The following is a 1,093,514-nucleotide window of genomic DNA, read 5'->3' on the forward strand; positions in this document are numbered from 1 at the left end:
TATATTTGAAGTTCTGCACAAAAGATTTACATATTATTTATCTATTCAGTTACCTACTTATGTCAGTATAAATTCATGGTTATTTTGTCTTTTGAATTATAATCCAATATTATATATATATTTTATTGTTGTTCAAATTCAGCTTATTTCCTGTCCCAGCCCTAGAAAGTCTTGGTTTTTTATTTTTTTGATTTTACAAGTTTTACCCCCACACACACCATACATGTACATTATGTACATACTGGATATGAGTTCTTATGGGATAAAAGTATCATAAATTTCCTCTTTTTTTTTTTTGGCCATACTGGGTCTTTGCTGCTGCATTGCGGGCTTTCTCTAGTTTCGGTAAGCAAGGGCAACTCGAGTTGTAGTGCTTGGGCTTCTCATTGTGATGGCTTCTCTTGTTGCACAGCACGGGTTGTAGCACAGACAAGCTTCAGTAGTTGTGGTTCTTGGGCTTAGTTGCCCCACTATGTGGGATATTCCTGGACCAGGGATCAGTCTGTGTCCCCTGCATTGGCAAGTAGATTCTGAACCACTGGGCCACCAGGGAAGTCCTCTTCTGTTCTTCAGCTTGTCTGTCTTAAAAGGTGGCTTTTGTTGAAAAAAAAAAAAAAAAGCCCTATGGACAGTAGGTTGTCTTATGTAACAGTGAATATCAAAGTTTTTCCATTTTAAATTACTTCAGTCAGGAACACATCTGAGTTCCTTACCTCTCAAGAAAATTCTAAACTTAAAAGGTGTCAAGAAGGGGGAATTTTCCCCTCGCACTCCGTTTGACTGGCCTACTGATAAAATTGACACCAGACAGATTAATGAGAGAAGTAACAAATTTTAATTCATGCACATGGAGGTCTCAGAAATGGGATATAAGATGTGGCTAAAGCATGTAAGTTTTATGCTTTTTAGACAATAAATTTGAGAGGATTTATCAGGACAAACTTAGGCTATGGATGCTTAATAAATGAGTCTAAACAGAGTTTGGATTTGGGGTTTTAAATAAAAGAAGCATACGAAGTTTTGTTTATACAGACTTCTTGGCCCTGAATTTCCTATCTCTGGGGATAAGGATGTCTTTCAACCTCCTGGTACACAGGACCTTTCAAATGGGAGATTTATTTCCTGATTTCAGGGAGACAGGTGTTACAGTGTCCTTGGATTTGCAATTTCTTAAGTAACATTCAAAATCATGCCGCTGAGGATATTTTGGGGGTGGTCTGCCTTGTGCCCCAACAGTGCAAAGGGCAGACCACCCTCACCCGTGCTTTGTTGCAGACAGCTAGCCCCTGGGTACTGAAGCCTCCTGGAAGTTTTCCCTTTGTATACTATTCATGTCCTGTTCTGACCCCCTGCTCCACTCATGAATCTACTCAGCTTCTAATCTTAGTGATGAAATCCAACCTCTCTGCTTTTGATATTGACTTACTGCTGCCCTCTGTCCCCTGCTTGGCCAGGTCCTGCTTCTCAGATCCTGGCTTTAGCTCCTTGGCCAGGTTTGCCCCTGTCTCCTGGAAGGGAGGGATCAGGCTATGGGAACTGAAGTAAAAATTGGTAGTGACTGCTGTTTTTTTTTTTTTTTTTTTTAATTTTTGGCTGCACTGGGTCCTTGTTGCTTTGCACAGGCTTTCTCTAGTCGTGGCAAGCGGGGGCTACTCTTCACTGCCAAGAGCGGGCTTCTCACTACAGGTAGTTTCTCTTGTGGAGCAGGGGCTCTAGGCTCACAGGCTTCAGTATCTGTGGGGCACGGGCTTAGTTGCTCTATAGCATGTGGAATCTTCCTTGACTAGGGATCGTGTTCCCTGCATTGGCAGGTGGATTCCTATCCTCCATGTCACCAAGGAAGTCCAGTACTGCTGTTAATGATCAGGGAGAGCTTGTTGAATTCCCTGTCGGGTACTATCATTGTCTAATCCATGAGAGTGCATGAGAAAATAGCATCCTTATCTTGAGGGGCTTTGCAGTCTTCTTGGGGAGGTAAGCTATCCACAAGGAACAGAAACTAGAGAAAAAAACATGGATATAAGTCATATTTTATCAAGGGCTAGTTAGTGTAATAAGGATGACACGTTCTAGAAATTCAAGAAATGAGAAGACACTAAGGGCTGGAGAAGGTGGGGAAGTGGTGCTGAGATAGAATTTGAGAAGAGAGATGAGCAGCACCCAGGCAGCCTGCAAAGGAGCAGCATAGCTGGGGTGGCAGAAAAGCCTGACTGGCCTAGGGTGGGGACGGGAGGAAGCCGGGGAGTGAAGTGGGAAACGTCAGGGTAGGGAAGGTCTTGACGGCCACACACGGGCATTTGGGACTTAATCTGATGGGGAAACGTGGCTTTGTGAGGAGAGCAGAGAAAAGACGCAGCAGTGCTTCAAGAAAGAAAACTAAGGAGTTGGCAGAGGAGGAAGAGGAATGCAGACTGATTTTTTAAAGTGTGAAAGGAAAAGTGATTTTAGTGGGCATTTGTTATTTTTGCCACTCACCATCCATTTATCCTATTTCAAGGGAAAGGTCCCTAATTCCTTCTGGGGAAGCCTCCCTTTCCTTTACAATCCTTGTGGAACAATTTGACAGCATTATTTCAAAAACCTTAAAAATGTTTATATTATTTAACCTGTGATTATGAGGAACTTTTTTGAGGTATAGTTGATTTTCAATGTTGTGTTAATTTCTGCAGTACAGCAAAGTGAATCAGTTATATGTGTGTACACACACACACACACACACATTCTTTTTTAAAATCTTCTTTTCCATTATGGTTTATCACAGCATATTGAATATAGTTCTCTGTGGTATTCAGTAAGACTTTGTTGTTTATCCATTCCAGTATAATAGCTTAAATCTGCTAACCCTATCCTCCCACTCGATCCCTCCCCAAACCTCTCCCCCTTGACAACTACTAGTCTGTTCTCTATGTCCGCAAGTCTGTTTCTGTTTTGTAGATAGGCTCGTTTGTGTCACATTTTAGATTTCACATATAAGTGGTATCATACTTGTCTTTCTCTTTCTGACTTCAGTTGGTATGATAATCTCTTAGTGGCATCCATATTGCTGAAAATGGCATTATTTCATTCTTATTTATGGCTGAGTAGTATTCCATTGTATATATGTACCACATCTTTATCCATTCATCTCTCATTGGACATTTAGGTTTCCATGTCTTGGCTAATGTGAATAGTGCTTCTGTGAACATTACATTACGAGGAATTTTAATAAAAATTTATGTAAAAGATATTTATCACAGTAATATTTCTAAAAGCATTAAGAGAATGCTAAAAAAGTATTGGTATATCCACGTGATGGGAAATTATGCAAAAGTTAGAAAGTGATACTGAAGATTTTTCTTTTTAATTTTTGGGAGGTTTGAAATAAACTCATATTGTATAAACTCAGAGGTCCAGAGGGCATGAAGTGAAAAGTAGGTTTTCTTCCCTCCTGTGTCCCTCTGCTCCATTCACCCCTGCATAAGAGGAATATTTAAAACACGTGAGTCTATTCTTTTTCCTCCTTACCCAAATGGAAGTTTGTTTCACATCTTGTTTTTTCCCCACTTTATAGCTGGTGATTGTTCCATATCAAAACACTGAGCTTCCTCATTTTTTTAATGCTTGAATATGATTTAATTGTATAGATATATTACAATCTATTGAGCTAGTCCTCCACTGATGGCATTTAGTTCTTTCAAATCTTTTGCCAGAATAACCATGCTGCTATAAATAATTATATACATATTTCACTTTGCACATATGAGGATATCTGGAGGATAAACTCTTAACATGGAATTGTTGGATCAAACATAGGAGCACTTAGGAAATTCCTTCGTGCTCCAGTGGTTAAGACTCAATGCTTTCACTGCAAGACTTGTGGCCAAAAAAAAAAAAGGGAGCATTAAAAATTTTGGCAATATGGCAGAGTTTCTTTTCACAGAGATTTTCAATTTTTTCATGAAAGACTGTTTGTTCTGTCCATTCAGCCAGCACCTTGTGCTATCAAACTTTATGTTAGGAAAGGTGTATTAAAGGATTTTAGAAAATACTAATGAAATATTGTTAAGTTACAAAAGCAAGACTAAAATATGTACAGTATGAGCTTAAAAATGCAAATGTAGGACTTCCCTGGTGATCCAGAGGTTAATAATCTGCCTGCCAACCATGCAAATGCATATTATTGAAAGAGATAATGCCACTATTAATGGCATTAATTTAATGCATTAAATTCAGATAATGCCACTGAATTTAATAATGCCATTAAATTATCCACTGTTAACACAGTAAATGTGTTAATTGTGGTTTATATTAAATGTATTGATTCATTATTCCATAAGTGCTGTAGTCCAACTCTTTGCAACCCCATTGACTGTGGCCTGCCAGGCTCCTCTGTCCATGAGATTCTCCAGGCAGGAATATGGGGGTAGCTTGCTATTTCCTACTCCAGGGATCTTCCTGGAGTAGTGTTATTGCTGTAGTAGTGTTATTTAACTTCATTAGTAAAATATCCCAAATTTGTTATAGACCCTTGGGGGCTTCCTTGGTGGTGCAGATAGTAAAGAATTTGCCTGTGATGCAGGTGACCCAGGTTCAATCCCTGGGTTGGGAGGACCCCCTGGAGAAGGAAATGGCAACCCACTCTAGTATTCTTGCCTGGAGAATCTCCATGGACAGAGGAGCCTGGTGGGCTACAGTCCATGGGGTTGTAACGAGTCAGACATGACTGAGTGACTAACGCACTTCTGCTGTAAAGACAATTCAAAGAAAGACCCATGGATACAGTACAAATGTTACTTGTCTTTTCATTCCCAACACCTGTTGAGGTGATGAGGTTTATAAATTAGGAATGAATGAAGAATATTTTCTGTGTGGACAACCACTTGAAATTTCCAATCTTGCCACCAGATGGTGGAAGAGAGTTAAAATTCAGGGGACCTCGTGGGATCTGAGCCAAGAAAATCGAGTACAATGTACCCTGAGAGGTTAATTAAACAAAATGTTAAAAATGAAAATTTAAACAATTAGAATTGATTTAAAATATTTCTTCCAAAATATTCAAAACTCCCAGGAAAAACCTTGATGCTATCTGTGGCACTTCAGCATATTTCCTCAGTTGGCACTGTTTCTTACCCCTCCTGTTGAGCCTGTTCTCCTGGTGCCCCTGGTGATGCTGTCAGGCTTCCCTTTCTTCCTTCTAACCTCGCTGCTTTCCAAAGAGTTGAACAACCTGATGAATGGATGTATGTCCTGGGAGTGACCCAGAGCTGAAGGCCACCTCTCCATCTCTGTTGTTGCAGATGACTCCTGGTGTGGGATTTCATCATGGGGGTGGGTGAGGGTGAACCTTCCAGCGGCCCTTCAAATCACCCCAGCTGCTATCTTCACTGTGTCTGTACCAAGCTAGAACCTGCTCAGAGGCACAGTTTGCCTCTCCAGGTCTGAGGGTGGGGGCTGGCTCTCTTGATCTTCATCCTCCCCTCCTTGAGTGGATCTGTCTCAGGAATGACCTCTATCTTTGGCTCTGATTTTGTTTAGAGGGGCAGAGCTGTAACCGAGCTCCTCATACTTTAAATACCTGTGCTCTTGGCCACGTCAATCAGCCTCTGTGGGCCTCAGTTTTGGTTCAGGGCAGGTAGCCCAGGGCTGTACTTTGTCCTAGAGTGCCTTATCACTGCAAAGCGGGGATGGGTCTGACTTGCCCTCAGTTATGTTTACGAGGGTGTTCTACTAGGAGAATGCAGGAAGAGGAAGGACGCTGGGACATCGTACTTCTGGAGGGATTTGGTGGAGAAGGGTCTTGGGTCTGGATCCTAAGAATGCGGAAGGGTTGGGGAGGAGCTGAGTTCCTGTACACCTTGTAAGGACCCCACTGAGGGGACATGGAGTCAAGGGCCAATGACCTTTCCATGATTTTTTGACTAAAACATGCTTACCTGTGGCGGGTGCCTCTGGGGTCCCGCACTTGACGAGCTGAAGCGTCCACACCTGACGCGGCCGACAGTGTTGTCAGTGCTCAGGCTTCACGGAGGCCACGCGCGGTCCCCGCGACCACCTCGGATCCGACGGGGGCTCCGTCCACCAGCGCGCAGAGCCTGGGTGTCTCCGCCAGGAACTGGGTCAAGGGAGGAGGGAGCTGAGGGCAGGAACCGAGCCGAATTCGGGGAGGCGACAGAATCGGTTCCTTCCAATCTTTAAAGGTCTCCCGAAGGAGGGGGACGTAGGGCTAACTGACTGACGCCTGACGCCGCAGGGTCTAACCTCGGGACGAGTGCAGGGTGCGGGCAGACCCGGGACGCGGCTCGGGCCGGAGTTGGGGGTGCTGGGTGCTGCGGACCGTTGAGGGGTGTGGGGAGCGGGCCGGGGAGCGGGGCGTGGTGGGGGCGCGGGGCGGGGTCGGAGAGAGGGGCGGCGCGGGGCTCCGGGGCCGGAGCGGGGATGGGGGGTTGGGGGCGGGGCCGGGAGATGCGGCTCCGGGAAGGAGGGGCGGGGATCGGGGGCGGAGCTGGGCTCGGGGGCGGGGCCGGGCGGTGAGCCTCGGGGCAGGCGGGGCGGGGCAGATGGGGGTGTCGGGGGCGGGGCGGGCGGTGGCGTGGGCGGGGCTTAGCTCCGGGTGCGCGGCCGGGCTGGCAGGTCCTGACAGTCCTCGTCCCCGCGCGCCTGCTCTGGTTCTCCTCGCTGCTCGCTAGCCAGCCATGACAGGCTCACTGTTCAAGGGGAACTTTTGGGTAAGTCAGCGAGGCGAGAAGCCCATCGCCCGGCTTGGGAGATGGGGGCCCCGAAGGGAGCTGTGGGGCCCTGTCCGGAGCAGAATCCGATCGGACCGGCCGCCGCCGGCCCCTCTCTGCGCTGCCCCCAGCCCGCCGCGCGTCCGCGGGTCCCCGGGATCCGGTTCGCAGGGTCTCCCTCGGCCGTCCGCGCCCCGGGTCACCGCAGACAGGTGTAGCCTTATAGCTGGGACATTCCCCCCTCATCTCACACTTGGGGAAACCGAGACCCAAAGGGAGGAGCCACTCGTCCTGGGACAGTCGCAGGGTGGTCCCGGAGGCTGCGCTGTGAGCAGATTTGGGGAGTAACGTGGGTCAGAGAAAGTGCGGTAAACTTCGCCGGGTTGTTTGGCTTTTCCAGGTCCGCGGAAATGTACAGCCTGTCCGAGCCTGCAGACATTAGCGGGTTTCTCTAGCAGAAGCTTTGCCGGTCTCGTAGCCCCGTTTCCTGAGCCCCTCCCAGCCTTTGGCCCCTGTCCCCCTATTCAGGGGGAGGCTGGTGCGTGTGTGAGATCCTGCGAGCTGGTGGGGGCATCTGAGCCTGAGGATGGGCCCAGCCCGGAGGCGTCAGCTCAGTCCTCTTCTCCTCTGTCCAGTCCTCTTCCCCCCGTTCTCTCGCTCCCCAGGTGCCCCCCAACAGTCTGTACCCCTCATTTGGAGGAGCCACCCTCATCCTTTTAAGGCAGGAGCAGAAAGTCAGCTTGTCTCCAGACTGAGCTACTGCTGCCAAGCTGCCCCATCTCCTTACCTGCAATCCCGATGTGAAGTGAAAGTTGCTCCCTCTCTTTGACTCTTTGAGACCTCATGGACTATACAGTCCATGGAATTCTCCAGGCCAGAATACTGGAATGGGTAGCCTTTCCCTTCTCCAGGGAATCTTTCCAACCCAGAGATTGAACCCAGATCTTCCACATTGCAGGCGAATTCCTTACCAGCTGAGCCACAAGGGAAGCCCAATACTGAAGTGGGTAGCCTATCTCTTCTCCAGAGTATCTTCCTGACCCAGGAATTGAACTGGGATCTCCTGCATTGCAGGAGGATTCTTTACCAACTGAGCTATCAGGGAAGCCGAAAGGAAAGCAACCCGGATGGCTCCCTGTTTAGCCTCATAGCGCCTAGCAGGTTCCCTTCCCCCATGGAGAGTGCTACAAAGAGAAAACTTGGCCCTGTGACCTGGGGGACACAGTTTAGACCCTGCCTTGAGAAGTCCCTTTTCCTGGAGTTTTTGGGGTTCTTGAGCACTGCTCACCTGTGGGGTATGGTCCTCTCACCCCAAGCAGCTTCACAGAGAGGGTGCATGGCCTTGGAGCTGACCCCTGGAGGAGGCCTGTGAATTCTTTGGGTGGAATAAAGGATCTCTGGGTCCCATGCCAGGCACTGTGGGAAAAAAAACAGCACAGAGAGCCCTGTTTTTCTTCCCCTCGATATGTAGCATTCAGTTTTCAGGTCTCTGCCCAGTGTCTTCTCTTCAGGGAAGCCCTTCCTGATTGCACCCGATAGTGCATGTTGTATTCCTTCATAGTTTTTGTCCTTTATCGTTTTGAGGTTGGGGGCCTGCAAGCATGTAAGCACCTTGTGGACAGCTGTTGTCTGGCTTTCAGTGCCACTGCCCCTTGCACGGGCTGATGCCAGTGAGATCTCAGCAGATAGCTGCCGAATGAGCACAGTGGATCTATAAAACGGACAGAGAGCTGCGGCCTCCACCCTCAGACGGCTCCCAGGCCACAGGAAGGCAGCCCCCCAGCTGCTCCCAGAGGCAGTCTTGCAGGAATGGTTAGGGGAGGGGGCAGATATGAGGTCTGTGTTGGGAGTTAGAGATTGGGTAAAGGTCCAGGGTAGAGAACTTTCTGAGTTTTTACTTCACCCCCTGCCCCCGAGTTTTTACTTTCAAAACATATAAGATCCTGAGAGATAGTTTGCAAAGATATCGTCCATTTCTAATTTCATATGATTTTTATGTCAAGTAATAAAAACGGTAATAGCTAACATTACTGTGTAGAGTCTGTGGCAAGCACTGTGCTAAACACTTTACATATACCACTCATTTAAGTCTCAGCTACCCTACGGGGTACCTTATTGACTATCCCATTTTGTAGATAAGGAAACTGAGTGGCAAACAGGTTGAGCAACATTCCCAAGATTGTAGAGCTATTAAACAGTGCAGCAGGACTCTGCATAGACCAAGTGTTCATCGAGTGCTTTCAGCGAGGCTGGTGCTCCGTGAGAGTGTCCTTTGGCACCGTCAGATGTAGATGCTGAGACATCATTTGACTCTTCATGTGCATCTTTCTCCTTTAGCTCCAACCATGAGCTCCTGGGGTGTCTGCACTGAGTGCCACTTGGGTGGTGGCACTGAGCCTCCAGCACTGCGATGGTGCTTCTTATAGGGATGCTCAGGAACCAGGCAGACGGGACAGTCAGCCCAGATTTAAAAGAAAAGGGGCAGAAGGGAAACTATTGGAGACCTTAGGGGCTGCCTGAGATGCTCTCATATTCTCAGGGATGGGTAGAGAGTGGGGAGCAAGGCTGTTGTTATCACTGAGGGGATGGCAGCAACTCACGCTTCAAGGGCAAGAAGGTTGTGATGGTATAAGGTAGAAAGCTTTGGAAACCTGAGTGGGTATCAGCTGATTGAATCGAACAAATAATTGAGAAAATACGTTCTCTGTATAGAGGTGGCATTTGCAGGGATAAGAACACTGTCTTGGGTCGAAGGTACATTCATCTTTAGGAAGCCAGCAGGGAGGGTGGACTGTAGTCTTGAATGCCTGTCCTCAGGGATATAGAGGACAAAAGGGTTGGGGAATGGGAGAGTTCTAGCAGGGGCCAAGGGGCAGAAAGGGTCTGTTCCAGGATGGAAATCACAGGGAAGGGACAGGAGGAGACCAATGAAAGGAATGGCAGAGGGTAAGAGAAGTCAAAGCCACGGGACAAGGTCACCAGTTGAAACCGGGCAGTGGGGGAGAGGAAAGAAAGGCTCTGAGCAGGCTCTGTGTAAGGTGGGTGGGAGAGTGGGGTACTGGCCCCAGAAAGCAGGAAGTCACATGAGGAACTGGTTTGTGGGGAGAGAAGGAGGAGGAGGCAGAAGCGATATTGACAATATTAACCACAGGGGTAGCACTGGTAAAGACGGAGACTCGCAGCATCCTGAAACCCCTGCAGCAGCCCTCAGCTTTCAGGACAGTGCCAGGGTTGCTGGATATGGGGAGGTCCTGGGGAAGGAACAGGGGCCAAACAGCAGGGTTTGGGGATATTTTAATATTTGAACAACCAGTACAAACAATGAGTGTGCCCTGATCCTAGGTTTGAAGACTTGGTAAAGGGGGCCCCAGTACCTGGGAAAGGTGTCCAGGAAAGACAGTGCCTGGACCAGCAGAGGCTCTCAGGTGGTCCCAGTTCAGTCGCTCAGTCGTGTCCGACTCTTTGCGACCCCGTGATTGCAGCACGCCAGGCCTCCCTGTCCATCACCAATTCCCGGAGTTCACTCAAACTCATGGCCAGGTTTAAATCCCCATCTGCTCCTTATAGCTGAGTGACCTTGGGCAGATAACTTCAACTCTCATTCTGTTTTTCCATGTCGAAAAATGAGGATAATACCAATGTTGGTGCTCTAGGACTGTTGTGAGGATTAAATCAGAGTTCTGTGCATGCCTGGCACATAGTGAGCACTTATGATTGTCAACTATTATCAGCACGGAGGTGAGAATTAAAGGAAGTGGTTGACAGTTACTCCTTGAGAATCAAGAGATAAGAGGACCTCAGAGAAGCACTCTTGGTGACTGGTGACTACCTTGTTTTGACAGGAATAGAGAGAGGTCAGAGAAAGAGAGGTAGAGATGTAGGGATTCAACCCTCACAGGAGCCATCACAGGCCCAGGAGAGGAATGTTGCATGGAAGTTGAGAGGCCCATGGTCAAATTAGGTAGATGTTCCTGAAAAGGTATGAGTCAGCGCATACTGTATAAATAATCTTCAGATGCCCCGTGGGAAGTTCATTTAAAGGAACCTTTTGGTGGATCTATTTGAAAAGGGATTATCTTTAAAACTGGGATAGTCCCCAAATGTGTGTGCTTTTTCCCTCCCAGCAGTTGTGTGGTTAAGCCGTGCTGTTATTTATCCTGGTTAACGTTGATGGTATCTTGTTGAAATAAGACAGGGACTGTGGGTGTGGTTTCCAGGGCTCCAGGGAAGGTGGGCACATAGGGACAGTCCCAGCCTTTGGCCTGTGGTCAGAGGGGCCTTGCACAGGTGGCCTGTTCCAGGAGAAGGAGATGCTCCCTGCCTCGGGACAGTCTCACATTCCTCACGAGGCTGTGACCCCAGCCTGACCCTGGGTATCTTCTAGATCCTTATGTTGACCTGGTCTTCCTGATTCTCACTGCTCTAAGCCCAGACCAGCCTCCTATTGCCTGTCCTAACCTCTCCCACCCCTGTGCCTATGGTGGGCGAGGCCTCTCTCCTCTGCTTGGGGAGTGACCAGGGGAAGGCTTGGGGCCCCTTGAACTTGCTCGTTGCGCCTGACCACCCAGGGCTGTCCCTCTGCTTCAAACCTCTGACCGCTTTGGAATCTGTTCTTTCTGGGTCTTACCAGATCTTGAGTTGGTACTGTCCTGCCTGGTGGCAAAATGCAAGATAAAGGCGTTGACTTTTGTCCCTTCCAGTTCATTCTTTCTAGAGCAGCCACTGGGGTCTAGCTTTAAAATAATTATCACAAATCTTTTTTCTTGTTTTAGCATTGTAAGAATTTAATAAGAAAGTCATGGGATCTACCTTCTAAGGAAAACAAGAAATTCTTCTCTTTTTTTGGCCATGGGGCATGTGGGATCCTAGTTTCCTCACCAGGGTGCAAACCCAAGCTCCCTGCATTGGGAGAGCAGAGTCTCAGTCACTGTGACTGCCGGAGAAGCCTCCAGAAAAATAGGAAATTCTTTTTGAAATATATGAAACAAAATCTGAACAAGTGGAAAGAAAACAAAAGTTTGTTAACAAACTTTAAAAAAGTCTAGATGGTGCAAGCATATTCTTTAAAAATCCAAATATTCCCAAATGACTTATAATGAAAAACAATATAATTATTATTTATGTTGTCACAATGTGTAAAGACTGTTTTTTTATTTTATTTTTCTTTGCCATGTGACTTGTGGGATCTTAGTTCCCTGACCAGGGATGGAACCCATACCCTCAGCAGTGAAAGTGCAGGATCCTAACCACTTGAACTGCCAGGGAATTCCCACAGCATGTAAAGGTTTTTTATTTTTAAAGCTAAGTGTGTGTGTGTGTGCTTAGTCATGTCTGACTCTTTGCAACCCTTTGGACTGTAGCCTGCCAGGGTCCTCTGTCTGTGGGGTTCTCCAGGCAAGAAATACTAGAGTGGGTTGCCATTTCCTTCTCTAGGGGATCTTCCCAACCCAGAGATGGAACCCGTGTCTCCTGCATTGCAGGCGGATTCTTTACCTGATGAGCCATCAGGGAAGCCTGAAGTAGTATATTATAGTTAGATCTCCATTCTTATTTTTCCTGGACTTTCTAAGTCTTCTTTTTTTGAGGGAAGGCATTATTCACCTTTATCAGAAAACTTTTTTTTTTAAAGCATTTATTTATTATTTGATTTTGGCTATGCTGGGTCTTTGTTGCTGTGCGGGCTTTCCTCTAGTTGCAGAGAAGCGTCAGTTTCTCTTTGCACTGGCTTCTCTTGTTGTGGAGCTCTAGAGCACAGGCTTAGTTGCTCCAGAGCATGTGGGATCTTCCTTGATCTGGGATCGAGCCCATGTCTCCTGCATTGCGAGGTAAATTATTTACCACTGAGCAACCAGGGAAGCCCCAGAGACCCTTTTTTTCCCTCAGTGCTCCACTCTATCAGTTTTTTCCCCTGCACAAACAACAGTTTGTTCGCAGATTAGATGTACACAGTGAATGTAGGATTCTGAGTCTGGTGTCTCAAATACCCATCACAGGAACAGGTACATAGATAATACATAGTTAAGTTCATTCTAAAGTCAAAAAGACTTGGTGTGTGCAAACTTGGTATAAGTGTGTATGGATGCATATTAATTTATGGATTTTTCTGGTAAAAGCAACTATAGATGTCATTAGCCAGTCAAAGCAAAATATTAGTTACATCCAAGCATATACAATATCCAGAGTACCTCTGTTTGTACAACCAGTAGATGTTTTTGCAATTAACGTCTGTAATTTTCATTTACCGTCTCTTAAGTATAATCAGAATGTCCGTTTTTAGACATATTTTATTACAGCATAAATATCATCTAAGTTTCAGTGTTAGTGAAAAGCTCCTCTGAGTAGGAAGGGGCTGACATTTTTCTTTCCTCCGCTATACTAGAAATCTCCAGCTTTGACAAAAGAAAGTGAAGTTGCTCAGTCGAGTCCGACTCTTTGCGACCCCATGGACTGTAGCCTATCAGGCTCCTCCATCCATGGGATTTTCCAGGCAAGGGTGTGGGAGTGGATTGCCATTTCCTTCTCCAGGGGATCTTCCCGACCCAGGAATCGAACCCGGGTTTCCCGCACTGCAGGCAGACACTTTACCGTCTGAGCCACCAGAGAAGCGAGAAAGGGGGGAGGGGCGGTGTTAAATAATAGGAATTGTTGGTTAGCTTTATAGAATGACATGTCACTGTAATTTAAAAAAATATATTTATTTGCTTATTTATTTATTTGGCTGCATTGCTCTTTGTTGCCACATGTGGGATCTTCGTTGCTGTGTGCCAGAGCTTCGTTGCAGTTTGTGAGATCTAGTTCCCTGACTAGGGATCGAACCCAGGTCCCCGGTCTTGGGAACCTGGATTCTTAGGCACTGGACCATTGGGGATGTCCCTAGCTGTTGTAAGTTTTTAAAATATAAAACTATTAGACTTTTCCAACTATATCAATGGGACTATTTAAGATATGGTTGCCAGGAATTTAAGAACTCTTGCATGTTATGAAAATCCATGAAGACTGAGAGTACGATCTCACTTTGGAAAAGCCAGGCAACAGGAAACCAGATACTTTGGACACTGTGTTCAGATAGCTGCTGTTGAGTCTCACAACATTCAACAGGCTTCGGAGCCTCCTTCAGAATCAGGGGCTTCTAGCTTCCCAAACAGCCTGTGTGTGAAGAAAGTAGGAAGAGCAGGCTTCTGAAAGACACAGTAGGCTCTTGACATGTTGGTTTAAAACCTTGTCTTCTAGCTGGAATTAGCAGTATCTTTGTGTGAAGGTTAGACAAAGGTCAAGTTGCAGATTTCAACACAGGAGATAACAGTTTGTTCTTGAGAAGAGGAAAACTTTTCCCTAGCTGAATCTAACGCTCTAAACACTTTACACATTTGTATGCGTAAGGAGGCTCAAGGTAGTTCAGGGCAACTTAAATCCCGGTGCATAGCCCCATAGCATTCATCAGTATCTATCTGTGGAAGCACTTACATGGCCTCCCAGCTTACCAGTCAGATATGGTTCCATTGCATTAGCGTTGATCAGGTCAAGGTGAGGACTTTATTTTTTTAAAGTTTGTTTATTTGGCTTTGTGGGTCTTAGATACCGAGTACTCTCTAATTGTGACCCGAGGGCTCAGTTGCTCCAGGGATATGTGGGATCTTAGTTTCCCGACCAGGCGTCGAGCCTGAGTCCCCGGCATTGCAAGGTGGATTGATTCTCAGCCACTGGACCACCACGGAAATCCCAAGACTTTCTTTTTTGACAGAAATGATCACAGCTGAAGTATTTGGGAAAGTAAATTAAAAGAATATTCTTTTAATTATTCTGTTTTTTTTTGTTTTAACCCTCAAGGCCGTGGCGCTTTATACCCTCTCACCAGCCCAGCACTGCGCCTCCAACACAGAGTATGACATGGTTTTTTTTTAAGGCTGCATGATCTTAAATATTTTTTTTCATAGATCACTGTTCATCTTTTAAACATATTACTATTTGTGCCTTTCAGATCCTGAGGAATAGTACTGTAAGTGTCATACCTCAGGGACATCACTGCTTTTACAACTGTATTTTAGGAGAGGGAGACACACACAGAGAATGAAAAATCAGGAAAGTTGGAGTGACAGAGGATGGCTGACCCTGCCTCATACCCTCAGCGTTCACACTGTGAGCGGCAGCCACACAAGACCCCCAAAGGGTTGGAGGTCGGGGAAGGAGGTGGGAGGTTTTAGCTGACTTTGCACTGACCTCTACTCCTGCCTCCCCGTCTTGGGGAGGAGACTTTTTCTACAAGTCTGTTGCATATTTCTAACAATACACGTATCACTCCATGTTTGTTTTTCTTCCTTGGTAGACTATGGCCAACTTCAGTATTGTTTACCTCTGTGTCCCTAAAGCTTGACTCAGTTCTGAGGACAGAATATGTGCTCAATAAACATTTAACAAGTGAATAAATGAACACTGAAGTCTCAACTACTTGACATTAAGAGGCATCCCCCCACTCTCTACCCCCTGTACAATACATAATATTCAGGGGCCATGCAACTAAATTCCACATATTTAACTAATTTTTGTTGTCTTTTAAAGTGTGATGCCACATTAAAAAAAATTGTGATAAAATGCACATAACAACATTTACACCCCCTAACCTTTTTTGAAGGCAATGGCACCCCACTTCAGTACTCTTGCCTGGAAAATCCCATGGACAGAGGAGCCCGGTAGGCTGCAGTCCATGGGGTCGCTGAGGGTCGGACACAACTGAGCGACTTCACTTTCACTTTCATGCACTGGAGAAGGAAATGGCAACCCACTCCAGTGTTCTTGCCTGGAGAATCCCAGGGACGGGGGAGCCTGGTGGGCTGCCATCTCTGGGGTCGCACAGAGTCGGACACGACTGAAGCGACTTAGCAGCAGCAGCAGCAACCTATTTTGAATGTAAGGCTAAAACTCCAATAGTTTGGCCACCTGATGTGAAGAACTGACTCATTGGAAAATACCCTGATGCTAGGAAAGATTGAAGGTGGAAGGAGAGGGGGTCGACAGAGGATGAGATAGTTGAATGGCATCACTGATGCAATGGACGTGAGTTTGAGTAAACTCTGGGAGTTGGTGATGGACCGGGAAGCCTGGTGTGCTGCAGTCCATGGAGTCGTAAAGAGTTGGACGTGATTCAGTGACTGAACTGAACTGAAGGTTCATTGGTATTAAATACATTCACGTTATTGTGCAACCATCACCACCATCTGTTCTCTAAATTCCTTTCATCTTGTAAAACTGAAGGTCTACGTCCATTAAACAATTACTCCCCGTTCTCCCTTCCCCCAGTCTCTGGCAACCACTTTTATACTTCTGTCTCTATGATTTTGACTGCTTTGAGTACCTTACATAAGTGGAATCATAGAGTATTGTTTATAACTGGCTTATTTCGCTTAGTGTAATGTCCTCAAGGCTCATCTGTGTTGTAGCACATGTCAGAATTTCCTTAGTTTTTAAGTAGAATATTCTTCCATTGTATGTATATACAACATTTTGCTGATCTGTTCATCCATCAATAGATATTGAATTGCTTCCTTGTTTCAGTTATTGTGAATAATACTATGAACATGGGTATACAAATATTTCTTCAAGACCCTGCTGCCAATCCTTTTGGCGTATGCCCAGAAATGTAATTGCTGGATCATGTGATAATGGTGTTTTTATTTTTCTGAGGAACTGCCATATGTTTCCCATAGCAGCTGTACTGTTCTACCTTCTTACCAACAGTGCAGAGGGTTCCTGTTTTCTCATATCCTCACCAGTACCTTTTATTTTCTCTTTTGTTTGTTTGCTTTTGTTTTCCACACTACTCAGACCTCCACTTCACTTCCTCATTCTTTCTCTGTTTTGATGATCTTTGCCTCCTGCTCCATTAAGAAATCAGACACCAGCTGGTGAAAGCTCACTTGTCTTCTGTATAAATAAGATGAGGTGCAGCCATGAGTAATAGAAAAACCCAAAACAACAGTAGCCTCAACAAGGACAAAGTTTTTCTTTCACCCACACAAAGTCCTCAGCTATTCATTCCAGGGATGGCACGGCCACCCACAGTGTCAGGGCTCACACTTCTGTCTCATTCCTCTGGTGGTACCTAGATTAATGCCTGGTACATAATGGATTCACAGTAATAGCTGTTGAATGACTGAAAATAGGGTTTATTAATAATAGGACATTTAAAAACGTTTGATCTGTAACACCAAACTGATTTCCTAAAGAGCAGACATAGTATAAGTGTCCCTGATAATATGTGGAAATAATCAGTTTCACTACATCAGCCATGACCAGTTTAATAAACAAAAACAGATACCTTATTAAACTTTTGTTTGTTTTTATCACCAGAGAGAGTGAACATTATTTACTTGTTGTATTTCCCCATTTACAAATGGTTTTAATTCTTTCCTCATTCTTTACTTATAAATCTACATAAGTTTTTTGAAACGATAAATATATTCTTTTTCATTTAATACAAATATTTGAATGTGTATTCTTGTATATATGTGTGTGTGTATGCTGCTGTGTATGTAATTCACACGTTCTAGCCTCCAGCAACTAGCGTGCAGCAGGGAAGGACTTTCCTCATGCCCTCAAACTTTTGCCTTGGACATTTCTGGGTTACAATCCCAGCTCTGCTCCTTTCAAGCTGAGGGATGTGCCCTTGTTCAAATTACTCAACCTTCCTAAGCTTAGTATCCTTGTCTATAAAAGAATTATTGTACTTAAACATGTATAATGTATTTTGAAAACGCTTTATACAGTCAAGTTTGCTATAATTTTGTAATTTCATCTCAGCTGAGTTCAGTTGCTCAGTTGTGTCCGACCCTTTGTGATCCCATGGACTGTAGCATGTCAGACTTCCCTGTCTGTCACCAACTCCTGGAGCTTACTCAAACTCATGTCCATCAAGTTGGTGATGCCATCCAACCATCTCACCCTCTGTCCTCCCCTTCTCCTCCCACCTTCAGCCTTTCCCAGCATCAGGGTCTTTCCAGTGAGTCAGGTCTTCATATCAGGTGGCCAAAGGCTTAGAGCTTCAGCATCAGTCTCCAATGAATGTTCAGGACTGATTTCCTTTAGGGTGGACTGGTTTGATCTCCTTGCAGTCCAAGGGACTCTCAAGAGTCTTCTCCAACTCCACAGTTCAAAAGCATCAATTCTTCAGCTCTCAGCTTTCTTTATAAGAGAAGGCAGTGGCACCCCACTCCAGTTCTCTTGCCTGGAAAATCCCATGGACGGGGGAGCCTGGCGGGCTTCACTTTCACTTTTCACTTTCATGCATTGGAGAAGGCAATGGCAACCCACTCCAGTGTTCTTGCCTGGAGAATCCCAGGGACGGGGGAGCCTGGTGGGCTGCCATCTCTGGGGTTGCACAGAGTCGGACACGACTGAAGCGATTTAGCAGCAGCAGCAGCAGCAGCAGCAGCAGCTTTCTTTATGGTCCAACTCTCACATCCATACATGACTACTGGAAAAACCATAGCTTTGATTAGATGGACCTTTGACGGCAAAGTAATGTCTCTGCTTTTTAATATGCTGTTTTGGTTTTTCATAGCTTTTCTTCCAAGGAGTAAGCATTTGTTAATTTCACGGCTGCAGTCACCATTTGCAGTCACCCAAGAAAATAAAGTCTGTCCCTGTTTCCATTGTTTCCCCATCTATTTGCCATGAAGTGATGGGACCAGATGCCATGATCTTCGTTTTTTGAATGATGAGTTTTAAGCCAGCTTTTTCAGTTTCCTCTCTCACTTTATTCAAGAGGCTCTTTAGTTCTTCGCTTTCTGCCATAAGGGTGGTGTCATCTGAATATCTGAGGTTATTGATATTTCTCCTGGCAATCTTTTTTTTTTTTCCTCCTGGCAGACTTGATTCCAGCTTGTGTTTCATCCAGTCTGGCGTTTCGTATGATGTACTCCGCATATAAGTTAAATAAGCAGGGTGACAATATACAGCCTTGATGTACTCTTTTCCCAATTTGGAACCAGTCTGTTGTTCCATGTCTGGTTTTAACTGCTGCTTCTTGCCCTGCATACAGATTTTCTCAGGAGGAAGAAAGGTGATCTGGTATTCCCATCTCTTTAAGAATTCTTGACAGTTTGTTGTGATCCACAAAGGCTTTGGCATGGTCAGTAAAGCAGATGTTTTTCTGGAACTCTCTTGCTTTTTCTATGGTCCAGCAGATATTGGCAATTTGATCTCTGGTTCCTCTGCCTTTTCTAAATCCAGCTTGAACATCTGGAAGGTCTCTCTTCATGTACTGTTGAAGGCTTGCTTGGAGAATTTTGAGCATTACTTTGTTAGAGTGTAAGATGAGTGCAATGTTGCGGTAGTTTGAATATTCTTTGGCATTGCCTTTCTCTATTGCACATCAAGGTTTCAAAACTCCTCTGCATGCTGAAACTCGATAAACATTCAGGTTCTTTTTTTCTGAACTCTTTTTTTATGGTTAGAGTTTTACTCAGTATTTAATTGTCTTTTTCTATGAGCCTTTGGGGCTTCCCAGGTAGAGCTAGTGGCAAAGAACACACCTGCCAACGCAGGAGACATAAGGAACCTGGGTTTGATCCCTGGGTCAGGAAGATTTCCTAGAAGAGGGCTTGGCAACCCGCTCCAGTATTCTTGCCTGGAGAATCCTCATGGCCAGAGGAGCCTGATGGTCTATAGTCTGTAGAGTTGCAAAGAGTTGGACACGACTGAAGGAACTCAGCATGCACTCATGCATAAGCCCTTAGGTGTTCCAGCATTTGCAGAACCTAGAGATCTGTGTGGACCTGTAAAGTCAGGAGAAGACTGATCCCTGCTCTCGGGGGGCTTTGTTGCTGTTGCCATTTTGTCACTCAGTCATGTCCGACTCTTTGTGACCCCATGGACTGCAGCATGCCAGGTTTCCGTGTCTTTCGCTATCTCCCAGAGTTTGCTCACACTCATATCCATTGAATCAGTGATACCATCCAATCAACTCATCCTCTGTCATCTCCTTCTCCTCCTGCGTTCAATCTTTCCCAGCATCGGGGTCTTTTCCAATGAATTGGCTGTTTGCATCAGGTGGCCAAAGTACTGGAGCTTCAGCTTCAGGATTAGTCCTTCCAATGAATATTCAGGGATGATTTCCTTTAGAATGGACTGATTTGATCTCCTTGCTGTCTTGTTAAGGAACAAACACATGTGTATGATACTGATGGGAAACAGGCTCACCTATTCTGTTCATGTTGCAAGGAGTAGGTTAGCCGTACAGGATTATGGGGCAGGCTTAGCTGGAGCACCGTTTCCTAAAAAGTACTGAGATGGTATCGAGCATGTGATAAGATGGAGAAATCTGTGTTTCCAGAACACTTCAGAGAAGGCAGTGGCATGGCACAGGGGTAGAAGGAATACTTGAGTGAGCTGCTCGGGGTAGGGGGACTGGGACTCCACCTGCAGGTCTTGCTTGAGTGAAAATAGCTGATAGTCTGGCCATCCTCTGAGGGGCTGGGGTCTGGCTCATTTTCAGGCTTAGTTTTGCTGTGTGACAGATGCCAGCCAAAATGCTGAGAAAAGTCACCTCTGTCTTTCCTCTCCGCTCTGGCCCTGCACTGCTGAGTCCCCACTCCTGTATGAACACGACTTTTTCTATTTTAAGAAGCAGGACCCGCTTGAAGCGACAGGTTCAAAAATGGCTACAAACACAATTCCTTCACTGCACCAGGCCTTCGTTGCCCCACATCTTGGAATTTACTCTGCAACTGCGCTCTGTTGTCAGAAACAAACATGGCTTTCTTGATCCCGTGTCACTGTCTTCATAGACTGGGACCTGGGGACTGGAGTCAATGAGAAGAGAGACACAGGGGACCCAAGTCTCGAGTGAAACAGCGTGCTTTATTTGCAGAAATGCATGTTTATATATCTTCATACAAGGCAGCTTTAGGCAGTAAAAAAATTGAGCAAAAACAAAGCCAAGCAAATAACAATCTTCAAAGGGCCAGAAAGCATTCCATATACTGAGTAAGAGGGGCATAACTGAATAGACTACGTTTAAGTAAAAGGTCACTGAAGGGAGTCACTGAAAGGAATCCAAGCAGGTGCCCTTCTCATGATCTCAGTCCTGAGAACTGCTTGCAGCTCTGCTCACTCGTTTTCCAGGAACTGATAAGGAATAGAGAGTCCTTGAGAAATGGCACACAAAAGAAGAAAATAACATATTGGATCCCTTAAAGTTGAATGTCCTCTGACAATCCTGCGAGTCAGGTCCTGAACTAAGGGTACAGAAAGACCTAAGCTCTGAGGCGTTCATCAGTACCTCTGCTGCTGGCCAGATCTGGACAGTTGACGAGTCCTATGGGCTGTCTGCCCCAGATCAAGCTTCCCCCTCTACCTGTCCGGTGTTTGCCTGTACCTGTGCAAATCAGGATTCCCACGTTAATTCCTACTCAGAAGGTTGGCCAGCTTTGATTCTGACCAGCCATGGCTCAGGGCTGGTGTCCTGGCTGGCAGGCCTCTCCCTGGCCAACCCTGGCTGATGCTGCCCTTTCCTGGGGAGTCTGTACATGAGGGACCCTCCTGTTCCTCCCAGCCATCCTCATCTCTGAGTCACAGGGGGCATACTTGCTGAAGATCGAGGCACCTGCATGTGAGCTGTGCGGCCCCTTCTGCAGAAACTAAACTGAAAGGTCCTGGAGTCCAAGGGCTCAGGAAGCCACGAGCCTGTCTGCTGTCCGAGAGCAAAGGAATGAGTCCAGTCAGGGGTGTTGCAGAGGGGGCAGCTGGAAGCCTGAAAAGATGGGGGCCCTGAGAGAGGCTGAGTGAACAAGACTGCAGCTATTCAGAATTGTGATTGATTCCGAGAGCAGAGGATGTGGGGAGGGAGAGACCGGTAGCCGCAGTCCTCCTGGCCAGGGCTACATATCATTTGGGGTCTGCACCCCACTCTACCTCAGACTAAGTGGGTGACTCCCCGGAAGCCACCCTGCTAACCACTCTGGTTAGCCTGGGCTTCCTGTTTAGCAATGTGGATAATACTATCTGGCCGGCTCACTGCTAGCTAGGGCCACCGAGTCTCGGATGGAGGAGGTGGAATCGTCTGGGATGTGTTAATGTCAAGAGTATAGTGTTTTCACGTTTTGTTTGTTTCTTTGGCCGTGCTGTGCAGCACGCGGGATCTTAGTTTCCTGAATGGGGGTGGAACCTCTGCTCCCCTGCAGTGGAAGCCCAGAGTGTTAACCACTGTGCCAGGAAGTCCCAATATTGTAGTGGTTTCTGCAGGTAAATTAATTTTTAAAATTGAGACCATGAATGAAAATGATGAGTGGAAATCACTTGAAAAAAATCTCAAGAATTGTTAGAACAGCCGAAATATAGTCCCTAATCCCTAAAAATTATGATTTTTAAACAAGCAGGGGTCCCTGTACTTCTGTTATGAGGATAATTCCATAGTATTATCCTCAGGGCTCAGTGGCACAGGTTTTAGCACTGAGTGAACATGGCTTTGAATCCCTGCTCAGCTATGTATGCTTTTGCTGTATGACATTGGGCCAGTGGTGTTACGTCTCTGGGTCTCTGTGTCTGCGTCTGTAACATCTGGGTGATAATACCTCTTGGATATCATCATCTGGATGATCTCTCCATCTCAGGGTCCTTAATTTAATCACAGCTGCAGAGTTCATTTTGCCATGAAAGATAACACGGGCACAAGTTCCAGGTATTATAGCTTGGCCCCACATAAGGTGGCTGGGTCGTCACTGGACATGTGTGTTGTCATCGGGGACTTCTTTGAGAAGATGCCATTTGAACTGAGACGTGAAGGGTAAGGTCCACCTAGCCTTGCGGATGGTCGGAGGAAAGGGAGGGAAAACAGCAAGCCTGGAAAGGGCCTAGTGTGTTTGAGGGATAGAAGGATCAGCGCTTCAGCAGGAAGCAGACTGAACTGCCGAAACTCAGCTTGACCAAAACCTGTTTGCTGAAATGATCGTGTCACTAAAAACAAGTTTTTAGTGATTAACCAGAAATCTAAAGCATATTGTATTATTAAAGAGTAGTAGTAGTTTGTCGCTCAGTCGTGTCCGACTCTTTGTGACCCCATGGACTGTAGCCTACTAGGCTCCTCCTTCCATGGGATTCTCCAGGCAAGAGTACTGGAGTGGGTTGCCATGTCCTTCTCCAGGGGATCTTCCCGACCCAGGGATCGAACCCGGGTCTCCCACATTGCAGGCAGACGCTTTAACCTCTGAGCCACCAGGGAAGCCTTATTAAAGGGTAGTTTCAACAAATTTTTAATTTAATAGACTTTATTATTATTATCTTATTAATAGGCTTTATTATTTTGAACAGTTTTAAGTTTATAGAAAAAAACTGAACAAGGTACAGGATTCCCATATCACCTCTCTCTCAGTTTCCTCCATTATTAATATGGGGTGAGAAATCTTGCCTTTCATGAATGTTTACTGAGCAGCTACTCTGCGAGACACGGCAGGAGATTTTGGGACTTCATACTCTAGTCTGTGAGATCCAAGGTGGCCAAATATTACATATGTTATACACTTAGGGATTTTGGTGACTTCAGTGAACGAAATAGAGTGTATGAGTTTCCTATTGCTGTTTTAACTAATTTCCACAAGCTCAGTGACTTAACACAAATTTACTGTCTCACAGTACTGGATGGCAAAAGTCTCACTGGGCTAATGTTGAAGTATCTGTAGGGCTGCATGCCTTCTGGGGCTCAAGAAAAATCTGTTCCTTGCCTTTTCCTGATTCCAGAGGCTCCCCTCATTCCTTGGCTAGTGGTCTACTTTTATCTTTAAACCCAGCAAGCACATCACTCTGCTTCTCTCTTTTAGGGATTCTTGGGCCCACCTGGATATCTTGCATTACTATGTGACTATTGCTGCACCAATATTACTAGCTAAAGTCCACGCTTTACATTAAGTTTCACTCTTCGTTTTCTGTGGGTTTTGACCAATGTGTGATGCCATGTGTCCGCCATTACAGTATCACGCAGAATAGTTTCACTGACTTGAAAAATCTTTACATCCTTCCTTGATTCCCCCGAACCCTGGGCAACCAACAACGTTAATTTATTGTTTCCATATTTTTGCTTTTTCCAGAATGTCATGTGGTTGGAATCACATATGGTATGTAGCTTTCTCAGACTGACTTCTTTCATTTAGCAATATGCTTTTAAGATTCTCGCATGTCTTTTGGGGGCTGGATAGCCCATTTCTTCTTATTGATGAATAATATTCGTGGTATGGATGTACTACACTGTTTATTTGTTCACCTATTGAAGCACATCTTGGTTGCTTCCAATTTGGGGCAATTATGAGTAAAGCTGCTATCCACATTTGTGTGTAGTTTGCATGGGCATACATTTTAAACTTGATTTAGTTGAGATTTAGTTTCATTGATTCAGATTTATTGATCAAGCTCAGTTGGATGTCATTTTAACACGTTTCACATCTAATATGCCTGAATATCCTCTGTGCTTCACATTCATGCAAGATATTCATTGGATCAAACTGGATGAGAAGTCAGTGAGTTAGAGAAGGAGAAAAGGCAGTGGGCTCGGATGAACATGTAGGGAGAACTACTTCTTATTTGCTTCTAAAATTTGCTTCCCAAATCCTAACATTTATTATATGCATATATCTGAAATTTGAATGTGAAAACATTCTCATGACCAAATTTCATGAACAGAAAGTATAGAAAACTTGAAAGATGCTGAACTTGGGCTGGTGTCAGTGAAATGGCAGTCATGAAACTTAAAAATAAACTAAATCTAAAATTTAACTACATTTAAATAAAAACTTTGAAAAAGCTGTGAGGTCAACACAAATTGTCTATTTTATAGCCAGCAGGAACAAGTAGAAACAAGAGTCACAGGTTTCAGGGGTGAGAGAGGGCTGAATCACTGAGACACAGAGGATGAGTAATTTCGGAATGAAAAAAATGGTATTGATATTATTCCTCAGAATCAAAGTTAATCAGCCTGGTTTGCAGATATGGAGATTATTGCATTTATTTACATGGTGCTGGTTGAGTAACACATTTTGCATTTATGTATCCCTATTCATGTTAAGAGTATAGTGATCGGGGCTCAGTTTCTTCATTAGTTGCAGGATGGAGACTGCTTTCATGGTTGAGCCCTAAGTTGTCTTCTGATATCTCAGCACGCCAAGGCTGGAATGCCATGGGAGAGTAAACAGACTCTGACTACCTAGACTATTTAGGAAATGGGATAGATATTCTGATTAGCAGTACTTTCTCTTTTTTAAAAGCTTTTTATTTTGTATTGATCTTGTTCATTTGCTAAGTCATGTCTGATTCTTTGTGACCCCGTGAACCACAGTACACCAGGCTTCCCTGTCCTTCACTACCTTCCTGAGTTTGCTCAGATTTTGTATTGGAGTATAGTCAATTAACAATGTGATAGTTTCAGGTGAACAGCAAAGGGACTCCAGTTCAGTTCAGTCGCTCAGTTGTGTCCGACTCTTTGCGACCCCATGAATCGCAGCACGCCAGGCCTCCCTGACACCAACTCCCAGAGTTCACTCAGATTCACGTCCATCGAGTTGGTGATGCCTTCCAGCCATCTCATCCTCTGTCGTCCCCTTCTCCTCCTGCCCCCAATCCCTCCCAGCATCAGAGTCTTTTCCAATGAGTCAACACTTCGCATGAGGTGGCCAAAGTCCTGGAATTTCAGCTTTAGCATCATTCCTTCAAAGAACACCCAGGCTGATCTCCTTTAGAATGGACTGGTTGGATCTCCTTGCAGTCCAAGGGACTCTCAAGAGTCTTCTCCAACACCACAGTTCAAAAGCATCAATTCTTCGGTGCTCAGCCTTCTTCACAGTCCAACTCTCACATCCATACATGACCACAGGAAAAACCATAGCCTTGACTAGACGGAACTTAGTCGGCAAAGTAATGTCTCTGCTTTTGAATATGCTATCTAGGTTGGTCATAACTTTTCTTCCAAGGAGCAAGCGTCTTTTAATTTCATGGCTGCAGTCACCATCTGCAGTGATTTTGGAGCCCCAAAAAATAAAGTCTGACACTGTTTCCACTGTTTCCCCATCTATTTCCCATGAAGTGATGGGACCGGACACCATGATCTTCGTTTTCTGAATGTTGAGCTTCAAGCCAACTTTTTCACTCTTCTCTTTCACTTTCATCAAGAGGCGTTTTAGTTCCTCTTCACTTCCGCCATAAGGGTGGTGTCATCTGCATATGTGAGGTTATTGATATTTCTCCCAGCAATCTTGATTCCAGCTTGTGCTTCTTCCAGCCCAGTGTTTCTCATGATGTACTCTGCATATAAGTTAAATAAGCAGGGTGACAATATACAGCCTTGACGTACTCCTTTTCCTATTTGGAACCAGCCTGCTATTCCATGTCTAGTTCTAACTGTTGCTTCCTGACCTGCACAACCATACATATACATGTATCCATTCTCCCCCAAGCTCCCCTCCCATCCAGAGCAGTACTTTCTGGTCAATTGATAATTGCTACTGCTACTGCTAAGTCACTTCAGTTGTGTCTGACTCTGTGCGACCCCATAGACGGCAGCCCACCAGGCTCCCCCGTCCCTGGGATTCTCCAGGCAAGAACACTGGAGTGGGTTGCCATTTACTTCTCCAATGCATGAAAGTGAAAAGTGAAAGTGATTGACCCTGATTTAATTTATTGTTTTGGCTGCACTGGGTCTTATTTGCTGCTCGAGGACTTTCCCTAGTTGTGGTGAGTAGGGACTACTCTCTAGTTGCAGTGTGTGGGGTGGGCTGCTCATTGCAGTGGCTTCTCTTGTGGAGCACAGGCTCTAGGGTGCAAGGGCTTCGGTAGCTGTGGTGCAGGGGCTTAGCTGCCCCACCACATGTGGGATCTTTCCAGACTAGGGGTCACACCCATGTCCCCTCCACTGGCAGGAGGTTCCTTAACCACTGGGCCACCAGGGTAGTCTGACCCCAATTAATTTTTAATTCAAAATTTGTTAGAATTTATAAGTCTACATTTGCTTTGGATAATCAAAATCCAGAGAATATACGGGAATTTTTTTGAGGACTTTTCTGATTATGCATTGGGGTTTCAGAAACAGAGATAGATATGACGGAGGAAACTGATTAGGAATGGATGTACTGAGGCCAGGTTTGTCCTTAAAAAGTTATTAACAGTAAATCTTTTCTATTGACCTGCAGTTTCTTTACTTCAGATAAATTGTCATGGAAAAAGACCCAGGCAGTTGAGTATCTGGATGACTTAAGACAAGGTTTCCCAGTTAGCTGGAGCCATTATTTCTGCAGGGATGAGACTGCCTGAGTCTCCACAGTGGTGTATTGTTTTGAGACCAAAATTTATTCCCCTTTGAGTATCTGGTTTGCCTAGTGGGTCAACCAGAAGGATAGTAGAAATTCAATCAGTTTAGCCTCTCAGTTGTGTTCAACTCTTTGCGACCCCATGGTCTGAGCACGCCAGGCTTCCCTGTACATCGCCAGCTCCTGGAGCTTGCTCAAACTTATGTCCATCAAGTCGGTGATGCCATTGAACCACCTCATCCTCTGTCGTCCCCTTCTTCTCCCGTCTTCAATCTTTCCCAGCATCAGGGTCTTTTCCAATGAGTCAGTTCTTCGCATCAGGTATCCAAAGTATTGGAGCTTCAGCTTCAGCATCAGTCCTTCTAATTAATAGTAGAGCTTAAAGTCCTTCAGCATTGTACTGCAGTGTGATTGTGTCAGAGGCTGTTGGGAATTTTTGTGGATTGGACCCAAACTTTCCACCTGCAGTGAGAAGGAATACAGGTCAGCTGGTGCAGTGACTGTGGATGTTCCCCTGGGTTGGACCTACTTTGGATTCCTGGCTCTATTTGCCTTTTTTTTTTTTTAAACAGTAGTGGCAGTACATTTGGTTTTTGAAATGGCCTGTTTTCTTGGCTTTTCTGGCGGAACTGCTAGAGTTTGTTGTTCCTTTGAAGTCTGTTTGTCCCATAGTTGAGGACTTACTTTCAGTTTTAGGAACAACCTGTTCATCCTGGCACTTGCTTGCCTCCCAGGCCTGAGCAAGTATCTTGGGCATGTCTGGGAATTCTCAGGAATGCTGTGGGTGAGGAAGACGACTTTGGGGTCTGTATTTCTGGTCATTGACATATCACTGGTTTTACCCTGTGATGTGTAAAGTCGTGCATCTCGTAGGGGTAAGCTTCAGTCCTTCAACTTATTTTTATTAACCAGAAAAGTCATAGCACTGACATTAGCAGTGCTCTTGAGGGTTATCTAGTGTTCCTTGTGAACTGAGATTCTCAAATTTTCTCTGCCAGGAGATCTGTATTTTCTCTTAGGGTTGTGTGTGTATCTGTGTGTTCCGTGTATGTGCATGCGTATGTGAGAGATTTGGATCATGTTAAAGGTTAAATGAGTAATGCTGGACTTGAGCCAACTTTCTGAATATTATCTTTTAAATCTTTTGCCTTCTATGTTCGATTTACAGGGATAAGTATCTTTCAAAAAGTCATGATCTCACCATTCCTAATATGAATTAATCTGTATTTATTAAAATAGAACTTATTTCTAGTTTTACACCAGTTTTGTTAGAGCAGTCCAATCAGTTCAGAAATAGAGGTTGCCACTAGTAAATGTGAGGTATGGCTCCTTCTAGACTTTTATCCTTGCTGTTATATATAATGTAGCTATACATTTTCTTAACATATATAAGCTCACCTATTATGGGCTCATATATGCAACTTTCATTTTTCTTGTAATGATATATTGTGGATATCTTTTTATGTTTCTGTGTATAATTGTGCTTTATTCTAGTGTCTATTCAGTTTTCCACTGTATGATGATCAAATTTACTTAAAAAATTTTTGTTGGATATTTAGGTTGTTTCCAGTTCTTTGTCATTACAACACCTTTGTATATGTATCTTTTCAGATCTGTGTAGTTATAGAGAATGAATTTCTACTGGAAGAAGCTATACACATTCAAAATTTTCATTAATTCACCTATTTGCCTTCCAAAAAGGTAGTACTAATGTACAATCCTGCCAGTAGGATATGCCAGTGACTGTTTTGCTGTACTTTTTTTTGCCAGTGCTGGGTATTTTCAACCTTTACCAATCTGATGGGTGAACATTTATGTCTTGTTTTTTTTTACATTTTTTTGATTGGTGATAATATTGATTCTCTTTTTACAAAGTGCTTATTGGCCATTTTAAGAGCACTGTCTCTATATCTTTTACCTATTTGAAAAAAAATAGGTTTTGCGTATTGTTTGGTTGCCCTGGGTCTTCACTGCTGCACATGGGCTTTCTGTAGTTGCAGTAAGTGGGGGCTACTCTCTAGTTGCCGTGCATGGGTTTCTCATTCCTGTTGCTTCTCCTGTTGCGGCGCCTGGGCTCGAGGGCACTTGGGTTTGGTGTTTGCAGTGTGCCGGCTGTATAGCAAGGGCTCAGTAGTTGTAGCGCATGGATTTAACTGCCCCGTGGGATCTTTCTGGACAAGGGATCAAACCTATGTCCCCTGGATTGGCAGGTAGATTCCTAACCACTGGACCACCAGGAAAGTCTGAAAGACTGTTTAAGATTTACAGAAAAGTTGTAAAATAGTACAGGGAATTTCTAGAGACTTTTCATTTGAATTCCTCAAATGTTAATACTTTGTTCTTTCTCTCTGTTTGTACCTAAAATACATATGCACACATTTATTTTTCATTTAAAAGTAAACTTGCAGGCATGATTTCCCTTTGTCCAGAAATTCTGCATTGTGTATTTCATAAATATAAGGATATTTTCTTGCATAATCACAGTATGATGATAATAAAATACTGTTAGTTAATGTAGAGACCCTACTCAAATTGTCCCAATTGCCCTGGATAATGTCTTCATAGCAAAAGAAGAAACACTCCTTTTAATCCAGGGTTCTGTGTTGCATTTAGTCGTCTTTTCAGTCTTCTTTAATCTGGAACAATTCCTCAGTCTTTTGTTATTTACGACTGAGATTTTTGAAGCATATAAGACAGTTATTTTGTAGAATGCCCCTCAACTTGAGTTTGCCTGTTTCCTTATAATTAGATTCAAGCTATTTTTGGCATGAGCTACACAGAAATGGTGCTGTTTTATTCTCAGTATCAGGGGCATGTGATATTTATTTGTACTGTTACTGGTGGTGTTAACTTTGACCCTTTACAAAGGGTTCCAGTGGTTATGTTGGTTTCCAGTTGCTGCTGTAACAGATTGCTACAAATTTAGTGGCTTAAAACAGCACAAATTTATTATCTTATAGTTTTGGAGGTGAGAAGTCTGAAATAAGTTTCACTTGGCTAAAAATCAAGGTGTTAGGAAGGCTGGCTGGTTCCCTCTGGAGGCCCTGGAGCCTCTGCTTGCATTGTCCAGCTTCTAGAGGCTGCCTGCATTCACTGGCTTGTGGTCTCTTCCTCCCCGCAAGTCAGCAGCACAGCCACTTCCAATCTGTCTCTCTGACCTTTGCCCCTGTCATCACATTTCTGACTGAGTTTTCTGCCTCCTTTTTATGAGGAGCCTGGTAATTACACCGGGGCCACCTGGATAATCTAGGATACTCTCTGCATCTCAAGATCCTTAATTTAATCACACCTGTAAAGTTCTTTTGTCATGTAGGGAAACATACTCACAGATTTGGGGATTAGGTTGTGGACATGTTTCAGTTCAGTTCAGTTCAGTTCTGTCGCTCAGTCGTGTCCGACTCTTTGCGACCCCATGAATTGCAGCATGCCAGGCCTTCCTGTCCATCACCAACTCCCGGAGTTGACCCAAACTCATGTCCATCAAGTCGGTGATGCCACCCAGCCATCTCATCCTCTGTTGTCTCCTTCTCCTCCTGCCTCCAATCCCTCAGAGCATCAGAGTCTTTTCCAGTGAATCAACACTTCGCATGAGGTGGCCAAAGTATTGGAGTCTCATCTTTAGCATCATTCCTTCCAAAGAACACCCAGGACTAATCTCCTTTAGGATGGACTTGTTGGATTTCCTTGTAACTCCAAGGGACTCTCATGAGTCTTCTCCAACACCACAGTTCAAAAGCATCAATTCTTCGGCACTCAACTTTCTTCACAGTCCAACTTTCACATCCATACATGTGGACATGTTTAGGGGGCCATTATTCAGCCTACTGTAGTGGTGTTTTCTCAGTTTCTCCACTGTAGAAGTGCTGTTTTCCTCTTTGTAATTATAAGAAGATACTTTGAAAATATGTAAACATACCACTTGGCTCAAACTTTCATCCATTAGTTTTAATATCCATTGATTATTCTTGCCTGAATCAAATATTACTAGGATGGTTGCTAAATAGTGATTTTTAAATGTTAGCAATTTTATTGAAGAATAATTTGCATATAATAAACTGCCCATGTTTAAAGTATACAGTTTAATAATAGGTTTTAACATGTTTGTACCACCTATGAAATTCAACAGTTGAGAGAGTGGATAGCAAGCAAATCCATCATTCCCAAACTTTACTCTTGCCCTTTTGAAATCTCTCCTACCTCATCAGTCCTTTTCCAGGCAACCACTGATCTGCTTTCTGTCACTATAGATTAGTTGTATTTTCTATTATTTATATAATTGGAACATAGTAAGTACTCTTTTTTGCCTGGCTTCCTTCATTTATAATTATTTTGAGATTCGTCCCAGGTGCTGGTTGTGTTAATAGTCTGTTCTTTTTTATTTTTTTTTAAATCACTGAGTAGTATTCCATTTTATGGACAGATCAGTTTGTATAATCATTTACCTTTGACAGACTTTTGGGTTATTTCCAGTTTTTGAAAATTACAAATAAACCTTTGTGAACATTCAAGTCCAAAGTCTTTGTGTGGTGATTTTCTAACTCTATCTACATAATAAAGTTGGCATTCTATGTAAGGAAGAGCCTTTCTCTCTTTCTCTTTGCCTCTCTGTTTCTGTCTTTGTTAGTGTGGATTTATGGATTCTTATTTTGTTCAATGGATTATAATATGTTACGGTTATAATTTATCTTCATGCTTGAATCATCCTACATTTGGACTGTGGGGATCCCCTTTACACTGGATCCTGTGTCCTTTTGATATATCCCCATCATTCTTTGAGCACTTCCATGCTTTCTGGCACAGGATGCTATAGGACATTTCTCCACCCCAGTCCTGGAGAGTCTTGTTTCTCCTAAGAGCCTGGGTTCCTTTTAGTAGAGAGCAGGACTTAGAAACCAGGATTCCAGTGCTCTAGCTATGCCTATTGCCCTTTATTGTCATTCTTTCTAGGCTCTCTCCACACACAGAGTAAAGAAATACGTATATACACGTGATACCTCCATTTCCATTCCAGCAACACAAGGTTTTTCTTAAAGATAGTTTTATTTCTTGGTTACTATATTTCTCAGTCCCTTCCAGTGGTGTGCTGGTAAATGGTTAACAATTGTTTCGCTAGTGGATAAAACTCTAATTGGCAGCCTTTGCCCATTTCTATGGTGTAAAAGCTTGCCCTTTACTTTTTTTCACTTTTAAATAGGAGATCATATTAATTCTAGAGATATTCCATGCTAATTCATAGAGATATTCCTCACTAATTCATAGAGATATTCCTCATTCTTTTCATAGGTGCATGTAATTCCATTGTGTGGATGTACCATAGTTTATCAAACACCCTCCTGTGTATGAGTACTTAGCTCATTTCCAAAATTTCCCAGTTACAAACAGTACAGCAGTGAATAACCCGTGCAGATGTATTTTAGTTTTGCTGGAGGTGTACCTTCAGGGTACATTCGTGTAAGCAGGATAGCTAGATCAAAAGATAAACATGTATGTGATTTGGTTAGATATTGTTGAGTTCCTACTCTTTGAACCAATGTTTCTTCTCACCAGCAAGGTATGGGTGGCTGTTCACACAGTCTTGTGAACAGAATGTGTTGTTGCACTTGTTAATGTTGCCGTTCTCATGGGTGAGAAGTGGTATTTCAGTTAAGTTTTCATTTGCATTTCTCTTTTCTATGGGTGAGCTTATTTCTTTTTCCATATGTTTAAGGAACACATACACACAAAGTAAATCATCTGTTCATACTTCCTGCCCATTTTGGGGGTTCTTCTCCATTAGTTTTAAAGAATTATTTATATATTAGTTATATTAGTCCTTTAGCTATTACGTAAAAGTTAGCTAATTCTCTAATGTTTTTCAATTATCTTTATGTTGCTAATTATCACTTTTGCTATGAAAAAAATTTTTTTTTTTAGATGATAATTTTTTTTTTTTTTCTGCTCAGTTCCCTGACCAGGAAACAAACCCATGCTTCCTGCGTTGGAAGCATGACGTTCTAACCACTGGACTGCTGTGATCAAACTTACGAAACTTATTGAAGTTAGATTTTAAGTTATGATTAGAAAACCTTTATGAATGTTTATTTCTAGTACTTGTATGCTTTCATGTTTTTCCGTTTAGATCTCTGACCTGTTTTGAAATTCTTGTGTATGGGGTTTAGATCTATTTTTATAATTTTCTAAGTAGCTAACATTTGCCCCAGAACCCACTTATGAAAAATTCCATTTTTGCCCCAGTGATGTGAGAAGCTACCTTTAGCATATATTAAATTTCCCTGTGTACTTGGGTCTATTTCTGGACTTTATATTCCAGTCTGCCGGCTTGTTGACTGTTTATGCACCAGTACTGCACTGCTTCGATTACGAAGGATTTATGATATGTTTAAATGTCTGGTAGGGCTGGCTTCCCCCATAACGTTTGTCAGTTTTCGCTTTGCTATTTTTTCGTTTTTGTGTTTTCCATATAAACTATGTTTACTACATAAAAAATAACTTGTTGGTATTTTTATTAAGATAGCATAATTTTTTGTTTATTTTTTCTTTTTGTTTTTTGGCTGCATGGCATTGATTTCGGGATCTTAGTTCTTGGACCAAGAATCAAACCTGGCCCTGGCTCTGAAAGTGCCAAGTCCTAACCACTGGTCCACCAGGAAATCCCCCAGCATTATGTTTTAAAATTAACTAAGAACTGATATGTTAATGACAAGGAAAATCTCTGTATTATATTATCTGCAAGTAAAGATGGTTTTATTTTTTTTCTGTCTCTTATGTTTCTAACTGATTTATCTTCTCAAATTGCATTGGTTAATACCTCCGGTATACAGTAGTGGAAGTATGAGCATGAATATACATGCGCATGTTAATATATATATAGATATGTAAATTCCCATTTTCTCTGCTTTCTTTTAACATCAGAGATGGGTGTTGAATACTGTCAAGAGCTTTTTTTTTTTGGCCTTGAATTACTTTTCTGTGGCTGCTGTAACAAATCATCACAAACTTGGTGGCTTAGAACAACAGCAGTGTATTCTCTTAGGGTTCTGGAGGTCAAAACTCCAAACTCAGTATCACTGAGATGAAAAGATACTCAACATGGCTACTCATCATGCAGGCTGTCTGCATTTCCTCTTTTGAAAAACGTCTATTCAGTTCTTCTACCTGTTTTTTATTCTTTTTCTTTTATGTTGAGTTGTATGAGCTGTTTACATAGATTGGATATTAACCCTTCATTGTTCATATCATTTACAAATATTTTCTCCCATTCAGTAGGTTGCCTTTTTGTTTTGTTGATGCTTTCCTTTGCTGTGCAAAAGCTTTTTAAGTTTAAATAGGTCCCATTTGTTTATTTTTGTTTTTATTTCCTTTTCTTTAGAAAACAGATCCAAAAAGATATTGCTAAGATGATGTCAAACAGTGTTATGCTTCTGTTTTCCTCTAGGAGTTTTATAATTTCCAGTCTTATATTTAGGTTTTCAATCCATCTTGAGTTTATTTTTGTATCTGGTGTTAGAGAACGTACTAATTTTCTTCTTTTGCATGTAGCTATCCAGATGATTTTTCTTTTTATTTATTAAAATGATTTTTTATGTTAGTGGTCTTCCTTGTATTCAATAACTTTCCCTTCTTGGAATAAATCCCACTTAGTCATGGTACAATCTCTTCTTAATATGGTATGGATTATTTCTGCTAATATTTCATTTAGTACTTGATTAATATTCATAAGTGATATTAGTAACTATATTTTTATACTCTATTGGGTTTATGTATTATTTTATAAAGTGAATTAATAAATTTCCTTTCATTTCTGATCAATTTATGGACCTAAGGAATACCATTTTTTCCTTCAGAGAAAAAAAGGGTTTCATTCTCCTGTGAAAACGTCAATTGCTTTTTTCTGCTCCTTAATCACTTTCTCTGTTTCTTCTAAGGAAACTGGCCTGTCTAAGCTTTTTATCTCAAGTAGGGTCAATTTTGGTAAACTGTATTTTCAGAAGAGGCTAGCCTGTTAACCTTTTCTTCTATGTTTGGAGTCATACTTAGGAAAGAAACTCTTACCTCAAATATGTTTAAAACTCTTATCTTAATATGTTTAAAATATATACATTCTGTATTTTCTTCTTAAGTGTTTATGATTTCCATGTTTACATCTTTAATCAGATATTTATTTTAGAGTGCTATGTTAGAAAGGACTCCATATATAGTTTTTGGCAGAATGAACAGTCATTGTTACAATAATATTTATTGAACAAGGCATTGTTTTCTTTCTGGTTGTAAATGCTTCCTTTATCATATTAAATCCTCAGAGGTACATAAAGCCATTCTTGGACTATTGTTTGTATTTTATGTATCTGATCATTAATTCTCAATATAAATAACATAGACTTTAAAAATTTTTTGGATACTTTGTAGTGTTTTTTATATGGTAGGGTAAGTCTTCACTTATCTTTTCAACATCTTACGGTCTGTTTTCATTCACTTACTCTTTTTATTTTGGTTTTAGAATAAACTTAAATTTAAAAAGAAATTCCACTAAAATTTTGATTGAAATCATTTTAACTTTATAGGTTTACATGGGGAGACTTGAATCTTTCCAGTATTGGACTTACTCATTTTGGACTAGGATATATTTCTTGATGTTCTGAAATCTTTGTATTTTTTTAAGTAATGTTTTATAATTTTCCTTCAAAAAGCCTTATTCCTAATATTTTATAGGTTTTATTGATATTGTGAATAAGATTTTGTATTTTAAACTACATTTTTAAGTGATTATTGTTGATATATAAGAAAACTGTTGATTTAAAAAAAATATTTAATTCAGTTCCTAGCTTTTCATTTGATAATCTGTTTTCAAAGTAAGTAATTATATAATCTAAAAATAATGACAATTTCTGATTTTTTGCCTCTGTCTGGAGTGACAAAGTGGAAAGGTGTCATCCTGACAGTAAAGGGCATTTACAGAACTTGAGATCTGCGCTGAGCCTCTTTTTCTGTCAGTGTTTACTGTGTGAGCTTTGACAGTGCCTAGGGACAGTGGCCTGTTGCTGTTCTGGTCATCGTGTCCTTGCGAGGAGCCTGCTGCAGGGTGGAGTTCTCGCCAGCTGTGGTTTTGGCACAAAAGTCAGAATTAACTGCTCTGGGGCAGGGCACTGGCTGAGTTCCTGGTGTCCAACAGTCACCGTCCCCGTATCTCTGTGGCTGCTCCAGTTTCAACGCCTGCTGATTTGAGCTTAGGGTTTTCAACGACTCTGCTGGGAAAATTTGTGGACTGTCTTCTGTTTTGTGGAGGTTGGAATACTGACTTCTGACTTCGATCCTCTGCCCATCTAGTCCTATCTGCTTTTTGTATTATAGAAATTCCTTCAACGTGCACCTTCTTCCTCAGTGGGCCCTTTCCTATTTTTTTGTTGTTACTGTTGATGGTTTGATATTTTAGTGGGGCCTGTGAATAGATGAGACAGAAAGAAGACTTCAACAAGACTTCATGTTTAAGGGATGGATGTAGGGAGAAAGGGGACTTCTTAGGTGGCGCAGTGGTAAAGAATCTGCCTGCCAATGCAGAGAAGCGAGTTCAGTCCCTGAGTTGGGAAGATCCCCTGGAGTGGGAAATGGCACCCCACTCTGGTATTCTTGCCTGGGAAATCCTATGGACAGAGGAGCCTGGAGAGCTACAGTCCATTGGGTCACAAAGGGTAGGACGCAACTGAGTTGTACACATGTATACCCGTAGGAAGAAAGACTTCAGATTATAAAATTTGTGCAGTATATTCTAGAACATGTAGAAAATATAGAAGCATGCTAAGAAAAGAATTACTTTTAACCTTTGGGTGCTCATCCTTCTAGTCATTTTTTCCCCCTTATTCAGAGTTTTTGCATTGTACACTTTCTCAGGTTTTGCTTTCACTGAAAATATTTTCAGTTGAGTGAAGTTGCCTTTGTAATTGACCTGATGACTTGACAGGAGGAATGCTTAGACATGTAAAAACATCATGTGGACCCAGGCTAGACAGAGGTGGGGCCGTCTAATGGAGGATTACAGGGGGCAAGGGAAGCATGCTGTCGGCTTGTAGAACAAGGCAGGTGTGGCAACTGGAGTGGGGTTTCATTCTTGGCTTCACAATCCATTATTACTGCTTAAGAGAAGGTTTAAGGGCATAACCAGTGTAGTGGCTTTGATTTTAGGTGTAGGAAAATGTGGCTGAAAATGGCAGTTTCCATATCCTTTGCTGAGGTATCCCTGACACTTTTCCAGTTGCTTTCTCAGATGACGACACACTTATTTTTGAATAGCTAACAGCTACATTTATTTCACTGTTATCTGCTTTCAATGAAAAAAAATCATGTTGTTCAAACACATATGCTTTTTTATGTGTCCATTAAAAATCTGATGTGCCTCCCTCAATTCCTTTAGTTTATGAAGCACTTGACCAACTCGAAGTTCATGATCTCATCTGGTCCTTCCAACATCCCCATTTTATAGTCTAGTAAGGAGGGGTTGAGCTATTAGCTCCAAGTCACATATCTTGTTTGTGGTAAACCTGGGGCTCACACCCAAGTGTGGCATTAAAGCCTGCGAATGTCTCATTTAAAACTGTAGAGAAGTAAGCCAACTGGCAAAAAGTTAGATTTGGTTCTTATCCTCAAACAAAAGAAGCTGTGTGGTATGAGTGGTTTCAGAATACAGAGCCATTGCTTTTTATCCTGTAAAATGAAGATAATTAATTATACTTACGTCGGTAGGATTGTTATAAGAATTAAGCAAGATGTCCCATGCTAAATACTTGGTGTGCTGTTTGGAACACAGCAAGCATTTGATGTATATTAGCCCAAGTTATTAATATTAATTAACAATCTTAATCTATGTTTGTAGATAAGGTGAATTTGAGCCATTTAGCTTTACCTCTTCTGATAAAAGATATAGAAAAGAAGGACCGAGGTTGAGAGCAAAGAGAGGTAAAATGAAGTCTTTGGTCTTTTCCTGTCTTCTGTTATCATATAGCTTTTAATAAATAGTGAAGATTTGGTAATATTGTTAGTTGAGAGTTAAAATCTTTCACTGTGGTTGGAGGAAGTGATAAGGAGAACTTCTCTTCCTTGTTTCTTATTTTCTTCAGCTGTAAACATGGAAATAGCTCCTGATTCACTGTGGTTATATATAGCATGTTTCGGTCCATTAATGCAAAGTACAGCACATTAACACATCCCAAGGCCAGTCTTCAAACAAATGCAGCCTTTGTGTGTAATGCAAAGTTAGTGCCTTCTCCCCATTCCAGGGGGCTTTCTGGGCTTCCAATGGGCATTATGCCAATTTGCACTTTTTACACAAAATTGGAGGTTATAAAAAGAAATGCAAACCACGAGAGTCTTCTCTGGCCTCTTCTCCTTTGCATTTATTGATAAAAACAATCACTCTTTCCCCGCCCCATTCTGCTGTATTCTCTAGTTTTACATGCAAGTATCTTGCTATCCTTGAGGTAGGAGCCATGATTCTTCTTCCATCTTTTGTAATTTCTATGGCGGCAGTTCTCAAGCAGCATTATAGTCCTTGGAGTGTTACTGAGGCCAAGCTCTCTCTGCTTGATGCACCACAGGCCAGTGAATCTGAGAGACAAGGAGTTGAGGCAAGGAACACAACTTTATTTGGAAAGCCATCACACAGAGAAGATGGCAGACTAATGTCTCAAAACAACCATCTTTTGGGGTCTGGAAGCCAGGCTCTTTTATAGAACCAGAGAGAAAAGCAATGAGGAACCAAAGTCAAAAGGTAGAATAGGGAGGTTGAGGCAATGAGAAAGTAAAAAGGGCCATCAGTCTTGTAAAACATCTCTGTGAACGGCCAGCATCAGGGAAGGGTTGTGTTAATCTCTTCTTTCTTGCAGCCATTCACAGGTGGGCAGGGTCAGATTATCTCTCTGTGAGCTGAAAAAAGGCGCTTTAATAGTTAGGCAGAGGGGCAGCGTCTTCTGATGCATGCTATTATGTATGAGGATAGTAACAACAGCAACGAAAAGCAAGTCAAATAAACAGTTCCAACATGGAGTCATAATTGGTTCTTCTCTGCAACAGGAGGAGTATAAAAAGTGAGATTTCCCCACCCCAGATCAGAATCAGCAGGTCTGGAGTAAGACCCAGGGGTCTGCCTGTTTACCATGCTGCCTCGGTGATTCTGGCACAGGTGGTCCTTGGAGCCCACATCTAGAGAAACTGAACCTGTGTAGCAGATGTCATGATAAGAGGGATGTGAGAAGCACCACAGAACTGAATGTGCGGATGCTCTGTGTAGTAGCACGTGTCATTCCGATGGTGGTTTGGACGCTGCAGGTATCCTTTGCTTCCCCTCTGCCTTGTCTTTCTGCCTAGCATCCACATGGTGGAAAAAGATCACTGGAAACAAATTCTCAGAGGTCCCTGCAGAATGAGCCTTAGGATTGGGCACAGAGGAGGAGTACCTATACCTGGATTCATTGAGGCCAGACCTGAGTGTTAGGGGTGGATTTGAGGAGCTGGCGCCAGTGGAGTTACCCTCCATCAGGCAGCCCATGGAGATTTCCTTCTCCTCTGAACCCACTCCCCACCTGGACTGGACTGCCCACTGGTGTCACAGCAAGACTGTTTTTTAAATTATTCTTCAGCTCACACATCTCCTGAATATGGCACACTTGTGCTGGCAAATTTTTTATCTTACAGAAATTGAAGTGGTTTTATGATTAAAGTACTAATCCATTGATTAAAACTTGAATAAATTTCTGTTATGGCTGGCAATTGTAATTATCTTTTATTTTTTGTCTGGCTGTTAATTGCAAAAACTGATAAGCATCTTTTACTGTTGTGATTATGTAACTAGTGTTCATTTTAATATTGTAGGAAGGGGAACCCCTTCCAAGGCCTGAGAGTGGGCTCTTGTCTGAGAAATGAATTGTCTGAGGAGACACACCTGCTCAGGAAGCAAGAGACTTTATTGGGAAGGGGCACCCAGGTGGAGAGCAGTAGCGTAAGGGAACCTAGGAGAATTGCTCTGCCATGTGGCTCACAGCCTTGGGTTTTGTGGGGATGGGATTAGTTTCCAGGTTGTCTTTGACCAATCATTCTAACTCAAGGTTCTTCCTAGTGGCACACACATTGCTCAGTCAAGATGGATGCCAGCAAAAAGGATTCTGGGAGGTGGCAGGACATGTGGTGTCTCCTTTTGACCTTTCCTGAACTCTTCCTGTTAGTGGTGGCTTATTACTTCCATGTTCCTTACCAGGACTTTCTGCTGTAAATAACTCACGCAAATGATTACTGTGGTGCCTGGCCAGGGTGGGTGGTTTCAGTCAGTGTGCCTCCCCTAACATTAATACCATTCTATCATGATTGGTCAACAGAAAATCATAGAATTCTGTATCACTAAGTTGGTGATGGACAGGGAGGCCTGGCATGCTGCCATTCATGGGGTCACAAAGAGTTGGACACTGAACTAAACTGAAAGCTACCATTTAACAGAAAAACCTGTAACCACTTTTTAAAATCCAGATGCACATTAAAATTATCTTGGAATATTTTGAAAAATATATATGCCCAGGTATTGTTTTTTTCTCCAAACTCCAGATGTGATTCTAATGAGCAGCCACATTTAAAAGCAACTGGAAAAATATTGGACTATATGATGATCTTTTACCTTTATCTAGTTTGTTTCATTTTTTCTATTTCATGTTCAGTGCTCCCATTTCATCTGGGTTTCCCTCGTAGCTCAGTCGGTAAAGAATCTGCCTGCAGTGCAGGGACCCAGGTATGATTCCTGGACTGGGACTATCCCCTGGAGAAGGAAATGGCAACCCACTCCAGCATTCTTGCCTGGAGAATCCCATAGACAGAGGAGCCCGGTGGACTACAGTCCACTCCAGGACTATTGCCTGGAAAATCCCATGGACAGAGGAGCCTGGTAGTCTACAGCCCATGGGGTCGCAAAGAGTTGGACATGACTGAGCGACTTCACTTCACTTCCCTTCCCTCGTAGCTCAGTCGGTAAAGAATCTGCCTGCAGTGCAGGAGACCCAGGTTTGATTCCTGGATTGGGAAGATCCCCTGGAGAAGGGAATGGCAACCCACTCCAGCATTCTTGCCTGGAGAATCCCATAGACAGAGGAGCCCGGTGGACTACAGTCCATGGAGTTGCAAGAGTTGGACATGACTTAGCTACTAAATCAGCATCATCACCATTTCATTTAGCTTATGTTTTCTGATTTTTCTGTCGGTTTTTGTTGTTCTTTCTCAAACTTTTATCAAGTGTAGTAGAAAAGCTTTTGTATACATATATGTGCTCGAGCTCAGCCATGTCTGACTCTTTGTGACTCCACGAACTCTAGTCCACCAGGCTTCTCTGTCCATGGGATTTTCCAGGCAAGAATGCTACAGTGGGTTGCCATTCCCTTCTCCAGGGGATCTTCTCAACCCAGGGATTGAACCTGCATCTCTTGCACCTCCAGTATTAGCAGGTGGGTTCTTTACAACTGAACTGCCTGGGAACCCTACACACACACACACACATATGCGCGCGCGCGCGCGCGCGCTATGAAAGTCATTCAGTCATGTCCAGCTCTTTATGACCCCATGGACTATAGCCCACCAGGCTCCTCTGTCCATGGAATTCTCCAGGCAAGAGTACTGGAGTAGGGTGCATTTTCTTCTCCAGGGGATCTTCTGGACCCAGGAATCAAATCCCAGTCTCCTGCACTGTAGGCAGATTCTTTGCCATCTGAGCTACCAAGGAAACCCATATATATTATATAATATATATATACATACATGTATAGTAAGTATAATATGTATATATATTTAGAAAACATGAATTTTTGCTTAGCTAAAAAATTTATGACATTTTGGTTCCACTTATTTGACTAAGTATGAATAGAATGCTAGATTTCCAATTTATGTTCACTCAAAACTTTGATATAGTTCCATTTATTCTGGCATCTCATATTACTGCTAAAATTCTAGAAAACTTATTATTTTAGTGATTTTTAAAAATTTTTGAATGAAGCTTGAAACTTCTAACCCAATTCTGAAAATGTAAAGAAATATTATGTTATAAAAAAACCAGGAAATTAAAATGTGTTACTGTATTATTAACTAAAGTACAAATTTTGTTCACATTTCACCAAATTTTATGCTAGTGTCTATTGCTTGGTTTCATACCTCATTCAGGATTCCACATTATATTTAGTTGCATTGATCAACTTTAGCTGCATGCAACAAATTCTGATAAATTCTCTTCTCATTTTTATTCTGTTACAAATATTTTCTAATTTTCCTTGTTATGGCTTCTTAGATATACTCAACATTTAAAAGTGTACATTTAATTTCCAAATGCATTTAAAGTATCCTTGATATTAATTTCTCATCTAAATGCTTTCTTCTCTGCAATCACTGTCTGTGATTTTTTTCAGTCTTTTAACCTTCTTGAGGCTTTCACTGGCTAAGTCAAAGATCTTTCTGGATAAAGTCACATTGCACTGGAAAATATGGGGATTATTTTCAAATATCTTTTGATATTGATTGCTAACATCATTATACAGTGGTAAGAGAATAGACTCTATAATCTCAGTACCTTTAGACTATGATATTTTTGTACCTTGTTTTATGTCCCTGGATATGTTCCAGTGTCTCCTGGTTTATAGCCTATGGGAACTTGGATAGAATTTGTACCCTGATGTTGTGTGAAACTTGTATAAATCTTAATTATGTGGAATTGGTTCATAGTGCTTTTCAGGTCTATTATATCCTTCTACATTTCTGTCTATTCATTCTATTAATTTTTGAGAGTTTAATATTGAAATTCCAACTAAAAATCTTAATGTATCTACTTAAAAATAATTGAAAAAAAAAATTGTAATATATAGTGGAACTGGTGCTTCCCTGGTGGCTCAGATGGTAAAGCATCTGCCTGCAGTGCAGGAGACCTGGGTTTGATCCCTGGGTCAGGAAGATCCCCTGGAGAAGGAAATGGCAACCCATTCCAGTATTTTTGCCTGGAGAATTCCATGGACAGAGGAGCTTGGCGGGCTTCAGTCCACAGGGTCGCAGAGTCAGACATGACTGAGCAAGTCACCCACATAGTGGAACTATATGTAACTTTGCTCTATACTTTCCAAATCTCCTGTAAATGCAATATCGTGCTTTCATAATTTAAAAAATAAAAAAAATTTAAAAACTTGAATGCTACTTACCTCTATAATTTGAGCATTTTCAACCTTATATTCTGGGTCTTTGGAGGTTGCTGGGTTCTTGAATCTGCCCCTCCTTCTTTTTCATCTCCCTGCCTCACCTGAGACTCCAAGACCATATTCATTTTTAAGGCTTACCCTCCTCTGTTCCTTCTAGTGACTGCCTCCTCCCTCCCATTATTTTCTGACTCCTAATCAATTTTTCTTTTCTTTTTATTTTTGTTTTTAAGTTTTTGAGGTGTCATTTGCCTAAGATGAAGGGCACAGACCAACAGGTTTGAAAACTGCACATACCAGTACAACTCACACCTCCATGGAAAGATTGTTTAAACAATTAAAAAATTTTTAACTTTATTGATTTTAGTTATCTATTTTTGGCTGCTCTGCATCTTCCTTGCTGCACGTGGGCTCTCTCCAGCTGCTGCCAGCGGGGCCTGTTCTCCAGCTGGGGTGCATGGGCCTCTCGCTGTGGTGGCCTCTCTTGCTGCAGAGCACAGGCTCTGGGGTGTGTGGTCTCCAGCAGTTGCAGTGCACAGGCCCAGCAGTTGTGGTGGACGGGCTTGATTGTCCCGAGGCATATGGGATCTTCCTGGGCCAGAATCAAACTGGTGTCCCCTGCACTGGCAGGCAGATTCCCAACCACTGGACCACCAGGGAAATCTGGGAATATCTTGACTGGAGCCATCGCTATCATTCCAGGAAGTTCCCTCATGTCTCTTCCAGTCCACCTTCAATTTCTCCCCTGAATTAGGCAATCCCTGTTCTTACTTCCTTTTACCATAGAAGTAAATCCTAGAATGCTTGCCTGTCCTAGAACTTCATATAAGTGGGATTACACAGTAAATACTGTTTGTATCCAGCAGTTTTCATTAACATAATGTTTTTGAGATTCATCCACATTGTTTCACTGTCAGTAGTTCTCTCCTTTTTATTGCTGAGTAGTATTCCATTGTATGAGTATACCACACATTGTTTATCATCCATCCAATGTTAGACACTGGGTTATTTCCAGTTTGGGGCTATTGTGAGTAAAAGTCCTGTGAACATTCTTGTATAGGTCTTTTTGTGACATATACTTTCCTTTCACTTGAGTAAATGCTGCAGAGTAGAACTTTGGGTCATAGAGTAGCGCATGTTTAGCTTTTTGAGAAACTGCCATTTTTCAAAAGGACTGTACCATTTTCACACTCCCAGCAGGAACAAATGAGAGTTCTGATAGTTCAACATCCCTGCCTACATTCAACGTTGACTTTTTAATCTCAGCTGTTCCAGTGGGCATGAAGTAGATATCCTTGTGACTTTAATTTGAATTTCCCCGTCATGTTAAGCAACTTTCCATGAACTTTTTGGTCAAAGGAATATCTTTTATGAAAAGTTTATAAAGTTTAAGTATTATGCCCAGTTTTTACTGGATTGCTTATATCTTTATTATTAATTTGTTGAAGTTATTTGTATACACTGGTTACAAGTCCTTTGACAGACATACATACTATGATTATCTTCTTCCAGCATGTGGCTTGCCATTTACTTTTCTTAATAATCTCCTTTATGTAGGCTTTTAATGTTGATTAAGTCCAACTTTTCCATTTTTTTCTTTACCAGTATGTACTTTTGTCCTCTCTAGGAAAACTTTTCCTGCCCCAAGGCTTGAAAGGTATTTGCCTGTATCTATAAACCAAAGCTTTTTATTTTGGTTTTGCATCTGAATCTGTGACCCATCTCATACTAATGGTGTGTGCATTAGTAAGACGTAATGTTACTAAACATTTTAAGCATTAATTTCTGAATATTTTTTATCTTTAATGATTAAATTTTTTGCTGCTGGTATATGGAAATGTAATTGACTTCTGTGTATTGATCTTGTGCCCTGCAATATTGTTTAATGTATTAGCTCTGGTAATTTTGAGGGGTATATTTCTTAAGATTGTCTGAGTACACAATCATGTTGTCTGAAAATATAGGCAGTTTTACTATTTCCTTTCCAACAAGTACATTCTTTGTTTTTTTTCTTGCCTTATTTCCTTTTTATTAGAAGGAAAGTATTCAGTCTTTCGCCTTTAAGTTGTTAGCTAGGTTTCTGTAGATGCCCTTTGACAGTAAGGACATTGATAATTTGTGTTCTTTTCTTTCTGTTTCTCTTATTTTTTGATCAACCCAGATATAGGTTTTCTGATTTTATTAAACTTTTCAAGGGACTAACTTTTGGTTTTACTAATTTGCTTTACTGTTTGCCCATTTCTGTTTCATTGTGTTCTATTATTTTAATTTTCTTCCTTCTACTTACTGCAAATTTAAATTTATTCTTCTTTTTGTGGTTCCATAAAGTAAAAGTTTCTGAGAAGGCAATGGCATCCCACTCCAGTGTTCTCGCCTGGAGAATCCCAGGGACGGCGGAGCCTGGTGGGCTGTCGTCTATGGGGTGGCACAGAGTCGGACACGACTGAAGCGACTTAGCAGCAGCAGCAAAGTAAAAGTTTAGATAATTAATTTTAAAACCATTTTTTTCCTTTTCTAATATTAACCTTTGAAGCTACAAATTTCCCTATAAGCACTGTTTTTCTGCCTCTCATAAACTTTGATGTGTGGTTTTCTTTACCATCAGTTGGTTTGAAATATCTTTTGATTTCTTGTCTGACTCCCAATCACTTTAAATGACTCTGTTTAAATCTTATACCTTCTCCTTTCTGATGACCCTAGTATGTTTTCTCTTTTCCACCTCATTTATTATATACTTTCTCTGGGGGGCTGGTTTAGTTGCTTAGTTGTGTCTGCTTCTTGTGACATTATGCACTGTAGCCCATCAGGCTCCTGTGTCCATGGAATTTTCCAGGCAGGAATACTGGCTTGCCAGTTCCTTCTCCAAGATATTTTATCTGTGTAGTCTTACATTCTGTCTCAGTCTCTAATTTTTTTATGCACACACATTTTTTTGTGTGTGTCTTTTACTGACTCCCAAAGAGGGCAATGGCACCCCACTCCAGTACTCTTGCCTGGAAAATCCCATGGACGGAGGAGCCTGGTGGGCTGTAGTCCATGGGGTCGATAGGAGTCGGACACGACTGAGCGACTTCACTTTCACTTTACGCTTCCATGCATTGGAGAAGGAACTGGCAATCCACTCCAGTGTTCTTGCCTGGAGAATCCCAGGGACGGGGGAGCCTGGTGGGCTGCCGTCCATGGGGTGGCACAGAGTCGGACACGACTGAAGTGTCTTAGCAGCAGCAGCAGCAGCAGCAGCAGCAGCAGCAGCAAATGAACACTAAGGGACTCCATCTTTGTAACCTTTTTAAGTACCTTGTCTGTAGTTGGTATACAGTTAACAGACATTTCTTAAGCCATTGATGTAGGATCTATTGTGGGTGATGAAGTTTGGGTATAATCTAGATATACTTAAAGTTGACTAATTTAAAAAAAAATCAACTAATGATGTAAAATAGTATGTAATAAGGGCTAAAGAAGAGGAATTATCATTAAACACACCAGGTATTCAGAAGAGAGAAGGGAGACTGTAGGATAAATTGTCTGAGGAGGGCCTCAGAGAGGACTTGGGATTTGAATTGGCCCTGAAGTGAGATGGGATTTAAGTGAAGAGGAGGAGATGCCATTCCTATGGTAGGAAGGTCATGTGCAGTGGTCCTGGGGTATAAATGTGCACTGCCCATTTGGAGGGTGCGAAGAGAGAGGCATGAGGGGAGAGAAGTCAGGGTGCTGGAAGGCAGGATATGGGGTTACGGGTTCAGCACGTTCGTTTCTGACAGCAAACCTCCTATGTTATCTTGGTGCTCATTGCTGCTTATGCAACTACATCGCTTTTCTCCTTGGCCTTCTTATTCTGCACCTGCCAGTCAGGGCTTCTCAGCAGTGCTTTCTGAGGAGCATGGGAAGGAGTTTCCAGGGCATGCCTCCTGCCACTTTGCACTTGGGCTTGGACACTCTTTGTTTTCTCTTGGAGATTTTCTTTCTTGGGAGCCTCTGGAGTCCAGTCACTCCTCTGAAGCAGCAGTTCTGTTTTTTTTAAGGCTGGTGGCCAGGAGGCCTGGTGATTTGGTTTGTTTCCAGGAAATCCTAGTCTAGCTCCACCCTCCCTATCCAGCTCAAAGAGTGTTCGCACCCTTAATTGAGAAAAAGGAAACCACCTTTTCCAAATGAATATCATAAAACAGAGAACCCAAGAGTACTTCCCTGGGAAGACCATAGCACTTCTGACTACAAATCAACATTGACATTGACCCTTTGTACCCACTCATTCATTCCCTCAGGAGTCTTTGTTTTCATTGTTCTAGTGCATCTGGCTGGGAACACAATAGGCATTTTCATCCCACAGAATGTTACTGTAGACCTTTGGTGTGCATAATATTAAGCTAGATTTTTGGTGTGTGTGTGTGTGTGTGTGTGTGTGTGTGTGTGTAGGACCTGTCTGAGACTCAGAAGAAGCTACAGGCACTTGGAGTGGAGTTGGGCCAACAAGGCTACTCACAAGGAGGGGTGGCAAACATCAGATTCAGGAGCTGGACAATCTGAGAGCCCAGAGGAAGAAGCATTAGGGCTACTCAGGGAAGCCTTCCAGAAACCCTGGGGCTGGAGGGGCTGGATTTGGACCAAGACCAAGCATCATCTTGGAGTTGCCATTGAGCACTGCACTCCAGGGGCAGTTAGAAGTCTACCCTGCTGAGACAGAAGAGTGTGTGGAACAAAGAGGGTAGAGAAATGAAGCTTTGGTGGAAGCTATTTCTTTAGGCTTCCCAAGGCCTAAATCTATGCTCAAACAACAGCCAGAACCCATAGAACTAAATGTATTTCTAACTAAGATTTATTTGTATGTCCATGTGTAAAATTTACTATACTTTCAATAATCCATTTTTAAAAAATGCAATGTGAGTTATGGCCAGTTAAGTTTCTGAATCCATGTTGAAATCAGCTTCAGGCCTTGCTCTTGCTGGGTCTCTCTGGGACCCCTGTTTGTTCAGCCAGGCCATGAGGAGTTGCAGCAAATGGAAGAGAGAAATTCTGCTTCTTCAGTGTCCTGGGCTGAGCAGACAGGAGAGAGGAATCTTCAGGAGCCCCCTCACCCCCACCTCACCCCCCATTGGCAGAGAAGTAGTTTCCTCAGCAGACAGAGGGTTGTGGGGCTGGGCTAGGGGTAGCTCATTTCAAAGCTCCCCAGGACACACCAAGAGTCCACCTAACCAAGCTCCCTAAGGGCCTGGAGTCTGGATCAGACCACCTATTACATGCACTTGTGGAGTAGGAACCAGGGAGCCAGCTGCAATAGGAGACACTTTAGCGGGTATTCTTCGGAGCTCCTGGTTTGTTGGTTTGGGGAGCTGAGGAGACTTTGATTTTTAAAAGACACTGCATCCAGGGCTACTGCTTTGGGAGACTCAGGCAGCTTCCTCCAACCTCAGAGCACATAGTAGAATAAAACGGGAATAAATGGCTCACTCGATGGACAGGAGTTGGAGCAAGCTCCGGGAGTTGGTAATGGACAGGGAAGCCTGGCATGCTGCAGTCCATGGGGTCGCAAGGAGTCAGACATGACTGAGCGATGGAACTGAACTGAGTTGAAATGGCTTGCTTAAATGTTAAAAAAAAAAAAAAAGAAAAGAAAGAAAAATTCCTTTCTCCCAAATTGGGACCAGGCCATCCGGGGCCTGCTGGCTGCTGGTCTTCCCTTCCCGCTACAGTGGGAAGCCAGCTCCTCCTCCCTCTCCTGGGGCCTGGCTCAGTGATGCCCTTGACCCTCAGACCAGGCTTCTTGGCCATGGGAAGAGCTGTCGGGGTGAAGCTCTGAGACAAGGGGGAGGCCAGAGTGAACGCTGGGTAGCCCTTGTTACAAGGACCTGTGGTGTGAGTGAGTTTCCCACTTCAGGATGGAGCTCACTCAGCAGAAGGCTGGAGGGGGGCTCAGTTCCTGTTGCCTGCCTGGCCTGATCAGGGCATGGAGGGGACCCAGGGAGGGGCCCCGAGCCAGCCAGCTCCGTCGACCATGTGCCTCTCAATGCTCTGTCACTTCCTTCCTGTTTTGTGACCCTATAGTTTCATAATTCTAAAAAGTCTTCCACAGCTACATGAACTCTGAAGTTCTGTTTTGTTCTTTTTGGTCACATGTGCGTTGGAGGTAAGCATCTCAAAAAGTCCCTACGGCTGGCTTCCCCGGGTCCCCCTGCCCCGTCCTCGCTTTAGGCCTTGGGGCTGACATCACCCGGTTCCCCATCTCACTCAGTGTTGTTTTTCCCACCAGACTTCAGACATCCTCAGCACCATTGGCTACGACAGCATCATCCAGCATCTGAACAATGGCCGCAAGAACTGCAAAGAGTTTGAAGACTTTTTAAAAGAAAGGTACATGCCGTTATTTTTTCCTCTGAAGACGCAGTGGGCAGAACGCTCCCACACAGACAAGGACAATTTATGGGTTGTGTTTGTTTTCAGTGGTTCACAAGGCCCGCTGCTGTACGTTATAGAATGATACCCAAGAAGTAAAGGATAGCTTGGTCCTAAAGCTCTTAGGAACTGGTGGGAGAGATAAAGTTTATGAACGAAACGACAAACAAAATGTAACAAAGTGCTGTGCTCTGTGATACCTGTGATACTGAAGGACCTCATGGGAGAGGGGGAGATTGTGGAGGACTGGCTAAAAAGGGGGGCAGCTTCACGGAGGAGGAGATCTCAAAGTGTCCCTCAACTCGAGGTGGCTTGGATGAGTGGAGGATCATGGGGGGACTGCAGGCTGGGCCTGTGCAGTGGAGGGAAACAGAGCCTGGTTCAGAGACCACTGAGCTGGGGGATCAGTGAGAAGGAGGCAGGGGCAGGTCCCTCTGGATGGTGATGGGCTTGGAGGTCTGGGGGGGTCTGGCATGGTTTAGAGGATTCCCTCCCCTCCTCTTCCCTTCTTTTCCTTTCCTTTAAGATTAAAAACATTCTATACTTAATGGCTAAGTTAGTTTGTGGAATATCTCATTCATCTGGAATCCTCCATTTCCCAGCGATTCTGGATGGAGAAGTGGTTTAGGGGGATTTTTGGTCAAAGATCCGGGTTGTTGCCAGGACCCAAACTGATGAACCAGTTCTGTTTGTAAGGCAGTGAGTGAGAGATCTGTAACTTGGAGGTACAGACAGCAAAATGTTTTCAATCAAGTCTTTTATTTTCTACTCAAAAAGACATTGCTGTTGTTTAGTCGTTTGCGACCCCATGGACTGTAGCCCACCAGGCTCCTCTGTCCACTGGATTTCCCAGGCAACAATACTACAGTGGGTTGTTATTTCCTTCGCCAGGGGATCTTCCCGACTCAGGGATCGAACCTGCGTCTCCCGCATTGGCGGATTCTTTGCCGCTGAGCCACTAGGGAAGCCCAAGAAAACGTTGTTTAGTAGCTAACTTGTGTCCAGCACTTTCGTGACCCCATGGACTATAGCCCACCAGGCTCCTCTGTCCATGGGATTTCCCAGGCAAGAGTACTGGAGTGGGTTGCCATGCCCTCCTCCAGCGGAGAACATTAGGGTAACAAAGGTCACACTGGTTGCCCATGCTCTGATGGCGAGGCGTCTCCCTCTTAAACTGTTTCAAAGGTCCTGGAGAACTGAGTTCTGACATACTGTGAGTCTCAGGAGAGGTGGACAGAGAGAGGTCTGTCCACTGTCAGGCTCCATGGAGCTGGTCACTGTGCCTCCTTTGAGGGACCAGCCTCCATCTTCTACCCAAGCTGGTAGAAAGTGGTGATGCCGAGTTACAACTTTCCTTTCTCTGGGCAGGCACTGGGGGTGGGCTTCCTCCTTTCTGCAGCAGAGCTCTGACAAAGTAGCAAACACACAAGAGATTCCCCACTGCACAGGGTATAGAGATTGCAGAACATCCCTTGCTTTTGTATTTCTCCTCCAGTAGGGCATTTATAAATTTTCTCCTGGAAGTGAAATAACTTTGCCTCACATACACGAAGGAGGTGTTGGCTACTAGTCTAAGCTTCTGCTGCCCAGGCAGGTCGAGTCAAGGATCCCCTGATACAACCAGGATAGTGATGTGTATCAGTGGTGTCTACATTTTTTTTTTTTTTTGGACTATACCCCTCAGTAAGAAAAAATCATTTCCAGGTAGCTTAAACGGTAAAGAATCTACCTGTAATGCCGAAGACTTGGGTTCCATCCCTAGGTCAGGAGATCCCCTGGAGAAGGGCATGGCAATCCACTCCAGTATTCTTACCTGCAGAATCCTACGGACAGAGGAGCCTGGTGGGCTACAGTCCATGGGGTCACAAAGAGTCAGACACGATTGAGTGACTAACACACACTCAGTAAGAAATACATTTTACAGTGCCACCCAGTACACATATGCATAAAATAAAAGTTTGATTAAACATTAGCATCCTATAATTTTGTTCAGTTCTATTTAATTAAAAACTGCTGGTCATAATCCATTGAATTGATTTATGGTTTACAAATGGGTCATGATGACCCACGGTTTGAAAATCACAAGTCCAAACAGAACTCAAAAACGAAGATCTCACTTTTAAAGTGTTTCACAGAAATATGTGGGTAAGAGGAGAATGCATGTGCAAATTAAAAATTACTAAATATTTATGTGGTATTTCTAGTATATGGTCATCTTTCTTCAGAAGTTTCATAGCCAAAGAAGCCAGCCCCGTATCCTCCGGTCTGGGGACAGAATATGCTGGCATCAGGTCAAGGTGTCAGATACATCTGCCCTGGGTGGGGAGCTTGAGGCTTCCGAGCAAGGGGGCTGCTGGCTTTGGGCCTCCTTTCCTGCTGGTATGCTTGCCAGAAGGAGACTGCTCCATCAAGGGCACGTGTTCTATTCATGGTTAACTCAGGAGGGGAGGTGCCATCCTCTTCAGCTTTGGGGGTCTAGCCTTTCTTTTTTGATGTCATAGGTGTGGGGTGTGTGTGGGGCCTGGGCCTCAGTCTGGGCCGTGGTCTGATATTGCTGAAACTCCCTCCTCGGGTCTTGAGCATTACTTTACTGAGCTGCCATAAATTTCAGGTGAAACCCTGGGATGTTTGGTATTCATATGGACTAAAGTAAAAAACACACACAGGGAAAAGATAACAGCAGTTTGTCATGTATTATTTATTATTTTACCCCTGCATTGGGAAGATCCCCTGGAGGAGGGCACGGCAACCCACTCCAGTATTCTTACTTGGAGAACCCCATGGACAGAGGAGCCTGATGGGTCCCTAGGGTCACAAAGAGTCAGACACGACTGAAGCGACTTAGCATGCAGGCACATTTGTTATTTTTGCTCATGAAGTGTGAAAATGAAACTGTTATTTGCTCAGTATCATGAGGACTAATCACATATATTTATAACATCTCTACGATATGGTACTAAATATGCCCTATATCTAGGGTGGTGGCCTTCTATGCCCCCAAAATGTTGAAGCCCCACCATGAACCTCTCTGGAATTTCTGGTAGGTAGCTCTACCTGCCCAGGGGCAGCAAGGGGTAGGGAGAGATACTGCATTTCCTGGGGGACCTCCCTCTCCCTCTCTCTCAGATGCAACTAGGACTGGGTCCCTCCATGCTGTGTTTCAACCTCCATCTTGGAAGCTAGGAAGTCTCCTTGTCCTTGGTTGTACCAGATGGATTGCAGTAAATCCGTCTACATTCGTTGGCGCACGGACAGAACAGAGGCATGTCACACACTCCTCTGGAGTGGGCAGGAATGCTACCTTTCTTGCATCTATATGGCCAATCCGGAGGCAGTGTCTCAGTGTGTGCCCTATAGCTAATGAGTCCCCAGTAAGTCCTGGATGACTTACTGTAACACAGCAAATAAGTAACAAAGCAGAGAAACAAATAATGTATCGGGTAAATTGTAAATTGCCTTATTTTCTATCAGTGATGATATAGTTGATGACAACCAACCTCTGAACAGCTACAAAATAACAAATCACACATTGAGCACTTACTGTGTATTGCTCTCAGAGTTTTGTCTCAGGATCTTTGTTACAGTTGGGGTTTACAAATCCCTTTGAAATGGCCTCCTTTGACACAGTCAACTGCATAAAGTATTATTGTTTCCATTTTCTTTGCATGAAAATGCAGCTTTTTGAGATGAGATTGGATAAATAACTTACCATGAGGACCTAGAAAGTTACAGAATCCAGAACAGCTCCGGAGGCAAGAGGCATCTCACGCAGACCCTGTGTTGATGACTTATCCACTGCAGGCAGAAGGGCAGGTGATTTCCAGGAGGCTGGGCTTGTTCTCAACACAGAGATTTCTCTCTCTCCCTTTTCCTTCTGTTTCGGATTCTTACTCACCACACCCACTCCATCTATCCCAGCCAGAGAGATAATTAGTAAGTGTGTTTTGGATGTCTCTGCCTCTCCATCTTTACTCCATATTTCCCCACCTAGAATGTTCTCTTTTTTCTGCGACTCCTAAGTAGATTCTCTCCATTCTTCAAAGTCCAGGTCAAATTTCCTTCTCTTCTTTTTTTTTTTCCTTTAAAGGCAGCATTCTACATAACACTCCAGCCTGAGGTCTTCCACTGGCTGGCAATTAAAATGAGCTTGTCTTATCTCTGGTAGCCCAAGCTTATGGACTCTCCTGCCCCTGAAACCCTTGATGGGGCCAGACATTACGTACTGAGCTCCTGATACGAGCAGGAAATGAGAAATACAAAAATGAGGATAGGGACTTCCCCGGCAGTCCAGTGGTTAATAATCTGTCTTCCAACGCAGGGGATGTGGGTTCTTCCATCCCTGTTCAAGGAATTAAGGTCACATATGCTGTGGGCAACTAAACCCATGTGCCACAACTCCTGAGCCTGCATGGTCTAGATAGAGTCTGTGCTCAGCAACGAAAAAAGCCTGCGTACCTCAGTGAGAAACCCTTGAGCCACAACAAGAGAAGCTTGTGTGCTGCAACTAGAGAAACCCCACGGGCTGCAACAAAGAGCCCAGGGGCCTCAGTGGAGACCCAGTGCAGCAAAAATTTTTAAAAATGAGGATAATCCTGCTGCAGAGGGTGGCTAAGGTGACTCAATGAGATTATATCCATAGTTGCCATTTATTGAAGGCGTATTAGTTCTAATGGACAGAGGAGCCTTGTGGGCTACAGTCCATGGGGTCACAAAGAGTCAGCCATGACTGAGCGACTGCACGACAACAACTATTAGTTATAAACTCCAATATTATTTAAATATATTATCTCATTTAATTCTCAAAATACCCCTGTATTATGTTTTATGTTTTATCATCATTATTTTACACGTGAAGAAACAGAGATTCAGAGAGGTTATGTAACTTGCCTAAAATCAGACAGGTAATAAACGGTTAGATTTGATTTCAAACCTAGGAAAGTTGGACCCTGGAATCTGAGCTGTCAACTCCTTCAGCCAAGTATAGGACCTGGTACAGAGTAAGTGGTAGGTGAACAGTACCCATTACTAATATTGTTAGATTAAGCCTAGAAGGTAGATAGAGAATATATCAACTCCGTTTTACAGCTGAGAAAGCTGAGGTTCAGTGGGGGTTTAAATGACTTGTCCAAGATTATGAAAGCAGTAAATAGTAGAGCCAGGACTTCTTGACCCCACATCCAATTTCTTTTTCCACTTTATTTAGTGGTCTCCTAAGAATGTTGTGCATATATTCTTTGAAAAGAGGTTTCTCTGGGAACTGGGTGGTCAGATCAGCCCTCTTAACTGTGTGTTGCAACATGATGCTGAGTGGGGAGGAGGGAACCGTGCTTGTGAAACCGCTTTGTGAAATTAGCAGCTGTAACTGTGGATCCTAGCCCCAGTGCTTTGGGCTCTGGGCTCTTTCCACAAGCTCCTGTACTCCCTCTGTTCTTTTTCAGGGAGAAGTCAACCTATCTTGATTACAGCTCTCCTTCTGGGGTCCTCACTACGGGCCAGCCATCTCTTAGGATGGGCTTGAGAATGATAGATTGCCAAGGTGGGCGTGACCAGTTCCCTTAGATGTTAGCTTCTCATGGTCAAGTTATAGCCACACCATTATTACTATATGAGTTTCCTAGGGCTGCTGTAGCAAATTACCATGAATTGGGTGGCTTTAGACAACGGAAATTTATTCTCTCCTAATTCTCAAGGCCAGAAGTCCAAAATCAGGATCTTCAGGCTCATGTGCTCATATCTAGTAGAGAGACTGTGTCTTTTTCTTAGCTTCTTGTGTTAAATTCCACTCTCTCCTATCATCACATGTCATTCTTCTCCTGTGTCTTCCTGTCATCTTCATATTGAATTAAGTGAAAGTGAAAGTTGCTCAGACGCGTCCAACTCTTAGTTGGACTATACAGTCCTGGGAATTCTCCAGACCAGAATACTGGGGTGAGTAACCTTTCTCTTTCTCCAGGGCATCTTCCCAACCCAGGAATCAAATCCGGGTCTCCCACATTGCAGGCGGATTCTTTACCAGCTGAGCCACAAAGGAAGCCCTCTTCTGTTACGTATATATTATTTTGTACGTTTTTATTATGGCCCCTGTTACGTGGACCTCATATTCAGATGAAAGTACTGGTTTCCATCCTCTGCTGTCCCTCACCCATGCGCTCTTCTAGGCAGGCCTCATATTTTGGTCACCTCTACTTTCTCCCAGTGTGATGCCTGGCACATAGCAGATGTTCAGTAAATGACAAATTAATGAGCAGATGAGAGGAAAATTTTGGAGAGTTGGTAGGAGGGTGATCTAGATAAAAGCCTACTTATTTGGGTGTGATTTTTGCAAAGTCCTAGTGATTCCTTCATTGGCTGCAGGTCGCTGGACTCCACCGCTTCCCATTTGCAGTGTTTCTCAATCTTGTGGTTGTTCACCTGATTTCATGAAGAAGTTGTAGTTTCATTTTTATCAAAGCTCCTTGTTTTCTTCAAAGAGCACACTGTTGTGCCTGCTGGAACTCACTGCCGTCATCATTCAGTATCTGTGGGGGATTTTTCCAGGACCCCCCCAAGATCCACAGCTGCTCAAGTCTTGTATAAAATGGTGTACTATTTGCATATAACCTACGTACACCCCGCTGGATACTTGAAATCATCTCTAGGTTACTTATAATACCTAATCCAATGTAAATGCTATGCAAATAGTTGCCAGTATGAGCAAATTCAAGTGTTTTTTGAAACTTTCTGGAATTTTCCCCCCAAATAGTTTTCATCCTCAGTTGGCTGAATCTGTGAATGTGGAATCTGCAGTTGCAGAATCCAAGGTTGTAGAGGGCTGACTATACTTGTCAGATTCTAGGACTCTCCATGGGGATCAGATGCTGTCTGAGATGAGTTCAGATTCCTGGTGCCTTAGTGCTAGAAGAAAGGAATTGAGTAAATTCTGCTCCTGGAAACCACAAAGGATTATCAAGAAATCTTCAGGGTATAATTCTGAAAAGATAAAATATATGTACTGTAATAAATATTTATAATGAAAATAGCCTTAATTCCTTTTTACATGTAAAAATACTAAATGTTCATTGCAGAGGATCATAAAGAGCCTCATCCAGGTTAAGTTATTTAATTAATGAAAGAATACTTCAAGTATCTAGGAAGGGAAACAAGCCAAATTCCCAAAACAGGAATGGACAGCAGGGAAATTGGATAGCCTTGGTCTTCTCTTCAGTGACAGAAGCCAATGGAAAAAGTTTAACAGAGTTCTGAGTGAAAAGTTTTAGAACATTCATTACACCAGCAAGGGTATCATTTAAATATAAACGCCACACCATCATCAAAAAGTCTGCAAATAATAAATGTTGGAGTGTGCAGAGAAAGGAATTCTCACACACTGTTGGTGGGGATGTAAATTGGTGCAGGTACTCTGAAGAACAGTATTCAGTTGAGTTCAGTTCAGTCGCTCAGTCATGTCCGACTCTTTGTGACCCCATGAATTGCAGCACGCCAGGCCTCCCTGTCCATCACCAACTCCTGGAGTTCACTCAAAGTCATGTCCATCGAGTCAGTGATGCCATCCAGCCATCTTATCCTCTGTTGTCCCCTTCTCCTCCTGCCCCCAATCCCTCCCAGCATCAGAGTCTTTTCCAATGAGTCAACTCTTTGCATGAGGTGGCCGAAGTACTGGAGTTTCAGCTTTAGCATCATTCCTTCCAAAGAACACCCAGGGCTCATCTTCTTTAGAATGATCTGGTTGGGTCTCCTTGCAGTCCAAGGGACTCTCAAGAATCTTCTCCAATACCACAGTTCAATTCTTCGGCACTCAGCTTTCTTCACAGTCCAACTTTCGCATCCATACATGACCACTGGAAAAACCATAGCCTTGACTAAACGAACCTTTGTTGGCAAAGTAATGTCTCTGCTTTTCAATATGCTATCTAGGTTGGTCGTAACTTTTCTTCCAAGGAGTAAGCGTCTTTTAATTTTGTGGCTGCAGTCACCATCTGCAGTGATTTTGGAGCCCAAAAAGATAAAGTCTGACACTGTTTCCCCATCTATTTGCCATGAAGTGATGGGACTGGATGCCATGATCTTCATTTTCTGAATGTTGAGCTTTAAGCCAACTTTTTCACTCTTCTCTTTCACTTTCATCAAGAGGCTCTTTAGTTCCTCTTCACTTTCTGCCATAAGGGTGGTGTCATCTGCATATCTGAGGTTACTGATATTTCTCCCAGCAATCTTGATTCCAGCTTGTGCTTCTTCCAGCCCAGCGTTTCTCATGATGTACATATAAGTTAAATAAGCAGGGTGACAATATACAGCCTTGACGTATGGAGGTTCCTTAAAAATCTAAAAATACTATATGATCCAGCAATCCCATTCCTGAGCATATATCTGGAAAAGACGAAAACTCTAATTTGAAAAGGTACATGCACCCCAGGGTTCACTGCAGCACAATTTACAATAGCCAAGACATGGAAGCAACCTGAATGTTCTTTGACAGATGAATGAATGAAGAACATATGGTACATACACACAACAGAATACCACTCAGCCATAAAAAAGAATGAAATCATGCCTTTTGCAGCCACATGGATGGACCTAGAGATTATCACAGTAAGTGAAGTAAGACAGAGAAAGACGAATATTCTATGGTATCACTTACATGTGGAATCTAAAAAATGTGATACTAATGAACCTATTTACAAAATAGAAACAGACTCACAGGCGTAGAAAACAAACTTAAGGTTACTGAAAGAGAAAGGTGGGGAAAAGGCAGGGAAGAAGATAAATTGGAAGTATGAGCTTAATAGTTATGTATTACTACTTATAGAATAGATAAACAATAGTCACCTCCTATATAGCACAGGGAACTATATTCAGTATCTTGTAATAATCTGTAATGGCAAAGAATCTGTGAAATAATATATAGGTAGACATATAACTAAATCACTTTGCTATATGCCTGAAACTGACATAACATGGTAGATCAACTGTGCTTCAATAAAAAATAATAATTTCAAATATGAAGGCCATAGGTAGATGGCCTCAAATATGAAAGAACTCAGAAAATACTGATGCCTTCCCTTCTGAGCCATTTTGGTAAAAGATCATGAATTGATGAAATCCAGGGAACCAAGAAATGAACCAGAATACAAATCTTAGGGACGGAAAAGCTATGGTAACAGGACTGGTCGTCAGCATCACATTTATTTTAATAGAGTTAAGACTAAACAACTAGGGGGATTATGATTGGAGAACAGTGTGTGTTATAGATGCAAATTAAGTAAAAATAATGTAAAATTATTGAGGAGGAGATGGAGGTACAATAGTGCTAATCCTTTCACCACAGGCTGTCAGGTGTCTGAAACTGACGCTGAAATAGATCATTAAAACATTTTAATGTCTCCATCCCCTTAATTATTTTCATAAACTCCTTTTTAACTTTGGAAGGGTCTTTTAGGAATTAATTTTTCCTGTGCTAGAGAAACAATCGTTTGAAATCCAGCAATTCCTTCAGCTTCCTTGCAGTTTCCTTTTCTTCTGTGAAATTTAGCTAAAATTAGGCTTAATACTTTATTTTTATATTATGTTATCTATTTTTAAAATTTTTGCTGTGCTGCGTCTTTGTGGTGGTGCATGGGCTTTCTACTAGCTGCAGTGTGCGAGGGCGTCTCCTGTGGTGGAACACGGGCTCTAGTGTGCGCAGGCTCAGTAGTTACGGCCTGCAGCCTCTCTAGTTGAGGTGCGTGGGGCTCCGTAGAAGCGGCATATGCGCTCAGTTGGCCCGCACCATGCGGGATCTTAGTTCCCTGAGCAGGGATTGTACCCATATCCCCTGCATTGGAAGACAAATTCTTAACCACTGGACCACCACGGAAGTCCCAGTACTTTTGTTTTTAAATAATGTATAGGATATAGCTTTTAGAATTGATGCTTTTGAACTGTGGTGTGGGAGAAGACCCTTGAGAGTCCCTTGGACTGCAAGGAGGTCAAACCAGTCAATCCTAAAGGAAATCAGTCCTGAATATTCATTGGAAGGACTGATGTTGAAGCTGAAACTCCAATACTTTGGGTACCTGGTAAGAAGTGACTCCTTGGAAAAGACCCTGATGGTGGGAAAGATTGAAGGCGGGAGAAGGGCATGACAGAGGATGAGATGGTTGGATGGCATCACCGACTCGATGGACATGAGTTTGAGTAAGCTCTGGGAGTTGGTGATGGACAGGGAAGCCTGGAGTGCTGCAGTCCATGGGGTTGCAAAGAGTTGGACACGACTGAACAACTGAACTGAACTGATAGAATATAGTCTCATTCTTTTAAAATTACTCATGCCTGTCTGTCCATCCATCCTGCCTGCATATCCGTGTAAAGGAATGCCCATTACCATCATCACCAAATGTTAATACTAATTATTTTTAGTTGGTGGATTTTGGACAGTTTGTTGCTTTCTTCTTTGTATTTTTCTTTTTGCTCATTTTTGAACAATGAGCATGTATCATTTTAATAAAGTGGATAAGATTATTTAGAAAAGACAGATGAGAGTGGGAGAAACTATATAACATGTAAGAATAAAAATTGAGATGCATAATATATGAAGAACTTCTACAAAATAATAGGAAAAAGGTAAAATGTTCAGTTAAAAAATTGGGGTGATATGCTTATGTAACTCATAAAATAACATATAGAAATAAATATATAAAATGCATCATCACTGAAATCAAGGAAAAGTAAATTTAAATGAGAACTTTTTTTTAAACCTCTCTTACTAAAGACTAGTGATGACTGATAATATACTGTGTTGGGGAGGGTTTCTGGAAATGGGAGTGCTTGCACACTTTTGGTGAAGATATAAATTGAGAAGGCTCTTTTGGAGAGCAATTCAACACTGTTTTCCAACATATAAAAGATATATTCTTAACATCTTGTGACAAGACCATAGTGGAAAAGAATAAGAATTTATATATGTATAATTGAGTCACTGCTGTACAGCACAAATTAACAACTTTGTAAATCAATTGTACTTCAGTAAAATTTTTACAAAGAAAAAAATAAAGAAAAGAAAATATAATGTAAAAAAAAAGATAGATATATGCTTCTGATCTAGTAAATCCACTTTCTCAGAAGTCCTAGCTTAGCTAGAGAAACATTCTCAGAGATGCCCATGAATATCTGCCTGAGGATGTTCATTTAACTCTTCTTGGCAGTAGTGAAAAGCAAAGCAATTAGGGTGACCTTGAACTGTGGAAACTCCTAATTATGAACACGGTAGTTGGCATGTACTGATAAAGAAAGATCTATGTGACAGATCAATCACTAGGTGAAAACAGAACAGCGAGTAATAGAGTGACCTCAGTTATGTAACTATGGAAAGCTGTGTGTTTGTGAGCGATGACTATGGAAATGCAGAGAAAGGACTGGGAGGATACATGGCAGTCTTAGCGGTGGCTCCTCCCGGGCAGGGGTGTGGGGTTGGGGGAGAGCGTGAAGGGAGGCGTTTGTGTTTTATTTCATATGACTTTGTGTTGTTTGAATCTTTTGCCATGAGAATGTATTCATATTATACTTTAAAAAAAATTTTTTAACTGAGGTATATGAAGCTAAAGGTCCATAACTTGATAGTAGGATTTAGATAAAACTGGGGCTGGGACACAAAGTGGAAATGGTGACAGAGGCCGTGGGGAGAAGGAAAGGGGGAAAGGGGATATTTTGTGCTTTAGACGGACCCATAATACCACAGCAAGCAACAATGTGAGACATGCTGACTGCAGGGTTTCTATTGTGAAAGTCTCATCTCCTTGGTACAGTTTAGCTACATATTTGAATTGACCATGAACAGAGAACTCTAAGGGCTTCCCTTGTGGCTCAGCTGGTAAAGAATCTGCCCACAATGTGGGAGACCTGGGTTCGATTCCTGGGTTGGGAAGATCCCCTGGAGAAGTGAAAGGCTACCTACTCTAGTATTCTAGCCTAGAGAATTCCATGGACTGTATAGCTCGTGTGGCCACAAAGAGGTGGACATGACTGAGCAACTTTTACAACATAGTAAAAGTGAAAGTGAAGTCGCTCAGTCGTGTCTGACTCTTTGCAACCCGTGGACTGTAGCCCACCAAGCTCCTCCATCCATGGGATTCTCCAGGCAAGAATACCAGAGTGGGTTGCCATTTGCTTCTCCAGGGGATCTTCCTGACCAAGGGATCGAACCCAGGTTTCCCACATTGCAGGCAGACGCTTTAACCTCTGCACCACCAGGGAAGCCCTTAAATACAAGAATACAGTCTCTCAGAAAACCTCCTATAGAGACACAGAACTTCAGATCCAAGGACTAACATCGAAGATTTCAAGAGAGGACAGGAAGCCAGGTTGAAAGAAGAAAGGGGAGGAGGCGGGAGAGAGGGGGATGAAAGGGGTGGCCTTACAGATGTCTCCTGCCACTTACAGATATCCAGGCATTATGGGACTTGACCCTGGGCCTCCAGAGAAGGGAGGACTGGAACTCGACCCTACCAGAAATCAGACCAGACCAGAACCAGAATTCGAGTTCTCTGCCAAGAGGAGGTGATCAGTCTCCAATCCTCAGCTCAGGCTGAGGGCCCTTCGATCAGATTCCTGCGTCCAGGACCGGAGGACTAGAAAAACAGGGAAGGATAGGAAGGGTTAAGGAGAGGAAAGAGAGAGGGAAGGGGAGAGAGGTCAATAAAGTCTCTTGTTCCTTACTGGTCGGGGCAATCTGACGCAGTTGTCCGTGTCAGGAGGAGACCAGGGACAAAAGGGTCCCAGTTGCAGCTGCTGGGTCTGGTCCATTGGCAGGCAAGCTGGCCCCTGAGTACCCCAAGTGGTCAGGATGTCAGTCTCAGCGAAGAAGAGTCCCCACCAGAGTCGCCATTTGTTGCAGGAAGGTGGACCCCTTCCAGGGCCCGTGTGGCCACAAAGAGGTGCACACGATTGAGCAACTTTCACAACATAAGATGTCCTTCAATAGATGAACAAATAAACTGTAGTACAGCCTTACAATGCAATATCATTCATCAATAAGAAGAAATGGGCTATCCAGCCACAGAAGGGCGTGGGAAAATCTTAAAGGCATATTGCTAAGTAAAACAAGTCAGTCTGAAAAAGCTACATACCATGTGATTCCAACTACATGACCTTCTGGAAAAAGCAGAACTATGGAGATAATAAAAAGGAGAACCCTATGGGGCTTCCCTGGTGAATCAGGCAGTAAAGAATCTGCCTGCGATGCAGGAGACCTCTTAGGCTGGTAAAAGGACACTCACAGAGAAGATGGGAGGGGTAGGCCTAAGGAGTGCAGCATTTGACGGAAATCTCTTTTACTCCACTTAAAATGTATGTATTTCATATCTGTATAGATTTGTGTAGACTATAAACATTATATACACACATACATCTTTTTGGATCAGAGTTTTGAAAATTAGTCTGTAATGTAATAACCTGTGCTGATCAAGGGACTGTACTTGGTTTGGCCTTAATTATTCATGCTATAGACTTTTTGCTGCAGAAGAACACCATAGAGATGGAGGTCACTGGTCTTTTATAATTCTTCCTGGTTCTGTAGTAGGAGTTTCACATTTTAGAGAATTGTGAGCTTCTGTGTAAAAGACGCAGTTCTGCCTTCAAGGGAAGTGCCATGTGTCATAAATAAGAATCAGCCCTGAGAAGGACTCAGAACTCTCTCTCCTGTTCTCCTTAGGGCATCAATTGAAGAGAGATATGGCAAAGATCTGCTCAGCCTCGCTAGGAAGAAGCCATGTGGACAGTCTGAGACCAAGTAGGTGCCACGTTTCTTTCTGGTTTCCAGGTTGTCTGATACCACTCAGGAGCTCCGTCACTTCATCAGACAGACCTGGCCAGTAGGGTGAAATGTGTTGGGTGAAAAAAATGTTTACTTTTTTTCTTATTTCTAGTTGTGAAAAATAGAAATACAGAAAGAAATCTGAAATGAACTATGAAGCCATAACTCATTATTAATATTGTCTAAATTTTCCTTAAGGTCCTTTTCTGTGTATACTTTTTATAATAAACTGTGGAAAATTCTGAAAGAGATGGGAATACCAGACCACCTGACCTGCGTCTTGAGAAATCTGTATGCAGGTCAGGAAGCAACAGTTAGAACTGGACATGGAACAACAAACTGGTTCCAAATAGGAAGAGTACGTCGAGGCTGTATATCGTCACCCTGCTTATTTAACTTCTATGCAGAGTACATCATACGAAACGTTGGACTGGAAGAAACACAAGCTGGTATCAAGATTGCCGGGAGAAATATCAATCACCTCAGATATGCAGATGACACCACCCTTATGGCAGAAAATGAAGAGGAACTAAAAAGCCTCTTGATGAAAGTGAAAGAGAAGACTGAAAAAGTTGGCTTAAAGCTCAACATTCAGAAAACAAAGATCATGGCATCCGGTCCCATCACTTTATGGGAAATAGATGGGGAAACAGTGGAAACAGTGTCAGACTTTATTTTGGGGGGTTCCAAAATCACTGCAGATGGTGATTGCAGCCATGGAATTAAAAGACGCTTACTCCTTGGAAGAAAAGTTATGACCAACCTAGATAGCATATTCAAAAGCAGAGACATTACTTTGCCGACTAAGGTCCATCTAGTCAAGGCTATCGTTTTTCCTGTGGCACGTATGGATGTGAGAGTTGGACTATGAAGAAGGCTGAGCACCGATGAATTGATGCTTTTGAACTGTGGTGTTGGAGAAGACTCTTGAGAGTCCCTTGGACTGCAAGGAGATCCAACCAATCCATTCTGAAGGAGATCAGCCCTGGGATTTCTTTGGAAGGAATGATGCTAAAGCTGAAACTCCAGTACTTTGGCCACCTCATGGGAAGAGTTGACTCATTGGAAAAGACTGTGATGCTGGGAGGGATTGGGGGCAGGAGGAGAAGGGGACAACAGAGGAGGAGATGGCTGGATGGCATCACTGACTCGATGGACGTGAGTCTAAGTGAACTCCGGGAGATGGTGATGGACAGGGAGGCCTGGCGTGCTGCAATTCATAGAGTTGGACACGACTGAGCGACTGAACTGAATTGAACTGAATGCATAATTTTATGCTAGAAATTCAATAGAGTGTATTATTGTTTTATATATATATTTGTATATGTGTATATGTTATATGAAACACATAGTTTGTAATAGTTATGAGAGACTGTCTTTGCATCATTTCATAGTTCTCACCATTGATATGGGGATTCTGTACTTCGATTATTCATTCTTCCATCATTCATTGAACACTCTTGAGGATACAGAGATGTCCAGACATGGTGCCTACTTTGGGAACACAGTCCTTCACGTGCAGGGCTGACTTGGGCAGTCATATTGGATCATATGGGATCATATGGGATCGCAAATGCAGATAGGCTTCAGCACTGGTTTAATACTCTCTGTGTGCTGATATGTGCTCCGTCACCAGTCATGTCTGACTCTGTGCGACCCCATGGACTATAGCCTGCCAGGCTCCTCTGTCCGTGGGATTCTCCAGGCAAGAATACTGGAGTAGGTAGCCCTTTTCTTCTCCAAGGGATCCTCTCGACTCAGGGATTGAACCCACGTATCTTGCATTTCCTTCATTATCAGGAGGATTCTTACTCTTTGCTGTCACTATTTGAAGTTCTTAGTGATTTATAAGCAACGAATGGCACATTTTTGTTTTGCAGTGGGCCTCACAAATTATGTAGCCAGTCCTATGCACATGGAAATTTCTAGATTCCTTCTGTAAGGTAGCATATGGAGGGAGACTTGGGGGAAATAGTTTAGACAGACCTTTGCAGATCTCTGCAGATGATCGTACTTCACGCTGTCGTGCACACTGTTTTGTGCTGTAGACAGCGGCAAATCTGCCCTGAGGTCTGTGTCCTCTCAGAAGCAATAGTGGAGGCAGACAAGACATTACCTTTCCCTTTCTCTCCTCTTGATCGTAAGACACATACACCGACACCCGCACACCCACTCATCCCAGATTGCAAAGTACTGGATTCCTGAGGAGGAGGAAAACACTGGGAGATAATTAAAGTAGTAATAGTTACATAAGGCTTAAAAAGGGGCCCCTGCGTCTGTGGCTCAGTGGTAAAGAATCTGCCTGCCCATGCAGGAGGCTCTGGTTGGATCCCTGGGTCAGGAAGATCCCCTGGGGAAGGAAAGGGCAACCCACTCCAGTATTTGTGCCTGGCGAATCCCATGGACAGAGAAGCCTGGCGAGCTACAGTCCATCGGGTCACAAAGAGTCCGACCTAACTGAGTGACTGAGCACACTGCAGGCCTTAAAATACATATTACCCTCAGACACAGGACACTAGTACATGGAGAATTTATTTGTTGATTATATTATTTATATTTCTGATGTTTTAAATGTAAAAACACACTGAAAAGGCAAACATAATGAATGGCTGTGAATCCATCACTTAAATTTAACAATTATTCATACTCATCATATTTTCTTAATGTAATTTTTTATGAATTTAAATCTGGAGTCAACTAGATTTTACTAAGGATTTCTCCAAGTTTTCCTAGTAATTAGCCATATTTATCGGTAAAACTCTGAGTTCTAGCGTCAGTCATTGTCACAGAGATGTCACCGTTTCTAGGCTCTTGCAGGGGACAGATTTTATTTTGTTTATTATTTATTTATTTTGCCATCTTGGGTTTTAGTTGCAGCCAGCAGACTCCCTAGTTGTGCTGCACGACTTAGTTGCTCCCTGGTATGTGGGGTCTTTGTTCCCCAACCAGGGATTGAACCCATGGCCCCTGCATTGCAAGACATATTCTTAACCGCTGGATTACTGGGGAAGTCCCAAGGGACAGATTTGAAAAGCTTGAGTTCATATTGATATGTCTAATTCCAATTTAATTTATAATTCACTTATATTTATTTCCTCTTACATAGAAAATCTTAGTTCCTGACAATATTAGCATAATTATTGGCTTTCTATGACAATATATATTAAAATGTTTCAAAATGATATTAATACAGCTACTAACAATGAAACTTCTGAATGAAACATTTCTTTACAGTGCTTTTTGCAGTTCCTCTTGCAGTTCCTCTTGACCTTGTATACCACTAAGAATATTGTTTTCTAAGGTCACTTAAAATACTATTTTCTCTGTGTGATTATGTAAGCAGTTTCATATACAGTTAAGCTTATTTGTTTTAAATGTTAAGGATTATTTGTTTCTTGCATGATTTAGCTTCATGTTTTTGAACATGTAAAACATTTCTATATTCACATGTCAGACCTACATAGTATTAGGGTTAGGTAAGTTTCATTGTCATTGAAGGACAGTTTCTGTAGTTTCAAGGAAGATTAGTGGGTCAGTGGATCTAAAGCCTTGTTTATCATAAAGAAAGCAGAAGTCATTTGGAAAGATATCCAAAAAGTTTTTAGATGATGTGAGGGAAAATAGCCATGTTCTCTCACATAGTATTGCTTGGAAAACATATTTAGCAGAATGAGTCTGATGCAAAGTGGTATTTCTTATATTCTTGCATGTTTGATTTATAACTTGGTAAATTTTTCAAGAGACTCTAGCACCAATCTCTTCTGTGAAAAAAGCTCGTCAGTTTTCCTTCTAAGAATTTCTCAGAGAGGAAGGTGAATAGGATATGAGACCTGCGGACTATGATTCCAAGGTTGAAGTGAAAGGCTGCTCAGGTACTTCTGGTTTTGTGACCTCCAGGATGCTCTTTAGGAAGATGCCCTCAATGAACGTGCATGACTTGGCTTGTTCTGGCCTAGGTAGGATTTTTTCACCTCATCGACCACTTTGAGAGACTTCGTCGCTTCTGGTGGGCCCTTTTAGGGTTTAGGCCAAAGTGTTTGTAAGAGTGGCGGGATATTTTCTCTTCCCACAGTTAAGGAGAACACTCGGGAGGAGGGGGCAGGGACATTGTGAGAACACCATCCCCGAGGTTCACATTCGATCCTCGGTTTGTCGTCACCATCTAAACGGAGCAGCAATGAAGTGATGTTGTGGGACGACAAAGCTGATGAGAAACTAAAGAGAGTTTGGGCTCTTTTAGTGGCCTTTTAACCAGTCACTTAGGGTGGGGGAAAATTTTTAGACTCTGAACAGACTTCATCTCTGTCACTTTCCAGCTCCACAGCTCATTGTGGGGAAAGACTTCCAATTCTATCTGAGGCCAAGACCAGCTTTCTCTCTAATTCTAGTCATAAGTCTGCTCTTGAGTGAGGCTCATGCATCTTACTGGACCAGTTTTGCATTTGTTTAGATATGGACACTTTCTAGTGCATTTTCCTTGAGAAATTGTATCATAAGGCAGGGAAAATGTACAGAGACTGTGTATTTAACGTTTTTCTGCTTGATGTGTTGGTAATAATTGGGAATGTTTATATGAGAAAAGGCAGGGAGACATAAGGACTCTTTGTTTGAGGATAAATAGAATGAGAAAAATGAGGTATAGTTAAAAAGAAGGGGCAAAAAAGAAGAAGAAGAAGAAGAAGAGGCCAGCTGAAAGATACAAGGCTTTTAGTTTGTAAAATAGCAGAACTTGCCACCTACATGTATATGTATAGAATACAATCCATGATCCTATGCTGTTGTGGCTTAGAGGCTGGGACCGTGACTTCACTTCGTCCCATTTCTTCTTGAGTGGCTGGAGTGATCCCAGTGAGGTCTGCATTCGTGAGGGTGGCGATGAGCAAGAGAAACCCGAGAGCCACTTCACCTCAAAAGGAAGCTTGTTAAGGAAGTGTAGGACGGGAAGAACTAAAACCACGGGCAAGGGGAGCTATAAGGGAGTAGGAGCCGTGGGTTATGAGGGAGAGAAGGGAGGAGATTGAGAGAAGGTATGAACAATGAGTCATGGTCTTCCCCACAGAAACTGGGAAGTAAGAAATGTGTCTTGTTTTAAGCTGCTAAATCTGTGGTAGTTCGTTCTTCTGTGATAGAACACTGTGCTCACGACTGTCTCTTCCGTTGAGACTCTTAAGGCTGTGGCCATGTCTGTCTTGTACTACTGAATCACCAACATCTGACACCATGCCCGGCCCGCAGTTTATGTGCAATAAGCATATGAGGACTGAAGAATGGATGAAAAAGGAAGTGGTTGGGAATCATAGTTTGAATCCCTCTTTTATTGGCTTTTATCCATATTTGGGGCTGGATGAATCACAAGCTGGAATCAAGATTGCTGGGAGAAATATCAGCAACCTCAGACATGCAGATGATACCATGGCAGAAAGTGAAGAGGAATTAAAGAGCCTCTTGATAAGAGTGAAAGAGGAGAGTGAAAAAACTGGCTTAAAACTCAACATTCGAAAAACTAAGATCATGGCATCTGATCCCATTATTTCATGGCAAATAGAAGGGGAAAAAGTGGAAGCAGTGACAGATTTTATTTCACCGTGGATGAAATAAAGGCCATGAACTTAAAAGATGCTTGCTCCTTGGAAGGAAAGCTATTACAAACTGAGACACTGTATTTAAAAGCAGAGACATCACTTTGCCAACAAAGGTCTTTCTAGTCAAAGCTATGGTTTTTCCAGTGGTCATGTACGGATGTGAGACTTGCAGCATAAAGAATGCTAAAGAATTGATGCTTTCAAACTGTGATGCTGGAGAAGACTCTTGAGAGTCCCTTGGACTGCAAGGAGATCAAACCAGTCAATCCTAAAGGAAATCAACCCTGAATATTCATTGGAAGGACTGATGCTGAAACTCCAATACTTTGGCCACTTGACGCAAAGAGCCAACTTATTAGCAAAGACCCTAGTGCTGGGAAAGACTGAAGCAAATGGAGAAGAGGGCAACAGAGGATGAGATGGTTAGATAGCTTCACCAACTCAATGGATGTGAATCTGAGCAAGCTCTGGAAGATAGTGAAAGACAGGGAAGCCTGGCGTGCTGCAGCGCATGGGGTTGCAAAGAGTTGGACCTGACTTAGCAACTGAACAACAAAAACAACATCCATATTTCTAATTATCATACTTTAAAGAATAATTTGTATCCTTATGAGAAATGGATCATAACTCTTATATTATCCTTGGGGACAATGAAGCATAAAGAATTTTGGCATCTGGCTCCCCCCAGATGAACAGTAAAGCATTTATGATGCTTGGGCCTGGGACTGAGGGGCAATAGAGAGGAAACTGGGCTGAAGAAGCATTGATCTTTTGTTGTCTTCTCAAGCTCATGGGCAAAGATCAGATCATGGGCTATCAGTTAAGATGTGGGCTGGGAGAAACATGCAGTGGCATTATAGTAAGGTTATACAGCCAATTTCCAGAACTGAAGCTACAATGTGCTTTCATTTTTTTTAGCACCCTGAAGCGAGCCCTTGAAGTCTTCAAGCAGCGTAAGTGATTCCTTAAAAATGCATTTGCTGTCCTTGGCGTGTTTGTCATCACAGCTGCGTTTTAACTTGAACAGCTCATACTGGTTTAAAAAGAGCAACTTGGTGATAAATAGCCCTTCAGAGTTGAAATGAGTTGGGGAACTGTCCAGACCTGCACTTCATGATGTGCATTTGACTCATTTCAGGTAGTGGTTCTCACACTGGGAATCCAGGGTGAGGCCCTGGCACTGGTCTTCAGGGGGTCCTGTCCATTTCTAGCATTCCCTGGGCCTGTGACTCAGAGTTTAAGGGCTTTAAATTTTCTGCTCTTAGTGCCTCCAAGCTAAGGACTTTAACATGGCACAGTATGTGCTTAACATGTTTCTGTAGCTAGTTTGGTGGTGCTAGATATCTTTCCATTTCATGTCATATCGATCTGCCTCACTCTTATATTAACATTTCTTCTACAGAATGCCACATTTCTTCTTGAAAACTGGTAAATTTCCCCCCACCCACAGTACTGTTTTTTTCCCATGCTTGCCAATACCAAGAATGTTCGAACTTTTAACACTTTTTTTCCAAACTGAAGGATAAAAAGTGATATATTTCTGAATTTTAAAAATTTTGTTGTTTTTTTTTCAGTAGTTTTAAGGCTGAATATGTTTTCAAATGTTAACTGGCCATTTTTGCCAATCTTTTTAAAAATTTCATGCTCTTTAACCATTGTAAAACCCTGGAATATATATATTTATTTTGATTTGAAGTTCTTTTAATATAGCTATTTACTCTGTTGCATAAATTGCAATTTTTTTTCTAGTTTTTTTTTTGTGTCTCTTCTAACCTTATTCCAAGTTATTTTGACACACACAAGTTTAAAATTTTTTCTTAGGTCTTATCTGTCAATCTTTCTATCTTTAATGCCATCTATAATTTGTATCCTTGGAACAAGAAAAATAAAAATTTCAGTTCTTCTATTAGAAAGGTAAGTCATTCTCTTTACAAAGGTCTCAGAAAATAAAGGGAAAAATACGAATAATCATTCTATCCGGAGAGAAATTTCTTACAGGCTCATGAGATGTTAGAGATGGGAAGAACCTTAGAGTCATGTACTGAGAAATAGGATTGAATTTGAACTTGCAGTGGGTTTAGTAATGTGTGCTAGCATGCAAGCTCCATGAGCTTCTCCCCTGCCTTGGGCATACACTAGGTTAGTGCAGCTAGTGGTGGAAAGCTACACTAAAGTTTTGCTGGCTTGGTTGTAGTGGTCAGGGCAATGCTGGGTATGTGGAGGGGCTTAATAAATGTTGGTGACCAAGTGAAGCAGGTTAACTTTACCACGTGCCCAAGAATTCTGTCTATATTTTAACTTTTTATATGGTTTCTTTGATTTGAATTCAGACATGTAGGGTTTTTTGCTTGTTTTAATTCTTTTTGCAGAAGTAGACAATGTGGCACAAAGTCACATTCACCTTGCACAGACTCTCAGAGAAGAAGCCAGGAAGATGGAAGAATTCCGGGAAAAGCAAAAGTTACTACAAAAAAAGGTTAGATTTATATGTTACATGGTTTATGTGGTTGGGTTGGGTTTATGTGTTATATCTTACACGTATTAAGATGTTGCCTTTCTTCCAGCAGAAAACTCCAGGCTTGTTTCCTCACTGAACTCCTTAGCTCAGCTCCCAATCTCAAGTGCACACACTCGTCTTTTAACCTATGAGATTATTTATCGGGAACCATGTGGGCACTTAGTCTAGACAGGGATGCCTCTGTGCCCATTTACATGCTAGGGCAGTTCTTTTTTAACTTGTTGCAAGAATCAGAGGTCCAGCTTGCTTTCCTGTTCTTTTTCTATCTGCTGCCACTGTTTAAACTATGACTGGAAAGGGGAAGCCCTGTTTTCATAAGGGTCTAGCACATCCAAGGTGGTGGGTTTTCAGTTCACATTCCTCCTTCTGGTCAAGGTGATACGGATGGGTAAGAAGTGGAGGGGACTCAGTTTTCCTTGGAAACCAGAATGTAGTCCAACCGCCCTATTTTACAAATAGGGATACAGTGGTCCTGGGAAATTCAAGTCCTTTTGGCTTCAAAATGGATGTGTTACAAGCTGTTTTTCCTTGATGGATATATTCTGGGCAATTATGTGGCAGGAGGTGGGAGTGAACAGAGTTAATAAAATTGGCAAACATTTAGGAAGTTACAGGATCAAGACAAGAAGTGCAGATTTATATTAAAGTGTTGCTTAGACGAGACCAGCCTCTGTTCTGTCTCCCTTCTGTTTTGGTCCTAAAAGCTTTGTTTTTTTTTTTTTTTTTTTTGGCTGTGCTGAGTCTTTGTCGCCGCAGGGGCTTTTCTCTAGTGTTGCATGGGCTTCGCATGGCAGCGGCATCTCTTGTTGTGGAGCAGAGGCTCTAGGGCCTGCAGGCTCAGTAGTTACAGCTTGAGGGCTCTAGGGCGCAGGCTCAGTAGCTGTGTGTGGGCTTAGCTGTTCCAAGGCACATGGAATCTTCCCAGGCCAGGTATCGAACCTGTGTCCCTGCATAGGCGGGCGGATTCTTATCCACTGTGCCACCAAGGAAATCCCCACAGAACTTTCCTTTAATATCTGGTCTCCAAGGTTGGCATGAACTTCATGGGAGACATAAACTCTTCCCTATGTAGCACTTGAACACACCCACCCAGGTCTCTCCAGACAGGCCTGCATGGACTTCTTGGCGACCTTTCTTCATCCTGGCCCTTTACTCTCTGGAAGTCATTGTCCGCAGTGTGTATATCCAGTTAACAGCTGATTTTACCCATGCCTCAATCCCAGCAACTTTGCCTGTGGTTCTAAATCAGAGTCTAATTCCAACCTCCCTTGTGGCCACTTGACATCTGGAGTGGGTGGAGGCATCTTAAGAGCCTGACTACCTTCCATATACCGTCATTTCATAAGCTGCCCTGACAGCTGTGCCTCTTCTCGGAAGGAAGGGTAGAAACTAACAATTAAGGAACACTATGTCGGGTGTTTTCAGACAAATCCAAGGTTCATGTATTGGGTTTGAGGGGCACATCTGGCCCAAAGTATATGTGTATTACACCCATCTCTCTATTGGATTTTCAGACTCTTTTTGTCTGCCGTTGCAAACCCTGCCTGTTCTCCAAAGGGTTTACAATTTTTCAGCCTTTGACAGTCAGGGTCTGTGCACACATGATTTCCACTAAGAGAAGAGACTTGTTTCCTCACAGTCTTAAGTGCCCTTGGTTTCAGGGAGAGTTTTGTTAATTTTGCAAGGCTTCTGAAACTTCCCTTCCTAGCAAGTTACAAAGACCGAGTTCTCACAGCTGCAACTATTTTGAATTCTCTTAAGCAACAGTGGAGCCTGGGCTCATTCCACTGCTGTCATCAAAGTTCCCCACGTTGTGTGCTCTTGACAGCAGGAAAACAGCTTCTGAGCTTTCTTTGCCAAGTCCAAAGTTTATTCATAAATTTACAGTTACTTGTATCACAGTGAACTATGGGTTGTTCCACTTCTGTATTTAGATACTTTGAAAAAAATTCTTGGAGAATATGTGTCAATGTTAACTTCTCATTTCTACTGGTCAAACCCTGCACGCGTTGGTCTCTCACTTCTTGGAAATTAAGCCATTTCTGTTGGAAATCAATCAGTTGGTTTCTTTTAGTGAACTGGGGCAGGGGAGGTATGGCTGGTAGAACTTTTCAGTGAACTAGCTTATAGAACTAGGAGAAGGCAATGGAAACCCACTCCAGCACTCTTGCCTGGAATATCTCATGGATGGAGGAGCCTGGAAGGCTGCAGTCCATGGGGTCACGAAGAGTTGGACACAACTGAACGACTTCCTTTTCACTTTTCACTTTCATGCATTGGAGAAGGCAATGGCAACCCACTCCAGTGTTCTTGCCTGGAGAATCCCAGGGACAGGGGAACCTGGTGGGCTGCCGTCTATGGGGTTGCACAGAGTCGGACACGACTGAAGTGACTTAGCAGCAGCAGCAGCTTATAGAACTAGTTTTCTGAGGGTGGTGACAAATGCGGCCGTGGCCGTCCCTCCCCAGAGCATAGAGCTGGGCCAGAGAGACTGATGTGACAGTAATCATGTCAGTGGAATGAGCCTTAAAAGATAAGGAAGTGAAGCTGCCAGCCGAACCTGCAGTGGGACACCTAACCTAACTGGTAGGTCTGGGGAGCCTCCTGGAGGCCGTGACCTTGAAGCTAAAGCCAACAGAGTGAAAGATGGTATGAGTGAGGGCAGAGAGAAAGAAGGTTCTCAACCCAGGAGGCGGCAGGCGGGGAGGGATCTTTGGAGCCACACTCAGGAGGTTTTAGGTGCTGAGGTGCTTTCCCAGCCCAGAGCATCCTAAGCCAAACAAAGGAAGCACGTGGTCAATCACTCTGTCCTCTGGTGCCTACATTATGCTTTACTGTCTCAACTAAGACAAGGATGATCTTGGCAGAAGGCCCTGTGTCGAGAGCAAGCTCCAAAGAAGGGAACCTCCTTGGTCACATAGGTTGCCACTTCCAGTTTTCAGGGTATAGTCTGAGTGCAGGTAAACAGACAAACAGACCATTCAGCAGCTCAGTCAGCAATTTACTGCAGGCCATTATTACACATCTCTCCTTCCTTTTCCCCTTCCTCTTGCCTCTCCCCACTTGATAGCTTGCAGGGCTGTGGCTTTGCACTATTTTGTGTTACTGATAAAACATAATCAAATTTCCACTAGAGTCAGTCTAAACAGAATGAATGAGTCTAGAAGAAAAACATCCCTAAGGAGCCCTGGAAGAGGCTCCCTGGTGGTCCAGAGGTTAAGGCTCTGTGCTTCCACTGCATGGGGCGCAGGTTTGATCCCTAGTTGGGGAACTAAGATCCTGCATGCTATATAAGTCCTGAAAGAGGACTCGTGACTTACTGGGGTTACCATGAAAAGGCTACCTTAGAAGTGAGTATGGACATGAGGAGACTTAAATCAAGGTGGTAACAGACAGAACTGGACTGGGTGTCACTGAGTGGTCTTGAGCTATAGCACTCTGTGGGCTCCAGGGATCACACCAGTTAGGTTAGAGCTAGACTGCTGTTAAGATCCTGCTGATACACAAATACAGGAATCCTTGAAGCCAGAGAGAAGAATGGCATGAAGTATAATAGAACTTCGTAGCCACATGAGAGGTGCGTGATGCTGGTGTTATGTAGAACTTGAAGATAAGGAGGCCTGGCTTGGGCCATAAACTATAAAATAATAACAGCTCCTGAACTGGAAGAATGGCGCTGTGTACAAAGGACCACGGACAGACCAGCATTGCTAACTGATCTGCTCTGTGGAGCCTGGGAAATCAAGAAACATTATGAATGTTTCTTGCCCTCTGCCCTCGTCGCAGAGCCACATAGGTGCTCACATGAGCCACACAGCTCTCTGTCTGCAATGGCGGGGATCTGCCTGTGAGTCTTTCCCCGTGGGGTCATGTTTCTGTACTCCGTTTCTTTGGAGCCTTAACCTAGTTACCTCCTGGTCCTTCCATTTCAGCTGGGCTGGGAGATGGGTGCTTTGGTCTCAGAGGGCCCCTTGGGGGCTCTCCCAAGGGAGTTTCATATATTCTACAAAGTTCATATCTGAAGTGAGACCATCCCAAACCTTATATGCAGATATCTCGAAAATCCATCCATATTTGTGCATTATGGTAACAGACAAAAACTTAGTTTTCCAGAAGAAAGAGACATATTTTAATATTCTTAGTACTACTTTGCATTATATAATTTTGTACAAGGGCAATGCCATAACTCATCTTGTTGTATTTCTTGGCTTTTATATACCCATCTGATTTTAGAGGGCTATCATGTGGATAATGGTAGTTTTGGGTAAAGATTAGGAACAAGGACACGGGAGTCTGACTGTGCCCAAATCCCAACTCTGCTACTTGCTGAGAATATTGCCTTGGGTGAGGTTACCCAGGGGATGGGGATGAGTACTCACAATCGTGATGCATGAAAGTCACTTAGGCCATAATAGTGTGGGAGTTGCCATTATATCTGGGCTGTGCTTAGTTGCTCAGTCATGTCCGACTCTTTGCAACCCCATGGACTGTAGCTCAGGTTCCTCTGTCCATGGGGATTCTCTAGGCAAGAATGCTGGAGTGGGTTGCCATGCCCTCCTCCAGGGAATCTTCCCAGCACAGGGATTGAACCCATGTCTCCTGCATTGCAGGTAGATTCTTTACCATTTGAGCCACCAGGGAAGCCCATTGTTATGTCTGAGAGTTGCATTATTATCAGTCCCATTACTTTGACTAATAAAAGTATTGTCACAGCCACAGCAAAGAAATTGCTCCCAAGTGATCTCAACCAAGTAGCTTACCTTTCTGGATTGGATGGTGTACAATGTAGGACTGATCAGCTGTTCCACAAACATCTCTTCCCTTCATACTGCCTGGGCTCCTTGCCTGTGATGGGAATGCCTTTGACAGATGCCACAGAAGTGAATGTTTCTGAGTTCCTAACTGCGCTGATGCAGGCTTACAGAATAAAGAACCCTTTTAAAATGAGCATCATTTTTGAAACTTGAGGCTTCCCTGGTGGCTCAGATAATAAAAAATCTGCCTGTGGTGTGGGAGACCCGGGTTTAATCCCTGAGCCAGGAAGATTTCCTGGAGAATGGAATGGCTACTCCCTCCAGTCTTCTTGCTTGGAGAATTCCATGGACAGAGGAGCCTGGCAGGGTCACAAAGAGTCAGACATGACTGAGTGACTAACACTTGAAGCCTAAGTTTCTTGATTCCAGGTTTACTGATGAGAATACTCTAAGGTGATCCATGATTCTCAGCAGTGGCTGGTGGCCACCCAGGTTCAAAGGTAGGCAAATTGTTCAGCCTTTCTGTGTTGCACTCTCCTTATTTGTGAAATGGGAGTGATAATAAATAGCACGTCTACTCCTCTGGGTTGTGTGAGGACTAAACAAGGTAAGCCATGTCAAACACTTAGCTCTCAAAATAAACTGGTGTTAACAATTATCTTTATTAATAGTGCTTGTGGTCTCTTTGCAGACGGAGCTTATAATGGATGCTGCCCATAAACAAAAGAGCTTACAATTCAAGAAAACCATGGATGTAAGTCTTACTATATTGCTTTAAAAAAAATGGTGACATTTTATGAAATCCTGCACTGTGTATCAACATTTTCCTGAAAATAACATTTGTAAAGTCTTTTAAAGAAAACAGCCTTTAGTGGTTTGACTTTCTTTCCTTTTAAGGCCTTGGAAAGATTGAGGATGAAATTAGAAGAAATACAATGATGTTATCTTTCCAGCAACCTGGGAAAATATAGCAAGTCAACTTAAATATTTCAGAGCAGAGCATGTATAGTATATGATACCTTTTATCTTGTTGGATTGAACTTCTTCCCTGTAAGACTGTTTTGAATCTTGATTTCTTACCTATTTTTATTGTTTTAAGATATCTGCAAACTGTAAAAACCATCTTTGCTTTAAGTAATTTATTTAAAAAGTGCTTATCAAGATAGAACTGAGACAAGTTGCTGGGATCTCACACTAGCTTTTCGTGAGTCCTCTATTGTTGAATTGTGTTACTGGAACATCTGTGACTCCATCTTTGTACAGAAGTATCATCATATATTCTGTGACTGTGACATCATACCTGGTTACCTGGTCAAAAAAGAAAATGCCACCAATGTTGATGGTATAAGCAGTCTATTTTGCATGTTTTCTTTTGTTGGGGAAGTGTGAAATTTCCTCAGTTCTGTCTTGCCACAGCAAAGATTTGAAATGGCAGACCAGTGTTACAGCTCAGAGTTTTATTTGGCAAGCAAAGGAAAGTACACCCTTGAGGCATGAAGGTGGGCTGATCCCAAAGGAGAGGCCTCAATCCATCTTGGCTTCCTTCTTTTATATGCTTGTCTCCTCCCTACCTTGAGCCTGCCCTATGCAAATTGGGCTAGCCAAGAAGAGGGTGTATTTGTTTATGAGAACTGAAGTTCTCACTCCAGTCTGCAGATATTCTTCTGTTTCATTTTTGCAGGCTTTTTCTTTTCTTCGTCTTTTAGCCACTGCCATTTTGGACTCCATTTTCCTATTCTAACTACCTAACATCCCCCCGACCCCAAGAGATGGGAGGCCCAATTCTCTGGGAGTAGGGGCGTCAAGGTCTCTCTGGCTACTTCCTGCTGAGCTGGGATGGTGAGGGGCATTGGGCCTCCCCCTCTCTTGCTAGTCTCAAGCCTCAGAGTCCTTATAGCAGTGTCCATCTAAGGGTGAGTAATATTTTCCATGGTCGGGTGTAGTTTTATATATCCTTGTTGAACTGGCACTGCATATTGTAGTTTGTTGACCTGGGCAGAGACAAAACAGGTTAGACAATTGATAATACATGGAGCAATCACAAGCAGTATTAATATGGTGATAACAGGGATTAGTAGGGATATTAGCCAACTCCAAATTCACCCTTGCCAGGAGAAGGATCCCCCAAAGAGAGATTGTAGCCAACCCAAGAACTCTCCAGCTCATTCTTTGAGCTCCCATAGGATCTGAATGTTTTTCTTGAGGACTGTGAGACTTTCTTTAACTTGGTTGGAGGTATTTACCATCTCATTTAAGATGGCTCAAGTTCCTCCTTGTTCAGGGATCAGGGGCTCTATCTCCTGTCTATTTTGGAGTACAACCCCTGCCAAGCTCTGTTGGCTCTTTAGAGCTATCCTGAGAAATCTTGTCCCCAGAAAATTAATTTTGGGGGTATTCATTCGAATGGCACTTATTTGTAGTCCTAAATAGGTATCTGAGATCTACTAGGGTATACTGAGTATCCTCTTCTGTTTTCTTCCACAGTTTGACTAGTGATTAGTGAATCCAGCAGTTGTGCCCTGGTATCTTAACAGCTGCAGGGGTAGAAAATATTACAGGGTAGGGCCCTTCCGTGTGGGCTGGAGTTGAGCCTTTGGGGACCCATCTTTCCAGACTTTAATTAGCACTTGAGTCCCTGGAGCATATAGTGGTGGCTCTTTAGAATCTTTTGGGTCCTGGTTGACACCCCACACATGTATATCCTGTTGGAATTGCCCAATGGCCATGGTATAAGACCAGAGATTCTGAGCCTCTGGATCTAGGAAGAGGTCATTGATATAAACAAAAGGTCTTCCATATAGCATCTCATAAGAACTAAGACCAACCTGTTCCTTAGGGGTAATAGGGGTGCAGAGGAGAGCTATTGGTAAAGCCTCCTTCCATCCCAGGGAGGTCTCTTGGGTTATCTTTTTGATCACTGATTTTAAGAATTGGTTGGCTCTTTCTACTTTTCCTGAAGACTGAGGCCTCCAGGCACAATGGAGTTACTAAGTAATGCTCAGTGCTTTAGAAACCCCTTGGGTGACCTTAGAAATAAATGATGTCCCATTGTCACTTTGTAATGACCTGGGCAGACCAAATCTTAGAATGATTTCATGGATTTCATGGAGCATTGTTTTTTACCACCTCCTCAGCCTTCTTAGTCCAGGTGGGAAAGACTTCAATCCATCCTGTGAATGTATCTATCATGACTAGTAGGTATTTAAACCCTTGAGAAACTGGAGTCTGGGTGAAGTCCATCTGCCAGTCCTCTCCTGGGTAGGTCCCATGCCATTGGATGGGCTGGGCCAGCTGAGGTCTTTGAGCTCTTTGGGGGTTGTTTAATTGGCAAGTGGGACAAAAGGAGACCACTTGCCTTATAGTTATTTGGAGGCCTTTTCCTCTGAAGGACCTTTCTAGTAATCTTTGGAGGACCTTCTCCCCTAAATAAGTGGTGGCATGTAGGAGTTAACCAACTTCAATTGGAGCTTCCCAGGCAGAAAAAGGAGTCCCTCCTCTTGGAACCATCCCATATGATCTTCTTGAAAGCTCTCACTCTTAGCTTTAAGAGTCTTACCTTCAGTGTATGAAGGAGTTTCTGGCAAATTAAGTCTGTGGAACTAAGGTGGCAACCCCTATTAGGTCACTGTTCTGCAATGCTGCTCTTAGCTGCTTGATAGGCTGCTTGGTTCCCTCGTGCCACCTTCGTGCTCCCTTTTTGGTGTCCTTTACAGTGGGAGACTGAAACCTCAGTAGGCAGATGGACTGCCTCCAAGAGCCTAAGGATTTGGTCACCCTACTTGATTGGGGACCCTCGGGTGGTCAAGTGGCCCCTTTCTTTCCAATAGCAGCATGTGCATGCAGCACCAGAAAGGCATACTTGGAGTCAGTGTAAATGGCTACTCTTTTTCCTTTTCCCAGCTCTAAAGCTCAGGGCTATGAGCTCAGCCAATTGGGCTGAAGTACCTGGTGACAAAGGATTAGCCTCTATGGTCTCAAAATTGGAGACTACTGTATATCCAGCTCTTCTTTTCCCATCTAAGACCAAGCTACTTCCATCAGTGTACCAGATTTCTTCAGGATTGGTCAGAGGAGCTTCTGATAATCCCTCTCAGGGTTTTGCCCAGTGGTCCAAAGTTTCTAGGCAAGAGTGAAAGAGGAGAGAGCCCTCAGGGGTAGGCTGGAGGGTAGCTGGGTTAAGAACCTCAGAAGGATATGTAGTTTGGCCTGGATTTTTCATCAGCACTACTTGATACCTGAGGATCCTTTGATCAGACATCCATAAATGGCCTTTCCCATTAAAAAGTTGTTTCACTTGGTGGCTGGTAAAAATAGTTTGCCCCCAAGAGAGAGTTTTAAAGCATCTTCCATCAGGACTGCAATAGCTGCAAGATTTCAAAAGCAGGGAAAGATCTCTTCCCAATAAGGGAGTAGGACACTTAGGGACCCCCTGAAATTGGTGGGAAAGTATTTGCCCATCCCAGCAACAAAGATGTGCTCAGGTGAATCTTTTTGTATTGTTTTTCCTGTAGCACCCAAAACCATACAGGTTTGGGAGGAGAAGGCTCTGGAACAGAAGGTCAGGAAGAGTAGGTAGCCCCTGTGTCAACCAAGAAATTCTTGGACCTATCTGCCACATCCAGTTGCACCCTTGGTTCCATCCCTGTTGATGGCTATCTGTGGCAGGTGGGCTGGCTGGAGCAGGCCGCTTCAGTCCTGTTGAACCATCATGAGGGAAGGCTTGGCACTTGACCTTGAGGCTCTCAGGTCCCTAGGGCAGAGTGCTGCCCAATGTCCCAATTGATGGCATTTGTAGCAAGCCATTTTAGGAGACTTGCCATGGTTTGAACACTCTTTGGCCCAATGTCCTGCCTGTCTACAGATTAGGCATTTGTTTCATGCCTTGTCCTTCAAGGACTTGGGTTTTGCCATAGGGCTTCCCTGGAGGGTGGCCAGCATCTGGGCATGGCTTCTCTCTTTCATTCTCTCCCTTTCCTGAGCCTTGGCTTCCCTCTCCTGTTCTCTGTTATAAAAGGTATTGGTGGCTGTCTGGACCATCTCATCTAAAGAGGCAGCAGAGTCCAGCTGCTGTAGCTGTTGTAACTTTATCCTGATGTCTGATGCACATTGGGACAGGAATTTGTCCTTTAAAATCACCTGTCCCTTGTAAGAGTCTAAGTCCAGATTGGTAAACTTTTGGAGGGCCTCTTTTAGCCTTTCCAGAAAGGCAATGTGGTTCTCGTTGGGCTCCTGAGTTACTGCTGAGACTCAGCACAGTCCCACAGTAACAGGCTTCCTTCTGTTCCATGGATGGACTTCCTTAGGGGTGAGTCTTTCTGAAGCTTATCCTACCCAGGACTGTTGCAACCTGAGAGCCACGCATCCCCGGGTCAGGGTGCAGATCCCCAGGCAGATGGAGGCATGACAGCCTCCTGGAGCTCAAAACCCTGGGCAGGTCAAGGCATATTGACTTCCCTGGACTGGTGGATTCCCAAGCAGGTTGAGGTGTGACAACCTCCGGAGGACCAGATCAGGTTGAGGTAGGTCAACCTCCTGGGATCCTAGGCTGGGTAAATCCCCTAGCAGGGTGAGGCATGACAACCTCCCAGGGAACAGATCCCTAGGCATGTTGCAGGAAGAGGGACCCCTTCCAGGGCCCAATAGTGGGCTCTTCTCTAACACTCAGAAATGAATTGTCCAAGGAGACACATGTGCTGACAAAGCAAGAGATTTTCTTGGGAAAGGGCACCTGGGCAGAGAGCACTAGGGTAAGGGAACCCAGGAGAACTGCTCTGCCATGTGGCTTGCAGTCTTATGTTGATAAGTTCTTATGTTGCAGTTTTATGTTGATAGGATTAATTTCCGGGTTGTCTTTAGCCAATCATTCTGACTCAGAGTCCTTCCTGGTGGTGCATGCCTTGTTCAGCCAAGATGGATGCCAGCGAAGGATTCTGGGAGGTGGTCGGACATGTGGTGTCTCCTTTTGACCTTTCCCGAACTCTTCCAGTTGGTGGTGACTTATTAGTTCCATGTTCCTTACCAGGACCTCCTATCATAAAACAACTCACGTAAATGGTTACTATGGTGCCGGGCCAGGGTGGGCAGTTTCAGTCAGTGTGCTTCCCCTAATAGGCAGGTCAAGGCAGGTTGACCTCCTGGGACCCCCAGGCTGGAGTTGGGCATCCCCAAGGTCTCCAGTATGACTAATGCTGGGTAGGATTAAGGGGTGTAATCTTAACTCATTGCCGGTTTGTCCATCATGGATGGGAATAGATACCATGATGTAAAGCAATCTAAGCCTGTGCCCTGAGACTGGGAACCTGGCGAAACCTTATCCTCTTATTGCTCTGAGGGAATGTAAGTCAGATTTCTTTCTTTAGTCCTCCATAAGAGTAGTTTAGGGTGTTTCCAATGGTAAACATTTTATTGTCATAGACCCATTTTAGGTGAGCTTCCCTGGTGGCTCAGAGGGTAAAGCGTCTGCCTGGAATGCGGGTGACCAGGGTTCGATCCCTGGGTTGGGAAGATCCCCTGGAGAAGGAAAATGGCAACCCACTCCAGTACTCTACAGTCCATGGGGTCGCAAAGAGTCGGACACGACTGAGCGACTTCACTTTCACTTTAGGTAATAACAGAAGTAATGACATAGGAGAGGGTTATCTGGTCCTGTAGGAGCATTAAGAGTATTTTAATAATAAGCAAGGTGAAGCAATGTTGCCTACAAGGGGGCAGGGTCCTGGTTGTAGGAGTTAGTAAGTGGCTTAAGAACAAATTGATAAGAGGCAACAGACCAGATGTTCCATAAAAGTGAAGTGGAGACTTGATCTGGGGGTATGTTTGTAACTTTAGGAGAAGGGTGGTAAGGGTTTGGGTCCAAATGGCCTGAAGGGCTAACTCCCAAAGAGGCAAACGTTATCCTTGGAAGCCCAATTCCCCTTGAAGGGATGCCACCAACAGATGGACTTTTAGCAGGCATTGTGTGCCTGTCACCTGCCCTAGCGGGTTCACTGAGAGATGCTGTTGTTGCACATATAGTAAGAAACATGGAAGATGAAGGCCTGAGTCTCTAGAGGGATTGGATATTATATAGTATTTCCCCCCCAAGGGTCAGTTATTTTCTGGTTGTCCCTCCAGAAGATTGTAGAGGCAACATTGTGGGCCCACACTGGGCTCAGGAAAAGAGCATGAAACAGGAGGGAGGGGGCAGGGCACAACTGTTGAAAGAATGACATAGCCCAAGGGTATAACATAAACCAATTAAAATCAAATGGGTCCAAGATGGCAGACAAGTCAAATTCTACTAAACTTTGATTTTCAGTCTGCAAGCTAAACAACACACCCAGAGGCTCCATGACACGTCCAAGGCACTATCAAAAAGACCAAGGAGTGGGTGGTTCCCCAATTGTTGGAATGGTCCTCCCATTCACTAGCATATGAAATTACCCAGCCCATAAAAAACTAACCACACCACATTTCATGGCTGCCTCACCCACCCTCTGTGATGGCCCACTCTTGGAGTGTGCATCTCTCTGAATCTGAACAAATCCACCTCTTACCTATCGCTGTGTCTGTCACTGAATTTTTTTGGCACTGAGACATCAAGAGCCTGAGCTTCAGTAGGTCCTAAAACCAGGTTTTGGCTGGGCTCAAGTCCCAGTTGAATATGACTGAGTGACTACGCATAGCACAGAGTCCCTGCCACGTGGGTTTGAATCCCAATCTTAGGTATAAACAGTTTCAAACACAATTTTCAGAAATGGAAAGATGATGACCTGCCCAATACTTTGTAAGCAGTGGGATAGTTGGAGACAGGAACTGAAGGACAGGAGGAAAAAGCAGTGGGAAATATATGCTGAGGAATCCCCTTCATAACCTGCTGGAAAGTCTGCTAAATACCTAATTCGTGCTCACAGTTTTCATTGGCCTGATCCTTGGCACGAAGATGATTAAGGACAGAAGAACCCTCACCCCCTTGGGCAACAGCTACCAGGGCATAGCAGATAGTAGAGCCTTTGCGACATACTGGGGCGGAGTCCCTGCCAGAGTCCCCCAGTTGCACCCACTGCCACTTGCCTGTTTGCAGGGGCTTCAAGGAAACAAGAAACGAGAGATTATAAAGGAATTAAGATTTTGTTAGCCATATGTCCTTCCAGCCATAGGGGTGAGTACCTCCTACCTTAACTGGAGGTCTGGAATCTGAGGCTGAGCTGTGTGAGCTTTCTGCTGAGTTTGTTTTTTGCTGTCCTGGTTTCCAGCATGCTGGGCTTCTTGTCACTTCTGTTTCTTCATGTTCAGCTTCCACAGAGAGAGCTTTTGCTGAGTTGGGCTTCTGCTGTGCTTGGCCTCCGCCTTGCGAGTGCTGAGCTGAGATTGTTTCAGCCAGGTTAAATCCAAGAAATGGCACCAGATATGTCAGGGGAGTGTGAAATTTCCTTGGTTCTGTCTTGCCGCAGCAAAGATTTGAAACGGTAGACCAGTGTTACAGCTTAGTTACAGCTCAGAATTTTATTTGGCAAGGAAAGGAAATTACACCCTCAAGATATGAAGGTGGGCCGACCCCAAAGGAGAGGCCTCAATCTATCTTGGATTCTTCCTTTTATATGTTTGTCTCCTCTCCACCTTGAGCCTGCGCTATGCAAATTGGGCTAGCCAAGAAGGGGGTCTATTTTTTTGACCTGAAGTTCTCTCTCCAGTTGGCAGATATTCTTTTGTTCCGTTTTTGCAGGCTTTTCCCTTTCTTTGTCTTTTAGCCACTGCCATTTTGGACTCCTTTTTCCTATACTAATTACCTAACACTTTGATGCTGAGCATCTGAAAAGTGATTGATAGAGAATGATGTCAGTATAATGCAGAAATGGTGTTGGTTGATATATGATTACTCCCAGAATTTTTATGTTTTGAGCAATCTAGGGAAAGCTCTCTCACAAAGAGAAAGTCTTATTGAAATATAAATTTCCTACTTCTTCTGCCTATATTTAGAACTGTAACATTGTTAAAACTTTTGCTTCAACTGTCAAAAATTTAGAAAACACAAGAAGAAAAAGGAAGAGTATTATATTTGCCCACTTTTTGCTGAGTGTTTTTTTTTTTCTTCTAATGTTTCAAGGTTTCTTTTTATAATTTTGTTTTGCTTAGAGAACTTCTTCAGGCATTTTTTTAAAGGTAGGTCTGCCAGTAATAACTACTCTTGTTACCGAAAACACCAAGCCCATGTGTCTGACACACACTGAGGGCAAACAATACTAAAACATTGGAGTTTGGAACAAAGGTTTATTGCAGGGCCATGCCAGGAGATGGGTGGCTCATGTCTTAAAACCCCCAAACTCCCTGAAAGCTTTTAGCAAAGCCCTTTTATAGAAAAGGTGAGGGAGGGGTGTGGCTAGTTGTGGCAAACTTGTGGGTGTCAGATCCTTTATTCTTGAAGTCAGGTCACGGTCTGGTAACAATGTACCTGTAAATTTCTGCCAAACAAATGTTATTCTCTGTCCTGACAAGAAAGGGCAGGGTCCCAAGGCACAACTTTCAGCCACCAAGGTCCCGGTCCTGGCTAAAAGGAGGCAGATCTCAGTTGGAAGTTCCCTTGGGGCCAGGTTCCCACACCTTGCCCAGCTATCATCACTGAGGGAGCCAGATGTCTAAACTAACTGGCTCTCAGGCTCCTCCAGCTGCCCAAGGGGGAGGGGCAGGTCCCACAGACTGTGACCCACACAAATTGCTGCTGATATTAGGTCACAGAGACAAGGATGGGGGAGAGGTTCAACACTGCTGAAGGCCTGGGCCAAGGCTATTGGGTGGCCTTGGTGAGGGCTTTTGAGCCCTGCATGACACAGTACCCACTCTGTTTCCTTGGTCCCCCATCACCCACTGGCCCAAGACCAGGGAACAGGCTGGAGGCCCAGGGGAGAAGGCAAGCATCTACCTCTTACCTCACTCTCCACCTGATGACCACCACCCTACTGACCGCTGGCTAAATCAAGTCCCTAATGGTCTCTCATTGATGGTTGCTTGTGGGAAGGGCCCACTGTGGTGCTGGCCAATGGCTGAGCAGGACCCGTTGCCTGGTAACAGTATGGAGTAATGATCTACATTAACGTCTGTGTGCTAAGGGCTGCCCGGGGCTGCCCTGCTACGCTCTGTTAAACTCTTAGCTTTCGTTTAGTGAATTCCCTTTCATTCTTGAAGGATATTTTCACTGGATATAGGATTGTGTGTTGACAGTTTTCTTTTAGTACTTGAAAAATGTTGTGTCGCTTCCTTGGGACCTCCATAGTTTCTAATAAGAAAACTGCTATAATTCAAACTAATTTTCTCTTATGGATAAGGTATCATTTCTGCTTTAAGACATTTTCTTCTTTTTAGTTCTCAGACGTTCCCCTCTGTGTCTTATCATGGATTTCTTTGGCTTTATCTTGTTTTCAGTTTGGTCAGTTTCTGGAATCTGTAGGTTTATTTCTTTTGCCAAATTTGGAACGTTTTCAGAATTTATTTCGTCAGGTACCTTTTCCGCCCACTCTCCTCTCCTAGAATTCCAAGGACATGAATGTTAGATCTTTTGATATGGTGTCAAAGGTTCCTGAGGAGTTGTTCATTTTTTAAAGCCTATTTGCTCTCTGTTTTTCAGATTAGATAATTTCTATTGTATTGTCTTCCTGTTCACCAGTTCTTTTTTCTGTCTCTTCCATTCATAAGTCTATCCTTTCAAGTAGTAAAATTTTCAGTTCTAAAGTTTCCATTTGGTTCTTATTTATACCTTCTATTCGGAGAAGGCAGTGGCAACCCACTCCAGTACTCTTGCCTGGAAAATCCCATGGACGAAGGAGCCTGGCAGGCTATAGTCCATGGGGTCGCAAAGAGTCGGACATGACTGAGCGACTTCCCTTTCACTTTTCACTTTCATGCATTGGAGAAGGAAATGGCAACCCACTCCAGTGTTCTTGCCTGGAGAATCCCAGGGACGGCGGGGCCTGGTGGGCTGCCGTCTATGGGGTCGAACAGAGTCGGACACGACTGAAGCGACTTAGCAATAGCTTAGCATACCTTCTATTTCTTTGCTGAGATTTTCTTTTTCTTTGCCAAGACTTTTTTTCATTTTCCCACTGTGTTTGCGAATGTTTATTGAACATTTTTATGATGGCTGTCTTAAAATCTTTGTCAGATAATTGTAACATCTCTGTCATCTTGATGTTGAAATCTCTTGATGGTCTTTTTTCATGCAGTTTGAGATCCTCCTGGTTTTTGGCATGATGAGTGATATTCAACTGATATTGGACATTTTAGATGTCCAATATTATTTAAATGTTCTGTTTTAAATGTTATTCATATCTTATTTAAATGTTCTGTTTTAGCTGTCTTACTCTGATAGCACTCTAGCAGTGAGGTATGAGGGGGTAAAATCCAGGTTCCTTTCCACCACCCCCCAGCCTCTACTGACACCATAGGGGAGTGGTTAAAGCTCTTAGTCTCCACTAGAACACCTCTGATGCCACTGCAGCAGGGAGGTGGTGCACCTCATTACTGCCAGGTGGGGATGGAGAAAGTCCAGGCTCCTCACAGAGTCTCTGCTGGCTCTGTGTGTGCTGCTTCATTATCTCCAGGTAGGAATGAAAGTCCAAGTCTGATATTTGTCCTTCTCTGATACCACCTTAGCAGGGGAGTTGGGAACCTCAGTAGAGCCTGGTGAGTGTGGAAGTCCCCACTTGGCCTTTGCTGGATGTGTGGTGGGTGGGAGAGTTTTTTCATGTGGTGTTTGGCTGCTGTAGAACTTAGAGGATTCTTCCTGTCCTACCATGCTGTCCCGTTTCTGGCCTTTTGGCCGGAGAGAGCGTTTCCACTGGGACTATTTTTTGTTTATGCCCATCAGCATTTCTTGGTTGTCTGCTGCTTTGGCACCCATTCTGTGATATATGAGGCCAAAAGAAAACTCAGGGCACTTGCTTCTAGGTTACCATCTGAGACCAAGGACATTAGTCAATCTGTCTTCTCTCTACCTTTTAGCATCTTGTGTTTGTTTTATGTAGAATGCTCAGAGGTTTTAGTTATACTTGTGTGGAGCAATAGGGAAGAGTAAATCTGCTCTATCTTCCCTGGAGCCCATATACATTTTTAAAAAGACATTTGATGATATGCTTTTAGAGCATAAATGTGATCATACCCCATCAATGTGATCATACCCCATCAATTTTACGCAAATAATCTAAGACTATAAAATCATCCAAAATGAGAAAAACAAAATGCACTACTGTGTTCAGTACTTATATGAAAACTGTAAATGATTTAATTACCAAAAAATGAAGAAAGGTTAAATTGTACAACCTTTAAAGATATGATTATGAGGACTATGTAGCAACAGAGAAAAAGTCCCTAATATGTCATATTAAAAAATAATACAGAAAAGAGAAAGATTGATCACTGACAGCCTTAAAATTTAAGACTTCTTTAGATCAAAAGAAAAAATATCATATGATGAGAGATGACATGGGAGAAAGATATTAGTACCACACGGGGCTTCCCAGGTGGCACTGGTGGTAAAGAACCCTCCTGCCAATGCAGGAGACATAAGAGATGTGGCTTTGATCCCTGGGTTGGGAAGATCCCCTGGAGGAGGGCATGGTAGTCCACTCCAGTATTCTTGCTTAGAGAATCCCATGGACAGAGAAGCCTGGCAGGCTACAGTCCATAGTGTCACAAAGAGTTGGACATGACTGAAGTGACTTGGCATGCATTAGTAACATATAATTTACAGCCAGTTAGTGTTACTAGTATAGACTGAGCTTTTAAAAATCAATTAACATTATAATGCTCCAAAAAAAAAAAAAAAAGGTAAAAGACATGGAGTAGAAAGGATATACCATGTTAGCAATGAGATAAAATGCAAATTAAAAAAGGGATATGCTTCTAGTATTAGAAAAGGTTAAAAACATTGTCTTATTTTAGTGTTAGTGAGAATATGAGGCCACCATACCCTCACATATGTGTTTATAGGAGTATAGATGAGGGCAACCATTTTGGAGGGAAGTATGTATATATTCTTTTATCAAACAATTATGCTTCTAGGAATTTGGTCTGTAAATTCACACTACCCACAGTAAAAATTGGAGTGTTTTTATGTAATAAAAATAGGAAATAGGATAAATGTCCACCAGTAGAGAGTAGGTTAAGAAAATTATGGCATATATGTATGATATGTATGTGTGTGTGTTAAACCCAGTTGAATTGCAGGGGAAGCTGAAAAGTGTAGGAAAGCATGTGAGATATTTGACAAGCACAAACCAGCTCTGCAAAGGTGTCTTCATTCTTAGTCAAGCATTTTTGGGGGGTTTATCATTTTTTATTTATTAGCCAACTGATTCACAGCTTTGCTTTGTTTGAACAAGTTAAGTCTTGGCTTCAAGAGTTGAAACACAATTATTTGATTTAGTAAGTGTACTTTGTGAACTGATTACACACTGCTAATAGTAATGGTAGCACAGGAGAGACCACACCTACTTTTAAGCTACCAGAAACAGAATTCTTTAAATCAAGAAGGAGCATGACCACCTTGAGCTACAGAAATGATGAGATTAGTGCCCTCCCCACTGCCCACATGCTGTAACGAAGCACATGAGAATACTGAAGCATTGTTAGTTATAGTTATCAGGACCAAACCATTGCATCTCAGTTCTGAGTGTAATGAATAAATGTTGGATTACACATCCTCTAGTTACATCAGTATTTGATTTTGCCTAATTCATATTCAGTCTTTTGTTTCAGTAAATTTTTAAAATTCATGGACTTCGTTTTTGCCAAATAGGAGTTGTTAGTTCCTTGATCAGGTTGCCACTACATACATGATTTGGAAAGGGGATGGAGAAACCTTCCAAAGATAGACTAAAAAGAGCAGCTGCTCTGAGCACACACAGTCTAGAGGTGATCACAGCCCTGATCAGCGTGCCCTCTTATTTGCTGGCTGGGGTGGGGGCGGTTAGGGCGGCTACTCCTCAGAGTCACTGTCTGCTTATCTGTTTTGGTCCTCTTTTGTCTCATAACTACAAAGGCAAAGAAGAACTATGAGCAGAAATGCCGAGACAAAGATGAAGCAGAGCAGGCTGTCCACCGCAGTGCCAACGTGGCAAACCCGAAGCAACAAGAAAAGGTACCTGGGAGAGCCAATAGCCTGAAAAATCCAAGATTCGAATATGTCAAGCTAGAGCCAATGAATAATCTTAACAAACAAACAAAGAATGGACCTGCACTCTAAGCTCCTGGCAATACCTTCCTTCAGGCTATTAGAGTCCTCTGAGCCAGAAAAACCCATGTCCTATTTTGAGGGTTAGGGAAGAGCTAGAGAAACCTGGTTATGGGGGAGGGGTTCTGATGTTTTCATCTTTCTTCAAAACTCCATCTCATCTGTTCCTTATAGCGAGGCTGCCTCCTGCTTGGGTCTTTTATAAATTGAATTTTATGAAACCTGGATAAAGATTGTTAGCAGTCAGAAGGTAGGGATATGTTTTAGGAAGATTAGAGGGCAAGTTGAATGATTAACTTACAAGAGAAACACAGGTATGACTTAGAACTTGTCTCTTCACAGACTTTGCTTTTAAACCTGTTTTGCCATTAGAAGCCTGGCCCAGCATTCCTGACTTCTTGTTGTTTTTTCCTGGTCCTCACAGCTTTTTGTGAAACTGGCAACTTCAAAGACTGCAGTAGAAGACTCGGGTGAGGGGTGTGCTCCAATGGATGGGGGAGGATGGTGGTGGGCTAAATCTGCCTGAGAAGGGTAGTTTTATAGACCTTACAATAGTGAATATATGCTTGTACCATAGGGTTAGCAAGGTATGTGAAGGAAAGAAGAGAGGGACAGAGGGAAGGAAGGGAGGTGGGGAAGGGGGTATATCAGAACCCTGGAAAGTGGGAGAAGCAAGAGAGGCAGCGGTTTCTGGCCCCTGCCTACTTAGCTCATGCTGCCTGACAGGTGACTGAATGGTGTGGGGGCATGGAGGGGTCGGGTCATGTGATAGCTGCTTTGAAATCATGTACTCATTCTTACTTGTTGGGTACAATCATCTTAAAACCCCATTTCATCCCTGATACGTCTTCTCTGCTGTGAAAGAAGCAGCCAAGTTGTGAGGTCTCGTCATCACTGAAATCTAAGGATCCAAACCAAGAGTTTGCAAAGGCTTCTAATTTCCAGAGTTTCCTGCGAGAGATAAACCTCTCACGACCGTGGTCCCTTAAGTCTCTAAATCCAAAACTGAAGTGACTTGCTAGTTCAGTTTTCTGCTGGCCTCATTTAATTTTCCTCAAAATAGAAAGAGGTAGAGGGAAACCCTGGTGAGGTGTTTTGTTTTGTTTTGTTTTGTCAGCCTTTAGTTCTCTTTCTTTGGAACATTTCTGGGTTTTCTTTAGAAAGAAAGTGATGCCTGCCTTTGTTTATTTTTCACAAAGCTATGATGAGGGTGAGATGTAATTATGGCCTTCCAGCCTTCAGAGTCCCCAGGAGCCCTGTGAGCTCTCGGGAGGGGCCTGGGTGCTAGGTCTGTGAGCCCCGCTCCTCCCAGCTTCCAGACCCAGGCCCCTCCCCTCCATTGCAGACAAGGTGTACATGCTGCACATCAACACGCTGGACAAGGTCCGGAACGAGTGGCAGAGCGAGCACATCAAGGCCTGCGAGGTACCTGGAAGCACACGGGCGGGTCTTTCTCCCTCTACTTTTGTAGAATTGCTTGAAGGCAAATTAGAAATGTGGACTTTAAGTAGAGGATGAAAGGACTGGGATGTTTTCTTGCAAACCTTGTCTTTCTGCTTCTTGCCCATCCTGATCGTGCTGTCCCATTCTGTCAATGGCCTTGCTCTGTTTGGTTCGCAGGTATGAAGCAGCTGAATCAATTAATGCTTGCTTTAGTCATGTCCAGGGCTTCCCTTGTAGCTCAGCTGGTAAAGAATCTGCCTGCAAGGCGGGAGATCTCGGTTCGATCCATGGGTTGGGAAGATCCCCTGGAGAAGGGAAAGGCTACCGACTCCAGTATTCTGGCCTGGACCATTCCATGGACTGTATAGTCTATGGGGTCGCAAAGAGTCAGACATGACTGAGCTACTTTCACTTTCACTTTCTTGGTGACTTCCCACTGAAAGCTTCACCTTTCTCTGTGACAAGGGGGTGCAGGGAGCAGCAGAACTGGCTTTAGAGATTTTTATTCTCACACCTTTTGTTTCGCCGTGGCCCTCCTCATTTTCAACACGTGCCTCACAATGTCCTAGAGAAAATAAAGACTCCACCTGGAAACTTCCTCAAGTTTCTGTCACCCTGTCTACACATTTTTCTTACCAGTGGTTCTCAAAGGGAGGTCCTGGGACCTGTACCAACATCTTTGTTAGATGCAGATCTTATTATCAGACCAATTCCAGGCCTCTGGAATCAGACTTTCTCAAGTCGAGGCGAATGGGGGCCATTCCCTAGTGTGTGGTGCACGGGCTTCTCTTGTTGCAGAACACAAGCTCTGGAGGGTGTGGGCTTCAGTAGTGGTGGCTTGTGGGCTCCAGAGCACAAAAAGCTCAGTAGCTGTGGCTCACGGGCTTAGCTGCCCTGCGGCTGGTGGGATCTTTCCAGACCAGGGACTGAATTAGCATTGCAAATTCTGCATTGTAATGTGTCCTGCGATGCAAAGCGGACCCCCAACCACTGGACCTTCAGGGAAACCTGAGGGCAAAATTTTGCATTGGAGGCTCTGGCAAGCTACCCACATGCAGATGTCCATCAGGCAGTGGGAAATGTGAGCCACCATTCAGGTTAGAACACTGACGGCTGGGTTCACCATCACCTCTTATGTGCAAAACTGTATCCAGTCCTATTTGTGTTAGTATGTTATTAAAATCCATTTGCCGGAGTTAAGAGTGTATGAGCTTCCTCAGCGGTGGGTGGGAGTACACTAAATGAGACTGTAAGCTTACAGATAATTCAAGGTTGAAATTGTTTCTTACATCATAGCCAGTCTAGACCCTTTCTCTGTGTGTTTCTACACACATGTTTCTACAGGTGTTTGAGACTCAAGAATGTGAACGAATAAACTTCTTTCGAAATGCACTGTGGTCACATATGAATCAGCTCTCACAACAATGCGTCACAAGTGATGAGGTGAGTCAAGAGTTATCCACGGAGGACGCTCTGCATATTAGATTCGTAGAGTGGGAGGAGTCAGAGACATTTGTTAGTTCATCCCCTGACATTAGAGGCCCAGGTAGGTACAGTGACTGCATACGCAGTGAGTATGGACCCAGATAAACACCTAACTTGCCTGACTGCTGGCTTACTTTACCATCATGAGTCTCTCACTGAGAAATTCACAATTAGGGCAGGAGAGCAAAGAAAGGACCCAAATGTAGTTTAATTTACGGAAAATAGAGATGTAACAACATGAACGTGAGTCCCAGGGACTGCTCCAGTCTGAAACGGAGTTACTCCAGGACAGTAAGTACCAGGAACTAGCAGGCTGAGCCACGCCTCGGCTAATGGTTCCTCCAGGGCTCAGGGTTTAACGTCAGCGGTGTTAAGGGCCATAGTGACCCAGGGTTAACTCATGCACAGCAACTGTCCTGGGTTCCCAGGTCTCAGAGGGATCAGAATCAAATTATCACAAACTTCTTTCCTAAGAAACAGCCACTCTCCCTTAGATGGGACATTCAGTTTTGAAGAATAACACCCAGAAAACAGGTAGGGTTGACTGACTTTTCTCCAGTTGTCTTTGCATTTGTGTGTAGGATTCGTCATGGGACTTGGTATCTATTCTCTTCATCCCATCCATTTTTTTTTTTAAAGTCTTTCTGCCAAGATTGCTGTGCTGCTACAAAGATATTCTATTTTGTCATCTTAAAAAAAAATGTAATAGCAGATATACATCAAAGAAATCCCTCTATGTGAGTCCAGGACATTGTGGTATCTTTTTTTTTTTTTCTTTTCAAGACAAAAATTGGAAAATAGCCATTCATCAAACCTCCCATTTTAATACTCCATGCCACCACTTTTATGGACGTATCTCTACCTTGATTTATCTTCTTTTTTGTTAGATGTATGAAAACGTCCGTAAGAGTTTAGAGATGTGCAGTATCGAGAAGGACATTGAGTACTTTGTGAATCACCGCAGAACTGGACAGACTCCACCAGGTGAATGGAGTGGTAGGCTGGGGGATGCTATTCAAGCCATTGTATCAGTCTTTCGTGTCACATGTCATTGAGAATGGAAGTCATCAGCTTCTTAATGTTTTATGTCTTGATGATTCCCTAGCACCCATCATGTATGAGAATTTTTACTGCCCCCAGAAGAATGCAGCCCCACCAGGAAAGGCTACAGGGCCTAACTCGGCAAGGTAATATCCAACTTTCTTTCACATGAAGAAAAGTGCTTTTAGGGACTTCCCTGGTGGTCCAGTGGCTGAGACGCCACACTGCCACTGCAGGGAGTTCAGGTTTGATCTTTGGTTGGGGAACTAAGATGCCACATGCTGCAGCGAGGCCAAAAAAAGAAAAGTTCTTTTAATGAGCATTTTTATTTTTAGTGTTCCAATTCTAATACGAACATGTTAGAATCAGAATGTGTCTACCATTGCATTTGCTTAGAGAGGTTTCTGGATTTTTGGAAATAGCGTTTTTAGGACAAATGTTAAATGGATTGTACTAGTCATAGTTCAAGGAGGATTGTGTCATGCTTGAGTGTGATTGTTATTACTTATGCACGAATCCTATACTTTTCTATTAATAATATTTATTGATTTTTACTTATTTATTTATTGTTTATTTGGTTGTACCGGGTCTTACTTGCGGCCCACAGGATCTTTAGTTGCAGCGTCTAGTTCCCTGACCAGGGATTGAACCCACACTCCCTGCACTGGGAACTCGGAATCTTAGCCATTGGACCACTTGGGGAGTCCCAATCCTAGATCTTTCCTGTATAAAGCAAGAGTTGGCAAACTTTGGCTCCCTGTGAGTCAAATCCAGCCTACCTGTTTTGGTAGGGCCTACAAGTTAAGAACAGTTTTCATGTTTTTAAATGGTTGAGAAAAATGGAAAGGAAACTCTTTTTTGCCATGTGAACATCACAAGAAACGTGAACATCCGTGTTCGTATGTAGAGTGTTGCTGCTCATCTGTTTCCCTTCTGTCTGTGGCTGCTTTCATGTTGGAGATGAGTAGCATTGAGACAGAAATGCCATGTGGCCAGCAAAACCTAAATCATTTACTCTCTGGCCCTTTACAGAAAAAATTTGCTGCCCCTGATATAAAGGATTCTGAGGGAAGAGAAGCTTCTCTTTTACATACAGTCACCCTGAAATCTAAGCTGTTGAATTTTCAGTCCAAATTTTAAAAAGATAGGGGAGTGTTTGAGTGGGGAGAAAGCCAAGCGCAGGACTTCCCTGGTGGTCCAATGGTTAAGAATCCACCTTCCAATCCAAGGGACAGGGGTTTCAGCCGTGATTGGGAAACTAAGATCCCACATGCCACGGGGCAGCTAAGTCTGCATGCCACAACTAGAGAAGCCTGTGTGCCACAGCACAGACCCAGTGCAGCCAAACACATAAATAAATAATATTTATGGAGAAGAATGCTAAGTGCTGCTCAAAGCAGTTACTAGGAATCGTTTCCTTTAACTCTCAAGGCGAGGTAGGAGCTGTTTGACTTCCTGTTTGGCATGTGAAGACTGTCCATGGTGATCAGGAACTCTGGCCCACACAATAGATTTCTGGGTTGTGGAGCAGAGCTCTGGGCATCCTGCTCCCTAGCATAGGGTAGTATTTGCAGCCTAGATCCAGGAGGTCAGTGCTGCAGGGCTTTTGTTTCATCTGAAGTCTTCTTAACCCTCCAGAGCAGAAACCCAATCTGACTAGCATGCAGTATGTTTGTAGAGTGAAGTAGAAAATTAGAAAAAACAGCAAGAATTATCTGAAAGATTTTGGTTTCCATTTCTTACAGGAGAGGACCTCTCCCAAATCCTAAAAGCTTACCAGGTATGCCACCAAGAAAGATCATTTGAAATCTTAGGTCAGGTTTTATTTAAGGTTGAGTAGCTAGAATTTTGAAATAAAAGGAGGGAAGGGAATAAATAGAATAAAATTTCCAAGAGAATGAACTTATTATTAGAAACTATAATACTCTTTGTCAGAGTGGAATTTGGTAATTTGTGTTCTGTTTTATAGCTTATCCAAGAGAATTCAGTTACTCAAGTACCAAAAGAAACTTATAAGGGATTTTTACTAAGAGACTAGTTTAACTTAGGCCATGAAAACGGCAAAACTGAGATATAGTTTCCTTTGGATGACACTGAAATATAATTTATAGAAGATGTCTAGAAACATGTAACCTAATATATTCTGTGCACTGCCCACAGTTGGATCTTTCAGGAATCACTCTGGTGTCTTTTTCTCTCTGAACTCCTATAATACCTCTGAGAGAATGAAATATTTAGTGCTTTTTGTTAGTCTGTATTCCCTGGGTAATTACAAGATCCTTAAAGGCAAACATTTTGTTTTCTCCTGAATCAATCACAAAATGTAACACGGTACTGGGCACAGAGCCAGTTCTGAGCAAATACCTATTATTTGAATAAAAGATTTGCCTACCTATGTTCAAGGGAAGAGGGAAGAGACATCTTAGGCTGCATTTAGCATCTTAGCAAGAATTTAGTGGCTGAAATTACATCTTGGAACTCTGTAAGGATGTAAGTTAATTTATTTCTCATAGGATTTTAATTACCACTTGATAATATGGGACTTATTTTTGTCCATTTCTGAAGATGATTTTACTGTGGGGAATGATAGCTGGGCAAGGATGAAAAAGGGCAAAGAAATTATAATAGAAATTTCCACTATGTTTTCTGGCTTGTAGTTATGACTATTATTTGTAGGTTTTGTTGCCAAATATGTTTTTTTCTTACAAAATAGCAGTCACCAGACTCAGAGTGGAATGGTTTGATTTGAAAAGGGCTATGATCTTATCATGAAGAAATGTTAACTTAGTGTTGCTCTCTGTTCTGCCCTTTGCAGATGACCCGGATTACTCTTTGCTTGATAATAACTACAGTTTGATCTATCAGTAACATCAGTGGTAAGAACCTTTCATCTTCACAGAATCAAGTTGCATTAGGCTAGTGACTGTAGTTTTGAAGTCTTTGAAGCTTCCTTACAATATGACTGCAAACAAACAATGCCTGGCATCAGGTCTTACACTGGTGGGCATGGTGCACTTGCAAAATGGCCTTTCTGGTTCCCATAGCTGAGAGGGTACCAAGACCATTCCATACCTACTTGAATGAGGACATTTCCCCTTTATTCTTGAACACTTGATTTGCTCTTGTTAATCTCTTTTTGTGGCTATTGCACACTTATACTTAAGGCACTGCTACAAACAAATATGAGCTTCCCAGGTGGCTCAGTGATAAAGAATCCACCTGCTGATACAGGAGACACAGGTTCAATGCCTGGGTGGGGAAGAGTCTCTGGAGGAGGAAATGGCAAGCCACTCCAGTCTGCTTGCCTGGGAAATCCCATGGGCAAGAGCATCATCACACACCAGGTGATTAGCACTCTGACCTCATGAGTAAAGCACAAAGGCTCCTGGAGCAGAACTGCTAAGCCCCCGGTGGCTGCAAAGGTGATTCTTCCTGTTTAGCACTCAGGTGCTGGTACTGGCACTATGTATGCCCCAAGGCAGTATCAACTGGAGGGAATGTCTCTGAAGACAAAACATTACCAAATGAAACTCCTCGTGAACCGTAATTCTTTTAACCCAAACGGGCATATGCATGTATATATGAGCAAAGAAAACCTCTGAAAGGATATCTTCCTGAACAGATAATAGGTTTTCTTTTCATCTATCCATGTGTGTAATTTGTCTACAGTGCTAATTTATTGCTTCTTTCATTAAAAACTCGTTTAAAGAGTTGATCTTCTTGCATGTTACTGATCTTAGTGTCTTCCTGGGAGTGACAGGAGGGGTGGGTAGGATTCAGAGAGTCACAGTGGAACTGGAAAATTCTCTCTCCCACGCTTCTTGGTTTGGTGTTGGTGAAATTCACTGTCTCTCATGAAACAAAATCGATTAGACAGAAATACTCAGCTAGCATATTATTTGTGTGTACACGTAAGTCTTTAAATTGCTTAAGAAGTATACGTAGTATTTAAAGACCTTTGCTGTGAAAGATAGTGAATATTGAAGACATAAAAATCCTCATCCTCTAACTGTATATAATTTTCTAACCTACAGATTGTAGTTAGCCAGTTATCACTTTTTCATTTCATAAACCTCTCTTCCTCATGGAAAGAAGCCCAGTGCATTTTAAAGGTAGAGTAGGAACATGGGAAGTCAATGACTTGGCGTTCAAAGGTGGACCCTGCTCTCTAGAATACGAGGCAGTAATGACTATATGGCAGGGTATTGGCAATGCCACGTATTTCTTTTTTATTTTTTACCTTCCTTTCTTCCCTCCCTCTCTTCCTTTCTCTCTCATTCCTCCCTGGCCCTCCCTCCTCTCTCTTTTCTTATCCTTCCTCCCCTGTCTTTATTTTCCTTCCTTCCTTCTTTGCTTTCTCTTTTTCTGCTTTCTTTCTTTCCTTCACCTCTTTGGATAAAGCATACATTCTAGCTGCTTAATAATAGCATTTGACCCAACAACTCTAGTTCCTCAGAGCCCAAGAATTTGCCGTTTGAACGCAAGATGTCCATATCAACACGTTTACTCAAGTTAGGTCATTTTACTGGGCCTCATTAGTGTCTGTGTCAGCTCAAGGAACAGGAATCCAAATGTGTAATTGACTGAATTTAAGAGAATTTTAAAGAGAGAGTCTACCTTTATTAATAACTTAGTTAAATGACTTACCACAACATTTAAAATAGTTTGAATGAAACTTTGGAAATGACATTTAAATAGGAAGGTTTAAGGATGTGCATTTGTTCTGCAGTTGTTGATTTTAGCTGCTTGCTATTCTTGTTTTTAATCCTAACATGTTTAGGTAAAAACAGATTATAACTTTTGAATTAAAAAATGTATATATCAAAAATATAAAATTTTATGGGGACTTCCCTGGTGATCTGGTGGTTAAGACTCACTGCAGAGGAGCATGGGCTTGATCCCCGTTCAGTGAACTAAGATCCCACATGCTGCTTGGCCAAAAAAATTCCATTTTTCATCACTTGAAATACTCATCTCTCACTATTTATTCTCCTTGACCAAGCACATTGTTCTCGTTGAATAAAATCACAATGTAGGAGCAGGGTGCTGATGTGAATAGTTGATTCAAATGAAATGTCTTTGTTATTTCTTTCAGAATACAAAGCTTTTTCTGGCTGGCGCTTCTAAGGCATGGAAGGAAGCACTTAAAGCAGCAGAATCTGTAGAAATTATGTCAATCAGGAAGACTTTGAAGTGAACCCTTGCTATGATTTTTTAATATTTTTAAGTTTATGGCAGTCCTTTAGTTCAACTTAATCTAGTAGAGTTCTGCAGTTTTTAAAAGTCTGTAAATTGCCCAAGACTGAGGAATTATCCTTTCCTAATCAAGTTACTAAAATTGTATGTTTTCTACTTGATTCAGGAAAGTCTTTGGATTTAAAACTTTGACTTGGGGTTTGGGGCAGGGAAGGGTGAAGAGGAGTCTGAGCCAGCAACTCGCTCAAGAAGCTCCTTTGCCTTTGAGGGTAGCGTGGCTATGGAATTTCCATGGTGACACATAACTCTCAGTGGTGCAAGATTCAAAATCACCTTCCTTTTTGGCTGGAAGATTTAAAGGCCATCTGATAGCACTTTCTCATTTTGCAGATGAGGTAATGGGGCCCAGAAGTGTGAAATCAATCTCCCTACAGTTAGGGACAGACACAGAAGTAAGAGGGCAAGCTCATCCCACATTATCATCCTTGTAACATTTCCTGAGGCTGTGATGCTCATGTTGAAATTTGAGACACCAAAGTTTTTGCTGGCATCTTTTCAGCTGAAGCGATTACCAGGGTTTAAATGTCAGGTTTATTTTTATATGGCTCACTATGTGTACTGAACTACAGAGCACCATATTTAATCTAAGAAGCGATTCATTGTAAAACATCCCATTATTTATATGCTGCTAAGAAAGTCAGTAGAGGAGCTGATGCTTGTGACAATGACCAAGCCCACTGGAATTTGAGTTTCTAAAGTGTAGGGGACAATACATCCTAGAATCAATGAAATATGGTGTTTTGACTCTATCCCTGAAGAGAATTTCAGACTTACAAAGCCGGTACTCAATCTTGAGTCTTCACAGAGAAGCTTCTCCTTGTTAGATCCTGGAATTTTAAAAGTGTCAATCTTACCCCTTCACAAGTATCTGAGTCTTGTTTGGTCACCCATAAACAGCCCAGAGATTGTGTACCTTGGTCTAAAATTCACACTGAGTAAACAGTGCATTTTAGTTAATGACAAGTTAAAATCACACTGGCATGGTTGTAACATTCTGGTACCACAAAGAGCAAACACTTTCCTTTTCTGCTCTGTGCATAGCTTTCCCAGAAATACGGACAAAGTGATTGAAGGAAGGCTCATTATTTCCCCTTTTTGCAAAAGGTGCTGCTGGAAGAGGCAGCTTCTTGTCATGGCCGGACGCTTGCATCAGCTGGATATCCTTTTGAGAAACTGAAGTTTGCAAAGGGCCATTGACTTCCCCAAACTGAACAGGCTCAGGAAATTTTCCTTTGAACTCGGAACATTCTATTTTTAAGTATTTTATTTATTATTAGCAGGTCCTCAGGGATTTCAGTTTTCTCTCTATTGGTCAGTGTAACTGATGTAAAATGTGTTAAGAATTGAAAATATTTTTATTTTATTGCTCTGCCAGTTCGATATGAAGTGAAATAAAGATTCTTGGTGATTTGGTGTTTATTTTGCATTTCCATGTTCATTGTACCTCTCTTCCAAACTCTGGTTCACTCCTTGTCACATTTGCTTCCATTAGATCATGGAAAGACAAACTTCTAGTCAGGGAAGCCAGACAGAGACTGGCACCATGCCACTTCCTACTAACCCTTCAGGAGCCAAATGTAGGGTCCCTTTCTTGGGGAGGTAGCTTCCCTGCCTCTGGGCTTGGCGGACTTCCACTGATGTCTCCTTCCCCTCTTTCACATTTTCCTTGTTATTACAGAATTCCCTCTTAAAATGAATTGTTCAAAGTCTGGCTTCCCTCCTAGACTGTAGTATCCATGACAGCAAGGTCCCTCATTGTTTTTCTTGCTTATATCCCAGCGCCTGACACACGGTGGTAAATATGTAAGAATTAGTGGCCTAGAAGAAGCTAACGTAGCTAGAGAAATGATCAGGTGACAGAGGAGTGTCAAGGAAGCCAGTTAAATAAGTTCACGTGATAAATTAGTAGGTATGGGCTATTCTGCAGGCTGTCAGCACCTTAATTTGGGTTCTACCAGAAGCAGACCCTGGGATAAGGATTTGAGTGCAGGTACTTTTCAGGGGGTGATCCCAGAAAGAAGTGGGGATAGAAGTGGGGAAGTAAGACAGGAAAGAAAAGGAAACCCTGTGAGCCATGAGCTTCAGCTGTCAGGACTCTCGAGTGACTGTGGGGTCTGCACCTCAGAGAGAGCTCACCCGAGGGGAGAGAGCTGGGGTAGTCATTCACCAACTCCCACCCGTCACAGGTAGAGCGCTGCTCCTGGGAGGCATCGTTCCCTGGCATTTCTGGCCTGCCGTGAACACCGGCAGAGTGGCTTCCAGCTGCTGGAGAGTCCTCGTGTGCCTCCTGGCAGTTGGAAGTTGGGCTGGTGTGTGAGAGAGTGATAGACGCTGAGGGGATGATGCCAGAGCGCTGGGAGTGCTGACCCCTGCGTGGCTGAGGTCCTCCTGCATCCCACATGTACCTCACTGCCTCCTGTCACCACTTCTTCAAGTCTCAGCTTCCAAAAGACACACACACACCAGGAAGTTTAGTACAACGAGCTCTAGTACCTGCTGCTACAGATGGTCCTGAGTCCATAATTGACATTAATCATCATCTTCCTCTACCACACTGTTAGGAATTCCGTTCCCCCAAATTCATATGTTCAAGTCCAAACTCTCGATACGTGCGTGAACATTTTGGAGACAGGGCCTTTAAAGAGGTGATTAAGTTGAAGTAAGGACTTCAGAGTGGAGCCCCGATCCAGTCCTTACAGGAAGAAGAGACACTAGGGGTGAGTTTGCACAAAGGGATGACTGTGTGAAGAGGTAGCAAGAGGGCAGTTGTCCGTGAGCTGAAGAGAGAGCCTCAGAGGAAACCAATTCTGCTGGCAACTTCATTCTGGACTTCCAGCCTATAGAACTGTGGGAAAATTACTTTCCATTGTTTAAGCCAGTCAGTCTCCAGTATTTCGCTATGGCAGCACCATCAAATGAATGCACACACATTCTAGAGTTCCCTTCACAGTTGTCTGGTCTTCTGCCTGTCCACATTGCTTGACTGGTGCGGTAACATAGACCCTCAACCCTAAGGGGTCTTAGGTTAAGACTCTCATCAGACTCTGTTGGATGAAATTGGAAATTTATGTTTATCACCAGGCTTGGCAACATCGAGAGGCAACTCGGTGAAACACCCGAATTTCAGATACATTCCTCCTTGCCCACCTTTCCTCATGGCAATCACCTTTTCCTGCTGAGTTACTCCTTTTTTGGCTTCCTAGTCTACTGGCATGAGGCCCCCAAATGACCAGGTATCAGTGGTAGTTTAGTGGAACTCTTTTATGTCTCTTGACAGACGTATTCCCTGCCAACCACCTAGAGCCAGGTACTGTAATCCACAGAGCCTAAAGTTGAGGGATGGGAACACATTCCCCAAGTGGACCAGTGTTAGCTGTGGTGACAGAGCTCAACCTAGCTCTCGGTTCCCAGGCCTGTGTTTTCTACCTGTTGGAGTCAGAACATGCAGTACCATATTGTGACCATTTATGCACCATATAAGACCGTATCTCACAAGGGAAGTAAGAGCAAAAATAAGCAAAAGGGATTTAATCGCATTTCGGAGCTTCTCACAGCCCAGGAAACCATAAACAAGATGAAAAGACAACCTATAGACTGAGAGAAAATATTTGCAAATGATGCAACCGACAAGGGCTCAACTTTCAAAATATACAAACAGATCCTACAATTCAATAGCAACAATAAAAAAAAGAAAACAACCCAATCAAAAAAATGGGTGGAAGGCCTAAATATTTCTCCAAAGAAGACATATAGATGGCCTGGAGGCACATGAAATAATTATTAGAGAAATGCAAATCAAAACCACAATGAAGTACCACATGACGCCACTTAGAATGGCCACCATTAAAAGGTCTATAAGTAGTCATGCTGTCAAGGGTGTGGAGAAAAGGGAGCCCTCCTGTGTTGTTGGTGGGAATATGCGCTGGTGCAGTCATTATGGAAAATAGTATGCTGGTGGTTTAGTTGTTAAGTCTGACTCTTGTGACCCCGTGCACTGTAGCTGGTCAGGCTCCTCTGTCCATGAGATTCTCTGGGCAGGAATACTGGAGTGGGTTGCCATTTCCTTCTCTACTAAATGGGGTTTAATGGCATCAACCTCACTGGGCCGTGAAGGGGCTCAAGAAACACAAAGACACTTAAAGTTCTCGACACAAGGCTTGGTACCCAGGAAGTTTTCCATACACAGTAGGTTCACTGTGAACAATGATCAGGAACACTCGTAGGGGCCTGCAGGCTTCCCCGAGGGAAAGGAGGAGAGTGCCCACCTCCCCAGTCTGACAGAGGGCTGGAAAACACTGATGCACAGGCTCTTCTTGAGGAAAACAGTATGAAGCTTCCTCAGAAGACTAAGAATATAGTTGCCATAGGATCAAGGAATCCCACTCCTGGGCATATACTGAGACAAAACTATAATTTGAAAAAATACATGTACTTCTCTGTTCATAGCAGCACTATTTACAATAGCCAGGACATGGAAATAGCCTGAATCTCCATTGATGATGAATGGACAAAGATGATGTGATATATATATACATATAAATCAGAATATTGCTCAGCCATTAAAGAGAATGTGATAATGCCATTTGCAGCAACATGGATGGATTTAGAGATTACCGTATTAAGCAAAGTAAGCCAGAAAGAGAAGAATGGAACTGGAGGAATCAACCTGCCTGACTTCATACTATACTACAAATCATGAACTCCTTATTGCCAAATTCAGACTTAAATTGAAGAAAGTAGGGAAAACCACTAGACCATTCAGGTATGACCTAAATCAGATTCCTTATGATTATACAGTGGAAGTGAGAAATAGATTTAAGGAACTAGATCTGATAGAGTGCCTGATGAACTATGGATGGAAGTTCGTGACATTGTACAAGAGACAGGAATCAAGATCATCTCCATGGAAAAGAAATACAAAAAAGCAAAATACATGTCTGGGGAGGCCTTACAAATAGCTGTGAAAAGAGGAGAAGCGAAAAGCAAAGGAGAAAAGGAAAGATATAAGCATCTGAATGCAGAGTTCCAAAAGAATAGCAAGGAGAGATAAGAAAGCCTTCCTCAGTTTTCAATGCAAAGGAATAGAGGAAAAGAACAGAATGGGAAAGACTAGAGATCTCTTCAAGAAAATTAGAGATACCAAGGGAACATTTCATGCAAATATGGGCTTGATAAAGGACAGAAATGGTATGGACCTAACAAAAGCAGAAGATATTAAGAAGAGGTGGCAAGAATACACAGAAGAACTGTACAAAAAAGATCTTCACAACCAAAATAATCATGATGGTGTGATCACACACCTAGAGCCAGACATCCTGGAATGTGAAGTCAAGTGGGCCTTAGAAAGCATCATTACAAACAAAGCTAGTGGAGGTGATGGAATTCCAGTTGAGCTGTTTCAAATCCTGGAAGATGATGCTGTGAAAGTGCTGCACTCAATATGCCAGCAAATTTGGAAAACTCAGCAGTGGCCACAGGACTGGAAAAGGTCAGTTTTCATTCTGATCCCAAAGAAAGGCAATGCCAAAGAATGCTCAAACTACTGCACAATTGCACTCATCTCACCTGCTAGTAAAGTAATGCTCAAAATTCTTCAAGCCTGGCTTCAGCAATACGTGAACTGTGAACTTTCAGATGTTCAAGCTGGTTTTAGAAAAGGCAGACGAACAAGAGATCAAATTGCCAATATCCGCTGGATCATGGAAAAAGCAAGAGAGTTCCAGAAAAACATCTATTTCTGCTTTGTTGACTATGTGGATCACAATAAACTGTGGAAAATTCTGAAAGAGATGGGAATACTAGACCACCTGACCTGCCTCTTGAGAAATCTATGGCCAGGTCAGGAAGCAACAGTTAGAACTGGACATGGAACAACAGACTGGTTCCAAATTGGGAAAAGAGTACATCAAGGCTGTATATTGTCACTCTGCTTATTTAACTTCTATGCAGAGTACATCATGAGAAACCCTGGGCTGGAAAAAGCACAAGTTGGAATCAAGATTGCTGGGAGAAATATCAATAAGCTCAGATATGCAGATGACACCACCCTTATGGCAGCAAGTGAACAGGAACTCAAAAGCCTCTTGATGAAAGTGAAAGAGGAGGGCGAAAAAGTTGGCTTAAAGCTCAACATTCAGAAAACGAAGATCGTGGCATCTGGTCCCATCACTTCATGGGAAATAGACGGGGAAACAGTGGAAACAGTGTCAGACTTTCTTTTTGGGGGGCTCCAAAATCACTGCAGATGGTGACTGCAGCCATGAAATTAAAAGACGCTTACTCCTTGGAAGAAAAGTTATGACCAACCTAGATAGTATATTCAAAAGCAGAGACATTACTTTGTCAACAAATGTCCATCTAGTCAAGGCTATGGTTTTTCCAGTGGTCATGTATGGATGTAAGAGTTGGACTGTGAAGAAGGCTGAGCACTGAAGAATTGATGCTTTTGAACAGTGGTGTTGGAGAAGACTCTTGAGAGGCCCTTGGACTGCAAGGAGATCCAACCAGTCCATTCTAAAGGAGATCAGTCCTGGGTGTTCTTAGGAAGGAATGATGCTAAAGCTGAAACTCCAATATCCAAACACCTCATGGGAAGAGTTGACTCATTGGAAAAGACTCTGATGCTGGGAGAGATTGGGGGCAGGAGGAGAAGGGGACGACCGAGGATGAGATGGCTGGATGGCATCACCGACTCGATGGACATGAGTTTGAGTGAACGCTGGGAGTTGGTGATGAACAGGGAGGCCTGGCATGCTGCAGTTCATAGGGTTGCAAAGAGTTGTACACAACTGAGCGACTGAACTGAACTGAACTGACAATCATCAAGACAGTATGGTACTGGCACAAAGACAGAAATATAGACCAATGGAACAAAATAGAAAGCCCAGAGATAAATCCATGCACCTTTGGACACTTTGTCTTTGACAAAGGAGGCAAGACTATACAATGGAGAAAAGACAATCTCTTTAACAAGAGGTGCTGGGAAAACTGGTCAACCACTTGTAAAAGAATGAAACTGGAACAGTTTCTAACACCATACACAAGGATAAACTCAAAATGGATTAAAGATCTAAACCTAAGATCAGAAACTATAAAGCTCCTAGAGGAAAACATAGGCAAAACACTCTCCGACATTAATCACAGTAGGATCCTTTATGACGTACCTCCCAGAGTAATGGAAATAAAAGCAAAAATAAACAAATGGACTTAAACTTAAAATCTTTTTCGCAGCAAAGGAAACTATAAGCAAGATGAAAAGACAGCCTTCAGAATTGGGAGAAAATAATAGTAAATGAAGCAATTTTCAAAGAATTAATCTCAAATATATACTAGCAGCTCCTGCAGCTCAATTCCAGAAAAATAAACGCCCCAATCAAAAAATGGGCCAAAGAACTAAACAGACATTTCTCCAAAGAAGACATACAGATGGCTAACAAACACATGAAAAGATGCTCAACATCACTCATTAACAGAGAAATGCAAATCAAAACCATAATGAGGTACCATCTCATGCCAGTCAGAATGGCTGCTGTCCAAAAGTCTACAAATAATAAATGGTGGAGATAGTGTGGAGAAAAGGGAATCCTCTTACACTGTTAGTCGGAATGCAAACTAGTACAGCCACTATGGAGAACAGTGTCGAGATTCCTTAAAAAACTGGAAAAAGAATGGCCATACAACCCAGCAATCCCACTGCTGGGCAAACACACTGAGGAAACCAGAATTGAGAGAGACATGTGTACCCCAATGTTCATCGCAGCACTGTTTACAATAGCCAGGACAGGGAAGCAACCTAGATGTCCATCAGCAGACGAATGGATAAGAAAGCTGTAGTACATATACACAATGGAATATTACTCAGCCATTAAAAAGAATGCGTTTGAATCAGTTCTAATGAGGTGGATGAAACTGGAGCCGATTATACAGAGTGAAGTAAGCCAGAAAGAAAAACTCCAATACAGCATACTAACGCATATATCTGGAATTTAGAAAGATGGTAACGATGACCCTATATGTGAAACAGCAAATGAGACACAGATGTAAAGAACAGTCTTTTGGACTCTGTGGGAGAAGGCAAGGATGGGATGATTTGATAGGGTAGCATTGAAACATGTATATTATTATATGTGAAGTGGATCGTCGGTCCAGGTTCAATGCATGAAACAGGGTGCTCAGGCCTGTGCCCTGGGATGACCCTGGGGGATGGGATAGGGAGGGAGGTGGGAAGGGGGTTCAGGATGGGGAACACATGTGCGCCTGTGGGTGATTCATGTCAATGTATGGCAAAAGCCACTACAATATTGTAAAGTAATTAGCCTCCAATTAAAATAAATTAATAAAAAAAGAAAAACAAACACCATGTGATATCACTTTTATAAGTGGAATCTAAAATACGACACAAATGAATGTATCTACAAAATAAAAAGAGATTCACAGATATAGAGAGCAGAACTGTGGTTGCCAAAGGAGAGGGAAGGAATAGGACTTGGGATTAGCAGATATAAACTATTATATATAGAATGAATAAATAGCAAAGCCTTACTGTATAGCACAGGGAACTATGTTCAATATCTTGTCATAAACCATAATGGAAAAGAATATATATATATCTCACTGAGTCACTGTGCTGTACAATGGAGATCAAGCACAACACTGTAAGTCAACTGTAGTTTGATAAAAACAAACAAATCCATACCTCATCTTTTAGGCCAGCACCCCAAACTCTGCAAGTTATTTTCAACTTGCCACACCTTTAAAATGCCATTCTATGGCACTGAAACATGTATAATATCATATGTGACATGAATCGCCAGTCCAGGTTTGATGCATGCTACTGGATGCTTGGGGCTGGTGCACTGGGATGACCCAGAGGGATGGTACGGGGAGGGAGAAAGGAGGGGGGTTCAGGATGGGGAACAAGTGTATACCTGTGGCAGATTCATGTTGATGTATGGCAAAACCAATACAATATTGTAAAGTAATTAACCTCCAATTAAAATAAATTTATATTAAAAAAAGGAAAAAAAATGCCATTCTACCTTTATGTCAGGACTGCAGCTTCTTTTGCAAAACAGAGCCCATGGACATTTGTCCACTGTTGTACCATTTTCAATGTAAAGTGAAACTGAGTGTAAGGCATGCATTCTCAACAGGGGCAATATTGCTCTCATGGGAGTAAAAATTAGTTCTTGATGGGCAAAACAATGTTCTTCTTATACATAAAGCATAGCTATACATTAAGCACATAATCAGGATATCTTCAGTATTAAAATTTTATGGGTGTAGCAATTAGGTGAAAAAATGTTTCAAGTGACTCCCTAGGGGAGTGGTAATGAAAAAGGAGATCAGTCCTGGGTGTTCTTTGGAAGGAATGATGCTAAAGCTGAAACTTCAATACTTTGGCCACTTCATGTGAAGAGTTGTCTCATTGGAAAAGACTCTGATGCTGGGAGGGATTGGGGGCAGGAGGAGAAGGGGATGACAGAAGATGAGATGGCTGGATGGCATCACTGACTCGATGGATGTGAGTTTGAGTGAACTCCGGGAGATGGTGATGAACAGGGAGGCCTGGCGTATTGCGATTCATGGGGTCTCAAAGAGTAGGACATGACTGAGCGACTGAACTGAACTGAATGAAAAATGATTTGATAAACATGGTCCAAGGTGATGTTATGTGGAATTTCATAATGATACTCAGATATTGTTAGCCCTTGGATGGTGTTACTGACCAAGACACTGCTGACAGAAAAAAAAAAATGATAATCTCTTCTTGGAATCAATCCCACTAGAGATGAATCTCTAGACTGTTTATCAAGGTCTGGATTTTAAAACCAGAAACTAGATCCAATAATTTACACAAGAGGTGAGCCCAGAGAACACCCCAGTAAAATAGGAAGTGAAAAAGGGAAGAAATGAAGAGAATAAAGAGTGTGTTATCAAGCCAAAGGTGATAATGGGAAATGAGCTGAACCCCAATGGGGATTCTAGGAAACAGCACAGAACACATATCTCGGAGTTACTCCACCCAAGGGGTGAGGGAACTGGGTATTTCTATTAGTTTGCTAAAACTGCTGTCATGAAATGCCATAAACTGAGTGGCTCAAATAACAAAAATGTATTGTGGAGGCCCGAGGCAGGAATCAAGGTGTCGGCCCAGCTGGTTCCTTCTGAGGGCTGTAAGGAAGGAGGTGTTCTAGGTCTCTCTCCTTGTCTTGTAGATGTGAGTCTCTGTGTCCAAATGCCCCAATTTTATAAAGACTCCAGTTGTATTGGGTGAGGGCCCATCCTTATGGCCTCATTTTAACTTAAGGCAATGGCACCCACTCTAGTACTCTTTTTTTTTTTTTTAACTCTAGTACTCTTGCCTGGAAAATCCCATGGATGGAGGAGCCGGGTGGGCCGCAGTCCATGGGGTCACTAAGAGTCGGACATGACTGATTGACTTCAATTTCACTTTTCACTTTCATGCATTGGAGAAGGAAATGGCAACCCACTCCAGTGTTCTTGCCTGGAGAATCCCAGGGACAGGGGAGCCTGGTGGGCTGCCATCTATGAGGTCACACAGAATCGGACAGCGACTTAGCAGCAGCAACCTCTGTAAAGATTCTATCTTCAAATAAGGTCACATTCTGAATTACCAGGGGTTATTCTGAAAGAGATGGGAATACCAGACCACCTGACCTGCCTCTTGAGAAATCTGTATGCAGGTCAGGAAGCAACGGTTAGAACTGGACATGGAACAACCGACTGGTTCCAAATAGGAAAAGGAATACGTCAAGGCTGTATATTGTCACTCTGCTTATTTAACTTCTATGCAGAGTACATCATGAGAAACACTGGAGTGGAAGAAAGACAAGCTGGAATCAAGATGGCTGGGAGAAATGTCAATAACCTCACATATGCAGATGGCACCACCCTTATGGCAGAAAGTGAAGAGGAGCTAGAAAGCCTCTTGATCAAAGTGAAAGAGGAGGGCGAAAAAGTTGGCTTAAAGCTCAACATTCAGAAAACGAAGATCATGGCATCTGGTCCCATCACTTCATGGCAAATAGATGGGGAAACAGTAGAAACAGTGTCAGACTTTCTTTTTTTGGGCTCCAAAATCACTGCAGATGGTGACTGCAGCCATGAAATTAAAAGACGTTTACTCCTTGGAAGAAAAGTTATGACCAACCTAGATAGCATATTCAAAAGCAGAGACATTACTTTGCCGACTAAGGTCAGTCTAGTCAAGGCTATGGTTTTTCCAGTGGTCATGTATGGCTGTGAGAGTTGGACTGTGAAGAAGGCTGAGCACTGAAGAATTGATGCTTTTGAACTGTGGTGTTGGAGAAGACTCTTGAGAGTCCCTTGGACTGCAAGGAGATCCAACCAGTCCATTCTGAAGGAGATCAACCCTGGGATTTCTTTGGAAGGAATGATGCTAAAGCTGAAACTCCAGTACTTTGGCCACCTCATGGGAAGAGTTGACTCATTGGAAAAGACTGATGGTGGGAGGGATTGGGGGCAGGAGGAGAAGGGGACGACAGAGGATGAGATGGCTGGATGGCATCACTGACTCGATGGATATGAGTCTGAGTGAACTCCGGGAGACGGTGATGGACAGGGAGGCCTGGCGTGCTGAGATTCATGGGGTCGAAAGAGTTGGACACGACTGAGCGACTGAACTGAATTGAGGATTTCAATCCTCCCCTGGTAATCCTAGGCAACTGATGCAAAAGCTAGGTAATTGATAAACTGTGGTGTTGCAGAAAACTTTTGAGAGTCCGTTGGACTACAAGGAGATTCAACTAGTCCATCCTAAAGGAGATCTGTCCTGAATATTCATTGGAAGAAGGACTGATGCTTGAGCTGAAGCGCCAATACTTTGGCCACCTGATGTGAAGAACTGACTCATTGGAAAAGAGTCTGATGCTGGAAAAGATTGAAGGCGGGAGGAGAAGGAGACAACAGAGGATTAGATGGTTGGATGGCATCACTGACTCAATGGACCTGAGTTTGAGTAAGCTCTACGAGTTGGTTATAGACAAGGAAGCCTGGCTTGCTGCATTCCATGGGGTTGCAAAGAATCGGACACGAATGAACTGAACTGAACTGAGGATTTCAACATATGAATTTTTGAGGATATAATTCAATCCTTAACTGTTTATTTATATGAGAATTTATATATATGTCCCTGGTTGAGGGTTGCCTTTGGTTTAGGAAAATGTGTTATTTCTCTAGCACTTAAAGCCTGTCATACATGTGGCTGAAGGGATGTTTGAGGCAAAGAGGTGATAACAGTTGGAATTTGGCTCTCCATGCTGAGAAATGTTAAGTGCCAAGGGAATTTGAGTGGGACAACTGGAGTGTCTGATACTTTATAAGTGCAAGTAATTGTTTCTATGACTTATTTAACCTGCTTTTAGTGGGGAAGATTATGAGAGGTTGTGTGCTAAGTTGCTTCAGTCGTGTCCAAGTCTTTGCAATCCCATGGACTGTAGCCCGTCAGGCTCCCCTGTCCATGAGATTCTCCAGGCAAGAATACTAGAGTGGGTTGCCATGCCCTTCTCCAGGATGTGTTCTTGACCTAGGGATCGAACCTGTGTCTCTTATTTCACTGGTAGGCGGGTTGTTTACTACTAGCACCACCTGGGAAGCCCTATGAGAGGGTAAATGAAAGAATAAAAGTAAGTTTTGTTATTTTCCTTCCTGTGGAAACAAAAATCTGTTCACAGAAAAGACCTCATCTATACAAGAGTCTTTTTAAAATATGTGGCTGGATATTTTTGGTACTTATTTGTACTGCCAGCTTATTGTCTCAAAAAACTGAAACAATTTAGAAGTGACATAATTTCTTTATAACTAAAAATGCATTTAGTAATCATGAATGGTGAAATAATTAATGCCATGTACAGAGTGACATACAGAAAGTAATTGTTTTTATTTTATTTTATTTTATTTTTGGTTTATTATTTTTTTAAATTTTATTTTTACTTTATTTTACTTTACAATACTGTATTGGTTTTGCCATACATTGACATGAATCCACCACGGGTGTACAAGAGCTCCCAATCCTGAATCCCCCTCCCACCTCCCACCCCATATCATCTCTCTGGATCATCCCCACGCACCAGCCCCAAGCATCCTGTATCCCGCATCGAACATAGACTGGCACTTTGTTTCTTACATGATAGTATACATGTTTCAATGCCATTCTCCCAAATCATCCCACCCTCTCCCTCTCCCTCAGAGTCCAAAAGTCCGTTCTATACATCTGTGTCTCTTTTGCTGTCTCACATACAGGGTTATCATTACCATCTTTCTAAATTCCATATGTATGTGTCAGTATACTGTATTGGTGTTTTTCTTTCTGGCTTACTTCACTCTGTATAATCGGCTCCAGTTTCATCCACCTCATTAGAACTGATTCAAATGTATTCTTTTTAATGGCTGAGTAATACTCCATTTTGTATATGTACCACCGCTTTCTTATCCATTCATCTGCTGATGGACATCTAGGTTGCTTCCATGTCCTGGCTATTGTAAACAGTGCTGCGATGAACATTGGGGTACACGTGTCTCTTTCAATTCTGGTTTCCTTGGTGTGTATGCCCAGCAGTGGGATTGCTGGGTCATAAGGCAGTTCTATTTCCAGTTTTTTTTTTTTTTTTATTTCCAGTTTTTAAAGGAATCTCCACACTGTTCTCCATAGTGGCTGTACTAGTTTGCATTCCCACCAACAGTGTAAGAGGGTTCCCTTTTCTCCACACCCTCTCCAGCATTTATTGCTTGTAGACTTTTGGATAGCAGCCATTCTGACTGGCATGAAATGGTACCTCATTGTGGTTTTGATTTGCATTTCTCTGATAATGAGTGATATTGAGCATCTTTTCGTGTGTTTGTTAGCCATCTGTATGTCTTCTTTGGAGAAATGCCTATTTAGTTCTTTGGCCCATTTTTTTGTTTGGGTCGTTTATTTTTCTGGAGTTGAGCTGCATAAGTTGCTTGTATATTTTTGAGATTAGTTGTTTGTCAGTTGCTTCATTTGCTATTGTTTTCTCCCATTCAGAAGGCTGTCTTTTCACCTACTTATAGTTTCCTTTGTTGTGCAGAAGCTTTTAATTTTAATTAGATCCCATTTGTTTATTTTTGCTTTTATTTCCAGTATTCTGGGAGGTGGATCATAGAGGATCCTGCTGTGATTTATGTCAGAGAGTGTTTTGCCTATGTTCTCCTCTAGGAGTTTTATAGTTTCTGGTCTTACATTTAGATCTTTAATCCATTTTGAGTTTATTTTTGTGTGTGGTGTTAGAAAGTGATCTAGTTTCATTCTTTTACAAGTGGTTGACCAGTTTTCCCAGCACCACTTGTTAAAGAGATTTTTACTCCATTGTATATTCTTGCCTCCTTTGTTGAAGATAAGGTGTCCATAGGTGTGTGGATTTATCTCTGGGCTTTCTATTTTGTTCCATTGATCTATATTTCTGTCTCTGTGCCAGTACCATACTGTCTTAATGACTGTGGCTTTGTAGTAGAGCCTGAAGTCAGGCAAGTTGATTCCTCCAGTTCCATTCTTCTTTCTCAAGATTGCTTTGACTATTCAAGGTTTTTTGTATTTCCATACAAATCTTGAAATTATTTGTTCTAGTTCTGTGAAGAATACCGCTGGTAGCTTGATAGGGATTGCATTGAATCTGTAGATTGCTTTGGGTAGTATACTCATTTTCACCATATTGATTCTACCAATCCGTGAACATGGTATATTTCTCCATTTATTGGTGTCCTCTTTGATTTCTTTCATCAGTGTTTTATAGTTTTTGATATATAGGTCTTTAGTTTCTTTAGGTAGGTATATTCCTAAGTATTTTATTCTTTTCATTGCAATGGTGAATGGAATTGTTTCCTTAATTTCTTTTTCTGCTTTCTCATTATTAGTGTATAGGAATGCAAGGGATTTCTGTGTGTTGATTTTATATCCTGCAACTTTACTATATTCATTGATTAGCTCTAGTAATTTTCTGGTGGAGTCTTTAGGATTTTCTACGTACAGGATCATGTCGTCTGCAAACAGTGAGAGTTTTACTTCTTCTTTTCCAATTTGGATTCCTTTTATTTCTTTTTCTGCTCTGACTGCTGCGGCCAAAACTTCCAGAACTATGTTATATAGTAGCAGTGAGAGTGGGCACCCTTGTCTTGTTCCTGACTTTAGGGGAAATGCTTTCAATTTTTCACCATTGAGGATAATGTTTGCTGTGGGTTTGTCATATATAGCTTTTATTATGTTGAGGTATGTTCCTTCTATTCCTGCTTTCTGGAGAGTTTTTATCATAAATGGATGTTGAATTTTGTCAAAGGCCTTCTCTGCATCTATTGAGATAATCATATGGCTTTTATTTTTCAATTTGTTAATGTGGTGAATTACATTGATTGATTTGTGGATATTGAATAATTCTTGCATCCCTGGGATAAAGCCCACTTGGTCATGGTGTATGATCTTTTTAATGTGTTGTTGGATTCTGATTGGTAGTATTTTGTTGAGGATTTTTGCATCTATGTTCATCAGTGATATTGGCCTGTAGTTTTCTTTTTTTGTGGCATCTTTGTCAGGTTTTTGTATTAGGGTGATGGTGGCCTCACAGAATGAGTTTGGAAGTTTATCTTCCTCTGCAATTTAGTAATTGTTTTTAAAAGAATGACTTCTCTGAAGTTTTGTTGGATGAAATTTCACCAATGGAGGATTACCACCAGATGGTAAAGAGACTCTGGAATCTAATCTTGTGAGGGATTCCCCCACCCCCACCCCCGAGGCATTTTATTTGTATGCATTACATTCCTAGGAAAAAGAATCCAAAGATTTTTTTCTCCTTTGTGTTTTCTTCTTGCTTCTTCATGGTCCATCGTGCCAGAAGAGGTTGTCAGTACAATGAAACCAAACTGACAAGATGTGAGCTAACATTTTTCTACATCTTTGAGTTGCACATTAAATCTGGGGCTGATCACTTCACACTTATTTATCCTGCATGTCAGGTTAACAACAATTTTTCCAACCCTGTGATCATCAATGATTTCAAATTCGCCAATATAAATATATTTCATCACTATATTTGGAAACCTCATGATGACTCTGGAGCATGGCCTAATAAGCACTTGGCATTTGCCTCTCTTTTCAGCATTGTTGATACTCTTGACAGCATCAACCAGGATGTTCATCCGCATCATTATGGCAGCACGGAAAGAATGGAGGAAAGAGCTAATTTTGTAAGGAATTTTTAAGAAAGATTTACCCAAGGGTTTTCCATGAATTCAGAAGATTACACTTAACCCCGTTACTGCAAAAAACTGTTCTAGATGCTGGCTGATTTAGGAATTGTGGTCATGTTAAGTTTTGAAATACCTTAATATACATAAATTATGCAAAGAGTTAGGACTGAAGCAATTTAGCATGCATGCATGTCTTCTTTGGAAAAAATTCTGTTTAGAACTTTGGCCCATTTTTTAAATTTTTTTTTTAAACTTTTTATTCTGTATTGGGGTATAGATGATTAGCAATGTTGTGGTAGTTTTAGTTTCAGGTGAACAGTGAAGGGACTCAGGCATACATATACATATATCCATTCTTGCATGTGTCAACTACAAATTGGCCAATGACTGAACAACAAGGCATTTGCCCTCTGCCTCTGCAGAGACTGAACCCTGTGCTGCTGCCACTGTTGACCTTCAACACCCTTTGAGGGAGTTCAGGGTGGAGGGAGGCACTCTGTGCTCCAGGAAATTTGGTGGGACAGGTCTTTAGATAGTTGAAGGTTTTTAGGAACAGATTTTAAGGTTTCAGTCCTTGCATCTCCTTCCTCATATCTAGAAAAGCACTAAATCCTTTCATGGACATCAGATCCTCAAGACTAACAGAAAACTTTTTGTAAAATGAGTTCTTAATGGTATTGAATTCTGCCTTCACCAAAACCTAATATATTGACATTCCTCCCACTGCTCTTTGGAGCAGGCTCTCAGAGCTATCTGAGATGCTGCCTTCTGGGCTGCAGTCCTCATTTTGCCCATATATCACCACAGTAATCCAAGTCTATGCCCCAACCACTAATGCTGAAGAAGCTGAAGTTGAATGGTTCTGTGAAGTCCCACAAGACCTTCCAGAACTAACACCAAAATAAGATGTCCTTTTCATCATAAGGGACTGGAATGCAGAGGTAGGAAGTCAAGAGACAGTGTCAACTACAAATTGGCACTTACCAAGAGCATTGCCAATGACTGACCAACAAAGGCATTTGCCATCTGCCTCTAGGGAGACTGAACTCCATGCTGCTATAGCTTTGGCCTTCAACAAACCCTGAAGGAGTTCAGGGTGGAGTGAGGCACTCTGTGCTCCAGGGAATCTGGTGGGACAGGTCTTTGCCCAGGGATAGTTGGATGTTTTTAGGAACAGTTTTATGATCTCAATCCTTGAAACTTCTCATATCTAGAGAAGCCCTAAATCTCTTCATGGTGATATCAGAGCCTCATTAAAGTGAAAGTCTGACTCTTTGCAGTCCATGGAATTCTCCAGGCCAGAATACTGGAGTGAGTAGCTGTTCCCTTCTCCAGGGGATCTTCCCAACCCAGGGATTGAACCCAGATCTCCCTCATTGCAGATGGATTCTTTACCAGCTGAGCCACAGGGAAGCCTTCATACCCTCATGACTAACAAAAAAAGTATTGCAAAATGAGTGCTTAATGGTATTGAACTCCCCCTTCACCAAAACCTTATATGTTGACCTTTCCCCACTGCCGCTCTGGAGCAATCTCGTGGAGCTATCGGGGATGCTGCCTCCTGGACTGCAGTCCTCATTTTGCCCCTAAATAAAACTTAACTCACAACTCTTAAGTTGTGTATCTTTTTTAGTTGACACCTGAAATCACACAAGTTTGGCCTTGGAGTAGAAAATGAAGCAGGGCAAAAGCTAAAAGTTTTGCCAAGAGAACACACTAGTCATAGTAAACATCTTCTTCCAACAACACAAGTGATAACTCCACTCATGGACATCACCAGATGATCAATACTAAAATCAGATAGATTATGTTATTTGCAGCCAAAGATGGAGAAGCTCTGTACAGTCAGAAAAAAAAAAAGAAAAGAAAAGACCTGGAGCTGACTGTGCCTCAGATCATGAGCTTCTTATTGCAAAGTTCAGACTTATATTGAATAAAGTAGGGAAAGCCACTAGGCCTTTCAAGTATGACATAAATCAAATCCCTAATGATTACACAGTGGAGGTGACAAATAGATCCAAGGGATTATATCTAGTAGACAGAGTGTCTGAAGAACTATGGACAGAGGTTTATAACATTGTACAGGAGGTGGTGAACAAAACTATACTAAGGGGAAAGAAATGCAAGAAGGCAAAGTGGTTGTCTGAGGAGGCCTTACAAATAGCTGAGAAAAGAAGAGAAGTGAAAGTCAAAGGAGAGGGAAAGATATACCCATCTGAATGCAGAGTTACAGAGAATAGCAAGGAGAGATAAAAAAGCCTTCTTAAGTAAACAATGCAGACATATAGAAGAAAATAATAGAATAGGAAAGACTAGTGATCTCTCCAAGAAAATTGGAGATACCAAGGGAATATTTCATGCAAAGATGGGCACAACAAAGGACAGAAATGGCAAGGACCTAACAGAAGCAGAAAAGATTAAGAAGAGGTGGCAAGAATACACAAAAGAACTATGTAAAAATGGTCTTCATGACCCAAATAACCACGATGGTGTGATCACTCACCTAGAGCCAGACATCCTCAAGTATGAAGTCAGGTGGGCCTAGGAAGCATTACTATGAACAAAGCTAGTGGAGGTGAAGGAATTCCAGTGGAGCTATTTCTAATCCTAAAAGATGCTGCTGCTAAAGTGCTGCACTGACTATGCCAGCAAATTTGAAAAACAGCAGTGGCCACAAAACTAGAAAATGTCAGTTGTCATCCCAATCCCAAAGAAAGGCAATGCCAAAGAATGTTCAAAGTGCTGTACAATTGTTCAAAGTGCTGTACAATTGTCCTCACTTCACATGCTAGTAAGGTAAATGCTTCAAGCTAGATTTCAACAGTACTTGAACTGAGAACTTCCAGATGTTCAAGCTGGGTTTAGAAAAGGCACAGGAAACAGAGATCAAATCGCCAACATCCACTGGATCATAGAGAGAACAAGGGAATTGACTACGCTAAAGCCTTTGGAGAAGGGAATGGCAATCCACTTCAGTTTTCTTGCCTGGAGAATTCCACGGACAGAGAAACCTGGCAGGCTACAGTCCATGGGGTCGCAAAAGAGTTGGACATGATTGAGCAACTAACACACAAAGCCTTTAACTGTGTGGATCACTGCAAACTGTGGAAAATTCTTAAAGCAATGGGAACACTAGGCCATCTAACCTGTCTCCTGAGAAACTTGTATGCAGGTTAGAACCATACATGGAACAATAGACTGGTTCAAAATTGGGAAATGAGTACATCACGGCTGTATATTGTCACCCTGCTTGTTTAACTTGGGCTTCCCTGGTGGCTCAGAGGTTAAAGCGTCTGCTTGGAATGCGGGAGACCCAGGTTCAATTCCTGAGTGGGGAAGATCCCCTGGAGAAGGAAATGGCAACCCACTCCAGTTCTCTTGCTTGGAGAATCCCATGGAGGGAGGAGCCTGGTAGGCTACAGTCCATGGGGTCACAAAGAGTCGGACACAACTGAGCGACTTCACTCACTCTTATTTATCTTATATGCAGAGTACATCATAAGAAATGCTGGGCTGGAGGAATAACAAGCTGGAATCAAGATTGTCAGGAGAAATATCAACAACCTCAAATATGCATATGATATCACTCTAATGGCAGAAAGTGAAGAGGAACTAAAGAGCCTCTTGATAAGCATGAAAGACGAGCGTGGAAAAGCTGGCTTAAAACTCAACATTCAAAAAATAAGATCATGGCATCTGGTCCCATCACTTCATGGCAAATAGATGGGGAAACAATGGAAACAGTGACAGACTTTATTTTCTTGGGCTCCCAAATCACTGCAGATGATGACTGCAGTCATGAAATTAAAAGATGCTTACTCCTTGGAAGAAAAACTATCACAAACTAGACAGCATATTAAAAAGCAGAGACATCACTTTGCCAACTAAGGTATGTCTAGTCAAAGCTATGGTTTTTCCAGTAGTTGTGTATGGATGTGAGAGTTGGACTATAAAGAAAGCTGAGCATCGAAGAACTGATACTTTGAACTGTGGTGTTGGAGAAGACTCTCGAGAGTCCCTTGGACTGCAAGAAGATCCAACCAGTCCATCCAAAAGGAGATCAGTCCTGGGTGTTCTTTGGAAGGACTGATGTTGAAGCTGAAACTCCAATACTTTGGTCACCTGATGTGAAGAGCTGACTCATTGGAAAATACCCTGATGCTGGAAAAGATTGAGGGCAGGAGGAGAAAGGGACAACAGAGGATGAGATGGTTGGATGGCATCATCGACTCTATGGACATGGGTTTGGGTGGACTCCGGGAGTTGGTGATGGACAGGGAGGTCTGGCGTGCTGCAGTTCATGGGGTCGTAAAGAGTCAGACACGACTGAGCAACTGAACTGAACTGATGGGACCAGATGCCATGATCTTAGTTTTCTGAATGTTGAGTTTTAAGCCAAGTTTTTCACTCTCCAATTTCACTTTCATCAAGAGGCTCTTTAGTTCTTCGCTTTCTGCCATAAGGGTGGTACCATGTGCATATATGAGGTTATTGATATTTCTCCCAGAAATCTTGATTCCAGCTTGTGTTTCATCCAGTCCAGCAGTCCTCATGATGTACTCTGCATATAAGTTAAATAAGCAGGGTGACAATATACAGCCTGGATGTACTTCTTTCCCAATTTGGAACCAGTCTGTTGTTCCATGTCCAATTCTAACTGTTTCTTCTTGACCTGCATATAGAAATGGGTAAGGGGGTCAATTTTATGGTTATAGATGGAAACAAATTTTTAGTGGTGAACTCACTGTAGGATATCCAGAAGTTGAAATATAATGTTGTACACATGAAACTTGTATAACATCATAAACCAATGTCACTTCAATAAAAAATAAATCTAAAAATTAAAAAAAAAAAGTATCTTTGGGACTTCCCTGGTGAACCAGTGGCTACGACTGTGATCCCAATACATGGGGCCAGGGTTGGATCTCTGCTCAGGGAACTAGATCCCACAAGCTGCAACTAAGAGTTCCCATGCCACAACTAAAGATCTCTGAGACTTGACATAGCCAAATAGATAAATATATTTTTTTTAATTTACTTTTTCTTAAATCTTCAAGTCATCTATATAAATCTCAACTTTCTATTTATAAATCTAATAAATTTGAATAGCCACTTTCAAGGGGGAACTTTAACATTTGGTCAACTTGGATTCAATAGACCAAACTTTCTTAAACAACTGATCTCATTTATGACTTAAATTCCTTCAAACGTTTTAAACTACAGTATCAAATGTAATATATTTAAATTTCTTCTATTGTCCAAACTGAACAACAAACCTAACAACTTATACTATTTACTAATATATTATTATAATTACTGTAAATATTAAGGTCTAACAATTTCAGTTTATAAAGTATGCCTCCTTTTCTCCATAGGCTGTGATCTTCATTTATTTATTTCCCATAGGCTATGATTATTTATTTATAACTTATCTGTCCATTGTGTCTACCCCCCAACTACACTGTAGATCATGGAAAGTAGAGGTGGAACCAGTTCTGTTTTGCTAAGTAGTGACTGACACATGAAGAACTTTGAAGTTCAAAAAGAATTTGAATTGGTAGAGGCCAGAGAGAGTATTCCAGATTGTAAAAAATACCAGCAAGAGTTAAAGACAGTAATGGTGGTATAACGATTTTGTTCATATTTGCCAAGTCTTGCTCATGATAGTCTTATATGCACTTACAGGCACATACACACTGAGGCAGGAGATAAATGGGCCCCAAGCTAGGCATTTACAACTGATCTCCTGTTTACATTTCTTGGTGGAAGGAAAAGATGGGTATCAGGTCAGACTCTTACAACTAGCCTCCTGTTTGCATTCGCTGAAACGGGATGTGGGTTCCAGGTTACATATTTACAAAGATCTTCCTAGGAGTTTTCTCTCCAAAATGGGAGTAACAACTGAAACAGAGTAAAGAGCCAGGCTTCGTCTCCTGTGGACACCATAAGACAACAGTCATGGCGGGAACAGAGAAGGGCTAAACCTTGTCTGAGTAAAGGTTTAGGAGGTCATATACTTCCATTCCTTGAGGCAAGGGAGACATTACACATGTGCAGAAAGTCTCCTTGGGGATCAAAAAGAAAAGGGCACCACCTCATAATATATGATACTTATATGTGACCCCATAGGCCTCTGGGCTGGAATCCATCTTAGGAAAAAGTTATGCATGCCTGTTGGGGAGGTCCCAGGTTAGATCAGGTGTGGAAAAAGAAAACAAGTAACTGGTTAAAGATAAACAAAGACCCAGAAACACTGTCCTATATAAATGACTTAAATGCATCTTTAAGGCATTTCTCATCAGGGGAGGATGGGTGTGCATCTCTGCCTTGCTTCTGTCTTAACTAAACAAACGGCTTCTCTGTGTGCGCTCCCACTTGTGCTGTGTCTCTAACAATGAGTTTGGTACTTGCATTCACAATTTCTGCTTCTGTGAGAAATGCACTTTTCAGTGGGGGCAAAGATCCAGGGAAAATGGCTCCTAGTCTCTAGCCCTTGCTGGGCTGGTGGCTAAGATTCCTGGTTTTCATCCAAGTTACCCAGGTTCAATTCCTGGCAAGGAATTAAGATCTTGTTTCATGATGCTAAATCACTGCTGCCTCTCCAAGATCAGTATCAGTAAATATTTTCACCTCACACTGGGACTTGAACCCATGTGCTGGGACTCAAACCCAGCCAAAACCCTGCATGGGACTTGAACCCACAGACTTTTAATTAGAATCACACACCTGGTGTCTGGGCTTTTCTGGTGGCTCAGATGGTAAAGAATCCACCTGCAAGGTGGGAGACCTGGTTTTGATCCCTGGGTTGGGAAGATACCCTGGAGGAGGGCATGGCAACCCACTCCAGTGTTCTGGCCCAGAGAATCCCCATGGACAGAGGAGCCTGATGGGCTACAGTCCATGGGGTTGCGAAGAGTTGGACACAACTGAGTGACTGAGCAACTAAATAACACCTGGTGTCTGGACTTACTGAGGCTCAGGTTCTTTGTGTCTCAGTGCAGGAGGGATTTAGAGAGAGGCAAAGTGATAGACAAGAAGTAGATTTATTAATATAGGACAATTGTAAGAGATGCAAGCAGATAGGTGAGGGAGCTTTGCCTCAAGGATTAAGTGGGCTACAATTTTATAGTCAAAGGAAAGTTGGGGAGGGGAAAAGACAGCCATCTTTGAGTAGTGTGAAGTTTACATCACTAGTCCCTCCTTCAGGCAGGAGAGTGATCCTATGAGGTCAAACTAGGATTATCATAGTGCTTATTCAAATCAGTAGAAGGGTGGTGACATTTTTCTTCCACCTAATGGCCTGGGGCATATCTTGTGGTTTTATTTATGGTTTTGTAGTTATTCAAGCCTGCTTCATTCCTTGGGATTCCAATAGCTTTCTTGAGTAATCATTAACTTACAGTGGTCTCCCTAAGATTCCTAGGTTTCTCTAGCTATAGCCCCTTATGGGACTTCTACAACTACTTGTGAAAGTATCCTCTTCCATCTCAATCAGTTCAGTTCAGTTCAGTTCAGTCGCTCAGTCGTGTCTGACTCTTTGCGATCCCATGAATCGCAGCACACCAGGCCCCCTGTCCATCACCAACTCCTGGAGTTCACTCAAATTCACGTCAATTCACGTCGGTGATGCCATCCAGCCATCTCATCCTCTGTCGTCCCCTTCTCCTCTTGCCCCCAATCCCTCCCAGCATCAGAGTCTTTTCCAATGAGTCAACTCTTCCCATGAGGTGGCCAAAGTACTGGAGTTTCAGCTTTAGCATCATTCCTTCCAAAGAAATCCCAGGGTTGATCTCCTTCAGAATGGACTGGTTGGATCTCCTTGCAGTCCAAGGGACTCTCAAGAGTCTTCTCCAACACCACAGTTCAAAAGCATCAATTCTTTGGCGCTCAGCCTTCTTCACAGTCCAACTCTCACATCCATACATGACCACAGGAAAAACCATAGCCTTGACTAGACGGACCTTTGTTGGCAAAGTAATGTCTCTGCTTTTGAATATGCTATCTAGGTTGGTCATAACTTTCCTTCCAAGGAGTAAGTGTCTTTTAATTTCATGGCTGCAGTCACCATCTGCAGTGATTTTGGAGCCCCAAAAAATAAAGTCTGACACTGTTTCCACTGTTTCCCCATCTATTTCCCATGAAGTAATGGGACCAGATGCCATGATCTTCATTTTCTGAATGTTGAGCTTTAAGACAACTTTTTCGCTCTCCTCTTTTACTTTCATCAAGAGGCCTTTTAGTTCTTCTTCACTTTCTGCCATAAGGTTGGTGTCATCTGCATATCTGAGGTTATTGATATTTCTCCTGGCAATCTTGATTCCAGCTTGTGCTTCTTCCAGCCCAGTGTTTCTCATGATGTACTCTGCATATAAGTTAAATAAGCAGGGTGACAATATACAGCCTTGACGGACACCTTTTCCTTTTGGAACCAGTCTGTTGGTCCATGTCCAGTTCTAACTGTTGCTTCCTGACCTGCATAAAGGTTTCTCAAGAGGCAGGTCAGGTGGTATGGTATTCTCATCTCTTTCAGAATTTTCCACAGTTTATTGTGACCCACACAGTCAAAGGCTTTGGCATAGTCAAGAAAGCAGAAATAGATGTTTTTCTGGAACTCTCTTGCCTTTTTGATGATCCAGCGGATGTTGGCAATTTGATCTCTGGTTCCTCTGCCTTTTCTAAAACCAGCTTGAACATTTGGTAGTTCACGGTTCACGACCAGGGTATATAAAATGCATTCTGACTGAAACTGAGGAGGAACATGTGGGGCCTTTCTGGGAACAGAACACTTACCCCTTCCCCAGTGTCTCTTGCCTCTTCTTTGTAGAAAAACTTTAGCCTCTTAGGCCTTTCCTGAGTTTCAAAGAGCAAATTTAATCAAAGAAGTGAAAAGCTATAAAAACAAAGGAAAGCAGTCTAGCAAGACAACATAATAATAGTTTAGCCATAAAACAAAGTCAAGTTCCTTCGGTTCCTCCTTACAGGCTATAGATAGTATCCTGAGTCATATCTTTGTTTTACAGACCCTAAAAACCCCAACAGAATGAAGACGTTGACTCCATGCTGACCACCAGCATGCAGACCCAGACCAGTTGGAACCAGAAAACTGCAATTAAGATTCCTGAAACATCACCTGTTACCTCACCATCAAGCAAATAGAGAATTGAGCATGAACTGATCACATGCCTTCACATTATCTTAAAAAAGCCTCCGCTAAAAGTCATGGGGGATTTGGGGTCTTTTTGCTTGTTTCCCTTATTTGACCCTACAACAAACCCTGTGCTTTTCTTCACCATAACCAGGGGTCAGTAGGTTGGTTTTGCTATGAGCAGACTCTGGGTGAGCAGACTCAAGTTTGGTTCAGTAACATGAGCAGCTGGGTAACTGCTTTGTTGTTTTTGAAGATTTGGGATCAAAATACATGAAACTGTGTTACTGGAAAACTGGGTTCACCTCTTGCTGGGTGTAGAGCCAAAAGTCACTAAGCCAGAGGTCCAGAGACAGAAGAATTTATCACTTGCAGCAAATAAGGAGAACACTAGGGAATTTTCGCAAAGCAGTGTCTCCCCTATCAGCAAAATTGGGGAAATTTTAAGCTAAGGGTATATGTATATTCATTCAGCTTGAACTGGGGCAAATGTCACCATATTCCCAAGTTTTGGGTGGCTGAAGTGACAAGGATCAGAAAAGATCAACGTATCATTACTTAGGTTCCAGCTGATCTAGTGGTTGAGTGCTGGGGCTTGAGTAGGGGGAGTGGGAGGGTGTCTAAATTCTGCACAACAGCTGAAGAAAGTGCCTACCCTTTGAAACAGAACTGGAAGTCTTTACAACTGATTTGTTATCTTTGCTATTGTTACTTTTCTAGTCTGGTAATACTCCTTTGTTCTTTTGTTCCCTTAAGATCATCATTACTGAGACTCATTCAAAGGGAAGCATTGTGGCCAGGCTTTACAAAATGGATTAGGTCTAAACGGACTTCCTTAAAAAACATGAATAAAGTATAAGGCTGATTAAGTTGCCCCTAACAGATTATGTTCAGGGAAGCCTAAAATGAAGCTGATAGAAAAGTTAAAAAAGTAAAATGGTTCCTCTTATGTCAAATAAGCCATGCCTGGTTTTCTTTATCTGGGGATTCCCTCCCAACCCCAACCTATCTGCTTACAACTGTATTTTATATGTTGTTAGCTCATAAACAAGGCACTGTGAAGACTCCATCTCTGGAGTCCTTTCCATTTCTCATGCCATATTCTTGGATAGTTTCTCTTGCCACCCACGTTTCAACTATTTTATACCACCACCAGAAAGAACAGCTCACATTAATTTCATTCATCAAATAATCAATGTTCATTGAGCCTACCATGTACAGGCTACTGTTCTAGAAGCCCTTGGGATGCCTTAGGGAACAAAACAAAGACCCCTGACTTTAAGGATCTTACATTTTAGGTAGGTTGACAGACACAAACAAAAGCAAATTATAATAGCATTTTAACAGGAACTAAGCACTTTGGAAGAAAATAAATTGTAGAACTGGGAAAGGGAGGAGGAGCCAACTGTTCCCATCCGGAATTTTTAAATGAAGTTGTGTAAAACCCATACGAAAAACACTTCTATGGGTCTTGTCTTTTTGCCTTCTCTTCTGCCCTCTTTGGTGCAGCTGTCTCTTTGCTGCCTATGATCTGGAGAGTAATGATAATAACTACCATTTACAGTTGGTCCATAAAGAAGGCTGAGCGCCGAAGAATTGAGGCTTTCAAGTTATGGTGCTGGAGAAGATTCTTGAGAGTCTCTTGGACTGCAAGGAGATCAAACCAGTCAATCCTAAAGGAAATCAACCCTGAATATTCACTGGAAGGACTGCTGCTGAAGCTCCAAATACTTTGGCCACCTGATGCGAAGAGCCGACTCATTGGAAAAGACCATGATACTGGTAAAGACTGAAGGCAAAAGGAGAAAGGGATGATAGACGATGAGATGGTTAAATAGCATCACCGACTCAATGGACATGAATTTGAGCAAACACGGGGAGACAGTGGAGGACAGATCAGCCTGGCGTGCTACAGTCCATGGGGTCACAAAGAGTTAGAAATGACTGAGCAACGGAACAACCACCATTTACAGATATGCAGGCGTATACCAGGCACGTTAACTATCAGTCCATTTAATCTTCTTTACACTGGTAAAGACAAGTATCACCTTTCTCCTTCACAGAAGAGGAAACTGAAACGCCCACCTGGAAAGGCATCAAGGTTCTTGAGCACAAAGCATAGATTTAGGCTGACTGGTCCTAGTTATCTAAAGGTCAAAAGAAGGCTAACAAGCACTCTCCCTAGGCTCCTTTAAGCCAGCTTGGGTGAGGTGTGCAAGCACTCTGGGGATCCAGACCCAGTGCAGCTTAGTGGAGGTGCCGGCGATAAGAACGCGACTTTACTCGGGAGAGTAAGCCGGTCATCCAAGACAATCCCAACGCTGAGGCAAGTGGGGCGGAGCCTGCCCGCGGGTTAGGGGGTGGGGCCTGAATGAAAAGGGGCGTGGCTACAGTCCTCCTGAGAAAAGGCCTCCCGAAGTGGTTTGTCCTAAGTTGCGGCCTGTAGAAGCTCCGAGTTGCCGCCCCTCTCCGGGAGTGGTGGAGATTCGATCATGTGACAGTCGAAGGCCGGAAGTCGGCAGGTTGTGGAACGCGCAGGGTTTTGACAAAAACAAGCGGCGACTGAGCCATTGCAGGGTCTATGGCAGAGGCAGTGAGGCCCCCACGCCGGGCCAAGGCCAAGGGCAGCCGGACTAAAACCAAGGTGAGGGGAACTCGCCCATCCCACTCTGCCCAGCCCCTGGGAGTTGCGTGCTGTTTCCTTTTTCCTTTCTTCGGCCTCTCCAGCCCGCTCTGCCCGTCCCCTGAACCCCTCTCAGCCCCTGCTCCCACCTTCCCATATTTGATCCCTCTGCCCATCGACACCAGACCTGTTCCTCTGTTCCTTCTTCACGTCCTCCTGGCCGACTTTGTCAGGAGCCTGTTTTCTCTTTTTCCTCCTGTGATCGCTCTAGGCGCTTGGTTTTCTGCTGCGTTCTTGACTTCCCGCACCTAGGTCTGGATTTCGGTTGGGAAGCAAATTTTGTCTTCCCAGGCTCAGCTTTGACTGACTTTCACCTTTTTAACTTGTGAACATTTTGAGCCTCTCTCCGCATTAAGGGAAAAGGGACCGCTCTTCCACGAATGTATCCTCCGGTAGATCTTTACGGTGGGAGACAGAAAGTAGACTTCAGTGATGTGGCTTTTCAGTTTAAAAATGCAAGATGACAGTGGCGCTGCTGTTGTTTATTTCGTATTATCCTGGCTGTTTGTGATGGGGCGTAAATGACCAGAAGTGAAATCAGAGAGGGATTCCCACAGCAGGGACGGGTTTGAATTTTCGGGGTTTCCTGGATTATACTAACGGGTGGTATTAATGTGGTTTTAAAGTTGATCTTTCTTGTTTTTAGGTGCAGTCTGGGTTTTCATTTAGTTCCCATATGTTTTCTGAAATGACGTTTGTTTTACAGTGAACAGAATAAATGCTGTGCGAGAATAGCTGGACATAGATAATTTTGGCTTACCTGAAACTGAATTTATATTAAGGAAATAATGAGAATAGTATTAAAACGACAGGATATTGCCTTTTCTACAAGTAGGTGATGTCTACAAGTGCAGGTGTGACTTAAAAATAATACCAAAATAGGAATTTCTTATGAGAACAAGATTGTAACAGGAGACTGGTGTTCGGAGATACCATATTTAATAAGGTATAAATGATTTTATGCACACCAGTGTTCTCAGCTCTGTGAGAAGTTATTCTTTGGGGAGAAAGCCATTTTGCTACCTAATTCCAGAAAAATTTTTAAGAGAAATAATTTTGCATTGTATTGAGCTATCTAAATGGACGAGGAAGTAAAAGGCCATTCGTCAGGCGTTCAGCATAGTCTCTGAACCCAGAATACAGTAAACATCAATCTACAAGGAGCTGAATCTTAATTCTCAATCTATCGTTAGTTTTTTTCAGAATGAATGGTGAAACTAAAGCCTAGATAACTTAAGTGATAAGCCATAAGTCATACAGTTAGTAAGATAACTCAAGTTAAAACCAGAAATCTTAATTCTCAATCCAGGAGCTTAGTAATTGTTCTACATATCTATATGTACCTGTGAAAGTTGCTCAGTTGTGTCTGACTCTTTGTGACCCCATGGACTTGTAGTCTGCCAGGCTCCTCTGTCCATGGATCTCTCCATGGAATTCTCCAGGCAGGATACTGGAGTGGGTAGCCATTCCCTTCTCCTGGGGATCTTCCCAACCCAGGGATCGAACCCAGGTCTCCCACATTGCAGGTGGGTTCTTTACTGTCTGAATCATCAGGGAAGCCCATATGTATCTTTAGATACGATGTTATAAATACTTAAAAAATAATTATTAAGAGAATTCCCTGTCAAGTTCTTTTATTTAGAACAGGGTTTCTAAAATAAAAATTAAAAACCAAACTTTTAAATCCATTATGAAAAGTCGTTTGCTCGTTTTATATTGGCATATTGTGGGCAACTTCCCTATAGAAGTTGGGCTTCCCTTGTGGCTCAGCTGGTAAAGAATCCGCCTGCAATGTGGGAGACCTGGGTTTGATCCCTGGGTTGGGAAGATCCCCTAGGCCACTCACTCCAGTGTCCTGGCCTAGAGGACCCCATGGACCGTATAGTCCATGGGGGTCTCAAAGAGTAGGACCCGACTGAGTGACTTTCATTTTTCCTGCTTTAGGGCCTTTGCTCATACTATTTCCCATGCCCTGATACTTCTTCCAGTCCCTCTTCACCTGCTCATTCATGAGGTCTCTGCTTAAATAGTACTTCCCTCTTTATCCACATAATCCCCCCACCCCAGTAGTGCTTTGCCCCTCTCTTTGTCACTTGTCTCACTTGTAGTTACTTTGTTAACATCTCTCTTCTTCCTTAGATTGTGAACTCAATGAGGGAGGGACCTGTCTTTTCCCCAGTACCTTTCACAGCCCTTGTAGGCATTTGATAATGGTTGTTGAATGAAGGAAAAAATACTAGTATTGAAGAATATTGTTTCCAAGCTTTGTGGCTCGGAAGAGCTTACTCTGGGAAATTTCCTCTAGGTAGTGTGAGAAAACAAATGGGAAAAAGTCCACGATACCAGCAAGGCCCTCATACTTGTCAGTCTAGAGAATGAATTCTTCTTTTAGAGTACACAGATTTATTTCTTAGTGCTGGTTATGGTTTGGCTATGATCCTGAAGCCCAACATTAATGAAGTCCTTTGCCACTGTGGTATACTTTGGTGACTGTTTATGGAACCATATAAAGTAGTTCTAAGAGGGTGGTTCAGGAAGTGAGTAGTGTCATCTGCTTTTGCCTTTAGATAGTTTGAGTGCCTTCTGACCCAGCAGCTGACCTGTATTTTTTAATGTTAATCATCTGGAAGGTGACCTCACTTTGTTTGTTTGCGGTTATCTGGTGCTTGTCACTTGGTACACAAGAGATAGTGCTGACAGGTTTCCCCTCGACTTCATTGATCTTGGTAGGTTGAGAACAGTCGATTTCCTTTATTTATTATTTATGGTTGCACTGGGCCTTTGTTTCTGTGCTCCAGCTTTCTCTAGTTGCAGCAAGCGGGGGCTGTTTGTTGACTGCAGTGACTTCTCTTGTGGAGCATGGGCTCTGGGTACACGGGCTTCAGTAGTGGGGTGCTGAGGCTTAGTTGCTCTGCAGCATGTGGGATCTTCCTGGAGAACCAGGCATCCAGCCCATGTCCCCTGCATTGGCGGGTGGTTTCTTAATCCCTGGACCACCAGGGAAGTCGAGAACAATAGATTTTTAGATTGAACTTCCTCTGCAGAAACTGTATTTTATAGTCATGGAAAGTATTTTTAAAGTTAGTATTAAATTCTGAATGCTAGCGACTCATTAATAGTAACAGCATATTGTAATTGCTAAGGACCGACTGAGATGTGTCCCAGAAAACTGATACTAGAAACAGAGGCCTTTGCAGTTCCCATCCTCACTTACTCCTTGGCCGAGATGATTTCTCCCTCTTAGTCCCTCCTTCCCATGAGTGATTGTAGAAGTGAAATTGGGGGGTGCTCTATATTGTTGAGCTCTTTTTGTGCCTCCTAAGATGCATATTTTGTTTTTGCTGAATAAACTACTTACTGATCACCCACTATGTCCCAGAAATTCTTCTAAGCACTTGGAGTGTAAGTGAAAGTGATAGTCGCTCAGTTGTGTCTGACTCTTGGCGACCCCATGGACTGTAGCCCGCCAGGCTCCTCCTCTTTCCATGGAATTCTCCAGGCAAGAATACTGGAGTGGGTAGCCATTCCCTTCTCAAGGGGATCTGCCTGACTCATGGATTGAACCTGGGGCTCCTGCACTGCAGACAGATTCTTAACCATGTGAGCCAACAGAGAAGCCTGAGATGTAAACGGGGGAGAAAGAAGAACCTGGCCTTAACATAGTTTGTGTTCTAGAAGCAGAAGACAAAACAGAAAACTCTGTAAATAAATAAGTAAATCATATATTAGAAGATAACGAGGGCTACAGAAAAAGATAAATGAACTGGGTAAGGAGTTGAGTACTGATGAGAGATTAGGATGGGTTGTGATTTTTAATAGGCTGTCAAGGTAGTCCTTGTTGAAGATGAAATTTAAGTAAGGACAGGAAAGAGATGAGGAAGTTAGCCATGTGGATCTTGGGAACAGTTGGGGCAAATGCCTTAAGGCAGTGGCATGTCCGTGCTGACTTGGGGACTGCAAGGAGGCAGTTTGGTTAGGGTAAGTGAGAGGCAGAGTGAGTGAGGGGAGAGTAGTTGGGATGAAGTCAGAAAGGTGACACAGAGCTAGGTCAAGTAGGGGCTTGTAGGCCATTGTAAAAATGGCCTACACTTGTATGGCCTTTCACTTGTGCTTTGAGTGAAATATGCAGTCACCCCAGGGATTCAGGGAATGGCAAGCCACTCCAGTGTTCTTGCCTGGAGAATCCCATGGACAGAGAAGCCCGGCGGGCTGCAGTTGGTGGGGTCGCAAAGAGTCAGACACGACTGAGTGACTAATACACCCACACCTGCTCTCCTCCCCCGCCCCCCCCACAGGATTTCAAGCGGAGTGATATAACTGAAGTCATTTTAAAGGGTCACTGTGCTTGCTTCAATGAGAACAGTCTGTAAGGGAGCAAGAGGAGGAGTAGAGAGACCATCTAAGGGATTTTTGGTGTGATCCAGGCAGGAGGTGATGGTCCGGAGTTTTAAAGTGTAAGTGATGAGAAAGGTTTGAAATCTGGGGATTTCTGAATATCTAGCTAAGAAGATTTGTTGGTGGTGTGGATGTGGAATGTGGAAACAGTCAAGGATGACTCTGAAATGGAGGAGGCAGTGAGTAGAACAGCTGTTGGGTGCAGATGAGGAATTCAGTTTTGGACATGCTAATTTTGAAGTAAGTGTCTATTAGACCTCCAGTTGGGTTGGGTATGTGAATCTAGAGTATGGGAGAGCGCTCCAGGCTGGAGCTCTCTTTTACAAGCTATTGAAAACTAGAGTCTGCGTTAAGTTACCTTAGGAGTGAGTGTAGTGTAAAAAGATGACAAGAAGAGATTCAAGGGCACTCCAATTTTAAGAGCTTGGGGAGAGGTGGAGAAACCAACAAAGGAGTGTGATGGGAGGTAGTGTGTGTTCCCAGTGCCCTTAACTGAGTGTGGGATTCTAGGAGCTGAGAGAATCATGTGTATGAGAGGAGGAGGAAGAGATCAAGCATGGAAAGTGCTGTGGATACGTGAAGTAAGATCGTTAAGAGCAACATGAAAGAAACGGCAGCTGAGAGGAGATGTTGTATTCATAGCAAAATGTGTAACCCCCATCTTTCTCCTTTTTATTTGTGAAGCATTCTTGTACATCCCAAGGAGAGCGGGTAAAATTACCCTGAGGGCTCTTGATCTTATAGTTGGACCCTTGTGTCCAAGCCCTTTTATCTCTTTTGTGCCAGGCATTGTGCTAAGTGCTGTGAATATAGACATTCATGATAAACTGTGCCTGCACTTAAAGTGATTCCACAGAAGTTTTCTGTGTAATGTGTAAAATTGAACCTTTATCATTTATGAAGTAGCTCATCAATAGTTTGAAGGATAGAAAGAGGTTTTTTTTTTTTTTTTCCCCTTTTTTTCAACTTAGTACAGTTTAAAGCGGAAGAACTGCAAGAGATGTATGGAAATTTCCCATTTATTTTCCAGAACTTAAAAATCACTTTTTTTCCTGATTACAGAAGTGCTCATTGCTTAAAAAAAAGTATGTATCTGTGAGTGTATACACACACAGAGAGAAATGTACAACACAGAAATGAAATGCCCCAAATTCTGTCTCTTGGAGATAACTGTTTGTAGCAGTTTGTTATGTTCTTTAGGATTTTCCCCCTACACGTATGCCAACACTCCAAGACATATTTACTACAATGTATGGTTAACTATTGGAATAGGAGATGGTACCCCACTCCAGTATTCTTGCCTGGAAAATTCTGTGGACAGAGGAGCCTGGTGGGCTGCAGTCCATGGTATCACAAAGAGTTGGACATAACTATGCATGCACCCATCCACACACATGGTTAAGTATATATATTTTTTCTGTGTTTAGTAACAACTCTTCCATTTCTATATAACTTCTTGATTTCTCCTGTGGAGTTATTTTAAAATTGATTCTCTACCTGTATCTAACTTAGAGATCAAAATAAAGAAATATAGATTCTTTCTAATCTCTAGGCCATTTTCAGTTGTAAGAAACATGTCTTTTGGTTAAAATAAAATTAAGCTAGAATTTTTTACGGATAAGTTGATAACATGTGGAGTTCTGTTTGAATTTTATTTTATGATCTGTATGATTGTTATATATGCAACATGTTCTGGTTAACTCAAGTAGGCAAAGTAATTGTTGGCTTTCTTTTTTATTTTTAGATGAAATGTTGTGTTTTAAGTGTAAGAATATGTTCAGGTTTTGGCATAAAATTTCAGTTTCCTCTGGATTCACTGGCTAATTCCTTTGCTTTCTGAGAGGCATATAAATATAAACTTCTGAATGTGCTAGAGCACATGGTAACTGTAAATATTTGTTGGATAATTTTTTCATTTTAGGAGTCTGGTACTTAGGAGCTCAGCATGCGGTTGGTACTCAATAAATTCTTGTGAATTATGAGTTATCGTTTTTGTTTCAATATATATTGAACAAAGTGTCAAAAATCAGAGGCAGATCAGATCCAAAAAGGTTAAGATATAGTCCCTGCTCTGAAGATACTTGTGGTCTGCTTGGGGTACACACTGTAAAGATAAATAACCATATGTGGTGGCTTGTGACCAGGACTGGATGGTAGGTACCTACTGCAGAGTTCAGAGTAAAACGTGTGGCGGAAGTCTTGATGTGGTCATTGACAGTTTTGTCTTGAGAAAGGATCATCAAAGGCCCTGAGCACCAGAGTTAAGAGGCAGTCTTTAATTAACTGGAGAGCCATGATTGTTTTGTGGTTGGTTGTTTTAAGGTGTTGTTTTTAATCTTATAATGGTGTTTGGGTGAATTGATGGTGGGGCAGTGGCTGAAGGCTTGGGACCTTTCAGGACCTGCTCCCCTGTTCTGTGCTTTGGAGAAGTGAACTGAGCCATCGGGAGCTCACCACTGCTTAGAGGCCCTGGCGTTGGTGATGATCACAGTGTACGCACCCAGAGGTCCGGTCTTATCCAGGGGTCTGTGAGGGGCAGGGGCGGACCTTTTCCACCCTCTCAAACAGTTCTGCCTCTCACAGTTGTTCATCCTTCCCTCCCTCCTGCCTTCTCTGATATGTCCAATTTGATTCTTTGAATCAAATGACCAGCTTTTTCTCTTTCCTTTCCCCTACCTCCTTCCCTGGAGCAACTCCAGGGTAATTCCTTCTTGGACCTAACTTCTGTAAGAACACAGGTGGAGAATTAAACAGAGAAGCACTGAGTTATCCTCCCAAGAGAAATAAAGCCCAAAGGCATGTGTTCCTCCCTGGGAGGGTTCAGAGGTTTAAAAAAAAATTCTTTGAGGATCTAACCACAGTATCTGTTGTACTTCTGGTTTTGATTATTCCTGTGACGGTAGATCTGGTGGAAATGAACTTTCAGGTTTGTTAGTAGCAACTGGAGACTTCATTTTGTTTAGCTGAGGGGAGGAATTTGAAATTGCAAGGGCAGTGGTAGAATAGAAAAAGAGGAAGTGGTTTGGTGGGGTCCGAGGTGGGCAGCAAGGGACAAAGGGAAGTTAAAAACTACCTGAAGGACAGGCTGGAGAGGAAGCCTGAGGTGGCCCGTGGGTTGAGGGAAGTTTGTCTTTGCTGTGCCCCTGACCACATGGCCCATCTGGGCCTACTTCCAGCTTCCTATTCTCTTTCCAGTTAGCATGTAACACCCACAAAGGTCTCTAACAGTTTAAGCAAAGAGAACTAAAATTTTCTCCCTCTATTCCACATTTCAGCCTCGAATTCCTTACTTTTCACTTACTTCTCAATTCTTTTAAGTTTTTAAAATCTTTCTTCTTTTCATCTGGCAGCTTGGTTGAGATATAATTCACACACTGTACTTACTTAAAGTGTATCATTCAATGGTTTGGGGGATAGTCACCATCACCACGGTCAGGAATGCCACTCTCTTTTCTGTAGAGGAAGCATTGTGTTACCATCCTGCCAGCAGTATGTGACGGTACTAATTTTTCTACATCCTTCTCAACATTTATTATTATCTGACTTTAGTCATCTTAGTGGGTGTGATGTATTACCTCATCGTGATTTTGATTGCATGTCTCTAATGATGACTAGTGTTGCGCATGTTTTTATGTGCTATTTGTATTATCTTTGGAGAAATGTCTGTTTAGCTCCTTTGCTTCTTTTTAAATTGGGTTGTTCATCTTTTTATTATTGAGTAACACATGTTTACTTTTCAAAAATTCTGGATATAAGCCCCTGATAAGATAATGGATTTGAAGACATTTTCTTACATTCTGCGGAGTTGTCTTTTCATTGTCTTCATATTTTCAAACTTAAAAAATTTTTCTGAGGTCCAATTTATCTGCTTTTTTCTTTTGTTGTGTGCTTTTGGTGTCGTGTCTAACAAGGCTTTGTATAATCCAGGGTCATTAAGGTTTACTCCTATTTTTTTTTTTTTTTGAAAAGTTGAAAAGTTTTAGCTCTTATATTAGGTCTGTGATCCTTGTTGACAATTTTTGTATATGATATAAAGTAAAGGTCTAATTTTATTCTTTGGATATCTGGTTGTTAGCACCATTTGTTGAAGGCTGTCTTTTCTTGGCATCCTCATTGAAAATCAGTTGACTTTAAATGTATCAATAAGAGTTTATTTCTGGATTTTCAGTTCTAATTCATTGATCTATTTGTCTATCCATGTGTTAGAACCACACTGTCTTTATTACTGTAGATTTTGAAATTGTGAAGTATGAGATTTCCAACTTCATTCTTTTTCAAGATTGTTTTGTCCATTCTGGGTTCTTTGTATTTCCTTAAAAGGTTAAGGATCATCTTGTCATTCTCTGCAAAAATGGCAGCTGGGATTTTGATAGAGGTTGTGTTGAATTTGTATATCAATTTTAGGAGTATTGCCATATTAACAGTATTGTGATCTGATCCATGAATATGGAATGTTTCCCCTTATTAAGTCTTTAATTCCTTTCAAATTTCTGTAATTTTCAGAAGATAAATTTTACACTTCTTTTGTAAACTTACCTCTAAGTATTTTGTTCTTTGTTATAAATTAAATTGTTTTCTTCATTCCATTTCATTATTGTTCAACTCTCTAAAGCATGGCCTCTATCCTGATGAGTACACCAGTACTTCTCTACTGTGGTAACCACTGGCCCCCCTCCTAGTCTTCTCTTTCTGCCTTCTCAATCTGACAGACCTATTTTTTATAGCTAGTGTGCTAAACATCATTGCAGTGTAATTGGATCCACTTTTTCATTTTCTTATAATCACATGATGCTTTCCTGCCATTCATGATTTTAGGCATTTTGACAAAGTGCTTTGATTGCATTGTGTGGCTGTTTTCTGAACCTGATACCTGCGGTTCACAGTGTGGATTAGAGCCACTGTGGAGGGACACGTTGCTTCTTGGATCACCACTATTTGTAAATGTTTAGTAGTTCGTTACCACCGAGCTGAGCTCATATTGCATTTCACAAACACTCGTCTTTTCTTCTTCATATTAGGTGCGTGTGACTGTTTTACTTTTTTGGTTATTGTCAGCTTTTTTTTTTTTTTTTTTTGCTGGACATTTGCAGGATAGCATAATCCATAATCAGTTATTGCTGTGTAAGTATCATTTTGCCTTTCTTAAAATTTCATAGTGAAAGGGAAATATTTGAGTGATTCATTTCTTTTTTAGTTTCTTTGAATGTAACACTTTTATTTAAATAAATAATAAATTTCTCCATATTTCTTCTTTTTTTATCCAGCCTTGTTTCCTATGTATCTAGTTTGTATGTTAATACCAGAGATACTTCAGTTTGAAAAAAACTCATAATTTATTTTATCTTATTTTTTAAATGGTTAAGATTTTTTGATTTGGGTTTTTTTTTTCAAGTTAATTTGGATTTAATGAAAAGTTACAAATATAATACAGAGAGTTCCATACTGAACTTTCATCCAGAATCATCTTTTATCTTATGTAACTGTAAATTCTGTGCTCCAGGACATTTATTGCAGCCAAGAAATTAATGTTGGTACAATGCTGTTAACTAAAATATAGAGCTTTTTTGGATTTCAACAGTTTTCTTGCTAACGTCCTTTTTCTGTTCCAGTATCCAGTCCAGGATCCTCCTTTGCATTCAGTTATTATGTCTCCACAGTTTTCTCCAGTCTTTTGATAGTTCTTTAGTCTTGTCTTGTCTTTGATGATCGTAACACTTAAGTTATTTTGTAGACGTTCCCTTAACTGGGGTTTTTGTCTGACGGTTTTTCATGCTTAGATTGAGGTTATACGTTATTAGAAAGGGTACAGAAGAGGCGATCAGCCTTCTCGGACCATAATACGGGAAGGTATTACTCATTATAATAACCCTGATCACTTGGTTAAAGTGTGGTCTGCCTGGATTCTCCACTGAAACTTACTATTTTTCCCCTTGTAGTGACTAAATATTTAGGGGCTATTTGAGACTGTATTCTGTTTCTGCTTAAATGTTTACTCTCATTCATTAGCAGATCTTGCCTCTTGCCTGTGGGAGTTATTATCATGGTGTTTTAATTGTGATTTTCTGTTTTTCTCATTCTGTCTACATTTATTAATTGGAATTCTTCTGTGAGGAAGAATGCTACCACTTTTCCATTAAGAAAAACATAATATAAGTATGTATAAGCTCATGAATATATATTTTATTCCGAGGGTTATAATCCAGTATTATAGCTATTTATTTCATTGCTCAAGTTGCCCTGACATTTTCTGCCTAAATTTTGAATAAATATGTTTGTTAAGATGACAACCTACTGAAACCTAAGATACTTGGAGACTGTTGTCTTTTATTTAACCACTAGCCGAATGGAGAACAGCCTAATTTCCTCCAATCTTAATTCATAGTTTGTTGCTTATTTCATGTCTTCCTCTGTTGGGATTAGACTAGTGAATCTCCCAAATTTAACATTCTCAAAATTGAATAATACAAAATATGAAGCACATTGCTTAGGAAGTGAGTTTAGATTTTTTAATACAATTAAAAAATTCCTCATGTTGAAAGCATGTTATTGCTGTATTACAAATTATTTCACGTTGTTCATGTTATTTTTAGGAAAAGAAGAAATATGAAACCCTTCAGAGGGAAGAGTCTGATGAAGTCTCCCTTCCACAAACCTCCAGAGAACTGGAAATCCTTACTCCAGCTTGTGAATTCAAAGGAGATACCCTGAAGGAGTTAACTGATTCCCAGCTCCAGAATGAAGCTAGTGGAAAAAATGAGAGTGAAATGTTTGATGTACCACTCACCTCCTTAACTCTAAGCAACGAAGAGTCTCTGACATGTAATACAGAGAGTCTAAAGGAGGGCCAGGAGATCAGAGTCTGTGTTGGGGATGATGCAGTTGAGCTGAAGGTTGGTCCTGAAGGCAGTGTTCGAACCACAGTAGAAACCCCCGAGAACTTTACTGAAATGGAGAAAGATACGTTGGTACAATGTAGAACTTCAGAAAGCATACAGCAATCTAACGTTTCTTATATTCAGCAGGAAGTGGAAAATTTGCAGGTCAGAGAAACTCAGAATAGGAAAGAAGACAAAGAAGCCTTGGGTCTTTCTTCAGAGGTGCTACAGAATGTTGGCTTGCAGAGTTCTTGTGAAGCCAAAGACATTTTTCAGCCACCTAGAGTGAAAAAACTGTATCCCCAGTTGCCAACTGAAATTGCTGGGGATGTACCAGCTTTGGTGGCAGTGAAATCCTTGCTTCGTAATGAGCGACTCTACCCGGAGCTCCCATCTCAACCTGAAGTAGTGCCATTTACTAAAGAACAGCTAAAGATCTTTGAGCCTGGTTCATGGCTGGAAAATGTCGAGTCATATTTAGAAGAATTTGACAGCATGGCTCATCAGGACAGGCATGAATTTTATGAGTTACTTTTGAACTACTCACGCTGTAGGAAACAGCTGCTGCTGGCTGAAGCTGAGCTCCTTGCTCTGACGTCTGATTGCCAAAATGCTAAAAGTCGACTGTGGCACTTCAAGGAGGAGCAGTTGTCTGTCCAGGTGTGTTGACTGGTGTTCTGTAAAGTTGGCAGGAACCCGGGGTATTTGCAGTGGGACTCCTTTTCCTGTGATGTGATCAAGGTCTGGAATCTGCTCCTTTTACTCACACTGACCTTGTACTCACTCTTGACAAATTTGGTGGTGAAGGGAAGCTGGAGGAGATAACAGGGAGAAACGTGCGATTTCCCCCATCCCTAATCTTCATTCCTTAGGGGACCTGTGTATCTCTTTGTAGGTTGGAAGGAGCCCATGGAGAGGAGACTTGAAAATACTGAGAAAGGGGTTTAAAACAAAGAACACAGCTGTAGGGTTAACATTGGAAAGGAGAGAGGTTTCTTTCTTTTGCGCAGAATCACAAAGAATGATGAGGGAACGTTCAGAGATGTTTTGAGGTCTCTTGAAGTTGAGGGGACATCACCTCGACCTCACTGTTTATAAAGTAGAAGGTAAGATTGTCGATTGTGAAGGTCCTAGAGACAAGCCCTTCTCGTTTCTTGCATCTTTCCCCTACCTACTTCATCTTAGCGTTTCTCTTCTCTGAACTTGTGATGCCTTTGTGATTGGTGTCATACTCCTTGCCACCTGGTTATGTATTAGTTTTATAGTTTTCTATGTGGTAGTATTGTTCCCTCACTGTGATTTTTAAGCTCTTTGAAGATGTACTGAAGCCTGTGTATCATATACCGATTGCCTGGTTACATCAAGAAAGAAGGTAACTGGCTTCATATCTTACATCTTACCCTTTTGTCCACTGCTAGGGTATCTGTGCAGATCAAGTGAAAGTTTCAGGCCATCATCGCTACCAGAGAGTGGAGATGAATGAAAATGCACTGGCTGAGCTAAAAAAACTGTTTGATGCCAAATCCGAGCACCTCCACCAGACCCTGGCTCTGCATTCTTACACTTCTGTGCTCTCACGGTTGCAAGTGGAGTCTTACATCTACTCATTGCTCAGTAGTTCGGCTGTTCTGAGATCTTTAGCAATTCATCAGGAAGGCCAAGGTGTGTAAGTAATGAAAGCCTCACTCTTTCTTGTGGTCTAAAATGAAAAAAGAATTGAGGGATACAGTCTGGTCGAATTGAGTGTGTGCTGATTGATGTTTATAAGGGACCACCATTTGTGCTTGTGTCTTACTTGGCGTCTCCCAGCACAAGTTAGGACACCTACCTTAATACCATTTCTTGAAAGCAGTGCCAGGTCTCCCTTCCCTGGGGACTGTCTCTCTCCGCTTCTCTAGGAAGCCATAAGTTTGCTTTTTATCATTAATGTCTCTTACTGTCCTAATGTATGTGCTTGTTACCAATTCAAGTCCAAATACAGTTTCTGATTCTAAAACCTAGAACCCTTTTTCATTCTCTGTCTATTGCACTTTAGTTTTGCTTGTCCATTTTGTTGGATTGTTTAATTTTCATCAGAACGTTTATAATGTTTTGTATTTTTAATCTTATTTTGGATTTTAAGAGATTAGCCTTTACTATGTAATGTGTAAAGTGTTAATTATGCAATTTTTATTTCTTGGAGAGATATTTGACTCATTTAGATAAGAAATCCTTCCCTTTGTGGTTTTCATAACTAATCAAAGAGCTGGGATGGCAGAGATCTGCTGATGTTTAAATAAAAAATAATTTTGATGAAGTTAATTTTTTCTTGCTCTGAACTACTTCACAAAGTTAAATACTTTTTTTTTCTGTTTCTATAGTGGAAATTCATATTTTGATGTAGCTTTCCTCCTTGGATGTTCATGTGAATTAAATATTTTGAATAGTTTATTGTCATTGTTGTTTTTTTTTAAGAAGAGACACTAAAAGTTCTCCCTGATACCATTTATAAGGGACTCATTTAATCCTCTTTTTAACTCACAGCTTCTAAAAAGGTGGAGAGCGTCCCCTCTGACCTGTGTCAGCTGAAGGAGTGCATTAGTGTCTTGTTCACGTTCACCAGGAGAGTTAATGAAGATACTCAGTTCCATGAGGATGTCCTTCTCTGGCTGCAGAAATTGGTGAGGAAATAGGCATGGTAGTCTTTCTATTATTTCCCTGATAATTTAAGAATTATCTCTTATATCCTCAGAGTTTTTTCTTCAACAGCTTATTCAGCTAATTCGTTTAATGTGTTAGTGACATTTTTTTTGCTCGTGACACACAGAAATAAATTATCCTTATCTAGTGCCTTATTAAGTACATAGTGCTTTTCTCTCTGATAAACTTGATGTTCCGTGATCTCTGGTCTTCAGTTTTGGAGAAAATGGAAATGTGGGAAGTATGATAAATTTAAGTGTATTCAGAATATAGGTTTGTTGTTCATATCACTTTTGTTTAATCATATGCTAATGTTATACTTAACTTTTTTTTTTAAGGGAAAAGAATCAGGTTTTGGGAAATTTAGGAAAGATACTAGGTGCCTTATGGGATGAGGAGTTGTTTCTTGATTATGTTTCTCAGTGTGGCTCCCTTGGGTGTTTCTTTTAGGTTCATGTTAGAGTTCTTAGATGTGGACTTAGGTTCTAAGCATACTTGGATTTGAGAAACTTACAGACTGGAACTAGATTAAACTACTTGACTTACATCTATTCATATATGGCCAGGAACATTAGTGTTTTGTAATTTGCTAGATACTAAAAATTAGGTTTGCAGAGAAACTGCTTATGATATTTTTATCATAGTGCTCATAGATTCTTAGTCCTCTGTGTACCTCTGTGTAGAAACTCAACCAGTCAATGGTATATCTTATGTCTGGTTACTCTTTTGAAAGATCACATGTATTTAAATACTAGATAAATGATTGCACTAGGCCCCTAGATATAGTTGTCTTAATAAACAGTAAAACTGTACGTCCTTTGTTGTTTAGGTATCAGTGTTACAAAGAGTGGGCTGTCCTGGAGATCACCTCTTCCTTCTAAACCATATTCTTCGATGCCCAGCTGGTGTTAGTAAATGGGCTGTTCCTTTCATCCAGGTATGATGAATGACTTTCTAATTTTGAGGAGAATGGGGGAGATTTTGTTAAACATTGTTCCTGAGGAAGTTGCTTTCAGAAATCAGCCTACTTAAAATATATTGATATTTAAAATAAAATTATTAGGATATATCCAGCCTGTATAGGAGTTATTATGCTGAGACTTCTTGGGCCACTGAAAATTGATGAAGTTAAGGTAAAGATGGGGAAGTTTAGTTGTAGTGTGGCATGGTAGTTTCAGTAGTGTTTAATCCCGTAAAATTTCTGTGCAGGAAGGCTTACTAGGACTTTTTCCTATAATATTCAACATTGAATATTCAGTAAATTCAATATTCCTAAATTAATCCATCCTACACTATAGTTGGTGCAGATAAAAAGGGAACCATCAGCATCTCAGAGTTCTTTAGTACTAGCGGAGACCTCACGCCTACAGGATCTCTTTAGGCATCGATTGCACGGTTCATGGTTTCTCCTCTCTGCTGCTTGCCTTAGGGTTGTGTTGTTACTCATCGCAGCCCCTTCTGACAGGTGGGTAGGAGCCGAACGTGTGCCAGGTTCCCTCCCCATTTTATCTTTTCTCTAGTATTTCTGGTGGCAAGAAATTTAAATTATTTTAGGTGGAAGGAAGTTTTAAAAATCTCATCTTTGGAGTAAAATAGCAGTATAATTCTCCATCTCATATTATTTCAGGTAATTGATGTAAATGACTGAACTGCCCCTGTTCTCTGAGTGCATAGAGCCTAGTCATTACTGCCAGGTAACCCCTGAGGTGTTCTCATTCTTTGGGATGAAGAGCCAGTTTCACCTCTGTTTTCTTAACAGCTCCCTTGTCAGAATGCTGGTGAATTAAGACTATGGCTACTTGGGTTGTTGGTTTTCTGCAGTATGCCTTTTTGTTTTCTGATTTCAGATCAAAGTGTTGAATAACCCATCAGGAATCTTTCATTTTATGCAGTCCCTTGCCCTGCTGATGTCTCCTGTTAAGTAAGTGTGGAAGAGCTTCATAAAGTAGAAATTAAAATGTTCTGTCAAACAATTGGCTTCCTAAACTGCCCAGATCCATGCAATTGCTAAGGGAAGAGTCAGCATTCCAGAATTTAATAATTCATCTTTTCTTAGGGTTTAATATCCTTCGTCCCAAAGTGACCCTCTTAACTGCTTTTTTTTTTTTTTTAATTGATTAACTGTTTTGGGTGCCTCCTTTTAATGCATCTGCCATTCCGGCCATATATGTCGTTGTGGTGCTGTGGGGAGAAAAAGTTTCTTTCCTTTGAAGGAGAGATTTAGTGGCAGAGGTAAAAAAGCACAGTCAAAGAGATTCAAGTGCCAAATTGTATGGAACTATGATCGATGCTTCCCAGGTGGTGCCAGTGGTAAAGAACTCACCTGCCAGTGCAGGGGATGCAAGAGACACAAGTTTGATCCCTGGCTTGGGAAGATCCCCTGGAGAAGGAGATGGCAACCCACTCTGGTATTCTTGCCTGGAGGATCCTATAGACAGAGGAGCCTGGTGGGCTACAGTCCACGGGGTCACAAAGAGTCGGATGCGACTCAGCTGCACACACACAATTGATGCAGTAGAAATGAGTAAAGAGTAGAGTGGAGTAGTCAGAGGGTTCCAGGTGAATGAGCTGGATTTGAAGACTGGAACTGATTTCAGCGGGAAGAGGAGTAGGGAGGGCACTCACTGTGGGGGGAGAAGGGAGCAGTGGCCCAGCGTGCAGGGAAGTGTAGCTGTGCAGGGGGCACGTCGGAGGCCAGCTGGACTGCAGTGAAGGGGTGTGGGAGATGATAATAAAGATGAACAGCTAGGGGGGAGTTGGATTATAGAAGACCTAGAAATTGAGAGAGTTTTGAGATGGTCTGGCTTTTGTAGCAATTGAGGGTTTTTGAACATGGGTAAAAGTTGTGTTTAGGGAAGATTAGGGTGGACTGGAGGTAGAAGATGCACTTCTGCTTCACTGAGTCATGGTTGCAGAGGTCTGGCGCTCCTGGCTCTGGAGCCCAGTCCAGCATCTAGAGGGCACATCCTTACGTGGGGAGAAGGCAGGCTATGTCCCGGTGACCTGGAACTGTGTTACTCCCACGGGCTCTTGATCCAGGAAAGCCTGTCTTCCCTGAACCTGAATTGAGGTGATAGCAGTGGGAAGGAGAAGGTGGGAAACTGGAAGGTCATCTTCCCAGGAAAGAAATAAGAAGCTGATTAAATAAGGAGAATGTAGGGAAGGGGTGGCTCAGACCTGCCTCTGTAGACTGTGATTCTGACTGACTGAGAGGCTGTTGGCAGCCCTCAGAGACTGAGAAGAAAAGGCGGAGCTGCCAGGGAAGGAGGAAGATCTGAGGTCGTCGGGGTTTACCGGAGGACAAATCTGAGTGACAGGTACCAGTGGATGCGTGGAGCTCTACGGCTGGAGCCCTTCAGGTTGGAAGCTGGAAGTCACGGAGGAGAGCTCCTGGTGGAAGCACAGAATGGGTGAATTTTCAGGATCAGGCCAGAGAGGAGGGAACAAGAGAGCTGAGAACCGCGTGGTGGTTTCAGAGAAGGAACTTGTGTGGTTACACCGACTTGTTAGGTCCAGCCAGCGCCATGTGAAAGCCTGGCCGGCAGGAATTCCCCTAGATGCCTCTCTCTCACCGCCTGGATGCAGGGACTGTTCGTACACGTGTGTTTAGATGTGCTTCCCCCCCAGCCGGCTTCTGCATTACCTGTAGATTATCCTTTGCTCAGTTACGCATGTTTCCTGAACACTTTGTGCCCCAGTTAGAACTCAGGTACCACGCAGTCCTGGTTGTGCAGAGGCCCCACCAGAGGCGGGCGCTGTGCTGGCATAGCTGCTTCTCTTTACTGACCCAGGAGGGCCATAGTCTCTACATCACCCACAGTGAAGCTTTGGTCTCCTTGAGTTTTAGCCAGTTATTATTTCTTGTTTTCTGATTCAAACCACTTGGAGATTGTGTTAATGTCAACTCTTCTTCAAGGTGAGGAGACAATCCAGAATGCACGTGGTGGGCTCTCTGTGTTTATGTTTATGTGATTGGAGCAGTTTCCTTTGTCCTTTAGAAACCGAGCCGAGTTCCTGTGCCACATGAAGCCCAGTGAATGGAATCCATCCTCCTCGGGGCCTGCGTCCGGGTCGTGGACTCTAGTAGACGAGGGGGGAGAAGAGGTAACTCGTCATATCTGCAGCGTTTTGATGAATCATTTCTGAGCTCTCTCATGTGCCAAGTATCATTTTAAGCACCTCTCTTGTATTAGCCAATTTAATTCTCCCAACAGCCCCATGAGGCAAGTACTGTTTTCATCCCATATTAGAGATGCAGGTGCAGGATGGGGGTGAGGGAATTTGTCCCAAATCACAGGTCTCGAGCCTTTGTGCTGAGCCGGTGTCTGCTGCCTCCCTTCTCCAGACCATTGCTGCATAGCTGGCAGAGTTTGGACCTGGAAGTGTTCACATACTACATAGACATTCTTTTAGGGTTTTCTTTTATGTAGCATCCATTTTCTGGACTTAGGATCTTACCCTCAGATATTCTGAGCCTTTCTAATAAAGAGCTGGATCTTACCAAAGTGGGCTTCCCTTATGGCTCAGCTGGTAAAGAATCCGCCTGCGGTGTGGGAGACCTGGGCTCACTCCCTGGGTTGGGAAGATCCCCTGGAGACGGGAAAGGCTACCCACTCCAGTATTCTGGTCTGGAGAATTCCATGGACTGTGTAGTCATGGGGTCCCAAAGAGTTGGACACAACTGAGCAACTTTCACTTTCACTTCTTACCAAGGTTCTGCCTTAACACTTATAAACTTTCTTACCTAGATCTTCTCATTTGAAAGAAGATAATTTCCTATTTTTAGTGGGAATTTAATGATCAAAATCCAGTTTCTCAGATCAGATTTTTCTTTCTACTATTATACATGGCTAGTGTATTGGTAAGCATTTTGTTTTTCCCTTCCAGCTAGTTATCTGCCTGCCCTAGTGTGTCTTTATGGTCCAAATCCAGATTTGACGTGCTTGTCTAGGATTGGCCAGGAACTAAATTTACTAAAACACCTTCTCTTTAAAAGGAGTTGAGAATTTTCAGTGGACACTCCTTAGAATGACATGTGGCAGCTGTGGGATCATGTCTGTGTATTTACCCAGTTGTTCATTCAGAAGCAGGAGCCTCCTTCACACTCAATGTGCTCTTCCTGGGACTTGTGGGAGGTGGGAGATGGTGGTAAATGAGATGGACATGCAGAGACCGAATAGTCCTTCTGGAAAGAGCTTCTCGGGTGCAAATTGGTCTTCTAAAGATGGATCAGGGTTCCTTCTCCCTGCCTCAACCCCCCAACCCCCCGCCGCCGCCTAAGACTGGCCTCTCCTGAGAGAGGAGTCTTTTTTTCTTGTTGATTTCCTCCATTTAATCCCAAAGATGGATAGTGGTTAAAGACTCAGGAATGGTGCCTTAGCTCTCACTGGATGTTGAGTGGATTCAGGAACCTAGGGTAGGAAGCTGGCAGTGCTGTCAGTGCTGGCAGTGCTCAGAAAAGGCCGAGAGTGGAAGGCATCTTGCATCGCCCACACCAGTGATTTCTTAACAATGGCTGTATATCAGGACCGTCTGGGCAACCTTGCCCCAGTCTACACCCAGCTATCCAGATGTTTAAAGCCTCCATGGTGATTCCGATGTACAGCCAGAGCAGAGAACGACTGCTCTGGGTGGAATTTCTGAGGCTCTTATTTGCTAACTGTTTAGGATGTGTAAGAGGGTAGAAATGAGTGGCTTCAGGAAATTATGAATAAATTGCATTAGTCCCTTGTTGAAATTGAGGTGATATTCTTCAGGATCTCTGGGTCTTTTTACAGTATTCCTTTTTTTTTTTTTTTAATTAAAAATTATTTACTTATTTTTGGCTGTCCTGGGTCTTCGTTGCGACACACAGGCTTTCTCGGTTACCGCACATGGGGGCGGCCCTTCCTTGCAGTGGCTTCTCTGGTTGCGGAGCACAGGCTCTGGGGCAGTTGGGCTTCAGTAGTTGTAGCGCATAGGCTCAATAGTTGCAGCAAGCAGGCTTTAGAGCTTGGGCTCGCTACTGTGGAGCAGAGGCTTAGTTGCCCTGTGGCACATGGAATCTTCCTGGACCAGAGATTGGACCCGTGTCCCCTGCATTGGCAGGCAGATTCTTAACCACTGGACCATCAGGGAAGCCCCAGTATTCCCTTTTGAATGTAGCTTATCTTACGTCACAAATCAGTTTGGTTTCTAAGGAGACTTCAGTGCTGTGTATCAAACAAAAATGGCTTCCCTGGTGGCTCAGTAAAGAATCCACCTACAATGCAGGAGACATGGGTTTGATCCCTGTGTTGGGAAGATTCCCTGGAAAAGGAAAGGGCGACCCACTCCAGTACCCTTGCCTGGGAAATCCCATGGACAGAGGAGACTGGCAGGCTACAGTCCTAGGGGTCTCTAAAGAGTCATACGTGACTTAGCAATTAAACAACAACAGTTGAATAAAACCCCCAACTATTTCCTGTATGTGAGCTCTGTGTATGACTGCTGTTACTTTTATCCTGTTTTCAATGGTGCTGATTGATGACAGAAGCAAATGCTAATTGCTTCTTGATAAGTCAGTTGACTGTTGCAGTAAACTTTAATTTGGGGGAAAGAAGAAGCTTATAGATAAAATAACTTGGACTCGAGTGCATGGTTCTTTAATTGATACTGTCAAAGCACTGGGATGTACAGTAAGATCCCTATTCTAGAGGAATTCATCTTCTTTGGGATAGAAATCTAATGAGAGCAGTTTCAGCCACTGAAGAATGGATATGACTTGGTACACATAAAATTGTACTTGCAGTGTTAGGGGATTTACAGGTCATTTAGTAGAACTGATAGCGTAAATCTCTGTCCTGGAGGAGAAGTCCATGAGGACTCATGAGAATACAGCTTGTGTGCCACTGAGACCTGTGATAATGCAGCTCCTTAACTCTGTACCATGGTGTCATCTCGTCAAATCAGCTGATAAGACTGTGTCTTTTTCCTTAGGATGAAGACCCCGAGACCAGTTGGATTCTCCTTAATGAAGATGACTTGGTTATTCTGCTGTCACAGTTCCCATTTCATGAACTGTTTCAACATCTTCTTGGGTTTAAAGCAAAAGGTAGACTGATTTCTTTTGTCATACAGAAAATGTGGTAGTGGCAAGCTCAAACACAGGAACTTAGCATCAGGTCTTACATCTTGGGTGGGCTCCTGATTTTGGGTTCCCCTATGCCTGGCTGTACTATGCAGAGATGATTGTGTCTCTGTGGTGAGGCTTCTTTCCCCTCTCTTGTGATTGTAGTTTCCTCTGTGGTGCTTAAATACAAAAGGTCGACTAGCTCGCACATCTCCCAGCTTTAATAAATGGTTTTGGTTTTGTACTTAATCTCAAGTGTCCCATTTCACATTGGTATAGGAGCCAGAGCATAGGATCCTCCATCTTGACTTTGTTTCTTCCTTAATATGTTGACATCCATATCTTCCAGTGTTTTTCCATTGTAATTACAATTATTTTTCCTTTTCTTTGATGAACTTTTAGGTGATTATTTACCCGAAACAACAAGACCTCAAGAGATGATGAAAATTTTTGCCTTTGCTAACTCCTTAGTGGAACTTCTGGCAGTGGGGCTAGAGACCTTCAATAGAGCACGCTATAGGCAGTTTGTCAAGCGAATTGGTTATATGATCAGGTAATACTGCTCTTGGTATATCTATTAGCCCTAGTTAGTCACAGACAATGTATAATTGTGATGGTGGGCATTTTATTGGTACAGTTCATGTCTTATTTCTCATAAAAGTAAGAATTTTTTTCTTCACCATCTACTAGATGGGAATTTTAAATAAATACTTCCAGTCAGAATATTTGGTTAATTATCTCAAATTTAACTGGTTTGCTAGACAGTTGTTCTTGCAGTCAGGACCTTCAAAGCAATTGGGTTGACCTTGGCCAGAGAGGAGTAGTTGAAGAAAATACAGGATCTTTTCCCTCCTTTCCTCTCTTCTCTTCTGCTTCCTAACTTTTGCCTAGAAATTGTTATATAGCTGTGGAAAATTTGGCAGTAGCTCTTTTGCACTATTATTTCCCTGTTTTCTGTCTTATTTATTCTTATTGTGATTTCTATAAAATACTACAAAATTGCAAAGACTTCATCAGTGCCTCCTGTATTTGAATTGGGAAAGCATTATCATTCATTTGTGTGAAAGAAAGGGTTTTTTTTAATTATCAAATAAGAGTAAATTCTGAGAAATGTACTGCTTTTCACTGAATTAACTTACATCCAAGAGGATTCTGTATCATCAATCTTTTGATTTTTATGGTGTATATAAAACATAGTTATTTCATCCAACCTCCCTTACCTTGAAAGAAAACTTAACAAAAAACTACAAAATTTCCCTTCCTTCCATACTTTTGTTTGTAAAGCATAGTTTTAATTATTTCAAGTATATATCCATCATATTCATAAAGCCAGGTAATGATACAGGATGCCTGGAGTTCTTGAACTCTGCGCAGTCAGGCTTTTCCTCCCAACACTACCCAAACAACTCTGAAGAATGCAAGTTGCTAATGAACTTTGTGCTGTTGACTAATCCAGTAGCCACCTTTGAGTCTTCATCTTGCTTTATCTCACACAGTTCATACAGCAGCCTTCATCATGGATGGTCAGTTTTCTTTAAAGCATTTTCTTTGCTTAACTTCCAAGATACCATATTCTGCTGTTCCTTTCACTGGCTGTTCACTTTTGGCCTCCTTGGTTGTTTCATTCTCACCTCCTAGACTTCTTAACCCTGGACCCCTTTATCCAAACTTACTTCTTGGGATTCCATCCATTCCCATGTCTTTGAGTATCCTCTAAACATGGTTAAAGTTCTGTGTTCTGTTTCTATTTCGTACCTTTCTTCTAAGCTTGTATTGAATATATCCAGCTGCCAGCTCAGCAGCACTTGGATGACTGATGATCATTATAATTGAATATTCCCCAAATGGGCTCACTGTCCCCGCCCCTCAAACTGCTGCCTTCTCCGTCTTCTCAGTGTCAGTAAGTGCCCGTGTTTCTGGCCAAAGCGCTAGTGTCATCGGTGACTTCTCTTTTTATACAGCACATCCAGTCTAATGGTTGATTCTGTCATCTTTTCTTTCAATACACCATCTTTCAGCAAACCTGAGATACATTTTGTGTACCATTAAGAAAGAAGAAAATGCCACCAGATTATGATGTCAGCAGTCTTGGTGCACATTCTTGTTGCAGAGATTAAAACGTGAAGGGCGCGCATCCTTTGCATTAGCGAAACATGCTGCTTTCAGAGCCCAGCCTCTGCTCGCCACGCTCACTGCTGCCACCGCAGTTCATTTTGAGTCATGTCTCGCCGATTATCACAGTAGCCACCTGACTTGTCATCCTGCTTTTGCCCTCCCTCCCCCGCACCCCCAGCTTATTCTTACAACAGCTACCAGTGTTTCTTGTAAATCATCAGTCAGCTCATATCACTCCTCTGCTCAGACTCAGCTGCTCCCAGTCTCATTCAGAATAAAAGCCAGTATGCACAGTGGCCTACAGGACTCTGGATGGCTGGTTTCTTGTCTCTTTGATTTCTTTGCCAGCCATTCTCTCTGTTTACTTTACTTTAGCACATTGGCTGCCTTGCTGTTCCTCCAACACTGTGAACACACCTCAGAGCCTTCACACTGGTTGCTTCTTCAGCCTGGGTGCTCTTCCCTTAGATAGCCCGAGACTACATCCAGTCTTTACTCATGGGTCCCTCTTCAGTGAGGCCCCTCCTCACCAACATGCCCGAAAACCTTTATTTTTTGCTCCTACTGATTTTTCTCAGTGTCATTTATAACCATGTGACAGACTGTGCATTTTATTTCGTTTATTGTCTGTGTGCCCTCCACTCAATGTCAGCTCCTTGAGGGGGAGGTTTTTTCCCTCCATTGCATCCCCTTTAGCACCTAGAAGATAGTACTCAACAAAGACATGTTGACTAAAGTAATGTTTCAAATGTAAAGATGCCGGTGTTGAGTGCGTTCACACAAAATGCCGCATTGTCTTTCTTCCTGCTCAGGATGACCCTTGGTTATGTGAGTGACCACTGGGCCCAGTACCTGAGCCACAACCAAGGCTCGGGATTGGCCCTGCAGCCCTACTCCATAGAGAAACTACAGGTTGAATTTGATGAGCTCTTTTTGAGAGCTGTTCTACATGTCCTGAAAGCCAAAAGGTAAGATGCATGATGATAACTGTCGAGAAATAGCTCCTTGGCTAGTGAGGAAGACTGGAGTGAAAGTCATTGACTGAAGTAGGGCTCTTTTAATAACACCAGTGTATTTCATCTGTTTTTTGTCTTGGGTTGATGTTTGGGATTTAGTTTCCTTGTCTGTAGTATTGCCTGAAATGATCTTGACTTTCAGGTTTCCTTCAGTCTTAAAAATAACCTGATTCTGCTACCTCAGTTTTGCCACTCTGAACTTCTGGGGAAACTTTGAGCAGGGGATGAATTGTATTTCATACCCAACTCTAGTGTCCCCAGTGGGGCAGAGTAGGCACTCAGTACGTTGTTCAAGTTGTCTGACTGTGTGGGATTTAAAGTCTAGGACTGTCTTGGATCAGGGGTCCTCCTCCACCACCTTGACTGCGTTCTCATCTCGCCATTGTTGCTGCTGCTTACAGCTTAGGATACATTTTTCGGCAGAGGTGGGGACATGACTACTCATCTGCACTGTCTTCCCTGAGTTTTTGCCAAAGTGTGGGAGTGGGTTCTGCTTCAGCACACTGCCCCGCTCCCCCACCCCCCAGCTCCACTCATGAACTGCTAGATCCCTTTCTGAGCTGTTCTGAGCTGTTGACACTCTTGCCATGGCCTCATAGTCTCTGCCCCTTATTTATGGGTGTTGTGTGGTGGGTTTGAGTCCTGATCTGCCAAGACTGTTACCTTGGGCAAATCACTTAATATTTGTGGTCTCACTTTGTGCATTTATTAAGTGGAGATGACGATGATGATACAACTTGTTCCATTGACCTCATGGATATATTATGAGGATGAAATGCAATAATATGTAGAAAGTAATATTTTTAAACCATAGAAGACTTTTCAGATGTAAGTGGTGGCTGTTTTTGTGTGGTTTCAAATGAAGAACAGGATAACCACTCACTTAGAGAAAGATTAGTATTCTTTGACTAAGTCTTAAAACTACCGTTAGGCACTTAGAAGGAGTGGGTCTAAGATAAAGAGAACTTGGGCTTAGAAATTTAGTTAGATTATTCTTGTCCATACTTGGTGGTCTCCTGAGGTGTGCCAGGTCCCTGCTAGGGGTTTAGTGCAATAGCACCTGCTCACTGAAGTCGGCCTCCTGGTGCTTGGGAAAAGTCTTCCATGTCTGATCTCCTGTCACCTGATCTTGTGTTTGTTTACCTGAGAGGCAAAGCTTTTCTAGAAGAAAAACTAGTTCCTTATGAGGTCTTAAGCACTGAGCTGTGAACCGTCCTGTAATATTGCTTATGTAATTCACACAGGTAATTGCTTTAAATTTGAAAATGCTGAGAGCTGTTGTTCTTGAGTATAATTTATTTCAGAACACATCATATGAGAATCAGGTATTTAAAGCTGTGAAATTTAAATTTATTTGACACTCCTGTGGAAATTTCTGACCGTAGCGTCCCTCAACCTAAAAAAAAAAAGACAAACCCAAACTGAAAGATAGACTACAAAAACCTAAACCAGACTTACTTCATGTCTGCTCTATAGGAATTTTGTAGCTGGAAATATTTATTGTCTATGACATTACTTTTAAGGCCTCATTGTTGGGTGATCCTTTATATAAGAACATCCAGTCCAATGTGAGGTGTTGGGATAATTATTTAATAAGACAGAAGCCTGATCCACTTGAACTCAGAGAAGTCTAGCTGTTGCTTTTCAGAGTCGAGGTCAGTTACGGTTTGGACTGCTAGTGGCCTGGTGGGCCACAGACGTGGGTTAAACGTGCACTATTTAATTTCTGTTTTTCTTAATAAACATTATTTATAATTGATTAAATTATAGTTTTGCCCCAAAGCAACAGTTTTGAGTGCCTCCCCATTTTTCTTTTTTAGATTTTTTGAGATAAAATTCATGTAACAAAATATTTATAAGCATTTATTGTTTTTGAGATACTACTTTAAGTAGACTTGGTTTATGCTGTCAAATTGCTGTATGCTGGTATGTGTACCTAAATTGCACATTTATATTTCTCACTGTGTAATTTAAGGACCAGCTGAGTCTTGAATCATCTGGGGTGACTGTAAAATAAAGGTTCAAATTCTTGGGCCCCAGCTGTGACCTGGAGACACAGAATCTCTTAGGTGGACCTTGGGAGTTTGCCTTTTCCACAAAGTCTCAGGTGATTTTTCTGCCCACAGTGGTGTGAGAAACACTGATTGTGGTTATGATCATGCCATAGTCAGGTATGGTTAGAATTTCACAGTGGTGCTGAGAGGGCATTAGGGAAGGCCTCACAAATGGAGGGATGGCCCTTTGTAGTTGGGAGTTCTCTTTGGGCTTGTCCAGGAATTTGTTGATGTTTAGTTGCTAAGTTGTGGCTGACTCTCTTGTGACCCCATGGACTGTAGCTCGCCAGGCCCCTCTGTCCATGGGATTTTCCAGATAAGAATACTGGAGTGGGTTGCTGTTTCCTTCTCCAGGGGGATCTTCCCGATCCAGGGATCGAACCTGGGTCTCCTGTGTGTCTTCTGCATTGCAGGTAGATTCTTTACTGCTGAGCCACCAGGAAAGCCCCTTGTCCAAAAATGGTCTGATGATAATACAGAGAGGGCTCTGGTTGGGAAGATGGGTCTGAGCTATTTTTGGAAGGCTTTGAATTTGGGACTGAGGAGTTTGAACTTCATTCTGTTTTGAGTAGGGAGTTGGAGAGAGCTTTTGGCCCTCCCCCCGCCTCTGCCAACCGCACAGGTCTCAGTGTGCACACATGTACCTTGGTGGATGCTCAGACATATACGTCCAATCTCAGCAGTCTTTCTGTTGCCCGGGTCTTAAAAGGATCTTTGGTTTAAAACCCAGCTCTGCCTCTAATTAGCCTTTGTGTTCTAGTAGCCTGATGTGTAAATTGGGGCTCTATTGGTAATAGTGCTTGCCTTGGTTTTCGTGAGGAGGAATGTGCTGATAAACAGATGATGTGGTGATGAGAACTGTCCTGGGCACAGAGTAGGTGCTTTGTATTTGCCGTTAAACATGCGCAAGGTGTTTATGACTGAAGCATGCTAGAAAAATTGCTGTAGTGTGCTTTAAAAATTTAAGAATTTTTTTTGCCTCCTTTCTCAATATGGTAAAGTTGACTGATACATGAAATTATTCCTGCTTTTCTTAACACATGCAGACTTGGCATTTGGCTGTTTATGTCAGAAATGCCCTTTGGGACACTGTCTGTCCAGATGCTCTGGAAGCTCTTCTACCTCATGCATCAGGTGGAAAGCGGGAATCTGGACAAGCTCAGTGCTGCCCTCCTGCCTGCTGAGGGCAAGAAACGCCTCCAAGGTACAGCCGCGCCAGCATCCGCCTCTCTGTCTCATGTGCCTCTTCTCTTCATGGCTTGTTTCTTTCTGCTTTTAGAAGGAGTAGCAGATGTTTAACTCTGTGTACTCATGTGTAATCATTTTGAAATTTAATTTTGCTTTGTTTTGACTTATTAGAATGATGATTCCAATTTTCATTATTCTTCAAATGCTCTGAAGAGTAAATTCTATAATGAACCCAGTTTGGAGATAGGAAATGAAAATTGAGTTGTTAATACCCTATGGATATTTTGATAATACTGGAAATTTGATGAACTATGTTTGATTTCTCAAATGTGTAAACATATGAAAGGAATTATTGGCTTGTTGCTTTCTTACTGTGAAAAGTTCCACAGGGAGTATATTTTTTAAAGAGTATTTTCTTCCCTCTACAGAGTTTTGCCTTTGAAGCCTTTAGTTTTCTGTCATATGTGGCAATACTGTTTATCAAGACTGCCCTCTAGTGACAAAATGTAATATTGCTTACAGAGCATTCTCTGAGAAATAGACAAAAATATAGATATTGTTAATCCTGTTCATCAGTATTTCAGTCATGATTATAGCTAATTTCTTGCCCCAAATTTTCATTTATAAGCAGATGTCTTTTGTGTGAAATGCATGTTGGTACTGAGTAGTTTGCTAGTCTTATCAGTTTTTGTTAATAGAGTTGTCCTTCATTTGGCTGACAATTACCAGGTGTCTTGCTGAGGATGTCTTGCTCAGTGACAGTAGCAGGGCTTTGCAGTTGATAAAGCTCTTGACCAGTCACATAGCATCTGATCTTAAATAACCTTTAGAGACAGATTAGGAAACTGAGACTTTTTAAATGTTGCCTAAGCCAACATTATATTTAGAGTTGGAATTTCAACTGGTCCAGCCTTCTTCCTAATGCCTGTAGAAATCCATTCTGGAATGAAGATGTTTTCTATCTTTAAATATTTCTTAATATCTTTTAGTTTTATATCTTATTTATCTCTGAAAGAGTAACTAAAGTGACATATGTTTATTCTCTCCCCACTTTAATATTCTTGGACTTGCAGACCCTGAACATTTTGTGAACTTTGAGAAGTGCCTTTCTTCCATGAATAGCTCGGAAGAGATTTGCCTTCTAACTACTTTTGCTCAGATGGCTCAGGCCAGAAGAACCAATGTGGATGAAGACTTCATAAAAATTATTGTTCTGGAGATATATGAGGTTAGAATATTAAGTTTCAGAAATGAGCTAAAAACATTTGCTTTTGGTTTGCCCATCCATTGATTCCTTTGGGGTCACTTTAAAAAAATGTGACAGCCTCATTTTGTCTGCACTTGTGGAAGAAGATGGTCTGTAAGTAGTACTGAAAACATGAATCATACCCATCCCATTTCTCCATGCTATCTCTTTTCATTTGATGTGTGAGTTTTGGTAAGGAATAGACAGTCTGGCACAGCCTGACATTTGTAGTTTTTATACTCTCTGTCCGTCTGCCCCGCCTTCCTCATTTCCACTCCTCTGAGCCTGCCAGGAACATGGAAACCTGGCTTCCCCCCACTACTTAGCTGAGATGATGGAAATAATACTGAACCCAGAGTTAGATCATCTGGCTTTGTTTTAACTCTGCTCCTCGTTGCCCATCTCACATCAGAGAAGATACCGTATCGCTCTGGGCTTCAGTTTCTTTATCTGTGAAATGACAGGATGAGATGAGATCCTTGCTTTCTTTACTTTTTCACCCAGCCACCCTTAAGGGTGGAAGAGAATGAACTTTAGACCCCTTGTGTTGAGGGACATAACTCAAGTGGTTACCAAAATATAATTTGGAGTTTTGTATGTGTGTGTGTGTGTATATAATGTACATTTTCACCATAGGCTGTCGTTTATCTGTTTCCTTCATAAAAAATTTCTTCCAATATAAGTAAAAATTATGTCTGAAGATTTATTATCATCCCCCTCAATACTACAGTTTGAGAATGACAGACTGGGTAATCTAAAGTTCTTTTCCAGAATCAAATATGCTAATAAGCTGTTCCCATTATTGTTCTTTGTAAGTAGCCCTGCATGCGATTAAGGCCTAGATGGATCTGAAATTCCACACTATCTTTATAATCTGCAAAAACTGAGGGGAGAATGTATATTTTCATATATATTAAGTGGCTTTCTCAAGATAACATTACTAAAGTATTATTTATGCTCTTGAATGACGGTTCAAGTGTTCTGACCAGTTCTCACAGTAAAAACTGCATTCTGATCCTGTGTGTGTTGTGTGTGTGTATACACATGTATCAAATTGAATTAGTAGTTATGCATTCTCACATTTTCCTGTTCTATTTTATTCTACTTTCTTACTTTTCTGTTCTGTCCCATTGTGTTAAAAAACAGCAACAACAACACCACCCAAACTGCTGGCCATTGGCATGAATGGGTTGTGTCTTGTAGTTTTGAACCCATTGTTTAAGAAGAGTTGGTAAATATTGACTATTATTATTATTTTTTGGCTGTGCTGCATGGCATGTGGGATCTTAGTTCCCAGGGATCAACCTGCGCCCCCTGCAATAGAAGCAGAGAGTCGTAACCACTGGCCTGCCAGGGAAGTCTAAACATTGATGCGTTAGGAGCTTTTCTGATAGAGGATCTCTGTCTCTCTCTTTTTTTTTGAGAGAGAATAGATATTTCCAGGAAATGCATTCTGATTTTCATAATTTTATTGGTTTCCTCAAATTTAGAAAAGTTTTACTATGAAGGGACTATTTTAATTGCTCTGAAGACACTGGTGTGTGTTTCTGAATCCAGCACTAGAAGTCACTGTTAGCATTGTAGGTTGTCTTTCTTCTCCAGTCCCTCCTGCCACCTTCCAGACTCAGGATAGACACAATGCTCTCTGAACTTTTGGCATCCTTTTGATCATGGTGTGAACCAAGCCTCAATCTGAGATTTTTTCTGATACTTTACTTGAAAACATTCTAAATAAAGTATGAAAAACATTTTTTTTTTTTTTTAATTGATGCTTGGTTTTAAAAATGCCATCTCTCCACGTTCCCACTAGGTGTCTTACGTCACCCTGTCCACCCGAGAAACTTTTTCAAAGGTTGGTCGAGAGCTTTTAGGGGCCATCACAGCTGTTCATCCTGAGATAATTTCTGTCCTTCTGGATAGAGTTCAAGACACCATTGACCAGGTTGGAATGGTAAGAGCACTGATTTTGTTGGTCCCCCCCTTTGTTGTTGTTGTTTAATTTGAACCCTGGAGTAGTATTGGAGCAGTGGGAAAAATAGTTACTGGGATGGAAAAATAGTTACTGGGATACAAAAATAGTTGTTGGGATGGCTGAGGCGTGGGTACAAGAGAGTAAAGAGAGCATTTACTGAGTCACAGGCTCTGTGCCTGCTTGGGCATAGCTGCTGCTTATAAAAAACTGGATTGTTTCTCTTAATCTCTGCAAAGTGACTTCCCACCTCCTTCAAAGAAGTTTTTATTATTTTCTTTTTAACTTATTTTTGGCTGCACTGGGTCTTCGTTGCTGCACTCGGGCTTCCTCTAGTTGTGGTGAGCGGGGGCTGCTCTCTCGCTGTGGTCCGTGGGCTCCTCATTGTGATGGCTTCTCTTGTTGCAGCGCATAGGCTGTAGCTGTGCCAGCTTCAGTATTTGCAGCTCGTCAGCCCAGTGGGTGCGGCTTACAGGCTCTAGAGTGCTGGCTCGTGGTGGTGGCACACGGGCTTGGTTGCCCTGTGGCATGTGAAATCTTCCTGGACCAGGGGTCAAACCCATGTCCGCTGCATTGGCAGACGGATTCTTAACCACTGGACCCCTAGGGAAATCCACAGGCTTTTAATTAGAGCCTAACAGTAATCCATAGTTTTTATTTCATACTTTTGCTTTACTTTCATAATTCTTATTATTTTTCTTGGTGGAAACAACTCTTAAGAAAGAAGACCTGCTTTAAATCAATCAAAAACAAAATTAAAAGTAAAAGTTTAAGTTGAGCAAGATGTATATCATCTAGTTCTGTCATTTGTCACAATCCCTTTTGTAATCTTTATGTAGTTTTTAAAAAGTTTTATTGCAATATAATTCACATATAATATAATTCATCTATTTAAAGTGTACAAGTCAGTGGTTCTTAGTATATTCACAGATAGGTATACATATCACCAGTCAATTTTAGAACATTTTCATTGCCTCAGAACAAAATCACATACCAGTTAGCTGTCAGACTTCCATCCCCTTCAGCCCTGAGTGACCACAACCTATTTTCTATTTTTGTTGTTTAGTCACTAAGTCATGTCTGACCTTTTGTGACCCCTATGGACTACAGCCCACTAGGCTTCTCTGTCCCCGGGATTTCCCAGATGAGAATACTAGAGTAGGTTGCCATTTCCTTCTCCAGGGATCTTCCCGAGCCAGGGATCAAACCCGTATCTCCTGCATTGGCAGGTGGATTCTTTACCACTGAGCTGAGAAACCTGTCTCTATACATTTACCTATTCTGGACATTTTATATAAATGGAATTACGGAATATCTGATCATTTGTGACGGGCTTCTCTCACTTAGCATAATGTTTTCCAGGCCCATCCATGTTGTAGCATATGTCAGTAGTCCATCCGTTTTAATGACTAAGTAGTATTCTATTGTTTGAGTGTATCATTTTCAAAAATATATACTTACTGAAGATTTTCTTCATCAAGTATAATAAGGCTGTAATGAGTGAATTTCTCTAATGGCAGGTAGTCATGTGTGGTAACCTTAGGAGGAATGTTTAAAGTTATAGTGTTTTTCTCTGGGCTTATATTTGCACAGGGCCTTTACCTTATAGTTGTTGCATCATTCCTGCAGGATAGATGATGGATAACTATTGTACTTCATCACACTCATGAGTGAGCAAATTTAATGACAGATTGTTTATAAGACTTTTTTTTCCCTAACTGAAGAATAAAGGCTATATCATTGTTTACTTGGAAAAGTATATGTTACTTTTTTTTTACATTAAGAGAGATTTAATTATGGTAAATTATACACAGCTTCCCTGGTGGCTCAGCGGTAAAGAATCCACCTACAATGCAGGAGATGTGGGTTTGATCCCTGGGACAGGAAGGTCCCCTGGAGAAGGAAGTGGCAATCCCCTCCAGTACTCTTGCTTTGGAAATTGGACAGAGGAAGCTGGGGGGCTACAGTCCATGGGGTCACACAGAGTCAGACACTACTTGGTGACTAAACCACCACCACCACCAAATTATACACAACATAAACCATGATATTAACCATTTTTAAGTTTAGTGGTATTAAATACATTCACATTGTTTTGCTACCTACCATCAACACCATCCATCCACAGAACTCTTTCATCTTGTAAAACAGATTGTGTACCCATTAAACACTATTTCCTCGTCCCTTCTCAGCTCCTGGCAGCCAGCATTCTACTTTCTGTTTCTTTGAGTTTGCAAAGAGCAAGTTTTTGGTTGCTCCTTTTTGAGTGGTCATCTAATGGAATGTCTTCCAAGAAAATCTACAGTGGGTCATGTGAGTGTTTCAGTTTGATTGAGTTCATAATCTTTATGTGACACGTTTTTTTTTTTTCCCCTGGGTTTGGCCACACCTAACATTTTTAATCAGAGAAGGCAATGGCACCCCACTCTAGTACTCTTGCCTAGAAAATCCCATGGACAGAGGAGCCTGGTAGGCTGCAATCCATGGGGTTGCTAGGAGTCAGACATGACTGAGAAACTTCACTTTCACTTTTCACTTTGATGCATTGGAGAAGGAAATGGCAACCCACTCCAGTGTTCTTGCCTGGAGAATCCCAGGGACGGCAGATCCTGGTGGGCTGCTGTCTATGGGGTCGCACAGAGTCGGACACGACTGAAGCGACTTAGCAGCAGCAGCAGCAGCGACATTTTTAATTGGGTCCATAATACTTTCAGTAATAATTGTGCTCAGAAATATGCTTAGCTGTAAGTGTGCAAATTAGAACCATAATGTTCTTTAGAGAACATCTTATAAAAGATGCCCCCCACTCTCTTTATACATGTGGTTCTTTTATGTTCATTAAACTCACTGACATTTTTGGAGGAACTTGTTTAATCCCCCTTGCCTTCAGATGAATATGATGGCTTTGAATATTTTTGCTGTGACCTTGGACTAGGCTGAAATCAGCTTTCAAGCTTCAGAGTCTGGGAATGAACTGTGGACCTAAACTTTCACTGACACAGTTGGGGTGTGTCTGAACGTAACTTTGTTCTAGAGGCCCAGCAGGAGAGGAAAAGTCATTTGTGCTATAGATGTGTGGAAATCACCCTGGGTTACGAATAGTTGTTGATAAGGGCCAAGCCCTTGGGGACATCTCAAAGTACAGAATTCAGATAAGTTTTGATGACAGCCTGAAAATTGATAAATATTTTTCTCTTGGTATTTTTTAATAATTTGAAACATTCTGCTTTTGTTAGTGAAATCATCTTCCTAATATCCTCTTCAGGTAAAATTAGTGATCTTTTGACTTTCAGTGAAAGCATAAATATATTTTAAAATGCATTCTTTAAATTCTGTTTTGTTGGGAATTCTTACTAGGATTCTTCCTGTTTAATCATTTCTTTTTTTTTGCTTTATTGAATGAGCTAGATCTTTCATTCATTCCAGTATGAAATAGAGGTAGTAAAAGTACCATGTTCCTTATCATAACAGAAAAGGTTCCAAAGTTCCCCATGAAGTATCATGCTAGCTGTAGGCTTTTCATTTATACTCTCTGGTAGACTGAGAAATTTATATTTGTAGTTTGCTGAAATTTCTTTTTTCATGCATGGGTATTTAGTTGTTTTTTCTTCATTCACTGAGATGCTTCTGTGATTTTTATCCTTTTTTCTGTTAAAATGATGAATTACATTGACTGATTTTCAAATGTTGAACCATCGTTTCCTAAAATAAAACCCACTCAATCCTAGTATATTAATCTTTTTATGTGTTACTAGGTTCAATTTGCTATTGTTTATTGTGGATTCATGGCAAATATTGATCTATAATTTTATTTTGTTAGATTTTTGTTTTAGGGTCATGTTGGCCTTGTAATACGAGTTGGAAAGCATTTCCTCCTCTTCTATTATTTGAAAGAGTTTTCGTAAGATTGCTAGAATTCTTCCTGGAATGTTTGATAGCATTTACCAGCAAAGTTATCTGGGTCTTGGGTTTTCTTTGTGGGATATGTTTTGATAACAAATTGAAAATTTTAAGCAGGTAGTTTTTTTTTTTCTGAGTCAGTTTTGGTAATTTATATTTTTAAAGGGATTTTCCCATTTCTAACCAGTTGAATTTACTGGCCATAGAGTTTTTGTAACAGTCCCTTTTTAACTTTTTAATGTCCATGAGGTCTTTCTTGGTTAATTCACTTTCACTCTTGATGGGTGGATATATGTTACACTATTATTTTGTGTGACTGGACATAGGTGCTTTTCTGGACAGATCTTTTTGCTATACTCATTCTTCTGGTACCATTATTTTGTTCTTTTTGTCAGAGGCTTACAAGCTAAAGAAGAAATTTTTGTATGTGTTAGATTGCTTAGGTTACTGTTTTATTCATTTATTCAAGACCTTTATTACAAATCCTTATGAAAATTTAGCTAAGTACACACACACATACTGCACATGCAAAGGAAAGAAAAAGTCTTTCAAATTCATTCCTTCTAGTCTTTCAAATTTTGTTTTGCCTCCAATATGGAACAGTGTAGGAACCTGAAAAATGCTAGGATCTATGTTCTGAGCTGAGTTGTTCAATAGAGTAACCACTAAGCCTATGTGACTATAGAGCCCTTGAAATATGTCTCATCCAAATTATGATGTGCTGTGAGTGTAAGATACTCCCGGGGTTTCTTAAGACTTAATATGAACGGAAGAATAACATATCTCAGTAATCTTTTGTAATGATGTGGGAATACTGTTTTGGACATATTGGATTAAATGAAATATGTTGTTAGAATTAATTTTGCTTGCTTCTTTTGACTTTTAAAAATGACTGTTAGAAAAATTAAAATACATTTATGGCTTGCTTTAGATTTCCTTTGGACAGCACTGTTCTAGACATTATAAAATTAACTGCTCTTCTGATCATTCTTACTTAAAGCAGACCGTATTAAGTGAACCCAATTCTATCTTACTTTGCACATGGATTTGTTATTGACAAGTGGTGCTGTGGATTTTTGTACAGAATTTTTCAAGTATATAAAGAGTAGAGAAGAGTATAATAAATTTCTGTGTCATCCAGTTTTTACAAATAGCAGCTCTTGGTTGATCTTGTCTTATCTTTACCCCTATCCATTTCTTGTTTCTACTTCCTGGAATGCTTTAAAGCTAATAGAAATAATTTTTTAAATGCCACAGGAGAAATAATTATTTGAAGTGCTAAGTTTTTTTGTAAAATGAATGCCTTTCTGCTGATTTATCATGACTTTAAATTTGAATCTTACTGTAGTGATTTTTTTAAAATGGAAATATACCAATGGTACCCCACTCCAGTACTCTTGCCTGGAAAATCCCATGGACGGAGGAGCCTGGTGGGCTGTAGTCCATGGGGTTGCTAGGAGTCGGACACGACTGAGCGACTTCACTTTCACTTTTCACTTCCATGCATTGGAGAAGGAAATGGCAACCCATTCCAATATTCTTGCCTGGAGAATCCCAGGGACAGGGGAGCCTGGTGGGCTGCCGTCTCTGGGGTCGCGCAGTTGGACACGACTGAAGCGACTTAACAGCAGCAGCATACCATTTTACAGGGACTTCCCTAGTGTCTCAGCTGATAAAGAATCCACCTGCAATGTGGGAGACCTGGGTCTGATCCTTGGGTTGGGAAGATCCCCTGGAGAAGGGAATGGCTGGCTACTGACTCCAGTATTCTGGTCTGGCAAAGAGTTGAACATGACTGAGTGACTTTTACCTTCTCTTTTCACCAGTTACATAGGAAAAACAGCTTGACCTTTACAGAGGATTGCAAAATGTGCTTTTGGTGTATCATTAGTATTTATATTCATTTGATCTAGTTGTTCATTTCATTGTCTAAAAAACAAAACCCCACTTCCTTTTGGAGAAAACTTTTTGTAAGCACTGTAATAATGTAGTATTGTAGTAATATAGGATTGTCCTTAATTTTTGATTTTAATTATTATAATTTTTCTTTTAAATAAGGTTTCTTTATACTTGTTTAAAGAACTACCTTTGTATCTTTGGCGACCTTCTGCCTCTGAGATAGCTGTGATTCGGGATTGGTTATTGAATTATAACCTGGCATCGGTGAAGAATAAATTGGCCTGTGTTATTCTAGAAGGTCTGAATTGGGGATTTGGTGAACAGGTATGTGTTAAAAACCTTCCCTAAAGACTGTCCACACACATCAGTTTTAAGGAAAGATTTTCTCAGACATTAACGTTTTTAAACGTCATTTGCAAGACCTGCAGATTTTCTTAGCTGTTTCAGAATTTAGGATCTCTTCTAATTGAGTTCTGTTTTGCAGAGTGAGCATCCTATAAGTGAAGATAAATTGCTCCACACTGAAAATACTTCCCTTATTCCTTGGATCATTTGTTTCTGTTGTATTTCTGGGTGTTTACTGCAGTTCCTCCTAATTGCCTCTCCTGCCTCTGGTCTTCCTTCCTCTTAATTTTGTATTGTGTGTCACTGCCCGACTTATCTTCCAGAACACTCTGCGCTGGTTAAGAGCCTGAGCTCTGAGCCAGCCTGCCTGATTTCTGATCCCAGCTCTGCTACCTCCTGTTTGTGTGACCGTGAGCAAGCTTCCTGAACTCCCTGGGCCTCAGTTGTTCTTCTGTAAACATCACACTAACAGGCTTACCTCAGAAGGTTGCTGTAAGGTTTCAGCAAGCTGGGACACATGAAACATGTTCTTGGCACATGCCAGGGTCTTAGTGGTGGCAGTTATTATTATCAAGAGTTTGCTACCTATCATGTCTCCAAAGATGCCATGTCAAGGAATTCTGTCAAAATCTTCCTCCCTTTTTACCCAGGCCTTGTTAGTTAGCTCCTTGATCAAAATATTTAAATATTTTAAAGGGAAAGGGAAGAGAACTCAGCCCCGTCTGCCAGCTTTTGTTCTGAGCAAGTCACCTAGTCCTTGCAGTCATGGTGGTGTGGTGGTGTGAAAATGACCCCTTTTGTACAGATGGGGAACCTGAAGCCAGGGAGCTTTCTCCCCAGCGCGTCCCTAACCATCTGGTCTGCTCATGGGCTCAGCTGGGTCTTCCCTCAAGTGCTGGTCAGTGAGGGCTGCAGGAGACTCTTTTCCACCTTCACCTTCTCTGACTTGTAAACAGAAGCCCCCACCCTCCTCTCCCAGAGAGCTGCATACAGAGTCCAGTCCTCATGAGTGTCTCCTTGCTCTTTTCTTAGTGTTTGGAAAGTCCTCTTCTCTGAGAGGATTAAGGAATGTATTATGTCAGATGCAAAGGAAGATTGGGTGGGAGAATTGGTAGGCAACTTCAAGCTCCTAAAGGAGTATTTTACCTGTGTCGTTGAGTATGTTTAATATTTTCACTGATGACAGAAGAAAAGGGAATACAGACTTAAATTATTACCTTCTTATTTAACATCTTCCTGATTCTTAACAATGCCTTTAAACTTGTAACCTAAAGTATTTATAGAGATTTTAGAATGGGGATTGGGAGTTGCATTCAAAGATACCTTTTATAACTGGAGTTGGTAATGATTCAGATTCACACATAACTGGTGCAGTGTAGTGGTTCTTTAAAGATTAAAATTTTTTTTGCTATTGCCGTTTTATAATTTCATTATTTAGGAATGTGAGCTTTGGAAGATTTAGCTTCTGCATCCAGGATTTCTTTTTTTAGCCTAAGTAATCTTTCAGTTCAAAGGTATGACAACAAAAAAAATCAAGATGACATGTTTGTGGTTATTTTTCTCTTTAAAAGGTGTCCCTTCATCTGGATCAAGCAGTCCATGCTGAAATCGCTTTAATGATTCTTGAAGCGTACCAGAAGTACCTTGCACAGAAACCATATGCTGGGCTTCTTTCTGAAAGTATGAAGCAGGTATTTCCTTCTTTTCTGTATTAAGGACATAAGTCTTTATTACAAATGACTTGGGTGGTTAAAATTACAGTATTTACTCTTAGGTTTCCTAAGAACATTTCTGGCAATTTCAGATATTGAAATTGAGTTCTATGGGTGAAGAAAGATTTTTCTTTAAGAAGTAGTCTATATATGACCATATTAATATTGTGGAATTTGAGTTGATCTACAGTGGTGGGCTGGTGCTGGCTTGTACTGGCTCGGGAGAACTGATTATTACATTTTTAAGAACTCTGAAGCCTTACTGTTAATCTGTGGTGCTTGAAGTTGACCATGGTGGGTGTTGTTTTTTTCTTTTTAACTACCAGAATTGGCAAACCCTATAAATGAGCCCCTAAACTCCAACTTCTTGTTAAATTTATTTACCAGCACACCATTCGTTGCATACCAACTTTCATATTATTACTCTTGCTTGAGCTGACCCTGATCAGGTTCACAAAGTGACTAGCAAATAAGCAGAAGTGTTCAGCTGTGAGTGAGAAATGCTTTAATTTAGTGCTATAAACACTGAGTATCAGTAAGCATTGTGTCTTTTCTTTTGAGGGCATTATTGATCACAAAGAGAGATGGATGGGTGAGCTTACTAATTTAATGGTTATGTGAACAATGTGGTTTAAAATAAATAATTGTTTTAGGTTTCATATTTGGCCAGTATCGTTCGATATGGAGAGACACCTGAGACCTCATTTAACCAGTGGGCCTGGAACTTGATTTTGAGGTTAAAACTGCACAAAAATGATTATGGAATACACCAGAATTGTGCAGCTGTTCCCTTCTCCAGCACTGTGCCAGAAATGACAGAGTCACCCACGTTTCATCCTCTCTTGAAGGCTGTGAAGGCGGGCATGCCCATTGGCTGTTATCTGGCCTTAGCTATGACGGCTGTGGGCCACAGGTACAGTGTTTGGGTTGAACTTCTAGGATTGCTGAACCTTGTATTCAGTGCTTCCCCCAACTTCATTTTTCATATCCCAAGGTCTGAGGCCTCATTCAAATCTGTCTAGGGGTAATCAGGGTCAAATGATAAGCCTCAATTAATAGCTTATCAAGGGTAAATGCTGCCCAAATTCATGTAGGATGGATTTGTGACAGAAAATCAGCTGGGTGCATTATGAAGAGAGTTATACCTGTCACCCAGACTGGGATGTTTATGTGAGCAGTAGACAGAGTCTCTTCCTCAGAATAATGACCAAATAAAAACAGGTGGTCACCTGTACTGAGTTTTATTTCAAGTGATGGCAGCCCAACTCAGGCTTCCTAGCTGGAGGGCTAAGCCCACCAAAGGGATGGACTGCCTGATCAAGTCAAGTGCTTCTTTTGTATGAGCCCGTAGCTGTGTCGGTTTCTTCCATTATAGTATTTATCACAGTGTAATGTAGGGGTCTGTTTAATTTTACTGAAGATATTCTATGGGGTTAGGACTCAGGAATCATATTTGTCTTTTAATAATCCGTAGTGATGAAGACTGAATCTGATACAGTAAGTGACTGAAGGCATGAATATTGAGTTGGTTAAAAATCCTTTTCTTTAAAGATCATTTTCCTACAGTGTATTAATTTTTTCTAGCCTGTCAATTTTTCTGAAACCTCTTTTACCTATACTTGGTGATTCTTGTGTTTTAAATTAACTGTAGCACCTTTTTAGCATCTGAGTTCAATATGTTACTGCCCAGTCAGTATATTTTCAGTGGGATGCCAGTTGTCCTATGAGCTGTTAGTGTTCAGCCTACACTATGAAGTAGGAGAGATACAGAACAATTGGCAGTACTGAACAATATAATCATGGGCTGTGAAAATCACTCAATTGTGTCTGTTCTTTATGACATATTGGACTGTAGCCCGCCTGGCTCCTCTGTCCATGGAATTCTCTAGGCAGAATACCGGAGTGGGTAGCCCTTCCCTTCTCCAGGGGATCTTCCCAACCCAGGGATGGAACCGAGGTCTCCCGCATTGCAGGCAGATTCTTTACCGTCTGAGCCACCGGGGAAGACCTGATCATGGGCTGGATGATACAAGTAGAGCACTGGTTCTTAACCTTGACCACCCTTTAGAATCACCTTTCTGGTGATTCTGATTACCAATATGGGGAAGAGAGTGAGAATCCTGATCTCATTGTTCTGGGGGCCAGTTCTCCAGGTGATTCTTAATGTGCAGCTTAGACTGAGAACTTCTTGAGTATGGGCAGAGAAAAGGTAAAAGAAAGAGAGCTCACCAGAGCAGGGTACCATCATGGAGGAGCTAAGCTGTGGGGAGGAGTCTTAATTAGAGAAGACGCCCTGGGCTAAGGAGCAGAGTGGTGATGCTCATCTTCCGCCGGTGATCAGTGCACCCGGTGTTGAAGATCTTGCCCTGCAGCACCTGTGCCCTTGAGGAGTATGCTCACCATATTAATGCGCGATCACTTCCCCCTCCTCCTCAAGGGGCTCTGTTTCCTGATGGTAGGGGCGTGCTCGGGGCATGTCTTGTATCTTTGTGTCTCCAGAACTTCTGCTTCATAGATAGTTCTTTATTTTTTTTTTCGTTCTAGTTTTATTGAGATAATTTATACAGCAGTCTGTAAGTTTAAGGTGTACAGCATAACGATTTAAAAAAATTTTTTTAACTAGAGGAACATTGCTTTACAATGTTGTGTTGGTTTCTGTCGTACAACGGCACAAATCAGTCATAATTATATATATATAAGATATCTCCCTTCCCTACTGAGCCTCCCTCCCCTTCCACCATCCCACCGCTCTGGGTCATCACAGAGCCCAGGCTGGGCTCCCTGTGTCTTAGAGCAGCTTCCCACTAGCTCTCTGTTTCACACATGATAGTGTGTGTACATCAGTACTGCTTTCTCAGTTTGTCCCTCCCTCTCCTTCCCCTGCTCTGTCCACAAGTCCATTCTGTACATCTGTATCTCTGTTCCTTGCCTGCAAATAGTTTTTTATCACTACTGTTTTTCTAGATTCTGTATATATGCATTAATACATGATATTTCTTTTCTTCTTTCTGACTTCACTCTGTATGACAGGCTTTAGGTTTATCCACCTCAGTTCAACTGGCTCAAATTCATTTTTTATGGTTGTGTAATATTTCATTGTATATATTTACCACATCTTCTTTATCTGTTCATCTATAGATGGACATCTAATTTGCTTCCACGTCCTGGCTATCAGCATAATGATTTGACTTACATCATGAAGTAATTATCACGTTTAGTGGGCATCCATCATCTCATATAGATATAAAATTAAAGAATAGAAATTTTTTTTTCTTGTGATGAAGATTCTTGGGGTTTACTCCCTTAAAAACTTTTATGTATAATGCACAACAATGTTACTTATATTTATCATGTTGTACATTACATTATTTATTTGATAACTGGAAGATTGTACCTTTTGACCATCTTCACCTAATTCCCCTTCTCTCTACCTTCCCTGACTAACCCTCACTTCGTCACCCTTGGGCTCTGGTAACCACAAATATCATCTCTTTTTCTATGAGCTTGCTTGTTTGTTTTTGAAGTATAATTTATCTGCAACACTGTGTTAGCTCCTATTATACAACATAGTGATTCAGTTTTCCTATACATTTATAACTGATCACCTGATAAGTCTGGTTATGATATATTACCATTAAAAAATATTACATAGTTATTGACTATATTTCCCACACTGTACATTTCATACCCATAACTCATTTATTTTGCAGTTTGAAGTTCGTACCTCTTAATCTCTCTCATATGTTTCTCTACCCCAAGCTGCTTCCTCTTAGGGTTATGATTCTAGCATTTGTATGTGAAATTTGGCTATGTATAAATGTGTTGGAGTCCTGAGATAATCTAGGTAGCTTGTAGGCTGATGATGCATTAAAAGAATATCATTTTATGAACTGACTACCTTATATGCTCATTGCTTTTTTCTTTTTCCATAGCATTGAGAAGTTCTGTGCAGAAGGCATCCCACTCTTGGGAATTCTGGTCCAATCGAGGCATTTGAGAACAGTGGTCCATGTCCTGGATAAGATTCTGCCTTTGTTCTACCCTTGCCAGTATTATCTTCTAAAGAATGAGCAGTAAGTGGAGAATAGCACAGCAAATATGAAATGACTGTGTCCTCTGGTTTTTCAAGTATAATATAGGCAATGATATTTCAATAGTGTATTTCTTATAAAGCAGAAAGCTTCCTGCCTAGTTGAGAATGCAGAGTGATGAATGAAGATTCTAATAATGATCCTAGTTTTACTGTTATGAAAGATACTTCCTTTTGTCATTTAATTATGGATTGCTTGATAGCTTATAGTATTGAAAAAGGTGGCTATTTCCCTGAGACTGGGAATAGTGCTTCTGACCTTGAGCAGCAAATGACTTTGCTATTGTAACAGTAGCAAAACAAATTGCCTTTAATTGCAGTGTGCATGGGGCAGTATTACAGACAGAGAAGACACACAGAAAGGTGCTCATCACATGAAACATTCATAATCTTGTGAGAAAATAAGACTTTTGAGGTAATCACAAAGTTATGAAACAAAGTACTGGCAAGGCCATGGTAGGGCATACAGATTGCATTTGTATTACAGCTGACCCTTGAATCACACAAGATTGAACTGTGTAGGATATTTTTCAATAAATGTACTAGAAAACTTTTTGGAGATTTGTGACAATTTGAAAAAATTCACAGACGAACTGTGTAGCCTACAAATGTTGAAAAAAGTATGCATGAATGTGTAAAATATATCTGGATACTAGTTTATCATCTACTACCATAACATCCTGAAAGATGATGCTATGAAAGTGCTGCACTCAATATGCCAGCAAATTTGGAAAACTCAGCAGTGGCCACAGGACTGGAAAAGGTCACTTTTCATTCCAATCCCAAAGAAAGGCAATGCCAAAGAATACTCAAACTACTGCACACTTGCACTCATCTCACATGCTAGTAAAATAATGCTCAAAATTCTCCAAGCCACGCTTCAGCAATACTTGAACCGTAAACTTCCAGATGTTCAAGCTGGTTTTAAAAAAGGCAGAGGAATAAGAGATCAAATTGTCAACATTCACTGGATCATGGAAAAAGCAAGAGAGTTCCAGAAAAACATCTATTTGTGCTTTATTGCCTATGCCAAAGCCTTTGACTGTGTGGATCACAATAAACTGTGGAAAATTCTGAAAGAGATGGGAATACCAGACCACCTGACCTGCCCCTTGAGAAACCTATATGCAGGTCAGGAAGCAACAGTTAGAATTGCACATGGAACAACATGAGGAGGAAATGGCAACCCACTCCAGTATTCTTGCCTGGAAAAATCCCATGGACAGAAGAGCCTGGAGGGCTGTAGTCCTTGGGGTCGCAAAGAGTTAGCATGACTGAGCATACACGCATGCACCTGTTGCTATCAGGGTGCACTCAAGTGAGCATCCACCTGACACACTGTGTGACACTCATCATCTCCAAGTGAGCAGTTTGTTTCTCCAGTAAATGGTGCATCACAGTAATAAGTGACCGCTTGCAGTTCTCGAATCATTTTCATTGTGTTTAGTGCAATACTTGTAAGCCTTAAGTAACACCAGGGGACCGCTAATGATTCTGAAAGTGCTCCCAAGAAGCAGAGAAAAGTCATGACATTACAAGAAAAAGTTGAATTGCTTGATATGTACTGTACGTAGATTGAGGTCTGCAGCTGCATTGCCTGTCATTTCAAGATAAATGAATCCGGTGTAGGGACCATTGTAAAAAGAAAGAAAAGGAAATTCATGAAGCTGTCACTGCAGCTATACCAGCAGGTGCTGAAACATTGCACTTTTTGTGAAACGCCTTTTTATCTCATATTGAAAGTACAGCTTTTATTTGAGCACAGGATGGCTCTAAGAAAGACATACATATAGGTCCTAACGTGAGTAGGGAAAAGTCAAAGTTGTTATATGACAACTCAAAGCAAAAGGAAGATGAAGGCTCTAAAGCTGGAGAATTCAGTTCCAGCAGAATATGGTTTGATAATTTTAGAAAGTAGTTTGGCTTTAAAACGTCAAGATAACAGGAGAAGCAGCTTCTGTCGACCGAGGTAGCAGACGAGTTCCCAGATGCCATTACAAATATCATTGAGGAGAAAGGCTCTCTGCCTGAACAGGTTTTTAATGCAGATGAAATGCCCTATTCTGGAAAAAAAATGCTACAAAGGACATTTGTTAGCAAGGAAGGAAGGGAAGCAGGCATCAAGATTGAAGGCAGGAAGGGATACAGTAATTCTACGGTTTTGTGTAAATGCAATTGGGATTACCATCAGGACTGCCCTTATCTGTAAACCTATTGACCCCCCGAGCCTTGAAGGGAAAAGATAAACACTAGCTCCCAGTCTTTTGGTTGTACAAGACGACCTGGGTAGAGAGAACCTTTTTTCTTGATTAGTTCCTTCAAGCTTTGTCTCCCTTGCCAGTAAAGGACTCCTTTTTGAAGTTCTTTTGATACTGGACATACAGAACCTCATGAGTTCAGCACTGAAGGCATCGTAGTGATCTCTTTGCCCTCAAACACACCATCTCTAATTCAGTTTGTACATTAGGAGGTCATAAGGACCTTTAAGGCTCATTATACATGATACTTTATGGAAATAGTGGTCAACGCTATGGAAGGGAACCGTAGTAGAGAGAAAATCATGAAAATCTGGAAGGATTATGCCATTTAAGATGCCATTGTTGTTATAGAAACAAGCATGAGAAGAAACTTCCTTGATATTTCAGTGGCTAAGACTTCATGCTCCCAATGCAGGGGGCCTGGGTTTGATTCCTATTCAGGGAACCAGATCCCACATGCTGCAACTAAGAGCTCGCATGTTACAACTAAAGATCCCACATGCCTCAACTGATAACCTAGCACAGCCAAATAAATAAATATTAAAAAAGAAAGGAAAAAACCGCCTGAAGGCCATCAGCCCAAAACAATAAATTCCTGTTGGAGAAAAGTATGCTCAGAGGTTGTGCATGACTTCATGATTTATGACAGAGACAGTCAAGGAAATAATGAAAGGGATTGTGGATATGGCAAAGAAGGTGGGGCTGGGGGTGGGGGAAGGGTTTCAAGAAATGGATATTGCAGAAACTCAGGAGCTAATAGACAGCATACCAGAGGAGTTAACAGAAGATGATTTGATTGGCACGGGTGCTTCTGAACCAGTACCAGCTGATGAGGAAGAAGCAGTGCCAGAAAACAGTTAACATTGACAGTCTAGCAGAAGGTTCCGATCACTGAAGACTGATCTCGACCTCTTTTACAACACGAACCCTTTCTATGATATAGGCTCTGAAATTAGAGCAAATGGGGAAGGAGGACTGATACTGTATAGAAGAAATATTTTGGGAGAAATGAAAAAGCAAAGAAGTCAGAAATTTAAGTGTATTTCTCTAAAGTTACACTGAGTGTGCCTGCCTCTCCTCTTCCCCTTCCACCTCCTCTACTTCCTCCGCCTCTGCCACTCCTGAGACAGCAAGACCAACCCCTCCTTTTGCTCCTCCTCAGCCTGCTCAGTGTAACGATAATGAAGATAAAGACTTTTATGATGATCCACTTCCACTATTTACTATTTCCGACAGTAAATAGTCATAATGCTCTACACTGATAAACTTACCTGTTGGGTATGTGTGTGTCTGTGTGGAAATCTGACAACTGTATGGCAAGAACGGTATGAGACGTTTTTGAGTCATCATCCTCATCACCTAAGTATTCATCATGTAGTACGTGCTGTGCAAGACTAGTGTTAAAATGAATAGCCTCTCCTTACATAGGCATGAGGTGAGTGACGTGTAATATAAAATGAGTAATGCGTTAGTTTTCTTACTGTTGTATACGTTTGCTTTCAAAGAATTACACAGTATGCTTCTCTCTCATAATTGGAGAAATGGTATTCCACCTGTCATCACAGATAAGTGGTTTTTAAAACAATGTAACGTTTATAGTACTGTATTATGAATATGACTGTCATACTCTCTGTGATTAAATTTTTAGAACAAATCATTCATTAGTATACAGGCTAGATAATTTTGAAACCGTCATATTGATTATACTAGGCTACTATAGAACAGTGTAATTGCTGCTTCTTCATTACTAATGCATGAATGGTTATTATACCTGTAAGTAAATGTGAATTTCTTTTTCACACTGTCTTTTCATTTTTGTTGTCTGGTGTTAATAGGTGTAGCATCTACAGGGTTTTATAGCATATAAGGCAGTATTGATGTATGTGCTGATAGATGGTTCGCCTTGTAAACAGATGATGTAAGCTTACAGTATCAGTGGATACAGTACAATACTGTAAATGTTTTTTTCTTCCTTATGATTTTCATAACATTTTCTTTAACTTTATGATAAGAATATAGTATATAATACATACAGCGTAAAATAAGTGTTAATTGACTGTTTATGTTGTTGGTAAGGCTTCTGGTCAGCAGTAAGCTATTAATAGTTAAGTTTTGGGGGCAGTCAAAAGTTATACGTGAATTTTTAAGTGCATGGGACATCAATCCATGTTGCCCTGTGGATTTAAGGCTCATCTATCTGTGGCAAAAGTATATGGAATCATGGTTAAAAAAAACAAAAGCTGCTTAAGGAGGAAAAAGAATTAAGGATGAATATGAATTAAGATTCTTAATTGCACATGGTGAGAATCCAGTACAAACCTGTTGCCAGGAAGGGACTGTGTTGGCTCATGTGATTAAAAACAAGGCTCCTGATAACATCAGGTCATTCTAAAGTGGTGGTTCTCAACTTGTGGAGTTTTGACCCTCAGGGGACACTTGATATTGTCTAGAGATCAGCGTGGCTCAGCGGTAAAGAATCTGCCTGCAGTGCAGGAGCTGTGCTTTCGATCCCTGGGTTGGGAAGATCCCCCGGAGGAGGAAACCCATTCCAATATTCTTGCCTGGGAAATCCCATGGTTGGGGGAGCCTGGCGGGCTACAGTCCATGGGGTCGCAAGGGGCGGACACAGCTTAGTGACCAAATACCAAGAGATCATTTTGGTTGTCACAGCCTGGTTGGGAGTGGAGCAGGTAGGGCAGGTGGTTGGGAGAAGGGGGTTTAGGGGACGACTGAGGGAAGCTGCTACTGATGCCTGGTGGATAGAGGCCGGAGGTGGTACTGAACATTCCATGGTGCACAGGAAAGCCCTTCCCGGTAATCAGCTGAGAGGCAGTGGGTTAGGGCTTCTCTGTGTGTACGTCTGCCCTCCCAGGTCCCTTGGCCCTGCTTCTGTCTCTCAGGCCTTCTCTTGCAGGTGTACTTTCTGTAGGGGAGTGAAACTGCATGGCTACAGAGAGAACTAGGCAAAGGAAACGTTTTTCTTTGTCATTATTCCTTATGATAATGATTCCCGATTGGTCTGACTCATCTGCTTTCCCTGTGCCTGTGGCTGTGTCCGTAGGTTTGCCCAGTCCTGGGAGGACAGTGTACAGGGATTCTGTATTGAAAGTCCCTCCCTCCCACAAATCTAGTGTGGAGGCAGGACAGTTCCCCTGATGAGAGGCAGTGTTACTAGAAGTGAGACAGGCTACTCAGCGAGCAGAAACAACAGGTGGCCCACAGATACAACCTTGTGGAAGAGGTGGGTTTCTAATTGAGCTTTGGAGTGCCTGTAGGCATTGGGCCAGTGGAGAGAACCTGGCCTTTTCAGTATCCGTGGGGGGTGATAGGAGGGTCTGGAGAAGGCCAGGCTGGGGAGGAGCGTGGCAGGAGGGAGCTGGGAGGAGGCCATCTAGCTGGGGCCTTTGGAAGAGTGAGGAAGGCGGAGGTGAGGCCCAATGAGGAGGCCCGATGGCAGGGGCAGGCAGTGTGTCCAGAGGCATGAGGGGGACACTACAGTTTTCCCATTGGGTGTCATTTCAAACAGCGTGTCACAGACTTGCCCCGGATGAGACTTAACCGAGAGCTTACTAAGTATGGATTCCCAGCTCCTCACCCAGATATTCTGCCTTAGAAAGAACGCATCAGGAACTTGTGACCTGTTTTTGTGAAAACAGCGTTCTAGGCACCGGGCAGGTCTGAGGCCACTCGCGTCCTGGTTAGCACGTGGCTTTCAGGGTGCTCGTGTGCGGGGTGTGCCCTCACCCCAGCACTCTAGTGTGCCTTCGCTGTCAGAGCCTCCATTCTTTATTTGTTTGATGAGATAATATTCTTTCTCAGACAGGCTGAGTGTAAGGATTAAGTGATATGCCAGAAGTTTGATGCCTGCTTGGAACAATTTTAATAAATTGCCTTTAGGGATTTGTGATTTGGGGAGTTAGATTGAAAATTAGATTGAATGGTATATTTTGCCGCCCTCCCTCCCAATGCTAAGTTTTGAGTGAAGGTGAATCCTTCTAGGCTCCGTTTCCAGTGCTCGCTGCTCTGTATCTCTGCCCTTGAATGCTCACATGAGCTCTGCTCTCCGAACTCTTACAGGGCTGCATTGTGCTGGTCTTGTCATAGCTTTTCTTTTCCACTCGAGTGGAGTTTGGCCTGCATCGTGCCAGCTGTGAAGTGGGACAGTCCCTCACTCAGCAGTAGCCTCTGCACTGCTACCATCTGCACGCAGGCCGGGCATTGCTCTCAGACACATAGGAAGTTATCACGTCCTTGGGATGCGGTTCCCAATTTTAAGTGTCAGGAAGGAAAACGGTGGTGCTGTGGGAGAGGTTAATGGGTTAGACATGTTTTAGGTGCAGGGAGGGGATCAGGAAGTCTCCTCTGAGGAGGGGACATTTCAGATGAGAGATGAGGGCCAAGTAGGAGTTTGTCAGGTTAGGTGTGGGGGAAGTGTTTCAGGCAGAAAACCCCACAGAGGCAAAGGCCCTAGGCTAGGATGGAGCCTGGTGCACCCAGGGAATGAGTCTGTAACTGAATTATGATATCTGCACACACACACCCCACCCCTGCTGCCCAGTGTCCCATATACCACCAGATTGCAGGGTGATTCTGCAGACATTTCTGCTTTTGTCAGTGGGAGTGGGAAGGGGATGGAGTGGTGCTTTGGGTGTTTTCCCTCTAATGCTCTTTAACTTGCACAGGTTTATGTGTCCTAGACCTGTTTCACTGCATGTTTACAGGTGGGTAGATTTAACCCATGTCAAACTGGAAAACTTTATTCTTCTGAAGTTCCTGAAGATTTTTATCAGAATCCCTGAATAGAGCTTTAGTCTAAAAATGGGGCCGTATCAGTGTTTTCCGTTTCTCATCGGTAATTAGCCACTGGAGATCCTGCTGACTTCCGGTCGGGAGGTAGAGTTGTCATATGTGCTCCGCAGGTTTCTGTCACACCTCCTCCTGTTCCTGCACTTGGACAGCGGGGTCCCCCAGGGTGTCACGCAGCAGGTCACCCACAAGGTGGCACAGCACCTGACAGGAGCCAGCCACGGGGACAACGTGAAGCTTCTCAACAGCATGATTCAGGTCAGGGTCCCGCCAGCCCCCAAGGGTACCCTCGCCTGCCTTCCTGATTAGATGCCCCTGGTGCCAGCACGTCTCTGTGTTTTGGTCGTTTCAGAGCCCTTGGCACAGTGCTTTTGGCCAAGGAAGGCAGCAGATCTGGGTTTTGTAATGGAGCTAGATGTTATTTTGTGTTTTAAGGGTGGGAGGCTGGTTATTACCTTTCTCATCACCTGAGCCCTTTCTCCATAGGCCCACATTTCTGTAAGCACTCAGCCCAATGAAGTGGGCCCAGTAGCTGTATTGGAGTTCTGGGTCCAGGCTCTCATAAGCCAGCATCTTTGGTACCGGGAACAACCCATCCTCTTCCTCATGGACCATTTGTGTAAAACAGCTTTTCAGTTGAGGCAAGAAGACTGTGTGCAGAAATTGCTCTACCAGCAACATAAGGTAAACCTGCTGCGGAATTTATCTTTGTCATCAGCTAGAAAGCAACCTTCCAAGGAGGTTCCCCCCATGCATCCTTCTCAGTGCTGCTCTGTGCCCACTGCCTTTTTAAAGCCCTGCCTTAACGGTGTCTTATCCAGAAACCGTAGTCTGCTAGCATGAATCCTTATAAAGGCAAAGAAGGACACCCTAGGAGAAGCCCTGCTCACTCATTACGTTTGCCTATGATGTGGGATTATCACTGCTGGTAGTCTGATTACTGAACTCTGTATCTTACCTGAATTGTCCGCTGGCATAAGATAATTGCTGTACTCTTGAAAAGCTCATCGGTTCTGTTTTTTAAAAGCCGCCTCTCTCTGCTCCACATGCTCTCCCTGGTGTAGAATGCTTTGGGCTACCACTGTGACCGGAGTCTGCTCTCCTCTTTGGTGAGCTGGATCCTGGCAGGCAACATCACTCCTTCCTTTGTGGAGGGCTTGGCCACGCCCACTCAGGTAGGAGACCTGCTGTGGATCACTTGTTATCTCTGTAGACTTTAGTATTGTTATTATCCATACCTACGTTGCTGATAGCCTAAAATATCTAACATCTGTGCAGCACTTACTACACGTAAGAATGCTTTTTCCTTTAATCCTCACAGTAGCCCTCTGTTGAGGTTGTGTTGTTGCTATTCCTGTTTCACAGGGGCATTAACTGAGGTTTAGCAGAGTCAAGTGGCTGGCTCAGGATCTAATAGTTTGTTATCAAAACTCCAGCTGCCTGACTGCAGAGCCTGCCCAGCAGCAGGATAGAATGGTTAAGATGCTGGAGCCAGACTGCCTGGGACTCAGCCTTGGTTGTGCCATTTGCTAGCCCTATGCCTTGGAAACTGGCTTACTCTTTGTCCTCAGAGTCCTCAACAGTCAAATGAGTGTAATGTTATTACTAGGTGTTGGTTGTTTTTATTGTTATCATCATTTTCATTAATTCACCACATTGTTTTCATCATTATTACCACCTCTTGGACTTTGTGTGTCCAATTCTGTCTTTGTTTTATCACTTAAATAAGTAGTAGCATTCTTTAACTTCCTGTCAGAGTCTTACCTGCTGCTTTTCCTCATACCTCTTGGGATCTAGCTGAGACAAACTCCATGTTGTTATCTGCATATATCTCTGGCATTTCCATCTTTTGATGAGCTGATTCTCTTATCAGATATGCCTTCCTCTGTGGTCTCTGTGTAGAGCCTTGTCTGATACATTTATCTTCTCTGATCCCACCTCCTTTCTCTAGTTTCCCATAGCGCTTGACCTCTGATTCAACACTCACACTTGTCACTTTACATTTTGGTTACTTAAACATTAGTCTTGTCCCCCCTGGTTAAGGGCAGTTGCTAAAGTAGCCTTTCCAAAGGAATTTATGTTTTTCAATAGCCTATTTTATATAAATTTATATCTGTGATACAAGTAGAAATAGGTTTAGAAAAGCTATGTGTCAATTTTAGAAACTATAAATGTGTTGATTGAAATCTGTGATAGCAAAGGTGTTAATCTGTGGAATATGAAGGTGTGTTTTCCTGTCTGAGTTGGAGCTCGTTCCCCTCATGTTTACCTGGTGTCCTTGCAGGTCTGGTTTGCGTGGACAGTCCTGAACATGGAATCCATCTTTGAAGAAGACTCCCAACTCCGAAGAGTTGTTGAAGGGGAATTGGTTATAAACTCTGCATTTACGCCTGACCAAGCTCTGAAGGTGCAAATAGCAGTTCTGCATTTGAGTGGTAGAAGGTGGTTCACACTTTGATGCCAATGGGTTCACCTATAGCTTTTGAACTTCTGTGTTTTCTTTTGTTGGGAATGTTTGGGAAACACAATAACTGTTCTAATGCTTAACATGGTGAATTGAAGTGTATATTTCCTTCCCGAGGTTTATATAACATCGGGAGTCGCAACTTTTATAATTTGAGGCTGTGTCCACTGCATGTATGAATGGGATTGCCTTTGTTTTAGAGCATCAGAATCCCCTAGAGAGCTTGTTAAGAATCTGATTCCTGGACCCCAACTTCTGAGATTCTGAATCTGGAATGGGATAAGGAATTTATTTTTAGAAACTCCCTAGCTGATCCTTAGGCTCACTAAAGTGTGAGAAAAACTGGAATAAGTCTTTAGAATTAAAGACCTTCTATTTTAGGGTCCTATAGTGTAGACTGTGCTTTTGGATTTCAGAGCCTGTCAAGGTATTTATCATTCTTGAACATCCATTTAAAATCTAAATTTTCAAGACGTTGATAAAGTTTGTAAAATTTACTTTAGCTTTCATATTACTCTTGCACTATAGTGTTTTACATAGAAAGGAATGGAAAGGTATGGAAATGAGATTAGACTCAGTGATGCTTAAGACTCAGTCCAGTTCTGGGGTTTGTGGAATTTTTAACAGAAAAAAGGCTGCCCCATGTGTCTTGTTACTGGGAATGTTAAAGTGTTAGCTAGAGGGTTAGGAAAGTAAGGTTTATATGACTTTTTTTTCCCCCATATTAAATCGAAAACACAATGGTTAGCATTTCATTTGAGTCAGTTACGAAGAGCAGACTGTTTGCAGATGTGATCATTACATGGTTGCTCAAAGCCCATCTCTTTTGTAGAAAGCCCAGGCTCAGCTGAAGCTCCCCATCGTCCCGTCCCTGCAGAGGCTGCTGATCTATCGCTGGGCCCAGCAGGCCCTCCTCACGCCTTCTGACCATCCTCTTCTGCCACTCATATGGCAGAAGTTCTTCCTCCTGTATCTCCACCGCCCAGGACCGCAGTATGGGTATGGTACCCAGTGTGGTAGGGAATCGGTTCCCGCCTTTGCCCTGCTCTGCTGCTCTGTGTTCTCACACTGTGACACGGGAATGAGAGTCATTCTCTGGCTCAGAGCCTCTCTCCTTTCCTGTTTCACATCTGTTAGACTGGACATTTTCTGAGTTCAGGGTATCTTGGGGCAGCTCACGCTTCATCACCCCCCATACCCAGTTTGGTGAAGACAACACCCTGGAACTGTGCGGAGTTTATCAGAGAGCCTCTGGAGTCCCACACTGAGGCTGCTTGTGTGGCCATGGTGGGGCTTGTTCGAAGGGACCTGTGATGCTAGTGTGTGTGTGCTAAGTCGCTTCAGTCATGTCCAGCTCTTTGCGACCCCATGGACTGTGCCCTCCCAGGCTCCTCTGTCCATAGGATTCTCCAGACAAGAACACTGGAGTAAATTGCTGTGCCCTTCTCCAGGGGATCTTTCCGACCTGGGGATCAAATCCATGGCTCTTGCATCTCCTGCTTTGGGAGGCAGGTTCTTTACCACTCGTGCCCCCACAGTAATGCAGGTATGGACAAAGGCCAGGACTCGCCTCATGTGACCATTGTTGTCTGGCTCCAGCTCAGTGTTTCTGCTTCACTCGCACTCCCTTAACTCACCCTCTTTGAAACATACAGATGGTGATTCTTCATCACTTCTGTTTTCAACGGATTGCAAGTTCAAGAAGAGGTTCTGTCTTTAATCACTTCTGTATCTCTGAGTGGTGACAGTATCTTGAATTTGCATAGCACTTCATTCTTTTAAAAACTGCTTTTATATGCATCATATTGTTGGTGCCTCATTATAACCATTGAGGTAAAAATGATACGTATTAATAAAATGAGTTGTTAATGGACTGTAATGTTATGTCACATAGAGAGTCTTGTGTTGATCCTAGTGTGCTCTTTGCTTGCATTTTTTAAGGTTACCTATAGATGGTTGTATTGGAAGGAGGTTTTTTCAAAGCCCTGCTCATATCAGTTTGTTGAAAGAAATGAAGAGGCGCCTGACAGAGGTGGCTGACTTCCACCACGCTGCGAGCAAGGCCCTCCGTGTTCCAGCAGAGGGCAGTGAAGGGCCGCCAGCGAGCCAGGCTGGCACCCTTGCTTACCTGACTTCACCAGAACTGCACACAGAGCTTGTGAGGTGAGGCATGACTATTTAACCATTTATGTTGTTGTTTGTAGCACAGGTACTTGGATACTTGTGCTGGATTGTTGATTTGTGTTACAACTGCTCTTAACCTGTGAGATTGACTATGGAAGGTGGTTTTGACTATACATTTGTATCTTGTAATGTTTCTCTTTTGTATTTCTTATGAGAAGTGAATCAGCATTTTGGATGTACATTGTGAAGTGTCTGGAGTCTGACTGAATGCTTTTAAACTGGAGGGCTGGTGACCTCTTTTGTTTCTTTACTTAGTAACAGAAGCAAACCGAAACAAGTGATCATAACAAATTTACTAGTATAATCTGCTAGGATAGTTCTCTAAAAGAAATAAATGACCCAGGCAGCGTTCTTTAAATGGTGTTCATAGGCCCTCTAGGGAATTCTGGGATTGACCTGGGGTGCAGTAGATTCATAATCTTCCAAAACTGCTTCTGAAAAATAGACTCAGTATTTGCACACACTGTAAAGGGTTAAGAACTCAGAGGTAATTGTGTCCCCTTCACACTGTTCTTCTACCTTTCATTTGTAAGCTTGATGTAAACCAGATATTAATCTCATAAATATGTCTTAATAAAAATAACTCTTAATAATGAACTCAATACAAAATGAATACAAAAATCTCAGTGAGGAAACCCAGTGTTTCAGCCCAGCTCTCAGACTTTAGGCTTGATTGACCTCAAAGCCTTAGAGCTTCTCTCTGCCTCCAGAATAATTTCTCCCTGTCTCTTTCTTGCTTGAAAGAAAATTTCTTTTTGCTGGGCTTAACTAGTGGGAAGGCTTTATCTTTGAACATTTAGATCAGCTAAGAAAGTCTTTGATGTCCCCTTTTGCCTTCTGGCATGTTGTGAAGTATATAGCCCAGGCAGAAGCTGCATGAGAGCTCTGTCCCAGCCTTTCCCCTTTAAGAACCTCAAAGCCGTGTCCCTGGGTCTCTTCCTAGAGGCTGCTGTCAGGGTGAAGGTGGTATTTTTCCACTTCATTGCGTAAAGCGCAGCCACACTACCTTCTGGTCTCCACCTGGCACTTTGTGTGTAATATGTGTGGTGTAGACAACTTTGTTACCTGTTGCTGCAAACAGCTGCTTAAAATACCAGTGATCTGAGCTAAATAGACTGTGTTCCTTGTAAAACCAAAAAATAAAAACAAAGGAAGCATCATTAAATTAAAAAAAAAATTTTTACTGGAAAATTGAGAATTTTTTTTTTCTTTTTCCTGTTTCTAGCTGTTTTCTTCTATTCTTTCTTCATGGGAACAGGGTGCAAACATGCTGTTGGCTCTATTTGTGATTCCTTGAGGCAGGAAATTGTTATTTAGCCTAAAGCTGGCAGAGTCTTCCGATGCATAAGTTTAAAATGGCTTTTAATGTTTTCTCTGAAAGATGGCAAATGTGTTTGTTGGAATGTGATTTATACTTTTCCAAGCACCAAGACTCACTGTGACTGGATTGCCCAGGAGAGAAAAACTCTGAATTCACATCCTTGATCTGTGTTAAAGTCACCTTCTCCAGTTATTTTTTCTGTGCACTATATTTAACCCTCTTTTGTAATAGAGTTCACAGAGCCCTTTCTTCATACTTTTTGTATTAGCAATTATTATTGCATCATATTTAAATGATTTGTGACCTGTCTTTCTCCCTTGCTGGCCCTTCTTGGGAGTGGAAACATTTTCTATGTTATGTGCTTCTAAACTTTTACCTTTTAGTGCTGGTGTTCCTAGAGATGTAAGAGACTTAATTTGCTTTCACATCTTTTTGTATTTTATATGATTATTATTATTTTTTTTCTTTTAGGCTCTTCAATGTGTATATACTATGGCTAGAAGATGAAAATTTTCAAAAAGGAGATACCTATATCCCTTCTCTGCCAAAGCATTATGACAGTCACCGGCTAGCAAAAGTGATGCAGAATCAGCAGGTGACAGTATATAGCCTTGTCTTTTTTAGCATATCTAATTGTAATTTGAATTGGTCACTTTTATAACTTAACGGTAAAACCCACTTATTGATATGGAAATGGGCTCATTGGGATGGTCTTTTTTTTTGGTGGTGGTTTTCTCAGTATGTAAATGAGTCTTTTAAAAAATTTGTTCACTTATTTGTTAGTTTTTGGTTGCACTGGGTCTGTTTCTCCTTGCAGTCTTTTTCCAGTTGTGGCGAGCAGGGGCTGCTCTCTCGCTGTGGCGTACAGGCTTCTCATTGCAGTGGCTGCTCTTGTGGAGCATGGGATCTAGGTTCATGGGCTTCAGTGGTTGCAGCTCTGCAGCTCTTGAGCTCAGTTGCTCCACAGTATGTGGAATCTTCTTGGGCTAGGGATCTAACCCATGTCTCCTGCACTGGCAGGCAGACTCCTATCTGCTGTACCTCAGTGAAAGTCTGTAAATGATTTTTTTGAAGGCAATTTGTTGCCAGAATCTCGGCTCTCTGTGCACCAATGCCAAACAGAAATACAGAGACAGAGTTATGGAGGAGAAAGAAAGAGTGGCTTTATTACTTTGCCAGGCAAAGGGGGAACACAGTAGGTTATCGCCTCAAGAATTATGCCCTCCTCTCTGGTGAGTAAGGAGAGGTTATATAGTCAGGAAGGGGTATATGATAAGGATTAAGGCAGTAACAGTCTTGGATTCTTCTTCTGCAGTTTCAAAAGGGCAGGATTGCCGACAAGATAGAGTGTGTGCAAGGTCTTAGATCATGCTGTTAATGTGCTGCACTCAGTGCATCAGCAAACTTGGAAAACCCAGCAATGGCACAGGACTGGAAAAAATTAGTTTTCATTCCAATCCCAAAGAAGGGCAATGCCAAAGAATGTTCAAACTACCATACAATTGCACTCATTTCACATGCTAGCAAAGTAATGTTCAAAATCCTTCAAGCTAGACTTAAACAGTACGTGAACTCAGAAATTCCAGATGTACAAGCTGGATTCAGAAAAGGCAGAGATCAAATTGCCGACATTTCATTGGTGAAAGCAAACGAGTCCAGAAAAACATCTATTTCTTCATTGACTATGCTAAAGCCTTTGACTGTGTGGATTACAGCAAACTGTGGAAAATTCTTAAAGAGATGGAAATACCAGACCACCTTACCTGTCTCCTGAGAAACTTGTATGCAGGTCAAGAAGCAACACTTAGAAGCAGACATGGAACAATGGACTGGTTCAAAATTGGTAAAGGAGTATGTCAAGGTTGTATATTGTCACCCTGCTAATTTAACTTATATACAGAGTACATCATGTGAAATGCTGGGCTGGATGAATCACAAGCTGGAGTCAAGATTCCTGGGAGAAATATCAACAACTTCAGATATTAAACCTTTGATACTAAGGAGCCCCCTGATGAGGGTGAAAGAGGAGAGTAAAAAAGCTGTCTTAAAACTCAAGATTCAAAAAACTAAGATCACGGCATCCAGTCCCATTGCTTCATGGCAAATAGATGGGGAAAAAGTGGAAACAGTGACAGATTTTATTTTCCTGGACTCCAAAATCACTGTGGATGGTGACTGCAGACATGAAATTAAAGATACTTGCTCCTTCGAAGAAAAGCTGTGACAAACAGCTTTAGACAGTGTATTAAAAAGCAGAGATACCACTTTGCTGACAGAAGTCCGTATAGTCAAAGCTCTGGTTTTTCTAGTAGTCATGTACGCCAAAGAAGTGATGTTTTTGAAATGTGGTCTGGACAAGACTTGAGAATCCCTTGGACAACAAGGATATGAAACCAGTCAGTCCTAAAGGAAATCAACACTGAATATTCATTGGAAGGACTGATGCTGAAGCTGAAGCTCCAATACTGTGGCCACCTGATGTGAAGAGCGGCTCATTGGGAAAGATTGAGGGCAGGAGGAGGAGGGGGAGACAGAGAATGAGATGGTTGGATGGCATCACTGACTCAATAAACATGGATTTGAGCAAACTTTGGAAGATAGTGAAGGACAAGGAAGACTGGAGTGCTTCAGTCCATGGGGTTGCAAAAAGTCAGACATGACTTAGTGACTGAACAACAGCAACAAAGGTTTCCTAATCTTGATCAGCTTCCCTGGTCCCTTTAGTCTTGTTTCAGGTGGCTTCCTGGCTGCTCCTCCTCTGATTAATAACTCTTCTGTCCTTTGGAACTCAAGAAGGTCATGGTGACTGGATTCTTACTTAAAAGAAATGGGACAAAAAGGCATCCATGCCCAGGAGACCCACAGGGCCCTGCTTGGCATCAATTCCCCGTTTTCTCTGATACTCCTTGATCCGGAGGAGCATAGAATCCCTACCATTTTTCTTTAAGTTGCTACACAGGGCATTGCTCTTTTTCACACTTTCAGCAGCACCAGGTCTCCTGCTTTGAAGGGATGTAAGGGAGTTTGCAGGCAAGGGGGAGACCCGTGGGACACAAATGTATGCATAGTTGTTAACAGTTGTCCAGTCTGTTGAACATACTGTTTAATTTTACCTGCTGGGTTAGAAACATTTCTCTTTTTATTCTTAGGAGCTAAGAGTGGTCTCCTGTACAACAACTTTAATAATGGCTCCATCCTATCCTGGTTCTAGGGATCACCAGTATACAGAGAGCAATTTGCAAGATCTTGTCTTGTTTTAGATGAGTTTTCCAGCATGGCTTGGCAAAAGATTTCTTAATAATGTCTGTAAGAAGGTTTTTGTCATCTCTGATGTTGCTTTTTCAAACACTGTGGTCTGAAAGGCCTCTGTTCAACCTTGATCCAGATGTGACCCTCTCAAATCTTAGCCAGAATCTCGTGGAAGAGGGTGGGGGGAATTACTAGATCCTGGTAGAATCTGACATAGCTCAGAAATTTCAAGTTTGCAACAATACAGGGATAAATGCCTCTGAAATCACATCCATAGTGGTCATGTAGTTTTGCCAAATTTACTCCATTTTAACTTTCAAATGCATTTCCCTCCTCAGTGTTAAAGTAGCTGTCACTGTTAATGAATTTATTTCTGGATATGGGAAAATGCAAGAATCTGGGTTCATAAACTCTTCTGAAGACATCTAAGTATCTAAAGGCCTGTTCTGCCAGTTCTTCTCAGAGCACAGAGTACCTCATTTCTGATCTCCACTCTGAATTCCTTTCAGGGGGTGTTAAAGGTCAGTGGCTGCCGTGACATTGACTTAATCCTTGAAGAGGCAGATGGCAGTTTTCAATTGGCAGAGCCCCTTCAAGTCATAAATTTGACCGAGTTGTGAGGGCATTTCATGACCATTTTGTCCCATGGTGCTGGGAATGATATTCCCAAGTCTGGTGGAGATTTGGCCATTCAGTGTGCTGTTACTCGACTAGGCCATAAAACAGTATCCAAAAAGTCTCTGGACCACTAACCTCCATGATCCAGGAAAATATCCCCCTTTATTGCTTTTTCCCATATCTAGAGTTCAGCTATTACAATCATTGATCTCATATATGTGTGTGCTAAATCGCCTCAGTCATATCTGATTCTTTGCAACCCTGTGGACTGTAACCCACCAGGTTCCTCTGTCCATGGGATTCTCCAGGCAAGACTATTGAAGTGGGTTGTCATGCCCTCTTCCAGGGGATCTTCTCAACCCAGGGATCAAACCTGCTTCTCTATGTCTCCTGAATTAGCAGATGGGTTCTTTACCATGAGAACCACCTGGGAAGCCCATATGGAATTATGCATCATTCTATCAGAGGCTCAGTCATGTTTGGTAATATAAGAAACAATTTTGTAAAACAGTCTATGTATATATATGAAAGCAATATAGCTAGGTTAGTAAGGTCATAAGCAAGAATTTTAAGTTAAGAACTTCAATTAGATGTAGCCCCATATATCCCAGGGCGTTTGACTTAGTCTATTCTGTGCCAATCCTTTTCTTTAAGGGAAATTTTATGTTGGCATTGTCTGTAAGACACCCAGCCCAGTTTCCTCTGTTGCTAGGCTGATTATCGTTAACATGACTTGATTGCTTCCAGCATAGAGGAGCCTTTAAATGTAAACTACCATAGTTTGGTATTAACTAAATCCATCCCATAACTGTAAGAGGCTGAAATTCTGCCTGTTCTGTTTGAGCTTGAGTAATGAAAATTCTATGACCCTGGGTTTATGGCCAGGTCAGAGGAAGTATTACTGATAGGCCAGGTGAGAGGATCCAGTCTGGTGATAGCAGTTGTGGCCTGTACATTACTATAATCTTTTTTTTTTTTTTTTTTTTTTTAATATATTTCGTAAGAGTCAACCAGTTAGGGCCTTGGAGTAGAGAAATCCATCTAGGTAACCTGAGAGTACTAGGCACAGGTCATTGGCCACAAACCCAACAATTGGGTTGATTTTAGAAACTAGCATGGTATCATGCCTATCATGGCTATGATAGAAAAACATTTGATTCTCATGCAGAAGTCCAAGAAGTCGGGAAAACATTACAAATGATTGTACGAGTCAGATTGAAGATCTTAGGAAAGCTGTCTACTTCTGATGTTGTCTTCTTCTCACCCTGCTGTGAATGTAGTTTCTCCTCTGAGCATTATTTTAAGGGTGATTTTGAGGTCAGCTGTCCTCTCTTTAGGCCAGTGCATTGCAGGGGCCTTTTGTGAGTGGAAATTAATCCAGGAGTCAGTTCCCTTCAGATTCAGTGTGCATGAGCTAGTTAAGAGTAGTTAGTAGGGGTCCTTCCATACAAGTTGGAGATTGTCCTTTAAATTATGTCTTTTTCAGTATGCATGATCCCCTGATTGTAGGTTATGGGGCATCTGATGTTCATCCAAAGATAGATTACTGAGGTAAGCTTCAGATACAAACTTAGAGTATTCTTTAATAATTCAATTAAACTTTACATTAGTGTAACGTAACAGCAAGAAACTGGGAGGTGAGTCTTCTCACCTCAACTTCTGGGAGACCTCTGTTAACAAACTGCAATTTACCATTCATTGAAGCATCTTTTTCTTTCCAGAATTACCCTCATTTCTACCAAATATAATTAAATTAAGACTAATTAATTTGCAAAATATTTCTGGTCTCAAAACTTGATCTTGTGATTTATATAATTGATCATGTAGACTTTTTGTTTTGTTAAAATTTTTATAAGGAGTCTCAGACTGGACTCTTAAAAGATATCTCAGGGCTAGGAAAGTCATGCCAAGGATTTACCACAGATTTTGCCTGCCAGATCTAGGTGAATTCCTCCCAATTTCAAGGTCCCCAGAATACCTTGAAATTTCTGTACCTGTTAGTGCAGTAGCCTTCCTAATTTATCTGATAAAGCTACTGGGAACCAAAGAGTCTCCAGTCTCTGGAGAGAGCAGATACAGAGAAAAGATAAATGTTTCAGTTCTGCTTACAAAGGTATAATTTACCAAATTGCTGTAAGTCATATTTAGTTTGAAGGGAAATTTTTCCTTCAGCTGGAAAACTGATTCAAATTAGTAATTTTTCAGATAGAAATCATAAAAAGTATAACTGTTACTGAGTCCAAGCTCATTCTGCTTGCCACACGACAGGCCAATGAATCTGAGAGAGATGTTGAGGCAAGGAATACAACTTTATTCAGAAAGCCAGCAGATGAAGAAGATGGCAGACTAATGTCTCAAAATAACTATCTTGTCAGGGTCTGGATGCCTGGTTCTTTTATAGGACAGAGAGGGAGAGGAGTTGAGGACAGAATGGCCAGTCTTGTGTGTGTGTGTTAATCTCCTCAAGTAGAGGGGCAGGGTTCTCTGAGGCAGGTCATTATATGTGATTATAAAAACAAAGGTTAAAGTCAAAGAAACAGATCCATCATGGAGTCAGAATTGGCTCTTCCCTACAACATAACCTAACAAAGGCTAACAAAGTTTTGCTAAGAGAATGCACTGGTGATAGCAAACACCCTCTTCCAACAACACAAGAGATGACTCTACACATGGATATCACCAGATGGTCAATACTGAAATCAGATTGATTATATTCTTTGAAGCCAAAGATGGAGAAGCTCTACGCAGTCAGCAAAAACAAGACCTGGAGTTGACTGTGGCTCAGATCATGACCTTATTGCCAAATTCAGACTTAAATTGAAGAAAGTAGAGAAAACCTCTAGACCATTCGGGTATGACCTAAATCAAGTTCTTTATGATTATACAGTAAAAAGTGAAAGTGAAGTCGCTCAGTTGTGTCTGACTATTTGTGACCCCATGGACTGTAGCCTATCGGGCTCTGAGGAGCCTCTCAGTCCATGGCATTTTCTAGGCAAGAGTACTGGAGTGGGTTGCCATTTCCTTCTCCAGGGGATCTTCCCAACCCAGGGATCGAACCCAGGTCTCCCGCACTATGGGCAGATGTTTTACCGTGACAAATAGATTCAAGGATTAGCTCTGATAGCGACTTAGCAGCAGAGTGCCTGAAGAACCATGGACAGAGTTTTGTAACATTGTACAGGAGGCAGTGATCAAGACCATCCCCAAGAAAAAGACATGCAAAGAGGCAAAATGGTTGTCTGAGGAGGCCTTACAAATAGCTGAGAAGAGAAAGTAAAGGCAAAGGAGAAAAGAAAAGATACACCCATCTGAATCCAGAGATCCAAAGAATAGCAAGGAGAGATAAGAAAGCCTTCCTTAGTGATCAATGCAAAGAAATAGAGGAAAACAATAGAATGGGAAAGACTATAGAGATCTTTCAAGAAAATTAGAGATACCAAGGAAACATTTCTTGCAAAGATGGCCACAATAAAGGACAGAAACGGTATGGACCTAACAGAAGCAGAAGATATTAAGAGGTGGCAATGATACACAGAAGAACTATACAAAAAAGGTCTTAATGACCCGATAACCATGAGGGGGTGATCACTCACCTAGAGCCAGACGTTCTGGAGTGTGAAGTCGGTGGGCCTAGGAAGCATCACTACAGCAAAGCTAGTGGCTATAGCTCTAAATGTCTGCATTAATCATGTTAATGAAGCCAGCAAGGTTGAGCTGCCTCCAGTAGCAGATACTAATTCAGTACTGAGTATTTCTTGGATCATGGGTCCTAAAATTTATATTGGTCAGTTTTCTCTATATTAGATTTAATTTGTAAGCACTTACTTTCAAGTCAGTTAAATATAGTTCATTTACAGGTTAGCTTTTACTCAAATCTCAGTTTTTCTGCCCCCCCCCCCCCCCCCCGGCCTGAGCACAGGGGAGAGAAATACCAGTCCCTTTTCCTGGGGCCACAGTTAGAGCTCTCCCAGTTTTGTAAAAACACCCTGGGGTTGGGGAGGCTGCAAGATGGAGCAGAGCTCTGATCATCCATAACAAGGCTAGTCCAAAAGGGAAAATCCCAACCAACATTCTGCTACAGGCAGGGCCTAAGGCAATAGGGAAGGGCTTCCTGGTATTATCCTCTGTGAGCCCTGTTATTTACCAAGGAGGTCTCAGTTGGTCAGTGTAAATAGTGACACATATATATCAACAAACAATACCAAGTACTAATTTAATACTGATTTAATTAATACTAATTTAATTTAATATTAATTTAATATTTCCCAGTTCACATGAATCTGAAATCCATTTAATTTGTCTTGTGCTTAGAATTGTTTGATTTTTAAGTATCTGCTTTTCTTTAAGCCAATTAAATATCCAGTTAATTTACAAATTAACCTCAGCAACAATATCCAAAGACAAAAACACATCTGAGACATACATATATTCAAACAGACACAATGAGATCTCATAGCTTTGTTTTCTAAACTTAGTCATGAACCAGGTATCACAATGGAAAACTAACTATTTTATAAATGACAGTTGGAGTAAGAAGATATTTAAAAGGATTCTTTTTTTTTTTTTTAAATTCAGTTTCAGGAATTAGAGGTGGTCTAGGTAAGTGTTCCTGAGAGCCATGGTCTCAAAGCACAGGGAAGAGAAACTCATGTTCTCCTAGTAGGACTTATTCCTTCAGGGTCAGAATTCTGGAAAAACAAAAAAGTACTTCAGTAAACTAGCTTTCTCTAATTGCACGTGCAGAAATAGCAAATTTTGCAATTTGAAAACAAATTTTAACCAGTTGTCTCCAAAGTCTAAAGGATATTATGGCCACATGGTCAAAAAATCACTTTTCTTTGTCTGTGGTCATACCTAAAATTTAGACCAGGTAGTGCTCAAATTTGCCCTGATAGCAAGGGCACATTGGCTGATAAAATGTCTCAGCAGGGATTGTCCCTCTGAAGAGATGGAGTCTTATTTTGATCAATCTCAGGCTTTTGGACTATAGGAGAAAGTCCTAGACATGTGGGAACCCACATTTTCTCATCCTGTGGCAATGAAGATCAAACTGTGAGAGACCTATTTTTAGGCCATATTTCTTTGTCATTGCATCATAGATATAGGTCGACCAGTCATTTAAAATCTCCCAAGGAGCTCCCACCCAGGGTGAAACCTTAGAGGAAATACTTCCCATTTTAGCTCCAGCAGTTAGTACCAGGTGTCTGCACACTCAAACTAAAGTAACCAAACCAAACCAAAACCTCACCAGCCTGGCAGTCCCACTTTGAATAAAGCAAACTGCAAAGAGATGCCCAAAAATCAAAAACCAAATGGCACAGGTCCCCCAAAAAGATGACAGAGAGATGCCCAGAAGTCAGAAGCTTGACATCAATCTTTCTTTCCTTTATATTTTATTTATTTTATTTATTTTATTTTTGGCTGTGTTGGGTCTTGGTTACGGCACACAGAATCTTCCTTGCATCATGCTGGCCATTGACCCCCAACCTTGGATGGGATTTAGGATCCTCTAAGACTTGAGAGACTTTGGGTCTTTAAACCTAGCTGTTTCCACATTGTATGTACTATTTCATCTCCACTAGGTATCTTTGACTTTCTTCTCTTTTCTTTGTCTTTCCTTCCTCTCTCCTTTCTTCTTTCCTTCTCTTCCTTCCATGAGTATCCATTGACTACCTTTGAGGTGTCAGTCACTTATACCAAAAATATAAAAAGAAAAGTGATGCAGTCTCTGCCTTCAAGATTCTTACTGTCAAATGGGGGACTGTCTTTGGAGAGCTGTTGAAATAGCTGGAGTGGTTAAACAAGTGGATGAATTAAAAATACATAGAAGAATTAATTAGTAGAATCAGTAGGATTCTTTGGTTAGGATTGATATACTTGTAGGGTAGATAAGATATACACGGACTTCCAAATTTGTAGCTTGGGCAGCTAAAGATGCTATTTACAAAACTGGAAGAGAAAGTGCCTGAGGGGCTTCAAGGAGAACTCATATTCAGGAATTGGTGGGGAAGGGATATAAAGTTGTCTGTAGTTCAGGAATGGGGCAGTAGGAGATGTGGGTATAATGGTAATAGAGTATTTGGATTAAGAAGAGAACTCAGGATGGAATTCTGAAAAGGAAAATTTAAGACATGGAAAAACAAGGCTGAGATTGTAGGGCCGGAGAAATAGGAAAAATACATAAGTGATCATGGTGTCCTGAAATCTTTTGAGTGCAGAATTAACCCATTGTTAATTATCAGTATTCTTCTCTAATTGTCAGCCTTGCAGTAAATGTTTAGTGGGGTTGTTGAAATTACTTTTTCTCAGTGTGTTATATAATCAAAGAGTTTTGAGATTTCTTAGACTGTTAGGGTGTCTAATTTTATTTATTTATTTGACTGCACTACGTGGCTTCTGGCATCTTAGTTCCTCGACCGGGGAGTGAACCCACGCCCTTGGCAGTGAGAGCAAGAAGTCCTAACCACTGGACTGCCATGCCAGGGAATTCCCTAGAATGCCCATTTTAAATGTGATTCATCCTGATGCTTAGAGAACCTGGAATGGACCACCTCATGTTGAAACTTTGGATTCACTTTAGAGTTAAATATATAGTTTTATATGTGAATATATGATTCATCCTTGAAAGTTAAAGTCTTATGGTTCCATTTTAGGACCTGTGGATGGAGTATTTGAACATGGAGCGCATACATTATGAGTTTCAGGAAACCGTTGGTCTGTGGACACAGGCCAAGCTTGAGTCCCATTCTGCACCCTGCAGTTCATCAGTTCAGCTGGACTTCACTGATCCTTTGTTGGGTGAGTTGTATGAGTGAGCATCAGACCCTTTGAATGAGTGAATGACTGGGTGAATGAATGAGTGAGTGTGAATCAGAGCCATTAAATGTTAAGGTTCATATAGTATATCCCTCAGTGAGAATTGCCTTTTTTTTTTTTTTTTAGGAATTCATTGTTAACTTGTCTGCTACTTAGGGTTAGGTTATGCTATGAATGAGAGAAACTCCAAAAACAGTGAGGATGCAAATAAAATAGGGATTTTTTTTGTTTATGTCAAAGAAGTCTGGAAGCAAACAGTTCAGAGCAGTAGCTTTATGACCTGAAAGCCTTTAGGGACCCCTGCTCCTTCTGTCTTTCTGTCTCACTGTTCTAACATCAGGCATCCACATATGGTTCAAGACGGCTGCTTAAACTGTCATATTTGCATTCCATTCAGCAGGTAGGGAAGTGTCTCCCTCTTTTAAGGACCCTTTCAAGAAGCTCCTCATACACTTTCCAGTTACATCTCATTGGCCCAAACTGAGACCCATGGCATGCTACAAGGGAGTTTCCCCACAGTCTAGATTTTGCTGATTATCCCTTTGTGGTATAGTTTAACTTTTTTTTTTTGGGGGGGGGGGGTCTCCTGTATTTCCTGTAAATTGATATTGGGAAAGTGATTAAGTAGTTTGTGATATGTGTTCTCCATGATGCTTTAAACAGACTTTTCAGTTAGCTTAGAACATTTGAAGTACAACCTAGAATTTAATTATTTTGGGTTTGCAGTTTTAAAATTGAGCAGTCTGTCTTTTCTTTCATAAACTCTTTTTCTGTGTATCTGAAACTCTTAACCATACAGATGGATCATATTCCCAGAGTTTCTAAGTTAACTGTTTCTCGCAATGCATTTTTCTAGAGAAACAGTTTTATAAATTGTTAGTTTTCTGTTCTAGGCCACGAAAACTCATTTAACCTGCAAAGTTGATGACGTACTTTATAACAAAAAAGTAGAAAATAATATTTGGAGTCACTTAATCATTTAAATTACTGAATATATTTTTTAAATGTAGGATATATATATAATTGTTGAACAAAATATTGTAATATGTAGTATAATAGAACACTGAAGTGATTCAGAGAAAGGTAAAAATACCTTCTTGATCCAACTCTGCCACTAACAAGCTGTGTGATCAGGAAAAAATAAGAACCTCTCTTGGCTTTTAGTTGACTCATCTGTAAATGAAGGTGCAGAACAATCTTACCTAAAATTTTTCTCTTTTTCTCCCTCCTTTTTCCCTGAAATAAGAGGCTTTTTTTTTGTTTGTTTGTTTGGGTGATAAAAATTATATGAGCTCATTGAGAAAAATTAAACAGTTTAGGAAGGTATAGGGGAAAGTGTAAAAGTTGTCCTCAACCCAGCCATATCAGTTCTCATTTTCTAGTCCTGAAAGTTTGTTAAATGAGAGGAAGAGTTATGTTTATAGATCTGGAGGCTGTTGAATGTCTGTTCATGACCTCCCATCCGTTGTGTTTTCACATTGCCTTAACCCTGCCCTAAAAGGCCGATCGTTTTTCTGAAGGTAAGCTAGTAATGTATCAAGCCCTTAATTTGTTCTAAGCACTGTCTTTGTATGCATTAACTCAGTCTTCCCAACAGCCCTGTGAGGGTTATCTCCACAAAGCTGGTAAGGAGCCTGAGGTGTAGAGTAGTTATGTAATTTGCCCAAGTCACAAAGCTGGGACTTTGAAGAGCAGGCTTCAGAGACCCTGCTCTTCACCATTTACCTTATTTTATTTCTGGCAATCAGTACAGGTTGCAGTTCTAAATAAAAGTAAGACCTAGATTTGTAAACAGTAAGTTTCAGGTTTTTCTCAGGTGAGAGCAGGTTAGGTAATGATTATATTAAACGATTGAACTTGTGATTGGATTGTGATTACAGGAAAAATTTCAGTAGCATGTCATACATAGTTTATTGTATACTTGTGACACCGACTTCTTTTTCTCAAATATGTGGCTTCATAACTTTTTGTCAGTTGTGGTCCAGAGTTGTGATTATAGTTAAATATGGTCTGAATTTTTATTTCTTTTATTTTGTATTTAAAGTATCACTCCTGATTTTTCTTTCATAGTAAGTTATGTTGGGATGGGAAAAGATCCTCTCCACCTCCCCACTCCCATTTTCCTTTAGAATTATGAGCTAATGTTGCTTGAAAGAAATTTGAACATAGGAATCTTACCCAGTGGTGAATATCCTGCCTTATTACATTCTGTGCATAAATTGGTAGTTCTAGTGGAAAAACCCCAGCTATAAGGGACAGTCCTGTACTTGACCTGTTTGGAATGTTAAGTTTCATTTGTTTGGATTACAAACAATACAAGTTTTCTTATGCCAAGTAAAGTCATGGCTATTAAATTTTCTTTAATTTTTCTTAACAAGAATAGAAAGTTGAATGCTATATCTGGAATGAAATCGGAAGTTCAGAGTAGTCCCTTAAGTACTTTGTTGACTTATTGACTTGAAATTCCCTTGACCTTTCCTGGCTTCTATTATATTACATGGCAGCATTTTTCTTCACATTCTTCATGAGCTGTGTGGTATGTGGATAGGGTAGTGAAGAAAAAGGTAGGGAAGATAGGAATTTATTAGACACCTACTGTGTTTCAACTCTCTACTGAGTACAGAAATGTGAACATTTAACTTGGATTGATCAGTATGAGACCATGTGCAATCTAGTGCAAAGTTGCATGGTACAGATTTACCTTGATTTACCTTGATTTATCTTGTGTGGTGCCTGACTTCTTATTTGGACTCATAAATCAGTTTTTGAGTGAATGAATCAATGAATGAATGAATGACTAGTGAAAGTCGTTCAGTCGTGCCTGACTGTGACGCCATGGACAGTCCATGGAATTCCCCAGGCCAGAATGCTAGAGTGGGCAGCTGTTCCCTTCTCCAGGGAATGTTCCCAACCCAGGGATTGAACCCCGGTCTCCTGGATTGCAGGTGGATTCTTTACCAGCTGAGCCACAAGGGAAGCCCATGAATGACTGTATAAGTTCTATAGGAGGTTATGCCCATGTCTTCATTCAATTTAACTCTGCTGTTCTCAGCCCCCCTAATCAAATCTTGGTCTAATATGGTACTTTTCACTCAGCTTCATTCCATAATGCTCATCCCTCTTTCTCGTTTATTTCATGTGGTTGCATTAAACTCTTAACTGGGCTGCTGCTGCTGCTGCTGCTGCTGCTAAGTTGCGTCAGTCGTGTCCAACTCTGTGCGACCCCATAGATGGCAGCCCGCCAGGCTCCCTCGTCCCTGGGATTCTCCAGGCAAGAACACTGGAGTGGGTTGCCATTGCTACCTGCCCCATTTCCCCATTCTACTCTCCAGATGATAGCCACCATCTTTCCAAGCCTTGCTTAGAGTCATTTACGAGATCCCTTTTGCACTGGTGCCAGGTCCAAACACCTTAGCGTGTCATGCAGAGCTGTCTAGGGTAATAATTTAGGATTGTGACTGGTAGCTCTGTAACTATCATCAAGACTTTTTGAGGATAGTAATTCTATTTAATCATACAACATGCTCCCAAGCTTCTAGTTCCTGGTAGAATATTAGTAGGTCAGTGGGTGATCCCTCAGAACTTGCAAATAACAGAAGATAATTTTATTCATTTAGGTCTCTGGTGATTTAAAGAGCTATTCTTCAGATCTTTAGTATTCTTTATGAAGGTAACAGGCTACGTAATTATGTAGTACATTATGACCTAGTAGTAGCCATTATCAGCAAAATGACAATTTTTTTTTCAGCTAAAGAAAGAGTTTTAAGTAACCTGCGGAAGCATGAGGACCCCCAGCCTCCTCTTGTTCTGCACCTGATGAGGCCTCCTGTGCCAGTTATTTCCTCAGCCATGCTCCTGAGTCAGAAGGATGCCACCGAGCTGGTGCGCACAGACCTGAATCTGCTGCAGCAGCAGGCTAGGTAAGACCACACACTCTGCAGGAACATGGTTGTGTGCTTGCTGCTGCGACATCCTGATGAGTAGTGCCTCGAAGGGCTTCCTCGTTAGCCTTCTCACCACGAGGGTAATTTGACCAGACTGACTCAGATGGTTATCTTAGTTAACCAAGTAGTGACAAATCTTTTAACTTCACATGGAAATTATGTGGGTTTTCATGTACTCTATAAATTGTATGTGTTTCTTGTGGCATTTCTGTGTCAGTAGTGCCTGCTAAATTTTTTCTTAGACTTCTCCTGAGGAAACCATATAATATTGGAAAGACTGTGTTCAAAGGGAACAGAATGAGATTTATTATCTTTTGTCACTGCTTTGCTCTCTAAATGTCCAAAGTCTTTTAAAAATTACATAAATACTTGATGGAAGGGTAGGAAATACTCATTTAATATTCTGAGTCCATGGTGGCTACAGAATGATCAGCTGTTTGTTTTAATTCTAGCTTGTGATCATGTGAGGAGGATTGTATGTGTGGAGTAAGTCTGTTTTACTTATGAAGTGAAAGAGTTTATCTTTGCAAAACTCATAGGAATCCATCTATTATTGGTCCTTTTTCCATCGGTTGTTTTTGGTTTATTCGTGTCACGTGTGGTGTTTGCACCACACTGCACAGGCTCCTTGCAGATTACTGAAATAATAGTTAGGACAGTGTTGAAAACTAGCTTATCTGGTCTTCCACATGTCAGTTTGAGTTGCTAATACCTAAGAAGTCACTATGTGAGTGCTCAGTCACTAAATTGTGTCTGACTCTTTTGCAACCCCATGGACTGAAGCTTGCCAGGCTTCTCTGCCCATGTGATTTCCCAGGCGAGAATACTGGAGTGGGTTGCCATTTCCTTCTCTAGGGGATCTTCCTGACCCAGGGCTTGAACCTGTGTCTCTTGCATTGGCAGGTGGATTCTTTACCACTGAGCTACTAGGGGAACCCTTAAGAAGTCATTGGTACTTAAAAAAAAGTTCCCCCTTAGGATGATTAAATTAGCATGAAATTCTCCTTTGTTCTTGTATACTTAAGGGTTCATAAAAAAAAAAAACATTGTTGATATAACACAAATTTTAAATGGAGCTTTGTTTCTAGCTAAAAAGTTGTTATACTTTAACTTCCTTTCTTAACTTTCTTGTTAACCAGTGACTGCCAGGGAGAGGGTTTGGATAAGTCTTAGCACACACTGTTGGTCTCTTGTTACTGTGAGACTCTTGTGTGTTACTGTTCACCGATGCAGGCTGGGAGTGACTGGAAGCCTTTATCACTTATCATAAAGTTTTTCCTAAGACTTTTAAAATAACTTCTCCTGATGATGTTTTTCAGAACTGCAGCTCTTCGGGAATCTCAGCAGGTTGCGCTGGATAGTGAACTGTTGGACACAATGCCCAAGCAGTATGTTAATCGAGAAGAACAAACCACACTACATTTGGAGTGCAGAGGCAGTAGTGGTAAAAAGTGCCAAGGAGCAGCAGTTGTAACAGTTCAAGTAAGACTGAGTTTCCTCATAGTTCAGAGAATTTCATTTGAGTTCCTAATATTGGCATATCATTGAGAAAGACTGAAAGAAATATTTAGTACATCATCCATGTCCCACATTTAATAGTTTTGGGGAGAGTGAAGCTGCCCATACCGGAATGTCCCCTGGAGAAGAGCATGGCAACCCACTCTAGTATTCTTGCCTAGAGAATCTCTTGGACAGAGGAGCCTGGCGGGCCACAGTCCATGGGATCACAGAGTCAGACATGACTTAAGCGATTTAGTACAGCACAAAGCTACACACAAAGCTGATCACTTACTTCCATAAGTGCTGATGAGTCTTTCAGGACAGACAGACAAAAATAAAAGGAAAAGTGGAATCATTGAGATGATTCTAAGAGAGAGGGGCTCCAGCTGGTTTTTAAAAGATTTTGGTGATGATAGTTTGGATTCAGTGAGAAGAATGTGGGAATGGAGTCACTATCTAGGGGTCAGTGGCTCGATCAGTCTGTTTCAGTTGTCTTGGGGAGTAGTGATAGGAATTCACCTTGGAAAGGTTGGAGCTCACATTGGAAAGGATCGTCACCTGGGATCTTCCTGAGTAAAAATGTGTGCTGCAGATAGTGGGGAGTCACTGAAGACAGAGGTAGGAGGGTCGTGTGCAAAGCAGATCACTTGGGTGGAGCTTGTCAACAGACCAAAGTTGGGTCTGTGACATTGTGAAGACTTCAAATGGAAGGTTAGCTTTAGCCACCATGTCATAGCACTTAATTTGTGCAAGGTACTGTCTAAACACTTTATATAACTTATTTTATCCTCACCACAGCACCAAAAGGTGGATATTCTTTTTGTCTGTATTTTTCAGATGAAGAAATACAGGCAAAGAGCAATTAAGTTACATGCCCAAAGTGATGGTGCCAGTGCAGGGCAAAACCAGGAAGGCCCAGGCAGAGTGCATGTTCCTTAGGCAGTGCAGCTTGCTGTTGCTGCAAGTGAATTCAGAATTTCCTGAGCTGGGAAAGAAATGCTTGGAGAGGGGCGCTGGCTGCTGCTTGACTACACTCACACAAAAATAGCCCCTCTTTTTTGTTAGCTTTTACAAATTGGGGGACGTAGTTTTCTTCTGACTTTTGGTTGTCTTTCAAAAGTGTTCCTTCTTTTTGTGCCAGTCCTAACAATTCTAATGTAGCTTTCATCAGTCTCTTCTAGGAGACTATTTTCTCTGAAATGTCTTATTTGAAATAAATTTTATAGTCATATTTTTCATTACTTTCAAAATTCATTTTTGTTTTTTTCCAACATAGTTGTATGCATCTATTAAGAAACGACCTGGAATGTGAGATTCCTAAATATTAAGACAATATCTTTGGCCAGGTGCTTTATGAAGTTACTTTTCTTTCTGTGTGTGTGTGTGTTTCAGTGTGGTTTATTCCTTTGGTTGCTAATGCTTTAGAAAGACTGAGGTAGAGAAGTGTTTAAGAAGGATCACTTGCTAAAATAATAGGAAGAAAAGTTTGCCAGCTGAGGGTGGAGTTTGAATTGGTGGGAAAAAGGTTGAAAATGCATCTGGTTGTAATGAAAAAGGAACCTTTTATTACCACTCTGTGTTTTTACAGATACAGTGTTTTTCCATATTTTGAAATTACACATCTATGTCAGGCTGTTAATTCTGTATAGAGAAGGGAATTCTCCTAAAATGCATTTTTGTAAGTAACTGTTGAGATAAGTACAAAGATATGTTTTTCCAGTTCTGGCTAATAGCTTACTCTTTTAAGATTTGTAAATATTTGCTGTCCCAGCCAAAGAACAAGTCTGACTGTGTGACTTCTTACTAATTTGCAGGGTCTTGTGATGGAAAATACCATCCAGCAGACATGGGAGCTTTAGCTCTAAGCCTACCTGTGACCTTTTTTCTTTTTTAGAAAAAAGGATCATAATCTTGATTGATCTGAATCCTTGAATTGAAATTTATTTTATGACCTTTAGTTTGTTAATTCTGAAATAAAAAGTTACATCTTTTCTAAAATACCTTCAAAGTAATTTTGATTGAAGGGAGATCAGAAAGAAGATGATATATGACAAGAATTAAATGAATATGGTTTAGATTTTGCTTTCACAGACAACACAAAAATATTTATGCTTATTTTCAAAAGTAAAATTGGTAGATGCTAAGATCACTTGAAGAAAGAAGTAAAAAAAATGAGAAAGGATAGAGGAAAAAAGGGGGGATTTTATAGATTCTTAAAGAGTTTGAAAAAATAGCTGTGTTTTGTGGCCATAACCTCATTAGAAATATCCAGGTTTTCTTAAAGCACATTTTAATTTTCTGCTGACCTTTCTTGTTGCCCTGTGAGTTTTCAGTTTGGGAAATCTCATCATTTGGAAAAATCCAGAAGCTTGGGAACTTCCACTGATGGCTCCTAGAAATATCAGTATCAACAGTACTGGTTACTCCAGCCATTATTTTGCCTGATGATGCTGATGTGCCAGGGGCATTAAAAATGTAAAGGCAGAAATCAGCTTTTGCAGTTTGAGGCTTAAGTAGGCTTTCTTTGGAAGGTTATATAGTAATTGCTAATTACAGCTGTCCTGGGCAGTACTTACTGGTCATAATATCTCGGGATTGAAGATAAAATTATTTTTTGCTCCTTGTCTATGGCTGAAAGCAAAGTAGAGGAAAATTGAAGCTCTAGCTGCCATGAAGTTTGGGGATTATGTATGCAAGTCTGTTAGGTTTGCTCTGATTTTTTGTTAAAGATTGTACTTGAATCTAAAGTCACCCATTACACAAATGGATAACTTTAGTTTGTAGGAAGAGAGGTGTTTGTCAGGAAAAGGGAAAGTGAGTTCTGAGGGTTTATGGATTCATCAAGAAACTGTCACTGGGAGAGAGTCTTCCTACAGGAGGTAGATTATATAATTGCATGAAACTGTAGCCCTTATGTATGCGTTTGTCCAGGGAACACTTCATGGGTGTGACTAGTAGTGTTGATCCTGTTTGACATCATTGTCTCATCTGCTGATGCTGTCGTGAGGCCTCTTCTAGTCTCCCTCAATCTGTAGCCCCTTGTTAGTTTCTTCCAGGGCTCCTCTTCATCTGCTCAATGCTTGGATTACTGGTTGTGCTTGGTTCTACTCCTGATCCCCTGCTTCACTGCATTATATGCTGCTTTTTGTCTTCTGTCTGTGCTAGAGTTCTTAGTCTAGGATTTGTGAATGGTCTTTGGTGGGTCAGTGAAGCTCCTGAAAGTGTATACAAAATTTTTTTTCTGGAGACTTCATAGATTCAGCTGATCCTCAATAGTCCATGACCCCTAAAAGGTTAGTCCATTTGTTAATGACCCCTGTTCTGTTTGTCAAGTCCGGAATTCTCTCTTTTGAGTTCCAGGTCTAGACTTCCTGCTTACTTAGCATCCTATCAATGTCCCAATGATACCTCAAACTCTGTAGGTCCCAAACTAATCTCATCTTTATCCTTCAAACCTATTTTTTTTTGTAATTCCACTTACCCTAACCCTCCTCCAGGGGGTCTTCCCAGCCCAGGGATCGAACCCAGCTCTCCTGCACTCCTGTGCTGGCAGGTGGTGTCTTTACCACTGAGTCACTGGCTTCCCTGGGTGATGGTTCTCTAGTACCTAAAAAGAGATGTCTTTTAGGACTCTTCATAATCTGTTCCTGATCTTTTTCTGGCACATCATTTACCCTCTCTCACGCCCTCAACCTTCTGTTTTTGAGCAGCTTGCTCCTTTTCTGTTCTGCAAAGGTGGCATGCACATTTCTTCTGTTCTCGGCCCTGTGCTGTTGTTTGTTCTCCCCGGCTCCTGTCTGCGCTCCTGCTTACCCTTTCCTTCCGTGGTTCAGTCAGCACCTTTGCTTAAGGTCTTTCTGGACTCCTCGAGTCAGACTGAGATACTCCTTCCTCTCATCACAGCTTGGGGAGAAATGCTGTCATAGTCATCTGCTCTTTTTTCCTACCAGACTGCGACCTCTTTGGGAAGTAGAGTTCCTGTCATTATTCGTCTCTGTACCTGTACCACCTAGCACTGCTTTTGGCACATGATAGGTGCTTTTAGCACCCCTGAATCAGTCAGTGAAAGCCACAAGCACAACACTTTCTAGGTTGTATTATAACTTGTTTTGTATTACTACTTCTGTGGCTGTTAAAAGAGTTTGAGTTAGCTGCGGGTCAGGATCTTGTCTTTTTCATGTTTATATTGTCAGTGTCTCAACACAGTCAGTGCCACAGAAAGAATGTGTTTGAAGAAATGAGGATACAAACTCTTCATAATAGTTTCCCTGTAGATATTATTTGACTGTGGAAGACATGGAAATTGGAACTTTTTACTACCAGAAATTGGCAGTCACTTTTGATTCTGCTTAGCTTTGGCCAATTTAATGCTTAATTGGCTAGCTTGATGCTTTCTACAAAATCCCAACTTAAACAACGCACACTTCTACACTTACCTTTTTAAGTGTACAGGCTTCTCCTGGGCTTTCAGTCTTGGAAAGTGGTAAGGATGGTCATACCTCAGTGCATTGCTTTATTTCTCAGCCTGGTATTTCTTATGCCTTGCTTGGGTACTCTCATATCCCAGGTAATCTGCTAGGGACTTTGCATACATTATCTCACTTGAGCTTCACAGAATGAGGAAGATGAAATGGGTTCAGAGAGGCTTGGAAACTTGCCAGAGTCACACAGCTAGTAAGTGGTTCAGTTGGAATCAAGAGTTTTGCTTTTTCCATTCAGTCTTGGGAAATGACTAGGCCATTTGCTTTAGCTGTTTCAGCTTTGATTTCGAAGACAAGTTGATCATGATAGTCAAATCTAATCTGAATTAACATAGTATCCTTTTCTTTTTGTGTTAGTGTGATAGAATTGCTTCTTTTTCAGTGGTTTCATGGGAAATGATTTTTTATTTCAAGTATAAATTTTAAAATTAAAACATATATTTTAAGTGTAATTTTGAATGGCTCTTTTGTAAGGATTTCAAATTATGTCATGAAAATATATTACTGCTTAATGGAATTTTCTGTGAGGGAAAGCCCTGGAAATTTCCAGTTGTCTGCAAATGTTTGAACTATGTATAGCTTGTTTGGGGTATACAGAAGCCAAAGATATTTTATGGCAAGTGGGACGTGCCTCTTCTGTGGTTGCCTCTCTTAACAGAAGCCTCTAATAATTCAGTGATATTCCCTGAGGAAATGGGGTGATTTATAATAGGGTTCCTTTTGTTGTACTTTGGTATTGTGGGGCATGTTTGCTGGACCCAGGATTGATTTATGATCATGTGAAAAATTTGCTCATTTCTAGAAATGAAAGACCTACTGAGGGCCCCACAGTATTGTAACAGCTTGCTGAAGCACATGTTCATGCAACTTTTGGATTTCTTTTTCTACTTAAAATGACTCAAATGGAAGGGCTTCCAACATGCTGCTTTTTGTCTACAGCTTGTAATTGTGAGCTGGTGATCATTCAGTCTCTCTCACCTCCAGTCTAGTAAGAAAAGAAAACTTTTTAACAGAGGTGGGAGCTATGAACAAAAACAGGTAAACTAGGAAATTATGATAATTTGGGGATGTTTTTGTGAGGAAGTCTGAACTTCCTGAACTAATTAATTTCTTTACTCTTTAGCATTAAGTCATTTCTACAATATGGAGTGGTGGTTTTCAAGTTGTAGTCAGAGGGTGCTTTTAGTCTCATCTCTGCATTTCCCTGTTAAGTGAGCCTCTCTTCTTTCCTACTCATTGTCTTTCCATGCCTCTTCATTCTTGCTGTCTTCCTTCCTCCTCTCAGATTCTTTCTTTCCCTCTCTTTGGCTGCTTGCTCTCCAGGTCAGCCAAGGGCCGTGACTCTCAAAGACCCAGTCTAATTGTAGTTGGTGACAAATTTGCCAAAAAGCCAATGCACATATTCTTAACACATTTTGGGCTATTAAACATTGGCTGTTACTTGAAAGATTTGAAATAAAGTATTTGTATTGGTTCATTATGTGGTTTACTGGAAACAGTTTATTGTCTTTAATCTTTTGTTTCTCCAATAATAAAAATAAATCGTGATTATCATTACATTTTCTTGGAGAGGCACTTTTCTGCCTTTTGATTCATGATAACGGCTTATCCTTGAAAAGTTTTGTGAAGATTCTTAACACAACATTGGTGAGCTTTATGGAAGAGTTATTATCATGATCATAAAAGTAGGTGGTCAGCGTATCATCTGTTAAGAGTTGAGCTGCACTGGGCTGCTATGCAAAGCAAAACAAGCAGGACTATTGTACTTTGGGAGCATTTGATCTGGAATTTATGAAAATAAGCCTGGTGGGGATATCACTGTGGTGGTGGCTGAGGCCTGGGTTTGGGAAGGTGCATATAAAGGACAATGTAGCCTTTACTGCTCACCCATATGATTGGGGAAGACCATGTAAAGAGGCTGGAGGGTTTAAAATTCCTGCCTTCTAAATGTTCTGGTCTTGTCAGCATTTCCTGCCAGGCCTGCAAGATAAGTCCCAATTCCCTTGCCAGCTCTGAAGGTCTCGCTAAGACAGGCCCCCTTGCTCCCCAGTCTGATTACATTGCAGTCTTCAGCCCTGACTCCCTACTTGGCTGAGCTCCTCTTTGCTGTCCCTCTCTCCTCCTGTCCCCACAACTGCTACACTGATTCTGTCTTTGGGTTGCAACCTGGGGCTAGGATATTCTCTGCATCTATGCACAGGCCAAAAAGGACATTAAAAATGCACAAACCAAGTAGTTATCACTTAGGTCACCATTCAGTTAATTAGAGAAAGGGATATTAACAACCCCCTCAACTAAGAAAGATATAATCTGAAATAAAGGATTGTTGTTGCTCAATCACTAAGTCATGTCCAACTATTTGCGACCCGATGAACTGTAGCACACCAGGCTTCCCTGTCCTTCACTATTTCCCTGAGTTTGCTCAAGCTCGTGTTCATTGAGTTGGTGATGCCATCCAACCATTTCATTCTCTGTTGCCCTCTTCTCCTGCCCTCAGTCTTTCCCAGTATCAGGGTCTTTTCCAGTGAGTTGGCTCTTTGCATCAGGTGGCCAAAGTATTGGAACTTCAGCATCAGTCCTTCCAATAAATATTCAGGGTTGATTTCCATTAGGATTGACTGGTTTGATCTCCTTGCTATCGAAGGGACTCTCAAGAGTCTTGTCTCGAGAGCACCATAGTTTGAAAACATCAGTTCTTCAGCACTCAGCCTTTTTTATGGTCCAGCTCTCACATCTGTACACAACTATTGGAAAAACCAGTTAGCTTTGACTATACCAACCTTTGTCAGCAAAGTGATGTCTCTCTGCTTTGTAATACACTGTCTAGGTTTGTCACAGCTTTACTTCCAAGGAGCAAGTGTCTTTTAATTTCATGGCTGCAGTCACCATCTGCAGTGATTTTGGAGCCCAAGAAAATAAAATCTGCTGTTGTTTCCATTTTTTCCCCATCTATCTGCTATGAAGTGAAGGGACCAGATGCCATAATCTTAGTTTTTTGAATGTTGAATTTTCGGCCAGTTTTTTCACTCTCTTCTTTCACACCCATCAAGAGGCTCTTTAGTTCTTCTTCATTTTCTGCCGTTAGAGTGGTATCATCTGCATATCTCAAGTTGTTGATATTTCACCTGGCAGTCTGAATTCCAGCTTGTGATTCATCCAGCCTGGCACTTCCCCTGATGTACTCTGCATATAAGTTAAACAAGCAGAGTGACAACATACAGCCTTGATGTACTCATTTCACAATTTTGAACCAGTCCATTGTTCCATGTCTGGTTCTAGCTCTTGCTTCTTGAGCTGCATACAGGTTTCTTAGGAGGCATGGTAAGGTGGTCTTAGGAGGCATGGTAGGGTGGTCTGGTATTCCCATGTCTTTAAGGTTTTTCCAGTTTGTTGTGATTCATGTAGTCAGAGGCTTTAGTGTAGTCAGTGAAGCAGAAGTAGATGTTTCTCTGAAATTCCCTTGCTTTTGCCGTGATGCAATGGATGTTGGCTGTTTTATCTCTGGTTCCTCTGCCTTTTCTAAATCCAGCTTGTACATCTGGAAGTTCTCAGTTCATGTACTGCTGAAACCTGACTTGATGGATTTTGAGCATTACCTTGCTAGCATGTGAAATGAGTGCAGTTGTGTGGTAGTTAGAGCATTCTTTGGCATTTCCCTTCTTTGGATTGGGATGAAAACTGACTTTTTCAGTCCTGTGGCCTCTAAGTTTTCCAATTTTGCTGGCATATTGAGTGCAACACTTTAACAGCATCATCTTTTAGGATTTGAACTAGATCAGCTGGAATTCTGTCAACTCCACTAGCTTTATACTTCCTAAGACCCACTTGACTTCAGCTGCAGGATATCTGGCTCTAGGTGAGTGATCACGCTATCATGGTTATCCAGGTCATTAAAACCTTTTTTGTACAGTTCTTTTTGTTTTTCATTATTTATTTCTTTTTAAGTTTTTTTAAATATAAATTTATTTATTTTAATTGGAGGTTAATTACTTTACAGTATTGTATTGGTTTTGCCATACTTCAGCATGTATCTGTCACAGGTATACATGTGTTCCCCATCCTGAACCCCCCTTCCTCCTCCCTCCCCGTACCATCCCTCTGGGTCGTCCCAGTGCACCAGCCCCAAGCATCCAGTATCATGCATCGAACCTGGACTGGCAATTCGTTTCATATATGATATTATACATGTTTCAATGCTATTCTCCCAAATCATCCCACCCTCTCCCTCTCCCACAGAGTCCAAAAGACTGGTCTATACATCTGTGTCTCTTTTGTTGTCTCGCATACAGGGTTATCGTTACCATCTTTCTAAATTCCATATATATATGCGTTAGTATGCTGTACTGGTGTTTTTCTTTCTGGCTTACTTCACTCTGTGTAATAGGCTCCAGTTTCATCCACCTCATTAGAACTGATTCAACTGTATTCTTTTTAATGGCTGAGTAATACTCCATTGTGTATATGTACCACAGCTTTCTTATCCATTCATCTGCTGTTGGACATCTAGGTTGCTTCCATGTCCTGGCTATTATAAACAGTGCTGCGATGAACACTGGGGTACATGTGTCTCTTTCAATTCTGGTTTCCTCGGTGTGTATGCCCAGCAGTGGGATTGCTGAGTCATAAGGCAGTTCTATCTGCAATTTTTTAAGGAATCTCGACACTGTTCTCCATAGTGGCTGTACTAGTTTGCATTCCCACCAACAGTGTAAGAGGGTTCCCTTTTCTCCACACCCTCTCCAGCATTTATTACTTGTAGACTTTTGAATCGCAGCCATTCTGACTGGCATGAAATGGTACCTCATTGTGGTTTTGATTTGCATTTCTCTGATAATGAGTGATATTGAGCATCTTTTCATGTGTTTGTTAGCCATCTGTATGTCTTCTTTAGAGAAATGTCTATTTAGTTCTTTGGCCCATTTTTTGATTGGGTCATTTATTTTTTTGGAATTGAGCTGCAGGAGTTGCTTATATATTTTTGAGATTATTTGTTTGTCAGTTGCTTCATTTGCTATTATTTTTTCCTATTCTGAAGGCTGTCTTTTCACCTTGCTTATAGTTTCCTTTGTTGTGCAGAAGCTTTTAAGTTTAATTAGGTCCCATTTGTTTATTTTTCCTTTGATTTCCAATATTCTGGGAGGTGGGTCATAGAGGATCTTGCTGTGATTTATGTCGGAGAGTGTTCTGCCTATGTTCTCCTCTAGGAGTTTTATAGTTTCTGGTCTTACATTTAGATCTTTAATCCGTTTTGAGTTTATTTTCGTGTATGGTGTTAGAAAGTGTTCTAGTTTAATTCTTTTACAAGTGGTTGACCAGTTTTCCCAGCACCACTTGTTAAAGAGATTGTCTTTTCTCCATTGTATATTCTTGCCTCCTTTGTCAAACACAAGGTGTCCATAGGTGCGTGGATTTATCTCTGTACAGTTCTTCTGTGTATTCTTGCCACCTCTTCTTAGTCTTTTCTGCTTCTGTTAGGTCCTTGCAATTTCTGTCCTTTATTGGGCCCATCTTTGCATGAAGTGTTCCTTTGATATCTCCAGTGTTCTTGAGATTTCTACTGTTTCCCATTCTGTTGTTTTCCTCTATGTCTTTGCATTGATCACTGAGGAATGCTTTCTTATCTCTCCTTGCTATTCTCTGAAATTCTGCACTCAGTTGGGTATATCTTTTCCTTTCTCCTTTGCCTTTCACTTCTCTTCTCTTCTCAGCTATTTGTAAGGCCTCCTCAAGACAACCATTTTGCTCTCTTTCAGTTCTTTTTCTTTGGGATGGTTTTGGTCACCACCATCTGTACAGTGTTATGAACCTCTGTCCGTAGTTCTTCAGGCACCCTGTCTATCAGATCTAATCCCTTGAATCTGTTTGTCACTTCCATTGTATAATCATGAGGGATTTGATTTAGGCATGGCCTAGTAGTTTTCCCTATTTTCTTCAATTTAAGTCTGAATTTTACAATAGGAATCATGATCTGAGCCACAGTCAGCCCCAGGTCTTGTTTTTACTGATTGTATAAAGCTTCTCCATCTTCAGCTACAAAGATTATAATTAATCCAATTTCAGTATTGACCATCTGGTATTGTCTATGTATGCCAGTATGTTCTTTTGGCAAAGAGAACTCTGTTAGCCTTTGCCCGCTTCATTTTGTACTCCAAGGTCAAACTTGCCCCAGATATCTCTTGACTTCTTACTTTTGCACTCCAATCTCTATGATGAAAAGGATATCGTTTTTTCTGTTAGTTCTAGAACGTCTTGAAGGTCTTCATAGAACTGTTCGATTTCAGCTTCTTCAGCTTTAGGGGTTGGGGCATGAAAAGTGAAAGTGGAAAGTGAAAGTCACTCAGTCGTTTCTGATTCTTTGAGACCCTATGGACTGTAGCCCTCCATGCTCTTCTGTCCATGGAATTCTCCAGGCCAGAATACTGGAGTGGGTAGCCGTTCCCTTCTCCAGGGGATCATCCCAACCCAGGGATTGAACCCAGGTCTCCTGCATAGCGGGCAGATTCTTTACCAGCTGATCCACCAGGGAAGCCCAAGAATACTACAGTGGGTAGCATATCCCTTTTCCAGTGGATCTTCCTGACTGAGGAATTGAACAGGGGTCTCCTGCATTGCAAGCAGATTCTTTACCAGCTGAGTTACCAGGGTTGGGGCATAGACATTGATTACTGTGATGCTGAATTGTTTGTCTTGGAAAGGAACCAAGATCATTTTGTCATTTCTGAGATTGCCCCCAAGTATTGCATTCTGGACTCTTGTTGACTTGTAAGGGCTACTCTTTTTTTTCCAAGGGATTCTTGCCCACAGTAGTAGATATCATGGTCATCTAAATTAAATTTGTCCATTTGCATCCATTTTAGTTCACTGATTCCTAAAATGTCAGTGTTCACTCTTGCCTTTGCCTTCTTGACCACATCCAGTTTACCTTGATTCATGGACCTAACATGCCAGGTTTCTATGCGATATTGTTTTTTACAGCATTGGACTTTACTTTCACCACCAGACACATCATCCACAACTGGACATCAGTTCTACTTTGGCTCACCCTTTCATTCTTTCTAGTTATTTCTCTGTTCTTTCCCAGTAGCATTGTTGTTGTGCAGTTGCTAAGTCATATGTGATTCTTAGCAACCCCATGACTGCAGCTTTCCAGGCCTCCCTGTCCCTTGCCATCTCCTAGAGTTCGCCCAGATTCATGTGCCTTGAATCAATGATACCATCCCACCATGTCATCCTCTGTCACCCCCTTCTCCTCCTGCCCTTAATCTTTCCCAGCATCAGTGTCTTTTCTAATGAGTCGGCTCTTTGCATCAGGTGGCTAAAGAATAGGACCTTCAGCTTTAACACCGGTCATTTCAATAAATATTCAGGGTTGATTTCCCTTAGGATTGACTGGTTGATCTCCTTGCTGTCCGAGGGACTCTCAAAAGCCTTCTCCACCACCAGAATTTGAAAGCATCAGTTCGTCAGTGATCAGCCTTCTTTGTGGTCCAACTCTCACATCTGGACATGACTACCATGGACAAACCATAGCTCCGACTATACAGACCTTTGTTGGCAAGTGATGTCTTTGCTTTTTAATATACTGCCTAGGTTTGTCATAGCCTTTATTCCGAGAAGTAAGCATCTTCTAATTCCATGGCTACAGTCACCATCTGTGGTGATTTTGGAGCCCAAGAAGAGGAAATCTGTCACTGCTTCCACTATTCCCCCTTCTGTTTGTCATGAAGTGATGGGACCAGATTTCCAATGTACCCTAGTAGCATATTGGACACCTGCTGACCTGGGGGTCTTATCTTATCTTTTTGCCCTTTCATACTGTTTCTGGGATTCTCAAGATAAGAATACTGAAGTGGTTTGCCAATCCCTTCTCCAGTAGACCATCTTTTTCTGAACTCTCCATCATGTCCAGTCTATCTTGGGTGGCCCTGCCCCGCATGGCTCATTGCTTCATTGAGTTACACAAGGCTGGATCCATGTGACCATTTTGGTTAGTTTTCTATGATTGTGGTTTTCATTCTGGGAGCCATGGGATTGTAGTTCTTGCTTTTTCTGTCTGCCCTCTGATGGATGAGGATAAGAGGCTTGTGCAAACCTCCTGATGGGAGGGACTGGCTGTGGGTAAAACTGAATCTTGGTGTGGTGAGCAGGGTCATGTTCTGTAAATCTTTAATCCAGTTTTCTACTTACGGGTGGAGCTATGCTCCCTCCCTGTTAGTTGTTTGGCCTGAGGTGGCCCAGGCTCTATGGTAGGGCTGGAGTTGTCTTCCAAAAGGACTTAATGTGACACAAGCTTTCCAGAACTGCTGCTGCCAGTGCCCCTGTCCCTGTGGCAGTCCATTGTTGACCAGCACTTCCACACAAGATCCTCAAACACTCACAGGCAGGTCTGGCTAAGTCTGTGGGGTTCACTGCCCCTTTACCCTGCGTCCTGGTGTGCACAAGTATTTGTGCCCTCCAAGAGTCTCTGGAGGGTGTGGGGTTTGATTTAAATGTGATTGCATCCCTCCTACATTGCCACTTTTCCTTTGTTCTTTGACATGGAGTATCTTTTTTTTGGTAAATTCTAAAATACTCCTGTCCGTGATGGGTCAGTAGCTAGTTGCAATTTGGTGTTCTTGCAGAAGATGAGCACATGTCCTTCTACTCTACCATCTTGATAGGATAGTTCTAAAAAGTTGAAATAACTTTAGTTATTTTTTAAAACCTCGATAAATTCTTATTTTTCACATCTTTGCTGAGAATCAGTAAAACTCTATCAAAAGACCAGATTTCAAGAACCACTGAATTAGTCAATTGCTCCTTCCTCAGCATGCAACTGATTTGGTCATTTCTCATATTTTATCTTATTTTTGGTGTTTCTTTTATAAATATATATCTTTTCTTCTTCCAGTTGTTTTATTAACAGATTTGTGTCCTCCTGTTTTTATGGTTTTGCGCAGATGAGACCTGCAGCCCCAGTGTCAAATTATGTGTGCTTCTGGATCGGGAGCTCTGGGGAGGGATGGTCCACAGAAGGGGGTTTGATGTGCCTCCAGAAAAGCCCGAGTGGTGGAAGCCATTGCATTTATTTTTGATGAGAATTGGAGCATTGAAGTGGCATAGAATGTAGCCGACCAAAAAAAGCTCTGAACCGGCAACAAACTAATTCAAGTTTGATTCTTCATGAAAAGCTTGAGATTCTTAAATAGTTTTCTTGACATTTTTTCCCCCATCCTCCTCAGGTTCAACTGAGAATTTTGAATTACAGTATTAGTTGTAATAATATTCTCTCTGACAAATACCCAGGATATTTGTAATAAAGTGTCTGCTCTGGAAACCTGTAGGGGCAAATAAATCTGTTGACCACTCTAATTTTTCTTAGTTTGAAGGTATGCATAAGAATGAAGCAATAAGCCAACAGCTTCATGTTTTGCGAAAAGAAGTGAAGCAGTTGCAAGCAGAAGCTGCTAAACCACCATCACTTAATATTGTGGAGGCTGCTGTGCATGCTGAAAACTTGATTACGTAAGTTTTGAGGGCGCTATAATTTAAAATACTAGTTAGTTATTACTGCTAGCAATCATACTTGCTACTATCCCCCCAGTCACCTACTAGTTAACTAGTACAGGAATTAGCAGCCTTTGGACCAAATCCGACCTGCCGTCTATTTTTATAAGTAAAGTTTTATTGTGATGTAACCATGCCCATGTACTTATTTAATGTGTATGGCTTTTATGTTCCAATGGCGGAATTGAATGTTATGACAATTTATAGCCCATAAAGCATAAAATATTTACTGGCTGTCTCTTTATAGAATAATTTTGCTGACCCTTGAATTAGGAGGTTATACATTACATTAGAATTTAACCTAGAGAGATTGAGTGCTTAAGCTTTATATTAAAGGCACATTTACTCAGGAAATCATCCTCATCATTTCAGATTACTGAGCAAAGTTTGCAGTGGAATTGCTCAGGGCTCACAAGGGTAGTTGCTGGCTTGCATCTGACCATCCATGCTGGTTTCTTCTGGAGCTCAAAGCCACCAGGATATTACCTGGGAAAGGAGAAGTTGACTCACCAGCAGCAAATCCCCCTGTAGATTAGGATGGTGGTGTGGACGGGGACGTTGAGACCTTGTGGGTTAGATTGGAAGGGTCTGGGAAGGAGGAGGAGATAAGGTGAACAAGAGGTTGCTGTTTCTTTTTCTAGAAAAGAAACTCAAAACAGTAAGAATTAGAAGAGATATCTTTTATATTAGTATCTTATTCTATACAAAAATCTTTTTCTTCAACCTAAGTCATTGTTTTAGATTTTAAAATTTAGAGAAATCAAGGTTCTTATTTTTAAAAACATGTATTTATATAATATACAACATTGAGTAATATTTGGATTAATTGGATAATTTGGAAAAATTGGATGTAAAATTGTGGATTACATACAACTATGAAAATATTTAATGTTAATAAAGGCTGATTTTCCTTCCTCCAGGAGGACATAAAATCATTTCTGTGTATTGGAAATAAGTTGTTGGGCTTCTCTGGTGGCTCAGGCAATAAAGAATCTGCCTGCAATGCAGGAGACCCAGGTTCGATCCCTGAGTTGAGTAGATTCTCTGGAGAAGGGAATGGCTGTCCACTCCAATATTCTTGCCTGGAGAATTCCATGGATAGAGGAGCCTGGTGGGCTGCAGTCCATGGGGTCAAAAAGAGCTGGACATGACTGAGTGACTAGCACACTTTGACTTTGATGTATGAAAATACTTAATGTTAATAAAGGCTAATCCCCCCACCCTCACCCCAGGAGGACATAAAATCATTTCTGTGTGTTGAAAATAAGTTGTTGGGACAAGTTGTAAGCTATCCTGTGAAATATTTCTAAAGTGACATTTGTGTGGGGATATTGATGAGAAATGAGAGTATCAGAGAAACACCATGGGTCTGAATTCTCTTACTCTAGACCGGTAGCCTTACCAGTGTTTTCCCACAGGGCCTTAGTGAATGCCTACCAGTCGCAGCCCACCCCTGGGGTTCAGAAGATTGGTATCAGTCTCTTCTTTACTGTTGTGGATTATGTCAGTGATGAGACCCAGCGTCATCCTCCCACAAGGCAGTTCTTTACTTCATGCATTGAGATCTTGGGACAGGTAAGGTTATCCTGTGTTTTTAGCCTTATTTACATATGATGAGTCCCTGCAGTGGCCTCTTAGATATAATCAGAGTTGACTCCACACTTACAGGTTCAGAGTCTTAACCTAAGTCAGAAGCCCCTTTGAATTGTTGACTTCTGAAGATGTGGTTAGAATTGCCAGTATGGAATTCTGCTTTTCAGAAAGAGATGTTAAAAAAAAAAAAAAAGAAAGAGATGTTAAATTATTAGTATATGAAAGTCTCCAGGGAGATATCAAATTGTATTGTATGCTGTTGGTGTTAATAATAGTATTACTGAGAGTATTGTTTATAAAATGCCTTTTGATTCATTATTTTATTTCATCCTTACAATGACTCTGTGTGATTGATAGCATTTCAGTGTTAAAGGTTTAGTCTCTTAAAGATTGAGTGACTTGCCTAAGAAATACAGCTGGTGAGCCCCGGAGGCAAGAGGGACCCCAGGTCTTCTGACTCAACATTCAGTGCTTGCTCCACCTCTCCACTGCTGCCTCTCAGTTGCTACTCACAATTTATCTACTTGACTTAACTCTTAAATATATGGATATATAAAAAGGACAAGGGCAGTGAATCCATGCAGATTTATGAAATGTGTCATTAAAGCAAGGAATGCCACTTGCTGGAAAATATAGAAATACTACCATGTACCTTCCTTCAGATTCAATTAAATGAGTGGTTATTTATTGGATACTTTCAGGGGAGGTGATGCTGAGCAGATATTAAAATAGATTTTTTGGAAATGTTTTTCCTAATTATGAAATTGATGAGTGCTTATTATAAGCAATACAGACAGTGTAAAAAAGTATAAAGTAGAGAAATTTTCTTATAATCCTAATCTCCTGGAGATACTGGTTACATAGCTAACATTTCGTTATAGTTGATCTTGTGTGTCTCTGAGGTCTATTGGTATCTGTGTGTATGTGTAAAAATGATATATCATTCTTATATATAGATATAGAGATAAGGATACACACTTAAAAGCTAGCATATGCTATTTTTTTATTCAAACACATTTTAGACCTTATTCCTTGATAATAAATAAAAACCTGTATCATGGTATTTAATATATAGTGTTCCATGGTACAGATATATTGTAATGTATTGAGCCAGTGCTCTCTGGATGAATATTTAGGTAAGTTGGTTGTTTTGCTGCTGTAAGCCTGAACTAAATATTCTTACATGCCTTTGTGAAATTATTAGACTGATTTTCCTAGGATAATTTCTTAGAAGTGTGATCACTATGTCAAAAGGACTGGGAAGTTTATGCCTATTTACATTGTAATAACAGCGTTCAATTTATTATTCTCCATGTTAGAACTAACATTAGGACTGATCATTCTTTTTAGGTCTTGCTAATCTAATAACAGAAGTGGTGCTTTGTGATTATTTTAAGTTGTATTTCTTTAAGTACTAGTTCAATTGTGTGATTTTTCAAATGATTTAATAATTTTTTGTGAGTTTTCTGGTTTTTGTTTTTTGCGCATTTTCTGCTGGGAAGTTTCTTGCTTTTTGATTGCTTTGAAGAGCTCCTCAGACTGTTAACCTGGTGTCTGGAACGTGTTATAATTTTTCTACTTTGTCGTTTTTCTATAATTTTATGATTCTTTTTGCCATATAGAAGTCAAAATTTTTATGTATTCACATCTATCAGTCTTATCCTTTATTATTTCTGTCTCTGATCAAATTTATCAAAGCTTTACTAACTCTGAAATTAAATATCAGCTTATATTCTAATACTCTTAAACATTAGAACAATTTAAAACAAGGTGTATATTAATTATGAAAGTTAGCTTTTTAAAAGTATTTAAAGCATATTTCAATAAAATCTGTAACCTAGAATCTTTTGTTTTTCTTTTTCTTGACATAGTGCAGAATCACTTTAGATATTTAGTAATCATGGTAGGCACACTGCAAATTTCTGGATTCAGATTATCCCAGTATTTTAATCTTTTAAACATTTTCTTTGACTTGTCCAACCAAATGAATGGATTATTCAGAATTTTTAATATAGGTTACATTGAAAGTGATAGATTTATCTGTGTCGATTTTAGATTTCTTTTGATTGTTTCATATTTTCATTTAGAAAAAATTCTGTTAGCTGTATATACTATTCCTTAAAACTTGGTTGCTCAAAGAAAAGTTGGGGAGGGGAGAATTTGATGACATTTTCCCTTTTCAATTCTTTTAAGGTGTTTATCAGTGGCACTAAATCAGAATGCAGAAAAGTCCTTCAGACCATTCTGAAGGACAGAAGGCTTTGCTCTCTCCTGTCTCCTTTCTTCACTCCCAGTGCTGCGCCCGCGGAGTTCATCCAGCTCTATGAGAAGGTGGTGAAGTTTCTGCGCGAGGACAACAGTGATATGATTTTCATGCTGCTGACCAAGGTGACGTGTGACTCAGTCCTGATGTTGTCACTGAGCTGTAGGTACTGCTGCTGTTTCTCTGTGCCTCAGAAATACAAGGTCCTTGGAGCTCTGTCTCCAGGGGGACTGGAGGTGCACAGACCCTTTTCATGTTTGATATCATCTTCAAGTAGTCCGATCCCGTAGCTGCTGCTTCTGGATGCATTGATTATGTCATATAGGACAGTCTCACTACATGTAGTATAAAAAAGATCAGCCCCCAAACTCTTTAAAACTTCTTAGAGTTTTGAAATATTCATAGTAATAATTTGGTACATCCTTCTTTTGAATGTGTCCTGAATTTATGCCTTAACTGTTTGATAATTGAGTTGTATGTCACAGTCTCTTATATTTAGCATAAGCCAGATTTAAGCAAATTGTCTTTGTCTTGTTCCAAATAGAATATTATTAACCCAGACCAAGGCAATGACTTTATGTTACCAGTTGAGAAATTCAGAGCCTTAGCTATTTTGCTTTCAATTGTACTTCTCTGATACCTATAAATCATAAAACCTGGACATTTGTTAGGACCTGGAGACTGATCTCAGTTTTCTATAGGGGAAAGCATAGTTTGGGATTCTGGAAGGTGATATCAACACCCTGAATTTTCATAAACTGATGCAGATTTAGAAACATGGCCACCAGAAGCAGGTAGTTCCATAAAGCAGCCACTTTTTTGTGGCAGCGTGACCAGTGAAGAAGAACTACACAGTTCTGATCATTGTTTTATAGGGAAAACTTACCAACAAGATTCTTAATTGTAAAAAAGCATGCAGAGCTAAAAAAATTGCCTCTGAACCCCGAGAGTAAAGTAGAGATGGAGACATAATGGCACCATTAGTTATTGAACTGCCTAGATTCTTTTAACTCTATAAATTTTAGTTTCAATCTTTATGAAAAGCTAAATGCTAGGTAAACTTTTGACTTTCAAACTAATTTGCACATAATTTTCTCTATTTCAGTCAATTTTCTAGTATAAATAAAACTGCTTCTTATTTCTTTTTCTTTTTAGTTCGATCTTAAGCAATGGTTAAACTCCACTAAACCTCCTCTGTCTGATCGTACCAGGCTTCTGGAGTCCATTCATTTGGCACTTACTGCCTGGGGCCTTGAACCAGACGAAGATATTTTGATGCCATTTAATCTTTTCTGTAAGCACTGGACTTACCTTCTTCTCTACCAGTTTCCTGACCAGTACAGTGACATTCTCAGGCTGCTGATGCAAAGTAAGTGTCTTAATTGTGACTGATTAGATCGCAGTGAATGTTTAGTATGACATTAACCATTCCACAGATGTCATTTAAAAATGTAAAAATAATACAAGCATGCAGGAATTTAGAATTACTAATCTTTACCCAAAATGCTCAGTGAATAATGCCCTAGAGGCTGCTGTCTGTAAAATTGTCCGTTGTCAGATTGGGCCCTAGCTGGGCAGGGCCACTCTTTGGAGTCCACAGTCCTGCGTGCACCTCTTTACTTTGATTTTGCAGCTGTCTTGACTGGGGTGGGACTGCTTACTCTGGTGACTGTAGACTTGGGAATAGAAAGAAGTTGCTCCTTTACAATGTGCTTAACCACCAGTTGGTGGTTACCAGTTGGTTTCTTTCTAGTTTCAAAATGGTGAATACATTTAGGGTCCCCCCCCAACAATTTTTTGACTCTTATATTTTGCAAATGAATTTTATCCCAGTATAATGATACACTGTTTTTATATTATCCAAGAGAAAGAGCAATATTAAATTTTCCAAATTCCCACTGTTTCTATCCCCCTCCTGCAGTTTTCCATTAGTGTGTTGGAGAAATAAAGGAGAAGTAAAGAGTGCAGGCTTTCTAATTTTTGGAATTTCACTCGGCAAGAATTTTATTGCAATTTGAAAAATGAGATAGTATTTACTTTATTCATGTAAGCTTCATACAGTTTATTGATATAATGGAAAACTAAATTTTGCATTATGTCAAATCTTTGTGTTACTTTACAGAAATAGTTTTATGAATTAGCTAATGATCTGATGTATTGGACTACTTGAAGAATGTATAGTCTAATTTTCAAAGCCCTTCAAAGTGTTCATTATTTCCTATAGCGGCAGGTGGCAAGGTGGGTGGGGAGTGGTGGTGCAGAAATGCACTTGTATAATTTTTAATGCTTATTTACATAGCTAAGTTTTACTCCTAAGTTTGCAAAATTTGATTAAACATATATTATGGATTTTTCCCCTGAAACCTTTTGTTTTAAAAAATATTTATTTATTTGGCTGTGTCAGGCCTCAGCTATGGCATGCAGGATCTTTGTTCCTTGTGTCTTGTGGGCTTTCTAGTTATGGTTCACTAACCCACCAACCTAGATAGTATATTCAAAAGCAGAGACATTACTTTGCCGACTAAGGTCCATCTAGTCAAGGCTATGGTTTTTCCTGTGGTCATGTATGGATGTGAGAGTTGGACTGTGAAGAAGGCTGAGTGCCGAAGAATTGATGCTTTTGAACTGTGTTGTTGGAGAAGACTCTTGAGAGTCCCTTGGACTGCAAGGAGATCCAACCAGTCCATTCTGAAGGAGATCAGCCCTGGGATTTCTTTGGAAGGAATGATGCTAAAGCTGAAGTTCCAGTACTTTGGCCACCTCATGGGAAGAGTTGACTCATTGGAAAAGACTGTGATGCTGGGAGGGATTGGGGGCAGGAGGAGAAGGGGACGACAGAGGATGAGATGGCTGGATGGTATCACTGACTCGATGGACGTGAGTCTGAGTGAACTCCGGGAGTTGGTGATAGACAGGGGGGCCTGGCGTACTGCGATTCATGAGGTTGCAAAGAGTCGGACACGACTGAGCGATTGAACTGAACTGAACTGAACCCAGTTGCCCTGCGGTATGTAGGGTCTCATAGCCTCAACAGGGATCGAACCCGCATCCCCTGCACTGCACGGTAGACTCTTAACAAAGCACTGGATACCAGGGAAGCTTCCTTCCCTGAAAGCCCTTTAAAGAGATTCTAAATTGTTTATACAGGCAACCACTGACTTGGATTTAGCAGAAAAGTTTTAATTTGCAGGGAAAGTAGTTCAGTTACAGGCTTAAGACTAACAGTACCACCTCTGTCGGATTCCGTGACCTCCAGCCTCCTGGTGTTCCATCCCTCTCTGGCCACCATGGCAGTGTTCCCAGGGCTTCACCCATTGCTAATCTGTCTTCATTTGCCCTGGGTGAGCCCACTGCAATTTCCCCTGGCTTCACTGCCATCTTCTTGATGTGCATGACTCCATCCAGACCTGCCCTTCTGAGCCACTGTAGTCTACTTGATCCAGGCCACTTCCTGGTAAGGGCCTGAGGGCGTAAGTTCCTGTCCTCTGGGAGGCAAGTTTTGCAGGTAGCTGAGTGCTGGTTGGTGGTCTCTGCTTTTGCATACTGTCTCTGTGTTGCTTTAGGTTTTGCCTGTTACAGGAGTGGGGTGTTAGATGAGTATGAGACTTCTGAAGAGAGCATAGACTCTGCCGTTGTATTCTATTCCATGGCTCCTTTGTTTCTCTCACATTGTCCAGCCAGAAAGATGGCACCTTTACCATTTCCCAGTCAGGGGCTCACAGATTCCAACTCAGATGGCTCTGCTGTGTTCACTCCCAGCAGGGTTACCGAGAATAAGGAAAGTCAGGTGTCCACGTGCTCAGATCGTTCAGTAGGTTCTCTCTCTTTTTTTTTCCCACCAACTTTTGCAGGTTTTTAATTTTAAGGTAGGAAGGCAATGTTGAGTCTATCTCTTGACAGCTTTAGGCTGTGTGTGATGGCTGCACACGTTTCCTTAAAAGTCAGGAGGCCACAAATTAGGTTATCAATCTGTTTAATTCCAAACAAAAAAAGTCAGCACTATATAAACAAAAAGGAAAATTTACCTCAAATATCCAAGTCAATAGTGAAATCTGAAGTCGTTCACTTTACTAAATTATAAGAAATTTGAATAACAGCAAACAATGGCACATAAAATGAGTTTGCCACCTGAGGCAAAGCTTAAAACAAGTAAAAAGTTAGACAAAATGTTACAAAATAACCTTTTCAATAGCCAGTTGCTTGTTCCAAGGACCCTTCTGATGGACTTCTTTGCGCCTGTGCTGTTTGGGCCAGAGGAGAGGAGCAGCAAGTAAGTGGTCCTTTCCCCCAAGTCCTCCTTTATGTTGCTTGTGGACACATCATTTGCTTAAGAGGACACCGCTCCTTCCTCTTCTGGAGACTTGGGATCAGTAGGTTCTCTTAACTTCAGTGTCTTTACCACAAACCTTTATGAATGTGTTTTGGATTTTTACTTGATGCTCATTCATTCGTGAAGTACATGTGTTCTTCGATTCACGTTGAAAATTTAGTTTGTGAAAGATGCTGACTTGCTGTCCTCTGTCCACACCCTGTAAGGCTCTGCTGAACAGCTGCTGAGCCCCGAGTGCTGGAAAGCCACCCTGAGAGCCCTGGGCTGCTGCACCCCAGGCTGCCAGCAGGGGGCAGCTTCTGTGGAGAGCACGGTGCTTCAAAGTTCTCCTGATGTTCTCTTGTCCGACAAGCAGGTGTGTAGCTCTTGCCTGTATAAAGTTTCTGTATGTGTTTCTTTTTCATTTCCTTTGATTTTTTTTAAAAACAACTGGAACACATTTAAAATTTATATCTAAAAATGTATCTTTTAATCTCTAAGAGCCCTGTGCTTTCCTTTGTCCGTCATCTCCTGTTTTCCCCTGTCCCCTGCCCGTCTCCACCCCGCTGTGCCTGGATCGCCTTTCTCTCGTGCCTCAGTCTGATTCTTGCTCCACGGTTCCCGGATAGCCCAGGCCCAGCCCGTTTGTATCTCCCCCTCCCACCTTCAGCCTCCTGCTTCACTGGCTGCTTTGAGTAGGTTTCACGCAATTGTCCCCCAGAGCTGTCGGCTTCATCAGTTTTACATGATGTGAGTTCATATGAATTTATATGAAAAAATGTTTCCTTTGCTTTTGAAAAGGAGTTTGAAATCTGTTGATTTACTTTTCATATGCTATATACCTTTGTAATTTGATTACAGAGTCAAAGCTCTTTGTCTCAGCCTACCGTAGTATTCTATTGAAAGCAGAGTTTTAAAAATTGGTCATTTTTTTCCAGGTAATGGAGACTATACAGTGGCTGTCAAACTTTTTTTATAAGCTTCGGTTATCCACATTGGACTTTAAAAGTTTTGGTTTATTCTCAAAATGGAGTCCTTACATGGCAGACATGAAGACATTTTTGGGCTATCTTGTAAAAAGGCTGCTTGAGTCAGAAATGGCCTGCTTGGCCCAAGACCCATCTGCCAGCAGCAAAACAGGTAATATGCCTTTAGAGCAACATAGAGCTTAGGTGTTTTGATCTTCCATCCGGAGAGACTTGAATAGACACTAAAATATTTAAATCTTCATGATAAATCTATGTATCTGAGTGTTACGAAGAAAAAATAGGAAATTCACAGTACAAGTGTGAACCCATATGTGTGTCATACCTGTGTTCACTTACATAGTGGGTGCTTGCTTCACCCTCACTTTGTAAGGTGAAATACAAAGATATAGGTTTCAGTCTCCAATTCTCTCTTCCTATTATTTACCTCATTAAGAGTATTTAAGTTTTTATTTTTAAAAAATGTGTGTTATAAAATTATCTGTGACATTGTATTATAATAAAACTTCTCCAATTAAAAAAATTTTATTGCAGCAAATGAAAACTGAAACGTGCTTAGTTATATTAAACATGTTTTTTCTGTATCACCATAGGTTTTTAAGTATACAGATAATAAGTAGATTTTCTAGTTACCAGTTATACTGATAAAAGGTCAACTTTGTTTCTTTTTTTTCTTAATTGATGTATAGTTGATGTACAATATTATATAAGTAGCAGGTATAGAATATTCATACTTTTTAAAGATTATTCTCCATTTAATAGTTATTATAAAATGTTGGCTCTGTTTCCTGTTATACAGTATAACCTTGTAGCTTATTTTATACCTGCTGGTTTGTACCACTTAATCCCCTACTCTTACATTGCCCCTTCCACCTTCCTTCTCCCGCTGGGAACCACTAGTTTGTTCTTATATCTGTGAGTCAGCTTCTTTTTTGTTACAGTCACTAGTTGTAGTTTTTAGACTCCACATATGTGATACAGGATCTGTCTTTCAGTATAATGCCCTCCAAGTCCATCCATGCTGCTGCAAAGGGAATTTCATGCCTTTTATAGCCTAGTAGTATTCCGTCGTGTGTACATGTGTACATGTACCAGATGTAGATACCACGTCTCCTTTATCCACTCTTCTGTTGATGGACACCCGGATTCCTTCCATATCTTGGCATTTTTAAGTGATTGCTGCTGGGAACTTTGTGATGCATGGTATCTTTTTTTTTTTTGATAAATACCCCGGAGTGTCATTGCTTGGTCATATGGTAGCTGTATTTTTAGTTTTTTGAGAAACCTCCATACAGCAGCTGCACCAATTTACGTTCCCACCAACAGTGTATAAAGGGTTCCCTTTTCTCCACATCTTCGCCAACATTAAGTGTTTGTGTTGTCTGATGATAGTCATTCTGACAGGCGTGAGGTGATACCTCTTTGCAATTTTGATTTGCATTTCCCTGATGATTAGCAGTGGTGAACATTTTTTCATGTGCCTGTTGCCCATCTTCATTTGATGGACCTGTTTCTTGTCTCTAAAAATTTTGCTTTGTTTTAGTGCTAAGATCCCTACATTCAGTAATCATCCAGCTCTTTAAGCCATGGATACTGGTTTTAGAAGACAATGAAAGGTAAATAGTTTTTCTGATATTCAAATTCCTTTGAAATCTATAAAGTTCTGATAATGTTTTGGTACAGCTGACGGTTCACAGATTTGATTTTTATATAGGGCAACATTTAAATTTAGAAAATGCTATTTACAAAGTGAAGGTAATACATTTTCTGTTTGTGGAATTGCTAGTCTGATTGATCAGAGCTATTGATTTTGAAGCAAAACTGGGCTCTTGTTTCCAGCTTTCCACAATAAAAAAGTTAAATGAGTTTAGTATTTAATTTCAGAAAAATAAATGTGTTCTCCTGAATTATGTTTTGAAAATGTAACACTGTGAAATATGAGACTTACTTGATTTTACCCAGTATCAGTTATTTTGGGGGGACTACATTGATTATTGGGTGGGAATTGCTCTCTCCCAGAGGGCTATCCTTAAACAGTCTGCAAGCTTCAGGATTTTGTGGTGACTGTGAGACTGCTTATCATAATGCAGGCTGCTTGTTTATTTCCAGGAAGAGCTAATGGAATTTATTTTTTTATATTGAACTTTCTAAACCAGATTTAGAACTGAATTTTCATATAAATAATTTTTTTTCCTTTGGTTACTTCATCTCTGTTCACTTTTGGTTATCTTTTTATATGACTTTTTTCCCTTTCAGGCTTTAGGTAGAGAAAACTGTTCTCTGAGGCATTTGAAATGTAACCCAGATCCACAAGGGATGGGTTCACGGGTGTAATTGGATGTAAAAAAAGTGCTAATTTGATACTTAGTTAGATGACACACTTCTGAAACAATTACACTGGAATAAAGGTTAGGAAGGAAAGTAAATAAAATTATGCTATTGATATTAAAAGCTACAGTTCACCTCCAGAAATTTACAGCCTTTAAAGCTATCTAAATGTGTTTTAGGGCTACATAATGCATTCTGGGACGGGCAGTAATTTAATCATAGTGTTTCCTTTCTAAGTGTATGTTTCTCTTATTTAAAGCAGCCAGCGACATTACCCCTGGTTGGAGAGTGATGCTGTGGTGGCCTCAAGCATTGTGCAGTTGTTCACTGACTGCATTGGCTCATTGCACGAGAGTTTTAAAGGTAGGAAGATGTTGGATTATGCCTCTGGTTAGTTTTCACCTTTTCCTTAAGTCGTTCAGTTAATCTTTTGCCTCTGCTTTCCTACTTCATTTATTTTATTTGGTAGGCGATCATCTTTGAACAAGGAGAGGTCACCCCTACAATTATTTAGTTTTGGTAAGGTAATGCTGAGTGTCATCAGTTATGTAAAACAGACCTTTCTGTTTTGAAATTGTGTTCCCCCATGTTGTGAAAAAAATGAAAGTGTGAGTCACTCAGTCGTGTCTGACTCTGTGACCCCATGGACTGTAGCCTGCCAGGCTCCTCTGTCCATGGAATTCTCTAGTCAATAAGACCAGAGTGGGTTGCTGTTTCCTTCTCTAGGGAATCTTCCCGACCCAGGGATTAAACATGGGTCTCCTGCATTGCAGGCGGGTTCTTTACCATCTGAGCCACCAGGGAAGCATACTATTAATAAGAGGAATTTCTAAGTATAAAGACAGGTCAACTTATAAAGTATCAGCAGATACATTCTTGACTTAATCTTATAATTTATAGGCAATACATTAGAATATGTAATGAATACATACACCTTTTCCAAAGGAATACCCAAGACAGAAGTAATGGTAAAGTTATAAATGACAGTCATCAATCAGATGAGATAATTTAGATGAAGCTTGTCTTTCCTAAAGAGATGGGGATTGGGCAAGTGGTCAGGAGGAAAATACAGTGTGCTTTTAACTTTTAACTCTGTATGAAAAGTAATGTTCAGTTTCATGTTGCTGAGCATAGTTCTGTTTTTACCATATAAATCCTCTACTTCAAATTACTATTCAAATGCTTTATTAAAACTCTGCTTTGCTTCTGGCCTTTTTTTGAAATCTGTTACCTTTGTTACTACCTCCTGACTGCTGTCCTCTGAAGCTTCTACTTCTTTCCCACTGTCCCCTGACACTTTGGTTGCCATCCCACTATCCCTGGAAATTGCCATCTCCTTCCCCTGGTTCTTCTAGCCCTGGTTGCTCTGTGGCCACAGAAAGCTGCCAGTGCTGAGAATCATGCCATTTTTCCTGTGCTTCTGTTATTGATGCAGTGGGGATATCAAAGCAAACACCCTGCCTTCCTTTGAGAAAGACCATTTCTCTTCACTTTGGAATCAGTATCCTTACCCAGTTGCTCTTTAAGTTCTTTCCAAGCATAACTAATGTTTGGCATTTCAGTGGAGCACTGCAGGATCACGGTCACAAAGTCCACATCTGAGTTGATCATGGAGCGCTTGGTCTGCCAACGGGGCACCAGAAATGTGGGCCAGGGCTGCTGCCAGGGCTTCCGTTTTTCCCTTCTCCTCACTCAGCTTCTTGGCTGACTGCTTGAAGTGATCAAGCGCAGTGGGAGACACAGAGTCCATGAGCCTGATGGCATCTTTGCTGGAAGCCTTTATTATCTGTTGCAAAAGGAACACCTATTTGCTTAAGTTCAATTCTTGCTTTTTGCTCCACTTGGGCTAACTGGTATTCTTCCTTGTGCTGATAAAAGCAGATGCGAACCCCCATCCTCCAGCTCTACCTGTTCACCTGGAACAATGAATGCAGGACTGTATATCCTTTGGTGGAGAACTTTGAACCACCAGATCAGCCTCGGGGATCTCTGACCCACATGCAGCAACACTGGTTGCAACCAAAACTCTAAAATCACCGTTTCTGAAACCTTTTCAGGTGATTTCCCTTTGCTTCTGTGGAAGTCTCCATGTAAAGACTGGACATCCTGCCTTACGGCCACATTCTGTTTCAACTCCTGGGTTTCTTTCTTTGTTTCACAGTATATGTTAGTTTCCCTTGATAACCACTGTACACTTGGATCACATCCCAGTAACTGCTGCCCTGTGAGTCCAGTGGCACTTGATAGCCAGATACTATACAGTTACTGCTGTTTTCTGTGTCTTTTTACCCATCAGGTCCACTTGTTCCTATGTAGATTTCATGTATTTCTTAGCAACTTATACACCCACCAAGGGCAGGTTGCCGAAAAAAGCAATGTTGGGGCTTGTCTTCTGAATCTTTCTTATTGCTACATGTAGAATCTCTTACACTTGATCAGCAAAGCCCATGTCCAACATCTGGTCAACTTCATCCAGGACAACATGCTTAAGTTTGGTGGGGTCTAGCTTGCCATTCTGCAGGTGGTCTTTGATATGACCTAGTGTCCCAACCAGGATATTGATCCCATTCCATATTCATTCAATTTGTCCTCCATAGGGAGTTCCACCATAAAAGCAAGCCACTGCCAGATTTTTTGTGATGTCACTGAAGTCTCTGCTTACTTGACTTGCCAACTTCCTTGTGGGTGCAAGAACCAGTACTTGAGGGGCACAGCCTCCCTTCTCATCTTGCAGTTCTCCCTGAAGTTTCTCAACCAAAGGCATAGCAAAGGAGAATGTCTTCCCAGTTCCTGTCCACGCCTGTGCGATCAACTCTTTCCCACTATAGACCGGGTGAAACATCTTTGCTTGTATAGGAAACAGGAAGGTCACCCTACGGGCTTTGAGAAGTTTAATCGTTTCTTTGGATATGGGAAAATTAGAGAAAGCTCCTTCTTTGCTCCACAGTCATTTCCTGCTCTTAACTCACTATTATTTTCTTCACTGGCAGCTTTCTTGGAGTCAGAGTCAGGTCCAGAATCAGGGAATCCATTCTTCAGGTTGGGGCTTTTCTCTCCAGTTTTTCCATTTATTTCTTTTTCTTTCCTCATCTTTTTGGGCTTAGGTGCACCCAATTCTTCCTTAGAAGGCTCCTCATTTTTTATAACTTTTTTGGTTTTAGGAGAAACAACTGTCTTTTCATAGGGCTCCTTTAGTTTTTTTGTAACTTTTGGTTTTAGGAGAAATAATGTCATCTTGAGATGGCTCCTCTTTCTTTTTTGCCTTTTTGGATTTAGGATCACTTTTGGGATTAGAAAATTCACATCAAGCTCAGAAGGCCCTGTTTCTTAGCCTTTTTCGCTTTGTTGCCAGCTGGCTCTGTGTAATTCCTTGCTTTGGGGTTTCTCACACTGTGTTGTTGTTCTTCAGTTGTTAAGTCATGTCCTACCCCTGACAGCCCCTTGGCCTGCAACACACTAGGCTTCTCTGTCCTCCACTGTCTCCTAGAGTTTGCTCAAGTTCAGGTCCATTGAGTCAGTGATGCTGTTTAACTTCTGCTGCCCCCTTCTCCTTTTGCCCTCAATCTTTCCCATCATCATGGTCTTTTTCAGCGAGTCAGCTCTTTGTATCAAGTGGCCAAAGTATTGGAAATTCATCTTCAGCATCAGTCCTTCCAATGAATATTCAGGGTTGATTTCCTATAGGATTGAGTGGTTTGTTCTCCTTGCTTTTCATGCTGTACAGATACATGAAATCAACCCCCAAACTCAGTTATCACAATCAGCTTTCTTGGCTCCCTGACTCCCATTCTGAGCTAAGGTGGAGAAGATCCATTCCCCTCCACCCTTATCTGCCCTTTCAGTGAGGGTGTAGTCCGTAGATCTTGTTTTCTGTTTCCTTGTGAGGTTGAAAACCCCACATAAACAGCCCCAGGGCAACTGAGGCTTTTGTTGTTTAGTCACTAAGTCATGTCCGACTCTTTAGGACCCCATGGACTGTGCAGCCCGTCAGACTTCTCTATCCTTCACTCTCTCCTGGAGTTTGCTCAAATTCATGTCCATTGAGTCGGTGATGCTGTCTCACCATCTCATCCTGTGCTGCCTTTAGCATCGATCTGATGCTCGGTTTTCCTTGTCTTTCTGCTTCTGACCTCTTTTCTTCCACTGAATGTATGTAGCTATGCTTTATCAGAATGTTGTGTTTACTCAGTATATCTAAACGTTTTGTATCAGGAGTCTTCTGAGGCTGTTAGTCCACCCAATCCAGATTCTTGCGGTAGCTCTCTGTTGCCTCTCATTTCTGTTCCTGCTCATTTGTCAGGGTCTATCCTGCTAAACTGATTCTCCTAAAATTCTGTTTCTATGCTACTATATTCTTATTCAAAAACTTTGAAGTGTAATAATGTTTTAGCTCAGCATTCAAATGTGTCTGACCCAGAGCACTTCAGTATTACGGGATGGGCTTTTTGGAGGCATCCATTCAACCATATGGCTCTACTCATTGTTCCCCTAAACGTCCTTGGACCTTCCCACTGCCACTTTTTTGCTTATGCTGATTCTACTACCTGGGTGAAGCCTCAGGCCCTTTGTATTTTCCTGCATATCTGTTTAAGTGGGTACATTTCTCTCCTGTTTCTAAGTCTTTGTAGTACATTGTTACAGTTGAAATCTGTGGGAAGCAGACACCATGATGGAGCCAGAATGCTAAGAGGTGTTGGAGGTAATGCCTGTGAAAATAAGAGGGAGAGGAATAGAGGTAGACAAGCAAAGCCTTCACCTCTGGTGCAGGTATAACACCCATGAAAGGAGAGTAGGAAGGCAGAGTCTCAGTCTGCAGGGCAGATCTGAGAAAGTTTTGGCCAGCCAGATGGGGCGTTGGAGTGCTGTGATTCTTTATTGAGGAGCCCACCCTTGGCGGAAGCACCCAGGTCAGTGCTCAGCTGTTGGCTGAGGGCTTCAAGGGAGGAGGATGGCCTTGACCCAGGTGCTGAAGTGCTGTAGCCTGATCTGTGGCAAGTTCTGTTTGAAGGGAGATCTGAGTGGTGCACCTCCATGGCCACTGTGTGTTTATGTGGCACTGGGTCCTGGAGTTAGCAATATGCCATCCAGTATTTTGGAGAAGGAAATGGCAACCCACTCCAGTGTTCTTGCAAGGAAAATCCCATGAACAGAGGAGCCTGGTGGGCTACAGTCCATGGGTTGGCAAAGAGTTGGGCCCAACTGAACATTCATGCACACACACGTGCATCCAGTATTTTATATATAATAACATCAGATAGATTATGTATTATAGTAGTATGTATATAATATGGCAATAATACATATGTTAATATATATAGCAGTAATATGTGTTATATATAAAATTTGTTATCTAATAATACATATCTATATATAAATAGCCTGTTGTTTAGTGTAGCTTTAGGTTCCCAGCATAACTGAGTGGAAAGCACAGTTTGCATCTGCCCTTTGCGCCCCGCTCTGAGTGCATAGTCTCCCCTCCAGCTCCCCGACTATCTCCGTCCCCCATCCAAATGGTACATTTGTTATTGTTGATGAACCTGCACTGACACGTTATCACCCAAAGTCCAACGTCCACAGGACTCATGCTGGGTGGTGTTCATTCTGTGGGTTTGGATAAACGTATAATGATGTGTATCCAGCATTACAGTATCCTACAGAGTATTTTCACTGCCCTAAATATCCTGTCCTCTCCTAGTCACCCTTCCTTCCCTACTAGCCTCGGAGGCCACTGATTTCTTTTACTTTCTCCATAGTTTTAGCTTTTCCAGAATGTCATGAAGTTAGGATCATTCATAGCGTTGCTTTCCAGATGGACTTCTTTTGCTTAGTAATGTGCACTTAGGTTTTCATGACTTGAGAGCTTTCTTCTTTTTAGTGCTGAGTAATACTCCATTCTCTAGATGTACCTCATCCAGTATTTTTGATTGACCTTTATATATCTTATCTCTCTTTCCTTCATGCCTCCCTAGTTATGATATAAACTCTAGGCATAGAAACATTCTTCTTTTCATTCCCCTAAGATTAGGATATTGCTGTATTCTCACTGTCCACTTGATAAATATTGGTTCAGTGAGTAACATGAAATCCTAATAGTACTCTTTTTTGTTTTTTGGAAAGACAGACTTCTAGCTGCTTATTACCATCCAGGATATATTTGTAGTGCGACAAATATTTGAGCATAAAACTATTGTCACAGAAGCTATTTATTTAGTTTCTTAGTATAAAGGGGCAAACACTGTCACAGGTTTGTGTATAGAAAATCAAAAAGTGGCCTAGAAATAAGAAAGTACTTGGCTAACATTAAGAACTGGTAGCTCAGTTCAGACAAGATTGGGCGCGTTCAGGGTGGTATGGCTGTAGGGCAGCTCACTTCAGAGAGAGGAATCAGAAGAACTGTGCATAACAAGATGAAGAATTATTAAAGTATAGCCTTTTAGTGAGATTGTCTGATTCAGCTCTCTGCTTTTATTGATTAGAAAAATGAGGACCTGAAAATCAAAAAGAATTCATCTGAGGTCACAGAACTTACTTGCATCTGGGCTGGGACTAGAGAAGCTCATCTGGTCCTAAGAGATTACCTCCTAGACATCTTCTCCTACATATCCATCCTTATTTAAACAAAACTATCTTTTTTTTTCTGTCCATATTTAAACAAATGCTGCCCTTCACCTCTGTTGTAAAGGATTGTTAAAAACATATGTTACTGTTTCATAAGGACTAGGGCTGAGGGCAGGGGAATGTTAGTGATAAGTCAACTGGTGACGTGTGTTGATGCTCATTGGTCATTTTTCACAAGTCAGTGTTGAGAAACTTCCATCAGTCAGTGTTGAGAAACTGCTCTCATTGTGTGTAACTCTCTCTTCTTTGACTAAATTCCATTCCTGTGCAAAGAACCAGAAAGTCTGAAAAAATTTGTTCTAGGCGAAATGCCCCTTACCTTGCCGCTAGCTGTTGAAGGCACTAAAGTAATTGATACTTGTGAGGTTAATACTGAGTGATCGGGTCACAGAAGAGTGTGAGATTCATTTTCAAGTGACTTGCTAGAATGATGGTTAACAGTCTAGTTTTATTGCCCCGAGGGTTGAGATTTAGTTATTGGAATATTTCCTTTTGAGGAACATTAGATTTCTCCAAGGTACATTAGATTTCTCCAAGGTGCCCAATGAATGGATCAGTTGCATGAGACTGAATCCATGGCTAAGAGCAACAGACTAAAGGGATGCCTAAAGTTGGTTGGGCTTGTGGAGGTATATTTGAGTTAAAAAGTCGTATATTTAGAGGTTTTAGGGAAAAACTGCTCACCTCTGCTATCTCCCACATACCAGCTTCTCCTTCCAGTTACCCAAGTAAGTAAATTACCATTCTTCATTATTACTCTGCCATCAGTTTTTCCCTGGCAGGTGAAAATCTTTGAAACTGGGTAATTATTGAGAACATTAGGTTTTAGACTTTTAGTTCAAATTCGTGGTTTGTGTTAGTTTTTTGTTTGTTTTAAAGATAAACTCAAAGGTATTCAGCTGTATTTTCTTTTTCAATTTTAGATAAGCTCTTGCCTGGTGATGAAGGAGCCCTTCGGTTGCACCTGATGCATTACTGTGAAGCATGTACAGCGCCCAAAATGCCAGAGTTCATTCTGTATGCTTTTCACAGTGCCTACCAGAAACTTCCGTGGCGGGACTTGCATCCTGACCAGATGCTCATGGAGGCCTTCTTCAAGGTAAGCCCTTTACTTTCCATGCCACAGCCTGGAGTCTTGGGAGCAGCCTGTTCACTCTGGGTCTTCGGCCCAGTTGCTGTGTGTGCCGGTGTGGACCCTGCTCGCATTCTTAATCGCCTGGATGGTGTTTATGTAAAGCAGCATCCTATGGATGTCATTTTACTGTGTTAGTAAGACAGCATTTACAGGACCATTTTTAAAGCTCCCAGAAAGATTTTGTCTGTAATACAGCAGTCATCCCCTTGATATTCGTGATATTGTCAGGGCAGTACATAGTGTGATGACTTCGTCACGCTCAGTCTTGCTGTTTCTATGTATGCATGTATGGATGTTTTTCTATGAGAGTATCATTAAAACTTTTCATTGTTAAATTTCTATTGAAGCAAAATGTAAATCGATACTTAAGCATTAGTTTCTTTAAGTAGTTGTGTAAGGGATAATTAGCTTATAGGTGACAAAAGTGTTACTATAGCAGCCAATAATGCATCATAGGCATATAAAGACCTGGAATGGCTTGGAAAAAGTCCCCATAAATGTGTGGGAGTTTTTGGAGTAGAAGCAATAGGTACAGAAAATAGGCACAGTAGTGTCACATACCAGTCGGGCATTTTTGTTGCTGTTGTTAAGTTTCTGTTTTTAAAAAGTCTTTAATCTCGTCTTAGCTTTTTATGATCATTTCAGTTTATTTGTTCATAGTCATCAGTTCATTTGTGTTCATTGTTAACCTAATATCACATTTATTATTGAGACACTTTAAGTGCTTTAATTATTGCAGACCCATAGTTATTTATGACACTGAGTAAAATCTAATGCGGTCTTTTAGTGTTCCAGTTGTCAGCCATACCTCTGTAGCTGAGCTCTAAGGAAAGCTGAGGACAGCTGTCTTAGTAAAATACAAGGTTAAAAATGATTTTATAGCTAGGTTTAGGATACGAGACAGGTATTACATAAATATTCATCATTACTATGAATATGGAATTGAACCTTTGTTCAAAGAGCTGTAAGAGAGCGTTTAAGAGGGCAGCATTAGCTATATGACAGATTAAATAGAATGGTCCATAAAGGATTGCTATAGACTTTGTATCTCTAGTAGCTTTAGTCTAAGGATAGAAGACTGCCCTGCCCAGAAGCTGGGAACCTTTTAGTTCCATGAGTCTGGTGGCATAGTAGAATACAGTTTTGAGGGGGTTGAGGGTCAAGATAGAGAATAGATTATAAAGGAGGATGAAAAATCATTTTCCAAAAGGGAGAAAGAGTAAATAGCATGATATAATTATGGTAGTAACTGGAAGACGTGAATCATCATCAGATTCCATTGACTGTGATTACAAATGGAGTTGAGCTTTTAAATCTTATTTTAAAAAAAGGAAAAATTTATAACTAGACATATTTTATTTTAAACAGGCTTGAAATGGACTCATAAGAGATAACTTTGATATTGATTATATAGTAATACTTTATAATACATTTGCCCCTCTATCCCTAATATAGTTTAAATAGGACTTAATTAAACATTATGGAGTCATCAAAAATTATGAAGACTGATGATACAGAGATGTACTTATAATGTAACATTGTACTAAAAAGGCCATATGAAAATTACATATGCTAATATAATAGTCTTGAGGTATGGTCCCAGGACCAGCAACATCAGTACCACCTGGGAACTTGTTAACTCCAGATATAGGACATTAAGAATTCTGTGGATACACCCACCCCCTCCCCATCCCCAGACAAGTCCTCCAGGTGGTTCTGGTGCATGTTTAGCTTTGGGCAGCAGTGGCTAGTAGATACATCACCTTGGTCTTGCCAGCACATCTGAGGACTGTGGTAGGCTCTCTTGAGCACTGGTGACTAACTGAGGCAGAGGTTTGTCACCCTACCTGGAGCTAGCAAAGATCATTCCTCTCCTGTTAAGACTTAGTGGAATAAATGAACTCCAAACAAGCTGAAAGATGTTCCACACATTGAACCTGGGAGGAAAAATAAATATTAGTCTAAATCTCTGGAATAGGGGATAGAGTTATAAATAATTTTTATAATCTGGGGAGAAAGTTTAGTTTAAAGATATAATTTAGTAAACATTGATGTATATACATTTTCGAGATACATAGATAGCTAAAAGCATTGTTTCCTTTTAGGTGGAGCGAGGAAGCCCCAAGAGCTGCTTCTTGTTTTTGGGGTCTGTTCTCTGTGAAGTCAACTGGGTCGGCGTGCTGTCTGATGCCTGGAGTCCCAGTCCCCGCCCAGAGACCCGGGGCATGGTTGTCTGCCTCCTTTTCATGGTGATTTTGTTGGCAAAGGAAGATCAATTGGTGAACCAAACAGTAAGTTTTTACAGAGCCTGTGATCAAGACTTGGCGAGTTCCTTAGATCCTCGCTCTGTATGAAGAAGCTGCTTTTCCGTGTCCCCAGTGCCTCTTTCGGTTTGAATAGATGCATGGCCTATGGGATGTGCCTTCAACTAGCTGCCTGGTTTTCTCAGACAGTTCATAGTCTAAGGGAACCACACCAAGTTATAGTATTAAAATCAGTTTCATTTTACATATCATTAATTGCTGTTCTGCCACAAGATCATAGAGTTTCTTTGAAAACTGGATTCTGAATACTTAGAAGTCTTAACATTAATGTATTTTGCCAAGACTTCAGTTATTACTTTCATGAGTACTTCTGCCTTGAGCAGAACCTTATTTGATGTCTTAACTCTTCTATGCTCATAATACACAATGTTAGTGGTCACTCCATAGACTCAGAGAAGACATATTTCTGGAAAGATGGGAGCGCTGGAACTAAAGGAATGTGTCTGTTCATTTTCAGGATTCTCCTCTACTTACTCTGCTTGGACAGACAAGCTCACTGTCGTGGCATCTTGTGGACGTTGTGTCATATCAGAGTGTGCTGGGTTATTTCAGCAGCCATTACCAGCCATCTATCATCCTGGCAAAGGAATCTTCTGCTGAATTAATCGTGAAGCTCTTGAAAGTGTCTGCAGGCCTTTCTGTTCCTACTGACAGCCAGAAACATCTTGTAAGTTAAGTGCGTGCTGTGGAAGGCAGAGTGTTCTTCAGGGCTGGTCGCGTTAGTGCTGCTGAGGACTGTCTTGAACCCTACGATGGCTCAGTAGAAAAAGCTGAGGGATGTATATATCATTTTGGCTTCTTGGGTCTTTTAGTTTCACTTATTTCGTCTAGGAAGCCTTTACCTGGTAGCAGTGCCACATGCTAACGAGAGGTGAAAAGGATTAAGGGACAGCAGTGGCTATTGGTTTGCTGATCTGAGTGTCATTGGCAACAGAATGGCAGCAAATAATGAACATGAGTTTAAGGTCTGACAGGCTCATATCCCCAACTCACTGTCATTCTTGGCTTTCTCACCTGAACTGAAAATAATACCTTGCGTTTAATGTGTTCTGAAGATTTTTTGGAAAAGTTCCTGGCAAGTACTTAGTGTGTGGTTAATGTTATCAATGCAGTAAAAACTGCTACCGGGATTTGGGAGAATGTGGGTTCTAGTCTGGGTGTTACGAAAGACTTCTGTTCCCCCGCACAGGGCCCTTAGACATGCCTGTCCTCACGTGGCTCCCTGCTCTGTCCTCTCCACTCCCTGTTGAGGCAGTCAGTGCAGTGCTGTGCTCCCAGGGAATAGTCAGCTAACAGAACGATTGTTTCTTATTGTCAGGATGCAGTTCCAAAATGCCGAGCCTTCACTCATCAGATGGTGCAGTTCCTCAGCTCCCTGGAACAAAATGGAAAAGTCACCTTAGCAGTCCTTGAACAGGAAATGTCTAAGCTCTTGGATGAGATCATTGTTTTTAACCCACCTGGTAAGTGACTGTGGAGAAGTCATGTATTCACTCAGTAAATGATTTCCTGCTGTGTTTAAGACATTTTGAGATCAGGATGATGGTCAGGACACTGTTCTTCTGTTTGCAGAGAAGCTGATGCCTGGACACTTGTCATCTCAGCGTGGGCGGGGGGGAGGCCTGAATTGTAAGGACTTGAGGGAGGGGTAGACACTGTCCGGTGCTGCCGTGAGGTTAAGTGGACCGAGGGCTGAGTTAGGCAAGTCACCATGATGATGAGATACCAGAGACTGCCCAGTGAGCAGCCTTCCTGGATGTTTAGCTCTGAACTTGGAGGGCACTTCAGAATCACCTGTAGGCTTGTAAGGAAACTTTATATGAGAACTTATACTCCCAGCAGTTTGGTAAACTGGACATTCTGACTGCCTCTCCTGCTAAAAATAGCTTAGAATGCTGGATAAATAAAATATTTTTAAGAAACCAAAAATTAAACATATTGACAAGTTGGCAGAAAATCTGAAAAGTCAGAAAGTAAGTGAAAGGAGGAGCCCATGAAAATAGATGATGTGCTGAGGCTGCCTTTTAGCTTGCAGGCTTTTACTGACCTTCTTTGGATTAGGGGAGGCTATAAAGCCCAGGCCCTGCCTAGGCTGGGAGCCTTGAAAGGAGCTCCCACGTAGAACTACACAGGACAGCATCCTCAGGGTAAGGATGAGTTAGTAATGAACCTGCTCTGAGAAAGGAAGGCGGCAGTCCTCAGGTTCGTTAAACCCAGCAAATCCCAAGCAAGGTAAATAGAACACCTGTACATACTGTAGTGAGACTGCAGAAGCACCAGTGAAAAAAGAAAAACATTTACACGGACAGCTGGCTTCTCGGTGGCATCAGTGGAACCGGTAAGACGGTGAGGAGATGTGCTGTGAGGAGACGACTGGCAACCTGGGTGGTAAAACAAGAGCAGCCAGCTTTCAAGGAGAAGGATGAAATAAAGGTGTTTTCCGTGAAACCTGAGAGTGTTTGTCCCAGTGGACATCACTAAAGGAAGTATTAAATAGAGCATGTTCTTAGGTGAAAGTGGAGTGGTCACAAGCGAAAGGCTTGAATTTCAAGAAGGAAAATAAGCAGAGAAAGTAATGAAATATGGGTAGATATAAACTAAACTGCTGATATAAACCTGCAGTTAATCATTTAGGGATTTAAAAAGCAAAAGCTAGAATTAAATTATATGACCACAAATAGATATAAGTTAGGAAGGGAGCTGAGTTAAAAGCATTCTAAGGTTTTAATACTGTTTGAGGGAGTCAAGAAATTGGTTAAATGTGTGTCTTGATAGAATATGAATGATAAAAATTCTAAGCAGTTCACCAAAAGAAACAAATAAAATATGTAATTTCTGAGTCAGTAGAAAGAGATAAAAAGGATTGACCAAAATATGTTCAATCCAATGAAGGCAAGAAGCATGTAGAGAACAGTGTTTTGGACACAGTGGGGAAAGGAGAGGGTGGGACAAATTGAGAGAGTACTACTGACGTATAAAAACTACCATGTATAAAATAGATAGCTGGTGGGAAGCTACTGTGTAACACAAGGAGCCTGCCCAGTGCTCTGTGACAACCTAGAGGAGTGGGATGGGGTGGGTGTGGGAGGGAGGCCCAAGAGGAAAGGGATATATGTATACTTACGGCTGATTCATGTTGTTTTATGGCAGAAACCAATGCAACACTGTAGAGCAGTTTTACTCCAATTAAAAATAAATAAAATTTTTAAAAAAAGAAAGATGGAAAAGGTGAGAAAAATAACTGAAATAAAAGATAAAATTTAATATATATTAGTAAATATAGATGGACAGATGCTCAAGTTAAAAGACAGAGATTGTCAGATTGTATTAATAATCAACAATATCTAGTTTTAAGCTATTCATAAGTATATCTAAATCATAGGATATAAAAAGATTTCTACAAGGCAATCATATTAGGCAGATTAAAATAGGAAGCTGATATTGCTGTATCAATATGAGATAGGTAGGACTGTAAGGCAGAAAGTGTTACAAAGCCAAATGATCTCCAGTGTGTTTTCCCACCCTGAATTTGCATGAAAAATACATACATACATAAATAAGAAAAAAGCATTATTGGAAATAAAGAGGGCTTTCCTGGTGGCTCGGTGATAAAGAATCCACCTGCCAATGCAGGTTACATGGGTTCGATCTCTGATCTGGGAAGATCCCACATGCCACAGAACTACTATTCCCTTGTGCCAGAACTGCTGAGCCTGTGCTCTAAAGCCCAGCAGCCCTGGAGCCCACCTCTCACAGCTGCTGAAGCCTGCATCCCTAGAGCCCGTGCTCTGCAACAGGAAAAGCTGCCACAACGAGAAGTTGGTGCTTTGAAACTCGAAAGCAGCCCCTGCTCGCTACAATTAAAGGAAAGCCCACACAGCAGTAAAGCCCCAGCACACCCCAAATAAATAAATATAAGTAAGATTACTAAAAAGGAATGGAGAGAGTCACTAGAAATTGATGTAAGGTTCGGTTCACTGGGAAGAAAATGCATAAGGTGAAAATTGACAGAGCTAGGAAGAAAAATGTCAAATTCGCTCATGGAGATTTTGACACGTGTGACAGTAACTGATAGATCACGTAGACAGAAAATCAGTAAGACTGTAGGATGTCTGTATAGCACAGATGGATGTAGTGAGAATGTGGAGAATGATATACCCTGTAAGTGCAGAGTGCACTCTCTATCAGTCTCACTTAACAGTTAAGGAACTTGACCCATTACTAGGATTAAAGCATGTCTCCGTGCATGCTCAGTCGCTCAGTTGTGTCCAACTCTTTGCGACTGCATGGAGTGTAGCCCACCAGGCTCTTCTGTTCATGAAGTTTTCTAGGAAAGAACAACTGGAGTGGGTTGCCATTTCCTCCTCCAAGGAATCATCCTGGCTCAGGTATCAAACCCGCATCTCCTACATTGGCAGGCAGATTCTTTACCGCTGTGCCACCTTGGAAGCCCCAAAACATGTCTTAATCAGTTCTAAAGGACTGGCATCAAATAGATTACATATTCTAACCACAGTGCAATGAACTTAAAAGTCAGTAACAAAATATAACCAAGAGGGGGAAAAAAACATACATTGGAAATGAAGAAGCAAACTTTTAAGTAACTGATGGCCAAAGGAACAATATTTAAACTTAAAATATTTAGAACTGATTTTAAGAAAGAACATCAAAAATTAATTAAACATTGAGCTTAAGATATTATAAAAAGAGACATAAAATATAATCAATCTGTTTAGAAAGGAGCTAATAAAGAGAAGATAAATAGGAGACTGAGGATGAACAATGAAACTGGTAAATATAAAGGGTAAATCTAAATGAAGTCTGACTGCATTTAGATTAGTTAGTAATTTGTTGTTGTGTCGTGGCAACAGTTGAGAAGATGATAGGAATTAATATTGTCTGGGAGCCAGTTAACCTCAGACTTTCAAGAATACATGATATAATTTGTATGATAACCACTACGAAAATGTTATTTAATTTAAAAGGAATATTTTAAAATAGTCTTTAAAAAGAATATTTAACTTCCAAACTAAAGAAAAATTAGAATAACAAGAAATAATCCCTTGAAAAAAGAAATAAAAGAGAGCAAAAGGAATGTAGAATAGGAGGAGCAAATTGGAAGCATATAGCAATTAAGATGGGCTTCCCAGGTAGCACACTAGTCGTAAAGAAAGTGAAAGTGAAGTTGCTCAGTCGGTTGCCATTTCCGCCTGCTAATGTGAGAGGCATAAGAGATGTGGGTTTGATCCCTGGGTCGGGAAGATCCCCTGGAAGAGGATATGGCCATCCACTTCAGTGCTCTTGCCTAGAGAATCCCAGGGACAGAGAAGCCTGGTGGTTGGCTGTGGTCACACAGACTCAGACACTGCTGAAGTGACTTAGCATGCACGCACAGTAATAAGACGGGCTTCCCAGGTGGCTCCAGTGGGAAAGAACCCACCTGCCAGTGCAGGAGACATCAGAGATGGGGTTCGATTCCTGGGTTAGGACGATCCCCTGGAGGAGGGCATGGCAACCTACTCCAGTATTCTTGCCTGGAGAATCCCCTGGACAGAGAAGCCTGATGGGCTACAGTCCACAGGGTGACAAAGAGTCGGACACGACTTAGCACAGCATGCACATCGGTAATTACGTTAAATGTGACTACGATCGTCACAGTGCATACAGTAAGGAAGAAAAAGACAACCCAGTAGGAGAAAAATGAACCAGACCCTCAAATTGACATGCTACAAAAGAGAATATTCAAATAACCAGTAAACATGTGAAAACATGCTAAACCTTGTTGATATTCAAGGAGATGTAAATTAAGAACTTGATGGTATACTCTGTCACACCCACGAGAATAGATAAAATTAAAAAGGTTTCAGTACTAAGTGTTGGTGAGGATGTGTATTAGTATAACTCTCGCATACCGCTGAGTACAGAGGACGTGGGTACAACCATTTTTATATTTTTAAATATTTTATTTTTAATTGGAGGATAGTTACTTTACAGTATTGTGATGGTTTCTGCCCTACATCAATATGACTCAGCCAAGGGTATGCGTATGTCCCCTCCCTCTTGAACCTCCCTCCCACCCCCGTCTCCATGCCACCTCACCTGTTTAGGTTGTCACAGAGCACTGGCTTTGGGTTCCCTGCATCATGCAGCAAATTCCCATTGGCTCTCTGTTCTGCATACGGTAATGGATATGTTTTAGTGCTACTCTCAAATCATCCCCCCGTCACCTTCCCTCACTGTATCCAAAAGTCTGCTCTTTATGTCTGTGTCTCCTTTGCCGCGCTGCAAATAGGGTCATGAGTGCCATCTTTCTAAATTCCATATATATATACTTTTATGTATGATATTGTCTTTCTCTTTCTGACTTACTTCACTCCGTATAATAGGCTCTAGGTTCATCTGCTTCATTAGAACAGACTCAAATGTGTTTCTTTTTATAGCTGAGAAATATTCTATTGTGTATATGTACCAAAGCTTCTTTATCCATTCACCTGTCAGTGGACATCTAGGTATCTTCCCTGGCCTAATGATTGTAAATAGTGCTGCAGTGAACATAGGGGTACATGCGTCTTTTTCAGTTGTGGTTTCCTCAGGGTATATGCCCAGTAGAGGGACTGCTGGCTCATACGGTGATTTTGTTCCTGGTTTTTTAAGGAATCTCCATACTGTGCTCCATAGTGTGCTCCATAGTGGCTGTATCCATTTGCATTCCCTTTTCTCCACACCTTCTCCAGCATTTATTCTTTTTGATGACGGCCATTCTGACTGGTGTGAGATGATACGTCACTGTAGTTTTTTTCTAATGGATTTATTTTTAATTGCAGGGTAATTGCTTTACAGTATTGCGTTGGTTTCTACCAACATCCACATGAGTCAGCCATAGGTTTACCTGTGCCCCCTCCCATTTCAACATCCCTCCCACCTCCCTCCCCCTCCCTCTACTCACTGTAGTTTTGATTTGCATTTCTCTAATAATGACTGATGTTGAGCATCTTTTCATGTGCTTATTAGCCATCTGTATGTCTTTTTTGGAGAAATGTCTATTTAAGTCTTCTGCCCACTTTTTGATGGGGTTGTTCGTTTTTCTGTATTGAGCTGTTTGTATATTTTGGAAATTAATCCTTTGTCAGTTGTTTCATTTGCTATTATTTTTTCCCATTTTGAGGATTATCTTTTCACCTTGCTTATAGTTTCCTTTGTTGTACAAAAGCTTTTAAGTTTAATGAGGTCCCATTTGTTTATTTTTGTTTGTATTTCCATTATTCTAGGAGATGAGTCATAGACAACTTGCTGTGGTTTATGTCAAAGAGTGTTCTGCCTATGTTTTCCTCTAAGAGTTTTATAGTTTCTGGTCTTACACTTAGGTCTTTAATCCATTTTGAGTTTGTTTTTGTGTATGGTGTTAGGAAGTGTTCTAATTTCATTCTTTTACACATTGCTCACCAGTTTTCCCAGCACCACTTATTGAAAAGACTGTCTTTTCTCTATTGTATAGTTTTGCCTCCTTTGTCAAAGATAAGGTGCCCATAGGCATGTGGATTTGTCTCTGGGCTTTCTGTCTTGTTCCATTGGTGTATATTTCTCTTTTTGAACTAGTACCATACTGTCTTGATGACTGTAGCTTAGTCAGGAAAGTTGATTCCTCTAGCTCCATTCTTCTTCTCAAAATTGCTTTGGCTATTCGGAGATTTTTGTGTTTTCATACAAATTGTGGAATTAATTTGTTCCAGTTCTGTGAGAAAGATCATCGGTAGTTCGATAGGGGTTGCACTGGATCTGTAGATTGCTTTGGGTATGGTCATTTTCACAATATTGATTCTTCCAATCCAAAAACATGGTATATCTCTCCATCTGTTTGTGTTGTCTTTGTTTTCTTTCATCAGTGTTTTAAATGTTTCATCATTTTTAAACATTTACATGTTTGAATATTTAATCATTTCATCATTTTTTAAACATTTGGCACCATCTACTAGTTTGCATATCCCATGGCTCAGAATTTCACTCCTTGGTATGCACTAAAAGAAATGTTTTCTTATGCCACGGGAAACATGAACAATGTCCCTGTGCATACGAGGGCAGCCAAACTGGGAACAAGTCCTGTGTTCAGTAGGCAAGATGAAGTATTATATATTCACATAATGAAATGCCCTATAGCAGTGAGAATTGCACCAGCACAGATGAATCTCAAACATTTTTTTTTGTTTGTTTATTTAGATACTATTTGAAAGTAGGCAACTGTAGTTTTTAGGCAAGCATACTAGTAGAACACTGGTGTGACGATTTGAGATGGTTGGACAGGGGAACAGAAAAACATATCTTCAATATAGATTTATCACAGAGCGTATCTAAAATGGTAGTTAGATTCTGAAATGACTGGCTTTGTGACCTTGAACATACATATGACCTCATCTGCATAGAGAGGATAATAATTGTTCTTGTGTTGTTGTTGTTCAGCTGCCAGTTGTGTCCAACTCTTTGTGACCCCATGGACTGTAGCACACCAGGCCTGCCTGTCCCTCACTGTCTCCCAGAGTTTGCCCAAGTTCATGTCCATTGCATCAGTGACGCTGTCCAGCCATCTCATCCACTGATGCCCTCTTCTCCTACTGTCCTCAGTCTTTCCAAGCATCAGGGTCTTTTCCAGTGAGTCAGTTGTTCATTCACATCAGGTGACCAAAATATTGGAGCTTTAGCTTCAGCTTCAGTCCTTCCAATGAGTATTCGGGGTTAACTTCCTTTAAGATGATTGGTTTAGATCTCCTTGCTGTCCAAGGGACTCTGAAAGACTCTTCTCCAGCACCACAGTTCGAAGGCATCAATTCTTCAGCGCTCTGCCTTCTTTACGGTCCAGCTCTCACAACCGTACACGCCCACTGGAAAGACCATAGCCTTAGCTGTACAGACCTTTGTCAGCAAAGAGAGATCTTTGCTTTTGTCATAGCTTTCCTGCCAACAAGCAGTCGTTCTTCTGATTTCATGGCTGCAGTCACCATCTGCAGTGATTTTAGAGTCCAAGAAGAGGAAATCTGTCACTGCTTCCACCTTTTCCCCCTCTTTGCTGAGAAGTGATGGAGCCGATGCCATGACCTTAGTTTTTTTAATATTTAGTTTTAAGCCAGCTTTTTCACTCTCCTCCTTCACCCTCATCAAGTTCTTTAGTTCCTCTTTGCTTTCTGCCGTGAGGGTGGTATCATCCGCATATCTGGGGTTTTGGGTATTTGTCTTGCCAGTCTTGATTCTAGCTTATAACTCATCCAGCCCAGCATGTCTCATGATGTGCTCCGCATATAAGTTAAATAAACGTGGTGGCAGCAAACAACCTTGTTGAACTCCTCTCTCAGTCAGGAAGCAGCCATCAGAATCCTGTATGGAGCAACTGACTGGTTCATGATTGAGAAAGAATTGTCCCTGTATTGTATAGATATTGTAAGTATGGAAAGAGATAATATAGCTAAAGCAATAACGTGGAAAGTCAGCAACACTTAGTGACTGCTAAAAGTAAAAAAAAGAAAAATTAGCAGACAGTACTGGAGAAATAGATTTATAGTGGGACTTCCCTGGTGGCTCAGACAGTAAAGCATCTGTCTATGATGCGAGAGACCCAGGTTCGATTCCTGGGTTGGGAAGATCCCCTGGAGAAGGAAATGGCAATCCACTCCAGGACTATTGCCTGGAAAATCCCATGGACAGAGGAGCCTGGTAGTGGTTTTGGATCCCAAAAAAATAAAGTCCGTCACTGTTTTCACTGTTTCTCCATCTATTTCCCATGAAGTTATGGGACCAGATGCCATGATCTTAGTTTTCTGAATATTGAGTTTTAAGCCAACTTTTTTACTCTCCTCTTTGACTTTCATCAAGAGGTTCTCTAGTTCTTCTTTGCTTTCTGCCAGAAGTGTAGTGTCATCTCCATATCTGAGGTTGTTGGTATTTCTCCCAGCACTCTTGATTCTAGCTTGTACTTCATCCAGTCCAGCATTTCTCATGGTATACTCTGCATAGAAGTTAAATAAGCAGGGTGACAATATACAGCCTTGATGTACTCCTTTTCCTATTTGGAACCAGTCTGTTGTTCCATGTCCAGTTCTAACTGTTCCTGACCTGCATACAGATTTCTCAGGAGGCAGGTCAGGTGGTCTGGTATTCCCATCTCTTGCAGAATTTTCCACAGTTTATTGTGATCCACACAGTCAAAGGCTTTGGCATAGTCAATAAAGCAGAAATAGATGTTTTTCTGGAACTCTCTTCCTTTTTTGATGATCCAGCGGATGTTGGCAATTTTATCTCTTTTTCCTCTGACTTTTCTAAGTCCAGCTGGAGCATCTGGAAGTTCATGGTTGATGTACTACCTTGGAGAATTTTGAGCATTACTTTGCTTGCATGTGAGATGAGTGCAAAGGGCATTCTAGAAACATCTTAATCAGAAGAGTGGCATACTAGAAACTTCTTAATCAGGATCAGTTATGGTTTTTAAGGAAATATTTGTTGGCTCAGTTGATGCTGAATAGGAAGGGGAGAGGCTGCGATCTATTAGGAGGCTTATTGGAATCATTTTTGTTCCCATAAGTCATAATTAAGAGATTAAAATGACTATTCACAGATGTAAACTCATATATATAGAATGCATAAACAACAAGGTCCTACTGTATATAGCACAGGGAACTAAATTCAGTATCATGTGGTAACCATAATGGAAAAGAAGATGAAAAAATCTGTGTGTGTATTTATGTGTGTATTTATCTGAGTCACTTTGCTGTATGGCAGTAATTAATACAACATTGTAGGTCAACTATACTTCAATTAAAAATAATTTAAAGAAAATCAGGAAAAACTGGGGGGTAAAAAAGGTTTTAAGGTCTCGCAGGAGTTCCTGCTCTGCTCTTAAAAGTGTTTATGTACCATATCCTATCCGTAAAGTCTAAGCACTATCCAGGATTTTCTTTCTGGCCCCTGGAGAGCAGCTGCTTTGAAACACTGTTGTCCCCTTCATCACGTTCATGTCATCATACCAGCAGCCTTTGGCACGTATGTGTTTGTGTTCCCTTTTAGATCTGGACAGCCAGACCCGCCACATGGCCCTCAGCAGCCTCTTCATGGAAGTCCTAATGATGATGAACAATGCGACTGTCCCAACGGCAGAGTTCCTCCGAGGCAGTATCCGGACCTGGATCGGGCAAAAAGTGCATGGGCTGGTGGTGCTGCCACTGTTAACAGCCGCCTGCCAGAGCCTGGCTTCTGTCCGCCACATGGCCGAGACAACGGAAGCCTGCATCACTGCTTACTTCAAAGAGGGTAAGAGCGTCCTCTTACCCTCGGTAGGCTCTCCGTTGATCCATCTTTTCCAGGGAAGATTAGGTGGCTCAGTAGTAAAGAACTGCCTACCAGTGCAGGAGATGCGAGAGACTCAGGTTCTATCCCTGGGTTGAGAGGATCCCCTGGAGAAGGAAAGGCAACTCACTCCCAGTGTTCTTGCCTGGAAAATCCCATGGACAGAGGAGCCTGCTGGGCTATAGTCCATGGGGTTACACAGAGTCAGACGCGACTGAGTGACTGAGCGCGCACACCGAAGGAGATGCCTTTCCAGACCCTTCCCGCTGAAGGATTGTACCACTCTCATACCTCTGTAAATGTTGTTGATGTTTCAGGATATAGTTTGTTTTCTTCATGAAGATCTGTAGTCAGCATGAGAACCTTTGGCCCATGTTGCTCCCATCTTGTTTCAAGGAAGGGAACCTCTGCCTCACTAAAATGAGGGGTTTTGCAGTGTCAGACCAAGCCTCGTATGATAGGTAAATTGTATGTCATAGGCCTAGTCATGGTCCCAAAAGCAAATGCTATAAACCAGAATCTTTGTAATTATCCACTATAGTAATTTCCTCTATTTTGTCACTTGTTAAAATTCTTCTTAGGTCCTTTTATTGCTTTTTGTCATATATTTTAAACTATTATGAAGAAGTTCTCTCCCTTACCCCCATGCCCATTTCTGATTTGTCTTTCTTATTGCCTACCTGTACACTCGCAGATTCTGGCAACAGCTTGGCCTGGTTAAGAAGAACTGCTCAGAGCAGTACCTCTTAACTCTGATGCCCAGATATACATCCTCATGCTCACAGTAGGGAAGATGGAAGAGTACTGGAGTGAGAATGCCAAGAGGCGCCTGTAACCTGCCCCTGCCCTTCCTTTGCAGCACACAAGCACTCCATGTTCCCATGTCCCCCTGTGGAAAGTTCTGTGTCAACATGTCACCATACTCTCATTCCCACCCCCAGCATTGAGAAGCATCAGGATAACCCTCTTGCTCCAAATTTGTTTACTATTTGATTTCAGGAACAAAGAGTTCCTTTTTTCCCCTTTATGAAACATTTTCAAGAATTTGTGTATTTAAGATAGGAGTCAAATGAAACTTTGATGCTTAAAAAAATACGATGGATAAAGTAATAATAATATCCCCCAGAAAAGCTGAAGTGTGTGTAACATACTTAAAGATGGTATTTGGTAAAATTAAAATTCTTAGATGACCGAGACAGGCAGTGTCTGTGATTTTAATGGTCATAGTATGGTGAAAGAGGGATTTATGAAAATGCAGCCACAATGCCTGACTTCTTAACCCTTGGAACTGGCAGCCAGGACACAGGCATTTAGCTTGAGGGCTTGTAGTCCAAACCGTGAAGTGTTGTCGGGCCCTCTGAGGCCAAGGTGAGTGGTGTTTTCTCGACATGAAGCTTTTAAATTTTAAAGTGGAAGGTTCATTAGAGTAGTTAGGTAGTTTGATTCTTGCTCTTACCCTGTTCTCTCTTCTCGGTGTTCTTTTCTTAGGCTCCCTCAAGCAGAATCTAGGATGGGGCCCCATTCTGGTGTCCCTTCAGGTTCCCGAGCTCACCATTGAAGAGTTTCTGCAGGAGTGCCTGTCCCTTGGCAGCTACTTGACTCTCTACGTCTACTTGCTTCAGTGTCTAAATAGCGAGCAGACGCTAAAGAACGAAATGAAAGTACTGCTTCTTTTAAGCAAGTGGTTGGAACAGGTATATCCGAGGTATGCTGACCTTCCAGTTGCTACAGCCAACCCACAGGTTAGGATAGCTGGGAATTTGGGCTTAGATTAGTGTCCATTTCAGTGCAGAGACCCAAGTGAAACAAACAAGGCTGTTTTGGGAAGATTTTCCTTGCATGGCCCGATCTTCTGAGCGGGCTTTTGCTTTCCTAAAACAGGCATTTTTGAAGCACCACCTTTAGCTTTGATTCAGTTAAGTAGGTAGGGCTAGCAACGTTTATCTTGCTTGATTACAAGGACATCGAGCTCACATACAGCGACCAGCATGTAGAAGGCGCAGTAAATATCAGCTGCTCCTTTACTGTCCCAGTACTTTATTAACATCGTAACTTGTCAGCCTAAGCTTTTAAAGGCCACAATGTCCCTAATACTGAAAGCTCCCATGTGGTTGGAAAGAGTCTCTTCCTAATTTAGTTCTCCCCACCCTCACCCCCCAACCCCTCAGCTCTGTGCAGGAAGAAGCCAAGCTGTTTCTGTGGTGGCACCAAGTCCTGCAGCTGTCTCTGGTTCAGACAGAGCAGAACGACTCCATCTTGACAGAGTCTGTCATTCGGATCCTGCTTACGCTTCAAGGCCGGCAGAACCTGCTGGCTGAGGAGAGGCTCAGCTCGGGGATTCTCGGGGCAATTGGGCTGGGCCGGAAGTCACCCTTGTCCAACAGGTGAGCCGGCATCTGCTGCTGCTCTTGTAAGTGGGCCTCAGACACCTGCACCTGCCCGGGGGGCGTGATGCTAGGTAGATTTTCTGTTTGGGGGCTAGGTTCCTTCCGGAGATTAATAAGAAAACTATCAGAGCCTGATTACATCTTTATATTTTAAAAAGGATGTTTATTTTTTCCATTTTAAAACAACTTTTATGTTCAAAGTGGTTTTTTTTTAGCAGTATCTCATTGTCTTTTGACTTTGTAACCTGACCACACTATTCATTGCTTTTTGCCTTTGAGCCAGTGATGGTGTGCAGGGTTAGGTTAAAATACCTGGTCAGCTGCTACACTGCCAGCACTTTGTCAGGGAAACCCAGGTTCTGTGAGGGACTTGGTCTAGCAGAATTGTTAAGTCAAGATGAGTAGAAGTTAACTGATTAGAAGGATGAGTAACGAGAAATAAAGTCAGATTTTTGTTGCTAAAAATTCCGAGGTGTGAAAGAATTTGCCATTAGTCCCACTTTATCCTCTAAGACTTATTCATATCATGGTTTTTCTGCTAAAGGTCTTACCTAGTTTGAAAAACATTCCCATACTATTCTGATGTCAGTGTTCTTATAGAATAATCACCTAGTCCAAACCAGTTTACATCATGCTTCTTTGTTTATGGTAGAATTTAGCCGGACAAAATTTGCTTTGATTTTCACTAAATTAAGTGTGATTTAATTCACTTAAATTGTAAAACACATGGCACATAAAGTCTATCATGGCCGCCCTTTTAAAATGTGTAATACAGGGACTTCTGTTGGGGCCCAGTGGTTACGACTCTATGCTTCCACTGTAGGGGGCACAGGTTTGATCCCTGTTTGGGGGGCTGAGATCCCACATGCCATGCAGTACAGCCAAAAATAAAAAGGAGAAATGTGCAGTTCACTGGTATGTAGTACATTCACAGTGTTGTTGCAGCTGTTACCACTATTTTGTTCCGGATCATTTTCATCATCCCAGAAGGAAATCTATACCTGCTAAGCAATCACTCTCTTTTTGCCTCTCCCCCACGTCTCTGGCAACCACTCATGGATTTTCTGACTTTTATGTATATCCTGTCCTGGACATCTCACATAAATGGAATCATACAATACATGGCCTCTTGTGTCTGGCTTCTTTCACTTAATGAAGTTTCAAGGCTTATCCGTATTTTAGCATGCACCAGTACTTATTTCCTCTTAATGATTGAATAGTATTCCATTGTGTGACACAGCTTCATTCATCAGTTGGTAAACATTTGGGTTGTATCCACTCTTTGGCTGTTGTGAATAGTGTTGCTGTGAAAGTCACTTACAAGGTTTTGTTAGAACACCTGTTTTCGGTTCTTTTGGAATTGTTGAGTCACGGTGTTGCTTTATACTTCTTGAGGAACTGCCCAACTGTTCTCCATAGCACCTGCACCATTTTTAACACTCCCACCAGCAGTGGCTGAGAGTTTCAGTTATGCCGTATCTTTGCCAATACTTTCATTCCTGAGACTGAATTGTACTTTCATTGTTTGGGTGGTGATAATGGAAAAACCATAAAGAATTCCTTGATCATATTTATAATTTTCCCAAGGAGGCTAATAGCAGCAGCAGGTCTGGAGATGTGTTTAACTTATTTTTTTTTAATAGAAAATGTGATGTTTGATATAAAATGCTTACTTTATTAGTCATTTACTTCCTCTGATTCCTCCCTAACACCTAAGGTTCCGAGTGGCTGCCCGAAGCATGGCTGCCTTCCTTTCAGTTCAAGTTCCTGCCGAGGATCAGATCCGCTTGAAGCCCAGCTCTGAGTTATATCTGACCATTAAAGCTCAGCAGGTCAGTAAAAAGCTTCGTGGTTAAGGGTTAGAAGTTTTCCACAGGAGGAAGGAAGGTGGCAACTGTGCTCTTCACCGGTGAGGACCTGGTGACCGTTATCAGCAGTAGGACAGCATGCCCTCTGTGGACTCTGCTTCCTGGAAGATGGTCACCGCATGTGCCTGCCTTGGATTTCAAACCAGTTTTTGTAGGCACTTCCCAGAGTGTTACCACCCTTGTAGAAGAAGCAAGATCACAGGCAAGCCAGCCTAGGGTCATGTTTGATTCTGACAACATGACTGTATGCTGAGGCATCACACGCTGGGCCTGGGGACAGGCACAGAGGACGAGACTAGAATTGAGACCGATAGATGTTAGCTGAACTCCAGCTTGGAACCAAGGGAGTGGTTCCTGTTTTGTGAGTCTGGGGGTTGACCACTGTCCATGTTATCTGACATGGACAAAATGGTAGCTGTGAAAAATGACAGTTTGTTCTAAAAATGAGGAAGGCCACCTGGCAGCAGTCCTATCCCATAACTACTTTCACCCGTAAACAGCACACAGGTGCATAACACATAATGATAGTCATCATTCTTGAGTGCTTATTGCTCGCCAGCACTGTTGTTGTGAGCTTTAACTTACTTGATGTTAACGAGTTAAAGTTTTAACTCTTCTAATTCTCATAACAACCCTAAACAAGAGGAACTTTCATTATCTTGGTTTTGTTGATGAGGAAGTGCAGACAGAAAGAGGCTAAGGAATTTGTCTCAGATCACACAGCCACTGAGGGCTGGGGCTGGGACTCCCTGGGCCCGTCTGGATCCAGCTGTGTGCTCTTGCCACTCTGCAGTATGGTCTCTGTACACAGGAAACACTTAGACCTCTTGCTGTTGCCGCTAAGTCACTTCAGTCGTGTCCGACTCTGTGCAGCCCCATAGACGGCAGCCCACCAGGCTCCACCGTCCCTGGGATTCTCTAGGCAAGAACACTGAAGTGGGTTGCTATTTCCTTCTCAATGTATGAAAGTGAAAAGTGAAAGTGAAGTCGCTCAGTCGTGTCTGGCCCTCAGCGACCCCATGGACTGCAGCCTACCAGGCTCCTCCATCCATCGGATTTTCCAGGCAAGAGTACTGGAGTGGGGTGCCATTGCCTTCTCCATTAGACCTCTTAGCTCTTGTCTTTTGCAGCATTGCCATGTCTGAGTCAGCCATGTATAATAGATATCTCAGTAGTAAGAGCAAAGATCAAGTGAAAAAATCAGCAGGTTCTTCACAGGTATCCTGATTTATACAGTACGTGCTGTTTTGTCATAGATTGGTTAGACAGCCACCATGTGAATCCCTGACATCATGTAAGAGCTGTCACAGGTGGGCCGATGTGTGTCCCAGGGTGCGGTCATGAAGTCAGTGACATGCATTTCAGGCTACGTTTGCGAAGTCTGCTCGCCTGTCCCACCAGCACCTGGGGCGTGGCTTTGCTTTAGCTGTGGCCGGCAGGTCCTCCAGGCCTTGGCAGGCTTTGCTGACCTTCCTTTAGATTTACAGTGATGACATGGTTGACATCTGGGTTTTCAGACTTGAAATACTTCCCATCTTTTAATAAAATGATTTTTCTTAGGCAAGCTGTCAAAGTAGCCTGTTCTTTAAAAAAGAAAGAAAGGGAGGTATGTGGGGTGGGGGAGAGACAGATAGAAGCTGTGGTTAGTGGGAGTGCCTGTCCCTACTGACTCTTGTTCTTAGATTAACTCTGTTCACACAGCTGTTAGCTTGGTACCAAAATCCCTTCCATTGTTTATTTTCAACCCAAAACTTCTGCCTTAAACCACTTGGTAACTTATTTCTAAGCTGCTTGTTCGTTTACCACCTCCCCCCCGCCCCAGAACCCCAAATCTTCTCCCTCCTTATTTACTGAGCCAAGCAAATTCCATCTTTTGGTGGTTTTTGTTATTATTGATTTATTTTAAAATTTTTAATTGGAGGATAATTGCCTTACAGTGTTGTGTTGGTTTCTGCCATTTATAAACATGAATCAGCCATAGGTATACACATGTCCCCTCCATCTTCTTTAAAATTAATTTTTATTCATTTATTTTTTCACTTATTTATTTCTAATCGAAAGGATAATTGCTTTACGGTATTGTATTGGTTTCTGCCAAACATCAAAATGCATCAGCCATAGGTGTACCTGTGGCCCCTCCTTCTGGAACCTCCCCTCACCCCATCCCACCCCTCTAGGTTGTCACAGCACCTCATTGGAGCTCCCCGTGTGCTCTAGTGCAGTGGTCCCCATATGTGAGAGGGGCACTTCATGGTTCATGTTCAGAATCCTGGGGGCAGCTAAGCTCCCCATCTCCCCAGGGACCACTGCTGTGATTTTTTTTCTTTTTTTTGCTGTTTTTTCTAAGTACAGTCTTTCTCTTCTCCCAGTATGAAGGGACGAAAAATTAAAATTATGGAAGTAAAGAACATTTTTCTTCATTCCTGAAGAGAAGCATGGGAATATCATTGCTGTTTCTTTTAGGTGGAAACCAGAGGAGCTTGGTCTGTCTGCTGTGTTTCCTGACTGATAGAGCAACCTTATCAGTCACCCTCAGCAGCACTTAGCCGCTGGTTTCTTCTGAATTTTATCTAGTTACGGTTTAGTACGACATTACTTTGTAACCCAAGAACAAACCCAACAGCAAATTAAAACAGGTCTCACAGGTAATCGAAGCCTGCGGTTTCTGGTTGAGGCTCCAGGAGAGACGTAGAGGATGCGCTGGTGGGGGGCGGGCTGCGGGGGCAGCCGGCACGGGGGCAAGGAGGACAAGGAAGGAGACAGCGGGGAAGGACTGGGAAACGGCACAGGCCAGGAAGAGGAAGCCAAAGCCAGAGAAGCTTGGGCTGCTGGCCTCCTCCTGCTTCCGGTTAGTCAATGCCTGCCTTTAAGAAGCCTGGCTCCACTGCTGTAGCCCTCCCGGGAGGCTCCCAGTTGCGCCACATGGCAGCAGCAGGCACGCTACACCTGTGGGAACCGTGTTACATGAATCCGTGTGGTTAACCCTCTTGTCTCCCATGTCTTTTAGGCTCTGAATGCTCTTGAATCCTTGACATCGAGTAAGCAGTACGTTGAATACCAGGATCAGATATCGCAGGCTGCACAATTTATAAAGCATCCTGGCCATTGCCTCCAGGATGGGAAAAGCTTCCTGGCTCTTCTTGTGAACTGTCTGTATCCAGAAGTGCATTATTTGGACAACATCCGATAGTAACTCAGAGACTCTTGATAAACCTGTTGCTATTTATGTTTACATTTAACTTTGCTGTTGCACAAGTAACTTTGCTCAGTTTCACCTGCAGTTTGGCCACTGAGTGAGTTGACCAGAGATGCAAGTTGGTGAGTGAGCACCAGATAATTCTGCTGTGCGTGTGCACATGCGTATGTGTGTGTTTCCTCAGCTCTTAGAACGTTCCAGGGACTCTGTAGTTTTTGTATTCATCGAACAAGAGAAACTTACTAAGTTCTACTGGGTAGAGAACCACTCAATTCCTGAATATCCAGTCATCTCATGAGACCCCAGGGTGGGGTGCTTTTGTGTGTTGCCACTTCCCTCTTCTCTTTGATTTAAATGTCAAGACTCCTGTGCCAGATCTCACTGCTTTGGGAATCATGTTGAATCCTCACTTTTGCACCCGAGTTGTGTTCCTTCAGAGTAAAAAAGCTCTGAATATTTACTCATTTCTGAAAAAAGGGGGAGGTATTCCCCACAGCTTAAAATATTCCTCTCAGAAGGGAGATAAGAATGCTGAATCAAAGTCCCTGTCTCAAACATGACCACTTGATCCTGGTTAAAGCGGACAGCAGAGGTGGTGACATGTCCATTTCCGTCCAGCCATGTCTCCTCATGGAGAAGCCATCTGCTCTAAACTGGGGGTATGTGCTGGCAGTCGGTGGGGAGCAGGTCATGCACAGGGTGTCCTGTTGGATCCCCGTGGCTGAGCGTGTGGGCAGAGCTCCCTGTCTCCAGTTCTGTGTAGATGTACGATCCCTTTGGTCCTACCCTGACCCACTCCTTCATTCACATCACTCACTTGGCCCCTGTAGACATGTCATTTGCAGCTCTTTCCAGACCCCAGGTTTGATGTCTGAAGGTCCTGCTGTTGAGAGAGACAGAAACAGGGGCCTTGATTCTCTGATCCCTGCCTGTTTATCCACTCCAGATTTAAACTCAAATGAAGCTGGCAAGCCTGCTGAGACACTGCTGGTCACTGGAAACCGGGGCAGGTCAGGAGACTTAATCGAAATTTGGCCTTTTTTAAATCAGCGTGTGCCTGCTGTTAACAGTTCCTTCGTCACTGAAGCTTGTCTGCAGACAGCGTTGCCTCACGTTGCTGCCATCTTCTTGCTCTTGTCATACTGCCCCCTCACCACCACCACCGCCCCCCTGCTCCGTGGAATTAGCATTTAGACTTCTGTCATCGTAGTCATAATTTTGTTGGCTCAAAATTGATTTTGTTTGTCCAGCCGGCATACCATGCCTTGCTTCAGGGTAACCTATAGCCTGAGAGTATTTACCTAAAAAATGTGTTAATCACTGAGAACTTTTACCAGTGGGATGGGTTAAGCTAGTGATAATATCTTTCCAAATATCAATTTGGGGTGCCTCCCCCAACAGTCGGAAGTGCTATTCTTTATTTTGAATCTCTTTAGTTGAACAGAACAGTTCTGCCCCTCAGACATGCTCTGGTAAAGACCATCCCTGTTACCCTTCAAATCCTGTGGGCCACCAAATACCCATCTCCGAGGGACGCATCTCGGAGCTTTCCTTGTTACACATTTTAGAAGCTGTGGGGCGCTCCATGGCTGATTTGGCAACAAAGATTTTTGTGACAGGAAATGTTCTGTGTGCTGTTTTCTTTAAGGAAGATGTAATTACTGATATCCTAGAATGTGAAAATTTTGAGTGACAGTACATACGTTCAAAGAAAATTAAGTTTAATCTCAATTTTTGAAGATTTATAATATTTATAATGTATTTGCTCTGTAAAAATTATAAAAAAATAAATCAGTCTTGGTTGTAGCTGGTAAGAATCTGATTTTTAGGGACATCACACTATCTTGTAAAGTATTTCAGTTGTTAAAGTTGATGGAGATTTTTTATGCCTGATTTCATCTATTTTCTTGGATACCAACTGGATTATCAGGGATGGTTGGTAAAAGTACTTCCTCTTTATGCTTAACAGTGAAAGGTTTACTCACACATAGGTTCCTTGGAGAGGCTTTGGGCTAAGAAATGGCTGTAATGACACTGAGACAGATCAAAAGGTGGCTACGTTGCTGTAGACCCCTGGGAAAGAAGAGACCAGTCTGCCCACCGGCTTTCAGGAATAATGAGCCTTTGTCGGCAAAATAGTCACCTCCAGAGAGCGCAGGGCCAGTTTCAGAGACAGCAGTGCTGCGTGTTGACACCGGGTCAATAAGACCAAGGAACTGCCTGGCCAAGCGGTGTTGAAGGAGAACAGCACAGACGTTCCCCGCACGTGGCCAGTGGTGGCATCTGGTTCAGGCCGGGATGCCTGGCAGCTTCTGGGCTTGCTGAAAAGCACCTCTTCTGCTTCTCTACTTACCTCTCTGCAGTTCCCACGGGATGGGCCCGAGAGGCACACTGCACCCCAAGATCTCCTGGCTCCCCCACCTCACTGTGCAGAAAGTGGGACGCACAGACGCCAAGGGAGGGAGGTCCTATATATGCATCTGTCCCCCGGAGCCTGGACCACCCTCCATGTTCCCCAATCTCCTGGTTCAGAGTTTGACCACCAGTATGTTGGCCTGGTCACGTCTGCCTCCCTGGGTTGCCCGAGTCTCTCAGTTCTTTGAGGTGGGGGAAGCTGAGTCCAGAAAGTGGGAACCCCACAGCAGCCCAGCCTCTCTAACCGAGTGCCAACCTGCTTCCTTCCTTGCAGCCAGTGTGTCCACATCGTACCAGCAGAGTGTCTACATCCTTTTTTCCTTTTGAGTGAAGGTGAGACACAGTTTTCTATTGGATTTTTAAACCTAAAATTAATAATTTCTGGAGCAGGAAGCAGATGTTACAGAATCAGGACCTTTGAAGCTCATCTGGCCCCACCTCTCAGCCGGGATCCCAGGCCTGGTCTTCCAGCCTCCCCCTTACCCCTTCCTGTAGTCACTAGTCCTGCCCCCCATGGACAAGCCCAGGTGACTGTTGGCAGCCTCTATTTGTAGTTCTGCTTTATACTGGGCTGAAACTGGCCTCCTGGTGACACTGGTTACAGTTCTGCTGGAGCTACTCTCCTGCCCCTTTACAACAGATAGTCCTTCAGACCTTTGGACAGTTTCATAGCTCATCAGCCCTCTGACCCTGCCCGTCTGCCCACACCTCAGCCTTCTTCAGGCTAAATGCCTAGTGCCCTTAGTCAGTCCTCTTCCCTTTAATGTCTGCCAGGGCTGCCCTTCAGAAAGCGACCCAAATTAGCCCATGTTATTAGCAAGGGGCCATGCCCAGCGATACAGGAGCTCAGGTGGCACTAATGGTAAAGAACCTGCCTGCCAGTGCAGGAGATGTAAGAGACACTGGTTGATTCCTTGGGTTCGGAAGGTCCTCTGCAGAAGGAAATGGCAATCCACTCCAGTCTTCTTGCCTGGAGAATTCCATGGACAGAGGAGCCTGGAGGGCTACAGTCCATGGGGTCACAAGGGGTCAGACATGACTGAGTGACTGAGCATGCATGCCCAGGAATAGCAGGGGCGGGACTAAGGTGAGACAAACGAGGTGCCCAGAGCGCATGAATAAGCTGGCACCACCTGCAGGAGCGTGTGCGGCCTCAGGTTTTGTGCCCTGAGACTGGCATCTGCCTTGGGGGTTGGCCTGACACTAGTGTGCGTCCAGTAGCACCACTCGCTCTCCTGGACGTGGGCAGCATCGGCTCAGCAGCTGTGCCCTCTGGTTGGCATATTCAATCATCGGTGAGTCAAGCTCCAGAGCTTGGTTTATCATCAGTTGCTGCCAAAGACTGGTCTCATCACCAGCCTGCATGATACATCTGACAATAAGGCGCTTTGTACTTATCCTTCAAAACTTATCTCCTGCATTTTGGACTGTTAAGCTTATTTTGAGATACTATTAATGTAATTTAACTGTGAACTGAAAACTGTTCTGCTCAGTTCAGTTCAGTCGCTCAGTCGTGTCCGACTCTTTGCGACCCCATGAATCGCAGCACGCTAGGCCTCCCTGTCCATCACCATCTCCCGGAGTTTCACTCAAACTCAGATCCATTTAGTCGGTGACGCCATCCAGCCATCTCATTCTCTGTCGTCCCCTTCTCTTCCTGCCCCCAATCCCTCCCAGCATCACAGTCTTTTCCAATGGAGTCAACTCTTTGCATGAGGTGGCCAACGTACTGGAGTTTCAGCTTTAGCATCATTCCTTCCAAAGAAATCCCAGGGCTGATCTCCTTCAGAATGGACTGGTTGGATCTCCTTGCAGTCCAAGGGACTCTCAAGAGTCTTCTCCAACACCACAGTTCAAAAGCATCAATTCTTCAGCGCTCAGCTTTCTTCATAGTCCAACTCTCACATCCATACATGACCACTGGAAAAACCATAGCCTTGACTAGATGGTCCTTTGTTGGCAAAGTAATGTCTCTGCTTTTGAACATGCTATCTAGGTTGGTCATAACTTTTCTTCCAAGGAGTAAGCGTCTTTTAATATCATGACTGCAGTCACCATCTGCAGTGATTTTGGAGCCCCCCAAAATAAAGTCTGACACTGTTTCCACTGTTTCCCAATCTATTTCCCATGAAGCGATGGGACCAGATGCCAGTTAACTTTGTCTTATTAAGCAAAATGGAGAGTATAATGGGCAAAGTAAGTGTGTTGCTTAAAAAAGAAAACGTCTCTTCCTGTGATCTTCCATTTGTATCTGGCATGTGCTGGATAAAGTTCTTGGCTTCTAGCCAGGTGCTAATACTGACCTTGTTCTGGTCTGTGATGATCCTGGTCCATGATGACTGACCCTCTGGCATGAGAGGGGCATTAGGTGTCCTGTAGAGGCTGTGCTTGACGTTTCCTTCAGTCTAGATAGGGTTTCTCCGGTGACTCAGTGGTAAATAATCTGTTTGATTTCTGATGACAATAACTTGAAAATAAAACTACTGACTCCATTTTGGGATAATGAAACCACTAAGGAATGTTTTTCATTAAAACTTTTATTTTTAAATATATATATATGTAATATCTCCTGAGCACTGAGGTTTTATTTTTTTTTTTAGGATTTATTTTTCTTCCAGTGGCTTAATTCCCTCAAGTGGCAGCAAATACTTAAGTGTGCTCAACTTTTTTTCCTTCCCACATGCCTAGTGTGCCCTTGAAAAACCACAGCTTATTTTGGCCATTAAATGTGTAATATTTACTTATTGTTGACATTTTACATGCTTGTACAAAGGATGAGTTTTGTTTTTTTTTTATATAATGATGAGACATGAAGAAATGAGAACTGGTTAAGTATAATTCTGCAAATAAATGATTCAGATTTAATTTACATGTGGTACATGTCTCATTTTTGGCAAGTTGGTTGGCAGGTCTTTTCAGCTGGAAATCACAAAAAGAAAAATGTGTAATTAGAAAGCTTATAATGGGTGGACATTTCACCACAATAGGTGAGGGCTCTAGTTTCAAAGAGAACTTAAGACTTGGGGGTTTAAGAATTGGAGTAGACAGATGATCCCAAGAAAGCTGGCTAGAGCTCCGAGGTCTGTACTGTGTTTGTCACTTGGGTCAGAGAAAGTACATGAAACTGTGCAAAGGCTCCCACCACCTGAGCTCCTGGGTGGGGGTGGGAGAGCCTCAGAGAGGGAACCAAGCTGCAGGGAGGGCAGAGTGACCTGACCATGTTCACAATCCGCTCCAGAAATCACTTTATATCAGAATGCTGGGAGTTCTTCCTTAGCTTTCATTTCCATTGCTTTTAGACTCTTCTTGAATGGGCCAAAGTAAGGTGGGAAGGCCTAAACTTTTGACTTTGGATTTCCCAACAGGAGATGGCAGGAGTGAACGTTGACATTTTAGGAATCAGAACTAAAATGGACAGGAATGGGTGAATTTAACTCAGTTCAGCTCAATTCAGTCACTCAGTCATGTCTGACTCTTTGCGCCCCCATGAATCACAGCACGACAGGCCTCCCTGTCCATCACCAAGTCCCAGAGTTCACTCATGTCCATTGAGTCAGTGATGCCATCCAGCCATCTCATCCTCTGTTGTCCCCTTCTCCTCCCAGCATCAGAGTCTTTTCCAATGAGTCAACTCTTTGCATGAGGTGGCCAAAGTACTGGAGTTTCAGCTTTAGCATCATTTCCTCCAAAGAAATCCCAGGGCTGATATCCTTCAGAATGGATTGGTTGGATCTCCTTGCAGTCCAAGGGACTCTCAAGAGTCTTCTCCAACACCACAGTTCAAAAGCATCAATTCTCCAGCGCTCAGCTTTCTTCACAGTCCAACTCTCACAGCCATACATGACCACTGGAAAAACCATAGCCTTGACTAGAGGGACCTTAGTCGGCAAAGTAATGTCTCTGCTTTTGAATATGCTATCTAGGTTGGTCATAACTTTTCTTCCAAGGAGTAAGCGTCTTTTAATTTCATGACTGCAGTCACCATCTGCAGTGATTTTGGAGCCCCCACAAATAAAGTCTGACACTGTTTCCACTGTTTCCCCATCTATTTCCCATGGAATGATGGGACCAGATGCCATGATCGTTTTCTGAATGTTGAGCTTTAAGCCAACTTTTTCACTCTCCTCTTTCACTTTCATCAAGAGGCTTTTGAGTTCCTCTTCACTTTCTGCCATAAGGTTGGTGTCATCTGCATATCTGAGGTTATTGATATTTCTCCCAGCAATCTTGATTCCAGCTTGTGCTTCTTCCAGCCCAGGGTTTCTCATGATGTACTCTGCATAGAAGTTAAATAAGCAGGGTGACAATATACAGCCTTGATGTACTCCTTTTCCTATTTGGAATCAGTCTGTTGTTCCATGTCCAGTTCTAACTGTTGCTTCCTGACCTGCATACAGATTTCTCAAGAGGCAGGTCAGGTGGTCTGGTATTCCCATCTCTTGCAGAATTTTCCACAGTTTATTGTGATCCACACAGTCAAAGGATTTGGCATAGTCAATAAAGCAGAAATAGATGTTTTTCTGGAACTCTCTTGCTTTTTCGATGATCCAGCAGATGTTGGCAATTTGATCTCTGGTTCCTCTGCCTTTTCTAAAACCAGCTTGAACATCTGGAAGTTCACGGTTCACCTATTGCTGAAGCCTTGCTTGGAGAATTTTGAGCATTACTTTACTAGCATGTGAGTGAGTGAAGTCGCTCAGTCGTGTCTGACTCTTTGCAACCCCATGGACTGTAGCCTACCAAGCTCTTCTGTCCATGAGATTTTCCAGGCAATAGTACTGGAGTGGATTGCCATGTGAGATGAGTGCAATTGTGTGGTAGTTTAAGCATTCTTTGGCATTGCCTTTCTTTGGGGTTGGAATGAAAACTGACCTTTTCCAGTCCTATGGCCACTGCTGAGTTTTCCAAATTTGCTGGCATATTGAGTGCAGCACTTTCACAGCATCATCTTTCAGGATTTGAAATAGTTCAACTGGAATTCCATCACCTCCACTAGCTTTGTTCGTAGTGATGCTTTCTAAGGCCCACTTGACTTCACATTCCTGGATGTCTGCCTCTAGGTGAGTGATCACACCATCGTGATTATCTTGGTCATGAAGATCTTTTTTATATAGTTCTGTGTATTCTTGCCACCTCTTCTTAATATCTTCTGCTTCTGTTTGGTCCATACCATTTCTGTCCTTTATAGAGCCCATCTTTGCATGAAATGTTCCCTTGGTGTCTCTAATTTTCTTGAAGAGATCTCTAGACTTTCCCATTCTGTTGTTTTCCTCTATTTCTTTGCATTGATCGCTGAGGAAGGCTTTCTTATCTCTTCTTGCTCTTCTTTGGAACTCTGCATTCAGATGCTTATATCTTTCCTTTTCTCCTTTGCTTTTCGCTTCTCTTCTTTTCACAGCTATTTGTAAGGCCTCCTCAGACAGCTATTTTGCTTTTTTGCATTTCTTTTCCATGGGGATGGTCTTGATCCCTGTCTGCTGTACAATGTCACGAACCTCATTCCATAGTTCATCAGGCACTCTATCTATCAGATCTAGGCCCTTAAATCTAAGGGCCTTTTGGCTAAGATCAAGTGAATTTAACTCAGATGATCATTATATCTATTGCTGTGGGCAAGAATCTCTTAGACGAAATGGAGTAGCCCGCACAATCAACAAGAGTCCAAAATGCAGTATGTGGATGCAATCTCAAAAATGACAGAATGATCTCGGTTCATTTCCAAGGCAAACCATTCAGCATCATAGTAATCCAAGTCTGCCCCAACCACTAATGCCAAAGAAGCTGAAGTTAAATGGTTCTGTGAAGACCTACAAGAACTTCAGGAATTAACAAAACACCAAAAAAATATGTCCTTTTTACCACAGGGGACTGGAATGCAAAAGTAGGAAGTTAAGAGACACCTGGAGTAAGAGGCAAGTTTAGCCTTGGAGTGCAAAATGAAGCAGGGCAAAGGCTAACAGTTTCTTTGCCAAGAAAACACAGTGGTCATAACAAACACCTTCTTCTAACAACACAAGAGACAATTCTACACATGGATATCACCAGATGGCCAATACTGAAATCAGATTGATGATATTCTTTGCAGCCGAAGATGCAGAAGCTCTATACAGTCAGCAAAAACAAGACCAGGATTTGACTGTGGCTCAGATCATGAACGATGATTGCCAATTTCAGACTTAAATGAAGAAAGTAGAGAAAACCATTCGGCCATTCAGGTATGACCTAAATCAAATCCCTTATGATTTTACTGTGGAAGTGACAAATAGATTCAAAGGATGAGATCTGAACAGAGTACCTGAAGAACTATGGATGGAGGTTTGTGACATTGTAAAGGAGGTAGTGATCAAAATCATGCCCAAGAAAAGAAATGTTAAAAGGCAAAATGGCTGTGTGAGGAGGCCTTACAAACAGCTGAGAAAAGAAGAGAAGCGAAAGGCAAAGGGGAAAAGGAGAGACATACCCATTTGAATGCAGAGTTCCAAAGAATAGCAAGGAGAGATAAGAAAGCCTTAAGTGAACAATGTAAAGAAATAAAGGAAAACAATAGAATGGGAAACACTAGAGATCTCTTGAAGAAAATTAGAGATACCAAAGGAATATTTGATGCAAAGATGGGCATAATAAAGGACAAAAAATGATATGGACCTAACAGAAGCAGAAGATATTAAGAGGTGGCGAGAATACACAGAAGTATACAAAAATGTCTTAATGACCTGGATAACCATGAGGGTGTGATCACTCACCTAGAGCCAGACATCCTGGAGTGTGATGGAGTCAAGTGGGCCTTAGGAAGCATTACTATGAACAAAGCTAGTGGAGGTGATGGAATTCCAGTTGAGCTATTTCAAATCCTAAAAGATAGATGGTGCTGTTAAAGTGCTGCACTCAATATGCCAGCAAATTTGGAAAACTCAGCAGTGGCCACAGGAAACTGAAAAAGGTCAGTTTTCATTCCAATCCCAAAGAAAGGCAATGCCAAAGAACGCACACAATTGCACTCATTTCACATGCTAGCAAAGTAAGGCTCAAAATCCTTCAAGCTAAGCTTCAATAATACATGAATGGAGAACTTTCAGATGTACAAGCTGGATTTAGCAAACGCAGAGGAACCAGAGATCAAATGTCCAACATCTGTTGGAGCATAGAAAAAGCAAGGGAGTTCCAGAAAAACAGCTACTTCTTCATTGACTAGGTTAAATCCTTTGACTGTGTAGATCACAAAAAACTGTAGAAAAGTTGGGAATACCACACCACCTTATCTGCCTCCTGAGAAACTTGTATATGGGTCAAGAAGCAAGTTAGAACCAGACATGGAACAATGAACTAGTTCCAAATTGGGAAAGGAGTACGTCAAGGCTGTATATTGTCACTCTACCTATTTAACTTCTATGCAGAATACATCATGACAAATGCTAGGCTGGATGAAGCACAAACTGAAAGCTTGCTGAGAGAAATACCAGTAACCTCAGATACGCAGATGATACCACTCTAATGGGAGAAAGCAAAGAGAAACTGAAGTTCCTCTTAATGAAGATGAAAGAGGGGTGAAAAAGCTGGCTTAAAACTCAAGATTCAAAAAACTAAGATCATGGCATTTGGTCCCATCACTCCATGGCAAACAGATGGGGAAAAATTGGAAATAGTGACAGTTTATTTTCTTGGGCTCCAAAATCACTGTGGATGGTGACTGCAGCCATGAAATTAAAAGATGTTTGCTCCTTGGAAGAAAAGCTACGACAAACCTAGACAGCATATTAAAAAGCAGAGATGTCAGTTTGCCAACAAAGGTCTGTCTAGTCAGAGCTATGGTTTTTCCAGCAGTCATATATGGATGTGAAAGTTGGACCATAAAGAAGGATGAGAGTCGAAGAACCGATGCTTTCCAACTATGGTGCTGGAGAAGACTCTTGGGAGTCTCTTGTCAATCAAGGGACTGATTGACAATCAATCAAACCAGTCAATCCTAAAGGAAATCAACTCTGAATATTCACTGGGAGGACTGATGCTGAAGCTGAAGCTCCAATACTTGGGCCATCTGATAGGAAGAGCTGACCCAATGGAAAAGACCCTGATTCTGGGAAGGATTGAAGGCAGGAGGAGAAGGGGATGACAGAGGATAAGATGGTTAGATGGCATCGCTGACTCAGTGGACATGAGTTTGAGCAAACTCCAGGAGGTAGTGATGGACAGGGAAGCCCGGCGTGCTGCAGTCCATGGGGTCACAGAGTAGGACACGCCTTAGTGACTGAACAACAGCAACAGCCAAGATGATGCCCTATGTGTAAAGGTGGCTTAGAGGCAAGTTGTTACGCTTCCTGCTATAGGAATCAGGTTACCTATCTCTACACTATCATCGCTGGGGAAGGCCCAGAGAAATGAAGGTGGAGGTGGTCCATGTCACCAATGGGCAAGTGAAAATTAGAGCCTGAGGGAGCCAAGATCTTCCTCCGAAACCTGCCTCTCTTCTGAAGACGGACCTCTTCCCTCCTGGTCTTCCTCTGCTAGCCTAAACTCTTGTAGAAAACAGAGCCACATTCCTGGTGTGTTGGTCCAAGGGACCAACCCAGCCTCTCTCCCAAACACCACATTTTTCGTAGCCTAAATTTGTGGCTTAGACCAGATTTCTTTCGGGATCTGCTCTGGTTGACCAGCTCCCTGACACGTCCTCCTTAACCTTTCTTAAGGCCCCTCCCTCTACCTTCTCACCCTCCTTCCTTCCCCTTCCCCGCCCCACCTTTCCCCTCCATCTGAGGTCAGAGCCAGAAGCCTCTGGTGGAGGTGTCTCCGATGAGTTCTTCTGGGGAAGTCTTCACCCCTGGGGCCCTTCTGAGTTCACTCACATGTGGGACTTGGGGACAGAGGCTGGAAGATGAAGGTCTGGGGGCCCAAACCTGGGAAAACCAGAGAGCTCCAACCCCAAGTAATTCTGTATCCTTGCACTGGGAGACTGTGTTTTCTCCATTTAGCTCATAAAATATGACAAAGAGGAAGGGGCATGTTATGCCCAGAGTCCAAGTCCCCAAAACTGAGAGAATAAGACGTCCACAGCAATGCAAAAGCATGAAGGGGTTTTATTTCTAGCTCGAGCTAGGGCTCCCACCACATCCAACACAGTGGAGTGGAGCAAGAGCCCCGAGCCCAGATTTACAGCAGTATTTATAGGTTTTAGAACAGAGAGTTGGCAAGGGCTGATTGGCTGTAGGGGTTTCCTAGTATTTACTAATTGGCTAATCTTTATTGGCTGCAGGGGTTTCCTGGTATTTACTAATTGGCTATTGGCTGCAGGGGGATGTCTTTTACGTCCTGATAAACTCAAACCAGGTTACGGGGAGTATGCTGATTAGACAAGTCCTGGCATCTGCGGGGATGACCTCACTGGGCAATGACTCAGCTTTTCCCATGAGTCCTACTTTAGTCCCTGAAGCCTATCATGGCGTTTGTTAGGTCCCAACGGGGCACAGGAGAGGAGGAAAGACACACGAGAACCTGGGAAGGAGAAGGTGACAGAGGATCCCACAGCCTTGCCTGTCTCCTAGGTTTTTAGTGAGAACTACAAGGGATCATGGAAGGGAAGGGAGGTTGAGGACCGCAGGCTGTCCCAGAGAATGAGGAGCTGTTGTTATGGAGGGTGTGGGACTGGACCTAAGTGCCAGGCTGGAGGTGGGACAAAGCCCAGGACCCCAGCTCATGGGTTACAAGTTCTCCCTGGCCTGAGGGCCCTGTGACAGGCTGAGGCTACCCTCACCTGGCTTTGTTGTCCAGCCTGGCGAGGGGCATATGTACATATGTGAAAACTCAGCCCCACTCAGTGGCACTTCCGTCCCAAGGCAGGCCTACCTTCATTGTACATTATCTCGTGGGTATTATTTCTCATGTAACTACATCTCAATTTAAAATTTAGGATATTATTAATAGCTCCTTGAAGGTGGAGAAGATGTGCGGTGCTCTTGGCAGACCTGGGAGGGCACCTGGGCAGTAGTCACCCTTCTTCCTGCTGCCCACCTTCAGGAGCAGCCTGGCAGGTGGCCAGGAGCAGAGAGCGCTGTGCCCTGCACCACACTGCCATGTGCTGTCTTCAAAACATCACATCTCTGGGTCAGTTCTCAGGCCCTAGGACACTGCTGACTCAGCCCACTGCCCATCGCTTGCTCCTTGCTCGCCATTGACGGCATCTTGGTGCTCTGAGAGAGGTGAGTTGCAGGACCACCAGGCTTCTGGGCAGGCAAGGGGCTCTGGGGATGGTCAAGTCCCCTCACCACCCTCCCCTCTGCTCTTAGCAGACTCTTTAATTGGAGACCGGGCAGGAGGCCGCCTGGGCTCTCCCTCCTCACTGGGCCTTCCCCGGTCCATCTCTGTCTGAAGCCCTGCAGCAGAGAGGAAGACTGCTGCCCCAGCCCGCGGGAAGTCCTCCTCCAAGCGCAAACACTGCAGGGAGGCTCAGCGGGGGCAGCCAGCGCCCTGACCAGTGGGCTGGCTCAGAGGGAGTCTCCCGTCATCTTGCCTAAAAACCACCTGGAGTCAACTCGTTGGAGGCAAGCTTAAAAAGGACAGTTGGAGAAATATGAATGTGGGTGATACAACAATATTATTAAATAATTTTAATTTTTTCAAATGTGATAATGGCCTTGAGGTTATGGAGGAGAGAGCACTTGTTCTCAGGAGACACAGCTGAGATATTTAAGGGTCAAGTACTGTGATTTCTGCAATTTACTCTTGAATGGTTCAGCCAAATACACACGCATGCACACACACACACACACAGACACACACGTACATTAAACTAATACGGCAAAATGTTAGGAAGTGTTGAATGTAGGTAGTGGGTATCTGGGTGATCTAGTTTTTCAGTTGTGTGTGTGTGTGTGTGTTTGAAAATAATCATATTACAAAGTTAGGGCCCAAATCCCCTGGGTATTTTGTCTCTAGAGCCTGCCCTCATCGACCCTGTGATTTGGGTGGTCCAGGGGTACTGAGAACGAGGAGCTGAACAAGCTCCCCAGGTGTCCCTAATACAGGTGATCCTTGGAACCCATCGGGAAAACACTGCTCTGATAGCCTAAAGGTCCGAAGGTAGAAACCCAGGCTCAGCTGCTCATTCTTGCTGGGGCAGCACCCTCCGCGCCTGGGAGCCTCCATGCTGCAGCCTCAGCTCCAGACACACTGCCTCTGCCCAGTGCTCCAGCAACTTTCCACTGCTTAGACAGCACGCTTACCTCCTGGCCTTCGCCCAGAATGTCCCTTTTGGTTTTTTTCCCCTTACCTCCCAATCTCCATTCTCCCCCATTTACATGGCCAACGTGTTCCATCTCCATGTCCCCTCCTCCAAGAAGACTGGGTCAGTCAGCCCTTTTTAGGTGCTCCTATAGAACCCCCAGAAGACTGATGCCCAGCAGATGTGATTCCCACTTACTGGTCTGTGTTGCTCACTAGCATGAGAACACCTAGACAGTGCCCCTGTGAAATTTTCAGGGCTGTTCCCAAAGGCTCCAGCTTCCTTCCTTCTAGGTATGGTGAAGGGTCCCATTGCCCAGCCCTTGGAAGTCTCCTGGACCTTCCCACTGGCTAGTTCTGGCCAATGAACTATGATCCCAAGTGGAAGACCTTCTGGAGCTTTCTTTTGATCCAACCCAGCAATGCACATTAGAGAGGGTGGGCCCCTGGGAGCCTGGGTCCCTGAGTAAGTAAAATGCACACAGCCTCTTGATGATCTGTGCCAAGCAGGCAGCTTTGAAGAGAAGAAACCTAACTGTTCTAGTCACTGTGACTGGGGTTTGTTAATGCAGCATGACCTAGCCCGGCCTTACTCACGTCTATATCCCCAAACACTGGCCCAACTGCTAGCACAAAACAAGGCATATGATACAATTCCTATCACGTTTTTCTTGGCTGTGAAACTAGCCTCAAAGACCACGCAGATGCTCTAAGACAGACACACCACCCCGTGTCCTTCCCTGATGACACGGGACTCTCCGTGGAGGTGTCCCAAAATATACCTGCCCAGCGAGGTATGGATGCCACCTCCTCTGACCTCTGAGCAAGTCAGACAGGCTCCCAATAGATCCTGAGTTAACCGTGAGCCACCATTACCCTTTCACTCTGGCGATGGCTCCAGGAGGAGGGGAGGAAACTCCTAACCCCCCGCCCTGCTTGTTAACTTGTGAAGACCCTTCAGCCTTTGTGCCGTCTCTGCAGAAAGCATCAGAAAGGACCCCAGCTACCACTGCAGCTTCTGGAAAAGTTCTGGAGGAAATAAAGTGTGTTCCCATTGCCTCTTGCATCCCCAATCTCTGTGGCCCTTTTCTCTTGCTAGCTTGTCCAGTCCCAAGCACGCCTCCCCCCCGCCCCTAACCTGTCCCCAAGGACTGCAGGAGCTAAAACGATCCAGTGTGAGGATGGAAGGCCGTGGCCCAGAGGCAGCCTGGCAGCACTCAGGCAGGTGGGAAACTCCTGGGACTTCTGGCCGGTGCACATCCAGGGAAGAAGCAGGCGGAGGCAGGTCAGAGCTGCGGCTGCTTTACCCACGGACCCCCTGTGGCCCAGACTGGTCCTCACATTTCCCAGCTTATGGTCCTTAAGGACAGTGACTTTTCAGATGCTTTGAGGTGATGGGTGATTTGTTTCCTCTTCCCAGAGGTTCCAGCTGAAGGCAGGGCAGAGCAGCTGATGGGGTGAGAGGTGGGCAGAGTGGGACAGTCGCAGAGGACACCTCAGGGTGCAGGAACACTGGACTCCTCATTGCTGATTCGACGTTCCTGGGACTGCAGGGTGGCATGGCCCAGCCCTGGGCTTGCTCTCTGGGCTCCTCACTCTCAGCAGGGCCGGGGCGGCAGCTACGCTTGTCCAAGGCGGCTCTGCAAGGAGGGGCCTGTAACCCTGCTCACACCTGTGGACTGCCCTGTACTGCCCAAAGCCCTTCCACACCACTTTGTGCTCAGACCCTGATAGCCCCTAAGCTGGGAGGGAAGAATGATACTGTCCGTGTTTGATAGTGGACAAGTTCAACAGAGAAGCAAAAAAGTGCCTTGGCCCCCATAGCAAGTCAGCAACAGAACCCAGATGGAGCCAGGGCCTGGAGACCCATCTGACCAGTGTCCTGCCTGCTTTGCTCTGTTCTAAGTAGGAAAAGGTGAAAAGAGCTTTCCAGAAGGGTCACACTTGGGTTCCTGTGCACACACGTGCACACACACATACACACACTTTCAAACTGCTGCCCCCTAGAGAGAAATATTGCTGGGGCTCGAAGACAGAAGTCCACACAGGAGACCTCTGAGCCTCTGTGAGCACGGTCCTGACCTCTTCGGGGTGTTGCCAGGCTGGGGCTGTCAAAGCGCCCAGGAGCCAGGAAGGGCTGTCCCAGCCAAGCCTCCTGTTGGCCTTTGTTCGTCGTGGTGACCAGTGGATGCGGGTGGCCAATAGGCTCCTCATGGTGAACACACAGCTGCTGGTGGGCCCCGGGGGCTCATCTGGTTCAAATTCTCATAATTGGACTCCTGAGCCTGGGGCCTGTGGACAGGAGAAAGTTGGCTAACCTCCCAAACAGGAGAGGTCTCTGACTGCCCAAACCTCAGCCCAGGAAAGGGTGGAAGTGGGGATGAGATGGGCATCAAGGGCCTATGTCCAACAGGGCCTGGAGACCAAGCAAAGGTTGGAGGCTGGGCAGCAGCAGAACTTGCAGACCAGGGAAGGGACACCCAAGCGACAGTGTCCCAGATCAGTCTCTGTCTTCTCAAAGGGTTATCATCTGTGGCTTCAAAACACACCTCCAGGCCAGGCCTCCTGAGCGCCAGATGCTTTCCTGACTTCCAGGACATCCTCCTGGGCCTCTCAGGCCTACATCCCCCATGCCCTACATGCCTACATGCCCACTTGGGGCTCTCCACCACCCCTCTTCTCTCCCCGTCTTCAGCTCTGTAAGCGGCACCAGGGTTGCAGCACCAGGGTTTCACCTCCAGAACTGCTGGCTCCCTCCTTTGCTCATGCTGCCCAGCAGGCCTCTGTCTGCTCTGCCTCTGTGTGCCCCATCTTTGCTCGTGCTGCCCAGCAGGCTTCTGTCTGCCCTGCCTCTGTGCGCCCCATCTTTGCTCATGCTGCCCAGCAGGCCTCTGTCTACCCTGCCTCTGTGTGCCCCATCTTTGCTTGTGCTGCCCAGCAGGCCTCCGGCCAGCCCTGCCTCCGTCTGCCCATCTCCCCACCCTCTCTGCTGCCACCTTCAGCCAAGCAACCCGGCCAGCCGCAGTCCCAATCGACAGCCCTCCCAGGTCTCCTGCCTCCACTCCTGTTCAGATGGGGCCATTCGCCTACTTAAACCACTCACCGACTTCCCATCACACTCAGGGTAAATCCCGTAGCCTGCCTGCCTTCCCTGCCCCCTCCCTGGGTCATGCCTGAGCCTTTGCCTCCCAGTTGCCCCTAGCACCCTTACCTGCCCATATGGGTGCCTGCCTCCCATCTCTCGGTGTCCTCAGACAGGATGACGGGTCTGAAGCAGCCACAACCCAGTGGCACCTCCCTCTCCTGGGGCTTTGCTCTATCGCCTTGTCCATTCCCCCCCCCCCCACAGATCTTATTGTATAATTTAAGATCTCTTGTTTAGGTATTTATTAAAATTCTCCACATTCAAGTGTGAGTTCTCTGAGATGGAGGATTTTTGCTTTACTTTTAGCATCCAAAACAGTGCCCAGTACATGATAGGGATCAACAGATATTTTGAGCAATGGTCAGCTTTCTGATTTAGGTGCCCTGGTGCAATAGTAAGTTAGTTAAGAAAAGGGACTTTGCGCAGGTATTCTAAAATGTGGGGGACTGCTAAGTGGACATCTGCAGAGAGGGTTCTGGACTGGCAATGCGGCTCTCCCAGCCCCCAGGCCCAAGTGGAGCGGAGCTATAGGAGTGCCTAGGCTTGTCTAAGGGGTCCTAGGAGGCTGTCACCAGCTTCCTGCCTCCCCCAAGCATCCCAGACAGCATTTGTTCTACAATATGGGCCTTTACTTGGACACACCAAGAAGAGGTAAGGTCCATACTTCCTAACTTTTAGGTCTGTGGGCTCTCAACCAAGCCCTCAGTACCTCTACTGACATTTTGCTTGCAAAGCCTTCATTCAGCAGGGTGTCTGAGACAATGATTGCCTTATGGTAGCTTTTGTGGGGATCTGTTCTAGAACCCTGCACACTACGAGAGGAAAAACACCACCTTCAGGGATGCCTCTAGGTGCAGAGATAAGGAAGGCACAGAAAAATGACCTTCAACAGCATGGACACCAAGCAGCTGGCCTGGGAGACAGGCCAGTGCGAGGCCCAAAGTCAGTGCTGGGAACGTGGTGGGACAGGAGTGCGGAAGCAGGTCAGCATGGCCTGGTCTTGCTGGTCAGCCTTGGCGGACTGAAGGAGCGGGAGCTTCAGGGGGCAGCAGGGAGAGCCTTGACACTGAGAAGGGCTAGAACCCCCGCCCCGACCTGTTGTCCATTGTTTCTTCTTGCGCTGCTCTGCCTGAGAAGCTTGCTCCCCTTTGCCAGTGGGAACCAGAGAGGGGCGAGGTGGGGGTGGGCTAGCTCGCTTACCTTGGCGGAGCGTCCGGGGTGACTGGGTGCTCTGTGTGAGGGACAGAGAGAGAGGAGGCATGAATCTGTGTGGTGGCCTCTGGCCTACAAGCCCTGCTGCCCATCCCACCCCGCTGCGAGAGAGTGGTCTGGCGGGAGACGAGCTAGCCAGCAGAATGTGAAGGAGTGACCTGAAAGATGACAGTTACCTAGGAAGACGGGGAGTGAGGAGCACACCTAGCAGGGAGACCTGCTTTTCTGAGGCCCCTGAAGCACAGAATTCTTGGTGGGTTTGAAGACCCTGCGAGAAAGCCAGCATGGCTACAGCAAAGATGGCAGCCAAGGCAACTGGTAAATTTTGGATTTCATCCCTTGAGAGTGTGAGGTTGGTGCTACTCACCTGGGTGAGCTGAGAGGCTCTGGGAAGCCCCTTCTCTGGGGCACAGAGCAAATCTCTCATCCAGCTCAGTGAGAGTAGGGAGGGGTGGCCACGACTCTCTGAAGACAGCTTGCTAGTTCAAGCTTCCACGCTTGCATAGGTGCTGTTCCCTCTGCTAGGAACATTGCTAGCTCCTTGTTCTCCCAGCTCCCAGCTGCTTACAGCTTTTGGTTTAGGATCCCTTTACTGTGCACAGCCTTGCCACCTGGCTCCTGTCCCAACGCCCCATCAGAGAGAGGCCTCTGGGCCTCTGCAGTACCTGGGTTGACCGCACTTCTCTCTGCAGACTGCAATTATCTGCTTACTTCTCAGCATCCCATTCAAGGGCAGGGCACCATGTCATATTCATTTCTGTGTATTTCTAGCCCCTATGCAGCATGTAGTTGGTGCTCGGAATGCTGTTGCAACCTAATGAATGAAATGGTGCTATTTGGGAAAGCCTGTGTGTGGTCAGGGCCCTTTGGGATGAGTCATTTATGGGGCACTTGGCAAAAGGGTGAGTGTATCTCTGTGACTGTAGGCTGGAGGCAAGTTCCCTAACCTCTCTGGCCTCAGCTTCCTGATGGTAAAATTGGCTCACGCTGGCCGGTACCTCCTGGGCTTGACCAGGGAGAAGGAGACGAACAGGTACATAAATGAAGTTCCAGTTGGGTCAGGCCAGGTGGTCAGCCTGGAGGAGACCCCACTTGCCCTCAGCACCCATCCTGGCCCAGGGTCACACCCACCTAGGCGATGACGGGCAGCGGCCCTAACGCCCAGAACGCTGAGCAGCAGCAGCGCCTTGAGGCCAAGCGCGCCGAGCAGGAGGGCAGTCGCTGAGGGCCCGGAGGCGCCGTGGAAACGAAACAAGTAGACGCTGGCTTCGGCGCGGCCCAGGCTGTTGGAGGCCGTACAAGTGTAGCGGCCGTCGTGGGCCAGCGCGGGTAGCTCGGCGGTCACCTGGTGGCCTTGATCATGACCCGGGCTCCGCGTGGCGGCAGAGCCGTTGCCCAGGGCCGGGCCGGACCAGGCGAGGGCGGGCGGTGGCTCCCCTTCAGCGGTGCAGAGCGCGTGGAAGGCGTGCCCCGGGCCTGGCAGCACAGAGATGTTGACGATCCGCGGGGCGGCTGCGGGCGGCGGCCGAAGGAGGACCCGGGAGAAAGCAGAGCGCGGTCAGAGCAGCGGCGGGCAAAGGAAATGGCAAGGGGCAGCCCTCCCTGTCCCCTTCGCGGAGAGAGTTGGAGGAGGGAGCGGGGATAGGATATGAGAGGAAGGGAGAGGCGCTCGGAGCGCCAGGGCGTCTGGGTTCCCAGAACAGGTGTGGCCTTTGGCAAGTTATTTCATCGCTCTGTGGGATGTTTCTTCACGTGTAAAGAGGGGATCACTTATTTTATGAGGTTCTGGGGAAGATCTGACAAGTTAATTCATGTGCGGTGCCTGGGCAAGTGCTTTCTAAACGTCATTACTACGTGATAGCGCACGCCTGGGGCTCCCCAGGTGGCGCTAGTGGCAAAGAACCCACGTGTGCAAGCAGGAGACCTAAGAGACGCGGGTTCGATCCCTGGGTCCGGTAGATCCCCTGGAGAATGGAATGGTAACCCACTCAGTATTCTTCCCTGGAGAATCCCATGGACAGAGGTGGGTCGGGGTCGCAAAGAGTGGGAGGCGACTGAAGCGACAGCACGCACGCAGGCAGCCGCACGATAAGGGCGTGGGGGTGGGGGCGGTCGGCTGGAGGGATTTCAAGGGCACTCCCCAGACAGCCTCACTGACATCTCCAGTGGAGACGGATTCACCAAATCCGTGAGACTGAGGCGGACAAGTCCGAGGAAACTGAAATGCGGTCAGAGAGGCTGCCCAGCCAGCCCAAGGGCACATGAGTGGCTCTCGGCAGAGCCAGACTAAACCCAGAACGCCTGGGTCCCCCACAGCGGGGGGTCTTGAATATATATATATATGTAATTTTTTTTTTTTTTAAAGCTCCTTAAGTCATTCCAGAGCTAGCCAGGCTTGAGAATCACCTTTCTAGGATCCGGGTCCCCCATCCTTAAACCTCAGGGTCTAGCGAACTGCTGGGCACGTGGTGAGCTCCCTGTGCCCCTTCAGTGCCCACGGCCCACCGCAGCCCTGGTTCCTCGTTTTTCTCCCCGCTAGTCTCAGGACTGTTGGGGCACACTCACTCACTACGAGCTTCATTGCAGCACCCTTCCCAGGCTCCACCCAGCCCGTCTCGGGGCTAGGATTCCGCGGCCTTTGAACCAGTTACCTGGGGGCTTGTGGCCCTTCCAGGTGTGAGAGCACCCTGCTCTAGAGGAAGGGATGTGCCCGTTGTAAGCCCTCGGATCCCAGCCCAGACCCCGCACCAAGAGCCCCGCGGGACGCGGCGAGCGAAGTCGGGCGGCGCGCTCACCGGTCACACGGAGCCGGACGCCCTGGCGGCTCTCGTAGCGGTCGTGGACGTCGCCCGCGAACTCGACGCGGCAGAAGTAGCGGCCGTCGTCGGCCAGCGCCAGGCGCTCGATGCGCAGCGACAGGTCGTTGCGGCGCGGGTTGCCGAGCAGCCGGAAGCGGCCGTGCAGGCTGAGTGCCGTCTGGCACAGCTCGCTGCCGCGCGCCGCGGCGCAGCGGAACACCTGCGGGCCGGCGAACGGCTCGCCCGCGCGCCAGATGGCCGTGAGCGGCCCGTCGTAGTGGCGGTGCGGGTGCGTGAAGGTGCAGGGCAGCACCGCGGCCTCGCCCGCCGTCGCGCTCACCTCGGCCGGCACCTGCATGGACCAGCGCTGCGCGGGCGCACCTGCGGGCAGGCGGGCGGGCGGGCAGCGCGGGTGCGTGCGTCCACCCTACCCGCATCCCGAGGGGCCTGGAAAATCCCGGGGCGCAGGAAGCGCCCTCCTCCCCTCGCGAGTTGCTGGGGTGGGGTGGGGGGCGGTCTGGAAACCCACCCCAGGACTCCAGAGGCATCTCCCAAGACCTTGACTCCCGTGACTTTCTAGGTGCCTGGATCTTCCCCTGCCCCTCCCGCTCCGCTCTTCCCATCCCCGCTTCCCTGGGACTGTTTGCTTCACCCAGGACGGTCCCACCTCACCGAGGGGCCCACTGTTCCCAACCTCTTCCCCATCAAACCTGCCCTGCTTCAGAAAACCCCGGGGATCCTGTGGTTACAGTGTGTCCATAAGATTTCTCCACCCCAACCCCCCACCTGATGATGATAATAGTAAAAGCACTTACTGTTCATCTCTGTGTTGAGCAAGTTCCCAGTGGTGTCTCCTTTAGTCCTCACAAGTGATCCTAGAGGTAAGAAGAGTTAGCCCCAGGTTACATGTTAATAAACCAGGGCACAGAGAGGTTGAGTAATTGCCCGAGGTCACACAGCTGGGATGAGGCAAAGCTCACGTTCAGACTCCGGACTGCCTGACTCCTCTGCTGCACTCTAATGCACTAAGGGCATAGAAACTCGGGCCCTATCCAAGGAGAGCTACGTTCCTATTTACAAAGGGGCAACAGAGGCCTTGGGAGGGGGTGGTATGTTTTGAAGCTGATGCATTGAGTTGGTGACTGAGGTTCCTCTGTACTCCAGTTTCACCCAAGTAGGCTTTCCAATAGGCCAGTGTCCAGACAAGGAGCTGAGAGACCAAGAGGGGCAGACCTTCACGCTGCCTCCTCGCTTTGCACTAGTGCTTTTGGGCTCAGGTTTCCTCACCTCCCATGTCGTGGGCCTCCGAAGTGTGGTTGAGCTAAGGTCTGCAAGCTGCACTCTGCTGCAGCTTAGGGAGGGCTGGAGATCACTCACTGCCTCTGTTGCAGGTGTGTGCTTCTTTGGGAGAGGGGTGAACAGGTGGGCTGATGGGTGTCAGTGCTGGGAGGATCAGACCAAGGGGTACCTCCTCAAGGAACGGGGGCAGGCTGAGCTGCTGGTGCCTGGGTGCAGGGATCTCTGCAGGGAATAATATAGCAGGCCCTGTATTTCCAAAGGGCTTTGCAGTTTGCCAAGTTCTTTCACATACATCGCATCACGTGACTCCAAGTCCAGTGCTCTTTGCTCTTGGCAGTAGCCCAACTTGTATCTTGGGCGGGAATCCCCTCAGCTCACAGCTGGTAGACCATCCTCCAGGGAACCCATCCCATCTATGAATAATCTACAGGACAGGGCACTCCTCCTGGGCATTCAGACTCAGGACTGCCTGATTCCTCTGCTGCACTTAAGTGCATTAAGGGCATAGAAACTCAGGCCTTATCCAAGGAGAGCAACATTCCCAGAACCAATGTCTCCTGCCCCTCACATGACCACTGTTGCTGTCTGGAGCCTTCTCCTCCACCTCCCCGTGATGGCCCTCTCCAGATCCCATCATGGCTCTCCTGGACCCATAAGCCTTGTCTTCTCTGGCAGATGTCCCAGCCCTTCACCTGCCCCTCTCCATCCTCACTGGCCGCTTGGTACTCTCCCTGAAGTGCAGTGTCCTGACCCCTGGGCCTCCACATGTGCTGGGCCAGGCAGAGTGGGGTACAAATTGGGTTGTATGAACTATGTCTCACATAAAACCTCACTTTGGGATTGCACCGAGCTTGCAGTGAAATAAAACCACAACTTTTTTTTCCCCCCAAATAGTCTGTTTCTAAGCCAAATCTCCTTTCTTCTGGACAAGTGGAAATACACTTTTGAACCCCAGCCAGGTTCCTCATCCATTCCTAGTAAGAGCTTGTATGCCCAGTTGATAATCAGAGGGCCTAGTTCCAAATCTGAGAAAACTTTTTGAAGGTTTGCTTGTTCATTCAGTACTTCCAGCTGCAGAAAGCATCTCCCAATCTCGAGGCTCAGCCCCTGCCTCAGTTTCGCTGTGCTCCCACCCTCTGTGACCTCAGCCTCCTCTGACCTCCCGCCTCTCACAAGCATCATGGAGCCAGGCATCGATTTCCCATTGATTGTTTGATGTTGCTCTGGACACATCCCCTCTCAAAGCCAGGCACTGGGACCAGAGCTGGGGCTACAAAGAACAAGAGAATAATTTATCAGCCTATTGGCGCTCACAGCTCGGAAAGGGTGGCAGGTGTGTGAACTCATAGTTACACTAAAGCTTGCCAGGAGGGACACGAACAGTGATGTCTCTGAACGTAGGATGGGGCCCTTTCACTCACCAGCTCCCTCCTACTTGTCCCCAGATCTCTCTGAGTCATCTTATAGTGGGAGACTTTCCTTGAGCCCCAAGCCTGGGTCTGGTGCCCCTTTCTCCATGCCCCAGAACTCAACTGCAACTTTTGTCCAGGCACCCAGGGTCTCCTGGAGGGCAGGGACCATGGGTGGGGGTCGTATTTGTGTGGCTGTAGCCCAACATACACCTGCCACATAGTAGCTGATGTTGACTTGAATCGCTGTGAGAGAGCAGAAGGGAGGGAGCTCAGGTTGGCAGGAAAGGTGGGTGGAGGGGGTTGATTGGAGGCCCCACGAGAAAGGAGCTGCCACCTTGGAAGAGCCTTGGGAAAGGAGTGGGGTTTGAAGTAGGCTGCAGGCATTCTAGGCAGAGGGCGAAATGGAGTACAGACATCAGTATAGAGGGCGCAGATGTGAGAGGATAAGGGGGCCAGAGTACATGTGCTCTGGGGGTTTGGGGGGAGACATTTCGAACCTTATTTCATAAGCGCAGCAATTCATGCATGGGCTGTTATTGGCCCCCCTTTGGAGAGGGAGATCTGAGGCTCAGAGAGTCTAGAGACTCAGCCAGGTCACTTGACCAACCAGGCAGAGCCAAGTCTTCGCCTCAAAGTGTTACTGAGCAGGAACCTATGAGGTCTCCGCAGGATAGAGTCCCACCCATGTCTTCCACCTGCCTTTTGTCTGCAGAAAAACCTTAGACAAAGAATAAACTTCATCAGAGAAGGGAAAATGCAAAAAGAAAGGGAAACAAGCAAGCAAGACAAAACAATAGTACTTTAGCCAATAAAGAGTCAAGGACCTTTAGTTCTTCCTCAAGGACCATGGGGCTTCCTAGGTGGTGCTAGCGGTAAAGATCTTGCCGGCCAATGCAGGAGACGGAAGAAACGCGGGTTCGATCTCTGGGTCTGGAAGATCTCCTAGAGGAGGGCATGGCAACCCACTCCAGTATTCTTGCCTGGAGAATCCCATGGACCGAGGAGCCTGACAGGCTACATTCCATGCAGTTGCAAAGAGTTGGACATGACTGAGCGATTTAACACACTTGCACAAGGGCTATAGATGATATTCTGTGCATGTCCTTTAGCTGTTTTGCAGATACTGAAACTCCCACCAGGTAGAAGAAGTTAACTGTATGCAGCCCACAAGCACATAGACCCCAGACTAACTGAAACCAGATGATGATGTTGACTCCCAATTATGTCACCAGCAACTAATCAGAAGAATGTCCGTGAGCCCATCACACCCTTCTCCTTGAATATTATATAACCCCTCACTACCCTTCCTGGGCAGGACACACAGTTTATGTCACCAGGAGGCCCACGTTCTTCCCAGTGTCCAAAAGGCAGTGTTGAGGGCATTAGCCCTTTGCCTGGCAAAGTAATAAAGCTCTTTCTTTCCACTTCACCCCAAACTCTGTCCCCAAGACTTAAATCCGACACCGGTGTACAGAGGCTGAATTTTGACTACAGGTGGGTCATGTCCCTGGACTCTGTCTGCCTGAGGATGGCAGTCTGGGTTGAGAGCATACTGGCGTGTGATTGGCCAGGGCCCTTCCCTCTTGGGTGAGTTCTGCCCTAGGAGGAGAGAGGGCACACAGAGGCCCTTTCACGAGGTGTGACAGTTTAGCTACTGTGTGGGCTTCCAAGAGGCGGCACAGAGACTCACTGGATGAGTCCACCCAGGGGACTTGAGGTGAGGGAAGTCCTGGCAGGAACTACCCAGGGAGCAAGTGCATGTGCTTTGGCAGGAATCCAAGCTCCCCAATTCCCATGACATTTACCATTCCTTCTCGAAGCTTCTGTATCTCTTAGGACAGGGCAGGGATGGCCTCTGAGCTGGAACCACAGCTTCTTTTATAGGGAGGGTCTCTACTCTCTCTGCCTCATCTCTGTCAACTTCCGAGTGTCAACAGGAGGCCTGAATTCTTCGTACTGCCCAAAATGCCTCCCCTCAATGGTGGGCCATGGGGTGTGGTGAAGAGCACTCCTGCTTTGGTATAGATGAAGGCAGATGACATTCTCACTTGTCTGGAGGACCCAGTCTGTCTCTGGCACCTAGGCCAATCCACTTACAGGGAGATCTTTGGGTGGTGTCTGTTGCTTAATGTCCCAAGTCTCCAGGTTCCTCTGATGCAAAATGGGGAACATGGTACTTTCCTTATAAGATTGAGGATGGAATGAAGTCACCCATGAAGGCCACCTGGACAGAGCTGTCACTCAGCGAACGCTCAGCGATGTTAGTTCCCTCCTTCACTAGCTCTGCAGACAGACTGGGACCAGGAGGGAGCAGGGGGCAGTGCTTTCCAGTGGTGCGGAAGGAGGACTCTGGGCAGAAAACGCGAGCGATGCCGTGGGGGGATTGTTTCGGCCCCAGACACTGCACTAGCTGAGGCTCAACTTGACACCTTAGGCATGCAATAGCACGGGCCTTGCCCTTAGCTCACCTGAGATTCCTGTATTTTTTCACACAATAGAAGCTTATTGAAGGTCTGTCAGGTGCTTAAGCCTGTGCTGGGTGTTGGGGATGCAGTTACCATACCAATCAGTTGCCTCCTCAGTGTGTTTGCAGACTGGCTCAGCCACTGTTTGTTTTTCGTTTACTTACAATTCTAACAAGTTTGTTTAATTAGCTTCCCAGCCTAGGGAAATAACAGATTGCAAAGCTAGAAAGTGACTTCTGTTTGTAGGTCCACTGAAAGCAGCTAGGGATGATAATCAGCTTTCTGTCAGGGAGGAGGGTTCGGGAAAAATAATGCGATGACTCAGGATGGAAATGATCAAAGTGCAGCACAAATGGGACCTTCAGAGGTTGAGTGAGTGCAGAGCGCATTGAGGCATCACTCCCCGCAGCAGGCTGGTGGAACAGATGCTCACAGCCGTGACCTGAGTCACCTTGGAAGGGTTCATTTCCATGAGAGATGTGTCCCTCAGATGGGGTCTCAGGCTCTGTCTGGGGCTATGGCCCTGGCTAGACTGGCCGTGACTTTGTGACTTTAGGTGAATCCTCGTAGCTCTGGCTTCAGCAGGCTCATCTGTGAAATGACGTCTGTAGATGTTTGCTAAGGAGACTTATAAATCTAAAAGTCTATGTCGGAAAATGATATCTTGATAAAAATGACGAAGATGTCTAGTAAGCATTTTAGAAATAAGGCAGTTGAAAATTAATTGAGAGACTTTAGGTGTTATAAAACAAGCTATCCAGCAAATTCAGCTACTTAGAAAGAGGCGCCCATGTTTCATGGTCCCGCACAGCCACTTACTAAGCTTTCTGAGTTGCTCCCGTCTCCCCATGGTGATGAGGCTCACTGAGAGAGGTTGGGGGCTGCAGCACTGAGTATCAGCTTCCAAAGCCCTGTGCCAGGGGTGCCAGGGTGCGACAGGGACTCGGCGATAGAGACGTCTGCAGAACCTGAACACCCCATTCTCACTTTTCCGATTCCTTCCTGCCCTGCAGTTTGTTCTCAATAACTCTGCCTTCTGGGCCTGCACGTAGCAGTCCAGACAGGTCATCAGCGGAGAAAAAGTGAGAAAAGCGGGGAGACCAGAGGGGAGAGGAGGGAGCAGAAACAGGAGTCCATCTTCCACTGAGAAGCAGACCCCACAGGTTCCAGGGACAGGGGAGGCAAAGGGACAAGTGAGCTATTGAGCGGCCTGACTGTTCCCCTCTGCCCTTGGTTGTCCTGTTTCCCCTTTAACCCTTGCCTCTCTGGCTGCGTGGTTGTGGATCTGGACCTTCTCGCTGGGCTGATGGAGATGCAGGGCGCTGAGTGGAGCCTGCCCTGAGGCCAGTGTCCATCACACGGCGTTGCTCTTGGGAGTTCTGATCCAGCCGTCCCTGCCGTGCTCCCACTCCTCCTCCGGGGGCAGGACTTCTCGGTCCCAGCTGCTGGCCACAGTACCCACCAGGGACAGAGGAAGTGTCCTGGCTCATCCAATCTTCATTTCTTCCTGGGCCTATGACAGTAGTCCCTGACCTTTCCCCACATCCCAAATAAACCCCCCATGACCTTGGGTGACTGTGCGAATCGTCTTGCCTTTCCAGTTGTTTTTCTGCAGGAGTTTAGAGCTATAGCAAAGTAAGTTCCTCTGAGTCCCAAGCTTTGCCTCAGGCTCACCACCCACTGCACACAGGTGTAGGCAGTGTCGAGGGCAAGCCTGGCCTCGGGAGACTCCAGGTCTCATCCATTCTGTGACACCCAAAGTCCCCTGACCTCCTTGAGCGTCCCTGAAAACAAGGACAAGGGTCTTCACTTTGCGGGGTTGTGGTGAAGAGGAAATGAGCTGCCATCAAAGGCCCAGCACGATGGTCCTTCAGGTTGGCAACCACTGTGGTCACTGCACCAGTCATCAGAGATTTGGGGACCAACAGAGGTCTGAGGTCACCAGGTGGCCGGAGCTCCCAGACCACCGCTCTTCCCACCACCTCTCATGTCCCCTGACATCGCCCGCTTTCTAAAAGCAGATCTGTGGGGAGACAGAAAGGAAAGACAAAAGAGAGTGTGTGGTGTGGGCCCTCAGGGGATGAGGGGTTGCCCCAGGGCATCGGGTGCAGGTAGGGGGCGCCAGAATGAGGGAGAAGGTCCAGAAAATGGGAGAGGGGGATGTTTCCTGCATGGATTCCTCTCATGCCAAAGGCCAGCCCAGGGTCCTATGCTCGCTCAGAGGTGTGACAGGACAGGACTGTGGCCTGGGGTCTCCCTGCCCTCGGGCCGCTTGAGCTCTGGCCTCTTCCAGGCCCACCAGCCCGCAGAGAGGCTCCCAGGTGAACAGCCCCAGAGGGGTTTCAGGCAGCGAGATGCTGCCCCCCGAGAATTCACGACCTGCCGGTTTCAAGCAGGAAGCAGCTACCGGCCACAAGAAGAGGGAGTCCCCTCCCTGGGCCAGTTGCCACGGTTCTCACGGATGCCCAGCCTCCCTGAAGATCCGTGACACACAGCTGGAGCATTTTCGTGGTTTGGGTTTTGTACTTCAGCATGTGACTGCTTATGCTTCCTCTAAGTTTTCTTTTTTTTTTGTCTTTTTTGTCTGATTCATTGTTGCTGACTCTTGGAGGAGGAAAAAAAAAAAAAAATCCCAAACAAAACAGCCCTGGAAGCTATCTGACTTGAGCAACATTTCACTGCTGTTTAACTGCCCAGTTGATGAGCGCCAGATCTGTGCTGGGGGCCTTCCACTCATGACCGGATTCTCCTTCACAGCGCCCATGAAGTGGTGGGGACCCCCGTTCAACGAGGCTCAGATAAGTTAAGCAACCTGCAGGTAGTGCTAGTGGTAAAGAACCGCCTGTCCCTGCAGGAGACGCCAGAGACGTGGGTTCCATCCCTTGGTCTGGAAAACCTCCTTGTGGAGGGCATGGCAACCCACTCCAGTGTTCTTGCCTGGAGAATCCCAATGGACCAAGGAGCCTGGCAGACTGCAGGGTCACAAACAGTCAGACATAACTGAAGTTACTAAGCATGCCCAGAGCCATCCAGCTGGCAAATAGCAGAGCCAAGCTTCAGTGCTTCTCTGACCCACTCTCCCGTCTGCCCCCAGGCCTGGGGAGGGTCACTTCCTCCAGCCCCATCCTCTGTGTGGGATCCAACCCTAAATCATCCAGAAAGATGTCTGAATTGGGTCAACCTGGCCAAAGAAAGCCCCTCCCCTATCAGCCACCACCACAGGGCTTTATGGGTGGGAGTGCTGGGCAGTGCTGCATGGGAGCTGGTGGCGTGGCCCCAGCTTGAGGCACACATCCCCAAGAGCAAATCCCGGCGTCACCCTGCACCACTCACTGAACCCCTCTGTGCCTCAGTTTTCATTTGTGAAAAGAGAATGTAATATTTTCTTTCTCATGGGATTATGATGCTTACTTGAATGACTATTAATACTTAAAGTGAGTGAATGACTGAAAGTCACTCAGTCGTGTCTGACTCTGTGACCCCACGGATTATATAGTCGATGGAATTCTCCAGGCCAGAATACTGGTGTGGGTAGCCTTTCCCTTCTCCAAAGGATCTTCCCAACACAGGTCTCCAGTATTGCAGGTGGATTCTTTACCAGCTGAGCCACAGGGAAGCCCAGTACTTAAAGTGCCCAGCCCATAATAAGAGGTACTTGCTGTTACTATTCAAATCAGCCCCCAGTAGGACTCTGCTCAGTGCTGAAAGCTAGAGAGAAAGGCCCGAGGGGCCCGGGAGTGGGAGTTTATGATCCAGTCATGGAAACAGGACTCCACCTAAGGAAGATTGACTAACAGCTTGGAGCACCGTGATATCAGTGGCCAGTGGCTGTACACAGAGAGGCCTGGATGCTGAGTCCAGGGACATGTCACGAGAGGGATGTCTCAGCCCGAGTAGGGTAGAGGAGAAGACTGGGGCCTGGACAGTGGAGACATGGGGATTGCCTTTGTCACTTATCCCAGTGGCCCTCGACTGAATCCTGCATCAGAATCACCCAAGAAGATAGTTGAAAATGCAGGCTCCTGGGCCCTGCTCCTGACATTTTCTGATTCTGCAGAGCAGAGCTGAAGAATATGCATTTTAACAGAGGTTTGCCTCCCCTGGGATTCTGATGCAGATGATCTGTGACCACTTTTTGAGACATGCTGATTCCAGGGACACCAACTCCTTGAGCTAAGTCACCTTGAGTGAAGAGACGCTGTTGCTCAAGCCTGCCAGTAAAAGTTCCCACTCCCTTCTTGGGGTTCCTGCTGGGCAGAAGGGTGCCCTCGATCATTTGCCTACTGCCCACAGGAAGTTGCCACCCCTACCCCCAATCAGCTATGTGCTTTCCCCGCTTTCCCCGGGGGAGCCCATTAAGATGCATAGCGCTTGGATGATCACACCGCCCAGAGCCTGTCCTCCCCAGAGCTGGCCCATTATGCCCCCTGGCTCCTCACAGCAGAGGGTGGGGTAGGTGACCTTTCCGCAGCTGGGGACCCCGAAGCCCAGAGGAGCCCGGCACTGCCTCAAGTCCCCAGAACCCAAGGCAAAGCCTGGACTTAGAGTTACGGCTTCTGTCACCACAGCCTCCCGAAGTGCAGCTCTCTCTTCCCACAGGCCCGGAGGCCCTGGCAACCCAGCTGCCCTAAGTGCAGGGAGAGGACTATCCCTCCAAGTTTACGAGCACCTATTCTCTTCTGAAAACGCGCTGGAGGGAAGAGTAGGAGACTCACCCATCGGGACGGTGCACACCAAGCAGGCCAGGAGTCGGAAGGGCCCTTCCATGCTGTGAGGTCTGGAGACCCCGGGCTGGCCCCACACTCAGCCAGGTCCCTGGTGGGACCCCTCCTTGGCGTGGGTGTGAGGGGGGAGGAAGGTGGGAGGGGTGGGCAGTGTGCCCGGGTCTGCACCCTGCAGGGCTCTGCAGGCGCCGGAGGAACTGAGAGGCAGCCAGGCGGGCCCAAGCATGATTAACTGAGACCCGTGGGGTTTAGTCATGTGGAAAACCAAGAGGGGAACCACTCGGATGATTTTCCAGGATGGGAAACAGAGAAGTGGATACGGAAGACACAGGACACTTTTCTGTGGCCGCTGTCCCTTTGGCAAATCTACTGTTCTTATACTTGCTTCTTTCTCTCCCTCTTGCCCTCTCTCTGCCTCCTTCTTTCTTTCTCTACCCCTTCCCACATTTTTAGTGTGCCAGGAAGAGGTTTCATCTTGATGAAGCTTCCTGGATAGCTCAGTTGGTAAATAACCTGCCTGCAATGCAGGAGACCCTGGTTTGATTCCTGGGTCTGGAAGATCCACTGGAGAAGGGATAGGTTACTCACTCCAGTATTCTTGGGCTTCCCTTCTGGCTCAGCTGGTAAAGGATCCACCTGCAATCTGGGAGACCTGAGTTCAATCCCTGGGTTGGGAAGATCCCCTGGAGAAGGGAAAGGCTACCCATGCCAGTATTCTGGCCTGAAGAATTCCATGGACTATACCCATGGGCTAGCAAAGAGTCAGATGAGATCGAGTGACTTTCACTTTACTTTTATACAGGTGTTGAAGCGATTATTATTGATGGAAGGAAAAAAATCGTCTCCAAAATGTAAACCTCACTGACAATGGTTACATGCAGCAAGCAGCTGCTGACAAGCAGCATAAATGGGAAATAGTAAAATCATTAAGCAAATCAGCCCTTGTCAGAACAATCAGAACATCAACATGCCAGGTTAAAATATCCTATGGCAGGGGCAGAGTCTCGGTATCTGTTGCAAGGAGAGTAAGGAAACTGGACAAAAATGTGGCCAGACAAGGGGCAGGCAAGGATGAGCCAGTCGCTGAGTAGGAGGAGGTATTTTTGTTCAGAGAAAGGTTGACCTGTTGGGAAAAAAGCGATTCCCAAATATAATGGATTAAGAAAGAGAGAAGGCGACATCTCTCCCATGTATCAGTCCCAAGATGAGCTGCTTTGTGCGCAGGTGCCCTGGTTTCTCATGGTCATTCAGAGATCTAGGTTCTTTCATACTGTGACTCTGCTACCCACCCCACCCCACCCCTCAGGGCACTGCTGACACCTTCAATGCTGAAGCTGAATATCAGGCTTGTTCAAGGTCTAGCTTGTGTGGAGGGAGAAGGCAGAAACCCTAAGTCTTGTCTAAGGCTTGTCTTTTTGTTATCCAGGATCCAGAAGTTGTACACATCACATCCGCTCACATCCCATTGGCCCCAAGTTCATCAAACAACTGAACCCACTGCCAAGGAGGCCTGGAAATGTGGTCACTAGCTAGGTGACCATAAGGTCAAGTTAAAATTTTATTACCAGGGAAGAAGGAAACAGATACTGATGGATAGTTCCCTATCTCTGCCAAAGATATTTGCTATAACTCCAGACAACCAGAAAGCCAGAAAACTAAACTTGGCAGAAATAATTTATTCAATAAACTCTAAAATGTCATTGAAAGACGCACCCTTATTTTATATACCACTAAGGCAGAAAAAAAGTTTCTACCTTTTCATAGTTGTAAGATGCCACTGACTGTAGTATATATCCTGATCTCAGAAATGTTAAAGTGCAACAAAGTGTGTATCTTAAAACTGATGAGATAGAGTTCCTTTTTAGCTGTTTGTATTTTGGGTAATATAGTCTCAGTAAGAAAAGGCCAGCCTATGTTCCCTATGCTGAGAGGAACCAGGGGAAAGAGGCATGTCTGTGCATAGGCCAGAGTTTTAGAGGGAGGCCAAGCATGTTGATTTTTGTAACAGGGATAGAAACAAGAGGCTCCTATGGGGAATGGGTCCTTTCCTAGAGTCTTTCCTCTGCCTTCCTCTTTTTCTACCTTCCCTAACCTCTGGGCACCCACTGTGTTCCCCTTTGCACTGCCACTTGTCACTTCCTGCATACCTCTCGTTTCCTCAATGCAAGGAGGCAGACAGAAAAAAGAACCCCCTACAAAGTGTTTCATGTGGAGGGGGATTGGGTATAGGTAGCTGCTAATATAAAAACTGAAGGATGAAAGAGAAGATAGGAGATTCTGAGATAGCCCAGATATTAGTAACCACAGGAAGTAGCTACCACTCCTAAGGCTGGGGTGGGGTGTGTGGCAGAAATGAAGAAGTGAGGTTCCTGAGGCCTAGGGGCTTAAGGGCAGGGCCCCTGAGCAGCTGGTGGTCAGATGGGTGAAGGGGCCCCGTTTGCCTAATGCTCAGACTACAGGATGAGGAGGAGAGAGATACAGCTGGCGGATGCTGTACCTCTGATGGGGTTCCACAGGCTGGATTGCCAAAAGAAGCTGAAGGCTGAACCTAGAGCTTTTGGAAGGTGCTGGAGCTAACAGGAACTGGAAGCCCTTCTCCCATCTTCCGATCTCTCTCTAGTGTCTTCCATCAGATGATAGCAAGTATATCTGAGAAACTTGGTTTTCAGAGTCCCAGCCTCAGCACCTAGAGCAGAGTGTAGAATGGAGGTGTAAATATCAACACTCAATCAACCCTGCTGGAGACTGTTCTTCCATATGTCTGGGGCAGTGTCTAGTCCAGCATAGCACCTGGAACATGGTACGGGCTAAAAATTATTTGAATTTGAGCTGTTGAAAGTGCTGTTTGGTTAATTCAGGAATGAAAAAGGGATCTTACTAGAGAATTCACAGACATTAAAAAAAACAACAACAAAGGAATCTTATGAACAATTCTATGCTGGTAAATTGAACAAATTGAAATCAACCAATTCCTTGAAATACATAAATTATCAAAACATACTTTAGAAGAAATAGATCATCTGAATAATACTCTTTCAAACTAATTAGATTCAAAACTTAAAACCTTCCAACAAAGAAAACTCTAGGCACAGATGGTTTAATGAATGCCACCAAATATTTAACAAAGATCTGATACCAATTCATAATCTCATTCAGAAAATAGAAGAGGTAGACAGATTCCATAAGTCCTTTTATGAGGTCAGCATTACTCTAGTGCCCAAACCAGAAAAAGACACTACAAGAAACAAAAAATACAGATAAATATCCTTCATGGACAAACAATTCTCAATAATGTATCAATATTGTTGACTGAATAATGAACTCAGTGATATATAAAAGGGATATTACATCACCATCAAGTGTGGTTTATTTTAGGAATGCAAAGCTGGTTCAGCTTTGAAAAATCAATCAATATAATTCACTAAAGTAACAGACTGAAGCCACCTTTAGACCTTAATGAAGGCTGAACAAGGAATACCAAAGAATTGATGCTTTTGAACTGTGGTTCTGGAGAAGACTCTTGAGAGTCCCTTGGACAGCACGAAGATCAATCCAGTCAACTCTAAAGGAGATAAACCCTGAATAGTCATTGGAAGGACTGTTGCTGAAGCTGAAACTCTACTCTGGCCACCTGATGAGAAGAGCTGGCTCATTGGAAAAGACCCTGATGCTGCAAAAGATTGAGGGCAAGAGGAGAAAGGGGCGACAGAGGATGAGATGATTGAACAGCATTATCAGCTCAATGGACATGAATCTGAGCAAACTCTGGGAGATAGTGAAGGACAGGGAAGCCTGCTATGTTGCAGTCCATGAGATTGCAAAGAGCCGGATGTGACTTATCGACTGAGCAACAACAACAGACTGAAGAAGGAAAAATCATATGAGTATTTCAATAAATGCCAAAAAGCTTATGACAGAATTCAACACTAATTCATGATAACTTTCAGCAAACCAAGAATAGAAGAAAAATTCCTTAACCTGGTAAAGAACATCTACAAAAAATCTGTAATAAGCATCATACTTAATAGTGGAAGACTGAGACTAGGAGACCCAAGCGTGTCTTCTCTAATGACTCCTGCTCAGCACTGTGTAAAGATACACAGGCTGGAAACCAGGAAATAAAAACTGTATCTATTAGCAAATAACATGGTTACTTATATTGAAAAAAAATTTTAGTGGACAAAGAAACCGCTCCTGTAACTAATAAGTGAGTTTAGAAAGGTCTAAGTATAAAAAGCCAATACACTGGAATCAATTGTATTTATATATAGCAACAATGAATAATTGGAATTTTAAATTAAAAAATCCCAGATCGTTTTTGTTGTTGCTGTCCAGTTGCTCAGTCATGTCTGACTCTTTGTAACTCCATGGACTGCAGCATGCCAGGCTTCTGGTCCTTTACCATCTCCATCACCATAATCATTTACAATAACATAAAAAGCCTCAACCAATACTTACATATAAACTGAAAAAAAAAAGTTCCAGATCTGTATGAGAGTGTTTCAAATAAGACTTAGAATAGTTGAGCGATATACTGTGTTCGTAGTCTTAAAGTTTCATTATTGTTAAGAGGTAAATTCTCTCTGAATTAATCTTTGCATTCAACACAATCTTAATCTAAATACCAGTGGGCTTTTTTGGTAGCTCCCTACAAGCAGATTCTAAAATTTATACAGAAAGACAAAGGAACTAGAATAGCCATTTTTCTTTGTTTTTGACAAAGAAGGACCAGTTGTGAGGACTACTGGACTCAGACATTGTCTGATTTTAAGACCTAATATAAAACTGTAGAACCAAGATAATGTGGTGTTGGTGAAATAATATCCACAAAGATCAATGAAACAGAATGGAGAGTTCAGAAACATAAATACAGTCAACTGATTTTTGGTAAAAGTGCAAAGGCAGCTTAATGTAGGGAGGCCAGTCTTTTGAACAAATGCTGTTAAAACAATTGTATGTCCACACACATACCACCTTGAGTTATAGCTCACAATTCATACAAAAATTAACTAAAAACAAATCATCGACCTAAACGTAAAACATAAAATTTCTATGAGGAAACAGAAAAAAATCTCTGTAACCTTCAGTTAGGCAAAGAGTATCTAAGCATAACACCAAAAGTTGAGTTTTGTTAAAATTAAAAACATTTGCTCTCCAAAGACACTGTCAAGATGATGAAAAGATAAGCTACAGACTGGGAGAAGATATTTGAAAGTCACATCTCAACAGAAGATCTGTAATCAGAATGCACAGAGAGCTCTCAAAGGCTAACAATAAAAAATTATTGCTACTTCTATTACTACTAAAATAAATCAACCCCAAATGAGAAGATTTGAAGAGACATTTCACCAGTGAAGATATGTGAAAGTGAAAGTACCTCAGTTCAGTTCAGTTCAGTCGCTCAGTTGTGTCCGACTCTTTGTGACCCCATGAATCGCAGCACGCCAGTCCTCCTTGTCCATCACCAACTCCCGGAGTTCACTCAGACTCACGTCCATCGAGTCAGTGATGCCATCCAGCCATCTCATCCTCAGTCGTCCCCTTCTCCTCCTGCCCCCAATCCCTCCCACCATCAGAGTCTTTTCCAATGAGTCAAATCTTCTCATGAGGTGGCAAAGTGCTGGAGTTTCAGCTTCAGCATCATTCCTTCCAAAGAAATCCCGGGGCTGATCTCCTTCAGAATGGACTGGGTGGATCTCCTTGCAGTCCAAGGGACTCTCAAGAGTCTTCAACACCACAGTTCAAAAGCACCACTTCTTCGGCGCTCAGCTTTCTTCACAGTCCAACTCTCACATCCAACATGACCACAGGAAAAACCATAGCCTTGACTAGACGGACCTTAGTCAGCAAAGTAATGTCTCTGCTTTTGAATATGCTATCTAGGTTGGTCATAACTTTCCTTCCAAGGAGTTAGTGTCTTTTAATTTCATGGCTGCAGTCACTATCTGCAGTGATTTTGGAGCCCCCCAAAAAAAGTCAGCCGCTGTTTCCACTGTTTCCCCATCTATTTCCCATCAAGTGATGGGACCGGATGCCATGATCTTCGTTTTCTGAATGTTGAGTTTTAAGCCAACTTTTTCACTCTCCTCTTTCACTTTCATCAATAGGCTTTCTAGTTTCTCTTCACTTTCTGCCGTAAGGGTGGTGTCATCTGCATATCTAAGGTGATTGATATTTCTCCCGGCAATCTTGATTCCAGCTTGTGTTTCTTCCAGTCCAGCGTTTCTCATGATGTACTCTGCATAGAAGTTAAATAAGCAGGGTGACAATATACAGCCTTGACGCACTCCTTTTCCTATTTGGAACCAGTCTGTTGTTCCACGTCCAGTTCTAACTGTTGCTTCCTGACCTGCATACAGATTTCTCAAGAGGCAGGTCAGGTGGTCTTGTATTCCCATCTCTCTCAGAATTTTCCAGTTTATTGTGATCCACACAGTCAAAGGCTTTGGCATAGTCAGTAAAGCAGAAATAGATGTTTTTCTGGAACTCTCTTGCTTTTTCCATGATCTAGCAGATGTTGGAAATTTGATCTCTGGTTCCTCTGCCTTTTGTAAAACCAGCTTGAACATCAGGAAGTTCATGGTTCACATATTGTTGAAGCCTGGCTTTGGGAATTTTGAGCATTACTTTACTAGCGTGTGAGATGAGTGCAATTGGGCAGTAGTTTGAGCAATCTTTGGCATTGCCTTTCTTTGGGATTGGAATGAATAGTGACCTTTTCCCATCCTGTGGCCACTGCTGAGTTTTCCAAATTTGCTTGCATATTGAGTGCAGCACTTTCACAGCATCATCTTTCAGGATTTGAAATAGCTCAACTGGAATTCCATCACCCCCACTAGCTTTGTTCATAGTGATGCTTTCTAAGGCTCACTTGACTTCACATTCCAGGATGTCTGGCTCTAGATGAGTGATCACACCATTGTGATTATCCGGGTCATGAAGATCTTTTTTGTACAGTTCTTCTGTGTATTATTGCCACCTGTTCGTAATATCTTCTGCTTCTGTTAGGTCCATACCATTTCTGTCCTTTATAGAGCCCATCTTTGCATGAAATGTTCCCTTGGTGTCTCTAATTTTCTTGACGAGATCTCTAGTCTTTCCCATTCTGTTCTTTTCCTCAATTTCTTTGCATTGATCGCTGAAGAAGGCTTTCTTATCTCTTCTTGCTATTCTTTGGAACTCTGCATTCAGATGCTTATATCTTTCCTTTTCTCCTTTGCTTTTTGCCTCTCTTCTTTTCACAGCTATTTGTAAGGCCTCCCCAGACAGCCATTTTGCTTTTTTGCATTTCTTTTCCATGGGGATGGTCTTGATCCCTGTCTCCTGTAAAATGTCACGAACCTCATTCCATAGTTCATCAGGCACTCTATCTATCAGATCTAGTCCCTTAAGTCTATTTCTCACTTCCACTGTATAATCATGAGGGATTTGATTTAGGTCATACTTGAATGGTCTAGCGGTTTTCCCTACTTTGTTCAATTTGAGTCTGAATTTGGCAATAAGGAGTTCATGATCTGAGCCACAGTCAGCTCCTGGTCTTGTTTTTGTTGACTGTATAGAGCTTCTCCATCTTTGGCTGCAAAGAATATAATCAATCTGATTTTGGTGTTGACCATCTGGTGATGTCCATGTGTAGAGTCTTCTGTTGTGTTGTTGGAAGAGGGTGTTTGCTATGACCAGTGCATTTTCTTGGCAAAACTCTATTAGTCTTTGCCCTGCTTCATTCCGCATTCCAAGGCCAAATTTGCTGTTACTCCAGGTGTTTCTTGACTTCCTACTTTTGCATTCCAGTCCCCTATAATGAAAAGGATATCTTTTTTCGCTGTTAGTTCTAAAAGGTCTTGTAGGTCTTCATAGAACCGTTCAACTTCAGCTTCTTCAGCATTACTGGTTGGGGCATAGACTTGGATTACTGTGATATTGAATGGTTTGCCTTGGAGACAAACAGAGATCATTCTGTCGTTTTCGAGATTGCTACTCCATTTTTTCTGAGGGATTCCTGCCTGCAGTAGTAGATATAATGGTCATCTGAGTTAAATTCACCCATTCCAGTCCATTTTAGTTCGCTGATTCCTAGAATGCTGACATTCACTCTTGCCATCTCTTGTTTGACCACTTCCAATTTGCCTTGATTCATGGACTTGACATCAGGTTCCTATGCAATATTGCTCTTTACAGCATCAGACTTTGTTTCTATCACCAGTCACATCCACAGCTGGGTATTGTTTTTGCTTTGGCTCCATCCCTTCATTCTTTCTGGAGTTATTTCTCCACTGATCTCCAGTAGCATATTGGGCACCTACTGACCTGGGGATCTCCTCATTCAGTATCCTATTATTTTGCCTTTTCATACTGTTCATGGGGTTCTCAAGGCAAGAATACTGAAATGGTTTGCCATTCCCTTCTCCAATGGACCACATTCTGTCAGACTTCTTCCCAATGATCCACCCATCTTGCGTTGCCCTGTGAGTATGGCTTGGTTTCATTGAGTTAAACAAGGCTGTGGTCCTAGTGTGATTAGATTGACTAGTTTTCTGTGAGTATGGTTTCAGTGTGTCTGCCCTCTGATGCCCTCTTGCAACACCTACCATCTTACTTGGGTTTCTCTTACCTTGGGCGTGGGATATCTCTTCACGGCTGCTCCAGCAAAGTGCAGCCGCTGCCCCTTACTTTGGATGAAGGGTATCTCCTCACCACCGCCCTTCCTGACCTTCAACGTGGGCTAGCTCCTCTAGGTCCTCCTGCGCCCGGGCAGCCACCACTCTTTGGACGTTGAGTTGATCTTCCCGGCCGCTGCCCCTGGCCTTGGGTGTGGGGTGGTTCCTCTCGGCTGTTCCTGTGCCGTCGCAGCCTGGCACTCTCGGCCGCTGCCCCTGACCTCTGATGTGGGGTAGCTACCCTAGGCTGCTTGCGCTGAGGGTGCTGGCCATCATGGCCTCTTGTGCTGAGTAGCTCAGTCGTATCCAACTCTTTGCAACCCATGGACTATACAGTCCCTGGAATTCTCCAGGCCAGAAATACTGGAGTGGGTAGCCATTCCCTTCTCCAGGGGATCTTCCCAACCCAGGGATTGAACCCAGGTCTCCCACATTACAGGCGGATTCTTTACCAGCTGAGCCAGAAGGGAAGCCCAAGAATACTGGAGTGGGTAGCCCATCCCTTCTCCAGGGGATCTTCCCGACCCAGGAATCGAACCAAGGTCTTCTGCTTTGCAAGTGGATTCTTTACCAACTGAGCTATGAGGGAAGCCCCAGTGAAGATATACAGATGGCCATAAACACATGAAATCATGCTCAACATCACAAGTCATTATGGAAATGCAGGAGCTTCTCACTGAGGAGGCTTCTTTTGTTGCTGAGCATAGGCGCTGGGTGAGTGGGATTTGGTGGTTGTGGGATGTGGGCACAGCAGTTTCAGTTTATGGGCTCAGTAGTTGTGGCACATGGGCTTAGTTGCCCTACAGAATGTGGGATCTTCCCGGACCAAGGTTTGAACCCATGTCCCCTATATTGGCAGGCAGATTTTTAACCACTGGACCACCTGGGAAGCCCTCCAGGTTTGGGTTCCAATCTATCGTTCACATTGACTAACTTTCTGAAGAGCTGTATGCCTAAGCTAAAGTGTCTGAACAAGTGAAAATATAGCCTATCTTTGGACTTTGGTTTCTTCCCTCATCGGAGTTACCAGCTTTCCTGTTCATGGCTGGGCTCAAAGGTCAGGTAAAAGCCAGGATTCTTCAGCTCTATACAGTCAACAAAAACAAGACCAGGAGCTGACTGTGGCTCAGATCAAAATCAGATGCTTGCAAGTCCCACTGAGTCTCTCCCCATAACCATGGACCAAGATGCTGGCATGAGTCCTCTGCCAAGGAGTATTGTGACATGATGTGACTTACTGTTCATGGGAGGCAGGCCAGTGAGCCTCCTAACCCAGACTCAAAGGCCAAAGGGGAAGGTAGAACTTGTCTCAAGGGTTAAGTAGAGGGTTTCCTGATGGGGGTGGGGTGGGGGTAGGGTGGGGTGGGGCAAGGCCCAGAGTGGTTGGACAGCGGGGGAGAGCTGGAAAAGAGGTGTCCAAGGAGGCAGATGGGACAGCAGCAACCAGCAGCCTGAAAGGAGCCTCTCCTATTGCCTTTGTGTCAGGCCTCAGTACCCCAGGACCAGAAAGACATAAATCAGGACCAAGCGTGGGCAGGCAGCACAGGATGGGCTGAGGTCCATTCTCATCCAGGCCAGGAGTAGGGGATGGTTTTTACAAAAGCACTTGAGGAGAAGTGGGAGGATTGTATACACACAGAGAGACACATTATATATACTATGTAACACGTATACCTGTATGTCTGACATAGATGTACATATACATGGTAGCTGCTCAGTTAAACGGTGCTTCATGTTTTTGTTTGTGTTATTGGATAGTAGGCTGATGCTGCCTTCTCCCCGTCTCTCTGGGTTGGCCATTTGTGGCTTATAACTAGAGTGACTGTATCATTTATTATCCAAACTGGGATACTTTTGTCTGGAACAGTTGCTAAACTGTTGGGACCATCCATATTAAAGTCATAAACTGGGCTGTCCTAGGCAAACCAGGTGTGTTGCCATTTGTTTAGACACATCCTGTACTATGAATTTCTTGGCAGAGTATCTCGAGGGCTTTTAGGGGGTGTGGGAGTGGAGGATGGGGGAAGGCCTTGGTGTTCCCAGTTATCAAAGGCAGAATTTTGCCCCTTTTGTTCTGAGTTCCTTTGCCCTGGTTTCCCCGGAGGGATTTGGGGTGTATGTGCATAGGTCTCTGAAGCTGAGCTGCAAGTCAGTACCAGTATCCTCATAACTGAGCAAAGAGTGAAAGTGTGTGACTCAGGGGCCATTGTGCTTTATATGCCCCTGATATTTATGAGGTTTGTGAGGTTAAGCTTGTGCAATATATAACTTACACAACTCTTATGTGGCCACCGTGTGTGAATGCCTGGGAGAAGGTAAGGAACGGTTGGTGTATGAAACCAGGATTGTTTCTGGGGAGCTTTAGGACCTTCTGCAATCTGAGACTCTTAATCAAGTTTAATCTGGTCAAAGTGAATCCCTAGCTGGTTTCTAGCTCAGTGGAACCAGGGTGTAAACCTCAGGAGTGGGGGTGAGTGAAAATATACCAGCCAGGAGGAAAGGTAAGAGGAACGAGCAGGAATTTCCAATGGAAAGACCCAGGGTTACAGACTGTTAGGAATTTCTCATTCCTTAGCACCTACTTATTCCCTGCTTACCCTAGCTGAATAAGATGCCAATTCAGGGAACACAGGACAGAGTCAGTTGCAAGTCCTGGATGGCCAGGAAGCTAGGGAAGCCAAATCAGGTCTCTGCCTCCAGGCTTCCAGAGAGGAAAGCATGATGTAAGGAGCTGGAGCATAGGTGCTGGTCTGTGGGCCCAGCACTCACCACTCTGGGGCAGGGAGGAGGGACAGAAAGCTTGGTTTCTTCTGTGATTCTATCAGGGTAAGTAAGCCCATGTCTTACTACTGGTTCTGAATGAAGAGGAGGAACTTATCCTTCCTTTCCATGTGCTCCTTCCATTTCCTCTTCTCTGGAAAGTACAGTTATCTTCCTCTTTCTGTATCATTACCCACCTCTGCCCTCTAGCCATGGGGGGAAGGCAGTGTGGTATCCAGCGGTAACACAGCTTCTGCAGCAGATGGTGCTGCGGCTGAGCCCCAGCTTTGTTACCAGTCACAGTGGGACTCTGGACAATCCCTGATTTTCTATGTGGTAATAGTGGCTCCTCACACTGCTGCTGCAAGGACCACAGGGTGAAGTTTATGAGGGACAATGTCCAGGGCCCGGCTCGTAGGAGGAACCCAACCGATCTTCAGAAAGGCCCAGTGTAATTTTTTTGTTTTGGAGCTCACATATGTAGAATACACATTCTTTCAGGTTCTGATGAGAAAACAGCAAATGTCCAAGAAACAGCAGATAGTAGTGGAGAAGGAAATAGCAACCCACTCCAGTACTCTTGCTTGGAAAATCCCACGGATGGAGGGGCCTGGTAGGCTACAGTCCATGGGATCCCGAAGAGTCAAACATGACTGAGCGACTTCACTTTCACTTTTCACTTTCATGCATTGGAGAAGGAAATGGCAACCCACTCCAGTGTTCTTGCCTGGAGAATCCCAGGGACGGTGGAGCCTGGCGGGCTGCTGTCTATGGGGTCGCACAGAGTCGGACGTGACTGAAGCGACTTAGCAGCAGCAGCAGCAGCAGCAGCAGTGGAACATAGATACCTATGAGAGGTCAAAATGATTTCAAGCACTTTAGAAATATTTAGCAGAGTAATGAACAAACACATTGTCTCATTAAAAACAAGTCCTCTGAGAAACTGGACAAGTGTTCATTGTTAGTTTTGGTTGTTTTGGGACGCAACACAATTTTTTAAAATATCAGTATATAACCAGTCCATCCTAAAGGAAATCAGTCCTGAATATTTACTGGAAGGACTGATGCTGAAGATGAAACTCCAATCCTTTGGCCACCTGATGCAAAGAACTGACTCACTGGAAAAGACCCTGATGCTGAGAAAGATTGAAGGCAGGGGGAGAAGGGGACGATAGAGGATGAGATGGTTGGATGGCATCCCCAACTCAATGGACTTGAGTTTGAGTAAGCTCCGGGAGTTGATGATGGACAGGGAAGCCTGGCATGCTGCAGTCCATTGGGCTGCAAAGAGTCAGACACGACTGAGTGACTAAACTGAACTGAACTATGTTAACAGGACCTATCCCTGTCCTGTTCTGCCTGCCCAGCACTCCCCCAAGTTTCTCTCTCCTCCTGCTCTCCTTTCCCAGCAGCTCCACCAGCATCCCTGATCTCAAAGTTGTGCTTCCTCCCTGGTCTGCACTCCCAAGTCTATGCTTCTTTTCTCCTCTGTGCTTTTGAAACTATCCTTCCTCAGAGAGGCATTGCCAACAGACGTATAAAGCAGGGTTCAGAAACCGTCTGCAAAAGGCTTCATATATTTCAAATTATTGGGCAGAAATGCGTTCTTTAATAATCAATACTGGGAAAACCAGCTAAGTCAATACCATGAAAACCATTTGGATAAAAAAAAAAAGCTGGATATTGTCTTTAATTCTTTTTCTTTTTAAATTGAGTTGATTTTTGTATGTTTCAGGGGTATAACATAGTGATTCACATGTTACAGTTTTAATATTACATGAAACTGAAACATTGACTTTGCATCTTACAATTTCAATATTAGATTCCATTCATAATTATTAGAAAATATTGGCTATATTCTGTGTGTTGTAGCTCATTTATTTTACAATGGTAGTTTTTACTTGTTATTTCCCTGTCTCTGTCTTGCTTCTTCTTCCTTCCCTCTTCCCACTGGTTACCACTGGTTTGTTCTTTCTATCTGTGAGTCTGTCTTTTGAAAAATTATGTTCACTATTTTGCTTTATTTTTAAGATTCCACGTATAATTGGCATCATATAGTATTTGTCTTTCTTTGTCTAATTTCACTAGGCATAATACACTCCGAGTCCATCCATATTGTTGCAAATGAGAACTTTCATTCTTTTTTTGTGGCTGAGTAGTATTCCATTGTGTGTGTATATATATGTATATATATATGTTTTATATATATATATATTACCACCACATCTTTTTATCCATTCATCTGTTGATGAACCCTTAGTTTACTTCCATATCTTGGTTATGGTAAATAATGCTGCTGTGGACACTGGTGTGTGAATATTTTTTGATATTAATGTTCTCCTTTTCTTTAGCTGTATACCCAGGAGTGGAATTGCTAGATCAACTCCAGTAATTGGTAGTTCTATTTTTAGTTTATTGAGGAACCTACATACCAGTTTCCATAGTGGCCACAACAATTTACATCCCCCCCCCAACAGTGAATTATCTCCTGGAGTTTGCTTAAACTCTGGGAGATAGTAAAGGACAGGGAAGCCTGGCATGTGTAGTCCTTGAGGTCTCAAACAGTTGGACACAACTAAGCAACTGAACAACAACAGTGAACATTGACATTTTAAGAATTAATGAGCTAAAATGGACAGGAATGGGTGAATTTAACTCAGATAACCATTATATCTACTACTAAGGGCAAGAATCCCTTAGAAGAAATGAGGTAGTCCTCATAGTTAATGAAAGAGTCCAAAAAGCACTTGCATGCAATCTCAAAAATGACAGAATGATCTTGGTTCGTTTCCAAGGCAAACCATTCAACATCATAGTAATCCAAGTCTATGTCCCACCACTAATGGTGAAGAAGCTGTAGTTGAACAGTTCTATGAAGACCTACAAGACCTTCTAGAATTAACACCAAAAAAGTCCTTTTCATCATAGTGGATTGGAATGAAAAAGTAGAAAGTCAAGAGATGCCTGGAGTAACAGGCAAGTTTGGCCTTGGAGTACAGAATGAAGCAGGCCAAAGGCTAATAGGGTTCTCTTTGCCAAGAGAACATACTTGTCATAGAAAGCACCCTCTTCCGACAACACAAGAGACAGTTCTACACATGACATCACCAGATGGTCAATACTGAAATCAGATTAATGATATTCTTTACAGCCAAAGATGGAGAAGCTCTCAAGACCGGGAGCTGACAACGGCTTAGATTATGAACTATTATTGAAAAATTCAGACTTACATTGAAGGAAGTATGGAAAACTACTAGGCCATTCAGGTATGACCTAAATCAAATCCCTTATGATTATACTGTGGAAGTGACGAACAGATTCTAGGGATCAGATATGATAGAGTGCCTGAAGCTATCTGAAGAGGTCTTAAAAATAGCTGAGTAAAGAAGAGAAGAGAAGTGAAAGGCAAAGGAGAAAGGGAAATATATATCCAACTGAATCCAGAGTCCCAAGGAATAGCAAGGAGAGATAAGAAAGCCTTCTTAAGTGCACAATGAAAAGAAATAGAGGAAAACAACAGAATAAGAAAGACTAGAGATCTCTTCAAGAAAATTAGAGATTTCAAGGGAATATTTCATGCAAAGATGGGCTCAATAAAGGACAGAAACAGTAAGGACCTAACAGAAACAGAAAGGATTAAGAAGTGATTGCAAGAATACATAGAAAACCTACCAATAAAAAGTCTTGATGACCTAGATAACCATGATAGTGTGGTCATTCATCTAAAGCCAGACATCCTGGAGTGTGAAGTCAAGTGGGCCTTAGGAAGCATATTACTAACAAAGCTAGTAGAGGTGATAGAATTCCAGCTGAGTTATTTCAAATCCTAAAAGATAGATAGATGCTGGTGTTAAAGTGCTGCACTCAATATGTCAGCAAATTTGGAAAACTCAGCAGTAGCCACAGGACTGGAAAAGGTCAGTTTTCATTTCAATCCCAAAGAAGGACAATGTCAAAGAATGCTCAAACTACCATTCAATTGCACTCATTTCACATGCTAGCAAGGTAATGCTCAAAATCCTTCATGGTAGGCTTCAACAGTACATTAGCCAAGAACTTCCAGATATACAAGCTGGATTTAGAAAAGACAGAAATCAAATTGCTAACATCTGTTGGATCATAGAAAAAGCAAGAAAATTCCAGAAAAACATCTACTTCTGCTTTATTGATTATGCCAAAGCCTTTGACTGTGTGGATCATAACAAACTGTGGAAAATTCTTTAAGAGATAGGAATACCAGACCACTGTACCTGCCTCCTGAGAAATCTGTATCCTGGTCAAGAAACAACAGTTAGAACTGGACATGGAACAACAGATTTGTTCTAAATAGGGAAAGGAGTATGTCAAGGTTGTATATCGTCACCCTGCTAATTTAACTTATATACAGATTATATCATGCAAAATACTAGGCTGGATGAATCACAACCTGGAATCAAGATTGCTGAGAAATATCAATAACCTCAGATGTGCAGATGATACCACCCTGACAGAAAGCAAAGAGGAACTAAAGAGCCTCTTGATGAAGGTGAAAGAGAATGAAAAAGCTGGCTTAAAGCTCAACAGTCAAAAAATGAAGATTATGGCATCTGGTCCCATCACTTCATGGCAAATAGATGGGGAAACAATGGAAACAGTGACAGACTTTATTTTCTTGGGCTCCAAAATCACTGTGGATAGTAACTGCAGCCAAGAAACTAAAAGACTCTTGCTCCTTGGAAGAAAAGCTATGACAAACATAGACAGGGTATTTAAAAGCAGAGACAAAACTTTGCTTACAAAGGTCTGTTTATCCAAAGCTATGTTTTTTCCAGTTTTTCATATATGGATGTGAGAGTTGAACCACAAAAAAGGCTGAGCACTGAAGAATAGATGCCTTTATACCGTGGTGTTGGAGAAGACTCTTGAGAGTTCCTTACACAGCAAGGAGACCAAAGCAGTCAATCTTAAAGGAAATCAACCTTGAATATTCATTGGAAAGACTGATGCTGAAGCTCCAATACTCTGACCACCTGATATGAAGAGCCAACTTGCTGGAAAAGGCCCTGATGTTGAGAAAGATTGAGGGCAGGAGAAGTGGGCGACAGAGCATGAGCTGGTTGGATGGCATCACCAACTCAATAGACATGAGTTTGAGCAAGCTCCAGCAGAGAGTGAAGGACAAGGAAGACTGGCATGCTGTAGTCCATGGGGGTCACAAAGAGTTGGACATGACTTAGAGACTGAACAATAACACTGTACAAGGGTCCCCTCTTCTCCATATTCTTGACAACATTTGCTATTTGTGGTCTTTTTGATGATAACCATTCTGGCATATATAAGGTGTTATCTCATTTTGATTTTGATTTGCATTTTTCTGCTGATTAGTGATGTTGAGCATCTTTTTATGTGCCTGTTAACCATCTATATGTCTTATTTGGAAAAAAAAATGTCTATTTAGGTCTTCTACCCATTTTTAAATCCTTGTTTCTGTACCATACTATTGTTTTTATTTATTTATTTTTATTTTTTGCCATACCATTCCGCCTGCAGGATTATTTTTAGTTTTTTGATGTTGTGTTGCATGAGCTGTTTATATATTTTGGATTAACCCCCTACTAGTTAAATCATTTGCAAATATTTCCTCCTATTCAGTAGGTTGTCTTTTCATGTTGTCAGTGGTTTTCCTTGCTGTGAAAAACTTTTAGGTTTAAGGAGGTCCCATATCTTTGTTTTTGCTTTTGCTTTTTTTGCCTTAGGCAACAGGTCCAAAAGAATATTGCTATGATATACATCAAAGGGTGTTCTGACTATGTTTTCTCCTAGGAGTTTTATGGTTTCCAATCTTACATTTAGGTCTTTAATCTATTATAAGCTTATTTTTGTGTATGGTGTTAGAAAATGTTCTAATTTCATTCTTTTAGATATAGCTGTCTAGTTTTCCCAGCAACATTTATTGAAAAGACTATCTTTTCTCTGTTGGATAGTATTGCTTCCTTTTGTCATGGATTGACCATGAGTGGGTGGGTTTATTTCTGGGTTCTTTATTCTGTTCCCTTGATCTATGTGTCTGGTTTTGTTCCTGTACCATACTATTGTTTTTATTTATTTATTTATTTATTTTTTTGCCACGCCATACTGCATGCAGGATCTTATTTCCCCAACCAGGAATCAAACCTATGCCCCTTGCAGCTGAAGCATGGAGTCTTAACCACTGGAGTGCCAGGGAAGTCTCTGTACCATACTGCTTTGATTACTGTAGCTTCTTAGTATAGTCTGAAGACAGAGCATATAATATCTCCAGCTCTCTTCTTCTCTCTTAAGAGCGTTTTGGCTATTCTAGATCTCTTGTGTTTTCATACACATTTAAAAAATCATTTGTTCTAGTTCTGTGAAAAATGACATTGGTATTTTGATAAAGATTGTAGATCGCATTGAGTAGTCATTTTAACAGTACTAATTCTTCCACTTCAAGAACATGGTATATCTTTCCATCTGAGTGTCATCTTCAGTTTCTTTTATCAGCATCTTATAGTTTTCAGATTACAGGTCCTTTATGTCCTTAGGTATTTATTCTTAGGCATTTTATTCCTTTTGATGTGATATAAATGGGATTGGTTCCTTAATTTCTCTTTCTGATAGTTCATTGTTAGTCTATAGAAATGCAACAGATTTTTGTATATTAATTTTGTATCCTGTAACTTTACCAAATTCATTGGTGAGCTGGAGTAGTTTTCTGATGGCATCTTTAGTATTTTCTATGTATAGTGCCATTTCACCTGCAAGCAGTGACAGTTTTATCTCTTCCTTTCCGATTTGGATTTCTTTTTTTTCTTCTTCTTCTTGTCTGATTGCAGTGGCTAGGACTTCCAAAACTATTATGAATAAAAGTGACCAGACTGAGAATCTTTGTTTTGTTCCTGATCTTAGAAGAAATGCTTTCAGCTCTTCACCATTGAGTATGATGTTAGCTGTGGGTTTGTGGTTGTCATAGATGGCTTTCATGAACTCCAGGAGTTGGTGATGGACAGGGAGGCCTGGTGTGCTGCAGTTCATGGGGTTGCAAAGAGTCAGACATGACTGAGCGACTGAACTGAACTGAACTGATGCTGAGGTATGTTTTCTCTATGCCCACTTTCTGGAGAATTTTTTGTCATAAATGGATGTTGAATTTTGTCAAAAGCTTTTTACTTTGCATCTACTGAGATCATCATATGATTTTTATTCTTCAGGTTTTTTATGTGGTATATCACACACACAATGATTGATTTGCAGATATTGAAAAATCCTTATGTCCCTGGGATAAAACCCCATTTGATCATGGTGTATGATCCTTTCACTGTATTGTTGGATTTGCTTTGCCAATATTTTTTGAGGAGTTTTTCATCTATGTCCATCAGTGATATTGGCCTGCAATTTTCTTTTTTGTGATATCTTTGTCTGGTTTTGATATCAGGGTGATTCTGACTTTATAAATTCAGAAGTGTTCCTTCTTCTGCATTTTTTGAAATAGTTTCAGAAGGATAGGTGTTAACTCCTCTCTAAATGTTTTGTAGAATTCATCTGTAAAGTCACCTGGTCCTGTACTTTTGTTTCAAAGTTCAAAGTGAAAGTTGTTCAGTTGTGTCTGACTTTTTGTGACCCCATGGACTATACAGTCCATGGAATTTTCCAGGCCAGAATACTGGGGTGGGTAGCCCATTTTCCTTCTCTAGGAGATCTTCCCAACCCAGGGATTGAACCCAGGTCTCCTGCGTTGCAGGTAGATTCTTCACCAGCTGAGCCACCAGGGAAGCTCAGGGACTTTTGTTTATTAGGAATTTAGAAAAAAATTACTGATTCAATTTCATTACTGGTAATTGGTCTGTTCATATTTTCTGTTTCTGCCTCATTCAGTCTTGGGAGACCATACGTTTCTAGGAGTTTGCCCTAGAATTTGTTTCTTATAGGTTGCCCATTTTACTGGCATATAGTTGTCTATAGCAGTTGCTTATGATCCTTTGTGTTTCTATGGTTTCAGTTGTAATTTCTCTATTTTAATTTCTGATTTTATTGATTTGAGCCCTCTTGTTATCTTGATGAATCTGGCTAAAAGTTTATCAGTTTTGTTTATCTTTTCAAATAGTCAGCTCTTAGTTTCATTATTTCTTTTTTTTTTTTTTCTTCTATTTCACTTGTCCTTAATTCTTAAAAAGAAAAGGTTATTTATTTGGCTGCTCTGGGTCTTAGTGGTGCCTATGAGATCTTCAGTCTTCATTGCAGCATTCAGGATCTTTAGCTGAAGCATGTGAACTCTAAGTTGCAACATGTGGAATCTAATTCCCTGACAAGAAACTGAACCTCCCTGCATTGGGAGCATGAAGACTTTAGCCACTGGATCACCAGGGAAGTCCCTCTTAATTCTTTAATCTATATTCCTCTTAGTACAATTACTTAAAGGCTAAAAACGAAATAGTGAAAATATTAGAAGGAAATATGGGTGACTTTTAAATATATATATATATATATATTTAATTGGAAGTTAATTGCTTAACAATGCTGTGCTTGTTCTGCTGTTCAACATCATGAATCAGCCATAAGTCTAATATATCTCCTCCCTCTTGAGCCTCCCTTCCACCAACCCCCCATCCTACCCCTAGCACTAGGTGAGCTGCCTGTGGTCATATAGCAACTTCCTTCTTGCTATCTATTTTACATATGTTTCCGTGCTACTCTTTGAATTTGTCCCACCTTCTCCTTCCCTTGCTGTGACCACAAACCTGTTCTCTATGTCTCTATGTCTATTCCTGACCTGCAAATGGGTTCGTCACTATCGTTTCTCTAGATTCCACATATATCTATTAATATGTGATATTTGTTTTTCTCTTTCTGACTTGCTTCACTCTGCAAAACAGGCTCTAGATTCATCCAACTCACTCACATTCATTCCTTTTTATGGCTGAGTAATTTTCCATCGTGTGAATGTGCCACCTCTTCTTCATCCACACATCCGTTGATGAATATTTAGGTTACCTCCATGTCTTGACTTTTGTAAATAGTGCCACTATGAACATAGGGGTGTATGTATCTGTTCAAATTATGATTTTCTCTGGATGTATTTCCAGGAATGGGATCGCTGGATCATATGATAGCTATATTTTTTTTCTTCTAAAGGAACCTCCATAGTGTTCTTCATGGTGACTGTACCAATTTACATTTCCAGCAACAGTGTAGGAGGGTTGCCTTTTACCCATACCCTCTCCAGCACTTATTATCTGTAGAGTTTTTGATGATGGCTATTCTGGCAGGTGTGAGATGATACCTCACTGTAGTTTTTATTTGTATTTCTCTAATCATTAGAGACGTTGAGCATCTTTTTATGTGCTTTTGGCCATCCGTATGTCTTCTCTGGAGAAACGTTTGTTTAGAGCTTTTTCCCAAGAGTGTATGTATATTTGGGAAATTAATTGCTCATTGGTGATATAATTTGCAAATAGTTTTCCCCCATTTTGTGTGTTATCTTTTCATTTTGTTTATGATTTCCTTTGCTGTGCAAAAGCTTGTAAGTTTAAATAGATCCCCTTTGTTTATTTTTGTTTTTATTTCCATTATTCTGGGCGGTATATCCAAAAAGATATTGCTGCAATTTATGTCAAAAAGTGTTCTACCTATGTTTTCCTCTAAGAATTTAATAGCATCTGCTCTTACATTTAGGTCTTTAATTCATTTTGAGTTTATTTTTGTGTATGGTGTTAAAGAATGCTCTAATTTCATTCTTTTAGATGTAAACTGTCCAATTTTCCCAGCAATACTTATTGAAATGACTCTCTTTTCTCCATTGTATTTTCTTGCTTCCTTTGTCATAGATTAATTGACTGTAGGTGTGTGGGTTTATTTCGTGATTTCATTTCTATTCCATTGATCTATAAGTCTGTCTTTGTGCCAGTACCCTACTGTTTTGATTACTATCATGTTATAGTATGGTCTGAAGTCAGGAAACCCGATTCCTCCAGCTCTGTTTTTGTTTCTTAAGATTGCTTTGACTATTCAGGGTCATTTGTATTACCATAAAAATTTTAAGATTCTTTCCTAGATCTGCAAAAGCACCTTTGGTAATTTCACAGGGATTACACTGAGTCTCTAAACTGCCTTGAGTAGTATAGTTATTTTGGCAATATTGCTTTTTCCAATCCAAGATCATGGTATATTTTTCCATCTGTGTCATCTTCAATTTCTTTTGTCAGCATCTTATGGTTTTCAGAGTGTAGGTCTTTTGTCTTCTTAGGTAGTTTTATTTCTCAGTATTTGATTTATTTGATAGGATGGTAACCATTGATTCCTGTTTAAAATAGTTATTTATTTGCTAAGACTTACCATATTTTCATCATGTAGCAGAGTAAAATTGCTTCTTTAAAATAATTTAATAATTTCAATGTTTGTTTTGCGATTGTTTTTGTTGATTGTCTTTTCTCTCTTCATAATGGGTTATGTTTTCCTGTTTGTTTATTCATTGTCAAGAGATTTTGGGTTGTGCCCCAGATATGGTGTTTGTTATGTTGTGGAGACTGGATTTGTTGTATTACCAAAGAGTCTTAAATTTTTGCTATAGCAAATAACTAACTTTGTTGGACTCAAGCTGTAAACTCTGTATTTGGGGGGAACTTCTTAGTTCAGCTGTATTGTCCCTAGTTGGGATATTTAAAATCTGTCCTATGTGTGGGTAATTAGTGATCAAGCAGAAAATTTGACAGAGTTTACACATGAAAGTTGAAACTTCTCTCTGCTTCTGTCCTTTGCAGGATTACCCCTCACTCTTCAGTGGCTATGGTTGCCACAAAGTCTGTCCCCTGATCCTTCAGATCAGAAAGACTGTGGGTTTTCTATAAGTTTAAGCCATCTGTCAGGATACTGATGGCAGCTTGCTTTCAGGCTAAGCCATAAAATCAGGAGACTCATCTCATATGATTTCCTTCTTTCAAGTATCACTTTCAATCTAGAATCTGCCTGCTTTTGTATATTTTCCAAGACCTTCAGGTATATATATATATTTTTAATATATTATGTATACTTTTGCTTCAGAGTTTATAGTTGTTATTGTTAGTAAAGTTGGTACAGTAAGACCTTACTTATCCTACCAGAAGTGAGACTCAGTTCAGAAACTGAATTCTTAACCATTGAGATGTATTGACTGTCAAGTAGTAAAATGCTATTCTGGCCTCATCCAGTGTTCTATAAAGAGTCATTGCTCTGAGAAATATCTTGAATTGTGGGTTTTCAGATAATATATAAGACTGGTTATGTCTTTTGAAGAGGAGGAATTTTTGTCAGTGCTTTTCAAATTGCAATTATAGTCCACTTATAATCTAATCCACTTACAGACAAGGGCCTTTTTTTTTTTTAATGAAAAGAATGTAATGCCAATGTATACAAACAGAAGGTACTGATTCATCTTGGCTAAGCCATCACTGAGAGTGATTCACTGTGTCTTAAGAGACTGGGGGAAATGGCCAAGTGGATGCACCATCTGCTAATGCTTCATCCTGAGTTGACTAGATTTAGACCAAATTGATTTTAATTTGGGAAAGGTATGAACTTGACGTTCCAGGTCGTTAGGAGTTTTCTTCTGTTCACTTTTATTTACCATCAAGATGAATAGGATGTGACTAGAAATGAGCAAACAAATGCAATTGTGCTGAGTCATTCAGCCACGTAAGTTAGGTACGGGGTGGAAGGGGAAGCGAGGCGCTAGGACGATGTGGGGAGAGGCTGGAGGCATCTGGAGCTACTGGGCTCTGCTTAGTCATCTTCTGTCCATTCCTTGGAAAAATGAGGTGGGGTGGTATGCTTACTGCGAAGGATCTGAGTCTCAAAGAACAGTGTCATCATTTGTTACAGCTTTGATTCTCTGTGACTCCCTTTTCCCCTCTGTAAAACCATGATCATGGATTAGATGTCCTTGAAGGACCTTTTTGTTTCCATGAATCAATAAGGAAGGGCCTCCTCTCCTTATGGGCACTCACCAGAGAAGGAATTATGGGAACAAAAGTTAAGAGAGGATAACTTAGGAACAGAAGGCGTGGACACTGGAGGGGAGGTGCCAGGGCCATAGTCATCCCCATTTCCATCACAGAGGTGAGGATGGAAGTGGGCGCGACCTGGAGCCCCACAGTGAGGGTGAGAGAGCCACAGGCTCACTGCAGTCAGAGAAAGCCTGTGCACAGCAATGAAGACACAGCACAGCCAAAACCAAATAAACTTGATGGTTACCCAAATGTGGAGGGGTGGGTGGTACCAGGGAAAAGAGGGCCACTGAGTTAAGTGAAATCTGCAACTTAGAACCGGTGACTCTTTTCTATACACCCTCTATCTTCTCTGTCTGTCTGCTGTGGACACTGTCCTCATCTCCCAGGAGAGCTTTGAAGGGCACGAATGCCAAAGTCTTCCCCTGGTGACCAAACCTGAAAAAACTTCCACTTCCTTTCACTGGGCTAAGCTTGGTTTCAGTTACCAATAGCAACCTTGGGAGGAGAATGAGTGGTCCTTTTCACTTATCTCCTGGGGATGGGACTCTGGGTGGATTAAAACAATCAGAAAAGGAGAGGAGGAAAGGAGTTAAAGTAGGGGAGTAAAACCGAAAGAGAAGACAGAGGATGTGTAGAAAAGTGTCACTAGTTGTAAGTTGCAGATTTCACTTAACTCAGTAGCCCCCTTTTCCCTGGTACCACTCACTCCTCCACATTTGGGTAACCATCAGGTTTATTTATTTATTTTTGGCTGTGCTGTGTCTTCATTGCTGTGCACAGGCTTTCTCTGTTTGCAGTGAGCAGGAGCTACTCTAACTGCAGTGCATGTTTTTTTTTTTTTATCATGGTGGCTTCTCATTGTGGAGCATGCGCTCTAAGCTGTGTGGGTTTCAGTAGTTATGGCTCATGGGCTTAGTTTCCCCGCAGCACGTGGCATCTTCCTGGAACAGGGATTGAACTGGTGTCCCCTGCTTTGTAAGGCAGATTCTTAACCACTGGACCACCAGGGAAGTCCAGCCGTCAAGTTCTTATTCACCAGCACCCTCCATCCATTTTTAAAAAGCAAGAGGAGAATGCTTTGGAGTTAATTCACTCCTTCCTGTTAAAATTTTCACCTCTCTGATTTCCCCCACAATTTCCCCTCCTTCCAAGCAGCTCTCAACACTCTCTCTTCTGAGAGGCTCTCCTTGAGCAGAGCAGTGAACTCAGAGTTCTCTGAAAGTGTTTTTGGTCTCAGCTTGCTGATGCTCCTGTGCACAGCCTGAGACCTCCCTGCCCTGGGACATGAGACGTCCCTATCTGATTCCTGGATGGCATGAGGGGCATAGCTCTCCCCCAGGTGAAAAAGGAAGTGCAGGAGGGTGGAGTGTCAAGATCCCAGGGTAAGGGTCTTGCATTTGTTCAGAGGACTTCCAGTGACAAAGTGCAGCTGCTGTTTAATGAAATAAATGTCTTATCAGCTTTCATTTTCATCTTTAAATTTACTTTTCCCTCCCCAGTCATCAGGGTGCAGCATGCCCACTGCAGAAATTATAAAAAGTAGAGGAAATGATAAAGAGATTGAAGAAGATCATCCGTGAATGTACTATCTACTGGGAATGCTTTGAGATGTCCTCTTTTAGTTCTTTCTTTTTACCTCCATTTTTTTCTTTATATTGTGTTGTGTTGTTCAGTTGCTAAGTCGCATTCTGACTCCGTGACCCCATGGACTGCAGGATGCCAGGCTTCCCTGTCCTTCACTATTTTCTGGAGTTTACTCAAACTCATGTCCGTTGAACTGGTGATGCCATCCAATCATCTCATCCTTAATTGTCCCCTTCGTCTCCTGCCCTCAATCCTTCCCAGCATCAGAGTCAGTTCTTCACATCAGGTGGCCAAAGTATTGGAGTTTTAGCTTCAGCATCTGTCCTTCCGATGAATATTCAGGGTTGATTTCCTTTAGGATTTACTGGTTTGATCTCCTTGCTGTCCAAGGGACTCTCAAGAATCTTCTCCACCACCACAGTTTGAAAGTATCAATTCTTTGGCACTCAGCCTTCTTTCTGGTCCAACTTTCACATTTTGTACATGACTACTGGAAAAGCCATTAGCTTTGACTAGACAGACATTTGTTAGCAAAGTGAGGTCTCTGTTTTTTAATACGCCATCAAGGTTCATCATAGCTTTTCTTCCAGGGAGCAAGCATCTTTTAATTTGGTGGCTGCAGTGGTGTACAATCCCTTAGGACAGATTCTCAGGAGTAGGACGACCAGAAGGGTCAGTTTCCCTTAATCCTAGGCAGGCTGAGCCTTTCCCAAACTTCGTTCCTTCTGTGCCATTAGAAGCTCAGGCTCATTCTTAAGTCACATACTGTATTGCATCTCATTACTTTCCCAAAGTTCACACCAGGTCACAGTTCCACTAGCACTTGGAAATCCAGGTTATTTTGACAGGTCATTTGCAACCTGGAAAAACCCTTATGTTTCTTTGATCACCAGGCAAGTCACACATTCTAGTCTACTCATCATAGCCAGTCTCCTGAGAGTGTCCCCAAATAATGACAATGTTAACTGTCACAAGGGAATCAACAACTCTTTAGCAAGTGCCAACTTTGTTCTGAGTGTTTTGTACTTATTATTAAATCCGCACAACAACCCTGAGAGGTAACAAGAGTCCCATTTTACAGATGAAGAAGCAGAGGCTCAGAGAAGTTAAGGAATGCCTGCAGGCACACAGGTGAGAGACAGAGGGAAGCATGCTCTCTGGGCCATAACACCCATGCTAATGACTCGCACTATAGGACATCAAAGAAATGCAGGGTAGAAAGCTGAAAGTGAAAAGTGAAGCTGCTCAGGCGTGTCCAACTCTTTTTGACCCCATGGACTGCAGCCTGCCAGGCTCCTCCATCCCTGGCATTTTCCAGGCAAGAATACTGGAGTGGGTTGCCATTTCCTTCTCCAGTTGAATGCTGAGGCTGGGCTTTCTAAGGGTTTGGAAGTCAGGGGTGAGCCTGGAGTGGATTTGGTTTGATTTGGGCTTCCCATGGGATTTTGACCTCACCACCTGGGTTACTAGGCTTGGGATCAAGGCCCGCAGGTTGCTGAGGAGTGTCTGCTCAAGGCTATGTCCTTGAAAGCACTGATCTTAATAAAAGTTCTTCCTCCCCACTCCACAGCTTTACTGAGATATGGTTGACATATAACTTGGTGTAAGTTTAAGGTGTGCAATGTAGTAATTTTATATGTGTATATTGAAAAATGATTACCACAGTCAGGTTGATTAACATATCCATCATCTCATAGCTGCAACTTTTTTTTGCAGGAGTAATTTTAAAAGCTACTCTTAGCAGCCTTCAAATATACAATACAATATTATTAACTGTGGTCACCAGGCTACACACTATAGCCCCATGACTTATTTATCTTATTACCAGAAGTTTGTACCCTTTGACCACCTTCACCCATTTCCCCCAGTCATTCCTGGCAGCCACCAATCTACTTTCTGTTCTTATCAGTTTTTTTTGTTAAGATTTCACACGTGAGTGAGAACATACAGTATTTGTCTTTCTTTGTCTGACTTATTTCACTTAGCATAATGCCCTCAAGATTCACACATGTTGTCAAAAATGGCAGGATTTCCTTCTTTGTTATGGTCAAATAATAATTCATTGTGTACATACCCCACATTCTCTTTATTGACTCATCTGTTGATAGACACTTAGGTCGGTTTTATATCTTGGTTATTGTGACTAATGCTGCAATGGACATAGGGGTGATAATGTCTTTTTGAGATAGTGATTTAATTTCATTCAGATATATACCCAGCTGGATCATATAGTGGTTCTATTTTTAACTTTCTGAGGACCCTCCTTACTATTTTCCATAGTGGCTGCATCAGTTTACATTTGCCCCAATAGTGCATGAAGGTTCCTTTTCTCCACATCCTGGCCAACATTGGATATCTTTTGTCTTTTTGATAATGGCTATTCTAACAGGCTTGAGATAGTATCTCGCGGTGGTTTTCTTATTTGCCAGTTCTTGTTGTAACGGCAATGTAGGGAAAGACTTTGCCAAACTGCTGCTGCTGCTAAGTCACTTCAGTCATGTCTGACTCTGTGGGACCCCATAGACGGCAGCCCACCAGGCTCCCCCATCCCTGGGATTCTCCAGGCAAGAACACTGGAGTGGGTTGCCATTTCCTTCTCTAATGCATGAAAGTGAAAAGTGAAAGGGAAGTCGCTCAGTCGTGTCTCTCAGTGACCCCATGGACTGCAGCCTACCAGGCTCCTCTGTCCATGGGATTTTCCAGGCAAGAGTACTGGAGTGGGGTGCCATTGCCTTTTCCATGCAAAACTGCTACTTCTGTCCTAAAGTCCAGGCTCCAGGGTATTGATGACTGCTTTACTGCCTTGGAAAACAAACAACTTTGAACATCTAAACTCTTGCAAACACAAATTTAATAGCTGAAAAAAAAGTATATATATATATATATATATATATATATATATATATATATACACACACACATATATGTACTATTTGTGGCAGGTTTTCACCCATTTTCCTTGGTCAGTTTGCTCTTCATTCTGTCTTCCCTCCCTTCCCACTTTCACATCAGCGTCCTGCCCCCGGTCAGGTAACCCATGTTTACAGCTACTATTCATCACCCTGCCATATTTCTTCACCTTATGGAATGGCATATAAATGTGTGAATATATAATATACATGTAAAAATACATGCATATTATGTATATATACATATATTCAAACACAAATGATTACATATCTCAGCATTTTGGTGCTTAATTTATTAAAGGTAATCTAGTTATAGCCAATTGACTGTGCTTGATTTTCTTATCCAACCATGCTTTCTTTCCTTTCCTTTTTTTTTGAACTGAGGTATGCTGCTGCTACTGCTGCTAAGTCGCTTCAGTCGTGTCCGACTCTTTGGGACCCCATAGACGGCAGCCCACCAGGCTCCCCCGTCCCTGGGATTCTCCAGGCAAGAACACTGGAGTGGGTTGCCATCTTCTCCAATGCATGAAAGTGAAAAGTGAAAGTGAAGCCGCTCAGTCATGTCGGACTCTTAGTGACCCCATGGACTGCAGCCCACCAGGCTCCTCCATCCATGGGATTTTCCAGGCAAGAGTACTGGAGTGGGGTGCCATTGCCTTCTCCAAAACTGAGGTATGCTGCTGCTGCTAAGTCGCTTCAGTCGTGTCTGACTCTGTGCGACCCCATAGACGGCAGCCAACCAGGGTCCCCCATCCCTGGGATTCTCCAGGCAAGAACACTGGAGTGGGTTGCCATTTCCTTCTCCAAGGCATGAAAGTGAAAAGTGAAAGTGAAGCCGCTCAGTCTTGTCCGACTCTTAGTGACGCCATGGACTGCAGCCCACCAGGCTCCTCCGTCCATGGGATTTTCCAGGCAAGAGTTACTGGAGTGGGGTGCCATTATAGTTGGTTTATAATGTTAGGTAAGTTTCAGGTGTATAACGTGTGATTCACAACTTTTAAAGTTATACTCCCTTTACGGTTATTATTGGCTTCCCTTGTGGCTCATAGTTTCAGTCCTCTAGGCCCTCCTGCGCACACGCAGCCACCGCTCCTTGGAAGTGGGCTTGCTCCTCCAGGCTGCCGCCCCTGGCCTCGGGCGCCGCTCCTCTCGGCCATTCCTGCGCTGTCGCAGCCTGGCACTCTCGGCTGCTGCCCCTAACTTCGGACGTGGGGTAACTCCTCTTGGCCGTCGCCCTTCGGGCATGGGGTCCTCCTGGCTTCTGCCCCTGACCTCGGACGTGGGGTAGCTCCTCTTGGCCGCGCTTCGCTTAGTGCGCTGGTCTCAGCCACCTGCGCTTAGTGCGCCGGTCGCAGTTCAAAATTCTCCAAGCCAGGCTTCAGCAATACGTGAACCATGAACTTCCTGTGTTACGCACCGAGCCCGTATCTCCGGACCGACCGAGAGAACAAGTCCACCACAGTAATGCAAGGGCAGGAAGGGAGTTTTATTTCTAGCGCGCTAGGGCCCAAGTCTCATCCCACGGCAGTGGAATCCGACAAGAGCCCCGAACAAAGGAGTATGGCTGCTTATATACAGGCAGTTCTTTGTCTCAATTACAGGGGTAGCTGGCGTTACATGATTGGCTAGGCAGGATGAGCGCATATCCTGTCTCTTTTGGTTGGTATGTATGGGGAGCTTTCCTAATTTGGTCAAGGGATGTTCTGTTAGGAAGACATGACTTAGGTCCTGTGCCGAATATACCTTGCTGAGCCTGTCACGGCTGGAGTTTGACCCCTAACACCTGATGTTCAAGCTGGTTTTAGAAAAGGCAGAGGAACCAGAGATCAAATTGCCAACATCCGCTGGATCATGGAAAAAGAAAGAGAGTTCCAGAAAAACATCTATTTCTGCGCTATTGACTATGCCAAAGCCTTTGACTGTGTGGATCCCAATAAACTGTGGAAAATTCTGAGAGAGAGAGGAATATCAGACCACCTGACCTGCCTCTTGAGAAATCTGTATGCAGGTCAGGAAGCAACAGTTAGAACTGCACATGGAACAACAGACTGGTTCCAAATAGGAAAAGGAGTGCGTCAAGGCTGTATATTGTCACCCTGCTTATTTAACTTCTATGCAGAGTACATCATGAGAAACGCTGGACTGGAAGAAATACAAGCTGGAATCAAGATTGCCGGGAGAAATATCAATCACCTCAGATATGCAGATGACACCACCCTTATGGCAGAAAGTGAAGAGGAGCTAAAAAGCCTCTTGATGAAAGTGAAAGAGGAGAGTGAAAAAGTTGGCTTAAAGCTCAACATTCAGAAAATGAAGATCATGGCATCTGGTCCCATCACTTCATGGCAAATAGATGGGGAAACAGTGGAAACAGTGTCAGACTTTATTTTTCTGGGCTCCAGAATCACTGCAGATGGTGATTGTAGCCATGAAATTAAAAGACGCTTACTCCTTGGAAGAAAAGTTATGACAAATCTAGATAGTATATTCAAAAGCAGAGACATTACTTTGCCGACTAAGGTCCGTCTAGTCAAGGCTATGGTTTTTCCTGCGGTCGTGTATGGATGTGAGAGTTGGACTGTGAAGAAGGCTGAGTGCCGAAGAACTGATGGTTTTGAACTGTGGTGTTGGAGAAGACTCTTGAGAGTCCCTTGGACTACAAGGAGATCCAACCAGTCCATTCTGAAGGAGATCAGCCCTGGGATTTCTTTGGAGGGAATGATGCTAAAGCTGAAACTCCAGTACTTTGGCCACCTCATGTGAAGAGTTGACTCACTCATTGGAAAAGACTCTGATGGTGGGAGGGATTGGGGACAGGAGGAGAAGGGGACGACAGAGGATGAGATGGCTGGATGGCATCACTGACTTGATGGACGTGAGTCTGAGTGAACTCCAGGTGTTGGTGATGGACACGGAGGCCTGGCATGCTGCAATTCATGGGGTCCCAAAGAGTAGGACACGACTGAGCGACTGAACTGAACTGAACTGAACTTGTGGCTCAGCTGGTAAAGAATCTACCTGCAATGTGGGAGACTTGGGTTTGGTCCCTGGTGGGATCGCCTGGAGGTCCCCTGGGGAACAGAACGGTTACCCACCCCAGTATTCTGGGCTGGAGAATTCATGGTCTGTATAGTCCATGGGGTTGCAAAGAGTCAGACATGATTGAGCAACTTTCACTTCTCTTCATGGGTATTATAAAATATTGCTATATTTCCTATATTGTACAATATGTTCTTGTAACTTGTTTTGTACGCAGTAGTTTGTACCTCTTAATCCCATTTCCCTATCTTGCCCCTCCTCCCTTTCCTCTCTCATTGGTAACCACTGATTTGTTCTCTGTATCTGTGAATCTATTTTTTTTTGTTGTTATATTCACTCATTTTTATCTCATTTTTAAATAAAGTTTTTTAATTGAATGAAATGTAATTTAAATTCTATAGTGCTTTACAATTTGTAAAATTTTACACACATGATTTCATGAATCCCCTAAACATACTTTTTTAGTCCTCTCCCCTATATCACCCCACCTTCCCTCTTCATTCTGATAACCACTACTTTATTTTCTGTATATGTAAATCTGTTTCTTTTTTGTTTTATTGACTAACCTCTTTTATTTTTTTAGATTCCACGTATAAGTAATTTTTTTGTAGATTAACTGACCATAGATGTGTGGATTTGTTTCTGATATTTCTATTCTATTCCATTAGACTATAAGTCTGTCTATGTGCCAGTACCATACTGTTTTGATTATTGTAGCTTTATAGTATAGTCTGAAGCCAGGGAGTCTGATTCCTCCAGCTCCATTTTTCTTAAGATTGCATTGGCTATTGAAGATCTTTTGTGCTTCCATACAAATTTTAAAATTGTTTGTTTTAGTTTTGTGAAATTTGATAGAGATTTCATTTTATCTATAAATTGCATTGGGTAGTATGATCATTTTAATAATATTAATTCTTCCAGTCTATGAACACAGTGTATCTTTCAATCTGTTCTTGTCATCTTCAGTTTCTTTCATCAGTGTCTTGTAGTTTTCTCTGTATAATCCTTAGATTTATTCCTAGATATTTTATTCTTTCTGATGGGATTATAAGTGGAATTGTTTCCTTTTCTGATAGTTCATAATTAGTGTGTAGAAATGCAACAGATTTCTGTATATCAATTTTGTTCCTGCAACTTTACCAAATTCACTGATGAGCTCTAGTAGCTTTCTGGTGGTGTCTTTAGAATTTTCTATATAAAGTAAGACTGACAGTTTTACTTCTTTCTTTTCATTTGCATTTCTTTTATTTCTTTCCCCCCCCCCTTTTTTTTTAATTTGCTATGCCATGCAGCTTGCAGTATCTTAGTTCCATGACCAGGGATTGAACCCTGGCCCACAGCCATGAAAGCATGGAGTCCTAACCACTGGACCACCAGGGAATTACTTTTATTTCTTTTTCATGTCTGATTTATGTGGCTGGAATTTCCAATAGTATGTTGAATAGAAGTGGCAAGAGTGTTCATCCTTGCCTTGTTCCTGATCTTAGAGGAAATAATTTCAGCTTTTCAGCATTGACTATGATGTTAGCTGTGGGTTTGTCATATATGGTCTTTGTTATGTTTGAGGTATGTTCCCTTTAGACGCAGTTACTAGAGGGCTTTTAATGATAAGTGGATGCTGAATTCTATCAAAAGTATTTTAGCTATTTCTGTATCTATTGAGATAATTATATGTTTTGTTAATAAGATATACCATGTTGATTAATTTGTGGCTATTGAAAATCTGTGCATCCCTGTGATATATCCAACTTGATCACATGTACAATCCTTTTAATGTATTGTTGGATTCAATTTGCCAATATATTTTGCTTAGGATTTTTGCATCTATGTTTATTAGTGATATTGTTCTGTAATTTTATTTTTGTGATATCTTTTCCTGATTTTGGCATCAGGGCAATGCTGGTCTCATAGAATGAGTTTAGAAGCATTCTTTCCACTGCATTGTTTTTTTCTTTTTTTTTACTAGTTTCAGAAGAACAGGTGTTAACTCTTACCTAAATATTCATCTGTGAGGCCACCTTATCCTGGACTTCTGTTTGTTGTTGGGAGTTTCTATTTAGTGATTCAATTTCATTACTGGTAAATGTCCTGCTCATATTTCCTATTTCTTTCTGGTTCAGTCTTGAAAGTGAAAGTGAAAGTTGCTCAGTCATGTCTGACTCTTCGTGACCCCATGGACTATAGAGTTCATGAAATTCTCCAGGCCAGAATACTGGAGTGGGTAGCCTACTCCAGTGGATCTTCCTGACCCAGGAATTGAACCGGGGTCTCCTGCATTGCAGGTGGATTCTTTACCAACTGAGCTATCAGGGAAGCTTTCAGGTTCAGTCTTGGGAGATTGTATATTCTAGGAATTAGTCCATTTCTTCCAGGTTGTCCATTTCATTGGTATATAGTTATTTGTCACAGTATCATGAATCTTTGTATTTCTGTGATGTCAGTTGTAGCTTCTCTTTCTTCATTCCTGACTTGAGACCTCTCCTTTTTTGGGGGGGAAGACTCCTCCATAATTTTTTATTTTTCTTTATTTTTTGTTACTTTTAAACTTTTTATTTTGTACTTGAGTATATCCAATTAACAATGTTGTAATATTTCAGGTGAACAGCAAAATGATTCAGTCATATATACACATGTACCTATTCTCACCCAAACTCCCATCCCATCAAGGTTACCACATAACATTGAGCAGTGTTCTCTGTGCTATACAATAGGTCCTTGTTGATTATCTGTTTTAAATATATCAGTGTGTACATGTCCATTCCAAACTATCTCTTTCCCCTATCCTTCCCTCTGACAACCACAAGTTCATTCTCTAAGTCTGTGAGTCTGTTTCTGCCTTGCAAATAATTTCATTTGTATCATTTTTTAAATATATGGGATGTTATGTTACATATAAGGGATGTTATATGATATTTCTCCTCTGTTTGACTTACTTCACTCAGTATGACAATTTTCAGTTCCATCCATGTTACTGCTAATGGCATTATTTCAGTCTTTTTAATGGCTGAGTAATATTCCATTGTATGTATATATAACATCTTCTTTATCTACCCCTCTCTTGATGGACATTTAGGTTGCTTCCATGTTTTGGCTATTGTAAGCAGTGCCACAGTGAACATTGGAGTACATGCCTGCTTTTGGATCATATTTTTCTCTGATGTATGCCCAGGAGTGGAATTGGAGGGTCATGGGGGAGCTCCATTTTTAGTTTTTTAAGGAACCTCCATACTGTTCTCCATAGTGGCTCTACCGATCTACATTCCAACCAACAGTGTAGGAGAGTTTTCTTCTTTCTACACCCCCTCTAGCATCTATTGTTTGTGGATTTTTTAATGATGGTCATTTTGACAAATGTGAGGTGCTATCTTGATGCATTCTCTAATAATTGGGATTGTTGAACACATTTTCATGTGCCTCCTGGCCATCTGTATGTCTTCTTTGGAGAAATGTCTGTTTAAGTCTTCTGCTCATTTTTTGATTGGGTTGTGTGTTTTGATTATGATAAGTTTCATGAGCTATTTGTAGATTTTGGAGACTAGTCCCTTCTCAGTCACATTATTTGCAAATATTTTCTCCTAATCTGTACTTTGTCTTTTCATTTTGCTTGTTTTTGCCTTGCTGTGCAAAAGTTTTTGAATTTAAGCAAGTCTTATTTGTTCATTTTTGTATTTATTTCCATTATTTTAGAAGATGGATAGAAAAAGATATTGCTGCAATTTATGTCAGAGAGAGTTCTATGTTTTTCCTCTAAGAGTTTTATAGTGTTCAATCTCATATTTATGGGACCTTGCTTTTTTTTGATAAATCTGGCTAAAGATTTACAAATTCTGTTATCTTTTCAAAAATCAGCTCTTAGTTTTAATGATTTTTTTTAATCTCTAGGGTATTTCTGCTCTGAGCTTTATGATTTCTTTCCTTATATTAATTTTGAATTTTGTTTGTTCTTTTTCTAGTTTCTTTAGGTTAAGTTTACATTGTTTACTTGATATTTTTCTTGTTTCCTGAAATAGGCTTGTATTAATATCACTATAAACTTCTCTGTTAGAAATGCTTTTGTTAAATCCTATAGAGTTTTGGATCATTTTGTTTTCCTTTCCATTTGTCTCTAGTGAAGTCGCTCAGTTGTGTCCGACTCTGCCACCCCATGGACTGTAGCCTGCCAGGCTCCTCCATCCATGGGATTTTCCAGGCAAGAATACTGGAGTGGGTTGCCGTTTCCTTCTCCAGGGGATCTTCCCAACCCAGGGATCGAACCTGGGTCTCCCGCATTGCAGGCAGACTCTTTATCCTCTGAGCCACCAGGGAAGCATTTGTCTCCAGGTATTTTTAAAATGTGGATTTCTTCAGTGGTTGATTGGTTGTTTAGGAACATGTTGTTTAACTTTCATGTTTTTTTTTGCAGTTTTTTTCCTCGAAGTTAATTTCTAGTCGTGTGGTTGAAAAAGATGCTTGATATCATTTCAGTTTTCTTATGTTTACTGAGACTTGTTTTGTGCCTTAACATGTAATCTGTCCTATAGAGTGTTCCATGTGCACTTGAAAAGAATGTGTATTTTGCTGCTTTTTCATGGACATATATATATTATATATAGACTCTCTCTATATATATATCTGGTCTAATGTTTCATTTAAGGCTGGTGTTATTATTGATTTTCTTTCTTGATGATCTATCCATTGATGTAAGTGTGGTGCTAAAGGCCCCTACTATTGTTGTGTTACCATCAGTTTCTCCTCTTATGTCTGTTATTTGTTTTATATATTTAGGTGTTCCTATGTTGGATGCATATATATTTATAATTGTTCCATCTTCTTGTATTGGTCCCCTGATCATTTTGTAATGTCTTTCTTCATCTGCTGTAACAGACTTTGTTTGAAAGTCTAGTTTGTCACATATACCAGCTTTCCTGGTGGCACAGACGGTAAAAATCTGCCTGCATTGTGAGTGAGATACTCAGGTTTGATCTCTGGGTCGGGAAGATCCCCTTGAGAAGGATATGGCGACCCACTTCATTATTCTTGTCTGGGAAATCTCATGGACAGAGGAACCTGGTAGTCTTCAGTCCATGGAGTCACGGAATCGGATGTGTCTCTCTTATAGGCAACATATATACAAATCTTGTTTTTGTATCCATTTAATCACTCTGTGGTTTTTGATTGGAGCATTTAGTCTATTTATGTTTAGAGCATAAATAATTATTGATGTGTATGTTCTTATTGCCAATTTGTTGATTGGATTTTGAATGTTTTTACAGTTCTTTTTTCTTCCTTTGCTATCCTCCCCTGGGATATGGTGGCTATCTTTAGTGTTATGTTTGGCTTCCTTTTTTTTTTTTCCTGTGAATATCTATTATAAATTTTTGTTTTGTGATTTCCATGACATTTATATATAGCAGTCTCTAATATGTGTGATCATTTTAAGTTGCTGACCTCTTAATTCAATTGCATTTTAACAGCCCTGCATTTGTACTCTCTTCTCACAATTACCGGTTTAGACGTATTTTACATCTGATTGTTTTGTTTTAACTGCTTGATTTGGATCCAGATGATTTTACTACTTTTGTCTTTTAACCTATTAGCTTCGTGCATGGATGATTTACTACCTTTACTGTATATTTGCCGTTACTGATGAGCTTTTTCCTTTTGCATTTTTCAAGTTTCTAGTTTTTTTTTCTTGCATAGAAAAGCCCATTGACCATGTTTTGTTAAGGTGGTTTGGTGATGCTAAATTCTTTTATATTTTGCTTGTTTATAAAACTTTTGAGCTCCCCATCAACTCTGAAAGAGAGCCTCACTTTGTAGAGCATTCTTGACTGTTGGTTTTTCCTTTCATCACTTTAAATATACTGTGCCACTCCCTTCTCATCTGCAGAATTTCTGCTGAAAAGTCCGCTCTTAGCTTTATGAGAGTTCCGTTGTTTATACCTTATTTCTTTCCTCCTTACTGCTTTGAATATTCTATCTTTATTTTTAGTTCTTGTTATTTTAATTTTTAGTGTGTCTTTGTACTCTTTGGGTTGGTTCTCTCTGGGATGCCCTTTGGTTTCTGGATTTGGATGTCTGTTCCTTTCTTGCATTAGGGAAGTTTTCAGCTGTTATATTTCAAAATATGATCTCAGCATCTTTCTCTCTTCTTCTGGGATTCTTATGATACAAATATTAGTGTGCTAGAAGAAGTCCCAGATCTCTTAAACTTTTATTTCTTTCAGTTCTTTTTTTTTTTTTCTGTTTAGTAACAGTGATTTCCACTACTCTCCCAGTTCACTTGTCTTTTTTTTTGTATCATTTAGTTTACTGCTGATTTCTTCTAGTGTATTTTTCATTTTAGTTATTGTATTCTTCATTTCTGTTTGATTGTTCTTTCTCTTTCCTGTTGCTGCTGTTAGTTGCTAAACTATGTCCAACTCTTTTGCAATCCCATGAACTGTAGCCCACCGGGTTCCTCTGCCAATGGGGTTTCCTAGGCAAGAATACTGCAGTGGGTTGCATTTTCTTCTCCAGGGGAATCTTCTTGACCCAGGGATCAAACCTGCCACTCCTACACTGATAAGCAGATTCTTTACCACTGAGCCGCCAGGGAAGCCCCTTCTATTTTCTAACTCTTTGTTTAAAACTTCTAGCTTCTTTCTCTGAGTATCCATTCTTCTCCTGAGTTCTTCGATCATCTTTACAATTATAAATCTGTACTCTTTTGGGTAGATTGCCTATCTCCACTTCACTTAGTTCTTCTCCTGGGGCTTTATCTTGTTCTTTCATCTGGAACATGTTCCCCTGTCATCTCCTTATGCCTAACTTGCTGTTTTTATTTTTATGTATCTAGTGGTTTGATTATGTTTCCCAGCTTTATAGAAGTGGGGTCTTAAAGGACATCCTTTTACATCCCAGGAATGCACTCCCCTCTCATCACCAGATCTATATGCTCCCTGTGTGGGCTGTGTGAGTGTTTTTGTTGTAATGCACTGACTGCTGTAAGTAGTTGGCAGGCTTAGTTAACCCTCAGTCCATTTGTTTCCATTTTTCCCCCATTGTGAACAATTCTGCAACGAATGCCCTTCAATATATGTCCTTCTGTATAGTGATTTCATTTCTATAGGATAGGTTTCTTAAAGTGGTATTGTTAGGCCAAAGAACATATACATTTTCAGCTTTAGTGACAGCACTGCATGGCTATCTAAAATAGTTGTGATGCTTGACATTTCCATCAGCTATGTTTGAAAATACTGTTCCTCTATGTTCATATCGGAAGTAAGAGTTTTAGCTTTTGTTTTTTTTTTACTTGTTAGGAAGTGATATTTAGTTATTTTGTAACATTTATTTCCTGTGAATTTGAGCATCTTATTATGATTGTTGGCCATTTGGATTTGCTCCTATGTGGATATTTTAAAATTAATTTGATTTTGTCTGATTTTTCTATGATAATTATCTTTTTCTTATGATATTTGCAAGATCTGTTTACATATTTTTGGTATTAACTTTATATTACCCACATTATAAATATTTTTCCTTGGGCTATTATTTACTATTGTTTGTTTGTGGCCTATTTTTCTGTTCAAAGGGCTTATGTTTTCTTTGTAATTTTCATTACCAAATATACCTATCTTCTTTTATAGCTTCTAGATTCTCAATCTTAGATAAGAAGATGTTCTTTGCCCTTACTATATATATATACATAACACTGTAATCTCCTCAGGCAGCCATAACAAAATATCATAGATTGAATGGCTTAAACAGCAGAAGTTTATTTCTCATGGTTCTGAGGCTAGGAAGTCCCAAGATCAAGGTGACAGCAAAGTTAATTTCTGGTTAGGTCTTTCTTCCTGGCTTGTAAACTTTATTATCCAATTAAAATTTTATTCATCTAATTAAAATTCATTTTCCAATGAAAAAATAACCATTGGTATTCAAAATGGGATTACATAAGTTTTATATTTTGATTTTTAGAGACCAGCTACTTTAAATCAACCCTTCATTTATAGTTCCCTTCATATTTCTTGTGCCTTTCTTATTAGATACACCTTTAAAAAACTTGTTAATCCTTAGATCCTCTAATATACTACTGTGATCTTTTGTCTGCAAACGTGACTAAAAACAATCCCTCTTATCACTGCATCATAATGACACTCTTCCTTTAAGAGGTGGAATTGGTTTCTTTTCCTCTTGAGTCTGGGTTGCTCTTGTGGCTTGAATTTATCCATGGAATATGGTGGAAGTGACACATTGAGACTGCCAACCTTGAACTTTAAGAGACTTGCCAGCTTCTGCTTTTACTCCCTCGGTAGCCAGCTGCCAGTTAAAGGAGCTTGGGGTGGACCACAGAAGGGACAGAGACTATGTAGACAGAGGGAGGCTTAGTCAGCCCCCAGCCTTGCCAGTCATTCCAGCTGAGGTTCCAGACCTGTGAGTTAAGCTGTTTTAGATGTTCCTAGCCCCAGCCAACCTCCTGGCTAAACACAGACTCAAGAGTGACCCCAGTCAACACCTCAGAGAGCAGAAGAATCTCCCAGCTGAGCCTGGTCAACAAGTACAATCATAAGAAAATCTTAAATCTTTGTTTTTAGACACTAAATTTTCGGTAACTTGTTAAGAAGCAATACATAACTGGAACACAAAAGACTGTGTGAAAGTATTTCACAGTTAAACACACACACACACACACACACACACACACACAAAATGAAACAAATGCTTGGTAACACAGCCTTGCTTAGCAATAAACGTTATTAAGTAGTCACTTGGTTGTTCCTTGATCACATCTTCTTCTCTCCTTGCAAGAGATAACCATTGTCCTGAATTTTCTGTTAATCATTCCCTTGGTTTTGATTTTACCACCTATGTATTCACCATAAATTAAGACTTTAGTTCTGATGTTTATACAAATGGAATTATACAGTATATCTACTTTGTTACTTTTTGTGCTTAATATTTTGTTTTTCAGATTTATCCATGTGGCTATACTAGCTGTAGTTCATTCATTTTCAGTGATGTGTGGCATTCTGTTGGTAACATTTGGATTGTTCTAGTATTTCACTCCTATGTTATGAATATTTCTTTTCTTTTTTAATTTAAATTTATTTATTTTAATTGGAGGCTAATTACTTTACAATATTGTATTGGTTTTGCCATACATCAACATGAATCTGCCACGGGTGTACACGTGTTCCCAATCCTGGACCCCCCTCCCACCTCCCTCCCCGTACCATCCCTCTGGGTCATCCCAGTGCACCAGCCCCAGTTATATTTCAAAATTTATAATTGAGCAGTAATTTTTATCAAGGTAAAAATATTGACAAATTTTATCTATTTTAAACATGGAGATAGTTTACAAGATAAATAAGGAAGCAAGCCTTTTTATTAAAAAAAAAAAAGCAGTTCTTTATGCTCAAGTTCCACCTTTGCTGTTGTTTAGTTGCTAAGTTGTGTCCAACTCTTTGCGATCCCAGGGACTGCAGCATGACAGGCATTCCCCTTCCTCGGGGTTCACTGGCTCACGTTTTGAAGGGCTGCAATTGCTGATTCCATTCCTCAGGTCTTCCCCTCTTGAACCTGAATTTGACCAATATTTAGTAGACATTCTATGATCAACTTTTGTCCCATGGTTCTGGGAGGCTCATCACAGTTCAGGTAAAAACAAAAAATCTTGCTATGTCACTCCAAGTATTAAGTTTTGGACCAGGGCTCATCAATAATTAAAAATTCTCTGGATTCTAACTCTATCCAGGAGATATTTTCCCTTGTTGCTTCTTCCCATACCTAGAATCACACTATGGCAATTATTTTATGTTACAAATGTGATTTTCTTAAATGTTTAGCCATAGAAGTTTTGTTGGAGGCCTGATAACACATTGGTTATTGAAAGAGACAACAATCTTATAAATTAAGCAAGATATAACTAATGAAGACAGTGACATAGTGCAGCAGGGAGACGCAAGCCCAATTTGAAAACAAAGGACAAATTTAAACAATGATTATGATAACTAGCTGTTATCCAGTTGCAATAATCAAGCCACCAAAGGAGCCATAACTGATTTAATGAGCTATCACCAGTTTCACTGTACTGGTCATGCACACTTATGAAGAGATTAATCTTTGAGATAAACATATGTTTCTGGAAGGATCAACCAGGTAGAGAGAAAAAGATAAATGTTTCAAAAAGCATAATCTACCAAACTATTGCAAGTCATAATTAGTTGAAGCTGAAGGTTTTTCTTACACCTGGAAAACGAAATGGCAACCCACTCCAGTATTCTTGCCTGGAGAATCATGGACAGACGAGCCTGGCAGGCTACAGTCCATGGGGTAGCAAAGAGTCGGACATGACTTAGCAACTATACAGACACACAGACCAGTAATCCTTTTAGATAGAAACCATAAAAATTATAATCATATTTACCAGTTTGTTTAGTTCTATGTAAATAATCCTTTTTGTTAACAGCTTAATGAAGTCATCAGGTTTCTCATTAGAATTCTTCAATTTTTCTCAGTTCAGTATTATGTTCTGAAAGTCAGAAACTTGTATTTCTCCAAAAGTCCTTGAAGAGGAGGCATTTTTCATGGCATCAGAGTGAAACCAAAACTGTCTATATTAACAAAAGACTTAAAGAAGGCAAGTTCAAATCTGATTACAATGCAATTGACAAAACAAACTGATTATTGCTGTGATGTAAAACACCTTCAGATAACTAAAATTATGGCTGATAATATTCTATAAGAACATATCAGATTCTTAGGAACTCAACATAACCTCTATAATATCGTACCATTTACCATATAACTTAAAATTTATTACTCATTTGACAACACCTCCTTTATAGTTTAATTTACCAAATGAATCTGATTAGTTTAATATCTCCCTTTGGGGTACCTCAGGGGTCCTCTCAAGCACCCCAAAGTTAGCTAGAGGTCAGAGGAACCTTATTATAATTTGATTTGGGAAGCCCTGTCAAAGGAACACCAAAATAAAATATTTTTTAAAGTGACAATGAAAAATTTCAAAAGCAAATACAGATTGTTTGAAAAGTGAAAGTGAGAGTCACCCAGCCATGTCCAACTCCTTGTGACCCCACAGACCATACAGGCCATGGAATTCTCCAGGTCAGAATACCTTTCCTTCTCCAGGGGATTATGCCAACCCAGGGACTGAACCCAGGTCTCCCGCATTGCAGGATCCTTCACCAGCTGAGCCACAAGGGAAGCCCAAGAATACTGGAGCGGGTCGCCTATCCCTTCTCCCACAGATCTTCCTGCCTCAGGAATTGACCAGGGGTCTCCTGTACTGCAGGCAGATTCTTTACTAACTGAGGTAAATAAACCTGAAATCTGTTACAAAGGCAGTTTAGCATCTTCAGAAAACTTGTCTGTTTTAACAGAAAAAAGTCAACTTTAAATTTTATACCTGTTATTCTTAAAAATTTGCTCAATTAATCTTAAACATAGTAACTCCCAACCACACACAAAACTCATGGTATTTTTTTTTTTTTTTATGCCTCACATCTACTGAAAACACATATCTTAGTTTCTTTAAAATCTTTCCACATTGAGGTACTTTTCTTGTTGACAAATTTATAACAGGTATAACACCTTATTTATGTTAAATCTAGAGGCAATGAAGGTATTATACTTAATATTATATTTAATATGTTGATGACTCAAGACATATCTATATCATTATAATTAGACCAACAAGCAAAGATTAATACCAGGTACTAATTTAATATTAAATATTTCCCAGTTCATATGAACTTGAAACTCATTTAACCTGATTTTTTTTGTATTTAGAATTGTTTGGTTTGTAAGCACTTATTGCTATGATTTAAGCCAATTAAATAGAGTTCTTTTACTAATCAACCATGGCAACGTTATCCAAATACATATACATAAAAACACACCAACAGTGAGGCCTCAGTTCTTATTTCAAGATTTCAGTTCTGAGTCAGGTACCGCAATGTAAAACCCATCAGTTCACAAAAAAAAGTTGGGTTAAAATTGGGGTTCTTACAGATGAAACAAGTCAGGCTCACTTGGCTAAATGGCTAAATAATCAATATTTGCAGGAAAAGCAATTTCTAATTACCTTGGGCAAGCCAACTTCTAAATTTCTTCACCCTCTCTAAAACTTGCATTTCAAAAAGACAGCAGAGATAAATTTTCTGAGAAGACCATAGAGAATATTTGCCTCTCAAAGATGCAGGCAAATTTTTCCTAGGATGTCTTTGTTTCTCTTTGTTTAATATTTCATTGTTGCTTTTCACTCCCTTCTGCTAAGTTGCTGCTAAGTCACTTCAGTCGTGTCCGACTCCGTGTGACCCCATAGACGGCAGCCCACCAGGCTCCACTGTCCCTGGGATTCTCCAAGCAAGAACACTGGAGTGGGTTGCCATTTCCTTCTCCAATGCATGAAAGTGAAAAGTGAAAGTGAAGTCACTGAGTCGCGTCCAACTCTCAGTGACCCCATGGACCATGTCCAACTTTTGGGGACCCCATTGACTACAACATGCCAGGCTTCCCTGTCCTTCACCACTCCCAGAGTTTGCTCAAACTCTCATCTGTTGAGTCGATGGTGCCATCCAACCATCTCTTCCTCTGTCACCTCCTTCTACTCCTGTCTTCAATCTTTCCCAGCATCAGGATCTTTTCTAACAATTCAGCTCTTTACATTAGGTGGCCAAAGGAGCTTCATCTTCGGCATCAGTCCTTCCAATGAATATTCAGGGTTGATTTCCTTTAGGATTGAGTGGTTTGATCTCCTTGTAGTTCAAGGGACTCTTAAGAGTCTTCTCCTGCACCACAATTAGAAAGCATCAATTCTTTGGCACTTAGCCTTCTTTATGGTTCATCTCTGCTTTTAATATGCTATCTAGGTTTGTCATAGCTTTTCTTCCAAGGAGCAAGTGTCGTTTAATTTCACGACTGCCGTCACCATCTATAGTGATTTTGGAGCCCAAGAAAATAAAGTCTATCACTGTTTCCATTTTCCCCCATCTATTTGCCATGAAGTGATGGTACTGTATGCCATGATCTTTGTTTTTTAAGTGCTGAGTTTTAAGCCAGCTTTTTCACTCTCCTCTTTCACTTTCATCAAGAGGCTCTTTAGTTCCTCTTTGCTTTCTGTCATTAGTGTGGTGTCATCTGCATATGTGATATTATTGATATATCTCCTGGCAATCTTGATTCCAGCTTGAGCTTCAACCAGCCCAGCATTTCACATAGTGTACTCTGCGTATAAGTTAAATAAGCAAAGTGACAATATACAGCCTTGATGTACTCCTTTCCCGATTTTGAATTGGTCCATTGTTCCATGTCCACTTTCTAACTGTTGCTTTAATATTTACAAGCTTCATAAAATGAACAGGGAAGGTTTTAGAAATGGTGAAAGGATTTTTGAAACCACCTTTCTGGTCCTGTAAAGACTACCTTTGTAAACCAAGGACAGTTTTGTTTTTTCTTCCTTTTCCAAAAGAATTGGGTGGCCTCCCCAACAAGGACTGAGACACCCATCCACCCATGCTGGAAAGCCTCACTGCTTCCTCCTCTATTGTAAGGAGAAGGCCTCTCAGGATGGCCCAGAGGCAACACCCAGGCTCCTGCAAATCAACCTGGACCAAGGAGGAAAGAGGCAAAGGCAATAGGAAAGATAGGGAAGACAGACTGCAGAATCTGCCTTGTAATCCCACTGGCGTGGATCTCAACTTAAGGGAGGAAGAGGAAAGGAGAGCTCTCACCCATTTTTGTAGCAGCTACTGAGGAACAGTAGACTGTGGGCCTTTGGAACACACCAGAGAGTAACTGGCCAGAGTCCCTCAATCCCTTTCACAGCCACTCACCTGTTTGCAGAGGGTTCAAGGAGAAAGAAATGAGAAAAACATAGAGAAAATCTTAGAGGAAGCAATCAGTACCAGCTGTCTGTGTATTACCGAAGTTACCAGAATAAACCAAAACCTAGCCAGCCAGAAAGTCACATTAACATGAATTCCCAGTCCCATTAGACCAGTGGCCTCTCTTCAAAACACCTTATAATGGAGTTTTCCTTCACCGTGGAGCAGCAACCCATTCCAGTATACTTGCCTGGGAAATCCCATGGGCAGAGGAGCCTGGAGGGCTCCTCCTTGGAGCCGCAAAGGGTCAGACATGACTAAGCCACTAGGCCCACATTCCCTTCACAGGGAGAACACCCCAAATTGCAGCTGAAACCTCCCAGATGGGAGCCAAAGCTCCCCAGATTGGACAAGGTCAGAAAGGCCCCAGTGGGACCCTGATGTCAAGTTATTCTGGGAAAAAGATCATTTAAACACTTAGTTTACAAAGAAGAGTGGCATCTATTAGAGAGTCCATCAGCTTGTTACCCACTGTCACTGGGGCTCCTGTAGGGGACTTTAGAATTGGATGTCTCAAGTCCAAGGGAGCCCCCTTCTTTGTAAAGTGCTTCTGACTGCCAGATAGTAATTGTGAGCCATTAAGGGACTATTGCTTTTCTGATTTTAACATATCTAATATATGCCCTAAAGAACTTTCCTTCAGAATAAATGAAATATTTCCCATTTTTTATAAGTTTTCTAACACCAAAGCACAAAAGATGCAGACAGGTCCTCTGAGGCAAGCTACTAAGTATGATTATAATAACAAAAGCAAAGAAAACAAGTCAAAGAAACAGTTTTCCACATGGAGTCAGAATTGGCTTCTTCTCTGCAACAAATAGGTGCGAAATATATCTCCTGCAGAGTTGCTGCTGCTGCTAAGTCACTTCAGTCGTGTCTGACTCTGTGCGACCCCATAGATGGCAGCCCACCAGGCTCTGCCGTCCCTGGGATTCTCCAGGCAAGAACAGTGGAGTGGGGTGCCATTTCCTTCTCCTTCATGAAAGTGAAAAGTGAAAGTGAAGTCGCTCAGTCATGTCCGACCCTTAGCGACCCCACAGACTGCAGCCCACCAGGCTCCTCTGTCCATGGGACTTTCCAGGCAAGAGCACCTGCAGAGTTAGGGGTAAGAAAAGCAAACTTAGTTACAGACATGCAGAGTTATGAGCAGTTAAAGTAAAAAAAAACTAGGAATATTCAGGCCTGCTCACTATTTTTTTTATCTTCTTTGTTCTCAGGGAAGGGAGAGAAAAAAACTCGTTCCTCTTTTTTTCCTTTTCACTGCAACAGTCACCTTACAGTTCTTCTTTTTAAGTATCAGAAGGAAAGATGCAGAGCCACTGAACTGCCAGACTCTACCACTGGGTTACTGATGCCAGCCTAGCACGGCCTTTGAAACAATGTACAAAAGTCCGTCTAATCAAGGCTGTGGTTTTTCCAGTGGTCATGTATAGATGCGAGAGTTGGACTGTGAAGAAAACTGAGCCCCGAAGAATTGATGTTTTTGAACTGTGGTGTTGGAGAAGACTCTTGAGAGTCCCTTGGACTACAAGGAGATCCAATGAGTCCATCCTAAAGAAGATCAGCCCTGATGTTCTTCGGAAGGAATGATGCTAAAGCTGAAACTCCAGTACTTTGGCCTCCTCATGCGAAGAGTTGACTCATTGGAAAAGACTCTGATGCTGGGAGGGATTGGGGACAGGAGGAGAAGGGGACGACAGAGGATGAGATGGCTGGATGACATCACTGACTCAATGGACGTGAGTCTGAGTGAACTCCGGGAGTTGGTGATGGACGGGGAGGCCTGGCGTGCTGCGATTCATGGGGTCGCAAAGAGTGAGACACAACTGAGCGACTGAACTGAACTGAACTGAACTGAAGAGGAAGAAATCAATATCCTAACATCTTTGTTCCTCATCACCAACTCCTGACTGTGAGCCTTCATCTTATATAAGCCCCTAGACTCCTCATGAAGGACGCGGGAACAGTTCTTGAGCCATGAACCTACTGTGTTCCCCTCTCCACCAACTGACAATAAAACCACCTTTCTATTTCCTCCAAATTCTGGCTCCATATTTTTTATTAATCTTCGGTGGGCAGAGAAAGCCAAGTTTCTGGCAAACAACAAGGGGACAGTCACATCCCAGGTCTCAGATGAGACCGTGGGACGGCTGCCAAGTGTGAGTTTTTGACTTCACACGGGAAGGAATCCAAGAGTGAGCCATAGTAAAGTGAAAAGTTTTATTCAGGGAGATACTCCCTCCATAGAGTGAGTGTGGGCCATCTCAAAAGGCAAGAGGCCCCAGGGTGTGGGGTTGTCAGTTTTTATGGGGGTGGGTAACCTCATAGGCTAATGAGTGGGAGGATTATTCCAACTGTTTTGGAGACGGGGCAGGGATTTCCAGGAATTGGGCCCCCCAATCCACTTTCTGACCTTTTGTGGTCAGCCTTGGAACTGTCATGGTGCCTATGGGTGTCATTTAGCGTGCTGATGTATTACAATGAACATATACTGAGGCCAAAGGTCTAGTGAAATCAGCTCATGTGCCATCTTGGACCTAGTTGGTTCTAACCTTTTTTGTTTTCTCTTATGATGGCTCTTGGATGTAGGTCTCATTGCTATCTCTTTAAAAAATATATTTATTTGCTTATTTTTGGCTGTGCTATCTTCATTGTTGTGCACAGGCTTTCTCTAGTTGTGGAGAGTGGACTTACTACTCTCTAGTTGCAGTATGTGGGTTCTCATTGTGGTGGCTTCGCTTGTGGAGTATAGGCTCTAGGGTGCACATTTCAGATGCCATGATGGAAAAGAAAGGAATTTTTCCTAACTCCTAACTTCCCACTAAGTCCCACAAACTGAGGAATTCTCTCAAATAGAGAAAAGAATGGGAGGCAGCCCAAAGCAAACCACCACCAGCTGACTACAAATGTTTTCAAAATGTGCTAGTCTGGATTTATTCAACATGGCCCTGAGGGCAGAGCTCAGATTAGGAGAAGCAGACTTCAGCTCAAATAAAGGAAAACCTCCCTCAAGCTGCAAATTGCCCAGACACGGCAAACCCACCTCCTGAGAGGCAGCCATCCTCACCTCAGCTTTCTGAGCAATTTAGAGCCTTTTCTTCCACTCAGCACATCCTTCTACCCATTTCTTCTCGAATGCCAGTTTTCTCACTTGCTAGAATACAAGGTTCCTTGAAAGAGGATTAGAAAATGCAAATAAGAGAGTTAAGAAAGCACTGGAGCTGGGGTTTACCACATATTTGCCAATCCCTGGGGCCTAAGGCACATGGGTGGGAGAGCAGAGCAGGATGAAAGCCTGGGGAAAAAGCAGAGTGGGGGTCATGTTAGACATGCCTGCCTACAAGAAAAACATACTCCTGGATGAGCGAGGACAGTTACGTGACTGCCTGGGCATTGGTTCTAGATGGAGTCAGGGGGAAAAACACATTTCTTTAAGAAGAGGAAGAAATAATTCTTAGTATGCTTACATGCACATGAGATGGCCACAGGGCATCTGGATACCTACAGCCCCCAGAGCAGTCACTCTGGGCACAGCAGCTTCATTGATTTTTCACTAGTTTATGGTAGAAAAAAATTGCATATTGTGACTTTTTAAAAGTTGAGAGAAGCATTGAATTAGTAAAACTGGGAGCCAGGCCTATGACCCAAGAACGAAACGACAAGATATTTTTCTGAAGAGTATCCCCAATTCAATAGGAACTATATGAAGACAGTGGCAGTGCAACAGTCCACCCATATTATCCTATAGTGAAGAACACAATCAACAAGTCCTACCCACACAGTGGAGCTTTAAATTGATTGAGGTAGAAATTGCTAGGCAATCAGCATAAGACTCTGAGATCTGGTCTTGTTTTCAGTCAACATCTTCATTATCCTAAAGCTATACCCTTTGTCCTGAATTCCTGGAATGTGTCCTTGGTCTGATAAATTATCAGCACTCAGATCAGGGATGGGCAGTAATTAACTTCTCTTCCATATGCCTGAGGGAAAAATAACTGATGATCATTAATCTTTAGCCCATACATCTGGTCCTTTGTAAAATGGCCAGGGGACATAAAAAAGGGTGGTGACTTAATCCGAAGATCAAGAAAAGCCATAAAGATGTTAAGTTAAGTATCTTGACCTTTAAACTGATTGGTTAAAAATGATGTATTTTAAGGACAGGAGCCAACCAAAAGTGTACAGATTAATACTGGTAAAGATATAAACTCTCAGAGGGGTAACTCCTCTTGGCTGCCGCCCTTCAGGCATGGGGTCCTCCCGGCTTATGCCCCTGACCTCAGACGTGGGGTAGCTCCTCTGGGCCACGCTTGGTGCACCGGTCGCAACCTCCCGCACTGCCAAAGCAAAAACAATACCCAGCTGTGGATGTGACTGGTGACAGAAGCAAGGTCCGATGCTGTAAAGAGCAGTATTGCACAGGAACCTGGAATGTCAGGTCCATGAATTTGGAAAGTGTTCAAATTGGAAGTGGTCAAACAAGAGATGGCAAGAGTGAACGTCAGCATTCTAGGAATCAGCGAACTAAAATGGACTGGAATAGGTGAATTTAACTCAGATGACCATTATATCTACTACTGAGGGCAGGAATCCCTCAGAAGAAATGGAGTAGCCATCATGGTCAACAAAAGAGTCTGAAATGCAGTACTTGGATGCAATCTCAAAAACGACAGAATGATCTCTGTTCGTCTCCAAGGCAAACCGTTCAATATCACCGTAATCCAAGTCTATGCCCCAACCAGTAATGCTGAAGAAGCTGAAGTTGAACGGTTCTATGAAGACCTACAAGACCTTTTAGAACTAACACGCAAAAGAGATGTCCTTTTAATTATAGGGGACTGGAATGCAAAAGTAGGAAGTCAAGAAACACCTGGAGTAACAGGCAAATTTGGCCTTGGAATGCGGAATGAAGCAGGGCAAAGACTAATAGAGTTTTGCCAAGAAAATGCACTGGTCATAGCAAACACCCTCTTCCAACAACACAACAGAAGACTCTACACATGGACATCACCAGATGGTCAACACCGAAATCAGACTGATTATATTCTTTGCAGCCAAAGATGGAGAAGCTCTATACAGTCAACAAAAATGAGACCAGGAGCTGACTGTGGCTCAGGTCATGAACTCCATATTGCCAAATTCAGACTCAAATTGAACAAAGTAGGGAAAACTGCTAGACCATTCAGGTATGACCTAAATCAAATCCCTTATGATTATACAGTGGAAGTGAGAAATAGATTTAAGGGCCTAGATCTGATAGATAGAGTGCCTGATGAACTATGGAATGAGGTTCGTAACATTGTACAGGAGACAGGGATCAAGACCATCCCCATGGAAAAGAAATGCAAGAAAGCAAAATGGCTGTCTGGGGAGGCCTTACAAATAGCTGTGAAAAGAAGAGAGGTGAAAAGCAAAGGAGAAAAGGAAAGATATAAGCACCTGAATGCAGAGTTCCAAAGAATAGCAAGAAGAGATAAGAAAGCCCTCTCCAGTGATCAATGCAAAGAAAGAGAGGAAAAGAACAGAATGGGAAAGACTAGAGACCTCTTTAAGAAAATTAGAAATATCAAGGGAACATTTCATGCAAAGATGGGCTCGATAAAGGACAGAAATGGTATGGACCTAACAGAAGCAGAAGATATTAAGAAGAGGTGGCGAAAATACATAGAAGAACTGTACAAAAAAGATCTTCATGACCCAGATAATCACGATGGTGTGATCACTATTCTAGAGCCAGACATCGTGGAATGTGAAGTCAAGTGGGCCTTAGAAAGCATCACTACGAACAAAGCTAGTGGAGGTGATGGAATTCCAGTTGAGCTATTTCAAATCCTGAAAGATGATGCTGTGAAAGTGCTGCACTCAATATGCAAGCAAATTTGGAAAACTCAGCAGTGGCCACAGGACTGGAAAAGGTCACTTTTCATTTCAATCCCAAAGAAAGGCAATGCCAAAGAATGCTCAAACTACTGCACAATTGCACTCATCTCACATGCTAGTAAAGTAATGCTCAAAATTCTCCAAGCGAGGCTTCAGCAATACGTGAACCGTGAACTTCCTGATGTTCAAGCTGGTTTTAGAAAAGGCAGAGGAACCAGAGATCAAATTGCCAACATCCGCTGGATCATCGAAAAAGCAAGAGAGTTTCAGAAAAGCATCTATTTCTCCTTTCTTGACTATGCCAAAGCCTTTGACTGTGTGGATCACAATAAACTGTGGAAAATTCTGAGAGAGATGGAAATACCAGACCACCTGACCTGCCTCTTGAGAAATCTGTATGCAGGTCAGGAAGCAACAGTTAGAACTGGACATGGAACAACAGACTGGTTCCAAATAGGAAAAGGAGTCTGTCAAGGCTGTATATTGTCACCCTGCTTATTTAACTTCTATGCAGAGTACATCATGAGAAATGCTGGACTGGAAGAAACACAAGCTGGAATCAAGATTGCTGGGAGAAATATCAATCACCTCAGATACGCAGATGACACCACCCTAATGGCAGAAAGTGAAGAGGAACTCAAAAGCCTCTTGATGAAAGTGAAAGAGGAGAGTGAAAAAGCTAGCCTAAAGCTCAACATTCAGAAAATGAAGATCATGGCATCTGGTCCCATCACTTCATGGGAAATAGATGGGGAAACAGTGGAAACAGTGTCAGACTTTATTTTGGGGGGCTCCAAAATCACTGCAGATGGTGATTGCAGTCATGAAATTAAAAGACGCTTACTCCTTGGAAGAAAAGTTATGACCAACCTAGATAGCATATTCAAAAGCAGAGACATTACTTTGCCAACTAAGGTCCATCTAGTCAAGGCTATGGTTTTTCCTGTGGTCATGTATGGATGTGAGAGTTGGACTGTGAAGAAGGCTGAGTGCCGAAGAATTGATGCTTTTGAACTGTGGTGTTGGAGAAGACTCTTGAGAGTCCCTTGGACTGCAAGGAGATCCAACCAGTCCATTCTGAAGGAGATCAGCCGTGGGATTTCTTTGGAAGGAATGATGCTAAAGCTGAAACTCCAGTACTTTTGCCACCTCATGCAAAGAGTTGACTCATTGCAAAAGACTGATGCTGGGAGGTATTGGGGGCAGGAGGAGAAGGGGACAACAGAGGATGAGATGGCTGGATGGCATCACTGGCTCGATGGAAGTGAGTCTGAGTGAACTCCGGGAGTTGGTGATGGACAGGGAGGCCTGGTGTGCTGCGATTCATGGGGTTGCAAAGAGTCGGACACTACTGAGCGACTGAACTGGACTGAAAGATATAAAACTGCTGTAATTCCTGCCTTTTGGTGGGACTCTTTACCCCTTCTCAGGGTCTGTGTTGAGAGTTTGTACTTTCTTTGTCGTTAATAAATCTTATTCGCTTGCTGCTATGAGTGTTTTCCTGTTTTTGAAGTTCATTCTTTGGCTCTGCAAACAAGAACTTGGGTTCCTATTTCACATGCATCACTAGATTTTTGAGGAAATCATCTATTATGAAAGACAAGCTAAAACAGATTTTCTTACGGAATTTAGAAAGATGGTAATGATGACCCTATATATATATATGTATGTGTGTGTTAGGGGAAGCACACTGTTTGAAACCGCCCACCCTGGCCAGGCACCATAGTAACCATTTGCATGAGTTGTTTCATGACAGGAGATCCTGATAATGAATACAGAACTAATAAGCCACCACCAACCAGACGAGTTCGGGAAAGGTTGAAAGGAGACACCACGTGTCCGTTCACTTCCCAGAATCCCTCTCGCTAGCATCCATCTTAGCTGAGAGATGCATGTGCCACCAGGAAAGACTCTGAATTAGAATGATTGGCCAAAGACCACCCGGAAACTAATCCCATCACCATAAAACCCAAGACTGTGAGCCACGTAGCAGAGCAGTTCTCCTGGGTTCCCTTACCCTACTGCTGTCCACCCGGGTGCCCTTTCCCCCATAAAATCTCTTGCTTTGTCAGCACATGCGTCTCCTCGGACAATTCATTTCTGAGTGCTAGACAAGAGCCCAGTTTTGGGCCCTGGAAGGGGTCCCCCTTCCTGAAACATGAGGATCATGTCCTTAATAACTTTTGTATCTCCCATTGTTTATTGCAATTCTCTATGCGGAGGAGACACTAAATAAATAATATTTGCAGAAATAGGTAACCAAAGAAAGACATTTAATATCCGAGTCATTTTCTCAGATGTAAAATGATTAAAAGAGTAACTGGGTTGCCTAATTCATGAAATTGTTAAGAGCCTCAAATGGGCTAACAGATGTGAAAGTACTTGGATTATAAATTTGGTATAAAGCATTGATTCAGCATTTACTGGGTATTTATATCATGAGCATTAAACACTCAATGACGAGAGATTAATAAGAATCAAAAGTCACTCTCTGAGCCCTCAGGTAGCTGGCATCAGGATTTAAGTCATCCATTCACTTATGCACGCAATGTTTACTGAGAAGTACTATGTGCCTGGCATTGGGTCAGGCACTGAGTGTGCAGAAGTAACCAGTTTCTGCCCACGCCCAGCTTAGTCTCTGGAGGATGAGAAATGAAATATTGCCTGCTACATCAGTAAATAAAGGATGTCACAATCACTAGCAGTTGTGGCCACAGTCTATGGTGAGCTTGCGAGCCCTGAGGGAACCCAGGAAGGAAAAGAATACCTGCCATCTAGCAGCCATCAGACTGCAGCCATTCCCTCTGGTGAACCCCAGGGAAACTCAAGATATGAAAACAAAATACTGGCCCCAGATAGTGAAGGTGCATATAAAAGGAATGACTTCAGTGAGCCCAGGCTCTTACTCCTTCCCATATATAGAAAAATGCTAAATTCCTTGACCTGAGACATCTGGTTTTAATTAAAAATAATCTTTTGATGTTCAGACGACCTGCCTTTTGTGGAAAAACTCCTATACATCCTGGCTTCCCTCTTCGACTCCTTGCAGCAGTTCTCAGGGTTACTTGAGATGCTGCCTCCTGGGTTTGAGGTTCTAAAAATTCCCACTGAATGTAACATAACTCTCAACTTTCAGGTTGTGAATAATTAGTTGACAGGGACCAGAAAAAAGGTGGCAAGTGATGTAGCAGAGATAGCTCTAAAGTGCTGAAAGAGCACAGAGGGGAGACACCTGACCTGGAAATGGAGGTATTAGGAGGGCATCTTAGGAGAGGTGATCACTGAAACAGTCCTGAAGGACGGACAGGAGATAGACAATAGCAGAAGAAGGAAGAACAAGGTATAAAGCACAGTTTCAAAGAATAAGTCTCCTTAAGGAAAGTTTTGGCAGTTTTATGTATCTGAGTAGGTCTGTCGACTTAAGGGACTGGACAGGTTCATGAGCACCAGATTATTAAGGGCCTGAAGGGGCCTTAAGATCCTAAGACTTACGAGCTGTCTTCTCTCCAAGGGACTCTGCAGGTCAACTAGTCCATCAGTTTGCAAACTTGAGCATCAGTCAGATCTCTTGGAGGACCTGTTAAAAGACAGTTTGCTTGATTCCCCACTGAGTTTCTGATTTCTTAAGTCCAGGGGGCCAGTTTGATTTAGTCTGATCTCTCGCTCTCTTTTTTTTCTTCCAGATGAACACGTCAGACCTAGACGGGGAAATGCAAGAACCAAGTCCACACAGCTAAGGAAGGCCAACTAGCCAAGCGACCAAAGCACCCCTGCCTCCCCACACCACCCCCCTGCCCTCCCCACCGCGCCCTCCTCGCTGCCCCAAGAATGCTTTCTTCTCAGAGTTCCTCTTTCAGCCATTTAGGAAGGAAAGAAATTGGTGGTCCCAATTTATACTAAAATTCAGTTTTAAAGAAGGTCCCCAAGTAAGGCAACGTTTGAGCCTAAGAAAATGCATCTAAACGGGCAGGTTTTCAGCCACCATTGCGGCGGGTGACTCCCGACAAATCGCCGGGAAAACCGGCCTTGCAGACGGTGACCACCGGGCTGGGAGGACCGGGCCCTAGGGCCCGGCTCCCGCTCCGTCGCTCCCAGCGCAGACCTGTGCGCCGGGGGTTGGCACGCCCCAGTGCCTGCCGCAGGCTCCGCGGGGCCTGAGTCCCTTGGCCGTAAGAGCGACTTTTCAGAAGGGGCAGGGCATGGCGGGGACTGGCCTCGCCAGCTCGAGGCCCCTCCTTCCCGACCGCTGCCCGCCCTGAGGTTACACCCTCTCCGGGTCCCCAACCTCCCGGCCTTGGGGCGCCCGGCGAGGGCATCATCCTTCCCCAGGGAGGTTTCTCAAGCCAACGGAGTTCTCAGGACTGTTACAGCTTGGAGGGCCTCTCCCAGGTCTGTCCTGATCGCGGCAGTCCACCACAGGCTTAATAACAGCCACTAATATTACTGGTTATATTGTTAACAAATGACTGGACGGTACCATCCCCTTTCTCTTTAGTCGGAAGCATTTATCACCTGTCTGCCATTTACATTGCCCTTTGCTGGGCCCGTGGCAGCACCACTCTTGTCTTCCAGGAACTTAATGTTGCGAAACAGTTGCTGGGCAGAGTTCAGCCTCCATTCTGTTTCACGGTCTCCGGAGGTGCCTCCAGGAACCACGCAAGCCAGACACATGTTGCCATCTACAGTGTAAGTGTTGGAAGGAAGGGTCACTGAAGTGGGCAGCAGAGGTTTCAGAGAGGAGGTGGGGCTTGAAATGGACTTCGAAGGAATAAGTAGCCATTGGCAGGGTGGACAGGAGGGGTGCCTTTCCAGGTGGCGAGTGGGTGAGCTGAGGAATGATGAGGTCCCACCAGGGTGGGGGTAGAGCGGGCCCCAGGTCGGTGGGAGGTGTGTGCTGGCCTGTGAAACCTCCTCCTTTCTAGCAGATGCCTTTGTATTTCAAGTGACCCTGGTACGGCCACTGGATGTGACATCTGACACCTAGGACAAAGAGGAATTAGTGCAGTTTTGTGGGCTCTGGCTTTTCTGCCTCCGTCAGAGCCACTGGGGGAAATGGCACCTGCCCTGGGGTGGATGCAGGAGATCCAAACTGGAAAGCAGGAAGCTGTCTGGGGTTTTACGGGCAGCCTCACAATAGGAGTGTGACATTTATCTTCCAGGGTGATCGTTTTTTTTACTAAGGCCTGTTTGCTGCTGCTGCTGCTAAGTCACTTCAGTCGTGTCCGACTCTGTGCGACCCCACAGATGGCCGCCCACCAGGCTCCCCCGTCCCTGGGATTCTCCAGGCAAGAACACTGGAGTGGGTTGCCATTGCCTTCTCCAGTGCAGGAAAGTGAAAAGTGAAAGGGAAGTCGCTCAGTTGTGTCCGACTCTTCGTGACCCCAAGGACTGCAGCCTGCCAGGCTCCTCCATCCATGGGATTTTCCAGGCAAGAGTACTGGAGTGGGTTGCCATTTCCTTCTCCAATGCATGAAAGTGAAAAGTGAAAGTGAAGTCGCTCAGTCGTGTCCTACTCTTCTCGACCCCAAGGACTGGAGCCCACCAGGCATCCATGGGATTTTCTAGGCAAGAGTACTGGAGTGGGGTGCCATGAAGGCCTGTTTAGACACTGCTAATGGCTTATTCATATGCCAGTTAGGCAGGATTGAAGGTAATCTCAGTTTCAATGGGTTCTTAGTAATCAGAGCAGGGCTGGAAGAGAGAGTTTTCCCAGGGAAAGACTGATGTTTCCTAGAGGCTCTGAAAAATATTAATATTTTATTTATCCTAATGGACTCTCTCTCTGACTTCAAAGGAAAGGAAGTGTCAAGTCCTTTTTAGATTTCAGCTGGTAAAGAATCCACCTGCAATGTGGAAGACCTAGGTTGGACTCCTGGGTTGGGAAGATCCCCTGGAGAAAGGAAAGGCTACCCATGCCAGTATTTCGGTCTGGAGAGTTCCATGGACTGTATAGTGCAGGGGGTCGCAAAGAGTCAGACATGACTGAATGACTTTCACTTTTACTTTTTTTCAAGTGTTAATGAGAACCTACTGCTAACGGAGGGGGCTGGGAGTAGGCATCTTCTCACTTGTGGTGTAAAATTGATGGTTTTCTTCTGGTTGGTATAGGAGGCTATGGGCAGAAGATGGAGAAGACACACTAGGGAGATTGCTGAATGCTCAAGCTCTCTCCTCCTAAACCTCTCCAAGAGATGCTCTTTGAATTTATCTCTTTTTAGTCTCCACCTTGGAGTGTCTTTGGGGTTGCCAAAGTCTTCCTTTAAAGTACAAATACCTGGAAGACTCCTTAATGGAGATAGGGGAAGGATAACAGGAGAGTGGGAAAGGGAGGTAAGAAGGATGGCGATAAGAAGGATTCTGAGGTGTGGGGTATCTTGGGGAGGGAGATCTGGGAGGGTGTCTGCAGGGAGATACTGGGGTGTGGCAGTGGAAGAGCACTGAGTGTTGGGCAAAGGCATTGACAAGGAGCTGGGAGGGCACTAGACACAAACTTTGCCTGATTATAAAACAAAAAAGCGTTATGTGCCAACTATGAGGAGGGGAGCTTCCCAGTGGTAAAGAATCTGTCTGCCAATGCAGGAGACACAAGAGATGCAGGTTCGATCCTAAGTTGGAAAGATTCCCTGGAATAGGAAATGGCATCCCACTCCAGTATTCTTGCCTGGAAAATCTGATGGACAGAGGAGCCTAGCAGGCTATAGTCCATGAGGTCACAAAGAGCTGGATATGGCTAAGCAACTGAGCACACATGAGGAGGCAGCTTTTTCAGACCTCGTGAGGGTTTCCTGACTTTCTGTTGCTGTTGAACAAGCTACAACAAAACTCAGTGGCTTAAATCAATAACCACTTCTACCTGATGATTTTGTGGGTCAGAAATGGGGTTGGGGCTCTGCTGGGTGATTCTTCTGTTCCTTGTGGAGTCCATGAAGGTCACTTGGTGGTACTTGCTACCTTTTAAAGGGAAAGAAATAAAAAAGGAAAAGTCAGCCAATAAACATTTATTGAGCATCTCCTTAGCACAGAGGCTGAGAGCACAGACTGAAATGAAAATGGCGCCATCTCTTCCCAACCACATCGTCTTGCTAAAGTAACAGCCTAAGTGTCATTTGTCACATCTGTAGGTGGGGTTGTTATGAGGTTCAAATGAGATCACAGATGAGTGCTCAATAAAATCTAAGTCATTTAAATTATCCCAAGTGTCTCCCATCTTTAGAGTAATTGCACTCTCCTCTCTCATCCAGCTTTAATTGCTTCACTCTGTCTCTCTTTTAAGAAACTATTTACAGATTTGCAAACATTTTCCAACTCACTGTCTCTACTTGCTATCTCCTATTCCCCATAAATCCAGGGCTGGCCAGGTTTTGCTCCCACCATGCCAAGCTCTTCCTCCTAAGGTCACCTCCTTGTTGCAGAATCTCATGGACAATCTCTTCTGGAAACAGAAGCCACAATTAGTACTCTCTTCTTTAAATCTGTTCTGCTTTGGCTTCTGTGGTGCCCACACTCCTGGGTCTTCTCTCACCTCCCTGGTTACTCCCCAGCCTCTCTAATGATGTTTTCCTTCTGTTGTAGCTTAAAGGCTAGTTTTCTCTGGGGTCCCCTGTTCATTTTCTCATTCCCCAGGCTCCCCTGAGGTCATTTTATTGACTCGTGGTTTGAATTACCTGCAGTCCAAATTGCTTTCCTAAGGCCCAGAGCACTGTGGCCACCGCCTCTGGAAAGCCTCTACATGCTTGGATTTTGCTGCCCCAACTCTAGCAACTTGATTCTTCTCTGTGTCTCACTTTTCAGTGAAAGTCACCACCACCTTAGTTGTCCAGGACAGTCATCCTTGACTATCCCTTTTGTTTTATTTCCCATGTGAAATTGATCACTAAATCCTAATTCTATATCCCAAATTGCTTTATTAAAAAAAAAAGCGTTTATTTTAAAGTTACAATTTACTCAAATTTATTTACATCCTGTCTTTGCTGATTCTTCTACCTCCCTATGTTCCCCAAATAGAAGCAGCCTCGGGGATTCCATGGCTCCCTTTTTCCTCTCCTTTCTACTATCTGTCTGAGTCACTTTCATTTTTTCCGCTTTTCTTCCTTTTCCATCATGGTTGTTATAGGGTTTTGAATATAGTTCCCTGTGCTATACAGTAGGACCTTGTTGTTTATCCATTCTCTGTATAACAGTTTGCAAGTGCTAATCCCAACTTCCCAGTCCATCCCTCCTCATTCCCCTACTTTGGCAACCAAAAGTCTGTTCTCTTTATCTCTATTTCATAAATAACTTCATTAGTGTCATATTTTAGATTCCACATGTAAGTAGACATCACTTATGATATCTATGGTATTTCTCTTTCTTCACTTAGTGTGATATTCTCTAGGTCCATTCATATTGCTAAAAAAGATAACTTTATTTCATTCTTTTTTATGCTGAGTAGTATTCCATTATATATATGCCACATTTTCTTTTATTCATCTGTTGATGGACATTTAGTTTGCTTCTATGTCTTGGTTATTGCAAATAGTCAGCTGTGAACATCGGGGTGTATGTTATTTTTTTGAATTATGGTTTTGTTTGGGTATATGACCAGAAGTGGGATTGCTGGATCATATAGAAACTCCACTTTTAGTTTTTTTGAGGGACCTTCATACTGTTTTCCATAGAGGCTGCACCAATTTACATCACCACCAACAGTATAGGAGGGTTTCCTTCTACACACTCTCAGCATTTGTTATTTGTAGCCTTAAAAAAAAATATTTCTGTCCTTTTTATGTATAAAGTATGTTAACAACATGCAAGGCCACCAGTAACTTTGTGTTTCTTCCATTTGAGGTTTTCTTGAAACTGTATCATCTGTGGAGAAAGAGGATTTCTATATGTCACAAAATTTTCCAGCCACATAAACTTGGAGCTTATCACCCAGCCCAAGAAGCAGAAGCAGTTGTAGTACTACCGAGTCACAAGCTCCCAGGGTGTACTGTCAAGAGGATCCTCCTATCTGTTGGAAAGGGAGCGTCAGCTTACGGTACGGAAAGGGAAGGGAATGTGGATGGTACGATAATGACAAGTAACCCATGACCCGTACGGGATTCAGAATCCAGGTCTGGAATAGATAAATATACCAAGTTTAGAAGACTATGCCAAAATGTAAAGCTCTCTGGCAGGTTATTTGACTTGTTCTTTTTTGTTTAAAGTCTATTTTGTCTGATATGAGTATTTCTATTCCAGCTTTCTTATGAGCTCCATTTATGTGGAATATCTTCTCCCATCCACTTACCTGTGATGTAAGTGACCCTAGGTCTCAGGTGGGCTCTTGTAGATAACATATATATATAGGTCTTGTTTTTGTACCCACCCAGCCAGTGGCTGGGCTTCCCAGGTGGCTCAGATGGTAAAGAATCTTTGCACAATGTGGGAGACCTGGGTTTGATCCCTGGGTTGGAAAGATCCCCTGGAGAAGGGAATGGCTATCCACTCCAGTATTCTTGACTGGAGAATTCCATGGATGGAGGAACCTGGCAGGCTACAGTCTACGGGGTCTCAAAGAGTTACACATGACTGAGCAACTATCACTTTCACCTTTTCAGCCAGTCTGTGTCTTTTGGTTGGTGCATTTAATCCATTTACATTTAGCATAATTATCAATATGTATGATCCTATCACCACTTTCTTAATTGTTTTGGATTTACGGCTTATTTTTTGTAGGTCTTTTCCTTCTCTTGTGTTTTCTTTCTGGAGAAATTCCTTTGTTTCGTTGTTTCGTCGCTTAGTCATGTCCATCTCTTCACGACCCCATGGACTGCACCAGGCCAGGCTTCCCTGTCCTTCACTGTTTCCTGGAGTTTGCTCCAACTCGGGGTGTACTGAATTTGTGATGCCATCTAACAGTCTTATCCTCTGTCATCCCCTTCTCCTCTTGCCCTCAATTTTTCCCAGCATCAGGGTCTTTTCTAATGAGTCAGCTCTTTACATCAGGAGGCCAAAGTATTGGTGCTTCAGCTTCAGCATCAGTCCTTCCAATGAATATTCAGGGTTGATCTCCTTTAGGATGGACTGGTTTGATCTCCTTGCAGTCCAAGGGACTCTCAAGAGTCTTCTCCAACACCACAATTAAAAAGCATCAGTTCTTCAGTGCCCAGCCTTCTTTATGGTCCAGCTCTCACATCTGTATACAAATACTGAAAAAAACATAGCTTTGACTATATGGACCTTTGTCAGCAAAATGATGTCTCTGCTTTTTTAATACGTTGCCTAGGTTTATCATAGCTTTTCTTCCAAGGAGCAAACATCTTTTAAATTCATGGCTGTAGTCACTGTCTGCAGTGCTTTTGGAGCCCAAGAAAATAAAGTCTGTCACTGTTTTCATTTCTTCCTCATCTGTTTGCCATGAAGTGATGGGACCAGAGGCCATGATCTTAGTTTTTTGAATGTTGAGTTTTAAGCCAGGTTTTTCACTCTTCTCTTTCATCTTCATCAGGAGTCTCTTTAGTTCCTCTTCACTTTCTGCCATTAGAATGGTGTCATCTCCATATCTGAGGTTGTTGATATTCCTCCCGGCAATCTTGATTTTAGCTTAAGCTTCATCCAGTCTGGCATTTCACATGATGGACTCTGCATATAAGTTGAATAAGCAGGGTGACAATGTACATTCTTGGCGTACTACTTTCCCAATTTGGAACCAGTCTATTGCTTCATTTTGGGTTCTAACTGTTGCCTTTTGACCTGCACAAAGGTTTTCAGGAGGCAGGAAAGTGGTCTGGTATTCCCATCTCTTGAAGAATTTTCCAGTCTGTTGTGATCCACACAAAAGTTTTAGCATAGTTAATGAAACAGAAGTAGGTGTTTTTCTGAAATTCCCTTGCTTTTTCTATGATCCAACAGATGTTGGCAATTTGATCTCTGGTTCCTCTGCCTTTTCTAAATCCAGCTTGTACATCTGGAAATTCTTGGTTCACATACTGTTGAAGCCTAGCTTGAAGGATTTGGGGCATTACCTTGCTAGCATGTGAAATGAGTGCAATTGTTCAATAGCTTGAGCGTTCTTTGGCATTGCCCTTCTTTGGGGTTGGAATGAAAACTGACCCTTTCCAATCCTGTACCAGTGCTTAGTTTTCCAAATTTGCTGCCGTATTGAGTACAGTATCATCTTTTAGCATTTTAAATTCCTCAACTGGAACTGCATCACCTCCACTAGCTTTGTTCTTAGTGATGCTTCCTAAGGTTCACTTGACTTCACACTCCAGGATGTCTGGCTCTAGATAAGTGATCATACCATCATGGTTATCCGGGTTATTAATACCTTTTTTTGTACAGTTCTTCTATGTATGCTTGCCACCTCTTCTTAATATCTTCTGCTTCTGTTAGGTCCATACCATTTCTGTCCTTTATTGTGCCCATCTTTTCATGAAATGTTCCCTTGGTATCTCTAATTTTCTTGAAGAGCTTTCTAGTCTTTCCCATTCTATTACTTTCCTCTATTTCTTTGCACTGATTGCTGAGGAAAGCTTTCTTATCTCTCCTTGCTGTTCTTTGGAACTCTGCATTCAGATGGGTATATTTTTCCTTTTCTCCTTACCTTTCACTTCTCTTCTTTTCTTAGCTATTGTAAGGCCTCTTCAGACAACCATTTTGCCCCTTGGCATTTCTTTTTCTTGGGGATGGTTTTGATCACTGCCTCCTGTACAGCATTACAAACCTCCGTCCATAATTCTTCAGGCACTCTGTCTATCAGATATAATCCCTTGAATCCCTTGAGTTACTTCCACTGTATAATCATAAGGGATTTGATTTATTTCATACCTGAGTGGCCTAGTGGTTTTCCCTACTTTCTTCAGTGTAAGTCTGAATTTTGCAATAGGAAGTTTATGATCTGAGCACAGTCAGCTGAGACATAGTACTGTTAGCATTTGTTGTAAAACTGGTTTAGTGGTGCTGAGTTGTCTTAACTCTTGCTTGTCTGTAAGGCTTTTGATCTCTGCATCAGACCTCCATCAGATCATCAAATCTCCATTGTATAAAGAGTGTAGACTTTTTAATGATAGCCATTCTGACTGGTGTGAGGTGGTATCTCACTATAGTTTTGATTTGCATTTCTTTAATAATTAGCAGTGTTGAGCATCTTTTCTTGTGCCTATTAATCATCTATATGTCTTCTTTGGAGAAATATCTATGTAGGTCTTCTGCACATTTTTTGATTGGGTTGTTTGTTTTTATTTGTTATTGAGTTATTTGAGCTTTATGTATATTTTGGAAGTCAAACTCCTGTTGGTCACATTGTTTGCAAATACTTTCTCCCATCCCATAGGTTGTCTTTTCACTTTGTTTATGGTTTCATTTGCTGTGCAAAAACATATAAATTTGATTTCGTCCCATTTGTTTAGTTTTGCTTTTGTTCCTGTTGCCTTGGGAGACTGACTTAAGAAAACTTTGGTACAATTTATGTCAGAGTGTTCTCTTCTAGGGGTTTTATGGTATTATGTCTTATATTTAAACCTCTAAGTCATTTTGAGCTTATTTTTGTGTATGGTGTGTGGGTTTGTTCTGATTTCATTGATTTGTGTATAACTGTTCAGCTTTCTCAGCACCACTTGCCAAAGAGACTATTTTCTCTGATGTATATTCTTGCCCCCTTTGCGGAAGGTTAATCAATTGTAGGTGCGTGGGTCCAGTGTTTGATCTATTCCAATGCCATACCCTGGGATCGGACCTCCATCATCTCTTACTAGCTCACTGCACTGACTTTCTGACTGCTCTCCCTAGTTGGAGCATTGCTTTGCCCCAGGCCATTCTCTGCACATGTTTGGAGTTACTCCTCACAGTTCCCTACCTGATCAGATGAACTGAACTGCCTACAGGTCACACACTGGATACTTTACTTCCAGACCTTAGTGTGTGTTGGTTCTCCTGACCAATGGCCTCCAACTCATCCAACTCTTTTGTGATTAAGACATTTTCTGGAAGGCGAATGTGATTTGAAAAATATCATAACCAATGTAATTACTGCATCACAGGCTGATCGTTGGCCCCTATTTTTCATTCTCAGCAGCTTGTGTATGTTTTCAGCACACACTGCTGAAAATAAGGGCTGCATTTTCTTGCAGCTCTCTTGCAGCTATATGTGGCTATGACTAAGTTCTGGTGAATGGGATCTAAATTGGATTGCGTGGCAGCTCCTAGAAACATCCCATAAAAGAAAACTGGCATATGCCTTTTGTCCTGTTCTTCTGTTTGCTTCCCTGCTTCTTGGATCACTGGTGCTATATAGCTAGATCTGGAACATGATTTCTCAACCCTGACACCATTCACATTCTGGGTGTGGGTGATTCTCTGGGATGTGCTGCTCTACTTCTAGATGCCAGGGGCACCTCCCCCCCCACCCCCGCACTGTTACAGTCAAAAATGTCTCTACACATTGCCTGTTGTCCTCTGGAGTTGGGTGAATGCCCTTGATTGAGAACTGCTGATCTAGAACAGTCAACCTGAGACCAGGAATGGCAAAACCATTGTTTCCCTTGGGAATAACGGAAGGGGCCTGGATTCTTGAGCAGCTGGGGGCGACAGTCATGGACAGCCTACCTCTACACTTCTCCACTGAGGAAAGAGAAACATCCCTCCAGTTTAAGTCACTGTTATTTTCAGTTTCCATCACTTGCAGTCTTACTTAATTTTAATTAATACAATTATCTCTTTTCTTTTGAAATACAAACTAGTGAAATTAAAGCTCAGTAAAATTTATTTGGTTGTCAAAGATATACATACAGAATGAATAACTTTGTAAAAGGCCATGGATTAAGAAAGTTCAACTCAAATGTTCATCATTGATTGATTAGTTGGGAGTCTTAGGTGAAAGAGACAAGTTATTCTTTCTACATGAGCTTAAGCAGAGAAGGTGAGGAAGCTCAAAAAATCAAAAGGTGAGGAAGATGCGTAGGAATCAGGGGAATTATAGAGGCCGTGGGGGGCTGGAATCAGAGAGTTGAGCCTTCTAGAACACACTTTCTGTCTCTCTCTACCTGTTCTTCCTTCTCTCTTATTCCTGGGGGGACTTTCTGACACTGGGGAACATGGTGGCTGGCAGCAGTTGCATCAGCAAGAAAGGCGCTCTTTCCCCACCAGCTCCAGCAGCTGCTGTCCTATGACCTTCTGAATCTATGACTGTGATTAAGTGCAGTGATTGTTCTAACCTGGCTCCCAGGCCTCCCTCTGTGGTCAGGGGTTCAAGGCTGTGACCAGAGGGTCAGGAGTGAGAAATGGGCACACACTGGACAAAGACCACGGTCACTTTGCTGCTCAGCTTACACACTCTCTTCTTCCCATATACACAACTTCAGATGTGTCCTTGCTTGAGAGAAAACCACACTGCTCAGACCTCTTTCCCACAGGAAAAATCAGAAGTCTATTAATTACCCTTCTCCTTACGTCTGGGTAAACACATTCCTCATGATCTCGAGAAAGGATAAATGTGCCTCCCACAGCATAGCCAATATGTAGCCATGATGGGGGAGGAGCAGGAGAACAATGAAAGCTTCCTCTTAAAACAGGGGAAAGGGAAGAGGAGATGACAGCCCCTGGCTGGTCAGGAACGGTGAGTTAAGCACGCAAACGTGATTGTCGACTCACTGCCCCGGCCACGGGTGAGTCCTCCGTCAGCCAGTGTGGCCTTCCTGTGCTCTACGGGCTGACTCTCCTCCCAGGGCTCACCCAGCCACACCTGAGGGGCAACTGGGCAGGTTTTGCTATTGGGACCAGCCTGCCTTGAGGCCTTCTCCCTCCTGGCATTGGCTCTGGGACCCGAGTTTGCCTTAAGGTTGAAAATCATAAGCTCCTGTGTGTCCAGCTGCAGTGTCTGGCAGTAAAGCTTAATAAAACTCTCACTGGTTACGTCTGAGGGAGCTTCATTGACTGGTGAGTCATGGTGTTTGAGTCTGAATCCAAGCCTTGCATTTCTGTCTCCTAGTTCGTTCCCCTCATCTTCAGTTTAATTTTAATGGCTTTGTCTGCTTTTGCCTTGGATCCAGGGACTGTCGGCTTCCTGTCAGGCCCTCCCCTAACATTTGTGGGGCTGCAGCAAGAGCTCAAAAAGAAGTCCATGGTCTCCTACTTTTTCTTTCCACTCAACTCTGCTAAACAGGGCCTCATGCCTGCATGTAGTCAGCTCAGTGGGTACATCCAAGCTCTGTTTGCCCCACCCTCTGTCAACCATCTTTCAGCAGCAACAGGTCAAGGGGTATGTAACCTGGAAGCACATGGTCCATTCAGAGGAATGCCGTAGGGCAGTGGCCTTCACAGGTCCAGGAAGCAGCCGCAGGACACTTGGGAAGGACATTCTGTGACCTGAGGTGCTTGAAGCATATCTCAAAGGAGGTACCAGGTTCCAGGTGGACATGTCCCCTGGGCCTGGGCTATTATTCCCATGGGGAAGGGCATGGCCAGAGAAAGGTCAGAGTACGACGCTTTAAAGCATGATGATGTGATCAGGACAGGGCCATTCTTACTCAGGTCTAAAGCCAGTACTGTTTCTGTCCTCAGGCTGCTCCCTAGCAGTTGACACAATCATGGCTAGAAACTGGGGTGAATTTATAATAGAAGGTGTTTAGTCTGGGGATTGGACTTCCCTATTTCTCTTCACAGCTATTTGTAAGGGATTTGATTTAGAATGGTCTAGCGGTTTTCCCTACTTTCTTCAATTTAAGTCTGAATTTGGTAATAAGGAGTTCATGATCTGAGCCACAGTCAGCTCCTGGTCTTGTTTTTGTTGACTGTATAGAGCTTCTCCATCTTTGGCTGCAAAGAATATAATCAATCTGATTTCGGTGTTGACCATCTGGTGATGTCCATGTGTAGAGTCTTCTGTTGTGTTGTTGGAAGAGGGTGTTTGCTATGACCAGTGCATTTTCTTAGCAAAACTCTATTAGTCTTTGCCCTGCTTCATTCTGCATTCCAAGGTCAAATTTGTCTGTTACTCCAGGTGTTTCCTGACTTCCTACTTTTGCATTCCAGTCCCCTATAATGAAAAGGACATCTTTTTTCAGTGTTAGTTCTAAAAGGTCTTGCATCACTATGAACAAAGCTAGTGAAGGTGATGGAATTCCAGTTGAGCTATTTCAAATCCTGAAAGATGATGCTGTGAAAGTGCTGCACGCAATATGCCAGCAAATTTGGAAAACTCAGCAGTGGCCACAGGACTGGAAAAGGTCAGTTTTCATTCCAATCCCAAAGAAAGGCAATGCCAAAGAATACTCAAACTACTGCACAATTGCACGCAACTCACATGCTAGTAAAGTAATGCTCAAAATTCTCCAAGCCAGGCTTCAATAGTACATGAACCGTGAACTTCCAGATGTTCAAGCTGGTTTCAGAAAAGGCAGAGAAAACAGAGATCAAATTGCCAACATCTGCTGGATTATCAAAAAAGCAAGAGAGTTCCAGAAAAACATCTATTTCTGCTTTACTGACTATGCCAAAGCCTTTGACTGTGTAGATCACAATAAACTCTGGAAAATTCTGAAAGAGATGGAAATACCAGACCACCTGACCTGCCTCTTGAGAAACCCATATGCAGGTCAGGAAGCAACAGTTAGAACTGGACATGGAACAACGGACTGGTTCCAGATAGGAAAAGGAGTACATCAAGGCTGTGTATTGTCACCCTGTTTATTTAACTTATATGCAGAGCACATCGTGAGAAACTCTGGGCAGGATGAAGCACAAGCTGGAATCAAGATTGCTGGGAGAAATATCAATAACCTCAGATATGCAGATGACAGAGAAGGCAATGGCACCCCACTCCAGTATGCTTGCCTGGAAAATCCCATGGACGGAGGAGCCTGGTAGGCTGCAGTCCATGAGGTCGCTAAGAGTCAGATACAACTGAGCGACTTCACTTTCACTTTTCACTTTCATGCATTGGAGAAGGAAATGGCAACCCACTTCAGTGTTCTTGCCTGGAGAATCCCAGGGATGGGGGAGCCTGGTGGGCTGCCGTCTATGGGGTCGCACAGAGTCGGACACGTCTGAAGTGACTTAGCAGCAGCAGCATGCAGATGACACCACCCTTATGGCAGAAGGTGAAGAGGAACTAAAAAGGCTCTTTATGAAAGTGAAGGAGGAGAGTGAAAAAGTTGGCTTAAAGCTCAACATTCAAAAAACAAAGATCATGGTATCTGGTTCCATCACTTCATGGGAAATAGATGGGGAAACAGTGTCAGACGTTATTTTTTGGGGCTCCAAAATCACTGCAGATGGTGATTGCAGCCATGAAATTAAAAGATGCTTACTCCTTGGAAGGAAAGTTATGACTAACTTAGACAGCATATTAAAAAGCAGAGACATTACTTTGCCAACAAAGGTCCATCTAGTTAAGGCTATGGATGTGAGAGTTGGACTATAAAGAATGCTGAGTGCTGAAGAATTGATGCTTTGGAACTGTGGTGTTGGAGGAGACTCTTGAGAGTCCCTTGGACTGCAAGGAGATCCAACCAGTCCATCCTAAAGGAAATCAGTCATGAATATTCATTGGAAGGACTGATGTTGAAGCTGAAGCTCCAGTACTTTGGCCACCTGATGCGAAGAGCTGACTCACTCATGCTGGGAAAGATTGAGGGCAGGAGGAGAAGGGGATGACAGAGGATGAGATGGTTGGATGGCATCACTAACTCAATGGACATGAGTTTGCATAAACTCTGGGAGTTGGTGATGGTCAGAGAAGCCTGGGGTGCTGCAGTCTATGGGGTCACAAAGAGTCAGACATGACTGAGCAACTGAACTGAACTGAACTGATGAGATAGTTCACTACATGAAAGTAACAGTAATCTGGCCTCAAGGGATGGACTGAGGGAAGAAGCCATGCTGGCTTGAGTATTTCAGAGGCGTCCTCCAGATCACTGTTGTCAGACCTTGCTCCAGTTTCTTTCTATCCTGGGATGTCTGCTTGGATTACAAATTCCTGCAGGGCAGAATCTGAATCAAGAATTCCTGCTTGGGTCAGGTGGCTCTCCCCTGGGCCAATCCCTGTGGCCAGGGGATTAGAGTATTTGATAAACCAAGTCTGATGTCTTTGACTCCTCTGCTCCTAAGAGTAGGGTGTTGAGGCTGGTAGAGAGAACCCCATGGATGGGCAAGAAACATTTCCTGAGGAAAGGGAGGTGCTGTTACTAGAAGAAGGTGGGAAGTTAGGTCTGGGAGATAAAAACAACAAATGGCCTTTATGTCAGGCAAGCTTGAATTTCAAGATTACGAGAAGAAGTAATCATGTTCTAAATGGCGTGAGGAGGAAAACTGCTTCTTAACCCACGTGGACTCCATACACTGCCCTGCAGGCACAGGCACACGCCTGGCTGCACTCCCTGGTCTTTGCCTACTGCTTTTTCTCTTCATGGTGCTGTGCTCAGTGGGGAATGTGTTTTAATCATGTATTGTTCTTGCTTTCTTTTTATTTCTCTCCCCTCCTCTTTCCTGTGTACGATCACTTTCTCAGTTTTAGATACCATCTTCCTTGAATCTGCCATCAAAACTAATCCTTCTAGAGTCTCTTGCTTATAGGATTTGCTCTTACCAGCTATTAGGTGAGAAGAGACCAGATAAACTAATTACACTAGGGCTTTAATATCTCAGATCCTAATAAATGGCTGTCGTCACAATGTAATGTTCTTTCACTGAGACTTCAGTGGAGAAATTTCAGGCTCTAAGGGCAGGTGAAAGCCTGCTGGTAGAAGCATCTTGGTGTCTTGGCTCCTCTTACTTAGATCATGGTAGTGTTGGCCTGATCAGATCCAGGTGTGACCGCATGTCCCTCTAGCACCCAGTGCTGAATCCTGGGTCCTTAGACCCCAGCTCACAGCCTGGAAAGAAATAATGCTTTGCATTAAATTATAACCAGCATTAGATACACAAAGTCTGTCTGCATTGGCTCACTTGACCAAATGTATTCCAGGTCGATATTTGAAAACATTATCAACTGGTCTGGTCAGGGTACCAGCCAATCGTATCCAGGATGCTGAGAAAGGGGATCCTCACACTGTAATAAGCCTGTGTCTTGAAGCCTTTGAAGGTCCTGTGATGATCAGTGATGCACAGGGCTGCAAGTGATTGGTTGGGGAATGAAAGGTGGGATAGGTGTGGATATTGAGGGAGGTCCCAAGTAGAAGGAAAGAGAAGCTCAAGTCTTTCTTACACGATGAATAGAGAGGTAAAGTGGAAGGGGCAGGGCCTGGGAAATCACAGTATCAATCTTCTCTTTGACTTTCTTGCATCTATGAAAAATCTGCTTGGCTTTCTAGGTCATTCTTACAGATGAAAAGGAGTAGCCCATGAGGGTGGGCAAGATGAACTCTGTGCCATTGCCTTGGTTAAGGGTGAGAGTGTGATAGGAATGATGGTCAATACCAGTTGACACATGTATGTAAGCTTTGTGGACTTAAAGGAAACAGATTCTCCTCCACAGGGACTTCCTTTTTTCCCTGACCACTTTCTGTATACATGTCTACACTGTCAATACCAGGGCCCATCAAAACATGGCCCCTTGGTAAGAGCATCATCTCTTTGGACCCTAGCAGTTTTTCTGGAAAGGGTGGTAGTCAGGGAATCCAGGAGGAATCCAAATGAGTTTCCAAGGTCAAGTCCAGGTGAGCCAGGGAGGGAACGTGTCAGAACAAGGGCAGAGTCACATCTCCAGGAAGCCATTCTTAGGTACTCCAGTTTCCAAGGATCTCTGAGTGCCGGGAGCCAGCGTGAGGAATCCCACCCGTGGCAAAGGTCATGAGGAAGGAGGCCTGACAATACATAAAGGTGGGATCAGGACTCAGGGGTCCTCCTGGAGATTCTTGAGCATCTATCCCCAAAACCAGAGTCTGCCTACCTTACTGTATTATGCTTTCACCTACACTTCTGACATTACGGGGGGCTATCCCCCACCACCTCTCTCTGAAAAGGAGTTAACTTAGGACTCCAGTTAATAAATCTCCTGGACATGACAAGAGTGTTTCAGTCCAAAAACTACTCTGATGGCTCTGTAGCCTACCTTACAGGTTTGTCTGGCCACATGTGATTGTTTACAGCCTCCCAACCGTGAGAGGCACGAGATGCTTTAAACTTTCTAAAAACAGATTCTTTTGAGAAGTTAGAAAATTATTAGTATAGTATTAGCGAGTTAGTTAGAAATTATACCAGTGGAGGTTTTCATTGCTGAGCCAATATTTGTTGCTAAGCCTCCATATCCCTTGCCCCTTATACACACTAATTGATATAACTAGCATATAGGAGAAATAAGTATTAACCTTGATATTAATCATGTTAGACCTTAGGCTAAATTCTTTGATTATAGCCCACTGCACCTTTGCCCTGTAGGAATGCAACTTTGTCTGGTGCCTTCGGAGGGTGGTGCCTGACTTAAGAAAAATCACCTTTGGAGAAAATAAGTTTTTGGTTGACTAATCATCATCAGAAAGGGTCATAAAATGTTAGCAGGCCTCTTGGCCAGAAGATGATGTAAATCACCTGAGAACTTTGTATATCGGAAGGAATGCAGAAAGAAAGTGTGGTTTCAATAAGGGTCAGGACTGCTGACCCTGCGTGACTTTGTATTTTCCATTTATCTCTATGTATAACAAAAAGTATAAAAGCGGACCTGGAAAATAAAGAAACGGGACCAGTTCCTGGAAAGACTGGTTTCCCCTGTGTGGTCTTTTCTCATTCTCTCCTTCTCTGGCTGAATTCCCATCTGGAGCGCGGAAGCTCGCCAAGCCTACTAGTTTTGCCTGGGCTTCTAAGATCTGAACAGGGGGGCACTTAGTGTCTCCACCCCTTCGGGAGACCGAGAAGACGCCTGTGGCCTACGTAGGTGGTGCAAACTGCTTGTCTTGGGGTTTTATTGGTTCTCCGCGTAAACCAAGTTATTCAGCATCTTTTCTCCACTAATTTTCCGACTACACTATTCTTTTCTAATCTCTCTCCATATCTTTAATTGAACAATTTTCCTCTAGACGCCAACTCCATCCTCGCTTCGAATTACCCTGGATCCCCCGGGGCTGGACCCCGGCATCTGAGTTTCCTGAACTTGCAGTCACTTTTATGTAGGAGGGCACATCAGAATCATCTGGAGTCACCAAAGATTCAGGGAGTCCAGGATGGGATGGGAGCAATCACATTTTTTCAAAGGCTCTTAACGCATAATTCTGATAAATGCCCTTGGTCAAGAAGTTTTATAGAGTGTTTATAAGAGGTGCTGGGGAATAGAATTTGCAAAAGGGAGCCCATGGAGGAAATTTAGCATTTAAGTGGTATGCAGCCTTCAGTTTGCCACAGTCCGCCACCGTTCCCTGATGCCTTGTACCCTGGTGATCCATTCTTCCTTGTCTGTGACTGATGGGCCCTGGCACATCCGGGTGATGGCATCCCTCACATGGACACACTGGGAGGCACCCCTTATTCCAGTGGTGCTGCCCTAGCTCTGAGTGCTTCTGAGGATGCTTTTCAGGTTCTAACTTCAGAACAGCTTCATATCACAAACAAGAAAATCAGTCCCCTCATTCTGTAGCTGTATAATAATTATTATTTTTTTAAATGACACCTTGTGAAATGACACCTTGTGTACAGAGTAATCTGGAAAGGTATAAAATTTTGCCTGAAATGAACATTTACAGTCTTTGAACTCATAGGTTTGAGATAAAGAATTAGCTAGCAGCATAATAGAGAAAAGGCTTTTTACCCATTCATTCATTCAAAGGGAAGGACAGATTCCCTGAAAGTTGAGTTCTAACCAACAACTCAGTGCTGTCTGAGCTGCCACAGAGGCTTTGGGTATTGTCTAGCCCAGCACTGCTCAACAGAAATACAATGTGAGTCACAAATGCAAGTCTTATATATAATTTAAATTTTTCTAGTGGCTACACTAAACTTTTTTTAAAGGTAAAGTTAACTTAATGATATACTAATATTTCATTTAACTCAGTGTATTCAAAGTGTTCTCATCTCAACTTTCAGTCAAAAAGTTATCAAGAAATTTTACTTGTTTTTTTTTTGTCCTTCATGCTTGAATCCAGTGTGTATCCTTAAAGCCCACATCTATTTAGGCTGGCTTTCCTGAGGGCTCAGGCAAAGAATCTGCATGCAATGTGGGAGACCTGGGTTCAATCCCTGGGTTGGGAAGATCCCCTGGAGAAGGGAATGGCTACCCACTCCAGTATTCTTGCCTGGAGAATTCCATGGACAGAGGCTATACAGTCCATGGGGTTGCAAAGAGCAGGACATGGCTGAGCGACTAACAATTTCACTATTTCAAGTGCTGTGAGCGGCTAGTTGCTTTCACAGATCTAGCCTCTTGATGAGAAGCCCACCTGGGGTCTCATAGTGTAGCAAGGCCTTGTTAGATTGGCTTTTCCTGGGCTGGCCCACGTGTGCTCTCGTTGCCCTAAGATGCATTTGCTCTTGGGCCAGTAACTCGTGTCTTGGCTTTTATTGTTTCCTTGGCCTGATGGACTTAACTTCAGCCAGATTTCCTGGTATTGTGCCAGTGCTTTCCTCTAAGCTTCATTTCTTCCCCTTCAAGTCCTTGCATGCCACTGTACTATAATTCAAAGCTACTATGGGCTAGGACCCCATGGACCCAACCCAAACAGGAAACTGGATTTTTCATTGTTTGTTTGGAACCATGAAGTAGAAAATGTCAAGACACTTGTTTTCAATGCTTCAGAACTGAATTTAAACTCTACAGTTTCCAAAGGGGACTTCCAACATGGAATGATTTAGAGGATTCAACTGTTAGATTAAGAGGGCTGATTAGAACATGAATGGACCCTAAACTTTCCTTGCTTTGATCATTATCGCTGGCTGTCTCACCCTTTGTTTAGAATCCTATTAGTCAGAGGCTATAAAACCTTGTATGAGGCTGGAGTAGCTAACATACTCTGGAATATTTCAGTAAGTACTCAGCAAAGAATCACCGTGTTAAAAGGTTTTAGTTGAGGTCTTTGTCCCAAATCTTTGTGAATCCCACAGTAGACAGTCTCGTCTGTCATCATAGATTCTCTCCAGTGTGCCCTGGGCACATAGGCACTGTGTGCTGTATGGTGGTTCCATATACCAACCATATACCAACCAAGGCAGGAATGTTGGCACCTGTCCAACAGTCATTCCTCTTGCTTTTGCTGCACTATGGCAGAGTGCACCACCTCCATAGTAATAGAGGCTGACAAGTGTCCTGCATATAAAAGAAGCATGCCAGATGGTTACTTTCCCAGACTCCTTTGTAACCAGGACTGGCCATATGACCCAGTTCTGCCAGAAGGACTCAAGTGAAAGTATTTTTGGAGAGCTCCTGGGAAAGACTTTTCTCCCTGATAAGAGAGAAACATGAAGGAATGACTCTCTTGCAGCTTTGGTTGCCTTCTTTTTCCTGATAAGGTTGTGATGTTTGCAAATAAGGCAGCTATTTTGGAACCATGAGGTGAAAAACCTGGGGATGCAAGTGAAGCTGTCTGCGGATGCCGAGACTGATGATGGAAAGAGATCACATCTTTGATGACATCGTTGAGCAACTGCGTGGAACTTGGAACAGAACTTCCTGCTTTTAGAATTGTTTTATCATATGGAGCTCTGTGAAGCTACAAGCCTTTTAATGGTCTGGGGGGTTGTCAGTGCAGGTTTAAGAAGGATATTTAACTCTAAAGATTAAAGCCTTTTGGAAGAAAGGTGTGAGATAAAGGGGAGGCTGACAACATTCACATATATAAAACCTCATTCTGTATTAATACTTGTGCTTTGTTGCTCAGTCGTGTCTTACTCTTTGTGACCCCAGGGACTATAACCCACCAGGCTCCTCTGTCCATGGGGATTCTCCAGGCAAGAATACAGCAGTGGGCTGCCATTTCCTTTTCCAGGGGATATTAATACTTAGCAACCTCAAAAATATTCTTGCAAGCTTCTTTGTAAGAGGCCCCCCTTGGAAATTCCTGATCTCCTGGAACTTAACCTTCCATCTCAGTGTATTCCACAGTTATCAGGGGTCTGGGTAACAAAAAGATTGGGACCTGTAGCTGCTAAAGGAATATAGTGTCTGGAGTCTTTAGCAAAAGAGCACTCAGTTGCTCAGTGGTGTCTGACTCTTTGCAACCCCATGGTCTGTAGCCCACCAGGCTCCTCTGTCCGTGGGATTTTCTAGGTAATAGTACTGGAGTGGGGTGCCATTTCCTCCTTCAGGGGATCTTCCCAACCCGGGGATTGAACCCTCGTCTCCCACATCTCCTGCACTGGCAGGCAAATTCTTCACCACTGAGCCACCTGGGAAGTGACCTCTTTGTTTTCTACCTCATGCCAAAGGGGGCAGATCACTCTTGTAGATTTACTATCTTGAAACCAAATGTGGGAGTGGTTTTGTTTTGACAGAGGGCACTTCAAGGGACCAGCCCACTGTAGCCTCTTTTTGTTTCCTCTTTGGGCAACGTTTGAAACTGGTTGGACTGAATTTCCACTTTTACCCTGTTTTCTTTCACACATGCTAAGCTTGGGTGAAAGGAGGCAGAGACAAGCACTGGCGTTTATCCTCAGAGGATAACACATTCTGAACAGTAGTTTATCCTGGAACACTGACCCCTGAGGCAGGTCATGGCCCATGGTCTGTCCTGATGGGTGCCCAGGGCCTGTCGGCTCCCAGGATCTTCTTCTCAAAGTGTTAAGAGCATGCCCTGAACATCTGTGACTGTTCTCAAGAATGTATTCTAATTCTTGAGTAAGGAGACCAATGGGTAGTTGAGGGGATATTGAGGGAGAAGAGCTCATAAATCAGAAATTGAACATGATTTTCTCAACTCTGCATCTGGTGCTATTATGAAGTATAAAGAATGGAAGAAGGATTCTAGTATTAATACATACATACCTATGCACATGATTGTTAATATATACAAAAGCTATGAAAGACATATGACTGAAACAAAATTTACACAAAACTGAGCTGTGAGTATAATTTATTCATATTCTTATGTAGAAATTTATTATACAGGCAATAGAAAAGAATACAAATGCCCCCTAAGAAAATCAATAAAATATTTGCTAAAATTATTAGGAAAATACTTAGTAACAAAAATAGCTTGAGAAAATGAATACTATTTAGACAACTTACAAGGTTTGAAACTGTTCCTGTTTGCAAGTCTGTGTGAGGGCATGGGAAGAAAGTCAGCCCGCAAGGGCTTCCGTGTGAACATGGACTTGGAAACACGAAGAGGCTCTGGTTCACTTAGCCACACCCAGGGTCTCCAGGGCTGGTGATCTTTGGTCTAGGCTTGCTTTTTTGTCCGTCCCCTCTGAACTCTTATTTCTCAAATTCCCTAACAAAAGAGATTTTTCAAACACTGAAAATTTGTTTTTTTTTTCACAGAAATATACATGACTCTATGACAGTTGCAAAGTCATGGTTTCAAAAGGTCACAGGGTTTTTAAAATTGAAACAGTGTTTTCCTGAGAAAATGAAGAGGTGAACTTTTCCCTAAAATAATTGTGGGTTTACTTCCCTTCTCTTCCTATAATTTGCACTGACTACTTCAAACTCAAAGAAGAAAAAACCTTTAGGATTCCAATTTCACTTTCCAATCCTCTAAAATTCTGAAGCTTCCCACTGCTGTATTCAGCATGTTCGGTTATAGAATCGTTACAGGACTGATAGCTTACACAAACGAAGCAAAACTGGAGACTTCTTTATCCATATTTCTTTTTGGTGGTTCAAATACCATTGGTTTTTGAGTGAGAATATTGTAAGTGTTTAGAAAATAGTGATTTTTTTTAAAAGTAAGAATTAAGCAACTTCTAAGCACTCAGAAGCTATCTGACAGTAACTTTTGGTCTTTGTAATACATGACAACCTTAGATGAACTGAAAATGTGGCTTTAAAGGGCCCTTGGATGTTGATGATTTGATATTTGATCCCCTGTTTTTGTGGCCTTTACAGAATCAATTTAGGGACTAAAGTGAAAATAGCTATGCTGAATATTTTAGAAAAATTTAACTTCTTTAATATCTAGGAACTGATAAAGCCAGGAACTTCTGTTATTTTACCTCACTGAAAACAAATCCATTCTCACAATAAAAAGATAATAAGCTACCTAAAAAAATCCTTTGCAATAACCAAGAAAAGTGACAATACAGAATAATTTTGACGGACGGGATCCCATTCTCCCTCCTGTAGCTCTGCTAGCCTGAAACAAACCCACCGCCTCCTGTAAGAGAATGTCACACACAGGGGACAGCATGAAGGCCGTTCTGTTGAGGAACTAGGGAAGGAGCTCAGTGATGGGCTCTGTGATGGGCTCTGTGATGTTGACCACAGCTATAATGAGTAACTTGCATTGATTTTAAATATGCCCAATGGCTTATCTGCGAATTCTAGGCTGACTTTGATTTTGTGACTGTGAATTCCATTCACTTAAGGCTTATAGAGATTGTAAGAGATTTGTTTTATAGAGATAAATTTTTAATTAATACTGTTAACATCATGTACAATCAAACACCAAGAATATCAATAAATATCAATAATTAGCTTTGGTCTTCCTCTTTCTGTTGGAACATTCTGACTCTATAAATATAGTACAGTCTTAGCGCCAATGTCCCACTAGGGTTTAAAATACCACAGCCAGAGGACATCACCTTGGTGTGTCTTGTCACTTGTTTAGGGATGTTCCGGAGTCTGAAGGAGATACAAAGTGAGCATAAGAACAGGTCACTGATGGTTAGGTATGAAATTTGTTACTAGTAAAAACAACAGTTTTGAAGCTCTGGAAGTCAACTGGGGCAGCTCGTCAGAAATGGCTGTGGACGGGGGTTGCGTTCACAAAGGGCCTTGAACCGTCCTTTTCCTGGATTGTAGGTAGAAGATGCGGTTTTCTTCAGGATAAGTGACTTTACTGATGGGCATCTTGTAGATGTTGGGGTTTTTTGTGGTCAGCAGGAGGAACAGTAGGGTGGCTAAGCAGAAGGGCCAGGTACAAGATGGCAATCCGACCTGGAGAAAGAGACAAGCCACACGTTTCTTTAAGATCCTGTTGGAAAGCTAACTTGCCCAAAGCACAGGCTTTGCACCACTGTCGTGCAGCTCAGGAGATAACTCTCCGGAGGCACGACTCTGGGCTCTGCTTGTCCCCGTGGAGACTGAGTTTAAGATCTCAGGACATTCGGCTCCTGAAATGTCAGCATGCACTCCTTAGGGATGACGCATGCCCTGCCCTCCCTCTTACACAGTCAGACTTCCTACAGCAGATGTGCAAAGATGACCCTCAGCCTCTAGAGATGATACTTAGCAACCACCAATAGCTCCCAACCACTCATCACGTCCATGAGGCTGTCTTTGATGAGTTCAGCTCTCTCTCCCCTTGGCCTCTGCCCAGACTAGGTCTTGAACTCTATTTGCTTTACTTTTTTTTTGTTTCATCTCTCAAACAGACTCTAGACTCCTTGAGGATAGCTCCTCTTTCTGTGCGTCCATGACAACTCAAGCAATTCTGAGCATACACCATGTACTTGATTAAGTTTGGCCCTGTAGACTCCACACCCCCAACCCGGGTGTGATGGTACCCAAACTCGACTACACGTCAGAATCATCTGGAAGAGTTTAAAAGAGACACAGATAACCAAGCATCATATAAGATCTACTCTACCAGAAATGCCAAGGTACAGGGCCCGAGGATCGGGATTTTTCACAATCTCCCTAGCTGATTCTGTTCTGTAGCCTGCCCAATTCTGGCTCACAGGCCAAGGTCTGTGAACCTTTATTGGGGTGTGAAGGGCCCCCCAAGCTCTAAGGCATCCCATCATGCCTGTAACAGGGCTTTGACATTCCACCATAAAGATAACTGTGTCTCCAGAAGGACCCACCCAGGTCAGCTGCCCTCTGTGTTGCTGTGAAGAGGACTAGATGTGGTCCTGCCCCACTGGCAGCCATGACCGTGTCTGTATGGACGGAGTTAGCAGGAACTGGCCTGGTATCACCTGCAGTGGTGGGTGAGGAAGAGAACTGAGGTGGGTGGGCCCAGAGCAGCCGGGGGTACTGGGCTCCTCAGGGGAGGGGAAGGAGAAAGTCAAAGGGCTGGACACTACTGAAAAGGAAGGAGAAATGGCCAGAGGCACTTAATAGGCGATGATTTTGCTTATGAAATACTCTAGGACAGGGGTCTGAAAAAGTCTTACTGATGACCGACTGGGCATTTTTTTTTTTTTTTTAAAGACTAAGGGTATGAAAAAGTCTTGGCTTAATTAAAAAGAAATCTGGATCTTTAGCCAACTATCCTTTTCCTTCCTTTTCTGATTTCTCAACCTCTACATAGTCCCAGGTTTCTGTTTAAGTAAAAGATATTCTAAAGTCAACTTCTTGACACTCAGAGTTAAAGTATGGACTTGATAATATACACACCAAGTTTCACTTCTTTGAGACAAACAATCTGATATTTTTAGCAAGCCTGGTGATTATAGTTTGGGCTAAGGTTTACTGTGATGCTGGAGGGTAAATGAAGACAGGTGGGTCCAGAAGGTGGACTACAGTGATTCTGTCTAGCATCCTGCCCTGGGACGCCATTGAGGTGGACTTCAGGAGGGTTTCTGTATCATTGAAAACTGGCCAATCATGCTGATGAGAAAGTGAGATTAGAGCAAACTTACCACAGCCATCACGTGTGACATGCTGGCTCCCAGGTAGGCAGTGAACAAGGCTAGGAGGAAAAAAAGGGAAAGAAAGAGCACTTGGATTCCTTTCAATATAAACCCCTGGAATGTAAACTTGTGCATTTCACAGTGAGCCTAGCACCCTGGTTACAAGTCTGAGCTTAGAGTCAGCAGCTCTGGGTTTGCATCCAGGTTCTACTCCTTAGGAACTTGGAGCCTCCACTCAAAGCCCCCATTTCCTCACCTGTACAAGGGGGTAATGGAAATCTCGCTCTCAAGAGTTGACATGAGTGTGAAAGAGGGTAATGCTTGGGCTTAGCACACAGTAAGTACTCAAGAAAGGTAGCTTTTCTGTGGTACTATTTTTTTGCTGTTATTGCTAATATAATACTTAAGGAAAAGGCCTTCCACAGTAAATACATTTCCCCATTATTTTACCCAAGCATAATTAAAATGAAACTTATGAATGTTCCTTGAGGTAACATACAATCTCACAGCATCTGAGATTCTCAGATCAATGGTTAGAAATCACAGTTTAAAAAAAAAAAAGGGATATGTATATAGAAGGAGATAGTAACTCAGAAATCAGCAGAAACGGAACACAGACCTAGGATTCCTCTTTGTATTAACATTTTCCCTAAAACCATTAAGGTCGGCATACATGTCAATGAGTTAACATCCTGTGTTTTTATTTACTTTGAGCATGAATTTTTGAGAGTAGGTAGTTTGAAGATATGTATGACCTTCAATGTAAAATAACAGAACAAAGAGCTCAGCTAGCTAACTCTCAATTCTTGGGCCCAAGGAGACTCAGGGAAGCCCGTAGGGTTCACAGAGACCACCTGAAGAATGACCTTCTTCTAATGTCCATATGGCCAACTGGGCCACCAACACTAACCATATGGTCCTCATGTCCATCAAGAAACACATCTGCTACTTTGGGGAGTTGGGTGGGGTAGTGGGAGAGACTCTATGGTCTTTTACTTTACTATAGATTTCCATCCTTTCATTGATATTTTATTTTTTTATCCTGATATTTTTTGTTCAATATTATACCTAGTTCTTTCACACATGAATTGTCTCATGCTAACAGGAAAGGCTCATCTTTGGAAAAGTTCTGGGCTTCAAATCCCAGCTCTGCCATTTTGTTTGTTGGACAACAAGTCACTGAACTAGGAATCTAGTTTCATTGTCTGTAAAAAGGCAGCTGGAAGAGGTTCTTTACAGGGAGTTCAGTTCAGTTCAGTTCAATTCAGTCACTCAGTCGTGTCCGACTCTTTGCGACCCCATGAATCGCAGCACGCCAGGCCTCCCTGTCCATCACCAACTCCCGGAGTTCACTCAGACTCATGTCCATCAAGTCAGTGATGCCATCCAGCCATCTCATCCTCGGTCGTCCCCTTCTCCTCCTGCCCCCAATCCCTCCCAGCATCAGAGTCTTTTCCAATGAGTCAACTCCTTGCATGAGGTGGCCAAAGATGACTCTTAAATGAAATTGTGTATTTTCACAAGCAGCAGCTTTAAACTCATCTCTGTCATCATAGGAAGGAAGTACTGCTCTGAGCAGAAAGGGTTGGAAGATTTTCTCTGCTTGGCTTAGATAATTTCATCCCCACCTTCCCCATTTAGTTCATTCATTCATTCAAGAAATATTCACTAGCCATTGGCTAAGTATGGAGACACCCTGTCCCTGCTCTGCTGAGCACCGGCTCTTTTATGACACTCCCCTGAGCACATGAGTCCTTACTGCGTTTCTCTCTTAGGAGCACAGTAGCTTAATATCTATTAGCACCCTTTTGGTGCTCAAGTCTCATACTGATATGCTCTTTCAATTCCATGTTGCTTTTCTTTCTATAGTAAGAGTATCAGACTAGGTAATTGTTGTTGCCCATCATTAAGATGAGCTGAGTTGGGCTGGGAAAGCCTTACAGTAGCGGTGAAGCTCTGGACATCATGGTTTAGAGGTGATGCCCCTAACAGTGTGCTGAGTAGCTGAGGGAGAGAAAAGGCCCTCTGCTTCCCTCAGTGGAAGGGAAGACTGAATCCCAGTTCTTCATTGACAACATCCCTCCCCACAGACCTCCATATGAAAGTCCTACTATGATAACACAACCTGTAAGAAGAGATCCAAAGTGTGTTTACAGTTTGCAGGGATAAAATAACAAAATTGAGGAGTTCTCTGGCTGTGCAATTTCTGGCTTAGGGGCACAGGAAAGGCAGATATACCAGGCTTCTATTAGAGACTCCCATGTCTGCTTCCTGATAAAGCCACAGAAGTTAATAAAAGAGGAGCTCTATAATAAATGTCTTTATTTATTTACCTTGGCTGAAAGCTTGATCTTTTGTTTGGTGATATGGGCAGGCAGAAACTTGCTGTGTATTTTTCTGTGAGATCTGCTTTACAAGAGGGACTGGAGGTCTGTCTCAAAAGTTTATGTCCAAAGATAAAAAAAGACTGATGATTGTGCCCCCTGGGGATGGAACAGCACTCCCACACACTGTCAGCGGCATGGCAAGTTCATATGGCCTCTGTGGGGTGCATTTGGCATCTACTGAAAATAAGAGGAGCTAGGATTTTGGTACCAGTGTCTGGGCTCTTAACTAATTCTATACTGACTTAACCACTGTACTAATAAAGAAAATCTGGATCTATCCAAAGGAAGGTAGGTATAATAGATAAAATAAAGGCCCTCAAAGATGTCTACGCCCCGATCCCCAGAACTTGTGATATGTTACCTTACATGGCAAAAGGGACTTTGCGGCTATGATTAAGTTAAAGATTTTGAGATAGGGGATTATCCTTAGCCAAGTAGATCCAACGTAATCATGAGGTCCTTATAAGAAAGAGGCAGGAAATTTCTATCTAGGGAGTAGGATGAAGTATTTTCACCTGCTTTATACTCTTCTGTATTGATTGAATTTTTGTTTGTTTTGTACAACAGTCCTGTACTACTATAAAATTACAGAGAGAAAATAACGACAATATCTCAGCTTTGGGAAACACATTTGTAAACATCTTTGTCTTCTTCTTTTCCATGATCTGTGAAAAGACCTTCATAGACCTTATCAGCGGAGAAGGCAATGGCACCCCACTCCAGTACTCTTGCCTGGAAAATCCCATGGATGGAGGAGTCTGGAAGGCTGCGGTCCATGGGGTCGCTGAGGGTTGGCGACTGAGCGACTTCACTTCCACTTTTCACTTTCATGCATTGGAGAAGAAAATGGCAACCCACTCCAGTGGGATTCTCCCACTCCTGGAGAATCCCAGGGACGGGGGAGCCTGGTGGGCTGCCATCTATGGGGTCGCACAGAGTCGGACATGACTGAAGTGACTTAGCAGCAGCAGCAGCAGACCTTACCAGCAACTTCTGTGACCAAGACAGTTTTTGCTTGATCTTTAAGGATGTGCTCAGGCTGTCCGTACACTGGCCCAGACCATGCTTTGCAACAACTGGAATTCCTCCTCTTACTTTTTAGGACTTACAGAAAAGCCATGCTTTCTAGGAGGTGCTTTTGGATGATTCTGAATTGTAGTTTTCCCCAGGGACTCCTGGCCTGTGAGTCTCTTGGTTCTGCATCATGTGGTCCCCACGGGCTTCTCTCTCTTACTTGCCTGGCTTCTGCTTTCTGTACACAGGAGCCAGCTAGGATCTAAAGCTTCTGAACCCCTAGCTCCTCCTAGTACTGTCTGGATTGTACTATGAATGCTTAGTACATATTTTCTACTACTACCAATAGAGAAAAAATAATGGTTTGCACCTGAAAGAATGGTTTGAAACCTCAGACCCATCTCAGAATAAAAGAGTTTACCCCAGGTGAGCTCAGGAGGCCACATAATCTGTCTCTACTTTTCTCCTTTGCCCTAAGCTTGTAAGCAAGTGAGCAAAAGGTTTTGACATGGCTAGTAGGTGAAACAGTTATGTAACTATAAAGAAATTGACAAAATAACATGTGAATGGCAACTCCAGAGCATCTGAGTTCTGTTAATCTTGCTACAGCATCAGATAATCAAAATTGAATAAAGCCTTAGAAATCCTTGGTCCTATCCCACATCCTGCCCAATGCAAGAACTCACTCCAAATCTTGCCTGACATGTGGCCCACCATGTTAATAATGGCTGGATTGATTAATGGTGATGAATCCAGCCATTATTGGATTAATGGTGATAAATCATCATTCATGGTGATAAATCGTCCAACTAATGATTGATTAGTTTGGTGATAAACTGAATCTTGGCAAATATTTCCATGAGATTACAGAAATTCTTGCCTGTTCCAATATCCTACCATCTCTTTGTCCCCCAGGAAGGATCATTCCTTTCATTCTAGCATATTATCTTACATACTTTTAACTTGTGTTGAATTAGGGATGCTGGAAGCTATGGGTGAATAAGCCAACCCTTGCAATGGCCTGGGAAATGTGTTAGCTTTTCAGATCTGAAGCATTTGAGGTCTGTTTTTACCTAAGGGCTTGAATGGTACTGACGGAAGGGAGAGTAGTATAGTGGGAGTAACTCTGGAAGTTGTTAGCAAGTATGGACTCCGGGTTTACATCTACCCCTAATGGATGCCTTTTAGTGCATCACTTTCTCTGCTCTTAGAACTCCAACAGTAAAACAAGAAGGATGCTGTGGAGCCCGCCAGAACCCTTCTAGCTCTGACAGGCTGAGTCTGGCCTGGAGCTCAGAAAGGATTAATATTACAGGTCTCAAAATGTGGTCCCCAGAGGAACAGCATCAGCACCACCTGGTACCCTGTTGAAAATGCAAGCTCTTCCCCTGCCTCCCCAGCCAGCTCTAACAGACAATGAGTCCAGGACTGGGTCTGGGCCCCAGAAATCTGGGTTTTAACAAGGCTTCCAAGAGATTCTGATGTTTGCTCCAGTTTGAGAACATCCATATTAATGTGATACCTAAGGGCCCATTAATACCACCAGACTTACCAGGAGAACTGACTATATTTAGCTTGTTTCCTTTCAGTTTCTTGGGTCAAATAATTAGTATGAAGAACACAGGACAAGTTGTTTGTATCCCCCACCAAATACATATTGTAAAATGGTTAATATGACCCAGCAGGCTCTCCAGTCTTCAACATGAGCAATGAGGTAGGCAGAGCAGACCCGGGTCCTCCCTGAGAGGGGAGGCCCGTTGCTCACACACTTAGCAGGTGTCAGGGGCTCAAACTAGAACTCCAGCTCTAGTTCCTCACACAGTCCTTTCTTATTGTTTGTCCTGGATTTTGATACCATAGTCACGAGCAACTTTCCCCAAGTTCAGGGAATACTCACCACAGGCAAGAGCCAGGAGGTGGGTTTGCCAGGTGAGTGCCATGAACGTTCCTCCAATTGCAATGCAAGCTAGAGAGCTGTTGAAACCCCAGAGTCCAGCGTAGATGTTCTCAAATGGAGCTGAAAGACTGAGTCCTGTTAGGGAAGAAAGGAGGGGTCAGAGCTTTGCACTAAAGACAGGGTGTTCTGGAAGGAGCCTGGGGGTGGGGAAGGCATCTGAGAACTCCCATTGGTCCCTTGGAAGCAGACCTTCAAGAAAGGTCTGGAATGTAGAAGATACCTGAGACAGTAGCGGGGCGGAGGCAGTGCTCAGTATCTGGAAGCAAGTCTGACACTCACCTGCTATTATCCCCAGCAAGGACCCAATCGCAGCGTGCAGGCACATGAGTGGGGAGGAGAGGAGGATGGCGCCTAGGAAGATGCCTCCTGTCCACGGATTATCGCAGCCATATATCTGACCCACACCCACAGGCAGGGACTTCAGCAACTGCAGAAACGATTTAGAAAACACGGCCATTAAAACGACTGGACAGAAACCTATAGGACACCCACAAACACAGTGCAATGTCATTTTGGATTTAGCATATCTTATCTTTCAAGATCTGAGTTACTAACATTTATAATTCTCTCTTGCTCTACAGAAAAGTCTCAGTTGCTTTTTCCCCAGAGATCCACCAGCCCTCCCTGCTGCACGCTGGGCCCTCCTTCTCCAGATCCCTTTGCTCACTGGCTCTGTGGCCCACAGTGACACCTGGTTTTGGTTGCTGATAAGCTCCCCGTGTGGCGTCCTGCTCCCCACTATGTGGATCAGCCACACCTCCCAGCGAGGATAGTAGGGACCACCTCTTACACTTCTATTCTCAACTCTCCATCAGTTCTGAGGCCAATACATCAATGCATCTCTATGGTCAATAGAAGTATTATTACTCCCTTGCAACTCAGCTGTTAGTGCTACAGTCAGAGACCCAAAGTCAGATTATCTTATCAACAGCTCAGAAGCAATTACTGGCAGGTTCATGAATCAGGACCATATTTACATTTCTGTTGCTAGTGAGAACATTCATTAATTAAATTGAATGTTTTATTTTTTAAATTTATTTATAATTTTATCTTAAAATTAATGAAAATTCTTTTAATTTATGTATCTTTTTTTTTTTAGAGAGCATGTATTAATTTAAACCAAGATAGCTTGTTCCAGTTATCAACAACTGTTAGTCGTTAGAGCAAGAAAATATATTTAAATGTCCTAATTATAGCTTTCTGGCTGAGTTCTGAACTCAGATAATGTGTTCACAGAATGGGAGTTCTTAGGAAGAAGGCACAAGATTTGATTCAAGCTAACAAATAGTTTAAATTAAAATAGCTATGTAGGGTTAATAGCTTCTGTATTGGGCAGTTTTAGATAACTCAACTAATGCTATTTTTTTCATGGGAAATCCTGATAAATTTTTTATTTTCATTCTGAATTATTGCCAAATATTGCCATTCATTTTCTGTACAAAAGCTAAAGAAAAGGCTATTTGAACTCCTCATGCTTTGACTGCCCAGCAAAGAGGACAGCAAAGGGTTTAATAACCTGATAGCAGGAAAGACAGTCTCTTGACACTAAAAAATGTTAAGGTTGGTCTTCTTCTGATTTCAAGTGTTTTATTTATTTTTTAATACTTGAGAAAACTTAGACAAATTTATTAAATAAACACAAATACAAAGAGCTGGAATTTGATTTGGTCCAACCAGGCTTTTAAAAAATAGTGCTATCCCTGTACGTATTTATAGTGAGATACACAGCCAAAGCCTTTGACTGTGTGGATCACAATAAACTGTGGAAAATTATGAAAGAAATGGGAATACCAGACCACATGTCCTGCCTCTTGAGAAATTTGTATGCAGGTCAGGAAGCAACAGTTAGAACTGGACGTGGAACAACAGACTGGTTCCAAATAGGAAAAGGAGTCCATCAAGGCTGTATATTGTCACCCTGCTTATTTAACTTCTATGCAGAGTACATCATGAGAAACACTGGGCTGGAAGAAGCACAAGCTGGAATCAAGATTGCTGGGAGAAATGTCAATCACCTCAGATATACAGATGATACCACCCTTATGGCAGAAAGTGAAGAGGAACTAAAAAGCCTGTTGAAAGTGAAAGAGGAGAGTGAAAAAGTTGGCTTAAAGCTCAACATTCAGAAAATGGAGATCATGGCATCTGGTCCCATCATTTCATGGCAAATAGATGGGGAAACAGTGGAAACAGTGTCAGACTTTATTTTTTTGGGCTCCAAAATCACTGCAGATGGTGACTGCAGCCATGAAATTAAAAGATGCTTACTCCTTGGAAGAAAAGTTATGACCAACCTAGATAGCATATTCAAAAGCAGAGACATTACTTTGCCAACAAAGGTCCGACTAGTCAAGGCTATGGTTTTTCCAGTAGTCATGTATGGATGTGAGAGTTGGACTGTGAACAAAGTTGAGCGCTGAAGAATTGATGCTTTTGAACTGTGGTGTTGGAGAAGACTCTTGAGAGTCCCTTGGACTGCAAGGAGATCCAACCAGTCCATTCTGAAGGAGATCAGCCCCGGGATTTCTTTGGAAGGAATGATGCTAAAGCTGAAGCTCCAGTACTTTTGCCACCTCATGCGAAGAGTTGACTCATTGGAAAAGACTCTGATGCTGGGAGGGATTGGGGGCAGGAGAAGGGAACGACAGAGGATAAGATGGCTGGATGGCATCACTGACTCAATGGACGTGAGTCTGAGTGAACTCCGGGAGTTGGTGATGGACAGGGAGGCCTGGCGTGCTGCGATTCATGGGGTCGCAAAGAGTCGGACACGACTGAGCGACTGAACTGAACTGAACTGAACTGAACACAGCATATATCCTAGGAGAGTGGTTCTCAAACTCTGGCCCACATCACTATTTGAGGAACTTGTTAAAACAGATCCCTAGACTCCACCCCAATGATTATGATTTAGGGAGTCTGAGATGGAACTTGTATTAATATTTAAAAAACAATGATTCTGATGCCCCTAAAACTCAAGAAATCTGAATTACTTTACATATTTTAGGAGATCCACCATAAGAAGAAGCAAAATAGAGAGGTTCTGTGATGGGATCTGACAGTGAGCAACCAGTTCTTTTGATTGGGGAAGGTAGGTCAGGGAGGACAGAACCCCAGGCTGCCAGCCCCTGCTTCAAGGGCTGGCCCCCATCAGACACCCACCCCTCCAAAATAAGGGCAAAATTTGGAACAAAGTGTCAGGATTCCAGTGGAGCTATACTCTGGAGTTAGCGCTGCAGGTGTTAGGAAAAAAGGAGGAAAAGTTAGTTTTGATCACATAGTCTTAAAAAAAAATCCCTTAGAACCCAAAGATTTGGAGTAGAACAAATAAGCTCTTAGATGGCAAGAGAAAGTGCAAGGCTACTCCAGAGCTGAGTCTCTGTATAGGCCTGATGTCCACCAACAGTTAACCAGGAAGTGTCTTCCACAGCCCAGGGGAGGTGGGGAGGGGACATAAGAAGACAGTGTATCTTACCTGCAGGGCACTGAGGTCAGGCCAGGTGACGTTGGGAACTGAGGTGACGGGTGTGACCAAAGTGCTTGGGAAAAATGGATTGTAGTGTCCCGTGGCAGAAAGGTACATTGACAAGGCCATATTGAAGGGCAGAGTGAAGACAGGGAGGTCCCATTTGCTCAACACGGAGTTCAATGCACTTGAGAAAATTGGGCTAAAGACAACAACAGAATAGAATGGAAGAATATGCATGTGACAAGCCACATTGATAAACTGAATATCTATACTATAGAAGGGCTTTTTTTTCATTAGCAGATATGTCCCTAAAGTGTGTTGGCAAACTTTTGACAAGGAAAAAAAAAAACAAAAAAACTCAAACCCAAACACACCTGGAATAAATCCTGTCATTGAATAATTCTTATGTCAAGTAAAAAGTCAACTCTCAGCTTATTTCGCTTGTGGAAAATTATGCTCTGAGGTTGCTCACAATGAGTTATAAATCTAGGTTTAAAAATAGTTTTGAAGTATTTAAGACAGATGAAAAAAATATTGTCTAAGCAGTTAAAGCCCCTGTATAAACTACTTGACCACACACCCTTCCCTCCCTACCAGAGGCAGCCTCAGTCTTCAACTTAGTACTCGAGGAAAAAGACTGTAAACTCAGGAGGGCAGAGGTTTAAATCCTTGAGCAGTTGAACTGTGTGACCTTGGGCAAGGAGGTACCTCAGCTTCCTTGCCTGCAAATTGGGATATTGGATTAGATGGTCTCTGGACCCTTTTTGTTCCCTCACTTGTGGACCCAATCAAGGAGCCATCGCTTTGAAGGTTCTAACTTCAAAGTGTTCAGGTTTCCTGAACTCGGGGGAGGGGGAATGGGTGACCCTGTGCAGTGACACCTCCGGTCCTTGAGCCTGGTCTTCAGAACAGGTGGGAAGTTTCTCCCGAGGAGGCTGGCTGTGCCAGCTGGTTCTCCTGCACACATCTGTGGCTGCAGCCAGGGTGGGCACACTGTCCACGGTTGGCCATGTCTATATAGCCACACATCTCGTGTGTGTGGATGCTAGCATTTTATATTTTGAATATATCATAGTAAGAAGGAAATGCTTGCTTTAAAAAATGATTTAAGACAGTGTCAATATAGAAACTAGTTTGAAAGACTTGGGGTTAAAAAAGGAATTTAATTTAGTAAAGAATTGTTTTGAGGGAGACAGGGGCAGGTGGGTAAGGGGGGTTATGTAGGGACGGTGGTTCTGAGTGTGGTCCCCGGATCAGCCACATCAGCACCAGATGGGAACTTGTTGAGATGCAGATTCTCAGGCCCCACGCAGATGGACTGAATCAGGACGCCTCAGGGAGGGAGCAGTAGTCCATGTTTTAACTGGCCCTGTAGGTGGTCCTGATAGTGTGCCTGTTTGAGGACTCCTGATGGTGGGGAGTGGTCCTCAACTTTGGTTGTACTTTAGAATCCCCCAGGAGCCTTCAAAACTCCCAGTGTCCTGGAAACTCCCCAAACCGATTACATCAGAATGTTGCTGTAGGAGAGGGGGCGATGAGGTGTGAGGGGAAGCCACAGGCATCAGTATGTTTGAATGCTTCCTGTTTCCAATAGATATATCCTGAATCTAAATAAAAAAGATAGTTTTCTAGAAATTGCCTTATATATAACATAAAGTTTACCGCTTAAACCATTTTAAGGCGTTCAGTTTAGTGGTATGAAGTATGTTCACACTGTTATACAGCCATCACCACCATCCGTTCATTGACTATTTCTCATCTTACCAAACAGAAACCCTGTGCTCACTAAGTAATAACTCCCCCCACCCCCTCCTGCCCCTTATACATTTTTTTTTTCAAAAAGCCATTTTGAAAACCAGGTACAACTTACCAAGTCATGGACATAGCAGATACAGGGAATAACAGCCACCAGAAATAATTTCCCTTGTCTGAATAGATCGCCATAAGGATCCCCACCAGGGTAGCGTTGTAGCCCTGGAGCCCTGCTGTAATGGTGGACCTGTGGGCAAGAGGCACAGCTTGGACAACTCCCGGGTGGATGTTGGCTGAACGTGCCCATGAATATCACTTGTAACTTCCAGGTAATATTTACATTTGAAAAAGAGATTATATTTAGGGTTTTATTGCAAAGTCTCTAGAAACCAAATACTAATAAAAGCATGCAACAGTAAAATATACGTGGGTAAAATACGAATGTGCATATAGAATGCCTACAGAGGCAACATAGCTAAGGAGCGGAGAAAAGGAAACCAGGAAGCCAACATAGCCTGTTTCCTTTTAGCCTTTCCTTCCAAAATTTATTATTTATTTTGAATCATTAGGGTCTCTGACTTGAATAGAGCTTTTATTTGAAACTCTTCCCTAAGTCTGATTTCCTTTCTGAGAAGTGTAAGATTCTTGAAATGTAAATTCAGTTCCACAGAGTCTTTGATTTTGTCAACACAAGTCTTCCAACTTAGAATATATTTTCATCTTCTTCCACTTTATTGTTTCCAGATATACATTTCCAAATTATTACAAAGAAAAACAACCCCTTTTACTTGGCAAATTATTCCATTCAACCATATGCATCTTTAGCACCTTATTTTTTTCTTGGGTCCCTTTCTTCCCAGCATTTAAGTTCACTTCCAAATGTTGTCCTGTGGATTAACTTTCTACTCCTGGCCAAAATGGTACCTTTTCATAACTGGGGACTAAAATTTATCTCTCTGGAAGATGAACTAACCTTTTCACTGTCCAGGAGGAATGAATTTGCTAAACTAAGCATGGAACTAAGATATAATGGGATTAGTGGAATTAAGCCACTAAAACTTTTCTTGAATTCATATGCATTTTTTTTGCCCAAATAAAATTGCTGATGATAAATAATTGATCAATCATTAAAGTAGACTCCCTTTGGACTGTAGGGTCTTATAGCTTAGTTACTATTTATAAGAATTACTTATAGCTTAGTTCTGGTCCCATGTATTGCCAAAAGGATCTGGCTGCTTATTCGGGTACTATGAATAAGAGGCTATAAATGATTTCCTGACTGATGACTAAAGGCAAATATACAGCATTCTGTGGAATAAAGGTTGATTCTCCAGGGAGGGTGGGGCTTTATCACTATTGCCCAGAGTCACTGGTTGGCTCCTGTGTTCTCAAGCAAGAAGCAGAGGCTTGGAGGGACATGCCTACCTGTCCTGATTGAGTAACAGGGCCGTCAGGGTGGAGACCACTGTTCCCACACAGCCATTGAGAGCATACCAGGGATTCTGGACCAGGAGTCCCACCAGAATCAGGATGCCACTGATGGGGTTGCTGACAAACACCACTTGGGATATCCCCCGAAGAACCCAGTCAACAAACTGGAGAGCCTGGGGTTTGTCTGGAAGAGATGAGATGGGCAGAGCTAAGGAAACGGTGGGGCAAATGGGGCTATCCTTCCCGAGTCTCCTTCCCAAGCCTACCCTGAGCAAAATCCCCTCTGAACAAGGTAAGGCTAACTTTGGATATTCCTTGAAACTTTTTCTCTGAACTCTTTCCCCTTTAGTGACCCCCAGATCCCTGAAAGCATCCAGATCCGCTTTAGTGACACCCAGATCCTCTTTCTGCTCAGTCCACAATGTCCATACTAGAACTCCAGTTCCAGAAAGCATTGAAAGGACTTGTTTAGTGTGCTTATAGGTTTATACCCTTAAGCCAAAGGAATGAATTACCAAGAGCAAAATTTCAGTTTTTAAGTACCAAAATTATAAGGTGGAACTAGATGTCTTCCTCTGACATCAACGGGACCACTGCCTCCATTAAAAAGAAAAAAAAATGGAAGAAGTTCTCAGGTTAGAAGATAAAAAGTTTTAAAAAATGGAAAGAAAAATGATAGAGGATAGGGGAGTATAACTAAAGATTTGAGTAGAAGAACCAGCAAACCATTTCCCCCAATGCCACTTCTCCAAGGTGGCGTAGATACCTTTAAGCCAGTTGGCAAATTCTTTCATGTCACCAGTGATATAGCCAAGTGCCTTGGGGAGGTGTCTTCTGCCTCGACCTTGTGGAGCCTGATTTCCACCCTGGTCCAGTTTAACTGCAGTGGGGTTGTCATCCATGGATGTCTCTTCTGGCTCCTTGAGGAAAGAATGGAGCTCATGAACATCTTAATGTAGAACCCTTTGGACTGGCCAGTATGGGGCCTGACCACAGCAGCCACACAGGATGAGTATGAAGGCACTTCATTTGGACCATGACAATCCCACGGAACTAAGAAAGCACCATTTTCCTCTTGAAATATTGTCAGGAAGATTATTATCAAAACCCAAGCCCCAGACTACTTTTGTCATCACTGTTTTTAATGTCACCATGAGAAGGTTCTGGTCTTTAATTTCATAAGGTTCAGTTTCTAGCTCAATGAATATTTATTGAGCACCTATATCCTAACACTCAAAGAGCTCAGTCTAGTGGGAAAAAATGAAAAATAGTTAATTTCAACATAATGAGTCAGAAAATGATACAGAAATAGCTACAATCAAGTACTCAAGCTTTTTGCTCCAATGAAAGGAGCCAGATGTCAGGTCACAAAATGATGCTTGCTAATGCAGACCAACCAGCTACTTTCTAAGACAAGCAGCCATTTTAGTTTCAATTTTTATTTTACAAAAACAGGATTTGTTTTAAAAGTTTGAAAGAGAAGAAGTGTTTACAAGACTGTGTGTGTTGATATAGCCTAAGAACTGCGCCCTTCCCCGCCACAGAAATATTCACTCTCCAAATCAGAGATTATGTCCTGACTATGTCCTCACATCAGGCAGCTGCTTCATATATTCTTTATTTTTTAAATTTGTTATTTAAGTGTTTAAATAACACTTAAGTGTTTAAGTGTTTAAATGAGCAAAATCATTAAATAAATGAAATGTGCAAATCAACATAAATACGGCACTATACATTTATATACATTATATATTTAGTATATTCACTAAACTATCGAGAATTTGGGCTATATCATTAAAAAATATAATTTACTAAATCTAAACTAGAAAAAAAAAAAGACTGGCAAAATAATCTTCCACAAAGACGTAGAAAATGGAAAAAGTGGAAGTGGGTTAGTTGTTGAAAACCAAAGAATTACAACTTAAGAATTGTACACTGTAAGAGTGTACAGTGCATACTTATAGTAAGCATGCCTCAGGGAAATACTAGCAGTATGACCACGGCTTGTGCTCACTACAAGACTCTTCACTTCTCATGTTGAGTGTGCAATAACAAAGCATCAGCATCATCAGAATATTGTACCCTGTAGACAAAACTGAAGGTTTCATGGTGCTGATGGTAGATATAGAAGAGTACCAATGATGTCATCCCAGAGGTAGGCAAAGGGAGAAAGACCATGGCAAAACCACTTTGAGTTTGCAAGGAAAGAAAAGAGCATAGCCAGGCCAGTGTGCAGTAGGGGAACACCAAAACCATCAGACCCCAGGAGGCACAAGTGTGGAATGCTGAAGCCACAGGCACGTAAAACATGACCAAGGAAATACCCAAAACCCTTGCAGTTAAACCAACTCGTCTTCTCCCTGCAACCAGGCTGTGAATAAGGGTTTCTCATGCCTATTTTTGGTCTCACTGTTCTTCCATTTACCATACCCAACAAAAAGCTATTAAAGCCCAATTAACAGGTAATAAAAGTTATGACTTTTAAAGTTTTTATTTTTTGCAATTCTGATTTCAGTTTTGGCTTCTATTAATCCCAGTATAAAAATCCATGTAACTCATTTTTTATTGAGTCACAATTGTACCTCAATTGTATTATTTCGCTGCCAAATAACCATTCTGCTTTTAAAAAATGGCTAGCAATTCCACAAAGTAGAAGCTGTTTATGCAATGCATTCTAGACTAAAGTCATTTTGGTTTGGCAAAATAGTGATAGAAACCAGCATTTGTGAGACTTCCAATGAACCTTTGCATTGAGAGATTCTTAAACTTAAAACTGCAGGAGAACAGGAACCAAAACTAAGTCTATGTGGAGCTCAGCTGGCCCGAAGTTAAACAATGAAAACCTTTTGAATTATTAAGAAATTATGAAAAATGTGGGTTTTATTTCATAATCTAACTGATAGCTATCATTTATTTTCATTTATCTCTCTTTAAACATCGTAACTGAAGATATTGCTTGGTAAGCCCTTTCCTTGGCTATCGTGACCCCATTCTCAAAGTCACACATCCTATGAGAGGCATTAGGCTCCAGTCCAGGCAATGACAAGAAACTGCCTTGAGTTTCTGTAACTGGGTAGATCCAGCTCTACAGAGGTAGCACTGGATGAAAACATTAAAGTGGGCATTCTCCATTAAGTACGGAAGCAACTAGGTCCATGGGTTATCCCAGGGTGGACAAATTCGTGTTCTCAAAATTCCCAGCATTTATTTATTTATTTTAGAGGGTTTTTAATACATCATCACCCCAGAGATTTTGGAGATACAGATATGAAACCTGATATTCTAACTGGCCAGACACGATTGAGAACCTGACTGGCCAGAGTTCCCTGCCCAGCCACCCAAAGTTGGATAAAGATTGAACCATTGATCTGAATCTTCGGCCCAGCATACAGAAGACTTGCTGTGCTTTGTCTTTCTAGTATCCATATACTGGGGTGGGTGGTAGGGCTAATAGAGGGATAGATCTTCTCATGAGTTGATTCCCCTGAGAATCATTTATTCTGGACTGAACACTATAGAACTCTGGGAACCCTGATTACTCGTTCCAGAACTCAGGCATGAGAACTGGTCGTGAGAAACCAGTAGCTTAACAGTTGTGGTTCACCCCAGGATTTAATCATGCTACACTCTTTGTAGTTCTTTAGGGAACTTTAAAAGTCTACATATCCTAACTGGGTAGGCAATACAAGGTGATGAAGCAGGAACTAAGTTCAAACTTCTCGAATCTAAGTAGGTCATTAAATTTCACCTGAAAAGACAGGACAAGAAAATATAAGGAATGAACTCTATAAAATAGCAGCAAGATAAATAAAAATCCCCAGAATACTTTTTTCCTAGCTTTTCCATGGTTGTCAAAACTCTGCAGCACAAAGGTCCAACATCTAAACCAAGACGAGTGTCGTGTGAGTTTCTGGACCAAGACCCCTGTGCATCAGGCTCAGCCCAAGCTGCACCGCTCAGCAGACCATGAGGACCCCACTTCCCAGGCTCGGTTCAGAAAAGACAGCAGAATCACACATTCAGAAGCTGTACAAAGGTAGCATACCTGTTCTGCCGGCCCCTGGATCAGGGCCAAGTTTAGCCAGGGGAAGCCTCTGTGTGCTGCCTCACCAGCTTTTTTTCCAAAAGGGCCTCTCCAAAGAGGACCAGGATAGGCATCACCAGCAGCGCCAATCAAAGACCGTCCACTCATCCTTCCTTTCTTTCCATACACGACAAAGGGCAAAAATACGTGAATCAGCAGAAATCGTGCCCTGCCTGTGATGTGAAATGCAGGGTAAAGCTCTTTTAGGGGATTCCTGGGGAGAGGAGACCTCAACAAAGAAGGCAGACTTCTCCATCAGCTAGAGCTCCATCAGCAGAGACGATGAGCTGACTGCAGACACCGAATGTTCCTTTTACTTCGCTTAAAACAGAAGAAAAAACTGGCAAGCCATCCCGCACAGCGACCCACGTAGGGATCTTGAGCTGCTGTGTTTCTCCACTGGCTGGAAGCTGACAGGTCTGAAGCCTGTTCCAGAGGGAGTGGTGTGCTTCAGGCTCTGAAACATTTCAGGTGAACTCTTAGGGCTTCGTCTCTGAGGATGGAGCCACGATTTCCTTCAGCCTTGATCTTTACAAACGTGAGAAGAAGCCCTGGTATGGGCTCTATTTTCTGTAATAAGATGCTGGCCACACTTGCACAGCAAAAGCCCAGTCTAAGGGACTTCTAAATGGCATTATTTTTCTTCTATCTGAATAAGAATTGGTAAAAATCGGAATCACCTTGTTAATAATAAACAATTCATAGTTACATTCAACAGGTGTGGCAACTTTTTGTTTCCCTTAAAAAAAAAAAAAAAACTTCCATTATATCCAAGGATAGCATTCTTCCTTTAGAAGTTCCAGAAAAGTCATATGTTTGGTATTTATTTTTTTCTTCCTCTTTAATCACTTTCTTCCATTGGCTTGGTTTGAAATCTGAAAACTTAACACTCTGCTAGAGTGTTTCAGAAAAATCCATAATTGTGGAAAACTTTACTGACATGCCTTTGGAAAAAGCTGTGTGTGTGTGTGTATGTTTATCCATGGTTAAACAATCTGGCTAACACCAAACAGGTGGGTTGCATTATGCATATTTTTGTTTGACAAAGAGCAACATTAAGAGACCCAACAATAGGGTTCCCATATTTAGTTTAAAAAACAAAAAGAAAGAATGAAAGGAAAAGAGACAGGCAGGACTGTCACATTTCCCCACCACCAAAGTCACTCGTGTCTCGGAGAATGACATCCTTGAGCTCAACATCAATATTTTCTAAGAGCCAAGAGAGAGAAGACGTTGGGAGAGCATTTAGTTCAAGCCTTCATTTTATAGAGGAAAAAACTGGAGTCTAAAATTTGGGCCATCCATGTTCACTCAGCAGATCAGCCTTATGGAACAGGTAAGCCCTGGTGGCTCTTTGTCTTCCAGGCTGGAACCATACACACTGATGTCCCCAAGGTGGTGTTAGGGCTCAGTAACATAGTGGACACAGCCTGTCTTCATGGCCTCCCTGATATAACCCTGGGGAGGGGGGGTGTTGAACCACAGCAAAGGTTGTTTCACCCCGTGTCCTTGCCAGAAGCAGTGACTCTTCTGATAAACCAACATCTCACCATGCCCCAAGGTAAGCCTCACTCGCTTGTATCACAGACATCCACAACAAGGCCTGTGTGTGTTGAAGTTAACATCCCGAGAATATTCTAGAAGCTACACCTAGTAAGCTTACAATAGAAGTCAGAAAGCACTTTTCATAGCCCAGATCACTTGGTGCCACAAAGCAGGACTCATCATTCTGAAATACCAAGATTTCAGTTAAACAACATTTCTTATAGGAAATACAACTCATTCTATCGTCAGCATATATTAGAAACTTGTATAATTAGAGAGCTCGGAGAGTCTTTAACTTCTATGACTCAAGTATCACTTTTAAAAATAATGCAAAGTTTTGGACATAGATATGGAAGAAAGCATATAGACATTCATGCTCTATCATCATTAGGAGACTTCAGCACTGACATTTATGTGATACTTACAGAACTTGTTATGTTAGGCAGTTTTTGAATCTAAGCTGTGGGAAGTGCTCAGCCTTCTCTAAAACTGTAATGAGAAACAGAGAAAATGCTGTCAGGTATCTTGTCTCCTGCTTAAGACACTCTCTCCTTGGAACACACTCCCTTTGAAGCCTTGAGGTCTGAATTCCACAACAGAAAGTGGAGCTGAAAAGAAGTTGCCAAATTTGTGCTTGCAGTGTGACTCGTTCTCCCAAAGGGTATTTCAGGGTCCTCCCTCCAGCATCAAGGTACATGCAGGGTGATCTGGAAAACTGTACTTGGAAAGGGCCATTCCCAATCCCCACTTTTTTTTTTTTTTTTGAGTCGTATTGATAGATCTCCAATTTTACTTCTTTCAAGAACACAGCCTCAAACTTCTATGCACCGTCGGTGAGCTCAGAGTCCTTTAGCACCTCCAGTGGACTCCTCGCTGAAACCCTCTTGCACGCGGAGCTCTGGTGCTGGTCTGCCCTGCTGCAGAAACTATGAACCAAGACAGCTCTCAAGCATCCAGGAAGAAGCCTGTGATTTGGGTAAATGGTTTGCTAGTCTACCAGAATTCTAATTTTGTGCTTTTACTCAGTTCCAATCATCTGAAACATATATCTCCATTAAAAAGAGAAAAATTAGAGAGGTCTAAGGAGACAGCCCTCCCACCATGAACAGTTGCAAATGAACAGACACAGGGAAGTACTCACACAGCAGCTGGCTTCCCGGGCAGAAGGCACTGGCTGATAAAGCCCTGCTGGGCTCTATTAAAAGGGAGGTGCTTAGGAGGAGGGTGCTGGGGGAGGGACCCAAAGCTTTTATACTCAGGACCCACTCTGCATATCTGTGCATCTGGCTGTCTCCTCCCACTCCAGGCACAGGTCCAAAGCACTGCCGAGGAGCGGGCCCCCTGTCCTGTACCTTCTGTCTGTCTGTCTCTGTTCTTGACTTGGTGCCAGCAACTTTGCCATCGTTTCTGGGGCTTCCCAGGTCTTTGTCCAGCAACAATCCTGCTCGAGCTCATGGTTATCTTCCCCTTGCAGTTTCCCCTGGAGCCTACCCTCACCCTGGGATGTTCTGGGGAAGACATGTAACTGAAAAGAATCAACAGAGTGTCACTTCAACTGAAAACATAGAGACAGGTTGTTGTGCTGCAGACTTTGGAGTTAAGTAGCTCCCAGGTGGAATGAATGTTCTCTTAGACTTGACATGGTTTCTGCTCAGGTGTAGGAATCCAGGAAAGTTCTGTGGGGTGTGGGGTGAGTGTGGGGAGAACCCGGGTCCACAAAGTGTTTTCTGGAAACCAACCTGCCCTTTTCCCCAGTGAAGAGGGAAACAAAAATATAAATGTTGGCCTGGAATGTTCCTCTTTCCAGGTGAGTCCCAGGACAAACTCTGCTGCCTTTAAAAGTCAGGAGGCAAATATTCTATAGCAGAGATATCTAAAATTCAAGTGAAAAATTGCTTTCTTCATTTTTTCCTTAAATTTCAATTTTGTGGCCTGTTTTGAGATCACAAACAGAAGTGACGTAAACTGTGGTATGCTTCTAGGAGCACACAATTTTGAAAAATGAAAACCCCGCAGAAAGCTGTGCAGGTGTCACTGGGGCCTCCTGCCTGCCTGGATGAGCTGATAGCCCTTGTCAGGGAGGCTGCCAGTAACTCTCTGGCTCCACCCGCTGGACACCAGCCAAACCACAGCTCTCCTTGCTTTCCCGGGGATTCCCTCCCTCTTAGTGTCCCCAGCGGCTCAATGTGTGTATCTGGGGCCTGGGAGAAACACTACAAGCCCAAGTTCATGGCCAGAATTTTGAGGTTCAGGCAAATCTCCTGCCAACATTTTCTTCCTGGTAAAAATTCCTCGGGTTACGCTGAAGGGGAAAAATGAGTCATAAGGGGATAGACTGAGAGCCTGGTACAGGAGCGAAAGGAATCACGCTAGTGTATCTGTGAGCTCTTTATGCAAATGGGCTACAACCCCTGACGGTGATAATAGTAGTAATAGTGATAGTTACAATAATTATTGGAATTGGACGAATGGCTGGGCATTCACTCTGTGTGCTGAGCACTGGATCCGTGTTAGCCATTTAACCATCACAAAAGTCCTATGAGGTTAATGCCATCATTCCCATTTTGCAGAGAAGCAAACAGAATCTGCCTGCAATGCAAGAGACCTGGGTTTCAACCCTGGGTTGGGAAGGCCCCCTGGAGAACAGAATGGCTTACCCACTCCAGTATTCTTGCCTGGAGAATCCCACGGACAGGGGAGCCTGGTGGGCCACAGTCTATGGCATCACAAAGGGTCGGACGTGACCGAGTTGCTAACACAAACAGGCTCACAGAATTTAAGCACTTGTCCGAGGTTTAACATCAAGGTTCGTACTTTGTACCCTAGCATCATCCAGTATTTCCAGCTTCTGCCCATTGGTTCCTTTTCTTCAATTCACTAATTAACTCAATGAACTCAATGAACTCAAGCATCATGTATCGCTAGACCTCAGCCTGAAGCCACCTCTGCTTGGCACCTAGGCCGCCTGCTGCCTCAGTGGCCTGAGTGGGCTGGTCAGGGGTGGAGGGTGTTTACTGAGTCTGAAGTCTTGTGGAACCAACTCCTCCCCACCCTTCCTCCCTGCCCTCTCCCCTGGTCCTTGCAAAGGCACACCTTAAAAGCTGGTTACAAGACACAGCCGTGTTGTATGGTCTGACTAGGTAGAACAAAGCACGTGGGATTCCCAGTCAGGCAGACCTGAGTTTGAATCCTGGCTTCGTCTCCGTGTGCCCTGAGGTATGTCACCAATCCTGGCCCTCAGATTTCTCACTGTAAAATTGAATAAGTTGACTCTTTTGTAACGTTGTGATGAAGTTTTCCAACTGCATTTGTAAATCTCTGTACCTGATGCATGGAAGTGGCACCATTCCAATATCTGCCCTTCTCAGTCTGGGTTGGTTTATCCTTGAGGATTCCTGAAAGGGTCCCTGTTCCCAGCCTGAATCAGGAGAAAACGCTTCTTGGCTCTGACACCCGAAAGGGTGTAGTTATGAGCGCGGAGACAACTGTTCAGCAAGAACCATGAGGTGGGCAGGTGGCAGCCACGTTTTCTCACTGCAAGCCCTCCAAGATGCCAGGGTCTTGCCGGGTGGCTATGGCTTTGGAGAGAATCCTCCACTGGATGTTACAGGGATAACCGGGCACCCAATAACAAGTGCATACGAAGGTTTCTCGGTGCTTCTGCATGTGTGGTCAGTTGCTCAGTCCTGTCTGACTCTTTACAACCCCAATGGACTGTTGCCCATCAGGCTCCTTTGTCCATGGAATTTTCTAGACAGGAATACTGGAGTGGGTTGCCATTTCCTTCTCCAGAAGTGCTTCACGACCCAGGGGTCGAACCCACGTCTCCTGCATTGGCAGGTGGGTTCTTTACCACCGAGCCACCTGGGAGGCCCCAGGTACTTTCAAACAGCCCTAATTTCACAATTTCATGACTTCTTCTCAGCCCCTCCTGGTATCATTTATTGAGTGTTGGGGCACTGATGTTGTTTCCCTTCCCGAGTCCCACCTGGGCCTCTCCTCACCGAGCCCCTTCTCTCCTGGTCCTGTAACCCTCTGTCTGCCTCAGTCCTCTTTGGCTTTCTCCATCGAGTCTCTGCCCCTGGAGGCTCCCTCTCTCCCCGCCCACTTTGTCCATGCCCACTTCTCTTCCCTCTGCCCATCCGCACCGCGCTCCTGGGAGCTGAAAACAGGTATGTCCATGTTCCTCTCACAGTGGTCACCACCCTCCTCCCCAGCCCAGCCCTGTGACAGCTCTGCTATTGTCTTTTATTTTAAAAATATATTCTATGGTGTGCAGTCCCACCTGGGCTGGAGAATACTAGTAATTCTCTTTTTTTATTGATATCAGATCTCTTTCTTTCCAGAAAGGTTTTGAGGAAGTTTATAAAAATAGACGTAAGAGGAAATAAGAGCTAGATGAGGAAATGGGGAAGAAGGAAGAACAAAAACTATGGACAATAACACAATTTAAATATTTTCCTAGCATGTCTTGCATTTTTAGGTATTTTAAAATATGTATTTTTCTGACTCAGAAATTATCCCAGGTTGCTGCTGGATGTTGATTTATCTGCAACCAATTTGATATTACAAATAATTTGCACCACAGGTATCACGGGGCAGGGGCTACACAGGAATTCTGCAGGAGAGGAACCGGGAGAGGGCTCTTCTGAATCCTGAGCAGGGCCTTTCTAGATGGGAGAGAAAGTGCTAAAGAAAAAGCAGACAGACTTCTCTTCCTATCCTGCCGACCAACACCGGCCCCCACCCCACCGCCCCCCTCACAGAGAAGCAAAGACCACAAGCTGAGTACAGAAAGTCCCTCTGCACTGTGTTCTGAGACCACAGTGTTTGGTTTGGTAAACAGTCAGACAAACAGGCTCCAGACAAGAGCCAGACCCCCCACTGACCCAGAACGCCTTTCAAGGGGACGCTTTGTGGCAAGAATTCCTGAGACGTGGAGCCAAGTGGGCGTAAAGTGCACAATTGCTACCCGCTGCACTGCCTGTTCTGGCCAGGGGAGCTTGGGGATGGGTGATGGCAGGAGGCACCGAGGCGCCTACATGTTTGCTCTTAAATAATGCTGTTGTGCAATTATTCAGCTCCACTGAGTATCTGGTTGTTTGTCCTGCACGCAGCAGAAGCATGGGAAAACCTCATGGGGATCTACCTGTGACTTTTATCAGATCCCTTCTGTCCATGCATCACTTGCCTTCCAGCTCTTAAACTCAGGCTAGTGTCAGGAGCATCATGTAGACCCTCTGGTATCCTCAGCCAGCACCTAAGGTTGTGCACTGCACAAATGCACCGAGTCAAAAGGGGCACCATTAACATTCAAGACCTTTATGTGTTTTCTGCAACAAAACTCCTACAGATGGCAGTAAAATGTTCTGATGAAAGGAATGCTGGGGTGCCTTTGCATGTAGCGGTCTTACTGGTAAGCAGTGACCCTGCTGGTGCTTTTATTTCTTCAGAATTAAAAAAATAATACTTTCCCAAAGAGGGACAATAGGGAAAAGGGTAGGAGGACAGTATTTTCAACCTCTTTAAACCAAATAGAAAGAAGGGACTGCAATGTTGAGGAAAATGAGGGTTGGGCACTGGCATGGCCCTGTCTCCCTGACCATCTCTTGAGAGTGATTTATAATCATCAGATTGCCTCCTGACTATTAAGGATATTGGCCAAGAAGAAAAGGGGGATGGCCTGGCTGTGAGCATTGCCAATAAGGCTCTCTGAGCCAGTGGGCTCTTGGCAAAGACATCAGCCACTGGGGGTGGGTAGGATGGGCTGAGGTCCATTCCGAGCCAGGCACCGGGATGGGGGCTACTCCCTAGGGAGCCTTGAGGAGAGAGCTGGCATTCATATAGTCAAGTAGTTGCAATGACTGGGTAGATATGCTAAAGTAAGGCTGCTCTCTGGAGCCGAGGAGGTGGCAGCTGGCTCAGGCTCCTCACAGTTGCCCTAACTGGAGGCTTAGTGTCTGCTGGCTATATGGTGTTGCAGCTCAGCCTGATTTAAATATCAGAAATGTTTCCTATTATTATCCACTGCCTCTCACCCACGGGCTGTCAAGATTTAGAGAAGGATTCCAAGTCTCTTAGCCCTCATCCCTCCTCCCATTCCTCTTGTCTCCTCTATTCCTGCTGTTGGCACCTGCCAAGGCTGGGGTGGGGGCCAAAGGCAGAGGGACCTTGAGGGCACACTATTCAACTACCTGTCCGATCAGTTGGCTTAAAGTTGGACCACACTGCATCCTCAATCTCTTGAATTGGTAAATTGAGCTGTCATAGCATAAGTCATATGCACTGGCCACAGATTTGTATCAGAGCCTTAGTAATCCTATAATAACATTGGCATAGGAAATGCAGTTGTGCTGGGATCGTACGACAGACATGGGGAGGATTTTCATGCACCTCTGAGATTGTCCTGTGGTTAAAGAAAAAACTTGAGTTCATGTTTTATTCAAAACCAAAATTAAACCCAGTGGAAAAATACTTATGTATTTTTTGACCCACATCTCTTATTCAGTTCAGTTCAGTTTAGTCACTCAGTCGTGTCCGACTCTTTGCCACCCCATGAATTGCAGTACACCAGGCCTCCCCGTCCATCACCATCTCCTGGAGTTCACTCAGACTCATGTCCATCGAGTCCATGATGCCATCCAGCCATCTCATCCTCTGTCGTCCCCTTCTCCTCCTGCCCCCAATACCTCCCACCATCAGAGACTTTTCCAATGAGTCAACTCTTCGCATGAGGTGGCCAAAGTACTGGAGTTTCAGCTTTAGCATCAGTCCTTCCAAAGAAATCCCAGGGCTGATCTCCTTCAGAATGGACTGGTTGGATCTCCTTGCAGTCCAAGGGACTCTCAAGAGTCTTCTCCAACACCACAGTTCAAAACCATCAATTTTTCGGCACTCAGCCTTCTTCACAGTCCAACTCTCACATCCATACATGACTACTGGAAAAACGATAGCCTTGACTAGACGGACCTTAGTCGGCAAAGTAATGTCTCTGCTTTTGAATATGCTATCTAGGTTGGTCACAACTTTTTCTTCCAAAGAGTAAGCGTCTTTTAATTTCATGGCTGCACTCACCATCTGCAGTGATTTTGGAGCCCCCCAAAATAAAGTCTGACACTGTTTCCACTGTTTCCCTATCTATTTCCCATGAAGTGATGGGACTGGATGCCATGATCTTCGTTTTCTGAATGTTGAGCTTTAAGCCAGCTTTTTCACTCTCCACTTTCACTTTCACCAAGAGGCTTTTGAGTTCCTCTTCCCTTTCTGCCATAAAGGTGGTGTCATCTGCATATCTGAGGTTATTGATATTTCTCCCGGTAATCTTGATTCCAGCTTGTGTTTCTTTCAGTCCAGCGTTTCTCATGATGACCTCTGCATATAAGTTAAATAAGCAGGGTGACAATATACAGCCTTGATGTACTCCTTTTCCTATTTGGAACCAGTCTGTTGTTCCATGTCCAGTTCTAACTGTTGCTTCCTGACCTGCATACAGATTTCTCAAGAGGCAGGTCAAGTGGTCTGGTATTCCCATCTCTTTCAGAATTTTCCACAGTATGAAAAGACATCTCTTATTAGAACTTAAAAAAATCAACTAAGCCTTCAGTCAGTTCAGTTCAGTCACTCAGTCATGTCCGACTCTTTGCACTAGGCTTCCCTGTCCATCACCAAATCCCAGAATTTGCTAAAACTCATGTCCATCAAGTCTGTGATGCCATCCAACCATTTCACCCTCTGTAGTCCCCTTCTCCTGCCTTCAATCTTTTCCAGCATCAAGGTCTTTTTAAATGAGTCAATTCTTTGCATCAAGTGGCCAAAGTATTGGAGTTTCAGCTTCAGCATCAGTCCTTCCAATGAATATTCGGGACTGATTTCCTTTAGGATGGACTGGTTGGATCTCCTTGGAGTCCAAAGGACTCTCAAGAGTCTTTTCCAACACCACAGTTCAAAAGCGTCAATTCTTCAGTGCTCAGCTTTCTTTATAGTCCAACTCTCACATCCATGCATGACAACTGGAAAAACCATAGCTCTGACTATACGAATCTTTGTCAGCAAAGTAATGTCTCTGCTTTTTAATATGCTGTCTAGGTTTTGTAGCACCATTATCCTCTGCAGAAAGCTATTTGAATTAAAAAAAATATTTGAGTATTTAACATTGAGATGCAAAAGTAGTGACAGAACTAGAAGGATTCACAGTTAATCACAAACCCCTGTTTTTAAAATAAAATATGGCAATTCTCAGCACTGTTGTTTTCCTTTTCTTGGTTCCCTGACCAGGATTGAATCTGTGCCCTCAGCAGTGAAAGCATGGAGTCCTAATCACTGGCATACCTGAGTGCTAAGTCACTTCAGTCGTGGCTGACTCTTTGCGACCCTATGGACCACAGTCTGCCAGGCTCCTCTGTCCATGGGATTCTCCAGGCAAGAACAGTGGAGTGGGCTGCTGTGCCCTCCTCCCGGCAATCTTCCCAACCCAAGGATCAAACCCACATCTGTTCTCCTTGCATTGGCGAGCGGTTTCTTTACCACTAGCACCACCTGGGAAGCCCTCCTAACCACTGGACTGCCAGGGAATTCCTTGTTGTTATGCTTAGTTGGAGAAATTATTATTATTATTTTTTTGTTTCACTTTGATTCTAAATGGAAGAAACCAGGGTAGAGCTTAGCTTCTAGGAGCTGGTGGTACCTTCTCCCAAGTAAGGGGGCAACTCTAAGTTTGGGAGAAATATTGATGAGGGAAGAAGTATGGTAGAGACAGAGAAGGACAGATTTTCAACTGTTTTATCCACTTCCCTTGTCAACAGTCCTTTTCCCTCTCAGCCTAACACCTGGATCAAGGGACATATGTGAATAGAGTGCTATTAATATTTAATTATGTCATATGGCCTAGGTGGTTGGGATGTGCTGATGTGAGTGAAGTCACAGAATTTATAAGTAGGCTTAAGAGAGGCCTGAGTAGGTGAATTAAGCTCCCTGGTCCCCAAATGCACGGGCCAGCTATACCCAGCTGTCAGCTGAGATCACGTGGTGGGCCAGTGGAGAGTGTGTAGATTAGAAATAGTCCTTCCTTACAGAAGAGTGCCTAGGACACAGCTCAAGGGATGCCATTTTTGAAGACTAGGGTCCATGGGCTCATGATTGAATTCACATATAAGGTTGATGATGAGGGGGAAAAATCCTGTAAGAAATTTAATCAAACATACTGGTAAGTGATGAGCAAAACAATATATCCCCCAACTCTTAATACCCAACATCATTCTGAGTTTTGGCTCCTCATGGCTTATGGTTTTGCAGAATCTGGGGTTTACAGAATCTGAGTCCACTGCTGAGTCTACTAAATCTGACAACCAATTTCTCAATAGTTTCTCATGCCCCATAACTTACAAGGAGAAACTAGTCTTAAGTTGATATCCATTAGATGGGACATCCTTGGTGATCAAGTAGCTAAGACTCCACTCTCCCAATGCAGAGGGCCCCGGGTTTAATCCCTGGTCAGGGAACTAGATCCCACATGCCAAGATTAAGACCTGGCATAGCCAAACAAATACATTAAAAATCAATATTCATTACCATCTTGAAGGGAGAAAAAGTTACCCAAAGGCAGCCCTGGGGTCTGGTGGAGGACCCAGAGCTTTGCTCAGTGTAGAATCTAAGATTTCTTATCTGTGGAGCTCGTGGGCAGCCTCAGCCTTTTGTCTTTATTACAGCAAGAGATGAAGCACTGAAGTTCTTAAGAAATCCTCAAACCCCTTTTGCTTCAAACACATTACTTCATTTATTTTTCCACTTGATGTATTTCATCCTATCATTAAAAAATAATCCCAGTTATAAAAATAAAATCCCCAAACAAGGTTTCCCGATGGTGAGAATTCACCCTGATGTTGGTAGTTCATCCCAGCTGAAGTCCTTTCTCATTCTCATCATTATGTGCTTAGCTGCTCAGTCGTGTCTGACTCTTTGCGACCCTATGGACTGTAGCCGCCAGGCTCCTCTGTCCATGGGATTCTCCAGGCAAGAATACTGGAGTGGGTTTCCATGCCCTCCTCCAAGGGATCTTCCCAACCCAGGGATCGAACCCAGGTCTCCCACACTGCAGGCAGTTTCTTTACTACTGAGCCACCAGGGAAGCCCTCCCTTTCCTCAGTTCCAGTGAGACTCCCATTTCTCTGCTCCACTGGACTTCTAGACTTTCTTGTCCATTGGACACACCTTGTCCTTCTTGTTGCATCCATTCACTCATCCATCCAATTGCCCAATGTATGCTAAGTACGGGAGGACTCATAGATGAATTAGAAGTTCTAATTTCAAGGGTTTTGTGTGTGTGTGTGTGTGTGTGTGTGTGAGCTTTTCTAGCTTTCTGAATCTTTTCCTCAGCTCTTAAATGTGAACTGTCCCCGTTCACTGAAACCCTCACTCTTCTCGATGTCTTTTCTCTTGGCAAGAACCTCCATCCTGCTTCTGCTCCTGTCCTACTACAGAATTTTTGTTTAGCTGGCTTATTAGAAAGAGTCCTAGAGTAGGAACTGAGAGGTGCTACTTCTGACAAGATTGGCACTTCATCCATCCCTTTTCAGCTGCCTCACTTACTCAAAGAGGAATTGGACTAGCTCAGTGATTCTCAGTCTTGTCTGCACATTGGAATTACCCGAGGGGCTTCTAAAAAGTGCTGATAGTGGCTAGAGAGTCTGATCTCATTGGTGTGGGGTGGGGGAGTTTTAAAAGTCCTCTTGATGATTCTAATATGAAGGCAAGGTTGGGAACCATCGAACTGAATCCAATCCTAATTCCTTACCCACCAAAACAAGGAAGCGTGTCATTGTAGCATTAGATGGGTTTTGGAGTTTGACAGACCAGGTCCAAATTCCAGCCAGCTATAACACCCGGGGGAAAATTACTTCACCTTTCCAAGCCTTAATTCCATTATGAAATTAATGGAGATTACTAATACCTACATTGCCAAACAAATAGATTAAACAAGATTATGGTACACAATAGGCATTCAACCAAAGGTAACCTTTACTATTTCCCTCTAAAATAGGTCCTACCTCTGATTTTCTTATTTCTGCCAGTGGTGCCATCTATATTCCAGTTCTCAGAGTGGTTGATCTGACTATACTCTCTCATGAAGGAGAGGGGAAGGCTCACTTTTATTCACTCTGGTTAAGGTTCTCAAGTCTTCAGAGTGTGATTCCTTGGGAACTTGCTAAGAATCAAGGAATCTCGGCCTCACTCAGAACTTCAGAATCGGAGTCTATTTTAACCAGATCCCCGAATATCTGCATGCACTGTAAAGTTTGGGAAGCTCCACTCTGAAGCCTCCCTGTCCTTGGAACTGAGTGAAAAGGGATGGACTCAAGCTTCTGGAGTGGAGATAGTGTACAGAGTCCAAGGTCTTGTTGGAGATGCCATGGTGAGCCCAAATGAGTCATGGTTGCATTCCAGCTGGTGGCCGTCACACGCTGGGCCACGCCAGAAGAAGGCAGGGCTCTAGGCAAAGCCTATTCATCCCATTAGACTCCATCAAGCCACTCCATCAGGTCCCACCCTCTGTCTTGTGTTGGTTGCTTCACATGGGCTCAGTGAGTGCCTCACCCCCCAGTCACCATGACAGATTATCACAGGTCATGCAAGGGTGACGCCTACATGCATAGGGACCGGCCTCCACTGGCCCCTATGTCCAGCCAGGGAACTCTGCCCCCTGCCCACTGGTAGGACTGATACGCCTGTGGGTATCAGCTACGACACCCTGGGGAAAGGACTATAACGCCTCCGGGTCTCGGGCATCTTCCCTAGCATTTTCCTTGGTGGCTACCTTTTCTCCACCCTCCATCTTGAATTTCATGGCCTTTTACACCAGGGCCCCTGCAGTGATTTCCCCTCATCCCACTTGGGTTTACAGCTCCTTTGGCCCAAAGGCAAAAGCCCTGTGTGGAATCATATTTTTTTACGTTCTAACAGTAGGCATGTTAAATACCCCTTTCACACCACACTTGTCGCCCCATGAAGACTCACGGTCTGAGGGAAGGTGCTTTTCAGGCCAAGGCTGGAACCGCTGGATGCGTCTCCCAGAGGGTTTCTCTTTTCTCTTATAGTGTTGGCTGTTTGGAATTACATGGTTTTGTGAATATTTGCTTCATTGAGTTTGCCCACTGGACTGCAATCTTCCTGGGCAGAGTTGAGCTGGTCTTGTTCACGCTGTGGTTCCAGTTTTGGGCTTGGAGTCTGGCTCACAGAGATCCTCACAAGCTATTCGTTGAGTGTGTAGACAAAAGAGTGGGTGAATGATCTGGGACTCTGGGGCCTTCAAGGGCCAAGGCGAGCTCTTGCACAGTGCCGTACTGAGATGGGTGTGGGTGTCTTTGGTGTGGCAAAGGAGTCGGGGTAGACCTGCCCTACGTCCTCAGAGCTGGGTGCAGCCCTGTAGCCGGGACATGTAGCTCACGTGGCAGAGCCCCTGCCATCTGGACACACGCAGGCGGCCCTTGCTCATGGGCTTCTGCCACAAACCCATCAGTCTAAGGGCCCCGCACCCAGCACTCCAGCTTGTAGGTCAACCTCTGTGACTAGAGGCTTTGCTTTTGCTCCAAGACTTTCCTGAAATGGGAGAGGACGAGCTCCCATTCAGGCTGGCAAGCTCTTGGAGCATATGAGTCATCCTGACTGTGGGTAAACAGGCAGGAAGCTGTATCTTCAGGGCCTCCTTGGTGGAGATCAGTATGGATGGGATAGGACAGTCCCAACCCCAGCTGCCAAAACCTGGTTCAACCCACACCCAGGAAGCCTGGGCTCTCCAAGGGCTGGATGTGGGGTATGGCTGGCTCCTCTTTGCTTTGCACCCCAAGTCATAGGCTGTAGATTCACAATGTTTTGGCCAATTCACTTTCTTCCAGCTGCCCTGGACTCAGCATCTTCTCTCAGGCTATAGGCCATGCTCTGAGCCTCCCCGCTCCAATCAAGCTGGAGTGCTGGGTGCGGGGGCCTTAAGTTGATGGGTTTGTGGCAGGAGCCCATGAGCAAGGGCCGCCTGCATGTGCACAGATGGCAGGGGCTCTGCCATGCGAGCTACATTCCTGGTTTCCCATCATACTACGGATCAAAGTCAGTCCCTGGGACTCTCGGGCATGGCGTGAAGAGTGGTTCTCACATCCTGGTGCAGCAATAAGACACAGGGGAACATTACTGTCAGGGTCAAGGCTGTGTCTGATCACTGGTCATGCAATGGGTAGAATAGCATTTTCCTTAACAAGAAAGGATTTGTAATATCATTGCCCTACGGGGGAGCCTATCTTGTGATCTTCCAGGGAGGGTCAGAATACCTGTCAAGTTTAACCAAGAACTGGCAGGTTTTAAGGCCCTCTAACATGATGTGTGTTTTCTGGGTAGCTCAAACGGTAAAGAATTTGCCTGCAATGCAGGAGACCTGGGTTCGAACCCTGGGTTGGGAAGATCCCCTGGAGAAGGGCATGGCAGCCCACTCCAGTATTCTTGCCTGGAGAATTCCATGCACAGAGATGCCTGGAGGGCCTAACAGTCTATGGAGTTGCAAAGAGTTGGACACGACTGAGTGAGTAACACTAACATGATGTGAGATGCTGTGCAATTAAGTGCTAAACAGAGTGGACAAAATTTAGGGCTAAAAGAATTTGGGTCATATCAGCGGTGTCTGGAGTAGGCAGAGGGAGTTTTACTGAAGATATGGGCCTCATGAGGCCCTTCACAAGTTTGAGTGGCATTAGTGAAGGCTGGAAAAGGGAATGGCCTTTCAGGAAGAAACCTGAGTGTCAGTCAGCAGAGGCTCAGTGTGCTTGTGGGCAGTGAATAGCCTCACGATTGCACTGGCCATGAGTCCACCCCACTCGGGTCCACAGGGAAAGCAGCACTCCATGTTGGCATCAGGCATCTATATTGACAGGCACTCCGACATTTGCTTCTTTGTGATACAATATGCTAACTTGGCAATGGGTCCCTACCGAAGGACCCAGCATCAAAGAAAGCAGAGGTAAGAAAATACTACATTATGAAAGAAAAGACAGGATTATGAACCTTTTAACCATATAAAACAGCAAAATTATGCTCAAAACTTTAAATATGGGCAGTATTAGAGTGTACTGGGGTCCCTTGTGTAAAGTATACACTCAAGCAATAAATGTGGCAAACTGTAAACAAACATTAAACACTCAGTTTTATTTGCTTTCTTAAAATTTGGGAGGAGTTAGCCAAATTTGCCTGCTTTCTATTTCCCATGCATGTATTTCTATGCTTCTCTGTAATGAAACTTTCTACTGGTCAAAACCTCTTTAAACATGGCAGATGTTTGAGAGCAGTAGCTGATGAGAACGTTTCTCTCACTGAGAAGCAATTTTAAAATCAGAGCCAACTTGCAATTTCTATTTGTTATTCCCTCTCCTCCCCACCCAGTTAATTTCCAAAGCTCTGCCGGCTTTCAGATCAAATAAAAGTTACCAGCAAATAAGAAGTGATACTTGTCACTGTAAGAAAGTTGTGACAAGTCACTAGGACTTTTGCCTTAACTTCTTTTTCTTAAGTTTCTTGGGGATTCTTTGGAAACAAGGGTGTTGGGACAGTCTCTCTAAGTCTCTGCCGGCAGTAACTCTCCAGCTCGGGGGTTTGTTGTAGAACTGCTAACAGAGAAGATAGATTTCCTGCCAAACAAGCTAAGGACAGAGGCATTGGAGAATGACATGAGGGAGGCAACACTGTGGCCTAAGAGGAAGATGGGATCTGCTTGGTCATTGGCGAGGTCTGCAGGGTGTCAATAACCAGACAAATAAACAGGTAAGATCCAAAGTAATTGGAGACCAGGAGTGACTGTACTTCTGTGGACCACAAGGTGCGATGTTGAGAGACTTGTAGGGAGACTGCGCAGGTATGGATCCTGGGAAGGCCCTGCCCAAGTTCACAGTGCCTGCCGCAGAACAGCATCAAAGAAGAAAGGCCACAAATGTGAGATAATTGGGGAAGAAAAAAGAGGTAGGCTCAGGGTGAAGGACGGATGACTCAAAAGTGGCATTAAGCGTTAAAGAGTGGAGAAGCCAGAACTCACGTTGCAGGTGGGCGACACACATGGATACTTCCTGGCAGCATCTACAGGAGTGGAGAACTGCCCACTGAAAGTGTATGTCCCAAAATCCCTTCTTAGGTACGTGCACAAAAGAAATGTGTACACACGGCCACACGGAAGGACAAGTGCCACAAAGTTCAACGCAACTCTATTCCTAACAGCCAAAAAATGGGAAACAAGTCAATTGCCCATCCCCGGTAGACTGGATAATGATTCCTTTGCAGAGAAAGTGAGGGAATGACCTACAACGTCATGCAGTGCTATGAATACATCTTGTAATGTTGAGCAAAAAGAAGCCAGGCACAAAACACTACAGACGGTGTGATTCCATTTATGTGAAGTTCACAAAAGGCTAAACTGAGAGAAGTCAGGGTATCAGTCACCACTGGAAGGGGGGTCCGGGGGACTTCTGAAATGCTGACAATCTGCTGGCTACCTGGGTGTGTTAGTTTGTGAAAAGTACATACCATATATTTACAATATGTACCCTTTAATGTCTATCATCGCACTTTAATAAAAGTTTAATGACAGTGTAAAGTAAAAGCAATTGAAAGCCTATGACATTGAGTTTGAGATCTGGACAGGCAGCTGGAAATCCTCAGGATGCGTTTGGAGATGGGGGACTCTGGTCTGTGCAAGAATCCAGATCTGGAGACATTTAATTTGGGGGGAGGCTGTTTAATCTGAAGAGACAGGAAGACGGGAGGGTGGGCGTGTGTTTGGGATGCTAGGGGAGCAGTTAGAGCAGCAATAGGTCCTGTTAGATGGCTGAAGGCAGATGAGAAATGAGCAGAGCCATTTATCAGAAGCCTATTCAGCACTTCCCTCCACTGCGACCCCCTGCTTTACTTTGTGTTGGGCCTTATATTTTGGTGGGGTGGAGGAAAGGTGTTCCTTTATCCCTTTTGGTGGCATCATCTTCCCCAAAAAGCTGAAGAAACAGGGGGCTGGCGAGGTGAACAGTCCAAGCCGGCGAGAGTGGCCTGAGGCACCAGCCCAGCCGTCCACTTGAAGGCATGTGATGCCGTTGACCATGCAGCTGCCGACAGGGCAGGCGGGCCCCTGGGCAGGAAGGCAGGCCCCACGGAAGGGCTTGAAGGTCAACCAGAGGGGGAGGGGTGATGCACCACCTGGCTCTCCTGCTTGGGATACAGGGGCCTCTCGAGATGCAGGAGGAATGTGCTGGAATCCGTGCACACACACAGCGGCGACACAGGCTTGTTGTCACACCGCCTGTGTGGGCTGCTAGGCTGCTGCTTTCTCTGTAAGCACGGCAGGTCAGGAGGTCAGGGTGCTGTCGCAAACACCTGTGTGATGCTGGCGGCCAAGGTGATATGTACATAACAGAGCCAGTACATTTCCTCTGATGGAAAATACCAGGGCAGCTGCTGCTACTGCTAAGTCACTTCAGTCGTGTCCGACTCTGCGCGACCCCATAGACGGCAGCCCACCAGGCTCCCCCGTCCCTGGGATCCTCCAGGCAAGAACACTGGAGTGCGTTGCCGTTTCCTTCTTCAATGCATGAAAGTGAAAAGTGAAAGTGAAGTCGCTCAATCGTGTCCGACTCTTAGCGACCCTATGGACTGCAGCCCACCAGGCTCCTCCGTCCATGGGATTTTCCAGGCAAGAGTGCTGGAGTGGGGTGCCATTGCCTTCTCCAACCAGGGCAGCAAGGACTACCAAACATAGCTACACAAAACATGGAGGCGTCCGCAGCAATGCAGAAGGAAGATACTTATCAAGATGCCTCTCTCTCTCACATGTGCCCCAGCATCCCCACCATGAACTCTTAACCATTACACGTGGAATGGGCAGGAGTGGCAAAGTAGCTGCTTGGGCTGAGCAGGAGAAGTCCTGCATGGAAGCCCCTCGACTCGTTTTCAGGACCCTCCCTCTGCAGTGGGCTGCTACTCCTCCTCCATCACCGACTAACATTCCTCCTCAATGGGATGTTGGATGGGTGTGTCAGCCCCCAGGATAGAAGTGTCGCAGGACCAGTGGTTCTCATTTCCACTCCAGAGCCTTTGTTATGTTTTCCCCCCTAGAAAGATGTCCTTGAGGGTCCGAGGGATGGGGTTTCTGATTCTGGGCTTCTGAGCATGATAATATGAAGATATGGGGTGAGTTCTGGGCGCTCACCTCAGTCTTCTCATCTGTAAGATGGGAATGGCGCTCCCAGTGGCGTTGCCCTGCTAGCACGGAGACCCTGACAGAGAGACAACACACACTAGTTGTTCTCCATCTCACTTCCATTAACCTCTGCCTGGAATGTCCCGACAGTCAGGACCTTGTTTTTCAAGTGGTTTCACTAATCAGATAGTGTACCTGCCTCGCCTGATTCTGGCTCAGCTCCCAGGCTTGGGAGCACCCACTGTGTGGCTCAGGTTAGCTGAGGGCTGAGGTGTTGCTCTGGAAAGGAACATGGTGTCTCCACATCCTCTGAGTGAAGTCACTTCTGTAATTTCTAAAATGTCTTTGAAAAGCTAGTGACTATTTGCACATTTGAATTTGACAGCGCACTTAAAAAATCGCACGTTTCAATAGTTAATTGCATTTTGAAAATACAACTGTCGGAGGGCTTCTGGATGCTAGAGTGATATTGTTTCTTGACCAGGTATCAGTTACATGAAGTGTGTTCATTTACTAGAAACGTATTTATGAAGTGTTCACTCTTCTGGATATGTGTTTTAAAAAATGGATTTGCTACAGGTCTTCTGAGCTCTGTCACTTGAATCCATACTAGGCATTGAGGACTGTTATGGAGTGACTGCTGGCTCAGCCTGAGGGTCAGAGGTCTTGGACCAGAGTCTAAAGGGGATCTTGAAGAGGTCACTTTAAGGCTACCTCTGGTAGGCAAGGAGACCCCATCAGCTTGTTACCAGCCAGATCAAAAATGTTAGAGCTGAGGTGTGCACAAACTACCATGAGATGTGAAGAATGGAAACTAACTTTGCCTTGAGGGTCAGGAAACCCCTCATAAAAAACATGCCAGTGACATTTGACCTGGATACTGAAGACTGAAAAGGAGTCTATCTGGTGGGGAGAAAGAGATGAAGAATAGTGTGAACAAAGACAGTAAAATTAAGGCGCAAACTTGGGTCTGAGGCTCAGAAAATATTCTAATGTGAAGAGCTTAGTGTGTTAGTGTATGCGTGATTAGTGGGAAGCGAGGCTAAAGAAGTAAGCAGCAGTTGGATCATGAAGCACTTTGTCGAGCTCAGGAGTTGGGATTTATCCTTCAGGTGATAGGATCTCTGAAGGATGCTGAGTAGGAGAGCCCACTGCAGCTTCGCCACCATTACCTTCTCTATCACCAACCTCAGCAGCTCAACAACCACCAACCTCGCCATCACCTCCCCCTCCTCCACAACCACCACCTTAACCATAACCTCCATCTCTACTACTTCCTTCCCCACCAAGCATCTGCCTGCAGTGCGGGAGACCTGGGTTCGATCCTTGGGTCGGGAAGATCCCCTGGAGAAGGCAATGGCACCCCACTCCAGTACTCTTGCCTGGAAAATCCCATGGACGGAGGAGCCTGGTAGGCTACAGTTCATGGGGTCGCAAAGAGTTGGACATGACTGAGCAGCTTTACTTTCTTCTTTCCTTCCACCACCACCTCCTTCACTAAAGTATCTACTGCAATAACTGCCTTTGCAGAGTGAATTATCACAATGATAATTATAGCACAGATTAATTAGGGAACAACACTTAGATGTCACTTATATTTGACTACCTAACAAGGCCTGGGGAAGGATATAGAGTGTGGAGCCTGGAGCCAAGCCCCTTGGTGGGAATGGAGGCTCCCCTTTGCTAACCTGCATTCTTCTGCTCACCGTTGGTGTCATGAACTGTGCTTTATGCAAAATGATAAGGTCCAGACCCAAAATTGTCGAGGAGACAGAGAGGCTTCTGAATATAGGCATGCAAGACAGCCAAGAAGAAACTTAGATTTGCTTGTAACTTGTTGATAATACAATTTTTAGAACTGTTTTTTTTTTTTCTTTTTTTGCAATTCAAGGTTTCAGGATTTCAAGCAATGCAAATCACTGCCTATGGTAGAAAAGCAATAGCCAGGAGCACTACCTTTACTATCTCATTTAACTGTTAAAAGAACTACACTAACAGGTTCATATTTTTCCTTGTTAAGATGAGAAACTTGTGCTCAGAGGATTAAAGTTCCCCAGGGCTTCACAACTCATAAGAGGTTTTTAAAAAACAGCTGTGCGCTCTCATGTGATCTGACGTCCTTTGGGGGATCAGTGAGTTGGGGCACAGGCCTGGGATTGGGAGAGTATACCCTGGGTGGAGAGTCTGTAGTGGGAAAGAAGAGTGAGGAGAGAGGGCTCGCGTGGCTTTCGGAGGTGCTCTGGCGCCCTCTGGTGGCAACACAAAGGTATCACGAACCAAGGAGTGCTTAGTGTGCCTGAGTTCAGTGATCACATATGTACACAGGAAGCGCGCACACACACACGAAAAAGGGCACAGAGGGGGCAGTGGAAATGGGGACGGGAAAGAAAGGAGTACAGGAAGGGAGGAGTCGTTCTGGTCCCACTTACCTATCAGGGTCTGTCCCCCCTTCCCCCTCCCCACCCATCTTGCTGCAGACTACTTTGCTCTCTCCCTTAATCCAAGGAGGAGCCGCAGTTCTTAAGCTTTGGTGTGGACAGGAATCAACAGAGAGCCTGTCAGCGCAGCATCTGGGCTCCAGCTTGAGGGTTTCTGATTATTAGGTCTGAAAGGACCTCAGCAATCTGCCCTTAAAAACCAGGTTATTCTGATGCAGATGGTTCTTGGATCACACTCTCAAAAAAAAAAAAAGTGTTATTTAATATTTACCTTAAAAAATGATGCTTCATTATAAACCAAAACTGTGCATCCCAAACCAGTTAGCAAAGTGATCCGGAGGAACTCACAGATTACTGACTTATTTCTGCTCTCATCTGGTTAAAGAGGAGAACATGAAGTGAAAGTCGCTCAGTCATGTCTGACTCTTTGCAACCCCATGGACTATACAGTCCATGGAATTCTCCAGACCAGAATACTGGAGTGGGTAGCCGTTCCCTTCTCCAGGGGATCTTCCTGACCTAGGAATTGAACCGGGGTCTCCTGCATTGCAGGTGGATTCTTTACCAGCTGAGCTACAAGGGAATCCCTAAAGATGAAAAACAAACAATAAAACAAACAACCTCCAGCCATACTGGTGGCTTAATTCTCAAAGAGGAAAGTTAAAACATTTTAAGAGCATTCAAATGAGTAAGTCTGTTAAGAGTGGATCCCAAACTTGAGTTTCTTGGAAACATGCTTCTAGAGAAGTTAATATGTGCCCACATAAAAAGCTTTCACTGATAAAGTAAGAGATCCATCAAACATGCTGGTACGAAAGTCTTTGAGACTACAGTATGGAAAGATGCTTAATTTTATTCAGCTTAATATACCTAGAACTTGTTGGGTCATGTGACTTTTTTTCCTGTTTTTTTTTTTTTGTAACATGTTTATTAAAGTTCTCAGTAGACCAGCTTTGGAAATACTACCCTAGAATAATAAGAATGTAAATTAAAGATTTTCTGGGTTCTGGAAAAAACTCCAGTAAGTGGGAAAGAGTAGTCTTACATAAATGATGCTAACTAAATATTCATACATAAAAGACTGAGAATTCTACCTCACACCACATATAGATAAGAGACCTAAATATAAGAGCTAAAACTGTTAAATTCTTAAAAGAAGTGTTTTCATGACCTTGGCTTAGGCAATGATTTTTTAGATATGACACCAAAAGCACAAGCAATAAAAGAAAAAATAAATTGGACTTCATGACAAATTAAAAGCTTTTGGATTTGAAAGGACACCATCAAGAGTGTGAAAGGACAACTCATACAATGGTAAAAAATATTTGCAAGTTATATATCTCAGAAGGGACTTGTATTCAAAATCTATAAGGAACTCTTACAACTCAGTAATAAAAAGACAACCTAATTTTAAAAATGGGCAAAAGATATAAATAGATATATCTCCAAAGAAGATAACACAAATGTCCATTAAGGACATGAAAAAATGCTCAACATCATTAATCATCAAGAAAATGCAAATCAAAACCACAATGGGATATCACTTCACACCCACTAGGAGAGCTATAATTAAAGACAGATAATATAACTGTAGGGAAGTGGAGGAAATTGGAACTCTAATACATTCCTGCTGGTAAAAATGTAAAATGGTGCAGCCATTTCAGAAAACAGTCTGACAGCCCCTCAAAAGGTTAAACAAATAGTTACCATATACCTAAGTAATTCTTCTCCCATGTATGTACTGAAATGAAATTAAATCACACAAAAATTCGTACATGAACATTTATAGTGGCATAATTCATAACAGCTAAAAGCAGAAACAACACAAATATTCATTAACTGATGAATGGATAAACAAAAAATGGTATAAGAACACAATGGAATCTATTCAGCCATAAAAGAGAGGAAATACTAATTCCTGCTATAGTGTGATGATCTTGAAAGCCTTATTTCTGCCAAGTAAAAGTCACATTTCCATATATGTGAAATGTCCAGAATATGCAAATCTATAGCGACAGAGAGCTGATTAATGTTGACCTAGGGCTTTGGAGAGGCTGGGGGGAAATGAGGAGTGACTGCCAATGAGTACAGAGTTTCTTTCGCAGGTGATGAAAATGTTCCAAAATTGATGATGGTGATGCTTTTTATACAATTCTGTGAATATTATATGCTTCAGTGGTGAATTGGATGATATGTAAATTGTATCTTAATAAAAGTGTTATAATAAATTTACAAGTTTTTTCTTCCATAGAGGCAGTGGAAAGTTCTTGAGAATTATGTATGAAAACAAATATTTATTTAACAATTAAGTGTTTACTCCAGTCAGAATGGCTGCGATCCAAAAGTCTACAAGCAATAAATGCTGGAGAGGGTGTGGAGAAAAGGGAACCCTCTTACACTGTTGGTGGGAATGCAAACTAGTACAGCCACTATGGAGAACAGTGTGGAGATTCCTTTAAAAACTGGAAATAGAACTGCCTTATGACCCAGCAATCCCACTGCTGGGCATACACACTGAGGAAACCAGAACTGAAAGAGACACGTGTACCCCAATGTTCATCGCAGCACTGTTTATAATAGCCAGGACATGGAAGCAACCGAGATGTCCATCAGCAGATGAATGGATAAGAAAGCTGTTGGTACATATACACAATGGATGATTACTCAGCCATTAAAAAGAATACATTTGAATCAGTTCTAATGAGGTGGATGAAACTGGAGCCGATTATACAGAGTGAAGTAAGCCAGAAAGAAAAACACCAATACAGTATACTAACACATATATATGGAATTTAAAAGATGGTAATGATAACCCTGTATGCAAGACAGCAAAAGCGACACAGATGTATAGAACAGTCTTTTGGACTCTGTGGGAGAGGGAGAGGGTGGGATGATTTGGGAGAATGGCATTGAAGCATGTATAATATCATATATGAAACGAATCGCCAGTCCAGGTTCGATGCAGGATACAGGATGCTTGGGGCTGGTGCACTGGGACGACCCAGAAGCATGGTATGGGGAGGGAGCGGGGAGAGGGGTTCAGGATGGGGAACACACGTATACCTGTGGTGGATTCATGCTGATGTATGGCAAAGCCAATACAATATTGTAAAGTAATCAACCTCCAATTAAAATAAATAAATTTATATTTAAAAAATAAAAAAAGAAAAAGATTTTGCATACGCTATTAATCCATGTTCTTACTGATACATGTTTACTGTTACGTAGTATCTCACTGTATAAACAAAGTACAACTTATTTATTCATTAAAAAAAAAAAACAAGTGTTTAGTCTATCTTGACCACCTTTAACAAGACCTATTGCCTGCTTGAGCTAAAATGATAACAAGGACATAAAGTTTAAAAAATAAACATTCCTAAGGGTAGTGGGGACAAGATGGTAGAGTAAAAGGATGTGAGCTCACCTCTCATGAAAACACCAAAATCACAACTAACTGCTGAAGAAACACTGACAAAGAAAACCAAAAAACCCACTGGAATCTACCAAAAAGCATATGCTATGTCCAAAGACAAAGAGGAGGCCACAATGAGATGATAGGTGGGGTGCATTTGTAGTAAAATCACCTCCTGGGTGGGTGACACACAGACAGGAAAATAATTATATCACAGAGGTTCTCCCATAGGAGTGAAAGTTCTGAGCCCCACGTCAGGTTCCCCAGCTTGAGGGTCTGGCATTGAGGAGAGAAGGCCCTGGAGCATCTGGCTTTGAAGGCCAGTGGGGTTTGATCCTAGGAATTTCATAGGATTTGGGGAACAGACATCTCACTCTTAGAAAGTGCGCACAAGGTCCTGTGCATACCAGGAATCAGGGGGAAAATCAGTGACCTCGTAGAAGCCTGGGCCAGACCTCCTGCTGGTACTGGAGGGTCTTCTGTGGAGGCGGGGGTGGCTGTGGCTCACTCTGGGGACAGAGACACTGTTGGCAGTAGTTCTAGGAAGTGCTCATTGGCATGGGTCCTCCTGGAGGCTGCCATTTTCTCGCCAAGACCTGGCCCCACCCAACAGCCTATATGCTCCAGTGTGGGATGCCTTTGGCCAAACAGCCAACAAGGCAGGAACACAGTCCCATCAGTCAGTATCCCTGACCCCACAGCTGTCCACTAAACACACCTCTTGACATGACCCTGCCCACCAGAGGGATAGGACCCAGCTCCATCCACCAGTGTGAAGGACCAGTCCCTCCCACAAGGAAGCCTGGAAAACTCTCATAGACCAGACTCATCCACCAAGGATCAGACAGCAGAAGAAAAAGAATTACAATTGCAGTCCACAGAACAGAAACTGCAATTTCAGAAAGCTAGATAAAGGGAGATGGCAGAGGAATCTGTTCTAGAAGGAACAAGATAAAACCCCAGAAAAACAATTAATTGAAGTGGAGATATGCGCTTGACCTGAAAAAGAATTCAGAGAAATGATAGTGAGGATGAGCCAAGATTTCAGAAGAAGAATGGAGGCACAGATCAAAATGTTTAACTAGAGCTAGAAGCTAGAGCTAGAGCTAGAAGATCCATAGCACAAACAAACAGAGATAAGCAATGCAATAAGTGAAATGCAAAAATGCACTGCTGCTGCTAAGTCACCTCAGTTGTGTCTGACTCTGTGCGACCCAGAGACGGCAGCCCACCGGGCTCCTCTGTCCCTGGGATTCTCCAGGCAAGAACACTGGGGTGGGTTACCATTTCCTTTTCAATGCATAAAAATGCACTAGAAGGAATCAATGGCAGAATAAATGAGGCAGAAGAATGAATAAGTGAGCTGAAAGACAGAATGGTGGAAATCACTGCAGTGGAACAGAATAAAGAATGAAAAGAAATGATAGCCGAAGAGACCTCTGTTGGTTATTAAATGGTCCACATTTGCATTACAGAAGTCTCAGAAGGAGAGGAGAGAGAGAAAGGACCTCGGGGGATATTTGAAAAGGCAATAGCTGAAAACTTCCCTAACATGGGAAAGAAAACAGTTACCCAAGTCCAGGAAGCAAAGAGAATCCCAGGCAGGATAAACTCAAGGAAGAACGTTCTGGGACACATAATAATCAAACTGACAAAAATTAAAGACACAGAGAAAATATTTTAACAAGGGAGTATCAATAAATAACATACAAGGGAACTCCCATAAGGTTATCAGGTGATTTTTTAGCAGAAATTTGGCAGGCAGAAGTGAGGGGCACAATACATTTAGAGTGTTGAAAGAGAAGAACCTACAACCAAGAACACGCTACCTAGCAAGTCTCTCATTCAGATTTGATGTAGAAATCAAAAGCTTTATAGACAAGCAAAAGCTAAGAAAACTCAACACCAGCAGACCAGCTTTGCAACAAATGCTAAAGTAACTTCTCTAGGCAGAAAGGAAAAGGCCACAAACAGAAACATGAAAATTATGAATGAAAAAGTCCACCAATAAAGGCAAACATACAATAAAGGTAGGGCTTCATCTACACAAATATGACATGAAATCAGCAATCATGAGAAGAGGAGAGTACAAATGCAGGATATTGCAAATGTATTTGAAATGAAAAGAACAGCAACTTCCAACAATCTTGTTGACATACAGACTGCTGTATCAAAACCTCATGGTAACCAAAAATGAAAAATATTCAACAGATACCCATATACACACAAAGAAAAAGGGGTCCAAACACAACAGTAAAGTTAGTCATCAAATCACAAGAGAAGAAAACAAAAGAAGACTAGGAGCAAAAAGACCAGCAAAAACAAATCCAAAACAATGAACAAAATGGCAATAAGAACGTACATATCAATAATTACTTTAACATAAACAAATTAAATGATTCAACCAAAAGACATAGACTGATTGAATGGATACAAAAATAAGACATGTATGTATGTTGTCTGTAAGAGATCTGCTTCAGATCTAGTGACACATACAGACTGAAAGTGAGGGGATCGGAAAAACTTGTTCCATGCAAATAGAAGTCGAAAGAAAACTGGAGTGAAAATACTCATAGCATACAAAATAAACTTTAAAATAAAGATTGTTACAAGAGACAAAGAAGGACACTACGTAATGATCAAGGGGTCAATCTAAGAATCAGTTCAGTTCAGTCGCTCAGTTGTGTCCGACTCTTTGCCACCCCATGAATCCCAGCACGCCAGGCCTCCCTGTCCATCACCAACTCTTGGAGTTCACTCAGACTCACGTCCATCGAGTCCATGATGCCACCCAGCCATCTCATCCTCGGTCGTCCCCTTCTCCTCCTGCATCCAATCCCTCCCACCATCAGAGTCTTTTCCAATGAGTCAACTCTTCGCATGAGGTGGCCAAAGTACTGGAGTTTCAGCTTTAGCATCATTCCTTCCAAAGAAATCCCGGGGCTGATCTCCTTCAGAATGGACTGGTTGGATCTCCTTGCAGTCCAAGGGACTCTCAAGAGTCTTCTCCAACACCACAGTTCAAAACCATCAATTCTTCAGCACTCAGCCTTCTTCACAGTCCAACTCTCACATCCATACATGACTACTGGAAAAACGATAGCCTTGACTAGACGGACCTTAGTCGGCAAAGTAATGTCTCTGCTTTTGAATATGCTATCTAGGTTGGTCATAACTTTTCTTCCAAGGAGTAAGCGTCTTTTAATTTCATGGCTGCAGTCACCATCTGCAGTGATTTTGGAGCCCCCCAAAATAAAGTCTGACACTGCCTCCACTGTTTCCCCGTCTATTTCCCATGAAGTGATGGGACCGGATGCCATGATCTTCATTTTCTGAATGTTGAGCTTTAAGCCAACTTTTTCACTCTCCTCTTTCACTTTCATCAAGAGGCTTTTGAGTTCCTCTTCATTTTCTGCCATAAGGGTGGTGTCATCTGCATATCTGAGGTGATTGATATTTCTCCCAGCAATCTTGATTCCAGCTTGTGTTTCTTCCAGTCCAGCGTTTCTCATGATGTACTCTGCATAGAAGTTAAATAAGCAGGGTGACAATATACAGCCTTGACGTACTCCATTTCCTATTTGGAACCAGTTTGTTGTTCCATGTCCAGTTCTAACTGTTACTTCCTGAACTGCATACAGATTTCTCAAGAGGCAGGTCACGTGGTCTGGTATTCCCATCTCTTTCAGAATTTTCCACAGTTTATTGTGATCCCCACAGTCAAAGGGTTTGGCATAGTCAACAAAGCAGAAATAGACGTTTTTCTGGAACTCTCTTGTTTTTTCGATGATTCAGCGGATGTTGGCAATTTGATCTGTGGTTCCTCTGCCTTTTCTAAAACCAGCTTGAACATCAGGAAGTTCACGGTTCACATATTTTTGAAGCCTGGCTTGGAGAATTTTGAGCATTACTTTACTAGCATGTGAGATGAGTGCTATTGTGCGGTAGTTTGAGCATTCTTTGCCATTGCCTTTCTTTGGGATTGGAATGAAAACTGACCTTTTCCAGTCCTGTGGCCACTGCTGAGTTTTCCAAATTTGCTGGCATATTGAGTGCAGCACTTTCACAGCATCATCTTTCAGGATTTGAAACAGCTCAACTGGAATTCCATCACCTCCACTAGCTTTGTTCATAGTGATGCTTTCTAAGGCCCACTTGACTTCACATTCCAGGATGTCTGGCTCCAGATGAGTGATCACACCGTTGTCATTATCCGGGTCATGAAGATTTTTTTGTACAGTTCTTCTGTGTATTCTTGCCACCTCTTCTTAATATCTTCTGTTTCTGTTAGGTCCATACCATTTATGTCCTTTATCGAGCCCATCTTTGCATGAAATGTTCCCTTGGTATCTCTAATTTTCTTGAGCATGGGTGGCTGCGACCAGCACACTAAGTGCAGCCGAGAGGAGCTACCCAACGTCCGAGGTCAGGGGCAGAAGCTGGGAGGACCCCATGCCCGAAGAGTGGTGGCCAAGAGGAGTTATACCACATCCGTGGTGGGGGCGGCAGCCAGGAGGAGCCACCCCGCGTCCAAGGCCAGGCGCAGTGGCCAGGAGGAGCAAGCCCATGCCTGAGGCAGGGCGGCCGGGTGGAGCAACCCCACGTCCAGGGAGCGGTGGCTGCGCGGGTGCTGGAGGGCCTAGAGGAACTATCCCACGTTGAAGGTCAGGAAGGGCGGCGGTGAGGAGATACCCTTCATCCAAGGTAAGGAGCAGGGGCTGTGCTCTGCTGGAGCAGCCGTGAAGAGATATCCCACACCCAAGGTAAGAGAAACCCAAGTAAGATGGTAGGTGTTGCAAGAGGGCATTAGAGGGCAGGCACACTGAAACCATACTCACAGAAAACTAGTCAATCTAATCACACTAGGATCATAGCCTTGTCTAACTCAGTGAAACTAAGCCATGCCCATGGGGCAACCCAAGATGGGCGGGTCATGGTGGAGAGGTCTGACAGAATGTGGTCCACTGGAGAAGGGAATGGCAAACCACTTCAGTATTTTTGCCTTGAGAACCCCATGAACAGTATGAAAAGGCAAAATGATAGGATACCGAAAGAGGAACTCCCCAGGTCAGTAGGTGCCCAATATGCTACTGGAGATCAGTGGGGAAATAACTCCAGAAAGAATGAAAGGATGGAGCCAAAGCAAAAAAAATACCCAGTTGTGGCTGTGACTGGTGATAGAAGCAAGGTCTGATGCTGTAAAGAGCAATGTTGCATAGGAACCTGGAATGTCAGGTCCATGAATCAAGGCAAATTGGAAGTGGTCAAACAAGAGATGGCAAGAGTGAACGTCAGCATTCTAGGAATCAGCGAACTAAAATGGACTGGAATGGGTGAATTTAACTCAGATGACAATTATATCTACTACTGCGGGCAGGAATCCCTTAGAAGAAATGGAGTAGCCATCATTGTCAGCAAAAGAGTCTGAAATGCAGTACTTGGATGCAATCTCAAAAAACGACAGAATGATCTCTGTTCGTTTCCAAGGCAAACCATTCAATATCACCGTAATCCAAGTCTATGCCCCAACCAGTAATGCTGAAGAAGCTGAAGTTGAACGGTTCTATGAAGACCTACAAGACCTTTTAGAACTAACACCCCCAAAAGATGTCCTTTTCATTATAGGGGACTGGAATGCAAAAGTAGGAAGTCAAGAAACACCTGGAGTAACAGGCAAATTTGGCCTTAGAATGCGGAATGAAGCAGGGCAAAGACTAATAGAGTTTTGCCAAGAAAATGCACTGGTCATAACAAACACCCTCTTCCAACAACACAACAGAAGACTCTACATATGGACATCACCAGATGGTCAACACTGAAATCAGATTGATTATATTCTTTGCAGCCAATGATGGAGAAGCTCTATACAGTCAACAAAAACAAGACCAGGAGCTGACTGTGGCTCAGATCATGAACTCCTTATTGCCAAATTCAGACTCAAATTGAAGAAAGTAGGGAAAACTGCTAGACCATTCATGTATGACCTAAATCAAATCCCTTATGATTATACAGTGGAAGTGAGAAATAGATTTAAGGGCCTAGATCTGATAGATAGAGTGCCTGATGAACTATGGAATGAAGTTTGTGACATTGTACAGGAGACAGACCATCCCCATGGAAAAGAAATACAAAAAAGCAAAATGGCTGTCTGAAGAGGCCTTACAAATAGCTGTGAAAAGAAGAGAGGCGTAAAGCAAAGGAGAAAAGGAAAGATATAAGCATCTGAATGCAGAGTTCCAAAGAATAGCAAGAAGAGATAAGAAAGCCTTCTTCAGCGATCAATGCAAAGAAATAGAGGAAAACAACAGAATGGGAAAGACTAGAGATCTCTTCAATCTAAGAATAAGATATAGAAATTGTAAATATATATGCACCCAACATAGGCAAATAGTAACAGTCATAAAAGGAGAAACTGACAGTAATATAATAATAGTGGGGGAATTTAACACCCCACTTTCCTCAGTGGACAGGTCAAACAGACAGAAAATCAGTTAGGAAACACAAGCCTTACATGACACATTGAGATCAATGGACTTAACTGATATTTATACAGAATCCCATCCCAAAGCAGCAGAATAAACATTTTGTTTTCAAATGCAGATGAAATCTTCTCCAGGATTGATCACATACTGGGCCACAAAATGAGCCTTGGCCACTTTAAGAACATTGAAATCATATCAAGCATCCTTTCCAACTACAATGCTATGAGACTAGAAATCAACTATAAGAAAAAACTGTAAAAAACACAAACACATAGAAGCTAAACAATATGCTACTAAAAGATCAATGGGTCACTGAAGAAATAAAAAATAAAAAACCAAACAAAACTAGAGAGAAAAGAAAACAAAAGCATGACGATACGAAACGTATGAGATGCAGCAAAGGCAGTTCTAAGAAGGAAGTTTATAGCAATGCAAACTTACATCAAGAAATAAGAAAAATCTCAAATAAACAATCTAAACTTACAGCTAAAGCGGCTGGAGAAAGGTCAAAACCCAAAGTTAGTAGAAGGAAAGTAATAAAGGTTAGACAGAAATAAATGAAATAGAGATGAAAAAGTTGAAAAGATAAATAAAAATAAAAGCTGGTTGTTTGAAAAGATGGGGCTTCCCAGGTGGCTCTGGACTAAAGAATCCGCCTGCTAATGCAAGAGATGAAAGAGACACAGGTTTGATCCCTGGGTCAAGAAGATTCGCCAGAGGAGGAAATGGCAGCCCACTTTGGTATTCTTGCCTGGAGAATCCCATGGACAGAGGAGCCTGGTGGGCTACAGTCCACAGGGTCACAAAGAGTCAGACATGACTGAGTGAGCACACACACACACTCTTTGTAAAGATAAGCAGACTAGGTAAAACTTTAGCTAAACTCATCAAGAAAAATAGAATTAATAGAATTAAAAATGAAAAAGGAGAAGTTATAATGGAGACCGCAGAAATACAAAGGATTACTACAAGCAATTATATGCCAATAAAATGGACAACCTAGAAGACATGGACAAATTCTTAGAAGGTACAAGACTGAACCAGAAAGATATAGAAAATATAAACAGGCCTATCACAAATACTGAAACTTAAATGATGATAAAGAAACTTCTGACAAACAAAAGTCCAGGACCAGATGGCTTCACAGGTGAATCCTATCAAACATTTACAGGAGAGTTAATACTTATTCTTCTGAAATGCTTTCAAAAAATCGCAGAGAAAGGAACACTCCCAAACTCATGCTATGAGGCCACCATCACCCAGATATCAAAACTAGAAAAAAGATATCACAAAAAAAGAAATTTACAGGCCAATATTACTGATGAACATAGATGCAAAAATTATCAACAAGATACTAGCAAACTGAGTCCAACAATATATTAAGAGAGTTGCACACCATTATCAAGTGGGATTTATCCCAAGGTTGCAAGGATACTTCAGTATCTGCAAATCAATCAATGTGATATACCACATTAACAAACTGAAGAATAAAAACCATATAATGATTTCAATAGATGGAGAAAAAACTTTTAACAAAATCCAATATCCATTTATGACACAAATTCTCCAGAAAGAGGGTGTAGAGGGAGACTATTTCAACATAATAAAGGCCATATATACAAAGCTACAGCTAACATCATACTCAGCTGTGAAACACTAAATACATTTCCTTTAGATCAGGAATAAGAGAATTAAAAATGAAAAAGATGTCCACTCTTACCACTTTTATTCAACATGGTTTTGGAAGGCCTAGCCATGGCAATCAGAGAAATAAAAGGAATCCAAGTTGAAAAAGTAGTAAAACTGTCACTGTTTGCAGATGACACAATACTACACACAGAAAATCCTAAAGATGCTACTAGAAAACTACTAGAACTTGTTAATGAATTTGGTGAGGTTGCAGGATACAAACTTAGTACACAGAAATCTCTTGCATTTCTACACATTAACAATGAAAGATCAGAAAGAGAAACTGAAGTAACTAATTCTATTTACCCCTGCATCAAAATGAATAAAACACCTAGGAATAAACCTACCTGAGGAAGCAGAAGACCTATACTCTGAAAACTATAAGATGCTGATGAAAAAAACTGAAGACGACACAGATGGATGGAAAGATATACCATGTCGTTGGACTGGAAGAATCAGTACTGTTAAAATGACTATATCACCCAAAGCACTCTACAGATTCATTGCAATCCCTATCAAATTACTACAGGCATTTTTTTTTTTTTTTTACAGAATTAGAACAAAAAATTTTACAATTTGTATGGAAACAGAAAAAACCCCAAATAGCCAAAGTAATCTTGAGAAACAAAAACAGAGCTGGAGGAATCAGGCTCCCTGGCTTCAGAGTGTACTACAAAGCTACAGTCATCAGAACGTATGGTACTGGCACAAAAAGAGAAATATAGGTCAACGGAACAGGAAAGAAAACCCAGAAATAAACCTACACACCTATGATCAATTAATCTATGATAAGACAAGAATACATGATAGAGAAAAGACAGTCTTTTCAATCAATGGTGCTGGGAAAACTGGACAGCTACCTGTAAAAGAATGAACTCATATCATTCTTTAATACCACAGACAAAAGTAAACTCAAAGTGGATTAAAAACCTATACGTAAGACTGAATACTATAAAACTCTTAAAAAAACATAGGTGGAACACTCTGATATAAATTTCATCAATATCTTTTTCAATGCATCTCCTAGAGTAATGGCAATAAAAATAAACAAATGGGATCTAGTTAAACCCCAAAACTTTTGCACAGCAAAGGAAATCATAAATGAGATGGAAAGACAACCCACAGAATGGGAGAAAATATTTGCAAACTATGTGACTGACAGGGGATTAATCTCCAAAATTTGGTTAACAACTGATGGCTCAATATAGAAACAAACAAACAACCCAATCAAAAAATGGGCAGAAGGCCTAACTAGACATTTATTCAGTGAAGATGTACATATGGCCAAGAGTCACATGAAAAAGTGCTCAACATTGCTAATTATTGAAAAGTAAAAAGTGTTAGTTTCTCAGTCATGTCTGATTCTTTGCTGCCCCACGCATTGTAGCCCACCAGGCTCATCTGTCCATGGAATTCTCCAGGCAAGAATACTAGAGTGGGGTAGTCATTCCCTTCTCCAGGGGATCATTAGAGAAATGCAAATCAAAACTACAATGAAGTATTACCTCACACCAGTCAGAATGGCCTTCATCAAACAATCTACAAACAATATATGCTGGAGAGGATGTGAAGAAAAAGGAACCCTCCCACACTGTTGGTGGGAATGTAAATTGGTATGGCCACTATGGAGAACAGTACAGAGGTTCCTTAAACAACTAAAAATAGAACTACCATATGATTCGGCAATCCCACTCCGGGGTGTATATCTGCGGAAAACCATGGTTCAAAGGGATACATTCACCCCAATGTTCACTGTAGCTCTATTTGCAATAGGCAAGATATGATGAAATCAACCTAAATGTCCATCAACAGATCAATGGATAAAGAAAATGTGATAGATACATGCACAGGAATATTACTCAGCTATAAAAAGAATGAAATAAGTCATTTGCAGCAACACTGATGGGCCTGGAGATTATCATATTAAGTGAAGTAAGTCAGTGAAGGACAAATACCACTTATATGCAGAATCTAAATGATACAAATCAACTTATTCACAAAACTAGAATAGACTCACAGACTTAGAAAAGAAATTTATGATTACCAAAGGGGAAGCATGGGGGAGACAGATAAATCAGGAGTCTGGGATTGACGTGTATACACTACTATATTGGAGCGGGTTGCCATTCCCTTCTCTAGGGGATCCTCCCAACCTAGGGATCAAACCTGGATCTCCTGCATTGGCAGGCAGATTCTTTACCCCTCAGTTACCTGGGAAGCCCTATATACATACAACGGGCTTCCCATATAGACAGCAGATAATGAATGAGGACCTGCTATACAGCACAGGGAAGTCTACTCAATATCGTATAATAACATAAATGGGAAAAGAATTTGCAAATGAATAGATGTATGCATATGTATAATGGAATCATCGTGCTGTACACCTGAAACTAACCCAACATTGTAAGCCAACTATATTCCAATATAAAATAAAAACTTAAAAAAAAATGTTCCTGGAGAAAAGACTGGGAAAACATTCTGTTTGAACTAAGTCTGATAATGTGCCCAATGACATTCACAGTAGCTTAGCTGAGAGTATTCAGTTCAGCTCAGTTCAGTTCAGTCGCTCAGTCGTGTCCGACTCTTTGCAACCCCATGAATCGAAGCACGCCAGGCCTCCCTGTCCATCACCAACACTCGGAGTTCACTCAGACTCACGTCCATCAAGTCAGTGATGCCATCCAGCCATCTCATCCTCAGTCGTCCCCTTCTCCTCCTGCCCCCAATCCCTCCCACCATCAGAGTCTTTTCCAATGAGTCAACTCTTCGCATGAGGTGGCCAAAGTACTGGAGTTTCAGCTTTAGCATCATTCCTTCCAAAGAAATCCCAGGGCTGATCTCCTTCAGAATGGACTGGTTGGATCTCCTTGCAGTCCAAGGGACTCTCAAGAGTCTTCTCCAACACCACAGTTCAAAAGCATCAATTCTTTGGTGCTCAGCCTTCTTCACAGTCCAACTCTCACATCCATCCATGACCACAGGAAAAACCATAGCCTTGACTAGACGGACCTTAGTTGGCAAAGTAATGTCTCCGCTTTTGAATATAGCAGTATCTTACTTTACTCTTTCTGGAACTTTTAATATGTGTGATCGCCCAAGGAAGGCAGGTTGGGGATTATCATCTCCATTTTATCAGTGAGAAAACAGGTTCAAGGACAGGAAATGCCTTGTTCCAGGTCACAGAAAGAAATGGAACATGGGCCGAGGTCTTTGGACTCCATGTCCAATGCTTTGGTTACACCAGTGTGGTTTCCTTCAGTTGTCATGACTGTGCCCCCGCAGATCTCCATGTCACTTGCTGGTGTTCAATAGCTCAAAGCCTCCTTTGTTTAATTTCCTTGGCCAGAGTCCCTAGTCCAGGCTGGTTACTTTTATCGGTCTCCAGTCAGTCATGCCTGACTTAACAAACATTTTCATTCTGTCCTCAAGTTCCATCCTTGCTCAAGAGACTCCAAGGGTAACCGTGAAAGTTTGGGTGTGAATTCTGGCTAAAAGATTTATGAGCTGGGTATTTGTGAATACAACTTTTAATTTATTAGATTTTGGGTATTTGATCTGTAAAATGGGAATAAGATGATCAACCCTGTAAGAACTATGAGATTTAACTGAGATTTTACTTAAAGTGCTTTATGGCCATGTCTGTCTCACCTGATCCTACTCCTTGACCTTGCATCGGAACTGAAGTATTTTGCTTAGCTTGCAAGGCCTTTGGAAACCTCTTCCCTTTCCAAAAGCCACACAGAGCACACAAGGGCCAGCATCACACTATTTGGTGCTGGCCTACTTTCCAGTGAATTTTCTAGTCTTAGTCGTCTCTCACCTTGAAAATCCCTGTCAAAGTGTGGTACTGAATCATGGAATAAGGGTCAGAAAAAGCTGTGGCTCTATCCTAATAATTCAGATCTTCTGAATCACACCGCTTGGGTGGTACTGGTAGAAAAGCACAAAATGGCATTTTTTGGTATGCTCTGCCGTTATCACACCCGCTCCTGCACCCCCAGTACACAGTAGCTATAAATTCTAAGCTTCTTGAAGCCAGGAGAGCTTACAGGGTCTTTGTTCCTATCACATTATTTAGCACAGATTTAGGCACCTAATAGAACTTAACATCAGTACTTCTGTGATTGAAGAGACAATTCCATGCTCAGCTTAGTAGTTCTCAAACCCCACCTGCACCAGAGTCACCTGGATCGCTGGTTCCCACCCCCGGAGTCTCTGACTCAATACATCGGGGCAGTGCCTGGGAATTTGTATTCCTAACATGTTCTTAGCTGATTCTGATGTGGCTGGTCTGGGGACTACAACCTGTCTCCGTTCAAGTCTGGCCTGAAGACCAGCAGCATTAGCACCAGCTGGGCCCCCATAAACTGCAGTGGCTCAGGCCACTACGAGTACCCTCTGCTGTAGCTTTGTCCTGGGCCTCTGTGTGAACCCTGCTCTCACCCGACCCAGAGCCCCCTCTCCTATGCCCCTCCTTCGGTCCTTCATATACTCTGGAGGATCGGCCTTCTCAAGTCACTGGGTGATGCTTGTAGAAATGCAGTTTCCTGGACCTCTTCACCTGTTGAGTCCCAGTCTCTGACGGTGGGGCCCCAGGATCTACTTTTGAACCAACACTGCCTTGTTTAAGGACGCACCTTCTGGAATTATTTGCTAAAGTAGGGGTTGGTTTGTCGGTAAATTACTTACCAAACACTTAGCGTTGCCAGGACCTGGAGTTGGGGGGCCCTGAGAGAGGCATGATCTGGCCCTTGGAGAGCTTTTAGCATATGGAGAAGATGGTTTAGTGAACAAGTCACGGTGTGATAGGTGCATAGGAAGCCAAGTCGTGGAGGTGCTCTCTGCTCATACGTACCCGTGTTCGGGTGAAGTCCTGCTAAACGTCTCTATACCAGGCAGATGAGACTGGTAGGGGGAAGGTTGGCTGCTCTTTTCTCCTTTCTACTGTGAAGGGTTTTGCTTCTTGAGCATGAGTAGGGTCTCCTGAGTTTTGCCTTGACTCTAGTTGGGAGAGCCATGGACATTTCCTGGGTTTCCTGGCCTTCAGAGTGGCAGGTGTCACCTCTCTCTGCATATCCCTCTTCCCTGGGCACTTGCCTTTCTCTCTCTGCGGTCCCTTGGTGGATGTTGGAGAATCACGTTGCTGTCTCAGGCTGCCACCAATGAGGAAGGAGTTTGGAAAGCAGAGGGGAGTTTTGAAGGTGTTGCCGTGGGAGAGAGCTCAGCCTCTGGCAAGAGCCCAGTGCAAAGCCGGTCCAGGGCAAAATGTAAATGCGGGTCTACTTAGCCAAAAATTAAGACTTTTGAGATGGTGATAGAATAGCATTAAACCAAGTTGGTAGCCCACGTGACTGCATAGGGCCCGTGCCCAGGAGGCCAGTCTCAGACCAGAAACGAGAAAGACTGTACATCACTTTAACTTGCAAATGACCTGCCTGTCAGGGGATACGGTGATCTGTGTAAGAGAACTGGGGGAAGAAGAAAATAGAGGAGGCAATGCCCTATTTTTCTCAACATAGCTTAGAAGATTTACTTGAGTAGAACTGTGTCTGAGTTTACTTGAGTATAACCCTCTCTCACTGCTCCTGGAGAAGAGGGTGGGTGCTCTGGGGCATATGAATCCCGGTCCCTATCCACGGGGGCCTTGGAGCTGTTTCTGTTGAGAACCTGGGACCAAGGCCAACGAGCCAAGCTGTGGTCCCAGGGGAACGGGATGCTTAGGCTCAGGAATGGTGGTGGACACTCTGACCCCCACCCCAGGCTCTCTGTCCTGCCCTCCTGATCCTCACATCAATCTTTTCCCCTGCTTTCTCTGCTTTCTGCCTTCCCTGTGCCAGGGTAGCCACAGACTGGTTGAGTACCCATGTCTCTTGGGGAGTTTAAAAACAAAAGAACCATTAGATGAGCTGAACAAGTCTTTGGTGGGGCCAGGAGCACAGCTAAAATATGTCTAGGTTCAGAGGTTAAGAATTGGACCCCAGAGCCAGGACAACTGTCCCCTGACAAAATAATGCTGCCTTGGTTCCTCCCACATGATGCTAAGTCACTTCAGTCGTGTCCAACTCTTCGAAACACTATGAAAACTGCTCCTTCCTTGGCCCAACTTAGAGGTTCTGATGGAGCTGCTCTGGACTGTGGCCTGTGGCCACTGGGGTTTTTAAATGCTCTGCTGCCCTGGAACTAGACTTGCAACCGTTTCGAAATGTATGGAAACATCAAATCACTGTGCTGTGTACTAGGAACTAATGGTGTTATAGGGCACTTATACTTCAAAACCAAACAAACACTCATAGAAAAAGAGACCAGATTTGTGGTTGCCAGAGATGGGGAGCAGGTGGGTGGCTGGATGAAGGTGGTTAATAGGTACAAACTCCCAATTATAAGATAAGTACTAGGGATGTGATGTACAACACAATAAATATAATTAACACTGCTCTATATATGAAAGTTAAGGGAGCAAATTCTCCAAGTTCTCATCATGAGGAAAACATTTTATTTTTTCTATTTCTTTAATGTTGTATTTATATGAGATGATGGATGTTCCCTAAAATTATGATCATCATTTCACGAAGTGTGCATGCCAGGTCATTACGCTGCACCCCTTAAACTTACACAGAGCGGCAGGTCACTGGTATCTCGTTAAACTTGAAGAGAAAACTGCTCTGCTATCTGATTTGCTCTCTTCCTGCCCCCATGACTCTCCTTATCATGTCTGCTGAGGCCACACCATGGGGACAGTCTCTCTCTAGCATTCTGGTGGGCCAGTAAGTAGTGGGGACAGGAGTGAGAACCACCCCGTCCCCATCCCATTCCTGGCTCTGCCATGAAGGGTGGAACCTCACCTAAGCGCCAAAACCCACCTGCTGTTTGCTCTCACCAACTCAATGGACATGAGTTTGAGTAAACTCCAGGAGTTGGTGATGGACAGGGAGGCCTGGCGTGCTGCAGTCCATGGGGTCGCAGAGTCGGACACGACTGAGCGACTGAACTGAACTGAGTTAGAGGACCCCTGGCTCCTCTGTACGTGCTCCCTGCATTTCTCTGTGTTGGGCTTTTCTCTGTCTTCTTTATTTCTTATCGCAGGCGTCTACCCGGTCAGGACTTCCTGCACGCGGGTCTTGATAAAGCTTCCCTTCCTGCCCACTTTTCTCTCTGCCTGCGGCAGCAGCTGCAACCATCAGTGCCCTCCCAGCCCTCCACACCCTGGCCACACTGCACCCCACAGCCTTCGAGCTCATCCTGTACCTGCCGGTGCGGCACCTCTGCAGCTCCTCGCCTCTCGTCACTCTTCCCGCTGGACCAGCGCTGCCTGTGCCCACGGAGCCAGGGAGACGGGCTCTGGGCCCAGGGCAGCAGGGGCGGAGGTGCTGGCCACCATCCGCTTCCTCACACCTCCTCCCCAGGGCCAAGGCCGCCCACTGGGCAGGCTTCCGGGGCCAGTGCAAAACCTTGCTTGTCTGCCAGCTATTTCCTGTTAAGTGGTTTCATTTTTCTTTATCTAGTCTCCTTGGGGGCACAGGGCTGGGACCCAAGAACCCTGAGAATGAGGCAAACCTTTTCAAGGATCCTCTGTGCCTGCTGTACATGCCCCTCCTGCCTCCAGGCACCACAGGCTTTTCATTGTAGCCGAATCAGGCCCACTGCCCCTCATCAGAATCCACTGGGGGACTGAGGGCGGCAGGGCCTCGTAGTGTGTTGGAGTGACTCTACTGGGAGTCAGAAAAATAGAGCCCAGGAAATGGACACCCAGCTGTCTTCAACTTGGGCTGCCCATTGGAACCACACCAGAAGCTTTGAGAAATACCTGTTCCCAGACCCACTGCTGACTTACTTGGTCTGGGGGAGGGCCTGGGCATCCCGGATTAAACACTGCTAACAGTGATTTCCGGAGAAGGCAATGGCACCCCACTCCAGTACTGTTGCCTGGAAAATCCCATGGATGGAGAAACCTGGTGAGCTGCAGTCCATCAGGTTGCGAAGAGTCAGACACGACTGAGCGACTTCACTTTCACTTTTCACTTTCATGCTTTGGAGAAGGAAATGGCAACCTACTCCAGTGTTCTCGCCTGGAGAATCCCAGGGACGGGGAAGCCTGGTGGGCTGCCATCTCTGGGGTTGCACAGAGTCGGACATGACTGAAGCGACTTAGCAGCAGCAGCAGTAATTTCAAAGTCTGTGTCTTGATCCAATAGCATCCATATAATCCAAGAGTTTGTTAGAAGCTCAGATTCTAGGCTCTACCCCAGTCAACTAAATCAAAATCCTGGAGCTGAGGCCCAGGGGTCTGGGTTTTGATAAGCACTGTAGATGATTCTTTAAGGCACAAGGGTTTGCAAATGGGGATGTATTGGAGTATGCAAACAAAGAGGAAGGGATAATTGCAGAGAGCATCCTGTTTCTAAGTCTACACCAGTGGTTCTCAAAGTGTGGTCCTTGGACCAACAGCATCAACATCATCTGGGCACTTGTTAGATATGCAAACTCACAGGCCCTTCGCCAGACCTACTGAATCAGAAACTCTGGGCATGTTGGACACGCTTTCTCAGTGGTTCTAATGCGTGCTTGAGTTTGAGTCACTTGTCTCCCATCTACCAGCCTCACTTGAGACCATTACATGATTTGTGCCTGCACTGTGGCGGCTCTGTAGGGAAAGCATGGCAGCCAAGGACAATTGTAGAGGCTTGAAGTTATTACCCATAAAATGATGACATGCTTAGGGTGAGGTGGTGCGTCTGTTCGAACGAGTTTTTTCCTTAATCACTCTTCAGGGAATGTCTGTTGGGGGAGGCTACAGGCAGGAAGTTTTGGAGGTAAGATTCCGTGAGCTGCCCACCCCTCCCTGAGCACCCGTGTGTGTGTTATACGTATATGCCTGTGGATGTGTAATAGGTTTCAAGCTCCCCCAGAATGAGTGCACGGGCTCTGGAGAGAGAGAGAGTGGACGCAGAGGGGTCAGTTATTTCCCAGGGCTGCTGTGTGCCCACCTGCGGGGTATTTCTGTGAATAATAGAGCCAGAAGCAATAACAACCATGTGTGTACATGCAGATTACTCTCATGTGTATGTAGGAATGTCCAAACGCATGTGTGTGCATGTATTGCGTATCTGTATGTACATGTGAATATGTACATACTTGTGTGTTTAGCATATGTGTATACATCTGTGTGTGTTTATATGTGTGTGTGTGAGTGTTGTGTGTGTGTGTGACAACCATAATCCTCACAGGACTTATAATCTAATTGGAGAGGAAAAATACCTTTACTTGGAGCCGAGTACGGTGGTGCCCCGAGCTCCATGGTATTGGCTTTAAAAAGCCATTGTTTAAACCTCTGAAGAAATTGTCCTAAAAGAGATGGTGCTCTTCTCTGGTGAGGCAGGAAGAGGAAGGATGGGGTAGTTCAAATGGGGAAATGAGGGGGCACCTTTGGTGCACACCCCTGGGCACCCAGCCCGTCCTTTCCTCAGCATCTTAAAGCCACGCAAGAGTTCTGAGCTGGCCCCGCTGGCCCCAGACACCGCTGGGGTCTTTTAAAGAAGACCCCTGAGACGATGCCCAGGCTCTGCTGGATGTTCCCAGTCACTGACACTCTGCCCGGGACTGTGGCTCTTCCATCTCTCCAGTGCCCACGGCCCCTGCATGGACTGATCTGTTTCCAGGGCTTCTTAAGTAGCCTTCACATGAACACTGCTCTTAGGTGGGTATAGTCCTCATTTTGTAGACGATGAACTGCACGCTCCAAGACAACCCCCCAGCCAGTAAGTAATAGAGAGGGACTGGATTCAAAACCAAGCTCATCTGAATTCAAAGCTGAGACCTTTTCATACCGACCTCCTGGCTTGCCAACAAGGTTTGATGACTGTAGGAGGCTACGTGGATTTATTCTATTTCTTGTAGGCTTGTGGTCTTTCTGAACTCAGTTCATATCCTCAATTCCTACATCTTTTATTTTTGGAAATGTTCTTTCCCAACTTTCTGCAATCTCAACAGTAACAAAAATTTCCTTGCATTTCTGCATTTCACCAGAGATTCTAAAAACATCTTAAAAGCAGAAATAAAACCTATGTTCATTATTGTTGTTCTTCTGGGAATTAAAATATGTTCAACTAACTTGCAAGCAAGGTTCAAAATCTTCAACTCTGTCTCTATCTATCTTCTGTCTTCTATCTCCTGTGTATTATCTGTCTATCTCACTTTATAGTGTGACCAGAATGCTTCCAAATGCTAGTGGAGGCAGATGGAATGCTCCCAGGCTTTATGGGTTGATCCTGCCCCAATTCTGGGGTCATCCTGAGCTCTAACAGGGCTGAGCAGAGCACACACTATGCCCTGCCCATTTTGTAATTTTTCTGACTGAGAATTGAGCTAATCATGTGGCTTAGTCCCTGAGTATCATCTTCTTGGTCTGTGCAGGGCCCTTCTCTTGAATGTATGAGGGTCTGTATTTATGTCTTTTCATTATTATACTCCACTCTCTTTTCCCTCTAGTATTCCAAGTGCCATTTTCTATCTGTTTGCATTCTTGAAAAATAAGTGTTGCTGGTTTGTGTGCATGCATTTTTAATTTATGAAACGGGTATTGATTTTACACGTCATTTTCCTATTGTGCCACCACGAGGATTTTAGGATCTAGCCACAGCTATACGTGCGGTCCTGGCCTTCAGCCTGCGTGCTGGCTCCCAGCTGTGTGGCAGCCCTCTTGGCCTCTGCTTTCTTTCCAGCTCTCTCCAGTGCAGCCAAGGCTGTGGTGAACAGCCCTTTTGGGAACCGTTTATACTCTGGAGTCGAACTTCGTGGTCACAAGAGGTCTTAATACTCAACGCGAGTGAATTCTGAGGACCTTTGCGCCCCACATGGCAGCAGTGAGCAATTTCCCACCAGCAATGAGGACCCAAAGTTTGCTCCATGAGTGCTTGAGAAGAACCCGGTCTCTATTTGAGAACACACTTTGGGGGAGGTGTTGAGTGGGAGGGTTTGGAATCCTACATGTATTTAAGAGCTCATACTTCTTAATTCAATTGTTCGTAGCCTTGATATCTCTGCTCATTTTTTCTTTATTGTTCTCTTGATATATCAGTTTCTGAGGTTTTGGTAAAATCTTAGCTACAATTATTAATTTGTTTGTTTCCCCCTTCAGTTCAGTCAGTTGTTGCTTGATGTATTTTGAGGCCGATTGTTTAGCACACAAGAGTTGATGATGACTGTGTACTTTTGCCCTATTGTTCTTTTTACATCATTCTTTATATTTTTTTTTGCCTTAAATTTCACTTTTCAAGGTGTTATGGTTGATATCCTAGTTTTTTTTTTTTAAATCTGGATTTGTTTATCTTATTTTATCCTCTCACATTCAAATACTTATGCCTTTCTGTTTTAAATGTGTTTACTGTAAATAGCAAATTGTTAAGTCTCAAGAAAAGTGCAACCTAAGGGTCTCTGTAGTCCAGTGGTGAATTTAATAGTTAACTTTTTTTTTGGTCAGTTAGGTACTGTCACATTATATCTAATTTCTTCCTTCTGTTTATTTTTTTGTGCTATTTTTTTTTGGAAAGGAAGACTTTCTATAATATTTTCCTCCTTTTCTGCTTTCCATTGTAAAGATAATTTTCTTCTGGTTCAAAATTTGTAATTCTGATTTTGTTCTCATGGTGGTTGCCCTCATCACCCATGTTTATTCCTCCTTGTGGACTTTGTAAACTCACCAACTTCTGCACAAGCTAAGTACTGTAATAGGTGCTCAGGCCTCTCTCTCTATCCCACCTGCTGCCATCGTTTACTATTCCAGTTCTAGGTCTATTTCTTCCACTTTTTCCCTTTGGTCCTAATGATAGATAAACACATTTGGTCACCTCACATTTCTTGTGTCTTTTGCAGCATTTCCTGGTTTCATTTTTCTCCCCTGTTTGGATGCTTCCACTCAAATTGTTTTCAGTACAGGCGTCTGTGGGTGAACCTTATGCCTGAGGACACTTGTTATTCTCTTTAATGCCTCCTGTGTGTGGAGTAGTATCCAGGCAGGTTCGCTGGATTGAATATTTTGGCCGTAGTCTTGGAGTCTCTGGTTAGGAAGTCTACAGTATTTCCCTTTTGTCACCAAACTGACTTGTCAGTGGAGTACTGGTGAGCTGGCCACCTGGGAAAACTCAGATTTGTGGTCTGTTGATTTCTGGAGTGTAACTACTCCCATCCTGGCCGATTTCCAGCCATCTAGGCAATGCCACTAAGTGAGACCCTGGAAGGATATGTTCACAGAGGGATCTGAATAACCAGAGCTCAGAAGTTGCTTGGAGCTGGCTCCTGTCTCCACTGTTGACACAGAAGTGAAGGGCTGTGTTGCATGGGCTTCCCTGGTGGCTCAGCAGTAAAGAATCCCCCTGCCAATGCAAGAGATGTGGATTTGATCCTTGGGACAGGAAGATCCCCTGGAGAAGGAAATGGTGACCCACTCCAGTATTCTTGCCTGGGAAATCCCATGGACAGAGGACCCTGGCAGGTTGCAGTCCACAGGGGCTCAAAGAATTGGATATGCCTTAGTGACTAAACAACAAGTAGAAGAACTACTTGGGTAGCCTCTAGATGTCATACGTTTCGTAACTCTTTTTTAAAATCCCATCTATTTCTACCTTGCTTGGTATCCTGGGCCAACTCAACTTGCTTTACAGTGGAGGATATTGAAATATTTAGAACAGCTGAACGGATTTGTTAGTGGTCAGTAATCAGAATGGCATGCATGTAGAGGGTTTTCTGCTCTTAATAAAACCAGATTATAACACTTAAGTGGAAAATGCACGAAAAGTGCTATTTTAATAGTGCTATGTCATCACTTGGAGGTTCTGGGGCAGCTGAGAGAGCTGTGAACATAAACAGCCTTCTGGTGAAATTCCCGGATGCTGGATCCTCAGAGAGTCATAACTCCCTGGTCATGAAAATAGAGCCTGAGACCTTCTTGGCCTCCAGGTGTGATCACAAACTCAGAGGTAGCCTCTGGAGTGTGACTTGCTCCCACTTCCTATGTGGGCATTTGTTTCCAGAGGTGCACCATTTTCCTGGAGAAGCTATAATTGGTTAGACATAATCGGGAAGAGAGGTAGGCAGCCCAGGATTCTTGGGCTGGTGGAAGAGGACTGGGATCCTAGGGCTGACACAGGAAAGATAAAGAGAGAAAAATAAACGCAGACACCAGCTTTTGCTAAATATTAGATTTATAAAGAGTTTGTCCCCTACACCTCGCTTCCTTCCTTCATCTTCTGCCTTAGGTCACCCCCTCATGCTATCCTGGAAGGATGGAGGACACAGGCACTGTAAGATCATCCCTGTTCTTGGAGAGGACGGGTGGGAAGGCTGAGCCACATGCCTTTCCACAGAGGGGTCCTGTGTTTTAGGAGCTCAGTGTTACAACCAGAGCAATTGAATAACAAAGAGTTGTTCAAGCGGCGCTGGATTAGTCATTTTAGGGTGCAAGACTATACCCTAAAAAATGGGATGAGTTGTAATAACCAGCATTTCAACTCAAAGAGAAAACAATGACTATGGTCATTTCTGTATACTTCCCTTTATAAGTAAATCAAATCTTCTGATAACTTTCAACCTATCCTCATCTCTTTTTCTAGAGGAGGACTTTTATTGCTTTGCACTTTATATAATACAGTCATTACAATGACTACATAGCTGTTTCTTTCTCATTGTTAAGACAGAATGTGTGGCAAGTGATCCTGTGGAAAAAGGTAAGAGTGTATCTTATTTGTTCATTCTCAGGATATATACTTTTCAAATATACATTTGATCATAGAAAACCCCTCAAATGAGCACTGTGTGGACAAGGTAGGTGAGCCTCATTTTTAAGAAAACCCACACCAAATTGCAAGCTTAATCATTTAATGAGTGTGCTTATGAATATTCTAAAAGGAAACACATTTGTTTAAAATATGATTTAAATGTTGAGAAAGATCACTTTTCATTTGATGACATTCCTAGTAACATTTGTGATGCAAAGGATGGCATGTTGTCATTTCCAGTGAACTTAGGTTAGAACCCCAAGTCAGAGAACATCACATGTGTTCCTGTGTGCTCAGACGCTCAGTTGTGTCCGACTCTTTGCAACCCTGTGGACTGTAGCCCTCCAGGCTTCTCTGTCCATGAAATTTTCCAGGCAAGAATACTGGGGTGGGTTGCCATTTCCTCCTCCAGAACATCGCATGACTCGAGAATAAATCTCCACACAACATTAAAATTGTCCTGCCTCTTCTGGTAGCCCTTTCATCTTTCACTTAACTTAAAGCCATTATTTATTGGTTATGTTGATTTGTCAGTTTAAAGGAAAGAGAAGAATCAATACTTCTGAGGTGGAAGGGACTGCAGGGCCCCTCTCTGTCATGAAACCAGTAAGAGATTGGAGATGAGAAGGGGGATGGACCCACCTGAGTGGTTGGAGTTCACTTGTGGCAGAGCTGGAGGCAGATCCGCCCTTGGCCTTGTTGGCTAATTTCCTGATACTGTACATCACTGCACTAAATGACTGACGACAATGTCACCCATCTCTGTCCCCTTCCTGGTGAGTTGTCCTTAGGGATGTGGTTTATTTTGCAGAAGAGGGAAGCTTCTCCTCAAAGGGAGCTCTTATGGAGTGAGCTATAGGTATAAAGTTGAAAGTAACCATATTATTGACAAATATTGTGCATCTTGGAACAGAGAGCTTCCTGAATAGTGACTGCACACATATTTCCCTGTTCTTGGGAATAACTAGGGAGTAGGCTTGCTTAGGGGCAGAGTCACAGAACAGACAGAAGGAAAGCTTAAGTGGCTTTCAGCTTGGGAAGCTGGACACCCTGCCAAAGGCTGAATTTACAGGGACATGTATTGGAAAGGGCAACTTAGGAGACATCGTAGGCCTGGTACTTTGTGATGGTCGATGCTCTTCTGTTTTTCTCCTGGGACAGGTAGTAGATGCGGTTGGCCTCTGGGTAGGTGACTCTGCTGAGTGGGAGCTTGTAGATGGCGGGGTTGTTGGTTGTCAGGAGCAGGAAGGTGAGGGCGGAAAGGCAAAAGGGCCAGGTGCAGGGTGGTAATCCAAACTGGGGGGAGGGGAACACAAGAGGAGTCTTGGTTACATCAGATGCCCGTGCTCATTTCATCAGCCTTTCTCAACCAGCTACCGTCCTGGATGCAGAAGGGGAGGTTTTGTGGGTACTGATTGCAATAGTACTTAATTCATGATCAATATAAATCAAATTGTGCTGGTGTGTGTGTGTGTGTGTGTGTGTGTGAGTCTGCACTGACAAGCACATATTCTTCAAAATGCAGAACCTACCAGAACCCTCTTATAACATGCCTCTGTGTAGAAGACACATCTTTTCTTGGGTGTCTGGCCAGGCTCTGCCTCCTCACTATAGGACCTGTGGCCATTCCTCACCTTCTCCTCACCTCTCCAAGCCCCTGTTGAAGGAACAGCATTGGCAGCCATTTTTATTTTGTTGTTGTTCAAAACCTTTTTCTCTTTGTTCATATCTGCTTGGACTAGAGATAAACACATACCCCAAATACAGCTTTCCTTAGGCAGACAACCTGGGACTAGAATCTCCCTCTTGAGAGTCTGAACTAAGAGACACAGAGACTGTGTTCAGAGGCTCTCGATCGGGAAAAACTTGAGAGCCAGCCAGTGCTGGGTGGATATTTGGGGGCCTGTGTACAGCAGAAGAAACCCATTCCAGAGAGACAGAGGGACAGAGCAGACTGTGGAGAGAGGCAGAGATGTCACCTCTGAGTCCCAGGGAGCTAAGACCAAGAGGGGCTGAGCCTCCCTCAAGAGTGCGCCCATCCCCAACAGCCTCTCTCCTGACGTTCCTCTGGTTTTTATTCCTTAAAATGCCCTGCGGCTTTTAAATACCCCTCTTCATTCTTCATTTGGGATAACCTCAATAGCTTTTTAGCAAAGAGCCTGAAAATCCAACTATGAAGCAAATCAAACCAATGCCCCTTCTCCTCCACACATCCTTTTATCATAAGCAGTAAAAACCTCAGGGAATGCCATTGGAGGAATGAGGCCAGGGGTGTGTGCATGTTCAAAGATGGCCTTGTTGGGTGGGAGTTAAGGATCAATGACAGCCTCACACCAGCCTTAAGGAACACCCACGACTGATGATTTCCACTCTGTTAGTCTTTCCAAAGCCCTGCTAAGGCTGTGTGGGGTGTTTCAGGTCCTACAGTGGGAAGGATGTGGGCTGGGAATTCCACAGACCCAGATCCAAATCTCAGCTCCAGTCACCTTTGTGGGAGCCATTTCCTCTTTCTGAAAACTATTTCCTCAATAAGAAAATAGGCATGAAGCTATCTACTCAAAGAGTTGGTGCCTCGTGCATACTAAGTGCTCAATAAATGGTCTTCATTTGAGGTCACTGTCGTCCAGCAGAGGGCAGCCCTGTGAAGTTAGGGGGCTGCACCTGCCGATGCTGATTAGAAAGCAAAATTGTGGAGCTCCTCAGTGCTCTCCTCTGTGGAGGCGTGAACAGTCTCATAAATGTCATCCAACACTTTTATACCCTGTTCCTCAAGGAGACTGGGAATTCCTTCAGCGTGAATTAATAGCCTGCACTTTTTGTATCCCTGTGAGTGGGCAGCCACAGTGTCTTAAACATAGTACGCACACAGAAAATAAACATGATTTTGTTTCGAAAAATGTCTAGATTGAGTGGTGTAACCTGTAACTTCTCTGGACATAGAAGAAAGGGCCATTGACCACAAGCAGTCAGGAGCCAAAGCCTCCTGTTTGCATCATTTCCAGTATCTGGTCTGAGGAAGGACACATAGCTATTGGATGGACAACTAGGTGAAAGGATGGGGGTAAGAAGAGATGGAAAAGCCTGGAGCAGACAGGAGCCTCAGACACCAGACTTCATCCTGTTTCTAGTGATTGGCTAGTCAGCCCAGCTCTAATATACCCCATGGCAGGGGCTCACTACCTTAGAGTCTCATTCATTCTGCATTTCTTGAGCACCTACTATGAGCTGAGCACTGTAACAGGCACTAGAGATAAAGATAGGAATACAATCAGGCCCCTGTTCTGAAGGGGCACAAGGCCTGAAGGTGGAAGAGGACTGGTGTGTACTAGACTTGTCACGGTGTCATTTGTCATATGTCAAATGCTATATGTCACATGTCAAGTGTCATAGCAGATATGCACACAAAATGTGAGGGGGGCTAGAGAAGGGACTTAATCCAGTAGGGTACACAGGATGATATCAGGGAAGCTCAGTTCTATTGCTTAAAAATTCCCTTCCTATGCTATGTCCAAACCACCCAATGTCACTGAGGGTGGAGGAGAGATTTAAACAGGTGTTAGTGAAATTCCCATCTCCACCCTCACCTGTAGGACCATCAGGACTTTTCCTGGTTGCCTGTGATGAGCCTTCAATGCTTATGGAGGGGGAGGCATCAACTGTAGGCTGAGCCCCATGTGCTCTGCAATGGGGCCTGGGCCCCTCCTGTGTATATGGGGCTGGGGCAGGCCATATGGCTCCCCTGGACTTCACAGGCCACCTACATCTGTGCTGAGACAAACAAAGGTTCTCAGACTGCTGCGCGACTGCCGTGCAAGTGCTCAACCACCAGCTCTGGCTTCTCTTGGACTTGGCTCCCTGTCATCCCAGAAACCTTGCCTCATGACACCAGACCCAGTAGTTGCTGTGGGATGAACAAAGGTGTACACTGGCCCACAAGTTAACTGGGTGTTGATCCAGAAACATAGGGGAAAAATTAAATAATTTTAAAATTAGTTGTGGAGGAGCTTGACTTACAAGAAACTTACAAAATATGAGTCTGATTTATAAGATCATGCTCTTCACACTGTCCTTCTCTAAGGAGGCCTGCCTGCCCCCTGACCACAGGATCTGATGGACTAATGTGGACATTTCCACTTTTGAGGCCCGGCTCCTTCTGTCTAGTAGATGCTGAGTAAAGTGTGATTTGAGACAGTTCAGTTCAGTTCAATCGCTCAGTCGTGTCTGACTGTTTGTGACCCCATGGACTGCAGCACATCAGGCTTCCCTGTCATTCCAACTCCTGGAGCTTACTCAAACACATGTCCACAGAGTCAAGGTGCCATCCAACCATCTCATCATCTGTCATCCCCTTCTCCTCCCGCCTTCAGTCTTTCCCAGCATCAGGGTCTTTTCCAATGAGTCAGTTCTTCGCATCAGGTGGCCAAAATATTGGAGTTTCAGCTTCAGCATCAATCCTTCCAGTGAACACCCAGGACTGATCTCCTTTAGGATGGACTGATTGGATCTCCTTGCAGTCCAAGGGACTCTCAAGAGTCTTCTCCAACACCACAGTTGAAAAGCATCAATTCTCTGGTGCTCAACTTTCTTTATAGTCCAACTCTCACACCTGTACAAGACTACTGGAAAAACCATAGCTTTGACTAGATAGACCTTTGTCAGCAAAGTAATGTCTCTACTTGTTAATAAGCTGTCTAGGTTGGTCATAACTTTCCTTCCAAGGAGCAAGCATCTTTTAATTTCTTGGCTGCAGTCACCATCTGTAGTGATTTTGTTTTTAGCCCCAAACAATAAAGTTTGTGACTGTTTCCACTGTTTTCCAATCTATTTGCCGTGAAGTGATGGGACCAGATGCCATGATCTTAGTTTTCTGAATGTTGATTTTTAAGCCAACTTTTTCACTCTCCTTATTCACTTTCATCAAGAGGCTCTTTAGTTCTTCTTCACTTTCTGCCATAAGGGTGGTGTCATCTGCATATCTGAGGTTATTGATATTTTTCTGGCAGTCTTGATTCCAGCTTGTGCTTCATCCAGCCCAGCATTTCTCATGATATACTCTGTATGTAAGTTAAATAAGCAGGGTGATAATATACAGCCTTGACGTACTCCTTTCCTGATTTGGAATCAGTCTGTTGTTCCATGTCCAATTCTAACTGTTACTTCCTGACCTGCATACAGATTTCTCAAGAGGCAGGTCAGGTGGCCTGGTATTCCCATTTCTTTCAGAATTTTGCACAGTTTATTGTGATCCACACAGTCAAAGGCTTTGGCATAGTCAATTAAACAGAAATAGATGTTTTTCTGGAACTCTCTTGCTTTATTGATGATCCAACGGATGTTGGCAAGTTGATCTCTGGTTCCTTTGCCTTTTCTAAATTCAGCTTGAACATCTGGAAGTTCATGGTTCACGTATTGTTGAAGCCTGGCTTGGAGAATTTTGAGCATTGCTTTGCTACTGTGTGAAATGAGTGCAATTGTGTGGTAGTTTGAACATTCTTTGCCATTGCCTTTCTTTGGGATTGGAATGAAAACTGACTTTTTCCAGTCCTGTGGCCACTGCTGAGTTTTCCAAATTTGCTAGAATACTGAGTGCAGCACTTTCACAGCATTGTCTTTCAGGATTTGAAATAGCTCAACTGGAATTCCATCACCTCCACTAGCTTTGTTCGTAGTGATGCTTCCTAAGGCCCACTTGACTTCGCATTCCAGGATGTCTGGCTCTAGGTGAGTGGTCACACCATCATGGTTATCTGGGTCCTGAAGATCTTTTTTGTATAGTTCTTCTGTGTATTCTTGCCACCTTTTCTTAGTATCTTCTGCTTCTGTAAGGTACATACCATTTCTGTCCTTTATCAAGCCCATCTTTGCATGGAATGTTCCCTTGGTATCTCTAATTTTCTTGAAGAGTTCTCTAGTCTTTTCCATTTTATTGTTTTCTTCTATTTCTTTGCATTGATCACCGAGGAGGCTTTCTTATCTCTTCTTGCTATTCTTTGGAACTCTACATTCAAATGGGTATATCTTTTTTTTCTCCTTTGCCTTTTGCATCTTTCTTTTCTCAGCTATTTGTAAGGGCTCATCAGACAACTATTTAGCCTTTTTGCATGTCTTTTTCTTGGTGATGGTCTTGATCACTGCCTCCTGTACAATGTCATGAACTTCCATCCATAGTTCTTCAGACACTCTATCAGATCTAATCCCTTGAATCTATTTGTCACTTCCACTGTATAACTGTAAGGGATTTGATTTAGGCCATACCTGAATGGTCTAGTGGTTTTCCCTATTTTCTTCAATTTGAGTCTGAATTTGGCAATAAAGAGTTCACAATCTGGGCCACAGTCAACTCCTGGTCTTGTTTTTGTTGACTGTATAGAGTTTCTTCATCTTTGACTGCAAAGAATATAATCAATCTGATTTCGGTGTTGACCATCTGGTGATGTCCCTGTGTAGAGTCTTCTCTTGTGTTGTTGGAAGAGGGTGCTTGCTATGATCAGTGTGTTCTCTTGGCAAAACTCTGTTAGCCTTTGACCTGCTTCATTTTGTACCCCAAGGTCAAATTTGCCTGTTACTCCAGGTATCTCTTGACTTCCTACTTTTACATTCCAGCCCGCTATAATGAAAGGGACACTTTTTTGGGGTGTTAGTTCTAGAAGATCTTGTAGGTGTTTATAGAACCATTCAACTTCAGCTTCTTCAATGTTACTGGTTACGGTATAGGCTTGGATTACTGTGAAATTGAATGGTTTGCCTTCAAACCATCAGTTGAATGGAAATGAACAGAGATCATTTTGTTGTTTTTGAGATTTCATCCAAGAACTGCATTTCAGACTCTTTTGTTGACTATGATGGCTACTCCATTTTTTCTAAGGGATTTTTGCCACAGTAGTAGATATAATGGTTATCTGAGTTAAATTCACCCATTGCAGTCCATTTTTAGTTCACTGATTCCTAAAACATTGATGTTCACTCTTGCCGTCTCCTCTTTGACCACTTCCAATTTGCCTTGATTCATGGACTTAACGTTCCAGGTTCTTATACAATATTGTTCTTTACAGCATTGGACTTTACTTCCATCACCAGTCACATCCACAACTGGGTGTTGTTTTTGCTTTGGCTCCATCTCTTCATTCTTTCTAGAGTTATTTCTCTACTCTTCTCCAGTAGTATATTGGGCACCTACCAACCTGGGGAGTTAATCTTTCAGTATCCAATCTTTTTGCCTTTTCATACTGTTCATGGGGTTCTCAAGGCAAGAATACTGAAGTGGTTTGTGTTTCCCTTTTCCAGTGGACCACATTTTGTCAGAACTTTCCATCATGACCTGTCCTTCTTGGGTGGCTTTACGTGGCTCATAGTTTCATTGAGTTAGACAAGGCTGTGGTCCTCTGTGATCAGATTGGTTAGTTTTCTGTGATTTTGTTTTCCATTGTCTGCCCTCTGATGGAGAAGGATAAGAGACTTATGGAAGCCTCTTATGGGAGAGACTGACTGAGGGGGAAACTGGGTCTTGTTCTAATGGGAGGGGCCATGTTCAGTAAATCTTTAATCCAATTTTCTGTTGATGGGTGGGGCTGTGTTCCCTCCCAGTTGCTTGACCTGAGGCCAAACTATGGTGGAGGTCATGAAGATATTGGCGACCTCCTTCAAAAGGTCCCATGCATGCTCTGCTGCACTCAGTGTCCCCAACCTTACAGCAGGCCACTGCTGACCCACCCCTCTGCTGAGGCTCCTGGACACTCACGGGCAAGTCTGGGTCAGTCTCTTGTTGCGTCACTGCTCCTTAAGATTGCGTATTTAAAGAAATGAAGAGCTTCCCTGATGGCTCAGTGGATAAAGAATCTACCTTTTCAGTATTTCAGATATAGTCTTGTAAGGATTGCAGAGTCTGGGTGAGGTGGCTTAATTTTTTCCCTGTATCTGATAGATCTACATAATCATCCTAGCTACCCATGGGTGGAGGATCTACACAATGCAAATGATTTGAGACAAGAGGAAGGGATTGGGGAGGGGCTCTTGGAAGAGGGGCTTGGGGAGCCAAGAGAACATGGGGGATGGTGTGAGGCATGTCCTTAGCCCTGCTGACTCACCACAGACAACATGTTAGCCAGGGCGGTACCCAGGTAGGCTGTAAACAGTGCTGCAAGAGAACAAAGAAATTGTCAGGAAACCAGCAGTGCCTCAAGTTTATACATTCTCTCCCCATGCATTTTATGCCACAAATGCTATCTCTTGGGTTAAAAAAAAAAAAAATTGAGTTACATTTCCATTGCTTGGCAGCTTTGAAAAGTGTTAAATTCCATGCAAATGCCGGCATAACTAAGACAGCAGATGAACTTTGTTAAAAAGGACCAGAATTTAGCTGTTACAGTTCTCCTGGGTCCTACCACCTTGCATTCTAGCAAAGGAACATTTAGCAGCATAAACCATAAATGAACGTTTTACTATACAGCCAAGGTGTGTGAATCCCAGAACTCCCTGCTGGGATATTTCATCACAAGTTATTAACATAATATGGGTTTCCAGGGAGGAACAGCATTCTGTAAGCTTGAGGAAGACCAAATATGCTTGCTGCCTTGTCATCTGGGCTTTGCTTTTTGAGGGCATCGCCAGGCTTGCCACTGGGGAGACCCAAGAGCTGGTGGGAGGTCAGGGTCTGTGAAAATGGGCCACAGTAATTGGAATTTGCTTCTGAACCCTCAATTTCTCCACTAAAAACATTCCAATGGTTCCTAGGATATTAACAACAGCAAACCTTTATTAGAGAGTCACTGAATACCCCGACCACACACCTACAAGCACTATTTGAAGGTCCTATGGTCAGTGTTTGGGTGTTTAAGGTTAACTGCTGTATCTGATGTAAATCACCCAATTCTCCATATAAGGATTAATTTACACAAGTGTTGCTTCAATCACCAGCCTGGAAAGCAGCAATCACAGACAACAAATGAACAACCTCCATCAAAAACTCTGTCTTCGTGTGGCTGAACACTTTGCATTCAGTGAAAATAGTTTTTAATGTACTAATCACTAAAGGACTATTCAAAATAGTTTAAAATAAAAATCCCTTTATCAAGCAAACAAATCCTCCCATTTATCTTTGGGGGCTCAGCAAAAGTTTTGCAGGGTGGCTTCCCTGTGGGCATAGACGCTGGTGTCATTTGAAGCGGATAGGAAACTCTGCTGGCGGTACCCACCGCAGGCGATGGCGAGGAGGTGCGTCTGCCAGGTGATGACGTAGAACATGCCTCCAATGGCGATGCAGGCCAGCGAGCTGTTGAAGCCACACAGTCCGAAGTAGATGGACTCAGAGGGCGTCGCGAGAGTGAGAGCTGGGGGAGAAGACGGGCTGAGTGCTGTGTGGGGTCGAGGGGGCTCACTAGCCCGGAAGTCCCCCACCGTCTTCAACTCAGACAGTTATCAGTGCCCCCGAAGTATTTATGAAAAGGACTCCTGACTATTCAGTGGGAAAACATCGAAAGGAGACAAATGGCTTTAGGGTCACATGCATATCAGTGGTTCAGCTGGTACGGGTATGAGACTCTTTTGAGTAATGATCTGAAGTTTGATTGAGCAGTGCTAGAAGAAGGAGGATTAAGGTATCAACCTGAATGTTCTCCTGGAGAACAAGCTTCTTATCATGATTAGAGATAAGGCTTACAATATAAACACGCCTGGAACAAGCTCCTCCCAAGCTTTTAGTTTATCCAGAGGTGTAAGTGACCAGAGCTTTTCTCGAGGATGGGGTTTGCTCAGCGGAGCAGGAAGGTGCAGCACCCAAAATGCTAAGACCAGGTGACTTGGAAGGAAGAGAGTTTACAGGAATAAGCAGGTGGAGCAAGAAGACACACGTCAGCATTTTCTTTGGAGCTGGCCCCAGGCACAGCATTCTTGCAGCCCATTAATAAGGGGCCCATTCATAAGGCCCATTAATTAAGTTAATTAATAACGACACTAACCTGCTAACATCCCAATGGTGGATCCAATTGCGGCGTGCAAGCAAATAAGAGGCGATGATATGAACAAAGCTATGAGGAAAATACCTCCAGTCCAGGGGTTATCACAGCCGTACACTTGGCCGATTCCAACAGGGATGGCTCTCAAAAGCTGCAGGTCCAACAGGATCACATGCAGTTACGGAGGCAAAAGAGACAACTTGAACAGGAAAATATTTGGTGCCAAACCCTCCATACTAACATTTTGCAACAGTTTTCCAAGGTATTTTCAAATAATTTCACTCTACAAGGAATACAAGATTTATTGTTTTAATCTTGAGTTCTAAGAACAGTAAAGGGTTAAAGTGTTGTTTCCTTTATTTAGAAGCATGAGTGTAAGGCACTAAACTCCCAGGCTCCTCTGTCCATGGAATTTTCCAGGCAAGAATACTGGAGTGAGCTGCCATTTCTTACATCAGGGGATCTTCCCAAACCTAAGGATCAAACCCATGTCTCTTGGGTCTCCTTCACTGGCAGGTAGATTCTTTACTGCTGCATTACCTGGCAAGCCCTGCAACCCTGAAACTCTCCTTTAAAAGGCCTCCAAAATAAAGCAAAATTTCCTTTCCTACCAATGCTTGTCTCTTGAGAATTGGCTTTTGAGTGATGAGCGACTGGACTTGGGTTTAGAAAAGAAATCAGGGCGTTGTTCATTAGAAAATTACTAGATGGCTAATCAGAGTTGGAATTGAAAAACTCTTGTAACATCTATGTTTTTTTGAGCTAAAAACATGCCTAGAAGGCCAAATATTGGATGGGAAGATGGTTCCCTGTGTTTTCAAGAACAGCATGTCTGGGCCGTGGTCGTATTGGTGCGGTCGTTTGGAGGAGCAGCTAGACTTGTATCCATAGAGGAGCCCCTGGGCAGGTGGTGCCCTGGCATGTGCAGGTTGTGGTGGTAAAGCCATCACGTGGTGGCTGATGGGGGAGGTCCCTGGTATGTCAAGCCTCCGTGTGTCTCAGATAGTGAGTGTCTATGAACGAGAAAGGAAGTTCAGAGTCCAGTGTCTTGCACACGTGCCCTGAAGTTTGGGAAAAGATCCTGGGCACATGGGTCTGTGTTTCGAAGCTTGGCCAGAGGGACTTGAGCTAGGAAAATGCGGGAGGGGCTCTGGGCCTGCTGGGGGGCACTGGGTTCATCCTCCCCTTGTTTATAGTTCTTGGTGAAGCAGGTCTTCCCACGTCCTCCGAGGCCTCCTCCTGGGGTGCTGAGGAGGGAGGTCTTGTGGTGGTAGGGCCCTCACCCCACATCCAGACAGGATTGCAGTGGTCTAGTGGGCAACCCTCTGGGCTCAGTCCCCCCTTAACCTAGGACAGAGAACAGGACAGGACTCGGACATTGCTATGCGGGGGACAGCGGGACAGGCAGAGTTCTGGACAGAGGCAGTGGCTGGGCTGTCTGGTCCCCAGCCAGCTGCAGCCTCCAGCAGGCTCTCCCATCACCAAAGAGCAGGGGAGCTTGCAGAGCCTCAAAATCCTTGGGAGGCCTAGACCTTCTCTCTAATATCGACCACTGTTTCCCCAAACTCGAGGCTCTAATTATGACTGTCAAAATGACAAGACATTCTCACCATCATCATAATACATTCAAAATTAGCCAGAAGAGTATTTCTCAAAGAATAATCACCAAGCATTGAATTTGTCTTTCCTGGAACTTTGGGGGTTCCAAAGTATTTGTACAGTATTTTCCATTTATTATTTTTTTTTCCACAAAATTCCTAGTTATCTTTTCTATGGAAACTGTGGTTTGGAGTTTGCAAAGTATCTCAAACTTGCCCTTTGTACCATCATCCCCCCTTAGCCATGCTAGTTAGAGCCGTTTTGACTTGAAAAGATACTGATTGGGTGATACTGTGAAAGGGAAGCGTGAGGGTCTGAACTGCCAGCATGGCCCATTTCTCACCTTTGGCTCACAAAGGTACACACACGTACACAGACACACACAGACACACACACACACACACACACGGACATCAACAAGCATGGGGCTAATGTGAACATGTCTCTTCCTAGGTAATACGTCTTGGGCAAATGCAGGGCTCTCTCTTCCATGTCATCCTGCTGTCTCCATGAACTGTCAGAGAAACTTGGCACCATTATTTTCTGACACAAAGTCCCTTCAAAAAGCCCAGGTGGCTTTGTGGTTAGATGATAGACTGCTAATAACAAATTTCAGAGTGAGTGCTAGTCCACAGAGTCATTTAGTGTAACAGGGTAGAGGACCTCAGAGAAAATGTGCCCAGTTTAAGAAAGAAGGCTGATGGGCACGTTTCTCCAGGCTGCCTTAAAGCTTTTAGTGTAGTTTTTTTTTTTTTTTAATCTATCTTGGCAGACTTCCAGAGGCCAGCATTATATACAGAATGCTTACCAAAAGCTTAAAAAGCTCTGTTAGATGTTTCTTAGTGGAGGAACACCTGTGCTTTAAAGTGGGTGATGCCCCAGAGAGCGAGGGGAACCCACTCCCCAGGCTGGAGTGGAGACTTCTCCAGCCAACAGGGGGCAGTGTGGTGTGCATGTCATTAATGATTCAAAGACACAGAATGAGAAGAAAAACACCACGTAGCTTGGATTGAACTGGAGCAAAGGATCGAAAAGGCTCAAAAACAAAACAACAAAAAAAGATAAAAGAACCCAAATCTATAAGTCAGGAGGCTTCTTTTGACTTTACCCCTCACTCATTAGCTGCCTGACCTCAGGCAGTCTCTTAACCTGGTCTTGGTCTCTCTCTCAGGCTATGACAGGACAGAGTAGGGCCAGAAATGGCCCTTTTAGCTCTTAAAAAGAGAAAAGCAAAAGCTGGTGGCTAATGTGATGTTGTAGGTAGAGTGCCTTGCACTGAATAATTGGTAATAGGTATTAATATAACTGGATGTTTCTGACATGCAAATTAACTAAATGCCACTTTAACACTGAGTGCGGGTAGGTGCTGCCCTTCCACCTTCCACAATACCTACCAAGGGCACTTGGATCTCTGACCAGGTGATGTTGGGCACGGAGGAGACTGGCTGCAGCAGCGTCGTGGGGAAGAAGAGGTTGTAGTGGCCCGTGGCCGCCAGGTACAGGGTCACGGCGATGTTGAAGGGCAGTGTGAAGACCGGGAGGTCCCACTTGCTGAAGATGGTGCCCAGGGCACTGGAGAGGATGGGGCTGATGGCAGAAGTACAGGAGATGCTGTTCATGATGCCCTCTGGCCCTGGCGCTAGACTGAGTGGGACAAGGGGGCTCCTTCAGCCTTCTTGGGGGAAAAACAGCTGGTTGGCTCCCTCTCCCAGCCTGACTGGCTCTGGGCAGCCCCCTTCCTGGGCCTCCTTCCCCCGCCCCACACAGCAACAGGGCGGGTGCCCAGACTCAGCTTCAGAAGCAGGTCTTTTGGGGAAAGTCCTAAGGCAAGGGAGTCACAGAACTTCCTTGAAGGGCCTTAGGGCTCCCTCTGCAAGGGTGAGCAGAGAGGACAGACCAGCGCAGGGGAAACCCATTCATGAATTCAACAAATGTTTGCGGAGGAGCTGAGGGTGATCCTGGCAGGAGTAAACTTTGGTTTCTGCAGGGGAGGGAGGAGCTGGGGTCTGGCCACCTGAGGGCTCTGGGAAGTGCCTGGGCCTGCAGTCTACCCTGGAAGGTTGTCCTGGTTGGGGCATGGGGTCCAAGGACAGGGCAGCGCTGGGGAGGAGGGCTGAGAAGTTTTCTGGAGAGTGACAGGACCCCATGGCTCTAAACCCTCTGTGGACCTCAGCTCCCTTCCCTGTGCTCTGGTGGGGTAGGGCCAGGGGCTCTTTTAGATCTCAAAAAAGAAGAGAAAAAGAACTTAGGTAATGAAACCCTTTACTGTCCCCTGGACCACATGCAGCACAGAGGTGCTATCACTGTACAATGTCAGTAATTACTTTTAGACGGTATTTCTGATGTGATGATATTTCTAAGGAAATGCTGCTTTCAACTCCTGTTTAGATGGTCACAGAGTTAGGTAGAAAGGTAGGAAGCCCTTTATCTGCACCCACAGCCTCAGAAGCAAACTTACCAAGACATGGACATCACGATGACCGGGAGCAGAAGCCACCAGAAGTAGTCGCCTTTGTCTGAGAACACGGCCATCAACAGCCCCACCAGCACCCCGTTATAGCCGTGAAGTCCAGCTGCAATGGCGGACCTGGGAGGGGGAGGGCTACTGAGGGAGGGGTCCCCCACGGCCTAAAGCTGGGCATGGCCCCCCTGATTGTCCTCCTGAGCCAGGCTTTTCTCAGCTGGAGCCTCACCACGCACACTTTCCGATCATCAACCCTTCACCGTCCTCTGGACAACATGCAGTTTTGTAACCAGGGGATGGTTGTTTTAGTTATGAGTGACCTTGTCTGAGGAGTTTCTGAGCTGCGAGCCAAGCAGTGAGGATGGGAAGCTGGTGGAGAGTGCCCTCAGGGAACTACCTCTGGTCTCATGCCGGGACCCTGGGTTTCCTGGGACTCACCTGTCCTGACTCAGGATGAGGGCTGTCAGGGTGGACACTACGGTGCCCAGGCAGCCCGAGATGGCCCACCAGGGGTTCTGGATGAAGAGGCCGAGGACGATGAGGGTGCCGCTGAGGGGGTTGTTCACAAACATCACCTGAGACGTGCCCCGGAGCACCCAGTCGAGGAACTGGAACACCGGGGATTTGTCTGAAAATGGAATGGGTCAGGGAGTCAGCTAAGGCTCAGTTGTGCCAGGTGAGGCCCCAGCGGGTGAGAGGGTGAGAGAAGCTGGCATCCAAGGTGGGTTCAGCCCCCTGCTGTCACCTGTCACAGAGCGAGGTAAGGAAAGAACCCAAGAGAGCATTTGACTGCCCAGAAAACCCTTTACCCCATCGCCAGTGGGCTCGGGTCTGTAGGTTGTTGTTCAAGCAGTGGGTACCCTGCACAACCTGTGCCCCCAGGAGAATGGCCTGAATTTTCAGGAGGACGGATCCAGGTGCCAAGCCCCTGGCCTGAGCTCTGGGAGACTGCTGATGGGAAGCTGTCAGAAGAGTAGACACAGCTCTCCCACAAGCCATTTCTAGGTGGGCATTCTCCTAGAAAGCTGGCTCTAGAATCCCAGTACTAAAAAGTGACATTCTGAGGGGGTATTGGCAAGAGCATGACTGTTATGTTCAGAGGTGAGAGCTTGCACATCTATGGGTATTGGCATTGACATTCTGAGAGTCCATATGCCTGTTGTAACAGGGAAACTCCTGTCCATGGAAACAGGACTCCATCTCATCTACAGAGATCCGAGCAGCCTGTTTCCTAGAGGATGGCCAGAGGGGACATTTTCAGGGGTGGGAGCAGGGGCTGCTCTCGTGGAGCATTTACCTTTAAGACCCTCTCCACACTCCTTCATCTCTCCGGTGATGTAGCCCAGGGCTTTGCGGACCCTCTTCCCGATGGCAGCCAGGGAGCTCCGAATCCAGGAAGTCTTGGAGATGCCCGTTTCCACCTTTATCTCGGAGCTGTCCTCCATGGTCTCCAGAGGCTGTCCAGGGACAAGAGACGGGCAAGAAGCCCCACATTCTGAGCTTTTCACACTGAGGAGTGACGTGCTTGCCAGGGGACAAGCTGAGATTCGCATTTGATATTTAGTGAAATTGCTATTTAAGCATCTTTGTTTCTGTAGACTAGAATATCTTTTGTTTTGTTTGACACGTTACTGCATTTAATATAGGCAACAACCTTGTACCATCGACATCTGTATCATTCAATTAACTGTGGATTAAAAATATTTGAAAAAAATTTCCAGAAAGTTCCAAAAAGGAAAACTTGAATTTGCTGCACACTGGCAACTTTTTATTAATATGTATAATTTACATTGTATTTACAGCTATTTACACAGCATTTTCATTGTATTAATATTAAGTATTATAAGTAATCTAGAGATGAATTAAAATGTATCAGAGGATGTGCATAGGTTATATGCAAATATTAATACTATGCCATTTTATGTAAAAGACTTGAACACTCACAGATTTTGGTACCCTTCAGGGATCTTGGAACCAATCCCCCATGACTGTAGTGTAATAAGACACTAGCTTTAGCCTCATTCTGTGGATGAGGTCTCAGGTGTGGATGGAGAGGTTAGGTTTTCACTTATAAAGGTCAAGGTCAAATGATATAATTTGGATTTACCCACAAATTTTTAGATTATTTTTTTAAAAAAATATTACTTCTAGTATACCACACTCTTTGCAGAAGACAGCACCTCCCCAAACTCCAATATGTCTAGTCTTTAAAATTTAACTATCCATAAAATTAAACAAGTAGAGATTCTGTTTTGAAAATTAGCACCAACTTATTTCCTAAATCCTTGAATGCTGGATCCAAAAGGACAAACACAACATAATCAATAAAAGAAGCAGCAAATTTTATAAAATAAACTGAAAAATAGACATCTTTATCCACATAATTATGTTTCTAGAAATATGAATTCAAGAAAAGACATCCAGAAGATGTCTTTTCCGAGCCTGGTTTTTCTACTCTGCGGCAGGCACTGGGATGCGGGTGCCACCCCTGATTCAGGCCACTCTATACTCACCAGCAACTCGACTGTGGGCTTCCGGTATAGGCGGGGAGAAGGGACTTTGGGGTGCCTCTCCTGCTGCTCACCTTTACCAAACACTGGAGTCGGAAGGAGAGAGCAGCATCAGTTAGGACCTCTACCCTGGCACCTTTGCAGCAAGTTTCCTGCCAGGCTTGAGTTGGAATGCTCAGCACTTCCTGGCCCACTGAGGATGCCCTGGGCTTGTCTCCTTGTACAGGAAGGCCCCCTCCTCTGCTACTGCAAACACCCATGGGCAAGCTCTTTGGAAGAAAAAAATGCACATCTTGATGTAAATAGGACATTTTACAGGAATTTAGGGGATTCAGAGGCTCGGCTGACTTTTAGTAAAGAGGCTCTGATTTTACTCAACTCCTGTGTTTTGTAGGTGAGCAAACAGAGCTGCTCGTGAGCTCTGAACCCAGGGTTCTTTCCCTATATGACAGAAAGACTGATATTTATAAGGTGTTGTTGCTCATAAAGCATTAAGCTGCCCGAACCATCCAAGGTCTGTGTTAAAATTTTACTACAACTCTTCCCAGCTGGACGACCTAAGCTGTTTTGGTCTTTTTAGGATCATGTCTCAGAATTTTAGATATTTAAGCAGCAGTGGCTGGTTGGATTAAGACAAGGGATACCCATGTTAACTAAAAACAGATTTTGGCATGTCCTTGTTATTCTAGAAAACTCACTGTAAGTGTTTTCATTATTATGAGATAATCTATTTGTAAAGATGAGGAATTTCAGATGTGTTTAGGTATCATGAAAGGCCTTTGGAAGTTTTGCTGTTGATGCTCTGGTGTCCTCTTGTGGTCAAGTGTGAGAATGGCAGTCTGAGCTCTAGGTGCCGAGACTCTTTACACAATTGGCCATTCAGTCCGCATTTATGAGATTTCAGGACACTTAGACACTAGAAGAGATGCACCAATGGCCCTGTGACCCCTCTTTGGAAGGAGCAGGAACTGCAAATACCAGTGTGGTGGTTGGGAAGTTACACTACGTGGGAGAAACAAATTAAGGAAGTTTGAAGGGAAGAGCAGGAAGCAAAGAGGATACTCTAGCCTCTGAGGCCAGTGTGTGTGATATCCTGAGAGGTTCTCTGCTTCTGTCTGAAACGCCAGCTCTCCAGCAGCTCCTACTAACCCTTCTCCCAGTCTCCGCAGTGCAGGGCTCTCTGCCAGGCCTTTCCTTACCCCAGCCCTCCAACACCATCCTAAGATGTTTGTAGGGAGAGTGTTAACTTTTGGAAGCAAACTATGCTGTCTTCCTTGGAATGCCCTGGGGGCTCTGTCAAACTTCTGGCCCAAAGTGGTCCTCTCTGGGGGGCACAATTAGGCCTTCATGAGACTGCTCCCACCTTGCATCTGATTGGAGACCCTCCTATCCCTCTCTTGCCTCTTCCCTGTTTGCCCCAACCTGCCCCCCGCCCCCAGCATCCAGGTTTCTGGCTTCCCTGACTGTTTGGCTGCCCTCTGGACCTCCTCTTGGCCTTTGGGAGCCCCTCCCCTCACAGCTGTAGGAGATAACTTTTTATCTCTAGCAGCGTGACCATTGTGACCACATTGTGGTTGTGATTTGCAGGGTTTTTTTTGGTCCCTTTAAATGTGATGTTTTATTTAATTTTAATTTATTTTTTTGTATTTTGGCTATACCTGCTGGTGGCCTGCAGACCAGTTCTCCAACCTCGGACTGAGCCCAGGCCACTGCAGTGGGAGCACCAAATCCTAACCATCAGGCTGCCAGGCAACTGCCTTACGGAGAGCTGTTCAAGCTTCTTCTGCTGCCTAGGCTGCCTCCCAGATAACTCGAGTAGCGTTTCTGGGCATGGGATGTGGGTGGTTCCAATGTGCCATCAAGTTTGCAACCCTCCTGGCCAAGACTGACAAAGCCTGTCTCAGTTCCGGTCTCCCCATTCCTGGCTGAGACTCTGAGACCCATGGCTAAAGTCAGAGGTTGGGGGATGATGAGGATGAAGCTCACCCTCACAGATTTCCCCACTGCCTGTGAGAGAGGTGCTGCCAGGGTCCCCATTTTAGAGGTGGAAAGGTCAAGGCCCCCTGGGAGCCATGGGGGAAGCACACACCTTTGCTCCTTCTGTGGATGGACGACCACTCGATATGGAACACGTTCCTGGGCTTGGGGAGCACGGCCTCCGAGCCCTCATCCGCCTTGGGGCTCGTCGAGGGTGGCTCTGCCTCAGTGTTGCCTGGCCAGGGGCAAGACGAGACAGGTCAGTGTCCCACCCTGGTCCACCCCCAGAGGCAAGCAGAGAGCGCTGGGAAATTCATGCAGAGCTGGGGGAGCAGCGCAGTCCGAGCTACAGTAGTGATTGCATTAGTGTCTACAGAGAAAGCCCTCTTTCCCATTCTTCCTGCTAAAACTTCCACTTCCTTTCCTCACAGAAGCCACATCGGAGATACCTGTCAGTGTCAGGATACGGATGGGCCAGCCTGCCTCGTTCCCCCAGCAAGGCACTGCTCTAAGCCTCCTTCACTGGGCTTCGGACTGGTGTGAATGATGGACCTTAGGCCACTGCCCATTCCCGTCCTTCAGCCAGTGCCCTGGTCTCCATCTGCTGCAGAGAATGTTTGTGTGGGAGAGGGTCCTCAGTGCTCCCTGCACATAAGAGGCACCTGAGTGCTTAAAAAATGTCTGACTCCCATCCCAGACCAATTTTAAAAGTCAGAATTTTAAAGTCAATGGTGTTTAAGAGATGACCCTAATGTGCAGTTGGAGCTGAGAAACTCTCATCTAGAGTCTTGCTACTCAAAGTGTGGTCCCCGGACCAGTGCCATCAGCCTTCTCTGGGAGCTTGTAAGAAATGCAGAACCTGAGCTTCCACCCAGACTGATGAAATCAGAATCTACAGTCCAACAAGATTCCCTGGGTGCTTTCTGGGCACCTTGGTTTGCTCTGTGGGAGGTAAGAGTCCTGAGGCTGTGATCAGTTACCAGAAACCCGCGGTGAAAATAGAATAGCTTATCACCTGGGCAGCGTTTCTCAAAGAGGGGTCTGAGAATTGACAGCATCAGATCACCTGATGGCTTGCTATGAAGCGTGCCCCTCGCTGATTAATTTGGGTACTTGGTGGTCCCCAAGGTATGCAGTTTTGGGACTTTCTGCTTGTGGTTCCAGTGAACTCTGGAGTTAGATGATCAAATGGCTACCTGGAATAGTGGAGAGCTCTTGCACTGTCTTTACATTTGGATACTTTTGGGGCATTGTTATCTCCGAAAGATGGAAAACTTAGGCTCTGGTAATTTCTGAAGCACTCTACAGTGAGTCACATGGCCCTCAGCCCTCAGTTCTTTTCTCTGCATCTTTGCTGCACAGCGTCAGCTTTGTGGACTGGCTTCATGGATATCCAAGGGTGCTTGTTAGAAATGCACTCTCAGGTCCCATCTCAGACCCGCTGAACTGGAATAAGCTTGAACAAGATCTCCAACTGACGTGTGTGCAAATTAAAGTTTGAGAAAACTGGTCTAGATCACATTGCTCATGTAGAAAGAGCTTTAGCAAAGCTGAGAATATAGCATCAGCAACCAGAGCATGGGGCACATGTATGAGCAAGGAAAGGGGTTTGTCTATAGTTTCAGACTGAAAGTTCAAACATGAAACTTCAAACAAGCCCCTCCCCTCTAGGCTGGGGATGGGAAAAATCTATTTCATTCAGCATCCTGCCTGTGGGTCACCATGGAGCCTTACCTCCAGAGGCTGGAGAAGCTCTGGTATGTCAGACACAAGTGAATAAGGCACCTCTGCAGGTAGGGGCTGTGCAGGAGGGTGGGGACCCAGAGGGTATCATTGCATCATCTGGCAAAGCAGGGCATTCTTACACAGCCAGTGTACAGGGCACATCCACCAGGCTGGAAGGGCACCTCTGCCCGCCCAGTGCTTTTCATCCCTCATATGCCAAGTGTCAGCCACCCTAGTCACCCTCTGCACAGAGAAATATATTGACCTTATTTAGCATCAGAGACTCAGAATTGCATGGATCTTCAAAATCACAGTCTACTTCCCAAGTCCAGAGAAATTGCCCTACTGACCCCCCCACCCCTGCCAGATCACATAGTTATTAATTATGGCATAGCCGGGAGTTGCACCCAGGTTTCCTGGCTCCCAGTTTGCTGATCTACAGAAAAACTGTCTCCCCTTTCCTGCCCTGGCCCTTTGCTTTCAGTTCTTATCAATAGACTGTGCTGCCTGCTCAGAATCCAGGAAAGTAGGTCAGGGTCCATATTACCATGCATTCCTAGAACTGATCTCCCAGCCACAAAAACAAAAACAGAGTATCTTTCTTTTCCTTGAACCAATGTTTTGTTCTTATTTGGGTGATTGGGGAGGTGGCCCCAAATGTGGTCTGATACAGTGTTGCTTTCTGGTCTCCTGTGGGCAGGAGGGGAGTGCAGGCACAGACTGACCCCCCAGGGAGGGTGACCGCTCTTCCAGATGTGCTGGCCAAGAGATGAGGATGGCAGGTGGGAGCAAATGCCACAAGGAAGACTGGAGATAAAATAACAAATTTCCTGAGGCTGTGAAAATACTTAAAGCTGAGGTGATAGCAATTTACCACTACCTTTGGGACAGATTCTCAGGACTTTTATAACAGATAAAGGCAATTTCAAGGATATCATGAACACATCTATAAACTGCTCTAGAAAGAAATGTTCCATTGGTGTGGTGGGGAAAAAAGCAAACAATGAGGGTGCTGGCCAGGAGCCCGCATCACTCATTTCTGTAGTGCATCTTGCAAGGCATCAAATTTCATTGACAGTTTCCCCCATTGCAAGCATGGCGGGACTCAGAAGGAGATCTACAGACCCTACAGGACTGGCCTTGCAAACCCAGCTTAAGCAGAATGATGACAGGTATTTTGGAGGGTACCTGCTATTTCATTCTCATGTTGTTACAAAGATGAGACTACTGCTCGCAAAATGCTGGGGAGAATAACTTTGCAATGCTGACCTCAGGGAGCTGGCTCCTCGGGGAGGCCGTGTCCCTGGAATAGCTTGTGCTCTGGGCAGAGTGGGTCCTCATGTCAGGCCAGGGCTGGCAGCTTACACACACCAGCACCCCCTCCTACCTCGTGTTCCTGTCTGTCACCCTCACAGGATCCTTGACAGCCCATCTTTTTCCCTTACAGTGGTTTTTCTTGGCACCTCTAGCACCCAGCGTGATCCTGGCATATTGTAGGCACTTAGAAGTATTTGTTGACTATGTTAATGAGGGATAATTACCCTAGACATTTTAATTTCTGACTGGTATAAAGAACCACCATTGGCTGGGTATGAACCACCATTGGCTGGGTATGAACTATTAAAGAAATAATATATCTCACTGTAGATGTTAAATGCTTGGTAAATATTGAAAGTGAGAGTCTTACACAGGTTCACGATGGTGATGGCTGAGCTGTGTAGGGATTCGGAAACTGATGGGCAAGAGCTGACTGTTTCCAGCACTGCCTGGAGAGAAGAAAGGGAGTTTATAGATGTGATTAAGTGATGGGCTGCCTGTGACCAACCAATCAGAGGCCCAGAAATTGTTCATGAGTGGATGGAAGAACACAGTTAATGAGAGAGAATGAAACAGGCCACTGAAGACAGAGATCTTGCTCCATGTGATTTGTTTTGGTTAGCAAGAGGTTATACCCCGTGGCTGAAAACCGCCAAGCTGCTTGGAAGGTGGGGGCCTGGGTGTTCTAAAGCCCAAGGACAAAATTTTTTAACAATGACTCACTTTGGGGGTTTATTTTGGCTTTCCCTCTAACATCATGGCACACAAAAAATAGTACTGTGTGGCATAGTGCAGCAAACAAATGGTGATGCTTACGGCCTGATCCTGGGGACTTGGGCCATGCCAGGCCCCCTCTGTTTTCTTCAAGGACCAAGGGCTTTGCTTCCTTGGTACTACACATGTTCTGGGAAGCTCTGTCCTCAAGAATCTGCAGGCAAACCTTAGCAGCTGAGTAACTCCTCTGCATGCCTATCTGGCATAAGGACTGCTGTTACCTCCTTTTCTAACCAGACTTTTAAGTGTCCCAGGGCAGGTAGCACCATACTGGGGTTGTCCAATTCAGGGGCACAGTCCCTGCCCTCAAGGATTGCCAGCATCTTGTATCTTAAGAGGCAAGAGTCCAGCGATGCTACCTTCTCATTGATTCAGAGAAGGAAAGAACAGTCATGAGCCACAATGATTTGCTTAAAAGCACTTTTTTTTCTTCTTTTTTTTCCTGGAGAGTAGTATCCATAGTATCTACGTGTCTACTGATTGCTAACACACAGAAAATGCCATCTGTTCAAATATCAGGGGTAAAAGTCATTTTACAGAAGACCCCACCTGTCAGATACAATTGTGAAGCTTACTAAAGTTCCTTTGAGGGGAAAAAAACCAAACCCAAATCTTATATGACATCTTTCAGAAGAGGAAAAATGATCTAGTCTATTTTACTAATAATCAACCTTTACTCAGACAAGTCTCTACCTGTACACTGTCTATAAGCTGTCTTTTTCAGGTTTTGAACAGGTTTTCCTGCCTCTTGGAGGTGGGCCAACGCTGTCCATCTATCACTAGCAATGCCCAACATATAGAGGATCTGGAACCTACTGTCAAGACCCTTTTGTCATCACTCCACAGATCCCTACGTTTCTTATTTCTCCAGCTTACTGTGGCAGAGACTGCCACATCATGAGGCAGTTTTCCTAGCTACTACACCAGAAGGATATTTTTTGAAGTGACAATTGTATATAATTTGATTTTTTCCTACATCCAGTCCTACAGGATAACACTGGCCACGATTTGGGCACACGTTTCCCCATGCAGAAGTTGAGCTTTGTGCTGTGATGTGCAATTTTGAAGGCTACCGTGTGTGTATGTGTGATGCAGACATCTGTGGGTGGTAAACGAGGTGTTATCTTTTTCTGTGAAGTTGTGTTTAGTTGACATTTTCAAAGATCATTCTATTAACTACCAGAGGCATTGAACGTTAACTGGAAAAGGCTTTTCAGCGTATCCAGTCCAGCCCTCTGATCCAGTCCTTCCTCTAGTAGCCACCTCCTCATAGAGGCAGGAGGAAGGCTTAGAGGAATGGGGAAACTTTGGAGTCTCTGTCTCACTCCATGAAGACATAAACTAGCATAAATGAGTTGGTGCCTCTTTCAACCTCGTTTAACCGTATAACAACCTCATGAATGAGGTTGAAGAGAGTGCGAAGGTCAGAGCGCCCCATCTGTAACTGGGGTAACATCTGACTGACCTTCCTCTGAGGGAGATTTCACTCTCCTTCCCCTATTCACACCCAGGCCACACCTCAGAATGGTGTGTCTGTGCTGTTAATTTCCCTCCTTTCAATCCATTCTGTGCTTCAGTTATTAGGCATATCATTACGTGACTCTCTCACTCAACAATCTCCATGGCTCCCTACTGCCAAGGGTATATTAATGCCTAAACTGCTCGGCCAGGCTTTCCAGCTGTTCCACAATAGGGCTGATTTCATCGTCCCACTCATCCTTTGCTGCCCAACACACACCCTGCCTTGGGATTCTGGCCTTGCCTCTGGCCCCCTCTGCCTCTTCTTGCCTAGTTTCTATTCAGCCTTCATCAGCTGGTTTATGTTCCGCTTCCTCCACGAAGCCATCCTTGATTTATATGGCCACATGGATCATTCCGTTTCTTTTCAGAAGGTACTCTAGATCCAACTTTTGAAGTTAGGGCCACAGGGGAGTTTTATACTGATAGTTACAATGTACATGAAAATTTTCCAATCCAATGAAACTACTTGGAACTATCAGTCTTTAATAACCAAGTGAATTTGGGTCTGTGTGTGTGTTAGTCACTTAGTCGTGTCTGACTCTGCAACTCCATGGACTGTGGCCCACCAGGCTTTTCTGTCCACGGGATTCTCCAGGCAAGAACACTGGAGTGGGTTGCCATTTCCTTCTCCAGAATCTGGATCTAGGTATTAGCAAACAAAACAAAACAAAACTGAGGAACAGAGAAAAGCAGCTTTCCTGAGGCCAAATAGCTGATTAGTTACAGAGCTATGTTTTAACCTCCTGGTTTTGATTCTTTACTCCTGCAATATAGATGTTTTACAGACTGTTGGAGCCTTCGCAAATTATATCAATGGACTTGTGATCTTTTCATTTTAAAAAATTACAAAGTATTTCATATCCTAAAAGGAGTAACAAAAGTTACCAGAAACAAACAGAAAGAATCCACCTGTGTGCCATTACATTTGTGTCAGCCGGTGACAGGCCAAGGAAATTCTGGGCTGCTGTGTACCTGCTTTTACTCTTGTGGCGTTTCCCTTCTCTGCCGCTTCTTCCCTGCGTTGTCTGTGGCAAACACAGCTAACTGACCATAGACCTCTTTCCCAGTAAGTTTCAACACAGCCTCAGAATCCTTCTTAACACAAACAATACCAGTTAGATACAGTTGGCACTTGAGAGTAAACTTATTTTTCCCCTCCCCTTTTAAAGGAAAGTGTGGATGCTGTACAAGTCTGAGAAGGTACATAAAAGCAGGCAGAGGACTGGCTGTGGGCTCTCCAAGTCTCAGGATTGCCTAACCTCAGCAAGTTCACTGAGGCTCCTGTCCTTCAGCGCTAGTTTTGAGGAGATCACATATCATACCAGATTGTTCATTCTCTGATCAGATAACATCAGTGTCCTGAGACATTGTTCCTTATGGCATGGCTACCTATCTTCCAGAAACATCACTCTGTAGCTACACAGAACATGTCTAAAGTAATCTCAGATGCCCATGAAAGAGAGGGCCACTGAGGCGCTGGGCTGTAGGAAGATGTTTGTGGATACTGAGATGCTCTGGTTCTACTGGCATGTCTGTGGAAGGAGTATAGGACCTGAGGTGAGAGGCTAAGGTGCCTCTGGACCAGGCACCTCCACCCTGGAAGCAGCAGGTAAGCACTCCTGGGAACAAGGTTTTCAAATTTACCTCATTAGCATCTCACAGTCAGCTCAGCATGGGGCTGCCCTGGGAATCACACTGATGATAATGTTGCAGAGTTGTGGAAAGGATGATAAATATGAAGGCTCATCCAGTAGACAGGTAGGTGGTAAAGGGATTTGAGGCTGATGGGTTAACTTAGATCCATCACCAGATGTGCAAGAAGAGCTCAGTGTTGTGAGTTAGGACACCTGGGCTTTTGTCCAGGCTCATTCATCACCTGGACAGTTTCCTGTGTAAGCCATGGGGTTCCTCATGGGGTTTGAACTATTAATAGAATTATTTAAGAGCTCGTCCAGCTTGAAGCTTCCAGGATCTGAACTCTCTCTGGAGTTCTTAATAAGGTCCTCCATTCCCAGGACTGTCTTTCTGAAGCTCAGCAGAAGAAGGAACAGAGAGACTGACCTTTTTTTTTTTTTTCTGTTTCTTTGAAAAGTCTGATAGAGGCCCGTGTCGGGTAGGGGGTCTGTTGTTCGGTCGGTCAGTCGTGCCTGACTCTTTGCAACGCCATGGACTGTAGCCCACCAGAATCCTCTGTCCATGGGATTTCCCAGGCAAGAATACTAGAGTGGGTTGCCATTTCCCTCTCTAGGGAATCTTCCTAACCTGGGGATCGAACCAGAGTCTCCTGCATTGGCAGGTGGATTCTTTACCACTGAGCCACATGGAAGGCCCAGCTAGAGGGTCTCCCTGATTCATTTCTCTCCCCCAGACCTCTTACCTGAGTTCCTTTGGATTTCTTGCACAGGTCTGGAGGAGTCCAGACCACTGGGATTTGGGAAGAAACTTCTTTCCAGTTGGGTGGCGTCTCTGGTCCTCAACTCAGGCGCTGGGCTTCTCCCTAAAACTGAACCTCTTCAGCTCCCACAGCCCACCAGCTCATCCTCCGGCTGCCTTTCTGTAAAATCCCCTCGCGTTTCCTCACCTTATGCCTGGTGCTTGGCTTCCACTTGAGGAAGGGCACCATATGGCAGAAGAGGGAGAGAAAAGCAGCGCCCTTCCTGCAGAGTGCTCACTCTTCGACTTTCCTAAACTCCCTGGGGAAGACTGGCCTTGGCCACCATGGTGCCCCCATCAGGCAGGTTTCCTTTAAAGGGGCAGAGCTTGGATTGCCTGGAGGTAGTTTCTCTGTCCTTCCTCAGGCATCGCCTTCAATCACCCCTTAGAATTCTTGCTCCAGTATATGCCTTTAAGGCAATTACCTAAGTGTCGTCTCCTCAGGGGCCAATTTGAGTTCCCACCTCAATGAACTCCCTTAATCCCCCACACAGGCAGGGCACAGGCTGAGGAATGTTATTGCCATCTGTGTCTTGATGGATATTTCTGCACAGCCTAATTAATACTAGATGCCTTCTTTCTGGTTTTGTGGAAATTTCTGGACCTTTCCTCCTGACTCTGCTGACCGGGTCCTGGTGGGCCCTCTCAGAGTAAGGAGGGCATAACCTAACCCCAGTCTCCAGAAAGGACTCTGAGCTCTATATATGGAGGGAAGCGGCCCTCCCGGGTCCCAGATAGCCGTGGTGGTGGTTGGGGGGGTCTGGTGGGCTGGAGTCTGGGGAGGAGGCCCAATCCAAACATGTTCTGTTTGGCTTTGTGAGTCTGAAGGGTCAAGCATCAACTGCGTATCACCCCCACCCCCTCAAGTGACAGGGTGTGAGGTAGCTGCCCAAGTTCAGAAACAGAACTCACACTGAGGATATTAGCTACACCTGAGTAGACAAACTCCCCGCTGACGTCAAACGCCCTTTCCACCAGGCCAGGTGTTTTGGAACTGCCGGAGAGGGGTCCTGATCACAGGGTGAGGGGGCCCTTCTGAGGAAGGAAAGCAAACAGACGAGTGGGGGGAGCCCCGCATTCCAGGGAGGGGTGGGGAACTGACTGGAGTTCAGCTCCCGCACAGGGGCCTTCCTCTGGTGTTGAAGTTCAGGGCCTGCGGCCATCTGCTGATGACACGCTCCTTGCCCCCCAGCCTGCTGGTCTCTCAGCTCAGGAGGCCCACCTCGTGCCCTCTCTTGCTCTGGCCTCTCCTGAAGACCCCTGAACTTCCGGTGGTGCATTCTTCACTCCAGCCCCCTACGCATCTGAAAGTAACAGGGAGATGCTACCCAGGAACAACATGTGACCAATTAGAAAAGACAGGAAATGAGTAGCCAGGAGGGAGGAGCCATCCAGGAAATCCACCCACATCTCAGGAGCCAAATGGAGCTGCGTCCTCAGATGAGTGGTGTCTGTCACACACACACTAGGTTGGGGAGGGGCAAGTGAGTGCTCCTGGAAAGCAGAAGACTGAGGTGGATGCTTGTCACCAAAGGGTCCCACCAAAGGCCACAGCTTGACACTGGGGGATCCCCAAGATAATTTATGGGTACCGGTTATTATCTCCTGGTGGGCTTGGTCAATCAGAATTTTCTTCGGAAGTATCTTCTTCATAATGCTCATGGCTTCAACTCTGCATTGCCAACTGTGTAGGGGCAGGAGTCTGCACTGACCTCCAGGAGCCAGACTTGGGGAGGTCAGCTTCCTCCAGGGAAAAGGCTAGAGTTCCTGTGGAATGAATGAAAGTGGAGCTCGAAGCTCCCTGGAGAGTTACTTCCTTTATTCATTCCGTTTCACCAGCCTGTGGCGAAGAGGCGGGCGGCTCCTAGTTACCAGTTCACAGAGAACAAGAGGACTTTTCTAGCAATGTCACCCGTCTCCCTCCTTGGGGCCTTGGAATTAATTCCTCACTAGGAATAGAAGTGTTTCTTATGGAGTCTTCTATTTTCTTTGAATCACAAGAGGCAAGAAAAGCCAAGTAAGTTGAAAAATCTCATATTAAAAAGTGAATGCCTTTTAAAGTTGCCAGATGAGACCATGGTTTATTGAGTGGAAATCAATAAACCACACTGAAACTGCCAACTCTTAGCTGGTTTTAGATTATATTAATAGTTGTCCCCAGGCCCTTACAACATTTATGACCCACGGAGACAAAGCTCAAGACTAGTACAGAAAGTACAAACAAACTGGAACACAGATTTGATGTAGCCACAGATATAAGAAGATTGAGTTTCTTGATGGGCAGATCTTATAGGGTTGACTGGAAGAGGAATCCCTGGAGAGAGGAAAGTGATGAAGATGAGAAAGTCAAGGAAAAGTCACAGTTAAATGATGCTGGTCCCTCAGGTTGCATCCACACAAGTAGCCATGTTGAGCATTTTGATAGACTGAGCAAATGGCTAACCAGTCAAGCTCTAGGAAAACCTATAAATGCAGCAATGGTATATTTTTGATATATTTGTCTCCATGTTTATACTTTTTACCACCTTAATGATACCTCCCCCTTATTTCTCTGTAGGAACTCAGGGCCATAGTATCACTGAAACTTGAAGGTGGAAGAGAGGCTGCCACGGTCATCTGGTCTACCCCTACTAAAAGCAAGCATCTCTAATAGGTCTCCTGCCCTTTTCCTGAACTGAGTTTCATAGGACAACCATTTCTCAGGCAACTTCCATTGTGAAAAAGCATCCCTTTCCATTGGTTCAATGTTTGCTTATCCCTCCCATCTAGTGGTCCTTATTCTACGCTCTGAGGTACTGTTGAGTAACATGACAACTTCTTCCACAGTCATGGCCCTAGGCATTTCTTCTCTTCTCTAAGCTGAATACAACAGTTCCTCATCACTGATGATTGATAGAACAAAGGGCCTCCATATCTCATTCCTCTAGCCTGGCCCCATCTCAGCCAAAGACACTCTCAAAATGTGCTACCCGTTTTTCTCTTTGTACTCTCCTCTCTTTTTCATCCAACCAATTCTCAGAAATGACTCCTTCAACCTAAGATGCAAGTGATTGATCATGCTTACTATGTTACCCTCCCAAGATTGTTTACTTTGTAACAGGTTCAAAGACTTGAACTGAAGGGACAGCTGGGAGTGTTTGGGCAGGCAGGTAATGACAAGATAAAGAACAAGAGGAGAAGAGGCATAGAAATTTTCATGAAACCCTTAATATCATGCTTAATCTTCCTAAACAGAAGATTAACCCAACAAGATATTTCATTCACCACTCAAAATCATGAAACTGGTGCTGTGACCTTATGTGGCTCAGGCAGTCTGTGGTGAGATCCTCTCAGGTAAGGTTACTCACATGGCCAGGCAAATCCCCATAACGTGAATTCCTTGAAGGCAGGAAATGCTCCGATTCTTTACTGGTTTGTTGTCAAGGGGGACTGAGTGACATATTAAAATAGTTCCTCATGCAATGTCTTCTGGATGAATGAGTGAATGAGGTCAGAAACACAGTTAAAAGAAAGTGGTACAGTTAAAAGGAAATGATAAAGTTTAAAATAAAAGGATAAGGAAATACCAGAAAGTGGATTCAGCAGTGTCAATGACAGCTGAATTGGAATTTGGTTAAAGGCATTAATGAGCATAAAAATGGGCAGTCTGTAGTAGTAAAAGATAAAATTTAAGAAGAATCAATGTCAATCATAGTCCATAGGTACCAAACAATGTAGCTGCTAAATATATGAGACAAATATTTCAGAAATACAAAAAAAGTTTAATAAAACTATACAATTATAGTTGAATTTTAATAAACCCTTTTCAGAATTAAGATTTATAGACTAAAAATAAATAAGTGCATAGAAGAGTCGAATGATGCAGTTAATAAATCAATTTAATATACATTTCCTTCAGATTGAAAAATCTGCATTTTGTATGTTCAAAATCAATCATATACTTGGCTACAAAGAAAAATGCATAACATTTAAAAATAAAGATTGTACCAGCCATATTCTTTGTTCATAATCCTATAAAAATAGATATGGAAAGCTGAAAAACATCAAAAAGTTTGAAGTGCTGGAAATCAAGAAACACCTTCTTCAAAAATTCTTGCCTCAAAGAGAAATAAAATGTAAAAATAACAAATTTTTAAAGTTGATGAAAACAGAACACTTTATTCCAAAACCTACAGTACACAGCTAAAGCTGTAACTGAGGGAAATTAATAGACTTAAATGTCTTTGTTGTTAAATGGCAAAGATCTAAATAAGAGAATTTTATATGAATTTTAAAAACATTAGGAGAAGAGAACATTTAAATAAACCACAAGAAAACAGGAAAAAGAAATAAATAAAAACAAATTGAAATGAGTAGAAAAAGACAAATAAATTCTAAACTGCTTCTTTGAAAAAAATCAGTAAAATGAATGAAACCCTCACAAACCTAAGGGAAAGAGAAAATTACATAAGATTAGAAATGAAAAACAAGACAAAGCTGCAGATAACTGGAGAGATACAAATTACCACGAGAACATTATGAATAATATTCTGGCAATAAAATTTTAAAACTAAAGAAAATGGATTATTTCCTAGCAAGCTCCCAGTTTGAAGTAGAGATTTTGATTATGTCAGTTATCATAGAGGAGACTGCAGAGATAATTAAAATCGACCATTTAAAAATGCAGCAGAACAACACTGTTTCACAATGATGGTAGAGCTTGTCAGTGTTGCAGGACAGAAGATGAAAATGGGTGGGAGAGATGGCCGGGTCAGAAGGAGGAGGCAGCGGAGAGGGTGAGAAAGGGGTTTGTTAGGGAAAAAAGAGTTTAAAGACAGCACTTCTGCTAAAGCCTGCCCTCCCCAACCCCACACATACATTCTTACTTTCTTGAATTTCAGAGAGTAGTAGTTTGTTTCTGTTCAACCATAAATATTTATATTCAACTATCATTTGTACTTCCCTGGTGGCTCAGATGGTAAAGCGTCTGTCTACAATGTGGGAGATCTGGGTTCGATCCCTGGGTTGGGAAGATCCCCTGGAGAAGGAAATGGCAATCCACTCCAGGACTATTGCCTGGAAAATCCCATGGACAGGGGAGCCTGGTAGGCTACAGTCCATGGGGTCAAAAAGAGTCGGACACAACTGAGCGACTTCACTATTCACTATATCATTTGTACATACAAGAGCTGCTGGTAGTTTGAGATGATAGTAGGAAAACAGCTATGACATGTTCCCAGAAACCTTTCTTCCCTCCTGGAGGCCTCCTGGATTGCCCCATGCTGGTGGGGAGAATCTGCAGGGTTAGGGCTCTCGACATGTTCATTCAGGGGCAGGAGAGGGGGAAACTCTGGTTAAAGTGGGATAAGATAACACCAGGGAGTTAGCTCTCAGGTGCTGGGGGCTATTTGGACTACTTAAGAGGACCTCTGGACATCTGTCCAAGGCCTGTGGACAGTGGCCTGCGCTGGGCAGAGTTTTCTTAGAGGGTTTTCACTTCTGCCCACCCTCAGCTGTGCCTGAGAGAGATGCCGCTTCTGTCCACCAGCCTGGCTTTATGACTATACTTGTTCTGATTTCAAGAGGAGATTGTTTGACCACATTTGGAAAATATCGTCAACTTTCAGCATCTTAGCCTCAAAGGATTAAAAAAAAATTATTTTATCATTCCTGTACAACTTCTCTTGGCAAGGTAATTCACTGATTAATAATACACTTTGTCTGTTTTTTTCTTACATCATACTAGCAGATAATGTGTAAAAACACGTGTAAAAACATTTACTCGTGCATAAATACCTGGCCATCTTGATCACACTGCATTATAGTTTCTGGGGCCATGTGGCTTTTCCAGATTTGCTGGACATACTTTTTCCTTTTTCAGAATAACTTAGCTTTTATCCATTTTTCTCCGAACAAGTTTGGCAGCTTGCAACACAGTTAACTTTTAATTATTGTGGGGGAATTAAAGCAGGAACTTGGGAGGGAAAAACAACCCTGATAACTGTGACCCATGTGTTACCTTGTAAATGACAAACCAAGAAGCGGTGTAGGAAGAGAAGGAAGGGCAGAGAGAATCTTGTCCAACTGAGCTGAAAGCATTTTTCATATCCAGATTGTCTTCCTCTCCTGAGAATCCAATAAAAAGCGTGGCTAAAGGACTGTTCCCATCAGATCCAGTGCTTTGGGTGGAGATTCTCAGGGCTTAATGGAGAGAACAGGGGATTTCCTAGGACAATTTGCCCACAAAGAACAAATAGGGTTTCTGGTTCTATCTCCTGCTAGAACATGTGGGGTGAGAGGTCTCCTTCCAAAGGGTGACGGGAGTCCCCTCTGGAAGCCTGTCCGGAAACAAAAAGTCCTCTTCCTCCAAATGGAGGTCATGGGTCACAGTATGGTGGCACAACCTGGCCTGCGTGCTCCCTCCAGCCCTGAGATTCCAGCGCCTCCCTGCTCCTCTTACCTAGAAACCTTGCACTGAAGGGCTCCAGTTTTCTTCTTCCTCCCGTGGTGGTGAACCTACTGGCAGAGGCAAAACAGCCAGGAGCCAAGAGAGGGTGAGCCTGAGGGGTGGTTCCTAGACACGTGTGTGGACGGAGGGGCCGGTGTAAAACTGCGCCCCCTAGTGCTCATCACTGGGCTTGTCAGTCTCTGAAAGACCCTTAGGGCAGATCTTCCTGCTTCCTGCCACCCTGATCTCCCTTTCTCGGGTTCTCTCGATTTCCGAAGACACTCCACACTATCGCCCAGCATGTAAATGCCTTGTGGCTTTGTCTGATGTAAAGAACCTGGTGGTGTCCTTTGAGCCTGCCCACTTCCCACCAGCTCCTAAGTCACATATGGGTCTCTAGACCCTGAGTGTTGTTGTCTGGATGGTCTATAGCAGGGCCCAGCCAAGTACAGCTAGTGGACCAGATTAAGCTAGCTGCTTGCTTAATAAAGTCTTATTGGAACACAGCCACCCTCTTTCATTCACATGTTGTCTAAGGCTACTTTGCTCTATGATGACAGGGTTGAGTGTTTGTAAGAGATTGTGTAGCCTCCAGAGCTGAAATTTGACACTTTCCAGGACAAGGTTGACAACCCCTGGTCTGTATCTAAATAAAGATAGAAAGTTAATGCCTATAATTGGGAAGACAAATTATAAAATTCATTGATAATTGTTTGTTCTTCTACTCAAGGTTAACCATTTGTTTTAAGTATCATAAATCTCATAAAATTCCAACACCCACAGGCAAACTGGGAAATGAAATGGATCTCCGCAGCCTCTCACATACTGAGCTCAGGGGATTTCCTCAACTGAATTTCCTGCTCAGAGTCACTGGCTTGATCTGCAGTGAGACATGCCAATCTTTCATCATGAGTCATGTAGGAGCCTAACTTACTGATTACTTCCTGCTACAGAATATCCTCTTGCCCTTTACTCTGACCCCTGAATGTCTGAGTCCCTATTTAGATACTTTCAGTGCCCTAACTATCCCCATTTTGACTTTCAAACTGTGTTCCTCTGTCTGAAATTTCTCTCTTTTATGTAAAGCTTTATGTGCCCACAGGTCATTAGCTCTGTGCACTCTGGCATCCGCATTCCCTGAATTTTCACCCATTCAGGAACCACTCAGCATGTTTAATTTCATAGCTTCTATTATTTAGTTAAACCTGCTAAGAAGATCATCTCTGAATCACCTTTACTAAAGACTAAATACAAAGAATGGTTTTGTTTTAAGTCACTGACATTGAAAACACATGCCTTCCTACTAATACCAGGAACTCATCACCAACTTCTAACAGTGCACAGTGGAGAGTTAAGGCAATTTGGGCAGAGAGAGAAAATCAATGTCAGGGAGAGGGAGGTATAGGTGTGTTTTGTTCCACACAGGTGTGAGGAGAGGCAAAGAAAGTGAGTGCTGCAGCTGATTGACCCAGAGCTGAGATCACAGGGAGCAGACCCCGGTCGAGGCAAAGAGCATTTCTGCCTATAACTTGGCTAGTCACCACTGGAGGGTTTCTCCTCTTCCCGGCTTTTCACTGTCAGGTAGTAGATGCGGTTGGCCTCTGGGTAGGTGACTCTGCTGAGTGGGAGCTTGTAGATGGTGGGGCTGTTGGTCGTCAGGAGCAGAAAGGTGAGTGTGGAGAGGCAGAAGGGCCAGGTGCCTGGCGGCACACCAACCTGAAAGCAAAAACACTGGGATCTGAAAATGTTCCTGGGTTCCTGGGACCCTGAAGGAGAAGGATGTGGTAGGGGCTGAGAATGGCGACCCTCTCCTAGTGACAGCCTTGGCTTCTGGGTTGATCGTGTCAGAATGGTTGGTTTGGATTTGAGGTGTTGGTCCCTTTGGGGACAATCAGACTCTTCTAAAGATGGAGCTGAAAATCCCCTAGAGACAATCTCTCATTTCCGGCTAAACATGAGTACCTCCATCTGTCCACCCATCTTCCTCACTGCTGGTTACAACACTTTCTCTTTCACACACACATCCACACGAACACACCCCCCAGAGGCACATAAAATATGCCATGGCCAGTCCTCTGGGAAAACCCCGAATAAACCTTGACCAGGCTGTTGTATGGAGTGCTAATGACCAGAACCCACTCACAAGACTCCAAATGTCCTGAAGCCCTGGTTGGGTTGGGGCACTTTAGGGTAGTGTCAGGAGACCCCAAACTTACCACTGACATTATGTTGGTGAGGGCTGCTCCCAGGTATGCACAGAACAGGGCTGTGGAGACACAAGGATCATCAGGAGTCAGCTCCCCAGGGCCCATCCCCAGCCTTCCCTAAGAGCGGGCTCCACCCCGGCCCCAGTGCCACCGTGTTGGCCCCACACCCTGACATCTGGCGTGTTTCCTTGTGACCCATCTCTCACTGAGCTGTGTGCTCTCTGAGGGTAGAGATAAAAGCTTGCATACTCCTCTATCCCCTCCCCACTTCCACGGGAGCCCTGCATAGAGTCAGGCGTCTACAAGCATCTTTTACTCCTCCACACTGCCCTTGGTGACGCTCTAGCACAGACTGGATGGCTGGGTGATTGTCTGTCTGGAGGGATGAGTTGTCAGACTATATGAACTCTGAATGAAGTCCCTCTTGTCCAACATTCTGAGCTGCTGTGATGCTGTTGGACCCTCACCAAGTCCCCTCACAGCTGGACCATGTTGGGTCCCTGAGCCAGGCACCTGGCTTCACCCACAGATGAGGACCCCCAGGACGGTGAGGGGAACTCATCCACAGCCCTGGTGCCTCTGGACAAGCTCCTTCTGCCTCTGTTTGCTCTGTTTTCCTGTCCAGAACACCTTTCCCCTGTCTTTGCTTATCCAAATCCCACCCTGAAAGGGTTGAGATAAGCCCCAGCCTCCTCCCAGAGCCTTCCCAGGCGGTTCCAGTCACAGGAATCGGTCATTTCTCTGAGGATCATAGACAGTTACAGTCTCAACCTCAAAATACCTTGGTAGTTTTGACTTGGTGAATATTTGCTGAGCCCACTGGCTCCAAGTCCAACCTCCAGCTGGATGCTGAGGAGGGTACAAGAGACACAAGGCATTTACAGTTCCCACACTTAACTGGGGGGAAACAAACAAAAAAGCCCTTCTGGATGATATTATGCCCTTCACTTGTCTCTAGTTTTGCGTATGAGTGATTAGTGTCCTGTTGGTTCCAGAGGATATAGGCAACTCCAGGACAGGGAGGCTGATGGGACTAGAGTTTGAATCTCACTTCTGCCATCATAGTTGTGTTTGGACAAGTTTGTCAACCCTCTGAGTCTCATTTCCTCACCTGTAAAATTGGGCTAAAATCCATGCCTGGCAGTGGCCTTGGCAGGATGAAATGAGTGCTGTTTGCCCAGCACGGAGCGCCGCGCTGGGGTGCAGTATCATGCCTGTGGTCATTTCTCTCACACAGCACGTTCTTTGTTTACTCGATGCAAATCAGGCTCGTTTAGTTATGTGACTATTTTCTGGGACCTCAGTCCTCCCAGGCACGTCATCTCACTGGCTCTTTCCAGTGGTCTTTTTAGATATCACAGACAATTGCCCTGAATATTGGGCAATTACATCTCTGCTAGACCATGGCTTCATGAGGATGTGGCCTGTGTCTTCCAGGTCTAGCCGAGGGCCTAGCACTTAGTGGTGCCCTGTCGATAGTGGTGGAGTGAGAACAGTTGTTGAGGCCAGGAATGCTGCCACTAGCACCAGAGGAAATGCATGTGTGATTTCCTCATGAACGTTAGTGGTTCACGAGGAATAGTGGTGGTGATGCCATCTGACAGGGGAGAACCTCAGACCCCCCAGCTCTTAGGGTACGCCCCTTAAATCCCTTAGTGATAAGATCCCAGCTGCTGTCCTTCCATCACCACTGCTCGGTACTGATGAGGGTCCACCATGGGTATCACACAGCCAGGGGAGTGGGGAAGGGCAAGGAACAGCAGACTGGCTTGGCTGCCAGCTTCCCCGGTGCCTACCGCAGACGAGGGCCAGCAGGTGGGTCTGCCAGGTGAGGGCGTAGAACATGCCCCCGATGGCGATGCAGGAGAGGACAGAGTTGTAGCTCCAGAGGCCCAGGTAGATGGTCTTGAAGGGCGTGGCCACCGTCAGGGCTGTTGGACAAGGTACTGCATTTCTGGCTGATTCGAGGGCACAGCACAAAGGCCACCATGGCTGGTGCCAGTCCCCAGGTGCCCTTCCTCCCGTCGCTGAACCCCCCTCTCCCCGCCAATACCTGCTCATCAGAGGAGCCTCTACAAAGGGCGTCTGGTCTTAGGAAAGCAACAGTGTGGGGAGAGCAGTGGCTTCCACTGTTTTTCAAAGATTTCACTCAGAGGTATGACTGCGTCTAGGGTGAGGGTGGGCCAAGGAGGTGGGGCTGCAGGCCCTCCCCACTCCTTTGGCCAGAGCAGCTCCATTTTTAGCAAGAAAGATTTCAACTGCTTGAGAAAAATTATGTCCAGACACTTATTGATACATGCAGACAGAGAAATGAGACCGCAGAAGGAGTTGGATGTGAACAGCAGGTGAATCTGGATGAAGAATTTGTGGGTGTCTCTCAGACACAATTTCTAATTCTGTAAGTTTTCATAAGTTTGAAATTATTTCCAAATAACATTTTTTTTAAGTCATGCTTCCAAGAAATTTTTGAAAAATGTTGGGATAAGTCAACAGGCTTCTATTCCCAAAACACTCAAGGTCCATTTCTGACTCTACTCTCTTCATTTACATATATGAATGTGTGTATAGACACATATATAGAAATTAAATCACATTCGTTAAACGACAATCCAATTCTTGGGAAAATTTTTCCTGTTAGCTTAGTCAAAATTTCAAAGTGCTAGGTTGTTTATGGAGAAGGCAATGGCACCCCACTCCAGTACTCTTGCTTGGAAAATCCCATGGACGGAGGAGCCTGGTAGGCTGCAGTCCATGGGGTCACTAAGAGTCGGGCACGACTGAGTGACTTCCCTTTCACTTTTCACTTTCATGCATTGGAGAAGGCAATGGCAACCCACTCCAGTGTTCTTGCCTGGAGAATCCCAGGGACGGGGGAGCCTGGTGGGCTGCCGTCTATGGGGCTGCACAGAGTCGGACACGACTGAAGCGACTCAGCAGCAGGTCGTTTATACCCCTACAGGGTCTGCTAGTGCTCTGCACTCACACCAGATTCTCCTCTGCCTCCTACCCCTCAGCTCCCAGGGGCTACAGGCCAATAGGTCTCAGCCCTTTTGCGTCTCCCCATACGCCCTGCAGACTCAAGAAAGGAAAAAAATAAGTCTCAAGCCCTGACAGTGTTTAAAAACTTCAGTGAATACAGTAAGCTTAGACTCTTTACTGTGTACTGGGAGAAATGACCTCAGGAAAATGACCCCTGCCGAGAGGGGGCGCCGTGGCCTACCTGCCAGCAGCCCCACGATTGAGCCAATGGCTGCGTGCAAGCAAATGAGTGGCGAGCAGATGAACAGGGCCACCAGGAACACGCCACCTGTCCAGGGGTTGTCACAGCCATACACCTGCCCGACCCCGACAGGGATGGCTTGTAGCAGCTGCAAAGTCAACAAAATCCAGGTCAGTGGAGTGTGGGCTGATAATGCAAGGACCAAGCCTCGGGGTGAGGACTGAGCCTTTCCCCAGGGGGTAATGGCATGGAACGGGAGGATTGCTGTGCCCGCCAGCGTGTGGGAGAATGTGGAAGGGAAGGCACGAGCTGGAACAAATCACTCCTCACTCCACCACCTGGCAGGCATCTAAGCATCCCTCATGCAAAACCGAGCAGGTCCCCAGCACAGAGGCTGGAGCCAGGTGGTTCTGAGGGACATGTGGCTTTTGCTTTGGGGGTCTAGAGGGTGCCTCCCTGGACTGCCTTTGGGAGGTTTCAGGGCACCAGGGGGCTTCCTCTAGACCTTCTGAAATCCTAGAAATATTCCAGGAATTCTGGAAATATTCTAGGCCATTAAAAATTTTTTTTTATAAATTTTTTAAATAGAAGGATAACTGCTTTATAGAAAATTGTGTTGGTTTCTGTCTAGGCCATTTTGATGAATGATTTGACCAAAGATCACCCAGCTCATGGTAGTCGATCCCAGGCTAAAGCCTCTGAGCCTGACCCCTAGTCTCTTGGTTGCTCACATTTGGTGCTACCCCGGGGATGGGGGAGCCTGGGAAAGAAGAGGAGCACTTCCCCTGATCTCCAGGAGCACTTGGCAGACAGGGAGCATGAGGAATATCTGGAGAACAGCACGAAGCACCAGATCCCTGGGCTTGAGAGTCCCTGGGAGATGTTGGAACTGGAGATGATTGATTTGGCAGTGATGTCAAGATAGCTTTTAAAAAAAAATACCCAAATCACCCACATTTTGGCAAAAAGTTCTTTGAGGGCACAAAGGAAAAGAGGGAGATTGACAGGGCAGGGAGAGCACTGGCCCAGAGTTGTGAGCCCCAGCTTTTAGGGGTTTCTGCAGAAGTTTGTGTGTGACCATCTCTGTAACACGAGGAGGCTGCCCAACAGACAATCTTTCAGCTTCAAAATTCTGCCAACTTCTTCCTCCATTACTAGCTCATGTGACCTCTTTGAGGACAGGACTCCTTTAGCTGGGGCCATAATAGGTGTTTAATAAATATGTGTGGATTAGTTCAGTGGTTTCCAAATTTTGTGAACATTGAAATCACCTAAAGATCTTTTTAAAAAAATATTAATGCCTAGCACCTCACCAGACATCCTAAGTGGTGAGAGGGGGCATGGCCAGAGCACCAGATATTGCTAATGTACAATAGAAATTGGGAACCAATGGATTAGTCATCATCTACTGTAGATGTAGGGAGTTCATTGCACCTCTCCCTTTGGTGAAATTTTGTTCTTTTTAACAACTTGATTTAATTCTAGAGTCAGTCTGATTTCTTTAGAGAATTTGAAGTGTCCCAGACAGTTTTTAAACTATGTCCATTCTTGCCTCTGAATGTGTGGCCTTTTAAACACCAGCCATTGTTTAGTCTAGAGCCTATAGACTTGTGCAAGGAAGCACAGGGTGCGGGCCCTGTCTTATTTAAAGGAACCCTGAAAATCCTTTGTTCCAATCCAGGGACCTCTGCTTCATCTGGGAAGCCAGGTTTAAAGTCCAAGCAGGCAAGAATGAGAAAAATGAGGGGGCAAGCTGCCTTGGAGTGAAGTCTGAGTTTAGAATGAAGCTCTGCTGGGATCCAAACTTCAGCCTGGTGAACCGGGGCCCTGACCCCTCCATGTTGCTCTCTAAGCCAACACCCTGGTGCAAAGGGCAGTCAGGTGTACGGTGGAAATTTCCTAAGGATTGGCCTTCTCTGTACTCTGGATAATCCTTGTGTAACAACAACAAGCCGGCTAAACAAAACAGAAATCACTCCCCTCATTGTTTTAAAGAGAAAAAGAGAAATGGCGCTGATTGGTCAAAACTCAGATCTGGATGATGTAGAAGGAAAGGAGTCAGTGGTCAGAGAGGCGGTGCGGGGGAGCTCAGAGGGTGAGCTTGGGCCTCAGGGAACCTGGATTTGGCTCCTAATGCTTTTTACTGTTTGAAGATGAATAAGAAGCATCTCTTCCAAGTGGCCGTCTCTGCTCTGCTCTCTCAGCACGGGGTGGCACAGCCTCACCATGCAGGGCGGGTCGGGGGCCCAGTGGGCCTTTTTCTCCTGCAGTGCCGCATGCCGCGTGGCTGTCACTCAGACCAGCTTCACCCGCAGGGCTCAGGGACAGCAGATTGTGCCCTGAGGCAGTGTGTCCAGCCAGCAGATGGCTGATCATTCAGTTCGTTTCATTCCCGCTCTGACCCCAGTAGTTTTCCGTTTGAGAAAGCGGGCTTTCACTTAAACACAGGGCTCTGTCTTTTCCGTTGGCTTGGATTTAGACCCTAACCCTGCCTCTGATCCCATTCTAGCCCCAGCCCCAGCCCCAGATAAAACTTCTAACAAGACAAAAACTTTAAAAAGAGTTTGGCAGTGTTGGCAGCAGCGTCTGCCATGAGGGACGGGGGAGGCCTCCCTTTCCTGACAGTTTCAGGCTCAGGGTGTGGCTGAGCCTCCAGGGCCTGCGCTGTGCATGCCGCCTGATGTCTGCTCGGCACCAGGGCCACACCGAGCCCCACACTAAGCTCATCGAGATGCAGGGCTGGGCTGGGTGGGGAGGGCTCAGAAATCAGATTTTGTGAACAATATTTGAAGCACCAGCTACAGCTTGATCTTGGGCAACTAACCCTCCCTGTGCCTTAGGTTTTCCATCTGTAAAAGAGGATGATGGTAGTTAGCATTGGGTTATGGTGAGGTTTAAATGAGTTAGTAAGCTAAGGGCTTCGAACAGTGTCTGGTACATGATAAATTTGCTTCAAGGTAAGCTGTTAGCTATCCCTGTATTCATTAACAGGGGTTCCCTGGTGGCTCAGATGGTAAAGAATCTGCCTGCCATGCAGGAGACCTGGGTTTGATCCCTGGGTTGGGAAGATCCCCCAGGAGGAGGCCATAGCAACCCACTCCAGTATTCTTACCTGGAGAATCCCCATGGACAACAGAGCCTGGTGGGCTACAGTCCATGGGGCTGTCCATTAATATGCACTAACAAGGTCAAAATTTTACAATTCTATATATTTAATCTTGTGTGAGATCTTTATTATATCCCTTTATGTCTGATTGCTAGAGATCAGTAGAATAAATACATTTGTATATGTGTGGATATCAGGACATAAGGCAAGGTTTCTCAGCTTTGACATTATTGACATTTTGGGCTGGTTAATTTTGCTGTGGGGAGAAGGCCGTGCATTGTAGGAGGTCCAATAGCATCCCTGGCCTCTAATCACTGGAGGCCAGTGGTACATTCCACCTAGTTTTGACTTTTAAAACATTTCTGTAGACATTCACCGTCCCTAAGAGGGAAAAAAAAATCATCCCTGCTTGAGAGCCACTGAAATGGAAAATACACAAAAATTTACCCCCATCTTCTATTGATAATATCTTTTTTTTTTTGGCAGGGGCAGGGGGCATGCCTCGTGGCTTGTGGGATCTTAGCTCCCTAACCAGGGATCAAACCTGGGCTCTTGGCAATGAAACCTTGGAGTCTTAATCACTGAACATCCAGGAAATTCTCCTATTGCTAATATCTTTAAATTCCTAATTTTAAATATTATTTCAGTGCCGTGACCCTCCACCTACCTATTCATCTTGTTTAATATTTTCCCCTCAAAGCCACCGTTCTGTATTGCCAGCCTAACCCTTATCTGTACCCTTGTTTATCATCTGTTGCCCTGGGCAGATTGTAGGTGTCCTGAAGGCAGGGATGTTGTCCTATTTTCTGTGTATGCTCAGTGTCTGATGACAAGCCTGGTACATGTAAGATCTCCAGTAGGGGGTCATGGAAAGAAGATGTGGAGGTGGCAGTGACCCTTTCCCGTGCTCCTCTCTGCTAAGATGCATCATTTCCTGGAGGTGCAGAGAAGCTGAGAGCCTGAGTAATCCACAGAGTGGTGACTGAGATGGCTGCAGTGGAAACAGGCCCCCCCACACCTGCCGTTGGCGACTTACCAAGGGCATCTCAATCTCCGACCAGGTGATGTTGGGCACTGAAGACACAGGCTCCACCAGCGTCGTGGGGAAGAAGAGGTTGTAGTGGCCGGTGGCTGCCAGGTACAGAGTCAGGGCGAAGTTGAAGGGCAACGTGAAGACAGGGAGGTCCCACTTGCTGAAGATGGAACTCAAAGCACTAGAAAAGACGGGGCTGGAGATGAAAGAGAAAAGATTAATTGCTGTCATCAATCTTTGGTCTACACTGTCTAGTCCGCTCACTGGGCCACTCACTGTTCCCTTTTCCCTGACACAGTCATTCCCGTCTCCCTTGAGAATCTAGTGGTCCACTGACCTGGAACTGGATATAAGCCAGCGTTCAATATAAGTCTACATCTTTGGGAAACAAAATTTAAAAGTCTTATAACTTGTTTTCAGTAGGAAACTTTATAAAATAATTTACATATTTCTTTGTTTCTTAAACCAAGAAAACAAAATCTAATCCTTACAAAATGGCATGTATTGCCTTTGGATCATTATAAGGTACATCATGATGTATCTTGGGCTGTGATGACATTTAGAATATATGCTTTAAATAACCTTCTAGGGGGAGGCTGCTATGGACATAGGAAACTCACAGGCTTGAATTCAGCTGAAGTGCTTGGAACTATTCTGGGAACCAGCATGTGAAAATGAAACCTTCAGTTGATTGTGTCCTGTGTTCTTTTCATCTTCCTTGTAGAGAGCACGGATTTTGGAGAAAGAGGGAGTGAGGTGCAAATCCTAACTCCTACACTTAAAGGCTGAGTGAATAGCACTAGGAAATTTACCTTGCCTCATCTCAGTTTCTTCTGAAAGGACCATCGCCTGGCATCCAGTGCCCTATGCCTCCCACAGGTGCACAGGTGCACAGCTGCAGGGCCAAACTTGAACTCATGTGATGCGGTTGATTGGGTAACTTTTAATTAAGGATGATCAGTCTCAAACAGGCATTTAAGCCTGCCCTAATCCCTACTATAGATCCCTAGCAAATTAACTTTCCAATTTGCTGAGACAACTATTTCACATTTTCTCCTTTCTCCTTAAATCTTTGCTTTCTGTCTCCCTTTAGTTTCACTAACCACCTTGCTTTACTTCATTAAGAAAACAGAAATGACATGATGAGAAATGCCTTATCTTCCTGACCATAAGAATCGTATTCCAACTGCTTTGTCCCCACACACTCTGCCTCTCTGCCTTTTCATATAATGGAGTGTTCCTGCTCTCTTCTCAGGCTAATTCTTTTTCCTGTACTTGGGATTCAGCCTGTCTCGAAGTCTTGGTTCCTGCAGTTCTGTCCTTTCTCTTTTGCACCTTCAACCTCTCCTTTTTCTCCAGGTCACCCTCATAAATCCATAACATGCTCTAGTGTGTGTCTGCTCACTCGCTAAGTCGTGTCCAGCTCTTTGCGACCCCATGGACTGTAGCCCACCCCAGGGTCCTCTGTCCGTGGGATTTTCCAGGCAAGAATACTGGTGTGGGTTGCCATTTCCTCCTCCAGGGGATCTTCCTTCCCCAGGGACCCAACCCGGGTTTCCTGTGCTCTTGCGTTGCAGCTGAAGTTTTTACCACTGAGCCACCTGGGAAGGCCAAAGTGCTCTAGCACCTTCTAACATAAAGATCTTCCCCCTTTAACCTGATTTCTGCACCAGCTATTGCCCCATTTCTCTGCCTCCTGCACAGCAACACTCAAGACTAGTCTGCCTTTGCTGTCCCCAATCTTTCTCTTTCCCCTCTTTACTGAACCCACTCCCATCAGGTATATGTTCTGCCCACACCATGGAAATGGCTCTTGTCCAGCTCACAGATGTCGTCTCTCTTGTTGAATCCATGGCCAGTCTCTGCCCCTTTCATTTGACAGTTGGATCCTCAACCCTTCCATCAGGGATTGAGACCCTTCTGTCAGGGGTACCACGACACTGCACTTCGTTGCTTCTGCAGGCGCTCCTCAAGTCCCCTTTGGCGGTTCTTCCCCTCTTCTGCCAGACATCTAAATGCTGGAGGATCCTACAGCTCTGTCTTGGGTCTTCTCTGTTCGAACACTCTCTTTCTGCGTGACTGTCTTTAGTCTCCAGGATGAAGTATCTTCTATATGCTACTATTTTCTAATCTTGACCAGATCACTAAGTTTCAGATTTGCACATCCAATGTCTTTCTCAGCATCTCTACTCAGAAGACTGACGTTTAATGTGTCCAAACAGAACTCTTGATTTGTGTCCTGTCTCCCACCATCAGCTTGCTTTTTATCCCTGCCTTTTCTATCAGCCCAAGTTCTCAGGCAGATTATAGGAGCACACTGAGTCTTCTTTCCTCCCTGCCTCATCATGCTCCACAGCCTCCCAGAATGTCCTGTTGCCTTCACCGTCCTTAAAATATACCCTAAGCGTAGCCACTTCTCATTGCCTTCATGGACATGGCTCTAGTCAAAACATTTCTGTCCTCTGTGGGTTATTGCAGCAGACTCCTAACTACACTTCCAGCATCCATGCCTGTCCCAGCTAGAATCCACTCTACACTGCGAGGAGAGAGATTTGTTTTAATTTATCCACATCCTTCCACTCGTCTGCTTAAAGCCCTTTAACTGCTTCTCACCACAGCTGTAGTAAAAATCGAAAGGCTTACTGGAGAGGTAGAAACTATTAGGTACAAAGTAAGCTACAAGGATATATTTGCAACACAGGGAATATAACCAATATCTTATAATATTTATAAATGGAATATAATCTTTAAAAATTGTGAATCACTATATTGCACACCTGTAACTTATATAACATTGTACAGCAACAATATTTCAATTAATAAAAAGGCTCCCTGGAGTCATGTGGTGCATAGAACATGGCCCTCATTATTTCTGCCCTCGCCTCCTGCCACCCCTGCTTCATTCACTGGGCTTCAGCCCCACTGGTCTTGTTTCTTGAACACATCATGCTGTTTTAGTTGGAATTTTTTCACATGCTGCTGGTTCTGCCTGCGACTTCAAATGGCAGGTACATTCTTGTCGTTTAGGTGACTGTTTAAATATCCCCTCTGCAAAGTGGCCTTCCCTGACCATGCGAGTCTGGACCACTCCTTCCCATTTGCCCCGTTTTGCTTTCCTTAAAGCACTTACCACATCTTGAAAGGATCTTTTTAATGAACAATTTATGAATTTATTTCTTTCTTTGCCAAGAAGAATGTAAGCTCCCAGAGGATGCAGACCTTCTCTTGGTCACAGCTGTCCCCACCATCTAGAACAATCCCCGGACAATGAAGGCCCTCAGCAAATTGTAGTTTGCTGGGGAACTCTGGCACTACTAGTCTCTGCCCTGTGGACTGGCTTCTAGGACTGCATGGATGGCTTAGTGAAGTGCCAGGGTAGAGGTGCTCAAATTTTTTTTTTTTTTTTTCATTTTAAATTGGGAAGTGAAGGTAGGGCGAGGGCACTACAGACACACTGGCATCCAGTGCTCTGTGGCTTAGGGGCTTAATCTCTGCAGTTATAAACCAAATGGATGCAAATAAAGACAGGCCCTCCTCCTTCTGCAGCGTGGCATGTGGGGGGCATTAAGGAAATCACCACAGAAATGACTGCCTTAGCATTTTGTCGCGATACATTAAGGAGGAAATCCTAAGAAGAAATGTAAATTGCCCAGAATGCTTAATGTCTTAATTTATTTGCAAACACTACTAGAAAGTGCTGGAACAGCACTTAAACTAAATTAAACTGACGGGTTTTAGTAACTCCCAACTTTGAAACCAGAGAAAGATGTTAAAAATCAGACAGCATGTCGGAGAGTTGTAGACCAGCAGCAGTGGGCGTGACGCTACAGACTCACTGCAGGTTCAAGTGAACTGGGCGTCATGTGTGTAAAAGGCCTATTTGTTCGTAACACCCTTCATCTTGACTTTTTTATTTTGAAAAATGAGGCGATTGCACAGCAAGACCTTAACTGATGCTTCTTGTTCAAAGATTCTATGCTTTAAACAGAGACATTTTGTCCCAAGCAAACTCTCTGATTTTGTTAGAAGTGAAATTTCAGCTTTTGGGTCTTGGTTAGGCCGCTGGATAGATGATTCCCATGTAGCCTGGAGTTGAATAGTGCAGACTCTGGATTTATCATCTGGGGTAGGTTACGCAGCCTCTGCATGCCTCCCCTTCCCTTCTGTAAACTGGGGACAGTAATAGTCCTCCCTTGTGTAGTAAGGTGCCAGGCACTTAGAAAATACTTGGTAAGTGTTAGCCCTCATTAGCAAGCCTATCATAAAGAGGAGTTTATCAGCACAGTAAAACCTATGTGGTGGGCTTCCCTGGTGGTCCAGTGGTTAAGAATTCACCTGCTAAGGTGGGGGACGTGAGTTCAATCCCGGGTCTGGGAAGATTCCACGTGCTGTGGGACAACTGAGCCTGTGCTACAACCGCTGAGGCCCACGCACTCAGGAACCTACTTTACGACAGGAAGAGCCACTGCAGTGGGAACCCACCTATGTCAAGGAAGAGTGGCCCCCGCTCAGCATGCCTGTAGAAACCCGTGTGCAGCAAAGACCCAGCCCAGCCATAAACAGTAAAGAATGAGCCAACATTAAAACATGTGGCATTTGGCCTTTGAAAGGTCCCTATTATTCCCAACTCAAAATGACCCCCTCATGTTACAACAAACTCCTGGACTCTTGGGAGACAAGCCAGCCTTTGAAGAAGACACTGGGCCCCATGCCAGCGTCAGACACAACGCCTTGGGTCCCTGTAGGTGTGGAAGCAGAAGGAAGGAGGCGCCTCACCAGGACATGGCTGTGAGGATCACAGGAAGCAGAAGCCACCAGTAGTAGTCTAACTTCTCAGAGAACACGGCTATCAGCATTCCCACCAGCATCCCGTTGTACCCGTGCAGACCCGAGGCGATGGCAGCCCTGGGGGTGAAAACACAGTTACCGTGTAAATTTGGGGGCACTCACGTGGCCCTTTCCTGGTGCTAACAGAAAAACATCAGCTCACTTGATGAATATTGGGTAGTCACCCTGCTGCTAGTATCTTTCTAGATCACACATATACACACACACACACACACACGTGATTACTCTCATTGATCTGGAATTAAATGATGCACTTTGTGTATAAGATCTCCTTTGCAAGTCAGGGCAATCTAGGCTCCTTGATATGGAGGGAAGTCTAATAGAAACCTGACACCAGGAAGGTATATGTGTGTGTGCATGCACACGCGTGTGTGAAAGAGACAGGGCAGGAGGAAGAGAAGGGAGGCAGGGAGGAGAGTGTGTGTTCTGACTGTGCTGTGTGACACTATGACTTTCTGACGTTGAGTGCTTTCTCCTGTCTGAGGTTGTCCCCAGAGTTGACAAGGGGTGTCCTCTGTGAGGCCCACGTGCCTCCCCACACCCGGTATGGCAGGAGGACCAGAGGTGCCCTAGAATCCAAGCTTTGCCTCCTTCTGCTTCATCAGAGATGCCTGGGTGCACCCAAACTCTCCCTGATCCGAGTGAACTCTGCCCTTGACCCTTCCCATTGCTCTGCTGGGCAAGAGATGAGACTGGGAAAATAGCATTGCAAAGCCCCCACAGAGAATGAGATTTGTGTGCTGTGGTCTCCACTGCCCTCCACTGAAAGCTTCATGGGGCCAATGCTCATCTGACGTGCGTGTCAACAGCAGTCAACAGTGTCTGTACAAGGAATTGTTGAATGGATGTGAGTGCATGTTAAATCCTACCAGGTACTGACTGTTTCACAGGCAGAGGCATCTGGAAGCATCATGTCCTGTGATGGAGGAAGGGTGCTCTGACCAGAGGAGGCTCCTGCCTGGCAGAGGCCACGGCTTAGGTCTAGAACAGGGGGACCTCCCGTTGTGGAGTGAGCAGGAGATCAGCTCAGCCAGATTAGGGGAGTGGCGGGCAGGGGAGAGGGTGGGCAAGCGTATCAAGTTTCCAACAAGAGAAGCTGAACATGGGGCACTTGTGTGGGTACACTTGTATAGGATTTAGGACATCTGGGTCTTTAGGGGCTCCTGGGAGCAGGCAGGGGGCTGAGAAATAACAGGGCAAGAGGAAAGACCATTGGAGTTCAGAATCCCCTCAGGACTAGAAACCTATGTTTTTTGGGAAAAAAAAAATCATTATCTTTAAGGGTGTTTGCATTTTCTCTGTGTTTTCTCATTTCTGTTCCATGTTAGAATTTAGTCCTCTTTTAGTTTTAATAACAGCTGATTTGGGAAAATCGAGCAGAAACCATTGACCCACATTGGCAGGAGGGTGTATAGGAACAGGAGGAATCAAATAAAGGAACTCAGGGGAGATAAAATTAGGGGGGCATCTAAGGGCTGCCTCCACAGTTGCCCTTCCCCATGGCAAGTCCTCTCCCTGGACCCTTCTGTAACAAAACTTTGGTGGCTTCTGGTTTGATTGTCAAAAGGAAACCCATCACCTTACATCCCTACCTTGACCATCAAAAATATAAAATTAGGTGCAAACTCAATGCCCCCAAAGACCTTCACTAGAACCACATTCCTCCAGGACTCCGTGGCATCAGTGCTGCTGAACTTGAGGCTGCAGTGGTAAAGTGCCTTCTTGGACTAGTGGGGGTGGGGTAGGAGAAGTAAGGATTGGGGAGTGAGCGTGCAAGGAAGAAGGAGTGGTGGACAGGGAGAAGCGGTGTGGGGGGAGTGGGGATAGGCCGGTAGGCATTGTGGAGGGGACTGGTATAGGTCATGACTAGGATTTGCAGCTACATCAGTGGTTTTCTGGGGACCGTGGTGAAGCTGGGGCTTCTCGGAATGATGTGTGTATGGATGTCATGTAGGGTGCTTAGAGCCTTAATGTAAAACATGTCACTGACCTTCCAGAAATGAAGTTGGAGTCTTTGCTAGACACTGTAGTGGAATATGGAACATCTGAGATGGAATTCTTGTTCTCAACGTAGCCAGTGAGAGCAGACTCAGAAAGCAGAGAACCATCCCATATGGTATGGGGGTATATTCTGTGATTGTTCAAAGAGAAAGGAGGGTTCAGAGAGCACCGGGAGACTCAGGGGTGGCTCCCTGGAGGAGGAGGGATTTGCAGGAAGTAGAATTAGATTTTACAGTGGAGATGATGAAATAGATTCTAGGGATTAGATTTGGTAGACAGAGTGCCTGAAGAACTATGAACAGAGGTTTGTAACACCATTCAGGAGGCAGTGACCAAAACCATCCCTAAGAAAAAGAAATGCAAGAAGGCAAAGTGGTTGTCTGAGGAGGCTTTACAAATAGCTGAAAAAAGAAGAGAAGCAAAAGACAAGGGAGATAGGGAAAGATATACCAAACTGAATGCAGAGTTCCAGAGAACAGCAAGGAGAGATAAGAAGGGCTTCTTAAATGAACAATGCAAAGAAATAGAGGAAAACAATAGAATGGGAAAGACTAGAGATTTCTTCAAGAGAACCAGAAATATAAAGGAAATATTTCATATAAGGAAGGGCACCACAAAGGAGGACCTAACAGAAGTAGAAGAGATTCGCAACAGGTAGCAAGAATACGCAGCAGAACTACAGAAGGAAGGTCTTAATGATCTGGGTAACCGTGATGGTGTGGTCACTTACCTAGAGCCAAACATTCTGGAGTGTGAAGCCAAGTGGGCCTTAGGAAGAACTAAGAACAGTTCAGTTCAGTAGCTCAGTCGTGTCTGACTCTTTGCAACCCCATGAATCACAGCATGCCAGGCCTCCCTGTCCATCACCAACTCCCGGAGTTGACTCAGACTCACGTCCATCAAGTCAGTGATGCCATCCAGCCATTTCATCCTCTGTTCTCCCCTTCTCCTCCTGCCCCCAATCCCTCCCAGCATCAGAGTCTTTTCCAATGAGTCAACTCTTTGCATGAGGTGGCCAAAGTACTGGAGTTTCAGCTTTAGCATCAGTCTTTCCAAAGAAATCCCAGGGCTGATCTCATTCAGAATGGACTGGTTGGATCTCCTTGCAGTCCAAGGGACTCTCAAGAGTCTTCTCCAACACCACAGTTCAAAAGCATCAATTCTTCAGCGCTCAGCCTTCTTCACAGTCCAACTTTCACATCTATACATGACCACAGGAAAAACGATAGCCTTGACTAGACGGACCTTAGTCGGCAAAGTAATGTCTCTGCTTTTGAATATGCTATCTAGGTTGGTCATAACTTTTCTTCCAAGGAGTAAGCGTCTTTTAATTTCATGGCTGCAGTCACCATCTGCAGTGATTTTGGAGCCCCCCAAAATAAAGTCTGACACTGTTTTCCCATCTATTTCCCATGAAGTGAGGGTACCGGATGCCATGATCTTCGTTTTCTGAATGTTGAGCTTTAAGCCAACTTTTTCACTCTCCTCTTTCACTTTCATCAAGAGGCTAAGCTACTGGAAGTGGTAGAATTCTAGCTGAGCTGTTTAAAATACTAAAAGATGATGCTATTAAAGTGCTGCGCTAAATATGCCAGCAAATTTGGAAAACTCAGCCGAGGCCACGGGACTGGAAGAGGTCAGTTTTCATTCCAAGCCCAAAGGGCAATACCAAAGAATGTTCCCTCTGCTGTGCTATGGTGCTCGCTTCACAGGTTAGGATGGCTATGCTCAAAATCCTCTAAGTTAGGCTTCAGCAGCATGTTGACTGAGAACTTCCAGGTGTACAGGTTGGATTTAAAAAAGGCAGAGGAATCAGAGATCAAATTGCCAACATTCGGTGGATCATGATAAAAGCAAGGGAGTGCCAGAAAAACATCTACTTCTGCTTCATTGATTATGCTAAAGACTTTGACTATGGATCACAACAAAATATGAAGAATTCTTAAAGAGATGGGAGTACTAGACCACCTTACTTGTCTCCTGAGAAACCTGTATGAGGGTCAAGAAGAAACAGTTAGAACTGGATATGGAAAACTGACTAGTTCAAAATTGGGAGAGGAGAATGACAAGTATGTATATTGTCACCTTGCTTATTTAACTTATATGGAGAGTACATCATGTGAAATGCTGGGCTGGATGTATCACAAGCTGAAATTAAGATTGCCAGTAGAAATATCAACAACCTCAGATATGCAGATGATACCACTCGAATGGCAGAAAGTGAAGAGGAACTAAAGAGCCTCTTGATGAGGGTGAAAGAGGAGAGTGAAAAGGCTAGCTTAAAGCTCAGCATTCAAAAAACTAAGATCATGGCATCTGGTTCCATAACTTTGTGGCAAATAGAAGGGGGAAAAGTAGAAGCAGTGTACGATTTTATTTTCTTGGTCCAAAATCACTGTGGGCTGCCCTTTCCAATCACTTTCATGACTGCAGCCACGAAAGGAAAAGAAGCTTGCTTGCTAGAAGGAAAGATATGATAAACCTATTAAAGAGCAGAGAAATCAGCTTGCAACAAAGGTCCATATAGTCAAAACTTTGGTGCTTCCAGTAGGCATGTACAGATGTGAGATGTACATGTACATCATGTATAGATGTAAAGAAGACAAAGCACCAAAGACCCTTGGACTGTGCAGAGGTCAAACCAGTCAATCCTAAAGGAAATCAACCCTGAATATTCATTGGAAGGACTGGTGTTGAATCTGAAGATCCAATGCTTTGGCCATCTGATTCGAAGAGCTGACTCATTGGAAAAGACCCTGATGCTGGGAAAGACTGAGGGTAAAAGGAGAAGGGGGCAACAGAGGATGAGATGGTTAGACAGCATCCCCAACTCAGTGGACATGAATTTGAGCAAACTCTGGGGGACAGTGAAGGGCAGAGGCCCCTGGTGTGCTGCAGTCCGTGGGGTCACAGAGAGTCAGAAATGACTTTAGTGACTGAACGGCAACAACTAGATTAGATAGGCAGAAGCAAAAGTTCTCAGCTGGGAAGAGCGTGATGCTGTGTGTTAGGTTGGGTGAGGCCTGTCAGAGAAGGCTTTGGAATCCGGCTGAGGGATTGGGTTTTTACCTAATGCACTCTTGTCTTAGATTCTTAATCAGGACATTTGGGAAGATTAGGCAGGCAAGGTGTGTGTTTCCCTTGTAAAACTGGGAGCAAAAAAAAAATAAATAAAAAAATCCATGGAGCAACTCTTTGAATGACTTGGCAACTTTTCCAGTGGATTATGGTCAGCAGGGAATGGGGAGAAACAACTGTCAGATCAGGAAGGAACCTGGGCTTCTTGAAGATGACCTGTAGGTTGGCTAGACGGAATTCACCTCAGGGGATTTTTGGCAAACAACGATGGAGCAGAAAGGACAAGAGCTGATCCTGTCAGAGGCGAGTTATGTGTCAGCTGCTGGGAGGCTTTAGGTAAGTGGCAGCAAGGAACAGGGAGCCCAGTGCTAGAAGCCAAGACACAGATCCTGGCTGGAGTGCATTTCTCCTGTCACTCGCCAGAACTTCACGCTGAAGAATTCAGCCTCTCATCCATCTGACCTGGAATGGCCCTCGAGCTTAGAGCTGGCGTGTGTCTTGGTGGAGCTGGAATGTCGGGTGGCTGGAGGACTGGGGCACTGGTTACAACACAAGCAGCTTGGATCGTTCCCCAGGCTCTGGGGTCACCAGGGGCCTCTGGCTCTGCTGTCCACCCTGTCCATGTGCCAGCGGGAGAAGCCACGTGTCTAAATCTGAGCCCTGCCGCCCATTGGTCATGGCACCGTCCGTGAGCAACTCCCAGCCTCCTTTCTCTCACTTGCAAAATGTGAACGCTTTTACCTTCACTGTCTGCTTTGTGAAGTCACAGGAAGAACCACAGGTAACAAGGCAGAAAGGTATTTTTCAATCTTTTTGACAGTGCTCCATAGTAAGGAAGGAATGTATTTCATAGTATGACCCAATTTCTATCTCTCTCTCTCTCACACACACACAACATGATCGAAACAAAAATTTCACAAAATAATACTTTACTATGTAATCTGTTTTATTTTATGCTGTTATTTTAATTAAAAAAAAATTTTAAATGCTGCTGACCATTCATGATTTGTGAATGGATTTGTGACCCCAAATTAAAAAAAAAAAGAGGACATGGGCATTCCTAAACCTCTCTGGTCATCAGAAGCACCCAGGAGAATCTTATTTAAAACACCACCCCCATATCCAGATCCGCTGAAAGGGAACATCTCTGGGAAGGAGGGAGAATGGGGGCGAGGTGAGAAACTACATTCCTTAGCAATCACTCCAGGTGATTCTGGCCATCAGGAAAGTTTGGGAACCATAACTTATGGCAAAGGTCAGTTCAATAAAATGCTACCTATTGTTACTGGAATTTGTGGCCCCTGGTGCAGAGCTGGCCGCTCCCCCCTGCCTGCCACTGAGCTTCCCGCTCCTGTTTGTTCCCTTCTCTAAACCATCCCGGCACTACCCTCTTGCCTGCTGGCCTTCCACTCTCCCACATCAGCGCTACTAGTTCAAGGCTGCCCTCTCTAACCTTCCCAACACGTAGAGATGTCTGCCTGCTCTGAACTCTCCCGTATGTATACTGCCTAGTATTATTCAGAGACATTTCTTGTCTGTCAGTTCTATCTCCCTCAACTGCATGGTAGGCTCCATGAGGAAGAACAGTGCACCTGCCTTTGAGGGAACGTTTCCAGAAGGCCCTACAGCCAAATGGAGCCTGGCGCTGTCACTTGCTGTGAGCACACTGTGTGAAGAACTCCAGTGACATGTTCAAAGGTGATTCTCAGGAAACTGGTTGGCTGATACTAGGGTACAGTTGGCTGGTCACTCAAGTAATTGCTTCTCCACCTTTCTACTCCGAGAAACCAAGACCCTCACAGAGAGGAACTCACCTGTCCTGGCTCAAGATGAGGGCAGTTAAAGTTGACACCACGGTCCCCAGACCTCCCGTAATTGTCCACCAGGGATTCTGGATCAGGAGCCCTATGAAGATGACGAACCCGCTGAGAGGGTTGTTGGCAAACATCACCTGAGCGGCCCCCCTCAGAACCCAGTCTGTGAACTGGAAGGCCAGGGGTTTATCTGAAAGAGATAGGCAGAGTCATCAGCAGGGTTGAGCCTGTGCTTCCCTGCCGGGCCGCTGGCTGGCGTGGCAACCAAAGCAGACAGGGCCGCGCGAGTGGGGACATCGCCTCTCATTCCTCCGGGTGCCGAGCCTGAGCCTCTGAGGGGCCTGGCAGTCAGTCCACAGTGGCTGTCAGTTCTGTCGTACAGACTGAGTGCCATGCTGAGACCAATTTAGTGCTGTTCCAGCCATCAGCTTGGTTGGCAAGGAAGCTCAAGGATCATTCCAAGGGAAATTTATTGGTCCAAAGGAAGAGGTGGGGAGGGAAGTAAACTCCTTTTGTGTAGAACTCTATGGCTCAGTTGAGGGCTGGTATCTGAGTAGGAAAGAAACTGGTCTGGAGGGAAAAAAAAAGCTGGGAAAGAAACGATTTTAGCCCAGCTGTGAAATTAGCATTGAGTTATGCATTGACACTGAAGACTGACATATGTTCTATCTCATTCCCTGGCTTGGTTTCCAGGACAACCTATGCAAGTGGGCGGCAGGTGAGGGAGAGGAGGGTGGGGGTGGTATTTGTGGCAACATTAGTTAAGGGAAACTGGCAGATGAATGATGTTATAAGGAAAGAACCTGGGAACACTGGGGAGTGTGAGGCCAACATTTTATTGGCACATAAAAAATGACTGTGGAATAAGTGAAGGAATGACCATTTAGTTTGTTAGAAAATGGCTTACATGTTGCTACTGTGGTTGCCCTATATCTTTTCCAGGTAGGAGTGAAGCACTGGCCAAGAGCTAAAGTCAGTGAAATGCACTGAATTCTGAAATCATGGCAATTCAGATGGTAGGATACATTATGCTCACCAGAGCCAGCTTGGGGCCGGGACTTGCCATGGGTAAGTAAGGGAGCAGCTTCCCCAGTCCAAGCCAGGGGGAGCACCGGCTCCCTGGCCTGGCCTGGCTGCTTCGTCCCTGGACATCTGCCTACCTTCCAGCCAGCTCCTGTACTCCTTCATCTCGCCTGTGAGGTAGCCCACTGCTTGGAAGAGACCGATGCCCCCTTGGCCTGCAGAGCCCTGAGGGGCTGACCCACTTTCTCTTCTTGTATCCTTTTCATTGGGTTTTTCAATCTTCACAACATGGCTTTCTTCGTTGGATGAGCGGAGATCCTTTCAGGAAGAACCATGATAAAACATTAAATAACAGAGTTTTTGAGAGCAGGAGTGTTTGGGGCTAGGGAAGATTGTCAGATTTTTTTTTTTTTGATAAAGATAGGGGATTATGAGATAAATGTCCATTGTGCAATGCTGTCTAGAGTGCTTCACGCAGGCCTGCTCCTCCCAGGACCACTACACATTCCTCACAGCAGGGTTCTTAACTTTGTGTGTCCGTGGATCCTTTTTGGTAGTTTGGCAAGCCTGTGAACTTCTTTCTAGAATGTTTGTAAATGCACAAAATGAGATTGCAATGAAAACCATTATATTGAAATGCGGTTATCACAATATTTTAAAAACCCGATGTGCATATAGGGGCAGTAGATCCAATACCAATACCGATTATAATTCCAAGGTAGAGATGAGTGAATATGTGGGATGTCAACTCAGGACAACTGTATAGGGCTATTCTAGCTCCAGAACTTGCTGTAGGATCACCCACGACCTTTACTGTGACTACATCACAGCCCAACTTCGGCCCAGTCCTGGTGCTTTCACTTCTCTACAAGTATTGACCCAAGGACAGACCCCAGTAAACGTCTTAGATCCATATCTCCATCTCGGAGTCAGCTTCCTGGGAGAACCCAATCTGTGGCAACAACAAAAATCCCAGGTACTACTAATGTGGCTGTTGTTTATCGCTTGCGTTTATCATTGAAGTAAATGCTAAGGTTCCTTGGAGGTTAGTGAAAATAAAGATAAATTCTTTTCTCCATCTAAGTTCCATCCATTTATGGACCCTTGGGTCAGGACTCCTTGCTCTAAAACTATGTCTTCCAATATAGTAGCCAGTAGGACATGTGGCTCTTGGCACTTAAAATGTGGCTAATCTGAACTGAGATGTGCTTAAGTGGGTTTTGAAGCCTTAGTATGAAAAAAGAATGTATGAAAGGCCTCAATGATGCTTTCTATTGATTATATATTAAAATAATAATATATTCATACATATTAAGTTAAATAAAACATATTACTCAACTAATTTCACCTGTATGAACTGTTTGCATATTTTAGAGATTAATATATTTTAGAGCACATTTCAATTTAGATTAGCCACAGTTCAACATCACAAAAGCAAACAATCCTATGAAAAAATGGGCAGAAGATCTAAACAGACATTTTTCCACAGAAGGCTACAGATGGATAAAAGGCACATAAAAGATGCTCAGCATCGCCAATTATTAGAGAAATGCAAATCAAGACTACAGTGAGGTATCACCTCACACCAGTCAGAATGTCCACCATCAAAAAGTCTATGAACAATAAATGCTGGAGAAGGTATAAAGAAAAAGGTACCCCCCACACTCTTGGTTTGAATGTAAATTGGTACAGTCACTATGTAGAAAAACTAAAGACAGGGCTACCATATGATCCAGCATTCTGACTCCTAGGCATACATATGGGGAAAAACACAATTTGAAAAGATACATGCATCCCAATGTTCACTGCAGCCCTATTTACAATAGCCAGACTATGGGAACAACATTAAGAGTCCATCAGTTGGACAAATGGATTGATAAAGAAAATGTGGTATATTTATACAATGGACTCTTACTCAGCCATGAAAAGAATGAAATCATGCCATTTTCAGCAACATGTGGACCCAAAGATTATCATACTAAGTGAAGTAAGCCAGTCAGAGAAACACAAATATCATGTGATATCCCTTATATGTGGAGTCTAAAAAAAACAATACAAAGAAACTTACATGCAAAATAGAAACAGACACACAGACCTAGAAAACAAACATGGTTACCAAGGGGAAAGAGGAGGCAGGGATTATTAGTTTGGGATTAACATATACACACTACCATATATAAAATAGATAAGCAACAAGGACCCATTATATAACACAGGGAACCATACTCAATATTTTACAAAATATTGCAATAACTTATCAGGGAAAAGAATCGGAAAAAGAACACACACACACACACACTCACACACACACATGTAACTGAATCACTTTGTTGTACACCTGAAACATACATTGTAAATCAGCTATACGTCTATAACAATAAATTAATTTTATCTATTTCTTTTCTTTTTAATTTTAAAATATAGTAATATAAATGTAAACTTATATGTGTGGGTCACATTGTGTTTCTACTGTACTTTAATGGTCTACAGATTTCTCTAACCTCGTCCCTGCATCAAAACTTAAATATCTTGAGGATGTCAGTAGAAATGGTGAACTGAGGCCCCCTCAAAGTCTCTCCTCCATTAAGGCAATGAGAACACTGGGAAAAAATGTGCCTGAGGTGGTGGATAACAATTGAGGAAAACAAGAAGCTAATCAAAAACTTAAAAGGAAAAACTAGGATGTCCAAAGGGGGCTTTAAAAGGCTTGGGCATATGCCTTGCTATTCGCTGGAATTCTGCATTCAGTTGGGTCTATCTTTTCCTGTCTCCCTTGCCTTGCACTTCTCTTCATTGGAGAAGGAAATGGCAACCCACTCCAGTGTTCTTGCCTGGAGAATCCCAGGGGCGGGGGAGCCTGGTGGGCTGCCGTCTATGGGGTCGCATAGAGTCGGACACGACTGAAGCGACTTAGCAGCAGCAGCAGCACTTCTCTTCTTTCCTATTTGTGAAGCCTCCTCGGATAACCACTTTGCCTTCTTGCATTCCTTTTTCTTTGGATGGTTTTGGTCACTGCCTCCCGTACCATGTTACAAACCTCTGTCCATAGTTCTTCAGGCACTCTGCCTACCAAATCTAATTCCTCTAATCTATTTATCACCTCCACTGATTCAAGTCATATCTGAATGGCCTAGTGGTTTTTCCTACTTTCTTCAATACATCTGAATTTTTCAACAAAAACCTCATGTTCTGAGCCACAATCAGCTCTATTGTCGATGGGCATACAATATATAAAGATGTCATTTGTAGGACAATAACAGCACAAAGGAGGATAGAGTTATATAGTAACATAGCTTTGTATAATATTGTAATTAAGTTGAATTTAATCCAAACTATATTTTTATATATTAAGACATTTAATTGTAATATCCAGAACAACTACTCAGAGAAAAAACTAGAACATATACATAACAAGGACAGAAGAATTAAAATGATACACTAGAAAATACCTGTTTAAGATAAAAGATGGTGGTAGTGAAATAATACAGAAACAGAAAAGATATATCATATATATAGAAAGTAAATAGCAAAATGGCAGGCATAAATCCTAACTCACCAGTAACTACATTAAATGTAAATGGATTACACACTTCAAAGACAGAAATTTGCAGAACAGAATTTAAAAAGTTATACAACTATATCTTCTCTAAAAGAGACATACTTTATATTCAAAAATATAAGTTGATTGTAAGGATGGAAAAAGATATATTGTGCAAACAGTTACTAAAACAAAAAAAAAGCTGGAGTGACTATACTTACATTAGCAAAATAGACCTTTTGCCAAAACAAAAATTATTACTAGAGAGTAAGAAAGAAAAGTTTAATAATAAAATTATCAATCTACCAAGAAAATATAACAATTATAAACACTACATGCTTAACAACAAAGCCCCCAAATTTATGAAGCAGTAGTTTTTAGAATTGATGTGAAGAAAAATTGATTCAATAATAACAACTGAAGCCTTCCATGCTGCATTTGAAAAATAATGATAGACTATCTAGATAGAAGATCAAGGAAACAGAAGACTTGAACCACTCTAATAGACTAGACCAAATAGACATCGGTAGGACACTTCACCCAACAGCAGCAGAATATACCATTTCTGGGGAACATGGAACCTTCTCCAGTATAGATGATGTGTGTGCATCTGGGATTGGTTGTGACTGACTCTTTGCGACCCCAGAGACTGTAGCCCACCAGGCTCCTCTCTTCATGGGATTTCCCAGGCAAGAATGGTTGCCATTTCATTCTCCAGGGAATGCAGGGATCAAACCCACGACTCTTGCATTGGCAGGCGGGTCCTTTACCACGGTGCCACTAGGAGGGTCTGATGCTGAAGCTGAAGCTCCAATACTTTGGCCACCTGATGTGAAGAGCTGACTTGTTGAAAAAGACACTGATGCTGGGAAAGATTAAAGGCAGGAGGAGAAGGGGATGACAGAGGATGGTATTGTTGGATGGCATCACTGACTCAATGCACATGAGTTTGAGCAAGCTCCGGGTATTGGTGAAGGACAGGGAAGCCTGGTGTGCTGCAGTCCATGGGTTCACAAAGAGTTGGACACGACTGAGCAACTGAACACCACCACTTGGGAAGCCCATAGACCATGCTGGGCCATCAAATAAGTAAAACATTTTTATGGTTAAAAACATTAGTAAAGGGATTGAAATCATACACAATATGTTTTCTGGCCACAGTGGAGTGAAATTAGATAGTACTGATGAAGCCATCTGCAGAGCAGCAAGGAGCTGCAGACAGAGAACAGGCTTGCAGACACAGTGAGAGGAGGAGAGGGTGGGACAAACTGAGAGAGTAACGTTGAAACATATACGCTACCATATGTAAAATCAGAAAGGCAGTGGAAATTTGCTGTGTTATGCAGAAAGCTCAAATCTGGTGCTCTGTGACATCCTGGAGAGGTAGGATGGGGCAGGAGGTGGGAGGGAAGTGCAAGAGGGAGGGGCCATTCACATACCTATGGCTGATTCATATTGATATGCTGCATAAACTAACGCAATATTGTAAAGCAATTATCCTCCAATTAAAAATCAATACATTTAAATTAAAAACAGTAAAAAAAAAAGAGATCCACTGGGAAAGGATTAAAGCTAAAAATGAAGAAAAGAAAAAAGAAAATCAAACATAGAAGGATATTTGTAAAATATGTGAAAATTAAAGAACACACTCCTAAATAATCCATGGATCAAAGAGGAAATCACAGGAGAAATTAGGAAATATTTTGAGATGAATGAAAACAAAATCACAGCACACCAGAACTTATGGGATGAAGCTAAATCAGTGCATAGAGTGAAATTTATAAAAGTAAATACCTATGTTAGAAGAAATATCTAAACAAGCTAACCTTTCACTTTAAGAAATTAGAAAATAACAGTGAATTAAGCCCAAAGTGAGTGGAAGGAAGGAAGGAACAGATTATAATGAAAATAAATGAAATAGAGAATAGAAAAACAATATAAAAATCAATGAAACTAAAAGACAGTTCCTTGGAAAGGTCAAAGTTGACCTTTTAAGTTTTAACTAGTTTGACAAAAAAAAAAAAAAGAGAAGATTGAAGTTACTAGAATCAGAAATGGAAGAGGAGACATTACTACCAACCTTAAAGAAATAAAAAGGATTACAAAGAAGTGGGTTATAAGGAAATCAGTAATGGTATTCTAACAAATTAGATAACCTAGATGAACTGTATAAATTCTTAGAAAGACAAAAACTACCAAAACTGAGACCAGAAGAAATAGAAAACTTGTACCGATCCCTAAAAAAGTAAAGCAACGGAATCAGTTAAAAACTAAGTCAAACCAACCTAAAATTTCCCACAAAGAAATTGTGGCTTCATCTGTGAATTGCACCAAATGTTTAAGGAATTAATTCTACTACCTTCCAAAAAGCAGAAGAGAAGGGAACGCCTCTTAAGATAATCTACGAGGCTAGTACTATCCTGATAGCAAAGCCAGACAAAGACATGACAAGGAAGAAAATATAGGTCAATACGCTTTATGAATATAGATGCAAAAATCCTTAACACATACTAGCAAAACAAATCCAGTAGATATAAAAAAGATTATGACCAAAGAAAGTTCTAAGAATTTGAGACTGTTTCAACCTATAAAAACTATCAATAGATTGTTTAATAAAGAAAATTGTTATTTCAACAGACACAGAAAAACTATTTGAAAAACTCAACAACCTTTCTGATAAAAGCAATCAACTAACTAGGAATACAAAGGAAGTTCCTCAACCTAATAATAAAAAAATTCAGAGCTAATACCACACTTAATAGTGAAACTGGATGCTTTCCCTCTAAGATCAGTAACAAGACAAAGATGTTTGTTCTTGTCACTGCTATTCCATATTGTACTAGAAATTTTAGCCAGAGTAGTTAGGTAACAAACAAAGACAAAAGGGAACCAAACTGGAAAGAACAAATTTAAACTATCTCTATTTGAAGACATCCTTTTATACAGAAAACCTTACGAAATCTACAAAAAAAAACCCACAAAAACTGTTAGAGATAATGAATTAATTCAGCAAGTTTTCAGGATAGATAATCAGTATACAAACAAAAACAGATTTTATTTTTATTTAAAAATAAAATTAAGAAGACAATTCTATCTATGTAGCATGAAAAAGAATAAAATTTTGGATTGAATGCAACAAAAGAGGTGTAAAACTGTGCACTCAAAATTACAAAACATCACTGAAAGAAGTTAAAGACTTAAATAAAAAGAAAGATAGCTTATGCTCACTGACTGGATGACTTAATTTTGTTAAGATACAATATTCTCCAAATTGGTCTATAGATTTGATACAATCCCTATCAAAATGTCAGTTGCCTTTTTATTTATTTATTTATTTTTTGTGGATATTGAAGTTTGGATCCTAAAATATAAATTCAAGGATCTCAGATTAGATAAAACAATCTTGAAAAAGAAGAACAAAGTTGGAAAACTCATATTTCCTGATTTAAAAACTTACTATGAAGCTCCAATGCTCAAGGTGGTGTGGTATTACCTTAAGAATAAACTTATAAATCGGACCCATAGAAATTAGAGCCTAGAAACAAACCCATATATTTATGGTCAATTGATAGTTGATAAGAATATCAAGACAATTCAGTGGAGGAAGGATAATCTTTTTAACAATGGTGCTGGGACAAGTGGATACTCACTAGTTAAAAGACTGAAATTGTATCCCTACTTAAAATCATATACAGAAAGTAACTTAAAATGAATAAAAGATTTATACGTAAGTGCTAAAACTATAAAACCATTCAATTAAAACATTGGTGTACATCTTTTGACCTTGGATAAGAAAATGGTTTCTTGGATATGACACCAAAGCAATAAAAAAAAAAAAGATAAATCGGACTTAATCAGAATTAAAAACTCTGTGCTTCTAAGGACATTATCAAGAAAGTGAAAGGACAACCTACAGAGTGGGAGAAATAATTTGTAAATTATATATCTGGAAAGGGTCTAATATCTAGAATATAAAAAGAGTGACTACAACTCCACCATAAAAGGACAAGTAACATAATTTAAAAATGAGCAAAGTACTTGAAAAAACATTTTTCCAAAGGAGATATACAAGTGGCCAGTAAGCACATGAAAAGATGTCCCAGAATCATTTGCCATTGGTGGTGGTTTAGTCGCTAAGTCCTACTCTTGGTGACCCCGTGGACAGTAGCCCACCAGGCTTCTCTACGGGATTTCCCAGGCAAGAATACTGGAGTGGGTTGCCATTTTCTTCTCCAGGGGATCTTCTCGACCCAGTGACTGAACTCACGTCTCCTCCATTGCAAGCAGTCTCCTGCATTGCAGGCAGATTCTTTACCAACTGAGCCACCAGGGAAGCCCCATTTGTCATTTGGGAAATGCTAATTAAAATCACAGTGAGCTGTCCCTTCACATTTACTTGCTGCTGCTGCTAAGTCGCTTCAGTCGTGTCCGACTCTGTGCGGCCCCATAGAGAGCAGCCCACCAGGCTCCGCCATCCCTGGGATTCTTCAGGCAAGAACACTGGAGTGGGTTGCCATTTCCTTCTCCAATGCATGAAAGTGAAAAGTGAAAGTGAAGTTGCTCAGTCGTTTCCAACTCTTCGTGACCCCATGGACTGCAGCCCACCAGGCTCCTCTGTCCATGGGATTTTCCAGGCAAGAGTACTGGAGTGGGTTGCCATTGCCTTCTCCATCACATTTACCTAGACCATAATAAAAAAGACAACACAGTTTGTTGAGGAGGTGGAACGGCACAATGTGTACATTGCTGGTGAGAATAAACACTAATGCAGCCACTTTGGAAAACAATTTGTCAGTTTCTTAAAATGTTGAATGTAGACTTACCATGTGACCCAGAAATACCACTTCTAGGTATTCTTGCCTTGAGAACCCAATAAACAGTGTGAAAAGGCAAAAAGATATGACACCAGAAGATGAGCCCCTCAAGTTGGAAGGTGTTCAATATGATACTGGGGAGGAGTGGAGGGCAATTACTAATAACTCCAGAAGAATGAAGTGGTTGGGCCAAAGTAGAAACAACACTTAGTTGTGGATGTGTTTGGTGGTGACAGTGAAGGCTGATGCTGTAAAAACCTAGAACATTAAGTCTATGAATCAAGACACATTGGACATGGTCAAGCAAAAGATGGCAAGAGTGAACATTGACATCTTAGGAATCAGCGAATTAAAGAATGGGAATGGGTGAATTTAGTTCAGATGCCCACTATATCTACTATTGTGGGCAAGAATCCCTTAGAAGAAATGGAGTAGCCTTCATCATAAACAAAAGAGCCCAAAATAGGTGCAACCTTAAAATGAAAGAATGACCTCAGTCCATTTGCAAGGCAAACCATTCAACATCACAGTAATCCAAGTCTATACCCCAACCGCTGATGCCAAAGAAGCTGAATTTGACTGGTTCTATGAAGACTTACAATATCTTCTAGAACTAAACCAAAAAAAGATTTTCATCACCAAAAGGATTCATCAACCCCTTTTCATCATTAGGGGTTGGAATGTAAAAGTAGGAAGTCAAGAGATACCCAGAAAAACAGGCAAGTTTGGCCTTAGACTACAAAATGAAGCATGGCAAAGGCTAACAGAGCCTTGTCAAGAGGACATCCTGGCAAATACACTTTTCCAACAATCCAAGAGATGACTTTACACACAGAAATCATCAGATGGTCAACATAAAAATCAGGTTGGTTATGTCCTTTGCACCCAAAGACAGAGAAGCTCTACAGAGTCAGCAAAAACAAGACCTGTGGCTGACTGTGGCTTGGATCATGAGCTCGTTATTGCAAAATTCAGGCTTAAATTGAAGGCAGTAGGGAAAACCACTAGGCCATTCAGATATAACTTAAATCGGTGGAGATGACTAATAGATTCAAGGGACTAGATTTGGTAGACAGAATGCCTGGAAAATCTATGGACAGAGATTCATAACATTGTACAAGAGGCAGTGACCAAAACCGTACAAAGAAAAAGAAATCCAAGAAGGCAAAGTGATTTACTGAGGAGGCTTTACAAATAGCTGAGGAAAGAAGAGAAGTGAAAGGCAAGAGAGATAGGGAAAGATGCACCCAACTGAATGCAGAATTCCAGAGAGTAGCAAGGAGAGAGAAGGAAGCCTTCTTAAAGGAACAATGCAAAAAAATAGAGGAAAACAATAGAATGGGAAAGACTAGAGATTTCTTCAAGAAAATTGGAGATATCAAGGAAATATTTCATGGAAGGATGGGCACCATAAAGGACAAAAATGGTAAGGACCTATTTGGTAAGGACAGAAGGAGAAGACACAGCAAACAGGTAGAGAAATGCACAGAAGAACTATACAAAAAAGGTCTTAATGACCTGGGTAACCATGATGGTGTGGTCACTCCCCTGGAGCCAGACAATCTGGAGTATGAAGTAAAGTGGGCCTTAGGAAGCATTACTAAGAACAAGGCTAGTGGAGGTGACAGAATTCCATCTGAGCTTTTTAAATGCTAAAAGATAATGCTGTGAAAGTCTTGCACTCAGTGTGTCCACAGATTTGGAAAACTCAGTGGTGGCTACAGGACTGGAAAAGGTCAGTTTTCACTCCAATCCCAAAGAAGGGCAATGCCAAAGAATGCTCAAACTACTGTACAATTGTGCTCATTTCACATGCTAGCATGGTTATGCTCAAAATCCTTCAAACTAGGCTTCAGCAGTATGTGAACTGAGAATTTCCAGATGTATAAGCTGGATTTAGAAAAGGCAGAGGAACCAGGTATCAAATTGCCAACATTTGGTGGATCATGGAGAAAGCAAGGGAGTTCCAGAAAAACATCTACTTGTGCTTTGTTGACTACACAAAAGCCTTTGACGGTGTGGATCACAACAAACTGTGGAAAGTTCTTAAAGTGATCAGAGTGCCAGACCACCTTATCTGTCTCCTGGGAAACAGGAAGCAGCAGTTAGAATCAGACATGGACAACTGACTGGCTCAAAACTGGGAAAGGAGTATGACATGGCTGTATGCTGTCACCCTGATTATTTAACTTATATGCAGATTAGATCATGTAAAATGCTAGGCTGGATGAATCACAAACTGGAATTGAGATTGCCAGGAGAATTATCAACGACCTCAGATATGCAGATGCTACTACTCTAATGGCAGAAAATGAAGAAGAACTAAAGAACCTCTTGATGAGAGTGAAAAAAGAGAGTGAAAAAGCTGGATTTAAATGACATTAAAAAAAACTAAGATCATGGCATCTGGTCCCATCACTTCATGGCAAATAGAAGATGGAAAAGTGGAAACAGTGACAGATTTCATTTTCTTGGGCTCCAAAATCACTGCAGATGGTGACTACAGCCATGAAATTAAAAGATGCTTGTTCCTTGTAAGGAAAGCTATGACAAACCTAGAGAGCATATTAAAAAGCAGAGACATCACTTTGCTGACCAAGATGTGTACAGTCAAAGCTATTGTTTTTCCTGTAGTCATGTAAGGATGTGAGAGCTGGACCACAAAGAAGACTGAGAGCTGAAGAACTGATGCTTTTGAAATGTGGTGTTTGAGAAGACTCTCGAGAGTCCTTTGGACTGCAAGGAAATCAAACCAGTCAATTCCAAAGGAAACCAACCATGAATATTCATGGCAAAGACTGATGCTGAAGCTGAAGCTCCAGTACTTTGAGATGAGTCAGTTCATCTGATGTGAAGAACTGACTCTTTGGAAAAGACCCAGATTCTGGGAAAGATTGAAGGCAAAAGGAGAAAGGGGTGGTAGCAGATGAGATGGTTAGGTAGCATCATTGACTCAGTGCTCATGAGTTTGAGCAAACTCCTGGAGTTAGTGAAGGACAGAGGAGCCTGGCATGCCATAGTCCATGGGGCTGCAAAGAGCTGGACATGACTTAACAACTGAACAACAACTGAAAATACAATGAAATGTTATTGGCCATAAAAGGAATGATTACTGAAAGAACCCCAAATGTTATGCTAAATGAAAGGAACCAGTCACAAAAGGCTTATATTATATGATTCCATTTACATGAAATATATAGAATGGGCAAATCTATAAATCCAGAAAGCAGATTGGTCGTTTTGCCAGGGGCTGGGAGGTGGGGAAGATGAAAGGAGGGCTGACTGTTAAGGAGTATGGACTTTCTTTTTGAGGTGATAAAAATATTCTGGAATTAGATAATAGTGATGTGTGCACAACCTTGTAAATATGTGAAAAACCAGTGTATTGTATACTTTAAAGAGGTGAATTTTATGGTACCTGAATTACATCTTATTAATAACCTTAATGGCAACCCACTCCAGTGTTCTTGCCTGGAGAATCCCAGCGAAGGGGAGCCTGGTAGGCTGCCGTCTATGCGGTTGCACAGAGTCGGACAAGACTGAAGTGACTTAGCAGAAGCAGCAGCAATAACGTTAACAGTCTTGGGTCCTTGGCCACTGAGTTGGTAGCTAGTCATGCTGTCTTGATGATGCTGGGTCCAAGGAACACTAAAGGCCTGGTTTGAAAGAGGGCTTCCTTTTGGAGACAATAGGGTAATTCATGGAGCAGATACAAGGAGAAAGATTTGGGGGAATGGTTGGAAGACTTGTAAGTGTGTATAGAGTATGCGTTCTCTACTTGTCCTTAAAATCATGTCACACACAGAGTCACATTTTCCATCTAAGGTCAGGAAGGATTGATTGTGGATGTGAGCTGTATTGGGGGGTGGGCAGAATCTCCCCCAGTGTGACAGTTATTGGCATTAGATCACACATGCTCCACTCTTCCTCCCACCCCCACCTGGGAAACATCCTGGGAGGGACATTCCTCACCTTTTCTTCAGGCATTTCTAGAAGAGGCAGGGCTGGGTGTGCATCCTGGGAGTTGGGGGAACAGCTTGGGCTGGGAAACTCCAACTCGTAGAGTTTGTATCTGCTGGACAGAGGCTCTGCCAGGAGAGGGCTGCTGTGAATGTGAGCATCAGACATCTCTTTCAGGCTTTGGCTGCTCATTGGTCATGCAGCTGGTAAAAGGAAAGGGAAAGAACAAGTGAGTCAGGATGGAGCCCCAGGGACTTGGCTGATGCTAGATGGGGGCCACAGGAGGCCTGAGGTCTATTCTGAAACAAGGGACCTACTGTTCCAGTCACTTGTGCTACCAGAGGGGCCTGGAGCCATTCCTCCACCAACATGACCTGTATTGTTCAAAATCCACCCGTTCTTTCAAGTCCAGAAGAAAGTCTATTTCTGCTGTGCAGAGCTCCCTGACCACTCAGTAAGAATATATCTCTTTTTTTTCTGGTCACTAAAATATTTTTTCTCTATCTTTCACATTACTGATGGTACTGTTCCGCCCACTGTTTTATCGCAGTAATTAGTTGCACATGCATTTTCCCCTTGATACGTACATGTAGATCTGGGTTTCCAGCTGAGAAGGGCTCTAGGGGAAGTTCATTTTCTTAGTTGCTATGCAGCCTATATTGCTGTCTGTTGGCCTGCAGCGCCCTTCTCTCCCCTCTGCCCTCAATGCCCTTTCCAGCTTCTATTTCCTTCCCCTCCCCAGGAGCAGTAAGTGGCTCTTATGTGACCCATAGGAGGCTGTGTGCACTGATTCCTCCATGTGAGACACTTTTTCTTTCATCACTGGGCCAGGGCTTATGCCAGGGCTTGGTTTTGGAACAACCTCTTCACAATGTCTTCAGTTTCCACTTTAGTCTGGCTGTGTAATGGTAGTTATCCTTCTTTCCTTCTTGCTTCTGCCATTCTTTTTTTGGTCTCCTCTAGCTCAGTTATGTCTTACTTGAATTTATTGTTTCTTTGGGAGGTGGTTTTGGGTCTGCATGGAGTTGTATCTCAGTATGATCTAAAGTTTTCCTCATTGGTCCCTGCTGCCGTGGCATTATCTTCCATCTACATACCTATGGCCCCCAAGTCTAACGTTTGCAGCCTAGCTTTGAGAACTAGATTTGCAGATTTAATTCTTTACTTCACAGAAGCTTAGACTTAATACACTGAGACAATTCATAATGTTCCTTCCTGAGTCCTGTCTTCCTCTCTCCAAGGGGCGCATCCCAGGAAAATTCCCATCTCCCTTCCAAGTTTCTTCTTTAGACAACTCAGGAGTCAAACTCCACACTCCCTTCTCCCCCACTCTCCAATCCAAAACTATCTCTAAAATACACCTTGATGCCCAATATCATCACTTAGTTACCATCACCTCTTGCTACTTCTCCAAATAACTGCCAGTTGCTTACTCCCACTTCTTCTCAGATTTCTCCACCAAGCTGTGCCCTACAGCAGTCAAATTCGTCATATGAACATTTAAGTCCACTCATGTTTCCTGCTTAAACCCCTCCAAGTGGCTACAGATGGAAAGTCACATCTTTAGCATGGCGCTCAAGCTCTGCATCACTGACTCCACTGTGCTTTAGCCTGTCCTGTGTTTTTCCTGCTCCTCATTTCTGGGCCCCACGCTGGCCTCCATTTAGCACTTTTTACCTCAGAGTCTCTGCAAATGCTGGTCCATTTGCCTGGAAGGCTTCTCACTAGCCCTTTACCTGGATAACTCCTGCTCTTCCCTCAGTCTTTGTCTTAATTATCACCTGTTGGACAAGCCTTCTCTGATGGTTTGCTGTCACATGTTCTCACGGGACCCAGTATTTTTCCTTATACTGCTGTATCTCCTAGCTCCTAGCACAGAGCCTGGCACGTAGTTCAGTTCAGTTCAGTCGCTCAGTCGTGTCCGACTCTCTGCAACCCCATGAACCACAGCACCAACTCTCGGAGTCCACCCAAACCCCTGTCCATCTAGTCGGTGATGCCATCCAACCATCTCATCCTCTGCCGTCCCCTTCTCCTCCTGCCCTCAGTCTTTCCCAGCATCAGGGTCTTTTCAAATGAGTCAGCTCTTTGCATCAAGTGGCCAAAGTATTGGAGTTTCAGCTTCAACATCAGTCCTTCCAATGAATACCCAGGACTGATCTCCTTTAGGATGGACTGGTTGGATCTCCCTGCAGTCCAAGGGATTCTCAAGAGTCTTCTCCAACACCACAGTTCAAAAGCATCAATTCTTCGGCACTCAGCTTTCTTTATAATCCAACTCTCACATCCATACATGACCACTGGAAAAACCATAGCCTTGACTAGACGGACCTTTGTTGGCAAAGCAATGTCTCTGGTTTTTAATATGCTGTCTAGGTTGGTCATAACTTTCCTTCCAAGGAGTAAGTGTCTTTTAATTTCATGGCTGCAATCACCATCTGCAGTGATTTTGGAGCCCAGAAAAATAAAGTAGTAGGTGTCCAATAAATAGTTCAGTGAAGGAGGAAGAGGGAAGGAAGAAAAGGGGGAAGAAAGGATGGAGGGCTACAGGTAACTGCTAGAGTGGGGTAACTTTATAAATCACTGTGGGTCTCAGGTCTTGAGAACTTGAGGGGCCACCTGTACTTCAAGGCAGAATTGCCGAACTCTGCCCTGTCTAGGGCCTATCCCCATTCCCAGGAATAGCTCATTTAAACCATGGCTGGCTTTTAGCATAGGTCTGCAAATATCATTCATATACGATCAACTCTTCTTTCTGGTGCTTCCATGGCTCTGGAAGAGGCCTTTCCTTCCTGACTGCAGGTGGAATTTCAGTGACTTTCAGACGGCCCTGGCGGGGCCACGCTGGAAAGGTTTAGCAGAGTGGAAGCCAGCAGGCCTGATAATCTGTCCCTTTTCAATGCACTCTCTCCCTCTGGTGGCCAAGAGGTGACACAGCATGGTATGAATCCTTTCAAGTCATCCAGATGAGAAGTGAGGGGCGATATCTAGACACATGATCTTCATGACCCTATATATCTGGATTTACTAGAAATGTTCTGGAAAGAACTTGTGTTAAATTCAGTGTCTGTGAATTACATTAAAAATCTAGTTGAAAATAACTTTTTTCCCCAAACATATTTCACTGAATCTAAGATGTTATCAACTGAACATTGTGTTATTGTTTTGTGTCTTACCATGAAAGAAGAAAATGCTGCCAATTAAAATTGCAAGATGCACTCTGATTTCATAAATGTTACAATATGAGAAAGATGTATATTTTATAATCAAGGACAGATGACAAAACTCATAGTGATGCAACTCAAGTAGACTGGAGTAGGAATTATTTTCTAGCTATGGGACGTCAAACATTTATATAATTTTTGATGAAGAATGTGTGTATAAATCACGAGACCTATAAGAACAGGGCCTGTTACCATGTTGATTTCTGTATTTGCATTGCTCAGCAAAAAGCCTGAGACAGAATAAACCCTCAATATATGTTTAATAATTATGGAAAGAATGAATGATTGCACAATGGAAGTACTCTCCAGAGTCTTTCCAAAAAGGCTCTATCTTCTCTTCTTTTGAGTATCTCAAGGGCAGTTAATATTCCCATTTACAGATGGAGAAATCAAGGCCCAGAATAGCAGGCCAAGAGTTGTTTCTCCCATGGATGTAGCTCTCTGCACTTTCTGAAGCAAGCTTGCTGCCTTGGGATGGCTGCAGGGAGCAGAGACCTAGGGAAACCAGCAGCTTGCTACAGAGTCAAGATTAGACCCAGATTCCCACCCTGGGCTCCTTCTGTTACTCCAACTGCCTTGCAGGGCACAGCTGGGGGAGGCAGAGAAGGGGGGCCACCCTCCAGCCTGGGGCCAGGCCCTCAGCCCAGTGTCCTATTTCATAAGCCCACATAACCTCAGCAGGAACAATGTGATTGCATCTCCTCTGGGGAACACAGCGTTCCTTTGCCATGGGAATGTTTATCCTACTCAAATGGGGGAATTTTGGCTTTGGGGTAGGGGCGAGACATGCAGCAAAAAAAGGTCTTGTAAAGAGAAGGTCAGTGTTTGGAAAGAGCACAGGCTGCAGAAGCTGAGATGCCCAGCTTCACTCTCTTCTCTGCCACGAGGTGCTCTGTGGGCCTCTGCTTCTCCCCCTTTAAAGGGCTCCTAGGACAGTGAAACTGCTGACTTGGTTCTTGGCACATAGTAGGCACTCAGTGATTTTTCAGTTTCCTCTCTTCCTGTGCTCCCAAGCTGAAGGGAAAGATGGCTAAAACAACCCGATGAAGTGCAAGCTGGCTGCTCTGAAACAGAGCGCCTTTCAAAAGTTTCCATAAGGCGTCGGCCACTTGTTAAAACTGGACGGGGAAATGGCTGCCTGAGCCACGTCCCGTCTGAAGGCGGCAGGCCTCAGAGCCCATTCCCAGCTCCTCTCTGAGCCAGTCCATTAAACCTGCTTCCAAGAACACATAATTATCTGCTTGGCGTGAGAACGCTCTCCTTGGCTGCCTGAACCTCCTCCTCTCCCTCAGAAATGTGGACACAAAGGGCTGTTTGCATTGGCCTCCTATTTCTCCCCAAAGCCGGACTCTCCAAGTGTTCCCTCAAGGGGGCTCCCCCGACAGACTGGGCCATCACTCCTCTGTGAAGATGCTCCCTGTTGAATACCTACTGTGTGCCCTTGGGCTTCCCAAAGAGAGCACGGAGCTGCAGAGACAGGGAGAGAGGGAGCAGACTGTCTGTGTGGGGCAAAGTGGCGGGGTGGGGGGCAGTGTGGGCAGAGGGGCCGCTGTCAGAGTGCAGGGCAGTCCCCCAACCTTCCACAGCTGGTGGAGACCGGCTCAGGCTTTCATGTCAGGACTTGGTTGAACCGGCTCCAGCCAAGGAAATGCCTGAAAAAAATACACACCTGGTTTGTGCCAGGAAATCCCAGTTGTGAGCCCTGCTGGAGCAGGGGGCAGCCCGCAAGGAAAGGCAAAGCTGGGTGTTAGATGCTAGACTGTGAAGAGTCCTCAGTCCATATATTTGGACCCAAGTTCCCTTCCCAACATAGAAAACATGGCGCCCACTCTCTTGTACTGAGTTTAAAATTCTGGTTCTTTTCTCTAAAAGACATTTTCTGGTAGCAATGCAAGAACATGCCCCTGCCCAGCGGGAAGAGGCTGCACCCTCCCTGGTGCATTCCTGCAGTTAGGAGAAGAGCCTGCAGCTGTAGGGGCTTCTTGAGTTTTTGGTGTGAATAAGTGCACAGTCGAAGAGCCCCCTCCCTGAGACCTATTGGGTTTAAAGCTGCTGGTAACCTTGTTGTGGGGGATGAACGTCAAATGGTCTTTCATCATCTTTCACCCAACTGAGTTACTGAGGTTGCAGAGTTTTGGAGAAGGAAAAGTGATTAGTAGGTTTTATTTATTGACTTGATTAATTTTTCCTAAGACTTTGCAATTGATATAATTATGGAAAAGGAGAGTTTCCATACTTTCTAAAACCTTAGGAACAAAAGGTATATCCTATGCTTATTTAACTTATATGCAGAGTACATCATGAGAAACGCTGGGCTGCAGGGAGCACGGGCTGGAGGGAGCACAAGCTGGAATCAAGATTGCTGGGAGAAATATCAATAATCTCAGATATGCAGATGACACCACCCTTATGGCAGAAAGTGAAGAGGAACTAAAGAGCCTCTTGATGGAAGTGAAAGAGGAGAGTGAAAAAGTTGGCTTAAAACTCAACATTCAGAAAACTAAGATCAAGGTATCCAGTCCCATCACTTCATGGCAGATAGATGGGGAAACAGTGGAAACAGTGTCAGACTTTATTTTTCTGGGCTCTAAAATCACTGCAGATGGTGATTGCAGCCATGAATTTAAAAGATGCTTACTCCTTGGAAGGAAAGTTATGACCAACCTAGACAGCATATTAAAAACCAGAGACATTACTTTGCCAACAAAGGTCCGTCTAGTCAAGGCTATGGTTTTTCCAGTGGTCATGTATGGATGTGAGAGTTGGACTATAAAGAAAGCTGGGTGCTGAAGAATTGATGTTTTTGAACTGTGGTGTTGGAGAAGACTCTTGAGAATCCCCTGGACTGCAAGGAGATCCAACCAGTCCATCCTAAAGGAGATCAGTCCCAGGTGTTCATTGGTGGGACTGATGTTGAAGCTGAAACTCCAAAACTTTGGCCACTTGATGCAAAGAGCTGACTCATTTGAAAAGACCCTGATGCTGGGAAAGATTGAGGGCAGGAGGAGAAGGGGACAACAGAGGATGAGATGGTTGGATGGCATCACTGACTCGATGGACATGGGTTTGGGTGGACTCAGGGAAGCCTGGCGTGCTGTGCTTCATGGGGTTGCAAAGAGTTGCACATGACTGAGTGACTGAACTGAACTGAACGGATGCTTCTCTCAAACAATGAAGGAGCTGAGTGCCTCTGACTCTCGGCAGGGGTCCCCTGGCCCTGTGAGGTGGGCTGTTCTGACTGTGAATACCTCCGATTGCTGGAAATCCTTGGACCTATGGAGCTGGCATCAAGCCCCCAGGTTTTACCCATTGTGGGTTCCAGTTTTGTCCATCCTGTGGGCACGGACACATGCCCTTCCTGTCTCACATTAGTGCACTTCAGATGTTGATTCCAAGCCTTCCTTTCTTTCGGATGGACCGCTGGAGCTTCCTTCCATTTTTTTTTACCAGTCAAGGCCCCAGACTCTCTGATGTCCTGATACAGTGACAGAGGGACCAAAGGCAGGGATGTCACTCATCCTTGCTGAGTCAGGCTGGTTCCTGGGCCAGGGGCTCCGGGGTGATCCCTGAGCCAGTGGATAGCTGCTGAAAGGAAGAAATCAGCTGTGCGGGGCTCAGTGGACATGGGAATGGGCACAGAATAGGCCCATGGGCTGGTGGATCATCCCCAGGGAGACCAGGGAGGGGATAAGGCCAGAAGAGGCCTGGTCTCTAGACAGATAAACTGGGGAAGAGGGGAAGGGGTCTGGCCAGCTGCAGGGCCAAGGTGAGAGGTGCCGCTCTCAGGGCCGATTGTGTAAGAGGTTGGCTGAGCCCTCCCTCTTGTTAGGCACGGCCCAGAGCTTTTCTTGGCAGCTCCAGCCCAGTGAGTCTGATGTGGGCTCAGAGGAGCCTGACTCACTGGGGCCAGAGGGTCAGGCCGGGTGGACGGGAGTCAGGAGACACAGCTTCTCTGGGCCCTCTGCAGACTGTCTGGGGTTAGATGGCTGTTGGCCAGCATGCTGGGGGGGCTGCATCTTTCTAGGCTCTACCGCAGGGCCAAGCCTGGAGCCTGCAACTGGGGATTTAACCAGGGCCCTCTGCTGGAGGTCCCAAGACTCTACGTGGGGCAGAGGTAAGAGACCAGACTTTTGATCTCTTCCTTAGGTATTAGCTTGTGTTTGGAAGGACATTCAGAGGGGCTCACCACACCCTTCTCAGCTGACACTTTTCAAGTGGGATGACCCTTCCATGAGCCAGGTACGGAACTTCTGCCTCACCATGCCAACAGCAGTGATTACCAGGCCAGCGTTGTTTCCTTCGAGGCCTCTGTCTATGTCAGTCTATTCTCTCCCTCTGGGCCAGGCCAGCTTCCCACTGGTGATGGACAAAGGATCTTAAAACACTAGGTCACGCCACAACTCAAAAAGATTCCAAGTTGCTGCAGGTCTGGGTGTCTCATTACCTCTGCACGTGACACTCTGGGCCTGGGAGTGACGGGGGCCCAGAGTACAGGACAGCACGCTGCTCTGGATGTCTGGGTAGGAAATAGCTGCATATTTAAGCAAGCATGGCATATAAAAAAGTACAGTGCAAAATTTTTACTTAAAAAAAAAAATTTCTAAGTCTGTAGCAACCGAAAGGCTGCTTTAGGTGTGTTTGCCTGGGAGGAGGTATTGTGTGCCCCCATCACTTGAGGCTTCTTGGGGGAAATGTTAAGCAGCACTAAAGGTGGCACCTGTCCTTACTCCCCACGGCTAAGCCTCAGGGCTGGACCTGAGCACATGCTCCTGTCCTGGGGGAGGTCTCCACCGGCCCGACGCCCCCCTCAGGCTCGATTCTATGGCATGTGTGTAATTCTCCATTATCTGCCCTGATCCTGTCCTGAGCTTGGCCGTGTCATCAGCATGGTGCCTTCCTGACCATTCGGAAGCACTCTGACCTGTGTGGTGGTTGGGATCTGTTTCATAGCACAAGAATTACACACGTCTCTCTCTCTCTCTCACACACACACACACACACACACAGCATTCACGCTATGAACCCTGCCAATTCTGCACTGCTGTAAACCTTCATGCACACAGCATTTCATACTTGACGGAGCACCTTCCTGAGGATCACTGCATTTGTTTCCTCAAACGATCCCACAGCATGGGGAGAGTGGTAGAGTGGTGTACTCCTCTCACTACAGGTCCAGAGCAGTGATGGTCTCTGCTTGAAGTCACATGGGGTGGACATGGGAGCTGGGGCTGACCCTGCCTCCTAATGCCCGGACCTGGGTTCTTCCTGCATCACTGTCAACCCTGCTGACAACCCTGGAGTGACAACCCCTGGATTCTTCTCTAAGGATGGCCCTCTGCCCCCAGGCAGAGACCAAGGGCCTGGCTGTACATGGTTTAGGTTTTTGAATGCAGTGTGTACAAACACACACTTCCTTTCAGGCTGGACCACCATGTGAGCTGGCACTCTGTGTAACCAGGGTGGCATGTAGCCTGGTCCAGCCCTGTGGCAGGGAGAGAGTTCTGTACTTGAGCTCTCCAAAGGGCTTCATTTGGCATGTCCGTAAGGCCTCTGAACTACCCCCTTTCTTTTCAACAAAACCTTGATAATTTTCTTTCCTGCACAGATGTTTGTTTTCTAAAAGCAACACTGATTAGAGTGGGGAGTCAGGCTGTCCTTGGGAGGTTGCAGAAACTAGGACAGATCCCATCAGGTGCTGTCCCTGGAGCCTCGTAACTCAGGTAAAACAGAGTCAGGTGAATATTGAAGGCCTCTGTGGACAGAGTGGAGGTGTTTAGAATGGGGTGAGGGGTGCTGATAAGAGGGGGCGAGGAGTCAGTTAATGGTTCATTCTTAAGCATCAGCTGAAGGATCAGCCGGGCTGGATTCTCCCAGGGCATCCTCCTGCCTGTCCATCCTCTGTGACTTCAGACAGTGCTTCTCAGTAATGTGCTTAGGAGTTGGCTTTCCCTCAGTCTCCCAGTCTTCACAACTAGCTTACATAAGCCATTTTCTGCACATGATGAACCCAAGCCATTGTTTTCAGCTGGTTTGGTGGGAAATAAGTAGGGAAGAGTTGTTTTCAAAGCACCTCCCCTTTCCTTTCAGCCAGATGTGAATTCTCCTTCCTTTAAACCCCGAGAGCCGAGATCCTCAACCTTGACAGCACACGGTCATCATCTTCCTCTAGGGAGCTTTAAAACTGCTGCTGCCTGGGCTCCTTCTCCAGAGATTCTGACTTGAGTGGTCTGGAGGCGCAGAGTGAGATGCTTCAAAACTCCCCAGAGGTACTGACTTGTAGCACAGATGGAGACGCACGGACCTCGTTCTCTGTCTGTCCTTGCCGTCTGGTCAAAGTGAGTGATGAGCATCAGCTCCAGTTCTAAATGCAGGAGCTCAGCCCCTCCTGCAGAAGCAGAATCTGCATTTGAGCAAGAGCCCCAGGTCTGCTCTTTCAGGTCTGAAGGGCACAAGTGAAGGGGTCTCACCTGGGCATGGGGGCAGAGGGCCTGGAAAAGATCTTCATTCATTTCAGAATCTCTGTTTAGGGGTCCAAGCATTCAGCAAACAAGCAAAACCAGATAGATATAGGAACAGCAAAACCAAATCAAAACAGAGGTTTTTAGAGTTAAACGTAATCTACGTCCACTGTCTCCAGATGAAAGGACATGTCAAACACCCCAGTCTTTTCCAGTGTGTGTGTCTTGATCTGAGAAGCTAAGTCCCTGCTTCCCAAATGCAACCTGCACAGGTCATAGCAACAGCCTACTCCCGAGGAAGCGAGTTATGGGGTGGCATGATTTCAGAAATAAACATGTACTGCCTATGGAAACAGAGGCTCATTCAGTTGTTGGAATATTGAAATCCAATGCTCACCTTGCCTTATAAATCTATATGAGAACCATAAAGAGGGGAGACACAGAAGGGCTGTTGATTTGACCAGCCCTAAACAGAACAGGTGAATTTAACTCAGATGACCGTTATATCTACTACTGCAGGCAGGAATCCCTCAGAAGAAATGGAGTAGCCATCATGGTCAACAAAAGAGTCTGAAATGCAGTCCTTGGATGCAATCTCAAAAATGACAGAATGATCTCTGTTCGTCTTCAAGGCAAACGATTCAATATCACAGTTATCCAAGTCTATGCCCCAATCAGTAATGCTGAAGAAGCTGAAGTTGAACGGTTCTATGAAGACCTACAAGACCTTTTAGAACTAACACCCAAAAAAGATGTCCTTTTCATTATAGGGGACTGGAATGCAAAAGTAGGAAGTCAAGAAACACCTGGAGTAACAGACAAATTTGGCCTTGGAATGCAGAATGAAGCAGGGCAAAGACTAATAGAGTTTTGCCAAGAAAATGCACTGGTCATAGCAAACACCCTCTTCCAACAACACAACAGAAGACTCTACACATGGATATCACCAGATGGTCAACACGAAATCAGATTGATTATATTCTATGCAGCCAAAGATGGAGAAGCTCCATACAGTCAACAAAAACAAGACCAGGAGCTGACTGTGGCTCAGATCATGAACTCCTTATTGCCAAATTCAGACTCAAATTGAAGAAAGTAGGGAAAACCGCTAGACCATTCAGGTATGACCTAAATCAAATCCCTTATGATTATACAGTGGAAGTGAGAAATAGATTTAAGGGCCTAGATCTGATAGATAGAATGCCTGATGAACTATGGAATGAGGTTCGTGACATTGTACAGGAGACAGGGATCAAGACCATCCCCATGGAAAAGAAATGCAACAAAGCAAAATGGCTGTCTGGGGAGGCCTTACAAATAGCTGTGAAAAGAAGAGAGGTGAAAACCAAAGGAGAAAAGGAAAGATATAAGCATCTGAATGCAGAGTTCCAAAGAAGAGCAAGAAGAGATAAGAAAGCCTTCTTCAGCGATCAATGCAAAGAAATAGAGGAAAACAACAGAATGGTAAAGACTAGAAATCTCTTCAAGAAAAGTAGAGATACCAATGGAACATTTCATGCAAAGATGGGCTCAACAAAGGACAGAAATGGTATGGACCTAACAGAAGCAGAAGATATTAAGAAGAGGTGGCAAGAATACACAGAAGAACTGTACAAAAAAGATCTTCATGACCCAGATAATCATGATGATGTGATCACTAATCTAGAGCCAGACATCTTGGAATGTGAAGTCAAGTGGGCCTTAGAAAGCATCACTATGAACAAAGCTAGTGGAGGTGATGGAATTTCAGTTGAGCTGTTTCAAATCCTGAAAGATGATGCTGTGAAAGTGCTGCACTCAATATGCCAGTAAATTTGGAAAACTCAGCAGTGGCCACAGGACTGGAAAAGGTCAGTTTTCATTCCAATTCCAAAGAAAGGCAATGCCAAAGATTGCTCAAACTACCGCACAATTGCACTCATCTCACATGCTAGTAAAGTAATGCTCAAAATTCTCCAAGCCAGGCTTCAGCAATACGTGAACCGTGAACTCCCTGATGTTCAAGCTGGTTTTAGAAAAGGCAGCGGTACCAGAAATCAAGTTGCCAACATCTGCTGGATCATGGAAAGAGCAAGAGAGTTCCAGAAAAACATCTATTTCTGCTTTCTTGACTATGCCAAAGCCTTTGATTGTGTGGATCACAATAAACTGTGGAAAATTCTGAAAGAGATGGGAATACCAGACCCCCTGACCTGGCTCTTGGGAAATCTGTATGCAGGTCAGGAAGCAACAGTTAAAACTGGACATGGAACAATAGACTGGTTCCAAATAGGAAATGGAGTACGTCAAGGCTGTATATTGTCACCCTGCTTATTTAACTTATATGCAGAGTACATCATGAGAAACGTTGGACTGGAAGAAACACAAGCTGGAATCAAGATTGCTGGGAGAAATATCAATCACCTCAGATATGCAGATGATACCACCCTTATGGCAGAAAGGGAAGAGGAACTCAAAAGCCTCTTGATGAAAGTGAAAGAGGAGAGTGAAAAAGTTGGCTTAAAGCTCAACATTCAGAAAATGAAGATCATGGCATCTGGTCCCATCACTTCATGAGAAATAGATGGGGAAACAGTGGAAACAGTGGCTGACTTTATTTTTCTGGGCTCCAAAATCACTGCAGATGGTGACTGCAGCCATGAAATTAAAAGACGCTTACTCCTTGGAAGAAAAGTTATGACCAACCTAGATAGCATATTCAAAAGCAGAGACATTACGTTGCTGACTAAGGTCCTTCTAGTCAAGGTTATGGTTTTTCCTGTGGTCATGTATGGATGTGAGAGTTGGACTGTGAAGAAGGCTGAGCACTGAAGAACTGATGCTTTTGAACTGTGGTGTTGGAGAAGACTCTTGAGAGTCCCTTGGACTGCAAGGAGATCCAACCAGTCCATTCTGAATGAGATCAGCCCTGGGATTTCTTTGGAAGGACTGATGCTAAAGCTGAAGCTCCAGTACTTTGGCTACCTCATGCGAAGAGTTGACTCATTGGAAAAGACTGTGATGCTGGGAGGGATTGGGGGCAGGAGGAGAAGGGGAGGACAGAGGATGAGATGGCTGGATGGCATCACTGACTCGATGGACGTGAGTCTGAGTGAACTCCGGGAGATGCTGATGAACAGGGAGGCCTGGCGTGCTGCGATTCATGGGGTCGCAAAGAGTTGGACACGACTGAGCGAATGAACTGAACTGAACTGAACTGAAAGAGAACAAAAGCGTGGCCCCACATCGGGGTTAGTGGAAGTTAGGGGGCTTTGGTGGTGGTGTCCTCATGCAGCCTTGCCAGAAGCTTCAGTGGGGGCTGAAGGCAGCAGGAGGCACCAGGGAAGACCCCTGGGGGATCAAGTGATTAGTGGGACTCTCAGAGAGGAGAGGACAGAGAGACTCCCACCTGATGTGGAAAGGGACCTTTCATGGAGAGAGTGAGAAGAGAAATACTGTTGGGATGGGCAGAGGGGAAGGCAAAACTGACGGACTGGAGAATTTCAGACACAAGGAAGAAGATGACGAGGGAAAAAAAGTGTGACTGAGCCGAGGACAGATGAGAAAGTGAAGTCACAGTGCAAGAGACGCTGACACACTGGTTGTAAAGGAAAGGCTGAGGAGGCAGGCAGACATGGGGCGAGGCCGACAGACGCCCCGGAGCCAGTTGTCTCTGCTCTGAAGGGGCACCGACCCTCACACTGTCACACCCCTGGCCTGGCTTCCTTCCTCCTCCCACTTCCACAAATCGAGTGAAGGATGGAGGAGAGGAATTGAGCACTTCTCTTCACTGGCCTATGCGTGGCTCCTGGCATATCATCTGAACTCAGAAATGGGGTCTGGGCCAGCTATCTAAGAAGGAAAACCAGAGCTTAACAATTCCAGCTTCATTCTGCCCTTGCTCCCCTCTTATGACTAATAAGACTGACAAAACGAGCTTTCTTCAGATGCCCAAAGAAGTCACTTGGGGTTGCCTAAGCTGAGTGACAAGGAATGTGTGCATTTGGAAGTGGCTGAACACATTTGCCAAGATGCTTGTCCTCTGACCCCATGAGGCTTGACTGAGGTAATGGGAGAGCTAAGTTGGCTATATTTAAACAGCCAAAAAATCTGAAGGGATGGAATTTGTCTGGACATCACTGGAAATTAAACTGAGCTTGTTGTGAAATCTCCAAAGATGTGTTTTCTCTTGAGTATCTGAGAGGAGGGATGAGGGTTATGAACAAGTTCCACTGGGACGGAACAAAAAGTGCACGGAATCTGGAGCTCAGCCAGACTCCAGCTCTGCCACTCACCGTGGTGCCACGTCGGACCCAGTCCGCCCTCCCTGTGAAGCAGGATGTTGGTGACTGCCTTGCAAGGCCACGTGCAGAGGGCCTAGTGCACTGCCCAGCACTTGGTAGGTGTCAACCACTGTCTGTTCCTACCTCCCTTCACCCGCACGTTCTGGGGTTGTCCACAAATTCTAAAGACTCCAACCACCAGGGATTTTAAGAGAGTGGATTGGATAGTGTAAATATTTAGAAATGTTAATCTTTCGAAGTTTCTCTGTAGCAAATTTTATATTGAATACTGCTCTTTCATTTGAAAGTGTTTGTTGAGCACCTTCTGTGGGCCAGTCACTGGAGACTCAACAGTGAGTGAGAAAGAGCCCTTGTTGACTTAATGGAAGCCAGAAGATAACCTGTAAAGGCCCGGGGATGGGACTGTCTGGTTGCCACGAGGGTAGGGTAGGTTATGGAGGTGGTCTCAGTGATGAGGGGCATCACTAGAATGTTTCGGAGAAAAAACTGGGAAGGCTAAAAGTCCTTCAATATTCAGGACAAGCCTATATGACAAGGGGTTGTCCCAGTCAAATGCTCAGTGAGAAACCATCGTAGACCAAGGGTGAAAAAAGTCATGGAAGCCAGAAACTTGTCTGTTAGTAGAAATTTTTAATATCATCGTTTCCCCAACATCAACTTTTAAGAGACCTTTGAATTGGGTGTTAAGGGATCTCATAGCCTGTTTTCTTTGCTTTTTCAGGAAAAAGCAAGAAAGTTCCGGAAAAACATCTATTTCTGCTTTATTGACTATGCCAAAGCCTTTGACTGTGTGGATCACAATAAACTGTGGAAAATTCTGAAAGAGATGGGAATACCAGACCACCTGACCTGCCTCTTGAGAAACCTGTATGCAGGTCAGGAAGCAACAGTTAGAACTGGACATGGAACAACAGACTGGTTCCAAATAGGAAAAGGAGTACGTCAAGGCTGTATATTGTCACCCTGCTTATTTGACTTCTATGCAGAGTACATCATGAGAAACACTGGACTGGAAGAAATGCAAGCCGGAATCAAGATTGCTGGGAGAAATATCAGTCACCTCAGATATGCAGATGACACCACCCTTATGGCAGAAAGGGAAGAGGAACTCAAAAGCCTCTTGATGAAAGTGAGAGGAGAGTGAAAAAGTTGGCTTAAAGCTCAACATTCAGAAAACGAAGATCATGGCATCTGGTCCCATCACTCCATGGGAAATAGATGGAGAAACAGTGGAAACAGTGTCAGACTTTATTTTGGGGGGCTCCAAAATCACTGCAGATGGTGAGTGCAGCCATGAAATTAAAAGATGCTTACTCCTTGGAAGAAAAGTTATGACCAACCTAGATAGCATATTCAAAAGCAGAGACATTACTTTGCCGACTAAGGTCCGTCTAGTCAAGGCTATGGTTTTTCCAGTAGTCATGTATGGATGTGAAAGTTGGACTGTGAAGAAGGCTGAGCACTGAAGAACTGATGCTTTTGAACTGTGGTGTTGGAGAAGATTCTTGAGAGTCCCTTGGACTGCAAGGAGATCCAACCAGTCCATTCTGAATGAGATCAGCCCTGGGATTTCTTTGGAAGGACTGATGCTAAAGCTGAAACTCCAGGACTTTGGCCACCTCATGTGAAGAGTTGACTCATTGGAAAAGACTGTGATGCTGGGAGGGATTGGGGGCAGGAGGAGAAGGGGACGACAGAGGATGAGATGGCTAGATGGCATCACTGACTCGATGGACATAAGTCTGAGTGAACTCCAGGCGCTGGTGATGGACAGGGAGGCCTGGCATGCTGCGATTCATGGGATCGCAAAGAGTCAGACACGACTGAGCGACTGAACTGAACTGAACTGAGGCACTTCTCTTTTCTCCTAGGGCTTTTCTCTACATGATGATTGTGTTCATTTTTTTGATAACGTTCCTAATTCCTTCATGCACAAAGCTCATGCAACCAACTGTGAATTAAGAAGTGGGATTTACTCAGGATTCTAGGCTTCCACAGACCCCCTTGATCAGTGGTTTGCCTCTACAAGGGGTCTAGCTTTGATTAGCGGTGCACATGAGGATCACTGATTAGGGAGAAGACAAATGGCTCACTGGGGATCTGAACCCACCACTGTCTTTGGCAGCGTTACATCTACACTCTCACTAGGCTGAGAGTTAGGAAAATGCCTCTAAAAACTGATGACCCATCTATAACATCTTCAAGGGATTCTGAAGTTTTAAGATATGCACATGTTTGTGAATACACATTAAAAATGAGTTGACAATATAGCCCACCCAATAATCATATTCTTTTAATTTATGCCCCACTTTATCATGTTCACAAAATCATATATACTCATTGTGAAAACTTCAACTATTGATGAGTACAAGAAGAGAGCAAATACTTATTCCACTGTGCAGATGCAAAAAAGGTCATCATAAACATTGGGGGACTATCCTTCCAAACAACTCTTATATTCACAAGTAGCCAGAGAAATGGACAGACAAGAATAATTTTCTAGAAATAGGATCATGCCTTACAAGCTATTTTTTAAAGTTAAAAGTATTACATTTAATTTTTTGTGACATCAACAAGAGAAAAATGGATTAAAGAAATTGCTAAACTTCAGATAAATGTTTATTTATCACAGGAAATATTTTTGCTTTTTATAATCTTTAAGGCTAAAAAAACAGAAAAAGTATTTGGAAAAAATTCATGAATTCAGTATTGTTAACAAAATTCCAGATTTCATACTTAGGTAATATTGATTACGTCTTCACTAAGAAAAATGAGGAAATTGGTTTTCTTATACTTTTATCAGCGTTTACTGATTTTAATACATTATTCTTTTTGCCTTGTTAAGGTTTATACCATTTCATTTTATTCTTTAATTGTAATTCAAACTCATCATCTGTCTTTATTTATCTATCCAGAGAACAAAGAGCTAATAGATTAGGCTCTTATCAAATGTGGCAGCTCAGCCTCCTGCTCTTCACTTACTTGTATCTCGGAGCTTATCTGCATAAACAGTGGGACATGGTGGAAATGATGGTCTATGACCTCTGAGGCTGTGTTATAAAAGACAGCCTCGCACTTCTGTCTCACTTGCTCTAGGGGAAACTTTCACGTCATGAGGACACTCAAGCAACTTTAGGAATTTCTCATCGAGAGGAACTGAGATCTCTTGCCAACAACCAGCATCAGCTCACCAGCTAAGTCACCTTGAGAGTGGGTCCTCCAGCTCCGGCCAAGCCTTCAGATGAGCCTTGCTGTCATCCTGACTGCTGTCTTATTAGAGACCTTAAGTCAGAGTGACACAATTGTGCTGCTCCTGGATTCCTGGATAAGACATTCTGAGAATAATAAATGTTTATTGTTGTTTTAAGCTGCTAAATTTTGGGGAATTTGTTCCACATCAGTAGATAATGAATACACCAGCCACTTATACCTCTTCAAGGATCTGATTAGCCAGTCTATTAGCAGGAATATAGAAAGGCATATTTTTTAATAGAGGAAAAGTTTCTTGGGGCGAAGGAAGGAACCAATATCTATTGAATACCTACAATGTGGTAGGTATTGTTACCCTATGTTATCTTATTTAACCCTACAGCAACCCTGTAGAATTGTGCAGAGGGTACTTGCTTGCCAGCTTGGAGGTAGTCTGCTACAAAAATGTAATGACAGGACCTATAAAAAAAAACATCCGTTTGCCTCACACTTTTGCAGGAAATTTGTTTCCTATCAGTTGAACCTCATGGGGCAGAAATTTATTCTGGGAAAAAATATTGACTGGAAATCAGCTGTGAAATACAATCAACCCACTAATTGAGTAATGTATATATCCAGCCCTGTGGCTCATTCTGTAGGGACATACCTGAGAAGTACTAACCAGTATTTCCTTCAAGGAGGCAGAGACACTTAAGTCCAGGAGTAGAATCAGAAAGGGAAGTGAGAAAGTACTGACACAGTTAAAGTGCTCCATCATCTGATTATTTGGCTTTCCTTAATAAGAGCCTCTCATTTGTCAGGTTGTACCTATGAAGAACTGAAATATATGATTTCTGTTCTCTGGGAACTAAGGGATGGTTAGACATGCAAAAATGATGTAGGTTGCATTATTTGGAAGACTCCCATGGTGGGGTGGAAACTGTAGCTTGGCTTGCCCAGTCTTCTTTCTAGGGTACCTTACTTTACCCAATAGCCTGAAAAGTTAAAATAAAAAATTTCAGCTTCCCTTGCAGCTAGGGTTTAGAAGAAAACCAGTTTTTTTTTTTTTTTTCCCAATTAGAGGTATTTAGGAAAAATTTAGAAGGTAGGAGTGTAGCAGTCTTTAACTGTTTTCTGATGAAAGTCAGGTCATGAACATATGATGTTTTCTGCCACACAGGGGGTTCAGCTGCCAGCTTTGGGGGTTTGAGAAGCAGTAGGTGTAGTGACTGTGATTCGGGCATCCTGATATTTGGAATACAGTGGTGGGTTCTTGAATTCAAGTTTCATTGGTTGTCTCAGAGGTGAATCACTTTTGTAGGGTCCAGGAGTAATTTCTGGCCCAACCTAGAGAGCTCCCTCCTACAACTCTGCCTCAAATTTTGTACGCCCTAAATAAATACATATGTTAAATCCCTTTTTGCTTACAATGACTGTAGGGTTTTCTGTTTCATATAGTGAACCTTGACTGATAAATGCTGTAAGAAAAAACTCAGTGTTCAGAGTTCGAGCAGGGGATAGAAGGGAAAGGGAAATAAGAAAGGAATTTTTGGAAGATGTAACTTTTTTTTAGCATAAAGAAATAAGGATTTCAGATAGGCCAGAGGAGAGAAGAGGGCACCCAGGTGGAAATGAGTAAAAGAGCCCATTTCTCCTTCTCCCAAGCTCGTACCTATCACTTGCCACCCTTCAGCAGGGTGGGTTATGTTTTTCAGTAAGGCCTAGGTTTGAATAGGAGAAAGAAATGGCAACCCACTCCAGTATTCTTGCCTGGAGAAGCCTGTGGATGGAGGAGCCTGGAGGGCTGCTGTCCATGGGGTTGCACAGACTCGTACATGACTGAAGGGACTTAGCAGCTACAGCAGCAGGTTTGAATGAACAGTTTCTTGGAGTTTCTGTTCGCTGTCACTGAAAAGTGTGTTGTTTCAATATGGGATTTAATTCCCAGAACATAGACTCTCATGGAGCCCCCTCATGGATCCTGTAAAGACAAATACATCTGGAGAAGGTAATGCTTTTCCTTTCCTGCTGCCTTCCTTCATCACCCCCCTGGAAACTGCAGGCTGCTGTCCGGGCTCAGCTCCCGATCACCAGCTTCCCCCGGGGAGGATAAAACGGAGGGACCAGGTGTTCTCTGACATGGCAAATCAGAAGAAAAATCACTGTACTGGGAGCGAGGAGACCTGGGATCTAAATTTAGCTCTGCTGCCTACTGGCTGTTTAACCTTGGGTGGGTTTAATTAATAACCAAATCTTTACTATCTTGTGAATCTGCCCACTTTGCTCCATTTAAAAGGCTGCAACCTTATCATTTCTCCTTTACACCTCCTGATATCTGTGCATGCTCCACGATCCATTCTCCTAGATGCATCCAGCATAATCTTGTAAGAATGCAAATAGGGTCATATCCTCTTCTGACTCTTCAATGCTTCCCAGTGTCCCCAGGTTGCCAAAACTCCTGGGCAGGACCTTCAGTCTGGTTTGGTCTCAGTGACCCTCTTTACCCTTCTCTCCAGAAAAGGCTATATTTTAAGGTGAACTTAAAGTTCAGTCAGTGGTTTCTAAATGGGGGTATTCATACTGAGGGGTACATAAGACAGTCCATTGGGATGTGGCTAGAAAATACTAGAACTTCTACGTGTTTTTTTTTTAGGATTTACACAAAATGGACAGTTAATTAATGACACCTGCACAGAGACTTCAGTTTATAAAGAAAGATTGAATCAGATAAGCCCACATAAATTTCAAGAAAGGGATGGGACTATTGTTTCCTCAGTTCTGATTATAAACTCATTATCAGCCACATTAGGAAGTAAAGGCAATGGCAACCTAATTAGCCAAGATGAGAATTAGGCCAAAAAAGGGTCAAAATAATGAAGTTGACTTTATAAAGGATTTACATTCACCGTCATTAAAAATGACCCTCACCTAAGTATGTATGGTGCCTTGACATATTGGCTGCTGTACGTGAATGAATATAAATTATAATTAAATAACCATATTGGGGTGCCTGCTCAAAAATATTTTCTGGTATAATTGGGTAGTAAAGAAATTCAGAGACCACTGAGTTACACATAGACTTAGGTCTAGATGCTCTAAGAATCTGCCCTAGATCCAATAAATGAACCCTGGCTTAATGAAATAATGTGAACTTCTTGGTTATTGGTGATTTTTATTGCATTTATAAAGTGGAGTTGTTACTGTGCAGTATATTCTCAGTGTATGCTAAAAGAGTAGACTTGAAAATTTGCAATATTTTATTTGCAAAATCATTTGATCTGGATATTGTCTGACACTCAAATTAAAAAAAAAAGGTAGATATTATGTACCATTCAGAATTATGTCCCTAATAGGATGGGTTACGGTACCCTGCCCCCTGTGATGGTGAATTGCTTCCTGACATTAGGACCAATTGGATCTCACACCTGTCCATCATTTAGAACACAGCAAGCAATGCCCCTTTTGAACCACAGCCATTGTTGAAGTATTCGTTTACCCCAATCAGAATACAGTCAATAAGCTGCAGGGACTGACAGAGCGGCACTGTACAGGCCGCACAGGAAAACTGCAAGAGTGAATTTAGGTGGCATGTGACCAGCAATGAATAATCAGCTTATTCCCACTGCAGCAATGTCTATGACCAGGAGAAAAATCTGACTAGTGGAAAATTTGAATCAGACCAAAGTGGGTCATTTAATTCTGTATGAATATCTTTGAGAGTGAATATGCTCTGATTCTCTAAGCAAGATGTCTCTCCACAATACCTGGTTTTGTTAAAACCATGTCTGCTGACACCTGGACTCTGAAATTACAGTTGGCTCTCCATACCATGGCATCTGCATCCACAGATACAGAGAGCAGACTGTACTGTGCCATTTTACATAAAGGACTTGAGCATCTGCAGATTTTGGTATCCACTGGGGTCCAAAAACCAATCCCCTGCTAGTATGGAGGGACCACTGTATGTCGTTAGTGATTTACTCTTCTGAGCTAAACATAGACCTCTTCGGGTACCTTCTGTTGAAAAACAGGCAGCTCTATAAAGAGCACAGTGAGTCAAACATCCGTCAGTGTGACTTGGCCTAGTAAATGGTTTCCCCTCTGGGGAGAGCTCTCAGACAGTATTAGGGCTCTGAGGATCCTGGGAGGGGATCTAGGAGGAGGTGGTGAGCTGCTAGGGAGGGAGGGGAGTAAAGGCAGAGAAGCAGAGTGCCAAACGCCAGCTTTAAAGGTTTTGTTTGTAACCAACAAAGAACCTGATCTTAACCCTTTAGTGTTCTTGCCTGGAGAATTCCATGGATAGGTGAGGCAGGTGGGCTATAGTCCATGGGATCACCAAAACTTGGACATGACTGAGCAACTAACACTTCTACTTTTCACTTTTTCAGGTCAAAAATTGACTATTTCCAACACTGAGTTTATCATAATCCTCCGGACTTGGGTAGGAATCACATCTTTCAGAATTAATTCAGTGTGATAGAACGTTCAAGGAGGCCCAGTAAATTCTAACTTCCAGTTTTCAGTGCACTTGCCATTGGCTTGTTTGTTGATGGGCAATCCAGGCACATTCAGACTCTAGGCAATCACCCCATTTTCTTATCAGTTATGGACAAATGAGAGACAGGAAGGGGAATTTCTAGGGAGAATGGATAAATGGTCTTCAACACAAAATTGTTGTGTGATTAGGGGTTATCTGTCGAACCTCTTGCAGGATCCCATTTCTCATTGTTATTGTGGATGATTGAGCATGATATTGTGGCCATTCTGATGGCATCTTTCAGAAGATTTCATTTCTGATGTTCACTTGCCTGCTTGTTCAGCAAGCTGACATATCTGTTCAATACTGCACCCCCTCCCCGCAACACACACAACTGATGGATTTTAGTAGATGTAGCAGATTAGTAGTGAAAAAAATCAAAGTAGTTTGACAAAAATGTCCTCTTTTGATAGAATTTATTAGTCATTTGCTAACTAAATCGATCAGCTATTTTTATCTTGATTTTTTTTTGTTTTTTTTGTTTTTAGACATAACAAGTTCAGCTAACTAAAAAGACCAGGTGTCTAATCGACTTGGCTGGTTGTGCTGACAGTTATTTGATATGACATCAATTGACTCAACTGACGGGAATTTGAATGAGTTCAGTCAAAATGTTTGAATCCATCAGCGGGGAGTGTCAACCGATTTTTGCTCTGGAGAAAGCACTCAGAGTCTGCCTTTTACAAGGAGGAAGTACAGGCTGTTTGGCCTCAAGAAACAAAAAATCAAGAGGAGAACTCTTTGAAAGACCCTGAGTGATTTTCTTTCTTTCTTTTTTTTTTTTTTAATGTTTTCTGATCTCTGTAAGGACCTGAGTTTCTCCAGGGAACAGAAATCTATGTGCCCCATTAGAGTTCCATGTTTTAAGTCTCTGGGGAGGCTGGTGGCAGCAGAAATGAATCTGAGGGTAGATGTATTCTATGTTACAGCAGAGACCTCACACTAACTCTGTCCTTAGGGTGTCCAGAGCCAGACCATGGAGAAGCCATGTCTACTGCTAAAATGAGTGTTCAGTTTCCATGATCTGCACTCCTCAGCCTGCCTCAAACTTCTTTTCCTACCCTCCTACTTCCTTCATCAGAGTGTCTAATGCCCTCATACTGTCCCTCTCTAGGGCGCATAATAGCCTCTAGTACCCCTCAGGAAAGAAAGTGAAGTCGCTCAGTCGTGTTTGACTCTTTGTGACCCCATGGACAGTAACCTGCACCAGGCTCCTCCGTCTGTGGGATTTTCTAGGCAAGAGTACTGGAGTGGGTTGCCATTTCCTTCTCCAGGGAATCTTCCCAACCCAAGGATCGAACCCAGGTCTCCTGCATTGTAGACAGACGCTTTGTCGTCTGAGCCACCAGGGAAGTCCATACCCTTCAGGAAGAAGTGGCAAATCATTCTGCTCACTAACCCTCCCCGAGACAGATTACACTCCCTTCAGAGACTGGCACTTCAGTAGGTACTGTGAGCCAGGATTGTGCCAAGCACTTCACACATGCTGCCTTGTTTCACGGTCCCAGCAACCCCTGACCGTCACAGGCCTCATCCGCAGCTTTGCAGAGTTTATGAATTAAACGTCCTTGGCTGAAGTTTGGAGCTGAAGTTCTGGCAATTTTCTGGATGTGTTTGGCTTGCTCTAGGCAGTGAACTGACACTCCTGGAACAGGCCCCCAGATCCCAGAATGATGGAGACCCTTGGGCATCTTGTACGGCCATGCACACCCTCACCTAGAGAGAGTTGCTCAGTGGCCAGTGATAAAGCTCTGACCGTTCAGATCCTTCAGACAGCCCTGCCAAAGTAGCAGCTTCTTTGATATGACCAATGGAAATGTCCCCAACCTTGTCCGAGGAAGCACATGTCACGCGCTTTAGTTCAGCAGGAAAGACTCAAGAGCTTGAGGGTCACCAAGGCTGTGTCTCATCGAATTGAGACAGCCTGGACCCTTTGCTGCAGTGCTGCAATTTTTGCACCTGGACAAATGTCTCCTTGAGCAACAAAATGCAAAGAAACTATATGGGACTAAAAATAACTGCATGCTTGTGCAGTTGGGGCAAATTCTGGACCAAAAGATACAAAAAGACCAAAAAAACAAACCCTCCACTTCCGAAGAGCTGGGAGCAAAAACTGGGTGTCAGGAACAAAACCAGGTGCTAAGCACACCCCCTGCACCATATACCACAAAGGGGTGGACAAACCACTGAAGCTACCCTTGTAGCCCGACACGTGGACACACCCTTACCCTCACCCCATATAAAGAAGAAGTTTGCTCACTCCCTCGGGGAGCCCACAAACAAGGGAACCTGATACTTGCTCTTGCTCACTGTTGCTGCAGCAGGGGCCCAAATGAAGCCGTGCCTGGATTTCTTGTGTGACCTCTAGTCAATTTCTATTGATTGAGGAAGGCCAAAAACCCTGGCTGATATCAATATTACAGATTTGATGTTCGTTCCCCAAGCAGTGTGTACTAATGGGTCAGTCTGATCGATGCATTTGAGGGAAAACATCATGCAGACTTTTCCTCCAATGGCATTCACTCAGCAAACATCTGCTCAGTGGCACAGATGTCAGCTGGGCTGGGGGCATCCTCTGGATCACTAGCCCATTGCACTAAATACAGAAGAAAACTCTGCTGGAATTAGCCAATGAGATCAAAGCACTTGTACCCAGACTCAGAAAACATTACTAAAGTGATCTGAGTGCTGAATTGGTCCAACCTTGCCCCTTTCTGTGTGGCCACTGAGCAGTTCCATTACAAAACACGTACCCTGTCCTCTCTGGAGATTCAAGGTCAGGGTCAGTTGCCTGGCAAGGGGTTGGGGAAAGTCCCATAAAGGAGGCGATGGCTCTGGTCAGTTTCTCTCGCCTGTCTTCTCTATTTTAGGTGACTCCGGTGCTTCTATACAATGGACTTTGATGACTCCGTGTTTTTTCCCCACAACACCCGCATGTGGCAGGTTAGGCTGACAGAGACTAAGGGTCTGTCCATTGTCACACAGCCAGTGGGTGCCTGGTTCCGTAAGATGGTGTGTGTTGGGGTGTGCTCTCTCTTTTGCCTGTTCCATAAGATGACGTAGCAAGGTGCTGATACCCCTGGGCAGGACCTGCCAAATTCGTTGGAATAAAGGACAGCATAGTGATGAGGTGAAGGATGAGGCTCTGGAGCCAGATGACTGAGTCTGAGTCTCAGTGTTCAGCCTCACTTCCCAGCACCATGACTTTGGCCATGAGTTCTCTCATGTGTAAAATGAGGATTGTGGTTAATATTGGCCCGGAGTCAGCTTCATGGGCACACGACCAATGCGAGGGTATGTGCTTTTGAGCTTAAGAGGGCCTGGGCTTGAGGTTTGATGCTCTATAATTGCCATCTTGAAACTCTTCATAACTCACATACCTTAAGTTATTAAAAATCTTGAATTTGTGCTTTGTGAGTGAAGTCAGATAGGAGAGTGGGTCACGAGGTGGGGAGGCTTGGATCCTCAGCTCACACTCGGTGCTACCTCCCGCTGCCTCCCTTGGTCTCTCCTCACTCTTCCCCTGGTCTCTCCTCACTGCTCCCCTGTCTCTGGGTACCCATGGCTCTGCCCAGCTTCTCCCTCTTTGCCCCGCATCTGGGGACGGCTGCTGCCTTCTCTGCACAGGTGTGTCTAGGTGCCCAGGTACAGAGGTGGGAGGTCAGAGCTGGGTGGTGCCCCCGAGGCATCTTGCCATTCCTGGTACCAACTGAATCCTGGCCCAGGGGTGGCCGTTTCCTTGAGGGGTCACTGTTCACAAAAGGCTGGGGTCAAGAGCTTGGTTCAACTCTGGGGCAGGTATGTGCATTTGAAGGTTGGGGGTTGGGAATCTGGTAGCCAGTGGGCCTTTATCTGTATGCTGAGTGTCAGGGTGGGACCCTTGGTGTCTGGGAGAGTCTGCATTCACCTGGCTGGTGCAACATTCTAGTATCAGATAAAAACACCATGACAGGCCAAGAAGGTGAGAGAGCGAGAAAACCACTCCAAGGAAGAGTGGAAAAACTTTTATATTTGAGTAACTTTCCTCTTAGATTTCTCCCGCTTTTTGGACAGGGGCCCCATAGTTTCATTTTGCACGAAGCCCCACAGACTCTGTATCTGACCCTGCATCGCCCTGGGGCTGTGGGGAGGGTTTTGGATGAGCAAGCACCTGAAAGTGCTGGGCCAGTGGGGGCCAGTGGGGGCCAGTGGGGGCGTGCTCAGTGTGATCTTGTCCATTTCCAGCTGGAGCTGCTGACCAACTGTCAGATTCTGCTCCTTTGGAGCAGCAGGGCTGCAGTCAAGTTCCCCAGAGGTGCCCCTCCACCCATCGAGCTCACAACAAAATAGAGCTCTTTCCTAACTCCAGACATGCTTCTTTAAATTGGGCCAGGTATTGACAGGTAACTAGCTATGTTTGCAACAGACAGGGCAGGTCAGGGCCAGGGCTGTGGCAGGCATCTCACTGAATCCAACTGGAGAGAGAGCAAGGGGATTGTCATATGGTCACATCCACTGCGATTCAGCTCATTTCCATCATGATAATGAATTTAAGAACGAGCTTTTGAAATGAACTCTCGATCAGAAGGGAGGCGGTAATTGCACTGGTTATTAGCGATTACTCCTGGATGGGGGTTAGGGGTGTGAGCAATAGAATTAAATGAATTTCCTTTGAAAGTTCTGCTGCACAAAGTAAGAGATATAAATGCTACATTATGTGTTTAAAATACCTCCAGGGTTTGGTTTATAGACTTGTTTATATTTATATATTTATTTGAATGTTTATGGCTCTCTCTGTGTCATTTTCACATTGGTATCTCCATACTCATTATGGTTTTATGACTGCTTTTTGGAAATCAGTGGCTGAATACACCAGCACATGATTTGATGAGAGAAGGAGATCCAGAAAACAAAAACAAGTTTAATATTGTAGTTGAGAGGAAGAGCCTTCCCTTGGGGTCAGAAAGTTAAAAATGAAGCTCGGGGTCCATGCACGTTAGTTGGAATCTTGGAAAGTCACTGCTTAGTAGGCAGTTGTACCATGCTTGTCGCTTCAGTTGTGTCCAACTCTTTGCAGCCCTATGGACTGTTGCAACCCTATGGAGCCCACCAGGCTCCACTGTTCATGAGATTTATCAGGCAAGAATACTGGATTGGGTTGCCATGCCCTTCTCCAAGGGGCCTTCCTGATTCAGGGATCAAACCCAAGTCTTCTGCCTTACAGGTGGGTTCTTTACTACTGAGCCACTGAGGAAGCCCAGTAGACAGCCTAGTGATAGTCAAATTCCAGCCCTCCAAAAGTTGGGGAGACAGAGTCCTTGAGAGGTTGAGGGACTGATCAGGGCTCTTGAAGCTCATTGTCCAGAAATCAGGATGAGGGCCCAGCTCTCCAGATGTCCAGAACTCCTCCAGACCTACCCTCCTTCCCTTCCTGTACACAGAGTGACTTTCCCATTGGGCATAGCAGGCATAGCCCACAATACTTTTAAGGGTCCACAAAAATGCTTTAGTTTCTTTAAAAATCATAAGTGAAAATGCATATAATTCAGCCAGGATTATATTTATCTCAGTACCAGTTCAGTTCAGTTCAGTTGCTCATCTCAGTACCAACACAGTCATAAAATACAATTTTTAATTTTTTTTATGGAAGAAGGGACTTATGAAAGTCAAGTGCCTAGGGCCCCCCACAAGGCATCATTTTTCCCTGCTAATACAGACCAACCAAGACAGCCATAGGAGAAATTCAGGGTGGGGGACCCAGTCTTCCAAACTGGCCCCTCCTCATGGTGATGAGGCTCTGCTCCCTCCCCATCATGCTCCTTTTAAGTAAGCTCTTTTGTCTCAAATGTCTTTTTGCCTTTCTGCCGAAAGGTCATTTCAAACAGGGAAGAGAGGCTCCAAATTACACATTAGAATGGGCAATGAGTGATAGAAATAAGCTACATGGGCAAATCTACGTGCGTGTGCCGTCAGTTGCTCAGTCATGTCTGACTCTTTGTGACCCCCACAGACTGTAGCCTGCCAGGCTCCTCTGTCTATGGAATTCTCCAAGTGAGATTACCGGAGCGGGTTGCCATTTCCTGGGCTTCCCAGGTGGGCTAGTATTAAGGAACCCACCTGCCAATTCAGGAGACATAAGGGGTGCAGGTTCTATCCCTGGGTCAAGAAGATTCCTTGGAGGAGGGCATGGCAACCCACTCCAGTATTCTTGTCTGGAGAATCCCATGGACAGAGGAGCCTGGTGGGTTATAGTCCATAGGGTCGCAAAGAGTTGGATGTGACTGAAGAGACTCAGCACACACGCATGCCATTTGCTACTCCATCTTCCTGATCCAGGGATGGAACCCACGTCTCTTGTGTCTCCTGCATTGGCAGGTGGATTCTTTACCACTCCACCAGCTGGAAATCCTGGGCAAATCCACACTGAGCAGCAAACCTCTGCTGACTCAGTTCTGACCAGAAGACACTTGAAGGTCTCTCTGGTATGTTTGAGTCACAGCTGCTGTGTGAATGCATGGGTGCCCATATATAGAAGGTTCCACGTGGTAAAATGCAAGGTGTGTCACATATCTCTGGGTGAGTTGCGTATTGATTGGCCTGCACCTCCTCAAACCTGACCAACCTTCAAGGTTCTCCCGTCTCAGTAACATAGACAGTCACTCACAGCAGTAGACTGACTCTTTAAGTCACCTCTAAATTAATGTTTTGAAACCTCACCCACATGTGATGGAATTGAGAGGTGGGGCCTTGGGAGGTGACTGGGCCTCAAGGGTGGAGCTCTCATGGATGGGATTAGTGCCCTTATGAAAGAGGCCTCAGAGGCTTCCCTAGTCCTTTCTTCCATACGAGGACACAGTGCAGGAACCAGGAAGCCAGGTCTCACCACAGCTCAAATCTACTGGCTCCTTCATCTTTGACTTTTAACATCCAAAACTGTGAGGAATAGGGGCTTCCCTGGTAGCTCAGATGGTGAGGTGTCTACCTGCAATGTGGGGGACCTGAGTTCGATCCGTGGGTCAGGAAGATCCCCTGGAGAAGGAAATGGCAACACACTCTAGTACTTTTGCCTGGAAAATTCCATGAGGAGCCTGGTAGGCTACAGTCCACAGGATCTCAAAGAGTTGGACACAACTGAGCAACTTCACTGGTGAGGAGTAGGTGTTTGTTGTTTATAGACCACGCAGCCTATGGCATTTTGTTATGGTGGCCCAAACAGACTGGGCCCAGAGGGACTCAGGTCCCACATTCTCTCATACTCCACACCCAGATGGACCATTATTCCTGTTAGCGTCTCCTAAAAGTCACACGTACAATCAGCATTTCTCATCACCTCATTGCTAGGTGGCCAAGCTTAGGGGACTATCATGTCCCTCCCATGTTATGTGAACAGCCATCTGACCACAGCCATCTGACCAGGACCTGTCTCTCTGCCTTCTACTTCAGTCCAGTCAGTGGTCCTTTGGATATGTAGCTGGAAACCTACCCTTGCTCCCTGGGGACTCACCAGCAGACTCAGATACAAGTCAGAGGTGCTCTTCTAACCACTTGGCTTCTAGAACCTGGACTCTGGCTGCTTCTCTGATGTCATCTCCTTCTTTGCTTCGAACATGTCAAGCTCACGCCTACTCCAGGACACTAGTATGTGCCATTCCCTCTGCTTAGAATACCCTCCCCTGGTTAGCCATGGCTCCTCAGAGATGCATCCTCCAGCCCCCTCTTTACTACAGCAGCCCCAGCAAAACTTTCCTCCACATGCTCACCACCACCCACCACTCTAGTAACCCCCATTTTTTTTTTTTTTTTGCTGTTTGTCCCTCCCATTGGGATGAAGTATTCCCCTCCCTAGGGAGGAACCATGTCTTTCTCATTGTTGTTATCTCTAGACTTATAAGAAATCACATTTCAAATAATACTTGTTGAATGAATGGAGCAAAGATTGGGACTGCAAAGTAATTTACTCTGTGAAAATGCCTCAACACCTGCTTGTATGGGCAGGTTTTCTATTTTTCATCCCAGATTTTGAACCAGAAATTTTGCTGATTCTCCTGGTCTCTAGGGTGCCCCTGCCTAGTTTCATCCCTCACCCTTTGCAAATGTTGGGTAGCTGGTTTCCTTGCCCATGCTCCATGGACAGCATTTCTAAAATATGACTAGAGCCTGTACCTCCCCCGTGAGAACCCTGCCAAGGCTCCTGGCAGCCTCCAAGGGAATGGCTTGTCAGACCAGCATCCAGCCTCCTTGCCCACCCCACCCATCTCACCCTCTTGGCTGCAGCCCTCCTGTGCTTTTTCAGTTCCTGAAACTGGCCCCACAGTTTCAGGCCATAACTTTTTTACGCCATAAATTATCATGACACTATTATTGCTCAAAACAGTTCCTAAATTGACAGGGAAGGGAGAGGGAAAGGAAAAATATCATTTCCCCACCCCAATAAATTTCAGATGGAACTATGGGAAGAGGAAGAAAGTGAGGAGCGCTGCTAGAAGAGCTGATGATGAAACAGAGGGGCACTGGGTAATTTTACTGGCAAACATCTTGTTCATTAATTCAGCCATATTGATGAAACACACTTTGTGAGCCAGACAGATACTGAGGCCTGTGCTGGGTTGGGGCTGGGGGCAGAGGTGAGATGCTCATTGGATTGTGGAGGGGCAGATGGCAGGTAGGGAGTCATGCCACAGAGAGATGTGTGCCTGGTGCAGGGAAGCAGGGGTGCTGAGGGAGTCCAGAAAAGGGGCTTCCTGCACTCGAGAATGGTGTGCTCAGAGCTAGAGTTCAATGGGGAGGAAGAGGTGGTGAGGCCAAGACATGGGTGATGGTCAGAGGAGAGGATAGGTTTCATCAGGATTGAGGGTTGAGTGGGTTCGGTCCAGAAACTATGAAAGCACAGGGTGGTCACAGCAAAGATGGTCAGGTGGGCAGGGGAGAATTACAGGATCACCAGGAGCTGAGGGAGCTATGAAAGGGTTTAGCACAGAAAGGGCTGGCCTTATACATAGCTTAGAAGTTCACTGCGTAACATGGACTTGGAGGCAAGGAGATGAGCCAAGAGATCGTTCAGCAACTTGCTTGAGAAAGGAGGCTCAGACAAAAGTCATGCAGGCAGCCACCTTGGAGATCTGTCTGAGGTTCAGGTGGGGTTGGTGGCAGACAGCTCAAAGGGCATTCCTGGGGGACAGGGACTCCAGGAGTTACTTGAGGAGGGGAGACTTCAGGAGGTGCTTGAGGGTTTGACCATAGAGGAGCTGGGCTGCCTGGCGAGGAGGGCAGGCAGGTGTGATGGTTAGTTTGGTGCATCGGCTTGTCTGGGCTCCAGTCCCCAGTTACTCAATCAAACACTTATCGGGTGTTGTTGTGAAGGTGCTTTGTAGCTGCGTTTAAGGTCCATAATCAGCTGATTACGTTGTTGTCATAATCTAACAATGACATAATATAAGTCATAATCAACTGACTTTAAGTATGATCCCAATGCTGCTACTGCTGCTAAGTCGCTTCAGTTGTGTCCGACTCTCTTCGACCCCAGAGACGGCAGCCCACCAGGCTCCCCTGTCCCTGGGATTCTCCAGGCAAGAACACTAGAGTGGGTTGCCATTTCCTTCTCCAATGCATGGAAGTGAAAAGTGAAAGTGAAGTTGCTCAGTCGTGTCCGACTCTTAGCGACCCCATGGACTGCAGCCTACCAGGCTCCCCCGTCCATGGGATTTTCCAGGCAAGAGTACTGGAGTGGGTTGCCAGTGCCTTCTACATGATCCGGGTGGGCCTGATTCCAAAAGCCTTACAAGCTGAAGTTTTTTCTGGGAAAAAAAGAACCGTTCGTTATCTGTGGATAGCAGCTTCACTGCAGGCTTGAGAGTCCTGTGCAGATTTTGGACTTGCCAAGTCAGCCCTCACAATCCCATAGCAATAAGCCAGTTCCTTGCAATAAGTCTGTCCCTATCTATCTATCTAAGCTCCCACTGGTTCTGGTTTTCTGGCTGATCCCAACAGCCATGAGAGAACAAACCCAGCACCTTGCCTGGAGAAGACCTCTTGTTCCCCTGCAGCCTTATCGCTCCCTAGGTGCTTCTTCCTCTTCCTCCTTCATCAGGAGCCCCATGGAGAAGCCAGTAGCAAAGATGAGTCTGTCTGGGGAAGGGAAGCACATCTCTACCCACATGTGTGCCAAAGTACAGGTCCCTACAAAGGGAGGACTGATTCTTGCCTCTCAGAGACCCAAATCAACCTAGCCCAGTGCACCTTACCCTGTAAGTACTCCCTCGCTCTCATTATGGAGAAGAAAATGGCAACTCACTCCAGTGTTCTTGCCTGGAGAATCCCAGGGATGGAGGAGTCTCGTGGGCTGCCATCTATGGGGTCTCACAGAGTCGGACACGACTGAAGCAACTTAGCAGCAGCAGCAGCTCTCTCATTAACTCTTGGGCAATTCTCTGTGGGTTTATCACATTATGGGAGAATCCCCATCCTCGCTGTCTTTTCCATCGCTTTTAATTCTCACAACTCTCTGTTCCCTTATAAGAGCTTGAAATATATCCACCAAGTTTCTAACGAAGATCCTGCTCTATCTGAATATGTATCAGTTAACCAAACTCAATCTCAGGCGTCCTGGGGGTGAGATCAATTTTGTTCCAGATAGCTGTGCCAATTTCCACAGCTTCCAGTAGTATTTCAAACTCACCGAGAGCGCTTGGCAAGCCAAACATTTCCACATGGTTTACCCACATTAATTAATTTAGCCTCATGCTGCCATGGAGGGATAGGAGAGGGCAACTGGGTGCACAGGTGGAGTTTAAGGGAGGGCTGATGGGGGGAGGGTCCTTGTGAGCTGGGAGAGGCCTCCTCCCCCCAACACCCCTTCCCTTCTACCCCAGCCCGCACCTCCACCCATGATGATGTGTGGCTTTCTTTTTCTTGGACGTAATCTACACGGCTCAGCAGGAGGGCTTCCATGAAGCACGAGCAACGTGGGCCCCATGATCCCATTTATGTACTGTTTTAAGGGATGTCAGGGTGGCAAAAATCTTCTTAATGCATCTGCTAGGGGCAGTGGGCTCAGTATGATGCTGGCTCCCAAGGACTGAGTCAGGCAACTTGAAAAATGATGATGCCTGCAATGCCACCTGAGTGTGTGGGAGGGAGAGGGAAGGGCTGGGAGGGAGAGAAGAGGCTGGAGGCTGCCATTGAGTACTTAGGTCCATCCAGGAAACGCCTGAGAATCTTCTTGGTTCTCATCCTCATAGCAACCCTGCTGGGTACTTACTGCTATTTTCTTCTTAAAGAAGGGGAAACTGAGGCTTTGTTGTTAAAGTCTTTGCTGTTTTCTGTATCCATGATGTCTCTCACATGGAGGGGTGAATCCAATTGCAAAGCTTGAAAGAGCCTGTGAACTTGGTGACTTCAGGTAATCACTCAATGCCTGTGTCCCTCAGTTTAGTTATTGGTTAATGGAAAGATAGTGTAGAATGGAGGAAAAACTGTGGGGTGTGAAGTCAGCCTACTTTACATTCTAGGACCTTCTATGTCACAGCTTTTTATAGGGTTCTTGATTAAATGACATATTGCATATAAAGTGCTTAGTGTAAGATCAGCCACATTGTTAAATGCTAAATAAGTGAAGTATCACTAATTTTTCATGGGGACGTTGTGGAGATCAGTTTTTAGCTCATTTTAGCTAAATTAGCTTCTGCCTTCTGTATAACATATGTTTGGTACTTCCACGGATAATGCAAACACACTGAAAGGGTGTAAAGAATACTATTATTTTTGTAAAGCAAGGAAATAGCTTAAAAAGGTGGTTGAGGAAGTAGGTAAAATTATGGAAGGGATGGTTGAATACATGAGGTGATCAGATTTTGGAGTGATTAATGCAGACAAGTTTCATGGACAAATAAATGTCTGGGCAAGTTCTGGAAAGAGGAAAGGGTTATGTCTGGAAGAAAAGAGCATTTGTTTCTGGAGGGGTTAAAGGCTGGCAGAGATGGGAGGACACTATGTGTGTGTGTGTGTGTGTGTGTGTGCGCGCGCGCATCTCTGTGTAGGTGTGTGTGAATGTGTGTGCATCTCTGTATAGAGTGTGTGTGTGTATGTGTGGATGTCTGTGTAGGGGTGTGTGTGTGTGTGTGTGTGTGGCATGGGGAAGGATGACAGGTGGACACCTGGAAGGAACCTGTTCTGACAGGTGTGACCGCTGCCAAGGGCAGTGGAGTCAGGGCGGTGGTGAGCCATGAAATCCATGTGCAGGAGTCTCACTTTGGTGGCAAGACTTGGGCTGTAGAATTCTTGGCTTGTTTCCTGGAGTTCCAGAATTTAGAACTAGAAGACATCTGGTTCACCCTCCAGCCTATCAGGCTAGTAAATATTAACTCACATTTTTACAAGGAAGAGACTCATAAGGTGCCAAGAGTTATGAGGGGCCTGATATCACAGACCCCACTCTCCCCAGCTCACCCATCTGTCCTGACTTCTTCTCTTGGCAGAAGTAATAACCCATCCAGGAGAGAGAAGAGAGGAGGAGGGGGAGGAATGGTGTGACAAGCAGGACCTTGCAATCCTCGTGATAAAATGAGGACCAAAGAAAGCTAGGCAGGCCCGCCATGAAGCTGGTGTGGGAGACCCGAAGTACTGCTGTCTGATTGGAGGAGGACATGGGCTGTTTAAACTCTGCTTTTCCTTCACCCCAGGATCCCTTGAGTCTCACAGCTAATGCCCAGTATTCTGTGATATACCCTATATTTCAGTCCCTCATTGCCATAGCAAGACCCGTAACGCTCTGCATCACTGAGTCCTCTAGTCCAGTACCCTTCGCTGGAGTCTGTACCATGGTGCTCCTCAAATCTCTGCTTACTCTGGTAGCAAATAATCTCTGCCATCCCTCTGGCCCCACTGCCCTGACTGTGCTAAACCCTGTAGCCAGGCAGTCTATCCTACCAGCTCCCTCTGCTCTGGTGTTCAAAGTCCTTCTTTAAATCACATTTTAAAAAAGTAAACAACACTGAACATTCATCAGTTGAGGAGCTCCTGCAGGTGTTTTGTTTGTTTGTTTGTTTGTTTTCTCCATTGGTCAGTCATAGTTCCAAACATTTTTTACTGAAGGAGCTTAGGGGCAACAGTCTGGCTGGGAAGGGGCAGTGTTAAAATCCTCAAGTAGCAAGTGCAGAACAAGCCCAGCATTCCTCTTTAGCTGGAATACTAGAGAACAATAAAAATAGCAAACTTCTAAAAATCCTTTTACCTAAGATTGAAGAAATGCCTGTGTGCTAAGTTGCTTCAGTCGTGTCCGACTCTTTGCTACCCTACCAGGCTCCTCTGTCCGTAGGATTCTCCCGGCAACAATACTGGAGTGGGGATCTTCCTGATCCAGGGATCGAACCCACACCCCTTATGTCTCCTGCATTGCCAGGCAGATTCTTTACCACCAGGGCCACCTGGGAAGCCCTGAGGAAATGCCTAGTCACTGTATTTAAGAACATTATTCTTAGGGCTTTATTGTTAGTAATAGGATTATTATTTGGACTGGCTGAGGGGGTGGTGTAGGAGATGATGGAGAAGCTAAATGCTACTCACTGCCACCACACTGGCAAGGTGCCAACCAGTTCTTCCATTGGTAAGTCATCACTGCCCACACATGCCTATTGAGCACTTGAAATATGGCTAGTCCAAATTGAGATATGTTGTAAATGTAAAATGCACACTGAATCTCAAAGACTTTGTACATAAGAATGTGATATTTTTCATTAATAATTTTTAATGTTGATTATATGTTGAAATGATACTACTTTAGATATATTAAGCTAAATTAAAAATATGTTATTAAAATCAGTTAGAACTATTACTTTAAAAGATGTAATACACTAAAATTTTTAAAACTTTTTTTAGTAAAAAATTTTAAATGAGGTATGTGACACACTCATTGGAAAGCTGATGCTGAAGCTGAAACTCCAATAGTTTGGCTACCTGATGCAAAGAACTGACATTGGAAAAGACCCTGATGCTGGTTGGATGGCGTCACTGACGCGAGGGACATGAGTTTGAGCAAGCTCCGGGAGTTGGTGATGGACAGGGAAGCTTGGCGTGCTGCAGTCCAGGGGGTCGCAAAGAGTCGGACATGACTGAGCGACTCAGCTGACTGACTGTGACACACATCAACGGCTCATGATTTGTTTCGATGGAACATTGCTGGTTTAGAACCCCGGATCTTCTGTCGTTTGATGATGCTGGTTCCAGAGGTTCCCTTGGACTCTATCAGTTTGAAGAACAGATCTGGGAAGAATCTGATTTATTACCAACAGTCACTTGAAGGAAGGAATAGCTTCACCTTATCGCCTCCCTTCTCTGTGCCTGTGTGTTGTCCCCAGGAAAGACACTCACAGTGATGCTGACGATCACAGAGGTTGAGATCTAGGGGCGCGAGGATCCAAGCCCAGCTCTGCTGGACCAGCCATCCACTGGGCCCCCTGCCCCTTACCAGGCCACGATGCTCTGTCTCCCTTTGTCAGAGAGAGCCGGATGGAGGAGGCCAGGGGTCAAGTGCTGCCCCTTTCTGCTCTAAAATGCCTGTTTCTCTTGGCTGAGGGAGGCCTTCAGAGCTTTCAGGCACAATACTGCGTGTTTGGGCTGTAAAGCAGAGCCCTAGGGACTAGGCTCCACCTTCCAGTCTCTGGCCCAGGCTTGGTGGCTGCGGGAATCAACCTCCTGCATCTGTTTCTCAAAATGTGGGGGGGGATGGGGTGCCCAGGTTCACGGGGGAGCTGTGTTTACGGCGTTCCGCCTCCAGATGGAAAGGAAACTGGTTCCATTTGATATCCTGATATGTGGCATTGGCGACAGGACATCAGGATATTTAGACATGCAGACAATTGGCTGAATTTTTATTTACTGTACAGGCATTTAGAGACTCATAGATTGGGATGGGAAGGAGAGGAAAGATTGAAAGAGTATCTGGTGTGATCCTCTCATTTTACACGTCAAATAAATGGAAGCAGAAATGCTAAAGGTCTGTCCAACCTCACCAGCAAGAAGGTGGAAACTGCCGCACTGGGCCAGTGTCCCTTGGCCAGCAGCTTCCTTTCAAGATGTGGGAGAGGCATTGGTGCTGACTGTTCCCGACCCCAGTGATTCCACATACTCATCACCACCCCTGCCGGGGATGTAGAGACTCTGGAATCTGTTTCTGCATGTCCCTGGCTGTTGCCAGCTGCTGCAAAGATTTCAGTCAGAGGCTTCTCATGGTCCCAAAGGCCCTGCACCTTCCCCAGGTGTCCCAGGGCCTGAGACTGGAAGCTTGGGAATCTGTTGGCTCTCCTGACAGGCAGCAGGAGGACTAGTCTGGGTCACAGCTGTGGAGTCAGTGAAATGGCTTTGGCCCTCCCAACTGCCTCCCACACGCGTGCCTTTTGGGGGATGTCTCCGTTGGTGGAGGGAAGCAGTCAGGTGAATAGCCTGCAGCCTTACTGCTCAAGTGCCTCCATGGCCCAGCAGCAGCACCTGTGAGCCTGTTAGAACTGTGGACCCCCAGCTCCTCTGCAAACATGCTGAAGAACCTACATTTCAGCAAGACTGCTAGGGAATTTGTATGCTCAGTACAGTTTGTGAAGCCCTGGCTTAGAATATTAGTGACTTAATTCATTGCCACACTCAGGGGGTACTTACATAACAGAAGGGTAAGGCGAGAGTGAAGTGTTTGTTTCAAAAAGTGTACCTCCATCGGTAGGTGAGAAGGGGGAAAGTAAAGACCTTAGTGCCCCTCATTGGTAATTAGGTCTGTGTTTTTGTATGGGGAAAGTAGGGTGGGGTGGGGTGGGGTGGGGTAGGGAGGGTAGTGGGTCATTTGAGAGCTTAAGCTCTGGAGCCTTGATTGCTAAGTCACTTCAGTCGTGTCTGACTCTGTGTGACCCCATAGATGGCAGCCCACCGGGCTCCCCCATCTCTGGGATTCTCCAGGCAAGAATACTGGAGTGGGTTGCCATTTCCTTCTCCAATGCATGAAAGTGAAAAGTCAAAGTGAAGTCGCTCTGTCGTGTCCAACTCTTAGCGACCCCATGGACTGCAGCCTACCAGGCTCCTCCATCCATGGGATTTTCCAGGCAAGAGTACTGGAGTGGGGTGCTATTGCTGAGGTTCAAATACTGACTCAGTAACTATGTCACCTAGGTGATCTTAGTCCCTAATGAGACCTTGGGCAATTTGCCCCAGTTTTCTCATCTGCAAAATGGGGATAATAGTATTACTATATTATCTATTCATTAGGAAGAAATGATTTAACTCTTGCAAGCCCTTAGAACAGTACTTTAGCACACTGTACACACTTGTTGTGCCGTGCTCAGTTGCTTCAGTCGTATCCGACTCTGCAACTCCATAGACTACAGCCCACCAGGCTCCTCTGTCCATGGAATTTTCCAGGCAAGAATACTGGAGTGGGTTGCCAGCTCCTACTCCAGGGGATCTTCCCGACCCAGGGGTTGAACCCGTGTCTCCTGCATTGGCAGGAGGATTCTTACCAGTGAGCCACCTAGGAAGCCACTGTACATGCTTAATTAAAGTCAATTTTTATTCTGATCATTTCCATGCATGAAGCCAACCCTAACAGCTGGGTCAGAGATGTTCTGCCTGCAGAGTATGACATTCCTATTTCGGGACAACTGCTTGGATGACAAGTCAGTCATGATGTTCTGTGGACCCTTCCATCCCGGAGGTCTGGACTTCGGGTCCCTTGGGTGCCAAAGGCCTGGGGAAGAAGGGCCCCACTTGGCTTTCTGCAAGGCAAACTACACACACACACACACACACACACGCACACACACACACACACACACACACACGTGTGAACTGCCATTGCCATGTTCTGGGGCAGTTTCCAGAAAACAAAACCAAGTCACCTCCAGGGAGTCCTCACCCTGTTTTGTTTGAAAATAAACATGTAATAGTTTATGATGTGAATTATAGTTCAATAGGAAATGAACTAAGAGTGTCCAATTCCTTTAGGATGGGTCATTTCATAGCTGAGGGGAGTCTGGGCCTGTGAGTTCTTGCAAAAAAAAAAAAAAAAAAAACACATGTCAGCAGCTCTGATTGGAGGTAGAGAGAGCTGGTGCTCAAGGCGAACTTCTCTGTCTAGTCTGTGCTGGAAGGTGGAGAGAACTCAGGAGCCCTAGGGTTTTAATTTGCCAAACCTCAGGCAAATCCTTCTCTCTCTCTCTATCCTGGGCCCTTCAGCTATAAAACAAGGGAATGGAACCTAACAGTATCCCCTGGTTTAGCTGGAGTTTCCTGTGCTCTAAAAAAAGTCATCTTGACAGCTCACTGGTGACAGTGGGGTGGTCAGCAACTTGACAGGGAGGGAAGTCAGGGTGACACCCCTCTCTGAGAGGAGTCAAACCTTTCCAAAGTTGGGTGCTGCTGGGGTCTAGAGGAGCTCCCACGCCCCCCACACCCGCCCAGTGTGCAGCCTCTTTAGAATTCCCAGCACCTCTGCGCTTTCCTCAACAGCGCCTCTGGGCCCCCACCCTGCCCCAGCCTTGCCACTTCCCCCTTCTTGAGCAAGTTAACCAAATTCTCTCTTCATGGACAGTTCAATGGAAAGTTAGTCTGAAACGACAGTATATCATATTTCATGAATTTAATAGGGTTTTCATGATTTTACAAAGTGCCTCCACCAGACACTCGCAGCTGGAGGCGGCTCAGCGGGAGGCTGAAGCCCTGCATCTGGGTTTTTCAACTCTTGCCAAAATCCATTGAATTTGATCCGGAATGACTATGAATCTTTGGAATGTACAGTCCCTTTTCTCTTGCCTTATCCAAATAAAAAGGGGGAGGGGGAGGGTGGTGCAGAGAAATATCCTAAGAGAATTCCATATGGAAACACTAAACGCGCATTATAAAGGATTTCCTATAAACAAAATCACGGTCAGAGATGTCGAACCCTCCCCATGTTTAAAACAAAGGGCTCTTGTGTGTGTGTTTGTGTGCACTTTCTAACATACACACATATTCATGGGGTACCCTGGCCGTCCCCCTTTCTCCCTAGCTAACTCTTCTTTTCCATCTCCCCTGCCCCCAGACTAGCCTCAAACTCCTAACAAGAACAAACTTTAATCGTTCTGTGCAGTAAATCCCCTACAAATAAATATCCAGGGCAACTTCAAACGCGCTTAATTGGAAGCACATGGGAAGAACTCCCCAGTCCTGGCCAAGGCTGCAGGGCTGTAATTTAATGTTATGATCTGCCAGAAATATGCGCCATAATGAGCAGAGTTTGGGTTTCCTCTCTGTGTATCAGAAAACTGCAGGTTTGAGTTTTTTCACATTCTTTTTTTCTCATTTGCTCCGCTTTTGTTCAGTCATCAAACTTCACATTTAACATCCCTCCATCAACCCCAAACGAAAAAAGACAACCACAATCTAAACAGGCCTTCCTCTCCCTTTAACCTCTCCCCGCAACTCCCTTGCTTCAAACTGTGCATGACTGTTCTGTCTTTCCCTCTGCTGTGAAAGAATTATGGCTTAGGGTTTATGGGATTAAAAAAAAAATGTGTTCAATCACCAGGATGGGAGAAATGAGGCTAAACCACCTCTGGACCCTCTAATGGTTTTATCATAGAATTATAGCTGGAATGGGCTGGCGGGAACTTTGAGAGGTCGTGCAGTCCATCCCCCAGACTCCACACTGCTTTATCTCCAGCACTGAGGTCCGTGGGTAGCCGCCTCTCCTCAGGGATCACCCAGAGAGGAGTTTGTGTAACACTCCCTGGAAACTGAACCACATCCCTAAGCTTACAGTATAGGAAGTGTTTCACAGGTCCTATGAAAGTCACATGACCTAAGGCCATTTCTCCTCATCACATCCTTAGAAAGTGGAAGACTTTTGGATGTCATTTTTGGGAAGACTTCATTGGGGAGAATGCCTCCAGCCAAGAGGGTAGGAGCAACTCCTTCTGGTTTCAAAGAAAGGAAACCCAATGCCAAGTTCCCTTTGCGTAGAACTGCTGAATATCAGTCTTCAGAGGAAACTCAGGGGCCATCCAGTCCAACTGTGCCTGAAGATCTGGGGTCTTCTTAATGGTGCCCAGGCCCTTCTAGCAACTGGAAGCCCACTGTCCCCTCAGCCAGTTTCCTCTACTTTGTGAGAGTTCTCATGATCAGATAGCTATCTCTCCTACTGAGCCCAGATTCATATTTTCATTCTTTGCTTTTGCTGGGCTTCATTCTGTTCTCTGAAGCTACATGGAAGAATTCAAATTCCTCTGAATGACAGTCATATTCCTATCATATCATTATCATATTCATATCATATCATTATCATATTCATATTATATTATTATCATATTTACATCATAACATATTCATCCCAACTTTTCCCTTTCCAAAAACGAAGAAAGGACCAACTCAGCTTTTTCAGTTACTCTGCCCCGTCTCCCACCTCCCCAGTTCAATATATAGTCTATACCACTCAGCAGAATCTTGGTCTTTGTTTATTCTACCTACAAAATTGGGGTAATTCTGTCATTTGTTCCTACTGCCTAGAATGGTGAGGATTGTCTTGAGATGGAATATTGTTTCTGTTGCATTTGTCTTCAGTGCTAACACAGTGGGCTGGTGAGAGAGAGCCCTCTATCCTCACCATTTTCAGTTGCCTTTCCTAGCTGGGGGGCTCTGGGCCAGTCACTCTACCTCTCTGGGGGCTAGTTTCTTCCTCTGGAAAATCAGAGAGCTGGATTAAATGACTTCCAAGATTCCTTCTAGTTCAACAAGCTCACAAGGGCAGGTGTTGACACCAACTGGAGCCAACACCCTAGAAGCTTTTGTATCTTTGATCCTACTGCCTTCTGCTCATCTATCAACTGGTGAATAAACCAAGTTAAGGCTTCCCTGGTGGCTCAGAGGTTAAAGCGCCTGCCTCCAATGCGGGAGACCCAGGTTCGATCCCTGGGTTGGGAAGATTCCCTGGAGAAGGAAGTGGTAACCCACTCCAGTATTCTTGCCTGGAGAATCCCACGGACAGAGGAGCCTGGCAGGCTACAGTCCACGGGGTCGCAAAGAGTCTGACACGACTGAGCGACTTCACTTCAAACCAAGTTAAAGAAGATATAACTCTTGTCTGCTGGGAACCTACCTTCTGGTTCATGAGATAAGAGATACACAGAGGACAGAACCAGAGGACAGGGCAAGACATCTTATATCCAGGTGGGTGCCAGAAAGAGTATCCTGGAAGGGGGTTCTCACTGGTAAAAGCAACTGGTTGTGTGGTGGTATGCTGCAGGCCAGGTGTTTTCAGTAACAGTTAAGGGACTGTGTTTGTGAGTGTATAATTAAAAATAAAGCAGAATAAGAATATTTTTCTATACCATTATTCTCAGTCATGCACAATCTATGACAGGCTCTTAAAGCAGTAGATAAAGGGGCACAATTATAGCTAGCATTTAATCTCTACTGCTTTCCATAGCCTGAACCCTGCCCCACCAATCCCCGCCTGGGGGCCCCACCCCTTACCTAGGAATCTGTGGTCTGTGGGAGCCCCATTTATTTTACAGGGCATGGTAGCCAATGCCTGCTAACCACTGACACAGGATTGAAGGACAGAGGGAAGAGACCTGTGGGTCTGAAGAAAGAGCAAATCCTCAAAAGGATGAACTCAAAGCTTGCACCAGGCTGGGGAAGGGGTGGGGAGTGCAGCCAGCCAGGGCCTGGTCCAAGCCCCCATCGTGCCTTTGGACTATTGCCGTTTTGCTTCCACTCTTGTTCCCTTACAGAATATGCTCCATGCGGCAGCCAGAAGAAACATTTGAAAACAAATTAGATCATGCTGCTTCTCTGCTCTGGATCTTTCAATCACTTTCCAAAGTCCTGGGAACGGTATCCTAACCCAAGTTGAGGCCTCTCAGGTTTATGAGAATCAGCTTCCCACTATCCTTCCTGCCTAACTTCCCGCCTCCTCTCCTTTTGTGCTCCACTCCTTAACCACAGAGCATTCTCGATCTTGCCTACACCAGCCAGGCACACTCCTGCCTCAGGGCCTTTGCATAGGCTGTTCCCAGATATGTGGCTCACTCCCTTGTGTTCTCAAGGTCTTTACAAGGGAGGCATCCCTGATCACTGCACCTAGGGCAGCATTCCCACCTAGGGCAGCATTCCCTGCCGTTCTCTCCCTAACTCACACCACTTTTTCCCATAGTATTATTACTGCCTAATAGTGTACTATCATCAAATCTGTCTATTGTCTCTCTCTGTCACAAGAGGGAAGGGAACTTTGCCTTGCTTGTGTCACTGGTCACCTAGATGGGCCCTTTTATTCTAGTGCTGAGGGAAAGGTCCAGAGAGGTAAAAGGAATAGTCCACAGTGTGTTTCTGAGGGACCCAAGAGAAGAGCTCAAGCCATCCAGTCTCCAACCTGTGCATCTCTTATTAAGGCCTGCTGATTTTGATCTGAATATTTCAGCATTTAACGTTTTCCAGAGCATTTCCCACAAACATCGTTTTGTCTTATATGCAGAAACCTGCTGCCAGATTCTCAGTGTCAGCTTACAGAAGCATAAAGCGAACTTCAGAGATGAAGGGATTTTCTGAAAGTCACAGGGAGCTGGGGCTGGAACCCAGGGCCCACAGCGTGTGCCGGCCAGGGCTTCAGAGCTGCAGAACTTGCCTTTCAAAGAAGGAGGGCTGGCATTGTCGTTCGTTGTCCCCGTGTCCCCCTACCCCGCACCGCGGTAACCCGCCGCTCCCTTGCTAATCGACAGGTGCGTTTCTGAGCACTTCCATTTTCATCTGGCTTCTGAGAAATCCAGCCCCCTCCCCCAGGATCCGCACTCTCCAGTAGAAGCAGCCCGGACCAGGGGTGGGGGGAGAAGGAGGTGGAGGGGTGGCGGGGAGAGGAGGGTGGAGGGGTTTGTGCGGGGAGGGCCGTTTCTGATGCTAAATTGGCCCGCGCGGAATGAAAGCTGGAAGGAATGTGCGGTAATTAATAAGCACTCGGGCTCCCAAGGGAGCAGTCCTGTGGGTGAGAGGAGGCGGTGAGGTCCTGTTAAGGTGCAACAGATCTGGCCCCCTCTGAAATTAATCCAGCCCGCGGGACAAGCACCGTCTCTGCCCGAGTTGTAAAAAGACAACGCCATTTTAAAAATCATCCCCATCGACAAAAGCCTAAAATGGCAGGATGCCCCCGTCACCCTGTCTCTGTGTCGCTTCGACTCCGATTTGAGACGGGCGCTGTCAGCACCGGCGGTGGCCGGTCACGTGCAAGGTCCGAGGGGAGGTGTCCTGCAGTATAAAATACACACTGGCATTCTGCAGACTCTGTGTGAAACCCAGAAGGTAAAATATCTTAGTAATAATCTTTTATAAGGATTGGATGTTGAAGTAGTATTTTGGATATATTGAGTTAAAAATATTAAGGTTAATTTTGGCTGTTTCTTCTTAACAATTTTAATGGGACTACTAGAAAATTTAAAATGACATATGTGGCTTGCATTCAGCATTCCCTGGAACTGGCTCATGCCAGCTCCGGAGAATCAACAGTGTGCCTTTCCTCCCAACTCTGTGTTTAGTGAGGTCAGGTTAGCGTCTTGAAATTAGTATTGGTGGGATTTTTAACACTAAAATTGGCAAGTGCTAGAAATCAGGGTTTTTTTTTTTTTAAAGAGCTGGTTTATCAACACACTACTCCTTACATTATATTTCCCTGTTAGTTCTATTCGAGGTGTTTTGTTTCTTAAGATGTCCTTTCTGGGTATGCAGTTTGCGGGTGGGAGTTTTGTGTGCTTTCCTCTGTCCCTTTTCCCTAGTGCTTATATTCTTGTTTTTATTTATTTATTCACTCATCCACAAGCATTGAATGAGCACTGTGCATAAGGTACTGTTTTAGACCATACAGATTTATAATGAATAAGTCACATTCCTGCTCCAGGAGCACTCAGGATCTAGTGGGAATGAGAACAGAAGTTGGGGCAAAGTGCTGTCGCAGTGGTGGTGCTGTTTAGTTGCTAAGTCCTGTCTGACTCTTTTCTGACCTCATGGACTGTAGCCCATCAGGCTCCTCTGTCCATAGGATTTCAGCAGGGGTGAAGGTGAGGTCAAATGAATAGGACAACCTGCAGAGCATGGACAAGGGTGAGACACAGGGGCAGGAAAGGCTTCAGAGAGGAAAGGTTATTTGAGCAGGGTCTTCAAGGATGAATAGGAGTTTGTCAGGAGAGACTCTGGGAAAGATCATTCCAGCTTGGGATCACGACAGCATGGGACACAGAACAGAGGAGTGATGTTAGATAAGACTGGAAGAGAATTTTGGAACACAAAGAAGAAGCCTTTGTGAAACATGCAAAAAAACCTCAGAAAGATTTTCTCTTTTCCTTCCTTCTCCCCTTCCCCAGCGTCTCTTTCTAATAATGGGAAATTGGAATGTAGAGCATTTATCCTTTTAAGCCCCTTCTCCCAGGGGTCAGGGATTACATGAAGGAGATAAGGCTTTTCATGCCAAACCCTGGGCGGAGTGATGAGGAGATCAGACTGGACCCCTCGTAGGGCAGTGGACTCAGAGACTCTGTGTGTGGACTTTGGGGTGCTCCATTTCATTATTTGGAGTGTTCCTAAGGAGGTGGATGTCTTTGGAATCAAAGGGTGTGTCACTGAGATGAGGAGTGAACAGGAAATAAGGTCGCTACCTCTTGGTGCCAGTGGCAGAGTGATGCCAGAGCAAAGGGTGCTGAAAAGAGTGTGGCCAGAGGCTTGGTGTTTGTAGTAGGAAAACCATCCCCTCATTTTGACCTCAGTTTTCTCATCTCTAAAATGTTTAAGTCATATTCAATTCTGTGTTTCAACATTTATCATAGTTGTTGATTATTTTATGTTTCTTCTCCATGAGTTGTAAGAATATTTTCTATTTCCCATAAGTAAACCCTAATTTATTTTTTATTTATGTGCTTTTGGTCAGTAGTGCATAAGGAAAAAAAGCTTTCTCATTTCTAGTCCAATATCGTTTCCTTCCTCGCTTGTCAGGGGTTGTCTCAGTCTATTCTTAGATCAGGGAATATTTAGATGCTAGAGGCAGAGATTCGCCTACCTAGACCAGGTGCCCAGGGTGAGACCTTCTTTTCATCATCTCTCCGTGACTGAGGGTTCATGAAACTTCAGAAACCAGTGGGCTCAGAGCCAAGGTTTTCCGAACTGGATGGGGTGATGTGTGTTCTGTCTGACCATTTCTCTTTTGCACCTGTAGCTCACTCGTCATGACTGCCCACTTCTGTCAGAGGGTGCCCCTTCATGACGGATTTGTCTCGCCTTTTTCTCTCTGCTCTAGAGCTATCCGTGGGTCCTTGGGGAGTCAGAGGACAGGGCTCCACTGGATGAAGGAGGCTCCGTTCTTCCAGCAGGGCTCTCCTCTAGCCATCTGTCAGATGGCTCCCAAGAGCCTTCCTTCTCCTCATCCTCATGGCATGATCACTTGCCCCAACCCCCAGCTCCAGAGACACCTCCTGTTTCCTCTCTGAATCAACTCCTTCAAGTTCTCTTTGTGAAATCTCGCTAGTCTTGAGCCTGTACCCACCGCCCCGCCCCTCTGCCCCGCTGATCACCTATAGACATTTGCTGTGGGTCCTCACCTGCTCCTTCACGTCTGCATCTTGTCCTCCAAAGCATACAGTAGGTCTGGGAGTATGTGGACCCTGTAGAGAGAGGGGGCAGGAGGAGATGCCTGCTGGCTGGCAAATAAACGCCAGGACAAGTTTCCAGCTCATTGGCACCTTACCTGCTTTGTCTGTAAGATGGGAATAATATTCCCTGTCCTCCTTCACAGAGACTTTTTTGGAGGATCAAAATGGACAATAGAAAACAGGATTTGAAGGGCTTAATAAGTGACCAGGAAATAGGTGGAATTGAGGTGCCCCTCCCAGGCCTTGATCTCTGAACCCTCAATGATGGATCGATTAAGTGTCATGACAATAGTTCCAGTGATGTTTCCCTAAAGCTATTTCTGTGATAAACATACAAACAGGAAAACTTGGACATCGGTCTGTCTGGAACCGAGCATGATTAGTTAAAAAAGAAGGGAAGACTCAGGGTGATGGTGGTCACAGAAGCTGTTTTCAAACATGTCAGGGGCTGTCTGGTGGTAGATGCTGGCTTAATGGAGCTGGAAGGTGGGAGCAGTCTGTAGATACGCAGAAGTGGGCAGAGATCTCAGGGAGGAAGGAAGTTTCTAAGTAGAGCTGTCCCATGGGTCCTGGGCTGTGGGCGCCAGAGGACCCCTCAGAGGTGCTTGCAAAAGGGTTGCTTATTCTCCAGACAGATGTGAAAATGAGGGCAGCTTCTCTGGAGGACAGGAGCAGCTCAGACCGTGGTTCTCTTTGTGCTACTCAGACCTTATACTGGATAACTGTCCCGGAGGCTAGGGCGGGGTGCAGAGGCCCACACTCACTGCTTTGGTGCCGAGCCCTTCTCCACCACTCTGTTAGCGGAATGGAGTCTAAGAGAAGATGTACCACTTGCCCCAGGTGTACGGCAGAGCCAGAGTTCAAACTTGGTCTCTCTGACTCAGAGCAGGTGCTGGTGTGGCTTCTGGCCACCACCAGGAAAGTGAATGTTAAAGTTGCTCTGTCGTGTCTGATTCTTTGTGACCCCATAGCCTATTCAGTCCATGGAATTCTCTAGGCCAGATTACTGGAGTGGGTAGCCTTTCTCTTCCCCAGGGGATCTTCCCAACCCAGGTCTCCTGCATTGCAGGCAGATGGATTCCTTACCAGCTGAGCCATGAGTGGTGTGTTAATTCTCTCTTCTCCTTCAGTCCCTGGCTCTCCTTCCTCTTGTGAAGCCTGCCCCTTACAAGTGCTGCTTCTCAGCTCCCTCTCTTAGCCCCCTGCTGCCCGGGGCTCTGCACTGTGGCCTCTCTACTTAGCTTGGATCCTGAGCTGGCTCATCCCAGGGTGTCTCCCTGGAGGACCCTGGACCCCTTGCTCCCCTGTCAGCCCATGCCTGTCCTTCAGCCCTGCAGCCCTGCCTTGCGGTACAGGGCTCTTTGGGGATGTTGGCACACTCATGGCCCATGCCTATCAGGTGGCTGATCCTCTGGGCCCCTAGCCCTCCTGCCCTCTCTTCTCAGCTCCCTTCCTTATTGCCAAAGTGCCCATTCAAACAGTCGCTGCTCTTTTCATCCCCCCCCCAACACCCAGCTCTACCCTCCCTGCCCAGGGCAGAAGGATGACCCTTCATGAGCACTTTATCCCCTCCTGGTGCTCCGCTGTGACTTTAGCTCAGGTTGTCCGGTTTCCTACATGACTGAACGCCTCCCCGTTGCCAGAAGACATCTTCCAGTTCTGATCTCATGGCTCTGCCTAAAGATTGAGGTATTGTGACCTCTTCATACTCCACCACAGTCTATTCCCCAGCATTAATATCCCAATCTTACACATCACACTCTGGTTTCGGGACACACCTCAGGGCTCCGCAAACTCACCATCTCTTTTCACAGCTCCATACTTCTGTACATGCTCCTCCCTCCATTAGCCCTCCACGTCGTCCACATGTTCTCTCTCTGGTATCCAGTTTCCTTTCGCTACAAAGATTTTCCTGGTTCCCCCCAAGCAAAATTAGTTGCTCCTTTTTATATTTCCTACAAGCTTCAGTTTATACCTCTGGTACTTTGCACAGTGTTTCCCCCACTAATCCATAAGCACCTTGCGGGCAGGGGTGAGTCTTCTTTGTCCTTGTAGCTCTAGTGCCTGTGGCAGGCCTGATGCAGAGTTGGTGCCTGGCCCATGCCTCGTAAATGAATGGGTAAGTCCCTCGCTTCCACGCTGCTGACGTGGAAACGGCAGGCATAGCAATGACATATAGTGAGCAACAGCAAACCTACGACCGTGAAAGCTGGTTTTCCCCCTCTCTTTCTGAAGGAGACATAATTTTAAAACATTTGAGAATAACCATAACTTAGAAAACCATTTATGGAGGGGGAAGTACTTTCCCTTACTGTGTAAACATCCTTGGCAATGTGAACACCTGAATGTGTCTTAGATCATCACTACCATGCCAACCCATTGGTAAGAAAAAGGAAACTCCCATGAATATATTTATCCCTTGCATAAAGTTGTATTTTTTTTTCAGAGACCTCCATATGTGCGATCTCACTTGATCTTCATAACCTCCATGAGGTTGATTGCAAAAATGGCTCTAATTTTCCATCTCTCTGGACATGTGCCCTCTATAAAGAGCCTTTTCAGCCCTTCCTACAGTGGCAGACTCCACTTCCTTATCCCTGGGATCTGTGTTGGCCTCGTGACTTGCTTTGGCCCGTAGGACTCTTGGAAGTGACATCATGCTAAATATAAGTTTAGGCCACCAAATGCCTTGCAGCTTCTTCTCGCTCTGTTGGACTCCTGTGACTATCATGGGATAAGTGTAGGCTGGTCTTCTAGAGATTAAGAGGTCGCATGAAGCAGAACTGAGCCACCTGATTCATCCTAGTGAAGACCTCTGCCACATGAACAAGCCCACCAAAGCCAACTCTCCACATGCTAGCAGACCCATGAGCAGGGCCATCCTAGACCCAAGGCAATCTTCAGTTTGTGAGCTAAACTGTTTTTTTAACGCCTGTAAGTTTGGGGTAGTTTATTATGTGACTCTAGCTAATTGATAACACTCCCTGTGAGAGAAGCAGGACAGGAATGGCAGTTATAGGTGAGGAGGCTTGATGATCCAAAACTCCAGCTCCTAATTCAGTGCTGTTTCCACAATGGTTTTCAATAATTGGTTGATCACAGTCCTTCCTTCAAGTAAAATTGTATGGAGTCCCAATATGGAAAACTAGTCAATAGAACACTCTTTCTATTGAAGCTGGTCCAGGGCCCTAAATATACTGTTTATTTACATTATGGTCCAGTGTAATATATATCAGATACTTAAACTTGGCTTTGAGACAGTTGGTGGCATTCAGGGCAAGCAGAATATATGGTTTATGGGTGGCAATAACCTCAATCTAGTGGGAGAAAAACAGATCAAACCTGAAATGATGATGAACAGTATTAAAATAGTGACATACATATGTTGAGCTTTGTGGTGGACGTTCTGGATCCTCAGAGTGCAGTAGCTGTGGTAGTGGTTGACTGAAGATATTCGGAACAGGCGTCATGGAAAAGGTGGATTGAAAAGCAGGATAAGATGTTAATGAGTGAAGGAGAGAAAGAGCCTTTTTAGGGAGGAAAATGATATAGCTCCAGGGAGGGAAGGAGCATTATTTTTTGTGGGACAGGTCAGGAGGTTTGGTTCACAGGGTTAAAGGGGCTGCTGGAAGGGTTAAAGGGGCTGCCTTGGAAGGGAGCGAGTTAACCATGGCAGTGGGACAGTGTCAGAGAAGTCCTTTAAGACCCATGTCTTCCATGAAACCTTCAAAGACTAGTTTATCTTATATCTGAACTTCATGTCCTGCAATAAGTGTTTCATGATTTTTCTCCTACTCCCGAGTGCATGTTCCGGACGGGCAGAGCTGGCTTCCTCTTTTCTTGATGTCATCCTGACGGTTGACTGTCTCCTGGGAGAGTTGATACTTGTGCACTGAGCAGCTGATGAACTTCACGGTGTCAGGTTCCTATAACTCACAGCACTGGGATCACAGTTCCTCTCCTGGACTCCTGCTTAAGAAAGTCCCGAAGATTATTCTAATCACAACAGTCGGTCTAGCTCTGTGGTTGGGGAAATGTGATGCTAACAGAGAGGGAAAATTGGATTTCACAGCTTTTAAGTCTCTGACTTCTGGATTGTATGGAATGGGGAAAAGGGCTTATTAGCCATTAATGCTGTGGAGACTATTATGGGAAATATGCTAGTTTTAAACATGTTCACCAGTTCTTTGGCAATCCTTCCATCAAAAGGTAGCTCTTGTTTGCTAATATTTTCTTCCAGGCTGTAGGTTATCTTTTTGTTTTATTTATGGTTTCCTTTGCTATGCAAAAGCCTTTAAGTTTGATTAAGTCTCATTTGTTTATTTTTGCTTTTATCCTATTGCCTTGGGAAACTGACCTAAGAAAACATTGGTATGATTTATGTCAGAGAATCTTGCCAACTTTCTCTTCTAGGAATTTTATGGTGTCATGCCTGACATCTGAGTCTTTGGTCATTAAGCATTATTTACAATAGGCAAGACGTGGAAGCAACCTAAATGTCCATTGACAGATGGGCCGGTAAAGGAGACATAGTATATGTAAATGTGCATATGCATATACGTGTGTGTGTGCATACATACACACATACATGTGCCATGTCCATCATATATGAATATTACTCAGCCATAAAAAGGTATGAATAAGGCCGTTTGCAGCAACATGAATGAGCCCAGAGAATATTATACAAAGTGAAAAAAGTAAAAAAGAGAAAGACAAATACCATTTAATACCATTCATATGTGGAATCTAAACTGTAATACAGAGGAACTTATTTATGAAACAGGAACAGACTCACAGAAATAAAGAACAGACTTGTGGTTGCCAAGGGGAGGGGAGGTGGAGGAGGGCTGGATTGGGAATGTGAGATTAGCAGAGGCAAACCATTACACATAGAGTGAATAAGCAACAAGGTCCTACTGTATGCACAGGGAACTGTATTCAGTAGCCTGTAATACACCACAATGGGGAAGAAAACAAAGTGATTCAGATATATATACACATGTATGTACACCAGAAATTAACACAACATTGCAAACAAACTATACTTCAATAAAAAATAAATTTTAAAAATGGCAAAGCTTATTCTCTTCCTCTTGATTATGGGCTGGTGTTTGTGACTTGCTTCTTATACATAGAAAGTGACAAGTGTCACTGCTTGACTTTTTTTTTTTTCATTTTTATTTTATTTTTTTTAATTTAAATTACAACCCAATCAAAAAATGGGCCAAAGAACTAAACAGACTGCTTGACTTTTGAAGCTAGCTCAGAAAAGGCAGTATAGCTTCTGCCTAGCTCTCTGTATCTTTGGACTTGCACGTTTGGAGCCCTGAGCCACCATGTGTATCAACCCTATTTTCTATTTTCTGTATCTTATTGCTTTGCTATTTGCTATTTTAATGCTTTGCTAACCCCAAAGGGACTTTCCCTCCAAAATTAGCTAATTCCTAGAGACAGCAAGGAACTCACCTGGGAGCACATCCTTCTTATGCAAACTAGCTGATACAGATAGAGTCCGTGTCCCCAGTCCCCTCCTATATTGGGCTTTCACATTCTGGGCCATTATTCATCTGCTCTGATCATCTCAGGGCCAGATACCAGACAACTAGGGATAACTTGCATGCCCGTGAGCCTGATGAAATTATTTAAACTAGCCAGTCTTAAGCCTGCTTCCTCTGCTCCACCATTTCCTCCCACAGAAATGCAATAAAGGTTCTCACCTACATTCCACCCTACCCCATCCCCTAACTGACCCTGGTGCTTCCCCTTTTGGCTGTCTGTGGTGCAGTATGCCTCCTTCTCTTGGGATCTGTGAATTTCTAAACTGTCTTTTCAGTGGAAAATGTCTCCTGATCTCACTATACCTCAATAACTATAAAACCTAGATTTTAAAAGACCATGTAAGAAGACTGGGTATACTGAAGCCACCGTACAGGAGGGACCACATGTAGAGATGACACAGAGGAGGAAGGAGCTGCTCAAGGAGCCCCAGGTGATGTTGGAGCCTTTTTAACTCAAGTGCTGCATATGTGTGGGATCCTTTGAGAAGACCCCTGCTCCAGCCATCTTCTGATTGCAACCTCATGGAAGACACCTAGCAAGAATTGCCAGTGAATCCCCAGAACTGTGAGATAATTATAATGAATGACTTATTACTTTGTATCACGAAATTTGGATGGCTTGTTTCAGTCAAAGGTATCTGAAACAGGAGGGATGACCAAAGTCATGGTTCTGTTGATTTCATTTCTGTTCCCTCTGGCTGTTGAATCACTGTTCATGCCTTTTAGGATCATTTAATTCCTGAAGTTTGAAATGCCTCTAGTTCTAGCAAGATTCTGTAGACTGACCCTACCCACCACCCCAAGGCAGTTAGTAATAGCCCTCTTGTATCGCTTGGTGCAATGCCTTAAAGAAAACATCTAAAACTATTTAGAAATATTTCTAGGGGCACCAGGATGAAATACAGAGCTCAGCATGGCCAATCAGAAAAAAAGAACAGGGGAGAAAATAAAAACGAGACAAACCAGGCTTTCAAAGAAAATTGAGGATCTGGAGAGCCTTCAAGTCTTTTGATTTATATTTAAACATTTCTCAAGATTGAAGTCTTGATTAGCCTAGTCCTCTCAAGTTCTGCCCCAGCCCTGATTTATGGGAAGGCCAAGCCGAAGCAAAATGAAAGCAAAATGAGATATTCTTTAAAATTACCTTGGAGCACTTGAAGGAGGGCACAAGTGCTAACGTGGAGATTAAAAAGGAAGTGATGAGATGGGCTTCTGAAACCCTTGATCTGCAGACGTCTGGACTGTAGGGAGGGGGGCTTATGAGTGATGGGCTACAATCGCTGCAGGTGAGACCCCTGCAGGATGCTTTGTTTGGCTTGGCTCCCTGTAGACTGAGCTCTCCATCAAAGAGTGGCTCTGAGAGCCCAGGCTGGCATTATGATTTGGTGACCCTTCCTTCATTAGCTGGAAGGGAGAAACTTCTAGCACAGAGAGAATGACAGGAGTGTAAAGGGAGGAGGAGATGGATTGGCTGTGGAATGTAATAGTAGAAATCAAACCCACATTAGCTCAGAGGCTGAATCACCTTTAGACCTAGGTAAGAGGAGGCTTTGATCCAGGCTCCCTACTCTGCCCCTCTCCCAGCCACTTTCCACCTGGGCAAGAAACCTATGGGACCACAAAGACATGCTCACAGTAGCTGACTGTCTAGGCTTCACCCTGGGTATCTGGGATCTGTAATTTCCTGACTAAATGGTTCCAAGCCCACTCCCAGGGGCTGCATGGGCTTCCTCTTTGGTTCATTCATCTGAAAACAGACCAGGTGCTGTGTGTACCCCAAGACTTGAGGGTTGGACTGGTGGTGGCTATTAATAGGAGGAGGACATGGGACACATGGTCTGGCATGTTCACTTGCACGTGCACAAGGAACTTAAAATGTGGACAAAGCCAAGGGTGGAAAGAAGAAAGTGGTATTGGCTAGACCCCAGACCCTATACCTTCCCAGGCTCTGGTACAGAAAACTGAGTATTCTAAATTCAAACTTGGTTTTCCAGGTTGATATAAATATATATTTGGATGGAGGAGGAGAGGACATATTTAATTTGCATTTGTTATCTTGATTTCTCACTCTTGCCTATGTAGCCATATGGCATATATATATGGGCCTTCTTGTGCACTCTTGCCCCACCCTGCAAATGTTAGGAGAGGGCATGAGCAAAGGGCAGAGACAGAGTGTGACTTTGGTCTGTTGTGTTGACCACAGTGAGCTTGGCCTTTGACTAGCCTTCTCCCTTGAGGGTAGGATGATATTTGTGTGATGGTATTGCTTTCAACTTTAATATCTCTCACATGTCTTCTCAGCTCAAGAGTCAGCCATGGCTCCTCTCCTCTATGGGAAGAGCCCTGAAGATCTGTGGAACATTCTGGATTTAGTCTGCTGTCTTAAACCTACCTTCTACAACTATCCTTTTTGCCTCCATGGACCTTCTGTGTGCTAGTAAAAACTTCACTATTTCTCCGTGCTCTCCTCTACCACATACACACACACACACGGGTGAGCATGTTCCTTGCTCTCAGTTTACTCACAACACCTTCTTTCTCAAATACCATTCCTCTTGTTCACCTGTTCAAATCCTGCTGCTGCTGCTGCTGCTGCTGCTAAGTCGCTTCAGTTGTGTCCAACCCTGTGCAACACCATAGACGGCAGCCTACCAGGTTCCCCCATCCCTGGGATTCTCCAGGCAAGAACACTGGAGTGGGTTGCCATTTCCTTCTCCAATGCATGAAAGGGAAAAGTGAAAGTGAAGTCGCTCAGTCATGCCTGACTCATAGCAGCCCCATGGACTGCAGCCCACCAAGCTCCTCCGTCCATGGGATTCTCCAGGCAAGAGTACTGGAGTGGGGTACCATTGCCTTCTCTGATTCAAATCCTACCCATTTTTAAAGATCTAGTTTAAGTTGAACCTCTTAAACTTTGTTTATCCATTAATTCCTTCATTGAATTCATCAATAAAACTCTGGCATATCTACAAGCTCTTCAAAGTTTCTTAGTTATAGATTTTGTATCTGAAGCTGCGTGGCATATTTCTCATGAGTGGGGACTCTCTGCTCGGTCACTTTCACATTCCACTCATTGGTCAGCAGAAGATAATGATAAACTCTCTGCTCGGTCACTTTCACATTCCACTCATTGGTCAGCAGAGGATAATGATAAAGAGTTGATATGAGGCAAAGATCTATTGATTAAGTAATAAGCAGATTGATGGAGCAATCAGTTGGTTAGCCACAAACCTCCCTCCCACATAAAGGAATTTGCAAAGAGCTTGGATAGTCTGGCTTCCATTCTCTCCTTGCCATTTTTTATCATTCCACTAGTTTATTTCTATTCCGTTATGTATCTATCATGCTGGGATTTATTTCAGCCTTTTTAAACATATTGATATTTTGACTTGAAGTCTTAATGAGAATGATTTCTTTATTACAAATTTGAGTTTTTATTTGCAATTTATAACAAATTACTCTCATAGACAAGCATATGTTGAAATAAATAGGCTCAGTAATTTATTATTTCTTATTATTTCCACATGACTTTGGTCTAACAGAATCCCTATTTCTATCTTTTTTTTTCTTGTTTGGGAACGCATGCACACCCGTGGTGGATTCATGTCAATGTATGGCAAAACCAATACAGAATTGTAAAGTAAAATAAAAAAAAAATAAAATAAAAAAAATAAAAATAAAAAAAGAAAATATGTTATATAAGAACAGTTGTTCTTGAAAGGATGACCCCTGGACCAGTACCATCAACATCACCTTGATCTACTATTTGAGTAAGCCCTTCAGGTGATTTTTATGTATGCTAAAGTTTGAGAACCACTTTATTAGTTGACCCCTTCATGGATCACTTCCTTGTCATGGTAAAGGGACTTGCATAACTCAATGAAGCTATGGGCCATGCCTGGTAGGGCCACCCAAGATGGATGGGTCGTAGTGGAGAGTTCTGACAAAATGTGGTCCAGTGGAGAGGAAATGGCTATCCAATATTCTTCCCATGAGAACCCCATGAACTGTATAAAAAGGCAAAAAGATATCACACTGAAAAATGAGCTCCCTCCACCCCCAGGTCAGAAGGTGTCCAGTATGCCACAGAGGAAGAGTGGAGGAAAATTACTAATAACTCCAGAAAGAATGAAGTGGCCAGGCCAAAGTGGAAACAACACTCAGCTGTGGATATATCTGGTGATGAAAGCAAAATCCAATGCTGTAAAGAATTGCTGTAAAAGAATTTGCATAGGAACCTGGAATGTCAGGTCCATAAATCAAGGTAAATTGGACTTGGTCAAGCAGGAGATGGCAAGAGTAAACATCAAAATCTTAGGAATCAATGAACTAAAGGTGAATTTAATTCAGATGATCATTATATATACTACTGTGGGCAAGAATCCCTTAGAAGAAATGGATACCACTTTAATGGCAGAAAGCAAAGAGGAACTAAATAGCCTCTTGACAAGGGGGAAAGAAGAAAGTGAAAAAGCTGGCTTAAAACTCAATATTAAAAAACTAAAATCATGGCATCTGGTCCCATCACATCATGGCTAATAGAGGGGGAAAAGTTGGAAGCAATGACATATTTCCTCTTTGTGGGCTCTAAAATTGCTGCAGATGGTGACTGCAGCCATGAAATTAGAAGACGATTGCTTCTTGGAAGGAAGCTATGACAAATCTAGGCAGTGTATTGAAAAGCAGAGACATCACTTTGCTGACCAAGTCTATCAAGTCAAAGCTATGGCTTTTCCAGTAATTATGTACAGCTATGAGAGCTGGACCGTAAAGAAGGCAGAATGCTAAAGAACTGATGCATTCAAAATGTGGTGCTGGAGAAGACTTTTGAGAATCCTTTGAAGGAGATCGAACTAGCTGATCTTAAAGGAAATCAATCCTGAATACTCATTGGAAGGACTGATGCTAAAGCTGAAGCTCCAATATTTTGGCCCCTTGATGTGAACAGCCAACTCACTGGAAAAAACCCTGATGCTGGGAAGGATTGAAGGCAGAAGGAAAAGAGGGTGACAAAGGATAAGATGGCTGAATGGCATCACCAATTCAGTGGGCATGAACTTGGCAAACTCTGGGAGATGGTGAGGGATAGGGAGGCCTGACGTGCTGCAGTCCATGGGGTCGCAAAGAGTTGGACACAACTTGGCGACTGAACAACTATTAGTTGAAAAAAAACACTGAGCTGGCAGTGGAGACTCTGAATTTTGGCTCTGCCTCTTATTAAAAGCCTGTGTGACTCATCTTAAGTCTTAATTTCCTCATGCCAGCTTTTCTGTCTGTCTTAGTGTCTTTGGGGATAAAGATAGACTATTCTCATTTTAGTTTTTTGTACTGGCAACATGGTGAAAATAACAATGATATTTACTGCACAGGATTTTTAAAGATCAAATAGTTCATTGCATGCACACTCTTGCAGGATTCTTTCTAAAATCCCCAGAATTATCAAGGGAGCCCAGATTCTCAGTATTCTACACTGGATTGCACAATCAAGGAACCTTGGTTTCTACCATATGTAGGTGTTACAGCCCATTGGGGAGTGCACACTCACTTGGCCGTATAGTGTATTTGAGGTGTTGGAATAAATGGTACATATGAGGGACAATAAGCTTAGAAGAGGAAGCAGCTTCTGAAAGTTGGCATGGTCACACAGAATGGTGCATATAAAATGTGGGTTTTGGGTTGGGTCTTAAAGATAAGCTGTGGAGAGACAGATAGTGGAGAAGGGCACTTTTGGTTAGTCTGGTGCATGAATGCCAGGATTAAATATGCAAACTAAAATGGGGGATGGAGATGGGGTCATCTACCAGCGATTGGGTTGATGTTGAGGGATGTTGTGGAAAAAAGTTTGAAAAGGATGTTGGGGCCAAGTATTGAGGGTCTTGATGATGGGAAAGGAATCTGGAAACTCTGAGTGAGAAAACTGGCAGAATAGGTCACTGGTCATATTTTAGATTTTTCTAGGATCAGTGGGATATTTGGTCGGTGATATGTTGGGGACATCTTATCACATACTTTCAGGGAAGAAGACAGAGTCTGAGGACTGAACCCTTGAAGCTTGTCTTGGGAACTGCCTTGGCTAGCTCCATGGAATCGGCCTAAATACACATGTTAATTAATTCCCAATAGTTTTAAAGACTAGCCTAACCACAGTTTCAGATACCCCAGAGGAAAGGGAGCAAGTTCATCACAGCAGTGGTTCTCAATCTTTGCTACATAGTGGAATCACATGGGGGCTTTAAAAAAATCCATATCCAGACCATATACCAGGGGAGTTCCCTGATAGCCTATTGGTTTTGATTCTGGGTTTTCATTGCTTTGGTCTGGTTGGGGAACTGAGATCCCACAAGCCATGTGGCACAGCCAAAAAACAGCACGTGGATTCTACCCCAGAGATTTTGAGTTAACTTGTCCAGCTTGGGCCCATGCACTGTTATGTTTTAAAAGCTCCCCAAGTGGTTCTATTACAGATAGTATGCAACCAACCCAACAATTTGTGATATATTCTGCTCAATAAGGGAGTGTTTCTGTTTCAGACATCAGCTGTCTCTGAGTTTTGGTGACTCTTCAAATAATGGAGCAGATTGCCATGGTCTTGGTAGGCTGAGGAGTGTGGCAGATATGAGTGATCTTGGCTGGCATATTAAAAAATATGGACCCAGGAAAGAAAACAGAAGGTGCAGTGGAGAGGACTCTGGGTATAGGCATCTGACGACCTCCACATAATGCCCAACAAGGAATCAGAAGCTACAGATCAGAACTGTAATTGTAAAAGTGTTGTCTAATTTCTCAGACTTTATATCTCTCATATATTTACTTGTTTGTCCTCCTCTCTGTAGTCCCATAGAAACTACCAGTAAATCTTTGGAATTGAAAATGGATGGCAAGCCTGTTTTTAGGACTTGTAAGGAAAAATGGGAGACTTTGTGACATAACATCTTGAAGGAAGGAACCCCCAGCCCAGGCCTAGATATTGACAACTGTTAAAAGGAAAAAGAACAGGGCTGCCAGGAAGAAAGCCAGCTGGGAACAGAAGTCCCTTGTGGCTTCCTTGTGTTTAAAAGTGCAACATACTCAATTCTCAGCACACAGAATTTATTAAGTAAATGACTGTCAAGTTGATATGTGTTCTAGTCCTGGCTTCTGTTCCTTCTGGATTGTGTATCCTTGAGCATGATTTTCGTTCATAGAGCTCTGCTTCCTCCTCTGTAAAGAGGGGATAGATCATATCCTAATATTCAGTCTTCAGGGCAAATGAACTAATGAACTTCAAGGAGTCTACGGTTGGAGCTTAAGGTGCTGTGTCTTTTTTTAAATTTAAATTTATTTATTTTAATTGGAGGCTAATTACTTTACAATATTGTATTGGTTTTGCCATACATCAACATGAATCTGCCACAGGTGTACACGTGTTCCCCATCCTGAACCCCCCACCCCCTTCCCTTCCCTTACCATCCCTCTGGGTCATCCCAGTGCACCAACCCCAAGCATCCTGTATCCTGCATTGAACCTAGACTGGCGATTCGTTTCTTATATGATATTATACATGTTCCAATGCCATTCTCCCAAATCATCCCACCCTCTCCCTCTCCCACAGAGTCCAAAAGACTGTTCTATACATCTGTGTCTCTTTTGCTGTCTCGCATACAGGGTTATCGTTACTATTTTTCTAAATTCCATATATATGTGTTAGTATACTGTATTGGTGTTTTTCTTTCTGGCTTACTTCTCTCTGTATAATCGGCTCCAGTTTCATCCACCTCATTAGAACTGATTCAAATGTATTCTTTTAAATGGCTGAGTAATACTCCATTGTGTATATGTACCACAGCTTTCTTATCCATTCATCTGCTGATGGACATCTAGGTTGCTTCCATGTCCTGGCTATTATAAACAGTGCTGCGATGAACATTGGGGTACATGTGTCTCTTTCAATTCTGGTTTCCTCGGTGTGTATGCCCAGCAGTGGGATTGCTGAGTCATAAAGCAGTTCTACTTCCAGTTTTTTAAGGACTCTCAACACTGTTCTCCATAGTGGCTGTACTAGTTTGCATTCCCACCAACAGTGTAAAAGGGTTCCCTTTTCTCCACACCCTCTCCAGCATTTATTGCTTGTAGACTTTTGGACAGCAGCCATTCTGACTGGCATGAAATGGTACCTCATTGTGGTTTTGATTTGCATTTCTCTGATAATGAGTGATGTTGAACATCTTTTCATGTGTTTGTTAGCCATCTGTATGTCTTCTTTAGAGAAATGTCTATTTAGTTCTTTGGCCCTTTTTTTGATTGGGTCATTTATTTTTCTGGAATTGAGCTGCAGGAGTTGCTTGTATATTTTTGATATTAGTTGTTTGTCAATTGCTCTGTCTTTAATGACACCATTTCCCCAAAGTCTCAAGTTTTAGCTTAAAATGTCATATACAAAGTGCCTTCATTCATTCATCAAAATTTTACTGAGCACCTACTCTATGCATGGCACTTAGGACTCAGCAAAGAGCAACAACAATAAAAAGACCCTGGTCTCCTGTTGTTTCTACTCTAGTGGAGAGACACATGATAAACTCCTTAATTTATCTGTGTTTGTTTAATACAGAAACAAGGAAACATTATTATCTGAGGTCACACAGTGCTCTAGGAGACCCAGGCCCCTGGTCTTCCATGGAATACACCAGAGGTTTCAGGAGAGTCTCATGAGGATCCAGTAAAATGATGTAGTCACACTGTTTGCAGACTTCAACACTATGAAAATATGGCTATTTTTAAAAAGTGTTTATTTACTTATTTGGATGTGCCAGGTCTTAGTTGCAGCAGGCAAACTCTTTGGCCTGGCATGTGGGATCTAGTTCACTAACCAGGGAATGAACTCAGAAGGATGATTACTTTTTACAAGAATTTTATAATTCCAAGTTACTAATGTACTGTGTGCTAGAAAACAGCAGATTCAGTGTTTGAAAGGTGTGAATTCTCTAAACTGCTTTCTTAATCTCCTGTGACTCTCAGACCCCAGTATTTGGGGACATGTAGGCATGAGTGAGGCTTCCTTGATGGCTCAATTAAAATATCTGCCTGCCAGTGCAGGAGATGCAGGTTCGATCCCTGGGTCAGGAAGATCTGGAAAAGGACGTGGCAACCCACTCTAGTATTCTTGGGCAGAAGAGCCTGGCATGCAGACTCTAGTCCATGGGGTCACAAAAGAATCAGATGTGACTTGGCAAGTAAGCACCTACAACAACAGGGTATGGGCTGAGAGTAGGAAGTGGCCCAGGCGATCTGGTTTGGGAGATGAGAGGAAGAACCTCTGCCGTGGTGCTTCAGGGTCCAATATTTAGGTTAAGGGCTAACTACATACTCCAAGAAAAGCTTCATTTCAAGGTGAGGGTGACGTGAGAGTCTGGGGAGATTGCAGATGGGGTTTTCAAGAACATGTAAGATGTCATGGAATTTTCAAGCCAAAAGGCAGCCCAGAGTGATTAAGTGACAAGTTCAAGATCATACAGCCAACAGAGGTGTTGCTGGGACAAGAGCAGAGTGCCGAGCTCTATGTAGACTTCCTCTCTATTAAAAGGTGCTAACCACATACCAGCCTAGATCAATTGCTCACCAGCTGGTTCCCCTCATTGGCACACACTTGCTATACGTTGAAAAGTATTTTGTTCCTGCGTATCTGGAACAAATTGATAGAGTTCCAATTCTTTCTTCATTCTTGACACCACTATAATTTAGCACAGAAAGAAAGATGAGAAAGAATCCAATAGTGTTGCAGTTTTAAAGGCCAATGCATGGCTTTTAGTCCAACTCTCTTGATTAAGGGTAGAGGTGGGTGGGCTGCAAACTGAAGCCTGAGGAAGGCACATGAAGCTCAAGGTCACACAGCTGGTCAGCTGGTGGCTGGGCTGGGAACCCAGGGTTCCTGACTGCCTCTCCAGGGCTCTTTCTCCCACTGTCACTGAGAGCGGATAAGTGCGTTGAAGCAGTACTCTTGGCAGACGTTATTTAATGAGCCAAATTATTTTACTATAATGGCATGAGCATTTCACAGTAAATCAGGTCTATTGTCATTACCACATACCTAATTACCCACATTTAGCCAGCCAAGGTAAACTTTCCTCTTGAAATCCCTATTTCTTAAAATATTGATTTCCCAGATATATTGCAATGTGGCTAACACTGGCCAGGGATGAGATATGAAGTCTGGAATAAATATACTTTGAGTTGCTTTTTAGAGCTTTTGATTCCTAAATCTTGAATTTGATTTTGTAAGGAAGAAGCTCACAGTGGCTTCTGAAGGAATGGGGAAGTATAAAATTAGTATATTAATCATGCAGACTAGAGCAGAGGTTGGTTCAAGGCTTAGAGGTGATGTTTATTTCAAACTGAGAGGCATTTGAGAGCATTTGCTGGCTACTGGCAAGGAGCAAGTGGAGAGGGAGGTATAAACACAGGAGAAGAGAAGGTGGATCATTGAGAGTAGGGCCCTTGAGCACTGTGGGGTGAACTGGAGAGGGACAGGAGAGGAACAGGAGGTAAGAGTGAGTGAAGATAGAAGACTGAAGGCATGTGTTGAGAGACAGTCGGAATGGGGACAGGGGGTCATGAGGGATGCATTTGAAGCCTGATGCCCTCCTGACTAATGAAATGTTGGAAGTGCATTTAGGCTAGAATAAGTGCCTAAGTTTTATGGGAACTGGGGGAGATGAACATTTCTTCCCACTCTCATCAACCTAATTAAAATCCTACTCAAACTCCTGGAAGTGCCTCAGACCATGCCAAATTATGATACTTCTTCCTTCACTGCATTTGGCACTTCCCACCATTTCTGTAACATTTAGAATATGACCATGCCCAGCCCTTTATTACTCTCCTCTCATCCAAGACCTCCACTTCATGTGCTTCTGTACCAGTCAGGATAGGTTAGGCCATACTGCAGTGACAGCCCTCAAATCTCTGGGAATTAAAACAACCAGGTTTATTTCTTGCTCATGTTAAATGTCTGATGTGGTCTATGGGGGGTGAGTGGGTGGGCTCTGCTTAACATTGTTCTTCAGAGACTCAGGGTCCTGAAGGAGCTGACTTCTTGAAGTAGCTGGTCCTCATGCCAGAGATGAGAGTGTTTCTGACATCTTGCCTCAGCGGCTAGATGTTCTGGCTTGGAAGTGAAGTGACACTTTTGCTCACAACTCAGTGGCTGAAGCTCTACCCTCCACAGTGAGCAGGAAGTATAATCCTACACCTTGATGGGACAGAACCATGAATATTTAACCAGCAGTTCTAACACCACCCTATTCCTCCAGCCACATAGCATGCTCTCTGAAGGCAAGGCCATGCTGGGCTCCTGCCGTATGGGGCAGCCACAGCACCAGGCACGAGACAGTGGTATGCCAGCTGCACCCACAGAACTCACCACCCACACGGTCCCACAGCCACAGGCCACAAAATGCAGAAGACAGACACATTAGGAATGGGTAGGGCATGGCCCTATTGGGAGTGCAGATGTAAGGGAAGGAACTTGGGGATGTGAGGAAAAAGCAGTAAGACAGAGAAAAGAGGCTGCCTGCAGTGAGGGAAGTACCAATGCTGCCTTTGTGAGAGGTCTAGTCACCACTGCCTTTCAGGAGCAGGAGCCGGGCATTGCCTGAGGGTCTGACTGAAGGGATAAGAACAGCTGCTCAACTGTGGTAATTGAGCATCAAGATACTGGAAGGACCAGTCTGGGTCAAGCCCTGTGATTTTGAGGGGCAGGTTCTGAGAAAATAGCTGCCCTTCTGCACGTCCTCACTGTTCTCTCCTAAAGACCCTGGCATGTGTTGGTTATTCACGAATTATTTGCACTTGCCTAGTTTATTTATTTTTTATTATTAACATTTTTTAAAAACAGATCTCCCCTTGAAGTAACTGGCCACTTTGACTTTGAACCCAGCAACTCTCCAATGAAATGACTGGCAAAGGTGGAGGCCCAGAAGGTGGGCAGCTTACTCAGGGCAAGGCAGCGAAAGCCCAGGGGTCCGGCCTCCCCGCATGCCCTGCATCTGTACAATTGCCCAGCTAAACCCCAGACAGCTCAGCTTTTTTAAAAGTAGAGTGGAAATCAGCTCAAGTTTCTGGATGTAAGGGACACTCTGACCCCTTCCCAAGTTTTCAGGCATCCTAGGTTTTGAACAAAACAGAGAAGCTGCCCTCTGCTCAAGGAAAACCCCTCAAAACCAGCAGAGAGATGTGGGCGCTCCAGCCAGCTTGCTTTCTGTCAGTCAGGGTCCCTTTAAGATGCAAGAACTTGGAGGTAGGGAGGTCAAATGCAGGCCAGTGGAAATTTCCACACTCTGTGTGTCCCAGCCAGCTTCTCTGTCTATCTCTGCTGGGAAGGGTGGGCCCTGTTCCCACAGGCCTGAGATTTATGACTTCAGTCTGGGAGGGGGCGTTGGTCTTTACTTCTTGGCGTGAACAATGGTAAACAGAGTTATGAAGAAAGTTTGGAACTGGTATCCTTCAGCCTGTGTCAGGCTTATTCTCTGGTTCTTTCTCTCCTTGTGAGTTGTGTACACACACACACTGTATGCACATATGCTAGCTGTAAAATGAGATAGAGCAATAGTGTAGCTGGCCTCAGATCTTGTCAAATATTCACCCCAAACTAATCAACAGGCTTCCATCGACAACCAAAGCCTGCAACTTTACTGTCACTTGAAAATACTTTGAAAGTACACACACACGCACATTCTGAAAACCTTTCACCTTGCTCCTTTGCCCTCTCCAGGACCTCTCATAAGCGTGACCTGTGCAAAGCTGGAGATATTCTCAGCCTGCCTAGTCCTGCAGTTATCTGATGATGGAGATACAATCTCCTGTCCCTGAGATTTTTCCTTTAATACACTGAAATATTATGCAAAAGCTACAAGTATTGAAGGTTCATGTGGAGATTAAACAAGAGTAAGAAGTCGGTACCTGACTGGCTGGAGCCTTCATTGTTGGGGCAGGGACAGTCATGGGAAGGACCTCTTGCCAGGTCAGGGAGGCAGTGAGGTGGACCTGTGTTGTGTGTGTGAGAAAGATGACAGCAGAGAGAAGGCTGCCATCAGATTTCTATTTAGACAGTTTTTATACAGTCTCAGGTTTTACAAGGTTTGGTCAAGGTTGTGAGCTTACAAGAGCACTATCCCACTCTTATCCATGCTAGGTAGTAGGTCATAGTGGTTAAGACACAGGCTCTGAAAGCAGGCTCTCTGAATTGCAGCCTTGGCCTGGGCAGATGTCTTCATTCTCTAAGCCTCAGTTTCCTTGGCTATGAAATGGGCATGATGAGAGAATTGTCATTATAGAACTGAGACAGCTGAATGCCTAGCACAGGGCTGGCAATCTGAAGTTACTATTAGTTCCTCATTTTCAACCTGAACTGATATTGGAGTTATTCCACATTCTCATTTCCTCATCTGAAACCATACATAAACCACCTAGAGTTCTTCCTTCTGAGACAGAAATGACCCCCATCTCCTTTGTTTCCTTAGGGAAGCAGTGCGCAAGCAGCACTACTCTGCCCCTGAAGTAGAAGGCGCATCCCCCTGCACTGACCTCCCCGCCTGCACTCAGCGTCTGTGGCTTTGAACGGAGACAGAGTAAGAGGGCAGAGCAGCCGTGACCCGCACAGAAGGCAGGAGGTCAGCAGATGCATCTTTCCGTGGCGGGGGGAAGGCTGCTCTCCGTGGAGAAGCAGGTCAGGGTACGCTGGTCCAGCCCTGGAGAGGAGCCAGCCTGTGATGTGGAGAAAAGCACCTTGGACGTGGTTTTTAAAGGCCTGAAGTGGCTCTATGTCCTACCTCTTACCAACTGCGGAGGCAGGGCCTGGCTGTCTCACCTTCCTGGGCCTCAGGGACCCCTCACGTGGCAGACGGAGGTCCACCACCACGCCAGGCCGATCTCCCTGCAGACTTCATGCTTGTCCCTTTCTACCCTCCCTGCACATGCTCTGCATGGGCACACGACATGATCCCAAGCATACAGGATCACAGAGGCACATGGTACACACACACACACACACACACACACACACGGTACACACACACACGCACACGTACACTCCTCTTCAGTGTCTGACTCATACTCAGGTTAAGTTTCACCTCTTGCCTTCCTGGGCTCCCACCACACACACACCCTGACCACTCGCTGGTCTGCATCTCAGTGAGAGCCCTGCACAAAGTCCCCTAAGTTTCCTTGTCCTGTCTGGGTTGTGTGAAGTCCTATGCTGTTTTTACATCTCCAGATGCATAGTTAATTCAAGGTCCTCTCCCCAGATCTGCCATAGTGTGCAGAAGTAAATTTCTGTGGGGCTAATAGCACTTAAACTTCTAGCCCTGCATCAGCACAGTGTGTTCACATGGTCATACATTTTCATAGAGCTGACTGTAATCTGTTAATATCACTGTTTCTTTCACCTCTGACTTGCCCCTGTCATACGGCACTATCCTCATTTTGGTGGCATCAGAGTGGCCTCTTTGGACATTAGCTAAGGGACAGCTGACGTGGGGGTGTGTTGGTTTGGGTTTACTGGGACATATTTACATGGTGTTTAGTTGATTTTCTTGTAAGTCACATGTTGCTAGCTGTCACCATCAGGAGAAGGCTTACAGGAACACCCTGCTGACCTGTGCAGCAGACTCTGTGTGGGGCCACAAAGGGGCACCTGAGTGAATGTGCCCTAGGGTGCCAGGTCCTAGAAGTGCACAGGGAATGGGTCAGTGTGATTCGTGCAAAGCCCGAAGCTGGTGGGTGGGGGGAGTCCTCCGGTCGTCAGGTCTGGGAGCAGAGGATTCTCATTCCATCACCGCCTCCTCAGAATGAAAGCTCTCTTTTGTCAGGATTATATTCAATCATGCAAAGTAATACAATCATAAATGCACTACTCATTTTGTTTCTTTTTGATGGGAATTACTGACATGGAATTTATCAGACTCCTCATGTTTAAATGCCTTGCTGATTTGACAGGAAATACTGACATTGACGGAGATAACATAAAACTCATTATGTGCCACTACAATGAGGACATCGATGACAATCTGGTTAGTAAGTTTCATCAATTCACAGAATATTTTAGATTTGTTGCTAAAAAAGAGAAGTTGAAATGCCCTGAAATCTCATAGCTCATGTATGAAAGACACTTGACAGCAGTTTCCCCAAAGTTGATAACCATTCTGGAAATTCACATGGCATTACCAGTGACAAATTGTGAGACGGAAAGAAACCTTTTTAAACTGTGAATAATAAAATGCAAAATCGGATCAACTCGTTAGAGGAGAGATTGAATTACCTTTGTATTCCCTCTATAAAAATGAGATGGAAAAAATGATGCTCATTTAAAGAGATGATCAAAGAGTTTGTTGCTAAGAAAAATGTAGCAAGAAACATATTACGGATGAGGGTCGGCTCTTTTAGATTTTGTGATGCCTGTAGAATTTGTCAGCTTTTACGAGTTTTTAACTTGTTGTGATGGCCTTTCTCCTTATAAATATAATTTCACTTTCAAGCAGAATTGGTATTTGGAATTTTAAATTCTTCTTCCTCAAGCAGTTCCCCAAATTGTAAGCGCTGCTGGCCCCACCTCGCTGGGTCTGTCCTGTGTCCCCCTTGGCCCTGGCTAGGAGCTGCCTCTCCTAGGCTGGTGGCTGCCAGCAGGAGGTCTGGATGTGAGGCAGAGTCTGGGTGGCTCTGACCAGGGCACCCACTGAGAGCCAGCGGGGAACCCGAGCCTTGCTGACATCACACATCCTTGGAGACCACCTAACTCTGGTTCTAAAAGGGGCAAAAGTGGTGTCATGCCGTCTGTGAGGGCCCAAACCTTTCCAACAGTCTCGTCAGGGCCTGCCTGGGCCCTGCCAGCCCCCCCTGCATTTCCTTTTAATAAAATTTAATGTTTTCATTTTCAAAGACCTAGAAAATCCAAACACTTTTTAAAAGCCCCAAGGAACTATAAAAATTAATAGCACAGGGATAATTTCTTTTTCAGTGGCAACTCAATTAAACCTGCCAAAGTCAGACAGTGTGATTTAAACGCACCACTTGCAGAGGGACCCGCACGGAGCAGGCAAACATGGAATGAAACAATAATATTTACCAATTACCCTTTTGGATGTTTCCCACCCGGCCCCTTCCCTCCGGGGAGAATTTTTTCCTTCCCTCCCTCCTCTCGAGGGCCCAGAGGTCAGCATCCCTAATTGTTTTCTCCTTGAATGGTCACATTGCTATCAACAAGTGACTGAACTTCTTCCCTGCTCAGGGTAATGGAAAAATACCACCCGGGCTGGCTGCCCAGGGCAACAGGCCACGTGGACTCCATCTCGCTTGTGGGCCTGAGTTCAGCGCTGAAAATGAAAGAACGGCTCCCCGCTCATCTCCACCAGGCGCTCCAGCCAGACCAGACATCTCACATTCCACACTTAGTCCTGCCCCAGGGCACTTGCTCTGACAGTTCCCTTGCCAGGAATGCCCTCTCCTGTTCATGAGCACTTTACCCCTGAGAACTTCCATCTGATGTTTTCTTTGAGGCCCTGATCAAGTTCTTTTAAGAAAGTTTTCCTGAGAAAATCCATATCTATGTAGATTTTCCCCTTAATCTCACTGCCTTCAGTTCCTCTGTATTGAGTCAACTGCACATTCTCTCTTAATTGCATATGGGCTGTCTGGGCCCATCCTAGAGTTTTTAACCCACAGGCTCTAACAGGCTTATCCCTGCTTCCAGACTGTAGGCCCCTCCAAGGCAGGAACTCGTCTGCATGCATCCTTTGTGTTACGCGTTGTATTTAGTTTGGTGTTTTTTGTGGGACAGAGGCTTCATAATCACATTTGGGCTGGAATAATGAACTGTGTGCCTCTGGAAATAGGATTTCAATGCAGCCTTGTTTGAATAGAAAAAATGAAAAATGTAATAATAAATAATAGAAACATCTAAGCAAAATATTCATTAATGGAGTATGGGTAAGAATATGGAATATGATGACATGCTCAAGAGCAGTTAATGAAAATGGAGTTGAATGATCAATATGTATAGGCTCCCAGAACAGAAATGTTGAGTGAAACAGGCATACTGTAAGACAATATGTTGGTTAAGATATAACTTATATAGATTCAATGCCACATAAACCAATATTACATGGCATTTTATGGATCCATGTGAATATATCCATGTGTGAACATAGCAATGAGAAAGAAATACATACAAATCTTGCCATTGCTTGCCTCTGAAGAAGGAGAGGAGAGAATGGGGAATGAGATCCCAGACTCTTTAATTCCTTCTAGGTAATTTTTCTTCTCATGATGATAATCTGAAGCAAATAAGAAAATGTTAACACTTGCTAATTTGGCTTGGTGAGTACACGACTGTCTGTGAGGTAGAGACTGGAACGATGTCCCTTCTGTGGGCTGCTCTTCATCCCCCCCCCAGCCCTGGACCCTGTTTCCTAGCTCCCTCGGCAGTGAGTTGTAGCCACATGACCTCTGTCTGGCCTGGGCATGTGGCCTGCGGCGACAGACACCACTTCTTGTCCTGGCCCCTGGAACACCTGGGTTGGGTCAGCAGCAAACTGGTCATTGACTTTGCTGTGATCTCCCTAGGGGCCTTCCCCAAACCCTGCTGGGCTGCAGGGAACAAGAGGAGGGAGGGAAGATGATCACTGAGCCAGTCTGGGGTCTTCTGCAGCTTTCAAGAGGAGTGTGACCTCTGATTGGTGGCTGGGCTTCCACACAGGTGCTCTACCCTTTGTTTCATCTTGCCTGGCCTCTTCACTGTCCCCAAAATGCACCTCGTTCATTCCTGCCCTGCCCTGCATCCAGATGTCCCCCACAGCACCCTGAACCTTAAATGCCTTCTGCCTGGCCCGGGCCCTGCTTGTGATTCGCGTGGCCCCTTGCCCCTCTGGTCCCCAGAACTCCTAGCCGTACTGCCTGTTTGGCTTTGACTGCAAACTGCCCTGTGCTGTTGCTTCTGTCTTAGTGACCGGAAGGATGCCTCATCTTTGTATAGCTCTGTCAGGGAAGGACTTCGGTGGACTGGATCTGAGCTGAGCAAGGAGACAAGAATCCCAGAGCCCCATCTGGTGTCTTCTGCAAGTCTCATGGGCCTATGTCGCGTTGTTCAGAGTTTCCAGGGTTGGTGTAAAAGAGTTCCTTCCCTGAGAGGGGTAGGGACAGGCAGGACTTGAGGAAGAGAGAGCAAAGCATGCAGCGGGGCCAGGACTCTGAACCTGGAGGCTGAGGTTCACTTGCGTTTCAGAGAAGATCAAGGCTACCTCCAGCCTGGGTTTCCTAACACTGGCTCCTCTGCGGGGACCTTGGATCAGATCCCATAGAATGGAAGGGTGTTGTTTCACAGTCAACCAGGAAGGTGAGGAGACACCTGCATCTTAGTCCTCAGCCAGTCCTAGGACAGGAGAAGGTCCAGGAGGAAGCAAGGGAGCCCATGTCTGGGAAGGAGAGACAACTGGGGTAAGCCCTGAGGTTTACCGGGAAAGGCAGTTTGGGTGGGGGAGCCCAAGCTAGAGAGGAGGTCCAGGTAAAGGGCATGAGGTCTTTGTCTGTGGGGTGGCAATGGCAAGTCAGTTTTTTTTTTTTTTTACCTTTTATTTTTTCGGACAAAGCATTTAACTTTCCTGAGTCTCAGAATCCTTACTTTTAGAAAAAGGATGACACGACTCTGCTGGCTGCTGAGATGTAAACAAGTAAAATATGTGAAAGTGTTTATCACCCCCAAGTGCCATACAAATAAGTGCCATCAGTGTGGCAACATGACAGATGTCGGACCAACACGGGCCAGTCTGAATGGGCAGGCAAATGACAAGTGAGTGGATGAACTGACAGGGGCATGGCTCACAGGTGGTCCAGAGACCCAGGGTGTGGACGTGTGGGCAGAGGCAGTATCTAGGCACCGACGGCTCAAACACCCCTATGAGAGCCCAGGACTGAGTCCACTCCGCAGAGGACACGGGAAACAGAACAGCCCCTCCGATGTTAGTAATCTGATCAAATGGCACCCAGAGCACCAAAATCACTTGTTTGGGAGACATGAGCAAACATAAAGCTAACTTGGGAAGACCCTGAATCAAATCTGGATGGAAATACTTGGAGGAGAATGTAAGGTCCACACACATTTATACCATAGAGCTTTGTCTTTCTGGGATGCCCAACTTCCTACTTCCCTGGGAAATTAAATCTGAACATCCTGATCGGACCCTGGAGCCTTCCACAAACTAGCCAGAAGATCTTTCTGGTGTTCCTTCCACTTTGGCTGCCTTGCACAGCCCTCCTCTCTGCTGAGTGGAGCTAAGCACACCAACCCAGTTTAACGCGCTGTCTAATTTCTCTCTTTCTAGCCTGCTCTGTCTCATCATCAGCCCCGCCTCCCCCACCCCCGCCCCCGCATCCCATCTTCTTCTCCTGCACCTTTTTCTCTGCATCACTTTCCCATTCCTAACCTTTGGAGTGTTCACTGCCTTCACCTCCACCTGACTCAGCAGTCCTTGTCTAGCATTGTGGCTAAGTATCTCACCTTTTCTTTTACATTGTCTGTTCTCTGAAGGCATTGATTATTTTGGTTTAATTTCATGCCTTTTAATCTACCTAGTACAGTGCTAGGCACATAGAGAAACCAAAAAGATTTGATGACTGGTTGGGAAGATAGAATCCTTAGTGACCAAATAATCCCATGTCCTTTGGTGTCTATGACCAAATGGACACTTGTCAGGAATTAGGATTTTTATTCTCTCCAAGGTGCAAGCATGAACAGGCGACCATTATCTGGCTTCAGCTCCCACCTCCATATCCCTGCTAGACCCATTGCTGGTCCCTACATAACATGTGTGACCCTGCTGTGGGGATACTGCCATTGTAGTTTGTTCTCTACTCCTCACCTCCTCAATTTCTAAGCACCTTCTGCTCCTAAGAAACAAGCTCACAGCCCAAGGTGGTCGCCCAGAGGCTGACTTCTTTAGCATCGTTCCTTTCTCATTTCCACCTTCTCTGCGTTGTGTCTGATACTGGAGTTCCTGCAATTCCATGGACGTGGGGTGGGGTAAGCCAGATTCACAGATTAATACCATCTGAGGAAGTCGCTGGAAAGGACAGTAAGAGATGGGGCAGAAAGGTAGAATGTGGGCCAGGCTTGAGAATTGTCCATATTGACAAAGTAGCCATACCCGAAGTGTTTCTGGCTCACCACCTTGTGCTGGGCCAGGGACAGTCAGATTGGCTTATGCCTGCGTCACTCTTGGAAATAGCCATATCCTCAGATACAAGGTGAATATACTCTTTTACAGCTGACTAAGGGTTGTGGGGAGGGCATCCTCATGGGTCCATAGCCATGTGGGTCTAGGGATGGTCTCATCTATTTGTCTTATCTGCTTTGGGAGTGTTAATAGTCACTCAGTCGTGTCTGACTCTCTGCGACTCCATGGACTGTAGCCTATCAGGCTTCTCCATCCATGGGATTTTCCAGGCAAGAGTACTGGAGTGGGTTGTTGCCATTTCCTTCTCCAGGGGATCTTCCTGACCCAGGGATTGAACCCATGTCTTCCGCATTGCAGGCAGACGTTTTACCCTCTGAGCCACCAGGGAAACCCTAGAAGAGTCTCTAGGCAAGAGTAATTCAGGGGGCAAGAAATGATGCCTAGGCTCCTGGTGCTTCAAAGAGAGGAAGCTCACCAGACAAAACAGGCCAAAGTAGGAGAGGAAGCCACACTGAGGGGATGCTTACCCACAGACTTCAGGGCCAATACATGGAGCCTCTGACATGTCTTATGGAGGCAAGAACTTCTCATCACTATAACTGAAGCCCATAGAAGCTGGGAATTGAAGCCTTGAAAGAAGCTGTGTTGGGAACATTTTGGTGGGAAGACAGGAGAGTGTGAGTCAAACCCAGCTGCTCCAGGCTATTTCCAAATACCTATTCCTTAGGAGGTTCAGGTGTGCATAGCTTTAGTACTGGAACCGACGGCATGAGAGGGCTGGCAGGAAAGTAGATGCAAACTCAGATGTGTAAACAGGGCTCAGCAGCTTGCCGGACTGTGCACCCCCTTTTTAAGAGACGCTGGCACAGGGAGCATCCAGGTCGGGGTGGCAGGAGCTATTAGGGAAGGGAAATGGGAGGCACGGGGATATGATGACAGAGGGTGAGAGGGGTGGAGGGCACAGCATGTCTGACATGTCACAGATGTGATGTGACATGTGATACGTCACATATGTGACGAACTGTCCTCTAGGTGAGGGGCTCACCTTTTGTGGGTAGTACTTCTGCTAGGGCAGAACTAGGAATTTAGAGGATGTGGGTTTTTCAACAGGAGCTGAACTCCAGAGAAAGTGCTGCTTGCACCAGGAGTGCCTGCTCTTTTTGGAGCACTTACTATGCACAGGGCCTGATGCTATATTTCTTATAGCAGAAAACTGGCTGCCCTCAGGTCTGCAGCCAGACATTATTTGGGGGCTTATTTGGAACATATGGGGAATGATTTCTTTGATAAAAGTATTTTAAAGAATTCTCATATGCATAAAATTTTTATACTTAATATTGGCAAAAAGTATGTAGGAATGCATGCTTTGAGGAATGCGAAAGTGACACAAACATCACCCTCTATAGGTGCTAAATGTGAGTGGTTGACTCAAGCAAAAATAATTGCCTATGACATGTGCATTCATCTCATTCTGATTGTGACCACACACAGTTTGCATATAAGCTCGCACGTAAATAAATATAAGTTGTATTGCATAAATTAGAGAAGGAAATGGCAACCTGCTCCAATATTCTTCCTGGGAGAATCCCATGGACAGAGGAGCCTGGCAGTCTACAGTCCACAGGGTCACAAAGAATGGGACATGACTGAAGCACCTTAGCATGCATGCGTTGCGGAAATAGAAATATAAAATTCCAAATAGCGAGAAAACAACATATATTATCTCATTTAACCCCCACATTAATCCCATGAAGGAGGTACTGTTATCTTCATTTTACAGGAAAGGAAACCAAGACATAAAAAGATTAAGTAAATTGGTCAAGGTCACTTTGCTGGTAGATGGCTGAGGTAGCACTTGAGCTGTGGTTGCTGGAGGCATCTGATCAGGAGGTGTAGGGTGACTGTCGGGACAATAAGGGGAATTTCTGACTTAGGGGTAGAGATGAATAGGTTTTCTTCCACCTCTCCAGGTCTATAGTCTGGCCTCTGGGGTTTTTAGGCAAACACTGAAAGAGATGCTTCGGGCCATGCCCTTCCACATGCCTGCACAACGCCAAAGATGCAGCATTGAGCAGGCAGGGAAACAGGCACCAAGGTCAGGAAGGTTAAGTTTGTTTATATCTCTCTGACTCCCTGTTTACTCTGCAATATGTCCTACTTTAGTTCCTGGGAACCTGAGCGGCTGATCTGTCTTAATGAAGGAGTATGCAACAGCCCAATGGAGAAGATGGGAGTTGGGGGCCTCAAATCCCCCTACTCAGAGTTTTTCAGTCTTTTTTGATCCTCAATAAAATAAGTCTCCCTTCTTCTCTGAAAGATCTGGAGATGCTCTGATTTCTGGTGGGATGGTAAGTGCCCATTTTGAATTCTAATGTCAGTTTATGAATCCTCCCCAGCCAGGAAGATTCAGTTGAGCTTTTATTCCTGTAGATTATATTAAAGAAGTCTCTTGTATTAGGAGCAGACTCTTTAGTTTTCCAAAAATAAAACTATATTTTACAATTGAATGTTTTTTCCTCAACCACAAATGCTACCTTCTTCCCTCCCCATAGGATTTGTTGTACCCCTTGGAAAGACCTTTTGTCCTCTCCTCCTGCCCTCACATGGAAAATCACTGGTCTAGGGTAACCCTTATAGCTGAAGGTCATAGTCACAAATGTCTTATTTAACCCATTCGTTCAGTTGCTCAACATTTATTGAGCAACTACTATGTGCCTGATATCTGAAAGGCATAAAGTACACCTGCATTTTCAAATCCGTCTCAGGAAAGGGGACCCCTTGACCAAAGGTCTGAATGTTTAGTGGTAGAATTTGGTATTGGTGGAATTTTCCAGATGCCACGAAGATCTCACACCATAGGCAAATGTCTGCTCAATCAATGCAGAAGGGGCCAGTCCTGTGTGGATACCCAGCTTAGAAGTTGAAAAAAATGAGGAGGACTAGAGACTGCACCCTAAACTCACAGTACCTCCCTGCCTCCCCTTTCTTGTCAACACCCTCTTCTCCTTGGATTTGGTCTTCTACCCTGCCTGCTGTTTTCTTTGTTGTCTTTTCATCCTCACCACGTTGGGGAGAAGGTCGCCCCCTCCCCCTACTTCCTCCGATCACCCCCACCCCATCCTTCCCAGCACAAGGTTCCATTCTTCATTAATGCTGTTTTAAAGCTAGCACGGAGCTGTTTTCCAGATGTGGCCATGCGCAGACAGTAATTGTGCTCTGTGATCCCTTCCAGCTGCTCCCATCGCTTGCCAATACACTGCCCCACCCCCACCTTGCAGCCCCAGGAGTCCAAGTTTGGGGGCTGCAAATTAGGGCAAACATTGTAAAATGATCATGTGCTACACACGGCCTTCCTTGCAAGAGTTATGGACTTTATAACGGAGCTAATTGGCATTAGGTCTTGCCTGAAAGGTCAACAGAGTGGCAGAGAAACAGGATCTTTGTAAATTGATCCACTGGTCCCTGCCTCCATCCCCCCAACTCCTTTCCCGTTTTGAAATATGGCCTACCTGCCCTGTGGAATTGCTGACTCTTGTAAATTACTGCTTTGACTGTACAGGACTGTGACACATTGTTTCACATCACGTGGAAGGCAGTGGGGATGTTGAAGGGGTGCATAATTATACCCTGCAAATTCTTCTGCCAAACCGCAAGCTTCAGCTTTCATGCACCTTGGTGAAGCAGGCTATTGTAACGCTCTTGACCTTCAAATCAAGCATAATTTATCCAAAGGTAGAGTACAGGCTTTGGATGGATTATTTATTTATTTATTGCTCCAAATACTTGAGTTCCTTCTGAATGATCATGCCTTTCTGTTCTCAGATTGGAACACTCGCATGGCATTTTTTCATCTCACACATTCTTATTAAGCATGTTAGAGGCATAGTTCAAGGCTGACTTTAGGAGGGAAAACTTATCTTTCTGGAATCAGAGATATTACCTCTTTATCTACAGATTGCGTGGATCTTTCTGGATATGGCTTCAGAATGTCTGCCCACGCCTCTCTGGTACTCATGTTTCGAGAATAAGCATTGAAAGTCTCTGTTAAAACATATATAGTATCTGGGAAGAATGACCAATTTACCTTGTGGTTCTTACCCCTCCCCCTTCTTTTTCTTAGTAAAGGACTATTTAGAAGTGAATGGAAGCTGACCTCAAATTGTACACACTCATATATATATTGCCTACAATTTTGGCCTCTTCGTTCTTTGGAATTCCAACTGTGGATCAATTCCAAGTCATGAATTCCTGCTCAGTTATCATCATTGACACTGCCACCCTGGCCCCATGAGCCTGTTGGAGCCTTTCAGCAGTGAGGCCTGAGGAAGCAGACCTTAGGTGGGCCAACACAATGGGAAAGGTGAGGGGTGAAGTTTCTGTGCCCTATTTTGGGGCCATAACGGTGGTGGGGGAGGAGGTCTGAAATTACCTACTCATTGAACATTCTGCAGACCTGATAAACAATGCAACTTGCAGGCACCCCGATAGGACTCTTCCAAAATGTATGTAAACGCTGCTATAATATGAACATTCATTTGGAAATGTGGGCACCATTTGCCCAATCAGCAGACACCTCGCCCTCTAGGTTGCTGCTCAGGAGTCAACCCTCATGCAGCCGCCTCCCCTTGCACTGCAGCTAACAGAGCTCCCGCTGCCACCAGCGCTCCTGAGCCCTCTTCCCAGTTGTACTTTCCCTGCAGCCTCCAATGCCTCCTGACTTCACATTTGTTTGTGTTTGACCATATCTCCCCATCAGAATGGACTTCCTGAGTGGTGGTAGTGGGAAAGAACCCACCTGCCAATGCAAGAGGCATAGAGATGTGGGTTGGATCCCTGGGTCAGGAAAATCTCCTAGGGGAGGGCATGGCAACCCACTCCAGTATCCTTGCCTGGAGAATTCCATGGACAGAGGATCCTGGCGGGCTATAGTGCATAGGATTGCAAAGAATCAGACATGAATGAAGTGGCTTAGCATGCACGTACCGCATCAGAATACCAGCTCCTAGAGAATAGGACTTTTGTCTGGGGTGTCTGCTGCTGAATCTGTAGTGTGTGAGGGACAAACTGTGTGTACTCAGGTGATACGTCCACTCTGAGTGAGGGCAGCTCCAGGACAGTGGGAGACTAAGAAAGGAAGAGAAAGGAACCATGCATATACAAGGAGGAGGGAGCCTGGGAAAGCCCACCCTGTTTGGTCCCCTTCTGCGGTAAAGGCACTGGGAGTCACTCATGGTCTGTAGCACAGAGAGGCTGCCCGTGTCTCCCATCTGACAGACTCACCGAGTGTGCTAGGGTCCATTTCACTCTCCTCTGTCTGCTGTATCTTTCAAGCCCAAGCAAGGGCTGAGCTAATGATGAAGGCCATATATGGACGAAAGCCTGCTACTGGGATCCCAGTATGGCTCATGGATCTGCCACTAATGAATGATTTCACTTTTCTGGGCCTTTGTTTTTGTTTTTTAATATACAAGATGAAAGAATTTGTCTAGAAGAATTTCAACATCTGTTTGATTTTATTATGAAAAGGGCTGTGAGATGCAAATTAGCTCCAAGCCCTTCTAAGAATTCTGGGCGGTGATACTGCACTGTCAGGGGCCCTTGAGAAAAATCCCAAATCTGTGACTGTGCCCCTCTTTCCCCACCTGTTGAAGACCCTCCTTTGTGCACAGGCCACATGAGGGGCTGCTTCACCTGCAGAACCTGACTGGGAGCCTCAGCCTCTACCCCTTCAAGGGTCCTTGACTCCCACGTGGGAGAGCTTTAGCACTGCCCATCCTGACTCAGCCTCAGGGGGCGGCCAACTGACAAGGCACGTTACCTTCAGTTACCCGATGGCCTCCACTGTCCCCAGTATCCTGTCTAGCTGCCTTTTAGGGGCAGAAGGCATGGCCACCTGTTGGTGGTTGACCCTGACCGTGGGAGAATCAGGGAGAGAGGCATTGTCTACCGTCTTGGGGAGAGAAGGAAGAAATGAGATTGACAAGGGGCAGAGGGTGTCACACGAGCTCTCTTGAGGGCATTCAGCCTGCTTGGACATGACACAAGGCTGCTGGGAGCAAGAGAAGGGAAGATCTGGATCTCACAGTTGATGAGAACGAGCTGGACACAGAGCCTGGCTGTTCAGGAGTTGGCGTGGTGGACATAACCTTCATGCCAGAACCCCAGCCTCCTTCCTCCCATCACACATCAACACAAGGAGCCTTTCTAGTCTCTTTCTGAACACAGAAAGCAGTAGTATCCTTTGTTAATATTTGTTTATCTTGTCCTCGATGGTGTGGCATGTGAAGAAAGGCACATTCTCATTTTTCTTGGGCTAGAATTGGGCCCTGAGGCCCAGTCCAGTCCACAGACCCAGACTCTAAGCCAGATCCCATCACTTGCTTCTCCTTGGGGCTTGTCCTGACCCTGGAGTCCCTTGAATCCACCTGGAGAGACCTTCCTGTTGTATTGGTCACTGAGAGTCTTTGCTGCCTATGAATCCATGGCTTTGCCCTCCTCATCCTCCCACTGTTAAAAGTGGGGAGGCCAACACAGATGGAGCCCAAGTAAAGAATTCCGTTCTAGAACTCAGTTTCCCCTGATGTCACAGTATGTCCCCAGCCTTTCTGTTATGCTGTGACTTGTGTCCTTCTCTGGCTAATGTGCCCCTAGCATACTGCCCAGCCAAATCCGTATTGTCCAGGAAACCATGGCACACATCATGAATGACTGTGGTCCCTGATCGTCAGGACTTATTACATAGAGCAGAAGGGACTGTCTCTGTTTAAAGTCAGAGCTCTCCTTGCTGTCTCCTGCCTGTACCTTTGACCTTCTGGACCTTGGAGCAGAGACCAGCTAGTCAGGAACTTCTGTTAACCACTCCTGTTCTACATGATTCCTCTGGAGTTTAATCTCCTGGGGGCTGTAGACCCATGCCCATCCTGGTTTTTACCTGCTTGTCCCTGGCACTGGATCCCTAGAATGCCCGTTTCATCATGCCCTGATGGCCTGGCTGACTCCTGTGGTCAGCTCTTTCCTGTAGCCTATACAGCAGATGTGACAAAAAAAATCTGTGTTCCTGCAGGTAGAAGTCACATGAACAAAGTGAGCTTCCACCTAGGGCTCCTGTTCTATCTCTAGGGTGAAATGCAGATGACAGTAAATGTGGGAAAATCCAGCCTGCCCCAGGAAAGCCAGTCTGGCAAACTCCACAGCCATCAGACACCCAGAGATATCAACTTTCTAAGTCACCACCCGGCCCTCCTCTGGGGCCACCTTCCCTACAATGGGCACACTCACCACTATACCCTTCAGATCATTTCTGCTTCCTGATGTCTTCATCACACCTAACTCTCAAGTTGACTCATCTCCCTTCCTACTTTCTCAACATAGGGGAAGAAATGCCAGAGTACTTTCATCAGGCTGGGCTAATGTTGAGGGTCAGCCCTGGTAGTCGTGAGCAAGAAACCTCCCCGAATGGTCTGGGGGTTAGTGCTCCAGCACAGGTAGGTCTCATCTTGTTGGGAAATTCTAAGCCTTGGACTCCGTCTGCTGTGACTCTGAATTTTTCCTGAAGAGGTTTTCACAAGTTCAGGAAAGTCCTGGGTATTGGGAAGTTGAATTATTTTTACTCATGTGCAGCTGAAATAGCCATCTGCCATCTCGCCACCCAATTCCCCACTGTGTTTAAAATCCATCTGGGGTTTTAGTTTTTTTCTTTAATTCTTCATGTGAAAAAAAGAAATTAATGTTTTGATGTGAATAGAGGTTTCAAATCTTTGTCTTTTCTGCCTGCAGTGAAATCTGTCCTATGGTAGAAGATAGATTTAGAACTATGCATTGCTTATTTTGAGCCATATTGATAAATTATCAGTTCAAGGCTCACAGTTGTCCCTTATTCTAGGACTGCCTATCTATCTTCCTTGTCTAAATAGAATCCAAAACCCAGCTCATGTCACCTCTTCCATGGAGCTTTCCCGATTACTCTAGCTTGCACTCCTCTGATGACTCCTTGGCAGAACTGGGCAGCTCCTTAGCAATAGTCCTTCATTTTCTTCTTTTGCTACAGCTGTGTTGTCTTTGTACCTCTCATCTTGGTGACAACTGGGCTTTGCCTCATGTTGATTTTACAGCAGCCATAGAACCCACCCTGGAAGCCCCCTCAATAAAGTCTTAAGATGTCGCATAATTCCTTCTCTTCCTTCAGGGCTCCTCAGATCCTACCTTGAACAGAGCAGATTTTCACCACACTCAGACTCCTACGTCAGTTAGCTTACTTGAGTTCAGTATGGTGCAAATGTTCTTTCTGCTTTGCCAAAAGTCTTCATGAGCACTAGAGTGTGGAGGTAACATCTCACAGCCCATCACCTACATAATGACCAGCTCAGGGGAGCTGCTCAGTAAATGATTTTAGTTTAAATTAAGATGGTGATGATGATGGAAGCATTCAATTAATAAACATCTGCTAGGATCCTAACAAGTGCCAGGTCCCTTGGCAAGTGCTGGGGGTTGAATAATGATTGAATCACTGTTCCTACCTTCAAAGAGCTCACTGTTAGTGGAGGAGCTAGATGGAGGACATCCCAGCATTTTAATGTGATTTCAGAGGAGGGAACAATGAACTCATTATGGGGTTTAAGATGTTGAGGGGTTAGAACTTGAAATTTCAGGAAAAAGATTCAAGTCAGAGAAATGGGAAGAGTCCTATGGATTTAAGGAGCAGCTGTAGTTCAGTGTGGCTAGAGCAGTGATGAGAGGTTGGCCTGGAAAGGTAGGAAGGCTAGGACAAGGAGTCTGTTCAGCTAGAGACTCTCACCTCAGCTTTCCTTGGTCATTTCTTCCAGTTGCAATGTATGCAGAAGTGAAGTGACATCGCTCAGTCGTGCCCAACTCTCTGCGATCCCGTGGACTGTAGCTTACAAGGCTCCTCTGTCCATGGAATTTTCCAGGCAAGAGTGCTGGAGTGGGTTGCCATTTCCTTCTTCAGGGGATCTTCCCGGCCCAGGGATCGAACCCAGGTATCCCGCATTTCGGGCAGACGCTTTACTGTCTGAACCAACAGGGAAGCCCTAATATGTGCAGGTATCTATCTAAATTTCTCTTTGGTAACAAGATCTATTGACTTGTCCTCTGTGAATTGGGACTTCTCTGGATTCACCTTAAGTTTTTCTTTCCATCTTGCTATGGCATTTGTTATAACTGATCAGACTCCCCTTACTACCACCAGCCTGGTGATGTGTTCTTAAAAAAAAAAAAAAAGACACATATGGAAAAACATTTGCAAACTAGGTCTTCTGAGATATATCCATCTACCTCCTTCATGACTTTGAATAATTTCTTTAACTCATCTGAGCCTGTCTTTTCACCTGAAAAATGGGGAAAGTAACACTAAGACCCACCTACTTTATTGGATGGTTATGAAACTCAATTATAACAATAGATGCAAAAAAGTCTAGAAATACATAAAACTCAGTGCAAACACAAGGACTTATTACCCTGATGGAAGGAGACAGCCAAGTTTTCCTCTCGTGAAGATTCCTTTGCTAGGCTGTACAAACTACAGGGAGGTCCCATGGTCTCCCATAGCAACCCACCCCATCATCTCATTCGCATTTTTACCTCCACATAAGGTGGCATGAGCTCATTAGGCATAACAAATGACCCACGCTCTACTGGGGTATAGATGGAGAGCTGTGAGGCAGTCTCTTCCCCTCTGCTTCCCTCCCTCTGCCTCTTCATGTTCACAAGTGTCTGCGGAACACAATTGTCTCCTGTCTGAGGAAGGCATAGCTAGGACTGCCCAGAGCTGGTGTGTGAGAGTCGGGAGGGCAGTTGACCCAGCCTTCTCAAATGCTTGCCACAGCTCAGCTGACTCTGGCTCCACCCTGCTCTTGGCACATCTCAGTTCAATTTAGTCATCCAGTCATGTCTGACTCTCTGCGACCCCATGGACAGCAGCATGCCAGGCTTCCCTGTTCATCACCAACTCCCGGAGCCTGCTCAAACTCATATCCATTGAGTCGGTGATGCCATCCAACCACCTCATCCTCTGTCATCCCTGTCTCCTCCTGCCTTCAACCTTTCCCATCATCAGGGTCTTTTCCAATGAGTCAGTTCTTCGCATCAGGTGACCAAAGTAGTACAGTTTCTGAATCTGCACAGACTCAGTGGCACATCTGAATATCAGCTGTTTGTGTACATTACAAGCCCAACACATCATAGCCCTTCGTTTGAGGCCCTGGAGTTTATTGGCTCTAGGTATCCCTTGGGGGCAGAGCATAAATGGATCAGAAGCTGAGTTCCTATTTCTCTACTTGCTCCAATCTAGAGGACATTACATGAGCTCTTTGTGGTCATATTTACAGCCTTCGGCCCATTTTACTTCCACTCAAGCTGCAACACATATCCTGAATACTGGCTGTAAAACACGGGGAATTGGCTGTGTAGGAAGAAAGATGAGGCAGAGCTCTGGCCCTGTTACGGCACTGATCAAGAGTGCTGCTCTCTCCCCTCTCCCTAGGGTCCCTTTTCACCTGAATCTGGTGCCTAGGAATTTATAATTCCCACTACCGATGCCCCAGTGTGCCATCTAGGCCTGTCCCTATAGCCCAAGGTCTAAGGCCCTAGCTCTATCTAGGTCATCGTCATGGAGTCAAAAGGTCACCAAATGATGCGGCTGGAGACCTGCTTTTCACTCCCAGGTTAAGTGACATCATCCATTTATGCTCCAGCTACTGCACAATGAAAGCCCTGAGTTGGGGTTAATTGATTCCATTAGGCGCTAACATTTGTGATCCCTTTATTTGTTCCCTCTGCTATTCTTTCCCCATCGAAAATCATCTTTCCTGTGGTCACAGTCCTCAGCACCTTGTCTTGTCACTGAAGGAACTCTTGCTCATTCACTATTGGGAAAAGCTAACAGGGGTCACAAAGTGTCCTAGTGGCGGCCACAGCCCCACCCTCTCAGCCCATCTCCAGCCCTGAGCCCACATGAGGGCAACCTCAGGCCCACTTCCTCCTTTCTGAGACCCTCCCCAGGACTCCTGGCTCTGCATCCACTGCCTCTCCTGCTTCATCTCTGGTTGTTTTGACTTTGACAATTCTGCTTCCCACAGACAGATTATAGAAATCTCTGATAACTGTAATCAAGCTGGCACCAGGCTGAGCCCTTGGAAGTTTCTCAGTCATAATATTTTGAATGATTGATTAATCAGAAAAGACTCCAATTTCTGGGTTATAAAGTCTTATTCGAATCTATTTTTCTACCCTACCCTGTCTATCTTTCTGTCTTACTTTCCTCTGTCCACCCCAGGTCAATCTTTTTGTTCTTCCATCCCAACCAGGGTCTGCTGGCCCTTATAGACTTTCTCATTATCCATCTGTTATGCAGCCATTCTGGTATCTAAAGTCTTCTTCTACAAGAAGTCTTCCCAGGCCTGATCAGTAAATATATAGTGGGCTTCAACTTTTTTTTTCTTAATCAAAATCCCTCTTAGTTACATATATATTTTAACAGAGCACTTTCATAGAGGTCATCTTCACTTAATCATCTCGCAGATATTATCACCCCTATTTTAGAAGTGAATAGAATGAGGATCGAAGCTGTCACCAGGGGGCCCACAAGAGGAAGGGCAGGGACTCATGCAACTCCCAGTTTCCAAGCTAAGAGCTCGGTCAGGTGCAACAAAGGATGAGAAGTTTAAATACTCATAGAGACTTGTGGCCATTCCCATTGGTTGGTTTAGTTTATCCGAGAGCATCTTGCTTCTCTTTTCATAGCTCTCTGAAGATGCCCAAGGATTCAGGGGAAAAACTACTGCAGGATGAGACAAACTAGGAGGGGACTAGAGACGTGGGCATTTCAGGGACACAAAGTCAGTCTCTAAATGTTCCTCAGAAAATTCTCCCCAAGAGTATGTTACAGGTGGGAATCTAGTCTCTAATGCTCAAAGCAATGGGTCACTAAACATGATGATGACAAGAAAGAAATCATTTTGCTTCTTAAGCCAAAATCAATAGTGATTTTTCTTTTTGCTTTCCTTTTGCTTAGCTCAGATGACTATAGTCTTGGTGTTGTTACTCTAGAACTGCTTGCTCTGGTAGCTGCCTCTGCCCAGGACCTCCTGGGACAAGAGACCCAGGACCTCCTGGCCAGGATTCTGATCAGGAAGTGCCTCCTGCCTAGGTTGGTGCAATAGGACCCAGGGACCATGAGAGGAAATAGATTAGTTCCTGGGTTAAGAAAGCTGGGAATGGATTGGTATGTCTTCCCCACAGTTTCAACCAATAGCAAGCCTGTAGGAAGAATGGAAATCCAGGTGCATCTTGCTTTGAGAACATCCAGAAGCATCCAGGAGAACAAATAAAATTAATGGCTATCATTGGGAGCTTAAAATGCCAGGCACTGTACAAAGCATTTATATGGACTATGTCATTTTTGTCTTCATCACAGCCTCATGAGATAGGTTCTATTATTGTTCCCATTATACAGATGAGGAGACTGAGTCACAGAAGTTTAAGTAACATTCCCAGAGTCAACCACTAGTCACAGGGGGATTTAAAATCTGTCTGGCTTCATGGCCAGACTTAACTGTTAAGCTCTTTGGCTTTTCAGGGCTCAGACAAGTTCTTTTGTAAAAAATATCTGTCCACAAGCTTCTTTTCTGAAGCAAGAGCTCTCCTGTTCCAAGGCTGTTGACTGCAGAGGCCAGAGCCTGTATCAGAGGTGGAGGCAATTTTAGGCAAAGGGAAGTAAAACATAGCCTTGTGCTTTTAGAGATTCAGTTTGATTTGGATTTGCTTCATTGCGATTCAGTTCAACTCAGTCCCCTTGTGCTTCTGGTACAACTTCAATGCCACTTGTGTATCATGCAGTTTTCTCTGTCTTGGGGATTCTCAAATGAAGCTGAGTCAATCCAGAAATAATTTTCAAAAGCTTAAAACTGGGTCTAATCTTACTCAGAAATTCTTTTTTTTCTAGGAGCTTATTCTAAGAACATAATCCTGAATGTATGGAATATTAGCTATGAAGAAGCTCCTCTTTGTTTATTAACAGTGAAAGGCGATATAAATGTCTCAGGGATAGCTGACAGACGCTTGATGTAGCTAATACAGGCATTACAGGCTCTAGTGACTTAGTGACCGTGCGGCTTGAGCTCAGCCAGGCAGGAGAGAAAGCAGACAACGCGTTGTCTTTCATTCTACAAGGAATATGCCAAAGATTCCCAAGCTTTGTCTCAGTAATATATATCTTTTTCAGCACCCTTAGACCAAAATAAATGCCTCACCGTTAGGCTTAAGTATGCAGGCACAAACAGACAAGTTAGTGTTTAAGTCCTATTACACAAAAATTGAAAGAAAAAATAATGTTTATATTTTATTGTTAAATAATCATAATTATTTACTCATAAGATGTATGCACCTGTTGGGCATTGTTCAGTTACTCCAACCTTGGGATCAAGTTGGATACTGCCACCCATCACTCACCTAGAGCCAGACATCCTCGGTGTGAAGTCAAGTGGGCCATAAGAAGCATTACTGTACTGGAGGTGACAGAATTCCAGCTGAACTATTTCAAGCCCTAAAGATGATGCTGTGAAACTGCTGCATGCAATATGTCAGCAAATTTGGAAAATTCATCAGTGGCCACAGGACTGGAATGAAATCAGTTTTCATTCTAATCCCAAAGAGGAGTAATGCCAAAGAATGTTCAAGTTCAGTTCAGTTCAGGTGCTCAGTCATGTCTGATTCTTTTTGACCCCATGGACTATAGCATGCCAGACCTCCCTGTCCATCACCAGCTCCCATAGTTTGCCCAAACTCATGTCCATTGAGTTGGTGATGCCATCCAGCCATCTCATCCCCTGTTGTCCCCTTCTCCTCCCACCTTCAATCTTTCCCAGGATCAGGGTCTTTTCAAATGAGTCAGTTCTTTATATCAGGTGGCCAAAGTATTGGAGTTTCAGCTTCAACATCAGTCCTTCCAGTGAACACCCAGGACTGATCTCTTTTAGGATGGACTGGTTGGATCTCCCTGCAGTCCAAGAGACTCTCAAGAGTCTTCTCCAACACCACAGTTCAAAAGCCTCAATTCATCGGCACTCAGCTTTCTTTATAGTCCAACTCTCACATCCATACATGACTACTGGAAAAACCATAGCCTTGACTAGATGGACCTTTGTTGGCAAAGTAATGTCTCTGCTCTTTAATATGCTGTTCAAACTACCATACAATTGCACTCATTTCACATGCTAGCAAGATTATGCTCAAAATCCTTCAATCTAGGCTTCAACAGTACACGAGCTAAGAACTTCCTGATGTACAAGCTGGATTTAGAAAAGGCAGAGGAACCAGAGATCAAATTACCAACATTCAGTAGATCATGGAGAAAGCAAGGGAATTCCAGGAGAATACCCACTTCTGTTTCATTGACTATGTTTAAGGCTTTTATTGTGTGGATCACAGCAAACTGTGAAAAATTCTTAAAGAGATTAGAGTAACAGACCACCTTTCCTGTCTACTGAGAAACCTGTATGCAGGTCAAGAAGCAACAGTTAGAACTGACTGGTTCAAAGTTGGAAAAGAAGTATGACAAGGCTGTATATTGTAACCCTGCTTATTTAACTTCTATGTTAAGTGCATCACACAAAATGCTGGGCTGGATGAATCACAAGCTGGAATCAAGATTGGTGGGAGAAATATCAATAACCTCAGATATGCAGATAACACCATTCTAATGGCAGAACATGAAGAGGAACTAAAGAGCCTCTTGATGAAGATGAAAGAGGAGAGGGAAAAAGCTGACTCGAAACTCGACATTAAAAAAACAAAGATCATAGCATCCAATCCCATCATGGCAATCATGGCAAACAGAAGGGGAAAATGTGAAAGCAGTGACAGATTTTATTTTCTTGGGCTCCAAAATCACTGCAGATGGTGACTGCTGCTGCTGCTGCTGCTGCTAAGTTGCTTCAGTCGTGTCCGACTCTGTGCGACCCCATAGATGGCAACCCACCAGGCTCCCCCATCTCTGGGATTCTCCAGGCAAGAATACTGGAGTGGGTTGCCATTTCCTTCTCCAATGCATGAAAGTAAAAAGTGAAAGGGAACTCACTCAGTCGTGTCCGACTTTTAGCGACCCCATGGACTGCAGCCCACCAGGCTCCTCCATCCATTGGATTTTCCAGGCAAGAGTACTGGGGTGGGGTGCCATTGCCTTCCCCGGGTGATTACAGACATGAAATTAAAAGATGCTTACTCCTTGGAAGGAAAGCTGTGACAAACGTAGCATGTTAAAAAAGCAGAGACATCATTTTTTCGACCAAGGTGTGTATAGCCAAAGCTATGGTTTTTCCAGTAGTCGTGTATGGATGTGAGAGTTGGACCATAAAGAAGACTGAGCACCTTTCAAACTGTGGTGCCGGAGGAAATTCTTGACGGTACCTTGGACTACAAGGAAATCAACCTGTCAATGCTAAAGGAAATCAACCCTGGATATTCATTGGTAAGACTGAAGGTGAAGCTGAAATTTGAATACTTTGGCCACCTGATGTGAAGAGCTGACCTATTGGAAAAGACCGAGATGCTAGGAAAGATTGAAGGCAAAAGGAGAAGGGGGTGACAGAGAATGAAATAGTTTAGATAGCATCACTGATTCAATGGATATGAATATGAACAAATTCTAGGAGATAGTGGAGGACAGAGGAGCCTGGTGAACTGCAGCCCATAGGGTGAACTGCAGCCTAGAGGGTCACAAAGAGTCGGATAGGACTTAGTGACCAAAGGTCAATACTATGCTGCCCAAAACAAAGACATGTCTGTAGATGGTGATTTGCTTGAGTCACCAGTTTGGGACACATATATATTGGGACACAATGAGTTAATATGTAACTGTTACAAATGGTATTATTAACAAACAAGTAATTGTAAGAACACATATTCATGATGTATTTACTAAAAAAAGGTTAACGAAAATAATGATACCATTCTTAGAAAAGTTCTTTATGGATATGTAACCAAGAGATTAAAATGGTTATTTATGGATAGGGAATCATGGAAGATTTTAAATTTTTTCCCTTTTTTTTTGAAATTATTTTTACAATAACAAATGCATCTAAATTTTTTATTTGATTTTGTTTTGTATTCTTTTTAAAAAAGAAACCTAGAACAATTACTATGAATAAGACCCTATTAATCACAAATGCAAATATAAATTAAAGTTATATAAGAAACAGTCCCTTGTTTTATAGGAGCTTATAAATGACTAGGACAGAGACATCAGGTATTACTAGTGATGTACTGTATTAATGGACAAAACAGGAGGGAGAGTTGTATAATTCTAAGTTGCTCAGTGGGCTCAGAATAGGAAGAGAATTGGAGGGTGGAATGGTCATGGAAAGAAGCTGTATGTGGGGTCCCCAAGACTACCCTCAAGTTCAGTGATTCCAGTTTCAGCATTGCACTCAGGGCTAAGATTTATTATAGAAAAAGAATATAAACAAAAGCAGCAAAGGGAAAAGGCCTGTAGGCAAGGTCTGGAGGAAGTCAAGAGCGAGCTTCCAGAGTCCTCTCCCAGTGCAGTCACACAGGGCGTGCTCAGTCCTCCAGCATGGAACTGTGACAACACACATGAGTGTCACCTACCAGGAAAGCTCATCAGAGATGCAGAGATCAGGATTTGCACTGGGGTGAGCACGCAGACATCCTCTGCCTAGCAAATACCAAAATTCTAGACCTCCAGAGGGAAGCAGGTGTACATCATAAATTGCATTGTTTGCACACACATTTTATTGCTTAGCAGTTAGTCATGGTGGGAACATTCTGAAAATTCAAGTTCCCAGATACCAGCCCAAAGGCTAACCTTGCAAGTAGATCTTTCTAAAGATGGTAATCTCAGGCCTGCTAAGTTATCTCTTTTCTGTAGAGAAACCTTCACTGGGGAAGTGAAATTGAGCAGGACCATGATTTAGGAAAGGGGAGAGAAAAAGGGAAAGTGTTCCAGATATTCAAAAGATACTCATAAAACTAAACTTCTCAGAAATCATAGAACCTTAAACTTAAAAAGGATCACATGTTGATGTATGACAAAACCAATACAATATTGTAAAGTAATTAACCTCCAATTAAAATAAATAAATTTATATTAAAAAAAAGCAAAGGCAAAAAAAAAAGTTAGCCATTTAGTCTAGTATTTTCCAAATGGCAAGCATGTATCACTAGTGGCATGCACAATGATTTTAGACTGTCTATAATAATATTTTATATTTTAATATTTATATATTTATTTTAATATGCAATTATTATAAAATTAATGATAATATTTTATAATATATTATAGACATCATGTATCTAGCTAGCTATCATCTTCTTAAAGCACTACCAGAATAGGTATTATTAATGCAAATCTAATTTTGAAAAGTAGGTCAATTTAAAGATAAATATTAAATAATATTAAATGAATAACAATCCAGAAGTCAAAGGCCACGTCTACCCCTGTGGGCAGAACAGTGAGTAAGTATCTTTTACTCTTGAGACATGGGCTTTGCTGAGTCAACCTGATTCTGTTTCCCCCTTGCCTGCAGGACAAGCAGCTCTTAGTGACAATATCTTGGCCCTGATCATCTATTCTGGGCTGTACTGGGACTTCCAAAGCCACTAACTGCAGTTCTCAGTCATGCCTTCTGGGAATTCTGAGCCCACAGAGATTAGAAAGTTATTATTAAGAAATACACCTTTGCAATAGTCCTAGAGGTTATTTCAGGCAAGAAAGCTGAAAACTTAAGCTAGGCTTTCTGACTGTTGATGCCCAGGGGATCCAAAACCGAAAGATCTTTTTCTCTTTCATCTAACAAGCCCTTAGGATAGATGCACCTCGTAAGGTCTGTCAAAGAAGTGAGACTACTGTCAAGACGAAGCCTCTGTGTTTCAATGCTACTGATTCACTCCATGAATAAGTGCCTGTTTTGTGTAGGCCCTGGGAACCCAGGTGGCACAGTGGTAAAGAATCTGCCTGCCAATGCAGGGCCATGGATTGGATCCCCGGGTTGAGAATATCCCCTGGAGTAGGAAATGGCAACCCACTCCAGTATTCTTGCCTGGACAATTCCATGGACAGAGGGGCCTGGCGGGCTAGATTCCATGGGGTCTCAGAGAGTTGAACACCGCTGACCATGCACACATACACGCACACACACACACAAACACCCCTAGCGGTGAACATGGCACCCGTGACTCCCATTCACATGGAGATCATGTGTCGTCAAGAAGCCTCAACCATCGGTAAAGTAGACAGCTCAGTGGCCTCACACCCACCTGCTTCTGCGGCCTCTGCCAATGTTCTCCTTTCTTTTAGATGTGAAAATCTAGATCTTCTCTTATCCAAGGGCTTGGATGTCATGGACGTCAGACAGGGTTGGATCTGGTTCTTAGACCCTTCAGGTCTAGAATTACCTCTATCTACTTACACTTGCCTTTTTATACTGTTCATGGGCTTCTCAAGGCAAGAGTACTGAAGTGGTTTGCCATTCATTCCCTTTTCCAGTGGACCACTTTTTGTCAGCTCTGGGAGTTGGTGACGGACAGAAAAGCCTGGTGTGCTGCAGTCCATGGGGTCGCAAAGAGTTGGACACGACTGAGTGACTGAACTGAACTGAACTGAACTGAATTTACACTTGGGCCAGCTTTTAAGGCCCTCAAAAGTTCAGTCTCTTTTGCAAACCATTCTGTAGTTGAGGCCCCAAGAAATCCTGTCCTTCCTCAGCTCCCTGATGGACACAGGACTGTTCATTCCTTTCCCTGAGCAGCTAAACTGGTGCCCTTACAGATGGCTGATTGAACTAGAGTGGGCACCTGATCCAGGGCCAGCCTCTCTCCAGGCTGGCCAGGTCCTGTGAGGGGCTCTGAGTTTGAGAGATTTGTCTCCACGGGCGAGATGACTTTAGTGGGCCGTGGTCCCCGAACAGCGCTCATCAGGCTGTGAGTGATGGGAGCAGAGGAGGACACAGGCACATAGCTGGATCACGGGAGAGGCAGCATGCTGGCAAGACCAAGGAAGGGCGCAAAATACCCTTGCCTCCCCCAATACTTTGGATCCCAGGATGCTTCGAGTCTCATTTTTACTATCACAGTGAGGAGGTCCCACCGAGCTTGAAGCATCTGAATGCCTGTTCCTCCCCACCCACGAGGCTGAGATAAGGTTTTTTCTCCTTCTCCTCCTGTCCTGTCCCTTTTCTCCCCGCATTCTCTCTCACATGCTATTTCTGGCTTCTCTGGACTGGAATCCAACTGGATTCCTGATTCTTGGCTTCTTAATCTTAAAAGCTTTGTGGAGTCGCTGCTGTGTGCTCGGCCCTATGCCAGGTGTCAAGAGGGAAGAGAAGGGAAGCAAGAGCCTTGGCCTGGCCCTCGAGAAGCCTCCACTCTGAGCACAGGTAAGGCCTATGGGTAGCACTGGGCTTGGGGATTCCTCGTGCCAGCCTCTGGCTGACCTTGGATGTGGCGTATTTTTGAAGGGTACCTGGTGCAGCCAGAGGATGCCTCTGGGCACTGGGCAGGGGGTGTCAGAAATATGGCTGGAAGAAAAGGAGGGGACATCATGCCAGCTACAGAGACTAGCATGAGCCAGAGGAAGGGAACGTGGCTGGTCAGGGGGCCAGGAGGCAAGTCCTGGGGGAACTGGGGGCTGCTTCACCCTCTAGTCCTCACCTTGCCATTAAATCTGGGGAACTAAATGGGTGTGCCAGGCAACCTGCCCTCTCAGTCACCTCATCAGCCTTGAATTACCCAGGATAAGAAAAAAAAAAGGACCATCCTCATTATGTGGTTGGAAATCCTCATACCAGAGATAAAATTTTATGAGTTGCGTATTGCTCGGCACCCCGTATTTTTGACATTCCCTGTTTCACATACAGTATTTTAAACGTGAAACACAGACATTACTGTTTTTTGTTTTGTTTTTTTTTTTTTACCCTTTCATTTTTTTCCCCCTTCTTTCTGTCATGGCTTAGTGGGTAGCTCTGAAGTTTTTAATACTGAAGGGCCCATTTCATGTTATTTATTACCCTGCTTGTGTGAAAGCTGAGGCCTATAAATCGTCAACACAGGCCGTCTAATTCCAGCAATGGCGAGGCTTCGTCACATGTAATTAAAAGATCCCAAAGCCATTGGAATGTAATGGATTTGGAAATGACACCACGGGGGCGCGGGAGCAGGCCCAGGAAGAGGCAGCTGTATTTCAAAGGCTCTGGGCCTGGTCTGGGGTCTATGGGGCTACCTGGCCCTGCTCCAGCAGGCCTGGCTGTCGTGGGGTTAGGGGCAGGGTCTGGATGTGATCTGATCCTCAGCTCTGAGACCACTGCTGTTCCCACCTGTGTGGAGGCTCACCGAGCTCTCTGCCTCACGACTCCTTCAGCCTGGCAGGCGCCCTCTGACGGCTGTGAACATCCATGTCCTGGTAGGAGGGTTTGTGAGGAGTAACCCGGCCTTAGAGACAGAGGCTGACCCTTGGAATTGGGTGGTGGTGGTGGTGGTGGGGGTGGGGTCTTGGTTTCACCTTCCACATGAGTACAATGGTCCTCATATTTTTGGTCCCCAACTCTCTCACCCCAACTCTCTCACTTCTGTCTACTTAGATCCCCATGGTCACCCTTCAGCAGCTCTAGGTTCTTCTCTGAAGTTTCCTTGAATCCCCACATCCATTGCTCTTCTCTCTGGGCCCCCATGTCTGCCCAGCTTGGGGTCAATGCGGTGCTGGTGTGTATTTGTTCCTCAGGAACAAGGACTGTGTTTAAGTTGTCTCTGACACCAGTGGCCTTACATAGGCCTGACACGTAGGAGGTGGGCAGTGACTGTGTGGCAGGAAGAAATAGATGAAGGATAAAGAAGGAGAAAAGAATGGGGGAAAAAAAGGATAGAAAGAAAAAAAGAAGAAAAGAAGGAAAGGGGAGAGGGACTTTCATTGATCTCCCCTTTCTTGAGATTTACACATAAGGTAACTAGATTCCAAGATGGCCGCCAACTGCCGCCACCTCCTGGAATCCGGGTCCCGCATAGTAACAGGGCTGGTGCTTGTGGCCAAAGCCACACAGCAGAGTGTGACTACGTCACTTCTGAGCTTCGGTTATGAAAAAGGCTGCAGCTTCTGCCTTGTTTCCTCTCTCCTTCTCTCTCGAATTACTCTCTCTGGGGAAGCCAGCCACCATGTTGCGTGAGCAGCCCCGTGGGGAGGCCCACATATCGGGGAACTGGAGCCTCCGGCCCACAGCCAGCCAGGAACCGAGGCTTGACAGCTTTGAGGCCATGAGCCTGGCAGTGGGTTCTCCGGCCCCATGGAGCCTTGCAATGACTGCACCTTGGCTGACAGCCTGAGTGCAGTCTCACGAGGCTGCTCCCAGATTCCTGACCACAGAAGCTGTACGTGTAAATGATTGTTATTTTAGATTTCTAACTCTGGAATAATGTATTACACGGTGATAGATAAGTACCACAAACACCATCTACATGTTGATGACACCCAGTATTTATTTCCAAGTCAGACCTCTCTGCTGAACTCCAGAATCCTATATCCAAATGCCTCTGTTCGAACCATCTCTGCCCTTCATTCCAACCTGCACTCCTGATCATCCTGTTTGCCTGCTTCCTCCACTGCCCTCCCCATCCCGCTTGGTGGCAGCTCTTACCTGGATGCTAACTACAGCCTCCTACCTGCTCCCTGCCTCTCCCACAGCCACTGCAGTCTATGCTCTATGCAGCAGCCAGCGAGGCCAGGCAAATGTAAGTCAGATCATGAAGTGTCCTTCAGACTTAACTTGCCAAAGCCTTACCACTTCCCCAGGACAAGAACCAAAGTTCTTAAATAACCCACAAGGTGTTACCTACTCCTCTCCGACATCATCTCTCATCACTTTCCCCCACTCCCTTATTCAGGGGCCCACAAGGGCCCTTTACTGCCAGGCACTGATTCCTCTCTGAGTCTGGAATCTTTCTCCCAGTTATCTGCACAATTCATTCCCTCACCTCCTACAAGTCTTCACTCAAATGTCCCCTTCTCTGTGAGGTCCATCTGCCTTGACAACCCTGTTAAAACATGCAGCACAACCCCCTGAACCCCCATGTTTCATTACTCTACTCTCCATGCCTGCCCCCCATTTGCCCTCCACTTATAAAACACTTAAAACCTTCAAATATATTATGTGATTTATTTTTTATGCTCACAGCTTGTTGTCATTCTCTGCTAGTATATAAGCGCCATGATTGCAAGGATTTGGGGGGGGTGGTTGTCTGTTTTGTTCATTGTGGCATCTCCAGCACCTGGAACAGAGAACCCAGAACTATGCGTCTGGCACATAACGGTAGTCCATACGTGTTTGTTGAAGAAGGGAAGGAAGGGTGATAGGAAGGGAGGGAAGCAGGCAAGGATAAACAGTGCAGGGAGGGAGGAAGGAAAGAGTGTGAGAGTGCTTGTGTTGTGGTCTGAATTGTTTAGCAGATGTAGCCCCTCTCCTTGTAAGTTCTGGACTGGAAGGTGTGAGAGAATGACCTACCTACAGCATCCAGTGACAGCCCTACTGAAACTGAAGCTTAAGGAACACACTTGATTATCTCCCTTTGGCCATCTAGGAATCCCTGTTTCATTGCCCTCATGGTCCTGCAAACCTGAATATTTCTACCCCTCTGCTTTTTGCTGCTATTAACATCCAACTCCTCTGCTTTTTTCACCTTTTAATGAGTTGAGCTGTGTCCTCCAAAAATATATGTTGAAGTTTCAACCTCTCAGTATCTTAAGATGTGACATTATTTGAAAATAGGATTGTGGAGAGTAAGGAAGGCTGAGTGCTGAAGAATTGATGCTTTCAAACTGTGGTGTTGGAGAACTCTTGAGAGTCCCTTGGACTAAAAGGAGATCAAACCAGTCAATCCTAAAGGAAACCAACTGTGAATATTCATTGGAAAGACTGAGCCTGAAGCTGAAGCTCCAATACTTTGCCCACCTGATTCCAAGAGCCGATTCACTGGAAAAGACCCTGATGCTGGGAAAGATAGAAGGCAGGAGGAGAAGGGGACAACAGAAGATGAGGTGTTTGGATGGCCACTGACTCAATGGACATGAGTTTGAGCAAACTCTGGGAGATGGTGAAGGACAGGGAAGCCTGGCGTGCTGTGGTCCATGGGGTCGCAAGGAGTGGGACACAACTGAGTGACTGAACAACAAAAGAAGGAATTATGTTAAAAGGAGGTCATATTAGAGAGGAATGGGCCCTGAATCAATGTGACTAATTGTCTTTGTAGAAAAACTGCAGACATTTAGGGAGAAATGTCGTAAGAAGACAGAGGTGATGCATATAACCTCTTCAGAGTCTCTTCCGAGACTGAAGTGATACATATAAAAGTCAAGGATGGGTGACAACCACCAAAACCAGGAGAGAGGCCTGGAATGGATTCATTCTCAGAGCCCTCAGAAGCAAGCAATCCGTGGGCTTCCCTGGTAGCTCAGTTGGTAAAGAATCTGCCTGCAATGCAGGAGACCCTGGTTTGATTCCTTGATCAGGAAAACCCCTTGGAGAGGGGACAGGCTACCCATTCCAGTATTCTTGGGCTTCCCTGGTGGCTCAGATGGTAAAGAATTTGCCTGCAATGTGGGAAACCTGGGTTCAATCCCTGGGTTGGGAAGATCCCCTGGAGAATGGAACAGCTACCCACTCCAGTATTCTTGCCTGGAAAATCCCCATGGACAGAGGAGCCTGGTGGGCTATAGTCCATGGAGTCGCAAAGAGTCGGCACATGACTGAGCGACTTAAAAAAAAAAGGAGGAAGCAATCTTGCCAACACCTTGACTGCAGACTTTTAGCTTCCAAAACTGTGAAAGAATGAATTTCTGTTTTTTTAAAGCTATCTGGTTGTGGTAGCTTGTTATGGTAGCCTCCCCCCGCCCCCAAACTAACATTCTATGCCTTCTTCAAGACTACCTCATGCTTGCCTCCAAGCCTTCTTTCAGCATTAATAAACACCAGAACACATCATCTTTGATCCCACTCAGAGAGTTTTCTCTCTCACAGAATACAAAGAATCTTATCTCCTTCAAGAAGCCCTTTGGACAGCTTAAGAAGAAGGAAGTCAATACTCCTAGCATCCTTGCATTTGAAGGTTAAACTTGGGAATGTATGGCTTTTTTTACTCACAATTAATGTGTATTTTCTTGGCTTAAGAAAATGTAGACAGTCCATCTTATCCATTTGTTCTTGAATTGCTCACTCATTGCCATGTTGTCTCTCTGATTAAATGACTCTAACAACAAGAAACAGATGTGTCTCCTTCGCTGTGTATAGTTCCAAGTCTAGATACGGAAATGAGAAAACACTCATGCTGGTGGGTAAGGACTGTTTAATAAGAAGGCGCCTGCTGCATTTCTCTACTTTCGCATTTTATAAATAAGGAAACCAAGGCCCAGGAGGAAAAAATGACCCCCAGAAGATACAGAATGTTTCCATCTTGCCTCCACACAGGATTGTTAGCTCTGGGACTTTTGCTTAAAGTCAAACACTTAGAAATATACCCCTAGTCCCTTGCAGTTGTTGCTGACCATCTACCCTGAGCTAGGTTTAAACCCCAACCCCATCCCACTTTATCCGTACAATTTTGGGCAAGTTATTTAACCTGTCTAACTCTCAGATTCTTTATCTGAAGAATGAGCATGGAGATCCTAATCTCCTAGGGTGGGAAAGAGGATTCAGTGAGAATGTCACTTAGGAACCATGCCTGTGTGCTGTGGGAACTCAATGAACTGTAATTTCTTAACTTTCATTCCCATCACTCCAGACTAGAAAGAGGTAGAAACAAATTACATTTTCAACAAAATCTTTGTCTATTTGTCATATCCAGCTCAAGTCGGAAAGGTTGTCAGAAATAATGGAAGTGCGTAAAATAATCTATCCTAGCCTTGTCATTAATAGCAAGTGTTACATAGCGCTAGCAAGATCCTTCATCAGCAAACAAAGACCCAGTAATATTCACTAGATTCGAATGAGTATAAAAAGAAAATGAGAATCTGACGTTTTGGAGAGATTTCCATAAACTAGAGCAGAAACAGGAAGAGCTTTCTGGTTGCCTCTTTGTGAAGGATCAGATATCACAGCAGATGGAAAAGTAGGCAAGAATTACAGACATGGAACAGACCTCGGGTCTCATTAACCAGCTAATTCATTTAACCAGAATGCCTCATTTCCTGAGAATTTCAGTGAACTGTGATTTTACAATATGCTAATATTTGAAAGATGTATTTTTTCTCCCTATCAATGGCTGCAAAGATGCCCTGTGGTACAGTGAACATCACTAAGAATAATGGTGCCAGGATTTAGGAGCTAGCTCTACCATTAACTGACCCTGAACTAGCTAGTTCCCCTGTCTAATCTCAGGGTCACCCTCAGGGTAGGACTAATGATCTCTGAGTTTCCTAAATCTGTAATTTTATATATTCCTGCTCCAGTTTCAATCCTTTGAATCTAGGCCCCATATTCTCCATGAAGGCCCTTCCTTGACCTTGAACAATCTGTAATATATGAGGGCTGGATCAGAATAACTCTAAAGTTCCTTTGAGATGTGACATGCTACTGTTCTGAGTGTGAGCTTCTTTAATAATAATAATAATACATTTATAAGGGCTTCATCTTAGCTATGTGTGGTAAAATAAGATGAAGAAGCTCATAAAGTTATTTTATGTAAAGTTATAGACTGGATGTTATAGACTCTGCCAATATATATGCCAAAGTCCTAACCCCCAGTGTGATGGTACTAAGAGGTGGGGCCTTTGAGAAGTGATTAGGTCATGAAGATGGAGCCTCCATGAAAGAAATCAGTGTCATTATAAAAAGAGATACAAGAGAGATGATCTTTCTTTCTGCCACGTGAGGACACAATGAAAAGATGGTCACCTGTAAACAGGAAGAGGGTCTTCACCAAGAACCTGACCATGCTGGCATCCTGATGTTGAACTTTTAGCCTCCAGAACTTTGAGAAATAAATCATTGTTGTTTAAGCCACCCAGTCTATGGTATTCTGTTACCAGCCTGAACTAAGACACAGGGTCTGGTGGGAAAACCACTGGGCTTGAATCTGAGTTCTGAACCAACTTTACATCCTGAGTAAGTCAACATATCTCTCTGGACTTTCCCCCTCTGTCTATACATCTAGCTATTTGAACTAGTTAGTGTTCGGCCCCTTCTAGCTCCTTATTTCTGACATTTGCCACTCTTCTGTAAATTCACTTCCAACTCCAGTGAGGTCTCATAAAGAAGTAATCTGCAGTGATGAGGAGGAGCAGGGATGGAATTCATGGAGACAGCACACACAAAATAACCCTTAATGTCTCTCCCAGGGTTGCAGCTTTGCATCCTCAGCCTCAAGGAGCCCACCTGAGCAAAGTCACAATTCCACACTCTCTTTTACCCTAATGTGAAGTCCAAAGCCCAGGACAGCTCAGGACCGTAAACAAGGGTGTTTCTTTCTTTTCTAGCCTCTTCCTGATTTAGGCTCTTGAGTTTGGTATGTTTGGCTTTATGAAACTGCTGAGCCAGTTTTAGTCATTAGAAAAGATGGGGTTCAAATGCAAAGCCCTGAGTGAGATTAACTCAGTGCTCCAGCTTGCCACTTGGCATCATTTGGCCTCTTCTAGTCTCTGACCCTGGACTCTTGGCCCCAAATGAAAGGAAGGCAATTTCTAAGGAGCACTCCCTGACCAGGGGTGATATAATTGTCAGACACCTGAATTCACATAGACTATGAAATTGATCACATAATGTGATTGGTGCTACCAGTTCTCAAAGGACACATTTAAACTTGAAATGGTTTCAGTTTTGTAGAAACTTCTATGTAGCAGAATAGATGGAGCTCTTCTGGCTTCAGTTAACCTGAAGGCTTTGTCTCACCAAAAATAAAGTCTAAGTAATATTTCAGCACCCCATTTATTCAAAGGCCAGACTAGTAGCAACTCAGATCTTGGACCCCATGTGCAAGTACCAAAACCTTCCAAACAACTGAAATAGTTTCCCACAGATTTTTTTGCCATAAATAAAGCCCATGTACCATTCTTTCCCCAGCACTTTTTTGACTCCTCTTTGACACATGGTTCCAATATGTTTAGTTATAGATAGATTGCCAAAGCCTACAGGAGGTTAGATATGGAGAATGAGGACTGAAATTGGGTTATGAGAGGCATTAGCATTAGGAAGAAACAGAGCAGAGAGTGTGGAGTGAAAAAGAAAGACTGTCTAGACCCAGCACAGCAATAAAGAACACTTTTATATTAGGGCAGGCAGCTTCATGTAACTCAGTAACCCATGAGATTTTTGCATTCTTTAGCAATGGGTGGGTCAGACGGTAAATAATCTGCCAGCAATGCAGGAGACCTGGATTCATTCGCTGGGTTGGGAAGATCCCCTGGAGGAGGAAATGGTAACCTGCTCTAGTATTCTTGCCTAGGAAATCCCATGGACAGAGGAGCCTGGTGGGCTATAGTCCATGGGTGGCAAAGAGTCAGACAGGACTGAGCAACTATCACTTTAACTTTCACTGTGTAGAAGAAGCTACATTTAATTTCAGCATTTGTTTTATAAGAAAGTAGGGACTAAGCAATCTTTGTCAGGAAGATTGCCAACAAAAATCATTCAAAAAGGTTATTGTTAATGAGATCCACTTGAGCCCAGGAACTTTGGTCTGTGTCTGTGTCCCAGCACCTCAGCACACTGTGTGTGTAGCACACAGCAGATTCTCAATAAACAGTTGATGAATGAATGAAAAGAAGGAATGTTTTGAAGAGTTGTGTTTTTTAATTCCTGGACAATTTACTTATGTACAATATAATCTTTTCCAATGATTTATCCAACGGTGATCTTTATGGAACAGCTACCACCTAGGCAGGCAGAGTCTTTCTTCTCAGAGAATGGTGCTGGGCCAGTGACAACCACTCACAATTAGTACATATGAACCATCTGAATGCCTCGCTCTGATGGTTGCGTCTGCTTTGGGACCCTGGCCAGGTTTTATGCCTGTTTGGAGAATTTGAAGCCAATAGGGATTTTGGTCCATTCCAGACACTGTCTTATTTTAAACCCTTAGACACAGGCAACTCTCCACCAAAGAGCTTCCAAGAGGGAGTCCCATACAGGATCCACATGCTGAGAACACCCCACCCTCCTATGGCTTGAGTTCATTTGTTAAGTCAAAACGGCTTTTCTCTTGATGGCTAAGTGACTCCAATTCAACCTTAAGTCTTGGGCTACAATGTGACGGGGCTAAAGATTTCATGGGAGGAGGGTGGAATAAGCTGGGGATTGACATTTGGGTTAAACATTAGAAAAATAATTCTTTGATCTTTATTGATGATCTTTTATGTGCCCAGCACATCATGTAGAGGTCTTTACTTAGGAAGGGAACAAAGAAATAGAAGACCCAGACTTTTTCTTATAGAAAATAAGCTAAAGGTTAAGAAAGCACCAGGTGAGGTTGTAAGAGCCACAACTTCAATTCTGGGATTCCTGCCAGCTCGCTCGCATCTTCGTGTGGGGTCAAATAAACAAGGAGAAGTAGATCACAGTGAGATATTTTCTTTTTTAAAGATCTTTTACTGCACAAGGCTAATAACTGTTTTGACTGTGCTCATCTTACCACCACTTTCTTTTTCCAAATGTCAGTTGCTGCCAAACAATCTCAAAAATACGATAGTTCTCTTGCCTCTGGGGGTCATGAATTTGAGCAGGGCTTTTGTTCCCTTTGTTACTCACTTAGCGACATTCAGCTGATGGCTGGGTTGGAAGGTGTAAGAAAGCTTCACCTGCATGTTTGATGCCTTGGTTCACCTCCAGATGGCTTCTTTCTCTCCAGGAGAGGAAGAGTGATTAGTGGTATCAAATCATTTAGAAGTCTAGCCCAGGCTTCTTCAGAGTGTGGTGGCTGCTTCCCCAGAAAACAGAAAAGTGAAAGCTTCTGTTCTAGGCCTGGAATTGACACAGGGATGCATTCATCTCAGTTTATTCATCAAAGAAAGTCACCAGGGTGGCCCCAGAGGAGGGAGAAGAATAAACAGGAAGGAGGAATGGATGGTGGCCATCTTTGGATGCTATCTAGCGCACAATGGACTCTGTTTGTTTTCCAATTAATTGAACAAATTTATGGCTCTAAGTAACTTGACTTCCATGCTCAGGGCTTGCTTATTTTTGTATCTCCAATACCTTCCATGGTTTGGATTCAGAATGAACCATCAGGTTTTGATAGAAACAAATGTGTGTGTGTGTGTGTGTGTGTGTGTGTGTGAGAGAGAGAGTTTTAATTGGGAGTAAGGGTTCCTATTGGCTGGATGGTTAATCCATTAATGAAGTGATATGAAATGGAATACAACAGTATGTGATTTATGACCCTGTTTATAAGTGCTCCTGGAAGCATGGATGCTACAGGTTCTGAGTCAATGTAAGGTGACTAATATGACCCAAAGATGTCAGGATATCAGTGGACTTCTTCAGCAACATGGGATTTTGAAGTCAAATTTGAAACTATATGGGTGATATTGAAAGCTTAATGGCAGCTTCCAGTGGCTACCTTTCTGCTTAAAGTTAGAATAATTTTGTGCCTTTCAGATAATAGAATATACCTTTTAGGAGGAATTCTTGAAATGCTTTTGAAATTAGAATCTCTTTGCACATAGACTTAGAGAGACTGAGGAAATGTGTCTTGTACATATACCCATACACAGATACACACACACACACAGCTAACATCACCTGGCCAGGGGAATAAGTGTGGGCTGAAGTCCAATCTGTGCCACAAGTCAGTGTGGGGCTTCATCTGCCTAGAGGAAGGGGAAACAACTTCAATAAGAATGTCTTGAGAGTCTTTGAGGATAGTGGAGTTCTGTGGGGAACACACTTGCACACACACACATGCACACACACTCACACACTCACACACTCACACACACACACACACACACACACACACAGAGCTTTCTGCTTTAATTATAGCATAGCATTCCTTGGAAGTAGTGTTAAGATTTACTTTAATAAGTCAAGCTTGTTTTCTTGGAAAAAGCTGTTGATTTTGCCATGAAATTAACTTTCTAGGAGAAAAGTTGTAGGTGGTGGAGAAGAATAATGAGCTGCAGTCATTCACATTTATATATCAATTTGCAGTAGTTTCAAGTATAATTGTACTTAGTCCTCACAATCCTAAGATCCAGAAAATGCTACCTCCATTTTACAGTTGAAGAAACAGAATATGTGACTTTACCAAGTGGACACACTGCTAGGAGTGTCCAGGTTAGAACTGAATTGAGGGTTTTGAATGCCAAACGTCAAGTCCTTTGAATATCACTGGCTTGTAGAAAAGATTGGCCTGTAGAAAGAGATTTATATTTTTCTCTAAATGTCTTTCTTAATGTGAAAAATTTGAGTAGGTTAAGATATGAGTTGGGTAATTTATGTACTTCTATTGCTATTGTTAGTTTTAGGGGGTTGTTGTTCAGTCACTCAGTCGTGTCCGACTCTTTGCATGGACCCCATGGACTGCAGCACACCAGGCTTCCCTCTCCTTCACCATCTCCTGGAGCTTGCTCAAACTCATGTCCATTGAGTCGGTGATACCATCCAATCATCTTGTCCTCTGCTGTCCCCTTTTCCTCCTGTCTTCAGTCTTTTCCAGGATCACGATCTTTTCCAATGAGTCAGCTCTTTGCATCAGGTGACCAAAGTATTGGAGTTTCAGCATCAGTCCTTCTTATGAATATTCAGGGTTGCTTTCCATTAGGATTTGGAAATCTGGTTTGATCTCCTTGCAGTCCAAGGGACACTCAAGAGTCTTCTCTAGTCTTATTTTTCTCTTAAGCTATCTTCTACAACATCATTAACATCAAGTGCCACAAATAAGGGGCTTCCCAGGTGGCACTGATGGTAAAGAACCCATCAGCCAATGCAGGAGACAGATGTGGGTTTGATCCTTGGGTCAGAAAGATCCCTTGGAGGAGGGCATGGCAACCTACTCCAGTATTCTTGCCTGGAGAATCCCATGGACAGAAGACCCTGGTGGGCTACTGTCCATAGGGTCTCAAAGAATTGGACACGACTGAAGCAAGTTAGCACGCATGCACAACAAACAAGAATTCTAAGGTGGTGTGTTGTTAAGAATTTTGAAATGAGAAATGGGAACATAAAGGTGACTTGGCTGCTAAGCATCTCAAGTCTTCATCTTGCCAGGGTGTCTCACTAGCTGAGGGTGCCATCTCAGGACTCAGGAGCCTATTGCCCAAGGAAACTTCCAAAAATCTGCCACCACAGGACACAGAGCCAAGCTTTCTTCTCCTGGAGGATTCTTGGGGAAAGATATCAGCTCTGTCATCTACCAGCTGTATGATGCTGGGCAAGATATGCCCTTTGGGGGCCTTAGTTTCCTGACAAATAAAACACTTTGGTAGTTTATCCCTGAGATTTTTGTAACACTGATATTTTATGGTTATAGCTTTCCATTGTTATCCATCCAGTGTCTATTTCTGTCTATTTCTTCTCCCTGTAATTACATTTTCTTTATTTGCCTTCTTTATGGGGTCATGGTGAATTTTGTAGCACCTCCCACTTTGCCAATAGAATCTCTGCTCCAGATTATCAAAAAAAGATTGAGGAAGTTAAAATCTACCTCCCTTAGCCTGGCTGATAAGGCCTTTACCGTTTTGTTCCATTTCTACCTATTCACAAGGTATTTCCCCTTCCTGTTCTGTGTGAACTTTCTTTATAGCTAAGTCATTTTCTACCCACCTCCCCTTCTTATGGCCCACTTCCCTAGAATTATACACCTGACACCTCTTCACTGACCTCTCAAGTTCACTCCAATATTGCTTCTAATTTGAAGCACTAGTTTGGCCTTACTGCTTTTCATTTAGTGGATTTTCTGGTTACTTTCTTTATCTTTCCAAGTAAATTACAGGCTACTTGACTCAGATAGAGTGATTCTTTTTTCTGTGTCCCCACAGTGGCAAGAGCACGGTTAGTCTGGGTCTATTGATTGGTAGCCTAGAGGAGCCCACCTTCCAATTAGGAATCGGAATTAGGAATTCACATTTTGCTGCAGTGTCAAGGTGTCCTGACAATTACTCCTGGCCATGGCACACGTAGCTCTCTCAGACTGCACCAGCAAAGAGGATTTTTTATTTCCTTCAGCTGGACAGGAAATCCCAGGGACTATAAACCATGAGGGGTCACTGTTGGGAAGAGAATGCTTGTGCAGGCTGAGCTATGCTGCATTAAAAGACCCTCCCTGTATAACCCAAATATTACAGCTGCAACATTTATTCATTTTCTCTCAGGTTACCTCTCAGAAAGAAGAACATCTTGATACTTTATGCTTCCTTTCCTCATTTAACTAAGCAAATGATGCATTTATTGACCATTTTAGTTTTACTTTTGGCTTGAAAATATCCTTTGAATTAGTAGATTGATGTTGATGAGACCTGTTGTGACATTAAAGGGCTCCCAGTTGCACCTTAAATTCCACTGTGTCTCAGGAGACACCTAGAAACAAAATGGCTACCACCAACTGAATTGAAAAGTGGCACACCTTTCATCAGTTTAAATTTGCACAATGGCAGCTTTGGAGTTGCTGTTGCATTTGGGTATTTTCATGGATTAGGGTTCATCTAGGAGGCTATTAGGAAATATTTTCCTGGTCTTAAGAGTCTCATCTGAAATGTGAAAGTAATTGTTGAGCAGATTTACAAAATGCTAATTGGAATGCACAGCAAATAGGTCAGTTAAGCATTGTGAGCATTTTGAAATTATCATGGGTGATATAAGCATATTTTTATCAGTAAGTTTTAATAAAAACCATTTTTGTGTCTGGGACAAGGGTTTGGCATATGTTCAGTACAAGTCAAGGAGTTAATAACCAGTACTAGAGGGAAACGGAGCCAAGGACCATCTAAGTTGTGTAATGTATCCCTAGGGAGCTTGGAAGTGACGGGAGAAGAGGCATTCTTCAAGATGTGCGGGGGACAGTACCTTGTGTCACTCTCATCTTGATTGATCTTGATCCGCCAGACCTTTCCCAGGAGAGGGAGATGGAGAGCCAAAAGGCCAGGGCAGATTCCAAGAAGTCCTCGCTTCATTTGCTTATTTCTTTGAGTAATTGTGAGCTATTCTGTTTGCTTTGTTGCCGACAGAAGCCACGTTAAAGAATCCCCTGGCACATGGGAGGAGGCGAGTTTAAAGGATGGACAGGGACTGAAAGGGAGGATACTTTATGGTATTTCACCTGATGTCAACAAAACTCTTCCCTCTCTCTCTTTCCTTCTCCCTCCCCCCACACTCCCACACACATGCACGACGAAGTCATCTGTCTTAGGATTTCCAGATTACTCCATCTTTGGTGACCATGTGTGGTTGGAAGAGGATGGGTGGAATCTGTAAGCTTTCTAAATTACTCTCCAACCAGAAACCTCACTGAATTCTCAAGAAAGCTTTCTTTTAACCCCAAGTTCCAGGGTTAGAAAAAAAGGCAGAGGTCTCACCTTTCAAGGTTGGGCTGGGGGAGGTGCAAAGACTTTCAGCTTCAGGAGGAGGAGAAGTGACTTTAACTGTGCTGCACAGACTCCTGGTATTTTATATGTTTCAAAACATTTTCACATATATCTTCTAATTAGATTATTGAAAACATCCTGTATGCTAGGTCTGGGTTTATTGCTGTCAGTTTAAAAACAGAAGATTCTGAAATTTTGATGAATAAATCAGGTGGTTTGCTCAAATACACCTCATGGGTGGCAGCTCTTGTACCAGAAACTGCTTCTTTGATATCTCACACTGCTTTGAGCCAGACAGCCAGTGATGTGGCTCTGGGAGTTTGTAGGAAACCAGACATAGTAAGCAGATAGAATCTGAGATCAGATTCTTCTCCTGTGATATTAGCCACATGTTTGGGCAGGGTGTTCACTGGCTCTGTATCTGTTAACGGGTAGTGGTGATGGAGCTGGGAGAATTGTACTCCTGGCCAGGGGTAGGATCCATTTCTGGGACAGGCGCTTCAGTGATTTCTTCTGTTAGATCTTGACAATAGCATTCGAGAAGTAAATATTATCTCTGTTTTACATATAAGGAGCTGAACTCAAAGGGGTGAAGTCACTTGTTCAAAGGATAAGGTGTGAGCTAGAATTGAACCCAAGTCTTGTACTGTTTTCACCGTGCACTGCGGATGGTTGTGGCAGCTCTTTGGATGGATGGAAAAATCATTCTGTGCAGGAGGGACTTCTTGGTATTTGACACAAGTATCTGAAGTCTGGAGCAGGCTGGGAGGGGACTGGAATGACACAGAGAGGACCCGAGGCTCTCTGGAATTATGGTCAAGCTGGACATGGTCCCTGAATGCCTCAGTTGTCTGTTCCATCTATTCTGAATGTTCTAGATTCATTTATTTGTTCACTTATTCAACAAACATTTATCAGATCCCACCAGTGACCAGGCACTAGGCTAAAGCTGGGGTTGGGAAGGGGAAACGGGGATCTGGCCACCTGGGAGGTGTGACAGGGACTCTCAGAGAGGAGAACAGAACTGGAAGGATTTGCTATCACAGAAGAGACAGGAAGTGTCAGAGGAGGGAGCTGGGAGCAAGCGAAGTGGAGCTGAGGCCAGGTATCTCCCACCACATCTCAGTTACTAGCCCAAGCATCGTCAGGAACATTTCAGTGAGACAGAAGACAGATCCGAATGTGGAAGCCAAGGCTCACTCTGCTTGCTCTTGAAGCACCAGCTAAGAAAAGAAGCTTTCTTGGTGACTCTGGGAAGGTAATGGCTTTGCCATCCCAGAGAATCGGCAAGGAAGTCAGCCGGGTGGGAACAGGGCGCATGCCTTCAGAGAGAACCAGTGGGAGTGGTTTGCTCCCTCGGCCTACGAGCCCTGCTGCCTTCACCTGTCATAACCCGGGTCAGGTCCTGGCAGCACCTCCGTGAGACCCTGGCTGCCATCCATCCCATGCCATTCCCCAGCCTCCAGGGCTAGGAGGGAGTCCAGCTGCAGCCAAGGATGGCTGAGCCTGGAGCCTGCATTAGCGCCACTGCCAGGCTCCTCTCCGGGGGTTTCAGGAGCTGTCTTCTGGTTTTCATATGAGGCTTAGACTCTCTGAGCACAAGGGATGCATTTTCTCCTTCTCTGATATTTTCCACCGTGACTGACACTGATGTGGGCATGGAGGTGATCATTGCTGGTGGATGGAATGCTCACTGGTGCTCTGCAGAGCACCGAAAGGAAAGGTGCTTTGGGTTTTAAACTTCACTTAGCGCCACAGAACCATGGAGTGTAGGAACAGGCAGGGCCTTGATGCCTACCTCTCATTTTACAGATGGGAAGACTGAGGCCAGAGAAGGCAGGGGAGTCATTTAAGGACTGGGCAGAGTTAGGTCCACACCTGTGTATTTTCTTCCCTGGGCCTATGTTTTTGCCGCCAAAAACACTGGCCACTCTCTAAGCAAGCTCTGAACTCAAGAAAAAGAGAAGGACAAAGTCTCATGACCATCTGATACCTGCTGGCCTTCCATGTGAGCTGGATGAGGAATTGAGGTCAGTGTGCCATGTCTGCCATGCATGACCAGGCTGCTCTGAGCTTCCTCAGGGTCTTATCCAACCTTTTATCTCACTTTGGTTCCAGCTGGGCTGGTCCCACTGGGTCAAGTGCACATCCCTCTTGCTGTCTTCATCTTTTCTTCCCACCTTATTTAAACCCTGCAGGGTCTTTACGGTCTGGTTGAGTTCAGCGCAGTGTGATTCAACAAGTATTTATCAAGGACCTCGTAAATACAAGGCATTGTGTCTCCTTATGTTCTCAACAGCCCCAGCCAGACATTGGGGGCGTTGAGGACACGAATAAAACACACTCTATCTTCCAGTTTAAAAAAAAAACAACCCACTCTCTGTTCAAATTTCAAAGGGAAGCGATATCTACAAGCAATTTAGACCCACAGACCAAGGCTGAGAACAACAGTAACACAGATCATTTATGGAGCAACCGCAAATTACCGGACTCCGTTCTAGGCACTTTAATACTGCCAGTCCTTCCAAGGCCAGGAAAGGTAGGTATTAGATGCTACACAGTATATTCAAAAGAGCTCTAGTTTTGGAATCAGTCCTAAGGCTAACTTCCAATGCCATCTCTTTCAAATGATGTGTCCTGGGCAAGTTGCTTAACTTCTCCGCACCTCTCATCTATAAAATGAGGATAGCAAAAGGTTCTTCAGGGGATGGGTATGAGGATTAAATGATAAAATGCACAGGAAGGGCCTAGTGTTGAGTAAGAGCTTGACAACTGATGGTCCAGGAAAAGTGGAACAACATCATGAAGAAAGCCTGCCATGGCAGAGCAAGGCAACCATGCACTTGGGAGGGTCACAGGGCGGATGCATCATTTAAGCCGGGTTTCTAAAGGCAGGAAGGATTTGCGGGAGGAGGATGGTTGCCGCCAAGGGCTCTGGTGCTGCCCTGAGTGACCTGTCTTTGTGATGTTTCCCAGGCCAGCAGGGAGTCTTGGCTGAGTTATCCAGACCCAGTGTAGTACTGGAGACTAGAGCAACTTTCTTGGCATTCTCCCCCTTTATTTGTTTAGTCTCTTCTTCAAACTGAGAATCAGATACAATCCTCCCAAGTTTGGAAAGTGGAGACCCCTAAGCTCCTATTACTTTAGTGGCTGGTGTAGACCATAGCCTGCTACAAATAACCCGTGGGGTCCCGATAAGACACTTGAACTGCTCCAGACTTGAACTCTAAATAGACCAGTTTTAGGGGCTGCACATGTGAAAAGCCATGGTATGTTCTGCATTGGAAGCTAGCAGTGATAGGAATCCCAAGAAATCTAGATTGTTTAAAGGAGGTGTCCTTAAAAATATCCCCTGACTTCCATTCCCCAAGGTAGTGGGATGTTGCCTGTTGGGCAATATGATTTTCCAATCATGTCAGTGCAAATTGGGAAATTAGATGAGTGGCCGAGGAAGGCAAGCAAGCAAGGCAAACAAAAATCCTCATGCAGCAAACAACATCAACTTTTAAAAAAACCTACAAAAAAAATCAATAAATATTTGCGATCTAGAACGAATGAATACATGAATGGAATTTCCTGAAGAAAGTCCTATTACCAAAACCATCAGCTTCTTTCAGAGGACAAAGGAGAGCTAGGCCTGTTTCCCAGGAACTGTCAGTGCAGAATTAAGTGTGCTCCGTGGCCCTTCCATTCCCGGTAGTGAGTTATGTAGGGCTGTTCCCGCCCAGAGCTGGAGCTGGGGGCTGAGCAGAGCAGAGTGAGGGGCAGGGACTGAAGGATACTGCCGGGAAACTGCTGCGCTGAGAATGGCAGGGTTAAAGCTCACCCTGGTCTAAAATGCTAAGGGCGAGCCTGCCAGAGCTACCTTCTTGAGTTTGTCACTGCAAGCTAGACAGTTTCTTGGGGGCTTACGGCGTTTATGCTTCTAGGGCTTAGCTGCTCTGGATATCAAGGTGAATGGTAAGAAATGCTTTCTTTTCACAAAACATCACACCCGCAGCCCGATGGCCCTAGTTATGGCACTTTATATTTTGGAAGGTACTTTAGCATTTACGCTCCCATTTGAAATCCACAATAACTCAGTTGTGGGGGTGCGGGGGGCGGTTTAGCTCCTGTAATAAGATGTGCAAACTTAAGGTAAGAAATGGCACATGACTGCTTTAACAGTACTCAGGGGCAAACAGTCAAGGCAGGATTAGAACCCATGTCTCCTGCCCAGCCCAGCATTCTTTCTTCCCTACAAGCTGGCCCCAAAGGAGATAGCTGCTCAATGAGGGACTGCAATGCTCCAGGCCAGCTCCCCACTAGGTGTTTCCATCTGGTGTTGCTTCCTTCCCTTCGTTACCTGCTCCTGCATCCCTAGAATCACCTGGCTATTTGGTATAAGTGGGGGGCCAACCACAGAGACTCTGATTTTGTGGCCAACACCAGAGACTGATTCCATAGAAATCTGCATTTTTGACACGTTCACCAAATGATTATGATGTATGTTGATCTCTGCAATTTGCTAGTTTAGGGAAATCAGTGAATTTTGAGCCAGACATTGTCTCTAATTAAATTGGTTTGCTTGAAAGGTAAGCTTAAAACGTTAAAAGAAAAAGGAAAGGAAAAAAGAAGAAACAGGCTTCCTCCTTGGTGGTTGTTTCCAAATGTACGATTCCTGCATCAGCTGTCTCTCTTCTTTCCTGCTTCTCCCAACCTACCAAGCTTCTCTGAGCCTCTCCCTGTTCTATATTCTATATTCTTGAGCTGTATCACACTTTCCTCACTGTGCAGTCACTGTGAGTCTGCCTTTGTGGTTTTTTTTTTAACCCTAACCCTGGGGTACTTTCTGAGGGTGAGTTTTCTGATTCCCAAGAGTCCTTGACCCCTTCATAGATCACAGCCTTGTCATGGCCAAGGGGCTTGTACAACCCAGTGAAGCTATGAGCCATGCCATGCAAGGCCACTCAAGACGAACAGGTCATAGTGAAGAGTTCTGATAAAACGTGATCCACTGGAGGAGGGAATGGCAAACAACGCCAATATTCTTGCTGCTAGAACCTCATGAACAGCGTGAAAAGGCAAAAAGACCTGAGAATGGAAGATGAGTCCCCCAAGTTGGAAGGTGTCTAATATGCTGCTGGGGAAGAGCGGAGGGCAATTACTAATAGCTAGAGAAAGAATGAAGTGGCCAAAGTGGAAGCGATGCGCAGTTGTGGATGTGTCTGGTGGGGAAAGTAAAGTCCGATGCTTTAAAGAATAATATTGCATAGGATCCTGGAATGTTAGGTCCATGAATCAAGATAAATTGGACATGGTATGAGATGGCTAGGTAGCATCACTGACTCAATGGACGTGAATCTGAGCAAACTCTGGGAGACAGTGAAGGACAGGGGAGCCTGGCATGCTGCAGTCCATGGAGTTCTAAAAAGTCAGAATCAACTTATCGACTGAACAACAAAAACAGTCCTTGGCACAGTGCTGTAGGCTAAAAGGACGCTTTAGCCACACTGTTGGAATGAGCCACTTAAGTCTGTTGGACTTTGCCTGGCACCACTCCCCAGATCCATCAGTGTGGATAATCAAGACATGGTTACTGCAGAGCAAAACCCATCACCAAGTAGGCATTGAGACCCTCCTGATATAAAGTACAAACTAAAATGCCAAAAACTCCCTTCAAAAATATGAGGTCTTAGAAATAGCAAATGTTGATGAGGATGTGGAGAAATGGGAACTCTTGTGAGCTGTTGTAGGGATGTAAATTGGTACCACTAAGGAATGTAAATTTCCTGCCACTAAGGAAAACGGTATGAAGGTCCCTCAAACAATTGAAAATAGAACTACCTTGTGATCCTGCAATTCCACTTCTGTGTATCTTTCAGAAGAAAATAAAAATACAAATTCAAAAAGATATCTTCAACCTGTGTTTATGTCAACATTATTTGCAGTAGTCAGAATACAAAAACAACCTGTCAAAGAGATGTCATACACAAACACATACACACACACACACACACACACACACAGGAATACTACCCAGCCATAAAAATAGAAATCTTGCCACTTGCAACAATATGGATGGATCTTGAGGTCAATATGCTAAGTGAAATGTCAGACAAAGACAAATATTGTATAATTTCATTATGCAACATGCATGCTAAGTTGCTTCAGTTGTGTCCAACTTTTTACTACCCCATGGACTGTAGCCCACTAGGCTCCTCTGTCCATGGGATTCTCCAGGCCAGAATACTGGAATGGGTTGCCATTTCCTTCTCCAAGGGATATTCCCGACCCAGGGATTGAACCCTGATCTCCTGCACTGCAAGCAAATTCTTTACTGTCTGAATCATTGGGGAAGCTCATTATATGTGGAATCAAAAATGAAAATAAGAATCTCATAGACACAGGGAGCACATTTGTGGCAGCCAGAGGTGGGAATCAAGGATGGGGAAAAGGGATGAAGAGGGTCAAAAGGTACAAACTTCCAGTTATAAGTCATGAGGTGACTACAGTTACTAATATATTGTATACAATATTTGAAAGTTGGTAAGAGAGTAGATCTTAAAAACTCTCATCATAAGAAAAGAAATTATAACTATACGTGGTGACAGATGTTAGCTAGACTTACTGTGGTGATTATTTCACAATATATAAAAATATCAAATATCATTATGTAATATTGTACACCTGAAACTAATATAATGTTATACGTCAATTAAAAAAGGGGACTGAAAAATACAGGCATACTAAACATAACTGTTGATGGACATCTGACAGAACTGGGGTGGTGGGAGGTGCAGAGTGTGGGGTCCAGCCCACAGGTGGTCCTGTTAATGGCAGACAGCACTCTTGCCTGGACGAGCTGTTCAGATGCCAGCGGAGCTCAGAGGAGATGGGCTGGGGGAGGTGTGCACACCACTCACCACTGCCAGGAGGAGCGCTCAGATATAGCAGCTCTGCTATTGCAGGGCGGGGGAAAATCGTCTTTGTCATTCAAAAGAGAGCCGCAGGCCTCCAGCAACAGTAACGGTATCAAGGGTTTGTATTGACTCAGGGCTTTGCCATTTATTAAGCCTTTCCCCCCATCTTTTCACAATCACCTATATTTTAGGCAATTTGTTACTTCTAGGTTTAGAGAGGAGGAAGTGGATGTTCCCAGAGATTGAGTGAATTGCCCCAGGTCTTGAACCCTGCTTCCTGATGCTGAAATCTCATGCTCTCCTCCAGATACCATGTAGCATCTCGCCTCCAGCCCTATGTCTTTAGGATGTAAACTCCCAGGAAAGCATTTTTCTATAAATACCAATTTCATTTCAGATGCAGATATTCTTTTTTGGTGGGGGGGAGGGTAACTGACAGTAATGTTATATTAGTTTTAGGTATATGACATCATGATCTGATATTTGTATATATTGCAAAATTATCTCAAATATGGTTAACATTTGTCATCACGTATAGTTACAGAATTTTTTTCTTGCGATGAGACCTTTTAAGACTCCCTCTCTTGTGTGTGTTAGTCACTCAGTCGTATCTGACTCTTTGTGACTCCATGGACTGTAGCCCGCCAGGCTCCTCTGTCCACGAATTCTCCAGGCAAGAATCCTGGAATGGGTTGCCATTTCCTCCTCCAAGGGATCTTCCACACACGGGAATCGAAGCCAGGTCTCCTGTGAGGCAGGTGGATTCTTTAATGGTACTATTAACTATGCTGCATGTTCCATCCTCCGGAGACGGCAATGGCACCCCACTCCAGTACTCTTGCCTGGAAAATCCCATGGACGGAGGAGCCTGGTAGGCTGCAGTCCATGGGGTCGCTAAGAGTCAGGCACGACTGAGCGGCTTCACTTTCACTTTTCACTTTCATGCATTGGAGAAGGAAATGGCAACCCACTCCAGTATTCTTGCCTGGAGAATCCAGGGACGGAGGAGCCTGGTGGGCTGCTGTCTATGGGGTCGCACAGAGTCGGACACGACTGAAGCGACTTAGCAGCAGCAGCAGCATGTTCCATCCTCATGACTTATTTATTTTACAACTTGTAAGTTTGCACCTTTTGACCACCTTCACCCATGAAGAGTTTATTCCATAAATTATAATCAAAAAGAATAGGAAGAAGTACAATTTTAAGTACATTTAGTCAGTCACTCAAAGGGTATTAACATAGTCCTTGTTTCTCTGTTGTTTAGTGGCTAAGTCGTGTCTGGACTTTTGTGACCCTAGGGACTGTATCTTGCCTAGTACTATGAAAAAGCACTATGGCAGGCACCAGGTGGCATACAAGGGTATGGTCAAATGATGCCCGCTGACTCATGACCTGAACCACACGTCACCCTATTTCCCTCTCAGGTGATCTGGCCACAATTACTGTAGTATGTTCGTTTTTTGGATGGAGTTTTTGAGATTTCAGTTGCAGCTTTTCACCTCTTAGGGACCCAATGCCTACTTGATGATGGGCTTTTCTTCTGGATACTCACGTTTCTATTATCCACACTGATGGCAGGAGAGTTGCCTGGTGTAGCCTAGCAGGGTTGAATGGCTCATTCCAAGATTATGGTTAAAGCATCGTATATTCTCCATCAACCTCACAACTACGGTTTCTAACCCCTTGTAGCCTAATCTAAGCAGTATGTATACATGTTGGCATACATAGGCATAACATATGCATACATGTATATCTTGCGCACACACACATGTATGCACACACATGTATGTATACACATGCACACACATATATGTATACACACATATGTACAGACGCACAAGCAGCATGCACATTGGCCCAAAGAGCTCTAAGCGTGCCGCAGGTGTGGTTTCCAGTGTGGGAAGGGCGCAGAGGCTGCCAGCTTCCATCCATGCGTGCAAAGGTCTGGGAGAGTAACTTGGAGCTGGGGGGCAGCTTGATGCCACTGCCAGGTGGGGGTGGCACCAGCGTGTTAGTTCCCAGCTCAGGACTCCACCTGCCCCTGGCCTTGCTTGCCTTAGGGCAGCACTCAGAGTGTTCTCACAGCTGTGAGGCTTTCCGACCATAGGCCCCTGATCCCAGGTGGTCCCTGAGCAACAGCATGGTGGGCTTTCTCTGAACCTTTAGATGAAATTCCTCGAGTCTTTAGCCAGGAGATGTTTGATCCGGCATCTTTCTGATGCCAAAGCATCAGGTTGTGGCTTATAAACTCTCTCCTTTGTCTTCACCTCCATCCCTTACCCCAGTGAGTTCTCTGCCAGGGACTCTTCCCCAGTATAAAGGAGGAAAGAGAATTTTCACTCTACTCTTCCAGGGTTCTTGACTGAGACACCTCTGTAGTAAAAGACATTAACGGGAGAAAACCAATGTTTAATAACGTGTATAACTCCTGTGTATATGAGAGATACCCAGAAAAAGTGAGTAACTCTCTGAAATGGCCACCACCTTACACACCATCCTCAGCTAAAGACAAAAGATGTTGGGGATGGGGTGAGGGGAGGGAAAGGCCAGTTATGGGAGGTTTCCAAGGAAAGGCACAGCGAGCAAGGGTAAGACTGTGGTGCAGATATAAGTCTGTCTTCTCCATTGATAAAGAGTTTCTGGAGATTTAGAATCACTTTCCCTCCCTGGTAGGAGCTGAGACACCCCTAGAAATGGAGATTTCTTGTATAAATATAAATGCTTCTTACAAAAGGGCAACTTCTACTCAGTATTCAGAGCTTCTCCTATGTCTGTATTTTTTTTTTTAATAATCAGCTAAAGATAATCCTTATGCCAAAGAGACATATTTTGGGGTGTCATATTCTGTTTCCTTTCACCAGCAACAGCTAACAATGAATTATGTGTCTGGGATTCCCCCTGAGGGGTGGTGAGCAAATGAAGAGTGTGTGTATATGTGTGTGTGGGGGGGGGGGTGCACACGTGTGTGCTTACATGTGGTCATGGGGGTGTGGATGTGGGTGAGGATGATCCAGGTTCAGGACTAAGACGGAGGGCTCCGTGGATGGGCAGATAATTTCCCCTGAGGCTGGTGCCCAGCCTCAGAGCGTTCCGTCTCCTGTAAGAAGCGATCAAATGGAACTGTGCCTGGTTCAGGGGTGGCTAATCTGCAAGGGAGATTTTTTTCAGTCCGCAACCCACCTCGCCTTCCCTCGCCTTTGTGGATTTCAGTTCATTTATACATGGATTCAGTTGCTTGTTAGTGTGTTCTGCAGTGCTTCCCTAAGGATATAACTCTGCAGATGGACGACATTTTTTATTTTCTTAATATTATTCTGAGCTTTTTGGAGAAGAGTTTTTAATGATTATTCCTCCTGGTATTATTTTAGTTTCCAATTACAAATGTGGTATACTCTAGCAGACTGCTATTTTGTAAACGGGAGTATATGCTTATCGCTAACTGATTCCCCGAACAGGCCCCAAATGTTTACATTTAGATTGTGTGTTATATTACTTGCATGCCACCGGGCTGGCCCCCTGCCAGCTGGGGCTATCAGTCTGCCGGAAGCAGGGTGGACCGTCTCATTTTCCCTGACACCTGTGCAAACCAGCTTGCCTGCCTTCGGCTGTGCTCTCCAGGGAGAGAGAGCTAAGGTGGTACTTTATTGAAGAGGTGTCTAGAAATCCAAGATCTGCTTGTTCCTTTTTTTTTTTTTTGTAAGGAAAAGACTAGAAAAATATCAACTCGAATCTCCTAGACTATCCTCTTTTTGCGAAAACACAAAAGAAGGTGACCTCTAGGTCACTAGGTCTTAATCCCTGACCATCAGTGGTGCGTCCAGAGAGCATCAGCTGAACCGCTTCTCTGTGAAGCTTTTCCTGAGCCCTTCTGCTGGATTCTCTCAGTCATTGCTCCATCCCAGCGGTTGGGGGGTTGTGTTACTTACTAACATGCCCATTTCACCTTCAGACTGTAAAAGTGGGCTGGGGTCTTTCCAACAGTAATCTTGGTGTCTAGAACTGTACTTGACAGCTAAATAGACATGACTGAATACTAATGCTCTCCCAGAGGAATTATGCTGGAGTTTAACGCTGAGTACAGGCCAATGATGGGTGTAAATTTTTTGAAGGATTATAATCAATTAAAACATCACAGTATTGAATAAAGTAGGAAAGCTTAAGTGTGTAGCACATGGTAAACAGGGATCCAGTTTGTATCAGCTGTGGGATGAAATGGAGTATCTCGGAGATGTGCCAGGAATGGGGTGATAACCCCGAGCTGTGATCTGTCCTCTGGGAGGTAACAGGTTTTTTTTAAAGCATGAGACCACAATTGGGAAAATGTTATGCATCTTATCCTTTGCTCTTGTGATACATGATGGAGCAGAAAGCAGATGGAATCTAGCTATTGTATTCATTGTTATTATTATTTTGGAGTTAAGACATCTACTTTCAGATGTCAAAGTTAAGACACAGGGTTAATCTGGATCTTCCCATTCAATGATCTTCTACAACAGTTGCAGTAAAGCATATTACTCTTACAGCAGTGGTCCCCAACATTTTTGGCACCAGGGATCAGTTCTGCGGAATACAATTTTTCCATGGAAGGGGGCTGGTTTGGGGATGATTCAAGCACATTATATTTACTGCACACTTTATTTCTAATCTAATGCTGTCATTAATCTGACAGGAGGTACCAGTCCATGGCCCAGAGTTTGGGAATCCCTGTCTTATAGCATTTGCCCTGCTGAAAAAGCTGCTTGTTTTCTGTTCTCTGTAACCAGTGAACTTCTGTTTTTTGCACCTCCGTGAACCTAAATAATAGTCCCTTCGAAGGAAAAGAAGGATCAAAGTCCTCAGTAGAATGTCCCAAATCCCAAAGGAAGAATTTCAGGCACTAGTCCAAAGGCAAGAAAGCTCTGAGAAAGGCAGGTCAGGATAGAAAGTTCCTTGGGTTTCAGAATTTACAACTCCTAGCCAAGAACTGGTGCTGCTTTCACGTCGGGGTGAAACTGGCCTGGCCATGATAAAGCCTGTCAAAAGCAGCTAATTGGCAAGTTGGGTCACAGCTCGGTAACGCTAGCCTGAGGTTTAATGCCACGGTTAAAAGAATAACAAGCCCTCCTGCTGAGAAGCCTTTTGGTTACTTCAGAGCCCTTAATTCCCATCAGAAAATGACATGTCACTTCCAAGGGTTACCCACGCTGCTTGCTTTGGAGACCTCAAGGCGTAATTATCTGTGGGGAGAGGCAAGGCTGAGGTCAGTCTGGCTGGGGGTGGGCCTGCCCTTCGTGCAGATATTGGAATGTCTCGGAATCCCAGCCAGCGCCGTGTCTCAGGAGAAGTTTCTTGGGGAGGTCATTTTGTCTGCCCTGCTGCTGACTCAGGCGGCCTTCCCCAAGCTAACCCGAGTCAGATGAATTCGTGGGAAAATCTCAGTTGTCATCACTAAGCTCACCAAGTGGAACTGGGCCCTGAGCCCACTGTGTCCTTTGGTGTCTTGTCCACATCTCCTCAAACCATAATCCCCATGAGAGCAGGGACCCGCCTGTCTGGGCGCCAGCTCTTAGATGCCCGCATGAGGATGGCGGAGGGACCAGTGGCCCCCTCTGCAATGCACTCTCTCTTCTCTTCTCGATGGACTGCCCGTCCTCCAGGACTGACCCAGTTGCCACTCCTCTGTGAAGATTTCTCTGCCCACACCAGTCCTCCTGGCCTCTTCCTTCTCAAGAAGAGAGGTATGCTTTGGTGCTCCCAACACTTCCTTGGTTAATTTCAGAGCAGTGTGAGTGCCCTGGAACCACAAACTGTCTCACGTTCCCTTCTTTGTATTATACTTCGGGACATGGAGCACAGGTCTTCTGCAGGACAGAAATTCCATAAGGAGTAGAACCTGTTGCCCTATAGGGGAACAGGACCTTCAAGATCAGTGGGTTTCTAATATTTTGTCTTTAAAAAGCAAAAAGAACATTTTGGTTTTTTTTTTCAACTCAACTATTATGGCGCCTCCCCCTCCTGTGTAAAACAGATGAGAAACTTGCTTTCTCCATTGAGGAGAGAACAGAGGATTGAATACCCCATCTGTGATCTTTCTGCTCCTACTTTGCTCCCTGAGGTAGCATCTGAAAAATCATCAAATCTGTTCAGATCCTTCATTTAACAAATGAAGATGCTGAGGGCAAGAGAAACAAGAGACCTCACCAGGTTCACATTTATTTTAGTGGCAAATTTGGGAGGAGAACCAAAGTCTCCAAAATATTCTCTGAATGACCTTTCCCTTTTATGTTATCGTTGGGCCATTGGCTGAAAGAAAGAGAAAGAAGAAAAGAGGGCAGGCAGGAAGGGAGGGAGGGATGTAGTGAGCAGAGGGAAAGGAAATAAAGAAAAAAAATGGAAATTCAGGGACGGCGGAGCCTGGTGGGCTGCCATCTGTGGGGTCGCACAGAGTCGGACACGACTGAAGCGACTTAGAAGTAGTAGATGAGTTTAATTTAATGTTCTCCTTACTAGCCCTAGCTCTGTACTTGGGATAGCAAACCCTCTATAAACTCCAGAAAGTCGAACTGTTAAGGTTTGTAAAGACATTCTCCAGAAAGGGGATTTAGGGGGAAATATCAATGATTAACTCAGTTACTCATTACAGTAAAGATTTCACATAACTTACGGACTGAATTTTTACAGGGAGGCATTTCTACAGTTACCAGCTAGTTAGGGCATTAGAGCTGCTCATCCTTAGGTAACTTAAAGGAGAGGAGTGTAGTAAAGTGTGCCCTGTGTCACTTACAAGAACATTCTGTCAAATCCTTCTCCTGGGTCCTGTTTTCTGTGATGTGCCGTTTTTTTGACCCTAATCATCCCACCCGCTCGTGCCTTTTCTGAGGCTTCCCTCCCAGTCCCTGCCTGTCTACAGTCAATGTGCGGTGAGCTTTAGAGGATGCTGAGGGTGAGCTGGTTGGGATGTTCTGACTCAGTCTCCTCCTTCTGCCTCACCCCTTCTTGACTCTGCTTGTCTCCATCCCCCAGTCGATTTCATAAGAAACCAAGGCTTGGAAAGATTAAAGGACCCTCCCAAGGCCAAGCTGCTTAGTAAGTATTAATCAAACTTACTACCCAGGTCTCTGGATACCAACTTTACACTCTGTCCACACTCTCCATAATCACTCCTTAAAACTGATTTGAACTTAGTGATGACTGAGATATGACAGGGCAGTTATTTTAAAATCATAATACCTAGAATCTGTAGCTGTATGATGAACACATGAGAACACTTCTATTTTCAATCATTCATTTATTAAACCAAATAAATTTCGACCAATTACTTAGTGCTGGACACTGCTGTGGTGCACACCACAGGCTACTTTAACACACCTGTGAGTGGAATGTTAATCCTTTTCAACACGTTCCCCTCAACCTTCCCCAAAGAAAGCTGTCAAGATGCTTCTCCTGGTTTTCTTATTGGGTTTCAAGAGAATCACTGAATCTGGTGCTTTCACTTCTATTTTTGATAAGTTGGGGAACAGAAGAAAGCTGGTAGCCATACTGAGTAAGAATAAATCCATTTTTAATATATTAATGAACATGTTAATGGATATTAATGGATATATCAGTAGCTACCTCAGTGCCCTATGAGCAATGAGAAGCTTGTGATAGTTACTTCATCAGTGAGTTTCCACATAAATCTTGAGGGCATGAGTTAGGCCCTCTCTGTATATCTCATAAGATCTTGCACTGTGCATCACAGATGCACAATAAATTGTGCAAATTGACACGTCTGCTTCTCAGTCCCACCATCTGCTCAGCAAGTAGTATCGGTCAGGTCTCTACCCTAGAACTCTCTCTTAAGGTATATACAGCACTTTTCTAACAAGGCCAGTTCATCCACAAGGCCAGATTTACATTTTATCATAGTAGGTGTCTACCTGCACGATATCATCCTCGGGGAACTCGTTCTTCCATCTTCCATCAGATGCTCTTTGTCTGATTAGAACCAGATGAAACTACTAGCTGCAGAGTAGAAGGAAGAGGATGTCTACCCAGGGAGAGACCTGAAAGATGATAGCTTCTTACCACTTCAGGCAAAGGAATAGAGATGTTCTTTTTAGTCTGTGGGATCCCCAAGGAAACTGGATCCGTCCTCAAACTGGTCAAGGGAGAAACTTCTTCCACCATGGTCTGAGTAGGTACAGTGAGAATGGGACAGGTCAGATGACTATCTCATTCTTTCAGACCACCCCAGAGATACGCCTTTTTGTCCCTACTATTTTAGGGGCCATAGTTCTGACTGTTTATACCCAGCTCTTACTGAAAATGCTCAGAAAATTGGGGATAGCTAATAGAGACCCAAGTCACCCATCCATTCTTTACAAATATGTAGGTAAGATCTAAACACTTCTACCCTTCAATCTTTGCATTTGGGGCTAAATTCAATCTTCTGTTATTATAATTAAAAATATCACAATCAACTTTGCATTTGGTGATAGGGCTTAAATAAAGATTCATCAGGGAAAGAGAACATAATGATTCATGTTTGCACTGGGGGGTAAATAATGGCACTGAAAGGCTTTGATCCAGAGTCACAGGAGAGAGTTAGAAGTAAGAATTTGTACATGAGATCAGGGTGTGCTCTAGATGGAGTTTGTGATAGAGATCAAGTGTTTATTAAAAGCTGGCTCCGCTGACCTCTACCTGAGGGGGCCCATGATACGCATGCAGGATATCACTGTGCTGAGGCCATCCCTGGGTGCCTCTGAGATTGGGGACCACACAGGCTAATGGTAAATTTCTAGGCCCCATCTAGCCTGAAGCTTGGTCAGCAGAGACCCTCAAAGGACCACTTGCTCTGATCACATCTCAGAGTAGACAGACTCTTGGTAATGGGTTTACCTAAAATTGCTGACAGAAAATTACTTGAACCTGCTCTGAACTAGACAGGGTCCTCATTGTTGAGAAATGATGTCTGGGAATTTCCTTGTGCTCCCTACCCTGGCAGCCCACCGCCCACTCCAGTAATGGCCTTGTGATCTCATCCTCTGAGACAAACTCCGAAGGCAGAGTGAGCCTGATGTATGTAAATCTTATGCCCGAGCCAGACTCTCCCGGAGAGGCTGCCCTGCAGAAAATCTATTGCCCTAATCAATTACCAAACTTCCAAATGAAATAGATGGTTCTCTCCTGCTGGAAGACTATCAAGTCATCATTTTTCTTGGTAATGAGCAGTAGTGCAGAGGGGGAATTGCATTTTCTCTGTGGCATTGGATGAAGGGTTCCAGGAAGCAGGGCCTGACTAGGAAACTGGAAGGTACCTGCCAAAATGATGGAAAGGTATCTGGAAACCTCTTTCGCTTCTAAACTGCTCTCCAAAAATTTTTCTTGTCTGTTTGGTATGAATCAGGCATTTTGCTGGATGTGGGAGGTATAAAGTAAGAAGGGACTCATCCCTCTGACCAGGAAATCACCGCATCTGACTTTGCTCCCCTGTACTCCACTCCTTTCATGCTGGTCCAGTTCACCCTAATTCCTGAACTGCATCTCATAAAGATAGAAACTCATTTGGGAGCCTCACCTCTATCATTTGGAAAGGGACTGAAATTAATCTCTTGCCCAGGGATGTTCCATAGAAATTGATCTGCAGTCTCCAAGCATTTCTCTGTTCCCAGAAAGGGCTCCCACGCAGGCACCCTGACTCCTGCCTCAGCTTACCTCTGAACTCTCCTCTGGACTTAGAATAGCATCTCAGACTTTGGTCTGCTGGACTGGGCCCTTGCCAGGCATCCTACCTGAGAGCCAAGGGCCAGTTTCTCTCCCTTCTTTTCCCACTAAATCCTACCATGAGTACTCTGGTGAGTCCGTGTCTTGATGCCACAGCCCATTTGTCTTCAAACACTACCCATCTTTCTGGGCATTTCCCACAGTGGTGCTTTGCTCACCAAAATGGACCCTATGAATACAGACAGAGGCCCAACCCCTGTGTTACATCGTCATGCCTGTTAGGATCTATTTCTTCTTCCAAGGCAGTGCTTTTTATAAATGATCTCTCTCTGGGAGCAGTATTTGACACAAATGGGAGAATTTTTATTGGGACCCTTGTGTTAGTTCCCCCTTCCTTTCCCATCTAATTCCAAATTCCTTCTGCCTCAGGCACAAAGGCTGAGATTCCAGTTTGTCTTGCAAGCTTTCCCCGATAATGGCTCCTAGTTCCCCCTTGTACTCAACCTCTGGATGGAGGACTCTAGGTATTTAGCAGCTAAATATGAACCGCTGTGATGAGGCAATGATAATGATAAAGGTGTAAATAAAGGACCATGGGCTTAAGCACAGGAAGTAGAGGATGGGGTCAGAGATGTATAAAGAAAATATTTGAAGTGGGCTTTAAAGGAGAGGTAAGGCTTGATTTAAAGGAGAGGTAAGGGTCTTCTAGGAGAAAGTTACCCTGAAAGGATCCACCACTATGAGGGATGTATAGGAATCTAAAAAAAGAAGTTTTAAAGTGATACATAAATCTTAGTATCTCAAGAGCTCCACTGCCACCAATATAGTTCCAGCCTCTATGTAGGAGCTGTAACCTAGGTAAGGAAAAGAGTTCCTCACACAATAAAGAGTCAGATAAGAATGCAAGGCTCCCCTTGGATATAGAAAAGTATCAGGTACATCAAGTGCCAAAGTCTCTGGCCCAGGTAATGCGCCCTGTGATGGTTGGGGAAAAGAGTGGGTCTGTTGGCTGAGAATGACTCAGTAATCAATTAAGGGGAGTTAATACATGAGCTAGAAAGAGGGACTTCTCTGATGTAGGTAGAATCATTTCATGTGAGTGGCTGTCTTTTAGACCTTTGACTCACAGAGGACTCTATTGGATTTCTAGGAAAGAAGGCAAAAATAAAATAGTCGTGAAAAATAATAGCACTTGGTGCAAGTGTGTGAGTGAGTCTAACCAACTAGATAGCCAGATCTGAGCACTGGCTGGTGGAGCAGTGTCCTGATTTTACAGGCAGAGAGCGGCCTTTGCAGACGACAGCTATGAATGCTGCCGGAGCTGCTCAAGGAGGATGAGGAGGAGCTAGGGAGCTGTTGTCTTTCAAACACTAAGTTTCTTTTTTGGCTTCAGGGGATGGTCTGGCTATTCTGAGGGGGTGGGGGGTGGCTTTGCACATCTTGATGTCTGTCCTCCTGGAGCAAACATCTGAGTGTGGGGAACATGGCTAAATGCCTCTTCATTCCGTAGCTGGTTGGAGCACCGGCCACTTTCTGGAGGCAGGACTTGGACCAGCAGGCAAAGAGGACTGTGAGATCGTGATGTTCTATGAAAAGAGTGGGCCAGGCTGGAGGCCTGTCCTCATGGGACCTGTGCTGCCTGCCAGTGGTGATGGTCGGGGGCAGGGGCCTTGAAGGGGCCTGAGAGTGTGGGAGAGGTTGGCCACAGATTCCACACTCTTCTCATTTCCCCCCAAGCCTATGCTAAGTACGGTGTGTGTGTGTGTGTGTGTGTGTATAGTGGGGGAGTGGGTGCAGAACACTAGATAAACCACTGGGATCAGGATTCAAATTCCAACTCTATGAGCTGCAGGACCTTAAGGAGTTTACTTAATCTTCCAGAGACTTGTTTTTCTCCCCCATAACATGGGAATTTTAATGACTCCTATAAAACACAGAGCTGTGTCAAGTTTAAATGTGAGAGGAATTGTGAACAGCACTATTCCTATAAGAAGCCCTCAGAAATGCTCTGCCACGAGTTCCCGAAACGTAGAGATAAGGCTCTGAGGCTCAGAGGGCTCAGGTGTCTTGTCTTCCCCATCAAAGCTGAGAGAGGACGTGGACTGGCTCTGCCCCCTGCCCCAGCCCTGGGGTTCTGGCACCTCCTCTCAGGCCCCAGTCTCCCTCTCTGTTACGGGTAGACCAGATCCTCTGTAGGCCCCTCCTCCCATTCCTGTCCTGAGTGGAAGGAGCATCACTGATTTCTCCAACCTGTGACCCATGATGCGCTGTGTTCCAGGAGAAGCAACCACGTGGGCTCCTGAGTCAGACTCTGCTGCTAACAGAATTTATCTCACTGGAACTTCTTGAGGCTTTGGGCCCTGACTCCTCCAGCGAGAACAGTTCAAGTGAGGCAGGGGCGAGGGCCCACAGGATGCAGAGTTGTGGCTGTGAGAGTGGCAGACGGCTGACACGTCATAACAGCCTTCCCGCTCTTCACTTTTCTGTCCTGTCCAATTTATTTTTCCTTCCCTGTCCCCCTCGTGACCTCAAATCAGTCACAGCTTTATCTTGGTTTTCTTATGAATATCTTTTTAAAAACCTTGATCCTCTCCATGCTAATAAAGTAGAATTGAGGCTTATCGTGACAAGGGTTGTGGGTTTCTCTGAAAACTGTAGTTGAGAGTCTGTCACAGGAAGAGACAGATAGTGAGAGAAGGACACACAGACAGGAAACTTGTGGAGAATGAGAGCAAACGAGAGAGAGAGAGGCGTGTCTCGATAGAAAGACAGATTGAGACAGATAGGGAGAGAAGGGAAGCAGGGAGAGTAGAGAGGAGATGACAGAGATGAGACAGGGAGGGTGGTCCATCTCCTTTTGTGTACCTGTCTAGAAAGATATGTGTGATAGAAATCACCAACCCTGCAGATGAGTTGAGTAAGACTGGCAAAGGTATTCCATGAAGGTGCTGGTGGAGTCTTCATTTTTCTTCTCACTTATTCCAAAGAAATTTCAAGGAGATTTGCTACACTGGAGGCTCCAGGATAGAAGGAGCATCATCAGCTGGTCCTGTAGCCAGGGCCAAGAGTCTTCCATCCCAGCATTTTGCCCTAAATGAACCCGAAGGCAATGATTTGGAGGAGGCTGGCTTTGCTATCCATGAAACCAACTCAAAGGTCATCTGTGATTCACCAAATACTCTACATTATGTGAATCTGTTTACATATATATATATTTTTGTCTTGTTTTCACAATCAAATTGTAAGCATCTTAAGGACAGGTATTTTTTTTATGAGCATAATGCTTTGAGGTAAGAGCCCTTAATAAAGTCTTGTTGAATCACTGAGTCTGTATCTCCTGATAGCTTTCTCTGGACCATATGAATGGGTGGATGTGGGAAGGTTGGATGGGACTCACCAAATAATCATTGGCTTTTTCTAGAGGAAAACTTTGTAGATGAATAGATACCTATAATTAGGCTGGCAAGCAAAGGAAAGATGAAGGCCCTGCCTTTGAGGAATAGGACCCTCTTCCAAAACCCAAGAGACAGAGAAAGATGGGACAGTTAGACCATGAATATAGATGAGGACCTGTTTGTCAACAGTCAATACAGGAAGACTCAGGAGGTCAGCCTCTTGAGCCTCATGAGACCTATGCAAATCAGCTTTCTATGGAGTTGATGATGCTGGGTAATGGTCTTTCTGAAAAATATTCCAGTCTTTCTTACCTTTGAGAAAAGCAGAGTATGCCAAGTCAATTTTAAGGTCGTATTATAGGTTTAGCATGGTACCCGGAAGACTGTTGTTTGTGCAAAGATGTTTGCCCCTGTGCCAGATGGCCACAGATTGCCCTGTTTTTCTAACTGATTATTCTTCTTGACTCTTCTTACTGTTCTTCTTTTTTTTTTTTTTTTTGGTGTTGTGTGTTTCTGCTTCCTTATCTTACATATACTCAAATGAGGAAGCACCAAGAAGAAGCTCTCACCACTCCTGTCAACCAGGCAACTTCTATTCCCAGGGCTTCCCAGGTGGCACAGTGGTAAAGAATCCCCCTGCCAGTGCAGGAGATGCAAGAGATGTGGGTTCGATCCCTGGGTTAAGAAGATACCCTGGAGGAGGAAATGACAACCCACTCCAGTGTTCTTGCCAGGGAAATCCTGTGGACAGAGGAGCCTGGCTGGCTACAATCCATGGAGCTGCAAAGACTTGGACACAACTGAGCACAGCACAGAGCTCAGGTAGCTTGAAATTTGCTTCCTCTGGGAAGATTGCCAAACTCCTCAACTGAGGTAAGACTCTGTTACATTCTTGACTAAAATTCCTCCCCCTCTGAACACAGGTACACACTCAGTGGTCTGTTCCCACCATCGGATTACACTTCACTGCTGTCCAGGCCAAGGCCACCACTGACTGACTCTTCAGTGTGCTAGATGCTGGTGGGTGTCCAGTGAGTTTTATTCATGCACGGGTGCATGTGAGTAGAAGGGCAGCCCAACCTCTCCTACAGAGCCGAGCACATCTTGGTGCTGGCCCTGGATATGGCGCAGAGTGACTGCAGGCTGATTTCCGGGTGAGTGGGGTGTCAGTGCTCCCAGGGTCCTCTCTGCTCCATCTCAGCCACCTGCTCCAGCATCACTGCTCATTCAAGCCCTGTGCATTCATCACGCCCACCCTTGTCTTTCATGCTGTCTCTGCTCCTCTCCTTTACCCATCTGTGCCTGAGCTCAGAGACTGCCTCCTCTGTGGGGTCTTCCCTAGTGAGCTTTACTGCACTTGAACCTGCTCCTCTCCTGATCTGTGATGCCCATTTTAGTCTGCTTTTCAAAGTGAGCTCTCAGGCTTACAATGGCATCAGGCTCTGTAGTTATAACCTCTTTTTTTTTTTTTAATACAAAATAATACTAGAGCCACGAGAGATTATAAATACCAGAGCCATGGGGGACCATAGACTCTAGAGTCACAGGAGATCACAGATACTAGAGCCATGGGGGGTCGTAGACATGTCATGTCCACTTCCTGCAATGGACAGACTAGGACATTGAGGCCCAGGGCTATGAGGCCTCCCTGAGGGGACAGAGCAGATCAGGTTAAGAAATGTCCGGCCCCTAGCTTCAAGTCCAAGGCCACTTCCAACTCCTCTTCATTCTTAGAATCTTACACACCATGTCACCCTAGCCCAGGGTTGCTTCTGCATATTACTACATACTTGGTGCCTTAAAACAATTAGAAATTAATTCTCTTATAATTCTGGATGGTAGAAGTCTAAAATCAGGACATTGTGGGGTCATGCTCCTTCTGAAGGCTCTAGGGGCACATTTCTTGCCTCCACTAGAATCTGATGGCTCCTGGCACCCTTAGCTTGTGACAGCCTGACTTCAGTCTGTATCTCTGTCTTCACATGGCCTTTATCCCTCTCTGTGATTTGCTTTTCTGTCACCTCCAGGATTTAGGATTCACCCTAGTCCAGATGATTTAGTTTCAGGATCCTCACCTTAATTACATTGACAAAGACCTTTGCTCCAAATGAGATCACATTCTGAGGTTCCCAGTGAGTACATCTTTAGGGATGGGGACACTGTTCAACCCTCTCTAGGTGAGAAAACAGCAAGAACACAGTGCACACTGTTTGTGGGCTGGTGAGCATGGCAAGGCCGGTTAACCCCCGTAGTTACCCCGCTACAGGAAGGCTCCATAGATTTAGACAGGGAGCAGAAATGCAGTCTCAGCGGCTGGTGTGAACAAGGCTTGTGAGACTCTTGGGGACAGTGACCTCAGCTAGTGTGTGAGCCAAGCGGGGAGGAACACCTCGTGGGCTTGAGGCGGGAGGCTCCCTGTGACCAGGGCTCCTGCTTCTAGATCTTCTTCTGCTGGGAGTGGGGAGAGCCAGGCCTCTCTTCCCCAAACATCTATTTTCCCAGGAAGGTGATTCTCTGTTCTCAGCCTGGCCCTCCTCACTCTAAATTCTGCGGAGAGAAACCAAGCAGAGAACAGACGGGGTGAAGGCCAGTGCCCTGTCGCACGTCCCCATTGGCTACTTGAGAAGGAAAGGAGAGGAGGCGACACTAGGCTTCACGTCCCGCCTCTTGTGAGACACGCAGGCGGGTCTGTACACACACACCGGCTCAAACAAATAAACCAAACCTGGCCAAGAATAACAGAAAAGGCAACAGATGCTCCCAATTAAAATGTCAGCGTCTCCCGAGAAGCCGAGTTCTCACGTGGTGTGGGTGCTCGGGGCCGAGGACTACTGGAAGGGACCACATATGGAAATCTGTTTGCATTATACCACGTCCCAGATGCCACGTGAGACACTGGCCTGACCTTGCAATTAACACGTTGGCTGTTTCTGGGGTGCAGTGTGTGGATGCAGGGAGAAAGCAGAAAGTTGTGAAACAGAGCGATTGTTCCCACTGAGTCCTACAGGAAGCAAGGGACCCAGAGACATCTCAGGGAATAGTACCCTGTAAGCTTTCTCACCTCCATCTCTTTCCCTTTTTGCCTCCATTTCCTTATATTCTTCAACATGGTTATAGAGGGAAAATCAGTTTATGAGAATAACAAGCAGTCTTAGTGGGAAAAGGCTGTCAGAGGGTGTGTGTAAAGGTTAGGACCCGCTTTGTGCCTTAGTGGCAAAGGTTAGGGGGACTGAGACACTGGACACCCACTGGATCATTTAAATTGCACAGCCTTCCCCACGCTGCTGTTCTCCTAAATCCTTAATAAACTTATTCTTTAAAATTGGCTTTGCTATTTACCGGTAGTAGGTCTTCATCCTCCTGTCTTCCCAGGGTAGTTTTGCTTTGTTTTGCTTTTCCCCAAAATGTTTCTAGCCCCAGCTTGGTAAGGACTAAGGGAACCAATGGAAAGAGACAAGGAAACAAAAGCACAGAGAAGCAGAAGGGAAACAAGGTTCTTTCCAAAATTTCACAGTCTCCTCAAACCAGTAGGGAGTGTGTGTTTGAAAGGGTGTCTTATTCTGATAAATGAATCTCCTTCTCCTAATTATTTTTATTATCATCACTATTATCATAAAATCCACATTTTATAGCTAAAGATCCAACTAGAGTAATGTCCACAGACAAGAAGAACAATGGAGAAATTAATGAACTGAATCCTCATTTGAGTTTCTGTAGGGAAAGATGATAATTTGTTGGTTTTAATAAGTTCCTGGATCAAGTTGCTACAGAGGCCAGTCCTGCTAAGTCCTGGTACCCACTGGGTACTGCAAGATGTGACATGCAAATATTTTTATGTGAACTCAAACACATTTTCATGTCTTAATGGTCACTATTACTAACCAGATAAGGGAAAGACCTATTGGCATAAAACAAACAAATGATTAGTTTTGACAACAGAAACTTAGAAAGGACATTAATTAGCAGCCATAGAGATGGGAAGGTCCTGGATGGGAACAATTATGCAGACAAACCCACAGTATGGCTACAATGTGCCAGGGTCCCATCCCTCACCATATGGCTGCAGTCTGGCGAATGGCTCATTGGCAATTCATTACCATATCACTTGGAACTCGGGAGCGAATGGTTTATGATTAGCCAATTCATTATGTTATCCTTGGTACCTCAAGGGGACCCTCAGGGCTTGCCTCCCCTGTTCTGTTATTTTAAGGACATATGATAGAAGGAACAGCCCTCCCTTACCCAGCTGCCTCAAAGTACTCTTTGCTGGAAAGTTTGCTGAAATCGAGATAGACTCTTTCAAAAGAAAATAAACAAGCAAAATATAAATCCCTGTAGTCATGAACTGTAGTCACAGCTGGAACCATTGGAACATTCCAGGAGATAAAAACAAAGATTTCCTCCTTCTCCTCCATCCTATTGAGGAAGCACCAGCCAGCCCTGTGAACACACCTGAGTGACAGCAAGAATGTTACAGAGAAATAAGGGCTACAGACCATTAGACAAGGAGACACGAAATGGTTGTTCTTGAAGGGGCCCTGTCACCAACTAACTCTGAGTAAGTCAGCTTGATCCTTGATCCTTAGCTTTAGAACCTGCAAAACGGACATGGCCCTTTCTGTCTTACTTCCCAATCTTCCCAGTGATATGGGAGCAACATGAGAGAAAGGGCTTTTGATGGAGAAAACTACTCTGAGTCCATGAGACATATGACCCTGCAGCAGATCAGCAGATGAGCTATCAGAGACATTGTTCAAACCATTAACACAAGTGGGCAAGGAAGAAAAGGACCTCGCCTCTCAGTAGATCTATGACTGATGGAGTCCACCCACTTCTGTACTGTAGCATTTTAACTGCTGTTGCCAAGAAAGAGTACATAGAAATTCGCATGTGGGAAAAAAGTGGAGGTGAGGCCTGAGACCCAACTCTAAAGAATGCATTTTGTAGGGAGCCTGACATAGTAGAAGGGTTACCTACTGAGTCAGAGAAACATTGAGACATTGTTAACAGAAACATTGTTATAGCGAAAAACAGTCAAAACTAGGAGGAACAGAAAAAGAGGAAGGATTCAAAGGACGCAGAATTTGAGTTAGTCACAGCAGGTGATCTGTTAAGCACTGGGCTGGGGGGATGTGGCATTGCAGAAGGGACACCCCTCAGCCAGTGCAAACCCCAGCACGGTTCCCTTGTGGGTAATGTGCATAACAGTGAAACTCGGTGGCACTTGTGCTGTGAAATCCACTGCGACTGTACCCCAATGCTATGAAACTACCTCTAAGTAAGAATCCCAGGGCCAAGACAAGGATTTCAATATCCTATAAACATACAACACTCTCAGGTGTCATAAACGCTATCATGCCCCTTCATCATAAATCTGACCTAACAGAAGCATGCTTGCCACAATCAATAGTAACTAAACAATTATGTCAATTTTGTTTCCTTCTTAGAATTCCAAAGGGCTCTGGAGAAGACTTTCCATGGCCCATGCCTCTGGTGAGAGCTGTTCAGGGAACTTCAAAATGATGCTTTCTTCTTCAGACAGAACACTCCCTGTCTGGAGACTCACTTTTTGTCTTTTTCTGGGTGTACAGAACTTGAAATGCCCTCTGACATCTTCAGTGAGCCAGTCTGCCAGAGTAGACATAGCCTGGAGTCCCTCTGTTCCTTACTCTGTCTGTAATTCTGGGCAAGTTTTCGCCTTTATGACCCTCAGGTTCTTTGTTGGTGAAATGGGGCAACAAAGCCTACCACAGGGTTGAATGGATTGGGTGAAATAATGACAGTCTGGTGTGCTGAAGTCCACGGGGTCACGTAGAGCCAGACAGGACGGAGCGACTGAACAGCTACCTTAAATGTCATCTTCCTTCCCATTTCCTTATTCTCCACCCCTTGTGTATGGAGCCCAAGTCATTTGTTTCTCCTCGCCTTGATATGAAGGCCCAGTTTCATACCTCCCAGTCCAGGAGACTGTTGAGAAATGCTACTTGCTGTGTTATTTGACTCTCACAGTGACCTGGCTTGTCCTCACCAGTTAATAGCTGATCTCACTTTTCCCACAGCACCACAGAAATCTCATCTCTTTTTGAAACCCGATAGAACCTGGTAAAAAGGCAGAGATGGACCCAGTTAAACCTGCCAGTTTGTCTGCCTCTGTCCCTGAGCCCTACCACTCTGAACCTCATTGGGCACACTGGAGCATGGACGAATGGGCTGTGAACAAGGAAGGCGCCATGATTGTAGCCAACAAGCTCGTTCTTTGTGAGCTGCAAACTTGTGCACACTTACCAGAGGGCACAAGAACGTATAAATCATGGTGAAGCTAGGATTTCAGGTAAGAATATATTTTAGAGTACCCAGAACACCAAAGAGACACTACTGTTCCTTGGGGGTGGGTTCAAATATCGGCCAAGTGGCCAAAAGGAGAGATTACTTCTATAACAGATAATCTTTTTCACACACTATATTCTTTCTCTCCATGCCTCCTTTTTAAAAATAATAAGTAGCCAATTATTATCAATTTATTTGCTGCTTCTTATAATCACATTATCCATGATTAACTCGCTGGAGTCTAATTTGATTACAGAGTTATTTCATAGGAACGATCCATCATTGGGCACGGTGGGACTCTTGTGAGCATAGCCTCATTCTGTTGGACTCTTGGAGCTCAATTAATGCACATGGAGAGGGACAAAAAAAGAGGATGAGAAACTGTGGGCGCCTCAGTCTTGCTGAGCTGTAAAGTCCCTCCACATTCATTATTTCATTTGATACTCACACTAGCTCCACAAGGTCGCTAGAAGAACTGTCATCATCTCTAGTTTACAAACTGGCAGATGGACACAGGTTAAACCCATGTTGACACCCAGCTGGTATACCTCTAAGAATATTAATCCAGGATTTCAATGGTAATTATTTTTGTAGTGTTTTGAAGTTTGTAAAATGTTTTAAAATTCTTGATCTCATTTGATCTTTGCAGCAGTTCTTTGTAGCAGAGTAGAAATAAAACATATTTTTGCAGAGGAGGCAATTTTGGTTTAGAGAGGTGAATTGATCAAGCCCTTAAGGTATGAAAATGGGGATGAGGACTCTGGGCCCCTCCTTCTGATAAAACGCTTTGCTCCATTTTAGCACTGCTGGAAGCCAAGAACTTAACAATAAACATGAGACTTAAAAGACATGGAAAAGTCACAGGACATCATAGGTGCATTTCTATAAGAGGGTATTTTCTGGGACAGAGGCTCTTAATTTATTAGGGAATCCGTGAGTTTCTCCTGAAATTTTATATATATATATGTATATATATATAACCAGATCCATATACCTCGGAGAAGGCAATGGCAACCCACTCCAGTACTCTTGCCTGGAAAATCCCATGGATGGAGGAACCTGGTAGGCTGCAGTCCATGGGGTTGCTAGGAGTCGAACACAACTGAGCGACTTCACTTTCACTTTTCACTTTTATGCACTGGAGAAGGAAATGGCAACCCACTCCAGTGTTCTTGCCTGGAGAATCCCAGGGACAGTGGTGGGCTGCCGTCTAGGGGATCGCACAGAGTCGGACACGGCTGAAGCGACTTAGCAGCGTACATATACCTATAAATCGTATTTTGCAGAGATGCTTTAAAACTTCCATCAGATAGTCTAAAGAGTGTGTGATCCCAAAACACTCAGTAAGTTAGATGATTCTTATCTCTTCTCCACCAATGGATGACTATCCATCTCAGGATCGTGGTGGTGGGGGTGCTCAGGACAGGGAAAGTGGTTTCAGAAGGAGCCAAGGAACAGTGTCACATAGGCCAAAGAAGGCAAATGTTCTAACATGTGGGGTCTAGGCAGTGGCTAAACAGTGACAAGTGCTGCTGACACCAAAGGCTTGGACAAGCTGGCAAAGCATCTGGCAGTTAGAGAAATTTCTGTGAAATTGTGGGACCAGAAAGCAGACTGGCAGATGTTAAAGAAGGTGGAGAAGAGGAAGAAAATCTGGAGAGCATGGATGTACTTCTTTAAAATCTGATTAAGGAAAATGGAGCAAGGGAATGCTAGCTTGAGGGGAAGCAGGGCCAAGGAAAGTCCTCTCTCTCTTTTTTTCCTTCCCCTTAAAAATGTGAGATGATGTGTTTGTCAAAGAGACCAGGTGAGAAAGAGAGAGCCTAATTAGGAGGAAGGAGGGCGTGAATCCTGAGCTGAGATGGATGGTTAACTTAGATTTGAGACTCTCCTGCTTCAGGAGTAGTGATGGGAGGGAGAGGTGAAGATACAGGGAAAGTGTTAGCTTCTTGTGAGTTTCTTGCCAGTTTCATCTGCAGCACCACTTATGGCACTTTCAGCAGCAGCAAACTGCCATCCAGCCGGGTGACTTCTCGTCACTCCAGGCACAAGCCTCTTGGCTCTGGGCATCTGGCAGCCTCTCTTGGCCCTTCCCAGCCTGTTCTGAGTCTCACCACCTCCCAGCTTCAGACACTGACCCTGTCTGGGGGCTTCTCCTGCTGCTCCCTGTGGCCTCTCCTTGAGCCCCCAGCTTCACTGAATTCTCTTAGGAGTGACGTCAGTAGTAAAACACAGAAATGCAGTTGAGCAATGGTTTTCTTTGTTGTTGATTTATGATTGCTAAAACTTTTAGAAAACTTGAAGTACAGATGTATCACTTTATTGTTATGAAACATTATATTTGGCAACTTCTGTATAAAGCTTTCTTTCTGGGTGTTGGACAGGAATGGACTTTCGTATTGTTTCTAAAATACAATCAGAGTCTTCTTATTATTTTATTTTTGGTTTCTTTCCCAGAGACATAACCTCTCAAGTGTATGAAAAAACATTTTCAGTGAGGTCCTAAAGCACATTTTCTTCCTACCAAAGCTCTTTGAGTATGATATCCACCTCTGATTTCCTTTTTAATAGGAGATGCTTGGAAGGCTTTCAAAGCCTGGATATAAAATGGATCCTAAGGACATCTTACTTAAGTTCCTGAGTCAGTGGGTCATTTTCTCTGGGAACAGGCCCACCTTTTAAAAAATCCTTCTTGCTCCCCAAGCCAGCTGGTGACTGCCCACTGTTCTCATGGTAGGACTTCGTCAGAGCTGGAGCTTACTTTTGAATCCCCCTTCTTCTTTGGGGACCCCTTTCACACTCTCTGTGTGTCTAAAATGCTCGTTGGTTGCATACTGTGGTTATGAGCAAGATGTAGGTTAAGTCAAAATGGATTTTGTTGGGAAGCTCAAAGGCAGGTGTCAGTGGAGAGGCCTTCTCTGAGCATCCTTTTAAAAATAATATCCCTTTCTCTCACCCATTGCTCTCTGCCCTGCTTATTGTGCATTATCATTCTACATAGGACAAAATTGTCCTCACCGGTGGCGCTAGTGGTAAAGAATGCATCTGCCAATGCAGGAGACCTAAGAGACATGGGTTCAATCCCTCCGTTGGGAAGATGCCCTGGAGGAGGAAATGGCAACCCACTCCAGTATTCTTGCCTGGAGAATCCCTGTGGACAGAGGAGACTGGTAGGCTACAGTCCACGGGGTCGTGAAGAGTTGGACATGACTGAAGCAACTTAGCATGCAGCTCATGATGGATAATTTACGTATACCTTTGTCTTTTTAGTGGAATGAGGGCTCCATGGGAACCAAGACACTTTCTGCTTTCAACCTGCTGTATCTTCACTGGCCTCACACTGTATAAGGGCTCAATACACATTTGTTAATTGTGTGAATGTATGTGGCATTCAGAACCATACTTGCTTGAATCTGGGAGGCCATGAGGTGCAGTGAGGAAAAAGCTGAACTTGGAGCCAAGAAATCCAGGCTTACCTTTTCCCTCTGTCATCAGCCACCATGCCCCTTCCTTCTACCTATGAGAGGTCACCCAGCCCCTAAAGTCCCTTACAACCCTGACAGTCTTTGGCTGTTTCAAGGGAAGAGAAGAGTGGAAGAGGATGTGAGCTGTGCTGATATTCAGTATGGTTTACATCTGACTCTCCCACTGACGTGGTGACATTTGGAACATTTAACTTTTCTGAGGGTATACTTTTGTATAGAAAAGGTAATACTTCTCTCATAAAATGTGAGCACAGAATAAATGATACAAGTGAAGAATTGGGTTCTTTCACATCTGTTGCTACGTCAGGGATGAGGTTGCCTTTGGGAATGGAAATGGCCTCGCTCATTCATCTTCCTGCTTCCACTATCTGGTTTGGAGATAGATCACCACGTTACTGCATGAAACACTGTCCATCAGGAAACTGGTATTGCCACATGGAGCCTTAGGTTTTGGCCTTTGCTCCTATTTGGAGGGTGGCCTTCAAGATCTCAATAAACTGGTCAGACTTGTGACCTGAAGCTTTCCCAGGAGTGGGAGAGTGGTGCTTAAGTCATAGGCATTGCATGTACCTTCTGCACTTTTCTTTGGGATTGCCGCATGGCGGATACTAATTGTCCTACAAGTTGAGTCCTCAATTTTGTTGACCTCTCCAGTGAATCATCATGCCTGAATGATTGGGATCCCTCAAGAGTTAGAACCACGTTATTAATGAGTGTGCCTTTCCCAGTGTGCCGTGGAGAGGACCAGAGAAGTAGAAATTGCTCACTTCAGTAAGATGGCAAGGTGCTCTCTGTCCCAGCAGAAATACATGTGGCAGAATCCCAGAGTTGCAGCCAAGACAGAACCTTGGCTTTAATCACTGTTCCTCTGACTTCTCTTCAAGGCTACAACCTCTCACCTGTTTCTACAGGTCACCAGGGAGCTGGGTGGCATTTTAAGTTCAATACTGGTTACTGGGAATCAGTCAAGTGAAATTTTTTCCCTTCATTTAATTTAAATAGAAATAAGTCTTCTACCAGAGTCTTAGAAACAGTGCTCTTAGATCTCTGTCTTTGAAATAAAAAAAAAAAAGAAATATCTTTCTTAGCCCCAAATTTCTTCCTTCTTTCACATCCTTGTGTATTTTTATCTCTCCCCTTTCCATCCTTATGTCTTCCTGCTCTCCCGTACCCAAACTTACTCAGGCCTTTGACAAATATGCATTTGAACACAGCACAAAGGGACCCATGGGATAACAGATGAAGTTGGGAGGAAAGTGGTGGCCAGATATTAAAAGACCTGGCTTTCTATTTTAGGAATTTGACTTTATCCTCAAGTCTATAGAGAAGCATTAAGAAAGGGGGTGTGGGGACTTCCCTGGTAGTTCAGTGGTCAACAATCTGCCTTCTAAAACAGGGGCTGCAGGTTCAATCCCTGGTCAGGGAACTATTAATAATATCTTGCATGCCTCAGGGCAACTAAGCCTGCGCACAGCAACCACTCAACCCGTGTGCTCTGGAGCCTGCTCCAGAACTAGAGAACCCTGCACACTGCAGCAAAGAGCCTGTGTAACTTTTCAGGAAAGACCCAGCAAAGCCAAAATAATCTCTGGCTCCATTATGTCAAGAGTGGACCTGAGAGGGTTAGCTTGGAAACAAATTAAAGCCAAAACTACAGGAGGGCAGTGGACAGACAGGAGAGATGTGAAGAGAACGGGAACAATAGGGCTTACGGACTCTGTCAGTGATGGTGGCAAGGAGAGGAAGGAGTCTGAGATGTCCCTGGGGCTTGGCCTGGTCGAATGGGTAGATGATGTTTGTGACTGAGGCAGGAGCAGGGAGCAGTGTGCGTGTGTTTGGCAGGGTTTTTAATGAGGACTGTGGACATGAGAAAGGAAAATAAACAGAGCCGAGGGTGGGAGCACGAATGCACAGTGGCACTTCTGCAACTTGGGAGTGTGTACTTTCTCCTGAAGAGTTCAACTGCCCGATGGAGAAGTAGAGTTTTAGTTAAAAGTAGTCACCCAGCTCTCTTTCTGGTTCCTGGGTGCCCCTTCTGATAGCACCAGTCTAGGGAAAGAAGCATATGGCATAAACAAGGTATACTTCTTTCTGCTTTGTCAGGACTTGACTTCAAACATGTGAATCCACAGAACATAGGTCTGAGCTCCTTGTCTTTCCTCTCTGCAGACATAGTTTGGTGGGAACAGGCTTTCCATTCAGATGATAAAGACTATGAATTGATGTTTCCATTAGTGTCTTATCCAGTGGCCTTATTGGCCTAGGTCAGCATCAAAGATCATGCAAGGAAGGTTTCTGTTCACTAAGCTCAGTTATTCTGTCAAAAACCTTCATCAAATGCCTAACATGTGCAGGAAAAAAGTAGAAATGAGGCACAGAGAACAGTGAAGTTAAGGAGATACACCCAGAAGCTATAACCAAAACAATAGAAGAAAGCAATTCAAATAAGAGAATTTTGACCTAGTAGTTGGCAGACTAACTTCTTATTTGAGCTCTGTGGTGCATGTAGAATAGTGGGTCCAAGCTCAGTCCCTGGAGTCAGAATGCCTGGTTCACAAATCTTGGCTTTGTCCTCAACTAGCTGAGTAACTAGGATTATCACAGGGCTTAATAATCTACTTAAGTACTCAGACCAGTGCCCGATAAAGGGTGAAAGTTAGTGAATGTTGCAGTTCTTATTGTTGTTCTTATGAGCTGGGACAATTCAATTCTGTCTTTAGCAACAATGTCTTCATTCATAGAATGAGGGCAAGATATTCTCCTTTCAGAGCCTGTTCTGAAAAGACTTAGAGCTCCTCCATCCTACTCTATCATTTTATTCATTTTATCCATCATTACCTTGGGATTCCTATCAGTTTTCGCTTGAAGGATCCTGAAAAAAAAGTTGTGCATCACTGGGCCAGATGGTCTAAGGGTCATCCTTAATAAAAGTATTTGATTCTCTGAGTGAAAGATATGCCATTGACGGAAGACCGTGGGGTCTCAGAGGAGGTCTCAGACGAGGATGCCTAAGTAAGCCAGGTAGGGCTCCTTGGAAGGAGTGAGTTGGAAAGTTAAAATATGGTTGGAAACTGCTAGGAAAGCAATTTCTAGAACTGGAAGAGAAGGTACAATTCCTGAAGACCAGGAAGTGTGAAGCATAAATGCAGAGCCAAAACTATGGTGAGAAGAAGGTTAACAGCTCAATTCAGACCTATTCTGGAGGATGGAGAAGCGAAAGGTGAATGAGTAAATGGGAGACAAAGGCTTCAGGTATAATTGACCCAAATAGAAGTTTGACCAAAGTGTGAAGCAATGACGGCAAAGATGATTGGCACCACTCAGGAAACAATTCTTTAGTCCATGCTCTTTCTTGCATGAACAGGAAAGCAATGTCCAGAGTAGGCAAACTTTTGTCCATGGGCATACAGTGAGTTGCTGCTGGCTGTTGACTAATGGGCCATCCCTTTCTTCCTCAGCAATACTTCCTTAGCAAAACTTTTAGCTGGGCACACTGCTGACTGGATTAAAGGAAATGTTTTCTAGCCTCCTTTGGGGTTAGACATGGGAGGCATGCCTAAAGTTAGGCAATACGTATTGCCTAGGCAATATAATGTCCTTGAAAGTTAAGGATTTTCAAGAAAGAATTTTTAGAGGGATACAGACATACACTAGGAACCATTTTGGCTTTCCCATCCCCACTTCTTTCTGCTCCCCACCGGGATGGCTTTTGGCTGTAGGATCATCTCAGATCATGAAGGGGCCTTGGAGTTGGAACTCACGTAACCAGGGGTGGCAGAGCAGAAAGGTGGAAAGAACTTGTGTCCTGGGGATATCACATAGCCATCATATTAGCTCCGGACTGCCTACCTCTGAATTCTTTTAAGTTGGGAGAAATACTCTCCTATTGTATTTAAACCATTATCATTCCTGGGCCAGAATCCTAGCTGTGGAATGCAGTTCTAGACACCTTGGCAGAGCTGGGCTGGTGGGGGCCCTGTGTGCTTTGTATGTCTTGTTTGGCAGCTCTTCCTGCATGACCCTATGCTGCCGTGTATGAAACTGTCTAGGTGTGTGTGCATGAGCAGAAACCCAGAGCCAAAATCATTTTCAAAGCTGTCAGCTCTCTTTCCTGCAGACTCACCCTCCCCACGGCCTTTTCATTTCCACCAGAGGAAAGAGAAGCTGCTGCTGAATAACTCTCTTTCTTGAATTGTTTACTACATCAAACCCTCAATATCCACAGCACAGAATATTATAATGTTAACATCTCGGCAGAATTAGTTTTTTTATTAAGAAATAAAACATCATAGGTTGAGTTGAACCCTCTTTGCACTCTCCTTAAGCTAATTTTTCTCCCCTTTCCTCTGAGAAACCGGCCTTCTGAACTTGTATGGCTCTTCCTGTTTTTATGCTTTTGCTTCACATATGTTTAAATCTGTAAATCACAGACAATATTGCTTTGTATGTTTTAAACATGGGTGTAAATGGTATGTTAAAAAGATTTGATTCTTTTCACTCAACTTGGGTTTCTCAAAAGCATCCTCCTTGATAACATGTGTCTAAACCGTGAGGCGCCGGCTATGCAGTGTCTGCTCCTTCTCCATTGTCCTGTCAATGAGCATTTACATTGCTTTAAGATTTTTAATATTGAAAACAATGCAATAAGAAACATCCTTTTAAATGTCATATTATACATAGTTTTTCTAGGTCATATACCAAGATGTAAAATTAGTTGTCATAGAAACACATATCTTCATTTTAGCAAGGTAGTTCCAAGTCACTCTCTCAAGGAATTTAAGCAATTCATATTCCCTCCAAAACGACCCTGTTCATTTCTTATGAAAACTTGGCGTTGCTGAACTATTTAATTTTGGACAATTGGATAAGTGTGAAATGATATTTCACTGCTTTAGTTGCAATTTTCCTGATTATTAATGAAGTAGAGCACCTTTTAATATTTTATAGGCCATTTTGATTTCCATCTTTGTGAACTATTTTTATATTTTGTCTGTCTTTCTATTGGCTGTTTTTTTTACTTATTGTACTGTTTTCCTAACATATTTTAGATATTAATCCTTTGTTGGTCAAATACATTGCAAATTCCTCCTCCAAGGCTCTCTTGTTTGTCTTTAGGCTTTGCTTACAGTGTCTTTGATCATACAGAGTTTTTAAATTTTTAATGTAATCCAATTTATTTACCTTTCCCTTTTGTGCTTTCTTTGAATCTTAAGAATTCTTTTCCTGATATGATATAAAAATATCTTCCTGAATTTTCTTCTAATAGTTTAATTTTTTTTTTTAACTTTTAGCCTCAAGTCCATCTGGGGCTTATCTGCAATATTTTGTGTTATTTTGTAAATGTCATAGAGCTCCAATGACAATTTTCCAAAAGGATGAGCCATTTGTAGTGACAATGTATATCAGGCAGTCCATTCTTTGCCTACTTATTTGTAACTGTCCCATCATGCACCAAATTCCCCCAAATGCATGGATATCTTTCTGGACTTTCTAGTTCATTCCATCAGTCTCTATCTCTACACTTCCACCACACTATTTTATCACGTGTTTTGATGTCTGTGAGGTAAGCTTTTCTTTTTTGTAAACTTTCTCAAAATTCTTTTGGCTCTGCTTGGCCTTTTTTGGCTTTCATATGATGTACATTTTCCCCCTAGTTTTATTGAGATATAATTGTTATACATCATTACATATGTTTAAGGTGTACAACATGGTGGTTTGGCTTAATACGTCATGAGATGTGGATGATTTTGATTGACCTTGTAATGAAATGCTTCCTTCCTACCTCTGGCAGCAGGTACATTTCTCTTCCTCATCTCCATTCTAAAGTTCTGGATTCCAACACCGGTCCTGTCACCAGGTGGCCATCTGTTCTTGGGTGAGTCATCTACCCTCTCTGGATTTTAGTCTCTTATCTTTCAGATCTGCTCTGCCTACCTCATGGGGATGCTGAGCTGATCAAAGGAGATAAGGGTGTGAGAATGCTTTGAACAGGTAAAATCACTGAGGCAAAGTGAAAAAGAGTTAAAAAAAAATCATCTCAGGACTGACCCAAGCAAAATGAAAGTCAGATGGTTTTACCATCAGCTTCCTGCTTTCTTTATCTTCTCTGACTCTTCTTTCTCCCACTTTCATGGCTGTGAACAGAGAGGTCTTCTTTTTAGGGGTGGACATCATGATGATGGATCAGAGGCAACTCAGATTCATAAAGCTTGGGTCCAAAGGTGAGACTTAAGGCAAGTCCCTCAAACTCTTTGAATCCAATTTATTCATCTTTACAAAAGGCATTCTAATTCCCTCTGCTAGCTAGTTTTGTGAAATTCAAAAGAAATAATGTAGATGAAAGCAACTGGTAAAATGAAGTGAAGATTAGAAGAGTCAGAAGGGGTTATCATTAGTGTTCCTGCTGATATTAACATGTGACATATGACTTACAGTGATGTTTACTGTGTTGAAGTGCTTTGCTCCTACCACTTGGATCAAGGCAGGCAGGAAATTCAAACCCACTTTGCCTTTAAGTATGGTTGACCCAATACAGTACCTACATAGTCTTCTAGAAGATGCAGGAAGTCTTTTTCTTTCTTTCTTTTTTTACTTTAGTTTACTTTACAATACTGTATTGGTTTTGCCATACATCAACATGAATCCACCACGGGTGTACATGTGTTCCCAATCCTGAACCCCCCTCCCCCCTCCCTCCCCATACCATCCCTCTGGGTCATCCCAGTGCACCAACCCCAAGCATCCTGTATCCTGCATTGAACCTAGACTGGTGATTCATTTCTTATATGATATTATACATGTTTCAATGCCATTCCTTCCAAATCATCCCACCCTCTCCCTCTCCCACAGTCTAAAAGACTGTTCTATACATCTGTGTCTCTTTTGCTGTTTTGCATATAGGGTTATCGTTACCATCTTTCTAAATTCCATATATATGTGTTAGTATACTGTATTGGTGTTTTTCTTTCTGGCTTACTTCACTCTGTATAATCGGCTCCAGTTTCATCCACATCATTAGAACTAATTCAACTGTATTCTTTTTAATGGCTGAGTAATACTCCATTGTGTATATGTACCACAGCTTTCTTATCCATTCATCTGCTGATGGACATCTAGGTTGCTTCCATGTCCTGGCTATTATAAACAGTGCTGCGATGAACATTGGGGTACATGTGTCTCTTTCAATTCTGGTTTCCTTGGTGTGTATGCCCAGCAGTGGGATTGCTGGGTCATAAGGCAGTTCTATTTCCAGTTTTTTAAGGAATCTCCACACTGTTCTCCATAGCGGCTGTACTAGTTTGCATTCCCACCAACAGTGTAAGAGGGTTCCCTTTTCTCCACACCCTCTCCAGCATTTATTGCTTGTAGACTTTTGGATCGCAGCCATTCTGACTGGTGTGAAATAGTACGTCATTGTGGTTTTTTTCTTAAGTAGCATTCTCTTTAGATTTTGCAGCCTGGCTGCATGGAGAAGCACACATGGTTGGGAGTGCACGATGTATGTACAACCAGGCAGAGCTGCCCTGAGGCAGGTGCTGGGCTCAGTACTGATTTGAGAAAGTGAGAGCCTCCTGGGTTCAAGGGTGGGAACACACTAGCCTTCCTGCCCTTTTCACAGATACTACTCCATCAAGTGAACATTAAGATCAGTCTTGATGTTTTGTGAAAGGACTTCTCTTGGAGTGAGCATACGGCAGTGCCCCAGCATCTTTCTAACCCTTGCTACTCAGATGACTGGAGCATCTTTTGCTCCACTGCCAAAATCAGACTTGAGCTTGGGCCAAGTGACATTCATGGGCCAGATGACATGAAGCTACAACTCACCTGCTTAATCTAATGTAGCATGCCCTTTTCCTCGGTAATTGGATTCTTGCCCTTTTCTCAGTTCTTTTGGAGCAAAATTACTTACTGATTCTTAAGCCATTTCCGTGGCTGATGCTGGACTCTACTGGTTTCACCACCAGTCCCTGCCAGAAGTCAACAGAATCCTTCTAAGCCTACATCAGCATGACCACCCTTGCCATTAGTGGCTGACAACGTCCACATTTCCCTGGTGAGTTGGGCAGAGTCTTGGCTTTTTGACCTGGGTTTTTCACCTAGTTTCCAAAGCTCATGATCTGCCTATCCTTTCTTCCACAGTTCCTGATCGAATCTTATTCTTCCATCCATCTGTAACTCCTGCCTTTTCTGACTCCCATGTTCGTGCAATGTCAAGGTTTAGGCTATCCTTGCAGACTCTATATTGTTTAGCTTTAAACTGTAGATGAAGTACATGACTCTTTTTTTTCTGATTTGTAAGTTCTGAGTCTAGGACCACTTTGTGAAATCTGTCAAATAGACCACAGCTGAGTTGATTATTTTTTTTTTAAATGTGGGCATAAAATTTAGGAATAGGTGTTCTATTACAAGCTATGAAAGTATGCTTAGATTCTCCTTCATGAATGAAGGACAAATTTCACTAGCTACTGGGAGTTTCTCTGTCCAAAGAGATCTGACTTGCTCAAGGTCACAACCCCTCGTTGGGGAAGCTCATATCCTGTGACTACTTGATGTAATCACAGCTATCAGAAAGAAGAGATTTTAAAGGCATGGCCCCTTACAACAACTCTGAAAGGTCCTCTCAATTTTAGGGATCCCCATGAGATCAGTTGAGGCTTTGTGACAAGCCCGCAGCCCCTCCCTCTGCCCATTTCGGCTTCCTTCTTTTCCCCTGCAGGGGCCAATCCTGTGAACACTCTTACTTCTTACACACAAGTCTCCATCTCGAGTTTGATTCCTGGAGATCCTGCAGTAGGTGTCCACAGTTATTTTCTTGCTGAGTCACCCAGTTCATTGACTCACCATCTTCTTTCTCTGTAAACTCACCCTCTCTATGGTAGGAAATATAATGCCCATCCCCAACCCGGAGATGTCCATCCTCACTGCTGAGAACCTGCGAATGAGTTACCTTCTATATTTAAAAAGACTTTGCAAATGTGATTAAGATCACTGACCTTGAGATAGGTAGGTTATCCTAGATGATTCAAGTGGACCCAGTCTTATCACATGAGACCTTAAAGTAGAGAAACCTTTCCTGACTATGGTCAAGGTGTGACAACAAAAAAGAAAGATCAGAGAGTTGGAACACTGTTGGCTTTGAAGACGGAGGATGAGTCCGCAATCTGAGGAATGCAAGTAGCTTCTAGAGGCTGGAAAGGGAAAGGGAGTAAGCCCTCCCCAGAATGCCCAGGAGAGAAGGCAGCACCACTGACACTTGTTTTAATCCAGTGAAATCCGGGTAAGACCTCTGACCTACAAAACTGCAAGATAACAGATCTGTGTTGCTTAAGTCACTAAATGTGTATACTGTGTTACAAGAAGAGGAAACTAATATATCCTTCAGGGTCATGTTAATACTTGCTCACTTGTGTGCCCTTGATGTGTACTTCATCTGTGTGAGCCTTAGTTCTCTCTATAAAATGCTTAATTTGGGCCATATGCTTGCAAACCTCCTTCCATCTTGACATCTTATGGCCCTAAAGGCTAGATTCCCTACTTTGCAGCGTTTTTCTTTTCCTTCTAATGAGGCATTGTTTGTTTATTTTTTGGATGATTATACCAAGGCAAACTTATCTGAGATGCTGCAAGAAGCAACAGAAAAGCTATGCACCTGGGTCAGGACTGAGATTTCTTTCTCTTTGTCTGTCTGGTTATTCTGGTCTGTCTTTATACTGACTTCTAAATTTCTTCTTCCCATGACTCCTCATAAAGAGGAAAAAGGTATCTCAGCTGGTGAACAATTTATGAACCAAACTCTTGTGACCAGTAAATTCTGTCATTTTTCTCTCCACTAGCTTGCTCCTTGGAAGAAAAGCTATGATAAACCTAGACAGTGTTTTAAAAAGCAGTGACATCACTTTGCTGACAAAGGTCCATATAGTCAAAGCTATGGTTTTTCCAGTGGTCATGTATGGATATCAGAGAGGGACCATAAAGAAGGCTGAGCACTGAAGAATTAATGCTTTCAAACTGTGGCATTGGAGAAGACACATGGACAGCAAGAAGATCAAACCAGTCACTCCTAAAGGAAATCAACTCCGAATATTCATTGGAAGGACCAATGCTAAAGTTGAAGTTCCAATAATTTGGTCACTTGATGCAAAGAGCCAACTCACTGGAAAAGACCCTGATGCTGGGAAAGATCGAGGGCAGGAGGAGAAGGGGATGACATAGGATGAGATGGTTGGATGGCATCATCGACTCAATAGACATGAGTCTGAGCAAATTCTAGGAGATAAGTGTAGGATAGGGAAGCCTGGTGTGCTGCAGTCTATAGAGTTGCAAAGAATCAGACACGACTGAGTGACTGAACAACAACAAAGTAAACCTGTAGGTATAATTTTTTTTTAAATTGTTGTGCTGAAAATTGTTCTTTAAAGATAGGTACCAAGATTACATGTACAGTCAAAGGTAGCAGTATTGTAGCTGTGGTGAATGTTAACTCAGCCTTTAGGAAAATCTATCCATGTTTTAGAGTTAAAAAAAATGTCCTTAGCCTGATTGTTTGTTAGGAGTAAGTATAACAAAATGCCTCTGTAATTAAAACACTTACAAGCCCACTAGACATAGCTGTTGTGAAGGGGGGAAAATAGACTCTGAAATGAGATAAAAATAGAGCTTCATTTGGCCCTTTCACCCTCCTAGTGAGAAACCAATACAGTTGCCACTTCATTAACTGTTCTGTGTTAAGAAAAGCTGAGCTGACCACAAAATAGTAATGGCAATAGCACAGTGATAATGATGACTCTTGGAAGCATTTATCTAGCACATTGTTTTTTTCAAAGCACTTCCTATTTAGATGTTTGAACCCCAACTTCTCAGTATTTTCCTAAGAAAGTGGGGGAGTTGGAGAAAGTGGTCATCATCTACTTGATTGGACAGATGAGGTACCCTTGTCCTACAGAGTCTAAGTGACCCTCCTGTTGTTACAGTCAAAGCTGGCTTGGGCCTAGGGACACTGTCTACATGGAGATCCAAGTCTACTATAGCTCACTCTTCCAGGCGGTTGGGTCACCCAAAGCAAGGTCAAACTCTGTCTCCAAAGACCTTATACTGCAAACCTAAGGACACCAGAAACCGTTCTTTCTTTTCTTTCAGTAGAAAGAATAAATTTACTAAAATTTACAGTTAGCTGGGAAAAGGTCAAAGAGTTGAACAGATGAAAACGGAAACCATAAGAAACCTAGAAATGGATTCCAGTCTGTCACCTGCCTCACTGGGGTTGGTGATGGTGGCCAGTCATGTGCTCAGAGTGGAGGCAAAGTGCCCTCTCTGCCTCATTCCTGGCTCTACTCAGGTGGCTTAGAGCAATGGCCAGGAGACTTGCACACCATGGCCTCTATAAAACAATATCATCGACTCCATTGCTACTTGCTCCTACCCCCATCCCCCAGCCCAGGTGCAATTAGACTGGCTAAAGACAATGGCACCCCACGTCAGTGTTCTTGCCTGGAGAATCCCAGGGACAAGGGAGCCTGGTGGGCTGCCGTCTCTGGGGTCACGCAGAGTCGGACACGACTGAAGCGACTTAGCAGCAGCAGCAGCAAACTTGAAGGAGACAAGACGGCCTGAGACCAGTGGCACAAAAGGGAAAAACCCCCAAACGCATCCCCAGTTCTTTTGAACAATGAGGGGTGGGACTAGGTCTCCTCAATGATTCCATTCTTTCAACAAGATCTCATGTTACATTTGGTATCAGTTCAGTTCAGTCGCTCAGTCGTGTCCGACTTTTTGTGACCCCATGAATCGCAGCACGCCAGGCCTCCCTGTCCATCACCATCTCCCAGAGTTCACTCAGACTCACATCCATCGAGTCGGTGATGCCATCCAGCCATCTCATCCTCTGTCGTCCCCTTCTCCTCCTGCCCCCAATCCCTCCCAGCATCAGAGTCTTCCAATGAGTCAACACTTTGCATGAGGTGGCCAAAGTACTGGAGTTTCAGCTTTAGCATCATTTCTTCCAAAGAACACCCAGGGCTGATCTCCTTTAAAATGGACTGGTTGGATCTCCTTGCAGTCCAAGGGACTCTCAAGAGTCTTCTCCAACACCACAGCAATGCCAAAGAATGCTCAAACTACTGCACAATTGCACTCATCTCACACGCTAGTAAAGTAATGCTCAAAATTCTCCAAGCCAGGCTTCAGCAATACATGAACCGTGAACTTCCTGATGTTCAAACTGGTTTTAGAAAAGGCAGAGGAACCAGAGATCAAATTGTCAACATCTGCTGGATCATCGAAAAAGCAAGAGAGTTCTAGAAAAACATCTATTTCTGCTTTATTGACTATGCCAAAGCCTTTGACTGTGTGGATCACAAGAAACTGTGGAAAATTCTGAAAGAGATGGGAATACCAGACCACTTGACCTGCCTCTTGAGAAACTTATATGCAGGTCAGGAAGCAACAGTTAGAACTGGACATGGAACAACAGACTGGTTCCAAATAGGAAAAAGAGTACGTCAAGGCTGTATATTGTCACCCTGCTTATTTAACTTATATGCAGAGTACATCATGAGAAATGCTGGGCTGGAAAAAGCACAAGCTGGAACCAAGATTGCCGGGAGAAATATCAATAACCTCAGATAGGCAGATGACACATCCTTATGGCAGAAAGTGAAGAACTAAAAAGCCTCTTGATGAAAGTGAAAGAGGAGAGTGAAAAAGTTGGCCTAAAGCTCAACATTCAGAAAACTAAAATCATGGCATCCAGTCCCATCACTTCATGGGAAATAGATGGGGAAAGAGTGGAAACAGCGTCAGACTTTATTTTTGGGTGCTCCAAAATCACTGCAGATGGTGAGTGCAGCCATGAAATTAAAAGACGCTTACTCCTTGGAAGGAAAGTTATGACCAACCTAGATATCATATTCAAAAGCAGAGACATTACATTTGGTATAGTAGTATAATTTGATCTAAAAGATCTGGGTTCAAGAGCCAAGTGGTGTCTCTGACTGGGCTGTAATATGATCTTGGTTATTATGAGTTAGCCTCCATGAGGCTCAGTTCTCATGCCCATGAAATGGATGGTAATATTAAGTCTCCTTTCCTATAACTCTTATCAGTTTGTCATGGGAGAGAAATGTTAGGACTTTACTGTTGGCTGTGGTGCTCTCATTGCAAGTGTAGCCTGATAGTAACGACAGTGTCACAAGAGTTGGCACTGTGGTAGTGCTAGGAAGGCTCTTCTGAGATTATTCATCATGTGGGGATATTAGTTGGAGAAGTCACTGGTGCAGAGAAAATGTGTACTCTGACCTTTCTTGAATTGATTCCTTGGGGCTTTACAACAATCCTAAGAGGTAGATACTGTTATTGTCACTTTATATAACAAGAAACGAAGTCAAGAGACTAAGAGGGAGATAGCTGTGGTTTTAAATCTGTTATCTTGAGCCTGAGGTGGCTTCTGCAGTCTCCCACATTGGCAGGCACACCGAACACTTCCAGTGCACAGCAGCCTTGACCCCTTAGACCTTGTGCAGTGGCTTGTTGCCTTCATCATGAGAAAGAAGTATGGTTGGTATGAGAAGTTCCTTCATAGAAGGCAGAATGATCCACTATTCAAAGAGTCATTGATATGTCAGCTAATCCCTGCCCTATGATAGATGCATGTGTGTTTACTAAGAACTTCGTCAGCAAGAACTTGCAAGCACTGTTTTTCCTGACAGCGCCCATGTTGTTCTCCCACCACAGGGTGAAGTTTCGGGGAGGTGACTATCACCCAGGGACTACCCAAGGCCTCTTTCATCAAGGTAGTGCCCATGTGGCTAGGTCTCACCAATGGGATGTGATATGTGTCCAGGTGGGTAGGAAGTGAGTGTGCCATTCTTACTTTCTTCTTCCTTGTCAACAAGGTAGATCCAGCATAAACCTCAGAGACCCTAGATGACAGCGAAGCCACAAGATAGGGGGCATCTGGGTTTCTGAATCACTGCTTTGACAAACCCTCATTTGGGCCTTATGTGAGAGACATCTATTACGTTAAAGCACCAAGACTCGAGTGTTATCCATAATATTAGCCATTGTACTATATATATCCTAGTGAAAAGAGGTCCACCAGTACCTCAGACCTGGTCCCAATCCTCTGCCATCTTGGTAACCATTGACTTCCTTCCCTGTGGATACCATATCAGCCATCTTATATACAGTTGCAGAGCATCTGATCTGCTTGTCAAGGAACCAATAAGTCTATAGCATCAGTAAGTGACCCTAAGATAACATTTGCATTGCTGAAACATCATTCCAACACTGAACCGATGGCATCCCAACTCCAGCCCTCCTGATGACATGAGAGAGGAAAACGAATGAAGTGTGAGGACTATTAATGACATCTTCTCACCCATCCCCCCTCCCTTTTTCAGACTTGCAAATATGTTCAGCAGTGTCAGATCTGTTCATCTATTTTTGACATGTAAGTAGAATCTATTCCTCTGGAATTTTGCAGAGAGGAGGACGGCCTCATGATCATACTAACTTGTATCTAGAAGCCACCAGAATTGAGCTGCTAAGACACTGGCTCAGAGGGAGATCTTCACGGGACCCAGATCCCTTGGGTCAGTCACAGTTCTCATTGGCCCTTAATAACCTCAGAGGTGAAAAATAATTTTAGTTTTTCATGGGAGCATTATGGGTGGTAACAGTTGTTTTAGAAGACATAGATGCACCAACATATTCTAGAACACACAGTTACCTTGGTCACAGTGAGCTCAGTGGGTTCTGTAGAGAATCTTGTGAACTTCTATTTAGTTGACTTCAAGCAGCATGCAAGAAACAGGCCTGTAAAGATAGACAGCGGAGGTCAGAAACAAGAGTCTAGAGAATTCAAATTACTTTGCTTTTTAATTTACTACATTTGCTTTTTAAAATATTTGTAAGCAATACGTGTTCATTTTAGGACAAAAAATAGGTAATACACATTAGAAAAAAAGATATAAAACTCATCTGTGATCCCACTGTTCAGATATAACTGCTATTAACCCGTAGAGCTCCTATAGGTAGTTTCATGGATATTTATACATATATGGATATATATTTATCTGTTATCATAATACTTTAGTTATAAAGTGAGGTCGTACTGTACATACTTTTTGTTCATTGACTAAGATATGATGAGCATCTTTTGCCAATAATTAAACTTCAACTCTGTGGTAGACAGCTCCTAAGAGGGTTCCCAATGATCCCTGCCCTCTGCACTCTCACTGATGTGTGATCCACTCCCCTGGAGTGTGGGTTAGACTTCTGCCTGACTTCTAACCATGAGTGATGGGATGTCAGTTCCTGGACAAGGTTACAAAAGCTGGCTGCTGTCCTGCACATTTCCTCCTGCTCGCTGACTTGTTTACTGTGAGGAAAGCATCTGTGATGCTGTGAACCACCCCGCAGAAAGGATGACAGTGGAACTAGGGTGAGGAACTGGGGGTGACCTTCAGTCCACATTCCCAGGGAAACTGGTTCCTGCCGACACCCACTAGAGTGAGCCTCCAAGTGGATCCTCTCCAGATGAAGCCTTGAGGTTATTCAAACACTTTGACCGTAGTCTTAGGAGAGGCCCTGAGTCAGAGGGCCCAGTTCAGCTGTATTCACAGACTCCTGACCCACAACTGTGAGATAATATGTTTGCTGTTTAAAGTTGTTAAGTGTTGGGGTAATACAACCATAGATAACTAATACAAACTACATAGCTTTTAGTGGTTGTTTAGTATTCTAGTGTAAAGTTTACTTAATCTTTATTGCAGCACATTTGGTTATTTTATTTTATTTATTTTGCTATTATAAATGAATCTGCAATGAGTGTCATTGGAGCTAAATTTTGATATATACCATTCTTCCCTGAGGATAAGTTCCTTGAAGTGGAATAGCTGGATTTCAAAGGATTTGCATCTTTTAAAGCTTTTAAGATGTTATTCCCAATTGCTTGCTGGTAGGATTGTACCCATTTATGCTCCTGTTGGCTGTAGCTTGAAGTGGCTGCTGGCTCATACCAAAGGATTTACATTTCTGAAGCATATTTTTGGTTAATTTCAACCACTATGTCTTGAGCTATGTCTCTACGGGAACCAGCTGGAAACAAAACCCAAACCAAGTACAAAAACCCAAGAATGAAGACTAAGATTGAATATTTGAAACAGCTAGACAATTTGATCCTAAACAGTTTATTCAAAGTATCATTGATTTGAAATCACTCAGATAAATTCAACCATCCTCAAATAGTTATTCTTATTTTTCAGTGAGCTCTGAAGTTCTGAAAATGTAATAATGCTCATCTTCCCAAGAACTTTGAGATAGAAACAATACTGGCTGAAGTCAATGTAACGATGGGCTACTTTGAAAATCTTAGCTTATTTCAGTCACACAAAGGGTTGTCAGTAAACTCAACCTTTTAAGTTACCACACGAGATGAACTGAATTCAAAAGGCATATTTTTTGGAAGCGTTTGCATGCATATATACCACCACTGTTTCCAAATTGCAACGTCACTGTTGGGGGAGAATAAATATTTTAATGAATGCTATATATTTTAAGAGGCTCTGAACCCTGTGGTTGGTTTAAGCTAAGGGTACAATTTCAGGCACCTAAATAAGTAAATAAATGAGGAAGAAAATCCATGTTAATTGCGGTAATTTGCGGTACTTTCAAATTCTTAATTAAGAAATAAAATAGGATTCATTATCCATGCCCACTGTAGATGGCATGCATAGATCACCATTATGACCAAACACGAGACCTAAAGTTATTGCCATAAATGAAATAACAGAGGGCAACCACTGGTGCATTTTTGATGGAAGTGTGCAAGTACAAAGAGGAAAGAGAAAGAACTACACAAAATGCTGTCTTCCATACATGCCCTTAAGTCTGACCTGGGGTTTGCATTATCCCAAAGCATCTCCCCTACATGCCCTTAAGTCTGACCTGGGGTTTGCATTTCAGCTTAGCAGTGGGAAGGGTGCAGAGCATGAGCAAGTTGGAGGAGTTTGAATGACGCAAGACATAGGATGACAAGAAAGGGAAACATCCAATGAAGATCTCCGAAAGGAAGGACTCCCCCTGGAGTCCTCTCTTTCCCTCCTACCTCTGGGATATGTTCTTCCTTCCACCTCACACAGAACTTCTCTGAGCCTATGTGGCAGACCTGCTAGTGTCATCTTTTCCCCAGTTATCTGCCCCGGATTGTTTGTGCGCCTTGACCTTAGGTCCCTGCCTGCCTCATTCTACAAAGGTGGGAAGAAGAGAACTCCCTTGTACTTGGAGGCATTCCGACTCATGCTGCCTTTTGATAATGAAGCATTAAATTAAACCAAGGAGAACATACAGTTTATCACACAGAAATCACTTTTCTGACACCAATGCTTCGTTGGACAGGACACCAGCCATAAACTGGGACTGTTCCAGACAAACCAGGATGCTCGGTGCTTGCAATGAAAACAGACCCCAAGGGTAGTGTGGGGGTGGATAGGATAGGTAGGTTTTCAGGCAGATAAAAGGGAGTTCTGCTTTGGCGATGTGGATTGTAGGGGTAGTATCAATGGACATCTTGAAAAAAGAGCGTTGATATGCTTGGCTGTGGGAAGAGATGGCTGGTCATTGTGTTTCTCTTAGGAATACTAACATAGACTGTGGGTATGCCTCTTTTGGATCCTGTGCCTCCTGCCTACTCATCTTCATCCTGCAGGCTGCCATGGACACTCCATAGGCAGTTGGTGTGACTCTTGACTCTAAGCTCAACAACCGCAGTCAGCTTAGCAGTGGGAAGGGTGCAGAGCATGAGCAAGTTGGAGGAGTTTGAATGATGCAAGACATAGGATGAAAAGAAAGGGAAACATCCAATGAAGATCTCTGAAAGGAAGGAGGCATGTTGTCGGGGACAAAACACTGAAGTATTTTGAGAAAGTAAGACAGTTTAGGGTTTTACCTGTAGACCCAAGGAAAATCAGGAATTAGATGGGGAGCTTGGGATTGACGTGTACGCACTGCTTTATTTAAAATAGATAACCAAGAAGGGCATGCTGTATAGCACAGGGGACTCGACTCAATACTCTGTAATGACCTAAGTGGGGAAAAGAATTTGAAAAGGGACAGATACATGTATATGCATAACTGAATCACTTTACATCTGAAACTAACACAACACCTGAATATAGTTAATCAGCTATATTCCAATAAAAAGCAAAAATTAAAAAGAAAATTAACACATATATTTCTCAAATGTCTATTATATTCCAAACAAGAAGACATTCAGTTCAGTTCAGTTGCTCAGTCATGTCCGACTCTTTGTGACCCCATGAATCGCAGCACGCCAGGCCTCCCTGTCCATCACCAATGCCCGGAGTTCACTCAAACCCACGTCCATCGAGTCAGTAATGCCATCCATCCATCTCATCCTCTGTCGACCCCTTCTCCTCCTGCCCCCAATCCCTCCCATCATCAAAGTCTTTTCCAATGAGTCAACTCTTCGCATGAGGTGACCAAAGTACTGGAGACATTAGAACAGTCTAAAACAGACCTTTTATTCAAAGGGGACTTAAGAAGTAGATTCCTTCATAGTCAACATCTCCTCTTTTCTGGAAGGAAAACCAGAGAAAAACCTGGACTCTGATAGTTCTAATCAATAAACCAGTCTGGCCTTTTCTGAAATCTCACCAGTGCTGAAGACTGCCATGGAATTCACCAGGGCTGAATGAGTATTTGTATCTCATGGTATTTCATTTCTCAAAGACTCCTTCCTCCTTGGCTTTATCTGGATGGAGACCAGCCCATTGCAGGACTCAAGGGCCCACTGATGTGGGAAATGTGATGGTTATCCCCCATTCTTTACCAAATGGAATCGTTATACCTTTAGTTTTCTGATGATATATGCTAAAAAAAGATATGGAGTTTTTCTAATTTCAGAAGTAAGCCATGGAGAAACAAATTCAAAATGTATCCATAATAACTGAGGCTAGTTATCAGACTAGAAAGAAAGAAAACCACTATATAAAGGGTCCTGTAGAATTCATTGTTTAATTGAGCTAGGTACTCTGACTTTGCTTAGTAGTGAGAACAGGATCCTAAGAAGATATAATGAAAGATGGATAAAAATGAGCAGGAGATTTCTGAACCATGAGAAACACCCTGGGAAATGTGTCTTGTTATGCTGTTTCAAGAACAGACCAGGAGAATTAGTCACTGAAGTTCTTTCGAAGAGAGACCTTAAATGCAGTTATGTCTCAACAATTACATTTGAGACTATTCATTCTTTTATTTGTTCATTTCACTTAACAAGGCTTTATGGAGCATCTTCTTTTCCCCAGGTACAGTATCGGGTGCTGAAGAATCAAGGAGAACAAGACAGGGATGTACAATCTTATAGGGATTTTACTCTGAAGACAGCAGTGTTAAGGCATCCCTGCCCACTTCATTCTGAATTCATTCCAAAACAAAAGAAGAAGGAAAAATAGAAATGCAAATTTCACTTTGTTGAGGAAGGGCTGTCAAATAAAATTCCAAGCTGGGGCAAGTGGATGTTGAAAGATGTCTGTTACCAAAGACCTTAATTAAAGGGGTTGGCAGAGCAAAATTTCATCCAGCAGGGCAGAACCAACGTCATCTCTTGAGGAGCAACTGGTCTACAGTGAGTAGGCTTTCTACAAGAGCATCCCTGGACCCTGTGTGGCTCCACTGAGAAGCAAGGGAAGAGTTATAAATAAGAAAATACCTAGGCATGGCATCTCTGTACAAAACAGTCTGTTGGAAAAGTATATTGTAGAAGATAGGATCGATAATTATCCATCTTGCAGCTGTCAATCTGTTAGTTCTTTTGGAAAGAAGGAAAGGCTAAGTCAACACATGCACATACACAACCTTCTGTATCATAAGGTGCATCCCTATAAATGAAAGAGACTCTTTGCTAGATGGTACCATAGCCTAGTCCCTGCCCCATAAACTTTATGCAAACAGCTGGTTAAGAAAGAGCTCATCTCAGTCAAATGTGAGTCAGAATAGAAAAGAAACCATCAGAGGAGCTCTACAAAGATACTGTAAGAAAAGAAGGTAACAATTAGAGAAAACAAATAGACAAAGAAAACATACAAAATTGTGTTGCCATAGAGCTAAAGGAAATTGTGACAAACAAATGAGCATAAGCAAACAAAACAATTTTTCAAAAAAATCCTCAATGAAAAATATCACTTATATAAAATAAGAGCTCAAGGAAGAAGTGTCAAGACAATTGCAGGACAAAAAATGAGCTAAAAGAGCTCAGGAAAGAAGTGAAAGAGAAACATAAAGTCATCACAAAAATTAGGGAGCCAGCAAAAAGTAAATAGACACCACTCAAAATACAGAAGTAGGCTTAAGAACATGATTGACAAAGTTAGCAAAACAAAATGGAAATGCATAGTTAAAAAGGATCAGAAAGGAGCCTGATAGCTATGGAAGATGAAAGAGACAATAGACCTATTAGTATGCATAAATGGACAAAACATTACTTGTTTATATAAGTGATCATCTGAATGAAATAAACGTAGACTAGAAAATGTATTTAGAGAAATAGAATCACAAAACATTTTCAGGAAATAAGATATTTAAATCTACACACAATCAAAACCAAACCAAGCCAAACTAAACAAGCCGAACAAAACCCCAAACACAAACTATCTCAGGAAAAGTTGATATAAAAATAATAGCATAAAAGGAAAAGGCTCTTTCACCATCCAAGCAAAGAACTAAAACCAACAAAACAGAGCAAAACCCAAACCAAGATTTCTCTCCTAAGAAGGGGAAATTAAGTTGGTTTCACAGCAACACATCATGCTAGAGACAGTGGAACATGCTTACTATAACCTCATTAAGAATTAAATAAAAAACATGAAAAAAGTCTATGGTCAAACTATTTCTCAAATATAAATGCTGCACCAAACATCTAATAACCCAGAAAATGCGGTTACCAGGATCTTGTCTGGAGTAAACTTTAAGATGAACTTTAACCAAATAGTAGTGGAATAATGGAAAAAACTACAGTCCTTGTGCCGTAGCTTTTAACAATTAAGGATTAAGAAAAAAATCCTGTGGCAATTATGATTACATAAAATCATGCAAATTTTAATGAACTCTACTAACATGAAAACCATGGAAACTAACAAAATTCAGAAGGTGAGGGGAGTGACACGTTGGGAGGTAACTCAGGGCCAAAAGTTACCACTTAGGGCTAATGAATCAAGTAAAAATCTATATTTAAAATTATGAGATATTAGATCAGCAGGACAAACAGCATCATCACCATCATCAACTAAAATTGGGTAGAATAGAAAACTGAGAAGTGGGAGAGATATGTAAGTTTCATCATCTTGCAGACGTGACAGATAACAGCTATGAAGAATATATATGATTATTACATTTAGTATTATAAAGTGAAAGTCACTCAGTTGTGTCCAACTCTACAACTCCGTGGACTATACAGTCCATGGAATTCTCCAGGCCAGAATACTGGAGTGGGTAACCTTTCCCTTCTCCAGGGGATCTTCCCAATCCAGGGATCGAACCCAGGTCTCCTGCGTTGATTCTTGACCAGCCGAGCCACAAGGGAAACCGAGGATTATAAAGATAACCACTTAAATAATGAAAAATATCAAGACTTTCTGTCTATAACTATAAACCTACATATAAATCAAATTTAAAAACAAAGCAAAACACAGATGATACGGGAAGATAAAAGCAGAAAGCATATAATGTTACAAAGTCCAAGCCTCCTATCAAATAAAAAAATATAAAAGTAAAAATGTATCAGTCCAAAGAAATAGATTCTTAAATTGCAAAGCAAGAAGAAGATTGTATGTATGATGTTAGCTATGGGTTTGTTGTAAACGGCCTTTATTATGCTGAGGTATGTTGCCATATACCATATTGACGAGAATTTTTATCATGAACAGATGTTGAATTTTGTCAAATACTTTTTGTCTATTGAGATGATGGTGTGATTTTTATCCTTCTTTTTGTCAATGTGGTGTATCACATTGATTTGTGAATATTGAACTATCCTGTCATCCCTGGTATAAATCCAGCTTGATCATGATGTATGATCCTTTTTATATATTGTTGGATTCAGTTTGTTAATATTTTGTTGAGGATTTTTGAATCTATATTCAACAAAGATATTGATTTGTAGATTTTTTTGGTATTGTTTTTGTCTGGTTTGATATCAAGGTGATGGTAGCCTCACAGAATAAATTTGGGAGTGTTCCATACTCTTCAATTTTTTGGAATAGTTTGAGGAAAAATAGGTATTAACTCTTCTTTATATGTGTGGTAGAATTCCTCTGTGAAGCCAGCTGGTATTGGACTTTTGTTTGCTGAGATTTTTTAAAAAATTATGAACTGAATTTCACTACCACTGATTTGTCTGTTAAAATTGTCTCTTACTTCTTGATTCAGTCTTGGCAGACTGTATGTTTCTAGAAGTTTGTCCATTTTTTCTCCATTGTCCACTTTGATGGCATAAAACTGTTTGTAGTATTCTCTTATGATTTTTTTTATTGTTGTATCTCTACTGTCATTTCTTATTTTATTTATTTGGGTCCTTTCCTCTCTCTTTTCTTCTTAGAGAAGCTGGCTAAAGTTTTTTTTTTTTTTTTTTAATAAATTTTATATTTTAAGCCCAGGTTTCATTGATCTTTTCTGTTTTTTTCTCTATTTCCTCTCTGATTATTATTTCCTTTCTTCTGCTGACTTTGGGCTTTGCTTTTTTTTTTTTTTTTGTAATTTCCTCAGGTGGCAGGTTAGGTTGTTTATTTGAGATTTTCTTCTTCTTGAGGAAGGCCTTTATCACTATGAATATCTGTGTTAGAACTGCTTTTGCTATATCTCCTATTGAAGAAGCTGAAGTTAAATGGCTCTATGAAGACCTACAAGACCTTCAAGAACTAACACCCAAAAAAGATGTCCTTTTCACCACAGGGGATGGGAATGCAAAAATAGGAAGTCAACAGATACCTGGAGTAACAGGCAAGTTTGGCCTCAGAGTACAAAACGAAGCAGGGCAAAGGCTAACAGAGTTTTGTCAAGAGAAAGCACTGGTCATAGCAAACACCCTCTTCCAACAACAAGAGATGACTCTACACATGAACATCACCAGATGATCAATACCAAAATCAGATGGATTATATTCTTTGCAGCTGAAGATGAAGAAGCTCTATACAGTCAGCAAAAACAAGACCGGGAACAGACTGTGGCTCGGATCATGAACTCCTTATTGCCAAATTCAATCTTATATTGAAGAAAGTAGGGAAAACCAGTATGTCTTAAATCAAATCCCTTATAATTATATAGTGAAAGTGACAAATAGATTCAAGGGATTAGATATGATAGACAAGAGTGCCTGACGAACTATGAATGGAGGTTTGTAACATTGTACCGGAGGCGGTGATCAAACCATCCCCAAGAAAAAGAAATGCAAAAAGGCAAAGTGGTTGTCTGAGGAGGCTTTACAAATAGCTGAGAAAGAAGAAAAGAGAAAGGCAAAAGAGCAAAGGAAAGATACACCCATCTGAATGCAGAATTCCGAAGAATAACAAGGAGAGATAAGAAAGCCTTCCTAAGTGAACAATGCAAAGAAAAAGAGAAAAACAATAGAATGGGAAGACTAGCGATCTCTTCAAGAAAAATTAGAGACACCAAGGGAACATTTCATGCAAAGATGGGCACAATAAAGGACAGAAATGGTATGGACCTAACAGAAGCAGAAGATACTAAGAAAAAGTGGCAAGAATACACAGAAGAATTATACAAAAAAAGACCTTCATGACCCAGATAACCACGATGGTGTGATCACTAACCTAGAGCCAGACATGTTGGACTGAGAAGTCAAGTGGACCTTAGGAAGCATCACTATGAACAAAGCTAGTGGAGGTGATGAATTCCAGCTGAGCTGTTTCAAAGATGATGCTGTTAAAGTGCTGCACTCAATATGCCAGCAAATTTGGAAAACTCAGCAGTGACCACAGGACTGGAAAAGTCAGTTTTCATTCCAGTCACAAAGAAGGGCAATACCAAAGAATGTTTAAACTACTGCACGAATGCACTCATTTCACAGGCTAGTAAAGTAATACTCAAAATTCTCCAAGCTAGGCTTCCACAGGACGTGAACCAAGAACTTCCAGATGTTCAAGCTGGATTTTTAAAAGCCAGAGGACCCAGAAATCAGATTGCCAATATTGAATATATTCTACCACTCCCTTCTGGCCTGCGATGTTTCTGCAGAGAAATCAGCTGATAGTCTTATGTGAATTTCCTTGTGTGTAACTCTTTATTATTTTTTTCCCTTGATGCTTTCAGAATTCTCTCTTTTTCTTTAACACACTTTTATTATGATGTGTCTTGTTGTGAGTCTGTTTGAGTTCTTCTTATTTGGGACCCTCTATGCTTCCTGTACCTGGATATCTGTTTCCTTCTTCAGGTTTGGGAAGTTTTCAGTCATAATTTCCTCAAATACATTTTTGATCCCTCTCTTCTTTCTGGGACCCGTATAGTGTGAATGTTTGTATGCCTAATCTTATTCCAGAGACCTTATATTGTTTCCATTTTAAAAATTTCACTTTTATTATTGTTCTCATTGGGTAGTTTCCATTATTCTATCTTCCAGATCACTTATTCCTTCCTCAGTGTCAGTTAGCATGCTATTCATTCCTGCTAGTGTTTTTTTTTTTTTAATTTCACTCACTGAATTTTTCATTTCTGATTGGGTCTTTTTTATATTTTCCAGCTTCTTATTACACTTTTTTTTTAAAAAAACCATTTTCATCTATTATTTTCCACAATTTGGTTAACATTTTTTTTTTAATTTCTAATGCTTTGAGTTCTTTATGTGGTAAATTGTTTATTTCTGTTTTATTATTTGTTTGTCTTGCTCTTTCAATTGAGGGGAGTTTCTCTCCCTTTTCAATTTGCTTTAACTCTCTCTGCCTCTATGAATTCAGATGACACCGTTACCCATCGTGGTCTTGAATGGTTGAACATCCCTCTACAGACTGTGTGTGCCCAGTGCCTTTGGTGGGAGGGCTGGATTTTACAGGACACAAGTGATATCCTCCCTCAGGGAGAACTGGCAGCTGTTACTTTGGTGCGGGCGGGTGCGACTGGAGATGGAGGCACTAGAGCTGGAGCCTGGAGTGAATCAGGGTTTCTCCTCCGCTCAGTGGCCATTACTACCCTACCAGGGGTGGGGTCTGATCCCAAGCTGGCTTTGTTTCCTGAAGTTCCTGTTTTCCCCTCTCCCGGGACCAGGACCCTGGACCCAGAGTGAAGGAGTGCTGAAGCTCAGGGGCTCAGGCAGGCTCTCCGCGTGTGTCAGCTGCAGCTGGAGGGCCAAGCTTCTCCGGTGTGCTTGGAGAAGGTGCCCACAGTTGTTTCTCACGCTATGCTCAGAGGCAGCCTTGGGAGCCTCAGGTGCAAGTCCCCACTGTCCCTCACGGCGGATAAACTGTCCCCAGCCTCTGTTGCCCACGCCCTGTTGTAGAGAGGCATCACGATTCGCGCGCTGATTACCCTGAAAGTCTGTACCGTCTGCGTGAATCGTGGTTGAGGAACGGCTGCCAGGGTTCCGGGCTGCTTCTAAAGCACTGCCTAAGCAAGCACCCGATGGCTACTGCCACCGCAGCCAGGCTCTGTCCTAGGACTAGGTCGCCTCTGTGCCCCTGGCCAAGTCTTCTCTTTGGTAGTGGCTGCCCCACATTCAGAGCTGTGCCGTGACACAGAGTGAGAGGGGTGAGTGTCTGCTCAACTCAGGCTGGGGCGTGTGTGCAGGCAGTTATCTATGGGATGCCCGGCAGCCACTAGGACAGACTTCAGTTGGAGAATGCTTTGAGTCACATCTTGGGACTATCTATCCTTTCCAACTCCTTATATTTGTACAAATAGCTGCAAAATAAAAACCTGGCAGGGTGTCTGTCCTGTTCCCCAAAACACACTGCGTAAAGGTCAAGTTCCTCTGTGCTCTGGGCCTTGCCTAGGTGGCCAGCCTTCTCCCACTCTTCCCATGTTCAGAGACATCCCGCAACTGCGAGTTCTCTTTTTCAAACCTCCTTGCTTTTGTTTCAGCAGCAGCCTCTTCAGCATCAGACTGTTGCCGAAGCTGAAACTCCAATCCTTTGGCCACCTGAGGTGAAGAGCTGACTCATTTGAAAAGAGCCTGATGCTGGGAAAGATTGAAGGCGGGAGGAGGCGAGGACAGAGGATGAAATGGTTGGATGGCATCACTGACTCAATGGCCATGAGTTTGAGTAAGCTCTGGGTGTTGATGATGGACAGGGAGGCCTGGCGTGCTGCAGTCCGTGGGGTCGCCGAGTCGGACATGACTGAGCGACTGAACTGACCGACTGCCTGCCTTTATTTCAGCCCATACTGTTTCCTCTCTCTGAATGTTCTTTACTCTATCTGGTGCAGACAGAGGTAAACTTTAACACTTCATAATCATGCCGCTTTTCCGGGAAGCATTCTTCGCCTTCAAACCCTGCCAGGCACAGGACGTAGCACAGTCTATACCTTACTGTTACTAATCCCGTTTCTTTAGCATTGAGGCAACTGAGGTGTCTTTACTCCATACCATCCCTCATTCTTCATATGCAGCTAGTTATTAAGTCCTGCTCTCTCTTTCTTTATTATTTTCCATTCCCTCTGTGTAACACCCAGACATCAGCTCTTGCACTCCTGAGCCTCTCTTCTCTGAGTATTTTGCCACCAGCCCACTCCTCCTGTTAACTCAGCATTCTGCGCCTGCACCGATCTTCCTAAAGCATTGGTCAATCCAGACCCTTTGCTCCAAGGTCTCCAATAGATTTCCTCTCCTGTAGACTGATTCCCTCAACTGATGTCAAGACTTTCTGAGACTGGACATGACATCTTTCCCAGCACTGTTGTCCATCACTCCCGTCTCATGCATTGTTTTAGTCACACCAAAAACACCTCCCAACTTGCCATGTACACATGCTATCACCATGGCCTTGCTCACATGCATCTTAATCGTCTTCCTCATGTTCTTTCTTTCCCCTTTCTCCGCTTATTTATCCAAATCCAGCTTCCAGAGCAACTGTAAGGGCAGCTCTCCCTGGTGTGCTAGCCCATGATCTCTACTCTGATATTTATCACCAACACCCAGCTTGGCTTTATCATAATTCATGCTACGAGTTGCATTTATTTGGACAAGTTTATCTCATACGATAGACAGTAAGCCTCAGGAATGCTATCTTAGGCTTCTTCTATATGTCCTTGGCATCTTTCAAGGGACTAAGAATATAATAGGTACTCAGCAAGCATATACACTTTTGAAAAAATATAGCATCTGAAGATGCCAGCTCACCTGAGCTTTAAACAGTCTCCTTCACTGTCCCCCTCTCTTGCTGGATTATGGTGACCCAATTTCTAACTGTCATTTCCTAATTATTCACCTAGCCTAATTAATTACAATAGAGTTGTTTAATATTTTAGAACTTCTTCCCTAGCCATCCTCTTGGTGGACCCCCCACATGATGCTGTATGCAAGATGGAGACTGTCAGCTCACTTGCAAACAAGGAAATAAAGTTGATACATCACTGGTGCAAGCGGGGCTAGGCTTCTGGTTTTTGTTTCCAGTGTGATATTCTTTATATAGAGAAAGCTGTGTCTCTACCTCAAGTTTCTAGAACTTCTCTCTGGAAGTCTAAGAACGTATTTTTAAAACATTGATTTTTGTTAAAATGTCTTCTTATTTTGCTTTTGATTTCTCCTGTCTTGTGGGGATACCGCCCTCCCCCGTGATGGTATGCATTTTTCTCTCCTGAATTATGGCCTCACTCCATCCCCTTTGGTTTTCTTTGCCTGAGTTTCCACTTAGCCCTGCCACCCCTTGGAGAACCATTCTGGCTTAATGCCTCCTGCATCTTTTCAAATTGTTCTTGTTCCTCAGCTTGGGATTTCCTGCAGGGCTGGCCTTCTCAGCTAATGAAGAGTCTCTAGCTGAAGGCACTGTCCCTGACCAACTTTCCCAATCCTGCTGGGAGGTGGGGGTGGTGGCTGGTATGAGAGTCAGCACCAGTCCTGCCTTGATACTCTGGGATAGCAGGCAGGAGGCTCTGTGCCTGCAGCTCTGTGAGCCCTGGAACTTGTAGGTACCTGGTTTGGTTCTGAATGACCCCACTCTCCCATCCCATTCCCATCCCACCTCCCACTGTATCTTTGAAATCCTCCACTTTATCTTTTTCCTAGAGTTTATTCAAATTGCATTTTTACTTTTTCTAAATTGTTCAACGGTGTCACTTTATCATTTGTGAGGGTGGAGTGGAGAGAGCAGTAATAACGCCCTAGACTAATTGAGTAGAAGTGACCTTTTATTATGTATTTGAGAGATGCTGGGGTCATCCCTCAACATAATTGCCCATTAAAAAAATAGGTGGGTTTTAAGTTGTCCCAATCCTAGTGGCAGATATCTATTATTTCTCTTCCCTCTTCTATCTCTATCAGCCATAAAGGGGAACCGGTAACTAGCTTGGCTGCATCGTGGAACCTGATCTCCTTGGCTATCAGATTGGCCCAAGAGATGCCCATGTGACCCAAACTAGGCTAGCCAGAACCCTTCCCTAGGAATTTCCAAGCAGAGCTGGACAGAGGAAGCCAACTTTCCCGCCTGGCTATTGAACCGTCAGGATATGAAGCTGTAGGGGCTGATGCCAAATTCTCAACAATAGCCACTTTGAGGAAATGACATAACACCCACAGAGAAGTGTAAATAGAGATAGACCCTCATTATTCATGAAGCCAGCTCCCACCAGTGTTTTTTCTGGAGTTGGCTGCATGAGCCTGTAAATCAACTTTTACTCAAGCCAGTTTAATTTGTTAATTGCAATCAAGAGAGTCCTGCTAATATAACCCCTTCTGTCTGTAACTTGTCTCATCATAGGTCCCAGATGCCTTTGCTTGGTTGCTCAGCTGCCCAAGACCAGGTGTCTTCACAAAGCAGCACTGCGATTTCCTAGGGGGTTGCTTCCTGTTGGCTTATGAATCAAAAAAGTCCTGCCTGCATGGCCAATATCCCATTATTGGTAGATAAGGCATAAAATGCATGTGCCCTTGCAAGAATGAGAGCTCCACGAGGCAGGGAATTCTGCCTCCTTTGTTCGCTGATGTGCCTATCTGTCTCCACAGGGTTAGGCATGCAGTAGTATGCTCGATGGATATTTGTTGAATGAAAGAACCAGGGAATGTGGCCGTGCATTGGTTCACAGGATCACACAGAGGGCTGGGCTGCCACTCTTTCTTCCCAGACATCTTCCATCACTGCCCGCTGCATCTGAATTTAACCCTCTTCTCAGTGAAGCCTCAACCTACCCGTCTAGCTTCATCTCTTATACTCCCCAGCTTGCTCAAAATAGGAGCTAAGTTATTCCAATCTCAGGCTGTTTCCGCAGCCTCTGTGCCTTTGCCTGGGCAATTCCATCCCTCTGGAGGTCACCTTCTCTTTGACTTCACAATCTCATGTTTGGAACTCATGCCTCGAGGCCTGGCTCAGATAGAACTCCTGCCACGTGGCAGGCCTGTCATGCCCATTCAGAAAGTGGCATGCTCTGGGGATGCCTCATAGCACATCTTTCAGCCTTCATCCCCGACAACTCATATTAATAAGAGCCACTGATGAACACACCATCCTCCCTGCAGTAGATGCCAGACCCCTGAGTGCAGCTCTGCTGTCTCCCTTTGTCATTGTCCAATATCTTTTTTTTCTGTCCCCTCTTCACCCCCAACCACCACCCCACTTTCCTATTAACTAAGGTCTCGCATGGATGTGAGGATTGGACGGTGAAGAAAGCTGAGCGCCAAAGAATTGATGCTTTTGAACTGTGGTGCTGGAGAAGACTCTTGAGAGTTCCTTGGACTGCAAGGAGGTCCAACCAGTCCATCCTAAAGGAGATCAGTCCTGGGTGTTCATTGGAAGGACTGATGCTGAAGCTGGAACTCCAGTACTTTGGCCACCTGATGCGAAGAGCTGACTCATTGGAAAAGACCCTGATCCTGGGAGGGATTAGAGGCAGGAGGAGAAGGGGACGACAGAGGATGAGATGGCTGGATGGCATCACCGACTCGATGGACATGAGTTTGGGTGAACTCCGGGAGTTGGTGATGGACAGGGAGGCCTGGTGTGCTGCAATTCGTGGGGTTGCAAAGAGTCGGACACGACTGAGTGACTGAACTGAACTGAATTGACTGAAGTTCTAGCATAGTCTCAGGCAAAAATGCAGGCCAGTGAATATTATCATACATGAGTAAGTCTGTGTACCTTGGTGCAAACCAGTAAGCTCTGGCCTTCCTGGAACAAGCACGTGAAATCAGGCTGCAGGGCTCATGTATAAAATGGGGCTAAAAAACGACAGACTTCATCATGGCATGGGTGACAACATGCCCAGCTAATGCGAAGTTCTGGCTGATGATGAAGGGCTCAATAAACGGTAGTCATTCTTCTTGCTGATAGATCTCAGGTATCTAGAAAGCTAGGAGAATGCTCTTCTTCCCATTTCCTATCCAATTGAGGTCTTTGATATCTACAATCTGACATTAATTTCCACTTCCTGCCTTCCCACACATCTACCTGCCTCGAGGGTGCCTTCTGAAAGGCTGCTTCTCAGTTAGCCAAGCACCCAGCTTCTCCCCTGTGGGAGTCCACCCCTTGTCTTGGTTCCTTCACTTTCTGGGTCAGAGAAAGTGGGAAGGGCAAGGGCAAATGAGGTCCACCATGGAAGCTCTACCAGTCACTTCGCCTGCCTGGGCCTGGGAGAGATGGGACAAAACCAGAACGCATAGCAAGCTGGCGACTTGCATTAAATTCCTTTCACGACCTGAGCTGCCAACAGTGAGGCCCGAGGAGGAAGTGCAGCAGGTTTGGGGGCTTCCTCCTATTTTCCCCTCCTCACATATATACAGCTGGCTCTGGGGCCTCCACTCCTCTCGCTAAACCCCAAACAACTCCCAAGGCTAATGATGTGATGGTGCTCTGAGACAGAGCTCGCTCTCTTCTTTTCTTTTTGTGTCTGAGGTTCTCTCTCAGTCTTCATCTCTCCCCCACCTGTCTTTCTCTACGAATCTGTATTTTTTTTTACTCTCTAGCTCATATGTTTGTGATCCTAGCTCTTGCTTTTCTGTTGGTTCTCTCGCTTTCCCTTCATTGTCTGTTTCTGCCCATCTCCCTCATCCTGACTCTTCTGTCTGCCTCCCCACATGCATCCCAGCTTTCCAGCTCTCCTCCCTGCCACAGTGCTGCAGTGGTGAGAAGGGGCCCATCGATCTGTCAGAGATAGGTTCTGCCAACCTCGACTACCTCTCTCCCGCTGCTGGCAATTATCTGGAGGTTGGCACAGGGCCCGGAAACTGCCGCTTGCACCGCCCCATGGCTCAGGACCTGCTCCTCCACGCCAGCCCCCTTGGAGGACTGCTTGGTGCCATGCCCAGGATGTGACAACCTGCAAAGGTCACACACACACTCCAAAGAAGATGGACCACTCTACGAGTGGAATTGACATTGGGCAGATTTGCAAATGTCCCTCCAGACTTTCCAGCCTTTCACAGTGGTGAGAAATGAGCAGCTAAAATAGAAATGGTAAGTTGAACAGAGTGCCTCCACCACGTGCGTGCACACACACACAGACACACAGCCCTACACCTTAACATACGATCAAGTTTTTAATTTCTTTGTTTCTGTTTTTAAAAAGTAGAATTTTAATCTGCCTGGTTTGAAATACGGTGGCTAATTCACCCACATGACCTCACTGGAAGCTGACAGTGTTTGGTACCCCCAGGCTGGGAGTGGCCTTGCAGTGACAGGATGCCGTGGAGTTCAGTAAACTCCATCACGGGGACGACCCCTGTTTCCCTCTGAGAAGCCAGTGGGATTTCAGAGTTGACAAGGACTGGGGAGGATCTTTAGGCCAAGTCCTTCATTTTGGAGCTGGGAAATTTGAGTTCGGTGAGACTGAGGAAGATACCCAAAGTCAGCCAGCTAGTAGGGAGAAAAGGCCAGACAGGAATTCAGGTTTTCTGGCTCTAGATAAGGCCCCACGTTCCTTTTCACCCCATGTCCCTGCTGGGGAGCCCTGGTACTTATTGCCCTTTAATGAAGGAACTTACCCTCCAGAAAGACAAATGATTCTGCCCAGGTCGCTCAGTTATTAGGTGTTAGAATTCTAATGTCTTCTGGTATTCTCATTTATTTAAAAATACCTTTTCCCAACCAGTCAGATAACCTTATGAAACATCCTGGTTATCAGAGCTATTGAGCAAAGGCCAGGCAGAGCTCATACCTTGGGCTTCTTGAGCCCGCTCAGCTCTGCTCAGCTCAGCTGGTTCTGGGCACGGATACACCTTTCATCAAATCTAAAGCAAAGTCCTGAAATAGAGAGCTTACTCTGTTCAATGAGCCTTTTGCTGAGAGCTGGCATGTGTCATGAGTTCACGGCAAGGCAGGCACCTCCCGCCCCGCTGTGGGCCCAGTGCCGCATTATCTCATGGGGACCTTGGTGCCTGGGGTTAGTGGCTCACCCGCCACCAGACTCCGCCTCGCAGTGGGGGGTTACCTACATGCTCTGTGGTGCTGCCTCACTCAGCAGGGGGAAGGCCCAAGAGGAGACAGAAGTACTCCAAAAAGATGACTGAAGGGCAATAGAAAGTGAAAGTGTTCATCGATACGTTGTGTCCTACTCTTCGAGATCCCATGGACTGTAGCCTGCCAGGCTCCTCTGTCCACAGAACTTTTCAGTCCAGAATAGAATACTGGAGTGGGTAGCCATGGGCTTCTCCAGGGGATCTTCCCAACCCAGGGGATGAACCCCGGGCTGCCTGCACTGCAGGCAGATTCTTTACCACCTGAGACACACAAACCCAGCTATGACCAGTTTGTGGCTCACTTTTGGGTCAAGTGTCAAGTGGCGGGTTGAACGACCTTGGTTGTTGCCCTGTGTCCTTTCGTTAATAATAAAAGCTGTCATTTACTGAGCCTCTACAATGCACCAAACACTATGTCAGAGGCTTCATGTGAACTGTCTCCCTTAATTCTCACCTTCACCCCCACGAGGTTGGGGCCATCATCGTGGTCTGCTTCCCTGAGGCTGAGGCCACCTGACTGCTGGCTGAGGGAGCAGAGCGTGGAGTTCAGTCTTTCTGAAAGGGTGCCTCACCACTCTACCCTACTGCTCCCTAGGGTGCCCCGTTTACGGGGAACCCAGGTGAGAGAGAACCCAGATTCACTGCAGTGAATTCGTGATCTGTGGCTCACAGGAAGGAGAGGATGGCTGAGCCACCATGCAAGCAGAGCAGATGGGGCTGTTTATTTGGAGATGAGGGGACTTCCCAGTTCCCAAGGGCATTTTGTATCACAGCATATCACAAAAGCAGGCACTTATCAGACATGATCACCAAGAGGGGCGTGGGAAGTTAATGCATGTTCAGCATGTTTTGTTTTAGAGGGGGAGGGATAATCACAATGACGTCAACAATAGCAGAGATCGTGTACTGAGCACGTAGGGGACAGCTGGCTATCTGCCTCATCTGTATTTCACAAAAATCTGAGAATTAGGCATTATCCCATTTTGAAAGTGAGGAAATTCAAGCCCAACGATGTTAAAAACAAAACAAAAAATGCCCCACAAAACCTCTGCAGATTTATTCACTTTGTAAGTGTAGGCGCTCAGGTGCGTGCTCAGCTGTGTCTGACTCTTCCTGACCCTGTGGACTGTAGCCCACCAGGCTTGTAGACTGTAGCCCACCAGGCTCCTCTGCTCATGGGACTTCCCAGGCAAGAACACTGCAGTTAGTTGCCACTTCCTCCTCCAGGGGATCTTCCTGATCGAGAGATCAAACCCGCGTCTCCTTCATTGGCAGGCAGATTCTTTACCTCTGAGCCCCTGGGGAATTCCTTTAAGTGTAGGGCTGGGATTCAGATGTCAAGCTGCCTGCTTCCAAAGTTTTCCACCACACTGCTCTCAAGGAGGCACACACTACCATTTAGAAAGCTTTCCTACTAAATAATTAAAACTTCAGAATGGCCCTCGTCCTTAAAGGGGTACATTTCAATTACCTGGAAAAGTCACTGAGGCAGAAAAATCTCCCTGACTATATACTCTTCCTAGTCTCCATTTCAGATCGTATATCGCAGAGCCCTCAGGCTCCAGTGGACAATATATACCTGCCTGGCAGCTTCACGAGGGGGCCCTAAAACCGAGGGATTTACGGAGCCTGCTAGACAGCCTACCAGGCCCTCGCCTGCTCGGAATGGAAGATGCTGGCTGAGACTCACTGGAAACCAGGGCTGACTCCAGCCAGTCAGCTGGCTCTAAAATTCTATGCCTTTGGTACTGAGGTTTTATTTTCTTTTTCGATGCTGTTATGGAGTACGGTTGAAGAGAAAATTCCCTACAGTTCAGCAGACTCCAGATTTATGGAGTAGTAGGAAAATATTTGCCCTGTGCTTGAGACTGCTGAAGAGGGAAAAAGAAATATCGCTTTCTCTGAATTTATGAAAACAGAAACATTGATTTGTTTTGCTTGGGGTTTGTCACTCTTTTAATGATAGCTTGATGTTTTGGGTGATTTGAGAGGACCGAGTTTCTTGCAGGTAAGACTGGCGCCTGGGAAAATGCACGTTTGCTTCTTACATTTTCTCCTCCACCCCCTTGTATTCCTCCTGCTCCATGTTCCTTTTTTTTCTTATTGAATCATTTTTTTAATTGAATTATAGTTGATATACAATGTTGTTTTTGCTTCAGGTAAACAGCAAAGTGGTTCAGTTAACATACATATATCTATTTTTTCAGATTTTTTTCCATTATAAATTATTACAGTATACTGGATATAGGTCCCTGTGCTATACAGTAGGACTTTGTCAGTTAGCTATTTTTTCTATCGCCATGTATATATCTTAACCCCACCCCACGTTTCCATTTTAATCTCCCGCCCTGCATTGATCCCAGTGTTCATTTCACCTCAGACTTTCCCTGGGAGGAAAACAACCTAACATTAATCCACAGCAATTATGAAAAATTCCTTTTGGATTTTTGTCTTAAAAAAGCTGAAGATAAGTCATGCTGCCTCATCCAAGTATACTCTTACTCTCAACTGATGTAATTTTTAGGCACTTATGAGAGAAATACATTCCAGTGGAATTTAAAGTTCTTTTCACTGCCCTTCATGTTCCATCGCATAAGCAATGGTGGGTTCTGCCCGAACATGAGGCTGGCTGTGACTACAAACAGGGATTTCACTTCAGAACCACCTCACTACAAAGCCAAAATTATTCTGGATGCTTTGATCTCAAATATCCGTGTGAAGCTTCCTGAGTTGAGGGGTAGGTCTCAGGGCCAAAAATAAATCAGAGTAGATCCTATAAAAGGATGAGTCTGATGCTTCCCTCAGAATGCTGCTCCTAGCGGAGAAGCAATGAAGAGAAATGCAATTCTCGTTAATCAGGCTCTCAATTGCACCCAAGCTAGGCGACTCTGGGAGATGACACGGTCCCTCAGACTCATCCTCATACTCTCCAGCGTCCCTGAATGCAAAGGAGCATCTCTGAAAGGGGCCACAGCAATGCTCTTCCTGCGCAACATCTCCCAATGCAACAAGAACTTCTAGCAAACTTTGATTTACCTCTGCATGTTTACTCAGCAACCAACCTGGGATTGGCAAGTTGTCAGTGTCAGGAATAATAAGAAAAAGAAGGACTTGGAAAGGGTGGAGCAAGAAATAAAAAAAAATGGGGGTAAAGTGGGCAGAAGTGAGGAGCCAGCTTGTAGGGGACCATAAGGATAACTGGAGAAAATAATGTTGGCCTTGGATGGCCTTTGTGAAGGAGGAGGGAGGTGAAATCTGGAGGGAACGACTGGGCTCAGGGCACTAGGCATTAGGAAAAGACGTGAGAAATATACACTTGGCTTCCAATTAAGTTAAATAAAAGTGAGCCAAAGCCTTTTCTCTCTCTAGCTTCCAAATCACACAGTGAGACTCAGGAGGCAGGAGCCAGTAAAATCTTAGACACCCAAGGACCAGGCCCACACATTCCAAATGCTTCTTAGGTGAATATTTTCTGCAACAAAGCAAAATGAATTTACAAGTATCTCATTAAAGCTGCAGGGGAGGGAGACTGCAAAATTTCCAGGGAGGGAGAGATGGTAAATGGAATGAATAGCACAGAACTCATTAGTACCCATTATTACTAATTTAAGATGTGAAATATTACTGATATTTTCTTTATTTAGTGCATAATCTTTGTTGTTTGTTTGAGTAAACTTTGTTAGAGCTTTCTCAGCTTTTTTATAGCCCACACCTCTCAACCCTATTTTCCTGTAAGTTGGAATTTTCACAAAGGAAAAGTCTATTGAGAAGGGCTTACAGGAAATTCCCTTGAATCACAGATTCTGGGCTGGCTGTACCCCCAAGGTGGAGTGTGGAACCTGGTGTGTACAGGTGGGATGGGACCCCGATGGAAAGACTTCAGTAAGAGGGTACAGCACAGAGGCAGGGTGGGGAGGACAGCTGAAAAGTCAAGAGTACCGTCAGTGAGGTCCTAAGCATCTGCCTTCCCTCTTTACTTGACTTTGGGGCTACCCACAATGGCACCACGTTGAACCCCTACTGGTTGAAGGCAGCATTATTTCCTACCAGAAGAAAATACGCTTGAGAAGACACTAGATCAAGCACATCGCTGTGAAAACGGCCTCTTAATCCCTGGGAACCCAATGGCTCTATCTGAGAGAGAGCCAAGAAGTTGGAAGAGTCCAGAATATAGTGCACTAACCCAAGAGCATGGGCTTGGGTGGAGGCACTTTGCGCCCAGTGGGAAATGACCAAGGGTGAGAGGAAGGAGACTCAGTAAAACGGAGGTGGAAGACATGGGCTGCATGCAGCCATCTCCAGGTCTCTGTGAAGTGCCTCAAGCTCAATTTCTTGTCTTGAGGTTGAGTCATCATGGCTTTTGCAATTAATGTATATGTTCTCCTAAAAGGGAGCTCATCCCTCAAAGTCATGTTCAAAACCACCCACTGAAGAGAATGGTCATAGCCTCAGAGCTTCTAGCTTCCAAATCTAGTCCCCAAATGTCAGCACTAGATGGGGCTGCATTTCCCCCAGATTCCTGAATGTTTTCCGAGCCTGTTTGTGCACCAAGTCCTGAGTAAGGCCTGGGACTAGAAGGCTGCAAGTTGCTGTCCTGACCCTCCATGTGCTTCCAGTCCAGCTGCTCACCTCCTTTCATTCACAGCAGAGGGACTTGAGGCTCAGCTGGGAGGGGACCCACTCAAGGTCACACAGATTGTTCCAGGCAATGCACGGGGCATTTGTGCAGCCTCACAAGGACGGTCCCCGCTGTGGCAAGTGGGGAAGCCCTTCATCGGGCAGATAAAGTCTCCCAGAATCAAAGAGGTAAGGACGGGGGCAGGGACCGTGTTTATCCTGCTCAAGAGCATCTGGAGGTCAAACACACTGAGGTCCTGAGCGGGTGTGGCCAGAGCTCAGAGAATGCTCAGTTTCCATGGTACCCCCCTTTGGGGCTGACTACACCGTTCTCTCCAACAGTCAGACACGACTGAAGCGACATAGCACACAGACCGTCCTCTCTGTCCCCACCAAGGGCACTCATAGCTTGGGGTTTGGCTGAGAGCAGAGGGGGAGATGTCTGCTTCTCCTCCCTGGCCTGGAGCTCGGTTTGCTGCTGGAGGAAGTTTGGATTTGACAAGTACTCTTACAGAATCACTCACTCAGCAGATATGCTGTGATGACAAACTGAGAAGTCTCCACAATCCAGCCCTGGCCCAGAACCAACAGCTACACACAGTTATCCCACTTCATTATACAGAGAGCGCCTCAGGATAATTGTCCTCTTTCACTGCCATTGTGCCCATGATATAGGTTTCTGTATATCAGGATGTTGTCTGGCACCAAAACTTTGTAGGCTTTCTAACTTTACCAGAACTGTGAAAGGTCACGAGTCAGGGTCACTTCTCACACCATCCAAAAGTGGAGTGACATGACTCTCTCCCCAGACCCTCATATGTGGTCACAGGTCCATGAACCTATGAGGACACGGGGACTCAGGAACTGTCACATGACTGAGCGTGTGCTCTTGCTGCTGCTCGTGTGCCCTTGGGCAAGTTGGAAATCTCTCTGGGTCCCAGCCTGCACTTTTGCAGAAAAAGAAGGTTGAGTTAGAAATATTCCAAGCTTTCTTCCATTTCAAACTTAACTCACAGAGGTGGAGATGGCTGATGGACCAGCAGAGGTATTGTTGAAATCAGCACAAAGCTGGTTGATCATTTCAAATCTGATGTTAGGAGGAAAAGGAGGCTTTTTTGGCGGGGGGGTGGGGGGGCAGTTAAAATATTGAGGTGTGGGGCCCCTATATCCCAAAGGGAAGGGCTCTCTTTCTGGGTGTCACCCCCGGATCAGGGAGTTCCTGCCCAGAAGCTGTGGGGTCACTCTGGGCTTTGCTGAAATGCCTATTTCCCTTCCCTAATGTTCTGGGAAGAGCATTTTCATGGAACACAAATCACTAGTCATTTATTGTGTGACAGCAGATGGAGACTAATGATAGGAACTTGGACTTAAGAGATGCCTTTACATTAGTGCCTGTTGTTGCAAACTTATTCCAGGAAGCCCCTTTGTGCTGCTCAGTTCTTGGCTGGGGCTGCAGGAAGGCAGACAGCAGTGCCTCTCCCTGGCAGGCATTTCTTCATCACCTGTCGCCTTGAAATCCCCAGTGTAGGCTCTTTCCAGCCCCCTTATGTCCAAAGCAACCCCCTAATGTGGCCCCTGTCCCCTTGGCTCTCCTCTGAATAGGGCTTTCCACGGAGAGCTCGCTGGTCCATGTCTTCAGCTTCCTGCTTCCGCCTCTCCCACCAGCGACTTCTGATTCTTAATACTTATATCTCCATCAGAAAGCATTGGATTCCAGGAAATCTCTTCTCCCCCCACCCCTAGGAGGAAGTTACTCTTTTTATTTCCATTTTTACAGATGGAAAGATAGAGGCACCATGAGGTAAAGTGACTTGGCCAAGGTCAAGTTGTATGGAGAATGTCAGAGCCAGAATTAGAACCCAGGCAGCCCAACTCCCGAGGCTGTGCTCTTGACCATGAGACTCTTCTGCCTTTTTATTTTTTATTTTTATTTTTTAACCTTATTAAACCTTCCTGACTCCCAACCACAACTTTCTCTTCTCCATGAAACAAACCACTACCTGTTGACTTTCTAACCTGTTGCTTTCAAACAATGCTTCTAGGATTCTAGAAGTCTCCCAACTGCCCCTGGGCCCCAGAGAGATGGGGTAAAACTGTGACGCAAAGCAAACGTGGCCACTTTCAGGAAACTCCCTTTGCCATCAGAGCTGTCAAGGTGAGGCCATGAGGAAAGGGTGCTGGTTTGGGGGATTTCTTTTATTTTCCCTTCTGCATGTATACGCAGCTGAACTTGGAGGTCCCAGTGAGGGTGGGGGTGATGAGGCATGGGCTTTCCTCTCCAAACCCATCACCAGGGAGCCACACACCTGGGATCAGGTAGGGGACCTTCCGGGAACCATTGTCCCTCACATCCCTTGGAAAAGAGCTATTGCTGTTTATTCTACTTTGCTGATTCAGTCTTAAATAAGATTCAAATTTATTTGCTAGCTGAATGTGAGACTCAAAGAGATGAAATATGTGGGGGAAAAAAACACTCTTTGGATATGGCAAAGTACTATGTAAGATATGCTTTGTTATGGCTTTTTAGTATTCAACTTTCACCCAAAGAGGAATTGATTTTTTTAAATTTATATTCATGTGTGCTCCCTAATTGGGGGGAGTGCCTGGCAGCCCTGAAGTTTCCAGGTCCCTGCATCTCGTGGGTCCTAAGGGCTTGTGCTCCATGAAGGCGCCTTCCCTCCAGGCACAACTCAGCTGGAATAATAAGGCGTTTTCTCACGTTTCCCAACCTCACTACCCACCTTGCACTTATTCCAAAGACTGTCTTTACCTCAGCTTTGAAAATCTGCAACAATCTTGCAGCTGGGAAGAGAATGTATCATTTGGCTTTTTGCCCAGAAAATAAGATGCTTCAAAAAGGTCATAAAAAAAGTCTCTTGGGGGAAAAAAGGAAAAAAAAAAAGCCTTCTCTCTCAAGGTTAATTGAGTGGAAGGTGAACTTTCATCGCATGCCTTCCCTTTTGTGAAAGCTGCACAGCCTTAAGTACGTGCAGAAGGCAATTCACAGAAGAGCGCAGGCTGGCTGGCGGCCGGCGGACACTGTCCTCCAGAGCTGGCCTGAGCCCTGAGCCTTAGGAGAGTGTCTTCGGCACAAAGCGGGCAGAGAGGAGTGTGTAGCGCAGTCACTGTACACAGAGCCCAGGCCTCCATGGGATATAGAGGAGTGAAGGCTGGACTCCTGTCCCCAGGGAGCTTTCACTCTTGGGGATGAAAGGAAGCCAACAGCCAGCAGCATGAAATGAGTCAGAGGTGAGCTGCATGTCTGGAGGCACCGACTGCAGGTGGTGGGTATCAGGGCTGGGACTGACCTGCGGTGCTGAGGTGAGGGAAGCCAGACTTAGTCAGAGCCTTTGCACTTGCCTTTGTGCCTAGACCCATGGTTCTCACTGGGGACAGTTTTACCCACCATGGGACATTTGCAGTTTCTGAGGCCATTTTTCGTCATTAAAACTGGGAGGGAGTTGCTACTTGGATCAAGTAAGTAGAAGCCAGGGATGCTGATAAACATCCTACAAGGCACTAGTCAGTCCCCACAATAAAGAATTCAATTCAGTTCAGTTAAGTTCAGTTGCTCAGTTGTGTCCAACTCTTTGTGACTCCATGAATCGCAGCACACCAGGCCTCCCTGTCCATCACCAACTCCCGGAGTTTACCCAAACTCATGTCCATCGAGTCGGTTATGCCATCCAGCCATCTCATCCTCTGTCGTCCCCTTCTCTTCCTGCCCCCAATCCCTCCCAGCATCAGAGTCTTTTCCAGTGAATCAACTCTTTGCATGAGTTGGCCAAAGTATTGGAGTTTTCAGTTTCAGCATCAGTCCTTCCAATGAATTATCCATCCTCAAATGTCAATAATGCCAAAGTGGGGAAACCCTGCCTTGGAACTAGCTCTCACCACCCCATCTCACTCACATGGCTTCCTATTTCCTTTATTTAGATGTTTGCTCACAGCCAGGCCTTTGGGATCATCTTCCATAATATCTCATTCCATCACTCCTTTCCCAGTTACCCTGCTTCATTTTTCCATAGCTCTTATCCTTGTCTGATTATATATATTTGTATCTATGGTTGTTTATTAATTGCCTTTCCACATTAGAATATAAGCTCCATGAGAGCAGGAATGTCATTCTGTTTCCAGTGTCTATAATACAGGACACAGTAGATGCTCAATAAACATTTCTTGGGTGAATGAGAAGATGCTGAGTTGGACTATAAAGAAAGTTGAGTGCTGAAGAATTGAACTTATTAATTGTGGTGCTGGAGAAGACTCTTGAGAGTCCCTTGGACTGCAAGGAGATCAAACCAGCTAATTATAAAGGAAACCAACCCTGAATATTCATTGGAAGGACTGATACTGAAGCTCCAATACTTTGGCCACATGATGGGAAAAGCCAACTTGTTGGAAAAGATCCTGATGCTGGGAAAGATTGAAGGCAGAACGAGAAGAGGGCGGCCAAAGATGAGATGGTTAGACAGCATCACTGCCTCAGTGGACATGAATTTGAGCAAATTCTGGGAGATAGTAAAGGACAGAGGAGCCTGGTGCACTGCTGTCCATGGGGTTGCAAAGAGTCGGACATGGCTTAGCAACTGAACAACAAATCCGAAGCAGCTCTATGATCCTGGGCCAGTCACTTAACCTCTCTAACAGGCATAAGGGTTCTCATGTGAATAAAGACAGCTGAGGATTAGAATGTTTTAATGGCCCTTTCAGCATTAAACTTGTTATTCTATAAGAAAGTGAGAATTTTGTATGATCAAGAGGGCAGGATTTATTGGATTCATGAGTCCCTACCTCTTGCAGACTGTGGATGAATTAAACAAGCAAAGCCTGTAGCCCAAGGCCATGATCCCACCAAGCAGTGCTAGTGGTAGCTATTGATACTTACATAGAATTACACTTGGAGAAGGAAATGGCAACCCACTCCAGTATTCTTGCCTGGAGAATCTGGTGGACAGAAGAGCCTGGTGGGCTAAAGTCCATATGGTCACACAGAGTTGGACACAACTGAAGTGACTTAGCATGCATACAAGTGAAGCACTAGATTTAGGCACAAAATTGAAGGAGGTGCCAAAAAATCTCATCAAGAGAAGTAATATTTTAATACAATATTCAAAAAATAAAAATCAATGAAAAAATCTACAGTGAATGAAACATCAAGATCTTAACTTAAGACAGGTCGGTATGACTGGCTTGTCCTTTTGCCTCAGGTTCCAATGTGGCTGGGCTCACTGCTGCCACGCATCCTGTCTTTGTTTAACATTTTTGATATCTTGCTCATTATAGATTTTTTTGCATTAATTTTTATTTTTAAAAGCATAGCATCGAGATATGATCTGTCTTGGTTACCAAGCTTTTCCACACCTCCTAAGCACCTGCTTAAGCAGCTTTATGTCTCCCTCTTGTCACCCTCGGTCCAGCCCTGAGATATCGCTGCTGGAGAGCAGTGGACATATCTAGGGGCAGAGAGAGGCTCCTCACATCCATCACTAAGAAAGAGAAACAGGGTAAGAACAAACTTTCGGGAGGTTAGGATTTGAGGACTGGGCTTTTTAGGTAGCATGGGGCTGTGGAGATGGGTCTGTTTCCAAGTGCAAAGAAAGACGACCCCCAGGCTGGGAGGCTGTGGGTCCCAGTTGTCTCAGAGGAGTGATGAATAATCCCTCTTTCTTCTCCCTAAAGTGTCTGGGGTTGGGCCATAAATGTGTGGTCATCCTGGGTCAGGAAGCAATCGCTGTAGTGGGGCTCTCCTGACCATCACAAAAGAGAAAGACGCTGCCCTCTGCTTGAGGATGCTATCCGATCTCTGATGATTTCTGATGCTATCTGATATCTGATGATGTCTGATGCTGTTGGAAGATTTCCTCAGACCCATCTCAGATCCTAGCTGTGCTTCAGAGCTCTTACCCCTTGCCCTGTAGCCATTTTCCATTGGTCTCACCTTGCCCTTGTCTTGCCAGACTCTTAGCCCTTCATGGCCTTGACTTGTGGCCTGCTGCCAATACCACAGAGAAGCTTTCCTTGACTCAGCCCTCACAAAGAAGCCGATCTCCTAGTCCACGGTGTTGGAGAGAAAAACACAGACGATAAGAAAAATAATTGCTACATCACATTCATGATAATTTAAAAACCCATTATTCCTTCAGTATGAACCTAAACTATTCTTCTGTTGCATTGTTTGTGCTGAACTTGAAATGCATATTTGGACCAAAAAGTGAGGTTCCCAGTCAGAAATGCCAAATTCCCATCTCATTCACATGTGGTATGAACAAGTACAATGGACTTAGTATGTAGTATGTAAAATCCAGTGATAAGGAATGCTGAGATTGGAAGGGCATGCATTTTTGTTGAGTACAGATAATGAACTTGTGGGGTTTTCTATTGCAATTCCCCGCATTTCCATTGTATATTGGATTGTTATCACTGTATATTAGTGTTTCAGACTCTGGATTGCATACTTTACAGGCTCTGTCCCTTTTAATTTTAATCCTCTCCACAACTCTGACAGTGGATATTACCTCCATTTTAGAGATGAGCAAAGTGAAGCCTACACGGGTCTAATTGCCAGAGTCCCAAAGTTGATAAATAGCAGACCTGGGATTCAGACTCAGGCTTCTCTGAGCCCAGGCTCTCAGCTAAACCCCAGCACTGTTGTGCTTCCTGTCAACAGTCAAACTAGCCACCAAGGCTATCTCTTACATGCGTGTCCAGTCCTGTGTCAAACAGACTTGTGACCAAACATTTTCTCATCCTTTTATATGAGCAACTCCCAATTCTACAATTGTTAACAGTTCTGGTTAACTGAGATATGACCTGCAGAATGGGCCAACAGATACATCAGGAGGTAATTTTTCATGGAACCAGGAAAATGATATTTCAAAATAGATTATCATTGGTTTATTGATGACCCATGATTCCTAAATTTTGATAAGAAAGGATTTAGAAGTAAGCTAATTCAAATCTCTTTGACTATTGAATTGAGATTCCAAGAAACTTAAACAAAAATGGTTTATTGGAGTATAATCATGGATATAGTGAAAATATCTCTAAGATGATCATGTGAAATGAATAGAAGGGAAGAGTTCATTGCCTTTCACTTGTTTATTTTTCAATTTGACTTTTCAACCTAATTTCAGAAATAATTTTATCCCAACCTTTCTTCCCCTCCTTTCCATAATCCCAAACCTACCAATTCTTTAAATCCTAAATTAATCATACATTTTTTTTTCATGGAACTTTCCTGCTTTTGCTGCTGCTGTTAAGTCGCTTCAGTCATGTCTGACTCTGTACGATCCCATGGACGGCAGCCTACCAGGCTCCCTTGTCCCTGGGATTCTCCAGGCAAGAACAGTGGAGTGGGTTGCCATTTCCTTCTCCAATGCATGAAAGTGATAAGTGAAAGGGAAGTCGCTCAGTCATGTCCAACTCTTCGAGACCCCATGGACTGCAGCCCACCAGGCTCCTCCGTCCATGGGATTTTCCAGGCAAGAGTACTGGAGTGGGGTGCCATCGCCTTCTCCAGGAACTTGCCTAATGGTTAGTTATTTCTTTTTTCCCTGAGCTGCTTTTTGACTCAGTCTTCATTATGGCACTTAGTGCTTGATTGTTGGATTGCTTTCTCATGGTTTTATCCCTCCAAATTGATTGTAAGATGAACATAGAAAATGTATCTTCAACTTATTGCTCCTCTTAAAGTCTCTCATCTAGGGATTGACTTTGTAGCAGCTGGTTTCAGGGCTTCACCCATGTTCCTTGGATCCTTTGGTGGGTTCCAGCTAGCTTACAATCCACTCCAGTGTTCTTGCCTGGAGAATCCCAGGGACAGAGGAGCCTGGTTGGCTGCTGTCTATGGGGTCGCATAGAGTCGGACACGACTGAAGAGGCGCAGCAGCGGCAGCAGCAGCAGCTAGTTTACAACTGCTTACTTTTGCACTTCTTTGCCTGAAGGCTCTCCTTCCTTCAGCCTCAGTGGAAGAAAGTTTGCTCTGTAAGTATATGGCAGGCCAGAGTTTCAAAGAGTTATCCCCCTCTATTTTTTTTTATTTTTATTTATTTATTTTTAATTTTTACTTTACAATTCTGTATTGGTTTTGGCATAGATTGACATGAATCCACCACAGGTGTACATGCGTTCCCAAACATGAACCCCCCTCCCACCCCCCTCCCCACAACATCTCTCTGGGTCATCCCCGCGCGTCAGCCCCAAGCGTGTCATATCCTGCATCAGACATAGACTGGTATTTCGATTCTTACATGTTATTATACATGTTTCAATGCCATTCTCCCAAATCATCACACCCTCTCCCTCTCCCTCTGAGTCCAAAAGTCCGCTATACACATCTGTGTCTCTTTTGCTGTCCTGCATACAGGGTCATCATTGCCATCTTCCTAAATTCCATATATATGTGTTAGTATACTGTATTGGTGTTTTTCTTTCTGGCTCACTTCACTCTGTATAATCGGCTCCAGTTTCATCCATCTCATCAGAACTGATTCAAATGTATTCTTTTTAATGGCTGAGTAATACTCCATTGTGTATATGTACCACAGCTTTCTTATCCATTCATCTACTGATGGACATCTAGGTTGTTTCCATGTCCTAGCTATTATAAACAGTGCTGCAATGAACATTGGGGTACATGTGTTTCTTTCAATTCTGGTTTCCTCTGTGTGTATGCCCAACAGTGGGATTGCTGGGTCATAAGGCATTTCTATTTGCAATTTTTTAAGGAATCTCCACACTGTTCTCCATAGTGGCTGTACTAGTTTGCACTCCCACCAACAGTGTAGGAGGGTTCCCTTCTCTCCACACCCTCTCCAGCATTTATTGCTTGCAGATTTTTGGATTGCAGACATTCTGACTGGTGTGAAGTGGTACCTCATTGTGGTTTTGATTTGCATTTCTCTTATAATGAGTGATGTTGAGCATCTTTTCATGTGTTTGTTAGCCATCCGTATGTCTTCTTTGGAGAAATGTCTATTTAGTTCTTTGGCCCATTTTTTTATTGGGTCGTTTATTTTTCTGGAATTGAGCTGCAGGAGTTGCTTGTATATTTTTGAGATTAGTTGTTTGTCAGTTGCTTCATTTGCTATTATTTTCTCCCATTCGGAAGGCTGTCTTTTCACTTTGCTTATGTTTTCCTTTGTTGTGCAGAAGCTTTTAATTTTAATTAGATCCCATTTGTTTATTTTTGCTTTTATTTCCAGAATTCTGGGAGGTGGATCATAGAGGATCCTGCTGTGGTTTATGTCAGAGAGTGTTTTGCCTATGTTCTCCTCTAAGAGTTTTATAGTTTCTGGTCTTACATTTAGATCTTTAATCCATTTTGAGTTTATCTTTGTGTGCGGTGTTAGAAAGTGATCTAGTTTCATTCTTTTACAAGTGGTTGACCAGTTTTCCCAGCACCACTTGTTAAAGAGATTGTCTTTACTCCATTGTATATTCTTGCCTCCTTTGTCAAAGATAAGGTGTCCATATGTATGTGGATTTATCTCTGGGCTTTCTATTTTGTTCCATTGATCTATATGTCTGTCTTTGTGCCAATACCATACTGTCTTGATGACTGTGGCTTTGTAGTAGAGCCTGAAGTCAGGCAAATTGATTCCTCCAGTTCCATCCTTCTTTCTCAAGATTGCTTTGGCTATTCGTGGTTTTTTGTATTTCCATACAAATCTTGAAATTATTTGTTCTAGTTCTGTGAAAAATATCGCCGGTATCTTGATAGGGATTGCATTGAATTTGTAGATTGCTTTGGGTAATATACTCATTTTCACTATATTGATTCTTCCGATCCATGAGCATGGTATATTTCTCCATCTATTAGTGTCCTCTTTGATTTCTTTCATCAGTGCTTTAAAGTTTTCTGTATATAGGTCTTTAGTTTCTTTAGGTAGATATATTCCTAAGTATTTTATTCTTTTTGTTGCAATGGTGAATGGAATTGTTTCCTTAATTTCTTCTTCTACTTTCTCATTATTAGTGTATACGAATGCAAGGGATTTCTGTGTGTTGATTTTATATCCTGCAACTTTACTATATTCATTAATTAGCTCTAGTAATTTTCTGGTAGAGTCTTTAGTGTTTTCTATGTAGAGGATCATGTCATCTGCAAACAGTGAGAGTTTTACTTCTTCTTTTCCAATTTGGATTCCTTTTATTTCTTTTTCTGCTCTGATTGCTGTGGCTAAAACTTCCAGAACTATGTTGAATAGTAGTGGTGAAAGTGAGCACCCTTGTCTTGTTCCTGACTTTAGGGGAAATGCTTTCAATTTTTCACCATTGAGGATAATGTTTGCTGTGGGTTTGTCATATATAGCTTTTATTAGAGTTATCCCCCTCTAAAAATAGCCCTCAGATCAATGACTCTTGGGATCTGGTGCATAAATACCCCCACTCACTCACTACTTGAAACGGTTCTCAGTCATGTGTTTTATATGTTTCCCAGAGTTTCCTCAAGTTAGACTCCAGGGATGCACAGCAGTGGCCCCTAAATAAAGGGTATTTCCATTATTCACTGTCTGTCCCCCCTCATATTATTTGCCCAGCTTCTCTCCTGGTCTTACCTATGATCCCTGCTAAACAGTTTGCACGCACAGCATTACCTCAGGTCTGCTTCTGAGAAAGTGAAACTAATAAAAGCACAGAGGATATAGTCAATATTGGCGTGTTGATTGGCTGATTAACTGACTGTCAGAATGCTACCTCACAAACATAGGGATTGGGTGTTCTCTACTCAGGGGGGCATGAGGCTGTCCTCCTGAATGGGACTCATTCGATCCTAGTTGAACAGAACAATGATGATGGGCAAGGGTCTCACCCAGGTTCATCTAGTTCTGTCCACTATTCTGTATCTGTGATCTATTACTGACTTTGGTAAGTAGCAAAGAGCCAAGGGGAATTGTGTCAAACCTCTATAACCCCTCTCCGATCCCTGCTGCTACCAGCTGCATATAATTCTCACGTTGTATTGCCTTTACACTGATTTCCTCCTGACAAGGCCAAGAAGAAATCTTGACCCTTGGTTACAACTAAAGCAAAAGCTCCTTCCCTTTGGAAACAAAAAGAATGGGAAAATGCACAATAGCAAGATGTTTCCTAACAGGACCATGTCAAATTTATAGATAAATAAAATATCAGAGACCAAATGAGGCTAGATCAGCAGTTTGGCCCTCTCCCCAACCAAGCAAAGAATGTGATGTCTGACTCTATCTTGGACTGATTTCCAACTTTGCGATTCACAGCTGCAGCCAAGCAGAGCACATCCAGTAATGCTATTTGTTTTCCACTTAAAAAAAAAGGCTGAGGAAATATATAAATGGCTCATAGGAGAAGAGGGCATTAGCAGACAGCCAGTCTGACCATTCGAGACAGGCAGATGGTTTGTGGGAGCGACGCCAGCTGGGCGTTTCCGTAAGTGATCACATATCTCCTCTCAGTGCCCAGCACTTGGCTTGATTAAGAGGTCAGGAGCAGGCTGCCACAGCACGGGGCCTAAGCACACATGATATACGGCCGACCTGTCGGTCGCCTAGAAACAGCTCTGTAAAGGGCCCAAAGACAAATCAATTTATAAGCTCACAAGTTTGGGCCCAGTAGTGTTGTCTATTATTAAGCATGAAGCTTGATTCTCCGAGTTTGCCTTCTCAGATGCCTGCCAGCCCCTTTAACTTTGACCTCACATCACTTTCTTTGCTTTTTAATAGGTCATGTCTTTTGATGAGTGACATCACTTTTTGATAAGTGACACGTGGGATCCTGGGACGTGCGTGAGGGTGGAGGCAGGAAGCAGGAGAGGGTGGGGTTCAGGAAGAGCTGGGTAAGGTCTGGGTCCCCTTTCTTCACTGCTGAGAATCTCCTGTGTGCCCAGCATGTGGGGAAATGTAGAAAAATGAGAAGGGAGCATTCTTTGCTGGAGAGTGGAGGTTTATGCAACCCATGGATGCAAAGTGTTGAAATAAGAGGAATGCACAATGTGAAGTTTTAAATGGTTGGAGAGGCTGTCAGAAAAAGTCTTCAGATAGGAGGTGGAATGTGAGGTAGGTGGGATCACCTAGGTGAGGAGGTAGGATTTGGAGAGATGTCCCAATCATCTGGGCAAGCTCAGGGACATCTCTTAACCTGTATACACTCCAATAGATTTTACTCTTGTTTTTCAGTCAGCATAGGATGGGGAACATCCCAAATAAGGAACTCAGAGAACAAACGTTGAGCATGATACCAATGAGGTGCTAGTTAACTGGAGTGGGTCTTGGGACTTTGTTGACCTGTGAACAATCCCGCCCTTGGGTGATTTTCGTGGCAGACCTGAACAGCCCTGGCGATCCTGCTGGCCGCCCCTTTCCCTGCCTATGTCTACTCCACAGGCCTGTTTGTTTAGTTACAGATTCTGCTCAGTGATCCTGGAGTGAAATTTCACCCTCTCTTCTGCTTAGGAAAATAAGAGTTGGGGCTTCCAAACTATAAAACCTGTTTAGTAAATGTTTACTACGTATCCACGTTTAGTGAGGCACCAAGGGAAGAATGTTGAAAGAACTAAATTTTACAAGTACAGTCTGTCTTTTTCCTCAAAGAGTTTGCAGTCTCTTCATGGAATAGATTTTAAAATAAATACATAAATGAAGATATTGCCAGCCAGTAGATTCATGCAGAGGTGTAAGCAGTATAGTCGGAGTTAGAGAAGGGTGTGGGGATTTCTGGTTGAAGGGACCAGGAAAAGTTTCCTAAAGGAGACCAAGGACAGCCCCAATTTGCCTAAAATTGAGAGAAGGTGGGCCTCCAGGGTTTTATCTAAAACTTTGTATGGAGAGTGGTAGTCATGAGTAGAAACTGATTCTCATATTTACAATCTGGTAGGAGTAACCCAGCTGAATGGATAAAAATCACGTTAATTTTTGGAGGCTCCGTTCAGCTTTCTCTAGAATGCTCTCACTTTATATGTTTTCAATAATAGCCTCTTTCATTTTTGAAGAAAATTGTCCTGGTCTGGACAATGAATTGTATAGTTATCTTAATTACAGGCAATGCTTTTAGCCATCCTTCAAAAAATTCCAAGATGGCAATGTTGGAATAGCTATTTTAAGTTTTAAGCAGCATGGTAGCCTCAGAGTGCTAGCTTAAACCAAGAAATCCCCTTTATTTTGGTTTTAAATCAACAAACACAGATCAGCAATAGAAAAAGCCAAGGCACTCAGTTGTTATGGATTGAACCAAGCCAAGAAGCAAGTGGGCGTTCCAGGCCTGCACCCACCATTGAGGTACACTGACAAGGCACCGAATGATTGCGAACCATCTACCAACACACTTGAGCCTCACTCAGTATTGCGTTGCAGATAAACATGGTTGGTGATTATTTTACAACACTGTTAAGGTGCTAAAGGTTGTCCCTCATTTATTACTTGACTAATAAATACTTTAATTACACTTAATAAATAATGTAAGCAGGGCTCACTGAAGTGGTAATTCTTTAAATTAATTATTAACTGCATGCAAAAGGCTGCACTGCCTGTACCAGTAAAAGAAAATTCAGCCTTTAATCTAAAGTGATTATTCATTATCTGGTATAAAGGCTCTATTTGCATATTATTAGGGAAATAAACTTTGGCCTCTTTGGCAATACAGATAGATCTCAAAGTCCCTGCATTATGAATCTCCAAATACTAACATAATGATAAACAATATGTAATAAAGTCTCCAGTTTATAGCTTTATAACAGCTGGATTTTGATTTTCCAAATATATTTCAATGATAAAGTGACCAGTTAATGTACAAGCTCTTTGTGAAAGGTGGTGCCTACAGATGGTCGACTGATAGGAAACGGCAAATGTGCAAACTGCTTGCTTCCCTTGAGACTGGAGGCATAAAATGATCTCAATAAGATGTGAGAAGAAAATCTCCACTTTACCCTTTTCTCTGCTGCAGCCCAAATATGGCCCTACATGTAGCTGTTTTGTGTGTCTCTCTTTCTTCACTAACCCCTGGACTCCCACCATCCCCTGGAAAAGTGAAGGCGGAATATCTGGGTGGGCAGACCTTGTGGGGTCCTCAGTTCTGTCCTGGGGCAGAGGTAAGGTAAGGTTCAGAAAGCTGATTTAGAAAATCAGCAAAAGACTAGGATTCATTTGCCCTTAGATTCTCTAGCAGGGAGCGGGCTCCCAGCATCCTGAGTTACAAAATATGGGGGTTAATGAATGAACTGAACACAGCAGTTTCTGAGGGAGGAGGAGAACTCTTTGTTCTTGGCTCCCTTTGGCAGAAGATGGGAATGAGGGATGGGGGCAGCATAGGGAGGGAGAGGCAGGGAAAACAGGAAGCTGGGGGCTCATGAGAGTGGTGAGAGCCACCGGGAAGAAGCAATGACCTTCTCTCTCCCCATTCCCCTACCCACTGTATTCATCTCCCTGACCCCCATTTCCAGATTACCTCTTTCGATGGACTTTCCCTGATCCTCTGTGTGTTCTAGCAGGGATTACATGAAGATGAGGAATGTCTTTCAAAGTAGTCACTTTGGAAGCTGCAACTTGCTGCCATTGCTCCAAGTATTGTTGGAAATCTTTGAGAATTCCCTTTCCTGTTTGCATTAGTCAACTTGGGCTGCTGAAACAAAATGCCACAGACTGGGTGGCTTGAACAACAGATCTTTATTTCACACAGCTCTGGAGGATCAAAATCTGAGATCCAGGTGCTAGCACAGTTGGGTTTTTGGTGAAGATTCTCCTCCTGGGCTTGTAGACGGCCACCTTCTTACTACATCCTCACATGATGGAGAAAGAGAGAATTCTGGTCTCTTTTCCTTATGTGAGGATAACCCCACTTTGGGGGCCTAACCATAGTGACCTCGTCTGCACCTAAGTACTCCCAGTGACCCCACCTCTTATTACCAGCACATTGGGGTTCATTGTATAAAATTTTCAGTGACAAAGTATTCCGTCCATAGTAGTGTTCTTATGAACATTTTCAACGAGAGAAAAATTGTATGTAGCCACTCCCCTTTAACTGAGTATGAGTGATATATGGAGAGTTTGATGTACATAATCTCATATTATCTCCATGGTAACACTGAGAAGTAAATGTCATTAGCCATTTACAATTGAGAAATCTGAGATTCAGAGGAGCTAAGTAATTTGCCCAAGGTTACGCAGCTAGTAAATAACACAGCCTGGATTTGAATAGAGTGCCTCCCAAGCCAAGGCTTTGCTGCCTGTGCACAGCGCTCTGTCTTTTGAAGGCAGATTCAAGTTTGAAAAGTAACTTGGGGGGTTGACCTTCTCATGTAACTTCTCTGGACCTTGCTTTAGCCCAAAGAGAATTCTAAGAGTAGGAATTTTAAGCAAACGATAGGTCAGTGGGATGCTATGTGGGAGAGAAGGGCTTTATCTGTCCTCTGAAATCAGCTATAAAGGCAGCTGCCTTGTGCATCTGCAGCTCAGGCCTGGGGCCAGTTCTTCTCTCCCCGTCTAATCCAGAGACCACTGGGCCGCACAGTGCGATCGGCACTCAGATACACCCTGTCATTCCATCTTCCCACCTTTCTTTTGAGCTAGGTAGGTATTATTATTACCCTCATTGTAGAGATGAAAAAACCAAAGTACAAATAGGCCGAACAACTGTCCTCAGTTTACACAGGAAGTGAGGGAAAGAGTAGGCATTTTTGTGTTTACCACTAAGGGATAAACTGTTGGATCCTATATCACAAACGCCTCTCATGTCCTACCAAAAACTACCTCTATTTGACACAAAGCGCTAACAACTCATCCGTCCCTATTTTCCCCTTACCTATGAGGTTTCCATCCATTATTCATGCATTCCCTCGTTGTTCCATTCCCTCACTGATTAATTCATTTAATAAATATTTTTGAAGCGTGCAACTTGACACCAGCCACCGTACTAGGTATCGGCTATCGAATCTAGATTTACAAAAGGAAATTGAACCAATGGACTGTTAACGGAATTGACAAAGTGATCCAATTACTCTGGTGTTGGTGGAGACTTCATCAGAGACCCTTCCATGTTCATAATCTCCCGTTGGCTCCAGGAGAGAAGTGTAGTCTTCAAAAGAGCTGCAGAGGCAGAACTACTTGTAAGCCTCGCCGCTGGCTCCCACTTAGGAAAAGATGACGGCGTGATTTCTGATTACAAGCCATTAGGCAAAATAAAACACAGAGAGCCTGGCTCACCAGTTTCATCCTGCTTAATCAAATAGCCTCATTCATCACATTCACTCACACTATTCAGGGAAAGTGCCTTTCCACGCTTCAAAGATGGGCATGGGCGAGCCAGAGCCGCTTTTCATCAGATGGCACTTTGCTCTTTCTTTTTTAATGCAGGCAGATGATCGCTCCTTCTTTTTTTCTTCCTTCCAAAGCCTGATCCAGAGGCCCAACCTCAGCAGAGCAGCAGTCTGGCCAGAATGCAGCCTAGGCTGAAGACGGCCTTAACCTTCACGAAACCTTCAGCAGGTTTCTTTCTAACTGACTCGGGGGCTGGGCCTGAGCCAGAATCAGAACATCAAAGGACACTGGGCTCTGTGGCGAGAAGGTAGCCCACCTGCTCATTTTACAGACAAGGCCATCTACGCCCAGAGAAGGAGAGAATCTTGTCTAGGGTCACACAGCAGGCTGCTGCAGAGCAGGTGGCAGCATCTCAGCCTGCCGCTTGGATTCCCAGTTCTGGATTCTCACCTCTTCTTATGGCCAGGAGGCTGGAGGGCATGGAGGACCCAGGGCAGGCCTCAGGAGCACACACCTGCCTTAGGGTCGATCCCTGATGGTTGCACAGGGGAGCCCAGTCCTCCAGGTTTATGGCAGAGCTGGTGACAGTCACTCATTGTGCCATCGTTTCCTCGCTCTGTATCCCTTTGCCTTTCCAGGTGATCCACTCTCAGGCATGTTCCCAGGAGTTTTGTACTACTAACCAAGCCTGCTTTCCCTGCACAGGGCTCAGGCCCTGGAATGAAGTCTTCTTCCTCCTTCCCTTGTCCTGTGTTTAAAGCAAAATGAGCTCTGGGTGACTGGCAGCTAATCTTGAGTGTCTCTTGCAGTTAATTTTCATGGGGGTTCGATTTTGGAGCAAAGGATTTTTCTGTGTAGTTTTCGCAACATACACATACGTAACCATACCTTTGCCATAGGACTGGCCCATGTCTGGACATTGTGTAGACTTACTGGAGAAATTGCCACAAGCCCAGCACCCCCTCTCCTGTGCACACACATGTCCTGGGTAAATTAGATGACATAGTTGATAAATATGGAAGCTGATATTTTTCCAGGCATCTGGCCCAGCTAAAGACAAATCTTAAGTAAATGAAGGTTTAGCCAAAGATAGAAATAGCAATAACTTCTTTTATTGAACACTTGCTCTTAAAAAAGTTATTTGTTTTAATTGGAGGATAATTACTTTACAATATTGTGATGGTTTTTGCCAAACATCAACATGAATCTGCTACAGGTGTCCCCCCGGTCTTGGCCCCCCCTTGCAGCCCCCTCCCCACTCTATCCCTCTGGGTTGTCCCAGAGCATCAGCTTTGGGTGCCCTGCTTCATGCATCAAACTTGCACTGGCCATCTGTTTTACATATGGTAATGTACATGTGTAATGCTATCCTCTCGAATCCTCCCACCCTTGCCTTCTCCCGCTGAGTCTAAAAGTCTGTTCTTTGCATCTGTGTCTCCTTTGCTGCCCTGTAAGTAGGATCATTGGTACCCTGTTTGTAAATCCCAAATATATGCATTAATATACATTATTTGTTTTTCTCTTTCTGACTTACTTCACTCTGTAATAGGCTCCAGGGTCATCCACCTTATTAAAACTAACTCAAATGTGTTCCTTTTTATAGCTGAGTAATATTCCTATGTGTATATGTACTGTAACTTCCTTATCAATTTACCTGCTGATGGACATCTAGGTTGCTTCCATGTCCTAACTATTGTAAATAGTGCTGCAGTAAACATTGGGGTTCATATGTCTCTTTCAATTCTGGTTTCTTCAGGGTATATGTCCAGCATGTGGGATTGTTGGGTCATATGGTGGTTCTATTCCCAGTTTTTAAAGAAGTCTCCACACTGTTATCTGAGGAAAACATAGGCAGAACACTCTCTGGCATAAATCACAGCAAAATCCTCTATGATCCACATCCCAGAGTAATGGAAATAAAAACAAAAATAAACAAGTGGGACCTAATTAAACTTAAAAGCTTTTGCACACAAAGTAAACTATAAGCAAGGTGAAAAGACAGTCCTCAGAATGGGAGAAAATAATAGCAAATGAAACAACTTACAAATAATTAACCTCCAAAATATTCGGGCAACTCATGCAGCTCAATAGCAGAAAAATGAACAACCCAATCAAACAGTGGGCGAAAGACCTAAACAGACATTTCTCCAAAGAAGACATACAGATGGCTAATAAACACATGAAAAGATGCTCAAACATCACTCATTATTAGAGAAATGCAAATTAAAACCACAATGAGGTATCATCTCACACTGGTCAGAATGGCCATCATCCAAAAGTTTACAAACAATAAATGCTGGAAAGGGTGTGGAGAAAAGGGAACCCCCTAACACTGTTGATGAGAATGCAGACTGGAACATTTACTTTTAATGGAGATTATGTTAAGTACTTTTAATGCAGATCTAACTTCTTAATTCTTACAACAAGCCTGTTATGGGTTGAATTGTTTCCCCTCAAATTCATAGGCTAAAGTCCTAACCCTGGATACCTCAGAAAGTGATTTATTTAGAAACAGGGTCTTTGTAGATGAAGTTAGTTAAGATCAGATCACAGTGAAATAGGATGGACCCCTAGTCCAATGTGTCTATTGTCCGTATCAAAGAGGAAATTTGGACAGGGAGACATACAGACAGGGATAATGCCACGCAAAGACATGTAGGCAATGCTTCCACGTGCAGAGGTCTGCCGAAGCTGCCAGCTAACCCCTAGGAGCCAGGGGAGAGGCCTGGCACAGAGTCCTCTTCACTCAGAAGGAACCAAGCCTTCTGACCTCTTGCTCTCAGACTTCTAGCCTCTGGTTTATAATTATCTGTTTAAGCCTCCTTGTCTATGACAATTTGTTATGGCCGACCTAGCAAACTAACACAGACCTTTGAGCACTATTTTCTTTATTTTATGGACAAGGAAACTGAGGCTCAGAGAGGTGAAATAACTTGCCTAAGACCACACAGTTGGTGAGGGACAGAGCCAGGATTTAAGCTTAGCCCTACATGCTCTGCTGCCTTTATTTGTGAGTTTGTGCTGATGAAAGATAGAAAAGGCCATGGCAAGCCAGCTGTGGTGGGCCTTTTCTCTCGGCCTGGGACAGGGCAGCCGGCCCTCCCAGCCCACACCCTCGTCATTCATTCAGAGCTCTGAGGTGTTTCCCTTATTTTTCCACATTGCTCTTCTTTCAGCATTTAGCAGAACCCCCAAATCAAGTGCCTAGGGCTGGCATTAGAAAAGTAAATTTTCTCACTTCAATCTTCTCATTTTATTTTATTTTTATTTAGCCCTGGGATGCATTTGAGGCCCTGAAATACAGTATACGCTTTCATACTGTTTCTGAGAGAATGAATTCCAAAATTCATCAGGATTGGGACAGAAAGTCAAGTTTAAAATTAAAATGATCCTTCATTCCTGGTCTCTGTGGTCAAAGGGCCCACTCGCTTCCTGGTATCCCTCCGTGCAGCTTTCATACACACATACACACATCTGAAAGTTGAACTTGGCTCTTTTACTAAAGCCAAACAGACCAGGTTCCTCCAGAGGCTCCTCATCTTACCAGGCCTCCAGCAGGTCCCACCCTCAGAAGCCTTCTCCACCCTCTGTCCTGGAGCCAAGGTCCATGGTGGTCTCACCTCATAGCATCCCTGTTTCAGGGTTTTGACTGGGGGAGCCCAGGGCAATGAAATGGCTGCCAGCTTGAATTTGATTCCATGTCTGAATCATTTGAATCTTGTGCCCCTCTCAGCAGACTTATCCTTGAAATCTCTACAAGGAAAAGCATTTCCCAAGCTGAGAAATTATATAAAGCTATATTTGAATAAAGGGACCAGTTATTTTTCCAACCCAGCACGTTAGAACATTGACATAATGAAGGTCGACAGAATGGAAGAGTAGAGGGCACTGTTGTGCATCAGAAGGATGGCCTCAGAGCAGGTGGGAGCAGGGCAGGTGGTTACAATCCAAGAGTTCAGCTGTGTGGCTGGGCAACGCGGGAGACCAGAAACAGGGATGTAAGTCCAAACCAGATCAAAACAGTGTAGCGCCTACCAGGTGGCCTTGATGTTCCTCCAGCAGGAAGTCCTTTTTCCTCCCAGATGGAGCAGGAAGCAACATCTGAGTCCCAGGGCAAGGCCAGCCTGAGACCTAAGGACTCCACGTGTCCATTGTGCTTGCCTTGTGGCAGATTACCCTCTAGGACTCTCAGCAGCAATGGCAACACTGCTGTCTTTCACTGCACACGATGCCTCGGTGTCCTGGAGAGATCCAAGGGCTTCACCTTTGGGGTAGCCACCATTACTTTCCTTATTTACAGATGTCAATGTGGAGGTGTCCAGCGGCTCCCTTGTGACAATGTCGCACAGCTAGAAAGTGATATAGTGCCAGACACTGAAAGACAACACTCATAGCCTTCTGCCTCCTACACCGGGAGGCACTTTCAAGGCTGTGGTCTCCAGACCCTTTCATTTAGGTTTCAGCTCAGTCCAGTCTCTCAGTCGTGTCTGATTCTTTGTGACCCCATGGACTGCAACCTGCCAGGCCTCCTTGTCCATCACTAATTCCCTGAGTTTACTTAAACTCATGTTCATCAAGTCGGTGATGTCATCCATCCATCTCATCCTCTGTCCTCCCCTTCTCCTCCTGCCTTCAATCTTTCCTGCCTACAATATTGTGTAGGGTTAGTGAAGGGAAGTCGTCAGTCGTCTCCGACTCTTTGTGACCCCATGGACCATAGCCTACCAGGCTCCTCCAGCCATGGGATTTTTCAGGCAAGAATACTGGAGTGGGTTGCCATTTATAGGTTTACCTTCCACTTAATTGTTAATGTGACCACGTAGTCTGGCACCCAGAGAACTCATTTTATTTCCAATAAGCTGGAGCAATTCTGCTGGTGAGGAGTGAAAGGAAATCCAGCTTCTTGGCTGTTACGGTCTTCGAGTGAGTGCTCACTGACTGACTTGGCCAGACATGGGAGGGAGCTGGTGGGCAGAGCGTTAGGGAACAAACGCCCATACGGGACTCAGTGTATGTAGTGTCAACAAAAGCTACAGAGCAACACCTCTGGATTTAGTCCAGGCTGGCATGAATTAATGGCTGACAGGAGGAAAAGAAACACTTAAGAAAACACACATTTTTAAAAAGCAGTGTTTGCCTGAAAAGGAGCTTGGGCAGAGCTGCCTAGAGGAGGCCTGTCTGCAGGCCCCTTTGGAAGCCCCAGCCATCCATTTTCATTAGTTTTATGATTTGATCAACTTACAAAGGTCACTTTTTAGCTTCCTGTGAACCACAATATTATGACTGGGCTTAAATAATGCCAAAGCAATTCATTGAGAAGGGAAACATTCAGTTAAACCAGTTGCTGGGCACTGAAGCTAGCCTTGCAAAGCTGAATTACTCCCTTGTAAGGGAGCTGTCTGGCTTTGGAGAACAAAGCACAGAGTCTCCAAGGCCCTCTCTGCACCCGGCAGAGCCTGGGGGAGATTGGCCAGGTCGAGGCGGGCAGCTGCCACTGCTCTTGCTAGAGTGGGCTCTGCTCTCTCGGTGTCCTGTATCCTGTGCTTCCCTGTGCCTCGCCCACCCCGACACTTGCTAGTGTGGATATACTGCCATCTTCTTTAAGACTCTACACCAAGAGAGGAAACAACTCTTTTCTGTGTTTCTCCTTAGCACTGAAGAGTTGAGACCACCCTATAACGATTTAGCTGTGGAGTGATTTCATTAGCATCTCTTTTCCTAAGCATCAGAGGAGTCAGAACCAGGTTGACTGTTCATCACTGCATCCCAGCACGGTGTGAAGTACACTGTAGATGCTCCAGGAAGCGTTGCTCACTGACATTTTATCGAATAGAATCCCTCCCCCTACAAATTACAGAAAATACAGATAGCAAGAAAAATTCATTTCAGTTTCTTTACTGAACATTTTGCTAAACATCCAATCCCTTATTCTAATCCAAGTTAATGACATGGTGGAACTGGTCAAGGTAACTGGGCGCCTTTGCCATTTCAAGCCAAGTCTTCAATGTCTTCCCTGGATCTTGAGGTGCTAGAGGGCCCACCTAACATTGGGGTTACACAGGGTCATTGGGAAAATTAAAGGTGATGTTGTACAGAAAGTGCCCAGTGTGGTGTACAGGCAATACTACTACTAATAATGAACAGCATATGTGTCCCTCATAATTCTGTGCCAAATTCTCAGCCAGGTAACTGGTGGCTCTAAATTGCCTTCTAGGCATCAGAAGCTTGTCTTCCTGTCCTATTTTCTATCATATGACGGATATGAACCTTTAGTTTAACTTTCTGGCTAGATCACTAAGGTATTTTTACTCTTAGTTTCTAATCTGAGGGATCCCATCAATAGCTTGTTTGAGTGGAAATGGTATTGTTTAGCCTCCAGCAGGGTGGGTTTGCTTTAAACAGTTGCTTTGATTATTATAAATCATCTTAAACCAGCTAGGTCTTATACAAAACTCTATCTCAGCACACACACATGCATGAACACACACGCACATACATACGGAGCCTTTCCTTAGACTTGCAACTGAACTTGGTCAAGCTAGTTTTTCTGCGTAGATACAGATAGCAAGAAGTACATTCTCTTGGCTGTGGGGCCAAGAATATTTCTTTGTGTGTTTTAGGCAGGCTTGTGGTAATAGAAGTAATAGTAGTAATAGAAGGGACCCCCCCCACCCCACCCTACTTACTGCCTCACTCTCCTTGACCTGCTGCGTCAGTCATCCAGAGAAATGCTGATTTGCTGCCTACTCTCAGAGGAATGATTTTGGAGGTTTAATTCAAGTGATTCTATTTAATCAAATATGCATCGAGAATCTACCCCAGGCAGAGGGCTTACTATATGTTATACTTACTCTTTCAGGCTTCCCAAGTGGTGCTAGTGGTAAAGAACCCGCCTGCCAATGCAGGAGGTGTAAGAATGAGGGTTCAATCCCTGGGTCGGGAAGATCTCCTGGAGGAGGAAATGGCACCCCACTCCAGTATTCTTGCCTGGAGAACCCCATGGACAGAGGAGCCTGGCGGGCTACAGCCCGTAGGGTTGCAGAGTCAGGCATGACTGAAGCAATGTAGTACAGATGCATACTTGGTCTTTATTTTTGTCTCACCATGTCCTGAGGACACCATTCACTTCTGTAGTTTCAGTGCCCAGCAGAGTCTCTCATATATATAGTAGGAGTCTACTAAATGCTTTGTTGGATGTATGACTGAAAATAGAAGAGCTATAAGACGTCAAAAATGTGAAGGTATTTATAACCTGAGATTCCCAGGCCACTGGTAGGCAGTAGAGAATACATACATTAAAAGCATAAGTGTGAATTCTTCTTCTGGAAGAATTCCTTGTCTGGTAAGAGGTTAATTATCCTTATCAAGTCTCAAACTCCTCATCAATAAAATGGGAAACAATGGATGATTTTGAGGGCTGAACTATTGATTATGTACTTAGGACAGAACGATGGTGAACAGTGAGCACTTGGCACACAGAGGCAACCCCAAGGCTGCAGCTGGCGAAGATGGCAGGGTGGTGAGCATTTTCTCACCTGCAGTAGCACAGACAGTAAAGAATCTGCTTGCAATGCAGGAGACCCGGGTTTGATTCCTGGGTCGGGAAGATCCTCTGGTGAAGGGCATGGCAATCCACTCCAGTATTCTTGCCTGGAGAATCCCACGGACAGAGGAGCCTGGTGGGCTACAGTCTGGGGGGTCACAAAGAGTTGGACTCAACTGAGCAACTAACACTACTACTAGTGCAAGCTGGTGTGCCCAGGGAAAAGACAGACAGGGGCCATGTGAGATGGGATGGCTAAGAGCTGGAGCAGAGGCGACAGCTCCCAGAGAGCCTTGAATGGGGTGGGGACCCTCTCAGCATTCTGGTGGGTGAGGGCGGGCTTGCCTGGCTCCTAGGGCAAGCACACCTGACTCTCAGCAGGAGGAAACCACCTACCTTTCCTGCCTGGCCCTGGGGTCCTGGATGAACAAGTCTGTCCCTGTGCGACAGGTTTTCACTGCCTGGAAACAACACGAAGCCAACCCTATGGCCTTGCTTTCCTTTCTGCTCCTTTAGGGTCTGATGGTATCAACTCTGTCTTAGTGGGTGCCCTCTCTGGTGGCTTTTTTTTTTTAAAGACTGGAGTCTAACTATAGCTCTCAAAGACCATACTTAAAGGGTAGTAAGAATGTGTGGAAATGGAAAAGAAGACAGTGGGCAAAGAAGAGGGGTGTGTGTATGTGTGTGTGCATGCATGCGTGTGCTTGTGTGAGCCCAAACACAGAGAGGGCAGGAGTGGCCTGGTAGTGGGAAGCGCTTATTCAAGAGGACTCCACCCTCTGTGGTCTCCTCCCTGGCTCACTCTGGAATCTTGAGCCCCTGAGAAAGGGATCAGCTTTCTTTGGGAGAAAATATGCAAAGAAGTTCAAGTGTATCTTTCCATACCATTTGCATTTCTGGTTTAAATCAAGCCCCTCCTCTCTTGCATCTTTTTTTTTTTCTTTCTGTGAATGAATATGCCTTTTGATTTTACCTGCTCTTCTATTATAGCTTTGGGTTTCGACTTTTCCAAAATGAAATCTCCAGCCACTCTCATTTTCTCAGCTTCTGGCCCCATTGGCATCTCCATTTTTGCTTTAATTATTCAATTATTGAAGCTATCCAACCTATTTATTCAGGCAATCAAGGCTTTAAATGCATGGATTTATCATTAGCTCAAATCACCTGTCACTGTGATTGACTAGAAAGGTAACCAGGATGCTGCAAGAGGTTTGACTCAACATACTTCTGCTCAGTTTGTTATATTTGAGGCTTGGCAACCCACTCCAGTATTCTTGCCTGGAGAATCCCATGGACGGAGGAGCTTAGTGGGCTACTGTCCACGGGTCGCAAAGAGTCGGACACGACTGAGCGACTTCACTATACATAAATTAAAATTTGTAGGAAGAAACTCTAAGAAGAGGAGAGAGAAGAAAAGAGTGATGGAGGGAAAGGGCGCGAAGAATGTGTGGAAAAGTTTTGTCTCGATTCCTATAAAGATTGACCTATACCATCATTAGATTCCCCCCCAATTCCCCTCTTTCCCATCGCTCACCATGGTTGCTGTCCCTTGCTATTTCCTCTATAGACATATTGTCAGGACCAGTACAACTGGATACAAAGGGCTGGAGGGTCATTAGATGACAGAGAAGCTGGTCTAGGCAGATCCACGCTGCTGTAGGAAATATATCTACTCTCTGGAAGTGAAAGTGTCAGTCCCTCCATCATGTCTGACTCTTAGCGACCCCATGGACTGTAGCCTGCCAAGCTCCTCTATCCATGGGATTCTCCAGGCAAGAATGCTGGAGTGGGTTGCCATTTCCTCCTCTAGGGGATCTTCCTGACCCAGGGATTGAACTCAGGTCTCCTGCATTGCAGGCAGATTGTTTATCATCTCAGCCACCAGGGAAGTCCTACCTACTCTCTGGAGACACCTGAAATAAGTCCATTTACTCATTTATCTGATTGCTCAAACAGGCTGCTTTTTTCCAAAATTAACACCCTTCTTTCTTTCAACAATTTCTCCTTCACTATTCTTGGTATTTGATTTCAACTTATTAAATTCTTTATTAAAAGATTGTGCCCTAGACTGTAACACAAAACTCTAAGTGTATTATGTTCAGAGGAGCAATCACCTCCCTTTCTCTGGGCATGGTATTTCTATTAATAGAGCCTCAATGCCAAATAGGAAAAGGCGTTCGTCAAGGCTGTATATTGTCACCCTGCTTATTTACCTTACTTATGCAGAGTATATCATGAGTAATACTGGGCTGGAAGAAGCACAAGCTGGAATCAAGATTGCTGGGAGAAATATCAGTAACCTCAGAAACGCAGATGACACCACCCTTATGGCAGAAAGTGAAGAAGAACTAAAGAGCCTCTTGATGAAAGTGAAAGAGGAGAGTGAAAAAGTGGGCTTAGAGCTCAACATTCAGAAAACTAAGATCATGGCATCCAGTCCCATCACTTCATGGCAAATAGATGGGGAAACAGTGGAAACAGTGGCTGACTTTATTCTTTTGGGCTCCAAAATTCACTGCAGATGGTGATTGCAGCCATGAAATTAAAAGATGCCTACTCCTTGGAAGGAAAGTTATGACCAACCTAGAGAGCATACTAAAAAGCAGAGACATTACTTTGTCAACAAAGTTCCATCTAGTCAAGGCTATGGTTTTTCCAGTAGTCTTGTATGGATGTGAGAGTTGGACTATAAAGAAAGCTGAGTGCAGATGAATTGATGCTTTTGAACTATGGTGTTGGAGAAGACTCTTGAGAGTCCCTTGGACAGCAAGGAGATCCAACCAGTCCATCCTAAAGGAGATCAGTCCTGGGTGTTCATTGGAAAGACTGATGTTGAAGCTGAAACTCCAATACTTTGGCCACCTGATGTGAAGAACTGATTCATTTGAAAAGACCTTGATGCTGGGAAAGACTGAGGGCAGGAGGAGAAGGGACGACAGAGGATGAGATGGTTGGATGGCATCACTGACCCAATGGACATGAGTTTAGGTGAACTCCAGGAGTTGGTGATAGACAGGAAGGCCTGGCGTGCTGCAGTTCATGGGGTTGCAAAGAGTTGGACACAGCTGAGTGACTGGACTGACTGAACTGAGCTGAATGCTTTCTAAGCTTCTTTGGCGCACCATATGCTGCTATTTTCCCTTTGATGTGCTTTTTTGGATGTGAGTTTTTGAGAAACCTATATAGAGTAATTTATATTTAGCCTTTTAAATTTTAATAGGTAAATCTGGCCCACTGTACTAGTCATGGAGACCAGTTGGGATGGCAACACACCTCTCAATATATTTACCACTTTCACTGAAACTGTAGCTCTCTGCATTCTCATCCTAGTTACTAAGGCTGTTGACCTGAGCAGAGTTGATACAGAATACTGGGGCAAGCCACTAGGCACCACCCAATGGATTGCTACTACTCCATGAACTGGTATTTGCAGGGTTCACTCTCCCAGCCAAAGGCAAATTCTCACTCAGGATAGTCCCGGGGCTCCAGTAGTTCTTCTATTTTCAGTATAAAGAAGGCTTCCCAGGAGGCACGGTGGTAAAGAATCCACCTGCAATGCAGGAGACCTGGGTTCAGTCCCTCGATCAGGAAGATCCCCTCCAGAGGAGGAAATGGTTATTAGTCCAGTATTTTTGCCTGGACAGTCCCATGGACAGAGGAGCCTGGCAGGCTACAGTCCATAGTGTCACAAAGAGTCAGATGCAACTGAGCACTCACACTCTCAATAAAAAGAGATAAGAACAATGGACTAGTTTTGTCAAAACTGTCTTAGTAAAACACCAGCCTAAAAGAGGACTCCATCGGGTACAGACTCAAATACTTCACAGTTTGTTTTTTTTCTTATGTGGGTGAAATGATAATACAAGCTGTTGACATACTCATTTTTCGCATATAAATTTCTCAATAATGCACTGTGTAATAACAGATGTAATTGATCTATTCTATTTGTTTTCTCCAAAGTAATTTAAAACACTCCCTTACTTCCTTTGTTTTTGAGCTTGGCTAATATCCTCACACTAGCTTGTTTCCATCTGTGTGTTTGGTCAAAGCAAGTTTATCTGAAAAATTTCAAAGAATCAGCTTCATCTCTGCTTGGCGGCATGTGGTAAATGAAGGTATTTCTGGTAAGACTTATTGTATCACCTTCCAGGAAACGCTAACTCCAGAGAGGACCAGATTGCAGAGATCTATATATTAAAGTTCCTCTTCCTATCTCTGGGCCCAGGTGGAGGGGACAAATGGATTTCTACCTGACTGCAAAATATGATATATTATTATAAACAGAGTCTTGAATTATAGAAAATACTAGTTAGCATAATTACATTACCATATTTTTATATGGAGATTATTATTCAAATACCAAACAGGCAATCTTCCATTGGAAAAAAACCGATAAACACTCTCAATCCAGACTTTCACTGTTATGTATGTCATAGTACAAAACAATTTTAAAGTTTAAAACCCATTACATTACAAGAGCTATTCACTTCAAGTAGGTGGCAATTTGCTCCTTTTTTTCCCACCCTGCATTTTGATAGCTATTCACCTCTATCAATTCTTATCTTGCCCATTCTTTAGAAACCAATTGCGGTTTAAAAAGTGCCCATCTATTTCTGATTGAAATCTTCACATGCTGGTTTTTTAAACTATTTTTCAATCTCTTAATAAAATAGATTGCCTCCAGGCTGCCAGTTAGTAAACCCACTAACCATGCAGCAATTTGTAGGTCCACCCTGGCTTGTGGGTTTTCCTTGCTCCTAACCTTATCCAAGAAATACCAGATTTCCGCTATTGCTACTACATATGAGACAGTTCAAAGGATTAAACTTATTTAAAATTTTATAAACAACAAAAATTTTTGGATTCAAATGACTCAAACTCCAAGCCTTTTTAGTCCATGGAATAAATCCATAAAATAGATCTTACAACTTTTCCTTAACTTGTTCACTGTTAACTTCTCAGACTCTTGTTAGATTGAAAAGTCTCTCCAATTTGAGCAAAACTTCCTTTTGTAAGAGGGGCTCTCAGTGCATCAGTGTTGGAATAAACACTTCCTAAAGATCTACCCTTGGCTGGCCAGAAGCCAAGTGAAAGAGACAAAGGCAAGGTGGCTGTTCCAGAGGGCTCACACTTCAGAAAGAGAATTCCACGAGACAGCCTCCGAAATTAAGGGGGGAGGTTCAAACTATGAGATCACCTGTGAGTTGAAGATGAAAGGAGTAAGGGAGTGAAGGAATGTTTCCCAGTACCCAGGAAGGTCCCTCAGAGATGGAGATGAGAATTTGTTAGGTGGAGGGGACCACCTGGTGTTGAGGAATGAGCATGGGGTGAACAGAAGGCAGTGAGAAGTTGGCCAGGTTGACACCTGTCCCACCCATCTTCCTGTGTCAGAGGAGGAAGAGCCATACTTTTCTTGTTACGCTATGGTCCTCATCCACCCCCCACTCAGGAGGTCCATGCCCTTTCCATAACCTTGGTTTCATTATTTCCCAGAGTTTGAATGTACTGTGACCTTAAACCCCACGCATATCCTCTTGGTTTGCATCAGATCAAAGTAAACCTCTTTTCAACCCCAAATGCCAATATCAGAAAACTTTAAGATAAGGCAACTCAAGAAAACATATCAGGGCTGGACACTACATATTCCCAGGCTTCCAAATTCTTTTAACCAGGAGCAGGTACAAGGTAGAGAAAGAAGTGTCAGCCCCACAAGAACAGTAGGGAGTGTCCTGCTCGGAGGCAGGCGTGTCTGTATGGAGAATCAGAGCAAGTTATACGCACTGGAGATGACACTTAAAAATGACTGAGGTTTTTATATTCATCATAGAAGAAGGCCTATGAGAAGGGGATAGTGGAGACAAAGGCATGGACATACGCAGTTGGGCTTTTACATTCAAGGAAAGGCAGCATATAATCCTTTTTGGCTAACTATATCAATAATACAATTTTATTCATTATAACATACTATCTATTGCATGCTCTCGCTTAACTCTCACACATCAGCTTGTGAGGGGTCACAAATAAACCACGGCTTGAGTAGGTTAAGGATCCTGTCTGCAGCCCCTTAGCCGCTAAGTGTTGAAGTCAGGACTCAAGCCCATGTTTATCTCGTCCATATTAAGAAGGATATAGTTCAGGGGAGGTAAACATTTATTTTGAAGAGGCAAATGAGAAAAGTTGATGGAGCACATCTCCAGAGGAGAGGGAGAAGATGGCTTAGAAAATCAGCCGCGGTGACAAATGAGAGCCTCTGGGGAGGGCGTGGAAGGGACTGACTGGCTAATGTAAGGGACTCAGAATCCCAGACAAACTCGTGCCCCTGATGTTGGATTTGGTGGTTCAGGGTGAATGCAGTGGACATTTGGTGACAGAGGCCTTGTTTTTATGCCATCAGACCCCACAGACACCTTCTACTAGGCTCTCCCTGGGGTCCACAGGACCCTGTCCTGGAAAGATTAAAATGCCGGGGAAATGCAATCCAGGCCTTTGCAGGGAACAGCAGGCGGATCACATTGAAGTTGATTCACAAAGACAAATCTGGGATCAAATGTCAGGCGTGGATGTTGGGGGCGCGGAAGAGAAACTAGAGCTGGTGATCCCCCCAGGCTCTGCTTCCCCTGGGTCACACGGGCTATTTTCCAGCCCAGAGTCAGACCTCGGGGCGAGGATCCATGTCCCCAGCTGACTCCCTGGGTTGCAAAAGTCTGTGTACCTTGAGTGAGGGTCTAATCAGGGACTGACTATTTGGGGCCACTTGATAGCTAATCACCCTTCCTTCTTCTACCTACTTTCTCTGGAGGAGGGTTTCATGATAATGATTTCCAGAAAGCTACTCCTGAAGCTTTTTTAAACCATCACCAGGTCCCGCCTGCCCCTGTGGCTTTATCATTTGGCACAGGAGCATCTGTCATTTTTATTCCTCTCTTGCCTTGCAGAACACTGCAGGGGGAGGGCACAGGGAGGGGAGTACTGTTATCCCTTTTAACACTGCTATTTTTATTATAAAAGATGGAGACATAGTAGGAGGTTAATGACTGCTCAGAATAAAAACAAATAGTGACTAAGAACAAATACTCAAACGAGGCATTGTCTTGCTGGGGGAATGATATTCAGCAGAGATGCTTGTGTGCAGCTTCCATTTCCCTCTTTAAAGACAGCGTAAACCAGCGGTTATATGGGCTCATTTGCCAGCATCGTATTGTCTTCCACGGTCAAGTGACCTAACAAATGAGATGCTATTGGAGAGACAAGAACCCCCAGGGCCAAGAGCCCTCCCCAAGGCAGCTTGTTTCTTCCTTTCCCCAGCATCGTACTTCCTATTTCCTTCACCTTCTTGAGTAAGTTGTCACCTCACACTGATTATCCAGGCTCCTTGCAAAGCCCTGTCCTGGGCACTGAGGGGTGGGTGACCGTGGCAGACCATCAGCTCGAGACCATATTCGCGAGCTCCTGGCTGTGCATATCACAGAAATTTGACAAGGGGGAAGAGCGTGGTGGCTAGGTTTCCTTTCCTCCCCTCCAGGCTTTCCCAATGCTACATGGTCCTCTCCAAGTCCTCCAGCATGCTTCTGCTCAGGTAGGTCTGTGCCTCTCAAGCCACACTGCACAGTGGCTTGCAATGCCTGGCTCTGGCTAGCTTGTCATCATAGTCAGGCTCTTAATAAGAGTGTGGGCTTCCCGCAGACTCCTGATCTGATGGATTTATTCTTTAGAATGTAACTTTATTTATTCATCCCATAAGCATTTTTCTTTTTTGCAAAAAATGGAAACATACATCTTTGTTTTATAAGATAATTTTTATAATGATATATTGTGAACATCCTTTCACGTCAAAAAATCATTGTCCTTGTTTTCCTTGCCCTCCATTACATTTGGAGGGCCAATGTTTCTCCACATGTACAAAAGAGTAAATTTTGCCTTTGGTCACTGGACTTTTTCTCTTGTCCCTGTTCAGTGATGCATCCGTCTCTCATCCAGCACCTGTGAGAGGGTAGCATCAGTGCTTATGGGAAAAGAGCGTAGATTCCTCCCATGAAAGCAACAGACATCCATCTTCCCCCCCAAATCAAGAACCAACAGTCAGAGACAAATTGGGGAAGCTCATCAAGGACCACCACTCATCACTGGTTCATGGCCATTGATGAACCAGTATTTGTCAGGAACCACCAGTTATCCTGAATGAATTCAGAGAAACCGAATTTCTGTATGTCTTATTTATTAAATATAACCCAAGTGGGAGTTTTGCTTACTTTTCTTCTTTGGTCTTGGGGCAGTAAGTCTTTTGTAAATGCAAGCTCAGGGATTGGTCCATTTTGTCATCAAATCTGTTGTTCCCTTCTGCTCACCTCCCTACCCAAACTCACCATGCCATCTTGGAAAACATCTGCTTTTAAAATTATATTCATGGTTCAGGACCAGCTTAGGTGGTAGGTGCCCTGGGACACCCATAACCTCCAGCCTATAGGGAAAGCTCCCTCTCCAGCCCTCAGGGATTTTCCTTTCCTGCGAGAATGTGGCGCCTACAGTTAGTGCTATTTTCTGCTTTGTAATCATGTTAGCACCATCTTTTCTCCACACTTCCAATATAGTGTACAATTTCTAACAATTCTGCAAAGCTGGTTTTTTATTTTAGAGTTATGGTATATGGTTGCTGTTTTATAGCTTCTTAAACATGGATCATTTCTATCCAACAATCCGAAGAAGTGACTCTGTGTCCTTGAAAAGTGTTGTTTTATTTGAATTGGATATGATACATGCTATTCCAAGGAACTGGCTGTGTGTAAGTTTTCCTTGCAAATGTCCACCTTCCAACTTTAATTCTCGGTCTAGTGTTTCTTGTGTTGAATTGACACATCTTCTAGTGGTAATGCAGGTACAGTAACTGAGTGATTTACATATAATCCCTCCTTCCTGGAGTCCCTCTTAGGAGGGTGGGTTTCTTCAATGGACTGAATGGACTTCAATTCAAATAGACTTGCTAAAAAATGGTGAACTTTTTCTTGAGTATGCTGTTGTATACTTGTCAGTGCTAATTCGTTCATATTATTCCAGATCTTCACTGCAATCGTATGTGAAAGCTAGGGCAATTATTTAAATCCCCATTTGACAGATGAGGAAAATGAGGCCCAGAGAGATCTTGGGACTTCCCTAAGATTCCATGGATAGTGGATAATCTAGAATCAGACACCAGTTTTCCTGCCTGGACTGTTCTCTTGGCAACACACACATAGATGTTCCGACAACCATCTGTTTCTCCAAGTCATTTTGCTTCTAAAATACAGTAACATTTCTAATCCCATGTAATTCTCAGAAGAGCCCTGGTAGAAATCCTTGGATAAGGGTTATCTGCATTATTATTTCCATTTTATGGACAGAGAAACACAGGGACTTACGGGGCCTTCCTGGCCACATGCGGATGAGGTGGGAGAACACTCAGCCCCTAGACACTCCACATTCCATTTTGACACCTTTCTACACATACACCATGTATTTCAGAGGTAGGTCTCCCTGCTGCCAATAATTTCTAAGAAGAAAGCATGAGCCTCAGCCGGAACTTCTGGGTGGCCTTCAAAGAAAACATGCCACCCAAATGAACCCATCTCCTGGTAGTAAGTGACAGGCAGGTGTGCAAGTGGTGTGGTCCCACGGAAAGAACCAGGTCTTGGGCATGCAGCCAGGGTGAGAAGCCAGGCCTTCTGATTTCCAGGCCAGGGCTGTTTTTCCTAATTCCACTAACAGGAGAAGTCAAAAGCTTTTACCATGAAGAAAAATTAAGTGAATGTCAGACCAGGGGTCTGGTTTCCCCCATGACAAATATAAAGAATTATTCCCACAATCTTCCAGCGGAAGGGGGTAGAGTGTCCATTTCCATGCTACTTACGTCTCTCAGGTATTTTAGAATGACTCTGTCCACTGTTAACTGGGTAAAATAACCCAGAGTCTTAACTCCGCCAATACTAATATTTCCCCAACTCTGTGCTGAAGAAAGAATGAATAAATTTGGCCTTGTAAGAGGTGGAAGGAGATGGTTGCAAAGCAGTCACTCCCCAAGGGAGGATAACAGATGGATAGATTTCCTGCTGTTGTGATGGGTGGCCCAGAATCAGCAAAGAAGGGGCTTGCTCACACAGGCATGTGTGACCAATGCTAGTTCCCTGGGCCAAAGCCAGGACTCTGGGACCGTGCTGCCGCTTCCCTTAGAAAAAGTCCAATCTTGCTCAAGGGCTATTATTCCACTGTAGGTATAGATATATTATATATTGATATATGTATGTTTTATCTCTGCTTTGTGTTGTCAGGGCTAAAGTGAGGAGGTACCCCACATGGAAGTCAGTTTTTAAATAAAACAGCCAAGTTATTTGATGTGACTATGTAACATAAACCACAGTGGGGGACAGGGGTGAAGGAAGTATCTCTTCTGCCTTTGGGGAGGCTGCACTCCAGTTTAAAAGTCATGATGGTGCACTTGATAGGTCAGTGAGGAATTCAAGGATAGTAACGATGAATGACACTGAACAACAGAAGTTTGGCTGTGGTAGCCCAGGAAAGGGAGCAGTCCAAGGGGGACGGGATGGTCTGCAAGGCATCCGAGGAGGGGTAAGACTTGATCTGGGTCTTGACTGCTGAAATGCTGCTGGATAGGGAAGCCCAAAGGGAAGTGATGCCAAAGGCAAGAAGCACTAGACATGGAGGGAACAGGGGAGGTGAGAAGGGACAGGAGAGATGGATTGACTCACTTCCCCTGAGACAGACATTTTGTGCCCAGGCACTTTCTTTCTCTTAATCACAGAGGATGACATGAGGAGATGTGGATTTCTCAGGATAAAGTCACCTCCATCTCCAGAGGTTCAAGGAGCATCTTGCGTGATGATGGGTGCAAAATGGAGGGATAGCACCCAGCTTCCAGACAAATAAAATCCATCCCTTCCCTGCAGGTTTAAAGGAAGAATATACCATAACTGTGTTACCTAAGTACAGAAAAATATTGAAAGGAAATGTGGAAATTAGGATTGCTTTGAGGATCTGAGGAAAGTTGATACAATGTTAATCACTAAAAAGTTTTGGATCTCTTACTAATATATTTGCATGCATGACTGAAGGACCAAATTCCAGGAGAGGCCTTGTCTTTAGGAAGTAGTTACAGTACTTCCAGTGACCATATTTCGTATGTTCTTAAAGGCAGATAGTCTCTGTCCTCTTCCGGAGTAGCCATCTTTTCCCAAGCATCTCTAAGGGCTGGCCATCCAACATCTATTCTTGGAACTGCTTATTCCATTGATACACCAGCATCCATCAGTGGGGATTAGCAGGGGCTGAACCAAGGGTACATTTCTAGGGCAGAGGATGCCATGGAATCCTGGTGCTGAGAAGGTAGAGAGGAAATAGTACTGGGAGGTAGGAATGCACCGATATTTGGCTTTGCCAATTTCAAATCAAAGTTGAAACCTGGGCTTGGCATCCTCATCAACTGTTATTATTGCCCTTTATGTCTCTATTAGTTATTATGTTTCTCTTAAGTCATTAACTCTGAGACTGGAAGACCATCCTAAAATAAGAGTGGGCAGTGGAGTGAGCAGCATTTGGATAGGACATTACCATTGCAGAGCAATTTTGTCCTTGCTGTATTGGGAAGCTTCTTTTGAGAATTTTCATTTGCAGCTGCTAAAGAGCACTGGGTGTATGGTCAAGATACTGTGACATCACATTTGACTTTGCCATTAAACAGCCATGGCTGTTATGCACTTATTGGATTATGGGTGTTCAACGGGTGTTTGTCAAGTGAATAGAAAACTCAGGGAAAAACATTTAGTTTACCTGGGCTTAAGTTTCCTCATCTCTAAAGCAGGAGAAATAGCCCTTAGCGTCCCCAGGGTTTTTGTGGGATAAAAGACGAGGTAATGGTTTTTCAGAACACTTTAAAAAGTTCTGTAGAAATACAAACGGTTGCTATAGCAAACTGAGTTGGGAAAGGCGTGTGAGTAGAATGCAGGAAACTTTGGGTCTGGTCTAACTCTTCCTATAAACAATAAATCTCGGGAAGTCTTGTGCCTTCCTGGACCTCAGCTATCTCATATGTAAATACACGATAATAGAGCCTGTTTACTTCACAGGGTGCTTTTGAATGTCCACCAAGATGATTACAAGTTGCTTTTCTCTGATGAGCTATGAAAAAGTTATGGGTGTCCAGCTCTTCATGCCTCGCTCAGTTGCAATTTTGGAAACAGTTTGCCCCGGGAGAAGTGCAGCCTTTACGGGGAGCCCCTTTCTTCCTGCCGCTTGTCATCCGCACCATGTGTTTCCCATTAGCCCTTCCTGTGCGTTCCCCTTCCGGCCTGTGTTCTTAGCATCATTACTCACCATCTCCCAGATGCAAGGTCTCCATAGAATCCCAGAACGTTCCAGCTGGACAGGGTCTCTGAGTCTATGAAACCAACCCCCTTATCTTATACATGAGAACATGAAGGCTCAGAAAGGTCACACGGCTGCGCAGTGGCAAAGATTAGAACCAGAGCCTGGGTCCAAGCCTAGTGTTCTTTTTACTACATGTCACCTCAGGCCTTTTAAACATTGTACTTCCCAATGCAATGGGATTTTATTACAGAAAATCCCATCTGCCCAGGGTTCAGCTGGGATTCATAATTAATGCTGTTACGTGAAATCAATAAATCTCTCTCTAACCATCTCAAGAGTCTCCCTGGAAGCCTGCCTGAGTGGCATTGGTGAGCATGGCCCCAGCCTGCTCCTCCACTCTGCCCCAGTTATTTCTCTCCCATGCAGCAAAAGAGAAGAAATAAGGGATGGAGAAATTCTACCTCACCTCCATAAGTTTTGAGTCAGATGGTGCCGTCTGACAAGGTAAACCAAAAATGAGCACTTGAGCATGGGTGCTGGGGGAGAAGAGGGCGCAGCTCGCTTTGTTTTCTCAACGTGAAACAAACATCAGATTGGAATTACTGCATGACATCATACGTGGGTTTGTTTCTCTTCAGGACAGTGGAATTGACATGTTGGATTTCATTTATAAGTATCTAGCCAAGCAATTTTTTAAGACTTTTTTCTGAGTGTCAGAAAGTTTGGTCTCCAATCCTGATGTCATTTTTGTCTTTGTGTCCCTAGTTGATCACACCCCATGTCTGAGCTTCAGTCTCTTCATCTGTGAAATGGGTGGGGTAACCTAGATGCTCGTTATCTTCTGATGAACATGTTCCAGTGCAGTCCCTCAGCCTGTGCTCACTGTCATTGAACAGGAGGCCTTTTAAACATTTGTGGTCACTCACCTACAACAGTGGCTGCTTCACACAAGAGCCCCCAAGCAAAGGGCTCTGTTCAGGGCAAATGATGAGCTAAATCTCAAATGGAGGTAGGTTACCCTGTCCCAGGTTCTGTGTGCTGACAGTTCACATTACCATCTTTCAGAAGGACATGATAATACAGTGTCTGGATTGTAAAATTGCTCATAAAACATTATGGGATTGTAGGAAGTTTGGGTCCCTGTAAGGACAATGTTGGAATCCAACTCGAGCATGAGTGGAAAATAAATAGTGAGCTGTGTGAAGCTGTCATCTTTTTCCTAAATGGAGCAGAGAAAGTGAAGATAAATGGAAATACCATCAATTACTGTTTTTCCCAGTGGGAAAGTGATAAAGATATTTAAACGATGTGTGACACAGTGAAGTGTGGGTCCTAATGGAGGGCTTCCCATGCTTAACAAGGGAGACGTTTTAGGTAATGGAATGAGTAGGAAAGCTTGGAGGGGAGAGCAAAGAATAAAAAAAAAGAAATGAGAGTCTTGGGGAGCCAGGCTGAGTCTACGCATAGCAGTAAAATAAAAATCAGACTGAAACTAAGACCATGTTTGCACAAGGTCTGATGCCTATTGTCTAAATGGAGACCCAGAAAGGAAAGACAGAGGTGAGAGTCCCCAGAAGGGGTGAATGGGGAAATTAAAAGATTAGGCAGTGAGTGCTTGGAGACCAGTCCCTTGAGCCCCTGTTCTGAGCCACGAGAAGCTCTGCGCCAGTGGAGGGAGCAGGGGTTTAGGCCAAGTCCCGGCCTTGATGTCACCCTTTCCTCCCTTTCCCTTGGTCTTCGGGACCTCCCTCAGAGGTTCACCCTGCCCACTTCTGGGGCTTCTATACGCAACATAGAGACGGCACTGTGGATGGTTCCTAAATCTACCCTGGCTTCCAACCCCTCTCCCCTGTGGGGTCCAGTCCCCTGTGTCTCTAGCCTTCTGCCAGCCCTCTTTATCACTGCAGCAGCTCCCCCCCACCAACTGCCAACCCAGTGGAGTCTCCACTCATCATTCCCTTACTCTCTCATGCTCCCTTTCCCAATTTTTACTCTGTGACGGGGCACCAACAATTTCCCCTATCTCTCTAGACTCAAGCTTTAATTTCTTCTATTCACCTCCCCTGTCTTATGGCTCCTAGATTCAGCTACATTTTTAAAGTGAAGTCTCTATATCTACAAACTCTACATTTGTGAGAATCTTCTCACACATTATTCCTGTACTACTCTAACAGCCCCTGCACACTGGTCCTGGCTCCATCTTCCTCCTACTTGAATCTGCCCAGTGTCCTTTTGCCAGTCTGATCATCCTTAAGCATCTTACTAGTCATATTTATTCCTCTGCTTAGAAATCTGCTATGGCTTCCTGTTTCCAAAAGTTGAGCAAAATGCCTGGACCTCTTTGGCCCTCCCTTCTCTGATCATAGTTTCAGCTTCTCTTTTCCCTGTTCTCTTTGCTATTCTGCTATTTCTCCACATTCTTATTATTCCCATTCATTCCTACTTCTAGTGCATGTTTCATAGCCTATTCAAGGCCAAAGCCAAGACCTCTTCCTCTAGGAAGCCTTCTTGACTACTGAGACTGGGACTGACGAATGTACTGCCTGGGTATTGATATTCCACTTTGGATTAGAGCTGATCCATGTGATCAGCCTAAGGTATGGAGCCAAACTCTTAAGCTTTCATCCTCCCCTTTCTTTAGGCCTTTTCTATGTTCTTGGTATGGAGAGCATTATGAGTTCATTGATAGTCTATGAGTATCTGTACGTATCTGATCAGCTACATGGCCAGCTCAATTAGTCTATGAGTATCTGTACGTATCTGATCAGCTACATGGCCAGCTCAATTATTTACACAGATTTTATTTTTGAGAAGGGAGCACAAATATTAGCCGTTTCAGTGAATATTTTTAAGGAAATGCAAGTAAGTAACAATATTGACCATAAACATTGCCTTAACACAGAACCACTGAACCAATGCTACCCATCTGAACTTCAGGACATTCTGTGGAACCTGTTGGCCTAGCAGACTGCTCTCTAGGGCCCCAGTGCACTCTACTCCTACTGATCATACTGTGTGATTCCACAAATCAGTCATGTTTGTTCCCCAAACTTTTTTATGCTGGTTGTAGTTATAAGTGCGTAATTTATTTAAGCATTATGCAAAACTGTGACATATGAATGCAAAGTGTTGTTTCTTTGATAAAAACCAAATGGATTGCTTTGGAAAAGTCAATAAATGAGAATTTGATAAAAAAAAAAAAGAACTTATGTGGGTGAGACATCTCTAAGAGGTTAGTTCAAATCGTAAAGGTCTTGTTGAAGTCTAAATTCTCATTGTTTGGAAAATATATTTTAGGTTCTGGCTTTACTTTAAAGAAACTAAAGCTAGATTATTTAAATTATACTTTCTGGGAATGGTTGGAGGGAAAAGATGATGCAGAACTTTAGTTAGAAGGACTTTACTCAAAGAAAAATCATTGGCCCTTCATGAAAATATTGGTAAATGAGTGCACATTTACAAATCTAAACTAAAACAAAAAGTTTACTGTTTTTAATGTATGTTTAAAATAATTTGACTCATCATCAAACATTATTCCAGACTGTGTTAGATAAAATAAGCACTGTTCAACTTGAGCACAGGTAAAAATTTTCCCAGAGTTTTAAGCAAAAAGGACAGTTCCTCTTCTGAATGCTAGAAGCTTACACATCCACTTGTGAGGTGTGAAAAACAGCCCTTTAGTGGGCAGTAACCTCCAAGGAAACTTTCAAGGATCTTTACCTTCTGGAGTCTGCACCTTATATATAATTTCCTGCCTCATCAAAGTAGGCTGCCTTGTGAGACCAATAGAATATATAGAGGTGGTGGTGTGTGACTTCCAAGCCTGGGCCGTTGGGATTTGAGCTTGATATCTTACACTTTTAGTACTTACTGACACTGGGGGAAGCCAACTGCCATGTTGCAAGGACACTCAAGCAGCCTTGTGGAGGGACCCTATGATTGAAGAACTGAGGACTCTTGACAATAGCCAGCACCAGTTTGCATGCCACATGGGTGAGTCACCTCAGAAGTGTATCTTCTAGCCGTAGCCACATCTTCAGATAACAGTAGTCCTGGCTGCCATTAGACTGAAATTTCATGAGAAACCTAAGCCAGAACTATCTAGCTCATCTGCTGCCAAATTTAGGACCCTTGGAAACTGATAGATGTTTGCTTATTATTATTTTTGTTTTGAGTCATTATATTTTGGAGAGATTTGCTATACAGCTTTAGATAACACACAGTTGCCCAAGCAGAACTGTTTCTTCTAACCAGAAAGAGCTTGATGCTGAACACGGATAGCCAGGACACCCACTCTACTGAGAGGACAATGGGCCTACTGCATGTGTCCTCGTGGGTCTTCTAAAATTAAAAAGGAGAAAAGATTAAAAAGGTTCATTTTGAACAGCTTATAGGACAGAACCACATCAGAAACCTAATGTGATCAATAGTTAGATGGTCAAGAGCAAGACAGAGTGAAGGGACATGAGAGAGGGTTGTTTACCCTTCTTTTTATACTTTAAACTTCAGTGACAACACATTATACCCCCCAACAGAGTCAGAGAGGGCTGTGCAGAATCCCAGGGATCATCCAGGTCAGGGTGTGCTTCATGAATCCGGGTTTTAGACACGAGTCTGTAAAGATTTTTCCTCCACATGGCATGTTCCTCTCACTGGTATCTAGCTATTGCACTCTTGGGTCTAACAGCAGTAATGCTCTTTGACAGACTGGTCAGAGCTTATTAGGCACTGGTCAACAATATTAGTCACTTTTTTCCTCTTCACAAAACTCCTATTAAAACTTGAGACATCAAATGATAAGACTCTGGCTGTGTCTTTGATGCATTTGCTCACTGTTCTCCTACCTAATTGCTAAGCCATGGATATGAAGTGTGCACCAGAGGAACCTCTGCTCACCTCTAATACAGTACCTCAATGCCACCATCAAAATGAAATCACCTCTTCTTTTCCCCCAGAAGTAAAAGAAGACTAAAAGGTTAGTTGAACAGAGACTTGAAGTAAATCTATCCTTTCAAAAGATAAATGTCTCCCTTCCTCCTTACCGGCCACATTTAAATTCTCCTATAGCTTTGATCAAATCAATATTCTGTTTAAGAACCTCAAATGACTCTCTAATGTCATCCAAATAAATGTCCAAGCATCTTTGGCTGACACTTAAGTAACCTTGGTAACAATGCCTCAAATCTAGCCTGAAGGTACTTCTCGGGTTACCTCTACTCACAACTTAGGGACATGAATCTGGAGCCCCAACACATGTGGACTCTTCTCAGAACACACACGACACTTCTGAGCCTCTTGCTTTCACTCTTGCCCTCTTCTCTCCAGTCATCAGCCTTATTTGATTACAGTCCCCAGCCTTCCACACATCCTTGGAGTCCAGCAGTTGCACACACTGGAGGCCCCGCTCCCACGACAGAGTCAGTAACTGCTGGCACCTCCAGATTTTTATGTCACTCACTCTCAAGAGATTGGCTTCTCATTCAGTAGTGCAGCAGCTGCCCAGGTTCTGTTCATATTTTATCTCCCCTCCAAACTGGGAAGTGCCCAGAGGGTGGGAATCAGGTTTCGCTCATTGTTGTTTCCCACACAGCAGCTAGCAGTGTCCTTGGCATTTACAAGGAACTTAATATATATTTGATGAGTAAATGAATTACTGTGTTCCAGCTACAACTCTATGTTTTTGCTTTTCTAAAACTCAGTCTATTGCCTGCCCCATGAATACATTTATTTCAAAGGGAGAATTGCAAAAAGACAAGAACAGAGATAAGACATGGGATGGGTAGTGCCATTTCCCTGCATCGCAAATCTGCCCACCTAGCTAATTTTCATCTCCAAATCCAATCATTAACTTCATTTGATTGCACTGACTGCAGGTCTTTCTTATAAAAGGGAGTCTTAGATGATGAAGTCTGTGGCTACCTGGAAGGTATACTGTGATAAGAACTTTTAAAATGTCCTTCCTTCTCTAATCCATTCTTCAAAAAGCCGTACTTCATTGATTTCTTAAATTTTTCCTGTTGAGAGCCCATATTTAGTTTTCTATGTAACTATCTGTAGGAGTACTTAGTTGCTCAGTTGTGTCCAATTCTTTGTGACCCCCTGGACTGCAGTCCTCCAGGCTCTTCTGTCCACGGGGATTCTCCAGGCAAAATACTGGAGTGGGCTGCCATGCCCTCCTCCAGGGAATCTTTCCAACCCAGGGATTGAACTCACATCTCCCACATTGCAGGCAGATTTTTTACCAACTTAGCCACCCTGGTGGCTTTAGGAAGAGGCTACACCTATGATGTGATGATTATTAACTACAATAACAATGATGTAGGACCTGTAAGAAAGAAGACTCTGGGAGCAGGGAAGTGCAAAAGAAGGGGTAAGAGAGAGAGGTCAGTAAAAATGGTGAGTGTTAAAAAGACTCTGCAAACTACATTTTGGAGAATTTGCTGAAGTTTGGTCCTATCCCTAGTAGAATTTTACATAGCAACTCTTCATGGATCAGAAAATCTCTCTGCTGATGAATAACCACAATCCTGACATTTTTTTTTAAGCCCACCCACCCTCAGCTCTAATATAATTGCCTATGACAGAGAGCCAGCTCTATCCCTGTGATGTAATTATTTTCTTTCTGGGTCCTTCTTGTGGGTTCGTGCACACAAGAGCCTGTGCGTACATGCACACACGTGCTGTGTAGGCACAGAGACAGCTCATTGATCCTTTCCACCCCATTCATTTCCCTACTAATATGATACATCTGAAGCAGACGTGGAATTTCCGAGTGTGTAGTCAAACATGAATCTGTGGAAAATAAATTAACCTAGTAAAATCCATTCAAATGATCAAATGTCTTGTAATTTGAGAGGAAAAAATAACTACTGGTTTTGATGGCAGCTTAAAATATCTTGTATATCTCATAAATAACAGGCTAGTTAAAATGCCTATCTTACTTACAGCATGATAACAAATTCTACATGACATTCCTAAGTTCTCATCCTTCTCTTGTTAAGCCCTCCCAATAGTAATAATGATAATAACAATAACAACAATGGTCATATACAACAAAGAGCAAAGATCATTGGAAAGTTTTCTTCCTCCAAAGAGGAATTTTTGAATGGCTGCACTCTGAGCTTTGAATGCATTACGGTTAATTTCAGATTCCGGGGATGATTAACTCTGACTGGTGGAATAAAAGGCCACGACCAATTATTATTCAGAAGAATCCTGCTGTTTAGCCAAAGAGCGTACAGTGCAATCCAGTCCTTGATGTTCCTGTGATAAACGCTCACATGACAAGGTTATTTGGTGTAGAGCAGCCAGAGTGGTTGCTATGGAAACCTGTTCACAATGCTCATAAATCTGAGGTGTAGTTATCCTTGCTGTGTATGCAAAAAAAAAAAAAAGGGGGAAAGAGAAAAGAAACCTACAAAGCCAACTCAAGCGGTTTAATTTACAGTGCTGCCTCAAAAAAAGAAAAAAATGGGCAAATGAATTCTAAGATAATAGACCTCTCCATATTATATTCTTTCACAATGCAGGCACTTAGGACTCAAACGCTCTCTTCAAAGCCAAAAAGACTTTTAAGATAATCATTATGGTAGAGAATATAGGTCATCATTAACACCAGGAGTGACAGAAATAAAAGAGGTGGTTAGAAATTCGAGTTTGCTGGCATCAATTGTTTTCCCTTGGCACAGTTAGCAATGCAAACAGCTGTTGACAGCGCATCAGAACAGGTACATTCGATGGGGAACAAATGGCTTTTTTAGTTTCTGCATCTCAGAAATGATGGGCTGTAAGTCTAAGAGGCCAAAGGTCAAGCAGACAATGATGAAATATCCCCCACAGACCCAATGTCAGGTGGTTCGATGTTAAGATCGCTCTGATATGGTTTCTCGGCCTCGATTTCAGTTCCACTCAAGCCCCATTAGAAATAAGGGCAGCCTATTAAACCAGCAGGCAGCAAGGCATTTCTCATCTCGGGTATAAGCTCCCTGGCCACCTGGCTCTTTGACCCCCTGTGGCTTATTTCAACCATTATCAGTTTTCTAAATAAAAATTGGGAAAGAGTTGAACCCTTTGAAGTGGCAATTCTTTAACACTTGGAAATGTGAGAGCCATTGACTCTGAAGCTATCTAGAAGGACAGAAAAGTCTAATCTGTTCATGGTCTAGTTTAAAATAAGACTAAAATTTGATTTATGCCATCTAATAGTGGAAATGGCTCAATTAAAGAGCTTTGATGGGAAAATTCAGTATGTGATCAAGTCTCAGATTATGCACACCTATCAGGGCTCTTCATAGTGTAGAAAAAACTACACATTGGCTTGGGCAACAACGGAAGTGCTCGGTTGTATAAAATTGTAGAGCATGATGATAGAAACACACCTGCTTCTGGGCCTCAATTCTGAGTCAAACTAAAGTTTCCCCAGTAGTCTGTGATGTTGGGGACCAACAAGATAGGGAACTTATAAACTAATACAGAAGCCTGAGCATGAGGATTCTGACCAAGACGTATTTGGTAGCCACATGGCTGGTTTAGTTCAGACTCAGCAGGTACATAACTGATTTATAAAAATCTGTTCCACGCATATTTTAAAGAATGTCTAAAATTCCATTACTTAAACCAAAATCTTTTTGGTTTAAGACACACCATCTCCTTTTAAAAAGCTGGCACCTTTCACAGAGAGCTCAGCTCAATGCTCTGTGATGACCTGGAGGGGTGGGATGAGGGAGGTGGGAGGGATGTTCAAAAGGGAGGGGATATGGCTGACTCACTTTTTTGTACAACAGAAAATAATACATTGTAAAGCAATTATACTTACATTAAATTTTTTAATTAAAAAAGCAGACATTTATGATTTGAAAATGTCTTATATTCTCACAAAGCTCTACAGTCAGGAAGTACTCATGGCCCTATTTGATAATAATAATATTAACTGTCTTTAACTGAGCCCTTCTTGTGATTCACATAAAGACATAATCTTTATTAATCATACTCTGTTAGGATAACGTAGGTTTTGCATCCATATAGTTAATATATGATCTCATTTGATCTTCACAAAACATAGAAGTAGGCATTATTATTATCTTACTCATAGATGAGAAAACTGTGGCTTAGGGACCAAGTTAAGCATCTTGCCCAAGTCACACAGCAAGTATGAGAAGTTAGGGGGACATGGCTCCAGAACTGCTCCTCCAGAATCCCACAGTTAACTACTGTGGCTCAAAATTGGCAGAAACAGTGAATCTCTGCTCACGTTGCCAAATGACAACATTGAAGAAAAAAACTGTCAGGTTTTGTAAAAGTACTGGGATTTTGATCAAAAATGTTACCTTAAAATTATGATTGCTCCTTTACAAGCAAGGAGAGGAAAGAAGGTCTTACTGGAAGTCAGAGACTTGAATATGAGTCCAGATGAGGAAAAAGAAAAAGGAAGGGAAGCAGAAGAATGCTAGCAGAGTACTGTTGTCTGAATATGGTTTAAACCAGGCATCCCCTGCGTTTACCTTCTTAACGTATTTCAACATAATTTTACAAGTTATTCAACAACTCTACAAGCTCAGCAAAGAAGCCCTATGGGCAGAAAGTTTCCTTTCCTGGGGGCATAAACAGTTGAGTTTCTTGTTACTCTATTGTAGGGATTCTCTTCAACCAAATTGCCTAATAAAACTGCCTAACACACTTTCTCTGTAGACACATTGGACAATAGAAACCAATGTGCATCGTGATCACACAATGCATGAGTTTTACCTCTCCCCCTGGACCTTAAGCTGCTTTAGATGGACACACTGCTCTATTTATCTTTATCATTTCCTTAATGATAGACAAAAGATACTTCAGAAAGATAGTAATGAAAACAACACAACTTGATAAGCTGAGGATGGAAAGCCAGATTTCTGCTTTCTTTCGAAGAAAGTTTGGCAATACTGGCCCTAAAATTCTGACATGCAGCTCAGTAGCAGCTACTGCTTTAGACAGGGCTTGACATGGTTCCACTTGGCCAACTCCAAGTGCTTACCCTACCACATGAATGTTTGAGTTTAAGAATCCTACAACAAAGAGATGAGAAACAGAAGGGCAAGAACTCCTGTCTTAGAAGTCTCAAAGCCTTGTTCTACCAGCTCAGGGTTGGCCATCCTGGCCATCCTGACTCTGATCATCACTTGTGATTCATGCTGTGACTCCTGTCCCACTCAGATGTGCTTCTTATACTCACAAAGAGTAGTCTTCATGGCAAGGAAACTTAAGGGGTAAGAGAAAAAGGAAAAAATTCCTCTGGGGATGGAACTTCAGCTCAAATATCGAAGAAAGAGATTATAAAAGCAGGCACTTGAGTCCCTTGCCCAGGTGAGCTGAGAACAAGGGCCAAGATCCTAGTACCAAAGCTTGCATTTAGAATTATAAATTAGAGGACCTGAAAACTTTTTTGTTTTCTCACTTTTCACCTCTAGTTATTGCTAGTTTACTCATTTTCAGGTCAAATATTCAAGCAACTAAAAGATTAAAGCATGATGAATAAAAATACCAGTGGGTATACAGTGATTCCCCATGATAAAATATTGTTCCATATGGGGAAAAAGTCCTTCCAATAGTGTGACCTTGCCAAACTTCCTTGCAAAGTTGTCATCCTAGATGTAAGACCTTGACTATACTTTGCAATTTTAATTCAGTCATTCAATAGTTTGTGCCATGTGAGGTTTAAGGCAGTGGGAGATGCAACAATGAAAACCAGTGACAACAGTAACAAAAATACCTGTCCCCTGCTTTCAGGGGCACATACTCCATTTAGGGAGCCAGATGCTAGTCAATAATGTGTGATTATTTAAAGGAGCTCTATGAGAGGGTCCAGATCTAGTCTTGTGTGTGTATGTGTGTCTGAAGGGAAGGATGTGTCCAAGAAAAGTTCTGTTGAGAAACTGACCTCTCAGGATACAAACTCAATAATCTTTGTGTCACCTGTGATGCCTGTTCGAGGACCTTGCACAAAATAAGTGCTGTGGACCCTTGCACCAGTGTTTCCACCAAAGTCTCCAAGCTAATTGGTCCTCATTTCTCACATAAACATCCTATCCTTTGGGTAGCCTTTACTGACATTCATCCTCCATCCCAGGCTGCGATCTCTTCAGTGGTCTTCCCGCATTCCCCATCCACCCACAGCACTGTAACATAATCATGAGATGAAGACTTGTCATCTCTGTTACTGTGACCTAATACATCCTGGGTGAATGTGTGCTGTGGAGTGGAAATCTGACTTGGGAAGACAGCAGAATTTGATCGCAGAACTTCCACAGGACTGAGGGAAACAGAGACTCTTGGGGGGCACAAAGAATATCTTGTGTTCACCAGAACCCAAGGGAAAGGAGCCGTGACCCCACAGGAGACTGAGCCAGACTTGCTTTTGAGTGTTTGAGGGTCTCCTAAGGAGGTGTGTGTTGGCAGTGGCCTGCCACGGGCACTGGCAGCAAGAGTCCTGGGAGGTGTCTGTTGGCTTAATTCTTCTTGGAGGAATTCCTATGATATTAGCCCCACCATAGAACCTGTAGACTACAGGACTAGGTTGCCTCAGCCAAATAAACCAACAAGAAGAAAACACAGCCCCACTCATCAGCAGACAATTGGATTACAGATTTACTAAGCATGGCCCTGCCCACAAGAGCAAGACCCAGTTTCCTCCACAGCCAGTCCCTCCCATCAGGAAGCTTGCATTAGACTCATCCTCATCCGTCAGAAGGCAGACAGAAGAAACAAGAATTACCATCCCACAGCTTCCAGAATGAAAACCACAATCACAGAAAGCTAAACAAATGATTGCATGGGTCACAAGCTTGAGTAACTCAGTGAAGTTATCAGCCATGCTATGCAGGGCCAACTAAGATGGACGGGTCATGGCAGAGAGTTCTGACAAAATGAGGTCCACTGGGGAAAGGAATGGCAAACCACTCCAGTATTCTTGCCTCGAGAACCCCATGAATAGTATGAAAAGGCAAAAAAGGTATGACACCAGAAGATAAGTGTCCAGTACCCTACTGGAATAGAGCAGAGAAATAGCTCCAGAAAGAATGAAGAAGCTGGGCCAAAGCGGAAATGGTGCTCAGTTGTGGATGTGTCTGGAGGTGAAAGTAAAGTCCAATGCTGTAAGAACAATATTGCATAGGAACCTAGAATGTTAATTCCAAGAATCAAGGTAAATTGGATGTGGTTAGGCAGGAGATGGCAAGAGTGAACATTGAATTTAAGAGCTTGTTTCTTTAGAACACTGATTTGAGGAATCAGTGAACTAAAATGGATGGGAATGGGTGAGTTTAATTCAGATGACCATTATATCTACTACTGTGGGCAAGAATCCCTTAGAAAAAATGAAGTAGACCTCACATAGTCAACAAAAGAGTGTGAAATGCGGTATTTGAGTGCAGTCTCAAAAATGACATAATGATCTCAGTTTATTTCCAAGGCAAACCATTCAAACCACAGTAATCCAAGTTTGTGTCCCAACAACTAAAGCCAAAGAAGCTAAAGTTGAATGGTTCTATGAAGACCTCCAAGACCTTCAAGAACTAACACCAAAAAAAGATGTCCTTTTCATCACAGGAGATTGGAATGCAAAAGTAGAAAGTCAAGAGATACCTGGAGTTAACAGGCAGATTTGGCTTTGGAGTACAAAATGAAGCAGGGCAAAGGCTAACAGAGTTTTGCCAAGAGAACACACTGGTCTTTCAACAACACAAAAGATGAAACTACACATGGATCATCACCATGGTCAATAACAAAATCATATTGATTATATTCTTTGGAGCCAAAGATGAAGACATTCTATACACTCAGCAAAAACAAGACCTGGAGCTGACTGTGGCTCAGTTCATGAGCTCCTTATTGCAAAATTCAGGCTTAAATTGAAGAAAGTAGGGAAAACCACCAGACCATTCAGGTATGACCTAAATCAAATCTCATGATTATACAGTGGAGGTGATGAATAAACTTAAGGCAAAGATCTAGTAGACAAAGTGTCTGAAAACTATGGACAGAGGTCTGTAGCATTGTGCAGGAGGCAATGACAAAAACCATCCCAAAGAAGAGGAAATGCTAGAAAACAAAGTGGTTGTCTGAGGAGGCCTTACAAAGAGTTGAGAAAAGAAGAGAATTGAAAGGCAAAGGAGAATGGGAAAGATATACCCATCTGAATTCAGAGTTCCAGAGAAGAGCAGAGAGAGATAAGAAAGGCTTCTTAAGTGAACAGTGCAAGGAAATAGAGGAAGACAACAGAATGGAAAAGACTAGAGATTTCTTCAAGAAAACTGGAGATGTCAAGAGGACATTTGATGCCAAGATGGGCACAATAAAGGACAGAAACAGCAAGACATAAGAGAAGCAGAACAGATTAAGAAGAGGTGGCAAGAATACACAGAAGTATGCAGAAAAGGTCTTGCTGCTGCTAAGTCCCTTCAGTCGTGTCCGACTCTGTGTGACCCTATAGATGGCAGCCCACCAGGCTCCCCTGTCCCTGGGATTCTCCAGGCAAGAACACTGGAGTGGGTTGCCATTTCTTTCTCCAATGCATGAAAGTGAAAAGTGAAAGGGAAGTTGCTCAGTCGTGTCCGACTCTTAGCGACCCCATGGACTGCAACCTACCAGGCTCCTCCGTCCATGGGATTTTCCAGGCAAGAGTACTGGAGTGGGGTGCCATTGCCTTCTCCAAAAAAAAAGGTCTTAGGGACCCAGAAAACCACAATAGTGTGGTCACTCACCTAGGGACAGACATCCTGGAGTGTGAAGTCAAGGAAGCATTACTACAAAGCTAGTGCGGGTGATGGAATTCCAACTGAGCTGTTTAAAATGCTAAAAGATGATGCTGTTAAAGTGCTGCACTCAATATGTCAACAAATTTGGAAAACTCAGCAGTGGCCACAGAACTGGGAAAAGTCAGTTTTCATTCCAATCCCGTAGAAAGGCAATGCCAAAGAATGTTCAAACTCCCATACAATTGCTCTCATTTCACTCACTAGCAAGGTAATGCTCAAAATCCTTCAAGCTAGACTTCAGCAGTACATGAACTAAAAAATTTCAGATGTAAAAGCTGGAATTTAAAAAGGCAGAGAAACCGAATTGCCAACATCCGTTGGATCACAGAAAAAGCAAGAGAATTCCAGAAACCCACCTATTTCTGCTTCACTGACTATGCAAAAGCCTTTGACAGTGTCTGACTTTTTGCAGCCCCATGGACTATAGTCCACCCAGCTTTTCTATACATGGAATTCTCAGGCAAGAAAACTGGAGTGGGTAGGCATTGCCTTTTCCGGGGAATCTTCCCGACCCCATGATCAAACCTGGGTCTCCTGCACTGCAGGCAGATTCTTTACTGTCTGAGCCACCAGGGAAGCTCAATAAAGGGGACGCTATGGCTGCATGAGCCAGGAATCAAACCAAGGCCTCCTGCGTGGCAGGCAAGAAATCCACCACTGAACCTCCCATGGACCAGGATCACAACAAACTGAAAAACTCTTAAAGAGATGGGAATACCAGACCACATTATCTGTCTCCTGAGAAATAGATCTGTCTCCTGGTTGCAAAGAGTCAGACATTACTTAGTGGCTGAACAACAATAAATTCCTGTACAGTCAGTGTATAGTACTTAATTAGGGGCTATCCAGGCTAAGGCTATATATCATCACTCTGCTTATTTAACTTATATTTAGAGTACATCATGTGAAATGCTGGGCTGGATGAAGCTCAAGCTGGAATCAAGATTGCTGGGAGAAATATCAATAACCTCAGATATACAGATGACACCACCCTAATGGCAGAAAGTGAAGAGGAACCAAAGAGCCTCTTGATGAAAGCAAAAGAGGAGAGTGAAAAAGCTGGCTTAAAACTTAACATTAAAAAAAAAAGAAGATCATGATATCTGGTCCCATCGTCTCATGGCAAATAGATGGAGAAGCAATGGAAACAGCGACAAACTTTATTTTCTAGGGCTCCAAAATCACTGCAGATGGTGACTGCAGCCATGAAAGTAAAAGGCACTTGCTCCTTGAAAGAAAAGCTATGACAAACCTAGACAACATATTAAAAAGCAGAGACATCATTTTGCTAACAAAGATACGTCCAGTCAAAGCTATGGTTTTGCCAGTAGTCATGTACGGATGTGTGAGTTGGGCCATAAAGAAGGCTGAATTCTGAAGCACTGATACTTTCAAATTGTGGTGCTAGAGAAGACTCTTGAGAGTTCTTTAGACTTCAAGGAGATCAAACCAGTCAATCCTAAGGGAAATCAACCCTGAACTTTCAAGGAAAGACTGATCCTCAAACTGAAGCTCCAATATTTGGTCACCTGATGCGAAGAGCCTATTCATTGGAAAAGACCCTGATGCTGAGAAAGATTGAAGGCAGGAGGCAAAGGGGATGACAGAGGATGAGATGACTGGGTGGTATCATTGAAATCAGTCCTAAGAATATTCATTGGAAGGACTGATGCTGAAGCTGAAACTCCAGTACTTTGGCCACCTGATGTGAAGAACTGACTCATTTGAAAAGACCCTGATGCTGGGAAAGATTGAAGGCAGAAGAAGGGGACGACAGAGGGGGAGATGGCTGGATGGCATCACCAGCTTGATGGACATGAGTTTGAGCAAGCTCTGGGAGTTGGTGATGCACAGGGAAGCCTGGCATTTGGAGTCCATGGGGTCGCAAAGAGTTGGACACAACTGAGTGACTAAACAATAACAACAGGTAGCGCTAGTGCTAAACAACCCTCATGCCAAGGCAAGGGATGTTAGAGATGAGGGTTTGATCCATGGGTCAGGAAGATGCCAAAGGAGGGTATGGCAACCTGCTCCAGTATTCTTGCCTGGAGAATCCCATGTACAGAGGAGCCTGGTGGGCAACTGTCCACAGCATCGCAGAGTTGGATATGACTGAAGCGACTTAGCATGCACAGTACCTAATTATACATACACATATAGACAATCAATTCTCAACATCTGTGGGAGTTATGTTCTGTACAACTGCTGCAAACACTGAACTCGTGACTACTGAGCCATTGCTTCTAGGGTCAATATAGAATTAGGTTCCTGAGAGTCTCTGGCCACATTTTTGTCAACTAATCAATACATAATCTTGTTTTGTGTGTTTTTCTATTTAAAGATAATATATAATACATATTAATTCATTAACATTGAACTCAGGGTCAATAGCAGTATATCACTCATGACTGAACAAAGCTTATCAAATCTGTTGTTTACCTGTTAGGCACATCACAGTTGTACTGCACTTAGAAACACTAGACAGCGCTTCACTGCTATGTTGGGGGCTATTTAAAATAGCAAAATCACCAAGGAAAAGCACAGAATGTAAAAAATATTTGGCACTAAATATATCACAAAAAGGGCTTTCCTGGTGGCTCACCAGGAAAGAATCCACCTACAATGTGGGAGTTGTAGGAGATGTGGGTTCGATCCCTGGATTTGGAAGATTCCCTGGAGGAAGGCATGGTAACCCACTCCATATTCTTGCCTGGAGTATTCTTCCTCTGTCCCATGAACAGAGGAGCCTAGGAGGCTACACCTCATAGAGTCGCAGAGTCGGACATGACTGAATCGACTTAGCATGGCACAGCACGACATATCACAAATAAAGGACATTTACTGTAGTATAAGAGCTAAAATAAGAAGACAGAGCATCACTTTGTTCCAGCTCAACTGGGAACATGCGAGCCCGGCAACGCAATCTGCACATGTCCTTGGATGACTGTGAAAGCAGGATGAATATTGATTTTGAGGTTACAAATAAATTTTAGCTAGTAAGTGAATTAGCAAATATGGATCAAATGCACAATATATATAATACATAGAAATATATCTATGTATGTAATTATATTCTTCAGCATAGGACCTTGCATCTAGTAAATATCAGATAAATATTTTTTGAATAAATAAATTAGTAATATTTGTTATTCATTGTAGTAGACATAAAGGATTTTGGTTAAAAAATAATCCATGTGTCATATGAGGTAATAAAATAATGCATATTTAGCAATAAAATGCTACTGAACATTATTTAAGGCTTCCCTGGTGTCTCAGCGGTAAAGAAACCACTGGCAATGCAGAAACCACAGGAGACATGGGTTTGATCCCTGGGTTGGGAAGATCTCCTGAAGGACAGCATGGCAACCCACTCCAGTATTCTTGCCTGAAATATTCCATGGACAGAGAAGCCTGGCATGTACAGTCCATGGGGTCTCAAAGAGTCGGACACTACTAAAGCAACTTAGTACGCACACTTACACGAACATAATTTAACCTTTTGATTATGTGCCTCATTGATTTACATAAAGGCCATCCCAAATGGCCATGAAAGTTTATGCTATTCACTTAAAGTTAAATAATTTCTCCAGAATATATTGCTAATGAGGATTTGGGGAGAAAAAGCATAAGCAATTCTTCCTTTGATCTTTTTATTTCTTCATTTTCATCTAAGAAGGATCCTGAAAATATTCCACTGGAAATGAAGGGATGGAAAGAAGGCTCGCTTTGAAGCTTAGTGGCTGGGTTAACTTGGGAAGAGGCAACGCCACCGTCTGTAAATTTAGGAGTTTCTTTCTGTTTCATTTTCACTACCATAGTTGCTAAGTCATGTCTGACTCTTTTGTGAGCCCATGGACTGTCGCTCACCTGGCTCCTCTGCCCATGGGTTTTAATAATTGATTGTTGAGTGAAGAATTATGGGTATCATAAGACTCAATAACAGTTTGATTTATATTTAGAAAACTAGAAACTCAAGAATGATTAAGGTAGGGGGAAGAGAAAGAGAGTGGAGATGAGTAAACAGCCACAGGCCCTGATATGAGTCCCAGAACCAACAGTCACTGACTCTGGTTGATAATAATAAAACTAAAAACAATATCGCACATATACATCACGCTTCTTGGTACTCAGGTAAAATATCTTAATCCTCATAACAACTAGACCATGCTATCAATATTTTAAGAATGAGGAAGGAATAACTGGATGTAGTTGTTGACTTCTGAAATCTCCCCTCTAGCTGCAGATGGAGCAAGGATGGGACTGTGGATCCAAGTCCAGAGCCCTCTGCCTCCCCTTGGTGAGCTGTAAGGGGCTTGAACTAGAAGGGCTCGAACTCTGAGCCAAGTATTTCATGAGCAGAAGTAGCAGATATGTAAACAGCCGAGCAGCTGGCCACTCAGAATGTATTTGGTTAAATTCACAGACTCAGGGTATTGATTAAATAAATCTAAGGGGATAATGTCATACAGCCTGCATTTTTCATATCAGTAAACTGAGTCCCAGAGACGTGAAGTGATTTATACAAAGTCATACAGCTATTAGTAGTAGAGCCTGGATTTGAACTCATGTCTCTATATTCTGGCTCCTTTTCCTGCCAGCCATGTTATTTCCAGTTCTATTGGAAGTCTCTGTAAGGTCACTCAGTTCTCTGTAAGTCCACCAGACCCACTCCCAATAGTTTCACAAGTCTGAATCTTCATGATGGAATTTCAAATATGTGGTATGGGGAAATCCTCTCTGTGGGCCACAGATAAGAATTGCAGACTTCCCAACTGTATTAATTAATGGCCTCATTAATCCACATTTAACTGTTCAATTAAATGTTTAATGTAACACTTAGAGGTGCCATCAATTACTATGGGTGAAGCAACTCTTGGAGATCCTAGCCTTGAAGCTGCTATGTACATATGTGAAATTACTGTCGTTCAGACACCCCATGCTATCTCGTGGAGCTCTGTTCAGGGAAGGTGCGATACAGCTCCAGTTTAACTCAAGGTGGATTAAATCAGTGCGTTGGAGAAGAATGGAATTAAATGCTTTGCTGTAATGACTCATATCCTCACAAGTACCACTCATTAATTGTAGGCGCTACATGACATGAATGTTCTAGGGGATGGCAAATAGAATATTTTGAATGCTTTTCTTTCTCTGAATTACCCCAGAGAGAGAGAGAAATGATCTCAGTGGTGGTTACTGAAAACATATGCCAGCTTGATTTCCCCAGCAATGATATTAACAGTGAAGACTTAAAGCATTTGTGTCTCAGCTCAAAGAAAGGCAGCTCAATTTCCACCAAATGTATTTCAACCTGACCTAGGTAATAATTAAACAAGCAACGTGGGGAGGTTCATAATTGCAATTGCTTATTATGTGAACTAAAATGGTAAGATTTGTTTCTGTGGCAGTTTCTCTACACAGGGCCATAGCTTAGAGCTCGCATTTGCTCCTTTCAAAGGCCACTAGATCACACTGAGACATCAGTGGGGAGTGGTGCCATGTAGTAGGGTCTATGTCTCTCAGCAGCTGAAAGAAGCCAGGGTTTTAAAAGCTGAGGCCAGTCAAGTAACTGTTGCTGTTGTCTTCAGTGAGGGTAAGTGCTCTGCTTTGTATGCAGTCGCCGAGGTATTGTGGAGACTCAGTGTTTATAAGAAGAGTCTCGGGAGTGAGAGGCGAGACTCAATGGGGGCGTGTGGCCTGGGGATGTATAATTGTAAGTTTCCTAGAAGATTCTGGCAGGTTTGGAGATTCCTGCATTAGGCGCACTCTCCTTCAAACTTCCCATTCCAGTAGGTGTGAAGCACCAGAAGGGAGGTACCTCCCCACTGCTGGGAAGAAGGAAGGGAAAAGAGGAAGGGAGGAAGGGAGATCAGGGATCAGCCAAATTCCCTGAACTGCCAATATTAAAATTTCTTATGCATGTCTGTACTGTACTGGCTTTTGGTTAATGGATTAGAAATCTAGTCTTATTATTACATTACGCAAGAATTAATACAATTCATTAGACTAATTAATGCCTGGTGTATCAGGCATTTTGTTAGAAAGCAAGAGTACACAGAAAAAAAGAATTACCTCATACCTATAGGAGAGAGACAGACAAGTTAATGGACATAAATAACACTGGAGTGAGGGTTCAATTGGAGAAGGTAATGGCAACCCACTCCAGTATTCTTGCCTGGAGAATCACATGGCCAGAGGAGCATATCTGGCTGCAGTCCATGGAATCACAAAGAGTCAGACATGACTGAGCAACTAACACACACACACACACACACACACACACATACACACACACACTGGTTCAAATAGAAAGCAGTAGGAGCCCAGAAAATGGGAGAACCTCTCAAACTGGAAGGAGGTGAGGGATTTCTGATGGCAAAGTCAGCCAGCCAGATGAAGACGGGTCCTTCCAGACAGCAGGAACAGTATGAACAAAGACACAGACATTCTGAAAGAATGCAAGAGACTTAGTGTGGACAGAGATACAGGGAGAAAGGAGCCAGTGCAAGCACGAAGTGCTGAGGCTGGAGGCTGGGGGATGGTGGATCATGGAAGGCCTCGCTGGCCTTTGCCCTCCCCGTGCTGGGAGTCACTGAGTATTTTAAGTAGAGTTTGGTGGTCAAATCTGACTGACACAGAGTGTGCCCTCACTCATTCACTTGCTCATTTCTGACTGAGGGGTTACTCTGTGCCAGAATCTGATTCTGATTCTGGTGGTTCAAAGGGGTACATACAAAGCACAGCCCCTGCCCAGAGTGAAATGAATGAGGCTGAGGCCACACGCAAGGTGGTGGAGTGTCCAGTTAGCTCTGCCTGTCTCCACACACAGTTCTCACCTCATTCCAGGCCTCCCAGGAAGCTCACTTGAGGAGGGGTAAGGAAGAGCCCAGGGAGCTCAGGGGTGGCCACTTCAAAGGTTTGAGAAACGCTACATGTCCATGGCCCTGGCTGTGGAGCTCCATTGTTGCTTCCAAGCAATTATTATCATTACTAGCTTAATTAAAAAAAAAAAAGATTCTGTGATAGGATTAAATTATTATCCTGTGTTAGGCACTGAATTGTGTCCTCCTACCCCCTACCCTGGGACTTCCCAGGTGGCCCAGTAGTAAAAGAATTTGCCTGCCAGTGCAAGAGAGGTAGGAGACGTGGGTTTGATCCTTGGGTTGGGAAGATCTCCTGGAGAAGGAAATGGCAAATCATTCCAGTATTCTTGCTTGGAAAATTCCATGAACAGAGGAGCCTGGTGGGCTACAGTTCATGGGGTTGTAAGAGTCAGACATGACTGGGCAACTAAACACACACTCCTACCCCAGTCAAAATTCATATGTTGAATCTCTAATCCCCCAAGAGTGTATTTAGAAATAGGGGCCTTCAAGGAGGTAATTAAGACAATAAGGTCATAAGGATGGGGCCTTAATCCTACAGGATCAGTGTCCTTAGAAGAAGAGGAACAGACAGCAAAAGTGGAACACACATGCTTGCTTTGTCTCTCTCTCTGTTTCTTCACATAGAAGAAAGGCCATGTGATGACCCAGAGAGAGGTGATTGTCTGCAAGCTGAGGAGCGAGACCTCACAGAAACCCAACCTACTGGTGCTCTGATCTTGGGCTTCTAGCCTCCAGAACTATGAGAAAATTAATGTCTTTTGTTTAAGCCCCCTACTCTGTAGTACCTTGTGATGAAAATAAGCAGACTAATACATCTTGTTAGGTGACACTGAAATTTCTTATTCATATTCTTATTCAAGAATATTTTAGGAACCAGGAGTTGAAGGAAGAACCTCCCTAACAGTGTGCACAGGGGTAGGGGAAGCCCTAGACGCCAGCCTCTGAAATGGTTCATACCTAGGATAGAAAGTTCAGTTTCACAGGAGGTTGGACGAATCCTGTTATAGCTTCGCCATTCTAGATCCACCCGAGAGATGCAGGTTCTGGTCTCAGGGCTGCCACCAACAGCTGTGCCAGCTCCTCTCAATGATTCAGATTTCGCAAGTATAAAATGAAGTTGGGGGGCAGGAATGGGATGCTTGGTATGGCTACATTCTTGTCAGGTCCCTTAGGCTATCAAGACACAGGGAGTTTATGATTCTTTCCTTTCTAGTCTCCTAGAGAGATATTTCAATATTGACAAGATCTATTGGGACATTTGTCAGAGAAACACACTAATCGTATAACTATCTAGAAGTGGCCCACTTGCAATAAACCTGACTGGGGAAAGAAATGGGCAATTAATTTCAGGCAAACAATAAAAATGTGTGAAAATTAAAGATGTAGAGAAACTAATGATGACAGCGATGAGGGCTGGCTCTGCCTTTATTAGTGTCTTTTGTGTTCTTTTATGAAACGTCTATTATTGGCGAACTGGCTGATTATTCTCTCATAATTACTTCATATGGAATAATTAAATAAAATGCAGACAATAATCTTTTATAGACAATTACAAAGAGAAATATTTTTGCAGGAGCAAAAGAATGGAGGGTGTTGGGTGAGACAAATAGAACGTGATAGCTTGTTCCTGGGTTTTCTCAGGGTTTCCTTTGCTCAGCTCTCTGCTGAGCCCTGCAAAGGGACGGTAGGCCTCTGTCTTAGGTGTTGAGGGCCTACATCCTTGCTTCTTCAATTAGAGGGGTATGGCTCACTGGTAGGTGGGGAGCTGTGGACAGATTTTATAAAACAAGACTTGATCCAAATACTCACCTGAAAAGCATTAGCCTCCATCTCTGGCCATTGGGGATGTCAAAGCTGTTACCATGAGAGGCTTTAAAGCCAGACAGGTACAGGTGCAACTCTCTATTCTTGAACCTTCTATGTGGGGATCATTACTGACATGTTTTCCTCTGCCTTACATCTAGTCCATCACCTGTGGTCTTGGGGATTCAGCCTCCAGAATATTCCCTAAATCTACTATTACTCTACTGCCACCACCCTAGGCCATAGTCTCCCTCTTGGGTCGCTGAGACAATCTTATGTAAATATTTCTGTGAAATACCTTGCTCCCATACAATTATTCTTCCATGAAGTAATCACTGGGATCTTTGAAAAATATAGCTACATTAGATCATCATTCCTATATTTAAAACTCTCCAAGGACTTCCTGTTGCCTTTATGAGGACAAGGACCAAATCCTCCTGCTGAACTGCATAGCCCTGGCTGGTACAGGCTCAGTGGGCTGTTCTGCTCTCACTTACCCTTCCTTCCCTACTCTGCCACCAGCCTGACGTTCCCTGCCTGGCTGTGACTTTCCTAAGCTATTAGGGCCATTGTCCACACCCGGCCTCCACATTATTTCCTGGGTAATTTGTATACATTTTCAAGTTCATTAATGAGGGCAAGGGTTTTCGTCTGCTTTGGTCATGAGCATAGTGTTTACCTTCATAGAGCCAATGTTTTATTTTGTGGAGGGGGAAGTTAGGGTGTAGAGAGCATAATAAAGCAAACATATAAAATACCTACAGTGTTTTCTGATGACACATGAGAAGGAAACATTAAAGCATCAGAGGAATGGGCCATGGCTAGGGTTGGTGTCGGGGGTTGTGATTTTTAAATAGGGTGGACAGGATGCCCTTAAAGATGATATCTCAGAGGAGACCTGAGGAGGTGCCGAGTGAGTTCTATCAACTGAAGGGTCTTCAGAGCAGTAGCACCTTAGGTGTGGGTGCACTTCTCATCCACATCCTAACTTCTAAAGGCCATGCTCCACAAAAAAGAAGTGGCTGACTCCAGGACTGGGGCAGGGAAAGTACAATTCAAATGAAGTCAAAGGATGTACATTTCAAATGAAGTCAAATCAAGGAATTATGTATTATGTGAAAAAGACAGAGGGATCATCTTGAAAGGGCTCCTGCTGACCAACTCTAGGAGAAAATAAATAATAATAGGAATGAATCATGACTCATTGGATAAAAGAGAAGCCCATGAGTCAACATTGATATAAATAAACAAATGAACAAAAACATGGGGAAAAGACAAAATTCTTATAGGAGAATGCCAACTAATAAATGTAGGCATGATGGAATTAGGAAATTGCCATTTGAAGATCATTCTGGTTAACAATTGGTCTTCCCATGTGGCTCAGTGGTAAAGAATCTATCTGCCTGCAAATGCAGGAGACACAGCTTCTATCTCTGGGTCAGGAAGATCACGTGGAGAAGGAAGTGGGAACCCACTCTAGTATTCTTGCCTAGAAAATCCCATGGACAGAGGAGCCTGGCAGGCTATAGTCCATGGAATCACAGAAGAATTGGACACAATTTAGCAACCAAACAACAACAATGAAGAAAACTGGAAAGCATCATATTAATCAAGTGATCATAATATCAACATGAATGGGACAAACTAACATTGCATGCCAACTAGGAGAATGCCAGTGAGAAGAACAAAGTATTAATTCAGGGGTTTCCTGCCCCAAATGGATAACTTAGGTCTAAACATGAGGAAGGATCAGACCAATGCCAGGTAAGGGAATTTCTACAAAATGACTGCCTTATAATCTTTAAAAAGATCAAGAATATGAGACTCAAGGAAAGACTGAAGGACTGCCCCAGACTGAGGGAAAATAGAGACATGTGACAACTGGGTGGAACCCAACATCCGGATGGGTCTCTTTTGCTGTAAAGGACATCATTGGAGACTTTCGTGTAACTTGATTGGGGAGGTTCTGGATAAAATCACTATTTGAAATCTCCTTGTACTATTCTTGCAACATTTTTTCTTGTAAGTTTGAACTTGTTGCAAATAATATTACATTAAAAAAATTGAAGACTCAAAACTCCCATACTTCCACTATAGCGAGTGACAAGCTCCTTGCAGCACAAATTGCAACTGACTGTGATATAGCCAGGAATAGTGTCAAGAGAGTCAATGGCCTCAGGTCTCCAGGACTGTTGAGGGAACAGCCAACTCTGATGAGGATGAGGAGAAAGAAAGGAAGGAAGAGGGTGTTGATGGAATGGCTTTGCCATTTGTTTCTTGTCATCAGCTCCCATCTGCAAATTCCTCTGCATGAGTAGTAGCATAATCAGAGCCCTTTAACTCTAAACATAATCTCACCAGTTGTCTTCCTGCATGGTTGGGAGTGTGTGGGTGGCAGCAAATAGAAGAAAGATCGGAAAAAAATAGAAAAAAAAATAGATGCAAATGTCCTATCATAACATATATTCTTCCTTCCCTCCCCAACAACTACATCAAACAGAATAATGAAAGGAAAACTAAAAACAAAGTCAGCCACCATCAGGAAACCTCCCAAGTCCTTCTGTGCCAAAACCCAGCCGAAGCCAAGGAAGTGGCATTTCACCCACACGGCCTTCCTGACGACGGACCCCAGCTGGGTCTCCCACGTCTAGGTTATTTATGAGGCTCTGGGAAGGCATTCAGAACTGGAGAGAAACTCCAAACCCTGCCTCTCAGAGAAATGTGGTGACTTCAAGAACTGTGTGGGCTCAGGAGGACACGCCTTCCTCCTGGGAGACCTCAGCTCCAGTCCAGGGATGCTCAGACTGAATGGGTTCAAATCCTGACTCCAGTCCTCACCAGCTATGCGAGTATGAGTCCATTTCTTATGAGCACAAAGTTTCAGTTGTGAATGTTGAAAAAATTCTGGAGATGGACAGATGGTAGAACCATGTAAGTGCTTAATGCCACTGATCTGTACATTTTTAAACAGTTAAATTTTGTATCATGTATATCTTACGATAATAAAAAAAATACACTTAGACAGCCAGAGAAACTTCTGCCTCAGTGTCCTCATCTCAAAATTGAGAGCAGTAATAAGATCTACTTCTTGAAATTGCTGTAAGGATTAAATGAGGTGAGTGTGTGTGTGTGTGCCCAGTCGCTTCAGTTGTGTCTGACTCTTTCCAACCCTATGGACTGTAGTCTGCCAGGGTCTTCTGTCCACAGGATTCTCCAGGCAAGAATACTAGAGTGGGTCACCATGCCCTCCACCAGGGGATCTTTCCAACCCAGGGATCAAACCTGGGTCTCCTGCATTGCAAGCAGATTCTTTATCTCTGAGGCACTGGGAAAGCCCCAAATGAGATGAGACTTAGCACTTAATAAGTGTCATTGCACTATTTCTCTGGCTGTCTACATGTGTTTTTTATTATGGTAAAATATATATGACACAACCATTTAAAAATGTGCAGATCAGTGCCATTAAGCATTTATATTGTTCAACCATTCTGTCCATCATAGTGTTTTCAATGTTCGCAACTGAAACATTGAACTCATTTAACAATAACTCCCCACCTCTCCTTCCCTATTCTACTATTGTATCAATGAATCTGCATACTCGAGGTACCTCTGCTGCTGCTGCTGCTAAGTTGCTTCAGTCGTGTCCGACTCTGTGCGACCCCATGGACGGCAGCCCACCAGGCTCCTCCGTCCATGGGATTTTCCAGGCAAGAGTGCTGGAGTGGGGTGCCATTATAAGTCAAATTGTGCAATATTTTGTCCTTTTGTGACTGGCTCATTTCACACACCATGTTGTCAAGTTTCACCCATGTTGTTGCGTGTATTAGAATTTTATTCCTTTTTAATGCTGCGTAATATTCTATTGCATGTTTACCCATTCATCTGTTGACGAACAGGTGGGTTGTTTACACCTTTTCACCATTGTCAGCAATGGTGCTGTGAACATTGGTACCCAAGTATCTATCTGAGTCCCTGTTGTCAATTACTTTGAGTATATTATTGTTTCATGCTGAATTTCTGCTCATCTATTCCCTGCTTCTTTATGGTAAGAATATACTCTGATGCTCAAGACAGCCCGGAAGTGATACCAAACATCTTATTTAAAACCCTCAGAAATCTTGGCCTTCATTATTTGATTTTGGTCAGAAATTAACATCCAACCTGCTTTCAGCCAAACACTCAATGCAGAGAAGCAGGAAGGAGAGAGAACTGGGGGAGGGGGGCAGGGAAAGGAAGGGGGAAGGATTTGGGTTCAGAAAGAATTCCTTCAGCATTCTAGCCTGTTATCTTCAATTTGGGGGCTTCCTCTGTGACTCAGGTGGTAAAGAATCTGCCTGCAATGCAGGAGACCCAGGTTCAATCCCTGAGTCAGGAAGATCCCCTGGAGAAGGAAATGGCAACCCATTCTAATGTTCTTGCCTGGAGAATCCCATGGACAGAGGGCCTGGTGGGGTACAGTCCATGGGGTCACAAAGAATCAGACACAATTGAGTGACTAACACTTTATCTTAAATTTACATGGGCCTTGTCTTGTTTATTTAATCTCTATGAACTTCAGTTTTCCTATATAGAAAATAAATTATATGCATAGAATATTCACTTCTTTTCCATATGAAAATTAAGTCAGATTATATAATATATGTAAATTCCTGGCATTATATGTAGGCCCTCAGTAAATGTTACTTCCTACCCCCCTGCTAATATTTATGTCAAAAGTAATGTAAACTGGCAGTTAGGTGATTTATTTGTGTCAATGTCAACATAATCATTGTTATTGCTAATTCTTGAGAGCCTACCATGGGCCAGGTGCTGAAACTAGTGCTTTTTACATAGGTTAATGTACTTCTTTAAATGAGACTTCTTTAAATGTCTCATGGAAGAGATGAGTCCCATTGTTACCTCTAATTTAGATGTGGAAATTGTGGCTTAGAAGAATTCATTAATTTGCTCAAGGTCCCACAGCTAGTAAGCAATGGAGACTAGAGTTAAGCGGGTCATCTCCAAGGCTGTAAACCTTCACACTCCACTGTCCCTACAAATACTAGCTAAATGGGTAAATGAAGAAACCTAGAGCTCAAAATAACAGAAAGTATAAGAAAGCGAAGGAATTCTTTGTGTGAACAAGCTGGGGGAGTAACATTGATGATAGTATAGTTGGATGCATATGAACAAATAACCTCAAGGGTATTGGTTAATAGATTATTATAAAGACATAAAGAAAGTCTCTAGTAGAGTTCCATAGAACGCCACCCTTGAAATGGTTAGCAGTTTTATTTATCAATGACTTGTATGAAGTCACAAAAAGAAGGATTATAAAATCACATGGATCTGGGAAGCCCAGTTACTAGACGACAAAAAGGATTCTATATATGAAATAAATGCAGGAGAAATAACATACATTTAACAAGGATAAATATAAAGATCTGAGCTAAGGTTTAAAAAATGCACAAATGGGATGTAGATGAACTGAGTTGCCAGAAGTTAAATGAAAAAAGATTAAGAATGATTTATTTGGCCAGAAATGCTTCATGCTCCAGTTGTGGGACAAGCTTGCCAAACATCTAATGTTCCCTTAGGCACTACAATTAGAGGAGCAGGATCCAGACAAAACGGAGATCATTTCATTGGTTTGACCACATCTATAACAATATGTTTAGTGCTGGGAGTATTACCCGAAGAAGGGTCTGAGCAACAAAGTAGCATTTATGTGGAAGAGGATGACCAGAATGGTTATAATGAGAGGAGATCTGGAAGCAACGTCACACCTTACCTGTTGGTTGATCAACACAGCCCAACTTGGGGAGAAGACATATAGAAATAGAAAACAATTGTCTCCAAATATTTAAGAAGCTAACTTATTGAAAGAAAAGAGTAATTTCTTTCTTGCTAATCCATAATGTAAGACCAGAACAAAGAAATGGGATTAGGGTCAGATTGCAATTTTATATATGAAATTATTTCCTAAAAATGATCAAAGTATCTTCCCAATGCCAAGCAGCTTATCTTTCTATTTGTGGAGAAGTTGGTGGGTTAGCCATTAGAGATGTTTTAGGTGACATTGTTCTGTCAGGCAATGGGTTAGACTTAATGACTGTGGCTAAATGCCCTTTCCAACTCCAGATGCAATGACTGTAAGCTCTTGGGCTTCTCCTTGGGGGCCCTGCACAGTGAGGAGGGTGAAGGAAGGTGGCAGTCCTGGCATACGGAGGAAGGATCTCTGAGTGTGAGTTCAGGTCAAGTGGCTCCTTAGCTAGCTTTGTGATTTGAGAGAGCTACTTACTCTTTGCAAACTTCAATCTTTTCATCTGTAAAAGAAGCTGGATTAGATAATCTCTTTCCTTCCCTCTCTTTTTAATTGCGGTGAAAAACATGTAACATGAAATCTACCTTTTAAGTGTCCATAAAAGTATTGATCCCTGGGTCAGGAAGATCCTCTGGATAAGGAAATGGCACACCACTCCAGTACTCTTGCCTGGAAAATCCCATGGACAGAGGAGCGTGGTGGGCTACAGTCCATGGGGTTGCAGAGTCGGACAAGACTGAGCGACTTCACTCACTCACAGTAGAGTGTTAATGATATGCTCATGTGTACAGCAGGTGTCCAGAACTTGTCACGGTGCATGACTGAAATTCTATGCTCATTGAAGTACATTTCTCTATTTTCCCCCTCCTCCAATGCAAGGTGTTTTTTTTTTGTTGTTGTTGTTGTTTTTATAGCTTTTGTCCCTCTGTGACTGGCTCTATTCCACTTGCCATAATGTCCCAAAGGTTCATGCACAATGTGCCTTGTCAGAATTTCTTTCCTTTTTAAGGATGAATAATATTCCATTGCATGGTAGACCACATTTTCTTTATCCAGGCATCCTAAGTGATGGACACTTAGGTTGTTGCGATCCCTGGACTATTGTAAACAATGCTGCAATGATCATGGGAGTGCAACGACCTCTTTGAGATCCTGATTTTAATTCCTCTGAGTAAATGTTTAGAAATGGGGCTGCTGGATTGTATAATGGCTCTGTTTTCTTTGGGGGGGCGGAAACTCTATACTTGTCTCCCCAATGGTGGTACCATTTTACTTTCCCATCAACAGTTCATGAGGATTCCAATTTCATCAAAGGAAACAATCAATAGAGCAAAAAGGCAATCTATGACCTGGGGTAAATATTTGATATCTGATATTAATATTTGATATCTGATAGCTCCTTATACATGTGATAAGGAATTAATATCCTAAATACATAACAAATCTCAACTCAAGAACAAAATATCAAAAAGTGCAGTTAAAAAAATGGATAAATGATTTGAGCAAAAAATGCAGTTAAAAAAACGGATAAATGATTTGGATAAATTTGCATTTATCCAAAATGGATTTACAGTAGCCACCAAGTGTGTGAAAAGATGCTCGACATCACCAACTTTTAATGAAACGTATATCAAAACCACAATGAGATATCACGTTATACCTGTTAGGATGGCCATTGTCAAAAAAATAGATAAGGACTTAAAAGTAATTTCTACTTTGACAGTCTATGATCCTAAATTTAAAATAACCCAAAACACTGAGTTGCAAAACATGTTACAAATCTTATATATATTTTATTTGTAGTGAAGCCTAAGGACCTGATTCACTGTCTCTTTACTTTTGATTTGCACACAATTTTAAGGAGCATGATTTCTGCTGTTGTTCTCTGGCACACTACTAGATTAGATAAAATCAATTAAGAGGAATAGAGAAGCCCAGAGTAGCGAACAGAGGACACTGCAAAGTGACTCCACAACAGAACAGTGAGAGGAAGTAAGCACAAGCATTTTCAACCCACAGTTTACTGACCCCATGTAATACTTGGTCCAAAAAAAGTATCATTGCAACAAAGCACAGCACATTATTTAATGTGTATAACATTTCTGGTTTCTTTAAGGAGGAAAATGATAAATTCCTGAATTGCTCTAAGTAGGCAAACATGACTGAATTAAGACCATTTGTGAGACAGAATGAGAAAGGGCTGAGAGCCTGGAGCCTTGAAGACCTGGGTCTAAATCCCATTCCATCACTTACTAGTAGTGAAAACTTGGGTTTCAACTTGTTTTTCTGTAAAACAAGGTTGATAATACCACAAAGAGCTTTAGGGAGGATTCAATAAGATTATGCTTGTAAAATGTGTGGCCCATTGTGATGTTGGCTGCTGCTCTGATGAGGATGACTGGGTAAAAAAAGATGAGAGTGGTGCATCTACCATGAAGAAGGGGTGGGGAAGAGAGCACTCTGGCTGTTCTCTCAGACAACGTGGAGGGGGTCAAGTCAGAAAGGACTAACGGTTCAGTAGGGCTTATGTTACTATCAAGAGTGTCCAGCTCTCTTCTTCTCTCTTCGGGCAGCCATGAAATTAAAAGATGCTTGCTCCTTTGAAGAAAAGTTATGACCAACCTAGACAGCATATTAAAAAGCAGAGACATTACTTTGCCAACAAAGCTCTGTCTAGTCAAAGCTATGGTTTTTCCAGTAGTCATGTATGGATGTGAAAGTTGGACTGTAAAGAATGCTAAGTGCCAAAAAATTGATGCTTTTGAACTGTGGTGTTGGAGAAGACTCTTGAGAGTCCCTTGTACTGCAAGGAGATACTTTAGGATGGACTGGTTGGATCTCCTTGCAGTCCAAGGGACTGGGTGTTCATTGTACTGAACCCAGTCCTGGGTGTTCATTGGAAGGACTGATGCTGAAGCTGAAACTCCAATACTTTGGCCACCTGATGCGAAGAACTGACTAATTTGAAAAGACCCTGATGCTGGGAAAGATTGAAGGCAAAAGAAGAAGGGGATGACAGAGGATGAGATGGTTGTATGGCATCACCGACTCAATGGATATGAGTTTGAGTAAGCTCCGGGAGTTGGCAATGGACAAGGAAGCCCGGCGTGCTGCAGTCCATGGAGTCACAAAGAGTCAGACACAACTGAGCGACTGAACTGAACTGAACTGGGCTAGCAAACCTTTAAAAGTTTCCTTGTTCCAGACCTTGGGTTTCCACGGTGCAGAGGAACAATCTATCATTACAAACTTTTCTGTAGAGAAAAATGATTTGGTGCATGCTTTCCTGTTAAAGAAACTGATATGCCACCTCTCCTAAGAATGCAGATATTTTAGAAATTTGTGCTGCAGAGGATAAGGCTTCAATAAAAGGACTAAATCAACTACCAGCAAAATTTCAGGCATGAGTTGGCAGAAAAGGAAAAGGCATATTTATAAGTCTAGGTCTTCCTGGATACTTTTCAGATATTATAAATACAGATTGAGATCATATGCATACAAAATAGCCCTAAAAATGTATCAACATACAAAACTGTTTGTAAACAATAGATGTTAAGAGAGGAGAAATCTTCTAGTCAAGCAATTTTGTAGAAAGAATGCTAGGGGAACTTATAAAGGAAAAAAATCTTTCATATTCTTTCTTCATTTACTAAGAATTTACTGCTTCCTTGAACAAAGAAAATAAGTTGATCCATATTATTAGAAAGCAAATGTGCTCTTAAAAAAAGTTTAATCCCAACAATTTAAGCAAAGGTTGAACTTTTTAATTATCTATGTATCTTTCTTTCAAAGTAAAACAGAAAAGCCATATACAAACATATTTGCATGTAAATATGTATACATATCAGAGGAGGAAATGGGAACCCACTCCAGTATTCTTGCCTAGAGAAGGAGAAGCCTGGTGGGCTGCTGTCCATGGAGTTGCACAGAGTCGGACACGACTATAGCAACTTAGCAGCAGCAGCAGCATGTATACATATGTTCAAAAGTTCAGATGATACCTTAATTCAACACTTAGAAATAAGTAAATTCTTTATGTAAGCATGGTATATGCCAGTTGAAGCAAATACTGTGTACACCTACCACTTTGGCGGAAAATCTTTTTAAAGTATATTGTTCTACTCCAGTCCATGTTGTGGTGGTGGTGGTGGTCCATCTTACACAGAGCTATTACATGTATCCTAACATTTCGTAATGAACTCCACACTAGCAGTATGAACATTGACTACCATGCTGTGCTCTGAGATTTTCACTGGTTCAAGTACTACCTGGGCCAATTAGTACTTGACTGTTTTTTCAATTCTCCTCCTTCTAAACATTTAGCAACAAGAATTCACACAGCTACAACAAAATTAAACCCTTAGAGAAAAAGAAGAGAATCAGCTAATACACATGAAATGCATATGTGCATTGGGCAGGGCTGGGGAGTTGTTGGTAAGAGCATGACCTGAGGGTCTCCATGGGGTCAAATGGCCTTGGGTGTCTTGGCTATTGGCCACTTGGCCCATTCCCAGGAGGTGATGCAGCTGGGTAGGATTCTGGGATTTGGAGCCTGCTATCACTCCTTTTTGTGTGACCTGGGACTATGTATTTAGCCCCCCGAATGTTGCTTTCCTCATCTGTAAAGTGGGCACAGCAGTATTGCTTGTCTGACTGGGTATCGTGAGCATTAAATGAGCTGAGGGAAAAGTGCTGTGCCTGGTACCTGTGGCCACTCATGACAGGCAGCAATGTTGTCACTTCCGTTAGGCCTTTCAGACCTGACCGCCCCAGCTGAATTCACACCCCTCCACTCGAGGTCACCTCCTAACCTCCTTCCTAGACATTCTTTATCGACCTTATTTTATCTGTGCTTCTTTCACAGTGATCTCTCTCAGATAGTAAAATGTAAACTCCCCTCTGTTCACTCCTAGAACAGCACCAAGCACTTAGTAGGTGCTCAAGGAACACTTGTTTAATAATGAAAAAATGAATTGGCTGATGTGAGGCAGACAATGGAGCGCAATTCCTGCCATGAAGCTTAGGGGATGGCAAGATCCCTTAATCCACTCTAATTGTCCCATTCTCAGAGACAGCTGGGAACAGGGGAAGCCAGACAGGTGGAGGTCTCTCTTCAGCATCACCAGACATGTCAGTGCCTGCCCCGCATCTGGGTTTCTCCCATCACACAGGTCATACTTGTCCAGGCTATAGCCTGGTGTATACGGAGAGCAAAGGACTACATGTAGTCTACAGTTCCAGGGCCTACGGCAAGGCCGTATCTCCTCTCAAGTTCTCTCTCCAATGCCAATGGGGCTTTTGTACGCTTCAATAATCTTTTAGTTTAATGTTTGGGTATCTGTAAAAATGCAAAGATATTTAGCAGGGACATCATTTTTACTCTTTGAAGTAACTGTGGAATCTAATTCAAAGATCTTTTGAAATGGGGGTGAGGCTCCTGCAAAAAGGAGCAAGAGGAGAGAACCATTGGGCAAAGCATGCCAAACCTGGTCAACTTTTTTGTTTTGCCACAGGCCTATCTTGCCCTTGGGCACCTGTAAGCAAATAGCCTCAAATGTAAAGCACCTTTTAGTTCTGTAGTTCAAGAACAGAAGTTTGAGAAACCTTTTGTAGCAAAACCCTGCTGCTGCTGCTGCTAAGTCGCTTCAGTCGTGTCCGACTCTGTGCGACCCCAGAGATGACAGCCCACCAGGCTCCCCCGTCCCTGGGATTCTCCAGGCAAGAACACTGGAGTGGGTTGCCATTTCCTTCTCCAAAGGAAAACCCTAACAGGTCACTATTTTGCAGTGTTTACTGTTAACTTAATCCAAGGAAGATAGAACTCTAGTTGGTGTTGTTTGGGATGCTGAGAGCAACTATAAGAACAATGCTTTTTATATTGCAGAAATGGTCAGTCCTCAAAGATGAGCAATAGTATAATTTGACGAAGAACAAGACTATCCTTTTGGAATAGCTTAGTGTGGCCACTGGGTTGACCATAAATTCTGGGAAAACAGAACTATACTCCATGGTTCAAGAAATGATGAAGATGGCATCTGTAGTCCAGATTTAGGAGAACAAAAAAATTATAAAGGATCAAACCTGTATAAAAATTAAATCAAGGAAACAGGCTGCAAGCTTGCCTTGGAGTCTGTGACCATTCCAGCCCACTACTCGAGCTACAAGCTTCTCCAGCCAGTCAACGATTGATCCAGAAGTCGACCCTCATCACCAACATTTAGCTTCAGGATGCTCAGTTTCCTCTACAGACCAGGGCTCACATTTGTGTCAGGTATTTTAGAAAGATCTCCACCAAAATGATTTGAAATCAAAAGGTTTTACCTCTCAAGGGTTATCTCTTACTCTCATCCATGCCGGGTTACTGTGTCTATTTATATGCACATTTTAATATACATGAATATTTTACTTCTGTCTTCCCTTAATTATTTATTTGATATTTTAAAATCTTTATTAGATGCTTCTAGCACATCAGTGTGCCTTCTTTGAAGGATCCAACCCACATTTGGATGTATAAGGATATAGAAGGATCCCTTGGCTCTATAGTCCCATCATACTCAAATACATATTCGTGTGCAGCATTGAACTTTAAGCCCTTAACATTCATAGATCACAATGGAGGAGTTTATGATTTTCATCCCATCTCCATGCAAATGCCAGGATGCTCTTCCTTCTAACTAGCATTTGGAATGAGAAACATGGGTGGAATTCTTTTTTTTTTTTTCATGTTCTCTTGGGGAATATAAGGAGAAATGATGGAAATGAAGGCTCAGAGATTCTGTATCTCAGTATACAAAATTGTCCACCCTTGGTACTTTCAGCCTTGGGGCATGGAACAGATCTGGCCAGAATGGCCCCAGCTAACAGGAGGAAATGGAAGAAGCTCTCAACAGCTCTTGTCAAGATCTAAAAGAGCGAATTTGTTCTCCAACTGTGATAAGATAAAGTCTCATTTCAGGTTCATAGTTTCTTTAAAATTTGAACAAGGTGAACTTTAGAAGATCCAGGACTTCTTCTTCTTCCTCTGAGCCTTCCCAAACTGCACATTGTTTTTAAGAATCAGGTCAAGGATGACCTCCTTCGCATATAACTGACCCCATGGGAATCCATCTATTTCGCAGTCCCTCCAATGCTGCACGCGTTTTCTGCAAGTAGCTGTAGGTTATCTCCCAGCTGCCTCAGGTGTAGATGCTATTTTGTGTATGAGTCAAATAATCTGGAGGGCAAATAATCCTTCTTAGTTACTGATTGTCATAATAATTCATACAACTTTATGTTTAAAAACACATGATGTCAATAAGGAGGACATAAAGTTGTGTCCTCTCTGCAAATACCATCCCTCTGACTTACCCCTAGGATACTTGAAATTTCTACCAGTAGTCATTATGAGATTTCTGACCTAAGGCATTGATCTTTACTGGGAGAAAGGACATAATTGTGAACTTTACATATTCATTCAGTTAATTACTCAAAGATTTCTACTGTGCACCTCTTGTACAAGGCATGCACACTGCTGGGTGACGTGGGGTGTGATGCAAAGTGACTCTATTGCCTTTGCAATCCAGGAGTGTGGTTGTCATCTCTCATTCTCGCCAATATCTGGTTCTCTTCACCTTGGGGGTGGGGTGGGGGGCACGTGGTAGGGTGGGTTGCATCTGCTGCCTCCTTGTGTTGGAGGCAGGGCATGTGATGAATTTGTTAATGAGTTGTGACAAGAAGTCCTGTGTATTACTTCCAGGTTGGAGCACTTACATGCTAATGTGAGACCCTCTTTATGCCTGGTGACAAGCAGAGTGTGAGGTGGTAGCTGCTCCATTAACCTGGCCCCTGAGTGACTGCCATTAGCTGCACCCATCAGTGATGGAAGTCAAAATTTAAGACACAAGGAAGACAAAAGCCTTTCCTGTCGAAAACCTTGGGGGTCATTGATGCTGCAGCATGGCCTCGCCTTCTTTGATTGATACAGGAAGCTTATCCTTGAAAGACAGAAACAAAATGTGGGCATAAGTGACTGTAAGATAAGGAAGAAAGTTCTAAGGAAGACAGCAGAATTCTTACAGGAGAGATGTCTCAATGTGTAGACTCTCAGTGGAAGCCCAAGGAAAGAAGTGGGCTAGGAACCGTTTAGAGAAAAACAGCAATTCAGAAAAGAGTCTTCCAGAAACTGTTTGAGCCCAGGTCTGCAGGGAGAGCAAACATTCATAGAATGTTTATAGAGAACAATTCAGATTGCATCACAATTTACACTACTAATAACAAGCTGCCCTTTATCCTGGACACTCACCACATGCCTGGTTATGTGCTAAGTGGTTTGGGTTCATTATTGAACTTACCTTCTTGATGTTCCTGGAGGTAGGTACTACCTCCATCCTAGTTCTGTGGTTGAGGAAGCTGAGGCTTTGGAGGGTCTTGTAAATTGCTTGAGGTCCCTCAGCTAGCTGGTCTCACTGCAGAGACTCAAATCCCAGCCTGATGACCCAAGGACCCTGCTCTCAATCACAGGGCTGTTCTGCTTCTCAAAGGAGGCATCTTAGTGGCTGCTGAATCCGGGGGTGGGGAGGAATCTAGAGTTGTGTGTTATTAGCAAGACTCAGTTTATCTGTTAATGCAGCTGCAGCACTGCCACTGTGCGGAAAGTGAGCCTTCCCAGGATGGGAGCCAGGGAGGTGAGCTGTGATGGGGAGAAGCCAGGTGCAGAGGCAGAGCGTGGGCCCATTAGGGGGCGCAGTGTGCCTTCAGACTACAAGGTTGTGGTTGGCCTTTGTTTTCCAAGACCCTCCTGAAGTCTTTAACTTCTAGAAGACACTGCAGGAAACAGCTCTGACTCCAGGTGTCTTGAAAACTGAATTTCTTGTCAACGACCCTCACTCTACCCTGGTCCTCCCTTTACTTTTATGACCATCTCCCGTCCCATCTACCGGTTTTGGACATGAAATTTCCATGAGACATTTGACCCTTCAGTCTGGGTTTTAAAAGCCAGCCAGCAGTAATTTCCAGCTGCAATTTTTGAATCAACTCCAGCTAGACAGATGTAACTTCTCTTCTGGGCCTCTTCATATACCCCAGAATAACTCACCACCATCAATTTCACATCCACAATTTGGCTTATGCTTTTTTTCTCTGCTGACTCGAGTCATCCTTCTTGGTTAAGGATGCATCTCTCAATTCGGAACTCTACAACACCTCTCATTTCTTGGTCGACAATCTCCTCTCCCTCAAACAGACCCTAAGGTCCTTGAGGGCAGGCTCCACGACTTCTGTTTCACTCACAGAACTTTCTACAGTCCTGGGGCTATGCAAGGGCTCAGTAAAGGCCTCAGCTGCCCCAAGGGCATTTGTTTCATCCTTTCTGATCCCATGGACTGCCATATTCTTCTTCTTACTTTTCTGTGTAACCTGTAAAACACTGTAACATCTGAATCAGCTCATGTGAACCCCTGTTGCTCTAGGGCCATTGAGTTGGAAGGCATTTAAGTCAGTCATGGGTCTGGGCTACAGCTTCATAACTCTCTAGCTAAGGTATCTTGGGGAAATCACTTGAATGGTCATCTCAGTTCTCACATCTGCAAAATGAGAAGATAGTGATGGCAACCATGTTCTATATGAGGACGGATGATATACAAAATATCTGGCATGTGACACAGGTTGGATATCCTGGGGTTTTTTAACCCTCCTCCCTTCTTCTATTACACTTTCAAGTCTCATTGGAAGGAACTTGCTTTTTCCTTATCCACTAAATCTAAATCCACCTCTCCTTCCTCCTGCTGAGTTCCTTTTGTTTGGCCTGTTTAAACTCAGCATCTCTGCATCTCAGCACCCTGGGCAGAGGGCCTGGCTGGATTTCTAAGGAAGGTTGTGACCACAGGCAGACAGCTTGGTGTGGAGCCAGACGCAGCTCAGTTCCACCGGTGCCCAGCCCTGGGTTCCTGTGCTCTCAGAAACATTATCAAGTTGCAGGGAATTTGGTAGCACTAATCAAACATTTGCTGTGTATCACCTGCGTCTGGTGTGTACTTTAAGATAATGTCTGGCTTCAGCTTGGAGGCTGGTGATTAGAGCAGTAAATTAGCCCCACTTTGTGGTTGCAGGTTTTCTTGGCCCACGTAGTGCTCGGAGCAGATTTCAGAGTGCAGATGTTTTTCTGCTTTCCCTTTCATCTCTAAGGAGAACAATGACGATATCCTGATGTTCCCCTGCCATCCAGTTATTCCCATTTTGCTTCTGTGCTTTAGCTCACCAGTCCCAAAAGGCAGGCAAAGCTTGTTGGTCATCTTTGCTTGAAGGTGCCATCATGGTGGTATGTGGTTTTTCAGCTGAGTGCGACCACAGTGAAGGTCTTACTCAAATCATAAGGGAGCTTTCACCTTTAATTGAGGATAATTGGTCATTTGGGTTGAATCCCATAGGTCAGTCTCGCCCCAGCACCCACACAAGTACACACACCCTCCAAGGTCCTCAGTTTCCTTGTGCTTTTCCACTTGAACATGAGCTGCAAGGCAGGTCAACCATAGGGCGAATGGCTGGGCAGCTGCGGGGTAGACAGAGCGCCTCGTGGGGGCAATTGGGTCCATACCACCCAGCAGAGGGCAGCAGTGCCTAAGAGTCGACCCTAAATTCATCCATTTACTCAGACACAGGCCAAGGCAGGCTGGGGGTGACTTTGGAGCATCTTTGGCAGCTCCATGAGAGTGGGGGATATTTCCTTTGTGAAGCACGTTGGCTGATTCCATACTGAGGAGCATAGAAATCCTAGAGCCACAAAGCCCTTTAGAGAGCAAGGTTTGTTCCTGAATTCCCAGGCTGGTCCTGGAAGAGTCCACACTGCTTTTCGTACCGAAGGAGAAATCACCTCCTGGAGGTAGGGTCAGTGTGTCTCAGTCAGCAGAGAAGGTCTACTAGTCTCCTTCAAGATCTGACTCCTCTCTTATGCATGGGTCAAGGCCCAGTGGTTTAAGAGGAAAAGCAAAGGCTTCGAGTCTCAGCCTTCTCGTTTTCAAACAAATGTAATTTGCATCCAATCTCTACCTTTCTTTGTAATGCCAATGCTAGCATATCTTGTAGATACATTCTTTTTCACCTCTACTCAACCCAGAAAGTCTCTAAATTTGTTCATTTTCTGGGAATTTACCCTTGATATTGGTCCTTGTCTTCAAATTCACCCTGCAAAAGAATCTCAGATTAAACTCATTCACCCTTCTCCCTCACCTCACTGTAAGATCCCCCTTGGGGTTGCAGAGAAGAAGAGATGGGCCCTGAAGTGGAGAAAATAAGCCCAGGAAAGCAGAGCCTAGGGCAGCCACCCAAGAATATTTTTCAGATTGTTCTTCTCAACTCCAGCAAGGATAGTGATTTAGACGGTTTGAATTATGGGACCACTTGGGATAAGATTAAGCCTGGATTGAAGGTCTAAATTGGATCAAGAACATCATGAGGGTCTGAACTCCTGGAGGCCGACTCCCAGGAGACTGGAGGGGAAGTAGAGAAGGCAAGAGAAGTGTGAATGTAACAAATGCCAATCTTGCCCAGACCAGTTTTGTTTAGGGCCACAAGGGAAACTATAGAAAAGGCTCCTGCACGGGCTGTGTAGCTTTTTATTGGATGACTGCTAAGCTCAGTTCACCTCTCAGCCTCTGGGATTCCATGCGCGGGATGAAGTTTTGAATCGTCATTGACTGAAACAGCTTCTGTGTGGTCACTGTATTTTGCACCGGAGCTGAGTTGTTTTAATATACAACAAACTAGTTTCTTCTATTTTCCAAAGACAGTCTGCACTAGACCTCCTAGGGGCTTCTGGGAGCTGCATGGCATTATGGGAAAAGCGATAAACTTGGAATCAGGGGACCTGGGTCTTAGTCTTAGTTTTCTTGGGCAAGTCACTTTCCCTCTCTAGTTTGCAATTTGCTCTTCCGTCAAATAAAGACATTGGAATACATCAGGGAAGGCAAGTGTATAGCACAAACAGAGCTAGGCAGTTCATGCCTATAGCATGTAATGCTAATAGATCATCTTTCCTACTGAATTAGAATCCTTTTCAACATAGCATTTGAAACAGCCATTATTGACCAAATAGAGTTCTTTCTTGAGACGAAAACTGCTTGCCACCACTGGTTTAAAGGTTCTTGCAGTTCTAAACTAAGCTCTTCCTTTACCAAATATTATGCAAGACTGTCATGGTCTTAAAAAAAAAAAAAAAAAAAAAACCTGATATCTAGCAGTGCTTTTCAAAAGAACCACATTAATTTAAAAAGGAACGTCAGAAAATATTGGTGTTATTTAATCAATTAGAAGTCTTTGAGAAGTGCCTACCAAGTGCCTCAGTTCAGTTTAGTTCAGTAGCTCAGTCGTGTCTGACTTTTTGTGACCCCATGAATCGCAGTACGCCAGGCCTCCCTGTCCATCCCAACTCCCGGAGTTCACCCAGACTCACGTCCATCGAGTCAGTGATGCCATCCAGCCATCTCATCCTCTGTCCCCTGTCTCTCCTCCTGCCCCCAATCCCTCCCAGCATCAGAGTCTTTTCCAATGAGTCAACTCTTCGCATGAGGTGGCCAAAGTATTGGAGTTTCAGCTTTAGCATCATTCCTTCCAAAGAACACTCAGGACTGATCTTTAGAATGGACTGGTTGGATCTCCTTGCAGTTCAAGGGACTCTCAAGAGTCTTCTCCAACACCACAGTTCAAAAGCATCAGTTCTTTGGTGCTCAGCTTTCTTCACAGTCCAACTCTCACATCCATACATGACCACTGGATAAACCATAGCCTTGACTAGATGGACCTTTGTTGGCAAAGTAATGTCTCTGCTTTTGAATATGCTATCTAGGTTGGTCATAACTTTTCTTCCAAGGAGTAAGCATCTTTTAATATCATGGCTGCAGTCACCATCTGTGGTGATTTTGGAGCCCCCAAAAAGAAAGTCTGACACTGTTTCCACTGTTTCCCCATCTATTTCCCATGAAGTGATGGGACCAGATGCCATGATCTTTGTTTTCTGAATTTGAGCTTTACCAAGTGCCTAGAACTTTCCTAAGTTCTTTACAAAGAGATTTGATCTAAAATACTTGTATTTCAGGGACTAATCACACCTGACTTAAACTCCAAACCATAAGGGAATACGGTTCCTTCCAATAATGCAAGGTAGGTAATCACTTAGTCTCCACATAGGAAAAATGGGTTGGAAAGACATAATATAGCCACTAGGAGAATGGAGCTACTAGTAGCTAGTAACACAGTGGCTAGTATTGTGGAAAATATGGGAGATGTAGCATAGTAGCTAGGTGTTTTGCAAACCAAGCCATATAGATTAACTCTAGCAAAAAAAAAAAAATTTTTTTTTTGCAAGAAGTCTTCCCTTATCCCTTCAGGTAGAATGAAACCCCACTCTTCTTGACACCCATTGTACTACTCAATACATTCCACCATGTACTATCTTTCCCTTAAAAGTACAAGCTCTTTGAAGGTAGAGCTTGTGTTTAATTCTTCTCTATATCCCCAGCACTGAGCACCAGTATTATGCACAAATGTTACATGAGTTGAGTTAAAATCACAGTTTTTGTCTCCATCCAGTCTGCACCTTAAAGAATTTATAGTCCATATTATTAGATCCCTAAAAAGTTATGCCTGAGACACATTGCAGAATAAAAAATAAAATATTGACGCGAGTGTTGAAATCCTCGTTGGTTCAGATAAGGATCTAAAAGCAAAGGAAATAGATGTCTTTGTGGCTTACATAGTTTTAGATGACCCCAATCAAGAGATCACAGAAAACTAACTCAGGAGTTTTTTCATTACCTGATCCTTAACTTAACTATAAAGAGGCTTGGTCAAGAATATGTCTCCAATGACGTTTTGATTATAAGAATGTAATTATTTATTAACGAAATATATACCAAACTTCACTATCCAACTGCACTATGTGATAAGATGATCTCAGGCCTGCTTGATTCTGCCCCACCAGAGAGATCAGCTCCAGCTGGTAGAGGAGATAATTCACTGCCCAGTAAGTACAGAAACTGGCTGCCTTCATCTGTGGTGGGAGGTTTATCAGAAGAGTTCAAGAGCAGCTTCCACAGAGGGCTCAACTATAAAGCTACAGGTAAGATTTTTCTTCTCAGGGGTGATGGTCTAAGAGGGCCCAATAAAACTCAAGAATGTTTGCAGGTCATAGATTGAGGAGCCCAGAGCTGAGCAAGGCAGCCCCGTAGTTAGAAAGCAACCATAGAGTTGATAAAGCAATTCCACACACGTGAGCACTTTTGATCCCTGACTGCAATGGTAAGAGTTATTATTTCTGTTTTCTAGATGAGGTAATTGATATGCAAGGAGGTTAACAAACAGTTAAATTAACTTTGAGAAAGAAAAAAAGAGAAGGCCCTGACATCTGAAAGCTGGCCTGGCCCTCACATCTAGGTCATGTTATTCTCCTGATGGATATAAACAATCTTGCAGAACACTAACCTCAGACAAGGTTATTCTGAGACCATGATAAAATAAGACAAAGCAAGGGTACTTTATAATTTTATCTAAACCTAACAAAAACAAGGTCACCATGCCACCCACAAATACCGAAAACCCACTTAGAATGAGTGACATCTACTTCTTTACCAGTAATTCTCACTATACATGAGATTTATTAAGATACCCAATCATAGACTTTCCCCCACTTTCTGACAGTACCCAATATGGAGCAAATCTTCATTTCCTTGGACCCTGTCTCAAATCACCCAACCAAGGCCGAGATGCCAGAAACGGTTCTTTCCAGCACCCTTTTCCTGAGATAGCACTTTGTCATGATGTGCATCCTTCCTTGATTGAAAGAGTAATAACCTCAACATGTTCAACTACAGATGTGAGCCTGGTGGTCTTTGGCTGGAGGATATTGACAATTTCCATAGGGTTAAGTGGGTTGCTGTGATCACACAGGTGTTAAGGGTGGTCTTGTTCTTTCCTGGGCACTAGACCATTGAGCAAGGTTAATCCCATCACCAGCATAAGAGAGAGGCCTGGAGATTACAGTGGCAGCTACCAGGAGATAGTTGAAGGACACTGGGGATTTACTGGAGACTAAATCATATTAATATTTCCTTTTCAGTCTTCAGTTCGATTTTTCAAATCCCTTTCACATCTAACTTTCTTATTTGAGCCATATATTAATGTGCCATTTAGCAGGTGGAATGGAAAGTGGTTTGCATATGGTCTCCTAGCTAGTTAGCAGAGAGCTCCTTTCCTTCCCTACCACGTACTCCTACCAGTCCTTGCATAAAATGGAATACCTGCTTAATATTCTTTTTGGCCATGGTCAAGTCCATGATAACTGAAAATTCAGAGGATGAGAGGCTTGGGGGAGGTGAGTTTATCTAAAATGGGCATGAATTTTAAGAAAATTCTACACTTAGTGTAAGCAAATAATTACCAAGCTTCACAAAATTTGATGTACTCATAGGCTTCTTTAAGAGATGGATGGGACTCAGATTATAGAAGGTAACAGTTGAGCTAGAGCATAAATAAGATATTTTGTTCAGGTCTGGGAATCACATTTTAGGGGATCAGTGAGTAGCATGTTTGCAGCACATTCAGAGGTGGGTAATGACTGTGAAGAATAGCTTTGAAACCAGGTCACAGGAAGAATGGTTGAGGCAATGGGGACAGGGAACGGAGAATAGTTCACTTGGTGGAGACGTGTCTTCAGACATGGGAAGGCCATCACATGGAAGAGAAAATAGATTTTCACTGTGTTACTTTGGAAGCAGAATTAGGACCAGTGGGTGGAATTTATAAGAAGCCAACTTGTGGCTCAATATGGGAAGCGCCTTTTTAACATAGAGAACTGTCCAACAATGTAGATGTCAGCAAGCTTACTATTCTTGAGGGAATTAAAGTAGAAGCTGGAAGGGATTTTGTCAAGGACGCCTGAGAGCTGGTCTTGCACTGGGTGGAAGTTTGTATCCATGACACCTGTGGTTATTCCAGCTCTTATATGCCCATCTGGGTTATTCTAGGCACTAGATGGGATGATAGTGGGGTGAAAAATTCAAGGATTAATACAATGCAGTAACTTTACTATCTTGTGTTTTTGTGTAATCTTTTGCTACCTTGGATTTTAATTTGATTAGCTCTTTGGTCAGGTATCATCTCCCCACCAAATTTATTTGATAAAAATGTATTACACACTGATGTTTTCCAAGCCGTGTGAATACCTTGGTAAAAACAAACAAACAATCAATGACATGGACCCTTCTCCTAGAGTTTCATCAGGATCTTAAACTTGAAAGCCTTAACTGTATATTCATTAACTCTTTACCTCCTGAAGAGCATCAGTAAAACGTCAGGCCATAAATGTGACTGCACATGCCAGAATAAAGAAGAATTCAGGATAATTGGTGTCCAGCTCCAGAAACCTGCTGAGTCACCTGCTTCTATCATGTCATCTCAGAATTTTAAAGGAAAAAGCTACTTCCAGATGTTCTTGAAGTCAGTTTTCACTAGATATAGGGGATGACCATCCAAGTTCAAGTTTAAATGTTTTAACTGCTCTGTAGCTCACAGATTGTTCTCAAGAAGTAGTTCTCAGGATGTTTTACTCTGGAGATGAGGAATAAAGGACACTGTCATCAGACCTCTTTATCAGTATTTCAGTTCAGTTCAATTCAATTCACTTTTAATGAGAGCCTTTAAGGCAATGTATTAAATCCTCCAGAGAATTCAGAAACAAATAAGATCTAGTCCCAGTCTTAGGAGCTTACTTTCTGGTTTGGAGCCTGCTGATAAATAATTGTAAATTTAAAGTAAAACATCTAAGTAACTTAGGGGAGAAAGAAAGAGATGGAAATTACACTAGTTTTTGGGTTTGAGGAAGGAATGGCAATTTCACAGGAATTTTGAAGGATACATACATTTTTACAGTAATTGAAGGCGGAGAATATTTTCGGAAGACACATGAGCTTGAGAAAGCCACTGAGATGGGAGTTTGTGAAATGTCTGTGGAAAACAGTCAAGATCTTTGTAATTAGGAAGCTGAATAAACAGCGCTTATGTGCTAAGTCACTCAGCTGTGTCTGACTCTTTGCGACCCCATGGACTGTAGCCTGCCGGGCTCCTCTGTCCATGGCATTTTCCAGGCAAGCGTACTAGATCAGGTTGCCGTTTCCTCTTCCAGGGGATCTTCCTGACCCATGGATCAAACCCACGTCTTCTGCGTCCCCTGCACTGAGGTCGATTTTTTTACCACTGTGCCACCTGGGAAGCCCCTGAATAGGTAGTGGTGGTGATTTTGCACTAAGTCGTGTCTGACTCTTGTGACCCCAAGGACTGTAGCCTGCCAGGCTGAATAGGTAGTGGTGGGAGGTAAAAGCCAGAGGATGAGGCCACGGAAGAGAGAGACTTGGGCCCCCGACCAAGGGTTTCTTTTAAGTTTTGTAGGTAAAGGAGAATTGCGGAAAGCTTTCATCCAGTGAAGAGGAATAACCGGAGCCATAACAAAGAAAAGGTGCAACTGGCAGCTTTGTATGGATTGAAAGTGAGAGTGACAGGGCAGGTGTCTACGAGGGAGAAAAGAGCCACATGAAAGGACGGGCGGGTGAAATGGAAAGAAAGAGAGGAATCTGAGACGAGACGCTGAGGAGGGAGAATGTACAAAGTTTAAGCTTTGGAATAAATGTGGCTGAGGAAGGAAAGGGAGGGATGGTGGCAGGGGAAGGCTAGGGGTAAGAGCAAATAGGAAGGGCTGTATTTTAGACAGCGGTTTTGAGGTGCTGCTAAGACTCGAGGCTGATGGTTTAGTTGGCAGTTGATTCGAAGCCAGTGTCCAAAGCTTGGGAGAGGACTTGGGGTTAGTATCAGGAATTTGCAAGTCATCTGGGTAGAAGCCAATATTATATAAAAAAGATGCAATCATCCAGGGATTAAGGTAAAGATTCTCAGTGATTTGGGGGAATATCTGTGTTTAGAGATGAGAAGGTAGTAAAAAGCAAACAAACAAAAAAGATGGAAAGTGAGGTTTGTGATTAAAAAAAAAAAAAAGCTGAGCAGATGACAGTAACCAGAAGAGACATTTCAAGAAAGGCAGGTTGGTGGTCAGTAGTTCCAACCAGAAATAGCTCTGAGGTCTGGCAATTACTGATACTCTAGAGTCCTTTAGAAAATAGCATCAGCACCTAGTGGAGGAAGCAGCCAGATTGCACGGGGCTGTTCACACAGTGGATCCAGTGACAGGAGTCGCATTTCCAAGGAGCAAGGAAGTGAAGGAACATTTTGAGGATAACATGAGTGACACAGTGTTTTATTAAAATAGGACACATTTTTTAGGGAAAAGTGTATACAGAGGAGAAGCTAAAGGTATAAGCAAGAGTTGTAGAGGTTTCTTACTGAATTGATGATCAGGAATCAGGTATGAGGCTGCCGCTCCTCTTCCACAGGTAACTGACTTGTATGCCTAGCTCTGAAACCCTGTTGCAGGTGGCTCATATATCCTCTGCTCTTGGGATGCTCCCACCCTGTGCCCACCCACCTACTGCCACTGAGAATTGTCTTTAAACGTCCCTTCTGGCAGGAACTTCCCTGGTGGCTCAGACGGTAAAACATCTGCCTACAATGTGGGAGACCCTGGTTTGATCCCGGGTCGTGAAGATCCCCTGGAGAAGGAAATAGCAACCCATTCCAGTACTCTTGCCTGTAAAATTCCATGGACGGGGGGTCTGGTAGGCTGTCCACGGGGTCGCAAAGAGTTCGACATGACTGAGCGATTTCATTCACTCACTCTTTGGCAGGGATCTCTCTTTTCTCTGAATCTCTGTTGCATCAACTATATAGCTGGCCAGTTTAGCCTGAAATGATTTTCTTTACTGAATGTGTTTTTGTTTCCAACTAGACTGGTGAGGGCTAGAAGAAGGTTTATACTTCCTTTGATTTTTAGTAACTCCTTGCAGAATGTGAGCACACAGCAGGTGCTCAATAAGATCTTAAACTCATAGACTTAAGTTGAGAAAGTGCAAGTATCTCTTTTCCCTGATGCAGAAACTGAAGTGTGCAGAGGTTTTTATGACTTCATTTACTTTGTCTGAGCATGTTTTTGTGGCAGATACTGAGGAAGGTGCTCAAGGTTTCAGGAGACAAAAAGATTCATAATCTAGCCTGGAAGAGAGACATATAGACAGCTCAGCAAAGTATAAATTGTACAAAGGAAAAGGGTGGTTTGTACAATCTGAAAAAGGAGGCATGTGTGCATGCTGTTTCTTCAGTCATGTCAGACTCTTTGCAACCCTATGAACTGTAGCCCATCAGGCTCCTCTGTCTGTGGGGATTCTCCAGGCAAGAATACTGGAGTGGGTTGCCATGCCCTCCTCGAGGGGATCTTTCCGATCCAAGGATCTAACCCTGTCTCTTGTAAGTCTCCTGTGTTGGCAGGTGGGTTCTTTACCACTAGCGCCACCTGGGAAGCCCAAAACATGAGGAGAGGCTCTTAATTCAATCTGAGTAGTGAGGTCAAGTCCAGAAACTGTATCAGAGGGGAGCAGCTGTTTGCCCTGTGCCTTAAACATGGAGAACTGAAGGCTTGCTAGTGTCCCTGCTGGGGTGTGGCCCAAACCTCCCAGACCATACTGGCTCTCTTCCACCCCGGGCAATGGTTAAGTGTCTGACTGAGCAACCAGTGGTTCTGTCCCTGGCCACAGTTTCCCACCCTGCCCAGGCCAGGTATGTGGACATGCACTGCTGCTTGTCAGAAACTTGGGTGATAGAAGGAACTTCTAAGGAAGGGGAAGAGAATGATGGAAGTGCCTAAGATTGGCAAGAGAGCCTGGGATAAAAGGGAAGGGGTTAAGAAAATGTAGTCGTGGATTACTCACAAAGCCTGTCCTACACTTCCCCAGAGCTGGTGGTTCAGCAGCACTTTTAAAACTGAAGTGTGTGTTTGTGTGTTTAAGACTCTTTCTACTTCAACAGCAAAGGACTAACCCTATCTAAGGGCTGTATCTTTTGGTTAGCTCACAAATGACATCTTATTTGGGACCAAATGTTTTTGATCTGAGTTCCCCAGTTCTCTGCCTTGCAGTCCCTAGAAGTTGGTTCTCTATATTAGAAGTCCAGATCAGCAAGAGGAGCTCAATCAAGAGAAAGGGAAGGCAGAGGAGGGAGAGCTAAAGACAATTCCACATGGAATTTCACACAAGGAAGACTGCATTTTAGAAACAAAAGCCTGATCAGCAGGAGGTGATGTTGATCCATTGTTTGTATCTCAAGAAGGGCTGAGGCTGGGAGTCTGCCCCTGGCTTCTGATCACTGACAGCACAGGAAGCTCATGTAGGGGCTGCCACATGTCTCTCAACTTCTAACTCCTCATCCTTAATGTGAGAGGTGGTTGGGGAATGTAGGGATCAAATAGTGTCTGAGATCCTTTCCAACTCTGGTGGTCTTCAGATTTCTAATTGGAACCCCAAGAAGAAAGCAGTTTGCCAGTCTCTCTTCTCACCTCAAGAAAAGTCAGAAAATATTTGGCTCTGGCTCATTAGCATGGGAAGTGGTGGCCCACAGACATCACAGTCGAGATATTAATAGATTATTCCAAATGTTATATTTGCATAGACGCACCACTCATTATGCAGATTGCCAATTATGAACTGTTTGTTCTTTCTTTCAGGGGAGAAGTTTATTGGCAAACGGCATGAGGTGACTTTGGGCAGCATGGAAACAAGGCATCACCTAGGAGTTCTGTGCACAGGGCACTCTGCCATGACCTGCGCTTGACAAGCTCTTAAAGAGCCAGGTGAAGTCTGCCAATGAATGCCAGCTAGAAAGGTGATGAGAGGGAAATCAGTGATGGAATTTAAGGACAAGGGCTGAACTAAGGAAGGTCTTGAGATTAGAGGGATTAAACGTCTTAGTGGTGGTGGCACTGGTGGTAAAGAACCCGCCTGCCAGTGCAGGAGACCTAAGAGACACAGATTTGATCCCTGGGTCGGGAAAGTCCCCTGAAGGAGGGCATGGCAACCCACTCCAGTATTCTTGCCTGGAGAATCTCCATGGACAGAGGAAACTGGTGGGCTACCATCCACGGGGTCGCAAAGAGTTGGACATGACTAAAGCGACTTAGCATGCACACATGAAAGAGAAGTAGGTATGCTCTAAGTTCCCTGGGTTTGGAAGACCCCCAGAGGAGGAAATGGCAACCCATTCCAGTATTCTTGTGTGGACAATCCCATAGACAGAGGAGCCTGATGGGCTACAGTCCATTGGGTCACAAAGGGTTGGACATGACTGAGTGACTAACACACACATATGCAGGCACAACCCAAAATGGGCTCAGTCCTTTGGGGCCACAGGACGTCTCCTGATGGAGCTGGGCAAGGATCAGGTCCCCTTCTCACATGTCAAAAAACTCCAGATTTTATAATCACCTGCAACTTATTGAACACTGATCTGTAGGAGTACTGTCTGAAGTCATTTACTTGGGTTATCTCATTGAACTGTGTAGCTATTAGGTGATAGAGAAGCTTAGAGAATTTACATTTGCTCCTATGCTGACTGGTATTTGAGCACAGGCTGTCTGATCCCAGAGCCTGTGCCCTTAGCCACTACACTTCTATATTCTGCTCTTCCTTACACACTTAATAATTTGATCATGGGTCATTTTTCTCAGGGCCATATATAAACCTGAGACAGAATTTTGAGGGCATTAAGATATAGGAGCATCTAATATAGTACCCCAATTGTCCTCTATTAAACTTCAGCATTCCACTTAAGCCTCTAAATCTGAGAGTTGCCTGAAATTGGCTCCAGAGGGAGCATGCAGGTGATTAATGAGTTTTTAAGAGGGGAAATGAGGGAGGGATGGAAGAACTGTTTGCCATGAAGAAAAAGAGGAGGCTGAGAAGGCGACTGTAGCTAATGTTGGAATGAATAAAATCATAGAGTCTTGGAAGAAGAAGAAAGTTTGGAAGTCACCTTATCTAACGTCATACACAGTGTAGGAACTGGAGAGCTCTGATCTGAATAATGTAAATGTGCAAAGAGGTGGGAAAGTCTGTTTTCTCCTTATAGGAAGTTAGGGAGGATTGAAATCAGTTAATGTCTTCACTGACTGTATATGTATGTGCCCAGACCTGGGCAGGATGTCATAGGGCACACATAGAAATGAGTCTGTTTTGAGAGATGAACTGGTATAGTTGGGTTTTAAGACCTAAAAATGAAATAGACTTCACAAGAGAGTCTACTAGTGATAGAAATGTAGTCTGGAGCTATTCTGTCTAAGCCGATAACCACTAGCCACGTGTGTCTATAGACAGACTAGTTCAAATTGGGCTATAAATTTAAAGCTAAATACTGGATTTCAAAGATTAGATTCAATATATATTATTAAATTTAATTTTACCTTTTGAAAACTTTCTTATATGTGGCTACTAGAAAATTTAAAGTGACGTAAGCGGCTCCAATGTTATCTCTATTGGACAGTGCTGATCTAGATTAGATACCAGCTGTCTAGGGTATTGTTAGTCCATGGACAGATAGAGGAGGCCTCACCCAGGAACTTGTCAGAAATGCAGCCCCCACCCCCGATTCTGATTTCACTGAGTCAGAATCTGCATGCTATAGAAGCCCATACTTGATTTGTACGTACACTAGAGTTTGAGAAGCGCTAGACACTACCGGTGTTCCGCATCTTCTTTGTGGGTTGATCTTTTCAAGTATTCACACTTCAACAAAGTTAGTTCTGAGAACTACCTGAATGACCAAGAATAAGGTCCTTCCTGAGTCTATACCTTAGATTTTCCACCTGTAATGAAAAATCAGCTGCGCCAGATGCTCTTAAAATCATCTCCAGCCCTGTCTATAATTATAGTGCAAAAGTTTTGTTATGTGCTAGAAGTTAATTGTCCACTATAACATTGAATTTTAGAATCGCTGGTTCCTAAAGTCTTACTTAAGAAGATAGTAAAAGAAAAGCGAAAGTCATCCAGGCTTAGTTGTGTCTGACTCTTTGTGACCCCATGGATTGTAGCCCGCCAGGCTCCTCTGTCCATGAAATTCTCCAGGCAAGAATATTGGAGTTGGGTAGCCGTTCCCTTCTCCGGGGGATCTTCCAGATCCAGAGATTGAACCCAGTCTCTTACATTGCAGGCAAATTCTTTACTGTCTAAGCCGCCAGGGAAGCCCATCTAAGAAGATAATATTCTTCCAGTCTCTTCAAGAACATTTGTTAACTGTGTATCAGATAAACCTGTCTCATGTCCTTTTAAAAATTTCAATATTCATGCTTATCAATGAATTTACTTGTAAAGCAGGCACCAAATATATGCATTGAGTAAAGAAAACAGTCAGATTCAAAGGCATCCATTATTTACAACTGAACATCTTCTCTGGGCTAGATCTACAAAACGAGCATTTATCGACTCTCAGAAGATAGACAGTAAGCAAACATTATGGGAAGCAAAGGGTAACAAGAGAGTATCTCAAATCAGAAGGACTGAGATTTGTATCCAGGTTCTGCCTGTATATGTAATTATAGATAAGTCCTTTGACCTAGCTAAGCCTCAGTTTGTTTCTCTGAAAAGGATTAAATAATGGCACTATTTATTCGTTCAATAAATTGTACAAGGGTTAAGTTGTTTTAGTATAGTTTTAGTGCTTAATAGATATTGGTTATTATTATTATCATTAATAGTTGAGACTAATATAGAGTGTGACCAGGTAGGATAAGTGTGAAAAGAGCCTTAGGACAAGATCTACTAATTATAGTTGAACATCACAACAGGGTTTCCCTGGTGGCTCAGTCGGTAAAGACTCTGCCTGTAACGTGGGAGACCTGTGCTCGATCCCTGGGTTAGGAAGATCCCCTGGAGGAGGGCATGGCAACCCACTCCAGTATTCTTGTCTGGAGAATCCCCATAGACAGAGGAGCCTGGCAGGCTACAGTCCATGGGGTCACGAAGAATCAGACACGACTGAGTGACTAAGCACACATCACATCAGAGAGGTGTAACCGGAAGTTATCTCGCGAGTACTCTAAGACTTGGAGACATGGGTGAGAGGTGGACGTGTCTTGAGAATGAGGGAGAGGCTAGCTTTGTGAACCCAAGTGGACAGGTGGAATTATGGTTGTAAAGGAAGATTGGGTCATCCTTGGTTGTGGAAACATGTTGGAGAGGTATTTCGGGGCTACGAGATAAAAAAATTGGAACTAGCAATGAGAAAATGGGTGTCTAACTGCCCAAACTGGATGCAGAGTCCCTTTACCTTTGTGGGTGTTGTTTTGCTTTGAGGATGACAGCTTATTCCGTCAGCCCATCTCTCTGGCCTGTCCTCCCCCACCCAGCCCCTGGCAGTCATTTCTCACTCCCACGCTGACATTTCCCTGAGACTCATTTCATGCTATTTCTTCATGGGGGCATCTGGGCTGACAATGCAAAGAGCCTTTTCCCACAGAATTGAGAGGAATTTCTGATTATGCACAGGGATGCCGGCCACCATGAGGTCTTGCACTGTTTCCATCCAGCCTCCCGCGATGATGGCGTTCCCTTCTCCCCCTCCCACTCCATCCCCGCTTTCTCCCTGGGAACTTTTTGCTCCCTCTGGGAGTGATTTCTCAAGATACTCTCCTGTTTCCAAGCTTCTCTCTCTCCAGCCAGACTGATGGGCCCCACGCAAAGCGTGCTCTTTTTGGGGACCGGCTTGTGAGCCCTGCAAACACGTCGTTGGTGGCTACCCTGTCATTTCCATATCTGGAACTTTGTGCCTGACAGAAAAGGTTGAGTGAACACACATATATTTTGGGTCTTTCTTCAGAAAAGTTCTTTTGAATATGCAGAACAAAGTGAGGGCTACATTTATCTCTGACCTTTTCCAGCTCTTTCTTGCATCTGTTAAGGGAAAAACAGTCCTCCAAGCTCCTCAGCCTCCCCTCCCTGGGAGCAGATGATAGAGTTGCCTGCATTCTCTTTGTCATCAGCTCTCATTCCTCAGGCCTGCTGGAATCTTTCCCCTTGGCTGATTCTCCTTGGGGTTTGGGGGCCCAGGGAAAATAAAATGGGTTCCTTGGGGAGCACTGAGGTGGAGTTTCCTGCCATAGGTTCAGCCTTTAAATCTTTTTTCCATGAAACCAACTGATCCCCTTGCTATCTCCTGTGTGTTTCTTAGCAGAGTCCTCTCTGATCTGGGGAAAGAATGTGTCTCCAGAACAGGGAAGGAAAAGATAGAGAAAGCATCAGTTCACTCTCCACAGACTAATCAGAGGAAAACTCAGTCCACAGAGTTTTACCAAGGATCCAGGGGGACCCAGGAGGATCTCTTGAGGAAAGAGCCACCTCTACACATTCTTGCCATTTCTTATCACTTCCAAGGGGTGGGTGAAGTCGCTCAGTCGTGTCCGACTCTTTGCGACCCCATTGGACTGTAGCCTCTCAGGCTTCTCTGTCCATGGGATTCTCCAGGCAAGAATACTGGAGTGGGTTACCATTTCCTTCTCCAGGGGATCTTCCTGACCCAGGGATCAAAGCCGGGTCTCCCGCATTGGAGGCAGACGCTTTAACTTCTGAGCCACCAGGGAAGCCATCACTTCCAAGGCGAACAGCTATTACATAGGAGAAAGAATGCCTGGACTTTGTTATCAGGAGTCTTGAATTTGATTCTTATCAAGCCTTTTACAACGTCACACACTGGACTGTAAGCTTCATAAAGAGCCCTGGTATCTTCTCAGTTTCTCCCTTGTAATCTTAGAGCTTAAAGCCCCATGCCAGCTGCATGGTAGGTACTTACTCATGAAAACATGATCTACTGCAAGTTCATACATGAGATACATGTATACACACATAGATACATACTCATAGCTTTGCTTGCACTATTAAAATAGATTAAATGAATGCACTATGAACAATGCAGTACAATAATGATTCTAACATGAAACTAAGCTTACCCTCCACTAGAACTCTATCCTCAGTCAACTGATCCATACATGAAATACTCATCTTGGATTCTTGAGGTTTCAGCATTAAATGTATGATATCTGTTTGGTATAAAGTCTTATGTTTTCCTAATGTGCTATGCTTAGTGGCTTAGTTGTGTCCAACTCTTTGCGACCCCATAGACTGTAGCCTGCCAAGCTCCTCTGTCCATGGGATTCTTCAGGCAAGAATACTGGAGTGGGTTGCCATGCCCTCCTCCAGGGGATCTTCCCAACCCAGGGATCGAACCCAGGTCTCCCACATTGATGTATAGGAGGCCCAAAACTATCTTAGGTTCAACATTTGCTCAGTTTCATGTATTCTTAAGTGGAGATAATAAACCCAACTTCCAACTGCCTAGCAAGGGAAACATTATAAAAGTTATGTGCCTAATGTGATAGGAAATATGCTATGGATCCTCCCTTCAGTCTCACCATAGACACAATTAACTCCACAATCAACTCCATCTCAGTCAGACTCCTCATGGCTGAAACCCAGATAAAAGCTAACAATGACTCCAAGGGACCAAGATTTCTCAGCTCCCAGTAAGCAAGGAGGTTATCTTAAGTATCTTAAGTATTCTACTATTTTAAGTATTATCTTTTCCCTCCCACACTTCCAGTGAAAACAAAACTCAACAGCAACAAGCCAAAGTACACAATTAAAGGCAATGGATAACTATAAGTGTGGGGATAGTACTCTTTGGGGAGGCCTTGCTCATTAACATTGCATATAAGATCTGCAAAAATTCTTCAGGGCCTTTTATTCAAGTTAAAAGTTAGGGTTAAGGCAGAGTGTGTCTCTCCATCCCTCCCAAGTTCAATTTGCTGGAAGGATGTGTCTGTGTCCCTGAACTCCTGGATCCCCCCCATATGAGTGAAAAATGGCAGTACACAGAGCCATTTAGACTCTGTGCCAAGAGGACATAAAGGATCACAGCCATCTAGATATTTCTGATCTGAGGTGTAAATCAGTGAGCTTAAGATTTGCCACTGATTAATCAGAAAGAACATCAAGCCTTTAGTGTCTTTCTCTAGACAAAGACCTGCCACTTTGCTCTGATTACAATTCTTCAACAGGGAGCCAGAAGTAAGTTGAGCCAAGATAGCCTGTGATAGCTGGAGAAGGGAAGGGCAACCCACTCCAGTATTCTTGCCTGGAGAATCCGATGGACAGAGGAGCTGGAGGCTGCAGCCCATGGAGTGGCAAAGAGTTGGACACGACAAAAGCACCTGAGCACAGAGGATAGCCTCTCATAGCAGGGGAAGCAGTGGCCCTGGGAAGAGAGAAAGCTGATGAACCCGTTCAGTGGAGGGGTGGGGAAAGAAAGCTCTGAGTTGCTGGTTTCCTTGGTGTAAATACTTTTACCATGGCCAACTTCAAGCTGCCGATGTGAAGCTGGAGAAAGATGAACATACTTGACTTGGTATGAGCCAGCTCTAGCACACCACTGGGAGGGTGACCTTTGCAAGGCCACAGGGTCACTAAAATGTCAAACCACAGAGTGATGACATGATGTTCCAGCCTGCTTGCTCCCTGATTGGTCAGTTTGTCATTTAAAATGGAAAGAAGGTAAATCTTTTTTTTTTAAATTATTTATTAAAACTTTTTTGAAGGAAAGGTAGACTGCCACATGCGGCACGTCATTTGGGTGTGTCTGGAGCCTTGGAAGCCTGACTACCTTCGTTCTACAAAAGGACTTCAAGAACTTGTCTGGAGTTTCTAGCCAGGGAGCACAATTACTCGTCTACCCTTAACCGAAGAACTGTCCTTCTCTTACCAGGGAAAGTCGGCCTCTTTGACGGAGCATGCAGTTTTGGGAGGGACACACATAGAGCACCGAGGGAGGGAGGGAAGGGACACTACCTAGAGAAGCAGATGAACTGAATCAACCCTGAAGACCTGTGGGGTGACGGGTGCTGCCGCCAGATCACCCTCAGCCAAGGATGCTGATTTTTCACACGCAGATCCCATGCCAGGTTCAGCTGGTTTCTGAGACCCCAAAATCAAAAAGAAGAATATATTGAAGGAAAGGGCCTCATTCTCCCTATATCCTATAGAAAACTTTGTTTTATCTTGTATTTGTGAAATCTTGGGAAATTTCCCCAAACACATAGCTACTGCCTTGCTCTGGGACCTCAGTCAAGTCATTTTCCTTTCCTGGGTTGCTGTTTTTGCATCTGTAAAATACGGAGGGTGCATTACAGTATCTCCTGAGTCTCTCATAGTTCTAACGTTCCTCAATTCAAAACTGAAAACCCCAAAGCTATGAATCCAAGATATAAAAGACAAGTAAAAATTTCCAAAGAAATACCTTTTATTGTTTACATGCAGCTGGTTGACCAGTTCCCTGCCCCTCTGCCAAATGGAACTGTGATACTGACAGGTTTTACTCCTTCTCCCCACTCAGGGCCTCAGCGTGCTATGCGATTTGAAAGGCTATCAGCAAGGCCCAGCCTTTGTCCTTCAATTGCCCTCCCACTGCCCCGGCACTTGGCCTGACCTTCTACCTTTGCAGGTGATCTCTGTTCCACTCTTTCCATTCTGAAGTGCATAGACCCCTCTGATGAAGCAGATGGAAGCTCTCAGTAGCCACAAATGCTTTTGTATTGATAAATATTCCACTAGGTACCAGCTGAGCCAATTTTCTCAATAATGAGGGAGACACACCAGGTATGTATGTGTGGTGGAGGCGGGAAAGTAGGAGATGAAGATTCAGCCTCAGTTTCTGTGAAGTGGAGATATGTCCTGGGCATAAGGCTGCAGCCAGCTAGTTACCCTGGACAGCCAGAGGCCAGCTCATGGGCAACTTCTGAGGAGAGGGTGAGAGGAAGGTGCTATGGGAAGAAAAATGATCCTGAAGAAAAAGGTAGAAAAGTGACAGACAGCTCCCTAGCTCACAGCTTGCTGACATCCACCTTGTATATGTCAGCTGTCTTTGCTGTCGATGGTGTGGTGTCGGAGGGGTCCTTGGAATGAGTTACATGAATGCCTTGTCCCTATGATGATCAAAAGTGGCTTCCCCACCTGGTAGTACCTGAATGGACAAAGCTGAGGCTGGCCTCATCACAAACCTTTTCAGCAGCTAATTCCCATCCCCGCTTCCCACTCCTCAACATGCCTGATGAAGGGGAGGAGAACAAATGTGGAAGGAGGTCAAGAGAGTGGTCCCTGGGAAGACTAAGCCCAGAAAGGATAATGTGATTGTGGTGACCGCCACGGCTACTGAGTGCAGGGAGCCAGAGGGGCTCGGCTGAGGAAGCCCAGGTCCCGGGTTCAGACTCCTGACAAGGGAGGCAGCTGTGCTCTGCTGTCTCTTCCAGGGCACACTCTGCTTCATGGTAAGTCCTTTGGAAAGGAAACACTAAATGATATAGTTATGATTCTCTACCCCTGTTTTGCTGGAATTTTCTGATCACAAAGCTAAGTTTATTGAAGTAGCCTTTGTTTTTGGTGCATTTGTTTTGCTTGGGTACATGCACTTTTTCTGCTTATGGGATAATCTAGTTCCATCTGTAGCCCTAAAATGGCTAGTTGGACAATTCACGTGTACAGCTTGCATAAGAAAGATTCCATTCACAGTCTTAGAAAAAAAATTAAAAGCAGCAATAAAAGTAATAGTAATAATAATAGCAAACGTGTCTAGTGCTTATTAGAAGCCAAGTGAGGGAGCTATGACTTGCACCTTACCCTTCTGGCTCTAGAGACCATAACCACCAAAGGACAGATATCCCCTCTTCACCAGGGGTGTCACCATGTGAGAGGGAGGAAGACCACTGAGGCAGGAACTACAGGTGACCTGGGCCCGATGCTCAACCTCTCATATCCTCCGTGTCCTCTCTGAATAATGAAGACCATTAAGACCAAGAAGACTCACGGTCACATCTTCCATTTTGTGTTTGGCGTCCTTTAAGATCCACAAGAGCAGGGATGCACATTGTTTGGCACGTGAAGTAAGATGTGTTTGTAATGACCATTTTCTATGCAAGATGAATGTGGTTACTCCAGGGCGATAAGCTCCCAAGAGCTAGAAAAGAACAGAATTGGGACCTACACCTAGAATTTCTAACTCTCTGTGTGAAGCCTGGGCCCTGGAGGAAAGCTAAGTTTTGCATAGTGGTCTGGGCTAGGAAGCCCATGAGAACCCCTGAGGCTGCCAGGGTTTGAGGGGAGGAGAGGGAAGACCATGAGGGAAGGGGAAGAAGGGAGGACCTCCATACACCTCATCCAATCAGAGATGACCCTGACTTATTTACAGTTTCATTTGGAGAGGACTCTGTGTCTTGAAACTCACTCTGTTCCAACTCTGTCCCTCTTCACATCTGGGCTACAATGGGGCTTCAGATTACCATCAGCAAGAGCAAAGATGTGACTGGAGATGGTGCTTTATTTCTTCTCAGTAAGACCTTGCTAGTGAGGCCCTGTGAGTGAATTCTTATTCCTAAGAAACAATCCGTTCCTACTCCTGGAGAAACAACTCGAGACAATATTGAAAATAAAAGTGAACAGAACATGTGCTTGCTGTATTGTGCACTGTCTGATCTCTGCCTCTTATAAAAACCTGCAGTTGTTCTTTATAGTGAAAGACCATTGACTTCTTTCCAGAAGAAAACTGCTTTCTCTCTTATTGTAATTTACTCCCATTCCATATATGTATAAATAGATATATACATTTGTAGATGCATGTAGATACATATGGGAATACAACATCTCTGTATACGTATATGCATAAATTAATTTTTCTCATAATTTGTCCACCTCTGCATACTGCTATCAAAAAACAACTCTCTTGCTCTTTCATTTTTACTCCCACAATGATCAAAATAAGTAAACCAACCATCCACTGGGAAGTGCCTCTAAGAATAACGTGATAAAATCTTGAATTGCTGTTAAGAGCAGATTGAATTCCAGGCTTAGCCTAAGTCAATCATGTGGCTATTCAAATAATGTTTATTAATTTTGTCCTAAATATAAGGAGTGGTGGGATATACCAGAAGTATACGGGGCAGCTCCAGACCCCCCGCTCCCCCCAAAGCTAGACAAGAAGTAAAATGGGAGGATGGGCTGGCCAGTGGGAGCTGTGGTGAAGACTGGGGTAGGCTTTAGGGGATATTGGTGTTTGAAATGGGTCTGGAAAAAAATGGGCACAAATACTGATTTTTCCATGACCTCTCTAGGCAAAGTGAGGGGACTGAGTTTTGACGGTGAGGAAGGGAGTTTCTCATGGGAGGCAGCAGCCGGGACTCAGGAGCACATTGGAGCCCTTGCTGCCTCCATGCCTTTTCCATTAAAGGAGCAGTGGGGTGACATCCCAAGGCCCCCAGCTCCAGAGTGACAGCCCAGGAAGTGGTCCATGCCCAGGGAGCTCCCCTCCCTGGCAGCTCCCCAGGCAGCTGGGTCCCCTCCTGGCAATGCCACCTGGCAGAGACCCAGTGCACTGCTTTTGTCTTAATTTATGTCATTCAGGAGCAAACTTCTGAATTTCCCCCATCTTCCCCTTCTCGGCACAGCCTTATTGGCATTCCGCTAACTTTCCTGGCCCTCTTCTTTTCCAATTCTGTGAGAAGACATTTCAATGAGTCTGAGCTGGGACCATTTAGCACTGAGGCTGGGATCTCTATTCACAGCCGGGTCGGTTCTCACCAAATTTGAGTCAGGAGGCTAAGCTGTTCCGATCCCCCGTGGCATTGTCTCCAAGTTTCTCGGGCCTGGGCTGCCAAGTTCAGGCGAGGTGCTGATCTCCCGGCTTTCACAGACCTACTTATTAGCAGCTTTCTTCCTTTCTTTCTCTTTTCTTTTTTTCCCCTTCCAGGCCCATAGGTACAATTATTAGAAATTCCTGGTTTTGTGCCCATATTGAAAGAAGGCCTGAATGGGTATGCTAAGGACCCGAAAGTGAGCCGCTGTCCCTAACTCCAGCTTAGGCGGTTAATTAGATTTGGATGGTTTCAGAGGAGCAGCTGGAGTTTTCAGAAAATGGAAGCGATAAAAAGGACTATTCAAGGTATTTTGGAGGGGCCCTATAAAACAACGTCGCTGTGAAACGGGGTTTGGGAAATACAACACTTTTGATTGTGGGGGAGGGGTGGGAGGAGAAGGGGCAGGCCAAAGAGACAGGACTTGCTGTGAGAGGCAGAGAAGTGCCAGGCCTGGCTGGATTCCATTCACATGGATGCTGTCAAGCTGGTGCCACACAGCGAGCACCGCAGTTGGACATCAGCTCCAGCACGGCCCTCTCACATAATTCCCGAGGCAGGTAAACTGGGGAAGACGCGAGGCAAATAGTTTTCTTAGAGTCCAAGTCCCATTTGGCTGAAACTATCAGCAATTTGTCAGGAAAAAAAAAAAGGAAAACAAACAAGTTTCTGCAGGCCTGGCTGTGCACACAGGCAGAGGGGTGATGACCCACAGCTGAGTGCACCTGGAGCCGCGTTCTCCCTGCTTCGGGCAGAATTTGACTCTACCTGGAATGGCTGATGCTCAGAATTCTCTGATGTCCCTGGTTTCTCTTACAGTGATCTTCTAAACTTGTTAAATATGCAAAGACTGGAAGAAGGCTGAGTCTACTCAGACACTGTCTGACAGTGTGACTTGCCCAGTCACACTGTCTGTCGTCGTAGGCGATTTCTTCACCTGAGACCAGGGACGTGGGGTGGACGCCCACTCTCACATTCCGTTATTCACTCGTGATAACGAGGGATGCTTATGAGAAGTTTTGGGGAGGGGACGGTGCAGGAGGGCCTGGAAGCTCCGAGGGCGGGGAGGAGGCAGGAGGAAAGACAACTCGCTGTGGTTTCACGGGTCAGGGGAGGGCAACTCGTAGCCACAGTCTCCCCGCTCCAGCTCTACTGCTGGTGCCCAGGAGCCTGAAGCGGTTCTGGGGACAGCGGTCAAGGGGTGCTCCTGGGGTGAAGGTGGGTGTGAGTAGTTCATTTTGCTCCAGGGAGCAGTAATTAGGAAACTTTCTTGTAACCTAGCAGTTTATTTTCTGCTGATTGGGAGACTTTCTTTAGACGAAATCCCACACTAGGAACCTGGGAGAAGCAGAGCAGTCCTGAATGGAGGGAGAGGGCTGCAGGGCCACGCTTGGCTTGCCTGGTTTTCACTCCTGAGATGGCCCCTTGGGTCCAGGCACAGAGCCCTGGGCCCCTGGTTGCTTTAGAGCTTCTACATCCAACAAAGAAGCTTCTGCCAAACCCAGACGTTTTAACCTGTCCCATCTGTTTCTCATATTAGGGTCTGTCTGAGATTCCATGAGACAGAACTGTCGAGGTGCCCCCTCCTTCGTTCCTGATTCAGATGGAGTCAGTGTGTGACAGCCTGTCTGATTGTGGAGGTGGGAGCTGTGTGGGACCAAAATGTGGTTATTAATATCAGCGTGTCCACAGGCTGTCAAGGCCCAGAGAGAATCATGGTTTCAGCTAATCGTTCGCTCATTCCTTTAGCAAAAATACTTCCTTTTGCTGAAAACTGGGCAGTACTGTGTCCTGTGGCTGCTGGGGGTGAATGAGACATAATCCCTTTTATAAAGGGGTTTGTTGTCTAATAAGGGATGGAAACCACACGCACAGTCACGACAGTCCAGGGCAACTTCATTGGTCCTGCATTGAAAGACACGAAGTGCTCCCAGAGGAAGATGAGGCCTCTGGTCTCAGTGACCAGACAAGGCTGACACCGTGTGTTCTTCAGAGAGGAAGAGCGTGCAGTGACGGGTGTGGTGCTTGCTGTCCGTTGCATTCTGTTTTGACATTTTGTAAGGTTTAAATATTCAAAGGCAGGAAGTGAATAGAGAAAAAGAAATGAAGAAACTAGAGGTGGCAGGGAGAAGGCAGGGGGAGATGTGTGCTGCTTTGGACAAGCTTTCAACACGTGACACTGTAAAACCGCCCTTTTCTGTTCAGAACTCTGATATTTTTAGATGCTGTCTGCTCCCAGTTCTTGTCTTTTCATTGTCTGTGTGCCCTTTCTCTCTGTGGCATATTTTTAGATCCTGGGCTTCTAAAAGACAAGAACGATGGGCGAGTATTTTAATAAATCCATTTATAATGCAAGTGTTTCCCTTCCTTGGAAACCAGACCACCAGATTGAGGGCCATTAGGCAAACAGAACCCACACAGAGCACCCCCACCCCACGCCACCCCATCCTATTAGCTGGCAGGAGAATGAGGCCTGGGACAGACACCTAAAACACAGCCCCGTCTTCTGAAATGGACTGCTTAGAGACACAAAGCAAGCCTGTCAGAAGCTTTTAAGACACACTGATTCCTAAACTCTGGGTGTTGCGTGTGAATCTAACTGGCTTTGATGATCTGAGAGGTTTGAGATTTTGAGAGGTGAGGGGAGAAGAGGCAGGTTCTGCAGGAAGTTGAGGAATTGGGAGAGAGAGGAGCTGAATGAGTGGTTATTCAGTGCCGACACTTTCGTCCCAGATGCTGTGGGGGAGACGAAGAAGTAGGAGACCCCAGAACCACTTTCTGGTTCTCAGAGGGTGGTGTAATACAGCCAGGAAGTCTTCACCATTACTCGAAGAGTGCACACAGGTGCACCATCAGGTCCTGTGGTTCCAACCAGGGGAGGACAGAGAAAGGAGAGAGCTCTATGGGATAGGCTGGCCCTCCGGGAGGAAGGGCACTTTGATGAGGAAGGGGAGTCTGGGAAAGGGGACACTGTGATGGAGGAAGTCCAGAGGCAGATTCAGTATATCTGAGTTAAAACGAAAATGCACCCTCCAGCTCCGACAGGCGTAGAGGGTCTGGGTTGGCGAAGAGCATGGGAGGAATCTGAGTAAAGATTCTGAATAGAGACAGCGTGTGCATTTGGAGAGAGGGGGGACCTTGAATTCCACGCTGAAAGATATGAACTTTCTCCTGCAGGTGGGAGACACTGTTTTTCAGACCAGGAAGCTGATCCCCTAGCCTTTCATCCGTTGGAGAGGAGCCCTCGCCGGTGGTCGTGGCAGGAACCCGTGCCCGGACGTTCTGCCACGTTCGGCGGCACAGACAGAAGGAGCTGGAAGCGCTTGCCTGCTGTAATTGGCTCTCTCTAGGCTGCTGCTTTGTGAGAAGAGGCGATGCTCCCTCCTCTACACACAGTGATTGCTGGCCCAAAATAGCCCTGCACCTGCTCTAAGATGCCTGAGAGATAATTTCAGCTTCCAAGGAAACTGCCCTGATTGGTGTTGATTTTTCATGACCTCCCTTCAGGCGAACACCTGGAGGTAAGCACCTGATCACAGAGGCGCAACCCGCAGAGCTCAGGGCATGGAGGTGTGCACCCCAACCCATCCAGGAGGCCCTCTGCTCATCTCCCCCAGGGAAAGGGTCCTGGGCTTTGGGGCTTCCACCCCACGTGGACCCACTGCGAAGGGTTAGATGTTAACTGGCTGGTGCAGAGGGCCGGGAAGGCCAGGGCGTTGGAGCTGGGGCCACTGCTGGGGTGGCACCTTCAGAAGCGGGGCCTTCTGTCTCAGATTCACAGTCTGACTCTGACCAACCTTTCCAGTTATCTTCATCTCTGCCCACTCACCCCTTTCAGCTCAGTTCAGCCCTGTAAGAGGGCCTTCTTTAGCTCATGCCTGGAGTCCTGGTCAACTCCCCTTCTGACTCAGCTGTTTTCTGTAGATCCCACTGTGACCATCTGTGTGCAGAAGGGTCTTGGGAGGGGTCACAGAAGGATCAGTGCAGCAGCACCACGTTTATGCCACATTGCTGATGCCCCTGCACATAAGACACTAAGAAGTGGCTTCCGGCGCATTATTGCATCTGATTCCCTCCAAACCTCCAGGAGGCTGGGGAAGGCATCCTTTGTGTCTGTTTTTCAGATGTTTGTTAACTTGCCCCAGGTCTCCCAACTAGAAGTGTTAGTTGTTGGGTTAGGACTTGGTATTAGAAGTTCACAGTTTTTTCTCCTTTCTGATGTCTTGGGCATACTTTATACATTTAATTATGGGTTACTGGAAGAAAGAAGGGTTGCTTCAACAAAGTCAGGTTTTGTGACAGTGTTTTATTATGTTCATCTGGTGGGTCGCTGGGCCTCTGAGGATTCTCACCAGTATTCCCAGCTCCTTTGGAACCCAGGCCCAGGCAGGCACTGCCTCCGAGAAGGAACAGCCCTGCCAGAGTGGCCTCTGGGAGCCGTGAGGCTTTGGCCTGGGAGACAAAATCATGCGTTGCAGCTCAGTCCCTCTGGGAAAACTTGGGGACTCTAACATGGAATCCTCACTTTGGCACATCACTGGCACAAAGGATAGACAACTAATCTTTCTCTCTGTGTGTGTGTCTCTCTCCTTCAGAGAAGTTATTTTTAATTTTTTCTTAAACTGAAGATATGCGCAATCAACTACCTTGATTGAGGAATTACATGGCCCTCACCTGCTCACCTGTGCTGATTCACCAACTTTGCTTTATCTCCAAGGAGGGGGTGTGTGTGGGGGTGTGTGTGTGTGTGTGTGTGTGTGTGTGTGTGGGTGGGTGTGGGTGTGGGTGTGTGTGTGGGTGTGTGTGTGTGTGGTGATTACTAAAGCTGTATCTGCGAGCTGGGGGCTTTCTACTTTCTAGAAGTCCCATGAGATGTGGCAGGGTCCTAGCCTTTCACCAAGGTGTAAAATTGGCTTCTTCTCCAGGGATCCTGTCAGCCCCCAAGCTGGTCTCTTCTTTGGCAACCTGAGAACATGGGCCCAGCAGCCCCTCCTCAGGGCACCAGCCGCTTCTCCTTACTCCCCCAGGGTATCCATAGCTGCAGAGGAGGTGGAGGTGAAGGAGGGGAGAAGCCAGATCCACACTCTTATTTTTCCTTCCTCTTCTAATTCCAGCACATTCCCCCGTTTAGCTCTGTTTTCTTACCGTGTCCTGAGAGAAGCCGAAAAATACTGTGTCCCAAGCCACTTCTGCAGGAAAGAAGTTCTGAGATTGAGAGGAGAGTCAACTTGGCCATCCTGGCCTGACCTGCAGCTGCTCCTCTAGGCTCCTGACTGCAACATTCCCTTTCCTCACACCTGCAGACCCAGCCCCCCAACAGCCTGAACTATAGCCCCTGCATTTCTAGAACTGAGCAAATAACCCAAATCCCTGGGCCGGTGAGGGCTTCCCCATTGTCCTCTTTCTGCCTTCCAGGGCTTGGTGTGCTGTCACGATCCAGCTGATGGCCAGGCCCCAGGCCCTCTCCTGCCAGGCTGATGGCTTTTGGCACCTGGCCCCAGGACCGGTCCTGACCTCTGCTTTCTAAATTTGGATGGCTAATCATCTCAGTCATTTAGGGAACTTGAAAAAAACATTTGCCCAAGACACCATGTGGAGATTCTCATTCAGTAGGTCTGTAATTTTGTTCAAGTTCTCGGGCTAATTCTAGTGCAGCCAGCCAGGTTTGAAGACCTTGAATCCAGACCCCTCACTTAACTGCTCTCAATTCCTCTCTCAGTCTCTTTGCACCCAGACATTTTCTTTCCTCTGGCTATAGCCTTGGGGACAGCCAGCTTTCTGATCTCAAATTTGATCACTTTCCATATCCATAAGTGGTATACTATCACACTCTAGAGAATTTCTGTAAATGGGATAAAAGTCTGTTGAATGGACTTTTCTGTTTAACCAGCCACGCTATACAGTGATGATTACTAAGAATATAATAATTGCAGTCATAATAGTCACTTATAATAGGAAACAAAGTTGTTCCATACTCATTTAGTCCTAATAAAAGTGATAAAATCCACCAGTGTCATTCCTACTGTACATATTTTTAAACGGAGACTTGGAGAAGAAAAGCAACACATGCAAGGACCTCCTCATTCTATTTTTCTGGGCATTTTGAGTGCTGAAGGTCATGGCATACTAAGCACAGAGTCCACAGAGTCCCCTGACATGTCCACAGAGCCCTCACCGCCTTCCGTCAAAGCCATCACAGACCCCTTTGGGTGCTTACAAAATAGTCCTGGACTGCTCCCTCTCCCAGCTATAGGCAGTTTCCACCTTCTCATCCACTCTGGCACCTGCAGTCAGCTCCTCTCTAGCACCCTGGCTAGTGTTTACCTGTCTTGGGTCTCCTTTGTTTTTGCTCTGTTGGTTGTACTATTCCCTGGCAGCCCAGCCTGGCCAACTCACTGGTCAGCCCACTAGAACCCTGGGATGGAGTAGGAGCATTCAGACAATAATGCTTAGAGGTTTGGGGCTCAGGTATTCTGTCTGAAGCCAGATAAACCTTGTGGAGGACCTGACTGTGTGAGCTTGGCTTAGGAGTTTTTATTTGTATCCAAAAATACCTCCCCTCTCTATCCAACCCTGGCAGCTAAAAAAAAAAGAGATGGTCTCTTACTCCTTTGTGAGATTTGGATCACTTGTCAGCATATAAAAGCTGTCCTTCATTGAAGACCTACTGTGTTCCAGGCCCTGGGCTTTCTGTACTTTGTCTCCCTGCAAGGAAGGGGCCTGATCTTGTATAGGACAGAGCATTTGGACTGGAAGAGATTAATATAGAAATCCTGGAGCTTCTCTACTCCAGACCACAGAGCTGGGAGGAAAGGAGCCCTGTCTCCACTCCAGGTCTCAAAGGCAGGTCAGCCGCAAGTGTTTCTTCCATTATATGGTCTTTCTTCAGTTCCATTAATACATGATCCATTTAAGATAGTGTACATAAAAAAAGAGGAAGAAACACCGTGGGAGTGATCAATCACCAGCATTCTTAAGTGAATTTTTTCAGTTGATGCTTCCCAGTACACTCAGCTGAAAATCCTTTGGAGTTTTGAGAGAGGCAAACCAGAGGTAATTGTAGAACAGCAAACCCAAGTAGAGCACATGGACAGAGGTGACTTGGTTGGCCACATGCCACATTGATTTTTGAAAATTTCATCCCTTTCCTGGTTTCACCTCCTCTGGCCATTTCCATAGAAACTGTCTTTTACCAAAGCAGCTGCTTTACCAAGGCATTGACAAACTGACCCCACCAAGTGCCACCACCGCACAGATGGCACTTCACTAGACAGGATTCAGGTACAGTATCCCTCTGAGATCTGACAACATGCCTGCATTTGTCTGATGCACTGAACTGGGAATGTACACACATCAAAACTATCTTTGGCATGGCTTTTCTCTAGTGCTGGCCACACAGCAATTACTCAAGATGCCTGAGTGCTGAGTGCCAGAATGAATTACAGATATCTTTGCTACCAGCTCAGAAACCAATCCATCCAGTCCTTGCCTATTTCTCGAGTTTCCTCAAAACTCAGCCTAATCCTGATGCCTAGAAGCTCTGTTGATTGATCCACTGGGGATTTTTGAGGCCTATTGATTAGGTAAATAGAATGCTAGCATGTTGGGCTGATGAGCTAGAGAACATCAATACCTTAGATAAGCTTGAATCAGCGGCTTCTTCTGGTTATAGCATAGGCAATTTGTCTTCATTTTTACCTAGTATTGATGCTAAAGAGAACAATTATTCATTCACTTTATAGCTTACCTCAACCCTAACCCTTTCAAAAAATCACCTTACTCATCTATGGGATTTTAGAGATAAAGGTAAGAGTTTTGCCTCTTTTTCATAATGGAAGGAGACCAAGTGAGCACAAATAATTCTTATCATCTCCAGCTGCTATGCCTTTCTTGGCAGAGCCCCATTCATCCTGTTAAAAATCTTTTTAATCTCAGAAAGGAGAAAACAATTAGCAACTCATTTAATCTGTCTGTTTAACATAAATCTCTAAGATTTAAGAATAAAGTCAACCTAAGCAGCTACAGGTAGACTACTACAAAAGACTGGGAAGTCCAGGGATCGGTATTTAATCTTGGAAGGTGGCAAGCAGAAAACCACTAGTCACATCCTTTACCCAAGCCTGACACACACAGACTCTCAAATGTATCCATTTTCTTGGTACCCAGGCCCAGGATTCCTCTACACCTAGAATATATATGCTCTTCTCTATATGGCTTAATAATATGAAAGAATGGAAAACCATTCATGGCCGAGGTCACCAGGGATAATTCATGTATGGATAATTATGAGACAATTGCAATTTTAATCTCTTAATTCTGCCTGGGTCTGCAGGAAAATTATGCTAAAATAAAATATGTCATGTGGACACCAATCATAAGTATCTTCTGTAACAAAACTGACCTATAAAATGAACACTAACCTTCTCATATTCCCAAATAAATATAATATTTACAGAGATCCCAGGTTCCCTTATTTCATCAGTTTACCCTCATTCCTTCCTGGTATCCCTGGTTGCTAACTATAAACTGAGCTTTCTACTGTTCCAGATGCACACAATTATTGGAGTTCCCTAGAGTTTTCTTTCGGTTCCTTGTATACGTAGTCTTTTCTCTTGCTTTTGTTTATGCTGTTTTCTCTTCCTGGAATAACTTATTACCCCACGCCTTACCCCTTTGACCCTCTTCACTGCCATCCCTTTCACCTTGTCTCCATCCTCAATCTCAGCTCGCACTCCACCTATCCCTCCATTAGGAAAGCCTGTTCTGTCACCACTGCAGCCCAGCTCTGGACTCTCTCTTACCTGCTCTGGGTGCTCACAGTATTTTTTCTCTGGTGTCATTTGTAAACATATATCCGAACATGACTTGGCTAATATCTGTCTCTCCAGATAGACTGTAAGCTCTGTGATGGCAAAGACTACAACTGTTTTTGCGGGTCATTGCATCCCAGCACTTAGCTCCATTGCCTTGATCCTCAGTGAACTTTCGAAAGACTGAAAAATAAGAAGAATGAAAAGGCAAAAGAGCAAAAACTAAAGGCATCAACTTTAACCTTTGGTCTACTTCTGGCACCTGTTCCTTCTCTTAGAGGGATGAATGAAAATGTTGTGAACTATTTTCTCTTGACTTAAAATAAGAAAGCTTGTTCTCTGGACAGAAAATTATAAGAAATAATGGGTGTGTGCAGGGGTGTGAGGGCAGGTTCAGTGTGTATTTTTCCTTCTCCAGGAGTATCTTCCCGCGTCTTCTTGCCCAGTTCAGCTCTTACAGAGGCCCTAACTCAGTTTTTTTGTTTCTTTGAAGTCTTCTCTGGTGATGACGGTCCTCACCAATGTGTACTTCCTGCAGACTCCTACAGCGTCCACTTGTCACACCAGAGAGTTTGGGCTTGGATGGGCCCATCTTATGCCCTGGCCAGGGCAGTGAGTCCATCACAGCCTGTCAGTGAATTCCTCACATATCAATACGTCGCCTTCTTTTGCCAGATGACTCTGTTTAATGGATTGAGAAGGTTTCTTACGTTTACCTCACATCTGTCTCCCTGATGATCCCGTGCTTTGATGCCATTCAAGCTCCTCCTGCTCCACTGTATATCTACTCCTTTCCATCACAGTTCTTCCCACTCTTGGCTACAGTTGCCACACCTACACCCCTTCTTATTCCCCAGCACATCCTCCTCCCATACTGCCCTTTCCAGTTTCATGTTCAACATGTGTATCATTTTCTCATGTAGATTGTAAGCTCCTGGAGGACCCACTACTTGGCTGGAAACACAGTGGGACTGGTGAATGAAAGGTGTATAAATGCAGTGGAAAAAGTATATTGTGGGAAAAATGGAGATTACATGGACTGGAGACTCAGGGAAGATGGGATTTTCCTCTTTCCATCGTTGGCAGAATTAAACTGATCAGTGTTGAGAGTTTCTGACACTTCACAGTAGACCCTTTACTTCCAATAAAGAAATAGAATATGATCATTTGCTAGGTGAAAAGAAGAATTTTTTTCCAGCAATTGGTATCAAAATAAAAGATCAAAGAAAACTCTCAATAGAAATTGATAGGAACTGAGAAGACAAAGACAGTTAGACCCATGGAGGAAAACCTCAAGAAGGGAGAATTAAAGAGACGGTGTGGAATTCAGAGCTTAGCCAGGCTAAGAGTACAATTTCTCTGGAATCCTCTGCCCCAGTCCCAGAGGATGCATTAGGTTTAATGCAGAAAAAATGACTGACAAATTACTAGGTCACTAAGTGTGAAATTTATATTTTTTGCTCCTTGCTTTTTTCCATCCTATAATTGTATCGACCTATATAGTAAAAATATTGCTATTGTCTCCTTTATTGTGGCACCTCTGAAAAGGAAACTGCTGTGTCTTGGTAGATTCCCGCCCCACCCCCACCCCGGATAAATCTTTTCCTTATGATAAATAAATCTCCTAACAGGGTCTTATTTAAATAACACTGTTCTGGGAGTGAGGCAGAAATCAAAAGATGAACCATTGAGCTTAGTGAAGTGGTGGGCATCAGCGGCGTTGCTGTGTCCTGAGAAGCCACATCAATTAAGTATCTAATGTGTAACCCATCGAATAAACCAGTCCAGCTGCACGCCCCTCGTGTTCTCATTATCGATTGTAGCCCAGATATTGGGAATTATACTGAGCCTCCTAATTACCAAGCACACAAAGCAGGGCTGGTCCGGCCATCGGGAGACTGAACCGTGGCCTCTTCCTGAGGAATTCCCCTCACAGTGATGAAAAAGCCCTCCCTGTGACCTTGAGCTGTGAATGTGTTTGTTTATAATCAGCCCTCTCTGAATCACAGGGGGCAGGTGGTGGAAATCAGGGAAATCAGAAATAGCCACTGTTCCATGTGTTTCAGTGACACATGTGATTCTGGGGCTTTATCCAGGTTGGTTTTATCACCACTTCCTCTATTTGGAGAAAATTCTCTAAATCTGTTTCTTACACATTTCTCTGGCTACTGTGGTCACCTCAGGTCATAGGGCTGTCTCCCTGCTCTGAGCTCTTGGCATTTGTCTCCTCCCCAGACTCTGTCCAAGGGCATATGTTTTGTCTTTTTAGCTCTGTTGTTCCTTAGGGCAAGAGCTGTAACTTACTTTTGTCTTAAATCTTCTTTTGTGCATAGAGTTGGATATACTGTAGATGCTCAATAAACAGTTGATAATATTGCTTATTTTTAGTACTTCTGATTTCTTATACTACTTTAAGCAGTCATTTTTTCTTACCATTGATGGATTCAGATGTTGCTTTTTGCCAAATTACCTAAGCACGTAAAATATCTACAGAGGGCTGGCTTTGGGTCCCCTGGCATTTTCATTTAGCTAAGTTATGCCTAGTTAGTTCTCTTAATCTTCTTCTATGTTCCACTTCTTGCCTTTTAATTTTTTACAATCTAGAGGTGACAGCACTTTGGATAATTCAAGGGAAATATTTGGGGAAATGCCCAGGAGAAGAGACCACTGCAACTAAAAGAGGTTTTGCTTGTACGTTGTCCCCATCCTCACTGCGTTCACTGCACAGTGTATCAACATTGAAATGCCCAGTGCAACCCATGGACAACTGTTGCTGTCTGTCCCTGCTTGACCTTTGCTGTGTTCTGTAACAAGTATGTCAGTCTATTGTTGAGGGGGCCTAAGGATATATGTCCATCCACCCTAGGAGGAGGCTGGAATGTGGCCAGCCAATCAAACACAGAACAGGGTAAAAGGGGATTGTTAGCAGCCTTTTAAAAACACTAGAATTGGTTTCTATCCCTGCAACATGGTCAATGATCCCAGTATACTGCAAAGTTCTCACATGACGGCGTAGAGTATCAGATCCATCTTGGAACCTTTGTGTGCACTCCTCATTATGCGGTTCTGTTCCCATTTTGTATCTTCCTCAGGCTGAATCATGTGTTTTTTATCAAGGGGAGCTTCCCAGTGGACTGACAGTCCTTCCAAATATGTCCTTTGTCCAAATGGACAGGGAACATGAAGCACCTTTTAAACACAAGAAAGCAAGAGGAGCGTAGAGAAACTGGGCCGAACATAGTGAGACCCCACTATAAAGTACCTCAATCTAGCATGGATTACATCTTAAGTCCAACGCTTTCTGTTGAGTCAACAACAGAGGTCAGCAGAAGCCTGATGCCAGTCAAAACCTCTGATATATAAGCATTCCAGTCAATTACTGCTGAAGCCAAAGCAAGGGGCTAAAAGTATCCTGTGACTAGTGACTAGCTACATAACTGGCCTGAAAGCAAAGAAATCAGGAGACTGAATGATACAGGAAATGGATGCTTCAGTTTGATTTCTGCAGCCTGGCTGTCCGCCTTGGCTTTTTTACTTCCTACAGCATGATTTACTTTCTGCAAGCCCCTCAGCCTCTCTGGGCCTCAACTTCTTTATACATTTTGGCAAATTGTTACCTTCTGTCCTATCCATCTCCTAGACTGGCTATAGAATGGTAGCATTTTGATACTGAAAATGAGTTTGTTGAGTCTAACATTCTTCTGTTACAGCTGAAACAGTTGAGAATCAGAGCTGCTGAGGATGAATACAGAACTGGAGTTTTATGAAGAATAGCGGTGACCATGATAATAATCACAGCCATGAGGTGTTTGAGCTGGAAGTGACTCTGGGACTGATCTGTACAATACCATTATTTTATAATGAGGGAACTAAGTTCAGAGAAAGAGAAGAATGAAGGGATTGGAGGAAATATAATTCACAATAAATGTAAATAGAAATTCAACTCATTATCAGAGAAGTGCAAAGTAAACTGTAGCAAGATGAAGTTTCTCACATAATATTTGCAAGAATTTTTAAGTCTGACAATTCCAAGTGCTGGCATATCAATGGAAACTTTCAGTTATTAAGAATGAGAATGTACATTGTTACCCCCCAATTCAGAGAAGAGCTTGTCATTACCTAGTAAAATTGAAGATGCATGTTTCTTATATTCTTACAATTCTCCTTGTATTTTTCCTAGATTGACACTCATAGCAAGATTAAAGTGATGCATATATATGAATTATTGCATAGTATGCTGCTGCTAAGTCGCTTCAGTCGTATCTGACTCTGTGTGACCCCATAGATGGCAGCCCACCAGGCTCTGCCATCCCTGGGATTTTCCAGGCAAGAACACTGGAGTGGGCTGCCATTTCCTTCTCCAATGCATGAAAGTGAAAAGTGAAAGTGAAGTCGCTCAGTCACATCCGAATCTTTGTGACCCCATGGACTGCAGCCTACCAGGCTCCTCCATCCATGGGGTTTTCCAGGCAAGAATACTGGAGTGGGGTGCCATCGCCTTCTACATTGCATAGTATAAGCCTGGAAATAACTCACAGGTCTAACTCACAGGTTTAAGAAGAGATTGAGTAAATAAACTGGAATAGTCCTACAATGAAATGACATAGAACAGTGCAAATAAACGAGCTAGGTGATTCGTATGGCTCAATCTCAGAAACTAAGTTCAGAAGAGACGGTTGGTTAGGGAAGTCTGCCTGAGAAGAGCAGAGTAATAACAAAGAGGAAGCAGAGTTGCGCTTTTGTGGAGAAGCAGAGGGCATTGTATACATGACGTGACGTGATCCAGGGCTCCCTCCTGAATGCCTGTTCATCAGACGCCTGAAATATCGTCAACAGAGTGTAGAGATTCTGTCTTTTCTAATTTCCCCTTCTCTGGCATATCAGAATTTCTGGCATAAATTCTCAACAACATATTTCTAAATGAATGAATAAAGGCAAGAGCCAATTCAACCTTGTAGGAAAAAGCACAGAGTAGATGCAGTTTGTTCTTTGAAGGTAGTCTCATTGCAGTCACTTCCTGGCCAAATAATTTCTCTATTTCTCAATATCGCTGGGTTTTCACAGAGGAGAACTTCTTACTGGCCCCATTCTTTTGACATCATTTCTAGGATTTGACTTTCCCCTCATATCCAAAATATGTGCTTGTCGGGACTCTTCTAGACCTCACCTGATGAAGCTCTTCATCTGGATGTTTCTATCCTTTATAATAAACTAGTAATTGTAAACATAGAAGTTTTCTGACTTTTGCAAGTTGTTCTAGTGAATTATCAAAGCCTGAGAGGATTGTGGGAAGTCCCAGATTTGTAACCAGAAGTGCTTGGAGATACCCAGGACTTGCGGCTGGTGTCTGAAGTAGTGGGCAGTCTTGTGAGACTGAGCCCTTAACTGCTTGGGTCCATGATAACTCTAGGAAGTTAGTATCGGAATTAAATTGAATTGTTGAACACCAATTTGGTGTCAGAGAGTTGTTGGATTGCATGTGAGTTAAATAATACCTATTTTAATGATTGATCAATATATATTTATTTATTAAAGAATATGTGTAGGAGACTCTGCCAAATTCTATGGGGAATAATAATAACATCAAAGATAGTGACAAATTTTGATTAAAGAAATATATAGAATATCTATAGGACATTTCACCCCAAAACAATGAATTTCACCTTTTTCTCAAGTGCTCATGGAACCTTCTCCAGGATAGATCACATCCTGGGCCATAAATATAACCTTGATAAATTCAAAAAAATCGAAATCATTCCAAGCATCTTTTCTGACCATAATGCACTAAGATTAGATCTCAATTACAGGAGGAAAACTATTAAAAATTCCAACATATGGAGGCTGAACAACACGCTTCTGAATAACCAACAAATCACAGAAGAAATCAAAAAAGAAATCAAAATATGCATAGAAACTAATGAAAATGAAAACACAACAACCCAAAACCTGTGGGACACTATAAAAGCAGTGCTAAGAGGAAAGTTCATAGCAATACAAGCATACCTCAAGAAACAAGAAAAAAGTCAAATAAATAACCTAACTCTACACCTAAAGCAACTAGAAAAGGAAGAATTGGAGAACCCCAGAGTTAGCAGAAGGAAAGAAATCTTAAAAATTAGGGCAGAAATAAATGCAAAAGAAACAAAAGAGACCATAGCAAAAATCAATAAAGCCAAAAGCTGGTTCTTTGAAAGGATAAATAAAATTGACAGACCATTAGACAGACTCATCAAGAAGCAAAGAGAGAAAAATCAAATCAATAAAATTAGAAATGAAAATGGAGAGATCACAACAGATAACACAGAAATACAAAGGATCATAAGAGACTACTATCAGCAATTATATGCCAATAAAATGGACAACGTGGAAGAAATGGACAAATTCTTAGAAAAGTACAACTTTCCAAAACTGAACCAGGAAGAAATAGATAATCTTAACAGACCCATCACAAGCACGGAAATTGAAACTGTAATCAGAAATCTTCCAGCAAACAAAAGCCCAGGTCCAGACGGCTTCACAGCTGAATTCTACCAAAAATTTCGAGAAGAGTTAACACCTATCCTACTCAAACTCTTCCATAAAATTGCAGAAGAAGGGAAACTTCCAAACTCATTCTATGAGGCCACCATCACCCTAGTACCAAAACCTGACAAAGATACTACAAAAAAAGAAAACTACAGGCCAATATCACTGATGAACATAGATGCAAAAATCCTCAACAAAATTCTAGCAATCAGAATCCAACAACACATTAAAAAGATTGTACACCATGACCAAGTGGGCTTTATCCCAGGGATGCAAGGATTCTTCAACATCTGCAAATCAATCAATGTAATTCACCACATTAACAAATTGAAAAATAAAAGCCATATGATTATCTCAATAGATGCAGAGAAGACCTTTGACAAAATTCAACATCCATTTATGATAAAAACTCTCCAGAAAGCAGGAATAGAAGGAACATACCTCAACATAATAAAAGCTATATATGACAAACCCACCGCAAACATTATCCTCAATGGTGAAAAATTGAAAGCATTTCCCCTAAAGTCAGGAACAAGACAAGGGTGCCCACTTTCACCACTACTATTCAACATAGTTCTGGAAGTTTTAGCCACAGCAATCAGAGCAGAAAAAGAAATAAAAGGAATCCAAATTGGAAAAGAAGAAGTAGAACTCTCACTGTTTGCAGATGACATGATCCTCTACATAGAAAACCCTAAAGACTCTACCAGAAAATTACTAGAGCTAATTAATGAATATAGTAAAGTTGCAGGATATAAAATCAACACACAGAAATCCCTTGCATTCCTATACACTAATAATGAGAAAGTAGAAAAAGAAATTAAGGAAACAATCCCATTCACCATTGCAACAAAAAGAATAAAATACTTAGGAATATATCTACCTAAAGAAACTAAAGACCTATATATAGAAAACTATAAAACACTGATGAAAGAAATCAAAGAGGACACTAATAGATGGAGAAATATACCATGCTCAAGGATCAGAAGAATCAATATAGTGAAAATGAGTATACTACCCAAAGCAATTTACAAATTCAATGCAATCCCTATCAAGCTTCCAGCGATATTTTTCACAGAACTAGAACAAATAATTTCAAGATTTGTATGGAAATACAAAAAACCACGAATAGCCAAAGCAATCTTGAGAAAGAAGAATGGAACTGGGGGAATCAACCTGCCTGACTTCAGGCTCTACTACAAAGCCACAGTCATCAAGACAGTATGGTATTGGCACAAAGACAGAAATATAGATCAATGGAACAAAATAGAAAGCCCAGAGATAAATCCACACACATATGAACACCTTATCTTTGACAAAGGAGGCAAGAATATACAATGGAGTAAAGACAATCTCTTTAACAAGTGGTGCTGGGAAAACTGGTCAACCACTTGTAAAAGAATGAAACTAGATCACTTTCTAACACCGCACACAAAGATAAACTCAAAATGGATTAAAGATCTAAATGTAAGACCAGAAACTATAAAACTCCTAGAGGAGAACATAGGCAAAACACTCTCCGACATAAACCACAGCAGGATCCTCTATGATCCACCTCCCAGAATTCTGGAAATAAAAGCAAAAATAAACCAATGGGACCTAATTAAAATTAAAAGCTTCTGCACAACAAAGGAAAATATAAGCAAAGTGAAAAGACAGCCTTCAGAATGGGAGAAAATAATAGCAAATGAAGCAACTGACAAACAACTAATCTCAAAAATATACAAGCAACTCCTGCAGCTCAATTCCAGAAAAATAAACGACCCAATCAAAAAATGGGCCAAAGAACTAAATAGACATTTCTCCAAAGAAGACATACGGATGGCTAACAAACACATGAAAAGATGCTCAACATCACTCATTATTAGAGAAATGCAAATCAAAACCACAATGAGGTACCACTTCACACCAGTCAGAATGTCTGCGATCCAAAAATCTGCGAGCAATAAATGCTGGAGAGGGTGTGGAGAGAAGGGAACCCTCCTACACTGTTGGTGGGAATGCAAACTAGTACAGCCACTATGGAGAACAGTGTGGAGATTCCTTAAAAAATTGCAAATAGAACTACCTTATGACCCAGCAATCCCACTACTGGGCATACACACTGAGGAAACCAGAATTGAAAGAGACACATGTACCCCAATGTTCATCGCAGCATTGTTTATAATAGCCAGGACATGGAAACAACCTAGATGTCCATCAGCAGATGAATGGATAAGAAAGCAGTGGTACATATACACAATGGAGTATTACTCAGCCATTAAAAAGAATACATTTGAATCAGTTCTGATGAGATGGATGAAACTGGAGCCGATTATACAGAGTGAAGTAAGCCAGAAAGAAAAACACCAATACAGCATACTAACACATATATATGGAATTTAGAAAGATGGCAATGATGACCCTGTGTGCAGGACAGCAAAAAAGACACAGATGTGTATAACGGACTTTTGGACTCAGTGGGAGAGGGAGAGGGTGAGATGACTTGGGAGAACGGTATTGAAACATGTATAACATCATGTAAGAATCGAATTGCCAGTCTATGTCCGATGCAAGATATGGCACGCTTGGGGCTGGTATGCGGGGATGACCCAGAGAGATGTTGTGGGGAGGGGGCATGGGAGGGGGGTTCAGGTTTGGGAATGCATGTACACCCGTGGTGGATTCATGTCAATGTATGGCAAAACCAATACAGAATTGTAAAGTAAAATAAAAAATAAATAAATTTAAAAAAAAAAAGAAAAAAAAAAGAAATACATAGATAGCTTTCACATACATTGACCCTTTTGATCCCAAGGAAAACACTGGGATATTATAGTTTATAAAACATTATGGCCATTATGGAGAACAATGTGGAAGTTCCTTAAAAAACCAAAAATAGAATTACCATATGATCCAGCAATTCAATTCCTAGGCACATACCCAGAGAAAGCCAACCATAATTCAAAAAGATACATGCACCCGAATGTTCATTGCAGCACTATTTACATTAGCACTATTTACATTACATTGGATATTTATCCATCAACAGAGGGATGAATAACGAAGGTGTGGCACATATATACAATGGACTATTACTCAGCCATAAAAAGAAATGAAATTTGGTCATTTGCAGAGACGCAGATGGACCTAGAGATCATCACACAGAAGGAGAAAAACAAAGATCATATTAACACATACATGTGGGAATCTATAAAAATGATATAGATGAACTTATTTCCATGGCAGAAATAGAGACAGATATAAAGAACAAATTTATGGACACTGAGGGGGCAAGAAAGGTGGGATGGATTGGGAGACTGGGGCTGGTGTATATACACTTCTACGTATAAAATAGACATCTAATGAGAAGTGACTGTAGAGCCCAGGGGACTCCACTCAGTGCTCTTTGGTGACCTGAATGGGAAAGAAATCCAAGCAAGAGGGCGTATATGTATATGTGTGGCTGATTCACTTTGTATACAGCAGAAATTAATGCAACATTGCAAAGCAACTATAAGGTGAGGCGGAAGTCGCTCAGTCGTGTCCGACTCTTTGCGACCCCGTGGACTGTAGCCCACCAGGCTCCTCCGTCCATGGGATTCTCCAGGCAAGAATACTGGAGTGGGTTGCCATTTCCTGCTCCAGGGGATCTTCCTGACCCAGGGATCGAACCCAGGTCTCCCACATTGGAGGCAGACGCTTTAACCTCTGAGCCACCAGGGAAGGCCAACTATACTCCAATTGGGGATGATGTGGGGTGGGAGGTGGGAGGGGGGTTCATGTTTGGCAGCTCATGTACACCCGTGGTGGATTCATGTCAATGTATGCTCAAACCAATACAGTATTGTAAAGTAAAATAAAGTAAAAATTAAAATTAAAAAAAAAGAAAAAAAAAGATACTTCTTTGAAGGATAGGAGTGGAATAGAATTGAGAGGGGATGACAGGAGTCTTCAGCTATGTATGTAATATTGTATTTCTAAGTCTAGGTGGTATATACATGAATGTGTGAAAAAGTTTTGTTTATTTTAAATTTTTAAAATTGAAGTGTAATTGACTTACAATATTTGTGTTAATTTCAGGTGTACAACATAGTAATGATCACAACAAGTCTAGCTGCCATCTGTCACTATACAAAGTACATTACAGTGTTATTGACTATATTCCCTATGCTGTATACTACATCTCATGACTTTATTTTATAACTGGAAGTTTGTATCTCTTAATCTCCCTTACCTATTTTCCCCATCTTCACATATCCCACCCCCTTGACAACCACCAGTTTGTTCTCTGTATCTATGAGAAAAAAACATACTGGGCCACAAACTGTAGCCTTTCTTGCACAAATCCCATCATGAACCTTTGCTTTCTTAGGAGAAGACACTCTTATAAGTCACTCCTACCCTGCCTTGGGGACTACGGTTTCAGGATGCCTGAGGTCCTGTGTAATTAGATATTACTGTCACACAAACCCAAGTCTGACATCTCCTCACAAATTGTCCTTTCTGTATCCTCCCTGCAGTTTGTACAGACAGTGATTTTAGATTTTTCTGACCTCAGGAACCTAGAATTTGAGAGACCCTTTGAATACCCAGAAGGAATCTCAGGGCCACAGTCTGACTGGGTCAGGGACTCGGAACCCTTTCAAAGGCCTCATAAAGGAGCAAGAGAATCCTTCCAGCAGAAATTAAATCATAGCATTTTATTTTTATCAGATACTTGCTATCATTTTCCCCCTCCCTTTGCTGCCATGAAAATTGAGAAACTGGGAATCCAATTACAAAGGCAAGATAAAAAGGAAAGATAGTAAAACATTTTAATTGGATAGAAGTGATGCTGAATCGTGTTCTGCTCTGTGATGCAAACCCTCCATGCGTCACTGCAGCAGAGTGGGGGTCACCAAAGACAGAAGGAGTCAGGTGACACAGAGGGAACGGGAAGAGCCGTGGAGTGTTCCAGTCGGTAAGGGATCCACCATCACACCACCATAGTCCCTGGCATTATTGATGGGCCCTTTGGACCAATATACTGACAGGCAGAATGTAACTCAAATGAAAAAGACCCATCTCCTCTGTGAGTCTCATTTCAAATGTGATGTCAAAGCAGGGAGAGAGATGCTGATAAAAGAAGGTAGCTTCAGGAGGCTTCCCTGGAGTCGGGTCAGAGATTCATTAATGAGAAAAAGCAAAAAGAACCAAAGACAAAGGTTCTCAGCAGCACTGAAGGAGAATACCCAGTAGGGCTCTTTCACATTGGTGTGGCAACGTTGCCCCATCACTGGGCTTACGACCCGTGCTGCCCAGACCATCTGTGTCCAACTTTCTGGCCTCTAGCTACTGCCAGAATTGATAACCCATTAGGGTTTCAGAGATCAGGGGAAATGCTGAAGGACTTGTGAGTCAGGCCTTGAAAAAAGACTGATTATAGGATGATTTAGTGGCCTGTGGTTCCATACAAAGGTTGGTAGATAGAGGAGTTCCTGCTCTAGAACTGGATCAATATCTAGAAGTAGGTCCAGAAGTGCTATACTTCTCTCAAGGACAAAGCTTGGTCATCAGAGAATCACCACTCACTGGAATGTATTGTCATGGGAAGCTCTTTGCAGTTGGGATCAATTCTTGACAGTCTTTTCTGTATTCTGTTCTCACCAAGCCCAGTCCAGTTTGCCTCCTATGTATGTCATGAAGAATTGCTTCTCTCCATCTTAATCAATAGCACTCCGGTGCAAACAAGCACCGTCTCCTGTAAGTGAAAGTTGCTCAGTCATGTCCGACTTTTTGTGACACAGAGACATACAGTCCATGGAATTCTTCAGGCCAGAATACTGGAGTAGGTAGCTGTTCCCTTCTCCAGGGGATCTTCCCAACCCAAGGATCAACCCAGGTCTCCTGCATTGCAGGCAGATTCTTTACCAGCTGAGCCACTTGGAAGCCTCCATCTTCTATAGGACATTAGCAGTAATCTTCCCTTGGGTTCCTCACATTCACTCTGCTCTCAGGAGTATCTGCCATGTTTCAGCCAAAGTGGTCTCAGGATAGAAATCTTATCATGTCCCTTTGCTCTCAAATTAAAACTCTACAGAGTTAAGCATAAGCTGACTTTCATTTATTTCTCTGAGCTTGATTTTTAACCACACTTTCCTTTACCCTCCACCCCAACCATGAGACCAGCTATTTCTCTGTCCTTTCAAGGCAGTCTCCCCCATGTATCTATAACTCAGAACACTCTTCTTCTGGTTTCCTCCTCCTTATTTTTCAGATCTCAACTTAATTCCCTCTTTGTCTGGCAAATGTCACCTGGTCACCCTAAACTCACAGCACCAGCAACTCTTCACCATTGCATTTGTTTTTTCCTTCTTTTTCAATAGTTTGGGTAAGAGTCAGTTCTTGTTATTTGCAATGGTTTTGCCCTAAAAGGTTTCCATGAGCACTGAATTAGTGTACACTGAACTGCTGCTTCTAGGGAGAATACAGACTTAGGTTTCTGTGCTCTGATCACAAGATTTTGGACAACAAATAGATACATAATCTTATTTTATATATGTTTCTGTTTAAAGAAAGCTTATTTAATATACATTGTTGATTAATTAATATAGAACTCAAGACCAATCAATATAGAACTCAGCACCATAACTCTGGCCTAAATGGAACTTCTGTGGTGCTCGTATTTTCTCCATGAGTTACATGACAGCCTTCCTGCACCTTGGAATGCGAGACAGAACTTCAGCTCCATGGCGGTTGGTGGTTTAGTTGCTAAGTCGTGTCCGACTCTTTATGACCCCATGGACTGTAGCCTGCCAGGCTCCTCTGTCCATGGCATTCTCCAGGCAAGAATACTGGAATGGGTTGCCATTTCTTTCTCCAGGGGATCTTTCTGACCTAGGAATTGAACCTGGGTCTCCTGCATTGCAAGCAGATTCTTTACTGACTGAACTACAAGGGAAACCCCCTCAGCACAATGATTGAGGCCATTTAAAACAGCAAGTTCACCAATAAAAAGCACAAAAGTGCAAAGAAAATGAAACATCAGAGAAATGATGAGACCCTTTATGATATTGGAGCTAAAACAAGAAGGCAGTGCATCATCTTATTCAAACTCAGTGGGAAAAGTGCACGTCTGGAGACTTGAATTTTTCACTGCTTTGTGCGAGTCTGTTCAAAAGTGTCACAAGTATTGATGTTGGTTTAACAAATACATTTTAGCAAGTAGGCAAATTTGCAAGTATGGAATCAGTGAATAATGAGGATCAACTGTGTTTTATCCTTCACTGGATTGTAAACTATATGAAGACTACTGGATGCTCTTTGCTTTCCATCTGATTCTCAGTCCCTAACAGTGCCTGGGAAGTGGTAGATGTACATGAATTGATGTTCAGAGATTGAGTAAATGTGAGGGTTGACTGAGGCTCTATGTTGAAAAAATAATAGTAGTCTTGGTCAGTTGTCTGTTTAAGAAGTAACCATACCTAGGGGCTCTGTTTCGGGGGAACTCTGGGCTGAAGACAGGGAGGATGACTTTGAACAGCTATCCTCATGCTCTCTAGCATCCACATCAAAGGTTGTTGTGGGACTATCCTACCTAAGATTTAGTCTTGTATTGATTATGTGTGTTCACAGCATAGACCTCTCCCTGGAACCCTAGGCTGTGAGGGTTGGCATTACCCAGATCCAAGCTATGATTTTCTCAATGTGGAGTGTATGAAGTGCCAGAGCCTGGGCAAGAGCCTATGGTTTCTGACTCCCACACCAGTGTGCTTTACCCTGCACCACAGACTAGAAGCTCAGGAATACTGGAGTGGGTAGCCTATCCCTTCTCCAGTGGATCTTCCTGACCCATGAATCGAACCAGGATCTCCTGCATTGCAGGAGGATTCTTTACTGACTGAGCTATCTATCGGGGAAGCCCTGAACCACAGAACGCCCTTCAAACAACATAGTGTTTGTGGTTGCAGCTTGTATGTCATCACTCTACCAGTTATCACTGAGGAAGGACACTTTCAGTTCAGAATCTGTCCCTCCAAAAGATGAAGAAAATTGTATTCTGATTTTTACTACCTAGTTGCTTTAAGACCCAGAGCTCACAAATACCTTGAATTACCTCCTTTGCTAGTACTTCCATCAATCATTCTAAGCTGAATCTTGAGGACTCTCATTTGAACTTTGGTGAAAACAGTCTATCCTCATAACCAGGGTAGCCAGTTCTCTGACTCAAGGAATTCTTACCTCATTTTACCTTCACAAACTCTGGGATAAAAATAGAGTAGATACTTGTACCTTCATTTATGGGTGAAACAGGTCCTGTTCTCTCCACACACTTCTGAGAGCAGCTAGCAGGACTGAGATAGCACGTGGAAAAGCCCTTCACCAGCACAGAGTAGTTTCTCAAAAAATACCTGCTAATCTGAGTCTCAGGGCCAGAGATGTAACTGCCCAAGGTCAGATAAGAAAAATAGTGAGGGAGGTAGTTTGCTTACTACTGTTTAATTGCTCTGGACAAACCAAAGTTTGGAGAAATAGAACATGTTCTTGGAATGCTGCTCTGAGAAAGTAGGGCACAATGTTAGCTAAAGATAAATAAGTCTGAGATGATTGATCAAGTATAGGCAGGGGGAGTTGCTTTCCCAGGTAGCCCCTCTCCCCTCCCAAGTCACTCAACGGAAACTTCGCTGTGCTCAGGTGAGCCAAAGCACCGGCGTCTGACAGATGAGTCGTCACACAATGCAGCTTTCACCATGTCTCTTTCAAGCTTTAATTCAATGACCATAGCTAATTCGGCCATATGTCTTGGTGTGCCTAGGACAGTACCAGTTTACCTCTGTTGTCCTAGCATTATCATTAGAAGTGTCCCTTTTTACTCTCCAAAGGGCGCCCTCTTTGGACAATAAATAATATGGTCACCCTATCCATAGGCTATCCCATCAAACCTACTCAACCTGCAACGCAATGATTCACCAATCTGCCACGCAATGATTCACCAATCTGCCAACAACCTGCCTATACAACTTGCTTTCTCCTTTCTTCTCAACATCTATTGGTCAGCTGATAATCCTTCCCTGTCCACAATCCATGCCATATTCTTTTCCATCTATTTAAAGTATCTGTAATTTACTTCAAAATTTATTAGCATAGAAAACATATTGGGCAAGTGGGTGTTAATTTTAATCTATACCCTAGAGGAGACTGTAACATTTGCATTTCCTTACTCAGTAATGCACACTCCAGAGGCAGCGAGTTAGCATCTGAAAGGCTGATCACAGTCATAGCTCCAGGGTCACCTAGGGCAGGGCTTCAGCTTACTTTATTTTCAGTTATGACCAGTGGATTTGTTAATTAGAATTATTATTATTTCTCTCTCTGTTTTTGTATGCATACTTCTAAAAAACTGGACTACAAATGACCTGGGCATGGAGATGTATCCCTCCTTCCCCTGGAGTCCCTTTAATGCCTGAACCAAAGGTAAGTACATATTATAGGCTCAGTAAATTCTTGCTGGTCAGTAGACTTATTTAGGGACCTAAACCAACAAGCCTTGAGCCTCCTGTATTTGGACAGTGAGGCAAGGTGGAGGCCAGCTGATGAGGGACTCTGAATTCCAGGCTCTGGGTTTAGCTTTGGTGGTGGGGAAACTGGAAACCATCATAGGTGGTTATTGTTGCATTTCCTTGTGAAATATGGGGCCAACGGAACAGTCCCAGAACATCTGTCCAGGGCTGGAGGCCAACGCACATCCTCCAGATGTTACTCAGGGATCTATGAATGCATTCTTTCTGCTCTGTTGGCACAGAGGTAACAGAGAGATGGAGTAAAAATCCAGGGGGAGAACTGATGAAATAAAAGAGACATTATAAGGCATACCTTCCGAGAGCAGTCGATTTATAGGTTGGGAATATTGCACTATAAATATCAGCATCTTCAAATCTCAGAGTGAGAAAGGGCCCTGAGAGCTCATCTGGCCCCACCCTTTGCCCGATGCAGAATTATTAGTTAAGGAAAACCACTGATAATACAGGTTCCCTGCTGCTTCCTCTTGAAAATTCTATTTTTCAGGGGTCTCTTCCTCACCTTCATATTCAGTTATGCTACTGCCCAGAGGAAATTTTTATAGTGCAAACACATTTTTTGTTTTCTTTAGGGTTTGCTTCTTTTAAATTTGTTTTCTGTACAACACAAAAGCAGGCTGTCCAGGTGGTATATGTTGTATCTATTATGCTACCCTCACGTTTCTAATTAATTGGTCCATTTTCAAAGCTGGAACTGGCAGGCATTTACTCCTTTAGGGTCTCTCCATCCTTGCCAAAAACAGCCATGCTAAAAAAATGATTTTACAAACTAGGTTTTCCAAAGTTACAGCCTCTCTCATTCCAACCAGCTTGGCAAGAAGGAGGCCAAAACACAGATTAAGCCATTTTCTCCTCGTTATCGCCCCATTAAGCTTGCAAAGATGCTGTGGAAGCCCACAGCTTCATCTACCTGTTCTGGACAGGGATCCAGGAGAGTTTAGCACCTTCCTCTGAAAGAAGCCATTTATTCAATCATTCAGGGAGAGACTTTTCCTCTCCTGGCTGGAAGAAGAAGCCCCACAGTACAACCTTGGCTGGTTAAAACCCTGGGAGGATTCTTATGAAGCAGCTTTTCCAGATAGTTCAGGATGACTGCTCTAGACTACAAAATTCAAAATAATTCAAGTTACTTTTGGAAGAAATTTCTGCAAAGTATATTCTGTATTTCCACATCTTCAATCGGGAATCCAAACAATAACTTGATCCTTTCTTGATTGCTGAGGGTCATCTTTCCTGACACCAATTCTCCTGGCTTAAATAAATACCAGTTGGGCAATGTTGATGCTTATACTCAGAATACAAGAGGTTTTAAGTTCTTATATCTGAATATAATCATTTTTATGCCTCCTTCCTTTACTGTAATTAATGAATCTATCTTCAATATGTTATCCTCAGAAGGACATCTAATTTATACTTGTGGCAATGTGGATGAATCTCAAAATAATTGTGCTGAGTGAAGAAGTTATACAAAAAATAAGCCAACCAACCAAAAAAAAAAAAAACACCAAAAAGAAAAGGATCCACATGGTATAATTTCATTATGTAAAACTCTTTAGAATGCAAATTAATCCATAGTGATGAAAACAAATCAGTGGTTGCCTGGAGCGGAGGGGAGGGGAAGGAGTGATTATAAAGGGGTATAAGATAAATTTGGGGGTGATGGGTGGATTTACATCTTGATTGTGGTGGCAGTTTCCAGGGTATACGTGCTTGTCAAACCTTATCAAACTGTATAATTCAAATAAGTGTCATCTATTTGATATCAAGTATATATCAATAAATCTTGTAAGTAAGTAAACAAATAAATGGGCAAATAAAAGCTATGTAGTTCTATGGGAGCACTAGAATGTGAAGACAGGAGGCGAGCCCTGTGTGGGAAGAGAGAGAGGCAGAGGGAGGGGGAGGGCAGGGTTCAGGGTTCTTGGAGCAGACCCCTCAGAATGCAGGGGAGAAGAACCTGGTCCCTGGTGTGGCGATCTTACCATTTACCAAAGGCCAACTCTGCCACAGGCATGCAATCAGCATTCCATAGGTGTTAACCCTTCTACTCCTCACAATGACCTCTTGAGGTGGAAGTGTTCATTTTTTTAACTTACTTTACAGATAAAAGATATGAGAGGTCATCGAAAATGAACATCTTAAAGACAGTTTCTAAAGGACCAAGATAGATACACAGAGGTAAGTACATTTATGTGATATTGTGACCAAAATGCTTAAAGACTTTATTTCTTATTCTTTAGTTGATGTAATGGGAATTTGGTAACTGCCCCTAGGGTAAAAGAAATTTCAAGAAGTTAAAAAAAAAAAAGAGTGATAAATGGAGAAAGTCCTCAAGGAGACAGAAGATGGGGCTACTACATGGGTGTGTGTGTGCTAAGTTGCTTCAGTCATGTCCGACTCTTTGTGACACCATGGACTGTAGCTGGCCAGGCTCCTCTGTCCGTGGGATTCTCCAGGCAAGAATACTGGAGTGGGTTGCCATGCCCTCCTCCAGGGGATCTTCCTGACCCAGGGATTGAACCTGCATGTCTTAAGTCTCCCACACTGGCAAGGTTTTTTACCACTAACGCCACCTGGGAAGCCCAGCTACTACATGCCACACCCCAAATATTCACTCTATGCCCTAGTTCTAGGGGCTGGAACTTAAAATGGCTTAAGTAAAGGATTAACAACAACAAAAAGTTCTCATCCAATAGGCAAAGTAAAATGCAATTGTTTTGGAGGTTCCTAATATGCAGACTTACATTAATAATAAAGGGCAATGACTATGATTCGATTTTCATATTAGCTCTTCTGTTGTATCACTGATTACATACAAATCCTGAAGCATACAATTCAGCATCGACGGGGCCTCAAGTGACCGAAGAAAGGGAAGAGGATACAAAAAATAAATACAGAAATAACAGAAATATTCTCTTGATCTTAAATAATTAGTTTTTGTAAGAAGAAACAGAGTAATTGCAGGACTTGTTTTCTATCTTTGTAGAGCATCACATACCACTAGCTGCAATAAACTATATATAGTTCTTAATTCAAAACTGGGCTCAGTCAATCTCAACAGTCACTTTTATCAAGTTAAAGAACCATTTCAAATATTGTTATGAATAGCTGTCAGTGCTGTGCGTCCTAGTGTGTAGCTCAGTGCCTGGTACCCAGGAAACACTTAGCAAATTGATGAATGGAGTTGAGATCCTGTTGCCCAGAATAAGCACAGTCAATCAAGCATTACTCTTTTCTTTTCTTTTTTAATGGGGTGCATTAAGGACCGATGGGGTTCAAGTCCCATAAGCTCATTTAGAAGCAAAGCAGTTTATTCCCCTTTGAACTTCCCATTGTCCCTAGCTTGGTGTGGAACCCCTTGTGCATCTTCCATAGATTCATGGCTTAAGTGTTTGTGATTTACTGACTCCATGATTTTTCTCAAGACCAATGCTGGGACAGATTCTCCATTATTTCCTATATGTATTATACGATATGAATTACACTGTCAATACAAAATAAATGGCTTTACAGTATGCACTGGACTTTAAGAAAGTGTCTTAAAAATGCATTTCAAATAGTCTTTCCCTGCATTGGACCTCATTCCCAGCTACCTCTTTCCTACTGCAGAGACTCCAATATATTTACTATTAGAGAGGTTCAGTTGCTGCGTCTATAGCAGGATGCAGTCACTATGACAAATAAGGATTTTTTTCCCTCTCTATCTAAATATTTTCATCTCTTAGTTCCAGACCACTTCGCTTGATCCTCTGAGAAGGCAAATAATTTCCTCTGTCACTGAATATGATTCCCCGGAAGATACTGATACATTTGGGAGTATAATTTGGCTGGAGAAGAAGACAACCTGAAACCACAAACCGCCCTAAACACTCTATTATTAACAAAGAGAAAAACTGAATTGAGTTGGAGAAAAGCATTGCTGAATGATAAATTGCCAGACCCTGTGTAGCGCAGGAGGCTGCAGCCCATTCACCTCAGCTGCATTTTTATGAATTCTTGAGGAAAGAACTCTGAAATGGAACATCTACAGTCAGGATCTGAATGGCTGCATTTGCTCCCCAAGGTGGCCTGGGTCTTGAGAAACAGGACTGGGAAATTCACCCTGTGCATCTCTCTACACCTGACCCTTCATGTTGTTTTCCTCATTTAAAAGCACGTCAGCCAAATTGCTGCCAGTACTCTTATTCCAGTTTAAGCTGCGGATTTACTGTAGAAGTCACAATGCAGAAACTTCTCTGCAGATCAGCATATAGCGGTTGTCAAGCTGGGTGATGTCTTTGGCTCAATGTAGCAAATTTTTAATACTTCGTTGGATTTTTTTGTTCTCTTTGAGTTATATATTTGTCTGATTTCCTCCTTTTTGATATCTTGAAAGCCCCTTGAGAGAACTTTCTCCAGCATCCATCTAGGTCTTGATTGGACACATATATTTGAAACATGGGGTTGATTTCCAAGGAGAAGCCTAGCAATATGAGAACAAAGTAACTGCACCACATCGGTGGAATGTCACTATTGTTCTTCACTTCAGAGAAGTTTTAGAAACGAGGAGAGAGTAGACTTAGGATTTCCAAGGTGCAAGGATTTTAGCCTCTACAAGTAGCCAACTTCTTCAGACTCACCAGGCTGCCCTCCATGAAGAGAGATGGTACACCATTAACACCATCCACTGTCTGTACAGAGGAAGGTCTGAATATGGTCTGATCTCTGATGACCAGACGAGGTCACTTCATAGTTAAAAGATAAGGAATATAGTATCTGCTTTAAACTATTCCAGGAAAATAGGACTTTGTTTGCTTTTGTGTTTTTGGTGGTTGGGAGGAAATAAATGAAAAGAGAATGCCAGAAAGTGGACAATTGTTCAAGGTAAGTGACGGTACGGGAATATATTATTCTATTTTTGTGTATACTTGAAATATTAATGAAGTTTTTAAAAATTTAGGTGAACCCTGAAAGAAAAAGTTACCTCACCACCCTTAGAATCTGACTGAGGGAGGGAAGAGCTAATGAGGTGGATGAAACTGGAGCCGATTATACAGAGTGAAGTAAGCCAGAAAGAAAAACACCAATACAGTATAGTAACACATATATATGGAATTTAGAAAGATGGTAATGATGACCCTGTATGCGAGACAGCAAAAGAGACCCAGATGTGTAGAGCGGACTTTTGGACTCTGAGGGAGAAGGAGAGGGTGGGATGATTTGGGAGAATGGCATTGAAACGTATACTATCATGTAAGAAACAAATCACCAGTCTATGTTTGATGCAGGATACAGGATGCTTGGGGCTGGTACACGGGGATGACCCAGAGAGATGGTATGGGGTAGGAGGGGGGTTTATGTTTGGGAATTCACGTACACCCGTGGTGGATTCATGTCAATGTATGGCAAAACCAATACAGTATTGTAAAGTAAAATAAAGTAAAAATTAAAAATATATATATATAAAGAAAAAATAAATAAAAATAAATAAAAATTTAGGTGAACACTGAAAGAAAGTTACCTCACCACCCTTAGAATCTGACTGAGGGAGGGAAGAGCAACTTTCTTCTGCTTGTTAGAGTTTTTTTATCTTATCTTAAAATGGTTTAATATCTATTTAAGAGGATATTACAGGAGGTATTACAGGAGATTTTATTTTAGGTCTTACTTCACTAAGGCTCCAAGTTTGGGGACAAAGGGAGTCGGGTTCCATATACTCTAAAAAGGGATGCTTGAATGTCTATGCAGTAGTTTCTAGTTCAGTTCAGTTCAGTTCAGTCACTCAGTCATGTCCGACTCTTTGCGACCCATGAATCGCAGCACGCCAGGCCTCCCTGTTCATCACCATCTCCCAGAGTTCACTCAGACTCATGTCCATCGAGTCCATGATGCCATCCAGCCATCTCATCCACAGTCGTCCCTTTCTCCTCCTGCCCCCAATCCCTCCCAGCATCAGAGTCTTTTCCAATGAGTCAACTCTTTGCATGAGGTGGCCAAAGTATTGGAGTTTCAGCTTTAGCATCATTCCTTCCAAAGAAATCCCAGGATTGATCTCCTTCAGAATGGATTGGTTGGATCTCCTTGCAGTCCAAGGGACTCTCAAGAGTCTTCTCCAACACCACAAGTTCAAAAGCATCAATTCTTCGGCGCTCAGCCTTCTTCACAGTCCAACTTTCACATCCATACATGACCACTGGAAAAACCATAGCCTTAACTAGATGGACCTTAGTCGGCAAAGTAATGTCTCTGCTTTTGAAAGTAGCTATTGTGGGTTGGATTGTAGCCTCCAAAAAGATAAGCTGAAGCCCTAATCCCAGGTATCTGTGGATGTAACTTTATTTGGAATGAGTTCTTTGAAGATGTAATATAGTTAGGAAGAGGCCATACCAGATTGAAGTGTTAGTTGCTCAGTTGTGTCTGAGTCTTTGCAACCCTGTATGCTGTAGCCCACCAGGCTTCTCTGTCTGTGGAATTCTCCAGATAAGAACACTGGTGTGAGTAGCCATTCCCTTCTTCAGGGGATCTTCCCAACCCAGGGATTGAACCTGGGTCTCCCGCATTACAGGCAGATTCTTTACCATGGGGGGCCCTAAATCCATTGACTGGCATTCTTACAAGGAGAGGAGATGAAACACAGAGAGAGGCAAAGAGACAAGAAGGCCATGTGAAGACAGAAGCAGAAACTGGAATGTCGAGGAATGCTGGAAACCACCAGAAGCCAGGAGAGAGGCCTGGGACAGACTATCCCTCAGAGCATCCAGAAGGAACAAACTTCGCTGACACCGTGATTTCAGATTTCTACTCTTCAGAACTGTTAAGAGACTCAATTTCTGCTATTTTAGGCCACCCAGTAGTACCTTGCTATGGCAGCTCTAGGAAATGAAATAGTGGTGAAATACTAATTCTACTGTTGATAGCCCAGTGTTCCTTCCTCTACCATATAGGAGGGGGCTTTATGAGAGAAAAGGCTGGGAGAATGAATTTCCATAGAGAAAGCTTCAGGGAATCTATGACTCCTGCCCCCTCATCGCCCCATATTCCACTAGGTCAGAGACTTCCAGAAAGCTGCCAGCTTGATTTGTATCCCCTGGATTTTAAACAACTTAGAGCCCGGCACCTGATTCCCTTCTCAAGATGTCCAAAAACCGCAGCAGCCTGTTATGGCTGAGGAAGGAGTGGGGAGTGTGCTGGCTTCTAGGGGCTTCCTGTGGGTTAGAAGGAAAAGGCCAGTGGATTCTGCAGGAGATGGCTCAGCATGAGCCCTTTTGATGGGTTCCTGCTCAAGAACTTTGTCTGCCAGGATGAGGACGCCACGCAGAAAGATTTGACACGAGCTTTGCCACCAGCAGGGAGAGTCACAGTTGTTCAGATAGAGGAAGCATCATGGTGCCTAGAAGCAAGTCAGAGTTAGACTTCAGAAGAGATCAAAGAACTCACAGCAGTGCCCCGGAGAGAAAGAGCCAGTGTTTGTTCACCTAACACAAAAAGGGTCCAATGTGGTTGATGGAAGGAACGTCTACTGCCAGTTATGTGCTTTCCCTCAAATTTTCTTTCCTCACTGCAGCCAGTCTAGGGGGTCAGGGAGTGCAGAAACAGATTCTGTCAGGAGAGTGGAATGAGGAAAAGACACACAGAAGATTACGTTCCCCAACTTCTCCCCAAGCTCTAGTGGAACTGAGATTTTCACTACTTTTAATCTAATATTCTAACTCCTGAAAATGAGACTGTTTGTTGATATCTAGTGACTTAGTTAAAAAAAAAATGATTTGGAAAATTAAGGGCTCTGAGCTCTCATCAAAGTTGGAGAAAGCCAGTGGTGGGAGAAAATTAACTTGATTCTTTCCTACACCCTGCTTACTCCAGCTTGTCCAGTAAACCAATTAAACTTGCTAGTTTTACCTTCTGTAAAATAGCATAAGCTAAATGGTGAGAGCAATGTCATATACATTTCTATTATTTCACCCAAATGTCTCATGGAATCTTGGACACAGAAACATCCAGCAACAGTCTTAGTAAGTTATATATTTCTTTCTTTCCTTGGATTTTATGATATATCACAGTATCTATTATTCATATACTTTTTGAAAATGTGTGAAGCATTTCAGTGTTTACAGATGTGTTGTATGTAATTTGATCTTCTCAACAATCAAATAAGTTCAGGAAGGCAAAGATGATCCCAAAATTCTGTCTCAGAAATTAAAGACTCAGTCTTTTTTTTTAGCTAGAGAGTGGCCACAAAAGACTCAAGCTATGATCTTCTTATTTCAAATCCAATGCTCTTTTTCTCTAACACAGAACTTTCTAATGGGTTTTGAAGGAAGGGTCTTAGGGCTCTGAGAGTGAGTGATAAATAATTATACTGAGTAGAAAGGAAAAGACCCTCTGGCCACATCATATCCATGGCTCACATCTGCATACAAAGCTAGAAAAGGGTGTATGTGTGCTCACTCGTGAAGCCCATATCTATGTTCCCCTGTCCTACCTGGGGTGGATGGGCATTCTGCCTTATCCAGTAAATGCTCCATCACTCAAAGACTGGAGCCATGGCTGACATTCCTAGTACATCCCTCCTAGACCCTGGCAACCATGCACTATCATCACTCATGTACAGAAATGTTTTCCCAGCTCCCCATTAGAAGACCATGTGCTCTGAAATGTAGCTTCAAGCCTAATGATAAATTTTCCCCAAGCCACCCACACTCCTTTGCCTGTGACCAATTGCACAATTTCAAATCCAGCTGGCCCAGCTTAGGGATGTGGTTAGAAGCCAAAATAGAGTTTGTCTTGATGCAACACAAACATGAAGAGTCACAATCATAGCTCTGGGCTCCCTAGTCCCTTGCTTGACCCCAGTGAGTGAGCTGGCTATGATATCAGCTCTGTTTACTTTCCAGGTCTCAGCTCATAGCCAAAAACTCATCAACCAATCTGGATGTGACCCAACTTTAGTCACTAGAATCTAAAGTTATTTAATTCTTTGAGCCTCAGTTTCCTCATTTGTAGAATGAGATAATCATGTCCTATTTGCTGAGTTGTTATGAAGATTAAGGGAGATTATATGTGTAAAGCACTTGTTACTGTGCCTAGAACATTGTATGCTCTTAATAAATGATGACACTGATAATAGTAATGGTATTAAAATATGTTATAAATATTACTTATTATATTACAAACCATGATGGCTTGGAATCTGAACTGGCTCTCTGCCGGTTGCATTTATCAAAGTTTTCTTCAGATCCTTGCAAATTTAATGAAACAAAGTGTCAAATGTTCCATTCAATTTATTTCTTTCCCCAAATTAACATCTACTACAAGTCAAGCATTGTGCTGGACACACTAAGGGAGTTACAGGGGGCAAATTCTCACAGCAGAGACAAGGCTGCTGCTGCTGCTAAGTCGCGTCAGTCGTGTTCAACTCTGCGCGACCCCATAGATGGCAGCCCACCAGGCTCCGCCGTCCCTGGGATTCTCCAGGCAAGAACACTGGAGTGGGTTGCCATTGCCTTCTCCAGACACATTTTAAACCATTAGAAGACAATATAGTCTATTGACAGTCTGACAAAGTGCAAAAAGTCTTTCCAATCCCAGTAAAATCTGTCCCCCCTTAGAAGTTACCCCAGCTGTCAGTCACCAGCTTTGGCTCCCTGTGCCCAAACAAGTATCTAAATGGAAGCTACTTGGGGACACAGGGAGTTGTCACCCACAAATTGATGGTCATCTGCAAACTGATGGTCATCTGAAGGTTTGTTAGGGAGAAGGAAGGGGGTCACTGTAGAGGCTTGAGTACCACACACAGACACACACACACATCATCCCCAAGGGTCCCCAGGTCTAGTCTTTTTGAAACGAGCTTGCTCACCATCTTACAAGAAATATATATAACAACATGGCTGATTTCTCCATCATAACCTGCTGCATAATACAGAAGAAATGCTACCTTGCCAAAGGAAATAAAACATTGGCAATCTATGTGTCTCCTCACGGCTTGTCAAAGAGCCATAACTGTAACAAAATAAACAAATAGATCATCAAAACATTCCTTTGCCCTTTCCCTTCATTTGTCTCTCTTTCTTTTTTTCACTTCGAATGCTCCATTAGAGTGTAGAGAATTTCACAGTTTTCTCCAGCTCTGGAAAAATCGTTAGGCCCTTCTGCTGGTCGGCTTTGGAAACATTTGGAACAAATTATCTCTACTTTTGGAATCTGAATAAAGGAATGTGAGCCTCACTGGAGAAATGTGAAATCTAGGGTGGGATTCGCAAAATGGTTTAAGGTTTGCTTTTGCACACATACTTTTTTTTTTTTTAATTTGTTTGGGTTTGGAACACAGTGTAAGAAAAATAAGAGGACTTGTGATGGACTTGCAACGTGCTTGCTGTAATTCCTTTGCTTTTCACAAACTTGCAGCCCCTCCCCGAGTGCTTCGTCATCACCTGTCAGTAGCTTCCCATCTTCAGAGTCAAGCGTGTGCTTCTTACATAACATGAAATCCACCAGTTAGGGAAAAGCAAGAGGAGGGAGATTTAATCTTGCCCCAAGCTCACATAAACTTTTGGTTATGCTGCCAACTCCGTGATGTCCAAACGCTCCTCCCAGAAGTTGACACAGCCCAGAGGGAGTAGCAGAGACTTCATGAATCTCAGCACCACGTTGCCTTATATGAGCCCCAAAGCAGCTCTATCCCAGCACAACTTCAGTCTCACTCAAGCCCTGAAAAGGTTCTGACAGGGCTGACTTCAGTCTTAATGCTGCTTTCCATGACTTTGTCCATCTTTTTTTGTCCCTGGTCCTGTGTTTAGTGCTGATGTGAGAACAGGACAGAGAGCCTAAGAGGCTAAGAGATAACTCAGACATCTTGGGCCACAGGCAGCTTCTAGGACATTCCTCCTGGGGCTTCCAGGTGCTTGCTTCTCACTATGCAGACACAGCACCTTCAGGAAGAGAAGGCTCTCATTTTCACAGAAGACGCCAAAGTCAGAGAACAGCGTTCTAGAACCTCTGCTTCAGAAGGGGGAAACCCTTATGGAGAACACCTTTTCCCTCGTTTTGTTTTTCCAGTTGCTAAGGGAACTATGGTGACTGCACCTGCTTAGTTTCCTGGAAAGTATGTTTTCAAAATTCTCTTCAGTTATCCTTGTATGAACATATCTGTCAAATCATGTCCATTTTTAGTTCAGAAAAAAATGTGGAATGCAATATTTCTATAGTTTATGAAGAGGTTCCCTAAGAACTCACCAATGCTCATCATTTTCTTCCCTCATCCCTACACCACAGCCTAGTTAGGTAAATATGCACCAGATCCAACAAATGACATGACAAAAGTGCCTAGGTTAGTTCACCCGCTGATGAATGGGTAAACTCAATGTGCTATAAATAGATTGAACGGGATTTTATCCATCCTTACAAAGGAGTGAAATTCATACATATGCTTCAACATGGATGAAATATGAAAACATTATCTAAGTCAAATAAGCCCAAAACAAAAGGACAAATATCACAGAGACAGACAGTTAGGTTACACAGAAAGAGTAAAGGTTACTTGGGCTGAGGGAGGAGAGAGAGAAGAAATGGGAGATTACTATTTTATGGGCTCAGAGCTTCTGCTTTTTTTTTTTTTTCTTCTTTCTTTCTTTATTTTGATTTTACTTTACAATACTGTATTGGTTTTGCCATACATTGACATGAATCCGCCATGGGTGTACATGAGTTCTGTTTTGGATTGATGAAAAAATTCTGGACACTGATAGTGGTGACACTTGGTGACAGTGAGTATACTTAATGCCCCTGAATTATACAGTTGAAGATGGTTAAAATGGTCAATTTTATGCGATGTATACTTTATCACAATAAAAAAGTGTAGGGACAATTGGTTTGAAGACCCTTATTACTGAAAAGAGAGCCCCAGTTGCACATTCTCTGGGGGAAAAGAAATATATTAATTACACAAAGCCGCTATCAAGTAGATATAATCATCATAATAGAAAACTGTTCTGTAAAATCTTACTTGGATCATTCTGGACAGAGCATCTTTTATTAAGAGTAGCAATGCATAACACTCCATGCATTCTTTCATAAGAATTTCCTAATGAGGCTTTTTCTCGGGCTTTAGACAGGAATTGAGGGTAGGAAATCTGTAGACTCTGCCTTAGATCTGCTTATTCAACATGCAGCATGGAATATATCTCACCAAGATTTATGCCTGACTGTTTGTATTCCTTAGCAGTAAAGCATATGTAAGCTAGATTCCCCCTATGTCTTTGGAGTAGGTCCTCAGCGCTATCTAAGAAACTATGCCAGCTTATAGTCCTCAGTAAGACCCTGAATAAAACTTAAGTCACAACTCTAAAAGAAAGGCGTGCTCAGAAGGAAGTCCTGCGTATATTTCTTAGAACTTGGGCTCAGAAAGCACCAGAATTAGAGTGTTACCATTTTATATAGTAATCCTGTTCACTGGTGAATGGAACCAACTGAGGGCCATGGCTCTAATGAGCTCCTCCTATCCAGGAGTATCAGGGCACCAGGTGAGATGATTAGAGTGAGGTTTGACAGAGCGGCTGAGAAGTGGGGAGAGAAACACTTTTGTTCCTCGACCAATATAACTCATTTGCCTCCTAAAATGCTGTCTCTTCCTCATCAATGCTTAACCACATATTTATTTGATCCCAAATTCAGTGGAATGCTCCTGGGGGTATGGGGAAGTTGCAGAAAACTGAAATGAAGTGTCATCAAGAGAAAAAGAGGGTCATCACTGTTCAAGAGGATCTGAGCCAAATCTTCGGACTGAGGAGTAAAATCTGTGAGGATCATGCATTCAGATGGAAACGCCTCTAACACAAATTGTGGTTCTGGGAATTTTACTCACATCAGGCACATTTTAGATAGTATGGTTTTTTTTAAATCATTTTTCTTTTTGGCTATCAAGAAGCAAAACATGGTATAAAATAAACCACACCATGTTAGCAGTCCCCTCTTAACTTGGAATGATGTAGAAAAGTGTGAAAGCAAGGCCATTCAACTAAGCATTGGAAGGCCAGGGTTGGAATACAGACCCTGCCATTGCCTGTGCCTCTGGGTTCATCACATCACTCTTTAATCCTCAGTTTCTCTACAGGACAAATAAAGGGCTGGTCTAAATCTGTGGTAGAAATCAACATGAGCTTCAAAGTGTGTTCTAAGAAGTATTTGTATCTGGGGTCTCATCCCTACTCACCAATTCAAACTCTGTATGTGTGGATGGAGGGGAGGAGTAGCAAGAAGTTGGAGAATTAGGAGGCAGCACACACATAGGTTTTGGAGACAATTCCCCTGACAAATCCCCTGACAGGCATTCCTGGTTAGCATAAACTGATCAAAATTATAGATGAGGTCCCTTTCAGTTCTAATATTACTAAGATTTTATTTTAAAAAATAGGAAGACTGAAAACCCATGCAGACTATTATACCTGGCTGTTGCAAGGATCAGATGAGAAAATGATGCATATGGATATTCTAGAATACAGTGCTCTACAAATGTAAGCAATTATTAGGACTCCCATAATTCTATGTGCTATCCAAGTGGTTCATCAAATATTAACCAAATCCTCTTAGAATAGAAATTCTGCAATGGTAAGTCTGGAGAACAGGATCTATACTTGGCACTTTTCCTTGAGTTTCTCCTAACGAGAGCATTTAGTAGTGTAATAATATCCTTATTTGTTTTCTGGTAATGTGAAAGCATATAGGTCAGAAGAGAACAAACTAGACATGTATGTATTTCCCAGCAAAAGTGAGCCATGGAAAGCCTGGATTTATCTGAAATCTACCCATTTTCCCAAGCTCAGAAGCTGTGTATCCTGAAAATTTCTGGTCTTATCAAAAAGGTGTATCGTTTTATTGTTTCCACCCTGTTTCCAAGCTGATATTCATCCCCATGCCTTGACTTCTAGGATGACCTTTGAGGTGGAGTTGGTTAGCTCACTACAAAGGAGGGAAGTCTCTGCCTAGAAACTTTCATTTTCATTGAGCTAACGAGAGGGCTGTCACCTAAATTTTCATTGTTTTAAGAGCAAGTGGAGGCTGACAGTTTCCTTTCAAGCTTGAATGATGAAGAGAAAACATCCCACAGCCTCATCTGCTGCCTTGCTGAGAGGTAATGAGCCCTGTGCAGCACCCATTTCTGCTAGACTGGGATGACCTTCTGTCTGGTAATGCATCAGGGAAGAGTGAAAAACACACCGCAGGCCCCGCCAACAATTCCCCCACGACGTGCTGAATGTGCCAAACGGTTTAGTAAATAGATCTCAAGTTACATGTTGGAACATATTCCAACGTATTGCAGCAGAGCATATCTCAATCTAAAGGTCACGCTTTACTTTGCAGAGACTGTATGAAGGGGTCTTTGGAGTTGGCTGGAAGAGGAATGTCGTGGAGGTGAGGGTCAGGAGAGAAAATATTTCTAGCATTTAAGAACAAATTTCACAATCTTCCCTGGCTAATTGCATTCTATTCTCAGTCCAGACAGGGAATTTCATTTGCTGCCAGTCTTTGTTCCAAGATTTGCTGAAGTTTCTTGGGATAGGATGACAGCTTGGGGTGGGGAGTAGGGAGGCTGGGCTGTGTCTTGCATAAGCTGGGAGAATATAACTGATGGGGTGAGGCCAACATGGAGTTCAAAAGGCTCCAACCTTCCTGACTTCTTTCTCTTTCTTTTTCCTTTTTGATGTTTGGCTATTTATTTCAATTTTCATACTTCTTGTTTTCTTTGCTTCTAGAGTCCTTGGGGGAGGGATTATAGAAGACTTAGTGCTGTGAATCTTCCTTAAAATAATTGCTGGAGATTGCTTGGGTCCAAAGAAGAGTAAACAGATTGAAAAAAGTTGGATCAAGGATCAAATCTGGCCTTGCAAGGAGGGAATCAGTGGTATACCATGGTATGGTTTGACAAATGCCTGGAGAGGGAACCTCCTACATATACCATGACTGGCTTCACTACTAAGGATCCTAAAAAAGTTGCCTTGATTTGATGGATACTTTTTGGACATCTACTATGTTTCTCGTGATGTATGGTATCTAAAGGTCAACACCTATCTCCAAAGAATTTACTCCTGTTTGAGTGATGGGCACATACCCCACTACTCCCACTAAACACATTGCTTTTTTGTGCTTTCAATTTACAATCAGTTCAGTTCAGTCACACAGTCATGTCTGACTCTTTGTGACCCCATGGACTGTAGCAAGCCAGGCTTCCCTGTCTATCACCAACCCTGGAGCTGGCTCAAACTCATGTCCATCGAGTTGGTGATGCCATCCAACCATCGCATCCTCTGCTGTCCCCTTCTCCTCCTGCTTCAATCTTTCCCAGCATCAGGGTCTTTTCCAATGAGTTGGCTTTTTGCATCAGGTGGCCAAAGGACTGGAGCTTCAGCTTCAGCATCAGTCCTTCCAGTGAATATTTAGGACTGATTTCCTTTAGGACGGACTGGTTGGATCTCCTTGCAGTCCAAGGGGCTCCGAAGAGTCTACCCCAGCACCACAGTTCAAAAGCATCAATTATTAGGCACTTAGCTTTTTTTATAGTCCAACTCTCATAGTCTCTCACATAGTTGAACTCACATCCATACATGCTGCTGCTGCTGCTAGGTCGCCTCAGTTGTGTCCGACTCTGTGCGACCCCATAGATGGCAGTCCACCAGGCTCTGCTCCCTGGGATTCTCCAGGCAAGAACACTGGAATGGGTTGCCATTTCCTTCTCCAATGCATGAAAGTGAAAAGTGAAAGTGAAATCACTCAGTCTTGTCCTGCTCTTTGTGATCCCATGGACTGCAGCCTACCAGGCTCCTCTGTCCATGGGATTTTCCAGGCAAGAGTGCTGGAGTGGGTTGCCATTGCTTTTTCCACATCCATACATGAGTACTGGAAAAACCATAGCTTTGACTAGACAGACCTTTGTTGGCAAAGTAATGTCTCTGCTTTTTAATATACTGTCTAGGTTTGTCATAGCTTTTCTTCCAAGGAGCAAGCATCTTTTAATTTCATGGCTGCAGTTACCATCTGCAGTGATTTTGGAGCCCAAGAAAACAAAGTCTGTCACTGTTTCCATTGTTTCTCATCTATTTGCAATGAAGAAATGGGACCAGATGCCATGATCTTAGTTTTTTTAATGTTGAGTTTTAAGCCAGCTATTTCACTCTCCTCTTTCACCTTCATCAAGAGGCTTTTTAGTTCCTCTTTGCTTTCTGCCATAAGGATGGTGTCATCTGCATATGTGAGTTATTGATATTTCTCCCAGTAAACTTGATTCCAGCTTGTGCTTCATCCAGGCAAGCATTTCTCATGATGTACTCTGCATAGAAGTTAAATAAGCAGGGTGACAATGCATAGCCTTGTTGTACTCTTTTCCCAATTTGGAACCAGTCCCTTGTTCCATGTATGGTTTTAACTGTTGCTTCTTGACCTGCATACAGATTTCTCAGGAGGCAGGTCAGGTGGTCTGGTATTCCCATCTCTTTAAGAATTTTCCACAGTTTGTTGTGATCCCCATAGTCAAAGGCTTTGTCATAGTCAATAAAGTAGAAGTAGATGTTTTTCTGGAAATGTCTTGCTTTTTTGATGATCCAGTGGATGTTGGCAATTTGATGTCTAGTTCCTCTGCCTTTTCAAAATCCAGCTTTAATACCTGGAAGGTCACGGTTTACATACTGTGAAGCCTGGCTTGGGGTCAGTAGGTGCCCTATATGCTACTGGAGAAGAGTGAAGAAATAACTCCAGAAAGAATGAAGAGACACAGCCAAAGCAAAACAGTGCCCAGTTGTTGTTGCAACTAGTAATATAAGTAAAGCCTGATGCTGTAAAGAACAGTATTGCATAAGAACCTGGAATGTTAGATCCATGAATCAAGGTAAATTGGAAGTGGTCAAACAGGAGATGGCAAGAGTAAAAATTGACATTTTAGGAATCAGTGAACTAAAATGGACTGGAATGGGCGACTTTAACTCAGAAGACTATTATATCTACTTCTGTGGACAAGAATCCCTTAGAAGAAATGGAGTAGCCCTCATAGTCAACAAAAGAGTCTGAAATGCAGTTCTTGGGTGCAGTCTCAAAAACGGCCAAATTATCTCTGTTCATTTCCAAGGCAAACGATTCAATATCACAGTAATCCAAGTCTATGCTCCAACCAGTAATGCTGAAAAGGCTGAAGTTGAATGATTCTATGAAGATGTACAAGACCTTCTAGAACTAGAACCCAAAAAAGATGTCCTTTTCATCATAGGGAATTGGAAAGCAAAAGTAGATAGTCAAGAGATAACTGGAGTAACAGGCAAATTTGGCCTTGGAATACAGAATGAAGCAGGGCAAAGGCTAATAGAGTTTTGCCAAGAGAACACATGGGTCATAGCAAACACCCTCTTCCAAAAACACAAAAGATGACTCTACAAATGGACATCACCAGATGGTCAATACTGAAATCAGACTGATTATATTCTTTGTAGCCAAAGATAGAGAAGCTCTATATAGTCAGCAAAAGCAAGACCGGGAGCTGACTGTGGCTCAGATCATGAACTCCTTATGGCAAAGTTCAGACTCCAGTTGAAGAAAGTAGGGAAAACCACTAGATCATTCAGGTATGACCTAAATCAATCTCTTATGATTATACGGTGGAATGGGATTAGTGTCCTTTTAAAGGAGACCTCAAAGTGTCCCTTCTGCCATGTGATGACACAGGGCAAAGATGACCATTATGAACCATACAGCAGACTCTGACCAGATACTGATTCTGCCAGTGCCTTGACTGTGAACTTCCCAAGCTTCAGAACTGTGAAAAAGAAATTCCTATTGTTTACTAACCTCCCAATCTGTGGTATTTTATTTTAGCTGCCCAAGTGGACTAAGATACCTCTCCTCTTCTCATTGCCTCAGAGAATTTATTACATTTGTATGGGCAAATACTTTAAAGGAAGGGAATTTGGCATCTGTCTGAGAACAAGACTCTAAAAAATGGTATTTAACACAAGAAGCAGCTTTTGGGGAGAGGCCTGACACAAGGAGTAGGGAGAAACCATTGGGAAGTTGAGTAGACACAATTTGTTATTTTGCAGTTCTGTTAATATTTTGCAGTTCACTGAGGTTCTTATTCCAACACTATTAATGTGTTTGCATTAGTTATATTGCATTAAGGAACATATATAAAATTTATGTAGCAAAATCAGAGCTTGGTTCCCATCGTAATTTGCTTACCCCATAAAAATAGTTTTGCGAAAAAAAAAAAAAAAATAGTTTTGCGACATCCATCGGTTCTGAATTAAACACCTCAAGACCACTATGCATTAAGATGCAGCCAGGTACTATTTTTACTTCTTTGTTTTATATTTCTGTCAAACAGAACCAAAAGAAAACCATCCCAACTTGACATACATCTCTGTTATCTAATTTTATCTTTCAAAACAATTATTAGAAAAAAGTCTGTGTGATCTTCAGTTTGTCAATTCAATTACTGGAGATAACTGATTAAGTTGGATGACTTTTGATGTACTTCCAACTCTAGGTTCCTCAGGATCTCTGATATAGTAGAAAAAGCACTGGACTTGTAGTCAGGAAACAGGGTTCTAACGAAAAGCTGTGTGAGCTTGAAAAGTAAACTTCAGGAAGATTCTTTGCTTATCTATAAAGTAGAAAAGGATTGGAATAGATATCTCCTTACAGATCAGCCCGATATTCCTGGAGAGGCTGCAAAAGAAAAAGGAGAATTTTCTAATTGCATGTGGGAGAAGAGGAGGTGGATCAGAAAATGACATTTTCTGACCTGAAGTGTTATAAATCTACCTGAAAGGTCAAACACATGCGTAACATTTAACAGATCGATTGTATTCACTTTGATGGGACATTTCATGTCAGCACATACTACGGAAGACCCATTCCACCCTCCTGTGTGGAGTTGACGTCTTTAGCCAACTGTCAATGCACCCCCCTTTCAGAGTGTTTCTTTAAGCCCTCAATTAGTGTTCACTAACATTTCTTATTTTGAAATAAGAGTTGATGTTCTTCCCACAATCTCCGAGCTCTAGATCCTAACCAACTTAACCTAAGCAACATGCATTAGCACTAAATCCCGTGATTTGTCCTGTTTACAAATGTAAGGTATGTTAATTCCAACCAGGAGGACAATTTTGCCGCTGGATAAAATTAACAAAATAGAAGTATTTCCCACTTATTCCTACTTTGAGCTCTTCCAAAATAAACCACAGAGAATAGACTGTTCTATTTTCTGGATTCAAAATCATCTAAATGTTTCAACATGTGTTCTGCCATCGAAAACACCACCAATAGATCAGAATGATGTGCCTTATCTCACCTTGTTTCTCACAACCACATCCCCAGCTCATCCTCAACCACAAAGCAAAGCAAAACAACAACAACAAAAACATTAGACTGGCCAAGTTTTCAGTGACTCAACTGCTAGGGCATTATTCAAGCAGCCAGAGAGAATATGCCCCGACTTCTCCATCTTCTTCCTACCTGGTGCCCTTTTGGAGTTTCTACAAATGTCCCTCTGCTCCTTACAACAGCTCTAAAAACAGCAGATGACTGCTTGGGACAGGTGCTGTTTGTGAAAGTGTGCTCCTTGCATTAGCCTGCCTGCCTCGGTGATTAGTGCTCTGAAGACGCTCAGCATCCCCTGGGCTCTGCTGTGTCAGCTTTTCTTTATAATAGCACACAGGAGCTGGAGGATAATTTCGGGGCTGTTTCTGGGCCGCTCTCTCTCCCTCAGAACACAGAGAGGGCTTTCTTCCTCTCTCATTCCACATTTCGAGTTTCATGCTCCAGAACACCCTGGAGGGAACCTCAAAATGCCTCTGTGACTACCGTACCCCTCAGAATGTACCAGATTTTTCAAATAAATCTTTCCACATAGAACTGGCACACATGGGTGGAGAATGAAAGATTGAGAGCTAAAACTGTAGTTTTGTTCCTGGCTTTTGCTCCTTGTGGACCTTGCAGTACTTATATTCATAAAATCCTAAGATGATGTCTCCTGAAAAAAGCTCAGAGATCATCTGGTTCTGGGGTTGTTGAGCTTTAGTAAGCTTAAAAACATCACCTGGTAAGCTTTTTTCTAGTGCTTATTTCCATGTTTACCCATTAATATTCTGATTCAATAGGTCTTGTGAGGAGCCTAGGGATCTACCTTCATAGACAAGGGCCCAGATGACGTGAATGCAGTGATCCTCAGGCTGAATGATTAAAATAAAAAAAAAAGTGTCTACATATAATTCTTTTATGTAAAGATGAGGAAAATGAGACCCACAGTCTGGAAGGCATTCTCTAACTAAGGCTGCAGCTAGAGCTCTAGTTCACTATCTTCTTGCCCACAGTGCTCTCCGTATGAAATTACATGGTTTCCACTCCAAGCCCATGAACACTGGTGACACAATATTTATGCAGACACAGCTGAAGTCCAAGCCCCAAGGGCACTTTTGGATAAGAAGGCAGCTTTCTGTCTGACAGTGAGGGGTGGGTGTAGCCGTATGTCCTGACCACTGAATTCTGGTGGTTACTCGGGCCAGCCATGGCACCTCACTAAGCCTTGTATTTCAGAAGTAGTGTAACAAACCACCCTTTCCTACTTTATGATGGTAATTGACGTGACCCTGCTACAAATACTTAGGCTGTGTCTTTAATTGTGACTAAACTGAAAGCCCAGAACTTCTCAGCTTTGACCCCTCCCATGATTTCTGCCAGGTTTGAAAGATCCAGTGCTAGGGTCATTGGACTGCAAGTCAAGGTAAATCTGATGCACTGCAGGAGATCAGGAGCCCTGGTCTCTGACTGACAGGGAAATAGGAAGATACTCTTGCCAAAAAATACAGACCACCGTGACTGTGGGAAATTTCTCCACCAGGGAGTCATGTCTTTGGAGAATAAGCCCCTTGGGGTTTTCTTTCTTGTCACTCCATGTAAATTAGCTGATGTTCTGTGAATCATGGGATCAGGACTCATGGGAATGCTTGTCCTCACCTTGGGAAAAGGTTATTGTACAAGGGTCAAAGGGTACAAATCTTTGAATTCATACTTCTTGGAAATTGAAAGCTACACCAAATGTTAGAGATTGTCTAGACCAACTATTGAAAATATTAAGAACGGTTTCACTACCTTATTTACCATGGGGAAAGAAAAGATGAAGCATATAAATAAACTTCATGAATGTTTAAGTCTGGACTTGTGGAAGAAATTTTTAATATTTTTTGCAACAATTATTAAACAGACTAGAAGAGTACTCTAGAAACAGACTAGAAAAAAAAAATGAGCACTTGAAACTAGGAAACTCAGCGAGTTGGGTAAATTTGCCTGAGGTGTCACAGCAATTTAATAGTAGAGTATATTCTTCTAACCCTTGGGAAGAAAGCTTTTTCTAAGATATCACTACAGATTCCCCAGTTTTGCAGAGTATAAAACTGACCACAGGACGAAGTATGTTTTTTTTTTTTTTTTCTTCTCATGCATAGTAGGAAAAACTCATTAGTTGTTTATGTTCTGTTTGTACTATAGCAAAGGAGAACGTGGAACTTTGGGGAAAAAATATTCTACTGGAGCCCCTTATCTAAGACTACTCCCCCTAGCATAGTGATTGAGGTAAGAGCAGTTTAATGATTTGGGGACTGGGTGATTGCAATCAAGTGTGCCTCTCAGGAAGCCTAGGCTAAAAAAACAAGGTTGCTCCCTGGGATGAAGTGTCGGACCCAGGGAAAGCCTACCACCAAATTGATCTTCAGAAGCCCAGACTGACTTGTTCATTCATTCAACATATATTTATTGGTGTCCAATATGTTGGACACCAACATATGACATGTTGGTGTCCAACATGTCTTTGATGTCAGAAACATGCTGGGCATTTGTGATTGGCTAAAGGAGAAGGCGACGGCACCCCACTCCAGTACTCTTGCCTGGAAAATCCCATAGGCGGAGGAGCCTGGTGGGCTGCAGTCCATGGGGTCGCTAAGAGTTGGACACGACTGAGTGACTTCACTTTCACTTTTCACTTTCATGCATTGGAGAAGGAAATGGCAACCCACTCCAGTGTTCTTGCCCGGAGAATCCCAGGGACGGGGGAGCCTGGTGGGCTGCCGTCTCTGGGGTTGCACAGAGTCGGATACGACTGAAGCGACTTAGCAGCAGCAGCAAAGGACCAGATGCTCATGGGCCCTCTTACTGGTACTATGGCCTACTGATGGTGCACACAAATAAACAGACAGTCCCCGTCAAGCTTCATGTGTGAGTGACACATGAGAGGGTGCATAGAAATTGTCGCCACGCAAGACTGGAAGGTGGAGAAGAGACCAGAGACGTCTTCCCCAAAGGGTTACTAAGTGCCAGATACTATGTGAGATAGTGTAATGTAACAGATACAGCCTTCAAGAGGCTTTCTCTTTTGAAGGGAAGACAGATAGATATACATCACAGGGTAATAAACATTGTCTTAAGAGTGCGGCAACCCTTCTGTTCTAGGTTGGCATGGAAAGGGGAGATGTAGGGCTATGTATCATCAAGAAGAACATCTTTGAGCTGGACCTCAAAGCATGGGAAGGAAGTTATGAAGCACAAACAGCTGATCAGAGCCATAAAGAAGTCATAAAGTGGAGCTGGAGCACCTGTAGAGATTGGAGGTTGGGGTCAAAGATGAGTAGGATCATATGGTTGAGAGGTCGTTTCCCACATGGAAGCCTGCATGGGACTCCCTGGGAAGGAGTGAGGAGTGGGCACAGAGATAGCAAGGCCACCTCTGTCCACGTATTTCAACTCAGAGGCAGGTTCTCCTCTCCGAAAAGATAGTGTCCTCATCCTGATGTGCTTGGGTTTGGCTCAAAATCTGGCTGTGTACTCAGCTTTTCCTGGGACTCCAGGAAGCCTTCTTGGAAGCAAGCATGCTGACTGGTACTGAGCAATATCCACTGTGGAGAGGACCTGCCCAGGAGCCGGGAGTACACGGTGTGGGAGCACAAGGGAAGGCATGGACCGCAGGCTGACCACAGTCAAATCAGGACACTGTTGGCTTCCCTTCCATCCTAGGTGCCCAGGTACTCAGAGGAGCTCTCTCTGAGGATCTCCAGGGCCAGCATCTCCCTCAAACAGGATCATTTCTCCAATATCCCCTTCAAGGGGATGGAGGCAGCTGGAATAGTGGAAATGGCACAGTGGCCAGCACTATACAAACCTGGGTTCAAATCCTGAGAATTGAAGAGGAAGTCATATATGAGGGACCCAGTGCTCCCCTGGGCTGAAAGTGGGCTCCATAAATGGTAGTAAATTATTTTAAGTCTTCATATATCTCCTTGGTCCTAAAGGATTGTTGCTGTTTAATCGCTCGGTTGTGTATGACTCTTTTGTGATTCCAGTGACTGTAGCCCGCCAGGGTCCTCTGTCCATAGGGTTTTCTGGGCAAGATTACTGGAGTATGTCTCCATTTCCTCTTCCAGGGGATCTTCTTGACCCACATTTCTGCATCTGCTGCATTGCAGGATCCTTTACCACTCAGCAACCCAGGAAGATCTGTCCTAAAGGACAGTCGTCAGCTATTCTCTACCCAATTAAGGTGTTAATGACTGAAACTGGACTAATGTGTTTTCCATCTTAGGGATGTTTTAACAGAAGATTTCTGAAATCACTTTGACTTAATCCCAAGGAACAGCTATCCAGTGGTAGATCAGTAACAAGTAAGGAAACACAATTTTGTACTGAAAAGCTAGTTCCAGATGCCTTAGATCTGAGAGTCCAAACTCAGGACTGTCATCCCCCTGTCTTCAGAGTAGTGAGTCTCATAGCTCGGGCTTGCCTTGGGACTTGTACCTGAATCAACATCTAACATGTCACCCCTCCCCACTTGCTACAGGGAAGCATGGGTGGTTAAAACCAGCTTGTCATAGCTCTCAGGTGGGGCAGGGCCACTTTGGGAGGCTTGCAGATGGTGAATGGTGTCCCCTGGGTTGGAGAAAGACAGAGGACCTCAATTTATACTCACATTTCAAATCTAGAAAGCAGTACAAAGGAGCATGGATCAAAGGCCAGTGAGTGTACTCCGTGTACTAATGTCTCTATGCCCTGTACATATGGAGATACTGAGCAAGGACCTACTGTGTGTGGAGACCTTTCTTACAGGGACCTACTGTGTGTGCCCACTTGAGAAGCACGATTATTGTCAGCTGCCAAGAGCATGTGTCCCTGCACTCCTCCCAGCTGAAGCTTGGCGCTCAGTAGGGCAGTGGGCTGGAACAGACGTCCCAGTGCTTGCAAAGGCAACCCAAGCCTGAACCTTCCCTCACAGGGCAGGACAGGGGCAAGCCTCTTTCCCTAAATGTTTCTGGCTGGTCCTTCCCAGGGCCAGGCGGTGTCCTAAACCTGCCCTTGATGTATCTGTCCTTCAGGTCTTTGTTGCCATCTCGTCTGTACTCAGAGCCAGCTGCCTCCCACTCCTGGAAGCCTGCCAGCATCGTCCTCCAAAGAGGCGCGTCTCAATCAAGTTATTTATTCACCTAATCAAAAAGGAAATAATGTATACAGTTTACAGCCTTCCCAGGTCCTAGCTCCCACAGAGGCTGGAGAAGGGGAGACAAAAAAAGAAGCAGAGCTCTCCAGAGGGTCTCTGTTGGCCCCAGTGGCCCCCTCTTTAGAGAGATGAACCATAAGTCCCATTGTCCAATGGTCCAGAAGCCCCCATCATGACTGAGAGAAGAAAATGAACAAAGCAAGAGGTCAAGCTCAGTTTGAAGCTGTGCATAACATCGTAGGAATAAAGCAGGGGTGCAGACAGAAGGGGAGCCATCTGCTAAGCCCTGAGCATTCAGAGTGTGAGGCCCAGGGGCTCCAGAGGCCCAGAAAAGGATGGGAAAGCTGCAGGCACACAGCTGGCTGCCTTGCTTAGGTGTGTTTCGCCAAAGTTCCATGTTTCTGTCTGAGGGTTCTGACTAGGAACTATTCCATCCCAGATCCCAAGCTTTTTAAATTTTACCCACTCTGGCCCATCTTTCAAATCTCAGCTAAAATTACACTTTGGAAGGGAGGCCTTCTTTGACCTTCCACCTAAATCAGGCCCCCCACTATTCCTCTCACAGCATACAGCTTCTTCTCTCCCTAACAATCACACTGTAAATTATTAATATATAGCCATTTGCAAACTTCTTTGCTAAGGACCAGCTCCCTCAGTGAACTATAAGCTTCACTGAGGCAGAGGCATCTTTCTTTTGAGACATTTAGGAGCTCAGTGCCATACTTGAGACATACTAGATGCTCAATAAATATTGCTTGATATTATGATACAGTGTGAGTATGTGTACCCTGGGTTTTAACGATCTTTTCCAATGTTTTATCTGTCTATCTAGATTGAAAGTTCCCTGAAGAAGGGATGTGTATATATTCCTACACAGTCCAGAAATCTCAGATATAACCCAAGGTAGGGTTTTAATACTAAAGCCACAGTGCACATAGCTAAGACTGGAAGAGATACTCGAAAGCAGTGGTCCAGAGCTCAAATCCAGGAATCAGCTTGACGGTAGCTCAGATTCCTTAGTATCTTCAAGTTTTAGTTTTTCAATCAGTAAATAGAGAAATGCTTCACTTCATAGATTAGATGTGAACATAAATGAGGAAAACCATGAGTAACTCAGGGCCTAGGAACCCTTCTCAAGTGGGAGCTTTCACTAGAGGGCTTTTGGGAAAAGAATGGATGGATTAGTATTGGCTACTTGAAGTTAACACGACTGGGTGACTGAACAAACTGACTGCCTCTGCTGTTGCTAAGTCGCTTCAGTCATGTCCAACTCTGTGCGACCCCACGGACAGCAGCCCACCAGGCTCCCCCTACCCTGAGATTCTCCAGGCAAGAACACTGGAGTGGGTTGCCATTTCCTTCTCCAATGCATGAAAGTGAAAAGTGAAAGTGAAGTCGCTCAGTCGTGTCCGACTCTTATCCACCCCATGGACTGCATCCCACCAGGCTCCTCCATCCATAGGATTTTCCAGGCAAGAGTACTGGAGTGGGTTGCCATTGCCTTCTCCAAACTAATTAACTGACTAGAGGGTCTTTTTGGATTGACACATCAGGTAAATCTTTCTTGGGCTTTCTCAGGAAGGAAAGCTGGAGACAGAACCCACCTCAACCTGCTAAAAATTGTGGGGTCAGAGAAGTCGCCCTGAGTACCCGACTGCCCCCGACTTTTGTGTCTTCCTCTGTTTTTTTTTTTTTTTTCCCTCCACAGCTACCAAGGCAGAGAAGAAATAGAATGGGGAGGGAGGTCACACATGTTTCTCCCAGAGTCTTTGAATATAGACCTCCTACTTCTTCCAGAGGTGACTACTTCCAGGAAGCAGGCACCAAGAGATGTCCAACAGCATGAATCACTCCTGAGTATGGACCACAATTAATGGCAGTCCCCTCCTAGGCTTCCCACATTCTCACAGGGCAGCTTCTCACTTGAGTGTATGATGAAATAGGGCTTCCTGGAGGCACTGTGTGCTATTTTTTCCTTCTCTGCCTCTTACCTTCTTCTTTGATGTATTTGTATCTAGATGAAAGTATTTGCAAGTGAACTTCAAGGGAAACTTGAAGAGCAGAAACTCTCATCCCATGCCTGCTTGAAGATTGTTGGGGGGGTTGAAGGGTTACTGTAGATTTCACCTCATTCCCTCCTTCTTCCTGCCAACACAGCTTTCAGGAAACCCTTAAGTCCCAAGCGAGGAGTAACAGCATACATAGGCCATGGATGGTTCGGAGCTAGGAGGAGACTGTTAACCAGGGGGTCTTCGCAGGTCCCATCAACTCAAGGACGTTCCCAGTCCCTTGTTCTACCCATCCAATAAAGCTCAACTCATGGTTCATTGTCTAATCTGTGAGTGCTGGCTAGGCAGGGGAGTCATGGAGAAATGTGTCCCGGCAGTGTATCCATTCTAATCCCGCCTCCTTTCTACCCCGCTCCTTCTGCTGCATGAAGCACTTAAACAACCATCTTTTCCGTCTGTGAATGTCAAAATTTGTCTGTCTTCAGAGCCAAATGACCTTTCCAATTAGACTACAACTGAGGACAGATTTGTGATAGTCCTACCTTTTCTTGTGCCTTTGATCTTGACATTTCTCCTGTTTGGGATTCCCTGTTCCAGTCCTCCAATGATTCAAATTCTTTCTGCCTGAGGCCCCTCCCTAATTTCCCCTGCTGTGGAAAGCTTTCCCTTATGGCTCCTCCCTGCAGCGAGATACAGTTCTTCTTGTTGTCAGGCAGCCAGTGATGTACTTCCTGGGGTCACTTCTTAACTGCTTCTCTTATCTCTGGTTTAAATCCCTCCTGGCATTAACAGACTCTAACCTCCTCTCAAATTCTAAGTCACATCTGGTCCGTGCAGCTCCGGTAATAGCTGCCACATGCTAACATAAAGTTTTCTTCCGTGGATACTCACTTTATCTTCTCCTGGAGTCTGGATGCCCCAGAAGGCAGGGGCAGCCTCTTTCTCACCTCTGTACCCCTCCCATGACTCCAGCCCAGGGACTTGCATGCACTAGGCGCTCCATGGTTACTGGCCACTTTATTGATAATATTGCTTTTCTGAGACTCCAAGTCCACAATCGCAACACTATGAATGTGTTTTTGTTCTTTCATCTTCGGGTTACACAGCTCCAGCTTATACTGTTATAAAATGGGCTTTTTTTTCCTTTCATTACTGGCAGCCAGTAGAACAGGCTCTTTAGGACAAATACCCCTTACTTTTTGGAGGGACAGATCAGTATAGTGGAGAGAGAAGAGGACTCAAGTCCGGAGACCTGAAGTCACATCCCAGCTGTGTGACCTGGAGTGAGTCCCTCAATCCCTCGCTGGCCTAGTGTAGCATAGGAAAGAGCAGGATGGATGCAGCCTCCCTGGGGACACAACCTTGGTATCTGCAGTGTATGGTACAGTAGCCAATCCAAGGCAGGGGCAGGGCCTTTATCAATGTTCCATGGGGAGCTCATACAGCGATGTCTCTTAGGCCAGGGTAGGGTGGCTCTTCCTCGTGCCACTGAGTTAAAATAAGACTGGCCTAGGTTTCTCCTGAAAAGAAATGTCAGCCATCCCCATGATTAAGGAAGGCCTGAAGGGTAAGATTTTTTTTTTCCACTCATCTTTTGGCCTCTGTAGCCTTGCAATCTGGCCTTTCTCATTGGACCCCCTGGTGGTTCTCTGTGCATCCAAAATGCACCGTGTGTCCGTCTGTGCTGTCCCTAGGGAGGCAGAGTCCATGCAAACTTCCTACCTTCACGAGGATTTCCATCAATGACTTTAGTTTTTATGCTCTTCTCTCAATTAAAAGAGCACCTCAAGCATTTCCAAATACGGGAATTCCCCCCCTAGATTTTAATAATACAAGTAGCACAGATGAAAAAGTGAAGGCAAGACAACAGAGCTCCCCCTTTCTGGGGGGGATAAGAATATCTGATCACACACCCAAACATTCATGTAATACAAACAGTACAAACAGGCTAGAAATTTAGAATATTCTAAACTAACACTAATAATAACTAACATATACTGAGCACATACATTCTGCCAGGTCCTATTTTAAGCACTTCACATATATTAACTATTGTGATACTCATATCCTTGCAAAGTGTGTGCTATTTTTATCCTCATTTTATTAATGAGGAAATTGAGAGGGATAAGTAACTCATGCAACTGGCTAGAAACAGGATTTGAATTCAGGCAGCCTGACTGAAGTCTCTGCTTAAATCCTTGACTGGTCAAGCTACTGACTGCCACCCCGACCCTGAGCAGGTCCCTTCTCCTGGGCTTCACACCTTCAGTCACAGGGAAAGAAGCCCAGCTCTTCTGACTTGTCTGATTTTTAGAGTGGAGTAGGAGGGAGGCAAGGGGCAGGGGAGGCCTGCTTAAGCTCCGTCAAGTTTCAGCCTAGAGGGGCATCTCTTCTGCTTCTCCATAAAGCTACCTCTGCTGCCCTCAGTAGAGAAGGATCCTCTCATCTCATCCAGTTAATCCATTCAGCATGGATACCATTCAGTTGAGTAGCTCTGTTTGCTCTGATGAAAGCAGCTCCACAGGAGATCAGAGGCATCCTTGAACATGAGACTGTAGAGCCAGCTGCCTGGGTCCCAGCAGACGCCCATTCATCTCAGAAGAAAAAGCTCAGCACCAGCCCTAGTTGTGGAGTGGGTGAGGGAGCACTGTGTGTTTCTTGGCCAGCCTCACCGCCCAGGTCAACTGGCTTTCCCGAGCCTTTGGTCTTGCAGCAAGAATCCCACACCTATAGTTAGCAAATACCCCTCTCCTCCGTGGTCTGCTGGTTCCAGGATGAGAAGCTGGGGAGGGGGTGGGGTGAGGCCTGAGAGGAGCCCAAGCTTTCTCTTTGGCTAAGTAGACTGGAAAACGTGAAATTAACACACATTGTTTATTTCACGCTCTCAGCCTTGCCTGCACAATAGCACAAATTAAATTCTGCACTAACCAGACTAGCAATTAGCCCACAGAGAAGATCGGGCTTTCAGCTGATTGCTCAGGCATTCCATTCACACTATTTATGAAGGGAACAAACTTACTGAAAATATTTTTGTAGCAATAATTTCTTCTGATACACATTTTCCCCCAATTTACTGCATTACCCCACACTTCCTGGTATTTGAGATGATTTGGCTAGGTTTTTTGAAGAGCGGTATGTAGTTCATCAAAGAGAAATTCATCTTGGGTCAATACCCAGTAATTAGCATCATTTTCATTGAAAATGAAGCTGCTGTTATTTTGAAAAAAGCAGGGTTTCTTTTCCCTAGTCTGAAGGTAGCCTGTAGTAGGATCAGAGATCTTAACACATCTAAGGCCCAAATCTCTAAATCTTAGTTTATTGTCTCTCACATTGCCCACAGACCCATTTCCCTCTTCTATCAATAAAGATAATAAAAGATAGTATTTACTGAGCACATTCCATGAACAAAACAATCCTCTAAACACTATGTGAAAAGTGAAAGTGAAGTATATGTGTAAATGTATGTGTGAAAAGTGAAAGTGAAGTCACTCAGTTGTATCTTACTCTTTTCAACCCCACAGACTGCCAGGCTCCTCTGTCCCTGGGATTCTCCAGGCAAGAATACTGGAGTGGGTTGCCATTTCCTTCTAAAGGGACTCTTCCTAATCCAGGGATTGAACCCTGGTCTCCTGCATTGCAGGCAGACTATTTACCATCTGAGCCACTAGGGAATATATGTCTCACCCAACAAAGGAGGTGCTCTTTTTATTTTTATTTTACAAATGAACCAAGCAAAGTACAGAAATATTAATTGGCTTCCCTGTGGTCACATGGCACATACTAGATGGAGCAGGGCTTGGAATGGGAGCCTACCTGTGAACCACTAAGGTGCTCTCAGTGTCTTGAGGACTTTGCCACTCCCTAAATATTCCCAACTTGAAGACATCCGTGACTCTCTTTACATAGCCCTAGCTGGTCTCCAGTATCAATGGCTTATTTCATTTCTGTTCCCTTCTTCAGGCCCAATCCCTCCTTTCCTGAGACTTGGCCTCTGAACAGTCTGCCACTCTCTCCCCTCCTCAGCTTTCTCAACTTTCTTAGTCTCTGCTAGGCACAATGGCCAGATCAGTTCTGCTAAAATACTGCTTTGCTTGTGACAATTCCTCATGCAAACATTCAACCTTGGGATTGTTGTTGGGCTTAATCAGAAAATCCTAGTGGTTCCTAATGCTGAGAGCAGTGACTGTCAGCCAGATGTGTGCACATCAGATTTACCCAGAGAGCCATTCACATGCATGGAATCTGAATGTTCAGTGTGAGGCCAGGCATTGAGATTTAAAAACAAACAAACAAACACAAACTATGAGTCCTTCACTAGTCTTTACTCAGCAATCCCCAGATCCCATATGGCATAGTGGTTAGGAGTCCAGAAACTGTAGCCACCCTGCTGAGGTCCAAAGCCTGACTCTGCCACTTACTTGCTGGAAGATTTGGGGCAAGTCTCCTAACCTCTTTGTGTCCAGTTCCCTCTTCCATAAATGGAGATAAGAATATGGGGATAATTGAGATAAAGTATTTAGGGTTCAGTTCAGTTCAGTCACTCAGTCGTGTCCGACTCTTTGCCACTCCATGAATTGCAGCACGCCAGGCCTCCCTGTCCATCACCAACTCCTGGAGTTCACTCAGACTCACGTCCACTGAGTCAGTGATGCCATCCAGCCATCTCATCCTCTGTCCTCCCCTTCTCCTCCTGCCCCCAATCCCTCCCATCATCAGAGTCTTTTCCAATGAGTCAACTCAGTTAGTGATGCCTAAACTGTCACAAATTGTGTAAGTGTCCTGACACTGTTACTGGGTGATGTTTCAGCTCCTTTGCTTGGCACTCGAGGTTCCCTACCATTGGTTCTGACTTTTTACTTCAACTTTTGGTGTTGCTACTCACCACCATGGACCTTCTACCATATATTTACTTCTACTTTTTAATTCCATGGGGTCACAAAAGAATCAGGTATGACTTAGGAACTAAACAACAACAAACAAAAAGTCCAATACCTATGATGCTTTTCACTTTTCTTGCTCTAGCTCTCTGTGCATGCCTGCATGCTAAGTTACTTCAATCATGTCTGACACTTTGGACGGTAGCCTGCCAGGCTCCTCTGTCCATGGGATTCTCCAGGCAAGATACTGGAGTGGGTTGCCGTGCCCTCCTCCAGGGCATCTTCCCAACCCAGGGATTGAACCTGGGTCTCCTGCATGGCAGGCAGATTCTTTACCAGCTGAACCATCAGGGAATTCCATGTGCCTATAAGCCTCCGCAATGGAACCCTCAAGTCAACTTGCTGGTAATTAGCCTACTGGACTCTACTATCCTCTTTGCTTCTTCCTGCAAGAGCTGACCTGCCTCTGCTTTAATAACTGCCTGAGTATAGTATCATGTCATCTGCAAACAGTGACAGTTTTAATTCCTCTTTTCCAATTTGGATTCCTTTTGCTTCTTTTTCTCCTCTGACTGCCCTGGCCAGGACTTCCACAACTATGCGGAATAACCGCGGTAAGAGTGGAGGTCCTTGTCTTGTTCCTGATCTTAGAGGAAGTGCTTTCATTTTCTCACCATTGAGAATTATGTTTGTTGTGGGTTTGTTGTATATGGCCTTTATTACATTGAGGTAGGTTCCCTCTGTGCCCACTTTCTGGAGAGTTTTTATCATAAATGATTGTTGCCTTTTGTTAAAAGCTATTTCTGCGTCTTATATCATATTGACAGATTTATATATATTGAAGAATCCTTGCATCCCTGGGATAAATCCCACCCGATCATAGTATATGACTATTTTAATGTGTTGTTGAATTTGGTTTGCTAGTATTTTCTTGAGGATTTTTGTGCCTATATTCATTAGTGATATTGGCCTGTAATTATCTTTTTTGTGCTGTCTTTGTCTGGTTTTGGTACCAGGTGGCCACATAGAATGAGGTTAGAGTATTCCTGGGACCTAACTAAACTTAAAAGCTTTTGTACAGCAAAGGAAACCAATAAGAAAAAAAAGACAGCCCTTAGAATTGTAGAAATATTTGCAAATGAAGCAACTAACAAGGAATTAATCTCCAAAAATATGTAAACAACACATGAAGCTCAATATAAAAAAGAAAAAGAAAAAACTTACAACCCAATCAAAACATGGGTAGAAGACCTAAGTAGACATTTCTCAAAAGAAGACATACAAGCAGCCAACAAACACAGGAGAGGATGCTCAACACTAAATTAGAGAAATGCGAATCAAAACTACAGTGAGTTATTACCTCACTCCAGTCAAAATGCCCACCATCAAAAAATCTGCAAGTGATAAATGCAGGAGAGGGTGCAGAGAAAAGGGAAACCTCCTAAATAGACATTTTGCTAAATGTCTATTTGCTAAATAGACACTTTGCTAAATAGTAGAAATTGACACAGCAGTGTAAAGCAAGGCTACTCTAATAAAAAAATAAATAACTGCCTGATCCTCTCCGACTGGCAAATCTTCAGATCCTTACCCAGGTCTTTTTTTCACCCCCAGGTCAGCAGGGCACTTCTCTGTGCACATCTTCAAAGCAGAGTTGGCTTCCTATTTCTAGGACTTGAACTCTAGCAACAGTCTTTACACTCCCTCTGAGCTACTGCTGTGGTCTTCCTGTGCTCCATCGCAGTCTCGAGTGTGGAGGGTGTTCCCTTCCAGAGAACTGTATGCTCACGTGTCTTACTGTTACATGCACTGACACAGTGTACATGTCAACTATATCTCCATACGTTAAGGTATTGGTTACATTCTTCTAGTATGTATGTCTGAGGTATTTCATTTAGAATGAGTAAAAAATAAAAATAAAATAAAAACAAATGCTCTGAGCGCCTCTATTACCAGGTTCTCTGCATGAGTAGATACTTGGCTGCAAAAAAAGGAGCACTGGACAGGGAGCAACCCCTCACTGGGCTGTAAAGAACCCAGGGATTGAAGCTGAACACCTGGGTTCATCCACCTTGGTATCAGTCTCCTCACCTGTACAATGGGAATCATGGTGTCCCCCCCTATTCACAGGGTGGTTGTGAAAATCAGATGAGATGAACATTCTTAAAGTGCTTCTGAGAATTATGGTTATCCATGTTAAGAGGAGCCTGGAGGCCAATGGGAGGACAAAGGTTAGGAAAGTGTGCATTATCAATTCCAGATTGTTAGAGAGGCATTTCAAGGAATAGAGGATGTTCCTTCTGGAATAAGGAAGCCTCCAAAAGGACATGATCATGGTTTTAAAATTTTGGAACATCTGCTCATGTCACACACCTTATTCTGTGTAGGTCCAGAGGGCAGAACCTGGACACAGGGGTAGATGTTTCTGGTTGGAGAAATTCATTGACATATGGAAGGAGGAAGAAATTCCTACTAAAAAAATAAAAAAATCTCTCAACCACTTGATCAGGAAGCTCCAAAATGTATGCTGAACTCTACCTGTCAGAAAAAAGTACCTGGAGAACAGGCCAGGGTAAAGTCCATGACCTCGAAGTGCCTTGCAAATCAGTCCCTGTTCAGTGGTCCTAACGCTCTGAAATGCCTCCTTGTGTGATCACAGTTATAGAAACCCTAAAATAACCGAACCACTCAAATGACGTCAAGAACTGATAGGAAACAAACAGATGGCCTCAGTGGCATTTTAAAGTGTTATGTTTTTGCTATGTTCAGAACTAGGGAAAAAAATCTGAGTATAAATCATAAATATTAGCTTTAGTTAACCAATTATTTTTATAATGAAATTATTATTTGGCCATCTGGGATGAAATGCTACTGCAAGAGATGGCAAGGTAACCTGAGAGGAAGAGAAGGAGGCAGAACCAACAGCTCTAAGGAAGATTAGCTCCCAGATTCCAGTACACAAGTACCCTCCCTCTTGGCAAACTGTGAATGAGGAAAGAAAGACACGTGACTGGAGAGACACCCTCCCCAGAGACAAGATGTGTGGCAGCTACACAGCATGTATGCTACAGGGGTCCATGCAAGCTCTTTCAAATACTTTTGTTCTTCCACTTATCGATTCCCCAAATCTTACTGTTCCAGGCAGAGTGGCAGCTCTACACTCAGACTACCTGGGTTCAAATCGCCATTTAATAGGTGATCTTCTTGGCCAAGTTCCTAATATTCTTTTAGCCTTTATTTCTTCATCGGCAAAATGGGGATCTTAGGTGGGAAAACACACACATACATATGTATGTGCCAATGTACACACAGAGCTCAGCAAATAGTAAGGCCCCATTAAGTATTTGCTTTTATAATGATGAAAGCCCAACTCCTCCAGCTTTCTCTAATATTACAAGTTTTCAACAACTGTGCTTATTCCAACCTGAATGATCAAATGATGTCCTTATCCTGAGGGTAGATTTTCACAGGAAGTAGACTATGAAGGGCCTTCCTAGGTGGCGCTAGTGGTACAGAATCCCCCTGCCGATGCAGGATTCACAGGAGATGTGGATGGATCCCTGGGTTGGGAAGATCCCCTGGAGTGGGAAATGGCAACCCACTCCAGTATTCTTACCTGGAAAATTCCCTGGACAGAGGAGCCTAATGGGATACAGTCCATGGAGTTGCAAGAGTTGGACACGACTGAGTGACTAAACCACCATTACCATCAGACTATGAAGGGACAGACCTGGTTGAGGAAGGGAGAGAGAATCAAAGTGGGAAGCTGGAGGAAGTTGGGTCTTCTTGAGGGCTTGAATACAGCTGAAGTTCAGCCCTTGGAAGGGCTGCTGGGTTGTTTGCTTTTGACTTTATGAACTTTTCCCAGGGACAGCCCTCCCCGGATGGGTTTTCAGGATGAAGATTCTGAAACTTGCAAGAGAATGGAGTTAAAGAAAGCAGAAGGAGAAATCTTTTCTCTTGCAACCAAGTCCAGAAGGAACCTCTTGTCTCCCAAAGTATAGACCATGAGCCTAGGACCTTCCTGATCTGGCTTGGTGACTTTTGTTCTCCTTCTGATTAGCCTTCCAGTGGTAGAGAGGGGTAGCTTAAGAAACAAGAAGAACATGAGAACAGATGGCTCTTGGGGCCTCTAGAAACAGCATATGAGCAAGTTCCTGCTGTGGAAGAAATCACATATCCTTAGAAAAAGATCTTAGATGCCATTCAGACCAAACATTTATTTTATAAGTGAAAATCTTGTTCCCAAGAGAGTGCAGTGGCTTTTCTGCAAGTCTCTCACTAACCTCGTGGCAGAGCTAGAATGAGACCCTGGGCCCCCTTAACCTCAGGTCTGGACTATTTCTACTCAAGAAAGTGTTAGCAAACTATGGCCATTGGCCAAATCACGAGCTAAGGATTGTTCTTACACTTTTTAATGGTTGAAAAATTAACATAGTACTTCATGTCATGTTAAAATTATATGAAATTCAAATTTCCATGTCCATCAATAAGTTCTATTGGAGCACAGCCACCAGTCCATCTATGGACTGCCTGCAGCTGCTTTTGTGCTCTAAGAGCAGAACTGAGCCGCTGGGACAGAGGCTGAAGGGCCCGCCATCACCTGAAATACTTAGCACTTGGCCCTTTACAGGATATGTTTGCAGGTACCCACACTAATGCATGCCATTTCTATGCATCAGGAATTGGATTAGAGTTGAAAAGAGGAAAGAAAATATGTTTAAAGTACATCATTTTAGAAGTTCCTCCATGCCGTGTGGACTAGTTTGTTCAGAAAATATCCACTGTGCCTCTTGCTTACTCCAGTGGGTAAGTAGCAATGAAAATGTTCCTTGTGTTCATGACCAGGGCCTCATGATGGGCTCAGAAAGGCTGGAGGGAAGATACAGCTGTCCTACTGGTCAGGGAAAACCAAGGATCCTGAAAGCCCCAGGCTCTTACTCGCTGAAAGGATTCTGATCAAATGTTATTGGATATTAAATATGCATTACTGAAAGCATTAATTGAGGATTTAATATGCTCCTTAATTAAAATTTGGTAGAGAGAAGTTCATCATATTTAGAAACACAGTATTAAGAATCCTCAGAAACTTAATAAAATTATAAATCGGCATATCTTCTCTGAAATTAATGAGCCAAAATATTATAGCCAAGCAGGAGCTAGCTGTGTCTAAAATTCTGAAGGTCACATGGAGTCATAAAAATGCAGTTTTCAGTTTTATGGTTTCTGAACAATAATAAGGCTGAGGGGAAAGCTGGCAGGAAAAAAAAATCATCTCGGCTACACACAGCAATTAATATAATAAGAAACCCTAAGCTGGTGACTTAGGCAGAGAAGCAGGCCTAATTTAGAGTTCTAAATTTCAAGTAGTGGGTGTAAGTGTGTTAAGTGCTGGGGTCAGGTAGGTCATGGTCGCTTGGAGGGAGAAGGTTGTGATGGACGGGGGAGACCTTGAGAAGAGAGAGCATCAGAACGTCAGTGGGAGAAAGCCCTGATAATGAAACACATCCACAGAGAACAAGGGCTTCAGGAAGCAGTGGGTTCTCGGTCACTGCAAGAATTCAAGTCGAGGCTATTTAGAATCTTGAGGTAGAGATTCCTCCCGTGGTCAGACGAGATGACATCCAAGTGTTAGAGTTTGAAATTCTGTGACCTTTGAAGAACACATTCAGCTGGGAAGCGGTGATGACATTAAACAGTCTGTTGACCTGACTCAGCCTTGAGTGCCCTGAGGAGAGGCAGGGACCTCAGACAGCTCCCTTACCGCATGCTCACTGACCATTGCATCCTGTCTCCCCACCTCCGCGCTCTTTCCTGCCCCTCACCCAGACCTTGTTGTTGCTCCTGAAATGCTTTGGCCTCCTCCACTCCCTCCCTCCCTGGAGCCACTTCCGTCTCCAGCAGATCAGCCCTTTCCCAGCCCCTGTCCCAGGTCAGGCGGGAAGTATCTGACCATGAAGACTGTTTGTGAATGACCCCCAGGGGTGGTTTCTGCCTCTCAGTCTCTGACAGGCTCCCCGAGGGAAAGGAAACACATGTATTCTCTAACAGGGCGTGCCTTGGTCCATGATAGTGTGCTAATGAGTGTGCTAATCCACATTCCTAAATGAAATAAGGAAGAGGAGCCTTTACCCGAGAACTTCGTGAGCCTCAGAGTCCTCTTCAGCAGCTGAGTCCACTGAGAGCCTATCCGAAGTATCGCCTGCAGCTCAGGGCTCCCAGGGGTAGCACCTGTAGGGAAGCTACTCTCTTTCCTTCGGCACTCAGCACCCTGTCTCCTCTTTTGCTCCCAACATCAAGTACAGATTTTTCGTTTACTGCCTGAAGAATGATCATGCCCTCCCAATATGCAGACCAACCATCACCTAAGGTTTGCATTTTAACAAAAGTTCCAAAGACATAAGCTAAATGCTGCAGAAGGGTGCTTTCCTGGCAGTCCAGTGGTTGAAACTCCATCCTTCCAATGTTTGATCTTTGGTCAGAGAGCTCAGATCCCACATGCCACACAGTGCGGCCAAAAAATAATGAAAAAAAAAAATACAGCTTCCAGAAGATTTGTTCATTTTAATAAATAAATAAATAGGGATTTCCCTGGTGGTCCAATGGTTAGGACTATGCTTCCACTGCAGGGAGATAGGTTTGATCCTTGGTCAGGGAACTAAGATCCTGCATGCCTTGGAGCCAATAAACAAATATATAAATATGCTAAAATAAGTAAAAATAACAAAAATAAATGCTGTGAAAATGGCAGAGTAGTTGGAAGAGCCCAAATGATGCTATTTGTACTTTCCTCATGTGTTTGTGAAGAAAATATTTATGTACATATTGAAATCGCCTTGAAATAACTCCTCCATCTTCTCAGGGGTCAGTGGCCCACAGGTTGAAAAGCTATCCTGCATCATTAAATTTTCATTTGCAGAGAAAAATAAAACCCCAATAATCTGATCTCTGGGTCATCTTTTCTGTGGGTCAGGATGTCAAGTAATTAGAAAAGCATTTCAGTTATTAAATAATTATCACGTCTTCTTAATTCTGCAGTTTGCAAGAAACTGTGCTACCTGCTGGAGGAGCAGGGAGATTACAAGTATAAGACACAGGCCCTTTTTGGAAACCCAGCCAGACACACCTACAGCTTAAACCAAATGCATCTATGCGGAGGGCCAAAAGACCCGCACTGGAAATACTGTAACAGAGATCATGTGAAGCCATCCTTGTTGACCTGAAAGAGCAGAGCAGACTCCCTAGAGACTCTGAGAGAACAGTCTTCTAATGTAATTAGCATATTTTATACGTACTGATAAAAGGGGGAAGAGAAATGAAACGCATCCCAAGTCCTGAAGAGTTGGGTTTCTTCAACCCTGTTTTTTCAAACTGTTTACCGAACAGGCATTTTAAATTATAATAACCATAGTCAAACTGGTATGTCATGAGCATTTTTTAATAGACAGGGCCAATGTGTCTATTGCTATAGCACATGGAAGGCTTTCAAGGACAATGCATATTTAATGTCACATGCGTGGGGATGGATACAGCATGAACTGGTGGGGACAGCCAAACCTTATTCCAACATGAGTGTGCTGGACTACCTTTTTGGTATAAAATGGAACCTTGATCTTTTAGGGAAAGAGAAGAACGAAGAAACAATAATCACACACTGGGAACAGATACATTTATTAAAGCAGCACTGTGTGTTAAAAACACACACTATTCAACTAACCTATAAACTGATTTGCCATAGTAGTTTTGCAGTGGATGTTACTATGACATTCCACATCCATCAGTAAAAGGACACAAGGAATTATGGAAGAAGACAGAGATGTCCCCTCATTTGGCACATCCTGGACACAGATCAAGGCTGTCTACATGCCATGGTGATGAGGGCAGCAGCTGGCATTGGTGGCTGTCCCCAGAAACATCCCTTGCCTCTCCCAAGATCTCTATCCTTGGGAAATTCAATGAAAGTCCCTTGATTCACAGTGACCTTGGATCCTGGCTTTGTCATTTGCCAACCAAAGTTGGCTTTTATCCATAGTTACCCAGGGCTGACTCCTATAGGAAAAGTCTTTCTGAGGAACTGTTTTTGTAATTTGTTTGACCAGTTAATGCAGCCAGGACATTGATCACTTACTGCTTTATATTTGTGCTAACAATTTCATCCATATGTATTTTATAAGTAAAAATTACATCTAAAATATCTTAGGCTTTCCAAGTGGCTTGTACTAGGATGACCATGTGAGGTTACAATGAGTATTATTTTCTTTCAATCATAGGAAGCTGAGTTTCTTTGGGCTATAGAAAGAAAACCTTAACCGAGGATTGGTAACCAAAGAATGGATAACTAAAGAAGAAATAAAGGAGGTCTCTATCCCACAATGTCAGGAAGCCAGATATCTTATAAGGATTAGGTATTGTGATGGGAAAAGAGCCCTGGGACCCAGACGAGGAGTCCTGGGGCCTTAGTTTATAACTTTCTGAGAGAATTTGAACAAAGATACTGTCCCTCTTTGGCCTACAAAATCCTCATCAGTTGAATGAAATCAGTGCAAAAGCTGTCCAATAAGGTTTATGCTAGTGTGACCTGATAATTCTGAATCCCAGCTGCCTCCAAGCAGGAGTTTAGAGCAACTCTTTACTTATTGGAACTCTTGGCAGCTAGAGACATTGCCATTTAAAAACAAGCCTGCTAGGGATCAACCAAACTATATCCAGTCAGTTCCCTACCCTGGCCACATTCAGGATGGAGAGCCCAGAGTGAGGTGACATTTCTCAGAGGCATCAAGCATGGACTTGAGCTCCTTCTCCCTGGAACCCTATCTCCTGCACAGATGAAGAGATGGCAGACACAAACATAGATGATAAGCATACTGGGCAGAGAGAGGAAATACCAAATGGGATGACTGCAAGAATTGCAGGAACCCAAGGCAGGGAAAGAGACCTCAGGGCTGGCACTGAGAGAAAGTCTTCAGAGACAGGATGCCACGAGTGGGATTTCAGAGGAGGGCCTGACCTGGAAAAAGCAGAGGCTGACTGTAGGATGGGAAAACATTATAAGTAAGAGTAAATTCTCACAGTGATAAGAATGTTTGCAGCACATTCAGGGACTAGGAAACTGACCGACTTGGCTGGAACAGAAATTTCTTGGGAGGAGGAGTGGGAGACTATTCATGGTATAAAATCATTCCAACCAATCACTGGAGCCGAAGCAACCTGGTCTTTGAATTACATTTTCCTCTTTTGAAGCTGTTGTTTTGGCTTATAGCTTCACCACACAAACCAGTTTGATTGAATGGAGTGAAAGCAAAATTTCTGAAATCAGCCATAAATTCTCTGAGCCAAGTGCAGGCACAAATGTAGAGGTCTTTGATAACAAGAACCAGTTTATCTTAGTTTATCTCAACAACTCCCTCCTTGAAAATAGGTAAGTCGGGCCTTTGGGCAGACCTGCCTGGTTCTGTGGATGGGGGAGCCTCTGGTTCTTCCAGATAGGACAGATAGGACAGGCTGCTTCTGCTACCTCCGGGAACCCTGAGTTGTTTTCATTCAAGAATAGTGACCTCCTCACCACCTAGCATGAAACTCACTGGGGCCAAAACAGGCCAGGTGCAGCAAATAATTTTCTTGAGATGGCAGAGATGGGAACCATGGGGTCAGTATTAAGGGTTCCAGTCCTGACTCTTCTACTGACTCTAGTACGTGACCCTGAGCAAGTCTATTCTCTTTACTGAGCCCCTGCTTCCCACTCTCTAAAATGGGATAATATTATTCATCCTGTCTTCCTTACAAAATTTTGGAAAATGTTTTATAAATCGTGAAGTATACTAGGAATAATGATCATTGAGCCCAGCCATCAGACAGAGGATTTGCTTATGAAGGAAATCACATTACCTACCTGTCATTGATCCCAATTCCTATTCATCCTTCAAGGCCCAGATAATAAACCTCCCACCACAGCATAACCTGCCCTTTCTGTTGGTCATGCAGTGCTTTCTCTGTTACAGCAGAGATGTTCAGGCACACATCTGTCTCCTTTATCAGGGTGCCAGCCTTGAAAGAGAAAAGCCTGGGGTGGAGAGGACAGGCTGAGTCAGAAAGGGTTCAGATCTTGGGTCTGCCTTGTTCTAGCTGTGTAATTTTAGAGGAAGGCACTAATTTGTCTATGCCTCCTTTTTGCCATCTGTAAAATGGGAATAATAATAGTACTTAGCACAGAGATGCTCTGAGAATTCACCATATTCACGTATATAAAATGTTTGAAACAGTGCCTGGTCCATAGGGCAAAAATAATGTTGGCTATTAACTGTTCTTACTTATTAAAGGAAGGGAGAATTGTGTTTTGTTTTAATCTTCATCTCTTCTGTGCCATCAAGCCTAATTTGATGTTTTCAGGAGCTGGAGTCTTTAGGAGGTGATTAGGCCATAAGGGTGGAGCCCTTGGGAATAGGATTAGTGATCTTGTAAAAGTGGCTGCAGAAGCTATCCAGTCCCTTTCTACCTTGTGGGGACACAGCAAGAAGGTGCTGGCTATGGACGGGTAGCAGAACATTTTACCCCCAAATATACTGCTTTGATACATGGATTATTTTAAGCTGTGGGCTCTTAAAAAGCAGTAAATACAGGGAGTATTTTTATTCCAAGAAATTCCCTTGAATCCACCTAAAGACTAATCCTCCTAAAGGAACTCAGTTGTCACAGATACCACCCCAGGAATTCCAACAACCAGGGAGGATGTATCCTATCAGAGGGAAAGAGACTAGAAGTCAATGCCACAGCCAGACACACTTTGTCACAAACTATTACACCTCCTGTCACTTTTGAGGGCCCATTCATCTTTCCTAAAAAGCATTTACTCTCACCTAAGACACAACAATCAATGCAAAGAAATAGAGGAAAACAACAGAATGGGAAAGACTAGAGATCTCTTCAAGAAAATTAAAGATACCAAGGGAACATTTCATGCAAAGATGGGCTTGATAAAGGACAGAAATGGTATGGACCTAACAGAAGCAGAAGATATTAAGAGGTGGCAAGAATACACAGAAGAAGTATACAAAAAAACATCTTTAAGACCCAGATAATCATGATGGTGTGATCACTCACCTAGAGCCAGACATCCTGGAATGTGAAGTCAGGTAGGCCTTAGAAAGCATCACTATGAACAAAGCTAGTGGAGGTGATGGAATTCCAGTTGAGCTGTTTAAAATCCTGAAAGATGATGCTGCCAAAGTGCTGCACTCAATATGCCAGCAAATTTGGAAAACTCAGCAGTGGCCACAGGACTGGAAAAGGTCAGTTTTCATTCCAATCCCAAAGAAAGGCAAAGCCAAAGAATGCTCAAACTACCACACAATTGCACTCATCTCACCCGCTAGTAAAGTAATGCTCAAAATTCTCCAAACCAGGCTTCGGCAATATGTGAACCATGAAATTTCAGATGTTCAAGCTGGTTTTAGAAAAGGCAGAGGAACCAGAGATCAAATTGCCAACATTTGCTGCATCATCGAAAAGGCAAGAGAGTTCCAGAAAATCATCTATTTCTGCTTTATTGACTATGCCAAAGCCTTTGACTGTGTGGATAACAATAAACTGTGGAAAATTCTGAAAGTGATGGGAATACCAGACCACCTGACCTGCCTCTTGAGAAACCTATATGCAGGTCAGGAAGCAACAATTAGAACTGGACATGGAACAACAGACTGGTTCCAAATAGGAAAAGGAGTACGTCAAGGGTGTATATTGTCACCCTGCTTATTTAACTTATATGCAGAGTACATCATGAGAAATGCTGGGCTGGAAGAAGCACAAGCTGGAATCAAGATTGCTGGGAGAAATATCAATAACCTCAGATATGCAGATGACACCACCCTTATGGAAGAAAGTGAAGAGGAACTAAAAAGCCTCTTGATGAAAGTGAAAGAGGAGAGTGAAAAAGTTGGCTTAAATCTCAACATTCAGAAAACGAAGATGATGGCATCTGTTCACATCACTTCATAGGAAATAGATGGGGAAACAGTGGAAATAGTGTCAGACTTTATTTTTTTAGGGCTCCAAAATCACCACAGATGGTGATTGCAGCCATGAAATTAAAAGACGCTTACTCCTTGGAAGGAAAGTTATGACCAACCTAGATAGCATATTAAAAAGCAGAGACATTACTTTGCCAACAAAGGACCATCTAGTCAAGGCTATGGTTTTTCCAGTGGTCATGTATGGATGTGAGAGTTGGACTATGAAGAAAGCTGAGCGCTGAACAATTGGTGCTTTTGAACTGTGGTGTTGGAGAAGACTCTTGAGTCTTTGGACTGCAAGGAGATCCAACAAGTCCATCCTAAAGGAGACCAGTCCTGGGTGTTCATTGGAAGGACTGATGCTGAAGCTGAAACTCCAATACTTTGGCCACCTCATGCAAAGAGTTAACTCCTTTGAAAAGACCCTGATGCTGGGAAGGATTAGGGGCAGGAGGAGAAGGGGACGACAGAGGATGAGATGACTGGATGGCATCACCAACTCGATGCACATGAGTTTGGGTGAACTCCAGGAGTTGGTGATGGACAGGGAGGCCTGGTGTGCTGCAATTCATGGGGTCGCAAAGAGTTGGACACGACTGTGCAACTGAACTGAAGTGAACTGAAGACACCTACATCTCCCTTCCTTCTTCCCTATTAAGATGCTATTTAATTCTGAATTCTAACCCACCTTGGGAGCTACTCATTTTGCCCTGAGTATCTCCCATGTATAAGTGAGGTAGACATGGTAATAACTTTTGTTTGTTTTTCACTTGTTAATCTGTCTTTTATTACAGGGTCTCAGCCAACAACTCAGAAGATAGAGGGAAATTACATTTCCTCCCCTATTCTATGAACCAGGAAGAGGTCCCTCATTCACCTATGCTCACACCTTGACCTTGAACTTCTTAGCCTCTAGACCCATGAGCAAAAAGTTCTCGCTTTTAAGCCACTGATTTGGGGTATTTTGTTACCACAGTCCAAATGGACTAAGGCTAGTAACGAATAAACATTTTGTGATTAAATAAATGAATGGCTAAGCACAATACTATCATTAGATTCTGATTAAATGGGAAAGAAATTATATAGTTTCTTGTGACTTGAATTTAGGAGGGTTCAGTAGAACAACATATAGGTTAGTTTCAGAGATCTAGAGACAGATACAGGCAGCTCTGCCAGTTAACTTGCTGTGCAAACTTGAGCAAAGTACTTAACCTCTCTGGGCCTCAGTGCCCTCAGCTGTGAAGTGAATATACGACAGTCCTTAGTTCACTAGTTACATTGAAAATGGAAGGAGAAAGTAACCTACAACACACAGGAAGCTGTAGGTCCTCAGAAAGGGTCCTTCCAATGAGACAAGGACAACAGCGAGAGGAACAAAGCAAGGCCACACAGGACTACCTTGTCTTTTCATATCACAGGGCTGGCTGCTCAAATGTGTGCAGGTCAAAACCTAGAGAGCCTGACCTCCAAAGGAACTCTCATTAGGTTTATGTACTTACCTTTCTTCCTCTTGAAAATACATTAAGCAAAACTACAAACCTAATTACCAGCTAAATAGCTAAAATTAGCTAAAGATAGTTAAACCAAGAAACCATTCCCTACACAGCTTTATGTAAGCCTCAAGCATTAGCACGCACTGGGACTGCCTCAGAAGACAGGCCACGGACAGAAGCATTGCAAAAAACCTCTCCTTGGCCAGGACTAGAGACAAGAAAAAGGCAGTAGAGGGGATTTTGCACTGCTGCCTTTTTCCTTAGCTACATTTTAAAGTAGAGTGTGTGCCCATATGCGAGCGTGTATGTGTGCCTGTGTATATGTGTGCACACGCACACACATGTGGGCACCCCTGACTTTCTTGTAATCTAATCTAATCATAATCATAGTGAAGACCACAAGAAGACGATGGTCAACCTGGCATGCAAAGAGCTGCTCCCTAATTTCCTGTCTCTATAAAGTATATTAGGCATTTGCACAGAATGCTGGAAACCCTCTACAGAGAAAGGGCTTCTCATGTACTGGTGGCAGTTTGATGTCACCAGCCCAGCCAAGAGCACTCCACTGTATTCGCTGGTGTCCATATTGAGAACCAAGCAATCGCCCAGTGATCATGGTCTATTCAGAACCCAGGCTGAATGCTTTATCTCTTTTACTGAATTTCTAATGTGTCAAAGAATCCAATTTTCAAAACAAAGCTACCTTGTAGCCTGAAGGCTTATCTGGGGCTTCATCGGTTACTCTGGTTTTTTATAGCTAAACAATGGGTCTTCAACCAATGGGTCAAGTAACTTAGGTTCCAGACTGTGTCTTTTAAAACTTGGAGGGTTGTTTTTTAGTTGAGATTGAGAAAGACACCATTGTGTAAAAAACAAGGAAATCTGGTTGTCAGGGTATAAGATCCCCCACTCCTTCTGTGGAATTAGGTCAGAGAATACCCTGTCCTTCTGCCCCAGAGAACCACACAAGAGACTGACTTTGGGAGAGATTTAAATTGGGCATTTTTATTTAAATTTTAGTTTTCATAATTAAAATGATGTTAATGTACAGTCAAACATTTATCACGTTCTGACACGTGCTAACCTCCCTTGAAAGCCAGCAGGCAAATGGTCTTTGATCAGGGTTACTATCTAAATAAAAGGAAGAAAAATGAAGCTACAAGGGGCAAGGGCTGGGAAATAGAAGATGGCTAGCAGGCCTCAGGAAGAGGAAATTCTATTTTAAAATTATTTGATCAGTAGAGAATAAAAAGGTCTTAACATCATACTTGCTCTTGATGTTGCCCTTGGATAAGTATAGCCCAGACTCCCGGGTAGATTTCTGCACACTATGCTGTCATATTTCTATCAGGAGGAAAACAAAACAAACAAACCATTTTAAATAAATGGTTATTTTATTAGCCTTTCCTCTAAGTAACAGTAACAAGCAGTGCTCTGGGTGACCTGCTTTCACATGGCTGCTCCACCAATTACAGGGACGTCTCCTCAGACAAATGGTTCTAGGACATATCTCCCTAAATCTTAAATGATCTCTCCTGCTACTTTATAGAGAATGATGTGAGGAATAAAAGAAATGATGCATATGTCCAGTTAAAGCAATAAATATTCAGAAGATATTATATTATGATTATAGGTTTTTCATGCCTCTAACTGTGGCTTAAGTAAATTTATCTTTGAAGGATTTTCCCACTTTTAAAATGGAGACACAGGCATAGAGTATAAAATGCCTCTTTGTCTTTAAAGTGAACTTGTTTTGACCTTTTGAATGAGTGGCTTGTCACATTTTATCTGTGTCCTAAATGGGATTGTAAACTCTTTCCTTCAGGGTGATGCTCAGGCCCAACAGCCATGCCATCCAGTCAGTCCCATGAGCTGAGCACCTGTTATACGCAGAAACTCCTAACCTGGACTCCTAACTTAAGCCAAGATGGAGCTATTTGTCCAGCAAGAGGGTGTCTCTGGTCTTTCAGGGGCTGACACATGTAATTAAAAAAAAGTTTACAAAATGTACCTTTGTGGGCAACCCCATTGTACACTTCCAAATAGTACTGTTGGGTCAACAGAGTAGCTAATTTTACTCCCATTTCATAGATGAGACTCAAGAAAGTTCAGTTCAGTTCAGTTCATTTCAGTCACCCAGTCATGTCCAACTCTTTGCAACCCCACGAACTGTAGCATGCCAGGCCTCCCTGTCCATCACTAACTCCTGGAGTTTACTCCCTGAGTTCTCCTCCTGCCCTCAACCTTTCCCAGCATCAGGGTCTTTTCCAATGAGTCAATTCTTCTCATCAGGTGGCCAAAGTATTGTAGTTTCAGCTTCAGCATCAGTCCTTCCAATGAACACCCAGGACTGATCTCCTTTAGGATGGACTGGTTGGATCTCCTTGCAGTCCAAGGGACTCTCAAGAGTCTTCTCCAACACCGCAGTTCAAAAGCATCAATTCTTTGGTTCTCAGCTTTCTTTATAGTCCAACTGTCACATCCATATATGACTACTGGAAAAAAAAGCGCCTTGACTAGATGGACTTTTGTTGACAAAGTAATGTCTCTGGTTTTTAATATGCTGTCTAGGTTGGTCATAACTTTCCTTCCAAGGAGTAAGCATCTTTTAATTGCATGGCTGCAATCACCAGTGACCTATCCCAAATCCATAGCAAGCAGGTAATGGAGCAGGAAGTAGAACAAAGCGTTCCTTGAACCCAGCTGTCTCTCCCACTCTAGGTGACTTCCACATGGAACACCCTGGCCTGATGTACTGCTCTGATCATGGTTACCAATAGAACAGTCGAATCCACGTTCGTTTTCAGAGGATGCAGGATTCAAATGCCATCCTGGCTAAGAATCATGATAAAGGATGCTGATCAAATCTGGCCTGATTTGATGCCAGCTCCTCTGCTGATCTCAGTTATAAAGCTAAGCTGTAATTAATACATAAAAGATGATGACTACACTGAATTAGACAACATATCAAGAGAAAACACTGTTTTAGACTGTCTTTCAGTAGCTGATGCATCTTTAAGAAATACAACCTTCTAACAAGGCATTATAATTGGGTTAATGGACTATCTAAATGTCACTCATGGCCCCTGGCATTGATTGTTAATGCCCGATATCATTCTTCTTTCCCTTTCCAATGAAACAATTCCCTACTCATCTTTCCACATTCTCTTCTTCTTCCAATGCTGTATTTGCACTGTTTTCTTCCATAGGGGAGCCTGTAACTTTAAATCAAAATAAGAGGCAGAATAACAGAGGGTCTCACATCTGCCTTCCTTAGAATCAAAATATCTTACAAGGTCTCAAAAAGAAGCTATCAAAAAGGCATAAAGGAAACAATAAACATGAAAAGAACAACAGGATATTTGAAAAGGAGAAAAATATATCAGCCAACAGAGATGGACACTTTTATGATGATTACCTTGGGAAAAATACATTCAGAAAAGAAGCTGTCTCAGGTTTCTCTCTAAACTGAGGAAAGGGGGGGCCTCCACTTTTCAGAAGCACCATTCCCTCACAGCCCCTGAACGCAGAGCTTGGAGACCATCTTCTCCTATTGACGGGTCCAGAGAGCTGGTCAGAGGAGCTCAGCAGGTGACGCATTTACTGGTACTGATGGACCCAAGAGCAAGATTTCAGAGAGCAAGTTGACTACCTGCTCCAGTGTGTGGTTTGGGGTGGCCACCTGGAAGGATGGAGGCACCAAGACACTGGTTGAACTAGTCCTGAGACACCAAATGAAACCCCGCTGACTGATGCTGTAGCCAGTTAGCTTCTACTCTCAACTGGCTGTCTAATTATATCACAACTTAACTTACTACCTGCATAAGAAACAGCCTCTGTTCAGCAACAAAGTTACAGGATCCTTGGAAGACAAAGACTGTTTTTCCCTATGTTTATCCCTATCCCACCCAATCCCAGAACCTATCATGGGACTGAACACATAGTGAACCCTGAGGTCTTGACTATACAGCGCTGCCCTTTGGAGGCAAGATTCCTTCCTAATTACCTTTATTCTCCTAGAGCCTGAGCAAAGCCTTGTGCTTAATGGGCAGTTAAATATTTGCTGAATGACCTGTCTAGTGCTTACTAAAGCCTTGTTCATTTCAAACAGAAGGTGAGACTTCAAAAATTATTTCCAAACCTGCCTCTGATAAACAGTGTTTAAGGAATAGTACAATAGCTTACATTTTTTCAGTACTTAACTTCATGCTAGACTTTCCTCTGTTACCTTATTTATACTTTCAAAAGCCCCTTGAGATCAATATTACCTATTCCCATTCTGCAGATGGGCAATCTTAGAGATGAACTTCATAGCTCATGGTTATATAGCTAAAGTCAGGACCTAACAAAGTGTTTTTTTATGATAAAACACACCAGAGAGGAAAAGTGTAAGTCTGGTGTTTCCCTCTCTCCAGTGGTCCCTCAAGATAGTTCCCATGACCAACACGATTGATGGTGCAGAAATCAGTTATCAAGGCAAAAAGGCAGGCTGCAGATAGATAAGGCCTGTAAAAATGGACAGAACACGGCACGCCTCACTGGGAGGACTGATGGAAAGGATTGGGATTACGTCCGAGAAGTGTGCTGATTCTTATCCCACAGTGATTGTGTTCTGACCTTTTCTAAGGAAACAAATCTAGGAAAGTGTTTGTAACGGACTCTCTCCTAGTTCTTTTCAGATGTAGGAAGCTGTAGCTATGGAGAGGATGGACAGTTTCTTGATGATCATCTTGTGTGGCTGTTTAACAACAATCTGTGAGTGTACCCACCCTGGGCATACTTGAAATCATTTTCAAGTTACCTCTATTAACATTTGAAAAATTCTTCTGCAGAAGACGTTAGCTTACTAGGCTCTTCAGAATTTCATAGGATCAAGGCATGCTGTGTTGCATATTAGTTACCTTTCAGACATTCCTTCCAGAAATTTCTACAATATCTATATAGCTCTACATGATGATTTAAGAGAATGCAAAACAAGTAACAGCTTGTTCCAGTCCCCAAACATCTTACAATTGAATAGGAATGGTCACTCTAGTATTGAGTACTAATATAAATCCACATCTTGCATTAGCAAAAGCTATGAAAAGTACATGGTGAGTTCATTAGAAACAAATGGTATTTGGAAGTGAAAAAAAAATAAATTAGACCATATCCTATGGCATAGAATAGAAGTTTCTTCCTTGAGTAAATATCTAGTAACTTCTTGATGACTCACTTAGGTGGACGGAAGGAAAAAAAAAGACAGGAATGATTTTCGAGGTTTTGACAAATGTTTAAATTTTTGAAAAATGTGAGGATTCTCGTTCTATGTGGTGACATCCTTTGATAAATTATTACTCATCTGGAAATGGTAAACACAATGACCCTTTGGGGACTAGGACAACATCTGTTTCTTCCACCAAAGATGCAGCTGAGGGTTAACTTGTTCCTCGATCAGACTCACTTTCTTTAAATTCCTTCATCCTGGCAAACCTCTCTGGCCTTAGCACCTCACCTGGGCTTCCTCTTGCCCTCCCCTAGCTTGCAACTCCTCCTGCCAGTCTCAGATTGAATCTCCATCTCCAGAGGGCTGTGCTTGATCCTTCCAGTCTAAATCAGGCACCTCCCTTGTCTCTCTCATCATTTCTGAGCATTATAATTGCATGAAGAAGTGAAGTGAAGTCGCTCAGTCGTGTCCGACTCTTTGTGGCCCCATGGACTGTAGCCTACCAGGCTTCTCTGTCCATGGGATTTTCCAGGCAAGAATATTGGAGTGGGTTGCCAAATTGCATATAAATACTTAAAAATATGTCTTTCCCATTAGATTAGGCTTCATGAAGACAGGGACCGTGTCTATTATGTTGATCACTTTATCCCTACCACCTAGAACACTTCCTGGTATACTCAATAAATATTTGATGAATGAACACATTAATGAATAAATGAATGGACAGATAAAAGTAAGAATACCAAACTAAAAACTGAGATGTAGTTATAAACTTATACACCTGAACTCACACTTATAAGTACCCTGTCTGTCAAAAAATTTTCACCATGGGAAGTTGTCTGTTAAATAATGTAATCACTGCTTAAAATATGTTTGATGGAGGTGGTTTAGTTGCTAAGTCATGTCTGACTCTTTGCAACCCCATAGACTGAAGCCCGCCAAGCTCCTCTGTCCATGGGATTTCCCAGGCAAGATCCTAGAGTGGTTTGCCATTTCCTTCTTCAGATCTTCCCAACCTAGGGATTGATCCCAGATCTCCTGCATTGTAGGCAGATTCTTTACTGACTAAACCATCAGGGAAACCCTAAAATAGTTTTAGAATTCCACTTTTGGAAGAGTGCTTCATGCCTGATTCAGGGTGCCTGACTTCATGAAACAAACAAAAATTGTTCAGAACTAACTCTGGAAAGCTGGGAGGAAATGGAGTCATATGTTGGGGAATAAGTATCAAAGCTCATCATTTGATTTTAAAGACTATATTCAAACTGGAAATTCACAAATACCACACACACATCATATCATCACTGGGATCCTTGAGGGGCCACTGGGGATATTGATTAAAGGGGTAATGTTAACTTGAATATTGATTTAAAAAATGAATCTGATGGCTTTAAAATTTTACTTCCTAATTACAAGGTTAATGAAACAACAGAAAAAAAAAATAACTGACTCAATTGAAGAGAAACCACCCAATGTACTCAATGGTTTCTAACTGCACAGGCGACAAGCAGGGTAATCCAGCATGACCCATCACCAACAGGGTTTCTTAAAGTTATTGTTCCAAGGGAGTTGTCAATATTCCTTAGAACTAATTTGGGGGACCCTATTTCAGGATAGAGAATAATGATTGAATGGTAGAATGGAGATTCATCTGGTTGGGTACAATTGCCCCCACAACCCACTCCTTTTTTGCCCCATAATGAGATCATGTGTGAAAGCCTAAATTATGTAAATGAAAAGGCTCCACTAAGACCGCTGAAATATTCCTGGAGTGTTACACTTGACAACCTCAAAGTACATTTCACACTGCTAATGACTTCATCACTAACACAACTGCCATGAGTCAAGCAGTTTCCATGGCAACGCCCTAGTACAGCTGTTTACCCATATAAAGTATTGCACCTACTTAGTTACATATACAGACAGATCACTAGATTCCTAGGTACTGAAATTGAAATAATTCAATTTTCAATGTCTCTCTTTATGAAGTGATTCTGCCAGCTATAGGGATTAGCATATCAATGTGACTTTGACAGGGGTTGCTGCAAAAGACATATTTTGCAGGCACTTCATGTCAATTAGAGCCCTAACTGTTTCATGGAATAATCATTCCTGCCAGATTAAGGTCGGGCTGCAAGGTAATTTAATTGGTGCCATTATATGTAGAAAAAAATGCTCTAATAGAGTGCACACACTGTCTCTGCCAGGAAAGGGGAGGGCTGCACAAAGCAAATGACTGAAAAGAATTGCCTTCTTAGCCATTTAGATAGGGTTTAAAAACACCACACACACCAAGATGGGAACCTCTGAGATGTTATTTCCTGAATTAGCTGGGAGGAGAACTGGAAGGGGAGAGGAGACATTGGCCAGTTTGTGGTTTTCTCCAAAGGTTTCCCCACCCCACCCCAGAATAGCAGAATGGTTCAATTGATTCATCACCCAGGTGACCTCCGTGAATCCTGCAGTCACGTCTGCTGACGGGGCATGGTCCCTGGGTAGGGCAAGGGGGAAAGGAAGGTTGCAAAGCAGACAGGAGTTGCCCAATGTGCTAAGGAGTGATGCTGAGCTACTACTGCTTCCCTTTCCTTGAAGAGAGAAAGACGCTTATACTTTACCATCCTCTTCTGCCAGAATTCTCTAATATAATACCCTTTGCCTCAGAGAAACTCATATCATCTCTAGCTCCCCACAGTTGAAGCTCTGGAGAAATGGATGAGGTTCTGAGTAAGCAGGCACAATGGCTAGCACCATTCTAGGTTTCCAATCTTGGTGGGAAAAAATAGGGAAACTATTCTTAGAAGGGACGACAATAGCTCAGGAAATATCCTCTGTTTACCTTTAAGTCCCTCATGCTCACTCATCATTCCTCACAATTATCGAGCAATCATTTAGGGGAGAATGGAAAACACTAGCCTTACTTTATTTTGTTCTTGCTGTTACCCCCACTAGAAAGAGTCTCCTGGTTTGAAATGCTCTCAACCGATCAAAGCCTTACACATCCTATATTATGAGAACAAATTTACCGTTGATCACCTCTGAGTTTATATCATTACTGCTTGTTTTGTGTTTCTAAGTCTTATGTCTTCCTCACCAGCACTTCTTGCTTTAGGACAGGACTTATGTTTTTTCATCTGTTGAGCACCTGGATACCAATACACTTAACCCACATGCCATGTTTTTATACAATAAGTTTTCAACATTCATTGATGATGCAGGTAAATCAGTTTTTAAATGTTGTAAAAAAGGAGGCAGTAACCTTGGAAGACTGCTTGCAGGGAAATTACTAGTTGTCAGAAGTGCTCTCGACTGCATCTTTTTTTAACAATTAGGAAAGCTCAGGTTTGTCTGGGGCAGCTCTGTCCCATAGAAATATAATGTGAGCCATGTGTGAAGCTTTACATTTTCTAGTAGCCAATTAAAAAAGTAAAATTATACAATAAAATAAACATTTTGTTTAACTCAAATTTATCCAAAGTAGTATCATTTCAGTATGCGGTCAATATAAAATTTACTGAGCTCTTTTAGAGTCTTTTTTTAAAAATATCCACTAAGTCTTTGAAACCCAGTGTGTATTCTACACTAAGAGCAGATCTCAGTTCAGGCTGGCTGCATTGTCAGAGCGTAGTGGCCACATGGGGCTGGCGGCTGCTGTGTTGAACAGAGCAGTCCTAAGGCCTCACTGTCACTCTGTCGCAGAACAGCAGCGGAACTCACATCTCCTGACCCTCTGGCCAGTGTTCTCTCCACTGCATGAAGCAGAAGCAAGGAAATCCAGGGTACTGGTTTCTCAGGTGCCCTGCGAAACAGCGGACTCAGCCATGAGCTGAGTTGCAACAGATACCTTTGAGAAGCTCATAGCCACACAAAACGGAGAAATCCCAGAAGGAACTGAGTTTGCCTTACTTTCAACAATGGGAACTTAGAATAGTGTGGTGAAAACTTTTAAAGGCTGTTGGGAGCCTGGAAGACCAGCCACAGGTGGCATCTTGGCAGTTGAAGGCCGGTCAAAGTTATTATCAAAAAGCTACTGAATCTGTCCATGTTGTCAGCAGGGAAGGCCTTGCCCGATGTATTTTATTTTTCCCTTTCAATGTGAACAACTCATTAATTAGGCTATAGAGTGATCCCTTCAGGTTTCTTCAGGTCTTGCCTTGACTTTGACAGTGACCACTGAAATCACGTTAAAAGAAAACACATACCCCTACCTTGCTTGGGACCTGGAACCTCTTAGCAGAGAAAGGCTCCTTATGAGTTACTGTTCCAACCTGGAGAACAGAGACCATCACTCCTCTGCTCAGCCCTGGGGAAGGATATTTTAGGGAAACTGACATGCCCAGGCTAGACTGGGAGTAAAGATAATGTGGAAGAGTTTTTCATTTGAGGATATAGATTATATTCCAGAAACTTAGCCAAATTGTACCAAAAGACTCCCAGGTGTGCTGGCCAGGGGATAGGGGAAAGTTAATAACACTGTTCTATGATTCATTACAGTTTATCAGCTTTGTGGGGGGTTAAAAATGAGAACTGCCACCTCATTATAATAATGGGTCTATTTTTGTGTCACGGGAATCCCCAAGGTATTTAATTAGGATATTTGCATTGAATTCTAGCTTTTAGGGGTATTTGAAGGACCACTATGGAGGTGTTTGAAGGTTGGTGAGTTGCTTAAGTCTTTTAGTATCATCTTTGCTGCTCCCTTCTTGGGTTGACGGGACTTGTCTTACCAAGCTAAAAGAAAAAAGATGAAAAAGATTTTTCAAATATGATAATAAATTAAGCAATAAAATGTAAGGAAAGAGGGATGGATGTAACGATTACAGCAGATGAGGAGCAGTGTACCAAGTTCCTGCCCACGCTTCCCCAGGGAAGGAAGGTAGGTGTTATTTTTAAGGGGCCTGACAATGGCCAGCCGGCATCCTGGGCACCTGCTCCTGCAGGGGTTGGGTCCACCTTGAAGGTCTCCAAGCCTGCACAGGCCAGGGAAGTCTGCATCATTGAGCCCCACGTCTCATTTATGTTTTGCATGAGATGGTAAAATATGCTGTTACTGTGAGCAGGTGGGTTCATTCCCACAAGAACCACAGGTAGAATTGGGGACATCCCAATCCAGTTCTCCATATATTTTGATCAATGACACCATCAGGTTATGTCAGTTACTTAAGAATGGTCTCAGCTGGTGGTCAAAATTGTCATGAGGGGAGTTCTATCATTCTCCCCCTTCCTGCAGCTTCCTTGTAGACATGGGTTTTGATTTCCTTAAACACCTGGTCTCTTTTGGCATTGGCATGTCCTGTGTATCTGGCAACTTCTGCCAGATGTGTCTGGAGGGGCAGGGGCCCAGCCCAGGGGCACCTCTGAGCACGTGCATTGTTCCCCCTGCCCTCCTAGCCAGCTGGGGTGGAGCAGGGGATGAGGAATGACAGCTACACATCCACGAGGCTAGACTAGGTGGCTCACATATTAATATGTAGCACTGATCTCAGAACACAGAGTTAATCACTGGGAGGATCCCAGGGTTTGGTGTGAGTTTCTGGTCAACTCGCCTTACTCCTGAATCCACCAGACACCCAAAAAAACATGCCTGAGAGAAGATCTGAACTAACAAATGCTTCCACTTGCCCTGGGAAGAGCTTTGTCTCTTCAGGGTTCTTTCCTTTTCTTCTCATTTTTACCTCCCAGCAGACCTGACAGCTAAGTATTTCTGTGGCAAAGGGTGGCTGTTTCTACGGTGCGCCGTTTGGAAAAGGGAATGGGAGATCTTAGAATGACAGCGACTTGCTCAAAGCCTCTGGACAAGAGGCCAAAGGAGGCAGGGCTGGAGGGCCGTCATCCCACCTGTAGCAGGGTGGGGAGCAAGAAGGACACGCATAGGACTGTCGGGGGCCCCAGAGTGCAGGTTGGCTGGAGATAACCGTGCCGCGTGGGTCCTGTGGGGCTCAGGGAGGCTGTATTTATCTACTGCTGCTCTGAGGCTGCCCTCCTGGCATCAGGGCACGAGGGCCCCAGCAGGGAGCAGAGAGCCAGGAGGGGAGCCAAAGGTCAGACAGCAGAGAAGATGCGAGTCTAGAGCAGCCAGTGATGCAGATGCCAGGAGGGCAAGTGCGCCGGGGTGAGGTGTGGTCACTGGTTTCTTGTGGCTTCCTTTCTTGAAAGCCAGTGCCAGAATTGGAGAGAGTAAAGCTGCAGGCCGTGAAGCCCCCAAGAGACCCCGAGCCTCCCTCAGCCCCTGAACTTCCCCAGCCTCACGATGATGCGTTCCCTTCCCATGGCCGTGACCGTGAGGTGTTGCTCCCCAGGTGTCTGTGTGGCAGCTCTCCTGCAGGGTCCTGATCACACAGGCCTCTACCCCAAGTCCTACCAGCCCCTGTTGTTCCTCCAAGGAGATGAGGGTGAGAGTCCGCAAGCTATTCCTCTGGGTTGCAGCCATTTCTCCCCCAAAACATTTACCAGGATCCACCTCTTTCTAATTTAATGCTGACAGGTAAACCCTCCTCCCACAAGAAACCAATTCCCTCTCCTGAGCAGGTGCACAGCCATCCTTCATCCACGAAGGCTTAGACACAGGCAAACAGGAGGAACACGCGCTGCCTTCCAGAGGCTAGAAAGGAAAAGGTCTTTCCGTTTTCTTTTAAATCTCTGTGGGGCTGGTTTGTTTGTTTTAAATGAGACAGCGTGTAAATGGCTCTCCTTAGGAGAAGGGAGTTCTAATGAACAAGCCTGGCCCATTTTCCACTGGGTAATGAGAGCACCCAGGTAGCTGCTGGGAACAGTGATGTATTCAGTTGTCACCCTGATTTTACACCGGGGCTGGGTGGCCTGTTTAATACAAGAACATAAATCTATCAGCTGTTTTTACAGGTTCCCATTTGGAAAGCCACAGTCTTCGAATAATGCATGCTCTGTGTTTGTGAGATTGGCACAGCCCTTCCATCATTTCCATAACATCAGCGAGCACTTGCAGGTATTGTATATTATAGATCGTAACACTCCTACACATAGACACACACACACAAACACACAAAGCTATGTGGACATCAGGACTGTGGATGCCAATAAAAAGAGAGAGATTTGTGAATCCTGGAAACCTCTCAGCTTCTGAAAAGAAGAGGGAGGGCATGAGATAAGTGAAGGCAGCTCTCAATCTGGGGTTAGAACACCCTCCCTCAGTCTCCGATAAAAGGAGGCAGTCGTTGTCTCTTAGCTTTTCTTCACCAAATCCTCAGATTCTAAGATTTGGAACCAAATGTAAATGAGAAACTGTGAATCACATTTTTAATAAAGGCGAGGCAGAGACTACAATGTGATGGGAGCTTTGGACGTGTGTGTCTATGACACATACTAAATGGCACTGAATGAAAGGGCTGGGGGTGGCAAAGATGCCATCACACGCTGACACGCTTCTGAATCCAGAGAATTCAGGGCATCCGATCAAGGCTGTGTGACTACATGAACAAAGGTGCAGATGGTGGGCCATGGTAAAGAGGAGACACTCGTGGTGTGCTCACAGTGATAAAGCCAGATGGGCAGTGCCAGATGAGAACGTGTTTCCAAGGACGCCAGGAAGACCAGTCTCAGAAGGGCTCCTGACCAGACACAGCACACGTGGAAAGTTACGCTCGGATCAGCTGTCGGCTCCCCAGAACAGCTGCGGGAACAGCTAAGTCACATGTGCCAACTCGTAGAGCTACTGTCTGGTCCAGGTCTATTTCTCACCCTTGGCCAGATGTTAGAAATACCTGGGAGCATTTTAAAAATACCTGTATTCAGGCTACAGACCAGAACAACTAGATCAGAAACTAGAGCTTTGATCAAGGCAGATTTCAAGCTCCCTTGGTGACTCTGACAGGCAACCAAAGCTGAAAACAGCTGCTGATTCCCCAATCTGGTGGCCCGATTTATACTCCAGACAAGAAGCCTGTACAGACCTGGCCTTTAGGGATGTCCTGCATGAAACTGACCGAGGCTTCCTCTCTCAGGAGGTAAGTCCATCAGCTGGAAAACAGTGGTGACCGTCAGGACAATCCCCAGGTTTCAAGGAAGACACATGCAGCTCTCTTCTCAATTCTTCCACTAACAAGCTACATGGCCCCTGTCCATCATTGTAGTTCAGTGTCTGGATGGTAATTTATATTTAGTGGATGAATAAAAGTCAGCAAGCTCCCCTAGACACTGGGTTTCTTACTTCTTAAGATGAAAATATTACGTCGCAGATCTCCATACCCCTTCAAATTTTAAAATTTGGAAACTGATATAGATCCTCTATAATTTGCTTATATTCTACCTGTAGAACTTATCACCCTCCACATTTAAATAAACTTTTCAAAGTACCATAGTTATATAAAGTATCGATATCAGGATAAGGAGAGTATGAGAAATCTATGGAATATCTTTGCAACTTTTCTGTACATCTTGGATGTCTCAAATTATTCTAAAATTAAAAGTTTATTCCATAAGAAATCTTCCCAGCCTATCAGGTGGTTTATTCTCTATCTTGTTCTTTCCCTGGACTTTCATTTCCTTCTACTACCATTCCCATTTAAGTTCTACACATTTAACTTAAAAGATGCATATGATCACTTTTGAAGTTCTTCCTGCCCGCAGACCCTTGTTTTGTATTCTATCATTTCCTCCAACTCTTGCTGATCCTGCTATTCAGGAGAATTTGTGACATAAGCATCAAACAATAAAAAGCCAAATAGGAAAGAATGAGACTGTGATTAAAACAGCAGGAAGCCACTCCCGCCAGGCTGAAAGGATGAGGCTGAAGGTAATGTTACCAGCAAGTGGGGTCCAGATAACCCTCTACCTGGTTGGAGTTGGAGCCTCTCTAGTAGGAACCCGGGGCATGGAGGGGACAGCAGCTGCCCAAACACTACCGAAAGCACAGGGGTAAAAACACATAGGTTTCTCTTTCCTTCTCACCCACCAACCTCCTAATAGTGTCTCCGCTAATCAAATCCAGGCGAAAGCAAAATGTCATAGAAACTTGGAAAGTGGACCTTGTAGGAAGCAGCCACCTGTGATGCAAACTGAGAACAAGGCAGGGAATGGGTTTGAGGGCAAAAGGCCAAAACCCTTCACTATACTTAAAACGTTTATAATAATCTAAAGCTTGATTGTATCATGTCTTTGATACTCTAAGACAGAGTATTCAATAGAAATATAATAAAAGTCGTGAAATGTGGGCCCCGTATGCCATTTAAAATTTTCTAGTAGCCAAATTAAAACAGAAAGAAATTTAATGATATATTTTATTTCACTCAATATATTCAAATTATTAGTCTTTTTAACATGTAATCTGTATTATCAGGTTTAGTGAGATATTTTACATTTTTCTCATACTAAGTCTTAGAAATCCAGTGTGTATTTTATACTTGAAAAGTGAAAGTCACTCAGTCATGTCTGACTCTGTGACCCCATGGACTATACAGTCTATGGAATTCTCCAGGCCAGAATACTGGAGTGAGTAGCCTTTCCCTTCTCCAGGGGATCTTCATAACCTAGGGATCAAACCCAGATTTCACCAGCTGAGCCACAAGGGAAACCCAAGAATACTGGAGAGGGTAGCCTATCCCATCTCCAGCAGATCTCCCTGACCCAGGAATCGAACCAGGGTCTCCTGCATTGCAGGCAGATTCTTTACCAACTGAGCTATCAGGGAAGCCCATTTTATACTTACAGCACATTTTAATTTGGACAATTTAAGTGCTCAGTAATCACATGTGGCTAGGGTTTCCCTACTGGAGTTTCAAGTAGTTTTGTATGGATTCCAAGTTTTGAGAGAGTATAAGGCAAGAATCTACTGAGAAGGGCATCTCCATACCTAGAGAGACCTCACATGTGTGAAAGTTCCAACAAATTCTCATTGAACCCAGAATTGTAAGGGGAAGCTGAAAACATAACAGACACCTATTGAACACTGACCTGAGAGGTCTAGAAAGACAATGTGTGCCAGATTCATAACATTCACGCATCACAGGAAGTCGCTTCAGAATCATGGGCTGTGTTATTGATTTGCGTGTTTCTTTTGGATGACGTTGGATAGTGATACATTAGTTTTTAAGAGCCTCTGCTTTTATTAAGAAGAAGAAGACTATGTTCAGAAACTTCTCTCCTGTGATCATCTCCAAGTCGGAGGGAAATTTTCCTTACAGAAGGTAATGCCTCCGTATCTGGGGAACTGTGGGCTTACAAGAGTTTCAGTGGCCCATGAGAATCACAAGTCAGAGACACACAATGCGGAGTGATGATTAGTTCTGGTGGCGGGGTAGAGGGGCAGAATGAGATAGGAGTTTCCAGTTGTGAACATGTCCTGTTTCTTATACTCAGTGTTGATTGCATTGCCAGTCTTCACAGCCTACAGGTGTTTTAGAAATGTTTTTATATCCTTTTGACATTCAACAAAATTACAAATGGTACTCACACAAAGCACACAAAGTGAATGAGGAAGATAGAAGAAAGGAAGGAAAGAGGAAGGGAGGAAGGAAGGAAACGTGGAAGGAAGACAGGGAGCAAACAATGGGGGGAAACAGAGAACGCAGAGTCTGCAGCTAGTGTGAACTGACCCTGCCCAGAGCACGCTGACCTGTGAGATGTCCTGTTGCACTTGGAAACCCCATCTTTACATTTTGCCCAGCTGTCCACTTTCACACACTCAAGGCAGGTGTCTCCTAGATGTGGGGAAGTGTCCCAGGGTGGATGGGCCTGGGCCTTGGCTTATCTCTCTGGCAAAAGTCAATTTTTTTTTTCTCTCTCTCTCGACAATCCTGTGTCTTCCAGGAGATGATTCTTTGAGGGCAAAAAGCAGTGGTTGGCTTTTAGGAGCCAGAAGTGAAGACACCTGATTTGCAGACTTGGGGAAGTGCTGGTGGGGTGGAAGAGGACAGCATGGGCTCCACAGCCAGATCAGCCCGCAACAGATCAGGCCCACCCCTGGCTCCTGGAATAACTCCACACTGGAAGAAAACAAGCTATGGCGCCAAGCAGGGGTCTGAGTAACTTGAGTATCTCATGTTCCCACCAGAAGCACCCTGCCTGCTGGGTCTCCTCTCATCACACTGGCCCCCACATGCCATTTGTAGCCAGACCAGGGTGCACTCCCTTCTGAAGTTGGCACCAGCTCTCACACTTCATCTCTGAAATCTTGCCCAGGGTGCAATGTGTCAGCATCTCATTCTGATTACACGGACCTGGAGGTGCTGACATCTTGACCCAAAGGCCCTCACTGCCACAGAGACTTGACCGGCACCCACACGGAGCCAACCAGCAATCAATATTCCACAGATTCAAGGGGAAAGGAAGTCTTGGGTTTAGCAGGAGAGCAGATAGGTGGGCGAGGAGTAGGCAGCAAGCAGGGGCCAGGTGAGGGATGCTGGGAGAGTCAGGCAGGTGTCTGGGCTCGAGCGGTTGAAAGCTGAACCACTTACTGGAGCTCTGCTGAGCAAGGCTTACTTCGGATGCTAGAGCTGAGACTGTTTAGCCCTTCTCTATTTTACACTCTCAGTTGCATGTCAGTATCAATGGCCTAGAAGTGTTGAACATTGGCAGAAGAGGTGTCAGATTAGGAGGGAGCCCTGCGCCTGAAAGAGGCAGGGTTACTTCACCCTCCCTGCTGTCAAATGATCTTGTTTCCAATAAGTAAAGAAATGATGTGCTTTCTTTATTTACCGAGAAATACTTCTAAATTCCCCCTAGCATCTAAGAGAGGCAAGAGAGAATGATGACAAGCATTCTCGACATATTTCAACTGACAGTCACATAATTAAATTTTGATTGGAAAGGGCCTGAAGAAACAAACAAAAAATATCTAAAGTAGTCTGTATTTCTGCCCCCCCAACAATAATTTGAATGGTCTTTGAAAGCATGATGACCTGAGACACTTTGTTGATGAAACATACAGACTGGTGATAACCCAGCCTGATGCTTATGGCAGTCATGGTGTGGGGAAGATATTAGTCATACGTCTGCACATGCACCTGCGTGTGTACAGATGCACATTTGCGTGTGTGCAAGTGTGTGTATATATATGATTCTAGAAGCATATAAATAAGGTGACTGAGTTGGAGAAGTAGTGAGTAAACTCCAAGAATAGCAGGGACGCTGTTAACCCCAGAAAAATGATTTGGAATTTAAATAGCGAGTGTTCGGAAGTGATAGGCAAAATAAACCTGGGAGACTGTTTGGGGTACAGATGGGATCCGATGCTCTCCGAGCAGGGAGAGGCGCTGTCAGTGTTTTGACAGACGCAGACTGATGTTCAGGACAGAGCCAAGGAGGTGCTGGGGGTGGGAGGGGGGAGGGGGGAGGAACTGGAGACCTTGTGACAGATTGACAAGCCAGAGCAGGAATTCTCCTCCAAGCAGAGGGAGGGGAAAGAGGGGACAGAAGATAAAGGCACAGGAGGCCGGGATGCTAGCAGTGTGGTGAGCTGAGAAGGGCGGAACTGCATTTACCGCCTCTGTCTCTTTGGGGATTATTAAGGAGGTAAAGGCAGGGGCCAAAAGCCAGACCACAGGGGGATAAGCATCACTTCCCAGAGCTTTATTTCTCTTTGCAGTTTGTGAAGCTGGCAGCCCTGCTTAGAGCTCCAGGCAGGGAAACCTCAATGACAAATGCCTCCCAGGAGGGCTGAGGGTCAGAGAGCAGAACTCCACCAGCAGCAGCCATATAGAGAGTGTTTCTCTCCTAGCACCCGAACAATATTACCCCAAAGGGAAACTGGAGCCTAGCTCGGTATAAAAGCACTCTAAACCATGGCCAGTGAGGCAGGAGACCCACGGACAGACTTAAATCACCATGATGGAAATATTATCCTCTGACTGACTGCATAACCTTAACCAACCTGGACCAACCCATCCTCTTGGCCCTCCCAGCCTGCCCAGGCCCCTCAAAAACCTTGCACACCCTGGAACCCGGCTACCCTGCTCTCCTCTGTGACCCCCTTGTCTGCACTGGGCCCCCCTCTCTCTTATGACCTAATCTCCCTGGGTGGGTGCAGCATCCTTGTTCTGGTTTTCCCTAGTGAGCTCCCTGGGAGCTCAGCCTCCAGGAGGCAGAGTGGTGGTGTGGTCGCAACACCCCCTGAAGTCAGGAGGCTGCACTCAAGTCTTGCCTCTTATCTGCCTTGTGCTCCCGAGCAAGTTTGTTACTCTCTTGGAGCCTGTTTCCTGGTATGTGGAGTAAGAATAACTTAGTATGCCTGGTAGACTTGTTTGCACCTAGATCAGTGATTCTCGACCAGGTTGTCCCCTAGACATTTGACAATGTCTGCAGGCATATTTGCTTGTCACATTGTAGGGGGTGGAGGGCAGGGAGTGTTAATTCTGGTTCCAACATGCAGAGGCTAGGCCTGTTGTTTAGTGTCCTAAATATGCAGGATAGTCCCCACAACACAGAATCGTTCAGCCCCAAGGTCAATTGTGCTGAGGTTGCTTACAAACTGTCTCTCAACATCACATGGGTTTTTTTTTTTAAAATTGAACTTTTAGTTTGTGTTGCAGTATAGTTTATTAACAATATTGTGTTAGTTTCAGGAGTACAATAGAGTGATTCAGATTGTTTGCTTTCCTCCTTTCCTTCCCTTCTTTCCTCCTTCCTTCTTTCTCTTTCTTCTTTCTTTCTTTCCACATATGTGATTGGGGGAAGATTGCAAGCTCCTTGAGGGGAGGCAGAGGCTGTATATAAAACCTCTTTGTTTGCATTCAGAGCCTTGCACAGTGAAAAACCTTACAAGTCATCAGCCAATTGGTAAAAGGAATCACAGGAGTGACTGCCACTCTCCTGGCAAAAGGATAAATCGTTTTTTGTGCTGATGGGTTTATCTGTTCACGGTGTGAGACAGAAGTAAAGTCACCAGTTATGCTGTCCCCAGACCCCTCTAAAATATTAGAAGATCCTTCTAAAACCACATCCAGATCATTTGAAAACAGTCCTAAAGAGGAAAATACATTCAACTCACTGCTTTCCAACCCGTTGACAACAAACAAAAGGCTGATTGACTAAATTCATCCCCACAGAGGGGAAGGTGGTACAAGGCCAGGCTGTCCTCACTGGGAAAAATCCACAATGTCAGATTGTTCATGTAAATGTTTTAGAAGTTCGGGAGGTAGGGAAAATTAAGGTTTCTTTAAAAAGAGAAGAAGAATGGGGGCTTTTTGGCTCCTTGCACATTTTTGTGTTCTTCTAATATATCAGAGCCTATGTTTCATGTTATTGCATTTATCGTCAAAACAACTCATTAAGTGAGAACTGAAGTTTAGAAAAATTAAGATTATATATTATAGATTTTAAAACAAATACATTTTTTTACATTTTATATTCTGAAATGAACATGCATCTTAAAGTTGATGTCATCTAATAATCAGTGTTCACTTCCCACTCCCAGCCTTCTCTCTCTCTCTCTTGCGTTTCAGTATATCTGAGTAAGGACGCATCCTACAATCTTTAACTACTTAGATTCCTAAAAATAAGGTCATTTACCCAGACCGTACAGTATGACAGAGGTGGCAATCATAAGATACTAGCTGTTATTTATTTCTAATCCAGCAAGGAAATTCAAGAGCTGCATAACAGAGTTCTTATGAAGTCCACCAAGCGCTTTTTCCTCAGATGACTTGGATGGCACCAGTGAGAAGTTAAGGAAGATGATACATTTGTGTTACTGTACTTTTTTACATTTTCATTTTTTTCCAGTGTTATGGAGAACTAATTTACATGCATCACTGTATAAATTTAGGGTACACAGAGGATGGTTTGATTTATGAATATTGTGAAATGATTAATGATTACCATAATAGCTTTAGTTAACAGACATCATCTCGTATACATTCAATAAAAATAAAAATGTCCTCCTTGTGATGAGAACTCTTAAGGATCTACTCTCTTAACAACTTTCCTGTATATCATACAGCAATATTAACTACAGACATCATGTTGTACATTACTTTCCTAGTACTTATTTACCTTATAACTGGAAGTTTATACCTTTTGACCATCTACTGCCAATCTCCTTGCACCCTGCCCATCACCTCTGATTTGTTTTAAATTAGAGGGGGAGAGGTTTCCCTGGTGGCTCAGATGGTAAAGAATCTATCTGCATTGAGGGAGACCTGGGTTTGATCCCAGGTTGGAAAGATCCCCTAGAGGAGGGCATGGCAGCCCACTCAGTATTCTTGCCTGGATAATCTCCATGGACAGAGGAGCCTGGAGGGCTACAGTCCACGGGGCCACAAAGAGTAGGACGTGACTGAGTGACTAAGCACACACAGCACAGAGGGAAAGAATAAAGAAAACAGCGGCTGAATATTTGAGATTGCTATTAACGTCAAAAATGAGAGGCTGGATTTAAATTTAACAGAGAAGACAAGCAATTAATGTATATGTGTGTGTGTGTGTGTGTGTGTGTGTGTATGCACACACACATATACATACCTACATATATGTATATTTATGTAAAGTTATATCACTAGTAGAAGCAGTCAGGGCCACAGTGGGAGGTCAGGTCTAGTAGCCATCAACATTTATGCCCTTGGTTTTCTTGAAATCCAAGGCAGGAATTCAGCCTTGCATAGGAGGTTACAGATCAATAGAATAAAGTTTAACTTACAAGTGCTTGATGACAATTCAGTTGTTCAGATGGCACCAATTTATGCCTAAAAATAGACTTTATTTTCAACTTGTTACTGATAGTATTCTAACTCAATGTTAACATAGGTTGGGGAAGTGTACTAGGTTCTTGTTGAATGTAACAATGTTTGAAAAAAAAAAATCATGGGCTGGATAGTGGGCCTCCTCTGTCCTGTAGACAGTGTCTGTGTCCGTGAACTTGTCATGCTCACTACTGCTGTATTGCTTACCTGATGTATTTATCATACCTCACTTCCTCCTCATGCTTTTGTCTGCCCAGAAAACGTCTACTCAGCCTTCACTTCTCAAAGCTGGTCTTTTAGGAGCTTGTCTTGACTTCCTCAGACTTCGGAGTCTCTTATCTGCTCCTTCTGCACTTTGTGCCTGTACATCTGTTGTAAAAGCTAGCTAAACCACACTGAAAGTTTTGAAGTGCGTTTCTGTCTGGTTCTTGTGGATTTCCTTATCTTTTAGGATTCCTGGGCACAGCTCCTGATCTTTATATGGTAGTGAACTTGTCCGTAGGATGAATAAATGAAGTATGGACAACCTTGAGACAGCTCCTTATCATGGCATAGAAGGCTCTCACCAAACTGCCCCAGCTCCTCCCAGACTCCATTTCCCAACACTCTCTACCTCACATATTCACCCAGACCCACTGGTCTCATTGTCACCAAATGCCAGGCCTCAGGGCCCCACACGGCTTGGTACAGTCATCTACACCGCTTTTACTCCAGATATATGTCATATCCCACTTCTTCTCAAGATCTAGGTCTCTGCTGAACTACCTTCACAAAGATTTGTTCTAACCACATTGTCGAAAATGGCAGCTTTCTTCTTTAGCTTCTCTATTCTTACCTGCTTAATTTTTTTTTCTTAGCCCTTACCAATAACCTACATATTTTGTACTTACTTACTTTTAAAAACTTTGTCAGTTTTCCCCACAGAGAGATGAACTCAGTGGAGAAGGGGATTTTAATCTACAAATAATAAGTAATCACTTGGTAATAAAGGGATTAATGAGTCTATCACTATCTTTGATGAGACTACTTTCACCTAATGGTGAAAAGCAGAATGGCAGTCATAGAACTGCCTCTAGAGGAAACCACTTTTTTGGATCATCTAATACAGCCAAGTTTGCCTGTGTGCATGCGTGCCCAGTCGCGTCCAACTCTTTGTGACCCCATGAACTGTAGCCTGCCAGGCTCCTTTGTCCATGGAATTTTCCAGGCAAGAATCCTGGAGTGGGTTGCCATTTCCTACTTCAGGGAATCTTCCCAACCCAAAGATTGAACCCACATCTGTTATATCTCCTGCACTGGCAGGCAGATTCTTTACCACTGCACCACCTGGGAAGCCCTAATATAGGTATGCACCATTTTAAGTTCTTTAAATGTATTAGCTCATTCATTACTCACAAAAGCCCTAGCATATTGGTATTATCACCCCCATTTTAAAAGAGGAAGCAATTGCGGTTCTTCCAATTTCCATATGCCTTTTTTTAATCCTCATCTTTACACTATCACATTTTTGCAAATCCATCTATTCCATTACCTGTATTCAATAATGCAATCAGCACTTGTTGAGTTTATGCCATATGTATCTATTACAATAAAAGAATACAAGATTTTTCCACAGGAGTTTAGCAAATATGATACTTCCTGGCTGTTTCCAAGGTAGTAGAGATATGTTAAAAACTAACAAACAAAGCATAACCTAAGAGAAAATTTAGAAGTATTTGTTTCTTTTCTTCATTATTTATACATACTCTTTCACTGTTACTTTCATCCAATAGTAAAGTCACTAATGATGGGGAACAACTACCATATATTCTGTGAAATATATAGTAGAACCATAGTGCTCTACCTGTCCCCATCTACTACCACACTTTCCAGGCCCTAATTCCTGTAACGTTTGGTTTAAATAAAGTATTGCAGAGAAACATAATCTTAACAGAAGGAAAGGAAAGACCATAATAAAAGAAGGAGTTTAATAGAGAATTCAATTAATGAATCGCTACAGCTTCTCCCTATAAGAGACCTGCAAATGCATTCATTAGGCTGAGAATCAAGTCTGGAAAAACTACCCTTGGAAGAGCTATGCTTGAGAACTCACACCAAGAATAACATTCTCAAGAGAATTCGGGCATGTTCAACAAGACATAAATGATGTTATTAGAGGACTAGTGATTTGAATTATTAAGGAATTGCAGAGGATTGTGGAACCGACGCATTGGGCAAGGCCTGAAACACTGCTATAGAAGTAAATGTAAATTTGGTTTTGAGGACATTGTCCTAACTCTTTGGGGCTATGATGGTTCCACCTGAGACATCTATTGACTAGCAATAACCTGCCCTGAAAAAAATACGAGTTTGCTAGAGTAAAGATTTCTTACTCTATGCATGACTGAAAGAGCAAAACTCATTGCACTCATAATTGTGGAGAAATCAGACACTTGGAAACCTGGATCTTTGTGACTGCTGGGACTGCGACTCCGAACAAAGGTAATAAAAGATCTATAGGTGGGTCTTAGCCTTGGAAAACAATGACCAAAACATCACTTAACCCCAGAGGTTTCCAATAATAGAAGAGAAAAAGGACTTCAATTTAGTAAAATGTTTAAGTTCTGCTATTTAGCCAAGTAGCAGACTAAAATATTCTGTTTAGGCCAGATGTTAAATCTCACTGCTGCTGCTGCTAAGTCGCTTCAGTTGTGTCCGACTCCGTGAGACCCCATAGACAGCAGCCCACCAGACTCCGCTGTCCCTGGGATTCTCCAGGCAAGAACACTGGAGTGGGTTGCCATTTCCTTCTCCAATGGATGAAAGTGCAAAGTGAAAGTGAAGTCGCTTAGTCGTGTCCGACTCTTCGTGACCCCATGGACTGCAGCCTACCAGGCTCCTCCATCCATGGGATTTTCCAGGCAAGAGTACTGGAGTGGGGGTGCCATTGCCTTCTCTGGTTAACCTCACTAGTGAGAACGTCTTGCCTGAATGGACCTGGGAAAGGTCACTATGGGTGACAGTATCCAGCTAAATTGCACCTGATCACTTTGGTCTCACTCTGAGTGCTATTCTGAAAGTCTCAGAGTTGTGGGTGCCCCTGTTGGTCAATTAGGTTGTACTATCACCAATACAAAGGACTCCTGGCAAGCCTACATAATGTGGAATCCAAAATTATAAGAAAGTAGCGGTAAATTATATTACATTTTCTTATAATAGGTAATTCTCATTAGTCTTACCTTGGAATTGTAATTTTAAATAAATAAAATGTATTGAACATTAAATATGATATAAATTTGTGGCATAATGAAACTTAGATGATCTAATCCTCTTCACTCTGGTTCCATTTTACAGATGATTACACCAAGCCCAGAGATGAAAATTGTCTTACAGGAGTCACATTTAAGTTTCAGTTTCTAAAAAAGAAGAGGTTTTGGTTTCATTCAAAGGACAATCTGTGCCAACACAGAGCCTGGTTTGTTCTCCTAATTTGCCTGTATCTTGCCTCCCAGCTCCTTGTTAATGCTTTTTTTTTTTTTTAGACTATCAGAAATTTCTTTGGAGCCCTCATTATTTTACTCACTTGTTTGTGCCTGGTCCTCCTCTTTGCCACTCCAGACCACAAATACACACATACACATTTTCAGAGAAAAAGTCGAGTCTAGAGTGTTCTAATGTTAGATGGTTTTATTGCATACCCCTCTTGATCTCTTTTCCTCTGAGAAATGCTCTCTTCTGAGAAAAGCTGTTCCATTTCAGTCTCCATAATTTGGTGGTATCTTGATTCTATTCCCTCGTTCAGGGAGAGAAATGTTGTTCAGACCTGACTAATCACAGCATCCCATTGTTCTGACCTCAGAGATTGGTTCAAGGAGGAGAATATGACCCAGTTAGACCCAAAAAGGTAGTCACAAGACTTCTGATGGGAGCCCCTACAAGAGAGGCATTCTCTCTCTTTTTCAGATATAAGCTGAATGTAGAGTTACTAGGTTATAGCCTGAAACAACTGTATGGTCATTTTACTTCTGAAATGTCTGAAACTACTGAAAATGAGACCAATACACAGCAAAACAGAGTGAAAAGAAGGAGAAAAACCTATTCTGCTGATATTATTAGAACTCCTTGATCCATCTGAGCTTCAAATTCTTAGACATTTCAGTTATAAGAACCAAAAAATCACCCTTTTATTTAAGCCAGTTGGGTCTATTATTCTGACACTTGCAATTGCAAGATTCCTGACAGTTTCTGCAGTGTATAGTTTATCTAATGTCTAGGCTCACCTAGAAGGGGTTCACTTGCTGGCTTGGGTAGCCTTTTACTAACACATGTTTTGTTGATAGGATTAAAGTCACATCTCAGTTGCTGTAGGCTTTTTCACAATGTCATGAATTACTGTTAACCATTAGACTGGATTTTCATTCAAGTCATGAATTTCCTAATTTTTCTAGGATCTGGGCTAGGATGATCTTTTAGACTCTAGAATCACCTCTCAAAGGAAAAAAGAAATACAATCATTGCCAGGGAGAGCTAAAACTGAACTGACCCAACCACTAAGACGTCTAAAACAAAAGGCATTTTCTCTGGGGAAGTGCTGGCTTGATCTGATAACTATTTACCCCTCTGCTCTTATAACTTGGTTAAGCCTTGCAAATACAGCTTGCTTTTCAAGTTGAGGCATCACTAACTTTCTTTACTTGGGCATGGGGTCTTGCCTATGGAGGGGAGTATGGTAAGACTGGGGGATGTGGGCACGGGCACCATTAGGCTATACTTCCCATCTGTCAGTAGCTGCCCTCTACTTTGGGTCTTGCCTGGATAGCTTTGAAGAATGCTTTCATTGATGTATGAAAGACAACTTACAGCTTGTTGTGTTCTCCTATATGGCATATCTGTTTTAAAATAGTCTTATATCAAAGGAAAGACCCTTAGGCATCAGCCACAAACTAAGAAGAACTTTTGTAGCACATCTGAAATTCTACCCATCAATTCTGCTTTTGGGCATAGAGGGCCCTTAGTAATGGAAATGAAAGGGCAGGGCCTTGGGAATCAGGTTCAAGTCATTCTCAAAGTGTTATCTTGATTTGGCACTACAAAGCTTGACTCATTTAGGTCTCTTCCTGGAAGCAGAACTCACTTTCCAGGCTTTCCCTCCTTCTGTCAACGACCATTACTAGTGATCTAGTAATTGGGAATTCCCTGGTAGCCCAGTGGGTAAAGAATCTGCCTGCAGCTGAGGAGACCCAGGTTCAATCCCTGGGTCAGGAAGGTCCCCTGGAGATGGAAATGGTAACCCAACTCCAGTATTCTTGCCTGTAAAATCCCATGGATAGAGGAGCCTGGCGGGCTACAGACCATGGGGTTGCAAGGGTCGGACAAGACCTAGTGGCAAAACCACCAGTGATCTCAGCCTCCTCCTATTCCATTTCATTCACACACACACACACACACACACACACAAGTATTAAGTAAAGCAAACTGATAATGAAGAGCTTCTTCTCCCAAAACACCCATGGGTGCCTCTACTTTTGCCCTGTTACTGCTATTGCTCTAATGTGCTTATCTCTGGGCCTTTCCAATTACTCTCATGGGCTGTGCTTGACCCTCCAGTGTCACCCGTCAAGGGATCTCAACCTCTAGCCAACCTGATACATGGTGGTTACCAGCTCCCCATGCATGGTCACCCAATCAGATAAATCAGATGCCTGAAGTCTGGACTTGTAACCACCCTCTTGCTGCTCTGAAGCTGGTACATGCTGCTCACAACTGTATATACATGCTGCCAGATCTGTCACATGCCATGTGCTTAGACTTCACACAATTATGTTGCTACCCTAGAGATACCACAGAACAAAAGAGGGGAAAATAAATGGGGGCCCTGCTGTTCACTTTGGATAAGACAAAATCTGTCATTTCAAACCCAACCCTTTATGAAACAACAAATTCACAGCAGTTGTACCTATCATACTATACCTTTCATTTAGCATATATCAGAGATTGCCTTTGATATCTTTTATATTATGTGTTATTATTATGTATTAGTGCTCATCATTTCTATTTAACATTTATATGGACATTTGACTACTTGTGATTTTTTTTCCCCAGTTTTCTCATACTTTGAGGAAAAGATGTATTTACATCCCCTAGCTCCTGGCATGGGGCTTAAACATATATTTGTATTAAATAAACCCATAGTTTATTGATACATATTTATTGAACACTTGGTATTTGCTTCAACTTTGTTCCAGTTACTGTGGGATTTGCAGAAGAAAACTTTGTAATACTCTCCCTACCCTGGAGATTATGCAGTTTGGGAGGGGAGTAAGATGAATGAGCATGGAACAAATAGAGACAAATGCAAGACATTTTATGGTAAAGTGGTGCATTGTGAGAACTTGGCTATGTTTGCTATAAGATTTTTAAAAACAAATAAATATTTCTGAGAAAGAAAAATTTTACAGTCATAGATTTGAGGTGGAAGAATACAAAACAGGCCTACCCTTCAGTCCATGCCAAGCTGCTCACTACAATTTATCTCTTCAGAGTTCTGTTTAGTCTAGTCTTGAATGCCACTAGTGATCCGGTTTCTATCACAGTCACTGGGAAACACCTTTGCAATCTAAGTGTTCTTTGTCTGGGAAAGCTTTTTCCCAGCACTCAAGTCTTACTTCTCTACCTCTTACTGCCTTTCAGTTTCCTCATTTCTCCAGCCATGGCATGTCTCCTGGTACCTTTGTTTTCCATCTCCTTTGTGTTGGTTGGCCCAATGTTTCACATATCCCATCTCCCCTGACTTTCATCCTTTGATTTCTTTCCTATATATTTCCTATAACAATGGCAATCATATTCCTGCCCTGGAATGTTCTCTATATTAAATAAATGGTTATAGTGTGACTCATAAGATGCAGAGTACTTTAGAAACAACAACTCTAACACTGTTTGATATCAAAACATTTCCAATCCATGGTTGTATCTCAGTGCCTAGCCCTGGCACATAGTAGGTCTTCAGTGATGGTTGCTGCATGCAGATTAGCTCACCCTCCTGAAAGTACCTTGTTCTCCCAAAAATGGACCTTAGGGAACCTCCTGTCCAACTTTCTGTGCTAAGTTGCTTCAGTTATGTCTGACTCTTTGTGACCCTAAGGACTGTAGTTCACCAGGCTCCTCTCTCCAGTAAAGAGTACTGGAGTGGGCTGCCATGCCCTCCTCCAGGAGAAACTTCCCGACCCTCTAACAAAAGTTTCCAGCAATGAGGATTCATAATTCTGTATGTTGTTCCATTCATTTGTTGGGCCGTTCTATTAGAACTTAAATTCCTCTTGCATTTAATGAAAATTTGCTTCTTCTTAAATCCTGCTCATTGTTCTTGGCTTGCTATGTGGAGCTAGTTAGAAAAAGTATAATTCTTATTTCACATGAAAGACCTTCACAAGCTTGAAGAAAATTATTATGGCCTCACTCCAATTTCTAATCTAGCCTCAATAATTCCAGGTATTTGTTGCACACAGGTCATTTGTTATGTGCCCCAAATAATTGTTTTCAATGGAAAGATGGACCAGCGATGGTTAAATGAATATATGAATGCATGTAGGAGATGGCTCACTCATTGGTCCATGGACGCATTAATTTTAGATTCCTCGCCACTTTGGTTGTCTTCTTCTGGATACTGTCTACTTTGCTGATGTCACTGTTAAAGTGAAGTTTCTAAAACTTAACTCTTCAGGAGAAATGTGGCCCATACAGAGAACAGCACAAGTGAGAGCTAAAATATGAATATCTGTTTTTCAAAACTCCAAAGCCATCTTGTAAGGCAAAAGATAGATAGATAGATAGCTATAGATATAGTTAGTAACTTTGTTTATCAAAAAATATGGGTTAGGAATTCTGAAACTATTTTATGTGTATTCTGGTTTAGAACAAATAATTGAATATGTTGTGGATAGCAAAGAGTAACAGGAACCAAGTTGGAGAAACCTAAACAACTTGTTTTTTTAAAAAGTTTGCTCTTTTTCACTGTTGGAAAATGAAATCATGAATAAGGAAAGAGAAAAGAGTAGAAAGAACCCTGTGGGTAAGGATTAGAATCAGAGGTATTGAATATGAACTAATGGCTTTTTAATATAGATTCAAATGGAAAGATATGGAAATAGGTATAGATGTAGCTACATGCATGGATTAATGTCTATTCACATATTTGTAAGTTCTGCTGAGAGGAGTTAGGAGCAATGACATTGAAGTAGCAGTGATCACAGCTGGTGCCCAGATCTTGGCTTCTAAATGCCATTCTCCAATAAAAAGAGTCAGGACTCCTTGAAGAAGACTTTTTGATTTTAAAGCTAGAAGAGAAAATATGAAATGAGACTGTTAAATATTGTGGTACCAAAAAGAAAGGAATGCTTTAAAAAGAATGTGGATATGTCAGAATGGTGCAGGAACCAGCCTGAAGGAACTCCCAATAACAAAATCTGGAACCACAGGATAAAATTAATATCCTATGAGTATTTAATATTTAATATGAGTTGATATTTAATAAATGTGGGAGAGGGAAAACTTCTCTCTAGAATAATTTTACTTAAAAGTAAAAAATTAGGGAAATGGAAAATCATCATTAAAATACTACATTAGAATTGTTACCAGCAAGATTCCCAAAGCATGCTAAAAATAGTGGGGGAAAGTTTAGGGAGAAACAGAATATTTTATAACCTCAATATGCTTCCATAAAATATTTATAAATTTAAAAGGGAAAAATAGAAATTCACAGTGAGGCAACTCATCAAACAACAACTTATTCAATGATCAAAGTTATTATCACCAGTAAATAGATATATCAATATTATGTAACACCTGACTGATGTACTAAAAAGAACACATCACTTCCTTGGTAAATATCTTACTAAAAAATGCATAATCACAATCTAATTGTGAAAAAACCTAAGACAACTCCAGACTGAGGGATAGTCTGCAAAATCAATGACCAGTACTCTTCAAGAGTTTCATGGCAATATTATAAAGTAAAAATAATAATAATAAATAAATAAATAAAAATGTAATGTAAAAGAATAAAATTAAATTAAAGAATCAAACCTGGGGGGGAAAAACATGAGTTTCCTGGCCATGAAAGGTGAAGATGAGGAATTGTCACTGACTGGAGGAAATTCAGAAGCATGTGTGGGATCAGTTGTCTGACTCTTTGTGATCCCATGGACTGCAGCCCTCGTCTGTCCGTGGGATTTTCCAGGCAAGAATACTGGAGTGGGTTGCCATTTCCTACTCCAGAGGATACTTCTGCACCCAGGGATCGAATCCACATCTCCTGCATTGGCAGGTAGGTTCTTTACCACTAGCGCCACCTGGGAAGTCTGATTCGGGAGTGATGGGTACTAAATGTGATGCAGGTTGCTGGATCAGATCTTGGAACAGAAAAAGGACGCTATAGAAAAGAGGGTGAAATCTAAAGAAAATCAATAGTACTAGTATTGCATCAATATTAATCACTTAGTTTTGGTATTTGTGCTATGGTTACGGATGATGTTGATGTTTGGGGAAGCTGGACCAAGGATGTATGGGATTCTCTATACTAGTTTTGTAACTTTTCTGTAAATCTAAAATTATTTCAAAATATAAAGTTTAAAACAAACACAGATGTTTCAAAAGTTGACCACTCTTTTTTTTTTTTTTTCTCACATTGGTATTGCCTTTGCTCTATCTTTTTGATGTTCAGCCTACAGCAATGTGCTCAGTGACTGCCGTGAAAGGAAAGAACAGTGGTAAAGTAGGAAGCAGTCAGGAGTGGGCCACGTGCCCGTACTACAAAGTGATACAGTTTCCCCCAGAGTTGGGATCTCTGACTAGCAGTAAGGGGACCTTAATTCTAGTTCTGGCTTCACCTAATTGATGTTCTTGGTCATATGACCTTGAGAAAGTTGTTCAGTCATTTCCACCATAAAAATGAACATAGTGACCTGCCCTCCCTTCCTCACAGAGCTATTGATAGACTCAAAGACCACAGTAAGAGGCTGGACCAAAGCAATAACAAAGCATCAGCTTACTGAAGAATTCCCACTGCATTTATTGCCTGTCTAATTCATTTACCTTTCACTGTGTGCAGTGTTGTTTTATATAGGGTAGCCTGGGCAGTGGTTAAGACCACAGGCTCTGGGTTTATATTGCCTGGTTCTTACTCTAATGCCACATGTCATAGTTTCCTCAGCTATAAAATAAGAGTAGTAACAGAACCTACTCCATACAGTTGTTGCAAGGATTAAAGGAAGTGATATTTGGAAAACTTTAAAAAATGTCTTGCAACATGGTAACTGCTATATAGTATTAGATCATAACATTACTGTTTTTCTACTGCTTTGAGCATTATTCAGGGAACTAGTTTACTCCTCTGGGTACAACAGCTGGTGCCTTGCCAACAGTAGGTTGTTTGAGGGCAGGGGTGGAGATGATTGTGAAGCTGGAGCCTCAGCCTTCCCCAGCACAGTGCTGTGTGCAGAGGAGGTACTCGGTAAATAGCTGGTGATTGATTGATTCATAAGGCCCTAAAGCCAACGTTCTCTACTTCACAATTTTGCTTCAGGCCAACTTGTCAACTGTGTATATTTAAACAAACTTGGAAAATAAAAAAAATTCTCCTGTGCTAGAAATGGGCTTTCCTGAACTCTGTCAGAGTTTGCTATGGAAATTGTGAGCTTTTTGACATCTCTTCCTCCCATCCCCCCACCAAAAATCATTCTGTCAGCACCATATTTGAGGAGACGAACTCAGAAATAGCACAGCTGACACTCAATATCTGACTGTACTCTGCCCTTCTCTTTCCTCTTGTCTGGAAGTTAAAAAAAAAAATCCTACCATCCACTTTCCCAGATTTTCTCTTTATTCCTTTTCTAAGAATACATCTTCAGAGTCAACCTGAGCGTCAAAGCTTGGCAATTACTAAAGAAATAGAATATTACCCTCTTTGTTAAGCATTTGGCCACTTTCTTCTTGGCGCTTCCATTCTCACTATCTCAAGTCCAGCCCTCCTTCAGTGCCCTTGGAGATGTACTTATTTCCTTACTGAATGCATTATTTCAGAGAAGAAAAAATATCATCTTTCAATTTATGAATCACTCTTATCTTTACTCTTCACCTTTCCTTCTCTTTATGTTTCTTCCACTTACATACTTCTAAATTATTCCTGGCCTAACATGAGGCAGCCAAGTTGGAATTCTGGGTCTGTCACTATCGTTATAATCATTCCTTTGGTGCCATTTGAATGAAATGAAGTCCCTCAGATTCAGGGCATACTGAAACTCTTTCCATTTTTGCAGACAGCAGTGATTGTACTCGAGAATTATCCAAAGGCTGCCCCTCTCTCCTGACCCTATTTTTCATTTCTCTCCAACATGTTGTTTTCTCCTGTTTTGCCTCTATGATTCAATAGTGGAAATATTTTGTGATTCCAAGAAGCTTTGCTGTTCTCTCATTCTAAAAAGTGTTCCAGAATGGTTGGAGTCCTTTCTCATCCTCTAGGAAGGGAAGAGAATACTACAACACTAGCACTAACGTCAGTCAAACCTCCCTTCCTTTCTTTCTTTGCTGACTTCTGCCAGGCCAAAACCATTGGCTTTATTCTTGAGAAGAGAAAGTGTGGGAGCTTTGAAGGAAACATAGTGTGAGATACACCCATGAGTATGTGAATAGGCACTTGTGAAGCCACATTCAGAAGAAAATGGCAGTGCCTGAAGGACATCCTCCAGTCTCTGCAGCGATATGGAGACCAGGCAGCCAGGGGAAGCCCAAGCAGACCCTATACAGAGTCTGGTTTTATTACCTTCAAACTATATGCTATGACCTTGATCAAATTACACACCTGATCACCTTTGGAAAAAGGAGAAGAAACTCACAGATTTTTCAATGGCCCTGGTCAAAGCATACACAAAGTGAAAAATGCCATACGGGTGCCATTATTCAAAAAAAATTTTTATAGCAATGAATGAAAGGGTAGTTATTAGCATGGCCTTTCAAATCAGTTGATCAATGACTTGTCCTATTACATCGGCAAGAAGTATTAAATAAGGTCTTTGCCCTCAGAAACTTAAAGTTCAGTTGAGAAAACAAAACTTACACAGCTCATCCAGGCTTACACAGCTGAATCCATGAGAAAGCACACAAAATCTGGTTCTAAATTGTGTATTGTAGGGTATTCTGCAAAGATGAGAATACGGTCAATATTATTTCCTAACTGAAGCATTTAAACCTCTGAAATTTTAGCATCTTTGCAGAATACTTTCTAGTGAAGTGGAACTAAAGTGAAGAGGAACTAAAGGGCCTCTTGATAAGGATGAAAGAGGAGAGTGAACAAGCTGGCTTAAAACTCAACATTCAAAAAACTAAGATCATGGTATTCAGTCTCATCATTTCATAGCAAATAGAAGAGGAAAAAGTGGAAGCACTGATATATTTTACTTTCTTGGGCTCCAAAATTACTGCAAACTGTGACTGCAGCTATGAAATTAAAAGATACTTGCTCCTTGGAAGTAAAGCTATGACCAATCTAGACAGCATATTAAAAAGCAGAGACATTACTTTGCCAACAAGGGTCCATCTAGTCAAGGCTATGGTTTTTCCAGGAGTCATGTATGGATGTGAGAGTTGGACTATAAAGAAAGCTGAGTGCTGAAGAATTGATGCTTTTGAACTGTGGTGTTGGAGAAGACTCTTGAGAATCCCTTGGACTGCAAGGAGATCCAACCAGTCCATTCTAAAGGAGATCAGTCCTGGGTGTTCATTGGAAGGATTGATGTTGAAGTCTTGGTAGTTCTTCAATTAGACTGCAGCAGGGGGTGATATGTGAGATACAGGCTCCATCCAGGCATCTAAACTCCTAACTCAGTGGGACCCAGGCTCTTGGACAGGGTATTCTTCTACCATTGTCAACCTCCCATCACAGAAAAAAGAGGTAGAAACAACACAACATAAGGGTGGAGAGTATAAGCTAAAGAGTATATCAGCCTTGTTCAAATCATACCTCTCAAATGTAACATTTGCTGACCCTGGATAAGTTACTTATGCTCTTCCAGACTTGGGTGCTATACCTGTACTTATCATAGGATGGTGTGAGGATAATAGGGTGATACATATCAAGGACAAAGAACAGCGTTTGGCTTATTGCCGTTGTTGTTCAGTTGCTAAGTCATTTCTGGCTCTTTGAGATCCCAAGTAGCATGCCAGGCTTCCTGTCCTTCACTGTCTCCTGGAGTGTGCTCAAACTCATGTCCACTGAGTTGGTGAAGCCATGCAACCATCACATCCTCTGATGTCCACTTCTCCTCCTGTCCTCAACCTTTCCCAGCATCAGGGTCTTTTCAAATGAGTTGGCTCTTTGAATCAGGTGGCCAAAGTATTGAAATTTCAGCTTCAGCATCAGTCCTTGCAATGAATGTTCAGGGTTGCTTCCCTTTAGGATTGGCTGGTTGGATCTCTTTGCAATTCAAGGGACTCTCAAGAGTCTTCTCCAACACCACAGTTCAAAAGCATCAGTTCTTTTGTGTTCAGCCTTCTTTATGGTTGAACTCTCACATCCGTACATAACTACTGGAAAAACCATAACTTTGACCATACAGATCTTTGTTGGCAAAGTAATGTCTCTGCTTTTTAATATGCTGTCTAGATTAGTCATAGCTTTCCTTCCAAGGAGCAAGCATCTTTTAATTTCATAGCTGCAGTCACAGTTTGCAGTGATTTTGGAGCCCAAGAAAATAAAATATATCAGTGCTTCCACTTTTTCCTCTTCTATATGCTATGAAGTGATGGGACTGAATGCCATGATCTTAGTTTTTTGAATGTTGAATTTTAAGGCAGCTTGTTCACTCTCCTCTTTCATCCTTATCAAGAGGCCCTAGTTCCTCTTCACTTTAGTTCCAGTTCACTAGAAAGTAAAGTGGTATCATCTGCATATCTGAGGTTGTTGATATTTCTCCCAGTAATCTTGATTCCAGCTTGTGATGCATCCAACTTGGTATTTTGCATTATGTACTCTGCATAGAAGTTAAATAAGCAGGGTGACGATATACAGCTTTGATGTACTCCTTTCCTAAGTTTGAACCAGTCCATTGTTCCATATCTGATTCTAACTGATGTTTCTTAACCTGCATACAGGTTTCTCAGAAGACAGGTAAGATGGTCTGGTATTCCTGTCTCTTTAAGAATTTCCCACAAGTTGTTGTGATCCACACAGTCAAAGCTTTAGCATAGTCAATGAAGCTGAGATGGGTGTTTTCCTGGAATTCCCTTGTTTTCTCTATGATCCAACAAATGTTGCCAATCTGGTCTCTGGTTCCTCTGTCTTCTCTAGATCCAGCTTGTACATCTGGAAGTTCTTGGTTCATGTACTGCTGAAGCCTAGCTTGAAGAGTTTTAAACATTACCTTGCTAGCATGTGAAATGAGTGCAAATGTACATTAGTTTGAACATTCTTTGGCATTGCCCCTCTTTGGGATTCGAATGAAAACTGACACTTTATAGCTTAGTAAATGCTGGTTATATTTGCAGCTCTTGTCACTGTTATTATTATTACTGTTATTATTAAGTAGCGTTTCTCAAAGTGTGTTTAGAGGACAGTAATCCTATAAGATATTCCTCACAGAAGGGTTCTGTGATTCATGTCTGTGGTGATTGTTGCATTTTACATAAAAATATGCAAAGTACTGAAGCACAGAATTCGTTAAAGGCCTGTGACTTTAATCAACCCAGGTTATCAAAAAATATCTGGTTTCATCCTAATGCCAATGATCTTAGACTTCCTCTGAGAGTGCACTTTAAGGAACTTACTCCAGGGGGTGAAAAAATGGGGGAAATCTCCAATTTATAAATATTTTAATCTCAATAAAGGGCTACACAGAACTTGGAAATCAGTTTCCTATGGAAATCAATTGAAAATACTAATTGCATTATGAGTGATTTTTTAAGTTGTCAAATAAATAGTTTGCATATCTTTATGTAATCATTAGCTCTTTATCTGACACATTAAAATTGAATGAAATATTGACTTTTCTCTCTAGCCAACAACTGATCTACAATTTTATTTAAAAAGGGACTTTAACCTTGTGTCACTTTAAATTAAAAGATGATTGCTCCTTGGAAGAAAAGTTATGACCAACCTAGACAGCATATTAAAAAGCAGAGACATTACTTTGCCAGCAAATGTCCATCTAGTCAAAGCTATGGTTTTTCCAGGAGTCATGTATGGATGTGAGAGTTGGACTATAAAGAAAGCTGAGTGCTGAAGAATTGATGCTTTTGAACTGTGGTGTTGGAGAAGACTCTTGAGAGTCCCTTGGACTGCAAGGAGATCCACCCAGTCCATCCTAAAGGAAATCAATCCTGATTATTCATTGGAAGGACTGATGCTGAAGCTGAAACTCCAATACTTTGGCCACCTAATGCAAAGGACTGACTCATTTGAAAAGATCCTGATGCTGGGAAAGAGGGCTGGAGGAGAAGGGGACAACAGAGGATGAGATGGTTGGATGTCATCACCGACTCCAAGGATATGAGTTTGAATAAACTCTGGGAGTTGGTGATGGACAGGGAAGCCTGATGTGCTGCAGTCCATGGGGTCACAAAGAGCAACTGAGCAGCTGAACTGAACTGATGCTGAGAAAGATTGAAGGCAGAGGGATAAGGGGACAACAGAGGATGAGATGGTTGGATGGCATCACCAACTCAATGGACATGAGCTTGAGTAAGCTCTGGGAGTTGGTGATGGACAAGGAAGCCTGATGTGCTGCAGTCCATGGGGTCGCAAAGAGTCAGAATGACTGAGTGAATGAATTGAACTGAACTGAACTGAACTGACTGAACTGAACCTTGTGTCAGTCTCAGTTTCACTAACGACACAAAGGACACTAGGAATATGTTGAAGGATACATGTGCTTCACCCGCTGGCAAACACAAAAGTTAGAAATAACTCCCCAGGTAACTTAAATCAACCTACTATGTATGAATTTATCTAAAACTTCTGCTTCTATCATCCCTGGAACAATTAATTTCATAAATCAAGCTGCCACTTTATAGGATAATTTTAGGGTCAATGTGTCTGGATACTGTGATCATCTTAATGTTCACCTTTCATTTGTTTGAAAAAGAAAATGTCAGCATTGCAGTCTCTGCACAGATCCACATTGAGTACATGTCACCTTTTCAGAAGATGTGACCTTCACCAAAATATTGGTGGAGTGTGTGTGTATAAGGTATGAGAGTAAGGATCTGACAAAATTTAATTTCTGTTATTGTCTCTAGTGTATAAACAATTATATTTTTCCATATTCGAGCAGGTAATCAAAAGACAACAGCAACACTGGCTCATGTGAAGGATATACAGCCTTCACACGGGTTTGACAAAGTGACAGCCCCAGGCTTTGAGGGATCTTGTAGTGTATATATGAGGTTGATCACCTTTCATTCAAGACTCTTCTGGTAGTGACACTCCAAGGCCCTAATTCATGCTGTATCTGTGATTTAACCTTTTCCCTTTTCTTTCCTTAGTCAAGAAAAGCAGTTTTGATAAGTCAAAGCTGCTAATCATTAGGTTCTTGTTTCAGTTATCAACTGGTAGAAAGTTTCCTACTGGACTTGAACTTCCCACTCTCTGTCAATAATAGTTCCACAATTGGTAACCCAGCCTTTGTTACAATGATTAGGATACCTTCACTCAATAGAGATTATCATTTCCTTAGCAGAGACAAGCTAAGAGGGAATGAGACTGTGGACTTGTGGGAATCACAGAGAAGGAGGGGCAGGGTGTAGAAAGCTATTCTTGACCCCATCAAAACCTACCTATAGGGAGCTCTCCAGGCAGTTGAAAGAGCACAGAAGGATGACAGGTTCCACTGGAATTCAAATAGCTCAAAAGGATGGCTGAATTGGAGGTGGTATAAAGCAGTCTTACCTTTTGCCCATGTGTGCCTTTGGGCTTGCCCCATCTTTGACACTTCATTCCTACTTAGCAGCCATGTTTAATTGTTTCTGTTCCTTTATTTACCCAGTGAGAGACCAATAATCCAAATCCTTCAATAAGAATTTGTTCCACTGTCCTCTGTCAAAAATCTAACATCAGTATTTTAGATAGAAGTTACCATCAGCCTCTTCATCAGAAAAATCAAAGACCTTGAGGGGTAGGCATGGGCATCTGTTCAGGCAACCCTGGATAGAACTGCTTCCCAGCTCTTCAGTGGGTGAGACCAAACCAGGTATCAAGATATAAAAGTGAAATGAACGTCCAAGTGTGAAAGGCTAGAATCAATTTGAAGGGCTTAGGCTTGGAAGATCTCTGAAAAGCAGACATCTAGGCCTTCCTACCCTCTCTGTGTCTGCAGGCATCTGAGAGTGGAGGGGCAGAGGAGTTGCCCATGAGACTCTGCCAGGGACACTGCTGAGTGAAGTTGGGGGCTGGTGGCATATGTGTTTTTCTTTTAAATATATATATTTTTTCATCTTGGTTAAAACCACAAGTATTTGAAATACTCCCAAAGGAACGAAATCTCAGACCTGTGGAATGTCAGTTGTGGAAATTAAATGGCCACCACGTGACCTAGCAAACGCCACTGTGGAAAATAAACATATGATGCTGTGCAGACCTGCTGTTTACGCTAACATTTGAGATGACAGGCAATCACTTTCCAAAACCACGACCAGAGGTAGAGCTCTCAGAAAGCTTAAATCAAGAGTCTTTTAAAGCAAATTGACTATTCGGCTGTGATTCTCAAGCAAATTAAGATCTGCTCTTGAATGCTGGACAATGAAAGCCCAGACAAAGCTACTAAACACACATAAGCACACTTTTCCTTTCTGGCCACAAAAGACCACACGAAGTACTGTGTTGCTCAATCCTGCCTGAAGCTGTGCAAAACCAAGATCTCTTTACTTTAAAGGAGCAAAGACTGTAGCTTTAACTGTGATGTGATGGTATAGGGAATGTAAGCCAGGGATGGATGAGAAAACATGAGAGAGAGAGGTGCCAAGGGAGAGAAGGAGGAAGGATGGGGGATAGAAAGGAAGAGGCAAGAAGATGCAGAGAAAAAGGGAGAGGCTGGCACAGCATTTAGGTAAAACAGAAAGGAGAATGGGGTGTGGCAAAAATGAAAAGAGGAGAGAGAAAAATAGGGAAAAGAGAGAGAAGGAAAGAAGTGATGAATGAGAATCAGGAAAACGGCTAAGATGGAGGCAAGGGGAACACACAGAGATGAGGGTGCCTCTTTTCTGGATTCCTCCTTTCCCTTCAGATAGCATTACAAAGGCTGGAGTCTTGGCCGGCCTGGCATGGCACAGCTGGAATCAATCGAAGTGAACTGTGGGCGGCTCCAGGCCTGCCCCAGGAAGCAGCAGGAAGCCCCTCCCTCTGGTTTGGCGGAGTCTGGCTCAAGCCTGCCAGAATCCTCGGCCTCTTTGGGGCAGAAGGCTTGGCCCACTGCAGCCTTCAGGAGAACAGAAACCCAGGCCCTGACTGCATTCTCACTTGGATTTCTGGGATAGATCCTATAGGGTATTTCTCTCCTCAAAGGGAGAGATGTAGCAGTATGAGTCCTTCCCAGAGAAAAATCAAGCTGCCTTCAAGCTTTCAAAGCCTTAAAATCGAGGTCCAGTGTTTCACAGAATATGGAAACAAAATCCTGGCCAAATCACACACTTGAATGGTTTTTATTTGCACCCACTCTCCTCCTCCCCTCAGGGTCTTTCTCCAAATTTTAAGCATCTTAGCTCATTTGATGAAAATATGTGTGAGGTCTACGGTGTGCTTGGTCCCTGGTTCCTTTTAGGGAAACAATGCGTGACTAACACATGCCCAGAGCCTGCCTTCAGGTTGCTTACAAGCTTTTCCACATTCCTGTATCTCTCCCAGAATCTCCGGAGTTGAGTCAAAACATCCTGAAGAGCAGGACAGGACAGTTTGCCCAGCTAACAACTCTAGGATTCTGAGGAGACAACCGGCTTTATAGTCTCAGGAAATACACTGCCTGGCTGGGACCTTGACCACAAGGATTCCCACCTGTAAAATGAGATTGTGGGACAAGCTGAACTGTAGCGTGCCTTCTAGTGTCCCAGTTTTGTGATTCTCCTATAAAACTTTCTCACTTTCCCCTAGTGCCCACTTCCACCAATATCCAAAGAGCCTTAGAATCAAATAAGATACCATTTCCCCAGATTTTTTTTTAAGGCATGGAATAAAATTTCCTCACCCATTCAGGGACATGAGAAGTCTGATAAAAATTTAGGGGAAAAAAAAACTATTCACTATGAAAATACAATTCAGGAAATATGAACTAAATCAAATATTTCTAAAGTCACTTTAACAAGTTTACAAAATTGAAGCAAATCTATTTGTTCTCTAAAGATAAGACCTGAAGCTAGAGGTTCATTTTCATCTTTCAAATGGCTTGGGGTGTGGGTGAGGGAGAGGGAAAGTACTATATTCATATCTGAAAATGATTAAATGAAAATTTAATCCTTAATTATCCTCCTAACAGCTGCTGATGGAAAATCATGTGTGTGCACAAAATTTTAAAGTGCCTGGGCTCTGTGCTTTCAAATTAAGATTTTTTATGCAGTCATTTGATTTTTAAAGTTATAATGAATGTCTGTTTTCAAAGCATCCAGCATAATGCAGACAGCAAATACTTTAAGAAGTATTGTGTAAAAGTAATCTGCTCATTTTTCCAAATCCAAGGATCTGTCTGAACCCGCCTAGAGCTATTTCTTGGTCTGCATTCTGCCTTCTCGCCATTGCGCTCCGTCATCACATTCGCACTGTTCTGGCTTTCAGTACTGGGCCACGGGGCATACCCTCCTTACTAGAGGTGTAGGAGCAAAGGTTCTCCATGTGCGGCCCTCCAGCCAGCAACATCAGCATCCTCTGGGAACTCGTCAGCAATGCTCATTATTAGGCCCCGTTCTGACCAGTGAAATCAGAAACTCTGCATGTATGGCCCAGCAACCCCTTTTAGCAAGCCTTCCAGGTGACTCTGTTGCTCAAGACTGAGAATCTGAGGTTAAAGGAAGGGATTAGAAACTGAAGCAGAAGGTTGTGGAGTGAAAAGAGTTCAGGCTTTTTGACTCCATCAACCATTGGTCTGCTTCCTGACCAGCCCAATTCCCATCCTTCTTGAATAACTTTCCTTATTTTATCTCTCTGTGGTGGTTTAGTCACTCAGTCCTGTCTGACTCTTTTGAAACCCTGTTAGCTATAACCTGCCAGGCTTCTTTGTCTATGGGATTTTCCAGGCAAGAATACTGGAATGGGTTGCCATTTCCTTCTCTAGGGGATCTTCCTGACACAGGGATCAAACCTGGCTCTCTTGCATTGCAGTTTACCAACTGAGCTACAAGGGAAATCCTAGAATGTCCAAATTTTGTATTTAAGTATGCCAAGGGAGGAAACGTGCACTCCATCATATTTCCTAATTCCTTTTAACTCCTCTCCATTGAGCTCTCTTATCTATTAAAAAGAGTTCCATGCCAAAATTGCTATAAGTACGTTGGCATGAAGAAAAAACCCAAATGATAATATTTAACTTTGATTTTGCTGCTGCTGCTGCTGCTAAGTTGCTTCAGTCGTGTCCGACTCTGTGCGACCCCATAGGCGGCAGCTCACCAGGCTCCCCTGTCCCTGGGATTCTCCAGGCAAGAACACTGGAGTGGGTTGCCATTTCTTTCTCTAATGCATGAAAGTGAAAAGTGAAAGTGAAGTCGCTCAGTCGTGTCCGACTGTTAGCCACCCCATGGACTGCGGCCCACCAGGCTCCTCCGTCCATGGGATTTTCCAGGCAAGAGTACTGGAATGGGTTGCCATTGCCTTCTCCATTAACTTTGATTTTAATGTTTCTCAAACTGAGTTTGTGGAAAGTCTGAACATACTCAAGTTTGAATAACATTGATCTAAAAGACTGAGGCTCTCAAGCACCAGTCTACAGACTGCTGATTCATGACTAAGCTCTTGATAGAATGAGGCAAGATATTTAAGTGAGGAGGTGTTTTGTTTTTGTACTGCTTTTTTTTTTTTTACTTGTTTGTTAATAAACCCAGATATTCCATTTAAATGACTATGATTATTTTAGGTATGAGATTACATCCTTCAAATTTTTTGTTGTTAGTATGTCTTTTATTATTTTTTAATCCCTATATTTAGCACAACAAAAATTAGAAACCCTAAGTGACACCCCAGTTTTAAAAAAATTGGTAATATTAATAAAATGAGAAATATCTAGGAAACACACGGTAGATCATTTCTCAGGTTTCTATATGCTTTCAAACGTCTGTTGTCTCATCTTCATCTCTCTGCTACCCCAATATTGGGTAAAAGTGAATTTCAAATCTTCTAAAGATTTATTTTATGATAGAATTTATTCTTGGTTTTTTTTTTTTTTCATGAATAAAATAAAAGTTTGTGGTTCCAATATAGCTGTTCAGGGGGCAGAATCTGTCTGATCCAGAGTTTGGAATATGGCTCAGATCATCACTGGTATAATTTTCATTGCTAGTAGCAATGGGGACCAAGGGCTTTCTAGTGGAGAAATAGCTTTTATCAGTAGCAGAGACTTCAGAGGAAGTTTGTCACATTAAAGCAAAGGATGTATGAGATACATGTTTTAAGATCATCATTCTATAAGCGAATGTTTTTCTGTTCCTTCAAGCTCCAGACCAAGAGAGACTCTGCCATCATCGTTAGGTGGAGGCTTCCATTAGCACAGACACTCTATTCACTATCTATTAGAGGTTAAATTGTGTTCTCCCCAAATTCGTATGTTGAAACCCCTATTAGAATGTGACTGTACTTGGAGACAGAATCTTCAAAGGGATAATTACTTGTTTGTTAAAATAGATCATTAAAGTGGGTCCTCATCCAATAGGACTGGTGTCCTTAAAAGAGAAAATTAAGACATAAATCCATACAGAGAGAGGACTATGTAAAAACATAGGGAGAAAGTGGTCATCCATAAGCCAAGGAGAGAAACTCAGAAGAAACCAACCCAGCTGATACCCTGTACTTTCAGCTTCCAGAATCATGAGAAAATAGTTTTCTGCTCTTCAAGTCAAAAGAACAGATATTTCTTCAAACCATCTGGTCTATTTTACTTTGTGATGGCAGCCCCAGCAAACTAATATGCTACCCATTCTATGCATCAGAATGCATCTAGCCTTTTCTGAGAGGGATGATGGTTTCAGCTCCTCAAATACAGTGGAAAATCTCTAAGCAAGATTCTTCTCTAATGTCTATGACTGAATTATGAGACTTTCTCAACCTGATTTCACAGTAATCTTTTATATTCTGAATCATAAACACTCCTCCCTAGAATGATGGAGCTGAAGAGATTTAAGAGATCTGATCTACCTGCCTTACCCACCATTTGTTTACAGAAAGAAAACTGAAGCCCTAAATGGTTAAGCAATTGTATTTGGGTCATTGGCTAGTTACAGGCATGAGCTTCCCAAGTGGCTCAGTGGTAAAGAATTTGCCTGCTATGTAGGAGACGTAGGTTTGATCCTTGGGTGGAGAAGATCCCCTGGAGAGGGAAATGGCAACCCAATCCAGTATTCTTGCCTGGGAAATCCCATGGCTAGAGGAGCCTGGTGGGCTACAGTCTACGAGATCAGAGTCAGACATGACTTAGCAACTAAACCACAACCACCACAACAACCTAGTAACAAGCAGAGACAAAACTTGATCCAAAGTTTTGACTCTAATCCCAGTTTTCCTCACCATGTCACGTGCCTTTGATTCTTTCTCTGCATATGTTTACTGGATTATTATATGCAAGGTGCTGTGATACAGGGTTTAGGTTAAGTACAATGTCTTTTAATCAAGAGTGTACAACAGAGGACATGGCAAAATTTTTCAAAATGTGGATACCAGACATTTAACGCAGACCTACTGATTCAAAATCTGTTAGAGTATTTGACAAGTGGAGTATCAAAATCCTATGGTGGGTGTATGGTAACTGCTGAACCATTAATACATTATGTTCCATTCCTATCAGCAGTGTATGGAGGTTTCACATCCCTAGCAACACTTGGGGTGGTCAGTCTTCTTAATTTCAGCCACTTGTATTGTAATATCACAATGTTTTAATGTCTATTTTGTTTCATAGTATGAAGTATCATCATTTACCTGAATCGAGAACTTCCAGATATACAAGCTGGATTTAAAAAGGCAGAGGAACCAGAGACCAAACTGCCAATATATGCTGGATCGTAGAAAAAGTGATGGAATTCCAGAAAAACTACTGCTTCTGCTTCATTCAGTTCAGTTCAGTCACCCAATCATATCCGACTCTTTGAGACCCCATGCAGTACAGGACACCAGGCCTCCCTGTCCATCACCAACTCCCGGAGCTTACTCAAATTCATGTCCATTGAGTCATGATGCCATTCAACCATCTCATCCTCTGTCATCCCCTTCTCCTCCCACCTTCAATCTTTCCCAGCATTAGGATCTTTTCAAATGAGTCAGCTCTTCAAATCAGATGGCCAAAGTATTGGAGTTTCAGCTTCAGCATCAGTCCTTCCAGTGAATATTCAGGATTGATTTCCTTTAGGATGGACTGGGTGGATCTCCTTGCTGTCCAAGGGACTCTCAAGAGTCTTCTCCAACACCACAGTTCAAAAACATCAATTCTTCGGCACTCAGCTTTCTTTATAGTCCAACTCTCACATCCATACAAGACTCCTGGAAAAATCATAGCTTTGACTAGATGGACCTTTGTTGGCAAAGTAATGTCTCTGCTTTTTAATATGCTGTCTAGGTCGGTCGTAACTTTTCTTTCAAGGAGCAAGCATGTCTTAATTTCATGGCTGCAGTCACCATCTGCAGAGATTTTAGAACCCCAAAAAATAAAGTCTGCTTCATTGACTGCATGAAAGCCTTTGACTATGTGAATCAAAACAAACTGTGGAAAATTTTTAAAGAGATGAGAATACCAGACCACCTTACCTGCCTCCTGCAAAACCTGTATGCAGGTCAAGAAGCAACAGTTAGAACCAGACATGGGACAACGGATTAGTTCAAATTTGGAAAGGAGTACATCAAGGCTGTATATTGTCACCCGGCTTATTTAACTTATATGCAGATTACATCATGCGAAATGTCGTACTGGATGAAGCCCAAGCTGGAATCAAGATTGCTGGGAGAAATATCAATAACCTCAGATATGCAGATGGCACCACTCTTGTGGCAAAAATTGAGGAGGAATTAAAGAGCCTCTTGATGAAGGTGAAAGAGGAGAGTGAAAAAGTTGGCTTAAAACTCAACATTCAAAAAACTAAGATCATGGCATCTGGTCCCATCATTTCATGGCAAATAGATGGGGAAAAAATGGAAACAGGACAGTTTTATTTTTGGGGGCTCCAAAATCCCTCCAAATTTACTTTCATGGTGACTGCAGCTATGAAAGTAAAAGAAGCTTGCTCCTTGGAAGAAAAGCTATAACAGACCTAGACAGTGTGTTAAAAAGCAGAGACATCACTTTGCCAAAAAATGTCCATACGGTTCAAGCCATGGTTTTTCCACTAGTCATGTATGGATGTGAGAGTTGGACTATAAAGAAGGCTGAGCACCAAAGAATTGATGTTTTTGAACTGTGGCATCAGAGAACACTCTTGAGAGTCCCTTGGACAGCAAGGAGATCAAACCAGTCAATCCTTAACGGAATCAACCCTGCATATTCATTGGAAGGACTGATACTGAAACTAAAGCTTCAATCTTTTTACCACCTGATGTGAAGAGAGAACTCATTGGAAAAGACCCTGATGGTGGAAAAGATTGAAGGCAGGAAGAGAAGGGGATGACAGAGGATGAGATGGTTGGAAAGCATCTCGGACTCAATGGACATGAGTTTGACCAAGCTCTAGGAGGTGGTGATGGACAGGGAAGCCTGGCATGCTGCAGTGCATGGGGCTGAAAAGAGTCGGACATGACTGAGTGACTGAACAACAACAACTGCTGGATACGCAGGTGATTTCAGTCTTTTGCTATGACATAGTGTTGCCTAATCCTATACATTCACTTTACATATTGAATTACTACATTGCAAATTTCCACGAATCATTATGCACACTATAGTTTATGTAAATAACACCCTACACGTCCATTCCAGCAGCCCAATTTTTAATAAGTAGGAAAAAATTACTAAAAGAGTATGCTACAACTGTGCAAACATTTAGATATATCTGCACCAGTATGTGGATTTTTTTTTGTCAGAAATATTAAAGCAGGAGTAAAAGGAGGTAGGTAAGATCAACTAGATAAAATTTAAGAATCTGAAGGATGAGAAGAGATATACCAAAAGACAGAGTTACATGAAACACCAACATTCAAGGTTTAGACCAGGGAAAAAGGAAAGTCAGCAAAGGTGAGAGGTTGGAGGAGAAAGAGAAGTGGTCATTAGGGTATTTAAGCAATTCACCCAATACTGCATAACCAGAGACCAGCAAAGCAAAGACAATACCTGTCAATATCCTATCAGGGCAGGATAGGATTTTTTTGCAACTTACTTTGTCTCTCTGTCTGTCTTTCTCCATATTTTTCTTCATGTTCTCCAGAAAGTTCCATTCTTTAGTATCTCTTGCTCTAACAGGAGCAAGCTATGCAACCTTGTGAGAGTATTCACCTTTCTGGTTCATCATTGATAATGAAATGTGTTTGGAATGTCAAGTGGGAGTATAGGTGTCTTAGACATAGAGATGCTTGTAGCCAGGGTGGAGAAGATGAAGCAAGAGTGTTCCAATATCACTGAAATCCCAGTTGACCTCATGGAGCCCTACACTAAGCTTGACAATGCATTATAAGAGATGGTTATGATATCGACAATGATACCCCTTTTGGGAAAGAAGCCTAGTGTTTGTAGGATTACTTACTCATAGTGATCCCTCTCTCCAAGGTACAGGTGCTCTACAAACACTTGTACCTTGCTGCTGCTGCTGCTGCTGCTAAGTTGCTTCAGTCGTGTCCAACTCTGTGCGACCCCATAGATAGCAGCCCACCAGACTCCCCCGTCCCTGGCAGGATTACTGAAATATTTTCAGTAATCTAAAACAGTGTTGGATACATAGCACGTGAGCTCCATGAGGTAGCTATTGTGGTCATTGTTGAATACTTTGATATGACCTGATTGTAGTGATAACTAGATGACCAGCTTCTTTAATTGCTCTGCTTTATTGTATGGAAGACCACACAACCTCTATCTACATGAACATTAGCTTTGACAACATCAGGACACAAAAGCTCATTTCTTAACCCCACCTCACTCATAGGCCTGACCTGAAGACATCAAAACGTCCAGAGTTGGAATTCAAACTGAGTGTCATGTAGCCCATATGCATTTTAGGGAAGAGAGCTGGTTTTGCCACCAAGACTCAGAAGATGGTTCACAGTTCTACAAATGGAGAGGGTGTGGGTGCACAAGACAGATACAGAGAGACAAAGAGAGACAGAGGGATGTGGAGATGGAGACAGAAGCACTGTGAAACCTCCCTCTCTAGTCTTCTGATAACTCTTACCACTTCTGAGTCCCAAGCAGCAGCTTTCCCATGGGCAGTTCTGACCAAACCCTGTCCATATCACTTAGTGCTTTGGAGACAAGGGAAATGGGAAGGACATTTAGAAAGCAGGCAGAAGGGGAAATAGGTACAATAATAAGGTTGGAGGGAAAAAACCTCACTTCCAGTGGGTGATGGAACAAGAATAATAGAAAAATTAGAGCAAAGAATAGACAGAAAGAAAAGAAAAGTGAGAGTAGGAAGGAAGAAAAAAGTAAAGAGGGAAAATTGGGCTATACATGATGAGCTAATAGAGCATTTTAGGGTGGCCATGGAATAAAAGCAAGATTAAAAATCAACTGAGGACTAATTAAAATGTGCCCTTATGTGGGTATGCATGTGTGGATATTTGGTATTGGTGTCTTTCATCTAAAACCCAAACATCAAATTGGAGCTAATGCTCTGAACAGAAAAACACAGTACTCCTTAACATCCGCCTAAATGCCTATAGTTGATTCTAGTCATTTATTTCTTCAGATTGACCACACCTTCAGCAGAGTTATCAGAGCTTGTTGGTAAATCATGCTGTTTGAATTTCTGCCCATGCATTTACATTCCATTTCCTCCTACTTCAAAAACAGGATCTGGCCTTAGCGAGGATCCTTATTTTCTCGTGGTTACTCAGCCTATTTGATATTTAGTCAATGTCTCTGATTCATGGAATGAATTCGACATTTTCTAAACCAATAATAACACGTATCAGGGGGCATTGTAGCTGGAAGGAAGCAGAGAAACCTCCCATTGGGCCCAAGAGGAGACGAAGCCCATTGAGGCCAGGTAATTTATAAGAGGTCACACGTGCCAGCTCTGCCTCTCGCTGGAGCTCAGACAAGTCACTCAACCTCTCTGAGCTCAGTTATATCTTCTCTAAAATGAGTGTTAAAATATTTGCTTCAAGGATTTTTTGAGAAAATTAAGAGTGCTTACAAGGTAAAATAGCCTAAATTCAAAGCGGGTCACAGGAAGCGTTCAGCGCCTGTGGGCGCACATGCACAGGTACAGGCCCCGCCCCCTCCTTGCCTGCGCATGTGGAGCAGAGGAGGCACAGGCTGGGGCGCCGACTGTGACCTGAAGCTCCTTGTTGCGGCATCGTGGGATGCGGCCAAGCCCAACATAGGATAGGTAAACAAGAGTCAATGAATGAGCCAATTAAATAATTAGCTAATTAATTAATTAAAGTTACACCCCCTCAGTTTAAAAAAAAATGCAAAAGTAGTTTTATAAAAGTCCTCAGAGAAGGAAGCAATTATTTCAAACTTCACTTAGGTAAAAATCCTCTCCTCTGTTGATACTGAAATGAACATACCTAAACGGAGTTATCAGTTGTTTCCAAGTGAAGGTTGCTTACATACATATATAGATACATGTATTTTATGGTCCTGTGCTCACTATTTTGAAAGCAACCTCCCGCCACAAGGATACTAATCCCTTTCTTTTATTTTCTTAAAAAGACACTAAAGGGAATTTAAAAGAGAAAAATTATGGAAAGTGGACAGCAATGAAAATATCACTTCACTCAGGTTCATAAATCATTAAAAAAAATTCTTCTTTCATTTCGCACAACCTAGCAGATTTATTGAAAATTTATCACTAGTCCTTTCAAGGAAGCTTTCCCTTGTTCAGAAGAGAAAGGATTTTGACCTAAATTGCCTAACAGCTAAGCCGGAATGCCATTGTAGTTCTGTGGCTCTATTTCAAAACTAGCCTGTATTTTACAGAATTTCAAACATTCAAGTCACTTCCAGTCATAGGAGCTAAAATTGGCCAGGGTGGAACTTGTGGCTGTCAGAACTGATAAACATTTCCTGAATGCCAATTGGTTGGGGAACCATGTCTCTGAATGCCATTAAAAGAGTCTGAAGTCTACCTCAACACATAACCCCAACTTTCAATTGCTTGATGGGAAATTGAGACTTTGTTTGAACAAGCTCAACCAATTTTTTTAGTCCCTCGTTCTGTGGTAAAAGGGGTCTTATGAGTGCTGAGATCTCTGGAGGGAACAGGCCAAGTCTGTTTTCACTGGGAAGAGAATAATAAAGATCAGATCCCTCGATCCTGGAAATCAGGGGTTTTCTGCATGAACTAGTAACTTTGATGGGCCTCAGAAAGTGTTAAAGAGGAGAAATCAAAATTAAACCCAATGTTTACTATGGTAGGACAAAATGAGATTAACAATGGCTAAGATCTTTCTCTGTATTGGAGGAGCTTTCTTCTCTAAGGCAGAGTTTTTCCTTGACCTCCCCTTCCATTTCTATGCAGTGACCCCTGCCAGCTAAGTACTTACTGCACAAAATCAGACAGGCTGTTAACATCTTCTCAAGATAGTATTTGATGAATGTTCCTCTCTCTCCCAACCTCTTTGACAGAAGGGGGTCTCTTGTGTGTGTGTTTTTCCAACACCATGAAACAACTGGCTCAATTCTGACACTATTTAACTGGAGATAGCATCAGATCCCACAGTTAAGGGCTCGGTCCTCCAATACTGTCACCCAAGACACCAATTGCTAGTCCAGGGCATCACCTGTGCTTCTAACTGATCAGCTGTAGATTGGAGGTTCCCCAAATCCTTCCTCAGGTTTGATTAACTTGCTAGAGTAGCTCACAGATCTCGTAGAAATGTTTTATTACTAGATTATGAGTTTATTATAAAAGGATATAACTCAGAAACAGCCAGATGGAAGAGATACATGGGACAAACTATGTGGGGATGACACGGAGCTTCCACACTCTCTGAGCATGTTGTTTCCCAGCACCTCCATGTGTCCACCAATACAGAAGCTCTTGAACTATGTCCTTTGAGTTTTATGGAAACTTCATTTCAGTGGCATAATTCATTAAATCATTGGCTATTGGATATTGGCCAGTTAGAACCAGACATGGAACAATGGACTGGTTCAAAATTGGGAAAGGAGTACATCAAGGTTGTATATTGTCACCTTGCTTATTTAACATATATGCAGAGTGCATCAGACGAAATGCCAGACTGGATAAAACTCAGCTGGAATCAAGATTGCCAGGAAAAACATCAATAACTTCAGATATGCAGATAATGTGACCCTAATGGCAGAAAGCAAAAAGGAACTAAATAGCCTCTTGATGAAGGTGAAGGAGATTGAAAATGCAGGAGCTCAACTTTCAGAAAACTCAACTTTCAAAAAATGAAGATCATGGCATCCAGTCCCATCACCTCATGGCAAATAGAAGGGGAAAAAAATGGAAATAGTGACAGACTTTATTTTCTTGGTTTTCAAAATCACTGTGGACACTGACTGCAGCCATGAAATTAAAGGATGCTTGCTCCTTGGAAGAAAAGTTATGACCAACCTAGACAGCATATTAAAAAGCAGAGAGATCACTTTGCCAACAAAGGTGTGGATAGTCAGAGCTATGGTTTTTCCCGTAGTCATGAACAGATGTGAGAGTTGAACCATAAAAAAAGCTGAATGCCAAAGAATTGATGCTTTCGAACTGTGGTGCTGGAGAAGACTCTTGAGAGTCCCTTGGACTGCAAGGAGATCCAACCAGTCAATCCTAAAGGAAATCAACCCTGAATATTCATTGAAAGGACAGATGCTGAAGCTGAAGCTCTAATACTTTGACCACCTGTTGTGAAGAGCCAACTCATAGGAAAAGACCCAGATGTTGAGAAAGATAGAGGGCAGGAGGAGAAGGGGACAACAAAGGATGAGAAGGTATGATGGCATTACTGATTCAATGGAAATGAGTTTGACCAAACTCCGCGAGATTGTGAAGGATAGGGAAGCCTGGCATGTTACAGTTCATGGGGTTGCAAAAAGTCAGACATGACTGAGTGTTGGTGATTGATTCAACCTCCAGCCCCTCTTCCCTCCCTGAAGGTCAGGGGGATGGGACTGAAATTTCAATTCTGTAATCACATGGTTGGTTCCCCTGGCATTCAGTTCCACCTTTCAGGGCTTCTAAAATTTACCTTATTAACATAAAGTATGGTATAATTGCGGAGAAGGCAATGGCACCCCACTCCAGTACTCTTGCCTGGAGAATCCCAGGGATGGTGGGAGCCTGGTGGGCTGCCGTCTCTGGGGTCGCACAGAGTCGGACATGACTGAAGCGACTTAGCAGCAGCAGCAGCAGCAGCATGGTATAATTGAAAGGGGTTTGTTATTAATATTAAAACACCTCTATCTCTCTATGACTTAGGAAATTCCAAGGGTTTTAGGAATTCTGTAACAGAAATGCGGATGGAAATCAGACTTATATTTCTCGTGATAAAGAACAATGTCACAATGTCTTTTGTTTATAATTGACAAACCCAATCTGAACTAGTTTAGGTACAAAGGGAACATGCTAAATCACTTAGCTGCTGGAAGAGCATGCTGTTTTGGGCCTCAAGGACACTTGGAATCAGGGCTTATAATGCCATTGCCTTCCTTTTTCTCTCCTTCTTTTGCCTGTGCTTCTCTCTGAGTAAGCTCCATTCTTTCTCACCATAAACTGGCTTCTGCTTTAATGGGGAATATGATTGCCTACAATTTCAATGCTTTATATCACTGGGGAGTTTCTCCTCTTTTAGAGGCCAAATTTAAAAATGCAGAGGAAGGGCTTTGATTGGGTAAATGAGACAAAACTGTCCAGAATAACCAACTGGTACCAGCAGAGTGAGGGTCTATAGTTGGTCCCACTTAATCAGAGGGTGGATCTGTTAGAAAATAGCAGCTTCCATTTGAACGCGTTAAGGGAGAAGGAAAGAGGCATATTTCTAGAAGGAGGAAGGTAGTTAGGAAGGGTTAGATGAAGTTGTTGGAGAAGGCAATGGCAACCCACTACAGTACTCTTGCCTGGAAAATCCCATGGACGGAGGAGCCTGGTAGGCTGCAGTCCATGGGGTTGCTGAGGGTTGGACACGACTGAGCGACTTCACTTTCACTTTTCACTTGCATGCTTTGGAGAAGGAAATGGCAACCCAATCCAGTGTTCTTGCCTGGAGAATCCCAGGGATGGCGGAGCCTGGTGGGCTGTCGTCTATGGGGTCGCACAGAGTCGGACATGACTGAAGCGACTTAGCAGCAGCAGCAGCAGCAGCAGCAGCAGCAGACGAAGTTGCGCATGTTTATCAGATAAATCCACAAATACTTGTCAACTAAATCTCTTCCTCACATTTAGGCCTTAATATAAATAAGTAGCTGAGGTCAGAATCTGAGCTGTTCAGGGTATAGACTCCAGGCGTCCACGGCCCATCAAAGGTCACTCTCCTTATGAGTATCTCTTCAGCAGTGTTTGCTTGATTCTAGCACAGTTATCGGAGAAGGCAATGGCACCCCACTCCAGTACTCTTGCCTGGAAAATCGCATGGAAGGAGGAGCCTGGAAGGCTGCAGTCTATGGGGTCGCTAAGAGTCAGACACGACTGAGCGACTTCCCTTTCACTTTTCACTTTCATGCGTTGGAGAAGGAAATAGCAACCCACTCCTGTGTTCTTGCCTGGAGAATCTCAGGGTTGGGGAGCCTGGTAGGCTGCCATCTATGGGGTCGCACAGAGTCGGACATGACTGAAGCGACTTAGCAGCAGCAGCACAGTTATATCTTTTTCTTCACCATATTTGTTTATGGAATGTGTGTGTAAATCACTTTTTCTAAAGAAAGAGTGAAACTTTAAATGAACGAAGGGAACTTACTTCTTTAAAAATAATCTGTTTTGAAAAGTGATAATTCTGCTTAAAATGTTGACATAGGCTTAGAATTTAGTTTGTGTTTGAATATAGATTTTTATATAGGGCTTATTTAAATGGAAAAGAAATGCAAAACAGCAAAATGGCTGTCTGGGGAGGCCTTACAAATAGCTGTGAAAAGAAGAGAAGTGAAAAGCAAAGGAGAAAAGAACAGATATAAGCATCGGAATGCAGAGTTCCAAAGAATAGCAAGGAGAGATAAGAAAGCCTTCCTCAGTGATCAATGCAAAGAAATAGAGGAAAACAAGAGAATAGGAAAGATTAGTGATCTCTTCAAGAAAATTAGAGACACCAAGGGAACATTTCATGCAAAGATGGGCTCAATAAAGGACAGAAATGGTATGAACCTAACAGAAGCAGAAGATATTAAGAAGAAGTGGGAAGAATACACAGAAGAACTGTACAAAAAAGTTTCATGACCCAGACAATCACAATGGTGTGATCACTCACCTAAAGCCAGACATCCTGGAATGTGAAGTCAAGTGGGCCTTAGAAAGCATCACTACGAACAAAACAAATTCCAGCCAGCTCAACTGGATGGAATTCCAGTTGAGCTGTTTCAAATCCTGAAAGATGATGCTGCCAAAGTGCTGCACTCAATATGCCAGCAACTTTGGAAAACTCAGCAGTGGCTACAGGACTGGAAAAGGTCAGTTTTCATTCCAATCCCAAAGAAAGGCAATGCCAAAGCATGCTCAAACTACCACACAGTTGCACTCATCTCACACACTAGTAAAGTAATGCTCAAGATTCTCCAAGCCAGGCTTCAGCAATACGTGAACCGTGAACTTCCAGATGTTCAAGCTGGTTTTAGAAAAGGCAGAGGAACCAGAATCCAAATTGCCAACATCTGCTGGATCATGGAAAAAGCAAGAGAGTTCCAGAAAAACATCTATTTCTGCTTTATTGACTATGCCAAAGCCTTTGACTGTGTGGATCACAATAAACTGTGGAAAATTCTGAAAGAGATGGGAATATCAGACCACCTGACCTGCCTCTTGAGAAAGCTATATGCAGGTCAGGAAGCAACAGTTAGAACTGGCCATGGAACAACAGACTGGTTCCAAATAGAAAAAGGAGTAAGTCAAGGCCGTATATTGTCACCCTGCTTATTTAACTTCTATGCAGAGTACATCATGAGAAACGCTGGGCTGGAAGAAGCACAAGCTGGAATCAAGATTGCTGGGAGAAATATAAATGACCTCAGATATGCAAATGACATCACCCTTACGGCAGAAAGTGAAGAGGAACTAAAAAGCCTCTTGATGAAAGTGAAAGAGGATAGTGAAAAAGTTGGCTTAAAGCTCAACATTCAGAAAACGAAGATCATGGCATCTGTTCACATCACTTCATGGGAAATAGAGGAGGAAACAGTGGAAACAGTGTCAGATTTTATTTTGGGGGGCTCCAAAATCACTGCAGATGGTGATTGCAGCCATGAAATTAAAAGACGCTTACTCCTTGGAAGGAAAGTTATGACCAACCTAGATACTATATTCAAAAGCAGAGACATTACTCTGTCAACAAAGGTCTGTCTAGTCAAGGCTATGGTTTTTCCAGTGGTCATGTATGGATGTGAGTTGGACTGTGAAGAAAGCTGAGCACCAAAGAATTGATGCTTTTGAACTGTGGTGTTGGAGAAGACTCTTGAGAGTCCCTTGGACTGCAAGGAGATCCAACCAGTCCATTCTAAAGGAAATCAGTCCTGGGTGTTCATTGGAAGGACTGATGCTGAAGCTGAAACTCCAATACTTTGGCCACCTCATGCAAAGAGTTGACTCATTGGAAAAGACTCTGATGCTGCGAGGGATTGGGGGCAGGAGAAGGGGACGACAGAGGATGAGATGGCTGGATGGCATCACCGACTTGATGGACATGGGTTTGGGTGGTCTCTGGGAGTTGGTGATGGACTGGGAGGCCTGGCGTGCTGCAATTCATGGGGTCACAAGGAGTCGGACATGAGTGAGCGACTGAACTGAACTGAAATTGGAAGGGAGTGGGGTCAGGAAGAGAAACACCTATACATTTCACTAGGTGCTCTGCAAGATGTTCTGAAAAACGTTTTTGGACTGCAGCATTTTTTTTTTCCTGTCATTGTAGGTAAAGCAGTCTTTTGTGAAAGCAGTTTCTTCTCTTTCTAACTGGATGATCTTAAACAAGTCACTTATCTCTGTTGGATCTCATCTGAAGAATGGGGGTTATAGTAGTAGTTAATTCTGATTTGTGATGTTAGTGAGAGGTTCAAAATGAGATAAACCAATGAAAAATTATTTTAAATTGTACATTATTGTGAGACTAATACTAATTTAATATCTATTTATGTTTCTCATTACCTAGGACTATGTTACATTAGGGGGCTTCCCCAGTGGCTCAGTGGTATAGAATCTGCCTGTGATGCAGAAGACGCAGGAGACCTGGATTAGATCCCTGGGTCATGAAAATCCCCTGGAGGAGGGCATGGAAGCCCACTCCAGTATTCTTGCTTGGAGGATCCTGGTAGGCTACAGTCCATAAGGGTCACAAAGAGTTGGACATGACTGAAGTGACTGACCATGCATGCTTGGTACATTATGCCTTCTTAACACGTGTCTTAGTTTGCTCAGGCTGTCAAAACTATAGCACAGAATATCTATCTATCTATCTATCTATCTATCTATATCTATATATGTATATATATGTGTGTGTGTGTATTCATGTTTATTTCAAAGTTGTGTGCCTTTAAATCAAAAGGCATCTGAAATAGCTCGTGTTTAAGGTACATCTAATGCCAAACAAATATACAGCGACCAGAAGATGCAGGGTCATTACAAAAGAAAGCAGAGAAAATGATTAGTAAAATTTTGAAACCAGGGATCGAGGAAGGGCTCCCAGGCTTGTCTTCCTAACCACAAGAAATTTTGCAGACGAGAGTCAGCCTCACAGACTCAGAAACCTAACTTGGTCAGCAGCCGAGGACTAGCCTGTTCAGGAACAGTCTTTAATTAACCTCAGAGATATTGTGTAAATCAGACTGCTTATTAATTAATTTATCCCAAACACTGTAACTCCTGTGCCAGTCACATTGGGTACAGTTAGCACATTTCAGCCTGTAGACACACATACCTGGCCTGCCAAAACCAAACCAGAAGACTGTTTGGTCAGCATGGTATCAGAATCAAGAAATTTTGAGTTAATGGCTTCAGATTCAGATGTCAATAGAGCTGTGATATGCAAAGCGCATTCTGCTGCTGCTGCTGCTAAGTTGCTTCAGTGGTGTCCGACTCTGTGCGATCCCATAGACGGCAGCTCACCAAGCTCCACCGTCCTTGAGATTCTCCAGGCAAGAACACTGGAGTGGGTTGCCATTTCCTCCTCCAATGCATGAAAGTGAAAAGTGAAAGTGAAGTCACTTAGTTGTGTCCGACTCTTAGCGACCCCATGGACTGCAGCCTATCAGACTCCTCCATCCATGGGATTTTCCAGGCAAGAGTACTGGAGTGGGGTGCCATTGCCTTCTCCGAAAGCCCATGCTATGGTGCCCTGCTAGGTGGGCACTATCTATACCAGTCTCTTTGATTCTCATTTGGTCTGTGCTTCTGTTGCTAAGTAACACTCCTTCTGCCTTATCCATTTTCCCCAAAGATGTCTTGAAACTCTTAATCTGCTTACCTTAATCAAGGTCTACTCATTTTAGGGCTTCCCTGGTGCCTCAGAGGTAAAGAATCTGCCTGCGAATGCAGGAGACATGGGTTTGATCTCTGATCCAGGAAGATACCACACGTCACAGCTAAGCCCAGGTGCCATGACTACTGAGCATGTGCTCTACAGCCCGGAGCCACAGCTATTGAAGCCCTACTTAACCCTATGGACCCTGGAGCCCACGCTCTGCAACAAGAGACATTGTGCATTGCAAATGGAGTGTACAGCCTGCAACTAAAGGAAAGCCTGTGAAGCAACAAAGACCCAGCACAGCCTAATTAATTAATTAATACTAAAAAAAAAATCTACTCATTTGAAAATTTTCTTCTCTGTAAGGAGATAGCTAATACCTATTGTTTCCAAATTAACTTTCAAGTCCTATGACCACCCTATTTTTGTCCCCTTTAGGTAGTAGCTGAGAATGCTGGTTCTATAATCACAGAGTACCGGTTTCAAATTCCAGCTAGATGAACATGGGTGAGTCACTTAACCTCTATAAGTCTGCTTCCTCATCTGTAAAATGGTCGTGAAAATAGCGAAGAAGACTATTTTTAAGATTAATTTATGGCAGTGTTTAGAAGCCCTTAGCATACCTGCAAACTCTCACTCATAGTAAGTAATAATAAAAGTGACTATTAGTCATTAGCTCATATTCCGCCATTCAGCCATCCTTCACTGAGCACCCACTAAATGTGCTTAGCTACACGCTAGCTCAGGAATCTAGCACAGGGCAATTACTACAACTGAATATTAAATTTAGCTCTTAGCTTCCTGGCTGCCAAAGCCCAAAGGGCCACATTAATTATTGCTAAGATGTTTTCTTCCTGAACTTAAGTTTATTTGATCTTATGATACTTATACAAGAAGCTTAGTACCAAAAGGTTTAAGCTCTAAAGAAATGACTATCTAATTATGGACTTTCAGATACTGAGACAATTAGATGAGGACAGCATCTCGGCACTCAACAGGCTGAACATGGGGGTAGTGCAAATTAGCTATGTTGAGAAGACTCTATGCTTCCCTGCCCTTCTAGAAGAGCCTAAAAATTACAAGCTAAACATGAAGGTGACTGCTGCAACATCTCACACTTTGAAAACAGGATTGGTTCTCTTGGCCAATAAGAAGGTTTAGTCAAACAGAGGTTTAACCCTAGCTATTAATTATTTCTTTTTAATTTTAAGTACAGTGCTTAGGAAATGAACTCATGTCTAAGATGCACATGTGCATTCATTTAGGCTGATCTTAAGTAATTCACATTAATAAGAAAGACACAGAACCCCATCTCACCATATGTTGGCAGTCGCTTTACTGGACTCGAGATAGAATCAAAGTAATTGCTCCATAAAGTAAAGCAGTTAGTAATAACCTAAACTCCAAAAGCCCTTTAATTTTCTGATTCATATCTTTAATCAATTTGCAACATGGAGCAATTGAGTTTTCCCTCTAGTTTCCCAATTGTTTGCTCAAAGGGCTGCTCTGCTGCCTTTGACTGACGTGACATTATTGCATTTATATTGACTTTTACGGCAGTTTTTACAGCATTCGCGGTGCATAAGTTACACGAAAATGTAGCACGGGAACATTTCAGGATGAAAGTATGCCATAAAGAGAGTGCCCGGCTGTAATGTTTGCAATTTACAGTGTGAGGACATTACAAATGGAGCAGAGCAAACTGAGTCTGGGCTTGGATCATCTGCTTCCAAACCCCCTCAGGAAATTGTCTAAGCTGCTTCCCTCAGACCCTGGACCAGGAATAGCTGGAGCTCTGTTGGTTTCTTTTGGCTTTGCTTTGCCATGAGGTGCTCTGAAATACTGCTCTTAGAAGAGAACCGTCTTCTAGCTTCAAAGTTGGAGGAAAGGAGGAGGCTGTTGAGGCAGGATTGTTTTAAAAATTGAGTAAGTTATTTGAAGTCTGAAGGAGGCCAGAGGACTGCTTGAAGACGTTGCTGCTACTGGTTGATTGTTACCTGTTCTTGGGCTGCACACCAGTCTTCACTATTCCTTTCCTACCAGGGTCTGGCCAGGAAGCAGAAACACATGGAAGGCTGTTTCTCACCCACCAAGGTCTCCCACTGTCTTCTCAACTGTGATGACTCCAACTCAAGCCCCCAGAATCTCCTACCTCATGACCTCCTCCATCTCTCCAGTCCCTTCCCTTTCCTATTCTCACTAGAGGTCTTTTTCTAAGACATTATATCTCAGAACAGGTGTTTTATTCCATAAACCTGTCTGGTGGCTTCCTGCTCCCTCAGAGGAAGTTTCCAGCCCTTTTTCTAGAATTTAAGGATGCAGCCCCATCTCACCTCCCACAGTTACTGGCTCTATTCCAGCTATGCTAGGGAGCAGCTGATGTGTGCATCAGGACTTTTTTTTACCTCTAGTGTTTCCCACCACTCCTCATCAACTCAATGGACATGAGTTGGAGTAAACTCCGAGAGATAGTGAAGGACAGGGAATCCTGGTGTCCTGCAGTCCATGGGGTCACAAAGAGTTGGACATGACTAAACAACAAGAGTATTTGTCAGTTTACAAGAAGGTTCTGAGAGGTCAAGAGCTAGCTAGATGCCCTTGGTGTGATTGTCAGCCATACCCCTTATTCCTTCTGGGACCCTAGGAAGGTAACTTTTCTGTGCCTCAATTTCCTCATCTGCAGAATGGGTGTAATAGTAACACTAATCTCCCTGGATTAATTCCTTCTGTATACATATAGGTGCTATTTAAGTGCTAATTCCTGTTTTGATACTGGATTCATCTCCATTTCTTCCTGTAGAAATCCTTTCTACTTTCTCTGCTAATCAAAATCCAATCCTTCAGTAATTACCATGTTTCCTGCCCAGTGAAGCCATCCTAGGTTTTCTCGTCAGAATGAGGCACCCTCTGTACCCTCCTTCCCTCCACGTGTGCTTCCTCCTTAGAACCTTTACTAAGAAGGGCATGGTTTCCGTCAACAGCTGTAGAAGCCAGCACACAGAAGGATCCAAGCAGGCAGCCCACACTGAGCGACAGCGACAAGCTTGCCACCATCAGGGTCCCCTCGTAGGAGCTTACATACAAAATTGGTTTCAGTTATGTTACCTGTGATTGGGTCATGACTCATGTCAGGAAAACTCAAAGTTCCAGGGGAAATTTAAATCAGCAAAGCTACCTATATCTTTCCTTGAGTCAGCGCTCAGCACCTACAGAAACCCTTCTGGACAGATAGGCAGTGGTAGTCAGATTGGAACAGGGACCTTGAGAGGGTCTGTTCAACACTTGCCTTCCTAAGGAGGATCCAGGCTGGCTTGTGCTTCCTCACCACCCCAGAGCCCAAAGAGGCTATTCACTAGTACCTACTGCTCTGGTGGTGATGAAACAAGCAAGTTCTTGGTCAATACTCCCAGTGGGAAAATTTCTTTCAACATGTGTCCTCTTTATCTTATACACACTTTTTCAAGTAAACGCTTCTCCTGTACTTGCAGTGCCTTTATTCTGATAATGTAGTTAATGCTGGTTTATCTGCTGTCTTGGGGTGTAAGGTCCTTGAGGTTGGGGACTACATCTTTTATGTATTTACTTTTGAACATTTTATTTTAAAAATGCTGAAACACACACAAAAAGATCATTTCTAATATGGCTTTAAAATACTACGTGAAATAAAAATACCAAGAATGTGGCCCTTCACTCCTCCCCTCACATTGCCATTAGTGGCACATGAATTCCTCCTAAGTTCTGGTTTCCTCTCTCTTGCTCTCACTCTTTCTCTCTCTTACTGATCTTCTATTTATTATCTATCTACCTCCATCTGTTTGTCTACATGCATCATATATGCATATAAACACATAAACATACACATATAGTTAATAAACATGAAATTGTTGGCCATCTTCCCTTTTAATGCTATATCATGGACATACTTCCCAAGTTATCTATATCTAACTTGTTTTTATCAATGGCCACACTCCTGGATGTGCTGTTATTAGGTCAAGAGACCTGTGCAGTTAGGTGTAGCAACCTCTTAAATTCTGTAGCAGTGGTGCCAGCTTAATTTCAGACACTGCTTTCTCCACTCTAACCTCTCCTTCAGGTTTCTTTGAATAGAAACTGGTACAGCTTGAGCTTTATAATTATATTCACCTTCCTTGCTGCTCAGTGCCCCATACGGTGCTATACACAAAGCAAGTGCTCAATAAAAGCCTGCTGTAAGAATGGATGGACGTGCAGGAAGCCCAGCAGTTACCCAGCCAAGTCCATAACCACCCGCTAGACAGACAGCATCTGTGGTCAAGGAGCTTTCTGTGTTACTTTCAGGATGCTTTTTGTTTCCTCAGTTTCCCATTCACCCAGTAAGTCTAGAGATATTGGCTTGTCTCCCTGGAGACCTTGGGTGGAATCTGGTATTTCAAAGTGCTTAATGGTGCTGCTCAGTAAATAAAAGAAGCCATTAATATGCATGAAGCTATTTCATCAAGAGGCCAACAGAGCAAATTTAAAAGCTATCTTCACGGGAAAAGAAGTAAACTGTCATTATCATGCATACTAATAACTACAACAGAGGTCTGCAGGAGCCAGGACAATGCCCTCCCGGGGGCCCCTCAGAGTCTGCCGAAACCTTAAGATGCCCTGGATCTTGCTATCAGCCTCTCCAGAAAGGGGCTGGAGATGGAGAATTATCTTCTGTCTCCAGACTCCCACCAGCAGGACTGGAGCTCTCAGCATTCCAGGGCTGTGCTTAAGGGCCCTTAGATGATGCATCTAATGCTTTCCGAGAACTCTCCCTAACAGTATGAAAAATTAGATGGGAAACAGCCAACTCATGGGCAGGAAAAAGACTCAGGATTTATGATTTGCTACCACTCCAAGGTCACATTTCCACTCAAAGGCATGAGAAATTGGGAGCGTGGTTAAGGCAGAGTCATTAGAAGTGAGTAGAGTGCTCTATGCTGTCCAAAGAGCCAGAAACTGCTGGGAAAGGAGCCCTGGGCTGCCAGTGACCTTGGCAAATTCCTAAAACTCTCCCTATCTAGAACCTATACCTCCCCTTATCCATACATCATCTACAGGTAATTCAAGACACCTTCAGGGGGATCCTGCATGTGTGGGTTAGCAGGGAGATGGTAGCTCCCTCTGGAATCTTCTTCTTCTTGAATTATCCAAGAGCTTCTGCCAATGGGGTCAGTCTTCACTCCAAATGTCAGGAGAGAACTAGGGAGCCTGATGTGTCCACTAATGGGTCCAGTTGAATCGCCTTTATTTCTACTATTGCCACAGGTGTTGCCATGAAAAGGGTTCCACACCACACAATCCTTTGTGTTCTTTTTATAGCTGACGACGATGCCTTTTCTGGTCCAGACCCTGTTGTAGGTTGCAGTGGGTCTCCTCATACGTGCCCCCTTAGTTACAGCCATTGGTGGTTACACGCCCATGCCCAGGATCCCTATTTCTGGACTCTTCCCCAGACTTCCAGACCCTGGGGTTGAGACTAGACTAACAGTTCCGGATGCTTTAAGTTCTTTCTCACCTTCAGATACCACCTGACCCATTCCAAGCTGCCACAGATGATCTGAAAGGGGATATTTAAGTCATTAGTCTCTCTTGCCTTCCAGGGGAAGTCTTAGCATCTATGCAGACTCAGATCTTCTCCAGCTAAGCATACAACAGGATGCGGAAAGAGTGCATATCTTATATTTGCCTAATTAGGAGGGAAAATTCAGGAAAGAGGCAAATTTGAAAGGTTCCAAAGTGACTTTCTGTGCCACCTATAAAATGAAATAGCAGATAAATTCTCCTGTTGAAAAATAAGTTCACTTTAATGGATATATTGCTATATATACAATGTGCTTTACAAATTGACCTGCTTCATCTATCTTACTTGTGAGGATCAAATAAGGTATGTGATAAAAACATGAATCTTAAAAAGCAAAAAAAAGAAAAAAAAACCCTTGATAATAAAGAAAAAGAACTGCTATAAAAATGATTCTTTCTATAAAAAATAGAGTTTGGCTCTAGAAACTCTGAATTGACTTCTAGGCAAGTAGAGAATAAAAATTGGATACCCAAGGAAGTTTGGGGACAGAGCATACTTGATTTGTGGTGCAAACACAGAGGGGAAGGCAAAAGAATGTAATGACAGATAAAAATAATCACAGGGACAATGTTTCTAATTTATAATATCCACCTCCCACTTAAATAATTGCTGTTTCTTTAGCTTTTCCTCCAAAACTCTGTATATTTTAGAAGCCACTTAACCACTCTGAGATTCAGTTTCCTAAATGTGAAATGAGAGAATTCAACTAAAATCAGTAGTTTTCCAGTTTTTCTTTTTAGTCATTGAATGCCTTGTATGAGCAAGACTTAGAAGATGACTTAAAGATGCCCAATATGCAAACCCACTGAAACAGAGTGTTGGAACATTCTAAGATTATATACAGTCATAGATAAATGGTAATCTTCCAAAATTTGCTCACATCTTACATAGCAGAGGATGCCACCCTGCCTAAAACGTCTGACAGGAGCCCTCTAGAGATGCAGCAATCTTTAGTGACCGTGGCCCAGACCCTCAGCCCTGAGTTGCATGTATATTTCCATTGAGCTTCTTGAATAACCTGACAATGTTAGACAGATGAAGGAATTTAGTAATTAGCATTTAATTTTTCCTAATTTTTCAAGTAGGGAGAATAACTGACTCTGACTGGAGGTCTAATATGAAGACATTACCTCTGATAAAGCCTGGAAGACCACAAGCAGTCCAGAAAATGAGTAGCTCAGGTGGCTTCTCTTCATCTAATACTAGGCCTACATTCTTCTATACGAGCTAACTTCTCACTTTTCTGATAGGTAAAATCACCTAAAATCACCCCTTGCTCCAAAAAAAGCAAAGGCCAGTGTAGAGATAAGAAATAATTTCACTTTCTACATGAAGGCGCATGACCACTGGCAAATATCTTGGGTGGGGGTAGTGAGTGGAGTGGAAAGTGAAAAGCACCTGGGAAACAACCCAGAAATATAAAAACAATAAGTCTAAAAGGCACTGACAAAAATCAACCCCGCAAGTGAAAGGAAATCATGAATTTAAGTCATGCCAAACGTATGACCCCATCACGGCCTAAGGTTTTTTTTCTTTTCAAAGTCACATGGATGGTTCTTTCTTCATCAACATTTTCATGACACACAGGAGGGATCCTAAACAAGACCATGAACTTCGGGAGTCTTGAGTTTGGGTTCTTCTGATGTTCTTGGGTGCTTTGACTCCCATGTTGAACCTTCATCAACAGCAGGAGAAAAAGGGTCATTTATCAGGGTCAAAGAATCACATAACTTGCACAACATGAGCTTAGTTTGTGGGGCCCATTTCATTGTGAACAAGATGGTATTTCAATAATAAGTTTCTGTTAGCCAGTGAGTTTAGATTAGGAGAAAGCTGATCTTGAGAAGTCAAGGTGTAGAATCTCCTAAGCAGTACAGGAACCCCTTCCATGACTTCCCTGGTGGCTCAGACGGTAAAGCATCTGTCTACAATGTGGGAGACCCAGGTTCGATCCCTGGATTGGGAAGATCCCCTGGAGAAAGAAATGGCAATCCACTCCAGGACTGTTGCCTGGAAAATCCCATGGACAGAGAAGCCTGGTAGGCTACAGCCCATGGGGTCGCAAAGAGTCAGACATGACTGAGCGACTTCATTTTCTACGACGTAGCAGAAAGATGGTCATTCAGGGTCTGTGTGAGTCCCTTCAGGGACAGACCCTCCCTGCCATTCAAACATGCAGGTTCCATTGTCAGATCACTGTTAGTGTTGGAAAGTTGTGGAAAAAGTAGACAGAAACTTAGAAAAACCATTATTTCTAGCAATTTCAAAGACAATTGCAAGAAGAAAATATTTGCCCTAAAAGAACACATTTTGAATAGGAAAAATCTCTTGTAAGCATTTTATGTTGGAGAAAACTTAGGGTGTAAGAAGTCAATATATAACCTCTCCTTTCACAGATCTCTTTCTAAACTGATACATCTCCAATATCCTGTTCCATAGAGCTTGATGATATTTTAATCATATTATCCTTTGTGGTTTGCAGAGTGTGCCTCTGAAGGGGCACACACTTGCTTAATAGCACTCCTGTGACACCCAGCCTGGAGATGGCTGGCTGCTCTTTAAAGCCCTTGGTGACTAAATCAATTAGGCCAAATATGTAGCAGATTTTTTAAAGTAACAACCCACAATGTATTTATAGTTTCTTGAGTTGGGTCACAAGGAGATTGTCTATGATGTTAGCCAGGTGTACCCTGGTTTGATAAAGGGATCTTCAAAGCTAGAATCCAGCTTGGTTAGTTCTTTCCCATTTCTAAATAGTCACTGGAATGTCAAAGAAGTAGAACAATGGGTTGAGATATGTTAGTATCATGATCTAGTTGATTCTTTTCTGCTCCCAGAGTCAACCCTGCTTCAAGCTCTTGTCATTTTGTGTTTTTACTATTGCAGTGGGCTCTTAGTTGAAATCCGTTAGCCTAGTTCTCAAGGTGTTATGTGAAAGGCTTCCAGCTTTGTCTGTTGTCTCTTCCCAGAGCAGTTTATATTTGTTCTTTGGTAATACTCTTGACACATGTAGTTGCTTATTTGAAAGACTGTTTTCACTATCACACTATAAACACTCCACAAGGGGAGGGGCTGTGCCCTGGATAGTCACTGGGATGTCCACAATACTCATAGATGCTCAACAGCTACTTACTGAACGGATGGCCTGATTCCTCACGACTACCTTATAGCACTGTGTAGCTGAGGTATGTATTAACACCACTCGAAACAGACCCCCCACTTGCCTGCTCTTGCCTTTTGCTTATGTCATTTGCTTTATGGCCATTCTAAAAGAAAACACAAAAGACAGTATGAAGACAATAATTTGGACATATTTTAAGTGATGAGAAAGGAAAAATGAGAGTATCCTGGCTGGGAGATAAGAAAGGAATTTTAGGGTTACCACCTGAAAAAGCCTGAACTTGATCATCAGGATGCCAAGATTTTATCACTTGGTTATCCTGTGACCATGGAAGATGAAATTCTCTGCACATTGGTCTGTAAAGCTTGGATAGTAATGCCATTTTACCCCATGGTGTTCCCACAGGCTGCATAGGGACTGTGAGACACTGGGCTTTGGGACTCCTGCTAATACATTTAGCTTTGTTGTTGTTGTTAAATATTTAACATAATTGCAAACTGAGCTCAGAAAAGGTGTTTTTTCCCCCTGCCTGAGGTATTAACACATCAGCATTCATTCCAATAATTTGTACAAATAGTATTAGGAAAATATTTTCTGGAAAACAACAGACTCTTCAAAACTCTGAGTCTCCCTGCCCTGACACTCTGTGAGGATTGGATTCAGTTCAGCTACATTTCTTAAAAGCTTTTCATATGCCAGGCCCCATAAGGAGTAGCTGGGGGGAAAAGAGAAGATCTATCCTCAAGGCTTTTGTGGCAAGCCAAGTAATGGTCCCCAAAGACAACCACATCCTAGTCCCCGTAACCTGTGAATATGCCACATTGGATAAAGGAGTGTTGCAAAGGTGATTAGGTTAAGGGCCCCGAGATGGGAAGCTTTCTGGATTTGCTGACTTGGGAGAGCATAATCTAATCACACAGCTCCTCAAAACTAGAGCCCCTTTCCTGGCTGTGGTCATAGGTGTGACCACAGGAGGATGGCTGGGCTGGTAGTAGTGTTACTGGCTTTGAAGCTGGAAAAAAGATCCACAAGCCAAAGAACACAGATGGCTGTGTTCAGAAGCTGGAAAAAACAAGAAAACAAATTCCCCCTTCGAGCCTACAGAAAGAAACACAGCTCTGCCAACACCGTGATTTTGGTCTGTATTGGACTTCTGACACGCACAACTGTAAGATAATAAATTTGTGTTGTTTAAGCCGTTAAGTTTGTGTTAATCTTTTAGATCAGCAATAAAAAAACAAATTCAGATCTCATGAAATAACACAGGAGGAACAAGGGGAGAAATCACAACAATCTAAGGACATCCAGGATTAATTCTTCAAGAGTGAGACATATCTATCATATTAATGATAATGGTGATGATTTTGATGATAGCCCTGAAATAGCATTTAATATCAATTATATGATACTTGAAATATGTTTTACTATTGATCCCATTTTTCAGATGGGGAGACTGAGGCATAGGAATATTAACTAACTTGCCCAAATTTATCCAGCAAACATGCAAATCCATGTTCATGTCATAGAGTGGAATGATGAATCCTGCCTGGGAAACCAGCAACATCTTCCTGTCTCAGATTGGATCATGCTTGATCTTGAACTGGTGAGTAGAATTTTGAGTGAAGAAGCTAGAGAGACCACCATGTAGAGGAAATGACGTGAACAATGATGTGGGAACACCTCTGTGCTTGAAGGAAGGTAAAGAGTTTGAGTTGACCTCATGGCCAGTGCCAGAGGCTGCATTGGTGGACACAGGCCGTAAAGTGGGTTCAAAACAAATCATGAAGTTCTGGCCATGCTGGCACTAGGGTTCTAATCTGTCGGTGGATGAAAGCCAGAGAAAGTCTCTCTGTGGAGTGACATGGTAGAACTTATTTAGCTTCACTTCATCCACCAAGAAAGCAAGAGTTGGAAGGCTGGAGGGGGTGGGGGTGGTGGAGGGGGTAGCGTTTGTTTTTAAAAAGCCTAACCTATGGGGAAAATTGCTAGCTTGACTCTAAGGAGAGTGTATCAATTATTCACATCTCAAATTCTGAATTTTTTCCTCAACATTTGACTCCTTAGTTATTAACTCCTGACTTGTAATCCTCTGGAAGGCAGAAACTGGCTTCTGTTCGTATGTATCCCCGGCACCTACCACAGGCCCTAACCCAGCACAGGGGCTTCCTTGAGAAGAAATTGATAAATGAATGAATGGGTCAAGTCCTGCCTTCTTGAGCTTCACTTATTAAAGTTTATGCTTTGTCTGCTTTCTGAAAGGACTACAAGCCGATAATGCATGGAGCAGATGCACAGGAAACATGTACATGCCAAATCAAACAGTCTTACTAAAAACTGGAAAGGGTCTCTGGACACCAGGTTTCAGCAGTTACCATGATTTCTGCCCTGGGAGACGTGGTGATGGTGGTGAGGGGAAGTGTGTGGTGCAGAAGGCCAGCAGGCCCACCGGGTCTGCCCTCAGCCGCAGAAACCACTGGAGAGGTGGACTGGGCCACACTCAGGGGCGGCATGACCACCATGACCAATGACAGTCACGTGACAAGAGTGCTGGAATTGGAAGGTGTAGGCCCTGAGAAGTGTACACAAGGTGAGGCAGCCAGAGCTAGGCTGTATGTCCTGAGGTGTCTCCCTAAAGCATCTGTCCATGTCCTGAGCTTACAGAGAGCTGAACGCCATTAGCTTTCTTTTGGAAAATGGTGAAGGGAAGTGTTTTACATCAGGGTGCAATGAAAGCAAAAGGCAGCCTGATGCCAGGAAAGAACTCAACAGGAGACCCCGTGAGAGACACTCTGGACTTGTGGTTATTCTGCAGGTGAGAAAAGGGGAGGAGAAGGGGGAGACTCTTGGAAAAGGAAATCCTCTTCCAAGAGGGATGCTGAAGGCTTTCCCTCTGAGAAGGCAGCGGAGGCAAGAGAACACTTGAGGCCTTCGCAGCAAGAATGAGCTGCTGGAACAGCTGGAGGACTCGAAGGTAGCGCTGTCCCAGCTGCCGCGGGCTTCCAAACTTTCCAAGATCTGAGTTGTTCGCAGATCCATCGCCCGTGTGCTCACTGTCATTAACCAGACTCGGAAAGGGGACCTCAGGAAAGTCTGTAAGGACAAGAAGTACAAGCCTCTGCAACTGCAGCCCAAGAAACACGGGTCATGCGGCGCCATCTCAACAAGCAGGAAGAGAACCTGAAAACCAAGAAGCTGCCGCTGAACTGGAACTGGAGAAGGCAATGGCACCCCACTCCAGTACTCTTGCCTGGAAAATCCCATGGACGGAGAAGCCTGGTGGGTTGCAGTCCATGGGGTCACTAAAAGTCGGACACGACTGAGCGACTTCACTTTCACTTTTCACTTTCATGCATTGGAGAAGGCATTGGCAACCCACTCCAGTGTTCTTGCCTGGAGAATCCCAGGGATGGAGGAGCCTGGTGGGCTGCCATCTATGGGGTCGCAGAGTCAGACATGACTGAAGCGGCTTAGCAGCAGCAGCAGCAGCAGCCACGGAAGGAGCAGCTGTACCCACTCTGGGAGCGTGCGCTCAAGGTCGGAGCATCGGGGCGTCAATAAAACAAACTGGCAGTGAAATGGAAACAGAGAGGCCCTGAGGGCCTAAGTCTTGAGTTTGTGGCAGTGCCCTGGGCATGAGCTCTAAATTGCCAAGACTCTAGAATAGATCCGGTGAGGTAAAAGTGAAGTCGCTCAGTTGTGTCCGACTCTTTGCAACCCGTGGACTGTAGCCCACCAAGCTCCTCCATCCATGGGATTCTCCAGGCAAGAATACTGGAGTGGGTTGCCATTTCCTTCTCCAGGGGATCTTCCCGACCCAGGAATCGAACCCAGGTCTCCCACATTGCAGGCAGACGCTTTAACCTCTGCACCACCAGGGAGGTGAAAGAACTCAAAGGCCACAGAGAGCCTCTCCTGGTGGCAGGAAGCAGAGGAAGGGCGTGCACATACAGGCACAGCCCAGGGAGGGTGCCCCCAGGCCTGTGGTGACAGCCTCTAGGAAAGGCTCCGACAATCACATTTCTCTGCTGGAGCAACCATCATGGTAGCTCGACTATATAGTCTTTTTCAATGACCTTAAATACTCTTCTTTTTTACCAAAATACAAGCCAACTTCAAAGAAAATGTTGCAATAAAAATAATCACCTCATATCCTCTCACCTAACACAAACCCTATTGTCATAGTCTTTTATTCTTTTCCCCTCTCACCATTTGCTCTTGTTTTATAGAAAGGACATTCTCAATGAAAAAAAATGGAAGTAGAACAGGAAGAATTTTTCCACTATCTATTTTAAGTGATACAATCTATTTTAAATGAAGCACAAAAGGGTCTCTTCATACAGGAACCTAGAGCCCTTTCTCCTACTGCATAATCCATCCCCAAGCCTTGGGGGCAAGTCTGATATTTATCAAATTAAAGTAATTAACACATGTGTCTTGTTAAAGCAAGAGAATGTGACTGACAGGAGCATGGAAGCAACAGTTCTTGCCTGAAAAGATGAAGGTGGCTTTTAGAGTGGATGCTTAAATTCAACTGTAATGCAAGCCCCAACTGGCTTTCCAATCTGTGCTCCCACCAGTTCTCCACACAAACTGGGATCCAGACCTGGCCCAACCTCACCATCTTTATATTTGCACCTTCCTCTCTTGCCCTTGCATTTCCCTGTCTCTCTTACTGTCCAATGATCAAGTCACATTTAAGCTATGGAACAACTGCATAAAGCCATTACTGTCCTTCCCATGTAGAAAGCAGAGAGACAAATTCTTCCTTTCCTTAGCCTTCCTTCCAGCTAGGGAAGGTCATATGACTCCTTTCTCATCCGTGCATTCTAAGAAGTCTGTTTTTATTGGGGAGAGGTTGGTCCTGAAAAGCATTTTCTTCCCCGCTGGGTGAAAACAGGTAGTGATAGCACCAAGCTTTCTTCTTTCTGTCTTCCTGCCTTGAATACAGATGTGATGTCTGGATGTGTATGGCTTTCTTGGGACGAAAAGGTAGAAAGTAGAAGGTGCATGTAGAAAGGGTAAAGGAACAGTCCCCCCACCCATGGCGTTTGATTGAGCACCAGCAGCTGCCTAGCTCCAGACTCTCATTAGGAGAGAAAAATCAACTCCTGTTTACTTAAGTCACCATAACTCAGATTTTTTATTGCTTGCAATGAAAAGTAATCTCAACTGTTATCACTACTCCCATCAGCCTTTCCTAATCAATCCAGCCTGAGAGGTAGTGCATATAGTGGTTACAGACTTGGGTTCTGGAGCCACCCAGTTTCAAATCCTGGTCTATCACTGACTAGCTGCATGACCTTAGACAAGTTATCTAACTGCCAAAAGCTTCATTTTGCTCATCCATAATGTGGGAATTACACTGGTATGTGCTTCATGTACATGTTAAATGAGATAATGCACATAAACTACTTAAAATACTGGCTGGCAGATAGTCAAATAACCCTGGCTTTCCTGGTAGAGATGCTATCCTCCTTCCCCAGTACCCACCGGAGATGGAGATTTCCGAACCCTTCCTGTGTCCCACAGCTGAGCCCACTCCTCTATAACCCCCAGAGCCCCACATCTGACTCTGAAAAGACCCACCTGCCCTGGCCTGCTCCTCATGGCATCCATTCTGGAGCCTGAGCTGGACTTGGCTGTGATGCTGTTTGGTTTCCTCTGCTGACCTGGGGCCTCATCATAGTTTACCCCTTGGTTTCTTTGAAGGAGGGACTTGAGGCAGAGAGAAGGAAAGAAGAGAGCTATGAGAGCGTTTTCCATGCCCCTGCCTCCCTGTGACCCCCTGACACTTTGCTTATTGCCATAGCAGTGGGTTCCAGGACACCACTACTCCCCATGGTGGCTGCTTGGTCTCCCTGCACTTCAAGGATGGGAAAAATAAATCCTTCAAAGAGTCCTCTTGCTCTCTGGGAACCAAGGATTATACTGAAACTTTATTATTACTTTAAATAAATGAATTACTCCCATGAGGCCAGATGAAAACATGCTCTTATTAAATTTTTTTAAAGAAGGAAAGCAACTGGAGAATAAAATCAAAGGTGCCCAAATGGATTGAAGTGGCTCCTCAGAAGCTGTCTTAATAGCAATTTGTATTTATGTTATGCTTCTCATCAAAGGAGCATTTCACAAAGGCCCTGTTTCCTCAGAGTTGCCCCATGGAGTGTGACTCCAACGCAGAAGAGCCCAAGAGTCTTGGGGGGTCTGCCAGCCTCCAAAGCCCAGCCTCAGGCTCTGACCACTGCTGATGATCTGTCTCTGGACCTCAGGGCTGGCTTTGCTTCAGAGACCTTCTGGGAGCTGTGAGGAGGCATCTCTGTCCCCACTGGTCAGTGGGAAAGAGAGTGGCTGCCTCCCATGTAAGGACTCCTAGTGGAGACATAACATGGAAGCTTAATCAAGGGACCAATAACATACACACACACCATGAAAACTGTTGGAAATAAGAAGAACCTACCTCAGCTTGAGTTTCCTTCTGACTGTCCATCTACCAAGACCCAAATTTCTGACTGTGTTTGCTTTCCCCAAGTGTTCAAACTTTTTATTTCCTTGTTTTCTAGATGGGAGAGAAGCCATATGCATACAAATATGTTGAAAAATAAGACATCCATCACAGGTCCTCTTTCATTTGTTTTTGCTTCCACAGTGCTTGATATATGGTAGGGGTTAGGTAAGTGTTCACCAGTGAAATAAGTGCACAGGTAAACTGATGAAAGAGGAAGGTGGATCAATTATTAATAGATGGTAAGTAGAAATTTCTAGGTAGGCATGATCACTTCCCAGCTGCCTAGGAAGCTGGACAGAATCTCACTCCTCAGTTATAAAACCAATTAAAATGTAGACTTAACCATTTATTGAAAAATCTACTCTTTGCTTAGCACTGTTGCAGAATTTTGTTGTTGTTCAGTTGCTAAGTCATGTCTGACTCTTTGCACAATTTAATATGTTTTTAAAAGAGTAGTCTTCACTGTTACCCTTCTCATGGCATCAATTCACAGATGAGGAAACTAAGGTTCAGAGAACCTGTAACTTGCTCATGGACTTGGTAAGGCCAAGGTTGGAACCCAGCTCTACCTGTCTCCAAAACCATGCTCCTCTTAGTGCTTCTGTGTCCCTCCACCCATGGTCTAGCTTCATTTTTCCACTGTAATGTCCACATCCTTAATTGTTCCATGGGAATTCTACACTTGAAATATTTTCTGTCTCATTTATTTAGCAAAATTCTATATTTTATTTAGAGCTGAACCCTACCCCCAAATCTTTCAATATCCAGAGTCTGCCCCAGCACAGTCATCAACCAAATACCCCATTAAGGAAGACAGAGCAGGAATCACTTAATGAGGGCTTGGATATTCTGCGTAATGGCAAATACTACCCATAGTAGGGCTGTTTCTCATCCTGAACTCCCGTCCTTTGTTGACTGCCACCCCACCCCCGACACACACACTCACACAGTGATTGTGAGCTCCCTGCAGTCAGAGGCCAGGGTCTAAGTTCCAGCTCCATCACTTACCACCTTTGTGACTGTAGGCTAGTCACTAAACATCTCTAAGTGTTATTTTTGTCATTTGGTAAAATGGAGATAATAATATAAAACCCACCTCATAGGGTCATTGAAAGAGTTAAATTGAAGGATAACTATAAAAGTCTTGGCACTACTGGGCTTGTAGTCAAGGTAGCCAGGATTGTCAGTGATGAGAGGGTGATGGCAGAGATGGCAGCCCTCAGGTATTCCTCATGCAGCGCAGCCTTGATGGGGTGGCTGAGGCCCTCTGTGGGACTGAGAGGGGAGGAAAGGGTTTTCAGTGATGTTAGTTGAGTATCATTAGGGAATTCAGGGGCAGACAGATGGGGAGACCATCCACACTATTTAAGCTCCATAAGGGTCTGCTTCCCGTGTGTAGGACCAGCTCTGGGGAGGTTGATCTCCAGAAGACAATATACAGTGTCAAGCAATAGGATAAATAGTCTAGAATATTCCAGAGATAGTGCGAAGTGCTATCCAGAAGGGCAGGGGTGCCCTTTGCAGGCCTGAGTGCCTCTGGGATAAACATTGCCCTTTCCCACCTCTCCTCCCTTGCTCACAGTCCCCCTCCAGCTGATGCCAATCCCCATTCTCAATGACCTCACCCTCTGTCTTTGTCTATGTTAATCATAATCACCATCCTTACAGCCCAGGTGAAATCCCACCATTCTGTGAACTTTTTCTCACCACTGCAGTTCAAATGCCCTTGCTCTGAGTGTAATCAGAATTTTGTATCTCTCACATGTTAGTTTGTGAAAGTACAGCGACCTGGCACTAATAATCTATTGTTTACATTAAGCCTTGATTATTTGTCTGCAGTTTTTCATAGACAAAACCCAGGCCAAATACAGATCTTTGCATTCCATAACTGAGGTCAGGGGAATTCCCTGGCTATCCAGGGTTCAGGACTCTTCTTTCACTGCTGAAAATCTGGGTTCGGTCCCCAGTCAGGGAACTGAGATCCTCCAAGGTACACAGCACAACCAAGAGGGAAAAAAAGAGGGAGAGAGAGAGAGAGACCACATCTCTTCTGAGAAGCTGTGTCTGGGCTTCTGGCACTTACCTGCATAAAACAAAACTGAGGTCAGCACTAAGGCCATTTGGAGCTGACAATCAGTATTCAATATATACATTTGTTGGATAGAAAGGTAGGTAGCAACTAGTTCACCTGGCAGGGTTTTAACAGTTCATACAAGAATAATCCTTTCACTTGATATAAATCAGTAAACTGAGAACCAAAGAAGGGATATTCCTAGTCCAGAGTCACAGCCCAAACTAGTGTTTCTCTATGGGGAATGTTAAGCTTTATAGGAAAAACCAAACCAAATTATTTTACCTTCTCCCTTTTCTTCTTCATACCTTTATCTCAATGGAAGTTCTAAGCTTTGTTGTTTCATTGGGACAACAGTATGACACATAGAATCACTTTGGATCCACTGTGGGCCTTTCAAACTGCCTGTTCTTAAGACATGGACTCTCTAGTCTCAACTTTTACATTTCACGCCACCATGTTGAAATACCTACAAGCTCCCTAAACTTCCCCCACAAAACTTTGCATTTCATCTGTATGCCTCACTCCACTTGGTGAGCCTTCTTCTCCTGGGAATTTTCTTTAAGGTCATTGTCTTTACTGATTCCTCAAAACCCTGTTGGGTGTTCCTACCAAGTGTTGCCCTAGCACGCTTTGCATTTTTCCAGATTAGAGTTACCTTAGACCACTATTCAGAGTCCTTTTTGACATCGCATTGAAATATGTTTGACTCCCCCAAAGATACACTGGAGTGCCTGTTTGGATCTCACTTCCCCTGTGGTAAGGTACTTTGGGAGAACGACTCCTCTTCCTGAATTATGTTCCAGATGAGGGCTACGATCTTGGTAAAATCCTATCTCCCTGGCTTCAGTGACTGATCTGCAGTGACTGATCAGCCAGTGGCCATAGGCTCTGGCTGAATTTGAACCAAAGTTCTCACAGCTGTGGCCACAACGGTTCATGGAAAACCACCTGATGCAAGATAGATCAGTCAGTGGCTTTCTCCAGGATATTTCAAACTCAAGCTGGGAAGAGGCATTTCCTTTCCTCCCTAATAATGCACTAAAGATGAGAGGTCAGCAAGGCCGGAGGCTGTGGTTCCCTCCTATGGAGAAGCACTTCTAGAATGGTGAAGCCGACTGAGAGAGAATGGCATTTAGAGGAACAGAATCTTGACCACTTTTGAGCTCTTATTTTCCCAGTTAAGCTCTTGCCCTCCCAGTCAGAAGATTTGAGCAATGACCATATTTTGAGGCTGAATTGTGCCCCCTCCCAAATTCAAACATTGAATCTCTAACTCCCAGTACCTCAGAAAGTGACTCTGTTTGATAATAGAACTTTAAAAGAGGAAATTAAGTTAAAATAAAGGTGTTATGGAGGGCCCTAATCTAGTATGACTGATGTCTTTATAAGAACAAGAAATTTGTATACACTGAGAGACACCAGGGGCTCAGAAGTACAGAGAAAAGACCACGTGAGGATGCAGAGATAAAGCAGCCATCTGCAAGCTGAGAAGAGGCCCCAGAAAGAAAATCAAACTGCTGACACCTTGATCTTGGGCTTCTAACCTTCAGAACTAAATATCTGTTAAACCACCTCATCTGTGGCACTTCGTTATGGCAGCCCTAGAAAACTCATACAGATCCCAACGTCCTCTTTTTTGTTTGAGTTGGTTCAAGATCAGTTTCTACGCCTGATGATTCAGAGTTCCAGTGCAGGCTTCCATGTATTTTCAGCTTGTATCCGCAATAGCTTCATGGCCTGTCCCAAGGCCTGTGACATCAGGAGGATAGACAGGCTTACCAATGGAAATGAGTCAAGTCTAAATCAGGTAAATTTAAAACCACTGTCTCAGTTCGATGAATTAATGGTTGCCTGAAATATTTTATTTGATAAACAATGCCCTTGACAGAATCCAGGAACCTAGGATTGAGCAATGACAGAACTGACATTCAGTCTGTGAGTCATAATTATCTGGATACCTCTGATTACCTAAAAGACTTGGCATTTCTTTCTAAATGGCATTTACATCAGAGAAACTCTCCTGCAAGATAAAGCCAGTGAAGGGTCACTCAACTAGGTGGCTTGCTTTAAATATGACTGGGTGGCATTTTATTCTTATGGCATTTTCCGCCTTTGAAATCATCTACATGCTTACTACCAGTAGTGAGTATTTTCTAGCTTTGTTATGAATGACTTCACCTGGTAAAGATCAACATCATTCTTTTTTATTTCATCTAATAATGTTATTGAGTTCTAAGACCACCATTTATACACCAAGGATCCACTGCATGCTGACTAGTGGTCAGAAAACCTGACTACATTAACTTAGCTCCCTATAGAACATCTATCTTTGAATTAAGATTCAAAGGCTTAACCTGAAACAAGTGTCCACCTTGGGGACTACCTCTTAAACCTTTAATAGCTTCACAATTTATTTACTCTTGATTTTGTGTGTGGGTTGTTTGCCTCCCAGCTCTCCTTATACATTGCTTCCCACTCCTTTTTATTGCAAGCACACTCTCATTCTTAAAATATAGTTTCTGAATATATTTTCCTGTCCCCCACATCCCTCAATAACCCTCTTGCTTGCTTAAAAGTAAGCTAAATGTGCATAATCGAGAAAGTTCAGAAAACAGAGTTTAAAAACAATGAGAAACTTACCAAGTTATAAAGTTCTTAGTAATTGGCATTTGAGGTCTACAGAAACATAAAACTGATTTTTGAAAAGTTCTCTTTCCTCTTTTTCAAATGCATCTTTTCCTGTGAGCTCCCTTAATATTTCACACACAACTCTGATAATCTCCTTCAACCTATCACCTCCTTCCCTTTAATGGACTCTACCACTTAAGGAAAGCTTGGCTAAGACTCAGTTCTTTATTATTTGCTTCACAGATCATAAGACTGAGAAAAGCTTGATTTAAGCAACTTTTTATTAAAATAAATTTTATTTTTTAAAATAAATTTATTTAAATAACATTACTATCCCATCCACAAAAGTGTAGACAAAAAATACTGTTTCCTATATCTTTTTCTCAATTCTCTTTATGTGGACACAAAATAAATTCTTGAGTTTAGCTAAATAATTTTTTTTAAACAAGTAACGAATGAATTAGCTGACTATGAATCTAAGTGCCTTTGTCTTAATTATGCAAAAATAGGGGGAAATTACTTGTCTGTGTGTCACGATCCACTCAGCTCAAAGCTCTGAGAGGACCCACTTTTTCAGGTGCTCTCACTTTTGCTATCTTCTAAAGATTGCACCTTGTTTTAATCCAGAACATGTTGAAGTTTTACCAAAATAACGACTGAAAAATTATTTTGAGTTCAGATGTACTTGGAAAAGGCTAGATAAAGTAAATGAAGCATGGGGACTTTTTGTTTTTTGTTTTTGTTTTCTTTAAGCAGAAAAACTTTTCAGAGACTAAAATGTGTGTGTAACAGGAGAATCTGCAGGGTGCCACTGGAAGACGAACTCACAAGTTTGACCTTCTGCACCTCTTCTGTGCAAAGGATCTTTCAGCATTATTGGCCTGGGGAACATCAGCTTGATGTCTCTCACCACTTCAATGACTTACAGAATAAAGGAAACTTTAAGATATAAAATAAAAACATCTTTGCTTTTCTTTTAAAAATCTAAGCTACTACCCTAGCTGACCTTAAAACTACTATTAGTGGCATTAGGTGGAGTGCTATTCCTAGCAACATTCTTTTTTTTAGAAAGGATCATATTTAACTTTCTTCCATCAAATGGTCAAGTATTTCACAACATAAAAAGAATCAAGTTACCAAATAATACCCAGAGATGCATATAAGTGCCTATTGGATAGTAATGAGCATTTTATCTACACCACAAACTTGAGGTGATGGGTACACAAAAAGTGATATATACAAGCAATGCGATAGTATTCAGCCTTAAAAAGGAAGGAAATTCTAACACATGCTACAACACTGACACACCTTAAAGACATTATGCAAAGTGAAATAAGAGACACCAAAGGACAGCTACAGTATGATTCCACTTTTATAAGGTACCTTAGGTAGTCAAATTCATAGTGACAGAAAGTAGAATACTGGTTAGAGGGAGGGATGGGAAATGGGGTTTTACTGTCTAATGAATACAGAGTTTTAATTTAGGATGATGAAAAGCTCAGAGATGGATTGTGGTAATGGTTGCAAAATAACATGAATATACTTGAAGCCAATGAACTGCACACTTAAAAGTGGTCAAGCAAAAACAAAAAAAGAAAGAAAGAAATCAACATATCTTGCTGTGGTCCACAGAGTTTGGCCTTAAAGGGTGGAGTTGTAAGGGCAAAAAATTGTGTAAACCTAGGGTCAACATTAGTACCACAAATGGAGATTTATCTTGGTCTTGTGAACTGGCGACTTTGGTCTATTCCATGACTTATTTCTATCTTGAAATGCTGTTGACTCCTGGACTCTGTGGCCCTATAACCATCTGATCACCAAGTGACTGCCTGAACCCAATCTTGAGAATTTATACCGCCTTAATTTTCAGGACTTAAATAAAGAATATGAAACACAGAATCAGGATGAAACAAGCAAAATGACTGAGACAATCTATTAGTCAGGAACTAGCACCATTGTCCTCTTGTGGCTTGAACTCATCCCCACCCTCACTACACTGCTTATCATGGAGTAAGCACTTAATAAATATTGGTTGAATATTGGGGGGGTGGAACATGGTCAAAATGGTAAATTTCATGTTATGCATATTTTACCACACAAAAAACAAATAGCAACTTTAGATGACCAATATATGGAAATCCCATAGATAATAAGGGTGGGACATTAAGAAAGAAAAAAGAGTAATATATTAAAGAATATCAGGTAAATCTCTATTCAGATTTTTTAAAAGCACTTTTCTTTAATACAGGAGTTTTGTAAAAGAACTCAGAAGTTTTAAAAGTGGGAGCTCAGGGGAAAATTTTTAAATCTAAGTTTTTAACATGTTACATTTTGAATGTATATGAAGACCTAATGTGTACAAGCACATGGCTAAGTAATATTGTAGATATAAATACAAAAAGTTTTTGTCCCTGTCTGCAAGTAATTTATTATCTTATAGTAAGGTATACCCATGAGTAACTCAGAGACAATAAAAACTGTCCTAACAAAAGAAAGGACACTCCCAAGCTCATTCTACGAGGCTGCCATCACCTTGATACCACAACCAGACAAAGATATCATAAAAAAAAATTACAGGCCAATATCACTGATAAACATAGACTCAAAAATCCTTAACATACTAGCAAACCGAATCCAACAACACATTAAAGGATCATACACCATGATCAAATGAGATTAATCCCAGAGATGAAAGGATTCAACATACATAAATCAATCAATGTGATACACCATATTAACAAACTGAAAAACTAAAACCATATGATCATCTCAGTAGACGCAGAAAAGCTTTGACAAAATTCAGCACCCATTTATGATAAAAACGCTCTAGAAAATGGGCAGAGAAGGAACCTACCTCGACATGATAGAGGTCATATATGACAAGCACACAGCAAACATCATTCTCAGTGGTGAAAAGATGAAAGCATTTCTTCTAAGATCAGGAAAAAGACAAAGATATCCACTCTCAGCACTATTATTCAACATAGTTTTGGAAGTCTTAGCCATGGCAGTCAGAAAAAAAAAGAAATAAAAGGAATTCCCTGGTGGCTCAGACGGTAATGCATCTGTCTGCAATGTGGGAGACCTGGGTTCCATGCCTGGGTCGGGAAGTTCCATGGAGAAGGAAATGGCAACCCACTCCAGTACTCTTGCCTAGAAAATCCCATGGATGGAAGAGCCTGGTAGGCTGCAGTCCACGGGGTCACTAAGAGTCAGACACGACTGAGTGACTTTACTTATGTTGTAAGTGAAGTAAAACTGTCTCTGTCTGTAGATGACATGATACTAAGCATAGAAAATCCTAGAGATGCTACCAGAAAACTACTAGAGCTCATCAATAAATTTGATAAAGTTGCAGAATACAAAATCAATACACAGGGACTTCCCTGGTGGTCCAGTGGTTAAAAATCTGCCTTCCAATGCAGGGGATGCAGGTTCAATCCCTGGCGGAAGAACTAAGATCCCATGTCACAGGGCAACTAAGCACACAGTGCAATTATTGAGCCCACGTGCTCCAGAGCCACATGCAACAGCGAGAGAGAAGCCCACATGCCACATGAGTGATCTCACATGCAGCAGCTAAGATGCAAAAGAGTCCAAATATTCATATACAGAAATCTCTGGCACTGCAATACACTAAAATTGAAAGATCAGTAAGAGAAATTAAGGAAATCATCCCATTCATCATGACATCAGAAACAATAAAATATCTAGGAATAAACCTACCTAAGGAGACAAATTGGAGAAGAAAATGGCAACCCACTCCAATACTCTTGCCCGGGAAATGTCATGGACAGAGGAGCCTGGTGGGCTAAAGTCCATGGAGTCACAAAAGAGTCAGGCATGACTCAGTGACTAAACAACAACAAGGAGGCAAAAACGTATACTCAAAAATCTGTAAGATAACTGATGAAAGAAATCAAAGATGATGTGAACAGATAGATATACTATGTTCTAAGATTGGAAGAATCAATATTATCAAAATGACTATACTATCTAAAGCAATTGACAGATTCAGTTCAATCCCTATCAAATTACCAATAGCCCTTTTTTTTTTTTTTTTACAGAATTAGAGTAAAAACTTTTTGTAATTTGTATGGAAACACAAAAGACCCAGAATGGCTGAGGCAGTCTTGAGAAAGGAAAACAGAGTGTGAGGAATCTGGCTCCCTGACTTCAGACTATGCTACAAAGCTACAGTAATCAAAACAGTATGGTACTGACACAAAAGAGAAATACAGATCAATGGAACAGGATAGGAAACCCAGAGATAAATCCACACATCTATGGTCACCTAATCTATGACAAAGGAGACAAGAATATACAATGGACAAAAGACAGTTTCTTCAATAACTGGAGCTGGGAAAATAGTCAGATTCCCTTAGAATCAAAAGCCCAGACTTTTGTGGGCCTTGATCAAGGATGTGGAGTTAATTGACCCAATACATTAGACTCTACATTAAACTCAAGTCAGCAATGTGTAGAAGATAGAAATTAGCACATTCTCTAATGCCATACATAAAGATAAACTCAAAAAGAATGAAAGACCTAAATGTAAGGACAGATACTATAAAATTCTTAGAGAAAAACATAGGCAGAACACTCTCCGACATAAATTGCAGCAAGACATTTTTGATCTATTTCTGAGGGTAATGAAAATAAAAACAAAAATCAACAAATGGAACCTAATTATACTTAAAAGCTTTTGCACAGAAAAGGAAACAAAACAAAAAGAAAACCCACAGAAAGGGGGAAAGAAATATTTGAAAATGAAGCAACCAACAAGGGATTAACCTCCAAAATATACAAACAACTCATTCACCTCAATATCAAAAAACTAAACAATCCAATCAAAAAATGAGCAGAAGACATAAATAGACATTTATCCAAAGAAGGCATACAGATATCCAAGAGGCACATGAAAATACATTCAACATTGGAAGCCCCACAGATTATTAGAGAAATAAAAATCAAAACTACAATGAGGGTTAGGGTAAGGGTAGGATGTACTGGGAAACTGGAATTGACATATACATACTGCTATACACAACATAGCTAGTAAGAACCTACAGTATAGCACAAGGAACTCTATTCAATATTCTGTAAGTCCTATATGGGAATAGAATCTTTAAAAAAGAGTGCATATTTGTATATGTATGTGTAACTGATTGACTTTTCTATACAATGGAAACTAACACAACACTGTAAATCAACTATACTCCAATAAAAAATTAATTATAAAAACCCACTAAGAGGTATATATGAAGTATAAATACAGAGCTCTGGAAGCATGTGGAAGTATTAAATCTGATTAAAAATCCATTCCCTCCTCTTCACACCTACCCTACTTCTTCTATCCCTGAGATCCAAACCAAGCTCCACTGCCTCCGAGGAGCCATTCTTCATTGTTCCAACCCACTGTGGTCCAACTTTGTACTTTCTTTACAACCATGAGTGTTACTCGCTCAGTCATGTCAGACTCTTTGCAACCCCAAGGACTGTAGCCCATCAGGCTCCTCTGTCCATGGGCTTCTACAGGCAGGAATATTGGTGTGGGTTGCCATTCTCTTCTTCAAGGGATCTTCCCAACTCAGGGATGGAAACTAGGTCTCCTGCATTGCAGGCAGATTCTTTACCATCTAAGCCACCAGGGAATCCACTACAATCATACTCAAGTAAATATTCAGAGCCTTGCCCTTTTCCCTCAGTGGTTTTAGGTAGAATTTATAACATGGCCAATATATATTTCTGTGTATTCTCACACATTCCCCCTATTTTGTTAGAGCCATCAGTTGCTTTGGAGATGACTAGAACTGTTAAAACAAGAATACAAATAAATAGAGAAAATAGGGTTGTGAGTCCCATATTGATAAAAAGTTGTTTGTTTTCAAAATCAGCCTTGGTTAAGAGAGACAGGTTTTACTAAATTCCAAAATCTTCCCTTAAGATCAGAAACCAAGCTTGGCAAACTCAGCAGCAAAACTTTACCCTAACTCTTACTGTAGATATTAGAGACAGTAGGGAAGTTTCTATCAGGTAAGATAAGAATAAAGCATTCTAGGCAAAGAGAGAAGGATTTTGTGTGGATACCCCCAGGGTGAAAATATAGCCAGATTCCCTTAGAATCAAAAGCCCAGAATTTTGTGGGCCTTGATCAAGGATGTGGCATTAATTGACCCAACACATTAGCCTGAGTCTTCTAGAACACTCAGGCTGATGCTGCTCTGTTCCTCTACACCTAAGATGGCTGAAGAAATCGCAACTAGAGGAGTCCAAGAGCAAGCACTCTGTCTCTATATGACTTGTGCTTTGCATGAAGAGGTCCTCTGAGTTCCCATAGACTCTAATGTGGGGTGAACATGAAGATAATGAGCCCTACAACACTAGGTTAGATGAGTAGGATTTAAAAAAAAAAAAAAGTACAGAAACTTCTCCATGGTTATATTGGTAACAATATATTTTGATGGTGTGAGGGAAGCACAGGATCCACCAAAACAAACAAACAAAAAATGACATAAAACCAAGGTGGGATTAGCCATAGTGGGCAGACACCAGTACAATGTGTTCAGGAACCAGAACAGACCAGCCTCACTCTGTGATCAGCAGGGAAGATAACAAGCAGGTCAGTTCCCTCTCCCTCCACATGGTGTGTAAACCCTCCATGAACACATCCAACCATCTTGGGAAAGGAACATAGAGGTGCTTCTTGTGAAAGGAATATCCCTGATTAAATATTTATGCTTCACACTCACCGAATATCTGTCCAAATTATACCTCAGATGCTATTCTAAAATGAAAAAGGTTGAATTGTATTTAATTAGAAAATTTAAATCCAATTACCACTTGATCAGATTAAGGAGAACAGTCATAGAAAAGAACTCTACTCCATTCTCTGACCCATTTATCTTAGAGTATGTAAATATCCATCCTTTCTCCCCTGTTTAACACAAAAGGTTGGGGCAATGTTACATTATGTATGCCACAGGGGTCCCCTAAGTAAACACCACATGAAGAAACAAAAGGAAGAAAATATGGATTTCATTTCTTCCTTTCCTCTCTTTCCACCAAAACCAAAATAAGTCATAAGACAGATTTTTTCAAAAATAACATAATTCACAGAGAGCCTTCTGGAAAGAGAACTGGCATTAGGAAAGTCACAGGGCTTAGTCCTTAGAATATTGGTACTGCTGGCTACGGACAGTTTTCCTGCCAAGCTTTCTGTCAATAAGTCGAAGTAAATATCTAGCTGAACTAGTAAGTCCCCCAAAAGTAATAAGCAAAGTTTTCAATCTTCAGAAATGTCTGACCGTCTCTTTCTTATAGAAGAAAAGCCCTACAATGGCTCATAAATGGATATTTCCCTTGGGGAACTAATATCTTTTCCAAGGTCAAACTTGAGTTTTCTTAAAGATTAGCACAGCAACATTTATGAGAAAGTCATTCTTTTTTTTTTCTTTCCTAATCTATTATCTTGAAATTCACTTTGCTTCAAGAAGTCATTAAATATATCCACCCCTCCACCACCACATTTTTTTTTCCTTATTAGAGCTTTTAGCAGGAAAAAAAAAAAAAAAAAAAACTAGAGCAAGGGCTTCCCTGGTAGCTCAGTTTAAAGAATCCACCCTCAGTGTGGAAGACCTGGGTTCAATCCCTGGGTTGGGAAGATCCCCTGGAGGAGGGCACGGCAACCCACTCCAATATTCTTGCCTGGAGAATTCCCATGGACAGAGGAGCCTGGAGGGTTACAGTCCACGGGGTTGCAGAAAGTCACACACGACCAAGTGACTTTCCCTCACTCACACAAACTAGAGCAAGTTGTAGGCAAAGAAAAAGACAATCTTAAAACTCAGCAAACAGCCCAGATACCTCTTAATGAGAAAGTTGACAGACTGACTGGCTTTTCCCTGGTGTATATGATCAGGTACGTGAGGCTATTAACAATAAAACTCTGCAAAAAAGTATTGTAGAAAGCAGGTGATGGACTTCCCTGGTGGTCTAAGACTCTGGGCTCCCATTGTGGGGGGCCTAGGTTCAAGCCTAGTTGAGAAACTAGATCCCACAGGCCACAACTAATGCCCTGCATGCTGCAACAAAATGGAGGATCCTGCACGTCGCAAATAAGACCCGGCAGAGCCAGGTAAATAAATATTTTTTTAGAAAGATGGGTGAGTGTTGATTGTCTGTCTGAAGTTCATAAATGACTAATAATGGAATTGTATTAAAGATATAGGAATTACTACAGCCATACTACCCTGAACATGTCTGATCTTGACTGATCTCATAAGGATACAGTCAGTACTGTTTTTAACCTGTTACAGAGGTATACAGAAATTCATTATATTCAGTATCCCATAAAAATATCCTCGTCCTCTATGAAGACACTCAAATTTCATCTCATGTATAAAGCCTTCCCTGACCAGACCAGCCCACACCAATAACTCCCTTCCCTGAACTCCAAGAGCATTTATTGCCTTTAGCATTCACTGGGTGTAGGCCATTAATTTTTTTTTTTTTAAACAAACATGGTGCACTAGATAATAAAATTCTCCAGGGTAGGGATCACATTAAATTCATCTTGTCCCTAGTACCTAGCCTGGAGCCTTATCCACAGCCCATAAGAGTTCAATAAATGTTTGTTGTTAATGATGATATGTTGTAGGTGCATCTGAAACATAATCTGGATAAACACAATACAGGAAAAGTGCAAATCATCATCTAATGAACACACAAGCCAAGAAATCAATAGGAGAGAGTGGTCTGAACACCAGGTGAAAGACAAAGTAATGCCCTTCTCCTTGCCCCAGCATCCAATATGGTGATGGATTATGTTACATAAAATTATTGATGAAGACCAATGTAGGCACAATGATTTCTAAACAGTAGCAAGAAATATTAGATACAAAATGTAACATTATAACATAGGCAGCTGTACTGAGAGGCAGAATATGGACAAATACATTCAGTTGGTGAAGAACCTCTTTGCAGATAAGTAACTTCAAGCCTAATGAAAACATGGTGCTTTCATTTCCTCCTCTATCTTTCCAGCCCAGAAACTGAGATGCCGATTTCTCACAAGATATGTCAAATGAGCATCATTTGCCCCTTAAACAAAAGAACAGGAAGGCAAAGTGGGGCATTCAACCTTTGCCAAAACAAACCTAACCCTTCCAAACAAGTTATGTTCTTACAATGTGAGTCAGGTTGGGTAAATTCATACAATTCTCATTTACGGTACACAAAGAGAGTAGAACAATCTACTTACCTCTAGTTTGAATTATTGTCTTCTTTCATAAGATTTGACTTATTAACTTAGTAGTAGAAAGTTCAGGCCAAATCTGTTCCAGCAGTGAATCTTATCTTGCCTTTCTCTGCCACTCTTGTTTACCTTTTCTCTACTAACACCCTTTCTTTCATCCTGGAAGCAGAGGGACTCTTAGGAAGAAGGCTCTGCCAATTTTTGGTTTTCTTTTCTTTTTTTTTTTTTTTTTGAACCTGTAGGTAACATACTCAGCAATAGCATTGGTCTAACTGATGTGAAGCAGTGAAAAACTCCATTAGACTAATGCAAATGTGCTTGGGCCTGAGGCCAAGATTTGAGGCAAAAGGAAAGCAAGTGGGGACCACAAGTTGATATTCCTCCCCTACTCAACTTGTATGTGCTTTGTTGTTATATGGACAACTGAAATAAGATGACAATTAAACTGACCATTTCAGTAGAATATTGATAAGGGCATGACTCATTTTTAATAGAGTTTATTAGTTCTTTGGCTTAAATAACCAACCAACAATATCTGAACTAGAGCTCCTCACCTCATCCACTACTATATTTTCCATCTGCCTATAAAATTTTCAATGTGTTGAAGAACTTGAAAAACAAATTGTTTTTATAGACATTGATCTAACGACCTGGTTTTCTCCACAATTATTAATCTTTTGGGTGCATTAAATCCACTAGCTAAAGGAAATGAGGACTTAATTCCACGGTTAACTAATGTATAGCAGTAATAATTTCTACAAACAACCTGGCTTCCTTCATAGTCAAGGAAAACCAAAACCAGCTCATTTCTTTGAATAGTTGGTCTGAGGCATATTTTTGTGTAAACACAAAGTAGTCCTAAACTTAGTTATGTAAGAACCCTTCATTATAGGATACAGAGTTTTCCTTCTAGATCCCAAAGACATGGAATTAGAAATGACTCATGTACTCACAGTCATTCATGCCCTGTTGGCCCAGTGGATTGAGGTGTCCAAAGTCTCTTCCTTATCTGTGGGTAGTGGGAATATTTCAATGATATGTACTCGTGTCCAGAAATACCCAAGAAGAAAACTGGAACAGGCCTAAATAGAAGTACAGAGGGACTCTTTTAAGTATAGTTGTTTCTTAGGATGATGGAGCATGCTAAGTCACTTCAGTGATGTTTGACTTTTTGTGACCCTACAGACTGTAGACTGCCAAGCTCCTCCATCCAGGGGATTCCCCAGGCAAGACTATTGTCGTGGGTTGCCATGACCTCCTCCAGGGGATCTTCCTGACCCAGGGATCGAACCTGTATCTCTTATGTCTCCAGCACTGGCAGGCGGATTCTTTACCAATAGCACCACCTGGGAAACAAATGATGATGCAGGCAGCTTGCAAAATGGTGAGTTGGGCAATGGCTGGAGCAGCACAAGGAAACACGATGGGACAGAAAGTGGGAGCCTCCACTAGATGGAGCTAGCATACACCTATGGCACCCAAGGTACTATTATCAAGGCAAAGCAGGGAGGTGTGTGTGTGTGTGTGTGTGTGTGTGTGTTGTGTTAGTCACTCAGTCATGCCTGACTCTTTGCAACTCCATGGACTGAAGCCAAGTGGGCTCCTCTATCCATGGAATTCTCCAGGCAAGAATGCTGGAGTGGATAGCCATTCCTTGCTCCAGGGGATCTTCCGGACACAGGGATAGAACCCAGATCTCCTGCATTGTGGGCAGATTCTTTATCATCTGACCCCCTAGGGAAGGTGACCTGTGAATTAAAGTGAGTATATGTGAGTATTTCATACCTCCTTAGGTTTGACTCTATGCTGAAGGTATAGAGTGGGGTGGTACACACGTGTGTTTTATTATGAGCATGATTGCTTATATGGGTATAGATAGATGTGTGGGTATGAACACACACATATACACATATATACCTCTGTATTTATGGACACATATGCACATATATATGTTAGATTATATAGATAAATGTTGATAAAAGTAGAGATATAGATTGTGGGCCATTACTACAATAAATGGAAGTCATGCTGGAGGAAGGAAGCTAGCTTTTGCTGAATGTGTACTGTGTGCTAGGCCTTTTCATACACTTTCTCATTTAACCTTCACAATAGCTGTGAAAAGTGGCTATTATTACTCCCATCTTTACCAAGGAGGAAATTTGATGAACGTTATGCAGAACTTGCCCAGGATCACACAGCTAGGAAATTACAGGGCCTAGATTAAAAACCAGTTCTGCTGAACTTCAAAAATCTAAATATAGTCTTCAAAACCATAATATAGTCACACTTCCTATCACATAGACTTGCAATAGTTTCTTGCAGTGTGCAAACTAAGTCCAGGGAATATGGTTTGTGGTATGTTTTCACAAATAATATTGACATGTGTGTTACACAAAATTAAAATAACATATATGCAAAAGTTTGATCTATGTTGGAACATAAATATATATATACATATATATATATATACACACACATATAAAGTTAAATAAATACCACATTTCACTTTTTGCTTTTTCACCCCAGGCTAATTATTGAAGAATGCCATTATAGGAATATGCACAAGAATGAATTCCAGTATATAATTTAATTAAAATAAGTTATTTAAAAGAATATTAAGTTTGTTTTCAAGTGGATATATCAAATCCACATGCATACATAATCAAGTGCATTCACCATTTGAAAAATAATATATTAGCATTGGGGTAACAATACAAATTCCATTTACACTGCCTCCTTATGCTGTAGGAAAAGCCATTTCCACTGAGATGCATGAAGCATATCTAAACTTGACCCACTTCAAAATGCTGTCATTGAAGACTTCTCAGCCTTTGGGCACCAGCCTTTTGGTTTATTTTTCTCTTGTTCAGAAAGTGTGCTGTTTCCAAATAGATGGAGAAATACCATTCTTGGGCTGGAAGAATCAATATAGTAAAAATGAGTATACTACCCAAAGCAATCTATAGATTCAATGCAATCCCTATCAAACTACCAAAGGTATTTTTCACAGAACTAGAACAAAACATGTCACAACTTGTATGGAAACACAAAACCCCAAATAGCCAAAGCAATCTTGAGAAAGAAGGATGGAACTGTAGGAATCAACCTTTGACATCAGACTATACTACAAAGCTACAGTCATCAAGATAGTATGGTACTGGCACAAAGACAGAAATACAGATCAATGCAACAAAATAGAAAGTCCAGAGATAAATCCATGTACCTATGAACACCTTATCTTTGACAACAGAGACAAAAATATACAATGGAGAAAAGACAGTCTCTTCAACAAGTGCTGCTGGGAAATCTGGCCAACTACATGTAAAAGAATGAAAGTAGAACACTTTCTCACACTGTACACAAAAGTAAATTCAAAATGGATTAAAAAACCTAAATATGAGACCAGAAACTATAAAACTCTTAGAGGAAAGCATAGGCAGAACACTCAAGGACATAAATCACAGCAAGATCCTCTATGACTCATCTCTTAGCGTAATGGAAATAAAAGCAAAAATAAATAAACAGGACCTAATTAAACTTAAAAGGTTTTGTACAATGAAGGAAACCATAAGCAAGGTGAAAAGACAGCCCCAGAATGTGAGAAAATAAGAGCAAATGAAAAGAATTAATCTCCAAAATATACAAGCAGCTCATGCAGCTCAATACCAGGGAAACAAACAACCCAATCAAAAAGTGGGCAAAAGACCTAAACAGACATTTCTCCAAAGAAGACATGCAGATGGCTAATAAACATAAGAAAAGATGCTCAACATCACTCATTAGAGAAATGCAAATCAAAACCACAGTGAAGTATCATCTCATGCCAGTCAGAATGGCCATCATCAAAAAGTCTACAAAAAATAAATGTTGGAGAGGATGTGGAGAAAAAGGAACCCTCTTACACTGTTGGTGGGAATCCAAACTGGTACAGCAACTATGCAGAACAATGTGGGGTTTCTTTAAAAAGCTTGGAATAAAACTGCCATGTGACCCAGCAATCCCTCAGCTGGGCATACACACCAAGGAAACCAGAACTGAAAGAGATGCATGAATGCCAATGTTCACTGCAGCACTATTTACAAGAGCTAGGACATGGAAACAACCTAGATGTCCATTGGTAGATGAATGGATAGGGAAGTTGTGGTACATATACACATGGAATATTATTCAGCTATAAAATAAAGAATGCATTTGAGTTAGTTCTAATGAGGTGGATGAACCTGGAGCCTATTACACAGAGTGAAGTAAGTCAGAAAGAGAAAGACAAATAGTGTATATTAACACATATACATGGAATTTAGAAAGATGGTAATGATGATCCTACATACAGGACAGCAAAGAAGACACAGATGCAAAGAACAGACTTTTGGACTCAGTGGGAGAAAGTGAGGGTGGGATGATTTGAGAGAATAGCACTGAGATGTGTACTTTACCGTATGTAAAACAGATGACCAGTTTGATGGTCATGAAAGTTTGATGTATGAAGAAGAGCCCCCAAAGCCAGTGCTCTGGGACAACCCAGAGGGATAGGGTAGGGAGGGAGGTGGGAGGAGGGATTAAGGATGGGTGGACACATGTATACCTGTGGCCAATTCATGCTGATGTATGGCAAACACCATTACAATATTGCAAAGCAATTATCCTCCAATTAAAATAAATAAATTAAAAAAGAAAGTATGTTGTTCTATAAGTTGCATTTTTGTAAACTGATTCAAAAATGTAGTGCATATTAAGAACGGCAGTTTCTGGCAAATAGTAAGTGCTGAATGAAAGTCAACAGTGTTGATGATGATAACTATATGGAGAAGAAAGAAGAGGAGACAGAGGGGAGACCTGAAAGGAGATACAAAGACTAAGAAGAGGAAATTTTAAGAAAAAGAAGAGGATGAGAAGAAGAGGCAGGTGGCTTGAAGAGAGATACAGGATCCAACTGGAAATACACAATTTTTGTTTACTCAACATCAGAGCTTCCCCATAAAGATACAAAAATATCATCTGAAAGTATATGGAATTTAGATATCTGTGCTGCACCCTGCAAATTACTCCATTCTATACCTTCAACTCCATGCAGCTCTCCTCTTTTGTTGTTTTGGTCTAAGATTGGTTGCTGTTCTGTAGGAGGAAGATGCTGTGTGCTGAGCCCCTGGCCAGGATCAGGTGACTAAGAAGAGAGAGGCAGCATTTCCCCCACATGTGCTGCGGTCCCTTAGAGAGTATATCAGTTGTGTGGTTTGCAAATAGACTACTTGGTATTATAATAAAGGTTAACTTTGGCCTCTGAACCCAGGTGGAGGTCATGGAAGCTCCTCCTAGACAAGTCAAAGTGAAATAGACTTTCTCTGATGTTTCTGTTCTCTAATTAACAGTATCAGAAAGAAGTTATAACTCATGCAGGGCAGGGGGAGGAAGGAAAATATTTTCAGTTATCTTGGAAGGTAAAATTTCTTAAGCAGATTTTTGTCACATCAGATCTCAGTCTTTGTTTCTTCCTTTGTGTTGGGGAATGTTGGAAACTGAATTGATGATAAAATAATAGTGATAAAAAGACTAACATTTATTGAATACTTATCATATGTAGAATACTGCTTTCCAAGCTTTATACTAGTTTATACACAGTACAATCTCATCCAGTTAGGTGCCATATTACAGATGAGAATTTAAATAATTTAGCTAAAGTCACATAGGTAGTAGGTAGCAGAGCTAAAATGCAAACCAAGGGCTAGCTGAAAATGAAACCCTCTGTAGACCACCAGACTATATTTAGATAAGCTAGAAGATGCCTCCTTCACTGCCACACACAGTCAGTATATATGATTAAAGCTTCCCTTTGCTTTTTAAAACAGTTACCCCCTTGGATTATTACCTCTTTAAATAAAGCTCTATTTTAATTTGTGTTAAAGTTGAGAGAAGTGATACTCTCTCATGAGGGGAGTGATACTTACTTTGATCTGGGAGTCTAAAATAGCCATTTTTTCCTGAACATTTCTACTTTGTAGATCTTAGGTCTTAGCATAAAACTTCAGCATCCTTCCCTAGACTCAATAAGCCATGAGACATTGGACAACACTTGGAGGTTACCTGCAAGGATTATCTGGGGAGGTGAGATATGCAGTAATGAAAAGGAAGATGTCTGATTATGTTGGGCTTTCATGTCTGCCATTCTGAGACATTCATGCTTACATGATCTGCAGTATACTTTAAATTAAGGGAGAAGCCCAATGCTTAATTTGCTTCCAGAAGGTAATTTCCTGAGCTTTTAGAGAAATGTAGCAAATTGTCTCAAGAGCAGTGGGCATGGTGGCCACTAAGTGGTAACTGTCTTGAGAAGTCGAATGAATAACTATCTCAATATTTCCACTACTGTCTCCTGCTATCTTCTTGACCAAACTAGGATAGCAAGATGAATGAGGAAATTGAGGCCCCTAGATGTCCAAGGTCACACCTTTAGTCTCTACAAAACCAGAACCTAGTTTTCTTATCTCCAGTCAAAACTAATCTTTGATTCAGGGTGTTAATAGTGAAAGATGTCTTGCTGCAAAAAGAAGGGGAGGGATCCTAATTAGTCAAGGTGTTTAGGAAACTCAGCATTCTCTATCATCCTTCAGAAATTAAAATGTATGTTTTGCATATTAAATTCTTTCCTAAATTCTGCTGTAAAGTTTTAAGACTTGGTTTCACCCACAAATTCTGTACACTTTGATCACAGGTGCTTTTTCTTTTTAAACACTTGTCAATATCCAGAGGCACTAGTATTTCTCAAAATCCATTTAAAATAGTATACCACAAAGCAATTCAGAGGGAGTCCTGGAAATGCTTCTTATTAAAAATAATGGTCAAAATCATAATGATAGTAATTGACTTTTATTGGTATTTCATGTTCATACTATCTCACCTTGGAATACCATCATATCTTCCCAACAGGTCTCTCCCTAGCTCTTTCTATCTGATTGATTCTCTGGACTCCTTCTATATGTGCCTTTTCTTATCTGTGCCTTTTCATAGCACTTTCACTATGCCCTCCTCCCACTCTATCATCACCACAACATATACTGTTCTCGGCATAAAATCCAACTTCTCAGTCTGGCATTTCAGCCTTTCTCTTTCTCCAGGTTCCCTGTTCACTGTTCTCCAAGACAAGCCCTGTGGTTGAAAAATTGACACATTTTCTGATCCTCAAATTGGGCACAAACTTCCTCACTTCCCCCACCTTTTCTCCTCTCTCCATTTGTGCGGGTGTGTTTCTCAATAGAGCATTGGTTTCTTTGAGAGCAGAGGCTGTGATCTGCTCATCATCATTTCCCTCACAGAACCTGACCCTAGGTCTTACACCAAGGATCTTGTAACAACTTTAGCTGGCTACCTGTACTGCCTTCACCCTGTCTTAACATCTCTCAGACAACGAATGTCCACAACCAGAGTCACACCTGACCTGTGGTTTTATTTTCATACTTTAACTATTGTGACAAAGTTTTACTATGAAGAAAGTTAGAAATAGGTAACTTCCTGGTGGCTCAGACAGTAAAGAGTCTGCCTGTGGTGTGGAAGAGCTGGCTTCAATCCCTGGGTCGGGAAGATCTCCTGGAGAAGGCAATGGCAACTCAGTCCAGTATTCTTGCCTGGAAAATCCCATGGATGGAGGAGCCTGGCAGGCTACAGTCCATGGGTTTGCAAAGAGTCAGACACAACTGAGCGGCTTCACTTTCTTTCTTAGAAATACATTAAGTGATTGTACTTAAGGGAAAAACGCTATCTCTATTTTAGTTGTCTTTTTAAAAAAATATTGAAATTCTAGACCTTCAAGCTCAAGTTTGTTATGTTGGTTGAAAGAACAACTTTAGGTGCCCATGAGCTTGTGTCAAGAACATATTCTGCCTTCCATATAGTTACATCTCTACCTTGTTACAGACATAGCTGTTTGCAGAGGGATCCATGGCTATGAAGACAGAGAGGCTGAGATTGGACAGACAGTCTACAGTCAAAGATCTGGCTTTGGGTTCCAGTTTTATAACTGACTTCTGAGTGACCTTGGGAAAAGCCACCTTCCCTTCTTGGGCAGCAGTTCCCTTGGCTGTAAAATAAGAAGTGTAATATTTGAATTCACAGGGTTATTGTGGAAATTAACTGCGGTAATTGCTATAAAATACCTTGTAGATTCTAAGGGACTCTGCGAATGTTAGTTATTATTAAAGAAATACTCTGAGCATTGCCAGGTTTTTGTTGCTTGTCTGTTTGTATAAGGCAATACTACAGGTATTTCCAACTATCCTTGAATAATTTCTGTCATGAAACGTATGAGTCTCTTGCATGCATGCATGCTCAGTCGCTTCAGTGGTATCCAACTCTGTGATCCCATGGACCATAGCCTTCCAGGCTCCTCTGTCCATAGGGTTTTCCCAGCAAGAATACTGGAGTGGGTTGCCATGCCCTCCTCCAGGGCATCTTCCTGACCCAGGGATCAAACTTGTGTTTTCTGCATTGCAGGGAGATTCTTTACCACTGAGTTACCTGGGAGGCCTCTTAGGTCTGTACAAATGCTCCATGTTCCAGTTTTAATTCTGTCTATATTTACATGCAGCAGGCTCAACTTCTTAACCAAAAATTCTCTTTTTAGTGTTTGAAGTCTGCTGTTCAAACTTTTGACTCGATGAAGTATTATGGATAAACTTGCCATTTTAGATGCTGATATCAACTTTGGACTTTCAACTACACACACACACACACACACACCATTAGGTTTATTTTCCTTTCTCTTTCCTTCCATCCCTCCTAACTTTCTCTTCCATCCTTATTATTTTTTCTTTCTTCCAATTAAAGTATAGAAATATTCACTTCAGAGAATAGCACATGAATCTTTGCCCAGAGTGACTCTTTTATTTCTCTCCTGTCTGAAAGACTTGTAAAGCCTCACCATTTTCGCCTGAGCATTCAGATAATCTCTTGTAGATAAAATGGGCCCAACTCTGTGTTATTTACCAATTAAGTCCCAGAGCAGACTGTGAAGTTAAGGCACAATCTGCTATGCAGGGGACTTGATTACTGAAGAATATCCCCCAGGCATTCCATGACCTATAGAGGTAATACATTTTCTTTGATATGATGGGAATTATTGACTCACTGAACTAGAACGCTCTGAAAGTCCACTTAAAGACCCTTATTTCCAGAATGGATTGAAAAGCCAACAGTCTCTGGTTTCCTGCATACTCACAGTTTGTAGATTATTGATCTGATAATTAATCAACTCAGAATCCTCAGTATTAGCTCAATGTATGTGCAAAACCCCTTCATGAAACTTGAGTTGAAGAACACCCCAAATCTGCACATCACAGAAGCTGCTTATAGTGCTCAACTGCTCAAATTATTTTTGTCTTTGAAGTGTAGCAATTCAGCCTTCCTTAAAACACACAAGGTCAAGGAAAGTAATACTGCCTAGGAAATAAGTAAATTGCCACAGACATACAATTATAAATAAGAAAGGCCTATAAAAACAATATAATCATGGAATTTTCAAGTTGAAATAAAATGCAATAAAATTGTTTACAATTTATTGACTATTAAGGCTAGCCTTGGAGGATTACAGACAAGGGTCCTTATAAAGTTAAGTTCGTGTTTGTGTGTGTATGTGCCTGTACTAAATCTTTTCCCAAAGGATTATTGTTGGAACTTGTTTCATTGAGAGTTCTCATGTCACAGCCTCTCAGAAAAGTATGTTCTCTAGTGACTAGCATAAGCCACATGGAATATTTTGTGGGGAAGTTCAGAACTTAATCTTATCCCTATCTGGCCTATTAGAATTGTCTTCTAAACATTGATACAAAGATCAATTCTGTTTTGAATGACTACTATGTCACATATGTAGATAAAACAATACATCTTGCTCCTCTATTTCCATGGTCTTTCTGTCCCTCCAGCCTCTCCAAATTGTCTTCCTATCTCACACTTTGATGGTGGTCCTTCTGCTACAAGTAGAAGTCTGAGTCAGCACCCACGCTCTAAACCATGGCTCTTCCTCTCAGCTCTTCTCTGGGAAGGTCCCTCTCTCTTCCCATATCCCTGTCTCCTTAGAGGGGTTCTATAACAGATTCCTTTGCTGAGATCTCAAGGATTCACTTATATGAAGTGATCACTTAAATATTTGTGGAATAAATTAATGAATAGGTCCAGCCAGGAATCTACATATTAAGGCTTTGCTCTCTGATGTATTCCACAGTACCTTCACGTTTTTAATACATGAAAGATTTAAATGATTTATAAGCTCATAGAATTGGTTCTCTAGTGCTAGGATTTTAGCTTCAATGTAAGCAGTGAGATCTTAGTCCTGTGTCTTTGAATGGCACCTACTCAATCTATTTTTCCATCAAGGGTTCATAAGCACCACAAAGGCAATGACCTTTTCTTTACTTCTGTGTTTAACCCCCACAGCCCTCATTATATTACTCTGTTCAACAAATGCCAATGTCCAGCTCTTTCTACTCCTTCAATCTCCAGATAATTTGGTCGACTATAACAAAATGTTTTGCAGCTTACAACATGAAGTTGTTAAAGATTCTTTGTCAGGTAATTGATAAAAGAACATTCCAGCCTATCCTTCACATCCACTGGCTCCAAGTTTATGCCACCTATACTTGTACACCTCATACCTAAAACACCATTAGCCTGTTAACATGAGAATATCACCCACTGCAGATGAAAGGTAATGCAGGTCTCTGACCCTCCAAGCTGCCAGACAGTTCGTGCCACCAGGGGATGTTCTGGGCCCCCTGATGCTAGGATGCTGGAGTATTGGCATACTGGGGAACAGGATCTTGAGATGGAGTGGTCTCCAAACCCAGCACTGAGTGCCAGCCCCCAGTTCTCACCTTGTTTTGATCATGGTCAGGACCATAATTATGCCTCAATACCTACATCTCCTGGGCGTCCCAGGTGGTGCTATATAAAGATCCTGCCTGCCAATGCAGGAGACGACGTGAGAGATGCAGATTTGACCCCTGGGTTGGGAAGATCCCCTTGAGGAGGGCATGGCAACCCACTCCAGCATTTTTGCCTGGAGAATTCCCATGGACAGAGGAGCCTGGTGGTCTACAGTTCATAGGGTTGCAAAGAATTGGACACAACTGAAGCAACTTTGGAGAAGGCAATGGCACCCCATTCTAGTACTCTTGCCTGGAAAATCCCATGGATGGAGAAGCCTGGTGGGCTGCAATCCAGGGGGTCCCTAAGAGTTGGACACGACTGAGGGACTTCACTTTCACTTTTCACTTTCATGCATTGGAGAAGGAGATGGCAACCCACTCCCGTGTTCTTGCCTGGAGAATCCCAGGGACGGGGGGAGCCTGGTGGGCTGCCATCTATGGGGTCGCACAGAGTCAGACATGACTGAAGCGGCTTAGCAGCAGCAGCAGCAGCAGAAGCAACTTAGCACACATGCACACACCTACATCTTATATCAGGTGGTCTGGGCAAAGCTCATGGGACTGCTACCCAAGGCAAGTTATCTCCTCTCGGCAAACCACTCCCTACTTCTCACTTCTCCTCGCCTCACATTTTCTCCTCAAGCAAAATTAGTATAGATGGCGCATATGGTAGAGAGGATTTCTAGAAAGTAATAGGGTAGATGCCTTACTGGTAAAGGTGTTTTTTTTTTTAAATTTATTTATTTTTTATTTTACTTTACAATTCTGTATTGGTTTTGCCATACATTGACATGAATCCACCACGGGTGTACATGCACTCCCAAACCTGAACCCCCCTGCCACCCCCCTCCCCACAACATCTCTCTGGGTCATGCCCACGTACCAGCCCCAAGCGTGCCATATCCTGCATCGTACATAGACTGGCAATTCGATTCTTACATGATATTATACATGTTTCAATACCATTCTCCCAAGTCATCTCACCCTCTCCCTCTCCCACGGAGTCCAAAAGTCCGTTATACACATCTGTGTCTTTTTTGCTGTCCTGCATACAGGGTCATCATTGCCATCTTTCTAAATTCCATATATATGTGTTAGTATACTGTATTGGTGTTTTTCTTTCTGGCTTACTTCACTCTGTATAATTGGCTCCAGTTTCATCCATCTCATCAGAACTAAAACCTCAAGTAGAGGTTTAAAAATTGGAAGTAGCTTTTAATTGATGCAAATGTATTGATTGAATTTGGCTCACTGATACAAAATCATGGCCTATATGTCCAATAAAATTTGCCTTGACATCAGCCAGTCAATCTGAATATAAGGCAATGATTTATTGATTATCTTTCTTGTATCGTGAAGGCCAATTTGCATTTAGATTTTTAGTCATAATAAAGTTATAGTATTTTCCTTACTTTAGAGAGTGTTATTCAGAGAAGGCAATGGCACCCCACTCCAGTACTCTTGCCTGGAAAATCCCATGGATGGAGGAGCCTGGTAGGCTGCAGTCCATGAGGTCACTAAGAGACGGACATGACTGAACGACTTCACTTTCACTTTTCACTTTCATCCATTGGAACAGGAAATGGCAACCCACTCCAGTGTTCTTGCCTGGAGAATCCCAGGGTCGGGGGAGCCTGGTGGGCTGCCATCTATGGGGCTGCACAGAGTTGGACATGACTGAAGCGACTTAGCAGCAGCAGAGAGTGTTATTAATAAGACAAAATAAGATTGCACACTTAATGCCATTGCTTTTAAACCTACCCTTACACAAAACCTAAACCCACCACCACCATACAGTGCCCTCAGGGGATCATCAACCCTCCATCAGACCTGTCAGAATTTTCCACAGTCAACACAGAGCAGCACTTGCAAGCCCTGCCATCACAGACAGTGAAGGTGGAGCAAACCATCAGGTAGACCAGATGGTTTCCATTCTACAACCCATCAAACCTGAACAGTTAGAATAGATTTTGGAACTCCCTCCCATATGCACAGATAAAACTATAAATATGCCCTCTTGTTCTACTGATGGGAGCCTCAGGAGGCTGATAATCATTTGTCCCCAATGAACTTGTTTGAACTCTTGGTGGATTCCCTTTAGTTTTTCATTACCATTCTGGAATAATATGAAAATAATTAGGTGACAGCATGCCCTCTGGACATCATTAAATATATCACAATTATCACATGTAGTGTATTCTATGTGCATACAAGTCCCTCCAGGATAGTGCATATTCTCAACCCCAACCAAAAAAAACCCACTCTTAAAGTGCCATAAAACCAAATCTCAGATTGTGGAACTAAACATTTGTGGCTCTGGCATCTATACAGGCTGGTGGGAGAATTCATTCACTATGGTGTTTGACACACTCATTCTCTCAGGTGAAATACTGCGGGCAAAACTGCATAATTTATTAGGCTTGTACGGCAAGGCGGAATAATTAGATCCTCTCCTTGTACAAGGCTACATTTTATGATGATCTTTTTAATGTTGTAATCTAAATTGAGGTTGGAGTTGAGGCATGGAGGAGGTTGAAAGTAAACTAATTGGGAGATGCTCTATATGAACTAACAGCTGTACAATTATATCATCAAAAGTAGGATCCTATTCTTAAAGGCTTTCAAATCATCTGTATTATTAGGTAACAAGTACCTCAAATGTTTTAATAGCAAGAACATGATTATACATCTCTCTCTCTCTCTCTCTCTCTCTCTCTCTCTCTCTATATATATATATATATATATATATATATATATACACAATGTTGTGTTTTATTGTGAGTGGGGAGGAAAAGAAAAAGGTCAGAAGCCAGTAATGTCCTCCGTGAACAGGTAGAAAAGAATTTCCAAATGTTGGCAAGAGGTGACAAAGTAAGAAAAAGAGATCTGCCTTACCTCACAGTTCCTCTTGAGCCTTGAAACGATGGTTTAGAGAAAAGTAGCCAGTGTCACCAAAGAGACAATTTGGAATAAGAATTTGAGATCCTTCTCAGGTGATCAAGGCAAAGAAGGCCGCGAATACGGAGGCCACGCGATGTCCAGGTGTTTGCTAAACTGGCTCGCTCGGTCCGTCCTCACTGTACCAGCACTGAGCACTAAAGTGGGCCCGTCATTCTAGGAGATTTGCTTTTAAAGTGCCTCCCCTTAGACTGCTTTCCTTAGCATCTCGTTCTCCTTCAGTGATCAAGTGGTGCATGAGGATAGGGTTGTTTTCCCATTGGAGATTTGCTTCTTGTTAAGTAGTCAGACAACCCATCTCAGGGGCCCAAGAAAGAACCATTGGAAGGTAATTCTTCCTGCAGCCACTCTGGTTCTGCTTGGCTGCCACTCTGCCACATTGTTTCCTCCTTTTTTTTTCCTTTGCACATTACTGAGAGGTTAAATTTTTACAAATCTTATAAGACATTTTTGTCTTTGAGCAGATAGAAGATAAGGAGGGCTCATACACCTGGCCCTCTCAGGACGGAAAACTCCATTTGAGAAACTAATTTGCCATCTTGAAGGTTGATCCATGAGCATACCTGGCCATGAAATCCAGGTGGGAAAATCAAGTTCAAAGAAAAGGTCATGAGAAACCCTTCCCACAAGATCTGGTCCCTTTCTCCTTGAGAGCAGACCAAAGTCAAATTCCTTCACTGTGCCTTTTTTCTGAACTCAAGTGCCTAGAACTCCAGTTTTCATCACCCTCATTTCATTCTCTTCCTCTTCATTATCATGATCACAAACGTAATTTTTATTCCCTAACATCGAGTAGAATAATTTGCCTTAAGCATAGGGTAAAAACTAAGGCTCACTTGTATTCTCTGTTTCCTTTGAACATCACATAATTGGTCCCTAGATTTCCCTGAAATCTTAGATTTTATTCTGAAAACCTTACATTAGCTATGACTTTATCCTAAGGATCAACTCCCTTTAAGCCTCAATATCTATCCCTTGCTTTTAGAAATGAAACTGTTTTTCCAGAGGCTCAGCATGTTGTCCTTTGGGCTTTTGCCATATCTTAGCAACCACTCTGTTGGGGAACCTTACAAACAAAACTAGGCTTTGGAGTCTGGGCACATATAAAAAGATATGTTGCAATAATAAACATTTTAGTTTCTTTGTTTAAACCAGCAATAATAGCTTTTAGTAACTGCTGAGGTCTTGCCCTTTGTTCTGATTAAAGAAAAGAGATTCTTTAAATTTAGTGTATTTCCAGGTTAATTTGCTCTTGCATTTAAGAAATCTCTACTTGATAGTTCAATATTAGATCCACATTTAGAAGGATGTATGGTCTTAACTGGCAATTATAGATGAAGTTTTTTGTTATCTTTATGGAATTTCCTAATTTTCTTCAGGAATTATACATCCTCATTTTGAAAATCATTCCTTTCAAAGAAATCTCATGGTTTTATGAGGCCATTCACTTTAATCTCAGCATTCCTGCCAGACTGACAGAGGGAAAAGTATCAAATATTTTATAAGTGAATGAAAGAAGAAAACAATGTCTAGTCATGTAAGATTAAATGCAGCATTTTCTTTTCGTCAATAATCCCTTTACTAAAGGGAACCAGGGCCCCATGGAGACGTGGCTGATTTTAGAATTGGGGCAGGAAATATGCAAGATAAGCCTAGAGAATTTCACAGTTCTTAAAAATAGAAGGAAAATGAAGACTTGAGGAAACTGGTAGACACAAAACTTATAGAGCCCTTCTCGCATTTGTTGTTTCTCAAGTATTTTAGCTCAAAATAATATGCCCAAGTGCCATATTCTGAAGTGACATGTTCTGAACCCTTTCATACTAAGTAAGTATTTGCTGACTGCAAATCAAAAAAATTATCATTTTGAAGTGCCATCTTCTCTTATTCTATGCAACAGCAACAAACCATTTTTCGATCAGATTGTGATGTGCAACAAAAAGTGGATTTTATATAACGACTGGCAATGACCAGCTCAGTGATTGGACTGAGAAGCTCCAAAGCACTTCCCAAAGCCAAACTTCCACCAAAAAAAGGTCATGGTCATTGTTGGTCTGCTTCTGATCTGATTAAACACAGCTTTCTGAATCCCAGCAAAATCATTACATCTGAAAAGTAGCTCAGTAAATCAATGAGATGCTCAGAAAACTGCAACACCTACAGCCAGAATTGGTCAACAGAAAGGGCCCAATTCTCCATGACAATGCCCAATCACATGTCACACAACCGAGGCTTCAAAAGTTGAACAAATTAGGCTACGAAGTTTTGCCTCATCCACCATACTCACTTGACCTCTCACCAACTGACTACCGCTTCTTCAATATCTTGACAACTTTTTGCAGGGAAAATGCTTCCACAACCAGAAGTAGTCAGAAAATACTTTCCAAGAGTTCCTCTAATCCTGAAACAAGGGGTTTTATGCAATAGGAATAAACTAACTTATTAATATTTCTCTTTGGCAAAAATGTGTTGAATGTAATGGTTCCTATTTTGATTAATAAAGATGTGTTTGAGCCTAGTTATAATGACTTAAAATTCACAATCCAAAACTGAAATTACTTTTTCATCAACCTCATAAATGAATACATAAATGTATGGAATAGACAAATCACCCATGCAGAACAATTCCACACAACTTATGTGGATAGTCAGCCCCTTAGAAGGCAGACCATAACTCTCCATTCTTCAAGTGTGGGCTGCTCATAGTGTATGCCCTCTTGGGGCATGAACAAGGGTTCATGAGCAACGTATGAACAAAGTACAAAGAGTGCTTTTCTAGTTGATAAATCTTACAAATATTATCTCAGACATCAAAAATGATGTCATCTTGATTTCATGTACCCTTGATATAAAGTGATGAGAATGGCACTTTACCTCTGTGATCTTTCTCCAAAAGTGGGACACTCACATTCCCACTCTAATCATGAGAAAAACATCAGACAAATCCCAATTAAGAGACATTTGCAAAGTTCCTGACCAGTAGCCTTCAAAGCTGTCAAGGTCAAAAATGCAAAGTCTGACTTTTCGTCACAGGGAAGAGGAACCTAAGACGACATGATAAGTAAATGTAATGTGGTGTCCTGGATTGTATCCTAGAGAAAGAAAGTCAAAACTGAGGAGGTCTGAATATAAGTATAATGATGGATCAATATTGGTTCATTAATTGTGACAAATGTACTATACTGGCATTAGAGGTAATGATGAGGGAAATGTGTATAGGATATATGGGAACTCTACCTTTGCAATTTTTCTATCAATCTAAAACTCTTTTAAAAAATAAAAAGCTTATTTAAAAAAAAAAAAAAAACCATCTACCTACTACTTCCCAGGCAACACCTAAGTGCATGTATAGACTAGTATTCAAAAAATGTTTGCTAAATATATGAAAATAATATTTGTCCTTAGTCTCCATAAATTTACCATAGTGCATCAACTTCCATCCAAGAGTTCTTCTTTTATTTAATAACTTTGAGAGTGGTATTGGAATATGAAAAAAGGAAATTCTATAGTGGAAAACTCAGAAGTAATTTTTTAGTAATGCGTATTGACATTACTCACAATTTCCATCACAATAAAATTTTAAAAATGAAAATATTAATGAGACTACATGTTTTATTTTCAAAATACTTTCACATGTATTTGCAATGTCAATTCCTTCGATAATAAATTGAAAAAGGCAAGGTAGGCATTACTCTGCATTTTGAACATCAAAAATCTTGAGGCAAAGAGAGAGCATATGATGTATTCAAGGTGGAAAAGAGCCTTATAATCTACATATTGGCAATAATTAGGCTGTGAATTGAGCAAGCTGGCTAACTTTCGTGGGGTTGTTTCCCTGTTTGAAAAATGAAGGAAATTTCCATGGTAGAGGAAAGTTCCTGTATAATACACCCCCTGTCCAACTCCAAGCACATAGAATATAATAAATTTATTTATTTAAAAATAAATACAGAACTGTATTAAATATTAAGGAAAAAACCCAAGGACCAAAAAGGAAAGAAAATTACAGGTAAAGGCAGAGGCTGAAGTCTCATGGTCACCAATGGGATGAGACTAGTTGTATGCGGATAATCCAGCTAAAGTCCTCAAATGGGAATGTGTGCTCCAAAATGAGCTCAGGCTGTGATAGAAATTAGAATATCCCATCTTGTCTGTCCAGGTGGCTTCCAGAAACATGATTCTTTCCCAAAGCCTGCCGCCAAAGTCAAGTTCTCACGTGAGCCCGATTTCCAGGCCATTACTTGTACACACACTGAGAGCAGAGCTGAGACCTGTGGATCCAGATGGCACAAGAGGCACAGGCTGAGGCCATCATGAGATGGCTTCCGGAAAAGGGTGCAGAAGGGAACTTTTCAAGAGATAAGTGAAACCAAAAAACTGGGTGAATTCCAATTCTAGGAAAAAGAAATAATGAAAGAAATGTAAAAAGATCCTTAAATATCAATATCCTTGAAATTCTCAAAGAAATAAGAGAGGAGAATGGGAAACTTGAGAGTAGGTCCATACTAAGCTAACATAAACAAATAAATTGAAACATGAAAGATAGAATTGAGGAAAGTTCCTAGTGTGGAAGCAAAGAGATAAAGTGATAGTAAATAAAAGAGAAACTGAGCTGAAGGCTAAGAAGTATCAATATAAGCCAAAATAAGAATTTCATAAGAAAAATATAAAGAATTAGGGAGAGGGTCTAAAAGAGCTAAATAATGGCTGAAAATTTCCAAAGTTTCTAAAAGAGTCTTCCAATTTGGGAGACCCATGTGGTACACAGCAAGAGAAATAAAAAATACAGTCCACACATAGACTGTAAAACCCACGAGAAGAGAGAAATTACCTAAAAAGAACAGCATCTGTTTGACAGCTCATTTTTTCATTAATAAAAGAATTCATTCAAAGTTTCATGGGAAAATAATTGTGAATATAGAATGTTATGCCTTCAAGAGTAAATGTGAAATGAAGACATCTTTAGACATTTAAGGACTAAGTTTATTACTATCAGATCCTCACTGCAAGAATTATTAAAGGCTATAATTCATCAAAAAGAATAATATATTCATAACTAAGGAGTGGGATTCAAGAAAGTTGGTGAGCAAAGAAGTTGAATATAGTGATGATAAAAACACATATTTACTGTAAATAATAAAGAAGAAAATTTTCTTTTGTGTTTAAAACATGTTGGAATTAAAATTCTAGACATCAACAGTATGAAAACTGGGAGTTAGGAGCTATGTACCTAAGGAGCATGAGGTACACTAAGATCCTTCATGTATACTTTATTAGAAAATTAGTAATAGAATATGTATATTGAAAATTTTAAGATAACCACTAAAAGAAAAGAAATAAACTGTGTACCTTGCCAAATAGTATATGAGGGAAAAGAGCAGAAAAAGAAAATTATATCAGTCCAATAAAGACTGCTGATAAAAAGGGAAATAGAAGTAAACCTAGAGTAGCATAAAGAGAACACACAATAAGGTAGCAGAAATAAAATCTAAATATATATGGGGAAGCAAGTTTCAGAATAATACTTTGTATATAGCATTGATGCCTATTACATAAAATGTAATAAAATGTTTGTTTCTAATAACATATATGTAATCAAACTCCAATACTTTGGCCATCTCATGCAAAGAGTTGACTCATTGGAAAAGACCCTGATGCTGGGAGGGACTGGGGGCAGGAGGAGAAGGGGACGACAGGATGAGATGGCTGGATGGCATCACCGACTCAATGGACATGAATTCTGGGAGTTGGTGATGGACAGGGAGGCCTGGTGTGCTGCAATTCATGGAGTCACAAAGAGTTGGACACAACTGAGCAACTGAACTGAATTGAACTGAACTGAATCAAATCTGCAGAATGCTTTAAACAGACAAAGAATCAAACTCATTAAATTCATGATAGTGGTTGTATGTTGGGTGAGGGGTCCCAGAAGACTCACCTTATCCATGATATATTAATTATTTTTATATTAAAAAAGAGATAATGCAAATATTAAATTACAGGCTTAATTAGAGATGATAGAAACCCAGATATTAGATTTTTCTTTGTATGCCTTATGTTTTTCTATTTTTTTTATAAAAAGTGTTTAAACTAGGTTATTCTTTCTAAGTCTAATAATGTGTATATCTCTATATTATCTCAAAGCATCCAGTGAGCTAAAGGCAGAATCAAGACTAGCACCAATGTTTCCTAATTTCAAGTCCATGGTTCTTTCCTTTACACCAATATTCTAGATGTTCAGGTTACAATCAATTTTAGCTGCTCCCTTGAGTCCTTACAGATGACTTTTGAAAGTTCGTACAAGCTTTGGGTTTTCATTACTTTTTCTTCTACTCTCAATGCTTAGATTGGCACCAATTTACCCTCAAGAGGTTCTTGTGAGCCTTAATTGAGGACCACAAAAGATAGCAAGATCTTTAAGTGAGTAGCTCTGAGTAATTTCCCAAGCAGATCACTCTGCAGAATTTCATTTTCAACATGAATGGTCACACTTCAAGCAGTGAATGAAATGCATTGTTCAAGGGAAGTGACGCACTCGATCCTGTATTGCTGCTCAACAGTCCCAGGGCAACTGAGCAGCAGAGCGTCAGCATTTTCGTTATAAACCCATCAGCAGGATGTAAGTGCCAGAGGCTTCTAAAATCAATTTGCTGAGTCACTGCCGAGAAGGACCCACAAGACTGTTACAAACATAAACACCAACCTCTTCAAGGATGTCTTTCTTTACTATACTCATCCTCACGCTGACCCTTTTATAACCTGGAATATTTTCCTTGTGTCTGGAGCCTGCTAGCTTGATTATTATTGGTTCATATCAATAGACTCTTACCCCTCTTACTTTATCTCTACAACTGGAGAAAATTTGGGGGTAGGTGGAAGGTCTTTTGTTTATCATGATTATTATCCGTAGAGAATCAGATTATTGCTGCCTGCCATAGGTTTTAGGAGTAGAATAGCTGAATGAGAAAGGTAATCAATAATCTAATATGTGATCATGCACTTAGATATAATGAAAACTCTCTCTTTATGGCACTAGATTCACTCCCAGATTAGAAAATTAGTTGGAGCACATAATAGGCCTTTGTTTTGTTTTCTTCCTGGAGTGGGTACACGGTAGAAGACAAAACCTATGTGGAACATCACATTCATAAACTAGTATCTTCTAACTCTGGAATGCTGTACATTTCCTTCTGGGTGTCTAAAGCCAAACCATCATTCATCATTAGTAGAACTGAACCAGAGAAGACCTCCCCATTTGCTCATTCCTTCTCTGTTCTCTCTGAACTCCTTTTGTATTTACGTTCACATACTGTAGAAGCCTAGCTTGAAGGATTTTGAGCATTACCTTGCTAGTGTGTGAAATGAGTATGGTAGTCTGAACATTCTTTGGGATTGCCTTTCTTTGGAACTGGGATGAAATCTGCCCATTCCAGTCCTCTAGCCACTGCCAAGTCTTCCAAATTTCCTGATATATAAAGTGCAGCATTTTAACAGCATCATCTTTTAGGATTTGATAGGAGAAGGCAATGGCAAACCCCTCCAGTACTCCTGCCTGGAAAATCCCATGGACAGAGGAGCCTGGTAGGCTGCAGTCCATGGGGTCTCGAAGAATCGGACATGACTGAGCGACTTCACTTTCACTTTTCGCATTCATGTATTGGAGAAGGAAATGGCAACTCACTCCAGTGTTCTTGCCTGGAGAATCCCAGGGATGGAGGAGCCTGGTGGGCTGCCACAGGGGTTGCACAGAGTCGGACACGACTGAAGTGACTTAGCAGCAGCAGCAGCAGCATAGCTCTGCTGGAATTCCATCACCTCCACTAGCTTTGTTTGTAGCAATGCTTCCTAAGTCCCACTTGACTTCACACTCCAGGCTGTCTTGCTCTGGGTGAGTGACCACACCATCATGGTCATCCATGATGTAGAAAGTCTGTCAATTCCACCTTCACCACATTTTTGTGTGTGAGCCCAGAAGAATATTATAAAGCTCCTTGTGCTGGAGAACACTTGAAGAAATGGACTATTTTTGTGCAAAAAGAAAAAAAAATAGATAACTAACAAAGATCTTCTGTATAGCACAGAGAACTCTGCTCAATATTCTGTACTAAGACATTTTTTGTACAGTTCTTCTTTGTATTCTTGCCACCTCTTGTTAATCTCTTCTGCTTCTGTTAGGTCCTTGCTGTTTCTGTCATTTATTGTGACCATCTTTGCATGAAATATTCCCTTGGTACCTCCAATTTTCTTGAAGAGATCGCTAGTCTTTCCTATTCTTTTGTTTTCCTCTATTTCTTTGCATTGTTCACTTAAGATTTTCTTATCTCTCCTTGCTTTCCTTTGGAACTCTGCTTTCATTGGGTATACCTTTCCCTTTCTCTTTTGCATTTCACCTCTCTTCTTTTCTCAGCTGTTTGTAAGGCCAGCTCAAGACAACCACTTTGCCTCCTTCATTTCTTTTTCTTGTGGATGATTTTGGTCACCTCATCCTGTGCAATGTTACAAACCTCTGTCCATAGTTCTTCAGGCACTCTGTCTACCAGATCTAGTCCCTTGAAGCATAGGCCTTATTAATAAGTTGCTTTGGTCTGTGATTTATTTGGGGATATTAGTTCTGTTTGCCAAGAAGCTTCTTGTTTCAGAGGGTGAAACACAGTTTAAGAACAGTGATGACAACTTATGAGGCACTAGAGAATTAACCACACATTTATTTTATATTGGAATATAGTGGACTAACAATATTGTGCTTGTTTCAGGTGTCCAGCAGAGTGATTCATTTGTACATATACATATATCACTATCTATTCTTTTTCAAATTCTGTTCCCATTTAGGTTATTACAGAATATTGAGAATTCCCTATGCTATACAGAAGCTCTTTGTTAGTTACCTATTTTATTTATTTTTATTAAATTTTTGTTTGTATTGCAGTTCAGTTCAGTCACAGTAGTGTCTGACTCTTTGCAACTCCATGGACTGCAGCACGCCAGGCCTCCATGGCCATCACCAACTCCTGGAGTTCACCCAAACCTACTTCCATTGAGTCGGGGATGCCATCCAACCATCTCATCCTCTGTTGTCCCCTTCTCCTCCTCCCTTCAATCTTTCCCAGCATCTAGGTCTTTTCCAATGAATCAGTTCGAATTGAATGGCCAAAGTATTGGAGTTTCAGCTTCAGCATCAGTCCTTCCAATAAATATTCAGGACTGATTTCCTTTAGGATGGACTGGTTGGATCTACTTGCTGTCCAAGGGACTCTCAAGAATCCTCTCCAACACCACAGTTCACAAGTATCAATTCTTTGGTGCTCAGCTTTCTTTATAGCCCAACTCTCACCTCCATACATGACTACTGGAAAAACCATAGCTTTGACTAGATGGACCTTTGTTGGCAAAGTAATGTCTCTGCTTTTAAATATGCTGTCTAGATTGGTCATAACTTTCCTTCCAAGGAGTAAGCGTCTTTTAATTTCATTGCTGCAATTACCATCTGCAGTGATTTTGGAGCCCCCCAAAATAAAGTCAGTCACTGTTTCCACTGTTTCCCCATTCATTTGCCAGGAAGTGTTGGGATCAAATGCTATGGTCTTAGCTTTCCGAATGTTGAGTTTTAAACCAACTTTTTCACTCTCCTCTTTCACTTTCATCAAGAGGCTCTTTAGTTCTTGTTTGCTTTCTGCCATAAGGGTGGTGTCATCTGCATATCTGAGGTTATTGATATTTCTCCCGGCAACCTTGATTCCAGCTTGTGCTTCATCCAGCCCAGCGTTTCTCATGATGTACTCTGCATATAAGTTAAATAAGCAGGGTGACAACATACAGCTTTGATATACTCTTTTTCCAATTTGGAACCAGTCTGTTGTTCCATGTCCAGTTTTAACTGTTGCTTCCTGACCTGCATACAGATTTCTCAAGAGGCAGGTCAGGTGGTCTGGTATTCCCATCTCTTTCAGAATTTTCCACAGTTTATGGTGATCCACACAGTCAAAGGCTTTGGCATAGTCAATAAAGCAGAAATAGATGTTTTTTCTGGAACTCTCTTGCTTTTTTGATGATCCAACGGATATTGGCAATTTGATCTCTGGTTCCTCTGCCTTTTCTAAATCCAGCTTGAACATTTGGAAGTTCAAGGTTCATGTACTGTTGAAGCCTGGCTTGGAGAATTTTGAGCATTATTTTATTAGTGTGTGAGATGACTGCAATTGTGCAGTAGTTTGAGCATTCTTAGGCTTTGCCTTTCTTTGGGATTGGAATGAAAACTGACTTTTTTTTTGTATTGCGGTATAGTCAGTTAATGCCTTTGAATTGTGGTGCTGAAGAAGAGTACTGAAAGTCCCCTGGACAGCAAGGAGGTCTAATAAGCCAATCTTAAGGGAGATCAGCCCTGAATATTCATTGGAAGGACTGATGCTGAAGCTGAAGCTCCAGTATTTTGGTCATCTGATGCACACAGATGACTCATTGGAAAAGTCACTGATGCTGGGTAAGACTGAGGGCAGAAGGAGAAGAGAATGTCAGAGGATAAGATGGCTGAATGGCATCACCAGTACAATGACCGTGAACTTGGGCAAACTCTGGGAGATGGTGAGGGAGAGGGAGGCCTGCCATGCTACAGTCCATGGGGTTACAGAGTCTGACACCACTGGGTGAATGAACAACAACAATAACATAGTCAATTAACAATGTTGTGATAGTTTAGGTGGGCAGCAAAGGGATTCAGCCATACATATACGTATATCCCTTCTCCCCCAAACTCCCTCCCATCTACACTTCCACATAACATTGAGCAGAGTACCCTGTGTTATACAGTATGTCCTTGTGGGTTATCCATTTTAAATATAACAGGGTGTACCTGTCCACCCCAAACTTCATAAATGTCCCTTCCCTCCATTCTTCCCATGGAAACCATAAATTTGTTCTCTAAGTCTGTGAGTCTGTTTCTGTTTTGTAAATAAGTTCATTTGCATCATGTCTGTTGATTGCTGGGTGATAAGTCATATGGCATGAGCTCCTCCTCTGTTGGGAGAAGATATCAGCTCCACTCCTCTGGATCAGGCCTTGGGGCTCAGAGCACCTCGGGTTATCTATATTCATGCTTCTCCACTGTTCTGCAAAGGTAGCAGTTCGTTTGAAGAGATATTGCTCAAAATTACCTTAAGGTTGACAAACTCAAGCAGATTTTGACTTAGAGGGAGAATCTAAAGGACTATTAGCAACAGCTGTAAAACCTTCCCTTATTGAGTAGTGTCTCCTGCACTTCAGAGAATTGCAGCTTTAGAGAGTGAAGGTCCTTCAGTTCAGGAGCTTCAGAGTTCTTTTAACTGTTACAAAATCTGTAAGAAGACTACCATCTTACAGTGCAAAATAGTGCATACACATGATTCAAGGACAGAAGAGAATGAGACTGAAACAAAAATTTCTGGAAACGCCAACTACAGTAGGTGGATCAATTGATACTACACATCCTATTGTATCTTATTGTATCCTATCCTATGTTATTCTATTCCATTAAAACTCATTTTAATGTTGAATTTATGTCTCAAATATAGAAATTACTTTCTCCACATAGCAAATAAGAATTCCTTATTCCCATATCATTCAGTACCTGAGTCAATCTTTTTCGTTACCCTCTCTCGATCAGTAAGAAGTTCCTTGGAATATTTGATAGGATCCTCTCTCTCCATAACTTCTGTGCTCCAATGTGGTTTGGAGCTTTTCTGGTTGTTCTGGATTGTGGCGACAGCCACAGTCCCTGCTCACTGTGAATAGTTGCAGCTGGACATCTCTGCTCAGGGCTTTCTGAGAGGCCACAGATGGCTCCCCTCAATAAACCCCACCTCCTCTTCCCATCCCCAGTCTCAACTAGAAAAAACCACTTAAAATAGTATCAGAAACATAAAATATTGGGGAAATTTTGACAAAATGTGTGCAAAAGTTACACATTGAAAACTATAAAAGATTCCTGAAAGAAATTTTAAAAGGCCTAAATAAATGTGTTCATGGGGAAGTAATTTTCTCAAATTCTTCTCTAGATTCAATGCAATTGCCATCAAAATCTCACTAGTACTTTTGTAGAAATTGGCAAACTGATTCTAAAATTCCTATGGCAATACGGAGAACCTACAAGAACCAAGACAACCTTGAAAAAGAACGAAGCTGGATGGCTAACACTACCTGATTTTAAGACTTATTGTAAAGCTATAGTGATTAAAACAATGTGCTATTGGCATAAAGATAGATTCATATACCAGTGAATAGAAAAGGGTTCAGAAGTAAATTGCCGCATATATGGGCAACTTATTTTTTTCAAAAGTGCAAAATTCAGTATAGAAAGGTGCTATAAAAGGTGCTGGAACAATTGGATATACATATGTATAAAACAGTGAACTTGAATATATACTTATATCATTTGCAAATATTAATTCAAAATAAATCAGACTAAATGTAAATCCTAAAAATAAAACTTCTAGAAAAAAACTGGAAATTTATGTTCCTGAGTTAGGAAAAATTTTTTTAGACATGACATGATGCATAAAAAGAATAAATTAATAAACTAGACTTTCTCAAAATTAAAAGTTTTTGCAAAAGACACTGTTAAGAAAATGTTAAGAGAATTTTTTAACTGAAAAAAATCAACAAAACAATACATTTCTATTTTACTTACTTTTTGAGAGACCCACAAATAGGTTACAACCTATTTGAAAACACAAGTCCCCGACAGGGTCTAAACATTGACAAATTATACATCCAGTAAAGGACTTTTATCCAGAATATATAAAGAACTCTCAAAATGTGATAATAAGAAAACAAACAACCCAATAAAAATGAGTGAAACATTTCAACAAACTTTTGACCAAGAAGATTAAACATTTTAAAATAAACATATGGAAAGAGACTCTTCAGGGAAAGAAAAATAAAAACCACATTCAGATGCCACTATACAATCTTAGAAAAACTAAAACTTAAAATCCAGTGTTGACAGATACGAAAGATCTGAAAGTTATCTATATTCCTATATGGATGGAAAATGATGCAAGCACTTTTGAAGACTTTAGTGTTTCTTAGAAAATTAAACACCACCCACTATATGATCCAACCATTCCAATCCTAACTATTCACTCAAGGGAAATGAAAGCATATGTTTACAGTAAAGATTGGTACATGGGTGCTCAAAGTAGCTTCTATCAACAGGAAAAATAGGTAAGTAAACTGTGCTACAGCCATACAATTCCATAGAAAGGAAGAGAGTTCTGAGACACACAACAACATAGATGAATTTCAAAATAATTATGTTAAGTATGTTGAAGTTAGACCAAAAAAAAAAGACTACACATACTATAATCACATTTACAAAAATAATGGTTGGTTTAGTCACTAAGTCGTGTCTGACTCTTTTGACCCCATGGACTGTAGCCCACCAGGCTCTTCTGTCCATGAGATTCTCCAGGCAAGAATACTGGAATAATAGGATATATAAATAAATGCATGATGACAGAAAGAAGATCACTGATTGCCTGAGGACAGGGTGATGGAAGAAATGACCATGGGAGAGACAGATTGCAAGGGAGCACCAGAAAACTTTTGGGGGTGATGAATCTCTTCACTCTTGATCCTGGTGATCACTTAACAAATACATACATGTGTGAAAATGTATCAAATTATATTCTTTAAATATGGTTAATTCAATAAAACTGAAACATGTTTTGAATATATGTCTGATACCACACCTTCAAGTATGCTAAGAAAAAAGAAAGAGAAAAAAACTGTACAAGTATAAATTTCACTAATCAAAAGTGAAAAAATAATTCTAGGATTAGGAGAAGCTGTCCACTGCTACTTTGCAGGAAGGAGGGTTTGGAGACTGGAAAAATACAAAGTCATAGCATAGAGATGGATGCCCCCAGTGAACTGGAACTCCTCAATAGTCAAGCTTTATCTGTACATACAGGTCATAATTCCTCCTTTGGTGCTCTGCCTTCTTTCCGTGACAGTCCATCAAGTGCACCAAGGTGGCTGCCCTAACTCCTCTTAGATCTCCTTTTATCCAGAATAAATATCCCCAGGTTCCCTAGAGGCAAGATATGGTTTCCAGATCTGTTCATGGGTTTTTCACCTTGCTTTTTGCAATTACTACCTAAATTACTCCCTGGATGGGTAGATTCCATGTGTATGCTTGAAGCTCCCAGGTCTCATGTCACTAATATAAACAGGTTCCTGGAGTTTCAGTATCAAGAAGGAAGGTGTTTGGACAAAGTCCTGGGGTTTCACCCTAAAGGACCTCGTTCATAAAGACAAAGGGGGGCCCTGACTGAGGTCCCTAAGAAATAGCCAGGCCTGGACATGAGGACAAGAATATATCATTTAATTCAGTACTTAAAGTATATCCAATTCCCTTGGGGATACAACTTAGAAATTGTCCTACTAGCCAAAGTATTTTAAAACAAGTGTGGAAACAAGTGTATACATTTGTATAAATTCCTCCTTAGGCATTCTGATTCTTCCAGGGCTCTTGGCAAGGATGACAGGTCAAGAGATACCTTATATTGTATCATTGAATCTTTCTGATTGAATTTTTCTGATTCAGCTCTGAGATATCCTTAATTCATATGCTTCCATTTTATTTTTCCTCTCACACAACACATCTTTACCTCATGCAAAATATGAGTGAGACTATGGATCAGGCTCCAAGAGTGGGGTGACAGAGGGCAACAGCTTTGAGCATGACTTCAAACAGGTCACAACCTCTGCCCACACAAGGAACTTGGTCTGCTGGGGAAAAGGATTGGGATCAAACCAGGAATCTGGTTAGAATGTGCCTTATAAAGACATAATCCAAGAGGAGGGAGGCTCAGAGGAGATGGAGCTGCCTGCCACTCGGGAGAGAAGGCGCTGCTCCCCTGTTTCCTCATTGAGCTATAAGCCCCTTAGCACAAGGAGGATGTTCTATTTCTTTGTACCATGTCAGTGACAGCCGAAGTGCCCTACCTGGAGTGAGGGAAAGTGAAAGTCACTCGGTCGTGTCCGACTTTTGCAACCCCATGGTCTATACAGTCCATGGAATTCTCCAGGCCAGAATACTGGAGTGGGTAGCCTATCCCTTCTCCAGCAGATCTTCCCAACCCAGGAATCAAACCCTGGTCTCCTGCATTGCAGGCAGATTCTTTACCAACTGAGCTATCAGTGGGGAATGGGAGACTCACTCAAAGTGGAGTTTCCCTTGTGGCTCAGCTGGTAAAGAATCCACCTGCAGTGCAGGAGACCCCAGTTTGATTCCTGGGTAGAGAAGATCCACTGGAAAAGGGATAGGCTACCCACTCCAGTATTCTTGGGCTTACCTTGTGGCTCAGCTGGTAAAAAATCTGCCTGCAATTGAAAGACCTGGGTTCGATCCCTGTGTAGGGAAGATCCCCTGGAGAAGGGAAAGGCTACATACTCCAGTATTCTGGCCTGGAGAATTCCATGGACTGTATAGTCCATGGGGTCTCAGAGAGTCAGACACAACTGAGCAAAAGGCCACACGAAGTAGCAAAAAGTGTACCTAATTATAATCCTGGCCCTGAGGTTCTGAGCTTTTAGGACTTGGGGAAATTAGTTACTACTTCTGAATATGACTTTCGTCGTATCTGAAAGTTGAATAAGAAGAAGAATACCTTCATTACTTGGTTGAAAAATTAGGTGATACACTGAGGGTAGTGTGAAAGTGCCTTGTATAAAAGTAGATGCTTTTATACAAGCTGGGCTGGCAGGATGTACTTCCTTTGTGCCACAGAATAGGTAGGAAGATGTCTGGTTCTCAATAAGCTGCAGGCAATGGGAAGACACTGGCCCTGGAGGAATGAAGATATGAATTCTGGTGAGCTTGATGGCACTGCCACAGCCCATCTTTATTACAAACTGGGAGTTAAACCAGTTGACCAACTTGGTCATTGATTCAGTGCAGAAATTCCAAAGGGAGTAACCCGAAATGTTGATTCCCAAACTCAAGTGTTTACACGAATAAGCTGGGCAGCTGGTGAAAATGCAGACTATTAAACCCACCCAGTATTTCTGTTCCATTCAGCCTGGGAGTAGGGACAAGGAAATTATATTTATAATTGTCTCCTTTAGGAGTTTATAGTACCGTTTGGAAACTGGTACCATTTGAAACTTGAGGTCTGTTTCAACACAAAGTGCCAATGCTCATTTGTCTGTCTTGCAAAAATGGATTTGCAAACTTTTCTAGTTTGATTTCCTGCTTCCCGAAGCAAGATCTAAAGAAAGAGTTTGGAGAGAAAATTGTTGTATAAACAAGAATAATGTTTAGCCTGCTGAAGAAAGGTCAACAAATGGTTGCCAGGCAACTATACAAGCCACTTTGTGTGCAAATAATGCTGTTAAACAGAAAATCTGCTCATTATACATTATTCTTATAACACCTGAAAAGGTTTTCCTGATTTTCAAATTCATATTATAAACCTGAGCTCTGCTCATGACCCAGGCATCATCTGCATGCTGGGGAAACGGTGGCCTCACCTCAGCCTTCGTGCTTTTGGAGTGTTTTCCCGAGCCAGGAGATGACACTGCTCAGAGAACTGAGAACCAGGGGCTCATCTAAGTATGAATGAAGGGGCGGCACTGCCAGCATGCGTGCACACTCTTGGCTTTCCCTTTACTTGTCAGATTTGCACTTTCACCTCCCTTCTCACCACTCTAAGCCAAGGCCTGGGCCCTTCACACCTAGATGAATGGCTTTATTAATGACAATTGGTACTTCCTTTTTTTCTGCTGTCATTTTCTTTACTTATTAAATTTTATTTTGTAATGGTATTAACACAAGTGTGGCCCTCTGAACAAAGCTTGTAAGTATAGACTACATGATTGTTGACTATCGGGACAAGGTTGTGCCCAGATCTCTAAAGTTGATTCATCTTGCTTCACTGAGACTGTATGCCTGATTCCCCACTTCCCCTTCCCTTGAGTCTCTGGGAACCACCATTTCACTCTTTGATTCTATGAATTTGACTCTTTTAAATACCACATATAGGTGGGATCATGCTGTATCTCTTTCTGTGCCTGGCTTATTTAACTTAAATTGAAAGGACAATTGTTACCTCTTAGAGGGGCAATTACTGAGGACCAGGCATTGCTTAAGCATTTCACGTGTTTTATCTCGACATCTACTTGAAATATACCTTCCTTGCAGGTGTAGGAAGTCAAATTCAGAGAGGTTACATTACGAGGCCAGTGTCTCACAGCTAGTAAGACAGTTGAGGTGTGAGTATAAGACCTGGGTCTTAATCATACGGCTCTAATGCCTCGTACCTACAATAACCTCATTTTATCTATTGATGACAGTTTCTCTACAGGCGAAATTCTCTTGCATTTGATGTGCAGATTTATTTTCTATCAAGAAGAAAGGCAACACTTACTGGCACATAAATAGGGTGCCAGGATTGTTTCCAAGGGCTTTCATGCATTATTTCATTAAACTCTCACAAGAACACTATGAGGCAGGTTGTATTATTATTTTTATTCCATCTAAAAAGAAACTGAGCCTGAGAGCTTTGCTCAGAGTTACAGTATTCGTAACTGTTAAGTCTAGCTTTGAATTCAAGTCGTTCTACTACAGAGCACGAGCTCATAACCTTTAAGCATACTTCTTCTGTAATATTTTTCAGTATTTTTTTATCACAGAGCACATCTAGTTTAATCTGCTTATCAGTTTCTTACATAAATCATCTGTTTCTGCCTCAGAATTATGGGTTGGCTTTTGCCCTGGAAACTGAGCCACAAACTCACATCCTAAGAGAAAGCACATAACTGCCTTGTTTGGAACAGAGCTCAAAATATAAAATCATCCAATAGGAGGCCCGAAGGAAGGGGAATCTCTACTTTTAGTCGCTTCTTGCTGCGCTGTGCACTCAGTCACTCAGTCATGTTGACTCTTTGCAACGCTATGGACTATAGCCTTCCAGGCTCCTCTGTCCATGGGATTTTCCTTCAAGAATACTGAAGTGTGTTGCCATTTTCTTCTTCAGTCAAATAGCTCATTCTTCATTTCCCTTGCTTTGCTTTGCCATCTGACACAATGTGGTGTCCTGATCTCTCAATTGTCCAAATGATTTTGATCCCTGGCCCTTATTTGATCTATATACTTTGGTAACTCCCCAGGTCTGGTTGCTCCCACACTCCACCCTAGGCAGGATTGGCAGGGAAAGGAAGGGATGTTTCAAGGCACGATGACAAGGCATTTCCTTACTGTAAGGCCAAGCAATCAAGGAGGCTCTAAAACAAAGACTCTGAGTCAAATTCTAGGCAATTCTTAGGAGCAGAAAATTTGGGGAGGAGATGAAAGTAAAGATGTTTAGTAGGAAGGATTTGTATCTAGAAGGCCCCATGATAGACGTACTAGTCCAGGGTCTATGACAACAAACAGCTGGAATACAGGGACAAGGGCAGGTAGTTCTAGGAACATACTAGACTACAGTCCTAGAGGACCCCAGCTTACAGATAAGTTATCAAAGCAGAGATTTAGACATAAGAGGGAAAGATGATAACACAGTTACAAGACGTAGGACATAAGTTGGATAGGGATCAGCGACCAGTACAAATTAGTGGCAATCATCACTGAGCAGCTGGCCGAAGATTCTGTAAATTCTTGCCTGCCAGCATTGTCAGAATGGGAAGCAGGGGGTCAAGGCAAGATATAAGACTACTTTTGGTTGCCTACTATGTCTTACCTTTTTTATACCTCCTTCAGACTATATCCTTGGCTCCATCTTCTATCATCTTCAACGATTTATGTCTCTTCCCTGGTGGCTCAGATGGTAAAGCGTCTGCCTGTAAAGCAGGAGACCCCGATTTGATCCCTGGGTTGGGAAGATCCCCTGGAGAAGGAAATGGCAACCCACTCCAATACCCTTGCCTGGAAAATCCCATGGATGGAGGAGCCTGGTGGGCTACAGTCTACGGGAGTAGAGTCTGACATGACTGAGCAACTTCTCTTTCTTCCTTCCTTTCTTCCTTCCTTCTTTTCTTTCTTCCTTTCTTTCACCTCTAGATTGTAGCCATACCCAAATATTTAATTTCTAGTAACCTCTAACTTATACCCTCCCAACTTGGAAGACTGATGTCTCCAGGATATGTATGTATCCTATAAACTCTGACGTGTCTCACATGTCCAAGGAAACTGTTCTGAAGACTCACTTGACATAAGAAGAAATGAGCCTAGATTGTGCAATGGCACAGATCTGTCCTTGATGAGTTGGAAGATACCCCTATCAGCAGTGACAGGGCTCTTCCTACAGTAGCCATAGATGCCCTCAAGTCTCAATGCAATGCAGAAAAAAAGGAAGCCTACTCTGCCTCATAGACGCTTTGGGAAATCTTACTGACTATAATACTTGCTGGCATGAAATGATTCAAACTTGACTAAAAAGGATATATAATACTGTCACAAAAATAAACATTTTTCACAAAATTAAACCCTCTTGTCACCAAAAATAATAATATAATAATAATTTTTTACCAGAAGTAGAGATTGGGGAAGGAGAGTAGTTATCAGAAAATATGGAAGAAGGGATTTGGAAATGCTACTTTTGTCCTGAGTCACTGATGTTTTTCTGTAGCAGCATCATTTTCTTTGCAACAGTATTGTTTTATCCTAAGAATGTCCTAGGGAATGTAAATCTCAGTTTGCAACTTTATATCCCAAAATAAATATCATTATTGTTTCATAACTTAACTCCAGTTGTGAATCCCATTCTATTGGGGTTGGTGGAAGACACTTAACCTTATTCTGTTTAACATTCCTTCTGCTCCTTTCTTCAAGATTATATTTAAGTTTGGGTTGCATGTCTATGTAAACTTTGAGGTTGTCTGTCTACCCAGTCACCACAGAATCATTCCAAGTTTCCTCTAGTCCTCCGTTAGTGGTTCATAGAGGTCGCGGCTCAGGCTTTTCTTGTTTCTGCCACAGTTACCAAAGTAGACTAAAACATTCTAAGATAAAAGAGAATGAGGGACTTTCCTGGTGATCCAGTGGCTAGGACTCCCTTCTCTCAATGCAGGAGGCCCAGGTTCCTTGGGCAGGGAACAAGATCCCACATGCCACAGCTAAGAGTTCTCATAGTGCAACTAGACCCAGCACAGCTAAATAAATGAATAAATAAATGTTTTTTTAAAGAGAAAGAAATGAAGAATGTTTCTGGATGATGAGCTAACTTTTGGAGTAACCTATGTTCTTTATAAGAGCAATTCTTTGATACAACAGCCCAATGAATGCTGTAGTGGGCAACAGTGGTTTCTGAAAAGTCTCTAAAGGCTTCTCTCTAAAGTGACTCAATGTATGGCAAAACCAATACAGAATTGTAAAGTAAAATAAAAAATAAATTAAAAAAAAAATAAAGTGACTATAGAGGATTGTCCCAGCAAAGAAAGTGACTGGGAATCCATTCATATCAAGGAATCTCCAGGTTTAAGAAGGCAGAGTCCTAGGGTTATGTGGAGGTTCAGCAAGAGAGAACTGATGGAGCCATGAGAGAATATTTTCAGAGCTTTACCATGAAAACCTGGTAGAATTCCTGGACGGAAAGATCATAAAAGTATGAGGGCTTTCCTCATAACTGGAGCCCTTGGGAGTTTTTTATTCCCACACTAGTTCACACTCAGCCTTCAACAGTTCATCCAAATTACCATGTAAATAGTCTTACTAATTTATGGGTCTCATGGCTTCCTATTCCAGGAAAGCAGTTCTCAACTATAACACTTGAGATATGACTGTCTTTCCAGATTCTGAGGTGGCAATTTACCCTGCAATTTCCAGGTCTCTGATGGGTTCAAGAAAAACCCTTTATATTCAGTTTGTCTAGCTTTTCTTGTATTAAGGAAAACAGTGATTCATTCCAGGTTCTTACATGTAGGAGCTGAAACTGAAAGTCTCTAATGGTTTTCACCTATATTTTCTTCTGTAAGTTTTGTGATTTTAGATTTTATATTTGTCTGTGATCCTTTGTAGTTAGTTCGAAATTGCAAAGTGTTGATATTAGTTCAAAATTCCAAAGTGTTAATTGAAGATATCTTTTTCTTTATTTCCTTTTAAAAATATGTAAATCTAATTGTCCCAGTACTATAATTGAAAAATGATCTTTTTTTTTCCATTTAGTTGTCTTTGCATCTCTATCAAAAATAAGTTTTCCATATACAAGTGGGTCTCTATCTGGTTCTGTTGGCCTGTGTGTCTCTTAAAACCAAAACCATATAGTCTTGATTAATATAGATTTAAAATAAGTATTGAAATCAGGTGGTATTAGTTTGCCAAAATTTTCTTTTTCAAAGTGCTTTGCATTTTCTTAGACATTTTAGACTCCTCTTGCCAATTCCTACCAAAAAAAAGATAAAAAGACTGCTGGTATTTTTATTGGAATTGTATTGAATTTAGAAGTCAATATGAAAAGAATTGACATCTTAACAATATTGAATCTTCTGGCATATTAACAATGCATATTGTTTCATTTATTTAGACCTTTATTTTCTCACAGATATGATTTGCAATTTTCTGTGTATTGGTCTTACACTTTTTGGGAACAGATTATTCTGTTTAAGTGTTTAACCATTTTGATGGAATTATAAATGACATTATTTTTTAAACCTAAGTTTCTGACTGTTTGTTGCTTGTGTACATAAATACAACTGCTTTTTGTATATTGACTTTTTACTCTACCACTTTGTTAAATTTACTTATTGATTCTAATAATTTTGTGTAAATCATCACATTTTTACACAAATGATTATATTTTCTGCAAATAAGGATAGTTTTATATCATCCTTTCCAATTCAGATGTATTGTTTTCTTGCTATATTTCACTGACTAAAATCTCAAGCATAATGTCAAAGTGATGATAATGGATGATGCCAGCTATCTATTTCAGTTCAGTTCAGTTCATTTCAGTCACTCAGTCATGTCCGACTCTTTGCGATCCCATGAATCGCAGCATGCCAAGCCTCCCATCACCAACTCCCGGAGTTCATTCAGACTCACGTCCATAGAGTCAGTGATGCCATCCAGCCATCTCAACCTCGATTGTCCCCTTCTTCTCCTGCCCCCAATCCCTCCCGGCATCAAAGTCTTTTCCAATGACTCAACTCTTCGCATGAGGTGGTCAAAGTACTGGAGTTTCAGCTTTAGCATCATTCCTTCCAAGGAAATCCCAGGGTTGATCTCCTTCAGAATGGACTGGTTGGATCTCCTTGCAGTCCAAGGGACTCTCAAGAGTCTTCTCCAACACCACAGTTCAAAAGCATCAATTCTTCAGTGCTCAGCCTTCTTCACAGTCCAACTCTCACATCCATACATGACTACTGGAAAAACCATAGCAATGACTAGACAGACCTTAGTTGGCAAAGTAATGTCTCTGCTTTTGAATATACTATCTAGGTTGGTCATAACTTTTCTTCCAAGGAGTAAGCATCTTTTAATTTCATGGCTGCAGTCACCATCTGCAATGATTTTGGAGCCCCCCAAAATAAAGTCTGACACTGTTTCCACTGTTTCTGCATCTATTTCCCATGGAGTGATGGGACTGGATGCCATGATCTTTGTTTTCTGAATGTTAAGCTTTAAGCCAAATTTTTCACTCTCCTCTTTTACTTTCATCAAGAGGCTTTTTAGTTCCTCTTCACTTTCTGCCATAAAGGTGGTGTCATCTGCATAGCTGAGGTTATTGATATTTCTCCCGGCAATCTTGATTCCAGTTTGTGTTTCTTCCAGTCTGGTGTTTCTCATGATGTACTTTGCATAGAAGTTAAATAAGCAGGGTGACAATATACAGCCTTGATGTACTCCTTTTCCTATTTGGAACCAATCTGTTGTTCCATGTCCAGTTCTAACTGTTGCTTCCTGGCCTGCATACAGATTTCTCAAGAGGCAGGTCAGGTGGTCTGGTATTCCCATCTCTTTCAGAATTTTCCACAGCTTATTGTTATCCACACAGTCAAAGGCTTTGGCATAGTCAATAAAGCAGAAATAGATGTTTTTCTGGAACTCTCTTGCTTTTTCCATGCTCCAGCGGATGTTGGCAATTTGATCTCTGGTTCATATATTTATATATTTACTAGGTATATATTTGTAGATTCCCTTTATCAAGTTGAGGACATGTCCTTCTATTAATTGTAATCTTTGGGCAAAGGCCAGTTATCTTCAGAGGTAACCATGTCTATGCAGATTCTGACCAACCTCATATGGCTACAAATCTGACAGCTTTGCACTCTGTATATCTCATTTTCCTTATTCTCCAAGTCTTCCCTCTTAGTGTTGAACCATAGATGACATGGGATGTGCTTGATAACACATATGTGCAACCTGGAAGTTCAGAGGAATTTTCCCTATGCTGGGTAATCCTTTGACTCTTGAGAGAAGTGGCAGATGAATTCTTCTCTCTCCTTCTGTCTGGAGGGTCAGTCCTGAGATATAAATGTTTCTGTAACCTCTTAGTGGGTCAACTGTATGATAAAGTCAAGCCATCCGTGAGGCTTGATACCAGACAGAAGTTAACTTGACAATTGACTGTCCCTCCATTGTTGCCTCACTTTAATTTTCCCTCACTCCTGCTTCTCCTGAGTTATGCTTTCTAATATAACGGTAGCAAGTAGCCTTTGCTCTCTGGGGGATTCAAGCTAAGAGGGCTTACAGACGTGAAATGTTGAACTACACTATTCATCTTGCTAACACAAGAGGAGTTTGTTGAAGGATGAAGCCAACAAAGGTGGTGAAGATATACTAATCATAAAGAAAGGGAGCTGGGCTTACTGGACTATGTCAATGTTCTGCAATGTGCTCTCTCTGGATCCCACTCGTGAAACAGTAAAATTTCTTATTATCTAAGCTAATTAAGTAATTGTACATGCTGTTAATTTCAGTTGAAAGTACACTACTTATGCCTTCTTTCATGTTTCAATCATTATTTGTGATTTCTCCTATTACTTTTAATTCCACAATGGGAAATACTTGTGGGATTAAAGAAATATCTACCTTTTTCCCTTTAATTTATAACATTGAAGAAATAAACCGCTTCATTTATGTAGGCTGTTGTGTTTGTGTTCAAATCAGCACATCAAAGTGAGAAGTGAGATAGCAGGTAAGCTTATTTTAACTGCTGAGGGTCTTTAGGACTCATTAGGAGATCTTCAAGAAGAGAGCTGCCTTCATTGGGAAGCTTTATAGCTTCCACAAAACTGATAAGCTTTCCAAAAGGCTGAGCCAATGCATAAGGAGCAGCAAGAAGCTGAGTGGTGTGCCTGGATTTAAGGCACTGAAAGACTACACCCCAACCTAATTTGGTGAGAACATTTTGGGGACAACCATCTTAAACATTACCCTCATAATCACTTTGGACTTATGAACAAGTGAACCTATGAGCAATATTTCTAAATCTAACTGCTCATAATTTTAATCTATACTAGTCTCTGGTTTTGGCTTCTAGACTGTTCTATTTGCCAGTCTGTCAAGTCTAACACCAATACCACACTGTTACGATTATTCCCTCGTAATGTTAATTTTAAAAATTCCTGGCAGTGTGTTGAGCAGTTGCCAACAGGGCAGCCACAGCCCTGACTGCAGCATGGGAGACACAGCCCCTCTGAACCTCTCAGCTTTCCGTGACCATGAACAGAGACCTGTAGGAGCAGTCATGATGGTCGAGTAGAGATAACCTGAGCTCACTTCCTCTCATCACACACCAAATTCACAACTATCTGCAGAACAACCATTGATGAGAAAGACTGGAATCTATCAGAAAAAAATCTGCAACTAAAGACGTAAAGAAGGAACCATAGCAAGATGGGTAGAAGAGGCAGACCCACAATATAAGTAAATGCAATGCCCCCTGGGTATTGCAGACTGGACAACAATTATATTGCAGAGGTTTTCCCTCAGAAATGAGAGTTCTGAGCCCCATATCAGGCTCCCTAGCCAGGGGATCAGGCACCAGCAGGATAAGTCTGCAGAGCATTTGGCTTTGAAGGCCAGTGGGGCTTAATTTGCATGTCTTTCTACACTAAGCACTAGGGATAAAATAAAACATTCCTTATATCATCCCTCAAGAAGCACACAGAGAAGACAATGGTAACCCAGTCCAGTACTCTTGCCTGGAAAATCCCATGGATGGAGGAGCTTGGTAGGCTGCAGTCCATGAGGTCACTAGGAGTTGGACATGACTGAGCGACTTCACTTTCACATTTCACTTTCATGCATTGGAGAAGGAGATGGCCAGTATTCTTACCTAGAGAATCCCAGGGGCAGGGGAGCCTGGTGGGCTGCTGTCTATGGGGTCGCACAGAGTCGGACATGACTGAAGCGACTTAGCAGCAGCAGCAGCAGCAGCAGCAGCAAGAAGCACACATAAGTAATACCAACAGGATATAATTGTGGATTTCTGAATGCTATGAAGAGAAAGAGTAATGAGGTGAACATATATTTCAGAGCAGAAACAAATTTAATATGGATAGCAAGCAAGGAGGACTTCTCTGTGGAATTTATATTCTAAGCTAATCATTGAAGAGTAAATTGGAAACTTTCAAAGGAATAGGAGGAAGAGCATTCCAGATGAGGAAAAGCCTCTATGTAAATATACCAAGGAGGTTTGTTGTTGCAAGCAAATATGAGGAAACGTACCCTCCAGAAATCGGTGACTTTGCCTTTGTGACTGACAATACTTACACCAAGTTCCAAATCAGACAGATAGAAATGAAGATTCTAAGAGCTGTAAATTTTAGTCAGGATCACCCTCTACCCCTGCATTTCCTTCAGAGAGCATCTAAGATTAGAGAGGTTAATGTTGAGTTACATATTCTGGCCAAATATCTGATGGAACTAAGTATGCTGGACTACGATATGGTGTACTTTCCTCCTCAGATTGCAGTGGGAGCTTTCTGCTTAGCACTGAAAATTCTTGATAGTGGTGAATGGACACCGTCTCTACAGCGTTACCTGTCATATACTGAAGAGTCCCTCCTTGTTATGCACTACCTGGCAAAAATACAGTCATGGGGAATCATGGGCTTACAAAGCACATGACCATCAAGAACAAGTATGCTGCATCTAAGCATGCTAATATCAGCACAGCTGGATTCTGCACTAGTTCAAGATTTAGCCAAGGCTGTGGCAAAGGTGTAACTTGTGAACTTTGGAATACTATCTGCAAATAAAATTGGCACCATGTGCCGTCTGTACATGTTATATGTTATATTTATTTACTTTTAATAAAGTTGTATTCCTTTTTACTTATCTCTTAAAAAAAAAAAAGCTTGTGGCTAAAGCCCAAAATGCAAAGAGGCTTGTGAAAGGCAATGCTCTGCAAAAGTAGCCAGGGGCCAGCTCAGGTAGGCCTGGCCACTCCTATTAAGGATTTTGAAGCAATAAAATGCTACTAACCAGGTTTTAAGCAGTATAACAGTATTCTAGTATTGGTCTCTAGCGGATCTCCCTGATTGGAAAGTAAAAATATTTAAAGGACCAATCGTGGACTTAGTAAAGCCAGCTAAGAGCTGTTTCAGTGGCCTGAGTAAGAGCGAATGATAGTTTCTACCAAGCATTTTGTGGGTACATTGGAGAGACAAATGAGAAGCAAAAATGACAGAAATTGGTAAAAGAATAGGGTAGAAGGAGAAAGAAGGATCACGGATGCTCCTAATTTGTGTTACTTGACTGAATGATAGAATTTTTCATCAAGATAAAATTTAAAATAGATTTGGTTAGAAAAGGTAGAGACTAATGTTGATAATATTTAAATTTGAGAAGTTGTTGAGAAGTCCAAGCAATAATGTCAAGAATGCAGTTAAAACACAGATACGGAGCTCTAAATTAAGTTTAGCCTTAATTTGTAAGAATTGTGAGTCTTCATGAATAAACAAGTGCTACGGTTGTCCATGAGATCTTCAAGGAAGAATCAACATCCTTAAGAAGTGGGTTAGGGCTGAGCCTTGTGGAATCCACATTTATTAGCTGAGAGAATGAACCAGAAAATCAGACCAGATGGGAGACCAGATCCACAATATAGAAAGAAAATCAGGAGAGTTGGGTGTGAAAGCAATTGAGGAGGGAGGGTTTCCAAAGTAATTGTCAGCAAAGTCAAAAAAGAAATTTGTCACCCTGAGCCCTCCTTTCCTATTTTCCTAATAAAGATTGTAAAAATGTAGTTCCTGGAATTTCCATCTGTGAGTAGATATACAGATGGAAATACTCCTTGTGAAGGAGAGGGTGTGAAGGCAAAAATCCAGGCTAGACCAGACCACATTACCTGCCTCCTAAGAAACCAGTATGTAGGTCAAGAAGAAACAGCTAGAACCAGCCATGGAGCAAAAGACTGGTTCAAAATTGGGAAAGGAGTACATCAAGGCCATATATTGTCACCCTGCTTATTTAACTTATATGCAGAGTACATCATGCAAAACGCCAGGCTGGATTAATCACGAGCTGGAATCAAGATTGCCAAGAGAAATATCAACAACTTCAGATATGCAGATGATACCACGATAATGGCAGAAAGCAAATAGGAATTAAAGAGCCTCTTAATGAAGTTGAAAGAGGAGAGTGAAAAAGCTGGCTTAAAACTCAACATTCAGAAAATTAAGATCATGGTATTCAATCCCATCTCTTCACGGCAAATAGATGAGGAAAAATGGCAACAGTGCAAATTTTATTTTCTTGGAGTTCAAAATCACTGTGGACGGTGACTGCAGGCATGAAATTAAGACACTTGCTCCTTGGAAGAAAAGCTATGACAAACCTAGACAGCATATTAAAAAGCAGGGACATCACTTTGCCAACAAAGGTCCATATAGTCAAAGCCATGGTTTTTCCAATAGTCATGTATAGATATGAGAGTTAGACCATAAAGAAGGCTGAGGGCAGAAGAATTGATGCTTTCAAACTGTGGTGCTGGAGAAGACTCTCGAGAGTTCCTTGAACAGGAAGGAGATCAAATCAGTTAATCCTAAAGGAAATCAGTCCTGAATATTCATTGGAAGGACTGATACTGAAACTGAAGTTTCAATATTTTGGCCACCTGATGTGAAGAGCCAATTCTTTGGAATAGACCCTGATGGTGAGAAAGAGTGAGGGCAAGAAGAGAAAGGGGCAGCAGAAGATGAGATGGTGGGATGGCATCTTCTATTCATTGGACATGAGTTTGAGCAAATTCCGGGAGATGGTGAAGGACAGAGAAATCTAGCATGCTGTAGTCTATGACGTCACAAAGAGTCAGACATATCTTAGTGACAGAACAGCAATAAAACAATCAGTACCTACTCTATGGAAATTTTCTATAGGGTGAAAATCCTGTGTTTCGTTGGTAAGGGGAAGGTTGAGTGCGAGATGGTGATGATGGAGCAAAAAGATCACATGGGCTCTAGAGTTAGACTGCCTGAATTCAAATCCCAGCTCTGCTTCCTCACTAGCTAAGGAAACTTGAGCAAGTTTTCTGTGCCCAATTTCTCCATTTGTAAAACGGAAATAAAAATATTGCTTATCACATGTGTTTGTGACCATCAAATGCATTAATATTTGCAAAATAATCCTGAGAGTGTCTAGCACATAGGAACACTCAGTGTTAGCTGTGATTTTTTTTACTTCAAGTGGACAAATCCATTCTTTTTCAGGGAGGGGCAGCAGAGATGGACAACCAGTGTGGACACTGGTCCAGCCTCTCTGGCAGTCTGCTCACTGCCACCACTTGACCAGGTTGTTAAGATATCTTGTCTGTTTTGTTTCTTCTTACTAATTTTATAGGTCAGTAATAGGAAGTTATTAGTCAGAGACTTTTTTATGCTATAGTTTTAAATTTTTATTTATTTGAACAGGTATGTGAAGAAATTATCCCCTCATTACTTGTCGCATAGACTAAGAATTAATGGTTCAGAAAACTGATAAAACTTATGTTTTTCTCCCCTGAACAAATTGTGTTCAAATAGTGTGACCTCTTTCAGAAGTATGCTGTCAGCATTATTTACAGAGGCTCAACAAGGTTGCTAACCCCATGGCCCAGCCGTAAGAGAACACAACAGAATGTTCTTCAATGTTGTCACTCATCACAAGGAACAGCTTGCAGCGTGACTTCCTGAACCGGAGTTTTATTCCTTCCTGCCTGTCACCTTAGGAAAACAACTTATTCAAGAACTTAGGTCTTTAGTCCTATTTTCCTTGGAACATGATCCATTCATAAGCCACAAAAGTCAAACTGTATGTAGTGAAGAGGCTCCTCCCTCATTCTCTACCTGCCCAGTTATCACACAGGCACTGCTACAGGCAAGCAAAGCTATCAGTGTCTCAGGAATCTTCCAGAGTTGCTCTTGTTGTTGTATCAGGTATCATTGTTCCTCCACTTCCATTTACTGAGTCATTAAATGCAGTATATTATGACACTATTTTCTCCTTCCTTTTTTTGACTTAATGTATCTTGCGGATCTTTTCACATTAGTATATAAAGAGCTCCCTTCTTGCTTAAGTCATTGTATGGATATACAATTATTTATTTAAGCATCCTTATTGATAGTCTAGTGGTTTGTTTCTAATCTTTTGCTACTACAAACAAGGCTTCAATTAATAACCTTGTAGGTGTATCATTTTGCACCTGTGCGAGTATATCTGTGGAATAAATTCCCAGAAGTAGTATTGCTGGGTCAAAGCATATTTGCATTTGTAATTTTGACAGATACCACGGAACTGCCTTCCACAGGGGTCATACTGACATAAATTCCCACCAATAGTGTATGAAAAGGGTTTGTTTCCCTATAGCCTTGCCAACAGCATATATTTTCAACCTTTTGGATTTCTGCCAATCTGATAAGCAAAAAATGGGATCACAGTATAATTTTAATTTCTGTTTCTCTTATTATGTAAGGTTTTGCATCTTTCTATATAAAAGCCTTTTGTATTTCCATTTCCATTCACTGTTTATATTCATGATCCATCCATCTATTAGGTTGTTCTTTATCTCAGATGTTTTAAACATGTATACCACACCTTCTGTAATTTTGAACAGAAGTATAGTATACCCTGGGACTACTTTAACGGAAGTAGGATACCCTGGGAGTCAATTTTTTTGTTTTTTTGTTAGGGCCCTTTCTTGCTTTAATTTTCAGTTAATAACATGTACATGTGTGTATGCTAAGAAGGGAAGTATGTGTAACTATTATTAGAGGTGGAAAAAATAAAGAGGAATGGCAATTTATGATTGACATTCAAATTCTGACTTTTAAAAAAATGGTGATTCTGGCAGACTCTCTCCACTTATAACAGGATTCCATTTCTTCCCAGTTCTGAAAGAAATGTGCAAATTAGAGAATACGTGTAACCTCCCTAGAGTGGTCTTCCTAGAACAATTACTCTCAAGATAGTAGTTAGGAAAATGGTGGAGCGAAGAATAAGATTTGCAGGAAATTGTCTAGGAGGAATTATCCTTACAACCACCTGCCAGTCACCTGGAAATCCACTGGCAAAAAAGAAAAATGGCCAGCACTCTGTCATAGCTAGGGGGAAGGAAGAGTGAGTGTCACTCTTAATAGAGATGCTGACCTGGTGGGAGAGATCTGCTGTGACGTGCTGGCTGCCAGGGAGAAAACTCATTCCCTAGGTGAACATATCTGCTCTACCCTGTGCTTTAAAAATAGAAGTGGTGAACCCAGTTCAGGGGCTGCTTGGGGTGGGAGGAAGCATATTCAAATGCAAGAATTTGAATTTGTGAATGCTAACACACACTCATATGAGGTAATGGTTTACTCCATAATATCCTTTAAAGTGAAGCTCAGAAACTGATTTGAAATATGACAAACACTATCCCAATCAAAGAAAAACCAGGAGACTAAGCTCTGTTGGGTATCAGCTGTATGTCCTGAGTCAAGTTGTTGAACTACTCTTGGGTTCAGTTTTCCTCTTCTGAAAAATGGGGGTAGGGGAAGGTCAGTTGGGGGCACCTTAGTACCCTTCTTCATCTTCACCACACTGCAATTTCCTGAGGGACCACAGAGCCAAGATGATATCAAACAGGGCTATACATTTAGTTTTCAAGCCTTGAAAGAAAAATTAAGCATAACTGACAATTATCTGTGGTCCTCCATTCATGTTTCATGTTGTAAATCAGGTTCTAATCCTCCAAGCTTCCACCAATCAGTATATTTATCACTGTTAAATATCAGGATATTTTGCTGATCCTTTCTACTCCCAGCTGTGAAGTTTTGCCTTGGTCTCTTTTTTTCCTTTATATTTTCTCAGGTGAGCTCTACTCTTAACACTTAAATCCCAACTGAATGATAACAAAAGGAAAAAGGAAAAACTGAAAGTGGTACTGGCCTTCCATATCTGAGCAGGTACCATTATTAAGCACCTTATAGAGTGCCTCATTATTGTTGATATTGTCCTTGCTTCTAGATTTAAATGACCAGACATGGAGTTTCCTTTAGGATTTCCTAAGCTTGATTATAGAATCTTAGAGATGGATTAAACACTAAAAATATCATCAAGCTTCAGCTCCCACCCATTTCATAATTTCTTATGCATCATCCCTGCCAAAGGCAATCTAGTTGTTTAACACCCTGCTGGCAGAAAGTTCACTACCTGACAGGCTGTGACTTGCATTAGTATCTTAATAACAGCAATAGGTGGCTTTTGCTTTTCCATTTCAGAAGCATTGTGACATTAATCCATTGTTCCTCTTGCCTTTAACCTCTCTGGGTGTCCCTCACTGTGGAGAAACTTTTCATCTTCAGCCTTTATTCATCTAAATTAGGAGAGAACATTTGGCAGTTTAATAGTACCAACTAAATGTTTATTTAATAGTAAATGTTTCAAGTACCAGCTGTAATCTTTAGCAGCTGTTTTGTATTGGTGGTACAATTCCAACAATTATATTTTACAAAATCATTTCCACTGGGTTGAGGCAATCTATGGATGAGTCAGGATTGAAAGACAGAAGAGCTAGAATTTTGTTGCTACTTTACTTAAAAGTGGTGACTCTGGGAAAAGTCACTTCTCTTTCTGATTCTCAGTTTTCCTAATACATAAAATAAAAGGAATAAAATAGACAATTTTAAGTACCTTCCTACCCAATAATAACTTTTAATGAGGCCACAACAGTGCTTTGTCAATGGAAAAAAACAAAAATGGTAAATAAGTGAATTCATTTATTTCTATGGTCAACTGAATATGTAATCAAGGTAGATAATCATCCAGAAGACATAAATCAGAATTGCCAGAAAAGCCCCAGTTACCACCAAATCTCTATGAACATTCAGATAAAATGAGACTTCCATATCTTTGGCATCTTCTCAGATGACATTTCCACTTAGATACTTCATTATTTTGGTGCATTAATGTCACTTGTTCCTAATAAAAAGCTCATCCCACCTAAAAGGCGAATGCTGAATTAACTTTATGAATTACTGCGCTGTTTTCAATAAATTATTTTGATGATGGCTAGACATGTTGATTGGCTTAGGAAAAAGAGAAGGCCACACTCAGAAGATCACCTGAGCCAAATTTCTAGTGCCAGCTGAGAGGGGGGTCCCTCGGGGACAAAGTTTAAGGAGGGAAGAAAGTGACTTAGGGCCTAATTTTTTGAGTGAAATTAAGATTTATTTACATGCTCAAGCCAAGTCAATCACTGCTTACGACATTGATACACATGGAAGATTATTTTCTGGCACAGATCTGTGTGTGGAGAATTTAATTGTCTGTGGAAAATAACAACCACCAGAACCCTAAAGGGAAACTACCTCTCTAAACTTTTTAGGATGTCAGTAGCAATTTGCCCCACTGAGGGCTAATGAAAGAAGTGGAGCCCAGAGAAATCTGAACACACAAGGAAGGTTTCCAAAGTTGCTTGAGGTGACTTGAGAGAGTCACGATGGAACTTAGAAAAGAATTTCATTACTTAGCTTTCACTTTCATGTCCCAATAGGTTGGTTTGGGACCACTGTTGGTTTGCAACTACTACTTTATTTGAGAAATAAGAAAAATATACTGTGCATGGTGAAATGGAAAGTATATTAACCTGAGAATTAGAAGATTAGAGTTCTGATCCCAGATCTGTGAGTTTGGACTGTGCTTTCTTCATCTGTAAATCAAGAGGGAGATGGCTGTTAAGGTTTCTTCCTGCATTAATTATCCATGAACTTTCAGTTATAAAACAGAAAGATCATATCTATCTAACTATTATATCTTCAACCCAGAGTTCATTGGACCAGTTTTAAATTTCCGTGTAATGAGAGTGGTGAATTCCTGCCAATCCACCTTTGTCTTCTACATAAACTCTTTGTTCCAGATCACCTGTTTTAGTCATCATCCCTTTGCAAAAGGGGCCTACTTTTTAAATTATACACCTCCTCTTTCTTCTAAAGATTCCATTCTTTCTAAAAGTTTTTATATCCATCAAGCTATAGGATAAGGTGTCCTTTTTTTATAAAGCTATCACCAAATACAGTACATCCACTTAAACTGAATTTTAGTTAAACAATCAATAGTGTTTAATATAAGTATATTTTGTTCAATATTTGGAATATACTTGTGCTAAAAATTGTTTGTCTGAAATTCAAATTCAATTTGATGTCCTATATTTTAATTTGTTAACTTTAGTAACTCTGCCTTTGACCAAAGTTCTCTCTCCCACTGCTATAGAACTTCATGAAGTCCTATAGAACTTCATTTAACATTTTGAGTGTCTATGTCCATCTGATTTCCCTAACTAGATCATTAGTCCTGTGAGAGACAACCTGGATTCTACACATTATTATCTCCTCTTATCCACAGTGGTGCTTTTTATTATTTCATAATTGGCTGATTCTTTTGAGACTCCTTCACAACTCATGTACTTTAAAGCACAGTCCGCTTCTTCCTCAGGCTAAGATAACACACTCATGCCACATTAACCCAAACCCACAAGAAAATAGGATGGAACTCAATGAAAGTTAATGTTAGGGTTTACAACAGTCAGTCAGTGTTACCAATGACAATGAAAAATATAAATTAATATAATGGTTTCCAGGGAATTAAAAAGTACTACAAGGTCACTTGCAAAGCCGAATTCTTAGCTTACCGAAGGTTTCCTAGTTGCTTTTGACTTACAGGATCCATTTAGCAAGACTTTGAAAAGTCTCATAAGGTAATGAGTTCCTTCTGTGTCCATATAAAAACATTTAATCCCTGCCCCAAGAAAACCAAGGGCACTAACCCATTTCACTCCTCAAAATAAAGTTCTTTAATTTCATTCCCATGCTTGAGACTATTCTCTCCCTTTCAAGTCTTACCTCACTCCATAGGTTACTCACCATTTCCCAAACATACCTTGGACCCAAGCTTGCCTCTGTCTCTAATGCTCACCATCTCTGCCTTTCTAAATCCTACCCATTCATAGAGCCACTGATTCTTGAAGCTGTGGGAGAGGCCCTAGAAATTTGGTGTTACGCTAGCACTTTAAACATAAACCGGTGATAGGCCTGAGATCTAGTCAACTATATTCTGTAGCAGAGTGACAGAGTCAGGGCTCAAAATGTCCTTTAAATCTTTCATTTTTGCCTTTTCCAAGTTCCTTCTTCAAGAAGCACCTTCAGCTACCACATCATTTTTTAGTCTTTCTTCATCATCCCAGCCAGAAATACTCTCTCTCTCATTTAACCTGAGGCAGCATTTTATTTGTAGCTCTCCTGAAGTACTTCGTCCTTTTTAGGTTATGTTTTTGTTGTTGGTAAGGTTCCAAGATAAAACCATTCCCTGTGCTAAGAGCAAAGAGATTGGGTTGTACTTCTGGAGTACGGTTTTCCTAACAGCCTACAGGCTTTGTTGGGAGAAAAATGGATAAATGGTGTTGCCCAGTTGCTGGACCCTATGACTGAGGCTTTCACTGGCAAGGAATCATGGCTGTCCTTCACTCTCGGGGCAGCTCAGCATGGAGAAGCAACTGAGGAGAAAGGGAGTAGGGGTGCCCTGGGTTGTCCCAGGGACTCAGGCTATGCGGGATAGGGCAGAAATGGTCTAAGGTATTAATACAACTTCACCATGCCCTGCATTCAACCGACCTCAGTGAAACTTGTCATAAATACCTTAAGAGAGACACATACAAACTATATTATCATTTTAAGGACACTGTAAAAACTAATGTAACTGTGGCCCTGTGATTAAGCTTTGTCAAACAGCTCTGGAGAGGACACCAGTGGGAGCAAACTTAGAGGAATAAAGCAGCAAAGGGAGGGAGACAGTTGGGCGAGAACCAGGTATGTTGACGTCGGCTTTCACATCAATGAAGGAGTCAGATGAGTAAGGTGGCACATAGCAGTCACAGGTTTCAAAGCCAGAATGAATTTGGTCACCAGATAATTTCCACAAAAATTTCATATCATAATGGATTAAACTTGGATTAAAATTTTTTTAATATAATACTTTGTATGGGAAGTTTACCATCAACAAATAATCTCAGTTCAGTTCAGTTGCTCAGTCGTGTCTGACTCTTTGCGACCCCGTGAATCACGGCATGCCAGGCCTCCCTGTCCATCACCAACTCCCAGAGTTCACTCAAAATCATGCCCATCGAGCCGGTGATGCCATCTAACCATCACATCATCTGTCGTCCCCTTCTCCTCCTGCCCCCAATCCCTCCCAGCATCAGGGTCTTTTCCAATGAGTCAACTCTTCACATGAGGTAGCCAAAGTATTGGAGTTTCAGCTTCAGCATCAGTCCTTCCAGTGAACACCCAGGACTGATCTCCTTTAGGATGGACTGATTGGATCTCCTTGCAGTCCAAGGGACTCTCAAGAGTCTTCTCCAACACCACAGTTCAAAAGCATCACTTCTTCAGTGCTCAGCTTTCTTCACAGTCCAACTCTCACATCCATACATGACTACTGGAAAAACCATAGCCTTAACTACACGGACATTTGTTGGCAAAGTAACGTCTCTGCTTTTGAATATACTATCTAGGTTGGTCATAACTTTCCTTCCAAGGAGTAAGCGTCTTTTAATTTCATGGCTGCAGTCACCATCTGCAGTGATTTTGGAGCCCCCCTCCCAAATAAAGTCTGACACTGTTTCCACTGTTTCCCCGTCTATTTCCCATGAAGTGATGGGACCAGATGTCATGATCTTCGTTTTCTGAATGTTTGAGCTTTAGGCCAACTTTTTCATGCTCCTCTTTCACTTTCATCAAGAGGCTTTTGAGTTCCTCTTCACTTTCTGCCATAAAGGTGGTGTCATCTGCATATCTGAGGTTATTGATATTTCTCCCTGCAACCTTGATTCCAGCTTGTGCTGCTTCCAGCCCAGCATTTCTCATGATGTACTCTGCATACATCATGAGAATTATTGACTTTAAATCACATAATGCACAGCATTTTGTATTAATGCCATCTCTTTCAAAAAAAATGTTTTTCCTAGGACATTGGGATAAGAGAAATGTTTAAAAAGACAACAACCACCTACGGTTAATTTCTTCATAAGTCAAAGCCATCAGTGGGTGTCCATCTAGTCAGCAGACATTCATAGGGTGAGTCCTGCAGGTCCACCACTGTCCAGCCCATACAAAACAGTCCACGAAACAAGCATAATCTCTGTCTTCATTCAACTTGATCCCAGACTCTGAGGCCACAAAAACACCATTTATACACTATTTGACACAAGAATTAAAGTATCTAATGAGTTTTAATAAATTTAGAGCAGTGGTTTTATGCTAAAAGCCCATTTTTTTTTTTCATTTTTAGGGTTATTCTGTCATTACATGTGACACCTTATTCAAGGCACCGACTGCCTCATTTAAAAAAAAGAGCTCCTTTTTCACCACTAAAACAATACCCTGGTTGGAATACTTCATTAAAAGAAGACTATTTCTCATAGTCAACCAAACTCTATAAACACTTAGTTCACAGTTTGATAAGTTTTCAAAAGGAAGTCACTTACCAAAATGTAAGGACTCCTGTGTATAAGTTCTATGCATCAAACATAAGTACATCTCAAATATAGTATTAAAAGCTGCCATGTACTGAGCGTTTCTTGTCAGCTTTTTTTGTTTGTGGTTGAAATTAATCTACACAGAACTGCAAGAGGTAAATACTACTCATGATTTCCACTATACAGACGAGGAAACTGAGGCACTGAGAAATCAGCCACTTGCTCATAGACACAAAGCTAGTTTGTGGTTCAGCAAAAATTCAAAACCAAATGTCCAGCTCCAGAGCCCACATGCTATTGGCTGTGCAAGCTGGTAAATATAAATAAATATAAATTTCGTGCCGAAAATCATTATTATTCATTTTTCCCTGGAGAAATTTAAGAAATGAATTTAAAACTTCAAAGTGAAGGAATCTTTCTTTTTTTTGCCAATTATGTGTTACTTTAAAAGAAATTTGCAAGAGGTGAAGGATATAAATCTTGACAAAGATGATACTGTCATGAACCATATGATTATAAAAGAAAACTGTTCAGCAATAATATGAAGCCACAAGTCCCAGACAACATCAAGGTGGATGAACTCTCTACCAAACTATTCAAATAACTGCCTGCTTATTGGGCTAGCTGTACTCAGTAGGTGTGGACCAGCAGTAACACCCTAGTCAGGCTCACTCTTGATTATACAAATGACAAACCAGCACAACAGCATATAGAGGCAGCCTCCACAGAAAAAATGATCTCAAACCAGGCTATGACATAAAACAGCAGAACTTAAGTGGGGAACGACAGATGCTCGTGTCTCGATTTGTATTTGAGCACTGTCCAATCTGCTTCCCATGCACAGAGCTCAAATAATATCTTCTCTGGTACAAAACCTGAGAATGAGCTCCAGTCGAAGTCACCAGAAGGAGAGCAGGGTTGCGGTCATGCAGGAAAGCAGAAAGTTGGATAGTCCGCAGCCCAGAGTGGAAGGTGAGACTTGGGGACCGATGGCTAAGGTCCCTAAGTTTCACTGGAGAGTTCCCAAACTCCAAACCATTGTTCACTCACAGATCTGTTCTGTTCTAGAAAATAGAGATTGCCTACTTATTAATAAGCATGCCTCACTACTTCTTTATAAGCAGTGATGAGGGAGAGAGCACCTGAGGCCAGTCTGCTGCCCTGATGTTTGGCACAGTCTGAGTACAGAGATTATTTGTCGGCGCTGGTCTGTCTGTTTGTTTCTGTTTGAAGGAAAGTATTAGCCCCCAGAGGCTTGGTTCACCTTCTTTGTGGTCGTGGTAAGTTCACTGGTGGTTGAGGGCCATTGTGCTCACCAGCTTAGGGGGCAACTGACACCCAGGGGTGCACTGACCCTTGCTGCTGCTAAGTCACTTCAGTCGTGTCCGACTCTGTGTGACCCCATAGACGGCAGCCCACCAGGCTCCCCCGTCCCTGGGATTCTCCAGGCAAGAACACTGGAGTGGGTTGCCATTTCCTTCTCCAATGCATGAAAGTGAAAAGTGAAAGTGAAGTCTCTCAGTTGTGTCCGACTCTTCACGACCCCCCATGGACTGCAGCCCACCAGGCTCCTCCGTCCATGGGATCTTCCAGGCAAGAGTACTGGAGTGGGGTGCCATCTCGAAGCATAAAACCAAATGCTCTTTTCCTATCTCCTTTACAGATAGAGGTGGCCATGAGATTTACTTTCCTGAATAAAAAGTAGGTAAATGAAGCTGGTGTGTTCCTTCTTTCCTCCTACCTTGAACCTGGATGTGATGGTTAGAGCTACAGCAGCCATTCTGTGGCCTTGAGGAAAAGACAAAGAATATGGTGTCAGTCCACTGAGTTGTTAATCCAGTGCCAGCAACTTGTCAGAGGTAGTGGACCTTGTGATACGTAGAAAAATAGATACCTTAATGTTTAGGCCACTGGAGTTACACTTTGTTTCTTGCAACCAAATGCAATCCTAACGGTGATGCACTGAGATATAAATGTCAAAACCATGAAGAATACATACAAACAACTGAAGGTGAGACAGTGGAGAAGAGAGCAGGCACTGAGGTCTAACTGGAGGGTTTGAACACCACCTGCTTACATCCTCTGCCAGCTGTGTGAATATGAGCAAATTTAACTGTGCCTCTGTCTCCGCATCTAAAAAAGGGATCATAAGAGCACATACTCAGCGTTACCATAAGCTGAAAACAAACCATTCACAGAGAAGGATTTACTACTTGACAGAATAATCCTTAATGTATGTTATTTATTCCTAAAAGTGAATTCTTACCAAAGTCACCCAGAAAAATAGGGATACAGACTAGAATTGATTTAGCCATTGGTTTAAGGATTCTGTGTAATACCCCTGCCTTGGTGCTAAAGGTGAAGTGAGGGGAGGGAAAAGCAAGCATCCAAGGCTTTCTGGAGGATCCACGTCTAGAGTCCAGGTCTGACTCCTCACAACACCCCCCTCTTCTTTCCAAGTTCCAGCCACAATGGTCTTCCTTATTAAGCTGAAGCTTCTGCACATGCTTTATTCCACTGCCTAGAACATTCTAACTTTCTGCTTTTGCCTATATAGCAAACTGTTTTACCCCAATATCCACTCTTCCTGAACCCCTAGAATTGATCTTCAGCTGAGCACATGTTTATTGAGAAAGGAAACTACCTTGAGGTTGACCCAAATGCACGTAAGAATTAACAAGGATAGTGATCTCATTCAGCAGTGGAAGGTGTGTAGTAAAAAGAAACTGTCAATATGTTCGAAAGTCATTTCATCCCACACTGTCAACACAGAATATATCGAGTGGCTGATTGAAGTAATAGGCTGTCTTTGTGGAACAGTAAGAAGTGGAGAAAAGGATGTTCTTTCTGCAATTATCACAATGCAAGGCCAGCTGTGGCTAACTGAATCTTCCCTCATAGACCATAATATCCCCTGGGAACCTTGCTGGGCAACACGGAGCTCCTGACACTCACCTAATTCACCACATCAAGAGAGTCATAGGCCAGACCAGACAGTGATGGAACCCCACAGAGTCAGACAGGCTGGTGCTGCCCTCTTTGGGCCTCTAGCAAAATCTGCTTAAGGACAGGGCCAAGGTCGGAAGCCCCAGAGAGTGGGCAGAAGTAACCACAACCCGTCCAGGGGGAAGGAACCATGTACTGAGAATGTGTCTCCATAGTGGGTGCCCACGTGCATTAGCTCATTTATTCTTCTCAATTGTTACAGTACATTGACATTGTCCTCACAGCATCTGTGGAGCAAACAGAGCTGAGGAAGCTTATGTGACCTGCCCGACGCATGAGCCTGGTGAGTCGTGAGATTGGAATTTTAACTCAGTCTGTGGTTATGGAGCAAACCAGCTCTAGATCCAGCCAGTTAAACTCAAGAATAGGACCTGAGTCAGCACCAGAAAGATCTTGAAGACCATGCTTCTGTTGAGCAAAGTTTATATTATAGCATATCACATTTTAAAGTCTAGTTTACAAGAAGAAAGAGAACATATATAAAATATCTGATCAGCTATACTGTGATTTGGACTGTAAATTCCATCACCTTTATACTCAGAAAACCTTTTCTGCCGATATAGGCACTATAGCAGGGGCTTGATGTTTTTTAGAGGGTGTTCCAGCGCTGGTTTAAGCTTCCTAGTAGCTCAGGTGGTAAAGAATCTGCCTGCAATGCAGAAGACCTGGGTTTGATCCCTGCATCAGAAAGATCCCTGGAGACGGGAATGACAATCCTCTCCAGTATTCTTGCCTGGAGAATTCATGGACAGAGGAGCCTAGTGGGCTAGTCCATGGGGTTGCAAGAGTCGGACACAACTGAGCAAACAACACTTTGACTTCTTTTTTCACTTTTCCAACACTGGTAAAAAGTGACCCAAGTCAGAGCTGTCATGCTTTTAGGTAATTTTGCACAGTATTTTGAACTTTTTAGGCAACCCACTGGGGCTTCCCAGGTGGTGCAATGGTAAAGAATCCTCCTGCCAATGCAGGAGACACAAGAGACGTGGGCTCTATCCTTGGGTTGGAAAGACCCCTGGAGAAGGAAACGGCACTCCAATATTCTTGCCTGGAAAATTCCATGGACAGAGGAGTCTGGCAGGCTACAGTCTATGAGGTCACATGAGTTAGACATGACTGAGCAACTGAGCATGGGCAAGCCCACTAAGAACCTGTATCCTCTCCTGCCTGAAGAAATAAGTGTAGTTAGCTTGACAGTTCACTTACATTGACCCTCATCATCATGTTTAGACATTTTCTGGACATATATATTATCAAATGCATTGTATTCCAGAACTTTTTTCAACTGATCCAGATCATGACCTTAGACAGTAACTGTTCAACGTGATTTATGGTTTCAGAAATCCTAAGGACCCTGTTCTTAAGAGCATTGATTACCTATTTTACCTTCCATACAATTCACTGAGGAATCCAGTTTCCCATTCAAATTTCTAGACCTGGCTCAGTTCTACTTTATGTCTGGAATCTTCCTAAAAATACAGCAAATACAGGATAAGAAATAGCTGGACTCCAAAAAAAATAATTAGATGATATGGAAGCAAGTTTGACTTTTAAGATCCTTTTATTCAGACTAATACTTCTCATTTTAACACCCTTTCCTGCTCTCTATAAAATTGTATTCCCAACTGTCTTGGCACAAAGTATGAACTATTTAGGCGTGGATGATCTCATCCACCTCCACCTGCTCTATTTCCACTTGTGCTTGATTCTTCTGGCTCTGGGAACCTCTCCTGTGTATTTGTACTCCCACTGAGGAGAGATAGGAAGAGAAACAAGTAAAAATTTGTCTAGTCCTGAGTTGACCAGGTAAGGGTGTGGATCAGGAAGAAGGAAGGGACCTGTGTGTACAATGTGAATACTGACAAGACCCAAATAAACCTCTATTCAGGCAACGTGTCTCAGGATGCTGGTCGTTGCTTGTGTCCGTTAGAACATTGACAACTTGCCTTAGAGTGTTAGGCAGGATTATTCTGTGAATAAAAAAACTCAGAGAAACTATAAGATTTTTTTTTAATTTAAGGAAAAAGAAGTGTCAAAAGTTAACTGCTAATGAGAGGAATATATTTCATTACAAACTATATTAAGCTTATAAATAACCAGATGTAAATATTGTCCAACAGGATTCTTCTATTACCTCATAGTTCATACTCATAAGGGACATGTTGGTAACTTTCACCAAAGCATTCAATAATATTGTTCAGTAACAACCTGCAGCACACCATCTCTTATATAAGCCAATTCATCACAGGCTTTCTTCACCAGGCTTTCTTTTGTTTTCCATATTATTAAGTTTTAATAATTATTAAGTTTTAATCTTTTCATCTTTAAATGCCCAAACTTCAAGGTAAACATGTGCTTCTAGAGCCCTGACTAGCCATTATATGCTCTGCAAAATGCTAGCTGCCTGCTTTGCTTGTCAGTTTTAGAAATGACTTGATGCGTCTGTGGTTCCTTTTTCAGCTTCTGCATCCTGCCCACCTGGGTTCTCTCTGCTGAGCTCTTCCTGTCTTCCCTGCTGTGGGAAAAGCAGGGAATCCATTTCCTGATTTGGAACAGTGCACCTCCCTGAAGGCATTGGCTGAGCAGTCTGTCTTACCTCCCTTATCATAAGCTAAATGTCAATGGAATCATGAACTTTTCTCATCCCTTTTTGGTGTTATCAATGACTTCCTTAAACACTGTATTTTGTTAAAACATTTAGCATTTTCTAATTGCTTTCACAGGTACCATCTCATTATTTTAAAATAATGACTTCATCAGAACTGCAAATTTCATGAATGAGTAAAACTCATTTCATAAATGAGTAAACTAAAAACCAGTGACCCCACAAGAGACTGACCCAGACTTGCCTGTGAGTGTCCAGGAGTCTCCACAGAAGGGATAGGTCAGCGGTGGCCTGTTGCAGGGTTTGGGGGCATTGAGTGTAGCAGTGCCTGCATGGGACCTTTTAAAGGAGGTCACCATTATCTTCACTGCCTCCACCATAGTTTGAAAGTGAAAGTGAAGTCACTCAGTCATGTCTGACTCTTTGCGACCCCATGGCCTGTAGCCTACCAGGCTTCTAGGTCTATGGAATTTTCCAGGCAAGAATACTGGAGTGGGTTACCATTTCCTTTTCCAGGAGATCTTCCTGACCCAGGGATTGAACCTGGGTCTCCCTCATTATAGCAGAGGCTTTACTGTCTGAGCCACCAGGGAAGTCAGGGAGGGAACACAGCCCTGCCCATCAACAAAAAATTGGATTAAAGATTTATTGAGCATGGCCCCACCCATCAGAACAAGACCCTGACTGCAGCCATGAAATTAAAAGACACTTACTCCTTGGAAGAAAAGTTATGACCAACCTAGATAGTATATTCAAAAGCAGAGACATTACTTTGCCGACTAAGTTCCGTCTAGTCAAGGCTATGGTTTTTCCTGTGGTCATGTATGGATGTGAGAGTTGGACTGTGAAGAAGGCTGAGCGCCGAAGAATTGATGATTTTGAACTGTGGTGTTGGAGAAGACGCTTGAGAGTCCCTTGGACTGCAAGGAGATCCAACCAGTCCATTCTGAAGGAGATCAACCCTGGGATTTCTTTGGAAGGAATGATGCTAAAGCTGAAACTCCAGTGCTTTGGCCACCTCATGTGAAGAGTTGACTCATTGGAAAAGGCTCTGATGCTGGGAGGGATTGGGGGCAGGAGGAGAAAGGGACGACCAAGGATGAGATGGCTGGATGGCATCATGGACTCGATGGACGTGAGTCTGAGTGAACTCCGGGAGATGGTGATGGACGGGGAGGCCTGGTGTGCTGCAATTCATGGGATCACAAAGAGTCAGACATGACTGAGCAACTGAACTGAACTGAACTAGTCTCTCCCATCAAGAAGCTTCATAAGCCTCTTATCCTTCTCCACCAGAGGGCAGACAGACTGAAACCACAATCACAGAAAACTAACCAATCTGATCACATGGACCACAGCCTTGTCTAACTCAATGAAACTGGGAGCCATGCCATGTAGGGCCACCAAAGATGGACGGGTCATGGTGGAGCATTATGACAAAATGTGGCCCACTGGAGAACAGAATGGCAAACCACTTCAGTATTTTTGCCTTGAGAACTGCATGAACAGTATGAAAAGGCAAAAAGATAGGACACTGAAAGATGAACTCTCCAGGTCGGTAGATGCCCAATATGTTACTGGAGATCAGTGGAGAAATGACTCCAGAAAGAATGAAGAGACAGAGCCAAAGCAAAAACAACACCCAGTTGTTGATGTGGTTGGTGATGGAACTAAAGTCCAATGCTGTAAAGAGCAATATTGCATAGGAACATGGAATGTTAGGTCCATGAATCAAGGCAAGTTGGAAGTGGTCAAATAGGAGATGGCAAGAGTGAACATCAACAGTTTAGGAATCAGCGAACTACAATGGACTTGAATGGGTGAATGTAAATCAGATGACCATTATATCTACTACTGTGGGCAAGAATCCCTTAGAAGAAATGGAGTAGCCATCATAGTCAACAGAAGAGTCTGAAATGCAGTACTTGGATGCAATCTCTAAAACGACAGAATGCTCTCTGTTCGTTTCCAAGGCAAACCATTCAATATCACAGTAATCCAAGTCTATGCCCCGACCAGTAATGTTGAAGAAACTGAAGATGAACGGTTCTATGAAGACCTACAAGACCTTTTAGAACTAACACCCAAAAAAGATGTCCTTTTCATTACAGGAGACTGGAATGCCAAAAGTAGGAAGTCAAGAAATACTTGGAGTAATGGGTAAATTTAGCCTTTGAGTACAAAACAAAGCAGGGTAAAGGCTAATAAAGTTTTTCCAAGTGAACACACTGGTCATAGTAAACACCCTCTTCCAACTATACAAGAGAGGACTACACATGGACATCACCAGATGGTCAACACCAAATTCAGATTGATTATATTCTTTGCAGCCAGAGATGGAGAAGCTCTATACAGTCAGCAAAAACAAGACTGGAACTGACTGTGGCTTGGATCATGAAGTCCTTATTGCCAAATTCAGACTTAAATTGAAGAAAAAATGGAAAACCACTAGACCATTCAGGTATGACCTAAATCAAACCCCTTAACGATTATACAGTGGAAGTGAGAAATAAATTCAAGGGATTAGATCTGGTAGAGTGCCTGAAGAACTATGGACGGAGGTTTGTGACATTGTACAGGAGGCAGTGATCAAGACCATCCCCAAGAAAAAAAAATGCAAAAAGGCAAAATGGTTATCCCAGGAGGCTTTACAAATAGCTGAGGAAAAAAAAAAAAAAAGATGTGAAAGGCAAAAGAGAAAAGGAAACATATAGCCATTTGAGTGCAGAGTTCTAAAGAATAGCAAGGAGAGATAAGAAAGCCTTCTCAATGATCAGTGCAAAGAAATAGCAGAAAACAATAGAATGGGAAAGACTAGAGATCTCTTCAAGAAAATTAGAGATACCAAGGGAACATTTTATGCAAAGATGGGCTTGATAAAGGACAGAAATGCTAACAGAAGCAGAAGATATTAAGAAGAGGTGGCAAGAATACACAGACTACTGCTACTGCCAAGTCACTTCAGTCATGTCCGACTCTGTGCAACCCCATAGACGGCAGGCCACCAGGCTCCCCTGTCCCTGGGATTCTCCAGGCAAGTACAATGGAGTGGGTTGCCATCTCCTTCTCCAATGCATCAAAGTGAAAAGTGAAAGTGAAGTTGCTCAGTCGTGTCTGACCCTCAGCGACCCCAATGGACTGCAGCCTGCCAGACTCCTCTGTCCATGGGATTTTCCAGGCAAGAGTACTTGAGTGGGGTACCATTGCCTTATCCAAAGAATACACAGAAGAACTATACAGAAGAACTACAAAAAAGATCTTCATGACCCAGATAACCGCGATGGTATGAACACTCATCTAGAGCCAGACATCCTGGAATGCCAAGTCAAGTGGGCCTTACGAAGAATCACTATGAACAAAGCCAGTGGGCATGATGGATTCCAGTTGAGCTATTTCAAATCCTAAAAGACGATGATGTGAAAGTGCTGCACTCAAAAGGCCAGCAAATTTGGAAAACTCAGCAGTGGCCACAGGACTGGAAAAGGTCACTTTTCATTTCAATCCCAAAGAAAGGCAATGCCAAAGAATGCTCAAACTACCACACAGTTGCACTCATCTCACATGCTAGCAAAGTAATGCTCAAAATTCTCCAAGTCAGGCTTCAACAATATGTGAACCATGAACTTCAAGATGTTCAAGCTTAGAAAAGGCAGAGGAACCAGAGATCAAATTGACAACATTCACTGGATCATTGAAAAAGCAAGAGAGTTCCAGAAAAACATATACTTCTGACTTATTGACTATGCCACAGCCTTTGACTGTGTGGATCACCACAAACTGTGGAAAATTCTTAAAGAGACTGGAATAACAGAACACCTGACTTGCCTCTTTAGAAATCTGTATGTAGGTCGTGAAGCAACATGCGACAACAGACTAGTTCAAAATTGGGAAAGGAGTACGTCAAAGCTGTATATTATCACCCTGACTATTTAATTTATATGCAGAGTACATCATGAGAAATGGTGTACTGGATGAAGCACAAGCTGGAATCAAGATCGCTGGGAGATTTATCAATAACCTCAAATATGCAGATGACACCACCCTTGTGGCAGAAGCAAAAAGAACTAAAGAGCCTCTTGATGAAAGTGAAAGAGGAGAGTGAGAAAGATGGCTCAAAACTGAACATTCAGAAAACTAAGATCATGGCATCTGGTCCCATCACTTCATGGCAAATAGATGGGGAAACAGTGGAAACAGTGACAGACTTTATTTTGGGGGGCTTCAAAGTCACTGCAGATGGTGAATGCAGCCATGAAATTAAAAGACACTTGCTCCTTGGAAGATAAGCTATGGCCAACCTAGACAGTGTATTAAAAGCATAGACATTACTTTGCCAACAAAGTTACATCTAGTCAAAGCTATTGTTTTTCCAGTGGTCATGTATAGATGTGAGAGTTGGACTATTAAGAAAACTGAGCACCAAAGAATTGATGCTTTTGAACTGTGGTGTTGGAGAAGACTCTTGAGAGTCCCTTCAACTGCAACAAGATCCAACCAGTCCATCCTAAAGGAATTCAGTCCTGAATATTCATTGGAAGGACTGATGCTGAAGCTGAAACTCCAATACTTTGGCCACCTGATGGGAAGGACTGGTTCATTTGAAAAGACCCTAATGCTGAGAAAGATTGAAGATGGGAGGAGAAGGGGATGGCAGAGGATTAGATGGTTGCATGGTGTCACCAACTCAGTGGAAATGAGTTTAAGTAAACTCCAGAACCTGGTGATAGACAGGGAGGCCTGGTGTATTGCAGTCAATGGGGTCGCAAGAGTTAGACATGACTGAGTGACTGAACTGAATTGAACTGAAACTAAAGTCCCAGAGAGATAAATTATAGTTTTAAGTTCAAAACTGGTAAGTGTCAGAAAAACAAGAAATACTGTCTCCTGAAACTCGATTCATGTTTCAAATTTGCTTATCGAAAACTGCTGTGTGAACTGACTTGTGGTAAATAAAATCAGTTGGCCCAGAGGAAACTTTCTATCTAAAAAGGAACCATTGTGAGTCATATGAAGTAAATATTCTCTAATGCATCCATTTTATAAATCTGGATTTTCTAACTATATATTATACATTGCTGAAAGCTGCATACACGGGAGCCTGCCCATTTCAGCTACTGAATCTTATTCCAAGTTTCTCCTGATAGAAGTAGGCTGGCTGAGTCTGCAATGTGGGTAAAATGCAGCAGCAGAGGGAGCAGAGAACACCTCTGACAAGACACTGGAGCAAATCCACCTCCTGAATCTGGCCACTGCTCAACTACTTTCCATGTTCTGCTCACCAAGATTACTCCTATTGGGACTGGATCATTGACCACTTGTGTCTAAGTCTGCACCCTGCCTTAGTCCATTACAGCTTTGCCTGACTCTGTCTCACTTTCCTTGCCTCCTGACCCTCTGTGCTACATGTCCCATCTGAGCTGCATATTTTGCTATTGACATAGCCCCTTGACTGTACCTTTGCTTCTCCTTGGGTCTTACCCTCTTAAAGTCTTATCCCCAACTTTGTTCCTCCTAATCTTGTTATTTTCATGGTCCTCAGCTCAGAAGCATTAGTGATTCTCAGCCTTGGCTCTATATTAGAATAACCTGGGAAGCTTTAAAAATTTTCCAGTGCTTAACATTATTCTCAATAGCAAAAAATTGAAAACATTTCCCCTAAAATCAGGAACAAGACAAGAGTGCCCACTCTCACCACTACTATTCAGCATAGTTTTAGAAGTTTTACCCACAGCAATCAGAGAAGAAAAATAAAAGAAATCCAGATTGGAGAAGAAGTAAAACTCTCTCTGTTTGTAGATGACATGATCCTCTACATAGAAAACCTTAAAGACACCATCAGAAAATTACTAGAGCTAATCAATGAATATAGTAAAGTTGCAGGATACAAAATTAATACACAGAAATCCCTTGCATTCCTATACACTAAGAATGAGAAAACAGAAAGAGAAATTAAGAAAACAATCCTATTTACCATTGCAATGAAAAGAATAAAATACTTAGGAATAAATCTACTTAAAGAAACAAAAGGCCCATATATAGAAAACTATAAAACACTGATGAAAGAAATCAAAGATGACACAAATAGATGGAGAAATATATCATGTTCATGGATCAGAAGAATCATATAGTGAAAATGAGTATACCACCCAAAGCAATCTATAGATTAAATGCAATCCCTATCAAGCTACCAATGGCATTTTTCACAGAACTAGAACAAATAACTTCACAATTTGTTCAATTCAGTTCAGTCGCTCAGTCATATCCGACTCTTTGCAGCCCCATGAATTGCAGAATGCCAGGCCTCCCTGTCCATCACCAACTCCCAGAGTTCACTCAAACTCATGTCCATCATGTCGGTGATGCCATCCAGCCATCTCATCCTCTGTTGTCCCCTTCTCCTCCTGCCCCCAATCCCTCCCAGCATCAGGGTCTTTTCCAATGAGTCAACTTTTGCATGAGGTGGCCAAAGTACTGGAGCTTCAGCTTTAGCATCATTCCTTTCAATGAACACCCAGGACTGATCTCCTTTAGGACTGGCTGGTTGGATCTCTTTGCAGTTCAAGGGACTCTCAAGAGTCTTCTCCAACACCACAGTTCAAAATCATCAATTCTTCGGCGCTCAGCTTTCTTCACAGTTTAACTCTCACACCCATACATGACCACTGGAAAAGCCATAGCCTTGACTAGACAGACCTTTGTTGGCAAAGTAATGTCTTTGCTTTTGAATATGCTATCTAGGCTGGTCATAACTTTCCTTCCAAGGAGTAAGTGTCTTTTAATTTCATGGAAATACAAAAAACCTCGAACAGCCAAAGCAATCTTGAGAAAGAAGAATGGAACTGGAAGAATCAACCTGCCTGGCTTCAGACTATACTACAAAGCTACAGTCATCAAGACAGTACTGGCACAAAGACAGAAATATAATCAATGGAACAAAACAGAAACCCCAGAGATAAATCCACACAGCTATGGACACCTTATCTTTGACAAAGGAGGAAAAAGTATACAATGTTAAAATCTGCTTAACAAGTGGTGCTGGGAAAACTGGTCAACCACCTGGAAAAGAATGAAACTTGAACAGTCTCTAACACCATACACAAAAATAAACTCAAAATGGATTAAAGATCTAAATGTAAAACTAGAAACTATAAAACTCCTAGAGGAAAGCACAGGCAAAACACTCTGACACAAATCACAGCAAGATCCTCAAAGACCCACCTCCCAGCGTAATGGAAATAAAAGTAAAAGTAAACAAATGGGACCTAATTAAACTTAAAAGCTTTTGCACAATGAAGGAAACTATAAGCAAGGTGAAAAGACAGCCTTCAGAGTGGGACAAAATAATAGCAAATGAAGCAACTGACAAAGAATTAATCTCCATAATATACAAACAGCTCATGTACCTCAATACCAGAAAAATAAATGACCCAATCAAAAAAAAAAAAAATGGGCCAAAGAACTAAACAGAAATTTCTCCAAAGAAGACATACAGATGGCTAACAAACACATGAAAAAATGCTCAACATCACTCATTATCAGAGAAATGCAAATCAAAACCATAATGAGGTACCATCTCATGCCAGCCAGAATGGCTGCTATCATGGCTGATTCATATTGAGGTTTGACAGAAAACAACAAAATTCTGTAAAGCAATTATCCTTCAATAAAAAAATTTTTTTAAGTCTACAAACAATAAATGCTGGAGAAGGTATGGAAAAAAGGGAACCGTCTAACACTGTTGGTGGGAATGCAAACTAGTACAGTCACTATGGAGAACAGTGTGGAGATTCCTTAAAAAACTGGAAATAGATCTGCCATATGGCCCAGCAATCCCACTGCTGAGCATACACACCAAGGAAACCAGAACTGAAAGAAACACGTGTACCCCAATGTTCACTGAAGCACTGTTTACAATAGCTAGGACGTGGAAGCAACCTAGACATGCATCAGCAGACGAACGGATAAGAAAGCTGCGGTACATATACACAATGGAATTTTACTCAGTTATTTAAAAAAATTCATCTGAATCAGTTCTAATGAGGTGGATGAAACTGGAACCCATTATACAGAGTGAAGTAAGTCAGAAAGAAAATCACCAATACAGTATATTAACACATATATACAGAATTTGGAAAGGTGGTAGTGATGACCCTATATGCAAGACAGCAAAAGAGACACAGATATAAAGAACAGACTTTTAGACTGTGGGAGAAGGTTAGGGTGGGATGATTTGAGAGAATAACATTGAAACATGTATATTACCATATGTGAAATAGATCACCAGTCCAAGTATGATGCATGAAACAGGGCACTCAAAACCAGTGCACTGGGACAACCCAGAAGGATAGGATGGGGAAGGAGGTGGGAGGGGGTTTCAGGATGGGGGACGCGTGTACACCTGTGGTTGGTTCATGTCAATGTATGGCAAAAACCACCACAATATTGTAAAGTAATTAGCCTCCAATTAAAATACATAAATAAATTTTAAAATAAAAATGATTAGAAAGGGAAATGATTTTCTTTTTCTTTTTCTTTTTTTTTTAATTTATTTATTTATTTTTAATTTTTACTTTACAATTCTGTGTTGGTTTTGGCATAGATTGACATGAATCCACCACAGGTGTACATGCATTCCCAAACATGAACCCCCCTCCCACCCCCCTCCCCACAACATCTCTCTGGGTCATCCCCGCGCGTCAATGATTTTCTTAAGTAGGTCATCCTTAAAGTGTTTAATTTTATGAAAGCTTTCATTTCTCACTTTGAAATTTGGAGACCATATCTACTGTGTTTATATTTCAAGTCTGTTTCCAGAAACTGAGAGGTCATCTTTCCTGATATACTGAATTAATCTTATTTGTCATGCCTCACATTTCATGGCTTTCTCTTGTCCATTTTAAGATTATGTGTTGAGGCTTTTACCCATATGCATATAAAAAACAATAAAGAGATAAAAGGGGGAAAAAAATTTTTTTCCCAATGCTTGACCCACCATCAAAATTCTTATTTATTTGGCCTGGTGTGGGGCCTGCAGGTGCTATTTTTTGTTGTTCATTTTCTTTTCCTTTCTATTCTTTATTTTTAAGCCATCTAGATGATTCTGCTGCTGCTGCTGCTAAATCGCTTCAGTCGTGTCTGACTCTGTGCGACCCCCTGGACTGCAGTCTACCAGGCTCCTCTGTCCATGGGATTTTCCAGGCAAGAGTGCTGGAGTGGGGTGCCATTGCCTTCTCCCTAGATGATTCTAACATGCAAGAAAATGGAGAACCCCTGATATACTTGATGGCCTGACCTTGACCTTGACCTCTGTTTACTGGATGATCCTTGTTATGGGCTGAATTGTATCCCATACAATTACATGCTGAGATTTCTCTAGTAGTCCAGTGGCAAAGAATCTGCCTGCCAATGCAGGGGACACTGGTTTGATCCTTGGTCTTGGAAGATTCCATGTTCCACTGGGCAACTAAGCCTGTGGACCACAACTACTGAAGTCCACACACCCTATAGACCAAGCTCTGCAACAAGAGAAAGCCCGCATGCAGCAATGAAGATGCAGGATAGTCAAAAATAAGTAAATAATTTTTTAAAGTTCACATACAGAACTTTTAACCCCAAGTACCTCAGAATGTGACCATACTTGGACATAAGATCTTCACAGAAAAAAAGTCAAGTTAAAATAAGGCCATTAGGGTGGACAATAACCCAATATGGCTGGGGTCTTTAAGAAAAGGAGTACTAGGAGACAGACACATGTACAGGGAAAACTCCATGTGAACATGAAGATGGCCATTTATCAGCCAAGGAGAGGGGCCTGGAGAGGTACTAGAGATCCTTCCCCAGTGCCTTTGAAGGGAACATGGCCCTGCCAACAATTTGATTTCAGATGGTAACTTCCACAACTGTGAGACAGTAAATTTCTGTTGTTTAGGCCATCCTGTTTTTGGCACTTTGTTATGGCAGCATCAGGCTATTAATAATAGCACTTTAGACCTCATTGCAGTTGCCCAGATTTTGTAGCATAACTAGAGTGACCAACTCTAGAACAAGTTGCTCAGGATTTTCCCAGAGTTAGCACCAAAAGTCTGCAAAATGGTTAAATATGTGGACTTCAGAAACAGACAATCTGGATTTAATATCCATATCTGCTCATTCTTGGCTACATTGTCATAAGCCTTAGCATCTTCAGCTGCACAAAGACCTGCCTAATAGTAATGTCATTGCAGATAACACATACTAATACATGTAGAACATTTTCCAGCATGATGGGCTTTCAGTAAATATTAACTAAATTTACATTAACATACACAATTAACATCAGAAAATAGTCACATAGATATTTGATTTCATGAAAATAGTGAAGGGGCTTGGCTTCAAGAGCTGAATGTGGTCAAGATTTGGCTTTCTATTTCTTCATTCCAATCCTGGTTTTTCTTCATTATTGACTGTGATATGGCCTTGACATTTCTCAGCATTTTTACTATTATTATACAGCTTGCATTCACCACAGATTTGGGCTACATGAAGCAAAACAAGAAGGCCTAGTTTTAATCATTCTCTATATTTACTTCCCATCTTCTTGTAAAGCCATGGAGGAAGCCACCCCTACTCAATTGATAAAGGCCATGACCTGGTTCAATGGTGAATCTTCTAACCAGTCATAACCAAAAGTATTCATCCAAAAAAGAAGAAAGATCTGCAAATGAGGAAGTGTCAGTTACCTGCAGACAGGTAGAGGTTTGAAAATGACTTAAAGAAAGACTGACTCTGACCCTGAATCCTGAATGAGGGGAAGGCACTGTCGGGTGGTTATGGAGGACTGGTTAGTTTAGACAGAAGGTACAGTACTAGTAAAGGCAAGAAGACATGAGACTGTCAGACATATCAGAAAAATAGAAGCTTTTTTGGCATCTCTGGAGTGTGGGAGTGTGTGGATGTTAATTAAGAGAAGAATTCAACCCACACTAATTTCACCCTCCCTTTTAATGTAGTCAATATGTGACTCTTGCCTCCACAACCAGATTTTAAATTCACTGAGGACCATGAGCTTACTTCTTTGTATCCCCCAGTAAAATTTTATCTCGTTACTAACTAATAAGTATTTAAATTGTGTCAAAAAAACTTTTTAGAATGGATGTGTTATACCTATATGTACATGAATTCATTAATTCTTAAATTTATTTTACTTGGAATCTGTATGTCACCCTGTAGAATTTATTGTGAGAAACCTTATCCCATCATCTCTTCTACCTGCGGGCTTCCTTGGAATCAGAATCTGTACAAATCCAATATCTTACACTCCAGCAACAACTCCAAATTGACTTCTATGAGCCTTGGCTCTGTCACAGTGTAGAATAGAATACTAAGTCCAAGGGAACACAGGCCTTATCTAAAATAAGTTCATACCCATGCTTTTGTCTCCAGCCATTCTTACCCTCTTCCTTATTTTAGCTGCTCAATTTTTGCTTGACTTTGGATTTTACTTTCTTTCCCGGTGATTTTTGCTTTCCCTCTTCTGGACCCATTTGCTCTCTTCCATACTAATTGAGCCCCTTATCTGATGGCTTCTCTGGAGGTGTGCTTGTGTGTGTGCTAAGTCGCTTCAGTCATGTCCGACTCTTTGCGACCCCATGACCTGTAGCCTGCCAGGGGAAGTCCTGGCAGGGAAGTCCCTCTGGGTATGTAGTCTCTGTCAAACTCTTCCTGTGCAAAAGGTATGAGTTCTCAGCCATGGTGATGCACAAGAATTACATATAAATCACAGGGGAAGTCAGTGGCAGAGCAGAAACGAGAGGAGCACGTGTGTTCCTGTCCATATATATGTGTGCCTGACCTTTCATAGTATAGGAAAGACAAAAACAGATGAGACCATATATCCCAAGGTGCCAGTTAATGGGACCAATATAATGACTTGAGTCTTTGCAAGCTTTAATTCGGAGGCAACACCTGTGGAGAGAGAAGATACAGACATCTTAATATTTCCATCTAGCCCTATATATCACACTGCTGATAATCATTAGGATATCTGGATTAGGGGCCAAACATAACCCTAATAGTAACAGGAAACCTGATTGAAAAAATAAGCTACAATTTTTAATTTTGTAAACCAAGGCCAGACAATGTTTGAGCTTCACTGCTCCATGCGTGCATGCTCAGTCATTCAGTGGTGTCTGACTCTCTGCGACCCCATGGACTGTAACCCTCCAGGCTTCTCTGTCCATGAATCTTTCAGGCAAGAATACTGGAGTGGGTTGCCATTTCTTCCTCCAGGGGATCTTCCCAACCCAGGCATCGAACCCAAGTCTCCTGCATTGGCAGGCAGATTCTTTACCACTGTGCCACCTGGGAATCCCCAATACTAACTGGAGACCTGTTTGAAAAAATCAGCTATAAATTTCAATTTTGTAAACTGTTGTGAAACTCATTCAACATGAACATTCTTAGAAATCAAGTGCTTTCAATGAAATCTTGAGATTCAAATACATAGGCTTATAGAAGAGAAAAGCTAGAAGGTGATATTGGCTATCAAGGTGGATGCAGCTGGGAGTATGATCCAATGAGAAGGCATGGTGACCACCTGCTTCAGCCGATGTCTCCAGTAAGCACAGCTAAGCATTTCTGCTGCCACTTCCCTTCGGTGTGAATCTTTAATCTCTGCAGTGTGCTGACATTGTTCATTATGCCAGACACCAACAAGATTCAATTAGTTTCTACAGGGATGTCCATTTTGCGAAGTTGAATGTGAATGAAAGACCTTGGTGTAAGTGGTGCACTTATCAAACCAAGATTTTACCAGGTTATTCATTAGGCAAATGAATTCATGTCAGGCCTCCTAATCTACTGGGCCATCAAGGGACAGGCCAACTCCTTGACAGGATTTTTTTTTTTTTTTATGAATAACCATTTGTATAAGAAAGAAAATCTTGCTGAAAGCCCTAAAGGGTGTGACACCAAATAAGAGTATTTTCAACAGAACGGATGCAAGACGCATTGGGAAGGGAAGCTGTAAGACCTAAAATTTCATGGACTGTCTTGATGTATTTGAGCCCACAAGGCCACAAAGGCCTATCAGTGAGTTCCTCTGTTCTCTCCAGATGTGTGCCCACTCCAACAGAAAGGCTCCCCATCTGGACCAGGTGTACCATTCTCAGTCCTCAACCTATGGTTTCACCTCCCTGACAGCCTGCAGAATTGTTCCAACAAGCCCATTACATCCTCCTGCAGGAACAGGGGGTCACCTCACCCTCTTGTTACTACAAATCCTGCCTTCCACAGCCTCTGCTCTTTAGTCTGTCACAAGGGCAACCCCCATGTAGCCCCACACAGTGTGTAGTGTCTTTGTCCCTACACTCACCCCCTACATTATGTTACTAATAAACTATTGTCAATCTCCCCTGTCCAGTATCAAAGTGTCAGGTGTTCAACCAACTTGAACTATTTTGGGCAAAGAATCTCTCATTTACTCACAGAGAAGGGGTTAGGGAGAGTTGGGATGGGAGTTCAGCCTTCTCCATTTGTAGCAGAACACCAGCCTTGCTGATCGCAAAATGGACGGTCAGAGCCCTAGCTGCCAATCCCAGCATCTCCAAATAGGCATGTAATTTAAACCCTCTTAGCCTCAATTTCCTTGCCTAGCAAATAGCTGTAATAACATTATCTCCACTTGCTTTATAAGTTTTGCTGTTGTATTGCTGTTAGTTGATTTATTCTGTGAAATATCCTAATTAGCATAAGGCATTGCAATCTTAATTTCTTTCTTTGGAAATTTTTATTGGAGAATGGTTGATTTACAATTTTGTTAGTTTCTGCTATACAGCAAAGTGAATCAGTTATATATACGCATACATCCACTTTTTTAAAGATTCTTTTTCCTTTTAGGCCATGACAGAGTAGAGTTCCCTGCACTACACAGTCAGTGCTTGCTAGTTATCTATTTTATATATAGTAGTGTGTATATGTTATTCCCAGCTTCCGATTTATCCCTTCCCACCCTCTGGCTTTTCCCCTTGGTAACCATGGGTTTTTTTTCTACTTACGTTTAGAAAATAATCATATTTTCTGTATCTCTACTTCTGTTTTGTAGATAAGATATCTGTGATTCTATTTCTGTTTTGTATATGAGACAGGGAAGCCCAGCGTTCTTCAGTCCATGGGGTCTCAAAGAGTTGGACATGGCTTAGCAACTGAAAAATAACAATCTCCTTTTCTTAAATATTCCAGTATAAGTTATATCCTATGATATTTGTCTTTCTCTGTATGACTTACTTCACTCAGCATGACAATCTCTAGGTCCATCCATGTAATATTTTGTCGTTCAGTCATTCAGTTATGTCTGCCTCTTTGCAACCCCATAGACTGCAGTTTGCTAGGCTTCCCTGTCCTTCACTATCTCCTGGAGTTTGCTCAAACTAATGTCCATTGAGTCGATGATGCCATCCAATGAACTCGTCTTGTCTCCCCCTTCTCCTCCTGCCCTCAGTCTTTCCCAGCATCATTGTCTTTTCCAATGAGTTGACTCTTCCTATCAGGTGGCCAAAGTACTGTAACTTCAGCTTCAGTATCAGTCCTTCCAATGAATATTCAGGATTGATTTCCTTTAGGATTGACTGGTTTGATCTCCTTGCAGTCCAAGGGACTCTCAAGAGTTTTCTTCCACAGTTCCAAAGTATCAATTCTTCTGTGCTCAGTCTTCCTTATGGTCCAGATCGCACATCCATACATGACTACTAAAAAAAAAAAAAAAACATAGCTTTAACTATACAGACCTTTATCAGCAAAGTGATGTCTCTGCTTTTTAATATGCTGTCTAGGTTGATCATAGCTTGTATTCCAAGAAACAAGCAACTTTAATGAATTTAAAGATGTTTTAATGGATTTAAAGATGCTTTAATGGATTTAAAGGTGTTTTAATGGATTTAATGGCTCCAGTCACTATCCACAGTGATTTAAGAGCCCAAGAAGATAAAGTCTGTCACTGTTTCCATTGTTTCCCCATCTATTTACCACAGTGATGGGATGGGATGCCATGATCTTAGTCTGTTGAATGTTAAGTTTTAAACAAGTTTTTTCACTCCTTTCTTTCACCTTCTTCAAGAGGCTCTTCAGTTCCACTTTGCTTTCTACCATAAAGGTGATGTCATCTGCATATCTGAGGTTATTTATATCTCTCCCAGCAATCATGATTCCAGCTTGTGCATTTCACATGATGAACTCTGCATATAATTTAAATAAGTAAGGTGACAACATACAGCCTTAATGTACACCTTTCCCAATTTTGAACCAGTTTGTTGTTCCATGTCCAGTTCTGACTGTTGATTCTTGACTTGCATACAGGTTTCTCAAGAGGCAGATAGGTGGTCTGGTATTCCCATCTCTTTAAGAATATTCCACAGTTTGTTATGATCCACACAGTCAATGACTATGATTTAGCATAGTCAATGAAGCAGAAGTAGGTGTTTTTCTGAAATTCTCTTGCTTTTTTCATGATCCAATGTATGTTGGCAATTTGATCTCTAGTTCCTCTGCCTTTTCTAAATCCAGCTGGTACATCTGGAAGTTCTTGGTTCATGTACTGTTGAAGCCTAGCTTGAAGGACTTTGAGCATCACTTAGCTAGCATGTGAAATGAGCACAGTTGTGGGGTAGTTTGAACATTCTTTGGCATTGCTCTTCTTTGGGATTGGAATGAAAACTGACCTTTTCCAGTCCTGTGGCCACTGCTGAGTTTTCCAAATTTTCTGATATATTGAGGGCAGCACTTTCACAGCATCATCTTTTAGGATTTGAAATAGCTCAGGTGAATATTTCAGTTCAGTTCAGTTGCTCAGTCATCTCTAGCTCTTTGCCACTCCATGGACTGCAGCACACCAGTCCTCTCTATCCACCACCAACTTCCAGAGCCTACTCAAACTCATGTCCATTGAGTTGGTGATGCCATCCAACCATCTCATCCTCTGTCATCCCCTTCTCCTCCCACCTTCAATCTTTCTAGCTTCAGGGTCTTTTCAAATGAATCAGTTCTTCTCAACAGGTGCCCAAAGTATTGGAGTTTCAGCTTCAGCATCAGTCCTTCTAATGAATAGTCAAGACTGATTTCCTTTAGGATCGACTGGTTGGATCTCCTTGCAGTCCAAGGGACTCTCAAGAGTCTTTTCCAACACCACAGTTCAAAAGGATCAATTCTTCGGTCCTCAGCTTTATTAATAGTCCAACTCTCACATCCATATATGACTACTGGAAAAACCATAGCTTTGACTAGATGGACCTTTGTTGGCATAGTAATGTCTCTGCTTTTAATAAGCTGTCTAGTTTGGTCATAACTTTTCTTCCAAGGAGTAAGCGTCTTTTAATTTCATGGCTGCCGTCACCATCTGCAGTGAGTTTGGAATCCAAAAAAATAAAGCCTGTCACTGTTTCCCCATCTATTTCCCATGAAGTGGTGGGACCAGATGCCATGGTCTTAGTTTTCTGAATGTTGAGCTTCAAGCCAACTTTTTCACTCTCCTTTTTCACTTTCATCAAGAGGCTCTTTCGTTCTTCTTCACTTTCTGCCATAAAGGTGGTGTCATCTCCATATCTGAGGTTATTGATATCAATAACCTCAGGTAAATATTGCTCAGCCTTAAAAAAGGATGAACTAATGCCTTCTCTAGCTTTATAAGTTTTTAATGTACCTAATAATGATAATTTAGGGCACTAGAGACTGTGTAAATCTGTAGGGTTATGCTGTAATTACTGAATCCTGTTTTAGAATTGTTTCCTTCACCTAGTGTAGGAGGAATTGTTACTAGAGACAGGTTGCTAGAGAACACATGGACAGTCCCTTTAGAGAGACCTGGAGCATTCCACTTCCTGCCTCCTACATCTTCTCCTGAGATGCTACATATAAGAAGAGGAGGAAGAGGAAGAGAGAGAGAGGGAGGTGGAGGAAGAGAAGGGGAGCGAGGACTGTGCCATTATTTGAAGGCAGCAAAAGTGACAGGCAGCAATTTTTCTTTGTCATATTCTGAGTCAGATATACTTCCTTGTGCTACCACATGTCTGCATGTAGACCCCTGTCTAAGCATGAGGTGTGAGGACATGGAAAGAGCAAGAATTAAGAATTAGAAAGATATGACCCTGCCTGTAGAAACATTGTAACATGACTTGGGTGATAGACAGCTTTAAGGGTCTCATAAAACAACCCATGGACAAGTAAAAATTGATACATATTTTTCTCTCTTCTTTTTCCAAACTCCTGTATCCTTCAGATCCCTGCACCTACATAAAGTCTTCCCTGAAAGCCCATTCTTCTGTGATTGCATAGATTCATGGAAGCGCTGGCACAGATCTTGGTGGTGGTGGTGGTTTAGTCACTAAGTTGTGTCCGACTTTTGCGACCCCATGGACTGTAGCCCGCCAGGTTCCTCGGTCCATGGGATTTTCCAGGCAAGAGTACTGGAGTGGATTGCCATTTCCTTCTCCAGGGGATCTTCCCGACCCAGGAATCGAACCCAGGTCTCCTGCATTGCAGGCAGATTCTTTACCGACTGAGCTATCAAAGCGCAGCTATTCCAGCCCCAATCTCTTTCTTCCGGTTCCCACCGCGTGGAGGCGTCATAGTAAAGGTGTGTCTGGAGTGAGAATAAAGCGCCTATAAAAGTTTATCGGGGTGGAGAACATTATATAATGGGTGACTAGGAGGGATTTTCGGAGAAGGCAATGGCACCCCACTTCAGTACTCTTGACTGGAAAATCCCATGGACGGAGGAGCCTGGTGGGCTGCAGCCCATGGGGTCGCTAGAAGTTGGACATGACTGAGCGACTTCACTTTCACTTTTCACTTTCATACATTGGAGAAGGAAATGGCAACTCCAGTGCTCTTGCCTGGAGAATCCCAGGGACGGGGCAGCCCGGTAGGCTGCCGTCTATGGGGTCACACAGAGTTGGACACGACTGAAGTGACTTAGCAGCAGCAGGAGGGATTTTACATATGAAGACATGGAGAAACAGGGCTCAGGTAAAGGGAAGATCACTCTGAAAGTGAAAGGAGGAAGAGAAAGCATGGATCACTTGCCAAACAGCAAACGGAAGTCTGGAAATCTGGAAGGTAAAGTTGCAGTCAAACAGAACCTGCAGGTGAGGTGGATACTGGTTGACATATTGTATTCCCTAATTTAAGAAATTTTAATTTTATATTGAAGGTAATAGGGAAGCACTTAAAGTATTTGAATGATGAGTTTATGTGTGTGTTTATGATACGTACTTTTAAAATCTCACAGTGGCAGTAAGAAGAATGAGATTGCACTGTCAAACTGAAAGCTACATAGAACTATTGTGAGACTTTGAGAAATGAGGAGGGATCAAGCTATAGCTGTGAGAGTCATGAGGGAAGAAGTCGTTTAGGCACTCTCTATGTAAAAGTAAAATTCAGTGTATAGAGCCAGACAATTCCTGTATCAGCTCTTCCACTGTGTAGCTAGATGACCTGGAGCAAGTCTCTTTCTTTATCCTTTCCTTTTCTTCATCTGTAAAATGCAAGGGTTGGACTAGAAGTATTACAATCACTTCCAGCTCTAATACTCTCTAGCACTATGATTCTGTTCCAATTTGAAAGGCATCCAAGGACATATGGTTAGTGGAATTTCCAAAAGACCTCATTATAAAGCGGTACCATAGATTAGAGCCCCAGGACAGTTATGGCAAGACTTCAGAAGACTATTATCAAAGATAATAATAGCATTTTGTTTTTATATAAGACTTATATACCTGTAATCACCTGTAATCTGCTTTAATCTTCATCATATCATTGTAAGGCAGAGAAGTATAAGGATAATTATCCACATTTTAAAGATGAGGCATCAAGTCTTTTAAAGCTCAAAAGATCTGCCTGAGGTCCCAAACAAGTCATGATGGAGTCTGGACTAGTATTCTTGTCTCTAAATTTATCACACTGAGCTCTTTACATTACCCTGGGCTCCTTCTGGTCTGACCTGAACCTCCCAGGTGCATGCCTAATCAGGACCTCAGTCTGCCCATTACAGGGAGCCCTGAGATCAAATGTAACCAGGATCAACTTCAATTTGGCAGGCATGATCCTGAGTACTTATAACATCCTCACACTGGAGAAATATTACTATGAAGATGCTCTGAGTAGATTCATTTTGAGACTAAAAGAGCCCTCAGTATGATTACATGCAAGCAAAATCTGAAGTTCTCTTATTTGTTGAGTGAAGTATATCAAAAATACAACTTTCAGGTACTTCTCCAAGCAACTCAAAAAGCTTATGCATCGATTTCCAGCCTGCTGTCCTGACCTGAGAAAGGAGCTATGTAAGAGAATAATGGTAGACTTAAGATCAAGAACCTTTCCTTGATCTTCCCTCTACTCTGTGTGTAAGGAGGACACACCAAGGGTCTAGGATAAAAAGGTGAGAATAAATTCCTCACAGGATACTTGGCCCTTACCAGAAGCACAAGATCAAGGTAGATTGTTTTCCTGCCCTGCTGACTCTCTGGATCCAGTCAATCTACTCCTCCTTTCGCCACCTCTATCCTTTATTACATGTTCCTTATTGGTTGGTCAAGACAGTGAGTGATTTCTAATGGAATGAAGACAAGAAAGAAGAGAGGAAGGGCAGGTGGGAGCAGGGGTATTTATGATAATATTTAATAAGTACATGCTAGGTGCCAGGCCCTGTGTATATATTATCTTTTTGTCCTTACAGTAATCTGATTAAGTAAATTACATTACTACCATTTTAGATATTAAATCAAGTAATTTAAGATTATTTGGGTAAATAAAGCTAGAATTTGAACCCAGGAACATATGACTACAAATCTTTTCCACATTACTATGCTACTTTCTAATTCTATTGGTTAGTTTACTGCTGACCTTGAAAGATTATCAGAGAGGATAATCTCAATTTTGCACAGTGCGTCTAAAACCTGGGAGTCATAATGGGTTATAAGACAACAGGTTAGTGGGGCTAAATAAAAATTTGACTAATACTTATAGATTTTTCTATATTCGTAACATAACCTTATCTATATTTACCATTTGTTATTTCTGATGAGAACACTGAAGTCAATAAAAGTTATGTGCAACATAACCAGTTTATTTTACAGCCAAGATTTGAACCCGGGTTCCCTGACACACATTTGGGGGCTAGTTCCACTCCATCATACTCTCATCTCACATAACTCCTTATCCATCCATGGTAAAGAGGCAGTGATGGCAAATATGAGTTTCTTCCACATTTTAATGATTCCAGTGTTACTAACATCCTTGGTTTTTTTAATATAAATTTTTTTATTTTAATTGGAGGTTAATTACTTTGCAATATTGTGTTGGTTTTGCCATACATCAACATGAATCCGTTTTGTGAAGATCTCTATAAACACTGTTCTTGAAATTCCTCGCGATAAAGGTAATGACTCTACAAGATAAAACTGCTAAAGTACATTTGCTGGCGTTTTTACCAATTTTCTTCTGTTCTAGAGCTGTTCATATATTATACACTTAAAATGTGTTTTTAGAATGATTTTGCCCAGAGATTTCCAAAAGGAAATGACAAGAAATGGTTTCCACACTTTAAAATTAAAATTACTCATCTTACTTACTTTATAAGGAAGTGAGGAGGTGGGAGGAGAAGCTGTAACAGCGTCTTCATGGAAAAGACCCAAACCCTTATAATTAATAGGAGCCTCTAAAATTAGAAGCCAAATCCATTAATTATTCAGCCAACTTTCCATGAGGTTGGCATCACCCACACACCTTCAATGACTCAGTGCACAATGGGCAAACTTGAACTGCAGGCATAGTCCTCCAAGCAGCATTTTAATACTGGTACCAGTGGAACGTGAATGCTGCTATTAAATCTGTGAGTCTGTGCTCTTTCTAGTCCATAAATGTGGCTTTTAGAGGGTTGGGAGTTTGGAGATGGGGGAGCATGGGGACGCATGCCACACAGCTTGTGGGATCTCAATTCCCTGACCAGGGATTGAACTTGGGCCATGGCGGTGAACGCACAGAATCCTAACCTCTAGACCATCAGAGTGCTTTTAAGACTGAGTTGGGAAGTGCTGCAATTGCTTCCAAGGTTAACAGTGAGAGGCAAGATGATCTTTTTCTCAGTGTATGTTGGGAATTCTTAACAACCAGACCCTAGGCAGGAAAGATGTGCCTTGTCAGATAGTAAACTTGGTACTCTGAGGATCACCTAAGGGAAGCTTAAGGTGTGGAATAAAGGATACCTCCTCTAAGTAGATGGCCTTCCCTTGTGGCTCATCTGGTAAAGAATCCACCTGCAATGCAAGAGACCTGGGTTCAATCCCTGAGTTGGGAAGATCCCCTGGAGGAGGGAAAGTTTACCCACTCCAGTATTCTGGTTGGAGAAATCCATGGACAGTCCATGGGGTTGCAAAGAGTCGGACACAACTGAGCAACTTTCACTTTCACTTTCTGGGTAGAAGGCTGGATTATACTTACTTCCAATTCAAAAGTATTTGTGTTCTTTTCTCAGTTATTTCTTGAAGTGATGTAATTAATCGATGTAACTCCTCTAGGGAGCTCCCAAATGAACCCAGGACACAGAGACTCTCACAAAGGAAGACTATCAGGAATAGCAGGTTTTCAAATTAGGTGACTTCCCACCACCTTTCTCAGCTAGTCCACAAAATTTGTGCTGGGATCACCACCAGTCTTCTGGTGAAGAGGGCAATATCTTCTATATATTTCACCCTAATCTGAAAAAGTGAAAGTGAAAGTCACTCAGTCTAAACATTAAGAAAGAGAAGAAAAACATTCTTGATAAGTTTGTTTGTTTGTTTTTAATACAGACTGTCTGGAATCAGTACAAACTCAATCTCTTCTCTTTCCAACAGATATTTGTAGAGCATGAACTGTGAGACATGATTTGTGCTAGGTACTAGTTTCACAGGCATTCACTTTGAAAACAGAGTTATAAGACACTTATGATTGTTTCCATTTTATAACAGAGAGCACAGATTCAAAAAAGTTGAATGACAGCTCCAAGATGACTCTCTAACCTTCTCTATGATTTTAGAAGGGATATTTACTCCTGGACACTGAAGCTTCCTCATTACTGGGGAAAAGCAAGTACTGACACACAACAAACTTTAGGTATAAGGATGTAACATGGCGAAACCACTGGGCCTTTCTTATTGCTGTTGTTTAGTTGCTCAGTCATGTCCAACTTTTTGCAACCCTATGGACTGCAGTACATCAGGCTTCCCTGTCCTTCAACATCTGCTGGAGCTTGCTCAAACTCTTGTTCATTGAGTCAGTGATGCCTTCCAACCATCTCATCCTCTGTCATCCCCTTCTCCTCCTGCCTTCAATGTTTCCCAGCATCAGCATCTTTTCTAATGAGTCAGCTCTTCACATCAGGTGGCCAAAGTATTGGAGCTTCAGCTTTAGCATCAGTCCTTCCAATGAATATTCAGGATTGATTTCCTTTAAGACTGACTGGTTTGGTCTCCTTGCAGTCCTAGGGACTCCCAAGAGTATTCTCTAACACCACAGCTCAAAGGCATCAATTCTTCAGCACTCAGCTTTCTTTATGGCCCAACTCTCACATTCATACATGACTACTGGAAAAACCATATAGGTCCATATAGCTGCGACTATATGGACGTTTGTCGGCAAAGTAATGTCTCTACTTTTTAATATACTGTCTAGATTTGTCATAGTTTTTCTTCCAAGGAGCAAGTGTCTTTTAATTTCATGGCAGCAGTCACCATCTGCAATGATTTTGGAGCCCAAGAAAATAGTCAGCCACTGTTTCCACTGTCTCCCCATCTATTTGCCATGAAGTGATGGGACCAGATGCCATGATCTTAATTTTTTGAATGTTGAGTTTTAAGCCAGCTTTTTCACTCTTCTCTTTCACCTTCATTAAGAGGCTCTTTAGTTCCTCTTCACTTTCTTCCGTAAGGGTGATGTCATCTGCATATCTGGGGTTATTGATAAATCTCCCGGCAATGTTGATTCCAGCTTGTGCTTCATCCAGTCCAACATTTCACATGATGTACTCTGAATATGAGTTAAATAAGTTGAGTGACAACATATAGCTTTGATGTACTCCTTTCCCAATTTTGAGCCAGTTTGTTGTTCCATGTCCAGTTACAACTGTTGCTTCTTGACCTCCATACAGGTTTTGCAGAAAGTGGATAAGGTGGTCTGATATTCCCATCTCTTTAAGAATTTTCCACAGTTTGTTGTGATCCACACTGTTAAAGGCTGTAACACAGTCAATGAAGCAGAAGTAGATGTTCTCTGGAATTGTCTTGCTTTCTACTTTCCCTCCAACATACAAAGAATTAAATTTACCAGGAGAATGCTTAGCCTTTTAGTATGACAAGAGTTGATGATAATCTTTTTCTCAGTTGTATACATATTATCTGTTATGGGCTGAATCATGTTCCCCCAAAATTCATATGTGAAACTTTAAACCCCAACATTTTGGTGTATGACTATATTTGAAGACTGTCATTAGAGTGGGCCCTAACTTAAAACCTGGTGCCCTTGTGAGAAGTGGAAATTTAGATACCCAAAAGAGACACCAGGAATACAGGTACATGAAAAAAAAAGGCCCTTTGAAGAGGCATCTACAGGGCAGCTTTCTGCAAACCAAGGAGAGATGCCTAAGAGAAAAGTCAACCCTGCCATCCCATTGATGTTGGACTTCTAGCCTCTAGAACAGTGAGAAAATACATTTCTGTGGTTCAGGACACCACTCTGGTACTGTGTTATGGCAGCCCTAGCAAACTAATACATTATCTTCAAGGAAGTGGTTTTCTCATGGAGATGAAAATGGATGAGAGAGGTAATTGTTGCTTCTACTTCCAAAATGTGGAACATGTAATTTATTTCCAGTACTCTGATCAATCTTAGTTCCTGACCTATCATGACAGGAAGGTACAAGCACAGGGAACACTTCAGTTGGAATTCTACCAGTGAAGGACTCAGACAGCCTATTTATATAGTTAAGATTTTAATAAAGGATCTAAACAAATGTATTTAATATATATTCAATATTGTTCACTAAAGAAACCCAGAATTATATAAGAATCACACACACAAACATAAATACATATATTTTGTAAGGACAAATTCTGTTTATATCCCTGGAATCTAAATAATCTAAATCAGTCTGCTACCAGAAATCTGTGTGATGTAGAGAATGTTCTATATTTGTGCTGGATATGGTAATGACTATCCACATAAGAGCTACTGAGCACTTGAAATGTGGATAGTGCTACTGAAAAACTGAATCTTTAATTTAATTTTAATTGCATTAAATTTAAATAGCTACATGTAGTTAGTGGCTATCATATTGGACAGTATGATTTAAGAGCACATGGGAAAATTAATCATTGCTTCAGTTTTGTTTGGAAATAAACAGCAAGGAAAGCTAAACACAAATAAAAACTCAGGGTTTTGTAATATTTTAGTACACATTTCATTTTCTTGGGCAAACGCTAATTTGACCTTCTAAGAAATAAAAAACAAAACAACAACAAAAAAGAGTTAAACCTTGAAATTTTATTTCAGTGTGCAGCTTTATGCCTAAAAGAACTTAAAGAACTATACAATTTTAGACTTACAGGAGATCTTGGGCTTCCCCGGTGGCTCAGTGATAAAGAAACTAACTGCCTATGTAGGAGACACATGAGCCCCGATTTCGATCCCTTGGTTGGGAAGACCACCTGGAGGAGAAAATGGCAACAAACTCCAGTGTTCTTGCCTGAAAAACTCCATGGGTAGCGGAGTCTGGCTTGCTACTGTCCGTGAGATCACAAAGAGTCGGATACACCTGAGCAACTGAGTGTGCGTGCGCGCGCGCACACGCGTATACACACACACACACACACACACACACACACACACACACACACGAGATATGAGAAACAGGTAGTTTCTAAGAATTTAAAATATAAAATTTCTTACTGTAAGATAGGGGACTGGACGCTTTCTGAAATCTATTCACATCTTGTGCCACACCATCACATATATGCAAAAGAAATCAATGACTACAAAGCCATATTCAAAAGCAAATAAAGCATTAATAAAAGGGAAAGATAGGCTGATAGGAGAAGCCAACGCCACGGTGCCAACAAGGACAGACACCTGCTGCTCTGCCCACAAGGAGGCTCTCGCAGGTAACAAAAGGCCCTGTGGGAAAGCTGTGTGGAAAATGTTTCTTGAAGACAAGCATTTGGTTGGCAACCACCCATAATCTGAGGAAAGCTAATGCTATAAAAAGGAATAGTAATGACAGAGTAATCTCAAAAGCTCTTAAAAGAGTGCACTTAGTATTCTCAGGGAGATAATGGGGAAAAATTCACATTCTCTAAAAAATAACTATGAAACAAAGACAGGAGATTATGAAACAAGAGTAAACAACTATGACAAAGAATGAAGGTCTTTAAGATGAAAAAATAATGATTTAGAAAACACACAGCTGAAGGGCAAAGAAGTAAGCTATATCTTAAGCCTAATTCACAAGAAGGAGACAGAAAATATTAGATTAATATTAAATGAGATGGAAACTTGATCCAGAAATTGCAAGTGCATCTAATTTGAGTTACAGAATTAACAGTCAGAAAAAAAATGGAGAATAGGCAATATGCCTGAAATAATACCTGAAAATGTTCCCAATCAAAAGAGGGGAAAAAAAAAAGATTTGCATCTTTAGATTGTAAGAATCTGAAAACCTGAGGAGAATTACAAGCTACACTATACTTGGACACAAATCTGTAAATTAAAACATCAAAGGAAAAGAAATTCCAAAAAACTGCCCAAGAGGAAAAGGCAGACTTCCTACAAAAGGATGAGAATGACTGACATCAGTCATTTCATCATCAATCAGAGTACATTTCTATTCGAGGTGACATTTCCTTCCTGGGAGAACACAGATGTTAGCCTGCAGACTTAAGGAGTGATTTGCATGTTTCACTTCTCTACAATATAGAGATAAAATGGTAACCCTTACCACCCACAGAATATCTGTAATAATCAGTACCTTACTTACACTGCTTTTTCATACCTAAATGTCCTCTGAAGCATCAGAATACTTATGCCCCTCTAAGTGAAGAGGAACTAAAAAGCCTCCTGATGAAAGTGAAAGAGGAGAATGAAAAAGTTGGCTTGAAGTTCAACATTCAGAAAACTAAGATCATGGCATCTGGTCCCATCACTTCGTGGCAAATAGATGGGGAAACAGTGGAAACAGTGTCAGACTTTATTTTGGGGGGCTCCAAAATCACTGCAGATGGTGACTGCAGCCATGAAATTAAAAGACGCTTGCTTACTCCTTGGAAGGAAAGTTATGACCAATCTAGATAGCATATTCAAAAGCAGAGACACTACTTTGCCAACAAAGTTCCCTCTAGTCAAGGCTATGGTTTTTCCAGTGGTCATGTATGGATGTGAGAGTTGGACTGTGAAGAAAGCTGAGCACCGGAGAATCGATGCTTTTGAACTGTGGTGTTGGAGAAGACTCTTGAGAGTCCCTTGGACTGCAAGGAGATCCAATCAGTCCATCCTAAAGGAGATCAGTCCTGGGTGTTCATTGGAAGGAATGATGCTGAAGCTGAAACTCCAATACTTTGGCCACCTCATGCGAAGAATTGACTCATTGGAAAAGACCCTGATGCTGGGACGGATTGGGGGCAGGAGGAGAAGGGGACGACAGAGGATGAGATGGCTGGATGGCATCACCGACTTGATGGACATGAGTTTGGGTAAACTCCAGGAGTTGGTGATGGACAGGGAGGTCTAGCATGCTGCAATTCATGGGGTTGCAAAGAGTCAGACATGACTGAGTGACTGAACTGAACTGAACTCGCTTTCCCAACACAAAGTTTCTGTCACCGAACAGTGAATTTGCTCATTTGCTCTCTCTCTCTCTCCACTTGACCTGGCCTTGATGAAATTCTCTCTACTCATAGTGTATTTTCCTGGCTAGGTGCTCACCTAAAACTCTAGCTGATCCTTAAGGGTCATCTCTGAGCCCATCACTAGTTCATGGTAACCCACTTTCCCTTCTTGACTTTCAGAAACACAGTTTTTTTTTTTTTTCAATACATCTTGGCATTTTCAAAATTATTTTGATGATCTTACTGAAAACCAGCACTGAATGCTTAGTATACACCTAGTACTTTATATCTGTTACAGCACTTAATCCCCAAAACAACGCTTTTAGGTTGCTGTTCAGTCACTCAGTGGTGTCTGACTCTTTGCCACCCCATGGACTGCAGCTCACCAGGCTTCCCTGTCCTTCACCATACAGCTAAGAAAGCTGAAGCTTAGGGATTCTAAATAAGTTGCTAAAGATCAGAGAGCAAGTAAGTATCATAGCTAAGATAAACCCATGCTGACATGTACAGCTGTGCAGCTTAGGCATTGTACAAAAGTGCATTGCAAGGGGCCAGTTGGAGTCTGATATTTAACCCATTCTCAGCTCAACAAGCCAACAATGAACCCTTCATAGAGGAAAGGATGTCTTTTTTTTTTTTTTTCTAATTCACCAAAGGCCTATGGGTAGTCTTGGAAAGACACTCAAAGACTGTCTGGATCCAGAGCCCACATTTAACTGATGTACTGTACGCCTCTGCACTTAAAAGATAAAATAATGAGGTCCAGAAAAACAAAATGATTTTTTTAAGTTTTCAGAGCTTCTGGAAAATGAGCTGACATTTCAAACCTTCCATTGCTCTTTTTGGCACCCTACTGGGGGTTGCATTCCACTTATATTCTATAATGCACTGTGTATCACTGTTTTCTGATGATTTCCTGTGTTTATAACCATGGTAAATGGAAAAATTCCTGAGGAGAAGACCATTCTTATAATTATCCCAGCAGCATATGCACTTAGGTATAGAGAAGACTCTAGTACCTTGACTTGAATGAAATGCTTCTCAAAATGAAGTTGCCCCATGACCCTGTGAAAACCCTTGTGATGACTTAATCTTCAGAAAAATCACTAGGTCACATGGTCTTGAGAAAACAACAATTTGCCCTTATCCCACTAGCAGTTAAAGTAGGACCTTGGCAGGAGCTCGCTGTCAATGTCCTGCTTTGAGTCTTTCACGATATCACTTGCTTCAAAGTAGAAGAAACCCTATCTTGAAGGCATTCTTGGTAAATTTCCTTTATATCTTTCTTTTTTCCATGCACAACTCCATCTTTAAGTAGAATTAAAAGATACAAAGGATGATTGTGGAATCAAGGCCTTAGAGATTCGAAGAATAACAACTAACAAATGTCTTGAAAGTTTTATATGATGAATGACATAAGCTCCAGGCATACCTCTAGAATCCAGAAAAGTAATAGTATTTTCTTTAAATATGTTGTTGCTGTTCATGTCTGACTGCAGCAGGTCAGGATTCCCTGAGTTGGCTCAAAGTCATGTTCATTGCATCGGTGATGCTATCTAACCATCTAATCCTTTGCTACTCTCTTCTCTTTTTGCATTCAGTCTTTCTCAGTATCAAGGTCTTTTCCAGTGAGTCGGCTCTTTGCATCAGGGAGCCAAAGTATTGGAGCTTCAGCTTCAGTATCAGTCCTTCCAATGAATATTCAGGGTTGATTTCCTATAGGATTGACTGGTTTGATCTCCTTGTAACCCAAGGGACTCTCAAGACTATTCTCCAGGACTACAATTTAAAACCAAAAATTCTTTGGCACTCAGCCTTCTTTACAGTCCAATACTCACATCCATACGTGACTACTGGAAAAAGCATAGCTTTGACTATACAGACCTTAGTCGGCAAAGTGATATCTCTGCTTTTTAATACACTGTCTAGGTTTGTCATAGCTTTCTTTCCAAGGAGCAAGCATCTTTCAATTTCATTCCTGAGTCACCATCTGCAGTGATTTTGGAGTCCCAGAAAAAAAAAAAATCTGTCACTTCAGTTCAGTTCAGTTCATTTCAGTTACTCAGTTGTGTCTGACTCTTTGCAACCCCATGGACTGCAGCATACCAGGCTTCCCTGTCATCACCAAATCCAGGAGCCTATTCAAATTCATGTCTGTTGAGTCGGTGATGCCATCCAACCATCTCATCTTCTGTTGTCTCCTTCCCCTCCCACTCTCAATCTTTCCCAGCATTAGGGTCTTTTCAAATGAGTCAGTTCTTTGCATCAGATGGCCAAAGTATTGGAGTTTCCGCTTCAGCATCAGTCCTTCCAATAAATATTCAGGATTGATTTCCTTTACGATGGACTGGTTGGATCTCCTTGCAGTCCAAGGGACTCTCAAGAGTCTTCTCCAACAACACATTTCAAAAGCATCAATTCTCTGGCGCTCAGCTTTCTTTATAGTCCAACTCTCACATCCATACTTGACTACTGGAAAAATCGTAGCTTTGACTAGACAGACCATTTTTGGCCAAGTAATGTTTCTGCTTTTTAACATGCTGTCTAGGTTGGTCATAACTTTTCTTCCAAGGAGCAAGCATCTTTTAATTTCATGGCTGCAGTCACCATCTGCAGTGATTTTGGAGCCCCCCAAAATAAAATCTGTCACTGTTTTCATTGTTTCCCTATCTATTTCCCATGAAGTGATGGGACCAGATGCCATGATCTTAGTTTTCTGAATGTTGAGTTTAAGCCATCTTTTTTACTCTTCTCTTTCACTCTCATAAAGGCTCTTTAGTTCTTCACTTTCTGCCACAGTGTGGTGTTATCTGCATATCTGTTACTGATATCTCTCCTGGCAATCTTGATTTCAGCTTGTGCTTCATCCAGTCCAGCATTTCTCATGATACATCACTGCTTTCATTTTTTCCCCATCTATTTCCCAAGAAGTGATGGGACTGGATGCCATGATCTTCATTTTTTGAATGTTGAATTTCTCTCCTATTTCACCTTCATTTAACTTATATGCAGAATACATCATGAGAAATGCTGGGCTGGAAGAAGCACAAGCTGGAATCAAGATTGCTGGGAGAAATATCCATAACCTCAGATATGCAGATGACACCACCCTTATGGCAGGAAGTGAAGAGGAACTAAAAAGCCTCTTGATGAAGGTGAAAGAGGAGAGTGAAAAAGTTGGCTTAAAGCTCAACATTCAGAAAACGAAGATCATGGCATCTGGTCCCATCACTTCATGGCAAATAGATGGGGAAACAGTGGAAACAGTGTCAGACTTTATTTTTTGGGCTCCAAAATCACTGCAGATGGTGACTGCAGCACTCATGTTGATGTATGGCAAAACCAATACAATATAGTAAAGTAAAAAAGAATAATAATAAATAAATAATAAAAAATAAAAGTAAAGAGAATGAGGATGAATGGAGGGAGAAACTCATTTCCCAAATATTCAATATTAAAAAAAAATAAAAATAAAAAATAAAAGACACTTACTCCTTGGAAGAAAAGTTATGACCAACCTAGATAGCCTATTCAAAAGCAGAGACATTACTTTTCCAACAAAGGTCCATCTAGTCAAGGCTATGGTTTTTTCAGTGGTCATGTATGGATGTGAGAGTTGGACTGTGAAGAAGGCTGAGTGCCGAAGAATTGATGCTTTTGAACTGTGGTGTTGGAGAAGACTCTTGAAAGTCCCTTGGACTGCGAGAAGATCCAACCAGTCCATTATGAAGGAGATCAGTCCTGGGTGTTCTTTGGAAGGAATGCTAAAGCTGAAACTCCAATACTTTGGCCACCTCATGCGAAGAGTTGACTCATTGGAAAAGACTCTGATGCTGGGAGGGATTCAGGGCAGGAGGAAAAGGGGACAACAGAAGATGAGATGGCTGGATGACATCACTGACTCGATGGACGTGAGTTTGACTGAACTCCAGGAGTTGGTGATGGACAGGGAGGCCTGGCGTGCTGCAATTCATGGGGTCGCAAAGAGTTGGACACAACTGAGCGACTGAACTGAACTGAAGAGGTTCTTAGTTCCTCTTCACTCTCTGCCGTTGAGTGGTATCATCTGCATATCTGAGGTTGATGTTTCTGGAAATCTGGATTCCAACTTGTGATTCATCCACCCCAGCATTTCACATGATGTACTCTGCATATAAGTTAAATAAGCAGAGTGACATGACAATATATAGACTTGATGTACACTTTCCCAATTTTGAACCAGTCAGTTGTTCCTTATCTGGTTCTGTTTCTTCTTGACCCACATACAGGTTTCTCAGGAGACAGGTAAGGTACTCTCATATTCTCATCTCTTTAAGAATTTTCCACATTTTACTATGCTCCAACAGAGGCATTTGTGTAGTCAGTGAAGCAGAAGTAGATGTTTTACTGGAATAACTGTGCTTTCTCTATGATCCAATGAATGTTGGCAATTTGATCTCTGGTTCCTCTGCCTTTTCTAAATCTTTCTTCTACATTGGAAGTTCTCAGTTCACCTACTGCTGAAGCATAGCTTGAAGGATTTTGAGCATAACCTTACTAGTATGTGAAATGACCACAGTTGTGCAGTAGTTTCAAAATTCTTTGGGATTGAAATGAAGACTAACGTTTTCCAGTCCTGTGGCCACTGCTGAGTTTTCCAAATTTGCTGGTATATTGAGTGCAGCACTTTCACAGCATCATATTTTAGCATTTTAAATAGCTCAGCTGGAATTCCATCACCTCCACTGGCTTTGTTCATAGTAATGCTTCCTAACACCCACTGGACTTCACACTCCAAGATGTCTGTCTCTAGGTAAGTGACACCATCACAGTTACCTGGGTCATTAAGACCTTTCTTGTACAGTTCTTGTATCCTTGCTAACTCTTCTTAATCTCTTCTGCTTCTGTTTGGTCCTTATCATTTCTGTGCTTTATCATTCCCAGAATGTATGAACTGTTCCCTTGGTATCTTAATTTTCTTGAAGAGATCTCTAGTTTTTCCCATTCTATTGCTTTCCTGTATTTATTCCCGTTGTTTATTTAAGAAGCCTTCTTTTCTTTCATTGCTATTCTCTGGAATTCTACATTCAGTTTGGTATATATTTCCCTTTCCCCTTTGCCTTTCTCTTCTCTCCAAGAAGGCCTTCTTATCTCTCATTGCTATTCTTTGCAAATCTGCATTCAGTTGGGTCTATCTTTCCATTTCCTCCCATGCCTTCTCTTCTTTCTTAGGTTTTATCTTCTTGTGTTTCTCTTTCTTTGGTATGGTTTTTGTCACTGCCTCCTGTACAATGTTATGAACATACATCCATAGTTCTTTATGCCCTTTGTCTACCAGGTCTAATCCCTTTAATCTATTTATCACCTCCACAGTATAGTCACAAGAGGTCTGATTTAGGTCATACCTGAGTGGCCTAGTCATTTTCCCTACTTTCTTCAATTTAAGTCTGAATTTTGCAATAAGGAGCTCATGATCTGAGCCACAGTCAACTCCAGGTCTTATTTTTGCTGACTATATACAGCTTCTCCATCTTTGGCTGCAAAGAATATAATCAGTCTGATTTCAGTATTGACCATCTGGTGATGTCCATGTGTAGAGTCTTCTCTTGTGTTGTTGGGAAAGGGTGTTTGCTATGACCAGTGTGTTCTCTTGACAAAACTCTGTTAGCCTTTGCTGTGCTTCATTTTGTACTCCAAGGCCAAACTTGCCTGTTACTCCAGATATCTCTTGACTTCCTACTTTTACATTTTAATCTCCTGTGATGAAAAGGACATTTTGTTTTTAATTAGAGGATAATTACAATATTGTGATGGTTTGTGCCATACATCAACATTGCCCATAGGTATGCATATGTCCCCTCTCTCTTGAACCCCCTCTCACCTCTTTCCCTATCCCATCCCTCTAGGTTGTCACATAGCATCAGCTTTGAGTTCCCTTAGTCACACAGCAAACTCCGAATGGCTATCTATTTTATGTATGATAATGTATATGTTTCAAAGCTATTCTCTCAGAAAAAGAAAGACAAATATCATATTAATGCATGTATATGGAATCTAGGAAGATAGTACTCATGATTCTACTTGCAGGACAGCAAAAGAGACCCAAAGAACAGACTTTTGGACACAGTGGGGAAGGAGAGAGAAGGATATTTTGAAAAGGTCATCTTTTTTGGTGTTAGTTTTAGAAGGTTTTGTAGATCTTTCATAGAACTGGTCAACTTCAGCTTCTTCAGCATCAGTGGTTGGGGCACAGACTTTGATTACTGTGATATTGAATGGTTTGCCTTGGATACAAACCAAGATCATTCTGTCATTTTTGAGATTGTATCCAAGTACTGCATTTCAGACTCTTTTGTTGACTATGAGGTCTACTCCATTTCTTCTAAGAGATTCTTGCCCACAATAGTAGATATAAAAGTAAAAAGTGAAGTCACTCGGTCGTGTCCAACTCTTTGAGACCCCATAGACTGTAGCCTGCCAACCTCCTCTGTCCATGGGGTTTTCCAGGCAAAAATACTGGAGTGGTTTGCCATTTCCTTCTCCAGGGAGTAAGATATAAAGGTCATCTGAATTAAATTCACCCATTTCCATACATTTTAGTTCACTGATTCCTAAGATGTCAATGTTCACTCTTGCCATCTCCTGCTTCACCACCTCTAATTTACCTTGAAGCATGGATTTAACATTCCAGATTCCTATGCAATATTGTTTTTACAGTGTCATACTTTACTTTCACCACCAGACACATCCACAACTGAGGATCATCTCCGCTTTGGCCTAGTTGCTTCATTCTTTCTGGAGCTATTAGTAATTGTCCTCCACTCTTCCCTAGTAGTGTATTGGACACCTTTTGACCTGAGCAGGGGTGGGAGGGGGGCTCATCTTTTGGTTTCATATCTTTTTGCCTTGTCATACTGTTCATGGGGTTCTTGTGGCAAGAATACTGAAGTGGTTTACTATTCTCTCCTCCAATGGACTATGTTTTGTTAGAACTCTTCACTATGACCCATCCTTCTTAGGTGGCCCTGCACAGCATGGCTCATAGTTTCATTGAGTTATGTAAGTTCCTTTGCCCCAACAAGGCTGTGATGCTTGCCGGAGTTATTTAAACATACATTTTATAAAATAGAGACTCTTAAAAGGTCTCATGCCTGAGTTGCCTCAAGTTATGGTGATATAAAGTGGAGGATCTGGCAGTGGATCCCCAGTTTATATAATTCTTGGTTCAGGGATCCTTTCCCTCATCACAACTGCTGTAATCTGAAGGGTGAGAGGAATGTGGTCCCCTAAAATGCCATCAAAGTTTACTGCTTGAAGATTCCTTTTGTCATATATGAAGGCTAAACCAGATAGACTCCTAAAACTGTGAGATAGATAAGATGTCTTGGGGGAGTTAAAAGTAAATTCTAACTGCCCTTTAAAAAGTTAGACAAAGAGAACCTACCATGGCCAGTAAAAATGTAATAAAATGTTCCTCACTGACTAAAGAAGATGATCAAGAAATTCAGCTCTGACCAGACCACAGGCAATTGCAACCGTTCTTCAAAGGATCCTGTCTTTCCAAAATAAATGTCTGCTCCACTTGAGTTAAAATTAGACACACATCAATTCTGGCTGTTGACACAGAAGCCTCTGGCAAGCAGGGTAGAATCCAGAATTCTCTACATAAATGACCAAGCTCTGTAGACATCTCTCAAGACACTCAGAGCTAAAGGAATAAAGTATCTTGCCACTTCCTAATCACCAGTATCCTCTGTTCCTGCCCCAGAAGCAGCTATGTCTCAGTGAGAATGAAGACATGAACAAAAACTACCTCCCTTTTTATGGCTAGGGTTCCAAAACAGAATGGCACAAATATGAGATGATTTTATTTTTTGTAATGTTGTTTCTTGGAATCTGTGGTCTTGCCTCAACACTTTAATATTCATTATATAATGTATCCTTTCCTTCCATAAGTATTTTTGGATCCTCTCCTACTTCTTTAAGTGTCAGGTCATAAATCAGGGCCCATGCCCAGAGTAACCCCATGACTAAGATGTGAAAAGTATTATTGACATCCCTTAAATGAATAAGGAAATGGACACTCAGAAAAGTTAAGTGACTTTCCAACATGAGTGTTAGAGCAGGAAAAAAGCCCAACTTCCTCAGTCTTTCAGAATGTGACTTCCTTATTATCCACATTCCTTCAAAACAGAGAAACTTCATGGCAGCTGTCAGTACTGCCTTATAAATGCCATTATAATTTTCCCTCATATATGTTAAGATACATGAATACACAATGGAAGGAAATTTATTTTTGGATTTAATTTTTGTAGAAATTATTTTTATATAATAGTGAAAGAAAGAAGTATAATTTAAGTTTCATTGCAAACTTTTTTTTTTTCTTGCATGAGCCATTTGGATGTGAGAAAAATTACCTGCTGAGATTGGTCAGTTTTGTGTTTTCTCACTAAGATTCTTGCCTTCATCATTCCAGGCATTCATTCTTGCAACTGATATTCCCAGAAAAGCTTTATATTTAACTCACTTGCCCAGTAGACTTAATTTCATTCTATAGAATAAAGTCTTTCTATAGGATAGGGCAGACTCCTTTAGGACCATCTAATATTCTCATTAATTCAATTCATTAAACATTAATTGGGAATTTAGACTTGGGATACAACAGTGTAAAATCTTGAGCCCCTTGCACCCAAGCAACTCCTGATTCAGTAATGAAGGAGACTATCAAACAAATAATTACAATGCCTGAAGAAATTATTTAGTAGGACCCAATAGTAGGCAGAGAGATAGTTTTTCAGAAGTGATTAACTCAGTTTGAAGATGTACGGTTAAGAAAAGTCTCCTGAAAGAGGAGATGCTTGAACTTTTCTCTAACAAGAGCCTTCTCACTGTTCTCTGTGCCAACCATGTATCTTTTTTACCTCTTACTTTTCCTTAGAATTACTTAAAAAATTTATTTACTGTGTCTCTCATGCATTTGCTCATGACATTTAGAAGATTTCAAACATGTACAAGATATTGATTTCCAACATCACTGTTGCCATTTTCTTAGCTGATGTAAACATCAGGAAGGTTCTGGGTCTCCTGAACAATATATCTCTTACCTGATAAGACACTATATAATTTTCATAATTCATCAGATTTTCCTCTGCAAAGGAGACTAAATTATATTTTACAAAAAGATTTGTTAGCAAATTCATAAGTAGTACTTTTGGAATATTTGACTCCATCTACCTTCTTCTTTTTCTCTTTTTCTTTCTTTCTTTTTGGCATTTTGCTATATTTTACATATCCTTGTAAGCCACCATAAGACCCTTCTAGATTGAATGATTCTCCCTAAATAAATAAAGATAATATTGGCACTGCTTTTGTATTATCCAAGTGTGTAGCACAGGGCCAACATGGGGCTAGGGTCACATTACAACTTTCAGAGATGAATTTTCTGGTAAGTATTTGAGTGTTTTTTGGTCTATGTATGGTTGGAGAGGTAAGCAGTCATCTCAAGGAACACAGGAGCAAAGCTCTTCTACTTCTTCATGATCATAAGAAATTGAAACAAAACCAAGATGTGAATTTTATAGACCAATTCTTGAGTCCCCAAATCTAAGCAAGATAATTTCAGGTCTTGAAATTCTCATCTACTACTTCTCATTGTAGTTGGGAAAAGCTAATCTTATTTTTGTTCCTGATTTGTTGTGATATAGTCCTTTCCTTAAATGTTATTATTTTACTAAACTCTGAACTCTGTTTTGTTTTAGGGAAGGCCATAGAGATATAGATTTTTATGTCAAAAAAATTTGTGAATCAATATTTGTTCCTTGCTGAGGACCTGTGGGAGATATGTAGAGTAAGCTAATTGAAATAAGCCTTCAATGATCAACATGCAGAAAACCCCAATAAACCGCTGACCGGCTCCAGGAAGCTGGCTTCAGCCCAGGTCTTAATGACCCTATCTGAAAAATGCATTCCAGCCAATTGAAACTTTTAGCCTGGCCCACAAACAAAGTGATAATGCTGACCCTACCCAAGTTTCTACCCTCTGATTTTTAGACCAGCCAGCAAGTTGTTGATCCAGCATCCAGCTATTTTTTGCCTGTAGCCTACAGTGCAACACATTTGTCTTCTGTACCAGTTATTTCTTGTCTGGTACAGAGAAAGAGGGGTTTCCCTGATGGCTCAATGATAAAGAATCTGCCTGCAATGCAAGAGACACAGGAGACCCAGGTTCGATTCCTGGGTCAGGAAGAAGGGAAGAAGCCCTGGAGGAAGAAATGGTAACCCACTCCAGTATCTTTGCCAGGAAAATCCCATGGACAGAGGAACCTGGCAGGCTACAGTCCATGGGATTGCCAAGAGTTGGACACGACTGAAGCAACTAAGCACATAAGAGAGAAAAGTAATAACAGAGATGAGGGTCCCTCGGAAATTACCTTTTTATTCCCCTTTCTTCTGTAGACTTTCTCCTTTAATAATCTGTTGTGATGGTATGAGATTTTATCATAAAATACTGATTTTTTGGATTCAAGTGTTTCCATATTTCTATGTCTCTATAAGTCAGTATGAATGAGTCTTCCTCATCCTGACATCTTCCCTTCCTAAAACTGAAGGATAATTGGCTTGCTATTAAGGATAATAGGAAAAAAGAAAAAGAGACAGAAAGGAGAGAGAGAGCCAGTCTAATCCCAGGACAGTAAACCCATATAGAGATGTACATCCCACCTTTGTGCCCCCCGAATGACCAAAGAAACCTCAAACCATGCTGATTTAAAGCGATCAACTTACTTTAAAAAAAAAAAAAAAAAGAGATTCATCAAAAGAGGTACAAACATTTCTTGGGGAAAATATCTTCATCTCCAGTGGCTCCGATGCAAAGCAAAGGAAACTGTAAACAAGGTGAAAACACAACCCTCAGAAAACAATAGCAAATGAAACAACTGGTAAGGAATAATCTCCAAAATATACAAGCAGCTCATGCAACTCAATACCAACAAACAAACAACCCAATCAAAAAGTGGGCAAAAGACCTGAACAGACATTCCTCCAAAGAAGATATACAGATGGCTAATAACCACATGAAAAGATGTCCAAATCAAATGCAAATCAAAACTACAATGATATATCATCTCACACCAGCCAGACTCATCTCAAAATCTACAAACAATAAATGCACTGTTGGTGGGGATGAAAATTAATTCAGCCATTATGAAAAACAGTATCATAATTACTTAAAAAAACTAGGAATAAAACTAGCAATCCCATTATTACTGGGCATATACCCTGAGAAAGTTGTAATTGAAAGACATATGTACCCCAATGTTTATTGCAGCACTATTTACAATAGCTAGGACATGAAAGCAACCTAGGTGTCGGTCAACAGATAAATGGATAAAGAAGATTCTTATCCATTTACTCAGCCATAAAGAGGAAAAAATTTGAGTCAGTTTTAGTGAGGTGGATAATGATCCTAGAGCCCATTATACAGAGTGAAATTAGTCAGAAAGAGACAAACAAATATCATATATTAAAGCACATACATGGAGTCTAGAAAAATGCTATTGATGAACCTATTTAGGGAAGAAATGGAGACTGAGATACAGATAATGGACTTGTGGACACAGTGGGGGAAGGAGAGAGTCTGACAAATGGAGAAAATAGCATCAATATATACACTACCGTGTGTAAAATAGATAACTGGTGAGAAGTTGATATATAACACAGGGAACCTAGCTGTGCTCTGTGATGACCTAGGGGGTGAGATGGGGAAAGGAAGGGAGGCTAAAGAGGGAAGTGATATATATATGTTTGTGTGTGTGTGTATGTATATAAAATTATACATTGCATTGTTCTACAGCATAAATCAACACAACATTGTAAAGCAAGTTTCCCCCAATTAAAAATAAATTTTTAAAAAGTTCAACAGCTTAAAATAATTTTGTAAGTATAAATATATCTGTATTTATACACACCTATATATTTGTTGTTGTTGTTTAATCGCTAAATTGTGTCAAATTCTTTTGGAACCCCTTGGACTGTAGCCCACGAGGTTCCTCTGTCAATGGGATTCCCTAGGCAAGAATAATGGAGTGTATTACCATTTTCTTCTCCAGGGGATCTTCCTGAACCAGGGATCAAATGCACATTTTCTGCATTACAGGTAGATTCTTTACCATTCAGTCACCTGGTAAGCCCACCATATATATATATTTAAATATATATACTTAAAGGTGTGTGTATATATATATATATATATATATATATATATGGTCAGTTGAGTCTCTCAGTCGTGTTTGACTATTTGAGACCCCATGGACTGCAGCACGCCAGGCTTCCCTGTCCATCAGCAACTCTCAGAGCCTACTCAAACTGATGTCCATTGAGTCAGTGATGCCATCCAACCATCTCATCCTCTGTTGTCCCCTTCTCCTCCCATCTTCAATCTTTTGTATCATCAGGGTCTTTTCAAATGAATCAGTTTGCATCAGGTGGCCAAAGTATTGACGTTTCAGCTTCAGCATCAGTCTTTCCAATGAATATTCAGGACTGATTTCCTTTAGGATTGACTGGTTGGATCTCCTTGCAATCCAAGGGACTCTCAAGATTCTTCTCCAACACCACAGTTTAAAAGCATTAGTTCTTCGGCACTCAGCTTTCTTTATAGTCCAATTCTCACATCCATACATGACTACTGGAGAAACCATAGCTTTGACTAGGTGGACATTTGTTGGCAAAGTAATGTCTCTGCTTTTTAATATACTGTCTAGGTTGGTCATAACTTTTTTTCCAAGGAGCAAGCATCTTTTAATTTCATGGCTGCAGTCACCATCTGCAGTGATTTTGGAGCCCAAGAAAATAGTCTCTCACTATTTCCATTGTTTCCCTATATATTTGCCATGAAGTGATGGGACCAGATGCCATGATCTTAGTTTTCTGAATGTTGAGTTTTAAGCCATCTTTTTCACTCTCCTCTTTCCCTTTCATCAAAAGGCTCATATATATAACCTCAGGTTAACCACAAACCAAAATCTATAACAGATAACACAGAGAGAAAAAAAGAAATTAATCCAAGCTTAACACTAAAGATACTAATCAAATTGCAAGGATTGGACAACAAAGGAAGAAATACGAAACAAGAAAAAACTGGAAAAACAACTGTAAAACATTACAGTGATAAAAAGTACATACAATTCAATCATTACTTTAAACGTAAATGAGTGAAATGCTCCAGTCAAGATACATAAAGTATCTGAATGGATATATGCTACCCACGATAGACTCTCTTCAGATCTAAAGACACAAAGTGAAAGTGAGGGAATAGAAAAAGATATTCTATGAAATAGTAATAAAAAGAAAGCCAGGGAAGCAATACTTATATGGGACAAAATAGGGTTTAATATAAAGATTATAACAAGAGACAAAGATGGACATTACATAATAAGAAAGGGATCAATCCAAGATGATATAACAATTATGTGTGTGTTTGTGTATATATATATATATATCCAATATAATTGCACCTAAATACATGAAGCAAATATTAATAGACATAAAGGGAGAAACTGACAATAATATGATAAGAGTAGGGGACTTTAACATCCCTCCATATTAATGTATATATCATCCAAAAGAAAATCAAAAAGGAAACACTAATATATATATATATATATATATATGTAGAGAGAGAGAGAAAGAGAGAGAACATTCTATGCAAAAGCACAGATTATACATTTCTTTCAAATGTACATGGAACATTCTCCAGGGTTAACCACATATTAGGCCACAAAAAGTATCTCAGTAAATTCATGGTAATTGAAATCATATCAAGTATCTTCTCCAACCATAATATCATGAGACTAGAAATCAACTACAAGAAAAAAAGTTGCAAAAAGCACAAACATATAGAAATAAACAATATGCTACTAAACAACCAGTGGATCATTGAAGAAATTAAAGAGAGTTTAAAAAGTACCTGGAGACAAATGAGAACTCAACGGTCCAAAATCTATTGGATGTAGCAAAAGCAGTTCTAAGAAGAAAACTGATAATGATATAAGCATACCTCAGGAAATAAGGAAAACATCAAATAAACAACCTAATCTTACACCTAAAGGAATAAGAAAAAGGACAAACAAAACCCAAAGTTATTAAAAGTAAAGAACCAATAAAGATAAGAGATGAAATTAATGAAATAGAGACTAAAAAAATAGAAAGGATGAGAGAGACTAGGAGTTGGGTTTTTGAAAAGATAAATAAAATTAATAACTGTCTAGTCAAATACATCAAGAAAAAAAGAGAGGGGTCAGATCAATAAAACCAGAGATGGAAAAGAAATGAATATCACAGAATAAGGTAGAATCATAAGAGATTACTAGAAACAGCTATATGTCAATAAAATGAGCAACCTAGAAGAAATGGGTAAATTCCTAGAAATATACCATCTCTCAAGATTGAGTCAGGGTGAAATAGAATATCTAAACAGACCAATTAGTATTCATGAAATTGAATCAGTAATAAAAAAAAATTTCATCAAATCCAGGACCAGATGGCTTCACAGGTGAGGTGAATAGTATCAAACATTTAGAGAAGAGTTAACACCTATCCTTTTTAAACTATTCCAACAAATTGCAGAGGAAGGAGCCCTTCCAAACTTATTCTACCAGACCAAACTAGAGAAACACACTACAAAAAAATTGCTCTATAATATCACTAGTGAACATAGATGCAAAAATCCTCAACAAAGAATTAGCCATTGAAGGATAATACATTAAAAGTTTTATACACCATGATCAAGTGAAATTTACCCTGGGGGTGCATACATGGTTCAATATTTATAAATCAATATGATATACCACATTAACAAATTGAGAAATAAAAATCATATAATCATCTCAATAGATGTTAGAAAATGTTTTGATGAAATTCAACATCCAAAATTTCTCAAGAAATTTTGGGCATAGAGGGAACATAACTCAACATAATTAAAGCCATATAGGACAAGCCCACAGTTAACATCAATGGCTGACAGCATTTCCTCTAAGATCAGAAGTAAGACCAGATGTCCTTTCTCACCATTTTTATTTAATATAGTACTGGAAGTCCTAGTCACGTAGTTACATAAGAGAAAGAAATAAAAGAAATCTAAACTGGAAAAGTAGTAAAACTATGACTGTTTTCAGATGACATACTTTGTATACAAAATCCTAAAAATGCCACCAAAAAACTATTAGAATTCATCAGTGAATTTACAAATACACAACAAATATATGGAAATCTGTTATATTTCTATACACTAACAGCAAACTAGAAAAAGAAATTAAGAAAACAATCCTATTTACAATTGCATCATTAAGAATAAAATACTTAAAAATAAACCTAAGGAAGCAAAAGACCTGTATTAAGAAAACTATAAGCACTGATGAAAGAAATTGAAGATGACAAGAACAAATGGAAAGATATACTATGCTCATGGCCTGAAATAACTGAAACTGTTAAAATTAACGTACTACCAAAGACCATCTGCAAATTCAATGCAATTGCCTTTCCAAATAGCAATGACATTTTCCACAGAACTAGAAGAAATAATTCTAAAATTTATGAAAACTCAGAGACACCATATAGCCAAAACAATCTTGAGAAATAAGAATTAAGCTGGAATAGCACACTCCTTAATTTCAAACTATACTAAAAGCTACAGTAATTGAAACAGTATAGTACTGCCCCCCGCAAAAAAAAAAAAAAAAAAAAACAGGCACACAGATCAAAGGAACTCAAGAGTCAGCCCAGAAATGAATCCACACTTTTACAGGCAATTAACCTACAACAAAAGAGGTAAGAATAGAGAATGGGAAAAAGACAATCTCTTCAATAAATGGTGTTGAGAAAATTAAACAGCTACACTTGCAAAAAGAGCTATACTTGCAAAAGAATCAAAGTGAACTAGTTTCTTAAACTATATACTCAAAATGGATTAAAAACTCAAATGCAAGCCCTGAAACCATAAAGCTCCAGCAAGGACAGAAACCATGCTAAAGTATGACAGGTTAAAAGTGCCAGTACTCAGGCACTAAGTAAGCTGTCATCTACCCATCTAGCACCTTATTTTTAAAAATCTAACAATGAAATCACACCTTGAAGAGGTATCTGCATTCTCATGTTTACTGAAGCATTACTCCTGATAGGAAGACATGGATATTCTGCTCCTTGTTCTTTCCTGTCACTCTTAGGGACACAGTATCTGTTTTCCTGCTACCTCTACATTACCTGACATTCCTCCCCAGGAGCCAAGCCTTTTTCTACACATACTTAACTATGATATCCTGCCTGAGCACTTTTCTCTATATCTCACCAGCATTTTTGAACTTGATTTTGTTGCAAAGAAACATAGGAAAACAATAGAGTGGGAATGACTAGAGATCTGTTCAAGAACATTAGAGATACCAGGGGAACATTTCATACAAAGATGGGCACAATAAAGGACAAAAATGGTGTGGACCTAAGAGAAGCAGAAGATATTAAGAAGAGGTGGCAAGAATACACAGAAGAACTGTACAAAAAAGATCCTCATGACCCAGATAATCACGATGATGTGATCACTCACCTAGAGCCAGACATCCTGGAATGCCAAGTCAAATGCGCCTTAGGAAGATCACTACAAACAAAGCTAGTGGAGGTGATAGAATCCCAGCTGAGCTATTTCAAATCCTAAAAGGTGATGCTGAGAAAGTGCTTCACTCACTGTGCCAACAAATTTGGAAAACTCAACAGTGGCCACAGGACTGGAAAAGGTCAGTTTTCATTCCAATCCCAAAGAAAGGCAATGCCTAAGAATGCTCAAACTACTGCATAATTGCACTCATATCACAGGCTAGCAAAGTAATGCTCAAAATTCTCCAAGCCAGGCTTCAACAGTACATGAACCGTGAACTTTCAGATGTTCAAGCTGGATTTACAAAAGGCAGAGGAACCAGAGATCAAATTATCAATATCCGTTGGATCATCAAAAAAGAGAGAGAGTTCCAAAAAAAGCATCTACTTTTGCTTTGTTGACTATACCAAAGCCTTCAAAAAACTGGAAAATTCTTAAAGAGATGGGAATATCAAACCACATGACCTGCCTCCTGAGAAATCTGTATGCAGGTCAAGGAGCAACAGTTAGAACTGAACATGGAACAACAGACTAGTTCCAAATCAGGAAAGGAGTACGTCAAGGCTGCATATTGTCACCCTGCTTATCTAACTTATATGCAGAGTACATCATGTGAAATGCCGGGCTGGATGAAGCACAAGCTGGAATCAAGATTACCAGGAGAAATATCAATAACCTCAGATGTGCAGATGACACCACCCTTATGGCAGAAAGCAAAGAAGAACTAAAGAGCCTCTTGATAAAAGTGAAAGAGGAGAGTTAAAAAGTTGGCTTAAAACTCAACGTTCAGAAAACTAAGATCATGACATCTGGTCCCATCACTTCGTGGCAAACAGATGGGGAAACAGTGGAAACAGTGTCAGACTTTATTTTGGGGGCTCCAAAATCACTGCAGATGGTGACTGCAGCCATGAAATTAAAAGACGCTTGCTCCATGGAAGAAAAGTTATGACCAACCTAGACAGCATATTCAAAAGCAGAGACATTACTCTGCTGACAAAGGTCCATCTAGTCAAGGCTATGGTTTTTCCAGTAGTCATATATAGATGTGAGAGTTGGACTCTAAAGAAAGCTGAGCCCTCAAGTACTGATGCTTTTGAACTGTGGTGTTGAAGACTCTTGAGAGTCCCTTGGACAGCAAAGAGATCCAACCAGTCCATCCTAAAGGAGATCAGTCCTGGGTGTTCATTGGAAGGACTGATGTTGAAGCTGAAACTCCAATCCTTTGGCCACCTGATACAAAGAACTGACTCATTTGAAAAGACCCAGATGCTGGGAAAGATTGAAGGCGGGAGAAGAAGGAGATGACAGAGGATGAGCTGGTGTGATGGCATCACTGACTCAATGGACATTAGTTTGAGTAGGCTCTAGGAGTTGGTGATGGACAGGGAAGCCTGGTGTGCTACAGTCCATGGACTGGCAAAGAGTTGGACATGACTGAGTGACTGAACAGAACTAAACTTAAACTAACATCACCATTAATTCAATAATCCATCACAGTAATCCAGTCTCAACAATTCAAATTCTAAACCACAAGAATACTCTGAGAAGAAAAAGAAAGAATTAGAAGCTTAACATCCTAACAGTTTTAATTTGTAATGTGATAGTAAGAAAGTAGAACACGGGGTAGACTGCTATTTGCCATTCTGCTTTGCAGGCCATACTAGCTGCAGGGAGTGAACCCTGTTTTATATTAATAATCAGAATGTGCTGCTATTCAATGTGGTATTATGACGTATTATGATGCCAAAATACATCACATGGCAAGTTGTTGACATGCCCTTCCCTCAGGTTTCTCTGGACTGAAAGGAGCCCATTTATTATTATTGATACTGTTTCTCTCTCTGCCTTTGCTGTCAACAGTTTCACTGACATTCGTTAAAGATTTCCCTGGACTGGCAAAGTAGGCAGAAAATCTGGTCACATGGAGGGCTTTGGACAGGGCCCAGTGTCTCTGACAGCACAAAAGCAGGAGTTCAGATGAGGAAACATCAAAAATCAATGTTTTAATTCATAAAGAAGTGGGGATCCTTTGTGACTGGGCAGCTCCAGATGACAGACTGGGAAGTCACTTGAGAACCAACCAGGACTGGTGGCATAAGGAGTTCTCAGCTTAGAACAGAATGCTCATCAGGCAGTTTTCAATTTAACTAGGAGGCAAAAGAAGCTCTTCAAGCTCAGATAAGCAGAGGCAAGGATATGGTCCTGTGCTTCAGGGGAGTGGAAGAGGGAGAGTAAGACCCTAGAAACCAGAGGAAGTTTCCTTACAGGACACAGGAAGAGGACGAAAGGAGACCAAACACTTGGAAAACAGGCCAGAATGTATAATCAGTATTGTTCTTCACAGGAGACACCTCAAGGTCTTAAAGTAGTGGAGGTAATGTTTGTATTATATTATTGTATACATTAATGTTTATATTATATTATTGTATACATTATATTAATATAATTATATATTATATTAATGATTTTATATATTATATTTATATGTAAAATATTGTTATTATTTATTAAAAATAAATAGAAGTTAGTTCCTCAGGGTTCTAATCCTCATTTTGTTCTTACCTAACTGTGTGCCATGGGGCAATTTACTTCTTCCTGTTTTTTGGTGTGGTTTCTTCATTTATAAGACTAAAATTTGTTTCACACAGTGTCTCAGCTCTTCCTCCCCTCCCTTTCACATACTACCATGACTCTCAAAAAAGTTCTAGAACTTTCCTCTTTCCAATGCCTTCAGAAATGATTTGCATGTGTGGCTATAAATACACACACACATACATATACACACACATACATAAACACACACATACACAAGTGCACAAGTGTGCATGCACACTACAAATGAGGCAATCATTTTACAGATGTATCTTGTTTATTTGTAACCCAAACAATACATTTAAGACTGACTATTCACCTTATTTCTATCTTGGCTTCAAGTGACTTTTAATTTTCTTTAAAAAATTAAATCAGATATGAAATTAAATATCATTTATGAAATGTTTATTATATGCCAACACTTTGCCAGAAAATTTCACTTATGTCCTCTTTGATTATTTTCATATTATCAAAAACATAAGAGATCAACAATTTCATCTCCACTAAACAGAGGATGAAACAAGGTTTAATAATTAGTCAAAATTATACAAGGGTAAATAATGTTTGTATCCATAATTAAAAGGTAAAGACTTGATCACTAAATATTAATCATAATCTTAGATATTCTAATCTCTTTCTGAAATCTCATCTCCAACATGACATTCTCTCTGTCTAACTCAGTGTGTCCATCCTCAAACCTGATTATTTTTCTTACTGGGAGGCTGCTGGCTCTTCTCACATAGAGGCTACTATCTCATCATCAGTTTTATAATTCTACTTAAATGCAAGCTCCTTGAGGCAGAAACTATGTCTTACAATTTGTCCTGAAGCATCTAGTATAAATCATAAGACCAAGAAACAGTAGATATCCAATAAAGGAAGAAACAAATAAGTGCTTGAGTGACATATTTAGATTTATAGCTATTTGAATTCAAGGATGTGTAACCTAAAATTCCATTCTTTCTCTGTACGCCTAATATCTTTCTGTTAAAGATGTAAGAGAAATTAGCATTTCCAACAGAATCATTGCAAAACAGGAAGAAAGGCTGAAGATTCTGATCGCCTCTTTCTCTCCATTAATGGAGTGGTGAAGGACAGAGTAAAATATACTGTGCTTAATGCAGATTCTGCTCTGTGAAACAATGATTACAATCAATTTGACTACTAATGTGACTTATCTTGTAAATTGCTGGGTCATTAACTTCAACAACATCAATGTGCTGTCACTATCCAATTCCACCAAATTAGTGTCCGAGGTAATAGGAGAACAAATGTATTAGTGCGTTATTAGTGGCTAATAGAGACAGCGAATCTTTAATGTGCTGCAGAGAGCAGCTGAGGCACTAGAGACGGAGACAAGACCAAGGGAACTGGGTGAGAAGTCAAGATCCACAACACTGTGGCGCGTGAGGACTGCTGCAGGAGCTCCTCCTGCCCCTTTGCCTTGGTGCCTTAGATGACACAGCTGAATACTAGGAGGATCTCAACCTGTGGTAGGGGAAATGCCCATTCATTGCCCATTTGGGACAAAAGTAGAAAAAGTATAGCAACGGGATCATCCAAGTACAATGTGCCTGTTTAAGGTCAGGTTCTTGAAGCAGGAGCTTTACCTGCCAGCCTTGCATTCACAAAATATGAAGACACACTTACTCTGTACACACATGAGGATGGTCCCCATAACCTGACCTATCCTGAAAGTTACTTTGAAAACTGTGCTCATATTCAATTTGAAAATTCCTTTGATACTTGTTTCTGAAATATTTGTGTCCATATTCAAGAAATAATCATTATATTCTCCCTGTCCACCCTTTCTTGTTGAGAAGCTTCTATGCCTATAGCCCAACATGGGCAAGACTCAATCCACATGACCCTGTCCCTTTTCACAGTTCACTGAACCAAAGATGAGTACCTGTTTGAGGTAGGTCAAGCACAGTCAGTCTTTTAGGAGAATGGAGTTAAAATATAGACATTGAGTAAGTCAAGGAGTGTTAAGCAATAAACTGTAATTCTTTCAAGTTGGAGTTAGTGCCAAGACACCAAATCCACATTCAAGCCAGTGTTATGGGGGAGCAGAATTTATGAACTTTACAGAAGTTCTAATGCAGAAGGAGAATGAAAGGCTTAAGTGGAAGTGTGGAGAGAAGCTGTCTCAGAAAGATGGAGAAAGGGTGGCTGCTTGACTACTTTTCAGGTTCTGGTAATATAACCCACTACCTATCTCAAAATTAGGATTTATGCACTTCTCTTTCTTTTTGCTAAACTGGTTTTAGTAGGTTTCTGTTTCATGCATCCAAACAATCCCAATGATACTTTCTTTATGATTGTCAGTAAGCAGCTATTGATCACTTGCTGTGGGTAGCTAACTAAATCCTGCCAGAGACACTCAACCAAAAGAAGAGATTACTGCTTTTCAGAGAATGATAACTAGTTGGAGAAATTTTTCGAAGTATTTCTAATCATTTTTCTTTGGTGAAAGTGGAATTTATAGAAGCCCAGTTCTGAAATCAAAGTCCTTCCTATGACTGTAAGAAAAGGTAGGATATGTAAAGAGCACATGAGAGGTGTACTGTGTGGAGCTGAGATTCAACAATCTTTCAATAGTCATTGCCATCGGGACCACTAGCTCCCATTAACTGTGGGCCCCTATGAACCTAACGCTGGGCTTCTTCGTGTCTAACCGATGAGGTAGTTCAGTTCAGTTCAGTTCAGTCGCTCAGTCGTGTCCGACTCTTTGCGACGCCACGAATCGCAGCATGCCAGGCCTCCCTGTCCATCACCAACTCCCGGAGTTCACTCAGATTCACGTCCATCGAGTCAGTGATGCCATCCAGCCATCTCATCCTCTGTCGTGCCCTTCTCCTCCTGCCCTCAATCCCTCCCAGCATCAGAGTCTTTTCCAATGAGTCAACTCTTTGCATGAGATGGCCAAAGTACTGGAGTTTCAGCTTCAGCATCATTCCTTCCAAAGAAATCCCAGGGCTGATCTCCTTCAGAATGGACTGGTTGGATCTCCTTGCAGTCTAAGGGACTCTCAAGAGTCTTATCCAACACCACACTTCAAAACCATCAATTTTTCGGTGTTCAGCCTTCTTCACAGTCCAACTCTCACATCCATACATGACTACTGGAAAAACCATAGCCTTGACTAGACGGACCTTAGTCAGCAAAGTAATGTCTCTGCTTTTGAATATGCTATCTAGGTTAGTCATAACTTTTCTTCCAAGGAGTAAATGTCTTTTAATTTCATGGCTGCAGTCACCATCTGCAGTGATTTTGGAGCCCAGAAAAATAAAGTCTGACACTGTTTCCACTGTTTCCCCATCTATTTCCCGTGAAGTGATGGGACCGGATGCCATGATCTTCATTTTCTGAATGTTGAGCTTTAAGCCAACTTTTTCACTCTCCTCTTTCCCTTTCATCAAGAGGCTTTTTAGCTCCTCTTCACTTTCTGCCATAAGGTTGGCGTCATCTGCATATCTGAAGTTATTGATATTTCTCCCGGCAATCTTGATTCCAGTTTGTGTTTCTTCCAGCCCAGCGTTTCTCATGATGTACTCTGCATAGAAGTTAAATAAGCAGGGTGACAATATACAGCCTTGACGTACTCCTTTTCCTATTTGGAACCAGTCTGTTGTTCCATGTCCAGTTCTAACTGTTGCTTCCTGGCCTGCATACAGATTTCTCAAGAGGCAGGTCAGGTGGTCTGGTATTCCCATCTCTCTCAGAAATTTCCACAGTTTATTGTGATCCACACAGTCAAAGGCTTTGGCATAGTCAATAAAGCAGAAATATATGTTTTTCTGGAATTCTCTTGCTTTTTCCATGATCCAGCAGATGTTGGCAATTTGATGTCTGGTTCCTCTGCCTTTTCTAAAACCAGCTTGAACAGCAGGAAGTTCACGGTTCCCTCTTTTAAAAGGAGGAAATAAGGCACAGCTAGCTAGCAATGGAATTTGAATTTAAACCTGACTGGTGTAACTCCAGAGTCTACTGTGAGCCATTCCCTACCTCCTTTTTCAACATCTGCCTCCCTCTTTAGAAGCTATGTCCCTGTTCTCTTTTCAGATACCTTTTCTTGGCCTTCCTAATGAAACCTGTAGTCATCAGAGTTCCTTATACCAGGAACCTAACTCTTAAGAGAAATTGAAGTCATCATGTATCTCCCCTGCAGGGGGACTTGCATTATGCCTGATTTCTGCATCTGAAAGGAAAAATATTATCCCTTAGATATTAAAGTTTAGGCATTTTTAAGAATGGGTAGGTGAAAGAATATCTTCATGACAATCCTGAAACCCCTCCCTGCAACCTGCAAAGGAAGATTGCTCAAAGTGTTTGCATATGTAGTGAAACTTTTTATGAATGACTAGAATTTTCTTGATTCCACATATATTAATATGAAGTGATTTTCTTGCTTTCACTATGATATTGGTCAGAAAAACACCTTCAATTGTAACTAAATGGTTTCAGTTAGTTTATTTTGAAATATGCTATATTAAATTTCCATCTCTAAATAAAAGATGAATTAATATGTTGAGGTTGAATATGTGGCAAACATTACTCAATATAATCAATGTTTGTTTCCCTTAAACCGTTCTCTCTTGCCAAGACCCACTCTATGAAGTAGGTCAGAAAGAGAAAAGCAAATGCCGTATACTAATGCATATATATGGAATCTAGAAGATGGTGCTGATGAACCTGTTTACAGAGCAGCGATGTAGTCACTTCCCAGGTGGCGCTAGTGGTAAAGAACACATCTGCCAGTGCAGGAGACTCAGGAGACATGGGTTTGATCTCTGGGTCAGGAAGATCCCGTGGAGGAGGAAATGGCAACCCACTCCAGAATCCCATGGACAGAAAAGTTTGGCAGGGTAGAGTCCATGGGGTTGCAAAGAGTTGGACATGACTGAGCATGCAGCATGCAATTTAGACACAGACATAGAAAATAGGGACATGGTTGTGGAGTAGAAAGGAGAGGGTGGGATGTACGGAGAGAGTAATATGGAAACAACATAACCATATGTAAAATAGAAAGCCAATGGGAATTTGTCGTATGACTCAAAGAACTCAAACCAGGGCTCGGTAACAACCTAGAGGGATGAGATGGGGAGGGAGGTGGGAAGGATAGTCAAGTGGGAGGGGACACAGGTAAACCTATGGCTGATACACGCTGATGTTTGATATAAACCAACACAATACTGTAAACCAATAATCCTTCAGTTAAAAATAAATAATTTTTTTTAAAAAGACCCACTCTATACAAGTTAGGTTGGGAGTTTTGAAGCCAGCCATCACAAAGCCTATAATTCAGTCAAGGGTAAGACATATCCATCACATGTATTGTGGCTTTGAGATTAAACTTGATCCTTAATAGACTTTTAACATCCTAGCAAAGGATTCCTAACACAGAGGCTCTTACCAGGTAACAGACATAGCTGAATGCTTATACTTGGCACAATGAATAGGACTTATCAAAAGGATAACACATACACATATAAAGTTTTTTAAAACTTTTTATCTTGAAATAGCTAGATGCATAGGAAGCTGCAAAAAAGTTCATAGGGAAGTCCAGTGCACCATTTTCCCATTCTCCCCAAATGTTAATATCTTGCTCAATTCTAGTACTTTATTAAAACCAGGAATTTTACATTAGCATAAACATGAAATTTATTAAGATTTCATAAATTATGTATGCATTCATTTTGTGAGAGTGTGTGTATAGTTCTAGGAAATACTATCACATGTATAGCCTTGCATAGTCACCATTACAACCAAGATACTCAGCTATGCCATTACCACAAAGATTTCTCTTGTATTATTCCTCTATAGTCCTTTTCCACATTCTTCTTACCACCCTTAATTGCTGGGAACTACTAATCTGTTCTTCATCTCTATAACCATGTGTTACAAGAATGTTACACAAATAAGAATCACATACTATATATCCTTCTTCATTCAGCATAAATTTCTTGAGGTTCATCCAAGTGTTGTGTGTACCATTCAAGTTTGTTCCTTGCTCTTGTAAAATAGTATTCTGTGGGATAGATTACCACAGTTTATTTCAGGTGTCACCATTGAAGGATGTATGGGTAGTCTCCAACTTGGGTTATTACAAAAGTTGTTATGAATGTTTGTGTAACATTCTTGCATGAAAATAGCTTTCATTTTCTTGGAATAAATAATCAAGATGGAAATTTCTGGGTATACAATTAGAAACTGAGTAGTTCTTCAGTTTTGAAAGAACCATTATCTAAAATAGTTGTTGTTCAGTAGTTAAGTAATGTCCAACTCTTTGCGACCCCATGCACTGCAGCACTCCAAGCTCCTCTGTTCTCCAGTCTCTCCTGCAGTTTGCTCAAATGCATGTCCATTGAGTCAGGGCAGTCATCTCATCCCTTGCTGCCCCCTTCTCCTATTGCCTTCAGTCTTTCCCAGCATCAGAGTCTTTTCCAATAAGTTGACTATTTGCATCAGGTAGCCAAAGTATTGGAGCTTTATCATTAGTCATTCCAATAAATATTCAGGGTTGATGTCCTTTAGGATTGACTGGTTTGATCTCCTTACAGTCCAAGGGACTCTCAAGAGTCTTTTCCAGCACCACGATTCAAAAGCATTAATTCTTTGGCACTCAGCCTTCTTTATGGTCCAGCTCTCCTACCTGTAAATGACTACTTGAAAAACCATAGCTTTGACTATATGGACCTTTGTCAGCAAAATGGTGTCTCTGCATTTTAATGTGTCTCTGTTTAGGTTTGTCATAGCTTTCCTTTCAAGGAAAGATGATGTACTTTCCAAGATGTACTCTGCATATAAGTTAAATAAGCAGGGTGATAATATACAACCTTGTCATTTTACATTTCCATCAGCCATGTGAGTGATCCAGGTACCGTGTCCTTGCCATCATTTTTCCTCGCCATTATATTTTTTCTTTTTTTAATTAATTTATTTTAATTGAAGGCTAATTACTTCACAATGTTGTAGTGGTTTTTGCTATACATTGACATGAATCAGCCATGGGTGTACATGTGTCCCTCATAGCTCAGTCAGTAAAGAATCTATGTGCAATGCAGGAGACCTGTGTTCGATTCCTGGGTCTGGAAGATTCCCCAGAGAAGGAAATGAGAACCCTCACCATTATTTTTTATTTTAGCCATTCTGATAGTAGTATAATGATATCTCATTGTGGCTGAAATTTGCATTTCTCTAATGGCTATCAATTTTGAACATCTTTCCATGCCATCCTCTTCAATGAAATGTCTGTGTGTGTTTTTGAACATTTTCTAGTTGGATTTCTTTTAGTGTTGAGTTTTGAGCTACACAGTACTTCCTCATATAATAAGAATTACTTCAAGCCTATTTAGAAGAAAATTTTTTAAATGCATTTTAGGCAAGATTTAATATTGACCTGGTTGTTCTTTCAGAGGGGATGCACAGTGATAGGCACTAAAATATTTCCTTTTGCATTTATTTAATAAATATCTCATCAGTACCCAGCCTATACCCAGCCTACTATATCATGTATTTTAAATTACATTTTAAATCTCTAGTTAATTATTACTCCCCTCTAGTGTCTACTGCACCCTACTTAACAACTTCATCTTTGCTACTCTGCCCATTAAATGCTATGCTACAGTTACCCTTGACTTCCAAGTCTGCCTCAAATCTTCCATATCTTTCTTGGCTCTCTGTACTTTACAAGCTCTTTTCTCAGACTGGAATATCCTTTGCTGCTGCTTCATGTGGGAAACCCCTCTCAAACCTCAAGATCCAATTCAAATACCTTCACCTCTAAGAACCCTTCTCTAATTTCTTCTATACTCCTACTCCATTTTGCTCAACTCATGATTGCTGCGCTAGGAATTCTCTTGACTTTTCAAATAATCATTTTTTATATTAACATATATTCTCTTCCCTCCGTAAAGCAGCTATAAGGCACACAGGATAGTGAGTTTGGCACTCTGCAGTCAGGTGCACTCACATCTGTTCCTGCCAGCATTTGAATACCACACTTCCAAGAATCAACCAAGTTCATTCCCATATTTGCTTATGACAATTGAGTTTTTAATTGCAATTATGTAAGTGAATCATATAGTATTTAAATTGATGAAATACGAATGTGAAAGAAAAGGGGTTGTTATTGCTGTGAATATTAAGTTATTGGTTTAAAAGTGAATACTAAGTTATTGGTTTAGAAGTGAATACTAAGTTATTGGTTTAGAATGATTTGATGAAAGCAAATCAAATTAGGGATGGGTGAAAAATTATAAAAGAGTAGGGGTGAAAAACATAACATTCCAGAGGAGTTCAGAACTCAGATTGTTTTGATGCTAGTAACTTAAACTTTTCACTCTTCAAAATAAATTTGAAAATTATATAGAATGTATGCTGGATGCAGTTTACATAAGAAAGAGCATGTGAAACTCCAGTTATTCAAATCTGTATACAAAAGTCCTTGGCCTTACATTAAAATTAGTTAATTTATTATCACTTTAAGTAAAATATATAGTACTTATAGAATTAGTATTTATTATAATTTTTCTCTTTAACTATCATTCTCAACACACAAAATACTGGTTTGAATTACATCAGTCAAGAAGGGCTCTATTATGTTTTCTACTGAAGCTCATCATTCAAAAAATCTTTTTGTTTATGTGCTTTCCTACTAGATTGAGAGCTCCTTAATGTCAGGAACCTGGCATTTTGCCTGATACATCAGGAATACTCAATAAATTATTGTTGGATGAGTGAAAAGATATCTGTAAAGCAAATTTCTAGAAATCAAAAGAAAATTGTATCTTATGATCTTCATGCAATTATTTAATACAATTTATTCTAAGAAGTTATCAGTCTCAGATATCAATAATCAATTCAGAGGAGTTCATTCTCTCTCTACAGAGAATTTGGGCCTCTTGAGGGGTGTTAGCTAGTCTTGATATAAATATACATCTGTATATGTATGGCAAATAGATGGGGAAACAATGGAAACAGTGACAGACTTTATTTTTGGGGGGTCCAAATTCACTGCAAATAGTAACTGCAGCCATGAAATTAAAAGCTGCTTGCTCCTTGGAAGAAAAGTTATGACTAACCTAGACAGCATATTAAAAAGCAGAGACATTACTTTGCCAACAAAGGTCCATATAGTCAAAGCTATGGTTTTTCAAGTAGTCATGTATGAATGTGAAAGTTGGACTATAAAGAAAGCTGAGTGCTGAAGAATGGATGGTTTTGAACTGTGGTGTTGGAGAAGACCCTTGAGAGTCCCCTGGACTGCAAGGAGATCCAACCAATCCATCCTAAGGGAAATCAGTACTGATATTAATTGGAAGGACTGATGCTGAAGATGAAACTTCAGCACTTTGACCACCTGATGGTGAAGAATTGACTCATTTGAAAAGACCCTGATGCTGGGAAAGATTGAAGACCGAAGGAGAAGGGGACAACAGAGGATGAGATGGTTGGATGGCATCACCAACTCGATGGACATGAGTTTGAGCAAGTTCTGGGAGTGGTGATGGACAGGGAAACCTGGTGTGCTGCAGTCCATGGGGTTGCAAAGAGTCAGACATGACTGACAGACTGAACTGAACTGACTATATATGTCTGTGTGCCTGTGTATAAAATATAGTCCCACAAGTTTAACTAGATTGCATTGTGATAAAAATTAACCTTTCAGCATGGAAATGTTGTTTCTTAATTATTATTATTCTTTACATAGTTCCTCAAATATGGTCATGATATAGCCTAACATAATCTAGATATCTATTAGGTTGATGAAAAGCAATTGTGATTACAGTCTGCGAATTTTAAATCATTATAACTAGACTCAAACACATTTTATTAATCAAAGTAAGAACCATTATAATCAACACTTTTTTTGCAATAAGAAGTAAGTTTGTTGATTCTTGTAGCATAAAAATCTGTGCTTTGGGACTCGACATACTGTTGGAAAGCATTTTCTGCCTCCTGGTGAGAGGTAAGGTGATTATGGCAGATGAGGCAAAATTTTGTAGCCCAATTCATTCAACTTTTGAAGCACTGGTTGTGTGATATTCAGTCAGGTGTTACCATGGAGAAGAAAGGGGCCCTTTCTATTGACCAATGCCTGCTGCAGGCATTGAAGCTTTGGGGACATCTCATCAATTTACTGAGCCTACGTCTCAGATGTAATGGTTTCACTGGGATTCAGAAAGCTGTAGCTGATCACGTCGAGCAGCAGACCACCAATCAATGACCATGACTGCTTTGGTGCAAGTGTGGCTTTGGGAAGTGCTTTGGAGCGTCTTCTCAGTCCAGCCGCTGTGTTGGTCATTGCCGGTTGTCATATAAAATCCACTTTTCCTCACACGTCACAATCCGAAGATGAAATGGTTCTTTGTTGTTGCATAGAATAAGAGAAGACAACACTTCAAAATGACAATTTTTTGACTTTCAGTCAGCTCTTGAGGCACTCACTTATCAAGCTTTTTCACCTTTCCAATTTGCTTCAAATGATGAATGACCAGAGAATGGTCAACGTTGAATTCTTCAGCAACTTCTCATGTAGGTGTAAGAGGATCAGCTTCAGTGATTGCTCCCAGTTGGTCATTGTCAACTTCCAATGGCTGGCCAATGCACTCCTCATCTTCAAGGCTCTCATCTCCTTTGCAAAACTTCTTGGACTATCACTGCATTGTACATTCGTTATTGGTTCCTGGGCCAAATGCATTGTTGATATTGTGAGTTATCTCCACTGCTTTATGACCCATTTCAAACTTGAATTTAAAAATTGCTCGAATTTGCTTTTTGTCTAATGTCATCTCTATAGTCTGGAATAAATATAAAATAAATGGAAGTAATAAATTATTAGCAAAAAATAAAGTGATAAATGTGCATTAAAATGATAAATAACATAACCACTTTTATTTAAGAATGTAACCCAATATCAAACAATGAAAAACCACAATTACTTTTGCACCAACATAATAAAATGAAATGTTTTTAAAGTTAAGCTCACATTTAACCCTACTAATTTCAGCCAGAATACAATGTGTTATGTATAAATCAGTTTTTAAAATCTAAATGATTTCTCTGTGCAGCATCCACAGCACCACTGTGAAATACAAATTACTATGTGAGGTGCTTTGCATTAGGTTTTTGCCAAGTAACTAAAAGACCTTTCGTCAAGCTCTGAGGGGTCCTCTTAGCGCTTTCGTTGGTCCAATTAACACTGAATGGGGAAATTGAGAGGGCTCTTCATATTATCTCTGCAATTAAATGATTTGGCTGGCCAATTATTTTTAGAGCCTCATCCAGTAAGTACAAAAAAAGAAAAAGACTGAATCATCTCCTGTATTGTTGATTACCTTTGGGTTAGCTCCTGTCCTTACTTTCTCACTTTGGAGAACTGATGATACAATCCGTCTTGGTGTAAGTGTCAACCACCTTGTCTTTCAAGTAGAAAGCTAGAAGTGACAGCTTGGTATATTAAGAGGTCTTGGCCTGAATAAATTGATGTCAGGTTTTATTACATATAGTCCAAGTTAGGAGGCACAAGACAACCACTCAACAACTATGTATTGAACAAATAAATGGTATACAGCAGTATTGCCAGTTCTTGAAATAAAGATAGAGACAGGCAAGGTCTGTGTTCTCTAGAAGGCTAAAGTCCACCAAAGAAGATATACAATACAAACCAAAGAAGATATACAATACAAACCAAAGAAGATATACAATACAAACCAAGCTATATGGTAAGGCCCTTGAGGTGCTGAAAGGAGCTATTCTCTTGTCCTTATGGGCTGGAGCATGGATGAAGTTGTCCAATGAAGTTGTCGCCTATTGGAAGCCCAAGTCTATCTGAATATTTAAAGAAATCATAAGCAGCCTCAAGGAAGTAGCTCATACTCAAAACTTAGTATAAAAGAGAGAGAAATGGGATAGGGAGAGATTTTTAAGTAAAAAGCATTCCCTAGAAGTAAAACAAAAAGATAAATCAATACCACTAACATTTACTTATGTGAATAACTGTGCTAAATTCTAGAAGAGTATTTTTCAAACTAAGAGATACAACCCAGTAGAGAATTGTAAGTTTCCCATTTTTAAAATGAGCTAAAATAAGATAGAAAATATCAGAATATTTCACATATAGTAGGTATATGTTTGTTTCAGTTATGGATGTGTGTGGTATTGAGTAACAGGGTAAGAATGTTTTACTTACTGTGCATTTAAATTAATTTTTTAACCTCTGATCTTTTTATTAACTAATTTATTTATTAGAGGATAATTTAAATTTAAAATTAGTTTAAAATATTACTCTAAAAAGTTTTTTCCTAAACTTGGCTAACAAAGCCATTTAGGAGTTATATCCAAATTTCCAGGTCCCATCTTAGGAGGAGGGGTCTAGCATCCTCTGGACGCCTCCTCAGAAAAAAAAAAAATCCGGAAATCATTAATTCTAATTAGTATGAGTTCAATTCAGTCATTCAGTCCTGTCTGACTCTTTGTGAACCCATGGACCACAGGATGCCAGGCTTCCCTGTCCATCAACAACTCCTGGAGCTTACTCAAACTCATGTGCGTTGGGTTGGTGATACCATCCAACCATCTCATCCTTGGTCGTCCCCTTCTGCTCCCGCCTTCAATCTTTCCCAGCATCAAGATTTCCCAGCAATTAGTATGAGTAGGTGAGAAAATGGGGAAAAAAAAAAAAAGAGAGAGAGAGAGAGAGAAAGTGTGCTATGACCTAACCACCAGGACCCGCAAGTGGAGTTTAAGAGCGATGAATATGGGAAGAAGTTTTCATAGAAGACTGTTGGAGAAGGTTCCTGGAGCAACTGCTGTGAGCAGGATACAAAGGTACCTGAGGGCTTGCAATTTGAGGGAGGAGAGCTACAACACCCTCAAGAGTGGAGTCCACCAGGGAAAGACCCATGAAGGAGGTTAAGACTTGCCTTGACTGAGACCTGAACAGTGATTCAGCCAAAGGTTTCTTGAAGAAAGAAAGTGTCTCACTTGCACTGAGCACCAATTGCTGAGAACACAACAGATGTTGAATGAGTACAGACTGTTTGTGGAGGAACAGTAAAAAGATGACCCAGAAAAGTAGGTCTGAGTGGTAAGTTTGCATGTAAGATCAGCCTCTGCATTCATATATTTGAGAGACATAGGAGAAGTAGAATCAAAAGGAAAAATCACAGACAAGATAATTAAGTTTTTTCATTTCTTCTCTTGGCTTCTGCAGCAAAGTTACACAGAAATGTAAAAGAATGTATCCAAAGATGTCCTCTAAAATACTGATGATCTTTTTCTGACTGTAAGAGGCTGGATGCTCAGGTTTAAACAATAGATTTGGAAAGAAGTTTTTGTTTTAAGACCTTAAGACACACACTGTATCAGTTTTAACTTCTTCCATTGCAGCTATGCTTCTCTATCCATTGCTATACATTAGAATAATCTGGGAGCTTTCAAAATTTCCATTGTTTGGGCTCCCCACTAAGAAACTAAGTCAGAGTTTCCAGGGGGTGTATCTGGAGCATTTGTGCTATTGAAAAGTGCCCCAGGTAACTCTGACACGCATTCAGGTTTGAGAACTATTGAAATGTGAATACTGAAACTCGCACTGCTAAAGCAGACCAGAGTTTATGCTCTTTTTTGCTTCTCAACTGAAGAAATCAGGCTGACATTTATTTTTTTCCAGTCTTGCCCCAGGCTGCAGCCACAATAGAACCATGGACAGCACTGATTCTTTCCTTAACACTATAGGCAAAACCAAAGATGAACTTTTAAGCTGAAGCCCCTGACAGCTGCTCCTGTTCAATCCCAATTATACTAAGCTAGACATCCTTCCCTTCCAGACATACCTCCCCAATGGCACACCATTGTCAGACTATCACACTTATTCCTGTGGCTCTCAGTTTTTTAATGGCATAGCCCAAACTCTTCATCCAGACACTCCTCGCCTTTCCTAATATGGCTCAAAACACTTACTCAAGCTGTGGTTTAGGCTTCTAACTGTTGGGAGTTGCTTTACTATTCCCTCAAGTGTCCTATTCTTTCTTGTTTCAACCTTTCTCTTGCTCTTATCCACATTTGCAATGGCAAGAGTTCTGTTCTTACTCTCACTGCATCCACTTTTGCTACTCAGTGTCAAAGTCCAGTTTAAGTCCCTCCTTGATTATTAACAGCCTTTGAAGCTTCTTTCTGCCCCTCCCAGCATTGGGAAATACGTTAGATTCAATGGTTCAAACAGAACTTCAAGCTGTTCAGTGAAGAAGATTCATTGTATTTGGATCATAATTATTCACCATAATGATTCTGTAGTTCAACTGTCTGGGGCTGAATCTTAGTTCTTTAATTGATTTATTATTTGACTTCGCCAAGCCTTAGTTTTTTCACATGTAAAATGGGGAAAATAGTTCCTACCTTAGAGGTGAGGTTCAAATCAGACAATGCAAGAAAATTCATTAGCACAATGTTTAACCTCTAGTGAATATTCAATAAATTCTAACTTTTCTTGCTTGTTTATCTGTCTCTTCATACTTTCTGATAAATATATCTTGTCTCTTCAGAAAAACTGTAAGATCACTTAAAAATCAACTCCTTATTACCTGGATTATAACACTATACCAAAAGCAACATGAGGTTTGAGATCAGAGCATTAAATTTCAAATTCCAATTCATCCATTTCCTCCTTATATGATTTATGGAATATTATTCAACCTGTTTAAACTTCAATTCCCTAATGTCTAAAATGGAAGTTATAATAATAGTGGTATTTTCCACATCCTGGAGATTAAAGGAAATAATTCACAATAAAGTTCTTTGCTATCTTTCAAGTACTAGTAGATAGTCTATATATGTTTATTGAATTATACCATAATGTCTAACTTTGAGATGACATATATATTAATAAATAGCTTACTTACTGAAAATATAAGTTCACTGACTAATTGTTCACTTAAAAATAAAAAAGTTGGTGCAAAATTTAGGTCTTAATTTCTTCATCTGTAAAGAAAGTGCATTAAATAGGAAAGAGATCATAAGGTCTTTTCTGACTCTAAATTCTATATCTTTGGAAAGTGTCTATACTTTTATATGAGTTGAAAAGAGACAAGCAGGGGATTATATGTGCATGTGCTTTTCCTTTATGTATATTCCATACATGAGAAAATAAATCAGTAAACCTGTAAGCATATGTTGAAAGTGAAGTCACTCAGTCGTGTCCGACTCTTTGCGACCCCATGGACTGTAGCCTACCAGGCTCCTCCCTCCATGGGATTCTCCAGGCAAGAGTACTGGAGTGGGTTGCCATTTCCTTCTCCAGGGGATCTTCCCAACCCAGGGATCGAACCTGGGTCTCCTGCATTCCAGGCAGACACTTTAACCTCTGAGCCACCAGGGAAGCCGTATGTTAGTAGTGATTATCTCTGATAGAACTGTGGGTGATCTAAATATTTTCTATTTTCTGTGTGAGATTTCAAAATTTCTATGATTAAGAAATTATTATTTAAAAATCCTTAAGATGTAAAAGCCTTTCCCAAAAATGTGTGTGTGTGTTTGTGTGTGTGTGTACAGAAGCATTGACATCTTTTAGGACAGCTGACTAGCAGTGTGCTATGACAGCTTCTTGCACATTTTTGCTCATTATAGCTAGAAAGCTGAAGGAACAGACTGAGTAGAGTGCACACACATAAAGCTTTGTTTGAAACTTTGCAGTAAGATTATTATAATATCTTTGTAGAAATTTGAAATCATAAAAAGGTAAAGTTGAAGAACTCTTCCCAGAGCAGCCCAGCAGGTGAGAGTGGCACCTACTGGCATGATCTGGTACAGCAACCAAGCTCCCTCAGACCTTGTAACGGGTCGTGTGTGCATGCGTGTGGGCTCTCTCTGGTAACTGAATTTTTAAGGAGGCCTACAAGACCCTGATGCTGGGAGGGCTTGGGGGCAGGAGGAGAGGGGACGACAGAGGAGGAGATGGCAGGATGGCATCACCGACTCGATGGACATGGGTTTGGGTGGACTCCGGGAGTTGGTGATAGACAGGGAGGCCTGCCGTGCTGTGATTCATGGGGTGGCAAAGAGTCAGACACAACTGAGTGACTGAACTGTACTGAACTGAAAGGGGTTCAAGGACAAAGGACTTAGGGTTGCATTTGGAAAAGTATAGATCTATTTCAAAAGTAATTACTGTGTTGTTACAGACTGGAAAAATTCTTAATTATGTTTCCCTAAATGGTAGCCTATCTCCTACTTTTAAATGCTAAAAAGTACAATTTTCTTTTTAGAAAGTAGGATTTTCTCCACAGAAATAAACTTTATAAACATTTTGGTTAAAAACATATACCAGCTACTGAAAATAATATCCATTTTTTTTTCCTTCTGGTATAGAGATCTTTGAAGATCATTTTAACCTTTTAATGTGGGGTGTCAGTTTATTGAAGGAGTAAAACATTGGAATGGACATGAGGTCATATGAGTCAGGGATTCTTAATCAGTGAATTGGGACAGGTCGAGTATACACTGAAACTTATGGTAAAATTTTTCTAGAGAAAGAGACTATAGCTTCTATCCATTTTCCAATGAGTCCCTGGACCTTAAAGGGTCTCTGGGACTGCCCTGGTTTATGTCTGCTTATCTGGTATAATTGTTACTAGCATCCCCTTTCTCAGAATTGTCCTAGCCTAGAAGATAAGTTATTTAATCTTGCTAGTTAAAGCCCGTGGGTCAAGGCATTATTTTTCCTTTTTTGTGCAAGTCACGATTTATTTGACAGGAAGGGCAGCTTTAAAAGAAGTTTTATGAAATTCCTTGAACACAAATAATGTACACACCAAATATTGATTTAAATTTCTTCATTTATATTCTGCTTAAATTTAGACAACACACAGCTGAATACTTCACCAGTGTTTATCTACCATCCCCAAAATGTTTCTGTTCATCTTTTTCTTAGTTGTATTACATCTGGGTAAACAGTAGGAATCACAGGTAAAGAATGTACTTGGTATTTTTTGTGCATTCATTCAAATAGCATTATTAAGTATCCACTTAACAATAATTTGTGATAGTGGACAGAAAAAAAAGTAAAATAATATATTATTTGTTCCATAGCTTGCAATCTGTCTGAGGAAATAAACACACTTTTTAAAAGCTAAGACAATTAAAATAACAAAGAGATACTTATAATATCTATTAAAATAGCCAAAATTCAAACACTGACAACACCAAACACTGGCATGAGTGTAGAACAACAAAGCAAAAGTGAAAGTGAAAGTGAAGTCGCTCAGTCGTGTCCAACTCTTTGCGACACCATGGACTGTAGCCTACCACGCTCCTCTGTCCATGGGATTTTCCAGGCAAGAGTACTGGAGTGGGTTGCCTTCTCCAGAGGATCTTCCCAAACCAGGGATCGAATTCCGGTCTCTTGCATTGTAGGCAGATGCTTTACCGTCTGAGCCAAAAGCTCTCATTTATTGCTGGTGGGAACATAAAGTGGTACAGCTACTTTGGAAGACAATTGGCAGTTTCTTACAAAACTAGACATACTCTTACCATATAGCAAGTGGGTTTCTTAATATTTTCTCAAAGGAGTTAAAAACTTAGGTCCACGTAAAAATCTGCATGTAGATTTTACAGCATCTTAATTCGTAACTACCAAAATTTAGAAGCAACCAAGGTATTCATAAGTAAGTGAGTAGATAGGTAAACTGTTTCATCCAAACAATGACATATTACTCAGTGCTGAAAAGATGTAAGATATTCAGTTTGTGAAAGAGCATGGAGAAAATGTAGTAAGTGAAAGAGCCAATCTGAAAGGATAGGTACTGTGTGATTTCAACTGTACAATATTCTAAGCTATGGAGACTATAAAAAGGTAAGTGGCTTCCACAGGCTAAGGGGACAGAGGAGTACATGCAGCACAGAGGGTTTTTTGGGCAGTGAAGACATTCTGTATAATCCTTTAATGATGGATACAGTATACACTTGTCCAAACCAATAGAATATACAGGATCAAGAGTGAAATGTAATGTAAAGTGCATTCTTGGGCTGATTATGATTTGTCATTGTAGGTTCATCAGTTGTAACAAATGTACTCTCTGGTGGGGGATATCAATAAAGGGTGAGATTATACATATGTGGGAGCAGGGCATATATAGGAAATCTATGTACCGTCCCTTCAATTTTGCTGTGAACGTAAACCTGCTCTAAAAACATAAAGTCTTAATAAGTTTTTTCAAACAATAATTGTTAATGAATGATAAGTAGATAACTAGTGATCTAAGAAGTTGAAAGGAATGCTTGCTATAAATTAGAATAGTAATAAGGACTAATTGGGATTTTTAAAAAACCATGCAAGCCAGACAGTGCCATGGAGAGAAATTATTCTCTAGAAAATGGAACAGCTTTCGATATTCTTAGGCAAATACTAGAGCATAATAACACAACTCAAGAAATGACTCTGAGACATGGCTTCCTGAAGATAAATTCCTTAGTTTTCCTGAAGACACAATCATTTTTAAGCATTATAGATCTTTCCAGCCCCATAACACCTGTCATCAGATGTCACCCTTAACATTCCTATTCTGAAATTCTGCAAGCAGTTACTTAAGCACGTTTTGAATCCATAAGAACACAAGTTAGTGGTTCTCTTGTCTTCCTTTATAGACAAAGTCCTCAAAGCCAGGGACAATGTTTGATTCTATTGTTCTTCTCTGTATAATATCTCTATTTCTTTGTATCTGTTTCTGTGTCTGTCTGTCTCTCTCTGCCTCTACCATACGTACATACACACACACACACACATACACACATACACACACACCAAATAGAAGCCAGTTCTGAACCTTCATGCCAGTGATGGATGAAGGTTTGGTTTCACTTTAGTAGTCATTTCTCACATTCAGTTCTGTAAGAAAGTCTATTGATGAGAACCACAATTCAAGGAGATAGTGAAGGACAGGGAAGCCTGGTGTGCTCAGTTCATGGGATTACAAAGAGTCGGATATGACTTAGTGACTCAACAACAACAAACAATTGTATATGAAGGAGGAAAAAGTCACCTGCATCACAATGGGGATTCTAAGTAAAATCCCTCATCTTGCTGGATTTACCAGCAATATATGACAGAGCTGATCACTCTCTTATCAGCATCCTGATCTTTAAGTGTTAGAGAATTCTAGGGCTTGGTTCATGATCTTCTCTATTTTCTCTTATCTGGTGAACTCATTCAAATTCATGATCTTAAACACTATCTATATGCTGCTGATACCCAAATGTATGTCTCTACCTCTGACCTTTCTCTGATCTCCACATTCATGTCTGTAACTTTCTGCTGGACATCCTTACTTGGATGTCTGATAGGGAACTCAAGCTCTATATGTTTGAAACAGGACTCTTGATTTGAAACCGTCCACCAAATTTTTGTGCTCTCATTCTATTCCTCATCAAACAAATGGCATTTTCATTCTACCAGTGAGTCTCTTAGGCCACAAAATCTTAAGTCATTCCTTAATATGAGTCATCTTTGACATCTGTCTTTCTCTGAGGACACACATCCAATCTATTAACATATTCTATCAGCTCATAACTTCTGTCAGCCCAGCCTTGGAAATATATTTAGATTCAAGACCACTTCTCTCCACTTTCATTGCTGTTTCCTCCCCTTTTCTTCTGAATTATTTAAATTGCTCCAAATTATCTTTCTGCTTCTACCCTTGCTTTTATACAGTGTACTCTTTAAAAAGCAACAGAATAATCTTTCTAAAATATCATATCATGACACCCCTCTACTCAAAATCCCATAATAGTTCCCATTCCACTCAGAGTAAAAGCTCAAAAACATACCATCCTATAAAAATCTGTATTTTCTGGCCCTGCTGCTGTTTTTACACCATTTACTCCCATTCTTCTTATTGTTCTTTCAGCTCCAGCTACTGGTTTATTATTCCTCAACATACCAGGTACATTTAAAATAGCACTGCCCCATTCCTGACCCTATATCTTAACCCTACTTTTTTTTTTAATGATTTCTTACCCCTATTTCACATATTATCTATTTATTTGTTTATTTAGCATTTATTGCTTTAGAATATTGGAACATAAACTCCATAGAGGCCAAGGTTTTAATCTATGTATGTATATATCTATGTATACCTATATCCTCAATAACTATAATATAACCTGTACAAAATAGATGCTCAATAAATATTTATTGATTAAAGAAGTTAATACATAAATCAGAATAAATGAATGAAAACATAAACAAGCAAATAAATCAGCTTTCTCTATTGCTTATCTACACATCTCTACCTTTGTTAGAATATAGCTCTAAAAATTGACTTAAGCCCACCAACAGATCCAAGACCAGAGGTCCTAAAAAGTGCACAACAGAACCCAACTCTGCCCACCAATGGGCCAACACTAGTACCAGGGTGCTGCAGAGCTCTACAGAAAGCCTCCTTGTGAATGACACTGCCTATCAGAGTATAGCAGCCTTTACACAAGAAAGAGCCAGGCAGGGTAGACTAAGGATCAGCTATACCTACATGACCATCTACAGGACTCAGTCCACCACAACAGAAAGACACGTGGCCAACATAGTGGGTACTCCCAGAGCATACAGCTCTGCTGATCAGAGATAAATGCACCGGTGGCACTCACAGGATGTCTCTTTAAAAGGATGACTTCTGCAAGGTTGGGAGATATAAACAACACATAGAAATAAAAACAGAAAATTAGGCAAAATGAGGCGACATAGGACTATATTCCAAATGAAGGAAAGAGTTAAAACCACAGAAGAATTAAGGGAATGGAGACAGCAATCTAACCTATGAGAGTTCAAGGTAATGATCACAAAGATGTTTGAAGAACCCAGCTGAGGACTGGATAGAGTAAGAAGTTTTTAACAAAGAGGAAATATGAAGAACAACCAAACAAATATGAACAATAAAATAACTGAAATTAAAAATACACTAGAAGGACTCAAAAGTAGATTACATGATACAGAAGAACAGATTGTGAGCTGAGAGAGTAGTGGAGGTCGCTGAAGTGGAACAGAAAAAAAGATTAAAAAGAAATAAGAATGGTTTAAGAGACCTCTGAGAAAATATAAAGCATACTTATATTTTCAGTATAAACATTTCAAAAGCAGAAAAGTGAGAGAAAGGGTCAGAGAACTTTATATAAAGAATTAATAGCTGAAAACTTCATTGACTTGGGAAAGGAAACATCTAGGTCCAGAAAGCACAAAGAGTCCCAAACAGGATTAACCCAAAGAAGACCACACCAAGACATATTGTAATTAAAATGGGAAAGATTAAAGAAAGAGTATTAAAAGCATCAAGAAAAAAGCAACAAGTGATGTACAAGGGAGCTCCCATAAGGCTATCAGCTGCCTTTTCGTCAAAAACTCTGCAGGCCAGAAGGGACTGGCATGCTATATTTGTAAGTGATGGAAGAGAAAATCTTACAAGCAAGAATATTTTACTTGGAAAAGCTTCATTCAGAGTCGGTGGAGAAGTTACAAGTTTTACAAATAAGCAAAAGCTGAAAGAGTTTGGCACTGTAAAACCAGCTTTATGAGAAATATTAAAGGGATTTCTCTTGGTGAAAAAGAAAAGGCAGCACCTAGAAATATGAAAATTACAAAAGGAAAAATTTTACTTGAAACTACAAATATAAAATAAATGTAGTAAATAAACTACATATGAAGGTAGTAAGGTCAAAAGATGTAGTTAAGTCATCTATAGTCACAAAACAAAAAGATGTAAAATATGACGTCAAACGCAGTAAATATGAGGGCAGTATAAAATGCAGGGCTGTACATAGTAGGACAAGACATAAGCCTCAATAAATTTAAGAGTATACAAATTATTTGAAGCATCTTTTCAGACTACAAGGGCATGAAACTAGAAATCAACCACAGAAAAATACATGAGAAAAAATCTATTATATGAAGACTAAACAATATGCTATTAAAAAAACCAATGAGTCAGTGATGAAATCAAAGAAGAAATTTAAAATTACCTTGAGACAAATGAAAATGAAGACACAACCATACAAAATCTGTGGGATACAACTAAAACAATTTTTAGAGGAAAGTTCATAGTGATATAGGCTTTCTTTGAGAAACCAAAAATGTCAAACAACCTAACCCACCACCTAAAATAATTTTAAAAAGAAGAACAAATAAAATCTAAAATCAGCAGAAGGAAGGAGATAATAAATCAAAGATAAAATAAAATAGAGATTAAAAAATAATAGAAAAAATTGATAAAACCAAGAGCTAATTCTTTGAAAGAGTAAACAAAATTAACAAACCTCTAGCCAAGTGTACAAAGAAGAAGAGAGGACTCAAATAAATAAAATAAGAAATGAAAAAGGAGGATCCCAACTGACACACAGAAGTACATAAAAAAGAGAATATTATGAACAATTATGGGCTTCCCTTGTGACTCAGCTGGTAAAGAATCCACATGCAATGCAGGAGACCTAGGTTCGATCCCTTGGAGAAGATCCCTTAGAGAACAGAAAGGCTACCCACTCTAGTATTCTTGCCTGGAGAATTCCATGGACTGTATAGCCCATGGTGTCGCAAAGAGTCGGACACGACTAAACAACTTTCACTTTTAATTTCATGGACAATTAAATGCCAACAAATTTGACAATCTAGAAGAAATGGACAACATTCTAGAAACATAAAGTTCACCAAAAATAAACCAAGATGAAATAAAAAACTTGAATAGACCAATCCCTAGAAGTGAAATAGAATCTGTAATTAAAAAAAAAAAAGAAAAACTCCCTACAAACAAAAGTCCAGACCCTGGCTTCACAGGCAAATTCTATCAAACATACAAGGAAGAACTTATATTCATCCTTCCTAACTCTTCCAAAAGACATTATATGATGCCACCATTACCCTATACCAAAACCAGATAAAGACACTATGAAAAAAAAGAAAATTACAGGCCAATATCTTTGATAAATATATATGTAAAATCAGATTTCATACCCACCAAGTGGGTGACCCACAAAGTGAAGAATAATAATACCAAAGAAGTTCTCCCACTGTTGTAAGGGTTCTGAGTCCCATACGAGGCTTCCTGGTCTGACAAAGAGACAGGAAATCCCCAGGGAATCGGATCTTGAAGGACATTATGATTTGAATGTAGGACTTCCACAGGACTGGGGAAAACAAAGACGCTACTCTTGGAGAGCACAAACAAAATCTTGCACCCACTAAGACTCAGAGGAAAAGAGCAATGACCCCACAGAAGGCTGAACCAAAGCTATCTTCTAGTGTTGGAGGGTCTCCTGTGGAGGTGTGGGTTGGCGGGAGCTCACCACGGGGATGAGGGCACCAGCAACAGCAGTCCTGGAAGGTCCTCCTTGGTGTAAGCTCTCTTGGAGGTCCCATTAACCTCCAAGAGGTCCCATTAACCTCCAAGAGGTCTCATTAAAGACCCCAAGGCTGGATCATCTCTAGTTGTTAGGCCGAAATACTAACAGGGAGTGAGCACAACTTCACTCATCAGCAGATAACTGGATTAAAGCTTTACTGGAGCAAGGCCCCAGCCATCAGAGCAAGACCCACCATGTCCATCCCATCAAGAAGCTTACAGAAGCCTATTAGCCTCATTCACCAGACGGCAGAGAGAAGAAGCAAGATGAAATAAATAACTTGAGTAGACCAATCACTAGATCATAATACTACAGCTGCTAGAACAAAAACCAACTTACAGAAAGTTAATCAGGATGAAAAAAGTAAAGAGTTACATCCCAGAAGAAGGGTCAATATAAGACCCCAGAAAAAACAATGAAATGAAGTGGATATAAGCAAACTTTCAGAAAAAGAATTCAGAATAATGATAATGAAGATGATCCAGGATCTCAGAAACAGAATGCAGAAGATATAATAAATATTTACAAGAGAACTAGAAGAACAAACAGAGATGAACAATACATTAGAAGGAATCAATAACAGAATAACAGGCAGAAGAGTTAAGTGACCTTGAGGACAGAATGGAGGAAATCCCTGCCACAGAACAGAATATAGAAAAAAGAATGGAAAAAAAAAAATGAAGACAGCCTAAGAGACCTCTCGGACAATATTAAACACACCAAGATACTTGCATTATAGGGGTCCCAGATGGAGAAGAGAGAGAAAAAGGACCTAAGAAAATATTTGATGAGATAATAGCTGAAAACTTCCCTAACATGGGAAAGGAAATAGTCAACCAAGTCCAGGAAGCTCAGAGAGTCCCAGGAAGGATAAACCTAAGGAGGAATACCCCAAGACACATAGTAATGAAACTGACAAAAATTAAAGACAAAAATAAAGTATTGAAAGCAACAAAAAGCAACAGGTTGGAATGGCAAATAACATATAAGGGAATTCCCATCAGTTTATCAGCTGATTTCTCAACAGAAAATCTACAAGCCAGAAGGCAATGGCTTGATATATTTAAAGTGATGAAAGGGAAGAACCTACAACCAAGAATACTCTATCCAGCAAGCAAGACTCTCATTCAGATTTGAGAAATCAAAAGCTTTCCAGACAAGCAAAAGTTAAAAGAATTCAGCACCACCAAACCAGCTTTACAACAAATGCTAAAGGAGCTTCTCTAGTCAGAAAACAAGAGAAGGAAAAGACTTACAGAAAATAAACCCAAAGCAACTAAGAAAATGGTAATAGGATCATACATATTTATAATTACCTTAAATGTAAATGGATTAAATGCACCAACCAAAAGACATAGACTGGCTGGGAAGATGAAAACGTGTGCATGTATGCACTTCTACTTACCATATCACATTGCTTGATCCCCCCAAATTGTATGCAATAATTTATATTGTTAGGGTAATCATGTTCCCATTATGACTTGCAATTGCATTATCTTTAATTTTTGTCTGGCTATTGATTGTGAAAACTGATAAACATCTTTTACTATTGTGATTATATAACTATTACTTAATACTAGTGTATCATGATTGATCAACAGAATAATAGAATTCTGTATCACCAAAACTACCATTTAATAGAAAAACCTGTAATCACTTTTTATTTTTTATTTTTTTTTAAATTTATTTATTTATTTTTAATTTTTACTTTACAATTCTGTATTGGTTTTGGCATAGATTGACATGTGTAATCACTTTTTAAAATCCAGATGGATATCAGAATTATCTTGGAATTTTTTGAAAAATACAAATGTCTAGGTATTACTTTTTTCTCCTAAGCGGCTTCTATGTTGCTAATGAGCAGCCATGTTTTAAAAAAATGGAGTATATGATAATCTTTAACTTTTATCTAGTTGATTTCACTTTTTCTATTTCACATTCAGTGCTCCCATTTCATTTATGTTTTCCAATTTCTCCATCTCTTCTTTTTTGATGTTCTTCCTCAAGCCTTCATCAAGCACAGTAGCAAAGCATTTTATACATATAATAAATAGTGTATATAATATATATATTTTAGAAAATTTATGAATTTTTGACTAAAAGTTTATGACATTTTGATTCCATTTGTTTGATTTAGTATGAATAAAATGCTAGATTTTTAATTCAAAAAATAGATATGCAATAAGCAACAATGGTTTACCATATAGCACAGGGAACTATCTTGTATATAGTCCATATCTCATCATAACCTATAATGGAAAATAATTGATATATATATAAATATGCATAACTAAATCATTTAACTGTACACCTGAAACATTTTAAGTCAACTATAGTTAAATAAAATATATATATTAACAAAAAATAAATAAATAAATAAACAAACAACCCAATTAAAATGAGAGATGATCTGAATAGACATTTTTTTCAAAGTAAACATTTAGATGGTCAGCAGGCACACTGAAGAGGCACTCAACATCACTGATCCTCAGAGAGATGCAAACCAAAACCACAATGGGTATTCTATCACAGTTGTCAGTATGGTTTTTATCAGAAATGCAACAGATAAGAAGTGTTGGCTAGGATGTGGTGAAGAGAACCCTCATGCACCGTTGGTGGGAATTCAGATTGGTTCAACTTCTACAGAAAGCAGTATGGAAGCTCCTCGGAAAATTAATGCTAGAACTACCATACAATCCAGAAATTCACTCTGGGGCGTTTATCTAAAGAAAATGAAAACAATAACTTGAAAAGGTATGGTGGTGGTGGTAGTTTAGTCACTAAGCTGTGTCAAACTTTTGTGAACCCCTGGACTGAGGCTCCTCTGAACCCCTAGGCTCCTCTGTCCACGTGATTTCCCAGACAAGAATACTGAAGTGGGTTGCCATTTCCTTCTCCAGGGGAATCTTCCTGACCCAGGGGTTGGACCCAGGTCTCCTGCATTGCAGGTAGATTCTTCACCAACTGAGCCACTTGGGAAGCCTTGGTAAAGGTATATGAAACCCTATGTTCATTGCAGAATTATTTATAATAGCCGCAATATGGGAGAAACCTAAGTGCCTGTCCACAGACAAATGGAAAAAGAAGTAGTATATACATGCAATGGAATATTATTCAGCCTTAAAAAAGAATGTAATCTTGTCATCTGTGACAATAAGGATGGGCCTAGAGGTTATCACACTAAATTAAATGTTAGAAAGAGAAAGGCAAATACTGTGTGATTTCACTTATATGTGAAATCTAAGAAAATTAGCAAATATAACAAAACACAGAATTAAAGATACAGAGAACAAACAATGGTTGGCAGAGGAAATGCGGTAGGGGGAGAAAACAAATAGGAGGACGATTAAGAGGTACAAACTTTCAGTTGCAAAATAAATGTCATTAGTATGAAATGTACAGTGTGAGGAATATAGTCAGTTCTGTAAAATAGCTTCGTATGATGACGTACCACAACTAGACTTATTGTGGTGATCATTTTAAAATGTATGTGTGCGTGGTAAGTCATTTCAGTTGTGTCCAACTCTTTGCAACCGTGTGAACTGTAGCTCACCAGGCTCTGCTGTCCATGTGATTCTACAGGCAAGAAGATTATAGTGGGTTGCCTCCTCCAGGGGATATTCCCAACCCAGGGATCAAACCCTTATCTTACTATGTCTCCTGCATTGCAGGCAGGTTCTTTACCACTAGCACCATCTGGGAAGCCCTTTGAAATGTATAGACATATTTAATCCCCATGTTGTGTAACAGGAACACAGTGTTATAGGTCAATTACACTTCAAAAACAAACTAATAGAAAAAAGAGATCAGACATTTGGTTACCAGAGGCCAGTGTTGTGGGGCAGCAGGGATTGGATGAAGGCAGTCAGAAGCTACAAACTTCCTTATATAAGATAAATAAGTACTAGAGATATAATGTACAACATGATAAATATAATTAATACATATGAAAGTTAAGAGAGTAAATCCTAAGAAGTTCTCATCACATGGAAAAATATTATTGCTATTTCTTTAATTTTATATATGTATGAGATGGTGGATATTCCTCTAAACTTATTGTAAAAATCATTTAATGATGTAAACCAAATCATTATTCTGTACACCTCAGGCTTATACAATGCTGTGTGTCAATTATATCTCAATATAACTAAAAGGAAAAAAAAAGTTAACATATAAATAACTGTAGAGGTATTTTTGTTTGTTTATTTTCAGAAAAGAGTATAAGAGTTGGCCTGTCTCCCTGTCCATTTCATACTCTCTAATTACATGTTCTATCTGTGACCTTTTCCACTGGGAATCACTAAGTAATAGAACCCGGAGGGTCATTGGAGATGACCTAGTCCATATGAGCTTTTCAGAAGGAAAGAAACTGAGGCTCAGATTCTTGAAGTAACTTCAAAGTTACAGAGCTAGTTAAAAATAGAATTAGATTTCAAGTCTCTAAATTTTGATGACCACTGCTATTTTTACTATCACAACAAGTATAAGGGATCTTTCTCTATCTTTCTCTTGTTGTCCTTGTTATTATTATTGTTTATCAAAATTCAGTATCAACAGTCTAAGAAGAGAGAGTAGATTTGCAAGAGAATTTGAAGCTCCGTGATGACTTTCTTGGAGTGCAAAAGACTGTTGATGCATCCCCTTTACTTCCACAGAACAAAAGAGGCAAGGATTCATCCGTGGGCATTGGCAGGGCTTGATGCTTACTGACAAGGCCCCAGAATGGAAATATCCTGCTTGTCCTTTTAACAGGATTTCAGCCAGAGATTTGAGGGAAAAGTACTGCAACCGAGTGGGCTGTGAATATGAGTGGAAATGTCAGAGCTATGAATCAGTTAACACGTTTTTATTTAGCATCTTCCTGTGAAAAAGGATGAAAAGACAAGACTCTTGTACTCAAATTCTTTACCATTGTAGAACGGAGTCAAGAACAGTGTAAGACCTTTTTAGATCTTAGAGGTTCTAACACCCCAGACTTGGAAAGCACAACCTGCATGGCAAGAATGGGGTGACTTTCATGAAGGACAAAATGCTTAATTTTGTCCTGATATGTTACTGAGATTTAAGTAGATGAAGGAGATGTTTTCTCCTTGTCTCTCTGGATTTAAGAAGTAAGTTTATATCCTTCAGCTCATGAAACACTTAAAATGTCCCTGGAAAGTAGGGAAAGCAGAAAATATATTCTGTTCTTTTTGTGCAGAGAAATTAACATCCTAACCTCTGAAGTAGCCAAAGTCCCTCTGGGTCCCTCTCAGGACACTTTCTAATAGAATAACCTTCTGGAAGATTGCTCCTTTGTATCTTCCCACCCATTCTGAAGATACAGGTACTAGGGTTAGTCTTAGGACCCCTCGAGATCAGACTTGGCTCCTGTCCTAACTTCTATGACATAATTAAAAAAAATTGTTCAAGGCATCCCAAGGTGTCAATTTCTTCCTTGGTGTTCATAACCCAAATGTTTTAACAGCCTTGAGGTGCCTTCCACCTATGGGGCCCCGACTCTTTGAGGCCTATTTGTTGACCTGGCCCTGCCAATGAGAAAAGCACAGATGTCTACCATCTGGTCAGGGGTCCCAGTGCTTGTGCCAATTTCCTGTCACTGACAGCTAGCACTTGATTGATGGAATTTGGTACTCCACCTTTTTTTTCTTAGTACAATATAACCTAATGAATTCAGATGGCACATAGCCAAAATGAGAGAATCTGAACTTGGGCAGGGGTAAAGTTTACCATCAATGAAATGAGGGTCTGTTAAGTAAATTACGAATGTAAACAGGATTGTAAAAAGGACAATTTAATCTACTTACAAGAATAAATTGTTTTCAAGCACTTAAGTTGCATAAATTTACATACAGTGTGCTAATTACAAATGATTGATAGCCAGTCATTCAAACACATCTGGTAGGAACCCTGTTCTCTTAACACTTTGCAAGACACTAGACTGCATTACTTAAAGTACTTGAAAATAGTATAAACGTGTGTGTATATATATATTACATATGAATATATGTATTCACACACCCTCATATAAGACAGTCCTTGTTTTTCATCAAGCCATGTTCCTGGAAACCAAACCAGAAAGGATTATCAAACACAGATCACTGAGAGCCAAATTATATTTTCATACAGGAACAATTTTATTATTGGGACTGGTGTGCCAGCCCCAGGGATCGCACTGGGTAAATCATAGATTCAATCAGCATTGTGTCATAGCAAACTGAGCTACAACAATCACTGCTAGAGAAGACAGCTAATATTTATTGAGCAGTTGCTGCATCTGTGTGCTTTACATATGTTACCTCAGTCATCAATACATGACAATAGGGAGCTAGTGCCTCCATTTTCTGGGAAACAACACTGAAACTCCAAGAGATTAAATAACTCACCCTTAATCACACGTTTGTCATCAGTAGAATGAGAAATTAAATCTAGGTCTGATTCCATATCTCAAGGCTACTTTTTGAACTATAACATTTATAATCCTTTAAAAATGCTGAATTGTATATGGTTATGCAAAGTCTTCCTTGGTGGCTCAGAGGTTAAAGCGTTTACCTGCAATGCGGGAGACCTGGGTTCGATTCCTGGGTCGGGAATTCCCCTGGAGAAGGAAATGGCAACCCACTCCAGTATTCTTGCCTGGAGAATCCCAAGGATGGAGGAGCCTGGTGGGCTTCAGTTCACGCGGTCGCAAAGAGACACGACTGAGCGACTTCACTTTCACTTTCATGCAAAGTCTACATAAGGTATAAAATGGGAATAAATGAAACAGTCATTTTCTATGGCCTGGATAAAATTTTAGTTCTCCATGAAGACTCACTGTTAAAACAAATCTGCCTCCTTTTATGCAAATGTGTGTGCCAAATTTTAAAAATATTCAAGTGTAAGGTATTGTCTTAAATAAAGCTGCAGTGTCTTCAGCATATATTTTTTCAGTTGTTGCTGTACATCTTATCTTTCTAATAGATAGTAAGCTCATTAAGAGTAGAGACTAATGTTACTCATAATTTGCACCCATCAATATCATTTATTATACTACCTAGAATAAAATCTTGACCAATGGATGCTATAATATGTTCATTATATGAATTAGCAAATGAATAAATTGTTCTTTCATAAATTTTAATATACCCATAAATTTAAAATTAATATGTGGCTCAACAGTAAAGAATCTGCCTGCCAATGTAGGAGACACCAGTTCAATCCCTGGGTCAGGAATATCTCCTGGAGAAGGAAATGGCAACCCACTCCAGTATTCTTGCCTGGGAAATCCCATGGACAGAGAAGCCTAGCAGGCTTCAGTCCATGGGGTCACAAAAGAGTCAGATGTGACTAAACAACAACAAAAGTGGGTACAATAAATATCACAGAATAGGTTTTAAGTTTTAGACAGTCATTGGTGGTGATAATGGAAAGAAGGGGCATTAGAGAAGGATTTGGATGTCTAGAGAGTTTGGAAAACAAGTTGCTCCTGAAAAAATTTCCTATAGCTAGGTAATCAGTCCAGATTAATCCCTTGACTTCAGAGTTAACATTCAAAGTAAAAAATAACTTTTTATTGCAATACATGTATAACATAAAACTGATCATTTAAGCATGTTTAAGTGTACAGTTCAGTGGCATTATGTACATTCAAGATGTGGTGTAGCTATCACCACCTTCCATCTCCAGAACTTTCCTCTATCACTATGGGACTTTGTGCCTACAAACAGAAAGTTCCTATTTCCTTCCTCTCAGTCCCTATAACCTCTATTATACTTTGTGTCTTTAGGAATTTGCATATTCTAGGTACCTCATGCAAATGAAATCATTCCAAAACATATCTAGACATTGGAAAACCTCATTATCAACTTCAAGACTGACAAATTAGAGGACAGAAATACCATGACTCTGAAGAACTATGGATAGAGTTTTGTGACATTGTACAGGGGCCAGTGATCAAGATCATGGTCAAGACAAAGAAATGCAAAAAAGCAAAATGGTTGTCCAAGGAGGCCTTACAAATAGCTGAGAAAAGAAAAGATGCAAAAAGCAAAGAAGAAAAGGAAAGATAGAACCCTTTGAATGTGGAGTTCCACAGAATAGCACGGAGAGATAAGAAAGCCTTCCTCGGTGATCAATGCAAAGAAATAGGGGAAAACAATAGAATGGGAAAGACTAGAGATCTCTTCAAGAAAATTAGAGACATCAAGGGAACATTTCATGCAAAGACGAGGACAATAAAGGACAGAAGTTGTATGGACCTAACAGAAGCAGAAGATATTAAGAAGAAGTGGCAAGAATATAGAAAAACTATACAAAAAAGATCTTCCTGACCCAGATAACCACGATGGTGTGATCACTCACCTAAAACCAGACATCCTGGAATGTGAAGTCAAGTGGGCCTTAGGTAGCATCACTATGAACAAAGCTAGTGGAGGTGACAGAATTACAGTTGAGCTATTTCAAATCCTAAAAGATGCTGTGAAAGTGCTGCACTCAATATGCCAGCAAATTTGGAAAACTCATCAGTGGCCACAGGACTGGAAAAAGTCAGTTTTCATTCCAATTCCAAAGAAAGGCAATGCCAAAGAATGTTCAAACTACCACATAATTTCATTCATCTCACACGCTAGCAATATAATGCTCAAAATTCTCCAAGCCAGGCTTCAACAGTACATTAACTGTGAACTTACAGATATTCAAGCTGGATTTACAAAAGGCAGAGGAACAAGAGATCAAATTGTCAGCATCCATTGGATCATCAAAAAAGCAACAGAGTTTGAGAAAAACATCTACTTCTAACTTATTGACTATTCCAAACCCTTTGACTGTGTGGATCACAACAAACTGTGGAAAAATCTTAAAGAAAAGTGAATACCAGATCATCTTATCTGCCTCCTGAGAAATCTATATGCAGGTCCAGAAGCAACAGTTAGAACTGGATATGGAAAAACAGACTGGTTCCAAACTGAGAAAGGAGTATGTCAAGGCTGTATATTGTCACCCTGCTTATTTAACTTATATGCAGAGTACATCATGCGAAATGCTGGACTAGATGAAGCACAAGCTGGAATCAAGATTGCTGGGAGAAATATTAATAACCTCAGATATGCAGATGACACCACCCTTATTGTAGAAAGTAAGGAACTAAAGAGCCTCTTGATAAAAGTGAAAGAGGAGAGTGAAAAAGTTGGCTTACATTCAGAAAACAAAGATTATGGCATCCAGTCCCATCACTTCATGGCAAATAGATGGATAAACAATGGAAATAGTGGCAGACTTTATTTTGGGGGGGCTTCAAAATCACTGCAGATGGTGGCTGCAGCCATGAAATTAAAAGACACTTGCTCCTTAGAAGAAAAGCTATGACCAACCTAGACAGCATATTAAAAAGCAGAGACATTCCTTTGTCAACAAAGTTCCATGTAGTCAAAGCTGTAGAAAAACTACTGGTTTTTCCAGTAGTCATGTATGGATGTAGGAGTTGGACTATTAAGAAAGCTGAGCTCCAAAGAATTGATGCTTTTGAACTGTGGTGTTGGAGAAGACTCTTGAGAGTCCCACCAGTCCATCCTAAAGGAGATCAGTCCTGAATATTCATCAGAAGGACTGATGCTGAAGCTGAAACTTCAATACTTTGGCCACGTGATGTGAAAAACTCTCTCATTTGAAAAGACCCTGATGCTGAGAAAGATTGAAGGCAGGAAGAAAAGAGAATGACAGAGGATGAGATGGTTGGATGGCATCACTGACTTGATGGACATGAATCTGAGTAAGCTCCAGGAGTTGGTGATGGACAGGGAAGCCTGGTGTCCATGGGGTCACAAAGAATCAGACACGACTGAGGGACTGAAGTGAACTGAGTCCTCTTTTTCTTGTTTTCTTCTTTCTTTGTATTTTATACTAAGTTAGTATTACTGACAAGCATTCAGCAAAAGGAACTGGCAAGAAACCAGTGTGTACAAGTGAGGGCACAGCCTTAGTGCTGGTTGTTGGGGGCAGTGTTTACATCCTTCAGTTGATAGCAAGTATATGAAAGTCAGCCTAACTTCCACCTTTCTCCCTCCTCCCACTCACTGCCGCTAACTCTTGACTTTCCCTTCCCTCAATAATGTCAGTCAGAATATCTGACTGTCCCATAAACAATTAAAAGTGGCAAAACAAGGTGAATTCTTTAGGTGGTGTTGAATAAGAAAAGCAGCAAAAGTGGATGTCAACGTAGCAGGGAAGCATCAACATTTCTATTTATGACTATTCTTTATATCAGTTCACTCAAACCAGTTTAATAGTTGCTGAATGAACCATTACAATCACTCAGTGTACTCTCAGTATGTTGAAAATCACAAGAACTAAAATGGTACTTGGCTATCAACTCCTACCCTTAGGCACCATCTTGTTTTAACTCTTCTAAGTCAAGGAGTCTCCATTTTAAGCAAAGCCTTTGCATTAGCTATTGTCACTATTGAGGAAATGTTCCCTTTGTTAATGTTGGTCGTCCCATTACTCCTCATCACCTCTTCCTGTACTGGGTTAAAGAATTCCTTTGCCTCCTTAGAAGTTAAACATTTCAAATATTTATAGTATGTAACTTGAAAAGTTTTGGGCTAATGGATCATGTTTCTACCTGAGATAGTCCTTCTTTTTCCAAAATTACTGTAGGTGCATAGTCTTTAATCCTCCATTATTTCTGATTTCTCCAGGTTAAGCCTCTGTGGGTGGCAGCAAATTTAACTGACACCTGCAAGCTGCCTTTTTAAGATAAAGACTTTTCTTCCCTACCTTTTAATATTTGATCTTTCAAGAGAACAAATTGACTCTGTACTTTCTGGTATAGGAAATCTGATTCAGCCAAACAAAACATTAAAACTGAAATGATGCAGCTGGCTCTTGAGCTGGAATACAGGTAACTCTTATTACAAAATATTATTGCTACAGCTTTACATTATTCAGTGAATGAGCAGCTGTGAATCATCAAACGAGAGAATATCCATGAAAGGGATTTGCAAAATATAAAATGTTATAAAAATAAAAGTTTTATTAGCAGTAATATGAATTGTGCCATGCTGTTTGGATATTTAAAGTTTTATTTATTTTATACTGAAACTTAAAGAGAATAATAGCATTGGGTATTAATAAATTTTAGTCCACAGAATATATCCTTTTGCTCATAACATAGGGCCACCATAATGAACATTTTTAAACTCACTTTTATTGAAGGTTTACTCCATATCAGTATATAGTGCTAAGTATTTTACAAAGATTAGATCAATGTCTATAGTATCTCTCTGAAAAATATTTTATTTCCCTAAAGTACAAGTGGGAAATTTGGAGCTTACAAAGTATATTATCTGTTGTCACTCTACTAATGTGATCTTGAATTCAGATCATTTCAATGGCAGCATCTGAGTTATTATCAGTGCTTTTCTTTTCTGTGATATTATGATGCCCCTCACTTAAGAAAGTATATCTACACTTTTTTAATTAGCTAGATGGTTCCAGCTTCCAAGTTTTGTTTTCTCATGAACCTTAGGGAGTCTTGCTTCCTCTTTCACTGTCAGACTGTGAGATGTCCCTTCCTCCTCCTATCTCTGTGACCATCCCTCCCTCTCCTTCTAATTAGACACTGCAGGTCTCCTAAGAACTTGGAATCCAGATGAACATATGAAAATTGTGCAGCAAATAAAAGTCAATGTACACTGAGTGAAGGGCTAGGAAGGCTGCCCAGAATGAAATGGGCTGCGGCATAAAATTCCTATTTTAAGCAAAGAAGCTATTGAGTATGCTGTGGGAGTAGGGGAACAGTGTTCCATGAAAATCAGACTAGAGACTTTCTGCAGGTATCTCAATTTAGGCATTTTATGGATCCATGAATGAAATTCTTATAAACATACCAGAGTGGAGAATATGCTCATTGATTCACTAATTCTTTTTTTTTAATTGAGGTATAGCTGATGTCCAATATTACTAATATTGAACTTTCAGGTGTACAACATAGTGATTCACAATTTTTAAAGTTATGTTCCATTTATAGTCATTATAAAATATTTGTTATGTTCCCTATATTGTACAACACACCCTTGCAACTTATTTATTTAATGCTTAGTAGTTTGTACTTCTTAATTCCCTACCCCTATATTGCCCCATCCCCCTTCCCTCTGCCCACTGGTAATTAATATTTTGTACTCTGTATCTGTCTGTTTCTGTTCTGATGTATATGTGTATGTTTTGTTTTTTAGATTCTAAATCTAAGTGCCACCATACAGTATTTGTTTTTCTCCGACTATTAATTCTTTGGTTCAACACTTTATTGAAAACCTTCTCTGGACTAGTCATAGCTCTGGCAGTAGGTCATACAGTAGTAAAGAGGACAAAAGTAGTGACCTCAAAGAGGACATTCTCAAGGGGACTTAAGGGCTCAGAGCAGAAACACATAAATAACCAAGGTCATTGCTGAAGAAAAATGCAGACTGAGAATGCAACGCGTGCCATAGGTCATGGAAGCCTCTCTGAGGTAATGACGTTGGAACTGGGTCCTGAATGACAAGAAAGAAGAGCTGTTTGCGCACTGAAAAGGAGGAGTGAACAGGTCCCAAGAAAGGAATAAGCTGAGCTTCTTTATGAAACAGAAGGTCAGTGAGGCTGGAGCTTGGAGAGGAAGGAGAAGGCAGGGAGCAGATCACAGAGGGACTTGCAGTCCAGTTGCCATATCATAGCAGAACACGGAGGGACTTTCTAAGCAGTGAAGAGGCATGCATGATTTATTTGCATTTTTAAAAGATGAGTTTGGATAATACATGAAGAATGGGTTTTGTTACCATGTACAGCTTTCTAGGACTTATAAGCAGCTTTGCTAAACTAAACTTTGATGAAGCCAATTTTATCTATTTTAAAAAAGAATAAAAAGCACTTCTAAAGGGTGACACCTCACAGAGCTGCATCGTTTCTTTCTTTCACAGTCTCTTTGTCTAATCACCCTCACTCTGGGCTTGGCAATATTCTCATTTCCAAGCTGCCTAGACCAAGGGCAGAAGGACTTTAGCAATCTTTTGTTTTCTATTCTTCAGGCATCTAGCTTCTGGAGGGCACAAAGACTTCTTTGCCTCATGCTGAGCCCTGGTCCAATCTGCCACATTTATTTATATTGTATAAGTAATACACTACATAGTATAATATGTACTATAGTAATATATCATACAACAATACTTATTCTTTCATGCTATAAATGTTACCTTCGGAATTTTGTTTCATTAGTTCAAGACTTAGATGCTTTGTTAAACCACAAGTGTCTTCAAGGGAACTTTTAGATTATCATCACTGGTCATTCCAAATTGAGAATTAGGATTTGAGGGTTAGAAGGGAGAATGGAAAAACCACTAAGGACCTAGGGACTCTACCAGAACTGAGGTAAGACCAGAGGAAGAGCACAGGGGCTCCAAAAATAAAAGCATTGGAACTGACAAATTGCTTGGCACTGCCACATTTTTACTTTATCTAAACTTTTCTTCTGCCTGGGTGTTAGCTCTTTTTTTTCTTCACCATATTCACCTTGTTGTGTGAGCAACAGTGTCTTTTGTTTTTGGAGAGAATTAAATGAAAGTTTGCTAAAGTTTATGTCTGAAACCGAAGCAGTGGGATGAAATTGAATTTCCAGAGCCACTTAGAACATCTCAATTAATAGCCAATATTCAGTGCAGCAAGTAAACATGTATCTCATGGAGTGAGAAATATCAAGAAAAGACTATTTTCCTTTTAAGATTGAAATGATATAGTAGAAAGAGCATTTGGTGAGACGTCCAGAGTCTTGCTCTTCAGTGCCAGCTCTAGTGTTTACCCTTGTGGGACTCCGTTAGAAAGAGAGATTATTTCAGGGAATTCACAGTAAGGAGTCAATGAGCCAATGACTAGTGAATTAACCCTCATGAAAATCTTCAGTTAACCAAATAAATCTTCACAGCCTATCTGGCAGTGGGAAGGCAAATCTCTACCTTCTAACCACCAGCCAATTCTAGCTGGCAATTAAATTCTAGCATGAATTAGACTTCAACTGTGTGTGTGTGTGTGTGTACAAGCATGCACACAGTTTTAGTCTTGTGTATATTCACAAGAATACATATGCATGTGATATATATGTATATATATACACATTCACATGTGTGTTTATCTTCACACATGAGTAAACTTGTATGCATGTATATACATATAAACACACAGGTGTGTGAAAGCACACAAGTAAACCAGTTTATTATGCATGTGTATATATGGATTTGAATTTCTGTTTAGTAGGGACACTCCAGTGTGACAGAGTAACTAGTACTAGACTCACATGTCCATCAAATAACTGTAAAACTTGGATAAATTATATTAGATATTTTTTGGCAGATATTGGAGAATGAAAATATAAAATGTTGTGTCCCTTAAGAGAATGAAGGCATAGGGGATTTTAGTCATATTCTCTCAGAATTTCTCCACAAGGATATTTCCTGGGCCTTAATACAGGGAAGAGGAGCCCAAGCAATGAAAAGTGATCTTAATGGTCAAAGGAAGGAAAATTAGAGTCCTAACTGGGATCTTTGAAGCAGAGTGACAAAAAAATGGATAAACCACAGAGAAAGCATTTCAAAAATCTGTGTGGAATTATTCTTTAGGTTCTAGGCCAACTTTGGGATTTTGCATGTGCAACACAAAACATGCTGAGTGGTTGAGAGATGATCAGAGCTCCCAGAGGGGAGTGGAGGTAACTTGGGCAACACTTTGGACAATTAGACATCCTAAAATGTCCATTCTATAGAAACAAGAATGCCCTGAGGATAAGAGGAATAAAAGCTGAAATAGATCCACTTTGATAAAGCTTTTACCAGGCCTGAAAAGAATCAAGGGGATTCACCTTTGATTTAACCACCTACCAGAATAAAACTCAACTCCATTTAGAAGAATAGAATATTATTTGAAACCTCTGTAAAACATTATTTTAAATGTCCAGCATATCATCAAAATTTACTAAACATAAAATTAGACAGAGAAAAGTGACTGAAAAAAGAGAGACAACAGAAGCTATAGAGCTACCAGAAGCAAATCCAGAGATACTCTAGATATTGAAATTAACAAAGAGCTTCAGAAAGTGATGTTAAGGGAAACAAAAGGGGGAAATAGATGACCCATGTAAAAACGTAAAATATTTCAACAGAGAATTAGAATCCATTAGAAAGTCATTAAACTAACATTCTAGATGTACAAAATACAGTATCTGTCAAGAGGAAGGTGATATATGTATAACTATGGCTGCTTTGCTTTGTTGTATAGCAGAAACCAACACAACATTGTAAAGCAATTTTCCTACAATTAAAAAATAAATTTATAATTGTACACAGAAAATTATAAGACATTAATGAAAGAAATCAAAGGTGACATAAATAGCCGGAGAGATATTCCATGTTCCTGGGTAGGAAGAATCAATATTGTGAAAATGACTATATTACCAAATGCAATCTACAGATTCAATGCAATTCCTATCAGATTATCAATGGCATTTTTCACAGAACTAGAATAAAAAATTTCACAATTCACATGGAAACACAAAAGACCCCGAATAGCCAAAGCATTCTTGAGGAAGAACAATGGAGTTGGAGGAATCAACCTTTCTGACTTCAGATTATACTACAAATCTATAGTCATCAAGACAGTGTGGTACTGGCAGAAAAACAGAAAATATAGACCAATGGAACAAGATAGAAAGCCCAGAAATAAACCCATGCACCTATGGGCACCTTATTTTTGACAAAAGAGGCAGGAATATACGATGGGACAAAGACAGCCTCTTCAATAAATGGTGCTGGGAAAGCTGGACAGCTATATGTAAAAGAATGAAATTATAACAGTTCCTAACACCATACACAAAGATAAACTTTAAATGAATTAAAGACCTAAATGTAAGACCAGAAACTATAAAATTCTCAGAGGAAAACATAGGCAGAACACTCAATGACAGAAATCAAAGCAAGATCCTCTATGACCCACCTCCTAGAGTAATGGAAATAAAAACAAAAGTAAACAAGTGGGACCTGATTAAACTTAAAAGCTTTTGCACAGCAAAGGAAACTATAAGCAAGGTGAAAAGACAACCCTCAGAATGGGAGAAAATAATAACAAATGAAAAAACAGACAAAGGATTAATTTCCAAAATATATGAGCAGCTCATACAAATCAAAGCCAGGAAAACAAACAACCCAATCCAAAAGTGGGAAAAAGACCTAAACAGACATTTCCCCAAAGAAGACATATAGATGGCTAACAAACACGTGAAAAGATGCTCAACATCACTCATTATTAGAGAAATGCAAATCAAAACTACAGTGAGATATCACCACACCCCAGTCAGAATGGCCATCATTAAAAAGTCTACAAACAATAAATGTTGGAGAGAGTGTGGAGAAAAGGGAACGCTCTTAAATTGTTGGTGGGAATGTAAATTGATACAGCCACTATGGAAGACGGCATGGCGATTCCTTAAAAAACTAGGAATAAAACCACCATATGACCCAGCAATCCCACTCCTAGGCATATACCCTGAGGAAACCAAAATTGAAAGAGACGCATATATCCCATTGTTCATTGCAGCACTATTTACAATAGCTAGAACATGGAAGCAACCTAGATGTCCATTGACAGATGAATGGATAAAGAAGTTGTGATACATATACACAATGGAATATTCAGTTCAGTTCAGTTCAGTTCAGTCACTCAGTCATGTCCAACTCTTTGCGACCCCCTGAATTGCAGCACACCAGGCCTCCCTGCCCATCACTAACTCCTGGAGTTCACCCAAACTCACGTCCATTGAGTCGGTGATGACATTCAGCCATCTCATCCTCTGTCCTCCCCTTCTCCTCCTGCCCCCAATCCCTCCCAGCATCAGAGTCTTTTCCAATGAGTCAGCTCTTCGCATGAGGTGGCCAAAGTACTGGAGTTTCAGCTTTAGCATCATTCCTTCCAAAGAACACCCAGGACTAATCTCCTTTAGAATGGACTGTTACTCAGCCAGAAAAAGGAGCACCTTTGAGTCAGTTCTAATGAGGTGGATGAACCTAGAACCTATTATACAGAGTGAAGTAAGTCAGAAAGAGAAAGATAAATATTGTATTCTAATGCATATATATGAAATCTAGAAAAATGGTACTGAAGAATTTACACGGTAGCAAGACATAGAGAATAGACTTATGGACATGGGGAGAGGGGAGGAGAGGGTGCGATGTATGGAAAGTGTAACATGGAAATTTACATTACCATATGTAAAATAGATGGCTGATGGAAATTTACTGTATGGCTCAGGAAACTCAAACCGGGGTTCTGTGTCAACCTGGAGGGGTAGGATGGGAAGGGAGATGGGAGGGGGTTCAGGAGAGAAGGGGATATATGTATACCTGTGGCTGATTCATATTGAGGTTTGACAGAAAACAACAAAATTCTGTAAAGCAGTTATTTTTCAATAAAAAAAATTTTTTTAAATACAATATCTTCAGTTGAATAGGTTTAACAGCAGACTGGATAGAACAGAAAATAGGATTACTGACTGTATTTTTTTAAATACCCCAAATGAGATACTGGAAAAGAATAGAGCAGAAAGAAATGTGGGAAATGAATTAAACTATCTAACATATATATAATTGTGACCCTAGGAGAAGAAGAAGAAAGGGTAAGAAAGGAATAATGTTTGGGGGGAGGGGTGAGAGGGAATAGCCAAGAATTCATCAATACTAATGAAAGACACTTACCCACAGATTTAAGAAGCTCTGTGAATCATATTAGAAAAAAGAAAAATATTGTATCTAGGCACCATATAGTAAAACTTCTGGAAGCAAAGCTAAAGAGAACATTTCCTTGAAGAAAAATACTGGTATGGAGGAAGTTTAATTTTTTTAAATAGCCTTTTTATTCTGCCTTCCAAGGAATCTTTGGCAAGTCCTTTGACAATCTTTAAATGCTTATTATGATAAGATGGGAGAACATATTATATGCCCCTTTGGAAGTTACTCAAGAGCTGCCTCAATTTTCCATCCTCCATAAAGTCTTATCTAGCTTTTCCAGGTCCCCTGAAAGCTGGAAGAGAGCCAGGTATCTCTTTGCTCTTGTTCTCTCAATGCTTTATGTCTATATTGGTTATGCCTCTCCTCCTCAATGCTCAGTTCTTAAGGGTACACGAACATTTCATATAGCTCCTTAGGATTTCCATAATTCTTAGGGACACATGAATATTTCACATAGCTCCTTCAAGGCTTGTTCGATGTTAGAATAAATTAAACTCTATGTGAAATTTTGCTCATTGAATTAATTAAAGTGTAGAAGTTCTCATTTCAAAAAAAGAATAAGTCTGTAGATGTTTTTTATTCCTATAATCCATACATTTTTCAATCAATATTTATTATGCCCCTTGTATGTGTGAAGCACTTGTACCTAAAAATTAATTTTCATTGTTTCATACATTTTCAAAATGTACATAAAACAGTCCAAATAAATATCAAATTCAATATTCTGTTAAACATTATTATCCATTTACAATATCTATTACCCTTTTAAAATTTCAGTACCTAAGTCTTCTATAATCAATTGCAAGTACATGAATACACAGTAACTTTTTTATTAAATCTGAGTTTAAATATTTGTTGTAGAGCCTTAATTTAAAATCTGACCCTCTTTTGAATGGAACACCTTTTTGAAATTTAATAAAACATGAAGGTCATAAAATGTATTATACTATCATACTTTTCATTTTTAATTCTGAACAGGCATGATTCAAAGAGAGAAGTTTGCTTTCTTATTAGCATGAGAGGCAAGTTAGGTTTCTCTTCTTCAGGGCCCTCACCCTTAGAAAGAGTTCTGTTAACTAGTGTGGGGAAGACTGAGAACAAAAAGACAAAGGAGGTACCAGAAAACTCCCCAGGACCTTCAAGCTGACAATTCCATATCACCTTCCCTTCTTATGCAGGTATGTCCAGAGAAATGTTGACAGATAGTGAGATCTCAGCTGCTTGTGTTTAAAGACCATCAACAACCATATGAAAGGTCTGTAATAAACAAATAGTCTAATGAGAGCAAGATGACCTCTTCAGAGCAGGACTGACCCATTTTTGCAACACTAAATTTTGGGAGAGGGCCCTGAGGAGAAAAAAAAAATCATTATTGGTTTTAGCCTTTAAACTACATTTCTTCACCCTTATTGTCTTCTCAGTCTGATTGTTTGTGGTACAGGGTCACTTGATAGACAGTTAATAAGCACTAATGGAAGGAACAGATATGCAGCTCTGTTCTGCCACATTTTTCTCATGAATATGATTCAAATCTAAAATGCTTCTGACAACAATTTTGACCGCTTGAAAAAGAGTGCGTTTTTTCCCCAACATCTTGTAAAGAAGTTCACCGAGTAGCTGGGTTCTCAAACTTTGGTTATGACCCAAATTAAAGTTGCTGATGCTCTACAAAATGACTTGGAAGCATCCCCAGAAAAAGAAACACTCCGCCCTCCTGTTCCCAGACTCCTGGCCAACTGCAGAAGGGCAAGGAACATAGAGTCTTTACAAGGAGGAATCCTGCTCTAGAGCGTTCTCCACTCACACCTCCCCAACTATGGTGAGGGGTGAAGAAGGGAGCAATCCTTTCCTATGCTATAGATTATTACTAGCTGCCCACATTTAGCTGGCAATGCCTGAGATTTTGGAGACAGAAAAGTGGAGGGGAAAGAAAAAAAAGCATTAATACATGTGTTCATTAATCACTTATACTGTGACAGACATTGTTCAGTGGAATGTGCAGATGAGTCAGATACTGAAGAGATGACTTACTCCCTGGCAGAGAGTCGCTCTGGCTATGTTCCATTTGTCCCTCCTGACTCACCCACTACCCACCTCATTGTCCCAGAAGACTAAACATCATGGGCTGTTTGAACAGGTCTTCTTGCCCTCTGTCTTCTTATGTTCAGTTAATGGGGAACCTTGCAAAAAGGCAGTAGGTTGAAAGTGGAGAGAAGCTGGGGAATATTGATGCCTCTGGCTCCCTCCGTGCTTAGGCATCTCTCAGCTTATAACCACAACTCAACAATTCTCTTTCCTTATGTTCCTTGCTCCTTTATGCTGAGAGGTGGCAGCACCACTTCTGTCACTAGGTCCAAGATATTGCCCTGTCCATCATAGGCCACTGTACCCTGCCCATTGCTTTGAAAATAGTTCTTTTACTAGAAAGTCAAATTTCCAATGTTATTATGCCATCTGTGATTGATACAAGGACTTTAGCTTACTTGCTATATGATCCTGGCCAAGTTTATCTCATCTTCTGGATAAAATAACATACATTTTGCACAACTATTTTGAGGATTAAAAAAGTATATAAAGCATCCAACACATAGTACCATCCAGTGACTTTATTCAGGCATTGGACTTACTCACATTCAAGTATATGTGTTCAGCCCAAATAGACAGAAAGAGAGGAGAGAGTGAGGAGAGAGAGAGAGAGGGCGCAACATTGCGCTACGTAATTTGGGATTCTGCCACCTATTTCCCTTAATTAGTGTCTGTCTCAGGCTGGTCTCAGTTTTCATATGACCTTAATTCTGTGAGAATCTTCCCATGTTGACTGGAATTTTGCTGCTCTAAGATTTGTATTTTGTATTCTACATGACCCCTAAACAGAAGCCAACCACTTCTCTGTGTCAGCCAAAGAACAGCTCTCTGGTGGAAAAACTAGCTGAAACAGACTTACTGAGAAGTTGTAAGTTGGTACTCAATGTAGTGTTTCTTAAGGAATTTAAAGATGATTTTGAATCACATTTTATGGCTTTAGAAACCATTACTCAGATAGAATAGCTCTCCACCGTTCAGTGTTCCATCAAAGGGAGCTGCCACTCTACTTGTTTGTGTGCTGGACTCCACCATGAGGCTCCTGTCCCCTCTTTGTCCTTGTAGATCCAATCCCTAGCTTACATAAAATGGATACTCAATCCATGCTTATTGAACAAATGCGTAAAAACATGAATGAGTAAAGCCAGACCACAAAATGCTTTACAAGATCATCAGTTCCTAGGAAATATTTATTTCCATCACCTCCCCTCCTCCAGTGGAGAGCTAGAATACATGGTGGGTCCAGGAAAGCCAGTGGCTTATTTGGATACTCAATTAAAGTTGCAATGTGGCTGCTTCAGTTTACTGGAGCTCATGGGCGTGAACTGGAGTCATATGTGAATGAGCATCTTTCTGTGTCTGCTCTGTTAAGCTTGTTGGCCTCTCCAAGTCCTTGATTTACTTTTTTGATGGAAGATAGCATGCACAATTGTTTCCATTCTTCTTAGCTTCATCTAAGAAGCCCAAGGTGGGTACTGCAGCATTGATACAACCGAGGTGATGTGAAAGAGAGGCGATGCAGTTCTGGTTCCAGTCATGTGTCCTCTAACTTCTTGATGGTGACTTGTAGTTTATGAAATGTTTGTGGCTCCACCTTCATTTGCAGGGACAGTTTTCTTGAAATGGAGTAGTCAAAGTACAAATTCCTATTTGGAACAAAGTACACATTTTCTCAACATCCCTTTTGAGTCTTTCAGGCCTCCTGGTGTTATCTCCTAAGGTGGAAAGCAGCTCTAAAGAGCATGCAGTTTGTAAGCAATGTTAACAAGAAAATCATGAATGAAGAGATTTTTAAACTCACTTTCTTGACTTATTTACAAGTTCTCCTCCCTGCATCTGTGGCTAGCTGAAAGGTATGTTATATGTTGGCCAAAGGGATCTAATGAACCAACAGTGTTCAGTGACTGTGAATAAGAATATTCTGCTCTGAAACTAGATATCTAGATCAACCAACTTTATTTCTCAGTGAACTCAAGACTTTGGGACATAAGTCTGTAAGTTGATCCTTTAGCATATATTTAATTTATGTGACCTCTATTTATCTTGAAAATGAATTTTTCTTTAGAAAGTCAAATCTTGTCTCTGTTTAGATCACCTTACCTGTTGAGTTTCTGGATGTCAACTGTCATTCATTATACCATTCATCCATTCATTCAACAAATAATAATTGAATTCTGCTCTAGATACTAGGGATATAGGAGTGAACAAAACAAACAAAAAAGCAGCAAAAGTCCCTGCTTTCATAAAGTTTATATGCTAGGAAAACAGATGAAAAGTTTATATGCTAGGAAAACAGATGAAAAATGAACAGCACAAATGAAAAAATATTGTAGTATATTAAAAGCTATAAAGTGCTATCATGAGAAACAAAGTGAGATGGGAACAAGAATGACTTGAGTAGAAACTTCACTTAAAAATAAAAACAAACAAACAAAAAAAACAGCATAGGCAAAGTTCCCAAGGATGTGGCATCGTTGTTGCACCAGGAGTCCAATGTAGCATGAGAGGAGTGGGAGGAGAGCTTTGTGGAAGGTGAAGTCAGAGAGACAATGGGGATGGATGGTATGGGGCTTTCTGTGTCTCTGTAAGGTCACTTTGGCTTTAACTCTGAGTAAAATGAGAAGATACGACAAGGATTTGAGCAAATGAATGACATGCTTTGATTTATATTTCAATAGAATCATTCTGTTGGGATTAGAATGAAGGGTCTGAGGTTACAAGTAGGGGAAGTTAGGACAGCCCTATTGTGATATGGGCAAGAGGTGAAGAGATGATAGTGGTTCAGACCAAGAGATAGCAGGTAGTGAGAAGTGATCATCTGAGCCAACAGGATTTGCTGACAGATAGGAAATGGGGTGAGAGAAATCAAGAAGTTGAGCTGACATTGATGTGCTCCACCTGAACAATAATCAGGATGATGTTATCATTAACAGAGATGGGAGCAAAAACAGGTTTGAGAAGGGTCAGGAGCTCAGTTATTGTCACATCAGGACCTTCGCAGAGGGTCTCAGCCTGGGCTGAGAAGGAAGACTTGGGAGGGCCACGCTGAAGAATCCAGACCCTGAATGGGCAGTCATTCCATCCATCAAGCAGCATTTTTGAAGACCTACTTTGTGCCAGGCAGGATTCGAGGCTCTGGGCTGTAGCAATGACAAAGTCTCTCTGCTTAAAGACTTACATTTTTGTGCAAAGGTGCAGAGGTTAATGATGGGTGAATGGATAGATGGATGGATACATAGATATAGTCATATTGATAGATACACATGAAATAAATTCAGAAGGTGACAGTCTTATGAAAAAAGAAAACAGTGAAAAAGAAAAGAAAAGGGAGCCATCCATTGCAGCATTGCATATGCTTTTTCATAGCTATGGTGGCCAGGAAAGTCTTCTTGGAGAAGATGACTCATGAACTGGGAACTGAATGAGGAAATAGAGCCAGCCACAGCAACATCTGGGAGAAAATATTCCAAGTAGAAAAGACATAATTCAAGATCCTGAGCTGATGGTGACCTTGAAGTGTTTGGGGGAACAGAAGGCAAGCCAGTGAGGCTGGAGGAATATGAATATGGCACTGAGTTGGGGGGAGTCAGGAGGAGACAAGATGGGAAAGCCAGATCAGATAGGACCCTGAGGACTGCAGCAGTTTTGATTTTATTATATATTGATACACACATAGGAAGGTTTTGAGCAAGTGTTCAAATCTGGTTTGCATCTTTTAAAGATCTCTCCAGCATCTCTGTGAGGAATGACCTTATGGAGAGGCAAGAGAGGAAGCATGGGGAATCACTGGGTGGCTGTTAGAGTGGGTTGTAACATGAAGAGAGCAAAATGTTGGCATTTCGGAATACACTCTAGACATATTCTATCCAATACAGTAACTACTATATTCTGACATTTGATTATTTATGCTTATGTTGAAATTCATCAACACTAAATAAAATTAAAAATGCAGTGACTTAATCATATTAGCCACATTCCAAGTGCTAAATAATCACATGCAGCTTGTGGTTTTGTTATTGGATAGCAGAGCTATAGAACATTCCCATCATCTTAGAAAACTCTATTGGAAAGTCATGCTCTAAAGTCACAAAGACAACAAGCTGAAATAGTTATAGATAAAGACAGTGAAATGATTTTGGTGCCAAATATGTTCTAAGTTAAGCAGAAATGGGCCAAATACATTAGACTCAAGCTGTCTAGAAACTGAGACAAAAACTTCTGTAGATATGGTATCTTCCCCTGATTCTATTGGATTGTTGAATTCTCACAGACTAATGCGTACTGACCTCCACATTTCATGTTCCTTCTGCTCCTGAGAAGGATCTAGACCTTTATTCTCCCTGTATCAGTCACTTATTCTTTGGTTATTAGTATTAAAAGTCTTAAATTTTAGAAGGAGCGTTATAAAGATGAATGTATAATCGGAACATATGGCTACTATCATAGCAGGATGTCATAGGACCCAGAGAGTTGTGAGGTAGAGATCCTCACCGCTGCTTCATTTTTCTATCATAGAAGGGCTTCTCCATTTATGTATCCATCATGTAAACCAGAGAAGCCCCCAAAGTGGTCACAACCCCAAGTTTACACAGCCTTCTAGTTAAAACACTGAACATTAATTTATTGACTCAATTCATTTTTAAAATTTTGAATAGTTACAGATATTGGCTCTGCTTGACCTAGTGTAGTCAGTTATAACCAAGCTGCAGAGCCCTTGATACTTGGGATTGAGTCTCAACGAGGAGATTCTCTAGGAGGAGGGGATGATTGGAGAGACAATGACAGGTAGAGATGTGGCTGGCATTTCTGCTACAGACTCCTGTTTCTACCAAAGCTATAACATGACAAATAGGTGTCTATTAATTATACATTTATTTAGCAATAAGCTTGGCATTCCAAAAGACAAGATTGTTATGCTCTGGGTGTTTACCAAATACTAGGTGTCACTTGAGCAGAATCCTTGGCTTGAGAGGCAGTGAATAAATCAGTTAAACAGCCTCTGACCCTTATTATTACATATAAAGCGAAAAGGCCCAGCGAACTTGTAACCTCAAAAAAAATCTTGAGGGAAATAGTTGTTCTTGTATTACTCATCAGGTCTTTTCTTATCTCATTACTAATTCCTTGCACTGAATTCAGGTGGCCTCCCATCATCCCTGGAGCGTTTGAGGTAGTTTCCTAGGGAGGACACTCATATCTAGAAAGACTAGGACCAAGATTTTCCTTGACGCAGTTTCTAGCATCTAGTAGATGTTCCATATATGCTAAATGATTGAGTGGATGGATGGATAAAAGTTTGGCAGTCCTATGAACGCTGCTGTGTCCCCTTGGAGGGGCTGGATACTATTCTTTATCCATGTGCTCATCTTCTTTTACCAGTCTCTTTCAAAAGGAGATGGCATGATTTGGTGTTAAGGACTTCGACATTTATTTTACATATTATCAGCAAAAGATTAATGAAAGGATCATGCCCACATGGCCTGACGGGCTGGATAGTTCTCAGTTTTTGAGGTAAAGAAAACAACCTTCTTCTAAGGGTGTAAGTGCATCTTTAATTTAAATAACATATCTTTCACAAGCAGTAGAGGGAGTTTATTTATAACAAAAGGCAGGGATTCGTGGTTTCAATTTCTGTTCACTAATGGCCATTAGGCAGGTTTCTAACCTGCGCTGGACTGTTGTTGAGCAGTAAATATATCGCAACAAAGGCCAGGAAATGACTAATTAATCCTAAGGGAGATTGTGGAGACACATTTGCCATTCATCCAGCAAGTGCTGTTTAAGTGACGGTTGTGAGTATCTGAGGGCACTGGGCTAAAGAGTTTATGGATTTGGGGTAAAGGGAGCTCCACAGTCTGCCAGCTCACTGTCAGCCCACACCCAGAAAGAGTCTCCCAGGAAACACCTCCAAACTGGCCAGGTGGCAATGAACACCTTTTGATTCCCTTCCACCTCACCCTTTTGGGGGCAACACTGAGCTTAACATTTGCTCAGTTCATTCTGTGCAGTATACCCTGTGTACCTCCAGCAGCTAAGCTGGCATTTGCTAAGATAATGTAAGAAGGCAGCAAATAGATGGGAAGCAAGCACTTCGGGTCATTGAATCCAAACCGCTCTCTTACTTCAGCCTGTTTTCTGCACAGCAGGCCGTGGCTCTAATGACTGTTTCTCGTGAACTCTTAGAATAGCAGCAGTCTCTGTTTCCTTCAGTGTCTTGCCTGTCTCTCCTCGGGGGAAAATAAGCTTCTTGCGCTTTTCTCATTCTCACGGAGCCTCCAAGAACTGGGAGCAAGTGCATCTTGGAGACATAAAGAGGACAGAGTGCAGCCATCTACATGAGGAAATGTGCTGTGGTGTTAGCCTAATTAGATTCAGTTCCATAGCATCTATGGAAGGCTTGGGCTTACTACAAGGGAGTGTGGGGGATTAAAATTCTTTGAGGGCTTACTACATCCTAGGCATCAGGATGCGAGCATTACATGAGCCGGCTCATTTCATCCTCCCCACTCGGTGGGGACATACTGCAGTCTGCATTTTAGACCTAAGAAAGGGCTAGGTTAAGCCAGTTGCCCAAGTCCCAGCCAGAAATGGCTTTGAAGCCAGGACCTTCCATCGACACCAAAGCCTGAACTCACTCCACCTTTCAGTCTGCCTCCTGGTGCTGAAAAGGCACAAGAAAAATGAAGTCAAACCAGCAAGTAGTAGGTGAGCACAATATAGTTTAATGGGAAATGTTAAAAAGGGAGTAAAGCAGCCCAGCAGAAGCCTAAAGAGGCAAGAAGGCCGGTGAGCCTGGGTTCCAGGCCGGCCTACTTCTACTGCTTGCTTGTCCTCTTCCAGAGCTGGCATTGAGTGCTCTGGGAGCTGCCCCTCCTCTCACGCAGTCCCCACCTCACTAAGCCAACTCCTCCCTGCTCCACAGGTTGTCTGCCTATCTATCTTCAGAAGTTTCACCAATTTCCACTGTCTTCACTGATTCAAGCGTGTATTAAATGTGCCTCCTGTGTGCATATTATGCATGCTTCCTACCTTTGGACACACACAGCAACTCCATGTCAAAGATTTATCTGCATATGTGAAATAAAATATATATTAGATTATTCATTGCAGCATTATCTTAATAGCAAAATAGAGAAGTGGTTAAATAAATTATGGTGCCTCCATACCACTGACTATTCTGCAGCTGTTCCAAAAAAAAAATGAGGGAAAAATCTCCAAGTTATATACTTAAATGAAAAAGCAAAGAGCAGAACATTTAGCAGGCAACATTTTGTGCACATGTGTGTGTAGCACTCACACACATGTATGTGCATGTTTGTAAATTGTTCAAGGATATGCAGAGTCTAGAGACATGTGTTGCCTCCAGGAGGAAACTGGAGGGCTGAGGCATAGGAATAAGAGGAAGACTTCACTTTATACAGCTGCTGTTCACACTGCCTGTGGGGGAAGCACCAATATTGCTCCCTCTCCTCCATCATAGACAGGTATGTGATCCTATTGTGCATGTTTGCACACAGTTTTCTCAGTGGGCCACTTATCTCATGAGTTTGACAACATTCAAAAGGATCTATTCCCCTTTCTTAGACTGGAGTTCGCCAGTGTCCTGCTTACTTGATAATGTCACATTGCTATAAAAGTTTCTAACCTTTTAATTCTTTTTAAATTCAGAATTTTAAATTCTCTGAGTTTATCTTGTGAACCAGAAGCAAACAGTTCATGCATTGACATACACCTTTCTGTCCTTTTGACTCTGACATATGACCTATCCAAAGAAATTTCCTTAAAAAAAAAAAAAAAAAAATGCCAGGGACCTACCCTAGCAGAGTAACACTGAAAGGAGTGAAGATAGACTTGCTAATTTTGAATTCCCTTGAACTCCTTTTTCCAGCACCAGCTCTCTGTATGATTGTGAATGTACCCACTCTGCAGTGGGCTTTTTCACTGCCCTCCAACAAATGAGCTTGTAACCACTCCATCGCCTCAGAGAGCTGCCTAGATATGCCTCCCCCCACCCTCCCTGCCACTTACTGTGACTGTCAACTCACTCTTACATAAATGCACAGTACTAATCCAGATGTAAGGAACTTCCTTTCCCATGGAAACAGGGGAATTGAAAAGTGGTTTTCCAAACTGAAGGGAAAAAAGGCATCAGAATTGGGTGACAGATATCAAAACTGAGTATGTTCATCTGGCCACCACTGGTTCCCAGGTTGAGTGCATGAGGAAATTGAAACAGCCCAAAGAATGGGGCTTCCCTGGTGGCTCAGATGGTAAAGAAACTGCCTGCAGTGCAGGGGACCTGGGTTCAATCCCTGGGTCGGGAAGATCCCCTGGAGGAGGAAATGGAAACCCACTTCAGTGTTCTTGCCTGGAGAATTCCAGAATGGACAGAGGAACCTGGCGGGCTATAGTCCATGGGATCACAAAGAGTTGGACACGACTGAGTGACTAACACACACGCAAGGAATGAGAGAGACTCGTTCTGCAAACTCTTCATGGCTGGCATGGAATGCAGGTGACAGGGAGGAGACTCTGAAATGGGGCACTAAAGGGAAAGATCCTATCCATTGTAGATTCACATATTCAACAAACTAATGATTAGAACTGATTCATGCAGAGGTGTTTTAAAGAGTCAATCACAAGGTCAATGGAAATCAGTCTGAATGTTTTAACCTGTCTAAAGAGAGAATGTATCCAGCAGAAGCACAACAAGGTGGAGTCCTGGGGTCCAATGCTGGCAGTGCTCATCTGAATCATAACGCGGAGAGAGGTGTCCAGACTGCCAACATAGTACACCAGGGGCATCCCCACTGTAGCGACAGTAGCATAAGCCTTGACTTACAGCTCTCCACTACTGGGCTCATCCTTTCTGTTTTCACAACATGTGAATCAAGCAATCTGTTAATACAGGTTGCTTTACCATGTGTCCTTTCCCACAGGGAAAAAGTGTGCTGGCTTTTCTGTTGCATGTCTTGTAGAAATTATTAAGCTGATTCTGTGATTTATATTTTAGCCTCTTGGAAACACAGATAATGTGAATCTACTCTGGTGATACAGACTCACTTTGGGTCAAGAAGAAAACTCTAGAGTATCAGCACGAAAAACCCAAGAACTGACCGCGGACTGTGGTTTTTTCAACATGGCAAAGCCATGAGTCCTGTGGTGGCCAGACAGCTAAAGGCTGTGGAATCAGCATCACAATATTCTCTCTCAAATTTCCCAAGTTCTTTTGGTCAAAGTAGAAGCTCTGGGCATAATCCTCAGGCTCTGTGTTGGTTTTGATTTGGCTCAGCAGTGGAATGGAGTGTTTCTGACATGCAATTACACAGTTACAGAAGCTGTATATTTAAGGCCATGTTAAAATGACCCGTATCAAAACAGCCAAGAAAAAAAGTCATACGTTTTTTAAAACCTGTTTTAAATTTCTTAAAATGTAAAGAAATAATCCACATACATGTTTCAAATATTAAAAATGTATCTTAAATATACAGGCAATACTTCTTGCCCAGTTTCCATTACACTCAACAAGGAACTATTGTGATTAATTTACTGTTAATTCTTGCAAATACATTGGCATGTGCAGGCCAATTATACATATGCTATTTTTTTTGCCCTCTCTTTTCAACAGAGTAACATTCTCTATATTTTCTTCTCTCTTACCTGTTTATTTTGGTGATCATCTTATCAGTATATCTTCATGACTTTTTCCATATCAATAAAAAAAGGTTTCTCTTTCAGGAAGTCATATTGTTCTTATACTAAGCAATGTAAGAATACAGGATTTGGTATCAGAGAGATTCAGCTTCATAGCTTCTTAAGTGAGTTCCTTAACTTTTATAAGTGTTTACTTTCTGAATCTAACAGAAGCTACTGCCAGTTAGACTTACTCCTCATGTACTGCTGGGATTCACTTACTTTCTCTAAGATTCAGTACTCTTGATTACTCCAGGCAATAAGTGCCCCTGGGTATTTTGGCTCTCTATATCCTGAGTTTAAACTAATTTAAATATTTTATATTGTATGTCAATCAGATTTTGTACACAGGAGCTAGAGAAAGCTGATCAGCACTTTCTAAATAGCCTGAGGAACCACTAGACAAAAAAGATTAGATGTTCCTTGATTCAATGCAAGGCAATGCCAAAGAATTCTCAAACTACCGCACAGTTGCACTCATCTCACACGCTAGTAAAGGAATCCTCAAAATTCTCCAAGCCAGGCTTCAGCAATACATGAACCGTGAACTTCCAGATGTTCAGGCTGGTTTTAGAAAAGGCAGAGGAACCAGAGATCAAATTGCCAACATCCACTGGATCATGGAAAAAGCAAGAGAGTTCCAGGAAAACATCTATTTCTGCTGTATTGACTATGCCAAAGCCTTTGACTGTGTGGATCACAATAAACTGTGGAAAATTCTGAAAGAGATGGGAATACCAGGCCACTTGACCTGCCTCTTGAGAAACCTATATGCAGGTCAGGAAGCAACAGTGAGAACCGGACATGGAACAACAGACTGGTTCCAAGTAGGAAAAGGAGTACGTCAAGGCTGTATATTGTCACCCTGCTTATTTAACTTATATGCAGAGTACATCATGAGAAACACTGGGCTGGAGGAAGCACAAGCTGGAATCAAGATTGCCGGAAGAAATATCAATAACCTCAGATATGCAGATGACACCACCCTTCTGGCAGAAAGTGAAGAGGAACTAAAAAGCCTCTTGATGAAAGTGAAAGAGGAGAGCAGAAAAGTTGGCTTAAAGCTCAACATTCAGAAAACAAAGATCATGGCATCTGGTCCCATCACTTCATGGGAAATAGATGGGGAAACAGTGGAAACAGTGTCAGACTTTCTTTTTGGGGGCTCCAAAATCACTGCAGATAGTGACTGCAGCCATGAAATTAAAAGATGTTTACTCCTTGGAAGAAAAGTTCTGACCAACCTAGATAGCATATTCAAAAGCAGAGACATTACTTTGCCAACAAAGGTCCGTCTAGTCAAGGCTATGGTTTTTCCAGTAGTCATGTATGGATGTGAGAGTTGGACTGTGAAGAAGGCTGAGCACCAAAGAATTGATGCTTTTGAACTGTGGTGTTGGAGAAGACTCTTGAGAGTCCCTTGGACTGCAAGAAGATCCAACCAGTCCATTCTGAAAGAGATCAGCCCTGGGATTTCTTTGGAAGGAATGATGCTGAAGTTGAAACTCCAGGACTTTGGCCACCTCATGCGAAGAGTTGACTCATTGGAAAAGACTCTGATGCTGGGAGGGATTGGCGGCAGGAGGAGAAGGGTATGACAGAGGATGAGATGGCTGGATGGCATCACTTACTTGATGGACACGAGTCTGAGTGACCTCTGAGAGTTGGTGAAGGACAGGGAGGCCTGGCATGCTGCGATTCATGGGGTCACAAAGAGTCGGACACGACTGAGCGACAACTGAAATGAACTGAACTGATTCAATACCAAAATGCTATTATTGCCTCTTTACTTGTGAATCCAGGAAGATAAAATACTCAGTAACTCAGTACATTCTTTCCAAGATGACACAGTCCACCCAAGATGGACCCTGACCCACTTTTGAAGTTTGGGGTCATTTGTAAGTACCACCCATAAGTTGATTAGGGTAGTGGCCATTCTTCTTGGACAAACACTTTAAATGTTTTGAGATTTTGTTTTTTAGAGCTAGTTTAGATTCACAGCAAAACTGAGAAAGATACAGAGATTTTCCACACATGCATAGCCGCCCCCCCCACTAGTAACATCCCCCACTGGAGAGGTACATGTGTTGCAATCAATGAACCTATGCTGACATATCATAATCACCCAAAGCCCGTTGTTGACATAAGGGTTCACTCTTGGTCTTGCATATTCTGTGAGTTAGACAAATGTATGATATGTATCCATCATTATAGTATCATATAGAATGTTTTCACTATCCTAAAATTCCTCTGTGCTACATTGGGCAAGTCCTTGAAGGAGACTTTCCTGTTGATAAAATAAAATCACTTCTGACCAATTTCAAGACAAATTGCCAATATTTCAACTCATAAAGATTTCTTTCTTTTCTATCATCAAGTATTTTTTCCTAAAAAGAGATAACAAGAAAAATAGATATTTCCTAATATTATTCTTTTTCTGGCCTTCTCAGATCTCTACTCTCCATGCCCTCTGCCCTCAAACCATCAGAAGCACAAAAATGATCAGCAGTCAGAGCAAAACTAGCTAAAAGTCAATGATTTGTAGTTAGGTATATGGAACCAATTGCTATGATAAATGTTTTTTTAAGTAGGCAGTTCTGCAAAGGATATAGACTGTTTATGTATGATTAATTAAGAAATAATTATCTTTGACTGAGGGAATATGAGACAATAAATGGACCATAAAACCTAAATAAACACTCAGGCTGCTGCCTTTAGTTTCAACTGGTGCCTAGAATATTTATGAATTATATAAAAAGACATGATAAACTCTTCCCCCAATTCACCCACCATTTCCAAAAGCCAAAGGAATTACGACATTTTTCTTTGTTTTCTCTGTTGTCTCTGACTCTGGATATGTCCATCAAAAAGGTATAATATTGTACAATCATTATGATGTCTTCATTTTCTGTTTGTTGAATGCCATCATCTTAGAGGTCATCATCAGTGACATCTTCTGCCTCATCGTCATCTCTTACCTTTTTACTGGAAGGGGCCACATGGAAAGCATAAGAAGAAAAAGCAGGCAGGCTCTAGGTGATAAGACTAGCCCCTGAATGGCAGCCAGCAATGAAACAGTGGCCTTAGTCCAAACATTGCAAGGAATTGAATGTGGCCAGGGTCTCAAAAGCAACAGAACCTTACTGACCCTTCAACTGCAGCCTAGTGAACCTAAACAGAGGACCCAAATGAGCCATGCTACGTCCAGACTCTGAATGCTAAGTTTGTGGTAATTTGTTACAGCAGCAATAGAAAACTAATACACCATCTGATAGCATATGGGGAAGAGGGCTGAGGTAGCAATGAAAGTCCAGGACAACCAGCCCCTTGCAACCTGTTTTCTGTTACTCACTCAGCAAGGCTTTTGGCCTGAGTTGGTGATCTGAGCTCTTACTGAAGATTTATGACACAATAATGCACTCAAGGATTATTCAAATTTATGCTAATTCTGGGGGAGGCAAAAGCACAATGCAACCTTTCCCTCCAGTTTTACCACTCACTGCCCCCCGTGGCTATGTACCTCCCAACACACCTGACTCTCTAGGGATTCCTTATTTGTTGTTTTTTACTTTGTTCTGGTTTTAGTTTCTAGAAATACTAGTCTTTTGCTTCTTCAGATTTTTGAGTTAATCTGGGGAAAGGAGCCATCCACTGCCCTATTTCTTAATCTTTGTAGAATGGACCCTTTGGGTCTGTTTTATATGCCAGCATCTTATGACTTCATTTAAACAGATGGCATCTGGTCCCATCATTTCATGGGAAATAGATGGAGAAACAGTGGAAACAGTGTCAGACATTATTTTGGGGGGGCTCCAAAATCACTGCAGATGGTGATTGTAGCCATGAAATTAAAAGATGCTTACTCCTTAGAAGGAAAGTTATGACCAACCTAGATAGCATATTCAAAAGCAGAGACATTACTTTGCCAACAAAGGTCCATCTAATCAAAGCTATGGTTTTTCCAGTGGTCATGTATGGATGTGAGAGTTGGACTGTGAAGAAAGCTGAGCATTGAAGAACTGATGCTTTTGGACTGTGGTGTTGAAGAAGACTCTTGAAAGTCCCTTGGACTGCAAGGAGATCCAACCAGTCCATCCTAAAGGAGACCAATCCTGGGTGTTCATTGGAAGGACTGGTGCTGAGGCTGAAACTCCAGTACTCTGGCCACCTCATGTGAAGAGTTGACTCATTGGAAAAGACCCTGATGCTGGGAGGGATTGGGGGCAGGAGGAGAAAGGGCCGACAGAGGATGAGATGGCTGGATGGCATCACCGACTCAATGGACATGAGTTTGGGTGAAATCCAGGAGTTGGTGATGTTGAGGGAGGCTTGGCATGCTGTGACTCATGGGGTTGCAAAGTGTTGGACACAACTGAGCAATTGAACTGAACTGAACTGAACTTCCTATGATGGACTTTCCAGGCGGTTCTGTGGTAAAGAATTGACCTGCAGTGCATGAGACAAGGGTTCAGTCCCTGGTGGTGAAGATCCCCTGAAGAAGGAAATGGCCACCACAGCAGTATTCTTGCCTGGAAAATCCCTTGGGGATTTTCCTTGGGGGTCACAAGAGTTGGACATGACTGACAACTAAACAGCAACAACAAACTTCTTATGACAGACATTATACTACTGCTTAATGAAGAACCAAACTTGATCATAATACATAAATAATTGTCCCAGAGCACACAGCTAGTAGGTGGCACATCCAGTTGGTCCTAGATGTTCCTAAACATGAAACCTGTTCTTTTAAACAGGGTAGCACACCGCCATCCAAAGACTGACATTTTCAGTCTTATTATTTAGTGAAGAAAGAGACATGTTGGATGGATAAAAAGAATTTCAAGGGTTAGAGGTCCTGGAAAGCTGAGACGATATTAACGTCCTGTTGACAGCTTCCTATTTTGCCAACTCATGGGGCTGGTTTAATGAGTAAAGAGAAAACACTGACACTTAGAAAAGCCAAAGGTGACTGTCTTCTAAATCTATTTCAAGTGCAGGACAAAGTGTATTTCCTTGCAACAGTAGCCTTGGTTGATTATAGATTAAGGTTAGAGACATCTTTTCACTTGGACCAAAGCCCAGTTATGGGACTGATGAACATTCCCTATCAGCTGTACAATGTTACTAACTCACTTAACTTCTACACCTTAGTTTCCTCATCAGGAAATTGGGAGTAATAATGTTTTTCCAGGGGCATGCACCTGAAAAAGATGATTTCTTAGAGTCCTTCTGGCCCTAAGATATGGAATTCTCTTTTTCTCAATTGAGTCTAACAAGGTTCTGCTGTAGACTACAGAGTCTGGAACTCTGCCACACGAGATCTTCCCAACTAAAAGTTAAGCTAGCTTTCTTTTCATTTTGCATTTGAGTAAATCTGGCTTCTTATATATTTCCCTTTATTTAATCCAGTTTGACAAGCAGCAGTGAACTTCCAAGTTACCTCCCTGTAGAATAATGTTCCATCGCCTATCTGCGTTGCTGTTGCGTGTCACAGAGGAACGCCATAAAGCAAACAGATGACCCAGGTGTCAAAATACCACTTCAGGAAACAACTCGGAAATGAATTTTGATCACTAGGACACAGTGCATCTATTCAGCCCGGAGAACCTTAGTGCTTCCTGTGTCTCTCTTGGCTCTGAAATAGCATCCCAAAGCAAATGTGGAGGAAGTAATTAATTGTGTAAAACAACACAGAGATTTTACCCTGAACTGCAGAATCACCTTTGTTCAAATCCTGTCCGGACTTTTATAAGAGCTTTCTTTTCCCACAGTTGAGGAATTCTAAGCCATCCATGAAAATGACCACTGGCCAAAATGCTCTGGCCTAACGAAATGAAGGAGGGAGGCATAGTGAGATGTTGAGCCCATCTTGCTTTCTTCTCTTTTCCCCTGAGTTTCTGTCTGAGAGAAAATTCTCTTTCTTGGCTTCTCTCTTTCCTTCTCCTTCCCTCTTGGTTTAGGATTCTCACTCTACTACAGCTACCTTTAGGTTTATTGACTGAGATCAGATCACTTCGTAAGAGCAGTTTTAGTTGGGGGAGACCAGGAAAAGGATAAAGAGACACTAATTATGCTCAAGTAAATGCCCTAGAGGAAACACAATGGAAGTGAATTGAAGTTGCTCAGTCGTGTCCGACTCTTTGCGACCCCATGGACCATAGCCTACCATGGGATTTTCCAGGCAAGAGTACTGGAGTGGGTTGCCATTTCCTTCTCCAGAGGATCTTCCCAACCCAGGGATCGAACCTGGGTCTCTTGCATTATAGGCAGATGCTTTACCATCTGAGCCACCAGGGAAGTCACAATGGAAGGCATATATAAGACAGTTAGTATAGTAATGAAATTGATAGGCAATATACTAGTTTATATTTGACAAGAAATTGATTTTTTCTAATACTTTTACTCTACAATTCTAGAAAGACTATACTACTAATGCTACTACTGCTGCTATTACCAATAAAAATGCTACCACTTATAGTAGTAATGAAAACTCCCCTAAATTACCATGACTTTCCATTTGCCAAAGTGCCTTTTATTTTTTATTTTATTTGACCCTCACAAGTATCACACTGAAGCAGTTGGGCCTCAGAGAAGGCTTTGAAGTAGCTCAAATGCACAGCAGAAGACTCAAGTCTGAACCCAAACCTCTGGGTTCTTTGGGCTCATTGCATTATGAATGAGTCTAAGGCTTAATTAATGAGAACAGACTTTCATAAAAGCAAAATTTTGAGGGGTCTTAAGAGGAGGCAACAATGTTAAATTAGAGGAGAGAAAAGCATGAAAGGGCATTATAACATTGCTGTTGAGCTGACCCCCAGAGGCAGCTTCTGCCAGTAGATGCTTGTGTGTCTGGGCGTAGAGACGATCATAGGCCAAACTCTGCAATCTCTTCCCCTGCCTCAGCATTCCTTCTGTGTGCTGTCAGCAGAAAAGGAACAGGGAGAGGTGATGCTTTCATTGAAAATCAATTTGCACAATGCACACAAGAGCGCCACAACATGGCACCCAAATGGGCCAATTCCCTGCGATTTTCCGCAGAATTACCCTCCATTCGCCTTCACAGTCAACTAAGCTTATCTCTTGGAAAAAAGAGAGTCCAGAGTGTCTGGGTTATACTCTGATGCCAACTGTAAAGTTTCCTGTTGTCCTGACAGCTTGCAAGACAAGCAGGGAAGTGTGGCCTGTGCTGGAGACACTCACCAGAGCATCTGACATCAACGCAACTGAAGTCTTGTGCCAGGTAAAGAAAAAGATGAGCATGCCAGGCTTGGATCAGGCCACCCATCAGTTTCCCAGGAGAAAACTAGACTTTAGGGAGAAAAATAAAACAGACCAAAAACAACAAAGTTCAGCTCTTGGGAAGATACTGTACTATTTTAGGATGATGCTGACTGATGACCTAAGTAATAGTTTGAAAACTTAAGATGTCCTGCCAGCAAATCAAAATAAGAAGTCATAATGTCTAAACAATGTGTTAAAGCTTTCAAAGAACTTGTACCTGCAGGATTTCATTTGGGTCCCATGATTTCCTGAAGAGCAAGTTATAAGATGTATTATCCCATTTGCTTGGGAAAGTCTAGATGGTTTATCCAAAGCCACACAGGAATTGGCCATGGAGTTAGACCTTGGCCTCCTGACGACTGCTCGGTGGCCTTTCTGTCCTTTCTGTGCCCTGGTTGTTGTATAGCTCAGTGACTGCTCAAAGAGTATTGAAAAAGGCCTTGCAGCAAATCACAATTTGTGATTTTCAGGCATTCATTGCCTGATTACAGTGCAGGGAACATGGTGTTGTTTTAAGAATACATTCTGATAGAAATAGGGTTGAGGCAGATGAAGTAAATTTCTCCTAAATATGGCAAGACAACTCTCTCAGTTTTGTTCACAGGCCCAAGCCCACCTGTTCTAAGAGCTGAATGATTTTCCTAGGCCCCCTGTTGCTGCTCTTTAAATTTTACTGTAACTCCTTTGAGTTTTGATTCTTTGACTTTGTCCAAGTACCTTTCCTGGTCCAGTAGTTTTGGCTCTATCCGAGAACTGCCACACAGTTTCTCTATTCTTATCCTCTGTGGTTCTTAGTAAATGCCTGACTTTTAAACTGGCCAGCACTAATTCATTCAACAGTCCTCAGGGGACACCTACCAGGCAGAGCTGCATAAGCCAGTGCTGTCTCAGCAATGTTTGGAGGGGCTACTGTCTTTAATCTTGGTCTAGTGAAGAGAGAAGCCACTGATGCATTTTATCTTAACATCTTGTCCCTATTTCAGCAGTTCCAAGGCAGAATGAATGAGGCTGGATAGCATCCCCTCTTTGGAAGGATGTTGGCATGACTGTTTAATAGGTTTGGGAGGAGGGCAATGTTGCAATTCTTCATTTCCTTTGTCTATTGTTGCAGGTTTTCATTAACCTTTGAGGTTGTCTTCATTTTGTGGTTTGCATTTTAAGCATTTTCTGGTTTTGAAACTGCCTAGCAAATAATTTCTTTTGATCCAACTGCTTCCCTCAATTACTATTATATTTAACTCTATTGTAAAATAACAAACTCCACACCCTCTGGATATCTCAAATCACCATTCCACCCATCTGTGGCCCTTATGGTTCAAGATTTCATTTAGGAACTGAGCTTTGTGCACTTGAGGAAATGATCCACAAATGCTAGACTTCTGTTTCCCTTCCTAGCTTGGAACTCCTCTTGTTTCTTGTGGTCCTAACTGAAAGGAAGAAGGAAACAAATGGGGGGGAAAAAAAAAGGAAAGGCAGGAAGGAGCAGAAAGAGGATAGGTGAAAGGATAGATACTGTGCCATGTGGTTCTATAAACATAATGACATGCACCTCACTAGTTACACTTTCCCCCTCCACAAATCCCGCCTCGTATACAAATTTCCATGTTAACTGTACAGTCCAGGATGATCTTTGATTTCCTCAGTCATTTAAATATGAACATTTTATAAATTTTGCTCCAAGACAATACAGGACATGGGAATTCCCTAGTGGTCAAGTGGTTTGGACTCCATGCTTTCACTGCCAAGGGCTCGGGTTCAATCCCTGGTCAGCGAACTAAAATCTCACAAGTTGCACAGCATGCCCCCCACCAAAAAAAAAAACAAAAAGACAACCCTGGACAAAAATATAGATTAGACAATTTTGTACCAGTAGTCATGTATGGATGTGAGAGTTGGACTGTGAAGAAGGCTGAGCACCAAGGAATTGATGCTTTTGAACTGTGGTGTTGGAGAAGACTCTTGAGAGTCCCTTGGACTGCAAGGAGATCCAATCAGTCCATTCTGAAGGAGATCAGCCCTGGGATTTCTTTGGAAGGAATGATGCTAAAGCTGAAACTCCAGTACTTTGGCCACTTCATGCCAAGAGTTGACTCATTGGAAAGGACTCTGATGCTGGGAGGGATTGGGGGCAGGAGGAGAAGGGGACGACCGAGGATGAGATGGCTGGATGGCATCACGGACTCGATGGACGTGAGTCTGAGTGAACTCCGGGAGTTGGTGATGGACAGGGAGGCCTGGCGTGCTGCGATTCACCGGGTCGCAAAGAGTCAGGCACGACTGAGCAACTGAACTGAACTGAATCCCGCACTACCTCACTTCTGCCATTCCCAAGTCTTTCTCTCTGTTGTGTGATCTCCTATTTGGAGAAAAAGTTTTGATAAAACATGTTTGCACTGACATATATCATTAGTCATTAATTCAATGAATTAACACAGCTCATTCACATCCATTTACAGCAGACACTGTGCTAGGCCATAGAACAAACAAATATGTGTAGGTTTAATAAATAGGTCCTAGGCAGATCTGTGTCAGTACTGACAACATGACTCTGTGTTGAAATAAAATCATGTGCAAGGCATTCTGGGCACAGAGCAGGAGGCTGCCTGGGAAGTTTAGGAAGACTTCAGAGGGAGGGATATCAGGCATGTATTTTGTAACATGACTATGATTTCAACACTCACACATTCATCCAACACGTGGTTGTTGTGTACCTGCTTAATGCAAAGCACTACGTGAGTTCACTAGTATACACCAGTGGAAAACAATAAACCTAGTCCCCGTGTTTGTGGAGCATGCGTTATGACAGGAAAAACAGGCAGTAAACACAAAAAGTATCTAAAATAAACATCCAGTTATAAATCATCAAAATGTATACTATAGGTAAAATACATAAGAAGGGAACCTAATTTAAGTAGTGTGGGTAGGAAAGGAAGAGTGTGTGTAAGAAAGTCCTTTTTAGAATGATGACTCCGAGGGATGGCTAAGAATGAGGTGGGAAGGTGCTCTAGGCAAAGCAGCACTATGTGAAGGCCTTGAAACCAGGACAAGCTGGACACATTCCAGGACCTGAGAGGAGGCCACTGTGGCAGGAGAGTGGTCCTGGAGGGGAATCACAGGAAGTGAGGATGGAGGTAGGTGGGGCCTCAGCTTGATAAAGAGGACAGCTTGTACTCCCAGTGCAATGAGGAGATGAGAGGACAGGGAGTGGAGGGACACAGGCCACAGGAGCAGCTTGTAATGTCAAATATAAACACCTGGCAACCCCTTGTCAGGTGTGGAAATAAGTGAAAATCAACCGAAGGAGGCCTGTTTTGGCAAAGGCTCAAAGGCAGGCAGAAGACTGGAAAAGCTTTATGGTAGAAAAAAGTGAAGTCTTCAGGCATGCCTTGACTGGCCGTTGGCCTGGCAAAGCTGTAAGAGAGCTAACTAGAAGCCAGATGTCTTAAGGGATGGGTTATGGGTGCATCTATGGTTTCCTCTCCTTGATCCTAAGTTGGAATTAGAGACAACAATCAGAGAAGCTGTTAATTATTAAGCAAGTCCTGGCTATTGGGGTCGGTTATTATGGAAGGTATTCTTTAGCTTCCTATTTTGTCATTAGAGATAGCAATTTTGCTTCCTGCAAATCTGACATCACAGCCTAGCATCCTGGTCTGTAGATAAGGGGTTGGTTTCCAGGGCAGGCTGCTGTAGGTTGTGGGTCAAAGTTGACTAAAATGTGATTGGTGCATATATTTCACTGGGGAAGAGAACTGGAGGCAGGGAAGATATAGGAAAGTTACCTCTAGAGTTTGGATTTAATCTTCCAGACAATCATCACCAAATGTTTCTGTTTGCACATTACTGTCTACAAAGCAGTTTTTAATATACATATCCAACATATCTATCTTTATTTATATCTAAATTTTACACATGTTCTGCTATAAATTTTAAGAAAATGCAAAACAGTTTTCTATACATTATTATTAATTTAAATGTAATTTTGCAAAGACTTTGTCACATGGCTCTAAATTTTGCTAAAGAAATATATTTATAATTGAAAAAGATACATACACCCCTATGTTCATAGCAATACTATTTACAATAGCCAAGACATGTAAACAAACTAAAAGCCCATTGATAGATAAAGGGATAAAGAAGATATGGTGTACTATGACCCAGAAATCCCACTACTGGGCCTATACTCTGAGAAAACCATAGCTGAAAAAAACACCTGTACCCCAATGTTCATTGCAGCACTATTTACAATAGCCAGGGCATAGAAGCAACCTAGATGTCTGTTAACAGATGAATGGATAAAGAAATTGTGGCACATATATGCAATGGAATATTATTCAACCATATAAAAGGAATGAATTTGAGTCAGTTGTAGTGAGGTGCATGAACTTAGAATCTATTATGTAGAGTGAAGTAAGTCAGAAAGAGAAAAACAAATATCATATATTAGTGCATATATATGGAATCCAGAAAAATGGTACTGATGAACCTATTTGCAGGGCAGGAATAGAGACTCAGACATAGACAACAGGCTTATGGACACAGCAGGGCAAGGAGAGGGTGGGATGAACTGAGAGAGTAGAATTGAAGTATACACATTGCCATATGTAAAATAGATAGCAAATGGGAAGTTTCTATAACACAGGAAGCACAACCTGGTGCTCTGCAACAAATTAGAGGGTGGGATGGGTGGGAAGTGGGAGGGAGGTTCATGAGGGAGGTGACATATACCTGTGGCTGCTCCATGTTGATGTGTGGCAGAAACCAATACAACATTGTAAAGCAATTATCCTCCAATTAAAAATAAATAAAATTACACATACATACACTATACACTATGGAATACTACTCAGTCATAGAAAAGAATGAAATATGCCACTTACAGCAACATGGATAGATATGGAGATTATCATACTAAATGAAGTAAGTCAGAAAGAGAAAGACAAATACCATATGGTGTCACTTATATGTGGAATCTAAAATATGACACAAATCAAGTTATTTACAAAACAGAAACAGATTCAGACATAGAGAACAAATGTATGGTTACTAAAGGGGAAAGGGGGATGGGAGAGGGATAAATTAGGAGTTCGGGATTAGCAGATACAAACTACTATATATAAAATAAATCAAGATTGTCAGGAAAAATATAAACAACCTCAGATATGCAGATGATGCCACTCTAGTAGCAAAAGTGAAGAGGAATTAAGGAGCCTCTCAATGAGGGTGAAAGAGGAGGTTGGAAAAGTTGGCTTGAAACAACATTCAGAAAACTAAGATCATGGCTTCTGGTCCCATCACTTCATGGCAAATAGAAGGGGAAAATGTTGAAAAACAGTGACACATTTTATTTTCCTGGGCTCCAGAATCACTGTGGATGATGACTGCAGCCATGAAATTTAAAGATGCTTGCTCCCTGGAAAGAAAACTGATAAACCTAGACAGCATTTTTAAAAATTAATTTATTTATTTTAATTGGAGGCTAATTACTTTACAATATTGTGGTGGTTTTTGCCACACATTGACATGATTCCACCATGGAAGTACACGTGTCCCCCATCCTGAACCCCCCCCCCCAACCTCCCTCCCCATCCCACCCCTCTGGGTCGTCCCAGTGCACCAGCTTTGAGGGCCCTGTTTCATGCATTGAACTTGGACTGGCGATCTGTTTCACATATGGTAGTAAACATATTTCAATGTTATTCTCTCAAATCATTCCACCCTCACCTTCTCCCAGTCCAGAAGTCTGTTCTTTATATCTGTGTCTCTTTTGCTGTCTTGCATATAGGGCCATCATTACCATCTTTCTAAATTCCATTTATATATACATTAATATACTGTATTGGTGTTTTCCTTTCTGACTTACTTCACTCTGTATAGTAGGCTCCAGTTTCATCCACCTCATTAGAACTGATTCAAATGAGTTCTTTTTAATAGCTGAGTAATATTCCATTGTGTATATGTACCACAGCTTTCTCATCCATTCATCTGCCAATGGATATCTAGGTTGCTTCCAAGTCCTAGCGATTGTAAACAGTGCTGCAATGAACATTAGCGTACATGTGTCTCTTTCAATTCTGGTTTCCTTGGTTTGTATGCCCAGCAGAGGGATTGCTGAGTCATATGGCAGTTTTATTTCCAGGTTTTTAAGGAATCTCCACACTGTTCTCCATAGTGGCTGTACTAGTTTGCATTCCCACCAACAGTGTAAGAGGGTTCCCTTTTCTCCACACCCTCTCCAGCATTTATTGCTTGTAGACATTTTGATAGCAGCCATTCTGACTGATGTGAGATGGTACCTCATTGTGGTTTTGATTTGCATTTCTCTGATAATGAGTGATGTTGAGCATCTTTTCATGTGGTTGTTAGCCATCTGTATGACAGCATTTTAAAAAACAGAGATATCACTTTTCCAACAAAGGTCTGTATAGTCAAAGCTATGGTTTTTCCAGAAGTCATATATGGATGTGAGAGCTGGACCATAAAGAAGACTGAGCACTGAAGAACTGATGCTTTTGAACTGTGGTGTTGGAGAAGACTCTTGAGAGTCCCTTGGAAGGAGATCAAACCAGTCCATCCTAAAGGAAATCAACACTGAATGTTCATTGGAAGGACTGATGCTAAAGCTGAAGCTCTGATACTTTGGTCACCTGATGTGGAGGGCCAACTCATTGCAAAAGACCCTGATGCTGGGAAAGATTGAAGGCAAAAGGAGAAGGGGCAGTGGAGGATGAGGTGGTTAGATAATGCTTGGCATTCAATAAGTTATCAGTAGGCACTGTTGCAGAAATAAATTCTTAAATGAATGACTAGAGTCTGTCTGTAGAGATGGTCATCTCTCTACCACAATTTTCCTAAGACAGTGTCTTCACTATGCCTCACAATAGTATTTTGCATTGTTTTACTATTATATTAAGAGCAAGTACTTATTGCCCTATCAATACTTCTTGTAATTCTACTCTGTGGTCTTCAGTTTTCAGTGGAGGTACTCAGATCAAGGCTATCTCCTTTTCCATGGCAAACCTTCAGATCCTTGAAGACAGTTATTTTCCCACTGAGATTTCTATCTGAGTCAACACTATTACATATCATAATATGACATATTATTGCATATTACTTTGTGATATATAATGAAATAATTACACAACTCACCACAATGCAGAATCAGATCATCAGGCACCGGATTCTCCTAAGGAGCGCACAGCCTAGACCCCTTGCATGCACAGTTCACAGTAGGGTTAGTGCTCCTATAAGAATCTAATGCTGCCACTGATCTGACAGCAGGCAGAGCTCAGCTGCCACTGTAAATGATGGGGAGAGACTATAAATACAGATGAAGCTTCCCTAGCTCACCTGCCACTCACTTCCTGCTGTGTGGCCCGGTTCCTAACTGGCCACAGATTGGTATCAGTTCATGGCCCAGAGCTTGGGGACCACTGCCTTAGATTAGTACAGCCAGTGATATTAGTATTATGGGGTTAGTAGTCACGAAAGTATTAATAGCAAGGGCAACAGTGACAGCTTACACAGTATTGTGAGTTATGCTAACACCATTTCCTACTTTCATAGTAGTTACTAAAGTACTTTCACAGTCATTGCCTCATTTCACTCTCCTGGCAACACTGCTGCTGCTAAGTTGCTTCAGTCGTGTCCAACTCTTCACGACCCCATGGACTGCAGCCTACCAGGCTTCTCCACCCATGGGATTTTCCAGGCAAGAGTACTGGAGTGAGTTGCCATTGCCTTCCCCACCTGGTAACACTAGGTGGTGGATGTTACAGCCTCTTACTTTACAGAAGAGGGAACGGAAGGTATTGCTGCCCACGTTCTCTTCCAGTGCTATGCCTTTGAGCCAGCAGGCAACATTTTTTCAGCCACAACATGGCTTTTGTGAATGTGCTGCCACATGCTAACTACTCTGGATGTGGCCAGGAACACCACAAATATTGCTGAGCGGGAAAGCAGGAGAGAAGGCAACACCTAGATACCAGAACTGCCTGGAGTAGGGATGGTGAGAGTGTTGATGAGTCTGTACTTCTATATCTGTAGATTACTCTCCACCACCCTCCCAACCTGGGCACCAGACTTTCTGCCGCTTGGCAGCTGGGGATATGCCCAGAGCAATGCTGCCTACAGAGCCCTCAGGTCCGGCCTGGTCTCCACCTGGCTGGTCTTCTCCACTTTCCCCTGGAGAATGCTTTCCTCAGTTTCCTCCTAGAAAATTTAATTTAATAAATTCCTACAATACCCTTCAGCGCATTCAAACATCTCACTGAGCAGTGTTGGGCAACCGTATTTCCCTGCAAATTTCCCAAGAGCAAGGGCTCAGGAAGCGTCAAGCGCATCTGCCCTTACTGGCAGCCCTGACTACCTGCGCTGGGAACAGTTGGCCTGCAGTGGGGCTGGGAGTGCAGAAACACAGTGTTCTCTTTTGATGGGGGTTTCAAAGCGTCCACTTCCTGGAATTGGGGCCGGTGGCTGGAAAAGGCCCTCAGGATTTATGAGGCTGCAGAAACTCAGCTCGCTGCTCCTGTGACAAGAGGGAGACAGAACGTTCTGTCACCACGTCAGGTTCTCATGCACCAGGCCTTCTGGAAATGTTTTCCCCATCTGAGAATTGAAGGCAGATGGGGACAAGTTGCTTTGTTCATTTGCACCGTCTTCTCTCCTTCTCTAATGCTTTTCAAATCCAGTGAACCCGGAAGGAACTTGAAGGAGAAAGGGCACAAAACAAATGAACACTGCCCCAGGTTTCACATAAGGGACTTTTTGATCGCTCCTCCCTTATATTCGGGCTGCCACCTCACTGGCTTAGCTGCTCAATCAGTCAGTTAATCAACAAACATCCTGGTCATCTACTGAGGGGCTGTGGCTGGCTCTGAATGGGAAGCATAGAACAAAATGCTCAGCAGAGGCTTTATACCTGAAGTGCTCACTTCAGGCTTGAGCAGACATTCACTACTGCTGATAAAATGAAAGATGATTCATTATTAATCAGGTCTAGATCATCTGCCCTCAGTGCCTAAATGCTTTCCTCTTTTAGAAAACAGGATGAGATTCTGGAGCCCAGGAGAGATTTAAGTGTCTGGACATGAATGAAATATCAAGGCTTGGTAACAATAATCCAAGCAAGTGTTACCAAAAGCAAGGGCTCTCTGTACACTGGTGCTGAATCAAATCCCAGAGACAGAGTTTGGGGTGAAGCAGAAAATGATAGCTTTACTGTTTTGCCAGGCAAGGGAAACACTCTGGGCTTCTGCCTTGAAAAACTATGTGTCTCTGCCGGAAGATTTGATGAAGGGCTTTATAACAGTGGCTCTAAGGTCGGGTCTCTGACAACAATAGGGTGTGAACAGGGCATGTAGACCCTTAATCTCAGGTGGTCTCTTAATCTTGATGAGCTTCTGTGATTCCTTTAATCTTGTGGTTTCTTGGCTGCTTGCTTCTCCTTTGATTACCAATTGTTGGAATCCATCCCTTGAAACTCAAGGAAAGTCATGAAGGCTGGCATTCACCCACAAGTAATGGCAGACAGAACAGTCTCCATGCCTGGGAGGCACACAGGGCCTTGTCTTGCTTTAGGTGAGTGACCATACCATCATGGTTATCCGGGTCATTAAGACCTTTTTAGTATAGTTCTTCTGCGTATTCTTGCCACCTCTTCTTAATCTCTTCTGTTTCTCTTAGGTCCTTGCCATTTCTGTCCTTTATTCTATCCATCTTTTCCTGAAATGATTGGGATGGGAAATTATAAAAATTGAAGTGGGAATATTTGTTCCCTCACAGGCTCTGACTAAAATGCTGCCAGGCAGAGATCTCAGCAAACTGAATTAATTGCTCACAGCTTGTGTTTTTAACTCCTGGAGACCAATGATTAAGTCAGTCTATTCCCACGGCCTCCATAGTTTTTCTGTGAAGGGCCAGACAGTAAGCACTGCAGGCTTTGAGGTCTATAGTGCCTCTGTTGTGACATCTCATCTCTGTGGTGACAGAAATGCAGCAACAGGCAATATGTAAATGAATGAATGGGGCTGCATTCAAGTAAAACTTTATAGGTGGGCACTGAAAATTTAACTTAATGTAAGTTTCACAAGACATGAAATATTATTTTTCTTTTGATTTTTTTCCCCCCAAGCCACTTGAAAATGTAGCAGCCATCCTTATCTTGTGGGCTATGTGAAAAGAAGCAGCAGACTGAATTTTCTCAGTGAGCCATGATTTGTCAACTCCAGTCTTCTAGAAGCATTATCACTCCCATGGTGGAACAGGAGGAAAGAAGAGGAAGATGGAGGACAAGAACATTTATTAAGTACTGACACTTCCTTCTGTTTGAGTTTAAACTCATTTGCTCTTTGCTTGCTTCACATATGTAAGTGGTTCTTAAAAACAGAATCACTTAAACATATGAAAAAAGAGTATCCTTTTTTTTTGTTTGAGCCATGCTGATGATCATTCATAGCCACACTGATTTGTAAACTTTTTTATATAAACTGTGTTCACCATCATAGGATATACTTTCCTTGAAGGCTAGCACCTGCTTTACAGCCACCATATTTATATTGGCTGCTGCAAACTTTTTTTGGAGGAGGCCCACAACAATTTATTTTTTTGTTGAATCAGCAAATTTGAAGCTATTCTATCTGCACAGTACTAAGAATTAAGGGAGCACATAGTCAAAATATAAGACTTGAACCACAAAAGGTAAGCCTATCTTTCTGGAATTTTGAATCCTGGTTTCTTGTTTTTAAAATGTATCATAAGTGTGTAGCAATTCAGACACGTTTTGTTGTTGTTGATCTGTATTATGATGCTCTCCATTTTATTCACTTCTGCTCCCCACTAATTTTTTCTCCTTCTGTGACATCTACCCACAGGCTGGGCTGATTTCCTCTCTATCTCGTAACCTGACCACGTGAATAACTCTTACAACATGTTTTGCTTTCATTTTCTTTTCCCCTTTTATGAAACATTGCAAAAGATGTCTCTTTTTTATTCTCTTTTTTGTGTCTATCCTTTAAGGGCATGCTCACCTTTCTACACCCACATGCATATTTTTCTCTGTTCAACTCCTCAAACACTTGTGGTGCCCTGGCCCATTCATTTTCTTTCATTTTGCGTCTCATATCCACAATTAAAGTTGGGGAAAACCTTAACTTTGTGCTGAGATGGCTTCTATTGTTGTGGTTTAGTTGCTAAGTCATGTACGACTCTTTTGTGAACCTGTACTCACAAAAGTCTGTAGCCCGCCAGACTTCTCAGTCCATGGGATTTCCCAGGCCAGGGAAATCTACCCAATAAATAGTACATGGCCAATGAGAACATCAGCTCAGTTCAGTTCAGTTGCTCAGTCATGTCCGACTCTTTGCGACCCCATGAACTGCAGCACACCAGGCTTCCCTGTCCATTACCAACTCCCGGAGTCCACCCAAACCCATGTGCATTGAGTCGGTGTTGCCATCCAACCATTTCATCCTCTGTCATCCCCAATGAGAACATACTTGGTGGTCAAATTCCTGTGTCACTTAAAATGACACTAGAGAGAACAGGGATATTAGGATTGAAAAGAGAAGATTCAGATAAAAGTGGGAAGGAAAACAGTGTCAGGAAATTTTAGAAAACAAGTCAACATTTTAACACTTCAGGGAAATGGAAGGGTGCAGAATTAGGACTATCCACAGTCTTGTCTCTTTAAAAGTTTAGGAAAATTAATTTCAGATAAAGATTAGAGACAGAAAATGATCAACTTTCAAACATCTCTCATAAAAGTTATTAAAAGAAAAAGAGAAAGAGGCAGAATAAAAATATACGAGTAAAACATATCCACAAAACAAATAAAAATGCTAACTTACTGTTTAAAAATGAACTAAAATATATGAAAAAATGCTGAAAGATATGAAAAAAGAACATAAATTAGAGTAAGAAAACCTCAATAATGAAGTGAGAGAAGTCAGAAAAAATTAAAAGAAACGAAAATACTATATAAAAAATGAAGATTAAACCAGAAGGAATACAAGAGTGGATAAACACAACAGAAAATACTTGAAGTGAAATAGAAGATTAAATGAAACAAAAATTTTAAAATCTAAGAGATAAAGTAAACAGATAAAAAGAATTCATGACATAGTGACTAAAATTGAAACCACAAAAGATCCTTGAACATTATCAGTTCAGTTCAGTTCAGTTCAGTTCAGTCACTCAGTCATGTCCGACTCTTTGCAACCCCATGAATCGCAGCACGCCAGGCCTCCCTGTCCATCACCAACTCCCGGAGTTCACTCAAACTCAAGTCCATCAAGTCAGTGATGCCATCCAGCCATCTCATCCTCTGTCATCCCCTTCTCCTCCTGCCCCCAATCCCTCCCAGCATCAGAGTCTTTTCCAATGAGTCAATTCTTTGCATGAGGTGGCCAAAGTATTGGAGTTTCAGCCTCAGCCTCAGTCCTTTCAATGAACACCCAGGACTGATCTCCTTTAGGATGGACTGGTTGGATCTCCTTGGAGTCCAAGGGACTCTCAAGAGTCTTCTCCAACACCACAGTTCAAAAGCATCAATTCTTCAGCACTCAGCTTTCTCCGCAGTCCAACTCACATCCATACATGACCAGTGGAAAAACCATAGCCTTGACTAGATGGACCTTTGTTGGCAAAGTAATGTCTCTGCTTTTGAACATGCTATCTAGGTTTGTCATAACTTTCCTTCCAAGTCCCCAAAGAAGAAAACCAAAGCAAGGAAACAGAATAAGATCTAAAAAAATACATTGCAAAAAAAA

The 1,093,514-nt window shown here is 42.7% G+C and overlaps 5 protein-coding genes, 2 long non-coding RNA genes, 3 other non-coding genes and 1 pseudogene across 19 annotated transcripts; 5 read left to right on the plus strand and 6 right to left on the minus strand.

Annotated features, from left to right (window-relative positions):
• The first annotated feature begins 6,575 nt into the window (after window positions 1-6,575).
• PSTPIP2 (proline-serine-threonine phosphatase interacting protein 2) lies at window positions 6,576-101,057 on the plus strand. The gene is made up of 15 exons (XM_040264558.1): window positions 6,576-6,704; window positions 49,421-49,521; window positions 63,248-63,325; window positions 69,850-69,884; window positions 71,301-71,407; window positions 76,895-76,957; window positions 90,215-90,313; window positions 90,831-90,876; window positions 91,752-91,831; window positions 93,194-93,292; window positions 94,222-94,318; window positions 94,440-94,521; window positions 96,121-96,155; window positions 97,191-97,251; window positions 99,471-101,057. Exons 1-14 carry the CDS (start codon window positions 6,672-6,674, stop codon window positions 97,241-97,243), a joined length of 1,008 nt encoding a protein of 335 aa, XP_040120492.1. The 5' UTR covers window positions 6,576-6,671; the 3' UTR covers window positions 97,244-97,251; window positions 99,471-101,057.
• Window positions 101,058-127,498: 26,441 nt separating this feature from the next.
• EPG5 (ectopic P-granules autophagy protein 5 homolog) lies at window positions 127,499-257,130 on the plus strand. 2 transcript variants are annotated; one of them, XM_040264562.1, is made up of 44 exons: window positions 127,499-127,662; window positions 138,687-139,631; window positions 140,390-140,633; window positions 141,495-141,631; window positions 142,480-142,587; window positions 143,498-143,571; window positions 145,649-145,754; window positions 148,608-148,722; window positions 149,143-149,293; window positions 151,668-151,823; window positions 154,972-155,129; window positions 156,187-156,341; window positions 158,170-158,310; window positions 164,287-164,451; window positions 166,044-166,163; window positions 166,838-167,097; window positions 170,117-170,257; window positions 177,452-177,596; window positions 177,825-178,022; window positions 178,403-178,513; window positions 179,623-179,745; window positions 180,635-180,801; window positions 181,744-181,965; window positions 183,779-183,902; window positions 193,828-193,972; window positions 197,739-197,910; window positions 199,254-199,416; window positions 213,277-213,419; window positions 214,880-215,036; window positions 217,248-217,442; window positions 218,473-218,686; window positions 221,854-222,002; window positions 222,565-222,766; window positions 224,156-224,228; window positions 225,200-225,303; window positions 232,482-232,657; window positions 234,799-234,984; window positions 235,475-235,684; window positions 236,336-236,480; window positions 246,064-246,306; window positions 247,831-248,047; window positions 248,511-248,726; window positions 250,447-250,561; window positions 253,605-257,130. In XM_040264562.1, exons 1-44 carry the CDS (start codon window positions 127,600-127,602, stop codon window positions 253,785-253,787), a joined length of 7,737 nt encoding a protein of 2,578 aa, XP_040120496.1. In that variant the 5' UTR covers window positions 127,499-127,599; the 3' UTR covers window positions 253,788-257,130. The 2 variants fall into 2 exon arrangements, with proteins under 2 accessions (XP_040120496.1, XP_040120497.1); XM_040264563.1 differs by having other exon boundaries at window positions 225,203-225,303.
• LOC120880801 lies at window positions 226,230-228,174 on the minus strand (annotated as a pseudogene).
• A 10,474-nt stretch (window positions 257,131-267,604) lies between the features above and the next one.
• SIGLEC15 (sialic acid binding Ig like lectin 15) lies at window positions 267,605-284,649 on the minus strand. Its single transcript, XM_040264564.1, has 6 exons — window positions 284,466-284,649; window positions 275,390-275,449; window positions 274,572-274,955; window positions 272,908-273,288; window positions 271,765-271,795; window positions 267,605-269,711 (listed from the first exon to the last, which is right to left on the minus strand). Exons 1-6 carry the CDS (start codon window positions 284,515-284,517, stop codon window positions 269,630-269,632), a joined length of 990 nt encoding a protein of 329 aa, XP_040120498.1. The 5' UTR covers window positions 284,518-284,649; the 3' UTR covers window positions 267,605-269,629.
• Window positions 284,650-360,082: 75,433 nt separating this feature from the next.
• Window positions 360,083-382,636, minus strand: SLC14A1 (solute carrier family 14 member 1 (Kidd blood group)). Of its 4 annotated transcripts, none has more exons than XM_040264567.1 (11): window positions 382,547-382,636; window positions 381,831-381,894; window positions 379,822-379,973; window positions 376,543-376,696; window positions 375,771-375,960; window positions 374,464-374,592; window positions 372,600-372,792; window positions 369,404-369,551; window positions 369,065-369,199; window positions 363,776-363,825; window positions 360,083-362,126 (listed from the first exon to the last, which is right to left on the minus strand). In XM_040264567.1, exons 3-11 carry the CDS (start codon window positions 379,966-379,968, stop codon window positions 361,953-361,955), a joined length of 1,320 nt encoding a protein of 439 aa, XP_040120501.1. In that variant the 5' UTR covers window positions 379,969-379,973; window positions 381,831-381,894; window positions 382,547-382,636; the 3' UTR covers window positions 360,083-361,952. The 4 variants fall into 4 exon arrangements, with proteins under 4 accessions (XP_040120501.1, XP_040120500.1, XP_040120499.1 ...); XM_040264566.1 differs by having other exon boundaries at window positions 379,822-379,977; XM_040264565.1 differs by having other exon boundaries at window positions 379,822-380,033.
• A 43,532-nt stretch (window positions 382,637-426,168) lies between these two features.
• Window positions 426,169-932,294, minus strand: SLC14A2 (solute carrier family 14 member 2). 6 transcript variants are annotated; one of them, XM_040264570.1, is made up of 23 exons: window positions 931,871-932,293; window positions 919,019-919,147; window positions 918,072-918,224; window positions 643,843-643,928; window positions 493,759-493,949; window positions 481,572-481,752; window positions 480,412-480,601; window positions 473,447-473,575; window positions 468,674-468,866; window positions 464,532-464,679; window positions 463,108-463,242; window positions 461,321-461,370; window positions 460,646-460,820; window positions 445,020-445,142; window positions 442,934-443,016; window positions 441,718-441,877; window positions 440,859-441,048; window positions 440,415-440,543; window positions 439,351-439,543; window positions 436,361-436,508; window positions 435,599-435,733; window positions 434,492-434,541; window positions 426,169-427,703 (listed from the first exon to the last, which is right to left on the minus strand). In XM_040264570.1, the coding sequence occupies exons 5-23, from the start codon at window positions 493,936-493,938 to the stop codon at window positions 427,503-427,505; spliced, it is 2,793 nt and encodes a 930-aa protein (XP_040120504.1). In that variant the 5' UTR covers window positions 493,939-493,949; window positions 643,843-643,928; window positions 918,072-918,224; window positions 919,019-919,147; window positions 931,871-932,293; the 3' UTR covers window positions 426,169-427,502. The 6 variants fall into 6 exon arrangements, with proteins under 6 accessions (XP_040120504.1, XP_040120503.1, XP_040120506.1 ...); XM_040264569.1 differs by lacking the exon at window positions 918,072-918,224; XM_040264572.1 differs by lacking the exons at window positions 463,108-463,242; window positions 918,072-918,224 and having other exon boundaries at window positions 931,871-932,294.
• LOC120881031 lies at window positions 500,818-511,087 on the plus strand. The gene is made up of 2 exons (XR_005725188.1): window positions 500,818-501,084; window positions 510,808-511,087. It is a non-coding gene; the product is annotated as an uncharacterized LOC120881031 (long non-coding RNA).
• Window positions 535,274-535,345, plus strand: TRNAW-CCA. The gene has a single exon. It is a non-coding gene; the product is annotated as a tRNA-Trp (tRNA).
• Window positions 556,577-568,447, plus strand: LOC120881032. Its single transcript, XR_005725189.1, has 3 exons — window positions 556,577-559,249; window positions 560,574-560,647; window positions 567,965-568,447. It is a non-coding gene; the product is annotated as an uncharacterized LOC120881032 (long non-coding RNA).
• A 103,548-nt stretch (window positions 932,295-1,035,842) lies between the features above and the next one.
• Window positions 1,035,843-1,035,914, minus strand: TRNAS-GGA. The gene has a single exon. It is a non-coding gene; the product is annotated as a tRNA-Ser (tRNA).
• Window positions 1,035,915-1,079,691: 43,777 nt separating this feature from the next.
• On the minus strand, window positions 1,079,692-1,079,763 carry TRNAY-AUA. The gene has a single exon. It is a non-coding gene; the product is annotated as a tRNA-Tyr (tRNA).
• Between the last annotated feature and the right edge of the window lie 13,751 nt (window positions 1,079,764-1,093,514).

Source organism: Oryx dammah, unplaced genomic scaffold, assembly GCF_014754425.2.
Source record: "Oryx dammah isolate SB20612 unplaced genomic scaffold, SCBI_Odam_1.1 HiC_scaffold_22, whole genome shotgun sequence".
NCBI classification, from domain to species: domain Eukaryota; kingdom Metazoa; phylum Chordata; class Mammalia; order Artiodactyla; family Bovidae; genus Oryx; species Oryx dammah.

Bases quoted from the DNA above. Each gene is read 5' to 3' on its own strand.
- SLC14A1 (XM_040264567.1), bottom strand. From the start codon at position 379,968: ATGAGTGGACGGTCTTTGATTGGCGCTGCTGGTGATGCCTATCCTGGT. The intron at 374,593-375,770 runs GTAGGCATGTCC...TCTTGCCCACAG, and splicing joins CTGTTACTCAATCAGGACAG to GTCCACCATTACAGCAGGGC. The intron at 372,793-374,463 runs GTAAGTTGTACC...TGTTGTCTTTAG, and splicing joins TCTGCTATGTCCATGACTTG to CCCAATTTTCTCAAGTGCAT.
- EPG5 (XM_040264562.1), top strand. From the start codon at position 127,600: ATGGCAGAGGCAGTGAGGCCCCCACGCCGGGCCAAGGCCAAGGGCAGC. The intron at 178,023-178,402 runs GTAAACCTGCTG...TCCCTGGTGTAG, and splicing joins TGCTCTACCAGCAACATAAG to AATGCTTTGGGCTACCACTG. The intron at 246,307-247,830 runs GTAAGAGCGTCC...TTCTTTTCTTAG, and splicing joins CACTGCTTACTTCAAAGAGG to GCTCCCTCAAGCAGAATCTA.
- SLC14A2 (XM_040264569.1), bottom strand. From the start codon at position 493,938: ATGAGCAGCCAAAGCCTGAAAGAGATGTCTGATGCTCACATTCACAGC. The intron at 443,017-445,019 runs GTGTGTGCTTCC...TTCCGACTCCAG, and splicing joins CATCCACAGAAGGAGCAAAG to TGTTTGGTAAAGGTGAGCAG. The intron at 436,509-439,350 runs GTAGGTATTGTG...TTGGACCTGCAG, and splicing joins CAGAGATCCAAGTGCCCTTG to CTTTTGAGAGCCATCCCTGT.
- SIGLEC15 (XM_040264564.1), bottom strand. From the start codon at position 284,517: ATGGAAGGGCCCTTCCGACTCCTGGCCTGCTTGGTGTGCACCGTCCCG. The intron at 275,450-284,465 runs GTGAGTCTCCTA...TCTTACCTCTAG, and splicing joins GGTGTGCACCGTCCCGATGG to GATCACTTGTGAGGACTAAA. The intron at 269,712-271,764 runs GTAAGCGAGCTA...TCCTGTCCACAG, and splicing joins ACCCCGGACGCTCCGCCAAG to GCCCCAGGCTCAGGAGTCCA.
- PSTPIP2 (XM_040264558.1), top strand. From the start codon at position 6,672: ATGACAGGCTCACTGTTCAAGGGGAACTTTTGG. The intron at 6,705-49,420 runs GTAAGTCAGCGA...TTTTCCCACCAG, and splicing joins TGTTCAAGGGGAACTTTTGG to ACTTCAGACATCCTCAGCAC. The intron at 69,885-71,300 runs GTAAGTGATTCC...TTCTTTTTGCAG, and splicing joins CCTTGAAGTCTTCAAGCAGC to AAGTAGACAATGTGGCACAA.